Below are 1,153,433 nucleotides of genomic sequence, written 5' to 3'. Positions count from 1 at the left end.
CGCACATTACCTGCTCAAATTCCTGATGGCGCCCTTCACTCTCCCAGCACGGTTGTTCTCTTTTTTAACCAATTCTTCTTCAGATACATCGTAGAAGTCACCTCTCCAATCGGAACAGATCTCATCCTGCGCAACTCTCGCACAGAACATCCTTTCTCCAATCATCCCAAACCTCGTGCCCTTCTACTCTTCCTTTCGGTAGTCGGAAAATTGCCTCTTCTTCTGTTTTCATCTTAACGTTGGATCCGAGAGAGTCAGCGAAATCATCCTCACCGATACTTTATTCAACATTCACTCAACATTCACTTCAATTTGTATGCCACAGTTTAAAAAATAATAAAAAAAATTGGATCAGAGCAGCTGAAGGGGATGAAAATTCAACACTCCCACAAGGGGCTTCTGACAAGAACCCCAGCTTCATACTGTACGTGTATTAAAGCACGCAGTAAGCACAACACGACTATCAACAAATTGACTTACTGAGGACCAATAGCAGAAAATACCCCTCCTGTCTAAAGGGAAATCATTCCTGGTCCCTTGCGAAGGATGTAACTTCAGCTCGCCTGCGTTCTCTCTCATGCAGATGGCGCCACTGTTACTGCACCAAAACATAAACTGACCTACTGGCGTCACTCTTCTCCTGCGTAGAAGAGCAACGCAAATCGCCTCTGATCATACCAGAAGCGATCCACCATGTTCTTCCTGTTGTCTTTCGGGGGGAAAAACGCATGTGAAGAATAGTAAAAAAAAATTACACATAAAAATACTTTCAGTCCTGATGACATCTCTTCACCTGTGTTGAAACGTTGTGCTCCAGAACTAACACTTGTCCAATATCGTCTCTGCAGTTGTTCATACTTGCCAGCACGTCCCAATGGATGGAAGCAAATGCACATACCGCCACTAACTAAGAGACTTTTATGTAATACCGTGTTTCCGTATAGGCATACGACCACCAATACCGATCCTCTTCAATTCCCTGCGTATAGTTCGGTGAGATGTGGGTCGGCTCCATTAAAAGCTTCGGTCAACTGCTACACGTAGGAAGTTCTGTTTGTCCTTCTCAGAAGAAAGCGATCAGACAGGCGCTCGCAGTAAGTCCTTCATCGAACTCGGAAAGATTCTTTGCTTTCCCGTTGCGATCGACACTGTTGACGATTACTGACCGGCAGCATCGTCAAACAGTTGCCCAGAACACGTGGTGACGCACGAGATAAATTATGTTGCACATACGCTCCGTAAGTGACGTTTACGTACTAATTCAGTGGCCGCTGAGCGTAAGTGCCCAACCCATTTCTGAAGCGCGAGAAAACAGCCCGCCATCAAACTTCCGACTGATCGCCATCATCTTAATTCCTTTCCAAAGAATCGAGATGACGATCTAAGAAGTCAATTTCTGCAGTAGACCCGCCAGTTAATGAATGACCACCAATATGAATTCAGCTATTCCGGATCCACGCTAATCCCTCGTGCAACATCGAAAACAGGGCGTTTCCCGAGCATTTTTGCCATTTTTTTTAAAAAAAATGTCATGAACTGAGATGGAACCCCAAACGTGCAACGGAATTTGGAATGAATTTCGTTCCCTCAGAGCGTGCTGACTGCATCTGCTGCGTGAGAGTCACAGTCGTCCATGCACCATGGACTTACCATGCATCTTTGCACCATGCTTTCTGCATCAAAGCCAGCAATATAACGAAGGATCAGAACCCTTCTCCCCCCCCCCCACAAGCCTCTCCTTCTAACACAACCCCTCGATTTCTTCCAAATTCTTTTCAGCGTACACTGAGGGGGGGGGGGGGTCTCAATTGATGGGAAATCACTTCATACGAAGAAAGTCATTTTTTCTGGACATCGAAGCCGCGAGCTTTCTCTGACGATATTTTATGGCCAATCGCAAAAGAGGTTTGATTCGGAATGCACATCAGTGGCCGCCTCTTCTGTGCGAAAAAAAAAAATAAATAAATATCGCTTCTGTGCTTAAACAATGTCCACAACCAAACTGAAAAAGCTCTTCCGCAACATAACAGGTAGTGGTGAGAGTGCTGACAATCCCCTATTCTTCCCTCACTCTTGTTTTCGGTGTCAAGTACGGGATCGATTTAGTGATCTGAACTGGAGCCGCTCAGGAAGGGAGGATCCGTTCTCGTTGAGAACTTCACCCCCGGCTGATGTTGCAGATTATTTTATTCTTTCGCTATACAAAAGGGCGAATGACGGCCAATGTCGCGATGAGAATTAAAAATTCGTCATTCTTCAATTTGCAGCTGCATTTGGATTACGATACTAGCGGCCAAATAAACGACAGCAAAAAAAAAAAAAAGTGACCCTTGATGCCTGCATTTCTTCGAGTTTTGAGAAGTCAGTCCTCTGGAGAAAGGGGACCCAAAATTTGAAAAGGAATTGACAAAACATCGTAAAATCATCGCTGGAATGAATTCGTTCTCCGTCGGAACATTCGCGTGTGTCGCATCGAACCTACAAAAACAAAATTACAAATGAAGAAACAGGCGAATACTTTTACTGTGCGTTGTGCATCATCATCATCATCTCCTTCTTCTTCTCCTTCTGCCATATACCCGCACGAAAGTGTCTAATGATATTACAAGGGTCTAACACCAGATCTGGCGGCTACTTGCTGATGAAATGAACAGAAATTCCTTCTTTCTTTTCGATCTTCTAAAGAATCACCCCTCACCAACCGTGGTCTTTATTCCTGTAATTTTTTGCTTCTTCTTTACGTTTCTTTAAGTGTTGCAATTTTCTTTGATTTTAAATTCTCAAAGGTCTGAAAGCTAATCTGAAACAAATCAGTTCGCGAGCTAAGATTGAAGAAAGAAAAAGCGAATGCGTCAAGGAAACCCTTTTGAAATAAGATGGATTTAAGAAGCAACATTTTTCATCAAATTAATTCGAAAGATGATTGAATGCAATTTATGCTGCACGCTTGGAATGAAATTTTCAGGTTAATATGACGTATTTCACGTAGAAATCGCATCTGCTTTCCTCAACGAAATGCATTCTCACATAAAACAGGGTGATATACTATTTACGGAGAGATATCTTGTGCTTCGTCAGCACTTCCATGGCCGTTATTTAACCCGCCCCTTTCCAGTGAAACTGAATTTCAAACCATCGTTTAATTCCGCGCGTCTATCGAGATAAATCTTTTAAGAGCTCACAGTTACTTCCCTGAGCCCAAGGGACGGTCGTTTACGGATAACCTTCAAAACCTGCTGGGACTGTGTGGGCATTGAGGCCACGCCTCCGATCGCCAAGGACACGGGGAACAATTCACGAAGCCTCCGCTTGGACAAGGTCAGCAGTCCTCGGATGAACGAAATAAAGAAAAGCGTCCAACGAAATTCGTAAACCTTCATTTCAAGAAATGCCCGCGTGGGTCATCCTTCGCAGAGGACGAGACTGTCTTTGTTAAACGATCCTCAGGCATCAACAACCAAATTTGCGGAAGGCCTTGGAGGAGTTTTAGGATTTCTTCACCAAGCACTGAGTAAGTCAGTCTCACATAAATTCGGATGCAGTTTTCATTGGAATCAGTGCTTTCCATTCTCAAAATAAACCCAAATACCAAAAGAAGGATGAAGAGGTGCTTATCATTGCAAAAAATACTAATAAATAAATAAATAAAAACCAGAAATAACTTATTCTGTCTTTCTCTCTTTCTGTATCGCTGATGGATATGGCGTTGGTGAAGCGTAGTTAACTACACTTAGCTGTGCGGGCTAACCGTGGCGCCACGCAGCTGCATTGGAAGCTCGAACGCACTACAAAGATTCCGAAACAAATGAATAATACACAATGAGAATATTCGAGGTCATCTTTTATAGCGAAATAAAATGAAACTTCAAAAGTTTCGAAATTTACCAGAGAGTTTATGAGAAGATAGCTTCCTTCTGCGTCAGAGCCGCCTTGGCTTGTTGCACTACTTCAGAGATGCGGACTTTTCTTCAGGAGGTTTGCAGTCTTTTATTAGTGCATCGATTACGTGTGGCCGGCTCGACAGCTGTTTCGAAATGACGTTGCTCAGCCGAAACCAGATAGAATCCTCAGAGAGCAAAAACCCTCTGTTCGCTGCCCTTGGCAGTCCCACGTCAAAGGGTTGCATTCGTCACCAGCGAACTCTCGATTGGTACAACAGTGTTGGGGTTCTGTCTGACGAGAACCAAAAGCTGTCAAGCCAATGAAACCTAATCAATGCACTAATGAAACGCGAACATATGGACTTCTGAGCAGAATTCGGGTCTTTTATGTAGTGCAAACCAAGGCCACTTCTATGCCGACGGGTATGTTCCCAGAAATTCTTCAGTAAAATTTAAAAACTTTCAACTTCATTTTATTTCACTATAAAATGGTTTTTAATATCCTCGTGATGTGTTACTTAAACTGCAGTGTGTTCTGCTCTGTCTTCGTGTTATAAATAATAAAATTATTGGAATGGAAAAGAATCTGATTAGCTCAATGATTTCTTTATATATTATTGCTTTAGATAGATAATATATATATATATATATATATATATATATATATATATATATATATATATATATATATATATATATATATATATATATATATATATATATATATATTATCTAGGAAAGAAGTGCGCACACTAACATTATAGACACCCAGCTAAACTCTACCATGCGCCCAATTAGTGGGACAGTGAGAAGCACCCCTCTGCCCTGGTTGCCTGTCCTATCTAATATTGCTCCACCAAACATGCGGAGAAGACAAGCCTCGATTATAGCATTTAATAAAGTAATGATCAACCCACTCCTTCCCCTGCGCCAGACTCTCATAAATCCACCTAGTCTTCGCCTAAAATCACAAAACACTTTTTGATCCATGGACGAACTCTCTTTATCTGCCTTACCATCAACACCTGACATGTGGAGAGAACACTGGTCCAACAATCTCCCAACAAACGGCTTCTTGGTAGAAGATCCTTGTGCTCTGCATCCTGGTTTTGCTCTTCCTAGGAAGATTTGTTCAGCTGTCAACAGGATCAGCACTAACGAGGGCAGATGTGGCTACCTACTGCATAAATGGAGGCTGTCAGACCACTCTTATCGTAACTGTTCCCCCGTGGCCCAGACGATCACATATATTGTGAACGACTGCCTAAGGCGCCAATTTCATGGTGGTGGTCTCCAGAGCATCCACGAGGCGACAGATGAGGTCCTGGATTGGCTTTCTGGTCTGGACATTGACCTGAAGCTGCTTTGTATTCCTTTTGCCATAAAATAAATAAATGAGATTTCCTCACCTGAGCATCCCAACTAGAAATCTTCGCTATAAAACAGAAAAGGATTTATCCCACTCGCATCATTTCCGCCGCTGTCAAGACGACAAAGTCTGAACATCACGGCCTAAAAGTGAGTTAAACACCCCGAAATGCTTTTGAATCAGTTTCGTTTGGAAAACAGCAAAAGACTTCATTCGAAGTCTTAATGATTACGTGGAATCAATTAATTGCGAGCATTCAAATTTACAGAAATCTTTTGTACGTGCTCCAACTGGTTACAGATGCGGCATTAGATCTTTATTGCGAGAAAGAGAGACAGACAGAGAGAGAGAGAGAGAGAGAAATGGCATCGTTTGCAATAAGCTATTGACCAAGTAGTTAAGCACCCGCTGTGCAGCCAACAGGAATCCCCGCGTGAACACCGATGTTTGCGATTTTTTTAGGTAGGAGATGAATCTGACCGCACACTGTAAGACCACCACGTCGTGCGTGCGTGCCTGCTCAAATATTTGCAAACGTGTATTCAAACATGCCTTCGATTATTCAAATTTTGGATTCACTTGAATAAACGAGCGCATTTCCGACGGCGAGGTTGCGATGGAAGGATTAGAAGGTCGTAAAAGAGATTCCCCTTTAAAATCCTCCCGTTTGTGTCAAGTTACCGATGATGTCAGCGCGTGTGTTCATTTTGTTTGCTTTCAGGGTTTCGTGAATTCATTTCCGACAAGAACGATTCCGGAGTTACGGCTCACTCCTGAACTCCGTTTAATGCGAACTGGCAGCGCGCCACGAGCAGATCCTCGAATGCGAAAGCTTCTGCGTGTGAAACTGGATTGGCAGAGCTGTTTTCTTTGCCTTTCTTTCTTTCTTTCTATCCAAGAAAATGGAAACGACCCGTCTGGAAGTTCCTCTCTGAACTAAACGATCGTCGAAATGAACGCCGAAGAATCTTTTCCGAGTTAATTTTTAAACGGAAGTTTCTTCTTGTTTATTTTTTAACTCTGCCAACAGGGCAAATTCTAATCTTCTTCTTCTGCGTTCAGCAGCGGAAACTCCGCTAATAAATGCTACGTTGCATTGAATCGTCCATTCGCATAAGAAGGTGAAACAGAAATGGAACAAGGTCGAATGTTAAACAGCCGAGACTGCGAGCGGGTATCCAAACTGCCCGGGGGGATGAAAGACGCCATTAGAAGCATTCTGTTTGAATTAGAGCTCAGGTTTCACTCGAACATAATAACATACGTCCAACAACGCTCAAGCCGAAGAAGAAGAAGAAGCAGAGCAGTGATGCAATAGCACGAAATCACTGGCGCATGTCACGCCGTGCGTGACACCGATCAAATCGAGAACTGCAGCTTTGTTGTTGTTCTATAAACAATTCGTTTCTGTCCTCTAAGTAAAAAATAACTTGAGCGACAAAAAGCGTGTCTTTTCATATAATTTCTACTGTAAGTTGTTAAAATAAAAAATCAACAATTTTCACTTGAACGGTGTCAAGCGCTCTTTAAAAATCGTTAAATTCGTAAGTTAAATTAATAATTAACTCTTCAAAAAGAATTCACTTCAATGGCGGTAATTATCCTCACAAGACAAGTTAAACTTTGTCTTTTATGCATGAAATGTCATTTAAATCTCAATTTATTATAGCGACAAATTCAATAATTTTCAGTTACAGACGACATTCAGCGCCCTCTTAGTAACACAAATGCTGTATACGAAACATTGTAATTCAAACATATTATTGCGGAAATACACAAATAAAAAAATCTCCCCGTAAACAGAAAAAAAATGAGTGGGTTAGTCTTGCTTGCTACCAACAGCAGCGAAAATAAGAGACGCTTTTCTTTTCTTTTTTTTTTTTACCGTTACAAGGAAATTCTTGTTTTAGAGAATAAATGCGACTAATTTTGTGTTCTTTCTTTGTCTGCTGTGGTCAAACATTTTCCTGGAACGGAAACAATGTGATACATCAGAAAATGTGCGTCGCTCAGTAGATTTCCACATTAAGCGAATCGAATCCGAAACTGGTATTCTCGCAGGAAACACTTCGAACGAAAAATAAAGGGATTTGTTTTTGCGTTGAAGGCAAACGTCGATGACGGTGACTTGCCGTACTCGAATGGCGAGTTTTTTAACGCTCCTCATGGAAGAGTCAGCTGTTGCCACGTGGGAGTAAGAATCCGAAGCTACGACCTCCATTCATCTCGCAACCCACCTAACCCAGACATCCCTGTCGGGCATTATTAATTGTGTTCGCATCCAGGAAGCTGCGACCGATCTCTCGAGATTCTCTTTCGTGTCCCATTTAACAGTTCGCCACCGCTTGAAGTCCTCGCTTCCATGGGGGACGTCAAGGAAATCATTCGGCAATGACGTATGGGCAGAGTGAATGCGCGTGCGAAAATCTCTCGAAATCTTTAAGAAAGGGAAGGATTTTCTTAAAAAAAACAGACAAGAATTTCGTGTTCGCTATCTGATAAGGCCAACACAAACGAAATGAGAGCTGTTAAAAGGTTCCACATTGAGAATCGTTGATGTTCGACCTTCAGAGCAAGAATGGGAAGGAATCCAAACTCCTTAAGATTTGCTTCAAAGATTAAATCTTGTTAATAAAAAAGCAACAAAATAAAATTACAAAAAAAGTACGAAGAAAAGCTTAAAAACCAAACAAAACAGAAGCCTTTAAAGCGGCAAAAGCTCTTCCAATTAAGAACGAGTGCGAAGTGCACAAACGAAAATTTGCTCCCGCCACACTTTGCAGGATCGGGAGACCCAAACCCCAGTGCTTGATGATTCCCCGGTCTTGGAACAGCAAAGCTCGAAATTTAAGGACACATGAATAACGTCCGCTTAAATTCACTTCCATTTCACGTTTGCAGTCAGTGAAATTTCGAAAGAGGAAAACAAAGCTTAGAAAGGCGAGGACGTCTGCTTTTCAGCAACGAACACACATCACTGATGTCGCTTTTAAATATCACAAACAAGGGGGGAGGAGACCGAAAGGCTTTTCTCCAGGGCTTCACTGGGTCTAGAGCGATGCAGTCAAGAAGCTTTTCTTCAACGCTTGATGTCGGTCGGCGGAGGAGCATCTCCGTTTCCAGAAGAAGCGAAAATGCTGTAAATTCAGAGGGAAGTGCTCTTAATTAAAATTCGGACTCTGCCAAAAGACCTAATAAGCGTTTTCTATTGATGTCATGTGACACTTTCCGACTGCGGAGAAAGGAGAGGGACCAAAGAAGTCCAACTTCTTGAAAATCTCCTCGAAGGGCAATTGGGGGTCTGCTTGAGCGAGGAGGTCACCTCTCGGCGAAAACTTCGACTCGTCGAGTGTTTTGCTTGATGGAAAGAGAGAAAAGCAGAGAATAAACTTCGACTTACCTTTGCGGCCTGAATATTGGATCACTTCTCGAAATTCTTCTCCCTCCTCTCTAATTGGGTCACCGAACACCGTTCACATAAGTATTCTCGGCACGTGTTGGACAAGTTGCTATTCCTGAGTTCCCGTAGTGCCGCATGTACGGCAGGCTCGCGACTGGTAAAGGCACCAACCGTCCAAAACTGAACTTTCTGCTTCGGAACTCGATTTCTTATACGTCCTAAATCGCAGAGCTCACTTTCCATTCCGCCCCTCCCCGGACTGGCCGCTGCACGCATGCGTAATGTTCTGACACCGTTACGTTACGCAGAAGATGAAAGACTGGTTTGCAGGTAGCCTGACGGAGTTACGGCACCTCGCAAGAAAACTTGCCCATCACTTGAGCTCGTGCTAATTTCCTCTCCTTCGTCCAGACGCAATTTCTCGATATTTTCCGTTTCAAGATCTTCAAGAAGAACTGCGATCGCTTTAAAAGACGAAGCCTAAGTTGGATCAGGTCTCGATCCCAGGCGATGGATTTTCCGTCGTCCGGTCCACCAACTGGCCCTATTAAATTTTCGGTACCAAAAAACAAAGCATCGATTTCTGCGATTTTTTTTTTAAATTGAAGGTGAATTCACACAAAGGCAGGGGGGGGGGGGTTCCTCCCAGAAACCCGTTTTTTTCGTCACGTGAAGTAGATGAACCAGCAGAAGGACGCCCACAATTTACAGAAATACCACACTGGCCTCGTAGCCTTAGCTGTTCCTGCCATAACTCAAATAGCACAGGGTTCTCGTCATTAACCGCTACCTCGTTCATAAGATCACCTTTTGTTTTCTGCACTGTCCAAGAAAGGTGAAGATCTAAACGAGTTTCCAATTGCGTGATAAATTTATTATTGGGAATTGCCGTCGCTACTAGGAAGCACAATAATAATAATAATAATTTTTTTTTCTTTTTTTTTCTTTTTTTTTTTATTGTTCTTTCAAATATTTACGTATGTACAACGATCATCTATTCGGTATATTATTTTACAAGGTTCAGCACTTTGTGCTACATATAATGAGATTTGAATAGTATTGATGATAACAGTTATATAACAATCATAATAATAATTTACAATTATATTGTTCACAGTTACATAAGTTGTATAATATTACATGTTGTGGTTTACTATTTTTTTTTTTTTTTCAAGTTTGAAAAGGTGTGATTGTACAACAGTATTTACACATATGCAATCTGAATATTATGTGTCCTTATTTTCACAAACATACGGTGTAAACTCATGATTTACTTTTAAAATATATATATTTTTTTTTACATTGCATACATTTGTTACATTTATTATATACATTACATTCATTTGTTTACATATGATACATTACTTACATTTGTTTACATGTGATATTTACATTATGTACATTGGTTTACATATAATACATACATTGGTTTTCTTGTGATACGTACATTATATGCATTTCGTTACATATGATACATCTTGGATGAGAACTAATTTTTTTTTCCTTTCATCCGCGAAGCTTAAATGTAAGCTTATCTGAGGATGACACCACTTGGTTATTATGTATTGTTTTTTTTTTTATTTGCTGTGTTAGGATGCTACGGAATCTATGATTGAGAAATTCGCGCGCGCGCACTCAAACGCACACGCACGCACGCACACACACAATAAATTGGAATGTACTGATGCGTCGCTGAACTGGAAGCCTGAGCGAATATATTGTGTTTCATTAAGTTTGTATGGTATTTTGGGTGCGTGTTTCTTGTTCGTAGTATGTCCTTAGAACTCTTTTCAGCTTGTTGTAGTTTGTAATTTCTGTATTCAAAAGGTAATTTGTTTATCATGCCTGGGATGTAGAAGTTTCGCGTGGCCTTTCCGTAGTGATTACTGTATTTATGTGTGATATAATTAGTAGTCTGAGGTCTTGTTATACGGTATGTATTTCTAACTGTCCTGTAGTTGGCATCGAAATAATGTTTTAGCAAGGCTGCATAGTGACATAAATGTTTTACTGTCAGTATTTTGTGTTCTGACATTGCAATGTTTATAAGGTCGTTATTGTCTCTTTGTTCCCAAAAGAGCAGTTTTGTCATTTTGTACTGTAGCGACGTTAATCTATTTAATTTGTAGAGTGCACAGAAAGCATACGTTGTTATAGCGTATCTTAGTATATTTTGGATTAGTGCTTTGTATATTAGTGTTTTTAGGCGTATGGGAACTATGTCTTTTAACCTGTAGAGTTTGCCACTTATTGTTCGGAGTTTGTTGTGTAGATGTTTTATATGGCTCTTCCAGTTCATATCTGCATCGAGGTAAATTCCAAGGTATCGTATTGTTTCAACCTGAGTGATTGTAGTGGTTTTGCTGTTCTGTGTGTTTTTTGTGTTGGAAAGTGGATGTTGGATGGTTATATATTTGTTATCAACTGGTCGAGTCAGTGGATTTTTGAATATCATTAATTTTGTCTTTTCTGAGTTTAGGTGTATGGAGGTTTTCGTGAGCCAGTCTATGATCAGATTTATGTCATGTTGCATATTTGCTTGGGCTATGCTTGCGTTATTATGGATGGATATTATTCCTGTATCGTCTGCGTACTGGAATATCTTACCTTTGAGTGGTAACTGATTAATATCGTGCGTGTAAACGTTGAATAGAGTTGGGGAGAGTACAGCTCCCTGTGGCACTCCACAGGTTACCGGTAGCTCTCTGCTTCGGTTTGATCCGATACGTGTGATATGCTTTCTATTTCGGAGGTAGTTTGTAAACCACCTGTGAAGAGGCCCGTCTATTCCAACATGCTTCAGCTTTTCTAACAAGGTTTGATGTGTAAGTATATTAAATGCTTTAGTTAGATGAATGAAGACTATCATGGCAATTTTGTTTTTGTCTAACGCGGTATTATTTACGTCTGTAAAGTCTTCCAAGAGAGATGTTGTTCCCTTATTTTTCTGAAAACCATATTGTGTTTTGGGGATAATATGAAAGATCTCAGTGTATGCTGTGAGTTTCTTCAGTATGATCCGCTCCATAATTTGATTGATAATTCGTAATGTTGCTGTGGGTCTGTAATTGCTGATTAAATTTCTTTTTCCTTGTTTGTATATGGGTGTAATTATGGCGGTCTTTAGCATACTTGGTATCTGCCCTGTTTTAAATATTTTATTTATTAGTTTTAGTAGGATAGGACTTAAACTAGTTGCATGTTGCTTTATATCTTTAGGTCTGATACCATCTATTCCTGGGCCTTTGTTTGGTTTGATTTGATGTATTGCTGAGAGAAGTTCTGCTTCTTTTATGGTTGGGAACCATAATGTCTGTTTTGATCACGGTCCAAGTGGGTCTCGTTTTGTGATTGGGGAATAATAATAATAATAATAATAATAATAATAATAATAATAATAATAATAATAATAATAATAATAATAATAATAATGAGAGTAAGCATATTTCTTTCTGAAAAATAATTGAACATTGAAGTGTGTCAAGTTTGGAAAATCTGCAATGTCGTCCACACCCAGTGTATGGCGTATGCGTTATGGAAGTTCCGTGTGGGGAAGCACTTAGTTTAAAAAAAAAAAAAAAAAAAGCAGGGAAAAGAAAGAAAAAAACTACAAGTTGAAATGTGAATGTCTATGGGGGTCATGAAATCTGTTTTTCAATCCAACCATCCAAAGTACCGATGAAAATGCTGAAAGCGTAAAATCGGTTCCTAAATGATGATTTCCATCAGGAATTAAATTCAGATGAAGAGAAGCCAAGCCACAAATGGGCCAAAATGTGGCTTGGTCAGTTCAAAACGCCACGGACATAAACAGGGGTCGTTTTTGTGGCAGAAGATAGGTTAGCTGGCCTTACACAGAAATGGTGGCGATTCTTGGATGACCCTGCCCTCCATTTTCCTCACAAAGAACACAACAAACGCACAGTCTAGAAATAATTGAATGAATCCTGTTTAGGCACGACAGTAATTTACTAAACACATCAATGCACACGCCAACGTTTTGCTTCGCTTAATGTAGTGTTGTCCACGTCAGTAAATCCGCATTTGATAAACATACCAATTAAAATGATCCACAGAAAAAAAAAAAAAAATGCTAACTGTCCCGATTTTCTCGGTAACCTCCAGTGAATGATTTCCCCTGAGGAAGACTGCTTTGACAATGTCTAAAGGATTCTGAATATAGACACGAGCTCTTCAGGAAAAGCTCTCCCTGCAAGCTGTTCTTCTTCTTGTGGGAAAAGGGCAAAATCAATGAAGAGGTTTGACTGGCTTCGAAATGATATGGAAATAATACGCCTTTCGTAGCCTCGCGTACTAACAAGTTTTCACAATATCAATGCAGTTCTTCTTGTCACACAGTTCGTCCAGTTCCACAACGACCGCAATGATAATCACGGCAATGATTGTCATTTCGTTAGAGAGAGAGAGAGAGAGAGAGCGTGTGGGATCACACCAAACAGAACTTCTCCTGACACTAAGAAGCACGCAAGTTTATCCAAAAATGTGAACCTAACGTAAACCTGAAGCCCATCGTAGCGATGCGTTTAAATATTTCAGTAACCTCGCAGTTACCTCGCAACTTTAGAAATTAATCCAGGAATAAGTGAGGTGGAAGCCGATCACACTCTTCGAATTGAAATGTTTTGCATGTGCTGAAGCTTTTCTGAGAGAATGAAAAGGTAGGGCCAGAAGAAAATATGCAGTTCGTTTTCTTTCTTCCTTGATGTAATCAGACAATATTCGATCGATTTTTTTTTCGATCTAAAAAATTCGGTTTTGATGCAGAAAGAGCACATCGAGCGACTCTTCTCCACTCCGACCGCATTGACAAGGACGGATTATTTCACTTGAAAGCCAATGAAGTTAGTCGAGTGATTCTATCGACTTTCCGATCTCAATTCGCGTGTGAAGTGTTTGCTCTACTTCGGCCCACGTTTCCAAGATAAAAAGGATTCGATGACAAAATATCGAAGAAGTGAATCGGAGTTAATGAAATTCGGCTCTGCTGAGTCAGCTGAGTTTTAAAGTCCGGGAATGACGACTCCAACCGAGTAGTTCGTAATGCTTATCACCGCTTTCGGAGGGCTCGTCCATTTCCCCGAATGAGTCCTTTTAGCTTTGACCATTTTGATCGCCAACCTTTCTCGGCACTTCAGCCTGTTTCCTGTCAAGGCACGTCGCGAGGTACTCGATGATCCCTGCGACACACACACGATCGCAAAATCTCTCTCTCTCTTTCACCGATCAGTAAACATAAAACGCGCGAGAGTATCTCCGACGAGGCTTCGAACTGGAGGACCCAACCGGTTTCAAGATTTCCTCTCGGAGTGCGGTTCATTACGAAGGTTATCGGAATGTCAGTCGCAGTCCCAGTGGCCCCCATTCGCTATCTCTGGAACTCTCGTCGGGAAAGTAAACGGTGCACGCGAGGTATGTGGGGCATTCTCGGTTCGGTGTTTTCCTGGAGCCCTTCGTACCACCTCGCGCTCTTCACTCCTTTTCAGTTTTAAAAAATCGCCATTCGCCGATCTGAACGCTGTCCGTCTGGCCCCATTACTGGCCTTCCCTTTTTTCTGAGCGACGGAGACCATAATTCACGTTTCTGGATCGTATTTTTGTTCGGAAAGCGGCGACATGCCCCGCGGGACCAAAGACAATGAAAGAGTTAAAGTCACGCGAAGTGGATGACGCAGCTGCGCCGTTTGTTTCGAAAAACGAACTCAACGCCGATTAAAAAATCTTAATTTTGTTTACCGATATTCAGAATTATTCTTAACATGAACAGCGAGTTAACCCGATAAGAAACTACATTTACGCCTGTTTAATTAATCTCATCCGATCGCACGGATTTAATTGGAATAAAAATGCGCTTTGGACCGAAAAGGAGAAACAGAAAGGGGTGCAGTACCGGTTTTCGCGAGTCAAGTTTTTCCAAACGACTTGACGCTGTTCAATGGCATTCCCAGATCGTTATCTGGTCGTGAATGCGAAGACCAAGTGGAGAAAAGGTGTGACAACAACGTGACCGATAAAAAGGTTTGTCTCACGGCCTGCGAGTGTGAGATTTGAGAAAGTACTTCTCACAGAAGTTCTCGCACGAGTGTTTCAAAGCTTCCAGAAGAAAACTTTTTCTTCTTCGTGATTAGCTGAAAGAGAGTGAAAATGACTTCAAGCATATTCTCCCTATCAAGTCTTGTTTGAAACGAATTCTATTTTTTTTTCTCGTGATTTGCAAGAATACGGTGTCTTTCGGCGGCAACACTTGGCCGAAGAAGATGACCCAGCGTTTTTCTCCCACAGATCCGCATTTTTACTACGATTCGTCTTCGTCTTGCTGTGAAGTCCTTCGTCGAATTTCATTTCGTAGCTGAATCGTCAATTGACTCAAGAACCAAACACTACATCTAGTCGAACGACGACATGCGGCGACTATCATAACTGCTGTGACAGTCTTCGTATTACAGATTTTTTTAAGACCGTCTTGTGTCTTCGTGACCTCCGAAGGGTAACAGTTACTTTAACGATGCGTTTTAGCAAATTGTTTTGATGTCATGTTTAGAGCGGTCATCTTGTGCGTTGTGCACTTCCCAAGCGGGTGAATCTTTCAACTTCTTCCAATTTTTCATCGCCATCCGATATTCATCGGGTTATTGCCTGAAGGCATCGTTTGGATTTGTGAATGCCGATCTTTAATCACTAAGACAAACTCTTCATTCTTGTAACTGATTTTCATTCTCCGCTGAATGACGTATCTGAGATTTTCCAATTTTTTGCCACCAACTGGAATTCCAAAATCGCTGTTTTCCGAGGCTGAGTTCGTTATACATTCCAAATAAAGGTTAAAAGCATCGACGGAAGTACGCAGCCTTGCTGCACACCTCTTTCCACTTGGAAGGGCTTGCTTGAAAATTATCAACACTAAAATTTTGTATAAGCCGGCCTGTTTGGCCGAGCGTATCCGCTCTCCAGCCAAAAGGCTGCGGGTTCGAATCCTGTCGCGGGCATGGATGTTTGTGATTGCCTGTGGAAGTGCTAGTGGTGATGGTTGACGGTAGACGGCGTTGGTGAAGTTGCGGTTAGTTGTAGTCGGTGGATTGAGTGGTGGAGACAGAGAGTAGTAGAGTAGATGCCCTCCCTGGATGAGTCTTTGGACTCCCTGGAGGTGCACGTAATAACAATAATAATAAATGTTTAAAAAATAAATAAATAAGGGAAAAACATTTGCAGGAACCTCCGTAGCTCAGCCGGTTTTGATGACGTCCTTTCCTTGGTAGGACGTGGGTTCGAATCCTGTCAAGGACGTAAAGAACCTTCATCGGGGCTTTTTCAATTGAAGGCGAGTTAGTCGTTCTTATGTAGCGGTGGAACGGTTCGTTTTTCAAGTCTGGTTTTTCATCCCCAAACAGAAGAATACACGCAAAAAAAACGCATTTCAGCACGAGAGTAACATCCTAAAATTATGGTGACGAAAGCTGAAGATACTTTTGTGAGCTTGCGACTTATTGTAAACATCGCAGCGGCATCTTAACGAAGAAAGTTGGTCAGAAAATGAATCCGATGTGAGCGATTGATTTTATAGACGCATCTATTAATAAAAGGGAAAAAAGGAAAGAAAAATGAAATAGAAAGTGAGAATAACAAAGGAATTTCCCTGCCGAGTGTTCCAGAGAAAAATTAGAGAAGGTCGAGCAAGATTCAACCAAACAGGAGCAACCAGAGTCCGATTTTTGCCTCAAGACAAGCTGTTGAAAAATCAGGGGAATGTAACGAGGATCTTTGTTCCTAAACATCGCTGAAAGAATTAAAAAGTATATCAAAATGCGTGCTGGAATGCAGCGCATATCTTGATATAATTTCTCTTTCGGTTTCTGTTTCAGTTAGGGTGGCCAACTTTTGAACATGAAAATAAGGGAGATTGGGTCACGACAAATTTTAAAGAAATTTGAATCCCGCATTAATTGATAGGATGGTTTATATTTAAAATACACACGCAGCAATTTAAATTACAGCACATCAAAATGTTTAATATGACCTTAAACATTTATACTTACATACAATTAAAATCTTCTTAGATTAAACTTTTATATTTATCAACAGATGCTGCAGCAGCTTTGATTTTGTCTCCTCGTGCGAACTGCAAAAGCTCTTTACAATCATAATCAAAATGGATCACCACCATTAGTTCTAATTTAATTAACTCGAAGCTCCTTTGATTTCTCCGATCTGTCCATTTATTGTTCGTCATTCTCTCAGTTACGTTTACACAATTAGCTTTGTGAAACGTTGGATGCACGGGTTTTAGCCACGAGTACGGTTCTTCCCATTTCTTCAGATAAACACACAAATATTTACATTTCTTTTGGGTTGCCTTTTGACATTATTACTTGCCGTTTCACCGTCACTATCCATCACGAAAATATACTACGGCACTCGATGTTCAAGGATGCTGAAAATACTTTGAGAATGAATGCAGACACAACGGCTGGTAAGAACGCGGGACAGGAAACAGACAAACAAAATCCGGAAGTGAATGTCGAAAATCGCTACCAACGATTTGATTATTCCGAATGGGTATCGATTATTAAAATGGCGCCAAAGAAACGCAACTATGTAACATCTTTGCCGGAACACCCACGTGTATTCGTTGGCCGGAACAGAATGGATCGATTAGAATTTTCCAAACTATCGATACGAGTGGCAAATTGTATTTGGCGGTTATAAAATATGCGTTGAAAAATTACCGACAGCGATTGATTATGAAAAATACGGGAGTGTTTTGAGATCGATACGGGAACCGGGATGATCCAAAAAAATCAGCTAAAATACGGGAGTTCCGAGTTTTACATGAGAAGAATGTAAAGAAGGGCATTTTATTATTTTATGAGGCGTCTGAAAGTAATTATAAACATCTCTCTCTCTCTCTCTCTCTCTCTCTCTCTCTCTCTCTCTCTCTCTCTCTCTCTCTCTCTCTCTCTCTCTGTGTGTGTGTGTGTGTGTGTGTGTGTGTGTGTGTGTGTGTGTGTGTGTGTGTGTGTGTGTGTGTGTGTGTGTGTGTGTGTGTGTGTGTGTGTGTGTGTGTGTGATCTTGCAGATAAAGATTTTTTTTTTTCTCACGATTTCATCTTTGCAGAAAGTGTCTGTCACGGGATGTCTTCAGCGGATTTGTTCCAATCGTTCCATTCATTCATTCGTTTCCATGATGAATAAGATGATGTAAAAGAGATCAAGGAGACTACAATACGACAATTATCCCGTCAGCTTTTCTTCCGTGCATCCCCTGCTTTACTACAACAGTTCTAGTTGAGTTTATCTTGTGGCGATGCCCTTCGATGCACAATAAACCACGCGACATGAATGACCCCCACCCCCCGCCATCACCAGCGGCATTACGCACCACTGACTGCGTGTCAACGATAAACAAGGACGTGTGGGAAAGCCATCGATCAAACGATCTCCCTCCTCTCTTATCTCCGCGATCAACCGAAGGTGAATCGAGCCTCGTTGATAAAGCAGGTCGCAGACAATGAGAGGAAGTCGCGTCCAAAAAGAAGAGAGCGAATACTATCAGTCCTCACTTCGCTAAACTTGCTAATCATACGAAAAGCCATTCACTGAACTAAAAGTATAAAATGCGACAAGGGTGCGTGCGTCCGTATAAAGGTCAAAAGAAAGAAAACAAATAATCCAAATATAAAGCGAATACTTTGAGATCGACGGTGGGAATTAATGAAATATTTTGGGTATTTGCAGATTAGGTTGAATTTTGAGAATCTGAGTAATCTGTCGCGAGAAGTCAATAAAGATGCGCTTTATAAATACGAAACTCAGAAAGGAAAAACTTGAGTTTGAATCTGTTTTCGTGTGCAATCGGCGCGTGTGGTGGCTTCTCAATAATATCTGTGATGATGAGTGAAATCCATTCTTTTATAATCTGGAGAGGGTTCCTGCGATTGCGATCTCTGAGAGAAAGGTTTCACTTGAAGAACTTTGATCTAAGTTGGGGATGTTGCACCTAAATGCTACTTTAGAGGAAGAAAGCATCGCTGCATAAACCATTGCAAAAGGCGTGCGCAGTGAGGATAATGAGTGTGACAGTTAAGCTTCAGAACTGCGGCCACGTTTGTGAAAGTCTTCAAGGGGTTACAGTTTTTTTCACGGTTCGATACGCTTTCAATCGCATCATCCACGTAGGACAGATTTTAAAAAAAAAGTGCATTTAATTAAAAGGTGAGAACAAAAAAAAAGTAAGTTGTTTACATCCATCTTGCAGTGAATCGGAAACGCTGAACAAGAGGTCATCAGGAGAGAGAAAGCGAGTCGATTTTGGTGATGAATTGATGCCATTCGCGCTTCTGCTGGTTTGGAGAAAAGGAGAGGAACTGAAAAAGTGCCTCTGAAATCAACCACTTCATGTGATAATAAAGACCTGACGTGCGGAGAGACGAGGGAGGGGGGGATTTTTTGATGCAACATCTCGAAGGTTGAAACAGAATCCCGAGAAGCTGGTGAGAAGCAAATCTGAAATTTATGGAAATGAGAAAGTAACGGAGGCAAATGTTATTCCAAGAAGGAATCTGAATATTGACAGATGGGGGGGTATCGTTATTAGAGGGAGGTGAACATAACTCATTTTTGTGAGACACGAGGCAGGAGTCCGTTTTGGTGGCATGGAAGTGGACTAAATTGTCACCACTCCAACGAAAGAGGAGGTCCGAAGGCATTCTTGATATGTTTTCGGCAACTGGGACGAGCGCTGCAGAGTGGGTTGTTAAGTCAGAAGGGGGACTTGGATTATGGAATGGGGCTTGAAAAAAAGAGGGAGAATAATTCGTTGTAGTCGATGGATTGAGTGGTGGAGACAGAGAGTTGTATAGTAGGTGCACTCCCTCGACGAGTCCTTGGACTCCCTGGAGGTGTCATATAATAATTTATTTTTTTTATTACATTACATGCATTTGTTACAGTTATTACATACATTACATGCATTTGTTTACATATAATACATACATTACATACTTTGGTTTACATGTGACATGTACATTTCATGCATTTGATTACATATGATACAGCTTGGTTGAGAACTAATTTCTTTGCTTTCATCCTCGAAGATTACATGTAAGCTTATCTGAGGATGACACCAGTTGGTTATTATTATTTGGTTTGTTCGCTGTGATGGGAAGCTACGAAATCTATGATTGAGAAATTCGCACGCGCACACACACCCACCCACCCACACACACACACACCCACACACCCACCCACACACACACACACACACACACACACACACACACACACACACACACACACACACACACACACACACATACTATAACTTGGAATGTCTTGATGCATCGTTGAACTGGTAGCCTGAACGAATGTATATTGTGTTTCATTAAGTTTGTATGGGATTTATGGTGCGTGTTTCTTGTTCGTAGTATGTCCTTAGAGCTCTTTTCAGGCTATTGTAGTTTGTAAGGTTTCTGTATTCAAAAGGTAATTTGTTTATCATGTCTGGGATGTAGAAGTTTCGCGTGGCCTTTCCGTAGTGATTATTGTATTTTTATGTGATATAATTAGTAGTCTGAGTTCTTGTTATACGGTATGTATTTCTAACTGTCCTGTAGTTGGCATCAAAATAATATTTTAGCATAGCTGCATAGTTACATAAGTGTTTTGCTGTAAGTATTTTGTGTTCTACCATTGCAATGTTTATAAAGTCGTTATTGTCTCTTTGTTCCCAAAAGATTAGTTTTGTCATTTTGTACTATAACGAGATTAATCTATTTAATTTGTAGGGTGAACCGAAAGCATACATTGTTCTTAGTGTATTTTGGAATAGTGTTTTGTATATTAGTGTTTTTAGTAATGTGGGAACTATGTCTTTTAACCTGTACAGTTTGCCAGTTATTGTTCGGAGTTTGTGGTGTAGATAGTTTATGTGGCTATTCCACTTCAAATCTGCATCGAAGTAAATTCCAAGGTATCGTATTGTTTCAACCTGAGTGATTGTAGTGGTTTTACTGTTCTATGTGCTTTTTATGTTGGAAAGTGGATGTTGGATGGTTATATATTTGTTATCAACTGGTCGAGTCAGTGGATTTCTGAATATCATTAATTTTGTCTTTTCTGAGTTTAGGTGTATGCAGTTTTTCGTGAGCCAGTCTGTGATCAGATTTATGTCATGTTGCATATTTGTTTGGGCTATGTTTGTGTTATTATGGATGGATATTATTCCTGTATCGTCTGCGTATTGGAATATCTTAACTTTGAGTGGTAGCTGATTAATATCGTGCGTGTAAATGTTGAATAGAGTTGGGGAGAGTACAGCTCTGTGTGGCACTCCACAGGTTACTGGTAGCTCTGTGCTTCGGATTGACCCGATACGTGTGATATGCTTTCTATTTTGGAGGTAGTTTGTAAACCACCTTTGAAGAGACCCGTCTATTCCAACATGCTTCAGCTTTTCTAACAAGGTTTGATGTGTAAGTGTATCGAATGCTTTAGTTAGATCAATAAAGACTACCATGGCAATTTTGTTTTTGTCTAACGCGGTATTAATTACGTCTGTAAAGTCTTCCAAGAGAGATGTTGTTCCCTTATTTTTCTGAAAACCATATTGTGTTTTGGGGATAATATGAAAGATTTCAGTGTATGCTGTGAGTTTCTTCAGTATGATCCGCTCCATAATTTGATTGATAATTGGTAATGTTGCTATGGGTCTGTAATTGCTGATTAAATTTCTTTTTCCTTGTTTGTATATGGGTGTAATTATGGCGGTCTTTAGCATACTTGGTATCTGTCCTGTTTTAAATATTTTATTTATTAATTTTAGTGGGATAGAACTTAAACTAGTTGCATGTTGCTTTATATCTTTAGGTCTTATACCATCTATTCCTGGGCCTTTGTTTGGTTTGATTTGATGTATTGCTGAGAGAAGTTCTGCTTCTTTTATAGTTGGGAACCATAATGTCTGTTTTGATTGTGGTCCAAGTGGAGGGTCTCGTTTTGTGATTGGGGGAATATTTCTGTGTAGTTCTTGGATGGAGTCTGCAAAGTATTGGTTAAAGTCATTTGCTAGTTGTTGGGTAGGTTTTGCGTCTTTCATGAAGCTGTGTTTTATGGTTTCGGATGCGGTGGTGTTGGGAATAAAGTCTAGCATCTCATTGATCAGATGCCAGGTTTGTTTCATGTTGTTTTTTGCGGAGGTTAGTTTGTCTCTGTAGTAGCTTCTTTTTGCCTTTCTGATTTGTGTTGTACGGCGATTCCTTATTATCTTATGTGCAGTTTTTAAAGATGCGTTATTTGGATATCGCTTTAATTCTTTTCATAAAGCGTCCTTTCTGTGTATTTCTAGGATTAAGTTTTGTGTTATCCAAGGATTTTGGGTTGTTTTTGAGCGAATTCTGACTTTCTTTGCAGCTTTCTTATATATTTCCTCTAGTGTGAGTCTAATGTTGTTGTATAAGATATCTGCTGAATCTAATGCCAGGTGTTCCTAGTTGGTTTTTTTTATTTGGTGGTTGACTACTTCTTCGTCTATTTCTAAAAGAAACATCTTAAGAATAAAAAAAGTGACGAAACGAAAATAAATAAATAAATAAACTTCCTGACCAATCTTGAACAACTGGGTGAGAGGATGGTATCCTCACTGGGCAATAAACCAGCTTTAAGCTCGAGTTTCAGCATGACGTGGGAGGTGGCGAAGATTTCTTTTTTTTTTTCCTTCTTTTTTTTAAGAAGTTCGACGTTTGGATCGCAGAACAGAATTGCCGGATAATTGAACCCTTCGTCCACCAACACTGCTAATGTGGAACGAGCTTAGGAAATGACTTTTCGTGTGTGTAAGATTCACGGAAAAGTTTAAGCTAAGTGTAGATACACACACACACACACACACACACACACACACACACACACACACACACACACACACACACACACACACACACACACCTTCGAGTTTAAACTCCCTGAAGTTTAAACTCCAAGTATGCATCAATGACTCCCGCAGTGAAGTACTCATTTTGTTACAAAGACTGCATAATGCAATTTACTCGAGCATGTGCTTATTTTGAGAAAGTGGCAAAAAAATCTCGAAAGATCTCATTTCTGTTTCCTCACTCTCTCTATTTTTGCATTTTCACGAAATCTCGGACTTTCCGAAACCCATTTTTCTCTTTTCTCGTTCCCTTCCTGACGTTTGTGTCCACGCTCGAACAAAGGGTGCGAAAAGTAAAACAAAAGCAGTTTGTTTTTCCTTTTTTCTCCATTGAGCAACACCATTAATGGTACAACAGCTGTGCGGTTCCTTCCTTCCTTCCCGTACTTATATTTGCTTTCGCTCTTTGCTGACCACACACACCACTGAGCTTCAGCACCTTTCAAAAACAAAGATTAAAAAAGCGAGCCATTTTCCATGAACAACACGTGTTTAGTTTTCTTTCTGCTGATTCCTTAATGCAGGCGAGAATTGAGAAAGATGATATCAATTGACATTTTTCTTGAATATCTAGAGGTTATAGCTTATGAGAACTACTCTACAAGAAAGGCTGTTCCAGATGATAGAAGTAGATTGAACACAAGAAGAAGAGCAGAAGCAGGTTCGATGAGTTTGCAGATGCACTGAAAACGAATGTTGAACATTCGGTGCTCGTGTTTTAAAAGACCCAAGAAAAAGTGGAGGATGGGGGTTGCCAGCTCAGAGCAGCAGCAGCAGCAGTGCCCACATGCGTCCTTGTACAAGAGACCCACAACTGGAAAAAGTGCTTATGGAGGCTGAAATGATGGAGAGATCATCTGCAAGCCCAATTGTTCTCCTCTGGACAGCATCGAGAATTTTTAGAGAATTTTTTGGTCCACAATCCCAAAATGTGAACAGTGTCCCAAGGAGAGGAGGATTTGGGATTTGCATACAGTTAGTAGCTGCTTAAGTAGAAGAGAATCCTTTTTTGTTTCTGGAAAATCTGTTGACGTTTACACCTGCAGAGGCTTGAGATAAATGTAAGTACAAACTGAAAGATCTGATACTTTCCAGTGATTTGTGTATTAGTGAGGATAAGGGAGGGTGAGAGCTGAAATCCAAAAGTGCGTTTTAGTAGCATTCAAGGTGACGAGCTCATCCCATTGAAGGACGATATGGGGATCGCAATTTAAGACCAGATTGAAGGGTCCAGTTAAAGGGAGTGGCAGGTAGACCAAAGGTTAACAATTTGCTTAGCAGGCTTCGATCCCATACAGGATCAATGATATAATCACATAATCACAAGAAAGATATTTATTTAACCAAATCTTTCGGTCTGGAAATAGCAGACCATCATCATGACGATGGTCTGCTATTTCCAGACCGAAAGATTTGGTTAAATAAATATCTTTCTTGTGATTACGTGATTATATCATTCAGTCTTATGTCGCAAGTATCCTTGAAACAACAAATACACGATCAGAATCTCTGGAAATGTCAAGAGCGACAGCACAAGTTTCTCCGAACCTTTCCACGGCAAGTGGTGAATGTTGTCGGCTGAGAAGTAAGCCGTCAATCTCGATGGGGGAATCCATGCGTCGATTAAATGATGAGCCTCTGTTTTCGAGAGAAGACAATTCTGGTTGAAAACAGAATTAGCCTCTCTCCCACTCAGTCACTTGTGTGATATTTAAATAGTTTAAGATTATTGAAGAAGAGCACTGCAGGCTTTTGAATGGAACTACCTTCAGTGAAGTCTTAAGAAAGAAAAACACAAAGAGGAGGATCCTTTTGAGGCCAAATACGCCATCGAATCACTCTCGGGCAATTTTTTGTTGTTACTCAGCGAATGACGGTGATAAATCGAATTAATTATTAAAACGAATTCAAATAAATTAAACCAAGGGATATAACAAAGAATTTCAATGTTTGCTCAAAAGTGTTCTTTAAATTCAACAGCGATTTAATCAATTCAAAAAAAAAAATGAATGTTTATTCTTAAACACCATCCCAGTTTCATAATAATGCTGTTTGCGTGACATAACAACGCGCTGCTTCCTCGTGCAATGCAGGAAGCTAATTTCGACCTTATGAAACAAGTTTTACAGTGAGGGTTTAAATTCCATCCGGCTTGACTTGGGCCTTAAGCCAAGCAAGGCTCATCTTGGCTTGTGATCCAAGGCCGACTTGTGCACCGATTGAAGATAGCACGTGTCCTTTACCAGACGAACTCGTTTCTTTTAAGCAAAAGGCGACATTTTTACCTACAGCAGTGTCATCTTCCTCTTTATCCGTCCAGCTGATTGATGCCGATGTGCATTAATTAGCATTTGTAGTCCAGGCAGCTTCCTCAACTAGTAATTCGGGTTAAAACAGGGACTTCGAATTATGTAGGAAATATTTATATTACAGAAAGTATTACACGGGAAATGCTCCCACTCTATTATGATGGGAAACGATGTTAGCCCTGCACGAGCTGGACAATGGACAGTTTTCTTGAGTGGGATCGGATGCCCTATTGTATTTGTAGCAGAAACTTTACAATTTACAGCAATGGGAACGTCTGGTCAAGAAATTCCTCGCCATCCTTGGTCCATTCACAGAATGTCATCCTTTTATTGCTAAACTGCTGATGAGGGAATTGTTCCAACGAATGGATCCTTAGACGTTCGTTTGCAGTATAGTTACAAAGCAGAAGAATTATGGGAGGGAAGCAGGATTTAATGAGAAGAAAATGTAGGGGGGGAGGTATTTTAACATTTTCTTTTTTTTAAAACTCCTGACAACTAATTTTGATTTTAAAAAATAAAAAATTAAAACGTGTATTTAAAGAGCGAGGAGAGGTCTCTAAATTGTCTTCAGACAAATTCTGTTTCTTACAGCCGAGGTGGGTGGGAGGGGGGGGGATTCTTGCAAACAGAGAGAGACCTGGAAAATAACTGTGTGGGTATTTCGAGAATAATTACGCACTTTCGCGTGTGCACCTGAATGATAAGCCAACTGGAAAGTATTACTGGTCCGAGACATTGGAAATTGAAAAGAGCTCTCCTTCAGCCACCAAAAGCACCTTCTGGGATTCGTTTCATTCAAGCTTCTTTCTTACTTTGACGAGAAGCATCCACTGGCTCAAGACAGTGAAACAAATTTGTAAATATAAGAAGTTGTGTTAAGAGATTAACAGATGCCAATTCCGTAGTGAAATTTCTCACGTATGTGCACAAGAAGTTAAAAGACACACACACACACACACACACACACACACACACACACACACACACACACACACACACACGCAGAGAGAGAGAGAGAGATGATAATAATTACAATATTTTGACACATCGTGCAGCATACAAGGTTACCCGTGTTGTGCAAATCCTGCAGGGTGGTCACCAACTTATTCTCGAGCAAGGAGATGGCCAAGACAACTTTGTAAATCCCCTAGTAAGGGTCCTATGCTAGCTGTGCGCGAGATGATCTTTCCCATTTATTTTAGGTTGATCGAAGTGACTGAGCGCCACCAAACTGCAGATCGAAGCAAAAGAGAAACAAAAGCGACGATGAGACGTCTCGAATTTCCTGAAATTTCCTGAAGCTCCTGATGATTAACAGGAAACAGCAACGCGTTCGTGGGGAAAAAAGGGAAAGCCTTTGATTCCCACCTATGGGCTGAGCGTTAATAGTTTTACTAATTAAAATTTATAACATTGGAGCATTTATTATATATACCTGGATGTTTTTATTGCAGTTCTCCACAATATTTAGTGGGAACTTGAGAATTGAATGGGGGATTGGTGAAGGACCAACAAATGAACAAAATAACAAACAACAAAAGACTATTAAATGGCAGAAATTAGTCGTAAAAAAGAAACACAGAAAATAATGAATCAAAAAATATACATTTTAAAAGGCGATGAATTAAAAATTAACTGAAGCGCAGCTCCGTGAACGACAACGTGCTCGCCATTTCGTTGGATTCGTGGTCCTCAAGGGACGCTCTACTAACAGCATTTTCATTTGTTAACAAGGGCTTTTTATCAAACAATTACCCACAATTAGAACGAGTTAAACTCTTAGAACTTTAAATATTTGTTGTATGTACGTGGCTGTCTTTCATTGGTTGACTGCATCGAAATACAAAAAGCGCTTTTCGAACAGAACAGCCTTTCTTTTACGAGCAGCGAACACTCGCTTAGCCAGAACTGACGGACTCTTTGAAGCGTTTGAGATATTCTTTTAATGTTTCGTGTAAATCTTCCTGAAGATGTCGTCAGCCAATGAAAGACAACGAGACACGTAGAAGAAATATTTAGTTTAAAAATCTTAAAGTTTAACCCTTCTAATTGCGTGTTTGCTATTTTCAGTTGGCAAAAGCGATTGTTTCTAGTAACAAAAATATCACGCGCTATCCGGAGTTTACTTCCCGCTCGAACTGCTTACACAGTGCGAGACACACACTGACCTGAAATCTACTGCGTACAAAATAAGATATACTTCGGTCATTTGACGGGCTAACAAACAACGAAGGCAAAATGGCGCAGAACAGTGTCGCCCTCATTATATATACCTGGATATTTTTATCAGTTCTCTACAACATTTAGTGCAGAACTTGAGAATTAGAGGAAGTCGGAGAAAAATATTGGACGCTGGTGTTTGAATCTTCTTCTTATTTTTGCGATAAGAAGGAAAAAAATTCCACTTTTTTCCGTCTCTTTTACTTTTCTTGACGATTGCCCGAATCTCAAGTGAAACTAAATTCATTTTAATCAGCAATGGTTTGGAGCTCATCTAATGTATCTAATCGGATCCACTGAGTCGATTAAGGTCAATAAAAGCCCTAACGAAATCAAGGGAAATCATTTATGGCAGGTGATGGGGGGAAGTGAGCTGTAAGCCCAAACCATCATTAACTAAGCGCATAATTTAATCTTGCTGAACTGCAGCAACGCATCAAAAAATTGTTGACATCCTTGTCAATAAGGTTGAAGGTTAGTTGGTTTATAGTTTACTGCCTCAAAAATAAGGTTGAAGGTTGGGATGATACGTCTCCGTCGGTGTTAAGCAGATATTTAACCAATCCACTGAACAATGCCTTTACGAGGGTTCGGCGCAGTGGAGAACAACAGACCGGTGAGAATGTTAAAGTAATGAAAAAGTTAATTATATGAATTGCATCCAAATTCTCGACCAGAGTCGCTTTTTATTTTCAGCAAGGCTTTTCGTTCTAGCGTTCCGCATAAGATATGGCATGCACGGACACGTTTTACCGACATCTCTGACTAAGAAGGGTTATTGATGATCACCTAGTTAAGAATGAGAAAGGAATGGGTTAAAAAAGAGCGTGCGAAAGTAGTGTTTAGAAGGAAGGCTTCAAAATGCTACCTTCGCAGGAGCGAGCACCCCCCCCCCCCCCAAAGTTCGGAGGTCAGAGCCTCAGTTGTTAAACATATTAATAAACGATTGACTTTGAAATATTAAGAGCAACATCTTTACTGATGAGGATGTGAAGTTGGGTGGAGCAACCATTCATTCAGAAAGCCGTTCTGCGTTGCTGAGCAGTCAGCACATCCCAGAAGCAGTGCCTTCAATTCCGCCACAAACATGGGCGTTCATGGGTGCGTTTACCTGATAGAAGAACGCAATTACTCGGCGTGAGACCATTCTGCATACTGGAGGCGGAAATGGCTTGGGAAAAAAAAACATTCCGTGTTTCTTGCGTGTGATTCACACAAATGTATAAGCCGTCAGTTCTTTGAGGTTTTAAAATAAATTAGAAGAGCGAACAAAAAACGAGGTTGAAAATTGAGTGGAATTGAAATTTAAATCAATAATGTTAATTAATCCTATTAATTAATGGGTTTGCATATTTGTGTTGTAGTTCAGGCATAACGGCGGTCAAACCACTAGCGTTGCTCAGCAGGATTGATTAAAATAAGCTTCACTTGTACGAGAAAGAAAGTCGTCGTCAGAAAAGTCTCTGGCCAGACCAAGATAGGATTATCGCCCTCAGCCTTGCTGACCAAGGATTTTGATGACTGGCAAAGAAATCGAGGGATTTCAGAGAAGCTCGACCAAGTGTGTGTCGCGGGATGCGGAGAGAGAGAGAGAGATGGTGCAGACGGATGACATCAGAGTCGGTTGCTTAGTTGTAACGTAGTGAAACTATATAACAGAAGACGAGGTAGTAAGAAAGGAACAGTAAGAAATGAACTCCGTATAAAATCTTAGTTCATTTTCGTGATAGTTGAAAATGGGGAAAAGCCTTCAACCGCGAGTTACAGAAGCGGCGAACTCGACGAAAGAAACAAACAGCGATTATGAATGAAGCGGGGATTAATTAAAATGCATAATGACCTCGTAACTTAGCAGAAGTGAATATGTCCGTTTATTGCGCATGAAAACTGTTTAAAAATTATAAAATATACACAATATTTGTAGAAAGTGAAAAAATAAAAGGGGGAGGTTCTCAATTTTTCTAATTACGAAACTAAAGTTATAGGTGCTAGAAATGGCTCAAGTTAACAAGTTAATTTGAGCCATTTCGAGCACAAGAAGACACTGGTTGGTTCGGTTTATTTCCGTTAAATGTGAAACAAAAATACAAAAAACACCCGCAGTTGCCCACCCACATCGCTTTCTGAAAGGTCAGGCTACGAGGGGATGTGCTGCAAAGTTGTGATAATCACCACGAAGGAAATGAGGTTGAACCATTACGGATTATAACTTACATATTAATCTACGTATTCCCCACAAAGTGTTACTGTCTTGTTACAACACTGCTGCATCCTTTGCGCTCCTCTGAGGAAAAAAAAGTCCTTCCTTGTTGCACCAACCAGTCCTCAGCTGCAGATAGGACTGCATCATCTGTGGTAAATTTTGTTCCCTCAAAGTATTTCTTTAAATGTGGAAATCGGAAATAGTCAGATAGGTCCAGGTCTGGCAACTAGGGTGGATGAGGCAGACATTGAAAGCCCAAGTTGTCTGTTGGGTTTCATGAGCAGTGTGAGCAGGTGCGTTGTCCTACAAAAGCAACACGCCTCTGCTCAGTTTCCGCGTGGTGCTTTTCCTTCAGTGCCTTCTTCAGTGCCTCAAGAGCTGTTGAATAAACTGCTGCTATAACAGCTTCACCTTTTTTGAAGTGTGTGGTAAGGATTACATCATCTATATCCCAAAAGACAATGGCAAGAACTTTCTCTGCAGAGTTTCCGGTTCGGAACTTCCGCCGTGGAGAACTTTTGTGTCTCCACTCAGTTGACTCTTGTTTGTCTCTGGGTCACAGCAATGAAGCCATGTTTCATCAACAGTCACAATACGAGCCAAAAAATGTGCACCCGATTTCTCAAAGATGACCTAAAAATCCCTTCAGATGATGACACACGTTCTCTCTCTTTTGATCGGCATTGAAACATTTGGGGACCCCCTTCGCTGAAAGCTCTGCGTGTCCAGATATCAGCGAAATAACCCCCCAAAATAAATGACCCAGCTGGCAACTATTGAATATGCTGGGGCACAGTACCCTAAAGTTTCACACGAAGTTTGGTGAATCTTCGTCGCCGAGTTTTTTTGCAGCATGGAAATCTGGACGGCCCGCACCTCTCCGCAGTTCTTCAAAACCTCTGACATGCCTTCTTACATTTCTTAAAACAAAAGGAACAAATTATTAAAATTTGATGAATCATACTAATCAAGATGAATGAAGTTCTTGTGATTTCTTGTGATTATATCAGTTGCTTTAATATCATTTTTGCTCTGGGTGTTTTTTTTGAGAACTTTTCAGCCCCACCCCCGTCATTTCAAGCTTCCTATTAGCACTTTTACTCGTTATGGCGATGTGCACAACCAGATTTCCTTGTGGGAAAAAACTACTCCGTTTTCTAGATGAACTTTCATGGAATATTTTGTAACACGTAGGACAGGACGATTTGTGTATGGTTATAATTAGTTATGATGATTATCCGCTGTCATTAATAAGTCTGCAATATGTTAATGATGATAACTCCAATTCGCTCAAATTTCTGTTACTTTATCCGCAGTTTTTCCGTGTTTAATCGCACTTCAATGATCGAAATAAAAGAATCGCCTTCCTTCTTCTGCAGAAGCCAGGAATCTGATTCCTTACACGTTCGATTAGTTTGCCTCTTTTTTTTTTTGCTTGACTAAAATCGCGACTTTTTATGTAGAAAAACCCCCTTCGTTCCCGCGCAGAAGAGGGGCCACCTCAAATACAACCGAAAAGCACTTACAAGGAATTCAACTCCAGCTCAAGAAGGGCTTCAAACCGAAGTTTTTCCAAGCGAAGGATCAACCAGGCTGCTTGACGAAGAGGACGAGAGTGTGAAGGAATGTTTAATGGAGTGACAAATCCAGTTTGATGATGAGTATTGCTTGGCCACAATGGAAGTGACTTGTTCAGCTGCCATTCGATTGTTTTTTTTTTTTTTTTTTTTTAGTTCTGAGTCAATCACTCTCACTCCGGCAGCGATGTTTCCTTCTCCGCGGGTTTTCTAGTTTCTTCGGGCGTCACGTACATTATATATATATATATATATATATACGATTAATAACTAGAAAGATTCACTAGTTTTTTGTTGTTCATACTTTTGGCAGAGTATGAACAACAGAACCATCCAGACACTTCTTCTGCCCTCTTGAGGCCCTTGGATGATGGCAGAAGAGAGCTCGCTGGCACGAAGAAATGAACAACGTCAACGTTACCAGATCAAGTCGCATGGCTTGGTCGCTGATCCGTCAACAGGGAGGCGTCAACAGCAAAAACAGGATTAAAGAAAAGTAAACCCTAACAGTATTACAAACATCCAGTCCAGTAACTACAGAGGAAATTGATTCGGCATTCAAACTAACTAAAACAGGTGACCGCTCCTGGTGCTGACTTTCTTAATCACCTTTGCCCAAAAGCAAAATTTGTCTAATTTCTTCTCCGCAGTAATAAACGATGAACGGCTCTGGCATGAATTGATTTGCCAGATTGATTCATTGTTCATCAACACCTTTGGCATGAATCAAAGATAATAGCCCTGCCAAAACCCAGTAAGTCAACTGATGACCCTAATAACTACTGCCCTATAACATTAATAAATTTAATAATAAATTTAGTTTAATCCTTTATCCAAGTGTAAACAAACAAAGTTTGCGCCTGAAAATATCTTCAGGACTGAGGTACGGTAGTGCAACACCAGACAACTCCGAGCAAAGGTGGACCAAGTTCTCATCACTCCTTGTCTCAGTATCTCCCATAATGCAAAGCACATCTCCTTGCAGACATGTATACTGCTATGCATTGAGGGAAGGACCACTACCCAGACCGGTTTCAACCTTTATTGAGGTCTCGTCAGTAGGAGGCAGACCCAAACATGGAGATACTAAGGCAGAAGCAATACGAGAGATCATATTTACCTATAGGAGTTGGCAACAGGTGAACCACCTTATTATTGAATTACTCGGATTTAGAGAAAGATGTTGGAAGTTTATTTTGCACTTGGTTAGACTACAAAATATTAAGGCTGGATTTAGGCCTGGCAGAAGCTTCTGCGACCAGGTCCCAGCTCTTACAACCCGTACAGAAGCTCGATACCAAAAGGATTTAAAAACGCATACTGCCTTCACATATACTTAACAGCAAACATCAGCTTATGACGCCGTAATTTTTTTTTTTATGATTGAGCCCATACACAGGAGGTTGATTGGTCAACCTCTAGTACATTAGTACCGTGTATGGGTTGGAAAGGAGGAATTTGTTTACATTTGATTTGAACGACTTTAAATTGTATTCCTTGGGAAACACAGCAGGTGGGAGACTGTTCCACAGTGCAGCAGTTGCAGGGATGAAGGAAGAGGAAAAGAAACTTGTTCTGCTTGTTTCTAGGTGTACTGTGAAGGATGTTGTGCAGCAGCTGCACGTGTTCCAATGAGCTTTGTACTGAGCGAAGGAATTATTGATGTTATTTCTTTTGAGCATTTCCCATGGAAATATTTGTAGAATATACATCCTGCAGAGGCCAAACGTCTGTGTGAAAGTGGAGGAAAGAGAGAGAGAGGGTAAGGGATGGATCGTTGATAAGTCTAATTACTCTCCTCTGCATTGAGTCGAGCATTTTGACAGAGCTTTTAGGGGCCCTCACCCCATATGTGGGAGCAGTATTCAATAGCTGGGCGGATTTGCGATTTGTATAATGTTAGTAGCTGTTCAGAGGTGAAGTAACGTCTTGAGCGGAAGAGAAATCCTAGTTTTTTTGAGGCTGAGGATGAAATGTTTGAGATATGTTTGTGCCAGGAGAGGGTTGATGTGAGGGTGATTCCGAGGAGCAAGATCTCAGGCTGTCTGGAAATGAGGGTATCGTCGAAAAGGATACTGGGAAAAAGTTGTTATTTTTTATGGGAAATAGTAGAGAACTGGGATTTATTGGCGTTGAAATTTATTAGGTTATCCGAACCCCATTGTAGGATGGCTTGGGGTGAGTTCTGAAGGGTAAGGCTTATCAAATGCAAGCGAGGAGTGTAGTGTGCTGTCGTCCGAAAAACTGTGTATTAGGTTGGAGGTCAATTGCAGTAGGTCATTGATATATAGAAGGAAGAGGGTTGGTGAGAGGACAGAACCTTGTGGGACCGCAACATTATTTGAATGGTGAGAGGATAGGGAGCCGCCCACCATCACACACAGAGTACGTCCAGTCAGAAAGCTGGCAATCCAACAACAGAAGTCCTGGGTCAGACCGAATGATGAAAAATTGCTTAGTAGGCCTTTGTGCCAGACCCAGTCTAAGGCTTTGGAGCTATCTAGTGCAACCACTTGAGATTCGCCAAGCCTCTCCATAGCATTTGTCCAGAGATGGGTGACGTATGTGAGTAGATCTCCTGTTGATCGGCAGTGGCGGAATCCATACTGGGGGTCATTTATTTGGTGAGTGTCTTCAAGATAGTGTAGGAGTTGGGAATTGGTGATTTCTTCCATTACTTTTTGACAGGACTGAGGTAAGCGAGATAGGACGGTAACTGGATGGCAGTGACTTGTCACCCTTCTTGGGAATGGGCTGAATATAGGCCAGTTTCCAGTTTGTGGGATAGATTCCAGTGGAGTAGGAGAGTATATATAGGTGACATAGGATAGGGGTCAGTTCTGGAGCACAAACGTTTAGAACAATTGGGGGAATGCCATCAGGGCCAGGAGACTTTTTTGTGTCTAATTTGGACAGTATTTTTCTGATCTCATCCTGGCAAAAGGATATAGGGGGCATTGTATGTTGGGTGTTTGGAATGGTTGGGGGACATTTACCATAATCAGTTATGCATGCATTTGAAGAAAGTATAAAGTCAGAAGATTGGCTTTTTCTGTAGGTGATGATGCAGTAGAGCCATCTGGGTATGATAGGGGTGGGAATAGTGTTGGACAGAAGTTATGGCCAATTGCTTTGGCGAGAGACCAAAAGGCTCAGCTGCCGTTTGGACAGGCTGCTAGTTTCCTGCTTTTTGCTCTTTCGAACTCTGTTTTGGAATCGTTGATTGTTTTTTTGCAACTATTACGGTCTTCGGTGTAAGCTTTGAGGGAGGATGAGGTTCTTGATTTCAGCCAGTTGTGGTATGTCTGGTGTTTCATCTCTACAGCCTTGGCACATCTTTTGGAGAACCAGGGTTTCATTAGGGAATAGCAGTTCAGAGTGCTGTGTGGGATGTATGTATTCATGCTGGTGAGGATTACTTTGGTAATAAGCTAGGTGCATATGTTTGGGTTGGAAGGCCGAAGGCAATAGTCCAACCATGGGAATGCGACATAGAAGTTGCGGAAGCTATCCCACTTGGCGCTGTTATAATGACCAAAACCAGGGGACTCACTTCTTGCACTATGCATTTGGAGGGGTCATTGGTGAGGAAGAGATCTAGAGTGTTTGGGGAGTGGTTTGGGTTATCTGGTATTCTGGTTGGCATCTGGACTAGTTGTGTAAGGTCGTTGGTGATGGCAAATGTTTCTGCATCTCTGCCTGCAAGATCTGTATAACTGGAGGAGGAAAGCCAGCTAGTGTTTTGGACGTTAAAATCTCCTAGAAGGATGATTTCGCTGTTGGGGAAGTGGGATTGGAGAAAGTCGATTTTTAGGGAAAGGAAATTAAAGAGCTCAGGGTGGTTGGTTGTGTTGGGGGAGCGAGAGAGACAGAAGATGAATTGGACTGAGTGGGGAAGAGATATTTTCAACCAAAGAAGGTCAAAGTTGGGTGATTCTAGGTTGGGTGGCAGGCATCAAGATGCTTCATACAACAAGCATCAAGATGCTTGTTGTATGAAGTCATTGTATGAAGCATTGTATGAAGTTGTTGAAGAGTGATTAGTTTGGAAGGTTGAGATAAGTGGTGCTGGGGAAAGGTGAGATTTGAGTTTCTGCCAGGAAGAGTAGGTGGGGTTTGGTGGACTGTAGGCGGTAGTGGACACTATTCAGGTTGGAGTTTAGGCCACGGATGTTGGTGAAGTGGATGTGTAGGGTTTTGTGAGTCGTATGTTGGACCGCATGGGTCGTGCACATTTCCTATGCGGTGCCTGCATGCTGATCTCCATGGTAGTCGCCAGTGGCATCATTTGGTTTTGTCACCAGTTTATCATGTCTGTAGTCGATGGTCCAACTGTTGTCAGCATTTTGACATTTTTCTTCGAGTTGTCTTCGAAGCTGGCGTCTTCGTTCCCTTTGTGCAAATGATAAGTCTGATTGTGCACGCATGCGCGAATGGGGACAGGTGTCTTTGAACTTGTTAATCGCTTGTATTATTTTTGATGTGCTTGTTGGAGTGTCGCAAGTTACTATTACTAGCCGCTGAAAGTTCGTTCCGTCCTTCCTTTTATTTATAGGCCCGAAACGATTGCACCTGACGATATTCTTAGGATCGATGTTGCATTCTTCGGCTAGTTTGTTGATGTCCTCTTGTAATGATTTTCCGTTTTCCGTCGAGAAGTTCAAAATGATGGAGTTGAGTTTTTTTGTGTTTAGTCTCCATCAAGTCATTTACCGTTGAAAACGACAGTCGAAGCTAAGCTTCGACTGCACGTATTTTGGAGGTAAAAGTTTCATTTAAAGCACTGATGTGCTGTTCGTGGTTTTCGACACGTTTACCTATGTTCAGAAGTTGTTTTATCGAGGGGAGGCACAGCGATCAGAAGAACGGCTGGTTAAGTTCGATAAGAAGCTTTTGCGCAGCTTCGTCTATTTTCGCGCAGGAAGCTTGCAGCCGGTGGCAACAGAACTCGCCGAATATGGTCTTTTTTCTGTCTGTGACACCAGTTTTGCAGCTGCAGCATGTAATAAGTTTGTCTGCGGCGATCGACGGCACTGTGCTGGCGAGACACGTCATGCTCGTTCGCCGTTGGCTTTTAATGCCGCAATCTTTGCTGCGTACGGTAGGCATCGTGATCGCTTACACGTTGATTTAAAATTGGAAGGATAGCTGGTTTAATACACTATAAGTACTTACAGGTTGTACTGAAGTATTCCGCTGCTTAGCACCCGCTGTTTAGGTTTCCGTTTGATGGTTAATTACGATGAAAAATGAAAATGAAAGGTTTACTGTATAAAGCAGCCAAAGTAATCAGCTATCAAAAAACTAAAATTACTGGAATAAAGGCTCTACAATAGGGAAATAAAGGTTCACGTGAATTCACAAAAAAGCTGAATCTTTATCCTAGAGGACGGATTGCCACAAGGATCTGTCCTTGCCTCAACTTTTTATTCAACCTGTACACAAGTGATACTCCCGTCCAACAGCTAGCCGAAACTTTATCTGTGCTGATGACACAGCTGTTGTCATCCAAGACGGAACCTACCAAGGCCTTCAGGAAACACCGAGCAAAGATCTGAGCTCACTCCAAAATTACTTTGAACGCTGGAGGCGAAGTCCTGTTCCCAGTAAAAACGGTTGTTTCTGCTTTCCACCTAAATATCAACTAGGCTCATCGAAAACTAAAAATAAACTTTTGCAACAGGACTCTAATCCGTGAAAGTCACCCGTGTTAACTTGGTGTCGCACGTGACCGCACTCTAACTTACTAAACATTTGGAAATAACTAAGTTAAAGATGTCTGCCAGGAACAATCATAAACAAGCTGACAGGCACAACTTGGGATTTTAATGCCTCGATTCATAGAACGGCAGTCCTGGCTGCAGTCTTCACTGTTGCGGAACTTTGTTCACCAATTTGGAGCCGAACACGACTCTTGTAGATGCACAGCTTAACTAACAATGAGAATTTTTTCTTACGATCTACTCCTCCCCCATGGTCACCAAAGAAAGAGAAATTGAGATATCTCTTCGCTTCCAGCAGGCCACTTTTCTTGCAGATCTGCCATGTGGTTTGCGGAATTACCAGCTGATGGTCCCCAGGACTGGTGGAGAAGACTGGAATGAATTACAAACTACAACAGAGTACCCGATCACAGATCCAACAGATCCACGATGTAGATTGAATCCAGGCGAACCGCCTGGATTCAATCTACATCGAAACCTCTGAAATCAGGTGAGCAGATTTAGGACGGGACAAGGCCGCTGTGCCTAATTATTCCATCTCCGGGGAATTTCACAGCCACCCATTTGCGTGTGTGGTGCTGAGCGGAGTATCATCATATCACTGATGACCCCCCCCACACACACACCCCCGACACACACATACTCCTTCCCTGGAGGAATTTGCGTTTCCACCCAGACAGTGCCGTCGAATGGTTAACTCAACTGTCAGTCTGCATATAGTTTTGCTTAATAATTTCTTCAACCCCCCCCCCATTCGCTAAATAATATGGATTGTTATCCGGAATTTTTTTCACATTTATTTTTAATAAATGGGAAAAAAGCATCTGTGAGCAGACTGATTCAAAATGGTGCTGAGGGGATGCCGCTAAAAATGGTTTTTCCTCTTCTGAATGAATCGAGAAAGTGTTTCATTTGGATCCCTTAAGCCGAAAATGAGGCTGGAAAAAAAAGAAAAAAAAAACTCTTTTTAAGAAAGAAAGGGCCAAACGGCTTCATTTCGTCGCTTTTTTTTTTTTTTTGCTGCGATTGTTGTCGATGCCTTGCGATGCACGAAAGTGGCGCTTTCCCGTGTTCCGCAGTACGCCCACCGATGAAGATAAATTGCGCAGCTGAGTTTAAACCCAAACATCCTGCGCGAGGGCTTTAAATAACCGAGCAGGAAAGAAGGCGTGCACATACACACACACACACACACGAAGTGAACTCCCCTTTAGAAGGCAAATGAGCCCTTAAAGCGGGTGCAAACAACAACAAGGAAGTGGGAGGAGGACACAAAGGACTTCGTGATGTTCGGCTCTGCAAACGGCAGGAAATTCCGAGCGCGCGCACAAAAGAGAAACGAAATAACGAAGTAATCGGCGTGGAGGTCAACAGGTGCGATACTACCTGACTTCCGTTGTTTTCCTCGCCTAAGTAACACGAGTGGGAAGGCGATCGGTCTCGCGCTGTAATCAAGGATTGATTATCTGCGTAAGGCGAAGGAAATGCAATTGAAGGAAGATGACGTGGGTTTGCTACGATCTCCCTCCCCCCCCCGCCGATCATAACGGACATGACAGCATCAATCCCACACAGAAAGGCTGAAAGGCGGAGAATTCCGAAAAAGTTTCTTCTTAAATTTTTCTCAGAATTTTGTGCGAAATGATTCGAACTTGCGACTGATGTGAACTCTCCTTTGCCCTCTCTCATCGCAGAATATCCTACTTTCTCGAATCCCCCCCCCCCGGTTAAGAGTGTGACGTCATCTAAACATGCCTTCCTGAAAGGAAGCAAGTCCCGATCTCGTTCGACCAGCTGCAGCTTGAAAATCATCTCCGACCAAAGAAACATCCTCGGGAAGCAGCGCTTCTCACTGGATGTGCGTGTAGCGGAGCGTGACAAAGCAACTGAACTAAACGACCCCGTCCAATCTGTCGAGAGAGTTCGCGAAACCTATAAAAAGAACGGACCCGCCAAACACATTTGCCCCTTTCTGACCGAAAGCGTAAGCGCCTTCGCTCTGGACTCTATCCCATCGTCCACAAATGCCTTCGACGTGTTTATCATCACAACACGGAAGGGATGCGAACACTTCGAAATCGATCGTATCGTGTGTTGCGCGAGAAAACTACTTGGTGTCATCTTTTTTTTTTTGGGTGCTTCCACATTCTCTCTCTCCGTCCTCCGTCCTCGTCTATTCTATCCAGTGCTAAATTGAATCACCCAAGTGAGTCTTACAAGAGTTTTTCAGGCTCGTCAGTCCTCTGCTGCGGCGGGGGAAATCGATCGAACTCACTTTCACCTGAAAATCCTTATGATGATTCCTTGCATAGCGGAGCGGGTTCGAACCCAGGATTTTCCGTCCAAAGGGCATCGTCAATAACGACTAAGCCACGATGACTGCGTAATTCAAAGAAAAAAAAAATTAAAACTCGCATTTGAATTGAAAATTAAAAATAGAAAACTGAAAATGGAAAAAAAATAAAAGACTTGAATTAAAACAGAAGTAATAAGAATGGGGGGGGGGGAACATTATTCAACCTAATCCATCTTCACAACATTCCGACAGAATTATGCGAAAGAAAATAACGCGGCGCATCGCAGCGAACATCGAAGCTGTGGGCATTTCTGTGCCGTCAAGGGTTTGCGAGGTAGCAAGCGTATCGCATTGAATTTGGGGGCCATCATTCCTGAGGGAGGCGTTTCATTTCCTACAGTTGTGAGCCGAGAACCCCTGTCGGCCATCGCCTCCCTAAATGGTTCTCGCAAGTTAGTCGCTGTTGCGTGAATTCGTCTCTCGGCGAAATCTCAAATGCTGGAAACGTAGCTTTCGATCAAATCGAATTTCCGACGTAATAATAATAAATAATAAATAAATATAACAATAATAATAATAAATTTGGAAAATCAAAAAATTAAACACAAAAATTCCCGAAATGTCAGGAAAATTCTGGCGATTTTTTTCTATTTTAGAAAAAATTTCAAAACTTCGTTTTTCCTTTTTCCTGAAATATCCGATTAGTTAGAAGAGAAAACTGCCGATGAGTACACATCCCTCGATTACTAAAACCTCCAACCCCTGAAAAATAGGTACCAGAGGGGGTGGGGGGGAAAATCGCTTAGCTCAGGACTTACCGAAAAAAGCGAATAGTCGAAGGTGACTGACCTGAAACAGTCAGGCGGGATTGCGTACGAAAAGGGATATCACTCTCGGGGGGGATCGAGTTCCCCGTAGTCGATGCTTTGGTTTGGACTGCGGCCAAAGTGGCTAAAATCAAGAGGCCACGGGTTCAATTGGGGCGTCTTTGCATACGGTAAAATCACACCATTAAAAAACCAGCAAACTCACTTTCGGCTCACAAAAAAAAAAAAAAAAAAACTGCGAGGAGGTCATTGTGCGTTGTGGACGGGATTCGAACGCTATGTTTCCATCTAAGGCAGAGCACGGACGGGGTTGGGTGTAAGACGGGATGTGCGGAGAACGCTCGAAATCTCTCGTTGGTTTCATTTCTGCTTTTCCTGAAACCGCCATTGGGGTCACCCCGTCCGACCCCGCTTCCCCTTTTCTTTTAACGACTGACAGTCTACTTCGCAGGTCGTTTTATCGTCGAATGGAGCCCTCGGGGAAATCCGCGCACTCCTGCTTAATGACGGACTTGGAGTCTGCACTGACAGAGTTCGCTCTGCTTATAATGAGGGGCATATGCTTGTGCGCGTGCGTTTCAAGAAGAAGAAGAAGAAAAGAAATTGGTCATTACGAATTGAGATTGTTTCTGCAGTTCGGTTTGTTTTTGCGACTCCGAAATCGAGAGTTATTTGACCGAAGTGCTAATGAAAACGGAACACGGCCTCTTTCCGCAGTTTACTTTCGAAGGGCTTAACGCCACTCCCCCCCCCCCCACAAGAAAAAACAAACAACATCAGACATCGTTATGCAAGCAGCTCGTGGTTGGCAGTTCGCCTGTCGCGAGCTCTCCTTAAAAGAGTAAAGGGAACGCCTCATTCTTAACTTCGTTAACTTCGGAAACGCCACAACGTATCCGAAGTTAACGGAGCTCAGTTGGTAGAGACGAGCCCTCTGGTTGGAAAGACCCGGGTTCAAATCTCGCCTGCGACGTGAGGAACCTTTATCAGGCGTTTTCAATGGAATGGTGAGTGGGCCGATCTCACGCAGGTTTTTCTTTTGAAAACTCGGATGTTTCGTCCCTCAGAACAAACTAGCCCGTAAACACAGTTCGGCAGACAAAAATTTCTTACCCACTAAAGGGATGCAGCAGAGGAATGGCAAGCTAGCTGCATTAAATCGTCTAAATCCTCTAATTAAGGGACTCAACCTGTCTTGGATGGACGGACGAATGTCAACAGTTACGCAGAGATTTGCACGTCCCTGTGATTTTTTCTATTCGAATACGGTTGGAACTTGAGTGCCAAATTCCAAACACAAAACTTGAATAAAGTTTCAAACGTAACAAACAATATCAATTTAAAAAATAATCATTTTATTCTTTTTTTAAAAAGTGCATTTCGTAATCCATTGTTGTAGTGACGTCATTCATTAATACAACAAATGAATTTTAGAAGCGTTTCTTAAATTACGAAAACACTTTCAGGTTGTCTGGCCTTCCATCCGTGCGATGTTTACTCATTTCTTCCCAGAATCTGATGTTGTTCTTTCTTGCCTCCATGATTTTTTCCCTTCTTGCTTAATTATGCCACTCATCCATCTCAGCCCTGCCTGATTTATCTTCCTAATCACCTGTGGTATGCTGTCTGATATCGATTCCTTCAGTTACGCTTTTTTGTTTATTTGTTTGTTAAGCACTTTACCGTAAATCAGAATATCGTAAGTAGGTCAGGAACAAACTCCAGCTTCTCCCTCAGTCTAAACTCCGGCTAGCAACAGCTGATCAAACAAAATAAAAGAAAAGAAAATACACCAACAAACTAAAATTTCATTTTGAAAAGGCGCTTTCTGTTCCCCAGTCGCCTTCGTTCTCGCGCACCCACTTAGCACTATTTTGATATCACCCAAAGGAATGGCCGATGCCACTCTGGTGCCGCTCTTCTCCTTCAGCATACACTGCTGATAAAGTAAGAGTGTTCCCCACTCTGCCAAGAGCTGCTCACTGCATTCCTTCAGGAACCTTTCATTAGAAAAATCCTGAATAGGTTTAGACACCAACAAGGCATCGGGTCGTGATGGTTCCCCTACCTGTGCTCCACAATTAACAGCTTTACATTCAAGCCATTCCAAAGAAAGGTGATAAAAGTCAGTCCACAAATGGCTGTCCAGTTTCTCTTACTTCAGTTCTCTCAAAAATCCACAATCAACAGATTTTTCACCAAGAGCTGATGAGTGACGCAGCAAAATGCATTTCGCCACTCTCCAGCCACAGATGATCTTCACTGTCCACTTGGCACTCAACGCACGGAAAGGTTTGGAGAAACTCATCACGAGTGCGCTTCCTATCTCTAAAGCATTTCACGCGCTAGGGCATCGAGGCATTGCCCTTCACGGTGCAATCAAATTCGAAGTACGAGCCAGCCTTGACCGGGAGTTTGCCAGCTATATTTCTGGCCGTGAAAACTGTATTAACTTCACTGCTGCGATACCAAAGCACATCTGATCCCATCCAGTGTCTCTCAAGAAAGACCTCACCGTCACTTTGGCTGACACGAGATATTCAAAAAAGATTATCAGATTTTTCTTGTTTCCTCCCGGCACAAACCTGGCGAATTTTCCTCTCGCCACACCATTTCTCTCCTGCACAAATGAGGACCAAGTATAAATCCTAAATCCCCTCTTTGAGTGGATTTCGGAAGAGCGTGTGCGCGTTTTGGGTGATGCATCGGAAACCCTCCTAACACGCTTTCAAATAGAAGTCCTTCCAAATAACAGACGATCCTCCGATTACGCTACCGCACACGTCGAGCATCTGCTTCAGATGATTCCACTGAACCCTCGTTGCTCCAACTGTAAGAAAACACGAGCACCTGCTGATCGATGCCCATTTACTGTCCAGCTTCAAACTTACTGAACCAATTTCTTTTATTTCATTCCGCCCATCTGCGTCTTGAAGATGGATTTCCTCACTCTCTTTCCCAAAGGGGGCTCTTAAAGAAACACATTTTTTTTTATTTATAGAGTTATCATTACATCACATCTCATTCTTTTAAATTTCTTTCTAAATGAAAATTGTAAAACAATGTTATTCTATGTACAACCCAACAGTACGAGCTCATCCGGGTTACAAGAAGTAACAATTGCACAGCAAAAGTAGCACACAAAATATTGGTAATATATTTAGAGTGTGTGTGTGTGTGTGTGTGTGTGTTACTCGTATGTAACGTGGAATAAGAACAATGCAGTTCAGTAATTCAAAAAATGATAATAGTTATTATCATTTATTATTATTATTATTATTATTATTATTATTATTATTATTATTAGGAGAGACCTCGAGGGAGGCCACATACTACGCACACCAGATATTATACTTATTCTTGAATTCATTCACACTGCTTGCACTCACAGCATCCAATGGCAGTCCATTCCAATCACGCACCACCCAATGAGAGAAAAATCCAGCCTCACCCCCTTCTTAGTGGACTTCATTCTCAGCTTCCAAGGATGCCCTCTTGTCCTTTCCCCACCCTCCGTAAATTGAAACATTCCGTCAATTGAGATCCTGTACGACCCTTTCAGTAGTTTGTAAGTCTCAATCATATCATCCCTTTCTCCTGTTTGCTTTTTTTTTCTCTTGTCTGCAGTCTACAAATTCTCAATCTGTCTTCATAATCACTATTCCACAATCCTGATATCATTTTTAACAATCTCCTTTGAACTCTCTCCAATATATCAAAATCATAACGGAAACCAGGCGACCAGACCTGCGCACAGTAGTCCAAGTGAGGTCTTATCGAGGCTTTGTAAAGAGGTAAAATAACATCCTTATCTTTACATGTGAACGCATGTTTCAGCATTGCAATTATCTTTTGAGTTGTATTCGCAATCTATTCCAAATGAGTCCTAAACTTCAACTTCCTATCTATTAACACGCCAAGATCTCTAGCCTAATCCCACCAATATAATACGACATTGGGTATCTAATCATTCCGATGTGAACGACTTTACATTTACTGACAATAAACTGACATCCATTTCCCATCCCCACAATTCCAGCCGATTTAAATCATTCTGAAAAGACTGCATATCTGCAGCATTCCTGACTACCTTACCGATCTTTGCATCATCAGCAAATATCTGTATGTCACTTGCCAGATCCTTCCCAATATCATTAGTGTAGAGATTGAATAACAGTGGACCAAGCACTGATCTTTGTGGTACACCACTTTATTATTATTATTATTATTATTATTATTATTATTATTATTATTATTATTATTATTATTATTAATCTTTGTAATGGTTATGGGCAGTACTACCCTTACATCACGTCCAGACATGATATAGGCCTAAGCCTTCACAAGTGTTTTACCCTATGCAATTATAGTAGTCATTCTCTGGTGGCAACGCCATATCCACCAGTGTGCCCTGTAGGGTCCTCAAGGAAAGAACCTTTATATCCTTCTTCTTAAGTCCAAGCTGTTTTAAGTCCTTCTAACTATCTGCACTCCATACGCCATGTAAAGAGATGGTGGCGGTGTTAAACCTCGGAGTTGCCCCATGCTCCTCCCGTATCTTACTAACTAGATCTTGGTTATTCTTGTAATAGTTTACTTTATTATTATGGCTATAGGCTAGTGGGCGCCCTGTTCCCACCACCTGGACATCAACTACCCAAACGTCAATACCTCTTTTAATCACTAAGTCTGACTTATGCAAGATCGCGGAGGTCCTATAATGTGGTTCCATCGCAGTCTCCCAACCTTTGTTCTTAAAGCGGTTGTTCACAATGGAGACCATGGCGTCATGCCTCCGGACGCGGACCCCATGGTGCAGAAGCAACACTGGGCTATATGAGACAATGTCTCACTGTACTGGCAGCCAGCCCTACTCAATCGAGCTGTGCGGGCTCGAGTGGGCAGGGCATTGGTTGCCGTCCTGATAAGGTCAATATACTCGAACCCAGGGAGGAGTCTGGTGCCATTCCTTACCCAATCATGCTGGGGAGGCACCAGATATGACTCTTTTAAAGGAGCACCATCTACAGAAGAGTTCAGCAGAGATACCCATCTCTTGTGTTCTGCGGGTGCTGACTCAATTAAGGTACCTTGAAAATGGGGTCAGCCTTTAGCCCGCCTAAAGCCTTCTTGTATTAATGGGTTATAGAAAGCCTTTCTGCAGATGGAAGAAGAAGATAGTTCTAACTTCGCGATTCTGGACAGCCGCAGGCGTGGGATAAGACATCTAAATGATGGAACCCCTAGCCCGCCGTCACCCTCGCATGAAAATATGCAGTAGGGGTGTCAGGCGGCAGTCGGAACCATGATCTCACAGCTGAACGGATAGTCCTGTCCATTCGGGACAGTACCGAGATATATGTCCTACCAAGCACCAAATTGTGGTAAAAGCGAGGTAGGAGATAGTGGGAAAGGAGGAACAGTCCTTGCTGGGGCTTGAGAGGAGCTGTCCTCAAAGAAGCGATCCCAGCTTCTAGGATAGAAGGGTCAGAACACCTTCCCTTTGGGGTGAACATGATACCGAGGTATCTCCCCTCTTCCAGGATGGTCAAAGCAGCAACGGCCTCCCGTGCAGGGAAAACTCTATAATCTCGACCTTAAGCTTTTTGTCACGAACAGAGGGGACAAGAGCTAAAGAGCAGGACTTCTCTACATTAATAAAAGGCTTCGAATAGAGAAAAAGTCAACTGCCTGTCAACGAGTTCCTACAAGCCTATGTTAGTAGAGGCTACGAGAATAAGATCGTCCATAAAGGTCATAGCATTAAAGGAAGAAGCGCCTAGAGAGTAGCCTATATGGCTAGGAAGAGAATGAAGAACCTCATCTATGATGCAGTTAAAGAAAAGGAGAGATAGAGGATCACCCTGGCGAACATCCCGCACTGCGGGAATAGAAGTCGCACGAGACCGTGTTATACCTTGCAGACTCAGATCCTTTGTATACCACATTTTGATATCTGTCAGTTAGTCATCCTCTTATCCATGCTAATAAGAGGGTTATACTAATTTGGGTTATATTAATTGTATAACGAAACCCATTTTTCCCAATTTATGCAGTAGTCCGCCATGCTGTATTCTGTCAAAAGTCTTAGCAAAATCCAGAAATATCATAGTGTATCCATTCCCATTGTCCAGGTTAATGGTAACATTGTTATAGAATGTGATCAAGTTGTTAAAACATGTCCTCTTCTTAGTAAACACATGTTACTCTTACAAAAGTAGAGATTCGCTGTCAACCCATTTCTGAATGCGAGCCCTAACCAATTTTTCAAAATCTTCACCACCACTCCTGAGATACTAATTGGTCGATAGTTGGATACATCGGTCTTTGCACCACCCTTGTGCAATGGAATTACCATACATTTCCATTCCCGTGGAATCTTCCCTGATCTGAGACTCATATTAAACAGCCTGGTCAAAAGAATGGCCAGTTCAGCTGAACACTCTTTTAGCACACGTGCTGATATTCCATCAGTCCTTATTGCTGAATTTCTTATTCAATTTGTGCAACAGCTCTAATACCTCTTTCTCATACACTTGCATTTTTTCATCCAGTGAAGAGGTAGCAGTGAGCTCAATGTTGCGAACATCAGGTTGATAGCGTTTAACGAAATGGGCACTCATTAACTGAACAACCTCTTCTGCATCTGTAACCTTCACGCCATTTAGAAGAGTTATTCTTTGATATTCATTCTTTCTTTTACTTGCAGCATATCGATAGAATTCTTATGGGTTGGCTTTAGCACGCAGAGCGAGTTTCTCTTCATCTTCATAATCAGACTTTGCTTTCCGTACAACAGTTCTGAGTATTCTAGCCTGCTGCTTATAACGTTCATAACGGACGTCATCCTTATGCAAACGGTATTCCTTCCACATCGTCCTTTTCTTCATTCAAGTGTACTTTAAATGCTTCCCATGCTCTGTCGACATTCTTTATATACTGTCGATATACATAGAATAATATATATATATATATATATATATGTGTGTGTGTGTGTGTGTGTGTGTGTGCGTGTAATATATATATGTGTAATATATATATATATATATATATATTACACATACGTACATTGACCGTGCGGTTAGCCTAATGGCTTTGCACCTCGCAACCATATTCCTGGGGAAGGAGTGTCCCAGGTTCGACTCCCGTTGTAGACGTGAGGAATTTGAGGATCTTCCTCAGGCATAGCCAAGTTAGCCGGTCTTGGGCGCGGTCAGTAGGGTTTTTTCCGCCAGTTTATCTGGCGTTTTTCATCCCGCAAGTAGGCAAACCGGCCCCGTGAACATACGCTTTTACAGTCAAAAAGATATCCCCCCCCCCCCACACACACACACAGCGGCAGACCAGGCGACGGGTCGGTTGGGAGTAGTACTAACAAGAAGTCGCATCTAAATAACACGCGGACCCTGCATAGGAAGCGGGAATAACGCGTAGAAGAAGAAGAAGACACATATGTACATTACGCGAATATTTTGTATTGGTTTATTTCTCTTCATTAATTATTTCTATACAGTTATTCTAAACAAGTTTTCAATATTCTTTTAAAAATTTGTTTAATCAGATTTCTGTTCATTTTGTTTTCCTTTCGTATTAAGAGCGGCAAGACGTTGATGAGGTTTGGAGCCAAATACGAGTAGATAGTTTATTATTTCTTTTCTCGCTTTAGTGGCAAAATATTTTAAGCCCGCTTTTCTGCAGAAGTATCTTTTCTAATACTTACGTACTGGTTATCAGTCTTTAGGAAAAGTAGCATCCTGTAAATACTTAGTTGTCTAAGTCGAAGGATATTTAATACGGTATATTTTGCGTTCAATGTAGTCTCTCTATATTTAATGTTGGTTAAAATACGTATTAATTTATACTGGAAACAGATTGATGGTGTCAGGGTGGTGTGTTATGTTCCTCCCCAGCTTAGTACACCCTACTGTATAATAGTTAGTATCCAGGCGAAATATAATGTTCTTAACTTGTCAGAGTTAAAGAATATTTTTAAAAAGAATACTCGAGACAGTATAAATCTTACTTTGTTGAATACTTCTGTAAGATGTGGTTTCCAGCTTGAGTTGCTGTCACTTTTTAACCTTAGGCACGTTACAGAATTCATATTTTCTGTCTCCATAAAGTTACAATTTTGGTTACTTTTACAGATCCAGCGATGTACGAATAAATGGATGAAAAAACTGATTTTTCTGTTAGGTGTACTTTTGAGTTTAAAAATTATAAATTTTGTTTTTCGAGTCGAGATTGAGTTGTTCACATGAAACCAATTTGTCACAAGTTGCGAATCTGTGTTCACTCACCACATTTTGCATTTCATTTACAGAATTTGCAGCGAATATCGATGCGGTATCATCTGCAAAGGTGTTTAATTAACTCGATCAATGCAGGTCGCAGAAGCCGTTGATGTAAATTATAAATAGTACTGCGCAAGCACCGAACCTCGGGGGAACACCACATTTTACCTGAACGAAATTGCTATAACTTTTGTTGATTTTTACTGCTCGTGATCCAGACGTTAATTAACTCTTAAACCAGTCACGTGCACAGCCTCCAATTTCCATATTCTCCAGGGGGGGGGTTAATTTTTATTTTTAATAAAATATCTTGGGGTACTGTGTCAAAAGCTTTTTGCAGGTTTAAAAAGACTGCTGAACTTAGTTTGCGTTGGTCTTTGCGGTGAATAAATCAAGTGGGTGAAGTTCGTGCTCAGTGTTTAGTTTCTGTTTGACCCCACACTGGTTCTTAGAGAAGAAGTGGTTTTTTCTATAAAACAAAAGTTACAAATTTACTATATTTTACTAATTTCTCTAATATTTTGGAGAAAACGGGGAGAGTGGCCTGTAATTTTCGAGATCATCCTTTTTGATATATGTTGGTATTACCACAGCTTTCTTAAATTGTGTTGGAACTCCCCCCCCCCCCCCTCATCAGCGATGGATTGAAGATAGTCAGCAAAAGAGCCATCCTGGCACTCCCGCACAATTCCGACATTAATACTATCCGTGGCCGGGAACGGAAGAGTTTTTACGTTTCCTCATAATATTTTTTATTTCATCCTCAGGAGTAAGAAAAAAGGACTTGAACTCTCGTTTCTCTCAAGTCCGCAATTTACGGACGGATTATTAGGACTATTTACAAGTTTTTCAGGGGCGGTGACGAAGCAATTATTAAATCTGTCCGCTAACATTCTTGCACTCTCTAACTCTATATGACGTCATGACTAAGTCTTGGAAGTGTTGGTTCTCGAATATTTCGCCCAAACTCGTTTAAGAATTTCCATTCTTTTTTAACATTTCAAAAATTCGTTACGGAAATACTCGTTTTTTCCTTCTTTCAATTTTTGACTTGGTTCCTTTAATATCTGACGCTATTTTCATAGTATTCATTGTGAGGGGGGGGGATGTTCTTTATACATCTTATCGCTGAAGTTTATACATTTGTTCATGTGTTGCGTTATCCATGGCATAGAACTGTTACAAACAACAGCGTGCAGTTGAAGAAGGGACCACAAGATGGTACCACTTGTCTCTCGTACTCGGTCTCTTCCCCGGATGCGAACTAAATATCGAACTAAAAAACTAAATATCGTTCATAGTGTTGGACGAACTATCACGATTGTCTGGGTGAAGACTGGCCTCCCACTAATCTTCAAAAACCCACGACTCCCTTTGGGAAATAAAAGCCATTAACGGATTTTTTTACTTTTACTTTTGTAATTTCTTCGGTTTTAAAAGACCGTCTGCAGATTTTGTGTTCGATCAGCAGAATTCGTGTCGGGTATTATTTCGTGCATAAATCGCCGTAATAAGAGAGCGCCCCCTCGTCGTTTTCGATTGTTTGCTTAAATGGCTGCGTTTGAACAGTTCTAGCAGTCGATCTCATTTCGTTTCGAAATCTATTTGGGGGATTTTTATAATTTGTTTTTTTTCCGTCGGTCTCAAAATCACTTCAATCACGTGATGCGGCAATTCTCCCGTTTATCTCGTCTTGTGGACAGTTTGCAAATGGTAAAAGGTTTTCGTGAGATTGCATCTCTCTCTCTCTCTCTCTCTCACACACACACACACACGCACAACGCACCGTGAATGTTCCGCTAATATAATTATGAATTAAGCGGAAGGGTGTTGGTGGTTAATCTCATCGCGAAAAATAACGAACAAAACTGGTCGCCTCGCAACAATCATCGCGTCATTTAATGCGCTTTAAACTCTCCGCACGCGCGACATACGAGTGTATGCACGCACTGAAATCAATTCGAGTATTTCTTACGTCTGCGTTTTAATAAAGAGTGCAATTCGGATTGCTTTCAAATAAGCTCGGATTCCATTTGGGGTTAATTTATTACAACGGAACTTAATTCGTTAGGAATGATTAAGTTCCGTTGATTACATTTTTATATTCCTTTCTGATGTGGATGCAAGCATTTTTTGATTGACTAATCACACGTGCACAGTTTTGATGCGCTATTACGTGTTTTATATGAAATCAAACCCCTCTTTCTGAAACGGGGCGTCCGAAGTGATTCACCAAAAGCAAAAGCAAAATTCATCGCATTCGCTAAGTTCCCGCTATGCATGGAGACGCTCTGGCTCCGAGCCAAAAAGCGAGTTTGCCTCGAAGAGCGTTTTCTGAGAAAGTCAAAAGCCCTGACGGCTTCGTGTCATTGATAAACGGTCGAGCGTTTCTTGCTGTTTTTGTAGCGTTTGTCAAGCGGCTAACGGGACAAACAACTCACTTCCTGGGATGGTCGAGGTCGGTCGGATGCCGAGAAACAGCCATGAAAGAGAAGATATGAAAAGGCAAATTGCCGCTGATTGAAAGCAAAGGCAATCTTTTCAGCGGACAATCTTCGGCCTTCACGGACGTTGGCGTTGAGATGCCAAATCGCTCTCGGGTCCTGCTGCATCCCGCGTGTCTATCGCAAGCCGCTTATCTATCGCGGAAAGAAGTCGTGCTTGCCTCGGTCCCCTGAGGAGGAGGAGGGTCGTTGGTTCGGACGGCGATTCAATAAAACGGTGTCACTCCTGATACGAGCGGTTTGCGCCCCTCCCGAGAAAATAAGACGTTACTTTTAAGCGAGTAATCTGCTCGTGGAGGCACGAAACCAGCGAACCACGAAAGGATTGTTTCCTTATGTTGCAGCGAACCTCCCTGGCCGAAATCGCGGCTTTTCTCTGTCAAACGGCGTTTTCGAAAAGCGAAATAAAATTTCGAATGTTTTTCGCACTCGTGATCTCCGTCTGATTCGATGGAGCTTCGCTTCTCTCGCCCCGTGCTTTTAATATGAGCGTGTCAGCTGAGAGACTCGTAGCGAAGAATAGGGAAACACTCCCCCCCCCCACATCCCGGGAATAGTTCGTTAGCAATCCTTCGAATGTTTTATTATTCCCGTGATGCAGCATTCGCTTTCGGTGACATCCCCCGACTCGGTGATTTTTTTTTTTTAAGCGCCTTCTTTTACTGCGATTATTAATTAAAGAGTAAAACGCCCGAAGACTTGGCTGCTACGAGGGCAGCCGTGCTACCACTCGATATTAGTTATGCTAATCGTTCTGTAGCCCGAGGTGGGGTCGATATCATGCGGATCGGCATGTCGGTGTGTGCTTCATTAATAACTGTTAACCTAATATCGCACACACCCTGTTTTGTCGTATTGTGAGAATGCACGAACATATATCCTCACTCGCTAGACGTGTGTCCAGTTTTTCAGTGGGTGGCCTACTACTTCGGAATTAATGAGCTTCAAAACTAAGAATGTCGAGGTGTTTATGACCTGATATCGGTCTGCTGCAGACGTGGCGCTCCAAGAAAATATTTCTTCCTTCAACATGTTCGAGCTTGGAGATAAGCAAGACTCCAATAATTATACAAACAGCGAAACATCGATTTTCATCCCCTGTTCATGATCTTTTGAGGGTCTTCTCAGCATCGTGGTTAGCTTCGGCCCCTCCACTCATTTCGACGGCAGACTATTCAGTCCCCTGAAGTGCAGTCTCCCTAAACGGAGTGCTCCCACCACCCGTCTTACTTCGCCTTGTCCGTGTGTCAGCTGGGGCCCGATGAATTCTGCTGCTATCTACATGCCACACGATCGACGAATTTGCATGCTACGATTTGCTTTTCCTGTTCGTAATCAATCAATTCCTGTGCGATGCAGCAGCACGTACACCGCCAGTGTTCCGAAAGTTGAAAGGCTCCAGTTCTTCTGCTCTCGTTATTATTGACATTGCACGATTAATATCGCATTTGTCTTGAGAACTGACAGAGCGAATGAAGATTCCTTAAATAAAATCCATTCTATTTCTAAACGCAAAGCAAATATTTCGGAACTCCCCTCTCTCCGCGCAGGTAAATGACGCCAGTTTCATAAATCGGGTAAATTAAACAAAAAGGCATTTATCTCCGTAGCATTAAAAGCACAAAAAGACACTTGAGGAAAAACTTAAAATAGACGCATATTTTCTGGTAATATTTCACACCTAAAACAATAAAAATAAATAAAACTCGCTAACGCCTTTGGTAAAATTGCTTATAATGACCTCTTGCGGCAGTTTTCATAAATAAAAGCAGACGAATGATAACATAAACCTAGACAGTCGTATTTTTTTATTATGTTTGTTTGGGGGGAGGGGCTTGAATATAATATGAATATACAGTCTATGCGTGATGTTCCGCGACAAGAAGCAAGCCAGGTGTTAAATGCGTGAACTCCATTTCAAATCTGCGACTTCGTTCACTGTGATTCGCTGTTTTGGCTCTGAGGATTGAAAGGACCTTCTGCTGATTCCATTCGACGTTTTATACAATGGAAACATTCACAGAATTGCAATCTCACTAATCGTTTAAAAGGCCTTAAATTAGCGAAATAAAAAAAAAATACTTCAGAAAAAATGTTTTCAAAAATTGTTGGATACGCGTTGCTGCAAGGCCACTCGCTAAAATAACGGACAGTTTAACGGAAAGCTCACTTAAATAATAAAATAAAGGAGGAAAGAATAAATCATTGTATTACTTTTTTATGTCATTTATTTATTTGTTTTATTATTATTTTTTTTTTTTACATAAATGGAGTCGTTCTTTAGGAGAGCAAATTATCCCCGTTGCTCGACGCAAGGCTTTCTCTGTTCAAGGACTTAGCTCGAGCTCATCAAGTGTGGCGATTCATTTTAAATTCTTATTCTTAGTAAGCGGCGGTGTAAACAATTGTGCAAAAGCAAGCACACTCGTTTTCTCTTCATGTGTTAAGATCTTTGATAAGCATTCTCAGATTCGTGAAAATGTGTGTGTGTGTGTGTGTGACATTCTCTACTGGGTGATACAGTAATCCCTCGATTAGTGCACCCCCGATTAGTGCGTTTTCGATTAGTGCGTCATTTTTTTTCGATACCCAAATTCGAATAGTGCGCCAATCTTAAAAATAAATGTTACAGATTTAAAAAATTTTCTATCTGTATATTTTTATGGCTAACTATTTCAAAAAATCACCAGGATGAAATAATTTTGATACCGATTTAAAACATTTTACAAAGTTATTTTTAATTGCATACTACACTACTTCCATGTACAGACTATGTTCCAAATTTTTACCGCCAAAATTTATGTCGCTTGCTATAGTACGCCCACAGATTCGAAACCCTTCGGCACTTCTGCGCATGTCACAAAAAGGAGAATCCATTCCGATAATAGGGTAATCAATCTGACTTCTGGGATGAGTTATTTATTATTACACGTCGGAAAATTAACTTCTCTTTGATGATCATTGTAGTTTTTAAAGTGGTTTTGCTTGTATAACAGTTGGAAAATTTTATCTATAGAGCACGTGATTTCGCGTGTTGGCGACCAATTCGTACGTCCTTCATTTCTTTCTTCCTTTCAATGATAACGTCCAAGAGTTAATTAAATCTCATTCTGAAGAATTGAGTGCTTCCGACCTGCTAAATTTAGATGCACAGCGGGAAGATCCCGAAGAATAGGAAGAAAATTTAACCACTGATAGTCAGCCAAAAGAGATTTCGCAGAAATAATTTTAAATTTTTTTTCGTACAATCGAAGTTTTTAAGCAGCAATGCTTAGAGACCGACCCTGGAGAAGAGAGAACCAGTAAACTTTAAAGAAGAGGCAATAGGGCCATACCGGCGGTTGTATGAAAAAAAGAAACAGAATGCCCGCCGAACTACGTTAGCTCAATTCTTTGTTAAGAAGCAGAATAATAAATTTAAATTCCGAATATGTTTTATTGTCTTTCAGCTTCATGGTTTTCTTTTAACTAGACCCTGAGACACACCCTAATTCGTTTATAAAAACATGAAAGTTCAAAAAAAAAATTTGATGAACGAATTATACATTTTCCCATAGGTTTTTCCCATTTTCCTATATTCGATTAGTGCGTTTTCGATTAATGCGCGTGTTTTAAAGAACGCATTAGGCGCACTAATCGAGGGGTTGCTGTATTGGCAAACCTATAATTCATTTGGTCTTGTGAGTACAAAATGGGTTATAGGTATATTATATAATAATAATAATCTGCGTCATGGACAGATCCTTAACGCCTACGACCTGCTACAATCCTGATTTTGTGAACAAAATTTTAGAAGAAGGTGGTTAGCTTGTGCGTAAACATGTCTGCAAAGTGTGTCCTCCTCTGCCTGGTCTTCCTGTTTTGTGGGATAAAAACCTCAGTGTTTAATGAGGACAAACCTTTCTAACTCCGTACGAGACCGGCAAACTCAAACAGATGGGAAACACCCTTTCTACAGGATTCATCCCGCCGTACAAAATGAGCCATCATAAAAATATGATCGTTCAAAAGTGTTTGCAACTGAATTTTCATGCGATGCACGTCAAAGCAAATTTTTTCCTCGTGGAGAAAAAGGCCGTGGACAGGATACGATGCACTCGCCTCGTGGCTTAGGCGCCTCTAAATTTGAAAAAAACTCCCCGCATTCTTTCATCGTTGTCATGTTTCGAACCAATGACTTTCCTGCAGAGCGTCGTGCACATCGTCGCCCTCACACCACCGACCCAAGTCGAACAGAAGATCAGCAGGAATCCGAGCAAAATACGAAAGTTGTGATAATTCCCTCGAAAGAGGCACAAGACCAACTATTTGGTGACAGTTTTCCTGGTTCCGTTGCCCTCTTTCATTGAGAGGGGTCCCTCCCGGTAGCACAATTTTAAAAATCGCTTTTCTTTAAGTTTCTGTGTTCCCAAAATTAAGGAGGGACTTTTTTTTTTCTTGGTACTTTCATGCGGATGGTAATTACAAGACTCTGATGAATGCGCACAATTTCTCTTCTGACACGCATCCTGAATTAAATTCCTCGAATTCATCGATTAGTTTTCGCAAACACTCCTCCATCAGAAGGGAAAGGAGGGAAATCGGTTACAGACGCGACAGCAGGGATTTTTCGAGTAATTGGAAAGGTCACGAAGAAATAGGAAAACATGACCGTTCTTGTTATGGACGTAAATAGCAGAGCACGAAACGACACCAGGCGGACGGACGGAAATGTGTGGAGAAAAGAGCAAAGATGATATTGTTATTATTATTATTAAGTACCTGCTGGATTTCTATTCAAGACGTGACGTTAGTCATCACTAACATCATATTTCAGCATAAAGAAAAGCACAAATTCGCATAAAGAGAAAAGAAAAGGACAAATGAAAGACTGTCTTGTTGACATCTTCGCTTTGTTCAGGAGACACGAAAGAGTATATTTGGGATCTGAGATTGGAAGTGATCACCATTCACCGTCGAGCAGACAAAAATGAAAAGAAAAGTTTCAAAAAGAATTACAGACGAGCAATCTTTAGAGGCAAACTGTCGACTCAAACAGAAACATGATTCAAGAAAAAATGAGTTTGAAAAGAAGAAGCGAACATTAAGGACGACAAGCTAGAATCCGAAGGAGGCGTGTGTTGTCGGCAAAGACAGAAAAGTCAAAACTTCTTACACTGAAGAAGTTTAACGAGGCTACTCGAGGAAAAGAAGAAATTGTGTGGAAATTTCATAGCTGAGGGGTCAACAAATACCCGGAGAGAATACCAAGAAAAGTGTACGGCAGCTAAATGTACATAAAACTAGATAAAAGACGTTATGCGAATATAGAAGGCAAATAACTTGAAGATCAGAAAATGTAAATATAAAGAAAACGAATCCTCTAAAGTCCTTCTTCTTTGTTAGAGGAAGTAGGCCGAGCTCTAATTAACTTTATGAAGACATTCAAAAACCAATTTCCTTCCTTTGACCCTCGTCTTTTTCCGTGCCAAAGATCGATTAACTCTGAAAACTGCAGAAGAAAGACCTAGGAAAGAACCCTCTACGGCAACTAGAATCAAACCTAAAATGGACTTTCTTCAAGCAGTTTACTCCTGTTGAAGCAAATGCAATTCAGCTAAGACTACGCCACCATCGAGAAAACTGCTCTGGAGGTGATGGAAAAAGCTTAGCTGCAAAGGAAAGGGGGATTCAAAACGAATCGCAAGGTATTCTGGGTGTCAGGAGGATTTACTTCGAAAATGTGTTCAATGTCAAAACAGCGGCAAAATATAAAAAATGAATGGAACAATACAAGGTTTACAGGGGCTGTCCTATACACCACGAGTCCCTCTTCTCCGCTAGAGGGACTCGTGGTGTGTAGTGTTTGTTGAGATCTCCTGATAAAATAAGTGTTATTTTAAGTTATCACTGACAATTTTGCATGAATATTACGTAGTTTTGTTTGCTTTTCGTATCTTAGTGTGTCTGTTTGTATGTTTTTAGTGCTATTTCAATTATTAATTTGATAAGATGCGATAGAAGCGTGCACATGGCTCCAGTAAGAAGGAAAATGGTGGCTAGTACTAATGGTTCGCCATCTTTGTTCAATAATTGTAACATAAAGGAGATTATTCAATGTACTATTTGCGAGATGTATGCTTTGCAGAGAGCAGTTGGAATCTGGTTAGATGATGATAGTGGAGTGAATGAGTCCAGAAATTGTAAGGAGAATGAGGAATTAGAGTGTGTTTCAGGTCGTGAGTGTGATATTTTTGTTGAATGTCTGAATGTAGAAAATAATGATATGATAAGAAATTGCAAGTTGTACCAGAGAGCTGTGAGGGTGGTGTTGAAAGGAAGAAGGAATGTAATAATACAGAGCAAATGAATGGTTTAACAGATAAGAAAAAATATGAGATAGATGTAATGAGTGAGATCGCACGGTTGAGTGGAGCGATATATAAGGAAAAGCGGCAGCTGGAGTGTATACTGAGTGTACCGCTAACAAAAAAACAAAATCGTACCAACCTGGTGCGACCATCAAGGACGTAGTGAGTCTATTTGTGGCAGGTACGAATGATTTGAAAGTAGATAAAATGGAAATGACAGAGGACCTGAAGGAATTGTTTGAGGTAGCAAAAGAGAAGAGTAAGAGAGTTAGGATGATTAGTCTTTTTCTGCGGTATGAGAGTGAAGAGTTTACAAGGAGGGCCATAATTTCTAATGACTTTATGCGTGGGTTATGCAGGATGAGTGGTGTGGAATTTGTGGACATGTGGAGTGAGTTCGATGGGCGAAAGGATCTATATAAGATGGATGGTTTGCATTTGAATGGATTCGGTGTCAGGAGACTTGAAAAAGTGTTGTTGAATGAAGTGGATGTGCAGAATCAGGGAAACTAGATTTATTAAGGGGGAAGTAGATATGCAGACCTTAGGGAGGAAGTTGAGTGAATGAATGAGTATAATATGCCTAAGAGAATAAGGACAACAAATCAGAATGGGATAGTTAGTATAAGGCATCAAGGTAGGGTTGGGGCTAATGGGGGTCTTAAATTCATGTACACTAATACTAGGAGTATTAGGAACAAGAAGGAAGAGTTTTTGGCCATGGTTGGCACTTCCAGACCACAGGTTATAGGTATTAGTGAAACGTGGCTGACTGTAGATGATATAACTAGTGGGATTGAATGTGATGGGTATAGTGTGTTCAGGAATGACAGAGAGAAAAAAATGGGGGGAGGAGTATTGTTGATGATAGCTGATGAGCTGCAGCCAAGGAGAATAGAAGTTGAATTGCAGGATAGAGAAAATACCACATTTGAGGCCATTTGATGTGAGATTGAGTCTAGAAGAACAAAATATACAATTGGGTGATGCTATAGACTAGGTGATGGATTAAATGGTGGAGATAGTATGCACAAGCAAATAGAAGAAATGAGTGGAAGGGGGGTAATTATTATGGGAGATTTCAACTATGGTAGCATTGATTGGAGGGAGGAGAGGACACATGGGAGGAAGGAATTGGATTTTATGCGGTTAGTAAGGGATAACTATCTGCAACAGCATGTAATGGAAAATACTAGTGGTCAGAGAGTGCTTGACCTCCAGATCCTCAGATTGCATCTGAGGATTTGGATGTAACGAATATGACCACATTGCCACGAATTGGTGAGAGTGATCACAGGGTCTTGATTTGGGAGGTGGCTAAATGTGTGGAATTTACAATTAAGACAGGGTACATGTGGAATTATCTGGCTAGTAAGTATGACAAGCTTAGGAGTTTGATTGGTTCAGTGCCATGGCATGTAAAACTGCAAGCGCTGGATGTTGATAGTGCATGGGAGGTGGTTAAGAACTGTTTCCAGGAGGCAATGGCTGACTGTATACCAAGAGTCCGAATAATAAATCAAGTAGTGGTTAAATGGATGAATAACACCATTAAGCTTGAGCTGGATAAAAGAAACAACTATGGAAGGAATTTAAGAGAAAGGTGACCTGCAGGCACACAAACAGTATAAAGCACAGGCCCGAAGGGTAACAAGTGTGTTAAGAAAAGCAAAAGCGGATTATGAAAGAACATTAGCCATGCAGGCTAAAGAGAATCCCAAACAGTTTATTCGATATGTGGCAAGTAAAAGAAAATATGTATACAGCAGAATGATTTTCAGGAATGCTGATGGTAGGAAGGTAACTGAATCAGTTGATATAGTGGAATTACTGAGTGAGCACTTTGCAAGAGTATGTCATCCAGGTGGTGACATTGCAGAAATGGAAGAACCAACAGCTTATACGGGAATTGTGGTGAATGAAGTGGAGGTGAGTAGTCTATTACAAAACCTCAATGTCAATTCATCTACGGGATTGGATGGTATACTAGCTCGTCTCGTATGAGAAGCGGCTAAAGAACTGTCAGTGCCTTTGACCATTTTGTTTAATTTGAGTCTCGGGTCTGGGTCAGTCCCGATGGCATAGGAAGAGAGGAAAACAGTTCCACTGCATAAAGGAGGTTCCAAGATTGCTGTTGAAAATTACCGGTCGATCAGCATATCAGGAATTTTTGCCGATGTCTTGGAGAATATAGTCAGAGGAAAATACAAGATCGGATAGATGAAAATGGGATACTGTATGGAGGACAGCATGATTTTGTGAAGGGTAGATCATGCCTCAGTAACTTGTTCACGTTCTATAACACAGTGATCGCTGAACTGGATAAGGGTAAAGGGTTTACAGTGATCCTACTGGGCCTTGCTAAAGCCTTTGATAGGATACCACATGGAATTCTAATCAGTAAATTGCAGGGGGATGGATATAGGGTTGGTGAGATGGATAGGAGGGTGGTTGACGGAGAGATATCAGAGAGTGGTTTATTCAGGAGTACAGTCCAAAAGACGGCCTGTGACTAGCGGTGTGCCGCAGGGTTCTGTTCTTGGACCACTACTGTTTAATTTGTTCATTAACGATATAGGAAAGGATCTGGGAGGAACTGTGCATCTGTTTGCGGATGATGCAAAGTTAGGTAGATCAATAGTGAATGCTCAGGATGTCAAAATTTTGCAGGATGATTTGGATAGTTTGGAGGACTGGGCTTAGGAGAATGGTAGTCAATTTAATGTGGAAAAATGTAAGGTTTTGCATTTTGGGGTGAAAAGATTAGTAGCAGTATACCACATTGGTGGAACTGTACTCCAGGAGATTGAAGAGGCCAGGGATTTGGGAGTGTTGGTGGATAGGGAGTTGAAGTTTAAGGGACACATTGCAAAAGTGGCAAAATCAGCTCATCAAATCACTTGTTTGCTGAAAAACACTTTAACGATACAAACAGATGATTATTGTTTCTCTGTATCGAGCCTTGATAAGACCTGATCTAGACTACTGTGCCCAGATATGGGCGGCAGGGTTTCTTCTCGATGGGGAGGATGTGGAGAGGATCCAGAGACGAGTGACCAAGATAATAGCAGGACTATGGAATGAACCTTGTGAGAACAGGTTGAAGATTTGTGGGCTGCAGAAATTGGTTGATAGGCGGAAAAGGGGTGATATGATTGAGACATTCAAATTACTGAAGGGTTTGTATAAGATTAATTTAGAATATATTTTTGAAAATAGGACTGGTAGTGGGAGGACTAGGGGCCATCCATGGAAGCTTGGTAAGAGTGATTAGCAAGTGTGTTATAGCTAGGTTTTTTACTTGAAGAGTGGTAAATGAGTGGAATAAGCTTCCAGAATCTGTTGTGGGTGCCATGACTGTAAATGAGTTCAAGGTGAAGTATGATAGGTACTGTGTGAATGTTGAATAGTTGTTCTTGACATGATGTTGGGCCTCCCTCGATGAGTCTAAGGACTCCTTGGAGCTGCCCGTAGTAATGATAATAAGTCAGAGGGCCTGGTGAAAAGGTCGAATTTCATATGATGTAGTAGAGCTCACATACCCAGCTGTAAAAAGAGAAATAAAACTTAATAACAGAATTACTCTAAAAAGTGTTGCAGACAAGATTTTTGGAAGCATACTTGAGAAGAGGCTGTAACAAAATTTGGAAGAAAAACGTGAAGAACAAGCTGGGTTGAAACCAAACAGAGGTTATCAAGATTTTCACATGGTAATATAACTGTTTGTAAATAGAGTGGGTTTTACTGTCGATTTTCTTGAGTTTACGGGACAAACAACCCACTTGCCCGTGCCAGAGAGCGATTAACTCGAGAACCGATTGAATAAAGGCTTAGAAAAAGTTCTTCTAGTCGGCAACAAGAATTGAACTCAGGTCTTTCTTCGGGAGGACTAGTTCTATGAATGCATTTCTAACCCATGGCGTTTGCCATGGGTCAGGGACCACATAGTGGCGACATTTCTTTGCCGTCGCTTCACCGGATGCCACTTAAACTGAGTGATAGTCTTGGGCTAGCTATCACTGATTGGCTGCTGGTGGAGATTGAACTTCTCCCTCAGTCTCCAAAAGTTGACAGGGCTAAAACGGTCTCACCTACTCCCTATATAAGGAAATAAAACGCAACAGCGTATTTAAATTTAAAATAAAAAGGTGTTAAGAGATAGTTGATGTTGCAGTTATATGTTCACAATACGAGTGATCATCAGGACTTTAATTATTCACACACTGATTAGATAGCAGAGAAAACACACAATAAGAATGGAGGAGAATTTTCAGAGCTTTTGCGAGAAACACTTCTCGAGAAGTATGCGAAAGTATTACCTCGAGTCAAAGTGTTACATTTGATCACAGCGTCAGAAAAAATCTCAGTTGAGAATGTGAATCGTTTTGTCACCAGTTGGTGACAGTGATCGTGTCGTACTGTTCTGGGAAGTAACTGAGTACATAAGGATGCCCCAATTAGGAAATGTGGAGGTTATGACCAATGGAGTAGAATAGTTGGTTTGGTTTCATGATCAGTTGCTGCATGGGAAATACATCAGCAGCGCACAGGAATCTTCGAAAAGGCGAAATGAAGAACAAATAGGATCAGAATGCAATGAATCTGCAATTTTCTTAAGAAAGAGATTCCACAAGAAGAGGATGATGTGAAAGAAATAACGTGGGAATGACAGCAAGACACGTTATGAAATATATAAAATATTTCATTTACTTGTAGCATAACAGTAAGATTATTATGCATAATAATCTTACTGTTATGCTACAAGTAAATGAAAGTATGACTATGGTAGAATACCTTTACTTTAGACAGTATCTTTGTGTCAGAAGCAGATGATACTGTTCAAATGAATGCTCACTTCGCTACGACCTATCAACCTGATGAATGTGACTTAGCGCACAATGCATTCCATGAAGCTATAGCGGCGCTTGACAAAGAAGTACTAGAGCTGTTTCATAACCTGGGTAAGAATTCGGCAATAAAGGAACAGGTTGTATAATTTGAGAGTCAGCTCAGGAAATATCCCACAAGAATAGAAAACGTATATGATAGCCCCGTTGTACAAGAATGATGCAAAACATGTCTGTCAACTCATCAGTATCTCTGAAATGGTGGTGATTTTAGAGAAGTTGATAAGAACTTGCATATGGAAATGGATTGAAAAATAATCTACACTTTATAAAGAACAGCACGAATCCTCTAAACGAAGGATACGTCTAAGCGATTTGCAAATCTTTTATAACAAAGTTACAGCTGAGTGGAATTTTGTGAAGGCGTGTGATAGGATATCACAGGAAAAGCTGTTACATACAAGTAAACTGGGAACATTGAATTCGAAGATGAAGTACCAACTTAATAAGAAAGTAGCTAACTAGGTGATCAGTCTTTGGACCATTGTTGTTTAATCTGTTCACTGAGAGGGACCTAACGGGGGATATTCGATTGTTTGCTGATAACGCAAAACATAGACAGGACAGTCAGGGATTCTACTGATGCACATAAAGAAGAATTTGAATACGCTCGAAGTGTGGGTAATAAATGGTTATCAGTTCAATGTTAGTAAATATAAAGTTATGTACTTTGGTGAGATGAGATCTCCATTAGCTCAATTATATCGGTTGTATTTTGATTGGAAAAACTGATGAGAGTATGGATTTTTGAGTTGTGTTGGATATGAAGTTAAAGGTCAAAAGTCACGTAGCAGAGGATAACTGCGATGCTGAAAAGAACGATAACAGTCGAACATTACATTGAGCAACGTGCAGTCTATATTTAAATTGTATAGTTTGATTTCAAGGATATGCGGGAAGATGGTTTTATCAGGCAGATGCAATACAAGGATGCGCACAAAATCTCCATTGTCATTCATCCTCTACATGTCACTTTCATGAAGGAAACTGGTATCAAACCTCCGATCAAAATTGGACATGTTTATCTCAGCACTTTACGTTGATCACGCTATACGAAAAATTGGGGGAGTGAACGTACGGTGTTAATGGCAGAACCATATTAAAAAATTAAGATATTATGTGGAAACTGACAATGTTAGCAAAGCATAAATTTTCCGGCCTGGTTTCCTGAGTGGTGAGCGTATCGACTCTCCAACAAACAGGACTGTGATCCAATCCTGCTGTGAAACATCGATGTTTGTGAATGCCTTAAATCCGGAGATGAAATTCATCGCCCAGTGGAAGAACCTCTTATTAGAGGCCTGATCAGAGACATCGGACCTCTAATAAGGAGTCTCCTTATTAGACAAAGTTCCATATTTGATCTCAAAAGCAGGGTTCCACATTATGTAAAAATATATAAATAATTAATAAAAATAGAAAAAAAAAATCCTTAACCCACCCGCGATTCTACTGCACTGAAATCATACAGTAGAATCGCTCGAGAGCAGTTTACAACTGCTCTTGAGTGGAGAGCAGTTGTAAGATGTAAGATGTTGTAAGTTGTAAGAACAGTGGAGTGGAGAGCAGTTGTAAACAGCAGTTTACAACTGCTCCACTCCACTTCCACACGAGAGCAGTCCTTCCACTTCCATAATAAAATAAATAGAAGAGAGAAAGAAAGAAAGAGAAAACTAGTACAGGTCGGCAGGATTTCTTAAATAAAGTGAATAACTGCAATCGCAAATTTGGCATGAAAATGAGCAATAAGAAGATAAAACTATGAAAAGAGGCAGAAACGCAGAAACAATAGTTTAAGCAAAGCTAGTATCGTGAGGAGTAAACTGAATAAATCTCTACGGAATAACAGAGAAATTAGCCGAAACAATAAACTACCAATTTACAAAGCAGGAAAATCAGGCGTGATTTAGAGTAAAATTTTCAATACGATGTTAGTGACAATGCAAACTGTTAATGTACGAGCATGTATGTAAAAGTATATCATAGAGCTGTGCAGCATATCAGAGTAGTGTAAATACCCCTTTCGGAATTTCACGTCGATGAATGATACAAATAAATTCAGAAAGGTTTAGCAGATATTGCTGACAAAAAAAAAAAAAAAAAAAAAAAATCTGCAGTTTGGCATGCTTGAAGATCTGTTTTGTGTATATTAGAAAAGAAAAAAGAAAATTTTTGTTAAATTTGGAATTTTTGTAGAAGGAATCTCATACGAAGCCATGATGAAATGAACTGCGATTGTAGATTAACCCACGGCAACTTTTCTTTCAAACTCCTTTATTTAGAAGCCTCATAATAAGTGTATACTAGTTATTTTCAGCAATTATTTCATTGTTAAAAATTGGATACTAAATTACCTATTAAAATTTAACACCGCAATAATTTTTTATTTTAAAATAGCAGAAAAAACGGTAGTTGCTGACAGAATGTGGTGGGGTGAGGGGGGGGGGATTATTAACTCTGTCTCAACCAAAACATTGTTATCCTATGATTATGTGACCAAACGTACAGCATTATGCTGTATTGTACGGCATTTACCGGTCCTGTACAGCAGCAGTATGTGTACAGTGTTTAAAATATTTTATTCACCTTAAGAGAAAGAGTGAACTACGAACATACTTACATTAGTTTTATTCTGAGGAACTTTTTCATTTTTCAAGCCAAACTTTTATTTTAAAGTTCGACAAAATTATCCTCGTCAATCAACGTAATCTAAATTTATATAATACCAACGTTTTATGTTTTATGTAAATTTATATAATTTACATAGTGTATGTTTAATGCATGTAATTTGTATTCTGGTTTGTAAAAATATTACCTATTTTTACTGTGCAATTCACAACCATCTGTAACAAATTGTAATTGGGCTAATGCCCGTAATAAACATTATTATTATTATTATTATTATTATTATTATTATTATTATCATCATAAAACAAAGTTTAGATATGATATCTGTTGCTTTTTAATTTCATTCATAAAATAAACAGTTACGGGTGACAGCAAAAGCTGTATTTTCCCTTTTTAAATAATAAACGTAATTTAAGTTATTGTTAGTTTGAGGTCTTTCGGTACCTCACTCATGTCGATACAAAATCGATTGTGGAGCAAAGGAAACCACAAAACGATATATATCGACCTTGCTTATAGTAATGGTAATTTAAAGAATGATATTTTGTTGTATGTTTCTAAATCAAAGTTTTACCTGTAGACATAGTATTACAATTGTTGTTTTTGATATCATAGATCCCAGGTATTCGCAGAAGTGATACTTTTCTACATCTTTTTTTATATGTTTAAAAATTGGAAAGTTTATAATTATTTTAAAATATTTATTTTTTTTAATAATCAGGTTTAAACCATGTCAGTAAAAAGAAAACGAAAGGATTGCAAACTGACAGATAATTTGAAAAAAGAGTACCCGTTTATTAAGGAGTATGAACAGCGGGGATATGTTTCATGTACAATCTGTTTGGGAAATTTTTCTGTGACCTCTGGAGGAAAGCGAGATATCACAAGCCATTTAGCTTCTGATAAGCATTAAAAAGCTCTACAGGCTGCTTCATTTGTAAAGATTACCAGTTTTCTCGTTCAAACTGAATTTGGGATGAAAGAAAGAGAATTAGTGATTGCAGAGGCTGTGTTTTCTTTCCATATCATACATTATATCACAATCAAACTTTTAGATCCATGGACTGTTTTCATGGATTATTCGACAACAAATTCATATGTGCAAGGACAAAAGCAGACGCTATCATCAAGAATGTACTAGCACATGCATTCAAAGAGCTTGGTAAGGAATTACAAAATATAAACTTTATATCTGTGTTTTCTGATGCATCAAACCATAATGATGTAAAACTTTTTCCTTTCCTACTATCATTCGTTATTTTGATTCAAAAAGTGGTGTGAAGAATAAGTTATTGATTTTGTGTCCCTACCTGGGGAAACTGCAGAGCTTATCAGCAATTCTATCTTAACTGTTCTTGAAAAAAACAATTTATCTAAGAAGGTTGTTGCATATTGTGCTGATAATGCAAATATCAATTTTGGTAGTGTAGCCAGAAAGGTATTAACAATATAAACTTCTGTTCAATATAGTTGAACAGAAGTTTACATCAAAGTATTATTGGAGTAAGTTGTGCAGCTCATACAGTTCACAATGCCATTTAAACTACTGCTGATCTTTTGCCACTAGACATAGAGTCTGTTAACAAAAAATTATAGCCATTTTTACATTTACATTGTCAGAGTAGAATCTTTGAAAGAGCTCTGTGAAGAAGCAGAAGTTGAATAGCACAAAATACTAGGCTAGAGTAAAGCTAGTTTCTAGCTTTAATGCCTATGATTGAGAGGATTCTGAAATTATATTATCCACTGAAGTTATATTTCTTATTTTTTTTATATTACTTTATTTCCAAGAATAATTGAACTCTTTTTCAATGATAATACCTCTCAGTTGTGGTGAACATTTCTTCATAGTCAGGCATCAGCCTTTGAAGCAGTAGTCAGAAACACTGAAGGAAATGATTGCACAATAATGGAAGTCTCAGAGGAACTTGACATGATAAAAGCAAAATACAGAGAACGTCTCGAATCAAACTATGTTCTCATTTGCATAAGAAGAGATTTAAGAATTTTAGATGATGGAAGCATAAAAAAGTATTTATTTCTCATGTTAAAACTTTTTACAGTAACTGTTTAGAATATTTGGACATGTGGACATGTATCATCCCAGTTCCTGGAAATTAAGATTTAAATAGGTGAACCTTAAAAGTAGGATATCATGGCATGATTTTGAGGCATCGTTGGAGTATATAGATTCTAATTTTGGAAAAAATCATGGAATATATGAAAATAACCTTTCTGATGAGGTTTTTTGTTCAAAAAAGTATATAACTGATTAAAAAATTGAAGAATGAAAGGAGAAAAAAACTCCTACAGGAGACAGATGGGTTGAGATATTTGCGTTTTTTTGAGAAACAAAACGTGCCTTATGGTAATATAAAAAAAAAAGACAGTGGAATTTGTTCTTTGCTTACTTGGAACAAATGCTGTTACAGAAAGAGTATTTTCCGTTGTGAATAAATTATGGACTGCAGAGAAAACAAAACTTGAGAGAATAAAAGCCATTCTTATTGTGAAATATAATATGGTTGATTCCTGTGAAGATTTTATGGGTTTTATCAGAGAATGACGAATTATTGAAAAGAATTCATTCTTCCGAAAAATATGTTTAAATTGTTCATTTGGAGAGTTTTAATATATAGAGAAATGCTACTAAATTTGTGTAAATTAAATGGCCTATTTGTTGCCAATACGATGTTTTATCATACGGAAAGCCATAAATACATCTAGACTTCAGCCAACGCAGAAATCAAGAACTGCAAACACTAAGAGATGTATAAGATATGAATAATCAGACTAATAAGAGATGTGAAAGCTCAATTCAAAATGTGAAACCCTCAAGTAAATAGATATGAATACAGACCATGAACTCACAATAAATCCAAAATAAACATGAAATTTGCTAAGAAGGATATGGCCCCGAAGTAAAACTAACAGGCATCAAAGCAGAAAAATCCAACATGCAAGCATTAATATGGAAAATTAGAGAAACTCAGAGTAATAAGAGAAAACGGAAAATTACAGGAATCGAGGTAAAAAAAAAAAAAAAAAGAATTGCTGGCGCAGCAGCAAGTATTCTGGGTCATCACTGCAAAAAGTTTAACAATGAATGGATGAATTGAGATATTTTGAAACTAGTATAGAAAAGGGAATCTGTTGTCCCCCCCCCCCAGATAACTTGTTTTTCAATGAAAAACAAGTTATCTGGGGGGGACAACACAGAAAATTATTATTATTATTATTATTATTATAACGGTTTCTCCATGGAGTCAAAAGACTCATCGCGGTAAACCCTATATTGATACACTAACCATTATTTACATAATACCTATCATACTTCTCCTTAAATTCATTCACAGACGAAGCCTTCGCAACCACCTCTGGCAACGCATTCCACCCATTACAACCCTCAAAGCAAACAATCTAGTCCTAACACCCTTGTTAACCACACTCTTACATAATCTCCAGGGATGGCCCCTCGTTCTCTCCCTTCCTGCACTGGTCTTAAAAATGTCATCAGTATAAATCCTGTAAAATCCCTTTAATAATTTATATGCTTCTATCATATCTCCTCTCCTATGTCTATCAGCTAATTTTTTGGAGCACCCAGATCTTCAATCTGTCCTCGTGGGGAACATCCCACAGACCTGCAACAATCTTTGTGACTCGCCTCTGAATCCTCTCCACCATTTCTTCATCACCAAGAAATCCAGGTGACCAGATCTGTGCACAATAGTCCAAATGCGGTGTTATTAATGCCTTATAAAGTGGAACAATAACTTCCTTATCTCTGCTTGTTAGCAGATTGTTCTTCAACAATCATTTAATTTGATGTGATCTTTTCGCAATCTTTGCAATATGCCCTTTAAACTTAAGTTCTCTGTCCACAATAACTCCCAAGTCCCTTGCCTCGTCAACTTCTTGCAATTAAGTTCCATCAATATAGCAAACAGCAAGTGATCTCACCCTCCCGAAATGCATCGCATTACACTTAGCCACGTTAAACTGACAGCTTAGTCCATACCGTCAGCTTATTTGTCATCCTGCAAGATATATACATCATCTGAATTGACTATCGCTCTTCCTAATTTTGCATCATCAGCAAATAAGTGGATATGTCCTTTCAAAGTATTCCCAATATCATTGATGTACAAATTAAACAATAGAGGACCAAGCACTGAGCCCCGAGTACACCACTAGTCACCTGCCTTCTCCTGGACTCAGCTTCTCCATAAACCACTCTTTAATATCCATCCACCAGCCACCCTTTAATCCAAATCACCAGCTTCGAATCCATACCCATTTGCTCTAATTCATACAATAGTTCCGTGTGGAATCCTGTCAAATGTCTTTGCAAAGTCCAGCAGTATCACTGAGTAAGGATTTCCTTTATCCAACTCCACTGTTACTTTATCATAGAAAGTAAGCAAGTTACTGAGGCAAGACCTACCCTTCACAAAACCATGTTGCCACTTATAAAGTATCTTATTGCCATCCACCCAGTCCTGAATTCTAATTTTTACCAATTTCTCCAAAACCTTAACCACCACCACTCCAGATATACTGATTGGTCTATAATTTGCAACCTCTGTCTTGGAGCTTCCCTTATGCAGTGGAATTATTTACCCCTCTTTCCACTCTATTGGTACGTTACCAGAAATGAGGCTTAAATTAAACAGCCTGGTTAGAGGTGGTGCTAATTCTTTTGCACATTCTCATAACACATGGGCCGATATGCCATCTAACCAATGGCAGTGTTAGCATTAAGGTTCTGTAATATATTAAGCACCTCTATTTCGTCTATCTCTAGACTCTCATCAGTCAATGAAACATTCGACACTGCAATATCACAACCAAGATGGTACTTTTTCAAAATGATCACTAAGCAACTCAACTATTTGATTTACTTCTGTAATTTCCCTACCATCGACACTTTTTAAAGTAATCTTTCCATGGTTATTCTTCCTTTTACTTGCCACGTAGCGAAAGAACTACTTAGGGTTTCTTTTGGATTCATCAGCTAGCTTCCTCTCATAATCAGCTTTGGCTTTCTTTACCATAGAGGTTACTCTCTTTGCTTGTACCTTGTAGTGCTCATGGGAACGCTCATCCCCTTTTTCTTTATACTTCCTCCACAACTTTTCTTTATCTGCAACTCCTGCTTAATAATATTATTCATTCATCTTATCCCTACTTGATTTCTCCTTCTGACTCTGGGAATACGGCCTGATACAGCTTTCTTTAAAAACTCCTTGACAATCTCCCACTCACAATCAACATCACTCCCCTTCAAATTCTCATGCCATAGCACTGCTGAAAGCTGCCTTCTCAGCTTCTCATAATCACCAGCCTTGTCATTCCACATATACCTTATCTCCTCCAACTCCTCTAAGATGTCCCTATCAACTATACTTTGCTTCCCGAATTTTAAAACCTTACACGGTATCGAATAGAACCTTGTCCAGCTGGGCAGAAGCGTTGTAGTATTTATGTTGACAATACAAGAAACTATAACTTGATGTTTGACATATCCCGATTAAAACAAATTATTAGCCAAACGACCAGAGGACTAGAAAGAGTCTAGAAACGTTTCAAGAAACTTAGAAAGGATAAAAAAATAAACAGAACAAAGTTCACGAAATCAATGAAGTTGGTAAGAACAGGCACGTCAATTAGAATATAAGAAAAAAGTAGTAATGCAGTAGGCCGATGCGATTAGGAAATCTGCGCTCACCGCAGGAGTCACTATTTCGAGTTTCCGGGGGAGTGGGGAGTAGATGGGAGAAATATAATAAACAGAAAAGTAAAAGAAATGGTAGTGCTCATTGGAAATAATGATTTACGTAGTGACAAATACAGTATAAGAGGTTACGAAAGAATTGCTGGAAGAAGGGAGGGGGAAAAAATGAGTAAAATTTGTTTGTTGATTTGCTACCGAGATACCATAATTCCAAGTTAAGGAGAGCTATGATAACAAATGATTCGATTCCCACGCAGTGAAGAAATGGATTGCGAGTTTTTGGATGTATGGAGTGCGTTTGTGGTAGAAAAGACTTGCATATAAGAGAGAGAGAGACTACCTGCATTTGAATGGATTTGGCATCATGAGAAAAAATTGCTTATTGAGGTGAGACCTAATGCAGTTAAGGAAACTAGATCATTATGGAGGAAACGATTCAAGTACAGCTACAGTAAGCACACATGATAATGTGAATGTCATTGACCATGGTTATGAATCTGTCGAAAGCTGTATGCTTTGTGTTCGTTGTTTTTCAGCAAGTCTGGAGATGGAATGACAAATTTGGATAAGACTATAGATGTAAGCATAAGAAAACGCCAGGTGGTAACTTACACCCGCTGTCCCAAAAGAAACCGAACATTTCGAAAATAGAATTAACTAGTGGCGCCACCTGTTGTCAAAAGCGACAACAAAAAAGTATTTCAGCTTTCTTTTCTCAATTTTTTCTAGCACCTGCCAATTTGACTGCCTTTAAGAATGTCAGGCAACCTTCATTAGTGTTGTCAACTGTTTATGACACTTCTTTCATTAGAAGCCGAGTTATACTGCCAAGATTGACAGCGTGTTTTGACGAAGGGTCGGTCGTCACGATATTCATGCAGTACGCGACGAATTCTCGCTATCAATCGCTTCAAAACTTCGAGATAAAACTCACCATTGACCGTTTGGCTGGCGGAACGAATTCTTTGTGGATGCCCTTGGAATCGTAGAAACAAATCAGCATTGTCTTTACTTCTGACTTCTCCAAGCAACTTTTTTTCGGATGCCCCTCTTCTGGTGGTCTCCACTCAGCACTCTGTTTCGGGCTCATCTCAAAACACGTTTCGTCACCAGTAACGATCGTTTCAAGGAAGTTTGAGTCCTTACGAGCGGTTTTAATGAGGTCCTTGCAGTGTTCAATTCGATACATTTTTTGGTCGTCGGTCAACCTGTGGGGTACAAATCGCGAATTCAATTTACAAAGGCCCAAACTCTCGGTCAAAATGTTATGCACAGCGGATTTTGAAATCCCCAATTCATCTTCAATCAATCTCACGGACGATTTCGGGTTTTCTTTGGATGTTAACTTCGCTGAGTCCAGTTTTTGGACGGCCCGGCTTTTCGTCGTTATGCTTTTTGAAGCATTTGATGCGTTTCGGTAAAACTTTTACCAAGTTTAACACAAAAGTCAATCGCAGCTCTCTGTTTGAAACTCATTTTCCGACCGTTCGTCAACACACTGTCAATCTTAACACTATAACTCGGCTTCTAATGAAACAAATGTCATCAACAGTTGACACAACACTAATGAAGGTTGCCGCTTTCGACAACAAAAAGATACAACAGGTCGCGCCACTAGTTTTTTCGATTTTCGAAAAGTTCGGTTTCTTTTGAACATAGGGTGTATCTACATCTACATGGCATACATGTAACTGGGATCAAGTGCAAAGGGTATAGTATTTTTAGGAAAGACAAAAGAGATAGAGGGAGATTACCAATGATACCTGATGAAATAAATGAGTCATTCGAGTAGAATGTCATCCATCCACCAGATGAAGTATGGTCACTCTTGTGTTTGGTAATGTTCCACACCGGTCAACGGCAGTGTCGTATGCTCTCTTGAGACAACTCTGTGAAGATCAATCACTCGACACATCTATCTATATCACTGAAGGTCTATCCCCTCTTTTTCCAAGATCACCTTTTATTATTGGCTTGAGAAAGCCTCCTTCCATCCCTTCAGTGTGTCGAAAGTATTTCAGCTTTCTTTTGTCAATTTTTTCTAGCACTTGCTAATTTGACTGCCTTTAAGCATATGTCAGCAGTGTTCTGTAACACATCTCAATAGCAACTATCCTTTTCCTATCAGACTTCTTTAGGTTCCAGTTCTCACATCCATAAGTCGCTGTTGAAAAACAGCTGCATCCAAAATCCTCAACTTTGTTCTTGTGGAGATATATCCATCCTTCCAAATTTTAGACAGGTCTCTGTTGTTTTAGCCATTCCTAGTCTTCTCCTGATGTCTTCTAAACAGCAATTCTACACATTAATAATGGATCCCAGGTACAAACTTGCTGACTTCAGTTCTCCATTAAGGTGCATGTTTCTCAGGAGCTTCCCTATCTATATTTCCTTTCAGAAGTATAATCTTTGTCTTGTTAGGATTAAGTCAAGGACTAGGGATGAATCTCCCTATTTTACTATTTCTTTTCATCTTATGCAGTGGGAGTCTCCCTTCTCTCCGAGTTATTTGCCTCCTTGTAGGCTACAGTCAAACCCCACCTGGTCAACATGGAATGAATTGGGATCGAAGTCCTGCCCTCATTGCAACTTTTCTTTGCACAAATTCCAGTTTCTATGATTATGGAATGTAGTACAAGAATAGATTGAGAGTGTATGGGCTGCAGACACTGGTAGACAGGAGAAAGAGAAGTGATATATCAGTTGACTTTTTTCATTATATATAAACCACAGAGCAATTACAATCAACATGATTTTGATAATCAAAATTATCTTGTAATATATATGATGTAGTCAAATAAAGGAGTAGCCAAATGACAAGTATTCCACAGGGCTCAGTACACGAGCTACTGTTACATTAATGAGCGAATGATTTCAATGGCATCCAGTTGTTTTGCAATGATAAACTGAGAGTTCAACAGTTTATAAAGGTGACAAAGTTTAGAAAGGATGATTTAAACATACTGGCAGTTTGACCAAATGATAATGATTACCATTTCAATGTCACAAAGTGTGAGGTTATCTACTTTGGGATGGGAAGAGTACAGTCATTGTGGTTGTCTTGTTCTTGCTAATCATGTGGAAACTACCATAGGATGATCCCTCATTTGTAAAGAACTGTCATTTATTGAAAAAATTGTAAAAAATATTTTACACAATAAGAACTATCAATACAACTCAGAGGATAACTGGAATGTTGAAATAAAGGAATTCATTTTGCCTCTTTACAACTAACTGGACTACTATGCAAAGATTTTATCTGCTGGGTTCCAAGGGTATAAATAAGTTGTAAGCTGAAAAGCTTACAATATTGGATTTATGAGGACAGATTGAGAGTATATGGACTGCAAACAGTAGTAGACAAAAAGAAGAGAGATAATGTGATAGAAGTTTATAAACTTCTAAAAGGTTTTTATATCAATTTAATCAAATTTTTCATTAATGGAAGGCAGGAAAGGGACAAGGTAGCATCCATAGAAGTTAAGGTTGTGTGCAGTTAATGTTACTGAATGAGTTTAAGGAGAATGACAGGCATTGAGTGAATGAGAAGTGTGAGCCACCGACAATGAGTCTTCAGACTCTTGAGTAAATGCTCATATAATAATAATATACATTATAATATTTAACGTAGTAGTTAAATTCTATTAAAAAATGGACTTCCCCGAGCATACTGGATTTTGTTGTGACAAACATATTAAAACATAAGCTTGGTATTGTTCAATGACATGAAATATATATACATACATATACAGGGTGGTTCAAAATTCCACGTACAAACTTTGAGGGGAGTTAGAGAACATCAAAAATCAACCATATTCACATAGGAAAGCATGACCTGAAATGCCACCGGAAGGTACTAACAGAAGGTTACAAAAATAACACAAGGCAGTAAGTAGTGTAAAAAACTTTATTAGGCATAACTGAACAGTTCAATAGTAGTTGGATACATAATATGGTAAACGAAGTGCATGTCTGCCATCTCAGCATTCATAAAACGACGCATGTTCTTCGTACGACTTTGAAAGCTTGAACGAGAAAGCCCCAATTGCTCACCTGGAGCACTGGCGAACAGCGCCATCAATCACTTTCAGGTGGTGTTTCTGATCATGCTTTCCTATGTGAATATGGTTGATTTTGATGTTCTCTACTTCCTCTCAAAGTTTGTACGTGGAATTTTAAACCACCCTGTGTGTCTGTGTGTGTGTATATATATATATATATATAAATATGTTAAAGATACCAAGTAAAATATTTATATTTATATTTATATAAATATTTATATTTATACCCAAGGTAAAAATAATTCCTACATTTATATATATATATATATATATATATATATACACACACACACACAGTAAAATGAATAAAACAGCCAAAATACAAGTACTTGCATAATTTGCTTTATTTACAATAAGTAAGAGAATAAAAAACTTTTTATTATTCTGTTAAAAATTGCCTGTGGAAAAAAAAAAAAATTCCAGCATATTAGCATTCCATTATTCAATTATGCCCTTGTAAAACTATTTATTCTGCTGTTACCCTAAAGTTTTTAAGAAAGTAGACCAGGTGAAAATGAAAGTGAATCATTGGTGACATCCTAGCTAACTTGTGATTCATTATTAGAAAATGATCATCTAGTTGTTTATTATTTTCTCTTTACTGTTGCCAAAAATTTTCACTCCAATAACTCTGAACAAATTCCAGACTTCTGATTCTAGTTTCCTATTTTAGTTAAGCTCTTTTCAATTTTTTTGCCTTTAATACTTTACTAATCAGAGAATATAACAAAGATCTGTATTTAAGTTTTATATATCTGGAAAAAGCATATGAACAAAGTGCCAAGAGAGAAGCTATTCAAAACACTACAGTTGTATGGTGTCAGTGAGGCATTATATCAAGCAATATTTAGTCTTTATATGAGTTGTAAGTCAGCAGTTAGAATTGAAGTACAGGAAGATGGTTTAATGTTAAATCTGGTGTCAGACAAGGATGTACATTATCCCCCTCTGTTATTCATTATCTATATGGATCCATTATGAAGTCGTGTTAAACCTGATATCAAAATTGGATTAATGTCAGATCTTTGCTTTATGCAGACAAGTCTATACATCTAAATAAATCAGCTCCAAGCCTGCAAGATTCCCTGACTAAATTGAATAACTGTTGTAATAGATATGGTATGAAGGTTAGCAATAACAAGACAAAGACAATGAAAATAGGCAGAAGCAGTGAAAATATCAACTGCATCGTGAATGGAGAACCCTATAGAACAAGTAAAACATTTCAACTGCTTAGGCACGATTTTTAGTGAAGATCGTAAATTAATTATGAAAACAGACAACAGAATCAACAAAGCTGGTATGGTAGGAAGTCAACTGAATAAATTTATATGGAATAAGAGAGAAATTAGTCAATTAGCTGTATACAAGAACGTGTTCAAACCAATTTTAACTTAGGGATCTGAGAGCTGGGTTAAAAGTAAAACATTTGACCAAATACTAGAGATGTAGATATGAGAGTCCTGAAAAAGATGAGGGGCATGAACATATGGCATCAATGGCAATATCATATTAAAAGCAAGGATACTAGGAAAGAACTTGACATTGTTATCATCCAGGAAGATGTTAGCAGAGCTAATCTCAGGTGGTATGGTCACTTAAACAGAATGGGAGAGAAAAGATAGCAAAACAAATGTTCTCTGACAGTCTGGCAGGAAAAAGACCCAGAGGAAGACCAAGATATAGGTGGACTGATATAGTAAAAAACCTTAGAAGAAATATAAGATCTGACACTGTTGGAGTCTTGACAGGTAACAGATTGATTTGGAGAAAAATTGTAGATAGGAAGTTAGTAATGATGCAAATATTTCATATAATATTGTCGTATCCTGTACACCCCTTGAAGGTACTACATGTCAGGCATTTAATGATGATGATACTTTACTAATCAACAGATACTGAAGTACAAATATAATACCTTTCTTAACCTTGGCTTCTGAAATTCTTGTAAATCTTGTAATTAAGTATTGTTGATAATGGGGATCCTTTTTATCCAGTGCTTTAGCCCACCCATGATACTAATATACTAGAGGGAGTTTTACAGCTTATGTAGGTTGGAAGTCGCATTTAAAAAAATAGAGCTGTCACGTAAACCAGTTTAATATGCAATGATGGTAGAAATATTTTCTTCAGGTCAACAAAGGGCATACATGTTCTCTCTCTTCTTGGTGCAAAATTATCTTTTTGATGGGCCCACATTTGATATACTCCATCATTGTCATACTATCCAAATAAGCAAAAAAAAAAAAATCAGCAATAGAAAAAAATAAAATTATTTTAAAATCCCTACAAATATTCCATCACAACGAACTGCATTTAAGGGTCTTATAATTTCCATCACAATGAACTGCATTTAAGCTTATTTTGGAAGAGATGAAAACTAGGAATTTCTCTTCAGTTTCTTAGCATGATTGCCTGTGGTCACTATATTCACCAATCAACAGGTTTGAATTCTAGTGTGAGAGCATAGATGTCTTTAGTACGGGATATAAATTTCAATCCCTAGCGTGAGACCATCATCTCATTTATTGAAGGTCTGAAATTGCTTCAAACATTCTCTTTGGTCTCTGGAGCAGGATTTCTGGATTATGTAGAAAATAAATTTAAAAAATTTAACAAATCTCTCAGCCTACTCATGATACTAATGTATTATAGGTTTACAACATTTTTTAGCATGGTCAAATAAAAAATTATATATTATATATATATATATAATTTTATATAAACACACATAATATATATACACACAGTTAGATAGGGCTAAAAAACGGCCTCGCCTACTCCCTATATACGGGAATAAAAAGGCATTAGCTGATTTTTTTTTATACACACACACACAGTTGTTTCTAGTTAATTGGGCCACACAGGAAAAAGTATAATTTGGCCAGATTAAGAGACTGCTATAATTAAAACAAAGTTGCAAATCAAGAGTTTAAAAGATAAGTACATAAAACAAAATACAAGGCTAGACAAGTTTTCCCTGTATTGCATAGCAAAATTATTCACTTATAATAAACTTAAACTATCAACTTTAATTAAAGTAAAATATTTGCTAAAAACAATTTCATTTATTAAACATGCATGCAGTTCTTAGCAGTTAATGGCATAGGAATTGATTGAGCAGAACCTGTCAGATTTATTTATTTATTTTTTAACTGCAAATGAACAAAATCAGCACCGATATGGCATTGCATTCATGCATAAAATGGTCATAATCCAGTAATAAATTTTCTGGTGTTCTGGGTAGTCACTTGTTCAAATTTGGGAGCATCATCCTCAAAATCTTCATTTTCATTATGGTATTGAGGATAGCAGTCAATAGATGCAAACACTTCATAGTTTCTGATATGGTTCACATCTAATACATCATATTCACTTGGCCATATCCAGCATATCCATGACTGAATACTTAAAACCACTGTGAACAAAACAATTTTGAATGGTCTTGTTGCTTACTTCTCACAAGCAATAAACTGTATTGCTTATTATTATTATTAACATTTGACCTCCATGGAGTCAGAGACTCATCGTGGGAGGTACCTACTATTGCACACAATGCTCATCCAACGTTGCTTTAAACCGATTCAATTCCTGTCTACACCCACAACACACTCAGGCATTCCACTCACCAACCGCTCTCCATGCAAAGCACCTACTCCTCACTCTTCTGCTCACACCCTCCTTAAACAGTTTCCAGCGATAGCCTCTTGTTTTACCTCCCCTTCCTCTTCATGAGACTCTGCAACTCACATTCTCTCAATCTGTCCTCGTACTTTACATTCCAAAAACCACTGACCAACTTTGTAAATCTTCTCTGGACCCTTTCCAACATATCCTCGTCACCATGAAAACCAAGCGACCAATTCTGTGCACAATAATCCACATGAGGCCTGATCAAGGCCTTATACAATGGCATCATAACCTCTCTATTTCTGCATATCAGGGTCCTCATCACATTGCCATTATCCGATGTGACGTCTTCACAACTTGTGCAATGCGGCCCCTGAATTCCAGGTCCTTTTCACCATCACTCCTAGTTCTCTCATCTCCTCTACTTCCGTTAAAGTTTACTTTCACTTCAACATCTTTGCATTCTTTCACTACCCCAGTTTCTCTAGCTTTTATTTCCATTTTTCGTAATAACTTTCGCTTCCACATCCTTACATTCTTTCATTCCTCAGTTTCTCTAACCTTCATTTCATTTCCTTTCTTTCATGTACACCATCTATCATTTCAGTCAGTTTCGCATTCTTTTCATTGTGGTCCAACAATATACATACCACACTTCCAACAAATCCATACTTTCTCGTCTCTCATTCATTCTCTCTCTCTCTTTCTCCACAAACACATCTCTTACACTCCATCATGCATACAATATTGCATTCATGACATTATAAAAGATTAGCTTTCATGCTGAACTCCTCAGCAACTCTTTTTTCTTGATTTCTGTTGTAATTCCATGTCCCAACTCATAAGCCAATTCTTAAAAAATTCAGATATTCAGGCCAGTTTAGTATAGTTTACAGTAATAAACTCGTAAACTACATTCCACTCCTTTTAAAAGTATTGGAATGTAGTAACCCTTTTTGAACAGCATAACACTCTTACATGATTATTGCTTTCACATATCCAAACAGTGCAGTGTGTTTACAACAAAGCAAACCATCACTGTGGTACAACAAAATAGCTCTGTTTCATTGGTATTGTAGGCGTCATCAGCACTAAATATTTTTGAATTAAGATTATGTAATTTTTCTAACACTCCATATCACAGAAGTTACTGCCTGGCCAAAATAAACAGTATTTTGTTCCAAACAAATGAAACAAATTCTTGTTATATTCTATTTTGTTCTTCCAGAGTTGTCCCAATAAAACGGCTGCTCAGATTAACCAAAATCTACTGCATATTTTATATATATATATATAAACAAAGATTCATTCTTATATATATCTACTCTATATATATAAAAAGATAAACTTAAATTTGAAACGTTTTTTGTCTTACCGGCCCAGAACTCAGGGGTTTGGGTGCCATAGGCACTGGGGAAGGGGGGGGGGAGCACCACTGGTATGCATGTATGTGTGTGTGTGTATATATATATATATACATTATATATTTATAATGTATATATAGAAACAAAGATTCATTCCTTAAGTTATCTTCTAGTAGTACCATGATATCTCTGTGATGGTGCTTTTAAAGAGCGATTCACTGGTTTCATGGAGGTTTGGATACAATATCAAATGCTTACTTTTTTGTAGGAAATCAAAATATATTAGCTAAATGGAAGTAACAGTCAGTTACTTCTGTTTAGCTAATGTGTTTTGGTCTTCAAATCACTGGCACAAAGAAAATTATAGATGGCCTTTTCCCTTAATCTAGCAAGTCAAATTAACTTTAGAAAGATTAACTAAGATATGCAGCAACAGTGAAGAACAAAATGTTATTATTATCCTGGTCTCCTATTTCACATCCAAAGTAATGAAAATACACAGGCCTTACTGAGTGATGCTGTGCCATTGCTTAACATTTGTGATGAATGACAAAAGTAGTCCATGCTGTGAAGATTCTCCTTAGATAATTCTGACCACAACCTTGTTCTTATCTCTTCCCCTACTGAGCAATACCCAACACAGCCATTCCCAACTAAGAGTTGTCTGGCATTATAAGAATGGTGGAATGACCTGTGAGATTTCTATGCCTCACTGCCTTGGTCAGATTATTGGCCTTCTGACCTAAGCACATACACTGAAAGCATCCCTGAAGTAATCCTCTCCAGAATGGAAACATATATTCCCCATTCCTCACTAAGTTCCCATCCAATAAGTAAGCCTAGGTTCTCCCAAAGATGTGCTAAGGCTGTACAAATAAAGAACAAAGCATACCACAACTGGTTATCATCAAGAACTCTGCCTTCTCACACTGCTTATACCAAAGCCCAAACCAGCTGCAAGAAAATCAATGCATCAAAAACCAATTTCCAAAGAAATCAATTTGCATCCAGTCAAAAGCGACATCATTCCAAATGTTGCTGCTCATTTTGGTCTCTTGCAAAAGCAGTTGGCCACAATATTTGCACAACACTGCTCCCACACTACTGCATCCAAATCACTCTATTGCATCGTCACCCACAGAAAAACTTCATACCATGCATCATACTTTTCCTCAAATGCCTGAATAGATGATTTTGGCAAACATCCCCCAATCACTCCAAACACCCAATACTCAAAGCCTCCACCCTACCTTTTGCCAAAAAGTGATTGGAAAAATTCTGAATAAATTAGATGCCAAAAAGTCCCCTAGTCCTGACAACATTCCTCCAGTTGCCCTGAAGATTAACCAGAGCTGACTCCTATTCTCTGTATAAGCTATTCCTAAAAAGGATGACAAATCTTTACCATCAATCTCCCTCACTTCAGTTCTCTCCAAAGTAAAAAAAATAATTTTTTGAAATACAAAACTAATAAATGACCAGCATGGATTCTCCCAATGCCATTCAACAGGGGATCTGTTCATCTATGTGACCCATCTCTGGATAAGTACCATGGAAAAGTCTGGCAAATCTCAAGTGGTTGCACTTGATATCTCCAAGCCTTTCAACAGGGTCTGGTACAAGGGCCTATTAAGTAAGCACCCATCATTCAGCCTGTCCCATGACTTCTGTAACTGAGTTGCCAATTTTCTCACTGTATGCACATTGCATATGATGATGTCTTTCTTTCATATATTAATGACCCACTCCAGTTGACCATCAATCCAATAAAGTTTTGCCAATGACAGTACACTATATTCCTCCTCCTCACTTGACAAACCTTGCAATGAACAAACCACCAAACCCACAGAGCAACAACCTCTGCAAACCTAAATTCTGATCTCCAAACTATTCTGGGCATTGGATAACTTTGTTAATTTCAATGTCTGCAAAACGCAATTCTGCCTTATTTTCCACATAAAAGATCCATATTCTCCCAGCCTTACCTTTGACAACATCCAAATCTCTAAGTAAGATGATGTCTCACTTTGGGATTACCTTGACATCAAGACTCTCTTCTGGAATAAATACATTACAGCCATTGCATCCTTAGCATCCATGAAATTAGAATTGCTCTTTCACTCAAGACATTACTTTATCTCTGAACAGCTATTAACCCTGCAAATCACAAATTTGCCCATCCATCGAATACTGCTGTTCATACATCTCAAACATCTGGGGCAGTGTCCCAAGAGCTCTCTAAAAATTCTCAACACAATAAAGAAGAGGACAATCAGACTGATAAATTACTCACCACTTACAAATTCACTCCAGCTACTCTTTCACAGGAATTGAGTATCTTCTGCACGCATCTTGTTGGATCGTGAATGAGGCCTGTCATTCACGATTACTAGACAGACTTTCATTCAGGATCCAACAAGAACAGAGCCTAAACCAAAAGATACCTGTACTGCTGGTGCAAATTGTACTATAAATAAAAAGAAGGGGGGGGGGGGGGTAAAGTGTATCATGTAAATATTAAATGCGTGCATATCAGTTTACCCAAAGAGGGAAAAACACTGTAGGTTATGCTGTATGTGATATGTCAAGGAAAAGAGATATATGAATTTGCAGTAAGGCGACATATTTGACAACCAACCGAAAAATAGGCTGTGTGAAACACTGCATACTTCAGTGGTGACTAAGAGCCCTGAGGCCATGACCTTGGCAAACTCATTGGTGATCCTTACAAGCAAGGTTCGCAAAAAGAGACGAACATGGACAATTCTCTGGGAGGAGCTCTCATGCAACGTCATCAAAACGACTGTGACTGAAAGCTGCAGTACAATAGGAGTAGGTGGTCGAAAAAAAAAAAGCAGGAGAGTGGGGGGAACGTGAAGCAGGAAGGAGGGAAAAGAAAGAAATGTGATCGAAGCATGGAGGACAGGAAGCGTTGGCCGTAGAACAAAGGTGTACCAGTGCAGACGGTCGGATGAAGTCCGACGAAAACCTCTAAGTGCAGACCGATGAAGAAGCTGGACCAAGTGGAACCTCAGCCATGATGTCCTTCTAGAAGGGTTCATAAGTCCTGGAGATGCATGCCGAAAAATTCCCACCGACAGCAAAGATCCAGTGCGCGTTGATCCAAAAGGGAGAGTGCTCCACAAAGTAAGTAAAGTCCAACCAGGGTTTGCACGTGACTTACACGTGGTGACGAAGTGTGACTATATGCTGCATCAAATGGTAATGTAAAACTTTGCTATAGCTAAAATATGTTAAATGTTGAAGGGGGAAGCAGCTAAGACCTTTCATTAGCAAAGGAAGCCGAGACCACATGTCGATATTGGAACTTATAGAGACCTTGGACTGGTAGTCCGAAGGTCCATGTCATGTGATCTTCACATTGTGCATATATATGTGTCATTTTAACGATCTCTCCAGAGATCCATTTTCAGATACTTAATAATATATGCTTATATCCATAACATTCTTAGAAAATAGCAATCTTGTCCTGTTTGAAATTGTCATGTATTACCATGTAGAGCGTTTAAATTTTGAAATAACATTTAACTGATTAAATAATTTATGTTCTATGTATCCTAATCTTGTAAAAATTAAACTTTGTGTTTCTTGTTAAATCCTGGTCACTGAATTGTGTTTGAGAACGACATTGCCACTCACCAACACACGAACTGCGATAAAAGGGGAAGAGTATCTAAACAAATTAAGTAAGGCTAGGAGAGAGCACAACTGCAAAATCCCTGAAACCGTATACCGTTCTACCTGACTTAAGTCAAGTAAGATAAACGTCGGATTCAGGAAGGGACCACGACATTCAAGGGGTGACTCTAACTGGCGCAGAACAAAGAAATTTGTTAAGAGTCCATGATCAGAGGGAGCTTTGGATTCCAGGTCACAGGAAAGCATGCTAATAGGCCATATATAAGGCTTAGAACAAATATTCTGCAAAGTGGCGACGTAACAATCTCCTATAAATATTTCCATGGTAAATGTTCATCAGAACTGACAACAATAATTTCCCTTGCCCCCCCTTTCTCTCTCCCCCCTCTACCAAATCCATTGAAACACATGAAGTTGCTATTTAACATCCCCTTGACAGTCAACTCCATACTAAGAGATCAGGTTTCTCTTTCTCCTTCATTCCTACTGCTGCTGTACTCTGGAACAGCCTCGCTGCTCGTGTGTTTTCCAAGGAATACGATGCACAGGCCTTTAAATCTAACATGAACAAGTTCCTCCTTTCTCAAAACTCTTTTAAAACAAATGCTGTTTCATAGCCTTTAATTTTTAATTGTAACAAAAAAATAAAGAAATAAGTAATTCAAAGATGTCAAAGTGCTATAAGAATTAACAGAATAAATTTGTGTTACAGTATTCCTTGACATTGATCTAAACTGTGGACTCCAAAAGGAAATAAATAGGAGAGTTCAACTTGCCTGGAGTACATTCAGAAAACTGAAAAGCATTTTTCAAAACAATGATGTCCCACTCTGTTTTAAAAGGAAGGCATTTAAATAGCGTATACTTCCAGTCATCTCATATGGTTATGAAACTTGGTTACTAACAAAAGCACTGGCAAATAAATTAACAACTCAAAGAAAAATGGAGAGGTTGATGCTAGGCATCACATTAAAAGATAAGAAGCAAAACACCTGGATAAGAAACCAGACTCACATCACTGACATCATTCTTCACCATAAGCGACTAAAATGGAAATGGGCTGGACATCTATCCAGAAGACAAAATGAGCGATGGACCACCATACTAAACGAAATGGATTCCAAAAGAAGGGAAACAAGACCGAGGACGTCCTAAAAGGAGGTGGAGTGATGAATTGTCAAATTTTGTTGGGGGAAATTGGTCAACCATTGCCAAGAACAGAGAAAGGTGGAAAGAACTGGAGGAGGCCTTCGTCCAGCAGTGGACAGAAAATGGCTGAAAAGAAGATGACGATTCCTTGACATAAGACAAGTCCAAATCCCAACTCCATTCATTTTCAAACGACTGCATATTTCTGAGGTCAACAGATATCTGTATATATATATCTATATAATTTTTTATAATATATAATATGAGACTGTATATATATTACTAAAGAATCAGGAAAAAAATGCAATTAAATAAACTGGTTTTAAAACCAGTTTATTCAATTACACACAAATCAAACACAAAACAAACTGTAGAGAGAACTCCAAGATCAACTGCAATGAAATAATAAATGTAATTTCAATTTTATTCTAAGTAACTCACATACAGAGTCATGTGTATGAGTTTAGATTTATCTGAATTATGTATAATTATTTTAACACAATACATACTGCATTTCATTTTGTATAAAAGATCAATAATAGTCCCAAATAATCTGCAGACATTTTAAGAACACTTTGAAAATAAGATTACTCAAATGCACAGTATGACTATATTGTGAACCTGAGCACTATTATTTGTTCCTTATAGTCAGTTATTAATTTTTCTGATTTTACAATGCCTAGTCAAACAAAATTAAATAAACTTTTGTTTATGCAGTTAAAATCATTTATATTCAAAAAGTGGTAAAGAATTATCTTTCTCTTGACAAACTTTAATGTCATGTGAATGAAAAATCTGAAATCTAAAAGAAAATATTTCAATTACTGTACCCAAGTAGCACAAATTAAAAGTATACAATACTGTTACAAATTTCTATTTCTGATAAGAAAGCTATTTTAAATTTTTAGCAATAATGACCATTATAAGCAGAAATAATACATCAAAAAACATTTCCATAACTCTAAGCAATCAAAAGATGGTTAATAAAAAATTTTCAATCAAGTCGGATACATGAATGTCAAACAATAGCAGCTTTCAAAAATGATTTTTCAAAAGATGATTTTTTTCTTCTGCAAACCGGGTCTTTTCTCACGAATTTTTTTGTCTGGTCTGGTTAAAAGATCAGAATTATATTCCCTGGTTATTGTTTAATCCTTTTCAAAATAATTAACAAACAAAATGCCTTTATCATCCCAAAACACCAATGCCATGACCTTTCCTGCTGATGGAACCTACTTTGTCTTCTTTGATGCTGAAAAACTGGCTTCTGTCCACTGTTTTGACTGCTCTTTGGATTCTGGTGTGTAACGGTGAATCCAAATCTCATCCACAGTAATTCAGACCATCCTCATATATATATATACCAACTACCTACCAATAACTGTCTGGACACTTTAGCAATTAGAATTGATACCAGCAGGCAAACCCTAATATCAGGTATGTCCATTTTTGGCTTGATCATCTCCTTTTTCCCTTTGAGGGAGGCTTTCCACTAATGTGCAGCAGACATTAGTGGAAAATTAGGATGTGCTGCTCTGGACCTCAATCATCACTCCAATTCATCCCACAAGTGTTCGATGGAGTTGAGGTCAGGACTCTGTGCAGGTCAGGGCAGTTGTTTAACACCCATCTCTTCATATCATTCCATAACAGCTGCAGCTTTGTGGCATGGGACATTTTCGTCTTGATAGTAACATGGATCCATTCCATAAAAACTCCACATTGTAGGCAGCACCTGATTATCCACAATTATCAAGATACTGACTGCATTCATGGAACCACAGACAACGACCAGTGGTCCCACTCCAAACCATCTGAATGCACCCCACACCATTACTCCTCCACTACCAAACTTTACTGTGGGTACAACACACTGTAGTAACAAAGCCAGCCATCAGTCTGAAGACAGGTGAACCTTGATTCATTATTCCAGAATACCATTTTCCACTGGTCAATTGCCCAGTTAACACACTCTTTGCACCAGACAAGACAAGCTGCCTTGTTCATTGTTGTGATGTTCAGCTGGTGTGCCACTACTCTTCTGTGGTAACCCCCGTAAATGGAGTTCTTTTTGTGCAGTATTAGTGCTCACCATAGTGATGCTGGTGCTCTGGAACTCATCACAGATGGTTTGTGACGACTGTAGCCGGTTTTTGCATGCCACCCATTTTAACACCCTCCTGTCCCTATCAGTCATTTTCAGCAGCTGTCCTGAGTGTTTTCCTACACTAGTGATGCTAGAATGTCTCTGTTTGTTGATCACATCACCTACCGTCAATTTTGGATGTATTTTACATATCAGAAATTTGATGATGATGATGAAAAGTAACATGAGTGTATAGTGAAACTGAATAATTTGCAATAACATTCAGTGGGGCTTAATATGTTCGAGCATTTGTCAGTGGTACACTGATCAGTGTGACACTGGTAAATGAAGTATTGAAGATGATCAGGATGCCTGAATTTTTTAGATTAAGAAATTTTTTACCATGTTAAACCACCCCATATATTTGCAAGCCACAAAAATTCAAAAAGCCAGTAACCCATTCATCCTACAAACTGCAAACTCACTAACCTCCCCACATATACACAACAGATAATTACCTCCTTTATTAAAAATTCTACTCACCTCTAAACTTTAATAAAAACAAATTTAATCTAAAAAATTCAGAGATCATGATCAACTTTGAAAATTTTCATAGAATACCTAGAAAAACAAACACTAAATGCCAATATATGCAGACAGAAACAAAAATGATAACATACATTATCCTTTTCTGTTTCTAGAAAAGCTACACACACATTGGAAGGTACTTACATAAGCAGCTACACTACAGTACAGCATCTACAAAAACTGGTGAATCTGCTTGGAGTAAAAAGGGAAGACGTCTTGCACGCCCACAGAGTACCCACCAGCAGAAAAACAGACATCAAGCCAGTTGTTATCCAACTAGAAAGCAAGAATATTAAAAATAAATGGATGACGGAGGTAAGAAAACTCAAGATTACAGCTCAACAATTTGATGAACACTTAAAACCAGTGCCCTTTTATATAAACGAAAACCTGACCAAAGTTAATAAGCAACTTCTTTGAAGTAAAACAAAAGAAAGCAGGTGGTGCAGTCAAGTATGTATGGGTAAAAGATGGTAAACTATTCATGAGAAAGAACAACACAAACACATTCAAAGAGGGGAGTAAATCTAAACGTTACCTATGAATAACTGGAACAATGAAGACCTAAATGGATTTAAGATTCCACATCAGAATAGCTTAGATTCTGATGCAACTGTAAACTGTAAAATATAATCTAAGCTCCATAAAAAAAAAAATTTTGATACTACTACAAACTCATCAAAGAATTTCAACATAATCATGGTCAATAAGGTGAAATTTTGATAATTTAATGTTACTTTTCACACGAATCATATATAGATATACTAGTCAGAGTGTAGTATTGTCTTAAGTGAAATATGGATCAAACAACTTGTGGTTGAGCATTATTCTCTCACAAATTACGACATGTATTATGATTCTCACGACTATAATCGATCAGGTGGATTAATTCTATATGCTAGCAAAAAGATTTATAAATTTCATAGGGTGGAATCAAAAATGCAAAGCACCGAAACTGTAATGATTTACAACATAGCAAGAATATACTGTACTTATATTTGTATATACTGTAAAAACTCAATGTTACGAAAATTAATAAAAGCTCTAGTAAGTACATCGATTTTTACTGTAGGAACACACCTTAAAAACCTTGTATATAATGTATCTATGTTTTGTATGATATCCTTGGCTGACAACACAACATTAATATACACCGAAATGACCCTTGAAGATCTAAAAAATCAGATTAATCTTGATGTTTAAACTCTTCGTATAAAGATCAAAATAAGCCCAAAAGGAATTAACTTTCTCATTGTTTATGAGCAGAAGTAGGATGTTTGAAACCAAGGGCAGTGTCTGTAAGTCGGCAGTTCCTTTTGAAACGTATTTACGAGTCCTGTAGCAGGTGACCTTCAAGGTCAGTATTGAAAAGGGACGGCTTCCATCAGTCGATAAGTCCCGTAGGCCATGTAGCCGGATTAAGGATATCAAAGGGGAAGAATAGGATTTGTCGGCAAAAGTTCGAGAACCGCCAGTCACATGCTGTTGTACAGGGTTCTCGTAACTACGCGCAAGACATGTAAGGGGATATTTGGGGTCCAATAAACTTAAACCAAAGTGCAGGGGTATTGAGAATATAAGGCTTGGAATTTTGTTGAGAAGGGCTTCCTGTTTTCATCTTGCGTGATCTGTCCACAAGAGGTCGAGAAGGAGAGGTGTCGATTAGTTCCCGAGGGGAGAGATGGGAGTCCGCCCACGAAGGGAGAAGAAAAGGAAAAGAAACAAGGAGGGAAGGCGTATGCAAGACAGTCAGAGACCCACGTGAGTCTGAATGTTAATTATTTTATGTTTGTGATTTAAGAGAATTCCCCTCAAGGAACTGCTGAACTATTTAATATAGAAAAATAGTGGTTTAAGGTATATGAAATGCTCATAGATTTGTGAAAAAATTATTGAGTTTAATGTGAGCGTAGTTAATTTCCCTAAGAACAATTGGGCTAATTAAGATCTCCTTTGTTTAATGTGTGTTAATTAATTGCTTATTATCACATCATAGAGCTGTTTTAATCAAAGGGAATGAAATATGCCAATGTGATTAATTATCAGTCAATTAACTAAATCTTTAAGATGAGAATCTAAGAGTCATAATGTGTGTGTGGTTCATGGTTGATAACTAATTATGATTGTTAATGCGCAGCTAGAAATTTCTTGTTCTGTGTGAATGATATTTAGTATTTGTGATATTATGCATTATCTGAGATTTTAATTAGAGAAGAAAATAAGAGAATTCACTAAGTAATGTGTGTTAATTTAATTGTTTATTATCACATCATAGAGCTGTTCTAAACAAAAGGGTATGAAATATGCCAGTGTGATTATCAGTCAATTAACTAAGTCTTTAAGATGAGAATCTGAGAGTCATATAATGTGTGTGAGGCGCATGGTTGATGACTAATTACGATTGTTAATGCACACCTAGAAATTTCTTGTCCTGTATGAATAATATTTAGTATTTGTATAGAATGTATTAGCTGAGATTTAATTAGAAAAAAAAATAAGAGAGTTCAAGTATTACATTTGAGTAATTATTCAAGATTAATGAATTTCTTGTATGAATGAAGTTTTGAATTCATGTATTGTATGGTAACTATTAGATATCAGTAATTAAATTTTGTTTATATATTAGTACATAATGGTTTGGTCTCATTTTCTTGTCTTTTGCAATGCACTGATTCAAAAATAAAAATCGAACCTAAGCGGGAAATGTTGATATAAATAGTAGGTGAGAAAAGGGCTAGGACTGCAAAGCAAATTGTTACCTTGAGGATGTTAAAGAGATTTTGTTGTGAAAGATTTAGTAATCTGCTGGAAGTACTAAATTTCTTGCACCATATTGAGGCATGGATGGCGCATTCATAAATCTAAATAAATATTTCTATTGCTCTCGGGTAGGAGTATAGAATACAGAAGGTAGGCATCTAGAGTATAAAAAGGGGAACGTATAAAATTAAGTGACGATATATTACACTGTCCCAGCATCACCTGGATAATAACAGAAACAAGAAACAAGTAACTAATGAAGAAAAGAGAAATAACACCCCCCCCACCTTTTACAATATCATGCACACGATGGCCCAGTTGATATCTTTCTATCAAAGCTAAATAATGTCCTAAAAACCTTAAAACACAACAATGTCATAGTAGTGGGGGATATAAAAATTTGGACCTCTATAAAAATAATAGTAAAACTGAAGAATATAAAAATATAATATGTACACATGGGTTTTTTACATCGATGGCAATACAAGAGAAGCAAACAACTCAGCAAGTTGTTTGATCACATATTCATAAGAAACAGAATGGCCTATGAGGGATCTTCTGCAATCTACTTTAGCAAAATAACAGACCACTATTCGACACTGTTGAATCTATCCTTAGCTAATAGATTTGACATGAGCTGTGCAGGTAGTTATAAAATATTCGAAATGGGCACCAATTATAATAAATTTGAGAATTACATAAAACATTATCAATTGCCTCAAACCGACATATTAGACACAAATCAGCTATATGAGGAATTTATCAAAAGGATTAAATATGCAGACAGCAAATCACAATATCATAAAGTTACTATCAAAAAGTATGTTCACACACACTGGATAACAGATATGAACTAAAAAATATGATAAGGACAAAAGAGAAGCTCTACCATAAGCATTGGAAAAATCCCTACAATTTAATTATTTTGCTACAAAAATTTTGCCAAACACCTAAAGGAAAAAATAAAGCAGGCAAAAGAACATTATTTCTAATCTAAATTTCTTTCTTGTATGAATGATAAAAGAAAAGAATGGAGGTTGGTTAATATGATAATAGGTAACACAAAGCAAAAAACGTGAATTCCCAGAGGGCAATTACGTTGCTGATGTACTTCACAAAATGAACGACTAAACAATGGTAGTTGTGATTTTGCTCTGGACAAAGTATGTGAGTCACCTTCCATGGATTAAGGATTCCATGTATCTACATGCAGTAAGCGAAAATGAGGTAAAGAGTGTAGTAATTGGATTAAAAAAAGGGAAAAAAATGGGATGCGACAATACAAATGTCAAAAATCTAAACATTATCATTAAACACGAATTACAGTTCTTTACAAATATCATTAATAAATCCTTCGAACGCAGTAAATTTAGAGAACACTTAAAGACTGCTTCAGTTGTACTGCTATTTAAAGGAGGTAACAGAAATGAAATCAAAAATTACAGACCAATATCTATACTATCCACAATCCAAAAAGGTTACTGAAATCCTAATAAAAAAACACTTAAATAGCTATTTAAATACCATATTCTTTTAAGCAACTAATCAATATGGGTTTAGATCTGAATACAATACTGAAAAAGCACTACTGGAGTTTCATAAAATGGTCTGTAGTGGAATAAATAAAGGAATGCACACATCAGCCATTTTTCTTGATATATCTAAGGCATTCGACTGTGTTCATCATGACCTATTGGTACTAAAAATGTCCAAATACAACATTAGAGGAATTACTAATGACTGTTTCAGATCCTATCTGAATAATAGAAAACAATATAACAGCTATGGTACATTTAAAAGCGCAACAAAATAATAAAATATGGAGTCCCACAAGGGTCGGTACTAGGACCCATCCTATTTTTAATATACGTTAATGATCTATGTAAATACAAACTTTTTGGCAAAATGATATCCTTCGCTGACGACACGGCATTAATATACACCATTTAGAGGAATTACTAATGACTGTTTCAGATCCTATCTGAATAATAGAAAACAATATACTAGCTAAAGTATATTTAAAGAGCAACAAAAATAACTAAATACGGAGTCCCACAAGGGTCGGTACTAGGACCCATCCTATTTTTAATATATGTTAATGATCTTGCAAAATACAAAGTTTTTAGCAAAATGATATCCTTCGCTGACAACACAACATTAATATACACCGAAATGACCCTTGAAGATCTAAAAAATCAGATTAATCTTGATATTAAAACTAACTAAATGGTTTAACATTAATGGACTTAAAATTAATACCGATAAAACGAGATACATGTTAACAAATAAGCTAAACCACAATATAACCATAAAATGGCACGAAAGGAAATGTAGTGACATCCTAAATTTTAACTATAGCTTAATCAAAAAAACAAAATCATTCGAGTATTTGGGCCTCCGTATCAATAGCAATCTGAAATGGAACTCCCACACCACTTTCTTAACAAATAAGTTTAGATTCATAATTAACAGAATATATTATGTTAAAAAATTTGTAAATGCAGCATTCTTAAGATGCTTATACTATCCCTGGGTAAATTCTTCACTGCAATATGACATCACCTGTTGGGGTGGAGATTATTACAAAAATCTGCTTCCGATAATACGAATACAAAAGAGAATAATTAGAACCATAACCACTACTGATTTCGCACATTCAACCAACAATCCGTTTGTCATTCATAACATTCTACCACTAAAGAAACTATATCTCTATGGTTGTCTATTATATGTAAAAAGGAATACTGAAAGTTTCTTGGTATATAATGTAGACTATGGATGACGCTGCAGCTGGAACATGCTGCTAGTACCCAAGGCAAACAAAAAAATTTTCATAAATCCTTCGAATACCTAGCAACAAGCAGCTACAATAAATTTCCAAATGAAATAACATTTATATCCTCAGCATATGCATTCAGAAAAAGATTGAAAGACTACCTCATGGGACTAAACAATGTTAACAATTACTTTAAACGTATAGTATAAGAGATCATTATAACTCACATATCATATCCAATTAAGGTACCAATATACTAACTTTCGTTCACTTAGGAGACTAATATATTAACATATACATCAAATCAAACCATGTATAGTGAGCCCTCATAGATACGGTCACTGGACTCACAGTGATGACTGTTTCGAGTTAATTTAATTCTCTAGTAACCAGTATGTCTACGACCCTTGGTTACACATAAATATGAGGGTGACCTGAAAAGTTCTCGGCCTCAACCATACAAGACAACTCTATTGGCAAGATTTTTTTTCTAAGTTGGTAAATCTGTCATAAGCATCCATGTGAAATTACAAGTCATTCTATCAAGCAGTTTGTTTTATACAGCTATTGAAGAAAACGTGTTGTCTCTATCCCTTGAAATCGATAAAATTGAGTATTGTGTGGTTATAAAATTCTTTGTAAAACAAGGTTTAACACCAAAACAAATTCATTCGAAGTTCATTAAAGTTTATGGACACTCTTCTCCTTTGTTTTCGACAATTCAGAAATGAACTGCCGAGTTTAAATGTAGCCATACCAGCCTATTCACGTGAAGGATGTCCAAAAAGTGTAACAACACTAGAAATCTTTGATCAAGTGCACAATATGGTATTGGATGACAAGGAAGTCAAAGTGCATGAAACTGCTGAGACTACAGGCATTTCAAAAGAACAAGTGGGATATAGGGATGCTTAAGGGTCAAAGCTGTATAACTGAGAGGAGACCTCCACATAGCCTTTAAAGGAATGCAGAGAACCGACCAGGGCTTCTGACCTAATGTCTAATCCTCACCTTCTCGTGGTGCACCCTGTTGGGTATCTACTTTGATACTGAACGAAAGAGGATGGGCTGGCAATTTTGGGATTTATCCGACCAAATTGTATTCTTATTGGTTAAACCAAAATAAAAAATGATGGTACAACATGACAAAATTTCATTCCGGCTGGGGCTCGCCCGGTTAAACAAGGCCCCCATTGTTTTCGCCAGGGAACCAGGGCGAACAGCAAAAAGTCAGCTACTGGAACAAATCTGAAAACAAACCCCAACTCAACATCACCAGAGTTAAAGATCGGTACTATCAATATAAGAAGCCTGAATGGCAAAGAAATGGAGCTAGCTGAGGAATTAGATAAGTACCAGATCAACATAATAGGGGTGACTGAAACAAAAAAGACCAAAACTGGTGAGATCTTTCTGAGCAATAAATACAAAATGTTATATTCAGGCAATGACAATCAAGGAAAAGAAGGAGTAGCCATAGTATTCAACACAAAATACGAGGCTAATTTTCTTGAATGGCAGTCAGTCTCAAGTAGAGTAATGTGGGCAAATATGAGAATGGGGAACTGGACAATGAGACTTATTTGTGCCTATGGTCCCACAGAAGGTTCTACTAAGGTAGAAGTGGAGGAATTTTTTGACGCTTTAGAAAAAGCAACTGACACAATGAAAAAGGAAAAGTTGGTCCTTGTTGGGGATCTAAATAGCAGAGTAGGAAATAATTGCCAGACATAGAAAAATATTTTGGGAAAATTTGGAGAAAAGAGCAAAGCTAATAATAATGGCAAATATCTGTTGGATTTCTGCTCAGGACAGGGACTGGTTATTACTAACACAATGTTCCAACATAAAAATGTGCACAAATTCACATGGAGAGAAGAGGCTAGGAATAAGAAAAGTCTCATTGACTATGTTATTGTTGATAGTGATGTTTTCTCCCTGGTGCAGGACACCAGAGTGTACAGAGGATTTGAAACTGGAAGTGATCACTATTTAGTCTTGAGCAGGATAAAATTGAATTTCATATTGAAAAGAATAACATGTAAGAAAGTTTTAAAGCGAATAAAAGTTGAGCAGCTCTCAGATGTGAACTGTAGACTAAAATACAGAAAGATTATTGAAGAAAAAATGAAAGAGTTTGAGAACAGGAATTAAACCTTGGAGATTCAGTGGCAAACTCTGAAGAAAACATTGATTGATTCTGCCAGAGAGGCATGTGGTGAGGTTGTGTGCAAGGATAAAAAAATCAGAACTCCCTGGTGGACACAGGAAGTTAAAGAGGCAGTGAAGGAAAAGAAGAAAGCATATTAAAAGTTCCTGGCAAATAAGTCAGCTTTTACTCTTACAGAATACAGAGACAAATGTAAGAAAGCTAAACAGTGTGTAAAACTAGCTAAACAAAAAGTCATGGGAGGACTTTGGCAAGAATATAGAAAATAAATATCAAGAAGGTGGCAAAATATTCTGGAGGTTGTTGAAGAAGCTTACGAATGGAGGAAAGAGTGCTGTAAAAGGAATTAGAGATGATAAAGGTGACATGAAAACAGGAGAAAAAGATATCCTTGAAGTATGAAGTAATTACTTGGAAAAACTGCTAAATGAAACAAGCAGTGATGACAGCACAGTGATAAAAAACACTGACCAGGCATGCAGTCAGGAATACATATCCATACTTGAAGTAGAAAAAGCCATCAAAGGCTTGAAATGTAGAAAGGCAGCAGGAGTAGATAAAATCGACCAGAAATGCTGAAGTATGGTGGTATAAAAGTCTTACAGTGGCTGCACTGCATAGTTCGGAAAACCTGGACAGAAGGACGAATTCCCGATGATTGGAGTAGAGCTCTCATAGTACCCATATATAAAAAGGGAAATAAAACTGAATGTGAAAATTACAGAGGTATTTCCCTACTGAGTGTTCCTGGCAAGATCTATGCAAGTATACTTGAGAAACGATTGAGAAGAATTATGGAAGAAAACCTTGGTGAAGAACAAGCTGGATTCAGGCCAAATAGAGGCTGTCATGATCAGATCTTCACTTTACGAAAAATAGACGAGAAAGCATGGGAATATAACAAAGATCTGTATTTAAGTTTTGTCGATTTGGAAAAGGCATATGACAAGGTGCCAAGAGAGAAGCTATTCAATACGCTGCAGTTATATGGTGTCAATGGGGCATTATATCAAGCAATACTTAGTCTTTATTTGAGTTGTAAGTCAGCAGTTAGAATTGAAGGAAGTACAGGAAGATGGTTTAATGTTAAATCTGGTGTGAGACAAGGATGTACATTATCCCCTCTGTTATTCATTACCAATATGGATCACATTATGAAGTAAAGTGGTATTAAACCTGATATCAAAATTGGAGATGTTAATGTGAGCTCTTTGCTTTATGCGGATGATGTTATACTTCTAAATAAATCCGCTACAAGTCTGCAAGATTCTCTGACTAAATTGAATAGCTGTTGTAATAGATATGGTATGAAGGTCAGCAATAAAAAGACAAAGACAATGAAAATAGGCAGAATCATTGAAAATGTCAACTGTGTTGTGAATGGAGAACCTGTGGAACAAGTAAAACATTTCAGCTACTTTGGCACAATTTTTACTGAAGAAGGCAAATTAAATATAGAAATAGACAACAGAATCAGCAAAGCTGGTATGGTGGGAAGTCAATTTAATAAATTCATATGGAATAAGAGAGAAATTAGTCGGAACACTAAATTAGCTGTATACAAGACAGTGTTCAAACCAATTTTAACTTATGGATCTGAGAGCTGAGTCAGAAGTAAAACACTTGACCAAAGACTAGAGACCGCAGATATGAGAATCCTGAGAAAGATCAGAGGCGTGAACAGATGACATCAATGGCAATATCATATTAAAAATGAGGATATTAGGAAAGAACTTGACATTGTCAGCATCCAGGAATGTGTTAGCAGAGTTAATCTCAGGTGGTATGGTCACTTAAATAGAATGGGAGAGGAAAGATTAGCAAAACAAGTGTTCTCTGCCAGGTTGGCAAGAAAACGACCCAGAGGAAGACCAAGATATAGGTGGATTGATACGGTACAAAGTGCCTTAGACGATAGAAATATAAGATCTGATAATGTTGGAGTCTTGACAAGTAACAGACTGATTTGGAGGAAAATTGTAGATAGGAAGTTAGTAATGATGTAATTTTTTTCATGTAGTACTGTCATATCCTGTACACCCCTTGAGGGTACATGGCAGGAATTTGATGATGATGATGATGTGGGATATATTTAGCATGAAGAATTACAAATGAAAAAGCTTTACGCAAGATGAGTGCCACGCTTGCTAACAGCAGATCAAACCGCACTCGCGTGAAAATCTCTGAACAGTGCTTGGAGTATTTTTAACAAGAATAAAACTGATTTGGGGTGTAGATTATTACTATGGATGAGGCTTGGATTCACCGTTACACACCAGAATCCAAACAGCAGTCAAAACAGTGGACAGTTTTTCAGCATCAAAGAAGACAAAGTAGGTTCCATCAGCAGGAAAGGTCATGGCATTGGTGTTTTGGGATGCTAAAGGCATTTTGTTTATTAATTATCTTGAAAAGGATAAAACAATAACCAGGGAATATAATTCCAATCTTTTAACCTGACCAGATGAAAAAATTTGTGAGAAAAGACTCACTTTGCAAAAGAAAAAAATCATCTTTCATCAGGGCATTAATGTCCAGATGAAAGATGATTAATGTCCTATCATGCCTACAAAGGTGTTTTGGCAATGGGAAAATTAAGGGATCTGCACTATGAATTGTTGGAACATCCACCCTATTCTCCAGATTTAGCTCCCTCTGATTTCTGTTTCTTTCCAAAACTAAAAATCTTCCTCGCTGGTCAGTGTTTATCTTCGAATCAAAAGGTGATTGCAGCTGTAGAGGGGTATTTCACAGATCTTACCGAGAACCACAGCAACAGGATAATGGTGCTGGAATTAATGTATTAGTCTTAAGGGAGATTATGTTGAAAAATAAAAATAATTTTGAAATTATAAATTCGTTTTTTCATTGTTGGACCGAGTACTTCTCAGACCACCGTCATACATAATCCACTGCTCTTGCAACTTATGTTATCATGATCAGACTGGTTGTTCTGCACCAATTCGTCTCGAAGAACATGATGATTACATTTCACTTAAAGAATGCAACACACCTGGTTTAGAAAGCCCTGTATTATCTACAAAACACAGAATTCAGTGGAACAAAACCAGAGTGTTACACGAGTTATTTTCTTCTAAAAGACTACATAGAAAGCTGTAAAGCACACATTCACAACCCAAATCTCAAAAAAATTATTGCCTAAAACTTTCTTAAGTTTTAGACAACTGTTCCTTAATTTAATTAATTTATTGTTTATATTTAAAACTAATTTATTAACTCAATTATTTTACTGTAATTTATTATGTATAACCATTAATCCAGATGGAGCTATCTCCTGCAGCTGATCGTGCACATAATAACATGCACAAATTAGTGTTCCCTTTTTTTTTTTCCCTATAATTGTATTGACAATGGCTATGACACTTAGCCATTACAAATAAAAACATTTAAATCAACATAAGTGATTCTATTTATTAATGGAATCCTCTTACGTTTCAATTTTTAGAACAATATTACATAGGTAAATGGACATTATACGGAGTAAATACATAATGTATATTTAAATTGTAAGTCAACAGTTAGAACTGAAGAAAGTACAGGAGGGTAGTTTGTCAAATCAGGTGTAAGACAATGGTACACAATCACCATTCTTATTCATCAATACAGATCACTTTATGAAATGAAGTGGCATTAAACCCAATATCAGAATTGGAGATATCAAACTTAGTTCTGGACTGCTTAAAGGTCAAAGCTATATAACTGAGAGGAGACCTCCACATAGTCTTCAAAGGTATGCGGAGAACCGACTAGGGCTTCTGACTCAATGTCTAATCCTCACCTTCTCGTGGTGCACCCTGTTAGGTATCTACCTGGATACTGAACAGACGAGGATGGGCTGACAATTTCGAATTTAGTCGACCAAATTCTATTTTTATTGGATTAAACCAAAATTTCAAATGATGGTACAATATGACAGAATTTCATGCTGGTGGGGCGTCACCCGGTTAAACAAGGCCCCACGTTGTTTTCACCAGGGAACAAAGGCAAACAGCAAAAAGTCAGCTACTGGAACAACTCCTAAAACTTACCCCAACTCAACATCACCAGAGATCAAGATCGGTACTATCAACATAAGAAGCCTGAATGGCAAAGAAATGGAGCTAGCTGACGAATGACGACATAATAGGGGTAACTGAAAGAAAAAAGACAAAATTCAGACAATCAAGGAAAAGAAGCAGTAGCCATACCAACACTAAATACGAGGCTAATCTACTTGAATGCCAGGCAGTCTCAAGTAGAGTGATGTGGGCAAATATGAGAATGGGGAACTGGACAATGAGACTTATTTGTGCCTATGGTCCCACAGAAGGTTCTACTAAGGTAGAAGTGGAGGAAATTTTTGATGCTTTAGAAAAAGCAACTGACACAATGAAAAATGAAAAGTTGGTCCTTGTTGGGGATCTAAATAGCAGAGTAGGAAATGATTGTGAGACATAAAAATATTTTGGGAAAATTTGGAGAAAAGAGCAAAGCTAATAATAATGGCAAATATCTATTGGATTTCTGCTCAGGACATGGACTGGTTATTACTAACACAATGTTCCAACATACAAATGTGCACAAATTCACATGGAGAGAAGAGTCAAGGAATAAGAAAAGTCTCATTGACTATGTTATTGTTGATAGTGATGTTTTCCCACTGGTGCAGGACACCAGAGTGTACAGAGGATTTGAAATTGAAAGTGATCACCATTTAGTCTTGAGCAGGATAAAATTGAATTTCATATTCAGAATTCATGTTCACAATTCAAATTCAGAATTCAGAGCATGTACGAAAGTTTTAAAGTGAATAAAAGTTGAGCAGCTCTCAGATGTGAACTGTAGACTAAAATACACAAATATTATTCAAGAAAAAATGAAAGAGTTTGAGAGCAGGAACCAAACCTTGAAGATTCAGTGGCAAGCCCTGAAGAAAACAATGTTTGATTCAGCCAGAGAGGCACATGGTGAGGTTGTCTGCAAGAATAGAAAAATCAGAACTCCATGGTGAACACATTTAGTTAAAGAGGCAGAGAAGGAAAAGAAGAAAGCATATCAAAAGTTTCTGGCAAATAAATCAGCTTGTGCTCTTAGAGAATACAGAGACAAATGTAAGAAAGCTAAACACTGTGTATAACTGGCTAAACAAAAGTCATGGAAGGACTTCGGCAAGAACACTGAAAAGAAATATCAAGAAAGTGGCAAGATATTCTGGAGGTTGTTGAAGAAAACTCAGAAATGGAGGAAAAAGTGCTGTAAAAGGAATTAGAGATGATAAAGGTGACATGAAAACAGGAGAAAAAGATATCCTTGAAGTATGGAGTAATTACTCTGAAAAACTGCTAATTGAAACAAGCAGTGATGACAGCACAGTGGTAAAAAACACTGACCGGGCATGAATACATATCCATACTTGAAGTAGAAAAAGCCATCAAAAGCCTGAAATGTGGAAAGGCAGCAGGAGTAGATGATATTCGACCAGAAATGCTCAAGTATGGAGGTATAAAAGTCGTACAGCGGCTGCTCTGCATAATTTAGAAGGCCTGGACAGAGGAACGAATTCCAGATAATTGGAGTAGAGCTCTCATAGTACCCATATATAAAAAGGGAAATAAAACTGAATGTGAGAATTACAGAGGTATTTCCCTACTGAGTGTTCCTGGCAAGATTTATGCAAGTATACTTGAGAAACGGTTGAGGATTGTGGAAGAAAAGGTGGTGAAGAACAAGCTGGATTCAGGCCAAATAGAGGTTGTCAGGATCAGATTTTCACTTTATGACAGATAGTTGAGAAATCATCGGAATATAACACAGATCAATATTTAAGTTTTGTAGATCTGGAAAATGCATATGACAAGGTGCCATGAGAGAAACTATTCAAAATGCTAGTTATATGGTGTTAATGGGATATTACATCAATCAACACTTAGTCTCTATTTGAATTGTAAGTTAGTAGTTACAATTGAAGGAAATACAGAAAGATGGTTTAATGGTAAATCTGGGGTCAGACAAGGATGTACATTATCCCCTCTCTTATTCATTATCTATATGGATCACATTATGAAGGAAAGTGGTATTAAACCTGATATCAAAATTGGAGGTGTTAATCTCAGCTCTTTGCTTTATGTGGATGATGATGTTATACTTCTAAATAAATCCCCTACAAGTCTGCAAGATTCTCTGACTAAATTGAATAACTGTTGTAATAAACATGGTATGAAGGTCAGCATTAAAAAGACAAAGACAATGAAAATAGGCAGAAACATTGAAAATATTAACTGCATTGTGAATGGAGAACTTATAGAACAATAAAACATTTCATCTACTTAGGCATGATTTTTAGTGAAGATGGCAAGTTAAATATGGAAATAGAGACAACAGAATCAACAAATCTGGTATGGTAAGAAGTCAACTGAATAAATTTATATGGAATAAGAGAGAAATTAGCCAAAACACTAAATTAACTGTATACAAGACAGTGTTTAAACCAATTTTAACTTATGGATCTGAGAGCAGGGTCAAGTGTTTTACTTTTAACCCTGAGAGCAGGGTTAAAAGTAAAACACTTGACCAAAGACTGCAGATATGAGAGTCCTGAGAAAGATTAGAGACATGAACAGATGGCATCAATGGCAATATCGTATTAAAAAAGAGGATATTAGGAAAGAACTTGACATTGTCAGCATCCAGGAATGCATTAGCAGAGCTAATATCAGGTGGTATGGTCACTAAGCAGAATGGGAGAGGAAAGATTAGCAAAAACAAGTGTTCTGCAAGGAAAAAGACCCAGAGGAAGAGGAAGATATAGGTGGATTGATACAGTAAAAAGTGCCTTAGAAGACAGAAATATAAGACCTGATAATATTGGAGTCTTGACATTTAACAGACTGATTTGGAGGAAAATTGTAGATAGGAAGTTAGTAATGATGTAAATTTTTCATGTAGTACTATCATATCTTGTACACCCACCCCCCAAGGGTATATATCAGGAATTTGATGATGACGATGAAACTTAATTCTTTGTTTTATGCAGATTATGATGCACTCCTAAACAAATCTAATGCAACTCAACAGGACTAAACTGAATAACAGCTGTAACAAATTTTGCATAATGATTAGTAATAAACCATAACGGGTAATTGGCTTTAAATCCATGGTAGGAGGAAGAAGATTAGCAGTAAAAAGAAAAAAAACTATGAGAACAGGAGACTGCATTCTTTTACAGAACAAAATAAAAAAAAGTATCAGCTATTTAGATACAATTTCTATGAGGATGGCAAATTAAATATGAAAACCTGAAAAAGCAGAATTGGCAATGTTCGAGCCAATTGAGATCATGTTCTTAATACCCTACACCAAACTGATTAGAAAGGAGCCAAATTTAAAGAAGCCTGTGAAATTCTGATCCATCAATCTAGTCACTGATCACTCACTATGTGTCATGGTGGATAGTTTCCTCTCCACAGATTTTCCAAGTAATACAGAAGTACCACAGGGTTTTGTTCTTTCACCCTCTCTCTTCCTCTGGTACCTAGTCTAGAAATAAATACTGTTACAACTTGAACAGCACAAACAGTTAATCAATAAATGATTTATAGCTTTCAGCACATACAAGCCATGCTGTGCATATAGCAACACTCAATGTTCAAAATGTCCCCCTTTTACCTTCATGCACACCCAAACTCTGTGAGGTCACACATATAGATGGCAGCACGCACAACATCCATTTGTTTTGGAGTGCATCATCATCTGCATAAAACAAAGAACTAAGTTCGATATCTCCAATTATGATATTGGGTTTAATGACACTTCATTTCATAAAGTGATCTGTATTGATGAATAAGAATGGTGATTGTGTACCCTTGTCTTACACCTGATTTGACAAACTACCTTCCTGTACTTACTTTAATTCTAACTGTTGACTTACAATTTAAATATGCATTATGTATTTACTCTGTATAATATCCATTTACCTATGTAATATTGTTCTAAAAATTGAAACATAGGAGAATTCCATTATTAAATTGAATCACAATAGAAATGATGCCACTACTCGCTTCAAATCCACTTCAGGCTGGTAGTCCTGGAGTGTTGTTTCTTGCATGCTACTCTCTCAAGCTCCAACCACAATTTAAAGTCCAACAATTCATATGGTGATATGTGGTCAGGCACACTCGCCTTGCCTTGTGTGCAGGAGCCGAGTCCTGTTGGAAGGTCCACTGCCTACCATGAAACAAGGTATTGTTCATGGGCCATATCATACATTCCAGCACAGTGTCTTGATATACTTTGGAAGAGGTTATTATAACCCCTTTCTTGCAGAAATGAAACTTGGATACCCCCCCCCAAAAAAAAAACACCAAACCATCGCACGCAGGGTGATGAACTCTCTGAATCCTGGGGTCTATGTGACCATCCGAGACACATACCTGATTGTTTTTGGCATTTCGTTGAATGACTCTTCAATGGAGAAAATCTTCTCATCTATGAAGAGAATATCTCTGTGTCTGTGTACCGCCGGAAAAGCGCCTTTGATTTTATCACCCTCTGCTGCATAAGTTGTGATGTTAGGAAGTGTCCAGCAGAATGACAATAGGCTCTCACTCCCAAGGTCATCAGTTAGTAACGTGATATCATTCTCTGTGAAACATTCATTTCTCTTCACGTCACTTTCTGCATTGTCACAGGATTACAGTGGAGCATGCCTTAACAGTCCTCACAGGATGTTGCATCATAATGCAGCATGGTCAACCCATTCTTTGGTGGTCAGTTATGTCTTCTATATTGTTATAATGTTTAATAGTCCAATACACAAACATCCTACTGATCCCAAGTGTTTTTAACATGTTGAAAATAACAGGTGGCTGCATTCCAGGATGTTGCATCATAATGCAGCATGGTCAACCCATTCTTTGGTGGTCAGTTATGTCTTCTATATTGTTATAATGTTTAATAGTCCAATACACAAACATCCTACTGATCCCAAGTGTTTTTAACATGTTGAAAATAACAGGTGGCTGCATTCCAGGATGTTGCATCATAATGCAGCATGGTCAACCCATTCTTTGGTGGTCAGTTATGTCTTCTATATTGTTATAATGTTTAATAGTCCAATACACAAACATCCTACTGATCCCAAGTGTTTTTAACATGTTGAAAATAACAGGTGGCTGCATTCCAACCTTGCAAAGTGCTATTACAGTCACATGTTTCTCAAAATCTCCCCACTGCATGTTAACCCATACAGACAGACAACTCTCTCTCAACTAATAAACACACAAATGTTGGCTGCCCCCAGTGCCACTAACAGAACCGGGCTCATGCAATTCTATGGGCAGAGCAGAGATATGCAGAAGTTGTAACAATATTTATGACAAGACCATATATAAATGAACTGCTCTCACAGACTTCCAATCCCATCCATTGTTTTACCAATGATAGTACACTCCATTTCTCCTCCTCATTTGACAAACCTTGTAGTGCTCAAGTATTAGATCCTCAAGATCCACCACCTCTAGTGGTCTGAACTCTGATCTACTAGCTATATCCCAATGGGCAAGGACAACTTTGTAGACTTCAATGCAATCAAAACTCAGTCCTATCTGATCTCTTGCAAGAAAGAGCTCACATCCCTTACCTTCATAATACTGAGATATCCAGACATGATCAGATTTCACTTCTTGGATACCAGCACCTCCGATCTTTCCTGGCAACCATATTTAACTATAGTTTCTGCAGCCGCCAAAAAAACTTGGTGTACTTTTTCTTACAAGACACTACTTCATGCCTTCACAACTGCTAACTCTATACAAATCCCAAATCTTTCCAGCTACAGAATATTGCTCCCATATTTGGGGTGGTGCATCAAAATCCTTTCTAAGATTGCATGATTCTATCCAGAAGAGGGCAATGCAGCTAATTAATGATCCATCTCTCACAGACATTCAGTTTCTGCCTTGTGCCTCTTCTACAGATACTTTCATGGACAGTGTTTTGCTGAACTGGCCATTATTATTCCTCTACTCTCCTCCAAAATCATTAGAACAAGAGCGACTGCTAACCAACGCCCTTTTACAGTTTATCTTGAAACTCAATGAACCAACTTCACTGCATCCTCTTTCATTCCATCTACTTATGATCTTTGGAACAGTCTTCTCCACTTTGCCTTCTCCAAAGATTACAACCTTCAACTGTTCAAGCAAAATGTGAACAGATTCCTCCTGTCTTCTATTCCTCTTGCCAACACATGGCATCAATGTGTTATAGGTCTTGTGGCCTTTCGTGTGTGAATCAAATACATAAAAAGCAATAATGGTGGCATTAAAATCACAAAAATTTAGATAACACACATTCAGCCCACTTAAGTTCTTCAGTTCTCCAGCAAACTGAACTACTTCAGGACTCAAAGCAATAATATCAGTGCTTATTGGCTAGCCACCATCTTCTGTTGTAATATATGTGAATAATTATGTGAGAGCTTGTTGCTCTTCTAGCTTAATATATTTCTTAATGATTTGTAACCAAATAAATAACAGGACTAGTTTTGATGTAATAAGGGTTTTTTTTTCTCCAGAGGGCAGACCAGTATTGTTAATGGCTGACTAAATTACTATGACTTTAGCATACTATGTAGATTCTAATGTAGCTTGTTTCTTTATACATATGTGTATACTCCAGATGATGACCTTGATATGAAGGTCAAAACAATGGGCGATTATTTTGGTTTACATTAAACTGAAGTTTTACTATAACACAGTAGTTGTTTCCATGATTTTTTAATAATGAAAGCTGAATAGATTTATATTCAATAAGAGAAAAATTAGCCAAAACACTAACCTAGCATTATGCAAGATGGTGTTCAAAACAATTTTAACTTATGCATCTGACAAACCTGGGTTAGAAATAAAATAGGTGATCAAAGAACAGCAGTGGTATACTTACTTAAACAGAATGGAAGAGAAAAGGTTAGCAACAAGGTGTTTGATCCTAAGATGACAAGAAAAAGAATCAGAAAAAGTCCAAAATTTAGACTGATTGATGCAGTCAGAAGTACCCTAGAAGACAAAAAAAAAAAAAAAAGGATCACATAATTCTTGGAGTGCTGACAAGTGATAGTAATTTGCATGATAATTCCTGACAGGAATTAGGAAACTGAAGATATTTTTTTTAAGTGAAAAATGTAACTAGAGATTAAACTTTCCAAAACTGCCTTACCACTCCATCCCATTATAAAGCAGACAAAATATAAGATTTACTACACATATGAATGCTACTTTCATTTCACAAAATTATAGACAATACCACATGCAGGAATTAAGGAGTTTAATTTAATATAAACCTAACAGAAACTAAACCTAATTAGGTTTGGTTTCTTTTAATTTAAAGTTACTTCAGCATAGCAGTAATAATTTTGCCATAATAAATGCTGATTATAGTGTAACTATGAAGGAATAGATATGAATACGACTGTTTTTTATAGTAATCATCTAATACCTTAGAATCATCTGTTCCAAAGACCTCAATTTATTCAGGAATGACAATATATCAGATATGGTGTAGAAGCCAACCATGCCAGCATTTATTAACCCATGCAAGGACTAGTAAACTGAGATTTTGGTTATTTGAGTGTTCAAAGTCAGATATCTGGGAGAAGACCTCCACATCGACTTTCATGAGTGCAGAGAACCGAATGGAGCTTTTGATCTAATGTCCAATCCTCACCTTCATGTGGTATGCCCTGATAGTAGGTATCTACTGAGTACTGAACAAACAAGGATGAGCTGGCAATTTGGGACTAAGCTGACCAAATTGTACTTTTTATTCATTTAAACCACAAATGCATACGATGGTATAACATGATGAGATTTCATCTGTTGGGGTGTTACCCAGTTAAACAATCTCCCCCCTCTCCTCCCCCAGTTTTTACGTCAGGTAACCAGGGCAAACAGTGAAAGTACACTGGAACAAGGAAAAGCTCCAACTCAACATCTAGAAGAAGAATAAACCCAACATCAGAAGAACTGAAAATAGGAACCAATAATATAAGGAGTGTTAACGGAAAGGAAACTGAACTTGCAGAAGAATTGGAAAAGTATCACATGGACATAATTCTCATTACTGAGACAAAGACAGGTGATATTACTAAATAATAAGAATAGGATACCATTTTCAGGCAATAATGATCAAGGAAAGGAAGGAGCAGCAATAGCATTCAACACTGAACATAAAGATAAACTTCTTGATTGGAAAGAAGTTTCAAGTAGAGTTATGTGGGCAAACTTCAAAATGGAGAAATGAACAACGAAACTTATTTTCATTGTCCTGTTCAAATAACTCAAAAAAACTGGAGTTTTTTTAGTTATCTGAACAGGCAGCTGACAAAGAAAATGGAAAAAGTAGTCCTTGTTGGAGACCTGAACAGCAGAGTAGAAAATAAATCTCAAATTTGGAGAAAAGGGCAAAGCTAATAATATTAATGGTAGGTATGTGATGGACTGCTGCTCAGAGCACAGACTGTCATTACTAACACCATGTTTCAACACAAAGATGTGCACAAATTCACATGGAGAGAAGACATAAGAAAAGCCTCATTGACTATGCCATTGTTGATAGTGATATCATAAAGCTGATTCAGGATGCAAAGAGCATACTGAGGATTCAAAATTGGCAGTGACCATTACTTAGTACTGAGTAGGATAAAAATGGATATCATACTGAAAAGAACAGTATGTAAGAAAGTTTTAAAAAGAATTAAAGTTGAACAGATTTTAGAGATAAATTGCAAACTCAACTATGCAAACATTGAAGAAAATTTGCAGCACTTTGAAAACAAGAAACAAACCTTGGTGTCTCAGTAGCAAAATCTGAAGAAGATTCAGCTAAGGAGATATGTGGTGAAAGTGTCTGCAAGGAGAGAAAAATAAGAACACCATGGTGGACTCAAGAAGTTAAACAAGCAGTCCTGGAAAAGAAGAAAGCATACCAAAAGCATACCATACAGAGAAAAACGTAAGAGAAATCAAAGCTGTTTGTAAAAGTAGCTAAACAAAATCATGGGAAGACTTTGGTAAGAATATAGAAAATAAATATTAGGACGCTAGCAAAATGTTGTGGAGGATATTGAAGAAGCTTAGAAATGGAGGAAAGAGCACTGTAAAAGGAATCAAAGATTATATAACACTGACATGAAAACTGAAGTTAAGGATATCCTAGATGTCTTTAGTAATTACTTTGAAACACCGTTAAATGAACCAAACAGTGACAGAACTATACGAGAAAATTTTCAGGACGAATGCAAACAGGAATACATATCAATACTCGAGGTAGAAAAAACTGCCAAAAACTTGAAATGTGGAAAGCTAGAGTAGATGATATTTGAACAGAAATGCTTAAATATGGAGGTATAAAAGTTTTGCATTACATAAAAGTGTAATTCACAGAGCCTGGAGAGAAGGTCGAATTCCCAGTGATTGGAGTAGAGCTCTCATAATACCCATCTATACAAAAAAGGGGATAAAATTGAATGTGAGAATTACAGAGGAATATCTCTACTAAGTGTTCCAGGAAAGATTTATGCAAGCTTACTTGAAAAGGGGTTGAGAAAGATTGTGGAAGAGAAACTTGGAGAACAAGAAGCTGGGTTCAGGTCAAATAGAGCTTGTCAAGATCAGATTTTCACTTTAAGACAAATTGTTGAGAAATCGTGGGAATGTGACAAGGATCTGTACTTAAGTTTTGTAAATCTAGAAAAGGCATACAAGGTGCCAGAGAAAAGCTTTTCAGAATACCACAGTTATATGGGGTGAATGGAACATTATACAGAGCAATACATAGTCTATGTTTAAGTTGTCAGTCAGCAGTTAGAATTGAAGGAAATACAGGAAGATGGTTTGATGTAAACGTAGGAGTAAGAAAGGATGCACATTATCTCCACTCTTACTCATAATCTATATGGATCACATTATGAAAGAAAGTGGCATTAGGCCTGATATCAGAATTGGAGATGTCAAACTTTGTTCTTTCCTTTATGCAGATGATACTGTACTCCAAAACACGTCTAGTGCAAGTCTCCAGGATTCTTTAAATTGAATAACAGCTGTAACAAGTTTGGCATGAAAATAAGCAATAAAGAGACCAAAACTATGAAAATAGGCAAGAACATAAACTTCAGCTGCATTTTGAATGGAGATTCTATAGAAGAAGTAAAATATTTCAGCTATTTAGGCACATGTTTTAGTGAAAGTGGCAGGTTAAATCTGGAAACAGACAACAGAATAAGCAAAACTGTATAGTGGGTAGCCAGCTGAATAAATTTATATGCAATAAGAGAGAAATTAGCCAAAACACTCAACTAGCAGTATAAAAACAGTGTTCAAACAATTTTAAGCTATATATCTGAGAGTCGGGTTAAATATAAAGCACTTGATCAAAGACTAGGGGAGTGAACCAATAGCATCAGTGCCAGAATATGATTCTGTTAGCATTCAAGAATGTGTAAGCAGAGCTAATCTAAGGTGGTATGGTAACTTAAATAGAATGGGCAAAAAAAAAAGGTACAGGTTAGCAAAACAGATGTTTGATACCAAAATGGAAGAAAAGAGACTCAGAGGAAGAGCAAGGTCTAAGTGGATTGATTTAGTCAGAACTGCTTTAGAAGAATGAAATGTTAGATATGACAATATGTGAGTGCTTACAAGTAATAGACTAATTTGGAGGAAAATTGTGGATAGGAGATTACTAATAATGTACACATAATCATGTAGTGCTGTCATTGTAACCTGAACTCCTTGGGGTTTTATATATATCAGGAAATTGATGATGATGATGATGAGTGCTGGATAACTGATGGATCACTGTATGTGAAGAATTAAAAAATGAACAAAGAAAGAAAAATAATGTAAACAATGAAAATGAGTAGCAATTTTCATGAAGTATAAGAATTAGCAAAATTTGACTAATTCATTAAACCAGCATTTTTTTTTTTTTGCAGTAGCAGCAAACTTAAGAACTACCTTAAAAATGTCTTTACAAGGGCAGTAACACTGATTTTTAAAAGCTTTCATTGTACACCTCAAAATTAATGGCATTATACTGACAGTGCTAAAAAATCATAAATACAAAATAAAACCATTTCCAATTGTTTGTTTCTCAACAACATAATAGGCCTGGTTTTAGTTTGTTCGCAGAAATCTAGCTGCTGTAGTACAAAACAAATCTTGTTGAATGGAACATGCATGCAAAACTGAAATGATCAATTTTTTGCTAATACACATACATATATACTACAGATACAGAAGTAGGAATAAGTCCAAAAAATATAATCTTCTACACAATACAGCTTGATATCTTTGATTTGTCCATCATGAAATTTCTACACAGGAAAAATGTTTAAGGATATATAATTGAATCTGCATTATATTCTAACTCTTAAGAAGTATGTGCAAGTCAGAAACAAAAATGAAAATTTTCATTATGTTTTGCTGGTCCTTTTTTTTTTTTCTATATTGATTCATTATTATATAACTGTTCTGCATTTGGCTGAAAATCTACCCTGTTCATAATAAAGGAGTTTACAGTAGCAATATAACTTGTACTCTCAACATTGACAATAGATGGACTTAATTTTTAAGACAGAAGATAAAGGAAAAACAGTATAAATATTGGTTTATTACTGACTTGATATTTAATTGGTATTTATTGAGCATTGCTTTGCTAATTATCACAGAAATTCTCCAAATGTAAGGGACTGCTACTGTTTTGGGATACCTGTTAATCTATTTATTAATAGGTATGTGAGTGGGGAAGAGATTTTTTGGAATAGCTCCAACTCTGTTTGCAGTATTTTTATGATGCCACACATTTATCCAGATAGTATGGTGTGAATTAATATTTAGATAACTTTTGATAGGTGTGAGTTTTCTGTAGATAGCATATTATCTACAGAAATATGACATCTGGATCCATATGGGAGGTCCAGAATATCTAAATTCTACAGTATCTAGAAAGAATAAATGTTGACTGTTTTCAATTTCTACACTAAATTGTATTACAGCCTGTTTAAGTAAGCAAAAAACATCTTGCATGTCAGAGTTATAAGACAAAACAGCAAACATATCATCAAGGTAGAGCATTGCTATGAACTCTGCTGCTTGCAAACTCTTTTATGGAGACATCTGAAGAAAAAGCATTATGTACCTGCCTTCATTAATTATATATCTGTCACATTATGCCATTCTGTATATCAGTCATTATGTCTTTGGTCATTATGTATATAACTTCCTGAAGATCTAATAATATGAGGCTATGAATATAGTAGCAGCAACACTGTCAGGAAACATAGTACCATATTTTTCAGACCATAAGATGCACCTTTTTACATAGAGAAATTTAATTGGGGTGCGTCTTATGGTTCGAAGGCAAGTGATACTGGGTAAGTCTTGTATTCCCACATTTTCTATGCAAGCCAAACACGTGTCTCGCTGCATATGTGGGAATCCCCTATTTACATATGAAAACTTTACCGGCATCAATAGTAGTTAGTGGGCAAGCATATGTGGTTTTGAACAGATGAGATGATTCTTAAGTCTTTTAAAAAATGCGGCATAAGTAAAGCGATGAATGGTACTGAAGATGACTTAGTTTTTGAAGAGAATGATAACAACAGTTCAAACAATAATACAAAAAGTGACAGTAACGAGACGAGTGAAGATTAACTGAATGCTGCTGGTACAACAAGTTGTGGTAATAATAAATGAAATTTAAGGTTTGTGAATATTTTTATATAATATATTTTTTCTTAAAATTGTCTCATAAAGTTGGGGGGGGGGGTCATTATAGTCCAGTGCTTATCATCCGAAAAATAGTAACTCAAATGTTACTCTCGACAGAAAGAGGTGCTAGTTGTATGTACTGTACATGCACACAAGGCAACAGCATATTCTAACAAGCGTCCTTATGTGGAGAAATGATTAAAGTCAACATCTCAGTGTTCAATGTTCTAAGATAGTTCACAAGATTAGAACAACAATCCTGGATCAAGGTCCAGGTTGCATGAAGTAAAACTGCAAGCAACTGTTATTGTGGCCTTAGGGAAGCCTTTAGCAACAGTGCCCTACCACACCCTGTCACAAGATGGGTCAGCACATTTCGTATGGGGCAAGATCACCAGGATGATGATCACCATATAGGACAACCTACTATTTCAGGACTTCTTCACAGTTGATCAGCAATGGATGGTACAACAGGCCCAGGAAACTGGAATAAACCAATGAAGTGTTTGGCACATCCTAAAAGAGGATTCATATATGCACAAAAATTTCAACTTGTTGGGTTCCACATCACTTGACTGAAATGCCAAACTGGCACAGGTATGCAGTTGCTGGCCTCCATCTGAAACGATACAAAAATGAAGGGGATGCATTCATGAATCGTGTCATAGCCATTGAATGTGCAATTCAGGATCACCCAGTCTAAAAAAACTTGAAAAAACTTTGCCAAGAATCCAGGAAAATTAGAGTCATCCTGATAGTCAAGATGTTCAAGGTGTCATTCTTCATCATGCTGTTCCCCAGGGACAAACTGTTAACACACAGACTATTGATGATTTCTGGAGAACCATTTGCATCTAGCTTTGAGGAGAAAGTGACCATAGGTTCTCCACCATGTTTGTTGCACATCAATGCATGATGTCATATATCACAATTGGTGATAGAGATGTTGGACATGTAGCAACAGGAAGTATTGGAACATCCTCCATATCCCCTGGATACAAATCCTTGGGACTTCGACTTGTTCCCCAAAATGAAAGAATCCCTCAGAGGTCTATGGTTTCATGACGTGCAAAAGGTTCTTTGAGCAGTAGGTCACACTATCATTAATATCAACAAACAACACCCAGCTGATGGTATCCAATCGCTCCCACAAATTTGGAAACAGATGAAGAACATGGCAGAAAATTATGTTGAAGGGATGTAATTGTATACACTTGATAAATAAACTATTTTAGATTTTGTGCACACAGGTTGCCACTACTTTATTTACAACCATTGTAATAATATCAATTCTTGCATTTAAAAAATAACTTAAATTCAGAAAAGCAGATCATGTATAATTCAGAAGGTCCGAATTCCAGATGAGTGAAGCAGAGCTGTCATAGTACCCTGATATAAAAAAGAGAAATGAAACTGAATGGGAGAATTACAGGAATTTCCCTGCTGAGAGTTCAGGTAAAATTTATGGAAACATATTTGAGAAGATGCTAAGAAATATTGTAAAAGAGACTCTGGGAAGGGCAAGCTGAGTTCAAGGGGTTGCTAGAATCAGATTCTACAGCATATATATATAATTATTATATGGTGTAAATAAAACATTATACAGAGCAGTATGTAGTTTATACATATGGTGCAAGTCAGCTGTACAGGATTTTATGGATTTATAGGTTTGATATAAAATCAGGTATAAGACAATATAACCTATTGATTGTTATTCATCTTCTAGGTTGATCATGTTATGAAAGAAAGTAGTAATAAACTTGATATTAAAAGTGGAAATATTCAACTCAGCTCATTTTATGCAGATGTTATATTCCTAAATAAATCCAGTACATGTATTTTACGGCAGTTATTCTAAATAGAATAACTGCCGTAAAAAGTTTGGTATGAAAATCAACAATAAAAAAGATGAAAATTAAAAAATTGTCAAATGAAATGTTAAATGCATTCTGAAGGAGAAACTTAAAGAACGAGTAAAATATTGCAGCCATTTAGGTACAATTAAAATTGAGTCAACATCATATTCTTTATATGTGCCCTAAAGGTAAAGTACAGGCATTATAATATTAATTGAAACTTTTCATGTTAGAGCTAAAAATAAATCTAAAACCACTGTTTTTGTCTTGCTGGTATAAAAATTTTTGGAAATCTTTTGAAATGAATTTTATAAATAAACTTACTTCCTCCATAGACCAGATGGCAATGTCCTTTGGCTGAAAAGCCCTAAGTTCAAATCCCTTCTTAGGATACAACGAACCTTTATGAGGACTTAAACTGAAGGTGAGTTAGCTAGTTTCTTATAGATATGGGGGAGTTTTCCACTCCTAGGAACTCTTTCTTCATCCTGAAAAACAGGCAAACTGACCAAAGAATACATGCAATTGATAGCCATAGTGTGGTCATGTCAACAAAAATCTAAGATCTTTTAAACTGAAATATATATTGATTTTTAATTGACCAGTGATTTATAAACATACACCAAGTTTTGCCAATGGAGCTGTTTGGCTTCTTCAGGACTTCTAATGGTAAGTGTAAACTCAAAGTGGCTAGGCTAGTGCAGAGAAATTGGAGTAACACTATCGTATATAAATTAAAAATTGAAACAGACAAGTAACATTACACGCATGGAGCATGTTGTATTAGTCACTGTTGTGTGAGCACGCTCTATAGTTTTGAGCAAAATGAAATTCTGGCAAACTGAGCAATCTTATTAAGGTTTTCCATATGTCAGCAATTATCATTCCCTGGTTTTTATTAAGATCTTCTCTAGAACAGAGGACTAATACAGCTTCCTTGAAGTTTCTACAATGGAAGTCTTCTTCTAGATAAGGCATGGAACTCCTATCCCAAATGGTGTGGTTTGTAATCGCAAAATGATGAGCTAGTCCTGAATTGTCTGTTCTGTTGTTATTAATGTCTCCTACATGTTCTTTTTTTCGGATTTCGAGGCTTCTCGACGTCTGCCCTATATAGTTTAAACCACAAGAGCATGGGATGTTGTACACTCCAGCATGTTTGAAGAAAGCATTAATGTCTTTTGGTGATCTTAAAACGTGACAGACAGTCTTGACAGGTTTGAACACAACTCTGATGTTGAAAGGGCTCAGAAGTTTTGTGATCTTTTTCGATACTGTACCTGCATAAGGAATAACTATGGATGATTTGTATTGAGCGATGGTAGATTGTTGTTGTGGAGGGTTGCTATGAAGAATTTTGTTCATTAAATTCCTTGACTCTCAGGGGACCCTGTAACCCCTAGAGAGCGCGTCTCCTGGGTGGCGGATAGGGGAGCCCACCATGTGTGTGTACATGCGCGTGCGTGTGTGTGTATATATATATATGGTGGGGTGGTCCGAATATACTGAATAAGGACTCGTGGACCAACAGGGCCATAAGGGGCAATCATCTTGATTGTAAGGGAAGCGGCACTCCCATGGACCACTAGCTGGATCTATCCTCTGCTTCTTCTACTTTGAGGAAGACCGACTTACTTTAATCTTTCCTATAAGGCCTTATCAGCCAACTCTTCTTACTTTATGACCCTTGTGCTATTAGAGTACTCGAGGGCCATGGGGTCTTTTCATTTCTGGCCTTACACTATGTCCTCTCTATAAACCTTACTATATTTCTTCTATAATCTACCCTTTCCCCTTCAATATACTCTATTCCTCCTATGGGTTTAAATTTGGAAGAAGGCGAGTTCAGAAGCCTTAAGGTAGCAGCCCTACCACTGAACTATTCCATCGTCAGGCTAGTCCCCTACCATGGAGAACATAACCATACTTGTAAGCTGACAGAAAAAGATAATCGGATTGAATCTATGGGAAACGACCCTGGAATGGAAAAGGGAAAACGAAAATGGAAACGACAAAATATAATACACATAGCAAACTGGAATGTAAGAGGAATAGCATATAAAAAAATAGAATTAGACCAGTTATTAAATGAAAGAAATTTTAAAATAGCAGTAATCACTGAAACAAAAAATAAATTAAAAGGAACTATGAGAACTGAAAATTTTAATGTGATATACAGCGGAGTCGAGAGACCAAAGAGCACAAGCAGGAGTCATGATTTGGATTCATAACTCCCTTTCAAAACAGTTAAAACATTATAAATTATGGAATGAAAGAATAATAGAAGCTAGAATAAAAATAGATAGAGGCTATTTAACAATAATTGGTTTATATGCCCCAGAAGAAGGAAGAGAACAGGATAATATTGATTTTTATAATCAGCTACAAAACATATATAATAAAATAAATAAAAATGATTACATAATTTTAGCAGGAGACTTAAATGCAAGAATTGGAAACACGAAAATTAATAATAATATAGGAATACATGGAGAACACACTCTAAACAGAAATGGTAAAAAATTGATTGACTTTGTAGTTTATAATAACCTAAAAATAATGAATTCCTTCTATAAACATAAAGACATACATAAATATACTTGGGCAGCAAGAGGATGGAAATCAATATTAGATTACTTCATATTAAATGAAAAGACATCAAAATTTTCACTAGATGTTAGAGTTCACAGAGGATATGAAATAAGCAGTGACCACTTCCTTGTTAAAATAAAATTAAGATTACCACCTAAATGGCTACAAGTAACAAGAACAGAAAGAAAAATTGAAACATTTGTTTATAAAACTAGACTATTGAATGACACAAATGTACAATGGCTATATGAACAAAGAATTAACCAGTATCTAGATAAAATAAAACAAAATGAAGAAATAGAAATAGAATGGCTTAATATAAAAATGATACTAAATACAGCAGCAAATGAAAGCTTAGGAAAGACCAAAAAATTCAATAAAAGAAAAAAACTGAAGATCTGGGATGATACAATCAAAGAAATAATCAAAAAGAAAAAAGAAGCCTATCACAAATTAAGCAGTAAAAGATTAGAAGATGAAATAGAATATAAAAGAATAAGAGCCATAGGTAAAAGAGAAGTCAGAAAAAGACATAGAGAATCATGGAATAAATTTGTTTCTAATTTAGAACATGATTTATATAAAATAACACCCAATGTATATAAGATTTTGAAACACCTAAATGCAGATACCAAAGAAAACATAAAATTAAACACTGAATTGAAATTAGAATTTCTAAATTACTACACAGAACTGTGGACAGACAAATATTTTAAAAAAGACAACTGGCAAACAATCAACGAAAATGAAAAGGAAATAACTGAAGAAGAATTAGAAATCAGCCTGAAAGGAACAAGAAACGGAAAATCACCTGGAGAAGAAAAGCTAGGTTCAGAACTATATAAATACGCAGGAACAAGATTCAAAGGAAGACTCCTATTATTTTTAAATAAAATTTACTCAACTGGTATCCCCCCAATAGTAATGGAAGAAAGCAATTGTGATTCCTATCTTTAAGAAAGGTAATAGAGATGACCATAAAAACTATAGAGGTATCAGTATACTAAATTCATGTTACAAAATATATAGCAGAATCTTAAATAGCAAACTAATGAAATATTCCGAAAACTTTATTCTAGAGGTACAAAATGGATTTAGAAAAGGACAATCATGTATAGACCCAGCCTTCTGCCTAAAATTAATAATAGAGAAAAGAAGAGAATATAATTTAGAAACACATATTGCATTTATTGACTTTGAAAAAGCATTTCACAAAGTTAAAAGAAACATATTATTTAACATATTAAAAGAAAGACAAATACCAAATAATATCCTAAAAGCTGTCACAAGTATATATGAAAATAATTAAATATAAATAAGATTAAATCACGAGCTATCATATACAAGAGAGATAAACCAAGGGGTCCGACAGGGATGTCCCCTCTCAGCAACTCTTTTTAATATCTACTTAAATGAAATAATAAAATGCAGTAAAAATTTACATCAAGGAATTAAACTTTCACCTACAGTTAACTTAAACACTCTCCTCTTTGCAGACGACCAAATAATAATTACAAATTCTGAAGATAACTTACAGAAAGCTATTTTAAATCTAAATGAGATATCCAAAGATTATGGTATGATAATATCAATGGAAAAATCAAAAACTATGGCCTTTAAAGGACAAGATCCAGCAAGAATTGAAACAGTAATAGATAACAAGATCTTAGAACAGGTGAATTCATTTAACTACCTAGGATGTATGATCACTTATGAAAATGAAAAAGATATAAACATAAAAATTGCAAAATATTTAAAAATAACAGGAGTAATTAACTCTATATTTAAACCAAACCAGGCTAAAAGTATACAATACATTAGCCCTACCGGTCTTAATGTATGGAAGCGAAATCTGGACAATAAAACAAAAAGACAAAGATTAACAACAGCAGAAATGAAGTTTATGAGAAAAACTGCAAAGTATACCCTATTTGATCACAAAAGAAACGAAGATATTATGAAAGAATTAAACCAAGAACCAGTAATTGAAAAAATTAAAAAATATAAACATAGATGGATGGAACACGTTCAAAGAATGAAAACAAAGATTACCAAAACAAGCCTTAAAGTACAAGCCATTAGGAAAAAGAAAACCAGGACGTCCTCTTAAACTATTCAACGATGACTTCTAAGGCCGCAACAGGCCATACTAGGTAAATCTTTGATACGTATGATGATGATGATAAATTCCTTGAATAGCCATTGTTTATTAATGTCTCCGATATATGAGTAAGTTCATTATAGAGTTCTTTTTCTTCTGAGATGACGTTGGTGGCTCTATTTTTGAGCATATGTATTATGCTGAGCTTCTGGGAAATATAGCGAGTTGATTTGAAATGAATGTAGCATCCAGTGTGTGTTAGTTTGTGGTAGACTGTTAGCTTAATTTATCCATCTGCTAGTTTCTTGATTAGGGTATCCAGAAATGGTAGTTGATTATCTTTTTCCAGTTCCAAAGTGAATTGTATTTTTTGATGGAAAGAATTAATTTTTCTTAAAAAGTAAAAAAGAGCTGTTTTTGTGTCCCTCCAAATTATGAAGACACAATCTACATACCTCCACCACACTAAAGGCTTTGGGTCTAATTTTGAAAGGATGTCTGTTTCTAGCTTTTCCATGAACAGATCTACATAGGGCAGTGAAAGGGGGACTTCCCATAGTTAAGCCATTTAGTTGTTCATATATCATGTCATTCCATTTAAAATAAATAGATTTGAGGCAATGACGAAAAAAGTGAGCCATATCTTTAGGTAAGAGATTGTATAGGATCCTGATAACTTCTGCTGGGACGTTGGTAAATAAAGACACCACGTCTAATCTAGCGAGAATGTCTGTCTTTAAGATTGAGATACTTTTTTAATTTTTCAATAAAGTGCTTTGATTTCTTAATGTAAGTATCCGGTTTTCTGATATGTCCTTTTAGGAGGCTGAAGAGGTATTTTGACAATAAATATGTGGGAGAATTTCTTCCGTCAATGATCGGGCATAGCAAAACTATTCAGGACTAGACCATCATTTCGAGTTTACAAACCACACCATTGATTGGGATAGGAGCTCCATGCCTTATCTAGAAGAAGACTTCCATTGTAGAAACTTCAAGGAAGTCATAATAGTCCTCCATTCTGGAGAAAATCTTAACAGAAACCAGGGAATGATAATAGCTGACATATGGAAAACCTTAATAAGATTGCTCAGTTTGCCAGAATTTCATTACGCTCAAAAAAATAGCACATGCTCACACAACAGTGACTAATACAACATGCTCCATGCATGTAACATTACTTGTCTGTTTCAATTATTAATTTATACAATGGTGTTACTCCAATTTCTCTGTACTAGCCACTTTGAGTTTACTCTTACCATTAGAGGCCCTGAAAAAGCCAAACAGCTCCGCTGCCAAAACTTGTTGGTGTTGTATGTTTATAAATCACTGGTCAATTAAAAATCAATATATATTTCAGTTTAAATTATCTAATCGAGTGACCAAATAACAATGAAATCTAAGATCATTAGCTTTACAGGAAGTCATTTGGTCATGCAGTTCACTGGGCCTAACATGTTCAAGGGATGACAAAATTACAAAGTTTATAGCAAAGTAATAAGGAAAACTTAATTGTGGTTGATAGTCAACCATAATTAATTATTGAATTATGTTTAATTGGTGCATAGCATATTTGATAACTTTAGCTACTTGGTGTTGTTTTATACCACAGTAAAAACATATTTAGACTGCTTATAAAAATATAAAACTACTATTTTGAAGAAAGAGCCTACAAAGTGCATCATGTGATTTACTAAGTATTTCAGCTGAGAAGAAGAGAATATAATTTGATAGTTTCTTATTTTTTTGTTTCAAGCTAAGTAAAGGCAGAATTCACCTTTACTTTAGTTTGTTTTGCTGTTGAAACTTGTTTCGACAATATACTGTGACATTAAAACCTTTTTAACCAGCTTGTAACGTTTATGCAATTGAGACAAGTTTTTTTTTTTTTTAATTCTTATTTGCCTTTCCTTGGTTAAAGAAAAAAAAAATTATTTAAAAATACAATTAAAGCCATTAGGAAAAAGAAAACCAGGACGTCCTCTTAAACGATTCAACGATGACTTCTAAGGCCAGAATAGGCCATGTTAGGCCTAAATCCTTGATACGTATGATGATGATGATGACATAAAAATTAATTTTATTGAAAGCCAGAGTCATAAATTTATTTAACCAAACAAAGACATATAAGAGCTAAAATACTTGTTTAAATCGCAAGCCCCTATGCTGTCTGTACACACTCTCTTACTCCACTGGTATATATCCCAAAGCCTGGAAACTGGTCTATATTCAACTCATTCCTAAAAAGGGTGAATCACAGCCATCTAACTACTGCCCTATCTCACTCACTTCAGTCCTATCTATAGTGATGGAGAAAACTCCTAATCTACCTTGAAGGTACCCAGCTATTAAGCGACTACCAGTACGGATTCAGTTGAAGCCAATCAACAGGAGATCTACTCTCATACATCACCCATCACTGGACAAATGCCATGGAGAAATTCAGCAAATCCCAAGTAGTTGCACTTGATATCTCTAAAGCCTTTGATTGGGTCTGGCACCAAGGCTTACTAAGCAAACTCCCATCATTTGGACTGTCTCAAGACGTCTGCAGATGGATTGCCAGCTTCCTGTCTGGACGAACACTATGTGATGGAAGATGGCTCCTTATCCTCTCACCATCCAACTAATGCTGGGATCCCACAAGGTTCAGTTCTCTCACCGACCCTCTTCCTTCTATATATCAATGACCTACTTCAGTAGATAACCTTGTCAACTTCAACGCTAGTACAACCAAGTTCTGTCTTATTTCTCACAAAAAAAAAAAGCATTTACCCCCAGCATTGTTTTTGATAATACTCAAATTCCCAGGCAAGATGAGATTTCTCTTCTCGGAATTACCCTGACATCAAGCCTCTCCTGGCATAAACACATCACAACCATTGGATCCTCAGCTTCCAGAAAACTAGATTTTCTCTTTCACTCAACACGCTATTTCACTTCTAAACAGCTGTTAACATTATACAAATCACAAATCCACCCAGCTATCGAATACTGCTCTCACATTTGGAGTGGGGTCCCCAAAAGTTCCCTCAAAATGCTTGACTCAATACAGAGGAGAGCAATTAGATAAATGATCTAATTGCTCTAACTGATAAATGATCCATCTCTCACCAACTTGCTCCCCTCACTTTCAACATAGATGCTTGGTCTCTGCAATTTGTATATTCTATAAATATTTCCATGGGAAATGTTCATCTGAAACGGCATCAATAAACCCCAACTCTGTACTAAGTCCATTGGAACACATACAGCTGCTGCCCAACATCCTTTCACAGTGCATCTTGAAACCCATAGAACAAGTTTCTTTTCCTCCTCCTTCATCCCTGCTACTGCAGAACAGTCTTCACCCTGATGTATTTCCCAAGGAATACAACATACAGACTTTTAAATCAAATGTAAACAAGTTTCTCCTTTCCCAAACCACTACCCATATAGGGTACTAACGTGCTATAGGTTGACCAGCCAACCTCTCGTATATGGGGCCAACATAAAAAAAAAAAAAAAAAAAGGCTGGTTAAAAAGGTTCTAATGTCACATAGTATATTCTTGAAGCAAGTTTCAGTAGCAAAACAAACTGAAGTAAAGGCAGATTCTGCCTTTACTTAGCTTAAAACAAAAAAATTACTAAATCATTAGTCAAATTTTTTCCACAACATAGTCGACTCTCACAATAGCAAAAATCACTACAACAACTGATGCCCACAAACTATTCCTTATAACCAGTCCTATAGTTTCTATGATTTTGCTATAGTGAAAGTTGACTGTATGATGAAATTAACTCACTTTTTAAATTAAATGACTATTGTTTCTTTTGTTGTATTTTATCATAACTCAAAATTTTTAACACATTTAATATGCATTTATATACCATACTCTACATATGTAATGCAACAGGTGGGTCACTATTCATAAATTCTTGCATTTGGTGAGAAGCTAATTTTGTTTTATTCTGTATGAGTGTGGCTATGGCCCAACATATTTGAGATGTTTCATCATTATCCATCAACCACCACCTGCTAAAATAAAAATTTATTTTTCATAAATGTGAACATAATTACACTGTACTGTCATAGTGTACACCTCCTGATTACACACATAAGGAAATGAAAACGAATATTTCACTGAAAAGTGATGCCACAGATCATAACACATTGCTTGTCTTTTCCCACAATGTTAAAAAAAGTTTGTCTTCCTGACAACTTCAAATTTTACTGGCCTTGCAGAGACAACAGCAAAGCAAATGAATACAAAATCCTGCAGGAACCAATAATGGTCAACACTAGCTAAGCTTACAATGTTTTAATTACTAATACAGTCAACTCTATAGCAAACACCACTACTGAAAATGTCTCAAACAAATATTCATAAGTACCAATGATGTGCTAAAATAAATTGACTATAGCTCATCCACTATAAGAAACTATTCCAGTAGTCCCTAAAAGTTTGTTATATAGTGAGAGCTGACTAATATGTAAAAGTATGGTATCATAATGTAAAAATGAATTTGTACTGAAATATTAATATTTCAACAATCTAAAGTAACAATATTACATATTGTTACTTTAGAATTCAATTAATTTAGAATTTCAATTAAAACAGAGCATTTAGAATGCCAAAAAAAATGTCACTCTGAAAGTGAAAAAAAAAAAAAATGGACAGAATTATTTTTTTTAAATACTGGAAAAGATGTGAAAGCAAAACTTAAAATTTGTGTGATGTACTATGAACCACCTTATTGGAATTATAGTTCATTGATTCATATTAGAATCATAATTTACAGCTGAATTGTTAAAAATTCCCTTTTCTAAAAATCAACATTATAGTTTTCTCATTTCCATTGCAATATATATAAAAAAAAAATTATGTGCAATGATATGTATGACATTTAATCAGCCCTCATTTCATTGGGACAAATGATCAGATGGGGAAAATGTTTAGATGTAAAGTAAAACTCCAAAAGGTTAGCTGCAATTTTGAAGCAGCTGCTTAGCTGACAAATTCCCTCTGAAATTAGAGCAGCACCAAAGATACCACTAATTATTGAAAGTGGTATCAGTAAGTTGCTGATTCTTGATTTCAGCTGCAAATTGCATTCATAGTATTTCAAGTCACACTACTATGTTCAACTAAAATTATAATTAAAGAAAGAAAAATCCAATCACTATAGTGCAAATTTTATGGAAAACAAAACAAAAGTTCAACATATTACTTACAAAATAAAAACTGGAAATAGCAAGAAATTGTAAGAAACAGAGCATTTATTAAGTATAAATAACACTAAGTAACAGCTTCAAGTTCAGTCACAAGATATAATTCATTTTTTGGAATGATGAAAACAGTCTGCTTTACCAAGTTCATTCTATGAGGGTATGTGATCATAATTCTGTATAATTTAAGATGAAAGTTAACTGCACAAAATGAAATTGAGTAATATTTTTATTTATCTACATCCATCCATAGTTTTATGAAAAAATTTGATATTGCAGATTTTTTTTCTTCTTTTAGCTTTTTTTTTATTTCTCCTCCGTTATTTTTGACGAAAATCAGAAAATACTCGATTTCTGTATGAACGTTTGTATAAATTATTATCCATTAAAGTGAAACAGATGATTTTTATATGTTTTGACTTCAAAATTAATTCTGAATTAGAGTAGCACAAACATTTATTGTCACAACCCTGCTACTGCCATCAACTAGAAATGGTAAAATTGCATTTTAAACTGGACCACATCCGAAACAATCAACTACATAATGATTCTAATTGAGCTTAATTCTAAAATGTAAGGTTTTTTTTTTTTTTTTTTTTTTTACAATCCATATATTATAAAACAAAATAATGATTCTGTGAGAAGAAATGCCTACCAGCAGACTATAATAACAGACAATGATATTCAGCTTTCTTGTTTGCAGCATTAACCAATTAAAAAGGTGTTCTGAGATAAAGTAAAGATAGGCATATACTTTGGGAGTGTGACTAAATATAAATGGCATTTGTACATATTTATTGGTTTTTACTAACAGAATTTTCAAAATATCAAATTACAGACAAATTAGTTGTTTTTTTTTTAAATTTTAATTACAAAAGCATTATGTGATTGCATACCACTGTAGATTACAAATCTTGCTGTCTTGATATGAATCTAAGCTTTTTATAATAAAAAATCTTAAAATATCTTTCTTTAAGAGAGCACAGCAAACTATTTTCTAGAGTAATAATAACAAAAAAAAATAAATAAATATAAAAAAATTGGTTAAGTCGTGAACACAAGAAAAAAAAGTACACCACAAAATACATGACATTACATAATACAAAATAATATTAGTAAATGTAAAGGAAAAAATAAAACATCACATTAGCTTTTTTTGTTCCCCTACTATCAATAAATGTATGTCCAGAATTAACAGGCTTTTACAAAAATATCCACTATTGTTGCTTGAAACTGATATCCTGTAGTGCCAATGCAAATGATTTCCATGTCCAAAGATGGTGTGGTTTGTTTTTCATGTGGCTATTGTCTCCAGATCTTTGGTAATAGTATGATAATTGCTCAAAAATGTTACTTAGGCTGGAAGTTTCAAAGTTTTACCCTTGATAACTACAAGGAAAAAAAAAAAAAAAAATTATGCAAACAAACATGAAGTTAATTATTCTGTTAATACAATTAAAAGGTACTACTATTATTCAATAACAAAAATATCATGTGTGCAAACTGCTATATGAAGATGAAGACAAAAGATTATGAAACAATTGCAAGAAAAAAAATTATTGGACTCTCAGAGATGATGCCATACTTTAACCGGTAGTGAAAAGAGACGTAATATCAGTAAAAGTATGGCAAATACTTTAACTAATAGTACATCTCTTTATTTTGCTTGTTACCATATTTTTCGATAGATAACGTGCACCCCCCCCCCAACATTTTCATATAGATAACGTGCATGCGCCAACTAGCGGTAGAGTTAGGAAGTACAGACAGAGAACGGAAGAATTCTTTAAAAACACATGCGTTGCTAGTAGCAGTGGTCGACATGAAGACAGAAGTATTTCTCGGAGAAAATCCTACACAGCACAGTTCAAATTTGAAGTGCTAGAAGCAGCAAAGGAAAAAGGAATCGTGAAACTGGAAGATTGTTCAGTGTTGGAGAAAGCAGTATTCGTGAATGGCGAAAGGCTGAAACAGTTCTGAAATGTTTACATATGAGGAAACGTGCTATGAAGTTTAGAAGGTGCTTGTGGCCAACCATAGGAAAAAAACTGTTTGATTGGGTTGTTAGTGAAAGAGCTAAAGGTACGAGAATATCTACTGTCCGAGTGTTGCAGGAATCAAAAAGAATTGCGCAAAACGATAATATAAAGGATTTCAAGGCATAGCCTACTGATAAATTCAAAAACTCAAGATGGGTTTTTGAATTTATGAAGAGAAACAATTTGAGTGTGTGCTCCTCCACTAGTGTTGGACAAAATTTGCCGTGTGACTGGGAAGTGAAAGTAGCTAAATTTTGTTTGTTTCTGGGAGAAAACTTGTGTGGGGTTGATGATTGTCACTTTGGAAATATGGATGAGGTTCCCATAAGTTTTGACATGCCTAGTTCTAGGACTGTGAATCTGAAGGGAGCAAAAGAGGTTTCAGTTGCTACAACAGGACACGAAAGGTCTAACTTTACTGTGGTTCTCTGCGTAACTGCAGATGGTTCCAAACTGCCACCGATGGTGATTTTCAAAAGAAAGACTATTCCAAAAGGTTGTGATTCCAAAGATATTATTGTTACTACTAATGATGAAGGCTGGATAAATTCTGAGGTTATGAAATTTTGGTTGGAGAACGTGTGGCAAAAGAGAAAAATGGCATTTTTCAACCCAAAATCTTTGTTAGTGTTGGATTTGTGTAGGGCACCCATGACAGCAGAAGTTAAAATAATTGTAAGTATTCCAAATTGGCCGTCATTTCAGGTGGTTTAACAAAAAACTCCAACCCCTTGATCTTGCAGTAAATAAACCATTCAAAGACAATTTGTGGGCTAAGTGGGAAGACTGGATGATGAATGGCATCCATGAATATAACAAAACAGGGCAGATGAAAAGAACGTCATACAAAGATAGTTACACTGCTGTAAGTGAAAACTGTGTTAGAAATGGTTTCATTAAAGCACAAGGGAATGCAGTGGTGTCCGGTGACAATGATTATGAAGCTGAAAAAATACCAAACGAAATTTTTAATGCAATTGATTGTTTCGATATTGAGTCTGATGAAGAATTTTTTGGATTTGAAGTGTAATGTTCAATAAATATTAAGTAATACTTTACCTTAGTTTTGTTATTACATTTGATTTACCTCTCATACCTTTGAAATGTATACCGCGCATGTTCATTTTTAACGATTTTAGACTTTTTTGCATAGATAATGTGTGTTATCTATCGAAAAATACAGTATATTAATATGATGCATGAGAAACTGTAGAAAATATAGTACACTGGCACAATGTGCAGAAAGGAAAAGAACCTATAGATATTCTTGAAATGGAGGTTTTAATTCTTGGCAAACTGTGAGGAGGGCTGTTCCAGAGAAGAGAGGCAGATAAATAAATAAATAAATATTAATTTATATTACAATAATAAAAAAGTATGACAGGAAAAATAGACATATGAGTGTGAACATGAACAAAATGAAGGATAGAGTGCTGTATGGAGACTCACTAGTACGAGGTGTGATAGTAGAGGATTTGACAAAATCGTACCAACCTGGTGTGACCATAAAGGATGTAACTGCGTCTATTAGAGAGCAAAAGGAACGGGTGAAAAAATGATTGTTGTGGCAAGTACGAATGATTTGAAAGGAGACAAAATGGAAATGATAGAAGACCTGAATGAATTGTTTGAGGTAGCAAAAGAAAAGAGTGAGAGAGTTAGAATGATTAGTCTTTTGCCACAGTATGACAGTGAAATGTTTAAAAGGAGGGCCATAATTGCGAATGACTTTATGCGTGGATTATGTATGATGAGTGGCGTGGAATTTGTGGACGTGTGGAGTGAGTTCGATGGGCGAAAGGATTTATATAAGATGGATGGCTTGCATTTGAATGGTTACTGTGTAAGAAGACTTGAGAAAGTGTTGCTGAATGTGGTGGATGTGTAAATTCAGGGAAACTAGATTTATTAAGGGGGGGAGTAGATATACAGTCCTTAGGGAGGCAGTTGAATGTAAGAATCAATATAATATGCCCGAGCAAATAAGGACAACAAATCAGAGTGGGATAGTTAATATAAGGCATCAAGGTAGGGTTGGGGCTAACGGGGGTTTTAAATTCATGTACACTAATGCTAGGAGTATTAGGAACGAGAAGGAAGAGTTTTTGGCCATGGTCGGCACTTCCAGACCACAGATTATTAGTATTAGTGAAACATGGCTGACTGTAGATGATATAGCTAGTGGGATTGAATGTGATGGGTATAGTGTGTTCAGGAATGACAGGGAGAATAAAATGGGGGGAGGAGTATTGTTGATGATAGCTGATGAGCTGCAGCCAAGGAGATTAGAAGTTGAATTGCAGGATAGAGAAAAGAGCACATTTGAGGCCATTTGGTGTGAGATTGTGGCTAGCAGAACTAAATATACAATTGGATGCTACTATAGACCAGGTGATGGAAAAGATGGAGGTGACAGTATGCACAAGCAAATAGAAGAAATGAGTGGAAGGAGGGTGATTATTATGGGAGATTTCAACTATGGTCGCATTGATTGGAGTGAGGAGAGGACACACGGGAGGAAGGAACTGGATTTTATGCGGTTATTAAGGGATAACTATCTGCGACAAAGAGTGCTTGACCTAGTAATTACATCTGAGGATTTGGCTTTAACAAATATGACCACATTGCCACCAATCGGTGAGAGTGATCATAGGGTCTTGACTTGGGAGGTGGCTAAAGGTGTAGAATTTTCAATTAAGACAGGGTATATGTGGAATTATTGGGCTGGAAAGTATGACAAGCTAAGGAGTTTGATTGGTTCAGTGCCATGGCATGTACAACTGCAAGGACTAGAAGTCGATAGTGCATGGGAGGTAGTTAAGAAGTGTTTGCATGAAGCAATGGCTGACTGTATACCTAGAGTCCGAATAATAAATCAACTAGGGGTTAAATGGATGAATAACACCATTAAGCTTGGGCTGGATAAAAGAAACAACTATGGAGGGAATTTAAGGAGAAAGGTGAGCGGCAGGCACACGAACGGTATAAAGCGCAGGCCAGAAGGGTAACGAGTGTGGTAAGAAAAGCAAAAAAGGATTACGAAAGAACATTGGCCATGCAGGCTAAAGAGAATCCTAAACAGTTTTTTAGATATATAGCAAGTAAAAGGAAAAATATACATGGCAGAATGATTTTAAAGAATGCCGATGGTAGGGAGGTAACTGAATCAGTTGAGATAGTTTAGTTACTGAGTGAGCACTTTGCAAGAATATATCATCCAGGTGGTGACATTGCAGAAACGATTAAACCAGTAGATTATACGGGAATCGTGGTGAATGAAGTGGAGGTCAGTAGTCTATTGCATAACCTCAATGTCAATACATCTGTGGGATTGGATGGTATACCAGCTCGTGTTGTACGAGAAGCAGCTAAAGAATTGTCGGTACCCTTGACCATTTTGTTTAATTTGAGTCTCGTGTCTGGGTTAGTCCCGAGGGGGTGGAAAGAGGGGAAAATAGTTCCACTGCATAAAGGTGGTTCCAAGACTGCTGTTGTAAATTACCGACTGATTAGCATATCAGGAATCATTGTCAAGGTCTTAGAGAAATTAGTCAAGAAAATAATACAGGATTGGATAGATGAAAATGGGATATTGTATGGGGGGACAACATGGTTTTGTGAAAGGTAGATCATGCCTCAGTAACTTGCTCACATTTTATAACACAGTGACGGCTGAACTGGACAGGGGTAATGGGTTTACAGTAATACTACTGGACCTTTTTCAAGGATAGTGAGGGAGCTTGCTTCACCTTTGCTTCAAGTTGTCTTGGTGTTGTACTACTAAGTGGTCATTTACACTTGGATTCGCTGATAGTTTTTCGGTATATATGAAACTCATAGATTCGTAGTTCTCGATCTTAGAGTTTTGCTTACTGGCAGTTGAACAACAAGGGATTTGTATCCCCTTAATTATTATTAAGGATGCCAGAAAAATAGCCGTTTGGCTTTCAATTTAGTGTTCAAACCAGTTTTAACTTATGGATCTGAGAGCTGGGTCAGAGGTAAAACACTTGACCAAAGACTAGAGACTGCTGATATGAGAGTCCTGAGAAAGATTAGAGGCATGAACAGATGGCATCAATGCCAATATCATACTAAAAACGAGGATATTAGAAAAGAACTTAACATTGTCAGCATCCAGAAATTCGTTAGCAGAGCTAATCTCAGGTGGTATGGTCACTTAAACAGAATGGACGAATAAAGATTAGCAAAACAAGTGTTCTCTGCTAGGTTGGCAGGAAAACGACCCAGAAGACCAAGATATAGGTGGATTGATACTGTACAAAGTCCCTTAGACGATAGACATATAAGATCTGATAATGTTGGAGTCTTGACAAGTAACAGACGGATTTGGAGGAAAATTGTAGATAGGAAGTTAGTAATGATGTAAATTTTTCATGTAGTACTATCATATCCTGTACACCCCTTGAGGGTACATGGCAAGAATTTAATGATGATGATGATGATGATGAAAAATTTTTTCTAGGGATGCTGTAAATAATTCAAGTGAAATGGCATCTTCATGTCTAACTCACATTTTTATAGTTAATTTGTTATCTGTTCTTGATTTTATAGATGTAGCTGAATTTTTATATATATTGCTAAATAATCAATGTAAGTTATTCTAATTTCTTGATTTTTTAAATGCTTTTAAAATAGCTAATGCTGAGAGTGAATCAAATGCCAATAACTGCCAGACCTAAGGGTTTTTGGTATTCATTTGTCTTTTCAATTATTTGTCTTATTACATATCATGCCATTAGAATAGTGACATAATTTTCTCTGAATCCCACTTCTTCTGAAGGGTAGCAAAAATATAGTTTGTTTTGTATTCAGTTGCTATTGATTTTTGTAAACAATTATGTACCTTGTTGAAAGGAGACTGATAGGGTGGTAATTTTTAATATCATCTCTGTTTCCCTTTTAAATAACTATAATAAGGATAGCATTATTCCAACTCATCGGTATGCGTTTTCTGTCTTACGCATGTTGTATAAATTTTACTTAACATAGTCATGAATGGTGCACTACCTGCTTTCAGAACTCCTATTGGAAACATCTTCACCAATGCATACTGAACTTCTTTTTTTCTTTGATAATTAAGATAAGGACATTAGGACATTAATAATTAACATTAGAATTAACAGGATGAAAAACAGAAGAAAGGCTTAATATGCTTAATAATTCCTATATTTCATATGCACAGTAAAATTCTGTCAATTTGTGACTAATGACCAAAGTCATCATCATCAATTTCCTGATATGTACCATCAAAGGGTATTCAGATTATATTGACAGCACTACATGATTAGGTTTACATTATTATTAATGTCCTATCAACAATTTTCCTCCAAATCAATCTATTACTTGTGAGCACTCCAGTATTGTCACATCTAACAGTCCGTGCTTCTAAGGCACTTCTGACTGAATCAATCCACCTAGACATTAGTCTTCCTCTAGGTCTCTTTCCTGCCATCTCAGCATCAAACACCTCTTTTGCTAATTTTCTTCACCTATTCTATTTAAATGGCTATACCACCTTAGAGTAGCTCTGCTGACTTATTCTTGAATAATAATAATATCAAGTTCCTTTCTAATACCTTCATTTTTAATATGATTCTGCCATCAAGTGCTTTATTTCTAACCCAACTCTCAGATATATAACTTAATATTGGTTTGAACACTGCCTTATATACTGCTAGTTGGGTGTTTCAGCTAATTGCTCTCTTATTCCATATAAATTTATTCAGCTGGCTACCACTATACAGCTTTGATTATTCTGTTGTCTGTTTCCAGATTTAACCTGCCATCTTCACTAAAACATGTGCCTAAATAGCTGAAATATTTTACTTGTTCTATAGGATGTCCATTCAGAATGCAGCTGAAGTTTTCTATGATCCTGCCTTTTTCCATAGTTTTGGTCATTTTATTACTGATTTTCATGCCAAATTTGTTACAGATGTTATTCAATTTAGTTAATGAATCCCGGAAACTTGCACTAGATGTGTTCAGGAGTACATACATCATCTGACATTTCCAATTCTAATGTCAGGCCTAATGCCACTTTCTTTCATAATGTGATCCATATAAATGATGAATAAGAGTGGAGATAATGTGCATCCTTTCTTACTCCTGATTTTACATCAAACCATCTTCCTGTATTTCCTTCAATTCTAACTGTTGACACAACTTAAACATAGACTATATATTGCTCTATATAATGTTCCATTCACCCCATATAATTGTAGTATTTTGAAAAGCTTTTCTCTGAGCACCTTGTATGCCTTTTCCAGATTTACAAAACTTAAGTACATATCCTTGTCATATTCCTACAATTTGTCGTAAAGTGAAAATCTGATCTTGACAACCTCTATTTGCCCTGGATCCAGCTCATTCTTCTCCAAGTTTCTCTCCCACAATCTTTCTCAGCCTGTTTTACAGTATGCTTGCATAAATCTTACTTGGAACACTTAGTAGAGAAATTCCTCTGTAATTCTCACATTCAGTTTTATTCCCCTTTTTTTATAGAGAAGATACAAGAAGACACATAGGGTACTATGAGAGCTCTACTCAAATTATTGAAAATTAGACTTACTGACCAGGCCCCTCTGAATTATTCAGTATAGTCACTTCAAAACTTTTATACCTCTATACTTGGTATATGGAAGTAGATGATATTCAAACAGCATTTCTATTTGAATATCGTTTACTCCAACTGCCTTTCCATATTTCAAGTTTGGACAGCTTTTTCTACCTCAAGTATTGATATGTACTCTTCTCTGCATTCGTCCTGAAAATTTTCTACTACTGTTCTGCCACTGTTTGGTTCGTTTAAGGGTCTTTCAAAGTAAGGTTGGTTGATTGGTAGAGCCTCTGCTACTAATGGCTCATGCAAAAACTTAAGCTTGTTTGAGTGCGGTTAGTAGTTGGAAGGGGTTCAATCGTTTGATGCTGTTGGCACACTCTCCCTCGATGAGTCTTTGGACTCCCTGGAGGTGTCAAATAATAATAATAATTACTCCAGACATCTAGGATATCCTTATCTTCAGTTTTCATGTCACCTTTATCATCTTTGATTCCTTTTACAGTACTCTTTCCTTCATTTCTATGCTTCCTCTATAGCCTCCAAAACATTTCGCCATCTTCCAGATATTTTCCATATTCTTGCCAAAGTCTTCCCACGACTTTTGTTTAGCTACTTTTACACACAGTTTGGCTCTCTTGCATTTGTTTCATTTTTCTTTAATAATGCTTGTATAGTCAAGTCTATAATTTACAAATAAAAGGGGCTCAACTTTAGTTCCTTTTAAAACTTTCTTACATACTGTTCTTTTTAATGAGATATCCATTTTTATCCTACTTAGTACTAAGCAACGGCCACTTCCAATTTCAAATTGGAAAGAAATTTTTCTTATTTCTTGTGTCTTCTCTCTATGAACTTGTGCAAATCTTTATGTTGAAACATGGTGTTAGTAATGACTAGTCCATGTCCTGAGCAGAAGTCCAATAAATACTTGCCATTATTATTAGCTTTGCCCTTTTCTCTAAATTTTCCTAAAGTGTTCCTATATGCCTGGTGGGATTCATTTCCTACTCTGTGTTCAGATCTCCAACAAAGACCACTTTTTCCATTTTCTTTATGTCAGATGCCTGTTCCAATGATTAAAAATATTTCTCAACTTCTTCCTGCCCCAAAGTCCCAAAATTCTAAGCTAAATGAAATTTAGCTATTAGCAAGCTATTCACTATAACAAACTATTTCTACAGTCCTTATGAGTTTACTATAGTGAGTCTGCTGCAATACAATTAATAATCTAAAAATTGAAGACTATGTTTAAAATGAAGATTGTGAGTGAAGGAACAGCATAACTCCTTTATAATAAGAAATGCAAAAATCAAAGTAACATTGAAATATTAATAGTCTGTATTTCAGGCATAAAGAAAAGCATTATTGCATTCTTTAAAAAAAAAAAAAAAGTTAGGCAGCTTTTAGAGGTGAATGCAGACTCAACTGCACATTATTCAAGAAAAAATGAAAGAGGAATTTGAACAAGAACCAATGAATCGATAACATGATGATGCAAAAAAGAGTAATCATAATGGGGACTTTAATTATCCAAACACTGATTGTGTAGCAATGAAATCTAATAAGAAGAATGAAACTGAATTTATTGTGCTGTTGCAATACAGCTTTTTCAAATAGCATGTGACAGAAGGAAATCAAGGTCAAAGAGCGTTAGATTTGATTATAGTGTCAGAGGCCATTTCAGCCCAAGACATAACTATTCGTGACAATGATTTTGTGGTACCCACTTGAGAAGTGGTTTAGTTTATGAATCTTCTACTCAGAATAGATTATATGCTGAAATGCAGGAAATTATGACTAACTCAAGAGTAAATGGAGTTCAGCACAATGGTATTGGTTGCTGGATGGGAAGAATACTGACAGTGAATGATAATTATTTAAAAAATACTTAAATGATGAATGTGTTCAGTGAGTTTGAAGAATATATAGGGGAGGACCCAAATGGATGTTTGACACTTCCTACTTCTACAAATCTCAAGCAAGAGATCCATAAGAAAAGGATGATGTGAAGGAATACTGTGTGCATAAGGATGATGTCTCTTTACATTTTACCTTTTTATAAGGCCTTGATAAGACTTCATTTGGACTATTATGTGCAGGTCTAGTCTCCTGGTTTCCATTGCAATTCTGATACAGTGGAGAGAGTGAAATGAGCGTGTTAAAAATGATAAGCAGTAAGCCAGAAGAGTCACAACTGTTGTATGGAAAGCTAAGTCTGAGTATAAAAAGAAACTGCTCTGCAAGCTAAAGATAAACTCAAAAAATTCTATTAATATGCTGCAAATAAAAAAGAAGAAAGAATATGAAAGAATAACTGTACTGAATACAGATGGTGTGAGGGTGACAAATGCAGAAGAGGTTGTTCAACTAATGAGTGCCCATTTTGCTAAAAACTATCAACCTGGTGTATGCAACATTAAGCTCATGGCTACCTCTTCGCTGGATGAATAAACACAGGTGTATAAGGAGGAGGTATTAGAGCTGTTGCACAAACTGGATAAGAATTCAGCAATAGGGAGTGATGGGATATCAGCATTGGCGCTAAACGAGTGTTCAGATGAACTGGCCATTCCTTTAACCAGGCTATATAATTTGAGTCTTGGAACAGGGAAGATTACACAGGAGTGGAAATAATGTATGGTAATCCCATTGCACAAGGCTGGTGCAAAGACCGATTTACCCAACTATTGACCAATCAGTAGCTCAGGAGTGGTGGTGAAAATTTTGGAAAAGTTGGTCAGGGGCTTACATTCAGAAATGGGTTGACAGTGAATCTCTACTTTGCAATGAGCAACATGGGTTTACTAAGGGAAGGTCATGTTTTAGCAACTTGCTCACATTCTATGACAATGTTACCATTGAACTAGACAAGGGGGGAACGGATACAGCATGATACTTTTGGATTTTGTTAAGGCTTTTGACAGAATATAGCATGGTAGACTGTTGCATAAATTGAAGAATATTGGTTTTGGGTTATAGAATATTAGCATGGATAAGAGGAATGCTGACTGTCAGATATCAAAAAGTGATATACAAAGGATGAGAGTTTGCAAGATTTAAGGTGATCAGTGATGTACTACTATATGGATCAGTCCTTGGTTAACTGTTATTCAATCTCTACATTAATGACATCAGGAAGGATAAGGATTTGACAGGCAACATTCAGCTATTTGCTGATGATGCAAAGGTAGGTAGGAAAATCAGGAATGTGGTTGATATGCAGTACTTGCAGTATGATTTAAACAGACTGGAATTGGGGAAATGGAAAACTGGATGTCAGTTCAATGTCAGTAAATGTAAAGTCATGTACTTTGGAGTGATTAGATATTCAAATGTCGTATTATATTGGTGGAATTTTGCTAGAAGAAAATGACCTGGCTAGATAGGAAGTTGAAGTTCAGGGACCATGTACAGGGATTGCAACTACAACTCAAAAGATAATTGCAATGCTGAAGTGAACTTTGACATTTAATGATAGGGAGGTCATTCTGCATCTTAACAAGGCCTTTATAAGACCTCGCTTGGACTACTGTGTGGCTCAGGTCTGATCTCCTGGTTTCCATTGTGATTCTGACATAATGGAGAGAGTGAAAGGAGAGTGTTAAAAATGATATCAGGATTGTGGAATACTGATTAATGAAGACAGAATTTGAATTCGTGGACTGCAGACGCTAGCGAAGAGGAGCAAGAGTTCTGATATAATTGAGAATTATAAACTTCTGAAAGGGTAGGGTCATACAGGTTTTGAGTTGGAATTTTCCATTTCATGGAGGGTGGGAAGGACAAGAGGACATCCTTTGAAGCTGAGAATGAATGATGCTTAGAAGAGGGTGAGATTTTTCTCTCATAGAGTGGTGCATGATTGGAATTGACTGCCATTGGATATTGTGTGTCCAAGCAGTCTGAATGAATTCAAGAATAAGTATAATAGCTGGTGCGTGTAGTATGTGACATTCCTCAATGAGTCCCTGCCTCCCTGAAGGTCTCTCAATAATAATAACAACAACAACAATATTGTTATACCCTGATAAGTTAAGAATGTTAAATTTCCATTTATCATGGTATAACGAGCAAAGAAGTAAAAACCCTGGAAAATAATTAAGTAAACATGCTTGTTTCTAAGTAGGTATCATTGTGAAATTTAGAAAATATTGAATACATTAATTTAAGAAGAAAGAGATAATTAATCAGCTCAAAGGGGATTTTATAATAAAAAAAAAGGGAATTTAGATAAATATGTATGAAGCATAGTTGCCAGAGATAAAGTGTAAATTAAGAGATTATGGTTTTGTGTTGATATTAAATTCAATGTAAGAATAACTTGTAAAAGAAAAATAAAAATGAGCTCAAAGTTCGGGGGGGGAAAGCAGTCTGTTGCCCCAAGCGGTCGTGTGCTTGGCACGTGGAGTAAACAAGCAGGAGAGAACGGACATCATGAGGTCATGTGACAAGAAATCGAGGTGCCGGATGAACAGCAAAGTTTTGTTTTTTTTCCGATAGGGTGAACATATAAAAGGGTTAGGAACCCCCTGACGCACTCTCTTGGTTTTTTTTTCATCGTGTGGAGTTCTCGGATTTCCTCAAGTAGTGAAGGTTAGCCTGGTGCTGGTTCGGGGATGGCCGAACAATACCTCTAGACTAGGACGATGTTACCGCAGGTAACCCTGTCCTAGATTCCCGGAAAGTAATGGCAGACCATGCCGTTAAAAAGTCAGCAGAAGCATGAGCCCGATATCTAGGCTGGTAATTACTATGAAGAGGTTAATCCGGGATAGATTGAGGGGAAACAAAGAATTGTCCTAATGAAACAGAAGATGGACTGAAACAGATGCAGAAAATTAGAGATACCACCGAGTGGAGATAAGTAAAGTTTGTTATTTATATGAATGTAATCTGAGTGTGTGATGATATGGGTCCTTTGTTAGTGAAGGATTTAGATACAATTAGAGATCAGGACTATAGCATGTGTGTTTTATGGGAAGTCATGAGTGAAAAGTAATTAAGTGAATCTGAAAATTTGTATGTTGAAGAATGCTTAAAGTTACCAGTTGTTAGTGTGGAAATTAATTAACGGAATTTAGTAGCAATTTAGATGTTAAAGAATTATTAACTTGTGTGAATTATCTGAAGAAAATTGTGTTTTATGGGAAGTCATGAGTGAAAAGTAATTAAGTGAATCTGAATATTTGTATGTTGAAGAATGCTCAAAGTTACCAGTTGTTAGTGTAGAAATTAATTAATGGAATTTAGTAGTGATCTAGATGTTAAAGAATTATTAACTTGTGTGTGAATTACTTTAGGAATATTATGTTCATACCTGATGAAGTTTAGCTATTTAATTGATTTAGATTAGAACGTGTCTATTTAGAGTGATGATTGTTCATGTATGTAAACTGTAATTTTAGAAGCTAATAAACCTTGCTTGAAATTAAATAAATATGAGTGTGTATAGAATTCGATGCACCGCTTGTGAAACTTATTACGGATCTGAGCGGGAATTTAATTGAGTAAGGTTAAGGCTACGATTGCAACCCTAGGTCACATGAGTATATCTTCTAACTTACTTCTTGATTGAGTTATTATCTTTAATCTAATAATTCCAAGTGGCGCAGTCTAAAATTACAAATTTCTTGGGGTTTTAAGAGAGGTAACGTTTGAGGACTCTAGTCACATGAAGTTTGGCTCTACATTGAGACTATTTCTTTGTGTGATAGAGATACCACGTGACCCACGTAAAAGAGACATCACTTTTAACAGCTTGATATAGAGATATAAGAATTTATAAGAAAGGGGACACAACAATATGCAGAATGTGCCATTAAAATAAAAAAAATTAGCTAAAAAAATCAAATAATTTGTCTAAATCAGAATACTTTTGTCAGTATGGATAAATAATCTTCATCATCATCAAATTCCTGCCATGTACCCTCAAAGGGTGTACAGGATATGACAGTACTACATGAAAAAATTACACCATTACTAACTTCCTATCTACAATTTTCCTCCAAATCAGTCTGTTACTTGTCAAGACTCCAACATTATCAGATCTTATATTTCTATCGTCTAAGGCACTTTGTACCGTATCAATCCACCTATATCTTGGTCTTCCTCTGGGTCGTTTTCCTGCCAACCTGGCAGAGAACACTTGTTTTGCTAATCTTTCCTCTCCCATTCTATTTAAGTGACCATACCACCTGAGATTAGCTCTGCTAACGCATTCCTGGATGCTGACAATGTCAAGTTCTTTCCTAATATCCTCATTTTTAATATGATATTTCCATTGATGCCATCTGTTCACACCTCTAATCTTTCTCAGGACTCTTATATCTGCGGTCTCTAGTCTTTGGTCAAGTGTTTTACTTCTGACCCAGCTCTCAGATCCATAAGTTAAAACTGGTTTGAACACTGTCTTGTATACAGCTAATTTAGTGTTCTGACTAATTTCTCTCTTATTCCATATGAATTTATTCAATTGACTTCCCACCATACCAGCTTTGCTGATTCTGTTGTCTATTTCTATATTTAATTTACCATCTTCAGTAAAATTGTGCCTAAGTAACTGAAATGTTTTACTTGTTCCACAGGTTCTCCATTCACAACACAGTTGACATTTTCAATGATTCTGCCTATTTTCATTGTCTTTGTCTTTTTATTGCTGACCTTCATACCATATCTATTACAACAGCTATTCAATTTAGTCAGAGAATCTTGCAGACTTGTGGATTTATTTAGAAGTATAACATCATCCGCATAAAGCAAAGAGCTGACATTAACATCTCCAATTTTGATATCAGGTTTAATACCACTTTCCTTCATAATGTGATCCATATAGATAATGAATAACAGAGGGGATAATGTACATCCTTGTCTCACACCAGATTTAACATTAAACCATCTTCCTGTACTTCCTTCAATTCTAACTGCTGACTTACAACTCAAATAAAGACTAAATATTGCTTGATATAATGCCCTATTGACACCATATAACTGCAGCGTATTGAATAGCTTCTCTCTTGGCACCTTGTCATATGCCTTTTCCAAATCGACAAAACTTAAATACAGATCTTTGTTATATTCCCATGCTTTCTCGACTATTTGTCATAAAGTGAAGATCTGATCCTGACAGCCCCTCTATTTGGCCTGAATCCAGCTTGTTCTTCACCAAGCTTTTCTTCCACAATTCTTCTCAACCGTTTCTCAAGTATACTTGCATAGATCTTGCCAGGAACACTCAGTAGGGAAATACCTCTGTAATTCTCACATTCAGTTTTATTTCCCTTTTTATATATGGGTACTATGAGAGCTCTACTCCAGTTCGAGGGTGAAAGAGATTTTTTCATGGCACTTGTTTAGGTGGTCTAAAAATAAATAGAGGTTATTGACGCCGTCTTCCCAGATGAGGAAAATATCATCAATATAGCGGTACCAGACTTTTGGTTTAAAGTGAAAGGAGTTAATAGCTTTTCCTTCAAATTTGTTGAGAAATATATCCGCAAGAATCGGAGAGAGTGGGCTTCCCATAGCCAGACCTGAGTTTTGTAAGTAGATCTTGTTATCATATTTGAAGTATCCTGACTTTATGCAATGGGAGAGAAGAGCAAAGAGTTTTTTTGATAATTTGTTCTTGAGAAGATCGAGGACTTCTTGAGCAGGAACATTTGTAAAGAGAGAAACAATATCAAAACTGGCCATTAAATCTGTTTTTTTAAGTTTGATGTCCTTGATTTTAGAAACAAAATCTGCAGAGTTTTTAATATGTGAAGAAGAAATTCCAGAAAGATTTCTTAGAAAACTCGCTAGAAATTTGGAGAGATTATAAGTGGGAGAGTGTATGCCCTCAACTATAGGTCTGAGTGGGCAGTTATTTTTGTGAATCTTGGCGAGACCATACAATCGTGCTGAGAGCATTAAAATCTCAATTTTTAGAAAGCCTACTCATACTGACAGATACCTTCATGCTTCCTCTCATCATTATCCCCCACAAAAATGTGGTATTATTTCCACTTTAGCCCACCGAGCCAAATCATTACTTACAGAAGAAACAGAAATTGAAAATGAACTCTGTTTTCTTAAAAAAACATTTATTAACAATGGTTTCTCTCCAAAGAAAATTGACAAATTTCTTTCCCCCAGGCACTCAACTACTTCTGAAGATCCTTCTTCCCCAAGAGTCTTCATCTCCTTGCCTTACATCAGCTCTCTTTCACCAAAACTGGCAAAGATTCTCAAGAAATTCAACTTCAAAACGTGCTTCACTACGCTTCCAAAACTTCGTTCATTACTTTGCAAACATAAACAGAAACATCTTCCTACTCAGTTTCCAGGAGTATACAAGATTTTGTGTGATTGCAGAAAGCCATACTATGGACAGACTGCTAAATCCATCCTTCTGCGTTTGGATGAACACCGTAGAGATATCTCCTATAACAGGACTAGAGCTGGCGCTCTCTCTAGCCACATTCTCTTTTCAGCTAACTCAGACGAAGGCCGCCAGCACATTGTAAACTGGACTCAAACTGCTAACATCCATGTGTGCTACGATGAACTCGAAAGAAAGATTGTTGAATCTAGGAAAATTTCTCTAGATTCCTCTCATATCAACAACAGCCTGAGTTACAATCTCTCTGACGTACACGTCGCTTCTGTTCAGTACTGGCGCACTCGCGACAGCGCGTAGTATTCGTTTGTTTGGAACTCATACTTGCATTTTTTTCAAACACGCTACTGTTTTTTATACTTGTTCTGTTAGTACAATTTTAAGTCTCTGTAATTTTTTTATATGCTTCTTTGATTATGATACCTGAGGATGTTCATGTAACGAAACTAGTAAACTAGTAGTATCTTGATAAATATATCTTGTCATCTTTTCTCTCGGTAATAGTCATTAAACCTTTTTTATAATATTCCAACCGAGTAAAAATGAATTTCGAAAATATATATATATATATATATATTTTTTTTTTAATTAATTTTTTTTATTTTATTTTTATTTATTTATTCACTAGAGGTCAGGCTAGGAAAAAGGATTTATTAACTACGTAGATTTAGTTTACAGGTATACAGGGCATGAGCATGTTGCTTGGTTCCTTACAAAGTTGTATTCTTCCGATGATGACCTCGATATAGGGGTCTAAATGTCAAGTTTTATTTTATTAGTAATTAATAAAATAATCTGTTCAACATGTGTGTTTTTGTGTCCCTAAATTTAAATTAGAACTATCCAACTATGTTAATCCAGAAATTTGGGATATTTCAAACAGCAGGATCACAGACGACTTGGCCAGAACACCTATTACTGAAAAGCAAGGAAAAACTAATAAAGAAGTTTGAGAACTACAATCAGGACGCTATAATGAAACGAACCGCCAATCACCTGCAAACAAAGCTAGGAGAAACCAACCACCACTGAACCACAGCTTGATTATCAACCAATCAAAACTACAATCTCACCCAAGGTGAACTCTCACTACTGGAGAAAGATCTAAACTACACCATTACGCCAAGGTCAGTAAACAAACTTGATATCATTTATCATATCGACAGAGGTTTAAGATCCCTCCCTGCCAATCTAGCTGATAAAATAGGCATGGAAACATCCTGTATTCTAAATTCAAACAAAAAACTAAGCAGCAACGTAAACAAAACGGAAAAACAGGCCCTTAAATCCGTAAAAAATAACTAGGACATTATTATCACAAAAGCAGATAAAGGTAAAGGGAATGCCGCTGTCGTTTTAGACCGGACAACCTACATAGAGAAAATGAACCACTTGGTATCAGACCACAACATCTGCAAAATGGTAAACTACAACCCAACGAAACATATCAAAAAGAAAACAACTAAATTAATTAAATCCGTTAACACATGACCAGAAGAAACAACAAAAAAAACTAATACCTCGTTATGCCCGTGTGCCCAGAATTTATGGCCTGCCAAATCTACACAAAACGGACGCACCACTATGTCCGATTGTCGAAGGAATCGACAGCCCAAATTACCACTTAGCCAAAAAATTAGTGGCCACGCTCAAGGAATTGGTAAGTCAGTCCCCTTCCTACATAAAAAATGTAGGTAGGGGACTGACTTACTATATAAAAAATGCAAAAAAGTGTTTGGCAAGAGTTTCTGGTCTTGTCAGGATCTTCTCTTCCACATATAAAACTGATTCTGGGCAATGATTTCTTAATGAGATACAACTTTAAGTGTGATTATGCGAGGAAAGAAGTATATCTCCTTGGAAGAAGGCAAAACATAAGCAAAGGAATTCAGTCAGAATTGCAAAATAACAGATGCAACTCATCAAGAATCCAAGCTTTCAAGGGGAGCCCTAAAACCCAGATTGGTAAATCTAAAGGTGAGCCAGCAGGTGACTACTCAAGCATGAAGGAGCACACTTTGTCAGCAGAGACAAGCCCGCATGTGAATCAGGTATCCTTGGTAGCACATACTTCACAAGGAAATTCAATTGGTACCGGGAACCTAGAAGTAGACACAGTTAAGCCTAATGTGCCAAGAGTAAATCACGGTAGAGCTAGGAAGCAGAAACGGAGGAAAGTGAGAGAACCTAGTCCCCATCCTAATAAAGAACTTAGCAGGACTAGTTGCCTTCCATTCACAAGGCAATTCTTTGGCAAACAGGACACCTCTAAAGGGTTGAAATAAAAATCGTAGTAAGTGAGAAAGAGCAATCCAAGGAGACTGAGCAAATTAAGGCACTAAGTGAGACGCAAACTATAACAGGGGCACAAGTTATATCAGGAGTAAGAGAAACCCATAACATGAAAGTATGAGATGCCATTAAAAGAGAGACCCCCCCCCCCCCGTTTAGAACAGTAAGGAGGAACACTTGAAAGGAAGAAAAAAATTTTAGAAAATTTTTTATTGGAAGGGGAGGCCTATGTTAGATTGTGATAGAGTGGATAATTAAGTATTCCTATCTTATCACAGTCTAACATGCTTTTCCAAACAAAAGAATGAGATAAATACAATAAGTTGCCTCTAAGTGTAGAATAAGTATTATGTATATATAAATCAAGTGTGTTCTGTTAAGAAAAGGTTAAATAAGTGTATATTTTGTGCCATTCGCGAACGTGATTAATTTAGTATTGAAAATGTAAAACATTACCAGAGCTTTAGGAATTAACCTGTGTAAGAGAATTATAAAATGTAAGCACAAGTACAACAGTTGGGGGGGGGGGGGAGTCAAGTCCAAAGGTCGTAACGTGATGGAGCGACTCACACGTCCACGTACGTGCAACAAGCAGGGCAGACAATGGACGCTATGACATAGTAGTTCGCTGGACACCGAAAGGGGCGAGAAATGCCGAGAATTAGGAGGGAAATATAAGGGTCATGCGATCCTGAGCCAAGGCCTTTTCTCCCTGGATTTCCTGGTGTTCGGTTCCCGTGTGGTAGTGTGGGGCGCATGTGTCCTCGATGTCGGAGGACGGATCCGATAGGCAGCTATGGTCTTGGCAGCTGTATTCTCCGTGGAAGGAACGAAGTCTGGCAAGTCCACAGAAGGCCAGTTTCCTGTGAACCTCTGGAGCTCTAAAGAACCAAAGGCGAAGATAAGTAAACTTTATTTGTGTTTAACAGAATATGTGCCAAGTTGACATGTTATGGAAAAGGAACATTAATGATATTGGATAAGATTATATTGCTAGGACTTAAGAAGGATATTGAAATTATGTTTATTATCTGTCGTTGTGTTTAAGTTTGCCATTATATTAAGTGAAATTAAGGATATGTTTAGAGCAAAGAATTGGCATAATATTAAGGGATTGTGAAAGATATGAATGTTATCTTGTGTAGTCTGACAGAGCTACGGAGCCTTAGATTGATTGTGAAAATAGTACATAAATAACGCATTAGCAAAGGTTAATATAATTCATACTTTAGGAAGCTACTGTGTATTAATTTATATGTGTAACAGTAGTGTTTGAATTTTACATACCTTGTCTGAAACTCCCTTAAGATGGGATTTATTTTAGTGTTCTTATGTGTATCAACCTTTGAGTATAATAAACCTTGCCTTTGATTCTAACAAAGACTTTCTGTGATTTCTGGAATCGATGCACCGCTTAAAAATATTAATACGAACCTATGAGGGATATTAAAAGAGATAGTTGAAAAGAGTATGTTTTGGCCACGTCTGCAGAATTGATAGGTATCATTAAGTACTGTCCTGAGATTACCTCTTGGTTTTAATATTAAATAATCTAATAGCGCTAAGTGGCACAGCGAAACAAATAAATTTCTTGGCGTTTTAAGAGAGGTTAATCCCAGACACTCTGATACTCTGGTACTGCCTCGATCTCGAGGAAATTCCATTGTCCCTCAGAGGTACCACGTGTTACCTGATAGAGTGTATCAAGGAGATATAGTAAAAGGTTAAAGTAGTTGTATTTGAGAAGAAAGGTTACAACATAAATCGTGCAGCAGATAGGATATAAAATAGTTGTACAAAGTAAAATTAAGAAAAAAAGATAAAGAAAAGCATCGTAACATAAATGGCGCAGCCAGTAGGATAGCAATATATAAATAAGCTATACAACAAGAATAAAGAATCGATAGGATTGTAGTTAATAGAGAATAAAATTAAAGAAAAGCATCATAACACTAATAAAAACAAAAAAGATTTCAAGAATGCTATTGCCATACATTATGTTAGAGACATTTCCGAAAAAATAGAACACTACACAAATACAACCTCAAAACCCTACACTGCACCAAAACCTGGTTCGAGAGGAAATTCAAAGAAGCATGTGAAATGCCCAAACACAACCCAAATCTGAACAAAAATGATGGCCTAACCATTCCAAGAATGTGGAGGACCCATCTCCAACCTTTACAGCAATCAGAACAAGCCAAAGAAAAATCAGAATGCAAGAAGACTTGGTGAAATGTCTTCCCCCCCCCCTTAACATTCCATTGCAACTTGGACTGTACAAGACCTGAAGAACATCGTAGTATAACAATCTGAACTGTACAAATCTAGAAGAATCTTAATACATGAGGACTTTAGCAGTTTATTGTAGTTTTTTATTTATTTTATATTAATTATAATTTTTTATATATTTTTTTTTCTTTTTTTTATTTATTTTTTTTTTTTCAACTCTTATTTTATTCAATTATCGCTAAAGGTCAGGCTAAGAAAAAGATTAAATAACAGCATAGATGGGCGCAGGCAGTAGGGTTACAGCCAAAAACATATCCTCCCCCCAGTGGCAGACTAGGTGACAGGTCGGTTGGTAGTCGCATCTAAGTAACATGCGAACCCTGCATAGGAAGCAGGAATAATGCGTAGTGAAAGAAGATTTAATTTATCAATAGAGGGTGCAAGAGCATGTAGCTTGGTTCCCTATACACATGTATCCTTCTGATGATGACCTCAATACATTGGTCGAAATGTCAAATTGTTATTTTATTAATAATAAGGAAAATAATCATTTCTACAAGTGTGTTTAGTGTCCCTAAATTCAGAAATATGAATGTGAACTAATTGTTTAATACTGCCATAGTACTCTGTATACTATGACAATTGGGGGGGGGGGTTACATATCAAATATATATCATCAGATATGCACACACATACTCTTGAGGATACATATCACATATTTGATGATCCAGGCTTCGTGAATTGTGAAACAAAATAAAGAAACCATTCCCATTTCTGGGTTTTTCTTGAAATAATTCAAGAAAAACACCGTCTTTAACTCACTTTTAAGGTTGGTGCTGGATGGTACCAGAAATTCAAAGACCACCTTCCATAATGTTAAACTGAAGGGAGAAGTTGCCAAATTTCACTAACTTATTGAAGGACATAACTACATTAAGTGTTTAACTTGGATGAAATTGGTCTATAATGGAAAGATATGATCAGTCTAACATTTATTTCCATCAAAGAAAAATCCATTGAAGAAAGGAGTATGAAGGTTTCAAAACTGTTAAAGAAGCAAGCAAAGTCAAAGTTTAATTAGAGAAATGATGCTTCACTCAACTGATAATGCTAGATTAAATGATATATTCATGTAAACACAAGAAAGATATTTATTTAACCAAATATTTCGGTCTGGAAATAGCAGACCATCTTCAGTGGTATTACAAGAACAGTTTAAAAAAAAAAAAAAATACAAGCTAGAATACTAACAATAGATCATTAAAAATAGAACACAGCGCGTGATGTTATATCACTAAGTATGAAACAGAATATTTTGAAGTAAAGACATGATTTTTTTTTTTTTTTAAATATTCCGTTTCATACTTAGTGATATAACATCACGCGCCGTGTTCTATTTTTAACGATCTATTGTTAGTATTCTAGCTTGTATTTTTTTTTTTTTTTTTAAACTGTTCTTGTAATACCACTGAAGATGGTCTGCTATTTCCAGACTGAAATATTTTGTTAAATAAATATCTTTCTTGTGTTTACGTGAATATATCATTCAATCTTCTGTCACAAGTATCCTTAAAAAAGCTAATGCTAGATTAAACACTGCTCAAAACAATTAGAGGATATTGATGTTTTAGTTTCTGTGGGATAATTATAAATTTCTGCAAATAATTATAACTATTGGATACTTTAACTGGTAATTAGTTTACGGAATTAATAACGCAATAAAGTATATTAATTAAAGGTAACTTTAATGAATAACTTCTATATTTCGGCAACGTCACATTGCCATCTTCAGGAACATAAAGATATGGTATGTGCACATAGGCACTAACACAAAGCAAATGAGGAAGAAAGCGAGAAACTAATATTGTTCCTAAAGTCCTAATGGTGCCCTCTTGCGGGCTCACACACTACACTGGCAACACACCATCACACATAAAAAACTCAGCCCACTTTAAAGCCAGTATAGAAAACCTCACACTCCAACACACTGACATAATGGTCAGTTTTGACGTCTCCTCCCTATTCACTAATGTCCCACTCAAAGAAACCCTAGAGCTCATCCAAGCCAAGTTTCCTCCCGATATCTCAGCCCTATTTCAGTTCACAATGAACTCAGGCTATTTCGTTTGGCAAGGAAAGTTCTACAAACAGATAGAGGGGCCAGCCATGGGTTCACCGCTTTCCCCACCCTTGGCCAATTTCTTTATGGAGACATCTAAAGAGAAAGCCTTAAACTCCGCACCACAAAAACCCACTATTTGGCTTCGTTATGTGGATGATGTGTTTGCTATTTGGCCACATGGCTCAGACACACTCCATTCCTTCCTAACACACTTAAACAACCAACACCCCAGAGTCCAGTTCACCTTAGAAAAAGAGGAAAACAACACCCTCCCCTTCCTAGACACTTTAATCACCCGCCAGCTTGATGGATCTTTGGTTTTCTCTGTTCACAGAAAACCTACCCATACTGGCAGATACATTCACCAGCAATCCCACCCCCCCCCCCTCACAACAATATAGGGTTATAAAAACACTATATAACAGGGTAAAATTAATCAGCTCAGATGACAAGGCCCTAACTACTGAACTAAACCACATCCTCAACACTTTCTTAGCCAACGGCTATAACCCCAAAAAAATCCAAAAAATACTAAAACCAGTAAACCACAACCCCCCCCCCTCCACAATAAAGATTACACCAAGTCTATCACCATCCCCTACATCCAGGGCACCTCTGAGAAAATAACCAATATCCTCAAAAAATATGACCTTACTTCCTGTTACAGACCATATAAAAAGTTGGCATCCCTTATTCGCTCTACCAAAGACCAACCATTTCCCCTAGACCTACCTGGTGTATACCAGGTCCCTTGCAGCTGCAAATTGTCCTGCTTTGGCCAAACAGGCAGAACAACAAATATCAGGATTTCAGAACACCAAGACTACATCTGGTTTCACCAGTACAGCCGCTCTGGGCTGGCAGACCCTGCCTTAGATACCCACCATAAAATTCGTTGGAAGAAAACAAAAATAATTCATCGTAGCAAGTTTAAATACGAAAGATTATTCAAAGAATCTTCAGCAGCTCTAAAAAACGTTCTTAACCTCAACAAATTTGGGTGCATGAAACTACCCCCAAATTTGGGAGACTTACATTATGAGAACTTCAGCCCAACTGCCAAGACTACCAAATTAGTCCGCAAGAGGGCACCATTAGGACTTTAGGAACAATATTAGTTTCTTGCTTTCTTCCTCATTTGCTTTGTGTTAGTGCCTGCGTGCACATACTATATCTTTATGTTCCTGAAGATGGCAATGTGACATTGCCGAAATATAGAAGTTATTCATTAAAGTTACCTTTAATTAATATACTTTATTGCGTTATTAATTCCGTAAACTAATTACCAGTTATGTCTGACCAACGTATAAGCCTTGCTACTAGTATTGGATACTTTATACATGAATAAATATTTCTTACTTATGGATAGGGTGTAATTGATGTGATATTGTTTAAATAATCGATATTTATTACAAATTATACATTTTAGCATGAAATAATTTTAACAAGAACAGCGAAAAACGCTTTTGTTAATTTTTAATAGAGCATACGGTCTCCATTAACAGCCAAAAAGTGCTACATCTTGATTGCATGGACTGGATAAGATGATCAAACAGTTCTTGTGGGATATTTCCCCACTCTTCTATGAGAGCAATTTCAAGCTCTTGAAGCGATCATGGTGGCACCAGTCGAGCAGAAAGGTGCTTACCTTAAGCATCCCAGGCAAGTTCAATTAGATTACAATCCAAGTGAACAGCCAGGCCAGTCCATTCATTCAATACCTTCTTCCTCAAACCACTCTTGTACCAAACTTGCATGATGTAGACGAGCATTGTAATCCATAAAAATGAATTCTTGGCCATATGGACGAACTATAGGTTCCAAAATCTCATTGCGCTACCTTTGGGCTGTTAAGGAACCGTTTCTGAAAATAGAGATCAGTATGATCTTATTAAAACACTTAAGGAATAGAACAACGTAGTTAAGAATATAAATTAAATTAAACTTTAATATTTTCCGATACTTTGGCAATGTCACATTGCCATTTTCTAAAGGAACTTACAAAAAAGTTACGTGCACGTAGGCACTACAACACAGAAACTGGGAATGAAGAGATGAAGCTATTGGTCTCCTAACAGTCCTGATGGTGCCCTCTAGCGGGCTAAGTAGGTGTTCTTGGCCGTTGGGCTGAAGGTCTGCAGATGTAGGCCTCCCAAATTTGGGGCAGTCGCATACACCCAAATTTGTTGAGGTTTGGAGAATTTCTTAGGACTGAGGCTGATTCCATGAAGAGTCTTTCAAATTTGTATTTGCTACTGTGTATCACTGTAGCTTTCTTCCACCGTATTCTGTGGCGTGTATCCAGAGCATGGTCCGCAAGCCCAGAATGACTGTATTTGTGAAAACAGATGTAGTCCTTGTGTTCCGAAATTCTGATATTCGCTGTCCTGCCTGTTTGGCCAAAGTAAGACAGTTTACAACTGCAAGGGTCCTGGTAAACACCAGGTAGGTCTAGGGGAAGTGGTTGGTCTTTAGTGGAGGGAATAAGGGATGCCAATTTTCTGTAAGGTTTGTAACAGGAGGTCAGGTCATTTTTTTTAAGATTTTGGTAATCTTTTCCGAGGTGCCTCGGATGTAGGGAATGGTGATGGATTTAGAGTAATCCTTGTTGTGTGTGTGTGGGGGGGGATCTGTGGTTTGTAGGTTCTAATATTTTTTGGATTTTTTTTGGGGGGTAGCCATTGGCTGAGAAAGTGTTGAGGATGTGATTTAGTTCAGTGTTTAGGGCTAAGTCGTTTGAACAGATTAGTTTAGCCCTGTTGTATAGTGTTTTCACTACTCCATATTGTTGTGGGGGGGGGGGATTGTTGGTGAATGTATCTGCCTGTATGGGTGGGTTTTCTGTAAACTGAGAAAACCAAGGATCCATTAGGCTGGCGGGTGACTAGTGTGTCTAGGAAAGGGAGGCTGTTGTTTTCCTCTTTTTCCAGAGTGAATTTGATTCTGGGGTGTTGGTTGTTTAAGTGTGTTAAGAAGGAGAGAAGTGTTTCAGAGCCATGTGGCCAAATAGCGAACACATCATCAACGTAGCGAAGCCATATGGTTGGTTTTTTATTAAAGTTTAATTTATTAAAGTTTAATTTAATTTATATTCTTAACTACGTTGTTCTATTCCTTAAGTGTTTTAATAATGCATAACCAACGTATAAGCCTGTCTACGAGAATCAAGATCAGTATGGTCACCTATACTCATTCCAGCCCATACCATCAAACTCCCACCTTGATGTTGGGTTTTTCACGAACAAACTGTGGATTATTTCTTGTTCCACTTGCACAACATATCAAGATATGTTGTTATCTGGTTGCAGACTGAACCTGGAATCATCACTAAAAAGTACACAAACCCAATCCTTATTTCCCAATTGCGATATTCCTGTGCCCAAATTCTTCGGGCTCTTTTGTGATTTGCAGTAAGTGGAATGCAAACCATTGGTTTTCGAGCATAAAAATCTATTGCATGAAGACGATTTCGTACTGTCTGTATCGATACCAGCCTCCCTGTTCCTGTGGCAAGTTCGCTTCGAAGTTGTGTTGTGATAAATGTTCGATTTCTTCTGGCAAGTAATGACAAATACTGATCATCTCTTGGAGTTGATGATGATGGGAGACCTTGACCTTGTCTTCAGCAAACATTTCCCGTCTCCAGAAAGCAATTCCAAAGTCACGAAATTACACTTTGAGATACAAAGCATAATTTCAAGTTTTACATGCTTGAGTGACAACTTGCTGTGTTTGTACAGCTTCTAATCAACCAATGGCTCTCCAAGACATGGATTCCGGGATATCACGTTGCTCTGCCATTTTTAACAAAATAATGGGTGGTAGGTGGCACAAGTTTACAATCGAAGTGATAATTATGCACTGTGGAAGTGAGAGCAACAAGCCACGCTTTTATACCCCCACATGCTAATACGGCTAAGACACATTTCAACAAGTCTTAACATGACTTTGCATGCAGTTGCGTGTTCTATACTGTTGTATATTAAGATTATTTTAAAATAAATGTGTTACATTTGTAAATTATTTTTAAAACTTTAAAATTTACAAGAAAACCTAAATATCCCTAATTGTTTTGAGCAGTATATTTTTATAATGGATAACACATGAATAAACAATTAGAATTTATTAAACTCCAACATCATTCATTTCTTACAAGGACACTGTCAGAGAGAGAGAAAGAGAAGATCTATTAACAACATTTAAAACATGAATCCCAAGCCATAAGTCACATAGCACATGTTTACTTGCATGTATCTTGGTCAAAGCTGAGTTAACAAGATATGAACTATTAGAGTTCAAAGGAAAACAATGGATAGCTTTATAATTCAAAAACAAGGTTACAAAACTTATCCATTATTACAAAAAAAAATGCATAAAAATTTCAAGAAACAGACAAACTTAAATTTACTGGAATGAAGATTCTCTCCAGCACACTGTACATATAAAATATTATAAATATTTGGTGAAAATTCTATGAATAAAGAATAATTTACGTGAGTTAATTCCGTTATTATAATAGTTAGTAATATGTCTACTCACGGTATTTCCTTACTGAAACTTATAAAATATTATGGCCTTGTTGACAAGGACATAATAATAGATATACAAGAAAACAAAACAATGCTTAGAATATTGGAAATGATAGCCATAAAATGTGACAAAAACTAAATAAACGTCCACCAGCCATACATAAACTCTGAGAGTTGGAAGCTCCATAACATAAAAATTAGGTCACAACTCTGACCAATAGGAAATAACACAGATACACCAAAGACAGAAACACCAAGTCGGAATGACATGGCCTCCACCCCTCCCACGAGCTCTGAAGACGACAACACACTGTCAAAACGGCTCACACCCCGTTACCCCCACCCTTGACCTTATCCCATCATATCCTTCCCCTTCCCAAAAAAATTTCTATTTTCATTGTGGATAGAAAATACTCCCAAAGTATTCTCTACCCACCTTTAATATAAAAAACCCCAGGATTTTCAAAAACGTTCCCATACCCTTGCCTCACCAATAATTCTACATCTCTCTCTCTCTACCCCTACTTTTTCCAACCCCCACTTCCTTTCAATCACACTTCCTCCCTTTAACAGAAGATGAATGTATATCGCCACACAAGGGATGTCGCTGAATAAGAAGACAGCCAGCAACATCCTACAAAGCTATGTCCAAATTTTTCCTACATATTTTTCATATATCTGTCTATATAAAACATCAATAATGCCCTAAAATTTGAGTAAAAAGCCTATGACACATTATAAAAGGGGCACTCCTAAACAAAAACAGACTAAATAGCCATAAAAATAATATTGACTGAGAGGAGTAACATGGGAAGATCTGTTAAGAATTTTCCCAGAAATAATGGCTAAAACATGACAAGTTTCGTAAATCATAAGACTTACATCACCTTGGGTACTGTTAGAGAAAAGTTTTACACAACAAAAGCCTATCAATAATTAATTACATTTGAAGGGTGTTAGAGCTGGGTTTTTTACTTTTAGAGTGGTGAATGAGTGGAATAAGCTGCCTGAGTCTGTTGTGGGTGCTGTGACAGTGAATGAGTTCAAGGCAAAGTATGATAGATACTGTGTGAATGTCGAATAGTTGTGATGGACATGATGTTTAGGTCCTCCCTCGATGAGTCATCTAAGGACTCCTTGGAGTCACCAGTAATAATAATAATATCTTCACAACTATTACATAACTGTTATGTAACAGTTGTGGAGATATCAAAACATCTAATAAGTGTAATTAATTGTTAATAGGCTTTTGTTGCGTAAACATTTTCTATGCCAGTATCCCTGATGATATGTTTTGTGACCTGTCGGGTTTTAATTGCTTATTTTTATTAAATTCTTTATTTACATCATAATCTGGTCTCAAAACCAAAAACTACCCATGGAACTACTAAACCACAGAAACATAAATTTAAATATGTTTCATCATTAAATGTAAAACATAAATCCCATACAAAAAATGCAAATCTGAAATTTAAATTACAAATTCATTAAATTAAATAACCGTGTCTTTTTACATTTTTCATAAAATTCAACATAAACACAACCCATTTTATTTTTTTAAATTTCTAAATGTTACCACATAGATCTATAAGAAGCTTAATGCAGAATGCATTGCTAGGTTTATATTAAACTACATAAGCATTAATAACCTAATTCAACTGCATACCTTTTGTAATGTAAAGATAGAAAAAGTCACAGTACAGTATTGTCTGTACTACACCAGCAATGATGGCAATCAGGTCATAGAGACCTTCCATGTAGTACCTATATATCCAGTTAAGAATATAAAGTGCTCTGTATAAGCCAAGACAGAAAAGATAATGAGAAGTAATAGTTTCTGCTTCTCCAGTCTTGGACACCAGAAAAAGCTGGGGAAGGATGGCTACAGATTCTAGATATATAGAGAAGGTCCACAAAATCTATAATATATATAAATAAATATATTTAGCAATGTGAAAAATAGTACAATTTAATACAGTATTCAATGATGCAGTTTTAATACATAATCTAAATTTTAAGTAACACACACATGAACAATGAAATAGCCCTATATATAAAATAAGTGGATTTATTTAATATAAATAGCACTATGCCTTCCTGCTAACAGGTTCTGTTTATGTATCAGGTGGCAAGATACAGGGCATTTCAAAAGGGCGTACACAACTTTACAAGAGAACAGAGAATAACTCTGAAGACGTACAAACGTGAGTGAGTGTCATGATGTAGTGAAACACATCAACTTTTGGTCACATAACTTTATTACCAAATTACAACACTACATGGTGTGATACATCACATTATTTGAAAATGGTGACTTTTGATGGTGCAGAGTGAGCATGTTGTGTATTTTAGGTGCACGATCTACATGTGGCACAAGAATTTTGTGGAAACAGGTTGTTCTGCACATCATCCAAGGTCAACGGAAAGGCAGTGTGCTACTAATGCTGTTGTGGAAGAAGTTCGGGAAAGTTTCCAGAGAAGCCCTGGAAAGTCAACCAGATGGGAGTCTCATCAAATTGCAATTCCACATGTGACTGTGTGTCATGCTTTACGACAGCATCTACATTTAACGCCCTACAAATTTACTCTTGTACAACATTTAAAGAAAAATGATCAGTAGGATAGAACAAAATGAGGACTTTTTGGACACTATCATTTTCAGTGATCAGCACTTTTCACACAGGTGGGCAAGTAAACACAACTGCAGAATTTAGGGAAGCGAAAATCCACACACACCATCATAGAACATGTTCACAGTACTCCAAAGGCTAATGTTTTTTGTGTGATAAGCAAAAAGAAAGTGTATGGACCCTTCTTTTTTTTCTGAATCTACTGTTACTGGTGGTATGTATCTGGACATGCTACAAGTATACCTAATACCACAATTAGATGACAATGACTATCACACAATGGACACTTACATTTCCAGCAAGACAGAGCACCTCCTCATTACCAGACAGATGGATTGGTGTAGAGGGTCAACACATTCCCCTGACCTTACAATGTTGGGTTTTTTATTGTGGGGGCTTTGCAAAAGATTGAGTATTTATGCCACCACTATCAGCCAATTTGGATGAGCTGCATTTCATAATTACTGCCACCTTTGCTGAAGTTACGCCAGATATGCTCTGCCACGTGTGGCGGGAAATTGAGTACAGATGGGGCATCTGCAAAATTATTGGAGGCAGTCATATCAAACTTTAACTGTCGGTGTTGAAACTTCAAGTGGTACGCTACATTTACACGGTAATGAAATTTGTTCATTTATCACTATTTACTTTCTATTGTCATTCAAAATTATACCCCTTTTGAAACACCCTGTACATTTGTAAATAAATAATATCAAAAGATAGTTTTAATGTTAAACATGGCAAAGCTTTCTTCTGTATAATTTACATAAATATCAATTGTGCAAAATTTATCAGGAAAAAAACAAAAGTCAAATTCTAATCAATCAACAGAAATAAGAATAAAAAATAAATTGTTCAAAAAAATATTTACTGTAAGATAACAGTAATTTATGGTTAGGAAAAAAGTGATAATTAACTCAAGGAGTTTATCTTCATCTATGTATAGTTCAAAAGAAAAAAATAAATGGATGCTAGCTACTAGATACATGTTGAAGAAACATTTCCAGAAATCTACCTAGATTTCCAATCATTGTTAAGAGAACTCTGAAAATATAAGCTTATTTATTAAAAATTGTCATTCAGATCACCACAGCTCAGTTCATAGTTAGTATTTAGTAAAATTTCAGGGTATGATAACTGCGTGAGGTGCCAATGCATAACAGAACAAGGGTGGCATTTAGTTAAGGGAATTTAATATGAGGAATTCTGTTCGATGCATAATAAGAAGCCAAGGAGAAGGGCAATGATTACAAATGGGATAATGGCTACACTGTGCAAAAAGAGGAGTGAGAGCGGCAATGCAAAGCTGGGTAAATACAAATCTAGGCAGTAGAACTGATTGCAAGATATCAGGATCGGTGTGTGATAAATGGTGATGGAAGACGAGGATGCAGGAATGCCTATATGGGAGTAACAAAGTCAAACAATTCGAAGGATAGGATGAGGAATAGCAGGATGAAAAGGGAGACCAGGATAAAGCTATTATACTTGTACACTAATGCAAGGCATATAAAGAATAAGGGCGCAGAGTCAAGTTTCCTCTCAAAAATTACCAAGAAAAATTCATCATTTTATTTTTAAATTCCCAATTACCAGAAATATTTATTGAGAAATTCAAGATTTTTATATATTGCAATCTGAAATTCCCCATTCTCACCACTTAAAAAATAAAATAACTGGGGAATTTCCTGAGTTCACTGTAATCTCAGCCTCTTCATGTGTGATAACATAAAAAAAAATATATATATACAGTGTGAAATCAAAGTTAGAAAAATAATTACAAATATTAATATAATATAAACAATATATCTCATTTATCTTATAAGATATATACGAGGGTGGTCTGAAAAGTTCAAAGCCTAACAATGAAAAAACGAATTTATAATTTCAAACTTATTTTTATTTTTCAACATAATCTCCCTAAGACCAATATATTTATTCCAGCGATGCTCCAGCACCATTATCCCATCCCTGTGGTGGTTCTCAGTAAGATCTGCAAAATACCCCTCTGCAGCTGTAATCACCTCTTGATTCAAAGAAAAATGCTGACCAGAAAGGAAGAGTTTTAGTTTTGGGAAGAGATAGACATCAGAGGGAGCCAAATCTGGGGAATAGGGTGGATGTTCAAACAATTCATAGTGCAGATCCCTTAATTTTCCCATTGCCAAACCACCTATGTGGGTATGTGGTAGACAAATTTTTTTGTCTAGCACCTACCCACAGCAACCAGACTAGACGAACTTTTTCATCTAGTCTGGTTAAAAGATTAGAATAATATTCCCTGGTTATTGTTTTACCCTTTTCAACATAATTAATAAACAAAATACCTTTAGCTCCCAAAACACCGATGCCATGACCTTTCCTGCTGATGGAACCAACTTTGTCTTCTTTGGCATTGAACAACCGGCTTCTGTCCACTGTTTTGACTGCTGTTTGGATTCTGGTGTGGCTGCAGGTTCGAATCCCGCAGTGGGCATAGATGTTTGCGATTGGCTGTGAAAATACTAGTGGTGGTGGTGGACAATAGATGGCGTTAGTGTAGTTTATGCGATTGGTGGATGAGGTTGACGGATGGAGACGGAGAGTCGTAGAGTAGGTGCCCTCCCTCGATGAACCTATCAGGTTTAATACCACTTTCCTTCATAATGTGATCGATATAGATAATGAATAATAGAGGGGATAATGTACATCCTTGTCTGACACCAGATTTAACATTAAACCATCTTCCTGTACTTCCTTCAATTCTAACTGTGACTTACCACTCAAATAAAGACTAAGTATTGCTTGATATAATGCCCCACTGACACCATACAACTGTAGCGTATTGAATAGTTGGAACCTTGTCATATTGCTTTTCCAGCTCTACCAAGCTTAAATATTGATCTTTGTTATATTCCCATGACTTCTCAACCATTTGTCATAAGGTGAAAATCTGATCCTGACAGCCTATATTTCGCCTGAATCCTGCTTGTTCTTCACCAAGCTTCTCTTCTACAATCCTTCTCAACCGTTTCTCAAGTATACTGACCTCTCAAGTGTTCTGGGTAAGTAAATCTTACCCAGAACACTCAGTACAGAAATACCTCTGTAATTCTCACATTCAGTTTTATTTCCCTTTTTATATATGTACTATGAGAGCTCTACTCCAATCATCTGGAATTTGTCCCTCTGTCCAGGTCCTCTGAACAATGCAGTGCAGCAACTGTAAGACTTTTATACCTCCATACTTGAGCATTTCTGGTCGAATATCCTCTACTCCTGCAGCTTTTCCACATTTCAGGCTTTTGATGACTTTTTCTACTTCAAGTATGGACATGTATTCCTGATTGCATGCTTAGTGTTTTTTACCACTGTGTTATCACTGCTTGTTTCATTTAGCAATTTTTCAAAGTAATTACTCCATACATCAAGGATATCATTTTCTCCAGTTTTCATGTCACTTTTATCATCTCTAATTCCTTTTACAGCACTCTTTTCTCTATTTCTGAGCTTCGTCAACAATCTCCAAAATATCTTGGCACGTTCTTACCAAAGTCTTCCCATGACTTTTGTCTAGTTTTATACAGTTAACTAATATTTAAGGAATTGACAGCGTATACTAGAAATATAGATTAAATAAACTTTAATATATACTTTCCGATATTTCGGCGAACGTCACATTGCCATCTTCTTGGGAACTTACTAAAAGACACGTGCACACAAGTACTAATAACCTTTTAATAAAATAAAAATTAGTTATTAGTACTTGTGTGCACGTGTCTTTTAGTAAGTTCCCAAGAAGATGGCAATGTGACGTTCGCCGAAATATCGGAAAGTATATATTAAAGTTTATTTAATCTATATTTCTAGTATACGCTGTCAATTCCTTAAATATTAGTTATCATGTTTAACCAGCGTATAAGCCTCTCAACAAGAATAAGTTTTATACAGTGTTTAGCTTTCTTACATTTGTCACTGTATTCTCTCAGGGCACAAGCTGACTTATTTGCCAGGAACTTTTGATATGCTTTCTTCTTTTCCTTCACTGCCTCTTTAACTTCCCATGTCCACCATGGAGTTCTGATTTTTCTATCCTTGCAGACAACCTGACCACATGCCTCTCTGGCTGAATCAAACATTGTTTTCTTCAGAGCCTGCCACTCAATCTCCAAGGTTCAGTTCCTGTTCACAAACTCTCTCATTTTTTCTTGAAAAATGTTTGTGTATTTTAGTCTACAGTTCACATTTGAGAGCTGCTCAACTCAATATATGCACAACTGCATTATATTGAGATATTGAAATACATATTCATTTTGATGGTAAAAAAGACAATTCAATTGAAGTATTTTCATTGTTAAAATGTGCAATGAATTTATAAAAAATGACATGCATAGTGGCATAGAACCAAAAAACATAATAATCTCCACAAAAGTGTATCAAGATATCGTGCGATACAGCCCATGAACAATACCTTGGTTCACAGTAGGCAGTGGACCTTCCACCAGGACTCAGTCCCTGCACACAAAGCAAGGACCACACAACAGAGGTAGGAGGTGAATGTGCCCAACCACATATCACATCTGATTGGCTGTCTGGAAGTCCTGCTTTGAATCCATTGGACTTCAAATTGTGTTTGGAGCTTGAGAGTGTAGCCTGCAAGAAACAACCCTCCAGGATCACCAGCCTGAAGGTGGATTTGGAGTGAGCAATGGCAGTGTTTCTATTGAATGTTGTGCATGCTGCCATCAATATGTGGCCTCAGAGTTTGGGTGTGCGTGAAGGCAAAAGGGGGACATTTCAAACATAGAGTGCTGCTATATGCATGTTATACATATTATGTGCTAAAAGCTGTAAATGATTTACTGACAGATTAAAGGTAATGCGCTGTTCAAGCAGTAACAGTGTGTGTAACATGTATATATTTCAAATCGGGAACTACAAAATGAAACTGTTTACAGAATATGAAAGTGTAACTCCAAAAGTTTTATTACATATAGAATCAATACTGCAGAATGCTAAACAACTTCAACATGCACACCTTTCGTAGCATATAACCAACTGATAATCAATTTCCCTCCAAATGTTCTCCATTTGTGGTGTAACTGTTTCAATCGCAGCAACAATTCTGGTCTTAAGTTCATCGAGGCAGGTCACAGGGATCTGGTAAACAATGTTCTTCACGTATCCCCACAAAAGAAATCAAGCAGCATAATATTGGGTGAGTGCAGAGGCCATGGAATTCGTCCACCATGCCCAACATAGTGCCCAGGAAAATGCATGCCAAGAAATTCTTGGACAATAAGAGCCCAATGTGGTAGCGCTCCATCTTGCTTGAACACTACATTTGGCTAATGATCTTCCAAATGGGGGTAACAGATATTATAAATGTAGCATGTCCAGATAATTCACTGCTGTAACTGTTTTTTCCTACAAAGAAAAAGGGCCCAATTATTTCCAAATATAACAAAACACACCAGACATTCACCTTTGGACTATCTCTATCGATTACCATGAGGATTTTCTGATCCCCATATTCTGCAGTTATGACGATTTACCTTTGCTGATATTGAAAACGTTACTTCATCACCAAATATTCATCTGCAAAGGTAATTTTCATCAGCTTCAACTTTTGTCAAAATGTCTTGGGTAAATTGGAATTGGATGGTTTATCATCCAGCTACAAAGCCTGAACAATCAGTCTGTAGGAGATGAACATGGTTATGAACAATCCTCCAAACAGTTGTTTGTAGTATACCTAACTGCAAAGAAGCTCATCTAGATGATTTTTGTGGGTTTCAAAAAAATACTTCCTGGATTCAATCAACATTTTCCTGCGAAGTGCTCAGTCTTCCTGCCCCTTTTTGAGGCTGAACACTACCAGTCTCTTGAAATTGCTTTAACCAACGTCGGATAGCATTATCTGAAGGTAGATGTTTTCCATCCCGAGTTCCGAGTTCTGTAACAATGTTGCATTGTGATAATGGACTCTGTTTCGAAAAACCAAAGTACGCATATTGCTTTCTCTTGAATAGTCGCCATTTTGAAGTATGATGTCATATTATCCCCTAGACATTAATGCAGCGAGTACAGCATTGCGAAATATAACTTTTTGAGTTAAACTTTCATGTTCTGAAAGCAGTTTTATTTTGTTGTTTCCAGTATGAAAATTATAGGCCATGGAAAACCCAATAATAATTTAAAATCACCCTCTCTCTCTCTCTCTCTCTGTGTGTGTCTGTGTGTGTGTGTGTGTGTGTGTACACTAAAGGGCACTATGTCCATTTTTTCATGCATCCGAAGTAAACGGCTACTTGTCCACTTAGTGCTCTTTACCTCGACCATGATGGCACATAGCGCCCTTTCCAACTGGCTAATCCGCTTATTACACACAGGATGCTTAACATTAAAACATTGAAATATACCTAAAACTCAATTCCATAAAAAAATGGACATAGTGCCCTTTACCTCCGGTGTACAGATATACACACACGTATGTATATATACACACACACATGCATGCACTCCTTGGAAAGAAGTCAATGGATACTACCATTGTGATGAACAAACAGCCATGGCACCCACCTTAATAAGATCTAGGACCTCCTTTTGCTGTAGTGACTGCAGCAATCTTATGGGGGCATACTTTCCACATGCATACAATAGCGATCAATGGGAATTTTGGACCATTCTTCCTGTAGGCATGTAATGAGGTTCTGGACTGTTGTAAGATAGATGTCCCCCTGACCTCGTCCAACCTCCAGTTCATCCCACAGATGTCAATAGGGTTGAAATCAGGGCTATATGAAGGCCAGTCAAGTGTGGTGATGTTCATGTCTACAAACCACACAGTTACAGCAGCAGCCTTATGACAAGGTGCATTGTCTTGGTGAAAGAGAATGGTCATTTCCATAAAACGGCACTAAGTAGGAAGCATTGCATTGTCCAGAATGCTCAGATACCTCTTAGAGTTCAATGTTAGTGGCACCATAAACAGAAGTCCAAGGCCAAATCAGGCAAATACCATTACACTGCCAACTCCAAATTTCATAGCTGGGGTTACACACTCTGGTAAAAGATGTTCAATGGGCATCCATCCATCTGCTCAGAAGTGAGTGTAGTGTGATTTGTTGCTCCATCCAATTTTCCAAACTTCCATGTCCCACTGCACATGCTCTTTGCACCACTGAAGATGATGCTGCATGTTGCTTCAGGGATTTGCATATTGCAGGTCTATCATGGAAATCCATGTTGTGAGCCATGGATTTCCACGTTCCGAATGTTTTTGTGTAATTCGTGTTCCAGTCAATGCTCTGAACTCTGCATTCAATGTGCCAATTGATGAATGGTAATGTTTACTTACAATGGTGGGGAGAGCTGAAAAGTTCTGATAAACACCTAAAACATGGTTCTACCTCAATTCCTTCATGATGATTATCACAAATTTTCAACACACCATCGTATAATCCTTTATAGCACTCTACATTCACGACTGGTGAGTGTTGTGGGTCATCCACTGCAAGTAGCACTTGCAGTTGATTTTCCATCATGAGCTTCCATCTCACTATGGTATCACTGACTGTTCATCTGGGATGGCCAATTTATCAACAATTTGCCAAACAGATAGGCCTGCAACATGTCATCCTATCACAATGCCTCTTTCAAACTCCGTCAGTTCCCTTCTCGTAGCCAGACACATTTGCACTGACTTGGGAGCATTATATTCCTCCAATTTATACTAGCTACAAATACGTGACTCGTTGCATGGCACAAAGCATCTTGCTCATGGGAGAGTCCATTGAATTTTTTCCAATCAGTGTGTGTGTACACACATATATGCATATTTTTTTTTCTTGTTTACAATCATCACACCGAGTTTTTTATACTAATTAAATTTTACTTTTTTTCTATAAGCTAAAATGTGCAGTTCATTATTATAGCATTTAAAGAGAAACTGCAAACATGAAATCAATAAAATGACATTTTAGAGAATTCTCAGGAACTGTCATTTCCCATGAACAAGGTTGTGAATTTAGAAACTCTGGTGACAGAAACTGTGGCTTTGATATAGTTAATCAGTTCACAATCACTGGTATTAGTGAAATACGGTTAACAAGAACATTCTAATGGAAATAAAATGTGATGGTTATAGCATTTTTCAAAAAATGCAGGAAAGGTAAAAGAGGTGGTGGGTTATTAATGATTTGAGAAGAGTTGTATCTCTCAATGCAGATGTAGTAATGATAACAGCTTTGAGGTCATCCATTTGGTTCAAGGTTGATGCAAGCACAAATTTTAGATATTTAGTAATGTGTTGGAATTGGCCACGAATTGCTGTAGGATATTTGAAAATGTTCAGGCAGTTGTTCAGGCAGTTCAGGTGTCCTTTAAGCATGGAAAAATTGACTCGAAGCAGATTGGAGGAATTCAATTTCCTCCAGATTGACTGGAGACTGAATTCTTTGAGCTACTGAGACAATTATCTTATGCAGCATGTAGTTAAAGCAACATGCAGGACTCAAGTGTTAGATTTAATAATATCATCTCATACAGTGTTAGCAGAAAATATCAACCACGTCATGATGCTACCAACTGGGGAGAGTGATCATGTGATTTTGACAGTGGCTAGGCTGGTGCCAGCTTCACAAAACAAGAGGGCAATGTGTGCAGTGGTTTCATCACTGTGTGCAGTGAGTTGAAAAGAAGAGAAACCAGCTGTGCCTCGGACTTGTTCCATTATCAGTTACTTATGTCAATAAGTAACTGATAATGGATTGAGTCCCAGACACTGTTAGTTTCTGGAAGTCAGATGTATTCCTAAGGTTATGAGGATAAATAAAGTAGAGGTGAAATGAATAAATCATGGAATTATGCAGAAGATTCCGAGAAACAGGATGTCATGGAGAAGATATAAAGAACAAGTTATCCGGTGGCAGCAAGAGGAGTATAAGGTGTGGGCTAGGAAGGTGAGAAGTGTTGTAAGGAAAGAGAAATTGGCATATGAAATGAGATTGGCTGAAGCAAGTAAAGCAAAACCCTTGAGAATTCTACAATTACGTTAAACAGTAGAAAGAAAAGGTGAATATGGAAGACTAACTTCAATTGTTAAAGATGGAACATGAGTCACATTCAAGATATAGTGGAAATATTCAATGAGAATTTCCTTAGTATATTTCATGTGGGAGGGGATATAAGAGTAATGTTGAATAAGAATGGGAAGTGTTTAGAATATTAAATAATGTTGATGTTAAATAAGGCTGTAGGACTGGATGTGATCATCATCATCATCATAATGCTAATTACGGGTATACACCATATTGATCTGTTTCAATCTCATTATCCATCCAATATCCTTTCTTGAAGCCTACCCTGTCTTCTCTTTCCAATTGGCTTATATTTTAGTATTTGTTTAGGATATTGGGTGTTGGCCATTTGGTTTACATGTTCTATCCATTCCATTTTCGTTTATAATTGCTTAGTTTTTCTTCTATTGATTTTGTTTTTAGTTGTTTTAAAATGTCTTCGTTCCTTTTTTGGTCTAATAATGCATATTTTGCAGTTCTTCTCATAAATCTCATTTCACTTGTTTTTATTCTTTGTTTATCTTGTTTGTTTATCACCCAAATTTCACTACCGTATAATAATGTGGGCACTGCTAAAGTATTGTATATTTTCAAGCATGTTTCTTTTTGTACTATATTTGGATTGAGTGTTCTATTTATCAGGCCTATAATCTGTAAAAATTTTGAAGTTTTTAATTTTATGTCTTTTTCTCCTTCATATGATATTTCACATCCAAGATAACTTTTTAGTAATTATCTGTTCTATTATTTTATTATTAAAGTAATATATAAATTATATATTGCTCTTTGTAAATTGTCTTTCTTATCTGATATTATTACCTGATCTGGAAATAATAGCATATTTATTTTGTTATTCCGGGAAATTTCTCTACTTGTTTAAGCTATTTCACTATTAATATTTCATTAATGTAAATATTGAAAAGTGTTGGAGACAAAGGGCATCCCTGTCGTACTCCCTGGTTTATAGTTTGATTTTCAGACATTTTTCCATTTATTTTTATTTCATTATTTTTGTATATATTCAATATTGCATGTATTAAAGTATTAGGTATATTTATTCTTTGTAATATATCAAACAGTATATATCTTTTTTACTTTGTCAAATGCTTTTTCGTAATCTATAAACAAAAGACGAGTTTCTAAATTAAATTCTCTTCTTTTTTCTATAAGTAGTTTTAAACAGAAAGCTGCATCCATTGTAGAGCATCCCTTTCTAAATCCAATTTAACATTCTAATAATAGTGTTTCACTGTATATTTTCAGTTTTTCATTAAGTATTCTACTATATATTTTGTAGCATGTATTCAATAAACTAATACATCTGTAATTAGCAGATTTTGTTTTATCCTTTTTTTTAATTTTTTTTAAATATAGGTATTACTATACTTATATTCCATTCTATTGGTATTTGTCAATTTGCATATATCTTATTTAAAAATTTTAATAATCTTTGATGAAATTTTTTCCAGCAAATTTATACAGTTCGGAGTTTATCCCATCTTCTCCTGCTGATTTGCCATTTTTTATTTTATTTAGGTTGTCCTTTAATTCTTTCATTGTTATTATATCATTTAAAGTATAGTCATCCCTCAACTTATGTTCATTCGAGTTATGTCTGTGACCCCATAATGGAATAAATAACATTTTTGACTATACTTTCGAACAAGACGCAAGCGAGCATAAAGTAAAAAGGTTTTTATTTAGCAACAATGCAGTAGCAACAGCGCATTCAGCAGCAACCTCCTTGGCAGTCAGCATGTGGCTTCAATAGTTCCTCTGTTGATTTTGTGTTTAAAAAAATAGGTTATTTGTGTATTTATCCTTAAATATTTCACGATATTATGTGCAACATGGCTCCTACATACTCAACTAAGAAACCTAGTGAAGAATCACAGAAAAAGAGGCAAGCAATTGATCTTGAAACGAAATTGCAAGTTCAACGATAGTGACAAAGCAATGAAAAGATCCTATCAATGATTAGGAAAGCTACTTCCATCATGCATAGGGGACCTGAACCAAAAGCGCATATCTTAGCACTATGACCATAACTGCTAAGGCACTAAGTCTCTTCAACATGTTGAAGGAGAAAGCAGGACCAGATTAAGACTATGAATTCAATGCTTCTTCCGGTTGGTTTATGAGATTCAAGCAACATTTTGCACTGCATAATGTGAAAATGTATGGTGAATCTGCAAGGTCCGATGAGAAGGCTGCCAAGGAGTTTGTGTAAAAATTGGATAAAAATTATTATGGAGCAAAATTATTTGCCACAGCAAATATTTAATATGGATGAGACTTCCTTGTTTCAGAAAAAAAATGCTCGAGCATACAATTCATCCACAAAAACCTCTATGCCTAAAATCTAAGCCTGGTTTCAAAACTCTTAAAGACTATGTTACGATTCTGTTAGGGAACAATGTGGCTGGAAATAAACTGAAACCATTTGTGATGTGGCACAGTGAGAATCCACAAGCTTTCAAAAACATTATAAGCATACTCTTCCAGTTCATTAGCGGAGATATAAGAAGACGTGGATGACTCAAAAATTGTTTGCAGATGCCTTAATCATCCGTAATGCCAGTGAAATGGAAAATGTTATGTGAAAAAAAAAAATGCAGAATTTAAAATTTTATTAATTCTAGATAATGCTCTAGATTATCTGTCTTAAATCGGTGATCATCACCAAGTTCACGTTTCTCCTTCCAAACACTACTTCATTGATCCAACCGATGGATCAGGGAGTTCTTGTAGTGTTTACGGCTTATTATCTACGGAGAACTTTTTTACAAGCCATTTCTGTTACTGAAGGAAATGACCAGACTCTCGTGCAATTCTGGAAAGCATTCAATATTTATCATGCTATTAAAAATATTGCTGTAGTTTGGGACAAAGCAATCTCTCAATGTATAAGTGGCATCTGGAAAAAAGACATTAAAAAGGTTTGTACACGATTTTGGAAGTTTTGAAAAAAATGAACTTTGTAAATTGAGTGAAGAAATAATGGGCCTAGCAAATAATCCGAATCTCAAAGTGAATGATGACGACATAGTTCAACTCGTAGAAAGTTGACCAACGAAGAATTGGTCAAACTAGAGGAACAAATTGTTGCAGAAGGGGAAGAACGAGAAAAGGAAGAGGAAAAAGAGAAACAAGAAGAGGTAGTTAAAAAATTTACAGTGAAAGGTCATGCGAAATGTTCTCTGAACTTAGCGATGTTCTCAAAATGGCTGAAGACGTGGACCCCAATGTTGAACGCTACTTATTAGTAGAAAGGGAAGTACATGATGCATTTGCTTGCAATAAACATATTTATGATGAAAAGAAGAAGAGGAATAAGCAAAGCACATCAGACATTTTCATCAAAAAACAAAAGCTTACACCAGAAGAGCTGCAGTCTGGTCCTTCACAGGAAAGGTAATGAAGATGTGATTGTGGAGGAAAATTGGGGGATTATTCTCCTGTTTTATAGTGGCAGTAATGCACAGTACAGTTTTATAATAAGTTTTAAAAATTAAAATGACAGTATACTTATTACTGTTAAATCCCTAACTATAACTTTGTTGATTTAATGTATCAACTTACGTCCTGCCGGATGTAACGGAACCCTGATGTAAGTCGAGGGATGACTGTATTTTGAAAGTTTCTGGTGTAATTTTTTTTCATGCCAGTATTATCCGTTCAAAGATCTGTAGTAATTCAAGAATTCTTTTACATCTTTATAATTTATATTTGCAGTTTCTTTTATATCTGCATTCATGTGTTTTAGTATTTTATATGCATTGGGCAGGGCGGGATTTAGACTTGCTGAGGCTCTAAGCTATACAAAACCCAGAGGCCACCTACTGTTTTAAATTAAGCTGTAGCTTTTTTAGCTTATAAGTAAATCCAGCACTGGCATTGGGTCTTATTTTGTATATATCATTTTCTAGATATGATACAAATTTTTCCCAGCTTTCTCTGTCTCTCTTTCTGGTTTCTCTTTTGGCTATTGCTCATCTTTTTTTTAAATATTCATGTTTAAATAAATATTCCTATATTTTGTCTCAGTCACTGAGACATCTTCAGGGATTAAAAAAACTAATGTAACATATACACAAATACCACACAATAATAAGCCAACCAAGTGGGTGACTCTAAAGTTCCTATCTAGATGGCTACAACCACCCTCTATGGGTGGTTTAGGTGGCCTGGAATATAAGGTGGGATCTCTGATGATTAAAAAAAAAAGAAAAGATTAATGTTTCCCAAATCTTAGGAAGCTTAATGCAACCGTATTTATTTAGATTTGGTTGATTTCTGAAAAGCTGCTGCAGATTCTAAAAATTGTCAAAACTGAATTACTGCGCTGTGTGAATCAGGTAAGCTATAACTTAAATTACTATAGCTTATACCTGATTCGCACAGCACAGTAATTCAGTTTTGGCACTCTCGAGATAGTTCCCACTCACACTAACGCCTCATGTGCTAGACCTGCCAAGCGGACAGCGGTTCAAACTTGACTGTTGTTGTTGTTCCAAACTTGTTTATATGAGAAGTTCATTTTTTATCTTGCTAGGTTTCCAGTTTTTTGTGATATTATGTACACCTGAAAAAGTCAACATTCCGACGAAACTGGTTGTATTCTAATTAAAAAGTTTTTATCTTATCTCGGGGGTTCTAGTAAGTAAAATTCTAATATAAAAATGTCTACAATCTGAGTAAATACCCCTAATAATATCTATTTACCTTCTGATGAGGTTATTCTACAATGCATTAAGGAGCATCAGAAGATTCTGGAAAAGATTGGACTTTTCATAAACAGGTTAGTTTTCTTCAAAAGATGCAACTTCCACTCTATCATCCCCAAGTTTTTACAATTTAAGGAATCTATACGTACAAAACGCCCATAGCATCTATCTTAGAGCAAAACTTGAACTGTTAAATGAAAGGATTACAGACATAAAATATATTTTAGCTTCCGTATTCTCTAAAAAAAGATGCATTAGAAAACAGCCTAAAATCATTTTTAGACAACAGACCTTGGAATGAGGTTAAAAATATCAGCTCACACCGTGCTTCCAGATCCTAACCCATCAATAAATTGTCTCTTATTAGGAAATTTAATCGCCTTAAACAGGAACAAACTCATCCATCTTCCATTCCTTTACAGGACCTAAAAAATGTTGTCATAAACAAATCTTCACAAACCCTTCTTCAGAAGAAATAAGTGTCATGTTCCGTATGTAGAGGCTTAAAGCCGCACAGCTTTAAGCCTCTACATACGGAAGAAATAAGCGTACTTTCTAAAGGGCTCAACTTCGTCCCGTAACCTACTTCTATTCCAAAGGAACTCTTTCTCACCAAAGCAGAAAAGGCTGCTGCCTCACATCTCCCAAAACAAGCAGCGAACCTACTCAGAATAGAAGCTATTTTTACAATCAACAATAGTTGTCCGCCTCCAGATAATTTATCTCATGCTGAAAGAAAAGCTATCCACCAACTTCGTAATAACAACGACATTATTATTTTACCAGCAGACATGGGAAATGCAACAGTTGTCCTTAACAGTTCTGATTACCGCACCAAGATCAACAATTTATTAATGTCTAATACTTACTCTCTCTTACAAAGTGACCCTACGAGGGAACTTCACAACCGGAACAATAACCTTCTCAAGTCAACCTCGGAACTTTCAAGACACACCAGGTTATCTCTCCATTCTCTTCATCCCCTGATTCCCAGTTTATACAGCCCACCAAAAATCCACAAAGCAGACACACCTTTAAGACCGATAGATGAAGACTTATCACTTGCAACCTGTCAAAATACCTTGCCTCATCCTTGAAACATCTCACTGGAAATTCTTCCTCTTATATCAAGAACTCTGCAGATTTTATATCTAAGGTAAAAAATTTACAACTCAAATTGTAAATTTTTTACAACTTGAGTTGTAAAAAAAAAAAAAACAGACAGAATGGTCAGTTTTGATATTATCTCTCTCTTTACTCTCTTTACAAATGTTCCTACTGAAGAAGTCCTCAATCTCCTAAACAACAAACTCTCCAAAAATATTTTCTCCTTATTAATGCATTGTGTAAACTCTGGCTATTTCTTATTTGAAGGAAAAATCTTTAAGCAAACCAGCGGCTTAGCTATGGGCAGCCCATTGTCTATAGTGTTAGCCAACATCTTTCTTGAAGACTTCGAGATTAAGGCAATTTCTAGCGCTACACTAAAACCAAAACTGTGGCTTCGATACATAGATGACATCCTTATTATCCATGTATCAAATATGGATACGCTGAATACCCTACCAAAACTTCATTCTTCCCTGAGTCAACCCAAGCCAAAACATCACCAACTTCAGTTCCCAGGAGTATATAAAATCATCTGTAGTTGTGGGAAGCCATATTATGGGCAAATCGATAAGTCTATCTCACTACAACTCAGGGAGCATCAACATGATATCTGTTACAACAGAACCTGTGCAAGCGCCCTCTCCAGTCATGTCCTTTTCTCGACCAACTCTAATTTAGAAGAGTGTTAACTCCAGACAGACTGGAATCTTACTACAAATATCCATAAATGCCCTCATGAATTAGGAAGATGCAAAATCAAAGGAAATAGTTCTGGACCCCTCACACCAGTAATTTAAGTTATAGCTTACCTGATTCACACAGCACAGTAATTCAGTTTTGGTGCTCTCGAGATAGTTCCAACTCACTAACGCATCACGCTAGACCTGCCACACGGATGCCAGTTGAAACTTGACTGTTGTTGTTCCTAACTTGTTTATATGAGAAGTTCATTTTTTATCTTGCTAGGTTTCCAGTTTTTTGTGATAGTATGTACACCTGAAAAAGTTGGCATTCCGACAAAACCGGCTGTGTTCTAATTAAAGTTTTTATCTTATCCCGGTGGTTCTAGTCAGTAAAATTCTAGTATAAAAATGTCTACAATCCAAGTAAATACCCCTAATAATAATAATATGTATATCCATGATATATTTCAGGATAAGAGAGGAGATATTCAGTTGTTTGCTGATCAGCGGCAGAAGATACATGTTAGCTATGTTAGTCAGGCTCAAGCAGCCCCAAAAAGGGTTGGTTAGTGATTTAGGTTTATTGACATAACCCAAGAAGGAAAATCTGATCATGTTCTGATATTTCAGTATTATCAAAAAGTTAGTTGAAGTTGTGCAATTTCTTTCTTGCAATAAATTAGATAGGACTGAGTTTGTGTAGCATTTTACAAAGTTATTCTCGCTCCACTGAAGTATAGCAAGGAGATAAAGAGTTTAGAGCACTTTCTGCAAAATTATGCACCCAAATTTATCAAATGAAAAAGACTGATACGGTGTATGTGATCTGCAAAGCTATGGATAGGATTTCAAGTCAGTAAGGGCAGATCATTTATATATAGGAGGAAGCCAGTGACCCAACTGCAAAGGGTAGAAGACAAGCCATAGGATGGCAGGTTGCTGAGAAGGCATGCATGCCAAACTTTCAACAAACCTTCCCATGGCTTGAGTCCAAAGCTGGTGATATAGAATAAAAGATAGCTGTGGATCAAGAGAGATGAATCAATGGCAGAATCACATTAAAAATGAGAATGTTAGGAAGAAACCTGATATTGTCATTAATCAGGAATGAGTGAGCAGAGCTAATTCAAGTGGTATAGTTACTTAAACAAAATGGGAGAAAAGGTTAGCAAAATGGGTGTTTTTTGCCAGGATGACAGGAAAAAGACCCAGAAAACCAGGATCTAGATGAACCGATACAGTAAGAAGCACTAAGAAGGACTGAAATATAAGATCTGACAATAAACATTAAATGATAATGATGATTAAACCCTCATCTAAAGATTGACAATATTTGAGTCCTGATAGATAACAGGTTAGTTTGGAAGAAAATGGTAAATAGGAAGTTAGTAATGATGTGTTTTTCCTTGTTGTACTATAATAATATCCTGTACAACCCCTGAGGGTACATATCAGAAACTGGATGATGACTTTTCATCACATGTAATAATATCCTGTACGTCCCTTGAAGGTACTTATCATGAATGTGATGTCACTGGATACACTATGAAATGTATTTTTGTCTTTGTGTAATGTAATATTTTTCATGTTAGGCAGAGTTGCCTCATCCATGTAAACTGGCTTCTTGGAAACATAATTAATGCTCTGATATGGTAATTATCCCTATCTAAACAGTCTGTTATGGCTGTCTACTGCAAGTGTTCTCCGGCCAGTTTACCAATTTTGCAGCATGAAAAATTGGAGTTTCAGGAAGGAACAACCCTGCCACCTACAAGATCAACTAACTTACTTCCTGGATGCATTTTGCATCCTAGTTGAAATTCAAATTGAGGTCTTTACAACCCAAGGGCAATGTCAAAAGTGAGTTACAGAAGCTTTCAAAAGTGGTAATTACCTGATATTTCTTGAACAGTGATATGATGCATGCCAAATGTTATCCATTACAACACTCATTAAAATTACTGCTAGAAATTTATTTAAAAACACTTCTCCTAAAATTCTGAATTTTAGTTTGTTCCTAATACACTTGGTTTTCCTTACCTTGACATCTACATTACTAATGGAAAAGGCAAGTCAAAAATAAGAGAATTCTGGTAGAGTTTTAATATTATTGGTGATGTTATAGATAAGATTGGCACAAAGTGGGAGAATATGAGCTAGAAATTGTCAATAGCATGGAAAAATTTGTGGTTCCAAATTGTGCCTGATTTTTGAAAAATCTGAATCTGTATAATGCCAGTCATGAAGTATCTTTTGCAACTTTTGAGAATGGGTTGCCAGTTTTCTCACTGGACACACATTGCATAAGATAGATGATGGTTCCCTATCTTTAACTATGCAACTAATGCTGGGATCCCACAAGCTTCTATCCTTTCACCTACAGTTTCTTCTATACACTACTAACATGCCTCAGTTGACTATCAATACACAGTTTTGCCGACAACAATACACTACATTTCACCTTCTTGCTTGACAAACCTTGCACCAAACAAACCACCAAAATTCACAGAGCAACAACCTCTGCAAACCTAAATTCTGATCTCCAAACCACTCTTCAATGGGGTTCGGATAACTTTGTCGATTTCAATGACTGCCAAAGCAATTCTGTCTTATTTCCCACATAAAAGATCCATATTCTCCTAGCCTTACCTTTGACAGCACTCAAATCTCGAAGTAACAAGATGAGTTGTCTCTCTTTGGGATTAACCTTACATCAAGACTCTTCTGGCATAAACATATTACAACCATTGTCTCCATAAAATTAGAATCACATCTAATTAAAACTTAGAGTTGCTTTTTCGCTCAAAACATTATCTCTGAACAGCTATTAGCCCTGTATAAATCACAAATTTGCCCATCCCTCAGATACTGCTTACACATCTGGGACAGTGTCCCCAAGAGCTCCCTAAAAATTCTCGATGCAATACAGAAGAGGGCAATCAGAATGATAAATTACTCATCTCTTACCAACTCCCTCCAACCACTTTTGCACAAGCATCTAGTATCTACTACATGCATATCCTATAAATATTTCCATGGTAAATGTTCTTAAGAACTATCATCAATAATTCCCTCCATCCACCCTCTCTACCAAATCCACTGAAACACATGCAGCTACCACCCAACATCTCTTCACAGTCAAACTCCATACTCTTTGAACAAGTTTCTCTTCCTCCTCCTTCATTTCTAGTGCTGCTGTATTGTGGAACAGTCTTCCCTCCCATGTGTTTCCCAAGGGATACAATGTACAGGCCTTCAAATCCAATGTGAACAAGTTCCTTGTTTCCTAATTCTCTTGCCAAACACAGTGCTAATGTACTATAGGTTGACCTACCACCCTCTCGTGTATGGGCCCAACATAAAAAATAAAAACATGGCACTGATAGAGAGAGAGTGAGTGAGTATGTGTGTGAGTGAGAAAAAGAGAGAGGTCATCTATTAAATGGACTGTCCTCTTCTAGATGCTATCAAGAATTTTTGGGAAGATTTTCATGCACTCCCCAAATGTGCAAACAGCATTCTAAGGATGGCGAGATTTGGATTTGTATAGGGTTAGCAGCTGCACCAGTGAAAGCAGTGTGTTGAGTGGAAATGGCTACCAACTTTTTGAATGCAGAGGATGCAATGGATCTGATATTTAGCCAGGAAAGGCAAAAGGAATAAGTCAGTCAAAGAAAAGAAATGTGATCTTGGGTTTCATCAAAAGTTAAGAGGTGAAGAAGATCTTTCTTATGAGAAAGAACACAAGCTTGTGATTTGGTAGCATTAACATTGATAAGGTTTCCCTCATCCCACTGGAAAATTAATTGAATCAGTGGTTAATGAATTGGGATAAGGAAGATCTTGATGCTTGGAATGTTTCAGCATTACAAAGGTTGTCAAATGAAGAGAAGGAATGGAATTGTACTCTTAACAGAAAAACTACAGATAGGATTTGAAGTCAGTGACAGAAAGTCATTTTTATGTATAAGAGGAAGAACATAACCAAAAGTACAGATACACATGGGGGGGGGGGGGGGAGTGACCCAGCACTGTTGGAGAAATCTGGAAAATATAAGCCATTCATCACAAAATAAAGTGAACATCCTGAGAGTAAACCGATGATCCAACTGCAAAGGATAAATGCATCAAGACAAAGTGTTTGTCAGACTCAATAAAAATGACCTGAAAATTCCTGCGATTTTCTCTAAACCTTTTCATAACTTATGAACAAAAGGAAATAATTCTGGCTAGGAGATTCTTTGTGAGATAAAAGTGGCAAGATGCATAATGTCACTTATTAACTTGGTAATGATTTAGGTCTAGGCAGTAAAGGAGTTACCAAATGATGACCATTATTTCTGAAAGAACTCAGCTGAGGATGATGAGTTAATAGCTCACTTGCTGACTATCTCTTTTTTTGAAACAGGCTGGATATAGGATGGGTGTTAAATTCTTGGACACAAGCATACATTTTTTCTTTTCTTTTTTACATCAAAATTGAAAGATGTCCATAGAATCAGCATACCATATATCACATCACATACCATATATCACATCAGAATAAATCACCAGAATACTAAACAAATCCAGCTTGCTATACTTGATATAAACTGTCACCTATCCTATCAATTAAATAAAAAAATTGATCCTGCAGTCTATTCCACACCTTTTGCTAATGTAGCCCTGCATACTATTCTCAGAAAGGAGATAGCTTAAGCATACAAAGAAAAAGAATGTCAAAGACACATCAGGTATTTAGAACTTAGAGCAAAGGCCCTACTGAGCATGTAATTAACATACACAAGGTCCTGGAAGTTGATAATAAACAGATTCCTCCTAGAACATCTCCTCCACTAACTCAAGGATTGACAGCATAAGACTCAATTTTGGGAATTTCTTATAGAATTCCAATTGCCATTGCTAGCAAAACAAAAATTTCCCAGCATGTCTTATCACTCATGCACTAGCACCAAGAAACATTACCATAAATATCTTGGTGTATATCAGCCTTTGTGCATATTGCTTTCCTCTAGTGAATTCAGAATGACTTGAAAATGGCTACTGAAATAATATATTGCAGATTGGTTTGTCTACAGGACTACTGCTAACTACATTAGTAATATTGTTATATCATTGCAATACATGCAAAGAAAAATTCATTAACTATTTGCGTGAATGAAAATAAAACAATGGTAATTTGACTTCAATCATCCAGTATTGCTAATGGTATTTTATATATTAAAGTAATAATTTAGCATAGAAATCATAAAATAATATTACACAAGAATGTTTACAACTAAACTTATCCTATACAAATGTACTGTTGAAACTGCATGCACCAAGTCTAATTAATTACATACAATGAAAACCAGCTGACTCAGAAAAATATGAAAACTTAAAAAAGAAATGATTACAATATCTAAATATCAATTTAAAGGCATATAAATCCAAAGGTAATTTATAAAATACCTTCACAAAGAATTCTTTAAAAAATCTATAAAAAATATTCAAAAATGCAAAAAAAAAATCTTTTTTTTTTAACATACTTACCTCTAATAAAGTAAATTCATGATTCACAAAAAGAGCCAAAACAGCAACTGGAGCAACAAGGAACTCTATGCGAAATGTATCATGATTTCTGTTGTATGTAGCTTTGAATTTTGCAAACATTAAGTATACTGTTGCACATGATGCAGCAATGAAAACAACTTTCATAACAGAGTTATACAGAGAGACATAATTAGTCAGAAGATCCAAGTACCTTGCTGTGTATACAACAGCAAACAATATTTGACTTTTACCAGAGATACCTGGAATATAATGAATAATTAATGCTAATGGCATGTGGTAATTCAAATTATCACACATTATTAATATATTTGTGGTAGATGGCTTTGTGCGCTGTAAGTGTAGTTGGTAGTAGTGTAGTTTAAAAAATTAAATAGTAAGGAAGATGGTAAGATGGGCAGAGTTGAAGAGAGTGCACACATGTAATGAGTCCTTAGACTTCTTGGAGGTATCACATAATAATAGTAATATCTCTTCTTTTTGAATGAATTATAAATAACCAGGTTTTACTAAGATGTGTTTTTTTTTTTTTTTATTAATACTAGATGTGTTTCCTCTACGTTTCATTGTCTAACAACATCTTCAGGAGGTTTAATTTAACATAAAAAAAATAAAAATAAATAAAAATTTCCCAACAGTATTTCTATAAATTGAAAAGATTGTAAGGGGTGCTTAAGGGTCAAAGCTGTATAACTGAGAGGAGACCTCCACATGGCCTTTAAAGGAATGCGGAGAACCGATCAGGGCTTCTGACCTAATGTCCAATCCTCACCATCTCGTGGTGTACCCTGTTGGGTATCTACTTTGATACTGAACGAACGAGGATGGGCTGGCAATTTGGGATTTAGCCGACCAAATTGTATTCATATTGGTTAAACCAAAATAAAAAATGATGGTACAACATAACAAAATTTCATGCCGGCTGGGGCGTCGCCCGGGTTAAACAAGGCTCCCGTTGTTTTCGGCAGTGAACCAGGGCGAACAGCGAAAAGTCAGCTACTGGAACAAATCTGAAAACACACCCCAACTCAACATCACCAGAGTTAAAGATCGGTACTATCAATATAAGAAGCCTGAATGGCAAAGAAATGGAGCTAGCTGAGGAAACAAAAACTGGTGAGATCTTTCTGAACAATAAGTACAATTTATTATATTCAGGTAATGACAATCAAGGAAAAGAAGAAGTAGCCATAGTATTCAACACAAAATACGAGGCTAATCTTCTTGAATGGCAGCCAGTCTCAAGTAGAGAAATGTGGGCAAATATGAGAATGGGGAACTAGACAATGAGACTTATTTGTGCCTATGGTCCCACAGAAGGTTCTACTAAGGTAGAAGTGGAGGAATTTTTTGATGCTTTAGAAAAAGCAACTGACACAATGAAAAAGGAAAAATTGGTCCTTGTTGGGGATCTAAATAGCAGAGTAGGAAATGATTGTCAGACATACAAAAATATTTTGGGAAAATTTGGAGAAAAGAGCAAAGCTAATAATAATGGCAAATATCTGTTGGATTTCTGCTCAGCACATGGACTGGTTATTACTAACACCATGTTCCAACAAAAAAATGTGCACAAATTCACATGGAGAGAAGAGGCTAGGAATAAGAAAAGTCTCATTGACTATGTTATTGTTGATAGTGATGTTTTCTCCCTGGTGCAGGACACAGAGTGTACAGAGGATTTGAAATTGGAAGTGATCACTATTTAGTCTTGAGCAGGATAAAATTGAATTTCATATTGAAAGGAATAACAGGTAAGAAAGTTTTAAAGCGAATAAAAGTTGAGCAGCTCTCAGATGTGAACTGTAGACTAAAATACACAAAGATTATTGAAGAAAAAATTAAAGAGTTTGAGAACAGAAACCAAACGTTAGAGATTCAGTGGCAAGCCTTGAAGAAAACCTTGATTGATTCAGCCAGAGAGGCATGTCGTGAGGTTGTCTGCAAGGATAGAAAAATTAGAACTCCATGGTAGACACAGGAAGTTAAAGAGGCAGTGAAGGAAAAGAAGAAAGCACAGTTATCAAACGTTCCTGGCAAATAAGTCAGCCTGTGCTCTTAGAGAATACAGAGACAAATGCAAAAATGCTAAGCACTGTGTAAAACTAGCTAAACAAAAGTCATGGGAGGACTTTGGCAAGAATATAGAAAATAAATATCAAGAAGGTGGCAAAATATTCTGGAGGTTGTTGAAGAAGCTTAGGAATGGAGGAAAGAGTGCTGTAAAAGGAGTTAGAGATGATAAAGGTGACATGAAAATGGAAGAAAAAGATATCCTTGAAGTATGGAGTAATTACTGTGAAAAACTGCTAAATGAAAAGAGCAGTGATGACAGCACAGTGTTAAAAAACACTGAACAGACATGCAGTCAGGAATGCATATCCATACTTGAAGTAGAAAAAGCCATCAAAGGCTTAAAATGTGGAAAGGCAGCAGGAGTGGATGATATTCGACCAGAAATGCTGAAGTATGGTGGTATAAAAGTCTTACAGTGGCTGCACTGCATAGTTCGGAAAACCTGGACAGAAGGACGAATTCCCGATGATTGGAGTAGAGCTCTCATAGTTCCCATATATAAAAAGGGAAATAAACTGTATGTGAGAATTACAGAGGTATTTCCCTACTAAGTGTTCCTGGCAAGATCTATGCAAGTATACTTGAGAAACGATTGAGAAGAATTGTGGAAGAAAAGCTTGGTGAAGAACAAGCTGGATTCAGGCCAAATAGAGGCTGTCAGGATCAGATCTTCACTTTACGACAAATAGTCGAGAAAGCATGGGAATATAACAAAGATCTGTATTTAAGTTTTGTCGATTTGGAAAAGGCATATGACAAGGTGCCAAGCGAGAAGCTATTCAGTATGCTAAATTATATGGTGTCAATGGGGCATTATATCAAGCAATACTTAGTCTTTATTAGAGTTGTAAGTCAGCAGTTAGAATTGAAGGAAGTACAGGAAGATGGTTTAATGTTAAATCTGGTGTCAGACAAGGATGTACATTATCCCCTCTGTTATTCATTATCTATATGGATCACATTACGAAGGAAAGTGGTATTAAACATGATATCAAAATTGGAGATGTTAATGTCAGCTCTTTGCTTTATGCGGATGATGTTATACTTCTAAATAAATCTGCTACAAGTCTGCAAGATTCTCTGACTAAATTGAATAACTGTTGTAATAGATATGGTATAAAGGTTAGCAATAAAAAGACAAAGACAATGAAAATAGGCAGAATCATTGAAAATGTTAACTGTGTTGTGAATGGAGAACCTGTAGAACAAGTAAAACATTTCAGCTACTTAGGCACGATTTTTAGTGAAGATGGTAAATTGAATATAGAAATAGACAACAGAATCAACAAAGCTGGTATGGTAGGAAGTCAATTGAATAAATTCATATGGAATAAGAGAGAAATTAGTCGGAACACTAAATTAGCTGTATACAAGACAGTGTTCAAACCAATTTTAACTTATGGATCTGAGAGCTGGGTCAGAAGTAAAACACTTGACCATAGACTAGAGACCGTAGATATGAGAGTCCTGAGAAAGATTAGAGGCGTGAACAGATGGCATCAATGGCAATATCATATTAAAAACGAGGATATTAGGAAAGAACTTGATGTTGTCAGTATCCAGGAATGCATTAGCAGAGCGAATCTCAGGTGGTATGGTCACTTAAATAGAATGGGAGAGAAAAGATTAGCAAAATAAGTGTTCTCTGTCAGGTTGGCAGGAAAACGACCCAGAGGAAGACCAAGATATAGGTGGATTGATACGGTACAAAGTGCCTTAGACGATAGAAATATAAGATATGATAATGTTGGAGTCTTGAAAAGTAACAGACTGATTTGGAGGAAAATTGTTGATAGGAAGTTAGTAATGATATAATTTTTTCATGTAGTACTATCATATCCTGTACACCCCTTGAGGGTACATGGCAGGAAATCGATGATGATGATGATGATAAGATTGGAATGATAGTTTAATCGCGCGTAGCATTAAACTCAACACATTTTTTAGATAAACTTTCAAACATACAAATTTCTCCATCAGAAATATTAGAATCAATAGAGATCTTTGAAAACCCATTTCTGCCAGATATCACGTCTCTTCCATCGCTGCTTCAAATCCTCATTCTTTATGTGAAAAGGAAATTTTTACATCCAAATATATGATTTGGTAATGGACTCACCTCCATCGCAACTTATACATGGAAAAATTTGAAGAATATCAGCTAAAGAACAGTCAACCTTAAAACCATATGTATGGTGGATATATGTGGATGACATCTTTATCATCTGGAAAAAAGATGTGGAAGATTTTCTATATTTTCTGAATAATCGACATCTGAAAATAAAATTCACATTCAAAGTAAAAATGAATGGAAAATTACCATTCCTAGACATCCTTGTCAACAAAAACATAACTAGAGGATTATCATTAGAAGTCTATAAAAAAGAAACCAACACAGGTAGGTACCTATGGGCAAGCTTGTTCCATCACTCTAACAAAAATTAGGTATAATCAAAACTTTAAAAAACAGAGCTTTAAATACACCTAAAAATGAAACTAAAAGAAAAAAAAACTTCAAATCATATTTAATCAGTTCCTTCAAATAGGACAAAACGGGTGTTAAAGAAACTTATTTTCTGATGAACCATCCCAAGATAACTAGGAAATTAATTACAAACCACAATATTCATGCCATATGATGGCAATGCATCAAGAAAAATAGCCCAAATATTAAAATGAGGCAACATCAGAATAGCCATCAAACCAGTTAACACCTTACAAAGCTTCCTATATTCCTCTAAAGACCATTTTATAAACATAAAAGTTCCATTTTATAAACATAATTGAGTATACAAGATTCTGTGTTCTTGTGGAAAGATTTATTATTATTATTGTATGGGCACTTCCATGGAGTCTGAAGACTAACTGTGGGAGATCCAAACTATTCACACAATCTATCATATTTCTCCTTGAACCCATTAACAGACAAAGCATTCACAAATGACTCTGGCAACCCATTCCGCTCATTCACAACTTTCCAAGCAAAAAATCTAGTCCTCACCCTACTAACCACACTTTTAATACTTCCAGGGATGACCCCTTGTTCTGGTCCCTCCAGCTAAGTGCTGAAAACATTTCCCCTGCATCAACCCTATAAAATCCTTTAAGCAACTTAAATGTTTCGATCATATCCCCTCTTTTTCTCCTGTCAACCAATTTCTGAAATCCACATACCTTTGACCTATCTTCATAGAGAACAACATTCCACAGACCACTCACCATCACTCGCGTCTGAATCTTCTCCACTGCTTCTTCATCCTCTAGAAACCCAGGAGACCAGACTTGAGCACAGTAATCCAGATGTGGATGTATCGAGACCTTATAAAGGGGAATAACAACTTTGTCATCTCTACTTGTTAATGTGTTCTTCAATAGCCAAGAAATCTTATGGGCTACCTTAGCAACTTTAGCAATATGTCCTCTAAACTTTAACTCTCTGATACCACCACCCTTAAATCTCCAGCTTCCTCTATTTCATGGCGTACAGTGCCATTAAGTGATAGCTTGTAATCTGTTTATCCCAAAATGCGTAACTTTACATTTCTCCACATTGAACTGACACTTCTGCCCACACTGACAGCCTATTTAAATCTTCCTTCAAGATCTCCATATCACCTTGATTAACTATTACTCTACCTAATTTTGAATAATCAGCAAACAACCAAATATTTCCTTTCAAGTTATTTCCTATATCATTTGTGTACAAATTAAATAGCAATGGTCCCAGCACTGAACCTTGTAGCACACCACAAGTCATCTGTTTTTGCTACGATTCTGTCCCTCCATATACCACTTTTAAATTACTGTTCAGCAGCCTTCCTCTTATCCACTTAACCAGTGTCATATCCCATTTATTCTAATTTGTATAACAGAGTTCTATGTGGTATTCTGTCAAATGCCTTTGTAAAATCCAGCAGAATCACCGTATGGCCATTTCCTTTATCCAATTCTGCTATTATTCTGTTATAAAAAGATAGTAAATTATTAAGGCGTGACTGACCCTTCACAAAGCCATGTTGCCCCTCATCCAATATCATACTTTTATCCACCCATTCTTGAACTCTTTTTGACCAACTTTTCCAGTACTTTTATCACTACATTTCAGCACTTGAGATATTGATTGGTCTATAATTTGCTACTGCAGTCTTAGAACCTCCCTTATGCAAGGGAATTATTTTGCTCTCTTTTCACTCCTTTGGAACTCTACCAGAGCTGAACTGTAATGTTGAAAAGTAATGTCTCGTAATTAGCAATGGCCTTCCTTACCATACTGGTCACCCTTCTTGCCTGTGCCTTGTACTGCTTGTGGACTTGCTGATCACCTTTTTCTTTTTCTGCAACCCTGCTTGGTGTTGCTATTCATCCATTTAACTCCTGCCTGATTTATCCTCCTGACACACAAGACCAGACAGCCTAACAATTTCATTGAGAGAGGAAGCTGACCATCTCCTTGCAGCCTTTAAACAGTCATATCCTACACAAGCATCATTACCACAGACAAGAATCTTTCTACCAAGACTGGAATCAATGAAATCAACTCCTGGCTGAGCAGGGTGACAGCATCACAATCCACTTTTCAACTTAGAAGTAACATCATTGCCCCTCCCAAAAAAGAGGAAAGGAAAAGATTTTCCTGTTGGTCATTTAGTTATTTTGATTATTTCCTGTTGGTTATTTAACAGCACAGTGTGATAATGATCATATAACTTACTTTTATGTAAATTTATAATATTTTCTTATAGTAACTGTTATTTTCAATTAAGCTGCAATATCATCCTATAATATAACTGTTATTTGCATGTAATGTGTAATATCATTTTATAATAACTGCTATTATCATATGACTTGTAATAATACCTTACTTCAACAATTAATGAGCATGTAAACTCTCTGCCTGACTGCAGAGAATCAATGCTGGTTCATCCCTGTACATAAGATTGTTATTTTTATTTTTAAAAAATAGCAAATATATATATATATATATATATATATATATATATATATATATATATATATATTTGACTATCTCCTATGCACGGCTAATGTTTCTCCTCTCCAAATCCTTATGTCATGGCAATGTTTTAAGCTGATCCCTCAGTTTGTCATAATCACCTACTTTGTAGTTAAGACACCCCCTTCTTAACATAATATTATCTTATAAATAAAAAGACAAAGATCTGTGAAAATAAGTAGGAATTTCTAGTGAAAATGGCAAACATTAAATATGGAAATAGACAACAAAACAAGCAAATCTGGTGAAATCTGGTATAGTGAGGAGCCAAATGAATAAGTTTTATATGGAATAAGAGAGAAATTAGCCAAACCATTAAACTAGACGTATATAGGATACAGGACATTGTTCAAACCAATAAACTTACGAATCTAAGAGTGGATTAAAAATAAACCAGATGTTCAAAGACTAGAGATCACAGATATAAAATTTCATTGAAAAATTAGAGGTGTGAACAGATGGAATTTGATTGTTAGCTTTCAAGAATGTATTAGCAGAGCTAACCTGAAATGGAATGGTCACTTAAACAGAATGGAAAGGAAAATAGGTATTTGATGCCAAGATGGCATGAAAAAGACCCAGAAAAATAAGACTAAGATGGTCTAGGTGCTCTAATGCAGTCAGAAATGCCTCCAAAGCCAGAAATCTAAGAGATGACAATACTGGAGTGCTAATACATAACCAATTAATTTGGATGAAAATTTTGATTGAAATTAGTAATACTATAAACTTAGTCCTGTTACAGTATTCTATACACCACAGCCCCAATGGCACTTATCACGAATATGATGATGACAACCTGTAAAAAATATAAGATGTCAATTAATATCAAGAAGTCAAAATAATGAAGATGGAAGAAAGAAGAAGCAAGAATAATGTTAAATAATCAAGTAACACACAAGTGAATATGTTTTGTCTACTTAAATTCACTGATTAGAATTCTTTTTATGTGACTCCCACCCACAAAAAGTTATAAAGCTATAGTAGGATTTTTTTTTTTTTATTAATTTTTATAATTTTTTCTATTATTTTAATTATTTTACATAAAAAACTTTACATCTGGGCATTTAGCAGCTCTTCTATGGTTAGAATGCTTCCAGAATCTGAGTTGTTTTAATAAACCTAGCAAAATTAGTTAGAAATTGAATTATATGTAGACTACATTGTGGTTAATTAGATTTAGGTTAATTTTGTCCTTAAATACAAGTTATACTGTATGGTAGAGTAGAGTAAGTCAGGAAAATTAGAACTACTTCATGAGGAAATGAAGAGATATCGGTGGGATATACTAGGATTGGCAGAGATGAGATGGACATCATCTGGAGAGATCAATGGATGCAAAGTAATATGGTCAGGACATGACACCATGCATGAAGCAGGAGTTGGCTTCCTTCTTAGCAAAAGTGCTTGAGAGGCACTGTTAGGCTACAAACCAGTTAATTAATGAATCATAGTAGCAAGATTTTGGGCAAAACCATTCAACATATTAATAGTCCAGATATATGCACCCACATCTAACAGCACAGATGAGGATATTGACTTATTCTACAAAAATCTGACAGAGACAATAGAAACAATACCAATGCAAGATGTGCTAATTATTAAAGGAGATTGGAATGCCAAAGTTGGAATAGACAATGATGGTTGGGAAAGAGTCATGGGAAAATATGGTTTTGGAGAAAGAAATGAACGAGGTGAAAAACTGTTAGAATTTGCCGTGGACCATGAGATGATGATCTGTAACACAAAATTCCAACAAAAGGAGTGTAGAAAATGGACGTGACAATCAAATGATGGGAAAACCAAAAACATTATTGATATGATTATGATTAAAAGAAGATGGATAACATCAATACAGCAATGTCGAACTTTTTAAGGAGTGGATATAGACTCGGAACAAAGTTTAGTGATTGCAAACATCAAGTTGAAATTAAAAAAGAAATATAAACTCCAACATCAGAATAGAAGAGATACAGCACGAATAAGTGAAGCAGAAATAGGAAGAATGTAAAGAATCTTTTCACTCGAATTTACGAGTGAAAAGAGTAATGAAGGCAACAGAAGATGCAGTTGAAGAAACAGTACCAGAAGAAGAGAAGATCAAGAAGAAATGGATTACACAAGAAACAATGAAATTAGTACAGGAGAAAAGAATGTTGAAGATAAGAAAGGTTACATCAGAATTAAAGATGAAAAAGGCAAAGTATTGATGAATAAAGAAAAAATTGTGCAGCGATGGACAAAATACTGCAGTGAGTTATATGAAGAAAAACGAGATTCAGATAGCATTGGGAAACTGACTGAAGAATTGAAGCAGTTTCAATTCTTCACCAGGTAATGAGCATGATATGGACATTTTAAGAGGAGAGGTAGAAAAAGCAATAGGATGGCCTAAAACACAACAAGAGTCCTGGTAACGATAACATTACTGGAGAAATGATTAAATAAGGTGGTGAAAGTATGGTTACAAAAATGCATCAACTATGTAATATGGTATGAAAAGAAGGGAAAATGCCAGAGGAGGGGGTGAAATCAATATTAGTGACATTATACAAGAAAGGAAATAAGCTTGAATGTCAAAATTATAGAACACTTGCCTTGATAAGTCACCTTGGTAAAGTGATGATGATCATATTGACAAAAAGATTGAGAACACAATTGGAAGCATACCTTGCAGACGAGCAGGGTTTAGGAAGGATAGAACTACAATTCGAGGATTTTGACAATGAGGTTAATAGCAGAGAAAGCTAAGAGAAAAAACAAAAACATATATATACTTGCTTTGTTGATTTTCAGAAAGGCATTTGACAGTATTGACAAGAAACTGACATTAGCAGTTCAGGAATCTATGGAATTGATAAAAAACTAATAGCTATATTAAAAGATTTATCAGAATGCAGTTGCAGCAGTCAGAATAGATGATGATTTGGAGAAATGGTTTAAAACAAGCAGAGGTACTAGACAGGGAGACCCAATATCACCAAGCATTTTCATCGCACATTTAGAAAGAGCAATGGACAAACTGAAGGAAGATGCCAAAAGAATATCTGTACACGGAATGAGAATTAACAATCTGAGATTTGCAGATGACATTGTTATTATTGAAGAAGACGAAAGAGAACTACAAAAAACACTGAAACTGTTAAATGAGGAAGGGAAGAGATTTAGACTTGTTATGAACTTGGAAAAAACAAAGACAATGATATTTGGTGAGAAGAACATGAAACAAAAGATACAAGTGGATGGAACTGATATAGAAAATGTAGAACAATTCACATATTTGGGAAGTAAACTGACATATGACTTGGACTGTAAAAAAGAAATAAAGATCAGGATTGCAAAGGGAAGAACAAATCTGAAGGCCATGGATAACATCTGGAAAAGTAAAGTGACAGCCTGCAAACAAAACTAAGCGTACTGGAAACATGCATCTTCAGCGGTGAACTGTATGGATCTGAAACATGGGTAATAAATAAGGAATCAAGAAAAAGAATTTTGGCATTTGAAAGAACTTGTTACAGAAGATTCTAAGAATAGGATGGGTACAGAAAATCACCAATGAAGAGCTCTATCAGAAGATACAACCAAAACAAAATCAGAATTAGAAAACTAACGCAGAAGATTATAAAACAAAAGCTGCAATTATTTGGACACATCTGTAGAATGAGTGAGGACTAGAAGATAAAGACATTTATGTTTGGTATTTTGAATGGTTTAAACAGAAGAGGTAGACCATACAGATAATGGATAGACGATATAAGAGACTGGTGTGGAACGGGTGTACAAAAACTGCGACACTGTGCACTGGACAAAGAAAGGTGGAAGAAGATAGTGAGGCAGGCATCGGACATCAATGGGCAGTGAGCCCATGGTTCGTGATGATGATGATGAGAGTAAGTTACATAGCATGGCACTGATACCAAGAAGAATAGTGCATGTCCAAAGAAAGCATCTTTGTTCAAGTAATTCATATGTGGGATTTCATGCAGTGTAATGTCTGTGAAATGTAATCTTCACAGAAAGTGAACAGATTCTGATTCAAAAGTAAGATATGGTGAGAGCATGCAAAAAAGGTTATAAAAGCATCAGAAATGCTGTTTAGATCGAGAGATTGAAGCAGTAGATCATAACATGGATATGAGTGAATATATGTGAAATGGAGCAGCGAAAGAAAGAAAGAGAGAGAGTGAATGTGTGTGTGTGTGTGTGTGTGTGTGTGTGTGTGTGTGTGTGTGTGTGTGTGTGTGTGTGTGTGTGTGTGTGTGTGTGTGTGTGTGTGTGTGTGTGTGTGTGTGTGTGTGTGTGTGTGAGTGAGTGTAACAACGACAATCAAAAGAACAGTAACATGAAATATAAAAGAATGACGAGTTGGTTGTAATGAGGGAGACAGTGCACTCACACGGAGTCCTTCACAAGAAGCATGAGCTTGAACAAATACAGAAATGTCTGTCGAATGTTAAGACTGAGAAGAAAAGGAAGAAGAGGTGCAAGAAAGGAGAAAGGAATATACGACTAAACAAGAAAGGAAAAGTAAAGAGAGAATTCTGTGCAGTGATTCCATGATAAGAGGTGTGCTTAATGAGTAACAAAACTGTGCTTCCTGGTTGCAAAGATTAACAATGTTAATGAGGCTATTAGAATGTGGAAATGCAAAATGGAAAAGTTGGTTGTTTTGGAAGAAATGAATTATTTGAAAGGAGACAAGTATGGTATGAGAAAGGACATGACAGGGTTGCTAAAAGTAGCAAAACAGAAAAGAGAGAGAGAGAGAGAGTTAATACAGTGAATCTGTTGCCATGCCATGATAGAGATGAGTTAAGAAAGAGGACCATGATAGTAAATGAGTCAATGCACAGACTATGCAAAGTGGAAAAGTCTACAAAGTTCACACACCTACAAACTCCACATCATTCCTCCAATATGCATGAGGAATGATGTGGAGTTTGTAGATGAGTGAAATGAATGACGGATGAAAGGACTTATACAAGGTGGATGGAAGGTTTGCACTTAAATGCATTTGGTGTTCAGAATTTGGAAAAATTATTGTTGAATGAAGAGAGATTGGAGGTGCAAAATCACAGAAACTAGAGCTATTTGAGTTAGTCTACAGATACCAATCAGGCATGCGAGTTTGAGAAAGTACAAAAAATGCCAAAGTTAGCATTTCTGGTAATAGAATGGAATAGTTTTTAAAAAAAAATCAGCCTCGCCTACTCCCCGTATACGGGGAATAGGCGAGGCCATTTAGCCCTATCTAACTTATTGGAATAGTTAGTATAAATAATAAAGATAGCTGTCAGCCTGGGGGGGGGGGGATATTGTGCTTTATGTACACTAATGCCAGAGGAACATGCAGAACAAGAGGGAGGAGTTTGGGGCATTTGTTAGTTCCTCTTGGCCAAATGTTATAGGTATTAGTGAGACATGGCTGACAGAAGATGATATAATTAGTGGGATAGAATGTGATGGGTATAATATTTTCAGGGATGACAGACAAAAAAGAATGGGGTGAAGGATATTGTTAATAGCTGATGAACTACAGCCCAAAAGAGTGGGAGTTCAACTGGAGGTGAAAATAGTGCATTTAAGGCCATCTATAATATAGAGGTCAACAGGAAAAACATAGAGTTGGTTGCTACTATAGACCAGAAGATTCAAAGGATGATGTGAATTTTATGCAACTGCAAATACACTCAATGAGTGGAGGGTGAGTAATTATTTGGGAGAATTCATCTATGGGAACATAAACTGGAAAGAGGAAAGAAATGAAATTTATGCAGTTACTAAGAAATAATTACCTAATACAGCATGTGATGAAGGTACCAGGAGTTTCAGAACACAGAGGATTTCTCTGTAATCAAGATGATCACTTTGCCATCAACTGATAAGAATGATCATGTGGTCTTGACCTGGAGGTAGCTAAATATGTGAAATTTTCAGTTAAAAGGGGATTCAAGGGGATTCAATTATGAGGCTCTTAAGAGCCTCATAATTCAACAAGTATATGCAATTATAAGGCTGGTATGACAACTCAAGAGACTGTTGCCATGTCATGAGAAACTGGAAGAGTTAGATGTTATTGGTGCATGGGAGATGGTAAAGGAGTATTTGAGGGAAGTGCCAGTATTTGCAAGCCTAGTTGGTGAAGTGATTAACAAACCTGCTCTCCAATCAATAGGTCAGAGGTTCAAATTCCACCATGGGCATGGATGTTGTGATCATCTTTAGGTAGATGAACTTAGTCCAGTGTGAGACCACTGCCCTGCTTACTGGAGACATGATGTGGCATGAAAAAGTTCCATGTTAGATCTCTAGAGCAGGATTTCCAGACTATGTGAAAAATAAATAAATATCTAATTATAATGAAGAGTCAAAGGCGACATTAACTTATTTAAGTTAAGGGATATTATATCCCATATTGTTTCTTAGCCGAATAAGAAACTCGAAGATTTTCATGCCGAATATAGAAACTATATAAAGTTCGGCGATTCCAAGCGTTTGCTTGCGCTTGGAATCGCTGATCTTTATATAGTTTCTATATTCGGCATGAAACTCTTCGAGTTTCTTATTCGGCTAAGAAACAATATGGGATATAATATCCCTTAACTTAAATAATAAATATATTATAAAATTATTAAAAATAAGGAGGGAAAATAATCCTTATCCCACCTATGGTAAGAATGCACTATAGGTTTATAAATAAACCTTTCATGGGTAAGAGCCACATAAAAATAAAATAGACTGCATACCAAGAGTCAGGAAGATAAATTAAGTGGAGAGTTAAATGAATGATTAGCATTATTAGGTAGGAGCTACAAAAAAAAAAAAAAAAATCTCTGAGAGAATTCAAAGAGAAAAATAATCAACAGGCACATGAGCAGTACAAAGTACATCTCAGGATAGCATGGTAAGGAAAGCAAAATCAGAGTATGAGAGGAAATTAGCACTGCAAGCCAAAGGTAATCTCAGAGTTCTCTCAGTATGAGACAAGTAAAAGAAAGATGATTATGGAGGAATAATTCTGAAGAATGCTGATGGTAAGAAGGTAAATGAATCAGATGAAATAGCTGAATTACTAAATAATCACTTTGCAAATGTATATCATCCAAGTGGAGATATTACAGTAACAGCAAAAGTTGATGTGGAAATAGAATGAACAATGGGATTAGATGGTAACTTCTTGGATATTACAAGAGGGCGCACAGGAATTGCAGAGCTTTGATGATAAAGGGAATTGGCAGTTGCTTTAACCACATTGTTTAATTTAAGTCTGAGCTTTGGGTTGGTCCCAAGGAGTAGAAAAAAGGAGAAAACAGTTCCACTGCATAAAGTAGGCTCAAACACTGAGGTAGCAAATTATCGCCCCATCAACATCTCAGGTGTGGTCAAGGTAATAGATAAGTGGGTTAAGGGGAAAAATACAGGAATAGGAAAGATGGTTTTGTGAAGGGCAGGCCATAGCTCAGTAACTTGCCTTTTATAAAACAGTGACAGCTAAGTTGGATACAAGTAAAGGATACACAGTGATATTGCTAAACTTTGCAAAGGCTTTTGACAGTATACCAGATAGAATTCTGACAAATAAATTGCAGCAAATAGGGATGGATATGAAGTTGGTGATGTGGGTACAAGGGTAGTTCATGGAGAGATACCAGACAGTTTATTCAGAAATAGTCCAGTAGAAGGCCAGTCACTGGTGGTGTGCCACAAGGATCTGTATATGGGCCACTATACATTAATGTAATACAGTAATTTATACATTTAATGATATAGGAAAATGACCTAAAGGTAAATATTCAGTGTTTGCTGATGATGCAAAACTGAGTAGAGCAATAGTCAATAAAATAAAGATGTCAAAATTTTGCAAAATGATTAAATAAGCTGGCAGTATGAGCAAAGGAGAATGGATATCAGTTTAACATAGCAAAGTGTAAAGTTATGCATATGGGGGGTGGGGAGATTAACAACTCTCTACCATACTGATGAAACTGTACTCCAAGAAATTGATAAAACCATCGATTTCAGGGTGTTAGTGTTGTTATTATTATTACTGATACTACATGGAAAAATTCCATGGAATCCTTAGATTCATCAAGTCCAGTAAAAGGCCAGTCATACCACGAATGACTGGTCTTCTGCTGAACTACTCCTGAATAAATTACTGTCTGGTATCTCTCCATCAACAACTTCATGGACGTTTATAGGTGGCCTAGGATGTGACATGGGATCTCTGATAATTAATGTTTCCCAAATTTTGGGAAGTTTTATGCAACTGTATTTATTTAAATTCGGTTGATTTCTGAGTGCCACCACAGATTCTAAAAACAGTCTTTCTTTTTTGAATTTACATGGTGATTTTTCTCCAGGAGCATGGTGATTTTTCTCCAGGAGATCCTGTGGTTTGTATCCAAAATATGGTCTGCAAGGCCAGATTACCCATAGTCGTGATTACTGATGTATGATTTGTGTTCTTGTAGACGGATAGTTGCTGATCTGCCTGCCTGTCCGAAGTAAGCCAGCTTGCAGGAACAGGGTACTCTGTATACTCCAGGCACGGTGGAACAGATAAAGTTAGTAAGTTTAAGTGGCTTAAATGCTGTGTGGAGGTTGTACTTTTCTCTAGGACTTTGCTATTTTTTCTGATGTGCCAAGGATGTAGGATATGATGATGACATTTCTGAAGTCCTTCTGAAGAGATGGCTGGGGGAGGAACTCATTATTTTTTTAATTTAATAATCGCTGTAGCCATTGGAAAGGAAGGTGTTGTGTATGTGGTTGAGTTTGGTTGAAAGGGAGTTTCCAATAAAACAAAGCTTCTAGGCTCTGTTGGTTAGAGTTTTAATAATGCCATATTGTTGAGAGGGATGGTGGTGGAAGAGTTTCTGAATGGCTACAGGAGATAAAATGATGATGTACACTGTCTTGTGTATATCATCATCAAATTCCTGCCATGCCCTCAAGGGGGTGTACAGGATATGATAGAACTACATGAAAAATTTACATCATTACTAACTTCCTATCTACAAATCAGTCTGTTACTTGTCAAGACTCCAACATTATCATATCTTATATTTCTATCATCTAAGGCACATTGTACTGTATCAATCCACCTATATCTTGGTCTTCCTCTAGGTCGTTTTCCTGCCAACCTGGCAGAGAACACTTGTTTTGCTAATCTTTCCTCTCCCATTCTATTTAAGTGACTATACCACCTGAGATTAACTCTGCTAATGCATTCCTGGATGCTGACAATGTCAAGTTCTTTCCTAATATCCTCAATTTTAATATGATAATGCCATTGATGCCATCTGTTCACGCCTCTGATCTTTCTCAGGACTCTCATATCTGTGGTCTCTAGTCTTTGGTCAAGTGTTTTACTTCTGACCCAGCTCTCAGATCCATAAGTTAAAATTGGTCTGAACACTGTCTTGTATACAGCTAATTTAGTGTTCCGACTAATTTCTCTCTTATTCCATATGAATTTATTCAATTGACTTCCTACCATACCAGCTTTCTTGATTCTGTTGTCTATTTTCATATTTAATTTACCATCTGGATAAATTGGATAAATTGGATACCAATTGGATAAATGTGGCGGTCGAGTTTAGCTAGTCTAGAAAACGTGTTTTTAAAGTTAAATATAGTGTGGCTTTTTTGTCACAAATTGTGCTGCAATTGTGCATCGGTTAGAAACAAGTGTCCTTCAGTGGTATTATTGTTTAGAACTGTGTTGTATACATTGTGTTTTCACTGCTGTTTGTTTCACTATATCAATGTATAAAGATGGCGTCCAACAAGAAACGTACGTCAGCGGCGCGCAGGACTTCTACTACTACACGAAAGGCTGGCTCAGCGTTAGATTTTTCGCAATGGATGCGTTGCGGAAACTGCTATATGTATGCACCGAAAAATGTGAAGGATCTGTGGTCGGTCTGGCAAAATGAGAAGAAGGAAAATGTCGACGTATGTGAGAAGTGTCGGGATAGGCTGGAGCGTTTAGTAATGGAAGCTGACATCGGGACCGTAGCGGAAGAACTTCGGCGGGAGTTTATGAAAATGAAAAATGACCTTCATCTTCTTCATGAGGAAGTGGAAGTGATCGGTAAGGAGATACTGGAAGTTAAACCTGAGTTTAATGTGTTAAACAGAGAAATTAGGACTATAGAGATTACTTTAGCTGAAGTAACTAGAACAGGATTACATATGGGTGAGTCTTTGGTTAATGATTCAGTAATAAATAGTATGGGAGTGATTGGGAGTCAACATAATAAAATCACAAGTGGCCTAGAAGAAATGAGATGTAGTGAGAGTAGGGGGTAAGTAATAGAGAGTTGAGTAATGAAGCTGGGAGAGTCATGCTGAATAGTGTAGAGAATGAGTCCATGAGTGTGGACTTGAATGAAGTTATGAGTGGTAAAATATATGGTGATTCTATGATTAAGGGTATGGAGAGTGGTATGCATGAGGAGTGCTTGGCTGATGGGACAATAGAAAGAGTGGCTTTAGCAATAAAGAGAGGGCATGAAACAGACAAGATGATAGTTATGGTGGGTACGAATGACCTGAGAGGTAGTATAAATCGGGTAGGAAAAGATTTAAGAACATTATTAGATATTGTGAAGAGGAAAAGTGTCAATAGGAGAATAGTGTGTGTGCTGCCTCGTTTTGACAATTACGAGTTAAGTAGACAAGCAATGATAATGAATGATATGATTGCAAGAATGTGCAGAAAAAGAGGTCTGGAGTTTGTTGATGTTTGGAGTGTGTTTGAAGGAAAAAGGCAGTTGTATGCTAGAGATGGACTGCATCTTAACATGGAAGGACATAAGCGATTGAAGAAGTTATTGTTTTCTGAACAGGTTGAAGTTATTGGGCAGGGAAACTAATATTGAAAAGGTTGAGTGTAAGAGAGAGAAACTTTAGCACTGATTGTGTATTTATTGATCCTTATAGGCAGAATAAATTGCAGAAGAGAGGGGATAAAAATCGACATAGGACTACGGTAGTTAGTGACTTATATATCAGTTCTAAAGCCGGTACAAGATCTAGAGGGAATCTGCAATTTTTGTATACCAATGCTAGAAGCATCTGAAATAAGAGAGAAGAATTTTTGGCATTAGTCAGTGAAATCTCACCAAAAGTTGTAGGCATTAGTGAAACTTGGCTGTCAGCAGAAGATGTGGTCACTGGAATTGAATATGATGGGTACAGTATTTTCAGGGAGGATAGAGAAGATAGAACAGGAGGAGGAGTACTGTTGATGATAGCTGATGTGTTGCAGCCAAAGAAAGTAGTATATCATGATGATAGACATTTGAATGAGAGTTCATTTGAGGCAGTCTGGTGCGAAATAGTGACCAACGCAACCAAATATACAGTTGGATGCTGCTATAGGCCAGGGAGTACGGGGGGGAGATATTGAATTCATGCATCAGCAACTTAGTGCAATGAGTGAAGGCTTAGTGATTATTATGGGGGATTTTAATTATGGTGATATCAATTGGAAGGAGGAAATATCACGTAGCAAAAAGGAAATGGAGTTCACACATCTTCTACGAGATAATTACTTGAAACAGCACGTAACTGAAGGGACACGTGGTGTGAGAGTGTTGGACCTGGTTATTGGTTCAGAGTTTATATGCATAAGTAAGGTGTTCTCGTTACCTCCAGTTGGTGAAAGCGATCATGTGGTATTGACTTGGGAGGTTGCAAAATCTGTGGATTTTTCTATTAAGAAGGGGTATGTACGGAACTACAGGTTAGGCAATTATAACAAGCTTCGGAGTGAGCTTGCAGCCATCCCATGGCAGAACATATTGCAAGGGAAAGATGTTAGCAGTGCTTGGGATAAAATCAGCGGGTATCTGAGGAAAGCAATATCAGATTGTGTCCCCATGGTCAGGAGGTCAAACAAGGCAGGCATTAGATGGATGAGCAGTAGTATCAAGCTTGAACTGCAAAAAAAGAAAATGTTATGGAGAATTTACAAGGAGAAGGGCGATCAGGACACCCATGAGCAGTACAAGGCTCAAGCTAGGAAGGTTACCAGCATAGTAAGAAAAGCTAAATCAGATTATGAGAAGACCTTAGCCAAAGAGATCAAGGGTAATCCCAAAGAGTTCTTCTGCTATGTGGCAAGTAAGAGGAAGAATGACTTCGGAAGGATAACCTTAGTGGGTGCTGATGGTATTGAAGTGACAAAATCAGATGTAATAGTCGAGTTACTGAGTGATCACTTCTCGAAAGTCTATCACCCAAGTGAGGATATCTCTACACCTATAGCAATACCAAATGTGAGAATTGAAGCTAAAGAATCAGAGGTATTAAATATATTGCAAAACTTAAATGCAAACACTGCAGTAGGCTTAGATGGAATATCAGCTCGGGTGTTGCGTGAATGTGCAAATGAATTGTCAACCCCTCTTACCTGGATATTTAATTTAAGTTTGAACTCTGGTATGGTCCCTAGGGAGTGGAAGTTAGGCAAAGTGGTTCCTTTGCATAAGGGTGGCTCTAAAACTGCGGTATTGAATTACAGACCAATCACCATCTCAGGAGTAGTGGTAAAAGTATTGGAAAAGTTGGTTAAAGACAAAATTCAAGAATGGGTGGATCAGGATATGATACTCTATAGAGGCCAACATGGTTTTGTTAAAGGTAGATCCTGCTTTAGCAATCTATTAACTATTCATAATAGAATAACATCTGAGTTGGACAAAGGAACTGGCTACACAGTGGTACTTCTGGATTTTGCTAAGGCTTTTGACAGGATACCCCATAGAACACTGTTACGCAAATTGGAGCAGATGGGAATGGATATTAAATTGGTGATATGGATAAGAGAATGGCTCAGGGAGAGATACCATAAGGTGGTGTATGGAGGAGCCGAGTCCAGAATGAGGCAGGTGACCAGTGGTGTGCCTCAGGGCTCTGTGCTTGGGCCAATGTTGTTTAATTTGTATATAAATGATATAGGAAATGGCTTAAAGGGAGATATTCAGTTGTTTGCTGATGATGCAAAGTTGTGTAGTGCAATAAAAAATCAAGCTGATGTTGAAAGTTTGCAGGAGGATTTAAATAAGCTGGTAAAATGGGCAAAAGAAAATGGATGTCAGTTCAATGTGGAAAAGTGTAAAGTCATGCATTTTGGGATTAAAAGATTACCAGCTGTGTACTACATCGATGGAAAGGTACTCCAAGAGATTGATGAGGCTAGGGACTTAGGGGTATTGGTAGATAGGGAGATGAAGTTCAGAGGACACATTGCTAAGGTGTCCAAGATTGCACATAGGATTACTTGGTTGTTGAGGAACACACTGACATCCAGAGATAAAGAGGTTATTATTCCCCTTTATAAAGCATTGATACTTCCACATTTGGATTACTGTGCTCAGGTCTGGTCACCTGGATTCCTTGGAGATGAGGAGGCTGTGGAGAGGGTTCAGAGAAGAGTGACCAAGTTGGTGAGTGATATAAAAAATGCTCCCTACATTGATAGATTGAGAGCTTGTGGATTGCAGAGATTGGTTGATAGGCGAAGAAGAGGGGATATGATAGAAACATTCAAATTACTAAAAGGTTTTTATAGGATTGATGCAGGGGAAATGTTTCAGCTGTGTGATAGTGATGGAAGAACAAGAGGCCATCTCTGGAAATTAAAGAACAGTGTGGTTAACAAAGGTGTCAGAACAAGGTTTTTTGCCTGAAGGGTGGTGAATGAGTGGAATTCATTGCCTGACTTAGTTGTGAGCTCTTTGTCTGTAAATGAATTCAAGAAGAGATATGACAGATATTGTTTTGCTAGTTTGGGTCTCCCGCGATGAGTCTACTGACTCCATGGAGATACCCGTAATAGTAATAATAATAATAATCTTCGCTATAAATCGTGCCTAAGTAGCTGAAATGTTTTACTTGTTCCAGAGGTTCTCCGTTCACAATGCAGTTGACATTTTCAACGATTCTGCCTATTTTCATTGTCTTCGTCTTTTTATTGCTGACCTTCATACCATATCTATTACAACAGTTATTCAATTTAGTCAGGGAATCTTGCAGACTTGTAGTGGATTTATTTAGAAGGATAACATCGTCTGCATAAAGCAAAGAGCTGATATTAACATCTCCAATTTTGATATCATGTTTAATACTACTTTCCTTCATAATATGATCCATATAAATAATGAATAACAGAGGAGATAATGTACATCCTTGTCTCACACCAGATTTAACATTAAACCATCTTCCTGTACTTCAATTCTACCTACTGACTTACAACTCAAATACAGACTAAGTATTGCTTGATATAATCAGGAGTGCACCAGTAGTGTCCAGCACCTGTGTGCAAAACTTTAGTTGGTGCCCCTATACCCAGTAGCACGCCTGTAGTGTCCGGCACCTGTGTGCAAAACTTTAGTTGGTGCCCTATCCCCCCCCCTGCCTCCAATAAAAAATTCACTTTAAAAAAATGTTTTTTTAAGTATTTCCTCCTCTTTGGCACCTTTACTATCCTGGTGCCTGTGTGCATCGCACACATTGCACATATGGCTGGCGCACTCCTGGATATAATGCCCCATTGACACCATATAACTGTAGCGTATTGAATAGCTTCTCTCTTGGCACCTTGTCATATGTCTTTGTTATATTCCCATGATTTCTCCACTATTTGTCGTAAAGTGAAGATCTGATCCTGACAGCCTCTATTTGGCCTGAATCCAGCTTGTGCTTGTTCTTCACCAAGCTTTTCTTCCACAATTCTTCTCAACCATTTCTCAAGTATACTGGCATAAATCTTACCAGGAATGCTCAGTAGGGAAATACCTCTGTAATTCTCACATTCGTTTTTATTTCCCTTTTTTATATATGGGCACTATGAGAGCTCTACTCCAATCATCAGGAATTTGCCCCTCTGTCCAGACCTTCTGAAATCTTACAGTGCAGCCACTGTAAGATTTTTATACCACCATACTTCAGCATTTCTGGTCAAATATCATCTACTCCTGCTGCCTTTCCACATTTCAAGCATTTGATGGCTTTTTCTACTTCAAGTATGGATATGCATTACTGACTGTATGCCTGTTGAGTGTTATTTACCACCGTACTATCACTGCTTGTTTCATTTAGCAATTTTTCGAAGTAATTACTCCATTCTTCAAGGATATCTTTTTCTCCCGTTTTCATGTCACCTTTGTCATTTCTAACTCCTTTTACAGCACTCTTTCCTCCATTTCTAAGCTTCAACAATATAGAATATTTTGCCACCATCTTGATATTTATTTTCTATAGAGATAAAATACTGTAATAATATTTCCAATGGCTACAGTGATTACAGAATTTAAAAAATAATCAGTTACTCCCCCGTTTCCTGGCCAACTCTTCAAGAAGGGCTTCAAAAATGCCATCACCATCCGTGGCACATAAGAAAAAAATAGCCAGGTCCTTAAAAAAGTGCAACACTCAAACAGTGTTTAAGTCCCACCGATACTTACTACCCTTATCCATTCCACCAAAGATCAGCTCCCTCCTCTCTCAGTACTTGCAGTATATCAAGTACCCTGTTCCTGCAAGCAGGCTACTTTGAACAGACAAGCAGTTCAGCACCCATCCATCTACAAGAACACAAATAATACATCTGTAATCATGACTGTGGTCAATCTGGCCTTGCAGACCATGTTTTGGATCTCCTGGAGTAAAACCACCATGCCCCACTATAGTAAATTCAAAAAAGAAAGACTGTTTTTAGAATCTGCAGCAGCACTCAGAATTCAACTGAATTTAAATAAATACGGTTGCATGAAACTTCCTAAAATTTGGGAAACATTAATTATCAGAGATCCCACGTTATCTCCTAGGTCACCTATAAACGCCCATAGAGGGTACACCACTTAGATAGGACTTTAGAATCACTCACCCGCATGTTTCACTTAGTATTGTATTTGAGCATGTTGTTATAAAAGTTATTTGTAATCCCTGAAGATGTCTCAGTGACTGAGACGAAATACTGGAAGCATTAAGATTAATTTTAATCCTTTCCCAGTGCTGATTATATTCCATTAAACCTCCAACAGGATATGTTGTCCTCACAGCACTTAAGCCTCAACACACAGATCCCATCAACAACCCTCATATCCACATCACCTAAATAAAAACCCTTCAGTAATTTGTCTCAATCATACACCCCTTTTCCACCTGTCAATCAATTTTTATAATCCACAAAACCTATCCTCATAAGGTGCACTCCATTGACTTGCAAGCATCTTGGTCACTAGCCTCTGGAGCCTCTCCACCTTCTCATTCCCAAGAAAATCCCAGTGACCAGATCTGTGCACAGTAGCCAAGATAGAGTATCACCAAGGCCCTGTAAAGAGGTATAACCTGCTTATCTCTGCTTATGTGAGCGTTAGTTTATAGGCAGTTGAAGTTTAGAAGGCATACTACAAAATTAGCTAAAACAGCTCATCAGATTACTTGGTTACTGAACACCCTGATGAAAAGAGATAAGCAGGCTATTATACCTCATTATAAGGCCTCAATAATACCCCCAGATCTGGTCACCTAGGTTTCTTGATGATGAAGGCAAGTGACCAAGATGGTGGCAGGTCTATGCAATGCACCTTAACAGCATAGGTTAAAGATTTATGGTTTACAGAAATTGACTGATAGGCAAAAAACAGTGATATGATTGAGACACAAATTACTGAAATTCTTGGAAATCAAGCAAGAGAGTGGTTAATGACCTGAGGGCAAAATTTTTCACTTGGAGAAGAGTGAATGGGTGAAATAAGTTGTCAGAGTCTCTTGTGTGCACAATGACAATGAATGAGTTCAAAGTGAAGTTTGATAGATATTGTACAAGGCATAACATTCTCACTGAGTCTACAGACTCAGTGTAATTGCCCATGTTGTAAAAATAACTGAAACCTTGCCCTAGAGACGAAACATTAAATTTTTTCATGCCCCTTAAGGGTCAGTAGTCTCACACCTGGCAATGCAATTGATCTTTAACACTATTTAAATGATACTGCAACAATTAAATACAGAATCTCAATAAGATGGATAAGGATGACTAAATTACAAACATTTTGGAAATTGTGAAAGAAGAAAATGAAAATATGGAATATATCACAGTAATTGAAAGTAAATATAAATGATTCAATCATCATCCTCAGTGCCCATTATGGAGATGAGGCATGGAACCATTAGAAAAGATGCTGAAAGAAAATTGTTAGCCTTTGAAATGTCTCCATAAAATTAATAAAACACTAGACATGTTAATCAAAATAGTAATCAAACATATTAATAACACTAGTCAGAATTCAAAACAAATGATAAATTAGATGGATTTGACAGTTATGACATACAGAGTTGACATACTATCATGGATAATATCAAACAAAAATAACTGGAAGATTGTCATATAGAATGGATCTTGAGACTTGTACATCGAGTTCTGGATAGGCACATGAAATGATCATAACACAGAGGAAGGCAATGATTAACATGGTTACAGATGTTACAAGCTTTGTGTGCAGAAGATGATAGGAGCTCTTGCACATGAAAGGAGAAGATGGTAATTCATCATCCATGAGAGGTTCGGCCTATCCCAATAAAGCAGAGAAGAAGAATCAGACATATTTATACAATTTCTGGTTTGAGTTATAGCTAAACTACTAACACTTATCAGGCCATGCAATATACATTTTGCTAGTGGTAAAAATATAAATGGCACATGGTAAAACAGAAATATGAGAGGGGGAAATAATTATTTTCGAGCTTACCAGAAATTTTTAAATATATGATTTTCTTTGCATTTTTATTTTTACATATATAATTTTCTTTGCATTTTTTCCCCCATAAGGCAAATTATGCAATTAATGAAATGTGGTTTAAATGCTCCATAAAGTTATTATTATTATTACGTGACATCCCCATGGAGTCCAAGGACTCATCAAGTTGACTACGTTCCTTGCTGTAATGCAAACGAAGAAAGCAGACATTGGAAGTTTATTTTGCAGTTAGTTAGATTATAATAAATTTAGTTTAATCCTTTATCCAAGTGTAAGCAAACAAAGTTTGCACCTGAAAATACCTTCAGGACTGAGGTCCAGTGATACAACACTAGGCAACTCGCAGCAAAGGTGGACCAAGCTCTCATCACTCCTGTCTCAGTATCTCCCATAATGCAAAGCACATCTCCTTGCGGATATGTATACTGTTATGCATTAAGGGAAAGGCCATTATCCAGACCGGTTTCGACCTTTATTGAAGTCTCGTCAGTGGGAGGCAGACCCAAATGTGGAGATACTAAGGCAGAAGCAATAGGAGAGGTCATATTCTCCATGTTTGGGTCTGCCTCCCACTGATGAGACCTCAATAAAGGTCGAAACCGGTCTGGGTAGTGGCCCTTCCCTTAATGCATAGCAGTATACATGTCCGCAAGGAGATGTGCTTTGCATTATGGGAGATACTGAGACAAGGAGTGACGAGAGCTTGGTCCACCTTTGCTGAGAGTTGCACCACTGTACCTCAGTCCTCAAGATATTTGCAGGCGCAAAATTTGTTTGCTTACACTTGGATAAAAGATTAAACTAAATTTATTAAAGCAGACGAATGTCAAATTTTGACGCTTTTTGATTCTCTCACTTTTTACCCCTTAGTAGGTTATTAATTTATTTTCAGGATTATATTTTACCAAAAATGTATCATGAATCCATGACAATAAAGAAACATTCATTATGCTAATAGTAGTACAAGTATTAGTGACTGATGGTCTAAAAACTAAGGCAAATCTAACTGTTCTCGGTGGGTTTAACTTCGTTGCTTAAAAAGATCATACTTGAGCTCATGTACTTTTATCCTTATTAAACAATTAGCATCAACCCAACTTATCACCCTTAAGCTAAATGCTGATCACCTAAAATTATAAATTTAGGATAAAAGAAATTATACGACAAAAGAGTTGGATTCAATGCATATTCCGCCGGTTGGCTTTAAAAAGCTGTCATACGCAATGTGGGGAGAAAATCAAGTGCATTTTTTTTTACGCTTTTAAAAATAACTACAACTATACCTGCGCATGATCGCGTCCTCCATACTTTAGTCAAAAGAATAATTATTGCAAAAAGATGTGAAAGATCGCCAGCCAAGCGAAAAATATTCATCTTTTACACAGTTAAATAAACATCAGAACGTGAACGCCATGCAGCCTACTGTGTACAGCAAAAAGCTCCCTCTGCAATGAACACACAGTTCATTTTAATTAAATCACAAAATAAAGTCGTGATCCGATATTCGATTCAAAATTTCAAAATTCAGCATGGAAAATCAAAATAGGAATTTTGATATAAAAAATGCCACACTAAAAAAAAAAAACTACAAATGTCTTAGAGAGCATATGATAGAAGGAAGGAGAGAATCAAGGGTTGATTATTATTATTTATTCACATAACTGATACACAGTCAAAACATGATATCATTTAAACAACAATTTCACTGGGGAGGATACAGAACAATCCAGATTCTACCCAAGAATCTAAGAATAGTCTGTCAGGTGGCGTCGTAAAATATTGACTGGACCAAGTAATGCTGTTTTTTTTTTTTTTTAGAGGTTATTTGGGATCACTTGGTTGATGTTTAATTGCTGTAAATAGTTGGACAGCTTCTTTGAAGTTGCGCTACGTGCACCAATAACTATTGGGATGACTTTGGTGTGTTTAAGACACAACTTGCCAACTTCGATTGCCAGATCTCGATATTTACTAATTTCTTCCAGTTCTTTGTTGTTATCACTTGGTACTGCGATATCGATAATCCAAACCTGTCGATGTTCGATAATTGTGATGTCAGGTCTATTGTGTTCCAAATCCAGATCAGTTTGTATTCTAAAGCCCCAGATAATTTTTGCTGTTTCGTTTATCAGTAGTCTCTATTTTATACTTCTACTAGTTACCAGAAGCAAGTAAGCCATATTTTTTGTATACATGCCAATGAATTATTTTGGCCACTTGTTCATGGCGGTATTTAGTCACTTTGGGCTATCTTGCTGCAGGCACTGATTATATGTGCTACAGTCTCATCTTTCTGATCGCATAATCTGCATTTGCTGTTATTATTGACGTTCAAAATTTTTGCTTTCATTGCATTAGTTTGTAATGCCTGTTCTTGAGCTGCTATAATAAATCATTGTTTCTTTCTTGTTGTGCACAGATTTGGTCGCCTGGTTTTCATGGTGATGAGGATATGTTGGAAAGGGTCCAGAGAAGAAAGGTAGTCAGTGGTCTTTGGAATGTGGAGTACGAGGACAGATTGAGGGAATGTAAGTTGCAGAGCCTCGTGAATAGGAGGAAGAGGGGGGGGGGCTATGATTGAGACATATAAACTGGTCAGGGGTTGTTATCAGGTAGATATGGAAAAGATTTTTCATAGAATTGGAGATGGAAGTAGAATAAGACATTATACGTGGTAATCTGTCTGTTTTCATGTTATTATTTTTCAGCCATCCTTCTTTAAAACTCTTTAAGTTGCTCAGATCAGCTCGAAGTCTGTTGACTTTTCGTTCTAACCGATTTTCCATGGTGCAGATTGTTTCATCCTCGGATATTTCTCTTACGGGTTACAATTAAGATTCACTGTAATGATATCGGCTGTGCTGTATAGGAGCTGATTTGTTTCTTGTATACTGCTTGTTGTGATGGTTTTAATCACAACATTTGCGATTATTATTATTATTATTATTATTATTATTATTATTATTATTATTATTAAGAAAAGTAAAAATGGAAAAAAAATTACCAATTTTTGTTGACCAGAGATAACAAGATATTCATAAGGAAGTCACAAACTTAAAAGTCGATACAAATTAAAAGCTCAGGAGACATAGAAAGGCTGACACTGTGAAAAAAAAGTATCCTAATTAGTCCAGAAAGAAGACCACAATAAAAATAAATGTGGATCATCAAGACAGATGCAACAACACCAGAATATATCGGCAATTTCACTTTGATCAGACCTTTCAGATCATTCATTTGACCCCCCAAACACCTACCTACTTCCAACACAGCAACCAAATCAATAAAATATACATACAGTAAACCCCTTTTTTTTTTTTTACAATTTTCAGGGGACTGATGGAAAAAGTGTAAATAGCAGGAAATGTAAAAAAACTTTTAAATAAGGCTAAAACATGACTTACTGCTAGTATGTGGGTCTACATACCAGATTTCCACAGCCGGCACTAGGGTCTTTGCCGCCCACATGCAATGTCTATCTAAGCGCCCTTGTAACGATCCAGGCGTGTGTGGTTCTTTTACGATAATAAAAATTTAAATTATTTGAAATTTCTTAAATAAATTTTGACAGAACAGCCACACGTTGTTTCGCTAAATGTAACGAACAGGGGGTGGTGACTAGGCAAGATAATCATTAAAAACCCGAATATTCAAAAAATTCTCAAAAGTCAAAGCAAATTTTGATAAAGCCACTTCACTTTAATCGTTGAATATAATGATACAGGGATTATCGCCTTCTCACCAACCCGAATCGCTAACAAAATTAAAATGAATTTTAATTAAAGTTAAAATTTATTTGAACTAAAGTTTAAAAAAGTCGTGCATTTTACTAAATTCTTAGTAAGTTGTAAAAATTTTTTTAAAATTTTTATAAATTTTAAAAAAATTTATAAAACTATCTTTTATGAAAATAAAAGAAACTCAAGATAGATGAGAAAATAAGAAAAGAATTCAGAAATAATAATTAGAACATTTTATTAATATTAATATAAATATTCAAAAAATAAAATCTTTACAGACTAACAGAAAATAAATTAAATTATTTAAATATACTTGACATTATTTTATTAAAATTTTAGAGTTCTTGATTTCATATTCACCAAATTAGAAATAATGGTCTTAACGTCTAATTCCGCACATACATCATTTTCAATAGCTAATAACGCCAAACTAACAAGCCTTTTTTGTGACATACTTGTTCTTAAGTAGGTTTTAATCAATTTCAACTTGGAAAAGGAACGTTCACGGCTCGCTACACTAACAGGTAAGGTTAATAGTATTCTTAAAGCAATTGAAAAGTTAGGGAAAGATAAATTATTGGACACAATAAAATTAAGAATATCAAAAGGGTTTTGAATAGTTAAATTATCCTTTCGAAAAATATCCCGGAAAGCACATAACTCGTCATATAGTTCTATTGCATTTACGTTTTTATTGTCGCCGTCCATCAAGAGAATCTCTAAATCGTCACAATTTTTCGTAAATCTTCGTTATTAATTTGTAGTAATCTATACAATAAATTGAAATTATCAAAATATGTTTTTAGTTGTTCAAAACGTTCAATAACGAACACATTGCAACGTCTAGAAGTGTATAAAACACATTCACTCTAAATTTATCTTCTGGCAATTGTGGCGTTTCGTCATAATGCTCGTAGTCAAATTGGCATGTCTTCTTTGGTCGTCGAACTTCCGTACCAGTTTTAAATTCTTGTTCTCCATCCACTTCTTCACTCAGTTCTTTTGCCGTTTTAGAACTTCTTTAAAATTTGTATCTGAACGATACTCTTGTAAGAATATTTTTAAGTTTTCGATAGATTCTAAAGCAAGTGTAATGTTCATATTTTTGTCTTGAAGCATTTTACTCACAGGGTTTATTCTGTTAAGTAAATCATGCCAAATTATAAGAGAACAAATAAAGTTTTGGTCTTTCATTTTAGCACATAATGTTTGTGCTTCATGCTGAGTTTCTTTGTTAAAATTTTCATTATTTGAAATTTCAAAAAGTGCATCGTAAATTTCTTCTAACTGATATCGTAGAGGGCGGATTGCATTAATTTTACTTTCCCATCGCGTTTCTGATGGCTGTTTCAATGTTAAAATTTTTGCGAACTTTAAAAGGATTGCGCAACATTTGTAAGAGAATGAAAAGAAATTATATATTTCTTGAATAATTGCAAAGAAACTAATTGTATCTGCGTATTCACTTTGGCTGCATCGTTAATGATTAAATTTAGAGTATGAGCAGCACATGGCACGTAAAACGCTCGAGGATTTTTGTTCAAAAGCCAATTTTGGAGCCCATATTTTTTCCCTTTCATATTTGCTCCATTGTCATACCCTTGACCGCGGATGTCTTCAATGGGAATATTCCATTTTTCCAGTTGTTCCACTATTGTTCCACATAGACCACGTTCTGTGGAATCTGATATATCTCCAAAGCCTAAAAAATTTTCCCTGATCTTGACAATTCCATTCTCACAGGAAACAAAGCGAATAATAATGGTCATTTGTTCTGTTTTACTTGCATACGGTGTGCAGTCTAAAATTATGGAATAATATTTAGATTTTCGAACTGATAATAAAATTGTATTCCTGATTGCGTTACTTAAAGTTTCCAATATTTCATTTTGACTGTCTTTACTCAAACAGTGTACTCTATTGTTTCGTTGTAAGGCCCTTTCAACATGATTTTCCATAACGGGATCAAGCTTCCCAAACAGTTCGACTAATTTTTAAAAATTGCCGTTATTCCTTTCATATAATGTATCAGATGATCCGCGAAAAGCTAAATTTTGGCTACCAATGAATTTTATAATTTCAATCAAGCGTTCTAAAACACTCGTCTAATGTTTCTTTTCCATTTCATACATGCTTTGAGTCTGGAAATCAATAGTAGTTTTGTTTTCTAAATTATTATCAAGTTCCTTCCATTTTAAGAAATTTTTCATGTGAGCTAAATTAGTCTCATGTCTATGCAAAGTTGTACTTACATTTCTCCAATCGTTATAACCTCCTACAAGACTACTTGATTCAGTAGTTGCGAAAAGTTTGCAACAAAAGCAAAAAACAGAATTTAAAGTTTTGGAAGAAATGAGCCATATTCTTGGCACGAGCTCGCCGTTTTTCATTTTTCTATTATAATATGTGTCGCCAAATTTACGACCATATGTATCTCTGGGATATATTATATTTTTATTTTGAACAGGCCCAATTTCAATTAAAACAACTCGTAAAATTTCATCAATATTTCCCCATTCACCTGGATCTTCTAAATTTACAGGGACTAATAATGTGTTAGTTTCGTGGTCACCTTCAACTAAATCTTCTCCTAACTGTTTTTCACTTAAATCCTGCGTTTTGTTATCTTGTTCAACAGTTGTAATAGTACTTTCATTCAAACTGGATGATGAGCACGGTTCATGAACTCTGATTTCTGATATATCGAGTTGGTTACAAGCTGCATCAGAATATTTTAATATTTTAACAAATTTATTAAGAGCCCTAGTTTGTTTCTTAATATCTGCTTCTTTCGCAGCATGACGCTTACGATTTTGTGCACCAGATAACTTTTTTTTATTTTGTGATTCCATTTCTATTTTATACCCACAAGAAATTATTACACAACACGACACAGAGATGAAACAATAGTCCGCACTGTGCTACTGTCAGTAGCCTATTGAGATGTGTACTGTGCTAACCTGTCATTACTGCGACATTGTAAAATTTTATTATTGTTTTAACTTTGTATACTTGAAATTTCTATTAATTACTTGTGATGTCTTTTTTCTTTTCTTTATACTTTATTCTCCGTTATTCTAATATAGCTATGCGCGCTTTCTCTCTCTCGGAATCTCTCTTGTTTATATTATTACGTACTATGTTTACAAGAAAGTCAAATAAAATTTATTTACATTACTATTAAATGTACACGAATTTAAACATTAGGGAGATTGCTTTCTCTATCCTTTTATAAAAACACTTTAGCAAAATTAAGAACCTTTTTTCTTCAACTTTAAGATACTTTCTTTAACACAAAACGTTATCTACTCTCAGTTTACAAATTTTACTTATTAAACTCCAAGCTTACTCGCAAAGAGGTTACCTAAATCTCTCTGTTAAGTTATCTTTACAAATATGATATCAACTTCTAACATGCTAATTGATTCTCTTAAGGACACTTCTTAACCTCATTAAACATTAAACACATAGCTTAAAAGTCTTTCTAATACAACTATAAGAGGAATTATATAAAAGTTTTGAACTTACAAAGGCTCTATCTGACAATTAGCCAGTCTTTCACTAAAAGTTTTATGCAATTATTTCATCTCAGATCTTCATCTGGAATTTTGGCTTCGGCTGGGAATGTAGTGGGACTCGTACTGTTCCGGAAAAATGTTATTCTCCCACGGCGAAAAGAAAAACTTACGAGCGAAGGTACTTCGGGAAATTTGTCTTGCCTTTTCTCCTCTATTTGGGCTCGCCGAAAATGCCTGGACGACTGTCGTTTCAAGTAGCTTGAATTGCCTCCTCTGAGAAACTGAAAATGCCACCTCCAAGAAAAATGAAACTGTTGTCAACTGTCAATCAGGATCCCTCTGGACTGGAAACTTTTCTCATCTACGGCGTTTGGGACTTCTCCTTTCGTCAATTTAAAAGCTCTGTGGCCTAGAAGTCGTTTCTCTCTAGCGACGTCTCGAACCGAGAAGCTCCTTTCTGGAAGCGGAAAACTCCTCTCTCAACCAAAGTCTGGGTTTGGGATGCTCTCTGACGATGTTTGGAACCGAGCAGCTCTGTCTCTCTTCGGCAACGTCTGGGACCGGGCAGCTTTAGCAATGTCTGGAACCGAGCTGCCTCCTCTTTGACAGCGTCTGGAACCGGGCAGCCTCTCCTGTCTCTCTGTGGATGTCTCTGGAACTGAGCCCCCCTACTTCTGCAGCAATCTCTGGATCCGTGCAGCCCCTTCTGTTTGCCTCAGTCCCTTTTTATTACACCTCCTCTGAGACCTTGCATGAAGTTTGGCAACCCCCAAAGAATCGGTATAATTCTTTCATCTTAAGTTTCAAGTTCGGCACGCCTTTGGTTCTTCTCCGCTTTCTTTTAATTGTAAGTTGCCGGCCATCGGAAAGTTGTTTGAACCTTTCTGACTGACTTAGCAGATATTTACACTTAGAGCCTGCAAGCCTTTCTCATACAAACAAATTTTAATAACAATCTTTCTAATGCCACCATGTAGATCTATTACATGCAGCTTCGGCGATATAAACATTGCCTTTGTTTTTAACACTCTAACATATTCTTATTAAAGCAGTATATTCAGTTAACTTCCAGAGTGGTATTTACAATAACATCTAAAACAAACTATACAGTGACAAACAAAGTTTATTTTTACAATATTCACATGGGACTTAACCTAAGTAAACAATCGAATGTAATGTGTTTTGGAATATTTAAGCTACAATCGAGTTTTTACAGAACCATATGACTGGTTACGTAGCAACAGATGTTTTGTACGAAAATTCGTTTCTGCGCATAAAAACCGTTCACCGTTTCACTTTAGATGCTGGAGGCAAGCATTTAGCCTGCTCTCGCTGCAAAATTGTAAACAGCCGGCAATATACAATTTTTTAAAAATTTTTATTCGGTGTATCCGGCCTTATTTATTTTAATATCGATCATTCTAAGAATTTTTTGTTTTTATGATAAAAATTTTGTTACTTAAAAATGAACTTATGACCCGTACCCCGGAACCCCTTTCGTAGCGGCGCCCGCATGCACCGAATGCCTTGCATGCCCGCTTCCGCCGGCCCTGAGTATTTATCTAACATTATTTACTTAACATTCTGTAATGAATACTTGTGGCAAACAGAAAATGTGATAGTAATACTTCAGTTATATATTTAAATTTAAAATTATATATTTAATTTATATGTTTATATAAAAAAATAAAAAAATCTTATGTAAACTGCAACATAAGTAATATTATTTAACTTGTGAGTTATTAAGTGTAAAGTATTACTATGATTATTATTAATGGTAATAATACACGCTTTTTACTCTTGTGTCAATGAGAAATTTTGCAAATGATAATGATATTACGAGTAATTATAATTTTTGCTGAAACATTTTGCAAGAAAAAGTTGCATTGTTGCCTAAAACTTTAAGAGATAATTAAGAGATAAACTATTAATATTATTATTATTTTAAAAAATATTATTATTATTATCCGAACTATATAATTGTAAATTATTGTTATTTTAAAAGATAGCAAAAAAACAATGTTATCATCATTATATGGTAATTTCATTATATGCAGCACTTCGTGCTGAACCTTGTAAAATAATATACTGAATGTTACCCAAGATGATAATTGTATATATGTAAATAATTGAGAGATAAAAAAAATTACCTCTGACTCAATCTCCATGGCCTCATAAGATTCATAACAGTAGATCCACACTAACCAGTATTCACTAGACACCTATCATATTTGCTTTAAACTCATTTACTGTCAAGGCACTCACAACTGTCTCTGGCAATCATTCCACTCATTCACCACTCTCCAAGCAAAGAATTAGTCTGCTCACTCTTAATAACGATACTCTTGCACAGCATCCAGGGGTGGCATCTAGATCTCTTTCTACTGGTCATATATTAAAGATCTCATTTGTTTGAATTTTATAGAACCCTTTAATAATTTTAAAGTCTATCATATTCCTTCTTTTGCCTATCAACAAGACTTTGCAACCCACACACCTTGAGCTATCCTCTCAGGGAACTGTACATACTCCTATACCTGTCACTAGCTTAGTCACTCACGACCTCCGAATCCCCGAGAAATCGAGATGACCAAATTGGAGCATAGTAGTCAAGATGTGGCCGAATCATAGTCTTATAAAGAGGTATAATACGCTCCATATTTTTACTTGTTAGCGTGTTCTTCAAATGCAAGAATTCCATGAGCTAATTTGACACTTTTGCAATATCGAACTTTATGAACTTCATATCTCTAGCTTGATCAATTTACTGCAATCGAATACCGTATTATAATCTTATATTTTGCAACATTATTTTGTTAACATAATCAGGAAACAAACTGAAATCATTAAATTCCCTCAAATCGTTCCATGCATCATTAATATACAAACTGAACAGAATTAGCACAGAACTCTGAAACACTCCCCAAGTTAATCGAATTCTCCTGCACTGCGCTTCACCATCAACCAACCTCTTGAGTCTGTCAATCAATCCCCTCCCCCCATCCATGCTTCCAACTTCATATCCATTCCAATATGCTCCAACTTATGCAAACGTTTTTCATGAGGTATTATTCTCTAAAATGCTTGTCCAGCGTTATCAGTATCTGTTATAAAATTTAAGAAATTACTACGCAAGACCAACCAACCTTTTACAAAGCCATACTGTGACTTGATTGTTAATCAGAAGCAAGACTGACTGATGTATATTTCTTCTTAAAGAAACACGTAAGTCAATCTTAAGCAAAAATAAACTTATATGAAATTACAAAGCAAGTGATTGTAATATGATCGAAAATAGCTTGAAGCAGTACCGTGGAAGGAAGAATTTGAAGATAAAGAGATGAACAATGCATCGAAGCTAGCTAACGAACATTTGTTAAAAGCAATGACAAATACGTTGTTATGAAATTATGGAGAAATTCTTTCATTATGAGAGAGAATAATTGCCAACAAATGACCTTTCAAGATGAAACAAGTTGTCAATTGAGCAACGTGGACAAAACAGAAGTACTATTTCATGAATACTTTATTAAGACATTTCATTTCAACAAACCAGTCCTCCTTCTCTTCCTCCTTGAATAAAGGAGGAAGAGGAGGACGACTGGAAGATTAGAAGCGAGTAAAATGAATTTGCTTAGAATCCTAGATACCCTAGATACTCTAGATACAAGGGGAAATGGGAATAGATGAGATGGGTGATGGGAGTGAATGTAGCAGAGCTTCACTAAGAAAGTGATTTTTAAATTGTTTGAGGTGTCTTTTGTTTTCTTATAATAGTGCTTCATTTTTTCAAGCTGAATGCAGATATTCTTCAGTAGTAGTTATGCTAATGTGTTGATTTGTGTTCTTACTACTTGTTTAAGCAAGAAAAAAAAACGCTACCTTCGTATGAAACCAATTAACTGTACTTTTGTTGAAAAGCCCTTACAAAGATTCTGCAAATCCTAGGCAGGATTCCAACTCAGATCTTTACAACCGAATGGTATCATCAATCCAGTTACTAATACTCAGCGAAGTTTTGCCAGGAGGCAGCCAGAGCATAGCGATAAGTCATATTTCTCCTCCCCCCCATGGAGAAAAAAACTATTCTCTCTTTGTTGGAGATATGCCTGCAAGTCATCCCTTACTGCCTTCATCTTTCAGTGAACTCCATCACAACACACTGATAAATAAAAATTATACAAATCATAATAAATAGATAAAATACAAATAAATTAAATAAATTAAAAACAATTTTCTTCCCAAATGGTAGTATACAAGTCTCTTAACCCTTATCTAAGACTAGTAGCATTCCGTCTCCATCCTCCATCAGTGCTTTTCAGAGAGGGAAAGAGCGAGAGAGAGAGAGAGAGAGAGAGAAGAGAGAGAGAGAGAGTGGTAGACAATTGCCGTCATCTCGTGGTAGCAACTACCATACTCTCGCTATTACAGATAAACAGTTCACTACAGAACTGTTATTACAGATAACAGTTCTGTAGTGTGGATTCACTACAGAACTGTTATGAAATGTTGCGTCATTAAATAGATTTTAAACTTAAAAAGTCTTCAAACAACGAGCTCAGAGAGTTGGTGTAGCCTTATCGAAACGTTTTTCTTTTTATGATGGCAGAGAGAAAATCTGCAATAGGTTGGATTCTAGTTGCAAACTAGAGTAATTTTTTCTCCACGTTTTCGGAAAGAAAGTTACCCCCAATTTCCCCAGTTAGTCAATATTTATCACAGGCAAAGAAATCTCTCTCTCTCTCTCTCTCTCTCTCTCTCTCTCTCTCTCTCTCGCTTGCTCGCTCACACTCTTCGAAACATTTGGGTTTGTAATCCATAAATTCAGAAAAATCAGCTGTAGATCTCGCACTATAACAGACAATAAAGTAAGTTTGGGTTTATAATCACGAGACTAAGACAATAAACAGTGGCACTTTCGTCCCAATGTCAAAATTATGGATAAAGAAGAAGTGAAGCCCAGCTACGTACTGATTACAAAAACAAATGTCGTGTCTATTTCCATTAGAAAAATGAAAACTGAGTTAGGGAAATGGCGTTAATCCACATCACAAAGATTACGGACATCTAAACCGAATCTATAATTTCTCATAGAACCTTAAATGGATTCTTTAAAAAGGGAGATAGAGAAGATTTGAAAAACTTCCTCCCAGCTAGCCGCTTTCCAACCCCAATACAAAATTTTCAGGAGCCTGTGTAGCTCAGTCCAAGTGGCGTTTACGCTGCACGCGCTTGATCGCCCATATCAAGTCGCCGACTAGAGGGACATTTTCTAAGCCTTTCATCGAGTGCTAAGCAAGAGATTCGTAAGAAAAGGATGATGTGGAAGGAATACCGTGTGCATATGGATGATGTGCTTTATGAAAATTATAAGCAGCAGGCTAGAATAGTCACAGCTGTTTTACTGAAAGAAAAGTCTGAGTATGAAACGAAACTGGCTCTGCATGCTAAAGACAACCCACAAGAATTCTAGCGATATGCTGCAAGTAAAAGAAAGAATGAATATGAAAGAATAACTCATCTGAATGCAGGTGGTGTGAGGGTTAGAGATGCAGAAGAAGTTGTTCAACTGAGTGCTCATTTTGCTAAAAGCTACCAACCTGGTGTACAAGACATTGAGCTCACTGCTACCTTTCATTAGATGAGGAAACTCATCTAATATAAGGTAGGAATGGAAATAATGTATTGGAAGATTAGGAATGGAAATAATGTATGGTGTTATGTCCCTATCTTACGATTTTTGTTTGTCTTACAAAATGCCTTCGTCTATATTCTTCTAACTTCTACTTTCAAGACATCACCAAAATTTCTACTAATATCTGAGTTATTATCCCCCGTAGTATCCCTAGTATTTGTATTTTAACTGCGCCCTTTGGGATATTTAGTTTAAGATATTTTATACATAAACAGAGAAAAGGAGCTCAAATATCTGAAAGTGTAACTATTGCAGTCGTGACACTATTTCTTGTTACTCAACATTAATTCCTTAAACTTCCCGTTTCTTAACATTAATTCCCCGCGTGATTAGGCTCGAATGTTTCTAAGCGGTGCATTGGATTAGCAAATTCAGACAACTATTTTATCATTACACATAATGTTTATTATTTCTCTAAGCATGATACATATCAATCACTGAACTAAATTACTTACACACTAAAATTTGCTTAACACAAGTAGTTGGGCTATGATTCGACAAAAGTTACTACGATCATGCCGCCACAAAATTTCATACAAAACATAAATTCACTTAACATGGACAAATTAGATTACCACACACTATTAGATTATTCAACTTCAAGTATACTAACAAAATCATTAACTACTCTAGCACATACCTATGACAATTCCGATTTTTTTACACATCACACTAGGCATTCAAATTCCTCAGGCTACTTAATTACTCAATTCACACTAATCAAACTCAATATTAACAAAACCATTTACTTCATTAACATACAACTATGTCATTAACTTTCCTTTGACAATATAGTAGGCACTCAAGATTCTTAGGACAATTAATTATTCACAAATTATCAACACTAGCTAGCTTACTTTTTACACTCTCTATCAAATTCTAAAGTCCTATTATAATTTCTCTCTAATCACTTTAACAGTTCCGTATTATGACAATGGTACCTATCACAAACAACTTCTAGTTAACATAAGACAAAATTCACAATACCTTTCTTTAGCTTCACTTACGGGCCTTTACCTTCTACTGAACGAACTTGCTTGCATAACTTCTTGCAATTCAGGGCTATATAAACTCCTGAGCCGTCGGCTGTACTATCCGAAACGAGGACATCGATGTCTTCACAGCTTCCTATGACTCTATGGCATATTTCGCTTTCTACATAGGAATACGGGAATAGCTTTCCCGCTCACCTTCGATTCCTTGTTGTGGCATGAGGATATAAGCCATATCTCTCCACTCAGGAACACCGTGAAATCCACTAGAAAACCAAACTAAAACCACCGCGACTATCCAAACGTTTCTTCTCCTCTCGCAAAAGGCAATAAGGCCTCAAGCCTCCTTGACTATCTAAACGTCTTCTCCAAAACCAAAGGAGCCTACTCTCTCCTCGAAAAAGCCGCCACAAAGGGGGGGGTTAACAACCCTTTATAGCTGCTTCCCTAACGGCGCCCTTTCTTACTTCTTTTTCCCGCCTCCTACTTGTTTTCCGTCTGTCTACCAATTGGGTAGCATTTTGCCGCCATACGTCATTTTGATCGGCAACTCGCAACGAAGTTTCTATCCGGGTATAGGCCCTAAGCGATATTCCGTCATTTCTCTTGTTAGCCTCTATCTTAACCCCTTTCAAATACCTTTCTCAGAATTCTACTTAATGCTTAATCTGTATCCTCTCACATAGCGTATTCCATGACTCATTCTTTTCCACTTATGTACTTAACTCTTTCATTCTTAATCGCATTACTATATTAATTCTTAGTTAGCTACTTATTTAATACAAATTCCTTGTTTAGTCATAATACATCTTAATACATTCTTTTCTTTTGTTATCTTAACTAAACAATAGACCTTTACAATTTACTCAATTTACACTGGATGCAAGAATATTATATTAATTAAATTATTCCTTTTATGCAGGGGTTTTTATTTATGTTATTTATTTTTCATGTTACACCATGATAACTGAGAATATTATATTCTCAAGATATCAGGTGTAACAATGGTAATTCCATTGCACAAGAGTGGTGCAAAGATCGATGTATCCAACTATCGACCACTTATTATCTCAGGAGTTTTGGTGAAGATTTTGGAAAAATTGGTAAAGGCTCAGATTCAGAAATTGGTTGACAATAAACCTCTACTTTGCAATGAGCAATGAACAACATGAGTTTACTAAGGGAAGGTCGTGTTTTAGCAACTTGCTCACCTTCTATAACAATGTTGCCATTGAACTAGACAAGGGGAATGGATACACCATGATACTTTTGGATTTTGCTGTCTTTTGACAGAATGCAGCATGGCAGACTGCTGCATGAATTGGAGAAAATGGGTTTGCAGTAGAAAGAGGGGAGATATGATTGAGACGTAAAAAAAAAAATATATATATATATAATATTCATCAAAGCTTGATTTGCTTCCTCAGTATAAAGTAAAAAGCTGGTTATATTCCACTAATTCGAGTCCTACCCAAGGGCCTATGAGTTGTGGAAAATACTTTCTGAAAATAAAAGCTGTGCCGAACAAAGCGGCCTTTTGCAGCTGCCCAATTTTTAATCAATCTAACTCGAGTGCTTCTAGATGTTTTTTCAATGTTTTAGGGATGGCGCCTAAAGCATCTATTATTATAGGAATAACTTTCGTTTTCTTTTGCCAGATTCGTTCAACTTCGACTTGCAAATCGCGATACTTTGTAATTTTTTCATTTTCTTTGTCATCAATCCGGCTATCTCCTGGTACTGATATTTCGATAAACTTAACACCCTTCTTTTCACTTTTTTCAATCACTGTGATATCGGGTGTATTACATTCCAAGCTTTTGTCAGTCTAGATTTTGAAATCCCAGAGTATTTTAGCTTTTTCATTCTCAACCACTTTCTGGTGGACTTTATGCTTCCAATAATCTTTAGACACTTTAAACCCATACTTTGTACATAAAGTCCAGTGAATTATCTTGGCTACGTTATCATGCTTTTTACAGTAGTCAATTTGTGCAATTTTGCTGCATCCACTTATAATGTGGTCTACTGTTTCTTCCTTTTCTTTGCACAATTTACATTTACTGTCGTCTTGAATATTTTGTATTTTTGCTTTCATAACGTTGGTTTTAATGGCCTGTTCTTGTGCTGCAAAAATTACCGATTCTGTTTCTTTCTTTAGTGCTCTCAACCATTGCCAGGTCAAGTTGCTGTGAGCGCTGTCCTCTATGCTGTGAAGGTATTTTCCCTGTAATGCCTTATATCTTTCAGTTCTCACTTTTACTTGTTTGGTTTTGTATTCCAATTTTGTCTCCATGTGTTTAAATAAACCCTCTTTCCTTACCTAAATTATAAATTTTTCCGCTGTTTTCTGCAGATAATCATACAAATTTCGTTTTCTTCTTCAATAACTTGCTTTACTTGTAATAATCCTCTGCCTCCTTTTTTGCGTGAGAGATAGAGCCTATCAATGTCACTGCGAGGATTGAGGGCATGGTGCATTATCATTAATTTTCGAGTTTTTCGGTCTAAGCTGGGTCCATTCAACAATGCCTGCTGAATATCTCAGAAGAGGTATCGCCCAGGTATTAATTGCTTTTATCAAATTTCCAGCATTAAACATTGACTTAAGGAGTTTTCTTAGTCGTCTTATGTATTCTGCTCTGATTCTTTCTTTGATCTTACTGTGCAAAATTTCTGATGCTTCCAAAATTCCCAAATACTTGTAGCTATCTTTGTATTTTATTGCCTTGATTATTTCACCACTGAACTATTTCGTTCAGATCTTCCAACTTTCCGCTTGTTATTCCAGTCTCTATATGAGTCTCCTTGAAAGATACCCCTTTTGATATTTACGTCTCCAATTTTTTCTCTATTCAGAACCTACGTTTTTTCCAGTTTTTCATGCTGGATTGCAAAAGGTTTTGTACGTTTTCGCTAATACCGAATAGTTCTGTGCATTTTAAAATCCAACTATGAGGCACCGAATCAAACGCTTTTTTATAATCTATCCAAGCCATATGAAGGTTGGTTTTTCTACGTTTGCAGTTTTTTAGAATCATTTTATCAATCAGCAATTGGTCTTTTGTGCCTCTTGAATTTTTGCTGTTACCTTTTTGTTCAATTGGGAAAAGAGAATTTCCTTTAAGATAGCTGCAAATTTTATTAGCTAGTATGCCTGTGAGTAGCTTAAAATTATTGGCAGGTTATTGGTCGGAAGTTTTCTGGGTTTGGACCTTTTTCTTTATCCTTTATGATCAAAAACGTTTTCCCTGCTGTGAGCCACTCTTCTTTGCTTTGTCCTTCTAAAACATCATAAAATTGGTTAGCACATCTTTCATGTAAGCCTGTTAAATATTTCAACCAGTAGCCATGTAATTCATCCTTCCCGGGTGTTGACCAATTTTTTATCTTTTTACTTGCTTTTGAATCATTTCAGTTGTTATTTTCAATTGGTCAATTTTTCGTTCTTGAGATTCGTTCGTAATTTGTTCAATCCACTTTGCCTTGTTATTGTGCTTCTCAGGATAGTCCCATAGGTTTTTTCAGAATTTAAGTGTATTTTCTTTGTCTCTGGTATTTATATTTTCTTTAAGATTGTCATTCCTGCAGCAATCAATTTTTCTTGTAAAATTGGTGCTGATTTACGCGAAAAATCGAATTTTGCTTGTACTGTTCAATGCCGTTGGTCCTAACTAACTTTTTAAGAGTGGTACCCTTAGTGAATCAGAGGTAGGTGGCCTAAGGCTATTAGTGATTCTAATACACATCAGGAGTTCGACAGTCAACTGCTGCCACCTCATAGTCCCTAATCTTAAACTGCATACTGAAATAGCATTCTAAGTCGAATTTCTTAAGTTCCCGGATTAAAAACCTATTTGTCTGTGTTAGAAAGCAACTAACTCGGGAATCTGTTGTAGAAAGGCGTAGAGAATGTTCCTCTAGTCAGCAACTAGAGGAACCTCTCAGGTGGCCTGGTACCGTAAATTCATACGTCATTTCCAACAAAATTACACGTGTCTTATATTTATATATTTTCTCTCTCACACACGATGCGTATGCCAATATCAAATTTCCGAAGGCGGCCATGTTTCATTGACTTAATTCTATATATCTAAGGGTTGTTCATCAGTTCTCCTTGATAAATACAGTTTTCGCTGACATTTTCAGATCCTAGATATTCCAACAACCTCTATAAAGCATTTTCTTCAAAATTCATTCCCACCGCTGGAAGACAATAAGTTATATGGATGGAAAATTTTAGATCTAAGATATCTCTCCCTGCTGATTCTATACAGCGTTATTTCTCAAAACATGTTTTTGTCTTGTAGCTCAAGATATGTTAGACAAATTTCTCATATTCACATAGTTAAGGAAAAGATAAGGAAAAGACAGTAACCAATGTTTGGATGAGAAATTGTGGCCGCTCCTGGATAGCTCTTCCCTTTCCCTGTTATTCATTTTTCACTTTTATCACAGATCAGACCGACACACATCCCGAAATTTTGCATGCCTCGCCTATGTGAATTAAGTTTGATGCAACTTCCCTGCTTTATGTGATTTTTGGATGATCTGAACGTTTGTTGTAGAGAATTTTTTGGAGTATTTTTTTCTGTAGATAAAAATTGTTAACAAGGTAAAAAATATGTCACTTGCGTAAAGATATATCTTTTTTCTTTACAATAAGTGACATTTTTCTCTTTTTTTTTCTTTTTTTTCTTTTTTTTAGAAACGTAGTAAATCTTTATTTGGGGGGGGGTATTTATTTTTCTTTTGTGTGTGTGACATGAAAATATTAATGTCGTAGTATAGTTGGATTAAGTAAGTGAGATGGTTTGTTTGGTGCGGTGTGCCTTCCTCCATGAGACCTTCAACTATATGGGAGTGTCGAGTAATAATAATCATAATAATTTATTTTTTTTATGTCTCAAATAAATTACATACATATAACGTAAAATTTAAGCAATAATGTTACATTTTATTTAATGTGACTAAAGAACAGATTCTAATTAATACCATTATAAGATGTATAATATGCAATTGACATAATAGCATATTTTATGTATTATTATTGTTTTCAATAATAATACCCACTTTATTATCTGTCAAATAAATTACATGTAATTACATGCATATTCCGTGTACAATTTAGACAGCAATTATAATGACCATTTAAACTGACATTATACCGACAATTTAGATAACAATACTACATATAATAAAGCCAAGAGGCTCTTTTTCCGGTGGCGTAAATTAAGTTAAGGGGATAATAAATCCCTCATTATTTTAAAGCCGGATACGAAACTCGGAGATCGAAATCTAAGAGTTTCATGCCGAAGAACGATCGGCGAGTCCAAGCGTAAGTCATCACTTTGGTAGTACAACACTAAGCCTACTCGTGTCAAAGGTGGAGCAAGCTCCGTCACTATCCTTAATATTTTCTCATAATGTAAAACGCAGCTCCTTAGAGATGTGTTACTGTTTTACATTATGAGGAGAGGTCAATGCCCAGACCAGTTTCGACCTTTATTGAGGTCTCATCAGTGAGTAAGAATGGGAGTTCATATCTTTCATCACCGATTGCCTATGGAGTCTAAAAGTTGTGCTGAGGGTCAGCAGGTAGTGAGAGGGGAAGAGAAAAAAAGGTAGAGTAGGATAGTAGTAGGTAATAAAGAGGCCTCAGTCTACCTGTTTGGCTTTTTAACCTATTAAGAGGTTTGTGGCCAACAGATCTACTGACATCATCTCCCTGCATTCGTTCTTACAGCTTTCGACTGGCAACCATCTTTTAAGATGGTTGCCAGACGAAAATAGCAAAAACAAATAAAAGAGAAAACAAAATTAATTGAACTAAAAAAACAAAAAATCAATTCTGAACTGGATCCGAGGGAAAAACTGGAATAACTTTGAATAGACAAAAAAGGACAAGTGAATTGCGAATTTGGGACCGCAAATGAACAAAAAAAAAAGTGAATTCTGAAGTAATTCTGATAAAGAGCTAGTTCGACTTTTAAGAGGAAAAACCAAGTGGATTGCAAATTTGGGGGAGAGCTCGGCCCGAGTGATGCAGCCCACAGGTGGCTGCGCGCCTCGATGTAAGCCTTCGCAGCTCGGGTTCTCGGGTCTACCACCTCCTATGTGGATTAATCATAAACCTGTGGGGACAAACGAATTGTTTGACCCGGTAATTCTTTTGGAAAAATCGGTATTGCATGTGGGGAATGTAACGGAGGTCCTGTGGAATGAAGTTGAGATAACGTAGCGGTAAGGTAATTACCGACATGGTAATTACCCATGACGTAAGAGCCTCCGTAGCACAGTCGGTATAGACGAATGCCATTTAGCCCTTTGGTCGGAGAAACCTGGGTTCCATTCCCGTCTGTGACGTGAGGAACCTTCCTCTGATCTCTTTCGACTAAAGGTGAGTTAGCCGTCTCATACGGAGGTAGGGTTTTTCGTCCCCCAGAACAGGGTAACCGGCCCCGTGAACACACACGGATTACATTCAGGAATACTTACGACCCAGCCATAGGCCTGATTCGTCAGCTATTCCAGTCCCCAGCCCGGATAAAATTAGGCGGGATTGTGATGGTGCCGTACTTCCCCGTAAAAGGGGCCTCACGGCCGCTGTATCATCCTATGAATACTACTACCGATTAAGTATATGTGTTTGTCGGAGCCCGTTTGCTTATGTGGTTGGAGAGCCACGCTCGAGGGTGTTAATATCGCCTATTAGAATAATCCTATCTGTTGTGTATTCGTTGATGTCATTTAGCCACGTTTCTAATTTTTTTAAGAAGCTGAGAGGGTTTCTATCTGAAGGCCTGTATATTGTGTTTATCATGTACGGTAGTCCCTCCCCCCCCCCCTTATCAGCGGAGGATACGTTCCGCGACATCCCGCGGATACCTAAAACTGCGGATAGTACCGAATCCTTTATATACAATGTTGTTTCCTCTACAAACCTACCTCTGATAAAGTTTAATTAAAAATGAGGCACAGTAAGAGATTAGCAACAACAACTAATGATAACATAGAACGATTATGTTAAAGATACCAAGCTATTTTAAACCTGGTTTTAATCCATTTCCCAAGTAAGCAAACAGACCAGTAAGTCTATGTTATATGTTAAATAACAGAGAACAATTAGAACAACATACTGCAATAAAAGCTATCTGAATGTGAATGGAATCTCAGCCTACGTTGATTATTATGATAATTTATTTATTAGTTTAAAAAGTCGAGAACTTTCACCTTTTTCGCTTAAAAGAAATCACTTGACGGCCTCTCTTTGGCATATCCGAATTGCCAGCATCACTACTCTTGCGCGTTGGGGCCATTGTTAAGTAAAATAAGGGTTACTTGAACACAAGCATTGCGATACCGCGAAAAGGGGATCTTATAACCGAGAACAACTCAGAACGGCAAGCCATTGGTGATTTCGCAAAGGCTGCAAGGTGCGTGTAGCTTTCTTCACCTTTGCAACGAGTTGCCCTGACGTTGGACTACCTCTGGAATCACCCGAATTGTCTATTACTAAAAGAAAGAGCCACACGGCTTCATTTCGGCGATGTAAAATTACATCGGCGAAGTGGATATTAAAGATCCAACTTTATTTCAAAGCCGAATGTTTGTAGAAGCTATAAAAATATTTTAAATTGACGCGAGAGCTTACGAAAACACAATCCTCGGCATCCCTGAGTTGCCTTAAGCTACTATGTGAAGTAGGTAGTGCAAGCTAAGACAACCCGGGGATGCTGAGGATTGTAAGCTCTGAGGTCAACTTACGAAACTTTCATACAAACATTCGGCTTTGAAATAATGTTGGATCTTTAATATTCACTTCGCGATGTAATTATAAATTGTTTATTTCTGGAATTTTCCATTTAATATCTTCGGACCGGGGTTGACCGCAGAAAACTGAAACCGTGGATTGCGAACCCGAGGATAAAGGGGGATTACGGTATTTGTGGTTGTAGTTAGTGATGATTTCCAAATGTAATGTTTCTGCATGTTCGAAAGTCGTTATGGTTTCCGCCACACTATGCTTTTCATTTACAAATGCGATGATGCTCTTCTTTGTGGGCGTTGGCAATTGTTAATATTACTCGCAGACACTTCTCAATCACACATACAAACTCCTTTCAGGATTAGAACGTCGCTATAGGCCAGGAGGTTGATGAGCAGGATTGATAGTGTTAGCTAGTATTTCCTTATGCTTCTTACGCGTGTGTGTAGTACGGTGAATTCAGAATTTGTACAAAGGTTATCTATCCAAGTATTTAAAGATTCGAATACAACACAGTTAACGTTTTCATGTTTTTTTTTTTTTTTTTTTTTTTTGGCTAGATGGGTGAAGCAAAAATGCTTTTCATATTCCCCGTTATCTGTAAAGAAAATGTATGGATAAGATAATATAGGGCTATATAGGGCTATAAGCTCTGATCATGGCAGGAGGGTGGCAGCAATAGCCGAGCCTCCGTTAAAACTTCATTGGCTAAGGTATTGTCATCCGTTACTCTCCCTGGGTACCCATTTTAGTCGCCTAGTACGACATGCATGGGCTGCGGTGGGTGGCCTTATATCTTATCCCGACGCCACCACAGAGGGTTACGTTTTCCTGCTGAACGTGTTCGGCGGGATTTATCGTATCCATATTAGTGTGAGAAAATAGTGTAAAACTTGTTACTTATAATGTAGAAAGGGGCGGGGGAGGGGTTAAGCACTACATTGGGAGACTGGTTGGATCGCAGTTACATGATATTATATGAATTTCGTTCTTTTCGCATAATAATAATATTTTTTAAATCGATCAAACTTTATTATTTATATATAATATCTATAATACAGGATGGCCATAAAATAACTTTCCCTCTTTGGAGGCATTTGTAGCTAAACCAATAAACGGAATGAGACCAAATTTTGAGACTTTCGATGGCATGCGGAGATGATTTTCGCAAAAAAACATATTTAGTACCGAAAGTCGCCGATAGGTAAAATTTTGGAGCTGGCGGAGCCGAAAACAAGCGGATAATTACAGATAAAATGGAATAATAACATTTTCGATGATGTAAGCGACGACCACGTCACTCATTCCAGCTGGATATGTGGCGCGTTACAATGATAATAATAATTAAACTAAAACAACTTGAGAGAGACAGAAATTAATGTAGTGATTGAACTCACCGGAAATAATGCTTTATTCATCAGAATCAGGGTCCCCTGGAGCACATGCACGATTTTCAATGTGCTGACCTTTCTTGTGTACAACAAATTGCATCCGGTATGCGACATGCTCTACAGCTGAGCGTAAGGAGTCGGATTGGATGTTCATAACAGCCCGTTTTATGTTCTCTTTCAAGACATGCAAGTTGGGAACGCCACCAACATACACAACGGATTTCAAATACCCCCGCAGCCAAAAGTCACATGGCTGTGAGTTCAATCACTACATTAATTTCTGCGTCTCTCGCAAGTTGTTGTTTTAGTTACTTTATTTTATAAGAAATAAAAAAACGAAGTTCTTTTTTTGGCATAAAACATTTAACTTAATGCTAATATTAAAATTGCTAAATGCAACGTAATAATATTATTATGTAAAATATTACTATTCCTATATATAGTGTAATAATCATATTATACAATATATCAATATTACTATGCATAATGTAATAATATCACTATGTAATATATGAAAATACAATGCAATAAAATATTGTAATATTATTAAAAATGTTTATAAATAATGAATTTACTTTGTATGGTTATATGAAATAATAGGAATCTAATATTTTAATTGTAAACACCGTGTATAATCCCACTTTCCTCAAAGTTTGAATTTAAAAAAATGCAACATGAACTGTTAATTAACTTATGTAACTGTGAATTATCTTGGTAATTTATCGCTGTGATAATATTGTTATTAATAATAGCAATACGTGGATGATTATTTTATACCAATTGCACTTTATGCCAATTATAAGGATTAAACTTGGTACTGTAGTAAAAGTACTAAAATGTAGTATTGTTATCTAAATTGTCGGTATAATGTCAGTTTAAATGGTCAGTATAATTGCTGTCTAAATTGTACACGGAATATGCATGTTGAAGTAATTCAACACCGATCCTTACTGATATTGCGTAGAGTTTCAGATTTTTGATGCTCGGGATTTTGTGCATCGCCATAAAGGGTTCGGATATGTGAGGCCTCCAAATCACTGTTGAAACAATTTTCCTGCGTAATGTTTCTAATTTTGTTAGGTGCCTGTTTGATGCGTTTGCGTAGACCGTTATACCGGACCTGAGTAGAGATTCGCAGATACCGTGATATAGGAGTTCTTTTATGTTAGATGGAATAATATCTCTTACTTGAAAGGGTTTTGCTGCGATGATGCGGAGTTTAGTATGCAGGTAATCTACATGTTTTGTTCATTTAAGGTGGCGATCTATGTAAGGGCGAAAGTATTTGGCAGGTTTGATTTCGGGACATTGGCAGGTATTTTGTTGTTAATGCAGCGGTACGTGTGACAGCTTTATATGTATATATATTCGTATGGAGTTTCCTCCCTTTTTCTCTCCCATCCCTATTGGGGCGAGTGAGCCCCTCATGGGGGGTTAAGTATTTATGGCTGTAGATCCGTGTGGGGCCAGTTTGCCTGCTTGCGGGATGAAAAACGTCAGATAAACTAGCGGAAAAAACCCTACCGCCCGCTCCCAAGACGGGCTAACTTGGCTATGGCTGAGGAAGATCCTCAAATTCTTCACGTCTTCGACAGGAATCGAACCTGGGACACTCCTTCCCCGATCATAGGGTTCCGAAGCGCACAGCCACTAGGCTAACCGCGCGGACAGTGCATTAGTACGTACAGGGTGTTTGGGATAAATTTGACAGTTTCGTAAGGAAAAAGAAAATCTTCTTTGTATCTATTAAATTTAATGAATTGACAAAAAAACATTACAGGCAGAGTTAATTACAATACTATCAACAAGATTTACTCAAAATAACCACCATTAGCATCGATCACAGCTTCAATTCTGCTTCGGAACCTCGAACAAGCTGATGCTACAGTCTCCCTGGGAAGGGCCGCAAAAACTATTTTAATTTTATCCATTAACTGGGCTTTTGTATTACTGGAAGTGCGATTGGTGTCTTTTTCAACTGCGCCCCATACAAAATAATCCATGGGGTTAAGGTCTGGGGAGTTTGGAGGCCAAACATTTGGACTGGTGAAGTCGTAGAAATTTTCAGACAACCATTTTTGACTTTTCCCAGAGGTGTGGCAAGGGGCCGAATCCTGCTGCCATACATACGGCCTACCATTGGCTACCCTTGTTATCCAGGGCTTGACTACAGTTAACAACTCCACGAACAAAGCCCGAATTCCAATGCCAGGGTTCTTCAACACCTGTTCCTGCAGATTTGCGAGGAATTCTGCTGTACGAACGCAATCAGATCGTCCTAGGGATCTTTCTTCTTGCTACATCCTCGTAGTCACCATTGCAAGTCTCTAGTTCATGCCTGATTGTTTTTACTGTATTCAGGGAGCATTGGGCAGCAGTCGTAATATCCTTATTTTGATGGCGGGCACGAATCATCATGATACAAGTTATTCTCTTCCATGATTCAGGTGGGTTCCAGCTATCCATCCTTTCTGACATCTTGTATATGAATGAAGAAGGGTCCAAACTTTTAAATGAAGAGAAGTGTGTGTTAATACATGTAACTTACGGAAAAATATAATTAATTATAAATATGTCAAATTTATCCCGAACACCCTGTATATGGGACAGTGTAGCGATAGTGTGCGGGGCGCATGATTATCGAATTATGTTTACTTAGCATCTGTGTTTTGGTGTTGTTCATTGCAATTGATTTTAGTAGAAGAAGTCGAGATTTCATTAAGGTTTTGTTGTGTTTTGGAAAGAGCGGTGTTGACGTCTTTATGGACTGCCAGTAGCGTGGAATCCTCTGCGTATTGATATATTTTACTTCGTGTGGCCAGGTTATGAACGTCGTTAACATGTTCATTTCCAAACACGCGATATCGCGGGATGCGAGTTCTCACCAAACGGCCGATCACGCGTTATCGCGTGGACGTCGTTAACTAAATAAAAAAATTAAAAAAAGTTGGCCACCACACGAAATTCCAATTTTCATTTTGGCAATGAAAGTGTTAATTTATATGTTGAACAGGGACGGTGATAAATAATAATAATAAATTAACTGATTATTCTAGAAACATATGATTTCAACACGAAGTATTAAAAAAGATTGCATTAACGAACCGAGGAAGGGGAGGGTGGCTTTGTCGATGTGTACTCTGTTTCGAGGTATGTTCATACTAGGAATATTGCGTCATCATCACGTGTTCTGTAATCTGATAAAGCTTCGCAATTTGTTTACATGGATTTTAAAATTATAAGTGATTTTGATTGGGATCGATCGCTTACAGTTAGATGTGCCGCGATTACAAATGCCATCGGAGGTCACAAAGGAAACGAGCAATGCTTGTTTTCCATTAGCAGCTATTTTGCTTCGAGTGACTTGAAGTGCTCTTCTGATAACAGAATCATTGCCGCGATGCTTCTGCGTCATTCGGCACACCACCAAATGGTATAAAAGATGTTTTCCCAGCCCGTTATCACTTAAGCCGATGAGTGAGATGATATCGAGCGCGATGGAAAATATTTCTGAATTTTACCGAGGATTTCGAATTTTCTGCATTCTGGATCGTGTTTGTGGGGTTTGGGTTTCAAATGAACTCGGTCCCCAATTAATGGGAGGAATAAAAGTCACCACGTGGAGCTGGCCTCTCGTGTCTCTGCTGCTGTGCAGCGTTCTCTCTTTCTTCCCCGGGGTTTATCTTCTCTCTATTTGGGACGATTCTTCGTTGACGGCATACCGCGGCGGTTACTTGGTTCTGATTGCGTCGTCAGCACTTCTCGTCGCTTTCATTTCGATGTGGATTCGGTTGCTCATGCTCACGAGAGGAAGCTCGTGTGCGCAACTGTTAAGAGATTGCTGCAGCCTCGAATGCGAATATTACGCCGCCACGCAAAAAAGCGGAGTGAAGTGGACGGCAATTACTGTGATCGCCGTGAAAGCGCTTCTCATCCTTTTGCTCTTGTTCTTGTCCGGTGTTTTGGTGTCGGCAGGTCGAATTCCTGGAGTGAACGGTTCGTCTCTTTTCACCAGTTTCCTGTTCTTCGTTTGGCTTTCCGTAATGCACGTGCCTTTAATCACCAATCAGATTTTTCTCTTTTATTTCGCCGCGTTCTTCAAGATCGCTTTCGTTTCCATCAGGTCCAAGACGAAGCTGTGTCTCGAGCCAGCGTCGGAAAAATGGAGACCTCATTTCGAACGAGAAATTCCGAGTCTGTTGCTGTTTTACCGCCGATGTTCTGTTCTGGTGGAGGAGGTCGATTCTTGCTTCACTCGCATTTCTCTTCTGGGGAATTTCGGAAGCGTTGCAGCTTTTATCGGAGTGATTTGCGTCATGAATGGATTTCCGACATTTTCCATCGTAGAGCTGCTGTGTGGCGCTGCTGTCCTTGTAATTCATCTGCTGCCATTTTGTCTCGCCTTAATGTCGCATCTGGTGAACGGAGAGGTAAGTCCTCCTCCTCTCTTTCCCTTACATCAAATTGATTTTTATTTGCAGGAAATCATGGAGTGTCATGGATTGATCGCGACGAGTCCAGGACTCCATGTAATCATAATAATACTTTTAGTTTGCGTTAAAGTATTCGAGCTGCTGGAATCTCCTTGTAGTAATGCAAAACAAGCAAAACTCCACCAATTTTTGTGATGATTCCAAACACCAAATTTCAGTGGTCCAGTTAGAGAATCTGAATAACTTGGGTGTGGAAGAAAAGACGAACAAAAACGTGCTTGATTTGAGTAACGTTTGGGAAATGCAGAGATAAGGAATGCTGCTAGTGAGTAGAGATACGTTAAAGAATGAAAGAAATAGTCCTTCGCAAAATAACACGTGAATGCAGTTGTGGAAAAGCGTCCATTTTGGAAGGGAATTATCATTTGCAATCTCATGACTTAAAACGTTAAACCTTTATCTACGTAGATCTATGCAAATGGCCCATGTGGATCTTAAAAGAAATGTCAAAATGTGCATTGCGAAAGGCAAAATTTCACGATCTGAATAATGCAACCAGAACGCAATGATATCACACAACCTTCGTTTTTTAAACCAGTGAATGACTGGGATCCGTTGGAATTAAGGCGCTGAAGCCAGTGTGTGCTATATCTGTAAATTGCGTTTGTTCTGCAGCCAGTTTGTCGGCTTTGCATGTAGGAAACCGAAGCGTCTGTGAATAAAAATCCTGCTATGACGTAAGACTAACTAAAAGCGTGCATTTCACCTTAAGAATAATAGTGTTAGATATCCTGGATCTTAGGTCGGAAAATCACGTAAATTTTAAATATAATGATTACACTGTCTTTATGGTGCCCCTGTGTTGTGAAATTTCGAAACCGCACGTCATACTTCCCTGTCTTTGAACATCAAGGGAGGTTTTGCATCACTCCAAATGTGAGAGAGAGTGGTCCAAGGTGGACGGAGTTGGAATTTGTACGCAGTTGACAGGTGAATAGCGTCTTGACTGAGAGAGGATGCCAAGGTCCTTGGAGAATGAGTAAGCTGCAGATGTGATTCGTGTCTAAAGAAATGCAAGGGTAAGGTAAATTCTCATTTTATGTCTTGAGGGGAAAAGACAGGACTGTTTTGACAGCACTGATGGTGACTAGATTTCCATCATGCTATTGAAAGATCGGTGTTTTAGGCACCGAATATGGAGTATGATATAATCAGCAAAACAGTGAATACGAAGGTTCTCAGCCTCGACCATAGATGGCTATCGGTAAGATTTTTTTTTTCTAAGTTGGTAGATCTGTCATAAGCATCCATGTGAAATTGCAAGTCATTCTATCAAATGCTTTGTTTGATAGAGCTGTCTGAAGCAAAAGTGTCGTCTGTATCCCTTGAAATGGATAAAATTGAGCATCGTGCGGTTATAAAATTCTTTGTAAAAGAAGGTTTAACGCCAAAAGAAATTCATTCGAAGTTCATAAACGTTTATGGGTACTCTTCTCCTTCGTTCCCGAGTTTAAACGTTGCCGTACCAGACTTGAAGATGATCCACGTGAAGGAAGTCCAAAAAGTGTAACAACACCAGAAATCATTGATGAAGTGCGCGATATGATATTGCATGACCAGCGAGTCAAAGTGCGTGAAATTGCAGAGACTATAAGCATTTCAAAAGAACTTGTAGGATGTATTTTGCGTGAAGAATTGCAAATGAAAAAGCTTTGCACAAGATGGGTTCCGTGCTTGCTCACAGCAGATCAAAAACGCACTCGCATGAAAATCTCTGAACAATCTTGGAGCGTTTTAACAAGAATAAAAATGATTTTGTGCGTCGATTTATTACTATGGATGCGACTTAGATTCACTGCTACACACCAGAATCCAAACAGCAGTCAAAACAGTGGACAGAAGCCGGTTGTTCAGCGCCAAAGAAGACAAAGTCGGATCCATTATCAGAAAAAGTCATGGCATCGGTGTATTGGGATGTTAAAGGCATTTTGTGTATTAATTATCTGAAAAGGGTAAAACAATAACCGGGGAATATTATTCCGATCTGTTAACCAGACTTTAACAGAATAAATAATATTCTGTTAAATACTCGCCTTCGACATTAAAAGTCACTGACGGGAGAATTTTATACTTTGCCCATTTGCCTTTTCGCATTCTATAGAATGCCTAGAAAATGTGTGAAAATCTATGCTTTTCATACTTTCGGCATTATATGCAATGCCTAATTTTACACTTTGCCAGTAACAGGTTGATAATTTGATCATAGACTTTGGTCTCCTTTATTTTTATTTGATTTTATTTATTTATTTTTTTGAATGGACTGAATTAATGCTTTGAAGGTGGATGATGTCAACCGAGCAGCATAAAATGGTATTAGAGAAGACAGATGCTAGTTCTGGAGCACATCTCTTACATATAATTCAAGAAAATATTAAAGAGATTATTCAAAAGAGAGAGAGAGAGAGATGAGCCTCTGGGACTTCCACTTCTCATTGCAATGGTGATTTGATTATTGGAATTTCGAACAACCGGATATTAAAAAGTCTTCTTGTCCTCATAGTTTCTCGAATTGTATTTTACAGATGCACTCCAGAATAGTCCTGTATAGGGTGTACCCATACGGAAGGGAATGAATGTTATGTTACGCACTTTTTTCATGTCATGGGATTACTCATCATATACTTTGCTAGTTTTTTTTGTTTTTTTTCTTTCTTTCTTTCTTTCTTCAGATTGCGAATCCCCTCATTAACTTAAAATCGACCTTGACGCATTTGGCAATGGTCACGTGTACAGTGAAAGTGTGAAGAATGAATTTGGGCACTTTCTGAGTTTATGCCTTTGCCACATTGAACGGGCTTTAATCTCTTGCGGGGAAAATAATAGATAGTAATAATAGTAAGAACGACTGGTGTATAACTTTGTGCTAGAAATTCTAGAATAAGAGCGAATGTGTGGTTGCAGTTTGGAAAATTAACGAAGTGTTTATTCGCGTTCTTGAAATTTCTCGTTGGTCGAAGAAGAAAAACTTGGAATTCCAGAGAATTTTCAGTTCGCAAACTTTTTTGTATTTTCAGGACAACAAAATCCACGAGATTCTGGCGAAAACTCCTGTCGAAGTTTTATCTTTCGAGTCTCGAGTGCAGGTAAGTCACAAAAGCCTTTTATTCTTTCTTTCATCTACTTCCTTTGTCTATTTTAAGAAGTTTAGTTTAATAATCTAAAGAACTGCTGTTTCGATTTTCTTTAAACTGTCCGAAGTTTTCTCACAGCCAGCTTAGGTTGAATCCAGTTTCTGATCTTTCTGGGATGCAAGCCACGTTTGGCTTTTTTCTTTCCTCCCGTCTGGATGCAAGAATCTTCCCTAATGAAAATTTTCTGGTTTAAAGAAGAACGTCCATTCTCGTTTAGAATGAACCAGAAAAGCTTTCCATATGCAGGTTGCTGGAAAACAGATGGAATTAGGTTTTGCTCTAATTTCAATGAAGGAACTGACTTTCGTGAATCCATGAAAGAATACATCTGGTTATTGCGACGGTTTTCAAACTGCGGGTGGTGAAATCAGCTTAGGTGGGTTACGACGATGTGTGTGTGTGTGTGTGTGTGTGTGTGTGTGTGTGTGTGTGTGTGTGTGTGTGTGTGTGTGTGTGTGTGTGTACAGGGTGGTTCAAAATTCCACGTACAAACTTTGAGGAAAAAAAGTAAAGAACATCAAATCAACCATGACCGGAAACGCCACTCGAAAGTGATAGGTGGCGCTGTTCGCCAGCACTCCAGGTGAGCAATTGGGTCTTCCTCACTGAAGCTTTCGACGTCGTTTTACGAACGCTGAGATGGCAGACATGCACCTCGTTTACCATCTACTATCGAACTGTTCAGTTACGCCTAATAAAGTTTTTTACACTACTTACTGCTTAAAAAGACAATTATATATATATATATATATGATACCAAGCAATTTTAAACCTGGTTTTACACCATTTCCCAAGTAAGCAAACAGACGAACAAGTCAAGTTTGCTCCTGCAAGTGTTGCAAGCCTAGCTGATCCTACAAGTAGTGCAAGACCAAGGCAATTCGTGGTAAAAGTAGAATAAGCTTTGATCATTAATCTTAATATTTACCCTTAATGCCAAAACACATCTCCTAGAGGAGATGTATGATGTTTTGTATTAAAGGCAAGGGGACCACTACCCAGACCGGTTTCGACCTTTATTGAGGTCTCATCAGTGGGAGCCAGGCTAGAAAAATAGAATTTAATTCAAGATTTTAGTAATTTTCTACATTTATATCTCCTCCTGAGATTTTTATTTAATAAGGTTAAAACACCTTATGGTAACTTGTTCTGGTAAAATACTTCTAAGCTCTGTATTACTAAAATCTTGGTATTGCTAGCCTGACTCCCACTGATGAGACCTCAATAAAGGTCGAAACCGGTCTGAGTAGTGGCCCCCTTGCCTTTAATGCATAACATCATACATCTTCGCAAGGGGATGTGCTTTTCATTAAGGGAAAATACTAAGGAAAGTGATCGGAACTTAACCTACCTTTACCACGAGTTGCCTTGGACTTGCACTACATGCAGGCGCAAACTACACTTATTTGTCTGTTTGCTTACTTAGGAATTGGAGTCAAAACTAGGTTTAAAATAGCTTGGTATCTTTAACATATATGTGTATATATATATATATATATTTTTTTAATAGATAATGACTCTAAACCGAGATAAAATATGAAGTTTTAATGAAAATGATACAACTAGTTTCAACCTTTTACAACCTTCTTCAGGTATCCACTAAAGGTAGAACACAGTAATAAAAATTGAAGTTACAAAAAACTGAGAATTACAGGCAAGAAATGCAATACATAATTGACACAAAAACGTTGCATTTTTCAAGTCGTTCTATCTAACGCGCTATTGTTTGTTGCATGAATGCTTGCAAGTTCTCGTGAGCTCCAGTATTGAACAACTGCAGTGTGGCTATCAGGGATGTTATAACTTAAATTGCTGTACAAATGTTCAGGATTAAGGAGGATTTCCCTGGACTCCACGATTTTCCTTTCAAACTCATCACTACAGCGAAAAATGTTTTCGGATTTATCCCAGCAAACTGAGTGCCTCTGTGGATCGTCATGAGGATTGTTTGAGAAAAGAACATGACTGGATGGCGCAGATGCATGTGATCTTTTATAGGGGATGTCTAGATTTGTCTAGAATAGATTTGTTAGTCTGTCCAAAATAAGGAATATTACAGTCGCACCACAACTTGTAAACACCTGGATATTTCAGGTTGTGATGAATAGGCTTCGGATGGCTTATAAGAGAACGGACTTTAGGCAGTGTAGTGAAAAACGTCCTGATGTTGTATTATTTTAAGGACTTGAGCCAATTTATTGGAGACTGAACTAATGTATGGGATGGAGATGCTACCTTTAAAATGAGTAGTTTCCGTAGTACACTGCCTAGGAGGATCCAGAAGAAATTTCGTAATCGTTTTTTCAGAATATCCATTTTGTTTAAAGATAAGAGAAAGTTGTTCAATTTCTTTTTGGAGCTCATCTGGTTCATTTAAAAGAGATCGTGCTCTGCGTCCTAAGGTAGAAATAGTTCTGAGCTTTTGTGGTCGAAAATGATGACATCGACAGTGCAGATATCTGTTAGCATGAGTTGGTTTTCGGTATATAGAGATTTTAAATCTATCAGGTAACCATTATCTAGGAAAGGATGGCAGTTATTTCGTTCTAGTTCGGTAGTGAATTTTATATTAAAATGCTGGTTGTTAAGATGTTGAAGAAAATCCATGAGAGATGTGTGTCCGTGACTCCATATAATGAAAATGTCGTCAACATAACGTCTCCAAAGTTTCGGCTTAAGTAAGAAGGACGATATGACTTTCGTTTCAAAATCTTCTAGGAGAATGTTTGCTAGAACCGGGGATAAAGGGTTGCCCATTGCTAGGCCTTGGTTTTATTTGTAAATGGAGTCCCTATATCTGAAGTAGCCAGCTTGAATACAATGCTTTTGTAAAGCAAATATCTTTTTAGACAATTTGTCCTTAAGTAATGTTAATACCTCCTTAGTAGGGACGTTAGTGAATAATGAGATCATGTCAAAACTTGCTATGTTATCATTTTCGCTGATGAAAATATTTCTGATATGAGAAAAGTATTCAGCAAGATGTTTAGAAAGCTTGTAAGTAGGATCATCAATTCCTTCCACAATTGGGCGAAGAGGGGTGTTTTCCTTGTGGATCTTCGGAACTCCATAAATGCGTGGTATAAGAGGGTGAAGAGAACGTAAAGAAAGGCGAATATTGTGAGGAAGTTCAAATGTAGTCTTTAACAGATTGTTTGTGCGGTTTATTAGTTCCCTTGTTGGATCATCCTGAAGAATTGAATACGCAATGTTGTCTTCAAGCAACTGAAGCATTTTATTTGGTCATCTTCAGAGTTGAGGACGAGTGTGGCACAACCTTTATCTGCAGGTAAAATATGGTGTTTTTGTTCTTTATAAGATTCTTTAAGGCCTGTCTTTCGGCAGGAGAAAGATTATCTCTTGGAGGTTTACCATTATTGATAATGAAGATGGATTCAATACGGAGAAGTTTTGCCAAATGATTAGGAATAAGTGAACTCGCTTTTTCTATTTTAGTAAGTAGAGATTCTTTAGGAATAAACTTAGGTGAGGGAGTAAAATTTAGACCTTTGCTTACAATATCTTTTTCTGCACCTGTTGAAACATGTGACGAATTGTTTACTACAACTTTGTCAGGATTAATACAGGCTTTAGTAGGAACAGATGAGTTTTGTACTCTCTTAAGAATCTCAAATTTCTTGATAACATTAAGCTTATCTTGTATCCGCGTTGCTTGCGCTTCACTGTTAAAGATCAAATCATGAAAATTATCATTATCCATAACCTCTCCAAGTTTCTGAGTTAAAGATCTTTTTACGTTGAACAAAAAAGCAACACAGCGTTTTGAATCTGAGTTTTTTTTGGCTGAGAAGATCTAACTTTGCTGTATGGTAAATTCTTTAGCGCGTTCCGTTGTTATCTTTTCTTGAAACGATATGAAATTAGAAAAAACTTGATTGAATTTACAACGTTTGAGAAAAACCAACCTGTTGACTCTCAGTCCTATTTCCTTTAATGTTTTTTTTATAATTTCTTTTGATGTCAGCTAGAGATGCCTCGTCATTTAGGCTATAGATGTATTCCTGAGCTTCTACTCGGTTGTTATGGTACATTCTAAAAATAGATATTTAATGACTTTAAACCGAGATAAAATATTAAGCTTTAATGAGAATGATACAACTAGTTTCAGCCTTTTACAGCCTTCATCAGGTATCCACTAAAGGTAGAACACAGTAATAAAAATTGAAGTTACAAAAAACTGAGAATTACAGGCAAAACTGCAAAACATAATTGACATAAGAAACGTTGTATTTTTCAAGTTGTTCTATCCAACGTGCCATTGTCTTTTGCGTGCGTGCAAGTAAATTCTCGTGAACGTCAGTATTGAACAACCGCAGCATGGCTATTAGGGATGTTGTAACTTAAATTGCAGTTCAAATGCTCAGGATTTACGGGGGATTTCCCTGGATTCCACGATTTTCCTTCTAAACTCATCACTGCAGCGAAAAATGTTTTCGGTCACTTTCCAATGTCAAAATGTCACTTTCCACCACAAAAGCTCGGAATTATTTCTACCTTAGGACACAGAGCACGATCTCTTTTAAATGAACCAGATGAGCTCCAAAAAGAAATTGAACAACTTTCTCTTATCTTTAAACAAAATGGATATTCTGAAAAAACGATTACGAAATTTCTTCTGGATCCTCCTAGGCAGTGTACTACGGAAACTACTCATTTTAAAGGTAGCATCTCCATCCCATACATTAGTTCAGTCTCCAATAAATTGGCTCAAGTCCTTAAAAAATACATCAGGACGTTTTTCACTACACTCCCTAAAGTCCGTTCTCTTATAAGCCATCCGAAGCCTATTCATCACAACCTGAAATATCCAGGTGCTTACAAGTTGTGGTGCGACTGTAATATTCCTTATTTTGGACAGACTAACAAATCTGTTGAACTACATATAGAAGAACATAAGAGAGACATCTCCTATAAAAGATCACATGCATCTGCGCCATCCAGTCATGTTCTTTTCTCAAACAATCCTCATGACGATCCACAGAGTCACTCAGTGTGCTGGGATAAATCCGAAAACATTTTTCGCTGCAGTGATGAGTCCTGCTTTCTCCTTCAACATGTTGAAGAGACTTAAGTGCCTTACCGGTTATGATCACAGTGCTAAGGGGCATGCGCTTTTGGTTCAGGTCCTCTATCTTTGATGCAAGTAGCTTTTCCATATCACCGATAGGGCCTTGTCGTTGCTTCGTCGATTTAATGGAAACAGATCCTTTCACAACCTCTACGATTTTATCGTTATTTTTCAAAATGGACCTCTCTGTAGAATGAGACCATCCGAAGTCATGTGCGATCGCATTGATGGGATTACCAGCTTCATGTTGCTTTATAACTTGCAACTTCGTTTCAAGATCAATTGCTCGCCTGGCTTTTCTGTGATTCTTCACTAGGTTTTTTGATTGTGAGTGTAGGAGCCATGTTGCACAAAACATCGCGAAATCTTTAACGATAAATACACGAATAATCCATTTGTCAAACACAAAGTCAACAGAGGAACTGTTGAAGAAGCGTGCCGACTGCCAAGGGAGATTGCCGCTGAATGCGCTGTTGCCACTGCGCATGACGCATTGTTGCTAAATAGACCTTTTTACTTTACTCTCGCTTGGGTCTTGTTAATTCCCTTATGAGATCACGGACGTAAGTCGAGAGATGACTGTATGGCAGAGGTCTACAACGCATGGCCCGCGGAGCTCTTTGCCGTATCCCCCGGCCATTTTGAAAAGATAACTTAACATTAAAATGCGATTAAATAAAAAAATAATTTCAATGAAGCCCGCGGGCCACCAAGCTACGCTGCGGTGTTTAGAATTGTAAGATGCTTTCCTGATTCACTAGGAACGCCCTGCATTTGATGCTTTACATAAAATCCTTTAAAAATAAATATTAAATAGACACGCTTCTTCAGCCATCTAGCAGCGCCAAGCGGTATTTAAGTAGAAGTACTAACGTCGCAGGTAGATGGCTGAAGCAGTAGTTCGTTCGAGTGCACTGTCTAGTGCCTTCCAGATACATCTCGAAGGTTCTCGAGACTTCGTTATTTTCATATAAATACAAGGGGATCTCTTCCACAGTTAGTCATTCATGAACAATGTGATATTGGTGTATAAGCGCACGCAGGTTCGTCGTGTCAGCCGTAGCCTATTGTGGTTTTACATTGCCAGACTTTTTCATTGGTGTGAGACATAATCAGTGGGTTTATACCTTTACACAGCCATGTTGGATGATTTTTGGGTTCGCCTTCCATCACTATGGCGTCTACGAGTAAAAAGCGTAAATCAAGTGATTCTTGTGGGGTTTTTAATGAAAAGTGGACCAATTTGTACTTGTTTGTGCGATCGACGATAAGCCAGTGCATTTAATTTGTCGGGAGTCAGTGTCAGTATCTGAAGAATACAGTATAAAACGACACTATGAGACAAAGCATGCTCCAATTTCGATCACCTTCAGGGACAGCTTTGTGTGGAAGGAAGAAGAGGGAAGAGAGAGAAGCGTGCGTCAAAGTTATGTAACAGCTGAAAAAATTGCTAACAAATCAAAAGCCTTCTTGGACGGCGAGTTTCTGAAAGACTGTCTCATCGCTGCTGGGGATATTCTGTGCCCAAATAATAAGCAAGTGTTTAATTAACAGAGTTTGTCTGGGGTAACTCCACAATGTGTCGAAGAACTTGTCAATGACATTGAAGGACCTTTAAAAAAACGGTCATCCGAATTTACGTCATATTCACTTGCTTTAAATGAGAGCACAGATGTGAATGATACAACACAACTGGCTATCTTTGTCCGTGGAATTGATCAACAATTCAATGTGACAGAAGAACTGCTAGCGCTCGTACCTGTCAAGGGAAGAACGACGACAGGCACTGATATTCTTGAAGCCGCCAAGAAAATGTTTCAGCATTTTGACATTAGCTTAACCAACTTCGAAGATGTGGTAACTGATGGTGCTCTTTCTATGGTGTGGAAGAACGAAGGGTTTGTTTCACTGCTACAGAAAGAGCCAGAACTAGAAGGAAAAGATTTCGTCCATTACCACTGTTTAATCCACCAGGAGAATTTGTGTGCAAAACTATTGGATTTGAGAATGCCATGAAAGTTATTGTGACTGTCGTCAACATTATTAGGGCAAGTGGATTGAATCATCGTCAATTTCAAGAGTTTTTGATCCAAGAGTGCGAAGAGGATCACGGCGATGTGGTTTATTCTAGTGATGTGCGTTGGTTGAGCAGAGGGAAGGTTCTTAAAAGAGTCTTTGACTTAAGGAGCGAATTACAGCAGCTCATGCAAACCAAGGGGAATCTGATTGCAGAATTTAACGATCCAAAGTGATGACAGACTTTGCCTTTGGGACCGACATCTCGTTGCATATGAATGACCTAAATACTCGGCTACAATCCAAAGATCAACTGGTGCACACTCTGTTTGATCACATCAAAGCTTTAGTGGCCAAGCTCAAACTTTGGGAGGCACAACTCGCAAAAAAAGACAACTCATTTTCAGCTTCTCGCGGAGTCTAACTGTTTGTCTCTTAATGAATACACTACAAAATTAGCCGTGTTGCGAAGTGAGTTCGATAAGAGATTTTGTGATTTTCGTAACCAACAGTCTTCTTTAGATTTATTTTCGATGCCATTCAGCATCAATCTGCCGAAATGTCAGGCTCAGTACAAATGGAGCTGTTTGAACTCCAAAACAGTTTTTCTTTGAGAGAAAAATTATTCAATGTGCCCTTGCTTACATTTTACAATGACTACGTTTCTGAGGACACATTCCCTAATCTTCGCCGGCATGCTTTGAAGATGTGCGCTTTGTTAGGAAGCGCATACTTATGTGAGCAGTTCTCCTCCAGAATGAAGCAGGTGAAGTTCAAGACAAGAACTCAGATTACGGACCAACATCTCGAGAATCTCTGCGCATAGCGACTTCCAACATTGATGCCAACATCGACAAGCTGGTCAAGGAAAAACATTGCCAAGTTGCCCATTGACATTGTAAAAAATGAATGTTTTCTTCATTAAATTATGTTTTTTCAAGTATTGATCGTATTTACTAATCATGAACCCGACTCCTGCCTACGCTCTTGAAGCTGAGTTTGTTTATTTTTGTAGGATTTTATGTAAAGTATCAAATGCACAGCGTTCCTTGTGAATCATCTTACAATTCTCAATACCGCAGTATAGCTTAGTGGCCCGGACTTCATTGAAATTTTTAATGCGGCCCGCACTGTCTGAAAGGTTGAAGACCCCTGCTGTGTAGTGTCTGTAGGACGAGAGTTGCTTATCATTAAACAAATCTGGTCGTTTTCATTTCAGATGCCCCTTCACACTAATTGCCTCTCCATCAATCTCGTCAATAGGATCTATTGTCTCCGCAATCTATTTAGTGATACAAGAAATCCGTTTTTTTTCCTTGCCTTTGTAAGATGGTGACTACTGGGGAGGGGACATTTCTCTCTTACAAGGAGAAATTCATTCTTCATTCTTCGGAAAGAATAGGCGCTGTGAGCAAAATTCCTAACTTCTGTTTTTTTTTTTTTTTTTTGTCTTCTGTATTGTATTAAAATATCAATAAAATTCATGTTTGATATTAACTATGCTACGTTTTTGATTTTACTTCATGATATATAGTAAGGGCACGTACTGTTTGGTGAAACTTCTCTCCCCAAGGCAGAGTGAGCTGACTCAAGAGGTAGCGCAATATCAGGCAACTCGTAGCAAAGGGGGATCAAGCTACAAACACCTTGCAGCCTTTCAAAAATAGTTTAGTATTTAAGCCAAGTATCTAATTTTACGCTCACAAGAACAAATACCACACCTTATCTGCTCTTATCGGATTAATATTTCCTACAGTCCAGTCAGGGCCCAAGATCTTAAATTTTTTTTCTGAAGAAGGCTACGTGTTTGAAGCTTGTTCCACCTTTGCTACGAGTATCGCAACTATTTGACTCCGTCATACCGCATGTGTGTGTGTGTGTGTGTTCAGTAATTGAAAAGGAATTATTTCTTACAAAATCTCCTTAGAAGATTTGTAAATTTGTGCTCATTTATGGGCAGTCAAAGTTCCAGTGTCACGTGATGTTAATCCTCGTGCTCAAAGAGAGACTTACACCTACTAAGTAGAAACCGATTGCCCTCTTCTGTTTCTTCAAATGAGCTTCAGAAGTTCTGCTTTCGTTTTACATCTCAAAGCGGAAATTGAGTTCTTACAGACCGGAAGCGTGTGAGATGATGATTTTATTACCGTCGCAATCCTTTCAGGCTCAACCCTTTTCTCCCCTCAAAGAGAGTTTATTTATTTCGCCTCGTTTATTTTTATAACTGATTTCATTTCTTGTATCACTAAATAGGGTGCGGAGGCGATTACACCCTCTTGACCAGAAGGTCAACGAGTTTTATGAAACAGGACGTCTCCGATTTGGAGATAAAGAACTGTAAATCCTTTGATGGGCCCTAACTTTTTGGATTATTATTTTTTTTATTATTTTTATTGTGAACATAACAATCTTATGTACAGGATTAACCGGTGTTTGGTTCTCTGCAGTCAGGCAGAGAGGTTACATGCGCGTACTCTGGTTGAGGAATGTTACATCGAAATATCAGTTATAACGTGAATTACATTTTTTTTTTTTTTTTTTTAAATAAGTGTGCGGTGGCGTAGGCAAGCACGGTTTTTCTCGCAGAAGAAATCGGAGTTCACCCGCATGTGGGTGAACATGATTTCATTTAAGACGTGTGGGAATGCCTCGAGGTCATCGCTTCAACACCCTTCGTACTAAAAAGCAGTTTCAACACGTGCCTCACCTGTGAGGAACAAGCGCGAGTTCTTCATTCGCCCCATAATTACACGAATCGCTGAAACGCGACTCTGCGTCCTTGCGAAACTAAAGTCCGTCACAGCAGTCGATGTCCGACGGTCTGTTGCTTTCTTCCCATTCGCAGCTCGCTCTGCATCGGAGAACTCCTTCCCTTGAAAGAAACGTTCTGAGCGAAGGTTAAAATGAAGCAAATTATTCGAGAACAATTCAAGAAGTGGGGGGGGGGGACAAGAGAGATGAGTCGAGATACTCGCGATCCGTAATTTTATCATAATTAATCGTTCAAAGAAACGGGGGTGGGGGGTGGGAGTCTTCGGTTTGCTTTTTAAAAATGAAATAAACAATCTTAGCGAACATTTTCTTTCGTTCCCGTAATGAGTACCGAGAGGCGGACTCGAAGCAGAATGGCTTATAAAATGACCTTTCGACTCTGAAACCGACGAAGACGAATCGCTTTAGGGGAAGAAACGCGAGCTCTTACTCTCACCTTGTGGTGTTCATCTGTTCTTTCCCAAGTTAAAAGAAGGAAAAATGGAAATGAAAGAGACAAGCGAAACATTTTACGAAGTTGCGTAACGAAAGACTTCCCCAGGAGACATTCTGGATTGATTCCATCAAGCGAGTTTTATTATCAATGCGGAAGACTCATCAACACATCCTCGCGTTACGTGCAAATAATGCACGTTGGAATCGTGAAATTGAATAAACTGTTCGTAATGAAATCCTGAACTTTAAACTCGTCTTAGCTTAGCAGAAGATGCTTCTTTTCAGCATCCTTTCCTAAGCTAAGGTTCGACTGTTTTTTCAACATAAGAAACTGTTGAGGTGTGCGATGCAAGGAATTAACTTCCTGTTGGAAGTTTCATTTCAATTTTCATTATTTTTTATGAAATGTTGTGACCTGTACGGTTATCTAGTGCAGAGGGTGGGCCAACAGCTTCTTCATTATTTATTTTACATGACCCTGCTTTAAGAGACCAGACATGGAAATTTATCTCCCTCCCACCTAAACGCGCCCCCAAACTTCCTTGCACGCGGAGGCGGCTGTTGGTTGCAGAGAGGTCCGCTATCTTCTCGGCCAAACACGCCGATTACCTGGAACAGAGATTTTTTTTTTTTTCTTTATTGCGTACGAAGATGGGAGAGTGCAAATGCAGTCGCACTTCTGCAAATCTTTTTGTCACAGGTTCACCATATTTTGGGTCCCCTCATTGCGGCTTCTTCCGCTACCCGTGGGTTCAAGACGAGTTCTTCTCTTGTGGTTCGTCCTTCTTTGATGGGCCTTTTCTTGAGTTTTGTAGCGTTACGTTCAAAACATTTGCAGCTTGAAAAATTAAAAAAAAAAAAATGGAGTGAAAGTTTGAAAAGAATTTTCCCTTGAAGTTAGTCCTGATGCTAATTATTTCTTCTCTCTCTCTCTCCTGCCAGGTGCTTCTTTTCCAGACGATGTGCTCAAGACGTAAGACGGCCTTCACCTTCTTCGTGTGGCTCAAGCAAGTCTTTCCGGCTTTACTCGGGGTAAGTTTTCTTTCAAACGCGGTTCCTGTCTCGGAAACTGTGAAATCGTTCTTGTTTCGCATTCCGAGAAATACAACTCGAGACACTTCCTAAATTTAACACTCGGGAGGTCGCAACGGTAATTTTGCAGCTAGGAAGCGGTATATCTGAGAGATACATTCATTACTAGCATGTGCTAAAATGCAAAACAAATAAAGAACACCGAAAATATAATACTTGAGGGTACAAATTAAGTGAATATTGAATCCAATATTATTTCATAGCCGAATATAGAAACTACAAGAGTTGCGTGCCGAAAATATAGAAACTAGAAGTTTCGGCGGATGCAAGCATAAGTGGTGTACTGGGCAACTCGTTGCAAAGGTGGAGCACACTCCAGAGCCCTGTCCTCAGTATTTTCTATAAATGTAAAGCACATCTCCTAGAGGACGTGTATGAAAAATAAATAAACCACCATGTATTGCAGTAATACATGGTGGTTTATTTATTTTCAGTTACAATCTAGAAATTATTGAACAAAGAATAAAAAAAAAAAAACTAAACTATACTATTATTTAAATTAAGGGGATATTAAATCCCACATTTTTTCAAAGCCGAATAAGAAACTCAAAGATCGGAATCAAGGGGTTTCATGCCGAATATAGCAAGCTATAAAAGTTTCGGCGAATTGTAGCGTAAGCTAATGCACGTAGTTCAACACTAGGGCAACTCGTTGCCAAGGTGGAGAAAGTTCTGATCACTATTCTTAGTATTTCCCATAATGTAAAACCCATCTCCTAGGAGATATATCATTTTACACATTATAGTGGAAGGTCACTACCCAGACCGGTTTCGGCCTTTATTGAGGTCTCATCAGTGACAACTCGTGTAGCAAAGTATATAAGTTCTTTTCGCTATAAGCTTAGTATTACCTGGTCTACCTACTCACTGATGAGACCTGAATAAAGGTTGAAACTGGTCTGGGTTTTGAAACCGACCTTCCACCATAATGTATAACATCATACATCTCCTAGGAGATGGGTTTTACTTTCCCCACCTTGGCAACGAGTTGCCCTAGTGTTGAACTACGTGCTTTAGCTTACGCTACAATTCGCCGAAACTTTTATAGCTTGCTATATTCCGCATGAAACCCCTTGATTCCGATCTTTGATCTTATTCGGCTTTGAAATAATGTGGGATCTAATATCCCCTTAATTTAAATAATGTTACATCGCCGAAGTGAAGCCTGTTGGCTCTTTATTTTAAGTAAACTATACTATACTGACATCGGAGCTCGGGGTACTCTCAGATAATGCAATTTACTGTAAAATATCACAAACCTTTACAAAAAAAACGTGTTCAACCAAACTGATAGCAAAAAAAAAAAAAAAACGGTGCGGAATATCACTCGTAACATACGCACTCGCAGCTAGTTGACCTTCAACCTATACAATAAAATGTCTATGTCAATTAGCAAGGATCTGTCAGATCTGCCGGGACCTCCGCAAGTCAAATATCACAAACGCGTGTTAAACCAAACTGACAGCAACAAAAGTGCGAAATAGCAATCGTAATATACTCACGCGCAGCTACTCACGACCTTCAACCTATACAACAGATAGGTTAAAGAATATTCATGGGAACAATTAGCATGCATCTGTCAGATCAGATGCGAGCGCCCGAAGTGTTTTTTAGAGTGGCAAATCTGCAAAGTGCTTCCTCTAAATAGAGTCCAATAATATCATTCTATGTGTAATATTGAGTAGAAACATCGTGCGACGAAACAGCCACACGTCGTACACATGTTTCTTTAGCCCCTCTTCCGAGGAGGTTCTTTTGCAACATTACTATTCTATCACGCAGTTGGTTAGGTATTGGAAAAAATTAATGTACGCGAAGTTGTTTCTCATTTTTATCTTAAATTTCAATCACATTTTATACTTTGTTGGTTAGGTAAAAATGATTAGTTTATGAATTTAGTGTGTAGAATATTGTGAATCCATTTACGTTTTATACTCAAATTTAGAAATGTACTTTGAAAAGTATCGAAATTTACCAAAGAGCTTAAAAAATATACAACCTCCGAGTCGGAGTTGCCTTGGTTTGTACCATCGCCACTTCAACACACAAAAGTTCTTTCCAGAAGAGCGTTCTTAACCTCCTGGTAACTCCACAAACTCAAACCCGTGCTGTCTTTGACTTGGTCAAGAAAGCTTTTCCTTGGTCTGCCTCTTCTTCTTTTCCCCCTCTATTTTGCCTTCAGTTATTCTTTTCGCAATTCCATCATGCCGAAGTATATGGTCCAAACCACCTACCCCTTCTAATATTGATAGAGTTAATTAAGAGTTCTTGTTTTGTTTATCTCTTTCAGGACTTGTTCGTTTGATTTTTTTCTGTCCATTTTATTTTGTTCATGCGACGCCAGCACCACATTTCAAAAGCCTCCAATCTTCTTACATCTTCTCTCCCTAGAATCCAGGTTTCACATCCATACAGTGCAATGCTCCATATCAATGTCTTTATTTTTTTTTTTTCAATTGTAGGTTGAGGTTTCCTGTTAAAATGCTTTTAACCTTAGAGAATTGGGATTTTGCGTTGTTTATTCTTGATCTTATGTCTTCTCTTGTTCTGCATCTTCTGTTATTAGGCTTCCTAAATATTTAAAGCTTTTCACTTGTTTTATTTGTTTCCCGCTGATGTCTATATGCTCTGTATTGATAGGGGTTTTGCCTGAAACAATGATTTTAGTCTTATCTGTGTTGATTTTCATTTTATATTTTTCAAGGTTAGTATTTAGTAATTCTAGCATTGTTTTTTTCTGCTACAAGGGCTATGTCATCAGCAAATCTCATACACATGACTTGCTCACCATTTATCTTTATGCCACTATTTATTTTATCTTTAGTTTCCTGAATGGCCTTTTCAATATATAAATTAAATAAACGTCGTGAAAGTATACATCCTTGTCATACTCCACTCCTTATATTTATTATTTTCTCCTTATCATCGATTTTAATCCGTCCATTTTGATTTTTGTAAATTTGATAAATTATTTTCCTATCCCTCAAATCTATGCCGATATTAGTTAGACAATTTAGGAGTATTTGCTGGTTTACTTCATCAAATGCTTTCTCTAAATCAAGGAAGCAAATGTAAGTAAAAAGACTAAGGTCTAATCTTCTCTCTATTATCGTTCTTAAACAGAGTATTGCCTCTCTTGTTCCTTTATTCTTTCTGAATCCGAATTGGTCTTCATCCAATAGAAAATCTATTTTTGAATAAATTCTATTTTGAATGATTTTTAGCAGAATTTTGCTAACATGTGGGATTAAAGCTATTCTTCTAAATTGGCTGCATTGGTTCACAGAAGAGCGTATGCCAAAGGTTATATTCTCAGACGGTCTCTGCTAAACATGTTTCTGTATTTAGCTATAAAATACGAATGCATCCATAATACCCTCGATTCCTTCATCTTACTTATGCCAAAATGCAGCCTTTCGGCTCTATACTTCTGGAATTATAATTTTGCTATACTCTATGGCGTCAAAATGAAAATTAAATCCGATCAAGCGCGATCGTATAAGTGAGTGCAGATAAACCTTGGGAATGAATATTCACGCAATTTATGTGTATAACATAAATAAATTTAAATTGCGTATAATTATACACAATTTAAATAAATGAACTCTATTTTTAAATTATTAATTAAAAAACCACTCAGAACGAGTTTCCTCCCTCCACCTCCCCTAAAAGAGGAAAGCAGAACGGTCATCCACTGCAAAGCTCTCCGCCAAAAGGCAGCAAGCTTAGCCCTCGTCGCGCTCAGGAGGAAACCCCACAGCTCCTCATCGTGGTTGAGTTTGCTGCGAGTTTCAGAGTCCGAACTCGCTAACCATACTACAGAAATGATCCTGTGAAGTATGATCTTAACGAACAAACTTTGGCCTGATTATTCCATGATATTTATACAATTTAAATTATGGTGTGTAAATAATTAGTATAAATATTTTCAAAATTTACTCATAAATATTAAATTTCATCCTTTATTTTAATTAAAGATTTTATTATGTTATTGTTTTATATTTAAAAATTAAATATTTTGGTCTTTTAAATTAAAAATATGGATTATAGAAATGTTTAACATTTGATGGAAAGCACTTTTATCAAAGTAATGCGTGGCGCCATCTACTGGTCTTTTCCTGCATCAATGTTATTGGAAAGAGACGAAGGTTTTGTTTTTGTTTTCGTCTTACCTGCTAGAATTATAATACGACCAGGGGCGCGCCGGCAATATATGCAATGTGTGCGACGCACACAGGCGCCAGGATAGTAAAGGCGCCAAAGATTTCAGGCGAGGAGGAAATACTTAAAAAAAATTATTCATTAATTATATCAAAATAAATTACATTTTTCTTTAAATTTTAATTATATTTTATAGATTTGTCTTAGACAAATTATTTATAATAACTTATTTGTTATCTAATCCTAGTTCTAACAAGTAGTTTAGCGTAAACAAGTAAAAACTTGAACTTGCGTGAGTTGACTGTTTACGGGATGACGGGCGTTTGAATCGTTTAATCTTGTTCCCACTCGCATTTGCTCTAAACATTATAAGAAAATCTGCTGCAGTTTTTAACTTGATTCTGTATTCTGCTGTTATCAGCAGAAAATAGGCAACCTCTTGCAATGTACCTGAATCGTCGTGAGAAAAATTTAAATCATTTGAACAATTACAAAAAATGGACAGAATTAATTACATCCTTAAAAATAAAACTTGTATTGATTATTTGCGGCAAACAGTTTGAGATAATGAAAGGAAACGTTGGTATGAAGTTATGAAAAGAATAATTTTCGTAGTACAGTTTTTAGGCGAACAAAATCTCGTGGTAAAAGTAATAAACTTGACGACAATGGCAATTTTTTAAAATGCATTTTGAGATGTTAGGAAAGTTTGATCCTTTTATATCGGAACACACGCGACGTGTAGCTAATGATCCCGACTTCAAAAACGTGCCCTCCTATTTAGGAGATAAATTCAAAATGAATTGGCATCAAATATTAAAAATAACGTTTTCATAAAGTTTTTTTTTTTTATTGATGGGAGGAGTATAGGGGCGCCAGCTAAAGTTTTGCACGCAGGCGCCAGACAGACACTACTGGCGCGCTCCTGAATACGACGGTAGTTGTTACAATGCGACGTTCATAGTGTTGTGATGCTTAGTTTTCGCATTCTTCCGTTTGCATTCAGCTAACAGTTCTGCCATTTCTGTTTCTTGCTTGCTGCCCACTTATTATCGTAGAAAAGCGACCGATTTTGATTTCTCTTTGTTTCTGTCTTATTAATTCCCCCCCCCCCCTTACAGAAATGCTGTTTACCTTATAAAATAAAATTAAAATCAAGGCTGTTACTCTTTTACGTATTTTTATATTTTATTATAATTTTAGTTTGTTTTAAACAGTTAGCATACAAATCATTCAAAGAGGAAAAAAAAGGAAAAAGAAAAATACAAAAACAAAAGAAATTTCGCTTAAAATTGTTGAAGGAGATTTATTAATAAAACAGAAGTTATCAATACGTGGCAGACAAGCGGGAGCTCTTCGCCCCACTCGACCTCATGTCTTTTCTTTCCGTAATTGTAAGTTCAAGTCGGATGTTCTTTTTCTGTTGTTCATCCAACTCTTCTGCGGTCTTCCCCTTTCGCAATATCTCGACTTCTGTTTAGCGTCCCCAAGGGGCATCTGTCTTGATATTCTCCGAAGCCTTCTTGTCGGTCCTTCTTCGCGCAGTCCACGGGACTCTCGACGGTCTCCTCCCGTCCAAATTCCGGCGCCACAAGAAGGATTTCTTCGACATTTCCGATGCCTTTCGAATGTGCATCGAATTCGACCGCAAGCTCGTGGAGGATATTTGCTTTCGGGGACGATGACGGTGGCCGAGAATTCTCGCTGGTCGATCCCATTCACGAATGGAGCTTCGTCTGACTGCGTCTCGCTTCATTCCGAACCTTCCTCCGATTCGGTTCGTGACAGCATTTTTTCCCTTTGATAACAACTGGAACCGAGAAGAAACAAAGCGAGATGATTTTTACCTTCGCCCGCCTTGCACTTTCCTCGTTGACATACCACCGCACACTCGCGTGTTCGAGTAGTCCCGATTATTATTAACGGCCGCAAAATGAACTCACGTGAACGGGTGACCCGAAGTTGCAAAATAGCGCGCGGCCCGTCTCAAAGAGAAATATTTCTGTTCTACGATCGTCTGTTCCGAATGAGCTTTGGAAAATACCGTAACCGATTCAGGCCAGTCTGCTCGATCAACCCCGCGGTAATTCAACCGCGAGTTCGTTCATTAAGGGAATTCCGAGGGACCTTCCACACAAAACAGTTCTCGATATTCCTAGCCTTTGCTTTCGTTTTACAAATTTCTTCCGCGCCGAGCATGCAAGTTCAGGCGCGGAAGTGTTGGGGGAGGGGGTGTCGATTTTCTCCACTAAGCGAGTTTCGGTGCACCCTTTGACGCAACCAGCATTTTCGACTCCTTCTTCTGCGCAGAACTCGAGCTTTTGCACTCCGTAAGTCTGATGGGAGGAGGGGGGGGGGGCTTACTCGACTTACATTTCCGAAGCTTCGGAAATGAAACCAATGAGGAGGACCGAACGGAAATGAAATTGAGAAAACGCTCGCTTCGATGACGCGCATCACTAAACCATCAGTTGGGCATCCGCAGCTCGGAAGGAGGTCCCGATGACAGTCGACGATGCCCTTTGGTTGCGAAGGTCGTCCCGTGTAGAATGCGAAGAATTTTCCGTTTCTATTTCAACTAAGGATGGGTTAGCGAAGCTCTTGTACGGAGATGGCAGCGTTTTCCTTCCACAGAAGAGGCGAACCAACTGAAAGAACGCGCCGCTTTTAATCTATCGCGTGTTAAATGACTGCGCGCAGTCGCTTCGTCGCACCCACAGAGGGTGTGGGTGCGACTCTCCTTCCCTCCGTGCCCGCACCCACACACTCTGAGATTAACGAGGGTGGCCAACGATTTCCGAAGCTTCTTACTTGAAAAGCAAACCGAGCCAAAATGGCGGCGTCGGTATTTCTGCTTGCGATTAGCAACTGCAAATGAAATCGCGTTTCATTTGATTTCCATAAGAAACCGAATCAAATTCGTTTCTCTTCGTGCAGAGTGAAGCACATGCTAAAAATGAAGTCGGTTTGAACGAATATTCGGGAAACGAACGAAGCTTCGCGTTCAGCAGTGCTGTCTTAGGCCTAACTGCTTACCTTCCGCTGAACATGACACGGGAGTTGGAAGCGGCAAAACACAGCCCACTTTCGTCTTCGCTTCATCGTCATTGTTCAGGGAGCTTACTCGATAAATAAAAGGAAAACGAAACTTGTTCGTTTCTTTGAGATTTCTTCGTTCGTACCGTTCGGTGTACACGAAATTCTTCAGACAACACGAGTACCACTCGTTGGTTATTATTACGATGATTTTAATTATTATTATTATTATTATTACGCAACGCTTCCAAAGAGTCCAATAACGCAAACGAAATTTGCCCAAATCGTTCTCAACAGGCTTCTTCACTCTCTCACTTCCTTTGACTTAAATCCATAAAAGAAAGAAAGGTTGCTGCGAAAGGGAGCTTTATCCACCTTTGCTCCGAATTGCCTGGACATGCACCGCTATAAGGTAGTACGTCTGTGGCAACTCGTATTAAAGGCGAGAGAAGCTCCACGCTTTTTTATTTTATTTTTATTTATTTATTTATTTTATTTTTATTATTTTTTTTTTCAAAATGAAATCGCGCGAAAGAAAGTAGAAAAAGTGGCTTTTATTGTTCTCTCTGAGTAATCTTGCATAAAATTCGTTCTAAAGGCTAAATATTACGACTTGCATTTTAATGGTATTAAAGGAAGCAGGAATTAGCTTAAATGTTCTTGTTAAACTCATGAATATTAATCAACAAGTGATATCCTCATCGAGCGACACCTCAAACGATGCAGCAGCAAGAATAATACTAGAATCAGCTGGTCCCATTCCTACTTCCATTATCTCGACCTTTTTTTTTTTTTAATAATCGTCTGTCATGAAATATCAACTTAGCAGAAGGAGCCGAGAGAGACTTCACTGAATAACGTACACGCCAAAACACAAACGTTTACTAAAATGTAGAGCATTGTTTTGGCATATAAAAGTAATAAATGGATAATATTAGGAATCCAGTCGTATTTTATAGCGAAATATAAAATAAACGTAAAATATTCTAAAATTTACTATGAGCGCTTATAACCGTCAGCTTAGGACTTGCAAGTTCGCACTACTCAAAAGGCAAAATTCTCCGTGAGAGCCCGCATGTAGGGATTAAATATTAGTGGATAAATTAAGTTTCAAAATTTCATAAAGTTATTTTTTATATTTGGTTATAAAATATGACTGGATCTATAATATCTTATATTATTTATTTAAATTCGTTTCGACATAAAAGACTTACGTTTCTTAAATTTAGCAGAACAGTAAATTTTAAAAAATTCATAAGAAACGTTTGCTATGAAAAGATCGTTGTCATTCGTGCTTAACACTCGGGAGGTCGAGGTAATTGTAGCGTAGGATGAGGTATATCTGAGAGACACTCATTCATTACTAGTATGTGCTAAAATGCAAAAAAAGAACAAACACCTCAAATATAATATCTGATGGTACAAATTAAGTGAATATTGAATCCAACATTATTTCATAGCTGAATTTAAAAACTACAAGAGTTTTGTGTCGAAAATATATATAGAAACTAAACGTTTTGACGGAAACAAGCATAAGTAGTGCAACTTTGAGCAACTCGTTGCAAAGGTGGAACAAACTACAGATGGCTTTCCTTAGTATTTTCTAGAAATGTAAAGCACATCTAAAAAATAATTTGTGAGTTCAACGTATCTCATCATTGGCCTGTGGAGTAAGATAGGCTGAGATTCAGCAGATAGTAGGAGAGGAAATAAAGATAGAGTGCATAGTAGTAGAGTAGATGAATGAGGCCTCAGCTGACCTGTTTTAGCTGTTGACCCCCCAGGGGTGCTTCTAAAACGGTCGTTGATTTTTCACTTTTAAAAAGGAAAAATCCTGAAAAGGAAAAAAAAGGAGAGACTAGGCAAACTTAACAAGTGTAAATAAATCTAAAGACTATGTGGAAGACAATTCTATAGAGGAATGAGTTTGCCGAGCAAACCCAGAACAGTATAACCAGGAAAAGAAGGGAGATGACCTGGCCCGGAAGACCCCGCCCTGAAAAGGGCTTGGGACCACCTCGATGTTGGCCTTCGCAGTCCGGGTTTGTTCAGGTCAACCCCAACCTGGGGACAGAAAAACTTTCAACTGTGAAAGGACTAGACCTACCTGTGGGTTAAACGCTGATCAGGAAGGAAGATCGAGATAGCGTCAACACCTACAACTTGAAGGTGTTATAGGTGCAGACACAGTCGGATTCCCCCCTGTATGATCTGGCAGATGGTTGGTGGATCACACCATCTCCTCAGGAACCGCTCTTCTCCCCGTAAGTACCTTTCCTGCTCCAGGAAGCGGCGGAGGTAGGCTGAGAGGCAGTTCTTAACACGGAGATAGATGCGATCCCCCTCGTTAAGAAGGTGTTTTTTCCTGGTTTTCCAAATGTGGTGCTTAATCACATTTATTAGGAAAATCAGGTGTTTCTTGTTTTTGGTTACTGGGGGAGGAAACTGTAGAAAGACTATTTCGGGGAATGTGAGCGCTGGGATCGCAAGCACCTCAGCCAGTCTGTGCCAAACACGCTGTGCTGGCGGGCAGTGAAAGAAGAGGTGCCCTACGGTTTCTATCGCACCGCAGACGTCGCAGAAGGGGTTGCACGGTCGCGGGTTGTAAGCTGATTTTACGAGTTTCACCGGGAGTCTGCCGTAGGCGATTCTCCAGGCTAAGTCCCGGTGAAATGGTTGCCCCCAGCTGTTTTTTATGTTGGTGAACAGCACCTCTTCGTTTGTGCCCAGATCGGGTTTTTCCCAGTCAAAGCTGTCAAAAATTTTCCAGTACAGCTTGTTTGGGCTGAGCTGAAGCACTCGAACTCCATCCGTTGCCAATTTTTTAAAAAGTTTACATATTGTGTAGTACCACTCAGGCACCGTCTCTGCACATGGTCCGGCGTGGCCAGTAATCCCGAAGTAGGGTAGGAAAAATCCTAAGAAGTATTTCATCAGATTGCCGGAAGGGTGATTTGATGCCAGTGCTTTCCGTATGGTCTGAGCAGCGTTGGTTAGGTGGCAGTATTTGAGGATTGGCAGGGCGAATCGCCCTTGTGTGGGGGGGAGATGGAGAAATGCCCTGCGCACATCGTGTTTCCTGTCAGGGATTCTCAACCTATGGTACGCGTACCACTGGTGGTATGTGAGCCTTACTGATACATCTAATATCACGAATTAAATATAGTGGTACGCCACTGGAAAAAATTGAGAACCCGTGTCCTAGAGGATATGTATGATAAAAATAAGCCTTTGGCTCTCTATTTCAGTAATACATGCTGGTTTATTTATTTTCAGTTACAATCTAGCAATTATTGAAACAAAGAAATGTAAAGAATAAAAATTTTTGTTACAAAATAAGCAAGTATCTGCCGCGACCTCCTCAGGTCAAATATCACAAATCTTTGCATAACACGTGTTAATCCAACAAAAGTGCTATTTCGCACTTTTGTTACTTTTGTTGGATTAACCTCATATTATACTCACGCGCAGCTACTCATGACCTTCAAGCTATACAATAGATAGGTTAAAGAATATTCATGTGAACAATTAGCATGTATCTGTTAGATCAGATGCGACCTCCCGAATTAATTTCGATTTTTTTAAAGATCTATTTTTGTAGTTGTGCTATAAAATATAACTGGATCCATAATATTCTCTTTATCTAAATCCAACTAATTATAAAAATCAATTTTTCTTGAATTTAATAAAACTCACAAAGAACGTTTGTTGAAGAAGGAAAACGAAATAAAATGAGAAAAAACACATTTTCATTTTCTTTAACACCCGGGATGTTATCTGAGAGACACTCATTCATTACTAGTATGTGCTAAAATGCAAAACAAATAAAGAACAAACATTGAAAATATAATACTTGAATGTATAAATTAAGTAAATATTGAATCCAACATTATTTCATAGCCGAATATAGAAACTACAAGAGTTTCGTGTCGAAAATATATATAGAAACTAAACGTTTAGAGGAAACAAGCAAAAGTAGTGCAACTTTGGGCAACTCGCTGCAAAGGTGGAACAAGCAACAGATGTCTTTTCTTAGTATTTTCCATAAGTGTAAAGCACATCTCCTAGAGGATATGTATGATAGAAATATGTATGATAAATATTGAATCCAACATTATTTCAATATCATTTCTAGAGTTTTCGTGCCGAAAATATAGAAACTAAAAGTTTCGGCAGACGTAAGCATAAGTAGTGCCATACTGGGCAACTCGTTGCGAAGGTGGGGCAAGCTCAAGAGCACTCTCCTCAGTTTTTCCATAAATGTAAAAGCACATCTCCTAGAGGACATGTATGATAAAAATAAGCCTTTGGCTCTCTATTTCAGTAATACATGATGGTTTATTTATTTTCAGTTACAATCTAGAAATTATTGAACAAAGAATAATAATAAAAACAAAAACTAAACTATACTGACATCGGAGGTCGCGGTATCTCTCAGATAACATTTACTCTCAAACATCATAAACCTTTATGTAAGATGTGTTAAACCAAACTGACAGCATCCCCGTGTGGTGGCCGGGATAAGAATAGCACCGATGTAGCTCATGCGTGTCTTAAGAGGCGACTGAAATGGGTACCCAGGGAGGGTATGGATAGCCATGAAGTTTCAACTGAGGCTCGGCTATTGCTGTTACCCTCTTGCCATGATCAGAGCTTTATAGCCCAATAACACCTTATCCTTACACTGTCCTCTACGGGGAATATGAAAAGCAATCTTGCTTCTCCCCTTTAAGCCAGTCCTTATGAGGACTTTAGTTTGAGACTGTACACTAACTGACAGTAAAAAAAAAGTGCGGAATATCACTCGTAACATGTGAATGCTACCCCGAATTGCGTAAGAATATTTATATTAAACATTTTGCGGGCATCTGTTAGATCAGATGCGACTGCCGGAGTGTTAATGACGAAGCTCCGGTGCGCTTTTGAGATACGAACCGAATGCAATTTCAGATTTGTGGAAAATCGACGTTTCCATCTTCAGCGCTCGCTTTTCTAATGAACTGATGCACGTGGGTCATTTTCGTTTTGTGTCGTTGCAGATTGCCGGAAGCGTAATCGCCATGATCAACAACCACAAGGAGTTTCTGGCCAATCTGAGGAGGCAAAACTCGACGCATCACATCCGCGAAGTAAACATGAATTAGCTCCGTTTGAAGCAAGGTTGAGCTCGCCGTAGTTTCAGCAGATCCTACTTCTTTTTATTAAGAAAGCAACGGGGAACTCGTCTTTAGAAGCAACGGCCGATCTACCAGATGCCACAAATCAATTCTCACATCGAACAGACAGACACTTTGTGGATTTGAATATCGCGGAGGCGGTGAGGATTTCGTTAGACCTGCCTCCTCCCCGGCTAATTATCAGGGGCTTGTGACGGCACATGAAGTCCCTTCCGCATCGAGGGGGCGTATGTATTTCTACAAATGTATACGGAAGGCTACTTGGAGTGTTTAGGAGCGAACGCCACTTGAACATCAGCGTCGGTGAAATGGCTTTTAATAATACAGAAAATTGAAATACAATTTCAATTTCGAATTAGAGGTGTGTGTGCGCGTGTCTTCCTTGCATCTGCAGAATTGCCGAAGAGTCCTGATGCCGCGCAAAAATCTGCGAATGAAGACGAATCCTTCTGTTTTTTGGCAAGCATTCTCGTCACATTGAATAATATATTTCCTAATTTCTATTTATTTTGAGGGTTTTTTGTCCTATTTAAATATTAATAAAATCACGTTTGATGTGAAGTTTGTTACGTTTTTCTTTGTTACTTTACTTGACGCTGTGAGAGTGCGAATTGTTTTCAGAAACTTCTTTCACAAATACAAAAATCACAAATATTTATTATCTTACTGGGGGGGGGGGGAGTAACGGCGAGGGGAGCTCTAAGCACTTTGTCGCCTTTCAGAAATCAGTTTAATATCTTTTGGCCTGAATTAGATATTAAACCGATAAAAACAGACTTTTTATTTCTCGGCCTTTTCGCTAAGATCGAAGTGCACTCATATGTTGTTGATACAGTAGTCCTCCCCTTATCTGCGATTTCAGTTATTTGCGGTCAACCCCAGTCCGAGGATATTCAACCGAAAATTCCTCTAATCTCAGACTAGTCTTTCATAGTTTTTCATCGTCTTTAATAAGGCTCTAAATGGAAGGTACGCTTACTTGCCGCCATTTTGGATCTAGGGTCGCCCACAGTCGCATTCGTTCGAATCTTGATTTTTTCGAAATGGGAGGTTGTTCTGCTCCAAATTGTATGTATGTATGTATATATATGTATCTATATATATGTGTGCGTAAACACAAATAAGTTATAAATTATCATTGACTTGCTTGCTTTTTGAAAGTTCATATTGAAATATAAGAAACATCATATAAGAAACAACTTGCATACAGTACATGTATTAGAAATACTGTACACAGGTCCCCCCCCCCGTACGTATGTATGAATGTATGTTAACATAAATTACTTATAAATTATCATTGTTTCAAAGATAACTACGAGTCATATGTCTAGTTTTGTTTTATTTTATTATTAATATTATTCCATGACACCTCCATGGAATCCCAGGACTTTCAGTTCCGTATTTTAAAGTACGGATTTAGACAATGCAGAATTTCAGAAATTAGTAACAGTATTTTATCAAAATCGCTAATTCATATAATGCAACCAATAATAAAGGACATGGGAGGTCTTTTCTTTACGAATTCACGAAAAACGAATGCTTATGAACGTTATACAGCCACTTCAACTTACTGATAAATGATACGAGCTCTAACCAGGGTCGGCCCTAGGAATTTTGTCGCCCCGTGTAGTAGCATATTTTGCCGTCCCTTCTTCCTTATTTTTCGTATAGTTTATGCCAACTTTGCCGTCCCAAAAAAACTTGCCGCCTCGTGCAAATGCACGTCTTGCACCGTCGGTAGAGCCGGCACTGGCTCTAACCGCCAAGATAGCTCCAAAATGGCGGCAAGTACGGGGGGGGGGGATCTGTGTAATAGAATAACAGTATTTCCAATACATGTACTGTATGCAAGTTCACATGATGTTTCTTATATTTCAATATGAACTTTCAAAAAGCAAGCAGGTCAATGATAATTTATAACTTATTTATGTTTACACACACACATATATAGATACATATATACATAAATACAATTTGGAGCAGAACAACCTCCCATTTCGCTAGAAATTCGAAAAACTCAAGAGCTCGAACGAATGCGACTGTAGGCGACCCTAGATCCAAAATGGCGCAAGTAAACGTACCTTCTATTTAGAGCCTTAGTCTTTAACCTGAGAGCTTACGAGAATACAACCCTCTGCATCTCCGAGTTACAGTGGCGGAAGGGGGGTCGCCTCGGGCGGCACTTTTTGGGGGATTTCACTTGAGACACAATTTTATTTGTCGACGATTCTTTTATTTATCTAAAGTAGTAATTTTTATTACTTAATTCATAATTAGTTTTTAACAACCGTACTTACACATAACAAAACCGGTACACCTTCCTGTCATACTATAATTCAAATTCTTAAAAATAAAACATTAAGTGTGGTGAGGCGATTGCTTTATTGGTTATCGCTTATACCGTGGCAGCACCTTCGTCTCAGCAGCGGGCACCGCACAGTCAGTACACATTTGCGAAAACGTTTTTTTTTTTCCTTCTAATTTTGCTAAGGCCACCAGTAATAATAATATTCCTGCGGTTCCCTATTACATTAGGGTTTTGGCTTAACCCTTTTCAAGCGTGTACATAAAAATGAACAAGCATGATTCCGTTTTTTCCCTAAAATATGCTAAAATGCCTGATTCATCATTAGTTTCTTTCTAATCTGTTACACATTTATATCATTTGGCTCGTTATCGAAACCGTCGAAAACATATTTATTATATTCTTCATGTATGATTAGTCTAGAGCAGGGGTTGGCAACCCTTGGCATGCGTGCCAAACGTGGAACGCCAACGACTTTTTTCCGGCACGCAACCCAGGACTCATCTTAAAAAATAATTAAATAAAAAAATACATTTCAAACATCTCCGCTGACTTGTATATTTTAAATTAATGTAATACAATTTTATTAAGTACAGCGATACCAAATAAAAATGCAATAATGAATTAAACTCTACCGACTGTTTCATAATAATAAGTAATAAGAAAATTCGAAACAAACATCCTATTTCCAAGCCATCGATATATCTCCGCGATATACTGATGGACGAGTCTTGTCCGTTTCAGTTGTTGCATTGAATAATGCAACAACTGAGTCAGGCATCCAGACTGAATCAGGCATCCAGACGTGGCGTGACTCCTTGACCATCATTTGATATATCTTTTCGTGTTTCGTAAAGAACGTATGCGTTTTCTAAAGTGTATTTCTATTTGGATTTTATTAAATCGTAAATCATTAAAATACGGATTGGAAGTATTTATTGTCAATTATTATGTTTAACTTATTAGATATAAAAGCAAATTTCCTTTACATTGATTTTCGGAAACTAAAGTTTTCAGTTTTTTTCGTAAAATCCCCGCATATATTGCTATTGCTATTTCCTGCGTAGAGAGCAGTTTCCTTGTGTGCATCCCACCCAAATAGCACCATCTGCTTATTTCAAGCAAAAATTAGCAGTAATTTACAAGAATAATTTGTGAGTTCAACGTATCTCATCATTGGCCTGTGGAGTAAGATAGGCTGAGATTCAGCAGATAGTAGGAGAGGAAATAAAGATAGAGTGCATAGTAGTAGAGTAGATGAATGAGGCCTCAGCTGACCTGTTTTAGCTGTTGACCCCCCAGGGGTGCTTCTAAAACGGTCGTTGATTTTTCACTTTTAAAAAGGAAAAATCCTGAAAAGGAAAAAAAAGGAGAGACTAGGCAAACTTAACAAGTGTAAATAAATCTAAAGACTATGTGGAAGACAATTCTATAGAGGAATGAGTTTGCCGAGCAAACCCAGAACAGTATAACCAGGAAAAGAAGGGAGATGACCTGGCCCGGAAGACCCCGCCCTTTGCTTTTATATCTAATTTACAAGACTTGAGATACTTAATGAAGAATCCTTCACGAGTGACTAATGAACAGACAGCCATGGTACTAGGCCAGTGAAGATATGTGCATATGATCGGTGCGGTGTTAACAAAAGATCGCGCGAGTCAAAGATGAAAGTCAGCAGACAATTTTTGAATTGAAATGCGAATTCTCTTCAACCAAATTCAATGTCTGAAAGTGCCATAACAATATTCACTCTATATTTCCTAGCTTTAACACGTTTACGAATTTTAACACTTTCCGTTTATATTTATTGCTGCCTTGCATTTGCATTTGAATTTGGGGAGGGACAGACTCCTGTAATATCTACTGCTGTCTGCACTTCTGTAAACGTAATCTTTATTTTCTTATATGTGATAACCTTATCTTCACTCTCTTCCTAATTCTTTATAGCTTTACTCTAATGCGCTTTTTCTCTCTCATCCTTTCTCACTTACTATGATTATCCACCTTCCGTATTTACTAGTCGAATACCTATAAATACTGGAAATTTATTTGTCAGACTGCGCCGCTAATATATCATTTAATTGGCATAAGACTAAATAAACTTCCGGTTAGATTTCCCTCTCTCTCTCTCTCTCTCTCACAAGCGAAGATTCTTTTTTCAATGTTTACTTTAACAGTCCTGGTTCGTAAGCAACTGAACTGCGATTTTATTGCCTTAAATTATTTCCCGCTCACAAGTCTGATTTATTTAAGAACAGTGCAGTTGTAAAATAAAAGATCAGACAGCACTCTTTTAACAAATAATTAAAACACATTTATTTACAAATTATACACGAATTAAACAATAGCGAGATCGCTTTCTCTATCCATTTATAAAATCTTTAGCATAAATTAGAAGTTTTTACTTTCACTCACAATCTTATTTACTCTCCGCTTACAAATTCAACTTATTAAACTTCCAGTTTACTTGCAAAGAGGTTAGCTAACTCCCTGTTAAGTTATCTTTACAAATTATATATCAACTTCCAACATGCCAATCGAGTCTCTTAATGACACTTCTTACGACTAATGAACAATCTCTTAAAAATGCATCTGCAACCTACTATGAGAGAGAAAATACAAAAGGTTTGAACTTACAAAAAACTCTTCATTGAACATTCAGTCGAAAGTCTTTCACTACAGTCTTATGGCATTTTTTTCATCTCAGATCTTGAGCGTCCTCAGGAATGTCTGGCTTCAGTAATATCTCGTCGGGAAAATAGCAGGCTGTGAACTGTTACTGGCAAAAGATTGTTCCCCACAGCGAAAAAGAAAAACGTCCGAGCGAAGTTGCTTCGGGTAATTTACATCGCCTTATTCTCTCTGCTTGGGCTCGCTGAAAATATTTGGACAACTGCCATCTCCAATTGCTTGAACTGCCGCATCTAAGAAACTGAAACTGCTGCCAACTCTCAACCGGGATCCCTTTCTCTGGCATCTGGAAGCCTTTCCTTCTTCAGCAACGTCTGAAAGTCCTCTCTCTCTCTCTCTCTCTCTCTGGCCTGGAAGCTCCTCTTTCAGCCGACTGGAACCAGTAAGCCCCTTATGCTTGGCTCAGTCCCTTTATATTTTGTGATCTGGGTGCCTTGCACTAAGGGTAGTAAATCCCAAAGAATTCGGCATGACTCTTTTATCTTCTTTTAAGTTTAACCCGCTCTTTGTTCTCCTCCGTGTGATCTTTTGATCGTATTTTGCCGGGCGAGGAAACTTGTCTCTAAAACAAGCAGACCTCTTTGATACTTTGCTTCTCCTTTCGGGGCCGCGGAAACGTCTCTAAACCTAGCAGCACTCTTAGATACTATCTTTAAAGGTGTTAGCACAGTAAGCAACTCTTATATACAAAACTAGTAAACAACTTTTCCTGCGCTCTTACACATAACTATATACAAAGTTCCCCTGAGAACTTTGTATATAGTTTAAATACAGTAAGTTATTTTTAAAGCTATGTGAAATGTATTATCAATATTCAGGATTATGAAGTGTTGTCTGCATGTGATTAGATTGCATGCCTACTCTTCTCTTTCATTTGCATACATGTAAGTCGGCTTATAATTGTACTAATTCTTGTGCTTAAACTTGGTTGGTATATGCAGAGTGTGATTACGATGAGATTTTCCGAGTCCAAATTATAATTTTTGTCAGTGTCTATATGTCTCTGTCCACATTTTACACCCCATAATCCGATTTTCATTAAAGTTAAAAGCTGTATGAAGAAAGCAATTGTTTAATTGCTTCCTTATATATATATATATATATATATATATATATATATATATATATATATATAAGATACCAAGTAATTTTATTTTTTTTAAATAAATATTTAATGATTTTATACCGAGATAAAATATTAAGACAGACTAACAAATCTGTTGAACTGCGTATTGAGGAGCATAAGAGAGACATCTCATATAAAAGATCACATGCATCTGCGCTATCCAGTCATGTTCTTTTCCCAAACAATCCTCATGACGATCCACAGAGTCACTCAATTTGCTGGGATAAATCCGACAACATTTTTCGCTGTAGTGATGAGTTTGAAAGGAAAATCGTGGAGTCCAGGGAAATCCTCTTAAATCCTGACCATTTGAACAGCAATTTGAGTTACAACATCCCTGATAGCCATACTGCAGTTGTTCAATACTGGAGCTCACGAGAACTTGCAAGCATTCATGCAACAAACAATAGTACGTTAGATAGAACGACTTGAAAAATACAACGTTTTTGTGACAATTATGTATTGCATTTTTTGCCTGTAATTCTCATTTTTTGTAACTTCAATTTTTATTATTGTGTTTTACCTTTAGTGGATACCTGAAGAAGGCTATATATATATATGCTCAATCCGTAAAGAACAGGAAGCAAATATATATATATATATCTGCTTCCTGTTCTTTACAGATTGAGCAGAATGCCACAACTACCAGCAAAGAATAGACATTCAAATGAAATGAAATTCAAATGTAAGACTTCTTCTGTAAAGAGACATTTTGAAACTGTTCATAAGAAATTAAGCAGTAAAAGTGAGCAAGAACAAAGAGAATTAATTTCTCGCGAACTGAGTAAGACAAAAAAAAAAAGTCCGATACTTTGATGAAATTATTTCAGGTAGGCCTAGTTCCAACTTAGTTGCTGCTAGTTTTCAGGTTTCAAAAGTTATTGTCCATCGTGGAAAAAACCACTCAGTGATAGGGAATATATTAAAGAATTGTGGCTAGAGTGCGCTCCTTTTCCTTTTTGACAATCTTTCAGAAAAGGTAAAAATTATTCAGCGCATTAAAGAATTGTCTTTCCAACTTAAGGATAGAATACTTAAGTTGGGAAGGAATACAGAGAACAATTAACAGAATAGTTGGCTTCACGTAAGTTCTTTTCTATTTGTGTTGATGAGAGCACGGACATTACATCATCAGCTAGGCTGGCAATCTTTGCTCGATTTTGTAGGGATGACGAAGTTTGCAAAGAGATTATCCTTGTAACACTACTTGAGCGTATCAGTGGGGTTGAAACATGTAAAGCGAAATATGAAATATGTGAACGAATTTTCCATTCGACAAATTGATATTTCAAAAGTGGTATCCGTTGCAACAGATGGTGCGCCCAGCATGAATTGGTAAGGAAGCAGGATTTATAATTCTCCAACAGTAACCAAGGTTGTCAATTATATTTCTGCACGTGCTTTGAATAAAAGACAATTTCAGAATCTATTGAACGAGGTGGATTCGGTGTACAAAGGACTACTAATGCACAACAATGTTCGTTGGCTAAGTCGAGATTTTGTTCAGAGACGATTTGTTGAATGCCTGGATGAGATAAATCTCTTTTTGACTAATCAAAAAAATGTCTTATAAAGAAATGTATGCCATCGTGTGGGTTTGTAAAGTAATGTTTTTGCAGATTTTTGAGAACATTTAAATGACTTGAACCTCAAACTACAGGACACGAAAAAAAACATCTGCAAATAAACTTGCAGATGTTTTCCTGGATAAATATGGATGATTTTGAAATGCAGTTGATCGATTTTTCAAAGTAGCACAATTTGGAAGCAGAAATGTTGTTGACCTCGGAGTGTTGACTTGGAAAATATTGAAAAAGAGCGCTTAGAGACGGAAGTAACAGAGAGAGCGAGAGAGAGAGAGAGAGAGAGAGAGAGAGAGAGAGAAGTGCTGAAAAAGAGGCACTAAGAACTTGGAATGCTATTCCCGAAAGAAATGTATGACATCGTCTTAAAAACCCTTGCAACAGCATTATTATATCCATTTTTGCATCTACATATTCTTGTGAATCATTGTTCTCAGTGATGAACTTTGTTAAGTCTCGTAACAAGAGTAGCCTTACAGATGAAATTAGTAGCGCATGCACATCTCTACAGGTTACAAAATATAAACCTGATATAAATGATCTGTCATTAGTGATGTAGCAGCAGCAGAAGTCTCATTGATGCTAAATAAATAAAATGTCCACCCCATATTGTTTCTTAGCCGAATAAGAAACTCAAAGAGTTTCATGCCGAATATAGAAACTACATAAAGTTCGGCGATTCCAAGCGAACACCTGGATACTGCAGCAACTGACCCTTAAGGTAGTGCAAGCTGAGGCAACTCATAGCAAAGGTGGAGCAAGCTCCGATCAATCTTTGAGTTTCTTATTCGGCTAAGAAACAATATGGGATGTAATATCCTTTAACTTAAATAAGTTGTGTCGCCGAATTGAAGCCTTTGGCTCTTCATATAATTAGAAATTTAAAATGTCCACTATTTTTCTTTCTCTAGTTTGGATTTGATGTTTTCTGCTAAAAATGGTAAAGATTAACTTCTGTTTATTATATTATGCAGGTAAAATAACAATTTATTTTATCTGTAATTTTTATGTATTATTCGTAAGGGATTAAGAAATTATACCTTTAATTTCATTTTCTTTTATTCTGCTTTAGTCAAGTAAAACGATTATGAGATTGTGCACTGCAATATATTGGGAAAAGTTGAAAAAACGTATTTCTGATTAATCTCTATTAAAAAAAAAATCAGAATTATTGTTGAGCTGATGATAAAAATTGCGTCTTTAAATTATGCTGCTTTCTATGGCAGCTAGAATTATACTTAAATGCAAATAAAAAAAATATTCCCGCTATCAACAGAGTAGAAGGACTTTTAAGTAAAAATTCCGTCACTAATTTTTACATTAATTTAATCTTACATCGCTCTTACAACATTCTTTGATTTTTACCATTGTAGTGTGAGTTTTGTTTATTTGAAAAGGTCTTTCCGATACTTAAAAGACACGAAACAATAATATTTTCCCTAAAATTTCGGTTGGCACGTGAGAAAACTTTGCATCAAAGATTTGGCGATTCTGGCTTGCACACTTAAAAAAGTGGCCCACCCCTGTCTAGAATCTAGATTTAAACAAATCTATCACGCTGCTGTGAGTTTGGAGTTTACGGCGATTAGGGAGCTGCGGAGAAAACGCCCCGCCAGTCAGATCAGTGGTGACGGTGACTAAGATTGTCAGAAATGTTATTTTGCCTTTTTTGTAGTATTTCTGATGTGTATTGAGAAGGGGGCAAACTCGGGGATCGCCAAGGGTGACAAAAGCTCTAGCTACGCCACGCCGAGTTGCCTTAGCTGCTAAGGCAATTAGTGCAAACTCATGCACCTCGGATTGTCAAGGGTTCTCGTAAGCTCTCAGGTCAACTTACGAAAGTTTCATACTTTCTACAAACATTCGGCTTTGAAATAATGTTGGATCTTTAATATTCACTTCGCCGATGTAATTTTACATCACCGAAATGAAGCCGTGTGGCTCTTTCTTTTAGTAATAGACAATACGGGTGATCCCAGAGGTAGTCCAACGCCAGGGCAACTCGCTGCAAAGATGGAGAAAGCTGCACGCACCTTGCAGCCTTTCGGAAATCAGGGATGTCTGAAATTATGCGCCATTCTGAGTAGTTTTCGGTTATCAGATCGACTATCGCGGTTTCGTAGTGCTTGTGTTCAAGTAACCCTTATTTCACTTCACAATGGCCCAAAAGTGCAAGAGTAGTGATGCTGGCAATTCGGATATGCCAAAGAGAAGCCTAAAAAAAAAAAAAACGTGTGCTGAAGTTGCTAAGATTCCATTCACATTCAGATAGCTTTTATTGCAGTATGTTGTTCTAACTGTTCTGTTTTATCATTAGTTGTTGTTGCTAATCTCTTACTGTGCCTCATTTTAAATTAAACTTTATCAGAGGTAGGTTTGTAGAGGAAACAACATTGTATATATAGGGTTCGTTACTAACCTCGGGATGTCTTGAAACGTATCCCCAGCGGATAAGGGGGGGGGGTTACTGTATTATTATTATTACCTGAAAGGACACATTGCAGAAGAGCAATCTACTGTCCTCCACATCCCCCTATAATTAATCCTCCAACTATACGCCGCTCACCGTCCCCACTACTGAATTCTGCAGCTATACACAACACAGCGGAACAACCACGACTACACGCCGCCATTTTTATCACCAATAACAATGTCATCGGCTTACTGCACCCCAAAAGATATTATCCTGACTATCGGAAGGCTGCGAAGTGCTTCGAGCTTGTTTAACCATTACTACGAGTAGCCCGCAATTGCGCTGACTCTTGAGTGTATCGTTACTCGACCTTCTGGCCAAGATCAAAGTTCGGTATATACGTACATAATGTACATATACTCGGTGGTGGCTCGTGGCTTGAAATCGTGGGGTGCTGCAACTTTCGAAATATACATACACACTCTAAGTACAGTGTATACGTGTTTGGATAAAATATCAAAATTATGGTAAAAATATTTTAAAAAAATTAAACATGAAAAAATATTGTTTATAATCGTTAAAATTATAGAATTTGGTACAATTCAAAATTACTTAAAAATAAAATCCATTATCATAATCCCAATAATGTTCTAAAATAAAAACTTTAACAAATGTTATGTCTTTAATTGTAATGTCCAAATATTTAAAGAGACGGAGTACATACGATAAGCACTATGAACACTCTACTACTGGCGCAAACTGCATATAAACAACAGTGGAACTGCGCGACGGACAGTGCCGCATTACGCTAATAGCGCATTTCACTATGACGTGCATATGTTTGCGCGCGTAGCAATACGGCACTGTGGTAAACACAGTGCTGCTAGCCTCCCTCGCCTTCCTAAGTGCTCCAAGATGGATTTTTGTTATTTTTTATACGAAATAAGAGAATTGTATAGGATTGTTGATGATAAAATTAAATATTACAAGCAAATATAAATAAATCAATAAACATATTTATATATTGAGAAAAATTGGGGTGCTGCAGTTCCGCGTAGATTTAAGTAATTTACTTTATAAATAAACTAAAATGTGAGAAAGGCTTCGTTTTCTAAGTGATTGTTGAAATGTTTTTTTTTCCCCTCGTATGTGCCCTCAAGGGGTGATACGACGATAGTACTACACGAAAAAGTTAAATCACTGCCAACTTCTTATAAACAATTTTCCTCCCAACTCATCTGTTACCTGCTAAGACTCCAACGTTATCTAATCTTCTAATCTCTCTCCTCACTACCCTATCAACCCCATCGAGATCTTTGGTTCTCCTGTCGGTCTATTTTCTATCAACCTGGCAGAGAATGGTTATTTTGCTAATCTTCCATCTCCCATTTTGTTTAACTAACCATATTAATTAAGATTCTACCTCTTCTAACACATTTCTTAATGCCAATAATGTTTTTATTTATTTATTTATTTATTTTATTTTATTTTTTTTTTATTGATTTCTCATTTTTAATATGATTCTAGTTCGCCCTCCATAATCTTTCTCAGGACTCTCATATCTACAGTCTCTCGTCTTTGGTCAAGTGTTTTACTTCTGACCCTACTCTCAGATCCATAAGTTAAAACTGGTTTGAACACTGTCTTGTATACAGCTAATTTAGTATTCTGACTAATTTCTCTCTTATTCCATATGAATTTATTCAATTGACTTCCTAAAATACTAGCTTTATTGATTCTGTTGTCGATTTCCATATTTAATTTACCATCTTCACTAAAAAGTGTGCCTAAGTAGCTGAAAATCCAAAAGAAAAAAAAAAAAATATATATATATATATATATATATATATATATATATATATATATATATATATATATATATATATATATATATATATATATATATATATATACCTAAACAGACGACGTCTTTGTCGTTTTATTGTTAATTTCCATGCCAAATTGATCAAACAGTTATTCGATTTAGTTCGGATTTTTGCAGACTTCTACTAGATTTAAACGATTCTATATTATTTTCGACCATCTAATGAATGCAAGAAAGTAACATAAACTGGGTCGTCTATTGGCCGAAGGATTTTAATAATTGAAACTAAGTAAAAAACACCAACAAGTTTCGCCAACTTAGCTGTCTGGCTTCGTCAGGGTGCACAAAAGAGATCCAAAGCAACTTAAACTGTTCGTGGAGGAATGAACAGAATACAATTTTGTATGTTTTTTACAAATACAGAAGAACGCGTGCATCAAACGCACGGGGCGTGTATGATGTCAACTGTTGTTATGCGGGAACGTTCTGTAATTAGCAGCGAAATTTAACTCTGGCCTGCTCAATGATCTAATGGGGGTCTTCCAAATATCAGCTAGAATTAAACCTTGGTTTCTATTGAGGTTGCATTTAGAATTGATCCATAAGATACTTTTCTGCGACCCCCACAACAACAACAATCTGAGGAAACACGTTACAAACCACCATCGCCATTCCTTATGCTGGGACAGTTTCTAAAAAGATTGCTACACTCCTCAAGCCACACGAAATACGAGTGACTTTTAAACCATTAAAGACCATCCGCCACTTTTTAAGATCTCCGAAAGAGAGTTATTCCATCTTCAAATACGCCGGAATCAATAACATCCGCTGTTCACGTGGATTAAATTACATTGGTAAGACCTCAAGAAGTTTGGAAATAAGAAAAAAGAGAACACGTCGGAGATGTAAACAACTACAGAGAAGACAACTCTTGGTCAGCCCTTCATTTCTCTAGGAAAAACCACGAATGGAAGAAAAGCTGCATGCCCTATTTAGAAGGAGATTTCCCTCCCGAAACAAAAGAATCTATAGCAGTCATCCGTTCTTTTCTTCTTTTATTATTTTTTTTATTATTTTTTTATTACGCGTTTTTTTATTATTTTTTTCCAAAACTTTTTTGGAAAAAAAATAAAAAAACGCGTTTTTTTATTTTTTTTCCAAAAAAGTTTTCATAAAAAACGTGTTTTTTCCTAAAAAGTTATCATAAAAAACCAGTTTTTTAAATTTTTTTTTTCCCAAAAAAGTTATCAGTATCAATTGGAGGTGACATCACTAAAAGATATCCGCAAATGATGAGCTCGCTCATCTCCACGAGGCTGAGCAGACATTTTCTGGAGGAGAGGGAGTTAGGGGAGTATTGCAGGGAAGACCTCAGTCACCACCTTTTCTTGACTACCTTTTCACTTTCACAACCTGATGCTATTTTTTTTTTCCTCCAAAGTTATCAGTATCAGTTGGAGGTAACATCACTAAAAGATATCCGCGAATGATAAGCTCGCTAATCTCCGCTAGCCTGAGCAGACATCTGCTGGAGGAGAGAGGGATGATGGGTTAGAGTATGGGATGGGGGAGCATTTAGCATCAGTTAGAAGTGACATGACTAAAAGAAATCCGACAACGGCAAAATAGCTCATCTCCCTTAGATGAGCAGACATCTTCTGGAGGATAGGGAGGGTGGGGGAGCCTTGCAGGGAAGACCACTTTCAACCTCTTGACTACCCTTTCACACCCAACACATAATGCTATTTTTTTTTTTTTTCCATCCAAACAATTTCGGACATCCGCAATGGCGAGATCGTTCATCTCATTGGTTATCAGTTTGAGGTGACCTCACTAAAAGATATCTACAAATGGGTAGCTCGCTCATCTTCCTTTGGATGAATTCGAGCCACAGAGATAAAGTTTGTACCATAATGTCACAAAGTAAGATAAACGCACATCAACATCAATCCACCAGCATGCGAAAACATATCTGTGAGTCACCTGCGCGAAAGTTTCATTTGGAAGGAACGGTCAGGGTAAAGGGTCAGGTAAATAGTACTATAAAGTAAAACAATCGAGTCGAGTGTCTTTTCAGTTACTGCAATTCGTTCGTCCAGTGCAGCTATCGTATTGTGTTGTGTTGTGGTGTTTAGGTCCAGTAAAGTAAAATAATGAGTGAACCACAAAAGTCTTTGAAATTTTCTTTCTTCAGGAAAATAGTGTAAACTAAATATTGTGAAATATTTGTAGGTAATTACAAGTTTCGATTTTTTTTTTCGTTGTAAGTACAGGGTGTTCGGGATAAATTTGACATATTTATAATTAATTATATTTTTCCGTAAGTTACATGTATTAACACACACTTCTCTTCATTTAAAAGTTTGGACCCTTCTTCATTCATATACAAGATGTCAGAAAGGATGGATAGCTGGAACCCACCTGAATCATGGAAGAGAATAACTTGTATCATGATGATTCGTGCCCGCCATCAAAATAAGGATATTACGACTGCTGCCCAATGCTCCCTGAATACAGTAAAAACAATCAGGCATGAACTAGAGACTTGCAATGGTGACTACGAGGATGTAGCAAGAAGAAAGATCCCTAGCAGACGATCTGATTGCGTTCGTACAGCAGAATTCCTCGCAAATCTGCAGGAACAGGTGTTGAAGAACCCTGGCATTGGAATTCGGGCTTTGTTCGTGGAGTTGCTAACTGTAGTCAAGCCCTGGATAACAAGGGTAGCCAATGGTAGGCCGTGTGTATGGCAGCAGGATTCGGCCCCTTGCCACACCTCTGGGAAAAGTCAAAAATGGTTGTTTGAAAATTTCTACGACTTCACCAGTCCAAATGTTTGGCCTCCAAACTCCCCAGACCTTAACCCCATGGATTATTTTGTATGGGGCGCAGTTGAAAAAGACACCAATCGCACTTCCAGTAATACAAAAGCCCAGTTAATGGATAAAATTAAAACAGTTTTTGCGGCCCTTCCCAGGGAGACTGTAGCATCAGCTTGTTCGAGGTTCCGAAGCAGAATTGAAGCTGTGATCGATGCTAATGGTGGTTATTTTGAGTAAATCTTGTTGATAGTATTGTAATTAACTCTGCCTGTAATGTTTTTTTGTCAATTCATTAAATTTAATAGATACAAAGAAGATTTTCTTTTTCCTTACGAAACTGTCAAATTTATCCCGAACACCCTGTAATATTTCAGCAAAATAAAATAAGCATTTGTAAAACTTAAATGAACAAAGATGTGTGTGTTGCTGTTGTGTTTTTCCACAGTGAAATTTTTACTCAGTTATTCAGTTTAGAATTTGATAATTAAATCCATAAGTTTATACCTTAATGCAATTCTGTTTAATTATTGTAAAAAAATCACTAATGTGAAATTAATGCAAGGACCATGGGAAACCTGATATCCTGTAATTAAGTATTTAGAAATTTGTCTAATGCTACCTATTGTCATTTTTTTTTTCTTTTTTTTTTTGAGTTATCTGTAAACATTTCGTTCGCATACTCGAAAATCCTACCTGTTAGAATTTGGTGATTTTACAGAGAGAAAGCAGATAATTTTACCCAAAACATAACTTAAACTCTTAATGGATAAAATTAAAAGTTTAGTATAGAAAAAAGGTTTATACTCTCCAGATAACACAAATACACATTTTACCTTTCCCAACACAAAGTAAGATAAAAATTTGGTTATTTTACAGAGTGCAGATAATTTAACTCATCACGTTACCAAACTCTTAAAAAAGCTTGATGTAAAAAAGAAAAGAAGGTACATTTTTCTTTTCTTTTAAGATATTTATACATGATAAAAGTTTAAAAACATATCACTGCCAGTCGAAACTTTTTTTTTTCTTTTTTTTTTTCTTTTTTCAAAACTTGACAACACATATTTGTAGTTTGGTGAATAAAGTACAAATGAACTGAAAAGTGACAATTTTGTTACTACATCTGTAGATACCTTCACCAGACTAGAAAAACAATCGTACCAAATTCAAACAATACGACTGCTAGAATTTGGTTATTTACAGAGAGACAACTGATATTTTAGTCTATCACGTTACTTAAACTCTAAAAAAGTTTATTGTAGAAAATAAAAATGATATCGTAGCATGCAGATAACAAATGAATCAACATGTATATATCAAATAATAATCGCCTTTGGAAGAGAAAAATCAAAATCATTAACAAACTTAATACCCATACCCGTTCTTCATTTAAATGATACCAAATGATGAAAACAAAATGGGTATGAATTTCCAAACTTTGAAAAGCTGATGAATTTCTTGCTTGCTGTGATCATAAATAGTTATTTGAATGTAAACATTTTATTTTTCTTGCGAGTCGAAACTTATTTCAAAACTTTACCACCCGTACATTCTAGTAATGGGGGAATTAAAAACAGAGACCATACCAAATAACGGATTTGTAGTTTTGTGAATAAAGTAAAAATGAAGTGATAAGTGACAATTTGTTACTACATCTGAAGTAGATACCTTCATCAGACTAGAAAAAACAGTCGTACCAAATTCTAACAATACGACTGTTAGAATTTGATTATTTTACAGAGACAAACAGCTGATATTTTAGCCAATCACGTTACTTAAACTCAAAAAACGTTTGTTGTAGAAAATAAAAAGGTATCGTAGCGTGCAGATAACAAGGAATCAGCATGAATGTATCAAAAAAAAAAAAAAACATTACAGCCATTGGAAGAGAAAAATCAATAACATTAACAAACTTTATAGCCAGAACCGTTCTTCATTTAAATGATACCAAATGATGAAAACAATATGGGTAGGAATTTAAAAACTTTGAGAAGGTGATGAATTTCTTGTTTGCTGTGATTCCAAAATAGTTATTTGAAGGTAAACATTTTTTTTTTCTTTACAATTTTCTTTCTTTCTTTCTGAGCTAATATTCATTTGAAATAAGAATACATAATTATTTATTTGTGTTGGAAAGAATATCTAATATAATAATTGTGTTAAAATATATAAATATCCCAACTGTGAAAAAAAAAAAGAAAAGAGTCGGGCTGAGAGGACAACAGTCAAAATACAAATTTAAGTAAGACCACAACATTTTTTTTTTTTTCTCCTTGTAAAATTTAATGCCACAAACTAACTAGTTTTTGTTATTTTATTTTATTTATTTTTTTTTTTTGACTCAGTGAGTTAAAAGTCTTATTTGTTCATGCAAGCCCTCAAATATATCAAGAAACTGTCAACTCTTGGAAGCAAAAAAAAAAAAAAAAAAAAAAAAATCGAGTATAATTTTAATAACCAGAATTTTAGTGCAGAAGATTTCACCTGAAATTACAATACTGCTAGAATTTGGTTATTTTACAGAGCCATTAGATATTTTAAACCAACACGTTACTACACACACACACACACACACACACGCACACTATTTTTCACCTAGGTACAACAAGTTGGCGACCGGATAAGAGATATCTTTAAGATACGACTTAGTGAGAAATCTACAGTGTTGGAAAATAAATTCACATTTTATTTATTCGTTAATTTTGCTCAGTTATTCTGTTAGAATATGTAATTAAACTGATTTTTAAAAGTAAAATACAGAAAATAGCCATTCAATTTGAAAAAAAAAATAAATAAATAATTTCACTTGTCAGAATTCCATACCTTAACAGCACTCGGAATTCGAAACCGGAAATAACACTTACCCTAAACAAAACAGCGCATAGAGCTTCCTACCGAGGATGGACACCCGTGGGAAAGATTAATACAGAGAACCAAACGGATACTAAAGTAAATTAAGTAATCCACTAGTTTTTCTGGTTATTTACAGAAATATCTATCAACTCCTATGTTTTGTGTGTTTTGTGGTGTGAATATATGTTAGCCACAGTAAGCTATAATGAAAAAGTGAAATGTTCTTTTCAGATTTGTGTTTGTGTTCTGTGAATACATGTTAATCAACAATTGGAATATTCAGAAAACCTACTGTAAAAGACTTAATGAGAAATATTCAGTGTTGGAAAATAAATTCCCAATTTACGGATGTGACTCATGTCATCCCCTTTGAAGAAAAGCGCTCGCTGGGGGATATTGCAATGACGAAACCTCACCATCTACGCTCCGTAATCTAAAGGACGAAGTAACTAGTTCAGGTTACAGTATTTACAGAAATTTCATTCTTTGTGGTTTTTGTGTTGTGTTGTGGATATAAAATTGAACTATTTTGGAATAATCGAATTTCGAAGAGTCATCTGGAAAGCTGTAAGTACTTTTTTAACTTAAACATAACTGATCGCATGTTGTTTGGTAAGCGTAATTCTAATACAGAATAGTTTTTTTTTTTCCATAAGAATAATCATAGGTTATATATTAGAGTATCAACATGGACACATTAGCGATTTTTTATGTCTAATGTGTGTGTGTGTGTGTTTAAGGACAGGTACTTTAAGTATATAATTAATTATTCAGAAAAGATCGAAACACGAGAGCCATCACGACTTTCTCTAAGAATTCCCACCCTTTAACAGGAAACAAATACCGCAAATGTATTGGAAAATTAGTACAACCATCTATATAAAATAAAATAATAATAATAATAAAAAAAAACCGTATGTTTGATTGACACTAGTATATAATTAATTATTCAGAAAAATCTAATCACACCCACCATCACGACATACTCTAAGAATTCCCATAGACGACAATGACGGATGTGTGCCACCCTGGGAAAATTCAAAGATATCTTATCTCAAAACATAGCCCACAATTCCATAGCCAAACCAAAATACCACACAAAGACATAACGTCACGATCCTTATCTTATCTTGATCTAGATCTTGTCAGAAGTGTCCACCAATGACAACACGATTACTTATACACTAATATATTTCCCTTTCCATTCAAAACAATAACGTCACTTATTTACAACTAACAAATGACGTCACTTATATACATCTGAAAACAACACACACCCACGACACGATTCCTTATCTTATCTTGATCTTGATCTTGTCAGAAGTGAGCACCAATCACGACACGATTTCTTATCCACTAATATCATCCTTTCCATTCAAAACAACAACGTCACTTATTTACAAATAGCAAATGACGACATTTATTTACAAATAACAAATGACGTCACTTATCTACATCTGAAAACAACACCCACCCACCTCACCATTCCTTATCTTATCTTGATCTTCATCTTGTCAGAACTGCACCACCAATCACAACACGAATCCTTATCTCTACCATCACCCATAATCCCATACGCGAACCAAAACACAAGAGCTGAAGCCAGTGACACACTTGCCCACAGGGAAATTCCAAACATTCCACACCCATGAAGCCATGCACACAATGACGTCATCAACCAATCACGTCACGATTCCTTATCTTATCTTGATCTTGATCTTGTTCAAACCGCCACCCATACTACTAACATGACTGGATAACGCAGTTGCACGTGATCTTTTATAGGAGATGTCTCTCTTATGTCCTCGATACGTTGTTCAATAGATTTGTTGGTTGTCCAAAATCAGGGATATTGCAATCGCACCATAATTTATATACACCTGGATATTTTAGGTTGTGATGAATAGGTTTTGGATGGCCGATAAGAGAACGGATTTTAGGAAGTGTGGTGAAGAACGTCCTGATGTTGTATTTTTAAAGGAGCTGAGCCAACTGTTAGAGACTGTGCTAATGTTTGGGATGGAGATGCTACCTTTAAGAGTATTATTAGTTTCTGTGGTGCACTGTCTAGGAGGATCCAGAAGAAATTTCTTAATCGTTTTTTCGGAGTATCCATTTTGTTTAAAGATAAGAGTGAGGTGATTTATTTCTTTTTGTAGTTTATCTGGTTCATACAATATATATATATATATATATATATATATATATATATTGTATAATAAATTATTTCAATATTATGTAATGGACTATTTTAAAATTTAATAAAATAATAACATTTTTATCAATAATAAGAAAATAAATAATTATTATTTTTATGGAAGAGAAGAGTTGCTAAAAAAAAATAAATTTGGAAAGTCAAAAAAGCCACTACAGAAGAAAAGTTTCGCTTGATGTTGATAAAATAAAATGAAAATAAGAAAATGCTTTAACGTAATCATTGGTCCTTTATACAAGCACTTCATTAAAATATATGAAAATGAACAAATATCATCATTATCACGTTTTTCATGGATCCCGTTCCTGCCTTAGAAGGAATCGACGACTCTGTTAGAGGACGTCCTGGTTTTCTTTTCTTTTTTTTTAATGGCTTGTAATTTAAAACTTGTTTTCTTTTTGTTTTCATTCTTTCAGCGTGCTCCATCCATGAATAGAATGTGTGTGTGTGTGTGTGTGGAGGGGGGGGGGGATGGGTATATATACCTGCACGTGTAGAAGAAGAGAGACAGAGCTGCAACACTGCATCTGTGAGATATTCGTTATTAATAATTAGTTTGTAATAAGTATGTTTCATTAATAATAATTTAACAAGTTCATCGAACAAAACTCGGTTTATTTAACAATAACTTATTAATAACTTGTTAATTAACCAAATTAACTTATTAATAATCAGATATAATACGTCTGTAGCACAGTAAAGTATGTTTCATTAATAAATAAATATTGCCCGTATCAATAATTTAATAAGTATAATTAAATATAATTTAATTAAATATGCCGTGACTGAGGTCAAAGTGAATGGAATGTCAAAGCAAGCAAAATGTATTCGTGTCAAATGTAAAAATAAAATTATGTAATAATAAAATAAATTTGGTCTGGCTACTCACTGATGAAGCCTCAAAAAAGGCTGAAACCGGTCTGGGTAGTGACCTCCCGCCATAATATAATAACAGCATACATTTCCTAGGAAATGTGTTTTTACGTTATGGAAAATACCAAGAATAGCGCTCAGAACTTTACCACCTTTGCTACGAGTTGCCCGGTATTGTACTACGTACTAGGGTCACTTGCATTAGCTCACGCTAGTGTCGCCGATACTTTATAGTTTACTATATTCGGCATGAAACTCTCTGATTCCAATCTTGGAGTTTCTTATTCGGTTTTAAAACAATGTGGGATTTAATATCCCCTTAATTGAAATAAAATTACGTTTATTAATCTTAATGTCAATGTTAATAATGTTTAATGGAGAACAATAAATAATCTTGAAGGGCATCGTTTGGTGTCAAAAATTATTGAAAAAAAGGTTAATAAGCACCCTTTAATTTTTTTATAGCCCACCAACAAAACGATCTTCTCTTTGGAAGCGAAATTAACAATCAGCGTCCGCATTTAATAATAAAACAAACTACACTAACCGTAATGAATGAATAATACACTAGCAGCCCACACGCGGCATTTTTTGCTTTGTGTGCGGGAGTGAAAACAAAATGCCAGTGGACGAAATCAACGGAAATAATAGAAATAGTATTCGTATATTAAATAGTGAAAATAGCGGACTAGAAATCATGTCTGTTCACGAAATTAACCGGCAAGTAGATCTAAACACAATTCGTAAAGGAGAGAAGACTTCCTACCAGAGCTGAGATATTGGATGAATAAAGGGGGAAAAAAACAATAAATGGATGCTCTGTTCACAGAAAAAAAAAAAAAAAAAAAAAAACTTGGGGTAGGAATCTTGTTTGCTATGACAGATTTTTTTTTTTTTTCGATTAAAGCTGCCTTTACCATCAAGCATCTTACAATCCTGAGAACGCAAATATTAAAGACGGACTTTAAAATACGCAAACGATCTGACAATGACGTCACCTGCTTTCATTCGCGGGGTTTTTAAGCAGCAGATCATTTTAAGTAGGTTTTTTTTGTTGTTGTTGTTTGTTTTGTAGAGTGGGAGGACCAGTAGCAAAATTCCAGGTAATAACGTCACAGTTAACGTCGAAGTTTATTTCTTAGGAAATGCATCCGGAGATTTGTTTAATACTCTAAAGACTATGAGAAACATAACGCGTTTCCATCCCTCCTACCCCTTTGATTCGGTTAATCCACTTTGTTCCGCTAAATATTGTCAACATCGACGATGTTGTCTTTTCTGAATAAATACCAACTGTTATACATACAGTGGCGTCGTATGTTGCAGATTTCTAAAATGTCAAAAAAAAAAAAAAAATACAACATAAATCTATAACTGGAGCTTATGTCTAGTTATAGCAACTTTAAAAAGTAAGAGGATAGTAATATGTCTGCAGTAACGTTATTCCTTCACCTCCTAGCAGTTATGGTCCGCTTCTCACTTTAAATTTCACTTCTCATCTCCTATAAATTTGGATCGCTTCTAACAAAGGTAGCGAGCATAGTGACTTTCGATGACAATAGATGGCAGCTTGCACGCTACTCAATCATCGAAATCTCCTTACCTCCAACTACAACAGAATATTTTTCATATGGTGCTTAAATTACTTCCTAATAAATATAAATATTCTATTAAAATATATAAAATATTATTGAAAAATATATATATTTTAAAAAAAACTTTATTTTTTTAAATTTATTTAAAATTAGTGTAATGATTATAAATTTATGAAACACACTATTTTTAATTGAATTAAAAATGTTTTGCCTTAACAAAATTTTGCATAAATGTAATGAAATCCTTATTTTATTATCAAGTTAAAGCAGCCAAAGGATTGCTGTACTTTGAAGAGACCGAAGAATCAATATTAAATAGTACACAAGTGCTTGTGACTGAGTAGAGTGGAGTTGCTTTATGTACAATCAAATAACCGAAGATAATGAACAGATAGAATCAAATAACATTCACCCACTTGTCATGCAGATAATACTGACTGCTGCGGGAAAGCCATGATGAGCTTTTATACTCCACCACCCATGAAAAGCAAATCCCCCTTAATATGCTGGAGAAGGTAAATGGCTGCCAGTTTAAGTGTGAGGGGATGCACTTCGGAAGGATGAGATCGCATGCATGCTGTGTACTATATTAATGGAACTGAACTGCAAGAAGTTGACGAGGCAAGGGACTTGAGGGTTATTGTAGGCAGAGAACTTAAGTTTAGAGGGCGTACTGCAAAGGTTGCCAAAACAGCACATCAAATTATATGGTTGTTGAAGAACACACTGACAAGCAGGAATGGGAAAGTTATTATTCCGCTGTATAAGGAATTAATAAGACCACATTGGACCACTGCGCACAGATCTGGTCACCTGGATTCCTTGGTGATGAAGAAATGGTGGCGGATCCAGAGGCGAGTGACTGAGATTTAGCATTCTGTGGAATGTTCCCTACGAGGAAAGATCTGTGGGCTCCAAAAACTAGCTGAGAGGCGTAAGAGAGGAGATATGACAGAAGCATATAAATTATTCAAGGGGTTTCATAGGATAGATTCTGATGACTTTTATCTGTACAGTGCAGGAAGGGAAAGAACGAGGGATCATCCCTGGAGATTGTGTTAAGAGTGTGCTTAACATTAAGATTAGGATTTTTGCTTGACGGGTTGTGGATGCGTTGCACAGGGGTGGTTGTGAGTGAGTTTAAGACGCTTCCCAGCTCATATAATGGCCATTGTGTCAATGCAGGGTCTCTCGTGTGAGTCTTCTGTGGAGACGCGCCTTATCCGAAGAATAATAATGAGGAAGCGAGCTGTTCGTCCTAGAATGCTTTCCTCCCCGCTCTTCTTCTTCTTCTTCTTCTTCCTTCTCTCTCCCTTTGCCCAAAGACTCCCACCTGGTCAAGAAAAACATCAGAAGATTCCCAATAATGATGGTTCGGGGGTTGAAAAAGTGAGTGTTCTGGGGGGGGGGTTTCTCTTCCTCCGTCCCAGATGGGATGCGAACCAGGGCCTTCCTCGAAACCCACTAAGCTGAGGAGACTCTGTCAGCGGATTCCCACTTTCCTCTTGTCTGCTCGGAGCACACGAGTGCCCCGAGCAGAGAAGGCAAAATTTTTACCAACTGCAAAACTGCAGAGTTTTGCAGTTTCCGTTGTGGAACAGCGGTGTGCGGGAGAGAACTACGTACGCTACACACGAGCACGAAGAAACTGGCGCGCGCACGCACACAGTACTGTACATGCCAGTACTGTTCAATGAACTCTTTTCCAACGCTAGCCATGAAATGTAAAAAAGAAATGCTGTAGATAAGGAAAAAATATCTTACAAAGAAAAATCCAAAGATCATAAAAACATCAAAAATGCAATGAAAATATTATTATTACGTGACACCTCGAGGGAGGGCACCTACTCTACAATTCTGTCTCCACCAACGACATTTACCGCCGACCACCATTAGTATTTCCACAGACAATCACAAACATCCTTGGCAGGTTTCGAACTCGCAGCCTTTTGGCTGGAGAGCGGATACGCTAACCACTCGGCAAACCAGGCCGGCGTGAAATATAATAGTATATTTTTTTTTTTTTTTTTTTTTTTTTTTTTTTACATTGCATACATTTGTTACAGTTATTATATACATTACATACATTTGTTTACATGTGATATTTACATTACGTACATTGGTTTACATATAATACATACGTTACATACATTGGTTTTCATGTGATGCGTACATTACACTTGGTTACATGTGATACATCTCGGATGAGAACTAATTTCTCTGCTTTCATCCTCGAAGTTTAAATGTAAGCTTATCTGAGGATGACACCAGTTGGTTTTTATTTATTGGTTTTTTTTTTTTTTGCTCTGCTGGGAAGCTACGAAATCTATGATTGAGAAATTCGCGCACGCACGCACGCGCACGCACACACACACACACACACACACACACACACACACACACACACACACACACACACACACACACACACACACACACACACACACACACACACACACACACACACACACACACACACACACAATAACTTGGAATGTATTGATGCGTCACTGAACTGGAAGCCTGAACGAATATATTGAGTTTCATTGCGTTTGTATGGTATTTTGGGTGCGTGTTTCTTGTTCATAGTAGGTCCTTAGAGCTCTTTTCAGGTTATTGTAGTTTGAAAGTTTTCTGTATTCAAAAGGTAATTTGTTTATCATGTCTGGGATGTAGAAGTTTCGAGTGGCCTTTCCGTAGTGATTATTGTATTTATATGTGATATAATTAGTAGTCTGAGGACTTGTTATACGGTATGTATAGCAAGACTGTCCTGTAGTTGGCATCGAAATAATGTTTTAGCAAAGCTGCATAGTGACATAAATGTTTTGCTGTCAGTATTTTGTGTTCTGACATTGCAGTGTATAGAAAGTCGTGATTTTCTCTTTGTTCCCAAAAGATCAGTTTTGTCATTTTGTACTGTAGCGACATTAATCTATTTAATTTGTAGAGTGCACAGAAAGCATACGTTGTTATAGCGTATCTTACTATATTTTGGCATAGTGCTTTGTTTATTAGTGTTTTTAGGCGTATGGGAACTATGTCTTTTAACCTGTAGAGTTTGCTCGTTATTGTTCGGAGTTTGTTGTGTAGATGGTTTTTGTGGCTATTCCCGTTCATATCTGCATCGAGGTAAATTCCAAGGTATCGTATTGTTTCGAACTGAGTGATTGTAGCGGTTTTGCTGTTCTGTGTGTTTTTTGTGTTGGAAAGTGGATGTTGGATGGTTATATATTTGTTATCAACTGGTCGAGTCAGTGGATTTCTGAATATCATTAATTTGGTCTTTTCTGAGTTTAGGTTTCTGTATTCAAAATTGCAGTTTTTCGTGAGCCAGTCTATGATCAGATTTATATCATGTTGCATATTTGTTTGGGCTATGTTTATGTTATTATGGATGGATGTTATTGCTGTATCGTCTGCGTATTGGAATATCTTACCTTTGAGTGGTAGCTGATTAATATCGTGCGTGTAAATGTTGAATAGAGTTGGGGAAAGTACAGCTCCCTGTGGCAATCCACAGGTTATTGATAGCTCTCGGTTTCGGTTTGATCCGATACGTGTGATATGCTTTCTCTATTGGAGGTAGTTTGTAAACCACCTGTGAAGAGGCCCTTCTATTCCAACATGCCTCAGCTTTTCTAACAAGGTTTGATGTGTAAGTGTATCGAATGCTTTAGTTAGATCAATAAAGACTGCCATGGCAATTTTGTTTTTGTCTAAGGGGTATTAATTACGTCTGTAAATCTTCCAAGAGAGATGTTGTTCCCTTATTTTTCTGAAAACCACATTGTGTTTTTGGGATAATATGAAAGATCTCAGTGTATGCTGTGAGTTTCTTCAGTATGATCCGCTCCATAATTTGATTGATAATTGGTAATGTCGTTATGGGTCTGTAATTGCTGATTAAATTTCTTTTTCCTTGTTTGTATATGGGTGTGATTATGACGGTCTTTAGCATACTTGGTATCTATCCCGTTTTAAATATTTTATTTATTAGTTTTAGTAGGATAGGACTTAAACTAGTTGCATGTTGCTTTATATCTTTAGGTCTGATACCATCAATTCCTGGGCCTTTGTTTGGTTTGTTTTGATGTATTGCAGAGAGAAGTTCTGCTTCTTTTATGGTTGGGAACCATAATGTCTGTTTTGATTGTGGTCCAAGTGGAGGGTCACGTTTTGTGATTGGGAGAATATTTCTGTGCAATTCTTGGATGGAGTCTGCAAAGTATTGGTTAAAGTCATTTGCTAGTTGTTGGATAGGTTTTGCGTCTTTCATGAAGCTGTGTTTTATGGTTTCGGAGGCGGTGGTGTTGGGAACAAAATCTAGCATCTCATTGATCAGATGCCAGGTTTGTTTCATGTTGTATTGTGCAGAGGTTATTTTGTCTCTGTAATAGCATCTTTTTCCATTTCTGATTTGTGTTGTAAGGCGATTCCTTGTTATCTTATATTCAGTTTTTAAAGCTGTGTTATTTGGATATCGCTTTAATTCTTTCCATAAAGCGTCCTTTCTGTGTATTTCTAGGATTAAGTTTTGTGTTATCCAAGGATTTTGTGTTGTTTTTGAACGAATTCGAACTTTCTTTGTAGCTTTCTTGTATATTTCCTCCAATGAGTTTAATGTTGTTGTATAAGATATCTGCTGAATCTGATGCCAGGTGTTCCCAGTCTGTTTTTCTTATTTCGTGGTTGACTATTTCTTCGTCTATTATTGTATTCTGTCGATTTTCTTCCGTGGGACATTGCATGGGTATTGTCTTGGTGTGCAGGTTTAGAGCGGTGAAGTAATGGTCAGCTACTTTGCACTTTATCACTGATGCAGTGTAACTATTTGGTGGTGCTCGGACGTTTATATGATCTAGACAGGGGGCAGTGATAGTATATCCGAATATTTCTTCTCTAGTACATGATGTTATTGTTGGTATTAGATTATACATGGATAGCGTGTCTAGGTATTGTACAGTGTTGTTCTGGTTTTCATTTGCAATATTTATGTTTATGTCGCCAATTATCATTAGGTGTTCGGTTGAGCATATTTCTTGGCTTGAAAGCCAGCAATTGAGTTCGTGCAAGAATTTTATCATGATTAGGTTTGGTGGCCTGTAAATAGCATTTAATATTATGGGATGGTGTGTATTCGTGATATTAATGATTTCGAGGCATAGAGTTTCAGCATGCTCAAACTGATAGGCCGTTTCTTTTGCTATTAATTTTTGTTTGATAAATATTAGTATTCCACCCCATCTTTTTGTTTGGTGGCATGATCTATGTTGTTGGAAGCCTGGAATTTGGAAAGCAGTCGCTTCGTCATTAGTTATGGATACTTCTGTAAGAATCAATATATCAATAGTATCAGTGTAATTCCTCAGATAAGCCTGTAATAATAACCAATGTTTTCGGATGCTTCTGATGTTAATATGCAAGATTGAGAGACCTCTCGCTTGTACTGTGTTTTGTTTCCATGCATCAAGAGATTCGAAAGTACAATTACTGATGTATTCTGGTGTAATTACATCTATCTGATGGTTCACATTCATTTTTGTGGTGTTGAGATCTTCTTATTGAACTAATTTGGAGTCTTCTGTTTCACTCTGGAACCTGTCTATATCTTCCGAGCTTTTTATTTGTATAGACTTTGAAGTCTGTGACTTTCTCAAAAATATTTTGCCGTCTTTGATCCATAAAATTTGATACTTTTTTTCTGTTTTTTCTTTTCTTGCTTGGTACCAAAGATTCTGATTGAAAGGTGTTAAATACTCAGATAGAAAGATTGGCGTATTGTCTTTCGATGCATTTAAATCCTTGACTACTGGTTTTTTCAGTCTGCTGGCTTTTATGAGATTGTCTCTTGTAGTCTTGCTTGTCAGACGAGCTATGAGTGGTGCGGGTCGTGGCGCGCCTTGTTTTCTGTTCTTCTTGGGAAACCGATTTATGGTCTGAATATCATTATGCTGTAGGGGGATGTCCATTGCATGGCCTAACTTTAAAACTACGTCTCTGAGATTTTCTGTGGATTCGGTTTCTGGAAGACCGTTTATGACAAGGTCTTCTTTATGTTGTTGTTGGTTTAAAACTTCGTATTGTAGTTTCAGGGAATTAAATTCTTGACGGAGTTCCGATGTGTGTTTTATCAATTTGTGCTGCCTGTCAGTTAATGCTGGTTTTAATGTCTTTTACTGTTTGTAAGACTTCTTCGACTTTTGAATTATTAAATTGAACAAACTCTTCATATTCGCTAATTTTTTTTTTTTTTTTTTTGTTATTTCTTTATTCTGTTTATCAAATAGTTCTTGGACAAGATCTACCAAGCTGGCTTTTATATTTTCTAAACCTTTTTCTAGTAATCAATTTACGGAACTCAAATTATAAGACTCAACTCACCGGTATTTTGTTGTCTGTTCAGTTCATCGTCCGTTCTGCCTCCGGCGTAATCAGTTGCGTCGTGGGTGGTGGCGTTTCTTTGTTCTCTCTACAGTTTAGGCACTTCCATTCTTCTCATTTGGCACTGGATTTGCGTTGCCAGGTTGTTTCTGAAAGTCCGGAACATGTAAAGTGAAGATTCCTATGGCATTTCCTGCAGGTTATGTAACATCCGTCGGATGGTAATTCCTTCTGACACTTGTTGCACTTCATGACTCACCTTTCTTCCTTTGGACAGCTGCAAAGATGGCGACGTCCTTTGTTCTATACTCGTTAGCAACCGCGGTGTACGCTTCAATTTTTATCACACTCAGATTTTGGATTTCACTTGGCCGATTTCGATGAATTATATGTCACTTCTTCAGCGTGACAAGTAGAGTTACTTTATGACACTTTTAAATTAAAAACAGGAGTTAGAACCACATTGAAACTATAAAAACGGGACCAGCGATACAACCATGCAACCGTTCGTATGCCTACACAGCGCCCTCTCAATAATAATAATAACAATAATAAACCGTATCTCTTCAAACGCTTCGTTCGTTGCCTCGCCATTCGCTTTCGCGAAAACTATTCGCATTTTTCTGTGTCAGAAAATCAGTTGAGATTCGGGACACGTTTGCATTTCTGCGGTCCTTAAAAAAAAGGGGGAAAAAAACGGTTACGTGAACAGGGAAATGCTGCTCCGTGTATTATGCGGGACCCTTTCGGGAATGACTTCTTTCTGTTAGTACACTGTGCTGTCGAACCATCATAATACGGTAGCCCCCCTCCCCCTTAACCGCGGGGGATACGTTCCGAGACATCCCGCGAATACTATCGAATCCTATATATACAATGTTGTTTCCTCTACCTCTGATAAAGTTTAATTTAAAATGAGGCGCAGTAAGAGATTAACAACAACAACTAATGGTAACATAGAACAATTATGTTAAAGATACCAAGCTATTTTAAACCTGGTTTTAATCCATTTCCCAAGTAAGCAAACAGACCAGTAAGTCTATGTTATATGTTAAATAACAGAGAACAATTAGAACAACATACTGCAATAAAAGCTATCTGAATGTGAATGGAATCTCAGCCTACGTTGATTATTATTATAATTTATTTATTAGTTTAAAAAGTCGAGAACTTTCACCTTTTTCGCTTAAAAGAAATCACTTGACGCCCTCTCTTTGGCATATCCGAATTGCCAGCACCCCACTCTTTCGCGTTGGGGCCATTGTTAAGTAAAATAAGGGTTACTTGAACACAAGCATTGCGATCCCGCGAAAGGCGATCTGATAACCGAGAACTACTCAGAACGGCAAGCCATTCGTGATTTCGCAAAGGCTGCAAGTCGCGTGTAGCTTTCTTCACCTTTGCAACGAGTTGCTCTGGCGTTGGAATACCTCTGGGATCACCCGAATTGTCTATTACTAAAAGAAAGAGCCACACGGCTTCATTTCGGCGTTGTAAAATTACATCGGCCAAGTGGATATTAAAGATCCAACATTATTTCAAAGCCGAATGTTTGTAGAAACTATAAAAATATTTTAAATTGACCCGAGAGCTTACGAAAATACAATCCTCAACATCCCCGAGTTTAGGTAGTGCTCTCGGGTCAATTTAAAATATTTTTATAGATTCTACAAACATTCGGCTTTGAAATGAAATATTTGCCGATGGAATTATGAATTGTTTATTTCTGGAATTTTTCATTTAATATGTTATTATTTATTTATTTTATGAAATCAAGAACTTTCACTTAAAAGAAATTACCCGAGTTGATTGCGGATAAAGGGGGGGGGAGGAACTACGGTAATTAAAATTCGTAACACGTTTCGATACACGCAGATGTTTTGATTGTCTAACTTTCGAAATGACCTTTCTAAAATAAGAATAGAACGAAAAAACCTCAGTATATGAATGTCATGTTCATTGCTCCATAGAAAACTACCCTAAATAACAGTTCCATTGTGAGTGGAAATGAAACATAGAAAAGAAAAAAAAAGAGGAAAATAAAATAAAACAGACGTCTTAATTTATGCTACTACACACTAAAGACGATTTAGCTCCTGCTATCAACTTCTGGCATCGAACCAGAATAATGAAACACCACCACTTATGCAATTTAATTACCAATTTCACTTTTCTCTGTTTTTTAAATTCAATTATTAAAAGGATCCTCCCACTGAACAGGATCAGACGGCTTCGTGCAAAAGTCGTAACAAACGGTGCACGTGATTTCACAAAGATCAGAAACCCGTTAATCATTTCCTGTTTAAACCTGGAAGGATCGGACTGACTTACAATAATTATCAGTTGATGTACAAAATATTTAAGGAAGACAAAAAGGTGTGGTAGTTACTTTTTAATTCTTTTCTTAATTATTAAAGTTATTTAAAATATTTAAAAATATTATATTTAACTTTATAATTGCAATTTTATTAATAAGATGAATATGATTTTTATTTAATTACTGTTATGCATTATATAAATTGTCATTACCGCTGATAATGGTGGTGGGCCGTAGATGGCGTTCGTGTAGATCAGCGCTTCCCAAACTGTGGGCGACGGCCCCCTTGGGGGCCTTTAGTTTTATTGAAGGGGGCCGTGAAATAATGAAAACAAATTTAAAATGTTTTAAGACTAAGTGTGCCATGTTAAATGTGTTTGTAAGATGCTAAAAATGTAATATTTCATTTGATTTTTGCGATATTCGCTGCGTATGTTTTGTATTGAATATAAATACAATAAATATTACAATAATATGTGTCTGTATTACGATTTTTTTTTTCGATGGGGGCTGTGAAATATTTTAATTTTTCCAAGGGGGCCTTTCCATCCGTAAGTTTGGGAAGCACTGGTGTAGATGATGGTGGTAATTGCGATTCGTTGTAGTTGGTGGATCGAGTGGTGGAGACAGAGTCGTGGCGTAGGAGTCCTCTCTCTCTCTCGGTGAGTTTTTGGAGATGTCATGTAATAATAATAATTATTATTATTACAATATTTGTATTAAAGTATTTTTATTACTGTATATGACTATTAAGGGTCAGAATTCAGTCTTTGCTACAACGAAAAAGCTGAATTAAGAGGATAAGAAGAAAAAAATCATTTACTGATTTTTATTTTTATTTCGTAAGATGCTTTCTGGAACAAGAGAAAGAAATTGATTCCACACCTATTCAATAAAACTAACACAGCAAATAGAAAAAAGTGTTTCATAGCGAATAAGTTAAGAATAGAAGTGGTGGAAATGGAAATTTGATGATAGTAATAATTAAGCGTATTTGCATTCTAAGAAAGCGTGTAAAAAATAATGGATGTCATAAATTTCTGAACGTGCCGCATCCGTATGTCACTGTTAATAAAGGTGCGGCAGCCTTACTGTTGCGTACGTCACAAAAAACGCACTCTGTGTGTGTGTGTGTGTGCGTGCTCTAAACATATCATATTTATGTAGAGTATATTTAATGTACGAATAAGGATTCCTGTATATCAACTAAACACTCTCATATGAACTATTTATTATACACGCTGTTTAAAGAACGAATTTTATTTATTTATTTATGCTGAAGAACCACCCGGATGAACTCAGAACCTAATGGACTGCATAAAAGCTAAACATGAAACTAAATATAAAACTCAGCAAGAACAAGATCTTTTCCCTGTGCTCACGCTGGAAGTGACTGCAAATTGAAATCGAAATTTCAATCATTTATGTTGAAATCTCGATTTAGACCCACGAGGGGGAAAAAACAGGGACGAAAGTTTAACCTTACACAATTGAGATCAAATTCATTAAAGAATTGTTTAAAACAAATCTTGCTTCTGCTTTTTCTCTCTCTCTGAAATCCCCGCGGACTCTCCTGATCCTGATCCCACCACTTCTCAAGGAGACGCTGATCGAAGCAACTGAAAACACCCTCGGAAACGTAGCAGGAATGAACCTCGGATTGCCCAAGAAACATTCGAGCTTGGGCACATCGGGAACAACAGGATAATCATCTGAACAAAGAGATTAAAAAGGAGGCGATAAAATAAAGAATGGAAAGAAATTGAGGATGATGTTCATAAGAATAACCGCACAACAGCATCCCAAAGAAGGAAGAAATTTAATAATTAACAAAATAATTAAAAATTAACGAAGCGTTTTGTTCGTAAGAGCTGGATAATGGAGGAGGAGGAGGAGGATGGAACAAATCTTACTGATCACGAAGAAGACATTGAAAAGATGGTGAGATTATTCAAGTGCGATGGTAGATTGGGCCAAGAAAATTTAGAGGGGATGGTCCCTCTAAATTGATAACAGACAACTAGGATTATCCTGTGCTTAGAGAAGAAGAAGTAGAAAGAGCCATCTCAAGATCGAAACGGGGGGAAAACGGCAGAAATTGACAATACAGACCACTTAAAAAGGGAGAGAGACAGAACGCCTTATTGACACTCGAATTCATTCAGTACTTCTATACGGAAGAGAAACTTGGACCCTCCTAAAAGAAGATGAAAAGAGCTTCTGAAGTGAGATGCCGTAGACGACTCCTGAAGATACCATCAAGAATTCCAAAGTAAGACAACGAAGCAGTTTTTTCCGCTGGTCCAGGAGAGAACGAAAATTCGAAGGAAAAAAATTATTGTGGTTTGCTCGTATCAGCAGATCAGATAGCCTCCTAATGCAAGTTCTTGAAGGAACTCGAAAAGAGGCGGATCCAGAAAAAACCGGATGGACCACAAGCAATCGGACCGGTGCTTCAGTTGCAGAGCGGAAGGCAAAGCGTCGATCAAGGACGGAGCGGAAGGTTTCGGCGAGGAACATTTCCTGACATCTACTCGACGATCTTTTGTGGGATGAACAAAAAATTTCACCGATTATTAACGGACACGAATCTGGCATTGGGAAAGCCAACGGAAAGCATTCAAAATCTGATCGACCACAAACCAAACCCTCGATCGAAGGCGCAAATTGCGATGGTGATGCGGCTTAGCAGCGGCTCTCTTCAGCACCGCAGTCCTCTTGAAATGGGGTTCTTGCAACAACAGATAATACGATTAAAAATGAGCGGGTGAAAGATGTTCGCCTCTCCAAGAAAGGATTGGATTCTCGATCACTTTACTTTTGGCAGTGCATCGTCAGCGAATGTTTGAAGCTGCCCGCCTCGATTTAAGGATCCAAATAAATGAAAACGATCCTTCGAGTGCGGAGAGGAATATCGAAGAAAAGTTCGTGTTAATTAAAATGCGCATTGCATAATTGCAGGTGTCCAGCGGAAATGTCGTTTGCTCCGTACCGCTACATCACCCGAAGAAAGACCGTTCTTAGTTCTGGTCATCGGAACTAAGAACCACTGCAGACTCGATAATACCTGTTAGGATTTAGCGACACGAGATGGCGGCAGTGGCTTGCGTAATTCCTCATCGGTGATGCGCCGACACCCTTCAGCGAAGATCGAAGGGTGCAATCCGGCTGCGTATCTTCAAAAAGTCGGTTAGGGCTGAAGGAGCCCCACCTGCTTCTTTGGAAATAAAAGTGTCTTTATTTTAGTGATTTTTATCAAATGCCATTTTTTTTCAAATTTAATTGAAGAAAGCGGACCACCCCGTAGCAAAAACACCTTTTTATTCCGTGATTAGCTCGGCTGTTCCCGAGCGAATGATTTCTCGTATTTCCCGACAGACATTTCGTTCTCTGTTCTGCCCATCCCCTCTAAATTTTCTCGGTCCAAGGCTCTCATCCTGTGGGGCTTCAGTCCGGGCTTCCATGCGAAGCTTTTTCGCAGCTTGCTGTTTTCCTCGGTTGAGCGGGAGTCACCACAAAACAAACACCTCGAAATCCTCCGTCAAATGCCGAACTTTTTTTCGCTTACAAACATTTCGCCTGACTTGCTGTGCGGGTTACTCGCGAAAGAGAGAAAACGCAACGCATATGAAATGGAGTGATGAGCTCTTCACCAGCATACGCACGCACGCACGCACACACACGTAAGCGAAAGCGAGTAAAATCTTTGTTTGTTTCATTGCTGATGTAATAATAGTAAGAACTCCACACGAATAAATAAAAGTAAGAATGGAATCCTTCTTGGGATAACGAAATGTTGTTTATTAGATTGGATGAAGAAGTCCCCAAGAAAATCTTTTCTTCTCGACACCCACGTCAGGAGTGACCCTTCAAGGTCATCGACGAGAAGCCGTCGAATTTAAAAGAACGCGTTTGGCTTCACCGTAGTACGCGCATAAACCGCTTCAATTAAGTTCAAGGTCGCGTGTAATTCAGCCGTAAAGTGGCGTGTCAATATATCGGGGGGGTGGGGGAGGACGAACACGAACGCTCTTGTACATTCATCTTCGATATTGGCGGATGTGTTTCTCGTCGAGAATCCGCATGTCCGCTGCCGAATAGGTTTCGCCACTCCCTGCTAAGAATAAACGAAAGCGCTTTTCTTTCCTGAAGGGACTCCGATGAGGGGCGGTGGGAACTCCGGGGGTGGGGTTTCCCTGATGGACAGCAGTGCTCACATTTTACTCGGATCGTAATCGCTCGAACCCATTCCCGTGATCTTTCGTGCGAACTGAAACTTTCGGTGCGATTTTGAAAATTTTCAACAGATGCCTCGGGATGGAGGGGGGGGGGAGGCGGATCGTATAGCACGAGGCCGAGCCAGTTCTAGGGTGTCCGATTAAATTACGGTGATGCAGGAACAGCAAGAAGGGGAAAAAAAGCAGGTCGTGCGTTTCTGTTTTGGTTCTCTTGATTGGAATTGCAGAGGAACATGCCGCAGTTCTCTTTCCAGCGGAAATGAGCACGGCGGTTACACGCATGCGCACGTGGATTGGCGTCAATTTGAGTACCTTATTTTCTCGTGTTCGTTCGAATTTCGTTGGACGATCGCCTTGGCTGGTGGTCATGCGAGTGCGTCGATGTCTGAATTCACTTCGAGTGTGGGGGGGGGGGGGAGTTCAAGTCACAACGCGAGTGAATTCGCCCGTGCGTTCTCCGGTGCTGCCTTCAAGGACTCGAGCGTGGTAACAAGCCATTGATTGCATCCCATTACGGAAAGCGATCACACTCGCTTTGCAAACGAAATTGAAACGGCGATCACGCTGACGTCGGCAGCGCGTGTTTAGATGATTGAAGAATCGAATGAATTATTCATTTATTTATTAGCTGACGTTTCGCCAACTCATTAACGAACACACCAAGCAAGACACGCTCGTTCTGCGCCATTCGCACAACTGACGGCTGCTTGCTGTTGAATGGGAGGAATTCGCACCTTCGGCAGGGGAGTAAAAAAAGAAAAAAAAAAATCGGCATCGAGATGGGATTGGTCGGAGGAGGAACCACCTCCACTCTTCATTGTTATGTGGGCGTTTCCATGAGGGGGGGGGGACTTCGTCCGTTAAATGCTCATCGTGTTCGACGCAGGATTCGAACCAACTTTTGGTGGGTTCAATGCAACCGACTTGCACGTCGCACACACACACACACACACACACAAAAAAAAAAGCTTTTTTCTCATCCTCTTCGCTTTTAGGTTGCGGAGATTAGCGCGAAAGAAGTTTTCTTTCTGAGCTCTCTTTTCTTGTTCTTTTCGTTTGTGTTTGGCCAACTGGGGAGGCGCTGATGACCCATTCAGTCACTCCGCGGATTCGATGGGTTCTATTTTCCTTTTCTGACCCCTTCCAGTGACGAAGCGGTGCATTCGCTGGTTGTTTCCGCGAGGTCACTTGAAACGCAAAACTTGCCGAAATTACCCATCGTAATCACGTGCTTTGAGTGGACGGAATTTTAAAGAATGCGGGAATTGCGGGGATGCGTTCAAGACGACGTTCGTGGGGTTCAATTCTGGTTTCGATCGGAAAATTTTCATTCCTGAATTGAATCGAAGTAAAATGGATCCAGGAGTCGAGCGAGCGGGATTTGGATCTCGGCTTGTGCTCTGACGTCGGTGTAAACACGAGCTCGTTTACCCTCCTCCGGAGTTTCTATTCCTGGTTCGATGGGATGTCACGCAACTTGATGCTTCGGATCTTTTATAAACTTCTGTGCGTAAAACGGAAGTTAGACTGACCATCAGACGAACACACTTGGGGGTGGCGGTATGCAATTGTGTACATGATATGGAGGCATATACCGTAATAATAAAAATGACGCAATCCATTTAGAGAGAACATTTCAAGAAGCAAAGAGGACTTCCTATAAGTTTTGCAGCCCTTCGCAGTTGGGAAACGCCTTTTTTTTTTCTTTCTTTTTTTTTTTTTTTTTTCTTTTTTTATGTGCTACGATTTTTATTCTCTTCGACACTCGTTGACAGGAAACAATGTCATCATCTCTGCTACTTCTTTTCCAGGGCCGGCGGAAGCGGGCATTCAGAGCATGCTGCATGCGGGTGCCGCTACGAAGGGGGAGCCGCCGCCGAGGTACGGTTCATAAGTTCATTTTTAAGAAAAAAATTTTTATCATAAAAACAAAAAATTCTTAGAATGATCATATTAAAATAAATAAGGCCGGATACACCGAATAAAAATGTAAAAAAATTGTATATAAATTGTATGTTTACAGTTTTGTAGCGAGAGCAAGCTAAATGCTTGCCTGCAGGATGTTGTGTCTACTGCAGTCAATCTAAAGTGAAACTGTGAACGGTTTTTATGCGCAGAAACGAATTTTCGTACAAAACATTTGTTGCTAGGCAACCAGTCATATGATATGACTGGTTACCTAGCAACAAGAGCTTATTGACAGTAGCGCAGTGCGGACTATTATTTCGTCTATGTGTCGTGTTGTGTAATAATTTCTTGTGGATATAAAATAGAAATGGAATCAAAAATTTAAAAAAATTATTCGGTGCACAAAATCGTAAGCGTCAGCTGCGAAAGAAGCAGATATTAAGAAACAAACTGGGGCTGTTAATAAATTTGTTAAAATATTAAAAAATATTCTGATGCAGATTGTAACCAACTCGATACATCAGAAATCAGAGTTGAAGAACCTGCACATCATCCAGTTTGCATGAAAGTATTATTGCAACTATTGAACAAGATAATTGAACATGATTTAAGTGAAAAATAGTTAGGATTTAGTCAACTACAACAAGATTTAGTTGTAGTTGACCACGAAACTAACGCATTGCTAGTCTCTGTAAATTTAGAAGATCCAGGTGAAGGGGGAAATATTGATGAAAAAGTACGAGTTGTTTTAATTGAAATGGGGCGTGTTCAAAAGAAAAAAATAATATATCCCAGAGATACATATGGTCGTAAATTTGGCGACATGTATTATAATAGAAAAATGGAAAACGGGGAGCTCGTGCCAAGAACATGGCTCATTTCTTCCAAAACTTTAAATTCTGTTTTTTGCTTTTGTTGCAAACTTTTCGCAACTACTGAATCAAGTAGTCTTGTAGGAGGTTATAACGATTGGAGAAATGTAAGTACAACTTTGCATAGAAATGAGACTAATTTAGCTCACATGAAAAGTTTCTTAAAATGGAAGGAACTTGATAATAATTTAAAAAACAAAACTACTATTGATTGCCAGACTCAAAGCATGTATGAAATGGAAAAGAAACATTGGACGAGTGTTTTACAACGCTTGATGGAAATTATAAAATTCGTTGGTAGCCGAAATTCAGCTTTTCGGATCACCTGATAAATTATATGAAAGGAATAACAGCATTTTTTTAAAATTAGTCGAACTGTTTGCGAAGTTTGATCCCGTTATGGAAAATCATGTCGAAAGGGCTCTACAAGGAAACAATAGAGTACACTATTTGAGTAAAGACAGTCAAAATGAAATATTGGAAACTTTAAGTAACGCAATCAGGGATGCAATTTTATTATCAATTTGAAAATCTAAATATTATTCCATAATTTTTGACTGCACACCTGATGCAAGTAAAACAGAACAAATGACCATCATTATTCGCTTTGTTTCCTGTGACAATGGAATTGTCAAGATCAGGGAAAACTTTTTAGGTTTTGCAGATATATCAGATTCCACAGGACGTGGTTTATATGCAACAATAATGGAACAACTGGAAAAATGGAACATTCCCATTGAAGACATGCGAGGTCAAGGGTATGACAATGGGACAAATATGAAATTGAAAAAATATGGGCTTCGAAATTTGCTTTTGAACAAAAATCCTTGAGCTTTTTACGTGTCATGTGCTGCTCATACTCTAAATTTAATTATTAACTATGCAGCCAAAGTGAATGCAGATACAATTAGTTTCTTTGCAATTATTCAAGAAATATAAAATTTCTTTTCATTCTCTTACAAACGTTGGGCAATCCTTTTAAAGTTCGTAAAAAAATTAACATTGAAACAGCTCAGAAACGCGATTGGAAAGTAAAATTAATGCAATCCGCCCTCTACGATATCAGTTAGGAGAAATTTACGATGCACTTTTTGAAATTTTAAATAATGAAAATTTCAAATTTGGAAAGTAAAATTAATGCAATCCGCCCTCTACGATATCAGTTAGGAGAAATTTACGATGCACTTTTTGAAATTTCAAATAATGAAAATTTTAACAAAGAAACTCAGCATGAAGCACAAACATTATGTGCTAAAATAAAGGACTACAAATTTATTTGCTCTCTTATAACTGGGCATGATTTACTTAACAGAATAAACCCTGTGAGTAAAATGCTTCAAGACAAAAATATGAACATTACACTTGCTTTAGAATCTATCGAAAACTTAAAAATATTCTTACAAGAGTATCGATCAGATACAAATTTTAAAGAAGTTTAAAAAAGGCAAAAGAACTGAGTGAAGAGATGGATGGAGAACAAGAATTTAAAACTGGTGCAGAAGTTCGACGACGAAAGAAGACACGACAATTTGACTACGAGCATCATGACGGAACGCCACAATCGCCAGAAGATAAATTTAGAGTGAATGTGTTTTATACACTTATAGACGTTGCAATGTGTCGTTAATAGAACGTTTTGAACAACTGAAAACATATTATGATAATTTCAATTTCTTGTATAAGTTACTACAAATTAATAACGAAGATTTACGAAAAATTGTGATGATTTAGAGTTTCTTTTCATGGACGGCGACAATAAGGACGTAAATGCAATAGAACTATATGACGAGTTATGTGCTTTCCGGGATATTTTTCGGATGGATAATTTAAATATTCAAAATCCTTTCGATATTCTTAATTTTATTGTGTCCAATAATTTATCTTTCCCTAACTTTTCAATTGCTTTAAGAGTACTATTAACCTTACCTGTTAGTGTAGCGAGCGGTGAACGTTCCTTTTCCAAGTTGAAATTGATTAAAACCTACTTAAGAACCAGTATGTCACAAAAAATGCTTGTTAGTTTGGCGTTAATAGCTATTGAAAATGATATATGTGCGGAATTAGACGTTAAGACCATTATTTCTAATTTGGTGAATATGAAATCAAAAAACTAAAATTTTAATTTAAAAAAATTTCAAGTATATTTATGTAATTTAATTTATTTTCTGTTATTCTGTAAAGCTGTCATTTTTTGAATACTTATATTAAATGTTATAATTATTATTTCTGAATTCTTTTCTTATTTTCTCATCTATCTTGAGTTTCTTTTATTTTTCTAAAAGATAGTTCCACTTATAAAAATTATTAAAACTTTTTTACAAGTTACTAAGAATTTAGTAAAATGCAAGAATTTTTTAAACTTTAGTTCAAATAAATTTTAACTTTAATTAAAATTCATTTTAATTTTGCTAGCGATTCGGGTCGGTGAGCAGGCGATAATCCCTGTATCATTATATTCATCGATTAAAGTGAAGTGGCTTTATCAAAATTTGCTTTAACTTTTGAGAATTGTTTGAATATTCGGGTATTTAACGATTATCCTGCCTAATCAACATCCCCGGTTCGTTACATTTAGCGAACCACCGTGTGGCTGTTCTGTCAAAATTTATTTAAGAAATTTCAAATAATTAAAATTTTTATTATCGTAAAAGAACCACACTCTCCCGGATCGTTACAGGGGCGCTTCGACAGACATTGCATGCGGACGACAAAGACCCTAGCGCCGGCACTGTTCTTTTCCATCAATTATGTCCTTCCTTCCCTGGCGCCTGTGGCGACTTGGCAACAGCGTGCTGCTCTGCTTGGCTCGTTCTTGAGGGAAGCGCCCTCTCTCGTCGCAAACAGAAGATGCTCCCGAGAGGAAATCAAGTTTCTCTTCGCAAAATGCATTCAGCAAGAAACGCTTTGTTGCCGTGCGGGAAATATTCCTGCACGCACTGGAAATTGCGAAATACTTTTTACTGCAAGGAAAATTACTGTCAGACTGCAAGTTGCGATCCGTTAGTGGGCCGTCAAATCTGTTTAGTGAGTCGGGACCAACCAATTTTTAAATGAAATATAATACGAGAGCGCATCTCATATTGCGAGCGGATACGCGAACCACTCGGCCAACCAGGTCGGTTGGCCGAGTGGTTCGCGTCAGTGGATTAGAGATCTGCGCAGGCGCTATGACTGTAGTTGGCTCCGGTTATGAACAATTTTGGGCTCGACAATCTTATAACAAAAAAAAAATGAGAGTAGTCGAGACATGCAACCTTCCACTTACTTCGATTCGACTTGTACTTATTTATTAATAGCGTATGATGTCATAACGGCCGTGAGGCCCCTTTTACGGGGCAGTACGGCACCATCTCAATTCCCCCAAATTTTATCTGGGCTCGAGACTGGCATAGCTGACGAATCAGGCCTATGGATGAGTATTCCTGACTTTAATCCGTGTGTGTTCACGGGGCCGGTTTGCCAGCTTGCGGGATGAAAATCATCACATAAACTGGGGAGAAAAGCCCTACAGAAAAACCCTCGTCTTGTACTGATCCTGCGTTATGGACAGTCTTAGCGCCTTTCCAATGAAGTTGAGGGTTTCGGAGAAGCAGCATCTCGGCCAACTGATGACAGATCCCTTCGCTTGCTGTGGTGTCCACTGGGTAGATAGCAGCAGAGGTATTCCCGTATCTCTCTCTCTCTCTCTCTCTCTCTCTTTTTTTCTTTTCTGTACTGTACTTTTTTTGGGTGGGGGGGGGTATGGAAGGAAGGCAAAAAGTTGTAAGCAGTGAACCCACGTAGACGTAGTCCCATCGATCTAGAGGTGAAACTGAGTATCGTTTCCAAGAAATGAGCTCGCAGCAAAGAACACTTCAAATGATCAGAATCGCCAAAACCCATTTTAATGTTTCCGATCTCCCTTCTTCCGGTCTTTTTGAAAATATTACAGAAATTGTGAAAATTAGACTCGTGAAATTTTTGGACGAAAACAACTTCTTTTCAAAGAATCAATTTGCGTTCAGGCAAACGTTTAGCACAGAACATGCTTTACTGAACTTCACAAACACAGCTTACACCTCCCTTGACGAACATAAACTAACATTAGCGGTATTTTTAGATATACACAAAGCTTTTGACACATGAAATTTTAATTAAAAAATTAGAAGCCAGAAATGCGAGGTCCCGCCCTAAACTGGTTCAAAAATTACTTAAATGTCAGATCACAAATTGTAAAAATAAACAACAGCTACAGCAGCTCCAAAACAGTAGACTGCGGTGTACCGCAAGGATCTGTCTTGGGACCAATTTCATTTAATATTTATGTCAATGTCTTCTGCAGTCTTAAACTAAACAGCAAAATAAATACTTTTGCAGATGATATAGTACTAATTTTCTCTACAGACACGGCAGAACAAATGAAAACCATCGTGAATGCTGATCTTTTGAAAGTAACCAATTGGTTCCATTTAAACCAACTCAGTCTGAATGTCTCAAAAACTAAAGATGTCAATTTTAACTTCAGAAATACAACTGGCAAAATGAACTTCGCTGCACAATTAATTTTGCATGATTGGAATTGCAGGACAAATTCAAATTGCAACTGCGAGGAAATAGAAAAAGTCAGTGTAATAACTTACTTGGGATTAAAAATTGATAGTAATTTAAGCTGGAAACCGCACATCACCGATGTCGTGAATAAAGTAAGGATTATGTTAAACAGACTTTACTACCTAAACAGATTCTTAAATTTAAATAGGCTAAAAATATTATATTCTTCCTGGATTCAAAGCGCACTACAATATGGCGTATTAAGTTGGGGAGGAATCTATCGCACTACGCTGAAACCTTTAGTCTCGACTCGGAATAAAGGAATTCAAATCTTAACTAGAAACAAATCTAAGGATACTGCAATGTGTAATAAATACCCCACACACTAAACGTACTACCCCTTAGATATTTATACGTCTGTAGGGTACTGCTATTCATAAAAAACGACAACGAATACGTAAATATCAAACAAGATGCTTTCCTTAGTAGACATAAGGGCCTGAAATATTTAGTTCCAAAATCAAATAAAATAAACAAGCAATACACGAACGTTATACTTATTTAGCGCCAAAAATATTCAACACACTTCCTTTAACAATAAGAAATGAAACTAACCCAAACAAATACAAAACTCGACAGAATATTTATTTTCACACAGAAATGAGGAGGTCTGTTCAAAATAATTGTAGAAATGATTGGCTTTTAGCATATTTGTATTCCAAGATCCAGTTTTATGTGCAAAACGTAAAATTTAAATGCTCTTTAACTGCTTTGTTTTGTTCCTAATTAATTGTTATGCAACTTTCTCTGTATGATGAAATTTTATTTTATCTGCGATTTTATTACGTAATTATATTATAATAATATGTATATTATATGAATGTACATATGTGTATATAATGAAGATGCATTACGTAAATGTTCGTAACTTTATGCATATCGTAACCTGGATGAGCTGTTGCTCTTAGGTTGCACATTTGATTGTTCAACATTTTGTACTATTATGGGAAGCTTACAAATAAACATGATTTTTTGATTTGAAATTGTTTTCATTGTTTTTAAATTCGCCGAATGATCGCTTTTAGTTTCGCTTTGTTCACTTAACCTCCCAGTATAATATATATATATATATATATATATATATATATATATATTATAATGGGATTATATTATTATATACAGTATATATATAATATCTTCTTCTTCTACGCGTTATTCCCGCTTCCTATGCAGGGTCCGCGTGTTATTTAGATGCGACTGCTTGTTAGTACTACTCCCAACCGACCCGTCGCCTGGTCTGCCGCTGTGGGGGGGGGAGATATATTTTTGACTGTAGAGGCGTATGTTCACGGGGTCGGTTTGCCTACTTGCGGGATGAAAAACGCCAGATAAACTGGCGGAAAAAACCCTACTGACCGCGCCCAAGACCGGCTAACTTGGCTATGCCTGAGGAAGATCCTCAAATTCCTCACGTCTACGACGGGAATGGTAATAATATATATATATATATATATTTTTTTTTTTTTTTTAAATAAACCCGGGTTTCCAATTTATTCTTCCCGCGTGAAAACATCCCCCCGACGCTCCCTTCCCCTTGTTATAAACAACCTTCAGCAGAAACATGGAATTTGAAGACATCCAATTTGAGTACATCCTAGTATCAAAACAAGGGAAGTACAAAAAATTTTTCCTCCTCTTTGATTCTGCTCTAATTGCCTTCAACACTCACCCATAATACCCTAAAATACATAATTTTTTTGGATTAAAAATAGCCAATGTATTTAAAATAAGAGACGCTCCTAAACAAAAACAGGCGATAACAGCCGTAATAATAATAATCATCCCATTAGACCATTTCCACTCATTTTCAGCAAACTTCTATCGGATGCCATGGGCTCCGGAAGCCGATCCGACTTACATTTCCAGGTACGGACAATTCTCCGGAACACAGCCCATCCGTTAGTTGGAGACTTGATATTTGTGTTCATATTTAGAACCCCCCCCCCCTTCCTGTTTCTTCCATTCGCCAATTCCTCCATATCCGGAGGAATTTGCATTTTTTCTTCATTCTATCGAGTTTATTAAAATCCGCAATCGTTCGCTTTTGTTAAATTACTCGACGACAAATTAACGAAGTCCTTGCAGGTCAGATGCAGAAGCATGCGCAGATAGAATCGTAGCGCTCGTCGACTCGTCTGCAAGAAGCTTGAAAGATGTTCCTCTGCCAAAACTGCAAAATCTGCGCTTCTGCTCGTTCTGTTCGCTCGGCGAAAATTTCGGGTTTGTTCTTCGATGAAGTCGAATCCGGAAAAGGCGAACGGTTGCTCGGTGGAGATTTCAAAGCTCTCCGTATGTGTGCTCGTGGAGCCTCTTTGCGAAGAGCAGCGGGTAAAAAAAGGGAACACCTTCTCCCTCTCTCTCTCTCCCTCTCTCTCTCTCTCTGAAATGATATTCTCCCGTAAAAACCTTTCGAGGAATCGAGGTATTTGGTCGCATAAGAACGGCGACTCCAGATTTCCAGGCGTGTTTATGACGTAACTCGAAGAAGGTGCTTGGGTGAGTCCAGCGAAGACAAAACAAGAAAATTATCTGCAAGATACGAGCCGTTTGAATAAACCTCGACCGAAACAAAAAGAGGGGATTAATTTCGAAAATTTCGGCGAGACAGCGAAGATATCCGTCAAGAAATACGAAAGACGAGTCTCAAATACAAGGGTGAAGGTTCATTAGTCGAAGTCTCGTTTCCTTGACAGGGAACGCAGCTGCAGAAGCAAAGAGTGTAAATGACCCCTCTGAAAACTCGCAAAAGAAACGAATTTTTCTCCCAGCGTTTAAAAAGGAAATCGCTTGTTTGGCATCACCAAACAAGCGATCGCAAAAGGTCATCACTTGAGGGAGGAGCAAGGAAGTCCAAAAGAAACCGCAAAACCTTTTCATATTTCCTTCTGTTTTATTTTATTTCTTTATTTCGGTTTTCATTTTTTAACGATTTCGTCGCCATAAATAAACGAGGGTTCAGGCGAAGGACAAATCCTCGCTTGCCCGTAAAAATTTCCGCATTTCGGAAACCAAGGATTCAAATAGCCGAGCACACCAGGTGGGATAACCTCACAGGATTCGAGGGCGATCACAACGGGACGATGCCCGAACGAAGTTTCAAGGGAAAGCCCACGAAACCTTCAAACGCAGATGAGGGTTCAACTGATCGGGAAAAAAGCTTCGAAGCGGAGAACACGAAACGAGTAATTGGTAAAGTTGAACGACGCAGAAAATACAGAATTTCCTAAGATCACTTCTTAATTGATTCGATTATGAAGCAGGTTGCGCGTATGAAGACAGAGAAGAGTAAAATGGAATGTCACGTGACAACTGGAAGAAGCGAAGAGCACGCCCATGACATCGTTTTAATACAATGAAAACGCTGATGCAAAAGCAAAAAGTTCAATAAAGAATCCGACAAAATCTCTTAAAATGAACAGAAATTAAAGTTGAGTTTTACGAACTTAGCAGTTCATGTTGATACTGAAGGGAACTGACCTAACCCCACAAAGAGAACCAAATATAGTCATAAATAAAATTCCCATCTTCAGCAGCAATGTGAAGCTGTCATCGTGCGCTTCACAGACCTGAAAGTGACAAAGAAACGCGAAGCACAAACGAAAGATTTTTCCGAGTTTTCGATTAAAATATTGAAAACAGCACCCACGTGTAAACAGACAGAAGGAAAAACTAAAGTGAAATAAAACGGGTAATCCTAAAAATGAATCGCACTCGTACTGAGAATGCGCAGGAGATGCAGCTTTGACGTAGAGGACGGAACGAAAACGGAAAAGCCGAAATTAATTTCACGAAGGACAAAAAAAAAGAAGAAAAGCTGGCTGGGATAGCGAGAGAGTTGGTTGTAAAAGGCAGGGCTATGGAGAGGAGATGAATCTCGGCCTTATATCAGCGGACGTGAAGAGGATGAGTGGGCAGGCAGGTAAGTACGTCAAAAGAAAGAAATCTGTAAAAAAAAGAAAGATTCCCTTCACAAAAAAGTGCGCGCGAGCTTCGCATTTGAGAGAAGTTTAAGAAGTTGTTGGAAATCTCACTTGTGGGCTGCAAATCTGTCTTCTTCTTATTATTCTCAGTTGTACGGAGAAAGAGAGATAGTTGCATCGTTTGCATTCGAAGAATGAATGATACACACAACGACTGTGGCGGGGGGGAAGGGTTAGGAGGGCAGCAGGAACAGAAGTCGTTTACATTCCTGGAACGTGCTGGCAGAAAGTTATTGCGCCAGTCAACGATCCCTTTTTATTCTCTCTTTCTCTTTATGGGACTCACGCCATTTCCTGGCAAACAGACGCCCCCTTTCTTGCGTCGATGTTTCCCCGTTCAGCTGAATCAACGCCGGTAATGACGCTCTCCTGTTCAAGCAACAGCGCGTGCCGAGCTGTGCTCCTCCGTTCTCACAGCACCCTCGAGCGCAGTATTATTATTCCTGCCTTTCTTCTTCATACGCGCGAGTCTTCTCCTCTCCCTTCATTGGTCTGTTGCAAAGCCAACAGGATGCATTCGCGAATATCAAAAGTCAATCATCATCATCATCATCATCATCATGGGTATCAAGGATTTAGGCCTAGCACGGCCTGTTCCAGCCTTAGAAGTCATCGTTGAATCGTTTAAGAGGGCGTCCTGGTTTTCTTTTTCCTAATGGCTTCTACTTGAAGACTTCAAAAGTCAATAATTAAAAAAAAAAAAAAAATGGTGGGAATCGGGTTGACTTTCCTCGCCAAATGCGCTCCGTTCCTTTGACCTTTCCGATGCTCCTCCCCTCACATAATTGCTGAAATCGGATTCGGCTTAAAAACTCCCCAGTTCGATGCACTGCGAGAAAAACATCTTCCAGGGGGATTTCGTAAAAAGGGGTTTTGTTGTAAGCAGTTATTAATTGAAGCTCCTCCATGCAATCCACTTTTCAAACGAAATCCACTTCAGCAAAGATCTCTTGCACGATGATACTCTGAGGTGTCGCTCTCACATTTAATACTGTTGTGCCGAAACTTACCAACTTCTAAGGAAGTTGCATCACGTGATCAGAACGTGAGGAAATCATTCCGTGTTATCCACGCCAGTAGACAAACCCCCCCCCTCCCAACGTTTCCCTCAGCCATTAATTGCTGGTGCCAGAACCGAATAACTGCGAATCGTGAACTAACACGATCGAGGTGCGACTCGCAGAGTGTTTGGCGATCTCCACTGGAGCGGAGTGCGAGGAAAACAAACGGTTACGAAGGGGTGTCGTCCAGAGTATCTGACGAGTCCGATTAATCGAATCACCAGTCGGATAAACGAACCACACTTTCTTCTCGGAATGGCTGCCCGAGTACGGACGAATAGTGAATTCCGAACGCAGAATGAAAATCGTTTACGGGAAGAAAGATTCAACAAAGCTCGTGGCCACCGATCGCAGGGATGGAAGAGACTTCATCTTCCTCCTAGGAGGTGGGCTTCTTCTGTTGCTTTTCCTATCCAATCCGTGCGCTTTGGCTTGCCTACGAAGAAATAACTTTCAGTGTGTGTGTGTGTGTGTGTGTGTGTGTGTGTGTGTGTGTGTGTGTGTGTGTGTGTGTGTGTGTGGCGTGTGGCGTGTAAATGGCAGCTACAGCACGGGTTATAAAATGACAGTAGAACACCGTTCTCAAGATGGTTATGCAAGATCGCAACCCTGCCAGATGAACCCTGATTTATGGGACGCCCTCGATGGATGGAAGAAAGAATAGCTATCGGAAAAACTATAAGAGAAACGCAGGATCGAGAATGTTTTTTAGTCAAAAATGAATGCTAGGAGTATTAGAAACAAAAGGAGAGAGTTTGCTGCCTTTGTCAATATGTTGTGACCTCAGCTTGAAGATATTAGTGAGACCTGGCTATTAGAATCAGACCTACTAACTGGTATCGAATCGAGTGTCGAGGGTACAGTATTTTTAGGAAGGATAGAGTGGATAGGAGAGGAGGGGGCGTGCTGCTAATGATATTGGATGACTTAAATCCAGTTAGAGTTGAGACCTATGAATGTAGTAATACTACTAACAATTTTTCATGTGGTAGTCAGTTTGAAGAGTTCGGTTGCTAGTGATGAAGAAATTCATCGCCAAATAGAAAAGGTGAGCGCGAAAAGAGTAATCATAATGGGAGACTTTAATTATCCAAATATTGATTGGGTAGCAGAAGAATCTCATGAGAAGAATGAAAAGGCATTTATTGAGCTGTTGCGGGACAACTTCCTCAAGCAGCATGTGACAGAAGGAACTCGAGGTCAAAGAGTGCTAGATTTGATTACAGTGTCAGAGGGCGTTTCAGTTAAAGACGTAACCATTCTGCCTCCGGTTGGCGACAGTGATCAGGTACTCACTTGGGACGTGAGTAAGTTTATGAATGTTCCATTCAGAAAAGGTTACATGCTGAACTACAAAGCAGGAAATTATGAGGAGTACACTGAGTTCAGTGGAATGGGATCGGCTGCTGGATGGGGAAAATGTCGACAGTGCATGGAAAGCATTTAAACAACACTTGAATGATGCGATATCAGAATGTGTCCCGAGAGTTCGAAGAATAAATAGAGTAGGAGACAAATGGATGTGTAATCTTATTGAGCAAGAGATTTCAAAGAAAGGGATGATATTGTAAAGAATACCGTTTGCATAAAGATGATGTGCGTTATGAAAATTATAAGTGGCTGGCTAGAATAGTCACAAAACTTTCAATAAAACTGTTGTACGGAAAGCAAAGTCTGATTATGAAAAGAAACTGGTTCTCTGTGCTAAAGAAAATCCATAAGAATTCTATCAATATGCTGCAAGTGAAAGATAGAATGAATATCAAAGGATAACTCTTCTAAATCCAGATGGCGTGAAGGTTACAGATGCAGAAGAGGTTGTTCAGTTAATGAGTGCTCATTTTGTTAAAAGCTATCAACCTGGTGAACCAACATCGAGTTCACTGCCACCTCTTCACTGAATGAAGAAACTCAGATGTGTGTGAAGAGGAGGTATTGCACAAAGTTGTTGCACAAACTGAATAAGAATTCAGAAACAGAGACTGATGGGATATCAGCGTGATATTAGCATGGATACGAAAAAGTGTTCAGCTGAAATGGCCATTCCTTTGACCAGGATGTTTAATATGAGTCTCAGATCAGGAAAGATTCCGCAGGAATGGAAGGAATGTATAGTAATTTCATTGCACAAGGCTGGTGCAAAGACCAATGTATCCAACTATTGACCAATTAGTATCTCAGGAGTGGTGGTGAAAATTTTGGAAAAATTGGTTAGGGCTCACATTCAGAAATGGGTTTCCAGCGAATCTCTACTTTGCAATGAACAATAAGGGTTTACTAAGGGAAGGTCATGTTTTAGCAACTTACTCACATTCTGTAACAATGTTACCATTAAACTGGACAATGGGAATGAATACACCATGATACTTCTGGATTTTGCTAAGGCTTTTGACAGAATACAGCATGGCAGACTGCTGCATAAATTGGAGAAAATTGGTTGGGGTTATACAACATTAGCATGGATAAGAGGATAGCTGACTGACAGATATCAAAAGGTAGTATACGGGGTATGAGATACTAATACCAATTAGTATCTCAGGAGTGGTGGTGAAAATTTTGGAAAAATTGGTTAGGGCTCACATTCAGAAATGGGTTTCCAGCGAATCTCTACTTTGCAATGAACAATAAGGGTTTACTAAGGGAAGGTCATGTTTTAGCAACTTACTCACATTCTGTAACAATGTTACCATTAAACTGGACAATGAGAATGAATACACCATGATACTTCTGGATTTTGCTAAGGCTTTTGACAGAATACAGCATGGCAGACTGCTGCATAAATTGGAGAAAATTGGTTGGGGTTATACAACATTAGCATGGATAAGAGGATAGCTGACTGACAGATATCAAAAGGTAGTATACGGGGAATCTGAGTCTGCAAGGTTTAAGGTAACAACTGGAATACCACAAAGATCAGTACTTGGTCCACTGTTAATCAACCTGTACATTAATGATATTGAGAAGGATTTGACAAGCGACATACAGTTATTGCTGATGATGCAAAGATAGGTGCGGTAATGCAATTAAATGTAAAGTCATTCGCTTCCAGGGGCGGCTCGTGCATAGGCACTACGGAACTGCAGCACCCCTAATTTTTCTCAATATATAAATATGTTTATTAATTTATTTATATTTACAATTCTCTTATTTCGTATAAAAAATGATAAAAATCCATGTTGTAGCACTTAGGAGGGCGAAGGGCAGTAGCAGCACTGTGTTTACCACAGTATTATTTGCTACGCGCAAGCATACGCACGTCATAGTGAGATGCGAGCTATTAGCTTAATGCGGCACTATCCGTCGCGCAGTTCCACTATTGTTTATATGCTGTTGCGCCAGTGGTAGAGTGTTCGTAGTGTTTATCGTGTTTACTCCGTCTCCTTAAATATTTGGACATTACAATTAAAGGATTTAATTATAATGTCCAAAAATTGTAAATCCATTCCTTTAATTACAGTTAAAGGAACGGATTTTATTTTTAAGTTATTTTGAATTATACCAAACGGTATAATTTTATCGATAATATTTTTTCATGTTTAATTTTTTTACCATAATTTTGATTTTTTCTCCAAACACTGTACTTACAGTGTGTATGTATATTTCGAAAGTTGCAGCACCCCCACGATTACAAACCACGAGCCGCCGCTGTGCACTTCGGCATGATTACATATCCAATGTCATATTATATTGGTGGGATTAGACTAGAAGAAATTGATGAGGCTAGGGATCTTGGAGTGTTAATAGATAGGAAGTTGAAGTTCAGGGGCCATGTAGAAAAGATTGCAAATACAACTCAAAAGATAAATGTAATGCTGGCACGAACGTTCGCATGCAAAGATAAAGAAGTTATTTTCCCTCTTTACAAGACCTTGATAAGACTTGGACTGTTGTGCGCAGGTCTGGTCTCCTGGTTTCCGTTGTGATTCTGTGAAAGTGTTAAAAATGATATCAGAATTGTAGAATACGATTATGAAGACAGATTGAGAAATTGTAGATTGCAGACACTATCAAACAGGAGAAAGAGGGAAGATATGATTGAGACTTGCAAACCTTTGAAACTGAGGATTTCAATTGATGGAATTTTTCAATTTTTGGAGGATGAGGAAAGGACGAGAGGGCATCCTTGGAAGCTGAGAATGAATTCTGTGAAGACGGTGTGGAGGGAATTCTCTCATACTGTTGTGCGCGACTGCAATGGATTTGCCATTGGATGTTGTGAGTGCAAGCCACGTGAATGAATTCAAGAATAAGTATGATATCTGGTGTGTGTGTGTGTGTGTGTGTGTGTGTGGCCTCCCTCGATGAGTCCCTGACTCCCTGGAGGTCTCTAATAATGATAATGATAATAATTCCTCCAGACTAGGGGAGGGTGGGGAAGAACCTCTATATTTGCTTTTTTGGAAAGCGGCAGCTTCTTCAGTTTTTCAAGTTCTCTTCTGAGATCGTGCGTTCTAACTGAATCCCATCCCGTAAAATTAGCGATTTGCAGACAGGGTTACCCGTCTGTTATAAGCAGTTATCGGATTTTCAAGGAAAAGCGAAATTATTTCGCCCTGACAGGCTATCGAGTCTAAGACGAAATGAACGATGGGATGGGACGGGCTTCAAAAGAGCATTCGCGATTCAAGTTACAGTAGAATCACCTTCAACATGCGAAGTGGCGAAACTAGTGATAGAATGCGATGAAAAAGTTCGCTGTTATTATCGCGCCGATCATTCGCAGAACATCGCGAGATCGTTGCGGACGCAGCTCTTGAGTCGAGCTGTATTTGAATTGCAGATCCCGTTATGGGGGAAGTGAAGCGACCACGCGCATTTCTGCGCGCAGGTAAACAGAGGGAACTTGCACGTGGGACGTGCGAATAAAATAAAAGAGAGGGCGCTTTACCGAAGTGTCGCTAAGAGGAAACAGTTCTCGCTTTCACGAACCATTTTTCTTAAGAAATAATCCTGAACCCATCGCCTCACACCTGCCGAAGAATCTTTGCACCCTCTGTCGAAGGCGCCGCCATACTTCACGTCTTGTAGCAAATTAAAAAAGAAATGCGAGCAGTTTTTTTTTTAGGGGAGCCTAAAAATGAAATTTTTCATTTTTCAGAACTTAAAGATCAAGCAGTGACGTGTGTGAGGCGCATCCTGATGCGTAGGGATAGTCGCCTCGTTCCAATCAAGAACATCATCCTTACTTTTGATACACCTAGGACTCCGACATCTGTAAAAGCAGGGTATCTCAGCTGTCCTGTTAGAATGTACATCCCTAACCCATTGAGATGCTTTAAATGTCAGAGATATGGACATTCCCAAACTGCCTGTCGTGGTTCTACTACCTGTGCCGATGTGATAGTAAAGAGCACGATAACAAATCTTGCTGTGCAAAAAAAGCAAGATGTGTCAACTGTTAGGGAGATCATCCAGCTTACTCTCGTGCATGTGAGAAATGGAAAGATGAAAAAGAAATACAAAGAATGAAAACAGAGCAAAACATAACATATCAGGATGAAAAAAGAAAACCAACTACTATCACACCTGCTCTGAGATCCTCTTGTGCTGAGAAGGTAACAATTAAGAAAGTGACAGTAGCAACTCAAACATGTATGTCTGTTCCACCATCTGATAATTTCACCATACCTGCACCTTATGATCACAAGTACTTCTCTGTTGAGCGTATCAATCACATGACCTATGGCTTTACTCCAGAGACAACTCCAAAAATTGATCCCACTCGATGAAAACCCACTTGTCAAAAAAATTATGGCAAAGATGTCACTTAAAGATAAACCATCAGATACTCCCACAGCAAAAATGGATACTTCAGTACCCAGTGGAAGTAAACTAAACTTACCAACTGACCCTAACACATCAGACGTATTGAATACTCTACCAGAGGAAGAGATGGACACTGGCCGTCCATACTTCCCAAAACAGTTGATAAATATAAATATGACGAAGGTAAGTCCTCAACCTCCCGAAAACCAGACATGTCTATAAAACCAAAACAATAGGAAAATTTTTACAATGGAACTGTCAGTGGGATCCGCAAGAATATTGACAATATCAAGATTTTGTTGCAGAAAAGCAAACCTTTCAGTTTCTGTCTACAGGAAAAGTACTTAAGACCCAATGAGGACCCTACCTTTAGGAATTTCACTGTTGTAGGCAAGGATAGAACTGGAGGTTGTCCTGCTCATAGATGAGTAGCTATTCTAGTGGGCAGTCATATTCTTTTCCATCAGGTCGGACTTAATACTTCTCTGGAAGCAGTAGCAATTCTCTTCTCCTTGGGATTTCTTATTACAGTATATTCAATTTATTTACCACCAAGTGCTGAGTTAAATGAAATTGATCTTGATAACCTTATCTCGCAACTGCCTGAACCCATACTTTTGATGGATAACTTTAATGGTCACAATACTCTATGGGGTAGTGCCAATACTAATAGACGAGGTCGAATCATTGAAAGAATTCTTGATAATAATAACCTCTTCCTTTTAAAATAATAAACTCAATACTTTCTTCCATATGCCAACCCGCTCATATTCTGCAATTGAGCTTACAATCTGTTCCCCTTCCATTCTTACACTGCTCACGTGGGACGTTGAAGTGAACATACTGTATATGGAAGTGATCACTTTCCTGTTCTCTGCACAATGTCTTCACAGGAACCATGTTCACCCACACAGATACCTATATGGAAAATGGACCAGGCTGACTGGAACACTTTCTCTCATCTTGAAAAATTTAATGCTGATGCCATCAGTCAAACGCCTATGAATAAAGCGATCAAATATATACCAGAGTGCGTTGTCCAGGCAGCAACAGCTTCCATCCCAAAAACATCATCTCGGTTTGCACTCTATCCAAAGCCTTGGTGGAACCCAGAATGTCAGACAGCCAAAAAAAGATCAACGTGGAGCATGGGATATATTTCGTACATAACCAACCACATCAAATCTTATAGCTTTCAAGCGTGCTCGAGTAAAAGCACTCTATGTGAGGCGTCAGACTCAAAAACAATCATGGATCCAAATTACTAAATCAATTAATCAAATGACCAGTCCAAAAATTGTATGGGATAAAATCCGGAAAATGAAAGGCAGATATAAAACACATTGTTTGTCCACCTTAGACCATAATGGAAGTATTATTGCTGTTCCCAAAGTCATTGCAGACGCTCTAGGAGAAAATGTCGTCAGAATCTCAGCAACAGCTCCATATCCTCCTCCCGAAGTTTTAATTCTGAAAAAACAGCAAAAAAAACAAAGGCTTAATTTTGCTGCCAATGTTCTTGAGCCACATAATCAGCCATTTGTTAAGAAGGAACTAAAAAGAGCTCTCCTACTATCTCACCCTAGTGCAGTAGGGCCCCGATGGCATCCATTATGAAATGATAAAACATCTGCCATCATCTTCTATGGATCTCCTTCTCTTACTCTACAATAAAATACCTGCAGAGGAAGAGTTTCCAAATTCTTGGCATAAGGCAATTGTCATTGCAATCCGAAAACCAGGAAAAGATTCAACACAAGCAAATAATTATCGACCCATTGCTCTGACCAGCTGTCTTTGTACGATACTAGAGAAAATGGTTAATGCCAGACTTCTCTGGTATTTAGAAAGCAACAGTCTTCTCTCCAATACACAAGTGGGTTCTGTAGACATCGCTCAACTTTAGACCATTTAGTTCGTTCAGAAATTTGTATAAAAGACGCACTTCTGAAGCAAGAACATCTTGTTTCAGTTTTTTTTTTTTTTTTGACATGGAAAAGCTTATAACACAGCCTGGAGATATGGCACATTAAAAGACCTCTATTATAACCTGGGTCTTAAAGGACACCTTCCTGTATTTATTATAAACTTTCTTTCCGGGCGAATTTTCCAAGTCAGAGTGGGAAATATGCTATCTCGATCACATCATTAAGAACAGGGTGTTCCCCAAGGCTCCGTCTTAAGTGTGACACTTTTCGATGTTAAATTGACTCAATCACCGAACAGCTTCCTCCCACTGTAGACTCATCAACTCTATATGTTGATGACTTCACAATCTGCTTTCACTTTCGTAACATGGGAGTAATTGAAAGACAACTTCAGCAAGCAATTGATCATGTTTCTCTGTGGGCTCTTAGTACTGGGTTTAGGTTTTCAACAGAAAAAAAGTGTCTGTACACTTCTGTCGAAAATGCACTTGTCACCCAGATCCTGAATTAAGAATGGGACGAACTGTTATTCCAGTAGCTACAGAAAGCAAGTTCTTGGGACTCATCTTTGGCAGTAAACTTAAATTTCTAGCACACACATTCGTCAACTAAGAGAAAAGTGCAAGAGAGCACCTGAACCTCCTTCGCATGCTATCCTCTACTGAATGAGGTGCTGATCGAGCTTCATTGCTCATCTTTATCGTGCATTTATACGTTTAAAGCTGGATTATGGGTCTCAAGTCTATGGTTCTGCAAGACAGAGTAACCTACGATGGTTGGATTCCATCCATCATCAGGGTATACGGATAGCTACTGGTGCATTTCGCACCTCACCCACTCCAAGTCTCTATGTAGAAGAAAACGAACCGGCTCTATCACTTCGACGGAAACGGTTGTCTCTTAATTACGCCCTAAAGATAAAGTCTCTCTTAGATCATCCGACATGGATTAGTCTCTTTTCTCTGTACTGGGAAGTTCAATACCACACACTTCAAGCTGCTATACATCCTTCTGGTATGCGTGTTAAAAAGACTATGCAAGCTCTTGGTATAAATGTCGACAGCATTGCCTACACTAAACATAACAGCATCCCTGCATGGCAGGTTTGCACACCATCCTGCAACTTCTCACTTTGTCAGCTACAGAAATCTCATACTCCATCATCTGTCTACCTGCAATTGTTTAATGCACACTCTGATTTCTTGCCTGTCTCTACTGATGGTTCAAGAACTAATACCTCAGTTGGCAGTTGGCTGTGCTGCTGTGTTTCCTGACGTTATTATCTCCAACCAGATCCCACCTGATTGCAGTAATTATACGGCAGAGTTACATGCCATTCAGCTTGCACTTGTGCATATAAAAGAAAACTGCTACCAAAAGTGTATAATTTACACCGACTCATTGAGCTCTTTACAGGCTATCTCCTCTCCTACGCATAATCCACATCCAGTACTTAAACCTCTTTCACAAAATGAAAATCGATACTTTTGATGTGATGTTCAGTTGTGCTGGATTCCCGGCCACATTGAAATTAAGGGAAATGAGGCTGCAGATGTAGCTGCTAAATCAGCTCAAACTTTCTCTACGTACAGACTACAGACAGCTTATACGATCAAGCTAATTGCGCGAGGGCAGTGATCATGACAGGAAGCATTAACAAACAAATTATATGACGTCAAACCTTAAATCAAGCATTGGCAACGAATAAAGAGAAGAGAAGAGAAGAGAAGAGAAGAGAGGAAGTTTCTCAGTAGGCTCCGCATAGGTCACAGTCATCTTACCACCCATTCTTATTTACTGAGAGCTGATGACCCTCCCACGTGTGAAAAATGCAATACTCATCTCACTGTTTATCATAAACTGGTAGAGTGCCATCACTTTGCACGAGAGAGGAACGACATTTTTGTCTGCCTTGCCAGACCCAATACACTCAGGCAAATGCTGACAGACAGATTGAACGATGTTTTTAATTTTTTACAAAGAATTAATTCATACAAACACATTTGACTGTAATTTTGTTTACATGTAAATACTGTATTGCTTCACTTAACTTTTGTACGAATATATTACAAAGTATGTAATGTTTTGTGATGTGCAGAGTTGAGTACTAATGTATGTGTTATTCATTAGGTTAATTTCTGACCAATCGTGTATTTCTGTACCTTGTTGTAATTTTGTTAATATGTAAATACCACACTGCTAAACGTAATGTTTATGCATACATAATGTATAATAATTTATTTTTAACTCTATGCATTACTGTAATAATATTTGTTGTAATCTTATATGTAGATACTGCATTCCTTCGCTCGGTGTTGTACAAGCTGTTCATTAATTAACCTTGTGTTGTCTAATTATGTAATAATGCCTTAAATGCTGCGGTAATTTTGTTCATATGTAGATACTGCATTGCCCAGCTTAACGTTTGTGCATACACATTATTTACGAATTTTTTTGACCAATCACGTATTGCTGTAGGACACCTCGTATATTTGTGTGACCTTCTTGTAATTTTGTTTATATGTGGATACCACATTGCAAATTTTATTTTTATGCATGCATGTTAGATAAGAATTCCTTTTTGCCTATTTACGTATGGCTGTAAAACATCTGTTATAATTTGAACAATTCATGGCGAAGTTCGTCCCACAGGCCGAAAGTAATTTGGGTTAAAATACCAAATCAAAACGATGAGATGGGCCCTCTTCTTCGACCAAGTGTGAGCCAAAACCACCCAGAGTTGACAGCTCCTCTGTGCCGCCGTCGGACCAACCACGTGACTCGTCTTCTTTGGTGGTTTGGAAAGATGGTTTCACTCGTTTTCAGTCTCAGTCCTTCTTCATGAGAACGTAGATGCGAATTGTCTGATCTGATACTGAGGCGTAGGAATTTCTCCCCTGCATACAACAACGACTTCGCCCGCAGCACAGGAAGACATCAATAAATTTCACGAGGAGTATGAATTGCCCGCACTCTGGAGAACTGGACCCAGAATCTTAAAAGAAGGCGCAACCTTATTTTAGAGGTCCTATTAGCGGGCATGTACCTGCGAAAGCGATGCTGGGTCTCAGAGGGACCGGAGGAGGTTATTGTGCACAAGAAGCGAGGAACAAAACTGAGTTGCAAGACAACTCAGTTTTCTTCCTGGCGATGAATCTTCTTCTCAAAGCATTTGCAGTCTTATGCAGCTTAAAAATTGCCGCATCCTCAATTAAAGTAAGATTCTTTAATCTAATTGCTGAGATCAACTATGAAGGAACAGAGAGAGAGAGATTAATTCAGTTTTGATGTTTCAAGTGTCGCATTGAGCTGCACTCTTTGAGCTTCTTTTTATACTCGAAGGAAGATTTCTTCTGAATTAAGAAAGACTTTGCCTAATTACCGTCAGAATTTAATTCAAAGACTGCGAAGGTCTCTTTGAAAGTCCACATTTCCTTGAAAGTATTGAAATATTGTGCAGCTAATAAGGCCGATCTGTAGTCCTTAACTAATGCAATCCGCTTTAAAGATGGCGTAAATATTATGGAAGGGGTAAACGAAATAAATCCTCGGGCGCCCCCAAGTGGAGCAGAGGGAGCTCCTTTCTCCCTGATATTTGTGGTTGGCCTACCGCGCTTCCAAACGAGGTCGTTGTTTGCATGAGGCGAAATCCCTTGACCGCCGTATGAGACAGGATAACTCACTTGCAAGTGAAAGCCCTCGTGAAGAAGAATGGGTCAAAGGACGGCTGAGAATAGGTCAAAGCATCTTTCCAACCAATGAAGAAAAGTCACGTTGTTGTTCGTACGGCGATACGGAGGAACCGTCAGCTCTGGGTAGTCACGGCCAAATTGTCATACTCGGTCGAGGAAGATCCATCTGATCGTCTTGATTTGCTTTTTAACTCAAATTTCTTTCGGTTTGTGAGGCGAACTTGAATCTCTTTTTTCTCTCTCCTGATAAGCGAAGTTCGCCTGCCGTTCACGGAGCGTCTCTCCTCCTTCGATAACTTTAAATTACGAACCAAACAACTTCCGTCAAGCACCTTTCGGATGCCACTCAAGAGGAAAGTTGTGCGTGCGAATGGATGCCCACTTCGCGCTAGTAACAGCCTTGCTGGAAGTGGGCTTTCCCTCAGCCACAACATTCTCTCATCGGCCGACCAGCAGTCCGAAGTCAAAAGCAGAATCATCTCCACTGTGGAGGCAATTCTCATAATAGATGGACGAAATCAGTTTCTCATTAGTCTTTCCATCACAACCATTTTCTCCATTGTTTCTAGGCGGAAATCATCTCACACCGTCCCAATAATCACATATCGTGTTCACAGACGTTCTGGCCGATTCACTGTCTGTCCTCCTGAGCACGCTGAATTAGAGAGGAATGTGGTTTCACGAAGTTGGCCCATTCTTTAATTTTTGTCCAAACACACAAGAAGAAGACATTTGCCCTGTCGATTAATTAATGCGAAGTACCATCTCACATTGCATTACAATTCGTTGCAATCGCATTACTACAATAACCAAGGAACCTAATCGTGCGAAAATAAATAAACAAATAATGATACTCGGGATCGACAGATAAGTTCGCCCACTCGCACGTGGCGAGTAGCCGCAAACTGGACACGATGTAATATTATCCATTAATAAAAAATGACTTTCTGAACATTTTTTAACTTTCAGAAAGGGCTGAAGAATGAGTTCCCTCCAGGGCCATTCTCGTCAAATAAATGCACACACAGAAATTTCCCTTCCCCTTCGTTTACTTTAAAACTGAAGTTTTAAACTAACGTACTTTTGCACATTTTTGCAAGCTCCCTCATCGCATTTGGTTCGATGCGAGCGTCGTGAATGCTTTCACTTTTCAAGGGACTCTTGTCAGGCAGGAAGGGAAGGTGCATCGAGTAACGGGGAACTTTCATTGGCTACTACGTGCAGCCAAAAAATGTAGATGTGCAGGGGCATTGTCGTGAAGTGTTTCCTACGTGAAGGGGCTTCAAATCTTCAAATACGCCTCTTGCAGAAAGCGAGTTCGTTTCGACGCTTGTTTATCTCGAAAACTAGCACCGAACTCTGCCGTCCGCATTGAAACCGAAAGCGGGTTCGAGTGCGACTTTTTCAATCGTAACTTGAAAAGATCGCTTGTTAGAATTGCGGACTTCGCAGACACCAACAAGGTATCGTGTGTGGCTGCATCGGACACGTTAAGAGCTTTGCAGAGTAGCGAAAAAACGAGCGGATAAACACGACCGAATATTTGAAAAGCGCTTTGTGATTTTCGATCATTTCTGATCGAAATTGATTGATTGAGATTGATTGGCGCGTTTCTTCTCGACCTCGTCAACTTAAGAGGACCACTTGCATTGCAGTAAATCTTTCTCCGTCTCAAGATGCACTTGGAGAGAGGACTCCACGTGCTGAAGAGGAAGTGATCGAAAACACTTCCGTTGTTTTGATATCATTCATTGATTTATGAGAAGGCGCCTGCGTGTGGAATGATGAACACGGGATGGCACCCTCTGTCTGTGGTATTCCCCCCCCTATTGACCTCACATCGCACTCGGCTGTGTGGTGGCGCAGATGCGAAGATTTCCAAAAAGTTAGGAATAAAATAAGGTGTGCTGAGGGAACGAAGAAGGAATTTCGGGAGGTTTTAAAATCTCATCGAATGCAACGTTTCGCAGTTTTATCCTTAATTTGTATTGTAATGCGAAGAATGGCTTCTTCTTCTTAGAACCGAAAATGAGTAATTATTATTCGGCTCTAATTTCTCCGGGGGGGGGGTGATCTCCCCTTCCGTCATTTGGGCAGCAGTCTTATCAAATGCTGTCGTTCTGATCCGTTACTTTTGCAATCGAGTTTTGCGGATCGGCTCCTCAAATGGGCAATTCATTCTTTCCTCCTCCCTCCCTCTCTCTCTCTCTCCCTCCCTTCCTCCCTACACACACACACACACACACACACACACACACACACACACACACACACACACACACAACCAATGGTATGCGAGGATCAACCACTGAATGAAGAATTGAATTGAAATTAGAAGCTGGTCTCTTTCTGTCTCCGCGAAACCGATTTTTCTTCTTCTTCCTCGAAGAAAGAAAAAAAAACCATTTCGAAGCCGAAAGACTCACTCGTCGATCTATTTCAAACATCTCGAGGCAGGCGATCCTCCATTCGCTGCGCATTCGGGAAAAGGTCGTTTGATTCAAAATGGGTCACTGTGATTATATGAAGGAACGATGAGTTCAAATACATCGAGACATCCCCCACTGATGCGAATCGCGAAGGCAAAGAAATGTTTCTACGCATTTCCCAAAATAAAGTGTGATCGGGGGCTGTCTAAAAAATAAAAATAACAAAAGACTTTTTGTCGCTTCTAAAATTAAATTTATGCAATGCCCCTTAAGGAGGGGTGTGTTGGGCGCAGATTTTTCCCATTCACAGAAAAGAATTTTTTTCTTTGAAAAAATTTTTGTGAATGCACAAACACGTCGCGAGAAGATTTCCGGAAAAAAAAAAATCTGAACGCGTGCGAGATGAATTACTCTTCACGAGATGCAACGCGGAGGCTTCGTAATACTGAAATATCCGCCTGGAAATCGTTCAGCCGCCTAATCTGATGAATATTCCAGAACTGTTGGACATTGCAGAATCTCAATGCAAATACGCGGTGTGATGGAATATCAGCTCAGATGTTGAACGAAAGGCCAAAGTGCCGTCAATGCCTCGGCTTATTAACTCGCATCTGAGCAAATCAGTTCTTCCACTGCGAAATGAGGCTCCAAGACTGAGGTAGCACATTAAAGACCAATCAGCACCTTGGAAGTGGTGTTGGTACAAACATTGGAAAAGTTGGTCGAAAGAAAATTCAGGAATGGGTGGATAAAAATATGAAGGTCAACACGGCTTTGTGAAGGGGAGGTCAGTCATGCCTTAGTAATTTACCAACTTTTTATAAGAGAGTAACAGCGGAGTTGGATAAAGGAAGTGGCTGCACGATGATTTGATGGATTTCGCGATGGCATTTGACAGAATGCCACGTGGAACTCTGTTACGCAAATTAGAACAAACAGGGAGATGGATATGATATTGGTCAAGTGGATAAAAGGGTGGATGCTGGACAGATATCAAACAGTGGTAAATGGAGGGGGGAAGAGAATCGAAGCAAGAACAGTGCTGGGACTTGCTGTTTAATTTGTACGTAAATGATATAGGAAATATTCAGTGGTTTGCTGATGATGCGAAATTAGGTAGAGCGATAGTTAATCAAGGACTATTTAAATAGGCTGTCAGTATGGACAAAAGTAGCAGTTTAATGTTGAGAAATGTAAAGTTATCCACTTTGGAATAAATAAATTAGAAACCGTATATCACGTTAATGGAACTGTACTCCAGGAAAGAGATGAAGCCAGAGATTTAGGGGTAGGGGTGGTGGTGGTAGACAGAGAGTTAAAGTTTAGAGGACACATTGCTAAGGTAGCCCATAAAACTACTTGGATATTGAAGAACACATTAACAAGTAGAGATAAGAAAGTTGTTATAAGACCTTGATACGCTCACATCTGGATTACTGTGCTCAAGTCTTAGAACAAATGGAGATGGAGATGACTCTGGCTTTCTTGGGGATGAAGAAGTGGAGGAGAAGATCCAGAGGCGAGTGGTGTGTGGAATGCTCCGTAAGAAAAGTTTGAGGATTTGTGGATTGCCAAAGTTGGTTGATAAGTGAAAAAGAGGGGATGTCACAGAAACATGTAAAGGATTTTTAAACGATGGATGCGGAGGAAAGTTTTAGCACCAGCAGAGGAGGAAGAATAAGAGTCAGTCGTGTGAAGTAGGTGAGCGAGAGGGTGGGGATTTTTCTTTTGGAGAGTAGAGTAGGAAATTGGCGGAAGGGGTTGCCAGAGGCAGTTGCGAGTGCTTTGTCGGCCAATGCATCCAAGGATGTGTTGTGTGGATGGGGTGGGTCGACTATTACGGTTCTTTGGACTCCACGTAGGTTGCCCTGAATAATAATAATAATGCAATGTGGTCTGGTCTTGTCTGACCAACGACAACTGCCGCTACTGCTCCGGAAGGCACTCCTTCTCGGAACCTCCCGAAAGAGGAGTGCTGACCACTCGTACATGTCGCCACCTCATTACAACGGAGCCTCACGAGCTAAAAGTAGGTTTATATTTTGCGCTTTCATGAATCCAAATCGAGAACAGTTCGGAGATGGTTCAGTGCAGAATTTCCGCTCGTTCGTTTCCGCGGTAAGCACCCCTTGAAAGAGGAGGGGATTGGTTTATGCGAAAGGTTTCGGACAACCTTCAAAAAGCCGGAGAGAGCGTGACAAACAGAACGATTCCGCAGAAGCTGTAAGATGCCCTGCGATGAGCCAAATCGCGGATGCGATGCTGCAACCAGTTGTAAAGATCGCCTTCAAAAGCGACTGAAAAAAAAAAAAAAAAAAAAAAAACGAGTCGAAGGGAAATATCGTCGAAAGAGCTAACTGCGAAACTTGACTCGGAAATTAAAAGACGAATCAGCAGTCATTGACACCGTCATTTATTTCTTCCTTTACCTGATTCAGCCGTAATCGCGAACGAATTACGGCTGAATCAGGTAAAGGAAGAAATAAGTAATTCGTAGAGTGTGAGTGAGCGGTGATCGGAAAACTCGCGAACCGAGTATTCCAGGGGCGATCCAAAACTCGAACTATTTGCGCCAACGAGGTTACTTCGCATTTTGCGAGAGAGGAATCGCCCAGCAAACGAGAGAAAGGGCAATTCCTCGCCAGCAACCGAACCTTCCATCGGCTGATTGGTCCTGCATCGTTCAATCGCACGTGCCGGACCCATTACATTAGTTTATCACGTTCTGTTTTTGTGCCGTCGATGCGATCAACCTTGAAACGGAGAATCAGGCTCGCCATCGATTCCTTCAGCGATTCGTTGCCGTGCAAATGTGGCGCAGTGCGTGAGAACAAATCGCTTACCGTCACGAGGTTTGAACTGCGGCTGCAGACGCTCCCATGGAAATAAACAACACTTCGATTTTTGATTGGTTTAAATTATTTACTTGAGATAGCGAAAATTTCACTTTTAAAGTCTCTCGTTTCTCCCTTTTTCTGTAATGAACATTTCGAAATATAAAAATATTATCTCTAATATCCTTGTTTAAATATTATTACGTTCGCCGCCAGGTTTCGCATCTTCGTGAATTTTACAACAATTTTTAGCAAACAAAGTGTCTCTTCTGCGGAACACCCATATTTAGCTTGTTCCACAAACAAAGCGATGATCATCTACGCCCTGAATCCGGCCTCGAGCACCTGTAACTACGCACACAGCCGAGAAGACTACCGGAATTTAGTCCACACAGAAGAAAACAGACACAGAACATGCAATTTCCTCTTCATCTGCGCTAAGGCCGTCATCTACAGCTTCTACCTAAAACAGACAAGAAATAACCAGCACCCATCCATCACTGAAACTGCACAAACCCTCATGTACATCCTCCGTCGGAAACTAAAAAGCAAGCTTTCACTGGAACTTGATTACTACAAAGAAACAAGAACTCTCACGAAATTCATAGAGGAGTGGAATCCAACTGGTACCCTCTTCTGGATTGACGACGACAATGTGCTTCATCTGAAGGATAACTCAGATTGAAACTGAACTGAAATTTTGGATTCATTTATTGCATTCTCTGTTGTATACCCACCCGAAAGGAAAATGTTCCTTTCTCTGTAATATATATTATACTTATAATATGTAAATAGTCCTTTTGTTACCTACCTTCTAATGCATATTTTATCAAGTTAAAAGAAAAAAAATTTTCCCCCCTTGCATCCCATCCATTTACTCGTCCGTTCAAGGACGGGTTCAGTCTCCTCCTAATGAGGGATTTACTGGCGTATTAATGCAGCCGGCTCTCCACTCCTCTGCAGCATCCCGTAAGGACGGTATTCCTGACTGTAATCCGTGTGTGTTCCGGGGTCGGTTTGTCTGCTTGCGAGATAAAAAAAAAACAGATAAACTGGGGGGGGGGGACCTTCTGTCCACGCCCAGGACCTGCTAACTTGGCTATGGCTGACGAAGATCCTTAAGCTCCTCACGTCGTCGACGGGAATCGAACCCAGGACACTCCTTCCCTAAGCATAGGGTTGCGAAGCGCAAAGCCAATGGCTTTGCGCGGAGAACGCTTTGGAAAAGCGTTCTCTGCCTGGACTTTCCCTGCATAATAATACGTGAGTAGCAGTTGCGGATATTTCTGCCTAATATTAAACAGGAAAGGAAGAAGAACAACAACGCAGAGAAATTAAAATAATGTTTTATTATTGACTTTATTTTTCATCAATTTAAACAACTTTACGAAAAAGTTCACAATTTCTTTGGTTTCTAAAATTCAATGCGATCAAAAATAGACACTTTGTTTTTTGAAATCTTAACTTACACGGACGGAGACGATTTTCATTGCTAGGGTGTGACCTCCGCCGTCACCCTGCTTTTGGGAACGCCTGAAGTAGCTGGAGAAAATGCTTCAAATTTGGTCTTTGCAGGGTGATCGGACCACCTCACCACGGCACCGAATGCTGTGCCGGTTTTGCACGTTATGTGGGTGGGAGCTTCCCCCCCCTTAGCTCCCCCTCCCCAAATAAAGGAACAAATGCGTGAGTGCACCAAACAACGACCTTTAAAATAGCTGTTAATAGAACAAGCTGGTGACAATAACCGACGAAGCAACAATATTTGTACATTTTGTGTGTGTGTGCGTGCACAAACATTTACTCTCACCATAAAATGGCGTTGATTGCGTCATCTGAAAGTGAAGCTCGACCTCTTTTTTTACATTTTCTTTTCGTTTCGCACACTGAACGAGGGTCGTGCACGGTTTCCTTTCCCCAAACAGCTTTTCCCCTTGCAGTTCATCGCAGCTCGAGCGTCGATCCAATCCGTTTGGGATTCGAAAGCGGGTTTCTTGCTTGGCGCAGTGAACGCAAACGAGAGCGTGTGGATTTTTTAATTCGAAGCGGTCCGCTGTCGCACGGTCCTGTTGCCGTTTCCGATGATCCTCTCCCTGAGGATGTCCTTCAGCTTCAGCAGATTGTCCAAATCTCGGTTCAGCTGCTGCGTTTCCAGCTCCGTGGACATCACCACTTTCGACAGATTGGCTATCGTGGCCGAGAAGGCTTGCAGTTTTTCGGCCGCCACTCTTTTCCTGAGCGACAGATGGTTCCAGATGCTGTACACGAGGAACGTGGACATCGTGCAGACGACGACGAACAGCAGGATGCGCATTACGCTGCGCAGTTTTGAGTTTCGAAATACGCGAGTCGTGCTGAACACCACGGCCGGGAAAAACTGATGAGCGTATTTCTTTCTTCGTTTGCTTTTCTTTACTGGCACCATAACGATGGGCGAAGGCGGCGATTTTTCTGAAAAAGTAAACAGAATATAAGAAGATATTAATGCAAAGTACTCGCACAACGCAAGACACAAGAACACGTGACTGCACTCATGCATAACAAGATATTAAAAGCGAATTTATTTTAAAGAGAATTTTTTAACGAAATTTGATCCCATGACAGCTGCTTGCTGGCGATTATTTAGAACTCAAGCAGCAATAGAAGTCAAACATAAAATTTCTTTTAAATATGCAAAAGTCTCAATCAATGAGCATTTCGTCATCAGGACAAACACTCGAAAAGTCTCGCGATCATTAGGATGTTAAAAAAAGGATATTTTCAAAAATATTCACATCTCGACACATAAATGAAAACCGATATATTAATTTCCTAAAACAGATTACTTAAACAGCCACAAGAGGACGCTGGGGGTGTTTACTCGAAATCACGATTTACGCGGAATGTGTTTCCATTTTGAAATCGTGTCAGAGGAGTCTCAAATAAAACCGACGCATGATAACACGTGCAATATAAACAGGAGTACCCCGCTCATACGACATGTTACGTTCCAGACGACGGTCGTATAGCGAATCACTGCTTTTTTTTTTACTTGTAGATGAATGTAATGGTTTAATAGCTTTTAAAAGCAGTCATACGCGTCAATATAAATGAAGCGTTTATTTACGTCATACTCGTCAAGGAAAGATTGAAGACAGTTTTCTCGAATGTGAAAGTTATTTCTTTCACATTCGAGAAACATCCATAATGGCTTCGCTTAAGCCTTAAGGCAGTGTTTCTCAAAGTGTGGTCGTTAGGGGGTACGTGGTAATTTTCGGCTATGCATGATTAAAGGAGTCATCATATTTTTCAACAAACAGAGCAATTAGAGACAACCGGCATAAAAACGTCACTAACTAATAATCACATCTCTCCTCCAACAGAAAGTGCTGTATAGACACAAGCAAAACAACCATATGGTTTTATTTGACACTACCCCGTCGTGAACGTGTTAAAACTAAGAAATATATAGTGAATGTGTTTCAGGTATTATGGAATTCGGTCGAAGGGAATTAGCATTTCAACTCAACTGTTGAAATGCTAATTTGTCTTTGGTTCGCGCGATCTTTTGTTAATACCGCACCAATCACATGCACTTCTTCATAGCTGCTCTACTCTCTCTCAAGTCTTGTAAATGACTGGTAATTTTTACTTGAAATAATGGGAAAGAAGATGAAGCTCTTTCTAGATAGATGACTTTGACGATGCACACAAGGAAACTGTTCTCGATGCCCAAAGTAGTGACAGCGAGTAGGCGCTTCTTGGTAAGTCGCACCATTTTCGGTTTCTTTCCTGAAAACTTTAGTTTTCGAAAATTCTCGCACGATTTTTTAGCTTTAATTTTGGGAAAAAAGTGAGAGTTATATTCGAGTAAATACGGTACTTTTTTTAGCTTTCAAATTCTTAAAATCGTATTAAAGATTGGATCGAGTAAATACGGTAATTTTTTTAGCTTTCAAATTCTTACATTGGTTAAAGATTGGATTTATGAAACTCCCCAAAGAGAGCAAATACAAGCAAGCAACAAGAAAACGTTGATATTGTATCTGAATCAAATGAAATTGATAAGGGTGTGTCGTCTGACATCTCTAGACAACCAAAATTTACAAAAAAATTATATTTTTTGTTTACATGAACATATAAATTCAAATATTTCATTTTAATTAATATTTTTAATTAATTTTTTAATCAATTAATTAATTAAGGTACTTGGTAATAGTGAAAATTTAAGAAAGGGTACGCGGATATCTGAAGTTTGAGAAACACTGTCTTAAGGGAACGCACCGCCCACTTTGGTCTTCAGTTGCCCACATTGCTTTCGACAACCGTAACACGAGTAGTGCGAGGTAAGTGCGCGTGTGCCTGTCTCGGTGTTCGATTCAGCACCGTCGCTAATTTTGATTATTCTACTCTTGGCACGGAATGCACGATGAGAGGTGTCTGCGTCTTCTTTTCGCTGCTGCCCCTGACCCGGATCTTCATCTGCCAACGACAAAACGATAAAATAATACTCACAAACCGATCGCAATTAACGGCAAAATACCAACAGAAGCAGCGAGCAACGACGACGTACACAAACCCTTCACGAAAACTGCGCATCCGTTGATTCACGGGAGCGTCGTGTCGCTAAAACCGTCGTATGAATGAATGCAGCGACGTACAAATGAGCATCGAAAATGTCGCTTGAGTGGGTCGTCGTCACGCAAAGCGTCGTCAGTCGGAGTATTACGCTTTAATATTAACAAAAAAAAGTTTATAAAGGAATAAAAGGAAAAGAATAAAATTATTATTTTAATTAAACGCGCGACGTTCATCGTAACTGCGTTGGATTTTTTCAGACGTAAAGAAGCAAAGCAGCCTACGAACGCTCACGAACTCGCCCAACGATGTTTCTAATTGTGTTGCATTGAACACGTGCGTGCACGTATTCAATGCAATACAATTAGAAACATCGTTGCAATACTTGTATTGCATTGATTGCAATACAATCGATGCAACACAATTAGAAACATCGTCGCATTGAACACGAGCGTGCACGTGTTCAATGCAACGCATCAAATGCTTCAAAAAGCAAACGGTGATGAATGCTTATCCCGTACTCAAGTTTACGAGTGGTTTAAGCGATTTCAAAGTGGTCGTGAGACGATGACGAAAAGCCGGGCCATCCAAAAACTGGACTGAGCAAAGTTAACATCCGAAAAGTGCGTGATTTCATCAAAGAAAACCTGAAATCGTCCGTGAGATTGATTGAAGATGAATTGGGGATTTCAAAATCCGCTGTGCATAACACTTTGACCGAGAGTTTGGGCCTTTGTCAATTGAATTCGCGATTTGTTCCCCGCAAGTTGACCGACGACCAAAAAATGTATCGAATTGAACACTGCAAGGACCTCATTAAAACCGCTCGTAAGGACTCAAACTTCCTTGAAACGATCGTTACTGGTGACGAAACGTGTTTTGAGGATGAGCCCGAAACAGACCAGAAGAGGGGAATCCGAAAAAAAGTCGCCTGGAGAAGTCAAAAGTAAAGACAATGCTGATTTGTTTCTACGATTCCAAGGGCATCCACAAAGAATTCGTTCCGCCTAGCTAAACGGTTAATGGCGAGTTTTATCTCGAAGTTTCGAAGCGATTGATAGCGAGAATTCGTCGCGTACGGCATGAATATCGTGATGCAGGCAGCTCGTCCCTTTTGCACGATAATGCGCCGCCTCATCGTTCGAACATTGGGAGACAGTTTTTGAGCCAAAACCAAGTTTGTGTGTTGGATCACTCGCCGCATTCACTGATTTAGCACCTGTGACTTCTTTCTCTTCCCCCGACTTCATTTGCCGATGAAAGGAAAGCGACACGACACCAATGAAAACGTTCAAGCGGCACTAACCACGACCCTCAACAGGATCCCAAAAACCGATATAAAAAACTCATTGAACGAATTAACTGACGGAGCCAAACGAAGCCGAGGGAGAGTAAATCGATTGAAATAAATGATTGGAATAATTCTAATTGGCCTGTCTTTTATTTTCTATCAAAAGTTCGGTTTATTTTTGGACAAAGGGTTCAGATATTTCGTCACGTTGCAATGTTTGAAGAAAATCAGTTTCCAATAATAATGACATTTAGCTAATTACTTCCATTTTTTTTTTTTTTCAGTCTGGTCACTCATACATTCAGCTGATTATAATACGATAAACTGTAACATGTAATTTCACTGTCTTATTATATGTTTTGTTTTCTTTTTTAAAGGATCAGACTTCCTCCACGTTCGAAGAATGATACTGCGCCACATCAAACGTAAAAGCAGCACACGAATTAAAACAATCGCAAACATCCGTGCCTGAAGCGGGATTCGAACCCGTGACCTGTTGGTCGGAGGGCGCCTACGCTAACCACTCGGACGACCGACCGGCCGGCAATCCATTTGAACAATCGGTCATCAGTGCGATCTTCAACTGCGAATACGGTGAGACAGGCGGATTAAGCAAATTGCAGTCTCCTGGCCACGACGGGTCAAATGGCAACGTATTGCGGCAGGATGAGCTTTGCAAAGCACATCCTGACAACAGACCCCTAACAACGGGTTGTTGAATTGGAGTCGGCGACGTCAATGAACGATTCGTGTGTCAGGAGGCAGCGTTTTATTAGCACACGTTGGATATGCACGAGGCTGGCGGAGCATCATGGTCGACCATCCCTTCAAGTTCGTCCCAAGTCGTCGAACGAGAGACGAGTGGACGGTGCGACTCAGGCGGATGGATTGGCGGAGAGCACTTTTCGACATCTGCGACGAGCGAAGGCTCTTTGGAGGGGCCCGAAGAGAATGCCGTCGCTCTGAGGCTGGTATACGCGATGAAGTAAACTCCACGCACATCTCGAAAGACTGCTCGTGAAAGTTCTTTCGAACAGCGGAAGCATTTTGAGTTAAGTCCTCGGCGAAAAGATGATACGGAGTAGCGACGCATGCGCGCCACCCGAAAGAATATTAACGGAAGCACTCGCCAAGAGTCGATGTTCGCAACGGAGTCCCCCTCGTAAAATATTCTGCGTTCCACTTAACGCAAGAGGGAAGCACTCGCACGCCGTAGTTGGAGCCTCGGTGGCTCAGTCGATGTAGACGAAGCCCTTTGGCCGGAAAGACCTGGGTTCGATTCCCGTCAGAGACGTGAGAAACCTGTATCTGGTTTCTTTCGACGGAAGGTGAGTTAGCCAGTCTCATACGGGGATAGACGGAAAATCCGGAAACTCGGATTTTCCGTCTGCCAGAACAAGCAAACCGGCCCCGTGAACACACACACACACACACACACACACACACACACACACACACACACACACACACAGGCCGGGCCTACAGTCGTAAAAGATACTTATCCACCACCAGGAGGACTCAAACCGCCCCCCAAATGGACGGGGAAGAGGGGGAACCACATACGAATATTGTTTATCAGCGTCATCCATCAGACACAACGTTGATGATGAATAACTCGGCACGAGTTGAGTCCGCGCGGTTAGCCTAGTAGCTTTGAGCTTCGCAACTTGGGAAAGGAGTGTCCTGGGTTCGATTCTCGTCAACGACGTGAGGATTTTAAGGATCTTCCTCAGCCATAGCCAAGTTAGCAGGTCCTGGGCGTGGACAGCAGGGTTTTCCCCAGTTTATCTGGGGTTTTCCTCCCGCAAGCAGGCAAACCGGCCCTAGAACACACGCGGATTACAGTCAGGAATACTTAAGACCCAGCCATAGGCCTGATTCGTCACCTATACCGGGCCCGAGCCCGGATAAAATTAGAGGGGATCGAGATGGTGCCGTGCCCTCCTGTGAAAGGAACTCACGGCAGTTGTATTATCATACGCTAAATAAATAAATTGGCAAAAATGAACAAAATAATGGATCGAAGCGTTATTTGTCCTTTTGCTTGACGGGCGCAACTGAGATCGCTCGTGGAGAATTTCAAACCTCGTTTGTAAACAACGCAAGGGGTGGCTGGCAGGCAACGACGAGTTATTCCGCTTAGATAGCGACGCCGATGTTCGCGTGAAGATGGAACAGTTTAAAGTTAAAACCCAAATCATGAAGGGGTGTGCGTAAGGGCCCCACTCGACACAACAATTGCTTTGCTGGCTTCGGTAAAACGTTAAATCCTTCAACGGAGATTTCTTCGGGAATTAGAGCACGTGCGCAGGACGAACGGGCGTTCTTAGAAGCACCGACGCTTGCGGAGTACAAAGGTCTGGTCTGTCAGTCAGGGTTCTGATTACGCGTCCTCGGGAGGAGAAGAAAATCGCAGTCGCAACCTTGACCTTCGCAGCGGAGAAGATCTGGCGAGGGCGCTTGTCGGAAGCATAAAACTTAAAAAGGTAATTAACGAAATGCCGTCGATAAACAATTCAATTCTTCGACTCAATTTGCAAATGCAGTCGACAGAATTGAAGATTTTATTCTGAGCCGCAGGCGGTTGGACGATTCGCATTTCCATCCTCTGCCGAGGGAAAGTAGCGGACCGGAAATGCATTTCCGTGGCCGCCTAAACAATTTCACAAACTCGACACCTGCGCAGGCTTCGAACTCGCAAAGTCCTGGTCGCAGAACGAAGCCACCCGCTCGGCCTGCCACGATTCCGTCCGATATTCGTTAAATAACCGATCGCAAAACGATCCGCGTGGTTCGGTGCGAGCCACAAAACGAGGAGCAGTCGCGTGCAAAAGCGAAGAACGCGAAAAGGAAAAAAAACGAGAAACCCGAAGACGAAAGAAAATGCGAAATGATTTTACGATTGCCCTTCCCTCGCGATTGGTGGGCGCACAAGAAGAGATTGACCCCGCGGAAGGAATTTGAAATTCAGCGACATTCCAAAGGCATAGGCATTGGCGGTTACTCGGGCACGTGGCAGGAAAGAGCACCTTCTTCCGACTTGAGAACTTCAGTCGACTACTTGGAAGTTGCTTTCGCGTCCACTTCATTCGGGACGCCACCTTTTCGGCTGTCAAGCCGTAACGAATGGACGGCATTTAGTAAGGATCGACTTTCTGTCAGGCGGATGCGTGATTGACTCCTCGTAACCGCCCTCGGTGCATCCCACTGGCGACTGCAAAGGGTCTCCTTGTTTTGAAACGGACAAAAATGGCGCGTGCACAAAAAACGCCTCGTTTAAAACGTCAAAATGCATCCGACGGCGCTTCGTTCTCCCGAAAAGAAGGTCTCTTAAAAGTGTTCCACGGATTCATTCTCGCGTCGCGAGCTCAGTAGCCAGACACCATCGGGTGCCCGAAGATGAAGCGTGCCTTGAAAGGGATGCACTTCAGCGACACCGGGACATCCCACGCGGTGTGACCCAGATACCGAAGGAGGTTCCGTTCAAGACTTCCCCCGTGCCTTCGAACCCCTGTGCGACAAACGTTGTGCGGAGTTGATTATTTTGAATCTGCGTAATTGACAATTCCAAATAGCGTTCTTTATAGTAATCGTCGTCTCAACGGGCACACCCGTGTAGGCAGCGACAGTGAACTCATTTTCTGAAGGAAGACGATGAAAGATTCTTTGGATCTTAAAAGTGGAGTTCTGGGGCAGAAATGCGAAGAAATGCAGCATTGCTGAAACCAAAGGCATAAACCTTTGTTTGAAAAAAGCATTTTCCAAAAATGCTTTTGTTTGATTTTCCAAGAACTTTCTTGCGCATGCAAGAAAGTTCTTGGAAAATCAAACAAAATTCCAAAATTTTATGTCGAAATGCGATCATCAAAACGTGCTCGCATTTTAAATAACGTCACGCGAATTTACACAAAAGTGCGAACATGGCGAGCGCTAAATTCTCATTTCTGCTTCTTCTCTTTTATTAAGAAGATTTACCTTCACGTGTGGTCCGTTCTTCCGCTTCTTCTTCAGGGTAGCAATTTATCTTTCCGACTGCATTTTTTTAAGCCTTTCCTTCTGCTGCTGTTTCTTCTACAACACGTGCTGTCGAACAGACATTCGGACTGGTTTATTAGCCCGTTTGTAAGAGGTCATCGCAGCACTTCAGATAACGTTCACCTCCCACCATTGTGCTGCTGCTATTATCTTACGGTACGAGTGCGTACCCCCCCCCTCTCCGCAGAGGACCCGCCTTTTACTCCGTAAATATCCCACAGATAAGAAAGCGCTCCGTTATCATCCATTAGAGGACGCACCATCTCCGCTGACCCTCGCCGATCCGGCAATGCTGCAATCCTAAAAAAGCGCGCCCGATCGATGCGATTGTTTCGCCCCCCAATTTTCCTCGGGAATTCGTTTCTTCAAAACACGATCGGAATGGATAATCTACGCCGACAGTTTTTATTCGTTCCTGCAGTTTGCCGTCTCGTGTGGAGGGGGCGGTTATTTTCCTCGCAACGTGCGATTCGGAAGAAGGTCCAACCAGCGGGTAATTTCGAAATTTAGCGAAGAAGGCTTCGGACGATGTTTACAATTTTCAGCCTTGAATTTCTTCCGCGATGTCTTCTGGGAAGGCTCGATCCCCGGCAGTGTTTTCATGTTTACGTTTTCTGCAGATTGCGAAACGGATGACCCCGATGGCCACTTGGAATTGCGAAATTCTTCCCCAGTTTATCTCGAAGCCTTCTTAGAAATTCTTCCGATAAATATTCGAGAAACGACTTCCCATTTCACGCGTTCAGCAGTCTCCGATAATTCTTGCTGCTCCCGCACGAGATTCCGATCTTTAAACTCTTTCCCGAAGACGTCACTCTTCTCCCTCGGAGATAATCTTTAAACTGTGTACGCAGCAGTTCCGATAAAGCCCTTGACACGTCGGTTGGACGAAGAAGAAACCTAACCATGTTATCGCCTAATTTCTGTTCCTTCCGTAAAAAAAAAAAAAAAACCTTTTTCCTATCAAGCAGAACAAAGTGCGTAAAAATATCTAAAATCCAAAATGAAGGAAATCCAAACACTCAGCTCCTGCCAGAAACAGCTTTTATTCTGTTCAGAGAACTACTCGGAAATGAAACCAACGAAAAGTGCTCTGCTTACATTTCGATAAAAATAATCTTCTCGCAAATATTTGGAAACAATTCACAGGGAAGGAGGAGAAACACGAAAAGAATTTAAACCCATAAGAGAACCGTTCTGCCAAAACGTGTCTTATGTGGTCTCCAATCTGGAAATTGTTTAGTTCGTGTTTTCTTATCTTTTCCTGTAATTAAGAGTTATTTCAGATCGAGATGTGATGTAGCTCGACACGGCGCAAAAATAAAAACGCTTTTTTTGTTTTTTTTACTGCATCGAATGCAAATCCAGCAAGTGGCATTTCACGAGCTTTAGGTAGATGCTCGAGATTGTAAGATGAAAAATAAAATCCAATCGCTATTTCTCAGAAAACGGAAGTAAAGGTAGGAATACGAGAATTAGCGGAAAGATTTTTCCAACTGAGAACATCTTTTGGATTTCGCAAGATTTTGCGGACATTTCTAATAACGCAGAAAAGTGTCGATTTGGAAATAAGCAGTCGAGGGGAGCTTCAAGATGGAGCGAGAAAGAATTTATGCTACAAAGACATCTCAATCCTTAAAAAGAACCTTTCAGGACGAAAGAAGTTCAGACTCACAAAAACGCAGCTGAAGATTTCTTGCTTGGTTTTTTCCCTACCGGAAAGAGGAACTGCCGAAGAAGACGTGAAGGAATGGACTCCACTAAGAAAGGGAAATTTCGGTCTTGCTTACGAAGGCAGAAATAAGCGTGGAATTTCGCACTTTTAAATTCGCATAAAATTATTTAAATTTTGAACAAAATTTCGGAATTTTACGTGAAACATCCCCATAATTAGGGTTGTCCCAAAACCCTAATTATGGGGATGTTGCCCTTGTTTTCGCTTCTCCGGGGTTTTAACGATGTGCGTGACAGTGTTAAGAAGTGTGCGGACAGACATCGTACAGCAGACGAGTGTCGAATCCCCCAGCTCCGCGGATATCATTACGAAGGAAACACGGCGCCGATGTCTGTGCTTGTCCACGAGGGAGATCGCCGCCCCTGTACATACACACGCAATACGCCAAGGGGGCTGAAGTTGTACGATAGCAGACAACTCACGGCAAAGACGGAGCAAGTCCCCAATTTCTTCCCCTTCTTCCGGAATTTCGGAAGACGGGGAAGAAATCTTTAATCTCTTGTGGCCCGCGTTAAGCCGTACCGGCTATTAAGGGGATAAAAACAGACTCTTCCTTTATCCACCTTCCTAAGAAAACACAGAGAAGTGAAAAGTCTGTTCTTATTAGTTTGATAACCACCCCGATTGGAGATCTGATGACGAAATTAAGACGCCTTCATTCGTGGGTGGGGAAGGCGATTCGTTTGGCGAGGATTCAAACACGAGCGACAATCTCTTTCTCACTTTCTCTCACACACGCGCCCAAACCACAGGCAGTGGCGTCGTGTTGTTTGTGAGATGACCTCCATTAATCGGATATTTTTCGCCTTACAAGATCCTCAGTTATCGAACTGACCTTTCCCGTTATCCTCGTGCGCCACGCTCTCTGCGAAGTCCCTCCTGAAAGGCAACACGAGAGCAAACCGTTTAACGGAGGTCACCTCATGAACAACACGACATCATCGCCGTAGACCAGGCGTACACCACTCGATTGTCTTTGAGGGCCAAACCCAACTTAAACCACCTGACCAAGGGCCAGATGACTTCGGACCTTGAATCTCAGACTAGTCCACTGCAGCTAAACTTAAATAAATTTGTTAGTAGGTCTACAGTAAATACTAATTAATATGCATATTTAAAATTTTTAGAGAGCTACAATTAAAATTATAATCCAAATTATTTACAAACAGATATCGCTGAGAAATTTCTCAATAAAAACCACTTAAACATAAACACAAAGTTTGCTAATAATTTCACTGGGAATATCGTACTTATTCTCAGTGAAATATCACCGAATGACTGAATGGCATAATGCGGCACATTGCATTGCTTTGCTGCCACTAGTTTATCAAAGTTCGGTGTCATGTTTGAAGCGGCCGTTCTTAACATGGCCCCTAAATTGATATCACTTAAAGATGAACGCCGTCTGGTTTTGTTCAAGTTCATGAACCGAAAAAGTTTGTTCCCAAGTATATGTGCTCCGAAACACACCAAATACCTGGTAGGCCCACAAACGTTTAGATTTTTCCTGATCCAGAAGAGAATAAAACTCTTTCAAAGTACTCTCCCTGTGCTTGACCCGATAGTTCTCAGAACACTGGAGATCAACAACTTCCATCCGGAGTTGTAGATTTTCTGCCTCGACAGAAAATGGATCCTCAATCACTTTCATGCGGACTTCGTCTTCATTACTCAATGGCATTCTTTTCTGAAACGCCTCACTTAGAAGTGAGATGTGCTTCTTATGTTTTCCACTCACCACTGACTGATATTCTGATGGAATATTCTGTCGACAAGTGAAGAAATGTCACACATCCCTCCCCCTTAGCAAGTTGATTTTCAAACAAACTTAATTTTTCGTTTTGAATGTCTTCATAAGAGACATTAACTGAAAAACAAACTTTTTTTCCCTTGAAGCTGCACGTTAAGGTCATTTGAGTGACCCAAAATGTCACACAAGAAAAATAAACCCTGATTCCATTCTTCGTCCATTATTTCTGGGATTTTCCATATCTTCTTGAGATTCCAAAAATTCAACGAGTTTATTTTTCAGAGCGACAAAGCGAAGCAAAACCTTACCGCGGCTCAACCAACGTACATCGGTGCGGTGTGGCAGATCCGCCCGCACTCGGCATCATTTTTTTCTAGATTTTTTTCTTCGAAACATTCTGCGTTAGAAACCCGAATTGAACAGAGCAAACACTACTTTAATCACGTGATCAAACTGCAAAACCTTTTAAACACGACACCTGCTGATGAATTCGGCAGAGAAATTTTAAATAAACGAGGGAGGCGCACGAAACTCGGGGTTCAGAATATTCGAAAAGTGAACGCATAAACCTCGTTTCGAGAACTTTCAACACGAACACAAATTACAGGAAGATTCGTACGACCAAAAAAAAAAAAAAAGATAAAAATAATAAAAGAAAGAAAATGACGAACGGGGTTCTCTTGTTGGCCTTCATATAAAGAAGTTTCCGTTTTTGTTTTTTTTCTTTCGATGTCGTGACATTCGCGAAACCCTTTGCCGCTTTGATCGCAACGAGAAGGCGCTCCCTCAAATAAGGGACGGGGAGGGGAGGTAATGCCTCCGCGGATTTCGCATTGCATTGGGAATCACCGTAAATACGCGACTCAGTAACAGCTGTTGGAGGGTTTCGCAGTGAGCGGCTGAAACAGCGACACCTGCTGGCAAATAATACGCGAAGTTCAATGATGTCGAACGCAGTCGTGAAATGTGTCGCGCAACGTTTCAACGGAATAAAATTCTCCGCGAGAACATTCACAAGGAGACAAATAACGCACACGATGGTCACCTTTCAAATTTCAGCGTCGTCGAAGGTAACGCAAAGGTCACTGGCTCCCCGCTGCTCTCGACGGTGCGAGGTCACGAAAATTGTAGTCGAGCATTGAAGAAAGTCGCATTACACGAGGCGATCCGCAACAGGATTACGTACGAAATCCAATTACGAGTGACGAGGTGGGGACACGGAATCGGACGTGCAGCGACAAACACGAGGATTTAAAAGAAAGCGAAAGGAATGCGAGGAGGAAGACTCAGTCGCGAAACAAAACTAATTTTAAGGAAAAAAGATATTCCGATTTTATTGCACCCCCAAGAGACTTGAGAACTCCATCTGTCTTTTCCCCACTTGTGAAAACGAAATCAAAAGTGTTATGGCTACACTAAAAACAACCGAAACTTCAGGATACGATGGGATTAACACAAACATTGTGAATGAATGCCAAATGCACATCGTAAAATCCCTGATGTACATTTTTAACTTATCATTCATGACAGGCACGTTTCCATCAGATTTTAAGAAAGCCGTAGTTGTACCGATTTACAAAAAGGAAAACAAAGATAACTTGAAAAATTACAGACCGACCTCACTTCTTCCGATCTTTTCGAAAATATTAGAGAAATCGGTAAAAATTAGACTCGTGAAATTTTTGGACAAAAACAACTTCTTTTCAAAGAATCGGTTTGGGTTTTCAGGCAAATGTTTAGCACAGAACGTGCTTTAATGAACTTCACAAACACAGTTTATACCTCCCTTAACGAACATAAACTAACATTAGCAGTATTTCTGGATATACACAAAGCTTTGGCTGTGTATCACATGAAATTTGAATAAAAAAAATTAGAAGTCATAGGAATACGAGTTCCTGCCCTAAACTGGTTCAAAAATTACTTAAATGTCAGATCACAAATTGTAAAAATAAACAACAGCTACAGCAGCTCCAAAACAGTAGACTGCGGTGTACCACAAGGATCTGTCGTAAGACCAATCTTATTTAACATTTATATCAATGACTTCTGCAATCTCAAACTAAACAGTAAAACAAATACTTTTGCAGAAGATACAGTACTCATTTTCTCTACGGACAGACACAGCCGAACAAATTGAAACCATCGTGAATGCTGATCTCTTGAAAGTAACAAATTGGTTCCAGTCAAACAAACTCAGTCTGAATGTCTCAAAAACTAAATATCGAAATTTTAACTTGCGAAATACAACTGGCAAAATGAACTTCGCTGCACAATTAATTTTGCACGATTGGAATTGCAGAACAAATTCAAATTGCAACTGCGAGAAAATAGAAAACGTCAGTGTAATAACTTACTTGGGATTAAAAATTGAGAGTAATTTAAGCTGGAAACCGCATATCACCGATGTCGTGAATAAAGTAAGGATTATGTTAAACAGACTTTACTACCTAAACAGATTCTTAAATTTAAATATGCTAAAAATATTATATTCTGCCTGGATTCAAAGCGCACTACAATATGGTATATTTAAGTCGGGGAGGAATCTATCGCACTACTCTGAAACCTTTAATCTCGACTCAGAAAAGAGTAATTCAAATCTTAACTAGAAACAAATCTAAGGATACTGCAATGTGTAATGAATACACCCCACTAAACATACTACTCCTTAGATATTTATACGTCTATAGGGTACTATTAATCATAAAACACGACAACGAATACGTAAATATCAAACGAGATACTTTCCACAGTAGACATCAGGGCCTAAAATATTTAGTTCCAAAACAAATAAAGAAGCAACACACAAACATTATACTTATTTAGCCCCGAAAGTATTCACCACACCTCCTTTAACAATAAGAAATGAAACTAACTCAAACAAATGCAAAACTCTAATCAAAGAGGATTTATTTTCCCACAGAAATGAGGAAGCTCTGTTCAAAATAATTGTAGAAATTATTGGCTTTTAGCATATTTGTATTCAAAGATCCAGCCTCACGTGTAAAACGTAAAATTTAAATGCTCTTTAACTGCTTTTTTTTTTTTTTTGTTCCTAATTAATTCGTATGCAACTTTCTCTGTATGATGAAATTTTATTTTATCTGCGATTTTATTACGTAATTATATAATAATAATATTTTTATTATATGAATGTACATATGTGTATATAATGAAGATGCATTACGTAAATATTCGTAACTATGCATATCGTAACTTGGATGAGCTGTTGCTCTTAGGTTGCACGTAGGATTGTTCAACATTTTGTACTATTATAGGAAGCTTAAATATATATATATTAAAAAAAAAGATGGAAAGACCCGGGTTTGATTCTGGTGTGGGATGCGAATGAGTTTTAAAAAGGGCTTTTCTGCCACAAAATTCATCCTCGAGGACGCGTTGACTGCGTCTGCCCTTTCGAGCGATTGTCCGCAAGAAGAAAACTTCGCAACGGGAATTTGAGGAAAGGAAGCACGTGACTGAGGAATTCCTCTCGTGAGCACCGAAGATGGCAGCTATCAGATTCTTTTCGTTCTTTGTTTGTGTGTTGCATCAGCCGACCCAGAAATATCAATCTGAATTGAAAAAAAAGTTGGCGAAATGTGTCACCCAAGCGACTCCTTTCGGAAGCACCCCAGGGATTTCAATCAGGGACCGAACTCAGTTCGTATCGACAGACGAAGCGGGGGTTAAAAGGGAATCTTCAAACTTCGCTTGATTAGGAGCGAAACCGAGACAAGCAAGAGTTCGACTTCGAGTGGATCGCAGAAGATTAAAAAAAAAAAAAAAATCATTTCCGGAATTAATGAGCGCACGTGCGGAAAACTTGAGGTGATGGCGGTTTGGTTTTTCGAGTTTCATCCAAAAATATGAATTTGGTGGATTCCTTAAAGTTCAAGCGCTACCAAAGAAATCAGCAAACGTCTGAATGACATAAATCCCGATGGCAGAAATGCAAATTTGACACACAAAAGGATTTTGCGCGTGGAAAGAGAGAAAAGCGACACGCCCGTAGCGATGCTTCCATTACTCACACGCTCACGCCACCTATCGGTTTCAATTCTCGTCAAGTACAGAGTCTGTTGCAAGTATGCCACCTTCGTAACACCAAAAGTAAACGAAATGGTCGTTGTTAGGACTGACCGAGGGTATTCCACGGAGAATCTGCAGCAAACAGCGAAGAACATTCGCCATTCCCGTCTGCTCGAATTGCCATCTGAATGATTTTGGACGAAAGATGGCGCTGTTGCCATTTGAGAAACAGCACTGGCTATCACGTGGCAGGAACTGAAACACCCGAATCGACATTATCGAGACGAATTCTGATCATCCTCGCGTCCTCCCAATTTCGCCAATCGCTTGCGCAAGGTCATTCACCTCGTACAGAAAGACGTGATGCGTCTGACCACATTTAAATCTCGCATTTCAGAAGTGCAGCTGGATTTTCTAGAAACCCCTTTTGAAGAAATGCTCCATTTCAGGCGCTGTCAAAGGGAATCCTTCGCGTGTCGAAGTTACGCCGACGAAGGCTTCACCACCAATCAACCGCTCACGCACAGCAAACGCATGGGACTGACGATCGTTCCGTTTTCAACTGAACTGTGTTCCCATTTTCATAACAAATTCGCATCGTGAATTTAAAAAAAAAATATATCAACCATTAAGCGCATGCGCGAACATTATTTTAGATATTCAAAGATAGCGAGGTTAGGCTTAACCACAACACGATTCAAGGTCATACGAGATAATCACTCCTGACCTTAGAAACAAACACGCAATTATACGAAATAACTTTTCCGTTTCCAAGCCAGCGTGCAGATGGTTACCATCCGATTGCATTTGAATTTACTTCGCTTGCACCTCCTAACGTCGAGTCCGAGATGCTTTATCCGTGAGTTGCAATAAGGCTCGGGTTCATATCTACCGTCGAATTACAGCGACTCCAAGAAACATTCGATTCGAGTGCGATGGTTTCTTCTCAGACGAATCCCAGGCGCTCTCAACTTTAATTCTTCGTCCACGGATATCCTAAGATCCGCTGTTAGTTCATTTGAGGGGAGGGGGGATGAGCCCGATGTCGTTTCCCGGATTTGGAGTTTCGTGAGACCTTTGACGACTCCTGCCGAGTCAGGGCAGGCGGTGATTCCTCGCTTCTCACTGTGGCCGAGAATATTCCGCTTGAAGGCAATCTCGGACCAAAGCGCATCTTGGCAGAGACGAAGGAGTTTGGGAAAAGGAACAGTCGAGGGTTTCAACGATGGATCTTGAGATTCTTTTAATTTCGGTCCAACTGACTTAAAACCTCGTTGAAATAAGGTTTACGAAGGAGGTTTACGACCCTTCTGCTTCGGCGACCATAAATGCGTGACCAAACAGACTGAGGTGGCGACAAAATCTGTCGCGTGACTCAACAGCGAAGCAATTTGGAGAATTGGTTCACGATCGGGCCCTTCTGACACCGACGCCCTTTGCATCGTCCCATGCCGAGGCATTCGTACGCTTCCGTGCTGGGAAAGGGGGGTTCACTCTGGCAACCTGATAAGGAATCGAATTGAATCCTCCGCTTGCCAGAAAGAAGCGAATTGTCTTAGAGAAGGAGAGCGCCAAGTCAGCCACGAGAATGTCTTCTATTCGACTTCCGGTTCTCCTCGGGAAAGAGAAAAAAAAAAACACCTCGTGAGGGACTACTTTTTTTTTTCTTTTTTTCCCCCTCCCGTGTTCCGTTACTCGACTGTAGTCATCCCACAGTAAATTAGATGCCGGAAGCGATCCTTCTTTGGACCAAAATCAATGAGACATCGCCGAAGTGCCGTGAAAAGAGACACGAAATAAATAGCGAGCAAAAGCGAAGCGGAGAATTCGTCTCACGGCACGAGCGTTTAAGAAGATGCGTTTCGAAATAAGAGATTGCTGCGTCTGATTCCACGCATCCAGGGGCTCGCGGGACCATTTCTCTCTCTGGAGGACGCGTCGTACATCTAACGAGGAGGAACTGCGATTCTCCGATGAGTGACACGTGCGTCCTCGGCCGATGGCACTCGAAACACTCTTTCCCGCCGCGCCTTGTATGTCGGTCAAGGTTCTTGCAGGGCGATCCTCAAGAGGTCGCCGAAGACAAATGAAAAAATAATAATCACAAACGACACACATTTCGATGCGACTTCGGGCTTTCGTTGTGGTTTGGGCTCAAACGAACACACACGCGCGTCGTCGCGGATGCAATCAGCAGATGAGGAATTGAAGGACAGTCGATAATCGGCTGTCTCGTACAACCCAGCGCATGTTATCATCCGCCCCCAGGGGAGTGAAGAAGGGCGCTGCTGTTGTTTATAAAAATAGAGTTGCGCAGTTACTTGGCTATTCAAAAAGCGCGGCAGTTATTATTTGAACGACGCATGCGCAATCGTATGACGAATTCAAATTATTGTGTACTCAGAATATTTTCAGAATTTTACTTTAAATTAGGAATTAAAAAAAACCCCGCAAAAGTTGGGATATTTGGTGGATTTACTTTACTTTACTTTTGTTGGTGACGTGCTCGTAATGTAAGTGGAATAACGCAGGTCAAAGTTGAGCGACGTAACGTCGTAGAGAAGTACGGATGCAAAGCCGAACTGACCTCACGGAGAGCTTGAGAAAGAGAAGGTATTAGAAACGACATTCGAGTTGCTTACGTTGAGCGGCGCGCTTCTCTACAAAGCGAAGCGAGCTAATTCGTTCGGAAGATTCAAACACCGCAAAATGAACGGCACGGCAGCGTGCCGTGAAGAAACAAAACGGAAAGCCTCCGTAGTTCCGTCGGTGTGTAGACGAAGCCCTTTGGTCGGAAAGACCTGGGTTCGATTGCCATCAGCGAAGCGAGGAACCTTCCTCTGGTCTCTTTCGACTAAAGGTGAGTTAGCCGGTCTCATAAGGTGGGAGGGAGGGGGGGGGTTTAACCTGGGGTTTTTCGTCCCCCAGAACAGGAAACCTCCCCCTTGAACACACATGGATTACGGTCATGAATTCGTCCAAGCCGTATGCAGGTCCCGAGCCCGGATAAAATTGGGGAATTGGGGAAAGCAATGGTGAACTCCCCTGTAAAAATCTCACCAGGAACGCTTTATGGGCGCCGCCTGCAAAGTCACGTACGGTCGGAAACGACTAAAGAGGGAAAATCAGATCAGAAGAAAACGGAAAGGGATGAAGAGGCCGAAGTGGAAACGGACGAGGGACTCATCGGGTTAAGCTGGTGGGGGAGGGGGGGAGGAGAGCAAGCGAAGAAGTTTCGGCGGAATAAGAGAGAAATCAGCCGAACCACGAGAAGGTGTTCAAACCGGTTTTAAGTTACGGAACCAAGAGCGGAGTTAGAAACGAAACACTCGACGACAGACCGCGGGTATGAGGGTGCTGAGAAAAATTAGGGGAGAGAACCGATGTCGTCATCAATGGCGGAAACCATTAAAACTGAGGAAGAGCTTGATGAAACGGGGTTGAAGAAAAATCGAGAATGGAAAGGCCGAGTTGAAGACGCGAGAGGAATGTGAGACCGGATCAGACCCGAGTAATGAAGCAGGCTTTTCAAGGAGTTCTTCTGCTTTTAGACCGGAAAGGAATCGCTTGGAATTTTGACGAAGGTCAGTTTGAAGGGGATTTCTCGGACGGAACTCGGATGCAATGAGTGAAGTGAGTGCTTTCTAGTTTGTTTGGGGGAGGTCTCCGTATGAAGCCGGCTCATCCCGTGAACTCAGCGAACCTTAATTTCAGCGTCTTCAAGTTCTTTGGTTCGCCCACGCGGCACTTTCGAAATGACGAATGAAAATGAATTTTTCTGTTCTGCAGCGCTGAACGCACTCATCCCGGTCTGGGTTCTGCCGAGGAAGAGGTTCGTGCGTGCGTGCCGATCAGAGGCGGCCAAAGACGGAGCAAACCGAAAAAAAAAACGAGTGTGTTTCGTTCTGAAAATTGCTTCCAAATGCGGATTCTGCACCAAGAAAAAATTTTAGGAGTGGACTGCGACCACCTGCTTGCCGTTGCTTCCTTATAATGGGGGGGGGGGGAGTGAAATCAGAATCGCAAGCAAATGGTACGAGAAGGGGCATAAAGTTTAAGGAGGCTTTCTTAGTTAATGAAGAGCTCGTTAGAATTTAATTTGAAACGAAATGGCTGATGAGGGGATGCGAAGAAGGTCGGGGGGCTTTCTTCGGAAGGCGCACTCGAGAGAGAGAGAGAGAGACGACAAAGGTTGCTTCGCTGGCACGAGAAACCATCCCGGTTGTGCGGTGACCACTTTAATTAGTTCCTCCTCGGACTTTTGTTTCAACTTTCTTTTCCATTCTCGAAGAGGACAATTTCTTAAACTGCTCGCCACGTTCGTGGGAGCGACCTTTAAAAGAAAGCAAAATGAAAATAAACAAAACGAAACCTTTTTTTGTTCTGTCGCAGTCTGCTAACGAGGAAGTGCGCACGAAGCACTGCGGATCGTGTTTACGTTCACGTTCACAATTTTAATTTTTCGTCTGATTAAAATTAAATTAATTATTTTCTCGACTAAACTTCGCTGAAATAACTAAGATTGTCGTCGCGAATTCCCCTCCGCTATTGGCTCGCTTCTGCATCCGCGAAGAAAGAGTGTTGTTCGTACGCTTTCGGAGAGGCATCCGACTTCACACGGCGGGGGAAAGCAAACCCCTCTTGGGCACTTTCATGACACCGGATCAGCAAAACAAAGCGGTCCGACTCGGGTCACCAGCTAGAAAACCTTCTTTCGGCCGTCTTTTGAACCCAGTTATTGGTTTAGTTGATCGCGGGCTCGAGCAAAGGAGTTCCCCCGTAGTGAAGAAACTCGTGTTTGCAGTCGATCAAAATCATTCCGCACCCCCTCGACTCGATTATTGGAACACGAGCGTCGGCTTCGCCTCGAAACGTTCGAAAAAGAAACGTTTAGTTTTATTGGCCGCAGGGCTGGTCGGGAGAGGCGGCATTTCGAAATTTATTTTGAGGGATCCCTGAAAATGTTTGAAGATCAATTCCTGGTCCGCTGATGCAGGAATTCAATTCGGGAGAAAGCAAAACACGAAAAACGTTCAGAATATCTCAAAGGGAAGTCTTGGAATTAAAAGAAAAAAGAAACTTCGTTCGGAGCCATCCGTTGGACTGCTGAAGATCGTTTCGCTAATCTGCACGAGGTGGAATCGAAAAACAGGAATTCGACGTGAAGAAGGTGCGAACATTTGGAAGTAATTCGCTTCCAAACAACAAAAGTTAAACGAAAAGCAGTCGGAATCGACACACGGACACGAGATGCTGCTCGATTTGAGGAAGAGAAACGAACTTCGATATGCAGAAGAGTCTTTTATTGGGGGGGGGGGGGAAGAAGTGATGAATGCAGAATAACATTAGCGTTTCGAAACCAAGAGATGAAAGAGGCCTCGGAATGATGAGGGCCTCTCTTCGGAAGGATTGAAAATCCACTTACGACTGACCGAAGAGATTTCAAGCGAATCTCTGAGATTAAATGACAAACAACAGGATCCGGAAGAAGACCGAGCACACGTGCGATGTTTGCGTTAAAATAGAAGGCAAAAAAAAGCGTGGGATAAGGGGGGGGGGGGAAACTGGAACGGGTTGCATTTAACGGAGAAGGAAAATTTCAATGCGTTGTGGATTTCCCTAAAGCAGGCGACAACAGAAAATGGCTGCGAAAGAAAGGAATTGTTAAGAAGTGAAATGAAGACGAATGCGAACAGGATTCAAAAATCGAATCCGGAAATATCAACAGAAAAAGCGAAGGAAAAAAAAAACACGTGGGATTAGCAAAGGACCAATCAGATTAAAGCTCGAGTAATTCTCACTTTCCAGATTTGATGAATCGCAATTGGAGGAAAGTGCGGGGGGGAGGCAACCAGCGAATGAGGGGATGGCAGGAAGAGAATAATCAGACGAAGAGAAATCAAGCCCCAGGAAACCAGTTGGGGAATAAAAGGGGGGGAGAATTGCGAATGAACACCCTCGGAACAGATCTCCGGAGAAAGATCACTTTGTAATTATTATCAGAATGTGAAGGGTCCATTGCCATGAAATGGACGACCTCGCGCGATGGATGCCTCCACCTACTCTGTCATTTCGACGAGAGGGAGGGTTAAGCGTCGTCTTTTCGCGAATCTGTCTGGATGGACGCACAAGAGTCGTCCGAATTCATTTTAAAATCGGAAAATATTTCACATTTGCGAGAAAACGAATCGCGGATGCACAACTTTGAGAAAGGGGACTTTCTTCCCTAAGAAAGAATTGTGACTTACGTCGATGACACTTCTGAAGAAGCGTTTAACTGCAACCACCCTCGTCGATCATCATCACGACGACAAACGAAGACCGTAATCGTTCATTCCCAATCACGAACGAAAGAAATTGTTCGACTTTTATGAGCTCGTAAGGGCATCTTTCACCTCCCCCCGCAAAAATAAATAAATAACAAGAAAGAAAAAGGAAAAAAAAAATAAAAAAACACTCAGCTGTAATTGGGGAGGGGGGGGGGTGACTCCACCGGGTGCTGAAAACATCCCGCACGACTGCTGGACGAATCCGATGCATTCGAACCCTCAGTTTTTATTTTTTTTATTTTTTATTTTGCTTATTTTTTCTTTGGGGGAAAATCCTTCCCACGCACGAACCCACAGCACCGCGAGTACTGTTCGGTGGATGACCTGCAACCCCCACTGCTTTCCGGTTGGGGGAAAGGACTTCTTGATGGCCACCGCTCATTCCACGGGAACGGAGCTTCACCCCACTCCGCATCATTCAGAGCGCTCACTTGTTTGCATTTTCTTCGAGGTAACTGCAGACTCCGGCAAATATTTCGAGGGATCACCGAAAATCTTCCGCAAGTGTAGGTCACAACAGGGAGAGCAGAAATACTTCCGCTCACCCGCCGCATATTTGAAAGTCCCCCAGTCGTGGACGGTCCCTTCAGTGGGTCAAAAATATCCAAGAAGCGTTGAGGGGTAGTTTGCTAGCGCGCGACTCAAATGCTTTTTTTCATTATTGAAGCGACGAGAATCGAAAGGTGTCGCCGACGTCTCTTCTCCTACTTCACATCGCGTGTTGTAGGCTGACCTTCGTACCAGTCGGTTGCGGGGATCGATTCCCGAGGAGCGCCCTTCCTTTCCATGCACGCACGAGCGTGTTTATTAGCGCGAGACACCGAAAGGAAGATCGCTCTCCGTTACGCCATCTGGGGGCGTGTTTCCTTCTTTCGGCGGTTGTCCCAGCGACCGTAAAACTTGCGGTGATCGCACGAACTTGATTCAAAGCGATGCGCCATCAATGTGAGCGCGTTTAAATATTAAGAACGCTCCTTCGGACGGCATTCTTCGCCGAAGAAGCCGCTTCCACATTTCCGAATTTAACGCATTTAAAGGAGGAAGAAAGATTACTTCTCCCCCTCCCCTCCCCCCTTCTCTTCCCGAAACTGGACGTCGGATGAGGATTCGACGACCTCGCCATCATCATCTCCACCAAATTCCTGATGGCGGCTGCTCGAGAAGTAAAAGCGCACAGAATTATTGTCGACGCTCCTTCGTTTTCCTTCGGATGCCATGCCGGCATCCAACACGTGTTCGGTTAACCTTTCCTGTCTCGTTACGTTTACGTGACCTTCCGCTGCTCGTTTTTCAGTCGATTCTGTCATCGACACAATTTTGAACGGTCTTGTACGCAGCTGTTTGGCTACTTTCTCTCCTGTTCCATATAAATTGGTTCAGTCGACTTCCCACCGCACGAGCTCTGCTGATTCTGTTGTCACAAAAATTTTTGCCTAAATTACTCTTCCCTCAAGACACACTCCATGTTTTCAATGCTTTTGCCTATTTCCATTGTCTTTGTCTTTTTATTGCTGACCTTCATACCAAATCTATTACACCAGTTATTCAATTTAGTCAGGGAATCTTGCAGACTTGTAGCGGATTTATTTAGAAGCGCTGAGATTAAAACATCTCCAATTTTGATATCAGGTTCAATGTCCTTCATAATGTGATCATGAATAGCATTGCACCGAATGTGCACTCTTGTATCACATCGATCCATCGTCCCCTCAATTCTTCCTCCGAAGCAAAAGGAATTTAATTTTTCAGACTTCCACGCCGGGTTTAGACGGGAGTGCAGTTGACCACACATTTACTCTCCACGTGACTGGAGAAAAATACGAAGAACAGAAGAAAGGAGTGCCATACTTTTATTGACCTACAGAAAGCCTTTGCTTCCGTTTAGTCTTTGGAAAAGTCTGCAACAGCACGGAATGGAAAACCGATTGAATCCCTGCACTTATCTTCTGATATGCTGGTTGAAATCAAGGGAGACTGCAGCGCCCCCTTTCCACTGGAGCGCAGAGGGAGTGCAAATTGTCACCAGTGTTATCTGACTGCTCCCTCGAATATGTCGGAAGTGGAGTGTTGGAGAAATTGGAGTGCGGAAGGAGGAAGGAAAAAACTATCTGAAGATTGCTGATGACATTGATCTCGTGGCGGAAGATAAACCGGATCTCTTTTTCTCATACTCGAAATAATAATAAAAACCAGCGATGATTGCAATAAACGTAATTTGTTGACAAACGAAATTGTTCCATTTAAAATGGTGAACGAGGTCACATCACGACGCAAATACTTCGCCGTCAAGGTGGCGCCTTCGTTAACAAACAGTCACGGTCCATCTCCCATTATCGAAATCGAAAGCACCTCCACCCGCTCACGAGCGCCGAGTCCATCCTTCACGGCAAGTACGGATGGAGGTCGTTCACCCGCCCGAAATAGAAACCTAAAATGAGTCACGCGACCCTTCGAAGAGTGTCGCGTTGACGCACGTGGGCGGCAGAGTTGCGTGTTGCTACAGTCGGGGAAACAACGAAGCCGAGAAAGGGTTGTTCGTTTAACCTGAAATACGGCGCTCTCCGGAAGAGCCCATTAAGCATCTGCAAGTATCCAACGTGCTTTCAGACGATCGCTTTATTTATTATTTCCCCGTTTTCATGTCGTTCGCACCGACACAAACAAACCGCGAATGCAAACATCAAATTAAAGGACCGAAAGAAAAATGTTTCATGTTCGCACCGCTGCAAATAAGCGCCACCCCCAGCGGACCCTGAGGCGGGAAATGTTGGAAGCGTTCGCGTTGGAACAGACTGAATACCCCCCCCCCCACTAAGAAACAACCCCCAAGGCTTCGAGTGGACGGAGGAACCCAAATCGGAGTCGTTACGTTTCAAAACGCAATTCCTCGCTCCTGGTCGAGGGCCCTCCTGAGATGAACAGGGCCCAGTAATAAGGGGGAGGTTGGGGGGAAGTAGCAGCTGCGCATTTCGAAAGCCCCGCGAAGATGGCTGCGAGACGAGGATGTTGACCTCTTCTGCTGGAAGCGGCATTGACGACGCGCCACTTAGGGGCTGCCATTTGTCTCCGAGGGCAGCGAGTGTCGCAAGGAGAAGGAAGGACTGAGCGAGGAAGCGGAGAGAAGAGAAATGGGTTCTGATCGCGCACGCGATGTTGACACTCGTTTCGGGTTAGAAGACTGTCGGCGACCTTTTCGCGTATTCCCCCCTCACCTCCCCCTATTTATTTCGCGGAGAGCAGGGGAACCCCCTCGCTGCTCGTGGTAAAGGTGGATTAAGCTCTGATCGCTTTCCTTAGTATTTTCCCTTAATGAAAAGCACATCCCCTTGCGGAGATGTATGGTGCTATGCATTCAAGGCAATGGTCACTACCCAGACCGGTTTCGACCTTTATTGAGGTCTCGTCGGTGGGAGCCGACCTGAAAATGCTAAGGTTGAAGTAATGCAGAGCTAAAAAGTGAATTTTACTTTTACCACGAGTTGTCTCAGACTGGCACTACGTGCAGGCGCAAACTTCACTTACTTGTCTGTTTGCGTACTTGGGAAATAAGATTAAAAACCAAGTTTATATAAAATTACTTTTGGTATCTTGAATATACAAGGTGGCCATAAATTAACTTTCCCTCTTTGGAGTTAAAACTAATACACGGAATGAGACGCCACATTTTATATCGAGACTTTTGAAGGCATGGGGAAATGAATTCAGCGAAAAAAAAAAGATTTAGTACTAAAATTCGCCGATTGGAGAAATTTTGGCGCTGTCGGAGCCGAAAGCAGTCAAATATTTGCAATAAACCCAGGTAAAAAGGATTATGCAAATTTTACTGTTCGTACGTGACAGCAGCCACCAATTCCACTTAAAAAGGGATCGGAATGTTCAGGCAGCTATTCGAATGACTGACGAATTGTGCTCGATATGCGTCCTACCTTGCCTCAGCGTGCTTTACTTGTTAAAGTTGTTTTACCTTAAACAGTGCAATGCCGTAGAGGCCTTTCGGAAATTTAAAAGGCTTCATAACCTTCGTACAGGTCCCATGTCAGCTGAAGCACTGAGAGCTGTGATTAAGAAGTTTGAAGAAACTGGATCACTAGGAGTTAGACCCGGCAGAGGACGGAAAGCAGTGCCAGAAGAGCCGGATGCAATTTGTTGTACACAAGAAAGGTCAGCACATTGAAAATCGTTCATGTGGTGCAGGGGACCCTGATTCTGATGAATAAAACATTATTTCCTGTGAGTTCAATCACTATATTAATTTCTGTGTCTCTCGAAAGTTGTTGTTTTAGTTTAATTATTATTATTCTTGTTATCATTGCAACGCGCCACATACCCAGCTGGAATGAATGACGCGGCTGTCGCTTACACCGTCGAAATGTTATTATTCCATTTTATCTGCCTTTAATGTAATTATCCGCTTGTTTTCGGCTCCGTCAGCGCCAAAATTTCCTCTGTCGGCGACTTTTGATACTAAATCTTTTTTTCGCAGAATTCATCTCCCCATGCCTTCGAAAGTCTCAATATAAATTTTGGTCTCATTCCGTTTATTGGTTTTAGCTATGCATGGGATCGTATAATACCGTAAAAGACGGTATTATACGATCCCATACAGAAATCCCCCACACAAAGATGAAAGTTTCGATTTTGATAAAATGTGAAAATGTCTCGCTGCACTGCGAAACCTTCCTAATGAATTAATTAACACATTTGTAATAATAATAATAATTAATAATAATAAGAGATACTACGCTGCTTTGCGAGGACCCCATTTTCTATGAAAACAGCCATTTAGGTGGTCAAGGTTAAGACGTATTCCAAACATTGACCTCAAAGAAAACACTTAAGACATGCACACGATATAAGGTTACACTGGCGTCGCGAACCAGCGGACCGTTCACAGCAGCGCTCTTCGAGGGTTTACGTAACGGGCTCGCAGACGAACGGTAGATTTGTGAAAGAAATAAGATTGCGCCCGAGACACCTGACGCCACTTCACGTGCGAAAAACAAGTGCGTGGAATGTTCCGGGAGAATTTTGTCGGATAAGAAATCCGGCCTGATGGGTGCGGGGCCATCTTATTAGCAAGCAGCGAGAAACTGCCAAAGTGCCGATTCCTCTGAGCGGGATGCCACCTTTATGAAAAAGGCTCCGATTATTTTCGTCATGGAGACGGCACTTGAAAGCGTCCCCTCTTTTCTTTCGTAACTTAAACACACACCGAGAAAGTTTTGAAAAATGTGAAACCTCACATGATGAGTGTTGTTAGTGTGAGTATCCATGGAGATACCAGTATAATAATAATAATAATAATAATAATAATAATAATAATAATAATAATAATTTATGTTTCTCCCACGCACGAGAGGCGGACTGGCTTACAGCAAATAAATGCCGAATGTGAAAAGGGTCAGGAGCAGAGCAACCTGTTGATATTCTTCTTGACTAGTGGCGGTCGTAGTCTTTGGGGCATGCTAAACGGGACGGGGAGGCTCTTCTACGGAATTTCAGTGCACGGAATCGAAATGGAAAGGTCACTGGGAGTATCAGGTTCGGTGGGCATGCAGTTCGACCGTACAGGAATGTTTGAGCAGCTGTTGCTCGAGTTCCTGTAGACCTAGCAGAAATGGGAGGCAGAACGGACGCAACCAACTTCTGCTGAACTGTGGTCATGGAAGGATCTGTAGAAGAGACACAACGCAGAAGCCGATCTTCTATGAGAAAGATGGGACCGAAGATTGCCTGTAAGAGTTGCAACCGGATTGCCCTTTTCTGAAGAGCTTCAGGAATTTTTAGGGAGGTCTTAAGCGTGCCACCACAAAAACAGAAGAACATTTTCTCAAGGCTTTGGTTGGATTTATACCGAGAATGCGACTGTTTGGCTGCAAAGTACCGTCTTGACCAAAAAGGATGCCAAGTTTATCCAAGCAGATGATGCTACAGAAGCGATTGCCAGGAAAGGTCAAGAATCAGTCCAGAAAGAGAGTTTGGTCTCGACGGTTCAGGTGGCCGTCATCAAAAGTAGGTGACCGAGATCGGAGGGTATTTTTTTCGACAAAACAAGCAAAACCGTGTTTTAACTTTGACTAGGTTGCTTTCACCTCAATCAAGGATACTGTGGAGATCGGTGGTCGGGGCAGTTATTACGGTGACCTCGAAGCTCGAGAACTGCGAAGCTTGCCATTAGTAGGACGAGCGGAGGATGCTCGTCCTACTAATGGCAAAATCATCCTACTAATGGCGTTCGTACCAAAGTACGAACAGGGCTTGTAGGCAATGAAAGAAGGTCGTTTGTATAAATCAGAAAGAGGGTGGGTGAAATGACAGAGTTCTGAGGGACCCTGCATTGAGAGGTAAGTCCGAGGAGAGAACACCACCACCACTTTAAGTGGGGATCGACCTGAGAGAAAGCTCATTTATATAACGACGAAGGCAGTCCAAATGAGTCCAGATGATGGAAACTTTAGAAACCTTCCACCTTATCAAAAGCCCTGGAGAATCCACACAGCAGCGGAAGAGGCTTCTCTAAGCCTTTCCACGGAATGAGTCCGAATGCGAGTGACGTAGGCCAGGAGCGGATTTCGAGTGACGAAGTCCATACCTGGTGGCCTCTGATCAGACAGCAGTTCTGGAGGCGTTGAAGAAGTCGATTGGTGAAAATGTTCTGCATTTCTTTGGACAAAATGGAGACGACAGCAAGAAGTCGTTAGCTGGATGGAGACATTTATCACTTTTCATGGGAACGAACTGGTTGTATGTGGGTTCGCTTCCTTGCTGAAGGGCGGAAGCTGAGTTCAGTTTAATGACTAGATGATAAAGAGGTGCTCGTTTGTAATTTCGTTAAAATGCAACATCATCTTTTTTCACTTTTTTTTTCACTTTTTAAAGTCCCTCAAAATATTTTCAGTGATTTTTTGAAAGGAGCAGAAAACCGAAGGCAACGCAAACTTCTTCAGGCGTCACAGAACTTTGAACGCAGATGAGAGGGAAAAAAACGAGAACGGACTCCGCATGACCCAACAAAAATAAAACTTCTGCTCGTCTGTCGACTGACTCGTTAAGAAAGAACTTCTCCATCGCTTTTATCTTCGTGTTACTCCCGGCGATCTTCCGCTGTCCTTAAATCTGTCGGTCTCCCATTGGTGAATGTTTTCATTGCTTTTCGATGTCATTTTTGTTGGTTTTGAGATCTTTTCAGCCTCCTCCCCCCCCCCCTCTTTAAAATTATACCGCCAAATCCAGTGCAATAAGTCTCGAGCTGGTGGCGAGTGATGTGCCTCAGGACTGTGCGGGGACCACTGCTGTTTATGATAGAATCTGAAAGGAAGTATTCAGGTGTTTGCTGATGATGCAAAGTTGGGTAGCGTAATAGTGAATCAAGCTGATATGGAGAGCTTACAGGAATTAACCAGCTGAAAGTGTGGGCAGAACATGATGGATGTCAACTGAATGTGAAGAAGAGTAAAGTTATGCATTTTTGGGATGAAAAGATTACAAATTGTGTACCAAATTGAGTGAACTGCACTCCAGGAAGGATGCACAAGTGGTAGTAGATGGAGAAGTGAAGTTTAAAAGGTTGCCAAGATAGCTAAATTATCATTTCTCTTGATAAGGCGCTGATACGCCCCCATCTGGATTACTGTGCTCAAGTCTGGTCCCCTGGGTTTCTTGGTGACGAGGAAGCGGCGGAGAGGATTCAGAGGCGAGTGACCAAGATGGTGAGTGGTCTGTGGAACGTTCCCTATGAGGATAGATTGAAGGTGTGTGGATTGCAGTTGGTTGATAGGAGAAAAAAGAGGGGATATGATCGAAACATTTAAGTTGCTTAAAGAGTTTTATAGGATAGATGTAGCAGGGGAAATGTTTCAGCACTTGGCAACAGAGACCAGAACAAGGGCTCATCCCTGGAAATTGAATAAAGGTGTGGTCAGTATGGGTGTGAGGACTAGATTTTTTGCTTGGAGAGTTGCGAATGACTGGGAGGGGTTGTCAGAGTCAGTTGCGAGTGCTTTATCGCTTAATTGGGTTGAAGGAGAGGTGTGCTGGGTTGGGTCTTCAAAGATGAGTCTTCGGACTCTATGAAGAGCCCTTAGACTTCGGAAAGCTACCCTTTGCCCAGCAGGGGAAAAATCTCCTTTATTTATTTATTTATTTATTTTCATGGCTTTTTCTGCTCGATTGCTGAAGGCAGTTTGCATCTCAAGCGCTGTGAGATGCGAACTTCAGGAATGCCACCCAAGCGACGCCAAGATTTTGACTAAGCATCAGAGGAATCAGCGAAGATTTAACTGGATACGAAGTGTTTGTCAACCCCTGTGGGTGATCGTAATAATGAGGCAACACCCGATTATTCCGCTCGGCTTCTAAATGAGGTTCTGGGGGACGAAGGAAGTGTTCGCGAAGCTTCTTATTGGGAGGATCGCTGCATCCGCTTTCTAAAGCAGGAAAAAAATATTCACCATCAGAATATCGTTCTGGACATCGCGCATACGCTCAGTCCGACCGCTCCAGTCGGAAATCTCCGAAAAAAAAAATTTTGTTTGTTTTGTTATTGCTACCAAAAAGCAGTCTGCGTGGACTAAGAGCTACATAATTTTAGAAAACCCTGCTGTACACAACAAAGTGCTCTTGTGTTCGCACATCAGGAGATGAAACTCATTTCCTTAAGAACAACCGCAAACGCCCCAGGAAGGATTCCAATCCGCAGCCTGTTGTTGGGAGAGCGGACCTCGATCTGCACCTAATACAGAGAGAGAGAGAGAGAGAGAGAGAGAGAGAGAGTAATTACAATGGAGCCTTCTATCGTTCCGGAATTACCCACGTGGCTCTGAAAAGGCAGCGGTGAAAATGGGAACATCGTCGGCATTTGTTCAGCAGTTCATTCCCAACTACGCGTTCTCGCTTTTACACTTCTTCTTTCTGTTTTTCTTTCCTTTAAGTCGTTAAAGGAACTTTTTTTTTTAAGCGCATTCATTTGGAAATTAAAGTCTTCTTCCCATTGCAAGAAACAAGTCAGAAAAACAAGTCTGGGTAAAAGCGGAACCACCGCTTTTACCCAGAACACCGCAAAGTATTCTGGGTAAAAGCGGAGGGAGAGAGAGAGAGAGAGAGATTCACCCGCACGTGGCATCAAGCGGTTTCACTTCCAGTAGGACGTCCGGTCTTCCGTTTAGTGACATCGCTTAGCTGACGAACGGCACTGCACACATGGAGGCGTTCCGTGTCATTATGCTCGATGAGACTGTGCACGAGCATTTCCTAAGAACGAGGTGAGAGGTCAAGGCGTAATCGGCTCGAGATCACTCGGTTGCGTTGCCACTGTCTCTCGGAGCTCGGTAGCGCAGACACGCCTCGTCCGCTGTGCCGAGCAGGCGTCTTCGCAAAGTCAGCTTCTGTTTCCGCAACGAAATCCGATCTCGCGGTGCAATTGCGAGGAACAGAAAGGGTTGGCTGTCGGCCACGGGTTTTTCTGATGACCGCATTTTTGACAACAGCAAAAGTTAAACCCGACAACTGAAGAACCCTCGGTGGCAACCGGAAGCGCATTTGCAACGAAATAAAAGAAAAATATTTCTTTTCCACAATTTCGTCAGAAGTCTCCTCGAATCTTTTTTTTTTAAGAATTTTCAAAGCCCTCAAATTCCTTCTTTGAGCCTGTGAATCCAAACGACGCGCTGCTCTTCGGATAGCAAACAGAAGGACAACAACACTCCGATGATTCGATGCGTCGGGTTTTTCCTAAACGGATGTTAGACGGACGGACCCATTTGGGATCCCTCCATCCTTCGTGCTCCCTTTCCGGAAACAAAAATGACCGACGAAGCCACGGAAGTGAACCCCGTTTTCACAAGAAGCCGCTCGTGGACCATTTGCGAGTTTAAAGCCCCGCCTATTCTTAAGAACGTGCGTTCAGTATTTATCTCGTCATTTTATGTTTCTTATTTTGCAATTTTCTGTTAAGCAGAAAATCCAACAAGAACCCGAAACATTCCCTCCTTTGAGCAGATGAAGAAACTGCGTTGGTTTCGATTTCGTTCGCTGAGGTGAGCTCGTTTGAATGACGGATCGCCAATAATTCGCCTTATCAGCAGGAGCCAATCAACGGACGATTGGAAAGACGATGCTTCTACGACAGCACAAAAAAACTGTTGAAGACCCTCTCGTTATGAGCTCGGGTCATAACGAGAGGGTTTTCGACCCGTTGCTCCGTCGCAACGACAGTATTCTGCAAAACCAGCCGCGTAAGAACTTTTTTCCCTTTGCCCGGAGATCGCACTTCGCAACCGTGTAACCCGATAGCGAGGAGGGGATTTCGTGGCCATGCGGGTGGCTGACGGTTCCCCGCTAGCCGAGACGAATGCAGAATTAGCGGTGGAATGAAACGAGCGAGAAGAAATTAAATTCGCAATGGCAAGTACGAAGGAGGAACTCGTATTTAACATTTTTTTTAATGTTTAATATTTCAAAAAAAAAATCATACTGAAAATTAAAATAAGTGAATGCGTGAAAGCTCGTGAAAAGACCGTCTAGTTCTAATTTTTCAAATCTGCGGTGAAGCCCACTCCATCCTTAGTCAATCGCACATTGGCTGGTCCAAGACTGCCAGCGATTTTAATCAGTATTCAGGGAAGAGAGTCCGGCAGATAATGCCGCCACTTCCTGCTTCCTGACAGTAACGCTGTTTGTTATTGTCTAATTATTGATGCACTTCTATTAATTGAAAAGGACAAAATACAGAAATCCCCGTCGCCCAAGCAAGATTTTCCTACAAAGCTTACTCGCTAGGAATGAGAGGAAAACAGAATCAAGCAGGATTCTCGAAAACCCAAAAGACATTTCAATGGAGGGAAATATTTTGAATTTGAAATATATAAACTACCGGGTCACAATTTGATAGATATACAGAATGCCTTTGATTCAGTATGGCACGAGGCATTGCGGAGAATACCGAACCAGTACGAAACAGATGACAAAATAGCGCATCGAATTAAAGCTCGTTAACGATCCGTCATTCAACTCAGAAATGTCGATAGAAATCAACGGCAGCAAAGCCTTTCAAAACGAAAGAGGTGGCGTCGAGGACTGCATACTTTCCACGATGCTTTTTAATCTTTATTTGGATTACACAACCAACTCGGTCTGCGGAAACAGGGGTGCTGGGTTACGGTTGGTGGCAAAAAAAAATCAGTAACCCGAGATTTGCCGATGACACTCACCTAATAGCGGAGAATGAGCATCAGTTACGAGAAGTTTCTAAGCACTTGGTGATCAAAGATCAGCATTCGCAAATCGAAAACGATGTCTTCAGAAATCGAAAGAGTAGAAAGATTCGCTTACTTGGGAGGCACACAACACCGAGATGACCGCCCTAAATATATTCAAGCGGTCATCGCTAAAGCAATTGCTCTTCAGAAATTGCTTCAGCCACTTTGGAACACACCTCGTTAAGTCTGTCTTACTGTGCGGATGTCAGAGTTGAGCATTGCCGAAGGAAGACGAAAAAAGATTTCTCGGGCTTCGAGATGAAGGGCTAAAGAAAACCGTCGAAGATATCACGCACGACAACGAATGGCGAGGCTGGAAGGAAAATGCGCTCCATCGCCAGAACGCAAGAAAATCTCATCGCTAAAATGCGTCGGAAAGAGCTCCGGCCAAATAGTCGGATCAGATAGCTTGCCTAAATTAGCACCGGGGGGGGGGGGGGCTTCACTTCTGGTAAAGACACCGGGGGTGACTCAGAATCACTTGGACAGATAAGATTACAAACGGACCGATCTTGCTGTTGAGCGGGGCAGAAACGCCTGGAGAAGGGTGGTCGCATTTCCAGAGTGTCCCAACATCGACTATGAGCGGAGAAGGACCGACTCTGGACCGGTCGAAGAAGGGTTTCGAAGCGGTTCCTGCAGTCGAAGTGCAGACGCCATTTGCGCGGTGATGGAAATAATAGACAGAAGGAAGATAATTTCCAGGATAAAAACGGCATTTCCGCAATTTTCCCTGCGACAAATCAAGCGCGAGCATTTAAAGTAAATTTACGTAAAAATAATGAAATTCCCCCGCATTAAAAACAGCTCCGTTTTTAATAATGCGGAGCGAAGTTCCAAACGCTCGTATTTACTTAAAATCCAACTTATTTTAAGATAAAGGAAGAACTTACGACTGGAAGATCCCTCACCGTGACTCAATAATCTCGTTTCTGGGAAACTGCCATTAACTGACAAACTTCGACCGGTCGCTATCGCAGAGGACGATAAGCCATCGGACGTCGTTGATTAGCTGTCGCCGCACAACCTTACGGAAGAACGGAATTCTTTTTCTGTGATCAGCGAACACTTTTTATCGAAAAGTCACAAACGATACGCGGATTCGCTTTTGCTTCTGCGAGAGCGACAATTCGTTGGTGCCTCGACGGAAGGACGGCTCATTTGAGGCACGCGCTTTGCCGGCCGATGAGACCCACGCACGAACGAAGGCAAAATGGCGGAGAAAAAAATGAACGGCGAACACAAATCTCTAATCGCAGTTGTCGACTTTCACCGCAAATGGTCGCGGATCCACGCGAATTCCTGGAAGAGCGACGCGAGAAGTTGCGACATGCCGGATAGCGGGTGCACGTGTAACTATTAGTCAAATGTCACTTCCGGTAATGAAACTGCGATGAAGCGAAGATCAGATCACGAAAGAACGTTCATCGCCAAACATTAGAAAAAAAAGTGGGCCGAGCAAGCACTGAGCAAGTGGGACTGCAATTTAATCCTTTGTTTTAATAATTATCCAATTTTGTTAATTCATTTCTGAAAATGGACTCGCCCTTCACCTCTCAGATGCGTTTTTATGAAGTTTGCAAAACAATTCAGGAATAAAAAATCGGTTGAAAGATGCGACCTAAAACAGTCAGCGTAGGAAATGACGTCCCCCTCCCCCATTCTACAATCGCCGTCTTCATTTTACTCCGATTGGGATGAAATTTTCTGAGGAACTTCAAGAGGCAAGCGAGAAACTTTCTAAGTCTGCGCACGTCTTGTCCGATTTGCGGCTCCAACTCCGTTGTGAAGGCTAAAATTGGCCGAATTGAGCCCGCTTGAATACATCGGGACACGACTGCGTTTTATTGCTGGCGCGTGCAATTTTATGACCGAGACGAGTGGAGAAGAGACGACCTTCCAGGTGGAGCCAGCGGCCGAGTGCGCATTTGACTTTGCAGTCGCTCTTCAGCTCTTCTCACAAGAACAGGAAGGGTCACGAGCTACGACGGTGACGCTTAACGAACCGATAGAGTAATCGTTATTTTAAACGGTTTCTTAACAGGAGATCCTTTCAGGGCTACTTTATTCCGGCATATTTACGTAAGTTGAGTGTGCGGTTTTGTTCGTAGGGGGCTGCCATGCCACTGACCCTCCTTGCTTAGCGGCGTAAAAAAGGATAAACTGCTGATGTTGAGGAAACTGTTTTTTTATAAATGATTTTGGTTCACTGCCTTTCGGGGAAGGACGGTAAAGGGGATGCTAAGAGAGAGGGATTTGTCAGTGAGAATGAGGGATCATCCCTCAAGCTGCGCAGTTGCTGTCACCCCATTTGATTTTAAATTGTCTTCACTTCATAATAATTTGAAATTTCGAATAAGAAAACATTAAAATAATAAATTTGATTTGCGATTTTCCATAGGGGGCCTCCCCACCCACCTTCCCGATTCTCATAAATTTACGAACAGCAGCTGGTCGACATTCGCTCATTCAGTGGCCGCTTCCAAACAAAACCAAACTAAGTTACGGCCTTCCTCTTTCATTCCATCCACCTCCGCGCTTTTCAAGAGTTTTCCTCGCGCACTTTTCTCTACGAAAACTTCAACTTCCGGGAGTTCAGAAATCATATCGATGAGTTCTTTCTTTTTTGGCCATTTGTCCACAGAGCAGTGGCGCACCCAGAGGGGTGCCAAAGAAAAAGGAAAAAAAAAAACGCTACAAAATTTTCCGAAAATCTTTCCCTGACTAAAATTCATTTTTTTAATTTCTGTTGCTTCTATTTCGATACTCTTATGAATTAGCGATCATTGTAGTCGCTCAGCCATAGGTCGATTGCGTTGCGTCGTGTGTATTCGCAAGTCGTCTACTCAACTCGGGCCCCCTCCAAGATTAAATCCTGAGTGCGCCACAGAGAGAGACAACATCAACGCGAAACGTGTATACGGAACAATCTTGTATATGGAGCATTTGAACATATATGAGACTGCAGTCTGTTCAGTATGGGATAAATAATAATAATAATAATAATAATAATAATAATAATAATAATAATAATAATAATAATAATAATAATAATCAGTGCCTGCAGCAAAAAGCTCAAACTGACAATAAATACCGCCATGATCAAGTGGCCAAAATAATTCATTGGCATGTATGCAAAAAATATGGCTTTCCTACTTCTGATGACTGGTGGCAGCATAAAATAGAAACAGTATTGGAAAACTAAACGGCAAAACTTCCCTGGGACTTTAGAATACAAACTGATCGGCATTTGTTACACAATAGACCTGACATCACAATTAGCGAAAATCAACAGGTTTGGATTATCGATATTGTAGATAAAGAAGCTATCCAACTATTTACAGCAATTAAACATCAACGAAGTAACCCCATATGACCTACAAAAAGCGGCATTACTTGGAACAGTCCATATTTTACGACGCCACCTGACGGACTATTCTTAGATTCTTGGGTAGAATCTTAATAATTGTTCTGAATCACCAGTCAAATTGTTGTCTAAATCTTGTTTTGTATCAATTATGTGCATAAATAATAATAAAATAGTTATTATTTCCCTAAGTTAGAAAAAAGCCGGAATAATATTTGAAATGGGGCACCGCCGAAAACATTGCAGAAATAACGTGGACGAGCGGTTGCTCTTCCGGGTTACACACACTGGAGGATTGTTTCAACATTTTGTACTATTATAGGAAGCTTACAAATAAAATCGGTAATAATAATAATAAGAATAATAAGAATAGAAAGAAAGAAAGAATGAAGTAAGGATGTTGGTGGAAAACATTTCTACGCGTGTGAGCTCACGTTGGGCTCTGATGAGCTTCTTTCTTTCTTTATGAAAAACAAAATAAAAAGAAAAGGAATGAAAGAAAAGGAAAAATTGGGGTTTCGATTTGAGCTTTGGGTTTCCAAGAGGAAAAAAAGAAATGAGAAGGAGAAAGTGGAAGTTTCTTTCTTCTCCTCTCACGTGAAAGGTTCGGAACCTTTGGCGGATCCTGGCAGGTGCACGCACCAGAGAGGATCCCCCCCTCCACCCCCTATCTGTGGCTCGTTACTGAGTGAAATGAAAGAAACCTCGTCGAAAAGGAACGAAAGTAAAAGACTTTTGACTCTAACTGGAAACGAATCGCTTGAACGAACGAAAGGCTTAAATGAAAGAACGCCTCGGAGGGGTGTGCTTGTTGCGGGTGCTTCCGTTTCCTATAATTATTATTACTATTACGAGCGGTGCAATTGGTTTCCGCGTGCGGACTCACCTGGGGAGGGCGCATCCAGCCAACAAGTGCGATGTCGGTCAGTGCGGCGACGCTCACTCACTCGCGTGTGCTCGCTGGGACGTGTCGCGACGAGATTACTTCACGAGTGTTGTGTTCGCCTGGTAACCGTTGCTAAGGGACGCATGCGTGAAAAGGCAAACGCTGTCCACCGGACTTCTGCGAACCCGCAATCGACGAAAGGGTTTCGTCGCTGCGTTACGAATGACGCAAGCGTAGCAGCACGGAAACACTTGGAGCCGTCATCACATTAGACGAAAAGGGCGGTTTAGGCTTCCCCCCCCCACCGTCACACGCAGCGCGTTTCCGTCCCTGCCCACAGTGCAATTCCGAGTTTGAATTTGCAGATCGGAGCCGAGATAAGGCGGAAGCAACGGGCCGCTTGTTTGTCATCGAGAAGTGACCTCGGCGGCCGATCAATCAATCGATCGGTGGCTTCTCCAATTGGCTTCCGCGCAGTTCACGGTCATCTTCTGACCCCTGACGTCATTGCTTAGAGGAATTGGAAAGAAATCCAAGTCGGTGTCAATGTTCGCAGATTTCAAAGACAGACGAGTCGGGAGTTTCGACAAATAACGGAAAATGCACGACGGCGATGCGTCTTCGGGTTACTCATCTACGGAAAACTATTTTATTTATTTATTTATTTTTAATTTAGATTAGAAATCTTCAAAAATAATTTCGTAAAATTTCGAACTTAAATTTGCGAATTCGAGCAGAATTGATGGTCGGCGGTGTGACCTGAAATGAACCAGAATTTCGGCTGTCCTCCAAGAGAAGACGCGATGGATTGACGGAAGTTTTCCTTTCTTCGAATAAAAAAAAAGGACCGTCAGTCACGTAAACAATCAATAAAAAATTTTCAGAGAACGCTTAATCGGCGATGGAAACGCAGCTTCCTCGTTCCAATCCCAATCTTCAGTGCGGGGAGTGTTTTCTAACTGCGCAACGGTTTCGAAGGTCGTGTTGTAGCACGTGTTGCCTTTCAGAGGGCGATTGAACGGAAGACCACGCAAAGCCGTCTTAGTAAAGAAGCGTGGATTGCGACACCAACAAATTCTTTCGTTACTTCCACAGTTCTCTCGGCGGCTCTTTTACTAGCGCGTGCTTCTCCAACAGCCACAAGAGGGCCACCATATTTTCATTTTGTGAAAAATATTTTCGTCCAACTCGCAGCCACTTTTGCCTCTTCTTCGATTGTATTTGAATAGAAACGCAGCCTAATATTTAAGTAACACTGGTTTATTTTGCTGCAAATGTTAAACTAAAGCGCCACCAATCGACCAACAGTAACACGACAATGATTACGTCATCAAGTACCGCGGACAGTTTGATTTAATTACGGCGAATTGCACGCGAGTCCAGCTTCAAGAACGCGAGTGTGCCGCGACAGAAACTTGAACCACCGAACTAACCGGTCGTTAACAATTCGTTCCTTTTTTGAGTACGTGGGTCAGCAGAGTTAACCACAAAAATCAAGACCCTCTTTGGAATCCTCTTTGAAAAATGGCGTTCAATTCTATTTCAGTTCTCGGAAATTACACTCAAAGTTTATTTCGTTTCGCAATGAGAATCTCCGGACATTTATTTGCTTTCACTGCTCTGCAATTCTGAAATTTTCGTAATCGAATTGTTTTTATCTTTTTAAGCATTGAAGAGGGCGCTGTATTACACACTCTCGACTGTCTGCTCGAGTCATTGTGTTTGATTCGCATCTCGTAAGTAGAAAAAACAGAACGCTTATGAATAAATGAAAACCCTTGAACTGCTTTTACTCCCAAACGGAACTCTTTTAGCATTCATTTTCGGAAGACAGACGAGGAGGCAGTCTTCATCGATAGTGTGTCTAAGCAATCAGTGAATCAAAGCTTTTCAAGGGGGGGGGGGGGAGAGTCGAACAAGTTTAAAGTGATCACACAACAGAATCAAATATTCTCTTATCAATCACAGACGTAAGGCACGGAGTGATCAAAATTATAGTGTCGATGTTTACGGCCTTGTGCTGCACCACCCAGTGATCCAAATGCTGCGAAACTTCGCAAGAAAACACCGTGCTTCATGCGAAAGCACCATGAGGAAACAGTACTTTCAAAAATCAGGGGAGCTGTATGGCGTACCGAACGTAGACGTAGCAATGTTTCTGTGTGTGTGTGTGCAGGGAGAAAAGTGACACCAGCAGCAATAACACGCTTTTATTCACTTCTTTTATGCATTCGTGGGCTGCACCGTTCGCTATGCTGTCTTCCCCAGCATGCCACGAATTGCATCCTTTGCACGGTGTGTTCAGCGGCAGAACGCAGCTGATTGGGACTGATGGTGCGAACGTGGTGTATTCTGCTATCTTTCAGCACTGGCAAGTTATCGGTGTGATTCCGTTAAACCCTTTATTTGAGAAATCCCCTAAACCATAATTCACGTGGGATCAGATCAGACGGCCATGGAGTGGGAAAGGCAAGGCTGATCACTCTGGCTTCCGTGAAATGTTCTTCATCTGTCGATCCGTACAGGATCTACTGATGTGCAGAGGGGGATCATCCTACGAGGGTGGTCTGAAAGGTTCTCGGCGTCGACCATAAATGGCAACACTATCGGCGCGATTTTTTTTTCTAAGTTGGTAAATTTGTCATGAGCATCCATGTGAAATTGCAAATCAAGTAGTTTGCTTGATAGAGCTGTCTGAAGCAAAAGTGTCGTCTGTATCCCTTGAAATGGATAAAATTGAGCATCGCGCGGTTATAAAATTCTTTGTAAAAGAAGGTTTAACGCCAAAAGAAATTCATTCGAAGTTCATAAAAGTTTATGGGCACTCTTCTACTTCATTTTCGACAATTAAGAAATGGGCTGTAGTTTAAAAGTGTGTCGTCCTACCAGCCTTGAAGATGATCCACGTGAAGGATGTCCAAAAAGTGTAACAACACCAGAAATCATCGATCAAGTGCGCGACATGGTATTGGATGACCGGCGAGTCAAAATGCGTGAAACTGCTGAGCCTATAAGCATTTCAAAAGAACGTGTAGGATATATTTTGCATGAAGAATTGCAAATGAAAAAGCTTTGTCCAAGATGGGCCTCGCCTTGCTCACAGCAGATCTAAAACGCACTCGCATGAAAATCTCTGAACAGTGCTTGGAGCGTTTTTACAAAAATAAAACTGATTTTGTGCGTCGATTTATTACTATGGTTGAGACATGGATTCACCATTACACACCAGAATCCAAACAGCAATCATAATAGTGGACAGAAGCCGGTTGTTCAGCGCCAAAGACAACAAAGTCGGCTCCATCAGCAGGAAAGGTCATGGCATCGGTGTTTTGGGATGCTAAAGACATTTTGTTTATTAAAACCGCTTTTCCGGCCATTATGGATCAAATACTGTCCTCATACGCTTCGTATCCATCATATATTTCAATGTAATATCAACGGTATTACAATTTTAATATGCACTTCGTATCCATGGTAACTTGGACGTATATATGCGTCTTGGTCGGTAGCGTGGTTAATTATCTTGAAAAGGATAAAACAATAACCGGGGAATATTATTCCGATCTTTTAACCAGACCAGATAAAAAAATTCGTGAGTTCACCCGGTTCGCAGAAGAAAAGAATCATCTTTCATCAGGACAATGCACCTGTCCACAAAGGTGTTTTGCAATGGGAAAATTAAGGGATCTGCACTATGAATTGTTGGAACACCCACCCTATTCCCCAGATTTGGCTCCCTCTGACTTCTGTTTCTTCCCAAAACTAAAACTCTTTCTCGCTGGTCAGCGTTTTTCTTCGAATCAAGAGGTGATTGCAGCTGTTTAGGGGTATTTTGCAGATCTTACTGAGAACCAATATACAGGGACAGGATAATGGCGCTTGAGCATCACTGGAATAAATGTATAATGTATTAGTCTTAAAGGAGATTATGTTGAAAAATAAAAATAATTTTGAAATTATAAATTCCGTTTTTTATTGTTGGGCCGAGAACTTTTCAGACCACCCTCGTAGATGAGAATGAGTGAATCCGTGCACTGGCACTGCTGTAATGTGGCACAACAAAATTGTTTATCATATCGCGAAATCTCTCGGCAGTAACTAAGCAGGTCACATGATCCAAATGCCGAACGCCCCCCCCCCCCCCAAAAAAAATGGTCCGATGATAAACGAAGACCTAAACGCCACCAGATAGTAACTTTGGGCGTTGCAAAGGAATTTGCTGGATTGCAGGCGGGTTTCGCGTAGCCCACACCCGGCACTTGTGGTATTCGCAGCTCCGGTCTGGTGAACGTGAGCCTCATCTCCCCACAAAATCACCAACAGCCGCACAGCGTCCGCCTCCACTCGAGCAAGGAATGACAAAGCGAATGGAAGTCGATCTTCAAAGAGAGTAACAGGAGCCGCGCTCGCAGGATTATCCTGAATGGGTAGAAATGCAGAATCTTGCTTAGAATTTTCCAGACAGTTGCGTAAGGCACGTCCGCGTGTGTGTTGTAACCAGCACGTGCACTGCAGGAACCAACGCTGTTATTCGTGGCCTGCTCCACAACGTCGGCAGCAGCGACTTCATTCGCTTTGCGAACTGATGGGTTTGCGGCCTCTGAAGGGTCAAACTCCCCACGATCCCATTTCTTCAAACTGACTAATCATTCGTCGTAGAGCACGTGGTGATGGCGGACCTCGTCGGCATTTGTTCAGGCGACGAAATTCGCCGAGTGCAGCAATTGCGCGGCTTCACGAGCACGGTTGGTGCCATCACCGTGGACGGTACTGCGATGAAAGAAAGATCCCCACGTCCATCTTTTTAAACTCTTCTGGCACCTGCCGTGATTTCCAATTCCACGCATTTGCTGTTTACACCGCTCCTGGTTGTGAATTTTGGAACTCCTTCATTTCCCCCCTCAGACGTCGCTTCCGCCGCCGCATTTGGATCACTCGACGGCGAAGTCTCAAACAGGGATGCCTTAATTCTGATCACCCTGCACCATTTCACCGGTTTATTTTAACATTTTTTTTATGCATTTTGTAATGAGATTAGATCCACTCTGGACTCGCTTTAAAGCAAAATGCTAGTGGATATGCATTGAAAACGGCGAAGAAACCATTAAAAGATCTTTGCCGTCCTGACAATCGCCGTTTGTAACGACAATAAATCCCAGCAATTTGTGTTTATTTGGAACATTTTTTAAATTTGTGACCACGAAATCCGCTCGTCAATGTTACTGGTGCGAGTCCGATTCTTAAACACAATTAAACGCAATTATTTAAACCTGAATACAATTCCTTACGCGTGCACGAAAGCAACCACGTGAGTTTTTTCCCTGATTTCACTCCAAAAAGTGAATTCCAGAGGATCAGCTGTGGATCGCGGAGAGATCCACACTGCCGGTTGTGGATGACCTTCTCCACGGTGTCTGAAGTGTAAACTCTTCTTGAATTCTATGTTCAATTGAATTCTTCTTCGTTCTGCTTCACTTTTGAAGACTCTCTCTCTCTCGGTGGGTTTCGCTCAATTAAAAGTAAAGAAGGACAAACATTCTCATCCCCCAAACTAATGTTATTTGTAGCAAAAACCCAAAACTTCAACCAAAGAAGTGATATAATTACGCCTATCAAAAATCCACCTAGTCTTCGCCTGAAATCAAGAAACCCTTTCTGGTCCATGGACGAATTCTCTTCAGGTGGCTCACCATCAACATCTGACACGTGCAGAGAACACTGATCCAACAATCTCCCAACAGACGGCTTCCTGGTTGAAGATCGGTGTGCTCCGCAGTCTGGTTTTGCTTTTCCTAGTGCGGAGTAGCAAGTGCGGAAAGAAGTTCTTCCAAGCTTAAACTGATTAAAAATTATTTGCGAACAGCAATGACACAAGAAAGATTGGTTGGTCAAGCAACTCTATCAATAGAGGCGGACATAGCTTATAATTTAAATTTAGAGAAGCTTATAAACAGCTTTATTGTGCGATATCCCCGTAGAGCAAACATTTAATTAATATTATTATGTAATCGTTTTGCATTACTGTTTCTCTTGTAATAAAAACAAAATAGCAAATTGGACATTTTCTTACATTTTTGTCTTATAATCCATCAGATGATGATCGACATCAGAAGAAGGTCAGATTCACGCTCATGCTAGGCCAGCTAAGTGTAAAGTTTGGAACCTCACATTAAAAGTGGCCTCGCTTTAGTACACATAACATAAAATTTACTCAGAGGGGGATCCTGCATCGGAGGATGATGGTGGTAATGCCGACGGCACGTGTCGTCTGTATGTATTTCTGGGAGTGACGGAAAGTGAAATGTGTACTCGCCACCTTTGGGCTGGGATCGAACGAACACGTTGCATGGCGGCAGCATCAGCCGGGCTCGGCTTTTGAGAAATTCTAATTAATGCCTCAGAAATTTGAATTACACCAGAGCTCGAACCACCTTTGCTGCGAGTTGCCTCCACGTGCCACATCGCGGAGTAGTGCGTGTTCAGATAACGCGACCAAGCTTCCGAATCAAGCATCGCTTTAAAAGCAGATTAAATATTTATAATTTCATTATGTAATATTAATCGTTTCATTATATAATCCAACGTAATATTACAATTCTGACGATATTTTTGCATTATTGCGATGGCGGATCCATCGATATTTTATAGCCGAATGTAAAAGGAAGCTAAAAAGTTTCGAAATTAGCGGAGAGCTTTTGAGAATCTCCTCAGCATTGGAGTGGCGTTACTTAAATGCGCAATCGTATGAGTGCTGCAAATATGAGCGTGGATCCAAAACGCCCTTCACTCCAGTAGCTTAATTATGAATGCCACAACGAAGCCGTTGGGCTGAATATTTTAGGAATTACGTCATGCAGCGTATTATGTTGAGTTTATATGCGCTGCATAAGACATTTGTAACATTTATTGAAATACGTTTCAAATAAAGACATTTTAGTATGTTTGACTGATTATCGAAGAAATATTAATGCATTAGTAACCCGGATGAATGCGCCCGAAACCCGCGAGTTTTATTATCTGTCAGATGAAAAATGGGAAGTCCTGCGATGTATTATCATCGAGAAAGAGGCAGAAGTGGAGGAGGGTGTGGAGAAGCAAAATACTCGAATGCTCAACAATCTTGAATCAGTTTTGCGTCCGTAAAGAGGGCAAGCATCGACGTCCTCCTCTTTACTAAGTCAGTCCATAAAAAATTTTCTTCCTCTGGACGGATGTGCTAATCTAATACGGAGCTTCTGTGCTCCACTTCAGAGTTCGACTAATCGAGGATTTTTTTTTTTTTTTTTTTTAAGAAATAGCGTTCAGATGAAAATGTCAACTTAGCGTGCAACCACTTCACATTTGCTATTCTGTAATCAAAATGCTTCACGAGCCCTCTGGTTTCCACGTCCGGCGCATCGTTATCTGACACAGCATAAAATATTAATTATTTGCAACTGGATGCGCTTAAATCTGGCACCCCCGCCCCCCCCCCCATCTCCCCGCTTATCTGTGCTTAGAGCGTTCTGTCCTGAATTCGCCCATCTTGGCTCGTCGAGTGGCTTTTCCCTTTCCCTTGCACGCAGCAGACCGTCGAAAGAGTTCCTTTCTTCGCTAGCGGGCGGTGCCATTATCGCTACCTACTTATCGTGGGTCAGCATTAGCGAAGTGTACACGAATGGCTCGTGGATGTTCCACACGACGCACTTGGTATCCAAAAAGGAAATGCTTCCAAGCTCGCGAAGACTGTTTTCTGTTATCTGCAGCGGCGGATAACAGAAAACCGGGATTCGCAGCTGCAGCCACCGAAGCGATTGTGTGCTCGTGGACCGGAGAGACGTTGCGAGTACGAAAGGATTATGCAGCTTACGAAGATTACTCAGAGGAGCAAAAATAAACAAGTCATCGAGAAACGTTTGGGGAAAAAAAGGGGAGGAGGAGGCGGAGACAGCCTTTGCGAGAAATGTTGATAATCCCAGCTGCGAAATAAAAGCCCAAAACCTAGAAACTGATCTTAATCCGACTTTATTCTAAGCTGCATGAGCTTCAAAAATTCCACTCGGGCTGAGGAGTGGATCGCAACTGGAAGGAAGCTCTTTGTTCCGACTGCGTGCACCCTGGGAACGCAACTTTGACATCGTTGGGCAGAATTGTAACTGAACGAACGCAAATCCACTCAGAATCATTAACGAATTCCGAAAGACGTTCTTCCGATTTAAGATTCTCCAACTTAAGTTCCGAACGATTAATTCACGAAGTGCAGCAGGCTGCGTTCATTGAATGCGCTTCGACTTGGAATTATAAGAGAACATGAAGACATTCTGAGAAAACTGAATCTTAACGAATTCCGATAGAAGACTCGAGTGTTTTCCAATTTCGTGTATTAGTTCAACAGAATTTCGAACATAACTCTAAAATGCGCGTGGCTTGGCTCAGGTGGAGAATTCAGTTTCAGTAACTCTGGTTGTTAACACTGATCATTTACTACATTATTACGAGTCGCAGTACTACAGGGTTGATGGCTTTTGGCAAAATGGGCATTTCTGAACTTCTGCATCTGGACCCCTCACGGCGTCTGCATTTAGGAGAGTTATTCTTTCATATTCGACACATTCTGATATTGCATCATTCAAGTGTACTTTAAATGCTTCCCATGCACTGTCGACATTTTTCCCATCCAGCAGCCGATCCCATTCCACTGAACTCAGTATACTCCCTAGTTGGTCATAATTTCGTGCTTTTTAGTTCACCGTGTAACCTTTTCTGAATGGAACATTCATAAATTTAGTCGCTTCCCAAGTGAGTACCGCATGATCACTGTCGCCAACTGGAGGCAGAATGGTTACGTCTTTAACTGAAACGCCCTCTGACATTGTAATCAAATCTAGCACTCTTTGACCTCGAGTTCCTTCTGTCACATGCTGCTTGAGGAAGTTGTCCCACAACAGCTCAATAAATCAGTTTCATTCTTCTCGTGAGATTCCAATGCTACCCCCAATCAATATTTGGATAATTAAAGTCTCCCATTATGATTACTCTTTTCGGGCTCACCTTTTCTATTTGGTGATGCATTTGTTCATCACTAGCAACCCATCCACCAGGTCTGTAACAACACCCCACTGTGTAATTTGTCTTGTTAGATTCCACCTCACACCAGATGGCTTCAAACTCACTGCTCCTTGAAATATTGTTAGTAGTATTACTACATTCATAGGTCTCAACTCTAACTGGATTTAAGTCACCCAATATCATTAGCAGCACACCCCCTCCTCTCCTATCCACTCTATCCTTCCTAAAAATGCCGTACCCATGACACTCGACACCAGTTATTATGCCTGACTCTGAGAGCCAGGTCTCACTAATACCTCCAATCCGAGGTCCCCACACTAAGGCAACCAACTTTCCCCCTTTGTTCTGATACTCCTAGCATTCGTGTACAAATATCATAATCTACCTGCTTGTTCTCTTGCGTCGTCTTGTTTGCAGTCTGCCTGACACAGTTGGACAACTTGCAAATCTCTAGTGCCTTGTGCATGCAGACATTTGATGGGTCCAAACAGGAAAACACAAAGTCGAAATCGTTCTCTCCTCCTCAACACTTCCACGACAAACCCGTTCCAGTCAATAACAGTTATATAACATTGGCGCTCTTACGTTCCTCCCTTTATAATTTAGTTTCCCTGTTTCAGGTCTTGTATCAGTGTTTTAAGGCTCCCTGTGCTAATCGCATTCGGGTGTAGGCCGTCTCACTTATACAAATCTAATCTTCCCCCAAACTCGCTCCACACATCCACAAACTCGCATCCGTTCCTTCTCCACAGATCCATCGAATCGTTTGCCATCAAAGCCCTTCTTCTCAGTTCATTTTTATCGTAGCGAGGTAATATACTTACTATTTTCACTTTCTCACTCTTTCTCTCGCCTCTTCCAACAGCCCTTTCGTGTCCTCTCTCATTCTGAACTTATCGCCAGTTAAGTCGTTAGTGCCGACTACGATTTCGTTTACTTTTCCTTTCTGTTTTTGAATCGCTTCCTTTATATTCTTAATTTTCGCTCCAGGGAAGCTCGAAGTTATAACTCGATCGGCGTGTTTTATTACGGAGTCCCCACACCAAATAAGATCCGTCTTTTTACAAACGACGTCACTTTCCTGATTTTCCTTATCACAAACTCGCCTGATCTTCATCGCATACTGACCCTTACCTGTTTCCGTGCTTTGTTGTTTCTTATTTTGCTTCTTAATTTTCTTTTTCTCCCTCTGTTCATGTAAACGACTTTTTTGCAATTCCCGCATCGTCTCTCTCTCTCTCTCTCTCTCTCTCTCTCTCTGCTAATATGCTCTAATTTCGCTATTTTGGAGGTTAATTCGTTTTCAATACCTTCAATGACCTCGTTAACTTCGCTTAGCGTGACGTTTCTGGCACCATTTTGAACTGCATTGAATATTGCGCTATCTTAACGAAAATATGTCGTAAAACACTAAATATACCAAAACAAGAAAATCTTCACTATTATAATACTATAAAACACTAATTTTCTAAGAAAAACACAACCAAACAGAAAAAACCGCCAATTCTACACGAGTTCTAAATTCACCGACCAACCGCAATGTAGCCTCGAACCCGAATCCTCATGTCAAGCATGAATGAAAGCACAAACACCTCTGAAGCACCCACCCGACCTGACATAGCTTCCACTTTCCCAATATGTTCCGATGATGACCACGAATAGTCGAAACGGTCCACACCCCGTCAACCACCTTTCCCCTTCCCCCTCCTTATTTTAAAAAATTAACCCTTTCACTTTTTTCCCCACCCTATATAAAAGTATATGTTTCTATATATTACGAAAAAAACCCGGGTTTTTCTAACTTATTCTACCAAACTGCCTACCCCCCCCCCACACCACACACACACTCTGCAGTTCTCGACATCGCAGACAGAGGAAAAGCCACAACACCCAGAAAAAGGTATGTGCAATTTCTATTCCTTAAGCTACATATACTTTTTAGTACATCTACACTCATAATGCCCTAAGAACCCATGAGTAAATAGCCAATGACATTTAAACAGGGGCACTCCTAAACTGAAGCAGGCAATATAGCTGTATTATGATATGAATGAAAGGATTGGAAACTCGGGCGCTCGCATCTGATCTGACAGATGCATGCTAATTGTTCCCACGAATATTCTTTAACCTATCTATTGTATAGGTTGAAGGTCGTGAGTAGCTGCGCGTGAGTATATTACGATTGCTATTTCGCACTTTTGTTGCTGTCAGTTTGGTTTAACACGTCTTATGCAAAGATTTGTGTTATTTGACCTTGCGGAGGTCCCGGCAGATCTGACAGATACTTGCTAACTGACAGATATTTTATTGTATAGGTTGAAGGTCAACTAGCTGCGCATGCGTATATTGCGAGTGATATTCCGCACTGTTTTTTTTTTTTTTGTTGTTGTTGTTATCAGTTTGGTTAAACACGTTTTTTGTAAAGGTTTGTAATATTTGACAGTAAACTGCAGGGGCGAATGCTGGTCTTGAAATTCACGCTTGCTCTTGTTATCATTCAGTGAATGAGAGGTCTGATCGAAGTCTGATTATCGGAATAATGAATTGTTGACCATTTAAAACTATGTACAGGTAACCCTCGTATAACGCGGATGTTTGGTTCCGCAGAAATGCCGCGTTATATATATAAATCGCGTTATGCGAGACTCAGATCACACAGAAAAAGTAGGGTTAGGTTACGAAATCGTTTTTTTTTTTTTTTTAATTATATAAACATCAGTGACAAACCCAACAAAAAAAAATATTTTTATTTAATTCAGGTAATTCATGTAAGTTAAGAAAACATATAAATTATGAAAAAAGTACATAGTATAAAATTATAAAAATTACAAATTGTACTTAAACTTCATTGCACGTAATGCATAAATGTTTTAGGCAAAATAAAAATAAGTGCATATTTTAATGTTTCATAGCACGAGGATTTGAGGATCGGTTAATAAACATTTGTTTTGTCATGTAATCACCCGATGCATTACTACGAAACAGTAGAGTAATTCTATCTTCGGCAACTTTGAATCCAGGGGCTGATCTTTCATTTTTCGGAATATAGGTGCGTTTTTGCAATTTTTTCCAATATGAGTGGATTCATCCGCATTGAACACCTGGTCTGCACTATAAATGTTTATAAACTCTGAGAGTTTTTGTTTAATAAGATTTCCATCCATAGGAATTTTCTTTTGAGGTGCAATTTTCTATCGAAATCATTAGAGATTTCTCCACTTTTCTATTAGAATGTCGCGTGCACGAGCAACGCGCTTTGCACTTATCGTTGACCCAGCAATGAACACTTTCTCGGATTTTCTGTTCATTTTATTTGATTGTTCGAATTGTTGATTCATTTTAATTCAAAGTCCCGGCAAAAACTCCTGGTTTTTCTCCATTTTTCAACCGATCCAAGATTTTGAATATTTTTCGTCGAGAGAAATTAATTTTGTTTTCCCTTTCGTTGCAGTTTGTGGCCATTACTAGAAAAATAATTTTTTTACCCAAAAAAGCAAGCATTACACACTGTATGTAACTCACCAGAAAATAAAGAGCTCAGCTTGAGATGAACATACTTATGATTTTTAATGCACTTTCCTGACAGAAACGAGGACAATTTTCAACAATAAATGTTTTATACGGTAAACAATTGAGGTACACGCGTTCTAAAGGGTATTTCCCCTAATATAAATTCGCTACTTATAATTACATGCGAGATTCAGGAAGACACAAATTTAACGAAGATAAAATTTGATTTTTAAGTCGCGCGATGAAAAACATAAAAAGATAAAGGGTTACTACAATTTGTAGACCGTGTTGTATAAGTACGGCGTTCAAAAAGGGTTACTACAATTTTAGACCGCGTTATACGAGGGTTACCTGTATTTAGAAATTTATGTACATTTAATCATACAAATTCAACATTTATTTTACAAATGATATTCTATCTTTTTCAATTTAGCTACTTGAATACAAATTCTACCCTACGGTTCTTCTTTATGAACTGGTCAATAACATCATCATAAAAAGTTGGTTGTAACTTAATTTTCCCAAGCAACACGCACACTTGTAAAGGGTGGCTGAAGCTCACTGGCTAGAGCTACGTTGACTGCGTATGGCCCGTGTTTAAGCAACAGGGTGAGATGACGTGGAAGGGAGCGGAAATGGCTATGCGCGCGCATGAAATTACCGTGCCGAAGCGAGGACCTGGATGCTCCCACAACCGAGCAAGCCAAGGAAGCTTGGCTAGCGTCGGCCTTCGATACACGACGCAAAGCCCAATTATTGCCGCGCAAGCTTAAGACGTCTTCTGTCTACAAAATTAAATGCCTAAATGGAATGCTTATAAATGCATTCATTTATTAACAAACAAATATTACTTCTCTCTCAAGTAATGAGCTTGCGCAGCAAGCATGGAGAATTCGCCACTGGTAAATTGTATCTGAGAGATTCCGCGAGCTCCGAGGTCAGTATAGCATTGGTTTAGTTGTTTTATTTACCGCTGAAAATGGCTGGAAAAATACGTATATATCAATCGGATAATCCATCAGATGCTGAAGAGATTCGGGGAATGTTGCTGGAGTCCGATGATGAGAATGATAGATTCGAATGCGGAAGTGAAAGTGATTTAGAAGATGATGATTACGTGAAAGTTCGTTCAGAAGATTCGAAGAAGATATTTCCAGTGAAGAAAGTGAAGATGCATTGAACACGAATGAAAAATATTTTCTTGGAAAGGATAAAGCACAAAATGGAGGGAAAATCCAACAAGAATACAAATTAGAAGACAGCCGTAGAATATTTTGCGTCAGCTTCCGTTAGTTCGGGCAAACGCAAAAAATGCGAAGACAGAACTTGAAACTTGGAATTGCTTTATCCCAGGTGATATTTTAGATTTAATCTAATATTATACAAATAAATACGATTCTATTTCGAACCGCTATTCAAGAGAAGGAGATGCTAAACGAATAGACAAAACAGAATTGAAAGCTTCTTTTTTTATATATGAACACTAGTAAATTTATTTGTAAGCTTCCTCTAATAGTACAAAATGTTGAACAATCCTATGCGTAACGTAAGAGCAACAGCTCATCCAGGTTACGATATGCATAAAGTTACGAACGTTTATGTAATGTATTTTCATTATATACACGTGTACATTCATATAATAAAAATATTACATATTATTATTATAATATAATAACATAAGAAAATCGCAGGAGACATGCTAATATGTACAGAGAAAATTGCATTACATTAATTAGGAACAAAACCAAGCAGTTAAATAGCATTAAAAGTTTTACGTTTTACCCACGAGACTGGATCTTTGAATACAAATATGCTAAAAACCAACCATTTATGCAATTATTTTGAACAGAGCTTCCTCATTTCTGTGGGAAAATAAATCCTCTTTGATTAGAGTTTTGTATTTGTTTGGGTTAGTTTCGTTTCTTATTGTTAAAGGAAGTGTGTTGAATACTTTTGGCGCTAAATAAGTGTAATGTTTGTGTGTTGCTTCTTTATTTGCTTTCGGAACTAAATATTTTAGGCCCTCATAAGGAAAGCATCTTGTTTGATATTTACGTATTCGTTGTCGTTTTTTATGATTAATAGTACCCTACAGACGTATAAATATCTAAGGGGTAGTACGTTTAGTGTGGGATATTTATTACACATTGCAGTATCCTTAGATTTGTTTCTAGTTAAAATTTGAATTCCTTTATTCCGAGTAAAGACTAAAGGTTTCAGAGTAGTGCGATAGATTCCTCCCCGACTTAATACGCCATATTGTAGTGCGCTTTGAATCCAGGCAGAATATAATATTTTTAGCCTATTTAAATTTAAGAATCTGTTTAGGTAGTAAAGTCTGTTTAACATAATCCTTACTTTATTCACGACATCGGTGATATGCGGTTTCCAGCTTAAATTACTCTCAATTTTTAATCCCAAGTAAGTTATTACACTGACGTTTTCTATTTCCTCGCAGTTGCAATTTGAATTTGTCCTGCAATTCCAATCGTGCAAAATTAATTGTGCAGCGAAGTTCATTTTGCCAGTTGTATTTCGCAAGTTTCGAATAGACAAAAGAGAATTGAAACCATTTTTTTTTATTAACACTAGTAAATTTAAAAATATATAAACAAAACTAAAAACTAAACATGTAAACTAAAATTTAAATATTTAGTCCTTGAGGCATTCAGACGGAGTTGGTTTAAGTGGAACCAATTGGAAATTGGATACTTTCAAAAGATCAGCATTCACGATGGTTTTCATTTGTTCGGCTGTGTCTGTCTGTAGAGAAAATGAGTACTGTATCATCTGCAAACGCATTTATTTTACTGTTTAGTTTAAGATTGCAGAAGTCATTGATATAAATGTTAAATAAGATTGGTCCCAAGACAGATCCTTGTGGTACACCGCAGTCAACTGTTTTGGAGCTGCTGTAGCTGTTGTATATTTTTACAATTTGTGATCTGCATTTAAGTAGTTTTTGAACCAGTTTAGGGCAGTACCTCGTATTCCAATGACTTCTAATTTTTTTATTAAACTTTCGTGTGATACAGAGTCAAATGGTTTGTGTATATCCAGAAATACTGCTAATGTTAGTTTATGTTCGTTAAGGGAGGTATAAACTGTGTTTGTGAAGTTCAGTAAAGCACGTTCTGTGCTAAACTTTTGCCTGAACCCAAATTGATTATTTGAAAAGAAGTTGTTTTTGTCCAAAAATTTCACGAGTCTAATTTTTACCGATTTCTCTGATATTTTCGAAAAGATCAGAAGAAGTGAGGTCGGTCTGTAATTTTTCAAGTTATCTTTGTTTCCCTTTTTGTAAATAGGTACAACTACGGCTTTCTTAAAATCTGATGGAAACGTGCCTGTCATCAGTGATAAGTTAAAAATGTACATTAAGGGTTCTACGATGTACATTTGGCATTCTTTCACAATGTTTGTGTTAATACCATCGTATCCTAAAGTTTTGGTTGTTTTTGGTCTAGCCATAACATTTTTGATTTCGTTTTCACAAGTGGGGAAAAAGATAGATGGAGTTATCAAGTCTCTTGAGAGTGCAATTCTGAGGGGTGTGTTTAGCATTTTTCAGAATGCTTTCACTGACTGTGGCAAAATGGTTATTGAATTCTTCAGCTAATCCTCTGTCTCCATTTTATCTATTCCTATTGATATCTTTAAATATGGGGAGGTTTTGTCTGTGTGTATCTTTTCCGATTAATTTATTCACAAACTTCCATTGTTTTCGGGGGTTTCCTTGGCATTACAGGAATTCATTTCTGTAATGCCAAGGAAATTCGTTTTTACTTTCTTTTAGTTTATGGTGTATCAGATTTCTATAGTACTTGAAACTGGGTTCATAATATTTATTGTGCGGGTATTTTTTAAACTTTTTATACACTTTACATCTAATTTTTATGTAGTGTCTGATTTCCTGTGTAATCCAGGGCTTTGTTTCTTTCATTTTGTCTATTGTTTTAAATTTAATCGAGTCTTGTATTTTATTGTTCAATATTGCAATAAATTTATGATACGAGGTATCAATATTTGTTTCCGTCGTTATCTCTTCCCAGGAGACAGTGCTCAAGTTACGTTTCAATACTCTGGAGCCAACTGTTGTGTAGGGGATGTTTTCGGCTGTACCATCTTTGTGCTCTACTTGCAAATGCACTTTAGTACCGATTGGAATGTCATCCGCGAGAGGTTGGCTGAGGACTGCTGCTTGGATTTTGTTTCCACTTACTTAATGTTCTCCCGAATACATGATCTAGACACGTTCTACCACCATTGAATTCTCTCGTGGGGACATTAATATATTGTTCGAGTCCGTGCATGGAAAGTAGATCTCGATAATCTTGAGAGGATCCGCTATTCCTGAGCAAGTCAATATTCATCTCCCCAATTATGAGAACATTGTCACTTCTGATCTCATCTAGACTACACCCGAGTGCTTGTATAAAGTTGGACTCTGCGTAACAATGCGACCTGTACACAGCCATTATATATATATGATGATGCTCTAAATATAAATTGTCATTTCCAGCTGTTTTCATTTTCATGTTAGTAATGTCATTAACAGAAGTGGAATTTCGGATTAAGATGATTACTCCTCCAGATCTGTTTTAATTTCCACATTGATAATAATTTTTAAATCCGCTTAATTGGTACAAATTAATTTCTTCGTCTTTATCCCAGATTTAATATCAGAACATCTAGCCGATAGTTTAAATTCAATGTGCTCTAATTTATCTCGAATACTTCTTATATTTATATGCAAGATTTCAAGGGTACTTACAGTGTCTGAGGATAAAAAGTTTCTTAATTCTACTGCATCATGACATATTACACATTTATGAAAAGGGACATCGCAGTTATTATTCTCATCTGGCATTGTTGTTCGTAATTAGTTGTTACTCTCGCTGTTTTCTCGGAGTTTACACAAGTCTTCTTCGCATCTGATTCCCCATATTTTAGATGTGTCGTCTCTTCTCATGAAGAGTTTGACCAAGAGATATTTGTAATTGACTTTACATTTCTTGGCAATAAATAGTAGGTGTTTTAGGTTTCCGGGCAAGTCCTCGTTTAAATATATTTTACTATCCTTAAAGCTGTTGCATATATCAGTTCTACTTAGTCGATATTTGATTCTTTTGTTTCCGTCCAGCTATTTGTCTCTGATCGTTTCACTTTTAAATTTTATAATGACAGGCATTGCTCTGTTTTTCTGCCCATTAGGAACACGATGTGTAGCCTCAATATCATCTTCATTTTAGCTGATTTTGATTTTACATGCACATTTTCAAGTGGCTCATGAGGAAGACCAATAATTTCTAGGTTTGAGCTGATTGCCTGTTGATTCAAGTCATCCACAGTTCCATGAATTATTTTCAGCTCCCTACGCAGCTCCATATTTGCGTTTTCTAGTTCAAAGTTCTTTGTTTTCAGTTCCTTAACTTCTCGTGTTAGGCCAGTAATGATACCCAGAAAATCATTCATTTTGTTCGAGGTATATTCAGTCGAACTTCTTAAGTCGTCTTTTTTTAATTATTTTATTAATCCCATTAAATCCGTTATACATATATTGTCTGCGTTACTAATCTCTGGAATGCACGAGTCCGGCGGGCGTTGGCAAGCAGTGGAATGGCGTCTCCGTCGTGTAACAAAGAGTTGAAACACTGAGTAGGTCTTTGTTGTTCGCCGCATTTGCACGAAGCGCATTTCGAATTTTGTTTCTTGTCTTTGGAGAGCTTTTTAAATTGGCTTTCGCTAAGAACAGCACAATAAAAATAATGTAAACTACTTTTGCACTCTTATCTGCACACTTCATAATAGATGCAGCCATCAATACATGTCTCTTCACAAACTTTGCAGCGGACTCCCATTATGTTAGAGTTTAGTGCTAAACGTTAAACCAATCTTTGTTCTAGGTATTCCCCTTGCCAATGGCGACCGTTGAATGACAGCAGGTTGGATAGGCAATTTTTTAATACTACTTGCAGAGGTTAACTTTCATAGAGCTGAGCATTACAGTACCTGGCAGTGCGAGTTACAGGCTGCACTTCAAGAATCCCAATAACACATTTTTTAAATAGAATACTAATTTAAACGTTGTTTACTGCAGAGCACCGTTTCACAGAACTATAAGGCACTGCGCCACCAAGCGGGAAAATATTTAGGCCTCTTATATGTAGCTGGTTTCCATCGCAACGATCGGCTAAATTTGCAGGATTTATGGGCTACAGATGGTACTGGGATTGAACTATTTAGACTTACGATGACCTTACGGAGATTTATTCACAATTGCATCAGGTTTGATGACAAACTTACCCGCTTAGAACGCCTGACAAATTAGCGGCTGTGCGAGACATTTTCTCACTATTTGTAGAAAATTGTAAATTATGCTACTCTATAGGACAGAAGTCTATTGTTACATTCTGTCCTATAATGACGAAATGTTGCCTAGGTTTAGAGGCGAATGTGAGTTTAGACAATATAGTTCATCAAAGAACTGTAAAGAAGGAATAAAAATGTTTGCTATGGTCGATTCGAAAGTATTTTACGCAGGAAATCTTGAAATATATGCAGGTAAGCAGCCCGAAGGCCCTTACTTGATCAGTAATAAACCAACAGACGTCATCAAGAGACTTGCGGAACCCATTTACTCTTCACGACCGACGTAACATGTTCCAGCCGATAATTGGTTGACTGATGTCAATCTGACTCGAAAAAGAAGCGACTTTCGTATGTGGGTGCTGTTCGTAAGAATAAACCCCAACTACCACCCGAATTGGTGTCTCCTAAAAATAGGTCCGAATAATCCGACATATTTGCTTTTGATGCATCTCGTACACCAAAAAAGGAAAAAAAACGTCCTTTTAGTTTCAAGTTTTGAAATCACCGCGAATTTAGATTCCCAAAAGCCTGACATAAGAGAATCAAACTAAGACAGGAGTTGAGATTGTGGACAAAATGATTGGTGCATATAATGGAACACCAGAAGATGGCCCATGGTTATATTCTACACAATTTTGAATATTGCGGGAATAAATGGTCAGATTATTCATATGCTGAACAAGAACGTGAAAATACGGCGCAGAATATTTATTAGAAATCTCGTAATGCAGTTAGTGCTAGTCGGAAGAAATAAAAAGGCGCCAGAATTCTCTACAGGTGTGAATAGGCCTTTACACCCGAAACTTCATCCATTTCAGACACAATTTGAAGGAAATTCTGATGACGACACAGATACGGCTCCCTCGACAAACAGAAAAAGAAAAAGATGTTTTATGCGCTTGCATCCAAAACGAGTCGCTTATCAAAATATTTTTGCGAGCATCGTAAAAAGTATTTATGCCTTCAACATAGCAATATTGTTTGCGATGACTGTTACGACACTTTTGTAAATCCATCCATTGAATATTCTGATTAATTAATGTTAAATGCATTTGTCAAGTTTTATTTTCTTTCATTATCGATGTTTGCGTTATTTTGAAACAAAAATTTTTATTCTTTATATTTCTTTATTTCAATAATTTCTAAATTGTAACTGAAAATAAATAAACCATCGTGTATTACTCAAATAGAGAGCCAAAGGCTTGTTTTCATCAAACATGTCCTCTAGAACAGCGCTTCCCAAACTTCTGGTTGTCAGGGCCCCTTTGGAAAAATTAAAATTTCACGGCTCCCCTCGAAGAAAATTCGTAATATAGACATATATTATTATAATATTTATTGTATTTATATTCAATACAAAACATACGCAGCGAATACTGCTAAAATCAAATGCAAATATTACATTTTTAGCATCTCACATACCCATTTGACATAGCATATTATCTCATATTTTTATGTAGATAGATATATTGTTATTGTACATTTGCAGTACGAGCACATGAAGCGTAAAACGATTAGTAATAAAGAAAGAATTAAAAACAAAAGAAGTTTTATAACAATTTAATGCGATGGATGTGTCTCAATACTGCTACACGAATATCAGGTGAAATATTTGAAACCGCAATTCTTAGATTTCTGCTTTGAAATGAAACTTATATGAATAAGCTTATATAAGCATATATTTACTCATATTCATTAAGCGCCGAAATACGCAGGAAGCAAAATTTGTGAACCAACGCCAATGTGCGATTTTTTCCATCAAAATATAAAAAATGACAAAAAAAGAAATAATAAAAAGTAAATACGTTTCTCTAAAGATTAAAAAAAAAAAAAACTCTACTTGGTCTTAAAAGATTTTAGATTTGTTGTCATTATTTCACGGCTCCCCTCAACAAAACCTATGGCCCCAAGGGGACCGCGGCTCACAGTTTGCGAAGCGCTGCTCTAGAAGATGGACTTTACATTTATGGAAAATACTGAGGACAGGGCTCTGGAGCTTGCTCCACCTTTACTACGAGTTGCCCATAAGTGTACTAATGATTGCATTCGCTGAAACTTCTAGTTTCAGCGAATATTCGGCACGAAACTCGTAGTTTCTATATTCGGCTATGAAATAATGCTGGACTCAATATTCACTTAATTTGTACCATCAGATATTATATTTGCAATGTTTTTTCTTTGCATTTTAGCACATGCTAGTAATGAATGTATCTCTCAGATATACCATATCGTAGGCTGCAAAATTACCGATGCGAGCTCCCGAGTTAATACGAGTTGCTACAGACGTACCTTATAGTAGTAAAATTTGGTCTTTCTGTTAAATTATGTCTTCGATTTTACCGAGGGTAAGAACCCTCGGATTCGAAATAGATGCAGAGATTGATAAGAGGAAGTTCGCTAGAACCATTATTGACAAAGTAGGGGCAGACAAAATTTCTGGTTTCACACCTTACGGGGGTGGACGATTTCATTTTCTCGAAATGGGGAGCAGTCCGTGATGATATTAAAGTTGGAATGGACGCTGATTTTCCTAATTGGAAGTCAGGAGTAGTTTCGTTCTCGATCATGATGAAGGCAGAAATCCCAAACTTTGTCATGATCGGGTCAGCCAAGGTAATGGTCAGTTACCCGGGGGTAAAAAAACAGTGTTTTCGGTGTGGATCACTGGGACACTTTGGCGCGGACTGCCCTAAGAACAAATGCAGGAACTGCATGGGGGCAGGACATGCGCTAGCCCAGTGTGAAGCACCATGTCGGAAATGCCAGGATACGACCCACAAAGTAAACGTTTGTCCTAACAGGACACATGCCGAGAGAATAGGAGGCACCATTTCGCCAATCCCAGGAAATCTTACTACCACGAGCTCGGAGCCTACCAGTCATTACCACCTGACTGCAGATCAAACAGTGACAGAAACCACAAATATAGATCCTGACGAATTCCCAGCACTTCCAACCCCAGTTATGGTGATAACAAACGACGAAAGTCAACCACCTACTGGCAACAAGGCAGAAAGAAAAACGGAGGAAAAAGAAACACGGTGTACTGAAACCGAGGATGAAATGGAAATGGAGACTAACTCCAATGCCACCAAACGACCTATCACACCAGAAGAAGAAGAAAATAAAAGAACCAAACCAAACGACAGCCCAACAGAAACGTCAAGTTCAGGGGGGGAGGAAGAACAAGGAAATGAAACAGACACCCATTCAGGAACAGATGAACAGGAACAAAGAAACGTCTTAAGACCCACAGAAGAATCCCACAATCCCGAGAATTCGAAGAGTGAAATTACAGGCAAAGGGGAAACAAAAGCAACATTGGAACTGACAAAGGTCCCTCACGCAAAGGCCAACGCACCTATCTTGCATCTGTTAAAAGACTTCCCTAAGGAAAAGGCAACACTAAGAAGAGCAATCGAATCTTTTGGAGACATTCAACTGATACTCACAGGGAAGAACGGACCGAGAGTCGTCAGTGCGGAATGGAACGATGTGTTCATTAAGAATATTGATGAAATCACTCCTGAGGAGATCAACAGTTTTATCGATGCAGAGGACGACGTAAATCTAGCACTGCACAGAGGCCTCTTCATGCTAAACCACGTCCGTGGAGATAAATTAGTAGACCACATCACTAAGACCCACAACAATAGACAGCAAGAAGATTCCAAACTCGCCTAAGTCAGCAGAATTCTAGTTCCGATCTGAAAAAAAAAAAAAAAATTCCTCTAAGTTCTGTTCCAGTTCAAATTTGTCCAAACAGGAGGGGGTATCCTGAGAACCTGGGCTGCGAAGGCTTACACCGAGGCGGTGCAGCTCCTTGTGGGCTGCATCACCCAGGCCAGGCTCTTCCCCCACTCTTATCAGTTAAAATTGGTCTTTCATCGTTCAGTTGTTGTTATTGTTTTGTCCTTGTCTATTAGTAATCAGGTAACCTGTTTGTGTCCCTTTGTCTGTGTCCTTTTAAGAGTCCCCTTTCATTTGTTTTTCACTCCTTTCGCCGGCCAGACATCTGCAGAGATGGCTGGCCGTCGAGAGCTGAAAAGAACGGATGGAGGGAGGAAATGTCAGAGATCTGCTCGGTTTCTCACGCTTGAAGTGAGACCGGGTAGATCGACTGAGGCCCCTTTAAACTTACTACTACTATCATCTCTACCTTTCTCTCTCCTCTCTGACTATCAAGCTGGCTCTCAGCACAACTTTGTTTCTCTAAAGAGGTCAATGATGAGAAGATATGAACTCCCATTCTATCTATGTTTATTTTCTGGTAAGACTTGTTCTTACGGGATTTCTCTCTTTGCTTGTAGAACCTTTTCTGTCCTACGGTATTTTTACTAATCTACCACCACGATCCCACTCTTCCCTAGATCCTATATCTTTTTTTTTTGGCCGTGGCCAAACCTAAGACTGACATGTCTTCACTACTTCCTAGGGTGAGAACGGTCGGTTTTCAAACTGACCCATCCCTAAACAAAAGACATATCTGCAAAGCACTTTGTGAGGCAGTAGGTTCCGAAAACATTTACGGGTTTACCCCCTTTGGGGCAGGGAGATACCAGGTAGTGGTAAAAAACACCACAACTAGGGACAAACTGCTGGAGGGTTTTAAATGTAATGACGTAGAAATCACTCCGTTCTTAGTGGGAAGCCTGTTAAGAACGGTAAAAATTGACAGGTTCCCCCTCGAATATATAGAAAATAGCGACGACGTCATCCACAAGACATTCGCTAAATGGGGCACAATCAAGAACATTAAACGGGGCACTGATGTCGACTACCCGGATTGGAAATCAGGAGTGGTCATCTTCACAATGGAGATGAAAACTCCTGTTCCGAACTTTGTCACCATCGGCTCCGAAAAAGTCATGGTAAACTACCCAGGTGTCACAAAGCAATGCTACAGGTGTGGCTCCCACGAACACCTGGGAGCAGAATGTGCCAAGGCCAAGTGCAGCAATTGTGGCGAATCTGGCCATTCCCTACCACATTGCACCAACCCCTGCAAGAAATGCCACCAAAAAGACCACAGTTACAATGTGTGTCAACACAGAACATCAGCAGAACGAATGGGGGGTGCGATACAACCACTTCCCGTTCCTCCCCCCTTAGCTCTGACAACACAGAACCACCAAAAATACCCACCCCGACCCCGCCACCGATATCAACAGCCCAACCCAAACGTGGCAAACAAGAGGGGTTCAAACAAGTATCACTGGGTAAAACCAAAAAGTACAGAAGCCAAAATTCAACAGCCAGCGTTCCCCCCACCACCACGAACGCAGATACAACCACAGCATCTGCCATAGAGGAAATGGACACCTCTACAGCAAAACGTCAAAGGGAACAGGTAGAAGACGAACAAGCTTCGTTTAAAAGGTTGCCTATGGGCGGAAACCCTACTACCCTCCCCACGACAGGAACAGAACCCACCCCAGCACCATTCCCTAAAATAATTCCAGGGGGAGCTACTATTCTCCACCACGTCCAAAAAGACCAGGACGGGTTCGAAAGAATCCACAACGCCATAGAGAAACACGGCGAGCCACACTTCTATGCCCACTACACAAAGGGTTCATCAAAACCCTGCGTTGGCTTGGAATGGGACAAACTTGCCGTGCCAGATATTCTAAATGAGGAACAAAACTCCTTTAGGAACTCCATTCTAGCCGCCAATATGGGCTTACACGACAGCGACATCACAGCGCTATACCAAGCACTAATCAAAATAGTTACCGAAGAGACACTAAAATTCTAATTGTCCCTCCCTATAACTACACCACTAAAATGAACAACACTTTTCGCGTCGCCACTCTCAACATTAACGGTCTGCGCTCCGTCAACGCACAACGCGCTGTTTGGAGCCTAATCTTACTGCATGAGGTTCATGTACTCTTTCTTCAGGAGACGCATTTTTATCAGTACTGGGACATAGAAAACTTCTCCAGAAGCTTCCCCGTTCAGAGCTTCTGGTGTTTCGGAGAGCGCTGTGCGAGGGGGGTGGGAATCCTTATTCGTCAGCCTATTCTAGGCGGGTTTTTCAATGTACAGAAAGATGCTGCGGGACGTCTAGTCTCTATAGACTGGAAGTTTGGAGGTAGAGTCATCCGCTTCCTTAATGTACATGCTCCCAACAACGCCCACCAGCGAAGCGGGTTCTTCATGTCCCTAGATCCCTATTTACACGGGGCTCAGTATATCATCGCCGGGGGGGACTGGAACTGCATCGCTGACGTAAGACTTGACAAAGTTGGTGGCAACATCAACTCCGGTACCGGTGGCTCTAGGGAACTGCAACTCTGCTGTGATAATGTCGACCTCATCGACATCTGGAGGGAACATAATCCAGACACAGTGGGTACCACATGGGCGAGCGGAGGAGTCGCAACGCGACTAGACCGCCTTTATATTTCCAGGAACCTTGGGCCACAAGTTATCTCGGTCAGGCATATAGCGGTTGGTAGCTCGATAACAGACCATAAAATGGTTCTGATGAACATCGAACTACCCGAGGTCATAGAAACATCGAGAGGACCCTGGAAAATGACTCCAAGCTTCCCCAAAATTTATAGCAAGGATTTGCAGCTGCTATGCGAAGGAAGGAAAAGGGCCCACTGGGACTGGGACGCGTGGGCCCAGTTCAAAACCGAGGCAAAAGAGCTCTTCCAAAACATCTCCAGAGAAAGAGCTCACGCGCAAAGGAAAAAAATGAGAGAGCTGTACCGAGAGCTAGGGTGGTACCGGGCTAACCAGAGAAACGGTATTCCTAGCGATTCGCTTATTAAAGCCGTGGAAATCGAACTCGAGGCACTTCGACGAAAAAAAGTCGCCGAGCTCGATTTTCGCACCAGATTGTTTCTCCGGCAGGCGGAAACACCTTCGGCCGCTTTTTATAACCGGCAGCGCATAGCAGCACAAGATGAGAAAGCGGTTCGGCAAATTCATGCTAACGGGCAAACACTCACAACCACGGGAGACATCCTGCGGCAATTTTCCCAGCATTACACGAGAACCTATTCCGACGAAGCTGAGGAGACAGGCGACTTCGGAGTGTGGAACATTGACAACATGCCTGAAAACCTCAGAACTCTTCAAAAGAGACCAATCACTTCGGAAGAGGTTACACGAGCCTATAAACAGCTTAAGCTACGGAAAACCCCTGGCCTGGATGGGCTAGGCGTTGAGCTCTATCGCTCAGCCTGGAACTTCATCTTGCCTATCCTGGTCTCACTATTCAACAGCTTCCTATTCACTGGTGACGTGCCTGCTGACTTCATTAGCGGGTACACAATTTTCATCCCCAAGAAAGGGAGAGACCTGAATAGCATGGGTAGCTGGAGGCCGATTTCCTTGACTAACACAGACTACAAATTATTCGCAAGAGTGATTTGTAACCGTCTGAAGTTGGGCATCGGGAATGTGCTAACCAGCACTCAAGTATACGGAGTTCCGGGAAGATCGATGGCGCTCAACCTCTTCCTGATAAGAGACCTTCTTCGCTTTGTGACGAACAAGGAACTCCCACTTGCACTCGAATCAGTAGACTTAGATAAAGCGTTCGATAGTGCAAAGCACAACTTCCTGCACTATATCCTAGAGAAAGTCGGAGTGGCGGCCTGCGTAAGGGAAGCAATCAAAAGCATGTACGGTAAAACAACAACGCACATTGCGATTAATGGGTTTCTTTCAGAATCCATTCCCATACGCAGAGGGGTTCGGCAAGGCTGCCCCCTTAGCCCCCTTCTTTTCTCTTTAGTACTAGAGCCTCTTCTAAAAAAAATTGATGAGACGCGCGCAGTAAGAGGAATACCGCTACCCTTAGGCTCCAAACAGAGCAAAACTGTCGCATATGCCGATGACATTGTCGGAACCCTTAGGGATTCCGAATCGATTTACATCTTCTTCGGCATACTGCGAGAGTTCAGCGTGCTCAGTGGTCTTCACACCAACCCAGAAAAAACAAGAATCAAAATTTATGGGAAATTCGACCCTGCCAGTCTTCCGTATGGTCTGAAACCCACAACCGGCCCATTAACAATACTAGGAATTCCCTTCCTAGAGACCCCAGTGTTGCAAACACAACACTTAATAGAAATGTGTTGCGAAAAACTAAAACCCTTCAGTCCCAACTACCTATCATTCGAAGGTAGAGCAACAGTTATCAAAACAGTCCTAAAACCGATGTTACTGCACACCATTAACCTCACAAACATAACAGACACACAAGACAACGCCATTCACAAACATATCACTAATTTTTTCTGGAACAACAGGAAACACGAGGTGCGCAGGGCATTTCTCCATCTTCCCCCCACACAAGGGGGATTCGCCCTGCCAATCCTCAAATACTGCCACCTAACCAACGCTGCTCAGACCATACGGAAAGCACTGGCATCAAATCACCCTTCCGGCAATCTGATGAAATACTTCTTAGGATTTTTCCTACCCTACTTCGGGATCACTGGCCACGCCGGACCATGTGCAGAGACGGTGCCTGAGTGGTACTACACAATATGTAAACTTTTTAAAAAATTGGCAACGGATGGAGTTCGAGTGCTTCAGCTCAGCCCAAACAAGCTGTACTGGAAAATTTTTGACAGCTTTGACTGGGAAAAACCCGATCTGGGCACAAACGAAGAGGTGCTGTTCACCAACATAAAAAACAGCTGGGGGCAACCATTTCACCGGGACTTAGCCTGGAGAATCGCCTACGGCAGACTCCCGGTGAAACTGGTAAAATCAGCTTACAACCCGCGACCATGCAACCCCTTCTGCGACGTCTGCGGTGCGATAGAAACCGTAGGGCACCTCTTCTTTCACTGCCCGCCAGCACAGCGTGTTTGGCACAGACTGGCTGAGGTGCTTGCGATCCCAGCGCTCACATTCCCCGAAATAGTCTTTCTACAGTTTCCTCCCCCAGTAACCAAAAACAAGAAACACCTGATTTTCCTAATAAATGTGATTAAGCACCACATTTGGAAAACCAGGAAAAAACACCTTCTTTACGAGGGGGATCGCATCTATCTCCGTGTTAAGAACTGCCTCTCAGCCTACCTCCGCCGCTTCCTGGAGCAGGAAAGGTACTTACGGGGAGAAGAGCGGTTCCTGAGGAGATGGTGTGATCCACCAACCATCTGCCAGATCATACAGGGGGGAATCCGGTTGTGTCTGCACCTATAACACCTTCAAGTTGTAGGTGTTGACGCTATCTCGATCTTCCTTCCTGATCAGCGTTTAACCCACAGGTAGGTCTAGTCCTTCCACGGTTGAAAGTTTTTCTGTCCCCAGGTTGGGGTTGACCTGAACAAACCCGGACTGCGAAGGCCGACATCGAGGTGGTCCCAAGCCCTTTTCAGGGCGGGGTCTTCCGGGCCAGGTCATCTCCCTTCTTTTCCTGGTTATACTGTTCTGGGTTTGCTCGGCAAACTCATTCCTCTATAGAATTGTCTTCCACATAGTCTTTAGATTTATTTACACTTGTTAAATTTGCTTAGTCTCTCCTTTTTTTTTCCTTTTCAGGATTTTTCCTTTTTAAAAGTGAAAAATCAACGACCGTTTTAGAAGCACCCCTGGGGGGTCAACAGCTAAAACAGGTCAGCTGAGGCCTCTTTCATCTACTCTACTACTATTCACTCTATCTTTATTTCCTCTCCTACTATCTGCTGAATCTCAGCCTATCTTACTCCACAGGCCAATGATGAGATACGTTGAACTCATAAATTATTACCTTATAGTAGTGACTCTCTCTCCCCCAAGAAACCAATAAAAAAGCAATCCAATTTTGTGGTGTTTGATTCACTCAATCCAATACCCTTTGGCTAAGATCAAGTGTGTAGTGTGTAGTATATAAGTTCTTTTTAGGACTTCCAGGGTAACAAGTATAGTTTCTGTTCTTAACCGTTAATATCGGTACGAGTCCCATCGGGTTTCACGATATTCAACGGGAAATTTGCAGAACTTCCTAAACCCCAGACTGGGGAAACATCAAACACTCGGTGGTGGGAATAGTTAGGCTACCCCAGCTGATCATGCCCTCCATTCTGCCGCGTGTGCGTACCCTCGGAATTGAGGTTGACGCCACAATACCGGCAAGGACGATGGCGAAAGCTATCATAGACTGCGTCGGTGCAGAGAACATTTTTGGATTTACCCCCTATGGGGGAGGAAGATACCAGGTAGTGACCAAAAATACGGAGACCAGAGAAAAGCTTCTCAAAGGGTTTGACTGTGGTAAAGTAAAAGTATCTCCCTTCATGGTTGGGAGCATCCTGAGAACCCTTAAGATACCACGATTTCCCCTAGAATATACAGAGAACAACGATATAATTCACAGCGTATTCTCTAAGTGGGGAGTTGTACGGGAAATCCAGGTTCACAATGACGCAGACAATCCTGAGTGGAAGTCAGGGGAGGTAACTATCTCTCTTGAAATGAGGACCGAAGTTCCTAACTTTGTCCTCATAGGATCTGCCCGGGTAATGGTAAATTACCCAGGCGTCAAAAAGCAGTGCTTTAGATGTAGTGCCTTCAATCATCTTGGGGCAGACTGCCCTCGCATAAAATGCAAGAACTGCCTAAAAATTGGCCACAACCAAGAAAAATGTGAGGCAGCTTGTTTGAAATGTGGGGTCACTGACCACAAAGTCGACACCTGCCCAGCCAGAACCCTCGCAGAGAGGATGGGTGGTGCAGTCACATCAGCAACAAAACCAAGTAATGAAAAGGTCACAACACAGGAAGAGTTTCCGCCTCTTGAGGCCACTCCTGATCATGCCGCCATGTCTGAGACAACGAAAAGGTCCCGTAAGGGAGGGAAACCTACCAGAATTGCAGAGACCAGCCATACGATCCCAACAGAAGAGATTGACAATGCAGAAACCATCATGGTAACTCCCACGGACGAAAGCGAAGCTACCACTGCCAATATAGACATCGCCAATTCAGATACAGTAGAAGAAGCTGTAGTAGAGATGGAGACGAACGCCAAAACTTTCAAACGGCCATTAAGTCCGCAGGAAGAAGAGCTGACAAATCTCAAAACAGCAAAAGTATCTGAAACCAAACACCCAGAAGTCTCTCATGCAAAAGCAGGGGAGACTCTGAAACATCTCCTTAGAGGTATGCCCGGGGTGGCAGAAAAGTTTAAAGAGGCAATAGATAAAGTAGTAGAACCTGAACTCCTCCTCACAGGGAAATATGGACCCGACATCGTCAGTGCAAAATGGGGTGACCTCTTCTTTGATGACATCAGCAAAATTACCCCTGAGCAAGTAGAGGTAGCCCTGGATATAGACGAGGAGGCAGCTTCGGCGTTCTTCATAGCTCTCTGCAAACTAGACATGGCCAAGGGAAGTGAGGTGGCCAAAAGAATCATAACAGCCCACAACAAAAAAAAGGAACAGTAACCACCTTGTGGATTTCTGTACTCAGCTTCACTGGTTTTTAACTCCCACAGGTGGGGGAGGACCTGAGAACCCGAGCGGCGAAGGCTTACAGCGAGGCGGTGCAGTTCCTTGTGAGCTGCATCACTCGGGCCAGATCCTTCCTCCACCTCTAAGTTCACCTTTCAATTTCTGCTTTTCTCTGTACTTTTTTTGTTTGTTTTGTTCCATGTTTCCTTTTTAGGATTTTTCCTTTTTGTAAAGTGAAAAATCAACGACCGTTTTAGAAACGCCCCTGGGGGGCAAACAGCTAAAACAGGTCAACTGAGGCCTCTTTTACCTACTCTATCACTATGCACTCTATCTTTATTTCCTCTCCTACTATCTGCTGACTCTCAGCCTATCTTACTCTACAGGCCGATGATGAAGATTTGTTGAATTCACAAATTATTATTAGTAGTGACTGGGACGCGTGGGCCCAGTTCAAAACCGAGGCAAAAGAGCTCTTCCAAAACATCTCCAGAGAAAGAGCTCACGCGCAAAGAAAAAAAATTTAAAACAGAGCAAAATTGTCGTATATGCCGATGATATTGTCGGAACCGTTCGGGATTCCGACTCGATTTACATCTTCTTCGGCATACTGCGAGAGTTCAGCATGCTCAGTGGTCTTCACACTAATCCCGAAAAAACAAAAATAAAAATTTATGGGAAATTCGACCCTGCCAGTCTTCCGTATGGTCTGAAACCCACAACCGGCCCATTAACAATACTAGGAATTCCCTTCCTAGAGACCCCAGTGTTGCAAACACAACACTTAATAGAAATGTGTCGCGAAAAACTCAAACCCTTCAGTCCCAACTACCTATCATTCGAAGGTAGAGCAACAGTTATCAAAACAGTCCTAAAACCGATGTTACTGCACACCATTAACCTCACAAACATAACAGACACACAAGACAACGCCATTCACAAACATATCACTAATTTTTTCTGGAACAACAGGAAACACGAGGTGCGCAGGGCATTTCTCCATCTTCCCCCCGCACAAGGGGGATTCGCCCTGCCAATCCTCAAATACTGCCACCTAACCAACGCTGCTCAGACCATACGGAAAGCACTGGCATCAAATCACCCTTCCGGCAATCTGATGAAATACTTCTTAGGATTTTTCCTACCCTACTTCGGGACTACTGGCCACGCCGGACCATGTGCGGAGACGGTGCCAGAGTGGTACTACACAATATGCAAACTTTTCAAAAAAATGGCAACGGATGGAGTTCGAGTGCTTCAGCTCAGCCCAAACAAGCTGTACTGGAAAATTTTCGACAACTTTGACTGGGAAAAGCCCGATCTGGGCACAAACGAAGAGGTGCTGTTCACCAACATAAAAAACAGCTGGGGGCAACCATTTCTCCGGGACTTAGCCTAGAGAATCGCCTACGGCAGACTCCCGGTGAAACTGGTAAAATCAGCCTACAACCCGCGACCGTGCAACCCCTTCTGCGACGTCTGCGGCGCGGTAGAAACCGTAGGGCACTTCTCCTTTTACTGCCCGCCAGCACAGCGTGTTTGGCACAGACTGGATGAGGTGCTTGCGATCCCAGCGCTCACATTCCCCGAAATAGTCTTTCTACAGTTTCCTCCCCCAGTAACCAAAAACAAGAAACACCTGATTTTCCTAATAAATGTGATTAAACATCACATTTGGAAAACCAGGAAAAAACACCTTCTTAACGAGGGGATCGCATCTATCTCCGTGTTAAGAACTGCCTCTCAGCCTACCTCCACCGCTTCCTGGAGCAGGAAAGGTACTTACGGGGAGAAGAGCGGTTCCTGAGGAGATGGTGTGATCCACCAACCATCTGCCAGATCATACAGGGGGGAATCCGGTTGTGTCTGCACCTATAACACCTTCAAGTTGTAGGTGTTGACGCTATCTCGATCTTCCTTCCTGATCAGCGTTTAACCCACAGGTAGGTCTAGTCCTTCGCAGTTGAAAGTTCTTCTGTCCCCAGGTTGGGGTTGACATGAACAAACCCGGACTGCGAAGGCCAACATCGAGGTGGTCCCAAGCCCTTTTCAGGGCGGGGTCTTCCGGGCCAGGTCATCTCCCTTCTTTTCCTGGTTATACTGTTCTGGGTTTGCTCGGCAAACTCATTCCTCTATAGAATTGTCTTCCACATAATCTTTAGATATATTTACACTTGTTACATTTGCATAGTCTCTCCTTTTTTTTTCCTTTTCAGGATTTATTTTTCCTTTTCAAAAGTGAAAAATCAACGACCGTTTTAGAAGCACCCCTGGGGGGTCAACAGTTAAAACAGGTCAGCTGAGGCCTCTTTCATCTACTCTACTACTATGCACTCTATCTTTATTTCCTCTCCTACTATCTGCTGAATCTCAGCCTATCTTACTCCACAGGTCAATGATGAGATACGTTGAACTCACAAATTATTATAGTAGTGCATGTCAAGGCAACTCGGAGCAAAGGTGGATAAAGCTCCCTTTCGCCGCAACCTTTCTTTCTTTTATGGATTTAAGTCAAAGGAAGTGAGAGAGTGAAGAAGCCTGTTGAGAACGATTTGGACAAATTTCGTTTGCGTTATTGGACTCTTTGGAAGCGTTGCGTAATAATAATAATAATAATAATTAAAATCATCGTGATAATATCCAACGAGTGGTGCTCGTATTGTCTGAAGAATTTCGTGTACACCGAACGGTACGAACGAAGAAATCTCAAAGAAACGAACAAGTTTCGTTTTCCTTTTATTTATCAAGTAAGCTCCCTGAACAATGACGATGAAGCGAAGACGCAAGTGGGCTGTGTTTTGCCAATAGTCGCTTCCAACTCCCGTGTCATGTTCAGCGGAAGGTGAGCAGTTAGGCCTAAGACAGCACTGCTGAAAGCGAAGCTTTTTTTGGGGTGGGGGGGGGGGGGGGTGGGGGGGGGGGGGGGTGGGGGGGGGGGGGGGTGGGGGGGGGGGGGGGTGGGGGGGGGGGGGGGTGGGGGGGGGGGGGGGTGGGGGGGGGGGGGGGTGGGGGGGGGGGGGGGTGGGGGGGGGGGGGGGTGGGGGGGGGGGGGGGTGGGGGGGGGGGGGGGTGGGGGGGGGGGGGGGTGGGGGGGGGGGGGGGTGGGGGGGGGGGGGGGTGGGGGGGGGGGGGGGTGGGGGGGGGGGGGGGTGGGGGGGGGGGGGGGTGGGGGGGGGGGGGGGTGGGGGGGGGGGGGGGTGGGGGGGGGGGGGGGTGGGGGGGGGGGGGGGTGGGGGGGGGGGGGGGTGGGGGGGGGGGGGGGTGGGGGGGGGGGGGGGTGGGGGGGGGGGGGGGTGGGGGGGGGGGGGGGTGGGGGGGGGGGGGGGTGGGGGGGGGGGGGGGTGGGGGGGGGGGGGGGTGGGGGGGGGGGGGGGTGGGGGGGGGGGGGGGTAAATTTTGAGACTGTTTGTGTTGGCTAGGTGAACTTGTAGTCCTGTGACTTCTAGGGTTGTGAGCTGGGGGGGGGGGTTATTTCGTTAAAAATGAGTTGTTTTCTGATGAAGATAGCTGTTCCTCCACCTCTGGTTGTTGTTCTGTCGATTCTGAATAGGTGGTAGTTTCTTAGTTTTGGGTTGTCTGATGGGCGCAGGTGAGTTTCGTTTATTAGTATTATGTCTATGCGTTGTATGAATTCTCTTAGTTCGTGCATTTTGTTGAGTATGCCGTTTGCGTTCCAATATCTTATCTGCAGTGAGTTGTTGGTGTTGATTGTGTTATCCATGAGTGAGGGTAGAGAAGATTACGTGTGCGTTTTTCATGAAGTGTTTTGTTGATTCTTGGGTGGGGTTTGTCTTACTGAATGCGAGTAGCATTTCGCCTAGGGCGGCTGTTATTTTGGCTGAGTTGGGTGGTTGGTTGTGGGTGAGGGGGTTCATGGTTTGTTTTTACTATATCGGCATATGTTGTGCTTTTGCGGGTTGTCGTGGGAATTACTGGTTTTGATGTGGGTGACGTGTGTTTGTGTCTGTTGTGGAGCTTGGATCTCTTGCTTTCCATGTTGTCACTTCGTTGGTTGGGTGTTTAGGACATCCCTTATAATTTGCAGGGTGCGGGCCGTCACAGTTTGCACATTTTGCTGGAGTTGTACGGGGTTTAGTACAGGAAGCTGTGGGGTGTTTGTCTCCACACTTCAGACATCTGAACTTTGCCTTGCATCGGCTCTGGGCGTGTCCGTACTTTTGGCATCTGTGACACTGTCCGGTTGATGCCCTCCTTCGAAGTGGTTCCATTCTGATGATGAGGTCGCACACTGTTCTTAGATTGTATATGTCATGTTTGTCTTTTTCGATCTCTATTGGGATTAGCGGCATCGGGGTTTTGTCTCCCCTGTGCATTCTCGAGACTTTTATGGGTGCAAAGCCCTGTCTTGTTAGGTCTGCTTTAACTTCATCTGTTGTGATTGATTCTATTACTCCTCTTATTACAACGTTTAAGTTTTTCTCGCTTTTTAAAGCGAACATATGGTAAGGGATCAGTGAGTCGCCTAGTTTTTTGGTGAGGTTTCTGAAGTCTGTAACTGTTTCGGGTTGTATTCGTATTCCCTCTGCTGTATTTCTTGCTGTAGAGAATTGATCTGGCTGTGTTTCATGATATTTGCTGTCTCCGACCATTTTTCCTCGATCGGAGGATAACTGGAGGGATGCGTTCTTTTTTTGTTGGTTGATGCGTCCATTGGTGTTTCCTGATCTGCTGTGTCCTTGACCTTTCGTCTTTTGTTTCTGTTGATTACTTCGAAATCTTCAGTCTTGTCTTCTGAATTAGAGTAATGTTCTTGTGGGGAGGGTTCTGGTTGTTTAACTTCTAAGTCGGTGGGGCCATCAGTTCCTTCGTCGTTTGGTGGTGATTGTATGAGTGTTACAGTGCCCGGCTATCTGGTTTCCAGTTTAGCTGGTCGTAATTAAAGTTTGTTAATGTTGGTTCCTCCATTTGGTTCTGCCGGTATATATTACTGTTAGTTGGTAGTGGATAGGTAATAGTAAATAGAAAATTTACTTACAATGTGGATTTTCTTCCATGCACTTTCTTTAGTTGTTCCGTTGTAGACGATCCTAATCCACTGCAGATGCACTGATCACGAATTTAGTGATCAGTGCAACCTGTATACTATATCCTATTCGACTATAACATATACTATATCTGATCAAAAGCTCAGTACTTCAAAACGCCTTAAACTGCTGCCTGAAGAAAACACTCTCACGCGCACACTAGGCAAAAAGAGGAGGTAATCGATCTTCACACTCGATCTGATCGGGGGGGGGGGGAGTTCAATTCTGTGTTGCAAGTTTTATACGCTCCCCAAGAGCGCCAGCTTTCCGAGTTTGATCTCTCCTTTCGTCCTTCCGATTCGTCTCCGACTGGGTGACTTCACCGATCCTCATACGGGGCTTTCCAATTCCTGGAATGCATGCGTCTTGATGTTTTCTTCGAGGTAGCACCCACGGACGCCTACGCTGCTATTGTAGTATTCGGCGACCTTTGCCCCTTCTACCCAATTATTAGCATTCTTTCACGTGTAGAAATTCGCCGAGATAATTACTCTCATGTGAGCCCTTTTTGTTGACTTACAGTTAATTAAAGTATAAACACGCCAACTACAATACAAACAGTTCTTATTCTAATTTGCCAGTTGTTATTTCTTTTAAGACATGGTTAGATTGTGCCAAATGATGAGTATGCTCATTTAATGGATATCTTCTGTTAGACTCTGGAAAGGTGACCTCATTTAGAGTGAGGTCGCCCGTTTCAGATCTAACAATTTGAAGGCGTTGCCTACTCCCTATAAGGGAATAAAAAGGCCTTAGCTTATTTTATTATTATTATTTCGACGCTATAGATGTTTCTAAAGTAGTTGAGATTTTAAAAACCGCCTAAACCACTATTTGAACATTATGTTCTTTCTATTCAGTTTCAGACCTGTCTAAACAGGGGAAACGCGTTTTGGTGTTCATGGAATCGATGCACAACGATAAGTGTAATGCAGCTATTTTTCTAGATAGCCAAAGCATCATTTTAGATTGTTTATCACGATCTGTTTTTATAGAAAATGCATAGATATGGAATTAGAGGAGTTGCTAATAATTGGTTTAAATCGTATTTAGCCAACAGAAAACAATTCATCAACTTCTGCGAACACAACAGAGAAACAGCAAATATGGTGTACCGCAGTCAGTACCAGGGCTCGTTCTTTTTTTAATCCATGTTAATAATCTGTGTGGCTGCAACTCATTAACTTCGCTGTACATCACGGCGGTGTCATCAGTAAACGACACTATTGCACCATTGTGATGTACAGCGAAGTTAATACCGACGCACTAGAAGACTGTCACAGAATCAAATACGCAAATATGGAGGTATAAAAGTCTTCAGTGGTTACGCATAATTCAGAACGAATGGCTAGAAGGTCGAATTTCAGATTAGAGTAGACCTCTTAGGGTTCCCGTCTATAAAAAGAGTAAAAAACTGAATGTGGGAATTAGAGGATTAGAAGGTATACTTGAGAAGCGACTAAGAAAAAATGGGGAAGAGAAACGGAGAACAAGATGGGTTCAGGCGAAATACTCAAGATCAGATTTTCCCTTTCCAAATGGTTGAGAAATCGCGAGAATATAACAAGGATCTGTAGTTTTGCAGATCAAGTAAAAACGTATCACACAGTATACAAAGAAAAGTTAATTTAAAAAAATACGCTACAGTTATATAGAGCAAACAGAACATTATGCAGAGTCTACACTTGTCTAATTAAGTTCTAAGTCAGCAGTTAGAATCGAGAATTACAGGAAGATGGTCTGAGATAAAATCGGATGTAATCATCCTCGGTGGATCGCATTATGAAAGCGGCATTGAACCCGATATTAGAATCGAAGATATCGACTTAGCTGACTGCTTTACGCTGATGTTGTCAACAAATCCAGTTTAATAAAATCGCCAAAACAGGCAGGGATATAGAGAGGTCCAATGGCAATGGATAACCCATAGAACAAGTAAAATATCAGTTATTTTACTTATTATTGGGGAGCAAGTTGAATAAATTTATATGCAATAAGAGAGAAATTAGCCAAAAGAGTATACAAGGCGGCGTTCAAACTGATTTTAATTTATGGATCTGAGAGCTAGATTACAAATAAAACACATTCGAGATTTCTTAGAAAGATTAGGGAGTGAACAGATGGCATTCAATGGCAGAATCATATTAAAAACGAGGATATTATATTGTTAGCATTCAGGAACGTTTGAGCAGAGCTAACCTGAGATGGTAGCGCACTTAAACAGAACGGAAGAGGAAATTTTTGCAAGTTTTTTTTTTTTTTTTTTTTTTTTTTTCAGGATGGCAGGAATAAAACCCAGAGGAAGACTGGGTGGATTGATAATCAGGCTTTAGAAGATCGAAATACAGATATGGTAACGGACTAATTTGGAGGAATATTGTTAATAGATTAGTAATAATGTAAACAAGGGGTGTGCACAGTATATATACACCCCTTGAGGATAACTGACGATGTTTATTGCTTGTGTATTATGAAAAAATGCGATCTGAAGAGGCTGGTTTGAAAACATAACTTATTTTGTATTTGTGGTACTGCGTTTAATAGCATTAGACAACGATTAATAATTACCAAAACCTACCCAGAGATCTGAAAATGTCACAGAAGCCATAGCCAGATAGATATTTGGTATACCCATCCCAGAATTATTTCCTGAAAGTTATTTGCACTTTGATGAAGATAATGCAAAGTTGGTATATGCATTAATTACTCGACATAAAACGCGTTGCCAAAGTTTGTCGCTTTTACTTCATAATCACTATATTATTTCAGGAAATTACAACGTACTAGGATATACATTAAAATAAATTTTAATATATTTCTATATTTCGGCAACGTCACGCTGCCATTTTCAAGAAATTATGTACAAGATACGTGCACGCAGGCCAAACCACCTAAAACCAACATGCCCAGTAAAGAAATTAAATCTCTATTAGAATTAAAGAAAAACAAGAAAATAATAATCACCAAAGCTGACAAAGGGAATGCCACAGTATTACTGAACCAAAAAGATTACACAGGTAAGCTGAAATCTATTGTTAGATCGTGCCACTTACCTCCCTATCGAATACAATCCCACCAATTCACAAATTAGAAAACTCCACAGGCTCCTTAAGAAGTTCACTTCTTGGCCTGTGGAAATCACCAACAAACTAAAACCATATAACTCCATACCCCCCCCCCCCCGTATTTATGGACTCCCTAAAATTCACAAGGAAAATGTGCCATTACGTCCCATAGTGGATGGCATTGATTCCCCCACATACAAACTAGCTAAACATTTGGCCAAAGCTCTCTCACACTATACTGGCAACACACCTTCATACATAAAAAACTCAGCCCACTTCAAAGCCAGCATAGAAAACCTTACACTCAAACACACTGACATAATGGTCAGTTTTGATGTCTCCTCTTTATTTACGAATGTCCCTCTCAAAGAATCCTTAGAGCTAATCCAAGCTAAATTTCCTCCCGATATCACAGCCCTATTTCAGTTCACAATGAACTCAGGCTATTTTGTTTGGCAAGGAAAATTCTACAAACAAATAGAGGGGACAGCCATGGGTTCTCCACTCTCCCCACCCTTCGCCAACTTTTATATGGAGACTTTTGAAGAGCAAGCCTTGAACTCTGCCCCACAAAAACCAACCATTTGGCTTCGCTATGTAGATGATGTATTCGCTATTTGGCCACATGGCTCCGATGCACTCCTCTCCTTCTTAACACACTTAAACAACCAACACCCCAGGATCAAATTCACCCTGGAAGAGGAAAAAAACAACTGCATTCCGTTCTTAGACACACTGGTCACCCGCCAGCCTGATGGAACCTTGGTTTTTCTCAGTATATAGAAAACCCACCCATACAGGCAGATACATTCACCAACAATCCCCCCCCCCCCCACAACAATATGGAGTCATTAAGACACTACACAACAGGGCTAAACTTATCTGCTCGAATGACAATGCCCTAACCACAGAATGAAACCACATCCTCAACACATTCTCAGCCAATGGCTATCCCCTAAAAAAATATTAAAACCAGTAAACCACAACCCCCCTCCTCCTCACAACAAGGATTACTCGAAATCCATCACCATACCTTACATCCGAGGCACCTCAGAAAAAATCACAAAAATCCTAAAAAAACATAACTTCTTGTTACAAACCATATAAAAAATTGGCATCCCTTATCCGCTCAACAAAAGACCAACCTCCCCCCCCTAGACCTACCTGGGGTGTACCAGGTCCCTTGCAGCTGTAAGCTGTCCTACTTCGGCCAAACAGGCAGGACAGCAAATATCAGAATTTCAGAACACAAGGACTACATCCGGTTTCACTAATACAGCCACTCTGGTCTTGCTGACCATGCTCTGGATACCTGCCATAGAATACGGTGGAAAAAAGCCAGGTTAATACACCGTAGCAAATACAGATATGAAAGGCTTTGCATAGAATCAGCTTCAGCCCTAAGAAACGAACCAAACCTCAACAAATTTGGCTGCATGAGACTTCCTCAAATTTGGGAAACTTACATCAGAAGACCTCCAGCCCAATCGCCCAAGAATACCAACATCGCCCGCTAGAGGGCACCATCAGGACTTTAGGAGAATTAATAGCTTCATTCTTCTTACTCATTTATTGTTTGTGCTGTGCCTGCGTGCACGTATCTTGTACATAAGTTCTTGAAAATGGCAGCGTGACGTTGCCGAAATATAGAAATATATTAAAATTTATTTTAATGTATATCCTAGTACGTTGTAATTTCCTGAAATAATATAGTGAAAATGCATAACCAACGTCTAAGCCTTTCCACGAGAATTTACTTCATAATATATTTTCTCCAGCACTTCAATGGAGTCAAATATTTCATAGACGCCCTGCACTAACCATTATTCACACAAAACTTGTACTTCAATTTATTTAATAATGAAGCACTCACAACCATCTGTGGCAATCCATTACACCACCTTCCAAGCAAAAGTGCAGTCTTAACATCTTTGCTAGTACTCATACAATTTCCATTGTTCTCTCCTCCTGCCAAGTATTGAAAAAAGTGTTTGGTAAGGCCACATTCTTAGTCACTTGCCTCTATCCTCACCACTTATCTCCAGCTGACCAGATTTGTATGCTGTAATATACGGATGTGTCCTTACCAAAGATTTATAAAGTGGAACAAAAACATCCCTTTCCCTGCCTGTCAGTATGTTCAACAACCACGCAATCTGATGTGTTGTCTTAGATCATTGCAATGCCCTCTAAACATCAACGCCCTGTTAACAATCCACCTCCCTCCAAATCCCCTGCAGTTCAGTTATACGTCATGTAAATAGCACGTGATCTCTTCATCCCAAAGTGCATCACCTTACACTTGGCTACGTTAAACTGTTAGCCATTATCCTTTGCTCATTCTACTACTTTAAGTCATCCTGCAGGATCTCTATATTATTTTTATTATTACATGATACCTCCAGGGAGTCCAAAAAACTCTTCGAGGGAGGGCATCTACTCTACAATTCTCTGTCTTCACCACTCAATCCGCCAACTACAACGAACCGCAACTACCATCTAACGCTCACCACCACTACTAATATTTTCACAGACAATCAAAAACACCCATGCCCACAGAGCGATTCGAACTCGCATCCTTTTAGCTGGAGAGCGGATACGCTGACCCCTAGCCCACCCAGGCCGGCTTGTAAAAGCCATTTTCTTTATCCAACTCAACTGTTACTTTCTTAGAAAGGTAGTAAATTACTAAGACAAGACCTATTTTTTGCAAATCCATACTTCCCCTAGTTTAGAATGCTGCCTTTTACCAGCTTAATACCTTAACCGAACCATCATTCCTGGGAGAGATTGGCATATAACTTCTCTTAGAGCTTCCTTTATGCAGTGGAACTATTTGCTCTCTTTGTACTCCCTAGGTACCTTTCTAGAAGTGAGGCTTACATTAAACAGCTTGTTACAGAGGTGCTGCCAATTCCATTGCACTAATACACAGGCTCAGCAGTCTCTGATTTTATGTGGCTGATCAGGTTGCAATTGTGCTGTTGTTGCTTGCTCCTGGGCGTTTCCACTTAACAATGACATCACTCAGATGATCATGGTTGAAATTTCCTGAATAGCGTTTTTCAAAAGGTGGCATCCTATGACTGCATGTACATTAAAGTTCTGCAATATTGCATTGTAATAAACTCCATCTACTTCTATTTTCATATCAATCAATTTTACATCTGGTAAGCAATATTTCCACCTTGATGGGACACAACTTTAAAAAGATCGCTCAGCAACACCCACCTAATGGATAACATAGGTGGTCATCTAACCACAAATTCGACCCATTAGGTGGTAGATGACCTTCAGTGATACATTAACCACCCTGCTTATCTGAGGCCTGAAATGGCAAATCATATACTTGGTAGTCAAGCAAAGATTATTCTCTTTCTGTCCTTCCCCTTGCAGTATAAGTGATACCCTCTACAGCATGTAAAACATACCAAAATCCTCCTCCATTTGGAAGGTATGATACATCAGTAAAAATGATGTTACTACAGGACAACTGCCAAACAATACAGGGGCTTGAACATGTTGGGGAACTTCCTGGTCAGCTGGCATAATTCCCATTGCCACATACTGTCAGGTTGTGCCTGGACAGGAGGGGAGTGGAGATAATGTTGAGGTCTTATGAGACTGGTCATATGCACTAATATGGATGTCATATCCAAGAGGCTATTTCCTATTACTGCATGATAGTGACACAACCACTGTTGGATATTTCATTATTGCTTATGAATTTGGTGAAAAAGATAAAATACAACAATGATCACCGCAATCAAATTAAATTTCCCTCCAAAACAATTTCAATGAATAAGAAAAACAATATATACTCAAAACATGCCAGAATTGCTATTAAAAAAAAAAAAAACACTTGCACATCCAATTCACTGACATCTGTGGCATAAATAACATTCATCATTATGACTTGGACATTTAGACCAGAATTATTTCTAACAGAAAAGCCAAATGCAGCTACATCAAGCACAGTCCATGTTCTATGTACAAATTACACACTTCACGACTTGTTTAGGGCAGCTGGCCTATGTGAGATTCGACACCGATGCCACAGAATGAGTAATTCAGCATCTCGTATTTAATGTTGTTTGGCACAAGGCTTCCTTGACTCAATCAGTAACATTTGTTTGATGTATTTACTGCTCTCCAAATTCTGAAACTTCTTTGCCTTTCTATCCATTAAGCTCTATCTTCTGCAATCTGGCTATCCAATTAGTGAAGTAATCTTCCTAGATGACAATGTCCACAGCTCCAACTTGCTTCCCTTTTCAACGACCACTGACCAAGTTGGATGCATGATGAAGATATTTTGGCTATAAGATGTAATGCAAACTGTGAATCTATCTACATGAATTTTGATAATCCTCTCCACTTTACCAATGTGCTTGATCTATTTTAACCAGTTCTACTTCCAGATGCACTATAGAGCTCACCTCTCCTCTCGGTAAATCAGATTTTGTGCCAGTTTCTTCTCACACGCCTCCCTTCCGCCACTCCCAACATCATGTGATTTGGCACTACAAAGTGGGATGACCTTCAGAATTTGTGCACTTCCTTCCCTGTTAAACTGGAGGATACCTGAGGGCTACATATATATATATATGATTGACAATGTGTTTTCCCTATCCACAACCAAACGTTTTACTCATTTTAAACAAGGATCAGCGTAATCAATTTGCAATCCTAGTTGACTGAATGGATAGCATTATCCACAGTGTAAGTAACCAAACAGACTGGGGATCTGAATCCCACTGAAGACATGGATGTTTGAGAAAGTCTTTGGGTGATAATGATTGCTTACTGCAGGCCTGAAGTAGCTCAAAAAATACCATGTTTATTCAATAAGGCAGAGTTTCCAGATTATTTAATCTTTAGCCTACTCTTACTCTTGATACTCCAAGAGTATTAAATAAGTGCACTATACATTAAAGGTGCCAAAAAATTATATTCTTGTTTAATCCTTTATCCAAGTGTAAGCAAATAAAAATTTGCGTGTGAAGTAACATCACGACTGGGCTGCTTGTATATAGAGGCTAATGACTTCACATTAATTGCTTTAATAAAAAAATAATAAGTACACTCTTTTATGATTGGGATTCTTTTCTCTCTCATATGCATATATGCACACACAAACACAAAACTACATTCTAGATGAATAATGCAAACTAACTTGTTTTTCCACATGTTTGAAACTTTGAGAAACTTAAAAATAAACTTTGAAGAATCTATACTGTTTTGCTTTTGTTAATGCATCGATTAAGGGATGGATTTTAATGCTTAACCAGTCTCTTCATCAAAAAAAAGTTCTACAATCCAGGAAGAGCTTGTACATCAATTATCTAATGGTTTTATAGAGAAGGGAATAAGGAAGGAACAGAGTCCATCATGCTGCCATAAATATATATTTTTTCAACATTTATTATATATATATGGCACACTTTGTCATCATGCCTTGCCTTCAGGCAAATACATCAGCCATGTTCCAGGTCCAGCCATGATTTCACAAGTCAGATTCCACTCAGTATATATAACAAGGCCCAATAATAAAATAAAAAGAAGACTGGATGGTTAATGTAGCTCATTTATCTGCAAGTAAAATGATCCAGATGCTAAAGCTAAATTCTTGTATGGAATTAACATTGCTTGTTGCCGAGTGCCTGCAGTGAGAATTAATTTGTTAGGAATATTTGTTTTAAGGTGACTTACTTTCAGTTTCATAAAGTGCATGAATATGAGTAGTTCCATTTCTTGTTTCAAAATGGATATGCTCTAAAGCAATACAAATAAAATATTTCACATAATTTATAAAGATTTAATATATAACAATAAATCAATGTAAACATTTATTCATGGCATTTTAATGAAACAAACAATTGCAAATATTAATAAAGATTTTATTTTGATATGCAATAATTTGCATTTCTGCTATCCAAAATGCTGAAATTAGCCTCTTTCTTAAACAAAATTTAAACATTTGTATATAAAACTTTTAATAAAGTATAAGGTACATAGAAAACAAAGAAAGAATCTTATTAATTTTCTACATACAAAATTGAAAGATTTGAACAGAGTAGTAATTACAACATGAGATGAAAATTTAATATTTCAATTTTACAAATATTAAGACTATGGAGGAAAAAAACATCCCTTACATAACACATTTTAACAAATGAAAGTTTCATAAAATATTAACTCATTTTACATTGCAAATTCTGAAGTGTTACAAAATAATTTCTGTATCAGAGTCTGAAAATGTAACATTTTCATCTCACAATGAAATGTAACCATCACAAAACATTTCTGACTAGAAACTAAAAAAAAAAAAAAAGTGGCAACATGCATGAAGATTATCAAATATGTAACTACACTTTGCAAACTAATGTCACACAGGAATAATACTTTTAACACAAGACTAAATATTAAATATTGTTAGAGGAGGACCAGCCTCCAAAACAGCTCACACAATAAAAAAACATCAGCATATACATCTAGAAAAAAACTTGCCCAAACTACAAATGATTAAACTTTGTCATATTTTTTCTAAATCACTGATTTATATATATATTTCATTCTCCACACTTTTCCAGTACTCTTCTCATATTGTGATTTATTTTCCAGTGATTCTAAATTAAATGTAAATTATGTATATGACAAGAAATTATACTCTTGTTTTCATCCTTATTTTACCTTAGTGTGAGAAAAGAAAAGTTTGTCTTCACATGAAATATATTTTTGATACAAACTGTTTTTTTTGTCCATGCTTGGGTAAAAGAAGGATGAAAACAATATAATTTTTTCACATGTAATTACATTTCTTCCTGTTAATATATATATATAAACAAAACCTTGCTACAACTCCTTTATACTTGAAAACAAGGATTGTTAAGAGAAATGAAACTTTATGCCAAAAGATTTACCTTTTGATATAAAATTTCTGTACAAAAAGAGCTCGACTATATTTATTTTTCAACATTCAGCAATAAGCTGAAACAAAAGAATTCACCATTAGAATATCTTGCAATCTTATATGAAAACAGACTGCAACACAATAAGACTAGTCCAAGTTTATTATTTTGGCAAAATTATTTAAATCTTATTAGTTCTCTGTGCTGTCCTACACCTCATAATTTAGGCACTTCATTTTTGATACTGCAGTGATGCAGTATCTGCAAAATTATTCAATGTTTGGGAGCCTGACTTGAAGTTTTTTTTAATTCTCTCAATGGGCAACAGAATGTTTTTTTGTTTTGAAAATGTATATTAAATTTTCATTTATTTATTGATATTTATATATACAGTGTATACATATACCGTTCATACAAAGATATAAATAGTGCAATCAGATTTCTATGTCATGCACACACAAAGAAAGAAGAATAAAATTGATCTCTTCAGTTCTTATGAAATTTATCAATGATTATTGTTTTAATAAAGAACAACATAACTATGATTATTATAAGAAATAAGGGTATGACTGAGTCAAACAAATCAGCTTCACTTTAAATTCAAGAAATGAATGTATATAAAGAAAGAGTGATTCAATAATTTTTATTATTTTCTTAAATTCTCTTTTAAATGCATAATGAATTATTTTCATGGGCAGCCTTTTTCTGGTTTACAACTATACTCCTTAAATTAAGCCTCTGTCTAAAACTAAGCACTTTGACATAAGGCTATCACAATTTCTATGAGCCATTTAACATTTCTCCACATATGACACACAAACAAAGCTATAAATACAAGCTAAGATAAATATCAGTTACACAATACTTTTTATGCATAGGATAAGATAGACAATATAATAAGAGACATCAACAAATTAATCTGAGTACAATGCTAAGTATTTTGGATGTCATATTAATTACAGCAAACCTTATGCACTGGCTCAAGCCACATTTTTCAAAGGCTAAAGTTTAAGCTATGCTACAAAGATATTTGCACATATGCTGATTGTAAAACTAATTAAGATACATAACAACCCAATAAAAAAAAGTTCCAATTCATATCTGTTAGTTTACTAGTAATGAAATTATAAATAATACCATTTAATACCAGCAATATTCACCATTACTTATATACTTAAAAATAGTGGAGCAGTATATTCCAAATACATTCTATTTATTTAAAATCCCTATTTACTATCCAGACACTGGATGAAAAATATTTTTCAAATGGTTTGGGCTCCCAAAGTGGCTAGTTTAAAACTTTAGATAATAAGCATTATTATTTTATGGAAAAAAAAAAAAAAGAACTGCAATAAAACAAACTACTATTATTAGACATTTCCCTAGTTATAGAAAGAGAAACCATTCTCTAAATAAAAAACAATTGCTATGGAAATGGTTGGTTACAGAATGAGGCACTAAGATTACAGTTGTTTACTACAAATTTTCTGCAAAAATATGAAAATACATATTTTACTGTTTAAGGGAAACAGAAATGTATTTATGTAAAATGACATTTCTGAAAATGTTTAAATGCTTTTAAGCCATACCTTTCAACTTTTTAACGTTGACTAATGACTTTAATCTCGTATAAAAACGCATTTCATAATTTAGCAAAGATAACGAGAAAGTGCAAAAAGCAGAATCACTGCTTTTGAATCTTCCAAGCCAATCTGAAGTAATACTGGTTATGCCACGGAAATCTTTGCCAGTTGTAAAGCACAAAATGCACTGCTAAAACAAACTATTTTAAAATGATTTTTATAATAAACAAGATACAAATATATATACTTATTACATATACTTGCATTTTTTAATAATAAAAATGTTTGTGTGCTAATATGAGTTTTACTAGTTTATTACTGCTATCTATATATTCTTCATTATTAATATTCAGCCAGAATATTATTAATATTCTGGCTGAATATTAATTAATTATTCATAATTAAGCTTGGGCCTCAGCTGGCAGTCAGTATCCTGTATTTCAGCTTTCCCTCCCTTTGAATACTATTTTTAAACTGAAATTACATTTATATTCAATTTTTTTTTTAGCATTATCAAACCTCATTATGTAAGACTAATCTTTTATACAAAAACATATAGAAGTATCACATTCATCTTTCAGAGCCATTATTTAAGTGGCTGATATATTATATACATTTTATGGTGAGCTTTCTTCTAAAAGTTCTTTTTTTTTTTTTTTTTGCAAAAATGTGAATATATATTTGTAATTTTAGAGAAATAATTTTCACAGAAAACCAAACTGATATTATTAAACTATTATATGCACTTTTTTTGTTATGAGTTTGTACTTTAAATTTAGTTGTTAATGAAATAAACCACTGATTTTATATAAAGTCATTCTCTGAAAGTTCTTGATTCACTTTGTTAATACTAAGTTAACATATTAGTGTTAACTATGGATAAATTTTCAAGAATACTTATTCTCAAAATCCTGTTCAAAAGGAAGGACTGAATATTTATTACTATACTTATATATATATATATATATATATATATATTTTATTATGTTTTTTTTTTTTTAAATTTTATTATTCTCCATCCCATTTTCTTTCGCAAACTGGAATAATTTTGAATCTCTAAGTCAGCAACATCATGACCTAAAACATGAAGAACTGGTGTCAACACTTGTGATAATATCGATTTCAAGAAAGGGCAACACAATGATCAAGTGGCTAGAATTTAAATCCACTGCAAGTAAATAATAATAATAAAAAAAAAAAAAAAAAAAAAAAAAAAAAAAGATTTCTGATGCATATCATTTAACAATTTCATTCTTGCTGAAAATGTAAGGAATCAATATCATTGACTATTATCAACAAAAAGGTAACATGTAATGGCTTTAAGCTACTTAAAAGAAATACGTTACAAATATATCATGAAAGAAGAGAAGACAATATAAAATGGGAAGGCGGAAGACATGCTTCTGGACAATTTTCTTTTCTGACAGAAAAAACAAACAAAAAAAAAAAAAAAAACTCTCATCTTAAAGTGTTGTACAAATCCCCATGTTAAAATTCAATTAGCTACAAATTTGTAGTTATTTCAAAAACATGTGAACAGCCATCATTATTATATTTCATCTAATAACTCATCTAATAACAACTACCTTACATGTAAAAATGGTTTCATTTTAAATCCTGAATGAAAGTCAAGTGCTGTATCTGTCTCACCTCATAAGATTCAGGAATATATACATCATTCATGTTACTATATTATATAAATTTATAAAACTAAAATCTTCATTTAAGTTATACTACATATTCGGCATAATATTTAAGTATATTTTAAATGACATTTCTTCTCTATACAATATGATAAATTGATCACTACTCTATCTTTAAGTAATTATTTTTCACTGATAACAAAAGCAGCATTAGAAAGGAAGCTTACAGAAGTTGACATGTTTATCACAAATTTCTTCATCTTCTACTCATACTAAGATATAAAACTATTCAAAATTTAACTCTGTCTTAAAAAAATACTAACACATGTCTAAAAAAAATTGCATTACTGCACAGTATAAACATGACTTTTATTTAAAAACCAAAGTCAGTTAAAGACTACTTTACTAGAACAGTCTGGAAGGTTTGTAAACTACAATGCTTACAAGGGATTATGCACAATTATCTATACAAAACCTCCACTTCATGAGCAAGTATATTCTAAATCTGTCAAAGGCAATGCATTTATATAAATAAATAGAATACAGACATCAATACATTAGTTCTATTCATCTGAAAACACATAAAAATTAATTTAAAAATAAAATAATATTTTATTTTTAAACTGCTTCAACACATAACACTGCATTAACCTATATCTGCACACTACACTCAATACAAAAACTACATTTGAATTCTCAAAACACAGCAAGGCAACTATGGTAGTAACAGAACTTAGTGTGCCCATAGGCTACAAATTAATAGTAGACTCAATTAGTAATCTGAGTTGGATTAACTCTATAAAGAGAGTGTCTTTACCTTACAAACAGGCAGCATCTTTGGTACAATTCCAAATCATGTGCAATTGCCACAAATTAAATCCTATTTATCTATACAGTTTCACAAAAAACTGAGCTGAAGCAACAAAACTTTCGAAGTGGAAAGACTTGTTAGAATGCACTGAGATAAACATAATTTGGATGCAAAACTGAATATTAATGATCTATTAACCAATTAATGTGGTTTACAAATTTCAGTAATTCCTAGTAATGGTCCCAATATGTAATGTAGACAATATGGTTTATTTGAAGCACTTTACAGAAGATTTTCTTTCTGTAAGAGCATCAGCAACAACTAGCAAAAGAAATTAAATGTCTGGCTTGTTTCCTCTATTTTTACTTTATATGCTGGGCTTTCTTTTTCCTTGCTGACAACATATCATAAAATGGGTTGTGACTAATGCTCTGCCTGCAAAAGAAAGCAACTTATAATATCTATGAATATAGCAAAATATGATAGTAAACAAGTACCTCTAAAAACTGCAAAATTTATCTTTTTATGCTCATGCACTCACTACTTGTGCTTGTTTTTTCTTGATTCAAACAATGCATACAGATTCCAGCATCAAAATGTTATGTTTCTTACAACTCTGTTTCCCTCATCCTCCCCATTACTTGGTATTTTACAGGCAATATACATAGTATGATACACAGTATACATAGATGAAAATTTTTCATACGGTGATTAATAAATCAATAATCATATTTTCATAATCTGTTAGATTTGTTAATGTGTGCATGTATGGTTGTTTTGTAGTTGTATTTTTCTATTTTGTCAGAGGTGGGATGGGAGAGTGGTAAAGTTTCCAGGAGTGAAAGATTATGCCATCTCTGTATGAGAATGTCTAACCTTCAAATGAAACCTTACAAATGTTCCCTGCATTATCAACAGAAATCAGGCCTTTTCAACCAAATGACATGGTCATTCATTCATTTCAATTATGCTTTGGCAATCTTAAGAATATAATGCACACATAGCACTGCATGCTATAGATTTTTATACTTCTCATGTGCGATAAATATTAAAATTATATCACTCCATCACTTTCTTTGTTTTGCATGACAACAAACTCAACAATGAGGCTAGCTTTTCAATGTTTTTTTTTAGTATACACTGTATGCCTAAAACATGCTAACAACATAGTATGCAAAGAAATCACCAGCCAGGAGTGGTGGACAATGACTTGAAATTCAGGGGCTACATTGCACACATTATGAAGTAGTCACATCAGATAATGGCAATGATGCAGAGGACCTTGATGTGTAGAAATCAAGAGGTTATGATTCCATTGTTTATGCCTTGATCAGGCCTCATATGGATTACTGTGCACAGATTTGGTACTCTGGTTTTCATGGTGATGAGGATATGTTAGAAAGGGTCCAGAGAAGATTCACAAAGGTGGTAACTGGTTTTTGCAATGTGGAGCATAAATACAGATTGAGACATAATTTGGTCAGGAGTTATTACATTACCAAGTTAACATGGAAGAAATTTTTCAAAGAATGGGAGGGGGGGGTAAAACAAGAGGCCATCCTTGGAACTGTATAAGGAGGGTGTGAGCAAAGGAGTGAGAAGCAGGCTCGTGTCATGGAGAGTGGAATGCATTGCCTGAGTGTGTTGGGAATGCAAACCCACTGAATCGGTTTAAGGTAGAGTTGGATGAGCTTTTGTTTGTGTGTGTACGTGCCTGCACATGATAGGGTACCTCCCACAATGAGCCTCAGACTCCGCAGAGGTCAGATACTAATAATAATAATAAATGCATTACATCAATAGCCTCCTCATCATCTGAAAAACTAGGCAGGCATTCTTTTCACCCATCCAACTCTGTACAAATTCCAACTTAACCTATCTTCAGAATATTATTTACTTGTTTAGAACTGTATATCCAAAACATCCCTAAAAATTCTTAATGCTGTCTAGACAAGAGCGATTCTGCTGATAGATAATCCCATCCACTTTTAATGACTTGCTTCCACCTCTATCTCATAGATGCACTGTTTTAGCCCAGTGTCTTTTCTACAGGTACTTCCATAATCACTGCTTCACTGAACTGGCAACTACCATTACTCCACTTTCTGTTGGACCTATTAAAACTAGACAAAAACATTTATATGTATTTATATCAGGAAGAGAGAAATTAGTCAAAACGCTAAACCAGCAGCATACAAGACAAGGCTGAGTGTTGAAACCAATTTTAACTTACAAATCTGAGTTGAATTAGAAATAAAGCACTCTGACAAAAGACTACAGAAAGAAATATAAGTTTTGGCAAAAAAATAGGAGAGTGAATACATAGCATCAGTGGCAGAATCATATTAAAATGACGAGGAAGGAAGGAAGGAACTTAACAATGATAGTATTCAAGAATATGTGAGCAGAGCTAATCTAAGGTGGTATGGTCATGAAAGGATATCAAAACAGGTGTTTGTGATGCCAAGATGGCAGAAAATGACCAAGATCTAGATGGTTTGAGCAATTAGGAGTGCTTTAGAAGACAAATATAAAATTTGACAGTAATGGAGTCTTGACAAATAGTAGATTAATTTGGAAGAAAATTGTTCACAGGAGCTTAATAATAAAGTGGTATACTATCATAATATCCTGTACACCCCTTGAGGATACACATCAGTAATTTGATGATGACTATAACTTTATATCTTCATATATCTGATAAAACAAACTTTGTCTCTTTACATTATGACCTCTTCAGTAACTTGTAGTATGGAAATTCAGTCATTCAGAGTATGCAGAACAAAATGTTGGAAGTGGTGAGTATGAATTGGGTTACAAAGAAGCTAGAGACTGTACAGCAGGGGAGTGCAAGAGGAACGATACTGAAGAGGTAAAGGGATAAGCTGTGAAAATAAATGCTACGATAGAGCAAGAATGTGTAGAGAGAGAGAGTATCAGGAGGTGGGATTGTATTTGAAATTATGAAGGAAAACTAAGATTGCCAGGATAAAAGATAAGTAAGTGGTGTGATACTGTATAGTATATTAGGCTAATGGGGAAAAAAGTAATGCATTGCTCTTTCTATACTGTGTTCAAAATCAAATTCTGAATATTATAACTGCAGATTCAGATAAATCAGCTTGTAGCAATTTGTATATCCTGCTTTTTACTCAAAATCATCAGTTATACAAATTGTATTTGAAGGAAGCTCTTTTCATAAAGGAATAAAGTTGCAAACGAGGATGTTTTGTAATGTTTCAAAGACATCATTCAGATGATTTCACATGGGGAAGAATTATTGGAAAGCTTGAAGAAGGCTGCAGAATTTATGGCCAGAGCTTGGAATCTCACATAGTGTTGTATGCAGGCTCTGGACAGAGTTTCAAACTAATGTAATGTGTTCCAGACATTTGCTAAGAGATTGCCCTTGCTCTATCATGGAGCATGAAAGCAAGTCAGCTCCATTCAAGCACAGGTATGTGGATATCTCGACAAACTGTTGCAAGATATCTGCGACAAGCAGTCCTATATGCCCGAAGGATTGTAGTCTGCATTCCCTTTATCCACAGCTCATCATAGAGCATGTTTTCAGTGGTGGCGTATCCATAAAAATTTAACAAGACACCAACGGGATAATTACTCTTTACAGATGAGTCACTTTAGCCTTTCCTCCGATTCTAGATAACACCTGATCTAGTATGACACATTCATCCCAGATCAAGTGATTCTGCTTACTATCGTGAGAAAGTTCTTGAAAGGGAATGATACAGCAGTGCTGGGGGGGGGGGGTTCATGGTGTGCAGAAGCATAATTCTTAATGGATGCACCAAGCTACAAGTGCTGGAAAAAAGGGACCATTCCTTTATCATCATCATCATCATCAAATTTTTGCCATGTACCCTCAAGGGGTATACAGGATATGATAGTACTACATGAAAAAAATTACATCATTACCAACTTCCTATCTACAATTTTCCTCCAAATCAGTCTGTTACTTGTCAGGACTCCAACATTATCAGATCTTATATTTCTATCGTCTAAGGCACTTAGTACCGTATCAATCCACCTATATCTTGGTCTTCCTCTGGGTCGTTTTGCTGCCAACCTTGCAGAGAACACTTGTTTTGCTAATCTTTCCTCGCCCATTCTGTTTAAGTGACCATACCACCTGAGATTAGCTCTGCTAACGCATTCCTGGATGCTGACAATGTCAAGTTCTTTCCTAATATCATCTGTTCATGCCCATAATCTTTCTCAGGACTCTCATATCTGTGGTCTCTAGTCTTTAGTCAAGTGTTTTACTTCTGACCCAGCTCTCAGATCCACAAGTTAAAACTGGTTTGAACACTGTCTTGTATACAGCTAATTTAGTGTTCCAACTAATTTCTCTCTTATTCCATATGAATTTATTCAATTGACTTCCCACCATACCAGCTTTGCTGATTTTGTTGTCTATTTCTATATTTAGTTTACCATTTTCAGTAAAAATCATGCCTAAGGAGCTGAAATGTTTTACTTGTTCCACAGGTTCTCCATTCACAACACAGTTGACATTTTCAATGATTCTGCCTATTTTCATTGTCTTTGTCTTTTTATTGCTGACCTTCAATACCATACCTATTACAACAGCTATTCAATTTAGTCAGAGAATCTTGCAGACTTGTAGCGGATTTATTTAGAAGTATAACATCATCCGCATAAAGCAAAGAGCTGACATTAACATCTCCAATTTTGATATCATGCTTAATACCACTTTCCTTCATAATGTGATCCATATAGATAATGAATAACAGAGGGGATAATGTACATCCTTGTCTCACACCAGATTTAATATTAAACCATCTTCCTGTACTTCCTTCAATTCTAACTGCTGACTTACAACTCAAATAAAGACTAAGTATTGCTTGATATAATGCCCCATTGACATCATATAACTGCAGCGTGTTGAATAGCTTCTCTCTCTTGGCACCTTGTCATATGCCTTTTCCAAATCGACAAAACTTAAATACAGATCTTTGTTATATTCCCATGCTTTATCGACTATTTGTTGTAAAGTGAAGTTCTGATCCTGACAGCCTCTATTTGGTCTGAATCCAGCTTGTTCTTCACCCAGCTTTTCTTCCACAATTCTTCTCAATTATTTCTCAAGTATACTTGCATAGATCTTGCCAGGAACACTCAGTAGGGAAATACCTCTGTAATTCTCACATCCAGTTTTATTTCCCTTTTTATATATGAGTACTATGAGAGCTCTTCTCCAATCATCGGGAATTCGTCCCTCTGCCCAGGCTTTCTGAACTATGCAGTGCAGCCACTGTAAGACTCTTATACACCCATACTTGAGCATTTCTGGTTGAATATCATCTACTCCTGCTGCCTTTCCACATTTCAAGCCTTTGATGGCTTTTTCTACTTCAAGTATGGATATGTATTCCTGACTGCATGCCTGTTCACTGTTTTTTACCACCGTGCTGTCATCATTGCTTGTTTCATTTAGCAGTTTTTCAAAGTAATTACTCCATACCTCAAGGATATCTTTTTCTCCCGTTTTCATGCCACCTTTATCATCTCTAACTCCTTTTACAGCACTCTTTCCTCCATTCCTAAGCTTCTTCAACACCCTCCAGAATATTTTGCCACCTTCTTGATATTTATTTTCTATATTCTTGCCAAAGTCCTCCCATGACTTTGTTTAGTTAGTTTTACACAGTGTTTAGCATTCTTGCATTTCTCTCTATACTCTCTAAGAGCACAAGCTGACTTATTTGACAGGAACTTTTGATATGCTTTCTTCTTTTCCTTCACTGCCTCTTTAACTTCCTGTGTCCACCAGGGAGTTCTGATTTTTTTTTATCCTAGCAGACAACCTCACCAGATGCCTCTCTGGCAGAATCAATCAATGTTTTTTTCAGAGTTTGCCACCGAATCTCCAAGGTTTGATTCCTGTTCTCAAACTCTTTCATTTTTTCTTCAATAATCATTATGTATTTTAGTCTACAGTTCACATCTGAGAGCTGCTCAACTTTTATTCGCTTTAAAACCTTCTTACATGTTATTCTTTTCAATATGAAATTCAATTTTATCCTGCTCAAGACTAAATAGTGATCACTTCCAATTTCAAATCCTCTGTACACTCTGGTGTCCTGCATCAGGGAGAAAACATCACTATCAACAATAACATAATCAATGAGACTTTTCTTATTCCTAGCCTCTTCTCTCCATGTGAATTTGTGCACATTTTTATGTTGGAACATGGTGTTAGTAATAACCAGTCCATGTCCTGAGCAGAAATCCAACAGATATTTACCATTATTATTAGCTTTGCTCTTTTCTCCAAATTTTCCTAAAATATTTTTGTATGTCTCACAATCATTTCCTACTTTGCTATTTAGATCCCCAACAAGGACCAACTTTTCCTTTTTCATTGTGTCAGTTGCTTTTTCTAAAGCCTCAAAAAATTCCTCCACTTCTACCTTAGTACAACCTTCTATGGGACCATAGGTACAAATAAGTCTCATTGTCCAGTTCCCGATTCTCATATTTGCCCACACCACTCTACTTGAGACTGCCTGCCATTCAAGAAGATTAGCCTCGTATTTTGTGTTGAATACTATGGCTACTCCTTTTCCTTGACTGTCATTGCCTGAATATAACCTTTTGTATTTACTGCTCAGAAAGATCTCTCCAGTTTTTGTCTTTTTTGTTTCAGTCACCCCTATTATCTCGATCTGGTACTTATCTAATTCCTCAGTTAGCTCCATTTCTTTGCCATTCAGGCTTCTTACGTTGATAGTACCAATCTTTAACCCTGGTGATATTGAGTTGGGGTTTGTTTTCAGATTTGTTCCAGTAGTTGACTTTTCACTGTTGCCCTGGTTCTCTGGCGAAAACAACGGGGGCCTTGTTTAACCGGGCGACGCCCCAGCCGGCATGAAATTTTGTTATGTTGTACCATCATTTTTTATTTTGGTCTAACCAATAAGAATACAATATGGTCGGCTAAATCCCAAATTGCCAGCCCATCCTCGTTCGTTCAGTATCCAAGTAGATACAACAGGGTGCACCACGAGAAGGTGAGGACTGGACATTAGGTCAGAATCCCTGGTCGGTTCTCCGCATTCCTTTAAAGCTATGTGGAGGTCTCCTCTCAGCTGTACAGCTTTGACCCTTAAGCACCCCATTCCTTTGTATGCATAGTTAACAAAGGACTATTCCCTTGTTAACTATACCACAACGAAGTTCTTCAATGGCATGTTCTGTGGTGCTGTAGGCAAAGAATTCATTTTTATGAATTCTTTGCCTACATCATACACAAGCAGTGGAGATACTTCTGGAGACTATGGATATTAATTGAATCAAGTAGCCAGCATGCTTTCCAGATCTCACCCCCCCCCCCCCCCACAGAACACATTTGTGACACAATAGGGAGACACATTACTGCTCGAAATTCCCCTCCAGAAAACAAAAAACAAACAAATCCTTGCTCTGAAGGAGGAGTCGGCCAGTTTGCCTAAAGAACTCCTGCTTCACTTGGTGCTAAGCATGGTACAATGTCATGAGAGCTGCATCGCAGTTTAGGGTGGACATATTCCATACCAAAATGTCTCTCCACAGTTTTCTGTAAGCAATGTACATAAATTCCTTAAATATGTCCTTAGGAAATTTGTAGCACATTTTTTGGCATAATATAATTTATAAGATTATTATTATTAATTTATTATGAAAGCGTTGATATTTCCACATTTGGATTACTGTGCTCAGGTCTAGTCACCTGATTCCTTGGAGATGAGGAGGCTGTGGAGAGGGTTCAGAGAAGAGTAACTAAGTTGGTGAGTGATGTAAAAAATGCTCCCTACATTGACAGATTGAGAGCTTGTGGATTGCAGAGGTTGGTTGATAGGCGGAGAAGAGGGGGATATGATAGAAACATTTAAATTACTGAAAGGTTTTTATAGCACTGATGCAGGGGAAATGTTTCACTGTGTGATAGTGATGGAAGAACAAGAGGTCATCCCTGTTTTTTTGCCTGGAGGGTGGTGAATGAGTGGAATTCATTGCCTGACTTAGTTGTGAGCTTTTCGTCTGTAAATGAATTCAAGAAGAGATATGAGAGATATTGCTATACTAGTTTGGGTCTCCTGTGATGAGTCTACTGATTCCATGGAGATACCTGTAATAATAATAATAATAATAATAATAATTAGTATGCTGGCAATAAATTATGTCCACATTTGGCTGTAGTCATGAATTTTTTTTCATATACAGGTAAAACTGTAGTTCATCCTTACTGCTGGATACCAGTGCATATATAAATGCCAGGAGTACTGGGAATAAGTTTGTGGACTATTCAATTTGTTCCAAAGATTAATGATACTACTGAAACACAGATGATATCTAGACAGGAACTAAACAGGAACTGAAGGATATATTTCTAGATGATAGGGGGGGGGGGAATGGGATGGGAAGAAGAGGATATTTAGTGAAATGTTTTCTAGGCTGCAGAACAGAAAAGTGTTTAGTGAATGAACTATTTTAGCAAGTCAGAAGAAAGTAATGATTATGGGAAATTAACTCTGGTAATACATACTTTCTTCTTTCAATTTGTTCACATAACACTCAAATTCTAAAATTTTTGAGTGACAAGGCTGGCTTCATCTAATAGAAGGAACATTACCATATACAGCCTAAGATAAATGTCCTTCAAGATCAAGAGTTTAGGATTTGATTGCAATATCAGAGGATTTGATTGTGACTGAGAATGAATTCTTACGGTCAGCTGTTGAAAGTTATCACATGGTTTTGACTTGTGAGTAAGGCAAGCTGCAATCTAGATAAGGAAGAAATTTATGTGACATTATAAGGTTGGTGATTATAATGGCCTTAAGAACTGCTTGAGGCAATATATCAATAGTGCATGGGAACTATTTAAATATTTGTTCACTACAGTATCAAAAGGAAAGAAGAATGTCTGGAAGAAATGAATCTTGGTCTTATGTGCTAACAGTATCGAATGGTACAGATCTGAAATTAAACATATGACTACGTAAATCAACAGGAATTGAAAGAAAAAGCAGCTATTGAAGATGTATAAAGAGAGAAGCAGAAAACAGTAATGAAGAAGAGACTAACATGAAAGGAATCAAACGTTATGGTGCAAGGAAAATCCAAGAGGGTTTTCAAAAGTACAAATGAAAAAGTGTGTTTAAGGAGTGGAATAAAATACTGTGGTTCCTAAAGATCTTCTGCAATTAGTCTTATAACTATGGAGGTCCGATGGCAATAACTTAATACCTATCCCTTCAAACTGTGGATCGTTAGCCATTAAAGTAGATTAAGAGCATGCAATCTGCACAGCTTAGCAGAAAAGAGAGATGGTATAAATGAGATATAAACTGTTGAGATATATTTACTGGATGGACACTGTAAAGATTTTTCATAGAACAGAACAAGGAAATGGTACAAGCAGCCACCTCTGGAAGTTGTGCAGAGTGTTTTTTTTTTTTTTTTTTTTTTTTTTTTGCATGGAGAGTAGATATATGAAATGCATTAGTGAAAAGTGGTAAGTATGGACAGTGAGCAAGTTTAAATACTGGTGTCACAGACTCTGTGGCAAGTAAAGAAGATATCTTGCAATGTATCTCACAACCATATGGAAGTTCCGTAGTAATAACTTGCCCATATGCCTACCCACCTCCATCCCAGGATCTATGTAGACCAGCATTTCCTTTATCTTATTCTGTCTTAGTTCTATTGTTTCCTCTTTCTGACTATTCATAATAAAAAAAAAAAAATTAAACAAACTATGCATTTAAGAGCTGAAAAAAAAAAATAAATAAAAAAAAAAGAGAACAAAAAACCTTTTACACCATATTGCAATATGGTGCAAAACACAGATGTGATTAAACCATGAAACAAACTCAGTTATCTCTGTTATGCTGACATTTTAAATGAAACAGCTAGCTAGCTGGCTCGAGTGGTTAGCGTATCCGTTCACCAGCCAAAAGGCTGCAGGTTCGAATCCCACTGTGGGCATGGATGTTTGTGATTGCCTGTGGAAATACCACTGGTGGGCAGAAGATGGCATTGGTGTAGTTGCGGTTAGTTGTAGTTGGTGGATTGAGTGGTGTTGACAGAGTTGTAGAGTAGGTTCCCTCCCTCGATGAGTCTTTGGACTCCCTGGAGATGTCACGTAATAATAATACTAATAATGTCGTTGCTGACTTGCCGTGGTTTCGCTTTATTCTTTATTTTCAGCTATTTTACATTCATAGTTTAATGTATTTTTTTTACTGGTTATATTAATTTTTCCTAGATGATAAGTATCTCTATGCTCAATTATTGGTTCTTCATCTTCAAAATCATAGCATCTTAACTCTGATCAAGTCCTATTCCAAATACTATGCTTCTTACCTTCAAAAACTGCACATATGTCAAAATTAATAATCCTTCTTTAATATAATCCAGATCATTTACACATTAATTACTATCTCTTTAACACAACAGATAAAAAGGATTGTTCCATTATCAAATTTTAGGAGAATCATAATTTTATCAGATTATTTTTAAGTATTAATAAATTCTGTTTTTCTGTGTGTTTGTCAACTGTTATTAAAAATACAGTATATCTGAAAGACTTGTTGAAACTTTTAAAATAGCAATGAATAGAGGGGGGAGGGGGGCACTGGCAGTAACATACCCTTTTCTTACAACTGTACTGGCTTGCACTGTTATGTACTGCTCAGTATAGCAGTACATAACAGTTGAGGCAGTACTGTTGAGGTAAAACATCGCATTTCTCAAAAATGTTAGCCAAAATTTTGAATCTACCTTAAAAAATTGGTACTAGCAGAGAGCACATTGGAGTGTGCTACAGTCTGTTTTTTTATGATACAACTACTACTGACTAAAAATACAGTTTTTACATTTTTGAAATTGCTGAGGGATTGTATGTTTTGGAAATAAGAATGCACTAATCAAATCTATAGGAAAATCATTTCTGCAAACTTATATAAGGATGTATTATTAAGAATGTTAGGTAGATAGATCCAAAGCAACTATTATCTGTAAATACAGAGAAAAAAAAGTTCCATGATGATAGTTTGTAAATTTGAGAAGCAAAAAATGTGTTTTACTGCGATGTTAACTTTAAAAGCATATGACTATGTTTCAGTTAATTAAGGAAACGGTGTTTTACTTTTTTTAAATGAGTAATGGCACAAAAATCTTGGTTAACTATAGGATCAGAAAACTGAAAAAAGAAAATTATGACTATAGAGTGAAACAAACATTCGAACAAAGAGCTAACAGATTAACCAATCTGAAAAAGCGAAATGATGAAGGAATCTGGAATCAGATGATCTTATTCATAATTATATTTTTTTTTTCTCATCGTCATCATCATCATACCAATATGTACCCTAAATGGGTGTCCAGGCTACTATGACAGCTACATGATTAAGTTTACCTCAATATTGATCTATCAACAATTTTCCTCCAAATGAGTCTATTACTCATCAGCACTACAATACTGCCATATCTAGCATTTCTTCTTCTTCCTCTAAGGAACTTCTGACTGAATTGATCCACCTAGACTTTCTTCCTCTCAGTCATTTCCTACCATCTTGGCATCAAAAACCTGTTTTGCTAACATTTCTTCTCCCATTATGTAACCATACCATTTAAGTAACTATACCACCTTAGATTAACCCCCTGCTCTCACATTCTTGAATGCAAACAATGTCAGGCTGCTTCCTAATGTCTTCAATTTTTAATATCATTCTGCTGCATAATCCATGGAAAAATATCTTTGTTACAATGACCAATTTTAAAATAGAATTACAATGCCTATTCTCACATTACAAATGAATCCGTCTACATAGAAAGCATTATTACAATATACACAATATCCATCTTGCAAGATCAGGATGGATTCTGTGCACAAAGAGTGACTTTTCATACCTTTAATTTTCTTGATTTAGAAATTACAAATTTAGATCTAAGGAGCTCAATCCAACTACCTTAGTTTCATCATTTTTGAACAAAGTTTATAACTTTGTTCAAAAATGATGTTTTTAAGACAGTTACCACACAGTGAAGGAATGGGAAATTTTGACTGAATCGATCCACCCACTCCTCTGAGTTTAGGACCCACACATCTCAAGAGTTTCAAGACATATCCAAAGAAAGTTATTGATGAAAATTTTACATTTGGTAGAAATACAAAGAATTCACATGAATAATTTAACATCAAACTGCATATTAGCAATTCAATGTCTTGGCCATTCCTAGACCTTCTGCTAGATAACAGTCATATACCTGTTAAAGTCTGGAAGATAAGATCAACACAGCCACATTTTTGGTAGTAACTTATGGATTGCAAAAGCTGGAACCTAAAATATGACAAGAAAAGGATAGCTGTCTTTGGGATGTGCATCAAGAAGCACATTTATTTGTACACCTTTTAATATAAAAGTTTATGTCAAATGATAAACAAATGACTTCTACTTTTGGACCAGACCAATAGGATTTTGAGACACATTAAAAGCAGCGCAGAAGAAAGATGAAGTATTTCAGGCACATAAAAGGAATTGTTATTGTTATATTGGGACCAGCAGAGATTAAGTACTCATTACAGGAGGCTACATTAACAATTATTCAAACAATACCTATCATCTCTCAAACTCATTCACTAATAAAGCATTCATGAGTGCCTCTGAAAGTGTGAGGTGCGCTACATGTATTCTTTTGATTACATAGATGATTTGTGGATATTTAGGGAAGATGGAAGGAGGGTGTGTGCAAAGTGTGAGCTAAACGAGGATTTGATGAATGCTAATATGCATTTGATGACAGAAAGTGTTAGTAGCAAAAATGTCGCGGGGAGAATGAGTGCTCATGCGAAAGAGAAGAATGGTGTGAAAGAAAGGCAAAAATTTGTTAAAAAATCATTGAAAAAAAAACGAGTGATTGAAAACCATAATGGATGGTAAAAAGGATGAAAGTGAGGCAAATGTGGCGGAAGGCAATGAAATTGAAAGAATGAATGAAACCGAAAATAGCGTGATGCAAGGTTCGAAAGAATGAATGATAGCAAAAGTTGAACCCATGGACCGAAAGTACGGAAACTCAAAAGGATGAATGAGAGTGAAAGTGTAAGTCGGGGGGGGGGGGGGGGGTCGAGAGTTCGAAAATTACAAAGATTGAATGATAGAGAGAATGTGACGCTAGATTCGAAAGTTGAATTAGGTTGGATGAGGCAAGAGATGAAATGGATGTGGAATGAAATTAAGAAAATTTGGGTGAAAACGATTAAAACATATCATGTTGGTACAAAAGAGTTAACGAAAGACAAGCGAGTGGCGTTGTATGGCGACTCTATTATTAAAGGTGTGCTAGTTGAGAGGATGCACAAGGTATGTTTTCCAGGCAGTAAAATGAGTAGAGGGATTGAGGCATTGGATATGGAGCGAGCAAAGGAGTTGATGGTTTTAATAGGTACGAAACTTAACAGAGGACAAAGACCAGGTCAGAATATCAGGAGGCTGCTTAGACAGATAAAAGAAAATAGTGTGACAGGAAGGATAGTAAACGTGTTGCCTAGGTATGACTGTGGTGAGATCAGGCAGAGAGCAAGGATTATGAATGATATGTTAGCTGAAATGTGTGAGGAGAAAGGAGTACAGTTTGTTAATGTGTGGAATGAGTTTGAAGGATAAAGTAAACTATATAAGAGAGATGGACTGCATTTGAGTGGTTATGGTGTGAGTCACTTGGAGAGACTGCTGCTGGAAGGTAGAGAAGTGAGTACAGAGAATGAATCAGATCAAGTAGGAAGTGATGTGGAAGAGCAGGAGAGTAAGACAGGAGAAATTGAAGAGGTGGTTATGAATGAGAAAGCGAGTGGCATGAGTATGGAAAATGAGAGAATGAGTGTGCAAGAGGAACAGGGAAACGGGGAGGCTCGGGATGGACGGGGCTACACAGTGTGAGAAAGGTGGATGCTCCAAGAGGATGGGAGAGCATGTGTAGATAGCAAAGGATGGAATGACCTGGGATCAAGAGGAAACAGTTGGAATTGAAGAGGGTTCTAAAATGAATAAGCAGAAACGGAAATGGCCCCAGTTGAGCATGGAGAGATCACATCGAATGAGTGGTATCAGTGGAACTAGCTATAGATCCAGGAATGAGCTGTTGTGTTTGTATACAAATGCTAGAAGTGTAAGAAACAAAGCAGATGAAATGGTTGCACTAATTGAGTATGTTCACCCAAAAATTTTTGGAATAAGTTAGACATGGCTAGATGAGGACAACATCCTGACAGGAATAGAGATAGAAGGGTATGATGTGTTTCGTGAGGACAGAAGGGGTAAAAAGAGAGGGGGGAGTGGTATTGATGATAGAGAAAGAGTTATGTCCATACAAAATAGAGGTGCAAGAGGGAAATAGTGCCAGTGGTTTTGAGGCAGTATGGTGTGAGATAGAGGTGAATGGAATGAAATACTTGGTTGGATGTTGTTATAGACCAGGTAATGTGCATGGTAGTGATAATGAAATGTATGATCAAATTAGCCAAGCAAATAAGAAAAGAGTAATCATTATGGGCAATTTTAATTATGGCAATATAGACTGGAATGATGAGATATCAACTGGAAGTAAAGAAAATGACTTTCTTGAGTTTTTGAGGGATAACTACCTCAGACAGTAACAGAGGGCATGCGAGGATTGAGGGCCTTGGATTTGGTCATCTCATCAGAGGATGTAATTATAAATGAGGTGTCAAATCACCCACCAATTGGTGAGAGTGACCATGAGGTGATTACCTGGGTGGTTGCCAGCAGTGTGAGGACCTCTGTGAGAAAAGGGTATATGTGGAACTACAAGGGGAGGGGTGATTATGAAGAGCTCAGGTGTAGCATAGAATGAGGAGTTAGTTGGAAAAGAGATCAATGCAGCTTGGGAGATTTTCAAAAACTATCTAGTAGATGCAATGCCTAAATGTATTCCAAGGGCAAGAGGGTTAAATAAGGTAGGTGTGAAATTGATGAATAAAGAGAATAAGCATGCGATACAGAGAAAAAGGGCATTATGGAGGCAGCATAAGAGAAGTGGAAATAACCAATTTCATGAGGATTACAAAGACCAGGCAAGGTGAGTGACTTGGCTGGTGAGGGTAGCTAAAGTGAGGTGTGAACAGCAATTAGCTAATGAAGCCAAAAATAATCCTAAGGAGTTCTTTCGATACATAGCTAGAAAAAGAAAGAAAGAATGATTATGGAAGGATGACATTGATTGGAGAAAATGGTATAAAGAAAGCTGTTGCAGAAGATTTAGTGGAAATACTTAATGAGCAGTTTATAAAGGTCTTTCATTCTTGTGAATGTGACTTCATGGAGAGATTGAGAGCAGTTGATGATGGGGAGGTTAGACTGACTAAGTGAGCAAGAGATGTATAGGGAATTGACCAAACTAGATTTTAATAAGGCTGTGGGACTTGATAATATTGTTACACCCTGATACCTTAAGAATGTAGAATTCCCAGCTATCATGGTGTAACATGAAGAGAAAATAAAATAAAACCCCTGTATAAAAGCTAATAGATGAATTATTTAAAAGAAAGAAAAATATTCTTGCATCCAAGTAAAATATATATATAAAAAAAAAAGGTGTTTGAAGAACTAAATAATAAAAGAAGGAAAATATTACAGTTGTGATATAAAACAATTAGCTAAGTAAAACAGAAAAGATTAGTAATAAGAAATTGTATGTGAGAGGCTAGAGATAAAAAAATTAAGCAAATTCCTAGAAAATTTGGAAAGGGGATTAATTTAGAGGCTAGCAAAAGAAAAACAACAAACTATCATCGCTCAGGGTCAATTCCCGATTTGAGACATTGTCACGGCCTCGCCGACCAAAGGATGTTTGGCAGAAAAACGCCACCCTAATTGGTCGGTGAAGTCGAATCAAGTAAGGGGCGGAGAAAAGAAATTAAAGTGGGTGCCGTTAGGGGTCAAGGTATAAAAGGGTTAGAAAACCCTCCAAAGGCTTTTTTTTTCCAGGATAGTTTCTTCACGAGCTCCTTCGTATAGGTTTCACATGGTTTTTCCCGAGTGGTGGGATTGGAATTATCTCCGTCGTCACAACAAGGAAACAAAAGTGAGCGGGATCTCGATTCCGTATTTTCTATGGTAAGAAATGAGGAATGCCATTTAGCCAAAGGTATTGTCCAAGTGTTTCATTGTCCAGTGAAAAGAAAATCTGTAAAGAAGTCGGTGTCCATGTGATGAGTTTCACAGCCATGGTATAGATGATTCAAAGTGAGTCCTTAATTCAAAAACGAAAGGTTAAGATCACGTAAGCACAGTTTATTGCCAAAAGAACTAAGGAGTGACAAATTATAGGAGAGATCATACCAGGATAGTACAATCAGAAAAGAGTAGAGGCCAATATAGAAAACTCAAGAGAAAAAGGTATTGTAAAAATCTCATGTTAACTGAAAATCGTCTGTAATTGTTATCATTATTCTATTACTGAACTGTTGAAGAGACTAAGGAAAATTATACTAAGACTTTAGTACATGACTGATTATAATGAAAATATACTTGTTAATATTATATAAGTAATTCATGTGTCCTGAGAATTATGCATGTGTATTATAATGTATAGGAAAGTTTTATATGTCAAGGTCATGTGTTAGTACAGTGAAAGGTTAATTTAATCTACATAGTTTTGGATAGTTAAATAGAGTGAATTGATCATATATGTCCATGTGCTACAGCATATAGCATATATTCAGACTAATATAGGGTTAACTAAGGTGTTAATTAGATCTGGGATTATACATATGATTTTATGTTGAATTTGTTATGGCAGCATGATCGTAATGCCGATATAGGATCATAGCCAAATTACTTGTGATAAGCTAATGTTATTTTGTAAATATTTTCTTAGTATTGAATTGAATTATATTAGAAATTGAATTGTACCATGCTAATGAGTTTAATAAACCTTTATTCACTGATAACAGTTGTTTGAAATTGCTGCCCAATGCACCACTTGAAAAACGTACGAACCTAATCATGCGGGAAATTAATGTGTTAAGAAACGAGATAAAGTGTCACGAAGCAATATTGTTTCACATTCAGACATATTTTAGTAATTGCTCCTTGTTTTTGTATTTAATATCTCAAACTAAATATCCCAAAAGGCGCAGTATAATATAAATATTAGGGACACTAAGGGGAAAAATAACTTAAATATTTGTATTTTGGGGTGATATCTCGTACATAGATAAAAGTGAATATAGATAAGCAGAATTTCACTAGATAGAATAATAATAATAAATTGGGACACAACAATATATATCACCACGTATTCTGAAGGAATGTGCCAGGGAGTTGACGCCGGCCTTGACATATTTTTTTAATACGAGTCTTGCACTGAGTCAAGTTCCGAAGGAGGGCAAGATTGTGCCACTTCATAAAGGAGGTGATAGAACTCAAGCATCAAACTATAGGCCTATCTGTGTGTCAGGTGTTGTTGTTGTTGTTAAGTTGTTGGAGAAGCTTGTGAGAACTAGGATCCAGAATTGGGTTGACAGCAATGGTATTATCTTTGATAGACAGCATGGATTTGCTAAAGGGAGGTCATGGGTCATGTTTTAGTAATCTACTTACTTATTACAATAAGGTCACTGCTTCCTTGGACAGAGGAGAAGATACACAGTAATATACGTAGATTTCGCAAAGGCTTTTGATAGATTGTCGCATGATAAGTTGATAGTCAAACTAGAGGGGGATGGGGTTGGATATTAGATTAGTGGATTGGGGACTGGCTATCTGATAGGTATCAACAAGTTGTGTATGGGGGAGCGATATCCAGGAAAAGGAAAGTCACTATTGGTGTGCCTCAGGGATCTGTTTTGGGGCCATTACTGTTTAACTTGCATATTAATGATATTGGTGAAGATTTGGATGGAAATATTCAGTTGTTTGCAGATGATGCAAAGTTGGGATGAACCATGAAGAGTAGAGATTGTGGCCTTACAAGAAGACTTGAATAAATTGAATGACTGGGCATAGGAATTGGGATGCGAGTTCAATGTTACAAAATTTAAGGTTTTAAAATTTGGAAAACAAAGACGGGATGCAGAATTTATGCTTGATGAAGATATATTGTTGGAGGTGGAAGAAATAAGAGATCTGAGGGGATGATAGTGGATAAGGATACGAAATTTAGGGGACATACAGCCAAAATTGTGAAGATAACACAAAGGCTTCTGGGAATGATGCGGAGGACACTGACTCGTAGAAGTAGGGAGATTCTTGTTCCATCGTATAAAGCTTTGATTAGGCCACACATGAACTATTGTGCCCAGATTTGGTCACAGGTTTTCGAATATAAAATACAGAGACTATAAAAATTTCGGTGGATATAAGCATACAGCAACCTTTCATGACAGGGCAGAGATCATACGCTTGTATCTGCCGAAACTTTTATAGTCTCTATATTCGGCATGAAACTCCTGTAGTTTCTATATTCGGCATGAAACTCCTGTAGTTTCTATATTCGGCTATGAAATAATGTTGGATTCAATATCCACTGAATTTGAATGATTCTGCATTGCCGAAGTGAAGCCTTTTGGCTCTCTTTTTCAGTAAAATATATATATTTTTTAAATTAGCAATAAATACAGCATTTATGAAAACAGATGTGAGAAGAACAAGAAGTGCTAGTCAGATTTTAATCTGACATTTGTATCAAAAATAAAGATATTAGGAAACAAAGTGACATTGTTAGCATTCAAGAATGTGTGAGCGGAGCCAATCTCAGGGGGAGGAAAGGTTAACAAAACAGGTGTTAATGCCAGGAAAAAGACTCAGAGGAACACAAACATCTAGGTGGATTGATTCAAGAAGCACCCTAGAACACTGCGCTTCCCAAACTTATCGATGCCAAGGCCCCCTTTGGAAAAATTAAAATATTTCACGGCCCCCATCGAAAAAAAAATCATAATATTGATATATATTATTATAATATTTATTGTATTTATATTCAATACAATTTATATTCAAGATTTTGCATCTGTAATCTTTTTTTGTATTTCTTATCAATACCATTGAAATGAAACTCATACGAATAAGTATATATTTACTAATATTCATTAATCGCCAAAATACATAAGAAGCAAAATTTGTGAACCAACACCAATGTGTGATTTTTTCCATTAAAATATAAAAACGAACAAAAAATAAATAATAAATAATAAAAATTAAATACATTTCTTCTAAGATTAAAAAAATCTACTTAGTCTTAAAACATTTATAATTAGTTTTCATTATTTCACGGCCCCCAAGGGGGCCTTGGCCCACAGTTTGGGAAGCGCTGCCCTAGAAGACCAAAATAATACATATGACAATAAGAGCTGGCAGATAAGACTAATTTGGAGAAAAACTGTCAATAGGAAGATTCAGTGCACTGCTTGAGAATACATATCAGGAATTTGATGAAGATATCCAAAACTTAAAGTAATTCGATTTCTTAAGAAAAAAAAAAAAAAACTTTCCATGTTATTAATGCTAAACAGGTCTTCCAAAAGTCATCAAATTGCTGACATGTACCCCTCAGGGGTACATTTGATAATATCCATAATATCATGTGATGATATTCTGGATATGAACAGGATACTAAATACTTCCAAAAATAACTTATTTTTCAGCACTGAAATTCATCACATAAACTATCTTCTGCTCTCTCATGATGAATATCAACTGATAGTTGATATTTACATATCAACAGTTCTATATTAACATATAGAACTAATGAATAATATGAAATGGTAAGAATGAAACACAAATAAACAAAAATGATAATGACTGAAAAATACAGATTTAAGAAGAAGGGGCAGAATAAATAAAACCCTATAAGAATGCATGACAAGTCAGAAGTATAATGGTGTGCTGACTGTTTCAGATAAATCATCATCAGATAGTGGATAGCAAGAACTAAGTGTAAGCTTGTCATGTGGTTAACTAAATAAGATGTTAAGTGGAAATAGTTTGGCTTGAAAGTAATTTTTTAATTGTCACAAGGATAGCATGTTGGTCAGTTCTTATAGCGATGCATTCTTAGCAATGTAATTTGCTTTTATTTTCTTGGAAATCAGTAATGGTAATCTTCTCAGTTTGAGAGCTGGGTTTCAATTTGTAAAGTATGCAGTAATATTTCATTGGTGGTATTTGTTTATATTTTCATTTTTCTGTGTTTTATCTTTGCTGTAATATGTGAAGTATTACATATTACAGCAAATTGAATGTAAGAAATTGCAGCCAGATTGGCAGTTAAATTTATATACAACGTTGTTCCAAGATATCAGACAGTGTTAATATAGTTTTATACTTTAATGAGTTCTGTAGTTTATTACTAGTGGTGAAGATAATTTTGTACTTTGAATATATAAAGATGCGATTGATAGCTTTGTAAACGTTTTATTTTTAGTATATAGGAATTTTAAGATTGCAAATATTTTTGTTCTATGCCATGTAGTCTGCCAATTTTTGTCAGACCAAATGGCATAGTTTATTCACTGTAGAGCAGTGGTTCTTAACCTGGGCAGTGGCACCCCCTTGGGGTGCTGTGAACTCTGAAGGGGGCAGTCAGCACTAGCGTATTTACTCGAATATAACTAGCACCCCTGATTTTACTTTACAGAAAAAGAAATTAAAAAGTTTTGCATATACCTCGCACACAAAAAAAAAGATTAAACACATTCACGTGAGGGTGATAATAACTCGCTCACCAAAGTAAGCAACATACCCTCCCAACAACCACTATACTGCAGACACAAGAAAAGCAAGTAGTTTCATTGTATCACTGAATCAGGTACATAGACATTTGCAGGCTGTGTAATATATTTCTCAAATAGTGTAATTAGAGACAACTGGAATAAAAACAGCAATTAACTAATGAATCACATGCCCCCCCCCCCCCCATCCTACATTAACCATGCTGTACAGACTCGAGTAAAACCATATGTTGCACTAGTAAACACAGTATCTAACTAAAAACTATTATCCAATTTTTGAAATTTTTGATGTCATTAATACATGACAAAAGCAGAAGCAACAAGCAAAGAACCAGCAATAAAATTTAACTGGGGGGAGGGGTTGAAACTTTGTGCGAGTTAGCCCAGTAATGAGAAGTATAACTACGAAATATATAGTGAATGTTGTTATGGCAGTTTTAGATAATATAGAATTCAGTTGATGAGAATTAACATTTCAACTCAACAACTGTCGGCTTGCCTTTGTCATTTAGTAGTGCGATGTTTTGTTAATACCGCACCAATCATATGCACGTCATCATAGCTACTCTATCTCTACTGGCCTTCTATTGCTGTCTGTTTCGTGTCCTGTTTTAACTTCTCAGTCATTTGTGAAGATTTGTTCATTATGTATCTCAAGTCTTGTAAATGACTGTTAATTTTTGCTTGAATGGGAAAGAAGATGACTTTGATGATGCACACAAGGAAACCGCTCTCGAGACCGGAAGTAGCGATAGCGAATAGGACACTAATATTACTAATAATAAAAGTTCGTAGTAATCTAGCATCACTATTTATACTGTATGTTTGGAAACACTGTTCAGAATATTGTATGCCTGGCAATACTGTTCAAATTGTATGTTTGGCAATACCGTTCAAATTGTATGTTTGGCAATACTGTTCAAATTGTATGTTTGGCAATACTGTTCAAATTGTATGTTTGGCAATACTGTTCAAATTTATTCGCTACTTATTTTTTAGAATTTTGACATTGAAAGATAAGTAATTGGGTTACTTATTAGTCTGAATTTTCTACATTGAAAACAATTAATTTGGGCTATTTTTAGTAGAATTCACTACTTTTATAAGCTTTATCTGCTATTTTTCCTAACGCCTATCTAACAGCTCTGGTTTGCAGATTAAATCTATGTGGTATCGTGCGGCACACTTTGTTGATATTGTGTAGCACTGCAGCCCATTAAATGAGTGGAAAAAGAAAGCATTGTCAATATTCAAGTGAGTATTTTAAATATGGAGTTATTTTATCTATAAATAATGAGCAGTTACCAATGTGCTTAATATGTGAAAAAACTTTCTCAAACAAAGGAATGAAGCCTTCAAAAAATGATTGAGCATTTAAGTACAAAGCATCCAAATAAAGCAAAAATGGATGTGGAGTACTTTCGTGAATTAAAGACCAAATTTAAAAATTGTCCTGGACTTAACACGTTCATTGCCAAGCTGAAAATTGGAATTTCGTGTGGTGGCCAAATTTTTTATATATTTTTTATTTAGTTAGCGACGTCTACGCGATAACACGTGATCGGCCGTTTGGTGAGAACTTGCATCGCGTGATTGGCAATGAACGTTCATTGCCAAGCTGAAAATTGGAATTTCGTGTGGTGGCCAATTTTTTAAAATTTTTTTATTTAGTTAGCGACGTCCAATCGATAATGCGTGATCGGCCATCCAGTGAGAACTCGCAACACGCGATATCGCGTGATTGGCAATGAACCGTTAAAGGGTTGGTTGCAAAACAAAGTAACCAACAAGAGAATGGACTTGTTGTGTCTTACAAACTTTCAAAATTAATTGCCAAATGTGGAAAGCCACATATTAAAACTCTCATTTTACTGGCTATAAACGAAATTTTAGATACGATGATTGGCCCAGGTAAAAGTAATATAACGTCATAAATTTCTCTCCGCAATAGTTCAGTATCAACAAGAATTGACAAAATGGCAAAGGACATTGAAAAAAACTTTGTGATGATTTAAAAACCATAGAATTTTCTTTGCAACTTGATAAGACAACTTTATGTGACAATGAAGCTTTGTTAATGGCCTACGTACATTATATAAATACTAATGAAGAAATTATTGAAGAGTTTCTGTTTGCTGAACAACTGAAAATTTACACAAAAGGTTTTACAGTTTTTAAGGTTGTTAAAGACTTTTTAATGCTACAAACACTCCTCTCACAAATACTATTGTGTGTGCAACTGATGGAGCACTATGGATTTATAGCACATTTAAAAGAAGCAGTTCCAAATATCTTTACAATTCACTGCATTCTTCATAGACAGCACTTAGCTGCAAAACATCTTAGCAGTAGACTACATAAGACTTTCGATGATGTTATTAAAGCAGTGAATAAAATAAAAGGCAAGTCATTGAATACCTGTATTTTTCAGGAACTTTGCCATGAAAATGAAGAATTTGAGCATCTTTTGCTTCACACTGAAGTTAGATGGCTCTCAAACGGAAACTGTCGCCGATGCCTTAATGATCTCTACAATACTGTTTTGGAATTTCTTAAATCACGTGATGAGAACTTGTGCAATGTTCTAAAAAAAGGAAAAGGTTGATATCGCATATTTTTCCGATATTTTCACCAAATTCAATGAGGTTAACATCATATTGCAGGGAAGTAACATGAATCTCATTAAAGTAAAGGGAATTATAAATGCTTTTATCAGCAAATTAACATTCTACAAGCAGAACATTGCAAGACAAGATTTTCTGCAGTTTCCCAGTCTACAAATAATAGATGACGATTTAATATTAGATACAGATTTGGATTGTTATTGTTCCCATCTTCTGACACTGAAAGAAGACTTGATTAGATTCAAAGACTTTAATGAGCTTAAAATACCTGACTGGGTTATAAATCCATTTCTTTCTGATGCTACTTCTGTTCATCCAAATTTGTGCGAAAAATTTATTGACTTAAGAAATGATTTTGAAGCTCAAGTACAATTCCAACAGCATGGCTATGAAAGATTCTGGCCAAACATGCAATACAAGTATCCTCAGCTTTGGCAAGAAATAAAATTACTGCTCATTGCTTTTCCTTCTTCATACTTGGTCGAGAAAGGATTCAGCGTGGTGTTGCAATTGTTAGATAAGCAGCGAAATTGACTGCAAATAAGTGAAAGAGGAGACTTGAGACTTTGTTTGTCGAACATTGAACCTGATATTGAAAAATTAGCAGAATCTCATCAGGCTCAGAGTAGCCATTAATGATTGGCTTATTAAATACAGTAAGTTTACATCTTTCTTTAAGTAAAAATTAATTTGTATCAAAGTAATTAATTTTCAATTAACTATCAGTTCAAATATGTTGATGGTAATTTAGGTTTGCTATATTATAATTATCTTATTGAGTCATTAACTTAGTGAAAAACTGAGTAGGGGTGCCAGGCCATACAAATAATTGAAAGGACGAGCCAGGCAAAAAAAGGTTAAGAACCACTGCTGTAGAGGATGTTGTCAGAGATGGAAGATAACTGAAGAAACATGATTTCTTGATTTGATGGATGATGGATGAGTATTTATATACATTAATAAATACTTAATAATACCATATCATGAATGTGTTAATACCATATCATATGTGTTTGAAATTTTAATTAAGCAAACAACTAGTGATATACCTGATGCACTTGATCCAGTCATCTTTCTCCTCCAAAGAAGCAGCCGACATTCGATATACAGTGTGTTTCCCTTCAACTACTTTGCCCTCAGAATCTGTTTTGCAGGCTTTTATAACATCACTTCCTGTCGAATACAGTTCAAAACAATTTGGTTTATTGCGATCCTGGACTTCTTTCACTTGGACATTCTCCAACGGAATGATACCCCGAGGTTCTTTGTCCTAAAAGTTTGTTATGTTGAGAATTAATGCAATAAAATTAATAGATGCTTGATCTATATATTTTGCTAAAATGGATCTTGGTTCATCCAATTTCCAGTTAATAAACATTCTTTCATGGTGGATTAAAAATTTATTTAAAACAAAACATAAAACTGACTGAACACATTAGTAGTGTTATACCATAAAAAAAGCATAAAGTGAGAATTTAAGTTTGTCTGAAACAAAAGGATCTCATATTCTGACATTCCACTTTGAAGAATGGCAGACTAAGAATTCCATCTGTATTATCTACTCTTGAGGCAAATTTCCAGTCACACTTTGTCCAATTCATTTGCTGTCTTTATGACTCTCCAAAACATGGTTACTACTCTGACCTTTTTTGAGTATTTATATCTGCAAAGTGGATATTTTTATAGATTACAGAAAAATCAAACAGATCAGTTTCTTGGGAATTTCAAGATTCACAATTTATATTGGTATCTTTTCTCAAACTCCATTAATCAAGATGGAAGGTATGAAAAAGTATTTGCTGTTAGCAGTCATTTAATGTCATGTAATGTTAGAAGCCCTCTTGGTAATACAGACCATAATCTATCAAAAAGTTTCCTTTCTATAGAATGACCTTCATCCAGTCATTCTCAGACTTGTATTACTGGACACTACAATAGTGCAAAATGGAATGACTTCTGATTTCTATTTTTCTTTTGCATAGTCTGATCTAAATAACTGCTCCAACCAAATTACAGAAATAATTCTTTTAACCATCGTCCAAGCCTCAGTTCTCCAACAAGTGTGCCAAAACAGTCCAAGATAAAAATTCTGCATATTTCAAGTGGATCAAGTGAAAAAAAACCTATATTGCACTCAGCTCTACAACATCTGTTGCAAAAACATTAATAATTCAAAATCCAACTTTGAAAGGGCAAAGCATAAAAAAACTTGCATTCTGTTCAACTGACAGTCAAGCCTTCTTCAAATGATGAACACATGAGCAAAGCAAACTGTCTCCCTCTATACCAAGAACAGCTCATTGTGTGGCTTAATAGTCTGGACACTAGTACATCTACTAGTCCAGAAGGTAACAATGCAAATAAGCTGAAAATTTGTAATCTAGAATTAATATGCATCTTATACAATCTATTATGCACGGCAGGCATCTACCTAACAGCATGGAAACAAACCTTAATCTAAAATATACCAAAATTGGGAGATAAAAGTAAGTGATAAAGCTATCAATCCTAGTGCCTTCATCTGAATACTTTTTAAAACAATGGAGGTCATCAATCGCAAACTTTCACTGACAGTAGGACTGCCAATCATGATCCAAAGCAGATCGTCTCAGCAGCTCTTCATGGCATAAACAACACAACAGGAAAAGAATAAATATATTATTAATTAATATTTTGCTGGATTCAAACCAATAAGCACAAACATATATTATTATATACCACAAGAGTTGAATTAATTGCAGAAATAAACTGTAACTGGGGGAAAAAAACGTCCTATCAAGATGCCCCCTAACGCTAGATTAAAAGGATGAGAAGTTGGACTAAATGTAGTGTTAAAATAACTCTCACAAATCTGGTAAATTAATGCAGCCATAAGTATTGAAGTAAGGGAAATAAGCCTTATATAGCCAGTGCTAGTTCTAAAAACAGCAAACTTATAGTAACTTCTATTCTTCTGCAACACAGTAATTTTCTTCCATTTAATCCTGTGTCACAGGGCATCTAGAGCATGGTATGCCAGTCCTGACTTGCTATCATAATATGTAGGCTGTTCAATAAGTAATAAGACTATATTTATGCAGAAAACAGATTACCTTTAATCGTCATCATCTACATGGTCTTCTTTGAAGCAACTACCGTGAGATGCTATGCATTTGTCCCAAAGTTGCGTCCACTTCTTAAACACATGTGAAAGTCCGTTTTTTGAGAGTTCTTTCAAACCGCCGCTGCAGCTTTTACACATGCTTTGTTGCTTTCGAAATAGCGGCCTCTTAGTGGTTTCATGAGCTGAGGAAACAGCCAGAAATTGCATGGTGCGAGATCAGGACTGTATGGAGGGTGTGGTAGGATATCTGTGTTGTTCTTCTGCAAAATGTCCACTACACAACCAGCAATATGTGGCCTTGCATTATCGTGGTGCAATAAGAAGCTATTCTTCAGCAATGGACACTTCCTTTTGACGTGCTTGATGATAATCGCTGCTGTGTTGATCATTGTCTCTGTGATGGACGTTGAAGGTATTCCCTCACGTTCAAGATCTTCCACATTTTGCCTTCCTTCCTTAAAAGTTTTATGCCAGCGAAAAACACTTGCTCTCGACATTGCATCATCGTGGAAAGCTTCGCGTATCATGTTAAAAGTGTCTGATGCCAATTTTTGCAAACGCACACAAAATTTAATCGCATAACGCTATTCCAAGGACGCTTCCATTTCGAAGACTGGTCACACCTCGTAGGCGCGCTGAAACAAGCTTGCATTTAGTCACGTGACACTCTGGCACATCAGTCCGTATACGCCATCTATCAACCTCTTTGTTGATAGATGGTTTTTGTTGTTGCTGTCAATTAATACAGACAGCAACATTTCTTTATTCCATAGAAATTAATATTGTAATGAGTGGTTTCACCACAGCAAAATTAGTCTTATTACTTATTGAACAGCCCACGTAATATATAAGCATCTCTCACGACCATCTCAGGTGCTATGTTGAACAACAAGTAAAGTAAGCTAAGGCATCCCATTGTTGAAATACTATTTTTATGTGTATATATTTTTTAATCTGACCAAATGTTTCTTGTAGCTTCGATTAGGAAAAGCTTGGAGTTCTTCACATCATAAAAGCTATATTTACCAATAGTTGGCCTGTATACATCTTCATCTGCCTTGGCATTCAAATCTATAATAATTTTAATATTCTTCCTTGGGCACTTCCCACAGAGCTTATCTAAATCATAAAATCTTATTTTAGTATAATTCTTTTCTTCAACTGGAGTATGTGCATAAATAATAGTGTAGTTGAATACCTATCCTCTAATTTGTAATCTACACATTCTACATGATTTTGCTTTAAAATCTCCAATAAGATGTTTTATCCACTTGTTAGAAATAAAGCCTGTTCCAAACAAGTGATCTTTCTTTTGACAGATATAAAATATAATGTTGTCCTTCTACTCTAAAATCCACTTCCCTGTCCATTTCATTTTTGTACAGCATAATGTAATTTGTATCTAACTGTTCCAGAAACATTCTTGAGGCTCCAGGATGGAAGAGAAGATGATTCACAATCCAATTCTCAAGTCTTTTAAACATTTGCCATTTCGTCATAAGTTAGTCCATCTAGCTACAGTTCCTTCAGATTTCACGACAAGATATCTTTTTTCCAGGATGAAGTTGTCAGCCCATACCCAATTACCAGGAATGCTGAATGATAAATGTTTTCTATCAGGGTTATCTTCTTTACTTGAATGGTTCTAATTTGAAGGCATCAAGCATAACTTGTCTGTGAAAATGTAGAGAAGCCACAGAAAGGACACACGCATCAGACTGGGCAGAAATAAACCGAATTACCCAAGTTTTGATAGCACATATCTATCAGCAAACACATGCTCCTGAGACTACATACTGCTAAGTAATTTCACTGCTACTATTCTGCTGGATATGTGTGGAGGGATTCTGGTAGAGGGAGGCACTACTAAGGGCCACAATTTGAAAAGGACTTAGCTAAAAAAACTGTCCCTTCCAATATTAACTGAAACTGTTACTGAAATGAAAAGTCAAGCAAAGAGAAATGGAAAAAGGCAAACCTACCAAAACTTTCATTTCATAAATATATGCAGTTTTAGTTTCAACAGCAATTTATTATCAATAACTTATTTGTAAAAACGATACGAGGGTGGTCTGAAAAGTTCTCTGCCTAACAATGAAAAAATGAATTTATAATTTCAAAATTATTTTTATTTTTCAACATAATCTCTCTTAAGACTAATACATTTATTCCGGCAATGTTCCAGTGCCATTATCCCGTCCCTGTAGTGGTTCTCAGTAAGATCTGCAAAATACCTCTCTACAGCTGCAATCACCTCTTGATTCAAAGAAAGACGCTGACCAGCGAGGAAGAGTTTTAGTTTTGGGAAGAGACAGAAGTCAGAGGGAGCCAAATCTGGGGAATAGGGTGGATGTTCCAACAATTCATAGTGTAGATCCCTTAATTTTCCCACTGCCAAAACACCTTTGTGGGCAGGTGCATTATCCTGATGAAAGGGGATTTTTTCCTTCTGCAAACTGGGTCTTTTCTCACGAATTGTTTCGTCTAGTATGGTTAAAAGATCGGAATAATATTCCCCGGTTATTGTTTTATCCTTTTCAAGATAATTAATACACAAAATGTCTTTAGCATCCCAAAACACCAATGCTATGACCTTTCCTGCTGATGAAACTGACTTTGTCTTCTTTGGCACAGAACAACTGGCTTCTGTCCACTGTTTTGACTACTGTTTGGATTCTAGTGAGTAATGGTGCATCCAAGTCTCATCCATAGTAAAAAATTGATGCACAAAATCAGTTTTATTCTTGTTAAAACGCTCCAAGCACTGTTCAGAGATTTTAATGTGAGTGAGTTTTTGATCTGCTGTGAGCAAGCGCAGCACCCAGCTTGCGCAAAGATTTTTCATTTGCAATTCTTTTTGCTAAATATATCCTACATGGTCTTTTGAAATGCCTATAGTCTCAGCAATTTCACACACTTTGACTCGACAGTCATCCAATACCATATCATGCACTTGATCAATGATTTCTGGTGTTGTTACATTTTTTGGAAATCCTTCATGTGGATCATCTGCAAGGCTGGTACAGCCATGTTTAAACTCGGCAGCCCATTTCTTAATTGTTGAAAACAAAGGAGAAGAGTGCCCATAAACTTCGAATGAATTTCTTTTGGCATTAAATCCTCTTTTACAAAGAATTTTATAACCGCACAATACTCAATTTTATCCATTTTAATACATTTTAATGTATTAAAATGGATAATGGATGGAAAATGGATCCATTTTAATGGATGCTTATGACAGATGTATACCAACTGAAAAAAAAACAAAAAAACTTGCTGATATTGTTGCCATCTATGGGAGAGGCTGAGAACTTTTCAGACCACCCTCGTACATGGCTGAAAATGAAAACATTGATATAAGAAGAGAAACAAAAATTATTCAAAACAAAATTGAAAAGATCTGTTTATAATTATGCAAGTGTTGTGGAACTGTTTATTGGATCATTTTCATAAAACAAAGTCTTACAAAATCCTAAAATATCTCTTTATGTATATCAGCGCTTCCGAAACTGTGGGCTACAGCCCCCTTGGGGGCCGTAGGTTTTGTTGAGGGGGGCCATGAAATAATGAAAACAAATTTAAAATGTTTTAAGACTAAGTAGATTTTTTTTATTTTAAAAGAAATGTATTTAACTTTTATTATTTCTTTTTTGTTATTTTTTATATTTTAATGGAAAAATTCACATATTGGTGTTGGTTCACAAACTTTGCTTCCTGTGTATTTCGGCGCTTAATGAATATTAGTAAATATTACTTATTCATATGTTTCATTTCAAAGCAGTGGTTAATTGTATTTGCTTCGAATGCTCTCCAGGGAAGCTCTAAATCTTCCTGTCCTTTTCATCATGCGTTCGTAATCAGGGACTGTTGATATTGACTTTATATACATATCAAAACTGGTTTTATATTATTACTGTCATCTGAGCTAGTTTTCTGTTACCAATAAAACTTTCACATATACAGGGTGTCCCAAAATTCATGCAAGATTTAAATTTATCACCATTTGTGCGGTAAAGTGTGCCAACGAGAAAAAAAGACAGCTTGACAGCTCACAGTTCAGGGTTATTAAAAATGGAGCGCTACATGAAAGAACAACACATTTTCATTGTTGAGCAATATTTTAAAAATAATGAAGGTTTGGCAGCTACAGTTCGCAATTTTCGTACAAAATATGGTTGGAATAGTGATTTAACTTCAACTGTGAAAAGATTAATTAAAAAATTCAAGGAAACTGGATCAATTAGTGATCTTATACACTCTGGCCATCCTTCAACAAGTCATTCAACAGAAAACATTGAAGCAGTTCGTGAGAGTGTTGCTGAGAATCCAGGAACATCAATTCAGCACTGTGGTCTTGAATTGGGCATTTCGAGAAGCTCTCTACAGTGTATTCTCATGAAAGATTTGCATCTTTATGCTTACAAAGTTCAATTGACTCAAGAACTGAAGCCTACTGACCACACACAGCGAAGAGAGTTCGTTGAATAGATTATGGAACAGCAACAAGTGGATGCTTATTTTTCGAACAAAATCATCTTCAGCGATGAGGCTCATTTTCATCTTGATGGCTTCGTTAATCGACAAAATTGTCGCATTTGGGGTTCAGAAAATCCACGATTGATTGTTGAGAAACAAATGCATCCACAACGTGTCACTGTTTGGTGTGGATTTTGGGCTGGAGGCATCATCGGTCCATTCTTCTTCGAAAATGCGGCTAGTAAGGCAATAACAGTTAATGGTGCTCGCTATCGCGACATGATAATCCAGTTTTTTGTGCCTAAATTGCAAGATATGGATGTGGATGACATGTGGTTTCAACAAGACGGTGCCACATGTCATCCACATGTGGCACCATACAGCCCGAGAAACAATTCAATTACTGCACGAGTCATTTCCTGGTAGTGTAATTTCCCGTTTTGGTGATCAGAATTGGCCGCCCAGATCATGTGACTTAACGCCGTTGGACTTTTTTCTTTGAGATTTTTTGAAGTCTAAGGTTTATGCCAACAAGCCCACGACCACCCACGCCTTGAAGGAGGAAATTGAGCGCTGTATCAACGAAATTCAGCCACATTTATGGAAAACGGTCATGGAAAATTTCGACAAAAGAGTGTGTATGTGCCAGCAAAGCCGTGGAGGCCATTTACCCGATATGGTATTCCATGCATAACCCTATACTGTATACTTTATGAATCAATAAGAAATTAAAATTTTTAATTAAAAACCTGTGTTTTCTATCAAAATTACTTCTTGCGTGAATTTTAGGACACCCTGTACTTCACACATGAAAAAAAAAAAGCTTAAGTTCATGTGGGGAGATAGTAACTCGCTTGCAGTGGTAAACAACACGCCCTCCCCAACAGCCACTATACTGCAGAGGCAATAAAAACAAGTTCTTTTATTATGCCAGTGAATAAGGTATGAGGAGTTTGTGTAATATATTTCTCAACAAATAGTGCAATTAGAAACAACTGGGATAAAACACACTAATTAATGAATCACATGTCCCCCTCATACAGAAACTATGCTGTATAGACTGAAACAAAACCATATGTTGCATGGGCAAACACAGTATCTAACTAAAAACTATTGTTATTAATTAGATGTGTGCGAGTTCGATTTCCCAAGGCAGCAATAAAATTCAACCGAACGTGTTAAAATTCGTAAAAGTGTTAAAACTAAGTAATATATATATATATAATGAATGTTATGGCAGTTTCACATATGGAATTCGATTGAAGAGAGTTAGCATTTCAACTCAATTGTCAGCTATGCTTTTACCTTTCGGTTGCGCGATCTTTTGTTAATACCGCACCAATCATATGCATGTTTTAATAACCTGCATTTACTGTCTGTTTCGCATTAGGCTTAATTACCTTAAAGGGAGAAAAGTCACAAAAAAGAAAAATGTTCCTGGTCCAGGGATTCCCTTATTCAGGTAATATTCACTAATTTCATGTTATCAGTCTGTGGTGTGCCAGTATCGGTAAGTGGTGATATTATTTGATCTATTCTACGTTAAAAAATTTAACCCTGAGAGATGGATAAGTGGCTGATAAAAAAAAAAAAAAAAAATTCCCACGAACAATCAGAAGAAGCAGTAACAGACTCAAAACAAAGGACAGTATTTCATATTTTACCAGAACAGCCCACATCGTCTTCAGAACCAAACGGTAAGAGGCAAAAAATGTAATATATGCGTTTGATTTTTGCAATATTCGCTGTGTATGTTTTGTATTGAATATAAATACAATAAATATTATAATAATATATCTCTCTATTATGATTTTTTTTCGAGGGGGGGAGGGCAGTGAAATATTTTAATTTTTGCAAAGGGGACCCTGACATCCAGAAGTTTGGGAAGCACTGATGTATATGATACACTTCTTAAAACATTAAAAATAATTTTACAAGAAACTTAAGATGCAACCTTGATCCAACTAAATTCATAGTGTATATCAAACTGCTTAATGTAAACTACAAATGTGATTAAGCCTGGTTACTCATTAAAAGTCAATATAAATCTACTCGTAGTGAATTACTTAAAAATAATATTAAGAAGAACAAGCATGACAGATGAAGAACTATTGGTACTCGATATTTTGAAGTACAACCAGTCCTCAACTTATGACAGGCTCCAATCATGACAATACTGTCATAAGTTGAAAAGGATGTAAGTCAGAAATCACTCTGGGAACGATTAGTATATGTCAACAATTAACATGGCTAAATGTCAAAATTTGTAGGTCTGATTTTGATATATTTTTATCTAATTTTATTCTTTGCTTATAGTGAAATAATATAATTTATGATTTCTGTGCACTTACTAGTGCAATAATCAGTTGAAAACACATTGAGCAAGAGTTTTTCTTCAAAGCTGTTGCTTTATTAAATGAAGAATTCATCAGAAGATGTAGGGGAGCATAGGTCATCAATAACAAATTTAGGAACTGCAACAAAGCATTCTGATGACAGTTTGCCATATGCATAGCTTGAAGATTTAGGCTCATCTTCAGGAGACAAGGTGAAAGCAGGAATGGGCATTGTTAAAAATATGTCATTCACAGTTTGTCCTTTCTTTTCTGCAAAACTTCTCTGTAGCAAGCAATTGCAACTTCCACCATTCTAACTACTAAATCTCTCCATGTTGGAATCCGTTTCCTCAAACAATTGACTTTTCATATTGCGAATAGGAATGTGCATTCCTATTATCCAGTGTGTTGCCAAAATGTACCTACATTGAATTTTCATAAAATCAATTGGAGATTCTTCGCTAAGTAAGCTGCTTCCAACTTGAGGTGGATCAAACCCACTGGAAGCAACTATGAGAGAGACCTGGCTGGCTGAGTGGTTAGCATATCTGCTCTCCAGCCAAAAGGCTGCGGATTCGAATCGTGCCATGGGCATGGATGTTCATGATGTCTATGAAAATACCAATGGTGGTGGCGAGTGGTAGATGGTGTTGATGATGATGGTAGTTGCGGTTCATTGTAGTTGGTAGATTGAATGGTGGAGACAGAGGGTTGTAGAGTATGTGCCATCCCTCCATGAGTCCATTGGATTCCTTGGAGGTGTCATGTAATTATAATAATAATATGAATTATATTTTTTGGGGGGGGGGGGCGGTGCTAGTGTTGCAAGTGAATGTAGTGGTCATTTTGAGCTATGCTAGAAAAAGTGTTTTTAAATTAAAGTATAGTGAGACTTTTTGTCTCAAGTTGTGTTGCAGTTGTGCTTCAGTTGGATACAAGTGTCCTTCATTGGTGTTATTGTTGAAACTTTGTTGTTTATATTGTGTTTTCGCTACTTGTTTGTCGCAGTACTTCAGTATCTAAAGATGGCATCCATAAAGAAACGTGCGTCAGTAGCACAGAAGTCTTCTGTATGACAGTCTAGCTCTGCCTTGGATTTTTTTACAGTAGATGCATTGTGGAAACTGTTATATGTATGCACCGAAAAATGAGGAATTGGAAGTGCTCAGCAAGGAGGTACAGGATATTAAGACTGAGTTAAATGTGTTGAATAGAGAAATTAGAATTATGAAGATTATTTTAGCTGAAATAACTAGAACAGGTTTAAGTAAGGGAAAGTCTTTGGTGAATGATGAAGTAATGAATAGTATGGAAGTGATTGGGAGTCAACAGAATGAAAGCACAAGAGGTCTAGAAGAAATGAGATGTTGTGAAAGTGAGGAAGTAAGTAAAAGAGTGCTGAGGGAAAGTAATGAAACTGGGAGAGGCATGCTGAATAGTGTAGAAAATGAGGATGTGAGTGACGCTTGTTTGGGTTTGAATGAAGTTATGAGTGGTATAATATATGGTGATTCAATGATTAAGGGTATGGAGAGCGGTGTGCCTGAGGAGTGCTGGTCTAGCAGAACAATAGAGAGTGACTTTAGCAATAAAGAGAGGGCATGATGCAGAAAAGATGATAGTTATGGTGGTAGTATTAATCCGGTAGCAAAAGATTTAAGAACATTGTTAGATATTGTGAAGAAGAAAAGTGTCAAAGGGAGGATAATGTTTTGACAATTATGAGTTAAGTAGACAAGCAATGATAATGAATGATATGATTGCAAGAATGTGCAAAAAGAGGCCTGGAATTTGTTGATGTCTGGAGTGTGTTTGAAGGCAAAAGACAGCTGTATGCAAGAGATGGGTTGCATCTGAACATGGAAGGTCATAAGAAGTTACTGTTTTCTGAACAAGTTGAAGTAATTGGGCAGGGAAACTAAAATTGAAAAGGTTGAGTAAAAGGGAGAAACTTATGCAGTGAATGTATATTTGTTGATCCTTTTTCACAGAATAATTTGAAGAATAGAGTGAATAAAAATCAGCATAGGACTACTGAAATTAGTAGAATGTATATCAGTTCTAAAACTGGTACAAGAACTAAAGGGAATCTGCAATTTTTGTATACTAATGCTAAAAGCATTCAAAATAAGAGGGAAGAATTTTTGGCATTAGTGAAAGTTGGCTGTCAGCAGAGGATGTGGTTACTGGAATTGAATGTGATGGGTACAGTATTTTCAGGGAGGATAGAGAAGATAGAATGGCAGGAGGAGTACTGTTGATGATAGCTGATGAGTTGCAGCCAAAGAAAGTAGTATATTAAGAGGATAGAAGTGTGAATGATAATTCATTTGAGGTGGTCTGGTGTGAAATAGTGACCAATGCAACCAAATATGTGTTTGCTGCTATAGAACAGGGGGTACAGAGGGTGATATCGAATTCATGCATCAGCAAATTAGTGCAGAGTTAGTGATTACTATGGGGAATTTTAATTATGGTGATATCAATTGGAAGGAGGAAATATCACATGGCAAAAAGGAAATGGAATTCATACACCTTTTAAGAGATAATTACTTCAAACAGCACATAACTAAAGGGACACATGGTGTGAGAGTGCTGGATCTGGTCACAGGTTCAGAGGACATATGCATAAGTAAGTTGTCCTCGCTACCTCCAACTGGTGACAGCAATCATGTGGTATTGACTTGGGAGGTTACAAAATTTGTTGATTTCACTCTTAAGAAGGGATATATATATATATATATATATGCATACACGGAACTACAGATTGGGTAATTATAACAAGCTTAGGAGTGAGCTTACAGCTGTCCCATGGCAGAACATATTGCAGGGGAAAGATGTTAGCAGTGCATGAGATAAAATCAGTGGGTATCTGAGGAAGGCAATATCAGAATGTATTTCCCCATGGTCAGGAAGACAAACAAGGTAGGCGTTAGATGGATTAGTAGTAGTATCATGCTTGATCTGCAAAAAAATAACATGTTATGGAGAATTTACAAGGAGAAAGGCGATCAGTACACCCATGAGCAGTACAAGGCTCAAGCTAGGAAGGTTATCAGCATAGTTAGAAACGCTAAATCAGATTATGCGAAGACCTTAGCCAAGGAGATCAAGGGTAATCACAAAGAGTTCTTCCGCTATGTGGCAAGTAAAAGGAAGAATGACTTTAGTGGGTGCTGATGGTATTGAAGTGACCTATTCAGATGTTATAGTAGAGTTACTGAGTGATCAATTTTCAAAAGTCTATCACCAAAATGAAGATATCTCTGCACCTGTAGCAATAACTAATGTGAGAATTGAAGTTAAGAAATCAGAGGTACCGAGTATATTGCAAAATTTAAATGCAAACCCTGCTGTAGGTTTAGATGGAATATCAGGTCGGGTGTTGCATGAATGTGCAAAGGAATTGTCAATGGCTCTTACTTAGTTATTTAACTTAAGTTTGAACTCTGGTATGGTCCCTAGGGAGTGGAAGGAAGGCAAAGTGGTTCCTTTGCATAGAGGTGGCTTTAAGACTGAGGTAGTTAATTACAGGCCAATCGCCATCTTGGGAGTGGTAGTAAAAGTATTGGAAAAGTTGGTTCAAGACAGAATTCAAGAATAGGTGGATCAGAATATGATACTCTATAGGGGCCAACATGGTTTTGTTAAAGGTCGATCCTGCCTTACCAATTTATTAACTTTTTATAATAGAATGACATCTGAGTTGGAGAAGGAAAATGGCTACAGAGTGATAATTCTGGATTTTGCTAAGGCTTTTGACAGGAACACCATGGAATACTGTTGTGCAAATTAGAGCAGATGGGGATGGATACTAAACTGGTGATATGGTGGATAAGAGAATGGCTTATGGAGAGATATCAGAAAGTAGTATATGGAGGAGCAGAGTCCAGAATGAGGCAGGTGACCAGTGGTGTGCCTCAGGGCTCTGTGCTTGGGCTGATATTGTTTAATTTGTACATAAATGATACAGGAAATGGCTTGAAGGGAGATATTCAGTTGTTTGCTGATGATGCAAAGTTGGGTAGCACAATAAAAAAATCAAGCTGATGTTGAGAGTTGGCAGGATGATTTAAATAAGCTGGCAAAATGGGCAAAAGGTAACAGATGTCAGTTCAATGTGGAAAAGTGTAAAGTTATGCATTTTGGGATTAAAAGATTACCAGCTGTGTACCACATTGATGGAATGGTACTTCAAGAGATTGATGAGGCTGGGGACTTGGGGGTGTTGGTGAACAGGGAGATGAAGTTCAGAGGGCACCTTAGCAATGTGCCCTCTGAACACATTGCTAAGGTGCCCCAAGATTGTACATAGGATTACTTGATTATTGAAGAACACACTAACATCCAGAGATAAAGAGGTTATTATTCCCCTTTATAAGAAATTGATACTTCCACATTCGGATTACTGTGTTCAAGCCTGGTCACCTGGATTCCTTAGGGATGAAGAGGTCGTGGAGAGGGTTCAGAGGAGAGTCATTTAGTTGGTGAGTTAAGTTAAAAATGCTCCCTACATTAACAGATTGAGAGCTTGTGGATTGCAGAGGTTGGTTGATAGGCAGAGAAGAGGGAATATGATAGCAACATTTAAATTACTAAAAGGTTTTTATAAGATTGATCCAGGGGAAATATTTCAGCTGTGTGATAGTGATGGAAGAAGAAGAGGTTATCCTTGGAAATTAAGGAAAGTGTGGTCAACAAGGGTGTGAGAACTAGATTTTTTGCTTGGAGGGTGGTGAATGAGTGGAATGCATTGCCTGACTGAGTTGTGGGTAATTTGTCTGTAAATGAATTCAAGAAGTGGTATGATATTGTTTTAATAGTTTGGATGTCCTGCTATGAGCCTACTGACTCCATGGAGATATGCATAATAATAATAATAATAAAGACATTCATTGGAGCTGCTGTGGGTGCTGCCAAGAGGACAACTCCAGGATATTATTGGAAAGAATACAGCCCTGAACACTTTCTTGAGGCTAGGAAAAACAAATGGACCAAGGCCTTGAATAACACCAGCTTCACAGATTCCAGCACTGGAGTGCTGTATAACTGAGAGGAGACGTTCACATAGACTATAAAAAAACGCAGAGAACCGACCAGAGCTTCTGACTTAATGTCCAATCCTCACCTTCTCATGGTGCACCCTGTTAGGTATCTACCTGGATACTGAATGAATGAGGATGGGTTGGAAATTTGGGATTTAGCTGACAAATTGCATTCTTATTGGCTTAAACCAATATACAAAACGATGGTACAACATGACAAAATTTCATGCTGGCTGGGGCGTCGCCCGGTTACACAAGGTCCCCGTTGTCTTCGCCAGGGAACCAGGGCAAACAGCAAAAACTCAGCTACTGGAACAAATCCTAAAACCCTCCCCAATTCAACATCACCAGAGTTCAAGATTGATACTATCAACATAAGAAGCCTGAATTGTAAAGAAATGGAGCTAGCTGATGAATTGGATAAGTACCAGATCACAATAATAATGGTGACTGAAACAAAAAAGACAAAAACTGGTTGTCTTTGTCTTTTGGCAAAGACAATCAAGTAAAAGAAGGAGTAGCCATAGTATTCAACACTAAATATGAGGCTAATCTTCTTGAATGGCAGACAGTCTCAAGTAGAGTGATGTGGGCAAATATGAGAATGGGGAACTGGACAATGAGACCTATTTGTGCCTATGGTCCCAAAGAAGGTTCTGCTAAGGTAGAAGTGGAGGAATTTTTTTGAGGCCTTGGAGAAAGCAACTGACACAATGAAAAAGGAAAAGTTGGTGCTTGTTGGGGATCTAAATAGCAAAGTAGGAAATGATTGTGAGACATACAAATATATATTGGGAAAATTTGGAGAAAAGAGCAAATATAATAATGGCAAATACTTGTTGGATTTCTGCTCAGGACATGGACTAGTTATTGCTAACATAATGTTCCAACATAAAAATGTGCACAAATTCACATGAAGAGAAGAGGCAAGGAATAAGAAAGTCTCATTCACTATGTTATTGTTGATAGTGATGTTTTCTCCCTGATGCAGGACACCAGAGTGTACAGAGGATTTGAAATTGGAAGTGATCACTATTTAGTCTTGAGCAGGATAAAATTGAATTTCATATTGAAAAGAATAACATGTAAGAAGGTTTTAAAGCGAATAAAAGTTGAGCAGCTCTCAGATGTGAACTGTAGACTAAAATACATAATGATTATTGAAGAAAAAATGAAAGAGTTTGAGAACAGGAATCAAACTTTGGAGATTCAGTGGCAAACTCTGAAGAAAACATTGACTGATTCTGCCAGAGAGGCATGTGGTGAGGTTGTCTGTAAGGATAGAAAAATCAGAACTCCATGGTGGACACATGAAGTTAAAGAGGCAGTGAAAGAAAAGAAGAAAGCATATCAAAAGTGCCTGGCAAATAAGTAAGCTTGTGCTCTTAGAGAATACAGAGACAAATGTAAGAAAGCTAAACATTGCGTAAAACTGGCCAAACAAAAGTCATGGAAAGACATTGATAGGAACTTAAAAAATTAATATCAAGAAGGTGGCAAGATATTCTGGAGATTGTTGAAGAAGCTCAGAAATGGAGGAAAGAGTACTGTAAAAAGAATTAGAGATGATAGAAGTGACATGAAAACAGGAGAAAAAGATATCCTTGAAGTATGGAGTAATTACTTTGAAAAATTGCTAAATGAAACAAGTAGTGATGACAGCACACGGGTAAAAAACACCGACCAGTTATGCAGTCAGGAATACATATCCATACTTGAAGTAGAAAAAGCCATCAAAAGCCTGAAATGTGAAAAGGCAGCAGCAGTAGATGATATTCGATCAGAAATGCAATATGGAGGTATAAAAATCAAGTATGGAGGTATAAAAGTCTTACAGCAGCTGCACTGCATAGAAGGCCTAGACAGAGGGACGAATTCCAGATTGGAGTAGAGCTCTCACAGGATTCAGGCAAATAGAGGCTGTCAGGATCAGATTTTCACTTTACGACAGGTAGTTGAGAAATCATGGGAATATAACAATGATCTGTACTGATGTTTTGTAGATCTGGAGAAAGGCATATGACAAGGTGCCAAGAGAGAAGCTATTCAAAACGCTACAGTTGTATGGTGTCAGAGGTGCATTATATCAATACTTAGTCTTTATTTGAGTTATAAGCCAACAGTTAGAATTGAAGGAAGTACAGGAAGATGGTTTAATGTTAAATCTGGTGTCAGACAAGGATGTATATTATCCCCCCCCCCTGTTATTCATTATCTATATGGATCACATTACGTTAATCTTAGATGTTAATCTCAGCTATTTGCTTTATGCGAATGATGTTATACTTCTAAATAAATCCGCTACAAGTCTGCTAGATTTCCTGACTAAATTGAATAACTGTTGTAATAGATATGGTATGAAGGTCAGCATTAAAAAGACAAAGATAATGACATTAGGCAGAAGCATTGAAAATACCAATTGCATTGTGAATGGAGAACCAATAGAACAAGTAAAACATTTCAACTACTTTGGTACGATTTTTAGTGAAGATAGTAAATTAAATATGGAAATAGACAACAGAATGAACAAAGCTGTTATGGTAGGAAGTCAATTGAATACATTTATATGGAATAAGAGAGAAATTAATCAAAATACTAAATTAGCTGTATACAAGACAGTGTTCAAACCAATTTTAACTTATGGATCTGAGAATTGGGTTAGAAGTAAAACAGTTGACCAAAGACTAGAGACCACAGATGTGAGAGTCCTGAGAAAGATTAGGGGTGTGACCAGATGGCATCAATTGCAATATCATATTAAAAATGAGGACATTAGGAAAGAACTAGACATTGTTAGCATCCAGGAATGTGTGCAGAACTAATCTCAGGTGGTATGGTTGCTAACAGAATGAGATACATCTCCTACATACAATCTCCTAGGGGATGAGTTTTACATTTTGAATAGCGATCCTAGCTTTATCCGCCTTTACAACGAGTTGCCAGGTATTGTACCACCCAGGTGTTTGCTCATGCTTGGACTCGCTGAACTTTTATAGTTTGCTATATTCGGCATGAAACTCTTTGATTTCTTAGAGTTTTCTTATTCAGCTTTGAAATAAATGTGGGATTAAATATCCCCTTAATTTAAATAATTTTAACATCGCCAAAGTGAAGCCTTCTGGCTCTTTATTTCATTAATAGTTTGAAATTCATGGAAGTGGATTATCACCAATACTCTTTTTCCATATATATATATGTATATATATATATGTATATATGTAGAAAGTATTTTTACCTTGGGTATAAATATGTTAAAGATACCAAGCAATTTTAAACCTGGTTTTACTCCATTTCCCAAGTAAGCAAACAGACTAAAAGTCAAGTTTGCGCCTGCAATTGATGCAAGTCTAACTGATCCCACAGGCAGTGCAGGACCAGGGCAACTCGTGGCAAAGGTGGAACAAGCTCCGATCACTAATCTTAATATTTACCCTTAATGCCAAAACACATCTCCAAGAAGGGGATGTATGATGTTTTGTATTAAAGGCAAGGGGCCACTACCCAGACCGGTTTCGACTTTTATTGAGGTCTCGTCAGTGGGAGCTAGGCTAGAAATAGAAATACCAAGATTTAGTAATACGGAGCTTGTAAGTATTTCGCCAAAACAAGTTACCATAAGGTGTTTTAACCTAATTAAATAAAAATCTCTGGAGGAGATATAAATGTAGAAAGTATTTTTACCTTGGGTATAAATATGTTAAAGATACCAAACAATTTTAAACCTGGTTTTACTCCATTTCCCAAGTAAGCAAACAGACTAAAAGTCAAGTTTGCGCCTGCAATTGATGCAAGTCTAACTGATCCCACAGGGTAGTGCAGGACCAGGGCAACTCGTGGCAAAGGTGGAACAAGCTCCGATCACTAATCTTAATATTTACCCTTAATGCCAAAACATTTTTTCCATATATATATATATATATATATATATATACAGGGTGTTCGGGATAAATTTGACATATTTATAATTAATTATGTTTTTCCGTAAGTTACATGTATTAACACACACTTCTCTTCAATTAAAAGGTTGGACCCTTCTTCATTCATATACAAGATGTCAGAAAGGATGGATAGCTGGAACCCACCTGAATCATGGAAGAGAATAACTTGTATCATGATGATTCGTGCTGGCCATCAAAATAAGGATATTTCGACTGCTGCCCAATGCTCCCTGAATACAGTAAAAACAATCAGGCATGAACTAGAGACTTGCAATGGTGACTACGAGGATGTAGCAAGAAGAAAGATCCCTAGCAGACGATCTGATTGCGTTCGTACAGCAGAATTCCTCGCAAATCTGCAGGAACAGGTGTTGAAGATCCCTGGCATTGGAATTCGGGCTTTGTCACGTGAAATGAATGTTGCAGCCTCTACTATGAAGCTTGCACTCAATGAAGACCTCCGCTACTACTCATACAAGCGCCGCAAAGGTCAGCTGCTTACAGAAAAGGCCCGTGAAAAACATTTGATAAACGCGAAGAAACTTCTAAGCAAAGTGAAACATCCTGCGGAACCATAAACAATCTGGTTCTTTTCCGATGAGAAAAACTTTTGCCAGGATCAAAAACACAACACGCAGAATAACAGATGGCTTGCATACAGTACAAAGGACGTTCCTCATGTAATGCAGACTAAATTTCCCCAAACTGTGATGGTTTTCGGATGTGTATCCTCTGAAGGCAATGTGATGCCTCCGCATTTTTTCCAAGAGGGCCTCAGGTTGACTTCAGATGGCTACGTGGAGTTGCTAAACACTGTAGTCAAGCCCTGGATAACAAGGGTAGCCAATGGTAGGCCGTATGTATGACAGCAGGATTCGGCCCCTTGCCACACCTCTGGGAAAAGTCAAAAATGGTTGTCTGAAAATTTCTACGACTTCACCAGTCCAAATGTTTGGCCTCCAAACTCCCCAGACCTTAACCCCATGGATTATTTTGTATGGGGCGCAGTTGAAAAAGACACCAATCGCACTTCCAGTAATACAAAAGCCCAGTTAATGGATAAAATTAAAACAGTTTTTGCGGCCCTTCCCAGGGAGACTGTAGCATCAGCTTGTTCGAGGTTCCGAAGCATGATTGAAGCTGTGATCGATGCTAATGGTGGTTATTTTGAGTAAATCTTGTTGATAGTATTGTAATTAACTCTGCCTGTAATGTTTTTTGTCAATTCATTAAATTTAATAGATACAAAGAAGATTTTCTTTTTCCTTACGAAACTGTCAAATTTATCCCGAACACCCTGTATATATATATGGAAAAAATTTCAAGAGAGTGGAAGAAAAAAAAATCATAGGAATTAAAATAGGAAATAAGAATTAACCAGCCTTTTGTATGTTGATGATCAAGTTATTTTTGCTGAAAATGAAGACCAATTACAGAAAAATCTACATGTATTGAACAAAACAACAGAATAATATGACACGAAAATCTCAATAAATAAAATTAAATCAACAGCAATTCAAGGTAAAGAAATTAAAAGATGCAAACCAGTCAACTACAACAAAGTAATAGAACAAGTGAACAAATTTGAATATCTAGGAAATTACATAAGCCCCAATGGAGAAATTGACATTGCATATAGCATATAAAAAGCAAAAATTCCTAGCAGTCATTGAAATTTTGTACAGACACTTCAGTAAAAAGAAGTATAGAACAACCCAAATAAAACTATATAAATATCCACAGCAAAACCAATTCTGAAATATGGCAGTGAAACATGGACTTGGAAGAACGAGACAAAAGACAAGTGGAAGCTGCAGAAATGAAGTTCCTAAGACCACTTGCAGGATATAAAAGAATACACAAGATAAGAAATGAAGATATAAGAAAACAATTATCCATAATTAACATAACAGAAGACCTCACAAACTATAGAAAGAACTGGAAAAACCATGTAGAATGAATGAAGAATGAATGAGGACAGATAGCCAAATATTGCCTGGAAATATAAACCGAAGGGACATTAATCAAGAGGATGATCCAGGAGGAGATGGGCAGAAGACATTTTAAACCTTTGATAATGTTACAGGCAAACAATTGCCTAATACGGGAAGTCCAGAAGAAGACAAACTGAACAGAGAGTGATAATTATGTTGCAGATCAGCAAACATTTAGATACCACACAGAAATGAAATAACACACTAATTAAAATATAGCGTGTTATCTTTTAATTAGTTTTTTATTTAGATTAAAAAAAATTGCTAGTTAGCAGTTTTTTTTTTTTTTTTTTTTTTTTTTTTTTTTTTAATGCGACTCCCACCCTTTATAACTGTTGTCCTATAGTACAACTATGTTAGTACAGGGTAGGTTAATGGTTAAGTAATTCAGAAACCCTACTCTATAGACCAAACTTATGTCTAGAGCCACTTCAGGACTCCAATAAGCAGGTGAGTGTAGTCTTTCAACAGGCAATGAAATTGACTTACTACCTACTAAGGCCATTCAAAACATCCATGCCCATGGTAGGATAATTGGTGGCCTTACCCACTTGTCAAACCAAGCCAATATTTACATATTATTGTCGCAAAGACGTTTTCTAATCTTCAAAAATATACGTTTTCACAACTTTGACAAAAGCATACTTACTGTTGTGTACTCAAAATAGTATAAGCAATTATCATTCAATATAAACCATCTTCTTTTCCAGCTTTTATAACGACCACCTAATTAAAAAAAATATATAGATCAGATATGTTAGAAATTGGTACATATACTTTAACAGATATTTATTTTATCAAATGAAATGCTTAACAGTTACCTTGTGGAGAAGTAGTATTCCATTCAGAGAAGTGTGATATAGCAGACTCTCTCTACAGCAAATTCTTGGGAATACACAAATTGTTTGTTGTAGTAGATAGTATAATGTAGTGAATTTCCTTTGGTTCATCATTCAACGTTCTACTGGACTCTTCTAGACTTTTCAATAAGTTTATTATAATGATTAAGACTTATAGAAAAGTCTATAAGTTAATCTAGGTGTTTGGTATAGTGAGAGTCAACTGTATATTTTTATGAATTACTGTAGACCTTAATTCTGCCAAACATGAAATCCAGCATTAGCTGTGCTTTATTTTTTATTCATATAGCACCTGCTAAAATTACAATACATCACTTACAGATGCTGAAGAAACAATTTTAAGATGCATAAACGTATTGTTATAATTATCTATCATGATCACATTTTCAGAGATTGCTTGTCTGAAGATTACTTGTATGAGCAAAAAGTGGTTGACAATACTGAGCACTCCAGATGTCAGTAAGGCAGTGGAACTAGGTCAGGTTTTGCTGTGTGTGTTAAGAGAATGTGCTAAGGAAGTCACCACTTCAATGGACCTGATTATTTAATGAAAGTCCTGCAATAGGAGGGGGGGGGGGTGTTTCTAAGGAGTGGAGTACTAATGCATATGAGTGGTAGTAGAATAAAAGTAGCAAACTATAAACTGACTTGTATTTCTCCTGTTGCTGTTAAGATTTTGTAAAAATTGGCAAGAGGTCATATATATCTATTCTATAATATAAAATGATAAGCTTTTTATGTAACGTTTTTCTGCTCTCTCTAATATAAAATGATAAGCCTTTTTACAAAACGTTTTTCTACTCTCTATAATATAAAATGATCGGGCTTTTTATATGAAACGTTTTTAAGTAAAACGTTTTGAAACGCAGGGGCTACCCTGAGTGTTGAGTCATCAGAATACAAGGAGAACCGGCCTACCAGTCTGGAACTCGGGGGGGGGGGGGGAACCCTTTCGACTCATCAGAATTCAAGGAGAAGTGGCCAACCAGTCCAGAACACTGGGGGTTGGGCGCCGTAGGCGTCAGGGGTGGAGTGTGGAGTCCCCCCCTAGTAAATATATATACACTGACTGGCCTGGTTGGCTGAGTAGTTAGCATACCTGCTCTCCAACCTACAGGCTGTGGGTTTTAATGTTTGTGATTGTCTTTAAGTGGGAGATGAATTTCATCGCTTGGTGTGAGACCACTTCGCCACTTACTGAAGGCCTGAAGTGGCTTGAAAAAGTTCCATGTTTCCAGACTATGTTAAAAATAAATTTAAAAAATACAAAAAAAAAAAAAATAAAATAAAATAAAATAAAATTGATAAAAATTATCACAGCATGCTCATGGTACAAAATGTACTATGGATTTGCAAATAACATTTTGTGAGTGGGAACAACATAATATGTACAGAATTGACATATGTACATACGCCAAAAAATTATATTCTTGTTTAATCCTTTAACCAAGTGTAAGCAAACGAAGTATGTGCATGATGGCTACTTAATATACATAGATGCTAGTGACTGCACAGTAATTGCTTTAGTATCCCACAATGTAAAGCACACATCCTTTTAGGCACGTACAATGCTATGCATTATGGGAAGGGACATACCTAGACTGGTTTCAACCTTTATTGAGAAGTCACTAGCTTCCATATACAGGTAGCCTAGTCATTAAGATACTTCATGTGCAAACTTTGTTTGCTCACATCTCTTACACTACTGGTCTAAGTAGTGTGATCTTTCCCATAATGCACAACATTATACACCCAAAAGGATGTGTGCTTTGCAATGTGAGATACTAGGCGATGGAAGTTGTTTTCCACTTGGTTATGCTACGAATTATATATTTGGTTTAATCCTTTATCCAAGTGTAAGAAAACAAACAGGGCTGTCACCAGATTAGGTCGCACCCTGAGGCAAACAATTAAGTATCACCCCTGATGGATTATAAGACAAAAATATAAGAAAATTTCGAATTGCTATTTTGATATTATTACAAGAGAAACAGTAATGCAAAGCGATTATAAAATTAATCGACATTAATTAAAATAAAAAAAAAATGACAATAAAACTGTTTATAAGCTCTTCTAAATTTAAATTATAAGCTATGTCCACCTCTATCTATATAGTTGCTAGACCAACCAATCTTTCTGGAGTCAATGCTGTTTGCAAATAATTTTTAATCAGTTTAAGCTTGGAAAAATCCCTTTCTGCACTTGCTGCACTAACAGGAATTGTTAGTGTATCAATGCCACCTACTGCAATATGGCTGAACGAGCGCCCTTATTAAGCTGTGCCGTGAGGCAGGTTGCCTCTATGCTACACCCTGTCGACGGTACTGCAAACAAAGTTTGCACCTGAAGTAATTTCAAGACTGGGGCAACTCGTGGCAAAGGTGGTATGACTTCACATCTCCTTGCAGACGTATAATACTATGCATTAAGGGAGGGATCACTATCCAAACCGGTTTCGACCTTTATTGAGATCTCATCAGTGGGAGCCAGACCCAGAGCTGGTGATACCAAGATGGAAGTAATGCAGAAGTCACATTTCCATATACGAGTTGACAAAAAGTGTCACGCCTTATTAAAATTCTCTGGATTAGAGATAGTTGATGGAAAGTTGTTTTCCACTTGGTTATGCTATGTATCTGAAGTAATTTCAGGAAATCATACCACCTTTGCCAAGAGTTTCCCCAGTCCTGAAATTACTTCAGGTGCAAACTTTGTTTGCTTATAAATTTCAGGACTGAGGCAACTCTTGGCAAAGGTGATATGATTTCCTGAAATTACTTCAGGCACAAAATTTGTTTGCTTACACTTGGATAAAGGATTAAACCAAATATATAATTCGTAGCATAAACAAGTGGAAAACAACTTTCTTACATGTTCTTCTTTTCAATGTGAAATTCAATTTTATCCTGTTCAAGAATAAATGGTCACTTCCAATTTCAGATCCTCTGTACACTCTGGTGTCCTGTACCAAGGAGAAAACATCACTATCAACAATAACATAGTCAATGAGACTTTTCTTATTCCTTGTGTCTTCTCTGCATGTGAATTTGTGCACATTTTTATGTTAGAACATGGTGTTAGTAATAAGCAGTCCATGTTCTGAGCAGAGAGAGAGTTTTTGCTCTCTTAAGGTTTCTGCCTGGTCTCTGAGGAAAACCAACCAGTTTGAAACATCTGTCAGGACAGTGAAACCTTATCAAAATGGACTAATAGAAGGCAAATATATGGACGCTTGGGCAAGCAATCGTGTCTTCTATAATCCATGCTAGGGCAACTCGTAAATGCCAACGAGTGTATTCCTGTAAGCTCTCTGGTCAAATTTCGTATGAAACTTTCATAGTTTCTGCATTCCGCTTTGAAATAATGTTGGATTTAATATCCACTTGATTTATATAATAATATATAAAAGTTTTTTTTATTGTTTGTTTATTATTCAATTTGTATGTGTAAAAGATATGTAAAAAAGCATTAGTTATGAACTTAAAAACATTTACAAAGCCTTAAATTAATAGCTTTTGGGGCAATAAATTTTTACTTCTGGGTCTCTGAAATGGATTACCTAAAATCCCATTGAACTTATTTGTTTAAAGTCTCTTTTAGCTAATGCTTCTTTTCCCAGAATGAATTAGTGGTGTTAAATGAGGGTCGACTGTATTTCCCATATATAAGTACTACTTGTATATGGGAAATATATGACTTTTTTCCTGGGTCTGGCTCCTGCTGATGAGACCTCAACAGAGGTCAAACCAGTCTGGACTGATCCTTTCCCATAATGCATAGCAATATACATGCCTGAAAGGAAGCATACTTTGCATTATGGATGCTAAGGCAATTGATGTGAAGCCAATAGCCTCTATAAACAAGTAGCCTAGTCGTGAAGATACTTCACACACAAGCTTTGTTTACTTACACTTGGGGAAAGGGTTAAATAAGAATATAACTGCTTGACAAGACTATTAAATTATTTCAGGAAATTAGAACGTATACTAAATATTAATTAAAAGAAAACTTTAATCAATACTTCCTCTATTTCGGCAATGTTACATTGCCATCTTCATGGGAACATAAAATTATGATAAGTGCATGCAGGCACTAACAACATGCAAGGTTTAGACAAGTTTGGGATGCAGAGTATAAAGTTAATGGAGAAATTTTTAAGGGGGTGGAGAAGATGAGAGATCTGGCAGTGATGGTGGACAAGAGGGTCACATTGCTAAAATTGTAAGAACATCACAATGGATAATGGCAATAATGAGGAGGACACTGACATGTAGAAGCAAAGAGATTACGGTTCTCTTGTATAAGGCTTTGATCAGGCCAGATATGGACTGTGCACAGATTTGGTCGCTTGTTTTTTTATTTATTTATTTTTTTTTTCCCGGGGGGGGGGGGGGGGATGAAGATGTATCGGAGAGATGTAGGTTTACTAAGTTAGTGTCAGGTCTATGGAATGTCAGATATGAGAGATTGAGGGAATGCAACTTACAGAGCCTTGTGACTAGAAGAGGGGGGGGGGGGAATGTGATTGAGACATATGTACCAGTCACTGAATTAGAACCCTTTATGTAGATGTACATAAACATCATTTATGCAACATACATGCAAAACATTTGGACATGTGCATCAGCAAATAAGTTCGTTTGGTTTATGCGTTAGTACAAGTTTACGCCGCTTCGCCTGTCGCTATTGTTGCGCTACTGCACAGTTGAAAGGCGATATTTCACATAACCTTTCAGTGAATTTTCGTTCAGCCTACTTCAGTTGCATGTAACATATTTTTAGAAATGGAAGGAAATAACGTACATTACTGGCATATTTTGCTTTTTTATTTCAAAAAAGGCAAACAAGCTGCAGAGGCCCATAAAAAAATATGCAGTGTATATGGGGATGGTGCCTTAACAGAATACGTATGCCAAAAGTGGTTAGCCAAATTCCGTTCAAATCCCACGTCAGGGGTGATGCGCCTCGCGCTGGTTGCCCAACCGAGGTTGATTCGAGTGTTGTGAAGGATATCGTCGACAAAAATCCGTCACAAATAGTGTGGGAGATTGCTGCAGTACGGAACATATCCCATACAAGCACTGAAAACCATTTGCACAAGCTGGGATATGTTTCAAAACTCAATGTTTGGGTGCCGCATAAATTGACTGAGGCCAATATGACTGCTCGCATATCCATCTGTGATTCGCTGTGATGTTGCCAAGAAAACGACCCATTTTTGAAGCAGATGATTACGGGAGATGAAAAATGTGTACGATAACGTGGTACGTAAAAGATCATGGAGCACAAGAGCGACCCACCGCAAACAACCTCGTAAGCAGGATTGCACCCAAAGAAGATCATGCTCTCTGTTTTATAAAGGTGTTGTCCACTAAGAGGTGTTACCGTCAGGCAGAATGATTGATTCAACTGTCTATTGCTCACAGTTAACGCGACTGGGCCATGCAATTAGCACAAAACGTCCTGAATCGGCAAATCGGAAAGGAGTTGTCTTTCACCACAACAACACCTGACCCCACACATCGTTAATAACCCAGAGTAAATTGTTACGTCTTGGCTGGGATGTTTTGCCGCATCCTCTGTATTAACCGGACCTGGCACCTTCCGATTACCACTTATTCCGATCGTTGCAGAATTCTCTGAAAGGGAAAACCTTCGCTAATGAGGAGGCTGTCAAAAGACACCTGGATCAGTTTTTCACCAATAAACCACAGGAGTTTTATGAACATGGCATAATGAAGTTGGTGGACAGATGGCAAGAGGTTATTGATAAAGAGGGTCAATATATAACCGACTAGTATATGTTTCAAACACATTTTATTTATAAATATAAATAAAATGTGTTTTATTCCACTCTGAAAAACCGAACGAACTTATTTGCCAACCCAATATCAATCAAGCAAATCTGCTCACAGTGAATTGCAAAAAAATAACATGAGCAAAATCTACTGTAGTGCAAAATCTTTTTGGACTACAGTAGATTTTGTACTACAGTAGATTTAAATTCAATCTGTTCTTTGAAACTTATAAACCCTGCATCATCATCACCTTAATCCTATCCAATCCGATTGCATTCCTATTTCAAAGTTTTGGCAAGTAATTGCCTTAACTGTTCATAGTTTTATTATTATTATTATTTAGTTAACTTTGAATTACAAAACTACAGAAGTAAAGTTCCTTGGAACTTTAATAGGGCTCTCCTGTTCATTTAGCTGTGACCGACATGAGTAAGTATACTCATGCTATATATATTATTCATTCTCATGTTTCATATTTTGAATGATGTAACCAATCTTTTACATTCTCTCTGAATAATGCATTATACTCATGTTACATTGAATGAAACATATAGGAGTTTATATTAAATTCTAATTTCCTTTAAATTAACCATTTTAAATTAACTTAACATGTTAAATTAAATTAACATTAAATTAACCAGTTAACCATTTTTTAAAAAGGTATGCAGATGTTGGGTGCTGGGCTTGGATGAACTGGACTGATTGTTATTTCCTAAATTAAAAACACATCTCAAGGATATCCATTTTGAAAATGATGACCACATCAAAGTAGAGATGAGAAAAATAGTTCAGAAAACAACAAAGAGTTTTAGTACAGTTTCTTTTCCAGAGCATGGTTTCCAGATTATGTCAAAAATAAATAAACAACTGAGTTAAATCTCTTCAATTTTGATATCAGGTTAACGCTACTTTTCTTCCTAAGTGTGATGAATGGTGCTGGAGATAATCTGCACCCCTATCTCACACTTGATTTGAAATCAAACCATCTTGTTGTACCTTCTTCAATTCTTACTGCTGACTTACAATTCAAATACAGGCTACAAACTGACTGATATAATCATCATCATCAAATTCCTGACATGTACCCTCAAGGGGTGTACGGGATATGATAGTACTACATGAAAAATTTACATCATTGCTAACTTCCTATCTACAATTTTCCTCCAAATGAGTCTGTTACTTGTAAAGAATCCAACACTATCAGATCTTATATTTCTATCGTCTAAGGCACTTTGTACCGTATCAATCCACCTATATCTTGGTCTTCCTCTGAGCCATTTTCCTGCCAACCTGACAGAGAACACTTGTTTTGCTAATCTTTCCTCGCCCATTCTGTTTAAGTGACCATACCACCGGAGATTAGCTCTGCTAACGCACTCCTGGATGAGAAAGATTAGAGGTGTGAACAGATGGCAATGGCAATATCATATTAAAAACGAGGATATTAGGAAAGAACTTGACTGATATAATGTCTCTCTTAAACCATAAAATCATAGCATTTTGAACAACTTTTTCTCCTGGTACCTTATCATATGCTTTTTCCACATTTATAAAACTTAAATACAAATCCTTGTTATATTCCCATGATTTCTTAACTATTTGTATTACAGTGAAAGTCTGACCTGACAACCTCTATTTTGCCTAAACCCAGCTTGTTCTAAACCTAAGTATCCTCTTCTCAAATATCGCACATAAATTTTAGCTGAAACATTTAGTCTTATTTCTCTTTTTATAAATGAGTACTACAAGAGCTCATTTCTAATCATCTACTCCATCTGTCTTTCTATATTTCAGGTTTCTGATGGCTTTCCCTGCTTCAAATATGATAGGTACTCCTGATTTCATTCCTCTGGAATATTTTCTACCACTATTTTATCTCCTCTTGTTCTGTTTTGCAATCTTTCAATGTAATTACTCCATTCATCTAAAACATCTTTATGTTCACTTTTCATGATACCTTTCTCATCTGAAAAAGCTTTTCAATATCTGGAGGATATTGAAAAGCTTACAGTACTCTTTCCTCAATTTTTAAGCTTTTCAATATCCTGCAGAATATTCTGCCACCTTCGTGATATTTATCTTTTATGTTCTTATCTTCCATGACATTTGCTTGACACTTTTACACACTGCTTCACTTTCTTACAGTTTTCTGTATATTCTCTCAGAGCACATGCTGACTGACTTATCAGGAATTTTTATACATTTTCTTTTTCTCTACTTTCTATAACCACACTCTTACTGAATTTCCAGGGATGACCCCTTTGTTTTCCTGAAGCAAAGTGCTGTAAAGTCTCTTCTGTATCAATCCTATAAAACTCTTTTAGTAACTTAAATGCTTCTATTATATCTCATTTTGATCGGCAGAAATCTATCAACAAACATGTGAAAACCTCAATCTATTGTCAGAGTACACCAGATATCAATCAACATTATGGTCACTATGCTCTGGGTTCTTTCCACCACTCTCTCATACCAAGAAAGTGAGGTGACCCGACTTCGTAACAGTAATCCAGATGTGGCTCTATCAAGGCCTCATAAAGAGGAATGATAATCTTACCTCTGCTTGTTAGTGTGTTCTTCAATAATCACATAATCCTATGAGTTATCTTAAAGACTTTTGCAATTTTTTTTTGCATGGAGAGTGGTGAGTGAAGGAATAGACTGCCAAAATTGGATGCAAGTTCCTTGATGGTGAATAGATTCATGAATGGAGAGGTATGATAGGATTTGTGTGTATGATGGTTGATTTGGGTCTCCTGCGATGAGTCTCCAGACTTCATGGAGATGCCATAAATAATAATAACATACCCTCTTAACTTCAACGCTATATTTATCAATGCTTCCAAATTCCTAGCTTCACCAAGTCCCTAGAGTAGTTCCAAGAATGTGGTATACAGTTTATAATCATTTCATACCAAAGTGCATAACTTGACACTTTTCCACATTAAATGGTACCCATAATCTTTTGCTCCCTATCAGCCTATTTAAATCATATTGCAAGCTCTCTACATCACCTTGATTAACTATGACATTGCTGATGATGCAAAATTGAGTAAACTACTGAATATTTCTCTAAAAATAATTTCTTATATCATTTATGTACATCAGATAACCAGTTTGGTTTATGTTCAAGTTATAACTTCATCATGGTAGTAGTCTCCATAATTTTTTACAAGGTGAATAATGTTCATCACAAAGAAGAAAAGGATAGGCCAATTTTAACATATAGATTGGAGCCTGCACAAATACAAGTTCTGAGTAATATTGGCAGAATGAACAAATGGCAATCAAAAGTGCAATTACAGGGGGTGATTAAAATTCAAGTATCACTGTTGTGGAGTACCATCCAGTGATCCAAATAGTGCAAAACTTTGCAGAAATACATTGAGTATGATGCAGAAGTGATATCTGAGAAAACAAAAAGTACTTCCGAAATTCATTACTGAGGCGCTGTAAACACCAAAAGCATGAAATCTGCATATCATGCAACTCAGCAGGTGCCAGGAGTGTTTAAAAAGATGGACACAGGCTTTTTCTCCCTTCATTCTGGTTGTTAATACTGTCCACAGTGATGGCACTAACTTTGCCCCAATGTGCTTTGCTTGTGAAGCTGTACTACCTAAACAATTGCAACACTGTTGCTGCATTCTGCGAATACCACTATCTCCACGTACTCTTCGACGAATGATTAGTCCTTTTGAAGAAATGGGATTGCTGGGAGTTAGACCTGGCAGAGGTAGCAAACCAATCCAGTTCACAATAAGTGAATGAAGTTGCTACTGCCATTATGGAGCAGGCCATGAATAATAGTATGGTTCCTGCAAAGTTTTGCAGCATTTGGATCACTGGATGGCACTCCACAAGGCCTTAAAAACAAGGATATTTTAATTTTGATCACCCTGCATATTAAAACCAAAGATATCACATAACCAATATTACTAATATTCATTAATGTCTAAGCAAAACTTATCTAAGATAGTAATGTCAGAATGTGAGATGTAATATCAAAGATGGAGGAAAAAGACTTGGAGTAAGATCAAGATAGAGGTAGGTTAAGGAATGCTTTAGAAACTGATATGTAAGAGCTGATTAAAAAAACAAATTCGACAATGAAATCTTGAAATGAAGGAAAACTTAGTGAAATATTATTTCAGACTTTTATAAGGTACATTTATTGAGGGCATACACCAAGACAATGATAAGCAATAATAGTACAATTTTAAATCAGCTATATATTAAAATATTTTTCTAAAAACACATTTTACCTTGTTTCCAAAGCCAACCTTCTCGATCAGGATTAAAAAATGTATGCATTAGATCATTACCATCATCTTCTGGTATTTTGAATGGTTCCTGCTTGATACTATCATACAAGCTCTATAAAAAATAGTTAATAATAATAATAATTATCGCTATCAAAATATAACACAGCCAATGTTCACTGCAGTAAACATAATATGACAACCTCACTCAACAGACTACAGTCCTGCAATAAAACAAACTATTCCTTTCATCTCTACATGCATGCATACTATAGTGAGTTAATCGTAACTGCACTTATGTGCAAAATAATTATTTATTAGAACAACATTCCCACAGAATTTTCAGTGCTTGTATTTTTTTTTTTTTTTAACTAAGATTTAAGACAGTGACAAATTTATTTCTTTGAAATATAAGTGAGGATAGCAAGTTTATTTGCTATCTTCACTAAAAATGATGTCTAAATAGCTGAAATATTTTACTTGTTCTACAGGTTCTCCATTCAGGATCCAGTTGATGTTTTCAATGATCCTACCTATTTTCATTGTCTGTCTTTTTAATACTAATTCTCATACTTAACCTATTACAGAAGTTACTCAATTTGGTCAGGGAATCTTGTAGACTTGTCCTGGATTTATTTAGGAGAATAACATCCTCTGCATAAAGTAGAGCTGAGATTAGCATTTCCAATCCTGATATCAGATTTGATACTGCTTTCCTTCATAATTTTATCCATACAGATGATAACAGTGGAAACAATGTATACCCTTGTCACACTGACTTAACATCAAATCATCTTCCTGTACCTCCTTCAATTTTAACTGCTGATTTACAACTCAAATAGAGACTATGTATTGCTTGATATAATGTCCCATTTGCATCATACTGGAGTGTTTTGAACACCTTTCTTCTTCTTGGCATCCTGTCATATGCCTTTTCCAGATCTACAAAACTTAAATACATATCCTTGTTATATTCCCATGATTTCTCAACTATTTGTCTTGAATTAAAGTGAACATCTGATCCCGACAACCTCTGCTTGGCCTGCACCCTGCTTATTCTTCTCAAAGCTTCTCCTCAACAATTTTTCTTGGACATTTCTCAAAAATATTTGCATAAATCTTACCAGGAACACTCACAGAGAAATTCCTCTATAATTCTCACATTCAATTTTATTCCCTTTTTTTTATAGATGGGTGCTATGAGGGCTCTATTCTAATCATCTAATTTGACCCTCTGACCAGGGCATTCTGAATTTCTGATTGATATATATTACAGGTGCCTTTCCACATTTCAAACCAGACTGAAGTTTAGAGGATATATTGCAAGTGCTTCAAAGACTGCATATCATAGTGCCACTATGATAAGAAGTATATTAACATGTAGGGATGAGGAGGTGGTTGCACCACTGTATAAAGAACTGGTCAGACCACACGGACTATTGTGCTCAGATTTAGTCACCTGGTTTTCATTGTGATGTGGAAACACCTAGAGAGAGTCCATAGATTAGTGACTAAGACAATATCAGGACTCTGGAATTTTGGCATTGAGAGAGAGAGAGAGAGAGAGAGGTTGAAAGATTGGAGTTTGGTGGATAGGAGGAGAAGTAATAATATGACAAAGATGCTTAAGTTAATGAAGAAATTTTAATGGATTAATCCAGAGGGAATTATAAAAAGAGCGTAAGGTGAGAGTTGGAAGAACCAGAGGCCATCCCTGGAAGTTACGTAAGAGTGTGGTGAAGCGGGGTGTGAGTAGATTTTTTTTATATGGAGAAGTGCGGGTGAATGAAATGCATTACCAGTATATGTTGTTAATGCAGGGAGTATTGAGAATTTTGAAATTCAGTATGATAAATATGTTGTCAGTTGAATGAACCTCCCATTTTTTTTGTTTTGTCTGTCAACTACTTGGAGTTGACAGACTCAACTGCTTGGAGGGTGTAATAATAATAATAATCATATTTGCATTTTGGAAAACTAATTTATTTCTGATAGATTTATTTACATTTGGATAAAGGATTAAATAATATACTCTCTCTTGGCAACTATAACTTAAATTCTGATAGCTTAGCCTAACTGCATAGTGACTGTAGAATTTTGTCGGTTGTTTTTCCTGAAATTTGTAGCTTGCACTGAACAACAAAATGGCAGTATGATTGTGATCAGTATGTTGTGCTGTGCAAAGATCAATGTGATAATGGCATAGATTTTTTGAAAATGGTTCACTATTGTGAATGCAGCATGTATGCAAGGGGAAAACATGGATGATGTGTTTTTGGAGAGAATGAGCAAGAGAAGAGAGAAGTTATGGGTGTCTGTAGAAAATGCAATATTTAGTTAGACTGTGAATCATTAGTACATGTGAAAGACTGATGGAATGATATTTAGAGGAAGTACAGAAGTAAAAGACACTATTAAGGAATGAAAAGCAAGCATGATTACAAGAATAAAAGAAACTATGAATGATGGAATGAAAGTGAGCGGAGCTGCTTGGGGAAAAAAATGCAATTCTGGATTCAAGATATGAAGAACAAGCTGATCAGGATGTGAATTGAGATGAGGAATATATGCATTGAGATTAGAAGTTTGGTGGAAAGGAAATGCATATATTCCTCATCTCATGATTCCTCATCATAAAGGAATATGAATGAAAGGGTCCACAAGGTCTGTTTTACAGGAGGGAAGGATGAACAAGGTAACTGATGCTTTGTACAGTATAATGAGAAGTAAAACTAGCAAAACAACTAATTCCAGTGAGAAGAAATGATTTGGTTGGACAGAAGGAGAATGTGAGGCTGGATATAAGAAGTTATTGAGGAGAATGAAAGATAACAGTGCATTAGAGTTGTCAGTGTTTTGCCAAGGTATGATGAGTTGAGATAAGGAGCAAAAATCATGAATGGTATGCTTGCAGAGCAATGCAAGGAGAAATGAGTGCAGATTTTTAATATGTGGGATTCAGTTGAGGGAAAGATGGATTTGTACAAAAGTGATGGATGGCATTTAAGTAGATTTGGCACAAATCAACTGGATGGATTATTGCTAGAAGGAAGTATGATAAGTTATGTGAACAAGAGATCAGAGAAAGTAAAAGGTAATGTGAAAGTGATGTGAGAGACATGAGAGAACAGGAGTGCAAATTGGGCAAGAAAATGGGAGAGAGGGGTGACAGGGCGACAGAGCATAAGGAGAGTGGATGCTGGAAGCAGTGATCATGTGCATGATCAGCAGAGGAATGGGATAGCTGAGATATAAGAGGAGTGGCTGAGTCTGAAGAAATATATGAAAACATAGAAAATATAGAATGAAAACAAACAAGAATACCTGAAATATTGCTACATGGACTGTCAGGAGTATCAATCAAAAATACCAGGATCTAGATAAATGACTTCTCATCCTAAATGCATTCAAAATATACTATTTTTCTGCACTTAATTTACACTTTTTTAAAATTTTGAAACATAATGTCATTCACTGTCAAGTTATTTGATCATAGGTGGCTGACAATGAATATATTCAAGCAGTTCTTTTTCCACAGAGCTGGAAATAAAACTTCTGGATCTGAAATAATTAATTCAAATAACACAGCTTCTCTTTTAAGGAATTGCAAAAACATTTGCAATTTTAGTTGCAGGTTTTCTCTAAAAGTCATAACAAAAACCAATCATCTTCACTTTCTTCCGTCTATCTTCTTTAGGGTTTCAGAACTTTGTTTTTCTTTCTATAAGAAAGACTGTTATTTTTTTTTGTAGTAATTAATAACTCAACCTACTGAACTTCTCCCAACAGTTGTTCTATTGTCATTGTCATAAAATGGCAATTAATAACTTTTAAATATTTTTATTTCTATATGAAAGACTTCATAAATATCCACTTTTGAGTTCCAAAAATCCCCTCATTCCTCTCACAGCTTAGTGTTCTCTTCACTCCACACATGCTCTGCTACTCATTGCACTTCTGGTTTTCATTTGTTGCGAAGTGAGAAAAATGAGCCACAATTATGTTTACTAGTTATGGTGCTTTACTTGGAAATAAATCTTTCACACTTGAAGTATACTAGAAAATAAGTATGCTTTTCATATCATGAATACATTTAAATTAAATTACAGTTCTAATTTCTAATAAATTTTTAATCAATTCAATGCATTCATGTAGTTCAATATTAACTTCACGTGTATATCACAGTATGCATGACATATGTAATATACAATCTATTATTTAAAAAACAAACAATTTTTTGTTTACAGTATGCATGACATATGTAATAGACAATCTATTATTTAAAAACGAACAGTTGTACTTTCTCAGAATATAATTTAATTAACAAAAGCCAGTATTATAAACACAAAACTTATAACTGGCACAATTGCATGAAATACTGCAGTACATTTATATATCTCATTCTTACAACACCTTTGTGCCTTAAGTAGGCGAGCAATTGTAATATGATATTGTCTTAAGCTGATTTTCACAGGTCACAACATGAATTAGCTTAGTGTCATTAATGCTTAAAAGTAGTACATATTAAATATTGTTATTTAAAAAATACAAGTCAAAGACCAGATCATGCAACTGAGTGCAAAGTGAAAAGCAAGTCTGGCTCCACATCGAGAGCTACCTACTTTCTTGCTGTTGTGAATTTATTATTCGTTTTTCGTACTATTAAATTATTGGGCGAGTAATAATTTTTTGTGGCTTGTAGACTTAAGTTGTATTTCTGGAGTATAGATTAAATCCATATCTACAGTAGAGTAAAGAAAGAAAGAGCAAAAGCAGGAGTGATGATTTTTTTTGACAAATCAATAAAAAAATCACACATTACAAACAGTCATGACTTCTTGACTATTATTGGTGTCTATGCCCCAGAGGAAGGAGGAGAGAAAGATAATAATGCTTTTTATTCAGATTTTTATTTATTTATTTTTTTAAAATAAAAGGTAAAATAAACTCAATGATTATCTATTAATAATGGAAGATTTCAATGCCAGAGCAGGGAACATTCCGAATGATATAATCACGTAATCACAAGAAAGATATTTATTTAACCAAATATTTCAGTCTGGAAATAGCAGACCATCGTCAGTGGTAATACAAGAACAGTTTAAAAAATACAAGCTAGAATACTAACAATAGATCGTTAAAATTATAACACGGCGCGTGATGTTAAATCACTAAGCATGAAACGGAATATTTTGAAGTACAAACATGATTGAATTTGCTATAAAAAAAAAAAAAAAAAAAAAAATTAATTAATGAGTAATCTTGATATAGATATACAGTCATTACGATTCAGGTTGGGGCGATGGAGAATGGCCTCCACGCTTTCCATCGCCCCAACCTGAATCGTAATGACTGTATATCTATATCAAAAATCTGGGAAAGTCTAATCAAGATTACTCATTAATTAATTTTTTTTTTTTTTTTAAATAGCAAATTCAATCATGTTTGTACTTCAAAATATTCCGTTTCATACTTAGTGATTTAACACTACGCGGCGTGTTATATTTTAACGATCTATTGTTAGTATTCTAGCTTGTATTTTTTAAACTGTTCTTGTATTACCACTGACGATGGTCTGCTATTTCCAGACCGAAATATTTGGTTAAATAAATATCTTTCTTGTGATTACGTGATTATATCATTCAGCCTTATGTCGCAAGTATCCTTGAAACAACAGGGAACATTCCACTTGGTACAAATATAGGAACAAATGGTGAAACTACATGCAATAGAAATGGATACAGACTTAGGGATTTTTCCATATATAAAAACTTAAAAATTACTAATACTTTTTTCAAATATAAAAGATTGCCATAAATTAACTCAGGAAAACAAGACACATAAAAAGTATAATAAACAGGCAATAGAAAAACAGCTAATATGATATCTGGATGTTTAGATGTACAGAAATAGAATCCCATCCCTTGTCAAGAATGCCCAATGTCAACTACCACTCTTACTTAATATCTATGTAGATGAAATAGAAAAGAAATGGAAGAAAAATATAAAACCAGTATTTAAACTGAATCATGGAAGTACATTTAATACCCTTTTGTTTATAGATGACCAGATAATCATAGCAAGTGAAGATGAGCTGCAGAGATCATTATAGTACTTAAAAATAATTGATAAAGAATTTGGAATGCATACATCAACAGACAAAATAAAAATCATGACTTTTAAAGCATTACTTCCAGTCAGAAGTAAAATCATGATTGAAAATAAAATGTTAGAACAAATTAACTGCTTAAAATACCTTGGATTTGATGAATCATATACAAAAGAAGCTGATATTGATATCATCAATATCAATAGCAGCTGATATTTTAACTTCCTAAAGACAACAGGGATGATTAATAATATTTTCAAAACTAAACAAGTTCAAAAGCATACAAGAATAAGAGTTTATAGAGTTTTGGCAAGATCTTCTCTACTGTATGGAAGTGTATTATGAAAGATAAGAACTGCAGAAGAAAAAATAATAGAAACCAGAGAAATGAAATTCCTACAAAGGACAGCAAACTATACTCTGGCTGTAACCAAAAAAAAAAAAAAAAGCATAAAAATATGTAAAGAACTAAAAATAGACTCAGTATTGGACAAATTATAAGAATACCAAAAGAAGTGGATTGAACATACTGAAAGAATAGACAGTTCAAGACTACCCAAAATGATACTCCGATACTGCCCAGTTGGAAGACATAGAAGTCAGGGGTCAGGGATGAACAAGGAGAACATGGAATGAGACTTGAACAGGCTTATGGGCCTAAATCCCTGAAAGGATGATGTGATGACGAACAGTGCTGTCCATCCCATAGAAGATGCTAATGACTTTCCCTTCCTTTAAATTCGCCCACTGCTAAATCTTTAATTCCACTTACTGCCCACATCTCATCTTATATAAAAAATCCATTCATTTTGAATCTTTAATCCAAGAAACAATCATGATATCATGATGAGCTTTGATGCCACCTAATTATATCTAATATCACCCTTTCTGACACTTTAAATTTCTACAGTGGCTATATTATCCCTCTCATGCACGAATTTTCTGAAATTGTGATTAAAAAACCAATAGTAGCCGTCCACCACAGTGGACATGTGCATGAGAGGGTTAAATAATTTAGAAACTTTTGTCGGAGGGACAAATTCCTGATGATTGGAGGAGAGCTCTCATAACACCCATCTACAAAAAAAGTTGTCAGATCAAATTTTCACTTTAAGACAAATAACTGACAAATCATGGGCATATAACAAGGATCTGTATTTAAATTTTGTATATCTGGAAAAGGCATATGCCAAGAGAAAAGCTGTTTAAAATGCTACAGTTATATGTTGTGTAAATGAGACACTGTATCAAGCAATACATAGTCTCTATTTGAGTTGTAAATCAGCAGTTAAAATTGAAGGAGTTACAGAAAGATAGTTTAAAATTAAATCAAGTGTGAGACAGGAGTGCACATTATCTCCACAGTTATTCATCTACAGGGATCAAATTATGAAGGAAAGTGGTATTAAACCCGATATCAAAATTGGAGATATTAGACACAGCTCTTTATTTTATGTAAATGATGTTATATTTTTAAATAAATAAATTTCTGAATAACTGTTGTAATAAATTTGGTATGAAAATCAGCAATAAAAAGAAAGACAATGAAAATAGGTAGAAACATTGAAAACATCAACTACATTCAAATAGAGAACCTATAGAACAAGTAAAGCATCTTAGCTATTCCAGCACAATTTTTAGTGAAGATGGGAAATTGAATATGGAAAAAGACAACAGAATTAGCAAACTTGGTATGGTAGGAAGTCAGGCGAATCAATTTATATGAAATAAGAGCAAAATTAATCAAAACACAAATCTAACTTTATACAAGACTGTGTTCAAACCAATGTTAACTAAAGGATCTCAAGCTGGTTTAGAAATAAAACACTTGATTAGTGACTAGAAACCACAGATATGAGTAGGGCTCCAGAAATCTACTGGCAAGTGAAATTCCAGCTTTGTCTTAAATGCATTCAAAATGTACTATTTTTTGGCATAATTTACACTTTTTTTTTTTTAATTTAAAAACAATGTCATTCACTTTCATGTTAAGGTGACAATAAATATATTAAAGAAGTTTTATTTTCAAAGAGCTGGAAATAAAATTTCTGGATCTGAAATCCTTAATTCAAGCACCACAGCTTCCCTTCCCTTTTAAAGAATCACAAAAAAAACACTTCCAATTTTATTTCACTCACACTTACACTTGGACAAAGGATGAAATGAGGAATATAATTTCATGGCATCTTTAATTTTTGGTACACTCTCCACATCTATCTCTAATCCAGAGTATTTTAGTAATAACGTGTGACACCTTTTGACTACTTGTATATGGAAATATGACTTCTGCATTACTTCAAGGTCTCGCTCCCAGTGATAAGACCACAATAAAGGTTGAAGCTGGTCTGGGTAGTGACCTTCCCATAATTCATAGCATTATACATGTCTGTTAGTCTTCATTTTACACAAATTATGGACTCTACAACCGTGTTTTAAATAATTATTTTAATTTCCCGATGTTTCGACCTTCATGGTTAGGTTAGTATACATCTGGAGTATACACATATATACAAGCTAAATTACATTTCACATAGTATGCTGAAGAGACAATGATTTGATCAACGGTTATTCTACTTGCCTGACCTCTAGTGAAAATAAAATTACATTACAATAAATAAATGAAATAAAATAAGTTAACTACATCAAAGCTATATTCTATTTAAGACAACATCAGAGAAACATTCTTTCATATAGATAGTTTTGTTACACAAAAAATAATGTCCTAATTTAACATGACAATTGTTATATTAGATTTAGGATCCTGGATTACCTATGGTCCTATTTATAATCAACTCTTAGGGAGAAAGATTAAGTGAGTAGAATATGTACCTTCCTTATGGTTGGGATTTTTAGACCATCATTATTGTTAAGATTAGGGTGATTGATAAGAATTTCACAGGCCTCCTTAAATTTACATTCATACCATATTTTGGCATGATGTAAACAACAGTGCTTTTTCAGTCAATTCTATGTCAAGTGTTCAGGACATGATCAGAAAGAACAGCTTGACCATAGTTGTTATATTTAATGTGTCATTTATGTTCCTTTTTTTTGATAGAAATTGTATGTCCTGTTTCTCCTATATAGGGCAAATAGTTTACGTGTACAGTATACTCCAAGGTAGGCCAGGCAGAGGGAGTGAATCCTTGGATGAGTTGAGTAAGTTCTTTAATTTTGCAGGAGGTTTAAAAGTGGCTTTAAGGTTGTATTTTTGCAGTATTCTGTTTTTAAGTGAGGTCTTGTACAGAGTTTTGTTGATAGTATTTTGGCTATAACTTTTAATTCATCTTTAAGTGCTTGTTCACTGTTGCAAATCTTCACAGCCTGGTTTTTTAGTGTATTAATAACACCTAGTTTTTGTGTTGGGTGGTGGTAGGAGTTTATGTGTATATATAGTGGCCAGTATGTGTCAGTTTCTGGTAAACAGCTACCAGAAGGAAGACATGCGACAAGTGTATCTAGAAACAGAATTGCGTTTTGCTTTTCAATCTCAATTGTATGCATTTGTGTTGTTTGTTTAGGTGGCTGAGAAAGTGTCTAATGTCTAGTGGCTATGGGGCTGGATAGTGAAAACATCGTCAATGTATCTAAGCCAGACTTTCGAATTTAAAGGAGAGGAATCTAGAGCACGTTGCTCAAAATGTTCCATGTAAAAGTTAGCAATGGGGGGGGGATAACAGTGAGCCCATACATGGGCTCACCATTATAACAAACACACAGACACAATATATCAGAAAAATAGTTCCAACTTCAAAACACCCCACACTCAATCACAACTAACTCAGGCTAAATTTATAATAAAGTCTCTAATAATAATTAATATTATGACTATTATTATTACCTGACACCTCCAAGGACTCATTGCTAGAGAGTATTCTACTCTACTACATACATCTCACCATTTACTACTACTACTATTACACAACTACCATCAACGCCATCTACTGCCCATCACCACCATTAACAGTATTTTTTGTCTGTAAACTGCATGTGTTCTGATGGGCGATTTGCCTGTACATGGCATGAAAAACCAGAGTTTTCAGGAGAAAAAAACCTGCTACGTCTGTATGAGATCAGCTAACTCACCTTCAATTGTAAAAGGCTATATAAAGTTTCATATATCAATATTCAAAGTTGTCTTTCAATATCAAATTTGTCTTTTCTTTTCACCTCGCTGTCCACAATATCTCAACCTTTGTTATTTAACTGACAAAATTTTCAAAGAGAGAGAGAGAGAGAAGAAAAAAAAAAATTCTCAAACCTAAGATTCAATGTAACATTTTAAAACATTACTTACCATCAATAATTCACGTGGAAGATCTCCACCATTGTTGATACCTCTGTTCATGTTAATGAACTGATCCACTGTGGGTTTTTCTTTCACACTGGGATTATGTAATGATGTGTTAAGCATTATGACAGCAAAAGACAACACATAGCATGTATCTAGAAATAAAAATACTTCATGCAGTTGACATAATAATATAAAGTTCATATCTATGTTAGTTACTGGAACCAGTTTAAATCAATGATTTTAAGAAATAGTAATTTTTTTTTAGTTGTTTAGCTTTTAAGTGTATCTTCATTGATAATTTGAGTTAAGCTATTTGTTTTTTGCAAGTACAAATGACCTTTCAAGTAATTTGCACATGTCATGAAAGCATTAATGAAAAGTTATATTGATATTGTAAGTCTGCTACCAAGGTGTGATAAGAGGAGAGAGAGTAGGAGGATCACAATTGCAAATAAATCAGTAAGTAGATTGTGCAAAAGGAATGAAGTGCACTTTGTAGACCTATAGACCAAATTTGCTGAAAAGTTTTTTTTTTTTTGGGGGGGGGGAGGGGCACATGCAGTCATCCATGAAGTGGGCGAGTGCAATAATACCTAAGAATGTTAAATTTAGTTTCTCATATAATGGAAACTGAATGTGGTAGTCAATACAAATGTAAAGATAAACAACAAATATCTGTAAAGGGATACTGTAGTTTATTATTATCATTTCAGTAACCACCATGAAGTCAACGAACTCATTGTGGGAGGTCCACTCAATCAGCAACATGTCTATCATAATGAACTTTGAAGTTATTTATATCAGAATGCATTGCCGGAGTGTATCATTCATGATACACTCCGGCAATGCATTCTGCTCACCAACAATTCTCCATGCAAAATATCTACATCTCACACCCTTCTTCACCATATCTTTATACAACTTCAAGAGATGGTGTCATGTTCTTTCCATCTGAACACACACACTCTTTTTATAATTCCTTCTGTATTAATATGATAGACTCCCTTAACTAACTTGAAGGTCCCTATCATATCTCTTTTCCACCTATCTACCAAACTCTGTAATGCACATTTCCTCAAATGCTCTTCATAAAAAACACTCCACAGTCCTGATATCACTTTGGTCATTCGTTTTGGATACTGGCTAGTGTTTCTACATCACAATGAAAACAACCAGCCAACCAAGATGAATGCTCTATATATAGGTACTACTGCCTCCTTATCCCTGCATGTCAATATACACTTTATCATAGTAGCAATACGATGTGCAGACTTTGCAAAGTGCCCTCTCAACTTTAGTCTGCTGTCTACCATCACCTCAAGATCTCAAATCTCATCCACTTTTCTCAAGTATGGCTCCACTAATACAATATCATCATCAATCATCATCATCAAATTCTTGATATATACTCTCAAGGGGTGTACAGGATATGATAGCACTACATAAAAAATTACATCATTACTAACTTCCCATCTACAATTTTCCTCCAAATAAATCTGTTACCTTTAAAAGAGGTAAACCGTGAGTAGACATAACTATACATAATAAATAACGGAAAAACTCGCGTAGAAATATTATTTAATAGTATAATTTTCGCCTGTGTGTCACAGGCATCTTCAGTACAATTAAGCTCAAAATTAAACACTAACTGACAATTCCAAAAAGCGCCACCTAAGTAGCTGGTGTAAGATAACTAAAAAGGTCAATAACTTTCCTAAAAAAAAAAAAAAAAATTAATACAATAAAAAGTTAGGAAAGATTAGCTGATTTGTAAAGTACTATCTCCCATAAAGGGGATAGACGTAAGCCGTTGGATCTGTTTAAGTTAGGAGAATGAAGTAGAGTTTCACATGCTTCTTTATAAAGGCGTTCCATGAGAAACTGACTTTTGTGAAGAACTCTTGTCTTTAAAAGATCGTCTGTAAAATTTTTATTTTTCTTTTAAAAATAAGTTGTATCAACAAATTGAAGGAACAGCAATGGGTAATCCTCTCTCTCCTGCTATCTCCAATTTCTTTATGGAACATTTTGAACAACGTATCTTTGACAATATTTCTCCCAGACCTACTCATTGGTTCAGATAAGTCGATGACATTTTTGCTGTATGGAATGGCTCTTCTGATGAACTTCAACAATTTCTCAATAAGTTAAACGCATTTCATCCTAGGATCAAGTTTACACTAGAAGTAGAATCAAATAAGCAGTTAGCCTTTTTAGATCTTCTAATTCTTCGCCAACCAGATGGTAACCTACATTTCTCAGTTTATAGAAAGAAGACTCATACAGGCCATTATATCCATGCGGAATCTCATCACCATCCCAGTCAAAAGGCAGGAACTATTAAAACACTGGTTCATCGGGCCCACTCCTTTTGTTCTACAGACGATCTTTTACAGAAAGAAATACGATATATAACTTCTTCCTTTCTATCTAATGGCTATAAGAATTGCTTCATTAAAAGAACTTTGAGTAGATTTAATATGTCTCCCTCTTCAAACACAGAGGAAATAACGCGCATTACTATCCCTTATATACAAGGCATCAGTGAACGTATAGCAAAAAATTTTAAAACCACTGAATATTTTTGTTGCCTTTCGACCGTTTAGAAAAATCTCCACCTTTCTCGCTTCTCCAAAGGACAAGCTTCCACATCTTAATCATCCAGGTGTCTACCAGATTCCGTGCTCTTGTGGATTATGTTATTTCGGACAAACGGGAAGATCTGCCTCCATTCGGCTAGAAGAACACCAATCTTATATTGAATACTTTAAACCTGAAAAGTCTGGACTTGCAGAACATGCCATCTTCACTAGACACAGAGTTCATTGGAGAAAGACAAGAGTTCTTCACAAAAGTCAGTTTCTCATGGAACGCCTTTATAAAGAAGTATGTGAAACTCTACTTCATTCTCCTAACTTAAACAGATCCGACGGCTTACGTCTATCCCCTTTATGGGAGATAGTACTTTACAAATCAGCTAATCTTTCCTAACTTTTTATTGTATTAATTTTTTTTTTTTTTTTTTTTTAGGAAAGTTATTGACCTTTTTAGTTATCTTACACCAGCTACTTAGGTGGCGCTTTTTGGAATTGTCAGTTAGTGTTTAATTTTGAGCTTAATTGTACTGAAGATGCCTGTGACACACAGGCGAAAATTATACTATTAAATAATATTTCTACGTGAGTTTTTCCGTTATTTATTATGTATAAATCTGTTACCTGTCAAGACTCCCACATTATCAAATTTATATTTCTATCTTCGAAGGCACTTTTTACTGTATCAATCCATCTATATCTTGCTCTTTCTCTGGGTCTTATTACCAACCTGGCAGAGAACACTTGTTTTGCTAATCTTTCCTTGCACATTCTCTTTAAGCGACCATACCACCTGACATTAGCTCTGCTAATGCATTCCTGGATGTTGACAATGTCAAATTCTTTTCTAATATCCTCGTTTTTAATATGATATTGCCATTGATGCCATCTGTTCACTCCCCTAATCTTTCTCAGGACTCTCATATCTGTGGTCTCTAGTCTTTGGTCAAGTATTTTACTTCTAACACAGCTCTCAGATCCATAATTTAAAATTGGTTCGAACACTGTCTTGTATACAGCTAAGTTAGCGTTTTGATTCATTTCTCTCTTATTCCATATAAATTTATTCAGTTGAGTTCCTACCATACCAGCTTTGTTGATTCTATTGTCTATTTCCATATTTAATTTACCATCGTCACTAAAAATCATGCCTAAGTAGCTGAAATGTTTTACTTGTTCTAAAAGTTCTACATTAACAATGCAGTTGATATTTTCAATGTTTCTGCCTAATATCATTGTCTTTTTAATGCTGACCTTCATACCATATCTATTACAACAGTTATTCTCTTTAGCTAGGGAATCTTGCAGACTTCTAGGGTATTTGTTTAGAAGTATAGCATCATCCGCATAAAGCAAAGAGCCGAGATTAACATCTCCAATTTTGATATCAGGTTTAACACCACTTTCCTTCATAATGTGATCCATATAGATAATGAATAACAGAGGGGATAATGTACATCCTTGTCTCACATCAGATTTAACATTAAACCACCTACCTGTATTTCCTTCAATTCTAACTGCTGACTTACAACTCAAATACAGACTAAGTATTGCTTCATATAATGCACCATTGACACCATATAACTATAGCGTTTCAAATAGCTTCTCTCTTGGCACCTTGTCATATGCCTTTAGCAGATCTACAAAACATCAGTACAGATCATTGTTATATTCCCATGATTTCTCAACTACCTGTCGTAAAGTGAAAAGCTGATCCTGACAGTCTCTATTTAGCCTGAATCCAGCTTGTTCTACACCAAGCTTCTCTTCCACAATTCTTTTCAACTGGTTTCTCAAGAATACTTACATATATTTTACCAGGAACACTCAGTAGAGAAATACCTCTGTTAATTATCACATTCAGTTTTATTTCCCTTTTTATATATGGGTACTATGAGAGATTTACTCCAATCATCTGGAATTCGTCTCTCTGTCCAGGCCTTCTATGCAGTTCAGCCACTATAAGACTTTTATACCTCCATACTTGAGCATTTCTGGTCAAACTATCATCTACTCTTGCTGCCTTTCCATACTTCAGGCTTTTGACAGCTTTTTCTACTTCAAGTATGGGTATGTATTCCTGACTGCATAGCTGGTCGGTGTTTTTTTTACCAGTGTGCTGTCATCACTACTTGTTTCATTTAGCAATTTTTCAAAGTAATTACTCCATACTTCAAGGATATCTTCTTCTCCTGTTTTCATGTCACCTCTATCATCTCTAGTTCTTTTTACAGCACTCTTTCCTCCATTTCTGAGCTTCTTCAACAACCTCCAGAATATCTTGCCATGGGGGGGTGGGGGGGGGGGGGGGTGGGGGGGGGGGGGGGTGGGGGGGGGGGGGGGTGGGGGGGGGGGGGGGTGGGGGGGGGGGGGGGTGGGGGGGGGGGGGGGTGGGGGGGGGGGGGGGTGGGGGGGGGGGGGGGTGGGGGGGGGGGGGGGTGGGGGGGGGGGGGGGTGGGGGGGGGGGGGGGTGGGGGGGGGGGGGGGTGGGGGGGGGGGGGGGTGGGGGGGGGGGGGGGTGGGGGGGGGGGGGGGTGGGGGGGGGGGGGGGTGGGGGGGGGGGGGGGTGGGGGGGGGGGGGGGTGGGGGGGGGGGGGGGTGGGGGGGGGGGGGGGTGGGGGGGGGGGGGGGTGGGGGGGGGGGGGGGTGGGGGGGGGGGGGGGTGGGGGGGGGGGGGGGTGGGGGGGGGGGGGGGTGGGGGGGGGGGGGGGTGGGGGGGGGGGGGGGTGGGGGGGGGGGGGGGTGGGGGGGGGGGGGGGTGGGGGGGGGGGGGGGTGGGGGGGGGGGGTTCATTTTTTCTTCAATAAGCTTTGTGTATTTTAGTCTACAGTTCACACCTGAGAGTTGTTAAACTTTTATTCGCTTTAAAACTTTCTTACATGTTATTCTTTTCAATATGAAATTCAGTTTTATCCTGCTCAAGACTAAATAGTGATCAGTTCCAATTTCAAATCCTCTGTACACTCTTGTGTCCTGCACCAGGGAGAAAACATCACTATCAACAATAACATAGTCAATGAGACTTTTCTTATTCCTTGCCTTTTCTCTCCATGTGAATTTGTGCACATTTTCATGTTGGAACATGGTGTTAGTAATAACCAATTCATGTCCTGAGCAGAAATCTAACAGGTATTTGCCAATATTATTAGCTTTGCTCTTTTCTCCAAATTTTCCTAAAATATTTTTGTATGTCTCACAATCATTTCCTACTCTGCTATTTAGATCCCCAACAAGGACCAACTTTTCCTTTTTCATTGTGTCAGTTGCTTTCTCCAAAGCCTCAAAAAATGAAAAAGGAAAAGTTGGTCCTTGTTGGGGATCTAAATAGCAGAGTAGGAAATGATTGTGAGACATACAAAAATATTTTACTTCTACCTTAGTAGAACCTTCTGTGGGACCATAGGCACAAATAAGTCTCATTGTCCAGTTCCCCATTCTCATGTTTGCCCACATCACTCTACTTGAGACTGCCTGCCATACAAGAAGATTAGCCTCGTATTTTGTGTGGAATACTATGGCTACTCCTTCTTTTCCTTGATTGTCATTGCCTGAATATAACATTTTGTATTTATTGCTCAGAAAGATCTCACCAGTTTTTGTCTTTTTTGTTTCAGTCACCCCTATTATGTCGATCTGGTACTTATCTAATTATCTAATTCTCAGCTGGCTCCATTTCTTTGCCATTCAGGCTTCTTATGTTGATAGTACCGATCTTTAACTCTGGTGATGTTGAGTTGGGATTTGTTTTCAGATTTGTTCCAGTAGTTGACTTTTCGCTGTTCGCCCTGGTTCCCTGGCGAAAACAACGGGGACCTTGTGTAACCGGGCGACGCCCCGGCCAGCATGAAATTTTGTCATGTTGTACCATCATTTTGTATATTGGTTTAACGAATAAGAATACAATTTGGTAGGGCTAAATCCCAAATTGCAAGCCCATCCTCGTTCGTTCAGTATCCAGGTAGATACCCAACAGGGTGCACCACGAGAAGGTGAGGATTGGACATTAGGTCAGAAGCCCTGGTCGGTTCTCTGCATTCCTTTAAAGGCTATGTGGAGGTCTCCTCTCAGTTATACAGCTTTGAACCTTAAGCACCCCATTTTTATTTTATTGATTTAATATTTGCAGTTTCTCTTAAATAAGAATTTTCATTTATTCTAGTGATGAAATGCTACAATAATTTATTTAATTACTAAACAATAATTAATTAATAACAAAAAATAATAAAAAAATTAATTACAATAGTCAAAAGGTGTCACACCTTATTACTAAAATAATGTATTTTAGTAATAAGGTGTGACATCTTTTGACTATTGTATATGGAAATATGACTTCTGCATTACTTCAACCTTAGTATCACTTCTGTGTCTGGCTTCCACTGATGAGACCTCAATAAAGGTCGAAACCAGTCTGGATAGTGACGATTCCCATAATGCATAGCATCAAATATGTCTGTTAGGATATGTGCATTGCATTATGGGATATTAAGGCAACTGATGTGAAGTCATTAACCTCAATATACAAGTAACCCAATCGTGAAGTGACTTCACACACAAACTTTGTTTGCTTACACTTGGATAAAGGATTAAACCAATAATATAATTTGTATCTTTAATTTAAAATAATAATTATAATAATTTCATCATCATCCCTAGCAATTGAACCACCATGTCTGTATCAACCATCCAGCATATATTTCATCCTGTAAGTCACTTCACATCAGATATCTTCCAACTCACTGCTACATGAAACATTATTATTGCTTTCATTAGTTTCTGATCTAACTGGACTCAAATCATCTGATTCCATTATTAGTATCCTGTCTCTTCTTCCAACTCCTTTATCCTCCCTAAAAATACTATACCTTACACTCAATTCCAGTTACTAAATCTGACTCTTGAGAAACAGGTTTCACTAATACCAATAATCTTAAACAATGTATTCACCAAGGCAAACAATTCAACCGCTTAGCTCTTGATGCATCTGGAATTTGTGAATAGACATAACAAAATACCACCTGGTCTTTTCATATACTTATATCTGCAGATTGCTTGGCCTAGATTTCTCATCTCTCTATATACACCCCCCCCCCCAAAAGCCCTTTGAGTTCAGTAGATTCATAATCATGCTAACTTACATTTATATCATTATCGCATTTGCATACTTTATCTGCACACACACATGCACTGTTCCTCCACTGATGATTTTTAGTTTATCTGATTGCATTAGGTCTCATCCCAATAACGTTTTGAGTTTGCAGGAGCTGAAAGATAAGTTTTAGAAAATAATTAGCCATAATTGCTTTGTTTCATCTAAATTGCACTGGTCCCTTGATCCCATGTTCATCTAACAGAGTTTTCTTGCCCACAATTATTTCTCCTCTGCAATAATGAAAGCCTTCCTTAAGATTTTTCTCTGACTGTAGTACTAGTCTCTTCCAGTGCTTTTTTTCTGGCAGTATGCAATGGTACGCAGTACCGGCACCTTTTTTTCTTAAGTTTTTAAAAATTTGCGATGTATTGCGAGTGAAATGTATCATAAATATCCCGGTAGATGGTACTGTGTTTTCAAACTGAATTTTCAGTTTTGATTACTCATAAGTTGGTACCCTGCTTTCCTGTTTCATAGGGTGGTATGCAACCGGAAACAGGAAGTTGTGTTCACTTCCGATTGCTTTCAATATCAGTTTATCAGTTCTATATTCACTCTGCAACAGGCAGGTTCACTTGAGTTTGGAATTAATCTAAGTAAATCAGTGCAATCATTGTTCAAAATGAGTAGTTACTTTATGCCAATGAGTAAAAAAAGGAAAGCTGAAGAAGCACAAATTGTTGAATCTACTTGTGATCCTGTAAAACAGAAAACTAGCATCGAAAATACACTTGGTGAAGAGGATCATGAAACCAAGACCGAAGATCCAAGTGGTCAAAAGGAAACAGATTCCGATAATGATTGGCCCGAATATTGGACACTTTTGCAGAAAAATTACTTCTGCGAGAGAAACGAGTGGCTGTATGTCAATAATAAAATGTTGGGCTGTAAAGCGTGTCGTGATGTTGGAAGTCTTGCTCGATAAACACATGGGAACGAAAATTTCAGCGGAGTGGATAAATGGTAAAATCAGTTATTTTGGAGAATCTCGCAAACAACAGTTAAGTCATTAAGAAAAACAATTTACAATCATAAGGAGAGTGCAGCGCACAAAGTGTGCCAAAAAATAAAATCTGAAGCAAAAAAACGAAACATTAGAGAAAGTTTTCCTAAATACTTTGTCTCATAATAAAGACGTAATAGGAAAAGTGCTTCGAACCGCTTAGAATGTTGCGAGGCTAAATCAATCATTTAACAACTTTGAAGACGAAATAAATTTACAAGAACTTAATGGCCTAGACATGGAATATATTCTTCATTCTGCAAATGCTTGCCTTAACATTGTGAGCCATATCACAAATGAAATTCGAAAAACATGAATAAACAATATAGTGAACTCCAAGAACAAAATATCGTTACTTATCGATGAATCGACAATTGTGATTAACACACCACTGATTGTTATTGTTTGTGTAGTTCTTCCTGAACTTTCGGCTCCTGTGAGTTTTCCTAGATTTGATCGAATTATCAGATATAACTGTTAGAGGAATTCTAAACTCTTTAATTAGTCATCATTAGGATTATCTGAAGATTACTTAAAGAAGTATTTATTGTCTGTAATTTGTGATGATGCAGCCATGTTGTTTGGTGTGCGTAAGGAGGCTAATGCAAGAGAAGTTTCCTAGTGTTATTTTCTGGCACTGTGCTAGCCATCTCTTTGAATTGTCTGTTAGTGACACAGTTGAACAATGTGCCAGGAGTGAAATGCTTTAAGAGTTTCATGGACAAACTTTATATCATGCTTCCCCTAAGAATGCTAGGGAATTACAAAAATGTGCAGCAACTCGAGAACTTCAACTTCTTAAAATTGGAAGAATTTTAAGCACTCCTTGGGTTGCATGTAGTTTTTGCACTGTTTCTGCAGTGTGGCAAGACTTTGAAGCCCTCGTCCATGGAGGCAAAAGAAGACAGCAGAAGAGGCAAAACAGATCGCTTTCTTTATGAGTGCCTTTTATGAAAAATAAAGTCATGCGAGTTTGTTCTTGATTTGGGCCTTATGTGTGATGTTCTCCAAGAACTTAGTGAACTAAGTCTAGATTTACAAGAGAGAAATATTGACTTGTACAAAGCAGACAAGAAGATAAAGAATACAGTCCATTTCTTTGAAAAAAGAATTGAAAATCCTGGTCCATACGTATTTCTCTTCAAAGTCAGAAGAACATGAAGTTCAACGGGATTGAGCTCCACAAAAATGAAAGATGCAGTCCTGCAATAAGTTTTCTGCTTTCTATAAAAGTCTTAAAGAAGCTGTTGGAAAGCATCAACTTGAAGCAGATGATGCTGATTTGCCTGAATGTGCTAAGATTTTAGATTCTAAGTATTGGCCAGAAAATCATGGGAAGCATGTGACATTTGGTGAAGCTGAAATTAAAAGGTTAGCACGCAAATTTCGCTTAAACGAAAGAAGCAGTTCGTGGTTTCTGTGAATATCTTCAAGAAAATAAAGTCCTGGACATAGTATTTCCTCTAAAGCACACTTTGGGCACAATTGCAATATCTTCCAGTGAATGTGAAAGGGGTTTCTCTCAGATGAATCTTATAGTAACTTCATCTAGGTCATCTCTGCTTGTACGGACAGCTTCTGCACTAATGTTCATCAGGAATACGTGGACTCATGGCTGCTCCGAGGTCGTCATTCTGCAGTTGATACCAAAAGCAAGAAGCAATCTAGAGTCTACGAGGGTATATTGGAGGATATGTTAAAAGTGTGGAAGTTGCTGTATTAACATCTTCATGGTGTGTACCGACACCTTTTTTTCCAGAAAAAAAGCACTGGTCTCTTCTGATATTCCACTTTGAATTCCTCACTATACTAGACACTTTCCTAGCTAAGTCTCATATTTCTCATGCAAATGATCACCTCTTTCTTTATACTTTTTACTCAAACATGACTTATCGTTAGAAAACGCATGCTGTTCATTGCAAAATACAGATTCTCTGCCAAGCAGTTTCTGTATGCAAGCTTTTATAAACTTTTCTAAAATCTTCACTACTACTCCACAGAGAATGATAGGTCAATAGACACATCAGTCTATGCAACATCCTTGTGTAATGGGAATCATTATACATTCTTTCCATTCCTATAGAATCTTCCTTTTGCTGATTCATGACTTTTGATTGCTTCATGCTGATATCCCATCGGCCCCTAATGCCAAATTCTTACTCAGTTTGTGTAACAGCTCTAGTACCTCCTCCTCATAAACCTGAGCTTTTTTTCTCCATCTGGCACACAAGCAGCACCAAGCTCTTACATTCCTCATGCAACTGATTTCCACATCTTCATTTATATTTTTCCATAACTGCTTTTCCATCCATAATTACGGTTTGATTTCATTAGTCACCTAATTTACACCATATTATGTTATATTTTTCACATGAGGAATGCACTTTGTTATTGCTGTTGATAAATATTTCTTAATTAGCTCTTATGCACTGCTAATATCTCTTCTCTTTTTAATTCTTCCATCCATGTAATTTCCCATAGCTGATTTCTAAGATTATTTTAGTCACCTGCCTTATAATTCCACAACAATTCCTTTCTCCTTGATACTACTGCATGTCTCTTCAACCTCTAAGTCAAAATGACAAGGTAACTAACTAACAAGACATCTCACTAACAATCAGATCCTCTGATGGAAGGACTAAATCAATAACTCTAGATCCTTGTGTTTTCCCTACTACATATAATCTGAGATATCTGTCCCTCGAGAATTCCAAAAATTCCTTTCCCTTACTAATGCAATGTTTCCTGTGCCCAATTCATACTCCTATAATTAAAATCTCTCATCATAATCACTCTTTGCTCTTCCCAAACATCTCTTGCTCATCATCCTCTGTGTTCCCTGACTTAGAACAACATCCCACTAAATATCCTGTCCAACTAACCAAACTTTTCAATAATATTCTTTTCACTGGGATTATTCCAAATGATTGAAAAATAGGCCTATACATAAAAAGGTGATGTTTACAAATGTAATATAATAGTCAGACAAATTACTCTTTTTTGCCACTCTTACAAAGTCTTTGTAAAATTAATACATACAGAATCATCTAAATAGCATTTACAAACATCCAATAGAAGTATAATAAAATTAGTTTAATCCTTTATCCAAGTGTGAGCAAACAAAGTTTGCACCTGAAAGTATCTTCAGGACTGGGGTAAGGTGGTACAACATCAGGGCAACTCGTTGCAAAGGTGGAGCAAGCTACCAACACTCCTATCTCAGTATCTCCTATAATGCAAAACACATCTCCTTGCGGATATGTCTAATGTTATGCATTAAGGGAAGGGCCACTACCCAGACTAGTTTCGACCTTTATTGAGGTAGAATGGGAGTTCATGCCTTTCATCACTGGCCTCTTTAGATTTAAAAAAAAAAAAGTTGTGCTGAGAGTCAGCTTGATAGTGAGAGAGGAGAAGAAAGATAGAGTGGATAGTAGTAGGTAGTTAAAAGAGGCCTCAGTCGATCCATCTGGCCTGACTTAAATGCCAGCACCAAGCAGATCTCCGACATTATCTCCCTCCATCCGTTCTCCGGCCAGCCACCTCTTCAGATGTCTGGCCGATGAAAGAAGTGAAAAGACAAATGCAGGAAGACACACATAAATTAAAAATCAAAAGAACTAAGATTCACATAAACAGAAACGACAAAGGAGCTAGAATACACATAAACAGAACAACAAAAGTCGGTGAATTAACAAAAAAGTACTGCAAGAACGGGGGAAGAGCCTGGCCCGAGTGATGCAGCCCGCAAGGAGCTGCACCGCCTCGCTGTAAGCCTTTGCCGCTCGGGTTCTCAGGTCTGCCCCCTCCTATGTGGATTAAGCATGAACATACAGAAACAGAACCAAGGAACTTAGAAGGGGCTTTTTTTTTTTTTTTTTAAGTCATATTTGCCCTGCTATCTCTTACCGCTTCCTCATAGTCTTTTACCACGTTTTCCATCACTGTGAGTACGTGTACTGACTCTTCATCATTAAGTTGCCATATTCTCTTCAAGCATTCATTCCATTCCGCTCGGTCGTAAGTGACTTTCCCAAACTTGAGCCATATTCTAAGACTCTCTAGCTCACCTTCACATTGCAAAGCCACGTCTCCCTTTTCCTGTACAGCTGTGTGGACTTTGTTTTTTATCTCGGGTTTATTCCTAAGATAGAATAGGATTCGTTCTGTTACATTCGAATATTCATATCGGGGTTCTTTTCTTTTTACCGGTTTTGTAATGGCGTGAGAAGAACCAGTGTTTGTATCTACTGGTAAAGTTCTTTTTTCAAATTCCTTCATTATCCCTGGGTATCTCTTTTCCAGATCTTCTCGTGTCAGCGACTTCAATGTGTCGCATAAGTGTTGTTTTTCCTCCTCTGTTAAGTCCAGGTGACCGTCCAGTTGCTGGGGCTCGACCTTGGTTATATCCTTTACATAGAGTTCTCCCCATATGAGTCTATTGCTCCTTTTAAAGAGCAAGAAAGTTGGCTCTCCTTTTGTGGTCATTATCTGAAATAGTTTTCCTGCCGTTTTTGGAGATCCCTTAAAGTTCTTCAAAATGATAGAGCCGTTTGGAGTATTGCTTTTAACCAAGTTTGTTCCTTCCTTAGTTTCTGGATTGTTTCCTTGCTCTCTGTCTTCTTCTTTTGATGAGGTTTCTTCCTCATTTTCTGTGTTGTTTCGCGATATTATCTCATTTCCTTCCTCATCCTCATCTGAACTTGAGGCTTCTATTTGGATTTCAGTGTCCTGTTTATTTCGTTTCATTTCTCCTTCTTCTTCCGGCGTGATGGGTCGTTTAGTTGTACTGGTGTTGATTTCCATTTCCTCTGTTTCTGTGCTGTCATTGTTGCCTTCCGATTTCTTAGTGTTCTGTTTCTCTTTCTTCCTAATTCTCCCTTCTGCGTTCCTCCCAGTTATTGCCCGATTTCCTAATGTAGTCGTTGCGGTAGCTGGCGGTTGGAGGGCTGGAAACTCTTCTGGTTCAGTTGTTTGTGGTTCCTTTACTGTTTGGCCGGTAGCTCGAGAGTCCTGTGTTGTGAGCTTAGGAAGGGCTACTGCCGCAGGTGTTATGGCGCCTCCTGCTCTTTCTGCAAGGGTCCTATTAGGACAAATGTCTATTTTATGGGATATGTTCCCACATTTACGGTATGGTGACTCACACTGATTCAATGTGTGTTCTGTGGATAAGCAGTTGCGGCATGTGTTGTTTTTCGGGCAGTGAGCGCTAAGGTGACCCAAAGCGGTGCACCGAAAACATTGTTTTCTTACGCCTGGATAATTGACTATTACTCTTGCTGAGCCTAAAAAAATCAAGTTGGGAACCTCGGTTTTCATCTCGATTGAAATGCTCACTTCCCCTGATTTCCACTCTGGGATATCCGCGTCTTGTCCGATTGTTACGTTTCGGACAGTCCCCCACTTGGAGAAAATGGTTTTAATGATTTCCTCCCCTTTCTCTAGATATTCAAGTGGAAACCTGTCAATTATTATGGATTTTAAAATACTCCCGACTAGGAAGGGTAGGTATTTTTTCCCTTCACATTCTACGCCTTTAAGGAGCGTTTCTCTTGTTTCTATGTTGTTTGTTACTATTTGGAATCTACCCCCCCCCGTAAGGGGTAAGCCCATAAATACTTTCTGCTTTGACTACTTTGAGAAGAGCTCTCACAAACGTCGCTTTGTCGATGTTTGGGTCAATTTCGATCCCGAGAGTACGAACTCTTGGCAAGAATTTCGACATTGTTTGAAAGCAAATACCTTATCAACGGAATAGCAAATTTTAGTCCCGGAAAGGAAATACCCTAAAAGGGACCTGCACCGATTGGAACGAGGCCGCAAAAAATAAAAACCAACAAAAGAGAAACTAGAAGGGTTCTTACCAAACAATACTGGAATAGGAGCTCTCTCTCGGGATCTGGTAACTAGCAACTGGAATCCAAAAGAAGACTGGAACATAGGAGCTCTCTCTCGGGATCTGGTAACTGGCAACTGGAATCCAAAAGAAGACTGGAACATGGAGCTTTCTCTCGGGGCCGTCTCATCAGTGAGTAGGCAGACCTAGTTTATTGAGGTCTCTTCAGTGGGAGCCAGGCCCAAGTGGAGATACCAGGCAGAAGCATTAGCAGGTCATCTCTACCTATAGGAGTTGCCAAATGGTGTGCCACCCTTTTTTAATAAATTACTCTGGATTTAGAGAAAGATGTTGAAAGTTTCTTTTTCACTTGGTTAGAGTATAATAAAATTAGTTTAATCCTTTATCCAAGTGTGAGCAAACAAAGTTTGCGCCTTACCCCCGTCCTGAAGATACTTTTGGGTGCAAACTTTGTTTGCTCACACTTGGATAAAGGATTAAACTAATTTTATTATATCCAATAGAAGACGAACAAGTTGGCTTTAGAAAAAAAACAGAAAGGGGGAGATGCTTCTATTGCTGTTTCAGGGATTTTAGAGAAGCATTTGAAACAAATGCTGTCACTAGGAGAAATACTTATTCAAATATTAACAAAGAAAAACATGGACTTTGAACACTAGTATTCTGATAGTAGTTTGAAATGAATATAAGTGGAGTAGTTCAATATAAAAATATCAACTAAAAAACTTGAAATCAAGCAAGGAGTTATGCAAGGATGCCCACTTTCCCCATTTCTTTTTATCATTTTCATCCAAGAACTTATTAAAAGAATTGTCCTCAACAAAAGGAGTAGAAGTCAATTATAATAGTGATTATAACATAATAATTCAAATCTCCAGTTCCAGCTTGCAAAAGTACAAGAAACCTACAGAATTATATGATTATAAATTCAAGTAAAACAAAGATAATGAAAATTGGAAGACACCCAGCATATATACAGATAATATTTAATCAGAAAATCAGAGAACAAGGTTTTAATTACTTAGGAGAATATTTTACTTCAAATTTAAATGACACAGCAACAATAAAACACACACTCTCCATAGAATGGTTAATTATGAATAAACTTAATAAAATTTGGAAGAACAACAACAGAATTCCTACAACTCATCATCATCATCATCAAATTCCTGCCATGTACCCACAAGTGGTGTACAGGATATGATAGTACTACATGAAAAAATTATATCATTACGAACTTCCTACTATCTACAATTTTCCTCCAAATCAGTCTGTTACTTGTCAAGACTCCAACATTATCAGATCTTATATTTCTATCGTCTAAGCCACTTTGTACCATATCAATACACCTATATCTTGGTCATCCTCTGGGTCGTTTTGCTGCCAACCTGGCAGAGAACACTTGTTTTGCTAATCTTTCCTCGCCCATTCTGTTTAGGTGACCCTACCACCTGAGATTAGCTCTGCTAACGCATTCTTGGATGCTGACAATATCAAGTTCTTTCCTAATATCCTCATTTTTAATATGATATTGCCATTGATGCCATTTGTTCACGCCTCTAATCTTTCTCAGGACTCTCATATCTGCAGTCTCTAGTCTTTGGCCAAGTGTTTTACTTCTGACCCAGCTCTCAGATCCATAAATTAAAACTGGTTTGAACACTGTCTCGTATACAGCTAATTTAGTGTTCCGACTAATTTCTCTCTTATTCCATATGAATTTATTCAATCGACTTCCCACCATACCAGCTTTGCTGATTCTGTTGTCTATTTCTATATTTAATTTACCATCTTCAGTAAAAATCGTGCCTAAGTAGCTGAAATGCTTTACTTGTTCCACAGGTTCTCCGTTCACAACACAGTTGACATTTTCAATGATTCTGCCTATTTTCATTGTCTTTGTCTTTATTGCTAACCTTCATACCATATCTATTACAACAACCATTCAATTTAGTCAGAGAATCTTGCAGACTTGTAGCAGATTTATTTAGAAGTATAACATCATCCGCATAAAGCAAAGAGCAGACATTAACATCTCCAATTTTGATATCATGTTTAATACCACTTTCCTTCATAATGCGATCCATATATTTATGGATCACATTATGAAGGAAAGGTCTTTATTTAACATTAAACCATCTTCCTGTACTTCCTTCAATTCTAACTGCTGACTTACAACTCAAATAAAGACTAAGTTTGCTTGATATAATGCCCCATTGACACCATATAACTGCAGCATATTGCATAGCTTCTCTCTTGGCACCTTATCATATGCCTTTTCCAAATCGACAAAACTTAAATACAGATCTTTGTTATATTCCCATGCTTTCTTGACTATTTGTAGTAAAGTGAAGATCTGATCCTGACAGCCTCTGTTTGGCCTGAATCCAGCTTGTTCTTCACCAAGCTTTTCTTCCACAATTCTTCTCAACCGTTTCTCAAGTATACTTGCATAGATCTTGCCAGGAACACTCAGTAGGGAAATACCTCTGTAATTGTCACATTCAGTTTTATTTCCCTTTTTATATATGGGTACTATGAGAGCTCTACTCCAATCATCGGGAATTCGTCCTTCTGTCCAGGCTTTCTGAACTATGCAGTGCAGCCACTGTAAGACTCTTATACCACCATACTTTAGCATTTCTGGTCGAATATCATCTACTCCAGCTGCCTTTCTACATTTCAAGCCTTTGATGGCTTTTTCTACTTCAAGTATGGATATGTATTCCTGACTGCATGCCTGGTCACTGTTTTTTTACCACTCTGCTGTCATCACTGCTTGTTTCATTTAGCAGTTTTTCAAAGTAATTACTCCATACTTCAAGGATATCATTTTCTCTAGTTTTCATGTCACCTTTATCATCTCTAACTCCTTCTACAGCACTCTTTCCTCCATTCCTAAGCTTCTTCAACACCCTCCAGAATATTTTGCCACCTTCTTGATATTTATTTTCTATATTCTTGCCAAAGTCCTCCCACGACTTTTGTTTAGTTAGTTTTACACAGTGTTTAGCATTCTTGAATTTTTCTCTATATTCTCTAAGAGCACAAGCTGACTTATTTGACAGGAACTTTTGATATGCTTTCTTCTTTTCCTTCACTGCCTCTTTAACTTCCTGTGTCCACCAGGGAGTTCCGATTTTTTTATCCTTGCAGACAACCTCACCACATGCCTCTCTGGCAGAATCAATCAATGTTTTCTTCAGAGTTTGCCACTGAATCTCAAAGGTTTGATTCCTGTTGTCAAACTCTTTTATTTTTTCTTCAATAATCTTTGTGTATTTTAGTCTACAGTTCACATTTGAGACTGGGTTAAGGTGGTACACACCAGGGCAACTCGTTGCAAAGGTGGAGCAAGCTACCAACACTCCTATCCTAGTATCTCCTATAATGCAAAACACATCTCCTTGCGGATATGTCTATTGTTATGCATTAAGGGAAGGGCCACTACCCAGACCGGTTTCGACCTTTATTGAGGTCTCTTCAGTGGGAGCCAGGCCCAAGTCGAGATATCAGGCCGAAGCATTTGCAGGTCATCTCCACCTATAGGAATTGCCAATTGGTGTGCCACCCTTTTTTAATAAATTACTCTGGATTTAGAGAAAGATGTTGAAAGTTTATTTTCCACTTGGTTAGAGTATAATAAATTTAGTTTAATCCTTTATCCAAGTGTGAGCAAACAAAGTTTGCGCCTGAAAGTATCTTCAGGACTGGGTTAAGGTGGTACACACCAGGGCAACTCGTTAAAAAAGGGTGGCACACCAATTGGCAATTCCTATAGGTGGAGATGACCTGCAAATGCTTCGGCCTGATATCTCGACTTGGGCCTGGCTCCCACTGAAGAGACCTCAATAAAGGTCGAAACCGGTCTGGGTAGTGGCCCTTCCCTTAATGCATAACAATAGACATATCCGCAAGGAGATGTGTTTTTGCATTATAGGAGATACTAGGATAGGAGTGTTGGTAGCTTGCTCCACCTTTGCAACGAGTTGCCCTGGTGTGTACCACCTTAACCCAGTCCTGAAGATACTTTCAGGCGCAAACTTTGTTTGCTCACACTTGGATAAAGGATTAAACTAAATTTATTATACTCTAACCAAGTGGAAAATAAACTTTCAACTTCTTCATCACATTTGAGAGTTGCTCAACTTTTATTCGCTTTAAAACTTTCTTACATGTACTTTTCAATATGAAATTCAATTTTATCCTGCTCAAGACTAAATAGATCACTATTTAGTCTTTATCCTGCTCAAGACTAAATAGTGATCACTTCCTACAACTCTAAAAATAAAATTATATGAAAATATAATATTACCAACAGCTTTCAATGGAGGAAGAAACTTGAAACTTGAAAAAAGAAGCAGAGAAGAAATTGTTGGCTTTTGAAATGAAATGCTTCAGGAAAATAAACTGAACTCACTGGAAAGAACGTAAGATTAATTCAGAAGTGCTGCAAGATTTGAATATCCCTAATTCACCAATTCTGAACACAGTTAAAAAGAATCAACTATGTTAGTTTAGTCAGACTGTGTAAATGAAACCAGACAGACTTCCTTGTTTGTCATTTGAGGCCTTCATGGAGGACAGAAGAGATAGGAAAGACCAAATTGACAAGGCATAAAGCTCTTATCCATGTCTTGAAGATGGAAGAGAAGAAGTTATGGCACTTAATGTTTCAAAATTTCTTTTCTTTTTCTTCAATTAAAATGGAAGATTCCATTTCTTTCATTAAGATTTAATGCTTTTTAATTTTTTTTAAGGTGCTACACTTTTTTTTGTATGGGGTGGGGAGAGACAAAAAATTCAGTCTAATTGCACTGAATCACTACATATCATGGGATCAGTTGAGTTAAGGTTCAAAACAGCAGGATTGTTGTTTTGAAAGTGAAATAAATAGTGGAATCTATTTGACTTTGTTTTTTATTATCCGTCTTGAAGTTATCTTTCAAAAATACATAGATTAAAGACAATCTGTTTAGAACTAACACAAATAAACAAGCTAATTTCATTTTGTGACTGCACTCAGAACAATGAAATCTTAAGTCTTACCTTAGTGCTTGCACTAGAATAAGATCTGTGAAATCATGAAGCTCCACAAAAGCATCTAATACATTCATATTATAATCATTCCTAATTGAAAGAAACAAAATTATATATATATAAATGCTTATTAATGTTTCTGAGTTGCACACTCAATAGAAATATATTAACATAATATCATAGATAATAGAGATAAATGTTTCTAATTCAATACAACCATTATATCATAATAGAATAAAAAAAAACATATACTCTTCATTATTATTAACCTGCATGGAGTCAGTAGACATCATGGAAGGCCCACTTAACTAGCAACATGTCTATCATAATGAGCCTTGATCATTTACATTTCACATTGACAATGCATTCTGGCAATGTGTTCACTCACCAACCACTATGTACACAATCTACTCTTCACACCCTACTTCATATCTTTATACACTGGTATCCAAAAGCTAAGGATGAACTACATATGAAAAAAATTTTCATGACTACATTCAAATGTGGACAGATTTATTGCCAGCATACTAATAAATTATATTACACAAAAAATGTGTTATAAAGTTAGCACAAATTACATGGCATTATGTTTTTGGCAAAAGTTACAAATTTCCTAAGGAATGTACAGTGCTTACAGAAAACTAAGGAAAGAGAGATTTCAGTATGGAATATGTCCACCCCGAACTGTGATGCAGCTCTCACAATGTTGCACCATGCTTAGCTCAAAGTGATTCAGGAGTTCTTGAGGCAAACTAATCTACTCCTCCTTCAGAGCAAGGATAAGGCCTTGTTTGTTTTCTGGGGGGAATTTCAAGCAGCAATGCATCTTAGCAATTTCACACACTTTGACTCGTCAGTCATCCAATACCATATCGTGCACTTGAACAATGATTTCTGGTGTTGTTACACTTTTTGGACGTCCTTCATGTGGATCATCTTCAAGGCTGGTACAGCCACATTTAAACTTGGCAGCCCATTTCTTAATTGTTGAAAACGAAGGAGAAGAGTGCCCATAAACTTTTATGAACTTCAAATGAATTTCTTTTGGCATTAAACCTTCTTTTATCCATATCAAGGATATGGATAAAATTGAGCACGATACTCAATTTTATCCATATCAAGGGATACCGACAACACTTTTGCTTCAGACAGCTGTATAAAACAAACTACTTGATAGAATGACTTGCAATTTCACATGGATGCTTATGACCAACTCAGAAAAAAAAATCGTGTCAACAGTGTTGCCATCTATGGTCGAGGCTGAGAACTTTTCAGACCACCCTAGTAGCTGGCATTTTTAAATCACAGGAGTGGTGGAGAATAGGAGATGTGAGTAGTGCTTATCAGTCTGGAGCTGCAGAATAATTTTTCTTTGTATTTCATTCTGCCTTTGTTCTTTTAATGGATGTTTTCTTTTAGACTTCAACTATCTTTACATGCAGCTTGGCTTCCTCTTCCTCACACACTCTCCTTTACACTGCACCCATTCACATTTACAAATGTATTTACCTTCCATGTTCTTTGTTGCTAACTGTATTAAAAAATCAAAGCGTTTTAAAGTGCATAGCAGTATATATAATTTGGCCATGGTAAATGAAGTCTTTTAGACACTTTTATTAGACAGAATAAAATAACTTGTTAATTTTTATTCTTATTCCTTCCCTCCTCTTTTACCTTGCGGTTTCGAGGATTTTTCTACATTTAATCACTACTGTATAGAGAATAAGGTGGTTAGCCCAGTGCCAATTATTAATTTTTATAGTCAATATTTTATATTGTTTTATATTAGTGTAATAGCCAAGCAAAAAAACAAGTTTCCACATGACCAAGGATTTATTTAATTATAACCTTAATTAATCAGTTCATGCTGAAGGTTATAAGTTTCTTTAGTTTTAAACTACTTAAAAGATCACAAACTTGTGTGCACTAATTTTTTATTACTGCTTTTGACTAAGGGTTTCAGTGGAAATCCCTTATAGCTTGTCATCAGAGAATAGGAAGAAACTCCTTGAATCCAATGCAATGAGACTGCATTGGATTCAATTTAATGGAGGCAATTTAATTTATTTTTAATTGTTTTCTTCATTAGAAAACAATTAAAATATCCATAATTATTTTATAGCCAAGAAGTATGTATAACAATGTTTGCCTTTGAAACTCAAGTTTCAAAAGCAACAAAGCTTATGAGAGAGAGAGATGGCCTGAAAGAAGTAATGAACAATTAGAAAGTGGCATTGTATGGAGATTCAATTATTAGAGGTGTGGTGAATAAGAAGGTGCAAAAGGTTTTTGTTTTCCTTGGGTAGAATGAGGAGAGTAATTTGAGGCATTGGATATGAGAAGCAAGCAAGCAGAACAGTTGGTACTTGTACTAGGAACAATGGGTTTGGTTGGGAAAAGAAAAATGTGAGAATGGATACCAGGACGTTGTTTAGAAGAGAAAAATAATGCTGTGGCAGGAAGGGAAGTCAGCATATTGCCCATATATGACAGATGAGCTAAGATGTAAGCAAAGATTATGAACAGTATGTTAGCTGAGCTACATGAGAAAGAAGTAAAGTTTGTGGAAGTATTTAAAAGCAAGCCATGTCTCTTATACACATGAAACTGTATAAAAGACATGCACTGCTTTTAAATGTTTTTGGTGTGAATGAAATGGAGAGGCTGTTGCTGGAAGGAAGAGTAATAACTTCAATAAACAGGTCTGAAGAATAAAGAGGTGATGAGGAGGATAAGGAAAGTAGAGCAGAATAGCATGTGAATGGAGTGAGCAGTAAAAGTGAAAGGAATGAGGGCAGGAATGCAAGAAAGGAAGAAAACAGGTGGACAGGGAGACAATGCATGAGAAATACAGAGGTAAAGTTATGAAGAACCAAGAAAGGATTAGATGGCCTGTGATGTTGGTGTGTGTGTGGGGGGGGGGGAACCATATGAATACTTATGATCAGTAGTGATAGCAAGGAATAGCCAGTAGAGGCTTATGTGCTTGTTTTTATGGCACAAGGACAGGTATGATCATACTGCACCAGTAAAGATATAGCAGCATACAAGGTAAATATAATATGATTAGCAAACTGGTAAAGATTAGAATGTAAAAAAGTTGACGTATAAAAAGTGTACAAAAATAAATGGAAAAAAGTCCATGAAGAACAAGTGTAAAAAAAGTTTGTAAAACACTGATAAAAAACAACCAGGTATGAAGCCTATAAACAAAAATAACACCGAATAAATAAAAGAATGCAAATGATCTATATACAGTGAAAAATATTGATTTTTCTGTAAAATATAAAAACAAAAGACACTTAGTGAGTATCTGAAAATCTGCTACAGTGTATATAGGACTCAGATAGATTATGAATACAGCAAAAATAAAGACTATGCTCAAAAATGTGACAAAATGAGGGCACTCAATTAAAATATGATTGATGGTTAGTCCAGGACCACAGAATACACACACACACACACACACACACACACACACACACACACACACACACACACACACACACACAGGCATGTCATTACTGCTCAATAGGAAGAAGTGTGTGATATGACCATGACCCAGGGGTAGACTGGCTCAGTAAGCAGGTGGGAATTTCTCAGTAGGCCACTGTGCAAAGGGAGATTTTTTAACCATTCTTTTTAATCATTCAAGAGTCATTTTTGTTCAGAAAATACAATCATTAAAAAAAAAATGCTTCTTAAACAGATGCTGCAAATATGATGAAAAGCACATATGACAAGTGTAATGAACGTCCTTGGGTAGAGGTTCACAAAGAGAGAGAGACGTCATATTCTCCACTATTCAAACTAGTGCACATCATTTTACAACTACAAATTGACTGTCCAGCTATTTAATATTCATTTGTTTACTTTGTGAATAATTAGAAGTATTGTTGTTACTAAATAATAGTAATAACCATTTTTGACAATGAAGCAGTCCCTTTTTAACAACTAGGCTAAATGAGGTTTTAATAAAAGGTATTAATTTACACACCTATATAAAAATTTTGAGGATAAAGATGGCAAAAACTTAGCACAAGACTTGTTCAGACAGTATACGATTAAACATGACAAGCACAAGATACTGACAACTAGTTGAGTACATTAATACATTCAGATAAACAAACAAGTGCTGAAAAGATGAATTACGCAAATTTTGGATCTGAAAGAAACAAGAATAAAGAAAAGGAGAAAAACCTGTTATACATGGTAAGCCAGCAAAATATATGATGGGTGCTGTCCTCATTAAAATGTCATCAAATGCAGATGGCCAAAAAGGAACTCTGAGATAGTTGTGTAAGTTTTTTTTTTTTTTAAATGTGTTAGGAGGAGTTTGTTTAGTTTGAGAATATATGGGAATTGGGTTAGCTTGAGAGAGTACAGAGGAGAATTTATTTTGTTTAATTACCATGAGGAGGATAGTAAATAAGTTCTTTTTGTCTTTATGGCACATTGTGTGACACTTATTGCTAGTGATTCAGAACAATGTAATATGGATTCATTTTCTTGGAAATCGATAATGGTAACCTTTCTGATTTCAGGGGTACATTTAAACTGTATTGCATGCAAGGATATCTCAGTACTGGAATATGTTGTTGTTGCTGCTGGTATGTTTTTGTTTGTGCGTTTTCTTTGTGGTAGAAAGTCAGGTATAGGAATATTATAATCCCAAGTCGGTTCTAGAGTCCTAAAGGTGCCAGCTAGTGGCCTAAATTGGGTTGTCTTGCTTTTGGGCTGATGATCTTAGAATGTAAGCTTCTCAAATTTGGGGCAGTCTCATGCACCCAAATTTGGTGAGGTTTGGGAAGTTCTTCAAAGCTGAGGCTGATTCAAGGAATAATCTTTCATACTTGTACTTGCTGGGGTGTAATAAAGTGACCTTCTTCCAGTATATTTTGTGGTGGGTGTCTAATGCACGGTCAGCAAGTCCTGAGTGGTTATATTGGTGGAACTGGATGTATTCCTTATGTTCGGATATACTGATATTGGCAGTATATATTGCAAACTGCATGGGACCTGGTATACTCCAGGTAGGTGTAGGTGAAGTGGCTGGTCTTTGATGGAGTGGATAAGAGATGCCAATTACTTATGAGGTTTGTAACTAGTTGTGAGGTCATATTTTCGTAAGATTTTTGTTAGTTTTTTGGATGTACCTCGGATATAAGGAATGATGATAGATTTAGAGTAATCACTGTTTGCTAATACATTACAATTGCTAGTAATCACTAGCAATTCTCAAAAACTCACTGGATTTTTTGAGGATTGTAGCCATTAGCTAAGAACATGTTAAGGATATGCTTAGTTCAGTAGTTAGGACATTTTATCTGAACTGATTAATTTTGCCCTGTTATATAGGGTTTTTATAACTCCATATTGTTGTGAGGGGGGAGGAGTGTTTACTACTGGTGAATGTATCTCTTATGTGTAAGTTTTCTGTAAACAGAGAAAGCCATGGATCCATCAGGTTGATGTGTAATCAGAGTGTCTAGGTAACAGAGACTTGTTGTTTTTTTCCTTTTTCAAGGTAAACTGAATCCTGGGGTGTTGATTGTTTAAGTGTGTTCAGAAATTGAGGAGTGTATCCAGGCCATGCAGCCAAATGATAAGCACATCATCCACATAGCAGAGCCAAATAGTGGGTTTATGTAGGGCACAGTTTAAGGCTTTTTCTTCAACAATCTTCATAAAGAAGTTGGCCAGGGGTAGAGAACCCCCATGGCTATCCCCCTCTATCTGTTTGTAGAATTTTCCTTGCCAAACAAAATAGCCTGAGTTCATGGTGAACTGAAGTAAGACTGAGATATCAGGAGGAAATTTAGCTTGGATAAAGTTTAAGGTATCTTTGAGTGGGACATTGGTGAATAAGGAGGAGACATCAAAAGTGACCATTATGTTAGTGTGTTGGAGTGAGAGATTTTCTATACTGGCTTTAAAGTGGGCCGAGTTTTTTTATATGTGAAGGTGCGTTGCCAGTATATTGTGCGATTACTTTGACTAAATGTTTGGCTAATTTGTATGTGGGAGAATCAACGTCATCCACAATGGAACGTAATGGTACATTTTGCTTATGGATTTTTGGTAGTCCATATATCCAGGGGTGGAGGGTCTAGAGTTAAAAGGTTTTGGTCTGTCAGTCACTTCTACAGCCCAAGAGGTAACCTTCTTAAGGAGCCTATGGATTGATCTGATTTGGAAGCTGGTGGGATCACATTCTATAGGTAAATAGGTAGACCGATCTAAAAGTAAAGAGGCAAGCTTACCTGTGTAATCTGATTGGTTTAGAACCACAGTGTCATTTCCCTTATCCACTTTAGTAATTATTATTTTTCTGTTGTTTTTCATTTCATTTCTTGCAGAACTTTGAATTTATCTTTTGATAGGTTGCTTTTTGATGGTTTGGCTTGAGTAAGCACACTGGCTACATCCAGTATGATACTGTTGGAAATATGGTTAGAAAGGCTGCAGATACCTTGTTCTCCCTGTATCATAATTTCTTCTGCTTAAAATTTCTTTTTAAGCAAGATCTGATATTCCTAGAGAGGAATATCAAATCTAGATTATTCTTCCAAATTATCAAACCATGGATCATATGCCAGGAAAAAAATAATAATAATCAGACAAGCCTAAACTATATTATCATTTTCAGCTCCCAAGGGTTTATTTTAAAATTTAAATGAACAAATAAAATTTAAGCATTTTACCTTTCTCCCAAATAATCTCCAATTGCAGTTTTGTTTAATCCTTCACCTTTGTATAAAAACTGTGCTATATCTTCAGGGGTGTTCATTAATAAACCATGTTCAATAAGATATTCAATACCCTAAAAAGAAAATTAAATGTAATGAACTATTTTCTGGAAATTTAGTTATGAGTTTCTTTTAGATTAAGACTACTTTTAACATTTTCATGAAGTTGTTTAATTAATATTTTAACCTTCCTACAGGAAGGATCATTAAATTTATAATTTCAATATGACTCTGTTTCCAATTAATTTATTAAACTACTTCTGAATGCTAAAAACAGAAATTATCTTAAAAATAAAGATTACCTTACTCAAGGAAGTAGAGAATCTCATTACAGAGAGAGAGAGTGAGGGAGGGTGGAAGCTTTTACAAGCATCCATCCATGCCTTGTGGGATTTGAACATAACAGACAATGGTAAACAAGAATTTTTTCTTTTTTTTTTTTTAAACCAACTATAAAAGTAGTAATAAACAAATTTTAAGCATGTTTTCATTTAATATAAGTTAATAGTTTCAATGTTTAAGTGTCTGTCTGAAGTCCTAAATGGCACCACTAGTGGACTGAATTAGGTAGTCTTGGTCTTTGAGCAAATTTGGAACATGAGCCTGCCATAAATTTGCTTCCCAAATTTATGGCAGGCTCATGTTCCAAATTTGTTAAGGTTTGGAAAGTTTTTCAGGGCTGAAGCAGATTCGAGGAACAGCCTTTCATATTTGTATTTGCCGCAGTGTAACAGAGTGGCCTTCTTCCAGAGTCTCTTATGGCGGGTGTCCAAAGCACGGTTAGTAAGTCCTTAGTGGCTGTAATTTTTTATTTATTTTTATGTTTTGAGCCCATACACGAGAGGTTGGTTGATTAACCTATAGTACATTAGTACCACGTATGAGTAACATACTTGTAATGGTGGAACCAGATGTAGTCCTTGTGTTCAGAAATTCTGATATTGGCTATCCTGTCTCTTTGGCCATAGTGCGACAGTTTGCAACTGCAAAGGACCTGGTAGATCTAGGGAACGTGGCTGGTCTTTGGAAGCAAATAAGGGATGCCAATTTTCTATCTGGTCTTTAAGAGGTTGTATGGTTGTATTTTGTTAGGATTTTTGTCAATTTTTTGGATGTGCCCCAATATATGGAATGGTGATAGATAATGAGTAATCTCTACTCTGAAGGGGAAGGGAGATTGTGGTTACGGGGTTTTAATATATTTTGGTGATTGTAGCTATTGTTGAGAATATGATCAAGTTAAGTAGTCAGGGCACTGCAATAAGAACTGATTAATTTTGTCCTGTTAAATCCCATATTGTTGGTAAGGAGTGGGGTGTGACTGCTGGTGAACGTATTTACTTCTATGTGTAGGTTTTCTGTAAACGGAGAATACCAGGGATCCATCAAGCTAGCATGTAATCAGATTGTCTAGGAGTGGAAGACTGTTGTTTTCCTTTTCTAAGGTAAACTGGATCCTGGAGTGTTGATTGTTAAACGTGTTAAGAAACTGATATTGCAGAGTCTCAATGTAAATACAACTGTGGCATTAGATGGGATAACAGCTAGGGTTTTGCAAGAATGTGCAAGGGAACCTGGTCAAAGGAAATGCCTTTGATCAGGTTCTTTAATTTAAGTCTCAGCTCTGGTAGAGTTCCAAGGAGTGGAAAGAGGGCAAACTAATTCCATTGCATAAGTGAGGTTATAAGATTGCAGTAACAAATTATAGACTAATGCAGTGGTGGCTGGTGAAATTTTAAGTGGGGTGCTACCTATACAAAATAAAAAAAATAATAATTTTTTCCCCTAATTTATTTATTAGTATAATTTATTAATTAGTAACCAATTTATTTATTAATAAATTGGTTACTAATTAGGGAAAAAAATTATTTTTATTATTTTGTATAGGCAGCACCCCCACTTAAAATTTCACCAGCCGCCACTGGACTAATGAGTATCTCAGGCATGGTGGTTAAAGTACTAGTAAAATTGGTCTAAAAGAGACATGGTTGTTGAACACACTAACAAGGAGGGATAGAGAGGTCATTATTCCCCTATATAAGGCTTTAATAAGCCACATCTGGACTCCAGGATTCCATAGGGATGAAAAAGTGGTGGAGAGGATCCAGAGGTGAGTGATAAAGATTGTGGCAGGTCTATGGAATGCTCCCTATGAGAATAGATTAACAGTCTGTAGGTTTCAAAAATTAGCTGATAGACTAAAAAGAAGAGACATGATAGTAGATTTAAGTTATTCAAGGGATTTTATACAACTGACACTGAAGATTTTTTTCAGTAGCAAGAAGGGAGTCCACAAAGTGGTCATAAGTGGATGTTGTATAAGAGTATGGTTTTTGCTTGGATGGTGGTGAATGGGTAGAATGAGTTAATGGAGAAGTATGATTAGTATTGTGTGATGATGGCTAGTGTGAATAAATGGATCTCTCATTATGAATTTTTTACTCCATTGAAACCTGTATAATAATAATAATTGTGTACAAACAAACAAATAATAAATTGTTTAATTATTTCTCTTCGTGCTGTAGTTATTACATTAAAATGTATTATGAGTGTAAACCAGCACCTAAGCCTAAATACTCATTTGCTTACATATTGCTTTAGTCATGTCACAAATTGTTATGCTTGGAAAACACAGCTATATTGTTGCTGACACTGCTCCATTATGCTTCTGATAATGGAATTACCATATCCTTTTTCATTCCTCCCACCACCCCCCCTTCCTGCACAAGTTTTGTTTCCTTTCCTGCTATTTAGAATTTTTGGCCAAATGGATAATCACTGCTTAAATCCCCCCCACACCTCACCTTTATTAAATGATTATGCTATTCAAACCTGATACTCAATAAACTAAACTCAGCATTTTTGACCATCATCTCCATTCTCACACTCACTTGCTTGAAACATATCTGCATGCAAGCATACACACACATGTTTCAAGCAAGTGAGTGTGAGAATGGAGATGATGGTAAAAAAAATGCTGAGTTAAGTTTGTTGGGTATCAAAACTTGGTTTGAATAGCATAATCATTTAATAAAGGTGAGGGTGGTTTAAGCAATGATTAGGACTTCTTGGCCAAAAATTCTAAATAGCAGGAAAGGAAACAAAACATGTGCAGGAAGAGGGTGGTGGGAGAAATGAAAAAGGATATGGCAATTCCATTATCAGAAGCATAATGGAGCAGTGTCGGCAACAAAGCCATGTTTTCCAGGCATAACAATTTGGGACATGACCAAAGCAATATGCAAGCAAATGAGTATTTAGGCTTAGGTGCTGGTTTACACTCATAATACATTTTAATGTAATAACTACAGCATGAAGAGAAATAATTACTCTACTACTCAACCAGGCTTAATGGCTGTAGTTCTGCTGCTTTTCACTTTCAACTTCTCACTAAAGAACACTTTATCCAAACACTTAACTACAAATCCATCATTCATCTATCAAATCACTGCATACATCTACTAACTACTCCTTCCACTGCTCTTCCTCACAATTCAATCCTATCAAAGCATGGCAAAAAAACTTTAATCCTAACAATTATATATTTGGTTTAATCCTTTATCCAAGTGTAAGCAAAGAAAGTTTGTGACTGAAATATTTTCAGGACTGGGGCAACTCGTGGTAAAGGTGGTATAAGTTCTGATCACTTGCCTTAGTATCCCATAATGCAAAGCACATAACCTTATGGGTATGCATAATCATTATGGAAAGGATCACTACCCAGACCAGTTTCGACCTTTATTGAGGTCTCGTCAGTAGGAGCTAGACCCAGAGGTGGTGATACTAAGGTGAAATTAATGCACAAGTCATATCACCATATACCAATTGCTAAAAGGTGTACACCTTATTATTAAAATTCTCTGGATTAGAGGTAGTTGATGGACGTTTTTTTAATTGGCCATGCTACCAATTACATATTTGGTTTAATCCTCTATCCAAGCGTAAGCATACAAAGTTTGACCGTAAAATATTTTCCAGACTGGGGCAAATCGTGGTAAAGGTGGTATAAGTTCTGATCACTTGCCTTAGTATCCCATTTTAATCTTAACGCTCACTCTTCTTCCAATAACACTTTCATATTGTCTCGCATTCCAAGGTTTAAGTAAACTTTTACAATCAAATTAGTTTGCAAGAAGTAACTCCAACTTTAAGTTAACACAACAGCAAAAGCTATGCTACATTCAGTTTCTTTGAAAAAAGAAACTATTTGAATAATAATAAAAAAACAAAGGAATTAAAGTATCACCTTCTTTGGATCCATATTGAACTTCTTTTTTCCTATTGACAATTGTTTAGATTTTGTATTTGATTTGCTGAAGAAGAAAAAAAAATCTGTTAAAAATATTTTGAATCATAAAAATAATCAGTATATAAAATAACTAAACTGATACTGTGATTTCACCTAAATCATTTATTGTAAATCATTCAATAAACAATAGCATGCAATAATAGATCTAGCTCTGAAAAAGAAATGCAAGATAACTGAAATATTTCTCCACAAGCTGGATGTAATCATTATCATCACTTCTGGGTCCAATAAGCACTGGTGTCTGATGCAATTTTCTTCTTCTTCTTCTTATTATTATTTGACACCACCAAGGAGTCCAAGGCCTCATCGAGGGGGGGGGGGCACCTGTTCTACAACTCTGTCTCCACTACTAAATCCACCAACTGACCACAACTACACCAACGCCATCTACCGCCGACCACCACCACTAGTATTTCCACAAACACTCACAAACATCCATGCCCATGGCGGGATTCGAACCCACAGCCTTTTGGCTGGAGAGTGGATACGCTAACCACTCGGCCAGCCAGGACATTATTATCTGTCCATTGCTGGGCTACACTACTGCAAATTCTCTGTGTTCTTTATATCACCTATCCAGTCTCTTTGGGGTCATTTCCTCCTGTTTATGCTGTCCATTTATCAAACATCAAGTTTTTTAATCTTGTGTTTGTCATCTGGCCCTGCAGACATGTCTAAAAAAAGTTTTTTAATTATTTCCTGCATTAGATTCTCATTCACTTATCCACTGCCTGAATATAAATACTTTGCAAAATTTCCATACTGAATTTTATTCAATATTCCAGTAATATATATATTTCACAAATAAAAATGAATGTATGTAATATACAGGTAAACCTCGATACATGCATTTATGTTTTAAAGGAAAACAGGAACATAAATGGCAAATTAAATATAATCATCATCATCAAATTCATGACATTTACCCTCCAGGGGTGTACAGGATATGATAGTACTACATGAAAAATTTATATCATTACTAATTTCCTATCTACAATTTTCCTCCAAATCAATCTGTTACCTGTCAAGACTCCAACCTCATCAGATCTTATATTTCTATCTTCTAAGGCATTTTTACCATATCAAACCACATATACTTGTTCTTCCTCTGAGTCTTTTTCCTGCCAAAATGGCAGAGAACACTTGTTTTGCTAATCTTTCCTCTCAAATTCCATTTAAGTGACCATACCACCCGAGATTAGCTTTAGTAACACATTCCTGGATGCTAACAATGTCAAGTTCTTTCCTAATATCCTCGTTTTTAATATGACATTGCAATTAATGCCATCTGTTCATGACTCTAATCTTTCTCAGGGCTCTCATATCTACGGTTTCTAGTCTTTGGTCAAGTGTTTTACTTCTAACCCAGCTATCAGATCCACAAGTTAAAATTGGTTTGAACACTGTCCTGTATACAGCTAATTTAGTGTTTTGACTAATTTCTCTCTTATTCCATATAAATTTATTCAGTAATTTTCATAAAAATACCAGCTTTGTTGATTCTGTTGTCTATTTCCATATTTAATTTACCATCTTCGCTATTTGGTATAGATGAATATAGAGTTTATATATATGTATATATACATTTAGTGTTTATATATATATATATAATACAGTGTTTATATAGCATTTATATATAATTAACAATTACTTTAGTAGTTCCTCGGCAGTAAGGAATGATAGCAGATTCAGCTGCAATCGCAAATGGCATGTCACCAAGTCCTCCATCATTTAAGAACTCTATTATAAGTAATATAATAAGGGACTTTATGGCATGCAGTGCTTGCACCATGTATGCGCCTCGGGAGTTGGATATGTGGCTGGTGAGAGAGGGTGGAGTGCGTATGTGCACAAAATGCAGGCAGTGAGAGGAAAGAAATGATTTAGATATATCGATAACTGACCTAGTTGCTCCAGGAAAGGGAAATGAATGTCGGAAGACGAGTAGTGTGATAGGAGAGCATGAAGAAAAAAATATGAATGAGAAAATAATAGTCGATAGTGTTGAAGGCATGAGTGACTGTGAGAGTTTCGGAGATGGTTTTGTTTGGGAGAATGAATTCGATTAAGAGTGACTGACTTGCAGAGAGAGAGATAGATGAGCTGAAATAGGAGGTGGAAATGTCTTGTGAATGAGATGAGGTATGAAAGATGAGATTAGGAGAATGAAAGATATAAATGCAAGGCGAATCAGAGTAGAGGGAGAGAGAGAGTTTTGGGAATGATAGAAGAGGAGAGAATGGAAACAGTAGGAGAGAGGGAATGAGAGAGCGGTATAGGAATGCTACAAGAGGAGAGAATGGAAACAGTAGGAGATAGGGTAGAAGAGACAGTTATGGGAATGATAGAGGATGGGAGAATAGAAACAGTCAGAGAGAGAGAGAGAGAGAGAGAGAGGGAATGAGAAAAATGCAAGGGAGTGCTGGAACCAGGGACAGAATGATGCAAGGACAGCAAGTAAGTAGGGGAACACAGGGAGAAAGAGTTAGAGGAGAGAGAGAGAGAGAGAGAGGGATGCAGGTGAGCAATCAAGTAACAGAGTGGTTAGAGGTGTGATGTATGGAGACTCGATGATCTCTGGTGTGCAAGATAGGATGCCAGAGGTGTGTTTGCCTGGAGGGATGATAGAAAATGTGGCTATGACAATTAAGAGGGGTGAAAGGATGGATGAAATGATTGTGATGGTGGGTACGAATGACTTGAGAGGGAGTGTAAATTGGGTGGCGAGAGATCTGAGATTCTTGCTTGAAGTTGTGCAAAAGAAAACGCAGAGAGGGAAGATTCTGTGTGTATTGCTCAGTTATGATAGTGATGAGCTGAGCAGAAGAGCAGCAATACTCACTCAAATAATAGCCAGAATGTATAAGAAGACAGGATTGTAATCCTTTCTTTTAGAGTTACACGGTGATCAGCATTCATTTTAAAAATTTATGGAATTTACAACCGTGTTAAAAAACTTTTTTGTTATCCCGCCGTTTCAATCTACACAGCAAGTTCATCATCTGGAGCATACATCAATATTATTATTATTATTATTATTATTATTAAACAAGACCTCATGGAGTCAAAGACTCATCTAGGAGGTCCTTTTATCTCACACACATCTCATCATACCGGGTCTTAAACACATTCAAACTCCTTGCAGACACCACACTCTCAGGCAAGGCATTCCAATCATTCACAACTCTGCACGAAAAAAACCTGCCTCTCACTCCCCTACTCACACCCTCTTTATACAGTTTCCAGGGATGACCTCTGGTTCTCCCCTGATCTCCCACTATTCGCTGTAGAACTTCTCCACCATTGATCCTATAGCAACCCCTTACTAACTTGTAGGTCTCTATCATATCTCCCCTCTTCCTTCTCTCCACTAGTCTCTGCAAATTACATCTTTTCAATCTTTCCTCATACTCGACATTCCAGAGGTCAGAAACTACCTTAGTCAGTCGCCTTTGGACCCTTTCCAACATCTCTTCATCCTTCTGAAAACCAGGTGACCAAATCTGGGCACAATAGTCCATGTGTGGCCTAATCAAAGCCTTATACAATGGAACAAGAATCTCCCTACTTCTACACGTCAGTGTCCTCCTCATCATTCCCAGAAGTCTTTATGTTGTCTTCACAATTTTGGCGATGTGACCCCTAAATTTTAGATCCTTATCCACTATCACTCCCAGATCTCTTATTTCCTCTACTTCCAACAATATATTCTTACCAAGCATAAATTCTGCATCCCATCTTTGTTTTCCAAATTTTAAAACCTTACATTTTGCAACATTGAACTCACATCCCCATTTGCTTGCCCAATCAATCAATTTATTCAAGTCTTCTTGCAAGGCCACAACATCTTCACTACTCTTTATGGTTCGTCCCAACTTTGCATCATCTGCAAACAACTGAATATCTCCATCCAAATCTTCGCCAATATCATTAATATACAAGTTAAATAGTAATGGCCCTAAAACAGATCCCTGAGGCACTCCACTAGTGACTTTCCTTTTCCTGGATATTGCACCCCCATACACAACTTGTTGATACCTATCAGATAGCCAGTCACCAATCCAATGCACTAATCTAATATCCAACCCCATCTGCTCTAGTTTGACTGTCAACTTATCATGAGGCACTCTATCAAAAGCTTTTGCGAAATCCAAGTATATTACTGTGTATCCTTCTCCTCTGTCCAAGGAAGCAGTCACTTTATTGTAATAAGTAAGTAGATTACTAAAACACGACCTCCCTTTAGCAAATCCATGCTGTCCATCAAAGATTATACCATTGTTGTCAACCCAACTCTGGATTCTAGTTCTCACAAGCTTCTCCAACAACTTAACCACAACACCCGACACACAGATAGGCCTATAGTTTGATGCTTGAGTTCGATCACCTCCTTTATGAAGTGGCACAATCTTGCCCTCCTTCCACTCTTTAGGGACTTGACCAAGTGCAAGACTCGTATTAAAAAAATATGTCAAGGCAGGTGTCAACTCTCTGGCACATTCCTTCAGAATACGCGGTGATATATTATCAAGTCCCACAGCCTTATTTACATCTAGTTTACTCAACTCCCCAAACACCTCTTGCTCACTTACAGTCAGTCTCTCCTCCCCATCATCAACTGCTCTTAATCTCTCCATGAAGTCACATTCACAAGATTGAAAGATCTTTATGAACTGCTCATTAAGTATCTCCACCACACATTCTGCAACAGCTGTCTTTATACCATTTCCTCCAATCAATGTCATCCTTCCATAATCATTCTTTCTTTTGCTGGCTACATATCGAAAGAACTCCCTAGGATTCTTTTTAGCTTCATTAGCTAACTGCTGTTCATACCTCTCTTTAGCTACTCTCACCAACCAAGTCACTCTCCTTGCCTGGTCTTTGTAGAACTCATGAAATTGGTTACTTCCACTTCTCTTATGCTGCCTCCACAATGCCCTTTTTCTCTGTATTGCATGCTTAATCTCTTTATTCATACAAGACAATATACAAGACAAGCTGAGTTACATTACTAACTGTAAGCTAAAAAAACAATGCTTTGATCACATGTTATTCTACTGCCATGACCTCTAGGGAAAAAAAAAAAAAATTACATCAAGCTAAATTCTATTTACAATGACAGGAATAAACATTCTTTCAGTAAAAATGATGTCCTATTTTTAGTATTATAATTCTTATTTCTGCTTTTAAGATACTGGATTTTTAACAATCCTGTTTATAGTTGTTCTTCGTGAGGAAGTGGGTTGAATATATACTTTCCATATGTTTGGGATTTTTAGACCATCGTTATTGTTCCGATTCGGGTGATCGATAATAATAACCGCACATGCTTCCTTAAATTTCCATTCATACCATGTTTTAGTGCGATGTAGAGAGTTAGTGCTTTTCCAGTCTATTCAAGGCATGATCAGAAAGGCCAGCTTCATGATAATTATTATATTTAATGTATCGTTTCTGTTCTTTTTGTCTGATAGAAATTGTGCGTCCTGTTTCTCCCATATATGGTATGTTGCAAGTACAATAAATCTGGTATACTCCAGGGTGGACAAGGTGGGCTAGTGGAGGGAGTGGGTGAGTTAAGCAAGCTTTTTAATTTTGAAGGTGGCTTTGAGGTTGTATTTTTGTAGTACTCTGTTTATTTTGTCTGATGTTCCTTTAATGTAGGGAATGGTTATAGTTTTATTGTAGTCTGGTTTGTCTTTGTTTTTTTTTTTTGAGGTTTTGTAAAGAATTTTGTTAATAGTGTTTAGGCTGTATCCTTTTTTTTTGCAAAGTATTAATGATAATTTTAAATTCGTCTTTCAGTGCCTGTTCGTTGGAACAGATCGTCTGGGCCGTGTTTTTTAGCGTGTTGATGACACCTACTTTTTGTGTTGGGTGGTGGTAGGAGTTTATATGTATATATTGTCTCGTATGCGTCGGTTTCCGGTAAACAGTGAAGGAAAGATTGCCAGAGGAAAGACGTGTGACAAGTATATCCAGAAATGGAAGTATCTTGCGTTTTTCAATTTCAATTGTATGCGTTTGTGTTGTTTAGGTGGTTAAGGAATGTGTTTAATGTCTGGCGACCGTGTGACCAGATTGCGAAAACATTGTCAACATATCTAAGCCAGGCTTTGGGTTTTAGAGGGGAGAAACCTAAGGCAAGGTGTTCAAAATGTTCCATGTAAAAGTTAGCAATAGGGGGGGGGGGATAATGGCGAGCCCATGGCTGTGCCTTCTTTTTGTAAGTAGACGGCGTTTTGCGATACAAAATAACCCGACCGTAATACATGCAAAAATAGCGCCGTGATTTTGTTCTGTAGGAGAAGTATTGTGTCATTGATTGGAACATTTGTGAAGAGGGCAGACTGTGAAAACTGACTAATAAATCATCTTTTTCTAATGTAATGTCTTTGATAGTGTTTATAAAGTGTTGTGTGTTTTTCATATTTTTGAGTGTTGCCACTAATTTTTTGGCTAAGTGATACGTCAGGCTATCAAATCCTTCAAGTATAGGTCTTAATAGTGTGTTTTCTTTGTGAATTTTCGGTAGTCCATAAATTCTTGGGGAGCACGCATAGTGAGGAAATAGTTTTTTGACTGTATCTTCGGGCCATGTGGTAATCGACTTAAGTAGTTTCTCTGTTTTTGTTTTTTATTCTGTTGGTTGGATTGTAGTTAACTAATTGGTATGTGTTATTGTCAGAGACCAGCAGATTCATTTTTTCTACGTAAGTGGTATGGTTTAAAATAACGGTGCCATTTCTTTTATCAGCTCTGGTTATTATTATGTTTGGATTTGTTTTAAGTGATTTCATCGCTGTTAATTCGTGTTTAGTAATGTTGCTTGTTATTGTTTTGTTATGATTTTAAATGTTGGCAGTTTCTAAATGTATTTTGTCTGCCATGTTATTAGGATGAATCTTAGGCCTCTTTCAATATTATCACATAAATTCAAGTTTGTTTATCGATTTCGGTGCTATAGCAAAATTTAAACCTTTGTTAAGTATAGAGATTTCGTCTTTGTTTAGATCGTGGTTTTTTGCTATAGCACCGAAATCGATAAACAAACTTGAATTTATGTCTAATATTGAAAGAGGCCTAAGATTCATCCCTAATAACATAGCAGACAAAATACAACTATAAACAGGACTGTAAAAATTCCAGTATCTTAAAAGCAAAAATAAGAATTGTAATACTAAAAATAGGACATCTTTGTTTCTGAAAGAAAACCATCTGAAAGAATGTTTATTCCTGTCATTGTAAATAGAATTTAGCTTGATGAAATTTGTAAATTTTTTTTTCACTAGAGGTCATGCCAGTAGAATAACGTGATCAAACCATTGTTTCTTTAGCTTACAGTTAATAATGTAACTCAGCTTGTCTTGTATATTGATGTATGCTCCAGATGATGATCTTGCTGTGTAGATCGAAATGTCGGGATAATAAAAAAGTTTTTTTAACACGGTTGTAAATTCCATAAATTTTTAAAATGAATGCTGATCACTGTGTAACTCTAAAAGAAAGAATTACAATAATTCATGGAGATTCGACCCACAAGCGATGCAATCAATACGGTAAGCTGAAGATTCAAGTTTCAAATTTGATCAATCAACTGGCTTTTTTTAAAACGGTGTAGGGACAGCAATATCACTCCTAATTGCATCAGGCTAAAGAGAAAATTCACCTCAACAAAAGTGCAATGAATATACTACCGTGGAGAAAGCAGTTCTCAGAGAGCAGATCCAAGCTACCAGAAAGAACCTAGCCTCTACACAAAACCAGCTACTAAAAGAAAAGACTGAACTTTCAAGCTACATAAATGAAGATATCTGGATGATCCTAGAAAAGATATTAGGGACAACACAGCAAACCACATCCTCCTAACGAAGAAAGGAAACCTAATTTCCAAATTCCAAAGACTAAAAGAACAACAAAACCAGCCGCCATATTCAAAGTTCGCTACAGTGAACAACAACCAATCAACCAGAAGCAAGAAACAACAGGAGCCACCAATCACTCACAGGTATCAATAACACAGTCAACCTATCTAACTACGCTCTAAACAAAGACAAAATCTTTATACTTAACAAAGGTTTAAATTTTGCTATAGCACCGAAATTGATAAACAAACTTGAATTTATGTGTAATACTGAAAGATGCCTAAGATTCATCCCTAACAACATAGCAGACAAAATACGTTAGAAACTGCGAACATTTTAAATCATAACAAAACAATAACAAGCAACATTACTAAACATGAATAAACAGCGATAAAATCACTTAAAACAAATCCGAATATAGTAATAACCAGAGCTGATAAAGGAAATGGCACCGTTATTTTAAACCGTACCACTTATGTAGAAAAAATGAATCTGCTGGTCTCTGACAATAACACATACCAATTAATTAACTACAATCCAACCTACAGAATAAAAAACAAAACAGAGAAACTACTTAATTCAATTACCACATGGACCGAAGAGACGGTCAAAAAACTATTTCCTCACTACACGTGCTCCCCAAGAATTTCTGGGCTACCGAAAATACACAAAGAAAACACACCGTTAAGACTTATAGTTGACGGAATTGATAGCCTAACGTATCACTTAGCCAAAAAAAATTAGTGGCAACATTCAAGGTTGGTAGGTCATTCCCCCTCCTATATCCTTTACATTCCCCCTCCTATATCCATTGCCTTTACACACAACACTTCATAAACACTATCAAAGACATTACATTAGAAAAAGATGATTTATTAGTCAGTTTTGACGTCTCTGCCCTCTTCACAAATGTCCCAATCAATGACACAATCCTTCTCCTACAGAACAAATTCCCTCCAGATATCACGGCGCTATTTTTGCATGCATTACGGTTGGGTTATTTTGTATGGCAAAACGCCTTCTACTTACAAAAAAAAGGTACACAGCCATGGGCTCACCATTATACCCCCCTATTGCTAACTTTTACATGGAACATTTTGAACAACTTGCCTTAGGTTCCTCCCCTCTAAAACCCAAAGTCTGGCTTAGATATGTTGACAATGTTTTCGTGATCTGGTCACATGGCCGCCAGACATTAGACATATTCCTTAGCCACCTGAACAAACAACACAAATGCATACAATTCACAATTGAAATTGAAAAACACAAGATACTTCCATTTCTGGATACACTTGTCACACGTCTTCCTTCTGGCAATCTTTCCTTCTGTTATATTCATTTATATATATATTTTTATTGATTTATACTTACTTCGTTTACTTGATTATATCCTATCTTATTCAAAACCTTATTCACTTAAAATCCTGTCGATTTATCCATTTGTTATATTTGTTGTTATATTGGATTTCTCTCTCTATACTTATTTTTTATATGTTTCATTTAACTCTATTATCTTTTCTTGTGTATAGCCTAACTAGATTCCACCTAGGGATATTTCCTTTTCAGATACTGGCAAATTTATATTTATACTGCGCCAGCCAGTATCCTATGACAGGAATTTATTCAAGTTCATGAAAATATTCCTAGATTCACTGGCATACACTCTAACACTCACTTAAATATTAAATTCCCAGATGAGTCTTTGACTCCATGAGGTCTTGTTTAATAATAATAAAAAATAGATATCGGTACTTTGCAGTCGTGACCAATGATCTATTATTTAAACATATATATCTAAAATTTCTCCCGCTATGGTTCTAATTTTATAAGTGGTAATTTGATATCTCGAATTCAGGCATGACTCAGGCATATGCAATAAAACATGTTTATTGGAACTAAATGACAATTACAACTAAATTGAATCAAATTACTAAAACTTCTAAATCACTTGCTAAGTTAAATCTCATGCTAAGATAATTAAACAATTCTAAATTAATCAAGTTCACCTAGACAGATCAAATTGTTAATCATACAGAACAATAGAAAGCAATGACTATATTACACTAAATTAAGATTCTCTCATGCATGCTATTCATAGAGTACATACTATACAATTTGTTGCTTTCTCAGTTGAGGTTATCTACTAAACAAAATACACTTATTACTTCAATCACATACAATTAGATTCGTTCCAGACAATTCTTTGTTCAACAGAATTTTGCTGTCTCAAATACGAAATCTTATCCAAGTTCTCTAAAGGATTGTCGACATTACTTAATCAAACATAAATTTCAATCTTCTATCACTTCCGTAACATACAACAAAGATCTCTACATTACTCAGTTCTTTCCGAAGGTCTATTAACACGTTCATTGCCAAGCTGAAAATTGGAATTTTGTGTGGTGGCCATTTTTTTTTTTACTCGATAGCGACGTCCACGCGATAACGCATGATCGGCCGACCGGTGAGAACTCACATCATGCGATATTGCGTGATTGGCGATGAACGTGTTAACTACCACGTGTTGTTATGGTCATACTTTGATCGGCTATCTCAGCGCCTGGCTTTTGGCTACGTCATCCTTTCTACTGCTGCCGGACTCTAACTATTTTCTTCTGCAACTGAGGGCTATCTCCGCTCCTTTCTGAGGGGACATCCAGCGGCTGCACGATTTCTGCATAAGCTGATGATTCGCATATGGCTCAGTGTGGAATCTTATTCAGCATAATCAGGAAAACGGCCTGCTGTCCGACATCACAGAACCCTGACTCGTCCTTTCTCCGACCACCGGTCAAGAATCCTCGAGATGAAATCCGGAACAAAAAGTCCTCGCAATATGTCGTGCATTGCCTTATATTCTATGTTCCAGTGCCCTCTTTTTGTTGTATCCTTTTTTTCGCAAGACCCTTAGTTTCAATACCCTTAAGATGATTCCTACTCTCCGTATTGCTGTTAGGTGCTGTCTTCGAGGAAAGCGTGCTTATGTTATTTTCCACGTACGCTGTAGCCTCCGGCGTTACAACCAATACATGCATTTCAGACGCGACCTTTGCACTGTTACTCATGACCGGTCTGTCGACTTACGTTATTTGAGACAGCTTAATAGGACACAATTTTAACCTAATATTTCTTTTACATGGAATCATTAATTTGTACACAATTCTCTAGTTTAGTTTTCTGTTTTTGAATACAAATATTTCTAATACAATTCACATATTAATATGCATTCTCTTATACAACAAACAAGGTCTTATTACTTTCTGCTGGTGTGCAGGTATTATTTCAAATTAGTTAGAATTTTCATGCTAGATTCTGAATGAACAACTTCTTAGAAAATCTTCCATTCAGGATCTAACACTTCACTGTTTACCGGAAACCGACACATACGGGACAATATATGCATATAAACTCCTACCACCACCAAACACAAAAACTATGTGTCATCAACACTCTAAAAAACAGGACTCAGACGATCTGTTCCAACGAACAGGCACTGAAAGACGAATTTAAAATTATCATTAATACTTTGCAAAAAAACGGATACAGCCTAAACACTATTAACAAAATTCTCTACAAAACCTCAATGAAAAACAAAGACAAACTGGACTACAGTAAAACTATAACCATTCCCTACATTAAAAGAACATCAGACAAAATAAACAGAGTACTACAAAAATACAACCTCAAAGCTCAAGCCTCCTGCAAAATTAAAAAGCTTGCTCAACTCACCCACTCCATCCACTAACCCACCCTGGAGTATACCGGATTTATTGTACTTGCAACACACCATATATAGGAGAAACAGGACGCACAATTCCTATCAGACAAAAAGAACAGAAACGACATATTAAATATAATTATTATGGTGAAGCTGGCCTTTCTGATCATGCCTTGAAAACCTTACACAGAATTGACTGGAAAAGCACTAGCTGTCTACATCGCACTAAAACATCGTATGAACGGAAATTTAAGAAAGCATGTCAGATTATTATCAACCACACCAATCTGAACAATAATGATGGTCTAAAAATCCCAAACATATGGAAAGTATATATTCGACCCACTTCCTCACTAAGAACAACTATAAACAGGACTGTAAAAAATCCAGTATTCTTATTTTTGAAAGCAAAAGCAAAAGTAAGAATTGTAATGCTAAAAATAGGACATCATTGTTTCTGAAAGAATGTTTATTCCTGTTCATTGTAAATAGAATTCAGCTTGATGTAATTTGTAAATTTTTTTTTTTTTTTCACTAGAGGTCATGCCAGTGGAATAACATGTGATCAAAGCATTGTTTCTTGCTTACAGTTAATAATGTAACTCAGCTTGTCTTGTATATTGATGTATTATGCTCCAGATGATGATCTTGCTGTAAAGATCGAAACGTCGGGATAATAAAAAAGTTTTTTAACACGGTTGTAAATTACATAAATTTTTAAAATGAGAGAGGATTGGAATATGCGGATGCTTGGAGGGCGTTTGAGGACGGAAGGGAACTGTATGCTAGAGACTGCTTGCGTTTGAATGAGGAAGGATGAAGGCATCGGATGATTGATAGGAAATTGAAATTCAGGGAGCATATTGCAAAGGTGGTGAGGGTAACTCAGAGGATGCTGAACTGCAGAGATAAAAGCGTTATCATTCCATTGTATAAGACTCTGATCAGACCATACTTAGACTACTGTTCTCAGATTTGGTCCCCAGGATTTGAAGGGGATAAATTTACTGTGGAAAGGGTACAGAGGCAGACAACAAAGATGGCAGGACTGTACAATATGAGTTATGAGGATCGACTGAGGGAATGTGGACTGCAGAGTTTGGTGGATAGAAGAAGGAGAGGTGATATGATCGAGACTTTAAGTCAGGGTAGACAATGTGTACCCTGATTTAAGTCAGTTACAGGGTAGACATTGGAGAGTTCTTTCACTTGGTGGAATGGCAGGAAAGAGCGATGACAAGGGGCCATCCCTGGAAGTTAAGAAAGGAGGCTGTCCACAGGAGAGTGAGGAGTGGTTTCTTTGGTGGAGGGTGGTTGAACCTTGGAATGCATTGCCTGAGAGAGTGGTTGGAGTGGGAACAGTCTATGGGTTCAAGGAGTGGTATGATAAACTTTGTGTTTCCTAAAAACGACCTCCCACGAGTCTTTTGACTCCATGGAGGCCTGGATAATAATAATAATAATAAAAATAATAACAATAATCTTCATTAAAAATCGTGCCTAAGTAGCAAATGTTTTACTTGTTCTATAGGTTCTCCATTCACAATGCAGTTGATATTTTCAACGTTTCTGCCTGTTTTCATTGTCTTTGTCTTTTTAATGCTGACCTTCATACCATAGCTATTACAACAGTTATTCAATTTAGTCAGGGAATCTTGTAGACTTATAGCAGATTTATTTAGAAGTATAACATCATCCACATAAAGCAAAGAGCTGACATGTGGGTATAAAATGGATGAATGAGGGGATTAAGCATGAAATCTGGAAGAAGAGGCACTTAGGAGGCAGTATTGAATAATGGTAATAATCAGTTATATGAAGAGTATAAAGAGCAAGTCAGGAGCGTGACTCAGTAAGGACAACAAAAGTGCATTATGAGTAGAAATTAGCAAATCAGGTAAAGAAAAACCCTAGAGAGTTTTTTTTGGTTATGTGGCAAGTAGAAAGAAGATTGATTATGGTAAGATGATGTTAATGGATGAAAATGGTAGAATGGTAACTGATGTAAAAGATGTTGAAAGATTTTTCAGCGGGTTATACTTAAAATTAATGATGCCAAGAATTTATATTCTTGGTTTCATCCTATATCCAAGTGTAAGCAAACAAAGTACGTGTGTGAAGTCACTTCACGAACGGGTTAGTTGTATATAGAGGTTAATGACTTCACACGACATGAATAACGCTGTGCATTATGGGAAGGGCCACTACCCAGAAGTGATACCAAGGTTGAAGTCATACACAAGTCATATTTCCATATACAAATAGCCAAAAGTGTCACACCTTATTGCTAAAATACAAGGTGTCCATATTGGACCTCGCTGTAATATGTAAGGTTTGGGTTGTTCAAATGTTCCAGATACTACGAGTTTCATTCAGAATTTTTTCATGCATCGCGATGTGGTGGAGCTGCTGGATAAGGCTGTCATAGTTTTAAACATGGTGTCAGGGGCAGAAAGTGTAAGTTGTGTGGTGGTCAGCTTTCCACAACTCAAAGACTTGCAACCGCACATCCTCTTTCAACAGGATGGTGCCCTGCCACATCACTTGGAGGTTCGTGCAACTCTTGATAGGGTCTTCCCTCAGCGGTGGAACACATGTGGAGGACCAATTCTCTGACCACTGCAATCACTGGATCTTATCCAACTTGATTTTATCTGTGGGGATATGTGAAGGGTAACACAGTCTACACAACAAAAGTGGACAGCCTAGAGAACCAGAAATCCATCGCATTTCTACTGCTGTGTCCTCCATCACCCCTGGCATGCTTCTGGTCGGAGATAGACTATCAACTTGACATTGTGCATGCTACTAAAGGAGCACATGTGGAAGTGTACTGAATTTTTTTTACAAAAACTTGGTGAGTGTTCCTTCTCATTTGTACAATTTCGACACCATGGTCCATACAATTAAGTAGTAGTAGCAACACGTTGAAACTAGGGAGGTCCAATGTGAACACCCGGTATTCTGAATAAGAGATAGATGTCGAAAAAAAATTTTTTTTTTCCCCACTTGGTTATACTATACATTAAAGATGCCAAGAAATTATATTCTTGGTTTCATCCTTTATCCAAGTGTATCAATTGCCTACTAAGCAACTGATGTGAAGTCATTAACCCTGTATACAAGTAACCAAGTTGTGAAGTGACTTCGCATACAAACTTTGTTTGCTTGCACTTGGATAAAGGATGGCCACAGTATTCCACACTAAATATGAGGATAATCTTCTTGAATATCAAGTAGAGTGATGTAGGCAAATAAGAGAATGGGGAACTGGACAATGAGACTTATTTGTGCTTCTGGTCCCACAGAAGGTTCTACTAAGGAAGAAATGGTGGAATTTTTTGAAGCATTAGAGAAGGCAGCTGGCTCAATGAAAAGGGAAAGTTGATCCTTGTCAGAGATCCAGTAGAATAGGAAATGATTACCATACTTATAGAAAAGTTTTGGAAAAATTCGGAGAAAAGCGCAAAGCTAATAAGGTAAATGCTGCTGGATTTCTCATCAGGACTTGGATTAGTTATTACTAACACCATGTTCCAACATAAAAATGTGCACAAATTCACATGGAGAGAAGATGCAAGGAATAAGAAAAGTCTCATTGACTGAGTTAGAGTGGATAGTGATGTTTTTCAGGAGACAAGAGCATACGGAGGATTTGAAAGAGTAGGTGATTGCTATTTAGTTTTGAGCAGGATAAAATTGAATTTCACATTGAAAAGAAAAGTGTGTGCACATTTTTATGTTGGAACATGGTGTTAGTAATAACTAATCCAAGTCCTGATGAGAAATCCAGCAGGCATTTACCTTATTACCTTACTACAAATCAAGGTTGAGCAGCTCTCAGAGGTGAATTGTAGACTGAAATACACAAACATCACTGAAGAGAAATGAAAGAGTTTGAAAACAAGAACCAAACCTTAAAAATTCAGTGGCAACTTCTGAAGAAAACACTGATTGATTCAGCCAGAGAGGCATGTGTTGAGGTTGTCCATAAGGATAGAAAAATCTGAACTCCATGGTTAAAGAGGCAGTGAAGGAAAAAAAAAAGAATATTGAAAGTTCCTAGCAAGAAAGTCAGCTTGCGCTCTTAAGAAAGCAAAGGAAATGTGTAAAACTAGCTAAGCAAAAGTCATGCAAAGATCATGCAAACAAAAGATAAAGACAATAAATATCAGGAAGGTGGCAAAATGTTATGGAGGAAAAAGTACCCTAAAGGGAATCAGATATGATAACATGAAATGAAAAATGAAGATAATGATATTCTAGATGTCTGGAGTCATTACCGTATTTGCCGGCGTATAAGACACACCAGCCTATAACATGCACCCCCTTTTTTTGTACATATTTTTTAGGAAAAACAACTTTATCTCTGATTATTATAATGAATTGCTTTCGCTTGATGAATAAACATTTTTGTACACACTGAAAGTCCTGCTTTTCTGTGGTCTAAAATCCAAGTATTCAGTTCTGCCTCAAGTTCTGGCCATTTTGCAGTTCCACTTTGCAGGTTATGTTTATTGTGAGTTGCGTTTTTTAGATCCTCTTCCTGATTTCACCAAGTTTTTATCATTTTCTCAGTTGGGGCCTGAAATGCCTCTCTGCAGCCCTGTTTCCATGTTCTTTAGCATACGCAATCACACATAGCTTGTATGCAATACTGTAGCAATCCCGACGTTTTTCAGCCATAATTTGCCAAGAAATTTAGAGAAGATTTAACAGTAGAAATTTATCACTGTTCACAACTGCAAAGTTTAAACGAACAGAAACACAGCTGTGATCATCAATGACAGCGCATGCGCATCCACTGGACTCTATGTAACTGGAATGCTCTCACACACCACAAGGAAGCAAGAAAGAAATTGTGTAACTCGGAACAGAGAACATTTCCAGAAATCAAAGCAAAAAATTGAGTATCGGCATATAAGACTCACCCTGTTTTTCAGACATATTTTCAAAGAAATAAAGTGCGTCTTATACACCGGCAAATACGGTACTTTAAAAGAAATGCTAAATGAAAGAAGCAGTGGCAGCATAATGGTAGAAAACTCCCAGCAGGAATGCAATCAGGAATACATATCCATACTTGAAGTAGAAAAAGTCATCAAAAACCTGAAATGTGGAAGGCAGCTGGAATGGATGATATTTAGCTAGAAAACCTTCTATACCTCAAATATGGAGGTACAGAAGGTTTTTTTTAATTTTTATTTTTATTTTTTTATACAGTGGTTGCATCGCATAATTCAGAAAGCCTGGTCAGAAGATCGAATTCCAGATGACATAGTACCATCTATAAAAAGGGAATAAAATTCAAGAATTACAGAGATATTTCCCTACTGAGTATTCCTGATAAGATTTATGCTAGTATACGTGAGAAATAGCGGAAAAAATTGTGGAAGGGAATCTTGTAAAGACAAGCTAGATTCAAGCCAAATAGAGGTTGTCAGGATCTCAGTTGAGAAATCTTGGGGATATAACAAGGAACTGTATTTATGTTTTCTTGATCTGGAAAAGGCAATGACAAGGTGCCAAGTGAAAAGTTATTCAAAGCACTACAGTAGTATGGTGTAAATGGGACATTGTATACAGCAATACATGGTCTCCATTAAAGCTGCAGGTCAGCTGTTACACCTGAAGGAGGTACAGGAAGATGGTTTCAGTTAAAATCAGGTATGCAACATGGGGTCACATTATCTTCACCGTTATTCATTATCTATATGAATCACATTGTGAACAAAAGTGGCATTAAATCTAATATCAAAATTGGTGATGATAATCATTGCTCTTTACTTTATGCAGATGATGTTATACTTCTGAATAAATCCAGTACAAGTCTGCAAGGTTCCCTGACTAAACTGAATCTGTTATAATAAATTTGGTATGAAAATCAGCAATAAAAAGACAAAGACAATGAAAATAGACAGAAACATCCTGAATGGTGAACCTATAGAACAAATAAAACATTTTAACTATTTAGGCACGATTTTTAGTGGAAATGGTAAATTAAATATGGAAATGGACAACAGAATTAGTAAAGCTGGTATGGTAAGAAGTCAGCTAAATAAATTTATATGGAATAAGAGAGAAAATAGTCAAAACATTAAATTAGCTGTCTTGTATACAGCTAATTCTTGTATTCAGCTTGTATTCAAACTAATTTAACTTATGGATCTGAGAGCTGGGCTAGAAATAAAACACTTGATCAAAGACTGGAAACCTTTGATATGAGAGTTCTGAGAAAGATTAATGGAGTGAGCAGATGGCATCAATGGTAGTATCACATTAAAAATGAGGATATCAGGAAAGAACTTGCCATTGTTAGCATTCAGAAATGTGTTAGTAGAGCTAATCTCAAGATTAGCTAAACAAGTGTTCTTTGCCAGAATGGCAGGGAAAAGACCCAGAGCAAGATCCAGATGTAGATGGATCGATACAGTAAAGAGCATCTTAAAAGACAGAAATATAAGATATATTTTGTTATGTATACGCCCTCTACACCATATCCCGTACACCCTCTGAAGGTGTATACCAAGAATTTGATGATGAGGAAATATTTAAAGTGTTCCACTTTTGCTGTCATGTGGTAATTATCAAATGCCTTTGCAAAGTCCAAGAGACTCATTTTAGATGAATCTCCATTATCCAACGCATATGTCACATCATAAAATATAAGTAGATTGCTAAAAAATCTGCCTTTCACAAACCCATACTGGCCACTGTAGAGAATCTTATGTCCATCAAGCCAATCCTGTATTCTATTCCTAACCAATTTCTCCAACACTATGACTGTAACTGCAGATATATAGACGTCTATAACTGGAAACTTCTTTCCTAGAACTATGCTTGTTGAGCAGTACTATTTTACCTTCTATCCACTACTTAGGAACCATTCCCACTGCAAGACTTTCATTAAATAACAAGGTCAGGGGCATGGCTAACTCTTTTGCACATTCCTTCAAAATATATGGTAATATGTCATCCATTCCCACAGTTCTATTAACATCCAACAGAAGCAACACTCGATACTCCTCTGATACCTCTCATATTTGCCTCCCTTCTGAATGTTGCACAGCATCATTTACATCAACATGATATACCAATAAAGTGCTCATTAAATAACTCCACTACATCTGTTGCTATGTTCACATCATTATCTTAACTATCCATAAGTGTTACCCTTCCATAATTGTTGACAAATAAATTATTCACTTCCTCTTGCTTGCCATACAGCTGAAAAATTCACTTGGATTATCTTTGACCTAACTGGCCAATCTCCTCTCATATTTCAACTTTTCTTTTCCTTCTTTCTTTCTTGCCCGCAGTTTATGTTCTCATGCATCTGTTCACCATGAACTGCTTTCACTGTTCATCCGTTCCAGTCCTACTCTATTTATTCACTTAACTCTTATGCACTGCTTGTGTCAGATACTGCTTATTTTCCATGCACTGTAAACATCTTTCCTACATAGCTCATCAATTCAATAATCAACAACTTTACAGTTCCACACATTTTTAACAAAGGCCTTTTTCTATTTGATTACCCTCCAAACTAGTACTTCATGATCACTCTCACCTACATGTGACAGTGTTGATATCTCATTTACAATCATATATGGTGAGGATATCACCAAATCCAACACTGAAAAACCTTGTGTTGCTTTCATCAGATGCTGCTTTTCTTGTCACCAAACAGATAGATGCAATGAGTGAAATTGCGTTGTTGAGAGGAGCGATACAAAGGGCAAAGCGGTAGCTAGAGCGTATGAACAAAAGTCGACTGAGTGTACCAGCCAATAATAAAAAGTATGATAGGAAAAATAAGTGTAAGAGTGTGAACGAAAACAAAATGAAGGAGAGAGTGTATGGAGACTCGTTAGTACGAGGTGTGTTAGTAGAGGATTTGACAAAATCGTACCAACCTGGTGCGACCATAAAGAATGTAACTGAGTCTATTAAAGAGCAAAAGGAAAGGGTGAAAGAAATGATTGTTATGGCAGGTACGAATGATTTGAAAGGAGATAAAATGGAAATGATAGAAGACGTGAATGAATTGCTTGAGGTAGCAAAAGAAAAGAGTGAGAGAGTTAGGATGATTAGTCTTTTGCCGCGGTATGAGAGTGAAGTGTTTAAAAGGAGGGCAATAATTGCAAATGACTTTATGCGTGGGTTATGTATGACGATTGGTATGGAATTTGTGGACGTGTGGAGCGAGTTCGATGGGCGAAAGGATCTATATAAGATGGATGGCTTGCATTTGAATGGATACGGTGTAAGGAGACTTGAAAAAGTGATGCTGAATGTAGTGGATGTGCAAAATCAGGGAAACTAGATTTATTGGGGGGGGGGGGGAGTAGATATACAGACCTTAGGGAGGCAGTCGAATGTATGAATGAGTATAATATGCCCGAGCAAATATGGACAACAAATCAGAATGGGATAGTTAATATAAGGCATCATGGTAGGGATGGGGCTAATGGGGGTCTTAAATTCATGTACACTAGGAGTATTCGGAACAAGAAGGAAGAGTTTTTGGCCATGGTTGGCACTTCCAGATTACAGGTTATTGGCATTAGTGAATCATGGTTAACTGTAGATGATATAGCTAGTGGGATTGAATGTGATGGGTATAGTGTGTTCAGGAATGACAGGGAGAATAAAATGGGGGGAAGAGTATTGTTGATGATAGCTGATGAGCTGCAGCCAAGGAGAATTAAAGTTGAATAGCAGGATAGAGAAAAGAGCACATTTGAGGCCATTTGGTGTGAGATTGTGGCTAGCAGAACAAAATATACAATTGGGTGCTGCTATAGACCAGGTGATGGAAAAGATGGTGGAGACAGTATGCACAAGCAAATAGAAGAAATGAGTGGAAGGAGGGTATTATTATGGGAGATTTCAACTATGGTCGCATTGATTGGAGTGAGGAGAGGACACATGGGAGGAAGGAATGGGATTTTATGCGGTTATTAAGGGATAACTATCTGCGACAGCATGTAATAGAAAATACTAGGGGCCAGAGAGTGCTTGACCTAGTAATTACATCTGAGGATTTGGTTGTAACAAATAAGACCACATTGCCACCAATTGGTGAGAGTGATCATAGGGTCTTGACTTGGGAGGTGGCTAAAGGTGTGGAATTTACAATTAAGAAAGAGTACATGTAGAATTATCCGGCTGGTAAGTATGACAAGCTTAGGAGATTGATTGGTACAGTGCATGGGAGGCAGTTAAAAAGTGTTTGCATGAAGCAATAGCTGACTGTATACCTAGAGTACGAATAATAAATCAAGTAGGAGTTAAATGGATGAATAACACCATTATTCTTGAGCTACAAAAAAAGAAACAACTATGGAGGGAATTTAAGGAGAAAGGTGACCAGCAGGCACATGAACGGTATAAAGCGCAGGCCAGAAGGCTAACGAGTGTGGTAAGAAAAGCAAAAAAGGATTACGAGAGAACATTGGCCATGCAGGCTAAAGAGAATCCTAAACAGTTTTTTCGATATGTTGCAAGTAAAAGGAAAAATGTATATGGCATAATGATTTTAAAGAATGCCGATGGTAGGGAGGTAACTGAATCAGTTGCTATAGTTGGGTTACTGAGTGAGCACTTTGCAAGAATATATCATCCAGGTGGTGACATTGCAAAAATGAATGAACCAGTAGACTATACGGGAATTGTGGTGAATGAAGTGGAGGCGAGTAGTCTATTGCATAACCTCAATGTCAATACATCTGTGGGATTGGATGGTATACCAGCTCGTGTCGTATGAGAAGTGGCTAAAGAATTGTCTGTACCCTTGACCATTTTGTTTAATTCGAGTCTCGGGTCTGGGTTAGTCCCGAGGGGGTGCAAAGAGGGGAAAATAGTTCCACTGTATAAAGGTGGTTCCAAGACTGCTGTTGTAAATTACCGACCGATTAGCATTTCAGGAATCGATGTCAAGGTCTTAGAGAAATTAGTCAAGAAAAGAATACAGGATTGGATAGATGAAAATGGGATATTGTATGGGGGACAACATGGTTTTGTGAAGGGTAGATCATGCCTCAGTAACTTGCTCTCGTTTTATAACACAGTGACGGCTGAACTGGATAAGGGTAATGGGTTTACAGTGATTCTACTGGACCTTGCCAAGGCCTTTGACAAGATACCACATGGAACCCTAATCAGTAAACTGGAGCAGATGGGGTTGGATATAGGGTTGGTGAGATGGATAGGAGGGTGGTTGATGGAGAGATACCAGAGAGTGGTTTATTCAGGAGTTGAGTCTAAAAGACGGCTTGTGACTAGTGGTGTGCTGCAGAGTTCTGTTCTTGGACCATTACTTTTCAATTTGTTCATTAGCAATATAGGAAAGGATCTGAGAGGAAGTGTTCACTTGTTTGCTGATGATGCAAAGTTGGGTAGAGCAATTGTGAGTGCACAGGATGTCAAAATTTTACAGGATGATTTGGATAGTTTGGAGGACTGGGCTAGGAAAAATGGATGTCAATTTAATGTGGCAAAGTGTAAGGTTAAGCATTTTGGGGTGAAAAGAATAGCAGCAGTATATCACATTGGTGGAACCGTACTCCAGGAGATTGATGAGGCCAGGGATTTGGGAGTGTTGGTGGATAGGGAATTGAAGTTTAGGGGGGGCACATTGCAAAAGTGGCTAAATCAGCTCATCAAATCACTCGGCTTCTGAAAAATACTTTAACATGCAGAGACAAACAAGTTATTGTTCCTCTGTATCGAGCCTTGATAAGACCCCATCTGGACTACTGTGCCCAGTTATGGGCGCCAGGGTTTCTTCGTGATGGGGAGGAAGTGGAGAGGATCCAGAGACGAGTGACCAAGATGATAGCAGGTCTGTGGAATGAACCTTATGAGAATAGGTTGAAGATTTTTGGGTTGCAAAAATTGGTTGAAAGGCGGAAAAGGGGTGATATGATTGAGACATTCAAATTACTGAAGGGTTACTATAAGATTAATCCAGAAGATATTTTTGAAAATAGGACTGGTGGTGGGAGGACTAGGGGCCATGCATGGAAGCTGGGCAAGAATGTGGTTAACATGGGTGTTAGAGCTAGGTTTTTTACTTGGAGAGTGGTGAATGAGTGGAATAAGCTGCCAGAGTCTGTGGTGGGTGCTACGACTGTGAATGAGTTCAAGGCAAGGTATGATAGATACTGTGTGAATGTTGAATAGTTGTTCTTGACATGATGTTAGGGCCTTCCTCGATGAGCCTGTCGACTCCTTGGAGTTGCCCGGAATAATAATAATAATAATACACTATCTCCTCTTGAAATCCACATCGGGGGGGGGGGGGGGGGGGGGGGGGGGGGGGGGGGGGGGCTGAAAAGCTCTGATAAACACTTAGAACAAAAATTATATTAAAGCAACTGATATAACCACGAGAAAGAACATTCTTAAAACCATTTAATCCCCATGTTTCATTAAATTTTAATAATTTGTTCTTTTTTTTAGGATATATAAGACATGTCAGAGGTTTTGAAGAAATTCAAAGACACAGAGGTGAGAGCCATCATTAAGTTTTTCGTGCTGCAAGAAAAGTTCAGAACTGAGATTCACCAAACTTTGTGTGAGACTTTAGGGGACTGTGTCCCAGCATATCCAACAGTTGCCAGTGATTGGCCAAGTTTAAAACTGGGCATCCTGAGACAACACATGCCCCTAGATCAGGAAAATCAACCACGATGATCACACCTGAAAACATTGATGCAGTGCATGCCATGATCCTTGATGATAGATGAATATTAGCCAAAACATTGCAAAGACCCTGGAGATATCCAGGGAACAAGTTGGGGTCATTATCCACTAATATCTGGACATGCAGAAGCTCTCAGCGAAATTGGTCTCCAAATGCTTGAATGCCAACCAAAAGAGATAACGTGTGCTATCATCTCAAGGGACTGTGGATCATTTTGAGAAATCAGGTGCAAATTTATTGGCTTGTATTGTGACTGTTGATGAAACATGGTTTAATCACTATGTCCCAGAGACCAAACAACAGTCAATGGAGTAGAGACACAAAGATTCTCCACGGCTAACAAAGTTCAACCCAAAAGTCAACAGGGAATGTTCCTGCCATTGTCTTGTGATGGTTGGCCAAGTTTAAAACTGGGCATTCTGAGACAACATGTACCCCTAGGTCAGGAAGACCAACCACGATGATCACACCTGAAAACATCGATGCAGTGCATGACATGATTGTGGGATATGGATGATGTAATCCTTACCACATACCACGGGAAACTAAGCTGAGGCATGTTACTTTTGTACGACAATGCACCTACTCACACTGCTCATGAAACCCAACAGACAACACACAACTTAGGCTTTCAATGGCTGTCTCATCCACCCTATTTGCCAGACCTGGACCTATCTGACTATTTCTTATTCCCAAAATGCAAGAAACTTGAAAGGAACAAAATTTACCACAGATGATGAAGTCATATCTGCAGCTAAGGACTGGTTTGTGCAACACAGGAAAAACGTTTTTCTCAGAGGACTGCAAATTATACAGCAGTGTTGTAATAGGTGTATAATACTTCGTGGGGAATATGTAGAATAATGTGTAAGTGACATGGTTCTACCTCATTTCCTTCATGGTGATTATCACAACTTCTCAGCACACCCTCGTACTATAATTAAAATAGACCACAAGGATCATCTTCCTTTTACTTGCCTAATTAATTTGTCTAAACATTTCACAATCGGTGCTTTCCACATTCCCTGGCCTATAATAACATCCTATTAAAATCTATTGATCTCAACTTTACATCAAACTGCTTCAAAATCTTCATATGTACTACTATTTTGTACTCTTAAAGGACCCAATTCCTTTGCTATCATAACAGCACCTGCCCAATCCCATTTGATCTCTTCATCTTCTTATCCTTTTGAAAAATTCTATATCCTACCATTTCTAGTGCTGACAGTATATCATCCTCAGACAACCAAGTGTCACTGATACTTCTTACATCAGTATACAAATGTAACAATTCCACCAACACCATCACTCTGTACTCTGGCTGCTATAATACACCTCTCTTTGATCTAACCATCTCCCTGATCTTAACTGATTTTCATTCATATGCCTTAATCCATAATCACTTCCTATCTACATAAAACTGAAGGAATCTTATTCTTACTTTCAGTTATTACATAAGGTAGCCAAACATGATCCGATATCTCTTCTTAGAGGGATCTGCACCTCTGATCTTTCCTGGCACAACCATATTTCAACTATAGCTTCTGCAGCTGCCAAAAACTCTATATACTTTTCTGCACAAGACGCTGCTTCGCATCTTCATAGCTGCTAACTCTATACAAAGCCCAAGTTCACCCAGTCATGGAATATTGCTTCCATATTTGGGGTTGTGCACCAAAATCCTCTCTAAGATTGCTCAATTCTATCCAGAAGAGGGCAATCTGGCTAATTAATGATCCATTTCTCACAGACCTACTTCAATTCCTCTCTCTCAGACATTCAGCTTCTGTCTTGAATCTCTCTACAGATACTTTCATGGATAGTGCTCTGCTGAATTGGCCACTATTATGCCTACACTCTCCTCCAAAGTCATTAAAATAAGAGCCACTGCTAACTGACACTCTTTTACAGTCTATCTTGAAACTCACCGAACCAACTTCACTGCCTCCTCTTTTATTCCAACTCCTTTGGAACAGTCTCCCCCACTCTGCCTTCCCCAAAGATTACAACCCTCAGCTGTTCAAGTAAAATGTGAACGGATTCCATCATTCTTCTATTCCTCTTGCCCACACATAGCACTAATGTGTTATAGGTTTTGTGGCATTTTGTGTGTGGATCATATATATATGAAAAAGCTTTAATGACTGATACCGAGAGATAAAAAGATGACATGATATATTTGAAAAGATACTACTAGTACACTAGTTTCGTTGAATTGATCAACATCTTCAGGTATCACAATCAAAGAAGTGTATAAAGAATCACAGAGACTTAAAATTGTAATAACAGAACAAGTACAAAAAGACAGTAGCGTGTTTGAAAACAAAATGCGAGCTTGAGTTCCAAACAAACTTTCTCTCTAAGAAAATTGACAAATTTCTTTCCCCCAGTCACTCAACTACTTCTGAAGATCCCTCTTCCCCAAGAACCTTCATCTCCTTGCCTTACATCAGCCAAAACTGGCAAAGATTCTCAAGAAGTTTAACTTCAAAACTTGCTTCACTATGCTTCCAAAACTTCGTTCAATACTTAGCAAACCTAAAGAGAAACATCTTCCAACTCAGTTTCCAGGAGTGTACAAGATTTTATGTGATTGTGGAAAGCCATACTATGGCAAGACTGCTAAATCCATCCTTCTACATTTGGAAGAACACCGTAGAGATATCTCCTATAACAGGACTAGAGCTAGCGCTCTCTCTAGCCACGTTCTTTTTTCAGCTAACTCAGACGAAGGAGGCCAACACATTGTGAACTGGACTCAACTTCTAACATCCATGTGTGCTATGATTAACTTGAGAGATAGATTGTCGAATCTAGAGAAATTTCTCTAGATTCCCCTCATATCAACAACAGCCTGAGTTTCAATCTCTCTGACACACACACACATTGCCTCTGTTCAGTACTGGCGCACTTGCGACAACACATAGTATACGTTTGTTTGGAACTCAAGCTTGCATTTTGTTTTCAAACACGCTACTGTCTTGTTGTACTTGTTCTGCTAATACAATTTTAAGTCTCTGTAATTCTTTATATACTTCTCTGATTGTGATACCTGAAGATGTTGATCAATTCAACGAAACTAGTGTACTAGTAGTATCTTTTCAAATATATAATGTCATCTTTTTATCTCTCGGTATCAGTCATTAAAGCTTTTTCATAATATTCCAACCAAGTAAAAATGAATTCTGAAAAAAAAAAAAAAAAAAAAAAAAATATATATATATATATATATATATATATATATATATATATAAATTCAATTTGAGTTTTTTTTTTTGTTTCTTTCAATCTTTGACATGTTCCTGGTATCCTGGCATTACACTGTTTTCAAACCTTGCAATCAAGTCTCCTGCCAGTATTATTAATTCAGCTCCTATATACTGGTTAACAAAACACAGACATATATATAAATTAAAGATACCAAAAAATTATATACAAGGATATGTGCTTGGCATTATGAAATACTAAGGCAAGTGATGTGAAGTCATTAGCTTCTATGTGCAAGTTGCCCCAGTCCTGAAAATACTTCAGGTGCACGCTTTGTTTACTTACATTTGGATAAAGGATTAAACCAAGTACAGGTAACCCTCATATAACGCGGGTACTTATATGATGTGATTTCGATATAACACGGTCTACAAATTGTAGTAACCCTTTATCTTTTCATATGTTTTTCACCGCGACTTAAAAATCAAATTTTATCTTTGTTAAATTTGTGTCTGCCTGTATCCCGAATGTAATTATAAGTAGCAAATTTATATTAGGGGAACTACTCTTTAGCATGCATGTACCTCAATTATTTACCATATAAAATGTTTATTGTTGAAAATTGTCGTCGTTTCTGCCAGGAAAGTGCATTAAAAATCATAAGTGTGTTCATCTCAAGCTGAGTACTTTATTTTCTAGTGAGTTACATACAATATGTAATGCTTGCTTTTTTGTGTAAAAAATTATTTTTATAGTAATGGCCACAAACTGCAACGAAAGGGAAAAACCAACATTGAAAACAAAATTAATTTCTCTCGAAGAAAAATATTCAAAATCTTGGATTGGTTGAAAAATTGAGAAAAACCAGGAGTTTTTGCAGGGACTTTGAATTTAAATGAATCAACAATTCGAACAATCAAACAAAATGAACCGAAAAAGTGCTTATTTCTGGGTCAACGATAAGTGCAAAGCGCATTGCTCGTGTACGCGATATTCTAATAGAAAAATCTCTAATGATTTTGATAGAAAATTGCACCTCAAAAGAAAATTCCTATGGATGAAAATCTTATTAAACAAAAAACTCTAAAAGTTTATAAACATTTATAGTGCAGACCAGGTGTTCAATGCGGATGAATCCGGGTCATACTGGGAAATAAGTGCAAAAATGTGCCTATATATTTCGAAAAATGAAAGATCAGCTCCTGGATTCAAAGTTTCCAAAGATAGAATTACTCTACTTTGTAGTAATGTCCGCGCGGTTAGCCTAGTGGCTTTGCGCTTCGCAACCATATGCCTGGGGAAGGAGTGTCCTAGGTTCGATTCCCGTCCACGACATGAGGAGCTTAAGGATCTTCCTCAGCCATAGCCAAGTTAGCCGGTCTTGGGCGTGGGACGCAGGGTTTTTTCCGCCAGTTTATCTGAGGTTTTTCATCCCGCAAGCAGGCAAACCAGCTCCGTGAACACACAGGTTACAGTCATAAATACTTACGGCAAGGAAGGCAACGGGAAACAACCTTGCTCATAATCATCTCTCTCCCTAGAATGGTAGCATATAGCTACCCTCCCGCGGCCGTATGGCAGATGGGAACCAGAAGAAGAAGTAGTAATGCATCAGGTGATTACATGACAAAACCAGTCTTTATTAACCAATCCTCAAATCCTCGTGCTGTGAAAGATTAAAATATGTATTATTTTATTTTGTCTAAAACATTTATGTATTATGTGCAATGAAGTTTAAGTACCATTTGCAATTTTTATACTATGTATTTGTTTCATAGTTTATATGTTTTCTTAACTTACATGAATATGAATTACCTGAATTAAATAAAAATATATTTTTTGTTGGATATGTCATTGTTGTTTATATATAAAAAAAAAAAAAAAAAACGATTTCGGAATATAACCCTCCGTTTTCAATGTGATCTGAGACTCGCATAACACGATTTATATAATGCGGCATTTCTGCGGAACCTAACATCCGCATTATACGAGTGTTACCTGTATATAATTTCTTGGTATCTTTAATTTATAGTATAACCAAGTGGAAAAACTTCCAACATATATATATATATATATATATATATATATATATATAAATAAGATTCAGGCAGGTTACCAAAACCAGAACAATAATAACTATGTTCATGAGAGAAATGAAGACAGTTTATTAAAATATGATACAGTTAACAGAGAATCACAGCATTCTCACATTAGGCATGCCACATTCCCACTGGCAGAGGAGACTGCCTCAGTTTAATTACATAGTTTGTTATTACTCCTTGCACTGTAGCATTTACAACTGGGAAATTAGTTTTTAACCTATGATCTGCTTGTAATCAGTACAAGGGGGTAGGTGATCTTGTGTGATGGTGATCTTGTGTGAGTGCATCTATGTTGGGGGGGGGGGGGGGGAAGACACGCAGATCTAGCTTCAGGTTCGGCAACTTCATCTTTCTTAATCAGGATGAAAGCCATTAAGACTGTGCACAAAACCGTAGTGAAAACCAAAATCTACTTGTAAGAAGCAATTAGAAAGAAAGAAAGCTGGACAGCGGTTTGCAACTATTGTTTTACAAAAAAAAAGATGACCTTCAGAGATAAAATGGTTATCATTCCGTTGTATAAGACTCTGATCAGACCACACTTAGACTATTGTTCTCAGATCTAGTCCCCAGGATTTGAAGGGGATAAATTAACTGTGGAAAGGGTGCAAAAGCGGATAACAAAGATGGTGTCAGGACTGTACAATGTTAGTTATGAGGATCGGCTGAGAGAGTGTGGACTGCAGAGTTTGGTGGATAGAAGGAGGAGAGGTGAAATGATAGAGACTTTTAACCTGTTAAGAGGTGGTAACAGGGTTGACACTGGGGAGCACCTTTGCTTGGTTGAACAGCGGGAAGGAGTTATGAGAAGGGGCCATCCCTGGAAGTTACGAAAGGAAACTGTGAGAAAGAGGGTGAGAGTGGTTTCTTTGCATGGAGGGTGGTTGAACCATGGAATGCATTGCCTGATGGAGTGGTGAGATCGAGAACGGCCAATGCATTTAAGGAGTAGTATTATAAACTATGTGTTTCCCAGGAGGGACTTCCCTCGATGAGTCTTGATAGACTTGAGTTTCTTAGAAAGGACCTCCCACGATGAGTCTTTTGACTCCATGGAGACCTGAATAATAATAATAATAATAATTTGTGTTTTAAGGATACTTGTGACATAAGACTGAATGATAAATGCACATAAACACAAGAAAGATATTTAATTAACCAAATATTTCGGTCTGGAAATAGCAAATATTTTTTAAAACTGTTCTTGTAATACCACTGAAGATGGTCTGCTATTTACAGACCGAAATATTTGGTTAATTAAATGTCTTTCTTGTGTTTACGTCCATTTATCATTCATAATAATAATAAAGTCAGTAGCAGAGAGCACTGGTCATCAGAAAATATCATCATCAAATTCCTGACATGTATCGTCAAGGGGGTGTACATGATAGTGTAAAATTATGCATTTTTCTTATATATCCTTATCCTGGATTTTATTGCACCTTTTGTAATCTTCATCATCATAAAATTCTTGCCATGTACCCTCAAGGGGCGTACAGGATATGATAGTACTACATGAGAAAATTACATCATTACCAACTTCCTATCTACAATTTTACTCCAAATCAGTCGGTTACTTGTCAAGACTCCAACATTATCAGATCTTGTATTTCTATCGTCTAAGGCACTTTGTACCGTATCAATCCACTATATGTTGGTCTTCCTCTGAGTCGTTTTCCTGCTAACCTGGCAGAGAACACTTGTTTTGCTAATCTTTTCTCTCCCATTCTATTTAAGTGACCATACCACCTGAGATTAGCTCTGCTAACGCATTCCTGGATGCTGACAATGCCAAGTTCTTTCCTAATATCCTCAGTTTTAATATGATATTGCCATTGATGCCATCTGTTCATGCCCCTAATTTTTCTCAGGACTCTCATATCTGCGGTCTCTAGTCTTTGGTCAAGTGTTTTACTTCTGACCCAGCTCTCAGATCCATAAGTTAAAACTGGTTTGAACACTGTCTTCTATACAGCTAATTTAGTATTCTGACTAATTTCTCTCTTATTCCATATGAATTTATTCAATTGACTTCCCACCATACCAGCTTTGCTGATTCTGTTGTCTATTTCTATATTTAATTTACCATCTTCACTAAAATTGTGCCTAAGAAGCTGAAATGTTTTACTTGTTCCACAGGTTCTCCATTCACAACACAGTTGACATTTTCAGTGATTCTGCCTATTTTCATTGTCTTTGTCTTTATTGCTAACCTTCATACCATATCTATTACAACAGTTATTCAATTTAGTCAGTGAATCTTGCAGACTTGTAGCGGATTTATTTAGAAGTATAACATCATCCGCATAAAGCAAAGAGCTGACATTAACATCTCCAATTTTGATATCATGTTTAATACCACTTTCCTTCATAATGTTGAAAGTTTCTTTTTCACTTGGTTAGAGTATAATAAAATTAGTTTAATCCTTTTTCCAAGTGTGAGCAAACAAAGTTTGCGCCTGAAAGTATCTTCAGGACTGGGGTAAGGTGGTACAACACCAGGACAACTCGTTGCAAAGGTAGAGCAAGCTACCAACATTCCTATCTCAGTATCTCCTATAATGCAAAACACATCTCCTTGCAGATATGTCTAATGTTATCCGCAAGGAGATGTGTTTTGCATTATAGGAGATACTGCGATAGGAGTGTTGGTAGCTTGCTCCACCTTAGCCCAGTCCTGAAGATACTTTCAGGCGCAAACTTTGTTTGCTCACACTTGGAAATAGGATTAAACTAATTTTATTATACTCTAACCAAGTGAAAAAGAAACTTTCAACATCTTTCTCTAAATCCAGAGTAATTTATTAAAAAAGGGTGGCACACCATTTGGCAACTCCTATAGGTAGAGATGACCTGCTAATGCTTCTGCCTGGTATTTTCACTTGGGCCTGGCTCCCACTGAAGAGACCTCAATAAAGGTCGAAACTAGTCTGGGTAGTGGCCCTTTCTTTAATGCATAACATTAGACATATCCGCAAGGAGATGTGTTTTGCATTATAGGAGATACTGAGATAGGAGTGTTGGTAGCTTGCTCCACCTTTGCAAGGAGTTGTCCAGGTGTTGTACCACCTTACCCCAGTCCTGAAGATACTTTCAGGCGCAAACTTTGTTTGCTCACACTTGGAAAAAGGATTAAACTAATTTTATTATCCTTCATAATGTGATCCATATAGATAATGAATAACAGAGGGGATAATGTACATCCTTGTCTCACACCAGATTTAACATTAAACCATCTTCCTGTACTTCCTTCAATTCTAACCGCTGACATACAACTTAAATAAAGACTAAGTATTGCTTGATATAATGCCCCATTGACACCATATAACTGCAGCATATTGAATAGCTTCTCTCTTGGCATCTTGTCATATGCCTTTTCCAAATCGACAAAACTTAAATACAGATCTTTGTTATATTCCAATGCTTTCTGGACTATTTGTCGTAAAGTGAAGATCTGATCCTGACAGCCTCTATTTGGCCTGAATCCAGCTTGTTCTTCACCCAGCTTTTCTTCCACAATTCTTCTCAACCGTTTCTCAAGTATACTTGCATAGATCTTGCAAGGAACACTCAGTAGGGAAATACCTCTGTAATTCTCACATTCAGTATTATTTCCCTTTTTATATATGGGTACTATGAGAGCTCTACTCCAATCATTGGGAATTCGTCCTTCTGTCCAGGCTTTTTATACCACCATACTTCAGCATTTCTGGTCGAATATCATCTACTCCTGCTGCCTTTCCACATTTCAAGCCTTTGATGGCTTTATCTACTTCAAGTATGGATATGTATTCCTGACTGCATGCCTGGTCACTGTTTTTTTTACCACTCTGCTGTCATCACTGCTTGTTTCATTTAGCAGTTTTTCAAAGTAATTACTCCATACTTCTAGGAGATCTTTTTCTCTAGTTTTCATGTCACCTTTATCTTCTCTAACTCCTTCTGCAGCACTCTTTCCTCCATTCCTAAGCTTCTTCAACAACCTCCAGAATATTGGCAACCTCCTTGCCACCTTCTTGATATTTATTTTCTATATTCTTGCCAAAGTCTTCCCATGACTTTTGTTTAGCTAGTTTTACACAGTGTTTAGCATTCTTGCATTTGTCTCTGTATTCTCTAAGAGCACAAGCTGAGTTATTTGACAGGAACTTTTGAATGCTTTCTTCTTTTCCTTAACTGCCTCTTTAACTTCCTGTGTCCACCAGGGAGTTCTGATTTTTTTATCCTTACAGACAACCTCACCACATGCCTCTCTGGCAGAATCAATCAATGTTTTCTTCAGAGTTTGCCACTGAATCTCCAAGGTTTGATTCCTGTTCTCAAACTCTTTCATTTTTTCTTCAATAATCTTTGTGTATTTTAGTCTACAGTTCACATCTGAGAGCTGCTCAACTTTTATTCGCTTTAAAACTTTCTTACATGTTATTCTTTTCAATATGAAATTCAATTTTATCCTGCTCAAGACTAAATAGTGATCACTTCCAATTTCAAATCCTCTGTACAATCTGGTGTCCTGCATCAGGGAGAAAACATCACTAAACAATAACATAGTCAATGAGACTTTTCTTATTCCTTGCCTCTTCTCTCCATGTGAATTTGTGCACATTTTCATGTTGGAACATGGTGTTAGTAATAACCAGTCCATGTCCTGAGTAGAAATCCAACAGATATTTGCTATTATTATTAGGTTTGCTCTTTTCTCCAAATTTTCCCAAAATATTTTTATATATCTCACAATCATTTCCTAGTCTGCTATTTAGATCCCCAACAAGGACCAACTTTTCCTTTTTCATTGTATCAGTTTCTTTTTCTAAAGCATCAAAAAATTCCTCCACTTCTACCTTAGTAGAACCTTCTGTGGGACCATAGGCACAAATAAGTCTCATTGTCCAGTTCCCCATTCTCATATTTGCCCACATTACCCTACTTGAGATTGACTGCCATTCAAGAAGATTAGCCTCGTATTTTGTGTTGAATACTATGGCTACTCCTTCTTTTCCTTGATTGTCATTGCCTGAATATAACATTTTGTATTTATTGCTCAGAAAGATTTCACCAGTTTTGGTCTTTTTTGTTTCAGTCACCCCTATTATGTCGATCTGGTACTTATCTAATTCCTCAGCTAGCTCCATTTCTTTGCCATTTAGGCTTCTTACGTTGATAGTACTGATCTTTAACTCTGGTGATGTTGAGTTGGGGTTTGTTTTCAGATTTGTAATCGGGGGAGTTTATTTTATAAATATCGTCATTTAATTTTACATGTTCTTCCTTTTGTACTCTAGATTCCTGCCTTCTGTATTCTATACTACTTCTACCTGAGAGCAATGGAAAAATTTATTTATATTTTATGACTGTGCCATCCATGCCTCAATATGGTGCTAGAAATATAGTATTTCCAGTAGGATATTAAATCTTCCAGAAGAAAAATTTCTTAATCATTCCCAAGTTAATCGTTTGCTTTGCAGTCCTGGCCCTTTTCTCACTTACTATTTATATCAATGTCTCCCGCTTAGGTTCGTTTTTTTTATTTAAGATTAATGCATTGCATCTAAATTAAGATCAGGCAAAACTTTGTTAAAATACTACATGGGATATAATGGTCATCAAACAGGCATATAATATACACTATAAAACAGGGGGTGATTCTCTGTAATTCAAAAAAAGAAAATCTAAAGACAAACTTGCATATATCTCTACTTCAAATTAATATAAGGCACACATCATGTTATCTATCTAGCTCTAGAGTTATTGTTTATAAACTTCTTAATATTTGCATATATCTCTCTTTAATTAATACAAGTTCTTGTGTAGAGGCTTAAGTGCTGTGAGGACATTATGTTGGAGGTTTAATGGATTTTTTACAACACTCAAAGAGAATTAAATTAAAATTTAATACTTCCTATATATCGTCCTAGTCACTAGGACATCTACAGGGATTACAAAAACAATTAATGTAACATGCACACAAAAACCTACAATACTAAGCCCAACCACGTGGGTGACACTAAAGTCCTATCTAGGTGGAGCGCCCTCTAAGGGCGGTAGTAGGTGGCCTGGAATGTAAGGTGGGACCTCTGGTGATGAATGTTTCCCAAATCTTCGGAAGCTTAATGCAACCATATTTGTTAAGATTTGGTTGGTTTCTGAGAGCTGCTGCTGCTTCTAAGAAAAGTCTATCTTTCTTGAATTTGCTGTGGTGGAGCATGGTGGTTTTCTTCCATGATACTCTGTGGGTGGTGTCCAAAACATGGTCAGCCAAGCCTGAATGGCCATAGTTGTGTTTAACGATGTATGACTTGTGTTCCTCCAGGCGGATGGATGCTGATCTGCCGCCATTGGCTCCTTACATTCAGAGCTCTCCACCGTTCTTAACCCTGAACTTTGGTCGATTCTCTCTGACATTTCGGAAACTTCCGCACAGAGAGAATTTCAAAAAATAAAAAACAAACACGTCAAGAAATACAGCAACCTGGTTAAAGACAAACCACAACCACAAATTCAACCGCTCCAGACAGTAATAAACTCTTCCAAAAGGCTCAACGAGGATGCCGTCAGTGCCCTTGGCCTCGGCCGTAATTTTGCCGTCGCCCCGAAAGAAGTGCCAGTGCTCGACGTAATGGTTAACGTTGAACGGGGGATCGGTCGCTTACCGTCGGAGGTAGCCAACATCCTCGCTCACTCTTCGCCTCCAAAAAGTAACTTATCTTATGCCCAACGCATGGCTCTCCAGAAACTACACAAAGAAAAAAGTATCGTCATCACCAGAGCGGATAAGGGTAATGCCACAATTGTTCTTAATACCAGCGAATACAATCGTAAAATGAACATTATCCTCCGCGATCGCACTACCTACATCCCGCTAGAACACGACCCCACAAAAACACAAGTTAAGAAATTAAAAATCTTACTTAAAAAAGTAACCTCCTGGCCCCCTGACGTCACGAAAAAACTTAAACCTTTCCGCTCCTGTCCCCCCCGAATATACGGTTTATCAAAAATCCATAAACCCAATTCCCCACTCAGACCTATAGTAGATGCCACCAATGCACCTTGTTACAGACTGTCTAAACAGCTGGCCAACTCTCTGTCCCCCCCCTCACCGGAAATTCAGGTTCCTATATAAAAAACTCGACCCACTTTAAAGCCCTCACAGAAAATTTAACCTTGAACAATACAGACATATTAGTAAGCTTTGATATCTCCTCTTTGTTTACCAATATTCCCTTAACTGACACTTTATCTCTCTTAGAAAACGTTTCCCCTCTGACATCTTAGATCTCTTTTCCTTTGCCATCAACTCTGGGTATTTCTCTTGGAATAACAAAATCTACAAGCAGATAGAAGGAACCGCCATGGGTTCCCCCCTCTCACCCGCCCTTGCCAATTTCTATATGGAAGATTTCGAAAAACGAGCCATAGACTCAGCCCCACTCAAACCTTCTATCTGGCTAAGATATGTAGATGATGTGTTCTCCATTTGGCCTCATGGCCCAGACACGTTAGACTCCTTCCTCGGTCATCTCAATAGCCTACATCCAAGAATCCAGTTTACTATGGAAAAGGAAAAGAACAATTGTTTACCCTTCCTAGACATCTTAGTCACGCGCCTGCCTAATGATACACTTGCCTTCACTGTATACGGAAAACCCCCACACACACAGGCAGATGCATTCACAAACTCTCCCACCACCACCCCTCACAACAATATGGCATCATTAAAACCCTTACCAAGAGAGCCCACAATCTTTGTTCCAGTGGAACCGCCCTCACTACTGAGCTTAACCACATACACAGAACTTTCCTCTCCAATGGCTACAGCGAACACAGTATCAAAAAAATAATCAATTCCTCCCCCATTCCCCGTCCCTCTCGTCAACAAGATTTTAAAAATGCCATCACCATGCCCTACATCCGAGGCACTTCGGAAAAAATAGCCAAGATGCTAAAAAAGTATAACCTACACACAGCATATAAGCCCTACCGCAAACTTGCTATCCTTATCCCTTCTACGAAAGATCAGCCCCTCCTCTCTCTCTCTGCCTGAAGTTTACAAAGTACCCTGTTCCTGTAAGCTTGCGTACTTTGGACAGACAGGCAGATCAGCATCCATCCGCCTGGAGGAACACAAGTCGTACATCGTTAAACACAACTATGGCCATTCAGGCTTGGCTGACCATGTTTTGGACACCACCCACAGAGTATCATGGAAGAAAACCACCGTGCTCCACCACAGCAAATTCAAGAAAGATAGACTTTTCTTAGAAGCAGCAGCAGCTCTCAGAAACCAACCAAATCTTAACAAATACAGTTGCATTAAGCTTCCGAAGATTTGGGAAACATTCATCACCAGAGGTCCCACCTTACATTCCGGCCACCTACTACCGCCCTTAGAGGGCGCTCCACCTAGATAGGACTTTAGTGTCACCCACGTGGTTGGGCTTAGTATTGTAAGTTTTTGTGTGCATGTTACATTAATTGTTTTTGTAATCCCCGTAGATGTCATAGTGACTAGGACGAAATATGGGAAGTATTAAATTCTAATTTAATTCTTTTTGAGTGTTGTAAAAAATCCATTAAACCTCCAACATAATTAATACAAGGCACACATTATGTTATCTATCTGGCTTAGAGAATTATCATTTAACAAACTTCTTAGTACCCTGCACATATCTCTCTCTCTTCAATTAATACAATGCACACGTGTTACCTATCTCGCTTAAAAAATCACCACTTAACCAACTACTTAATATCTGCATATATCTCTCTTTTATCTATATAAGGCACACATTATGTTATCTATCTGGCTCAAAGAAATTCTCACTTAACAAACAACTTAATACTTGAACAATCGGCATTAAGGATATGTTACGAATAGTATAACATATTACGAACTTAAAATTTTATACAAGATTACATACAGGCGTTAATTCAAAATTCATAACCCAAAATTAGTTCCTAGGAAATTAGCTATACTCTTTCTTAGATGCAACCATCAAAGCTATATTCATTCTTACATGCAATATTCAAATTCTACAACCTATCCTTATAGCATCACAGAGTCTACATAAAACAATATTCTAACTCACTTGGGCTGCCTTTTGTTGGGTTGCACTCTCAGATCCCGTTGGCTGCAACTTTCTATGTTTCCTTTTTCTTTGTCTCGAGTTTTCGATCTCTCCTCCTTCAGATGCTTGGGATACTGGCCGTTCATCAGGTTGGCTTGCGGGATGTGGGTTACAATTCTTCGGTGTGTTAATACACCGGCGAAAGGTCGTGAATTGTCAGGGCCTTCATGGACTTAGATAAGCGGAATGGCTCATAGACAAGTTCGGCTGCACCTCAGCTGATTCATCCCCTGGTCATCTACGCCTCTGGACTGAGCGACGGCTCGCTCAGTCCAGAGGCATAGTTGGCTTCCCTCCTTGACACGTCAGGACATCGCCCTCAGGCTTTTTCTCCCCTCGTCTGCTCGTTTTCTTCTCTGTGCCAAAAAAAAAACTCCCCTTGTGTCTCAGTTGCAAGATCCTGGGTTCAGTTTTCTAAACCCCGTGCACTCCTTGTGTGCTACGCAAACCCCTTACACTGTCATATGATTCCTAGTTTCTGGAACCTTCAACAAGCCCTTTCTTCTCCGTCTTCATGTTCTAATCTCATTAAGTCAGTCAGCGGAACATCCGTTTGAATTTTACCGCCCCCTTTTTGCATTGACCTTGAGGTCACTTAGGGTTGAACTCGCAAACAAACTTTCAAACGGCATTCCAACTGTAGAGCGTTTCCCTTAGCCTTGAAAGTTTTGCATCTTTTGTTCAAAGAGATAGCTAATTCCCATTGGGCTGTACATATGTTATACACAATACAAAAATGTTAAAAGAAAGGACTATTTACAGGTGTTCTGGGTTCTGCCTAACTGTAAAAACTCGATGTGTATGTTATACAAAAATTTATTCTTGTTGCATTGAATTTTTACAATAGTACTATATGAAAAATTCACATCATTACTAACTTCCTATCTGCAATTTTCCTCCAAATCAATCTGTTATCTGTCAAGATTCCAACATTATCAGATCTTATATTTTTATCTTCTAAGGTACTTTTTACTGTATCAATCCACCTATAGCTTGGTCTTCCTCTGAGTCTTTTTTCTGCCAACCTGGCAGAGAACACCTGTTTTGCTAATCTTTCCTCTCCCATTCTGTTTAAGTGACCATACCACCTGAGATTAGCTCTGCTAACACATTCCTGGATGCTAACAATGTCAAGTTTTTTCCAAATATCCTTGTTTTTAATATGATATTGTCATTAATGCCATCTGTTCAAGCCCTTAATCTTTGTGTCTCTGGAAGTCTCATCTTTGCAGTCTCTAATCTTTGGTCAAGTGTTTTACTTCTAACCCAGCTCTCAGATTAATAAGTTAAAATTAGCAATATGCTGATAGAGAAAATCAATATATAAGCAATAAAAAAAATTAAATTACATTTTTTATTATGCAACTCTCACCCAAGATAGGTTGTAAACCAATAACCCAAAAGAATTACCTTTCATCTTGTGCTTCCAACCTCTCTTTGGTGGGCTAAGAATTTTTTCTCCAAGTTTTCTATTTTTTTAAATATTCTTTATTTACTTTTCTACATACTCTGGAAACCTTGCTCTAAAGACTAAACATCGAACCTTTTCAATCCGCTTCAGAGCTCCAATTAGGATGGCAGTCATCTCCCAACTGTGAGATGAAATGTATTTCCACCTAAGGACATTTATGAAACATTTATGCTGTAGTGGAATATGACCATGCAGCCTAATGGTGTGTGTGTGTGTGTGTGTGTGTGTGTGTAGGCAGGTGGAGGGGGAGATGTTAATCACTTAGCCCTGACAAATGTGTAACTATTGAAGCCAAACAACAGTACCTATATGCATCTTGCTTATCCCTATAAAATATTTTGGTATAAAAAGAATAGAGAAAGACATGGACTAGAAAGAGTGTACACAAAGCTGTAGTAAAAACCAAAACTTACTTGTAGGAAGCAAAATATTTGGTGCAAAAAGTAAACAAAACACACACACATTTTTATAATGTGTGTGTGTGTTTTGTGAACTTAATCGTTTTTTCAAGGTAAAGAGTAGCACTGTTAATGAGAGTACATAATTTCCTGAATTTTGAGGAGACAAGATTTATCCTTGCAAGCTTTAGTAAAAAAGATGAAGATTTTGATGAAAGCAGTTGTGATATGTTTGATTAGTTTCTTGGGCAGACTTGGCACACTATTTATATAATCATGAGGCAAAAATTTTAAATGGAATAGTGTATTCATGTTTTTGTATGTAAAATATTTGTTTCAGCAAAGCAATCAATGAAAATGTTTGATTCTGAAATGAGGCACAGAATCACAAAAATCATCTCACTTGGCATCCTTATAATGGAAAGTAGAATACCAGATAGCACATGATGTTTTCTTCTCAAGGATTTCAGATCCTTGAGAAGAAAACATTCATCTGCATACTTAGAAGGATGACTAGCAAGAAGAAACCAAGAGTGTTTGGATGGTGGGTAGGGTTATCCACTATCTGGTTTGGCATGCAAACAATTTGTGAGATCCTTGCTGATGCATCAGCATATCTACTTGATGGATCAGCAGCTGAAAAAGGAGAGCTGGCTGGAATTGTGAACATTAAAATCTTGAAGGAAGATGACTTCTTTATTAAAAAAAAAGTTGTACTGAAGAAAATAAACACCTAAAGAAAGGAAGTCAGAAATTCACAATAGCTAGTGATATAAAGGGAGTGACAAACAACAAATGAATTACAATAGATGGAGCAGAGAGCAGAATATCAAAAAAGAGCTTCTTTTTAAGAAGTAATTCTAAGTTGGACACTGTGACATGATATGTCAGACTGAAATATATACAGATGTCATCTTTTAAGATGAAGAGGTCAGAGAGTGTATAATTTGGAAAACTGAAATGACTAGGTTTTGAAGAAGCAGAAATTTTAATTTGTTATGAAAATAAGTTGCAATTTTGCTCAGTGGAGATGAAAATTATCAAGGCTGGAACGATGACTATGCATATTAGTGCAGTGAATCTGGAAGAGAAGTTATAAGTAAAAGAGAACCATTAACCACTTATATATATTCTAAATTATCCAAAAGAATTACCTTTCATCTTGTGCTTCCAACCTCTCCATCTCTGCTGTAACCTCAGCAATTTCATGCTTGAGTTGCTGCAAAGATAGAACAAAATGTTTAGTTATGTTGTATCTTAGAATAAGAATTGCTTTTGCAAATTAAAAAAAAACACAGACAGTAGGAAATAGATATAAGTTGTAGAACCATCTCTTACCTTCACATGGCACATTAGTGTCATGTGTAGGCTTAAGATGAGGAAATAATATATGCATATCGACAGTATCCATAAAATCAACATCTTATGTGAGATCCAGTTTAACCTTATATGTTCAATTTTATTTACCTTAAAAGAATTTAGCTTGTTTCTCACCCCCCCCCCCCCTGCAAGGGAATGCTACAGATTTCCTAAACTGCTAGTTAGAGTTGTAAAATTGCTGTTTACATGGAGGGGAGGGGGGGGGGGTTGATTTGGTTTATAATTTACTTGGCACAAAAACAACAAAGATCATACTGTGCCATAGTAAAGGTTACATATACATAGACAGTTAAGGAAAATTGTGAACAATATGCATATTTAAGTTCCACAATGCAGCACGTATATAAACAGAACTACTGCAGAGGACACAGCAACACACAAGGTCAAAAGTTACAGCAGTACATAAATAGTCAACAATACAAGTTTAATAAACAAAATGCATGTATAAAACCAAGTTAAGGAATGCAGTATCTACATGCAGATAAAATTACAACAAATATCATTACAGCAGTAGATAAATAGGCAAAAGGAATTATTATACAATATGCATGCATAAAAATTAAAAATAATTTTTAATGCCCTAAATATGGTATTATTTAGGGCATTAAAAACTAAAAATACCCTAAATATGGTATCGACATATAAACAAAATTACAACAAGTCTAATCTTTAAAGGTACTTGTGCATGACTATAAACAATTAATTACATAACCACAGTAATTAACTTGAATGAAACGAAAGTACAGATATTTCATACTGAAAATAACAGTACGTCATCAGTGCATAAAAACAAGCATTTCAAAGAAACGGGAATGCAAAGTACATATAGTAGTCGATGGTTTACCAATTAAAAACTGTTGCCATGTTCTAGAAATTAATATTAATAAATAATATTATAATATTATTAAAAGGACTTTGCAACTTTCTTCGAAAAGGCGTTTATATTTAAAACTTGCTTCTATGGAGAAGACAAGCTTCATCCCACTGGATACTTTGTTTAGTGTCAATACTACGTTGTGCCAGACCAGATGTTTGAGGTTTAATATATTCGATATAATATTGATGTTCATTAATTCTTTTTTCCACAGAACGGCCTGTCTGCTAAAATATGCTAGATTACATTCACAAGATATCTGGTAAACATCAACTAATGATAGAGGTGACAGTTTGTCTTTTGTACATGGCAACAGATGAGAGATTTTCTTGATAGGAAAATATGTGGGAAAGTCTGCTCATCACACCTCTCAAAAAACTGGTGTTATCAAGTCATTAATTAATAGAGCACATAATGTGTGCTCCTCTCCCTCCAGCTTACAACAAGAACTTCTCACTATCAAAACATTAATGGAATTTAATGGTTACAGCCCTAATCAAATACAGCAGATAATTGACTCCTATGTTCCAACACCTCAGGATTCTCCAAGAGACCCCAGGGTTCCAATCCCTTATATTTCTGGCATTTCTGAACTGATTGGTAGAATTCTGAAGAAGTATCACCTCATTCTCACATATTTTCCACAAAAAAATAAATAAAATTAAAAAAATGTTATGTTGAAAAACATGAAGTAACACATTATTTAATTCTCACTATATATTACATGTAATTATCACAAATATCCTTTCTTTTAACGTAGGTTTTAATTATATGCTATAACAAAGTTTATCACAACTCAGTTTGTGTATTCTTTTTACTTTATTCTTCATAATGAAGGGTGAATTTATATAAATTAACCATGAACAATAATTTAACAAGAAAGGAAAGCAATGAAAACAAGAAAGTAAGTGGCACTTATGCACCCATTTGTATGATCCAGCCCTTGACTATTTTTGAAAGATAATTGCATTTTTTAAATAACGGTATTAAAAAGAATCTGCATTATTTAAAATTTTCAAGTATTTAATTACACTAATATAATTCATGTTGTGAGCTGTGAAAATAAGCTTAGGACAATACTGTATTACAATTGCACACTTGTTATTATTATTTGACACCTCCAGGGAGTCCAAAGACTCATCGAGGGAGAGTGTGCCAACAGCATCGAACGATTGGTCCCCTTCCAACTACTAACCGTGCTCAAACTTACTTAACTGAACCATTAGTAGCAGAGGCTCCAGCAATCGACCAACCTTTAATTAGATTGGTTAATTTTAGTTTGTGTTTATAATTACTGGTTTATTTTGTTAATGAAATTATATTGCAAGAAAAGTATGATTATTTTTAATATATTGCAAATTTAATATTTTCGTATATTAATAAAAAACTCTACCCACTTTAAAAATTTAATTGAAAATCTTACTTTAAATTATACAGACATACTGGTCAGCTTTGACATCATCTCAATGTTTACCAATATTTCCCTAAATGACACCTTATCACTCTTAAAAAACGTTTTTCCCTACTGATATCTTAAAGCACTTTTCCTTTGCCATCAATGCTGGTTATTTTTCTTGGAAGAACAAAATCTACAAATAGATAGAGGGAACTGGGTCCCCCCCCCCACACGCACACCAATTTTTACATGGAAAATTTTGAAAAACGAGCCATAGACTCTTACAATGTAAAACCTTCTATCTGGTTAAGATATGTAGATGATGTGTTCTCTGTTTGGCCTCATGGCCCAGACACATTAGACTCCTTCCTCAGTAACCTCAATAGCCTACATCCAAGAATCCAGTTTACGATGGAAAAGGAAAATAACAATAGTTTACCCTTCCTAGACACTTTAGTAACACACCTCCCTAATGGTAATCTTTCTTTCTCTGTATATAGAAAACCTATCAATACAGGCAGATACATTCACAAACTTTCCCACCACCACCCCTCTCAACAATATGGCATTATTAAAACTCTAACCAATAGAGCCCACAATCTTTGTTCCAATGAAATTGCCCTTTCAACCGAACTCAAACACATACACAACACCTTCCTTTCCAATGGCTGCAATGATTACAGAATTAAATAAATAATCAATTCCTTCCCCATTCCCCAACCATCTCTTCAGAAGGTCTTCAGAAATGCCATTCAGAAATTGCATCCGTGACACATCAGAAAAAATAGCCAGGTCGTTAAAAAAGTACACCCTCCATCAAGCATTTAAGCACCACTGTAAATTTACTACCCTTATCCATTCCACCAAAGATCAGCTCCCTCCTCTCTCAGTATCCTGTAAGCTGGCTTACTTTGGACAGACAGGCAGATCAGCAACCATTCAGTTAGAAGAACACAAGTCATACATCTGCAATCACAATTATGGTCAATCTGGCCTTGCAGACCATGTTTCGGATACAACCCACAGGATTTCCTGAAAAAAAAAACCACCATGCTCCACCATAGTAAATTCAAAAAAGAAAGACTGTTTTTTGAATCTGCATCTGCACTCAGGAATCAACCCAATTTAAACAAATACAGTTGCATTAAAACTTCCCAAAATTTGGGAAACATTAATATCAGAGATATTAATGTTTAATATTTGCAGGTGGCCTAGGCCACCTGCAAACACCCATTTCACTCACTTGTTTTACTTATCATTGTGTATTTGTTGTGTTGTTACAAAAAGTTATTTGTAATCCCTGAAGATGTCTCTGTGACTGAGAAGAAATATTGGAAGCATTAAAATTGGTTTTAATCCTTTCTCAGTGCTGATAATATTCCATTAAACTTCCAACATGGAAGGTTAATATTAAACTAAATGAATGCAGTGATCCGATTAAAATTTTATTTATTGGAAACGATAAACCTCTGTATAAACCTGGTTTACCACTCAAATGCGAGTGATCTTGAACACAGTTCCGTAGCATTATGTTTATTTAATATACATCAGGCGTTTAGTAATTCAGTAATTCCTAATGAAAAGCCGAAATAATAATATATATTCTCGACAGAACAACCAAATACTTGCATGGCAAAAAAGCTGTATTTACATTAAAAATCTCCGTTCCGATTCGTAGTTTGGGAATATAGGCATTAAATATTAATAAAGGTAATTAATATAACTATAATTAGCATAAACAAAAAATTATGTATGTTGCCATTATGAATTTGAAAGTACATGGATTACATAAATTACATTTATAATTTATATAATTATACATCATAGAAGCAGTGTCTTGGGCTGAACTTCTATTGCTTTCAGAAATTATTTTAAAATTAAATTTAAACCAGTGTTTATAACTATATAATGTAATCAAACTGATTTGACTGGGTTAAAGGCAGGCTTCGATTTTGGGCACGTGTTTGATATGATGTTTACGTCTCATCAGAAATAAATACAGGCGTCTTCTACAAACAAGGGATCTTCAAAAGTAGTCTGGCAAATGACTGTTTTGTGTAAATGTGGGTTATAAACATAACTTGTTCAGCAATCTAACTCCTTGAATCCAGATTTAATGCAACGCTCACATTTAAATGCATTTCAGTATGTATTAATATATGCACTTGATGCAGACAAACCATACTCAATTAGCAAAAACATTTTTTTTTTTTGGGGGGGGGGAGGGTAATAAAATCTATTGAACTATTTTACCTGTTTTTCTTCTTCCTCTTTGTGGTTCCAAGGTATTTTTCTTATAGCTGGTAAAAGGCAACACATATGCATTACTGAGATTACATGTGCACAATGATGTTTACCTGCACGATACGAAGATGTTAGCAACTCATAAACGAAATAAAATACGAAAAGCGTGGAGAATAAGAACCGTCAGAAATCCAAGTATATCTCTACACACACACCCACAGCTGGCACGCGACTAACTTGCAATTAGGCATATTTAAACATATTTCGGCTTCACAATCAGTTGTTCTAAAGTGGTGTTCTATAGCCATTCGCAAACACACTCCAAAGAGAACATCTGTAACGCTGTATAACTTCTGTTTCGGTGTCAATGTCTCTACATACTCAAGGCGTCCCTACATCTGCTCACAGGTTCCTGCAAGCAAAAAGGAATCACTAAATCGAGAAGCGGGACCAAATGATAACCACTAATTGGCTATCGATCAGCTTCAGAAACTCTATACACGCACTTCTGTACAGAATTATTCTGCATCAACAATGTGAGTGAGAGAAAGCTGAAATGCGCTTCTTACGATATGTGAGATACGAAGCCGAAAGCGGACGCCCCGGCAGCAGAAGAAAGACCTTGAGAGTCCACAGCGGGCACTGACTTCAAGCACCACTAACGGATGATGACTAACCTCATGACCCACGCCTATCGCCGAACAAGAACCATCTGGAAATAAATCAATCACATCCGACCAGACACACAAGGGAGGAGTACATAGCCGAATATCGTCCCCGTTAGAAATAGCCTAAACAGCTACCGAATGTCCTCTGCTTACTGTTCACCAGCATGGTAGTGCTTTCAACAAACTGCAGGCGGGCACAGGCGACTTCGCCAGCATAACCAGAGTTCATAACGAGTTCCGGTATGAAGGTTTGTATCGTTTCCTCTTTTCCTTCCTTGACACTACGATCGAGTTACAGCAGCGGCTGAACACAGAAAACATATAATCAAAAATTGTAGTTCCAGTTGCCACAATCAAAGAATTCCGTTAATCGGTACAATCCTAGGAAGGAATTGCATTATATATCAGTTGTTGAGACCGGAACTCAAATGGTAACCCTATAACTTTTGCTAAACAACTTCAAACTTTTGATACATCTTTCTTACCTTACGTAAATGGGCATAGCGCATGATCAACATACAGATAATTAAATTTTGGCTGGAAAAGAGTAACAATAATAGTTCTTCATTCGCTGCGTCATTCAGAGAACGACTTCCTGTTTTGTGCTTTTTTGATAAAATATTGCGATCAATGATACTCAGTAAAATGTATCCATTAAATTTAATTTTGGTTCGATAACTTAATTCATTACTATACACTACAGTAGGCAATTTTGCTATCTCAATTCCATTTATAATTTTATAGTAGTCCTAGAACAGCCCTAGGGCTGTTCTAGGACTACTGAGGGCTGTTCAACCTACAATACATCGGTGGATCGGCTGAGTAGAAAAAAAAAATCTTGGCACCAAGTACTGCTGACATATTAGCCGAACTCATCAAATATGGGGAAAGTGAATTAACCATTCATATATATAATCTAGTAATTTTACTACGGAGGTTAAAAACACACACACACACACATATATATATATATATATATATATATATATATATATATATATATGCCGACAACAATCTTTTATCTAATGTTATAATAAAAAGAATCTTATCTTTATACTGAAGAAAATAGGTGATCGTGTACAATTCCGAAGATCGACAGTTCACCAAATTTTTACACTTAGATACGAGTATTAGAGAAAGCAAATGGGGGTATAATCTGCAGGTCCATATTTTATTTATAGACTTTAGAAAAGCATAATAGTATTCATAGAAAGGGCTTTTGGGAAGTATTAAACAAACAAGGAATACCCCGTAAGATAAAATGTTTAATCCAAATTTGCACCACTGACAGCAGAAGCATGGTAATGGCTAATGGAATTAGATCTAAACCTTTTGATATTAAGATAGAGTTGAAGCAAGGAGATGCCCCTTCGCCAATCCTTTTTAATTTGAAAGCATTTAGCAAAAATATTCGAGAAATTGTAAAAGATAACATACAAAACAGCAACATTAGGGTATGCAGGTAACATGTCTCGTTAGCGAAAATGCTGAAGACATTAGAATAACATTTAGAAAACTTAAAACTGCTGCTAAAAACATTTTCTTTCCAGAGGTAACATTGTCTTTACCTCCAGTCTCTCCTGGCATAAACACATCACATAAATGGCCTCACCAGCATCCAAAAAACTAGGTACTCCTTTGTTCAAGATGCTATTTTACACCCAACCAACATATCTAAATCTGTCCATGCTTAGAACACTGCTCACACGTTTTTACTGCTGCACCTAAAACTTCCCTTAGAATCCTTGCAAATGTCCAGAAGTTAGCAATTAGGCTCATAGATGATCCTTCTCTTACGGATTCACTTCAACCTCTATCTCATAGATGCAGTGTTTCAGCACTGTCTATTCTACAGGTACTTTAATGATCATTACTCCACTTTCGGCTGCACCTGTTAACATAAGAGCGACAGCTGCTCTTTACCGTGAAATTGCAAACACAATGAACCCGCTTCTCCTTGTCCTCATTTATTCTATCCACTTGTCTTCTAGAACAGCCTTCCTCATGAAGTATTCCCAAACAATTATAACTCAAAAAAATCTTTTATCTCAGTCCTCAAGGGAAAAAAGAAACTTCATCTTCAAGCAGTACTGATTCATTTTCACTGCAGTGGAATGTTGGATGACCAATACCCATGTGGTCATTAATATATATTTCCTTCATAAAACCCTTTCACCTATCCAAGAATACAAAGTGTGGACATCACCATAAACCTAATTTCTCAACTTTATTTTTATAAATAAAATTCTGATAACGATTTTCTGTTTCCGATGTTTGTTCTCTGTAGAGTAGAAGCCAACATCTGCTCTTCTGGACTAGGGTTTGAATCGTGTCTTGGAGGGGGGGGGGAACTTTTATAAGGGCTTTTCTAATAAAGGCGAATTAACAGATCTTATGCAGAAGGTAGCATTGTTTTTGCTGCCAGAAACTTAGCCTTTCCTCGTCCCCAAAATATCAACCTAACACGAGAGATCACAAAACCTGTAACTGAACAGTGCTGTGATGGTTAAGGAAAAAGAAGAATGCTGATTATTATTATTTCGTTTCTTTCTTTCTTTCTTTCTTTTTTTTTTTTTTTCAAGCAGGAGCAACGACAGAGAAAACGCTGTAGGGAAAGCTATTCAAAAGAACAGAGAGATGGATGGAATGAAAGGGAAGGATGGGAAGCTAGTTTGATAAACTGGAAGTTAAGCTGTTGACCGTCGGCGTGCTTGTCTTTTTATATGCAAGTTCAATGGAAGTGGTCAGTCTATGGAGCACCTCCTCATGAAAACACTACAGAAAATGCATAATAAAGAAAGAGTATTTACGAAAAAATTATTAGGGCAAGTATGTCAGAGAGGTTATCCATTTAACGGAATGTCATCTTCTGGCTATCACATAAACATTGAGATTTTTTTTTTTTGGAGTATCAACGCAAATGCGAGAACAGCGGTCAGATTAAGGGTTTAATATAATAACTGAAAGTGTATAGTTGAAAACTACTCATGAATGAAAGACCACGTCCAAATTTTTGGACACTATGAATGTGATCTCTTTGTGCCACAATAGGCTAGAGGTATAAGTCAGCCCAAGAAGAGAAATGTGATAATTACTAAAAACTGACTATTATTAAAGGAGACGAGGAGTGAAGTGAGATCTTTCTTACAAAAAATAACATAACTATGTTTTGGTAACGTCTAAGTTCATTAGTTTATCCTCATCACCAGAGAATGTCAAGGGGATCAATTCTTAAAATATTCCACTGTTTATAAAAGATCTTCAACCTTGATTCATCTGAGCACAGCCTTGGGGGCACGCTGGCAATAAGGAAAAGAAGAGAAAGAAACCTGGCAACCCAACTGCAAAGGATAGACCATCAGATAAATAATAGCTTAGTAGCATGTTTCAGAAATGCCAAGAGCGAACCACAAGTTTCTCCAAACATGTGCATGACTTATTTCCAGATAAAGTGGATACGGTTGATTCAGAGGTCTACTGTGGAGCGAAAGTAGTGGAATCCACAGTGGTGATCACTAATTGCTTGGTGTCCATGTAGTGAACAAGTTGGTTGCTGATGATCATTTCCAGTGTTTTTGAGAGAATTGAGGAGAAGGCAATATAGGCCGTTAGATGGAAAACTTATCTCCCTTATCTTATTTTTTTGGGGGTGGGGGGGGAGTGCGGGATATTGATTAATTCATGTTATGGTAGATGCCATACGACAACAACATACAGCAATATAAGATGGGTGCTACTTTTGGAACGCAAAATTTGAGAGCGATTAGAGGTCTGTGTGGGGGGAGGGAGGGAGAGATACCATATGGACAAGATGACTTATGGGTATCCAAAGTATCGAGGATTTTTCTCGTGCATCTTGGCGAAAGATCAGAAGGTATGCAAGTATTGTGGGCTGAATGCGAAACTAATTTTTTGATTCGTGCCATTTGAAATACGCTGAATTTTTATCTCGGGATACTTTAGACAGGCTTGGAGAACCAGCCCCAGATAAAATATTGAAACCAACAATGCTATCAAATCTTGAGTGGTGTCCCTGTTTTACGGGAGGAAAATTCAGAGTTTCCAGGGAAAAGCAGGGAGGAATGGTACCGTCCCGATTACAGATGTTGGATTTTTTAAGCTGAAGGTAAAAAGGTCTAGAAAACGCTCTTTATTCCTTCAAGGATATGAACATTTACTAGTCTGTAAAAATAGACGAAGACACTTCGTGCCATATTTAAACAAAAGTAACTACTTGCTAAATGTTTGACTTTATATTAAAATAAAACATTGTACATGGATATCAAATGATATGTATAATATGTAAATATGAAAAAGGTACATCCAAATTAGTACAAAAAACTTAAATTCGCCCTGAATTTGTAGATAACTACTTCTCTACTTGACTTTTTTTTTTTTTTTTTTAAATTTCCATACAGTGTTATGCAGATACTTAGTGATGGATTTCTTGACAATTATTTCAAGTTTTGTTAATTTTTCCTCTCCCATTCTGTTTATTCACAAAACAAGTTAAAAACAAAATTAACAAAACTAGTGTTCTCTGACAGGTTGGAAGGAAAAAGACCTAGAGGAAGACCAAGGTGTAGGTGGATTGATACAGTAAAAAGTGCCTTAGAAGACAGAAATATAAGATCTGATAATGTTGGAGTCTTGACAAGTAACATACTGATTCGGAGGAAAATTGTAGATAGGAAGTTAGTAATGACGTAAGTTCTTCATGTAGTACTATCATAATATCCTGCACACCCCTTCAGAGTACATGTCAGGAATTTGATGATGATTTCAAGGTAACTTTCACTGATTAAACATTCTCTTAATACCTTGCCATTTACTTCTCGACTGTTTATCAGAATGCTTTCAAGAGATGTTAGAAAACATCAGAAAAATGCTGTTGAAGAAGTATTTGCCAACTGAGAATTATACCTCTTGCAAAATTATTATTACTTTTAGAGTGGTAAATGAGTGGAATAAGCTGCCAGAGTCTGTTGTGGGTGCTATGACGGTGAGTGAGTTCAAGGCAAGGTATGACAGATACTGTGAGAATGTCGTATAGTTGTGTGGCCATGATGTTTAGGGCCTCCCTCGATGAGTCTAAGGACTCCATGGAGTCGCCCGTAATAATAATAATTATCAAACTATTTACATCTTAATTTTAAAAATACACTTGCATTAAATACAACGATGAAAAACTGTAATTAGTCTGAGGTATTCAGATAGGATTCAGTTGCGATTGCAAGAGTCATCCGTGTCAATGAGAACGACATAATGCGCGTGGGAATGGCATTTTCCTGGGCTGACGTTAGGAATGGACATTTTAGACAAGGCTAAAGTGCGTACTATTGGTGCAACCAATAAGTAGGCTCAATGCTTAATATGCATATTGAGCTTTTCTAAGACAGTCTTGTTTAGTTATAGAAAGTGTTTTTTAGCTATTGTGGCCCAGTTACTTTTCTACTGATAGCCGAAGTTCCAATCCTATCAGGGCATGCTTGTTGTTGTCCAGAAGATAATTTAAGACTGTACGACGAGAGTATTGCATGTTTTACAAACCCGCACGAAAGCACACGCGAGGTGAGGTTTGTTTCTGAGGATCCTTCATAAGAGATGGGCTTACTCATCTTCAATTTCAAAACCCTAAAATATTCTTCGGGTGCTAATGAATTCTAACTCAGATGTTTTCAACACCTGAAGAACCAAAAGGAATGTGGTTCTTCCGACGGCTTTACGGAGGTGCCGCATGGGATGCTTAACATTCAGCCCATGAACTCTACAAAGGTGCTATGTGGTTTTTTCAAACATTTCGTGGATAGGCGTTGCAAACTATTTTTGTTTTTCTGTAATACCTTTGACGAATTGTGAGAACACGCACCTACACGTTGCCCTTGGGGGAGCCACACATTCAGTGGCTTCAGCGGATGCTAAATCTACCACCTGCTAAAAATTAATTGAAATAAACTTCATTACTATATAGTAATCACGTTTATTCGAATATTTGGTTTTCGCATGAATTTAATTTCTTCCAATGTCAGTATTTTAATACACAGGACTTCCTTTTAAAAGATTCCCGCTATTCCCACTACAACTTACTTGACAAAACTGTTCAAAGTGGCTACAGTATTTGAAACAAACAAACTGGATTAAATTCTTTAGTAATAGTACAGCAAGTGTAGGTCAGTAAATAAGACTCATTGCAAATATGCTGAAACTGAAATATAAAACGAAGACGTATCAACAGTCACGGTTTCAATAAATATTCAACGAATGTTTTTCTTTTATCTTACGAAAATCACCACCAGTCCCGCCCTCGCCTCTGAATAAGCATTTTTGAGGCTGTACGGTACCTTCACATTTTCGCGAGAAAATCTCTATTACGAGAAAGCAAATGAAGACCTATGAAACGAAATGATCAGCACTTAAAAGCAGTTTTGCCAGTGACTTAACTAATTAAAACTGCAGCTGATCAACAAATGGCAGAAAAGATACGATGAAGTCATAGAAACACCAATGCAGAGGTAACAAGAATGTAATGTAGGCAATGAACGACAGCAGGCTAATTAGTCAAAGGTCCCTGACCATTTCCTCTCCCTGTGTGTGTGTTCGTAACGATCAGCCTATTTCCTGTCTCCAACGAACCGGAACAAGAAGTAAAATTTGTAAATTAAGTAACTAAGATTTCACGGAACAATTTCCATGTACGAGATTTGCGTTCTAAATAGCAAATACTGTTAGAAAATACTCTACTGAATCGGAATGTAATAAATTCGATTTTATCTAATTTTATTTAATTCACACCAGAACTATGCTCGACGATTAGTACGCTCAATATTAACCTAGCGAAGTATTAGCAATATCCTCCTCTCTCTCTCTCTCTCTCTACCTTACATTAAAAAAAAAAAAAAAATCTAATACAATCTCTTAATTAAAATGTCACGAGTTAAATGAAGCCGCCGACATTAGTCGGGAATAAAATGAACAAGCGTTCCACTGTTATCATGCGCTACAGTGGCGACTGCCATTAAATAATCACAAACGTAAGAAAAAACAGCTGTTTAGCAAATACGTCATTGGCAAGGTCAGTTGCTAAGGCAACAAAGGCTAATTATATTACAAGTTAAACGCCTGTTTATTTTTACATGCGACCATGTTGAGTACGGAAATTTTGGTTATTTCGGACAAAAGCTTCCAACAACGGAGTCGTTCTTTTGCTACTACGGAAATATAAATGGAACACGACTAAGACGCTATCAGACGTTATTTTCTCCATAAAAAAATCTCCGAGTAGTAACAAGCAAGCCGTTTCACAGTGAACTGTCCGAGATGTTCGTCAGACAGATCGAATGACAACAGGAAACTGATGAAACGGGAGCGTGTGCCACGACCTCCAGTGTTGTTTTAACATCCACACTGGCGACTGCTGGCAATATTTATCAACGATATCTTCCAATCATCTGACAGTAGCCGTCAGGAGAAAGGGCACGACACAATCCCGAGGCCACTGCAATTAGACTGGCTTCACCGAATTTTGGAAGCGCAGCGAAGAAATACGAAAACAACGCAACAACACTTTCGAACAAACAGTAAGCAGTTTGTCGACATAATTCCACCATTGGTGTTGCAAGAACAAAATCAAGAATTCGTTGTTTCAGAGAACAAAGTCCACTACTGTAGCAAGGCCTGTGCTGCAACAGAGCTAAAACTAGAAAGAGAAAAAGATTTTTCTTAAAATGTTGCATAACATCATTAAAATCATATCAACGAGAATATAAATGATCATAAAGGATATATAAAAACTAAAGATAACGACAGGCAAATGCAATCGCGGAATGAAAAAAAAAAACTTCGAAAACGGGGCAAGGCAGCTCGGTAAAATATATTCAACCTGAAATGCTCAAATATGGCCCCAAAAAAAAAACATTTTACACGCATAATTCTGCAATCCCAAGTGATTTAAGTGTAGAGCCCCAATCGTATTTATATAAAAAGAGGGCGATAATAAAACTAAGAATACGAACAAAAAAGCTAAGAAAATTGGCGAAGGGAAAACTGCAAACAATGTTCATGGTCAAGTACGGGTTGCCAAGCCCCATACAACCCGAAATGCACACTCTTACTCATCATCTATATAGATTAACGTAATCTTGGACAGCTTCCTTCAGTCCACTGCTGGACGAATGGCACGCTTCTTCCATTCTGGCCAATCGTGTGCATATCTCCACCATAAATCATCTCCTCTTAGCGTTGATCTGTGTCAGACATCACACGTCCTGCCCAGCGCCATTACTGCCTTTTAGTATTGATGCAATATCTATGACCTTTGCTTCCTTAATTATTCTTTTTATTTAACCGTTTCTCAAAATGGTTCTGTCCACGTTGTTGTTTACAGTGTGTGTAGTTTGTTGTTGTTGTCATTATTATTTATTTTTGTAAAAGCAGTTTGGCAAATTGCCTTTAAATGCATCTCTCTAATGGTTAAAAATTCCCATCCTACTGTTCTAGCTGAAATTTCATTATCAAGTTGTTTGTGTAATGATTTATTGTAGATATTTGTATGAACTCACTATTTCAATCTTTGATTTGTTTTTGTTCTGAAATATTTTCAGAATACATTTTTTATTTGTCTGCATATCTCCAAACTTCCTTTGGTGATGTTGCTGTTAGTATTATATGATATCATAAGCGAAACAGATTACTCCAACAACATCCAATCCTCTTTCCTCCTAGCATAGCATATTCAAAAGCAAATAGTTTTGGTGAGCTAGTCAATCTGTCTGACTCCTTTTTGTCTTTCTTTTCCATTTAAATTTATCTGCTGAATCTTTCATTTAGTATATGAGACAGTCAGTTAATATTCCTATCGTCTATTCCTTTAAAGTTTCTAGCATATAGGTCTGTTGAGTAAAAAGTTCTTTTGTTTTTTTTTAACAATCTATGAAAATTAAAGAAATTGGTATATTAACATTCTTTTGTTTTTTCCATTATTTGATTTAAGGCTTGTGAACAATCTAAAGTAAGTTGAGAAGGAAGCTCTGAAACCTGCCTGTTCTTTAGGTTCATGGAAATTTAATATATTATTTATTCTGCCATCTTAAATTTTTGCAAAAAAAAAAAAAAAAGGCTTATAAAGGACTAGTACGACCCTTCAGTCTTGACTCCAGGTGTTGTTTGTATAATAATTTCTTATGTCAGTTTTATCACCTTCAGTGGCGGCTCGTGGCTTGAAATCGTGGGGGTGCTACAACTTTCGAAATACACACTATAAGTACAATGTATAAGTGTTTGCATAAAATATCAAAATTATGGTAAAAATTAAACATGAAAAAATAAGTTTATTATCGATAAAATTATACAGTTTGGTAAAATTCAAAATTAAGATATATTCTTGTTTTGTTTCATGAAAAATATTGTTTATTAACATGATAAGCACTACTAACACTACTACTGGCGCAAACTGCATATAAACAACAGTGCAATGCGCGCGGACAGTGCCGCATTACGCTAATAGCTCGCTATAATTAGAAGAAACACACGTATAAACCACAGTGAAAATTATTTAATTGTAAATATTTCATCCTAAGTATCTTAGGACATCATCAGTACAGTATTTAAACAAAAATTAGGAATAACATACAGCTAGGGCGCATGATTACAATAGAATCTCATGAAAACTTGCATATCGTGCTAAAGTAGTACAAAAAAAAAAAAAAAAACGTTAATCATTTAACACAGTTTTGTATGATAATTTCCCATACTTTAGGAATAGTAAGAACGTCGTTGCGGTTTAGGTTTGGTCTGTGTAGTAGGGCTTCATGTATGTTATTATAGTAGGGCTAACTGTATGTTATTCCTAATTTTTGTTTAAATACTGTACTGATGATGTCCTAAGATACTTAGGATGAAATATTTACAATTAAATAATTTTCACTGTGGTTTATACGTGTGTTTCTTTTAATTATGAACGCACCACAGGTTTCGTTATTTAAAAAAAAAAAAAAAAAAAGCTCGCTATGACGTGCATGTATATAAAAGGGTAGATCATGCTTAAGTAACTTGCTCACGTTTTATAACACAGTGACGGCTGAACTGAATAAGGGTAATGGGTTTACAGTGATGCTGCTGGATCTCACTAAGGCCTTTGAAAAAAAACAACATGGAATTCTAATCAGTAAACTGCGGCATATGGGAATGGATATAGGGTTGGTGAGATGGATAGAAGGGGGGGGGGGAATTGATGGAGAGATATCAGAGAGTAGTTTGTTCAGGAGTAGGGTCCAAAAGAAGGCCTGTGACTAGTGATGTGCCGCAGGGTTCTGTTCTTGGACCACAAGATCTGAGAGGAACTGTTCATTTGTTTGCTGATGATGCAAAGTTGGGGATAGCAATAGTGAATCCACACGATGTGAAATTTTGCAAGATGATTTCGATAGATTGGAAGACTGGGCTAAGGAGAATGGATGTCAGTTTAATGTGGCAAAGTGTAAGGTTATGCATTTTGGAGTGAAAAGAATAGCAGCAGTATACCACATTGGTGGAACTGTACTCCAGGAGATTGATGAAGCCAGAGATTTCGGAGTGTTGGTGGACAGGGAGTTGAAGTTTAGGGGGCACATTGCAAAAGTGGCTAAATCAGCTCACTTGGTTACTGAAGAATACTTTGACAAGCAAGTTATTGTTCCTCTTTATCGAGCCTTGATAAGACCCCATCTTGACTACTGTGACCAGATCTGGGCGCCAGAGTTTCTTCTTGATGAGGGAGGAGGTAGAGAGGATCCAGAGGCGAGTGACCAAGATGATAGCAGGTCTATGGAATGAACCTTACGAGAACAGGTTGAAGATCTGTGGGTTGCAGAAATTGGTTGATAGGCGGAAGAGGGGTGATATGATTGAAACATTCAAATTACTGAAGGGTTTTTACAAGATTAAATCAGAGGAAATTTTTCAGAACATGTCTGGTGGAGAGAACTAGGGGCCATCCATGGAAACTGTGCAAGAGTGTGGTTAACAAGGGTGTTAGAACTAGGTTTTTTGCTTGGAGAATGGTGAATGAGTGGAATAAGCTGCCAGTGTCTGTTTTGGGTGCCATGACTGTGAGTGAGTTCAAAGCAAAGTATGATAGATACTGTGCGAATGCCGAATAGTTTTTCTTGAGATGAAGTTTAGGGCCTCCCTCGATGAGTCTAAGAACTCCTTGGAATTGTCCGTAATAATAACAAGAAGAAACTGCATATCAACAACAGTGGAACTGCGCGACGGACAGTGCCGCATTATGCTAATAGCGCGCATCTCGCTATGACGTGCATATGCTTGCGAGCGTAACAATATGACACTGTGGAAAACACAGTAGCCTCCTTAGCCCTCCTAAGTGCTACAAGATAGGTTTTTATTTAAGTTAAGGGATATTATATCCCATATTGTTTCTTAGCCGAATTAGAAACTCAAAGAGTTTCATGCCGAATATAGAAACTATATAAAGTTCGGCGATTCCAAGCGTAAGCAAATACCTGGATAGTGCAGCAACTGACCCTTGAAGGTAGTGAAAGCTGAGGCAACTCATGTAAAAGGTGGGGCAAGCTCCGATCACTATTCTTGATATTTACCCATAATGTGAACTTAACTCCTAGGAGCTGTATTATTGTTCGACATTATGAGAGGTCACTACCCAGACCGGTTTCGACCTTTTTTGAGGTCTCATCAGTGAGTAGGTACTCACAGTGCTGTTCGATTTCTTCAAGCATTCAATTATTTTGTAGATGAAAATCTCATCTTTGTAGGGAAATTTGGATATTAGTGAAAGTAGGAAGAACAAGAGCATGATATGTTGGGATATCGGTAGCCCTTTTTCATTTTCGAAAATACTCCTTGCAACCAGTCATCATCATAAGAAGCTTTAAAAATGATAGAAAAGAGTCTTGAGAGGAACTATTCACCATTTTGTGAGGCAAGTTCAGCAAATTAGGAAATGGCGATTCATTTGCAATAACTGCTATTGAAAGTGATAAAAGCTTACTGACAGATTTTCGAAATAAGGCTAATGAAAGAGTACTAAGTGGTCCTACTGAAATGATTTTTTTTCATTAACTGTGGGAATCGGTTGATTCAATAGACGGGAGAAGAAGGGAAAATATTCTAACAGTCATTAGAAGAAGACAGATGAAATGGTTCGGACATGTGGAGAGGGCTGATGGCATTCTAAAGCAAACACTAGAAGGAATCGTTCCGGGACCAAGGGTTAGGGGGCGACCTCGATTAAAATGGACTGATAACATCAAAAAATAGACAAATTCCTCCCTTTTCAACTGACATCAAGAACAAGAGACCGATAAGATTGGAGGAGGCTAACAAAGAATATCACCTACCAGCCATGAATGACCCAACGGTCCATTTAGGACTACGGGAGAGAAGAACTGTGGGAATATGCTTTACAAACGCTGATCAAAATATTGAGCTGATGTCCTGCTTTCACACGTTTGTATAATTCCACTGCGGATTTTTTTGTGCCATTTCTAACTTGTTAAGGGTGCTGTGAGAGGAAAACGGGTAATTTGTAGTAGTGAGTGTGGAGAGGTGGAAAGAGAAACGTCTCCTCTCTGAAATTTTTGCACACATTCCAACTGAAAAAAAAAAATCATTTTTATTTTCCAAATGATTTTAAATGGAAGGAAATTATTAGAGTATTTACTACGAAAGGGGTACCAATAAATCGCAAGAAACAGTACTGCGATTTGCACACACATTACAAACTTTACGCTGATGATAAAATATACTGAAGATAGCATTTTCTTTCTAGCTTATCTCATAATTTTTAAATAATTTCAATTTCAACTTGGAAAATAATTGTTCTCTTGAAGCAAACCAGTGAAAAAATACCTCAATTCAGAGAAAGATGACAGAGAAAATAACAATACAATGTTACGGGGAAAATTCTCTTTAATATAAATTAAATCTTCAAAAATATACAGTGATATGATCTAGAAACCCGTGTGGATTTTCTTGTTGTCGATTTCTCTCTCCCCAGAACCAGGCATAGGGGGGACATTGTCCATGTCTACGCCTTCGGCAGCAGCCACTAAGGCTCGAGACTTTAATCACTTCGTTCGATGGTAATGAAGTGATTGAGTGGCTGAGTTGTTAGTGTTGAAAATAATTAAAACGAAATTTCAGAAATTCGTGAATAATAAGTAGCCAACAATTGTTAAGGTCAATCAAACTCGGTGACTGTCGTTCCATTTCTAACTGACGAACACTGAAACTCTGTTCCTGGAAGGAACAAAGAACATTTTATGCGCACATCAGATCAGACAACGCAGCTGGAAGAGTCGCAACAGCTCAATCCCCCACACCCGCGTATTTCCGGACAGGAGTTCCCAAATCCGCAACACTACACGCACGCACACGTATAGCTTCGTCATGTCACAGTTCTAGTGTGGTATTATCGACGGCAGTTAACAACCCTGATGTCATTTCACGAGGACTGCCAAAAATAGCGACACGTGCTCAGCAGCCGAGAGAGGCCGATTTTTAGAACTATTCAGATACGTTCAACTTCTGTTGCAGTTCCTTACAGAAAACATTCAGGCAATGTTCCGCAAGCCTCTTACAATTCGATAAAACTTTTAGTTTTATCAAAATTCACTGATACATGGGTTCCTTTACCAATTGCTAACCTACTGAATTTTTTTCACGCAGACATCCAAACGTGCGTTTCTCTTCCACAGCGAATCTCCCCCGACAGTGCGCATTTCATTTTCCACTAATGAGAGTACCGAACACGACAGTCTTGGAGAAAAACTAAAATCCGAATGCCAAAACAACTGTGATTATCAGAGAATCCGAGCATAATTCACGCATTGCAACGGACCCGAGTAATAGTAGTTAACCGAATCACGAGAACAAGCAGCCTGATGGGCCCCGGTGAAGTTTGACACTGCGTTAACTGAATGCGCAGATGAGAGAATGAAACGGATGTTGGCCCACTGCCAACACCAAAGGAGACAATAAGCAGCGTTTGCACGATCAGACAGAACATTTCTCACATTCAGTTTTTATTATCCAAGGGCATCGCTGACACGGTTACCGATAAAGCCAGTGTGGGCAATCAGCAGAAGAGGTCGAGCATATGCATTCATTGGCTAAAAGCACATATCCGCGTAATGATGCTCACTCGTTTCTTGAACAACTGATCGCCTCTGACGTTCAATGAATGGTGACGCTTAATCTCCCTCAACACGGGGCGATTCTACTCGATATTTCGAAATTCACATTTTCCTGGACAACTTGTAGAATAATTCCCGTGAAATTTTTTTAAAAAAATTGGGGTTTCTGTTGTAGGAATGTCGCCCAGTTCTACACCACACATACTTTGCACCCATCTTATGAAAGAATTCACTGACAATATTGAAGGGACAACGGCTGGCAAAAAACAGATGAATAACTGGACATTACTTTTATCAAATCCCCTTTCCACCCATTTATACGCTGCTTGGTTTTTCTTTTTCTTCTGAGAGGAGAGAAGATATTACTATGCGCATTTAAGGACTTCCAAAAAGGGAGAGTTAAAATCAAAAATCAAAACGACGCCACTTCCGGTGACTTCCGTGGTTTTGTTAACCTTACTTGTCGGATATAGTTGTTTCTTTTTACTTGAAACCTCTCAATTTTATTTGCAGTTTGTATTTGTTGTCAAGAGCGAAGGTACTGAATGGATTTAAGTAATAATTATGGATACCATACATATCAACATCGTTTTAAAGTATCAGAAATTAAACAAAATCGAAATTTTGTTATTTAAGCCTCTCTTTTGTTTTCTACATTTTTAATAACTTATGATTTAAAAAAAAAACTATTAGACGAGTTTGTTAAAAAAAAAAAATCGATTTGAAACTTCGCTGCTCCCACTCAAGAGCATCGTCAGCACCAATTTCAAGGGTGGTAAATCACATCCCTGAAACTTAGAATTTCCAATTTCCCAGTTATCTTTTGTATGTTTAAAGGACCGCAAATATAGATCTATGAAACGGCAAACTATTATTTAATATTAATAAATACAGTTGCCAATGAAAGCATAGTGCTGTTAAAATTAGGGCTGAAATGAATTCAAACATTAAACGTTTTCACTTCAATATTTTAGCATAAAATTTTTTAATATTTTATATTAACGCTAATATAAAATCGACATGCCGTCGTTTTGAAAAAAAAAATAGCAGTTCCACTCGAAATTTATTACAGAATGGGGGGGGGGGGGAATTGTGAGCGATCGGATACGCAGGAAGTCTTATAATAGCATGATATATTTGCATCACATATACAATGCTTGGAAAGAAGTCAAAGGACACCCCATGGGCAAAGTGAATCATGCATGTAACGAGTCACGTGCTTGCAGCCGGTATAAATTGCAGGAATTGCGAGAAGGGAACTGACGGATTTTGAAAGAAGGGGTATCAACTTCATTCCTCCAAAGAAAAAGACATATTGGATAATTTCTGACCATCATGATCATTAATCGTCTGATCTAAAATCCAACGCGGATATTTTCTTCGAAAATCTGGCTGGGGTGCGTTGTTATCCGTCTAGACAAGAAAGACCAGTCAATGAAAACACATAAAAGCAAGCAAACCCATCTGCCGGGTATGTAGTTCTGTAGAAACGATCAGGCATTGCATTTATGACTGTCCATTTGCGCAACAGATCTAATTGAATGTAGGCAAGGATTTGCAAATTTCAACCTTCACGGTAGATGAATTATTCTTTTTTCCCCCCTTTCCTTCTTCCGACGAAGAAGGAAACCAAGCTTTATGCGTTCCTCATTACACAACTAAAGTATCATATTTGGAAGACCATGCAAAGGAACATACCTGTCCCCCCCCCCCCATATGGAAGTTATATAATACTATTATTAGTATGTTTTCTCACTCTCTTTTCAGCTTCCTCATCAGGGAAAAAGCTCTTTTAGGCATACTGGGATTTGTAGAACAGTGGTGCAACCCACCATGCTGCAAATTAGATCAAGGTAAGCTCAAGTTTGTTCTTCCGTTTATTTGCGTATCAGCAGTGTTTTTGTTCTTCTTTTCAACGCTTTCCTCTATCTCTTTAACGAAATGGGAATTCTAAGCGAACATGGTATGCGAAGGCAAACTGAAAGCGGGAAGCGCCGAAAGGGAGGGATCTCCCAAGCGCCGAATTTTCCACAATCTTTTTCTGTTTGTGTTTCAGCACATATACGGATACAGACCACGCTGTAAAATGAAGTTATAAATTAACTGATGATTTAAAACCATTTACTGAGATCTAGAATAACAGATCAGTGATGTATTTGTACATGCTGTCTCAGGGAACTGACGAACTTTGAAAGAAGCGTTAAGATAGGATGGTATGTTGCAGGCCTATCTGTTCGGTAAAGTGGACAATCCCAGGTCCACAATCAGTGATACCATACTGAGATGGAAGCGCAGGGAGTCAAATACAAGTGCCACCTGCAGTAGACAACCCATCACCCACCGAAAGTGACCGTAGGGTGCGTACGAATGATGTAAGAACCGCCATTCGTCGGCCGACACGTTGAATTCAGAGTTCCGGGCATCTACATGCAGCATCTTCTTCGGTAGTGCAAAGAGTGTACAATGGGACTTGGAAAGCTGTGTTATGGAGCGGCGAATCACGAGGTAAACGTCTCTTACCAAAGTGCATAACCCCAACCATGAAATTCCAAGGTGGCGGTGGATTGGTATGGTCCTGTATTTCCTGGTTTGCTCTCTTTGTGGTGCCACGAACGCTGAACTCCGAGAGGTATCTCAACATTATGGACAATGCAATGCTTTCTACTTTGTGGCGTTTTTACGGAACTCATCACTGTCTCTTTCAGAAAGACAATGCACGGTGTCATAAGGCTGCTGCTACTGTAACTGCGGGGTTTGTGGACATGAACATCACCGCACTCGACTGGCCTCCAGAGAGCCCTGATCTCAACCCTACCGAACATCTGTGGAACGAACTAGAGCGTCGGGTGAGGTCAAGGGAAGTCCTCCCTACAACAGTCCAGGACCTCATTACATGCCTACAGGAAGAACGGTCGAAATTCCCACTGGCTGCTATCGTACGCTTGTGGAAAGTATGTCCCGTAAAACTGCTCAGTGATCGCAGCGAAAGGAGGTCCTACATCTTATTAAGGTGGATGTCATGGCTGTTTTCCCCTCACACTACGGCGTCGGTTGACTTCTCTCTCCAAGCAGTGCAGTTGCTTGCGTTTAAGAACAAGAAGAAAAAAAAGTAAACTGAAGCACACAACAAATGCATTTTACTTATGATGCACATTTACAATGATTTCTCCCCCGCAGATGTATTTTGTAAAGAAATACATAATAACAGTTTGCAATAAAATTTTTAATTTTTTGTCTTTTGTCATGTAAAAATTTGTTGTGCATCCAATTTTCCATTCGTTTGAAGGCAATGCCAGCTATTAGTTAATTATTTCACGATGGGCAGCATCAATTGTCTCGAAAACCTGCCATGATATGATTCAAATAAAATCGTTAAAATTTAGAGTAGCGTTTTCCGAGAACGACGGAAGAGCACCATCGGTTATTATTTGATAAGGGTTACATTACTTACCATCCTCCAAAGAGCGAACCGTCTTCTCCGAGGGACACGGCAGGGCCAAATAAAAATCCAAATTACTGATGCATTTAACTCAATTTTTTGTTCGAAGACTTACTCGCATGAATTGGTTTGAATGAACAGCTTTAAAAGAACACTGATGGCGAGGCGTTATCCATTTTGACGTCGATTCTTAGGAGGCATTCCAAAATATATCGAGTCCTTTGTTCTACGAATGTATGCCCGATTACATACATAAAGTGCTGTTAAGAAACGCCACCACTGCTAAAAACAGCTTTAAGATAAATTACTGCAAAGATTTTATTCCCGAAATATAAACATTTGGCGAAGAAGCAATCGTACGGTCCACGCAATGCCGAATGTTGGGAACAATGGAATAAACGGCAGATCAAAAGCATCTGAGTGGAAAACATGTGATGCGGCACGCGCTATCGGACAAGCGTCGGTTTGAATCCGGAGGAAAGAGGGCCTCACTGCCGCATACGTTAGCGTTCCCCTTGTAACTCATTACGATGCGGGGGAAAGACAGGGGCATATCGCTCGGTAGCACGTGAACAACCGTGCATCATCGGTGAGTATCCCTACCCCTCGGCAGGAATGAACGTGAGTCATAGAATCTTTCGTGTGATGGGGCAGGGAGTGACTGTGGAGACGGATGTTTCATTCAAACCGAATAAATCGATTTCAGGTTAAGCCCTACATTTCTTTCGTTCTGAATGCAGCATTACTCTTCAATGATCGCTAATCAGTTCAAAGGATGTTTGCTCGTTAGTGATTTTACGTAGCCATCTGCACTCGCTATCTCAAAGAGATAATCAAGCGACCATTAGCAAAATATTTCCAAGTGGAATATGGGATTAAACGACGCCTTTCGTACCCACAAAATATATTTTATTAAATAAAAACCTTGTGAACAAAGCAGGCATCCTCTTGTGTATATTTCATTTTTCAGTTAATGAAAGACAAATGAACTGGATATATTTGTGGAGGGGGGGGGGAGTAACGTTCTAGCGTTATCATTAAATCCTGTTTAAGCTGCCGAGAACTTAAAAAAATCATGTGCATGTGACAGTGCTCTTTTTTCGCTTGGGGGAAGAACCTCGAATTACGGCGTTCTTTTAAAAATAAAGTAAAAAAAAAAAAGCTAGAGCTTAATTCCAGCTAGATCTTATTAAAAAAGGTAGGGGCGACAGTACACAACCTTGCCGCATCCCTTTTTCCACTCGAACACTGTCTGTATCTCCAAAGACTGTTTTTACTGAAGCTTCTTGGTTGTCATACAGCTCTCTTATCAAGAGAATTAAATGTTCGGGTATTCCCACTGATTTCATTACAATCCATAGTCTGTTGTGATCCACGCAATCACAAGCTTCCTTATAATCAATAAAACAGATGACTACTTCCTTCTGAATTCTTTCCATAATCCATCTCATGTTTGCTATTTGGTCTGTAATTCCTCTACCTCTCCTAAACTGTTCTTGTGGCATTTCTCTATTCCCATATGGCTCAAACCTTTGTTGGATTCCTTTCAGCATAACTTGACTTGCATGGGAAATGAAAGCGATGGTTCTATAATTATCATAAACTCTGGGATTTGATTTTTTTTTGGGGGGGGGGGGATTTTGATGAACACTGGTGTTTTCCAATCTCTAGGCCAGTATATTTTCTTCCAAATCTGTTCACAAATTTCAGTCAATATATTCACTACTTCATCCCCAGCTGCTCTCAATAATTCCACTGACACACCATCAGCTCCAGGAGCTTTTCCTTTTGCCAGTAATATAAAGTACTGCAAAGAAAACAGTTTATTTGTGTTACTGCTTTGAGTACCTTCCATTAAGAAGAAAATCCTTACAAAGAATGGTCAGTTCGACAACATAGTCGTTTCACTTCTGAAAGTAAAAGATATCAACGAAATGACAAGTACACTTATTTTTAACAAGTTTTTTTTATATTTTTTTTCTAAATCGAAAACTGACAGGCTAAACTATGTTGATCACGTTCACTATTTGATTTCATTTTTACAGTTACAACAGGGTAATATTTTAATAAATGACGTAATTTAAATTTTAATTAAACCATGTAATTAATAATATAGTGGAATTACTGAGTGAGCATTTTGCAAGAGTATACCATCCAGGTGGTGACATTGAAAGAATGAAGGAACCATTAGTTTATACGGGAATTGTGATGAATGAAGTGGAGGTGAATAGTCTATTACAGAACCTTAATGTGAATACATCTGTGGGATTGGATGGTATACCGGCACGGGTCTTACGTGAAGCGGTAAAAGAAATATCAGTGCCCTTGACCATGTTGTTTAATCTGAGTCTCGGGCCTGGTTTAGGCCCAAAGGTGTGGAAAGAGGGGAAAATAGTTCCACTGCATAACGTAGGATCCAAGACTACTGTTGCAAATTACCGACTGATCAGCATATCGAGTCGTTGTCAAGGTCTTGGAGAAAGTAGTCAAGGGGAAAAATACAGGAATGGATTGATGAAAATGAGATACTGTACAGGGGACAGCATGGCTTTGTGAAGAGTAGATCATGCCTCAGTAACTTGCTCAAGTTTTATAACACAGTGACGGCTGAACTGGATAAGGGTAATAGGTTTACAGTGATACTGCTGGACCTGGCTAAAGCCTTTGACAGGATACCACATGGAATTCTAATCCGTAAACTGCAACATATGGGAATGGATATAGGGTTGGTGGTTGATGGAGAGATATCAGAGAGGAGTTTATTCAGGAGGAGAGTCCAAAAGACGGCCTGTGACTAGTGGTGTACCGCAGGGTTCTGTTCTTGGACCACTGCTGTCAATTTGTTCATTAACGATATAGGGAAGGATCTAAGAGGAACAGTTCGTTTGTTCGCTGATGATGCAAAGTTGGGTAGGGCAATAGTGAATGCAGAAGATGTCAAAATTTTGCAGGATGATTTGCATAGATTGGAGTTCTGGGCTAAGGAGAATGGATGTCAATTTAATATGACAAAATGTAAGGTTATGCATTTTGGGGTGAAAAGATTAGCAGCAGTTTACTACATTGGTGGAACTGTACTCCACCATGAGGCCAGGAACTTGGGAGTGTTGGTGGATAGAGAGATGAAGTTTAGGGGGGAAATTGCAAAAGTGGCTAAATCAGCTCATCAAATCACTTGGTTGTTGAAAAATACTTTGACGAGAAGAGACAAGCAAGTTACTGTTCCTCTGTACCGAGCCTTGAAAAGACCTCATCTCAACTACTGTGCCCAGATTTGGTCACCTGGGTTTCTTCTTGATGGGGAGGAGGTGGAGAGGATCCAGAGGCGAGTGACCAAGATGACATCAAGTGTATGGAATGAACCTTATGAGAACAGGTTGAGGATTTGTGGGTTGCAGAAACTAGTTGATAGGCGGAAAAGGGGAGATATGATTGAGACATTCAAATTGCTGAAGGGTTTCTATAGAATTAATTCAGAGGATATTTTTGAGATCAGGACTGGTGGTGGGAGAACTAGGGGATATCTATGGAAGCTGGGAAAGAGTGTGGTTAGCAAGGGTGTTAGAGCTGGGTTCTTTACTTTTAGAGTGGTAAATGAGTGGAATAAGCTGCCAGAGTCTGTTGTTGGTGCTATGACAGTGAATCAGTTCAAGGCAAGGTATGATAGATACTGTGAGAATGCCGAATAGTTGTGTGGACATGATGTTTAGAGCCTCCCTCGATGAGTCTAAGGACTCCCTGGAGTCGCCTGTAATAATAATAATAATAATAATAATAATGCATAAATGATTAGTTCAGTGTGTACGCTTGAATAGTGCGTTGAGTTGTTTAATGGACTAATCAAGTAGGATTATTTAAGTTGTTTCCATGGAACTGAAAAATGAACAAATTTACAAATAATTAAAATAAACACCAAAAATATAAGACTTGAGCCGCTAAAAACAGGTCGCGAGCCGTTACTCAAACCTTAAAAGCATGCTTATTCGTGCACGATAGTTTTTGTTTCTGTTGTAGACGGTTTCTCTGTCCCAGAAATTGGTCGATCACTCGATCCCTGATCAGATTAAGCATTTCCAATTATCATGCAATATTTGCTTCCGTTCCCATACTACGGCGAATCCGCTATGAGAAGTCTTATATGGAAATTTTCTTTTAAATAAAACAAGTAGACAGTTGGCCAATGTACATGGTGGGTTTATCACTCGAGACGCATGCGATTAGACCTAATCTTACCTCTCTAGTCTAATCTTAAGTCCATATATGGACTCTTTAATTATCGACAACATGCTGGCTAAAGGCACTATTAATCACTTAGTTTCCGATGATGATCTAATAAGGTTCGAATTGAATTATCGCGTGAAATTTGTTTAAAATACAGTACTAATAAAAGTGTAAAGAGCATAAGCTAGTATTTTTTTTCATGTAAACCTTCAAAAAGTCGATGTTAAGTTAGCTATAGATATTCGTAAAATTGCTCCATTGTATTCGTCTGTAAGCTGGTGACGCGATTTTTCTATTAAAGTTACGTGATTTCTGAATATGATTCATATAGGAAAGTATTACCAAAGATAACAAGCATTTTCTTTGAATGTTCCCCCCCCCCTTGAATTACGAATCACAAAATTTGTATAAATTATGTAAACCATTTGTTTTCTTTCTAAATAGTCTTCGGTACATCAATATTCTGAAGATTAACTTTAGATTCACTTGAACCAACATGTATAAGTCAACTGATTTGTGGGCAGAAGAGAAGCGTGTTTTGTAAAATGTTGGACGAGTGAGGGGGGAGGGGCATGCACTCGTGATTCAAGGAGAAACGGTATGATCGTATTTGGACCTAACAGCTTAATTTCTGCGTTAATTTTTGAATGTTACGCTGCGTAGTGCTTTTTTACTTCTTCATATTTAATATTGGTTTTATCCGTGAAAATATATTCCAAACCGACTGTGAAAATTTTGAATTTCAATTGAAAGTGTCCTCGGGCCAAAGCTGTCGGGCAACACTCGTGTATTAAACAATTCTTTCAATCACAAAAATGGAATACAGTATATGCAATCACCAGAACTGACATCCGATGTCAGAGAATGCTTAAAAAAAAAAAAAAAAATCACTGCATTCTTCATCTGCATATTTCTATTCGCATTCCAAAGTCTGATAACTATTCTGGCCGCACCGATTTCGTGCCCAATTTCTTAAAATTCACACGATAACGCACGAAAAGAACAAATAGAATTTAATAAAACGCCACATATTTCGATCTAAAAATGACAGATCATCTTCAGTGGCAAATTAGGTAATGGAATAAAAGGTAGAACTAGAATGAGGGATAAATTTAAAACAGTGCAAAGCAAAAATTGATGAAACAGGATTTGTAGCTATTATTTAATTATCAAAAAACCCTTTTAATTATATGCGATTAGAATAAGACTTTCCTCATATTTCTGGAAGTGAGAGGCAGTCTTTCGATTCAAGTTCGGACGATGGAGCAAGGCTTCGGAGCTTTTTTTTTTTTTTTTTTTTTTTTTTGTTATTGTTCGTTTTTTTTTTGAACAGACTAAATATGTTTGCTTCCATACATCGGAGTAAGTGCAAGCTCAGTATAGAAGACTGCAACGACGTTGAAGGTATTAGTTCTGAAGCACAAAGTCTCATCACAACTGGGACTTTGTGCTCCAGAATACACAACTGGAGAGAACGCCATTAAGGATCGGAAGACTTTTCAGTGCGTAAGTTATTTAGTATTCTTCTGATGTGTTTTTTTTTGTCGAAAAAAAAAAAACACACACAGGATGCATAGGTGCAATGTTTCTAATATTGGGAAAGGCGATTTATCTCCCATGCATGCCGGAATTGCAGTAAAACCGTGATATCAGGTCAGCTTTATGTTTATATGCCGTAAGTGGTGCTATCTGGATGAGAGAGGTGGAAGTGTATTAGCAGAAGTTGCATCCAATAGCCTCTGCAAGGCTATTGGATGCAGCTCCTGCCTTTATTGGACTGGAGACGAGTTTTTTTTTTTTTTTTCCTATCGCTATTATGAAGTCAGATTTAGAGTTGTTGACAATTGTTCAGCATAGGCTAAGAATGAAGTTCCGGTTCTTCCTTGTTGCAAGCCACTTGCAGCATGCTGAATTTTTTCAACTACTTGGGTATACTTATGGACTGGACAGAACAAGAATGGAAGTCTTTATGCCATCGAGAATTTCCGTGACTCGCGCAGCGTAGATGTTTCGATCAGAAGAGCGAACGGTAGTGCGACCGTGGAAAAGAAGATTAGAGGAATTTCGAGTAATACGGAATACTATTTTGTGTTAGTATCAAAGAAAACGAGGTTGGAGTGGCTAGGGGGAGGAAGTTCCCTCTCAGACCACATCTTGTGAGAGGAAATTTACTGAAGATTGTGATTCGAGTTACTGAGAGGAGAGGCAACCTCTACGGTATATCTGGAAGAACTAGTTGAGAAAAGATCAAGGGTATTGATCTTTTAACCAGTGGAGAGAATTATCAAGCATTCTGGTTGGCAGATGCACGATTGTTAGGTCGCCACTCACTGCAAATACTTTTCCATCATCGTCCAGCTTGGTAATGTTGGAAGAGAGAATCTATCTGGACTTGTGGATGGGCATTAAGGAAGAGGACTATTTGGATAACTGGATTGCAGAAAGTTGAGCTTCAGGGTTAACAAGTTCGAGTGGCTCTTGGAACGGTAAGTGCTTCTGAAAAAGAAACCTTAAGGGAGATCAAAAGCAGATTATTCGAAATCTGACATTCTCTAGCAAAAAATGTCAGATCTCACAAAGTCACAGCAGCCCTTGCGGTTGTAATAATCATGCAGTGGCACGGAGGCCTATTTTACAAATCGCACCATGGCTTGACCTCCACTTTTAAATTAGGTGCTTAGTTTCCTTTTTGGATCTCTCAATATGTTCAAACTAATGAATGGCTTCCTCTATTCAGATTTCTCCAACAATGCTGGAGTATTCCTGCGATTTGTGTTCTACTATATGTAAACGATCCCCTCTTTTTGGCTTCAAATTCTGTCTTTAGTTTTACTGATGACTTTTCTCTTCATTTGATACACCATGCAATGCTCAAGATCTTCCATAAGTAATATTTTATTTTAACACTGCCCTTCTCCAGTGGGGTGAAGAGAACTCAGTCAACTTCAGTGGCACAAAACCTTTTTCGTAAATAACAAATATCTCATTTAATCTCGTGTTTTCTTTGCCAATACTCAGATCTGCATATATGACTGGATTTCGTCTCTCTTAAATGATTTAGTCTAGCTTTTTTTTTTCTTTCTAATACAGACACATCATACCCATAATCTCCAAAATTGGCCTCTTCCAGTAAGTCACTGCAAGTGAAAATCTACATAATAATTATTAACCCGATAAGTCCAAATCCACTCAATCCTAGAATACTATTATCATACTTGCAATGTTGCACCAGAAACCTTCGTTACAGTGCTTGATTTTCCCACCTCACTCTCTCAAACACTCAGTTTGAGTTTACTGTATTTGTTTACTCTACCCAAACAACCATGATCATTCTTCTACTTTCGTCTACATTTATTGTTTCGCTATAAACCCATTTCTCGTCGTCCCCTCTCCATTCCTTCTGTTGTTTGGTACAGCCATCCTCTTACTGATTTCCTCGGGGATTAGAACCTCTAGCTGTTCAAGAACCATGCCAAGGTCCCCCCCCCCCCCCAAAAAAAAAAACTCCTCCTTAGCTCCATGCCCACATGCTACTGATGTACAGCAGACTGTAACCGATCGTGTGTGTATAGGGTTCATATAAAGTCTACAGCTGATTTAGACTGGAATTCATTATTATATTATCATTTTTTTTTTTATGATGATTTAATGTTCTATGTATCTAAAAGTTCAGTGTCTTTTTAAATCGCCACGATTATAGACCTTCATAGAGACAAAAGGCTCATCAGCGTTTAGGCGTTCATAGTAGAAATGAGTGCCATATATTGGGTTCAGTTTAGTTGGAATTATGGTTGAAGTGTGAGAAAAACTGCGTTGCTTAAAAAATAAAATAAAGGCTGATGTCTCCGTCTAATCTAGATTTCCTGGAAAAGACTAATTTGCTTCCATCGCGGAGAGTATTTGAATTCAAGTCTTTTTGTGAGCAAGAGATATGCGATTACTCAGCCAAGCGAGTGTTAACTCCCAACGAAACGTATGAAAAGTGAAAATTTGTGACGCCGCCGTTTAAATTTGCATTCACGTAGCCTTCCCATCCCCCGAATCGTGAAAGGATCTCCACAGTATCAATTTGCGGTTTGCTAAACAGCTGTGATTCACCAAGCATTGCCGAGAAACTTGTCTGGTTACTCTGTTCTGACAACACTATCGAATGGACCCGATTCGTGCATGTTGTACGAATCATGTCCATTCGACAATATTTTGTGCAAAAATTTGATTCCAAATCGTATTTTGATGTGCCGCAAACAATCATAATACCCGTATTGCATACTGGATGACAATCTTTCAATGTTATAAACAATTAGTATTAGCAAATCCTCGTTTAATTTCGGAGTATATACACATGCGCAAAAAGCACTTTCAAAGCGAAACTTATCTCAAGTAAGCCCTCGGGCTTTAAAATTAGTAAAATGCAGGTAAACAAGCTGTTTAACATCCCATCACAGCTCCACACACGCTGCTCCGAAATGGCTTTCGAATTTTCTGCAGAGGCCGAAATGCGTGTCGTGATTACTACGAGATCTGATTCCTATTAATGTATACGATATGAATTTGTAAACAACTACGAAATGGAACTTGGCCGCTGTTTTTGTAATGTTGGCACTATAAATGAAGAAGCAATATGATGTAAGCTACAAACGGATTTCGGGTTATATCGATGAATAAAGACGCATCGCGTTGATCCAACTCCTTCTCAAGCCTCTGACTTGTTCATTTTCTGGACATCGACTCGGTAGAATGTCCAGTGCACGACGCAGACCTTATTTGCCTATCCCCACGGAGGCAGTCAAGCGGTTCAGAGAGACAAGAATCCCTTAACAGTACCAACACGACACGAGGCGAGGTTAATTTTATGCTACGTAATGCAGCGATTACTACGAATACTTTCATGACAAGTGATAGTCCACAAGATGGCAGCTATGAGTGACATCACGACAAAACGCTATTATTTTTATTCAGCTACTGTTGCAAAGCGAAACGAAATGCATCCTAATCACTTGTCAATAAAAAAGACGAAGGGCGAAAAATGACCAGAGAAATCCATAATTATTAAAAGGCTTTTCCTTCATCAGTGTTTCCAGCTTTTACTATCATTCGGATGTTTGAGTTGTTTATTTATTTTTGAACACAAGAGCATCAAAAGCAGAGTCGCCATAAGGAAGTGACGCGTTATAGAAACAAGGCTACTTAGAAACCAAGCAGTTCCTGAATGGCACAGGTGGTGCCATCTAGGAACAACTGCTGAAATTTGTATTTTCATTTTATTAGTAAGGAAGTAAAGCTAATAAAATGTCCAAGAACGAAACGTCTTAAACCAAGTAATAAAAAATATTTTTTTCGCAATAATATGAACGAACTCCCAGGTGTATCTGCTAAGAACTGGGAATTCGTTTATATTATTGGAAAGCATTAATTTAGTGTGACTGGTATTCTTTGTAGTATCTAAGAGCAAACTACAAGGAATAGCAGTCACACTAAATAACTGCCTTCCAACACTTGTATAGTACCTCCTACAATTTAAAGCATCTGCTACGCAAATAGTAGTTTCCAGAAGTTTATTACATTGGCTAACTACTCTTTCATTAAATTAATGTTTTCTCAAATGTAATCTTGAGTCACTGACCAGTAAATTTATGTCCCCTAGTTCTTAATTCCTGTAATAATATCCTATGAATTTAACTTCGCTACAAAAAAATTAGCTTTATCGCTCCGGGAATTTAGACTTTCATCTCTTAATTGCATAACAGGGATCTAACTAGTTACGGAAATCCAGTTAGAGGCATAACCTTTCAATAACACTGTCATTTCGCTGTTAACAGTTTTTCCAATCACCTCAGTGCATTACTCCTTAAACCCACATTCAGTGAATGCCTTCCTAAAACCCAAATACATGACATCGAAACGGGTGCTGATTAACGAGACAGCAAAATCATATTACGAATCGCTTACAGTTTAATTGGCACCTAAAATTCTATTTATACGATGGCGACTACTGCAGACTGCGTGCTATTTTAAAATCGAATTTCTTCGAATCATTCACGGCAGCGATTATATGTTTGAAATATTGATATTTCATCTAATTTTCTACTGTTGTGGGGAAATGCTCATACCATCGCACATTATACGCATATTCTTATGTACAGCAAGCATTCCATATTGGAAGCAACAACTACAATAAATTCAATGAAAATACAAAACAGTCAATCCATTGAATTGAACTCGAAAGTCAGTAGACGATTAAAGAATAATTATATACTTACTGGCGGAGCAAACACCAAACCGAACAATGTTCGTTTATTTATTTTTTGGTTTCTAGATTTAAACGTAAACAACATTTTCATTTGGTTCGCTAATGGAGTGAATGAACAAGAAAATTTTGATTATGTTAATGGACGCAGTCCATTCCATTAACCCCGATAGCGAATAAACATATCTCGAATCGGTTGCAGTGGGTGAATCATTTTTCGTGCCAAAAACAAAATCTTTTCTCTACATTGAATCATTTCGATTCTAATGCAGTTAATTCCCACGCACAGCCTGACAGCTTCTACCCCCACACTGTGAGTGTGATGGGGAAGGTCCCAAAGTCAACCCTTTCCCCTTCCGTGGAGAATACTTTTTTTAAAAAAAAAAAAACAGAATGTCTTGACAACGTTTTCGCAAAACATCTGCAAGCGCGTGCAAGAAAGCGACGCCGCCTAGTGATGTTTGTAGTAATCATTCGCTGACAGGTGTTTACAAATGAACAAACTAACTGGCGGTGTAATTATGCCAGAACCCTAGCAACAGGATCAAAACTACAGGAAGAAAACGTGGCTCCATTTGAAGCAAATTCAGTTAGCAAAACAGTTTGTACACATTAAGGTTTAGTAATGTACTTACTCTTATTTTTACTTGAGTAAGTTTATTTACGTATAAAATAAAAAAAGAGGCATTACTAGAAATTCCTCCCATGTTGATAATGGGTTAACCTGTGTGTTGTAGCCATTAAGAAGAGCTAATTCTGTGATTGCCGAAATTTCTTTCTGAAGCAGTTCGGACGAAGAACACGTGCTCTTCAAAGAAGGTACATCCATCACTCTTCTGCTCTGTGAGCAGAAGTGTGATGGATGAACCCACCTGAGAAGGAAGGATTGCTAAAGACAGATAAGGAATTCTCTTTTTATAAGAACAGTTAGGAAAGATCCATTTGATCCTGTGGTGAAGGTTATTGGAGACTTCTAGCTGTTACCGTGATTTATACGAAATCGTAAAAAGAGCATCCGAGGACAGGGGCGCGCCTGTGTACAAAACTTTAGTTGGCGCCCATATCCCCCCCCCCCGCTTCCAATAAAAAAAAAAATCACTTTAAAAAAACGTTTTTTTTAAAGTATTTCCTCCTCTTTGGCGCCTTTACTATCCTGGCGCCTGTGTGCGTCGCACACATTGCACTTATGGCCGGCGCGCCCCTGTCCGAGGAGCGAAGCCACAGGGAAAGTTTTGGATTAAACGTGAAAATTTTTTTCTTTGTTTTTCACAGGAGAAGTTAGAAAGGATGGAGAAATTGGAGACTATATTGCTACACCTTCAATTTGTCGATAAAGCTCTTCATTCCAGCTGAAGTATCCAGACTTCATAACAAACTTGAAAAGGTCTAAAATATCCTACGGAAACTCTGACGATAAAAATTCTACGACGTTTTTGGCTAGAAGAATATTAGTAAAAAGTGTCGAACCTTACTAGCAAATGTACAGAATCAAGTCTTAAAATCCTTAATATGATATAAATTCGCTGGCATAAGGGAGAGAGGAGATTTGAGCGAAACTTCGAAATTCTGTATGTAGGACTTCCTATGTGATCTACGATGGGCCGAAAAGGATATCCTGGGTTGTGCAACTTACGGAGTTCATAAATTCTATGTTACAAGTTTTTGAAATGTATCGGAACCAAACGAAAATACATCACTAATGAGTTAAATTTGTTAAGTCCGTTTTTGTTGATTAAAGCATGGTTTTCGATCAAGTAGCAATATTATAACCAGAAGAGTCAGAAGGGAAAAAAAAAATCGCCTTTCGGCTTTGGAGATAATAATAACAATAAAATAAAAATCTTATTTTATTTATTTATTTTGAAGATCGCGTAAAAGCTTTTAATTTTGCAAACGGGAGAAATAGTTTTTGCAACTTCGAAACGTAATATATTTCTATCATATGATAAACGAGAAAGCAGAGAAAACGATCAACTGTTTTTCTCCAACCTCTTCTAGAAGAGATAACTCGCACAGAATCTCCATCCCTTACATTAAAGGCATTTCAGAACGTATCTTTCATATCTCCAAGAAGTCCAATATCTCTACCACATTCAAGCCTACTAACAAACCAGCTCTTTGATACTACTCCAAAAGATAAAATTCCACCTCTATTGCCAGCCTGGAGTATATTCAGTCCGACGCAAATTGCCGGTTTTTCTATTTCAAAGAGGCCAATCTGTTTCTAAACGCATCTCGAAACACCAATCCTAGCTTGCCTCCAAAAAAAAACCGCAGCAAATCTGGTGTAACAGAGCCTAGAATTACTTATACTAGCCACAGTATCTTCTGGGATGATACCAAATTAGTACACAGATGTTCCCTTATACACCGCCCTAACTCAACATAAAGGATGGACTTTCCATGCAAAACTTGGGAAATCATTATCAAGAACTATACTGCTCAAATATTATATAACTAATGGTTTTTAATAAATTTATTTTCCTTCACACTTCATTTGATTCTAACGGTATCGTTTTTTTTTTTTTTTTTTTTTTTTTTTTTTTTTTTTTTTAACCTGGCTGCCTCGCGACTGCATACAAGAACAGATAAGATTCCATTCTCCATATATATATATATCTTCAGTTTGTTTTTCTTAATTTTAAACAGTAATACACTGAACATGGTTTACGATACATATATACCGAAACATCTGTACTATAATTATTCAACTTCGATTAAGTGTAACCCCTTCCCCTTACAAGGTTTTTTTTCTTCTTTTTTTGACGCAAAAAGTAATTACAACACTGAACACTTATGATTGTGTGTGTGTGTATGGGGGGGGAATAAATGAGGAAATTTATCGGTATCAGTGTTTTGGGAACAGTGAAGGCTTGTGGAAAAGAGAGTGAAAAAAAAAAAAAAACAGCTGTACCAACGCTCTGCATACTTCCTCAAAAAATCAAGTGATTAAAGACAACTAATGATATCATCTGATAATAGAGGGCAATTTTTGAACCGAATTCATCTTAAAAACTACAGAAAAGCACAACAAAACCTGTTCAAGAATCCAAGCAGTCTCACATCATCTGTAGTTCAAAAAGGTGCCATCTATCACAAAGGTTCGTTAAATGCCTAAACTGAATCGGAGAAGGACTCAATTTTCCGTGAGACAGATTCATAAGATATTTAAGCATTGGGACTCGGACATATTTATTTTTCTCAGGTCACTCGATCCCAGTCTTCAATGGACTCGATACATATGAAATATATCAGGGCGTCGCCTTTCAGCAGTAACTGCGTGAACCCACGATTCGTGGGCTTCGTTCGCAATTAGATCAACTTTGGTTCGACAAGGCCCACGAGCCGGACTTCATCGCTAACACGGAGGGCACTTCTTTTATGGAAATTCCATCTGCGCTTTCCTGCTCCGAGTAAAGAAGAATACTCACAACTGTGTTCTTGTACCACTTCAGTGGTGGGTGGTTATGAATTTCTGCACGCCTCACTGACGGCCCAGGACCCTTTCACAAATGCATCGTTCTTCTTCGCACTTTATGCTATCCATAACCTGGACAGGAAGAACTTTTCCACTGGTCTTTTCTCGTTTTTTCTGCTGAACTCAAAAATGAACCCACCACTGAATTCGACTCTGTATACAGGATTACAGAGAAAGCTTTCTTTCGAAATGACGCCATCTTAATTACCAACTGCCTTCGATGTTAAGGTTTCAACTGTTTTATTTTATTTTATTATTTTTTTATTTATTTATTAGATATAAACGCCGGCTGTAAAAATAAATAAAACATATTAAAATTAGCTCTGCAAACCTAGCGGGCAGTACCGAAACGGTGCTGCTTAGTGATGGAACCTTAAAATGCACTAATGGCTACTATCGCGCTGTACAATGCCACCTTCACATTAGGTGTTTGTATATAAGGATGCTGGAGCAGATGAGGATGAGCTGCAATTATATGGTAAACTGGAAATTGGTATCATCATCATCATCTATACGAATCACGCTGCGAAAGAAAATGGCATCAACCTGATATCAAAATCGGAAATATTTAGCTCTTTGCGGATTTACTTATCCTTTTAAATGAATTTTTAAGAACCTTTAGAAGGTCTTCTGAAGTGAGGGCGAAATACGGAGGCGGTAGTGATTTTCCTTTCGGAAGCCAACAATATAAAAAAGCCGACGCTAACAGACATAATATATTAGCCTTTAGATCGTACGTCAGTCGTTCGGGTGTTCGTAATTTCAACTACCCCAACGAAATAGTGACCGCTCAAGGAACAAAGCGAAATAACTGAGAGGAAGTCGCCACACAGTCTATAAAAATGTGAAAAACAGTCTTCTGATCCAATCTTCACCGTGTAGTGGTGGGCTCAGTTAACAGATATCTGCTGCGATAACATATAAACGAGGACGGCAATTTGACATCAGCGACTAAACTGTGGTCCATATTGGATGAAACTACATACACATTATTGTGAAACTAAAATGGCCATCACGTCGGTTGGTACGTTGTCCGATTACAGATCTTTCTTGCGGTTTTCAAATCAGGGAATCGGTACGAACGAAAAGTTAGCTACTAGAGCAAGTTCAACAGGGCTGAGGACCAGCAATGTGCAGAGTATAAGAAAACTTCGAAAAACATCTGATAATTAAGCATTACAAGCCTGTAAGTATCTTTCACACTCCCCACCCCAACTCTTTTTTTTGTGTTCGCTCACGACAGGTTTTTGTAAACCAATAGTACACTCGTAGCATTTTCTATTTTTATTTTATTGTATTTTTTTTTTTCATTTATTTTTTACATAGCCCGGAAATCCTGCTCAAAAAACTAAACATGGAACGTTTTCAAGCCAATTCAGCCCTTCAAATAAGCGGGGTGGTAGCATCACACCGGGTGATGAAATTCATCTTCCATCTAAAGGCATTCACAGACATTCATGCAAACAGCGGGATGCGAATTCGCAGCTTGTTGGCTCGAGAGCGGATACGCTAACCACTCGATCAACCAGACCGGCGAATTCCAATAAGTTCAGACCAACAGACAGACAACCGCAAGCGACAAGCAGCTATTGTGTACGGCAGGGTTTCTCAAATTTCAGATATCCGCGTACCCCTTCTTAAATTTTCATTATTATCAAGTACCCCCTTATCAAAATAATAAATAAATAAAGTATATTTCATTGTAAATGTCTATTTTATTTGAATTTATATGTTCATGTAAACAACAAATATCATTTATTTTTAATAGAACAAAATTTGGAATAGGTTCCTCTTCATTTCCCGTCCATGAAAATCCACATTTCAAGTAATTCATATCATACTTACGAAGAGTTTTCATCATCTTCCTAGTTGGTTGTCTAGAGATGTCAGACGACACACCCTTATCAATTTCATTTGATTCAGATACAATATCAACGTTTTCTTGTTGCTTACTTGTATTTGCTATATTGCTCTCTTTTGGGAGTTTCATAAATCCAATCTTTAACCAATGATCCATACGTAAGAATTTGAAAGCTAAAAAAATTACCGTATTTACTCGAATATAACTCTCACTTTTTTCCCAAAATTAAAGCTAAAAAATCGTGCGAGAATTTTCGAAAACTAAAGTTTTCAGGAAAAAAACCGAAAATGGTGCGACTTACCAAGAAGCGCCTACTCGCTGTCACTACTTTGGGCATCGAGAACAGTTTCCTTGTGTGCATCGTCAAAGTCATCTACCCAAATAGCGTCATCTTCTTTCCCATTATTTCAAGCAAAAATTACCAGTCATTTACAAGACTTGAGATAGTTGAGCAGCGAAGAACTGCATATGACTGGTGCGGTATTAACAAAACGATGTTTTGTTAATACCGCACGAACCAAAGACAAATTAGTATTTCATCGCGCGATCCAAAGACAAATTAATATTTCAACAGTTGAGTTGAAATGCTAATTTGTCTGTTGAAACTATATATTTCTTAGTTTTAACACGTTCACGACGGGGTAGTGTCAAATAAAACCATATGGTTGTTTTGCTTGTGTCTATACAGCACTTTCTGTTGGAGGAGAGATGTGATTATTAGTTAGTGACGTTTTTATGCCGGTTGTCTCTAATTGCTCTGTTTGTTGAAAAATATGATGACTCCTTTAATCATGCATAGCCGAAAATTGCCACGTACCCCCAGGGGTGTACGGCATCGGTTCCCAACCGGTGGTAAGCGTACCCCTGGGGGTACGTGCTGGGCCGTTCAAGGGGACACGAAAAATAATCAGTAATGCGGAAAAATTGATTTAAGACTGTATCTTGCATCTTTTGAGGCACTCAACAAAGTGTCAGTATTTAAAAACAGCTATTTTAAAAACAAGGGGTACAATTTATAGAAATGGGTTTCAAAGGGGTACACAAAAAGGTTGGGAACCACTGGTGTACGGTAGTGTTTTCCTAACGCGTGGTATGCGTACCCTCAGAGGTACATGAAAAGATTTAATGGGGTACGAGGCACCTCATTTTAAATTTTGATTACTTTTTCTTTTTTTTTTTTTTTTTTTTTTTTTACATTTATGTCACCGTAGTGTCTCAATACGTGGTCTATTCTATAAATAATTTTTCAATCACTCAAATATCTAAAAGAAGTTTTAAACAATGATGTGTCTCTTGGCTCGTGTCAACTGGTCTCCGTTAGGACCGCGTCTGGTTGATGACACAATCGCTTTCCAACCGCGTGGTTCGAACTGTTTGCATTCATCATACGTATCAAGGATTTAGGCCTAGTATGGCCTGTTGCCTTAGAAGTCATCGTTGAATCGTTTAAGAGGACGTCCTGGTTTTCTTTTTTCTAATGGCTTGTACTTTAAGGCTTGTTTTGGTAATCTTTCTGTTATCATTCTTTGAACGTGTTCCCTCCATTTATGTTTATATTTTTTAATTTTTTCAATTACTGGTTCTTGGTTTAATTCTTTCATAATTTCTCCATTTCTTTTGTGATCAAATAGGGTATACTTTGCAGTTTTTCTCATAAACTTCATTTCTGCTGTTGTTAATCTTTGTCTTTTTGTTTTATTGTCCAGATTTCGCTTCCATACATTAAGACCGGTAGGGCTAATGTATTGTATACTTTTAGACTGGTTTGTTTTTGAACTAGGTTTGGTTTAAATATAGAGTTAATCACTCCTGTTATTTTTAAATATTTTGCAATTTTTATGTTTATATCTTTTTCATTTTCATAAGCGATCATACATCCTAGGTAGTTAAATGAATTCACCTGTTCTAAGATCTTGTTATCTAATACTATTTTAGTTCTTGCTGGATCTTGTCCTTTAAAGGCCATAGTTTTTGATTTTTCCGTTGATATTATCATACCATAATCTTTGGATATCTCATTTAGATTTAAAATAGCTTTCTGTAAGTTATCTTCAGAATTTGTAATTATTATTTGGTCGTCTGCAAAGAGGAGAGTGTTTAAGTTAACTGTAGGTGAAAGTTTAATTCCTTGATGTAAATTTTTACTCCATTTTATTATTATTTCATTTAAGTAGATATTAAAAAGAGTTGCTGAGAGGGGACATCCTTGTCGGACCCCTTGGTTTATCTCTCTTGTATATGATAGCTCATGATTTAATCTTATTTGTATTCGATTATTTTCATATATACTTGTGACAGCTTTTAGGATATTATTTGGTATTTGTCTTTCTTTTAATATGTTAAATAATATGTTTCTTTTAACTGTTTGCATTATAAGTGTAAATTCCGATATTTTCAACCACACGATCGGAAGCCTCCGCTAAATTTGAGTCCTTCGTATCTTAAATTAACGGTTCTTCAGAGACTTTTAACATGTTTTTTATTTCTACTGTATTTATATTGGACTCGCATAAATAAAATGTATAAAAACACGTGAAACAATTTAAAAGAAATCATTTCACATGTGTGTAATTTATTATAATGTAAATATTAAAATATAAATCCCTTTATAATTATTCGTGTGTGAAAGGAATAAAACTTCTCCCGCCTATTCAAAGAAATGAAAATAATCTGAATTGAAACTATGCAGAAGCAGTTGAACATAATTCACATTTCGCATACTCAACTCGCTGCAGGGAATTCATTTCATAAGCAGGTGCCTCACGTAGACAGAGGTGGCCGTACCGGCGTGGTGACCAAGATGGTGCATCCACAGATTTAATTCTTAACAGAAAGCGTAGTTAACAGTTTTTATGTATCGAGCTAACAGTGCATCAACAGGATCCTTCACAAGAAACGCTTCTCGAAGTTCAATGCCGGAGTAAAGCTTTCTGGAGGAAAAATAATAAAATCCCAAACATTCACGTTTCTGTAATTTTCACGACATTACAATCAGTACATAAACGGCTCGTACTTTCAAATATTGCGTAAGCAATATTGAACATTAAAATGTCAAACGTTCTGTGCCAGGTACATAATATATTATTATTAAGAGAGACCTTCAGGGAGTCAGAGACTCATCGAGGGAGGCCACATACTACGCACACCAGATATTATACTTATTCTTGAATTCATTCACACTGCTTGCACTCACAACATCCAATGGCAATCCATTCCAAACAGGCACCACCTTCTGAGAGAAAAATCTAGCCCTCACACCCTTCTTGGCGGCCTTCATTCTCAGCTTCAAAGGATGCCCACTCGTTCTTTCCACACCCTCCATAAATTGAAAAATTCCATCAATTGAGATCCTGTATGAATCTTTCAGAAGTTTGTAAGTCTCAATCATATCACCCCTCTTTCTCCTGTTTGCTAGTGTCTGCATTCTACAAATTCTCAATCTGTCTTCATAATCAGTATTCCACAATCCTGATATCATTTTTAACACTCTCCTTCGAACTCTCTCCAACATATCAGAATCACAACGGAAACCAAGGGACCAGATCTGCGCACAATACTCCAATTGAGGACTTATCAAGGCCTTGTAAAGAGGCAAAATAACATCCTTATCTTTACATATGAACGTTTTTGAGCACTGCAATTGTCTTTTGAGTTGTATTTGCAATCTTTGCCACATGGCCCCTCAACTTCCAATCTATTAACACAGATCCCTAGCCTCATCCCACCAATATAATATACTGGATATCTAATCATGCGGAAGTGAATGACTTCGCATTTACTCATATTGAACTGGCACCGTTTTCCATGCCCACAATTCCGGCCTATTCAAATCATTCTGCAAGTACTGCATATTAGCAAATAGCTGTATGACCGCTTGTCAAATCCTTCCCAATATCATCAATGTACTGATCCTTGTGGTACACCATTGTACCTTAAACCTTGCAGACTCAGATTCCCCAGTATACCACTTTTTGATATCTGCCAGTTAGCCATCCTCTTATCTTCACCTCATATTGTGTAACCCAAACCCATTTTCTCCAATTTATGCAGCAGTCTGCCATGCTGTATTCTTAGCAAAATCCAATAGTATCAAGATGCATCCATTCCCCCTTGTCTAGTTCAATGGTGACATTGTTATAGAATGCGAGCAAGTTGCTAAAACATGACATTCTTTTAGTAAACCCATGTTGTTCATTGCAAAGTAGAAATTCACTGTCAACCCATTTCTGAATGCGAGCCCTAACCAATTTTTCAAAATCTTCACCACCACTCCTGAGATACTAATTGGTCGATAGTTGGATACATCGGTCTTTGCACCACCCTTGTGCAATGAAATTACCATACATTTCTTCCATTCCTGCGGAATCTTCCCTGTTCTGGGATTCATATTAAGCAGCTTGGTCAAAGGAATAGCCAGTTCAGCTGAACACTCTTTTAGCACACATGCTGATATTCCATCAGTCCCCATTGCTGAATTATTATTCAATTTGTGCAACAGCTCTAAAACCTCAGCATCACACACCTGAGTTTCTTCATCTAGTGAAGAGGTAACAGTGAGTTCAATGTTGCGTTCATCAGGTTGATAGCTTTTAACAAAATGAGCACTCATTAACTGAACAACCTCTTCTGCATCTGTAACCTTCACGCCATCTGGATTTAGAAGAGTTATCCTTTGATATTCATTCTATCTTTCACTTGCAGCATATTGATAGAATTCTTGTGGGTTGTCTTTAGCACGCAGAGCCAGTTTCTTTTCATACTGAGACTTTACTTTCCGTACAACAGTTGTGACCATTCTAGCCTGCTGCTTATATATATTCTGCTCTATGTATTTTTCGAAGTTGACTTTTGTTTCGTAACAGGTGTTAAAAACCTCTTCACCTCAAAGTTCCACTTGCAATGCGCTTGCATATGTGACGCTTCGCTTTTTCACAACAAAAATATTTTTTTATCGTAAAAATATTCGCTAGCTTATCGGCTCACTCTCGGGGCATGTTGAATGAAATCCAATGTATACGAGTATAACGTGCTGTGCTAATATCGAAACCCGACTTCAGTGACTTCGCTCTTCCCCACACATTAATACCGGATCGAGTTCAACGTCGCGAACTATCTCCAGATACTTCCGAATTAGCGCGGAAAATCTGCTTGATAACGTCGCAAAAGTAATAGGCTGTACGTGGAGGTGCAGCTGTTGTTCCTAAATTAAGGCATAAATGTAAGAGCCATTAAATATGCGCATAGAACTCACTTCAGCATCTCTCGCTGCCTCATCAACGGCTGCATCCTCATCTCCTTCAGTGTAATTAGCAGAATCGCGTTTTGCTCTACGTGCGATATGGAGTAATGGGTCGTATCTTATACGACTAACACGAGTGTTTCGTCTGCTCTAACTAATGCAGCATCAATGGCTTAAAACAGAAATAAGAGGAGAAATATTTATGTACCCCCCCCTCCCTCACGAGAGATGTCTCCATACCGAAATCAGATGAACAACTCTCCTTGAATTCCGTCAAAGCCTTTATCTGGTCCTTTTCGATTAAGGCTAAGTCATCCGGTCTCATAAGAAGGGAGGATGGGTTTCTCACCACCTCTCACGGAACAGAGAATGAGGCCCGACACAATCGAAAGTTCTTGGCGTCAGCGCTATTCTAAACAACCCGACTCATACGCACACACGTGAACTGATGGAATGAATAGCAAAGGCAGCGGTGAAAAGAGAACAACGGGAGAGAAAGATCTGGGGAAACGGAAGATCATCCAGAGAAAACAAAAGGAATGCATTGGGAGTTTCACATAATCTATATAAAAAAAAAATAAAATAAAATAAAATGCAAACACTTAAAAGGAAAGCGAATTCAAAACTTCGCTGTCCACATGCTTAGAACGGTGTGGGCTGAATTCAGAATCACAATAATAATAAAAAAAAGGCATTGCACTCAGCTTACCTGAATTTCTTGAAGCAGCTCAACCTTTCTTCGTCGGATATCAGCCAGCAAGTGCTGCTCTTCGGGTGTCAGATCTGAAAAAGAAACAATTTAAGAAATACAGGCGCCACCAAAAATGCAAGATAAAATTCACTTCACCAATCCGACGTTTCTCGTACAGTGAAATGCAGGATACGCATTTCAACTGCATTGCTGATGTCCGACATTGTGACACCAGATGGCACAACTAGCTCTGGAAACAAGCACATGAAAATACTTTAAAATACACGATTCTTGTGTGTTTGGTTTATAGTTTATTTGGCACAAAAACAACAAAGGTCATACTGTGCCATAGTTAAAGCATATTGAAAACAATATGCATGTGCAAAAATTAAGTTCCACAAAGCAGCATCTACCGATAAAACAGAATTGCTGCAGAGGGCACAGCAACACACAAGGTCAGAGGTTATTATAGTAGTACAGAAATAGTTAACAATACAAATCAATAAACAAAATGCTTCTCGAGTGCGATGATGCCAACATTAGAACATTCTTATTTATTTTTTTTTTTGTTCATGTACAGTATGTATGTGTATACATACACACCTCTAACGGAGTCTCCAGGACTCAGGGAAGCCTGAGTCTTGGTATAGATATAAATGCAGAGGCGTAGCTAGGGAGGAGCGATCCTCCCCGGGCGGCACTTTGAACCTTTTTGAACTTTTGCAGTTAAAATACAGCCTCGAGAATTCATTCGCAAATATTGTAATACTACTGCGAATTTTCCTCACAATTGCTGTAAATGTTGCTAGTTGTGAGAGGAGTTTTTCTAAATAAAATCGATTAAGAATTACCTACATTATTATGAAATAGACTTCGCCAATGTCGTCGACGATTTGCTGACAGAAAAGCAAGAAAAATAACAGTTTAGAATGTTGAAATTAAAGTTTTACTTCAAAAATAAACAGTGTTTTAATTTCTTTTCCTATAGGTCATTTTGACTTTTTGTACTATTTTTGATGTGTATTGAGAGGGGCGGCAAACTCAGGGATCGCCCCAGGCGGCAAAAGCTCTAGCTACACCACTGTATAAATGTATCGCAATGTTAAAATTTCTCTTGCCTATTTATAAAGCGTTTCTTCTTCTTTTTCTTTCTTTTGAGGTATAACAATAAAAATCTTTGGTTCGAAGTAAGACACGGACATGACAATAATAAACAGGTTCCGCTTTAAGCGAATTTTGAGTTTGAGTATTTTGGGCAACGATATTCTCTAAAACACACAAACGTTTACATTTTTTATGCATAAGAGCATTTTAATAATATTTAGAAGTACGAGTTATGGAATGCATTTATTTCCTTAGTTGGCTATATATCAACTAATCATTTCTAAACACAAAAAGTTACGAGCAAAGATAAAATGAACGTCCATACGGAGGTTATTTACTGCAAAATACTTCAATGTTTCTAAAACCATTCTCATATTTATAAATGCAATTATCAATTTTAATACTACACGAATTGAAAACAATATGCATGTTCTGCTGTGCGGAACACAGATATTTAACTTCTAGTGGGTAGTCAGATTCCGAAATCAAATCGACTTGGAGTTTGTTAAAAAAAGTAAAAGTTTAAGAAACTCCCAGTCGGGTGAGGGAGAGAAATACGAGAGAGGAATGTGTGTATACACAATACACTATAACTGCTTAGTTTCTTCTTTCTTTTTTTTTTTTCTTTCCGTTTTCTTCTTTATTTTAAAATACTCTTCTTCTACGGTTCTTAAGGGATCCTTAGGCGACCATAACCGTTCAAGTATGCTTGGATTTCGTAACCATAATGCCAAGATAAGGAGGATAATACTATGCCTATAAGTATACTTTGCATGTGTCGTGACGTGTTCTCTCGACGTTCGAATCCGCCATCTTGCTAAAAGTCACTTTCATAAAATTAAGGAAAACTAATTGCAAATTAATCACTGATCTAAGGGTAGAGAAATTTCTATTATACTGCGCCACTCTATCCTTAGATAAGTCTATATGAATTAGTAGGATTAATTTAAAATTAGTTAGTAGTCTTTTCACTCATTCAGGCCGATGGTATTTATTTTCTTTCTGGGATTCCCGCTAGATCCGAATTTTTGTGAACGGTGCAGTAAAAAGAAATTCAGGCAAACACAATATTTAAATTAACAAACAAAACATTTAATATATGGTTATATAACAAAATACATGTATTCCACTTTTAAATATGATAACTCAGTCAAGCTAGTACATCAGGTCAAGTCATTCACAATAAATCAATCTTCCAAACTTTCACATACAATTTCACAGTTTCAGAATCACAAAGTTCCTATACTCAAATTATTACAATAGAATTTCTTATTTATTCAGTTTCCATGTATCTCTCAGCTACACTCTACGATTAACTCATAACAGGCACTAACCACGGTAGATATCACTTCAATGTCTATATTTTCAACTCTCAGCCTCGATGGTAAGCTACAGTTAATGTTAGAAACAGCGCAACGGAACTAATACTTAAATCTGCATACACTGAAATAAACTAATATGACTGTCCTTACCAGAAATAATCTTCAGTACTTCCAATATTTTGTGAGCACACTTTCAAATTGTATTTATCACACTTGCGAGATACCAAATAACTAAAACATTACTAATCGCGCTTCAAAAACTCTAGATAACAACTATAAGGTATATTAATTATTCTTATTTTTCATTCATCAACTAGTTTAACTCCGTACAATTCCTTTTTTCGTAGTATAGAAATAAGTCGTAATTGTAGACCGACTGGATTTATTCAGAATTCTTCGTTGAATGTCCAGTTCTCTAATTATCCGATTACGGCAATAATTTCCTTTTATTACTACGGCTGATTTTGCTTTCAGCCAACTATAAGATTCACTTATATAAAAAAAAATATCTACTCAACTCCTATCCTTAGGAATCTTTTAATTACTTCTACTTCTTTAGTTTACTTCCTTGCTACCTTATAATTCCAAAGTTCCGTTCCGACTCCTACTTACTACTCCGTATCTATTTTTTTTTTCCTCGTCTACCAACGCTCCCCTCACACGCGCTCGTTTATTTCACGCGTCTCTATGACAACCGATAAACGTAAACATTCTCGCGAATGTTACATTAGGCTATACAACTACATATTACATAACATTAAGCTTTCACAAAAAGAATAAATATAATAATCGCATTTCAACAAATGCGTAGTTAAATTACAAATATAAGACTTTATAATATTGACATAAGAACAAATAAAATAGCTTAATAACATTTAATACAGAATCTATTTACCATTAACACATTTCTTTGATTAAGCAATTAAATATTTGACATAATTAAGGTAGTTATATGATATCCATTATAATTTATGTTATTTACATTAAATAATATTTACAAATATAGTTCTTGTGACGGAAATTCATGTTGGATTCTGAATCAAACAACATTTATTCTATTTTCTACATAATTAGAATCCAACACATGTAAATTAAGTGCGTTCTGGCCGGTTTCGAACCGATGGGGTATCGTCGAAACAGACCGAGCTATACGGAGGCGCCTTAATATATATATATATATATATATATATATATATATATATATATATTCGTATTGCATTCCGAGTGGACAAAAAAAAAAAGCTTGCTTTTGACACGGTTTCGAAAGTGATCGAGAGCTTATGAAATTATAAACTTTCAGTACGAGTTGCCCAAGTATCGTATTATTAAAAATATACGAACTCTGCCAAAGAGTATGGAAGTTCTAAGAGCAAACAGATGCACAAAATACCATTTTTGATACAAATAGAGTAGAGAAGTGTAACTGGATGAGTAGTACTCATCCCGCTGTGTAAAGTGGGACGAGTAGTACTTGGAGCAGCAGAGATTTCAGTTGGGTCGGACTGTTTTGGGTTACTTTCAAAACGAAAGCTATGAGGACAGTGCAAAGGAAAGCCGGTTTGTCTGCTTACAGGGATCGTGGATTGGGGGAAAATCTTTCTCCGCTGTATGAGACAGGCTACATCGTCTAGAATAAATTTTTTTTCCGCACATTGTAGACTGGATTCGAACCAAGTCTTACATTCGAAGGGCAAAAGTATGATGTACTTATGCAGGTAGAAGAAATAATACTTTTCATTTCCCGAATACTGCAGCACAGCAACATCGTAAGTGGTGACATATCCCTCCAGAAAATATCTTCCTTAGCCCAATCCTCTGATTGGGATAAGGAAGATATTTCAGATACGTAAATTAAGTCAAGTTGGATAGAAATGGTTTAATTTTGTTTCGTACAGTCATAATCAAATCTCATAAGGCTATTAATGCCTTGTGGAATTAAAAGGACAAACCGTGTGAAAAAGCACGCAAGATTGAAAGTAGAACATAGTACAATTTATTATTTTAATGGAACTTGTCTATTTTTGAGATCTGTGGTAGGATAAGACAACTGTATGATATACATCATGTCACTAAAAAGACTGTTGGCGTGAGGCATATGGAGGAGTTAAATCGAACAAGAAGCTGAGCTGTTGGCCACGAACAGACTCAGCTGCTCTGGCACTACAGGTGAGGAATATTGGAGTAGCTGGTTTAGAATAACCGATCTACAACCAACAAGTAAAAAATGTTTACAAAACGCGTGATGTACCTGTTTGTTCCAATATAATTTTCTGTACGATATGAAAATTATATTGGAACAAACAGGTACTTCATTTTTCGAAAAAGAAAATGAAGTAACGAATGAGCCTTTATCTGCCTTCATTGTTTCCTCACCTCGCCCACAGACCAAAATACTTAAGGCGTTCTTCCCCCTCCCCCAAGGAATGAATATTTGGTGCTAGAATTGCGGGGGACAATCCTAGCACCGACATTTCAAGAAGGTTTATCATTTCGCATTCGTGATTATTATTTTTTTTACTTATGCGTCACAAATAAAATATGGATATGTACGAGAGAGTACCACATTCTTTGACGAGACTACATTTTGTCATGCATGTGGTTTTGTTGGCCCTATCATTCCAAACGTTTCTCACGAAATACGCACATCAAAAGCTGACCGTTTTGTCTCCGTCCAAAATCGCTCATTGGCGGTTATCTAAGAGTACCTCAGGAAAGTAGAAAGCGCAAATCACAGACTGAACACTGGGATTTTCAAAGTTGCAGTGCTTTTCATCTTCCACATTTATTAGCTGCTGAGAATGCAAACGTGGTTCCCAACAAGCAGCGTAAAAACATAGCGATGCCACAGCGAAAGGTCTTTAAACACACGGGAAAACATTAACCATACGGAACAGTTAACTTTTAAACTAATTCAGAGTTTCTGAAGAGTACGATCTCTTGGGAGAGAAGCAGGTGTAAGAATAGAAATTTGCGCTAATAAAACTAAGAATTACGCGTTGACCCACTTAAAGGGCAGTTCAGGTGCATCGCTAGTGCGCTCTCCCTCCGAAGTATTCTGTTAGCTCCCACGCTAGAGAGAGAGAGAGACGCAAACTCTTGTTGCCCCCCCCCCCCTCTCTCTCTCTGCATTGTCTTAATGTCCGTTTCCGCTGCAAAGAATGCCCGCTTTCAAGATTTCCAGTGAAGATTTCCTCTCGTTGACAAGATAAACAGGGATGTTCCGACGCACGCAAAGCTGAGAACACTGCGCTAATTGCTCGACAGGTTGAACCACGTAGTACACACAAACTGCCAGCGGCCAATTTCTGTAGTAATCATCAACTCCAGGGTGCGGCGGAAGGAAAGAGCTTTGAACAGAACTGAACGTAAAGCAACAACAAATAAATAACTAGCAGGGCACAGTTCTTTGAGAACCAAATCATTTCGGCATTCGCTACTATCGCATTTTTGACCATCTAAACGAGTGGTTCGCAGCTTCGCTTGTGTAACATTTCCTCCTATCAGAAATCCACACACCTTCCTCGTCATTTATTTAACCATCGAAAAGCTTTCTTTTCATAATTTATTTATGTAAATCAGCTCTAACCGCACCTTTTAAATGGAATAATATAAAATACACATTAAAAACTTATTCGGGTTGTGAACTAACAGAAAAATGCATCAAAATATCAGAATATTAATTAAAGGGAAGATAACACACTTGCGTGACCTTTTATACGCCAAATAGAAAGAGAATATCTGTGCTGCAAGGTCACGCAAGTGATAAGTACATAACCTTTGACATGAGCAAGACTAATAGTATAGGGAGGGTAAAACGCAGCGATCCTCTTAAATATCACTGCTTATTCGCTGTACGAGGCAATATTCATCTTAAGAAGTGGAAGGCTGGACAATGAGCACGAGTTACCTCAGTATTGAGCTATTTAAAGAACATGAACTTCGTCGTGTATTCGCTTAGGCCTGATAGTTGTTTCGAAATGTTGGATCTGATAGGGAGAGTAGTTAGGAACCCAGAACTCGTTTCCCATTTATATTAATCGTAATTAATAAAGAGCTTAATTTCGCAATAAGTTAATCACTTGGAAAACTTTTCTTAGCGATGGCCTACTTGATAATTATTAAATGGAAGTAATTTAATTAAGTAAAATAAACATTTGTAAAATGGTCTATAAGATCCTCCGTAGCTTAGCTCAGTCGGTATAGACGAAGCCCCTTGGTCGGAAAGGGAACAGGGTTTTTCGTCAAGAACCAAGCAAACCAGCCAGCAGAACGCGCGCAATTTACAGACAAATATTTCTAGGCACAGGGCTCACCACCTTATTCTAGAGCTATGGTTACGAAATCCAAGGTTTGGATTTCGTAACCATATCGAACATATGGTTCGATATGGTTACGAAATTCGCAAACTGTTCGATAAAATCGAACAGTTTGCGAATTATTACTAATGACGGTAACAATTCCGCTCTCGTAAGATGAATTAAAAAAAAAAAAAAAATTGGGATCTCGACTAAAATCTGTTTGCGTTGTCTAAATTTTCGTTTACGATATAACATAAGTGATTTTGTGCGTGATAGAAAATTGCCACGGCAGTGACCTAAGCACAGCACTCAATTATCAGAATTATTACGTAAAGCCCAAATTGGACTGGTTTAACAATCCCGGTTCTAAGTTGCTGGTACGCTAGCTTTATTAGATGAGTAGCCTGCAAATTCGAGGCACGAAATTCTTTTTTTTTTTTTTTTTTCAAATATTATTCCCACACACGCTCACGGCAGAGGGCTTATAGCAAATAAATGCCATGTGGGCAGGGAGTCAGGAACAGAGTATGTTCAGGAAGTCCAAGAAGATGTTAATTCTTCTTGAACTGCTAGAGGTTATAAGTCCTTTGGGAATGTTTCACGAGGGAGGCTGCTCTACATAATTCAAGTGGTGGATGGAATGAAAGATGACCAGGAGCAGCAGGTTCGTGTGAATCAGTTCAAATGTAAAGGGATGATGAGTAGCTGTTGCTCGAGTTCTTGTAGATCTAGCAGAAATGGGAGTCAGAATGGATGCTAGTTCTGGTGCAAAGTGGACATGAAAATATCTGTAGAAGAGACTCAATGCAGAAATTGATCTTCTATAAGAAAGTGGCTGAAGAGATTCATAAATGTGGAATTAATCAACCTAACTGCCCTTTTCTGGACAGCATTAAGAATTCTTAGAGGGGAGGGGGTCTTAAGAGCACACCAAACATGAGAACAGTGTTCCAAGGTTGGTAGGATTTATGCAGAGTAAGTAAATGGTCAGAAGTGGGGTGCAGTCTTGATCGGCAAAGGATGCCAAGAAAGGTTTGGAGTAAGAGTCAGTCAGAGAAAAGAGAGAGAGAGAGAGACGGTCTTCACTGTTGAGCTGAGCATCATCAAAAGTGGAGAACATCTGAATTTTTTTCTCCCAGAGAAAACAAGCAAAACTACGTTTTAGAAGCTTTGAAGTTGATATGGTTGTTTTCACCCCAATCAAGGATACCGTGAATATTAGTGTTCAGGGTACTTATGATCTTTAAGCTTGAAATGTTTGAACGCTATGAATATACGAATTGACACTAAACCTATAAACATGGTTTATAGTCAATGAGAGCAAGTCGTTTATATAAGGAAGAAGGTGGGTGAAATGACAAAGCCCTGAGGATCAAGTGTATTAACAAGAAAATCTGAAGAGAGAGAGAGAGAATACCATCCACCATTACAGGTAGAGATCGATCTGAGAGAAAACTTGCAATCCATTTACACAAGGGTGAAGGCAGTCCATATGATGATGATCATTTATGAAGCCCTCGATGTCATATCCTATCAAAAGCGTTGCAGAGTGCAGCAGCACGGGTTTCTGCAAGAAAGCCCAGAGGTGCGTGACATAGGTCAGGAGATCTTCTGTGGATCTAGATTGGCTAAATTCATGCTGGTGGTCACAAATTAAATGAGTTCTCCAAGTACTGAAAAAGTTGACTGTTGATAACCTTCTCCATTACTGAGGACAAAATTGAGGTGACAGCAAGAGGTCGTTAGCTTGATGGTAGACACTGATCACCTTTCTTGGGAAATGGCTATATATGAACATGCTTCCATGCTGTAGGGCGGATGCCAGCCGAGTATATACATATGATCAAAAACAAGTGTTAGTCCAGGAGCACATCTCTTGAGCACAATACGTTGAATTTCATCGGCACCGAGCGGCGTTTGTAGTATTCAGGTTCTTCTGATGTTTTTCTGGCAGAAGGTCACAGCAGGAATGAGATGTGGTCTTCTAGGAAAAGGAGGTAATTTGCCATGGTCATCTATGGAGGAGTTGGGAGCGGAGAATGAAGCCAGGACGTAGCACAGATAGACAAAAGCTGTGCCCAACAGCTTTGGCGAAGGGACTAGAAGGCATGACTGCCAGTGGCAGAAGCGAAGTTTTCTATCTTTATCCTTGTTGAACTTAATTAGACTTAGCTCTTTGAATGATAGTTTCACAAGTTTTGCGTACAACTGTACAGGCTGAAGGAAAATGTTTTGATCTCAAGCCACTTGCGATCGACTATTTGTTATTCTTCGACTGCCCTGGTGCACTTCTTGGAGAAGAATAGTTTAGATATTGGGTTGGAATTTTGACCAGAGCGAAGAATGAATAATCCTTCCATTCCAATACGCATTATTTCTGTAACAAGATTACAATAAGTCTCTGAAAACAGCAGTCCAACCTTGGAAATGAGGAGTAAAAGTCACGTAAGTTGTCCTACTTGGTATTGTTACAACTCCAGAGTACACGAGGTTCTGAATAACTGCATGAAGGACGTTCCATCAGAGGTGAAATTAATAAATTCAATAGAGGACGAAAAGGTTGCTGATATGAGGCAATGCACACGGTGTCTTAAATAGTACCATGAAGAGTGTGTTGGTCTCACCAAAGAAGAATGTGGCGTATTTGTATGCCCTTATGACTGTTCTTAAGCTAATAATTATGATTAAAACATTAATAATAATTAAAAATAATTGTTATATTCTTTTTTAAATATTTAATTTTGTTCAAGGGCTTTATTAAACTACTATGGTTTAATAAGGCCCACTCAAGGTGTTTTTAAAGACTTGGTTAAAATATAAATTACTGCAAGAATTGTTTTTATTTGTGTTTTTTTTTAATTAGTGATAATACAAACTTTAATATGAACACTGTTGTTTCAATTAATCTAAACAATTGTTTAACTTATTCAAATTTTAAATAAGGTGGACCTTATTTGCCTCAGGTACTATAGTTGTTTATTTTTTTCTTTAATACTTGACTTATTTTTAACAAAGTTTTTTTTATTATTTTTTTATGAGACATAAATTTGGTCAATAAAAATGCACGATTGAAATCAAAACTGACTCGCATGAAATTGTTTATATTCACAAATCACTAATTTTATTTTAAGCTCCAGCCAGTAAAAATTCCCATCATCTGCGAAAATTGCACCTTATTAATGCAGATGATGGCAATTTTTACTGGCTGAAACTTAAAATAAAATTAGTGATTTGTGAATACAATTTCATGCGCGTTAGTTTTGATTTCAATCGTGCATTTTTATTGGCCAAATAATTTGAACTGACACAATAATTATTCCAGTTAAATTTCGTATCGACTATCTCTTATTAAAATTTGTGGAATTGTTTTAAACGAACCATCTGTTGTAGCAAAATGTATATCTAAGCGAAAAAGGGATTGAGGTGGCGAACACGCCAAATAAAAAAATAAAAAATAAAAAATCACCAGGCAGAATTAGATCTCTCTCCTTGGATTGACATTTACTTCCAGCTTCTCCAGGCATAAACACGTCACATCAATAGTTTCTTCAACTTCTAAAAACGGGTATGAAGAAAATTCATCGAAAATAATTCATCAAAAGACAATTTATCGAACAACAATGTACCGAAAGGCAGTTTATTGAAAAAAAAAATTAATAGAACAGAAGTTTCTCGAAAAAACAATTCACGGAATGAACAGTTCACCAAAAAATTAATTATAAGGCATGTTGTGGAATGTGAAGTCTATGAAAAATAACTGCAAAAATAATCGGACTAACTAGTGATGCTGTTAAAGCTAACCATGTCATTCACCTTCTCTATTTTATGTAGATGTGAGGGGGGGAGCATGTTTTTTTTTTCGGGGTGGGGGGGTAAAGAACTTCTTTCAGTCTGTATGTGCGTTTCGTGTATTTTACATAATTTAGAAAAGATTATGTAAAACACACAAAATTAATTTTAAAAAATAATTATTTTTCGAGACCAAACATGGAATTTTTTCCAGTCACTTACTTGAGGTCTGCAATAAGCAGAGGGCGATTGTCTCCCACAGGACGAAGAAATTCATATCAGTGGGAGCACTGATTAAATCATAGGACCAAACTGTGAATATCCACATCCCATTTGTGAAAATTATTTCCAAGAGGCTGTATTTTGTAGTGATCTTCCACAACTGCCCCTGCGACCTCATTCCAAAGTAGACTCAGAGGAGTATTAGCATGTGACGTCTGTATCATAAGACGAATTTCAATCAGATTTGGTATATGAAACTTTCACAAAAATTTGTCGAACCGTTCCACGTTTCATTTCAACTATATTCGGAGCTACAAAGAGACGAAATAACTCTCACGTAGTGAAATTCGATGTACTGCGTGGGTACAAGAAGTTGTCAGCGCGGTTCAGTTTTAGTTACGACTTTTTTACTTCATATTTATTAGAAAATTTTAGCAAAGGAATTTCAAAATGATGATAATTCCGCTCTGAATGGAAGAAATTTAATGAAACTTTTGTCAGTTTTGATTTCAATCTGACCAATGTTATGAAAAAATTAGGAAGGACGATTTTTTTTTTTTTTTTTTTTTGTCTAGAGATAAATCATTATTTACATAATGAAGCAGTATGCACACTTTCAGAATAATGTTCTAAAATACAACTAAATAATTATTATGTCTCGATGTTTTCTGCATCTTTGATATGTTTTTGGTATGTATTGTTACCCAACACTTTTAAGCCTTATTTCGCAAGAAAATTACTCTTTCGGTGACTTATGAAAGCAATTCATCGAAATATTATCGGTTCATTCGATGAATTATCATTCGGTAAACTGTCTTTCGATTAACAAATCCTCCCGTCCTTAGAAAACTGTTCACTTTGGGTTGTGCACCTAAAACTGCCTTCAAATTTCTCGATACTGCCGTAATTCGTAATTCACCAGAAGAGAGCAATTCGACTCACAGACTTACTTCAACCACCAACTCAGAGAAGCACTGTTTGCTTTGTCTCTACTTCCATGGTCACTGTAACATCTTTTCTCCGCTTTCCGTTAGGCTTGTTAAAAAGCAGCGACTGCTCAACACCCCTTTTCACTACTTCTCCTTCTGCAGCTTTTCCCACTTAAGTAGGGTCGCTGTTTGTGGTGAGTCTCCTCCACAATCTCCTGTCTTGGGCTGTAGCCACATCCAAGTTCTTCATCCTCAAGTCCTCCTCCACTTCCTTCATTACAACTATTGCAAACACATTGAACCTGCTTCGTTTTTTCGTTTGTTCCATCCACCTGTCCTCTGGAACAGCCTTCCTCATAACGTGTTTCCCAACTTCAACCAGAAGCTCTTTAAGAAAAATGTCAACAGATTTCTTCACTGTCAGCCGTTAACCTGACCTCCACACACACTGCACTGATGTGTTAGAGGTTCTTGTGCCTCTCGTGTCTCTTCGTTCACACATTTTTAAAGTATCTTACTGAAGAGGCAATAAAAAGTCTCGCAGTTTACGAAAACAAATACCCATTTAACAAAAGTAAACGTTTTAGGACACGATTAAGTAAGAATCGTCTCTTCCATATAGGAAATCTCCGGCTGAATACGCCTCGCCATTACGAAGTTGAGATGATCTCTGTCTACAGTAATCCGTGACGGGATAACCCGATTATGGGGATCATACAGTTGAGAAGGCATGTCATGACAGATCCGTCGAAACGTATGGCGAACGGAATCTATTTACGGCGATTAATTAAGTTCTGTCAGCTGTCTAGCGAAGTGCCGTCGGAGCGATGTAAGCACCGACGAAGGTCGCGTTGTGCTCAACTCATTACAGTTAATGGACTTCTTCATTAGGGCGAGAGCGCAGAGGCGTTGCCAAGCGGGAAGGAAAGAATTAATGAAGGAACGAATATTTATGCGAATACACATACAAAAAAAATGCAGAAGCATTTCTCGAACTGCAAAACGATGTGTCATAATAATTAATATAAACGTAACGAAATCCAGCAGGATCATTTAGCCGAGTCAAACTGACGACCACGTAGAGGATTCGTGTAATCCAGTTCGTCGGTATATTTAATATTTGAGGTTTTTGTCCAGGAATGAGGTTACAATCGTTACGGATGTTACCTCGTTCATTATCAGGTCCTATTTCCGTGAACGTTGGCGAACAGAAAGTGACCCAAAACAGCCGATTTCGAATTGCGACAACAGTTTCCTGTTGCATAACTGTCTGTCGCTCTCTCTCCCACCTGTTACTCGTTTGACATCATCATATCGCATTTCTGCGCAGCGTTTCCGTGTTGTACAGCGAACACAGATGAGATCTTATCGTCAGCATGACTGCACAGCACCGCGCTGAGTGAAACTGTAATGCGATAGGCGAATGCAACATGAAAATCATCACTACTGTCCTTTCCCTGATTCCGTGAAAAAAATTAAAAAAAAAAAAAAAAAAAAAAAAAACAGAATCCGAAATAAGGTGATAGACGAGCATGCAAGCCTCCCCTCACATGAAAGTGCTCGTACAGCATTTTAATATGACGATAACTCAACAACAAACACCCGTGCAACGATGAGATCGTCCATAAATTTCGTAATACTTTCGTATGTATGCGAGCTGGGGGAAGTATCATTATTTTGTGACGGGAAGTCATTGTGTTATATCGCACTATGACAGAAAGGGGAAGTTCTAAATATGCGAAAATTAACATCACATAATTAACGATCGGGTTATAAGCAGAAAGTAGAGAAACTTTAACGACCGCATTCACCTGCATACGCTTCGCTGTGTCACACTCGGTTGGTTTCTTTTCTTCTGCCTCTGCTGCGCTCAGAGAGAGAGAGAGAAAGTTCCAGCAACGGCTCTTTGTTTTGCATTTTAATTAGAATCCAGTAGGAAAATACACTTTGAAAGGACTTTTCGGTAATGGGGCGCACCGTGACCTGTTTCTGTCGAGCTATTGAAATAACTTCACGTCTTAAACCTCGACGCTTTTATCGGAGAAATGTGCGCATGCGCATTCGTGACTGAGTCATTTCCTCTCGGCCTTTCCCAAGCCTCTCTGATTTGAAAATGTAAAATAATCGACGATCGTCGTCAATGTGGTGGGCAGTGCTGACTCAACGAAAGTTGAGTGTAAAGCGGTTGCGTCGACTGCATCGCTTTTCAAGGACGAAACACACGAAAAGGACATTTTCGTGTCCGTGCAATGTTAAGCCTCTTTCTCCGTCAAAAAGTAGCCCCGCAGCTCGATCTCCCTGGTTTTCGGTGTCCATCGTTGTCGTCTGTAGGTCGAGGTTTATTGCACTCCTCCGCCACGCTTGTAACCACGACCAGTTTCCGTTTCCCACGGCCGCGAGGCACAAGGACAGCGATGACGAGGTCGACGCCGTCATGTTTGCTCCCTTCCCCACAGCTAAATGATTTATGCGGCCCAAGGAGTGCAAGACTTAATCGTTCGAAATAAACAAGAAGACACACTGACCCGATAGTTTCTGTTAACCCGTTCCGGAGTTACTGATCAGCGGAATCGACAGTGAAGCAACGAGACTGGCATGCGTCCGTTCGAATAACAGATAACAGAGCAAAGAACCCGTGTGGCTGGAAGATGAGCATCGCAAATCTTTTTGAATAAGTTGGACGACTTATTCAAAATAATAATAATAATAATAATAATAATAATAATAATAATAATTAATAAATAAAATAAATTAGTCAACGTTTTCGTGTAACCAATTCCCAGAAGCGCATTATGCCATTTATCGATGTGTTTGGCATACTGCATAATTCGACTTTTCCCACGTGAAAATCATTTTCAATTTTGAACGCGAAAACAAAAAAATACAGTCCAGTTATGTATTAATTATCGCAAGAGCCCATCGCAATAGTTTAATATAAAAGTATCCAAGTATTTTCTATTTAATGGAAACAAACGTATACTGGCAATAAATAGAAACATTTACAAAGTTTCCAAACTAATGGTCAAGAGTCACTTTGGTGTTGAACCTCTTTCGAAGATGCGATTTTCGAAGGTTAGTCTTTTTTTTTTTTTTTCTCATTCCCGGCTTCAGTGATTCTCATAAAAAGGTCAGGTTGTAAGATGGCTGTCGAAGTTACTTGAAATCGCGTAAGAAGGAAAGAAGTGTACCAAAGTTCCGCATGAGTTTCTGGAAATATCGAGTTTCTGCCTTGTCTGTGAAGAGAATCACCAAAATAGAATAAAGTACTGTTGACCGACAACAGTGGAACCCCTAATGATATGCAAACAGAACATACGGACTCTTCTGAGCTTGTAGGATCACTATTTATGCGACCCATGCATTATATATATATATATATATATATATATATATATATTGTTTTATGAAAAAAATTGAATGACTAGAACCGACATTTAATTAAAAAGGTTTTAATATAAACACACTACTAGTTTCGGCCTGTAACAGCCTTCTTCAGGTGACATTATAAAAGAAAAAACACTAAACATTGAGGGTTAAAAGACTATGAACAACATAGACAGTCTTTATACATAATTAGCATTAAAACGTTGTAGTTGTATTTGAAGCTGTTCTTTCATTTGTTGCATTGTTGGGAGAGTGCGTGCTTGCTGCATCACGTGAACGCCAATACATGATTACAGCTGAATGACTATCTGGGAGGTTGTAGCTTAAGTTGTTATTTAGATGAACAGGATTGAAGATGATTTCTCTCGATTCCACAATTTTTCTCTCTATTTCGTCACTGCAACGGAAGATGTTTGTAGATTTTTCCCAGCAGACTTTGTGACTTTGGTTATCATCATTAGGATTAGCCGAGAAGAGGATATGACTTGATAATGCACTTGCTCGCTGTCTCTTGTAAGTAATGTCTCTCATGTGTTCTTCCATACGCATTTCGATCAGACAGACAAATCTGTAGAAATGCGTATGGAAGAACACATGAGAGACATTACTTACAAGAGACAGCGAGCAAGTGCATTATCAAGTCATATCCTCTTCTCGGCTAATCCTAATGATGATAACCAAAGTCACAAAGTCTGCTGGGAAAAATCTACAAACATCTTCCGTTGCAGTGACGAAATAGAGAGAAAAATTGTGGAATCGAGAGAAATCATCTTCAATCCTGTTCATCTAAATAACAACTTAAGCTACAACCTCCCAGATAGTCATTCAGCTGTAATCATGTATTGGCGTTCACGTGATGCAGCAAGCACGCACTCTCCCAACAATGCAACAAATGAAAGAACAGCTTCAAATACAACTACAACGTTTTAATGCTAATTATGTATAAAGACTGTCTATGTTGTTCATAGTCTTTTAACCCTCAATGTTTAGTGTTTTTTCTTTTATAATGTCACCTGAAGAAGGCTGTTACAGGCCGAAACTAGTAGTGTGTTTATATTAAAACCTTTTTAATTAAATGTCGGTTCTAGTCATTCAATTTTTTTCATAAAACTATGTATGTTAACCGAGTCAATGATCATTCTGTCATATATATATATATATATATATATATATACATACACACAGGGTGTTCGGGATAAATTTGACATATTTATAATTAATTATATTTTTCCGTAAGTTACATGTATTAACACACACTTCTCTTCGTTTAAAAGTTTGGACCCTTCTTCATTCATATACAAGATGTCAGAAAGGATGGATAGCTGGAACCCACCTGAATCATGGAAGAGAATAACTTGTATCATGATGATTCGTGCCCGCCATCAAAATAAGGATATTACGACTGCTGCCCAATGCTCCCTGAATACAGTAAAAACAATCAGGCATGAACTAGAGACTTGCAATGGTGACTACGAGGATGTAGCAAGAAGAAAGATCCCTAGCAGACGATCTGATTGCGTTCGTACAGCAGAATTCCTCGCAAATCTGCAGGAACAGGTGTTGAAGAACCCTGGCATTGGAATTCGGGCTTTGTTCGTGGAGTTGCTAACTGTAGTCAAGCCCTGGATAACAAGGGTAGCCAATGGTAGGCCGTATGTATGGCAGCAGGATTCGGCCCCTTGCCACACCTCTGGGAAAAGTCAAAAATGGTTGTCTGAAAATTTCTACGACTTCACCAGTCCAAATGTTTGGCCTCCAAACTCCCCAGACCTTAACCCCATGGATTATTTTGTATGGGGCGCAGTTGAAAAAGACACCAATCGCACTTCCAGTAATACAAAAGCCCAGTTAATGGATAAAATTAAAACAGTTTTTGCGGCCCTTCCCAGGGAGACTGTAGCATCAGCTTGTTCGAGGTTCCGAAGCAGAATTGAAGCTGTGATCGATGCTAATGGTGGTTATTTTGAGTAAATCTTGTTGATAGTATTGTAATTAACTCTGCCTGTAATGTTTTTTTGTCAATTCATTAAATTTAATAGATACAAAGAAGATTTTCTTTTTCCTTACGAAACTGTCAAATTTATCCCGAACACCCTGTATATATATAATAATAATAATAATAATAATCATCATCATTATTGAGAGGGGCTTTATTTCGAAGATGCTGGCAGCATAACTTATTTATGAAAAACACCTTCAATTTAACAAAAGTTACAAAGTCGCACGTTAAGATATTGCAGTCGTGCGATCATTCAAGCTCGAAAGAAGATTACGCTATTGTTTCAATTCAGGCACTCCGCTGTTTCGATTGTTCTTGCTGCTGACTGTGCTCATCAGACCGAGAGAGTGTAATGTACATGTGTGCGCGCCATCTTCCCAATAATAAAAGTGAGATCTCGTAATATCACTAAATATCAACACCAGCAATAGAACTGAATATTAACAATATATAGTTCACTAAAAAAAAAAAAAAACTCATTGTCCACACAAGCTTCGAATAACGAAAATAGACGGTTGAATACGAGAGAGCTTGCAAGAGGCATGCGGATAGCAGGTGAATAATTTCTCAATAGAATGTGTCAGCGTTAGTTGACTTTCAGATTTATTACTGCAACGATGCTATCTTCATAGCATTAAAATAAAAAATATATATGCTATGATCACAAAGCAAACTCGAACTCAATTGCTAGTTCACGGAGAATGTCGTAGAAACGAGGTGGAAGGCAGATATCTGCTTGCCCAAGATATTAACGTGGAAATAAAGATACGACAACTCTACGTAACAAGAGTTAGATTCAGCTTTAAGGTGAAGGTAATCACATGATAAGATACACACACACACACACATATATATCTTTTAAATGTACCTGTGTGTTTTATACTAGATCTGTTAATGTATTTTATCATGTCTCTGTTATTTTTTATTTAATTCTTTGCCTGTGATACCCGAAGAAGTTGAATTTCAACGAAACTAGTCGTATCTTAACATTAAACTTTTCTTTCTCGGTATAGAGTCATTTAAATTCATTTATATATATATATATTATGAGAATTCATTTTTACTCGGTTGGAATATTATGGAAAAGCTTAAATGACTGTTACCGAGAGTTACTCGGTAACAGTCATTAAAGCTTTTCCATATATATATATATATATATAGTGAAACGTGTGTGGTATCCATAAGTATAGCATAACATGTATGCCACAGTAAATAACTTTTTTATGTAAATATTTCGTCTTATGTATAATAAGAAATCATCAATACAACTAACGACCAGCAATAGGAATTGAATTCAAAAAACAGTAGTGCGCAGCGCATGCTTAAATTGGAATCCCTCTACATATACAGTCGCGTGTTCATGTATGAAAACTATTACATTATCATTTGCATATCATTACATCTCATTCATTAGCTTTTTTTTCTTTCTTCAAAATGATAAAATTGTAAAACAATGACATCCTATGTATAACCCAAGAGCACGAGCTCATCCGGGTTACAAGAAATGTAACAACTACACAGGACATAATAGTACACAAAAATATTGATAACATCATCATAATTTCCCTATTTAGAATTGTAAAATTATAAATAGTGAAACCAATGAAAACAAATAAGTAGTATGTGTACACTAAGATAGGACTTGGAGGTTGTTATGTGAAGGAAAACCAGGCTTCTCTGTCATATGCTAATTGACGGATCTCTGATGCAGAGAGTTGGGGGGAAAAGGGGAGAATATTGCCGATGTATTTCCAATATGGAGTTTGAGGTCTGCATCTTTTCCTATCTGCAGGGGCGTAGAGGACCAGAGCATTAAAGGGTACAGAGGTTAGATGTCTAAGTTGGTGGCCGAACCATTTTATTTGGTTTATTTGAACAGTGCTGACTAGAGGATCTTGCTGGGTTTCATCTAATATAGTCGAGTTGGGAATGTGGTCTTCCCAGGAGTAATCCAGGATATTTCTTAGAAAAGTAGTTCCAAAGCTATTTATAATATTGGTCGCTGCTTTTGTTTAGATGTTCCAGGTCTGGGAGCCGCACAGAACGATAGACTGGCTGGTGAACTTGTAAAGATGAATCTTCGTCTCCTTTGAGATGAGGCTCGACTTCCTTATTTTATTAAGACTTCTGTGGAACTGCAGTGCTTTTTGACAATATATACGACTATATTTATATTACACATATGTACACGTGGAATAAGAACAATGCAGTTCATTAATTACTATTATTATAAAAAACCTCCAGGGAGTCAGACTCATCGTGAGAGGTCCACTGTTATACACACAGTTTATCTTACCTCGCCTTAAATATACTCACTGTCTCTGCGCTCACCACACTCTCGGCCAATGCATTCCAATCATTCACCACTCTCCATGCAAAAAACCTGCTACTCGTTCCCTTGCTCACATCCTCCTTATACAGCTTCCAGGGATGACCTCTTGTTCTCATCCTATCTTTATCCATTCTGTGCAAAACCTCCTCTACATTAATCTGGTAATAACCTCTTAACAGCTTATATGTCTCGATCATATCCCCTCTCCTCCTCCTATCCACCAATTTCTGCAAATTGCATTTTGTCTTCATACTCAACATTCCAGAGACCAGAAACCACCTTAGTCAATCGTCTCTGAACTTTTTCCAACACATCATCTTTTTGAAAATCAGGTGACCAAGTCTGTGCACAGTAATCCATATGTGGATTACTGTGCCTGATCAAAGTCTTATATAAAGGAACCATATCATCCTTGCTTCCACAAGTCAGTGCCTTCCGCATCATTCCCATTATCCGCTGTGTTGTCCTCACAATTTTAGGTGTCGGTCTACAATCACTCCCAGATCTCTCATCTCCTCTACCAATTCCAAGATATTTACACCGATTGTGTACTCTACATCCCATCTGTGCTTCCCAAATTTCAAAACCTTACACTTTGCAACATTGAATTGACATCCCCACTCATTTACCTATTCAGCCAGCGAATTCAAGTCCTCTTGCAAAGCTACATCATCCGCTCTACTCCTGATAGCTCTCCCCTAAACGATATGCAGTTGTTTGCATCATCTGCAAACAACTGCATATCGCCATTCAGACCTCTCCAAATATCACTTACAAATTAAATAGCAATGGACCCAAAACAGACCCCTGGGGTACACCACTAGTAACTTTCCTCTTCTGGGATGTCGCTCCTCCATAGACAACTCGCTGATACCTATCAGACAGCCAATCTCCAATCCAGCGAACTAATCTACTGTTCAGCCCCATCCGTTCCAATTTAATTACCAGCTTGTCATGTGGCAATTTATCAAACGCCTTTGCAAAATCTAAATATACCACCGTATATGCAACACCCTTATCCAACACATTTGTCAATTTATTATAAAAAGTAAGCAGTTTGCTAAAGCACGATCTTCCGTTAGTAAAACCGTGCTGGCTGCCAAAGAGTACTTTTCTGTTGTCAACCTCATTCTGAATCTTGGTACTAAATAAATTCTCTAATACCTTGACTACAACTCCAGAGCACAGACTGGTCTATAATTCAAAGCCCTACTCTTATCACCTCCCTTATGAATTGGAACAATTTTACCCTCTTTCCACTCTTTTGGGACCCAGTGAGCGACTCATGTTGAAAAGATATGCAAAAGCTGTTGTTAACTCTCTGGAACATTCCCTCAAAACACGTGATGAAATAGCATCAAGTCCCACAGCCTTATTTACATCAAGTCTATTCAATTCCTCATATACTTCCTGTTCACTTACTAACAGTTCCTTCTCCTTTTTTACCGCTGCTTTCAAGTTCTGCATGAGATGTCACATTCTTAAGAATGAAATACCTTTATAAAAACTATTCGAACTTACTTGGATATTTTGTATTGATTAATTTCTCTTGGTATAAATTGGTTAATTATTTCTATACAATTATTCTAAACAAGTTTTCAATAATCATATAAAAATTTAGGTCCTGTCTAATCAGATTTCTGTATGCGTTCATGTTGTTTTCCTTTCGAATTAAGAGCGGTAAGCCGTTGAAGATTTTTGGAGTCAAAGAGATAGTGTCTGTGTATTATTTCTCTTTGCGCTTTAGTGAAAAAATATTTTAGGAACAGTAGCATCCTGTAAATATATAGTTGTCTAAGTGGAAGGATATTTAATACGGTATATTTTGCGTTCAACGTAGTGTCTCTATATTTAATGTTGGTTAAAATACGTATTAATTTATACTGGAAACAGATTGATGGTGTCAGGATGGTGTGTTATGTTCCTCCCCAGCTTAGTACACCGTACCGTATAATAGTTAGTATCCAGGAGAAATATAATGTTCTTAACATTGTCAGAGTTAAGAATCTCTTTAAAAAAACAAGATGGCTCGATATCGATAACTCGAAATCTTACTCTGTTGCATACTTCTCTAATATGTGGTTTCCAGCTTAAGTTGCTATCCATTTTTAATCCCAAGTAGGTTATAGTATTCACATTTTCTATCTTCACACAGTTACAATTTTGGTTACTTTTACAATTCCAGTTATGTAGGAATATATGGATGGAGAAATTGAGGATAACAATTTCCCAAACTTTTGGAATAGTGTGACAGTCGTTCCGATTACGAAGTAAGGCTTCAGCACTTCTTTATATAACCATTCATGCTTATAAGGATCTATTAGCTTAACGTTTTGCCATTGGATCCTGTGGTTAGCGTTTTCGATTCCATGTTGTGCAAGTCCAGATTTCTGAGGGTTGATATGGCGGATGTGGTCTTGATGTTCGGAGATTTATTTATAGATCTTCCTGTTTGTCCAAAGTAAGACAAGTTACACGAACATGGTACTTCGTATATATGCCAGGTAACATAATTGGTAATTACATAAAAGTAACTGTCCACTTACACCTATTGTGGATTCTATAGGCAGTCCCACGTATAAAACATCAAGATTTCTGTCCCATACCTTCGCAATCCATTCAGCTTCTTCGATAAAAAAAAATGCATTGAATTTCATACAAAGATAAAAGACAAACTGGCAGATACAGACATATTAGTAAGCTTTGGCATTCTCTCTCTTCACTGGACATAGATAGTGGAACATTAAAATTTGCAATCACATCAGGATACTTCACATGGTAAGATAAAATATATAAACAAGAGTAAGGAACAGCAATGGGCTCACCCTTATCACCTAACTTAGCCAACTTTTTTCTAGAACACCTAGAAGATAAAATTTTCGCTCTTGACCCAAAATCAACAATTTGGCTACGCTACGTCGATGACGTCTTTGCAGTTTGGAGTCACACAGAACTCTACTCATTTCTACAAAAAAATCAACACCCTGCATCCTCATATCAAGTTCACACTACAAAAGGAATCAACAAAAGGCATTTCATTTCTTGATGTACACATCCAGCGTAAACAAGGTGGATTCGTTTCCACTCTATCGAAAACCAACTTTTTCAGGTAGTTATATCCAGAATACATCAGTTCACCCTCAATCTCAAAAATATGGCATCATAAAATCTTTAGTATCCAGAGCACATAAAGATTTATTCTTCTGAAGAATCTGTAAAACAAGAATTGGAAATTATCTGGATATAATCTAATAACAACCCAAAAATTAATTAGCCACTCTCCTACAAATCAACCCAGACAAGAAGCCCACAGGACTCCTATACCATATATTAAAAGCCTCTCTGAACGTGTGGCAAAATTTATGATAAAATACTAACTCACTGCTATCTACAAACCCATGAACTAAATTCACAACTAACTACCTTCTCCAAAAGATAAACTGTCACCTTTGATGCAGCCTGGTGTACACGAAGTACCGTTCATGTAACTTGTCTTACTATGGACAAACAGGAAGATCTATGAATAAACGTATCTCTGAACATCAAGCCCACACCCGCCGTATCAAACCTTACAAATTTGGCCTTCGCAACATAGAATCGAAAACGCTAACCACAGGATTCAATGGTAAAACATTAAGTTACTACATAGATCCCTATAAACACGAACGTTTATATAAAGAAAGTGCTGACACCTTACTTCATAGACCTAATTTAATCGGAACGACTGTCTCACTATTCCAAAAGTGTGGAACACTGTTATTCTCAATTATAATAAAGAATTTTATGTTATTACATTTTAATTTAATTAATTTAATTTGAACCCACTAGTTTTAAATCCACGAATACGCAAGGGATCCCTCTATGTATACGTAGAGGGATTCCAATTTAACCATGCGCACTACTGTGTTTTGTTTTTTGAATTCAGTTCCTATTTTGGTCGTTAGTTGTACTGCTGATTTCTTATGATACGAGTACATAAGACGAAATACTTACATAATAAAATTATTTACTGTGGCATATTCTTTAGTTACAATGATAACATGTTTAAAACACACAATTTTTACAGAAACGAAGAATTATCATATATTTAAAAACTGCATAAATAGAATTTTAAATTTACACTATCCCACATAGCTAAACAGAAACAGCAGTAAGATGTTTTATTTGTTTATTCTATTTCAGCCCATTACTCTGTTTCCACAGGGCTCAAAAAACTCCACAGAAGATGCCTCTTTGACACGCTGAATTGAATCGCTTTTAGCACGGTCTCTGTCACTTGAATCTTTCGCTACATGGTAGGCGGGGGAAAGAACATGGGTAGGAATGCGATTTTCAAAGATGCGAGGCGTAAATTCTTCTCTTGGCCAGTAGAAATTGAATGGAATAGGTTACCAGCAAAAGTCTGCGAGTGAATTTAGGAGGCAGTTGATATAAAGCGAGTAGATCATCATCGATGAGTCCTTAGACTCTCCTTAAGGTCTCCATATAATCACTCCCATCTGTCTCGAAGTTTATAAATGCAGCTGCCATAAGAAAGAGGTAACTGTGTATAAACAATATGTAAATTAACTTTAACCAGAAATAATTTAGAAATAAATATTCAATTCTAAGTAATGGCCATAATCCTCAAGGTGAAGCTCAGACAAGGAGTAGCTGAGAAAACTATCAGACTACGAAATGTATGACAGTCTGGTAAATTGTCGCAGTTTCATCCGTTTCTTCCGGTTGGATGAGTGAATGGAGCTTTTTTAAACTTTAAAACCAAAAGGCGTGATTTTGAATCGCAACGAGCGCATGGATGTCTGCGAATGTCTTCAGGTGGGAGATGAATCTCATTGTCTGTGGGAATCTTGAAGTGCTACTTCCAGAAATCGAGTGAATTTTGATTTCTGGACGTAGATCATTGCCACCCCTATTAAACATACGATCGGTTTACCACCGTTCGTGGGCGGAATTCCTTAAAAAAAAAAAAAAAAAAGTTTTCTGATTGCTTGATCTATTTTGCACGTGAAGTTCCTCCATCGATATGAGACAGGATAAACTCTTGTAAACTTACTCAATTGCTAAATGGAATCCAAAACCATATATTTTCAAACTAGAGGTACCTGACATTCTTCGACTGGTGATTTTTTGCAGATTAACACAAGCACAAGAAAGCTCAAGAGGACCAGACTTTCATTTTATTTTCTTGTTATTGGTTAGGAAAGCTGTACACGAAAATAAAATATTTCCCACAATTCTATGTGCATTTAATCTTAATAGATTCACAAAAAAAAGCAAACGAACTCTAACTGGAAATGATTTTTTAAATCTTTCTTTTTTATTTATATTTTTAATACACACTTCCAATGAAGGTCGTAAATCTATCTTATTTAGTACCATAGGCGGGAAACATTTCAGACAAGTCGAGAACCTTACTCCAGAGACCAAACATGGTTGTTGTCCCCTCCCCCCAAATCTCATATTACGCTGGTCACCGCATCAAAGAACGAAAATAAAATTCATAGTACTGAAACAAAATTATGAAAAGTTAATCATAAAGAAAAGGTGCATTTTATAATAATATTCGTATATGGTGATTACCATCCATTATCGCAACAACTAAAAATTGAACCTGGAACGAGTTTTCCAGCGGTGGTAGTGCAGACAATTGACCAAATTCTGGTAAAACGACTCGACACATATCAACAATTCTAAATACCCAATTTAATTAATTCCATCGAGCCAGGAATTATTTGCTTTTCGAACAGTCTGCGGATATAATAATTATAAACAGTTCCGTGATTACAAATAAAGAAAAAAGAACATTATTTCAAATGTTCTGTCAATAAAAACAACTTGCAAAAGGAATAATCATCCAATTTCTTTCTTTCTTTCTTTATGAAAAGTGTGTATGCAACATCGACTCATTTTTAGCTATGTACCGCGAAACAATTCTGTTTGCAGTGCGATTCAAACCAAAACTGATAAAAAAAAAAAAAGACTCAGCAAATTTTAGATGTCAGTTGTTGAATGGACGTTTTTAGGTGATAAGTGTTTTCATCTACCACGCCTATCAATGAATAGCATCCACCACCTCGCTTACTGGAGGGCTGAAGTGACTTGAAAGAGTACCATGTGGGCCTCCAGAGCAGGGAGAGGGGAACTGTATAATCTAATTCAGTGGTTCTCAACCTTTGTGAGACCGCGGCCCGATTCCCAACAAATTTACTCGTAAATACCTTTCCAATTTTTTATTTTATTTAAAGTTCAGAACTAACATAAGTATTGATAATTAATTATGGCATAATCATAAAGAGTATTAGTGCGCTTATGTATACGGTGTGACATGCTGACAAGTATAAAAGTTAGTAATCAATCACTGGACTAATGAAATCTTGTAGCATATTGTAATTTCCTCAGGCCAACGTTAAATTAAATTAATTTGTGCTGATTTTCATTGACATATCTCATTCTGATCACCAAAAAGTTATATTATTAGGTGTAAAACTGATGACTGTATTATTAAATTGATTTTAATGATGTTGCTTTGAAAAAAAATGTATGCATTGTAACTCATCACAGAAGTCAGCTGAGCAGGGTAAGCAGCAGAAGGGTGTCAACTTGTCGGCGAAACGCTTATTACATACACATGCCGAATATTTATATATGCAAAGTATGTAATTTAATAAATAAAAATGTATGAATCTCTCAATTCTAAACACTAGTTCCAACACTAATTAATATTTTGAATTTAAAAAAGCAGCACTTTAACAGCAATTTTAAGTTATTGAAAAAGTTAACTCAGTTTCTTTTATTACAACTGAGATTTTGAAGGTTTTAGTTGGGCTAGTGAGACTTTCGTTGCTGTTTTCTGTCCGTTAGCTTATTAATTTTGGGATGAATTTAAGTGATAGCCAAACGGAGACAACCAGAAAGTTGCAGGCAGTTCCTCTGCTTCGTTTTAAGCACAGCCATGGCAGAACATGCAATTTCACAAAGATATGTGGTGGAAAAACAAAGAAGAAATCTCATTGCTATTTCTTGTAAATTTGGATATTCACTTTTTATTCTTATCCAGAATTTCGAATTACTCATAGAATTAAAAGTACTTTCCAGTCCTTTGTCCGATGATAATTCAATAAGTTGAAGGGTTTCTTCATGGGAAAGGGCGGTCTCTTTGTGTTCAACAAAGGGGTTCACAATCCATATTTGCTTCCGGGGATCCTCACGTTCGGAATAATACTTTTCAAACGTCTTCAAGTGGGCTGTAATAATATCTGAAACTGAATTCTGTGAATAGAAATCATCTACTTCCATAATATAATCGGAGTACAACTGAAACATTATTTCTTTCTGCAATCATATTAAGCCAGAATTTGAGTTTCTTTTTGAATGATTCGATCTTGTTCCAAGCATTAAATATTGTTGTATTTGGACATTGAAGTTTTAAATTCACCTCGTTTATGTAAGAAAATATGTCGCTCAGATATGCCAGCCTGGCTACCCATTTCCTATCCTGGAAATAACGGGACAGGTCACTTTTCTTATCAATTAGAAACAGCTCAACTTCCTTTCGGAGTCACATAACCTCTAGAGAACTTTACCGGGGGACAACCAACGAACGTCTGAATGGAAAAGAAGATTTTGATGATCAGAGTCCATTTCATCGCACAATACTTTTCAGTCTTGTATTTAACGCACTGATTTTTATATAAATAATAATTTTAACAGATTGAGACGACTTCATTAAGCTCAGATGCCATTTTTTGGAGGCCAGGTTTTGCCTATGAATGTAGCAATGCGTTGACGATAAGTTATTACCCGCCATGTTAATTCTAGTGACTAAACCGGAATTTCTACTGTAAGACAGGCAGTGCCGTTAGTAAAAACTCCAACGCAATTTTTCCATTCGAGACTTCTCTCTTCAATGAAACCATCTAAAACTGAGAATTTCACTGCTGGTAGTGTGCGTAGGTAATTCAGAAACGCTTAAAATGCCTTCCTTCACGTCATTTTCATCATGATCAATATATCATTCATATGTAAGTAAAATGCTGTTGTTCTGAATATCTGTAGATTCGTCCAGCTGTAATGCAAACAATTTCGGTGTTTTAATTTTTTTTTTAATTGTATCATTCGACAATGGGATGTCTTTCACTTTACTTGCCGCAGACTGGCCTAATACTTCATTACAAGCAGTAATCAAAGAAGGCTTAATGAGTTCTTCGCCAATGGAATACGGTTTTTTACATTTAGCTATCTGTAATGATATTAAATAGGTATCAAGATTATTTGCTAAATGAACGGAACGACAGCAAACTTTATAGTGAATGTCAGTATTAATCGATATATTTTTGATTATCTTAATGAGCTGTTTAGAACTTACTGACTGCAGGTCTGTGAGGTTTATTCCAATTCATAAAAGCAACTCATTGCATGAAGTGGAGAATTACATTCTAGTGAATCTTATTAGTGTTACGAACAAAGTAATAAGAACAGCAGGAATCCTATTCATGATAAGGCACACTTGCTCAGCATAGTTTCGTTAAGGAAAGATGGATTATCACAGGATTTTTTTTTCTTCCCTCACATAATCTGTGAAACGACACACCAACAGGCATCTCTAGTGAAACTTTGTCTAACTAGGTAACATCTATCTGGTACATGCAGAATAGACGACATGAGTGTTTAGAGGAGAAGTCCTCTAAGAGCTGGATTACAAGGAGTAAGGTGCACTATGGTTCGATGTTAGGACCCTTGTTTATATTTATAAACGATGTGGGTTTAAATATTAAAAAGTGAAGCCGAGAAAATAATATGAATGACCTCAGTTTCATAGAGAATAATCTTAAAAGATTAGAAACGTGGAGAGAGAAGTAGGGCTTAACATTTACGTCTCACTTCTGTGTGACCCGTACATGAATAAACTGCAAAGTTTCCCACCATGAACATACAATCATTAACATTATCATCACATGTATTAGAAAGCACGAATTTGGGTAATTCGTGGAGCTTAAGTTGTAAACCATGATGGATGTCAGTCTCTTGGTGAAAGGCCTATGATGATAATAAACTTATTGTACTACTAAAGAATCACAAAATAAGACAAAATCAGGTGTTTCTTTAATCATTTGTTACAATATGTTAGAATACGTGTCTGAAAGCATCGTATGTCTTTTCTTGGCAAGTAACCACGGAAAAGAGGAGAGTCAGTGACAAGTGTGGTTGATCAGCGAACTTTTTTTTTTTTTTTTTTTTTTAGAAATTAAAGCCTGGTCAACAGCAAAACAAGTGTTCTCTGCGCCAGGTTGGCAGCAAAACGACCCAGAGGAAGACCAAGATATAGGTGGATTGATACGGTACAAAGTGCTTTAGACGATAGAAATGTAAGATCTGATAATGTTGGAGTGTTGACAAGTAACAGACTGATGTAATTTTTTTTTCATGTAGTACTATCATATCCTGTACACCCCTTGAGGGTACATGGCAGGAATTTGATGATGATGAAGTCTGGTCAACCACAGACTTTGATTTTGAGTCAATATGCTAAGACACCCCACACAGAAGACCTTTACATACATTTACATTTTTTCTTACGAACTGATTGAACTCCTAAACACGATTCTCTGAAAGTGACAGGCGTGTACTAATTTCGGAAGTTTGGTAAATGCGATCGCAACAGTTAGTCACTGTCGATATCCGTTTCTAGCACCGGAAAAGAGAACTTCCGGACATAGCAAATGAATCACCGTCAACAAAAGTCGTACGTATGTGAATTTCCATCTCTTCTCCACTCTACCCCATTCCGAGCAGGTCATGAATCAAACAAGACGATCTACCGATCGAAATGTGCCATATATTCAGGATGACATCAGGTGGATACTGTGTGCAAAAACTGTCACCAACTTGGAATACACTGCGCTGTGAACAAATTTTGCTACTCTCACACAGTTTATGCCATTCAAAGTATGACGCATGCCAATCACGAGAAGCGGAAGACTATCATCAGAAATGGTTATACTGGTTGCGTACTGCGAGGAGGAATGCGTTGTGAAGCTGCTAATAATAATATTATTATTACAATAAGACAGAGTCTTCCGGGGAGTCAGAGACTCATCGAGGGAGGCCACATACTACGCACACCAGATATTATACTTATTCTTGAATTCATTCACACTGCTTGCACTCACAACATCCAATCGCAATCCATTCTAATCACGCACCATTCTCTGAGAAAAAAATATAGCCTTCGCACCGTTCTTGACGGCCTTCATTCTCAGCTTCCAAAGATGCCCTCTGGTCCTTCACCCACCCTCCATAAACTGAAAAATTCCATCAATTGAAATTCTGTATGACCCTTTCAGAAGTTTGTAAGTCTCAATCATATCACCCCTCTTTCTGTCTGCAGTCTACAAATTCTCAAACTGTCTTTATAATCAGTATTCCACAATCCTGATATCATTTTAACACTCTCCTTTGAACTCTCTCCAACATATCAGAATCACAACGGAAACCAAGAGACCAGACCCGAGCAGTGAGGACTTATCAAGGCCTTGTAAAGAGGCAAAATAACATCCTTATATTTACATGTGAAAGTTCGTTTCAGCATTGCAATTATCTTTTGAGTTGTATTTGCAATCTTTGCCACATGACCCTGAATTTCAACTTCCTATCTATTAACACCCAAAGATCCCTAGCCTCATCAGTTTCTTCTAGCCTAATCCCACCAATATAATTCGACATTTGATATCTAATCATGACGTAGTGAATGGCTTTACATTTACTGACATTGAACTGACACCTATTTACCCATGCCAACAATTCCAGGCTATTCATGATTACCCTACCTATCTTTGCATCATCAGCAATAACTGTATGTGGCTTGTCACATCCTTCCCAATATTATCAATATGCAGATTGAATAACAGTGAACCAAGCACTGATCCTTGTGGTATAGCACTTGTTACGTTAAACTTTGCAGACTCAGCTCCCCCGTATGCCACTTTTTGATATCTGTCAGTCAGCCATCCTCTTATCTATGCTAATATTGTATAACCCAAACCCATTTTCTCCAATTTATGCAGCAGTCTGCCATGCTGTATTCTCTCAAAAGCCTTAGCAAAATCCAGAAGTATCATGCTGTATTCCATTCCCCTTGTCTAGTTGAATAGTAACATTGTCATAGAATGTCATCAAGTTGTTAAAACATGTCCTTTTTTTAGTAAACCCATGTTACTTACAAAAGTAGAGATTCACTGGCAACCCATTTCTGAATGCGGGCCCTAACCAATTTTTCCAAAATCTTCACCACCACTCCTGAGATACTAATTGGTCGATAGTTGGATACATCGGTCTTTGCACCACCCTTGTGCAATGGAATTACCATACATTTCCATTCCCGTGGAATCTTCCCTGATCTGAGACTCATATTAAACAGCGTGGTCAAAAGAATGGCCAGTTCAGCTGAACACTCTTTTAGCACACGTGCTGATATTCCATCAGTCCTTATTGCTGAATTTCTTATTCAATTTGTGCAACAGCTCTATTACCTCGGCCTCACACGCCTGTGTTTCTTCATCTAGTGAAAAGGTAACAGTCAGCTCAATGTTGCGAACATCAGGTTGATAGCGTTTAACGAAATGGGCACTCATTAACTGAACAACCTCTTCTGAATCTGTAACCTTCACGCCATTTAGAAGAGTTATTCTTTGATATTCATTCTTTCTTTTACTTGCAGCATATCGATAGAATTCTTATGGGTTGGCTTTAGCACGCAGAGCCAGTTTCTCTTCATCTTCATAATCAGACTTTGCTTTCTGTACAATAGTTGACTATTCTAGCCTGCTGCTTACAACGTTCATAACGGACGTCATCCTTATGCAAACGGTATTCCTTCCACATCGTCCTTTTCTTACGAATCTCTTGCTTAATAAAATTACATATCCATTTGACCCCTACTCTATTTATTCTTCGAATTCTCGGGACACATCCTGATATCGCATCATTTAAGTATTGTTTGAATGCTTCCCATGCAGTGTCGACATTCTTTCCATCCAGCAACCGATCTCATTCCACTGAACTCGGTATACTCCCTAGTTGGTAATAATTTCGTGCTTTTTAGTTCACCGTGTAACCTTTTCTGAATGGAACATTCATTAACTTGGTCATTTCCCAAGTGAATACCGCATGATCACTGTCACCAACTGGAGGCAGAATGGTTACGGCTTTAACTGAAACGCCCTCTGACACTGTAATCAAATCCAACATTCTTTGACATCGAGTTCCTTCTGTCACATGCTGCTTGAGGAAGTTGTCCCACAACAGCTCAATAAATGCATTTTCATTCTTCTCATGAGATTCTATTGCTACCCAATCAATATTTGGATAATTCAAGTCTCCCATTATGATTACTCTTTTCGCGATAAACCTTTTCTATTTGGCGATGAATTTCTTCATCACTAGCCACCGATCCACCAGGTCTGTAACAACACCCCACTATGTAATTTGTCTTGTTAGATTCCACCTCACACCAGATGGCTTCAAACTGACTGCCCCTTGAAATATTGTTAGTAGTATTATTAAAATCGTAGGTCTCAACTCTAACTGGATTTAAGTCACCCAATATCATTAGCAGCACACCCCCTCCTCTCGTATCCACTCTATCCTTCCTAAAAATACCGTACCCATGACACCAGTTATTATGCCTGACTCTGATAGCCAGGTCTCACTAATACCTTCAATCTGAGGTCCCAACATACTCTACCCCTTTGTTTCTGATACTCCTAGCATTCGTGTTCAGACATAATAATCTACCTGAATGTTTTTTTTTTTTTTTTTTTGTATACTCTTGTTTGCAGTCTGCCTGACACTGTTGGACAACTTGCATATCTCTGTTCTTCTCTAGTGCCTTATATATGTATACATCATGTAGAATATTAATGAAAACGTGCCTTCGTAGTCGTTTGTGAATTAATAATGGACCATGACGGAGAAATCTCAAACTGGAGATGTAGAAATTGATGGTTACTGCAAATAAAATTTGAGAACTTGGCATTAGTTCCTGGACCTATGCATAATATAATTCCTCAGGACGAATGTGTCCAACATTTTGGTGCTCACAGTCATTTCTAACAATGCATCACGTTCACTATATAAAGTCTCCATCCGAAAGATAATTACATACTTCAAAATGATAACATGCATGAAAGTTGTGAAGACACAGAACGTACACAATGAAATAACTTCATTTATTACCACAAAGATAATCCTTCGAAATGTGATTTTTTTCTAATTTTTTCCTAATAATAAATTTTTAATACTTTTAGAATCTGCCATCTCCATTGCTTTTACATCCAACTCAAAATAGCACATAAAACTTTTAGCGCGAATTCGCATTATAAATTCAACTGTTGTGTTAATTAATGACGTGTATCAGCACAACAAATGAATATTGAAGCGTACCTATCGCCTGCTACAAATCCAATAAGTTTATACCATTTTGATCGTTGACCAATTTTTGGATTAAAAATTGTATACTTTAAGCTAAAATTGAAATAGCTCCGCAATTTTAGTGAAGATCCCGAGGATAAATTTTATCAAACTTTTTTTTTTTTTTTTTAGTTGAATCTGCCAATATATACAACAGAAACATCTCATGTGGATAATGAATGAATACATTCAAAGAGGATGTGACGATGCTGAAATTGGCAAGTTCCGAAAATCAATCGATGCAATAAAAATCTGTTGTTTTATGGTGATCATCTGAAAAGATGAATATGTAACCAACTCCTATTTTACTGGATTTCTTTCCCCAAAGTGCACTTCAAAAGACTCGCAGATAAAGCGGGACCGTTTCCACATCTCGAAGTCGGTAACAATTTATGTGCTTCTATCGAAACGGTTTTCTGTTGCAGTAATGTGCGAGTTTGCTATTAAATAAGCTATATTCTGGTATAATGGACAGGTTTTAAGATGCTATTTCACCACAGGGATGTCCGCGCGGTTAGCTTAGTGGCTTTGCGCTTCGCAACCATATGCCTGGGGAAGAAGTGTCCTGGGTTCGATTCCCGTCGCCGACGTGAGGAGCTTAAGGATCTTCCTCAGCCATAGCCAAGTTAGCCGGTCTTGGGAGTGGACAACAGGTTTTTTCCCCCAGTTTATCTGGGGTTTTTCATCCCGCAAGCAAACCGGCCCTCTGAACACACGGATCTCAGCCATAAAATACTTAACCCCCATGAGGGGGATCAACTCGCCCTAATAGGGACGGGGGAGAAAAAGGAGGAAACTCCATATGAATAAATAAACCACAGGGATCAAATGTTTCCAACTAAATGGCGTCGCTCGATTTAATTCGAATACACACGCTCGAATAGTTATTCAGGGTAATTCTGTTAATTAATATATCAGTACCTTCAACTTTATAGTCGACTCTTATCAAGTGGGCATTAATAATAAACTTTATGAACTAATGATAAGCAGCTATAGTACACACCATTTTACCAGGAGCTTTTACTTAGAGATAAATCATTGTTCGCAGTAAGTCACGTGGGTGGGAAACAAACAAAAGGGGGGAAAAAGTCGAATAACTCAAATGTCATGTGAATTGTTAAAAATAGCACATCCACAGCTAGGATGTGATTAGCGTCGGCAAAGACATCGAGGCATTCCAACAGTCCAAGGTAAAAACAATAGCTGTCACATAAATCCAATAACCTTATATCACATTTATGCTAACATTGGGGTCATATTTAGTATAAACACTGTTCCATGAGAAGGGTTACGGAGTAAAGATGAATGAAGAGGCAATGGTTCAGAGAAAGCGAAACACATTCGGGCCAAATGCCAAAAGAGTCTGACGCCCTGCAAACACCCTCACGCATGAAATTGTCCCTTACTACCAGTCTTGGCATAGGGAAACAATCAGCTGTGACCTGCATTACACAGAAACGGAAACAAATTACCCACAAGATATCACGAACTGATCCTTTTGACGGATTTAGATGAATGGCATAAGAAGCTGCTGCCCATAACGCGAAAAACTTTGCAAAAATGACCGATTTCGTCTCCTTTACATACAAATGCGAGCGCCTTTAGGATTCTTTTGAAATCTGCTTTGCCAAACCACGAACAAATACTCATTTAAATCACTTTCAAGTGTTTGTATTAATATTTCTAGATAGAAATATTAATACATGAAAATATTCAGTATATAAAAGAAGAGCTCCTTCGTAGGAAAAAAAAAAATGAACGTTTAAGTGATTGATTTTATTTATTTTTATTGTTTAGAATGAGTGGACCGCATAATCAGAGAACTTTTACTTGAAGGCATACTAAACCGAAGTGGTCTGATGTATCTATAGAGCGAAAGCGCAGAATGTTGCGAAGGAAAATACTGCACGTGAAGATCAAGCAGTTGATCGAGACACAAGAACTTGTAGAATGTCTATTGAATTCGTCAGTCAAAGGAAACGGCGAAATCAGCTTTGCAAGTGGAACAGAAGATGCTGAACACCTTCAATAAATGATCCTTACAGAAATTAAACAGAAAAAGTTTTGCGTCCGGCCGGTGGCTATGCAGAATTGCTTACTCTTTTTTTTTTTTTTTGCTAATTTTTTGGGTTCGAGACAATCTGGCGAAAAGGCATGCTGTTAGGAAGATCCTGAAAGATTGGCGATTTTTGTTGATTCATAGAGTGCTTTCTTATATTGGGTGTATTTTTAGTATATTATTGTAGTTTTTTAGTGTATTTATTGTACTACAGCATTTTATAACATAATTGTAGAAATATTATTAGTTTTCCCTACTCTTAAGAATGGCACCAAAAATTCTTCACAACAGGGCAGTTTCTAAAGCTCAAGTTGTTACCACTGAGGAGAACCTTTGTCCCGATGAGAAGAAGCGTTGAGGCAGTGATGATGATAATATATCTGAGGATAATCTGACATTGGAAATATCCCGATTAAAAGAAATTATTAGAAAATCGACCAGAAAATTGGAAAAGGTAGAAAAACGTTTAACGAAATTTAGACAGGATAAGAAAAAATACCAGAACAAGAAGAGAGAGGATTGCACTGAACTTGATAATCATAATCTTAATAACAATTAAAATCTAAGAAAAAAGATGTGATATAGTATGATGATTTAATCATAAGATTTGCGTTTGCCGAGGAAGTCACCCCTTCTAGTTTCCAAGGGGCGAAAATTAAAGATATCACAAACGTAACTGAAAAAAAAAAAAAAAAAGTAAAGTAAAACATATGATAGTTCTAGAAGGTACTAATGATTTAAGCAGTGACAAATATAGTATGAGAGAAGATATGAAGGGTGTGTTAGAAGAAGCGAGAAAGAAATGTGAGAGAATAAAACTTGCAAGTTTGCTACTCAGACACGACAGTACTGATTTAAGAAGAAGTGCAATGATAGCAATGATTCCAGGCGCAGGCTGTGTAGAAATTGATGCGAGTTTTTAAATGTGTGGAGTGTGTTTGATGGCGGAAATGACTTTTATAAGAGGAAGGGCCTGCACTTGAATTCATTAGGCATCAGGAGCCTGAAAAAATTACTTCGCTGTATGAGACCTAATACCAAGAGTCGAGGAAACTAGATCATCAAGGGAGGAATGGGAAAAATGTGTGAAAGTTCAGCTGTGGCATGCAAACGTGATAAAGATATCTTGTTCTAGAATTTTCATATTCTAGAACAAGACCAAATAGATTGCATATTTAATTATAAGAATAGGCTAGGTGGTAATTTACTATGTCTATACACAAATGCCAGGAGCATGAGAAACAAAGGAGTTGATTTCGTTGCTTAACTGAATACGATGTGACCTCAGATTGTAACGAAATCAGCCCCTTTGTTTCTCATGCTCCTGGCATTTGTGTATAGGCATAATAAATTACCACCCAGCCTATTAGTGAAACCTGGCTATCAGAATCAGATATGGTAAGTGGAATCGAGTGTAATGGGTATGCTATTTTTAGGAATGACAGAAGAGATAGGAGAGGAGGAGTACTACTAATGATATCAGATGAATTAAATCTGGTTAGGGTAGAAACGCAAGAAAACAATGATAATAATGTCCCATGTAGCAGTGCATTTGAGGCTATCTGGAGTGAAGTGGGGGTTAACAAAAGTAAATATATGGTGGGATGTTGCTACAGACCTGGCGGCTCGGTTGCAAGAGAAAAAGAATTTACCTCATAGGTACTAAACGAGTGATCATTATGGGTGACTTTGATTATCTAAACATTGATTGGGTAGGAGAGAAATCTTATGATAAGAAAGAAGAGGAATTAATTGAATTGTTGCGAGACAACTTTCTTAAGCAGCATGTGAAAGAAGAAACTCGATGTCAAAGAGTGTTAGATTTGTTCACAGCGTCAAAAAAGGTGTCTGTTAAGAATAATGACTATTTTATCACCAGTCGGTGACAATGATCATGCTGTCCTTTCTTGGAAGTATAATTATATTGATGTTCCCATTGAAACAGGTTACATGCTAAACTAGAAAGCTGGAAATTATGATCAACTTAGGAGAATACTACCTTTGGCCCCATGGAATCAGTTACTGAGTGGAGAAAAATGTCAACAATGCATGGGAATCTTTGAAGAAGCCTAAATGAGGCAGTATCTGAATGTATCCCTAGTGTTCAAAGAATAAATAGGTTGGGAGTGAAATGAATGTCAAACCTTATTGAGCAAGAGATCCACAAGAAGATGATGTGGAAAGAATATCGTGAGAGGAGTTGGGAAATAATACAGCTCAGACCAGAAAAGTAATGAGTATTGTGCGGAAAGCTAAATCGAAGTATGAAAAGAAAATGGCTATGTAAGCTAAACGCAATTCAAAAGAATTTTATTGTTATGCCGCAAGCAAAAGAAAGAATGAATGTGGAAGAATAACTTTACTGAATGCAGATGTACTCGATTGTTGGAAGCTAATGAAATTGTTCAGTTAATGACTGCTCACTTTGCTAAGCTATATCAACCAGGTGGATGTAACATGATGCACAGTGCTACTGCTACATTGGATGAAGAGTTTGAGGTTCATGAAAATGCGGGTGAAGAGCAGTTGCATAACCTACATAAGAATTTGTCTATAGGGACAGATGGAATATCAGCCCATTTTCTAAAGGAATGTTCGCCGAATTGGCTACGCCTTTCACATGTTTGTATAACTCGAGTCTCAGTTCAGGAATGATACCACAGGAATGGAAGGAATGTATGATAGTTCCACTGTACAAGGGTGGTGCAAAAACTGATGCGTCTAACTACCAACCTATCAGTATCTCTGGTGTGGTAGCGAAGAATTTAGAAAAGTTGGTAAGAACTCGCATACCGTAATGGGTAGACAAACATGCTATACTCTGCAACGAACAGCATGAGTTTACTAAAGAAAGGTCATGTTTTAGCAATTTGGTCATATTTTATAACAATGTTACGGCAGAGTTGAGTAAAGGGAATGGGTACGACGAAAAGCTGTTGCATAAGCTAGAGAATATGGGATTGAAATATAAGCTCTTGGTTTGGATCAGGGAATGGTTGATAGCCAGATATCAAAAAGTAGTATATGGTGGGTGTGAGTCGGCCAGATTTAAGGTGGCCAGTGTGGTGTATCTCAGGATTCAGTCATAGGGCCACTGTTGTTCCATCTATACATTAATAACATCAGGCAGAGTCTAACATCAGTGTGCAATTGTTTGCCGATGATGCGGAGAAATCATAATGCTACTGATATCCAGCACTTACAAAATGATCTGAATAGGCTGGACATTTGGGAAAAAAAACTGTCAGTTAATGTTAGTAAGCGCAAAGTTATGCATTGTGATTAGAGTTCCAACAGCATATTATACTGGCGAGATTATGCTACCAGAAACTGATAAGGGTAGGAATCTTGGCGTAATGGTGGATAGGAATTTGAAGTTCAAAAGGTCACATAGCAAAAGTTGCAAATACAACTCAGAAGATAATTGCCCTGTTGAAGCGAGCCTTGACATGTAAGGATAAGAAAGACATTTTGCCTCTTTATAAGGCTTTGATAAGACCACAACTGGATTATTTTGAGCAGATTTGGCCTCCCGCGTTCCAAGAGAATAAAGAAGCTGTGGAAAGGGTGCAAAGAAGAGTTACAAAGATTACATAGGGATTACGGAATTTAGATTATGAGGACAGATTGCGTAGATTACAGACAATGGTTAACAGGAGAGAGGTGATATGATAGGGGGTCTATAAACTTCTGAATGGGTGTTATAGGATATCGTCTGATGAAATTTTTCGTTATATGGAAGATGGGAAGAGAGCATGGGGCATTTATGGAAGTTAACTTTGTTCGCAGTCAAGAAATGGATAAGAGCTAGGTTTTTCTCTCACAGAGCAGTGAGTGAGTGAGTGGCATAGCTTGCCTGTAGGGATCTAGTGTTAACGAATTTAAGATAAGGTATGACAATCGTTTGAGTGATTTATAGCCTCCCTCGATGAGTCGACTCTCTGGACGTCTTAGATAATAATAAAATTTGCTACTGCCATGAAAAGTGACTACTTCAACAATCCGAACACAGTTAAATCTATGGATCAATCTGCGTCAAGTAGCACTCCATTTGATAAGTCAATTCAGGCTACCTTGTTGTGCGGTTGGCAGAATTCTTTTTTCTTTACATGTACAATCTCACAGGGGAGTTTTATTAACCTATATTGCACATAGACAAAGTAAAACATGAAAGCCTGCTGGTTGTATTGCATAGGAAACGTAGGCAATGATTCCATGAAAATATTTGTAGAAAATACACAAACGTCCATCATAAACTGAGCGTTCGTGTGAAAAAGTGGAGTAGATGACTGAGAGAATGTTCATTCAACAATCTACTCGCCTCTCTGTTGTGCTCAGTTACTGAAGATGATTTCTACAAAAGTAACACAAATAGCAAAGAATATTTTTTGTGAGAAATAATTGTTTTTATTAGCACTAAATTTGACAAAGTTATCCTTGTTCCGCTACTATACGGTGTGAAGATTTTGTTAGGGCAATAAAAGATGATATTCCGGAGGTAATGGTAATTTTAATAGCGTAATGTTTGCCAAACGAAACGGGTGCAGTGTATTGTCAAAAGCAAAATTGTGGATTGGATCTGTAGTCAGTTGGAGGAAGTTGTATCGATTGTTAATGAAGTAATTTATAATATACAAATTATATTCTTCTTTAAATCTTACCACTCAAATTAAGCAAACGCAGTTGCCACTTGAAGTATCTTCAAGACTGGGCACATCAATTGCCTTAGTATTCCACAATGCAAAGCATACTTCCTTTCGGACATATACTGCCATGCATTATGGGAAGAGACTACGCAGGAAATACCAGTTATATCAATGCAGAAGTTACATTCCCATATACAAGTAGCAAAATTATGTATCACCATATTTTTAAAATACTCTGAATCGGAGTTTTAGAAAGTTTTTCGCATGGTAATCAAGTATATTTATGTCCAAAAGGAAGTGTACGTTGCATTATGGGATACTAAGGCAATTGGTGTGAAGTCAACAGCCTGTGTATACAATTAGCCTAGCCGTGAAGATATTTCAAGCGCAAACTTTGTTTTGCTTACACTTAGGTTAAGGATTAAAACCAAAATATAATATCCGTCATCAGTGCCGTCACTAGCTTTTCATGGGCCCTGTGTGCAAGATTTTATTTTTCGACTCCTTTTTTTTTTGGAATAAATAAAAAAGCAAATACGATAGAAATAGATCAGTTAATTTTTAACTTTAACCAAAAACACGTTACGGAATCATCCCCCGCGGCGGCAAAATTTAAAAATGAAAATATAATACTGATTATTTTTTGATACCCCATTTCAAGCGCCCTTCGTCCTAGGCACCTGTGCACTCGTTGCACCTGCTTGGTTATGACACCGTCATAATTTATCATTGTTAAACAAGAAGTGAGCAGGTTAAAAAAAAAAAAACTAAAAGTGAAACAGGCCTTGTGAAAAAAAACATTAGTTTGAGGATTAAGATCCAGCCACCATCACCACACGTAATGTGCGTCCAAACAGAAACCCTTGTTGCAGAAGTCAGGCTATTCTGCTATTGCGGTTTGTGCCAAACCCGATCAAATGCCTTACAGTTATTAAGCAAAACCCCTTGAAATTTCCCAAACATTTCCAAAGGATCGCTAGTCCCACGATGCTACTAATAGATAATGTTTCAGTGTTTACATTTAAATACAGTAACCTTCCGATTATTCGTGCTATAGGTGTATACTTATACACATAACCAATACCCAGGCGTTTGCAAGAATATGCAAGCATTTCCAAACGAATGTGTGTCGCACATACCTTAATACACCGTTGGTTCACCTTTGAATACGATTACCACTCCCTTAAGTAGTTTCCACTAAACGCTGATAAATGAATCTATCAGTCATTGATAAATCAATAAAACCAATTCTTGAGAAACTGAACATATTAATCTGTACTCCCCGTACTGCGGGAAGAGGGTCCTTGCATTCAATAATTCCCCCACTTAGTACTAAGCTTATTGGAACAAGTGCAGTTGCTGCTCAACATCCCTTCACAATGCACCTTGAAACGCACAGAACAAGTTTCTTCTTCTCTTCCTCCATCCCCACCTGCTGTGCTGTGGAACAGTCTTCCCCTTGTTGTGTTCCCCATTTATATATACGATACAGTCATTCAAATCACCATACACGGTACCAATGTACTATAGGTATATCAACCACCCTCTAGTATGGGGGTCTCCAAACTACGGCCCGCGGGTCAGATTTTATCCGGTCCAAGAATCGGCAAAAAAAAAAAACAAAAAAAAACGGGGAGGTGATAGATTTCAAATGCATTAATTAAAATTGTGTTCAAAATATATTCCGAATAGCAAAAAGTAACCGTAATCCAAGTTACGGTCTTTCTGACTGTAAAAGGTCGGTTAAAATGGACTAACAAAGAAAAAAAAATTTGAATTTTACAAAATTTTACAAGCAAATTTGAAGAAATTTGCTTGTAAATATATCTCTATTTTTGGGACAACGTATCTTTGAGAACAAACTTTTTCCCGAATGAAATATATCAAGTCAAAATACAGGGCAAATTTATCCGATGAACATTTCGAATCGCTACTTGTAATTAGCACTTCAAAATTTGAACCTGAGTTTAATAAGATTTTAAAAACACAAACACAGTTACATTAATGGTTTTATTATAATTTGTGATAAAAATGAGAATTTGCTGATAGTGTTCGTTGTCATTAATATACGATAATTTAATCTCACATACTCTGTAATCAGTTTTTATCTGCTTCCAATAAAACTCGTATATCTAGTTCTAGAGTTTTTTTTAACTACGGCTCGCTGAACAGTGCTGATGTACCTGATGTGGCCCTCACGGCGAAAAGTTTGGAGACCACTGTTCTAGTGTATGGGCTCAATATAAAAAATAAATAAATTTACCCCCCCCCCCCAAACACACATCCAAGTGTGGTTTTGAATGTGAAATACTGCTGTATAGGATTCAGATTAGGACTCTAATTCGGATAGATAGCTTGACCTCCACACTTCCCAGTCATCAAACCGTCCACTATTTTGCAGTATGGCAGGATATCAGCATGACCATGTTCAACTTTTTTTACAGAATCGCCACAGCACAGCATAGCCAACACACACACACTGTCTAAACTGATATTCACTTTTTCGGACAGTGTACCAAGTCCAAACCAGGGGAAGCATTTTCATACCATCCAGTTCACATTATGCACAGAAATGCGTACTTTGATTCATCATTCCATACCACAGATTTTCTAATGGTGTGCTGCTCAAAGTGAAACTGGAGAAAAGCTTGTTGCAGTCTTTCCAGTGAGTTGTGGAGAGTGGATTTCAGTACATAATGTTTTGGCACAAACCTTGTACGGCTGGTTAAGAGTATTCTGATACACAAAAGAGGCAAACTGATCCCCCCCCTCAAAAAAAAAAAATCATAGGACTCTTCTATCCTTTTGCAACAGTTTATGGCTGCTTTTTTTTTTTTTAAGCTATCACAATTACATCTTTCAATACTGAAGCTGGTGGACAGGGGCGCGCCAGTAGTGTTCGGCGCCTGTGTGCAAAACTTTAGTTGGTGCCCCTATCCCCCCCATTCCAATAAAAAAGTCACTTTAAAAAAACGTTTTTTTAAAGTATTTCCTCCTCTTTGGCACCTGTGTGCGTCGCACATATGTGCGAATTTCGTTGTACAATTAGAGTACTCCACCTGGAGTACTCTAATTGTACAACGAAATGATCGATGAATAATATGCAATTCTACGATATACATCGCTGAAAGTCAGTCAACTGTAGATGTGCGATTTATATATTTCACATGTCGTCAGAGGTGTAGGTAAGGATTGAGAGAGAAAAATCTATTGACATTTTTCTGAGCTGGAGAGTGAAGTTGTTGAGAAACACATTACGTGTTCCAACTGTGAAGTTTGGTGGAGGAGGTGTCATGGTTTGGGCGGCTGGGTCTCGTAGTTCCAGTGACGAGAATCTTAAAGCTGCGGCCTATGACAGTTCAGTGAAAGCCCTTTTCTGTATCAGCACAGCAATGCCCCCATCCATAAAGCGAGGTCTGTGTAGGAATGGTTTGATGAGATGGGTACTGAAGTACTTAACTGATCTGCAGAGCCCTGATCCCTATCAAGCACGTGTGGGATGAACTGGAACACCGACTGCCAGTCAGGCCGAAGCCCGATGTCAGTGACCAACATCACTAATACTCTTTCAAGAATTATCACAGCAACGTACCAAACGTATATGGACAGTTGGTACTCCATATTAGAGTGAGAGTTGGGATGAGCAGCCTTCTGGATATTTTTGATCAAATAGTGTAACTTCTGAACACGAAGAAATTCAATTTAGACACTTCGAATTATTCTCGCAACGTGATTCTAAAGTAATATCAATTACTGTTAACAGCCGGTAAAGCGTTTACAGCGTAGCATCAAATTGATGCTACAATCTCAATTTATTTAATTTTAATATTGGAAGAAAATTCGGGAATACACGTATAGGTAAAAATTAATCTACTCTATAATATAAAATAAGCCTTTTTTTGTAACATTTTTGTGTCACGTTTTTTGTCAAGTTATTTGAAACGTTTTGAAACTCAGGGGCTACCCTGAGTGTCGAGTCATCAGAATTCAAGGAGAACAGGCCTACCAGTCCGTAACTCGTGGGGTTGGACGCCGCAGGCGCCAGAACCCCCCTTTCAAGTCTTCAAACTTCGAGTCATCATTCAAGGAGAACTGGCCTACCAGTCCGGAACTCGTGGGGTTGGACGCCGCAGGCACCAGACCCCCCCTCCCCCTTTTTTTTTTTCAAGTCTTCAGAATTCAAGGAGAACGGACTACCAGTCCGGAACTCGGAGAAAACATCCAGCTGCAGAAGATTAATTAAATTATATACATCACATGATATATTGTATCGGCATTCATTTGATTTATATAGCAGCGATGTCAGTGCATGACTACCATTCCCATACAGTAGACATGGGTGTCTAAAGAAAGGATTCTGGATTATCTAATGCTTAAGCCTACCACGGTTCAAACGTACGGTGCGATAGGTTTACAGCCTTGGCAGGATGCGCATTAGGGGAAAATTTTTTAAGGCAGTCAACAACACAAATTCTTTTGTGGGATTCAATATGATTGCCTTACAGAAAAAAAAAAAAACTTTGGAGAGGCCATCATAACACACACACACATACATATATATTTCAGGGTCTAGCTACTCACTGAGGAGACCTCAAAAAAGGTTGAAACCGATCTGGGTAGTGACCCCCCACCATAATGTATACCAGTATACATCTCTTAGTGAGATGTGTTTTACATTATGGGAAATACTAAAAATAGTGATCAGAGCTTTACCCACCTTTACAACGAGTTGCCCTGGTGTTGCACTACCTTTAGACTTTGAACTACGTTCAGGCGCAAACTTAACTGTTTTGCTTACTTGGGAGAAGGAGTAAAAAAAACCAAGTTTATAAAATTACTTGGTATCCTTAATATATATAATCCCCAAGGTAAAAAACTTTGCATATATATATATGCCCATTTGGACTTATCTTTCAGTTTTGTTAACTTAAAAAAGGGCATTTATTTGCTAAAGGTTAGTAGGCAGAGTTCCTTGAGCCTGAATTAACTTTCTGAAGACAGCTAGGTAGTTAGGCTTCACCCTTCAAGCCTCCAGAGTGAGTCCAAACTATCAATGAATCAAAGCTATTCAAGACAGAGCGTTTGTGGCAGACAACTGCCACCATCTCGAGGTCCTAAAACTTTGTACTCGTTTCGAGTTCTACAGTCGAATTTCTTCAGATGCGAGGCTAAAAACTCGAGTTTCTGGAGAAAATCCATACCTGTCAGTGCTAGAGATCGATTACCTCGGGAACCGGTCGAAGGTTTAAAAAAACGTTCCTCTAGTCGGCGACTAGAATCGAACTTGTGACGATCTTTCTTCAGGCGGCCTTTCGCTAGGGATGAAGACGCAATTTCACAAAGGCTACAAAAGGCACCGTACTGAAGCGTATTGTCTTACAAACTCTCTCCGATTTCGCGAACAGAATGGTAACTTACTACTTAGTTGGGCAGATTTTCAAAGACAGAACTAACATTAAGGCCGAGTTCCAATTCGGGGAAGGTGTGTTTTTTTGAATGTCTTCCACTGGTAGATGAATTTCATCTCCTAGTGTGTGTGACCACCATCTTGCTTGCTGGAGGTCTGAAGAGTCTTAAAACGCTTACGCACGGATGCTCGATTATCAACTCCTTAGGTCACCCATGAAACCAATACTAACGTACTATAGGCTACTCGCCTTTCGCAGATGTGATTGGCATTATAAAATAACGCTGTTGCAACAAAAACTGAAAAATGAAGATATTTAAATATCCAATTTCTAACCATCTTTTAAAGTGGTGAAATGACGAAACTAATTTGCCATATACATTTCAACATCACTTTTTGAATGCGAAGCGAATTTTATTTTCAAGTCGAGAGAAGGATGTCTGCGATGTGCTCCAGAGGAGCACAGAAAAACGCGTGAACGACGAAAATAAACTTAAGTCTGCGTCCAATTCACAAAGCGAAATCTTAACGAGATATACAACAGGACAAAAAACGACTTGTATGCACACAGGACTGTTTGCACAAGTAACAAAAAAAAAAAAGCTGAAACTCACCGTTCCGTAAAAGCTAACAGTTCACGAATGAAAGCGTTATTTAATTCAAAATCTTAAAGCAGAAAAATAAGAGCATTTCGCTTTGCGAGATCATATGGCACGGATGAAATTTTACTTATTCAGAAATACAGAAGATAAAGGATTTTCTTTCTCACCTTTTTCCCGAATATGACGAAATGGTAGAAGTTTGTTATACCGTGAACGGCATTGGTATATATCACGTGCACTTTAAAAACTTTACATAAATATAAGGAATAGGAATGTGTAATAATATTCCTTAGGGATACTGCTTCCTATAACTCACAAAACAATCGAAATTTTGTCTCAGGCATGGCATCGAAATATATAATCTTCATTATTAAAACTGAACAATTTAATTATATTAAGTTGTAATTTAGATGGAAATAGTAAATTTCCTAAAACCGAGAAATTACTTAAACCTAACTATACAATAAGTATGTTTTTAAGATTCATATTGTATACTCATGTTTCAATGCGAATCGTATCCATTCTACTTACTGGTGGAGGCGATAGTTTTAAAAAATAGCATGGCTTCCAGATTACCTAGCCCTTGAACCCCCCCCCCCCCGGTTATGATCCTGGCTTACGACCTTTCATGCATCAGCGTATCCTGAAGATATATTTCGATATAACATTCCGTTTACACCACACCATCGAAGTGCTTGAATAGCTTTTCCTTAGCATCTTATCGCAGGCCTTCTCCAGATCTATAAAATTTACATGCAAATCCTTGTGTCATATCCAAGATTTTGCAACTATTGATCACATGAAAACGTGGATGTGTAATTTTATGTAGCAAAGGATTCGTAATAAAAAAAAAAATTGTCTTCTTCCTCAAGCAAGACAACCCAAAAGAATTCTATCGTCATGTTGCAAGTAAAAGAATGAAAAACTATATTGAATGTAGATGACAGATGCAGAAGAGATCGTTCAACTAATGAGTACCCATTTTGCCAAAAGCTATCACTCTAGAGCAGCGATTTTCAACCGATGTGCCGCAAGAGATCTTCAGGTGTACCGCGAGATTTATGAAAACAAATTAATTGAAAGAAATAATGTCGAAATTTGCGCATTTATTTATTAGTGTCTGGTCTTCCCTCGTCTTGTGTGTGTGTAAATCAATCAAAATTATTAAAAGAATATATTTTTAGTGTGCCGCAGAATTTTAATAATTAGTCTAGGTGTGCAGTATTATGGAAAAGGTTGAAAATCACTGCTCTAGAGTATACAACACTGAGCTCACTGCTACTTCTTCAGTGGATGAAGAAACTTATGTGTACGAAGTTTCTTGCACAAACTGAACAAGAATTCCGCAATAGGGACTGATGGAATATGTGCACGTATGTTAAAGGAATAGTCAGTTCAGGAGAACTGACTATTTTTTTGACCAGGCTATACAATTTGAGTCTCAGAGCAGGGAAGATTCCACAGGAGTGGAAAGAACGTATGATAATCCTATCGGGAAGTGTAAAGACTAATTTATCAAACTTTCGACCTATCAGTAACCTCAGGGCCGTCGCCAGATTAGATCGCGCCCTGAGGCAAACAATTAAATATTGCCCCTGATGGATTATAAGACAAAAATGTAAGAAAATGTCCAATTGCTATTTTGTTTTTATTACAAGAGAAACAGTAATGCAAAGCGATCACATAATAATATTAATTAAATATTTGCTCTCGGGGATATCGCACAATAAAACTGTTATAAGCTCTTTTAAATTTGAATTATAAGCTATGTCCGCCTCTATCGATATAGTTGCTACACCAACCAATCTTTCTTGGATCGTTGCTGTTCGCAAATAATTTTTGATCAGTTTAAGCTTGAAAAAACTTCTTTCCGCACTTGCTACGCTAACAGGAATTGTTAGCGTTGCGGCGCCTACCGCAATATGGCTGAACGAGGGCCCTTATTAAATCGTGGCGTGTGAGGCAGGCTGCCTCTATGCTACACCCTGCCAACGGTACTGAGTAACCTTCATCAAGAAGGTTACTCAATGAACAGCATGGATTTACTAAGGAAAGGCCATGCTTGAGCAATTTGTTTGGCAAATGAAGACAGAATACATCATGAAAAGCTGTTGCATTAGTTGGAGAATATGGGATTGAATTATAAAATATTAGTGTGCATAAGAGGATGGGTAACTGATATATCAAAAAGTGCTAATGGGGGATGTGAGCCTGCAAGATTTAAAGTAACGAGTGGCGCACAACAATGATCAGTCCTTGGTCCATTGTTATGCAATCTATGCATCGTAACACGTGGAAGGATTTCACAGGCGACAGCTATTTGCTGATGATGCATATATAGGCAGGGCAATATGTATTGCGACTGATATGCAGTGCATGCAGATGGATCTGATTGGGCAGGAAACATAGGCATGTGAAAATTACTAACATTGAACTGATAGTCGATGTAAAGCCATGCACTTTGGTGTGATTAGATAACAAATGTCATATTATTTTGGTGAGATTATGCTTGAAGAAATGATTAGACTAGAGATACTGGAGTTTTAGTAGATAGGAAGTTGAAGTTAAAGGGCCATATAGCAAAGACTGCAAGTACAACTCAGAGGATAATTGCAATGCTGAAACGAATTTGACGTGAAAAGATAACGAAGTTATTTAGTCTCTTTACAATGTATTTATGCGCAAGTATGGTCTCTATGGCAATTCTGGTACACTGGAGAGAGAAAGAGTGCAAAGAAGTGCGTTCAAAATGATTACGTAATGTGTGTGTGTGTGTGTGTGTGTGTGTGTGTGTGTGTGTGTGTGTGTGTGTGTGTGTGTGTGTGTAGAAAGTATTTTACCTTGGGTATAATAAATGTTAAGAATACCAAGCAATTATTAAACCTGGTTTTACTCCATATCCCACTTGGGAAATGGAGTAAAACCAGGTTTAATAATTGCTTGGTATTCTTAACATATATATATATATATATATATATATATATATTGAGAATTTGTGGACTGTAGACACTAGCAAATACGAGAAAGAGGGGTGGCATTAAGACTCACAAACTTCTGAAAGGTCATACAGAATATCAGGAGATGGAATTTTTCATTTTGTGGAGGGTAGGGAAAGGACGAGAAAGCCTTGAAAGTTGAAAATGAATGCCATTGGATGTGGCGAGAACAGGTATGATAGCTGGTGCGGTGATATGTGGTTTCCCTCGAAAAGTTTCCGTATTCTTCCTAACTCAATAATAATAATAAAAATTAACAAATGTGATCTTTACATCCCCTATTCAGCACGAACTTAATTTATCCTCTTCCATTCTTCTTCTTGGTTTCTTCCCAAGTCATACAGGAAAATTATTCTATTATTCTCAAATTCAGTCTTGAGAACTTTACCCACTCATCTGGAATTCAAACTTTTGACCAAACTTCCTCAATGACGATGGTCCTGTAAAATTGTATACCTGCATATTCCAGCCTTTCTGAACATTATTAAATTTTTTTTAACCAAATTTAATTTAGGAGGTCAGCATATTTCGAGGCGCTATCTAAATCCTTATGCGTGTATCAACCCAAAAAATTCCTTCACTTAAATTTAGATTTCTCTTTAGATGGGTAACTCTTCACAGGTTTTTCTTAATGATTTTATCATTAATTACTCAGTAACAATGGTAAAATGTTACACTGTCACTTCTGTAACTGTTATGACTCTCAAACTACACAGTGGTAATCTGAAAAAATGTACTCAGCTGGTCGGCACATGCTTGAACAGGGTCAATTTTCGGTAAAGAATTGGTCCATTTCCAATAAAAACGCGTTTTAAATTGTAGTGACATTTCCTTGGAGATAGCTGAAACTTAACTGAATCAATTAGGTTTTGTTAGGTCAATCAGATCTCAATTTTTGTCTTTTTCGCACGTTTTCACTTGCATTGAGCTAGCCTGGTTGATATCAGTAACATCAGTTGCTTCGGTTGTAATTCCAACCATTACCAATGACGGTGTCAAATTAATTTAACATGCCGTTATTGTTAGCTGAAAAATTTTAGTTGCATTTCATCAAACGCTAAATAGTTGCCTTTATAGGTAGTCCTTGAGTGATTTCTTATCTGCATTGGAATCCGTGAACGAAGTGGAATTGGCTGAAAGATCTAAACAGTAGTGCTGTTCAAGATCTAAACCATAAGTTCCCAAAGTGGGCGGTACCGCACCCCCAGTGGGTGCTGAAGCCTTCTAGAGGGAGCTATAGTGGGATCAGAAGCATTTGGGGGCGTTCAGGCGGTCTAGGGATCGGTGGCTCTTTATAGAAGAAATTAATAATATATATTTAAAAATTAATTATTTTCGTGATTTTGCGATTAGATAATCATTTACAATTTAAATATTGAATTTTAATTCATCTTATGCCCGTATTACAGGATCAATTTTTTTATATCAATTCTCAACATGGGAATGCCATTCAATATCTAATTATCATAGAAATCAATAATATTCATACAAAAAGTACTTACCAAATGGAATCTTTCAGCCAAGAAACAATATCAAAGCTATAAGCAAAAACTAACAACTTCATGTCTAAGCAATGTTCAGCAATTGGCTATAGTAGCTTAGAGCGAAATCACCGTCATCTACAAGTTGATACAAACCGTCAGCTTAGGAGGAGGAGAGGGCATAATTGAAGATTTATTTGGAGCATCTCTCGATAAGTGGAAGTCCTCAGGAGACAAGACATGATAAAAACTGCAAACGAAGTCGTCTCCCACAACATATCAAGCCACTGGCTAATTTTCCATTTGCTCAACTAGAAACCTTTGGCTGAGTGGGGAGGGTAAGCTCAGTCGACAGCAGCTGTCTAACCTTGACTGGAAGGGAAACTCTTGCCTATGGACGACCCTGTTTCCTCTGACAAGCAGCAATAAACAGACAAACAGCTGTCAGGAAGTAGTGCAATTCTATTTGATAACACAAAGTAGGCTCATTCTATTACGTACGTATTCTATTTCCATACGATTCAATGTGTCTAGACAACAGTCAAAAGGTTACACCTCGGCAGTTACACCAATGTAAATTGTTTAATCGGCAAGTGATAGCCGAATAGAAATTAACCATGTCCTCGTCTTTCTCAAAATAATAAATAACGAACTAATCTAAAGAGTGCAAAAAGCATTTCACAACTAAACAATTTAACTCCGATCGGACTTATACAAAGATATATCACAAAACAGTTGACGCTACAAGAATAACAAACGAATTAAAATTATTAGCGATGTATTAAATATAAATAAATCCTCTTAACATATTTTCTTTCACAAAGGAGAAGAAAAGGTCCCAACTTCCAGAAATCGGAGTAGCCGGTCTCTGCCCTCAGTTGCCACAAGTAGTTGACTTCACAGCTGTTACAAGTTGTAGACTTAAGTGACGAGAGTATTGCAAATAAATGTCATGTCGTAAGTTAAGGGGATAAAAAATAGAATAGCCGTTTGGCTTTTCATCAAATGTCATGTCGTGTTCCTAACTTAATTAGTACACATGAATAAAACAGAGCAACTTTTATGGTCGATTTTTTTTTTTTTTTCTAATTTAGGCAGTTAAAACCCAAGGTTCCGAGAGAGAGAAACCTATTTGACCATCAAAGATCAACTAGTTGGGGAGAGGGCAGAAAGAAAAGGCCTAAAATTCGCTACGGGCTACTAGAATAAAACCTGGAACAGAATTTCTTCTGCTGGTTTAGCGTTGTGGAAGTTCACTAGATAACTACACAAGAAATGTATTTCAGTATAAAATGTTTTCAGTCATGATATCCGTCATCTGTTAGTACGTCTGTATTTCAAAAACATAAAATAAATCGTATGTATGTTCGTAACTAGAAATCATCTTGTCTTTTCTTATGCAATAATACACCCTTTTTTCTCTGTCTAGAAACAAAGAGGAGTTATGGCAGATGGTCCATAGCAGCCCCGTAGCGTTTAAAAGAAGCTAACCGGACTTGTTACCAGGTGTTTCGGTAGCTAAAGTCAAAAGCGACAGTCCTCCGGAAGTGGGGGCAGAAGAATGGAGTGAAAAGCACACGTAGTTCTTCCTCAGAAATATCATTCCGCTCTCCACGACATGGGGGCACAAAGATGGAATGAAAGTAACCGAACAAACATTTAATTGAATGTCCATACATTTAATGATCAGAAGACGACCTTGAGAGCATGGAACGAACCTTACATGAAATCCACGGGAGCAATGAGCTGCGTTCTCAAGAATAAATATCGGAAGAAAAAAAAAAAAAAGAGAGCCAATTATAAAACATTACCAACTGCACACAATACTTAACGTGTAATGGGAGAGGAACATTTGAGAAAGGAATAAGGGGGGGGGGGAGAACGAATTAAAAAAAAAAAAGGATTCGCATACTTTACTATCTCAACTTCTATATGGCATATATACTTATAAAGTAAAGAGATTTATAAAATGTCCCCCCCCCTCCCGATAATCCGAAACGTGTGCTTAATAAAGCAGAGGTTTTATACCAGCCGAGAATCAACTCCGATATTTCCGAGGACTGCGAGTTGGCTATTTCCCTTGGGGATAAAAAGCACCATACGTGAGTTAATGTTACACTACTCGTCCATATTTATGCACGAGCGATTGTCGTTGCGTAACTTTCTTTCTCTCAACATTACGTTATTCATAGACGTCCAAACAGACCAGGGTCGCCCCGTGCAGTAGCATATTTTGCCGCCCCTTCTCTCTTATTTTTCGTATAGTTTATGCCAACTTTGCCGCCCCAAAAAAACTTGTCGCCCCGTGCAAATGCACGTCTTGCATCGTCGGTAGAGCCGGCCCTGAAACAGACAATCGAAACTAAATGTAAACTGCTTTGCGAATTAACTCGATAAGAGTCGAATATGTCAACTGAAAGTAGAAAAGCTTCAGACGAAATCAAGACGAGTTTTCCCTCATCGGGAAGAAAGCTAGGATGAAAAAGTTTGACAAGCAGATTAATTAATTTAATTACTGAATACGTCAATTAGTTCAAGTAGAAATTTCAAAATCTGCAACTTCTATTTTTTGTGTTGACAGCTGTTTTCCATTTTGACAACCAAACTTCGTTGCACAAAACATTCTTCAAGGGTAATTACATCCAACAAAGCATATTTATTCCATAAAATAATATTCCATAAATGTCATGCATTTATAGTAAGGTTTTAAGTGTGAATATTACGGAATGCAATTCTAACATGCGTGCTTTTTGATTTTGCACACATTTGAAAAGCCATGCGATAAAATTTTAAGGCAACAAACTGCAGGTCAACGTAATGAGATGTCGCCGAGATAAAGCTTAAAGTCCAAAAATACAGAGCGCACTGGAACCACACAGACAATCCAAGATTTGACATGTTAAAATGATCGTAAAATACACTTACACATTAATTCCAGACTGTGCATGCCACTGTGTATAGAAAAATATCCAGGCAACACCGAAGTCGCTTCAATGACGCACAAATATGGCCCACTCGAATGTCAACAGAGCATCACTACGCGTTCACCGAGAAACGAGGGACTACAGGGCGATCAACATCCTGCCTCAGCCACCATTTCCGGAGCGTGCTGTAAAGCGCGCGGGCTCGAGAAACCAAGTGCGGGAAGCAGGATGTAAGACGGCTGACATCGCTACCACAGCTGCTCCCTTGTGATTGGTCTGCAACCACGCCATTGGCTGCATTCAATTGCGACTTCCCGGCTTACGTGATAGCAGGCATAATGGACAGACACTGCAGAACGGTTATTAATGCCGAGAACGAACGAACACTAGCGCACGCACCATATATTCATCCAGTCAGGTGAACGGAAGGAAGTGGCGAATGACACGTTCACATCTAACAATACCTGTAACTGCCTCTCATCCTTTTAATCCAACATTCGGGTCAGCAGGGACTTCATAAAACGCATCATCCGAAACGAAAGCGACCATCCATTAAAATAATGAATTTGGTTCGAAAAAAGAGTACGGACTGCAGAGAGTGAATGTCCCTTTTGAAAAACGCTTCAATGGAATAATGACAGAAATAAAAAAAAAAGGCGAGAAGGACGAGCTGAATTAACCAGTAGATCTGTGTCTGATCCGTTCGCCAGATCATACAGAGCTGCAAACAGATAATGACAAATTGCTCACGAGCACAGCATGTTTCCTTGCGTGCTGAAATGAATTTCTCGCTTCACGGAGATTTTTCTGCAGGTCTGATCGTTGCTTTTATAAAGAGATGCGTTCGGAGGGGGAAAAATCATTAGGATTAGGAGAATATCACGTATTTACTTTCATCCAGGAAAATACAGAAGTCTTCCTAAGGGATCAGATCAGTAGAAATTCACGCGTAGATTTTGAAAACGAAGTGATTTTGGAAGCGTTTGGTTCCATTTGCTGAGAATCCTCGTTACTGTTCAAATTTGAATGCTTCGAAGTTCCATTTTAAGACTTCACACAGAACACGAAATCAAACCACTTTCCATATCATCAGTTTGCGTATTCAAGACATTCGTTATTATTTTTCTTCTATTTGTCTGAAACAAATATGGTGGACAAACACTGTACATCCCAACTCAAAACCAACAGACTGGAAAATTGTCGATCGGAAGTTAGCATGGTATAATTTTTCATGTAGTACTATCATAATATCCTGTACATCCCCTGAGGGTATATGCCAGGAATATGATGATGAGCACTGTATCCAGTATAACGTCCGCACCGATACAATATTCCTCATTACAAAGAGAGAATAAATGAAATGTCTCTACCATATTCGTGGTATATTAGGGAACAGAGTACACACTACACATTACTGCAACGAGAACAGGTCCTGATAATCCACACAGGAATACATTGGCACCGATTTACTCTTTAAAGCCGACTCAACTTCAGATTTAATCCCGATGAATCCTTGTCGCGAACAGTTCATTCCGCATCATCCCACAGATGCTCAACAGGGTTGCAATCTACTGAATGTGCAGATTAATGAAGTATAGTAAACAGCAATTTTATACTCTTAAAAATTCTTGACCGATCTAAGGTCTTTAAGCTGAGATAATATACGTTTTTTGTTATTAACTTAAGAACGCATAGTTATTTGAATTACGGAGCACTCGAGAAGGGCTACTCAAACTTATTTCTCAAGTTTATAATATATAGAAAGTCATAAGTAATTAGATTTTAATTACATACAAACAATAGGTCGATATGTGCGTATGTCAGTAAGACCACAGATCCGTTTCGTCAGCCTAATCAACATAACATTGCTGTTAACCGTCAGTTGCGAGTGTGGCGCAACACCTGAAGTCAGACGCTTCAAATTCATAATTTACAAAGCGAGAGTTGCAATCCTAGAACAAGCAGTAAATGTCAAGAGAGGAATTTCAGATACCCTCCATCTCTTCAGGATAGGAAGGTCCAGGGTCACGTTACGTGTTTGCCTTCAAGTTGGAAAAACGCGAGTGTTAGGTGCTCTCAACACGACTTACGTCAACGTAAATTTTTGTGTGCGAACTTGGGAAATGACCAAAAGATACTCAAAGCCATATTTTTCTGGTTTTCCGGAGGAACGCCGCATTTAATCTATTAATGTAATATACTACTATCACAAAAGTACACTTTCTGTGCTTCTTCCCAGAAGGAACCTAAAATCTAGGAAAGAGCCTTTACGATATGAAGAAAATGGCACGCGGGGATCCTATTTTTTCCATTTTAGCGCTTCACAATGGACGGAAATGCCTCGACAATTAAAGAGGAAAGTTGCTAAATCAACTTTTCAACATTACAAAAGAAAGCAACATGATATTTGGAGTAGGCGTATGCCCAGGGACGCATTTACATAAGGCGTATTAGTAGCAAGATGGGGGGCTTCACTCTCTATGGGGGCCACATTTTAAGACATTACTCCTCACAAACAACAATATAAAAATGGCCTACTTATACAGTAGTTAGAAAATAAAATACTTATTTTTAAATATTAAATTCATAATATAAAAAGTAGAGGCCGCTTAAAAATTTCTGAGGCCTTCCACCTCCATTTGAAATACATTGTCCTTTCCTTAGAATATAAAATCAACAGGAACTGCTGTATTGCATGAAATTCATGTACGTGAGCGTTTTTTTTTTTTTCTTCCTCTTTGCTGAACGTATATACACATCTAGCAAAACCTGGATAAGATTCTGTCCACCTGTTGAAGGAACATGGATAAGAAGTGTAATTTGACCGTCATATCCATTAGAAGGTGTGACAATCCATCACGCTGAAGAGAACACTTAACTAGACTACCTGGCGTAAGTAGCTACATTCACTGCCGATAGCAAGAAACGCAGTTGCTTGCGTTTGCTCGGTAACCGGAATCTAAGTTATATTAGACTAAATACCTAAGAGTTATATTCATTTTTACTACTTGTTTTATCGTATAATTATAGTTTTTAATGCCAGTGCAAAATAAGAAATCTTTTCATACTTTCTTCACTTCATATTGTATCACTTTCGAAGATCAATGTCACTATCAATTTTGTTTTGCTAATTAGCTTAGTCGCAATACATTTTATTCTCCCAGAACTTGATTCAGGATAATTTTTTTTTTGTCAAACAATTATTTTATAAATTCATGAATTAAAATAAATACAGCCTCCATCTGTCGAAATTAAGTTTTCTTTATTTTTTATTCATAATCTTAGCCGAAGGTTAGTTCACAGATTGCGCCAAGGTTCGCACTTTTACGATTTTGCTTTATAGAGTATCATACGTAAATCTTGAATCATATCACGTAATGCATAATTTTTATAAAGTAATCTGTAGGTTTTTGCACTTCAACTTTCTTGGTTCCCCCTAATCACTCACTACAAATCGAAATAAAGAGCGGTTATGAAGTCAACTGTTATGTACATATTTTCGGCCAATTTCGATATTACGCGGCAGTTTTGAAGTAGCAATACTTTCCCTACAGTTTATCATTCGAAACACGTATAGGTGCATGCATCCAAAATGAAATTTTATTTTCAAAATTTTCATAATAGAATTAACATTGTATTTCGCTTCTGATGGCTAACTCCCCTCAAAAAAGCATCACCACACACACAAATACTGCTAGGTAACATATGTGCTAGATGAACTATGGGAAGAGATTACAGATATAATTAAAACAGAAGCAAAGAAGAATATTCCAACAGTTTGTAAGAAGAAGAAGAAGTTTAAATGGCTGTCAGAAGATGGCATGAAAACTGCTCACGAAAGGAGGAAAATGAAGGCCACAGGAAATTTGCAGCAAGTACAGCATTTGAATGCAGAGTTTCAACGACAAGCCAGAAGAGACAAGGAAAAATGCTTGAACCAGGAATGCCAACAAATAGAAGACCAAAACAAGATTTTAATTATATTGTCACTATTATAATATAAGATTTTCAATATTGTCACCTAGTGCCAAGGTGACAATATTGAAAAGTAAACATAAAGGATATCTTACAGAAGCTGCAGACATCAAAGAAAGATGGAAACAGCATCGAGAAGCCCTTTACAGAAAGGACTCCAAAATTACTGAGAAATTTGAAGAGCAGGATTATACACAGGAGCCAGCTCTTAACAGCTCTATGTCAGCGAATTTGGATCACAACTACGTGGTCTAGGGAATGGAAAGAATCAGTTTATATACCTTTATTGAAGAAAGGCGATGCAAGAGAGTGCGAAAATTACAGAACTATAGCACTGATTTCTCATGCAAGTAAAGTCTTACTTAAGATCATTCAGAAAAGACTGAAACCGTTCATGAAGAGAGAAATGCCAGATGAATAGGCAGGATTTCGAAAAGGCAGAGGAACAAGAGATCAAATCGCCAATGTGAGATGGATAATAGAAAGAGCACAGGAATATCAAAAGAATGTCTGCCTTTGTTTCCTTGACTATAGCAAGGCTTTTGACTGTGAAATGTGTTAAGAACAATGTCATACTTCATAATGAGTTCAGAACAATGGTATTCCCTGTGGTACTGTATGGATGTGAAAGTTGGACCCTGCGAAAGAAGGAAGATAGATGTATTTAAATTATGGGTTTGGAGACGCTTACTAAGAATACCATGGACTGCAAAGCAAAGCAATAAATCAGTGATAGACAGAATAAAGCCAGATTGCTCCCTCGAAGCTATGATCATCAAGCAAAAATTGTCATACTTCGGACATATTATGCGAGCAAATGATAGTCTGTAGAACATGATGCTTGTTAAAGTTGATGGAAGCAGGAGAAGAGGAAGACCATGAATTAGCGGTGGATGGAGTTAAAGAAGCAACTGGAATGCGCTTGGAAATTCTGAAAGATACGGCCAGGGACAGATCTGAATGGAGAATGTATGTTCATAGTATCACCAGAAGTCGAAAACGACTCGATGAAACATAACAAAAACATGTATGCACTTTCTTTTTCTTTCAATTCATTATTTTTTCAAAGTAACTGTACCAGAACTTTTAATATTCCAATACGAAATTAAATTGTGATTATTATAAATTAGCAAATTTTGTATATTTTCTCATTTATATTATTTCCTGCTGAGGCACGAAAAGCTGCTGCTAAGGCAGTAAAGCAGAAGTCTTGGGAATCCTTTGGAGAAAGATTAGACTCATCCTATGCAAATGCAAACAAAGTATTCTGGCAGACCATCCGCCGCCTTCGAGGGAGGAAATCGTGCACAGCAAGGGCAATTAAGGTCTCTGATGGTGCACTTTTAACAACCGAGAAGGATATCCTCTACAGATGGAGGGAATACTTCAATTGAGAGCCTTCTTAACCCAGGTGGCCCAGCAGTTGTGGACATCCAAGAGGTGCAGATCAGGGCAATGACTAGTCTCACAGCAGAAGAGGTCCATTTAGCAATAAAATCGGGCAAGGCTGCTGGCGATGATGAAATTCGGCCCGAAATGCTAAAAGCCTTAAATCGAGACTGTGTCCTCTGGCTGACTCGAGTGCGTCAGGCTGCTTGGATATCTGGGCGAGCACCAAAGCAATGGCAGACAGGCATAATAATACCAGTCTTTAAGCAGGGAGACCAGAAGGATTGCAGTAACTATCATGGCATCTCTCCGCTCAGCCTGCCTGGGAAAGTGTATGCTAAGTGCTTGGAAAGACGGTGCAGGAGCATAGTTGAGTCAAAGTTCCAGGAAGAACAATGCAGCTTTCGTCCTGGTAGAAGCACAACTGACCAACTATTCACTTTAAGGCAAGTCTTTGAGAAATCTTGGGAATATGCCAAGAATGTCTACACGTTTTGTGGACTTGGAGAAGGCATTTGACCGGGAAAAGCTTTGGCAAGTAGTACAGGAGTATGGAGTGGATGGTCAACTATTAGTTGCCACCAAGTCCCTGTATGAACGCCCAGTTTTGTGTCAGAGTAAACAGCACAAAGTCTGAACCTTTCACAGTCTCCGTTGGCCTCCGTCAAGGGTGTGTTCTGTCACCCCTCCTTTTCATAATATTTATGGACTGGATTGATAGGCACAGCCGAGGCAGTGAGTGTGTCAGAATTGGAAAATGTAGCATTGGACGTCTGCTTTTTGCAGATGACCTAGTTCTGCTTAGCTCTTCCACAGATGACCTCCAGCGGACCCTGGATAGGTTTATAGCTGTTTGTGCAGACGCCGGAATGAAGATCAGTGTGGCCAAAACTGAAACATTTGTGGTCTCAAGACAACCATCCCAATGCACTCTAAATGTAAGTGGAGTCCCAATGAGGCAGGTGGAGAAGTTTAAATACCTTGGGTCCATATTCACGAATGATGGAAAATGGGACGTAGAGCTAGATACTCGAATTGGCTTAGCAAGCTCAATATTGCGGGAGCTTGACCGTTCGGTAGTATTGAAGCGGGAGTTAAGCCAGAAGGCAAAGCTGGCTGTCTTCAATACAGTCTATGCCCCCATCCTCACCTATGGTCATGAGAGTTGGGTAATGACCGAAAGAATGCGAACACGAATCCAAGCTGCTGAAATGAGGTTCCTTCGAGGGGTTGCGGGGCTGACAAAACTCGACAGAATCAGAAGCTCTGCAATTCGGGGAACCCTCAATACTCAACCGCTGCTTCTCCGCGTTGAGAGATCACAGTTACGTTGGTACGGGCACCTGGTCAGAATGCCACAAGAGAGGCTCCCTCAGCAGGCCCTCTTTGCCAAGCCAGAGGGTGGGAGGCCACGTGGAAGGCCAAGGACTCGCTGGATAGATTATATCCAAAACCTTGGGTGGACACGTTTGGGAATCCCACCAGAACACCTGAGCTTGGTGGCAGAGGATCGTGACCATTGAAAGTTCCTCTTGCAACTGTTGCCCCCACAACCCAATTAGGAAGAATGGGTCTTGAAGATGTATGTATGTATATTTTTTCCTGATAATTATAAATCGTTAAATTATGTGATATTGGGGAAATTGATGTTTAGAAAAAGAGTTTCATCCTACAAAAGCAGAATAAAATGTTTCGAACATCTGTAAATAAATCAGAAAGGCGTAAAAAAATAATAAAATAAAATAAATTTCTGTGTGTATTTGGCTATTGTTAGGCACTTTTTAGTGTGTCTATTGGACTTGTTTCTTCCTCACTTTCTCAATAATTTTCGTTAGCTATATAATGGAAGTTGAATCTGCCAAATAAGGGCGTTTGTTGTTGCTAAATGGCCGGAGGCGTGGCTTAATTTGTATGTTCTGGATCGTCCAACATTCGGAAATTAGGTAGGGGCGGTGGACATTGATTGAATTTTCATCGCATTTTATGGCAATAGTTTCGGATATTCTAAGCATTGTTATCCGAATATCCGAAACTACTGCCATAAAATGAGATGAAAATTCAATCAACATCCACCGCCCCTACCCAATTTCCGAATGTTGGACGATCCAGAACTTACAAATTAAACCACGCCTCCGGCCATTTAGCGACAATTGTCGCTAAATTTAGGGGCGCATATTGAGCGACAACAAACGCTCAATATGCGCCCCTAAACACAATAGTATATATTTATATATATATTATTAACACAAAACCCGGGTTTCCAAATTTATTTTCCCCGCGTCAAAACACTCCCCCACGCTCCCTTCTCCCCCTCGTTATAAACAACCTTCAGCAGGATCATGAAATTGGAAGACATCCTAGTATTCAAACAAGGTATGTACAAAAAAAATTTTTCCACCTCTTTTATTCTGCTATAATTGCCTTCTATACTCACCCATAATGCCCTAAAATATATATACCTAATTCACTTCTAATATTAATTTTTAAAACGGGCAATAAGGAAGAAATTAAAAACTACAGATCTATAAGCCTACTCCCCACCATATATAAATTTTCACAAAAATTATAAATAGAATAAAATCTAAACTAGAGGGAATGCAATCCTGTGAACAAGCTGGATTTAGGAAGAATTACAATACTTTGGACCATATTCACACATTAAGACAGCTCATTGAAAAATCAATTGAATACAATAAACCCTTATGTCTGGCCTATATATATATATATACTATGAAAAAGCATTTGGTTTAGTTAAAACATCTGCAACACTAAAAGCACTCGAAACCCAGGGAACTGAGAAACCATATATTGAAACACAAACATATTTACAATAATGCAACTTCTGTAATTAAATTATATAAAAACAGTGAAAAGTTCTCAATACAAAAAGGCATCCGGCAAGGCGACACCATATCTCCCAAATTATTTACAGCTGCACTAGAGGAAGTCTTTAGAAGCCTTGATTGGAAAACAAAAGGAATAAAGATAAATGGAGAAAGGCTGCATCATCTGAAATTTGCAGATGATATTGTCCTGATACCAGATAATCTTGAAGATCTGGAAGAAAGCTAAATCAGCTAAATGAAGCCTCCAGAGAAATTGGATTAAAAATAAATAGAGAAAAAACAAAAATAATGACGAATAAATACATAAACCATACAACTGTCAAAGGTGAAAACCATGAAATAGAACAAGTTACTTTTACATTTTCATGTGTGTGGAACAGCAAACACTCAAAACTGCCGCACTGGAAGCATAGATTATTTTGAATTTCAACACGTTCCTTTACATTCGCCAGAGGTCGCATTATATAGATAGGATTTATGCCTAAGTTCGTTATCGGACCGTTTTTTCTTCGAAGAAATCCATCAAACTGGGCCTGTGACCTGCGTATTATCGGAACATGTTGAGTAGTTTTGTCATCCCGCAACTGCAGCAAAGAGGGTGGTGAACACAACAGGTTTGTTGCAAGATGAAACCTCCCCACATTGGACGCGAAGTTAAAACAATTATTGCGTCAACAGTTTACAGAGTAATCAGTTGCTCATTTTCTATGAAATGGCCAACGCGATCATCAGACCTCAACTTATATGACATTTTGGCTTTGGAGCTACATTCTTCTTCTTCTGCAGCTTATCCCACTTAAGTAGGATCGCTGTTTTTAGTGAGTCTCCTCCAGATCCTGTCTTGGGCTGTAGCCACATCCAAGTTCTTCATCGTCAAGTCCTCCTCCTCCACCAGCTCCCTCCATCTCTTCTTTACCCCCTCCCCTGCACATCCATCTGCATGACCTTTCTTCCCACATACTCGTCCTCCCTCATCATCACATGACCAAACCATCTCAACCTACCCTCCTGTATCTTCGCTTCTAAGTTCGCAACTTTCACCGTTTCATTTACATAGTCATTTCTCAGACGATCCTTTCTGGTCACACCGCACATCCACCTAAACATTCTCATCTCCGCTACTTCCATCCTCTTTTGGAGCGGGATTGACTTGCTCAGGAATAGCGGCTCCTCTCAAGATTATCTAGATTTACTTGCCATGAATGGACTCAAAGAGAGAATTCAATTGTGGTAGATCGTGTCTAGATCATGTATTCGGGAGAAGTAGAAGCAAAATCCAAGCAGCGGTTTTGCGCCAACCTCTCGCGGATCATTTTTCAATCGATATTAAAGTGTATTTGCAAGTACAGCACAGATAGTACAACCGAAAATATCCCCAACACAACAATGATTCCAGAGTATTGAAGCATAACTTGAGCACTGTCTTGGGAAGAGATAATGACGGAAACAAATATTGATACCGCGTATCATAAATTTATTGCAATATTAAACAATAAAATACAAGACTCAATTAAAGTCAAAATAATAGAGAAAATGAAAGAAACAAAGCGCTGGATTACACAGGAAATCAGACATTACATAAAAATTAGAGAAAAATTGTATGAAAAGTTTCAAAAATATCCGCACAATCAATATTATGAACCCAGTTTCAAGTACTATAGAAATCTAATACACCATAAACTAAAAGAAAGTAAAAACGAAACGAATACTACAGAAATGAATTCCTAAAATGCAAAGGAAACCCCAGAAAACAATGGAAGTTTGTGAATAAATTAATCGGCAAAGATATACAAAACAAGCCATTTCCATACTTGGTTATCGATAGGAATAGAGAAAATGGAGGCAGAGGATTAGCTGAAGAATTAAATAATTACTTCGGCATGTTCAGTGAAAGCATTCTGAAAAAACTCATCCCTCTGAATTGCATCCCCAAGAGAATTGATAACTCCATCTATCTTTTCCCCACTTGTGAAAACGAAATCAGAAGTGTTATAGCTAGCCTAAAAACAACCAAAACTTTAGGACACAGTACTGTAGTATTAACTGCAGCATTGTGAAAGAATGCGAAATGTACATTTTTAACCTATCACTGATGACAAGCACGTTTCCATCGGATTTTAAGAAAGCCTCAGTTGTACCGATTTACAAAAAGGGAAAAAATAACTTGAAAAATTACAGACCGATTCCTCTTCTACCGGCCCTTTCGAAAATATTAGAGAAATTTGTAAAAATTAGACTCATGAAATTTTTGGACAAAAACTTCTTTTCAAAAAAATCAATTTGGATTCACATCCCCAAATGAACATAATTTAGCAGTATTTTTAGACGCACACAAAGCTTTAACACTGTATCACATGAAATTTTAACTAAAAAAAAAAAAAAAAAAAATAGAAGTCATAGGAATAGGAAGTACTGCCTTAAACTGGTTCAAAAATTACTTAAATGCTAGATTATAAATTGTAAAAATAAACAGCTATTAGCAGTTCCAAAACGGTAGACTGTGGTGTACCACAAGGATCTGTCTTAGGTATAATTTTATTTAGTACTAGGGGGGGATCCTCCCCCCTGGAACCCCCCCCCCCCGAGATCCGGGCTGGTAAGCCGGTAAGCAACTGACAGTTTAAAATGATCGGCTCTCGTAATTTCAATACCGTAATGATATTCTTATAAGAACGTGCGATCTCTAGTAAACTTAGTAAATCTCAGTGTGCTTTGTATGATTCCAAGAACTTCGAACAGCTGAACTTGGATTAGTGATATCAGCAGCAGAATTAATGCTGAGTCAGCTAAGTCATAACGCAAGTATACCCGTCAACTGCACACATCCACTTGGGTTTTTCAAAACCAAAGTAAAGGGATGAAATCAGTGCCAATCTGAAACTGGTTTTCTCAATCAAAGGGACACACACATTCTTCATCTATTTGACGATTACGACGAAAACTTCTCGTTTATTTGTAGTACTATTAAAAAAAAAAAAAAGAAGAAGCCTAAATGGTTATTTGTTTCGAACTTAATGTTTCTGTACATGACTGCATAAAAAAGATCTGAAACAAAAAGGAGTATTTCCTAAAACGTCATTATTTAATCCTCAATTAAATCCTCATCCGCATAATTAACAGGGCACCAACCTTATCTACCTCACCGTGTATTATGAATGAAGTGTTGGGTGGTGAAACAGTTAAAAAAAGTTATGCATGACAACCTTTATTACTTTACGGTGATGACAATGTATACTGCAGATCACTTACAAGAAATTTCCGGTGTGTTTATCTTTAAATATCACTCACACGAGAGGCAGCAGGGCCTACAGCAAATAAAAGCCGTGCGTGACCTAATATACACACACATAATTGAAGAGCAACAACCCATACAGTTTTTTGCTTTTTCCCATCTCACAAGTAAGGGGAAAAGACTATTTAAAAAATTATAATAATCTACGGGTAGATAAGTACTCATAGCAATACGTATAGTTTAACATCTGAAAACTATTTCACTGCTCACGCCAGTGAAATGGTTTTCATATCAGAAATAATGAAAATTACAACTTATTGTCTTCGTGAAACGTTAGGTTCTTCATGAAAAGTCAGAAATCACGTGTTCTGAATTCTATTGCATTTTAACTTCGATAATATTCTGTTCCTTTGGGAGCTGACTTGAGTTTCCAAAAATAATAATAATCACATCGAGTATGTTCATCATCGTCAATTCCTGATATATCACACACACACACACACACACCTTAATATATACATATATATTAAGGAGAGTACAAGACACCTTAAGTGTACACTATCATCAATTTTCCTCTGAATTAGTCTGTCAAAACTCCAATACTATCTCATATAATTGCATCACTGCACCCAGATCACGGTCTTACTTTGGGTGTTTTCCCTATCATTCAAACATAAAATATACGTTCTGATGGCATTCCCTCTCAACCTGTTCAAGACTATACGGAGTTCTCCCAGTTATCTAGCTTTCATCCTTAAGATCTGCTCATGAAACAGTAAACTTCCGAAGACATGGTTGAGAAGATCGAACTCCTGATGACTACAACAGAACTCTCGTAGTACCTATTATATAAAAAAAGAAATAAAAGAACGTGAAAATTACAAAGAAGAATACTGAGTGTTTCAAGTAAGATTTTTCAAGCACTTGAGAAGGGACTAAGAAAAACTGAAAGAGAAATACGGAGGATTAAAAACTGGGTTCAGACAAAATAGAAAACGTCAAGATAACATTTTCATTCAAGACTAAGAGTTGAGAAATCATGAGAATATATAACAAGGATCTGGAAAAGACATGTAACATGGTGCCAAGAGAAAGCTTTTCAAAATGTTACAAGTACAGTACATCCTGTAGAGCAGTGCTTCCCAAACTTGATGTCAGGGCCCCCTTTGGAAAAATTAAAATATTTAACGCCCCCCCCTCGAAAAAAATCGTAATATAGACATATATTATTATAATATTTATTGTATTTATATTCAATACAAAACATACGCAGCGAATACTGCTAAAATCAAATGCAAATATTACATTTTTAGCATCTCACATACCCATTTGACATAGCATATTATCTCATATTTTTATGTAGATAGATATATTGTTATTGTACATTTGCAGTACGAGCACATGAAGCGTAAAACGATTAGTAATAAAGAAAGAATTAAAAACAAAAGAAGTTTTATAACAATTTAATGCGATGGATGTGTCTCAATACTGCTACACGAATATCAGGTGAAATATTTGAAACCGCAATTCTTAGATTTCTGCTTTGAAATGAAACTTATATGAATAAGCTTATATAAGCATATATTTACTCATATTCATTAAGCGCCGAAATACGCAGGAAGCAAAATTTGTGAACCAACGCCAATGTGCGATTTTTTCCTTTAAAATATAAAAAATGACAAAAAAAGAAATAATAAAAAGTAAATACGTTTCTCTTAAGATTAAAAAAAAAAAAAAAAAACTCTACTTGGTCTCAAAAGATTTTAGATTTGTTGTCATTATTTCACGGCCCCGTCAACAAAACCTACGGCACACAGTTTGGGAAGCGCTGCTGTAGAGTATATGACGTAAATTGACGTTCTATACAGCAATACGTATAGTTTACATCTGAATAATATAATTCAGCAGTTAGAATTGAAGGCAGAGGAAAATGATTTAATGTAAAATCAGGTGCGAGTCGAGTCGTTATCCTTATTCAAAGAATATAAAAAATAGACAGGAATGATGAAAACAGCAACTGCATTCTAAAAGGAGAAATTATAGAACAAATATAGCATTTCGGCTATTCACGCACAATTTTTCGTGAAGATACAAATGAAATATGGAAACAGATAACAGAATAAACAGAGCTGGTATGGCAGGAAGTCAAAATAGAATAAGAGAAATTAGAATACTAAACTAGCTGTATACAAGACAATATTCAAACCAATTTCTACTTACGGGTCTAAGAGCCGGATTAGAAATAAAACACTGAATGAAACGTTATAAACCACAGACATGCGAGTTCTCAGAAAAATCAGGTGGCATCAATGGCAGAATCAAATTAAGAATGAAGATAGTTGACATTGTTAATATTCAGGAATGTGTAAGCGGAGCTAACCCTAGGTGATATGGTCATTTTAAAAAGAATGGGAGAGGAAAGATTAACAAAGCTGGTGTTTGATGCCAACAGAGAAAAAAGACTGTATCAATTCCTTTAGATCTTTAATTCCTCTGAAGATCAAGATCTAAGGGAACTGATGCAATTAGATGCGTCTTAGAAGAACGAAATATAAGATTAGAAAATATGGGGGGGGGGTTACAATTTGCAGATTAATTTGAAGGAAAATTGTTGATAGATAGTAATAATGCAAACTCTTCAAGAAACACCTGTACATCCCGGCTTGGGGAGTGTGCAGGTCATTTTGAACACCTGAGGTATTCATCAGGTGTTCAAAATATACAGGCGTCCTCAACAGTTGAGGACGCCTCTACATACATACCTCACCCACTTCAAAGTTCTAACGCACCATAGAAGATGTTTTCTAGCAGGCTTTATGTTCAAAGGTCATGTGGCAAAACATGCGTCCCATTAATGTCTTCAAAGATAGCTAGCTCTTCATACATTGATGGAGAATTGCTGCATCTGAACTGATTATCTGCATATGGATTTTGATTGGTTCACATGTGACTATTGAAAATACCATCTCCAGCCTCGTCTGTGAACAGATGTAAGAGAAATCGCTGTTCACGCGTACTGTGCGCCCAGCGTTCTTAAATTAGTCGGAAAATTAGCTTTTCTTTTATGAAAATTCTAGTTTTTAAAGTGGTAACTATTTTTCTTGTACAACAGTTGAAAAATTTAAGTATACGGCACGTCATTTCGCGTGCTGGTAACGAATTCGTACATTCGTATTCCTTTCTCCCCTTCAACGTGAATTGACTCTTCTTGGCAAATACCAGCCGAGGGTTTCGCATCTGTGGTGGAACAGTACACTGTTGTACCAATCACTGACACAATCGACGATGACGATCGTCTGATAAAGTGACTGAACAAGATGGAAATGGTAAGATGAAGCCGATTTTCATGCAGGAATCCATTCAACTGTACGGGAGATGACTGCAATCCGCCGTGTGCTATCGGGCAGATTCCGTGCCACTAGTTGCAGTATGTTTGCTTTCATGTGCGTTTTCATTGGCACGTTTATAATAAAAGTGCCTGCCAGATAAGTCAGTAATCTTGAACTGACCATTGCAAAACTCCCATGTAAGACTTAGCAACACTGAAACAACAACAGCTACTACCGCTTAGGGCAAACGCAACTGGATCTTGGCTGCAATTTTGATTAGTGATTCACCCAGTTTCATTTGCCTGTTTTGTATGTTGTCGCCGTTTGTGCTCAACGTCTCGGAAATGTTAGGTATCCAGACTCATGTTTATTGGGACGTTTCCCTTAGTTTTGAAGTGCTTTTCTGTATGTTTTTCATTCACTTGATTATGCTGTTATGTCTGTTAACTGCGTGTTCTTCAATTATACTTAACTGATCGTGCTGTCTACAGATAGAAAAATTAGCACTTTTCTGATAGGAACTTTACAAAAATTAATGCACCCCCCACCTTTTTTTTTTTCCAAATTTTTTCCTAACACGAAACTATGGACAGTTTTAACAACTGTTGTTGAGCACGTACGTCTTGGCAAAGAACATGAGTATTAGACGTCTGTTTATAGATTAGAAAATTACAAACATTTAAGTTTAAGGACATTCTATTTTAAATATCTGTAAACAAATAGCTAATGAAACTAGAAGTATGACCTCGAAATACAAGCGTGGCTTGGGGACAGATGGCGTAATAGCAACATGTTCTGCTGCAGTTGTTCATTAAATTCTCCAGTGAAAACGGTGTATTTCAAGGACGTCAAAACTTGTTTGACACCGAAAACGAAACAGTTCCTGTGAGAAAACAAGCAAACTACTGTATATGTATTTCCTCTCCCAAGAATGCCATAAACCTATACTTTTGATCAGAACAAGTAAGCAGGGCTGAATATTACGCAATATTTTAATAAACTTGACTTTTTTTTGTTGTTTCTTTCAGATAGCTAAACATACTTCTGCTTCAGACACTACCAAAGGGGGACGTACTTTCCCTCAGTCTTCTTTTCAAAGATTTATCATAGCACGAAAGTCTTTACTTAGACAGATGAGCAAAGCTTCTTTGCGACACATGCCTGTGACTAACACCAGTGAAGATAAACTTCAATGCCATAAAAACGCTGGTGGTGCTTTTATTACCAAGATAATTTCTGGCATGCCAATTCAGTCAAAACTTAGGTCATCTATTTCGCCTCAACAGTCCTAAGTCTGACAGAGAGAACTCAGCAGTCATAACACACGAAAAGTATCCAACATGTGTGGGTGTCACTCTTGAACAAAAATCAAAAACACAAGGACTAAGAGTTAGTGCAAAGAACAACATTCTACAAAAACTCAGGTCAAATTGGAGTGCATCTGCTGATACCTCAAGAACTGCAGCTCTTTCCCCATGTTTTGCACCTACAGAATATGAATGCTCAGTATGGATATATTCATGCCATATCTAAAAACTTGATGCATTATTAAACTAGAGTTGCAGACAAATCACACGAGCTCCACTAGCTATTAAAAGAACCATCCTTGTAACGGAAGAGCTCGGAATTGCTAAATGATTACAAACATCCAATGTAGTGACAAAATTCAGCTAGACTGCGCCTCATCTCAAGACAATAAGCTTTCTTCCTTCAACAGAACAACCACGAAGTAGAACTTTGGCAAAAACGACGAGAGTAACAACCAGGATGAGCTATAACTGCCTCTATCAGAGAAGCTACCACCTGGAAAACATCTAGACTGGAACACTTGGAGAGAATGAACAGGATATGCGCCAAGTGGGGGAAAAATCAGAACAACGAGAAGAAACTGAGTTATATGAAAGATTGAGTTCTTTGTAAGTGTGGTGAAACAAACCATGAAATTCCTGCAAGGGTCACCGCAGGGATTTCGCTGAGTGCACAGATACTGCTGTCCAGTGTGCGAAGATTGGACTGACATCTACATTTGAACACTCGTGTTCTTTCTTATGCCTTAACTTGTATTACTATTGTCATTTTACTGTGTACTGCAAACTGTACTTCTTAATTAATGATTTAACTAATTTAGCTGGAATTTTGAGTTGTTTCCAATGGACAAGAAATATTATCTGCTTTAGCGTGCAAAATACATCCATTAAATGAAAGATCATAGGGAAGCTGTGTCTGGTACGCGTCGTTGGAGGAAACTAATGGAGGAAAAGTAAAAAAGACTGAATTTATAACCACAAGCACAGAATTCTTAACACAGAAGGATAAAATATCCGCATTTTTCAACTAAGTAGGTAAATTGACGGTTTGCGTTCAAAGTTTCTGGACGAAAGAGCTATAATATCATACCTCCACTTCGCCATGTGCGCCAATTAAAAGAAAAGATTCCGATGGAGCCCTTTCATTAGTTTCGTTTGACTGGACTGTTTCGCATAATTTGGGTTGCACAAAAAAACGAAATGGCTTGCAATTTAATTACTCTTAATCCGCAACATCATGAATCGGATCACGGTACTTGACAAACAATTTGACGGGAAAATGTTACGGACTTTCGTACGCCGAATTCGGACTTTTTGTATATCAGCTCACAAACGAACATTACCAACTATCGTAAAGAAAGCAGTTCAGTTTCGCAGCATCGCCATCTGTCTGTCTGTCCGGCAGTGTTAGTCGAATTTTATTGCTTCCTGCCGTTATAACTTTATAAAAATGAATGGTAAAGTGCTGATACCACTGATAAGAAACATACGTCTCAAAAACTTAATGCAAACGGGATGAAAATCATTTGGTTTGCCAAAAGTAGCGAATACTCGGACTCGTGAGGTTAGTGTGCCATTAGAGCGTGTGTTCAAACTGTGAAGGAATGAACATATACGAAATGCTGGAAACATATATATCATCTACGACTAAGTCTAAAAGACGAAGTGTAGATGGAGAAAATGGTGAAATCTTTGAAACTCGATTGACAAAATTTCGCTAAATCTTTCGATGGTTCATTCAAAGCTGAACGTTAGGATGACTTGATTTTTATTTATTCATATTATTTATATATATATATATATGTAATAAATTTTTTTAACTTGGGGATATTGTACATTAGGTTAACCAAGTTATTTTAACTCCTAATCCCAAGTATGCAAACAATTAAGTTTGCGACTGAAACAAAGTTCAAGCCTAAAGATGATACAACACCAGGGCAACTCATTGTAAAGGTGGATAAAGCTCTGATCACAATTCTTAGTATTTTCCCATAATGTAAAGCACATCTCACTAGAAGATACTGCAATGCATTATGGGTGGGGTCACTACCCAGACTACCCGGTTTCAACCTTTTTTGAGGTCTCCTCACTGAGTAGCTAGACCCTAAATACCAAGGTTAACATAACATCATTGGCCAGAAGGGTGAAGCAAGATGCTTTTATTCCCCGTTGTCTGATAAGGAGGATGAATTGAAGGAAAGATTTATGAGCTGAGAGCTCGCTCTGGGGATGCACGGAGATTAGTCATTGTTGCAAGTATTTAGGATGGCTTTTGGCCTCTTGTAAATACCAAGGTTATAGTAATACAGAGCCTTATCAACTTTACCTATAGAAGTTGCAACAAGGTGTTTTTATTTTTAATAAAAATCTCTGGAGGAGATATAGATGTAATACATTTTTTAACTTGGGGATATTGTATATTAGGATAACCAAGTTATTTTATAAACTTGGTTATTTTAACTCCTAATCCCAAGTATGCAAACAATTAAATTTGCGCCTGAAACAAAGTTCAAGCCTAAAGATGATATAACACCAGGGCAACTCATAGTAAAGGTGGGTAAAGCTCTGATCACTATTCTTAGTATTTTCCCATAATGTAAAGCGCATCTCACTAGAAGATGTATACTGCAATGCATTATGGGTGGATAATGCATTGCAGTATACATCTTCTAGTGAGATGATCTTTTTGATGAACTTTGTCCTTCCGATGCTTCTTTAACGCCTCTCAACTTTTTGTAATTTCCGTCATTTGTGTAATAAGTTAACTTGTGATTTCCAGTTAATTCATCTTCAAAAACCTCAACAGTTGTCTTCAGTGGGGCATGTAAAATGTTTCTGCGGGCTGTCCTTAACAGATTCTATTATTTTACTCATAACAAACGTTAAACTTACAGCCTGTACTTCCTCTATCATTCTTTAACGCTCCTTTACGAACTAGGGTAACAATTTCCCGCCCACGAAAGGTTATTAATCAACATATAGTACTAATAATTTTGTACCGTGAGTGGGTTAAGGATCCCCCCCCCCATTTATATATATTTTCTTGTAATTTATTTATTTTTACATAGTCCGGAAACACAGCTCTAGAGACCAAACGTGGAACTTTTTTCAAGACACTTCTGCCCTCGACATGCGGGGTGGTGGTGGTCTCACACCAGGCGATGATATTCATCTCCCGCCTAAAGACAATCGCAAACATCTCAAGCCCACAGCGGGATTTGAACCCGTGACCTGTTGGGTGGAGAGTGGGAACACTAACCACTCTGCTAACATTCAAGGGATATGCGAATACGATGCTGTTTGTTAGGCTAGTGAAAAATGTGTGAAGAATTTGTAAATTTTTACAACTTTAATGATGAGTAACTTTTTACAGACATTATGAGAAAGAAACATTTTATCGCGAAAAATCAGCCGATTTAATACTTTCAAAGAACCATGATTAGAACTATATTTACATACTACGTGTTTCTGTAACACGTAGTATGTAAATATAGAGCGTTTCAACGTTGTTCGTTTTATGGAGTGCACAAGGGCCTGATGTTAATATTCTAAAATACAATTGTACACACAAAAAGTAGGCATATATAAATCTGTAAAATATATTACTAAATACTTCTTCGCTTTCTGTTCTCCAACATTATCTACGGCGATAGAAAGTATGTAAGATGTTTAGACATTCAAGTACATTTAGTGTTATGTAGCAATGAATTCTGAGGGATCCGTGGAGGTGTTAAGTGGTAATAATAATTTTAGCAGAAACAGATTTCCTGCTTAGTAAATCGGCTTTATGTGATCAGATGCTCTTGCGTACTAATTGTCGGACTAGTTACTATATCTCCGCATGCACCCCATTCTTCCTTCCTTCGACGGAAGGAACTAAATTTCACTTTTTGGCATTGCGACACCGCTGGCACTACATTCCTGAACGAATTTTGACGTGGCAAAATTGGCTTTAGCATCAGGAAAGTCGTAAGGAATTTTCAATAAGTCACTGGGTGACATGACAAAGGAATAAAACTTGTTTTTAAGGAAAGACTACTTCCTAATAACACCTATCTGGATCTAACACCTGTTAACACCAACCAAGGCCAATTAATTCCTAATGCAAAATTTCACAATATACAGCTGGAATCAAACATTCATAATTAATAAACTCATACGTCATGTAAATACTTTGAAGATATTAAAAAAGTATGCAAAGCAATAAATATTTGCATATATTTTGAAATAAAACCTCCACACTTGGGGAAAAAAAATTCTCTTGCGCATGTTCCACAAAATAATAGCTAAGCTTAACTTTGTTCGTTTTATGGAGTGCACAAGGGCCTGATGTCAATATTCTAAAATACAATTGTACACACAAAAAGTAGGCATATATAAATCTGTTATGATTATATATTTTAATTCCATACAGGAAATTTTAAAATAGGAAAGTGGATAAATGGCGATGCACTTATTTAGACGTATGTTGGTTGTACAGAATATTTTAATTCAATATACTGAGTGTCAGTAAATGAGGTATTGTCAAGGATAAAGATCCCATTATTGTTAAATGGGTCATCTTCATGAAGATCAGACTCATCGCAGGGAGGCCCCCACAAACATTCACAATATAGCTATCATACCTCCCGCAGTGCATCCAAAATCTCACCATCATACTCTCAAACTGATTCACCGAGTTACAGCCACCTCAGAGAACCCATTCCTCTCATCCACCCACTGTCGGTGCCAAGTTATTTTGCGCCCTAGGCAAAGTTTACAAGTGCGCCCCTTATTTCACAAGTTGGATATTTTTTAAAATGAAATTTTAAATATAAAAAATAAAAATTATTCTGGCATGCTTTATTAATAATATACAAAGTAATATACAATACGTATAATATATGAAAATCAAATTTTAATTATTCTTGCCTTCAATTTTTTCAAAATTTTCTACCATTTCCTTTAAATCTAGTGTAGAAGCGCTCCTTCATGGCTTGTGTCCTAGGCGGTTGTCTAGTTTGCCTAAATGGTAACGCCGGCCCTGAATCCACCACCCTCACAGCAAAAAATCTAAACCTCACATCCTTGCTAACTGCAACTTTACTCAACTTCCAATCGTAAATTCTATCTCCCCCCCCCCCCCACAATATAATGAAAAAAGTTCCCCTACCTATATTCTATAAAACTCCTTTAGCAGCTTGGAATGTTTCTATCTAATCTCCAGTCTATATGCCCATTTTTGCCCAACTCACAAATCTTCAGTCTATCATGACATGAAACACTTAAATATCTCAAGAAACTAAAGGCGACCAAGAGCACAATAGTTCAAATGTGGACGTATCAGAGCCTTAACTTTCTACTCAAAGTGCGTCTGAATTAAGAGATAAACCACAAATAGTTGAAAAATAAAATTATATTAAAATGTAGAGAAGCAAAATCAAATTAGATAAATCAAATAGCAGAAATGTGTTAGAATGCAGCTATCCATCTTAATATAAAATTAGCATATAGCACAATAAGACTCAAAAACACCCTACCACTAAAAGTAAAAGATAAAAAGAAGCAATCAGAATGGTGAAGTTGAAAACATTTCTGAACTACTTTAAATTTAAACAAATTTTTGCAAAACTTAACACTGAAAATTTTTCTTCTTTTCAAGGATTAGGCATTTGCCTGTTCTAGCTTCACCGGTCTTTCCATCTTATTACTGGTCCCCCCTCCCCCAGTCTATTATCCATCCACCTCTTTTGCTAGCTGATATCTTTCCATCTCTCTCTCTCTATATATTCCTTGACCTTTTCATTTACATCGTAAATATCTAGTTCTTTTCTGATGTCTTCATTTCTTATATGGTCCAATTTTGCGCATCCTTTAAATGCTCTTAAAAATCTCAACACTGCAGCTTGTATTTTACTTTCATCTTTATTTATAAATCCATGTTTCTGAACCATATAATAGAGTGGGATACCCTCGGGGTGCTTCGACCATATGTGCAATGCACACAGGCGCCAGGATAGTAAAGAAGAGAGGAAATACTTAAAAAAAAAGTTTTTTTAAAGTGATTTTTTTTTATTGGAGGGGGGGGGGTAGGAGCGGCAACTAAAGTTTTGCACACAGGCGCATCCCTGGATACCCTGTTTTATTGTTATCCATATTTTAATAATCTGATCAATATATATATATATGACATTACTTTCTAAAATTGATGAGAACGTTACTTTCTAAAATTTAGCTGAGTTTCTCATCTTTCTTTAAGCCAGTGTCCTTTTAATAATTGTTCCACAGATTTTCTGAAATTTCTTTATCTTTTATTTTGTCATCTATATCTTTATCTTTTCGAAATGTTATTATGCAGCCTAAATAATTAAACTGTCATCTATTCTATTATTTTATTTTCTATAACTATTTTTGATCTAACATGATCCTGACATTTAAATACCATGACTTTGTTTTATTTTGTGAGATTTTTAAATTGTATTGTTGGTTTATTTAAATTCGTAAACTGATTTTTGAAGGTCATCTTCGGTGTATTGTAATTATAGTATGTATAGTATGTATGTATGCGTATATATGCGTATATGTATATATATATATGTAAAAGTATTTTTACCTTGGGTATAAATATGTTAAAGATACCAAGCAATTTTAAACCTGGTTTTACTCCATTTCCCAAGTAAGCAAACAGACTAAAAGTCAAGTTTGCGCCTGCAATTGATGCAAGTCTAACTGATCCCACAGGTAGTGCAGGACCAGGGCAACTCGTGGCAAAGGTGGAACAAGCTCCGATCACTAATCTTAATATTTACCCTTAATGCCAAAACACATCTCCAAGAAGGGGATGTATGATGTTTTGTATTAAAGGCAAGGGGCCACTACCCAGACCAGTTTCGACCTTTATTGAGGTCTCGTCAGTGGGAGCTAGGCTAGAAATACCAAGATTTAGTAATATACAGAGCTTGTAAGTATTTCGCCAAAACAAGTTACCATAAGGTGTTTTAACCTTATTAATTAAATAAAATCCCTGGAGGAGATATAAATGTAAAAGTATTTTTACCTTGGGTATAAATATGTTAAAGATACCAAGCAATTTTAAACCTGGTTTTACTCCATTTCCCAAGTACTTGGGAAATGGAGTAAAACCAGGTTTAAAATTGCTTGGTATCTTTAACGTATATATATATATATATATATATATATATATATATATATATATATATAGAATAGAGTTAGATGAGACATACCTGTCTGACACCCTGATTTATTTCAATCTCTTCTATTAATTTATTAATTAACTGTGTTTTTGTATCTTTATATAAACTTTAAATTGATATCCTTGTCTTTTTCATTATATTCCATAGTTTTTATGTGTATTTTATCAAAGCTCTCTCGTAATCTATAAAGGACTGATTATGGAAAAAAAAAAAAAATTGGTAAAAGTGAAGAGAAATAGCAAAGCATTATTTAATGCAGGAAGATTATTCAATTTGTTACAAATACTTGCCAAGAAATTATATTCTTCTAACCAAGTTTAAGCAAACAAACTTTGTGCCATGAAGTATGTTCACGACGATTAGGCCACTTGTATATAGAGGCTGATGATAATCACATCAATTGCCTTAGTATCTTATAATGCAAAGCACACTTCCTTTCGGATATGCACAATACCATGCATTAAGTGTGTGTATGTGTGTGTGTGTGGGGGGGGGGGGTCACTATCCAATCCAGATTATTTTAATAATAAGGTGACACTTTTTTTATGACTGATATATGAAAAATATACGATTTCTGCATTAATTCAACCTTGGTATCTTTGTGGGTGGGTCTGGTTTCCACTCATGAATTTTCAATAATGGTCGAGATGTCCAGGCTGTTACCCCCCCCCCCCAATTCATAGCATTATGGCCATCCAAAAGGAAACATGCTTTATATTATGGGATACTAAGGCAACCAGTGTGTGACGTCATCAGCTTCTATATAGTAGCCAGGTTGAAGATATTTTTATGCATAAACTTTGTTTGCTTACACTTGGATAAAGGATTAGAAGAATATAATTTTGTGGCAAGTATAATTTACATTATTTAATGCAGATACTCAACCAATTTTTAAGTTCTGGAAAAATTTCTAATGACTGGAAAATGGCAAGAATAATTCCCATACATAAAAAAGGCTGTATTCAAGAATGTGCATATTATAGACCAATCACTTTAAGTCATGCAAATTATCAGAATTATACAAAACAGAATTAAAGCATAGTTTCTGGGAAATTCCCATGCTACTCCTCTTAAACACTATTAATATAATTAACGGCTATTTTAGCCTGTTTTTGTTCAAGGGACACTCCTAAACAAAAACAGGCTAAAATAGCTGTTAATTATATTAATAGAATTAAAGCAACTTATAAGCAACATTCAGGAGAAGGGCAAATAGAATTTAGGAGGGGGGAGATCAACAATGGATGCAATCTATACTTTATAAAAGTTATCTGAATGGATGTGGGGGGGGGGAACAATTTGATATTTGGCTCAATAAACAGAAACAAACCGTTTGATATTTTAGAACAAAAATAAGAGGAAAAAAGTACATAGCACCATCCTCCAGTACTACAAAAATACTATTGTATCAAAATTTGGAGCAGTTGAAAATTCTGAGAAGCATCATGAGAGAAGATCTGTTTTCAGCATATTTGTTTAACCTTTGCCCAGAGGAACTGGTAAAATTTTCTACCCCAGAAAATTGGGAATAACTGTAAATAGTCAAAATTTGCATTATATAAAGCATACAGATGATGTAGTATTAGAGATAAAGAAAACTTTAAAGTATAATTGAAAACCTACATAAAAATAAGGACTATGCAATGCATATAAATTTTAATAAAACCAACACAATGGCAAGAAGTAGAAAAATAAACTGGTAGAGGTTAAAAAATTTCAATTACTTGTCATGTTGATCATAGATTAAATTATGAAGAAACTATCAAACACAGAATAAATCTAGGGTGGTCTACTATGACCAAACTTAGAAACATATGGAAAAATACACATCTTTTCAAAGAATTAAAATCAAAGTTATTCTCCAACAGTACCCCCCATAGTTCTTTATGAGAAAAAGACTACTTGGATTATCAAAAAGAACGAATTTATTTTCCTCAAACAAGTGTTTGAGGAAAATAAATAAAACAGCACAGACTGAAATTAAACTAATCAAGAAATCAGAGAAGAATTTCATTACCATATTTCAATAACAAGAATCAAAGAAAAACATTTAGCAGTATGGACATGAATATCTACCAAAAGGTTTCTTCAAATTCTCCAAAACAAAAGAGCAGAAGGAAAAAAAAAAAAACTGCTGGGAAGACGTAGAAGGAAATGGATAGAAAACATCCAGAGTGTAAGTGGTGTGAACTCTCTCATAACTTGACTGTAGACAGGACTTGAAAACTACAGTTCATGGCAAGCTACCATGAAATAAAATGAGCACGGAAGGTTTTTTTTTTAGAAACTACATCTAATGCAAGTTACAAATGTCTAAGCACTAGGGAATCCCACAAGTTTTCATGAATCCTAGGGTTTCACAGAACACAGTTTCTTAAACTGTATTCTTAAACCCAATTCAAACCCATAATCAGATCCAGGCATAGACAACATTCAAAAAGAACTTCTGGAAAAAGGGGGAGAAAGCATAATAAATTACCTAAGGCAACTCTATCCATACTAAGGAATTAGTATCAATGGTATAAAATACAACAATCTTAGATATGTTGATGATACCATTCTAATAGCAGAAAACAGAAACAAATTACTGCAGCTACTAATTGAAGGTAGAGAATTTGGATTAGATATAAATGCAAAAAAGACCAAATTTATGGAAATCTCAAAAGAAAGCAGATCCGAGCCAGAAATATTCATAAACAATATGAAAATTGAACACACAACAGAATACAAATATTTAGGCACCTACTTTACTGCAGATGGAAAGATAAATAAATAAAAATAAGAACAGCTATAGCTAAAGATGCATTCTGGAAAAATAAAGATCTGCTCGGAAATTCTGCGAGTATCAAGACAAAGAAAAGAATGATATGAACATTAGTGTGGTCAATTTTCACATATGGAAGTGAGACGTGAATATTCAAGAAGAGAGTAAGGCAACAGATAATGGGCTTTGAAATGTGGTGCTATAGGAGAGCTCTAAAAATCCCATGGACAGAACATGTAACAAATACAGATGTCCTACAGAGAATGAGAGCACAGAGATCTTTATTACAGGAAATGATCCAGAGAAAGAGGAGATTGGCAGGACATGTACTGAGAGGTTCAGCAGGACAGAGGATACTAACAGTTTTAGAAGGAAAAATTATGGAAAAAGGATCAAGAGGCAAAAAACGAAGGACATGGTTTGAAGATATAAGATCATGGACAGGATCACATGGCTATGCAGAAACAAAAAGGAAAGTCACCAACAGAGAGAACTGGAAGGACAAGGTGCTGCACCCTCTCACTGAGGAAGCGACATGAAGAAGAAGGCAACTGTTCAACAAAATATTAAAGAAAGGAAATTTACCAACAGAATAGAAAACAGGCCAGATCATACCCATTCACAAAAAAAAAAGGAGATGCCAGATTCACCACTAACTATAGACCTACCACCATTCTAAGCCACTGCCATAAAATATTCATCAGGATTCTTCAAAACACAGTTAAACATTCCTATGAAGAACAGATGGAAGAAGAGCAAATGGGATTTAGAAATAGAAGCACAATAGATGCAATTTTCATATTAAACAGATTAGAAGATCTTATGAGAGACAAAAATAAAAAACTCTACTGAATTTTATTGACTTCAAACAAGCTTTAGACTCAATTAACAGAAGCAAACTCATTTAATATTCTAGAAAAAAATTTGACAAATACCTATTAAACTGTATCAAGAATTGCTATTCAGAAACACAAGCAATAGTGAAATACAAAAACAGATCAAATAACAATTAAAAAAAGAGTTATGCAAGGCTGCCCATTGTCACAATATTTATTTAACCTGTACCTGTTAGGAGAGTGGGACTACTCTCTAGTCCCACTCTCCTAACAGTGAAATCATCCTCCTGGGTGATTTTAATGTCCATACCCAATTGGCTTTCCTTTTCCAGTTGTAGAGATCCTGCAGGCAGAGATGCTGAAACATTTGCCATCACTAATGACCTTACACAAATTGTTCAAAAGCTGACCAGAATACCAGATAACCCAAACCACTCCCCAAATACCCTAGATCTCTTCCTTACCAATGACCCCCTCCAAATATGCAGTGAATGTAGTGAGTCCCCCTGGGTAATTCTGACTACAATCTGTGCTCAGAATTACCTACCACCTATGCAACAACACCTGCACAGTCACTCCCACATTGGCATTATGACAGTGCCAATTGGGACAGTCTCCGAGAGTGCTATTACTTCATTCCCATGGTTGGATTATTGTTTCCGGTCTTCCAGTCCAAACATATGCACCGAACATATCACCAAAGTAATCCTGAATGGCATGAAAACACATTCCCACACTTCTCTGAACTGCCACCCCTATTCAAACTCTGGTTCTCCGAAAGATGTGCCAAGGCTATACAAATGAAAAATCAGGCATACCACCACTGTGGTATGCCTGATTTTTCTTGTGTCTAAACTTCTGTATAGACACAAGCAAAATCATATGTTGCCAGTGCAACATATGGTTTTGTTTGACACCATCCTGTCGTGAACGTGTTAAAACTAAGAAATATGTAGTGAACATGTTTCAGATATTATGGAATTTGGTTGAAGAGAATTAGCATTTCCCTCAACTGTTGAAACGAGAGTCGACTCGATTGTTGGCTTGCCTTTGGATCGCGTGATCTTTTGTTAATACTGCACCGATCACATGCACGTCTTCATAGTTGCTCTCTCTCTCTACTGGCCTACAATTGCTGTCTGTTTCGCACTTCTCATTAGTCATTTGTGAAGGATTGTTCATTATGTATCTCAGGTCTTGTAAATTACTGATAATTTTGCTTAAATAATGGGAAAGAAGATGACGCTATCTGGGTAGATGACTTTGACGATGCACACAAGGGAACCGCTCTCGAGGCCGGAAGTAGTGATGGCAAATAGGGGCTTCTTGTAAAGTCATACCCATTTTCAGTTTTTTTCTTTAGTTTCCAAAAATCCCTGCATATATCTTGCACCACGATTTTTTTTTATTGCTTTAATTTTGGAGGAAAAAAAATGCAAATACGAGTTATATTCGAGTAAATACGGCAATTTTTTTAGCTTTCAAATGCATAAGTATGGATCACTGGTTAAAGACTGGATTTATAAAATGCACAAAAGAAAGCAATATAGCATATACTAGTAGCTGTAAGCAACAAGAAAATACTGATATTGTATCCCTCTCATTGATGATAAATTATTTAAATTAAGTAAAAATTTATAGTATCTTTATAAATTTTGTTCTATTAAAAATAAATAATTTTTTTTGCTTACATGTACATCTAAGTTCAAATAAAATAGACATTTACAATGAAATATATTTTATTTATTATTATTTTGATAAGGGGGTACACGGATATCTGAAGTTTCAGAAACACTGGGCTATAGCATTGCCATTCATCACCCAAGCTTTCAGCCGGTTTCGATCTTTATTGAGGTCTCGTCAGTGGGAGCTAGACCCAGAGGGGTTGATACTACGGTGGAAGTAATAGAGAAGTCATATTTCCATATGCCAGTTGCCAAAAGGTGTCACACCTTATTATTAAAATTCTCTGGATTAGAGATAAGTTGATGAAAGTTTTTTCGCTTGGCTATGCTACCAATTATATATTTGGTTTATGCCTTTATCCAAGTGTAAGCAAATTTTAACCAGAGAATTTTAATAATAAGGTGTGACACCTTTTGGCAACTGGCATATGGAAATATGACTTCTCCATTACTTCCACCTTAGTATCACCATCTCTGAGTCTGGCTCCCACTGACGAGACCTCAATAAAGGTCGAAACAAGTCTGGGTGACCCTTCCCTTAATGCATAGCATTATATATGTCCACAAGGAGATGTGCTTTGCATTATGGGATACCAAAGGAAGTGATGAGAACTTATACCACCTTTGCCACAAGTTGCCCCAGTCCTGAAAATACTTCAGGCACAAACTTTGTTTGCTTACACTTGGAAAAAGGATTAAACCAAATATATAATTGGTGTCATATATACCTCATATACAAGTAAACAAAAGGAGCTTGACCTTATTAATAAAAATCTCTGGATGAGAGAAAGATGTAGTAAGTTTTTTACCTTGGGTTTATTATATGTTAAAGATACCAATAATTTTATACATGATTTTAATCCTTTTCCCAAGGAAGCAAAGGTCGAAACTGGTCTGAGTAGTGACCCTCCCCATTATGCATTGCATTGCATTATACACTTCCAAAAAGGGTTTTTTTACCTTGGGTTTATTATATGTTAAAGATACCAATAATTTTATACATGATTTTAATCCTTTTCCCAAGGAAGCAAAGGTTGAAACTGGTCTGAGTAGTGACCCTCCCCATTATGCATTGCATTGCATTATACACATCCAAAAAGGGGTATGCTTTGCATTATGGGATACATACTAAGGCCAGTGATATGAAGTCAGCCCCTATATACAATTAGCTTAGACGTGAATATATTTCACATGCCAAACATTATTTTGCTTCCTTGGGAAAAGGATTAAAACCAAGTATAAAATTTCTTGGTATCTTTAATAAACCCAAGGTAAAAAACTTTCTATATCTTTCTCTCATCCAGAGAATTTTATTAATGAGGAGCCTGTATAGCTTTGTGGAATGGGCAGGTGCTTCTACAATGCTAGTACGGCTGAAGCATGGTGATGCAAGTTCAATTCTAGTTTTGAAGGAGCAAGAAATTTCACCGGAGAATGTGGCGGGGAATTTGAGCTGTGCTGAAAAAAAGTGCATTTTTAATCGGTGAATAGTGCGACTTCTGTCAATATTTGTACTAAGTTGTATTACAGAAAAAAAGTGTCCAGTGGTTGTTTTTGGAGTTAGTTGTCATATATTGTGCATTTTGGTTACCGAGAAGACGGGGTCGGAAATGGATGCATAACGGTGGAAGACGAAGATGACATAAGTTTTCATTATTTAGTTTTATTTTATTTATATTTAGTATACTTAAATGTTTTGTTTGTATTTTGTTTGTACTTTTACTTATATAGTTATACTCCCTTATACTTATTTAGCATTTAGTTGTAATAGCTCCTCGACACTATTTTGAATAATGGCGGTAGAGGCAGCTAAAATTGCAAATGGCATATCAACAAGTCCTCCTCCATTTAAGGACTCCATTTTGTGTGATATAATATGAGATTTTGTAGCGTACGGGACTTGGGTAATGTATGCATCCCGGCGGTTGTATATGTGACAGGTGAGAGAAGGGAAAATACATATATGTGCAAAATGCAAGGAATGGGAGGAACTTGGTGAGTTAGAGATGACTATATCTAACCTCGTTGAGTCAGAGGAGGGAGATTCTCCATGTAGAGATGAGTGGTATGATAGAGGGCGAGAATAGCTAGAGAAATATGACTAAAATAATGAGAGTGGGGAGTATGGAAAGGTTGAATGATTGTGAAGATTTCTGAGATGGTCTCAATTGGGAGGATGAATGGCAAATAAGAGTGGCTGACTTGCAGAGAGAGATAGATGAGCTGAAAGAGCAGGTGGAATGTCTAGGGAATGAGATGAGAAGAGTGAATGATGAGATTATGCAAATGGAAGAGACGAATGCAAGGCGGATGAGTAGGAGTGAGAGAGAGTTATGGGAATGGTAGAAGAGGAGAGAATAGGAACAGTAGAAGAGAGGGAATGAGACAGTTATATAAATGATAGAAAAGGAGAGAATAGGAAAAGTGGAAGAGAGGGAATGAGAGAAAGATATGGGAATGATAAAAGAGAGGGAATGAGAAGAATGCACGGGAACACAAACCAGGGATAAAGCCATGCCAGGAAGGCAGGTAAGTAGGGGAACATAGAGAGAAAGTGTTCAAGGAGAGAGAGAGAGAGTGAGGGATGCACGTGAGCAATCGAGGAACAGATGGTAAGAGGTGTAATGTATGGGGACTCAATGATCCGTGGTGTGCAAGATAGGATGCGTGAGGAGTGTTTGCCTGGAGGAACAATAGAAAGTGTGGCTATGGCATTAAGAGGGGCGAGGGTGGATGAGATGATTGTGATGGTAGGAACAAATGACTTGAGAGGTAATGTAAATTAGGCAGTGAGAAATATGAGATTCTTGCTTGAGGTTGTACAAAAGAATACGCAGAGAGGAAAGATAGTGTGCATGTTACCTAGGTATGATAGTGACGAGCTGAGAAGAGCAGTAATATTGAATAACATAATAGCTAGAATGTGTCAGGAGAGAGGATTGGAATATGTGAATGCTTGGAGGGTGTTTAAGGACAGAGAGGAATTGTACACGAGAGACCGCTTGTATTTGAATGAGGAAGGACGAGGCATCTGAAGAGATTGCTGTTCTGAACGAGTCTGTGTGTCAATGCAGGGAAACTAGAATGCCCAAGGTGGATGGTAGCAGGGGGTGGCCTCTTGTGGGAATGGGTACTTGGGAGAAGGGGGATGACAACAGGTAACGCTGAGCCCAGTGGAGTCCAGAAGAGGTAATGCTGGGTATAGAAACAGTGGCATTTTTATGCTTTATACTAATACCAGGAGTATCCAGAATAAAGGAGAGGAATTGGTGGTGCTGATGGCATCAGCCTGGTGAAAGATTATTGAAATCACTGAGACGTGGTTGACAGAGGAGCATATAATAACAGGAATAGAAGTAGCAGGGTACAGCATTTTTCGGCAGGATAGGAAGGGAAATGGTGGTGGAGTATGATAAGTGACGACATGTCCTCTAAGAGCTGGGGCTTTGGAAGGCAGTGACACTAATGATCTTGAAAGCATATGGTGTGAGGTAGAGGTGGGCAAGACAGGATATTTAGTGGGGTGTTGCTACAAAACCAAAGAGCACAAAGGGTGGGTACCAGGAGATGTTTAGACAGTTGAGCTTGGCAAGTGCAAGAAGAATGATTGTTATGGGAAATTTTAACTATAGCAGTATAAATTGGGGAGAAGAAGATGCATGTAGCAATAAGGGAATGGAATTTCTAGAATTCTTGAGGGATAAATGTAATAGAGGGAACAAGAGGTTGTTCAAAAGTTTTGGATTTGGTCATAGCATCAGAAGAGCTGATAATAAGTGAGATGACATCTCTCCCACCAGTTGGAGAGGGTGACCATGTGGTTTTGACTTGGAAGATGATAGACATGCAGGAGTATCAAAGAGATGGGAACGTACGTGGAATTATAAGACAGGTGATTATAATAGTCTTAGACATCAACTTGGGGAAGTTTCATGGAGGGAGGAATTGGAAGGCTGGGATATCATTAGTGCTTGGGAAATTGTGAAGGACTATTTGTTAGCAGCAATAGTAAACTGTATTCCACAAGTGAAGAAGAAGACACAATTTGGTGTAAAGTGTATGACAAACAATATTAAACAGGAACTGCATGTGAAAAAGAGGCTATGGAAGTGTAAAAATTCGATGCAACAAGAATAAATTTTGTATAACAAATGCATCGAGTTTTTACAGTTAGGCAGAACCCAGAACACCTGTAAATAGTCTTTTCTCTTAACATTTTGTATTGTATGTAACATACGTACAGCCCAAAGGGAATTAGCTATCTCTTTGAACAAAAGATGTAAAACTTTCAAGGCTAAGGGAAACGCTCTACAGTCGGAACACCGTTTGAAATTTTGTTTACCAGTTCGACCCTAAGTGACTTCAAGGTCAATGAAAAGGGGGCGACAGGAATTCAAACGGATGTTCCGCTGGCTGACTCAATGAGATTAGAACATGAAGACAGAGAAGAAAGGGCGTGTCGAAGGTTCCAGAAACCAGGAATCATATGACAATGTAAGGGGTTTGCGTAAGTGCACGCAAGGAGTGCACAGGGTTTAGAAAATTGAACCCAGGGTCTCGGAACTGATGGAATATCAGATGGGACTTCCAGAGACACAGGGAGAGTTTTTGCACAGAGAAGAAATGAGCATATGAGGAGACGACGTGATAGAAAGCCTTAGAGTGAAGTCAAGGAGGAAGCCATGCCGCGAGCCATCAGTTAGCCCAGAAGCATAGATGACCAGGGGACAAATCAGCTGAGCAGCCGAACTTGTCTATGAGCCGTTCTGCTTATCTAAGTCCGTGAAGGCCCTGACAATTCGCAACCCTTCACCAGTATATTAACATGCCGATGAATTGTCACCCACATCCTGCGAGCCAACCTGATGAATGGCCGATATCCCAAGGACCTGAAGGAGGAGAGATCCAAAACCCGAGACGAAGAAAAGGAAACATAGGAAGTCGCAGCCAACGGAATTGGATAGTGCAATCTAACAGAAGACTGCCCATGTGAGTTAAAATATTGTTTTATTTAGACTGTGTGACGCTATAAGAATAAGTTGTAGAACTGGAAAAATGCATGTAAGAGGGACATTAATAACCAGAATAACCTTTAGAGACTTGTTCTGTCTGGATTTTGATGATTGCATCTAAGAATGAGAATAGCTTTGATGATTGCATCTAAGAATGAGTATAGCTAATTACTAGGAAATATTTTGGGTTATGATTTTTATCTAAACGCCTGTATATAATCTTGTATGATTTTTCTTAACTAAGTTTACAATATGTTATATTAATCGTAACGTCCTTAATGCCAATTATTCAAGTATTAAGATGTTTGTTAATGATATTTCTTTAAGCTAGGTAGATAACATGATGTGTGCCTTATATTAATTGAAGAGAGATATATGCAGGTATTAAGAGGTTTGTTGATGATATTTCTTTAAGCTAGATAGGTAACACGATGTGTGCCTTGTATTAATTGAAGAGAGATATATGCAGGTATTGAGAAGTTTATTGATGATAATTCTTTAAGCTAGATAGATAACATGATGTGTGCCTTGTATTAATTGAAGTAGAGATATATGCAAGTTTGTTTTTAGAGTTTTTTTTTGAGAATTACAGAGGATCACCCTCTGTCTTATGGTGTAAAATATATGTTTTATATTTTACACCATAATTTTACACCTGTTTGTTGACTATTAAATCCAATGTTGCATTTTAAACAAAGTTTTTTGCCCAATCTTATTTTTAATTGCAATGCACTGATCTTAAATAAAAATCGAACCTAAGCAGGGAACGTTGATATAAATAGTAAGTGAGAAAAGGGCCTGGACTGCAAAGCAAATTGATAACTTGGGGAAGATAAAGAGATTTTGTTGTGAAAGATTTTATAACCTACTGGAAGTACTATATTTCTTGCACCATATCGAGGCATGGATGGCGCAGTCATAAATCTAAATAAATATTTCCATTGCTCTAGGGTAGAAGGAGTACAGAATACAGAAGGTAGGAATCTAGAGTATTAAAAGGAAAACATAAAATTAAGTGCCGAGAATATTACACTGCCGCAGAATCACTAGAATATAAAAGAGAGAAACTACAATATCGTAGTATCCCCTGGATATTAAAATAAGTAATAGGAAATGCAATATATTACAATGGCGCAGCATCGACAGAATATATAATAAGCAACGTTTACAGAAAAGGTATAAGGAGACAGGTGAAGAGCAGATGAATGAAGAATATAAGACACAGACGAGGAGAGTAACTAGTACTGGAATATGAGAAGAGATTGGCCCTAAGATCCAAAGAAAATCCTAGGGAATTTTTTAGCTATGTGGCCAGTAGGAGGAGAAATGATTGTGGAAGAATGACATCATGGGATAAAAATGGGAATAGAGTGACTGATGCAGAGGACATAGTGGAATTGTTCAATGAACATTTTATTGGTGTATTTCATCCTGGAGGAATAAATTTTAATACTAGAGGGATAGGTCAGGTTCAAGGTTTAGAGGTGCAGGAGGAGAGCATGTTCCAAATACTGAGTACTCTGGATGTGAGTAAAGCTGCGGGACTGGATGGTATTTCACAACAAGTTTTGAGAGAATGTGCTAAAGAACGGACAACTCCTTTGACCTGGGTTTTCAATGAAAGTCTGGCTACGGAAAAGATGTCCAGGGAATGGAAGGAAAGTATGATAGTGCCATTGCATAATGGCGGTAGCAGACTGGAAGTGTCTAATTATAAGCCAGTTTGTGTGTCATCAGTAGTTAAGATCTTGGAGAAATTAGTTAGGGACCATATATACAGCATTGGATAGATGAAGGTAATGTTATCTGTGAGAGTCAACATGGATTTGTGAAGGGGCACTCTTGTTTTAGTAATATGCTAGCCTTTTATAATAAAGTTACAAGAGCAGTAGATGAGGGAAAGTCATTTTCTGGATTTAGCAAAGGCATTTGACAGGGTGCCACATGATAAGCTGATATTCAAGTTGCAGCACGTGGATCTGGATGTCAGATTGGTCAACTGGATTCAGGATTGGCTGTCCGATAGGTATCAGAGAGTTGTGTATGGTGGAGCAATATCAAAGAGGCAGAAGGTTACAAGTGGGGTTCCACAGGGTTCAGTATTGGGACCTATATTGTTTAACCTTTATATCAATGACATTGTCCGTGGATTGCAAGGGGATATTCGGTTGTTTGCAGATGATGCGAAGCCAGGAAGGGTTATTAGTAACAGTGCAGATGCGGTAGCCCTGCAAGAGGATTTGAATAAGCTAGATAGATGGGAAAATGAATGGCGATGTCAGTTTAATGCAGCAAAATGTAAGGTCTTGAGGTTTGGGACACATCGATGGGACGCGGCATACTCTATGGGAGGAGTTAAACCGGAGGAAGTAGGAGAGACAAGAGATCTGGGTTTGATGATTGATAGAAACCTGAAATTTAGGGGACATATTGCAAAAGTTAGTGAAGGTAACGCAGAGGATTGCTGCAATAATGAGAAGGACACTGACCTGCAGAGATAAAATGGTTATCATTTCCGTTGTATAAAACACTGATCAGACACACATTTAGACTATTGTTCTCAGATCTGGTCCCCAGGATTTGAAGGGGATAAATTAACTGTGGAAATGGTACAAAGGCAGATAACAAAGATGGTTTCAGGACTGTACAAGGATAGTTATGAGAATCGGCTGAGGGAATGTGGACTGCAGAGTTTGGCGGATAGAAGAAGGAGAGGTGATATGATTGAGACTTTTAAACTGTTGAGAGGTGGTTACAGGGTTGACACCGGGGAGTTCTTTCGCTTGGTTGAACAGCGGGAAGAAGGGATGACAAGGGCCATCCCTGGAAGTTACGAAAGGAAACTGTGAGCAAGAGGATGAGGAGTGCTTTCTTTGCGTGGAGGGTGGTTGAACCGTGGAATGCATTGCCTGATAGAGTGGTGAGAGCAAGAACAGTCAATGAGTTCAAGGAGTGGTATGACAGGCTTTGTGTTTCCTAGGAAGGACCTCCAACAATGAGTCTGTTGACTCCATGGAGGCCTAAATAATAATAATAAGGTCAAGCACCTTTTGTCTACTTGTATATAAGACATATATGACTTCTGCATAACTTCAACCTTAATATCTCTCAGGTTTGGCTCTCACTGATGAGAACTCAATAAAGGTTGAAACCGGTCTGGGTAGTGACTCTTTCCATTATACACGTCCAGAAGGGAGGGTGTGCGCTTTGCATTATAGGATACATACTAAGGCAAGTGATATGAAGTCATTAGCCTCTATATACAAGTAGTTCAGATGTGAATATATTTCATGCACAAAACATTGTTTCTTCCTTGGGAAAAGGATTAAGACCAAGTATAAAATTTCTTATCTTATTATCATTATTAACATTGGACCTCCATGTAGTCAGAGACTCATTGTGAGCAGTACACACCATCACACACACAATGCTCAGTCAACTGTGGCTTAAAACGATCCAATGTGTCTACATTCACAACAAACTCAGGCAACGAATTCCCCTCTCAAACCACTCTCCATATAAAGAACCTTCTCCTCACTCCTCTGCTCATACCATCATTATACAGATTCCAGTGATAGCTTATTCTTCTACTCCCATCTCCCATTCCATGAAAAATGTCATCCATGTCAAACTGATAACCCATGACTTAGCTTATATGTCTCAAATCTTATCCCTATCTTCCTCTTAGTCGCGAATCTTTTAATTTACATTCTCTCAATCTGTCCTTGTACTCTATATTCCAAAGACCACTGACCACCTTTGTGAATCTTCTCTGGACTCTTAACATATCTTCGTCACCATGAAAACTCAGTGACCAAATCTGTGCACAATAATCTATATGAGGCCTGATGAAGGCCTCCTTACACAATGGCATCATAACCTTTCATTCTGCATGTCAGCATCCTCTGCATCACTGCCATTATCTGATGTGACATCTTCACAACTTGTGCAATGTAGTCCCTGAATTTTAGGTCCTTGTCCACCATCACTCCTCTACTTCCTTTAAAGTTTCCCCACCAAGTGTATACTTTGCATTCCATCATTGCCTACCAAATTTCAAAACCTTATACTTTGCAACATTGAACTGACATTTCCACTTACCTGCATATTCACTCTCCATTGCTCTACCCAATTTTGCATCTGCAAAATTGGGTAGAGCAATTCTGCAAACAGCTGCATATCACCAATTACACCCACTCCAATATTATTAATATATAAAATAAACAATGGTGACCCCAAAACTGACCCCAGCAGCACACCAGTAGTGACCATCCTCTTTTGGGATACTGCACGCCATATACAACATGGAAGTCTGTTATCCAATGCCATCCATTTCAATTTATTTAACAGCTTGTCATGTGGCAGTCTATCAAAATACTTTGCAAAATCTAATTATACTACTGTATATGCATCTGTTTTGTCCAAGCATTTGTCATCTTGTTATAGTACATAAGTTGGTAAATCATGATCTCCCTTTAACAAACCCATGCTGATAACCACAGATAATACTGCTTATCAACCCATTTATGTATTCTCACAAATCACTAGTAGCTTCACCACAACTCAAGATATACAGAGTGACCTATAATTTATAGCCAGAGCTTTATCATAACCTTTATGCAATGAAGAAATTTTAGCTTCTTTCCACTTCCTTGAAAAAACCCGTACTTGTAAATCTCATTAAATAGACATGCCAGTGCCTGCCAATTCCTTAGAACATTCCCTTAAGATGCATGGTGATATATCATCTAATCCTATCGCCTTATTGAAATCAAGGTAATTTATTTGCTCACATAACTCCTGCTCACTCACAATTTAACCATCCTCTCCTAAGTTTTGTAGATCTGCAAAAGTCATATGACAAGGTGCCAAGAGAAAAGCTATTCAAAATGCTATAATTGTATTGTGTCAAAGGAGCATTATATCAAGCAATACTTAGTCTTTATTTGAGTTGTAAGTCAGCAGTTTGAACTGAAGGAAGTACAGGAAGATGGATTAATGTTAAAATCTGGTGTCAGACAAGGATGTACATTATCCCCTCTGTTATTCTTTCTCTATGTGGATCACATTATGAAGGAAACTGGTATTAAACCTGATATCAAAATTGGAGATGTTAATCTCAGCTCTTTACTTTATGCAGATGATGTTATACTTCTAAGTAAATCCTGTACAAGTCAGTAAGATTCCCTGACTAAATTGAATAACTGTTGTAATAGACATGGTATGAAGGTCAGCAATAACAACACAAAGAGAGTGAAAGTAGGCAGAAGCATTGAAAATATTCTCCATTCAGAACTGCATTGTGAATGGAGAATCTATAGAATAAGTAAAACATTACAGCTACTTAGGCACGATATTTAGTGAAGATGGTAAATTAATTATGGAAATAGACAACAGAATCAACAAATCTGGTATGATAGGAAGTCAAGTGAATAAATTTATATGGAATAAGATAGAAATTAGTCAAAACATTAAATTAGCTGTATACAAGACAGTGTTCGAGCCAATTTTAACTTATGGATCTGAGAGCTGGGTTAGAAATAAAACTCTTGACCAAAGACTAGGGGGCATGAACAGATGGCATCAATGGCAATATCATATTAAAAATGAGGATATTAGGAAAGAACTTGACATTGTTAGCATCCAGAAATGCATTAGTAGAGCTAATCTCAGGTGGTATGGTCACTTAAACAGAATGGGAGAGGAAAGGTTAGCAAAACAAATGTTCTCTGCCAGGTTGGCAGGGAAAAGAACCCAGAGAGGAAGACCAAGATATAGGTGGATTGATACAGATAAAAGCCTTAGAAGAAAGAAATATAAGATCTGATAATTTTGAAGTCTTGACAGGTAACAGACTGATTTAGAAGAAAATTGTAGATAGGAAGTTAGTGGTGATTTTAGTTTTTTTATGTAGCACTATCATATTGTGTACACCCCTTGCAGGTACATGTCAAGAATATGATGATGTTGACAAGGCCCTGATAAGATCTCACTTGGTCTATTGTGTGCAGGTCTATTATCCTGGTTTCTGTTGTGATTCTGATACAGTGGAGAGAGTGCAAAGAGGAGTTAAAAATATCAGGATTGTGGAATACTGATTATGAAGACAGACTGAGAATTTGTGACTGCAGACTTTAGCACACAGGAGAAAGAGGGATGATATGATTGAGACGTACAAACTTCTCATTTGGTCATACAGGATTTCAGTTGAAGGAATTTTTCATTTTATGAAAAGTTGGGAAAGGACAAGAGGGCATCCTTGGAAGCCAAGAATGAATTCTGCTAAGAAGGGGATGAGGGTTAGATTTTTCTCTCATGGGGTGGTGCATGCTTGGAATGGACTGCCACTGGATTTGGTATGTGCTAGTGCAGATAGTATGTGGCCTCCCTTGATGAGTCCCTGACTCCCTGGAAGTGTCTCTTAATAATTGATTTGTGGACTGTTTGGATAAACGAGAAGAAGAAAAGCATTAACGTATGTGAAAAGTGTCTGGATGGACTGGAGCGATTAGAAATTGGAGCAAACGTCGGGACCATAGTAGAAGAGTGTTGTCAGGAGTTAGTGAAAATGAAAAGCGAAATGAAGCATCTGGAAGAAGATATTAAACATCTAAAGGAGAGATTGGCTGATGATAAAGAGAATGAAGAAGTTAATATTATAAAGAAAGAGTCAAAGGATAGTCGTATATCAGTGTATGGGGACTCGATCATTAAAGGTGTGATTACTAATAAAGTGCACAAAAGATGCTTTCTTGGTGGAACAATGAAGTAACTGATGCATTGCAGCAAAGGAAATATTGGGCATCAAAAGTAGTGGTAGTTGTGGGCACAAATGACTTATTTGGGGAGAAAAAATAGAAACGTGAGGAAGTTGATGCAGCAGGTAAAGAAGAATAGTGTTGTTGAGAAAGTCGTAGGCCCAAATATGATAACAGTGAACTGAGAAGGAGAGTGGTGATAATGAATAGTAAGATGACTGAGTTGTGTGAGGCAAAATGAGTTCAATTTTTAAATCTGTGGTGTGAATCTGAAGGAAAGTTGGAACGGTATAAAGCTGATGAATTACAATTGAATGGGTTTGGTGTTGGGCATTTAGAAAGGCTATTGTTTTCTGAGAAGGCACAGAGTCAAGAAGTTAAGGAAGCAAATGATCATAGTCTACCTGTGAAACAGGATAGCACAAATCAGCAGATTGTATGGCAGGAGGAAGATAGATATGAGGTTGAAGATGTGGTTGCAGCAGCACAAGATGATGGAATGCATAAAGGTGAGGATGTGCAGGTAGGAATGGAAATCACAGTCAGGATTAGGAAAACGGGAGTGGTCAAAAAGAAGAGAGATGTGTAGTATAGCAGCTAGAATTGAGAATGTTAGTGCTGGTAGAATGGCCTCAAACACACAGGGATTGTTATGTTTATACACAAATGTAAGGAGTATTCAAAACAAGAGAGTAGAATTTGTTGCATTGATTAAGACAGTGTGCCCAAAAATAATTGAAATAAGTGAAACTTGGTTTTCTGAGGAGAATGTGATGTTGGGAATAGAATTAGAAGGATATATAATTTTCTGGAAAGATAGAGATGTGAAAAGAGGAGAGGGAGTGTTGTTAGTGATTGCAGAGGAATTGTGTTTGAAAAGTGTGGAAGTTGATCGTGCATGCACAGATTTAGATTTTGAACCTGTGTGGTGCGAGGTTGAAATAAACAGGTTAGTATATCTGATAGGATGCTGTTATAGGCCAGGGAATGCGGAGAATACCGATTGTGGAAGGTTTAGGTAAATTAGTTGGGCATGTAAAAAGGTGATCCTGATGGGAGACTTTAATTACAGGAATATAGACTGGAAGGAGGAGACAGTGTATGGGAACAAGGAGAGCGAGTTTGTGGAATTTTTGAGAGATAAGTATCTTAAGCAGCACGTGATTGGAGCAACTAGAGGCTTAATGTTTTGGATTTGGTGATGACTTCACAAGATGTAGTTGTTAATGAGGTGTTGACACTGCTGCTGAGAGTGATCATGAGGTACTTGTTTGGAAGTGATGAAACAAGAGAAGGTCACTGCCAAAAATGAATACATGTGGAAGTAAAAATCAGGTGATTATAGGAAGCTCTGTAGTCAGCATCGGTGCATTGGGTAGATGAGCTGAGCAGAAAAGATATTGACAATCCAGGGAAAGTCACAAGGCAGCATCTGACAAAAGCAATGTATGACTGCATACCAAGGGTTAAGCAAGTAAATAGAGTAGGAGTGAAATGGATGAACAGTGAAACCAAACAAGCTGTGCTGGAAAATAAAATGTTATGGAAGAGGAACAAGACAGTTGGTGGTGATCAGATTCATGAACAGTATAAAGTGTAGATGCTAAAGAAAGAAAAGGCACAGTATGAGAGAAGATTAGCTGGTCAGGCCAAGGTACTCGAGGAATTTTTATGGCAGCAGACTATCAGCTGTAAAGGATATAGTAGAATTATTGAACAAGCACTTTATCAGCATATATCATGCTGGTGTAAATTATCTGATGCAATATATAGAAGAGAGGCAAGTATTAAGAGAATTGGAAGTGAAAGAAACAGAGGTGTATTAGATGTTGGTTAGGTTAGATGTGAATAAGGCTGTGGAAATGGATGACATATTACCACGTATTCTTAAGGAATGTGCACCACAGTTGGCTATGCCCTTGACCTGGTTATTTAATGAAAGTCTTGCAGTGGGTAGGGTTCCTAAGAAGTAGAAAAAGGCAAAATACTACTACTCCACAAGAATGGTTCTAAGATAGAAGTCTCCAACTTACACCAGTCTGTATAACTGTGGTTGTGGTCAGGGTGTTGGAGAGATTGGTAAGGAATAGAATACAGAATTGGGTTGACGATACCATTCTTTATGATGATCAGCATGGATTTGTACAGGGTAGGTCCTGTTTTAGTAATTTACTTGCATTTTATGATAAGGTGACAACTGTGTTAGATAAGGGAGAATTATATACAGCGATATTCTTAGACTTTGCAAAAGTATTTCATAGATTACCACATGATAAGTTGGTGTACAAGATGCAGAGGATGGGAATAGAGAATATATTGGTTACATGGATCAGAGATTGGCTCTGAACGATACCAGCAGGTTGTGTATGATGGAGCAGTGTCTCAAAAAAGGAAGGTAACCAGTGGCATGCCCCAGGGTTTTATTCTTGGGCCCCTGCTGTTTAACTTGTTTGTAAACGATATATCATGTGGACTGAGTGGGAATTTTCAGTTGTTTGCTGATGATAAAAAGTTGGGAAGAATTATAAGTAGCACTGCTGATGTTAAATCCCTTCAGGAAGATTTGAATAGACTTTTTACTTGGACAAAAGAGTGGGGTTGTAGTTTTAATATCAATAAGTGCATGGCATTTTGGAGTGCAGAAATATAAGGCTGTGTACTATATTAATGGTACTGTAGTGTTGGAAGTGGACAAGATTAGAGATTTAGGAGTGATGGTTGACAGTAGACTGAAGTTTAGAGAACATATTGCTAGTGTTGCAAAGGCTGCTATGATAAGAAGTACTCAACACGTAAGGATAAGGAAGTGGTTGTGCCACTGTATAAGGCACTGGTTAGACCACACTTAGACTATTGTGCTCAGATCTGGTAACCTGGTTTTCAATGTGATGTGGGAATATCGGAGAGGGTCCAGAGATGAGTGACTAAGACAATATCAAGAGTTTGGAATGCTGGCTATGGAGAGAGGGGTTGAAGAAATGTGTATTGCAGAGTTTGGTGGATAGGAGGAAGAGAGGTGATATGATAGAGACATTTAAGTTAGTGAGAGGATTTTATCATATTAATCCAGAGGGGATTATAAAAAGAGTAAAAGGTGAGAGGAGAAGAAGCAGAGGTCATTCTTGGAAGTTATGTAAAAGTGTAGTGAAGAGGGATACGAGGAATAGATTTTTTACATTGAGAATTGCAGTGAATGAATGTATTACCCGAGTGCATTGTTAATGCAAGGAACGTTAAGGATTTTAAGATTCTATATCATAAATATGTTGTCAGTTGAATGAACCTCCCATGATGAGTCTGTCGACACCATGGAGAGTGTATAATTTTACTGCTGTACAAAAAAATGGGACGAATAGGAAAACAAATCACAGAAGAAGAATCATATATTTTATAGCTGCCAAAAGAAAGATCACATATTTAGAACAGGCTTCATTGTAAACTAGAGAATAAAACATCTTATCATGGACTCCAAAGCAAAATCACCTAGAATATGCACATTATGAATCAAAGATTGGTTTTTTAACACAGTTTTATCTTTACACATTCTCCAACCGATGAAATGAATGACAATGAAAAAGATCTCTCTCTCTCTCTCTCTCTTATGATGATAAAATCTATGAGGAATTGCCCAAGAAGGGATATCTTGTAATATCTCAAAGACATAATCTAGATGATTTCATGTGTCGAAGAATTATTGGAAAGCTTGAAGATGGCCACAGAATTATTCATATTGTCAGACAGTTTGGCATCTCACATATCATTATATCCATGTTCTGGGCGGCATCTCAAATCAATGGAACGTGTTCCGCATCTTTGCAAATAGGTTGCCCTCATTCTACCACAGAGCATGAAGACAGATTTTGATTATAACAACAAAATGTAATCGATGCACCATAGCATTTGGCTCCATTCAAGCACAGGTACACTGATATCTTGACAAACTGTGGCAAGATGTCTGCAACAAGTAGGTGTATATGTCCATAGATCTGTAGTCTGCATCCTTTATCCACAGCTCATCGTAGAGCATGTTTCCAGTGGTGTTGTATCCATAAAAACTGGACAAGACACCAATGGGCTAATGACTCTTTACAGATGAGTTGTTTTAGTCTTTCCTTCGATTCTAAATGACACTTGATCTGGCATGAAACTGGTACTGTTTACCATCACAAGAATGTTCCTGAAAGGGAAAGATACAGTGATGGTGTGGGGGAGGCATTATGTTTAATGGATGCACTGAGCTACATGTGCTGGAAAAAGGGACTGCAACTCATGAAGCTCTTCAACATCATGTTCGATCTTTCATGGTGGTGGAGATGAAGAATTCATTTTTATGGATGACAATGCCGCACCCTATTGTACACAATCAGTGGAGATATTTCTGGAAACCAAGGATATTAATCAAATCAAGTGGAAAGCACACTCCCGAGATCTCAACCCCAAAGAACGTGGTGACATGAGATGTGGGCCAGTTTTTTCCTGAATCACTTGGTACTAGGCATGGTACGATGTTGTCAGAACTGCCTGTAGTTTGGGGATGGACATATTCCATACTGAAATGTCTCTCCACATAGCTTTCATAGCACTGTATATTAATTCCTTAACTATGTCCTTAGGAAATTTGTAATTTTTGCCAAAATCGTATTGCAATTTAATTTGTATGAAATTTATAATACTTTTTTTTTTGTATGTGTAATATAATTTATTAGTATGCTGGCAATAAATTTATGTCCACATTTGACTGTAGCCATGAAAATTTTTTTCATTCACAGGTAAAAATGTAGTTCATCCTTAGCTTTTGGACACCATTGTATTATCGGGGACTTTATACAGATATAGACTGGAAGAAGGAGAGGACACACAAGAGAAGGGAAATGGAATATATATAGTTATCAAGAGAGCGAGACAGTTACTTAAAACAACATGTCATGGAGGGAATGCATGAATCGAGTTTCTTCCATGACATAGATTTAGTGATTATTTTGGAGAATTTGTCTATATTCAACACACTGGATATGGATAATTTTTGCCCCATGTTTGGAAAAAGTGACTATTCATTGCTTTTGTGGGATGTGTTCAAGCATGTTGAATCTTCAAGACAGGGTTTATATTTAGGTAGAATTACAGCTCTGAAGAGTATATCAAGTTTAAGGGTAGTGCCATGGCATGAAAAACCTGCAAGGAAAGCATGTTAGCAGACCATGGACTATATTCCTAAGATTAAGAGAATAAAGCAGGCAGGTGTCATAAGGATGAGTTGTAGCATTAAGACAACTAAATGTCTGGAAGGAATACAAGGTGAAGTGCAATCAACAAGCTCACGAACAATACAAGATACAATCAAGAAAAGTTACAACCTAAGGAAGGCAAAAGCAAATTATGAGATGAAATTAGCTGGGCAGTGATCATGTGATCATGAGCCAAAGGGAATTTCAAAGAGTTCTTTTGCTATGTAGCCAGTAAGAAGAAAAATGATTATGGAAACATATTTTGTGAAGGTTTGTCATCAGGATATAAGTAAATTAGAATCTGATTATAGCTTTGAGGCGGATAAACAAAGTGCTCAGGATATTGCATAATCTCAATGGAAAAATTCTGCAATGGGATATCAGCATGTTTGTTGCATAAATGAGCAAGGGAATTGGCCTTACCTATGACAATGTTTAAGTTTCAGCTCCAGGAGACTCAAGTGAGTGGAAGGAGGGTAAGACAGTGCCACTAATTTAAGGTATATCCAAAACAGGGCAAGAAAATTACAAATTTATTAGCATTTCAGAAGTGGTGGTTTAAAGTTTTGGAAAGGTTGAATAAATCCAGAATTCTAGAATGGCCGGGTAAGAATATGATCCTTCATAGAGGTGTTCGGAGTCACTGAAACTAGAATGTTTATGGGGGATGCAGGTAAGCATGGGACCAAGCGACCTAGAGGTTAGCATGATTAGCATGATGAGTGCAGGTCAAGTAATTATTATAGAGGAATGGTCATAGGGAGGGAAGGAAATGGAATTTATATGGCTGCTGAGAGATAATTACAAGAGAACATGTAATGGAGGGAACATGACGTTTTAAATTGCTAGATCTGGTCATAGCATCGAAGAACTTTACAGTAATCAACTTGGCCATGGTGCCTCTACTTGGGGAAGTGATCATGCAGTCTTGAACTGGGAGAATGCCACCCATGTAAAATTTTCTGTTAAGAAAGGATACATCTGTAATTACAAAGTAGGAGACAAGCTGAGAAGTCGACTTTCTGCAGTACATGGCATAAGAATTTAGAGGAGAGAAATAGTGGTGCATGGGAAGTGGTTGTTAAATTGTGAATGAAGCTATGTTATGTAATTTATTATTTTTCATTCACATTTAACATGGCTTATTAAATATTAATCATGGTTCATATAATAAATTTATTTATTATTCCTTAAATAAGAATTACTAATTAAATATTTACTCAAAATCTGACCTGCTATTAACTTATAAAATAATAATATGTTTAGAATTTTGTGTAACTAAATATATGTGGTGTAACGTAAAGTGTTAATTTATATTTAACTGTATACGTAATCAAAAAGTTAAAGAAGTAGCTTAAATATTCTGTTGTTTTATTTTGTGAAATATTTAATGTTATGTAATCACTCATGAATAATAATAGACCATACATTACATTAGCGAAATGTTTACGTGCAGTCTGTTGTCATGGAGACGCACGCGTAAACAACCACGAGTGGAGTAGAGCGTGGCGTTCGAACGTAAGGTGGGAGTGAAGGTCAGATAGATAGATATATAGAGAAGAGTGAAGGTCATAGATAAGGGGGATATAGAGAAGAATTATTATTAAGGAGGAGGAGAGAGTTTTGCGGAACCCAGATTATATAATCCTCAGGGCAGAGATTTATGAGTATAGTGTTCGGAAGTGAACCTATAAGTAGTGAAACATAAAGTTTAATGTTATAAGCGAAAACTGCTGTTGTTATGAAGAAAGGTTGATACCGTAATCAGATAAAAGGAAACTGGACAGTCAATGCGAAAATTCTGATTAGTTCTAGTTAATCTGGATTACGATTAAATTCTATGTTGCCCTAGGAAAAGGTTATATTGATTACTTGGAGAAAAGTGAACAGGAAAAGATATTAGTACCTAATTACTGTTGTTTGGAATAGTGAAGTGCGACTTACAGTAATACAGTTTAAACTATGGAGAATATTTGTTATGTGTGTTCCGCTAATGTTAATTAAGTTAATTCATAAGTGCTCTCTCAATAATTTGATGTATTGAAAAATTTGTCTGGTAAGAGTAGTTGTATAAGTTTCTCTATTCTAGCATTAACTGTAATATACCTCCGATGCTCAAGGTCCGGGAATATATTTGCTTGGAATATAGCTTACGTAGTTTATTGCCTGCTGTGAATATAAACATTGAGCTGAAAGATTTGTGAAGACTGAATAAAATGTGAAATTGTTATATTAACTTGAGATAAGAAGATTTGTGTTTTTGGGACTGTGAATAGTATATGAAAGTTAGAACATTGAATTAGCATCAGTGACCTAAGAAGATGTGTTAAGTTAATTGTATAGTTCTATTTCAAAATAGAGTTCTTGTATTTTGTTAACCATATCATATATTAAATATTTTATTTTGTTGATCTAAATATTGTGTTTGCCTGAATTCCTTATTATTGCACCGTTCATAAACATTCGAATCTTGCGGGAACCCCAAGTAAAAATGATAATAAATGATTCGGCCTAATGAGATGACTGTTAACTTAATTTAGAACTGATCCTACTATTTATATAGACTAATCTAAGAATAGGGTGGCGCAGTATAAATATAAATTTCCCTACTTTTGGATCGGTGATCAATTCGTAATTAGTTGTATTATTCATAAAAGTGACTTGAAACTAGATAAATTTAGAACACGACAGAAGGAGCCATCACGACATGGTCAAAGGGTGTTTCAAGAAAGCAATATCAGAATGTATACTCAGAGTTAAAAGGATAAATCAGGTAGGAATTAGATGGATGAACAGCTTTATTAAGAAGGAGTTGTGGGTGACAGGTCTATATGCAGATGTTGTGGAGGAAATATAAAGAAAAAGAGGTGGTCAGCAGAGGACATATTGCAAGAATTGGCAAAATAGCTCAGATGATTACTTAGATGCTGAAGAACACATTGACAAGTAAAGCTAGGGAGATTATTCTCCCTCTTTATAAGGCTATGATTGGCCACATCTTGAGAATTGAGAGGTGGTGGAGAGGATTCAGAGATAAGTGACCAAGCTGGTGACAGGTCTGTGGAATGTTCCCTATAAGGATAGACTAAAGGTGCATGGTTTGCAGAGTTTAGCTGATTGGCAGAGGTTAGGGGATATGACAGAAACACATACGTTACTAAAGGGATTCAAAATGATTGACACAAAAGAAATTTTTCAATAGATGGAGAGTAGAGGGGAAAAACATGGGGTCACACTTGAAAGTTGTGACCCCTTGTGATCACACAATAAGATATAGGATAGGTATTGTGTTAATGGATAGAGTGGGTCTCACACAATGTCTTTTGACTCCATGGAGTGCCCATATAAATAATAATAATAATCTGTACATGAATGATAGGAAATAATTTGATATGGAATATTCAGTTGTTTGCCAATGATGTAAAAGTGGCAAGAGCAACAGTAAATGAAGGCGATTTAGAGAACCTGCAGGATGACTTAAATAGACCAGTAGTATGGTCAAAGGTAAATGATTGCTGGTTTAATGCAGTCAAGTGCAAAGTGATACACTCTGGGCAGGAGCCATCACAAGCTGTGTACTACAGTGATGTAAATGAACTGCAGGAAGTTGATGAGGCCAAGGACTTTAGGGAGGGGCGATTGGGGACAGGAATTTGAAGTTTACAGAGCATATTATAAAGGTGACCAAAATAGCACAGAGTACATAGTTGTTGAAAACACTGATAAGCAGGGATAGAGAGGTTACTGTTCCCCTTTACGAGACTTTAATAAAGCCACATTCAGACTCTGCATGGAGGTCTGATCACCTGGATTGTGTGGGGATGAAGAATTGATAAAGAGTATCCAGAGGCAAGTCACAAAGATTGCAGTAGGTCTGTGGAATGCTCCTATGAGAATAGATTGACAGTCTATAGGCTACTTCAAAAATTAGCTGATAGGCAAAAAAAAAAAAAGGGAGACATGATTGAAGCATATAAGTTAAAGGAGTTTTATAGGATTGAAACTGAAAACTTTTTTCAGTACATGTCAAAAAGGGAAAGAAAACAAGGGGTCAACCATGGAAATTATAAGTGTGGTTAGCAAGGGTGTTAGGACTAGATTTTTTGCTTGGAAGGTGGCAAATGGGTGGAATGCATTGCCAGAGGTAGTTATGAGTACTTTGTTAGTGAATGAATTTAAGTAGAGATATGATAGATACTGTGTGAGTAATAGCTAATGTGCAAATCATGAATCTCCTATGATTAGTCTTCTGACTCCATGGAGATAGCTTTGTTCAGGGGGAGGTCTTGCCTTAGCAATTCACTCTGTTTTTATAATAGTGATGGTAGAGTTCAATAAAGGCAATGCCCATACTATGATATTCTTGGACTTTTTATAGCATTTCAAGATAGTGCATATAATCTGCTAAGTAATCTGAAGCGAATGGGGTTGGTGAGATGGATAAGAGGATAGTTGCAGCCAGACATCAAACTAGTGTACTGGAAGCAGTGAAACTAGTGTAGGAAAAGAATCAAAGATTAAGCAGGTGACTAGTGGTGTGCTGCCAAACTGTTCTTAGTCCATTGCAGTTTAATGTCTATATTCATGATATTTTAGGTAATTTAATGAGTGATATTCAGTTGTTTCCTGATGATGTTAAGTTGGGGAGGACAATAGTAAATATGAGAGATAGAGATCCTTCAGGTCAATGTGAATAAGCTGATAATGTGGGTAAAAGATATGTTTTTCTTTCAATATGGCAATTTATCCAGAATAAAATTGAGAGCACAAGGTCATCATCACTGGAAGTTGAGTCAAGTTGCAGTTAACAACAATGTGATGCCCAAACTGCCATTATTAACGCAATAATAGTTATTGTGTGAATAACAATAGTTTGGGCCTCCATGCATCGAGTCTTTTGATGCATTGCCAGAAGTACAGTAGATTTATTGTGAATAATGGTTAGTGTGGGCCTCCTCTATAGAGATATCCAATTGATAATAATAAACCTCCAAAGCTGGGAATACAATCTACTATTGCACTTATATTTGAAATGAGGTTAAACATCATTCAAATGTTTTCAGATTTTTCTCTTCCTGCCAAGCATTCATGCATCTGTCATTTAATTTTAATGTAATTTCCTGGTCTGTTAATCTACACACACGAATATACGTGTGTATAATTAACATCGCATTATATACGTGTTTTGACCAAAACACTGCATAGATAGAGATGTGTGCCGAAACTTACAGAAATATTATATTCACACGATTAATAATTCACCTAAACACTTGTAAGTGATTAAATGGAAAGAGTGTCGTTTACGCTACGAACTAAAAGCAATACATGTGGAAATTAGCAGGGCTATACCTAAATCTTAATTTAACGATGAAAATAATTTTACCTGATACACTAAACTCCTCTATACGATTCTGAACGGTAGCTACACTCATGTTACTACTAAGAGTATGATACACATTACTGCGTTGAAATCCTTATTTTGATAGTGGTCTCCCAAAGTCGAATGTTTTGAAAATATGCTTATGAAGCCGAGAGATTTCAGTCACAGCACGTAAGAATTTATTAGCACAACCATTTCATAATAAAAAGGGAATAAAGGTCCAACTTAAAGCGCCAATTTTTAACGTCATCAAATTAAAATGAATCAACGAATAAACTCCGATGAGTCACCTGAACATAGCTATACAATGTAATTTGGACAAAACTGCCATCTATTATCAAAATGTACGTTTTCGGACAACATATGCAGTGCAATCTATGATGAAAACAGTTGATATTAAAAGGATAAAATATTTTATATATTGGGAAAATGGAATTTTAAATTTAATAACAATTAAATATTTTGTCAATTTTTTTTTCAAACTAAAGTGCATCGTAAAGTGTCTAAAACGAAACAAGTTATAGAAATTCTTCTTCCGCCCCCTCTCGGGAATCCTATGTTAAATTGCTGATGGCTGTGTTCTTTTTGGTTACATTTGTTTCTTGCTATAAGGTGTATAATGTCTATGTTAATTTTTATAATTAATTTCTTCAATTATCCACAAAAAGTAAATTTGTTGAAGCTTTGTTATGTTGCAGTTAGGTCTTTTTGCCAAAATGAAATATTTTTGTAGCATATTTATATTAAAAATAATTACTTCCCTTGGACTTCATGTAATGTCATTTCAAGTTACCGGAGTTTTTAAGGTAAACGTCCTCAAAATTTTTGTCCCGTGAAGCATACGGTTACCACCTGATTTAGATATTGTATGACCGACTTGTATTCATATGTGACGTAAATGAATAGGTGATTTTAAATTATGAGAGAACATTTGGTAAGTAATTAATGAAATTTTCAGCAATCCTACTGTAGTGCATTTTATCGGCAAAGTTTTAACTAGCCTTCGATTTGTTTGGAATACGTAAGCTAGATGATTAGTCAGTTATACACCGAATGATAAATGCCGTTTACAGTTAAAGACTGTAATGAAATGTATGCAATACAGCTATAACTTATATTTTGTTTTTAATTGTATCCAATAATTTTTTGTTATTGTATGAAGGATATAATTATTACCAGGGAGTCAGGGACTCTTACGAGCAGGGCCACATACTCTATTTTATTATATCCTTTATGATTCTATTTCTAATTAGATGATACCACTCATACATAATTTCACTTTCCAAGTAATTCAAATCGGCGTAGAATACTAATAACAATATTTTTCATTAAAAACTTAAACATGAAATTTTCACCAAATTAAGAGGTATTTCTGAAGTTTGAAAATTCAGAACTAGGTGCCAGACTAAGGCTTAAGGCTGGCTGACTTTACCAAATAAAAATCTAAAATACAAAACAACAGCAAAAAAAAACGTAAGTTTAAATGAGAAATACATGCGACAGAAATAATGAGTTACAATCTAGAAAGAATAAACTTAAAGATTACGAATCTTGAATATTCTGAACATAGCCACATTGAATATAAGAAGTATAATAACAAAGGAATTGAAAGTAGTAAACTAAAAAATATATTGATATAGTAGTAATAAAAGAAAAACGGTTATAGGGAACAAAATATATAGATTATTATATTACATAATACAGTGGAATATTATGATGATTTACATATCAGTGTGGATGGAATGGCCATTTTAGTTGATAAATAGAAAAATAAATTGCATACTTTTGTAAATGATCATCATCATCAAATTCCTAATATGTACCCTCAAAGAGTGTACAAGATATGATAGTACTACATAAAAAATTTACATCATTACTAACTTCCTATCCACAATTTTCCTCCAAATCAGTCTGTTAAATGTCAAGACTCCAATATTATCAGGTCTTATATTTCTGTCTTCTAAGGCACTTTTTTTTGTATCAGTCCACCTATATCTTGGTCTTCCTTTGGATCTTTTTCATGCCAACCGGGCAGAGAACACTTGTTTTGCTAATCATTCCTCTCCCATTTTGCTTAAGTGACCATACCACCTGAGATTAGCTCTGCTAATGCATTCCTGGATGATGACAATATCGAGTTCTTTCCTAATATACTCGTTTTTAATATGATATTGCCATTGATGCCATCTGTTCATGCCCCTAATCTTTCTCAGGACTCTCATGTCTGCGGTCTCTAGTCTTTGATCAAGTGTTTTACTTCTAACCCAGCTCTCAGATCCACAAGTTAAAATTGATTTAAACACTGTCTTCTATACAGCTAATTTAGTGTTTTGGCTAATTTCTCTCTTATTCCATATTAATTTATTCAGTTGACTTCCTACCATACCAGGCTTTGTTGATTCTGTTGTCTATTTCCACACTTAACTTACCATCTTCACTAAAAATTGTGTCTAAATAGCTGAAATATTTTACTTGTTCTATAAGTTCTCCATTCACAATACAGTTGATATTTTCACTATTTCTGCCTAGTTTCATTGTCTTTGTCTTTATAATGCTGACTTTCATACCATATCTATTACAACAGTTATTCAATTTAGTCAGGAAATCTAGCAGACTTGTAGCAGATTTATTTAGAAGTATAACATCATTCACATAAAGTAAAGAGCTGAGATTAACACCTCCAATTTTGATATCATGTTTAATACCACCAGGGGCAAATTCTTTATTACTTGAGAAAGAAGTAATATTTATTTGTTAATAAATGCATGCATTTATAAGCATTCCATTTAGGCTTTTATTTTTGTAGACAGAAGACGTCTTAAGCTTGTGCGGCAATAATTGAGCTTTGTGTTGTGTATCGAAGGCCGATGCTTGCTCGTCTAGTCAAAGCTACCTTGGCTTGCTTGGTTGTGGGAGCTTCCATGTCTTCGCTGCAGCACTGTGATTTCATGTGCACGCATAGTCATTTCCGCTCCCTTCACGTCGTCTTAAACACAGACCTTACGCAGTCAAAGTAGCTCTAGCCAGTGAGCTTCAGCCAGCCTTTACAAGTGTGCGTGTTGCTAGGGAAAATTAAGTTACAACCAACTTTTTATGACAATGTTATTGACCAGTTCATAAAGAAGAACCGTAGGGTAGAATTTGTATTCAAGTAGCTAAATTGAAAAAGATAGAATATCATTTGTAAAATAAACGTTGTATTTATATGATTAAATGTACATCAATTTTTAAATATACAGTTTTAAATGGTCACTAATTCATTATTCTGTTAATCAGACTTCAATCACACCTCTCACTCCCTGAATGATAACAAGCGCAACCGTGAATTTCAAGACCAGCATTCACTCCTGAATACCACTTTCCTTCATAATGTGATCAATATAGATAATGAATAAGAGAGGGGGATAATGTACATCCTTGTCTGACACCAGATTTAACATTAAACCATCTTCCTGTACTTCCTTCAATTCTAACTGCTGACTTACAACTCAAATAAAGACTAGGTATTGCTTGATATAATGCACCATTGACACCATATAACTATAGCGTTTCGAATAGCTTCTCTCTTGGCACCTTGTCATATGCCTTTTCCAGATCGACAAAACTTACAAATCTTTGTTATATTCCCATGATTTCTCAACTATCTGTCGTAAAGTGAAATTATGATCCTGACAACCTCTATTTGGCCTGAACCAGCTTGTTCTTCACCAAGGCTTCTCTTTCACAATCCTTCTCTGCCGTTTCTCAATTATACTTGCATATATCTCACCAGGAACACTCAGTAATGAAATGCCTCTGTGATTCTCACATTCAGCTTTATTTCCCTTTTTATATATGGGTACTATGATAGCTCTACTCCAATCATCTCGAATTTGTTTCTCTGTCCAGGCCTTCTGAACTATTCAGTGCAGCCACTGTGCAACTTTTATTCCTCCATACTTGAGCATTTCTGGTCGAATATAATCTACTCCTGCTGCCTTTCCACATTTCAGGCTTTTGATGGCTTTTTTCTACTTCAAGTATGGACAGGGCTGCCCCATGCAGTAGCATATTTTGCCGTCCCTTCTCCCTTATTTTTCGTATAGTTGCCCTGTGCAGTCTCCTTATTTTTCGTATAGTTTATGCCAACTTTGCTGCCCCGTGCAAATGCATGTCTTGCACCGTCGGTAGAGCTGGCCCTGATTATGGATATGTATTCCTGACTGCATTCCTGGTCAGTGTTTTTTTACCACTGTGCTGTCACCACTGCTTGTTTCATTTAGCAGTTTTTCCAAGTAATTACTCCATATTTCAAGGATATCTTTTTCTCCTGTTTTCATGTCACCTTTACCATTTCTAATTCCTTTTACAGCACTCTTTCCTCCATTTCTGAGCTTTTTCAACAACCTCCAGAATATCTTGCCATCTTCTTGATATTTATTTTCTATGTTCTTGCCAAAGTCCTCCCATAACTTGTTTAGCCAGTTTTACACAGTGTTTAACTTTCTTACATTTGTCTCTGTATTCTCTAAGAGCACAAGCTGACTTATTTGCCAGGAACTTTTGATATTATTATTATTATTATTATTCAGGCCTCCATGGAGTCAAAAGACTCATCGTGGGAGGTCCTTCCTAAGAACATAAACTCTGTCAGGACTCATCAAGGGGAGGTCCCCCCCCTAAGAAACACAAAATCTATCATACCACTCCTTAAACTCATTGACCATTCTCACCCTCACCACTCTATCAGGCAATGCATTCCACGGCTCAACCACCCTCCATGCAAAGAAACCACTCCTCACCCTCTTGCTCACAGTTTCCTTTCGTAACTTCCAGGGATGGCCTCTTGTCATCACTCCTTCTAGCTGCTCAACCAAGTGAAAGAACTCCCCAGTGTCAACCCTGTAACCACCTCTCAACAGTTTAAAAGTCTCAATCATATCACCTCTCCTTCTTCTATCCGCCAAACTCTGCAGTCCACATTCCCTCAGCCGATTCTCATAACTATCCTTGTACAGTCCTGAGACCATCTTTGTCATCCGTCTTTGTATCTTTTCCACAGTTAATTTATCCCCTTCAAATTCTGGGGACTAAATCTGAGAACAATAATCCAAGTGTGGCCTGATCAGAGACTTATACAACGGAATGATAACCCTCTTATCTCTGCAGGTCCGTGTCCTTCTCATAATTGCAGCAATCCTCTGTGTTACCTTCACCACCTTTGCAATATGTCCCCTAAACTTCAGGTTTCTATCAATCAACCCCAGATCTCTTGTCTCCCCCAACTTCCTCCAGTATAACTCCTCCCATAGAGTATGCAGCATAATTTTGCTGCATTAAACTGATACCCCCATTCATTTGCCCATCTATCTAGCTTATTCAAATCCTCTTGCAGGGCTACCACATCTGCACTATTACTAATAATCCTTCCCAGCTTCGCATCATCTGTAAATAACTGAATATCCTCTTGCAATCCACTGGCAATGTCATTGATATAAAGGTTAAACAATATAGGTCCTAGTACTGAGCCCTGTGGGATCCCACTTGTAACCTTCTGTCTCCTTGAAACTGCTCCACCATACACAACTCTCTGATACCTATCAGACAGCCAATCCTGAATCCAGTTGACCAATCTGACATCCAGACCCATGTGTTGCAACTTAAATATCAGCTTATCATGTGGCACGCTGTCAAATGCCTTTGCTAAGTCTAAGAAAATTGCAGTATATACCTTTCCCTCATCTAATGTTCTTGTAACTTTATTATAAAAGGCTAGCATATTGCTAAAACAAGAGCGCCCTTTCACAAATCCATGTTGACTCTCACAGATAACATCACCCTCATCTGCCCAGTGCTGTATATGGTCCCTCAGTACTATCTACAAGTTCTTAACAACTACTGATGACACACAGACTGGTCTATAATTAGACACTTCTAGCCTGTTACCACCCTTATGCAACGGCACTATCTTACCTTCCTTCCATTTCCTGGGCACCTTTGCCGAAGCCAGAATTTCATTGAAAAGCCAGGTTAAAGGCACTGTCAGTTCCCTAGAACATTCTCTCAAAACTCGTGGAAGCTTTATTGACATCCAGAGTTCTCAGTATCTGAAACACACTCTTCTCCTGTACCTCTAAACCTTGAACCTGCCCTATCCCTCTAGCATTAAAACTGACTCCTCCAGGATGAAATACTGCAATAAAGTGGTAATTGAACAATTCCACTATGTCCTCTGCATCAGTCACTCTATTCCCATTTTTATCCCACGATATCATTCTTCCACAGTCATTTCTCCTCCTACTGGCCACATAGCTAAAAAATTCCCTTGGATTTTCTTTGGATCTTAGGGCCAATCTCCTCTCATATTCCAGTTTCGCTTTCCTTACCACACTACTCGCTCTTCTGGCCTGTGTCTTATATTCTTCACGCATCCTCTCTTCACCTCTCTCCCTATATCTCTTCCATAGCTTCTTTTTCATGCAATTCCTGTTTAATATTGTTTGTCATCCACTTTACTCCAAATTGTGTCCTCTTCTTCACTCGTGGTGTAAAACTTACCATTGCTGCTAACAAATATTCTTTCACAATTTCCCACGCACTAACGATATCCCGGCCTTCCATATGCTTTCTTCTTTTCTTTCACTGCCTCTTTAACTTCCTCTGTCCACCATGGAGTTCTGATTTTTCTATCCTTGCATACAACCTCATCACATACCTCTCTGGTTGAATCAATCAAGGATTTCTTCAAGGCTTGCCACTGAATCTCCACGTTTTGGTTTCCTGCTCTCAAACTCTTCCATTTTTTCTTCAAAAATGCTTGTGTATTTTAGTCTACAGTTCACATCTTAGAGTTGCTCAACTTTTATTCTCTTTAAAACTTTCTTACATGTTATTCTTTTCAATATGAAATTCAATTTTATCCTGCTCAAGACTAAATAGTGATCACTTCCAATTTCAAATCCTCTGTACACTCTGGTGTCCTGCACCAGTTGGAAAACATCACTATCAACTATAACATAGTCAATGAGCCTTTTCTTATTCCTTGCCTCTTCTCTCCATGTGATTTTGTGCACATTTTTATGTTGGAACATGGTGTTAGTAATAACCAGTCCATGTCCTGAGGAGATATCCATCAGGTATCTGCCATTATTATTAGTTTTGCTCTTTTCTAGAAATTTTCCCGAAACATTTTTGTATGTCTGACAATCATTTCCTACTCTGCTATTTAGATCCTCAACAAGGACCAACTTTTCCTTTTTCATTGTGTCAGTTGCTTTCTCTGAAGCTTCAAAAAATTCCTCCACTTCCATCTTAGTAGAACGTTTTTTGGGACCATAGGCACAAATAAGTCTCATTGTCCAGTTCCCTCATTCTGATATTTGCCCGCATCACTCTACTTGAGACTGCCTGCCATTCTATAAGATTAGCCTTGTATTTAGTGTTGAATACTATGGCTACTCCTTCTTTTCCTTTATTGTTATTGCCTGAATATAACGTTTTGTATTTATTGCTCAGAAAGATCTGACCAGTTTTTGTCTTTTTTTTGTTTCAGCCACCCCTGTTATGTCAATCTGGTACATATCCAGTTCCTCAGCTAGCTTTGTAAATGATTTGAATTAAAAACAAAGATGCTAATTAAATATTATAGACTTAGTATTAAATATTATTAGAATGATGAAATCTAAAATGGATGAGTCAGGATGGGCGAGCTTGGTAGAATCAAGAGCAGCTGCAAAAGACAGGTGCAGATGGAAAACTAGATTTGCAGCCTTATTTTCCAGTAGGCATAGATAGCATTGCTGATGATTAAATATTGAATGTACTTCTTCAGAAAAGAGAATTTGTAAGTTTTATGAGGAGCTACAAAAAACAGCTAAATAAATGCTATCATTTAGCACAAGACTTCAGTGCTACAGTCAGCAATAATTCACTCCCAAATGTTATGGGTTAGTGATAGTGATATTAACCTGAGAGGTATGATGACACACAGAGGTATTTGGAACAAGGATATAACTAAAATAGGGCAGTAGATTAGGAAGCACTCAGGCGACTGCCTGAAACAGTTCTGTAGATAAACTAATTTAAGAGATCAATACTGCATGCAAAATATTTGAAGGTGGCAATAAAGTTTTATTCTTAAATCCGGAAAAGGTAAATAGATTACGTGTAAAATGGATGAATAGGACAATTAAACAAGAATTATAAATGGATTTGTTAAGTTGCTTTAGTCACATGATTGCCTTTTATAATAAAATGACAAGAGCAGTTGATGAAGGAAAGGCATATACTGCCTTTTTTTTGCAAAGCCATTTGACAGGGTGTGACCTGATGAGGTGATATTTAAGTTGCAGCACATGGGTTTAAATGTCAGAGGTTAGTCAACTGGATTCTCAGGATTGGCTGTCTGATAGGTAACAGAGGGTTGTGTATGGTGTGGCAATATCAAGGAGGCAGAAGGTTACAAGTAGGGTTCCACAGGGCTCAGTGGGACTTGTATTGTTCAACCTTTATATTAATGACATTGTCAATGGATTGCAAGAGGATATTCAATTGTTTGCAGATGATGTGAACCTGGGAAGGATTATCAGTAATAGTGCAGATGTGGCAGCCCTGCAAGAGGATTTGAATAAACTAGACAGATGGGTAAATAAATGGGGATGTCAGTTTAATGCAGCAAAATGTAAAGTCTTGAAGTTTGGGATCCATCGATTGGAGGAGCTGTACTGGGGAAGTAGGGGGAGATGAGATTTGGGGGGGGGGTGATTGATAGAAAACTGAAATTCAGGGAGCATATTGCAAAGGTGGTGAAGGTAACCCAGAAGATTGCTGCAATACCGAGAAGGATGCTGACCTGCAGAGATAACTTATCATTCCATTGTGTAAGACGCTGATCATACCACACTTAGACTGTTGTTCTCAAATTTGGTCCCCAGGATTTGAAGGGGATAAATTAACTGTGGAAAGGGTATAGAGGCAGATAACAAAGATGGTACAATATCAGTTATGAGGATTGGCTGAGGGAATGTGCACTGCAGAGTTTGGTGGATAGAAGAAGGAGAGGTGATATGATTGAGACTTTTAAACTGTTGAGAGGCAGTTACAGAGTGGACATTGGGGAGTTCTTTTGCTTGGTGGAACAGCAGGAAGAAGCGATGACAAGGGGCCATCCCTGGTAGTTAATAGTTACGAAAGGAAACTGTGAGCAAGAGGGTGAGGAGTGGTTTCTTTCCGTGGAGGGTGGTTGAACTGTGGAATGCATTGCCTGAGAGAGTGATGAGAGCAAGAACGGTCAAGGAGTGGTGTGATAAACTTTGTGTTTCCTAAGAAGGACTTTCCACGATGAGTCTCTTGCCTCCATGGAGGCCTTAATAATAATAATTGTACAAGAAAAGATTATGCAGAACTTGAAGAAAATGAAGTCACATGAAACCCAGAAATTGCAGGCTGGAAGAGTGACAAATATAATAAAGGAGAAGAATAAAATATGAGAGGGAACCTAGCAAAACAGGCAGGAAAACACTGAGAAAGTTTTTCCATTATGGCTATCAAGAGAAAGAATGATTGTGGGAAGATAACTGCTGGATGGAGGTGGTGTAAGACTGACCAAGCAAATTATAGTGGAACTATTTATTATTATTTCTTTGGATCTCCATGTAGTCTGAAAACTCGTGTGGTCATCTTAGACACCACAAACCCTATATACCTTCTTACACCATCTGTACATTCACCACCTATCAAGTAATGAGTTCCATAATGCAACCACCCTCTATACTATACTGCTGAGATTGCTTGAGAGTAGCAGGCTGCATATCCAAGGTCAAGAGGATAAACCAAGTTGGAATTAAGAAGATGAGTAAGGATATAAAGCAAGAACTGCAAAAATAGAAATCATTGTGGAGGGAATATAAAGAAAAAAGTGATCAGCATACTCATGAGCAGCACAAAGTGCAGGCAAGACGGATGACTAGTATGGTAAGGAACGCCAAATCAGACTATGAGAGAGAATTTGCCAAACAGGCTGAAGTAAACTCAAAGAGTTTTTTTTCGTTATATAGCAAGTAAGAGGAAAAATGAACTATGATTCGGCCACATCTTGACTGCTGCACACAGATTTGGTCACCTAGATTTCTTGGGGACTAGGAGGTGATCAAGAGGATTCAGAGATGAGTGACCAAGATGGTGATAGGTCTGTGGAATACAACCTACGAGGATAGGTAGAATGACTTTAAACAATGCTCATGGTAGGGAGGTGACTGAACCAAAAGAAATAGTTCAGTTGCTGAGTGTTCATTTTGTAAAGGTGTATCATCCAGATGGTGATTTTATACTTCATGATGTTACAGAGATGCATATCAACAATGAGGTAGATGAACAGGAGGTGTACTGTATATTAAAAAATATGAATGTGAACACAGCAGTGAGACTTGATTGTATATCAGCCCTTGTACTACAAGAATATGCAAGAGAATTGACATTGTTTGTGACGAAGTTGTTCAACCTAAGTCTCATCTCTGGCAGGGTTCCAAGGGAGTGGAAAGAGGGTAAGATAGTACCATTGCATACAGGTGTCTCTAAGATAGGTAGCAAACTACAGACCAATTAATATATCAGGTTGGTTGTTAAAGTATTGAAAAAGTTAGTGAAAGGTAAAATACAGTAGTGGGTGGATGTAATGTCTATAGTGCACAGCATGGCTTTGTAAAGGGTAGGTCCTGTCTTAGTAACTTATTCGCATTTTATAATAAAGTGACAGCAGAATTGGATAAAATGGTTATACCATGCTGCTTGACTTTGCCAAGGCATTTTACAGAATACCACAAGGAAAACTATTAGGAAAAAAAAAAAATAGCTGGCGCAAATGGGAATAGATATGAATCTAGTAGAATGGATAGTGGGGTGGCTGACACACAAACACCAGAGAGTAGGATATGGTGGAATCTAATAGAATATGATGGTGACTAGTGGAGTACCTCAGGATTTGGTACTAAGCCAATACTCATTAATTTGTATATCAATGACATAGAGAAAGATTTAAGAGGGGATAATCAGTTGTTTGCTGATGATGAAACTGGGATGAGCAACAGTTGATAAAGGCAATGTAGATATCCTGTAGGATGATTTAAATAAATTGGCATTGTGGGCAAAGGATAATGATTGCAAAAGTTTGTTAAATAGCTCAATGAATTACTTGGATGTTGTTGACAAACATGCTAACAAGTAAAGATAAGGAAGTTATTATCACTCTTTATAAGGCTATGATTTGGCCACATCTTGACTGCTGCACACAGATTTGGTCACCTAGGTTTCTTAGGAACCAGGAGGTGGTCAAGAGGATTCAGAGATGAGTGACCAAGATGGTTACAGGTCTGTGGAATACTCCCTATGAGGATAGGTTGAAAGTTTGTGGGTTACAAAGTTTAGTTGATAGGTGGTATGATAGAAACTTTAAGATATTAATAGGGTTTTATAAAATTGATGCGAGTGAAATTTTTCAATATATGACAGATAGTCAGAGAAGTAGGGGCCATTTGTGAAAGTTGTCTAAGTGTGTTTAATAGGGGTATATGCTGACCAGATTTTTTGCTTGGAGAGTGGTGAGTGAGTGTGAAAGGATTGCCAGAATTGGTTGAGTTCCCTGATGGTGAATGGATTCAAGGAGAGATATAATAGGATTTGTCTGTGTAATGGTTGATTTGGGTCTCCTGCAGTGAGTTTCCAGACTCCATGGGGATACCGTAAAATAATAATAATACAAAAAAAGCCACTTCTTACCCCATGCGAATTGCCTGTTTTTGTAATGTTCTGGAATGGCCTCTTGTCCTTGTTACTTCCCTTGTTCTTCTATATGAAAAATCTTCCCCTCGTCAACCCATAATTAATTTTATTTTTACTTTTTTTTTTTTTTATATTGATCCCATACATGAGAGAGGTAAGAGACTTATAAGCAAATCATGGTGTGCAAATGAGGACTCAGAAGTTTTTAAGAGCTACAGGTTGTCGTTTGGGATATTTCATGAAGTATGCTGTTTTAGAGAACAGAAATTGATAGAATAAAAGAGAAGCAAGTTTGATGTGTTTGCAGTTGCACAGAAAAGAGATACTGGACAGCTGCTGCTATATTAACAGTTGCAACAGAAAGTGGAGGAATGATTGGCAACAATCAGTCCTCCACTTCATTCAGTATATTTTATAGAATAAATACAATGTTGAAACACTGATTCTGTGAGATAGAGGTTGAAGTGAATCTGTAAGAAATGGATCATCTGTGAGCCTGATAGCTTGCCTCTGGACAGAGTCAAGGATTTTGTGGAAGTTTTATGTGCACCATTCCTAAACATGTGAGCAGAATTCTAAGCATGGACAGATTTGTATATAGTTAAGAGTTGGTTAGGTGTAAAATATCCCTTGAATGAAAGAGAATGTCTAGTTTTTTAGATGCTGAGGAGGCTATTGATGGAATGTAATTATGCCGGAGAGACTGGACGTAAATGTTAGTCCCAGCAGAGATATCTGATCATATCTGAACCATGCAGTACTTCGACATCCCACACTACAAGATTATCTAAAACCCATGCCTTAAACATTGATCTACATACTATGATTTGATAGGATAAGGACAATATTGTCATGTTCAATGCCACCAAACACAGACTAGCTTTTTCTCTCGCAAAAGAGTTGTCATATCACCTACCATTACCTTCAGTAATACACAAACCTGATATCTCTTTTGTGAGAGAAAAGGCAAGTCTGTGTTTGACATTGAACATGACGAGATTGTCCTCTTTCCATTGAATCATAGTATGTAGGTCAATATTTAAGGCACTGGTTGTAGGTAATCTTGTAGTGTGGAATGTCAGAGTATTGCATGGTTTGTCAAATGAGTAGGATGAATGGAGACTGCAAAGCTGTGGATAGGATTAGTCATGATTAGGTCATTGATGAACAGAAAAAAGAGAGTTGGTGATTGGACAGAGCCTTGAGGCACTACAGCATTGATGGCGAAGCTCTAAAAGAGGGAGTGGCTACCCCATTACCAAAATATTTTAATTATTAATTATGCTGCCACACACACAGTCAGAATCTTTGGAAATGTCAAGGGCAACAGCACGAGTTTCTCTAAACCTTTCCATGGCATGTGTCCAGTGGCAGGTGATGTAAATTATGAGGTCAGTTGTGGATTTTTTTTTTTTTTTCGAATAGGGCAGATATCAGATTGCTTTCATGTATTGAAATAAGTACCAGATATGTATAATAGATTGTAAAGATGATGGAGGATGCGTTTTAGCTCTGGAGTACGATGTTTGAGAACAGTTGAAGAGATGCCATTGGAGAATACCTCTCAACTGTTTAAGCATGCCAATTTTTTTATCCCTTCGTCTTCTATTCATCAAACTTACTTTGCATGCTAACATTGTAGTCCTGATCTTTTTCTTAGTCTGTTCTCATAACTAACATTGTAGTCCAGATCTTTTTGTTATCTTCCTCTATATCCTCTCCAAGCTTACTTTGTTTTCTTCAAACGGTGGTGACTACATTTTTTTAAATATCCGATCCTCAGATGAATGGCCACAATGACCTATAACAAATTAGTGCAGTGTGTAGGCAAGAGGAATAGAAGAAAGCAGGAATCTGTTTGCACTTTGCTTGAACAGCTGAGGGTTGTAATCTCTGGGGAAGACAAAGTGGTGTAGACTATTCCAGGAGACAGAAGTAGATAGAATGAAAGAGGATTTAATGAAGTTGATTCGGTGAATTTTAAGATGCATTATAAAAGGGTGTTGAATTGGATTTAAACGTTATTGAATCGAACACAGATTGATAAGAAAATAACTATTTATTAACTTAAAAGCTAATATTTCATTGGTATTATATCCAGCATCTTCCGAGCACACAAACAAAGTTTGTTACAAATGCGAGACAACCACAATTTGGTGTAACAGTGGGGCTAGTATAAGTAATTGTAGCGTACAACACAAGACTAAAGTCCTAATACGGCAGCATTTAATTTAAACAGTAGTCCAAAGTTTTGAAATATATATATATATATTATGAGAATTCATTTTTACTCGGTTGGAATATTATGGAAAATTATGGAAAAGCTTTAATGACTGTTACCGAGAGATAAAAAGATGATAAGATATATTTAAAAAGATACTACTAGTTTACTAGTTTCGTTGAATAGATCAACATCCTCAGGTATCACAATCAAAGAAGTATATAAAAAATTACAGAGACTTAAAATTGTAATAACAGAACAAGTATAAAAAGACAGTAGTGTGTTTGAAAATCAAATGCGAGTATGAGTTCCAAACAAACGTATACTACGCGCTGCACTCAAACTTCTAACATCCATGTGTGCTACGATGAACTCGAAAGAAAGATTATCGAATCCAGGGAAATTTCTCTAGATTCCTCTCATATCAACAACAGCCTGAGTTACAATCTCTCTGATGCACACGTTGCCTCAGTACTGGCGCACTCGCGACAGCGCGTAGTATACGTTTGTTTGGAACTCGTACTCCCTATTTGTTTTTCAAACACGCTACTGTCTTTTTATACCTGTTATTACAATTTTAAGTCTCTGTAATTTTTTATATACTTCTTTGATTGTGATACCTGAAGATGTTGATCTATTCAACGAAACTAGTAAACTAGTATTATCTTTTTAAATATATCTTGTCATCTTTTTATCTCTCGGTAACAGTCATTAAAGCTTTTCCATATATATATATATATATATATATATATAGTAATCCAAATAGTAGTCCAAATTTTAAAAAAAAAATAAAATGAAAATAAATAAAATTAAAATAATTAATTTTAATTTGGTCTTAGGATGACAGTCTCCCAAATCTTGGTAGATTTATACAGCCCTACTTGTTAAAGTTTGGAGTATGTTTTAAGGCTTCTGTTGATTCCAGGAACAACTTCTGATAGAAGCTTCTGTGCAGTACTTTTGTTTTTTTCCGATCCTGTGTGCCAGGGTATCCAAAGCATGGTCTGCCAGACCCGACTTTCCATAGCAAAAGTGCCGGATATATTTTTTGTGTTCACTGAGGCAGTCCACAGTTCTTCTTGTCTGACCGTAGTAGGCTTGGCAACAAGAACAGGGCACTTCATAGACTCCTGGATGTGATAAAGGAGTGAATCTGTCCTTAGATGAACAGATGAGAGTTGCCAATCAAATTCAACATGTGTGACGAACACATAAACATATCCACGCGACTACAAAAGGGTGTTAGCCGTTGCTCTTGTTTTAGTGATTTTGGAGGAGAGTGAGGGAATAATAGTGGCCAATTCAGCAGAGCACTGTCCATGAAAGTATGTAGAAGGGGCAGAACTGAATGCCTGTGTCATCTCTGGATAGAATCGAGCAATCTTAGTCAGGATTTTGGTGTCCCAACCCAAATATTGGAGTAATATTTCATTCCTGGGTGGATTTGGGCTTTGTATGTAGTTAGCAGCTGTGAAGGTGCGAAGTGGTGTCTTGTGCAAAATAGTACACTAAATTTTTTTGGCAGTTGCAGAAGCTATAGTTGAAAAGCGATTGTGCAGGGAAAGATCTGAGGTGCAGATCCATCCAAGAAGAGAATTCCGATGTTTTGATATCTAAGTATTACTGAAGGTAGGGGAGGGCATGCAAACTCTTTCTCACAAGAGATCAGACAGAAATGAGTTTTGGTGGCATTGAAGTTTACAAGGTTGTATTTGCCCTGCTGAGATATAGCTAGGAGATCTCAGTTCAGGTTGCTCGTCATGGTAGATCTTGAGGATTCTAATATTTGAGTACTACAAGGTTTGTCGATATTTTTGTTGAGGAGGATGGAATGTACTGTCGTCAGCAAAGCTATGGATGGGATTTGAAGTCTGTTCATTTGGAGATCCGACCAGGACTTCTGACCTAATGTCCAATCCTCACCTTCTCGAAGGCACCCTGTTAGGTATCTGTGTGGATACTGAGTGAACAAGAATGGGCTGGCAGTATTGGATTTAGCCGTATATGGATACATGTATCTCCTTGCAGACATGTATCACATCATGGATACATGTCTGCAAGGAGATGTGCTTTGCATTATGGGAGATACTGAGACAAAGAGTGAGGAGAGCTTGGTCCACCTTTGCTACGAGTTGCCAAGGGATGTACCATCTTACATCAGTCCTGAAGATATTTTTAGGTGCAAACTTTGTTTGCTTACACTTTAAATGCAAACACTGCTGTAGGTTTAGATGGAATAGCAGGTCGCGTGTTGCGTTAATGTGCAAAGGAATTGTCAACACCTCTTACTTTATTATTATTATTATTTTATTATTATTATTCAGGCCTCCATGGAATCAAAAGACTCATCGTGGGAGGTCCTTCCTAAGAAACACAAAGTCTATCAAGACTCATCGAGGGGAGCTCCCCCCCTAAGAAACACAAAGTCTATCATACCACTCCTTGAACTCATTGACTGTTCTCGCTCTAACCACTCCATCAGGCAATGCATTCCATGGTTCAACCACCCTCTAAGTAAAGAAACCACTCCTCACCCTCTTGCTCACAGTTTCCTTTCGTAACTTCCAGGGATGGCCTGTTGTCATCACTCCTTCCTGCTGTTCAACCAAGTGAAAGAACTCCCCAGTGTCAACCCCGTAACCACCTCTCAACAGTTTAAAAGTCTCAATCATATCACCTCTCCTTCTATCCACTAAACTCTGCAGTCCACATTCCCTCAGCTGATCCTCATAACTATCATTGTACAGTCCTGAAACCATCTTTGTTATCCGCCTTTGTACCCTTTCCACAGTTAATTTATCCCCTTCAAATCCTGGGAACCAAATCTGAGAATAATAGTCCAAGTGTGGTCTGATGAGGGTCTTATACAACGGACTGATAACTGTTTTATCTCTGCAGGTCAGTGTCCTTCTCATTATTGCAGCAATCCTCTGTGTTACCTTCACCACCTTTGCAATATGTCCCCTAAATTTCAGGTTTCTATCAATCATCAACCCCAGATCTCTTGTCTCCCCTACTTCCTCCAGTATAACTCCTCTCATAGATTATGCAGTGTCCCATCGATGTTTCCCAAACCTCAAGACCTCACATTTTGCTGCATTAACCGATATCCCCATTCATTTGCCCGTCTATTTAGCTTATTCAAATCCTCTTGCAGGGCTGCTGCATCTGCACTATTACTAATAATCCTTCCCAGCTTCGCATCATCTGCAAACAACTGAATATCCTCTTGCAATTAACTGACAGTGTCATTGATATAAAGGTGAGTTGGTATCCCCCTCCCCTCCCCCCACACAGAAGGCCCTGAAGAATGTTTTGGCAGCCTCATTCAATTGTAATTCGTTATTTAACTTAAGTTTGAATTCTGGTATGGTGTCTAGGGAATGTAAGGAACGCAAAGTAGTTCCTTTGCATAAAGGTGGCTCAAAAACTGTGGTAGTTAATTACAGACCAATCACCATCTCACGAGTAGTGGTAAGACTATTGGAAAAGTTGGTTAAAGACAAAATTCAAGAATGGGTGGATAAGTATATGATACTCTATAGGGGCCAACATGGTTTTGTTAAGGGTCAATCCTGCCTTAACAATTTATTAACTTTTTATAATAGAATGAAATATGAGTTGGACAAAGGAAATGGCTACACTGTGGTACTTCTGGATTTTGCTAAGGCTTTTGACGGGATACCCCATGGAATACTGTTGTGCAAATTGGAGCAGATGGGACTGGATACTAAACTGGTGATATGGATAGGAGAATGGCTCAGGGAGAGATACCAGAAGGTGGTGTATGGAGGAGCAGATTTCAGGATGAGGCAGGTGACCAGTGGTGTGCCTCAGGGCTCTGTGTTTGGACCATTGTTGTTTAATTTGTACATAAATGATATAAGAAATGGTTTAAAGGGAGAAATTCAGTTGTTTTCTGATGATGATGCAAAGTTGGGTAGCGCAATAAAAAATCAAGCTGATGTTGAGAGTTTGCAGTGTGATTTAAATAAACTGTCATAATGGGCAAAAGGAATTGGATGTCAGTTCAATGTGGAAAAGTGTCAAGTTATGTATTTTGGGATTAAAAGATTACCAGCTGTGTACTACATTGATGGAACTGTACTCCAAGAGATTGATGAAGCTAGGAATTTAGGGGTGTTGGTGGATAGGAAGATGAAGTTCAGAGGGCACATTGCTAAGGTATTCAAGATTGCACATAGGATTACTTGATTATTGAAGAACACACTAACATCCAGAGATAAAGAGGTTATTATTCCCGTTTATAAAGCGTTGATACTTCCACATTTGGATTACTGTGCTCAGGTATAGTCACCTGGATTCCTTGGAGATGAGAAGGCTGTGGAAAGGGTTCAGAGGAGAGTGACTAAGTTGGTGAGTGATGTAAAAAATGCTCTCTACATTGATAGATTGAGAGCTTGTGGATTGCAGAGGTTGGTTGATAGGTGGAGAAGAGGGGATATGTTAGAAACCTTAAATTACTAAAAGGTTTTTATAAGATCCAGGGGAAATGTTTCAGCTGTGTGATAGTGATAGAATAACAAGAGGTCATCCCTGGAAATTAAGGAAAAGTGTGGTTAACAAGGGTGTGAGAACGAGGTTTTTCGCCTGGAGGGTGGTGAACGAGTGGATTGCATTGCCTGACTCAGTTGTGAGTTCTTCGTCTATAAATGAATTCAAGAAGAGATATGATAGATATTGTTTTGATAGTGGGTCTCCCTCGATGAGTCTGCTGACTCCATAGAGATATCCATAATAATAATAAATAATAATAATATGTCATTGCCCAGTTTCCCATTCTTATATTTGCCCACATCACTCAGCATATTATCTCCCCTTCAAGAAGATTATCCTAGTATTTAATGTTGAATACTATAGCTAATTGCAGTTACTAGGCAAGTGTTATTACTCCCTCTTTTTGACTGCTTTGCACACAAGCATAGCTTAGAGGGAACACTGCTGGAGACTAAATGTGGAATGATTTTTTTTAGCCAGTTCTTTTCATATCTTATCTAAAGATATTCAAACATACAAGCTCAAAGTAGGATTCATATCTTGTAATGGTCAGATATGCTATACACTTACCCAACAAGGCTGGCATTTATTCTAGGTAATTTCAGAGATTCAGAATATTCTTCTTTAGGTTCAGCTTTTGTATATCGCTTTTATGAACTCCATTTTTGAACTTGTTTAGTAGCCACCATTGGATTTTTCCTTTGTGATATTATTTCAAAAACTTTTTTTACATATCACTCAGTGTCCTGCCTTTTATGTGTATTCTCTAAAAGTGCATGCTGATTTCCTAGCCATAACCTTTTTTATATGATTTTTCTATTCATGTACTGTTTTACTTTCTCTGTCCACCATTCATTATAGTCCTTCTCTCATCTTTGCTTAATACATTATCATTGGTGTCTTGTGGTCATGTAAATGGACTTCTATAGAATCCCAATGAATGCAGTGACAGAACAATCGATTCTGTGTACTCACTCTGTACACTGTACTCATGTGTTGTTTAAATGTGGAAGCATTGAAACAACACTTGAATGATGCAGTATCAGAATGTATCCAAAGAGTTCAAAGAATAAATTGAGTAGGAGTCAAATGAATGTGTAATCTTATTAAGCAAGAGATTCGTAAGAAAAGGTCAATGTGGAAGGAATACCGTGTGCACAAGGATGACATCCATTATGAAGGTTATAAGCAGCGGGCTAGAATAGTCACAACTGCTGTATGGAAAGCAAAGTCTGAGTATGAAAAAGAAACTGGCTCTGCATGCTAAAGTCAACCCACAAGAATTCTATCGATATGCTGCAAGTAAATGAAAGAATGAATATCAAATATGAAAGAATAACTCTTCTAAATCCTGATGACGCGTGAGAGTTACAGATGCAGAAGAGGTTGTTCAGTTAATGAGTGCCCATTTTGTTAAAAGCTATCAACCTGATGTATGCAACATTGAGCTCACTGTTACCTCTTCACCAGATGAAGAAACTCAGGCGTATGTGTATGAGGTATTAGAGCTGTTTGCACAAATTGAATAAGAATTCAGCAATAGGTACTGATGGGATATCAGCACGTGTGCTACAAGAGTGTTCAACTGAACCCTCCATTCCTTTGACCAGGCTGTTTAATGAGTCTCAGAACAGAGAAGATTCCACAGGAATGGAAGGAATGTATAATAATTCCATTGCACAAGGGTGGTGCAAACACCGATGTATCCAACTATCAACCGTCTCAGGAGTGGTGGTGAAGATTTTGGAAAGATTGGTTAGGGCTCGCATTCAGAAATGGGTTGACAGTGAATCTCTACTTTGCAATGAACAACATGGGTTTAGCAAGAGAAGGTCATGTTTTAGCAACTTGCTCACATTCTGTAACAATGTTACCATTGAACTAGACAAGGAAATGGATACACCATGTTACTATGATAAATTTAGTTTAATCCTTTATCTCAGTGAGAGCAAACAAAGTTTGTGCCTGAAAATATCTTTAGGGCTGAATATAGTGTTGTACTATCTTACCTGGGTAAGTAGTACAACACCAGGCAACTCGTAGCAAAGGTGGAGCAAGATACCAACACTCCTATCCCAGTATCTCCCAAAATGCAAAACACATCTCCTTGTGGATATGTATACTGTTATGTTCAGTCCTGAAGATATTTTCAGGTGCAAACTTTGTTTGCTCTCACTGGGATAAAGGATTAAACTAAATTTATCATACTCTAACCTAGTGAAAAAATAAACTTTCAACATCTTTCTCTAAATCCAGTGTAATTCAATAAAAAAAAGGTGGCAAACCTTTTGGCAACTCCTATAGCTAAAGATGACCTTGCTACTGCTTCTGCCTGGTATCTCCAACTTTGGGCCTGGCTCCCACTGAAGAGACCTCAATAAAGGTCGAAACTAGTCGGGGTAGTGGCCAATCCCTTAATGCATAATAGTATACATATCCACAAGGAGATGTGTTTTGCATTTTGGGAGATACTGGGATAGGAGTGTTGGTAGCTTGCTCCACCTTTGCTACGAGTTGCCTGGTGTCGTACTACTTACCCAGGTAAGATAGTACAACACTATATTCAGTCCTGAAGATATTTTCAGGCGCAAACTTTGTTTGCTCTCACTGGGATAAAGGATTAAACTAAATTTATCATAGTCTAACCTAGTGAAAAATAAACTTTCAACACCATGATACTTTTGGATTTTGCTAAGGCTTTTGACAGAATACAGCATGGCAAACTGCTGCATAAATTGGAGTAAATGGGTCTAGGTAATAGAATATTAGCATGGATAAGAGGATGGCTGGCTGACAGATATCAAAAAGTATACAGGGGTGTGAGTCTGTATGATTTATGGTTGGGAGACTGTGGTGGAACCACATTATAGGACCTCCGTGGGTTTGCGTAAGCCAGAGTTAGTGATTAAAAGAGGCGGTGAGGTTTTGGTAGTTGATGCCCAGGTGGTGGGAACAGGGCACCCACTAGCTTATAGTCATAATAATAAAGTAAATTATTATAAAAATAACCTAGATCTAGTTAATGAGATACGGGAGGAGCATGGGGCAACTCCGAGGTTTACCAGCATCACCATCTCTTTACATGGCGTATGGAGTTCAGATAGTTATAAGGACTTAAAACAGCTTGAGCTTACGCAAAAGGATATAAAAGTTCTTTCCTTGAGGGCCCTGGCACGCTGGTGGCATGGCGTTGCCACCAGAGAAGACTACTATAATTACTCGAACAGGCATAGGGTGTAACACTTGTAAAGGCTTGGCCTATATCAAGTCTGGATGAAATGTCTGGACGTGATGTAAGGGTAGTACTGCCCATAAACAGTACAAAGATTGATAAAAAAAAATTTTTTTTTAAAAATAACTAGTGGTGTACCACAAGGATCAGTGCTTGGTCCACTGTTATTCAGTCTGTACATTAATGATATTGGGAAGGATTTGACAAGCGACATACAGCTATTTGCTGATGATGCGAAGATAAGTAGGGTAATCAAGAATGTTCCAACTAGCAGTGCTTGCAGGATGATTTGAATAGGCTGAAATTGTGGGTATGGGAAAATGGGTGTCAGTTCAATGTCAGTAAATGTAAAGCCATTCATTACGTCATGATTAGATATCAAATGACGAATTATATGGTGGGATTAGGCTAGAAGAAACTGATGAGGCTAGGGATCTTGTGGTGTTAATAGATAGGAAGTTGAAATTCAGGGGTCATGTGGCAAAGATTGACTCAAAAGATAATTGCAGTGCTGAAACGAATGATCATATGTAAAGATAAGGATTTCATTTTGCCTCTTTACAAGGCCTTGATAAGACCTCATTTGGATTATTGTGCACAGGTCTGGTCTCCTGGTTTCTGTTGTGATTCTGATATGTTGGAGAGAGAGAGAGAGAGAGAGTACAAAGGAGTGTGTTAAAAATGATATCAGGATTGTGGAATACTGGTATGAAGACAGACTGAGAATTTGTAGACCTCAGACACTAGCAAAGAGGAGAAAGACAGGTGATATGATTGAGACTTACAAACTTCTGAAAGGGTCATATAGGATTTCAGTTGATGAAATTTTTCAATTTATGGAGGGTGCAGAAAGAATGAGAAGGCATCCTTGCAAGCTGAGAATGAAGTCCACTAAGAAGGGGGGGGGGTGAGGACTAGATTTTTCTCTCATAGGGTGGTGAGTAATTGGAATGGATTGCCATTGGATGTTGTGAGTGCAAGCAGTGTGAATGAATTCAAGAATAACTATGATAGCTGGTGTGTGAGTGTATAGTATGTGTCCTCCCTCGATGAGTCTGACTCTCTGGAGCTCTCTCTTAATAATAATAACTAATCATAAATGTTTCCATGACAGAGTAAAATAAAATAAAATATATTATCACTCTGAGAACTAAGAAACCAGATGTGTGCATGATGGTCTTTGTGCTTGCTTAGCTGAAAAATGTGAATTTTGGCTATTTTATTTAATATCAGCATGTGTACAAATAATTTTTGGAATTATAAGGCTGGTGATTATGAATATACGAGACTGGATTTCTACTCAAAGATATTAATCACTCAATATTCATTCCAATTCCCAAAAAACAAAAGCTACAAGATGTGAAGAGTTCAGGACAATCAGCCTCATAAGTCAAGTATCAAAAGTCCTCCTATGCGTTATTCTTGAAAGAAATAAAAGAAAAATAAACATAGAAATAAGTGATACACAAAGTGGCTTCAAGGAAAATGTAGGTACAAGAGAAGGTATTTTCAACGTCAGAACCATCATAGAAAGATAGCTAGAAAAACAAAAAGATGTGTACCTCTGCTTCATAGATTATAAAAAGGCATTCGACAATGTCCAACATGAACAATTAATTGAAATCCTTTCAAAAATAGGCATGGATGGAAAAGACATTAGGCTATTAACTAATCTTTACTGGGAACAGACTGCATCTTTGAGAATAAATAGAGAGACCTCAGAAGAATTCCCAGTTCAGAAAGGTGTGAGACAAGGCTGTGTCTTTTCTCCGATTCTCTTTAACCTGTACACAGAAGAAATATTTAATAAAATTAGTAACCTCAAAGGAATCAATGTAGGGGGCAGAAATATTAATAACCTAAGATATGTAGATGACACGGTTCTTCCAGCTGAAAACAAATATGACCTCAAAACTCTTATAGATGAAACCCTCAAGTATAGTGAACAGTATGGCTTTAGTTTCAACTTTAAAAAGACAAAACTCATGATAATTTCAAGAGAGAAGAAAAATATGCCAAAAATATGCATCAATATAAAAGGAAATAAATTAGAACAGGTGCAAAAATACACATACCTCGCACACTTGATCACAGAGAATAGCAGGAGAGATGAAATTAGAAAAAGGATTGAAATTGCAAGGTCAACTTTCAACAGGATGAAAAATCTACTAACATCTAGAGAATTAAATCTGAAAACAAGACTAAGAATCTCCAAATGCTACATATGGTCTACATTATTATATGGAGTAGAGACATGGACACTCTCCAATCTGAGTGTAAAAAAACTGGAGGCCTTTGAAATTTGGCTGCTGCGAAGAATTATGAGAATATCATGGAAAGACAAAAAGACAAATGAAGAGGTACGAGAGATGGCAGGCATAAAAAGGAGCCTGATGAAAGAAATTAAAAAGAGAAAAGTCAGCATATTCTGAGACATAACTGCCTACAAAGGACACTTTTCGAAGGAACTGTTGAGGGAAAAAGAAAGAGAGGAAGACAAAGACTGGAGTGGATGAAAAACATAGAAGACTGGACCTATCTTTCATATGAGGAATGCAGCAGAGAGGTGCAGAATAGGACATGGTGGAGACACATGGCAGTCAATCACCTGGAGGGAGAAGACACCTGACAGGACGGGATTATGTCAAGCTTAGGAGACAGCCTGGAGCTGTAACACGGAATGAGGAGCTGAGCGGTAAGGAAATTAATTCTGCATGGGAACTGGCAAAGAAATACATACAGCATCAATGTGTTGAATGTATTCTGAAGGCCAAAAGGCTGAATGAGGTAGGTGTAAAATGGATGAATGTGGAGCATAAGCGTGAAATCTGGAATAAAAGTACTGAAGAGGAAGTACAAGATGAATAATAGTAATAATCAGTCACATGAAGAGTATAAAGAACAAGCCAGGAGAGTGATTTGATTATTAAGGAAAATAAAAGTAGAGTATGAGCAGAAATTGGTCAATCAGGCAAAGAAAAGCCCTAGAGAATTTTTTAGATATGTGGCAAGTAGAAGGAAGAATGATCATGGTAAGATGAAGTTAATCAATGAAAGTGGCAGAATGGTAACTGCTGCAGAAGACATTGTTGAGGTATTCAGTGATCAATTTATAAGCGTGTTTCATCCTGATCAGGGTGGAATCATGAGGAACTTAAGTGTAGAGGACATAGGAGGGAATGGCTTAATTGTGAGTGCACAGGAGATATTTGAAGAAATAAGATTGATGTCAATAAGGCGATAGGATCTGATGACATCACCACACATCTAAAGGGAATGTTCCAGGGAATTGGCAGTAGCATTGGCATGCCTGTCTAATAAAAGTCTTAAACAGCACAGGTTTCAAGGGAGTGGAAGGAGGGTGAAATTGTTCCACTGCATAAAGGTGGTGATAAGGCTGTAGCTTCAAAGTATAGGCAGTCTGTATATCTGGAGTTACAGTGAAGGTTCTGGAGAGATTGGTGAGAAGTAGGATACAGAAATGGATTGATAACTGCAGTATTCTCTGTGGTTATCAGCATGGGTTTGTTAAGGGGGGAGCTCATGTTTTACTAACTAACTTATGTATTATAACAAGGTGACATATACCTTGGACAGGGGAGATGCATATACAGTAGTGTACTTAGATTTTACAAAGGCTTTTAATAGACTGCCACACAACAAGCTCTTAAATAAATTGAAACAGATTGGATTGGTTAACAGACTTCTGAGCTGGATCTGTGGCTGGCTTTCAGATAGGTATCAGAAAGTTGTATATGAGGGGGAGGGGTATCCCAGAAGAGAAATGTCACTATTGGTGTGCTGCAGGGGTCAGTTTTGGGACCATTGTTGTTCAATTTGTATGTTAATGATATTGGGATGGGTTAACTAGTGACATGCAGCTGTTCGCAGATGATGCAAAACTGGGGAGAGCAATGCTGAGTCAAGCGGATGTTATGGCCGTGCAAGAGGACTTGAATAGATTGCATGAATAAGTAGGTAAGTGGAACTGTCAGTTCAATGTTGCAGAGTGTAAGGTTTTAAAATTTGGTAAGCAACAATGGAATGCAAATTATACACTTGATGGGGAAACTTATGGAAGTAAAGGAGATGAGAGATCTAGAAGGAATGGTGACAACGACCTGAAATTCAGGGTGCCACATTGCACAAGTTGTGAAGATATCAGATAATAGCAATGATGCAGAGGGCCCCTGACATGCAGAAATAGAGAGGTATTGATACCATTGTATAAGGCCTTGATCAGGTCTGATATGGATTATTATGCACAGATTTGGTTGCCTGGTGTTTGTGGTGATGAGGATATGTTGGAAAGGATTCAGAAAAGATTCACAGAGGTAGTCAGTGGTCTTTGGCATGTAGAGTATGAGGACAGATTGAGAGAATGTAAGTTGCAGAGCCTTGTGAATAGAAGGAAGAGGGGAGGATATGATTGAGACACATCAGATAGTCAGGTGTTGTTATCACATCGATAAGGAGATTTTTCATAGAATGGGAGAGGGGGGCTAGGACAAGAGGTCATTGCTGGAAACTGTGTAAGGAGGGTGCGAGCAGAGGAGTGAGGAGTAGGTTCTTTGCATGGAGAGTGGTTGGTGAGTGGAATGCATTACCTGAGTGTGTTGTGGATGTAGACACATTGAATCAGTTTAAGGCACAGTTGGATGAGGATTGTGTGCAATAGTGTGTACCTCCCATGATGGATCTCTGACTCCATGGAGGTCATGTTAATAATAATTTTTTAAATGTCATATACTAAAACTTAACATTTTACTGTATTTTGTTATATTTAGTGAGAGCATATTTTATTTATTGAAAAATATTTGCTGATGAATATTTAAGTTTTACTTTTTTAAATAGTGTCAGTATAGTGCCCAGTTGGATGTATATATTATTACTCTGTACTTCCATCGTGTTGAACATCTTGTTCTGTATCTCCATAGATACCCATTCTCAGCATTTGGTGCCTAAAATGCTTCTTGTTAAACTTGTTTACTGTTAATGTATCTATACCCTTCAGCTTTGAGCAACTGCCACAAGAAAAATTTGACCTTCATTGACTTAATTTCCAGGGAGATGATTTACTCATTCTTTCTTCTCTTACACTATACTGAAAAATGTCCCCCATCTTTAAGATTTCATCACCAGTTTTTTCTTTATCTTATACCTGTTCTACAGTCAATAACTTTAATCTCTTCTCATTCTTCTATTTTAACATATTTACTAAACTTGGCTGATCTAATCTCCTTTTATTGTATTTGTACTTATCAGGAACTATCTAGTTGCTTTTAAGTGAAAAAGCTGAATGGAGGATATACAAGAATTTTCTGTTTTTAAATAGACTTTAGACTTGAATAATGATAGGAAATTATAAGCCACATAAAAGAACAAAGTCACTGATAAAGTATAATGCAGGAGTATAAGAAACAATTAAAATCAAAGGGCTTTGATAAACCAATTGCGTGTTTGTATTTGAAATTCTTGGTAAGGTTTTTGTTGTTAAGCATAATTCAGATAAAATGAACATTTAGATTTTTGGTTTTATTGCATAGTTTCTTGATTTAGTTCACAAAACTTAACCTTAACAATGAAACTAATATCTTACAATATTGTAGTGACTAGTGTATGATATGCTAAACTTATGTCATTTTGTAATACGTTGTATTCATATATTTAAATTACAGTCAGCCATGCCTTCTTTCAATGTGAAATGTATGTCCAAATTTTTTCTCATTTAAGCACATCATTTCCATAGTATTTTTACATTATTTGTTCAGCGCGTACTAGCAAGATAAAGTGAAAATTTTCTTTTGATAATTACTGAAGAATTAAATCCAACTAGAGTATAACTCTCCAAGTTGGTTTGAGATAGATTAACATTTTTGGGCACACAATTGGATGCTGTTACAGACTAGGGTCATTGGAAGAAGACAGTAAACTGCATAAACAGAAATCATGTGGATAATAAAGAGGATTATCATTATGCAAATTTCATGTATATAGATTGTGATGGGACTCAAAGCACAAGAGTGGATATGGATTAGATGAAAGAAACATAAACATATGTGCTTTATGGAAGTTGTTACAGTCAGAGAGACTATTTAAAAAACTAGCATGGCTATGATGCAATCATAGCCATGATTAACCTTAACAAATATACACGAAAAATTTGGGAGATGGCTGATATTGATCTTAAGATCAATTTCAACATCATAAATGTAATAACATCTTCTATATAACGTTAGAGGATGCTAGATTAGGACTTCAGATCTTTTGTCCATTATAATTTGAATTGTTTTACTTGCCCATTGTCACATGTAAACTATAACGAGTAGTTGTGCTCCAAGGATGCAAGCTTGAAATCGAGTGTTGAAAATTCTTCCACTTTGGTTATGTTATATTCTTGGTTTAATACGTTATTCAAGTGTAAGCAAACAAAGTTTGTCCATCAAGTAACTTCGTGACAGGGCAACTCGTATGTAGAGGCTAATGACTTCACATCAATTACCTTGATATTCCATAATTCAAAGCACATAAGCATAAGTAAACTTTGTTTACTTACACTTGGATAATGGATTAAACCAAGAATATAATTTCTTCTTGGCATCTTTAATTTATCTTGAAATCCAATGAAATATAAGCTAGTCAGTAAACATCCTTTTTATGATTTAATGCTTTTTGTGTTGTAATACTGTGAAAAATCAAGTCATCTACTCATCTAAATGGGTTGACTGTTATACCTCCATTTTGTGAGATGATCATGCAGTCTTGACTTGGGTGGTGACAGTATACATGAGGTCTCTTACAAAGAAAGGGCATATATGAAATTATTATTATTAACATAGTTCAAGTGATTATAATAAACTGAGAATACAGCTTGAAGCATTGTCTTATAATGAGAAACTGCATGGTAGTTTGAATTGGCAATGTATGGAAAGTAGTCAGATGTTTGAAGTTAATAATATCTGAATGCATCTCCAAAGTTAGGAGCTAAAAATATTCAGGAAAGTTAAATAGACGAGTAACACTTTAAAGCAAACTTCATTAAAAAAAAAAAAACAGTATGTTATGAATATGATATCATGAAAAGATCGAGGTTGCATAACAGTAAAAAGAGCAGGCCAGGAGAGTGACAACTGTGGTAAGGAAGCCAAATCATATTATGAAAGAACGTCAGCCAAACAGGCCAAAGGAAATCCAAGAGAATATTGATCATGGAATAATATCCCTGTTGAATGGCAAGGAAAGGCAGCAAAGTGACAGATCCACTAGAAATAACTAGTGTTTACGTCAGTAAGGTCCATTCCTGGCAAACCTGTTAGCTTTCTGGATGTCAAAGAGAAAGTGGATGAGCTAGAGATATTAAAGCTATTACAAGAGCCTGATTTAAATACAGCAGTTTGGCTGGAAGGGATATCAGCATGAGTTCTGAAAACATGTGCAGGAGTTAGCAGTACCTCTAATCTGGTTATTCAACTTGAATTTCAACACATGATCATAACAAATGAAAGAAAAGAAAGATAATTCTGGTATACAAATTGTGAAGACAAATTACATACCATTATCTCTGGTATGGTCATAAAGGTTTTTGGAGAGCTGATTAATAATCACTCCTAGAGTTGGATAGATAGCACAAGCATATTACGCTGTTCTCTGTAGAGAATAGCATAGATTTGTTAAAGGTGGGTCTTGCTTTAGTTAGATAAGGAGAACTGAATATACCATAGTACTTCTCGAACTTGCATTTGACGGGATTCCACCTATTAGGTTGTTATACAAATGTATACGTATGGGCAGTGGTGTATTTAGGTATAGGCCCGGGCCTAGTGCCGCAAATTTTGAGGGTTGGCGGAAATTTCCAGGCTCTCATTTTTGTAATTATAACATGTTCCTTATATGTCGCATCTACTCGCAAGTAGAGAAATATTTTTCTTTTCCTCATTGTAAGTTTAGTCTGCAAGCATATTGGCATGTAATCAGATTCTGCATAACTATACAGACTGAGACACGTGCACAGAAAGCTACTGTTATTGTTGTCGGTAATTTGACCCAAAGGCAATAGGAATTGTGGTCAGGAGAGATTGATGCTAATTAATTTTGTGTCAGTATTATTCTTACTAACTGTAACAACTTTTCCTTCTTTATTATTTCGAATTCAAATTAATAAAGATGTAAAAGGGCAATTGTTGCCCTTTCTTCAACTCTTTAGTTCGGTATCCTAATATCTTCGTGGCAGTTAAGACGTGCTAAATCTGAAATTATTTTTAGAGTTTTCAGTGCCCTTGTCATATGTTGTCATCAGAGTGGAGGTAATACTGTTTTATTGTTGTGCTTTTAAAAAGTTATAAATTGTGTAAATCATTCCGATATTGCCTGCGTGTTTTAAATTACTATTTAAATTTTAAAACATGACGGTAGAAAGCGACTTAGTAGTAGTATTAAGTTCTGAATTAAACAAAAATTAAATTAATTTACGTTTCCTTCAGACTTAACATGGGCTTGCAATTTTGAATCAATTATTGATGTACAAGAATGTACTAGACTCTTTTAAATCTCACTAAAATATTACTAAGCTGAGAATCTTTTATTTAATATGTGATATTATAAAGTATTATGAATTGCTAAACTGCTTAAGTGTAAGTACTTATAAATTGCTGGGAGAAAGAGATAATCCGATTAAATAGAAATGGGCGGAATCGAAACACGTGCATTAAAGAGTACAGGTGCACCCTTTAGTAAGCAAGCGAGTTCCCCCCCATATGCGCAGAAAAGTTAGGCTAAGATCTCCGTGTGTGGCGCACAGTACTGGGTGACGTGAGGTGACGCTGAGAAAAATGGGAGGAGTAATCGATGAAGTGAATGGGTGGCACTCAATTTAAAAGGTCGTGCAGCGCCAAGGAAGCTCTCTTATTCTCTTGTGTTCTTGTGCTTCTGAGGCTGAGTTTTATTCTGACTCTTGTGTGGAGTTACGCTCCGAGGTTTTCGGGGAGTCTCCTCGTGGCGTCCCCTCATTCCCCACGGATTCAAGACAATGACGGAGGAACTTTGCCATAGATTTCCCAACAATTTACTGGTCAGCGACCAGCCCAGCAGAAGGTATTCACCGATGCTTACAGAGATGTAAGCGTCGGTGAATTATTATTTACTTAATAATTCACCCAAGAATTACTTAATAATTCATCGGTGAATTATTAAGTAATTCTCATTATTACTTAATCATGAATGATTAAGTAATAATGAGAATTTTGAGTGGTTTGTAAAGTAAATTAATTAAGAGCACGTGCTGCCTTAGAATTGTCTTTTAATGATAGATAAAGTTATGAGGATTTTGTGAGAAGAAATTGTATAAGAGCACATAAAGCTAGTTTAGAAATTCAGCTAATAACTGTCCTTAGTATTAATGAATAAGGAAAATATGGGAAAGAGTAATTGAAGCAAGGTTACGGCAAGAAACGAAAATTGGTGAGGAGCAGTTTGGATTTATGCTAGGAAGAGGGACAACAGATGCAATATTTGCGCTAAGGCGATTGATGGAGAAATATAGAGAGAGATGCAAGTGGATCTGCACATGGTGTTTATAGATCTGGAAAAGGCATACGACAGAGTGGCCAGGCAGGAGGTATGGAGGTGTATGAGGAAGAAGGGGGAGGTGTCGGAGAAGTACGTGAGGTTGGTGAAGGAGATGTATGAGGGAACAGAAACTCAGGTCAGGTCTAGTGTCGGCACGACAGAAGGGTTCCCTATTGTCGTAGGGCTACACCAAGGGTCAGCTCTGAGCCCCTACCTCTTTGACCTGGTCATGGATGTACTAGTGGAGGATGTCAAGAAGGAGGCACCTGTTTGCCGATGACATTGTTCTATGCGAATCATCCCGAGAGAAGCTTGAAAATACCCTGGAAGAGTGAAGAAAGGCATTGGAGGAGAGCGGCATGAGAATTAACCGGGTGAAGACTGAATATATGTCAACGGGGAGTGATGAGGATATCATCATACGACTCCAGGGTGAAAGGCTAATTTCAGGGAAGAAATTCAAGTACTTTGGGTCAGTTGTTGAGAGGAATGGTGACCTGGATGAGGAAATACAGCACCGAATAACATGCGGTTGGATGAATTGGAGGAAGATGAGCGGGGTCCTGTGCGACAAGAGAGTGAGTTGTAAGAGGAAAGGAAAGCTCTATGGTGGTGAGGCCGGCGATGCTCCATGGTGCGGAGACGTGGCCTATAATCAAGGCACAGGAGAGGAAGATGGAGGTAGCGGAGATGCGGATGTTGAGATGGATGAGTGGTGTGACAAAGAAGGACAGGATAAGGAATGACTACATCAGAGGGACGGTTAAGGTGGGACCAATTGGCAAGAAGATACAAGAAAGTAGGCTGAGGTGGTTTGGACATGTTGAGAAGAAGGGTGAGGAGTATGTTGGTAAACGAGTGGAGTATATGGAGTTGGAGGGAAGGAGGAAAAGAGGCAGGCTCAGGTGAAGGGATAAGATGACAGAGGATCTTAGGGAGAAAGGATGGAGTCCGAAGGATGCCCTGGACCGGAGAACTTGGAAGAGGAAGGTTAAAGATTCGTGCGCCGACCCCGTTTAACATGGGATAAGGCAGAGTGAAAGAAGAAGTATTAATGAATAAGTGTGATTTTTCAAGTGTAAATTGTAAGCCTTAACTGAAGTTCTTTGTCATGCATGCTAAGATAGATATTGAGAATCTAAGTAAATTAGTGCTCATTCATTAGCAATTGCAGATTAGATATTAAGAGTGAATTCATAGTATGTACAATGCTTCAATTGAATTAAATGTCTTGTTCTTTTTGTTTAACTGATGACTTGCCCGATTTTCTTCTCTGTTGCACTTGCTCATAAAATACGAACCACAGCAGGAGATTAATTTATAGAGAGGCTATGACTGCAAACGTAACTCTTCGTAACATAAGATTGTATGCTAAACCGTGTTCTGGTTCCTCAATTCTACACCATCTGTTAATCTAGGATTCAGGGTGGCGCAGTGAAAAATAAATTTTCCCTGAATCCGAAAAGGAATTAGAACCAGTGTGAGACAAAGGAATAGGTATCCGCCATTAGTAATTCCTTTGCCCCACAAACCACTAGCATCGTTCTTATAAGTATAGATCGGCCAAGAGAGATATAGAAGTTAAGAGATTTAAGATTGAAGATAAAGTTTTAGTATAATTAAGAATAATCAAGAGGTAAAAATAAGAGAATATAGACTAAATATAGAGTGAAATAATATAAATAGAAATAAGAGAAAAAGATTTTACAGTAGTGAATATAAGAAGTGGAGAAAAGAAAAGGAAGCGAAAATTAATGAAGTGATATCAAAGACAAGAAAACTGGACAGTTTTTTTTTTAACGTCAGTATCTGCTAATAGTAATTGTGATTTGGAAAAAGAACAAGAAGTAGTTGAGGAGACGAAAATTGAATCTGTTTCAAATGACATGCCTACAACAAATCCCAACAATTTGGCAGCACAGGTGATAGTTGGTAATGACCCTGCTGATGGATTCTATTTATTTATTTATTCGTATGGCATGAATATCAAAACATGCAGTACAATACACTGTCACTTTAATAACATATAAAATTAAAAGTCAAAAGTAATTTTAAAAACCAATAAAATTAAAAGATTACATCCATATTGGTCAGATAGTTCATAGCTTCGGGTATAGCACTTAAAAAGTCCAATTTGTCTCCTGAATATGCTCTGAGATAACACTGAGTCACAATATGGTTCACAGTTTGTCTCTGAGCTCCACAATCACAATGCGGCGATGGTCGTTTACCCCATTTAAAAAGCATGTCCACACATACACCATGACCAGTTCGTATTCTATTAAGCTGAGTCCAGGATTTTCGTGGGAGGTGTGAGCAAGCATCAAAACTTTCTTGTAATTCATTGAGAGAAAATTTTGTGATGTCATCTGTATGGCTCTCCTACTGTTCTTGCCACTTTTGCTTCAAGTCAAAGTTAGAATGTAGTAGTAGTAGTTGGGTTAATTGTAGCTTTGGATGTCTTGATCTCAATCGTCGTACACTTAAGTCTGGGAGATCTAAATGTATTGATAGAGGCTGTGTTCTCCAAGATTTTCTTATTCTCCTGTAAGGGATCTTTAGTCCTGTGCAGATTCGGTGGAACAATGTTACTAAGAGCTGGAAGTCAGTGTGTGGGCGTTGATTTAATTGTGCCAGAAATCAGTTTCATTGTATTATTTAGTTGGCTATCAACAAGTTTAACATGTGTGCTATTTAGCCACCCTGGTGAGCAATATTCGGCAACAGAGAAAACTAGACCAAGAGCAGTAATCCGCAGATTATCGACTGTTGCTTTCCATGTCGTGCCTATTAGTTTTTGTGTTATGTTGTTACGGGTTCTTAACTTAGCAGAAACGTTTGTTAGGTGTTGCTTGTAAGAGAGTGTGTGGTCCAGGATAATGCCCAAGTACTTTGGAAACGTATTGTGTCGTAGTAAACATCCTTCAAAGAAGATATGTAAAGTGACATCTGCCATGTGATTATTAAGGTGAAAGCTTGATACTTCTGTTTTGTCTGGATTGAGCTGGAGCCTCCATTTTTTATAATATTCACCTATAGTTTTCAGATCTTTTGTAAGTACATCTTCAGCCTGACTCATGTTTTTGTGTCAAATGGCAATTACAGTGGTCATCAGCATAACAGTACTTGCGTGAGATGGTAGCAGGCAAGTCATATGTGTATAGGTTATAAAGTAAGGGTGCCAATACTGACCCTTGTGGAAGACCATTATTAAGTTTTCATTGTCAGGACATTTTATTTCCTAATATAACTTGAAAGAAACGTTCCGTGAGCATGGAGGAAATTAAGTGTGCAGTCCGTTTTACATGGGACAATGCTAAGAAATTTGTATATAAGACCTTCACGCCATACTGTATCATAGGCTGCTGTTAGGTCCAAGAAGACAGCTGATGTTTTTTCTTGCTTCTGAAATCCAGCTTCTATGTGTAATGTTAAAGTGAGCACTTGATCACAACAACCACGTTTTTCTCTAAAACCAGCTTGCTCAATCGGGACATGGTGCATAATTGGTATGGACAATCTGTTGTACAGAAGGCGCTCTAACATTTTATAGGTGCAACTCAATAAAGGAATAGGTCTGTAACTTTTTCCCTCCTGGGGTGGTTTTCCAGGTTTAAGAATAGCAACTATTTTTGACTTCTTAAACTGCTGGCTAGGTAGTCGGCCAGTCAATAATATATCAGAAAAGAATTCACAGAGCCATTTTATAGTATTTGGCCCGCTATTAATCAGAAATTCAGGATGGACACCGTCGAAGCCTGGGGCCTTGCCTGCTTTGATATCTTTTATGACGGCTTTTACTTCATCTATAGTGAAGATTGAGGCATATTGTGAGAAAGCAGGGGCATTTATTTTTAAAGCTCTAAGTTCTTTCTTAACTTTCTTGGTATGTTCACGGTCCCTAGGTGACCTTGATATATTAATGATTTGATTAGCTATTTTCTCAGGGGAGATGATTGTACTTTTTCTTTTAGGTAGATTAGTAGTGGATAGTTGTTGAAGATTCCAAGCTTTTCTACTTGCTCGTTTGAAGTCGAGGTTTTCAACCGTATCAATCCATTTTGTTTTTCAAGATGAGTTCAGGCTATGTAGTAATTCATCTGCTATTTCAGGATCTTCACTTTTCAGGAACTCTCTGTAGAGATGTTCACTCTCTTCATTCCATCCGAGGACATAATCTTTTCTGTAACCTCTAGGGATATATTTTTTCGCAGTTGATATGATTGCTCCTACAAATCTTTTGTACTCTACAACTCTAGCAGGTATCCACCAAACACATTTATCCAATTCGTTCGCAAAATTTCTCCGATTTGCTTTTTTAAAATTCGAACAGTGGATTCTAAATTACATAACACACGAGTATGTTGCAGTTAACGGGTTTCCACAAAATTTAGACAGTAATCTTTCAAAATCACAAAGAGCTTATCTTGACATAGCAAGATAAGTTTCTAAGAAATCATTGAGAGGAATCTGATTAATGGCAAAAAAAATAAGAGATTTTCTTGTTTACTCTCCTAGTACCGGAAAGATCTTCTGTGCGCCTTGTCGCCTTTTTTGGTGGAGGTGGTGGTGGTGGGGGGGAGAGCTGACAATAGTCACTTTGTCAATGGATTTAATGACTGGAAAAATGCAGAAGCACGAGTGAGTCATCATGAGAAAGCAACTAGTCATATGAACTGTCTGATAGCTCTGAAACAAAGAGCAAATCTTGCAGTGAGAATTGACTTACAAATAACTCAGCAACTGGAAGAAGAAATTAAGTACTGGAAGGCGGTGTTAAAACGAGTAGTTGCAGTTGTAAAAACGAGTAGTTGCAGTTGTAAAAACATTGGCGAGTAGAGGACTTGCTTTGAGGGGAAAGGTTGACATTTTCGGTTCTGTGCATAATGGAAATGTAACGATGTGTCTAGATTTAATTAGAGAATTTGATCCCTTTCTTGCTGAGCACATTGCTAAAAGCGGGAAAAAAGGTTTCGTTTCCTATCTTTCCTTTGCCACGTATTAAGAATTTATTAAAATAATGGGCGAGAAAGTAATCAAATTTATTGTGGAAGAACTTAAAATAGCTAAGTACCATTCCATAAGGTGTTGACTCAACACCACACTTGTCTCATGTTGATCAGCTGTCCTTCATTGTACGATATGTGACTTCACTAAACAAACTTGGAATTGATGTAGCAAATTGCAGAGGGCAGGCATATGATAATTCTAGTAACATATCAGGCAAGTACACAGGACTGCAAGCAAGAATTCTTGAAATAAATCCATTGGCAGAATTCACACCATGTGCTGGACATTCTCTGTCTAATTGGTACTTGTGCTGCCAAATCCTGTCGGTGCTCTTCTGCATTTTTGATGTCCTTCAGAAACTGTACATATTTTTCACATTTTCAACAAATCGGTGAAGTGTTCTAAGAAAGCACCTGGAAATTGGGGGGGGGCACAAGTAAAAGAAATGTCCCACCGTTTCAATGCTCTGGCAGACGCCGCAGAAGGGGTCGCACGGTCTTGAATTGTATCAGGACATAACCAGTTTCACTGGTAGCTGACCATAGGCTATTCGCCATGCCAGATCCCAGTGAAATGGCTGTCCCCAGCTATTTCTGATATTTTGAAATAGCGTTTCCATGTTAGTTTCTATATTTGTCGTATCACATCTGGAAAGTTGAAAGAACTCCCAATATCTTGCTTGTGGCTTTAATTTTAGGATTTCCATCCCTTCGGTTTCAAATTTTTTAAGCTGTTGTCATAATGGATAATACCATTCTGGCACAACCTCTGCGCTGGGAACAGCATGTCCCGTGGTCCCGAAGTAGGGGAGAAAATGCCCTAGAACGTATTTAATTAGGGATCCTGAAATATGGTTAGATTTTAAGGCCTTTCCTATGTTTTTGAGAGTGTTTGCATAGAATAGGCAGTTTAATTTCGGAAGTGAGAAACCCCCTTGATTGGTTTTGAGTTTTAGATATTCTTTTTTAACCTCATGCTTTCTTCCGTTCCAAAAAAAATCTATTAGTAGTTTGTAAAGTTGATTCTCTTGTTTTTTTTTTTATATTATATATATATATTATTATATATATATAGTTTCTGTGTTGTAGTGCCTACGTGCACGTAACTTTTTTGTAAGTTCCTTTAGAAAATGGCAACGTGACGTTGCCGAAATATCGGAAAATATTTATTAAAGTTTAATTTAATTTATATCCTTAACTACGTTGTTCTATTCCTTAAGTGTTTTAATAATTTTTTATATTAGTTATATTTATTGTATTGTATTTATTGTAATCCCCATGCTAATGCATGGGGATTATTACTGTTTTTATTATTACTGTTCTTCCGTAGAAGGAGAAATAATTTGGTAGTAAATAATCATTGAGTAGCTAGACCCTAAATACCAAGGTTTTAGTAATACAGAGCCTTATCAACTTTACCTATACAAGTTGCTACAAGATGTTTTTGTTTTTAATAAGAATCTCTGGAGGAGATATGGATGTAATTAATTTTTTAACTTGGGGATACTGTATATTAGGGTTACCAAGTAATTTTATAAGCTTGGTTATTTAACTCCTAATACCAAGTAAGCAAACAGTTAAGTTTGCACCTGAAACATAGTTCAAGTCTAAAGAGGTAGTGACCCTACCCATAATGTATTGCAGTATACATCTTCTAGTGAGATGTGCTTTACATTATGGGAAATACTAAGAATAGTGATCAGAGCTTTACCCACCTTTACAATGAGTTGCCCTGGTATTGTACCATCTTTAGACTTGAACTATGTTTCAGGCGCAAACTTAACTGTTTGCTTACTTGGGATTAGGAATTAAATAACCAAGTATAAAATTACTTGGTAACCCTAATATACAGTATCCCCAAGTTAAAAAATTAATTATATCTATATCTCCTCCAGAGATTCTTATTAAAAATAAAAACACTTTGTAGCAACTTGTATAGGTAAAGTTGATAAGGCTTTGTATTACTAAAACCTGGGTATTTAGGGTCTAGCTACTCACTGAGGAGACCTCAAAGGTTGAAACTGGTCTGGGTAGTGACCCCACCCATAATGTATTGCAGTATATACATCTTCTAGTGAGATGTGCTTTACGTTATGGGAAATACTAAGAATAGTGATCAGGGCTTTACCCACATTTACAGTGAATTGCCCTGGTGTTGTACCATCTTTAGACTTGAACTATGTTTCAACTTAACTGTTTGCTTACTTAGGATTAGGAGTTAAATAACCAAGCTTATAAAATTATTTGGTAACCCTAATATATATATATATATATATATATATATATATATATATATATATATATATTACGAATTTACGATATAAATAATTTATGCATGTCAATCAACATGTTTATTAAATATGAGGGGTCGCACTTTCTGCGGGTCTATGGGCGGGAAATACCTAAATACGCCACTGTATATGGGTAAGTAAAATTAAATTAACGTAACACGGTAGTTGTCTCCATAATTTTTCAAAATGTATTTTGATCACCTTGTAAGCATGAAAGAAAGGTTTTCAAAATGTAAAATTAAATTAACATTGAAAGTGTATTGACTAGTATATCAGCAACTTTGATGTATGGAGGTACTGAGCAAGCAAAGGAAGGTGATCAGTGATGTACCACAGGATTCTGTATTTAAGTCATTTGTTTATTTATGTATCAGCTGGGGATAGATTAGGGCAATATCTAGTTGTTTGTGATGATGCTAAGTTGGCAAGTAATAATAATGGTTGACAGATATATACAGATATATATATATATGAGTTATGTAACTCATTATTACAAAAATAATAATAAATAAATAATAAAATAAAAGTACGAACAGGTAATTGTGATTTCATCTCAAAACTTTGAGACAAGCATGCAATCAGAATGGTCAGTTATTATTATTAACTCCAGTGAGTCCAAAGACTCATCACAGGAAGGCACTCTACTTTACTATACACAACTCACTGTCAATTGCTTAATCCTCCACATACTCCAGCAGACTGCCAGTTCAATACATAGTTTTGCTGACGACAGCACATTGCATTCTCCCCTTTCATTTGACAAACCTGGACAATGCACAAATCTACCATCTCAAATACAGATCTCCAAAATATTCATCGGTGGGATTTGGATAATCTTGTCAATTTCAGTGTAAGTAATCGAGATAATTTGCTTGTGATCTTATTTCACACAAAAAAGAACCCTTCTCTTCTCGCCTTACTTTTGACAGCCCCTAAATTGCCATATATGATGAGATTTATCTTCTATAGATATTGCTTCCTCTGCCTCCAAAAAATTTTCTTTGCTTGAGACATTACTTTTAATGCCAAGCAATTGCTACCTTTATACAAATCCCTCTGACCATTGAATCATTGCTCCCATATTTTCAACATCCCATACTTGAATGTTGAAAAATATACACTAATAAGCAAAGATAAGGAAGTTATTATCCCTCTTTTTAAGGCTATGATTCGACCACATCTTGACAACAGCACAGATTTGGTCACCTGGGTTTCTTGGGGACTGACCAGGAGGTGGTCGAAAGGATTCAGAAACAAGTGACCAAGATGATGACAGTACAAAGTTTGATTGATAGGCAAAAAAAGAGGGGGCGTGATAGAAACTTTTAAGATATTAAAGGAGTTTTATAAAATTGATGCAAGTGAAAATTTTCAATACCTAGAGACCATCTGTGGAAGTTGTGTAAGAGTATGGTTGGTAGGGGATGTGCAGACCAGATATTTTACGTGCCGAGTGAGTGGAATGGATTGCCACAATTGGTTGTGAGTTCTCTGTGATAGTGAATGGATTCAAGGAGAGGTATGATAGGATTTGTGTATATAATGGTTGAATTGGGTCTCCCACAGCAGTGAGTCTATTGACTCCGTGGAGATACTGTAAAATAATAATAATATCTGGGATGGTGTTCCTAAGAGCTCCCTAGAAATATTCAACTCTATACATAAAAGGGCAGTCTTACTGATGAGTGATCCCTCACTAATACACTTCACTCAGTTTCTGCTGCTTGCATCTTCTACAAATAGTTCTATGTCTACTATTCATCAGAATTATCATCAGTAATTCTCCCACTCTCTGTCAGATCAGTTCAAACACATCCAGCAACCAATCAACACTCCCTCACAGTGCATCTCCAAACTCACAGAAAAAATTTCTCCTCTTTGCTTATCTCTTCCATGGCTGCCCTCTGGAACAGTCTACCATCTTATGTATTTCGAAGGAATACAATCCACAGCTCTTCAAGATAAATGTGAACCAGTTTCATCTTGCCCATTCATGGTACTAGTGTACTATGGGTTGACTATCCTGTCATGGATAGTTTTCCCTCATAATTTAAAAAATAATAAAACTACTACCATCAACAGACAATGGCATCTACCACCAATATGAGTAATTTTTTGTCTGTATATTTTGTGTTCTCATGGCCTATTTGCCTGTATATGAGATGAAAAATTTCACTACTTTCATATGAGATTGGTTAACTCACTTTCAATTGAAGAGGGAGTCATAAAGATTCCTCTCGTAACATTGAGACTCGAACTCGGGTCATTTCCATTCAAATGCCCTGTTCTAATTGTGCTACAGAGGAGCTAAGATTCAGAAACTTGTGAAACTTTGACATTGTGCAAATCTAAACTGTTGTGATTCTGTGTGTGTCTCATGATCAACTGTTTGTATTTTTCTTTTGCCTTTATTTTTTTATTTATATTATTTTTTCTTTAAAATTTGCGGGGCTGACAAGACTCGGCAGAATCAGAAGCTCTGCAATTCGGGAAACTCTATACCCAACTCTGCTTTTCCGTGTTGAGAGATCACAGTTACGTTGGTACAGGCACCTGGTCAGAATGCCACAAGAGAGGCTCCCTCAGCAGGCCCTCTTTGCTAAGCCAGAGGGTGGGAGGCCACGTGGAAGGCCAAGGACTCACTGGATAGATTATATCCGAAACCTTGGGTGGACACGTTTGGGAATCCCACCAGAACACCTGAGCTTGGTGGCTGAGGATCGTGACCATTGGAAGTTCCCCTTGCAGCTGTTGCCCCCACAACCCAATTAGGAAAGGTGGGCCTTGAAGATGTATGTATGTATGTTTTCTTTAAAAAAATAAAAAAAAAGCTAACCTGACCATTATTCCTCTTTGAACTCTAATAGTGTATTCTCCTATTTACTCAGCTATGACCAAGACATGAACAAGTAAATGCTACTTGACCCTTGTTTTGAATGCTGTTAACTGATCTCTTCTCTCATTGATGATGGCTTTGTAACAAGCAAGAAGTATATAGGAGTTAATAAATGTATACTTGTCAACATTATTATTATGTCTGCTACATGTCCCTCTAAACCATCTAGTTAAGGAACATACCTGATAGATAATCTCTTTGCATACCAACTTGAACAGACTGACAGTATTGGCCAATTGTTGCAAGTGTTGATTTATAATGTTGGTTCATATTTCTAAATGTTAAGGCTGTGTGTTATGGATGGATATTGCAGCCAAAGTGTTGTATTAATAGAAATTTGCTAATATGGTTGTCATTGCATTGGATGACTGCTATTGAAGAAAATGCTAACTTGTAAGAAAAAAAATAAAATAAAATTATTCTCCTACTTTGCAAAACTTTGATAAGGCCACACCTGGACTACTGAGCACAGATATAGTCACCTGGGTACTATATCTGTAAGCACTGTCTCTTTCCCTCTCCTATAGCACAAATGGAAAAGTGATAGGCCATTTCACCTTTCATTTGGTAATTACCATCATGATGGGAGGAATCATTACATGGACCTTTTTGGAAGGTGAGTTAACTGATTTCATACAGAGATAGCAGGATTTTTCTCCTGCAAACTTGGGTTTTTTTGTCTTTCATACAGACAAATTGGCCAGAGAATACATATAGTTAAGAGGTAAAAATACCACCATTGGTGAGAGGCACGTGGTGGTGCTGGTGTTGAAATTGTTGATAGTAGTATAGTATGTAAAAATATAGGATTAAGTAGTCTGTGAGTACTATGTAGACTATGAGTTGTGTGGTGTCAAGTAACATCCCAAGTTGAGTGCTGACTATGGATGTCACATAATAACAGGCCTGTGGAATTACCATATGAGGACTAGATAGATAGATAAGAGGAGACAGTGATAGAAATATAGAAGTTAGTCACAGGAGTATAGATGCAAGTGAGATTTTGCATTAGCTTTGCTCTTCTCTCCAAATTTTCCCTAAATATTTTTGTATGTTTCACAATCATTTCTTACTCTGCTATTTAGATCCCCAACATGGACCAACTTTTTCATTGTGTCAGTTGCTTTCTCTAAAGCCTCAAAAAATTTCTCCACTTCTACCTTAGTAGAACCTTCTGTGGGACCATAGACACAAATAATTCTCATTGTCCAGTTCCCCATTCTGATATTTGCCCACATCACTCCATTTGAGACTGCCTGCCATTCAAGAAGATTAGCCTCATATTTAGTGTTGAATACTATGGTACTCCTTCTTTTCCTTGATTGTCATTGCCTGAATATAACATTTTGTATTTATTTCTCAGAAAGATCTCACCAGTTTTTGTCATATTTTTTTTGGTCACCCCTATTATGTTGATCTGGTACTTATCCAATTCCTCAGCTATCATTTCTTTGCCATTCAGGCTTCTTATGTTGATAGTACTGATCTTGAACTCTGGTGATGTTGAGTTGGGATGTGTTTCAGGATTTGTTCCAGTAGCTGACTTTTCACTGTTCGCTCTAGTTCACTGCTGAAAACAATGGGGCCCTTGTTTAAACGGACAATGCTCCAGCTGGCATGAAATTCTGTCATGTTGTATCATCTTTTTATATTGTCATTTAAGCCTATTTATGTATTTATTCATATGGAGTTTCCTCCCTTTTCTCTCCCATCCCTATTGGGGCGAGTTGAATCCCCCTCATGGGGGGGTTAAGTATTTATGGCTGTAGATCCGTGTGTTCATGGGGCCGGTTTGCCTGCTTGCGGGATGAAAACCCCCAGATAAACTGATGGAAAAAACCCTGCTGTCCATGCCCAAGACCGGCTAACTTGGCTATGGCTGAGGAAGATCCTTAAGCTCATCACATCGGCGATGGGAATCGAACCCAGGACACTCCTTCCCCAGGCATATGGTTGCGAAGTGCATAGCCACTAGGTTAACTGTGCAGACATTTATGCCAATAAGAATACAGTTTGGTTGGCTAAATCCCAATTTGCCAGCCTATCCTCATTCAGCGTCCAGGTAGATACCTAACAGGATGTACCACGAGAAGTTGAGGATTGGAAATTAGGTCAGAAGCCCGCATTCCTTCAAAGGTTATGTGGAGATCTCTCAGTTATACAGCTTTGGCTCTTAAGCACCCCATATTTAATACAAAATACAGCATCCATATGTAATACAAAAAATTATAATTGATCCATGAACTTTAAAAAAAAATGTTAAATATTTTCACCACATTTTTTACCATTTGTAATTGAGTTTATATAATTAAAAGCTTATTACTTACAGTAGAAAACTACGTTTAAAAATATTTCCATGATAGTTTTTAAATTGTTTCTTTTTCTCTGTATGTGCTTGATTGGTAGTATGTAAAAGCTTTCTCTAAGTTTTAGACTGGGGTTGCTAGGTAATAAGTTCGGCATTCATAAGTTGTTATTTAAGCATTTCTACAATAAAAAACATTGCATATCTTTCTCCACCTGCACATTTTTGTTTGCTTCACAATTTTTAGCACCTGCATTTTTGTGTGTGCTGTCCATCTAAGTTTAGAGGATCATCATTACTAAGTTCTGAATGTGAATCAAGTAATTTAGATACGTTTATAGTGTCCATTTAATCTAAACTAAGCCTTTTTCTAATGCTAGTTATTTCATCCATAACATTATCCACTTGTAGAAGCCAACAAAATTGTTTTGCATTCAGCAAAAGATGTTTCCAAACCACTTTCATATTGCTTGATGTCAATTCATTTCACAATTCACGAATATTTTCAGTGGCATCTTTTATAATTTTTTCCAGAATTTCCTGGCCATGAAATTGCATTTCCTCTCATTTCAGGTTTAATTGCCTACACAAATGTTCTCCATGTTGCAACCATCTCTTTATTACTAGGCTGTAATAGTGATGTTGTATTTGCTAGTAAAAATGCTACCTTCACATTTTCCCACAAGTTGCCAAGTTTACTGGGATGGCCAGGGACATTATTAAAAATCAGTAGTTTTAAATTTATGATTATTATTTTTGCAATAATTTTCAACTGACAGACAAAAATCTCTTGTAAACTAGTCTTCAAAAAGAGCTTTGGTCACATATGGTTTTATTTATATTTTTTTTATTTATTAGCACAGGCACTGTTTTTCATTCATTCTTTTATCCATGGTCAGTGAGAGATATCAAGTTGTTTTTAATGTAGTGTATATAAAATGCAGATGATGAGCAACCAACATATGTTCATGCTATGACGTTTGGATCCGAGGTGATTTCAGTGCTGTGTATGAGAGTGTGCATATATGTGTCATTCATTTTGCAGACCAGTTTCATGCGTGTTCGTTGTTTGTGTGAAATTGGTCTGCAATTTCATGCACAATAACATATAGACTCTTTCCAGTTACCATGTTAACTGAATTGTAGATTGTTTGTTGAGACTTGGTGTCAATTTATAACCTGAGTTAATTCAATAACTATGTTAATTGAATCTGCTTTAATCAAGGGATTACTCTATATATCCCCTTGAATCAGCTATAGGTACATGGAGAATTTGCAGGCTAGGAATGAAGTATATTGTTTGTGAAATAGGTAAAAGTGTGTGTTCCTAAAATAACTGTAGGAAACATTATCAGCTGTGTAAATGAAGACATCACCTCAGCCAAAAAACAAAACACAGAGATTTAGAAAGTAAGCTGAAGGGACCAAGGAGTAATACAGAAATCTTGACAGTATGATGTGTAATCATTCAAGAAAGTATACAAGAGTTAAAGTTAATGAGGATACCGCATAAAAATCTTAATATTTAAAAAAGACAACAGAACATAAACTAGGCATCCACTATTGATGGTATAGGCTACTCGTGACTATTTTCAGCACATTGGAAGTTTGGGACAACATTCATGCAGCCAAATGGGAGAATATAGATATGACAGAGGCATGGAGAATGGTAATGAATTTGCAATTATAATAATAATCTGCAATGGTCTTAAGGCTCATGACATGTAAAAATGTACTTTTGTAAACAGTTAGGAGTCATTTAAGGATGAACCTAGATATCAGGTAGGAGACCTCCACATAGCCTTTTAAGGAATGAGGAGAACTGATCTTGGGTTTCTGACCTAATCCTCACTTTCTCATGGTACCTAGTAGGTATCTACCTGGATACTGAATGAATAAAGCTGGACTGTAAGTTTGGGATTTAGCCAACCATATCGTATTATTGACATTTCATTGGGTTGGCAATGCCTTAAACTCAATGAAATGTCATTTAAATGTGGTTCACTCATGGAACCAGAGTGAACCACGAAAAGTTAGCTACTGGACAAAACTTCCATTAGTTTAATTGTACCATCACTATAAAAGGCATCAATGGGAAAGAAGTGGAATTGACAGAAAAATTGGAGACATATCAGATCGACATAATCGATATTAATGAAACAAGGAAGACAAAAACAGGTGAGATTTTTCTAAATGACTATAGCTAGTCCCGCCTTTCCTCAGAAAGGAGGGACTAACTATATTATCCAGCATTAAACACGGTTATCCCCCCAACAAGCAATATTAAGTAGGGTAATGTGGGATGTGGGGAAACATGAAAATGGAGAATTTCATGAGTCTTATTTGTTCTTAGGGTACCACAAAGGTTCTAATAAAGAGGTGGAGGTGTTTTTTTGAATCATTAGACAGCTTGCACAGAGATAAAAGTTGGTCTTTGTTGGAGATCTAACCAGCCTAGTAGAAAATGAATATCAGGCATATATAAATTTTTTTTGAGGAAATTTTGAGAAAAAGAAAAAAAAAAGCAAAGCTAATAGTAATGGAAAGTATATGCTGGATTTCTGTTCAGGACATGGACTAGTTATTACTAATACAATGTTCCAACATAAAGATATTCACAAATTTACATGGAGAGTAGACACAAGAAATAAGAAAAATCTCATTGACTGTTATGGGAGAGATTGACTTCAATTTTGGTTTACATAGGTCAAATTTATTTGAAACTAAGTAAGAAAATACCGAAAAGTTACGCCAACTTAGCTGTTTGGCTTTTTCAGGAGAGATTGAAGTCAATCTCTCCCATAGTTCTTTTTGGTCAAAAATAACTTTTTGTCGTTATTCATTGACTGTTATTATTGATAGCGTCTTCATGCTGGTTCAAGACACAAGTGTATACAGAAGATTTAAACTAGAAAAGCATTACCATTTCTAGTTTTGAGCGGGATAAAATTTAAAATCATATCGAAAAAAATTATTAAAGTATGTTGCTATATTGTATATTAATATCCATTGTAGCAAAGTTTGCTAACCAGACTGATTTTGATCGTTATTAATATCTCATCAGTAAGACTTCAATAAAGATTGAAACTTGAAACTGATCTAGGCAGTGACTGTCTCCATAATGCATAGCAGTATACACATCTGAAAGGAAGTGCTTTGCATTATGGAATGCTGAAGCACCTCATGTGAAGTCAAGAGCTTCTGAATGTAAGTAGAGAACTTTGGTAATACGAATACCATTTTATGCACAAAGCGATAAATTGTATTTCCCAAAGTTCCTCTAATTAGTCAAAGATACTTCATGTGCAAACTTTGCCTGCTTATACATTTCTTGCTAAGTATAATATCTCTATTTGAGTTCTTTAGATCTGGGAAAGGCATTTGAATATCCCAGTTATTATTATTATTATGGGCAACTCCAAGGAGTCCTTAGACTCATCAAGGGAGGCCCTAACATCATGTCAAGAACAACTATTCGACATTCACACAGTATCTATCGTGCCTCACCTTGAACTCATTCACAGTATTAGCACCCACAACAGACTCTGGAAGCTTGTTCCATTCATTCATCACTCTCCAAGTAAAAAAAACTAGCTCTAACACCCTTGCTAACCACACTCTTGCCCAGCTTCCATAGCCCCTAGTCCTCCCACCACCAGTCCTATTCTCAAAAATATCTTCTGAATCAATCTTCATCCTGTTCTCATAAGGTTCATTCCACACACCTGCCACCATCTTGGTCACTCGTCTCTGGATCATCTCCACTTCCTCACCATCAAGAAGAAACCCTAGCACCCATATCTGGGCATAGTAGTCCAGATGGGGTCTTATCAGGACTCGACATAGAGGAACAATAACTTGTTTGTCTCTGCTTGTTAAAGTATTTTTCAGTAACCAAGTGATTTGATGAGCTGATTTAGCCAATTTTGCATTGGCTAAATTCATTCTATTAATAAATTCATCCATTCTCCTTAGCCCAGTCCTCCAAACTATCTAAATGATCTTGCAAAATTTTGATATCCTGTGCACTCACTGTTGCTCTACCCAACTTTGCATCATCAGCAAACAAATGAACACTTCCACTCAGATCCTTTCCTATATCGCTAATGAACAAATTGAAAAGTAGTGGTCCAAGAACAGAACTCTGCAGCACACCACTAGTCACGGGTCGTCTTTTGGACTCTACTCCTGAATAAATCACTCTCTGATATCTCTCCATCAACCACCCTCCTATCCATCTCATCAACCCTATATCCATTCCCATATGCTGCGGTTTATTGATTAGATTTCCATGTGGTATCCTGTCAAAGGCTTTAGCAAGATCCAGTAGAATCACTGCAAACCCATTACCCTTATCCAGTTCAGCCATCACTGTGTTATAAAACTAGAGCAAGTTACTGAGGCATGATCTAGCCTTCACAAGACCATGCTGTCCCCCATACAGTATCCCATTTTCATCTATCCAATCCTGTATTCTTCTCTTGACTATTTTCTCCAAGACCTTGGCATCGATTCCTGAAATGCTAATCGGTCGGTAATTTACAACAGCAGTCTGAGAACCTCCTTTATGCAGTGGAACCATTTTCCCCTCTTTCCAGCCCCTCAGGACTAACCCAGACCCGAGACTCAGATTAAACAAAATGGTCAAGGGCACTGACAATTCTTTAGCCACTTCACGTACGACACGAGCTGGTATACCATCCAATTCCACAGATGTATTGACATTGAAGTTTTGTAATAGACTATTCACCTCCACTTCATTCACCACAATTCCCGTATAAGCTATTGGTTCATTTATTCCTGCACATGGATGATATACGCTTGCAAAGTGCTCGCTCAGTAATTCAACTATATCAACTGATTCGGTTACCTCCCAACCATCAGCATTCTTTAAAATCATTCTGCCGTATACATTTTTTCTTTTACTTGCAACATATCGAAAAAACTGTTTGAGATTCTCTTTAGCCGGCATGGCTAGTGTTCTTTCATAATCCGCTTTTGCTTTTCTTATCACACTCGTTACTCTTCTGGCCTGTGCTTTATACTGTTCATGTGCCTGCCGGTCACCTTTCTCCTTAAATTCCCTCAATAGTTGTTTCTTTTTTTTGCAGCTCAAGCTTAATGGTGTTATTTATCCATTTAACCCCTACTTGATTTATTATTTGGACTCTAGGTATACGTCAGCCATTGCCTCATGCAAACACTTCTTAACCATCTCCCATGCACTATCAACATCCAGCCCTTGCAGTTTTACATGCCATGGCACTGAACCAATCAAACTCCTAAGCCTGTCATACTTACCAGCCCGATAATTCCACATGTATCCTGTCTTAATTGTAAATTCCACACCTTTAGCCACCTCCCAAGTCAAGACCCTATGATCACTCTCACCAATTGGTGGCAACATGGTCATATTCGTTACAGCCAAATTCTCAGATGTAATTACTAGGTCAAGCACTCTCACACCCCTAGTATTTTCCATTACATGCTGTCGCGGATAGTTATCCCATAATAACCACATAAAATCCAATTCCTTCCTCCCATGTGTCCTCTCCTCCTTTCAATCAATGTTATCATAGTTGAAATCTCCCGTAATAATTACCCTCCTTCCATTTCTTCTATTTGCTTATGCATACTATCACCACCATCTATTCCATCACCTGGTCTATAGCAGCACCCAACTGTGTATTTTGTTCTGCTAATTTCAATCTCACACCAAATAGCCTCAAATGTGCTCTTTTCTTTATCCTGCAGTTCCACTTCTATTCTGCTTGGCTGTAGCTCATCAGCTATCATCAATAACACTCCTCTCCCCATTTTATTTTCCGTGTCACTCCTGAACACACCCCTCATACCCCTCACATTCAATCCCACTAGCTGTGTCATCTTCTGTCAGCCATGTTTCACTAATGCCAATAACCTGTGGTCTGGAAATGCCAACCAAGGCCAAAAATTCTTCCCTCTTGTTCCTAATACTTCTGGCATTAGTATACATGAATTGCAGAAGCCCATTTGTCCCATCCCTATTTTGATGCCTTATACTAACTATCCCATTCTGATTTGTTGTCCTTCGTACTCGCTCGGGCATATTACACACATTCATACACTCAGCTGTCTCCCTAAAGTCTGCATATCTACTCCTCCCCCCCCTTAATAATTCTAGTTTCCCTGATTCTGCACTTCCACTTCATTCAACAACACCTTTTCAAGTCTCCGTACACCAAATCCATTGAAATGTAAACCATCCATCTTATATAAATCCTTCTGGCCTTCAAACTCACTCCACAAATTCCACACCCATGGTGTAAATATACCCATAGTTACATAGTGTAAATGGGACACTTTGTCATTCAGTACACATGAGTTTGTAAGTCAGCAGTTAGAATTGAAAGAAGTATACAGGAAGATGCTTTGGTTTTAAATCAGGTGTGAGATAAGTGTGCACATTATCGTCACTGTTATTCGCCTATATACATCATATTTTGATGGAAAGTAGTATTAAACCTGATATCAAAATTGGTGATACTCAACACTTGATACAGGTTAATGTTATACTCTTAATTAAATACAGTACAAGTGTGCAGGATTCCCTAACTGAATAACTGCTGTAATATATTTGGTATGAAATTCTGCAATAAAAAGACAAATGAAAATAGACAGCAAACACTGAAAACATTAACGGCATCCTGGATTGGAAAGTGGTCAGAGAAATTTGTCAAAACACTAAGCTAACTGTATACCAGATTGTTCATATCCATTGGGTATGAGAGCTAGGTTAAAAGGTTTTGTTCAAAGACTGAAGATCACTTCCATAATTCTTAAGGGAAGGAGCAAGGACAGGAGGCCAACCATGGAAGTTGCAAAAAGAGATGAGTAGGAGTGTGAGAAATGGTTTTTTCCATGGAGGGCAGTTGGACCATGAAATTCATTGCCTGATAGTGGACAATGTGTAGATAGTAAATGGGTTTAAGGAGTGATGTGATAGAATTTGTGTTGTCTCTATGATGGCCCTCTCGTAATGAATCTTGTGACTGCATGGAGGTTTTTTTAATGGCACTTTTGACATAACAAAGATTGTTAGACACTCATATTCATAAGAATAAATTTTTTTGCAGCATTCCAGCACATGGCTCAACTCTGTAAATAGAACTAACATTCTCTGTTCTAGCTTTAACTTGTGATTATGCTGATTCATTGATGATGGGCCATTAATTTCTTGATAAAATGTTTCAGTAATAATAATTTTTCTCAGAACTTTATCTGTGAACAGATGGCATCACTGATGGTATCATTAAAAATGAGATATTAGGAATGAACTTGACATTGTTTGCATTTAGAAATGTTGCTGCAGAGCTAATCTACAGTGGTATGGTCACTTAAATGGAATGGAAGAGGAAAGGTTATCAATTTGTTGCCAGACCCAGAGGAGAGTCAATGTCTAAGTGGATTAATATAATAAGAGGTGCCATAGAGGGTAAAGATATAAGATCTGACAATATGAGTCCCAACAGGTAATGGAGAAAATTGTTGATAAGAAGTTAGTGCTATGTGAAAAGTTTATATTATTACTCTCATAATATCCTGTGAACCTCTTCTCTGGGTATATGAGGAATTTGATGAGGACCATAATTTTAGAATGAGGTGATTAATCTCATACCAAACACTTGTTCCATTGAAAGCTATGATAAACATTTTTCACCTCCTGAATGGAATATAGAATTCAAACGATATGGTTTTGTCAAAGGCAGCTGAGATATTGAAGGCTTTCAAAGAATATGCAGTGCTGCTTGCATTGCAGTAGTTTTACATAACAAACTCTATGGCCATTTCAGCATGATATTGCACCATCCATGTTATACTATTGAATTTTTTGAGATGAATGTTTTTTATAAACCTTTGCTGATCTGCATAGTCCTATTCTCAACCTCATAGAACACTTTTATAACTGGAATTGGCAGGCCAGATAGATGCATTCAATAATAGTATGTGAACTGGTGTTTATGTTGGAGAAGAATGGTCCAAAATATCTGATATTATTAAAAACTGCTTCAGAGTATGCTTAGAAGAGTTGATTTTGTAATAACTTCCAAATGTTTACAACAGTGCTACAAGCTTAAGAGTATGCAGTTTAGGTTTGTTCTGAAATATAGTACTTATTTCAACATTGTATTATTTTAACATTGCTTTTATTGTCTTATATCATGACACTTTTCTTGCTCACTTTTTTGTTAAATTATCCTTGAGTTTGCTAAACTCAAGAATTACAGATAATGACTGTGAAGTAAGTTTTCATTTTGAAACGTAGAAAAAGAATAAACTTTAGAGAGGAATCTTTGTTATTTTATATATAAAAGTTTTGTTTTTGTTTTATAAAAATGTTTGATTCATTACCAAATTTACTAACATTTTATTGCTTACAGGAAACTAGGAAGAGTCTTCCAATGTAAAAAGTATTGCCACAAAAAATCTGAAAGGGAGGGAAGGGCTGAATCATGGATTACTTGCTGTGTATAGTATGGCTAAAATGGTGTATATGTCTTGGTTATACTAGTCCCTTATATTCTCGTAAGTAACTGTTAACTATATTATAAAAAAAAAAGATTTGTAATTAAAGGTTTATTTCCTTAAAAATAATACATTGAATCTTATCCACTCTTCTGTGTTTATTTGTTAAAATATTTGTATGACTTTGGTTGTATGTACATGATTCTATAGCATACTTTGCCTGCTTGAGAAATATAAGATTAGATAGCAAAGTTAAGTGTGCAAGGAAAACTTTCTGGATTGACCCCTTGTTCCCCCCCCCCCACCACCCAACTCCTCATGTATTGAAATCTTTCTTCTTTGTCAGTGTTATAGAATCCCTTTAACTTGTAAGTTTCTGTCATTTCCCTTCTCTTCTGCCTGTCAGCTAAACTCTGCGACATACACACCTTCACGCTATCCTCAGAGCAAGCATTCCCTAGACCTGTCACCAGCTTAGTCATTGGTCTCTGAATTATCTCCACCATCTTCTGATCTCCAAGAAACCAGGTAACCAAATCTATGCACAGTAGTCAAGATACTGCCAAATCAGAGCTTCATAATGAGGTATAATAACCTCCCTATCTTTACTTGTCAGTGTGTTATTCAATATGAAAGCCAAGTAATCCTTTCAGCTATTTTGCTAACTTTTGTATTATGTTCTCTGCACTTCAACCCTTTATTTACCATCACCTCCAGATCCCTAGCCTTGTCAATTTCCTGTAATATAGTACCATCAGTATTATTATTATTATTCAGGCCTCCATGGAGTCAAAAGACTCATCGTGGGAGGTCCTTTTTAAGAAACATGTCTGTCAAGACTCATCGAGGTAGGTCTCTCCTAGGAAACACAAAGTCTATCATACCACTCCTTAAATGCATTGACTGTTCTCGCTCTCACCACTCCATCAGGCAATGCACTCCATGGTTCAACCACCCTCCATGCAAAGAAACCACTCCTCACCCTCTTTCTCACAGTTTCAACAGAACTCCCCAGGGTTAACACTGGGGAGTTCTTTCATTTCCAAGTGAAAGAACTCCCCATTGTTAACCCTGTAACCACCTCTCAACAGTTTAAAAGTCTCAATCATATCACCCCTCTTTCTTCTATCCACCAAACTCTGCAGTCCACACTCCCTCAGCCGATCCTCATAACTAACATTGTACAGTCCCGACACCATCTTTGTTATCCGCCTTTGTAACCTTTCCACAGTTAATTTATCCCCTTCAAATCCTGGGGACCAAATCTGAGAACAATAGTCTAAGTGTGGTCTGATCAGAGTCTTATACAATGGAATGATAACCATTTTATCTCTACAGGTCAGTGTTCTCATTATTGCAGCAATCCTCTGCATTACCTTCACTACCTTTGCAATATGTCCCCTAAATTTCAGGTTTCTATCAATCATCAAACCCAGATCTCTTGTCTCTCCTACTTCCTCCGGTTTAACTCCTGCCATAGAGTATGCAGCGTCCCAGCGATGTGTCCCAAACCTCAAGACCTTACATTTTGCTGCATTAAACTGATATCCTCATTCATTTGCCCATCTATCTAGCTTATTCAGATCCTCTTGCAGGACTACCACATCTGCACTATTACTAATAACCCTTCCCAGCTTCGCATCATCCGCAAACAACCGAATATCCCCTTGCAATCCATGGACAATGTCATTGATATAAAGGTTAAACAATATAGGTCTCAGTACTGAGCCTTGTGGAACCCCACTTGTAACCTTCTGCCTCTTTGATATTGCTCCACCATACACAACTCTCTGATACCTATCGTACAGCCAGTCCTGAATCCAGTTGACCAATCTGACATCCAGACCCATGTCAGAATATCAGCTTATCATGTGGCACCCTGTCAAACGCTTTTGCTAAGTCTAGGAAAATGGCAGTATATGCCTTTCCCTCATCTAATGCTCTTGTAACATTATCATAAAAGGCTAGCATGTTGCTAAAACAAGAGCACCCCCTTCACAGATCCATGTTGACTCTCACTGATGGCATTACCCTCATCTGCCCAATGCTGTATATGATCCCTCACTACTTGCTCCAAGATCTTACTATCTACTGATGACACACAAAACTGGCCTATAATTAGACATTTCCAGTCTGCTACCGCCCTTATGCAATGGAACTATCTTGCCTTCCTTCCATTCCATGAACAACTTTCCCGCAGCCAGACTTTCATTGAAAAGTCAGGTCAAGGGCACTGTCATGATGCAAAGTATGTAATCTTTTCATCCTGAAGTGTATTACCATACATTGTTCAACATGAAATTGATAATCATATCCTTTGCTCACACTGCCAGTTAATTTAAATCATCCTGCAGAATATCTACATCACCTTTATCAACTATTGCCCTTCCTAGTTTTGCATTGGCAGCAAACAACTGAATATCATCATCATCCTTTCAGGGATTTAGGCCTAGTGGCTTCTTCTGGTCTCTCTTTTTTTTTTTTGGTTGTCCCTTACTTCTGTATCCTCCATCTGGGTGGTATCAGAGTATTTTTTGGGTAGTCTTGAACTGTCCATTATTTTGATATGTTCAATCCACTGCTCTCGATATTCATATACTTTGTCCTTTACTGAATCTATTTTTAGGTCTTTGCATATTCCTGTCTCCTTCTTTTGTCCCAGAGAGTAAAGCTTGCTGTCCTTTGCAGGAATTTCATTTCTCCATCAATGGAATAGTAATAATACATCAGTACTATTACTATTCCATTTGTCAGCAGCATTTCCAAAAAATTAGCTAACCTTCTAAAACCACATAATATCAGAGTAGCATTCAAGCCAATCAACACTATTCGGAAATTTTTAAGATCACCGAAAGATCCTCATCCATTCTACAAGTACTCTGGAGTATATAATATACCTTGCTCATGTGGTATTAGTTATGTAGGTCAGACCTCTAGAATCTTTGAAACGAGAAAGAAAGAACACATAGGATATGTCAGAAACAACAGACAAGACATTTCAGGCCTTTCTTGCCACTTTGCTTCTACTAACCATCACACTGATTGGGATAAGAGCCTTATGCCCTATATAGAAGATAACTACCATTCAAGAACCTTCAAGGAAGCAGCTACAGTCACCCGTAAAACTGAAAACCTAAACAAGAATCAATGTCTAACCTTACAAAAAATTTGGAAAGCTTTAATCAGATCATTAAACATCAAAGAAATGAACTTTCATAACAATTACATCATGAGCCATAACGAATAAATCACGTTCCCGAGACACGTGCATTGCCTCGTTCAATACTAGTTTTTTGTATGAATTAGAACCATCAGTTATAACCTAGTCTGTTACCTTCATATAGCTTACTAGTTTGTATTCCCTGAAGATGCCGATAGAAAAATATTGGCGAAACATGTAGGATAATAAAATAAAGCTACTTGACTAACATTATATAAAAAAAAGTGTAATAGTTTCATTTCTCCAATTTCTATTATTGTTTCTTTTGCAGTTTTTATCATCTGTAATTCACTTCTGTACAGTAGAGAAGGTCTTACCAAAATTTCATAAATTCTTATTCTTGTATGCCTTTGAACTTGGTTAGGTTTTTGAACTTGACACCTTCCTGGTTGGCCGAGCGGTTAGCATATCTGCTCTCCAGCTAAAAGACTGCGGGTTCTAATCTCGCCATGGGCATGGATGTTGGTGATTGTTTGTTGAAATACTAGTGGTGGTGGCTGGCGGTAGATGTTATTGGTGTAGTTGTGGTTAGTTGTAGTTGGTGGAGACAGAGACATGTAGAATAGGTGTCCTCCATCGATGTGGCTTTGGACTCCATGGAGGTGTAACGTAATAATAATAGGTTTGACAATATTATTGATCATCCCCGTTATCTTCAAAAAATTTGAAATTTTGATGTCAATGTCAGCTTCTTTTATATATCATACAGCACGTCCAAGGTATTTGAAGCAGTTAATTTGTTTTAAAATTTTATTTTCAATCATGATTTTACTTCTGACTGGAAATGGACCATTTAAAAGCCATGATTTTTGTTTTATCTGTTGATTTTTGCATTTATGTTTAAGTTGTATAAGGCAGGTTTTCATGGTGACAAGGATGAGTTGGAAAGAGTCCAGAGAAGATTCACAAAAGATAGTCAGTTGTCTTTGGAATGTGGAGTATGAGGACAGATTGAGGGAATGTAACTTGCAAGGCTTCGTGAATAGGAGATAGGGGGGGGATGTATGATTGAGACATAAAAGCCTGTCAGGGGTTGTTATTGCGTTGACATGGAAGAGATTTTTTCATAGAATGGGAGAGGGGACTAGAACAAGAAGCCATTGCTGGAAACTGTATAAGGAGGGTGTGAACAGAGTAGTAGGTTCTTTGCATGGAGAGTGGTTGGTGGGGTGGATTGCATTGTCTGAGTGTGTTGCGGGTATAGCCACATTGAATACATTTAAGGCACAGTTGGATGAGCATTGTGTGCAATAGTGTGTACCTCCCATGATGAGTCTCTGACTCCATGGAGGTCAAATGTTAATAATAATAATATTCATTTTTGGGGTTCATCTTCACTTCTTATGGTTATTTGGTCATCTGTGAACAAACGTGTATTAAGTATAATTCCATGATCCAGTTTAAATGCCAGTTTTGTATTTTTCTTCTATTTCTTTATTACATCTATATAGATATTATATAACAGTGGTAATATTGGGCTTCCTTGATGGACCACCCCTCTGTTTATTGATTTCCATTCTGTAACTTTATCATTGATTCTTACATTGATTTGGTTGTTCTGATACATGTTAGTTGTTGCAACAAGCAGCTGATTTGGAATGTTTAAATTCTTGAGTATGATCCACAGTTTGTTCCTTAGGACTCTATCAAGGGCTTTTTGGTAGTCTACAAATGCTATGTATGTGTTTCTATATTATATTTGTAATTTTTTTCCATTAAGATTTATAATGTAAAAACTGGGTCAATGCATAATTGTCCTTTTTGAAAGCCATTTGTCTGCAATATCATCATCAAATTACCGCCATGTACTCTCAAGGGGTGTACAGGATATGATAGTACTACATGAAAAAAATTACATCATTATTAATTTCCTATCTACAATTTTCCTCCAGATCAGTCTGTTACTTGTCAAGACTCCAACATTATCAGATCTTATATTTCTATCATCTAAGGCACTTTGTACCGTATCAATCCACCTATATCTTGGTCTTCCTCTGGGTCGTTTTCTTGCCAACCTGGCAGAGAACACTTGTTTTGCTAATCTTTCCTCTCCCATTCTATTTAAGTGACCATACCACCTGAGATTAACTCTGCTAACGCATTCCTGGATGCTGACAATGTCAAGTTCTTTCCTAATATCCTCATTTTTAATATGATATTGCCATTGATGCCTATAATCTTTCTCAGGATTCTCATATCTGTGGTCTCTAGTCTTTGGTCAAGTGTTTTATTTCTGACCCAGCTCTCAGATCCATAAGTTAAAACTGGTTTGAACACTGTCTTGTATACAGCCTAATTTCTCTCTTATTCCATATGAATTTATTCAATTGGCTTCCCACCATACCAACTTTGCTGATTCTGTTGTCTATTTCTATATTTAATTTACCATCCTCAGTAAAAATTGTGCCTAAGTAGCTGAAATGTTTTACTTGTTCCACAGGTTCTCCATTCACAACACAGTTGACATTTTCAATGATTCTGCCTATTTTCATTGTCTTTGTCTTTTTATTGCTGACCTTCATACCATATCTATTACAACAGCTATTCAATTTAGTCAGAGAATCTTGCAGACTTGTAGTGGATTTATTTAGAAGTATAACATCATCTGCATAAAGCAAAGAGCTGACATTAACATCTCCAATTTTGATATCATGTTTAATACCACTTTCCTTCATAATGTGAACCATATAGATAAGACAAGGTTTGATTCCTGTTCTCAAACTCTTTCATTTTTAATTCAAGAGTATTTTAGTCTACATTTCACATCTGAGAATAACAGAGGGGATAATGTACATCCTTGTCTCACACCAGATTTAACATTACACAATCTTCCTGTACTTCCTTCAATTCTAACTGCTGACTTACAACTCAAATAAAGACTAAGTATTGCTTGATATAATGCCCCATTAACATGATATAGCTGCAGCATATTGAATAGCTTCTCTCTTGGCACCTTGTCATATGCCTTTTCCAAATCGACAAAACTTAAATACAGATCTTTGTTATATTCCCATGCTTTCTCGACTATTTGTCGTAAAGTGAAGATCTGATCCTGACAACCTCTATTTGGCCTGAATCCAATTTGTTCTTCACCAAGCTATTCTTCCACAATTCTTCTCACCCGTTTCTCAAGTATACTTGCATAGATCTTGCCAGGAACACTCAGTAGGGAAATACCTCTGTAACTCTCACATGCAGTTTTATTTCCCTTTTTATATATGGGTACTATGAGAGCTCTACTCCAATCATCGGGAATTCGTCCCTCTGTCCAGGCTTTCTGAACTATGCAGTGCAGCCACTGTAAGACTCTTATACCACCATACTTCAGCATTTCTGGTCGAATATCATCTACTCCTGCTGCCTTTCCACATTTCAAGCCTTTGATGGCTTTTTCTACTTCAAGTATGGATATATATTCCTGACTGCATGCCTGGTCAGTGTTTTTTACCACTGTGCTGTCATCACTGCTTGTTTCATTTAGCAGTTTTTCAAAGTAATTACTCCATGCTTCAAGGATATCTTTTTCTCCCATTTTCATGTCACCTTTATCATCTCTAACTCCTTTTACAGCACACTTTCCTCTATTCCTAAGCTTCTTCAACAACCTCCAGAATATTTTGCCACCTTCTTGATATTTATTTTCTATATTGTTGCCAAAGTCTTCTCATGACTTTTGTTTAGCTAGTTTTACACAGTGTTTAGCATTCTTGGATTTGTCTCTGTATTCTCTAACAGCACAAGCTGACTTATTTGCCAGGAACTTTTGATATGCTTTCTTCTTTTCCTTCACTGCCTCTTTAACTTCCTTTGTCCACCAGGGGGTTCTGATTTTTTTATCCTTACAGACAACCTCACCACATGCCTCTCTTGCAGAATCAATCAATGTTTTCTTCAGATTTTGCCACTAAATCTCCAAGGTTTGATTCCTGTTCTCAAACTCTTTCATTTTTAATTCAAGAGTATTTTAGTCTACATTTCACATCTGAGAGCTGCTCAACTTTTATTCGCTTTAAAACTTTCTTACATGTTATTCTTTTCAATATGAAATTCAATTTTATCTTGCTCAAGACTAAATATCTGCAATATCGTTATTATTCAAATTAAAGAGTAATGGCTCTATTACAGAGCTCTGGTGCATTCTGCTTGTCATCCTCATATGCCTTGATTCCACCTCTACCATATACCACCCTCTGATGCCTGCACGTCACATCTCCCCTGCCCCTCTCCATGCATTCCACCAGCTTCATTTCCATTTATATTTGCTCCAACTTATGTAATAGATTTCTGTGTGGTATTCTGTCAAATGCCTTTGCCAAGTCCAGCAGTATCATAGTATAACCATTTTCTTTAACTATTTCTGTTGGAAATAAAGTACTAGGACAGGACCCACCATTTACAAACCTGTGCTCCCCCCCCCTCCCGCAGTGAGTATCGTATTCCTATTCACCCATTCCTGAATTTTATCTCTAACCAACTTTTCCAAAACTTTAACCATCACTCCAGAGATTAATTAGTCTGTAATGTAATTTGCTTCTCTCTTAAATCTACTTTTATGTGGAACTATCTTACCCTCTTTCTACTCCCTTGGAACTTTACCAGATCTGAAACTTAGATTGAACAAGAGATAGATTCTGGTATCGCAACCACGTGTTTATTAAATACAAACAGGATTTGTGAAAACCTGACAATTTTCGTAAGTCATATGCCTTACATCATCAAGGGCATTGGTGTATAAAAAAAAAGTTAAACACAACTTACAAAGATTAAATTCATAGTCCATTAGATGTTTCTAACTGTAACATTGAAAAAATTGAAACATTCGTTACTGAATGAATGTTTGTTGGAACATTGTTATTTGTTGTCACGTTCTGTGCTTCACGTTGTGTTATGTCCAAGATCTGAGGAAGTTAGATATTTTATGAATGCCGACCACACTCAGTGTAATATCAAACCTTAGTTTTTGTTGCACTGTGTAGGAATTCTAAGCATTTTTGCTGCTTCCTTGAATTTTCTTGTGAAACAGTTTTTATTAATATATGACATGATCGTTTTTTTTCCCAAATTTTTCCTTTACCTACGTAACAAATGCCACAAGAACAGTAGGTTTGATAGATCCCTGGTTTTGTTATGGGACGGTGTGGTTTTGGTGGATGTAGGAATCTTGCTATTTTTTCTAAAGGGAGAAAAGCTACTTTTAAGTTGTACTTGTGGGGCAATGTCGCTAATCTCTGTGTGACATTTTTGATGTATGGTAGTGAGATTGCGTTCTTGAAATCTTGTTTTTCTACGTTGGTTGTAGGAGCTGTGTTCAGGATTTTCTTGATTGTTTTTGGCTCAAATCCATTAAGTGTTAGGTTCTGTGTTAAGTAGTGTAATTCCTCATTTCGCTTTTTTTCTGTGCTGGATATCTTATATGCTCTGAAAGAATTAATTCATCTATTGTTCCTGTCCAAATGACAAAAATATCATCCACATACCGTAGCCATCTCTTCAGTTTATTTTGATAGTTTTCTAGAGCATTAGGTTCAAAGTTTTCCATGAAGAGGTTTGCTTAAGCTGGGGAATGGGGGCCCCATTGCTAGTCCTTCTGTTTCCAAAATTTGTCCTGGAATGCGAAAAATGTATTATTCATGCAGTGTTTGTATAGTTCTACAACATCTGGTGGGAAAAGATTTTCAAGAAGAGTCACTGTATCATTTCTCGGTACATTAGTGAAGAGGTGGACTGTATCCAAGCTTGCTAAAATGTCTGTAGGTTCTATATTAACATCCTTGATCTTCTCGATGAAATGTAAACTGTTCTTTATGAATGAATCTGTTTTTCCTATATGTAGCGCTAACATGTTTGTCAGATATTTTGCCAGATTTGATGTTGGGGAATCTCTTCTATCTACAGTCGGCCTTAACGGGGTATCTATTTTATGTATTTTTGGTGCTCCATAAATTCTTGGGACTAATGGGTGTTTAGACAATATAGTTCTTTTTAGTTCTTCGGGCCAGTTAGGTATCTTATTGATTAAGTCATTAGTTTTATTATGTGCTCTCCATGTGGGATCTCTGATAATAGGCAAATAGGTGGTGGAATCCTCTATTAGGATGTTCATCTTTCTTGTGTAATCTTCAAAATTCATGATGACTGTTGCATTCCCTTTATCTGCTTTAATTATCATGATGTTGTTGTCGTCTTAATTTTTTAAGTGCTGCAGATTCCAGTTTTGATAAGTTCTTGCATGGTATTTTGCATTTTAATAATAATGCAGAACTTTGTATGCAGATGAGGTCTGCTGTATCACTAGAAACTCAAACAAATTTGAACAAACTCGAAAAGCATAAAGAAAATGATCCCCAGTATCGAGCCAGACCTGCATACGCCCATCATCATCACTGGTGATGATGAAAAACTGTCACAAAACTGATCACTGCAGGACTTTATGGTTTGCAAGTTTAATCTCACGTTCAGACCACGCTAGGTAATACTTGTATTGATTTGACTTCTGCGAGAAACTTGGATGTATCTTTCTGCCGTTTGTATCTTCTGTTACCATAGACCTATGATAAATAAAATTATAATCGATTATTAAACTTGTTTTCATTTATTTACACTTCCCAACAAGTCCACTGGCATGATGTATTTATGCATTCATCGAAGGTGACATAGGATTGGTGTTATTTGCTCAGCACAAGTTTACAGCACAGGCAATATGCCATCAGAAGACGAGTAAATCTTGGTAAAGTTTTGGGGGGAGGGTACTTTGTAATGTCATAAAAAAAGGAAATAGAAGAATAATGCCAGTAGGTCAGCTTTGTTTTTGGATAATGTCACAACAGTAACATGGATGCGAGTGGTGGAAATGTGGATGGGGAGTAGTGAAGAATGAAATCCTTCATTCCAGTTAGAATTATTTTTCTTAGTAGGTGTTTGGATCATAACACCTGCTAACAGAAATGTGGTTTAGTAGTACATCTTCTCAAGAAAATGTTAAGTGTTATTATATTGTTGTCCTCACAGATAATATTTTTGTGTGTGTGTGTGTGTGTATTGATCCCATACAAGAGAAGTTGAAGAATCTATAAGCACATAATTGAGCGGTTGGAGTCTGGTTAAACAACGATAGTGGAGTGAATGTGTGCAAAAAAAATGTAAAGAATGTGAGGATTTAAAGAGTGTTTCAGGTCATGTGAGTAATATCGTTGTCGAAAGTGAGAATCTAGATAACAGCGATATTCGAGGTATGAATGATGATATTTGCGAGGTAGTACCTGATAGCTGTGAGGGTGGCGTTGAAAGAGAGAATGAAGTTAAGCATACAGAACGATTGAATGAATCATCAGAGAATAAAAATGATGACACTGACGCAATGAGTGAAATAGCACTATTACGCGAAGCGATACATAGAGTAAATCAGCAGCTGGAGCGTTGGCTAAAATCTTTACCAAGCTTGCCGACTAATAATCGGCAAAAGTATGGTAGAAAAAATAAGGGTATGAAAGTGAGTGTAAACAAAATGAAAGAGCGTGTGTTGTATGGGGATTCCTTAGTAAGAGGTGTGTTAGTTGAGAGTTTAACAAAATCGTACCAACCCAGTGCGGAACGTAAAGAATGTAAGCGAGTCAATTAGAATGCAAAAACAGCTGGTGAAGGAATTGTTAGTAGTGGGTACAAATGATTTGAAAGGGAACAAAAAAGGCTATGAGTGAGGATGTGAAGGAATTGCTTGAGGTAGCAAAAGAAAAGACTGAGAGAGAGTTAGGATGGTGAGTCTGTTGCCGCGGTATGACAGTGAAGAGTATAGAAGGAGGGCCATAATTGCCAATGACGTTATATGTGTGAATTATGTTTGAGTGGTGTGGAATTTGTGGATGTTTGGAATGAGTTCAATGCGCGAAAGGAGTTATATAAAATGGATGGCTTACATTTGAATGGATTTGGTGTACAGAGACTTGAAAAGGTGTTGTCGAATGTAGTGGAAGTGAATGTACAGAACCAGGAAAACTTAGTCATTAAGGGTAGGGGGGAAGTAGATATGCAGATTTTAGGGAGACAGTTGAGTGTGTGAATGTGTGTAATATGCCCAAGCGAGTAGGAATGACCACGAATCAGAATGGGATAGTTAGTATAAGGCATCAAAATAGGGATGGGACAAGTCGGCTTCTGCAATTCATGTATACAAATGCCATAAGTATTAGGAACAAGAGGGAAGAATTTTTGGCCTTGGTTGGCACTTCCAGACTACAGGTTATTGGCATTAGTGAAACATGGCTGACAGAAGATGACACAGCTAGTGGGATTGAATGTGAGGGGTATGGTGTGTTCAGGAGAGACAGGGAGAATAAAATGAGGAGAGGAGTGTTATTGATGATAGCTGATGAGCTACAGCCAAGCAGAATAGAAGTGGAACTGCAGGATAAAGAAAAGAGCACATTTGAGGCTATTTGGTGTGAGATTGAAATTAGCAGAACAAAATATACAGTTGGGTGCTGCTATAGACCAGGTGATGGAATAGATGGTGGTGATAGTATGCATAAGCAAATAGAAGAAATGAGTGGAAGGAGGGTAATTATTACGGGAGATTTTCAACTATGATAACATTGATTGGAAGGAGGAGAGGACGCATGGGAGGAAGGAATTGGATTCTATGCGATTATTAAGGGATAACTATCTGCGACAGCATATAATGGAAAATACTAGGGGTCAGAGAGTGCTTGACCTGGTAATTGCATCTGAGAATTTGGCTGTAACGAATATGACCACGTTGCCACCAATTGGTGAGAGTGATCATGGGGTCTTGACTTGGGAGGTGGCTAAAGGTGTGGAATTTACAATTAAGACAAGGTACATGTGGAATTATCGGGCTGGTAAGTATGACAGGCTTAGGAGATTGATTGGTACAGTGCCATGGCATGTACAACTGCAAGGGCTAGAAGTTTACAGTGCATGGGAGGCAGTTAGAAAGTGTTTGCATGAAGCAATCGCTGACTGTATACCTCGAGTACGATTAATAAATCAATTAGCAGTTAAATGGATGAATAACACCATTAAGCTTGAGCTACAAAAAAAGAAACAACTATGGAGGGAATTTAAGGAGAAAGGTGACCGGCAGGCACATGAACAGTATAAAGCCCATGCCAGAAGGGTAACAAGTGTGGTAAGAAAAGCAAAAGTGGATTATGAAAGAACATTAGCCATGCAGGCTAAAGACAATCTCAAACAAGTTTTTCGATATGTTGCAATTAAAAGAAAAAATGTATATGGCAGAATGATTTTAAAGAATGCCTATGGTAGGGAGGTAGCCGAATCAGTTGATATAGTTGAATTACTGAGCGAGCCCTTTGCAAGAGTATACCGTCCAGGTGGTGACATTGCAGAAACGAATGAACCAATAGATTATACGGGAATTGTGGTGAATGAAGTGGAGGTGAATAGTCTATTGCAAAACCTCAATGTAAATACATCTGTGGGATTGCATGGTATACCAGCTCGTGTTGTACGTGAAGCGGCTAAAGAATTGTCAGTACCCTTGATCATTTTGTTTAATCTGAGTCTCGGGTCTGGGTTAGTCCTGTGGTGGTGGAAAGAGGGGAAAATAGTTCCACTGCATAAAGGAGGTTCCAAGACTAATGTTGTAAATTACCGACCGATTAGCATATCAGGAATCATTGTCAGGGTCTTGGAGAAACTAGTCAAGAGAAGAATACATTGGATAGATGAAAATGGGATACTGTATGGGGGACAGCATTATTTTGTAAAGGGTAGATCATGCCTCAGCAACTTGCTCATGTTTTATAACACAGTGATGCTGAACTGGATAAGGGTAATAGGTTTGCAGTGATTCTACTGGATCTTGCTAAAGCCTTTGACAAGATACCACATGGAATTCTAATCAATAAACTGCAGCATATGGGGATGGATATAGGGTTGGTGAGATGGGTAGGAAGGTGGTTGATGGAGATATATCAGAGAGTGATTTATTCATTAGTAGAGTCCAAAAGACGACCCGTGTGCTGCAGAGTTCTGTTCTTGGACCACTACTTTTCAATTTGTTCATTAGCGATATAGGAAAGGATCTGAGTGGAAGTGTTCATTTGTTTGCTGATGATGCAAAGTTGGGTAGAGCAACAGTGAGTGCACAGGATGTCAAAATTTTGCAAGATCATTTAGATAGTTTGGAGGACTGGGCTAAGGAGAATGGATGTCAATTTAATGTGGCAAAGTGTAAGGTTATGCATTTTGAGGTGAAAAGATTAGCAGCAGTATAAAACATTGGTGGAACCGTACTCCAGGAGATTGATGAGGCCAGGAATTTGGGAGTGTTGGAAGATAGGGAGTTGAAGTTTAGGGGGCACATTGCAAAATTGGCTAAATCAGCTCATCAAATCACTTGGTTACTGAAAAATACTTTAACAAGCAGAGACAATCAAGTTATTGTTCCTCTATGTCGAGCCCTGATAAGACCCCATCTGGACTACTGTGCCCAGTTATGGGTGCCAGGGTTTCTTCGTGATGGGGAGGAAGTGGAGAGGATCCAGAGACGAGTGACCAAGGTGATAGCAGGTCTGTGGAATGAACCTTATGAGAATAGGTTGAAGATTTGTGGGTTGCAAAAATTGGTTGATAAGTGGAAAAGGGGTGATATGATTGAGACATTCAAATTACTTGAATGGTTTCTTTAAGATTAATCCAGAAGATATTTTTGAGAATGGAACTGGTGGTGGGCCACTAGGGGCCATACATGGAAGCTTGACAAGAATGTGCTTAACAAGGGTGTTAGAGTTAGGTTTTTTACTTGGAGAGTGGTAAATGAGTGGAATAAGCTGCCAGAGTCTGTTGTGTGTGCTATGACCGTGAATGCGTTCAAGACGATGTATGATAGATACTGTGTGAATGTCGAATAGTTGTTCTTGACATGATGTCAGGGCCTTCCTCGATGAGGGAGACTCTGACATCATGTCAAGACATGATGTCAGACAACAGAACTCTGTCGACTCCTTGGAGTTGCCTGAAATAATAATAAAAAGTGCCATGTGTGGGGTGCAAATGAGAATGGGATTGAAAAAGAAGCTTATTGATATTTTTCTTGAATTGTTGTAGTTATTTGGGAATACTTCGTGAAGAAAGCTGTTTTCTTAGAAGATAGAAGTAGAAAGAATGAAAAAAGAGTTGGAAAACATTGTGGATAGTTAACTAGTAATGAAGCAAACTTAATGTTGTACTATTACAGCATTCTGTATTTTTCTTGAGGGTATATGTCAGGAATTTGATGTTCATGGATACATTATTATTTCTGTATGATGTATTTTAGAAGTAGTTAAACATTTCGTTTCTGGAAAAGTGATTTAATTTACTTCTTACTCATAAAGTTACTTGATCTCCTTATGTTACATTGAGACCATACTTATAGATTTCTAAGTCTAAATGTATAGCAATATGGAAATTGTAAACAAACAAACAAAACTTGTCTCACTTTACAGAATCATGCCATTTTAGAAACTAACAAGGATATATTAACTTTGGAAATATCTATCCTAGAACAACTTATTAGACGGACAACAAGAGATTGGGAAGAAATTGAAATGGGATTAGAGAAGCATCTGACAGAAATGAAAGGTAAGCAACAAAGCACTGAATCAGGTAGGTTATTGCATAACAAATATCAAGTAAGTAAAAAAAAAAGCATATATGGTATGAAGATTCAAATATAAAATGTAATTGATCTAGTTATGTTTACTAGGTACTAAAATAAAAAATTTAACAAATGTAATTGAAAAGCACTTTCTGATGGGAATCAACAATTTGACTAGTGATAGTATCCAAGTAGATGTGAAGGGATTGCTTGAAGAAGAAGAGAGGAGTGAAAATTATAAGTATGTTATCTAGATATTATTATCATTTTACGGCATCTCGATTGAGTCTGGAGACTCATCATGGGAGACCCAAATTAAGCATTACACACAAATCAAATCATACCTCTCCTTGAATCCATTCATCATCAAGGAACCCAGAAATAATTCTGGCAATCTATTCCACTCATTCACCACTCTCCATGCAAAAAATCTGGTCTTCATACCCCTACTAACCACATTCTTACACAGCTTCCACAGATGGCCCCTAGTTCTCTATTTGTCATATATTGAAAAATTTCACTTGCATATATTTTATAAAACCCCTTTAATATCTTAAAAGTAACCCACAAACCATCACCCTATCCTTGTAGGAACTATTCCACAGACCTGTCACTATCTTGGTCACCCATCTCTGAATCCTCTCTCAGATGACTAAGTCTATGTGCAGTAGTCCAGATGTGCCCGAATCATAGCCTTATAAAGAGGGATAATAACTTTCCTCTCTTTACGTGTTAGCGTGTTTTTCAGCATCCAAGTCATCATTTGAACTGTTAACCAACTTTTGCAATATATCTCTAAACTTTGATGCTTTGTCAGCCATTATCCCCAAGTCCCTAGCTTCATCAATTTCCTCCAATCCAATACCATCAATATGATACACCATATGCCACCTTTTCAACCTGAAGTGCATCACCTTATGTTTTGCAACCTTAAATTGACAGTCATTATCCTTTGCCCACAATTTCAATTTATTTAAATCGTGCTGCAGGATATCTAAATCACCTTTATCAACTATTGCTCTTCCCAGTTTTATAATTAGCAAACAACTGAATATCCCCTCTTAAATCTTTCTCTATGTCATTGATATACAAATGAAAGAGTACTGGCCCTAGTACCAAACCCTGAGGTACTCCACTACTCACCATTATTCTTCTAGATTCCACTCTGCCATATACTACTCTCTGGGATCTGTCTATCATATTGGGGTGGGGAGCTGATAGCTCCCCACTCCAATATATACCACCAGCTTCATATCCATTCCAATTTGCTCTAGCTTTTGTAATAGTTTTCCATGTGGTATTCTGTCAAATGCCTAGGCAAGGTGGAGTAGTATTATGGTGTAGCCATTACCTTTATCCAATTCTGTTGTCACTTTATTATAAAATGTGAATAAGTTACTAAGACAGGACCTACCCTTTGCAAAGCCATGAACATTGTTTAAAGTCATCCTATCATAGTCATATTTCCTCTTACTTGCTACATAACAAAAAAATCTTGAATTACTTTGGCCTGTTTAGCTACTTCTCTCCCATGGTGTGATTATTTCACCTTTCTTACCATACTAGTCGCCCTTCTTGCTTGCACTTTTGATTACTTGTGAGTATGCTGATCACTTTTTTCTCTATATTCCTTCTACAATGTTTTCTCTTTTTGCATCTCTTGCTTTATATCCCTACTCATCCACTTAATTTCAACTTCGTTTATCCTCCTGACCTTGGGTATGTGTTCTGATACTGCTACTCTCAAGCAATCTCTGACCACTTGCCATTCACTACTTGACATTCTTTCCTTGTAGCTTCTCAAGTCATGGCACTGTTCCAAGATGACTCCTGAGTCTCTAGTAATCACCAGCCTTATAGTTAAATATAAACCCTTTCTTGGCAGAAATCCACATTTGGCAACTTTCCAGAACTGCATGGTCACTCTCCCCAATTGGATGCATTGTTTACCTTGGTTATGGATATATCTTCTGATGCTGTTATCAGATCCAACACTCTCAAATCCCTTGTTTCCTCCATAACATGTTATTTCATCTAATTATCTCTTAGCAACTATATAAATCCCACTTGCATCTTGCCCTGTTCCACTCACTCACTGCTCTGCGAGAGAAAAATCCAGCTCTTACCCCTTCTTTCTTAACTGTGAACAAATTAACTTCCATGGATGCCTCAATGTTCTCTGACAACCTTCCATATAATGAAAATTTTCATCACACAATATCCTATAACACCAAATCAGAAGTTTATACATCTCTATCATATCACCCCTCTTTCTCATGAGCTCTTGTGAGATAGCATCCTCAAGTAACATGTGACAGAAGGAACTAAAGGTCAAAGAGTGTTGGATCTGATGATAGCATAAGAGGTAGTTTCAGTTAAAGACATGACAGTTTTGTCTCCAGTTGGTGACTTATTATAGACAGGCAGTGGATAAGTTTATGGATGTTCCATTCAGAAAAGGTTACATGCTTGAACTATAAAGGAGGAAATTATGACCAACTGAGGAATGTGTTAGTTTCTTTCCTATGGTATCAGTTGCTGAATGGGAAGGATATTCAGCAGTGCATGGGAAGCATTTAAAATATACTCAAATGATGCAATATTAGAATGTATACCTAGAATTCAAAGAATAAATAGGGTAGGAGTGAAATGGATGTGTAGTTGTATTAAGCAGGAGATGTTGAAGGAATGCCTTTTATAAGGATGATGTTGGTTATGAAAATTATAAGCAGTGAGCCAGAAGGGATACAATTATTGTATGGAAAGCAAAGTCTACATGTAAAAAGAAACTGACTCAGCATGCTAAAGACAACCAAGAAGAATTATGTTATGAGTAAAAGAAAGAATAATTGTGAAAGAATAAATCTCCTGAGTTTGTATGATATGAGGAGTGAAATAAAAGCTATCAATCTAGTGTATACAACATTGAGCTCAGTGCTATCGGGGGGGGGGTAGTAGTAGTAGAGCTATTCCTTCCTTAAAATTAATAGGAATTCACTCAATATCCCATTGGCTAATGGGATATCAGCATGGATGCTGAATGTTCAGCTGAACTGCTATGCTGTTGACCTGGCTGCATAATTTGAGCCTTGGCACAGAGAAGATTCAGCAGGAGTGGGAATAATGTATGGTAATTCCATTGTAAAATCTAGAAGATGAACAAACAGAATTTAGAAGAAACAGAAGTACTGGGCAAAAAATATTAATATTAAAATTAATTGTGGAGAAAACTCTACAAAAAAATAAAAATGTTTTTTCCTATTTTGTTGACTTTCAGAAAGTATTTAACAGTATAGATCAAAAAGTGGCATGGGCGCTGCACTCAAATCTTATGGACAGTGGACAGGAACCTGATATGTCTGTTGCAGAACATTGAGAGGCTGCTGTGAAAAATTGTGGAGGAATAGAAAGATGGTTTCAAACAGTAAGAGGCTTTTGAATGAACATGTTATAGAAAGATTCTATGAATTGGATGGGTGCAAATGAGATCTAATATCCCCAAACAATGGATGTTATAAAGGATGATAAAAGGGGAATTTCAATTCAAGGTACAAAAATGATTTATGATTTGTAGATGACATAGTCATTATTGAAGAGGAACTAGAAAGAGAAATACTGCAGGAAATAGATAAAGGTTTTTAAATGATCGTGGATAAAACAAAACTATTTTGAGAGAAGAGGATGAAAAATGCAAATAAAGGTCAACAGACAAGATCTGAAAGAGGTTTGGAACTTCACATACCTTGGGAGCAGACATATGATTTACTGTAAAAAAGAGATAACATCTTGGATAGCAAAAGTAAACCTATAGCTAAATGGATAAGATATGGAAAACGTAAATCACTGAGCCTTCCCATAAAGCTTAGACTTCTGGAAACATGCATATTTTCAATTGCTATCTATGGTTGTAAGACATGCGTAATGGTCAAAGACTCTGTGACATATATTGGCTTTTGAATGAACATGTTATAGAAAGATTCTATGAATTATTATTATTATTATTAAACAAGACCTCTGGAGTCAAAGACTCATCTGGGAGGTCCTTTTATCACACACACACATCTCATCATACCGTGTCTTAAACACACTCAAACTCCTTGCAGACACCACACTCTCAGGCAAGGTATTCCAATCATCCACAACTCTGCACGAAAAAAACCTGCCTCTCACTCCCCTACTCACACCCTCTTTATACAGTTTCCAGGGATGACCTCTGGTTCTCCCCTGATCTCCCACTATTCTCTGTAGAACTTCTCCACCATTGATCTTATAACAACCCCTTACCAATTTGTAGGTCTCTATCATATCTCCCCTCTTCCTCCTGTCCACCAGACTCTGCAAATTACATCTTCTCAATCTTTCCTCATACTCAACATTCCAGAGGTCAGAAACTACCTTAGTCAGTCGCCTTTGGACCCTTTCCAATATCTCTTCATCCTTCTGAAAACCCGGTGACCAAATCTGGGCACAATAGTCCAGGTGTGGCCTAATCAAAGCCTTATACAATGGAACAAGAAGCTCCCTACTTCTGCACGTCAGTGTCCTCCGCATCATTCCTAGAAGTCTGTGATGTCTTCACAATTTTGGCGATGTGTCCCCCAAATTTTAGATCCTTATCCACTATCACCCCCAGATCTCTTATTTCCTCCACTTCCAACAATATACTCTCACCAAGCATAAATTCTGCATCCCATCTTTGTTTTCCAAATTTTAAAACCTTACATTTTGCAACATTGAACTCACATCCCCATCTGCTTGCTCAATCTATTCAGGTCCTCTTGCAAGGCCACAACATCTTCACTACTCTTTATGGTTCGTCCCAACTTTGCATCATCTGCAAACAACTGAATATCTCCATCCAAACCCTCGCCAATATCATTAATATACAAGTTAAATAGTAATGGCCCTAAAACAGACCCCTGAGGCACTCCACTAGTACTTTCCTTTTCCTGGATATCGCACCCCCATACACAACTTGTTGATACCTATCAGATAGCCAGTCTCCAATCCAATGCACTAATCTAATATCCAACCCCATCTGCTCTAGTTTGACTGTCAACTTATCATGAGGTACTCTATCAAAAGCTTTTGCAAAATCCAAGTATATTACTGTGTATCCTTCTCCTCTGTCCAAGGAAGCAGTCACTTTATTGTAATAAGTAAGTAGATTACTAAAACATGACCTCCCTTTAGCAAATCCATGCTGTACATCAAAGATTATACCATTGTTGTCAACCCAACTCTGGATCCTAGTTCTCACAAGCTTCTCCAACAACTTAACCACAACACCTGACACAGAGATAGGCCTATAGTTTGATGCTTGAGTTCGATCACCTCCTTTATGAAGTGGCACAATCTTGCCCTCCTTCCCCTCTTTAGGAACTTGACCAAGTGCAAGACTCGTATTAAAAAAATATGTCAAGGCAGGTGTCAACTCTCTGGCACATTCCTTCAGAATACACGGTGATATATTATCAAGTCCCACAGCCTTATTTATATCTAGTATACTCAACTCCCCAAACACCTCTTGCTCACTTACAGTCAGTCTCTCCTCCCCATCATCAACTGCTCTCAATCTCTCCATGAAGTCACATTCACAAGATTGAAAGATCTTTATGAACTGCTCAGTAAGTATCTCCACCACACATTCTGCATCAGCTGTCTTTATACCATTTCCTCCAATCAATGTCATCCTTCCATAATCATTCTTTCTTTTGCTGGCTACATATCGAAAGAATTCCCTAGGATTCTTTTTGGCTTCATTAGCTAACTGCTGTTCATACCTCTCTTTAGCTACTCTCACCAACCAAGTCACCCTCCTTACCTGGTCTTTGTAGACCTCATGAAATTAGTTACTTCCACTTCTCTTATGCTGCCTCCACAATGCCCTTTTTTCTCTGTATCGCATGCTTAATCTCTTTATTCATACATCTCACACCTACCTTATTTAACCTTCTCACCCGTGGTATACATTTAGACGTTGCATCTACTAAATAGTTCTTGAAAATCCCCCAAGCTGCATTGATCTCTTTTCCAGCTAACTCCTCATTCCATGCTACACCTGCAAGCTGTCTCCTGAGCTCTTCATAATCCCCCCCCCCCCCCTTGTAGTTCCACATATACAATTTTTTCACAGGGGTCTTTGCACTGCTGGCAACCACCCAGGTAATCACCTCATAGTCACTTTCACCAATTGGTGGATGATTTGATATCTCATTGATAATTACATCCTCCGATGAGATGACCAAATCCAAGACCCTTAATCCTCGTGTGCCCTCTGTTACATACTGTCTGAGGTATTTATCCCTCAAAAACTCAAGAAACTCATTTTCTTTACTTCCAGTTGCTATCTCTTCATTCCATTCTATATTGCCATAATTAAAATCACCCATAATGATCACCCTTTTCTTATTTGCTTGGCTTATTTGACTATACATTTCACTATCACCACCATCCACATTACCAGGTCTATAACAACATCCCACCAAGTATTTGATTCTATTCACCTCTATCTCACACCATACTGCCTCAAAACCACTGGCCCTATTTCCCTCTCGCATCTCTACCTTGTATGAACATAACTCTTTCTCTATCATCAATAACACTCCCCCTCCCTTTTTACCCCTTCTATCCTCACGAAACACATCATACCTTTCCATCTCTATTCCTGTCAGGATGTCGTCCTCATCTAACCATGTCTCACTTATTCCGACAATCTTTGGGTGCACAGATGCAATTAGTGCAACCATTTCATCTGCCTTGTTTCTTATACTTCTAGCATTGCTATACAAACACAACAGCTCATTTCTGGATCTACAGCTACTTCCACTGATACTACTCACTCGATGCGATCTCTCCACGCTAGACTGGGGCCATTTCCCTTTCTGCCTCTTCATTCTAGAACCCTTTGCAATTCCATCTGTTTACTCTTGATCCCTGGTCATCCCATTTCTTTCCTGCCTACACATGCTCTCACCTCCTCTTGGAGCATCCACCTTTCTCACGCTGTGTACCCCTGTCCACCCTGAGCCTCCCCATTTCCCTGCTCTTCTTGCACACCCATTCTCTCATTTTCTATACTCATACCACTCACTTCCACATTCATTTCCACTTCTTCAATCTCTCCTGTTTTACTCTCCTGCTCTTCCACATCATTCCCCTCTCGATCTGATTCATTTTCTCTATTCACTTCTCTACCTTCCAGCAGCAGTCTCTCCAAGCAACTCACACCATAACCACTCAAATGCAGTCCATCGCTCCCATACAGCTCACTCTTCGTCCCTCAAACTCATTCCACACATTAACAAACTGTACTCCCATCTCCTCACACATTTCAGCCAGAATATCATTCATAATCCTTGCTCTCTGCCTCATTTCACCACAATCATACCTAGGCAACACACTGACTACCCTTCCTGTCACACTATTCTCTTTTATCTTTCCAAGCAGTCTCCTGACATTCATTTTGACATGCTCTTTGTTCTCAAATCATTTGTACCAATTAATACAATTAACTCTTTTGCTCGCTCCCGCCTCATATCCAATGCCTCAATCACTCTACTCATTTTACCGCCTGGAAAACATACCTTGTGCATTTTATCCTCTAGCAGGATGGGTGCAAATGATAACAAATGAAGACCTATATAGCAAAGTTAACCACAAAAAGAATCTAATTCAGAAAATACCTCAAGAAACTAAAAGCTCTTTTGGAGATATCTGTAGAATTAATAACAATAGAAAAAACCTTGATGCTTGGTACAGTGGACTCTATAAACAGAAGGGGGATGTCCAAGGCAAGAGTGGATAGTGTGGAAAGATTTTGCAGGATTTGAGTCACCTGGCAATGGACAGAGAGAAATGGCAGAGAATGCTGAAATGTATCAGATACCAACAGATATTGGACCCGTAGGCATTAATGATGATGAAGTCCATTGCACACAAGGGTAGTGCAAAAAGACATGTCTGTTGACCTATCATTATCTTTGGAGTGGTAGTGAAGATTTTGGAAAAATTGGTAAGGGCTCACTTAGAGAAATGGGTTGACAGAGAATATATGCTTTGCAATAAACGGCTTGGTTTACTAAGAGAAGAACATGTTTGAGTAACTTGCTTGCATTTTATAATAATATCACAGTTGAGTTAAAAAAAGGATAGAAAAAAGAAATGGATACACAATGACTCTTTTGGACTTTGCTAAAGCTTTGAACAGGATACACTATGTATAACTCTTACATGAGTTTGAAGATAGGGGATTGGATTATAAGCCATTATCGTTGACAAAAGGATGGCTGACTGACAGGTATCAAAAAGTACAGAGATATTTTCTGATGATGCCAAGATAGCAAGGTTATCAGAAATGCAACTGACTTGCAGTACTTGCAGAATGGTTTGAATAAGTTGGAATTGTAGATATGTGAAAATGACAATCAATTCAGTGTTATTAAATGTAAAATTATGCACTTTTGAAGTGAGGATTTATCTAGTGGTGTATTAAATTGGATGGTTATGCTAGATGAAACTGATTGGCTTCATCTTAGTAAACTGAAGGAACGAGACCAATGAAGGAAGGTGGTTCAGCAGTCATATAGCAAAGATTGCAAATAGATCTAAGAGGATACTTTTAACACTAAAAATGAACATTGATATGTAAGAATAAGGAAGTCATTTTGCTTCTATAAGTCCTTAATATGATCCACCTTGTCTCTTGTTTCCCAGGTTATGTAGATACAGTGTGAAGGTGCAAAGGAGTGTTAAAAATAATATCAGGACCTGTGGAATTTAGATTATGAGGAGAGATTGAGACTTTACCTATTGCATAACAAGCAGAAGACAGATATGATAGACCTATCCTTCTCTTTTTATATCTGTCAGGATATCGTCCTTATCCAACCATGTTTCACTTATTTCCAACAGTTTTTGGGCAAGTAAATTAAGAAAACCATTTAATCTCCCTTATTTTTGATTTTTCTGGCGTTTCACTTTTAGGTCTATAACCAGTCCTATCCATGCCACTTATTGGCTGTGATTTCCCCTTTTCTCCAACCTAACCATTCCCAGTCGCCACTGTTCTATTACCTTCTCAGACTCCAGCTACACCCCTACAACTACAACACTTCAATCTCACCAGTTTTATTCTCCTGATTCTTTTGATTCACCTCTTTACTTTACTCTCCTCTTGCTCATGTCATTCATTGCTGCGGCTTGTAGCAACAGTCTTTCTAGGTGATATATTCATACCAGAGTCTTCCAACAACTTATTTTTTCTACTTTTCTTACTTCACTTTCTTACAATTTTTTCTGTATAGTCCTTGGAGCACGTCATTAATGCTGTTTTACGTTGTCAAGGATATTTCGGTCATTTGTTATTCTGAGCAAGTTCAGTATAATCCACCTTTCTATAGTAAGAGTCGACTATTTAGAATTGTACATTTCACTTTATTTTAGTATATCAGCAGCACTTTTCTTTCCAAAAAAATTATCATCTAATATTATTACAAGAGACCACTAGGGAGTCAGGAACTTACTGAGGGAAACCATATATTGTCACACCACTTGTCATACCTTCTCTTGAATTAATCACACTATCTGCATTCACCACCTCCAAAGACAATCCTCAATATGCTCTATGAGAGAAAAATGTAGCTCTTGCCTCCTCTTTCTTGACTGCATTCATTCTTCACTTCCATAGATTCTTTCATGTCCATTTCCTACCCTTACCCAACTAGACGTCTTTCATGACCTGGTGAAACACCACACCTTGCTTATTGGAGACCTGAACTGGCTGCAGCCATTTTTGGTCACTAGAGCAAGGGTTCTGGTTTCTGTCCCCCACTCTTCCCCACATGCAATGAGAATGATATCATCAATCATGTACCAATCTCACTGTAGGGGGCCCAGACCCTTCCTCATTCAAGGGTACAGCAGTAATACTGTTCTGCAGGTTGACCACTGGTTAGTACATGGGACCAAACCAGTTAGTAACAAATCTGGAGGTTTCCCAATCAGCAATCATCAAATCTTGCAACCACCTATTTTGCTAGTTTGTCACTGGAGGGAGACCAAATACTGTCTCTGCAGGGGATTGAACTGTCAAGCCCATGTATGAACAGAATGCCACTTTACCTCAGTGTGGGTGGTGTTTGTAAGTCTGTTGCCTTTCCCCTTGTGCCCTACTTCCTCTTTATCTCTTCTTCACCAAATACACTGAACCATAATAACCCAAAGAAATGAGATTTTATGGTGATCTCAAATTCTCCCACAAAAAATAGTTAAAAAAAAAAATCCATCCTTAAAAATCATAAAAAAAAAAAAGAACAGAAATCCAACCAAACAACCCACCAAGACTAATTCTTACCAAAAAAAAAAGTTTCCACACCCACTTTACCAAGATTGGTGGCCTAAACAGCAATATAAACTATGTGTACCACCACCTACACTCATCTAAACCAGAAGTACTATTCCTATCAGAACCCTAACTGGCAACACAACTGCCTAAACTACACATTGCACAGTTCTTTCTGCCATAAGGGTGGCACTTGTGTATTTGTCAGAACTGACATACCATGTCAGAGACTGCAAATCCTCGAATCCCCACTGTTTGATCTGCTCCGGCTCAAAATTTTTTACTAAATCAACCTGCGCTTTTCATATGCTCCTTCTATCGCTCTCCAAATGCCATCAACCACTCTGACCTCTTCAACTATCTCTCTCTAAAACTCAACTTTCTGCAGTCGAAATATCCCAATAGTGAGGTTGCCCTTCATGGAGACTTCATTATCCACAATTCATATTGGCTTCCCTTTTCCAATTTCACTGATCAAGCAGGCTGGGATGCTCAGGTATTTGCCATCAGCAGGGACCTATCTCAGATCATCAGTCTTCTTACCAGAATACCTGACAACCCCCTTCAATTTGCCAACATATTTGACCTCTTTCTAACAAGCTCCCTTTCCAGGTATACTCTGGTTGGTTCTCTTCTTGGTAACTTGGACCACAACCTCATACAAGTCTCTTTTGCCACAGAACAACCCTCATCCACAGTTTCGTGTCCTTTGGCACTACTGAAGAGACCTTTGTGATTTCTATTCCATAGTTTGGATCAGAAGAACTGAAGCAGTAGCTTCAGTTCTTCTGATCCAAACACCTGTTCAAACTAAATAACAGAAATCCTCACAGGTGAAAGCTTTCATCCCTTATTCTACCCCAAATTCTCAGCCATTACCAAAAAAGTGTGGCAATGTTGTAAAAGAAAAAATCTCTGCTTATCACAATTGCTCAAGACCAAAGCTTCAGCTGCCTCTCTGCCTATACTGCAGCTCTCAACAGTTGCAAAAGAATCATCACCAAGTCCAAATCAAACTTTGAAAGGGCCAAATCCACAAACTCGTCTCCTGCCTAAATGCCTAATAACACAAACAAGATGTCTGGTCCTGATGGTAACACTTATTGTGTTTAAAAAAAAAATGCTCCAGAACTAACGCCTATCCTCTATTAATTCTTCAGTCTATCCTATTCAACTGGCATCTATCCTTCAACATGGAAACAGGTCCACATCCAGCCCATCCCAAAGAAAGGTGGAAGCCAACCAATGAATTACCATCCAATTGCTCTCACTTCTGTTCTCTCTAAAATTATGGAGAAAGTCATCAACGACCAACTCTTGAACCACCTAAAGACATACCAGCTAGCAGTATGGATTCCGCCACTCGTGATCTACAGCTGATCTTCTGGCTTTCACCACCCACCTCTGGACTCGGGCCATCATGAAGAAATTTAGAGAAACCCACGTGGTTGCCCCTGACATTTCAAAGGCATTTGATTGGGTTTGGCACAGGTGCCTACTCCCTAAACTGCCATCCTATGGTCTGTCTTTCCCACTCTGCAACTGGATCGCCAACTTTTTCACTGGTCGCTCACCACGTATCATGGTTGATGGCTTACTCTCCTCAGATTTTCCCATCAATGCAGGAGTACCCAGGGTTCTATTCTTTCATCCACTCTCTTCCTCTTGTATATAAATGACCTGTTCTCACAGACTTCCAATCTTATTCACAGCTTACACTCCATTCCTTCTTTTCATTTAACAAATCTTGTAGTGCTCAAATATTAGAATCCTCAAGATCTACCATGACCATTGCTCTGAACTCAGATCTTCTAGCTATATCCCAGTGAAGCAAGGACAACCTTGTAAACTGCAATGCCACCAAAAACACAGTTCTGTCTGATCTCTTGCAAGAAAGAGATCACATCCCTCCTCTCACCTTCAGTAACACTGAGATAACACTGTATCTTCAGTAACACTGAGATATCCAAACACAACAAGATTTTTTCTTTTCTTGGACACTGACCTGCACCTCCAATCTTTCCTGGCACAGCCACATTTCAACTATAGCTTTTGCAGCTGCCAAAAAACTTGGTGTACTTTTTCACATAGGATAGCACTTCACACCTTCATAGCGGCTAACTCTATACAAAGCCCAAATTCACCCAGCCATGGAATATTGCTTTGCTCCCATATTTGGGGTGGTGCACCAAAACAGAGGGCAATCCATTTAATTAATTAATGATCTCTCTCTCTCTCACACATAGATGTTCAGTTTCTGTCTTGTATCTCTTCTACAGATACCTTCATGGACAGTGCTCTGCTGAATTGGCCACTATTATTCTCCCACTCTTCTCTAAAATCATTAAAATAATAGCCACTGCTAACTAGTTGAGACTTTGGTTAGCAGTGGCTAACCAAACTTCACTGCCTCCTATTTTATTCCATCTACTTCTGTCCTTTAGAACAGTTTTCCCCACTCTGTCTTCCTCAAAGATTACAACTCTCAGCTGTTCAAGCAAAATGTGAACAGATTCCTCCTTTCTTTTCTTCCTTTTTCCCACACATGGCTAATGGTCTTGTGGCCTTTCATGGGTGCATCAGATATATATATTAAAAAAACTCCATAAAATTAAAAATTTCAACTACTGATATTCTGCGGGATCTTTTCAGAGGTTTGTAGGTCTATCATGTCTGTTAGATGAGAGGGAGTTGAAAATAAATACAAGTTTTTTTGTCCTGGTGGGGGGGGGGAGAAAAAGAAAGCAACTCATAAGCAAAAAAATAAGGAAAGACAGAAGATCTGGGTAAATCATGATACATTGTGTTGCCAAGAGAGTAGTTGAGCCAGCTTCTCTCTTAGCACAGTAAATTTGCTATTTTGTTTGTTGTTCATTTGTTTATTTATTTATTTATTTATTTTATAGAGAATTTTGAGACTGGAAGTACACCACTTGATAAGGAATTAGTCATACCACCTTTAATTGCAGTAGCTGTTTTGATCAGTTTAATTATTGCAATCTATGGATGTACTTGTTGTGACAAAAATGATAATAAGGTAATAGTTTTTGGATTATTAAAATATTAATATTACTTGGAAGTAATCTTTATTTCCTTAAATCAGTTCTTAGCTTTGATATTGGATGTAGCTATAGGGATGAAATGTCAACTTGAAAGAAATTATGATTTTGTAGTGAAACTGTTTTTTAAACTTCTGCAGTTGTTAAATTCTTGTTAATACATAAATAGGAGTTTGTTTAAAAATAGCTTTATTAGTAGTTCATGGTCATGAGCAGAGCTAATCTCAGGTGTATAATCACTTAAGCAGAATGCGAGAGGTCAGGTTTGCAAAACAGGTATATGATAGCAGGATAAAAACTCAGGGTGAGACCAAAATATAGGTGGATTGATGCAGTTTGAAGTGCCTTAAAAGTCTAAAATATAAGATCTGGCAATATTTGAAGTCCTAAAAGATAAGTATAATTTGGAAGAAATTGTTGTTAGGAAGTGTATAAAAAATGTCATTAAAAAGACAGCTGTAGTAGATGATGTTCAGCAGAAATATTCAAATATTGAGTTATAAAAGTTTTATAGTGACTACACTGGATAATTTTGAAGGCCTGGATGGAGGATTCAATTGCAGATGATTGGTGTATAGCTATTATAGAATCTGTAAAAGGGAAATAAATATGAGCGTGAGAATTACAGAGAAATTTCCTACTTAGTTTGTTCCAGGTAAGATTTATGCAAGCATACTTGAGAAAAGGATGAGAAAAATGGTGAAAGGGGAACAAAGGTCAAAATCAGATTTTCATTTAAGACAGTATAGATGTGAAAATCATGGGAAATCAGAACTCCATGGTGGACACAGGAAGTTAAAGAAGCAGTGAAGGAAAAGAAGGGAGCATGTGGAAAGTTCCAGGCAAATAAGTCAGCTTGTGCTCTTAGAATATACGGAGACAAATGTAAGAAAGCTAAACAAAATACATGGGAAGATGGGTAAGAACATAGAAAATATCAGGAAGGTGGCAAAATATTCTGGAGGCTGTTAAAAAAGCCCAGAAATGGAGAAAAGAGTGCTGGAAAAGGAATTCGAGATGATAAAGGTGACATGAAAACTGGAAAAAAAAGATATCCTTGATGTATGGAGTAATTACTTTGAAAAATTGCTAAATGAAACAAGCAGTGACAGCACAGTAGTAAAAAACACTCAATAGGCATGCAATCAGGAATACATATCCATACTTGACGCCATCAGAAGCCTTCCTTTCCACTGAAATTCCACATTTCAGTGGAAAGGCAGCAGAAATAGATGATATTTGACCAGAAATGCTCAAGTATGAGGTAGAAAAGTCTTGCAATGATTGCATTGTAGTTCAGAAGACCTGAACAGAGGGACATTCCAGGTGATTGGAGTAGAGTTCTCATAGTACCCATATAAAAAAAGGGAAAATAAAACTCATTATGAGAATTACAGAGGTATTTCCCTGCTGAGTGTTCCTTCCTGGTAAGATTTATGCAAGTATACTTGAGAAACAGTTGAGAAGGATTGTGGAAGGAAAGCTTGGTTAAGAACAAGATGGAATCTGCCCAAATAGAGGTTGAAAAATGTAGAAAAAGTGGCAAGGAAATAAATGTTAAGATAAAGAACTACAAACTAAAGAAAGAAGAAACAGCCGTTGAGTATAAAAGTAAAATAGAGGAGAAGATGAAAGAAGTAGAAAAGAGATATATGAACACCAAGATGTGGAAACCTATGATACAGGTTTAAAACACTTCTTCTAGAAACAAGCAAAGAAATTTGTGGTGTATCATTAAATAATAAACAGAAGAAACATAAAACACCTTGGTGGACTGAAGAACTAAAAGAAGAAATTAAAAAGAAAAAGCAATTATGGAAGAGATATATAACATCAAAGCTGCAGGTTGATAGAGAACTATACAACAACCAAAGAAATAAAGTTAAAATCTTAGTGAAAGAAGAGAAAAGAATATGCTGGGAAGACTTCGGACATACTTTAGAACAAAATTTTAAAGGAAACCAAAAACTCTTCTATAATGTTTTAAGAAGAATGAGATCAGAGAAAGAATGCCCCTTAAAGTTTATCAAAAATAAGGATGGAAAGTTACTCACAAATTCCGAAGACATCATGAAAAGATGGAAACAGTATTTTCAAGAATTATTGGAAGATGCAGGACATGGAAAAAATAGAACCCTAAGAGCAAGACACACAAGCAAAATAGAAGATCAGAGTGAAGAAATTTATACAAATGAACTATTAGCAGCAATAAATAAAATAAAACTGAGCAAATCAGCAGGCCATGACCAAATAACACCAGAAACGGTAAAAAATTTGGAATGAAAGCCATAAAATTTCTTTTACACCTATTCAATGTTGTATGGAAAAAGAAAATTATTCCCAAAGACTGGGAAGTAGCTATAATAATCCCTATATTTAAGAAAGGAGACAACAGAAAATGTGAAAACCATAGAGGAATTTCGCTTTTAAGCGTTTTAAGCGTTCCAGGAAAATTATATACCCTTATTTTAGAAGCGAGGCTTAGGAATCAAATAGAGGATACACTGGATGAAATGCAATATGGCTTTCGAAAAAATAGAAGCACGCAGGATCTTATCTTCAGTCTTAGACAAATATCAGAGAAAACATTGGAATATGGAAAAGAACTACATTCATGTTTTATAGATTTTGAAAAGGCCTTTGATCGAGTTCCCAGACATTTAATATGGCAAACATTGAAGAAAAACAAGATACAAGATAACTTAATAGCAGCCATACAAAGCCTCTACAAAAGTAATAGAAATTATGTAAGAACCTGTAATAATAGATCAAAAGAATTTGATCTATTATTACTAAATTTTCTTTCAGTTTCCTAGGATACAGGAAACTGAAAGAAACCAAGATTTTGCACATGGCTTTTGCAGATGATGTAGTGATCCAAGCAAATTCAGCTGAAGACTTGCAGTACAATATCGGTATGAAGAAACAAAGAAAAGGAATATGATCATAAATATAAATAAAACTAAAACAATGATCATATCTAGAAACCAACAAAAACACATAATAAAAATAGAGAATCATCAACTGGAACAAGTCCACTCCTTTAAATACTTGGGATAATATATACAAGAAGATGGTAGACTAGACACAGAAATTAACAAGAGGGGGAACAAAGCTATTCTATGCAATGAAAGGCCCACTCCTAGATGAGAAAGGAGTCACCCAGAATACCAAAATGGCACATGCAGTTGGGAGTCTTAGTGTTTAACAACAGTAAACACAAATAAACTACAAACAATTGAAATGAAATATCTCGGAAAAGTGCACAAAAAACAAGACTAGACTGAATAAGAAATCAAACCATAAGAGACAGTCTTCAAGTTGCACCTCTGAATCAATTTATAACACAAGCCCAAATGAGATGGTTTGGACTTCTTAATCGAATGGAAGAAGGAAGAATAGCAAAAACTGTATACGAAAGCCAGAAAATAGGAAAAAGAAACATAGGCAGACCCAGGAAAGGTTGGCAAAAGGAAATTAAAGAAAAATTGGAAAAGAAGGGAATTAACTGGAAAGAAGCAAAACAACAAACCTTGGACAGAACGGTATGGAAATCTCTTTGGCAAATTCTTGACACTTAAAAGCATAAGAGATCATAGACAAAGAAGAAGAAGAAGATGTACCATTCGTTGTTCGTTTAAACTCTTATCTCATATTTTTTGACATCTTTTAGGTGCTTTTTCTTCTGCGGCGCTTGTGTATATTGCACACTTCGCACACGCCACCTGCCGGGCCTGATTGCAGATGATTGATTTAGAGCTATCATAGAACCCATCTATAGAGAGGGAATAAATCTGAGTGTGAGAATTACAGAGAAATTCCCTACTCTGTTTGTTCCAGGTAAGATTTATGCAAGCGTACTTGGGAAAAGAATGAGAAAAATGGGGAAAAGGAAATGAAGGTTGAAGATCAGATTTTCATTTAAGACAGCATAGATGCGAAATAATGGGAAATCAAGGATCTTTATTTAAGTTGTGTAGATCTGGTAAAGGCCTATGACAAGCAGCCTAGAGAAATGCTGTTTGAAAATGCTACATTTATAATGTGTAAAAGGGACATTATATTGAGCAAGCCATAGTCCATATTTACATCGTTAATCAGCAGTTAAAATTTAAAGTACAAGATGATTTGATGTGGAATCAGTTGTGAGACAAGGATGCACTCTCTCCACTCTTTATCGTCATCTTTATGGATCTCGTTATGGAAGAAAATGACAGTAAACCTGATATCAGAATTTAGGAATATTAAACTTAGTTCTTTTCTTTATGCAGGTATCATACCCCCTAAACAAATTCACAGGAAGTATTCAGAATTCTTTAAATTGAAAAACAGCTCTAACAAATTTGGCATGAAATTAACAATAAAAAGACCAAAGCTATGAAATCAGGCAAGAACATAGAAAACTGACTACATTCTTGATGGAAAACCTGTAGAATAAGTAAAATATTTGTTTTATAGATGTTTTATTAAAAATGCAGCAAGAGTTATTCATCTGAGAATTGGGTTAGAAATAAAACAGTTGATGAAAGACTGAAGTCTGCAGATATGAGGGTCTTGAGGAAAATCAGGGGAGTGAACAGATGGCATAAATGATTATTATTATTATTTCGGGCGACTCCAGGAGTCCTTAGACTCATCGAGGGAGGCCCTAAACATCATGTCCACACAACTATGCGATTACATTCTCACAGTATCTATCATACCTTGTCTTGAACTCGTTCACCATCATAGCACCCACAACAGACTCTGGCAGCTTATTCCACTCATTTACCACTCTAAAAGTAAAGAACCCAGCTCTAACACCCCCTGCTAACCACACTCTTGCCCAGCTTCCATAGGTGTCCCCTAGTTCTCCCACCACCAGTCCTGATCTCAAAAATATCCTCTGAATTAATCCTATAGAATCCCTTTAGCAATTTGAATGTCTCAATCATATCTCCCCTCCTCCGCCTATCAACTAGTTTCTGCAACCCACAAATCTTCAACCTGTTCTCATATGGTTCATTCCATAGACCTGTTATCATCTTAGTCACTCGCCTCTGGATCCTCTCCACCTCCTCCCCATCAAGAAGGAACCGAGGTGACCAAATCTGGGCACAGTAATCGAGATGAGGTCTTATCAAGGCTCGGTACAGAGGAACAGTAACTTGCTTGTCTCTGCTCATCAAAGTATTTTTCAACAACCAAGTGATTTGATGAGCTGATTTAGCCACTTTTGCAGTGTGCCCCCTAAACTTTATCTCCTTATCCACCAACACTCCCAAGTCCCTGGCCTCCTCAATCTCTTGGAGTACAGTTCCACCAATGTGGTATACTGCTGCTAATCTTTTCACCCCAAAATGCAGAACCTTACATTTTGTCACATTAAATTGACATCCATTCTCCTTAGCCCAGAACTCCAATCTATCTAAGTCATCCTGCAAGACTTTGACATCTTCTGCATTCACTATTACCCTACCCAACTTTGCATCATCAGCGAACAAATGAATTGTTCCACTTAGATCCTTCCCTATATCGTTAATGAACAGATTAAACAGCAGTGGTCCAAGAACAGAACCCTGCGGCACACCACTAGTCACAGGCCGTCTTTTGGACTCTACTCCTGAATAAACTACTCTTTGATATCTCTCCATCAACCAACCACCTATCCATCTCACCAACCCTATATCCATTCCCATATGTTGTAGTTTACGGATTAGTATTCCATGTGGTATCCTGTCAAATGCCTTTGCCAGGTCCAGCAGTATCACTGTAAATCCATTTCCCTTATCCAGTTCAGCCGTTACCTTGTTATAAAACTTGAGCAAGTTACTGAAGCATGATCTACCCTTCACAAAGCCATGCTGTCCCCTGTACAGTATCTCGTTTTCATTAATGCTGTCCCCTGTACAGTATCTCGTTTTCATTAATCCATTCATGTATTTTTCCCTTGACTACTTTCTCTAAGACCTTGACAACGACTCCTGATATGCTGATCGGTCGGTAATTTGCAACCGTAGTCTTGGATCCTCCTTTATGCAGTGAAACTATTTTCCCCTCTTTCCACACCTTCGGGACTAAGCCAGACCTGAGACTCAGATTAAACAACATGGTCAAGGGCATTGATAATTCTTTAGCCGCTTCACGCAAGACCCGTGCCGGTATACCATCCAAGCCCACAGATGTGTTCACATTAAGGTTCTGTAATAAACTAGTCACCTCCACTTCATTCATCACTATTCCCGTATAAACTAATGGTTCCTTCACTTTTTCAATGTCACCACCTGGATGATATGCTTTTGCAAAGTGCGCGCTCAGTAACTCCACTATATCGACTGATTTAGTGACCTCCTTACCATCGTCATTCCTTAAAATCATTTTGCCGTGTACAGTTTTTTTCTTGCTTGCAGCATATTGAAAGAACTGTTTTGGATTCTCTTTTGCTTGCAAAGCTAGTTTCCTTTCATAATCCGCTTTTGCTTTTTTTACCACACTCGTTACCTTTCTGGCCTGCACTTTATACTGTTCGTGTGCCTGCAGGTCACCCCTTTCTTTAAATTCCCTCCACAGTTGTTTCTTTTTTTGCAGCTCCAGCTTAATGGTGTTATTCATCCATTTAACCCCTACTTGTTTTACTATTCGGACCCTAGGTATACAATCAGCCATTACCTCCTGTAAATGCTCCTTGACCACTTCCCATGCTCTATCGACGTCCAGCCCTTGCAGTTGTACATGCCATGGCACTGATCCAAGCAATCTCCTAAGCTTGTCATACTTGCCAGCACGGCAATTCCACATGTACCCTGTCTTAATTGTAAATTCCACACCTTTAGCCACCTCCCAAGTCAAGACCCCATGATCACTCTCACCAATTGGTGGCAACGTGGTCATATTCGTTACAGCCAAATTCTCAGATGCAATTACCAGGTCAAGCACTCTCTGACCCCTAGTATTTTCCATTATATGCTGTCGCAGATAGTTATCCCTTAATAATCGCAATAATTGTGGACTCAGCTATACAAATGTTATTGAAGAAAAAATGAAACAGTTTGAAAAACAACTAAACCTTAGTCTCACTGGAAAACCCTGAGGAAAGCATTGATTCAGGTAGGGTGCATGTGGTGAAGTTGTCTGCAATGATAGAAAAATAATAACTCCATGGTGGATAGAAGATAATAAAAGAACCAATCCTGGACAAGAAGAAAGTACACCAAAAGTTCTTAGCAAATAAGTCAGCAGATACCCTAAAATAATACACAGAAAAATGTAAGAGCTAAGCTATGTGTAAAAGTAACTAATCAAAAGTCATGAGAAGACTTTGCTAACAATATGGAAAATAAATATCAGGAAAATGGCAAAATGTTCTGGCAGCTACTAAAAAAGCTTAAAAATTGAGGAAAGAATACTGTAAAAGGAAACATGACATAGAAACTGAATTTATCCTGGATCTCTGGAGTAATTATTTTTGAAAGAATGTTAAAGGAAACAAGCAGTGACAGAACTAAAAAAGGAATGCAAGCAAGAGTACATTTGAAAATGTGAGATAGAAAAAGACCTCAAAAACCTGAAATGTGGAAAGGCAGCTGGTGCAGATGATGTTCCACCAGAAACGTTTAAATATGGAGTCATAAAAGGTTTATAGTGGCTACGCTGCATAATTCAGAAGGGCTAGTCCGAAGCTCAAATTCCAGATGATTGGAATAGAGTTCTCACAGTGCCCATTTATGTGTACAGTCATCCCTTGACTTACGTCCGTGATCCCATAAGAGAATAAATAACATTTTCGGCTATACTTTTGAACAAGATGCAAGCGAGCGTAAGGTAAAGCATGCACAGTGGCAACAGCACTTTAAGCGGCAACCTCCCTTGGCAGTCGGCATGCTTCTTCAACAGTTCCTCTGTTGATTTTGTGTTTGAGAAATGGGTTATTTGTGTATTTATCGTTAAATATTTCACGATGTTTTGTTCAGCATGGCTCTTACACACACAATCAAAAAACCTAGTGAAGAATCCCAGAAAAAGAGGCGAGCAGTTGATCTTGAAATGAAGTTGCAAGTTATAAAGCAACATGAAGTTGGTAAGCCCATCAGTGTGATCACACAGACTTCGGATGGTCTCATTCTACAGTGACTACCATTTTGAAAAATAAGGATAAAATCGTAGAGGATGTGAAAGAATCTGCTTCCATTAAATCGACGATAGTGACGAAGCAACAACTAGGTCCTATCGGTGATATGGAAAAGCTACTTGCATCATGGATAGAGGACCTGAACCAAAAGTGCATACCCCTTAGCACTTTGACCATAACCACTAAGGCACTAAGTCTCTTCAACATATTGAAGGAGAAAGCAGAACCCAATTATGACTACAAATTTAATGCTTTTTCTGGTTGGTTCATGAGATTCAAGCGGCGTTTTGCACTGCATAATGTGAAAATGTATGGGAATCTGCAAGTGCTGAGAAGGCTGCTAAGGAGTTTGTGGAAAAATTGGATAAAATTATGATCGAGGAAAATTATTTGCCACAGCAAATATTCAATATGGATGAGACATCCTTGTTTCGGAAAAAAATGCCTGAGTGGACATTCATTCACAAAAAGCTAAAATCTATACCTAGTTTCAAAGCTCTTAATGCCCGTATTATGATTCTGTTAAAGGTAATGTGGCTGGCTGGATGTAAACTGAAACCATTTGTGATATGGCACAGTGAGATTCCACGAATCTTCAGAAACATTAAGAAGCATACTCCCATTATTTGGGTGGGGGGGGGGGGGGGTGGGGGGGGGGGGGGGTGGGGGGGGGGGGGGGTGGGGGGGGGGGGGGGTGGGGGGGGGGGGGGGTGGGGGGGGGGGGGGGTGGGGGGGGGGGGGGGTGGGGGGGGGGGGGGGTGGGGGGGGGGGGGGGTGGGGGGGGGGGGGGGTGGGGGGGGGGGGGGGTGGGGGGGGGGGGGGGTGGGGGGGGGGGGGGGTGGGGGGGGGGGGGGGTGGGGGGGGGGGGGGGTGGGGGGGGGGGGGGGTGGGGGGGGGGGGGGGTGGGGGGGGGGGGGGGTGGGGGGGGGGGGGGGTGGGGGGGGGGGGGGGTGGGGGGGGGGGGGGGTGGGGGGGGGGGGGGGTGGGGGGGGGGGGGGGTGGGGGGGGGGGGGGGTGGGGGGGGGGGGGGGTGGGGGGGGGGGGGGGTGGGGGGGGGGGGGGGTGGGGGGGGGGGGGGGTGGGGGGGGGGGGGGGTGGGGGGGGGGGGGGGTGGGGGGGGGGGGGGGTCTCTCTGGCTTATTCAAATCCTCTTGTATAGCCAAAACATCAGCACTATTACTAATAACCCTTCCCAACTTCACATCACCTGAAGAATTGAATATCCTCCTGCAGGGGAATATTCAATTCAATTCATATTCTGCAGCCCTGTCCTTCTGGTTCCACAGGGGTCAGTAGCCTTCTGGTCCTTTGATACTGCTCCCTCATACACAGCTCTGATATTTATCAGACAGCTCATGCAGTTCACTAACTTGATATCTGAACCCATGTGCTGTAACTTCTGTAACTTATCATATGCCTTTTGTAAAATCAAAAAAAAGAAAAGAAAGAAATGGCAATATAGGCCTTTTTCTCATTGACCACTCTTGTTACTTTATTATAAAAGGCTAAAATTACTAAAACATCCATGCTGACTCTCACAGATAATAACATTACCCTCATCTGCCCAATGCTGTATACAATTTCTCACTAATTTCTCCAAAATCGTAACAACTAGTGATGAAAATCAAAATGGTCTATAGTTTGACATTTCCATTCTTCTACTACCCTTATGCAATGGCACTATCTTGCCCTTCTTCTGATACTTGGGATACCTTTTCCATGGCCAAACTCTGATTGAAAAGCAAAGTCAACAGTCCTGTCAATTCTTTTACCTCATTTTCTCAAAACCCGTGCAAAATCCCATCCATTGTTTATTGATATCCAGAGTACTCATTTTTGAAACACTTCGCTTTTGCACTTCTAAACCTCAAATCCATTTCTCTAGTATTAAAACCTATCTCTCCAGGATGAAATCCCCCAATAAAGCATTCATTAAACGACTTCACTGTATCCTTTGCATCACTCATCCTACTTGCATCTTTTTCTAAGTGTCATTCTTCCACAATCGTTCCTCCTCCTAGTAGCCACATAATGAGAATTTAGGAGTTTTCTTGGATCTTAGACCCATTCTCTTCTCATATTCAAGTTTTGCCTTTGTTACCATACTAGTCACTCTTCTGTCCTGAATCTTATATTCTTCATGCATCTGCTCTCTACCCCCCATCTCCTTATCTCTCTCTCTTTCACCTACAGTTCCCATTTGATGTCGCTTGTCATCCACTTTCACCAAGTTGTTTTGTTTTTCACTTGAGGTATATAAGTTGCGATTGCTGCTAATAAATATTTCTTCACTGTTTCCCCTGCACTAGTGATATCTTGATTAAGGATCTGAAAAATGAATGAGAAATATTGTGTCAGTTTTCATATGTTTTAAGATTGCTGTTAATGCACTTACATAGTGAAAAAATAATTAAAGCCAAATCATTTTAAAATGAGAATTGATAAGTCATGCTGTTTTTATTACTCACATAGCTAGATATTATGAGAGTTAACATGGAGTCACAACATACACATGTTGCTATAAACAGGTTTCATCTGTCAGTAAATATCAGCTGGGTAGAAAATTTTATACATTCAAACTGTCATTGTTACTCTGTTTCCTCTTCAGTGTTATTTCCTCATAATCTGCTGTTTTCACTGGCATAATTCAGTCTTATAATAAAAGAATCTAAAAGTTCATCAATCTTAAAAAAGTAAAAGATATGCAGCTTAATTATCAATGCTAACTGCTATTCACAGATTAAAATAATAAAAAAGCAACATTATTTTCAGTGTGTGTGTGTGTGTGTATATATATATTATTGTTCATCTTTACTTGGTAGAAATATTATAAAAAATTAGTTTTAATGACTATTCAATATTGAATGACTATATATATATATATATGTAATATATGTAGAAAGTTTTTTAACTTGTGTATACTATGTTAAAGATACCAAGCAATTTTATAAGCTAGGTTTTAATCCCTTTTTCCCAAGTCAAGTTTGTGACTGCACGTAGTGCAAGTCTGAGGCAACTCGTGGTAAAGGTGGAGTAAGCTCCGATCACTTTCCTTAGTATTTTTCCCTAATGCAAAGCACATTCCCTTCCGGAGATGTATGATTCTCCTTGCCTTTAATGCATAGCATCATACATCTCTGCAAGGGGGGTGTGCTTTGCATTAGGAGAAAATACCAAGGAAAGTGATCGGAACTTACTCCACCTTTACCACGAGTTGCCTCAGACAAGTAAAAAACAGACAAGTAAGTCAAGTTTGCTTACTTGGGAAAAAAGGATTAAAACCTAGCTTATAAAATTGCTTGGTATCTTTAACATATATATATATATATATATATATATATATATATATATCCTATGTTGCACTTCATTTGCATAGGATTGCAGATTACTGTGTTAAAAGTAAATGTTAAAATATATTTCTTATGTAGAGGCAAATTGTTCTTGAAAAAATATGTATATGTTAGTTCAGGAAAACATGTTTATTTCTCTTTCATCTACTTTAATTCCTTTGTTAGATAATACTTGATCATGGACATCATAATGGCCTTACATTGCCTTCAGATGAATCCCAGATAGCTTCATTGTCAGAATTCACCCTTTTCCCACCACCTGTGCAAGAGAATCAAATATCTATGCCATCTGATAATGTAATCTTTGAGCCACTACCTGATATTCGTCCAAGAGGAATCAAAAATTCTTCTGTGTCACAAGTACTTCGTCCAGCAAGGTTTGCAGGTTCTATAAATAGATCCCTTCGTGATTGGTTTGGTATGTATTTCTAAACTTCTTTCCAACTTTCAAATCAATCGAAATTACACTTTGTATGTACAGTAAAATTTTAATTAGTTCAGGAGACTTGAAATTATAAATATGAAGCTAACCAGATCTACGTCATCTTAAAATTTTCCACATGGTTATTACTACATGTGGGAATTAAAATCTGTAAGTGCCTCTCGCATTTATTATAGCTCATCTGACTTTGCATAATAAATGGACACTTTTATGGAATATCATGTAGGTTTTACAGTTTAGGTTAGATTATCTAGCTTCTCAAGACCAGTCACAGAACTTTGTCAAATTGTTTCAGGCCTCCAATAAGTGGAGTAGTGGTCTTTCACACCTGGTAATGCAATCTATCTACCACCTAAAAACTGCACAACCATTCATGCCACAACAGGATCCAAACCCTCAGATGTTAGCTGTAGAGCAAATATTTCATGATCTAAACATGAAATATTTGCACACAATCAACTGTTTAATTTATCTTACATAAGAAAAATATTTTTTAACTATCAAAATATAATAAGAATGAAATCTTTTATAAAATATTTGATTGGCTACTGGTTTTACTATACGATTGGCTACCAGAAGGGAGAAGGGTAAAGATAGCACATGCGCTTATTTTATTTTCAAACTTGGGGGCATTCGTTATTAGAGGAGTTGAAACAGTAATTCCAAATAATCTATACGCTGCCAAATAGACTAATTTTTGTTAGGTTACCGTATGAGTTTGTCACTTAATATGTTTCAAAAAATTTTTTTTTTTTTATTTGAGAAAAATTTAACAAAGGGCTCCTGCGAGCCCATTATAGCTCACCACTGGCTTTCACCCTTTTCATAGTTGTATTTATTCTCAACTTCCATGGATCCAATGTCATTCTCTCTCTTCACTCTGAATAAAATGAAAAATTCTATATACTGAGCATTTTATATGATCTATATAGAAATTTGTAGGTTTCTACCATATCACCATTTCTTTCTTCTGCTTGCTAGTGCCCGCAATTCACAAATTCTCAATCTGTTCTTATAATCTCTATTCCACAGTCATAATATCTGTAACACTCCTTTCCATCTTCTCCATTGTATCTACATCACCTAGGAAACTAGGTGATTGAATCTGCACAAAATAACTAGGTAAAGGTGTGTCAAGGACTTGTAAAGATCCTCCGAGTTGTATATGCAGTCTTTGCTATATGACTGCAGAACTTCACCTTCTTTCCTCTGCTAAAACTCCAAGATCCTTAGGCTAATCAATTTCATCTACTATAATCATCCAATCTACACATAACAGCCACTGAATTAGAAACTTTTATTTAATATCATGTTGAACTTGAGTCTAAATTACAGCACATATGCAGTTTGGCATAGATTCCAAAAGCTGTTGGATTTCATCTACACTAGTGCCCAAAAACTAAGAATGAAGTATATTTTTACTTTTATGTGAAAAAAATTTCATGATTACAGCCAAATGTGGACATAAATTAATTGCCAGCATACTAATAAATTATATTACACAAAAACATGTTATAAATTTCATACAAATTAAATTCCAGTACATTTTTGGCAAAAGTTACAAATTTCCTAAGGACATGGTTAAGGAATTAATGTACAGTGTTTATAGAAAACTATTCAGAGAGACATTTCAGTATGGAATATGTCCATCCCCAACTGCGATGCATTTTCCACAACTTCGTACCATGTGATTCAGGAGTTCTTGAGGCAAACTGACCCACTCCTCCTTCAGAGCAAGGATAAGACCTTGTTTGTTTTCTGGAGGGTTATTTCGAGCAACAATGCATCAACCCCCACAGAACTCATCCCAAATGAGTTCTGTGGGGTTGAGATCTGGGAAGCATTCTGGCCACTCGATTTGATAAATATCCTCAGTCTCCAGAAAAATTTCCACTGCTCATGTATCATGTGGTGTGGCATTATCATTAATAAAATGAATTTTTCGCCTCCACCACTGTGGAATAATTAAGCATGACATTGAAAAACTTTGCTGCAATATCATTCAATAGTCACAGTCCCTTTTTCTAGCACTTGTAGCTAGGTGCATCCATTAAGCATAATGCCTCCCCACACCGTGACCATAGCATCACGGTATCTATTCCTTTCAAGAGTATTCTCACAATAGTAAGCAGTACCACTTTCATGCCAGATCAGATGTCATCTAGAATTGGGGGAAAAACTAAAATGACTCATCTATAAAGAATGCATTAGCCCATTGGTGTCGTATCTAATTTTTATGGTTACAACACAACTGAAAACGTCCTCTACAAAGAGATGTGGATAAAGGGACACAGACTACTGGCACGTAGGCCTATTTGTCGCAGAAATCTTGCTACAGTTTGTCGAGATACCTGTGCTTGAATGGAACCAACTTGCAAGCTGACCTGCTTTGGTGCATTGATTACATTTTGTTGTTATAACCAAAAATCTGTCTGAATGCTCTGTGGTAGAGTGAAGATGACCTCTAAATGTCTAGAACACATTCCATTGGTTTGAAATGCTGCTCAGAGCCAGGATACAATGCTATGTGATATTCCTGATAAACTGTCTGGCATTATCAGTAATTTTGCGGACTTCTTGAAGCTTTCCGATAATTCTTCCCCCACTTGAAGTCATCTAGATCAGCACTTCCCAAACTGTGAGCTGTGGCCCCCCCTTGGGGTCATAAGTTTTGTTGAGGGGGGGGGGCGTGAAATAATGAAAACAAATTTAAAATGTTTTAAGACTAAGTAGATTTTTTTTTAATCTTAAAAGAAACATATTTAATTTTTATTATTTATTATTTATTTTTTGTATTTTAATGGAAAAAATCATACGTTGGTGTTGGTTAACAAATTTTACTTCTTGCGTGTTTCGGCGATTAATTCATGTAAATTTCGTTTCAAAGGTATTGATAAGAAACAAAAAAAAAGATTACAAACCAAAATCTGGAATATAAATACAATAAATATTATGATAATATATGTCTGTATTACGATTTTTTTTTGGTGGGGGAGGGCATGAAATATTTTAATTTTTCCAAAGGGGGCCTTGGCATCCATAAGTTTGGGAAGCACTGATCTAGATGATATCATTGAGACATAAGACATCCAAATTTGAAACTTTATTCCTTCACAAAAAGAGCTTCCTGCAAACACAATTCACTTAGTGCAGCGTTTTAACTTTTATCCCATTGAGTTCTGCCACGTGACCTCTTTACTTGCAAATCAAAAATTTGAATGTATACCTGTTTTCTATGAAATTGTCAGTTATAAAAATTGCTACAAGCTGATTCGACTGAATTCAGAGTTGTAAGTGTTTGGGACACTAGAACACATCTACAACACACCAGTAATCACCAGGCTGTGTTTCAACTAGCTCGGATTTGATGAAAGACATCCTTGTTCCCGATTTGTGTTTCTAACATATTCCATACATTTTGTGGTGGTCCAGGAAGATTGCAAAAGTCAATTTCATGTTCACTGAACCACTGCTGAAATCTTGCATGAATGGACAGGAGCATTGTCAAACATGAAACAATCATCTGCTGGATAAAAGTCAATATTGCAGGATGAATTTGATTGACAACAATGTTCACATATTTTGAAGAACTGATGTTCAAGCAATATCAGGGGTCTTGTTCTGTACCATCAGAACATGCCCTGCACCATGACACCACCTCCAGAACATTATGTTTACAAGGCAACCTGGGTTTGTTGCTTCGTGGGGCTCCCACAAAACTCTCTACCTGCTGTCAGTACAGCACCATGACTCATTGGCCCACATGCCTTTTTCCAGTATTCAGTTACGTTGTTCCTGACAGCGCTGTAGATGAACTTTCTAGTTCTTTGCAGAAATCGGTGGTTTCCATATAGGCATATGACTGCCAATATTGATCCTCTTAGATTCCCTGTGCATTGTTTAGTGAGATAGGGATCAGGAATAGCCTTCATTAAATGTTTCAGTCAATTGCTTCACACAGGAAGTTCTTTTTGTCTATCCAGTCCTCCTCAGATGACAGCAGTCTCATTCCTGACACTCTCAGGACCACAGTTACACCTCTTAGGCAAGCAATTTTTTCACTGATTAAGCACCCAGGATATCTCACCTTTGAGCAACCTGTGAGCACTGCTGTTTTCAGAATCGTGACTCCATTCAAATGAGCACCCACAACAAGCCCCTTATCAAATCCCAAAAGTTTCTTCGTTTTTCCCCATTGTGATCAACACTGACCAGCCACATTCTTACATAGTTGTCTAGAACACATGATGACTTTCATGACCAAGTATTTTGCACATATTTTCATGTATTTCCATAAAGGTTTCTAATTCAGTGGCTGGTACAGGTAGCTATACACCTGGATACTGAATTAATGAGAATGGACTAGCAATTTGAGATTTAGCTGAAATAAATTGTATTCTTATTGGCCTGAACCAAAACAAATTATGGACCAACATGATGTGAAATTTCATACCAGCCAGTGCATGGGAGTTAAACAAGACTCCCCCCACCACCACCACCAGCGTTATGTTTACAGCCCACTTACGCTGCATAAAGTTGCTAATTCAGTGGCTGGTATGTTGGCTGTGCCATTTGTTATGAGATTGTTTCTATAAAGATTTTTACTCCAAGTGTTTAGTCCGTGCGGTTAGCCTAGTGGCTTTGCGCTTCGCAACCATATGCCTGGGGAAGGAGTGTCCTAGGTTCGATTCCCGTCCACGACGTGAGGAGCTTAAGGATCTTCCTCAGCCATAGCCAAGTTAGCCGGTCTTGGGCGTGGGCAGTAGGGTTTTTTCCGCCAGTTTATCTGGGGTTTTTCATCCTGCAAGCAGGCAAACTGGCCCCGTGAACACACAGGTTACAGTCATAAATACTTACGGCAAGGAAGGCAACGGGAAACCACCTTGCTCATAATCATCTCTCCCTAGAATGGTAGCATATAGCTACCCTCCCGCGGCCGTATGGCAGATGGGAACCAGAAGAAGTTTAGTATTTGCACAAGGATTCAATTCCGATTGGTGCAATGACTTTTAAATATTTCTTTTAGAATCTGGAAAGCACTGACTCAAGACTAAATAAAAAAAAAAATACAAATCAATGTATAAATGTATGTATGTATTTAATGAAACTAAAACCATACATACACTTTAAATAAAATTACATAACTACAAAATACTGAATCCAAGGCATTCTAAAATAAATCTACACCTCAGAGATTTTCTTATCCAAAATATTAAAATCACCCATTCTCTGACTCATTCTATTATTGGATTGTTTAACATATACTTAATCATGTCTACAAGACTAAACACCTTGTTTTCACAATAACAAAATGTTCATAGTTAAGATTTTTTGTTAGGGCCTTTTCCGAAAATATAAAAATTTTCTTCTTTTCCATAGGATCCTTTTTGTTTCTCCCTTATTATAGCACACAGTATTATTCCTTCTGTCTCATTGAAGTATAAATATTTCTTACCTCTTGCAGTTCATCTATTAGATGCACAATTTACTCATTTTTGTACCAGAGGAAAAAAGTTTCTTCTTCTACTTTATAAACAACAGATCTAAGTGGAGCTCTTCATGTGTTAAACTACTTTACAGTTTCAAATTTCACCAATTGCTTTTTTCCATGGAAATCTGGTGTCCTTAAAACAGACAATTACATCTAGCATTTCCTTGAACATTTCTTTAGAACATTGAATGCAATATCTTCTTTTATTTACTAAATACTTGTTGACAGTCTCAACTCCTCTAGTTTAAAGACTTACAGTTCTACAATTCCTTTTTGGAATCTTCTATTAATATTCCTTTCAATGTCAAGTAAAACTAAAACATTTCCTAAAAACAAAATTTCTCCAGTCTGCATTCTTAAACTTCCATTAGCTCTCTTTTTGATTTCCTTGTTACCCCGATACTGAACACTCTGTCAGCTGTCAATCACCCATCAATCTCCTCGGTGAGCATGCACACTTTCAGTAAATGACAAGTGAGAAGTTGCATATAATGACTGATACGTTGTCTCAGTTAGTGTAACAAGAATGTCTTTTCAAAACACAGCACTTAATAATTTCAGATTACAATAAAAAGGATTGAAAGTAACACAACTATCAGGATCTAGTAAGTACATCAAAATTTCAAATAGTTTACATTTCATTTTAAGAATAATAACAATATTAATAATGGGCACATCGCAAGTGCCGATATACGTGCTACGAAACCAAAACTAATAATATACTAACATAAACAAATTGTAAAAATATTCATAATTATAAATTATGATTACACCCAATTCGCCATTTACACGGTAGATTGGTTCCAGAAAAAAACGTGTAAATAAAAACCGTGTAAAAAAGAATACAGTGCATATGAAAAAATAGAAGAATGGTTCCAGGTGTGAAAACCCGATACAAACAATAAATTATTTTCAAACAAAAGATATGAAAATCATTGAATAAAACTCTGTTTAATTTTTATGGAATATTTTTTATTTTAAATTGTTATTTAAAGTATATACATATGTATCTTTCTTGAAGGAAATCATCATTATCATCAAATTCCTGCCATGTACCCTCAAGGAGTGTACAGGATATGATAGTACTACATGAGAAATTTACATCATTATTAACGTCCTATCTACAATTTCCTCCAAATCAGTCTGTTACTTGTCAAGACTCCAACATTATCAGATCTTATATTTCTATCGTCTAAGGCACTTTGTACCGTATAAATCCACCTATATCATGGTCTATCTCTGGGTCGTTTTCCTTCCAACTTGACAGAGAACACTTGTTTTGCAAATCTTTCCTCGCCCATTCTATTTACGTGACCATACCACCTGAGATTAGCTCTGCTAACGCATTCCTGGATGCTGACAATGTCAAGTTCTTTCCTAATATCCTCATTTTTAATATCATATTGCCATTGATACCATCTGTTCACGCGTCTAATCTTTCTCAGGACTCTCATATCTGCATTTCTAGTCTTTGGTCAAGTGTTTTACTTCTGACCCAGCTCTCAGATCCATAAGTTAAAACTGGTTTGAACACGGTCTTATATACAGCTAATTTAGTGTTCCGACTAATTTCTCTCTTATTCCATATGAATTTATTCAATTGACTTCCTACCATACCAGCTTTGTTGATTCTGTTGTCTATTTCCATATTTAATTTATCATCTTCACTAAAAATCGTGCCTAAGTAGCTGAAATGTTTTACTTGTTTCACAGGTTCTCCATTCACAACACAGTTTACATTTTCAATGATTATGCCTATTTTCATTGTCTTTGTCTTTTTATTGCTGACCTTCATACCATATCTATAACAACAGTTATTCAATTTAGTCAGAGAATCTTGCAGACTTGTAGTGGATTTATTTAGAAGCATAACATCGTCCGCATAAAGCAAAGAGCTGACATTAACATCTCCAATTTTGATATCATGTTTAATACCATTTTCCTTCATAATGTGATCCATATAGATAATGAATAACAGAGGGGATAATGTACATCCTTGTCTGAAACCAGATTTAACATTAAACCATCTACCTGTACTTCCTTCAATTCTAACTGCTGACTTACAACTCAAATAAAGACTAAGTATTGCTTGATATAATGCCCCATTGACACCATATAACTGTAGCGTATTGAATAGCTTCTCTCTTGGCACCTTGTCATATGCCTTTTCCAAATCTACAAAACTTAAATACAGATCTTTGTTATATTCCCATGATTTCTCCACTATTTGTCGTAAAGTGAAGATCTGATCCTGACAGCCTCTATTTGACCTGAATCCAGCTTGTTCTTCACCAAGCTTTCCTTCCACAATTCTTCTCAACCGTTTCTCAAGTATACTTGCATATATCTTACCAGGAACACTCAGTAGGGATATACCTCTGTAATTCTCACATTCAGTTTTATTTTCCTTTTTATATGTGGGTACTGTGAGAGCTCTACTCCAATCATAGGGAATTGGTTCCTCTGTCCAGACATTCTGAACTATGCAGTGCAGCCACTGTAAGACTTTTATACCACCATACTTCAGCATTTCTGGTCGAATATCATCTACTCCTGCTGCCTTTCCACATTTCAAGCCTTTGATGGCTTTTTCTACTTCAAGTATGGATATGTATTCCTGACTGCATGCCTAGTCAGTGTTTTTTATCACTGTGCTGTCATCACTGCTTGTTTCATTTAGCAAATTTTCAAAGTAATTACTCCATATGTCAAGGATATCTTTTTCTCCTGTTTTTCATGTCACCTCTATCATCTCTAATTCCTTTTACAGCACTTTTTCCTCCATTTCTGAGTTTCTTCAACAACCTTCAGAATATCTTGCCACCATCTTGATATTTATTTTCTGTGTTCTTGCCAATGTCCTGACTTTTGTTTAGCTTGTTTTACACACTGTTTAGCTTTCTTACATTTGTCTCTGTATTCTCTAACAGCACAAGCTGACTTATTTGCCAGGAACTTTTGATATGCTTTGTTCTTATCCTTCACTGCCTCTTTAACTTCCTGTGTCTACCATGAAGTTCTAATTTTTCTATCCATGCAGACAACTTCACCACATGCCTCTATAGCTGAATCAATCAGGGCTTTCTTCAAGACTTGCCACTGAATCTCTAAGGTTTGATTCCTGTTCTCAAACTCTTTAATTTTTTCTTCAATAATCTTTGTGTATTTTAGTCTACAGTTCACATCTTAGAGTTGCTCAACTTTTATTCGCTTTAAAACTTGCTTACGTGTTATTCTTTTCAATATGAAATTCAGTTTTATCCTACTCAAGACTAAATAGTGATCACTTCCAATTTCAAATCCTCTGTACACTGTGGTGTCCTGCACCAGGGAGAAAACATCACTATCAACAATAACATAGTCAATGAGACTTTTCTTATTACTTGTATCTTCTCTCCATGTGAATTTGTGCACATTTTTATGTTGGGACATGGTGTTAGTAATAACCAGTCCATGTCCTGAGCAGAAATCCAACAGGTATTTGCCATTATTATTAGCTTTGCTCTTTTCTCCAAATTTTTGCAAAACATTTTTGTATGTCTCAAAATCGTTTCCTACTCTCTCTTTAGAACCCCAACAAGGACCAACTTTTCCTTTTTCATTGTGTCAGTAGCTTTCTCTAGAGCCTCAAAAAATTCCTCCACTTCTACCTTAGTAGAACCTTCTGTGGAACCATAGGCACAAATAAGTCTCATTGTCCAGTTCCCCATTCTGATATTTGCCCAAATCACTCTACTCGAAACTGCTTGCCATTCAAGAAGATGAGCCTCGTATTTTGTGTTGAATACTATGGCTACTCCTTATTTTCCTTGATTGTTATTTCCTGAATATAACATTTTGTATTTATTGCTCAGAAAGATCTCAGCAGTTTTTGTCTTTTTTGTTTCAGTCATCCATCCCTATTATGTCAATCTGGTACTTATCTAATTCCTCAGTTAGCTCCATTCAGGCTTCTTACGTTGATAGTACTGATCTTTAACTCTGGTGATGTCGAGTTGGGGTTTGTTTTCAGATTTGTTCCAGTAGCTGACTTTTCGCTGTATACAAGACAGTGTTCAAACCAGTTTTAATTTATGGATCTGAGAGCTGGGTCAGAAGTAAAATGCTTGACCAAAGACTAGAGACCGCAGATATGAGAGTCCTGAGAAAGATTAGAGGCGTGCACAGATGGTATCAATGGCCCTGTCATATTAAAAACGAGGATATTAGGAAAGAACTTGACATTGTCAGCATCCAGGAATGCGTTAGCAGAGCTAATCTCAGGTGATATGGTCACTTAAACATAATGGGCGAACAAAGATTAGCAAAACAAGTGTTCTCTGCCAGGTTGGCAGGAAAATGACCCAGAGTAAGATCAAGATTATAGGTGGATTGATACGGTACAATGTGCCTTAGACGATAGAAATATAAGATCCGATAATGTTGGAGTCTTGACAAGTAATAGACTGATTTGGAGGAAAATTGTAGAATAGGAAGTTAGTTATGATATAAATTTTTCATGTAGTATTATCATATCCTGTACACCCCTTGAGGGTACATGGCAGGAATTTGATGATGATGAACTAATGAAATATGGGTGCTTAAGGGTCAAAGCTGTATAACTGAGAGGAGACTTCCACATAGCCTTTAAAGGAATGCGGAGAACCGACCAGGACTTTTGCCTTAATGTTCAATCCTCACCTTCTCGTGGTGCACCCTGTTGGGTGTCTACCTGGATACTGAACGAACGAGGGTGAGCTGGCAAGTTGTGATTTAGCCGACCAAATTGTATTATTTTTTGGTTTTAACCAAAATACAAAATGATGATACAGCATGACAAAATTTCATGCTGGTTGCGTCGCCTGGTTAAACAAGCAAGGCACTTGTTGTTTTCGCCAGGGAATCAGGGTGAACAGTGAAAAGTTATCTATCAGAACAAATCTGAAAACACGCCCTATTTGTGTGTTTTTTGTCGGCAATTTGCGATTTAGCCAATCAAATTGTATTCTTATTGGTTTAAACCAAAATACAAAATGATGATACAGCATGACAAAATTTCATTCCAGCTGGGGGCGTTGCCTAGCCATTGCTGTTTTCGCCAGGGAACCAGGGTGAACAGCAAAAAGGTAGCTACTGGAACAAATCTGAAAATACACCCTAACTCAACATCACCAGTGTTAAGAATCGTTTGCCTGAATGGCAAAGAAATTGAGTTAGCGGAGGAATTAGATAAGTACCAGATCGACATAATAGGGGTGACTGAAACAAAAAAGACCAAAACTGGTGAGATCTTTCTGAACAATAAATACAAAATGTTATATTCAGGCAATGACAATCAAGGAAAAGAAGGAGTAGCCATAGTATTCAACACAAAATATGAGGCTAATCTTCTTGAATGGCAGGCAGTGTCAAGTAGAGTGATGTGGGCAAATATCAGAATGGGGAATTGGACAATGAGACTTATTAGTGCCTATGGTCCCACAGTTCTACTTAGGTAGAAGTGGAGGAATTTTTTGATGCTTTAGAAAAAGCAGCTGACACAATGAAAAAGGAAAAGTTGGTCCTTGTTAGGGATATAAAGAGCAGAGTAGGAAATGAGTGTCAGACATACAAAAATATTTTGGGAAAATTTGGAGAAAAGAGCAAAGCCAATAATAATGGAAAATACCTGTTGGATTTCTGCTCAGGACATGGACTGGTTATTACTAACACCATGTTCCAACATAAAAATGTGCACAAATTAACATGGAGAGAAGCGGCAAGGAATAAGAAAAGTCTCATTGACTATGTTATTGTTGATAGTGATGTTTTCTTCCTAGTCCAGGACACCATTGTGTATAGAGGATTTGAAATTGGAAGTGATCACTTTTTAGTACTCAGCAGGATAAAATTGAATTTCATATTGAATAGAATAATATGGGAGAAAGTTTTAAAGTGAATAAAAGTTGAGCAGCTCTCAGATGTGAACTGTAAACTAAAATATACAAAGATTATTGAAGAAAATATGAAAAACTTTGAGAACAGGGACCAAACCTTGGAGATTCAGTGACAAGTCTTGAAGAAAGCCCTGATTGATTCAGCCAGAGAGGCATGTGGTAAGGTTGTCTGCAAGGATAGAAAAATCAGAACTGCATGGTGGACACAGGAAGTTAGAGGCAATGAAGGAAAAGAAGAAAGCATATCAAAAGTTCCTTGCAAATAAGTCAGAATGTGCACTTAGAGAATACAGAGACAAATGTAAGAAAGCTAAACCCTGTATAAAACTAGCTGAACAAAAGTCATGCGAGGACTTTGGCAACAATATAGAAAATAACTATCAAGAAGGTGGCAAAATATTCTGGAGGTTGTTGAAGAAGCCTAGAAATGGAGGAAAGAGTGTTGTAAAAGGAGTTAGAGATGATAAAGGTGACATGAAAATGGGAGAAAAAGATATCCTTGAAGTATGGAGTAAGTACTTCGAAAAATTGCTAAATGAAACAAGCAGTGATAGCACAGTGGCAAAAAATACTCAACAGACATACAGTTAGGAGTACATATCAATACTTTAAGTAGAAAGCCATTAAAGGCTTGAAATGTGGAAAGGCAGCAGTAGATGATACTCGACCAGAAATGCTGAAGTATGGTGGTATAAAAGTCTTACAGTGGCTGCACTGCATAGTTCAGAAGTCATGGACAGAGGGAAGAATTCCTGATGATTGGAGTCGAGCTCTCATAGTACCCATATATAAAAACGAAATAAAACTGAATGTGAGAATTACAGAGGTATTTCCCTACTGAGTGTTCCTAGTAAGATTTATGCAAGTATACTTGAGAAACGGATGAGAAGAATTGTGGAAGGAAAACTTGGTGAAGAACAAGCTGGATTCCGGCCAAATACAGGGTGTCAGGATCAAATCTTGTCAGGAAAAAGTCAGATCATTACTATCATAATATTGTGTACACTCCCAGAGGGGTTTACAGGTCGAGCTCTCATAATTCCCATCTGTTTAAAAAAAAGAGAGAGAGAAAAAAATTGAGTGTGAGAATTAGTTAAATTTCTCCATTACATGGTAAGATTTATGCATCACTTGATAAGAGGCTGAAAAAAATTATGGAAGAGAAACTTGAAGATAAAAAAGCTAGGTTTAGACCAGATATTGGTGGTCAAGATTTTTCACTTTACAACAACTAGTTCAGAAATCAGATAGTTGAGAAATGAAGAACAAAATGGTGAAGATTGTAAGTCTCCTACTACTCTGTGATAGATGCGAACTGAAGAGGAGGACGTTGGTAGCCAATGAGTCTATACATAGATTGTGCAGAAGGATATCTCACCATTGTAGGATTTGTTGATCAGCGGTCTATGTTTGATGGAAAGAAAAATTTATGCAATGCTGATGGACTGCATCTAAATGGTTCTGGCTGGAGGTTTGTTCCCTGAGCATGCTGAAGCAGAAATACAGGAAAACTTAAGCAACTGAAGCTAAAAATTAGGATGGAAGCAAGTGAGTTTGTGTGAAGGCACCCATGAGGTGAGTGAGTGTGAGAATGACCAAGTGTGGAATCCTTAGGGATCCCATACGTCCCAATATGTTTAGTTCGGGACGCTAAATGTTCCGGATTTTTTACAATATAAAACTGTTAATATTTCTAATAAGAATAAGTACAAGTCGTAATTTTTTGGGTGCTTTTAAAAATGTATGTTTACAAAACAAAAAGCAGAGACATATTTATTTTGCAGTTCGGTGAATTACCAGAATGTTAGAATTTTGGGAAAACTATTTAGTTTTCATTCATTTCATTCAGCCGGAGAAAAGAATGTCAGAATGAGGGAGTCGCTCAACTGTATGTTTAACTAATCGCAACCACGGCATCTATTTCGTTTGTCTGGTTGGCTGTAATTTTTTTAGCAATCTTTTGTCTCAAGTTTAGTTCGCATGGCATATGATATCCGACGGCCCAAAATGTTTCTCATTGGTTGACATGTTTTTGAATATTAACGCGCCACGATAGTTCATTTTCTTTCAACCAATGAGAAACATTTCAGACCGTCGGATATTGTACGCTATGCGAACTAAGCTTCATGCATCAGGCTAAATTGTTTTTATATCGCTACAGGGTATGTGATATAACTTAGTTTTGACCTGTTCATTTCGTATTCTTGCATTCTCGTATTAATTGTGAATATTGTATTTTTTAAATTAATAACGTTATACCATTTGTTACAAAATGGCCAAAAGAAAGTGTAATTTCAATGAAAAATTGAAGGATCTTTTTTCTTTCATTTTCATAACAAAAAGCAGTGATTGTGATGGTAGCTCAAGAGTGAAATGTAGCGTGTGCCATGCAGAATTTAACATTGGCCACGGAGGTAAGGCAGATATAACTGACCATATCAATACAAAAAAGCATAAGTCTGCTGTGTTAAGTGTTACTTGTTTAAGTATTGTCATCTGTGTTTAAGTGTTGTTATTAGAATTCTATAAACATTTATGTTATCTACATTAATAAATCAAATTCAAATTGAAATAAACACTTAATTTTTTTATTTTAAAATACATAATGTTAACGAATAAAATTTATTTCTCTTAACCCTTAATTCTACAAAATATATTGTGTTCCGGTTTTTTGTTTTCAAAAAATGGGATTCCTAGGAATCCTGGTATCTCACACAAAATTATTGTATAGTGTAGTCATTTTAGGAAGTAAAGGAGTATTGAGGCCTAGGGATGCTGCAGTTTCTATATACTAATGCCAGAAGTATCAGGAACAAAAGGAATAAGTTTTTGGCATTGGTTAGCACAACCCTCGCCAAATGTTCTAGGCATTAGTGAGATTTGGCAAGCAGCAGATGATGTAGTCATTACAGGGATCGAATGTGAAAGGTTTAGTATTTTCAGGAAGATAAGGATAGGATGGGGAGAGAAGTACTGCTGTCGATAGCAGATGAATTGCAGTTAAAAATAATAGAAGACAGGTGGGAGAGTGGCTGTTTATTTGAAGCAGTCTGGTGTGAGATTAAGGCTAGTAAGACAAAATATACAGTTGGTTGTTGCTATAGGCCAGGGAGTTCCACAGAGGATCAGGGAGACATGCATCACCAAATTAGTACAAGGAGTACAGGTCAAGCGGTTATTATGCAGGACTTCAGTTATGGAGATATAGACTGGAAGGAAGAAAGATCACATGGCAGGAAGGAAATTCACATGTATACCACAGTAATTAACTTTTTCATAATATGTAAATATTTTGTCTTAAATATCATAAGACATCATCAGTACAGTTATAAACAACAATACAAATTACATTAAAAAAAAATAGGTCAGTGTGCATGCTTACATTGGAATCCTTCTATGTATATAGTAGCATGTTTACAGATTAAATACCATTGGGCTGTAATTAAATTAAATTAAATTAAAACTGATAAATTTATTTTATACAGTTGAGGATAACAATTTCCCAAACTTTTAGGATTGTGACACAGTCGTTATGGTCAAGATTGGGCCTGTGCTGTAAGGCTTCAGCACTTCCTTTATACAAATGCTCATGTTTATATGTGGATCGATGTAGTAACTTGGTGTGCTGCCATTAGATCCTGTGGTTGGCATTTTCAACTTCATGTTGTGTGAGATCAGATTTGTGTGGTTTGATAAGATGGATGTGATCTTGATGTTCAGAGATGTTTATTTATAGATCTTCCTGTTTGTCCATGGTAAGACAAGTTACTGGAACATGGCACTTCATATATCAGGTGCCATCAGTGATGAGAGTTTGTCTTTTGGAGAAGGTAACAAATTGTGAATTTGGTTTATAGGTAGCAATGAGTTTGTATTTCTTGACAAATGTTAAGAGACAGCTTTGATATATGCTATAGGAGTCCTGTGAGCTTCTTGTCTAGGTTGATATTTTGGAGATTAGCTTATAATTTTTTGAGTTGTTATTGGATTAAATCCATTTAGTGAGGCTGTATCTTTAATAGTTTCCAATTCTTTGTTTTAAAGATTCTTCAAAGGAACAAAATTTGTGTGCTCTGGATACAAAAGATTTTATAATGCTGTATTTTTGAGGTGGATGGTGAGCCGATGATGTATTGTGGATGTAATGACCTGAAAAAGTTGGTTTTCGATAGACCAAAGTGGAAATGGAACCATCTTGATTATGTTAGATGTGTACATCGAGGAAGGAAATACCTTGTAATGATTCATTTTCTAGTGTGAATTTGATGCGAGGATGCAGATTGTTGTTGTTTAGAAATGATTCAAGTTCTTGTTCCGTGTGACTCCAGACTGCAAGGATGTCATCAAAATATTATAGCCATATTTAATTAAGGTTTTCCATATCTCTGGGAGTATAAAACCTTGATTTCTGTTAAGGTTAACAGTAGAACGAGCGACTGTGGCTGCTGCTTTGAAAATTCTTGAATGGTAGTTTTCCTCTATGTAAGGGGAACAGCTTTTGTTCCACTCGATGACATGGTTAGTTGTAGAGAATGAGACGATAGGCCAGAAATGTCCTGTCTGTTGTTTTTTATGTAGCCAATATGCTCCTTTTGCCTGATTTCGAGGCTGGCTTCTTGAAGTCTGTCCGATGTAACTTGAGCCACATGAGCATGGAATATTATAAACACCAGCATATTTATAGAAAGGATGGTTATCTTTTGGAGTTAGTAGTTTACGAATTTGGAGATCTTAGTAGTTTACGAATAGTTTCTATTGGTTGGAATGTTACTCTTATTTTGTGTGGTTTGAGGAGGCTGGCGAGTTTGTTGGAGATGCCACTTACGTACGGAATTGCAATAGTTTTTATATATTGAATATCTTCTTGTTCTCTTTGTGGTGGTTCAGAGAAAACGATTTTATTGACTAGTCTTCGTGGATAGCTGTTCAAGTACAGATTGTTGGAAATTAATGTTAACTCATCTTGAATGCTAATGGCTCTTTTCTTTAACATGTGTACAATGCTGAGTTTATGTGAGATATGGTGAGAGGAGCTGAAATGTAGGTAGCATCCTGTAAAAGAGGGCAAAAGGAGCATATTGGCTACTTAAAAAAACAACAGACAGGACATTTCTGGCCTATGGTTTCATTCTCTACAACTAACCATGTCATCGAGTGGAACCAAAGCTGTTCCCCTTACATAGAAGAAAAACTACCATTCAAGAATTTTCAAAGACGCAGCCACAGTCGCTCATTCTACTGTTAACCTTAACAGAAATCAAGGTTTTATACTCCCAGAGATATGCAAAACCCTAATTAGATCTCTAAAAAATTATAGCCATATTGTTGGTTTTGGGTTAAGAGCGAAAATTCTTTCTTCTAAGTGTTCAAGAAAAAAGTTGGCTAGATTAGGTGATAAGGGGGTGAGCCCATTGCTGTTCCTTCTTCTTGTTTATATATTTTATTTTTCCATGTGTAGTAGCCTAATGTGATTGTAAATTCGAATAATTCCACAGTATTGGATGGAAATTTTTGGATTAACAATTCTATTGTCTCTTTGTGAGGGATATTAATGAAGAGAGAGACAATGACAAAGTTTATTAACATGTCTGTATCTGACAATTTAATATCTTTTATTTTTTTATGTGAAATTCTGTAGAATTTTCCAATGTAAGCATGCACACTAATGCGTTTTTTTTTAATGTATTTCCTATTGTTGTTTATAACTGTACTGATGATGTCTTATGGTGCTTAAGATGAAATATTTACATATTATTAAAAATTTATTACTGTGGCATGCGTGTGAATTTATAGTTACGAATACTCCACAGGTTTCTCGTATAAGAAAGTCTTACACCTACACGGGGAACGGACAGCACAGAAGAGCAACTCACTAGGAAAGCTTCAATTGAAACAGGGTAAGCTGCGTGCCAAAATCTCACTTTTAAAGAAATGCAGACACGATAAACTTATTCCCACTTTTGCTAAACTAAAGGATGTTATCAAATTGCCAAGTGCTCATAAAATTTATCAAAAAACTATGCATCCTTGTTGCTTAATCAGTTATGAGTTTAAAAAAATAACTGGTGTTAAATATCATAAAAATAACAGAATTGGAAGCTGATCTGTCAAATACATTAAATCAAGACTTGTTACACATGGTTATTTATATGTCAAAAAATGCGGGCATCATAGCATTTGAAGTAAATTTTAAGCCGGGGAAGGTTGGTCGATTGGTAGAGCCTCTGCTACTAATGGCTCAGTTAAGTAAGTTTGAGCGCGGTTAGTAGTTGGAAGGGGACCAATTGTTCGATGCTGTCGGCACACTCTCCCTCGATGAGTCTTTGGACTCCCTGGAGGTGTCAAAATAATAATAATAATAATAATAAAAGTAAGCGACATAAATCTCGATAAAAAAAATTCCTGACATTACTAGAATGATCTAAGAAAAATGCAAGCAAATTACCTGCTGAGAAATGGGTTGTTAACCTATCTGGCCATCCTCTAACTGAAGATGAATTGAATATATTAGGATGATGTCCTAAGTTTGCCATTTCATCCAAATGTATTCCTTATCTAGATTTCATACATAACATTGAAAGGAACACCGGTCATCTGTTTAGTCGTGAAGCCAATAGACTATGGTTTGAAATAGCCAAAGTGATCTATGATGCCAAAAACCATCAGAATTGAATATCTCACCTTCAGAATTAAAAGCACTGAACTCCTTGAAATGTAATAGCAACATAGTTATCACAGAAGCTGACAAGGGGAATACTACTGTAGTTTTAGATGCTAATTCATACTATCGGAAAATGAATTAATTGCATTGAGATCACAATACACACTCCCAGCTTAATTATGATCCTATCAAAAGGCAGTTCAAAAAAACTCAAGAAATTAATGGATAAAACAACATCCATAAATCAGGAAATCGTCAAAAGACTTAAAACATCCATGCAAGACCTCCTAGAATATACAGTTCACCTAAATTACATAAAAACTACTGCTTAGTCCACCTACACCTATTGTGGATTCTGTAAGCAGTCCCACATATAAAAGATCAAAATTTCTATCTAACCTTCTTCATCCCCTTATAGACCACACAGCTTCATCGCTAAAAAAATTCCACAGAATTTCACACAAATATGAGACATTAAACTTTCTGATACCGACATGTTAATAAGCTTCAACATTGTCTCTCTCTTCACTAATATCCCTTGCAAAGAGACAATAAAATTGTTAACCCAAAACTTTCCAGCCAATATTGTGGAAAGAATTCTATTAAGGAGAATAAAAAGAAGCAAGGGAAACTGGATCGGACATATTCTGAGAGGGAATGGAATCATCAGAGATGCCATTGAAGGAAAAATAGATGGAAAAAGACCCAGAGGAAGAGTAAGGAAAACAATGCTAGATGACATGCTGAATGGAGACAAGTACACAACCTTGAAAGAGAAGGCTCAGAACAGAAGAGAGTGGAAGGAAAGTTTCTGCTACTGAAAGAAGAACCTGCTCAGTTGCAGAATACTAAAGAAGAAGAAAAAGAATTCAAATTTGCAATCACATCAGGTTACTTCACATGGAAAAATAAAATATATAAACAAGAGGAAGGAACAGCAGTGGGCTCACCCTTATCACCTAACTTAGCCAACTTTTTTCTTGAACACTTAGAAGAAAGAATTTTCGCTCTTGACCCAAAACCAACAATATGGCAATGATATGTTGATGACATCTTTGCAGTCTTTTGAGTCACACGGAACAAGAACTTTACTCATTTCTGAATAACATCAACAATCTGCATCCTTGCATCAAATTCACACTAGAAAAGGAATCATCACAAGGTGTTTCCTTCGTCAATGTACACATCCAACGTAATCAAGATGGTTCTATTTCGCTTCAGTCTATCGAAAACAAACTTTTTCAGGTCATTATATCCACAATACATCATCGGCTCACCATCCGTCCCAGCATCATAAAATCTTTTGTATTCAGAGCACACAAATTTTTTTCCTCTGAAGAATCTTTAAAACAAGAATTGGAAATTATTAAAGATACAGCCTCACTAAATGGATTTAATCCAGTAACAACTCAAAAAATTATTAGCTAACCTTCAAAACATCAACCTAGACAAGAAGCCCACAGGACTCCTATACCATATATCAAAGCTGTCTCTGAACGTTTGTCAAAAATTTTGAAGAAATACAAACTTCTTGCTACCTATAAATCAAATTCACAGTTTGTTACCTTTTCCAAAAGACAAACTCTCATCACTGATGCCACCTGGTATGTGAAGTGTCATATTCTTGTAACTTATCTTACTATGGACAAACAGGAAGATCACATTCATCTTATCAAACCACACAAATCTGATCTCACACAACATGGAGTTCAAAATGCCGACCACAGGATCCACTGGCAACACACTAAGCTACTACGTCAATCCATATATAAACATGAGCACTTGTATTAAGAAAGTGCTGATGCCTTATGGCACAGGCCCAATCTAAACTATAACGACTGTCTAACAAGTTCCCAAAAGTTTGGGAAATTGTTATCCTCAACTGTATAAAATAAATTTATCAGTTTTAATTTAATTACAGCCCAATAGTATTTAATCCTTAAAGGCTCTACTGTATACATAGTGATTCCAATGTAAGCACGCTCACTAATGTGTTGTTTTTTTTTTAATGTAATTCCTGTTGTTTATAACTGTATTGATGATGTCTTATGATATTTAAGATGAAATATTTACATGTTGTTAAAAAGTTGATTACTGTGACATACATGTGAATTTTTAGTTAGGAAGGAAATAGAATTTATACACCTACTAAGAAATGATTACTTAAGGCAGCATGTGATGGAGGGGACAGAGTATTGAACCTCTTTAGATCAGAAAGTCTATCCACAACCAAGGTGACCACATTGCCTCCCAATGGTGAAAGGGACCATGCGGTCTTGACTTGGGAGATTGTAAAACATGAGGAATATTCTGTCAAGAAGGGGTATATGTGGAACTACAAGACAGGTGATTATGATGAGCTTAGGAAGAAACTTAAATCTGCCATGGCATAAAACACTGCAGGGTAAGTATTTTAGTAGTGTTTTATTATTTTAGTATTTTAGGATATAGTTAAGGGTCGTCTAGTGGAAGCAGTATTAAATTGTATACCTAGGGTAAGGAGGGTTAATCAGATTAGAGTTAGATGGATGAATAACATCATTAAGCATGAGCTGCAGAAGAAGAGAATGCCGTAGAAGTATATAAAGAGAAATGTGACCAGCAAACTCATGAACAGTACAAGTCTCTGAATACAAAAGATTTCATGAACCGTACAAACTCATGCAAGTAAGGTGACCAGCATGGCAAGGAAGACAAAATGACATTATGAGAAGAATTCTGCCAAGCAGGCTGAAGGAAATGCCAAAGAATTCTTTCGTTATGTGGCAAGTAAGACAAAGAATGACTATGGAAGATTAACCTTAATGAGTGATCATGGTCACAAGGAGACAGAAGCAATAAAACAGTTCAATTACTGAGTGACCACACTTTGCAATTGTATATCATCCTAGTGAGGTTACCTTTAACCTATGTGACAGACACTAATGTGGGAACAAAGATAGATGAATTGGAGGTTCTTAGGATATTGCAGAATCTCAATGTAAATGCAGCTGTGGGATTAGATGGGATATCAGCTGGAGTTTTGGGAGAATGTGCAGGGGAACTGGCAATGCCTTTGACTATGCTCTTAGTCTACGCTCTGCGTAAGGGAGGTTCTAAGTCTGCATTAGCAAATTATAGAGCAATCAGTATCTCAGGCTTGGTGGTAAAAGTACTAAAAAAATTGGTCAAAAAGAGAATTCAAGAATGGGTAGATAAAAATATGATACTAATTGAGTGTTAACATGGCTTTTGTGAAGGGTCAGTGATGACTTAGTAATTTATTAACTGTTTTATATAAATAGAGTAACAGCTGAGTAGGATAAAGGAAATGGCTACATGATGATTTTGCTGGATTTTGCAAAGGCATTTGACAAAATACCACATAGATCTCTGTTATGCAAATTAGAACAAACGGGGATGGATATGACACTGGTTAAGTGGATAAGGAGATATGAAAGCATGCAACAACTATAGAACTATTAGTTTAGTATCTCATGCAATTAAAATTTTATTGAAGATCATGCTAAATAGGATTGAGGCTAAAGTTGAGGCAGAGATGCCTGAGGAACAAGCAGGTTTTAGGGAAGGCAAGGGCACCAGAGATCAGATCCTTTGCCTTAGACAAATCATAGAAAAATATAAAGAATTTAGACTTCCTCTGGTAATGTGTTTCTTAGACTACTCTAAAGCTTTTGAATGTGTTCAGCATGTGAAACTGTGGAAAGTAATGAAAAGAATGGGTTTTCCTCAACACACTATCTGGTTGATAGCCAACTTGTATAGGGAGCAAGAAGCCACAGTAAGAACAGGTGTTGGATTGACTGATTGGCTTCAGGTTGGAAAAGGAGTAAGGTAAGGATGTTTACTTTCTCTTCACTTGTTTAGTATATATACAGAGGACATCATGCATGAAGCATTGAATAAGATCAAGACAGGAATTAGGATAGGGGGTAGATTGATCAGTAATCTGAGGTATGCTGATGATATAGTACTCCTTTTGTAATGTCATGGAAGAACTAGGACAAATTCTTGGCATATTTAACAAGATCACTAATAACAGAGGACTTCAACTAAATCCTAGCAAGACAAAGATCATGGTTCTCAAAGGAAATACAAACATGGAAGCTCTTGAGAAACAAGTTTACCTTAATGGAAAAAGAATTGAGGAAGTCAGCAAGTTTGAGTACCTGAGATTAATTATTATTAATGTGAAGAATTGCTGTTCAGAAGACATCAGAAGAAGGTTAGGAATGGCTAAAACAACAGTCAAGAGACTTGTCTAAAATCTAGAAGGAGGGATCTATCTCCATGGGAACAAAGTTGAGGATTTTGGATGCAGTTGTTTTTCCAACAGCGACTTATGGATGTGAGACTTGGAACCTAAAGAAGTCATATAAGGAAAGGATCTCTGCTTTTGAGATATGGTGCTGCAGAAGGCTGTTGAGAATATCATATACTGAAGGTGTACAAATGAATGGATGTTAGAAAAGATCAGTAGAACTTTAAGGCTCCTTAAGGATATTGACAAAGGAAAGTTAAAATATTTTGGACACATTGAAAGGATGGAAGGAGAATTTCTCAGAACAGTAATAGAAGGTAAAGTTCCTGGAAAAAGAGGAAGGGGTAGACCATCAATGAGGTGGATGGATGGTGTGTGTGAAGCAACTAATCTTCAGAGAGTTGAAGTCTCCAGAAAAGCAAACAACAGGACTACATGGCGAGGCCTGGTGTGGCACATCACTGAGCATCAGAGTGACCATACAGCATCTGTGGGTATCCAGTGAACATATAGATAAGTGGATAAGAGGGTTGTTGCTGGACAGATATCAAAAAGTGGTATATGGAAGAGCAGAATCTAGGCCAAAAAACAAGTGGTTAGTCTGTTGTTTCAAAGACACTTGCGACATAAGGCTGAATGATATAATCACGTAATCACAAGGTTTGTACTTCAAAATATTCCGTTTCATACTTAGTGATTTAACATCACGCGGCGTGTTATAATTTTAACAATCTATTGTTAGTATTCTAGCTTGTATTTTTAAACTGTTCTTGTATTACCACTGATGATGGTCTGCTATTTCCATACCGAAATATTTGGTTAAATAAATATCTTTCTTGTGATTACGTGATTATATCATTCAGGTGGTTAGTGGTGTACCACAAGGTTCATTGCCAGGGCCATTGTGTTTATTTTGTACATAAATGATATAGGAAATATTCAGTTGTGTAATGCAAAATTAAGTAGAGTAATAATTAATCAAGGTGATGTGGAGAGCTTGCGTAACAATTTAAATAGGCTGTCTCTATGGGCAAAAGATAATGGGTGTCAGTTTAACATGGAGAAATGTAAAGTTATGCATTTTGGGATAAATATATTACAAGCTGTATATTATATTGATGGCACTGTACTCAAGGAAACAGATGCAACTAGAGATTTAGGGGTGGTGGTAGAGATAGAGTTAAAGTTGCTAAGGTAGCTCATAAGATTACTTGATATTGAAGAACACATTAGCAAATAGAGATATGGAAGTTGTTATTCCTCTTTAAGGCCGTGATACACCTACATCGATTACTGTGCTCGTCTGGCCCCCTGGGTTTCTTGGTGATGAAGCTGTGGAGAGGATTCAGAGGTGAGTGGCCTGTGGAATGTTCCCTTTTATCCTAGGATAGATTGAGGGTGTGTAGATTGCAGATGTTGGTTGATAAAAGAAAAAGAGGGGATATGATAAAGACATTTAAATTGCTTAAAAGGTTTTATAGGATAGATGCAGCAGGGGAAATGTTTCAGCACTTGCCTAGAGGAACCAGAACGAGGGGTCATCCCTGGAAGTTGAATAAAGGTGTAGTTAGTAGGAGTGTGAGGACTTGATTTTTTGCTTTGAGAGTTGTGGAATGGGTTGCCAGAGTCAGTTGTGAGTCTCTTAATGGGTTCAGTGAGAATTATGATAGATTAGGTCTCCAGCGATGAGTCTTTGGACTCCATGGAGGTGCCCATATAATAATAATGGGAGTATAACAACGATCTATACCTCAGTTTGTAGATATGGAAAAGGTATACAAATATGTTCCCAGGGAAGAACTTTTCAAAATGCTACATTTATATGGAATAAATGGGACATTATACAGATGAACATCATCTATATTTAAGTTATAATTTAGCATTCAGAATTGAAGGAAATACAATGAAGATGGTTTGATGAAAAATCAGGTGCATGCCAAGGATGACTCTACACTCTTATTCATCACCTATATGGATCACTTCATGAAAGAAAGTGGCAATTAAACCTTGTATTATTAAACTCATCTGGGTCAAGTTTTCAGGATTCTATGACTGAAAACTGAATAACAGCCATAACAAATTTGATATGAAAGTAAGCAATAAAAAGACCAATACTATGAAAATAAGCATGAACAAAAAAAACTTCAGTTGCTTTCTCAATGGAGAACAGCAAATTAAATATGGAAATAGACACCAGAATAAGCAAAACTTATTCTGAACGTTGGGGTGCTATTTGTATATATTTATGTAGATTAAGAGAGGAAGCCAAAACACCTTTCTTTTAGTGTTGCATAGTGATCAGCATTCATTTTAGAAATTATGGACTTTACAACCATGTTATAAATAACTATTTTAATTTCCTGACGTTTCGACATTCATATTAAGGTCATCATCTGGAGTATATACAAATATACAAGGACAAGCTTAGAGTCATTTCGCACAGTATACTAACTGTTGATCAAATCATACTGTATGAAATGTAACTCAGCTTGTCCTTGTATGTTTGTATATACTCCAGATGATGACCTTAATATGAAAGTCAAAATGTTGGGAAATTAAAATAGTTATTTATAACGCTTTGCCTTAGCAATTTAATCTCATAATTTGGTGTAGGTGGCGTTGGTGTAGATGATGCGGTTTGTTGTAGTTGGTGAATTGAGTGGTGGAGACAGAGTTGTAGAATAGGTGCCCTCCCTCGATGAGTCTTTGGACTTCCTGGAGGCGTCATGTAATAATAATAATTTTAGCGGCATGGCTGGCCGAGTGGTTAACATATCCAGCCAAAAGGCTGAGGGTTCGAATCCCGCCATGGGCATGGATGTTTGTGATTGTCTGTGGAAAAACTAATGATGGTGGTCAGCGGTAGATGATGCTGGTGTAGTTGCGGTTAGTTGTAGTTGGTGGATTGCGTGGTAGAGAGAGCTGTAGAGCAGGTGCCCTCCCTCGATGAGTCTATGGACTCCCTGGAGGTGTCTAATAATAATAACACGGTTGTTAAGTCCATAATTTCTAAAATGAATGGAAGCCAAAACACATTTACTATATAGTCAGTGTTCAAACCAGTTTTAAGTTATGGATCTGAGAGTTGGGTTAGAAATAAAGCACTTGATCAAGGGTTAGAAATAAAGCACTTGATCAAGGGTTAGAAACCACAGATATGAGAGTCCTAAGAAAAATTGGAGAACAAACATATGATTGGCACAAACAAGCATGTTTTTTCTCTATTAAACTCAAAAAAATTGACTGTAGAACCCACATTATTTCACACAGTAACACATCTGGTTAGGGTTAGGTACATAGAGATTGCAGCACTTTTTTGCCAGTCTCTTCATCGTTTGTCACCTATAGTTAGTGACAGTCATGGACCAGCTATCTCTGAATGGCTATTGCTGGAGATTGAGCTGCCCACTCAGTCTCCAAAAGCTACATAGAGTTAAAAGTCATCACCTACTTCCTATACAAGAATAAAAGGGGTAAGTTGATTATTTGATTTGTATTTTTTGATGTATTTTTTATATAGTCTGGAAACCTTGCTTTTAGAGATCAAACTTTTGAGCAGTTTCAAGCCACTTTAGGCATCCAGTAAGTGTGTGATGAAATTCATCTTCCACATGAAGACAAACAATTATGTCTATCTTCAAGTGAAAGACAGATATGATTGTCTATGTCCACAGCATAATCCAAATCCATAGCCTAATGGTTGGAGAGCAGATACGCTAACCACGCAGATAGGCTAGCTCTCCACATCCCAGCTTTACTCAGAACAGTGATATCAGTGATCTCTAGGTCTATAATTAACTGCTTTATTTTTAACCCAACCCTAAGATCCATAAGTTAAAATTGTCTCTATATTGCAAGTTTAATGTTTTGTATTCCATATAAATTTATTCACTCCTAAACTATACCAGATTTCCTTATTCTGTTGTTGTATTTTTTCCACGCTTAATTTTTTTATTTTATTTAATTTATTTTTTAATATATCTTTACTAAGAATTGTGTTCTGTATTGAATAGCTAGGTGGAAAGATGTAATATTTCTGCTGTTTTTCAAAATTTTATTTCTGATTTTCATTCTGGAATTGTTACAAGCATAATTCAGTTTAGGTAAACATTTCTGTTGACTTGTATTGGAATTATTTAGGAATATAACGTTGTATGCATTAATTAGAGCTGAATTAAATATTTGCAATTTGGAGCAGTAGCATAATTTTAACCCATGTCTCACACCTGATTTTACACCAAGCCATTTCCTGTACCTCTTATTTCTAACTGCTAACTACATTTCCTGATTTAACTGATTTCCTTTGGTTATGTAGCTGAAGGTCACCTTTAAACGATATTGCTGTCACATAAAGAGAGAGAGAGCATGAGGACTTCTGGAGATAAAAGTTACTTTTACTGGCCTTAGCAAGAGACTAGAAGGCATGACTTTCCATCATGCCTTTCAGTCTTTCTGAAAGTTTGATTTAGGTTATAATTGAAACTAATAGGAGAAATAAAATTCATTAACTCACAAATAATGTTAATACTTTTATATCAATTTGTATTGCAGATGTTCCTGGAGGTAACTTTCCTCGTAGTCAGCTTCAGTATCTTCAAGAAGTAGGTTCAGGCTGGTTTGGACAAGCAGTGGATGGGGAAGCTAGAGGAATTTTAGCTTGCGAAAGCAAAACCAGCGTGGTAGTTAAAATTTTGCGAGTGGACGCATCTCCCATTGAACGTAGTTACTTTTTAAATGAGGTCCGTCTTTTCAGGTAATACATTTTTCTTCTAATTACAGAAAGATATTAAAAATTTCAGCACAGTATTTCTAAAGAGTCCTGGTATTTTAAATGTGCATGTCAAAAAAATTATATTGGAGTTGCTTATGGATCAAAGCTACATAACTAGGAGGAGACCTCCAATTAACTTTTAAGGAATGTGGAAAACTAACGAGGTCTACATATCTGTACTATAAGGATGATTTAGGAAAGATGCTGTTCAGTATCTGTTATTCAAATCATTCCATGATTAGCAAGTGTAAGAGAAAGAGGACTACCCATGGATGTACTCTCACTTTGTTAGTAAAACTTATTCTGGCATGTGCAGTAGCCAGAGGGAATGACAATCCAAATAAGTAGATAGTATCTACCACCTTGAGGAAGATCTAAGGTGATGTTTGTGAATAAAGACAATATCTATGCTGAAAAGGAGATTACCTGGCAATGATGAAACTGATATCTTTGCTTTGAAATGAAAATTTTCTTGATAAATGAAGACTGCTTTCCCATGAATGCCTCAAGTAATTTAGAAAGGTGTTTAGCAATTTACCTTGTAGCAAGGAGAGCCAATGCAGTCCACTACAGAGCACACAACAACTTGTGCACTGATACCAGAAGTATCAGGAATACGAGGAATGAATATAATCACAGGCAACTCCGATGCTAAGGATTGTATTCTCATAAGCCCTGCGGTCAGATTCTCAAAACTTTCTTTTTACATATATTCTCTTTGAATAAGGTTGGATCTTTAATATCCCCTATTTCTATGAGGAAGGAACTTTGCCTTCATTGGTGCAATATCGTTAAAAGTTAGAGGCATCAGTGAGACTTTAACAACAGTGATGTACTTACAGTGATAGAATGTGATGAGGTATAGTATTTGCATAAAGGATAAAGAGAATAGGAGGGGATACTGGTGATGATAGCAGATAAATTGCAGCCAGAAAGAGTGAAGTCATCAGAAAGAGATGTGAAAAGCAGTTAATTTGAGGCAATCAGGTGTAAGAGGCCCATATGACAAAATATATAGTTGACTGTTGTTATAGGCCAGCAACCAACTTAGTTTTAAGCAAGATAAAAATATCATATTAAAAAGAAAAATATGCAAGTAATTTTTAAAAAGAAGTAAAATCGAATCAGTTTTTGAGCTGAAATGTAGACTCAGCTATACAAATATTCAAGAAAAAATCAGTTTGAGAACAATAACTGAACTTGGGAGTTTAATATGAGGAATTTCCTATGATGCAGTGTGTACTAAATGTTACTCATTGCTAAGAGTGATTGACTTATGGTATGAAAGTGGGAAGAGGGTATGTTGAAAACATTTCCAACACATTGTCTCCACTATGTTAATAATGTGAGGTGATTGTGAAAATAAATAACAAAATAAGAGAATGTAGTTGAAGAAGTAAGTAATGGTGTATAAAGTATCATAGTCTGAAAGAAGTACTTGAAGGTAATGTGTGTGATCAGGTGGCAGTGAGAGGAGAAATAGCTCACTTATGCAGAGTCCTTCACAGGAGAAAACATGAGCTCAAGCTACTCGAGAAATGTTTGGTGTGTGGCACAGCAGGAGAGAATGAAAGAAAAGTGAACAGGAAAGGTATGAAAGAGTGAGAAACTTGGAGTGCAAAAGGGATATCGTATAGAGCTATGATAAGAACTGTCATTAATGTATATACTTAATGAGAATGTGATAATAGCATGTTTTCCAGATGCAAAGATCAAGGATATTAGTGAAGTTGTTAGTTTGCAGAGGGAAGTGAAACAATTAGTTATTGACAGGCACAAATGGTTTGCAAGATGAGAAATATGCATTAAGAGAAGATATGATAGAGTTGCTGGAAGAATCTGCAGCGATAATATGATAGGACTGAATTGAGAAAAGCAGTGATTACTAATGAGTCAATGAAAAGGTTGTGCAGAAGGAATGGTATATGTTTGATGGCCTCTAATTAAATGGTTTTAGTTAATTTCTCCAAACATCTAGTTTGAAGAAAGTGTTGTTCAGTGAGAAGTTGGAAGTGCAAAATCACGAGGTATTAGTGAAAATGTAGTCAAGTGTGGGACCAACCACCCCTGGGGAAAGTGAGTGTGACCTACAAAAATGATAATGCAATGCTGAATGCATTTTCACAGATTTCTAATCTTCATGTTGGAGGCTTAATGGATTTTTTACAACACTCAAAAAGAATTAAAATAGAATTTAATACTTCCTATATTTCGTCCTAGTCACTAGGACATCTATGGGGATTACAAAAACAATTAATGTAACATATACACAAATAACAAACAATACTAAGCCCAACCACGTGGGTGACACTAAAGTCCTATCTAGGTAGAGCGCCCTCTAAGGGCAGTAGTAGGTGGCCTGGAATGTAAGGTGGGAACTCTGGTGATGAGTGTTTCCCAAATCTTCGGAAACTTAATGCAACCGTATTTATTGAGATTTGGTTGGTTTTTGAGAGCTGCTGCTGCTTCTAAGAAAAGTCTCTCTTTCTTGAATTTGCTGTGGTGGAGCATGGTGGTTTTCTTCCATGATACCCTGTGGGTGGTGTCCAAAACATGGTCAGCCAAGCCTGAATGGCCATAGTTATGTTTGAAGATGTAAGACTTGTGTTCCTCTAGCCGGATGGATGCTGATCTGCCTGTCTGTCCAAAGTACGCCAGCTTACAGGAACAGGGTACTTTGTAAACTCCAGGCAGAGAGAGAGGAGGGAGCTGATCTTTCGTAGAACGGATAAGGGTAGCAAGTTTGCGGTGGGGCTTATATGCTGTGTGTAGGTTGTACTGTTTTAGTATCTTGGCTATTTTTTCGGATGTGCCACGGATGTAGGGTATGATGATGGCATTTTTAAAATCCTGTTGACGAGAAGGATGGGGAATGGGGGAGGAGTTGATTATTTTTTTGATACGGTGATCGCTGTAGCCATTGGAGAGGAAAGTGCTGTGTATGTGGTTAAGCTCAGTAGTGAGGGCAGTTCCACTGGAACAAAGATTGTGGGCTCTCTTGGTAAGAGTTTTAATAATGCCATATTGTTGAGAGGGGTGGTGGTGGTGGGAGAGTTTGTGAATGTATCTGCCTGTGTGTGTGTGTGGGTTTTCTGTATACGGTGAAGGTAAGTGTATCATTAGGCAAGCGTGTGACTAAGGTGTCTAGGAAGGGTAAACAATTGTACTTTTCCTTTTCCATAGTGAACTGGATTCTTGGATGTAGACTATTGAGATGACTGAGGAAGGAGTCTAATGTGTCTGGGCCATGAGGCCAAATAGAGAACACATCATCTACATATCTTAGCCAGATAGAAGGTTTGAGTGGGGCTGAGTCTATGGCTCGTTTTTCAAAATCTTCCATATAGAAATTGGCAAGGGGGGGTGAGAGGGGGGAACCCATGGCAGTTCCCTCTATCTGCTTGTAGATTTTTTTGTTCCAAGAGAAATACCCAGAGTTAATGGCAAAGGAAAAGAGATCTAAGATGTCAGAGGGAAAAACGTTTTCTAAGAGAGATAAGGTGTCAATTAAGGGAATATTGGTAAACAAAGAGGAGATATCAAAGCTTACCAATATGTCTGTCTTATTCAAGGTTAAATTTTCTGTGAGGGCTTTAAAGTGGGTCGAGTTTTTTGCCATGGGTTCCCCCCCTCTCACCCCCCCCTGCCAATTTGTATATGGAAGATTTTGAAAAATGAGCCATAGACTCAGCCCCACTCAAACCTTCTATCTGGCTAAGATATGTAGATGATGTGTTCTCTATTTGGCCTCATGGCCCAGACACATTAGACTCCTTCCTCAGTCATCTCAATAGTCTACATCCAAGAATCCAGTTCACTATGGAAAAGGAAAAGAACAATTGTTTACCCTTCCTAGACACCTTAGTCACACGCTTGCCTAATGATACACTTACCTTCACCGTATACAGAAAACCCACACACACACACAGGCAGATACATTCACAAACTCTCCCACCACCACCACCCCTCTCAACAATATGGCATTATTAAAACTCTTACCAAGAGAGCCCACAATCTTTGTTCCAGTGGAACTGCCCTCACTACTGAGCTTAACCACATACACAGCACTTTCCTCTCCAATGGCTACAGCGATCACCGTATCAAAAAAATAATCAACTCCTCCCCCATTCCCCATCCTTCTCGTCAACAGGATTTTAAAAATGCCATCATCATACCCTACATCCGTGGCACATCCGAAAAAATAGCCAAGATACTAAAACAGTACAACCTACACACAGCATATAAGCCCCACCGCAAACTTGCTACCCTTATCCGTTCTACGAAAGATCAGCTCCCTCCTCTCTCTCTGCCTGGAGTTTACAAAGTACCCTGTTCCTGTAAGCTGGCGTACTTTGGACAGACAGGCAGATCAGCATCCATCCGGCTAGAGGAACACAAGTCTTACATCTTCAAACATAACTATGGCCATTCAGGCTTGGCTGACCATGTTTTGGACACCACCCACAGGGTATCATGGAAGAAAACCACCATGCTCCACCACAGCAAATTCAAGAAAGAGAGACTTTTCTTAGAAGCAGCAGCAGCTCTCAAAAACCAACCAAATCTCAATAAATACGGTTGCATTAAGTTTCCGAAGATTTGGGAAACACTCATCACCAGAGTTCCCACCTTACATTCCAGGCCACCTACTACTGCCCTTAGAGGGCGCTCTACCTAGATAGGACTTTAGTGTCACCCACGTGGTTGGGCTTAGTATTGTTTGTTATTTGTGTATATGTTACATTAATTGTTTTTGTAATCCCCGTAGATGTCCTAGTGACTAGGACGAAATATAGGAAGTATTAAATTCTATTTTAATTCTTTTTGAGTGTTGTAAAAAATCCATTAAGCCTCCAACATGATGTCCTCACAGCACTTAAGCCTCTACACAAGATTTCTAATCTGAATGGGTTGGTAATTACATCATGCAACAAGGCTAATAGTGGGTTTAAAGGGGATGTTAAAATGCATGTATATGAATGCTAAAAGAAGCATCAGAAATTAAGAAAGGTTTTTGGCATTAGTCTGCTCAACTTGTCCAAAAATCATTGGCATCAGTGAGACCTGGTTGACAAAAATGAGGGATAGAATTCAAGTGGTACTGTATTTTCATTGAGGATGAGGGAATAGGCCAAGAGGTAGAATATTACTAATGATAACTGAAAAACTTTAACCAACAAAAATAGAAGTCAATGAGGAGTTTAGATCTGAGAAACATAGTTTAGGTTTATAACTAATTTCCTGATAGACTGCTTTAATCTATCTTCCTCCCATAGTTGGCCTTATCCATTAAAACTACACCTTCAGATATATGGTGTATATATATACTTTAGATCAGTGTTTCCCAACGTTTTTTGGAACATGCCCCACCTTAACACTGATAGTTGAGTATATCAGTATATGAGGTGATGAATGCAACATATTTTCTAATTGTCCCCCAAAATATTCAAATTGCCTCCTGTGGGACATACGCCCCCACGTTAAGAAACACTGCTTTAGATGTATGGTTATAGATATATGATTCTTTTGTCTTAATATAAGCAATTTACTTTTAAAGAGTAAAGCAGCAACTTCAAAGCATAGTTTATTAGCATCTTTGGTTGAAAGTCTCTACAGATTGCATTTGATGTTATGCAAAAAATCAAGATATGGAATGGATTTAGGTAGCACAGCAAAATCATAGCCTTTAACCAAAACACTGGTCTCAGCATCAGACAACGGGTGATCAGAAATGTTCATCATCAAATTCCTGAAATGTACTGTCAAGGGATTTACAGGATATTATGATAGAACTACACAAAAAACTTACATCATTATTAACTTCCTATCAACAATTTTCCTCTAAATCAATCTGTTATCTGTCTAGACTCCAACATTATCAGATCTTATACTTCTGTCTAATCAATACACCTGAATCTTGGTCTTCCTCTAGGTCTTTTTCCTGCCAATCTGGGAGAGAATGCTTGTTTTGCTAATCTTTCCTCTCCCATTCTGTTTAAGTGACCATACCACCTGAGATTAACTCTAACGTATAGAAAGGCTTATGTGTTCGTCGTACATGTTGAGTAATTTTGACGGTAAGATATCAGAACACAGAAAGATAAGTAAATAATTATTTATTGACTTATTGCTGATATTTCACTGGTGTTATAACCAGCATCTTCAGAGCACAAAACACAGTATGTCACAGTACACGAGACTACATGGTGTAATCTTTCCTCAGTTTCCATAGCATATGTCATAGTTGGTCTCACTACTGTCCTGTAGATTTTGCCTTTTAGATTGATCGGCACTCTCTGATGCAAAGCACTCCAGCCATCTCTCTCTCTCTCTCTCTCTCTCTCTCCAGTTTCTCCATCCAGCTTGTATCCTGCATCCCACTTCCTTCTCAGCCTCTCCATCCTCTTTCCCTGTTGAATCTAAGTATCGGAAGTCTCTAACCTTTCTGATGACATTTCCTTCCAGATCTGTCTGTTGGCTGCCATCTACTTTGCAACACTTATACGCTGTCTTACTTCTGCTCAGCCTCATCTTATTTCTGCTCAGTACTTTCCTCCATCTTTCCAGTTTAGCTGCAACTTCTTCTCTGATTTTCTGCACACAGCATGATGTCATCTGCATACAACATTGTCCAAGGCACATCTTCTCTCACCTACACCATCTCCATCACAATATTAAACAGGAACGGACTTAATGCTGACCCTTAATGCAAACCAGCTGTCACTTGAAAACTGTCTCTCTCTCAGGCAGGTCTGAACTCTTGTCCTCACATTTTTGTACATCTCCTGCACCAACCTGACATATTTCTCTTGTACCTTCTCCCTCAGACACCTCCAGACTTGCCTTGGTACTCTATTCTCCAGATCAATAAACACCAGATGTAGCTCCTGTTGTTTCTCTCGAAACTTTTCCATCATCTGCTGTAACCTAAAGATTCCATCTGTCATCAATTGACCAGGCATGAAGCTCCTTTCCATTGCTCCTTTGCAATCTCCACCTCTTGCCTCAGTCTTCCATCAAGACCCATTTCTGGGATTTTCATTGTGTGGGACATCACCTTTATTCCTCTATAATTCTTTCGGTCTTGTGCATCCTCTTTACCTGCGTAGATAGGGACAAGAGTACGTTCCCTCCACTCCTCGAGTATATTTTCCTATTGACAAACTTTTATGTATAGGTCCCACAGCAGGTGAACCACCCCTCCCCCCAGTGCCTTCCATTCCTCCACTAGGATCCTGTCAAGGCCCACCGATTTTCCATTCTTCTTCCTCTTTATGGCCTCCTTCACTTCCACTCTGCTGATGTTATATACCATTCCCTCACAAGGCTGCCCACCTTCTCTGTGAGTCCTCACATTTTCCTCATTAAAAAGCCCTTCAAAGTGTATTCTTCATCTGTTTCTTATATCCACATTCCTCCTTAATACTTTTCCTCCAGCGTCTTTGATTTGCCTCACGATATCCTTTGATGCCTTATTTCTACATTTTGCCAATCGATAAATTTTTATCTGTCCTTCCTTTGTTTCTGATTGATCATGAAGATCTTGATATGTCATGGCCTTTGCCTGTGCAACTCTCTTGGCTTCTTGCTTTCTCTCTCTGTCCTCTTCCACTCTTGACTCATCCCACTTCTGTTTTGCCTTCCTCTTAGCCGTCACTTCTTGTATATTATTATTCCACCACCAACCCTCCTTCTGTTCTCTAATCTTTCCAGATGTTTCACCAAGTATCTCGATTGCTCTCTCTCTCTAAATCTAGCAAACATAGGAATAACTTTCTTATCATGACATTTTTTGAGAAAGGCAATCCGAGCATGAAGCTTACCTTGTAAAACTGATAATTTTCCTAACTCGCCTGTTAAATTAACAAATTCTTGTCCATGAAGGATAATAAGGCTAATCTTCACATATACCTGTGGCATAACTATAAACAACAAATTACTCTAGCCACAGCAATTAAGTTTAATCAAAGAAGATATTTCAAGGGACTTTCAACTGAAGATGCATAATAAATTATGCTTTGAAGTTGCTGCTTTACTCTTTAAAAGCAAATTACCTCCATGTAATTTATCGGGTACTGAAATCCGTGTGCTGTTTTCATAAAGACAAAAGAACCATATATCTATTTTGAAAGTGGATAAAGGAAAGGCTGTAGTGGTAATAGATAAAGCCGACTATGAGAGAAGATACTCTGCCTTTTAAATGGATACCTCGCCAAGAAATTAGTTTTAACCTTACGAAAACACAAATTAAGCAATTAAATAAGCTCCTTGATGATGTTGTTAGCTGGGATCAAAATACTTTGGATAAGTTATGCACCCATTTTGGAAGAACTCGTCATTTTTATGGTCTCCCAAAAATTGATAAAGAAGGTTTCCCAATAAAACCCATTGTGAATTGTATTGATTCTTGCACCTGTAGGATTGCTGGATTTTTTTCACATTTTTTAACTGTCCACATTGGACAGTTCAGCTCATTCATCAAGATTTCCACATATTTGCATGAAAAAAAAATCAAGAATATTCAAATACAAGAATTAGATTTGTTAGTCAGCTTTGACATTGTTTCTTTTTTTAATAACATTCTGTTATCTGGCACTATTAGTTTACTATATGATGATTTCCTTCCTGATATGAAGATTTTTGAATTGGTTATGCAATCAGGATATTTCAGCTGGAAAAACAAGATCTATAGACAAATTTAGTTTAATCCTTTATCCCAGTGAGAGCAAACAAAGTTTGCGCCTGAAAATATCTTCAGGACTGAATGTAGTGTTGTACTACTTACCTGGGTAAGTAGTACAACACTACATTCAGTCCTGAAGATATTTTCAGGCGCAAACTTTGTTTGCTCTCACTGGGATAAAGGATTAAACTAAATTTATCATAGTCTAACCTAGTGAAAAATAAACTTTCAAGATCTATAGACATTGAAGTCACTGCTATGGTAACTCCCCTCCCCCCTCTCTCTCTCTCTCCACCTTTGGCAAACTATATTTTGAACATCTGGAAGATACCTTGTTCTCATCCATTCATTTCCAACCCTCCCTTTTGTTTCATTATGTTGATGAAACAAATAGTAAAACAAATGTTTTACTATTTGGCCTCATTCTGAAAATGAACTTATCTCTTTCCTGTTGAAAGTTTTTCCACCTGGTTATACTATAAACTAAAGATGCCAAGAAATTATATCCTTTGTTTAATCCTTTATCCAAGTGCAAGCAAAGATACCAGAAAAACCAGTGTGGGTAGTGACTCTTTCCATAATGCATAGCATTATACATGTCTGTAAGGATATGTGCTTTGCATTATGGGATACTGGGACAAGTGATGTGAAGTCATTGACCTCTATATACGAGTTGCCCAGTCTCGAAGCTACTTCACGTGCAAACTTTGTTTTCTTACATTTGGATAAAGGATTAAACCAAGAATATAATTTCCTGGCATCTTTAATTTATCACTTTCCTACAATGGATCAGTAGCCTTCATGCACACATTCAATTCAAGTTTACCATTCTTCAACATCTTTCTTACTCGCACAGCCTTCAGTACTTTGTCAATCAGTGTTTATTGAAAACCTACCTTTACTGGCAGATACATTCATCAAAAGTCTGCTTATCTCACCTCTCAAAAAAAAAACTGGTGTTATCAATTCTTTGATTAATACAACACATAACTGTATGCTCCTCTCCCTCAAGCCTTACAAGAAGATCTTTTCACTATCAAAACTTTAATGGAATTAAATGGTTACAATCCTCATCAAATCCAACAGATAATTGACTCTTGTGTTCCAACCTAAGGATACTTCAACAGATGACAGGGTTCCAATCTCTGATATTTCTGGTGTCTCTAAACCTGTTAGTAGAATTTTGAGAAAAAGTATCACCTTATTCCCACATTTTCCTATCAACAAAATTTCTTATGTGTTACCGTCTGCAAAAGACAAACTGTCACCTCTGTCATTAGCTGGTGTTTACCAGATTCCTTGTGAATGTAATTTGACATATTACTTTGGGCAGAGGGGCCATTCTGTAGGGGAAAAAAATTAATATCAGCATTACATTAAATACATTAAACCTGAAAAGTCTGGTCTGACACAGCATAGTATTGACACTAAGCACAGTATCTGGTGGGATGAAGCTCATCCTCTCCATAGAAGCAGTTTTAAATTTGAATGCTTTTTAAAGAAAGTTGCGAAACCCTTTTGCATTGAGCCAACTTGAATCAGAACAATTGTCTCTCTCTCTCAAATGTTTGAGAAATTCTCATTTTATGTAAACATCAAAAATAGTTCTAATATTATTTATTAATATATTAATTTCTAGCTCACAGTAACCATTTTAATTGGCAAACCGATTGTTGTATGTATCTTATATTCCCATTCTTTGATTTGCTTGTTGCTACACTAATGATGTACTGTTATTTTCAGTACGAAATATCTGTACTTTCATTTAAGTTAATTACTGTGGTTATCGTGTCATTTGTTGCTTATTGAAAAATATCATCATTACAGCAGCAAGATTGCATGGCACATCGCTCTGTGTGCTATGAAATTGTTTAATATAAATCTTAGCTCTGGCAACGTCCAAGGAAGTGAGAGAGTAAGATAGTTCCATTATATAAAGATGGCTTCAGGAGAGAAGTAGCACATTACTAATCAGCATCTCAGGAGTGGTGGTTAGCATTTTATAATGCTGACAGCAGAAGTAGATAACTGAAATGGCTACATCATAATACTACACAGTAAACTATTGCATAACTTTGAGCAAATGGAGAATGAAAGCTGGTAAGGATTGCAGGAGAGGTTGGAGGAATCTGTGAAAATGAGGATGGCTCATTACTAGGGTTACTATTGTTTAATTATATAATGATGATGCAGGTAATAATTTAGCAGGGGTAATATTTTATTTGCTGATAACACAAAAACTGCAGGAGACCAAATATCAACAAAGGTGATTAGTCATCCTCTAGAATGATTCATAGCATTAGATTACTGGAAATTGATGAGGCTAGAAATTAGGGTGAATAATGTTGGGCAGACTTGACGTTCAGAAAGCATATTGTAATAGTTGATGAAATAGCTCAAAGGATTACTTGGATGTTGAAGAACACAACTGACAAATATTGATCGGGAGGTTATTATTCCTCTTTGTAAAACCATGATATAATATTTGTCTCCATTCCTCCATTAAAACAGCACTGAGTTCAGCAAACAGATTGAGGATGTGCTGCTCTGGACCTCAAGCGCAACTCCAATTTGTCCCACAGGTGTTCGATGGAGTTGAGATCAGGGCTCTGCGCAGGGCAGAGCAGTTCTTTAACACCCATCTCTTCATATCATTCCATAACAGCTGCAACTTTGTGGCATGGGGCATTGTCGTCTTGATAGTAACATGGATCCATTCCATAAAAACTCTACATTGTAGGCAGCACCTGATTATCTAGAATATCAAGGTACTGAGGTTCCATGAAGTACCTTGTACTTCATGGAACCACGAAAACGACCAGTGGTCCCACTCCAAACCAGCTGAATGCACCCCACACCATTACTCCTCCACTACCAAACTTTACTGTGGGTACAACACACTGTGGTAACACACGTTCACCAGGCTGCCTCCACACCCTGCCATCAGACTGGAAACAGGTGAACCTTATTCATCACTCCATTTTCCACTGGTCAGTTGTCCAGTTCACACGCTCTTTGCACCAGGCCAGATGAGCCGCCTTGTTCATTGTTTTGATGTTCGGCTTGTGTGCCACTGCTCATCTATGGAAACTCAGTAAATGGAGTTCTTTTCATACAGTATTAGTGTTCACCATGGTGTTACTGGCACTCGGGAACTCATCATGGATGGTCTGTGCCACCCATTTTAACAAACATTTTATTCTAATTAAACAGTTGAGGTTACAACATAGTAGGAAGTAACTGATTTTCTCAACATATAACTTCAGCAAAATATTATATTATTCAAATATATACATTTTGCATTCACTCAACATTCACTCTACTTAGCATTATAAAATACATACTTACAATAACTATCGAATAACTATTCCCTCTTACATAACTTTCTTCAGGATTTTTCCTTACACTGGTATAACATATACACTTGCTCTACCCTGATATTATACAAAACTTTACTACTGACCTTTTGTAACACTTACGTACAATTATTACTTATCTATTTTCTGAAGAAAACAACAGCAACATCACTTGTTTACTCAGTCTTTTCTGTAAATGCACAGTCCTCTTCCATGAACAAAGACTCTGTTGGGATATCTTGAATCTTTGCCGTTATACAGGATGCATTCTTGTTTCAGATATTTCTGTACTCTATTACTCTTGCTCCACTTGGCTTATCTGTTGACCTGACATCAAACCTTTTGTGGGAATCGTGGTCAGCTACACAGTGGGATACATGTTGGGAACCAAAATGCCAGCAGTTCTGGAGGCAGTAGTTGTTATAGTAACTGCTCCTAGTCACCTTTCTTTTCCCTTTCAGCCCCTTAAATATGCTCCTTGCTCTTTGTTCCCAACTTTCGAATGTCGGTGATTACCCGTCAGTGTGGTGACATCACTCTAGTCTTCTCGCCGAAAGTCTTTGCTTCAGGCACTCAGTTTGTTCGCAAGTTGTTGTGAACTTTTCTGAGATACTGTTCTTTTTGCTGACTTACAATGTTAATATCATTTAATCCATTTTCTCTAATTTTAGGTACAATATTCAAACCGGAAATATTTAACATGTTTTTCAAGACAGTTAATTTATATTCCAAAAAAAAAAAAAAAAAAAAAAAGAATCTCGCAGCATTTTTTCTACATTATTTAGGTTTGAAATCCCTGTAAAATCGAGCACAACAAATGAATTATATTAATTTATTTCACAAGATTTTACAAAAGGGTGTTAAATAGTTTCTACTCATTTCAATGGATTTAACAAGGATATAAAAATACTGTATTTACATATAACTCACCCTCATGTATAATTTCCATGAGGGCAATTTTACCCTGATTTTACTTTACAAAAAAAGAAATTAAAAAGTTGCACATATACCTCCTACATGAAAAAAAAAAAAGTTTAAACACATTCATGTCAGGGTGATAACTCACTTCCCACAGTAAATGTCTTCCCCAACAGCCACTATACTGTAGACACAAGAAAAGCAAGTAGTTTTATTGTATCACTGAATAAGGTACAGAAACATTTGCAGTGGTGTAATATATTTCTCAACAAATAGTGCAAGGATAAAAGCTGCACTAACTAATGAATCACATGTCCCCCTCCCACAGAAACTATGCTGTATAGATTCAAGTAAAACCATATGTTGCACTGACAAACACAGTTGCTAACTAAAAACTATTGTCCAATTTTCGACGTCATTAGGACATCACAAAAGTGGAAGTGGCACACCAACAACCAGAAATAAAATTCAACCAATAGTTGAAACTTTATGCGAGTTATCCCGGTAATAAGTTCTTCAGAATGATAAATGGACTGCCTCGTCATGTACGTGTTAAAACTAACAAATATATAGCAAATGTTGTTATGGCAGTTTCAGATATTATGGAATTCAGTTGAAGAGAATTAGCATTTCAACTCAACAATTGTCGGCCTCCCTTTGTCATTGGGTTGCACGATCTTTTGTTAATACTGCACAAGTCACATGCACATCTTCATAAGCTGCTCTATCTCTACTAGCCTACCTGTGTTTTATGCTTTGCTTTCAGTTCTCATTAGTCATTTGTGAAGGTTCATTACGTATCTCAAGTCTTGTAAATTACTGGTAATTTTTACTTGAAACAATGGGAAAGATGATGCTATTTGGGTAGATGACTTTGGCAATGCACACAAGGAAACTGCTCTCGAGGCCAGAAGTAGCAATAGTGAATAGATGATTCTTGGTAAGTTATACCCATTTTGAGTTTTTTCCTGAAAACTTTAGTTTCCGAAAATCCCCACATATACAGCAATTACTTGATTAATGTGCTCCCAATTAGTGCATCATTTTTTTTTCTATACCCAAATTCAATTAGCGTGCTTATATATAATAAATGTTACAGATTTTAAAAATTTTCTATCTATACATAAAATGTATAGATAGAATTTTTATGGCTAATTATTTAAAAAAAAATTGCTCACTAGGATGAAATAATTTAGTTACCGATTTAAAACATTTTACAAAGTTATTTTTAATGTCATTTTAATGTCATCTCTCTCTCAGGGGACCCTGTAACCCCTAGAGAGTGCGTCCCCTGGGTGGCGGATAGAGGAGCCCACCGTGTGTGTGTGTGTGGTGGGGTGGTCCGAATATACTGAATAAGGACTCGTGGACCAACAGGGCCATAAGGGGCAATCATCTTGATTGTAAGGGAGGCAACACTCCCATGGACCCCTAGCTGGATCTATCCTCTCCTTCTTCTACTTTGAGGAAGACCCACTTACTTTAATCTTTCCTATAAGGCCTTATCAGCCAACTCTTCTTACTTTATGACCCATGTGCTATTAGAGTACTCGAGGGCCATGGGGTCTTTTCATTTCTGGCCTTACAACTATGTCCTCTCTATAAACCTTACTATATTTCTTCTATAATCTACCCTTTCCCCTTCAATATACCCTATTCCTCCTATTGGTTTAAATTCGGAAGAAGGCAAGTTCAGAAGCCTTAAGGTAGCAGCCCTACCACTGAACTATTCCATCGTCAGGCTAGTCCCCTGACATGGAGAACATAATCCTACTTGTAAGCTGACAGAAAAAGATAATCGGATTGAATCTATGGGAAACGACCCTGGAATGGAAAAGGGAAAACAAAAATGGAAACGACAAAATATAATACACATAGCAAACTGGAATGTAAGAGGAATAGCATATAAAGAAATAGAATTAGACCAGTTATTAAATGAAAGAAATTTTAAAATAGCAGTAATCACTGAAACAAAAAAGAAATTAAAAACGAACTATGAGAACTGAGAATTTTAATGTGATATACAGTGGTGTCGACAGAGACCAAAGAGCACAAGCAGGAGTCATGATTTGGATTCATAACTCCCTTTCAAAACAGTTAAAACATTATAAATTATGGAATGAAAGAATAATAGAAGCTAGAATAAAAATAGATAGAGGCTATTTAACAATAATTGGTTTATATGACCCAGAAGAAGGAAGAGAACAGGATAATATTGATTTTTATAATCAGCTACAAAACATATATAATAAAATAAATAAAAATGATTACATAATTTTAGTAGGAGACTTAAATGCAAGAATTGGAAACACGAAAATTAATAATAATATAGGAATACATGGAGAACACACTCTAAACAGAAATGGTAAAAAATTGATTGACTTTGTAGTTTATAATAACCTAAAAATAATGAATTCCTTCTATAAACATAAAGACATACATAAATATACTTGGGCAGCAAGAGGATGGAAATCAATATTAGATTACTTCATATTAAATGAAAAGACATCAAAATTTTCACTAGATGTTAGAGTTCACAGAGGATATGAAATAAGCAATGACCACTTCCTTGTTAAAATAAAATTAAGATTACCACCTAAATAGTAACAAGAACAGAAAGAAAAATTGAAACATTTGTTTATAAAACTAGACTATTGAATGACACAAATGTACAATGACTATATGAACAAAAAATTAACCAGTATCTAGATAAAATAAAACAAAATGAAGAAATAGAATAACATGTAAGAATAACATGTAAGAATAAAGAATAACATGTAAGAAAGTTTTAAAGCGAATAAAAGTTGAGCAGCTCTCAGATGTAAACTGTAGACTAAAATACAGAAATATTATTGAAAAGAAAATGAAAGAGTTTGAGAACAGGAATCAAACCTTGGAGATTCAGTGGCAAACTCTGAAGGAAACATTGATTGATTCTGCAGGAGAGGCATGTGGTGAGGTTGTGTGCAAAGATAAAAAAATCAGAACTCCCTGGTGGACACAGGAAGTTAAAGAGGCAGTGAAGGAAAAGAAGAAAGCATATCAAAAGTTCCTGGCAAATAAGTCAGCTTTTACTCTTACAGAATACAGAGACAAATGTAAGAAAGCTAAACAGGGTGTAAAACTAGCTAAACAAAAGTCATGGGAGGACTTTGGCAAGAATATAGAAAATAAATATCAAGAAGGTGGCAAAATATTCTGGAGGTTGTTGAAGAAGCTTAGGAATGGAGGAAAGAGTGCTGTAAAAGGAATTAGAGATGATAAAGGTGAAATGAAAACAGGAGAAAAAGATATCCTTGAAATATGGAGTAATTACTTTGAAAAACTGCTAAATAAAACAAGCAGTGATGACAGCACAGTGATAAAAAAACACTGACCAGGCATGCAGTCAGGAATACATATCCATACTTGAAGTAGAAAAAGCCATCAAAGGTTTGAAATGTGGAAAGGCAGCAGGAGTAGATGATATTCGACCAGAAATGCTGAAGTATGGTGGTATAAGAGTCTTACAGTGGCTGCACTGCATAGTTCAGAAAGCCTGGACAGAGGGACGAATTCCCGATGATTGGAGTAGAGCTCTCATAGTACCCATATATAAAAAGGGAAATAAAACTGAATGTGAGAATTACAGAGGTATTTCCCTACTGAGTGTTCCTGGCAAGATCTATGCAAGTATACTTGAGAAACGGTTGAGAAGAATTGTGGAAGAAAAGCTTGGTGAAGAACAAGCTAGATTCAGGCCAAATAGAGGCTGTCAGGATCAGATCTTCACTTTACGACAAATAGCCGAGAAAGCATGGGAATATAACAAAGATCTGTATTTAAGTTTTGTCGATTTGGAAAAGGCATATGACAAGGTGCCAAGAGAGAAGCTATTCAATACGCTGCAGTTATATGGTGTCAATGGGGCATTATATCAAGCAATACTTAGTCTTTATTTGAGTTGTGAGTCAGCAGTTAGAAGTGAAGGAAGTACAGGAAGATGGTTTAATGTTAAATCTGGTGTGAGACAAGGATGTACATTATCCCCTCTGTTATTCATTATCTATATGGATCACATTATGAAGGAAAGTGGTATTAAACCTGATATCAAAATTGGAGATGTTAATGTCAGCTCTTTGCTTCATGCGGATGATGTTATACTTCTGAATAAATCCGCTACAAGTCTGCAAGATTCTCTGACTAAATTGAATAGCTGTTGTAATAGATATGGTATGAAGGTCAGCAATAAAAAGACAAAGACAATGAAAATAGGCAGAATCACTGAAAATGTCAACTGTGTTGTGAATGGAGAACCTGTGGAACAAGTAAAACATTTCAGCTACTTAGGCACAATTTTTACTGAAGTTGGTAAACTAAATATAGAAATAGACAACAGAATCAGCAAAGCTGGTATGGTGGGAAGTCATTTGAATAAATTCATATGGAATAAGAAAGAAATTAGTCGGAACACTAAATTAGCTGTAAACAAGACTGTGTTCAAACCAATTTTAACTTATGGATCTGAGAGCTGGGTCAGAAGTAAAACATTTGACCAAAGACTAGAGACCGCAGATATGAGAGTCCTGAGAAAGATTAGAGCCGTGAACAGATGGCATCAATGGCAATATCATATTAAAAATGAGGATATTAGGAAAGAACTTGACATTGTCAGCATCGAGGAATGCGTTAGCAGAGCTAATCTCAGATGGTATTGTCACTTAAATAGAATGGGAGAGGAAAGATTAGCAAAACAAGTGTTCTCTGCCAGGTTGGCAGGAAAACGACCCAGAGGAAGACCAAGATATAGGTGGATTGATACGGTACAAAGTGCCTTAGACTATAGAAATATAAGATCTGGTAATGTTGGAGTCTTGACAAGTAACAGACTGATTTGGAGAAAAATTGTAGATAGGAAGTTAGTAATGATGTAATTTTTTCATGTAGTACTGTCATATCCTGTACACCCCTTGAGGGTACATGGCAGGAATTTGATGATGATGATGATGAAATAGAAATAGAATGGCTTAATATAAAAATGATACTAAATGCAGCAGCAAATGAAAGCTTAGGAAAGACCAAAAAATTCAATAAAAGAAAAAAACTGAAGATCTGGGATGATACAATCAAAGAAATAATCAAAAAGAAAAAAGAAGCCTATCACAAATGGTTAAGCAGTAAAAGATTAGAAGATGAAATAGAATATAAAAGAATAAGAGCCATACCTAAAAGAGAAGTCAGAAAAAGACATAGAGAATCATGGAATAAATTTGTTTCTAATTTAGAACATAATTTATATAAAATAACACCCAATGTATATAAGATTTTGAAACACCTAAATGCAGATACCAAAGAAAACATAAAATTAAACACTGAATTGAAATGAGAAGAATATCTAAATTACTACACAGAACTGTGGACAGACAAATATTTAAAAAAAGACAACTGGCAAACAATTAACGAAAATGAAAAGGAAATAACTGAAGAAGAATTAGAAATCAGCCTGAAAGAAACAAGAAACGGAAAATCACCTGGAGAAGATAAGCTAGGTTCAGAACTATATAAATACGCAGGAACAAGATTCAAAGGAAGACTCTTATTATTTTTAAATAAAATTTACTCAACTGGTATCCCCCCAATAGAATGGAAAAAAGCAATTGTGATTCCTATCTTTAAGAAAGGTAATAGAGATGACCCTAAAAACTATAGAGGTATCAATATACTAAATTCATGTTACAAAATATATAGCAGAATCTTAAATAACAAACTAATGAAATATTCCGAAAACTTTATTCTAGAGGTACAAAATGGATTTAGAAAAGGACGATCATGTATAGACCCAGCCTTCTGCCTAAAATTAATAATAGAGAAAAGAAGAAAATATAATTTAGAAACACATATTGCATTTATTGACTTTGAAAAAGCATTTGACAAAGTTAAAAGAAACATATTATTTAGCATATTAAAAGAAAGACAAATACCAAATAATATCCTAAAAGCTGTCACGAGTATATATGAAAATAATCAAATACAAATAAGATTAAATCACGAGCTATCATATACAAGAGAGATAAACCAAGGGGTCCGACAGGGATGTCCCCTCTCAGCAACTCTTTTTAATATCTACTTAAATGAAATAATAATAAAATGGAGTAAAAATTTACATCAAGAAATTAAACTTTCACCTACAGTTAACTTAAACACTCTCCTCTTTGCAGACGACCAAATAATAATTACAAATTCTGAAGATAACTTACAGAAAGCTATTTTAAATCTAAATGAGATATCCAAAGATTATGGTATGATAATATCAACGGAAAAATCAGAAACTATGGCCTTTAAAGGACAAGATCCAGCAAGAACTAAAATAGTATTAGATAACAAGATCTTAGAACAGGTGAATTCATTTAACTACCTAGGATGTATGATCACTTATGAAAATGAAAAAGATATAAACATAAAAATTGCAAAATATTTAAAAATAACAGGAGTAATTAACTCTATATTTAAACCAAACCTAGTTCAAAAACAAACCAGGCTAAAAGTATACAATACATTAGCCCTACCGGTCTTAATGAATGGAAGCGAAATCTGGACAATAAAACAAAAAGACAAACAAAGATTAACAACAGCAGAAATGAAGTTTATGAGAAAAACTGCAAAGTATACCCTATTTGATCACAAAAGAAACAAAGATATTATGAAAGAATTAAACCAAGAACCAGTAATTGAAAAAATTAAAAAATATAAACATAAATGGATGGAACACGTTCAAAGAATGAAAACAGAAAGATTACCAAAACAAGCGTTAAAGTACAAGCCATTAGGGAAAAGAAAACCAGGACGTCCTCTTAAACGATTCAATGATGACTTCTAAGGCCAGAAGAGGCCATACAGGCCTAAATCCTTGATACGTATGATGATGATGATGATTTTTAATGTCATACTACACAATTCCATGTACACTATGTTCCAAATTTACCACTAAAATTTATGTCGTCTGCTAATTACATAGCATTTTGCTGATCATATCTCATGCCTTCTCTGCAATTGTTTTCTTTACTTTTTTATTTTAAAGTATTTTCCCAACCTTTCATCATGAGTAAAAGAATAAGTAAGCAAAAAAGTGAAATTGTGAAAATGATTCGCCACCCCAAGAAAAATGAACAAAGCGAGTCCTGAGCAAAGATAGAACAAGAACACAAAAATTGGTAAATCAACTATAAGAGCAATTTTAAGCAAAGCTGCTAAATACAAAGAGAAAGGTATGGCTGCTTTAAGTTCATCATGCATGCACTTGAAATCAATGTATTATAATGATTGAACTAGAGACTTCTTTCTACAGGATAGAAGATTGTAACCAAAAACGAATCCTGCTAAGCACTGACTTTATTCATTTAAAAGCATTAAGTCTCTTTGGAACCTTGAAAGAAAGGACTATCAATGAATGAGAAGAAGAATTCCACGCTATTGCTGAGTTGTTTGAGCATTTCAAAAAGAGAAATAGCCTACATAATGTTCTAATCACAGGCAAAGCTGCAAGTGCAGATAAGGAGGTGGCCACAGATTATCCAGATATTTTGAAGAAAATTGTGTAAGAAGGGGGGGCTATTGTGACCAACAAATATTTTAATGTCGATGAAACCGGCCTTTTTTTGGAAGTTAATTGGAAGCGAATGTCTTCCAAGACTTTTCTAGCCAAATCAGAGAAATCTCAACCTGGTTATAAAGTCGCAAAGTCGAATGCTAGCAAAATGTGAGCCATTTGGACGAACATTCTTCCACATTGTGCAAATGATTTTAGAGGCTTTTCAAATGAATCTAAGTTAATTAAATCTCATTCTGAGAAATTGAGTGATTTCTACCTGCTAAATTTAGATGCACAGCGGGAAGATCCTGAAGAATATGAAGAAAATTTGATCACTGACAAGTCCAATGAGATTTCACAGAAACAATTTAAAAATATTTTTTGTGCAGCCAAAGTTTTTAAGCCGCAATGCTCAAAAAGGCTGATCCTGGTGAAGAGAGAAGCAGTAAAATTTGCAGAAGAGTAGAAAAGGCAATAGGGCCATACCTTAACTTGTATGAAAAAAAGAAACAGAATGCCCACTGAACTACGTTAGCTTGATTCTTTGTTAAGAAGTCGAATAATAAATTTATATTCCGAATATGTTTTATTGTCTTTCAGCTTCATGGTTTTTCTTTAACTAAGCCCTGAGACATACTTAATTCTTTTATAAAAAAAAAAATTAAGTGTCAAAAAAGAAATTTGAGGAACGAATTATACTTTTTCCCATAAGTTATTATATTTGATTAGTGCATTTTCGATTAATGCACTTGTTTCAAAGAACGCATTAGGCACATTAATCGAGGGATTACTGTATCTCGCACCATGATTTTTTAATTATAATTTTGGAGAAAAAAGTGAGAGTTATATTCAAATAAATATGATATTTTGGCCCTAACGTATAATAAATGATGAATTATATAAAAGACTGAGCAGCAAAAAATATCACCATTGATCTGGCATGATGATTTTCATGCTAAATTTGGCACATCAGTTATTCGTTTTAGTTAAGTAGTCTAATCTATCAAAGACTTGTATCAGTTTATTTAAGAGTACATCTTCATAAAGTCAAGAGCTGTGGATTATCGTTTCCAATTTTGGTAACTGATTTAATGCCACTTGCCTTTTATAATAGCTTTTAATTTTTCAGGAAATGACTACGTATACTAGAATATTAATTAAAAATTTTAATCAATATCTTCCTATATTTCGGCAATGTTACATTGCTATCTTCAGGGATCACAAAACAATGATAAGTGCATGCAGGCACTAACACTAAGCAAATGAGGCTGAAGAAAGGCAACTGAAGTCAATCCTAAAGGTGCCCCCTAGCGAACTAAATTGGGTTGTATTGGCTTTTGGGCTGATGTTCTTACGATGCAAGTTTATGCAATGTTTGTAGAGTTGTACAATGTCTAGTGGAAAATGATTCTATAGGATGTTTACTGTTTCATTTCTTGGAATCTTTGTGAAAAGGCTGACAACATCTAAACTCGCTAATATGTCTGAAAGATCTATGTGTATATTTTTTGCTTTTTCTGTGAAGTCTGTGCTGTTCTTAATGAACGATGTTGTTTTTCCAAATGTGGTAAAATCAAGTTTGTAAGGTGTTTTGCTAGATTTGAGGTTGGAGAGTCCCTTCTGTCTACTATCGGTCTTAGGTGGTATATCTTTTTTATGAATTTTAGGAACTCCATATATTCTAGGCATTAGTAGGTGTTTTGATTGTAAATTCCTTTTTAGTTCCTCAGACTAGTTTGGTATATTCTTGATAAGTTCATTAGTTTTGTTGTGGGGTCTCTGTCTAATGCAGTGTAGATGTTGGAATCTTCAAGGAGGCTTTTCATTTTGTTGTTATAATCGTCTGAGTTCAAAATCACTGTTGTAGTCACATTATAGTCAATAAAAGCAGACAAAGGCAGTGGCCTTTGTCTGCTTTTTATGACTATAATAAATTTAGTTTAATCCTTTATTCAAGTGTAGGCAAACAAAGTTTACGCATGAAAATATCATCAGGACTGAGGCAAGGTAGTGCATCTGTTGGCAACTTGTAGCAAAGGTGGACCAAGCGTTCATCACTCCTTGTCGTAGTATCTCCCATAATGCAAACGAGTTGCCAAAGGGTGTACCACCTTATTATTAAATTACTCTGGATTTAGAGAAAGATGTTGGGAAAAAACCTTAAGGGATAAAGCATACAACATCTCCAGTACAGAAGAAAAGAAGAAATACAATATTTAACACAGATACTACAACTGAATGGTTACACAATTAAGAAAATTCTCAACTCTGCACTTACAAAAAACTTAAATAAACAAGACTTTAAGAACACAGTCACCCTTCCTTATATCAAAAATGTATCAGATAAACTAGCCAAATTACTCTACAGGTACAACATAAAAGTGACTTTCCTACCACTTGAAAAAATATCATGAACTCTTCATTTTATTATGACTATGTTTTTATCTGATTTGAGTTTATTAACTGCCCAACTGGCCACAACGTCTATAGACGTCCAGATAAATCTGAATACGAAGCTCTAAAACCCATTGAATAACATGGATAAGAAGTGCAATTTAGGGTCACTATTTCATCTACATTGGCTGGTAGGGAGGTAAACCCTTCCTTAATAACTTCCAAATAACATCTAAACATAAAATTCACCCTGGAACTAGAAGAAAATAAAAAACTTCCTTTCTTAGACATCCTTATAGAAATAAATGAAAGAAAAAATAGGTTATCATTCTCCATCTATAGAAAACCAACAAACAAACACAGGAAGATTTCTTCATGCTATCTCACAACACCACCACCCCAAGAAAAAAATAGGCCTATTTTTATGCTTTATCCCTTAAACCTTAAGGGATAAAGCATACAACATCTCTGGTACAGATGGAAAGAAGAAATACAATATTTAACACAGATCCTACAACTGAATGGTTACACAATTAAGAAAATTCTCAACTCTGCACCTACCAAAAACTTAAATAAACAAGACTTCAAAAACAGTCACCCTTCCTTATACCAAGAATGTATCAGATAAATTAGCCAAATTATTCTACAGGTACAACATAAAAGTGACTTTCCTGCCACTTGAATAAATATCAAGATCTCTTCATCCTCCGACACCTCCACATTACCCAATGAAAAAACCATCATCATCAAATTCCTGCCACGCACCCTCAAGGGATGTACAGGATATGATAGTACTACATGAAAAATTGACATCATTATTAACTTCCTATCTACAATTTTCCTCCAAATCAGTCTGTTACTTGTCAAGACTCCAACATTACCAGATCTTATATTTCTATCGTATAAGGCACTTTGTACCATATCAATCCACCTATATCTTGGTCTTCCTCTGGGTCGTTTTCCTGCCAACTTGGCAGAGAACACTTGTTTTGCTAATCTTTCCTCGCCCATTCTGTTTAAGTGACCATACACCTCAGATTAGCTCTGCTAAAGCATTCTTCGATGCTGACAATGTCAAGTTCTTTCCTAATATTCTCATTTTTAATATGATATTGCCACTGATGCCATCTGTTCACACCTCTAATCTTTCTCAGGACTCTCATATCTGCAGTCTCTAGTCTTTGGTCAAGTATTTTTCTTCTGACCCAGCTCTCAGATCCATAAGTTAAAACTGGTTTGAACACTGTCTTGTATACAGCTAATTTAGTGTTCCGACTAATTTCTCTCTTATTCCATGTGAATTTATTCAATTGACTTCCTACTATACTAGCTTTGTTGATTCTGTTGTCTATTTCCATATTTAATTTACCATCTTCACTAAAAATTGTGCCTAAGTAGCTGAAATGTTTTACTTGTTCCACAGGTTCCCCATTCACAACACAGTTGACATTTTCAGTGATTCTGCCTATTTTCATTGTCTTTGTCTTTTTATTGCTGACCTTCATACCATATCTATTACAACAGTTATTCAATTTAGTCAGGGAATCTTCCAAACTTGTAGTGGATTTATTTAGAAGTATGACATTGTCCACATAAATCAAAGAGCTGATATTAACATCTCCAGTTCTGATATCATGTTTAATACCACTTTCCTTCATAATGTGATCCATATAGATAATGAATAACAGAGCAGAGAATATACATCCTTGTCTCACACCAGATTTAACATTAACACTTTCATTGCCAAGCTGAAAATTGGAATTTCGTGTGGTGGCCAAATTTTTTTAATTTTTTTATTTAGTTAGCGACATCCACGCGATAACGTGTGATCGGCCGTTTGGTGAGAACTCGCATCGTGCGATATCGCGTGATTGGCATGAACGTGTTAAACATGTTCCTGTACTTCCTTCAATTCTAACCGCTCACTTACAACTCAAATAAAGACTGAGTATTGCTTGATATAATGCCCCATTGACACCATATAACTGTAGGTATTGAATAGCTTCTCTCTTGGCACCTTGTCATATGCCTTTTCCAGATCGACAAAACTTAAATGCAGATCTTTGTTATATTCCCATGCTTTCTCAACTATTTGTCGTAAAGTGAAGATCTGATCCTGACAGCCTCTATTTGGCCTGAATCCAGCTTGTTCTTCACCAAGCCTTTTCTTCCACAATTCTTCTCAACTGTTTCTCAAGTATACTTGCATAGATCTTTCCAGGAACACTCAGTGGGGAAATACCTCTGTAATTCTCACATTCAGTTTTATTTCCCTTTTTATATATGGGCACTATTAGAGCTCTACTCCAATCATTGGGAATTCGTCCCTCTGTCCAGGCTTTCTGTACTATGCAGTGCAGCCACTGTAAGACTTTTATACCACCGTATTTCAGCATTTCTGGTCGAATATCATCTACTCCTGCTGCCTTTCCACATTTCAAGCCTTTGATGGCTTTTTCTACTTCAAGTATGGATATGTATTCCTGACTGTATGTCTGTTGAGTGTTTTTTACCACTGTGCTATCACTGCTTGTTTCATTTAGCAATTTTTCGAAGTAATTACTCCATACTTCAAGGATATCTTTTTCTCCTGTTTTCATGTCACCTTTGTCATCTCTAACTCCTTTTACAGCACTCTTTCCTCCATTTCTAAGCTTCTTCAACAACCTCCAGAATATCTTACCACCTTCTTGATATTTATTTTCTATGTTCTTGCCAAAGTCCTCCCATGACTTTTGTTTAGCTAGTTTTTACACGGTATTTCGCTTTCTTACATTTGTCTCTGTATTCTCTAAGAGTAAAACTGACTTATTTGCCAGGAACTTTTGATATGCTTTCTTCTTTTCCTTCACTGCTTCTTTAACTTTTTGTGTCCACCACCATGGAGTTCTGATTTTTCTATCCTTGCAGACAACCTCACCACATGCCTCTGGCTGAATCAATCAGGGTTTTCTTCAAGGCTTGCCACTGAATCTCCAATGTTTGGTTCCTATTCTCAAACTCTTTCATTTTTTCTTCAATAATCTTTGTGTATTTTAGTCTACAGTTCACATCTGAGGGCTGCTCAACTTTTATTTGCTTTAAAACTTTCTTATATTTTATTCTTTTCAATATGAAATTCAATTTTATCCTGCTGAGTACTAAAAAGTGATCACTTCCAATTTCAAATCCTCTATACACTGTGGTGTCCTGCACCAGGGAGAAAACAATTATTATAGGATTATAGGACCAAATGATTATAGGATTTTCTCTTTGGGCTGTAATGATGCAGGAAAGGAAGGAAGTGACAGTAGGGCTCAACACTAAACAACAAGAAAGCTTCTAGATTAGAATCAATTTCAAGCAGAATTATGTGGTCAATATTCCAAATAATTTTCATTGTAAAATTATTTGTGCTTATGATCCCACAGAATGTTCTCCTAAGGAAGAAGCACAGGAATTTTTCAAGTTGTTAAAGAAAATAGAAAATGTGGTCATTGTTGGAAATAGGAGATTAGTAATAATGTAACCTTAATCATATAGTACTGTCACAGTTGCCTGTATATACCCTCTTAGATCATATATAGGAAATTGATGATGCATTTTCTGTATACTGTCCCGTTTATCCCATATAATAGTGTTTTGAACTTTGAGCTTTGTTATATATATCTTAATATGTGCCATAAGAGTGAGAACTATCATATATAGGAAATTGATGATGCATTTTCTGTATACTGTCCCGTTTATCCCATATAATAGTGTTTTGAACTTTGAGCTTTTCTCTTTGAGCTTTGTTATATATATCTTAATATGTGCCATAAGAGTGAGAACTATCTGGTAGTGAAATATCTGGCAATTAAATATCTTTAATTGCCAGATATTTCAACCTGAAACTTGCATTTCATCAGTAGCAGGAGTCTAGAAACTACAAGGTACAATGTTAATGGTGGATTCTTTAAAAAAGTATATGAACTGCTTGATTATATAAAAGGATCAATGCAATGTGGGTGATGAAATGTAGTAATTGGTTTTAAAAAAATAAAAAGTTACTGGTGTCTGATGAGAATGCGACTTTTTCCAGATTTTTGGTAAGGAGAGGCAGAGATTGAGCTTCAGATTAGAATGATGCAGGGTTTCTCAGATATCCTGAAAGAAACATATGAACTTGAAGGGGCATTGATGGAGTAATCATGTTTTAAGCCAGAAAATTCTGTAGTCAGTTTTATAATTTTCTGTGTTAGTTCTTTACTTCTCAACTCTGCTTTGCCTTTTTTTAAATTTGTTTTTTTTATAAAACTTCGTGAACTTTGTGAATGGTCACTTGCCACCATTTATATATTACTACGAGATCTTACGTTCTCACTCCCTATAGTCTAACAAATTTATTTGCTTTACGACTGTGCCACTTAGACTATGTATTGAGTGTGACATTACAAGATTTTAAAATAAAGACAAAGCAGATATTGTTAGCATTACTCGCTTTTATGTTACTCTTTACCTTTAATTATAAATTAAAGATATCAAGAAATTATATACTTGGTTTAATCCTTTATCCAAGTGTAAGTAAACAAGTTTGCATCTGAACTATTTTCAGGACTGGGACAACTCGTAACTTCACATCACTTACCTTAGTATCCCATAATGATATTGATATATATAATGCTATGCATTATGGGACAGGTCACTACCCAGACCTGTTTCAACCTTTATTGAAGTCTCATCAGTGGGATCCAGAGGTGATACCAAGATTGAAGTAATGCAAAGTCATATTTTCATATATGAGTTGCTATAAGGTATTATACTATAAGTTAAAGATAGCAAGAACTTTGTTTGCTTACACTTGGATAAAGAATTAAACTAAGTATATAATTTCTTGGTATCTTTAATTTATAGTATAACCAAGTGGAAAAAAACTTCCAACAACATAAAATTTGCTCTTGCTGAGGGAGTCACTATTTCTAGTTTCCAGGGGAAGAAAATTAAAGATATTACAAACATATTTGAAAAACAGAAAAGAAAAGTAAAATAGATGGTAGTTCTAATAGGAAGTAATAATTAAAATAGTGAGAAATATATTATGAGAGGATATAAAAAGCCTGTTGGAAGAAGCGAGACAGAAATGTGAGAGAGTAAAAAAGTGTAGGTTTGCTACTCAGATATGACACTAGCGAGTTAAGGAGAAGGCAATGATAGCAAATGATTCCATGTGCAGGTTGTGTAGAAGAAATGTATGTCAATTTTATAAGGGTGTTGAGAAAACTGATATGTCTAACTACTGACCTATCAGTATCTTTGGTGTGGTGTGGGAGTGAAAATTTTAGAGAAGTTGGTAAGAACTTGCATACGGAAATGGGTAAACAAAAAAGCTATACTCTGCAAGAAGCAGCATGGGTTAATAAAGAAAGGTTATGTTTTAGCAATTTGGATAAAGGGAATAGATACACTATGATAATGTTGGATTTTGCTAAAGCATTTGATAGGATAACAAATGAAAGGCTGTTGCGTAAACTGGAGAATATGGGAGTGGAATATAAACTCGACTTGGATTGGTGGATGGTTGAGACACAGATATCAGAAAGTTGTATACAGTGGGTGTGAATCAGCCAGAATTAAGTTAACCAGTGTTGTTCAATCTATACATTAATGGCATTAGGAAGGGTTGAATAGGAGATGTGCAATTGTTTGCTGGTGATGTGAAGACAGGCAGGACAATCAGTGATGCTTCTGATATCCAGCACTTACAAAATTATTTGAATAGGCTGGAAATTTGGGCAAAAAAAAAAATGACTGTCAATTTAACATTAGTAAGTGTAAAGTTATGAACTTTGGCTTGATGAAATTTCCAGCGGCATATTATATTAGTAGGGTTATACTACAAGAGACTGATAAGGCTAGGGATCTTGGCGTAATGGTGGATAGGAAGTTGAAGTTCAAAGGTCACATACCAAAAGTTGCAAATTCAACTCTGCAGATAATTGCGATATTGAAGCAAACCTTGATATGTAAGGATAAGGAAGTCATTTTATTAGGCTGTGATAAGACCACACCTGAATTATTGTGTGTAGTTTTGGTCTCTTGGTTCCAATTGGATAAAAAAGCTGTGGGAAAGAGTGCAAAGAAGAGTTACAAAAATTATATCCAGATTATGGGATTTAGATTATGAGAACTGATTGCAAGGATGTGGGTTGTAGACTCTGGTTAATAGGAGAAAGAGGGGGGTGATGTGATAGAGGTCTATAAACTTTTGAATGGATATTATTGGATATTGTCTGATGAAATGTCTTGTTAAATGGAAGGTGTTGAGAGAACACTGAGTCATCCATGGAAGTTAAATTTGTTTGCAGTCAAGAAAGGGATAAGAGCTAGGTTATTCTCTCACAGAGTAGTGAGTGAGTGGAATAGTTTGCCTTTAGTGGTAGGAAGTGCATCTAGGGTGAATGAATTTAAGGGAATTTATGACAGCTGGGTTTGGAGATTTAGAGCCTCGATGAGTCCTTGACACCCTGGAGGTCTCAGATAATAATAATGATAATATTCCAAATATAGGTTTAAAAGGCATTGGTGAAAGTATGCAGCCATGATGCACACCTCTTTCCATTAAAAAGTGTATACTGATCATCAGTGAATAAAAGGAAATTCTTAGAAAACCAAGCGAAATATAAAACATTGAAATAAATACACATAGCAAGCACAAGTTGTACAAGATGATTTGCTGCTTCAACCCACATATTCCTGCCATGTTTCGATGAATCACCTGATCATATTATTAGCCAAATAATATGATCAGGTGATCATATTATTTGGCTAATAATATGATCAGGTGATTCATAAAATGTATAAAAGCCCCTTACTGGTTAGTTACTTATATTTTAAAAACAAATCCCTTTCCTTATGAGTTCATTTATTTATTTATTAATTTTAAAATATTCCCATCATAAATACAAATATGCATGTCTACAGTTAAGATCATGTTATTTGCTGCACCTGCAACTTATAGGACACATGCAGTGCATATAATAAATTTAGTTTAATCCTTTATCCAAGCGTAAGTAAACAAAGTTTGCACGTTTAGCATCTTCAGGACTGAGGCAACTCGTAGTAAAGGTGGACCAAGCTCTCATCACTCCTTGTCTCAGTATTTCCCATAATGCAAAGCACATCTCCTTGCAGACATGTATAATGCTATGCATTAAGGGAAGGGCCACTTCCCAGACTGGTTTCGACCTTTATTGACCTCTCCATTGCTTCTGCTTTAGTATCACCACTTCTGGGTCTGGCTCCCACTGATGAGACCTCAATAAAGGTCAAAACCCATCTGGGTAGTGGCCCTTCCCTTAATGCATAGCATTATACATGTCTGCAAGGGGATGTGCTTTGCATTATTGGAGATACTGAGACAAGGAGTGATGAGAGTTTGGTCCACCTTTACTACGAGTTGCCTCAGTCCTGAAGATATTTCAGGTGCAAACTTTGTTTGCTTACACTTGGATAAAGGATTAAATTAAATTTATTATAGTCTAACCAAGTGAAAAATAAACTTCCAAGAGTGCATATAATATCACAAGTGTAAATTATTAATAATTCTTTTCCCAGTAATGAACTCATTTCTATTTGTATCTGTTCTTTCTCTCCCTTATATTTGCCATTCTCAGATGGTTCATTAATAATGGTTTACATATTTACAACTTTTATGCAATTCAAATGCTGGCCTGTTGACCAAGTGGTTAGCATGTCCACTCTCCAGCCAAGAGGCTGCGGGTTCAAATCCCACATAGGCATGGATGTTTGTGATTGTCTTCAACCTTCATACATTCATTCACCCAGGTTAGATACACTCTCCCAATATGCACTGGGTCACCATGGGAGTAGTACACCCAAAACCTCCCTCAATGGAGATGCCTTTACCTTTGCAATGGGTAGAATAATAGGCTGTTCATCATCATCATCAGTCATTATCATGATTCAATACCAACTAAATATAATATTTTCCTTAATTTTTGTTTTCTAATATATCCCAAAGTAAATACATTTGTTTCCCCTCTACACAGATTTGGGGACAATCAAAAACCCAGTCATATTATATGGCATCTGCAAATACACAAACATGAAATTGCAGCAGGTCAAGTATTTTCTCACAATGTGACAAAAGGTCAAGATGGAGGCCAGAGATTTCCAATTGCCTATGTGAATGTGTTAAACAAATTTTTGAACTTGAAGCAGCATCAGTGGAGTAAGTGTGTTTTAGACCAGAAGATTCCGTGGCAATTCCATGCTGTGCTAAGCCAGATTTCTTATTAATAATGTACGATTGGAATGTTCTGTGGAAAATGATTACAAGAACACCAATTGGAAACTTGGTACATGTCACGAAGAAATAGGAGATTATTTATCTTTAGAAAGGGTGGGTGGGAACCATGAGGAGAGTTGGTTGAATGGAACAAATTTAGGTACTAGGATCATGTCCTAAGGATTTTAAATTGGTTCAGAAATGCCAGAGATATATGGAATTTAGACTCTTCATATTGTTTCACGGTTGTTGGAGGCAAGCTATTAGGAATTAAAAACATGTTGTATAGTCTTGTTTTGAGAAGTCATTCAGCTGCATAATATGTTGGATGATGAGAAGTTCTTGATTGGAATCTTGAGGGTTAGAGTGCACAATAATATGAACATGATGCAGTGTAGTTTATATGATTCCAACTATTTGGGAAGGATGGTGAGCAGATTCTAGCTGGTAATTAGTGACCAGTGAAGATAGGTTTATGACAGACAAAAGGTAGTTATTTCACCTGAAGAACAGTGGGAGAGCAAGATATCTGGGGGGGACGAAAAACCAGAATTTCTTGGTGAAAAAAACCCTCTACCTCCGTATGAGACAAACTAACTCACCTTCAGTTGAAAAGCCCTGATAAAGGTTCTTTGCCTCCTGGATAGGAGAGGTGAGATGGCATAGTTGTTGACATAGTACATGCAAAAGGGAGGCTGAGGCTGTACAGAGAAGAAAAGGATTTCACCAGTGTTCCAGATGAAAGTTATCTGGAGAGAGAGGAGGGGGCTTCCATTTTTTTGAGGGGGAGCAGATGAAATAACTTGGATTGATAGCAAACAGATAGCAGGAACCTTGACGGGAAGCCCACTCTCTTCAGCTCTTGCAAACTTTTATTTTAACTACCCCTTTCCCCATATAAATTTCATAATGGAAATAGACCAGGACAAACTAGCATTTTTGGATATTTTGATCTACCTCTCTCTTTCAAGTGAACTTAACTACCTCCATCTTTCACAAACCTACTTTCATTGTCTTCTACATACAACAGCAACTTCTCACCATTCTTCCCAGAAAACTGGAATCATGAGAACTCTACTGCATCCTACTCATATTGTGTGCTCTAACCCACATCTCAAGCAAAAGGTTCTCAACATTCAACATATTATGCAAGTGAATAACATGTTTTTGATTCTTACAAGCCTGCTTCCAACAACCCTAAAACAGTAAGAAGAGTTTAAATTCCATATATTTCTTGCATTTTCAGACCAATTTCAAGAATCAAGAAATATAACCTAGCATCTACATGTGTTCTGTTAAACTAACCCTCCTTGTAGTTTTCTTCTTCTAAAGATAAATGATCTTTTTCTCCTCCTGGACACTACCAAGTTGACTGTGATTGCTACCTATCCTATTTTAAACAAACTCAATGTGCTGTGGGAAATGCTGAACAAGAATTGTAAGTATTTATGTATGTGATAATTCCAAACAAGAATGACATCAAGTGTGTCTGTTTATGAGTACAATAAGATAATGTAAATTAAGCTTGACTCAAGGTATGATTTGTCACTTTGTGCATATATAATAGCAGGAACTAGATTGTGAATTAGCTTTAAAGGAAGAAAATTAGAACTAAGTTTCAATTAGAAAGAATTGAAAATAAAGAATTGTAATGCAGTTGTATATAAATGTTAATATGAATCAAACTGTGTAAAAAAAAAGGCCTTTTGATTTAATAAAATGGTTTGTGAACAACACATTGGACTGATTCTGTCAATGCACTATTCTAAATATTTTGAATCTGCATGAGATAAAGTTTAAGTGTGATCAATAATCATGCCAAAACTAATTAAAGGTAATTGTTGGAAGTTTTTCCATGGTTTAATCCTTTATTCTGAGTGTAAGCAAACAAGTTTGACCCTGAACTATTTTCAGGACTGGAGTAACTCGTATATAGAAGCTTATGACTTCACATGGTAACAGACTGATTTGGAGGAAAATTGTAGATAGGAAGTTAGTAATAATGTAAATTTTTCATGTAGTACTATCATATCCTGTACATCCCTTGAAGGTGGCAGGAATTTGATGATGATGATGATTACCATACCATATCACCACTTTTTTCTTAGATTTTAATTGACTTACCTTGTTGTTATTAATATTTTGATTATCAAGTTGAGTGCTTTCCTTCTTCTTGTTCTGATCCAAGATATTTCCATTGTCAGATTATCCTTGGATAAATTATCATAATCACTGCAGTAATGGTTTTGTTCATCAGCCCAAATATTCTCCTCAGAAGTAACAACTTTAACTTAAGCTTCAGATCTGCCCTGTTCTGATGAGTTTTCTGCACCATTCTTAAGAGTAGTAAAAACTAATAATATTTCCACAATTATGTTATTAAATGCTATATTAAAATAAATACTCAAAATATACCAATAAATCTAAGAAAACACTCAATAAATCAGTAACATTCAATCTTTCAGGAGCTTCCTAACAGCACATCTTTTTACCAGATAACCTTGAACAAAATTTTTACATTAATAGAAACTACATCACCTGCTGTAACCAGCAGGTGATGTAATTTCTATGTAGTGATATAACCATTGTTTTTTTGGTAATTAAATTTCAATGTCTATTTAAAAAGGGATAATAACACAATAATTGTCAAATAATGAAGAAGGTAGTATGACATTTTTATTTTTGATTAATATTTGTCTCTTTTTAGTACAAGATGTGACATAATTAAGAAATGACAACAAACTTGACAAATTTACAATTATTTCAAAATGGAGTGGACGGTGATATTTTCACTGGAAAAACAAATACCCATATCAATAAAATACCAAAAATTACATTGTTTTACTAACATAAAGCTAAAAATTCACTTTTTGCTGTCAGCTTGGCATCGATAGGACATTGACAAAATCAATTTCCTGATGGATGCATCTCTTAATTCATGGTTCCATGCTCTTATAATGGCTTCTTGGAGCTCCCATAATGTTTTTCACTTCTTGTATATTTCCTCTCCATTTGGTACAACAAATTCTCAATGGGGTTGAGATCTGGGCTATTTCTTGGCCACAGTAGTCACTGAATCGAGTGTTCATTGAGCCACTTATTAACCTGCAACAAAATTGAAGCTTTTTTAAGTACTAAACTCAATTAATATGGTATATTTTAGGGTTATAATAGTATTACTTACACTTTTTCCCTATGACAAGGGGCAGAGTCATTCTGAAAGATGCAGTTTGTTGTTTCAGTAAACTGATTTCTTGTAGTAGGCAGCAATTCTAAAATTTTTTTTTACGCTTTTGCATTCACCGAAACACTGTGAAATGCATGCAGCCCCAGATCATCATCTGACTGACTGAGAATTTGACTGTTGAACACCAGACAGTCAGAGTTGAATTTTTCCCCTAATCATCTTAAAATTATCTGTCTGCCGTCGGTGCCCTGCAGGTAAAACTTTTTCTTGTCAGAAAAAATTATTCTTTTCCACTGATCAGGGGTCCGTTTGGCATGCTCTTTGCACCAGTTTAACTGAGCAAATCTCACTTCTTTCAGAATGACTCTGCCCTATAGACAATGGCTTTCTTCCTTTAAGCAGATCTAGTTTCCTTCACTTTTGGCAGCAGCAGCTGTACCACAGTAGATTGACTACAGGACACCTTTTTAGCTATTTCACGAGAGGAATAGCCTTCTCTATTCAAAGCTTGAATCACACTTTTTCTGCAAGGTGTTAAATGCATGTAACTAGCCATAGCGATCTCAGCATGAAAATACAAAAACTAGTGCTAATATCTAATACTAAACCAATGAAAATGACCATTTAACTACTAACAACTATATTTATGTAAGGCTGATGTGGTTTCTATGAACATAAGTGTATAAAATAATCAATAATCTTTAGATTTGCTGATGACATTAACCTAATAGCAGAGAATGAACATCAGTTACAAGAATTGAGAGACAGAGTTTCTAAGGCACACTTAATGATTATGAATAAAGATCAGCATTTTCACAAATCAAAAACAATTTCTTCAGGCAATAAGCCTATGAAAATTTCAGAAAAAATGGAATAAGTAGAAAGATTCACCTATTTGGGAAGCACACAACATAGATGGCCAATCTAAACACATTAAAGCATGCATTGCTAAAGCAACTATTGCCCTTCAGAGGTTACAGCCACTTTGGAAGGACAATAAAATACAGCCAGCTACAAGACTCATCAATACCCTTGTTAATCAATTTCTTTACTATATGGATGTGAGAATTGGATATTGCTAAAGGAAGATGAGAAGAGACTATTGGCCTCCAAGATGAAGGCATTTCATCTCAAACTTTTGAAAAAAGCATAGAAAACTTTTGAGATTACCATATGTTGCATATATAACAAATAAGGTTAGAAGAAAAATTCGCTCTCAAAAATTCTTTCGAGATTACCATATGTTGCATATGTAACAAATAACAAGGTTAGAAGAAAAATTCACTCCATTGCTAGAACACAAGAAAATATCATCACTAAAATATGTCGGAAATAGCCCATTGGCCAGGCCATGTGGCTATATCAGATAGTTTACTTAAAATATACCAGGACCTGAGACTCACCTGGATAGATAATATTAGAAAACTGACTAATTCTTTGTTCCTCACCTTGTTAAGGAGATCCCAAGACAGAACCATCTGGAGAGAGCATGTCATGATTTGTCACCTTTATAGTGCCTTGGTGGTCTAAAGAAGATAGACCTAAATGATTTTTATTTAGAATTAAACGCCCTTTCATGACTCTTACATTCATTAAATGTTTTTTTTAGCACAGAGTCTAATTTTACAAATAAAATTCTACCAAAAAAGTAGTCTCTTCTATCTTGTTAATAATAAATAATATCTCACATATGCTATTTGTTGGAGATCAGTGAATGTAGTCCACTTCTTATAATATAATATGCAGGATTATTTTTTATTCAAGAATAGATCAATTTTTATTCACTGCATCTGTTTTTTTTTTTTTTTTTTTTTTTTTTTTTTTTTTTTTTTTTTTTTTTAGAAAACTGGAATGAAAATGTTCCTGTGGGGTGAAAAACATTCCAGCAGATGCTATACTGCAGGAACAAGAAAAACACATAGTTTCGTTGTATCACTAAACACAGTGAACTGTATTTAACAACAGTGTAATTAGAGAAAACTGGAATGCCTCTTCATTATGAAACATGCATCCCCTCCCACTGAACACCGACGTCATCTACTGCCCACCACCACTAGTATTTTCACAGACAATCACAAACATTCATTCCAACGGCAGGATTCAAACCAGCCAAAAGACTGCAGTCTTTTGGCTGGAGAACAGATAAGCTAACCACTCGGCCAACCAAGCCAGCAATGTAAAGCAAACTTTCTAAAGCAAATAAAGATGTGTGTGTAAAAACTTAATCACTTAAAACTGCATTGGAGATTTTTGATACCATTAAGTTGATGTTCAGGTGTAAAATTAGCATTTGTAAATCTAAACATCGGCTCACAAAGGCTAATTTTACAAAAAAATTCTATACCAAAAAAGTTGCAATTGATGTGCTGCATAAACTTTGAAAAGCAACCTCACCCACATGGAAGCAACATATCTACAGTAAACTGAGTTCCCATAGACATTGTCTGCACATGTGGACACTGCAGGCTTGAATGCATTAAGGAACCTGCTGAAGCCTCGTTGCTTCATCGTCCTAATCTAAATCGAATAGACAACCTCTCCCCACCAAAAAATTCTGTGGAAGTCTCATTCTCATCAGACATCTGTAACCAATTTTTTTTAATGAGTTGCTACATCTCATCACCCACATGAGATGTTTTTAAGTAATGCATTGTTAAGGTTCTACCTTGTACTCATCAGCCTTCCTGCCACTGATGAAGTCACTGTCATGCTCACTGAACCACTGCTGATTTGTTTCGTGAATGGACAGGAGCATTGTCATCCATGAAACAATCACCTGCTGCATAAAAAATCAACATTGTAGGATGGACTTGATTAGCAACAATGTTCTTATATTCCTTGGAGGACCAGTGTTCCAACAATATTAGGGGATCTGTTCTGTACCAAAAAAAACATGCCCTACACCATGAGATGACCTCCAGAACCTTGTTATGTTTACTAGGTAGCCTCGGTTCATTGCTTCACGGAGCTCTCTGCCTGCTGTCGGTACAGCACCATAATTCATTGGACCACATGACTGTTTCCAGTATTCAGTCACTGTCGTGACAGCACTGACTGTCATGACAGTATTGGCGGTCATGTCTCATGACACATGACTGCCAATACTGATCCTCTTAGATTCCATGTGCATTGTTTGATGAGATATTGGTCAGGAACAGCCTTCATTAAATGCTTCAGTCAATTGCTGCACATAGGAAGTTCTTTTTTTGTCTGTCCAGTCCTTCTCAGATGACAGCAATCTCATTCCTGACACTCTTAGGACCACAGTTACACCTCTTAGGCAAACACTGTGGGTTTGATTAAACATCCTTTGAGTAACCGGTGAGCTCTGCTGTTTTCAAAATCATGGCTCCAACCAAATGGGCACCCACAAAGCCCCTTATCAAACTCTGAAAGTTTCTTCGTTTTTCCCCATTGTGATCAACACTATTGATAATTGCTGACCAGCCACATTCTTACATGGTTGTCTAGAACACATGGTGGCATTCATTCATGACCAAGTATTTTTCATATATTTCATGTATTTCCATAAAGGTTTCTAATTCAGTGGCTGGTATGTGTAGATATATACATGGATACTGTATGAATGAGAATGGACTAGGAATTTGAGATTTAGCTGACAAAATTGTATTTTTATTGACCTAAACCAAAACAAATTATGGGCCAACATGATTAAATTTCATACCATCCAGTACATCATGGTAATTAAACAAGACTTTATCCCCACAATGGTTTTCCGTTACAGATCTACAGCAAATGGTTTAAAAAGCAGCTACTAGAATAAACTTGAACTCAGTATCATCACAATTGAAAACAGCCAACATCAGCATAAAAAATATCAATAGAACTAGATGTTTGAAGTTTTTTCACTTGGTTAGACTATAATAAATTTAGTTTAATCCTTTATCCACGTGTAAGCAAACAAAGTTTGTGCCTGAAGTATCATCAGGACTGAGGCAACTCATAGTAAAGGTGGACCAAGCTCTCATCACTACTTGTCTTGGTATCTCCCATAATGCAAAACACATCTCCTTGTGGACATGTATAATTCTATGCATTAAGGAAAGGGCCACTACCCAGACCGGTTTTGACCTTTATTTGAAGTCTCGTCAGTGAGGGCCAGATCCAGACACTCCGCAAGAAGATGTGTTTTGCATTATGGGAGATATTAAGACAGGTAGTGATTACAGCTTGGTCTACCTTTTACCTTGAGTTGCCTCAGTCCTGATGATACTTCAGGTGCAAACTTTGTTTGCCTACACTCGGATAAAGGATTAAACTAAATTTATTATAGTCTAACCAAGTGAAAAAACTTCCACCATCTTTCTTTAAATCCAGAATAATTTAATAATGAAGTGAGCACCTTTTGGCAACTTGTATAGGTAAATATGACTTCTCCATTGCTTCCACTTTAGTATCACCACCTCTGGGTTTGGCTCCCACTGACGAGACCTCAATAAAGGTCAAAACCAGTCTGGGTAGTGGCCCTTCCCTTAATGCATAGCATTATACATGTCTGCAAGGAGATGTTTTGCATTATGGGAGATACTAAGACAAGTAGTGGTGACTTGGTCTACCTTTACCACAAGTTGCCTCAGTCCTGATGATACTTCCTTCAGGCATAAACTTTGTTTGCTTACACTTGGATAAAGGATTAAACTAAATTTATTAAAGAATTAGAACTAACAGAAGAATTATAGAAATAGTTTTACTTAAGTGGCATTATTGCAACAGAGAAAGCAACCAGTTGAGATTTTTTCCTAAATAACAAGTATATGTTATATTCATGCAGTAGTGATCAGGGAAAGGCTTATATTATGCTGGCTTGGTTGGCCAAGTGGTTAATGTATCTGCTCTCCAGCCAAAAGGCTGTGGGTTCGAATCCTTCTGTGGGCATGGATGTTTGTGATTGTCTGTGAAAATACTAGTGATGGTGGGCAGTACATGATGGTGGTTGCGCTTCATTGTAGTTGGTGGATTGAATTGGAGACGGAGAGTTGTAGAGTTGGTGTCTTCCTTTGATGAGTCTTTGGACTCCCTGGAAGTGTCATTTAATAACAATAATAATATAATTATTATTCAATGCCAAACACAAAGAGTGATGTTTTCTCAAAACAGTGAATTAGATGAGACGTATGTGTGCCTGTAGTCTTGCAGAAGATTCTACAAAAATAAATAATAAGTGGAGAAAATTTTCCAAGTCACTATGTAATGAGAAAGTGAAATTTGGGAAAATTTGGAAAAAGTGCAAAGCTAAGAATAATGGTAGGTACCTGCTAAATTTTTATTCAAGATATGGACTAATTATTATTATTAATTAATATCATCTTTCAACATTAAGATGTGCACATTCACATGGAGAGAGTACACAAGAAATAAGAACAATTTCATTGACTATATGAAGATATTTCTATCAACAATAACAATGGTACGTTACCCAGTAGACATGGGATTTGAAGTAGGAACATCAGAGTAGGATTAGTTTTTTGGTGGAATAAAATTGAATAGCATATTGAGAAGCGTGTAATAAAAAAAAAAAAAAGTATTAAAAAGAATCAAACTTGGAATGACCTGATTTGAAAAGGGATAAGAGAGAGAGAGAGAAATTGTTTTTCTAGAATAGCTGGACATGATAGTTTTTGGAAGAACACTCAAAGTAAAGCTTGCCCAGTGAACAGAGGTACATTGTAGGAAATTAGTTTGATGTGGTGAAAAGTGGATCGTGAACTGATTGAACTGCATATCACAATTTCTCATATATCAAGTTTTTTTCTGATCATTCATGGTGGCATTTTATGGATATGTTCTTATTCTTTTGAAACAGCCTGGAAGATCTGAATGCCTCATAATTTTCTAAATTATGGCTATCAAAAACTAAAACTCTTTTATAAAGAGAAAAACAGCAAAAGCTTTCCTGCTTAGACTTCTTGATCATCAGATACAGACTGTGCTATTATCAAATTCTGTACTATACTGCTGCCTGTGCCATCCTTCCTAACAAAATTTTATATTATTACTGCACTACAAAAAATGGCTCACCATATCTTAGGTGCAGATGTTGATGAAAACTAGTTCGTTCTTAATAGTTATTCAAAAAGTACATTACGAAAATTATGGATACAACTACCGTATTGGAGTAAAACTTTAGTTGAATATAAACCAAAATATACACTCAACATTTCGACCTTCACATTTAGGTCATCTTCTGGAGTATATGTATATATACAAAGAAACAAGCTGCACTATAATGTACGTGGCATGCTGAAGTTGCTGATCAGCCGTTAAAACTATTTGCCTGACCTCTTGTGCTTTGAAAAATAAAAATAAAAAATCACTACATCAAAGCTAGAGTCCTGTTATTATTATTATTATCTATTAGCCTGTGAAATTTTGATTAACCACCCTAATCTTAATAATAATGGGGGCTTAAAAATCTTAAGAATTTGGATGGCACACATTCAGCCCACTTAGTTTCCAGCAAACCCTGACTTTAAGACTCTAAGCAATTTTCATTTTTTATTCACCACTATCTATAAGTTGCAATTTCTATGTATACAAGTAATTTTATTTTTTATTTATTTATCTATTATTTTCTGCGTGAACATGCTACTCTCCAGCTTAATTTAACTTTGTAACCTAATAGATAATGATAACAGGACTCTAGCTTTGATGTAGTGATGGTTTTTTTTTAGCACCAGAGGTCAGGCAAATAGTTTTAACGGTTGATCAGTAACTTTAGCATGGCATGTGGATTGTAGTGCAGCTTGTTTCTTTGTATATATACATGTATACCCCAGAACCTTAATGTGAAAGTCGAAACGTAGAGTGTATATTTTGGTTTATATTAAAGTTTTACTCTTACATAGTAGTTGTATCCATAATTTTCATAATATATTCTGATCACTGTGTAAGCATGAAAGAAAGGCTTAGATAAAAGAGCCAATAGGCCTCACTTCGGCGATGTAACATTGTTTAAATTAAGGGGATATTAAATCCCACGTTATTTCAAAGCCGAATAAGAAACTCAAAGATTGGAATCAAAGAGTTTCATGCCAAATATAGTAAACTATAAAAGTTTCGGCAGATTATAGCGTAAGCTAAAGCACGTAGTTCAACACTAGGGCAACTCGTAGCAAAGGCGGGTAAAGTTCTGATCACTATTCTTAGTATTACCCATAATGTAAAACACATCTCCTAGGAGATGTATGATGTTATACATTATGGTGAAAGGTCACTACCCAGACCGGTTTCGACCTTTATTGAGGTCTCATCAGTGAGTAGGTAGACCAGGTAATACTGATGTTATAGTTATAGCGAAAAAAACTTATATACTTTGCTATACGAGTTGTCAGAAAGGTGCACCCATAAATTATTTAAATAAAAGAGCCAATAGACCTCACTTCGGCGATGTAACATTATTTATATTAAGGGGATATTAAATCCCACATTATTTCAAAGCTGAATAAGAAACTCAAAGATAGGAATCAAAGAGTTTCATGCCAAATATAATAAACTATAAAAGTTTCGGCGGATTGTTAAAACCGGTCTGGGTAGTGACCTTCCACCATAATGTATAACATCATACATCTCCTAGGAGATGTGTTTTACATTATGAGTAATACTAAGAATAGTGATCAGAATTTTACCCACCTTTCCTACGAGTTGTCCTAGTGTTGAACTACGTACTTTAGCTTACGCTACAATCTGCCGAAACTTTTAGTTTGCTATATTCGGCATGAAACTCTTTGATTCCGATCTTTGAGTTTCTTATTCGGCTTTGAAATAACGCGGGATTTAATATCTCCTTAATTTAAATAATGTTACATTGCCGAAGTGAGGCCTATTGTTGGCTCTTTTATTTAAGTAATTTATGGGTGCACCTTTTTAACAACTTGTATAGCAAAGTATATAAGTTGTTTTTGCTATAACGTCAGTGTTACCTGGTCTACTTACTCACTGATGAGACCTCAATAAAGGTCAAAACTGGTCTGGGTAGTGACCTTCCACCATAATGTATAACATCATACATCTCCTAGGAGATGTGTTTTACATTATGGGCAATGCTAAGAATAGTGATCAGAACTTTACCCACCTTTGCTATGAGTTGCCCTAGGGTTGAACTACGTGCTTTAGCTTACGCTACAATCCCCAAAACTTTTATAGTTTACTATATTCGGCATGAAACTCTTTGATTCCGATCTTTGAGTTTCTTATTCGGCTTTGAAATAATTATTATTATTTCGGGCAACTCTAAGGAGTTGACAGACTCATCGAGGGAGGTCCTAACATCATGTCAAGAACAACTATTTGAAATTCACACAGTATCTATCATACCTCTCCTTGAACTCATTCACAATCATAGCACCACAACAGAGTCTGGCAACTTATTCCACTCATTCACCACTCTCCAAGTAAAAAACCTAGCTCTAACACCCTTGCTAACCACATTCTTGCTCAGCTTCCATGTATGGCCCTAGTCCTCCTGCCACCAGTCCTATTCTCAAAAATATCTTCTGAATTAATCTTATAGAAACCCTTCAGTAATTTGAATGTCTTAATCATATCACCCCTTTTCCGCCTATCAACCAATTTTTGTAACCCACAAATCTTCAACCTGTTCTCATAAGGTTCATTCCATAGACCTGCTATCATCTTGGTCACTCGTCTCTGGATCCTATAATGTGGGATTTAATATCCCCTTAATTTAAATAGGGATAATAACTTCCCTATCTTTACTTGTTAGTGTTTTTCAACATCCAAGTAATCCTTTGAGCTATTTTATTAACTTTTCTATTATGCCCTCTGAACTTCAACTCTCTGTCCACCATTATTCTCAAGTTCCCAGCCGCATCAATTTCCTGTAATCCAGTACCATCAATGTAATACATGGTATGTTCAACCTTTTCAACCCAAAGTGTATGACCTTACATTTTGTAACATTAGATTGGCAATCGTTATCCTTAGATCTACAATATCAATTTATTTAAATCATCCTGTAGAATATCTACATCACCTTTATCAACTTCCCAGGTTTGCTCATCATCAACAACTGATCCCCCTCCCCCCAGATCTTTCCCTATATATAAATTAAAGAATAGTTAGCCCTCCCCCCAGATCTTTCCCTATATATAAATTGATATATAAATTAAAGAATAGTTAGCTTAGTATAGTAGAACTCCTGTAGTCACCCTCATTCACCTACATTCCATTCTGCCATATACTACACTCTGGTGCCTGTTTTGTTAGCCACCTCCCCCCCCCCCCCAGTCCATGCTACTAGCTTCATATTCATTCCCATTTACTTCGATTTTGCAATATGGATCTGAGTATTGGGTTAAAAATAATGCACTTCTTGATCAATGACAAGAGACTACAAATATGAGTGTTCTGAGAAAAATTAGATAAATGAAAAGATGGCTTCAATGGCAGAATCATAATCAAAAGGAAGATATTAGAAAGGAACTTGACATTGTTATAGCATTCAGGTTCCTTTCTAATATCTTCAAGTTTTTCCATGTGATATTCTGTCAAATGCCTTTGCAAACTCCGGCAGTATCATGCTATAGTCGTTTTGGTTATCCAGTTCTGCTGTCACCTTATTATAAAATGTGAATAAATTACTAAGACAGAACCCACCCTTTACAAAGCCATACTGCCTGCTCTAGCATATCATATCTGTATCCACTCACTGTTATCTTTAACCAACTTTTCCAATACTTGAACAACCACTCCTGATATGTTAATTGTTATGTGGCTTGCTAATTCTGTCTTGGAGCCACCTTTATATAACAGAACTATTTTATCCTCTTTCCACTCTTTTGGAACTCTGCCAGAACTGAGACTTAGAACTACTTCATCAGAAGCAATGGCAATTCTCTTGCACATTCACGTATTACACTGGCTGAAATGCAATCCAGTCACACTTTCTGTTTATATTGATATTTTTAAATATGCTAAACACTTCCTGTTCATCTACCTCACTTTTGGCATGCATCTCTGTCACATCAACTGCAAAATCTCTACCTGGATTGATTACACCTTTGCAAAATGATCACTCAGCATCTCAGCTATTTCTTTTGCCTCTGCAACCTTCCTACTATCAGCGTTGATAAAAATCATCCTACCTTAGTCATCTTTTCTTTTACTTGCTACATACTGAAAAAATTCTTTTGGATTTACTTTGGTTTGCTTAGCTAATTTTCTCTCATCTGATTTGGCCTTTCTTACCATGCTAGTTGCCTTTGTACTGCTCACGACTATAAATTTTTTCTTTATGTTTCTTCCACAATGTTTTCTCTTTTTTGCAGCTCTTGCTTCATTTATATCTCTATTAATTCAGTTAATACCCACTTGTTTTATCCTCTTGAGATTGGGTATGCAGTCTAATACTGCTTTTCTTAAACAATCCTTGGCCATTTCCTATGCACTACTTGACATTCTCTTCTTCTAGCCTCTCAAGCCATGGCCCTGCTCCAAGATGTCTCCTAAGTCTGTTATAATTACCAGCTTTATAGGTCAACATAAAGCCTTTCTTGACATTCTGCATGCTTAGCAACTTCTCAGAACAAGATTGCATGGTCAGTCTCCCTGATTGAAAGTAGTGTGTGTCTGTCTTCTTTGGTTATGTTGATATCTTCTGTTGTTATTCTCAGATCCAACACTCTCAAACCCCTTGTCCCTTCTATAGCATGTTGTTTAAGGTAATTATCTTTTAGCAGCTGCACAAATTTCACTGCCATCTAGCCATGCCCTCTCCTTTCCCTTCAATCTATGTCCCCATAGTGGAAGTTACTCATAATTGTTTGGCCTGCCATTGTGCTAATCTACCAGTGCATGGCATCTACATCTTCCTGTGGACCTACCGGTCTACAGCAGCAATCAACAATGTATGTTGTACTATTGACCTCTCTCACACACCTGTCCACCTCAAATGAACCATTTCCCTGAGACCTAAAATCCTCTTTAACATCTAAGTTTTGGTTGTAATTCTTCAGCTATCATCACCAATATCCCACTTCCTGTCCTATCCTCTCTGCAAACACAACATCCTTTATATTCTCTTCCTACATCTATATCATTTTTTGTCATCCAAGTTTCATTGTTGCCAATAATTTTGGCCAATTTGGGCTAACCGATACTAAAAACTCCTTTCCCTTATTGCTGATGCTTCTGGCATTTGTGTACATGCATTTAAATATCACCTTGAACCCACAGTTATGTTTTTGTCATGTCAGCCTATTCAAATCTGAAACCTATGAAATCACATTTCACCTTGCATAATCATTTTCCTAACACACACTCATTTATCCCAGGATTAGCCGGAGACATGCTTGATTGTATTTCCTCTAATACCTCTAGTTTTCTGGTTTTGCACTTTCACACTCTTATTAAACAACACTTTCTCCCAACTCCCAAACCATTCAAAGCCCATCAGGCATATAGAAGTCCTGTTCTTTCATCTATCAAATTCACTCCATACATCTATAAACTGCACACCATTCCCTCTGCACAATCTTCTCATTGACTCAGCAATCATGGCCCTTCTTCTCGACTCTGACCTATCATATCACAGCAGCAGACTCGCAATCTTTATTTCCTTACTCTTCATTTTTGCTTTTTTTAACAACTTTCATATCCTCTCTCATTGCATATTTCTCCCATTTCAAATCATTTGTTTCTGCCTAAATGATCATCGAAAATATTAAATAGAAAAACAGTAATAAATTAACAATTTATAATTACATCAGCAAAATGGATATTAGATCCAACATAATTTCAAAGATGAATGTTTGTAGAAACTATAAAAGTTTCGTAAGTTGACCTGAGAGCTTACTAGAATACAACCCTCGGCATTCCCAAATTGCCTTAGCTACTTAGTCAAGTAGTGCTGTTATTAGGTGTTTTTTCTATATATTTATGTTATCTTTATGTAGCTCTTTACTCATTTGTTTTATCACTAACTTACTCATTTGTACTTATTTATCTTCTTACTTACTCAAACCTTACTCTTCTAAAATCCTAATTGCTGCGCTAATGTTATATCTTCTTTTACTTTCTTTATACTTTCCTTATTGATATATAATATGCTAATATACTTCCCTAAGAATGCCTTACTTAACTCCACCTAAGAATGCTTCCTTTTCGGACACTGGCAAATTTATTTTTTATTGCTGCGCCAGCCAGAGTCCTATAATATGAGCTTATTCAAATTCAGGGAATATTCCTAGGTTAATTGGCATTCATTCTAATATACACTAAATAGATACTGGTTCTAATTTCAGTCGTGGCCAATAATCTATTTTTACTTTAATACTCTCTTTAAATTCCCTCCCGCTATGGTTCTAAATTTTTGCAAGTGGTAATTTGAAATCTCGAATCAAGCACAAATCAGGCATATACAACAAAACATGTTTATTGGAACAAATTACACTTTGCAGCTATAATTGGAATATGATACTAAGCTTTTCAAAATCTCTTGCTAAGTTAGTTACTCAATACTAATTTAATAGAACACTCATAGATTAACTTGGTAATCTCACACAAACTATAAAACATTAAATCTAGCTAATTATGTTACTCAAAAACCAAACTCTTATTTCATGTTACATTAAAATACATCTCACAACCCGTTACTATTCTGATAAAATTCATCTACAAAATTTCAAATTCACATATAATCTCAGTCACATGCAGCTAAAGTTTCACTCTTGACATTCCTTTGTTTATCAGAATTACTCTATCTCAAGTTACAAATCCTTATTATAGTCCATTATGAATTGTCCACTTAATATCATCTAACACTAAATTCTGTCTCATTCAAACATACAGTAAAGGTGTTTACGTTACCGAATCTTTTTCTTCCGAAGGCCTGTTAACGACCACGTGTTGTTCGGGTCCTCCTTCAATCGGTTGCTTCCGCAATAGGCTTACGACTACGCCGTCCATTTTACATTCTTCCCGGACTCGAACATCTCACTGCCTCGATGCAGCTCATTCTCTGCTCCTACTTGAGTGGGACATCTCTCTCACTCATCCCTACTCTGTCCGCTAGCCAGGAATCCTCGAAGTGAAGTCGGGAACAACCTGAAAAAAAGCCCCGCATTATTGCACACATACGCTTATATTTCATCCCTTCTTTCCCATACGATCCTTCGTCTTCATGCTCCTAAGGTGATCCTCCAAGTCCCAGCTGCCGTTAGGTGCTGTATTCCAGGAATCCCGCTTGCATCATATTCCTCATACGTTGTAGCTGGCGGCATTATGGCCGATATGTGCGTATGTAACTCGACCTTTGCACTCGTACTCGTAACTTCTTTGGCGACTTATTAAGTTTAAGACGGCTTAATGGGATAAGATTATACTACAATTTCCTTATTAAAATTCATTAATCCTATAATCCTTCAGTTTAACTTTCAACTACAAGATTTTTGTAGTGCGTTTTACATGTTATTAGATAAATTCCTTTACAACAAAATTCAGAACTGTGTGCTGTCAACCAGGTATTATCTGAGTTAGCCAAATTCTTATGTTAGATTCTGAATGAATAATTTCTCAAAAATCGTCCATTCAGGATCTAACAGTGCAAGCCAAGGCAACTCGGGGATGTCGAGGATTGCATTCTCATAAGCTATGAGGTCAACTTACAAAACTTTCATAGTTTTACAAACATTTGTCTTTGAAATAATGTTGGATCTAATTTGCCAATGTAATTTTACATCGCCAAAACGAAGCCATATGTCTCTTTCTTTTACTAATAGGCAATTTATACGTTTTAAATTGTGCGCCATTCTGAGTAGTCCTCGATTAGTTATCAGATCGACTGTTGCAGTATCGCAGTGCTTGTGTTCCCTTATTTAAATAAGTAACCCTTATTTTATTTAATAATGGCCACAAAGCACAAGAGTAGTGATGTTGGCAATTCAGATATGCCAAAGAGAAGCTGTAAAGTGCTTCCTTTTAAGTAAAAATGGTGAAAATTGTCGACTTCATAAAATAATAAATAAACAGTAAAGTATGTTGAGGTTGCTAAGATTCCATTCGCACTCATATAACTTTTATTGCAGTACAGGTATCCCTTGATTAATGCGGTTAATTAATCCCTCGATGTTGCCGCGTATATCAAAATCACGTTAATCAAATATAATAAATAACGGTAAAAAGTACAATTCGTCCATGATCAATTACTGTATTAATAGTTCGTTTTATATGGCACTCTTTTAGGAAAGATAAAAATGAATGCAAAGTAAATGTTTAATAAATACTTGTACCTACATTACTTACTGCAATTTTTTTTTTTTATCAAAAGAAGTTATCAAGAATCGTTTGAACAGTTTTAGTTTTTTTCTTATCGGCATAAATTCTACGATAACAAGCAAAATGACTCTAGATTTAATATCTGGATCCATATCCATTACTTGCTGCTCTTAAGCGATTCTAAACTGCGAAATATTCCATCCAGTTCTTTGACTGTTATCTCCTTTGGAACCTCATCACATTCCATTTGTTCGTTGTCTTCATATGTGCGTTGTTCAATTTCAAGAAGATCGTTGTCATTGAAATATTTTGAATTTGAATCCAATAATTCTTTAACATCTTCTGCATCAACACCATTAAAACCAAGGTCTTCACCAATTACAACGATTTCTTTGACCATGTTGTTCACAGGATTCTGAAAACCACTAAGTCATTAGCGCATTCTGGCAAAAGGTTTTCCCAAACAGCTTTCATGCAGCTGGAAGACACTTGCTCCCACGAGTCATGAATGTTTTCAATTGCATGTTTAATGTTAAATTTTTTCCAAAATTCTTGGAGCATAATCGCATTTTCTCCCGTTGTTGTTTCTACTGCCTTTGAGAATGTCTTTTTAAGAAAATAGGCTTTGAAAGTTGCAATGGTGCCCCTTTCCATAGGTTGTAGCAATGATGTCGTATTTGGTGGGAAAAATAAAACTTACACAGATCATTAAGAGAATTTGATGACCGGGTGCGTTATCTAAAAGCAAAAGAGCTTTGAAAGCTAAGTTATTTCTCTTGCAATAAGCTTCAACTGCCGGTAAAAATAAGACTTAAAACAATCTTCGAATAGGCTTTTGGTAACCCAAGCCTTCTGATTCGCCTGCTAAATTACAGGTAAAGAGTTCTTGTTACATCCTTTTAATGTCCTTAGATTCTGAGTTCAATAGACAAGCAGCGGCTTCAATTTAAAATCTCCATTAGCATCCCTCCAAGCATAACAGTTAAGCGATCTTCGATACTTTATAGCCAGGCTGCACTCCTTCTTTTTTTTTTTTTTTTATATAAAAGTTCTAGATGGCATTTTTTTCCAATAGAGGCCAGTTTCATCTACATTGAAAATTTGGCGGTAATCGTAATCATTTTCTTCGATAATTTTCTGCAGCTCAGCAGGAAATGTGGATGCAGCAGCTTCACCTGTTATTTGCACATTCTTTAATCGAGCCTTAGATTTAAAATTTTCAAGCCAGCCTTTGCTAGCTGCAAATTTTAAATTATCTTCTTTATATTTAGTCTCTTTAAGTCTTGAAAACACTTAGAGCTTTAGCCGTGATATTATAGGTACTAATTGGAATTCTCTTTTGATTGCAGTCTTCCAGCCAAATAATCAACAGAATTTCCATTTCAACCATTATAGCATTCCGGTTACATGTGCATTGCATACTTGCATATGTAGATGTAACTTTACCTTGCTCGCAATACTCATCAGCTTTGGATAAAATAGTCCATATTGTAGACTCGTTAAAACCAAATTCACTTCCGATCTTACTTTTACTTTCATCACGCTTAAATCTTTTAATTATATCAAGTTTTGTATCTAAGGTAATTACTTTCCTCTTCTTTTTTTCACTTAATGACCCGGTTATGGGATTGTTCTTATTCTTCGACATGATTAATGGTCTGTAAAATTTACGAAGAAAGTTATTTGTAAATACGTACAGCAGAACAACTGGAACTTGTAATACACCCACTCTTAATGCTGGCAGCGAAGTAACTAGCTGGCACTCTGGCTCTGTGAGCACAGCTGTGTGTGGAGGAATGACGTCATCATGCTCATGCCACGAGGCTTGCATGTTTTTGCGTAGTAAATTTAAAGTCGTGTATATCAAGGAGTTGCCGTAATCAATTCCATCACGTTTAGCAAGGGATACCTGTATATTGTTATAATTGTTCTATTTTATTATTAGTTATTGTTTGTTAATCTCTTACTGTGCTTAATTTCTACCATGGGCTTGGTTGTTTGTGATTTTTTGTGAAAATGGTAGTGGTGGACAATAGATGGCGTCGGTGTAGTTGTGATTGATTGTGGGTGTGGAGATAGAGAGTTGTAGAGTAGATGCCCTCCCTCGATGAGTTTTTGGACTCCCTGGAGATGCCAAATAATAATAATGATGATAAATTTTATCATAGGTATGTATGTATAGGAAAAAACATAGTATATGTATATATAGGTACTATCCGTGGAGTGTCTTGGAACATATCTCCCTGCGGATAAGGGAGAACTACTGTATTCTCTTAGTTGATAAGCGATGCCCTTTGGAAAGAGCTGGGTGTTATTCCTATTAAAAATATGAAGAATCTTTTATAAGGACTTTTTACTTGAGGTTGCAAAGTTTTTCCTCCTGCAGAAGGCAAACTAGCCAGAGCACACAACCAACAAAAATGCATCCGAGAGGTACATTGGTGTAGTGTGGAGTGGTCACACAAGGTAATTAGCATTATGTAAAGGGAATGTCCTTTCATGATGAGTAGTTAGATAATGAGGTGCTAGGTAATAATAGCTTTAAAATTATAACAGTAATGTTTAATCTGAATATTCAGAGAAGATTGAATTTCGAACATAAAGTATGTTCATTTATTCTAGCATGAGGCTTTGAATTTAATTTGACTTTTATGGCAAAAACTAGCATTTAGATCTAAGAACTTGAGTGTTCTGAAAGTAATAGAATGAGATTATGAAGTTGTGAAACTTTGAGTTGATGTTGCATTATTTAAATACAAAGAAATTTAATTTAGGATGCTAACTATAAAATATCAGTTTGGTTTATTAAAAATTCTTGAAATATTTAACAGGGATTTGGATAACTCAAATATACTGAAATTATTAGGATGTTGCCTAGAATCAGACCCATTTCTGATAATACTGGAGCGATGTAATACAGTAAGTACATTTATGTGATATTAATGAATATTTTTTGTTGTATTGATTTAAATATTAATCTTTTTTTTAAAAAAATTATATAATTGGCTTTTATAACCTAAAAATTCATTGTGACATTTCCAAAAAAAAAAAAAAAAAATAGATAAATAAATACATAAACATTTTTAAAGAAATATTTAAAAAGTGTAGAGCTGAAAGAGATTTCATATGATGTGAGATTATAACATAATATTAGAGGAGATCTCCACATAGCCTTTAAAGGAATGCGGAGAACCGACCAGGACTTCTGAACTAATGTCCACTCCTCACCTTCTCATGGTGCACCCTGTTAGGTATCTACCTGGATACTAACAGAACAAGGATGGGCTGACAATTTGGGATTTAGCCGACCAAATTATATTCTTATTGAGTTAAACCAAAATATAAAATAATGGAACAACATGACAGAATTTCATGCTAGCTGGGGAGTCGCCCGGTTAAACAAGGTCCCTGTTGTTTTCTCCAGGGAACCAGGACAAACAGTGAAAAGTCAGCTAATGGAACAAATCTTAAAACACACTCCAATTTAACATTACCAGAGTTGAAGATTAGTACTATCAACATAAGAAGCCTGAAGCAAAGAAATGGAACTAGCTGAGGAATTAGATAAGTACAAGATCAAACATAATAGGGGTGACTGAAACAAAAAAGACAAAAACTGGTGAGATCTTTCTGAGCAATAAATACAAAATGTTACATTCAGGCAATGACAGTCAAGGAAAAGAAGAAGTAGCCATAATTATTTAATACTAAATACGAGGCTAATTGTATTGAATGGCAGGCAGTCTGAAGTAGAGTGATGTGGGTACATATCAGAATGGGGAACTGGACAATGAGACTTATTTGTGCCTATGGTCCCACAGAAGGTTCTACTAAGGTAGAAGTGGAGGAATTTTTTGAGACTTTAGAGTAAGCAACTGACACAATGAAAAAGGAAAAGTTGGTCCTTGTTGAGCATCTAAATAGCAGAGTAGAAAATGATTGTCAGACATACAAAAATATTTTGGGAAAATTTGTAGAAAAGAGCAAAGCTAATAATAATAATGGCAGATATATGTTGGATTTCAGCTCAGGCCATGGACTGGTTATTACTAACACAATGTTACAACATAAAAATGTGCACAAGTTCACATGGAGAAAAGAGGCAAGGAATAAGAAAAGTCTCATTGACTATGTTATTGTTGATAGTGATGTTTTCTTCCTGGTCCAGGACAACAGAGTGTACAGAGAAATTGAAAGGATTTGAAATTGGAAGTGATCACCATTTAGTCTTCAACAAGATAAAATTAAATTTCACATTGAAAGGAACATGTAAGAAAGTTTAAAGCGAATAAAAGTTGAGCAGTTCTCATATGTAACCCGTAGACTAAAATACACGAACATTATTTTAAAAAAAATTAAAGAGTTTGAGAGCAGGAACCAAACCTTGGAGATTCAGTGGCAATCCCTAAAGAAAACATTGAATGATTTAGCCAAAGAGTCATGTGGTGAGGTTGTCTGCAAGCAGAGAAAATCAGAACTTCATGGTGGACACTAACTCTTTAACACATGAAGTTAAAGAGGCAGTGAAGGAAAAGAAGAAAGTATATCAAAAGTTCCTAGCAAATAAGTCAGCTTGTGCTTTTAGAGAATACAAAGACAAATATAAGAAAGCTAAACACTGTGTAAATCTAGCTAAACAAAAGTCATTGGAAAACTTTGGTAAGAATATAGAAAATAAATATGAAGGTGATAATATATTCTGGAGGTTGTTGAAGAAGCTCAGAAATGGAGGGAAGAGTGCTGTAGCATTAGAGATGACAAAGGTGACATTAAAAGTGGAGAAAAAGATATCCTTGAAGCGTGGAGTAATTACTTTGAAAAATTGCTAAATGAAAGAAGTAGTGATAGCACAGTGGTAAAAAAACACTCAACAGGCATGCAGCCAGGAATACATATCCATACTTGAAGTAGAAAAAAGCCATGAAAGGCCTGAAATGTGGAAAGGCAGCAGGAGTAGATATTCCAAAAATGTTCAAGTATGAAGGTATAACACTCTTACAGTGGCTGCATTGCATAGTTCAGAAGACCTGCACAGAGGGACGAATTCTGGATGATTGGAGTAGAGCTCTCATAGTACCCTTATATAAAAAGGGAAATAAAACAATGTGAGAATTACAGAGGTATTTCTCTACTGAAGATTCCTGGTAAGATTTACATAAGTATACTTGAGAAACGGTTCAGAAGGATTATGGAAGAAAAGCTTGGTGAAGAACGCATTCAGGCAAAATAGAGGCTGTCAGGATCACATCTTCGCTTTATGACAAATAGTTATGAAATCCTTGGAATATAACAATATCTGTATTTAAGTTTTGTGGACCTGCAAATGGCATATGACAAGGTGCTAAGAGAGAAGCTAATCAAAGCTACAGTTGTACAGTGTCAATGGGGCATTATATTAACCAATACTTAGTCTTTATTTGAGTTGTAAATCAGCAGTTAGAATTGAAAGAAGTGCAGAAACATGGTTTAATGTTAAATCTGGTGTCAGACAAGGATATACATTATCCCATCTGTTATTTATTATCTATATAAATCACATTATGAAGGAAAGTGGTATTAAACATGATATGAAAATTAAAGATGTTAATGTCAGCTCTTTGCTTTATGCAGATGATGTTATAGTTCTAAATAAATCCTCTACAAGTCTGCAAGATTCCCTGACTAAATTGAATAACTGTTGTAATAGATATGGTATGAAGGTCAGCAATAACAAGACAAAGACAATGAAAATAGGCAGATTCATTGAAAATATCAACTGCATAGTGGATGGAGAACCTATAGAACAAGAGAAAAATTTCAGCTACTTATGCCCTATTTTTAGTGAAGATGGTAAATTAAATATGGAAATAGACAACAGAATCAACAAAGCTGGTATGCCAGGAAGTAAACGGAACATAAATTTATATGGAATAAGAGAGAAATTAGTCAGAACACTAAATTAGCTCTATACAAGACAGTGTGCAAACCAGTTTTAACTCATGGATCTAAGAGCTGGGTCAGAAGTAAAACTCTTGACCAAAGACTAGAGACCGCAGATATGAGAGTTCTGAGAAAGATTAGGGGCATGATGGCATCAGTAGCAATATCTTATTAAAAACAAGGATATTAGGAAAGAACTTGACATTGTCAGCATCCAGGAATGCATTAGCAGAGCTAATTTCAGATGGTATGGTCACTTAAACAGAATGGGAGAGGAAAGATTAGCAAAACAAGTGTTCTCTGCCAGGTTGGCAGGAAAACGACCCAGAGGAAGACCAAGATATAGGTTTATTGATACAATAAAAAGTGCTTTAGAAGATAGAAATATAAGATCTGATAATGTTGGAGTCTTGACAGGTAACAGACTGATTTGGAGGAAAGTTGTAGAAAGGAAGTTAGTAATGATGCAATTTTTTTTTCATGTAGTACTATTATATCCTGTACATCGCCCTTTTGGGTGCATGGCGGTTGATGATGATTTAAGTTTTAATGCCAAATCACATTATGAATTTATGGTGTTTTGTCGACATACATATTGCGGAGTTTTTTCAGCAGGTTTAGTATATTTTAACAGTAATAACAGGGATGGTGAGTTAGTGGGTGGCACTCTAACTGTATAAAATACCACAAAACCGAATGATGATGATGCTGTGACAATGCAAGAGTAAGCTTCCCAAAGCTTACAGCCACAATAGCATCTTCACTCCAGAGTAGTGGCTATAAATGGCATCTGTACCTCATGTTAGAAGCAGCTAAAATGAAACACCAACTCTAGCCAGTGTGGTGGTTTAAGGCTGAAGAATCCTCCATATTGACTACACACACCAAAAGACTAATGCCAGCTCGGATGTTGTCCAGACTAACAAGGCCCATGCTTGTGGCTTAGGCAGAGGGCTACAAGTTAAATAATTGCTAGCCTCAAAAAAACATCGGAAAATAAAAAAAAAAACACAGACATGTGCATATGCACCTACAACATAAGAGCAATGAGAGAAGAAGCAAACCTTCTAGAGTTGGAAAAAGAAATAAAGGAAATTAAATGATGTCTCTATTGGACTCAGTGAAGTAAGAAGGAAGAGGGGAAATATGCACATAAGAAACAATGAGTATATGATCTACCACCTATGGAAACAGAGAAAACAATAGAAATGGATTTGGCTGCCTAATTCACAAACAAAGAATACAACAGATAAGTATACAAGGAATATCAGATAGAATGGCCCAACTGATTCTGAAAATAAATTCAAGATATAAAATTAAAATCATTCAAATATCTGCACCAACAACCATGAAGACACTGAAATAGAAGAATTTCATAACAAACTGGAAGATCTTATAAACAAAGAAAAAACTTATCATACCTTAATCATAGGTGACTTAAACTTAAAAATAGGAATAAAATCAAATACCAAGATCTTCCAACCGGAAAATTTGGACTGGGGACAGGAATGAACGTGGAGAAAGATTAATGGAATTTGCAACCCAAAAATCAGCTAAAAATAGCCAACACTCATTTTAAGAAAAGACCTCAACCAAGATGGACATTGAAACGACCAAATGATATCACAAAAAATGAAACAGATTACATCCTAACCAACAGAATGAATATAATCAAAGATGTAGGTATCTTAAATAAATTCAATACAGGAAGTGACCATAGTATGCTAAAAAGAGAATAAGTATTAAATACAAGAGTAGAAAAAATAAAACTTTTACAAAAGAAAACAGATGACTCCATAACAAATGAAATGCTTAAACAGAATAGAAAAATATATCAAACAGAAATAAAAGGATATTGGAAGCAAAAGAAGAAAGATTTAAATAGTCCAAAACAAGATGTTATAGATATAATTATAAACAGCTTAAAATAAAAAGAACTAAAGAAAAACAGCAGAAACTAACAAAATAAACTCTGAACCTAATCAAAAAAAGAAGAAACTTGAAGCAAAACTTAAATCAAATAGAAAAGGCAGAACTAAACAAAACCATCAAAAAGAGAATAAGAAAAGAAATAAGAGAATATGACACAAAGAAACTAAAATAAACTATTGACAAAAGTAAAAGCACCTATTAAGAATGGTAAATTGATCCAGGAAAGATAAAAAATAATAGAAAGATTGAAGAAGTCTGCTGCAGTAATATATATAGCTAAACAGCCCAATCATGATATTGAAATCCACTATGACGTGGAAGTACCATCAAAATAATTGAAGAATTAGAAAAAGCCTTAAAAGAAATACCAAGTAATAAAAGCCTGGGACCAGATAAAATTTGATAAAAGCAGATATGATAAGACATGGAGGAAGAGAATTATAAAAAAGGTTCAAATGCTTTTTAATAAATGCTTGACAAATTCTAAAATCTCAGAGGGCTTGAACAAACCGCACATAGTCTTAATATACAAAAAAGGAGTTTATACAGATCAAAAAAAAACTACAGGCCAATCAGCCTGCTTTTAAATATGTATAAATTATTTACCAAAATATTAGCCAATAGGATGAAAAACAAACAAAAGACCAAGCAGGATTCAGAAGTGGATATTCAAATAATTACCGCAACCAAACTATTAACCAGATAATAGAAAAAAAAAACAATCATCATCAAATTCTTGACATTTACCCTCAAGGGGTATACAGGATATGATAGTACTACATGAAAAATTTACATCATTACTAACTTCCTATCTACAATTTTCCTCCAAATCAATCTGTTACCTGTCAAGGCTCCAATTATCATATCTTATATTTCTATCTTCTAAGGCACTTTTTTACCGTATCAATTCACCTATATCTTGATCTTCCTCTGGGTCTTTTTCCTGCCAACCTGGCAGAGAAACTTGTTTTGCTAATCTTACCTTCCGATTCTGTCTTTTCTTTGATTGTCATTGCCTGAATATAACATTTTGTATTTATTGCTCAGAAAGATCTCACCCATTTTTTCTTATTTGTTTCAGTCACCCCTATTATATCAATCTGGTACTTATCCAATTCCTCAGCTAACTCCATTTCTTTGCCATTTAGGCTTCTTATGTTGATAGTACCAATCTTGAACTCTGGTGATATTGAGTTGGGGTATGTTTTAAGATTTTTTCCAGTTCCTGACTTCTCGCTGTTTGCCCTGGTTCCCTGGCGAAAACAATGGGGCCTTTTTTAACCGGGCAATGCCCCAGCTGACATGAAATTCTGTCATGTTGTACCATCATTTAATATTGTGGTTTAAGCCAATAAGAATACAGTTTGGTTGGCTAAATCCCAAATTGCCGCCAGCCCATCCTCATTCGTTCAGTATCCAGGTAAATACCTAACAGGGTGCACCATGAGAAGGTGAGGATTGGATATTAGGTCAGAATCCCTGGTCAGTTCTCCACATTCCTTTCAAGGCTATGTGGAGGTCTCCTCTCAGTTATACAGCTTTCACTCTTAAGCATCCCTAGCAAAAACAAATGAAGACAATATACCACTTTATATGGCACTTATCGATTATGAAAAAGCATTTGATTCAGTAGAAAGAACAGCAATAATAGAGGCACTAAATAACCAAGGTATTGAAAATCCATACAACTAATACAACATATATACCAGAATGCAACAAGTAAAATATAATTAAATAATCTAAAAGCAAAAATTAAAATAGACAGAGGAATAAGAACGAGGAGATAAAATGTCACCAATAATATTCAATGCGTTTCTACAAGAAATATTTTAAAATTTAAATTGAGGGGGGGGGAAGTATCAAAATAAATGGTGAATATCTAAGCAATTTAAGATTTGTACTTGCAAGTCTAGTTTCAACATAAATATTGATAAAACTAAAATGTACAACAAAAATACAAACTACAACCAAAAGATAGAAATAAATGACAGAAAAATAGAAAATGTAAGTAAACTCAAATATCTAAGTTAATAATTAACATAGATAGAAACTGGGAACATGAAACAAAACAAGGAATAAACCATGGATGGAGACAATTCGGAAAAGACAATAAAATTTTTAAAGAAAACATACCTATCTGTCTAAAAAGAAAAGCATATGAACAGTACATCATACCAGCTATGATGCATGGAGTAGAAACTTGAAGCATCACAAGAAGACTGGAAGATATATTAGGAGCTGTGCAGAGAAACATTGAAAGATCAATGTTAGATATAAAAAGAATAAAAGTAAAAAAAAAAAAAAAACGTAGATATCAGGAAAAATAACAGGATTAAAAGACATCATTAAAGAAATAAAAAATAAATGGAGATGGGCAGGACATCACAAGAGAGGGAGACAAGCACTGGTCTAAATTTGTACAGAATGGCAAGTACTGGAAGGTTCAAGAAGACCAGGCAGACCATCAGCAAAGTGGAGAGATTAACTACATCATTCAGTGGGAAATGACTGGAGCTCATGTGTCAAAGACAGAAAAATGTGGTAAAATATGGAAGAGATCATCATCTAACCATGGGTGGATAGGGATCGATGATCATGTATATGTTTATTTCATGAATTTATCCATATAATAAAAATTAGCAATACATATTTAGATGAATAAATCAGAATGACTAAACTGACTAATTTATTGTGGCATCAAAATAAACAAAATGCTGAGCAAAGGATAGTTAGAAATCATCTCATAGAGCAGCACTTCCTAAACTGTGTGGGCCGCGGCCCCCTTGGGGGCCGTAGGTTTTGTTGAGGGCGGGCCCCGTGAAATAATGAAAACAAATTTAAAATTTTTTTAAGACTAAGTAGATTTTTTTTATTTTAAAAGAAATGTATTTAACATTTATTATTTCTTTTTTGTTATTTTTTATATTTTAATGGAAAAATTCACACATTGGTGTTGGTTCACAAACTTTGCTTCCTGCGTATTTTGGCACTTAATGAATATTAGTAAATATTGCTTATTCCTATGTTTCATTTCAAAGCAGTGGTTAATTGTATTTACTTCGAATGTTCTCCAGGGAAGCTCCAAATCTTCCTGTCCCTTTCATCACGCGTTCGTAATCATGGACTGTTGATATCGACTATATATACATATCAAAACTCGTTTTATATTATCACTGTCATCCGAACTAGTTTTCTGTTACCAATAAAAGTTTCGCATATACTTCACACATGAAAAAAAGCTTAAACAAGTTCATGTAGGGAGATAGTAACTCGCTTGTAGTGGTAAACAACACGCCCTCCCTAACAGCCACTATACTGCAGAGGCAATAAAAACAAGTACTTTTATTATGCCAGGTGAATAAGATATGAAGAGTCTGTGTAATATATTTCTCAACAAATAGTGCAATTAGAGACAACTGGGATAAAAACACACTAATTAATGAATCACGTGTCCCCTCATACAGAAACTATGCTGTATAGACTGAAACAAAACCATATGTTGCATGGGCAAACACAGTATCTAACTAAAAACTATTGTTATTAATTAGATGTGTGTGAGTTCGATTTCCCAAGGCAGCAATAAAATTCAACCGAACATGTTAAAATTAAGTAATATACAGGGTGTTCGGGATAAATTTGACAGTTTCGTAAGGAAAAAGAAAATCTTCTTTGTATCTATTAAATTTAATGAATTGACAAAAAAACATTACAGGCAGAGTTAATTACAATACTATCAACAAGATTTACTCAAAATAACCACCATTAGCATCGATCACAGCTTCAATTCTGCTTCGGAACCTCGAACAAGCTGATGCTACAGTCTCCCTGGGAAGGGCCGCAAAAACTGTTTTAATTTTATCCATTAACTGGATAAAATTAAAACAGTTGTATTACTGGAAGTGCGATTGGTGTCTTTTTCAACTGCGCCCCATACAAAATAATCCATGGGGTTAAGGTCTGGGGAGTTTGGAGGCCAAACATTTGGACTGGTGAAGTCGTAGAAATTTTCAGACAACCATTTTTGACTTTTCCCAGAGGTGTGGCAAGGGGCCGAATCCTGCTGCCATACATACGGCCTACCATTGGCTACCCTTGTTATCCAGGGCTTGACTACAGTTAGCAACTCCACGAACAAAGCCCGAATTCCAATGCCAGGGTTCTTCAACACCTGTTCCTGCAGATTTGCGAGGAATTCTGCTGTACGAACGCAATCAGATCGTCTGCTAGGGATCTTTCTTCTTGCTACATCCTCGTAGTCACCATTGCAAGTCTCTAGTTCATGCCTGATTGTTTTTACTGTATTCAGGGAGCATTGGGCAGCAGTCGTAATATCCTTATTTTGATGGCGGGCACGAATCATCATGATACAAGTTATTCTCTTCCATGATTCAGGTGGGTTCCAGCTATCCATCCTTTCTGACATCTTGTATATGAATGAAGAAGGGTCCAAACTTTTAAATGAAGAGAAGTGTGTGTTAATACATGTAACTTACGGAAAAATATAATTAATTATAAATATGTCAAATTTATCCCGAACACCCTGTATATATATATATATATATATATATAAAATGAATGTTATGGCAGTTTCACATATGGAATTCGGTTGAAGAGAGTTAGCATTTCAACTCAATTGTCAGCTATGCTTTTATCTTTCGGTTGCGCGATCTTTTGTTAATACCTCACCAATTATGCACGTTTTAATAACCTGCCTTTGCTGTCTGTTTCGCGTTAGGCTTAATTACCGTAAAGGGAGAAAAAGTCACAAAAGAGAAAAATGTTCCTGGTCAGGGGATTCCCTTATTCAGGTAATATTCACTAATTTCATGTTATCAGTCTGTGGTATGCCAGTATCGGTAAGTGGTGATATTATTTGATCTATTCATCATCATCATCATCATCAAATTCCTGCCATGTACCCTCAAGGGGTGTACAGGATATGACAGTACTACATGAAAAAAATTACATCATTACTAACTTCCTATCTACAATTTTCCTCCAAATCAGTCTGTTACTTGTCAAGACTCCAACATTATCAGATCTTATATTTCTATCGTCTAAGGCACTTTGTACCGTATCAATCCACCTATATCTTGGTCTTCCTCTGGGTCGTTTTCCTGCCAACCTGGCAGAGAACACTTGTTTTGCTAATCTTTCCTCTCCCATTCTATTTAAGTGACCATACCATCTGAGATTAGCTCTGCTAACGCATTCCTGGATGCTGACAATGTCAAGTTCTTTCCTAATATCCTCATTTTTAATATGATATTGCCATTGATGCCATCTGTTCACGCCTCTAATCTTTCTCAGGACTCTCATATCTGCGGTCTCTAGTCTTTGGTCAAGTGTTTTACTTCTGACCCAGCTCTCAGATCCATAAGTTAAAATTGGTTTGAACACAGTCTTGTATACAGCTAATTTAGTGTTCCGACTAATTTCTTTCTTATTCCATATGAATTTATTCAATTGACTTCCCACGATACCAGCTTTGCTGATTCTGTTGTCTATTTCTATATTTAGTTTACCATCTTCAGTAAAAATTGTGCCTAAGTAGCTGAAATGTTTTACTTGTTCCACAGGTTTTCCATTCACAACACAGTTGACATTTTCAATGATTCTGATTATTTTCATTGTCTTTGTCTTTTTATTGCTGACCTTCATACCATATCTATTACAACAGCTATTCAATTTAGTCAGAGAATCTTGCAGACTTGTAGCGGATTTATTTAGAAGTATAACATCATCCGCATAAAGCAAAGAGCTGACATTAACATCTCCAATTTTGATATCAGGTTTAATACCACATTCCTTCATAATGTGATCCATATAGATAATGAATAACAGAGGGGATAACGTACATCCTTGTCTCACACCAGATTTAACATTAAACCATCTTCCTGTACTTCCTTCAATTCTAACTGCAGACTCACAACTCAAATAAAGACTAAGTATTGCTTGATATAATGCCCCATTGACACCATATAACTGCAGCGTATTGAATAGCTTCTCTCTTGGCACCTTGTCATATGCCTTTTCCAAATCGACAAAACTTAAATACAGATCTTTGTTATATTCCCATGCTTTCTCGACTATTTGTCGTAAAGTGAAGATCTGATCCTGACAGCCTCTATTTGGCCTGAATCCAGCTTGTTCTTCACCAAGCTTTTCTTCCACAATTCTTCTCAACCGTTTCTCAAGTATACTTGCATAGATCTTGCCAGGAACACTCAGTAGGGACTTTACGACTATTTGTCGTAAAGTGAAGATCTGATCCTGACAGCCTCTATTTGGCCTGAATCCAGCTTGTTCTTCACCAAGCTTTTCTTCCACAATTCTTCTCAACCGTTTCTCAAGTATACTTGCATAGATCTTGCCAGGAACACTCAGTAGGGAAATACCTCTGTAATTCTCACATTCAGTTTTATTTCCCTTTTTATATATGGGTACTATCAGAGCTCTACTCCAATCATCGGGAATTCGTCCCTCTGTCCAGGCTTTCTGAACTATGCAGTGCAGCCACTGTAAGACTCTTATACCACCATACTTCAGCATTTCTGGTCGAATATCATCTACTCCTGCTGCCTTTCCACATTTCAAGCCTTTGATGGCTTTTTCTACTTCAAGTATGGATATGTATTCCTGACTGCATGCCTGGTCAGTGTTTTTTATCACTGTGCTGTCATCACTGCTTGTTTCATTTAGCAGTTTTTCAAAGTAATTACTCCATACTTCGAGGATATCTTTTTCTCCTGTTTTCATTTCACCTTTATCATCTCTAATTCCTTTTACAGCACTCTTTCCTCCATTCCTAAGCTTCTTCAACAACCTCCAGAATATTTTGCCACCTTCTTGATATTTATTTTCTATATTCTTGCCAAAGTCCTCCCATGACTTTTGTTTAGCTAGTTTTACACACTGTTTAGCTTTCTTACATTTGTCTCTGTATTCTGTAAGAGTAAAAGCTGACTTATTTGCCAGGAACTTTTGATATGCTTTCTTCTTTTCCTTCACTGCCTCTTTAACTTCCTGTGTCCACCAGGGAGTTCTGATTTTTTTATCTTTGCACACAACCTCACCACATGCCTCTCTGGCAGAATCAATCAATGTTTCCTTTAGAGTTTGCCACTGAATCTCCAAGGTTTGATTCCTGTTCTCAAACTCTTTCATTTTCTTTTCAATAATATTTCTGTATTTTAGTCTACAGTTTACATCTGAGAGCTGCTCAACTTTTATTCGCTTTAAAACTTTCTTACATGTTATTCTTTTCAATATGAAATTCAATTTTATCCTGCTCAAGACTAAATAGTGATCACTTCCTATTTCAAATCCTCTGTACACTCTGGTGTCCTGCACCAGGGAGAAAACATCACTATCAACAATAACATAGTCAATGAGACTTTTCTTATTCCTAGCCTCTTCTCTCCATGTGAATTTGTGCACATTTTTATGTTGGAACATGGTGTTAGTAATAACCAGTCCATGTCCTGAGCAGAAATCCAACAGATATTTGCCATTATTATTAGCTTTGCTCTTTTCTCCAAATTTTCCCAAAATATTTTTGTATGTCTCACAATCATTTCCTACTCTACTATTTAGATCCCCAACAAGGACCAACTTTTCCTTTTTCATTGTGTCAGTTGCTTTTTCTAAAGCCTCAAAAAATTCCTCCACTTCTACCTTAGTAGAACCTTCTGTGGGACCATAGGCACAAATAAGTCTCATTGTCCAGTTCCCCATTCTCATATTTGCCCACATTACTCTACTTGAGACTGACTGCCATTCAAGAAGATTAGCCTCGTATTTTGTGTTGAATACTATGGCTACTCCTTCTTTTCCTTGATTGTTATTGCCTGAATATAACATTTTGTATTTATTGCTCAGAAAGATCTCACCAGTTTTGGTCTTTTTTGTTTCAGTCACCCCTATTATGTCGATCTGGTACTTATCTAATTCCTCAGCTAGCTCCATTTCTTTGCCATTCAGGCTTCTTACGTTGATAGTACCGATCTTTAACTCTGGTGATGTTGAGTTGGGGTTTGTTTTCAGATTTGTTCCAGTAGCTGACTTTTCGCTGTTCGCCCTGGTTCCCTGGCGAAAACAACGGGGGCCTTGTTTAACCGGGCGACGCCCCAGCCGGCATGAAATTTTGTCATGTTGTACCATCATTTTTTATTTTGGTTTAACCAATAAGAATACAATTTGGTCGGCTAAATCCCAAATTGCCAGCCCATCCTCGTTCGTTCAGTATCAAAGTAGATACCCAACAGGGTGCACCACGAGAAGGTGAGGATTGGACATTAGGTCAGAAGCCCTGGTCGGTTCTCCGCATTCCTTTAAAGGCTATGTGGAGGTCTCCTCTCAGTTATACAGCTTTGACCCTTAAGCACCCCTTTGATCTATTCTATGTTAAAAAATTTAACCCTGAGATGGATAAGTGGCTGATAAAAAATAAAAAAAAAATCCCGCGAACAATCAGAAGAAGCAGAAACAGACTCCAAAAAAAGGACAGTATTTCATATTGTACCAGAACAGCCCGCATCGTCTTCAGAACCAAACGGTGAGAGGCAAAAAATGTAATATATGCATTTGATTTTTGCAATATTCGCTGTGTATGTTTTGTATTGAATATAAATACAATAACTATTATAATAATATATCTATCTATTACGATTCTTTTTCGAGGGGGCTGTGAAATATTTTAATTTTTGCAAAGGGGGCCCTGACATCCAGAAGTTTGGGAAGCACTGTCATAGAGGATAGATGAAAATTTTGTGCTCTCTATTTTTCTTTTTAGAGGGTACAAAATTTTCATCTACCCTCAATGAGATGATTTTAGTGTATTTTCACAATATTTTGATATTGTTCAGGTTGTTGGACTTTACTACTGAATAAGCTACTCTCTAATATTTCTCCATCAACCACCCTCTTATCCATTTCACCCAGGATCAAAGCCAAATAACTGGGAGGAGACCTCCTCATCACTTTTCAGGAATGCAGGGAACCAACTGCAGCTTCTTGCCTAATGTCTATTACTCACCTTCATGTGGTGACCATGTTAGTAAGTATCTATTGAGTATTGAACAAACAAGAATGGGCTGGCAATTTGTGACTTAGCTGACCAAATTTTACTCTATATTGACTTAAACTGCAAATGCATATGATGGTACAACATGATGAGATTTCATTAAGGCAGGGGTGTCGCCCAGTTAAGCAAGGCATCCGCTGTCTTCATCAGGGAACGAGGGCAAACAGTGAAAAGTCAGCTACCTGGAACAAGCGCCAATTCAACATTAGAACAACTGAAGATAGAAACCATCAATAAAAGGAATATTAATGGAAGGGAAATCAAACTTGCAGAAAAGTTGGATAAGTACCACTTAGACATAATTGGCATTAGTGTGACAAAGAAGATAAAAACAGGTGAGATCTTACTAAATAATAAGTATAGGATAGTAAGTATAGGATGTTTATATTCAGGCAATAATGATCAAGGAAAGACAGGAGTAACGATAGCATTCAACACCAAACACGAAGATAAAACTTCTTGATTGGAAGGAAGTTTTGAGTCGAGTTATGTGGACAAACTTAAAAATGGGGAAATGGACAATGAAACTTATTTGTGCTTATGGTCTCATAGAAGGTTCTACCAAGGAAGAAGTGGAGGAATTTTTTGAGTCATTAGAACAGGCAGCTGATATAAAGAAAATGGAAAAGGTGGTCCTCCTTGTTGGAGATCCGAACAGTAGAATAGAAAATGAATCCCACAAGGCATATAGGAACATTTTGGGAAAATTTGGACAAAAGGGCAAAGTTAATAATGTCCTGAGTTAATAAAGTATGGAGGTATAAAAGTTTTGTAGTGGCAACACTGCATAATTCAGAGGGACTGATCAGAAAGTTGAATCCCCAATGATTTGGAGTACAGCTCTCATATAGTATCCATCTATTTAAAAAAAAGAGAGAGAGAATAAAACCACACATGAGAATTACAGAGCAATTTCTCTACTAAGTGTTCCAGGTAAGATTTATGCTAGCAGTATATACTTGAAAAGATGTTGAGAAAGATTGTTGAAGAGAAACTTGGAGAAGAACAAGCTGGGTTCAGGCCAAAAAGAAGTTGTCAAGATCAGATTTTCACTTTAAGATAAATAGTTGTGAAATTGTGGGAATATGACAAGGATCTGTACTTGAGTTTGTAAATCTGGAAAGGCATACATCAAAGTGCCCAGAGAAAAGCTTTTCAAAACAGTATAATTATATGGGGTGAATGGAACATTATACTTAGCAGTATATAGTCTATATTTAAGTTGCGATTCAGCAGGGGTAAGACAAGGATGCACGTTATCTCCACTCTTATTCATTATCTATATGCATCACATTATAAAAGAAAGTGGCATCAAGCCTGATATTAGAATTGGAGATTTCAAGCTTAGCTCTTTGTTTTATGCAGATGATGTTGTATTCCTAAACACATCTAGTGCAAGTCTGCATGATTTTCTAACTAAATTAAATTACAGCTGTTACAAATTTGGCTCTGATCATTATATGGTATCAGCAAAAATTCGTTTTAAACCAAAGTGGCTAAAAACACATAGAATTGAAAATTCTTACCAGCCGAGCTACAAAATTTCTTCATTACAGGATCCTCAAGTTAGACTACAATATCAAAAATGCACAAACTTAAAAACAGAAACCACACATGAATCAAGTGACATAGAAGATGAATGGGAAAATTTGAAACAGATTCTCACAAAAGCAGCAACAGAAACCTTAGGAATAAAGCACAAATGGATTAGAAAAAGAGGACTACGAGACTGGAACAAAGAAATAGAAAATATAATAAAAACCAAAAAGGACAGTTACCAGAAATGGCTAAATTCCAAAACAGTAGAAGCAGAAATAGAGTATAAAAGAAATAGTGTAATTGCAAAACGAGAAGTAAGGAAAAAACATAGAGAAAGATGGAACAATTTCGTAACAGAACTAGAAAAGGATTTATTTAAGCCACAACCCAAAACCTATAAAGTAATAAAATACATGAATAAAGAAATAAAAGAAAAGATAAAAATACAAACAATAGATTTAGAAAAATGGGTGACCTATTTCCAAAATCTCTGGACAGATGAGAACAATGAATTAAAATTTTATAAGACAAAGAATGACCTAATAGAAAATATCACAATGTTAGAACTGAAAAATATAATAAAGAAGATGAAAAATAGGAAAACGCCAGGAGAAGACAATATAAATATAGAACTATGCAAAAATGCAGGTGAAAAATTTAATGAAAGACTTTTGAAATTTTTTAATATGGTTTTGGATGTCCGTAAAAACCCCTAACTCTTGGAAAAAAGCACTGGTCATCCCAATCTATAAAAAAGGAAATAAAGACAATTGCAATAATTATAGGGGAATTAGCCTGCTGAATACAGGATATAAAATATATGCAGGAATATTAAAAGAGAAACTAAGCAGCATTGTAGAAAACAAATTACTAGAAGAGCAAAATGGCTTCTGAAAAGGCTGATCCTGCATAGATCCAATTTTTACTTTAAAATTATTAATAGAAAAGAGAAGAGAATTTCAAAAAGAAACACATGTGGCGTTTATTGATTATGAAAAAGCATTTGACAAAATTAGTCGACAAAAATTGTTTAAAATATTAACCAATTTAAACATACCAAACCAACTTTTACAATCTATTCAAGAAATATATACAGGAAATAAAATAGCAGTTAAATTAGAACACGCCTCAGAATGGAAAGATATATCAAGAGGAGTATGACAAGGATGTACCCTCTCACCTCTGCTTTTCAATATATATATAAATGAAATATGAACAATCTGGAAACAGCATAACCCATTTGGTATACAAATGACCCTGCAAATGAAGATAGATACACTACTATTTGCAGATGATCAAATAGTATTAGCTACATCAGAAGATGACTTACAAAGATCATTAAAATCATTAAATGATATCTCAAAGCAATATAATATGACAATATCCAAAGAAAAAACAAAAATAATGGCATTCAAAGGAGAAAACCCAATAAGAAGTAAAATAGTGATAGATAATACAATACTAGAACAAGTAAACACTTTCAGATACTTGGGATGTGATCTATCATACGAAGAAGAAAAAGACATAGACACTAAAATATCAAACTTTGTCAAAGTAAATGGCATAATAAATAGTATATTTAAGCCATCCCTGGTACAAAAACACACTAGAATCAGACTATATAATGTCTTGTCAAAACCAACTCTACTATACGGAAGCAAAACATGGACCATGAAAAGGAAAGATGAAAAACGAATTCAAACAGCAGAAATGAAGTTCCTCAGAAAAACAGCTGGATATACCAAGTGGGACCACAAAACAAATGAAGAAATCTTACAATCCCTAAAAATCAAACCAATTAATTACTACATAAGACAGTATAAACAAAAATGGCTAGAACATTTAAATCGAATGGACAACAGCAGACTACCAAAAATATTATACAGATACAAAATAAGTGGAAAAAGAAGAATCGGAAGACCAAGAAAGAGATGGCATGAGACCGGAACAGGCCACATGGCCTATATTCCATGATAGGAAGAAGAAGAAGACAAATTTGGCATGAAAATCAGCAATAAAAAGACCAAAACTATGAAAATAGGAATTTTTTCATAGCAGAAACAGAAAACTTCCACTGCATTCTGAATAGAGATCCTATCATCAAATAAAACATTTCTAGTGAAGTGTGTAATGGCAGGTTAAATCTGGAAATAGACAATAGAATAAGCTAAGCTAGTGTGGTTGGTAGCCAGCTGAAAAATTTATATGGAATAAGAGAGAAATTAGCCAAAACCCCTAACTTGCAGTATGCAAGACAGTGTTCAAATCAGTTTTAAATTATGAATCTGAGAGTTTGGTTAGAAATAAGCACTTGATTAGACAGAAGACCATAGATATAAGGGTTCTGAAGGGAGTGAATTGATAGCATCAGTGGCAGAATCATATTAAAAATGAAAATATTATAAAGGAACTTGACATTATCCAAGAATGTGTCAGCAGAGCTAATCTAAGATGGTATGGCCACTTAAATAGAATGCTTAAATAGAAGGCTACAGTTTCTGCTAGCTCAAAAGAAAACCTTAACAGAGTACAATCAAGAGCAGCAAAAATTATTATATGTGTAGTCTCATCCACAAATAATTTAAAAACTCAACAAGAGTGTGGACTTCACATACTAGAAGACCAAAGAAAACTCTCCACAATTAAATTCACTAACAAAATCAGGAGCCAACAACAGGATCACATCTCACTCAGGACTTTTGATGCATGGACAGGAAAATCTAGACTAAAGAGATCATCTACTTTACAATATGATCATGAAATTAGAAAACGGATCAACTTAGAGCACTTGTCTATCAAAATAAGCAAAGATCCATTCTTTCCCACTATGCCACCAAAAAACATAATGATCAACTTAAATCTCCAAGAAACCTTGTTCAGAAAAAGATCCACAGCATGAAAATAAAAGAAAAGGATTTGACACTGTTCAACAATGTTTGACACTGATGAAGCACTTAATGAAGGAGGAGCAGGGGTTTTATTAACTCTAGCTGGAGGTAAGGAAATGCAAATCAAATCCACAGCTGGCAAAATAGCTTCAAACTTCACTAGTGAATTAACCACCATACAAGCAGCTCTAAAGTTCTCTCTTTCTATTCCAGTAATAAACATTACAGAAGGAATAACCATCTACAGTCACTCAAAATCTGAACTTGAAGCATTAAAAAATGGAAAAACAAAACTCACACAGGAAATTCATGTGTGAGTTTTGTTTTTCCATTTTTGCACCAGACAGAACATAAGGGCAGAACATTTTAAAGGCTTTCATGCCTTTAAAAATTCATCCGGATGGTACAAGCTATGAAATATGCAATAACTGTCCATGAGTCGAACTTACACCTGCCCATATCTATTCTTGTCCAGTAATTGCCACGCCTCTACAGAAAATTAACTATGACCCTATAGAAAAGCTCTATTCCATCAGAGTTCAACAGATTGCTAAAGCAGTTCTACCAGATCACAGTCACATCTAGAAGCTCTTCAACAGACTCGACAACAACATTAAAATTGTATGTCAAACTCAGCTTTTTGCTTTGTGCAGATGATGCTGTACTCCTAGATACATCCAGTACAAATATCCATGAATTTCTAACTACACTGAATAAGAGCTGAAAGAAATTTGGCATGAAAATCAGCAATAAAAAGACCAGAATTATGAAAATAGGCAGAAACACTGAACACATCAAATGCATTCTTATAGAACAAATAAAACATTCCCGTTATTTAGGCACAGTTTTTAGTGAAGATGGCAATTTAAATCTGAAAATAGACAAGAGCGAAGCTCATATATTGGGTAGTCAGCTGAATAAATATATATGAAATAAGAGAGAAATTATTCAAAACATCAAACTAGCAGTATAAACACAGTGTTCAAACCAGTATTAAATTATGGATCTGAGAGTTGGGTTAGAAATAAAGCACTTGATCAAAGACTATAGACCACAGATATGAGGATTCTGAGAAAAATTAGGGGAGTGAAAACAAAGTTTGCACCTGAAGTATTTTCAGGAATGGGGCAACTTTAGGTGCAAACTTTGTTTGCTTATACTTGGATAAAGGATTAAACCAAATATATAATTGGTAGCATAGCCAAGTGAAAAAAACTCCCGTAACTATCTCTAATCCAGAGAATTTTAATAATAAGTTGTGACACTTTTTGGCAACTCGCATATGGAAATATGACTTCTCCATTACTTCCACCTTAGTATCACCACCTCTGGGTCTGGCTCCCACTGATGATACTTCAATAAAGGTCAAAACCAGTCTAGGTAGTGACCCTTCTCTTAATGCATACCGTTATACATGTCTGCAAGGAGATGTGCTTTGCATTATAAGATACTAAGGCAGGTGATGAGAAGTTATACCAGCTTTGCCATGAGTTGCCCCACTCCTGAAAATACTTCAGGCCAATCTTTGTTTACACTTGGATAAAGGATTAAACTAAATATATAATTGTCATGTTAAATTTGGTCATCATTGTTACTGTAAGAAAACTATCTATATGAAAGAATGTTTTTCTGATGTTATCTTAAATAGAATTTAGCTTTGATGTAGTTTTTAATTCATTTATTTATTCATTTGTGTGTTTGTATTTTTTTTATTATTTATTTATTTAATTTTTTTTATTCTATTTTCACTTGAGGTCCTGCTAGTAGAATAACCGTTGATCAAATAATTTCCTCTTTTGCATACTGTGTGAAATGTAATTCAGCTTGTCTCTGTATATATATGTGTATACTCCAGATGATGACCTTAATATATGAAGGTTGAAATGCCATGAAATTAAAATAGTTATTTGTAACACTAAAGGAAAGGATTAGATATGACAATATTGGAGTGCAAACACGTAATACTGATTTGGAGGAAAATTGTTAATAGGAGATTAATAATAATGTGAAATTAATCATTTAGTGCTCTCATAGTAACTTGAAAATTCTATGAGGTGCAGAAATTGATGATGATAAGGTTTCTGATGGCTTTTTCTACTTCAGTTATTGATATATTCTTGAGTGCTTTCCTCTTGAATGTCTTCTGTCCCCATGCTGTCACTACCTGTATTTTTCATTTAGCAATCTTTCAAAGTAATTACTCTAGACATCTAGAATATCTACTCTCAGTGGACAAAACATTGGAGATACCTACCTAATAATGTGTCGATCCTTCTGTAGCGTGAATAACATCCTATACTATTCGAGGCATTGACTCTACCAGATGCCAGAGGTAATTGTAATTGCAGCCATGACTGTTGCCGTATTGTCCACAACTGCACCTTTGATGTCAGTCCCAGTTACATAATCTGATGTCTCAATCTATTGCATCACAGAGAGATTCAAGCAGATTTAAATCCAGAGACCTTGGCCTACTGGATGTCCCAAACTCAGATTAGTGTTTCTCGAGCAATGCCCAGTTGGGCAGTGCATTATCCTGCTGAAACAGACCATTGTTTACAGGATGCACGAAGGCTATGAAAGTGTGTAGGTGATTAGCCAAAGATTCTGGTTGCTCGCAGCACTTCAAGACCTCTTCAGATGCAATCAGTGACATAATGTGTCACATGAATAGGCTCCCCCAAACCATCACAGAGCCAGCCTGGCTATGGTCCCATGCTGTCGATGCCAGATCTGCACCCTTCTGTCAGCTTGGTACAACTGAAACCAGAATTCATCAGACCACATGAATCTGGTCTCTACACCAGGCAAGGCACAGTGCTTGATGATGAACTGTCAGCAGTTGTACATGGTTAGAAAAGGTTAGAAACATAGGAAAGAAAAGGTTCTGGACATCCAGCAATAGACAGCGCTCGAAGGAGAGCAGGAAGGGAGATGCTATCAAAGGCCTTTTGGAGGTCCAGCGACGCCATATATAGAGGCTTAAGGTAGCATCGGGAATCGAAGAGAAGAAAGATGTATATTCTCGGCATAGCCGTCCGAAGGGACAAAAGCTCTCTCTCTATAATCATGCTGTATATGTTGCTGAAGTCATTTAACTAATATTTTATGATAGAGTCTAAGTAACACAGGGGGGATAATAATAGGTCTAAAGTGTGATGCACAGCTTGAAGTTTCTTTCTTCGGAATGAAGATAGTTCTTGAAGCACATAAGTATGGTGGTATTACTTTACTGGAAAGGAAAATGTCCACTAAGTCTTGAAGAATCTTCAACGGCACCTTCCGAAGCCTAGACGCAAGAAAGCCATCACGTCTGGAGGCAGAGAAATTGGATGGAAGAGCTGCTTTAATCTCCTGGATGGAGACAGGCTGGTATATTTGAAGGGCAGGAATGGACCTCAATATCGTAGGTTGGTCATCATAATCAGGGAAGTGTGGAGGTGGAGCAGAAAAGACTGTACTCCAGAATTTGACAAAATCATCATGTAAGTCTACTAGAGGTGGAGGGGAAGCACCGTCAAGGATGGTTTTGGCACATTGCCCTCTATTCTTTTTATAGAGGGCCTGCATAGGCCCTCTTCCTCCTTTCTATTTGACAAAGTCATTGTAGAATGAGACGTAGGCTGATGTTGACGAGGCATGAAGAGTTCAGAGAATTCAGCATGGAGGTAGTCTATTTAAGAATTTGATGGTCTGAAAGAGGAGGATCATCTAGAGATGATGTCAGTCTGAGAATCAAAGCCTCTTCTTCAACAGCAGGATGGTGGCTAGAAGATGGAGAGGCAGGAACAGGAGATACAGAGATATTACCTGTCCCCACCTGTGGTGGATGGGCTGCCAATTCTTTGAAGTAAGGCTTTGTAACTGGCTTTCCATCTATGACATTTGATGGCATCCAAGGATCTTAATGGGAACGCCTTAAATAGAGCCTCATTGATTTTCTTTATCCCTCGAGCCGTCAACTCGATCTCATGAGTGGCGAGGATCTTTTCTTCTTCAGCAGTCCAACGTGCTTTGATGCGTTCTGTTCTTATTGCAGCGTTGGCTTCAGCTGGATGTTTCGAGGTGCGATGCACGCCAAGGCCAACTGCAGGTAGAGAATGCACGATCGCAGACCTGACATATGAAGTGTCTGAGATTGGGAACTCCTTGACCGCCAGAACAAGCATGATGAGAACTTGAATAAATGGGTTGATGACAGTCTTTGCAGAGCTTTTAACTTTCTTCCTGAGGACGCTGCTGGGGACAGGTGGCAGGATTACCTCCAAACAAGAAACAGACATCTGGATTCACACTCTACAAGTTTCCTGGCTCCGTCCTATAAGAGTCGGAGCCTTCATCTGATGAGTTATTGCAAGAGAGGAAACTTAACCCTACCAGGGCTGCTAACCCTGGAATGTGAGTCTGTAAGATTTCACCCTTAAATCTTGCAGATTCACATCTCCCGTCTACCACTTTTTGATATCTGTCAGTCAGCCATCCTCTTATCCATGCTAATATTGTATAACCAAACCCATGTATTCTGTCAAAAGCCTTAGCAAAATCCAAAAGTATCATGGTGTATCCATTCCCCTTGTCTAGTTCACTGGTAACATTGTTATAGAATGTGAGCAAGTTGCTAAAACATGACCTTCCCTTAGTAAACCCATGTTGTTCATTGCAAAGTAGAGATTCACTGTCAACCCATTTCTGAATGCAGCCCTAACCAATTTTTCCAAAATCTTTACCACAACTCCTGAAATTGGTCAATAGTTGGATACATCGGTCTTTGCAATGGAATTACAGTACATTCCTGCGGAATCTTCCCTGTTCTGACTCTCATATTAAACAGCTTGGTCAAAGGAATGGGCAGTTCAGCTGAACACTCTTTTAGAAGGTGCTGATATCCCATCAGTCCCTATTGCTGAATTCTTATTCAATTTGCACAACAGCTCTAATACCTCATACACCTGCATTTCTTCATCTAGTGAAGAGGTAACAGTGAGCTGAATGTTACGTACACCAGTTTAAAGCTTCTAACAAAATGGGCACTCATTAACTGAACAACCTCTTCTGCATCTGTAACCCTCACCCCATCTGGATTTAGAAGCGTTATTGTTTCATATTCATTCTTTCTTTTACTTGCAGCATATCAATAGAATTCTTATGGGTTGTCTTTAGCATGCAGAGCCAGTTTCTTTTCATACTCAGACTTTGCTTTCCATACAACAGTTATGACTATTCTAGCCTGCTGCTTATAATGTTCATAACAGACATCATCCTTATGCACACAGTATTCCTTCCACAACGTCCATTTCTTACGAATCTCTTGCTTAATAAGATTACACATCCATTTGACTCCTACTCTGTTTATTCTTCGAACTGTCAGGACACATTCTGATATCGCATCATTTAAGTATTGTTTAAATGCTTCCCATGCACTGTCGATATTCCTTCCATCCAGCAACCAATCCCATTCCACTTAACTCAGTATACTTCTCAGTTGGTCATAATGTCCTGCTTTGTAGTTCAGCATGTAGCCTTTTCTGAATTCACTTAGTCAATATTTGGGTTATTAAAAGCTATTATTATGATCTCTTTTCGTGTTCATCTTTTCTATTTGGTGATGCATTTCTTCATCACTAGCAACTAGTCCGCAAGGTCTATAACAACACCCCACTATGTAATTGATCTTGTTAGATTCCATCTCACACCAGATGGCTTCAAACGCACTGTCACATTAAATATTGTTAGTAGTAGTACTACAATTATAGGTCTCAGTACTAACTGGATTCAAGTCATCCGATATCTTTAGCAGGCCCCCTCCTTTGCCTGTCCTTCCTAAATATACTGTACCTTTACTGTCAATACCAGTTAAGTATGTCTGATTCTTATAGCATGTCTCACTAATGTCTATAATCTGAGCAGTCAACATATTGACAAAGGCAATAAACTCTACCCCTTTGTTTCTGATACTCCTGGCATATGTGTATAGACATAATAATCTACCTGCATGTTCTTTTGTATACTTTTGTCTGCAGGACACAGTTGGACGACTTGCAGATCTCTATACTTCTCTAGTGCCTTATACATGTAGACATCTACATGTATAAAGCATGTGAGTCTGAACCAGACGAACACAAATCCAAAATCGTTCTCTCCTCATCAACATTTCCATGACAAAGCCTGTTCCCCTCATTAACACAATTATATAACATTGTCGCTCTTATGCTCACATTCATACTATTCCTCCCTTTATAATTTAGTTCCCCTGACTCTGTGTGTTAGGTCTCATACCAGTTATTAGTTTTTCTAGACTCTTGATACCAAACATATGCAAGTGTAGGCCATCCCTCTTATACAAATCCAATCTTCCCTGAAACTCACTCCATACATCCATTCCTTCTACACTGCCTATGCATCGAATCGTTTGCCATCATAGCCCTTCTTAATTTTTATCATAGCGAGGTAAAATACTGACGATTTTCACTTTCTTGCTCTTCACTCTTGCCTCTTCCAACAACCCTTTCATGTCCTCTCTCATACTGACCTCATCACTAGTTAAATTGTTAGTACCTACTTGCTTCCTTCCTTCATATTCTTAATTTTTGCTCCAGGAAAGCTCAATGTTATAACTCACTCATCTATAGCATATTTTATTATAGAGTCACCATACCAAATAATTTCTTTCTTTTTACTAACGTAACTTACCTGATTTCTGTTATTTCCTGATTTACCTGTTTCCTTGCTTTGTTGTTTCTTATTTTCCTATTTAATTTTCTTTTTCTCCCTCTGTTCGTTTAAATGCCTCTCAACTTTTTGCAATTCCTGCATCGTTTCTCTGATGATCTGCTTCAACTTTGCTATTTTGGAGGTTAATTCATTTTCATTAACCTCCTACATGTATCCAATAACCTTGTTAGCAGAGCTAACCTTCTTGTTCTTACCTGTGGTGCTTCTACATTTTAGCATTACTTCTTTTGGCACCATTTCAAATGTATACTAAATATTGAAATATCTTAATAAAAATATGTTATAAAATACTAAATACACTAAAATCTACACTAGTATACTACAAAACACTGATTTTCTAAGGAAAAGTACAATAAAATCAAACCAATTATACAGACTTAATATGCTAGAAGAAACTGATGAGGTTAGGGATTGTGAAGTGTTACTAGATAGGAAGTTGAAGTTCAAATACAACTCAAAAGATAATTGCAATACCTGAAACGAACTTTCACATGTAAAGATAGGGGTGTCATTTTGCCTCTTTACAAGGCCTTGATAAGACATCACTTGGACTATTGTCGCAGGTCTGGTCTCCTTGTTTTCTTGGTGATTCTGTATCAGAGAGAGTGCAAAGGAGAGTGATAAATATGATATTAGGATTGTGGGATACTGATTACGAAGACAGATTGAGAATTTGTAGACTGCAGACACTAGCAAACATGAGAGAGAGGGGTGATATGATTGAGACTTACAAACTTCTGAAAGGGTCATACAGGATTTCAATTGATGGAATTTTTCAATTTATGGAGGGAGGGGAAAGGACAAGGGGGTGAAGGCTAGATTTTTCTGTCAGAGGGTGGTGTGTGATTGGAATGGATTTTCATTGGATGTTGTGAGTGCAAGCAGTGTGAATGAATTCAAGAATAAGTTTAATAGCTGGTGTGTATGTGTAGTATGTGACCTCCCTTGACGAGTCTCTGACTCCCTGGAGGTCTTTCTTAATAATAATAATAATAAAGTATGACTGAAAGAAAGGGGGATTGGAAATGTGGGGATAGAGAGATATGGGAGAATTATCGATGAGGCAAGAGGTGTGTGAATTTTAAACCCCAGTTTTTTTTAATAGTGGATAAAGAATTCTTTGGGAGGGAGGTGATTGATAGAAATTTTTGGGGAAGGATGTGATGGGATAAGATCAGGGGTTGGGAGCCGTTTCGACAGTGCATTGTCTTCAGAACTCGTGGGTGGGTGAAGTGGAGGCTATGTCATGTAGGCTTGGTGTATCTGTGTTGTATTGTATTGATATGGGAGAATTATCAATGAGGCAAGAGGTGTGTGAATTTTAAACCCCAGTTTTTTTTAATAGTGGACAAAGAATTCTTTGGGAGGGAGGTGAATGATAGAAATTTTTGGGGAAGGATGTGATGGGATAAGATCAGGGGTTGGGAGCCGTTTCGACAGTGCATTGTCTTCAGAGCTCGTGGGTGGGTGAAGTGGAGGCTATGTCATGTAGGCTTGGTGTATCTGTGTCGTATTGTATTGTATTGGTCGGAGTCGTGACCTCATTTTTATGTTTTTAAGCTTCCAATTCTCTGAGATTATGAAGGTGCAGTGGACGTTTATTGAGTTTTTGTTACATTTTATGGCCATCTGGAGATTTTCAGAAATAATACCTAAATTATTAGATTTTTTTGATGGATAACTGTCTTAGGCAGCATGTGGTGGAAGGAACACAAGATTCCAGAATTTTGGATTTGATCATACTTACCTCTGTTTAATGAGAGTGATGACCATTTAGTCCTGACTTGGAATATGAATAGGCTTGTAGATGTATCAAGGCAAAAGGAATGTATGTCAAACTATAAGGCAACTATCATAGACTTAAAATGTAGTTAGAAACAGCTTGCAGCAGCACAATGGATGAAAAAATTTGAAGGAAGATGTAATGCATAGAAGATACTTAAGAAGAAAATTGTTGACAGACAACAATGGCAGATTGTATACTTAGAGTGAAGAAGAGAAAGCGATTTGGAATCAAATGGATTACTAGAGAATTTAAACAGGAATTGCAGATAAAAGAGATTTTGGAGTGTATCTAAAGACAAGTGTAGAACAGTTGTTGACTCAGTTATAATATTCAGGCTAGGGAAGTGACTAATATTGTAAGGAGAGAAAAATTAGAATATAAGAGGAGACTAGTGCTGCAATCCAAGTAAAATCCCAAGTAATTATTTTCACTGTGTAGCAATTAGGATATAGAATTATGGTGGACTGATTTCCTTGCTGGAGATATGACTCGGGTGACTAGTGGGATAACAAAGTTAAGCTGTAATAAATGATCACTTTATTACAGTGTTCCATCCTTGTATAGCATTTCTAGAGGGATAAAAATTAGTGAAGTGTTAGAAGTGAATGAAGAGGATGTATTCTGAATACTGAGTACCCTAAATGTCAGTAACATTCCAGGGAGGGGGGGGGTGACTAGACTGAATTTTGCCACGTTTTAAGGGAATGTGCCATAGAATTGAGCATGCCATTAACTTAGCTTTTTAATGAAAGTCTTGCAATAGGACAAGTTCCTGGAAAGTGGAAGGGGGGTAAGATAGTGCCATTGCAAAAGATGATGATAGAATGGAAGTATCAAAATAGCTTTGTTGAATTTTTTCTGTAGTTAAGATTTTGGAGAAATTGGTAAGAACTCATTGGTCAGATGAGTTCTTACCAATTTATCCAGGCCAGTATGAATTTGTTAAGGGACACTCCTGTTTTAGTAATCTGGTTACTTTTCACAATAGACTAAGAAAAGCAGTGGATGAGGGTAAGATATACATGAGTTTTTTTTTTTTTTTGGGATCTTTCAAAAGCACTTGACAAGTTGTCACGTGACAAGATGGTTTCTAAATTGCAACATATGGGTTTGGATATCAGGCTAGTGAATTGGATTGCTAATTGGCTTTCTGATAGGTATCAGAGTTGTATATGGGAAGCAGTATCTGGGAGTTGAAAGGTTACAAGTGAAGTTCCACAGGGTTCTGTACTAGGGCCATTACTGTTCCATCTTTTTCAGTTTAATGCAACTAAATGTAAGGTTTTGAAATTTGGGATCCACAAATGCGACGCTTCATACTGACTTGATGGAGTTATATTGGAAGAAATGGAGGATGCAAGGAATCTTGGGACAATTGTAGATAGAATTTTGAAGTTCAGAGGTTGCAAAGGTTGTAAAGAAATCTTAGAGGATTTCTGCAGTATTAAGGACAGTGACCACAAGTGATGAAAGGGCAGTAATCCCATTGTATAAAGCTTTGATCAGGCCATAACTGTCTGGCCTGATCAAAGATCTGGTCATCTGAATTTGATGTCATAAGGAAGTAACCTTGGACACTGTACATCAATGGATAACAGAAATGATATCAGGAATGCACAGTGTTGGTTATAAGGATAGACTGAGAGCATGCAGACTGCAGAGTTTTGTAGATATAAGACAAAGGAGAGGGGGGGGGGGGTGATTGAGACATTTAAAACTGTTGAAGAGTTATCATTGAATTAACACTGGGGAACTTTTTCATGTGCAGAATGAAGGGAAGGAACAAGGACAAAGGCCTGAAGTTGCAAAATGAAGTAATTGAATTAAAGGGTAAGAAATCTTTTTGCATGGAGAAATGGTAGGAGCATGGAATACATTGCCTGAGAGGGCGGTGAAAGTGAAAATAGTGGAAGAGTTTAAGTAGTGGTATAATAGACTTTGTGTTGACTATTATTGACCTCCCACGATGAGTGTTGTCACTACATAGAGGTCAAGAAAATAATTTAAATTTGCTCCTGTAGGGTAAGTTTTTTCTTTCAGCTTATCCTGTGGGTTTCCAAAACATATTTAGCTAGCCCTCAGCCATAGTGGTGGAACTGAATGTAATCCTTGTATTCAGTGATTCTTATGTTGGCTCTCCTGCAAGTTTGGCCATATTAGGATAGCTTACAACTGCATGGTACCTGGTAGATACTTGGAAGGTCTAGATGCTGCAGTTGTTCTTTGGGGGGAGTGTATGAGGAATGCCAATTTGTTATGCTGTCTGTAAGTAGTTACATGGCTGTAGTTTTTTAGGAATTTTGCCATTTTTCAGATCTGCCTCAGATATATAGGATGGTCATAGATTTGGTAGTCTCTTGATGAATGTATCTACCTATGTGTTTGTGTGGTGGGACATTCTATAAACTGAGAATGCCGAATGCTAAGGATCTGTAAGGTTGGCGTGTAATCAAGGTATCTAGGAAGGGGATATTTTTTTTTTCCCTCTCAAAGTTGAACTGAATCCTGGGATAAAAGTTAAGATGTGTTACAAAGGTGCCTCATAACTGTGAGCAAAAAAAAAAAAACAGAATCACTTAACACAAGGACTATCTGGTCCCATCCCTACAGCCACTGCGAGCTTGCTTACCACAGCTTTGGACACCCACCATAGGATAAGCTGGGGAAAAAGGCCACCGGACTCCACAGGAAGCAGATTTAAATTAATACAAAATACTTTTCCTGGAATCTGCTTAAGCTCTTAAGGAACTACCCAATTTCAACAAATTTGCTGACGTTTGAAACTGAAACTCAAATCTGGAAAGCACTCATCCTTAAAGCTTCAGTCCAAGCTTTAAGGATGAGTGCTACCCATCCAAGCCCACTATTCAGGGCTTTAGGCTTGTCTCTGTTACTCTGCATCAGTCTTACACTGAAATAAAACTTTCTAGATAACTGAACAGGTTAACCATTCTAAAATGATTCTAGGATAACCACATCATCACTGTATTATATTAAAACACTGATTTCATTCACCAGAAGCTCTCCACTTATGAGTGCACTAGCTTCTCATTCTTACATGAACAAATTGGCACTACACGCTTTCTACTCATTGACACCAAGCAATCTGTTTGTGCACTTGAAGAGCTTGCTGCTATACTGAATGCTGATCTCAGACATCTCCAACTCTTCAGCAGCTAAAAAATTTCAAAAGTAAAAGTTGACATCTGCAAATCTATTGAACTCTGCTTCCAATCTTCAACAGCCACTGGAAAAACTAATAAACTAGTCATCCTTCATGCTTAAGCCAGAAACCATTAGCATGCTTGGTCATGACACAGTTGCATACTTGCACCTAAAAAATAAATTATGATGTTGGTTGAAAGAGAGATTCACAGCCTTCCTGTCCATATAGCAAACAGTATCAGACTGAATGTAGTAAAGGTCCTAACAACAAGCAAAACCACCATAAAAACATCCTTTCCTATAAGGAATTTGAAGCACTAGTAGAAATTAAGAAATGGCAAAAGGATCATAATTGCAAAAGCAAATGAGAGGCATGCCAAAGTAGTTCTTAACCAACATGATTACACACAAACTAAACTGCTCTGCTTAGGATCACTCCACTTACTGCCTTTTGGAATGTTATCCTGGCAACATGTCAATCTGAATTCTTCATAGGCTTATTAAAAAGGTTACCTCCTGGTCTGTGCAATTACCATTAAATTTAAATCATACAATTCCCCTCTTCTCTCTAGGATATTCAAACTACCAAAAATCTACAATGTCATTATCCAGTAACATTGATTCACCCACATACAAACTAGCCAAACACTTAGCCAAAGTGCTCTCCCAATATGCTGGCAACTCCTCTATGCATATTGAAATAACTGCCCCCTTTAGTATAGAAAACCCTCACACTCTAACACACTGATGTAATGGTCTATTTTGACGTCTCCTCTCTATTCATTATTGTTCTTCTTAAAGACATCTCAGATCTCATTTGAGCAGAATTTCCTCCCATACTTAAACAAGGCTGAGCCTTGTTTAAGTTTGCCTTGAATTCAGGCTGTTTCATTTGGCAAGGTAAATTCTATAGCCATTTAGAAGGACAACCATGAAGTCAACACTTTCTTCCCCCCCCTCCCTCCAGCTAACTACTTCATGGAGAGTTGAAGAAAAAGCCATGACCTCTGTCTCACATAGACCTGCCATTTCTTATGTAGATATGTTCTCTATTTGGCCACATGGCCTTGAGGCTTTTAACACTCTCCTAACACATCTTAACAACCAGCATCCACTTCAACTTGGAAAAAGTCTTCTCTTTCTAGATACCTTGATTACACCAACTTGATAAATCCTTGCATTTTCAATTTACAGAAAATCCACACACACACACACAAGTGGATGCATTCAGCAATAGTGTGGGATTATTAAATTCCTGTGCAAAAGTCAAAAATTGATTAATTTTGATGATAATGCCCTAACCACTGATCTTGAACACATTCACAATACACTTTCTCATTCAATGACTACAAATCCCCGAAATAAAGCCGTGCTGAGTGGTTAGCATATCCGCTCTACACCCAAAAGGCTATGGGTTCGAATCCCTCAATGGGCATGGATGTTCGTGATTGTCTGTGAAAATACTACTGGTGGTGATGGGCGGTAGATGGGATTGTAGTTGGAGAATTGGGTAAAGTAGGTGCCCTCCCTTGATGAGTCTTTGGACTCCCTGGAGGTGTCATGTAATAATAGTAATAATAATAATATTACCCCCCCCCCCCGGTCCAAAAAAAAGAGGTAGGTCACTTAATCTATCACTATCCCATATATCATAGGCACATCTGAAAGCTAACAAAAATAATACTAAATATATATATACACACACACACACACACACACACACACACACACTAGGGGGCACTGGTGCCTACGGTGCCCAACCCCCGAGTTCCGGGCTGGTAAGCCGGTTCTCCATTGTTTTGAAACGTCCAATAAATTGTCTCGTGAAGGCAAACACATTGTTGGATGTGAAACGTTTCAAATTTTGGCTTATCAGCTTAATGGATTAATCGGCTTAACCCGGCTCAAAACAATGAAGAGACAAAAAACATGACATAAAAACATTTCAAATTTTAGCTTATCTTTTTATATATATATAGAGTGGATATACACACACAATCCCATAACTCACAAGACCATATAAAAAATTGGTATGCCTTATCTGTTTCCCAAAAATCATCCACAGTTCATAGACCTACCAGATGTCTACCAAGTGCCATGAAGTTGTAAGCTGTCCTTCAGTGGCTGAACAGGCAAGTCATCCAATCCAGCTTCAGAATCACTGAACACAAAGGCTACATTCAGTTCTACCATTACAGCCACTGAGGACTTTCTGACCACACCTTGGACATAGAGTATATGCTGTAAAGTCCACCTTACTCCACCGGAACAAATTTTAAATATGAAAGACTTTTCCTGATATCTTCCTGAGCCTTAAGGAACTGTCCAAAGCTGAAAGAATTTGGTTGTGTGAAACTGGCTCAAATCTAGAAACTGAATTTCCTAGATTTGAGTCATCCTTAGAACTTCAGTTCAACAAAAAAAAAAAAAAACACCCACCCTGGCTCACAGGGGGGGCGCTATTTAGGCTTGTGCCTTGCTTTGGTCTTTTTGTTCATTGTTCCCTGAGGGCAACTTGAATTTGTTGAACTATCGAAAATATTAATTCAAAGGTATTCTAATTAGTATGTAGTCTATAGTGTAACTTTCTTAAATAATATCATTATGAACAACCAATATATTAGCTTTACTATTGTTACCAATGCCTATAACACTGTTTATATAAATAGGATCTGAAGTCATATCTGATTCAACATCGCAGTATTTCCGAATCACTTCTTCAGAAAGGAGCACTGCTACAGATGGCAGTCATTATAGCAACAACTTTACAATATATGCATGAACATGGATTCATACATACGTGAGTGAATATAAAAATTTATATCTGACGTATAGAGTTGTTTCTTGGTACATTTTGTTTCATTAATTATTAGTGATTTCTTCTGCTGAAGATTAATTTTAATCAGTTGTTTACAGATAACTGTCATGTAAGTTTGTGTGCATTGCATTTAACTTCAAGAGTGTTAATCTTTAAATTTAATAATTTGGATATGAATAAAGTTCACTTTGGATTCATTAATGCAGTAGCATTTAATATGCATGATTATTGAAGAGCATTCTGCCTGTAATCTTTTATTTTTGCTTAATATTGATAAATAAGATCCTCCATAGCTTAGTTGGTATAGACAAAGCCTTTTGGTCAGAAAGACCTGGGTTCGATTTCCATCCCTGATGTGAGGAACCTTTATCTTATCTCTTTCAACTAAAGGTGAGTTAGCTGGTCAGAAAAACCTGGTTTCGATTCCCATCCCTGACTTGAGGAATCTTTATCTTGTCTCTTTTGACTAAAGATGAGTTAGCCAGTCTCATACAGAGGTAGAGGATTTTTCAGTTGGAAACTCTGCTTTTTCGTCCCTCAGAACAGGCAAACCAGTCCTGTGAACACACACAGATCTATAAAAAATATACTTAATCCCTCATTAGGAGGGCTCAACCAGTCGTAAGGGACAGGGGAGGATAGAAGGAAACCTCGCACGAATAAATACAGGGTGTTCGGGATAAATTTGACATATTTATAATTAATTATATTTTTCCGTAAGTTACATGTATTAACACACACTTCTCTTCATTTAAAAGTTTGGACCCTTCTTCATTCACATACAAGATGTCAGAAAGGATGGATAGCTGGAACCCACCTGAATCATGGAAGAGAATAACTTGTATCATGATGATTCGTGCCCGCCATCAAAATAAGGATATTACGACTGCTGCCCAATGCTCCCTGAATACAGTAAAAACAATCAGGCATGAACTAGAGACTTGCAATGGTGACTACGAGGATGTAGTAAGAAGAAAGATCCCTAGCAGACGATCTGATTGCGTTCGTACAGCAGAATTCCTCGCAAATCTGCAGGAACAGGTGTTGAAGAACCCTGGCATTGGAATTCGGGCTTTGTTCGTGGAGTTGCTAACTGTAGTCAAGCCCTGGATAACAAGGGTAGCCAATGGTAGGCCGTATGTATGGCAGCAGGATTCGGCCCCTTGCCACACCTCTGGGAAAAGTCAAAAATGGTTGTCTGAAAATTTCTACGACTTCACCAGTCCAAATGTTTGGCCTCCAAACTCCCCAGACCTTAACCCCATGGATTATTTTGTATGGGGCGCAGTTGAAAAAGACACCAATCGCACTTCCAGTAATACAAAAGCCCAGTTAATGGATAAAATTAAAACAGTTTTTGCGGCCCTTCCCAGGGAGACTGTAGCATCAGCTTGTTCGAGGTTCCGAAGCAGAATTGAAGCTGTGATCGATGCTAATGGTGGTTATTTTGAGTAAATCTTGTTGATAGTATTGTAATTAACTCTGCCTGTAATGTTTTTTTGTCAATTCATTAAATTTAATAGATACAAAGAAGATTTTCTTTTTCCTTACGAAACTGTCAAATTTATCCCGAACACCCTGTAAATAAATTGATAAAAAACCAGCAATCACTCATTACTGTTTTAATACCTTTACACTTCTTTATATTCTAAGTTGTTGTTTTTTTTTTTAATGTGGTTCCCATACACGAATGGTTATCATTAAACCTATAGTGCATTTGTACTGCGGAAGGGGTAAGGATTTTTTTCCCTCATTTTTATCAGTTTTTAGATATTTTTTGTAATTTTTTTATTTATTTTTATGTAGTCCAGAAATCTGCTCTAGAGACCAAACATAGAAGATTTTCAAACCGTTTCAGGTCTCTGATAAGTGGAACAGTGGTCTCACAGCGGGTAATGTCTTTAGGTCTCATACCTGTGACCTATTGGTTGGAGAGTGGGGTATGCTTACCACTCACCCAACTAGGCTGGCCAAATCCCATATTAAAATATATCTGAATGTTAAATGACAATCTTAATTTGAGTAAAGAGATGCATAACCTGTTGAAAATTGACCAGTGAATTATAAGCCAGCATAATCAAGTGTTAAATAAAAAACAGACAACAACTACATGACACATCCAATAGAATATTTTATCAGGATCCTGCAGGTTGTCATACTGAAATTTGAATGAACTACACAGAGTCCCAATCTGAATCTAGTACTAGTAGTAGTACTACTACTACTTTAAAACATCAAGTACACACCAGCCAACATGCCCAACAACAGCACACATTGTATATACAGTTGGTCATTCATTTCATACATATTGTTGAAGAAAGGGTGATCCAAATTACCTAAACATATGAACACAAACTGGAGAGTATGCCTAGAAATTAAGCAGAAGCCCTAAACAAAATGCTGAGAACAACACATCACATGGAGAAAAGTATGCTAAAAATAACATTAAAAGATAGGAAGACAAATACCTGGATAAGATCTCAAAGGTGTCATGGATATCATAAAATACATTAAACAGGCTAAGTGGAGATGGGCTGGCCATATTGCCAGGTGCAATGACTGGAGATGGACTAGAAAGACAGCATGGAGCAAGACGAAAAGGAAGACTGAGAAGAAGGTGCAGGGATGAACTGGAACAAGTTGCAGGATTGAAATGGATGGGCGATGCAGAAAACCGAGTGGTCTGGAAAACCACTTGGTTTTGGGGGAGACCTTCATCCCGCAGTGGACAGAACCAAAAGGTTGAAGAAGAAGAAGAAAAAAAAAAAAGGCTCAAAAAGAGCCTTTTTTTTTTTTCCGGGGGGCAGGGTGCACGTGCTGTTGAGTGTATTCAATTTAGATTTCTCAAAAATATTGTACTGTCCCAGTACATTATTTCAACTCAACATGGTCAATTTTTGTTTGTCCATTTTTATTTTTTTTATGTTGAGCCCATACACGAGAGTCCATAGTGTTATTTGTACATTATGAAATGCCTGATATGTATCATTGGATGTACAGGATATTATGATAGTATTAAATGAGACTTGTCATTACTAAATTTCTGTAGATTTCCTTCCAAATTAGTCTTATCTCTTAGAACATTGATATTGTCAGATTTTATATTTTGGTTTTTTGGATCTTTTCCTGGCATCAAATACTTGTTTGGCTAACCTACTATCCCATGCTCTTTAAATGACCAATACCAGCTATGATTAGCTTTCACACACATGACTGATAATAATATCGAATTCCTATTTAATGTTTCATTTTTATGTGATTCTATTATTAAAGCCATCTATTTACTTTACTAGTTTTTCTCAGAACTTGTATCTCTAGTCTCTTAGTCTTTGAACATATGAGCTATCAAATTTCTGTCATCTTATTATTTTGCACTATCTGGAAATCTGGCTCTAGGTACCAAACATTGAACTTTTCAAGCCATGTTAGACTTCTGATAATAAGGGCAGTGGTATCACACTGGATGATATTCATCTCCCACCTATAGGTACATGAACATCCATGTCTCTCCAGGATTGAAACTCACAGCCTGTTGGTTGGAGAATGGATATATTAAACACTCAGCCAAACAGGTCATTATGTACTAATGAAAGTTAAATACCTATTTACTTTGGGCCATGACATGATAAGGATTTGACCTAATGTCCCCAGGGAGGTTATCTGCATTCCTTAAGTCTCATTGGAGGCCTCTCCCTAATTGCCTTGATCCATGAATGCAAAATTTGGAGAAAAGAGCAAAACCAGTAATAATAGTACATGCATACTGGAGTTCTTTTCAAGTCATGGACTAGTTGTCACTGATGACAGGTTCCAACATAAAGATGTGTAGAAATTTGCATGGAAAGAAGATATAAGAAATGTTCACTATGTTAATTGTTTAAATTAATATTTTTTAGAGTATACAGTTTTTAACAGGATAAAATTGAATTGAAATTAGATAGTCAAGTTAATTTCTAAAAGTCATGAATATAACTAAATTATGCATTACATTAGGAAACTGAAGTAATGAAAAACTTAAATTCAAATTGAAGATTTTTAATTTACATTTAAAAACTTAAATTTAAGTTTTTGATCTCTCACAAGAAAGAGCTCACATCCGTCCCCCCTTATCTTCAGTAATACTGAGATATTCAAACACAGTCAGATTTCTCTTCTGTTTTCAACTTTTTTGTATACATCTTCTTTTTTTTTTTTTTTCAATATGAAATTCAATTTTATCCTGTTAAAAACTGTATACTCTAAAAAAATATTAATTTAAACAATTAACACAGTGAACATTTCTTATATCTTCTTTCCGTGCAAATTTCTACACATCTTTATGTTGGAACCCATCATCAGTGACTAGTCCATGACCTGAAAAGAAATCCAGCATGTACTTACTATTATTATTGGTTTTGCTCTTTTCTCCAAATTTTGCAAACACATTTCTGTAAGTCTAGCATTGATGTTTTTCCCTGCTGTTCAAATTTCCAACAATGAAAAGCTTTGCCACTTGCCTTTTCTAATGAATTGAAAAACCCCTCTCCATAAGTATAGAACCTTCTGAAAGATCACAGAACAGAACACCTCACTGTCTAACTTACCATTTTGATATATTCCTACTACTACTTAAAACTGCCTGCCATTAAAGAGTATTGTTCAATATAATATAGCTCCTTCACTCTCTCATTATTGCCTGTATATATAACATCTTAGAGTTACATGTTTCCCCTCCTTGTTTTGTGACAACACCATTTATGACATTATGGTATTTCTAATTCTTCTGCCAGTTCTACTTCTTTTCCATTGATATTTCTTACAATGATAGTGCCCATTTTGAATTTTTGTGATGTTTGAATTTGTTCCTGTAGATGAATTTTCACTGTTCATCCCAGTTTTTTTTTTATCTGGTCCACACATGAAAGGCCACAAGAACTATAGCACACTAGTGCTGTGTGTGGGCAAGAGGAATAGAAGAAAGGAGAAATCTTCACATTTTGCTTGAACAGTTGAAGATTGTAATCTTTGGGGAAGGCAGAGTGAGGGAGACTGTTCCAAAGGACAGAAGTGGATGGAATAAAAGAGGAGGCAGTGAAATTCGTTTGGTGAGTTTCAAGTTGGTCTGTAAAAATGTGTTGGTTAGCAGTGGCTCTTGTTTTAATGATTTTGGAGGACAGTGGAGGAATAATAATGATCAATTCAGCAGAGCACTGTCCATGAAAGTATCTGTAGAAGAGGCACAAGCAGAAAATGAATGTCCGTGAGAGAGGGATTGAAGTGGATTTGTGAGAGAGGGATCATTAATTAGCTGGATTGCATTCTTCTGGATAGAATTGAGCAATCTTAGAGAAGATTTTGATGCATCACCCCAAATATGGGAGTGATGTTCCATGGCTGGGTGGTGGGTTTTGTATAGAGTTAGCTGGTATAAAGGTGTGAAGTGTTGTCTTTTGTGAAAAAGTACACCAAGTTTTTTGGCAGCTGCAGAAGCTATATTTAAAATGTGGTTAATGCAAGGAAAGATCGGAGGTGCAGGTCAGTCCAAGAAGAGAAACCTGATCTTGTTGGGATATCACAGTATTACTGGTGATAAGGGGAAAGGAAGTGAGCTCTTTCTTGAGAGATCAGACAGAACTGAATTTTGGTGGCATTGAAGTCTACAAGGTTGTTCTTGCCTCATTGGGATATAACTAGGATCCGAGTTTCAAGTCAATCGTCATGGTAGTCTTCAGGATTCTAATGCTTGAGCACTTGATTTTACCTCAAACTATCTTTCTGTACCTCTTTCAATTCTAAACTGCTGACTTACAACTTAAATAGAGACTATGTATTGCTTGATATAATGTCCCATTTACACCATATAATTGTAACTTTTTAAAAACTTTCCTCTTGTGACCTTTTCCAGATCAACAAAACTTAAATACAAATTCTTGTTATATTCCCAAAATTTCTCCACTGTTTGTCTTAAAGTGAAAAAGTCTCGGAGGAAAGATTATCAAAACAAGTGTTCTCTGTCAGGTTGGCAGAAAAATGACCCAGAGGAAGGCCAAGATATAGGTTGATTGATACAGTAAAAAGTGCCTTATAAGACAGAAATATAAGATGTGATAATGTTGGAGTCTTCACAGATAACATGTTAATTTGGAGGATAATTGTTGAAAGGAAGTTAGTAATGATGTAAGTTCATGTAATACTATCATAATCTCCTGTACACCCCTTGAGGGTACATGTCAGGAATTTTATGATGATGATGATTGTCTTAAAGTGACAACCTCTATTTGACCTGAAGCTAGCTTGTTCTTCACCAAACTTCCCTTCCACAATTTTTCTTAGCCATTTCTCAAATATTCTTGCACGAGTCTTCCAGGAATACTCAATAGGGAAATACCTCTGTAATTCTCAGAATTATGCACTGTAAAACTTTAATACCTCCATATTTGAGAATTTCTGGCTGAATTTCATCTTTTCTAGCTGCCTTTCTGCATTGCAAGTTTTTGATAACTTTTTCTACTTCAAGTATGGATATATATTCCTGACTGCATTCCTTTTGGGAGTTTTCTATCATCATGCTGATACTGTTTGCTTGTTTCATTTAGCAGTCACTCAAAGTAATAACTCCAGATATATAGAATATCTTTATCCTCAATTTTCATGTTACTTTTCTCATATCTGATTCCTTTTATGGTACTTTTTTCTCTGTTTCTAAATTTTTTCAATAGCCTCCAGAATATTTTGTCACCTTCCTGATATTTATTTCTATGTTCTTAACAAAGCCTTCACATAACTTGTGTTTAGCTAGTTTTACACAGTACACCCATTTTTTACAATTCTTCTCTGTATTCTTTAAGACCACAACTTGCCAGAAACTTTTCATATGCTTTCTTGTTTTCCTGGACTGCCTCTAACTTCCTAATTCCACTATGATGTTCTGATTTTCTATCCTTGCAGAAAACCTGACTATATGCCTGTGGCTGAATCAGTGAAGTTTTTCTTCAGGGTTTGCCACTAAATCTCCAAGGTTTGGCTCTTGTTTTCAACGTCTTTCATTTTGTCTTGAATAATGTTTGGGCATTGAGTTCACCTCTGCAAACTGTCCAACTCTGATCCACCTGAAAACTGTTTTAGACACTCTTATTTTCAGTATGAAATTGAATTTTATCCTACTCAAAACTAAATGATGATCATTTGCAAATTGAAATCCTGTGTATACTTTTGTGTCCCAAACCAGTGACAAAACATCACTATTAACAATAACATAGTCAATGAGAATTTTTGTATTTTTTCTTGCATCTTCTGTCCATGCAAATTTATGTACATTTTTATGTTGGAACATGGTGTTAGTGATAACTAGTCCATTTCCTAAACAGAAAACAGTAGGCAATTACCATTACTATTAGTTTTGCTCTTTTCCCCAAATTTTTTCAGAATGTTTCTATGCCTGGTAATAATTTCGTACTCTGCTGTTTAGATTGCCAACAAGACAAACTTTTTCTTTTTTGTTATGTCAGTTTCTCTAATACCTAGAAAAATTTGTCTACTTCTTCTTTTTAATAGAGCCTTCTGTGGGACAATGGGCACAAATAAGTCTCATTGTCCAGTTCCCCATTCTGATATTTTCCCACATCACAATTTGATACTGCCTGCTATTCAGGAAGATGATCCTCATATGTGGTGTTCAATATATATGTTTTATCTCTATCATTACTTGGTTGTTCAAAAGAAATGTGTGCACAAATTAGAGATATTTAACTATCTTCTTTTTCTTTAGTTTGCATATTGATATTTATTGTTTTTTAATGTGAGTTTTAAACTAATCTTTAAATTACCTTACCCTGGAAATATCTATACCACATTTTCTTAGCGAATGCTTATATTCCCTGTAAAACAGATAAAATACGCCATTCCTCTATGATATTAGAAAATCACAGCAAAATTCTTCATGTCCCCTAATCGAGACATGTCTGGAGGGAAAAAATGGCTGCCTGCAACTAAGCTAAGTTGCTTTCTGCTCAAAATGGATGATTTTGAATAGACAGGAATAACTGTTACTATCTGTCCCAAAAGGTGTATTTTTAGTGATGTAAGAAGAAGAAGAATCAACTAGTGTTTGGGATCAGGTGTTAGTTAGACTGTTAGATGCTTAACAGAATGAAAATGGCACAAAATACTTAGGGTTAAATATAAATTGTAAAGGGGAACTTAGGAGACAAAAGTCTACGTCCCGGCTATGAAGAACCCTTTTTATAGGCATTAGTAGGATGCCTAGGTTGTAACTTGGAATGCCTAAGAATCAGTTTTCCATATGTCTGCTTTTAAGGGTAGCTGCAGGTTCTAAAAAAAATAAAAAAATAAAATGAAAGCCTCATTTCAATTTGCTGCAATGAAGCATAGTGATTTTTCCCCCCAATTTTGGAGGGTCAAAACCTTGATCTTATCTACATGTGAATTGAAGTAATGCAATCACTATTCCCCATGCTTAGAGTACATCAGGAAAATAATAATAACAACCAGAAATAAATAAACTGCACTGCCATAAACTCCACTTGAAACTAGTTGCCCTTTATCTGTTTCCCTAAAGACCAACTCCATCCTCTCAGTTCTTAGTGTTTTTAAAATTCTTGCAAGTTGGCCTGCTATAGGCAGAGTGAAAAAAGATCAGAAAACCTGCTAAGAACAGAAAATATACATCTGCAAGAATGATTACAGAGTTATGTCTAGTGGACCATGCTTTGGAACATCACCTACACAATCAAATGGAAAAAAACTACTATTCTTCATCACAGCAAGTTCAAATCTGAGAGACTTAGAAGTGACTGGCATGACTAACTTGATAGTACTGCTAGTGTGAGAAATTCATTCAATACGTTCAATCAGCATTCCATAATTTTTTTTTCTCCAGTGTGTTTATTATATCCACCATCTTCAGAGGACAAAAAACAGTTTGTCACAGCAAACAAACAGCACAATTTAGTGAACAGTTGGACTAGTTTAAAATTGGTAACGGACAACATGAGAAACTAAAGTCTTAATTAGTGCCATCAATTGTTGGATAGAAACAGAGAGAAAAACCAGTATTAATTTGATCTTAAAATGACTGTCTCCCAGATTTTTGGTAAACATTCCTCAAATCTCTACAAGTATGGCTGTATCAATTTACCAAATATCTGGGAGACAGTCATTTTAAGATCAAATTAATACTAGTTTTTCTCTCTGTTTCTATCCAACAATTGATGGCACTAATTAAGACTTTAGTTTCTCATGTTGTCCGTTACCAATTTTAAACCATTCCAACTGTCCACTAAATTGTGCTATTTGTTTGCTGTGACAAACTGTTTTTTGTTCTCTGAAGATGCTGGATATAATAAACACACTGGAGAAAAAAAAAATGATGGAATGCTGATTGAACGTAAGGAGTTGTACATATAGGTAGAGTAAAACTGCTGGAATATCATTGTGGATGTCTGAGGTGTGTGTTTAATGCATCTGTAGCATTCTGTATTCTCTTTTACAGGTACAACCATGGGTTGTAAAGGTGATATTACCGAGTGGCAAAAGGGTGCCATTGTTTTTGGCCAAGAACATGGACATTCCTTGCAAGAGGTAGTGAAGTCTGTTAGATTGTCTAAATCCACAGTCAGTAGTGTCTGTTTACAGTGGAAGAAGTATGGAAGCTATCACCATAGGCGGAGCAATTGTGGTAGAAGGTCTATGATGACAAATCGGGATCACAGCTGTTTGGTACAACTAGCAACAGCTGAATGTTTCCAGACTCATCAAGAACTGCTTCAACAGTACAATGCTGGACTCAGTAAACCAGTTTCAGAATGAACACTACGGAGAGAACTGCATAAGTTAGGCTTTTTCAGTCATGTTGCCTGGATATGTCCTAATTTAACAACTGTCCAGAAAAAAAAATTACCTTGCTTGGGCAAAACAGCATCATCCTTGAACCATCGACCAGTGTAGATAAATAATATGGTCTGACAAATCCAGATTCTGTTTGTATTCCACCTTTCTGTGCAGAACGGTGGTAGCATTGTCATGTTTTGGGACTGTATTTCAAGTGCTGGAGTTGGCCCATTTGTTGAGGTGTCCATTCACACACACTTTTAAATAATGAAGTATTGCCATTTGTCCAGTTTTTGGAACAAGACGATAACTCTTGTGTCCATCGAGCTAGAATTGTGCTGAGTTCGTTTGCAGAACACGAGAAAGACATTTCATCTCAATTGACCAGCCAATTCACCTGATCTGAATGTTATTGAAAAAATCTGGGATGTGTTAAAAAGGGCTGTAAAGAAGAAACATCAACACCCTGCAAATTTGGAGGAATTAAGGGAACTTTTAAGCATGGATTGAAATAAACTCGATATGCATGTGATAATGAAAAAAAAATAAAAAATCTAAGCTGTAATTAAAGCAGATGGTGATATAACTCCATATTAAAGAATAAAGTTTGCAGTCTATAATTTTTTTTGTCCAGTGTGTTTAGCAGGAAATAAGTTAAATACATAATAATTTTCTTATTATTCTTGTGTTGTGGATTAATGCTGTTAAGCAGATTAACACTCTTATATCCTGAGCCATCCCATATGCCTGATGGATCCATTTGCTACTCCAGCCTTTTGGCTGGAGAGCAGATACACTAACCACTCGGCCAACCAGGCCAGTTTCATTGTCCATTTCACCTATTTTGAAGTTTGCCTGTGTAACTCTTCTTTAAACTGCCTTCCATTCAAGAAGTTTATCTTTGTGTTTGGTGTTGAATGTTATCTCTACTTCTTCCTTTCCTTGGTCATTTTATTTCCTGAATATAACATCCTATCCTTATTTAGTAAAATCTCACCTGCCTTTGTCTTCTTTGTCTCAGCAATGCCAATCATGTCCATGTGGTACTTTTTCAGTTCTTTCGCAAGTTTGATAAGTGAATTGATAAGGTTCATAATTACCACAGACATGGAAAAAGTAGTATGTTCTGCACCGTATATTGAGGAAAAATTCAAATGTGATTGGATGTGTGTAACGATTTTTTTTAAACAGGTGATTGTGAATCCCAAATAACATTATTATTTGGAATGAGAGTTGGTGCTTCCACTATGGTCTTGACATCAGACAAGGTACAGAATAGCCATTACCAAGACTGAAAAAAAAAAAAAAAAAAGGTTTGTTTCTAGCAATCACATATCAAAACAATTCTGATTGCATTCTTCAATCACAAAGGGTTGGGATAGCTCCAGACTATTATGAGCAATCATACCACTTAAAAAGTATTGGCATGAATCAAGCACATCCAACCAAATTTGAGAGTCTGGTTTGGTAACTTTCATAAGTATGTAACCTCACATTCAGTGTTGAAGATGTTTCTGGATCAGAAACAGGTTGCAGTGCTGATCCCCCCCCCCCTTAGTCCCAGGAAACTTTTGTTTCTTTCATCATCATCAAATTCCTGACATGTACCCTCAAGGGGTGTACAAGATATCAGGATATTATGATAGTACTACATCAAAAATTTACATCACTACTAACTTCCTATCAACAATTTTCCTCCAAATCAATCTCTTATCTGTCAAGACTCCAACATTATCAGATCTTATATTTCTATCTTCTAAGGCACTTTTTTACCGTATCAATTCACCTATATCTTGGTCATCCTGCCAGCCTAGCAGAGAACACTTGCTTTGCTAATCTTTCCTCTCCCATACCCACAATGTTCTGTTTCTTTTCCAACTAAAATTCAAATTGAAAGGAGATTTGATAGTATTTATAATATTTCAAAGAATATGAAAACAGCTATGAAATGAAAATAAAGAATATGAAAACTAAATATCACAGCAAACAAGTTTTCAGTCTTTCTAAAGCCTTTACGAACACTTATCAAGTGTATTCATTCCCTTGGAAACTGTTTTGAAAGATACAAGTAAAAAATTATTTTAACTTATTTGATTTCATGCTCATTACTTTTTTTGCCATGCTGTGTGTATAACACACATGTATACATTTTAGATATGAAACCTCTGAACAATGTAGATAATTTCATAACAGTACAAATCATATAACTTGAAAGACTTTTACTCTAAAAATTGTGTAATAAATACAATACCTTATTTATTCAAAGTGTTAACTATGAATTTGCTTTTTCAGTGATTTAGCAACTCGTAACTGTCTTGTGACTTCAGATAATGTAGTAAAGATTGGTGACTATGGTACTGCTATTCAAGTTTTTAGGGTAGGTTTATCAAAAAGTTTTTGAAATCCTAAAAATTGTCACTTGCAGTAAACTTAAGCTTTATTGTGCATGCTCCTTTACACTGGAGGATCATTATTTTTAAAACAGTTTCACTCACAAAAGATTAAGAAACTCTAGTACATCCAACTCCCACTGTAGCACAAAAAGGATCACTGTCATATTAAAGAATTTGTTTTAGTAGGCCAAGTAACTAACTTTTTGTCACTAGAAGTTTGCTACAGTGAGAGTTGACTGTACACTGCTTGTTTATTTTTATATATTTTTTGGGTTTCTTTGATAGTCAAAGCAAGATAAGTAGAAGGAGATTATATCTGAGGGAATGTAAAGACATAATTTTATCATTCATTCTCATGTTTCTACTTGTTCCATCGTATAATGCAGGGTTTCCCAAACTTTCCGTGGAACACCAGTGTTCTGCGAGAAGTTCTCCTGGAATTTGTCATTTTAGTTTTCTAAGCATTTTTCATGAATAAATATTTTATAGTGGAAATATTCTGAGGAGAATAATATTTGTGAATATGTCGAAAAACTCAGACCCAGAATGCTAATAACATCTGTGTAGCAAATATTAGTGACCAAGCCATGTATTTTTAAACATGGAAGTATTCAGCAATTATCATTAATTTTCACACATCGAAACCTTTCAACACTTGGGAAAGGGAATAATGCTGTTTATGACTGGTCATAAAAATTGCCTGTAAGTGGATTATAACAGTGGGTGGCATATCCTCTGTTCTCAGAACTGAAGGAAATGACATCTGTGTAGCAGATGTTAGTGACCAATCAGCAAGGAAGTATAAAGAAAATTTTTCCACTAAAATTGAAGATCAAGATAGTCTGTATCCGGTTCTCAAATCTAGTAATACTGAATACTTTCTTCACAAGTTTGTATTGTAGGATGAAAGTTTCGAAACTGTAGTGCTGTGATTTTTTAAAAGTAAAGGCCTGCAGATTTAAATTTTAATATGAATAAGAGACAAGGGACTTTGTTTAATTTTGGTATTAAGAAATCTCTTATTGAAGGTGTTTGTGATGAAACAGATAGTGAGTCATCCACCACCAGCCTACAAAGCGATCTCCAGGATGTACAAAAGGAGGGGAAAACTACCAGCACACAGGAGAAAAAGTCTGCATTCATTCGTAAGTACTTATAATAATATTATAAATTTTTGGTGATCAGAATGGGATATGTCGATGAAAATCAGCACAAATTAATTTAATGATGTTTATGTTTAATTAATGATCAATTATTAATTAATATAAGAAATCAGCCAAATTAACAATTAATTATCAATTAATACATTACAAAATAACCAAGGTGTTCTGTGAAAATTTCAGGATTTGTGAAGTGTTCCGTCGTAGGAAAAGTTTGGGAAACGCTGGTATAATGAATCAATTGGAGTGAGAAATGTTGCCTTATTTGTCACATGTGAATAACTATAGGTGGTTGCAATTTTTAAGAGATATTAGGGAAGTAGTTATGTCATCAGGAGAAAGTGGATAAAGAAGAAGAAAAGTTTATTCTGTTTAGAGTTGAATTGTCAAGAAAAGGCTGGTACATATACTGGGTATATATTTTACAAGGTTTAAAGTATTATTTTAATAGATTTTACAAGGGTGATTTGATAGTTTCTGTCTGAAAACACGATATCTTTCGATGTTTTTTATTGATTCTATACATGAAAGGTATCACATGTATAGGAAGAACTTGCAGCACATCTGTTCTATTCCAAGTCCATTCTTCCCTCACTCAATCCATACACCAAAAAACTCACAGCCATTCCTTCCACACAATCTCTGGTTTGAATTGTTTGCTATCAGCCCTTCTTCCTCATTCAGTATTATCAAATCTTGATAGCAGATATGATAATACTAAATAAATAAATTCCGTGTGATGATACAGTGTTCCCCCTTTTTACGGGAGTTCACGGTACTAGTCCCTCTAAATTTTATCCGGGCTCCGGAACTGACATAGGCTGACGAATCAGACCTATGGCTGGGTCAGTATTCCTGACTGTAATCAGTGTGTGTCCTCGAACCAGTTTGCCTGCTTGCAGGATGAAAAACACCAGATAAACTGGCAGGAAAAACCCTGCTGTCCACGCCCAAGACCGGCTAACTTGGCTATGGCTGAGGAAGATCCTTGAGCTCCTCACGTCGTTGATGTGAATCGAACCTAGGATGCTCCTTCCCCAGGCATATGGTTGCAAAGCACAAAGCCACTAGGCTAACCGCACAGACATGATAATACTGAACTGTGTATCTACAAGAACTATCTTTCTTTCTTTCCTTTTTTTTTTTTCAGTTGAATTCATTACATTTTTGAATTCTGCTCCCAGAACACTCAAAGTTATACCATTATCCATGGAATATTTTATAATTGAATCATTGCTACATACTATAACATCTTTCTTTTAATATTCTGTTTTACTTGGCTGATTGTCATTTCTCGATATCATACTTGCTTCAGTGTGTTTTTTCTCTTTTTGCTGCTTAACCTTCCTGACCGCTTATCAACATTTTCTATTTCTTATGTCTGTCTACCAGTTTGTTTTAGTCTTGAGATTTCAGAAGTTAATTCATTTTCAGTATTCTCAGCTTAAACTGGCATGTTTCTGTTTAGTGGGACCACTAAACAGAAACATGCCAGTTTCTGTTTAGTGTCTCAACTTTGCTACTCAAGTTACCATTCCTTTTGCTATGGTTCTTGTGTGTTTTTAGAACTTTTTTATAGCACTGGTTTAATATTGCTTTCTCAACAGAATATTAGGAAATATAAACAATTCTATAAAAATACAAACATCACTATCATAATTAATTATTTTTGTTTTTAACACAAAAAAGACAATTACTTATTTCACAGGCACATTAACAAATTGACCTTTCATGATATATATATAGCCTCGAACCTATCTAGATATCATTCAAGGAGAGAGAGATCAATCTGATCTTGTGTGATGATTTTTGTATTGCTGAGAGTAGGGTTAAGAGAGCTAATATCCCTTTTTTTTGTTCTTAAAAAGGGGGAAGGCAGAACTGCATTTAGGTAATAAAAGGGTGACCATTGTCCTTGTTCCATTGAAGGATAATTTTAAGATTGGTTTTAAGGAACTAGTTGCAGACAATATTGAAGCTTGATATGTTTGAGCACTGCAAGATTTGTCCAAAGTTTGAGGAATGAAGTGTATCATGGTCAGCAAAGCTGTGGATAAGATTATTGGTGATTGACAGGGGGTCACACACACACACACACACACACACACACACACACACACACACACACACACATATATATATATATTAGGATAGGGTGATAGAACAGAGTTATGAGGTCTTCTTGCATTGGTGAAAAAACTTGAAAAGAGTAAATTTAAACTATCTGTTATTGATATGTGATGAACAATCAGAGAGAAAGTTGGCCACCCAGTTACAGAAGGTAGAAAGCAGACTGAAGGATGGTGGTTTTGATGGGCAGGCCTCAATATGCTTAACATGATTGAATGTGCTAGAAACATCAAAAGCAACAGTACGTGTTTCTCCAAACCTTTCTGAACATGTCTATTGGTGGGTAATGTAGGCTAAGAGATCAGCTGTTTGCCTACACTGGTGGAATTCATAGTGGGCCAAGTTAGAAGCTTAATGGAGTGAAACAGTACTGAAAAAAGATTAAAAATATTATGTAATTCTTCCATTATTTTCTCTCAGTCACTGAGACATTATCGAGGAGTACAATATGAGACTTGTAACACACACAAAACTAAGGGAAACATGTGGACTAAAGATTAGTCCTAACTAGATGGGGTGCCCTCTCTGGGCACTGTTGCAACCTAGATTGTAAACTAGGATCTCAAAGCATTAATGTTTTGCAAAGTTTAATACAACCATATTTATTTAATTAGGCTGATTTAAATAAATGTTTAAATAAGAGCCAGTGTATAATTCCACTACCACATACTCTGCCAGGTCACACCTGGAGAGGGAGCCCAAGTAGTTGTATGTGATAGGCACTGTCAAGACTATATTATGACAAAGAGAATAGTTACTCTCCATATGGTGTCATGTTCATTCAAGAGTATCTTTTCTAACTACATGTCTCCAGTTTTTCCTTTCATCTAACAATAAACCAACAACGAAACAGACGATGATACTGCAACCAAAATAAATCTCCCTTGAAAACTAATTCATTCAAACAAATCAATCCAATTGCAATATTCCAAACATACCAGAATCCCTACCAAATAAAATAGCCATACCATCTGCTTTACATGCATCCATGGCATAAATTCCAACATAAATGACATTCATCACAACTTGACATTCAGACTTCCTGCTCTTAACAGAAACCAAAATTGCATCCACGTCAACTCAAGCAGTCCACCCTTGTTGCCCAAGTTACACTCTTTGTAACTTGATTCATTTCACCACAAGAGTGGTACCTGTGCTACAAGCTGACATTGCATGCCAGAGAATGCCAAATTTAGTATTGCTTGCTTTTGATCTCCTTTGACTGAAGGAAGGTTTCCTAACACCACTGAGTAAATTCATCTGCCACATTTACATGTTAAAACTGTAAACACTACTCTGGCCTCTTCACCTTCCTCTCAGTGAAGCTCAAAAATCTACTTCAGCTGTAAATAGTGATATCAGCTTTTTGGATAACCTTTATTGTCTAGGACTCCAACTGGCTCCTTTACACTACCGATCAAGCTGGACATGATGTGGAAGTTTTTGCTGTAAGCAATGATCTAATGCAAATTAAAAATCTGCCTGCCTGAATTCCTGATTACCCTCTTCACTTTCTCAATACCCTTGGTCTTTTTTAACTAGTTTTTCTTCTAATTACACTGTAGGATCATTCCTCTTGGCAATTTCAATGGTCTTCAATTTCAATTCCTTTTGTTCTTCTGACCCAAACACTTGCACTGAGCAATCACAGAAATTATCCTCACTATGAAAGCCTTCATCCCCAATTCTACTCAAAATTCTCATCCATTTTCCAAATCCTGGTTCATCAGAAGATGTAAGCAGTTGAAGAAAATAAACTCAGCTTACTCAGGTGACTTGCAACAAGAAAAGTTTCATACTCATCTTATGCTGAAGCATGCAATAAATGTAAAACAACCACCAGCAAATTCAACTTCATAATGACCAGTAGCAGAAAACTTAACTCTTGTCCAAATAGAATTTGCACCTTCTTGTCCCTTGCAAAGACCATCAGATGAAACTTTTGGTCACCTGTGTTTCCAAATATCCAGATGGCACCGTTGTTATAACAGTGGTGCCATTTATTATAACATATGGTCCTAGAGATAACGCTGACCTCCTGTCATCACTTTTCTTCAAACTCTTATATAGATGACTAAGGCAAATTGCCTCCTACCTCTACCGTACTTGAATCTGAACGCACTATGCCCATGTAGTTCTCCAAAAAAGACATCAGAAAATTACTAAATAACCTGGACCGTTTAAAAATTCTTCTGGTCTTGATGACATCTCTCCAAATGTATTGAAATAGCGGCATCAGCTGGACCTCCAGAACTAACAACTGACTGTTGTTTCTTTAGTCTTCTGTAATCAGCCAATACTTATGCCAATACATGGAAGCAAGCCTATATCCTACCCACTTCACAAATGGAAGATAAAAGCCCACTCTTCAACTAGAGACTGATTGCCATCATCTTAACCGTCTCCAAAATAATGGAAAAAGTTATCAACAACAGTCATTTTCCCTAATACTTACACTCTTCAGTTAAGCAGCGATCAACAGTGTGGATTCCACCAATCCAGATCCATGGCTACTCTCTTAGCCTACATCACCTGCCACTGGACCCTTTCCATGGAAAGGGTCAGAGAAAAATGCATGCTGTCACCCTTGATTTGCAAACTACCTTCCTTTAGTCTACCTATAACCTTCTGTCATTGGATAGTGAATATCTCTGGTTGTTTACTGCATGTCACTGTGAATGGCACACTAATTTTGAGCCTTTGCCACCAATGTTGGAGTGCCTCAGGGCATTTTTTTTTTTTACCAGCTATTCTTTCTCATTTACATAAATGAGCTACTCTTAATCGCCACTAATCCTGTTTACAGCTTTTCATATGATCTTTGTATATACTCGCCATTCATCCTACTCATTTAACAAACCATGAAGTGCTCAAATATCTTAAGCTTCAAGATCATCTATAACCTTAAACATTGATCTACATACCATTCTTTAGGTTGTGCAAAGATCCTGGTCATCTTCAATGCCTCCAAAATACAGTGCTGCTTTTTTTGCAAGAAAGGGATCTCAGTTCACCTTTCCTCAATAATACATCAATTACAATCCAGGATAAGATTTTTCTCTCTCTCTCTCTCTCTCATTGGACTGATATTTATCTCCAAACTCTCCTGGCATAAACACATCACATCATCACTCACGAATATTTTTTGTACCCACCCAGCTACTAACCTTAGTCTGAATAGTAGCCTAACTATTAGGCTACTGTTCAGACTTTCAGGGTTGTGTACCTGAAATCTCTCTAAAAGTACTAGATGCTGTCTGAAGGAGAGCAATTCAGCTCAAAGATGCAAGCTCAGAGATAGAAGTGTGTGATTGTCTTTAGGTGGGAGATGAATTTCGTTGTCCAGTGTGAGGCCATTGTCCTGCTATATTGGATGCCTGAAGTGGCTTGAAAAAGTCACTTCAGGTATCCAATTTGGTCTCTACAGCATTTTGGTCTCTGCAGCATGATTTCTGGACTACATAAAATTGATAAAAGATAGGAAAAAAAAAATCCTTAGACTACCCATGGTACAAAATATACTATAGGTTAGCAAATAACCTTTCGTGGGTGTGTTACATACTGAATGAAGAACCTTTAAAAGGGAAACAATTCATTCAGGATTTAACAAGTCAGAAAAATCAGCTGAGAAAAAAAACTTGTACTCGAGCAGAAGAAATAAAGTACTAACTGTAAATAGAAATAGAATTACCTCCTTTTAGTAGAATTGTAATACCATGTAAAGAACTTTGTGTATAAATTAGTATTATATGAATGCATCATGTATATAATGAATGGGTGAATTAGATGTAAACAATAATCCAAAGGTCACGGGTGGGCCTGAGGCATTGGCAATCTCGGAAAGCGACGCACATTCGTTTCCCGGAAGATGCTGCTAGAGATCTCGCGCCGAAATTCCCGCAGACGAAGAAAGTAGCGGGTGGGAAAAGGATCGCAAAAAGTAAGAGGGCGCTATCGCAGCTAGTAACAAGGTGCTAAAAGGGGGGGGAGTGAAGGGAGAATAAAAAGGGTTTGCACCCCTTTCTCAAGGCTTTTTTTCGCCTATTTTGCTGGATGACGATTCGACTTCTCCCATGGACTGGAAGTTCCTGATGGTGTTTCTTGGCGATAGTACGATATCGGACGGTGTGCCTTTCCCTTCGATGTCTGAATTTCTGCTGGTACTAAAGCGTGAGGTGTCAGCATATGCTGTCTTCGCTCCTTCGCTGAAAGTTCTGACGGATTAATATCGCGGACGTATCCTGTAGAAACGAGGATGACCCGAAACAGATCGAGAATAGATGAGGGAAAACGCCAGGTGGAGAGCATAGCTTAATCTGATGACCATAGTGACCCACCACGTGGACACAGGCTTGTGGAAGCATCGAGAGGTAATTCAAACAAAGAAGGACAGTTCAGACGGACCTGGAGATCCTGCCCCAAGAAATGGTAAAGTACAGATTTCGTTGTATAATTACCCAGTCAGTAAAAGGGAAATATCATTGTAGTGTAATAATCGAGTATGGACAGTATTTAAGAACTTTAAGTGATTATTTAGCAGTGGCTAATGTCCATAATGTTCATGGAATGATTATAGGTGATTGTGACTGGTTTAATGTGCAAGACTAACATAGTAGGTAGAAAATTGATTAGAAGTGTATAATGTGTATATTATGTGTGTTTAATCTCTAACTTAAAATAAGGATTTATTGTTCATGCATTAGAGTATTAATCAGTTTGATACAGTTTGATTTAGCATGTCATTGAACTAATTGAAAGTGAGATTGATCTAAGTGTATATGTCTTTAATAAAATTAGTTTAATCCTTTATCCAAGTGTGAGCAAACAAAGTTTGTGCCTGAAAGTATCTTCAGGACTGGGGTAAGGTGGTACAACACCGGGCAACTCGTTGCAAAGGTGGAGCAAGCTAACATCAGTCCTATCTCAGTATCTCCCATAATGCAAAACACATCTCCTTGCGGATATGTATAATGTTATGCATTAAGGGATTGGCCACTGCCCAGACTAGTTTCGACTTTTATTGAGGTTACTTCAGTGGGAGCCAAGCCCAAGTGGAGATACCAGATAGAAGCATTAGCAAGGTCATCTCTACCTATAGGAGTTGCCAAACGGTGTGCCACCTTTTTTATTAAATTACTCTGGATTTAGAGAAAGATGTTGAAAGTTTATTTTTCACTTGGTTAGACTATAATAAAATTAGTTTAATTCTTTATCCAAGTGTGAGCAAACAAAGTTTGTGCCTGAAAGTATCTTCAGGACTGAGGTAAGATAGTAAGGTGGTATTTTGTATATGTCTTTAGATTCCAATAAATATGGTTTTTCTTCTATACCTGAGTTTTGCCTGTGATATGAATCAAAACCAAAACTATCACTCATTAATCTGAACCATAGTGGGTACGGGGGGGGGGGGGGGGTTGAATTGAAAGAAAGGTATAACATGTTGTTATAGAGGTTACAACTGCAAACCAGAATTTACCTAGCCACAGTAAAGCATTTAATTTATGAGTTTAAGCACTAAATTTATTCACTTATGTGCACCAAAAGTCTGGAAAAGTCTTCCTGAATAAGAGTCCCCCTCTATTCTAAGATATTGGCTGGCGCAGCTTTAAAAAATAAATTTTTCAATATCTGAAGAGGCGACGGCCCCAGAAAGCAATTAGAGGATTCGTTTTTTTTAGGAAGGAATAACCTTTAACAGTCATGGTAAACATATGAGTAAAATTAGGAATCGGCTAGATATATAGAATTTGCTTTCCTTATAGAATGAACATGTAAGAAGTGATACAGATATTGGAGTCAGGGAAATTTTGTAAGTCTTGTAGTTATTATAGAGAGGTAAATTCATAAAGGAAGTAAATTATTATAGGAAAAGAAACGACATAACAATGGACCAGACACAATATTTAACAGGTGGGAACATTATACCATGGGATTAACATTTAAAAAAAAAAAAAAAAAAAACTTCCCTCACAGATTTACTTCAACCTCTAGCAGGTCCAACAGTGGACGAACGACAAACATCATTCCTCCTCTTTACTGTTGGACCTGTTACAACCAAGGGCAGTTTCCCAACATCTCTTTTCAACAAATCTACAAACATATTGAACCTGCTTCTTCTCTTCATTTATTCCATCAATCTCTTGTCCTCTGGGTTAGTCTTCCTCAAAATGTGTTTCCCAACAACATTCTCCAGCCCTTTCAAAAATAAATAAATATATCAATAGATTATTTCTTTCTCAATCCTTACCTGCACATCACACATGGCATTGATGTGTGTTATAGGTTCTTGTACCTCTCATGTTACCCATGAGAGGTTGCAAGGATATCAAAAAAATTGTATATTCCCCATTCAAGATGCAGTTTTTCTGCCTATTCAAGATCAGTGTTTCTGCCTTATTTCAGTCTTCTTATTGCTCATTTTCATACCAAATTTATTACAGCAGTTATTCAATTTTACTTATCCTGCACCCTTGTACTAGATTTATTTAAGAGTATAATGTTTGCATAAAGAGCATAATTGAATAGTTTAATATCAAGCTTAAAGTCACTCTCCCTGTTTATGTGATCCACAAAGATAATGAATAATAAGTGGAGATAATTGTCATACACCTGATTATTATATCAGACCATCTTCCTGTACCTCCTTCAATTTTAACTTAACTTACAACTCAGACTTGTATATTGTACTTGGTATAATGTTCCACTGATACCATGTAATGGTAACATTTTGAATTGCTTTTCTCTTTACCTTGTCAGCCTTTTCCTTGTATATTAGCCTTGTATACTCTTGTGTCCTATGCCAACATGAAGATATATCTAGAGTAAAAGCCAATCAGACTTTTATTTCATGTGTCGTCCTTTGATATGAATTGCTGCTCATCTTTATGTTGCAATGTGATATAATTAATTGGTTGCCATTTTCTAAAGGTCTTATTTAATTTGACTTTACTAGCAATAGTATTTTTTAATACACATTATTTAGGGGTTATACATAATCCATTTAAATTATTTCTCAGAAAATGTGTGACTTTTGTCTTATGAAAGATCCCTGGCATGCAATAGAGCACTAAAAACTTATCTTATTTTTCACTTTATAAGATGCACCGTTGTATTGGACGCATCGCATTTTTCGTGTTCGAATTTTTGGGGAAAAAAATTATTTGCAGTATAAGACACATGAATTATGCATCAAAATTTTTCTTGTAAATATTAATTTTTTTATTTTAAATTTTAATACATGTATTATCTGTTAATTAGATTAAAAAACAATTATTCTTAAAGAAATCATCAAATCATTAATAAAATCTAACATTATATATATTATAATAATAATATAAACAAAATAATTTTTATAAATTTCATTTGTCTCTTTTTAAATCTTTATTCATCTTTACTCTCAAAATTTTCTGAAATTGGTTGTTCATCAGAAACCGAGTCGTCAATGTTGTGAAATAAGTCATCCTCCATATCATCAAGAGAATTACTAATGCCACACTTGTGAAAAAATTTTATAGTAAAGAGTGTTTTATTTGCTCATAGCATCAGAAGGGGTCTCTGTCAAGAATATGGCTATTTTACCACCAATTGGTGACAGTGATCATGCTATACTTTCTTGGGAAGTATCTAATTGTATTGATACTCCAATTAAAACAGGTTACATGCTGAACTACGAAGCTGGAAATTATGATCAACTTATGAGAATACTATCTTTGGTCCCATGGTATCAGTTACTGAATGGGAATCTTTGAAAAAGTGTTTAAATGAGGTGGTATCTGAATGCATCCTTAGTGTTTGAAAAATAAATAGATTGGGAGTGAAATAGATGTGCCACCTTATTAAGCAAGAGATCCTCAAGAAGAGGATGATGTGGAAAGAATATCGTGAGAATAAGAGTGAGAGGAGTTATAAAATATATAAAGCTCAGGCCAGGAAAGTAATGAATATTGTGAAGAAAGCTAAATTTAAGTATGAAAAGAAATTGGCCATGCAAGCTAAAGGCAATCCAAGAGAATTTTATCATTATGCTGCAAGCAAAGGAATGAATGCAAAAGAATAACTTTATTGAATGTAGATTGGTACTCAAGTGTTGGAAGCTAATGAGATTGTTCAGTTAATTAGTGCTCACTTTGCTCAGATATATCAATCAGGCGTATGAACATGGTGCACAGAGCTGCTACTACATTGGATGAAGAGGTTCATAAAAATGATGTTTAAGAGCTGTTATGCAACAGCTCTTCAACAAATTCTTATCCATTCCTGGATAAGAATTTGTCTATAGGGACAGATGGAATATCAGCCTGTTTGCTAAAGGAATGTTCAGCCGAATTGGCTACGCCTTTCAAATGTTTGTATAACTTGAGCCTCAGCTCAGGAATGATACCACAGGAATGGAAGGAATGTATGATAGTTCCATTGTACAAGTGGTACAAAAACTGATGTGTCTAACACCCCACCCACCAGTATCTCTCTGGTATGGTAACTTATATTTTATATTTTATAACAATGTTACAGCCAAGTTGGATAAAGGGAATGGACTCACTATGATAATGTTGGATTTTTCTAAGGCATATAGGATATCATACTAAAATACTAATGGCTGTTGCATGAATTGGAGAATATGGGATTTGAATATAAACTCTTGACTTAGATCAGGGGATGGTTGACAGACAGATATCAAAAAGTGGTATACAGTGGGTGTACAGTGGTATACACTGATCACCCTTAAATCTCCCAGATTTAAGGTGATCAGTGGTGTACCTCAGGGTTCAGTCCTTGCTCCATTATTGTTCAATCTGTACATTATTGGCATCAGGCAGGGCAGTCAGGGATGCTACCGATATTCAGTAATTAAAAATGCTTGGATTATACTGGAAATTTGGGCAAACGAAAATGGCTGTCAGTTTAATGTTAGTAAGTGTAAAGTTATGCACTTTGCACTACATTAGAGTTCCAGCAGCATATTATATTAGTGGGGTTATGCTACAAGAAACTGAAGAGGTAAGGGATCTTGGTGTATTATTATTATTATTCCAGGCAACTCCAAGGAGTTCGACAGACTCATCGAGGATGGCCCTAACATCATGTCAAGAACAACTATTCAACATTCACACAGTATCTATCATACCTCACCTTGAACTCATTCACAGTCATAGCACCACAACAGACTCTGGCAACTTATTCCACTCATTCACCACTCTCCAAGTAGAAAAACCTAACTCTAACACCCCTGCTAACCACATTCTTGCCCAGCTTCCATGTATGGCCCCTAGTCCTCCCACCACCAATCCTATACTCAAAAATATCTTCTGGATTAATCCTATAGAAATCCTTCAGTAATTTGAATGCCTCAATCATATCACTCCTTTTCTGCCTATCGACCACTTTTTGCAACCCACAAATCTTCAATCTGTTCTCATAAGGTTCATTCCACAGACCTGCTATCATCTTGGTCACTCATCTCTGGATCCTCTCCACCTCCTCCCCATCAAGAAGAAACCCTGGCCCCCATATCTGAGCACAGTAGTCTAGATGGGGTCTTATTAAGGCTCGATACTGAGGAACAATAACTTGTTTGTCTCTGCTTGTTAAAGTATTTTTCAGAAGCCAAGTGATTTGATGAGCTTATTTAGCCACTTTTGCAATGTGCCCCCTAATCTTCAATTCCCTATCCACCAACACTCCCGAATCCCTGGCCTCATCAATCTCCTGGAGTACGGTTCCACAATGTGATATACTGCTGCTAATCTTTTCACCCCAAAATGCATAACCTTACACTTTGCTACATTAAATTGACATCCATTTTCCCTAGCCCAGCCCTCCAAACTATCAAAATCATCCTGCAAAATTTTGAGAGCAATTGTGAGTGCACATCCTGTGCACTCACAAATGCTCTACCCAACTTTGCATCATCAGCAAACAAGTGAACACTTCCTCTCAGATCCTTTCCTATATCATTGATGAAGAAATTGAAAAGTAGTGGTCCAAGAACAAAACCCTGCGGCACACTACTAGTCACAAGCCGTCTTTTGGACTCAACTCCTGAATAAACCACTCTCGGGTATCTCTCCATCAACCACCCTCTTATCCATCTCGCCAACCCTATATCCATCCCCATCTGCTCCAGTTTACTGATTAGAGTTCCATGTGGTATCCTGTCAAAGGTCTTGGCAAGGTCCAGTAGAATCACTGTAAACCCATTACCCTTTTCCAGTTCAGCCGTCACTGTGTTATAAAACGTGAGCAAGTTACTGAGGCATGGTCTACCCTTCACAAAACCATGTTGTCCTCCATACAATATCCCATTTTCATGTATCCAATCCTGTATTCTTTTCTTGACTAATTTCTCCAAAACCTTGACAACGATTCCTGATATGCTAATCAGTCAGGTATTTACAACAGCAAATCTTGGAACCTCCTTTATGCAGTGGAACTATTTCCCCCTCTTTCCACCCGCTCGGGACTAACCCAGACCCAAGACTCAAATTAAACAAAATGGTCAAGGTACAGACAATTCTTTAGCCGCTTCACGTACAACACCAGCTGGTATACCATCCAATCCCACAGATGTATTGACATTGAGGTTTTGTAATAGACTACTCACCTCCACCTCATTCACCACAATTCCCGTGTAATCTATTGGTTCATTCGTTTTTGCAATTTCACCACCTGGACGGTATACTCTTGCAAAGTGCTTGCTCAGTAATTCAACTATATCAACTGATTCGGCTACCTCCCTACCATAGGCATTCTTTAAAATCATTCTGCCATATATATTTCTTCTTTTACTTGCAACATATCGAAAAAACTGTTTAGGATTCTCTTTAGCTTGCATGGCCAATGTTCTTTCGTAATCCTTTTTTGCTTTTCTTACCACACTCGTTACCCTTCTGGCCTGCGCTTTATACCGTTCATGCGACTACCAGTCATCTTTCTCCTTAAATTCCCCCCATAGTTGTTTCTTTTTTTGCAGCTCAAGCTTAAAGGTGTTATTTATCGATTTAACCCCTACTTGATTTATTATTCGGACTCTAGGTATACAGTCAGCCATTGCTTCATGCAAACACTTCTTAACCACCTCCCATTCACTATCAACTTCTAGCCCTTGCAGTTGTACATGCCATGGCACTGAACCAATCAAACTCCTAAGCTTGTCATACTTACCAGCCCAATAATTCCACGTGTAGCCTGTCTTAATTTTAATTTCCACACCTTTAGCCACATCCCAAGTCAAGACCCTATGATCACTCTCACCAGTTGGTGGCAATGTGGTCATATTTGTTACAACCAAATCCTCAGATGTAATTACTAGGTCAAGCACTCTCTGGCCCCTAGTATTTTCCATTACATGCTGTTGCAGATAGCTATCCCTTAATAACTGCATAAAATCCAATTCCTTCCTCCCGTGTGTCCTCTCCTCACTCCAATCAAAGCTACCATAGTTGAAATCCCCATAATAATTACCCTCCTTCCACTCATTTCTTCTATTTGCTTGTGCATACTATCTCCACCATCTTTTCCATCAACTGGTCTATGGTAGCACCCAACTGTATATTTAGTTCTGCTAATTTCAATCTCACACCAAATAGCCTCAAATGTGCTCTTTTCTCTATCCTGCAATTCAACTTCTATTCTCCTTGGCTGCAGCTCATCAGCTATCATAAACAATACTTCCCCCCACCCCATTTTATTCTCCCTGTCATTCCTGAACACACTGTACCCATCACATTCAATCTCACTGACTATATTATCTACAGTCAGCCATGTTTCACTAATGCCAATAACCTGAGGTCTGGAAGTGCCAACAAGGCCAAAAATTCTTCCTTCTTGTTCCTAATACTCCTAGCATCATCATCATCATCATCATCAAATTCTTGCCATGTACCCTCAAGGGGTGTACAGGATATGACAGTACTACATGAAAAAATTACATCATTACTAACTTCCTATCTACAATTTTCATCCAAATCAGTCTGTTACTTGTCAAGACTCCAACATTATCAGATCTTATATTTCTATCGTCTAAGGCACTTTGTACCGTATCAATCCACCTATATCTTGGTCTTCCTCTGGGTCGTTTTCCTGCCAACCTGGCAGAGAACACTTGTTTTGCTAATCTTTCCTCTCCCATTCTAAGTGACCATACCACCTGAGATTAGCTCTGCTAACGCATTCCTGGATGCTGACAATGTCAAGTTCTTTCCTAATATCCTCATTTTTAATATGATATTGCCATTGATGCAATCTGTTCATGCCTCTAATCTTTCTCAGGACTCTCATATCTGTGGTCTCTAGTCTTTGGTCAAGTGTTTTACTTCTGACCCAGCTCTCAGATCCATGAGTTAAAACTGGTTTGAACACTGTCTTGTATACAGCTAATTTAGTGTTCCGACTAATTTCTTTCTTATTCCATATGAATTTATTCAATTGACTTCCCACCATACCAGCTTTGCTGATTCTGTTGTCTATTTCTATATTTAATTTACCATCTTCAGTAAAAATCGTGCCTAAGTAGCTGAAATATTTTACTTGATCTATAGGTTCTCCATTCACAACACAGTTGACATTTTCAATGATTCTGCCTATTTTCATTGTCTTTGTCTTTTTATTGCTGACCTTCATACCATATCTATTACAACAGCTATTCAATTTAGTCAGAGAATCGTGCAGACTTGTAGCAGATTTATTTAGAAGTATAATATCATCTGCATAAAGCAAAGAGCTGACATTAACATCTCCAAATTTGATATCAGGTTTAATACCACATTCCTTCATAATGTGATCCATATAGATAATTAATAACAGAGGGGATAATGTATATTCTTGTCTCACACGAGATTTAACATTAAACCATCTTCCTGTACTTCCTTCAATTCTAACTGCTGACTTACAACTCAAATAAAGACTAAGTATTGCTTGATATAATGCCCCATTGACACCATATAACTGCAGCGTATTGAATAGCTTCTCTCTTGGCACCTTGTCATATGCCTTTTCCAAATCGACAAAACTTAAATACAGATCTTTGTTATATTCCCATGCTTTCTCGATTATTTGTTGTAAAGTGAAGATCTAATCCTGACAGCCACTATTTGACCTGAATCCAGCTTGTTGTTCACCAAGCTTTTCTTCCACAATTCTTCTCAACCGTTTCTCAAGTATACTTGCATAGATCTTGCCAGGAACACTCAGTAGGGAAATACCTCCGTAATTCTTACATTCAGTTTTATTTCCCTTTTTATATATGGGTACTATGAGAGCTCTACTCCAATCATCGGGAATTCGTCCCTCTGTCCAGCCTTTCTGAACTATGAAGTGCAGCCACTGTAAGACTCTTATACCACCATACTTCAGCATTTCTGGTCGAATATCATCTACTCCTGCTGCCTTTCCACATTTCAAGCCTTTGATGGCTTTTTCTACTTCAAGTATGGATATGTAATCCTGACTGCATGCCTGGTCAGTGTTTTTTTACCACTCTGCTGTCATCACTGCTTGTTTCATTTAGCAGTTTTTCAAAGTAATTACTCCATACTTCCAGGATATCTTTTTCTCTAGTTTTCATGTCACCTTTATCATCTCTAACTCCTTCTGCAGCACTCTTTCCTCCATTTCTAGGCTTCTTCAACAACCTCCAGAATATTTTGCCACCTGCTTGATATTTATTTTCTATATTCTTGCCAAAGTCCTCCCATGACTTTTGTTTAGCTAGTTTTACACAGTGTTTAGCTTTCTTACATGTGTCTCTGTATTCTGTAAGAGTAAAAGCCGACTTATTTGCCAGGAACTTTTGATATGCTTTCTTCTTTTCCTTCACTGCCTCTTTAACTGCCTGTGTCCACCAGGGAGTTCTGATTTTTTTATCCTTGCACACAACCTCACCACATGCCTCTCTGGCAGAATCAATCAATGTTTTCTTTAGAGTTTGCCAGTGAATCTCCAAGATTTGCTTCCTGTTCTCAAACTCTTTCATTTTTTCTTCAATAATCTTTGTGTATTTTAGTCTACAGTTTACATCTGAGAGCTGCTCAACTTTTATTCGCTTTAAAACTTTCTTACATGTTATTCTTTTCAATATGAAATTCAATTTTATCCTGCTCAAGACTAAATAGTGATCACTTCCAATTTCAAATCCTCTGTACACTCTGGTGTCCTGCACCAGGGAGAAAACATCACTATCAACAATAACATAGTCAATGAGACTTTTCTTATTCCTAGCCTCTTCTCTCCATGTGAATTTGTGCACATTTTTATGTTGGAACATGGTGTTAGTAATAACCAGTCCATGTCCTGAGCAGAAATCCAACAGATATTTGCCATTATTATTAGCTTTGCTCTTTTCTCCAAATTTTCCCAAAATATTTTTGTATGTTGAGACATACAAAAATCATTTCCTACTCTGCTATTTAGATCCCCAACAAGGACCAACTTTTCCTTTTTCATTGTGTCAGTTGCTTTTTCTAAAGCATCAAAAAATTCCTCCACTTCTACCTTAGTAGAACCTTCTGTGGGACCATAGGCACAAATAAGTCTCATTGTCCAGTTCCCCATTCTCATATTTGCCAACATTACTCTACTTGAGACTGACTGCCATTCAAGAAGATTAGCCTCGTATTTTGTGTTGAATACTATGGCTACTCCTTCTTTTCCTTGATTGTCATTGCCTGAGTATAAAATTTTGTATTTATTGCTCAGAAAGATCTCACCAGTTTTGGTCTTTTTTGTTTCAGTCACCCCTATTATGTCGATCTGGTACTTATCTTATTCCTCAGCTAGCTCCATTTCTTTTCCATTCAGGCTTATTACGTTGATAGTACCGATCTTTAACTCTGGTGATGTTGAGTTGGGGTTTGTTTTCAGATTTGTTCCAGTAGCTGACTTTTCACTGTTCGCCCTGGTTCCCTGGCGAAAACAACGGGGGCCTTGTTTAACCGGGCGATGCCCCAGCCGGTATGAAATTTTGTCATGTTGTACCATCATTTTTTATTTTTGTTTAAGCAATAAGAATACAATTTTGTCGGCTAAATCCAAAACTTCCAGCCCATCCTCGTTCTTTCAGTATCAAAGTAGATACCCAACAGGGTGCACCACGAGAAGGTGAGGATTGGACATTAGGTCAGAAGCCCTGGTCGGTTCTCTGCATTCCTTTAAAGGCTATGTGGAGGTCTCCTCTCAGTTATACAGCTTTGACCCTTAAGCACCCCCCTAATACTCCTAGCATTATCATCATCATCAAATTCCTGCCATGTACCCTCAAGGGGTGTACAGGATATGACAGTACTACATGAAAAAAAAAAAAAAAAAGTGCACATGAATTGCAGATCCCCCGTTAGCTGCATCCCTACCTTGATGCCTTATACTAACTATCCCATTCTGATTTGTTGTCCTTATTCGCTCGGGCATATTATACTCATTCATACACTCAACCGCCTCCCTAAGGTCTGCATATCTACTCCCCTCCCCTTTATAAATCTACTTTCCCTGATTCTGCACATCCACTTCATTCAACATCACTTTTTCAAATCTTCTTACACCGAATCCATTCAAATGCAAACCATCCATCTTATATAGATCCTTTCGCCCATCGAACTCACTCCGCACGTCCACAAATTCCACACCACTCGTCATGCATAACCCACGCATAAAGTCATTTGCAATTATGGCCCTCCTTCTAAACGCTTCACTGTCATACCGCAGCAAAAGACTAATCATCCTAACTCTCTCACTCTTTTCTTTCCAATTCATTCAGGTCCTCTATCATTTCCATTTTATCTCCTTTCAAATCATTCGTACATGGCACAACTATCATTCCTTTTACCCTTTCCTTTTGCTCTCTAATAGACTCACTTACATCCTTGATGGTTGCACCAGGTTGGTACGATTTTGTCAAATCCTCTACTAACACACCTCGTACTAACGAATCTGCATACAGCACACGCTCCTTCATTTTGTTTACGTTCACAAACATGCTCTTATTTTTCCTATCATACTTTTTATTATTGGCTGGTACACTCGGTAGACGTTTGTGCATACGCTCTAGCTGCCGCTTTGCCCTATGTTTCCTCTGCTCAACAACGCAATCTCACTCATTGCATCTATCTCATCTTTTTTATTATCTGTTAAAACATTAATTTGCTCTGTATTAATACCATCATTCACACTTTCTACATTCATGCCCTCACAGCTCTCTGGTACAATCTTGCAATTTCTTATCATATCGCTATTTTCTTCATTCTAAAATTTGACAAAAATATCACACTCACGACCTGAAATACTTTAATTCCTCATTTTCCTTACATTTTCTACACACATTCACTCCATTATCATCATCTAACCATACTCCAACTGCTCTCCGCAAAGCGTACATTTCGCAGATAGTACACTGAATAATCTCCTTTACATTACAGTTATTGAACAAAGATGGCGAACCATTATTACTACCCGCCATTTTCCTTCTTACGGGAGCCATGTGCTCGCTTCTATCATATTTTATCAAATTAATAATTGAAACACCAAAAACACACAAACAGACACACTAAGATACGCAAAGCAAACAAAACTATGTAATGTTCAAGCAAAATTGTCGATGATAACTTAAAATAACACCTTATCAGAAGCTCTCAACAAACATTACAGCCCACGAATCCCTCTAGCGGTATTGGTTGATAGGAATTTAAAGTTCAAAGGTCACATAGCAAAAGTTGCAAATACAACTCAGAGGATAATTGCGATGTTGAAGCAAACCTTGACTTTGCCTCTTTATAAGGTTTTGATAAAACCACACCTGGATTATTGTGTGCAGATTTGGTCTCCCATGTTCCAAGGGGGATAAAGAAGCTGTGGAAATGATGCAAAGAAGAGTTACAAAGATTATATCCTGATTATAGGATTTAGATTATGAGAACAGATTGCGAGTATGTGGTTTGCAGACTCTGGTTAACAGGAGAAAGAGGGATGATATGATAGAAGTCTATAAACTTTTGAATGGTTGTTATAGGATATCAACTGATGAGATTTTTCGTTATGTGGAAAATGGGAAGAGAACATGGGGTTGCCTCCGTGGAAGTTAATTTGTTCACAGTCAAGAGAGGGGTAAGAGCCAGGTTTTTCTCACAGAGATCAGTGAGTGAGTGGAATAATTTTCCCTTAGGAGTAGTGAGGCATCTGGTGTGAATGAATTTAAGGAAAGGTATGATAGCTGGTTTCGGGGATTTATAGCCTCTCTTGATTAGTTCTTGACTTCCTGAAAGTCTCAGATAATAATAATAATTTTGGGTTTCAATTCATGAAATCGATCTATTCACACACCTGTGAAATTTTGACTTTCTCTCCCCCTACCTGTAGAGGTTTCCTCAAAATTTTGGAGATTGCATCCAATTGCCCCACTTTTCCCTCATAAATCCTTTAAATGGTTTGTTTATTGATACATCTAAAGGTTGAAGCGCAGAGGTGAGTCCTCCTAGGATTACATCTACTTTTGTGTTCATTTTGTCAACTTTATTCTTAACAGCTTCGATTTTATGGCGTCTAAACTGATCCCAAACTAACAAAGCAGGTTGGTTTCTGACATAAACTGTCAGGATGTCCAGAGCACACCTTCTGTATCCATAACTTCATCTCTTCCTCAGCCATCCATCCTTTTGGATGAATATGAATATAAACTCCTTTGGGAAGTTTTTCTTTTAAAAATTAAAAAAAGGTGGCAATTTTATGCCATCCACACAGCATGATAAAACAACAGTATAGCGGGTTTTTTGGTGACCAGAAATTTTAACAATATATTTTATTTACCTATGGAGTCGACAGTCTTGTTTGAGGGCACATCAAAGGTCAGAGGCACTTCATCTATATTAGTTATCTGTGAAAGTTCAAAATTGTCTTGTTTTCTAGCTTTTATGATGACTCTGTAAAACTCAATCATTTTATTTTCAAATTCGTCTGGCATTTTTTTTAGATATTTTCGTTTTGGCACGCATGCATAAATCATTTCTGTTCATAGATCAAAAGCATCATGATGGCGTCCATACAGTTAGCCTAGTGGCTATGCTCTTCACAACCTGGGGAAGGAGTGTCCTAGGTTCAATTCTTGTCGACGACGTGAGGAGCTTAAGGATCTTTTTCAGACATAGCCAAGTTAGCCAGTCTTGATCATGGACAGCAGTGTTTTTCCCTCCAGTTTATCTGGGGTTTTTCATCCCACAAGCAGGCAAACTGAACACACAGGCTACAATTATAGGATATGCTACTTAATCCCTCGTTAGGAGGGCTCAACCAGTCCTAAGGGACAGTCGAGGAATGGGGCAGGGACCCCACACGAATAAAAAAACCCATTATGGCCATCTTTACATTTGGCCTCTTCAATTATCAGTCTCCTTATAGAGAAACTCCAAGTTTTCTAGCCATTTCTCCATTTAAGCCTAAAAAAGCTGGTTGTGAAAAAAAAGGATAGAGGTACATTATTCTTCACTGCCATTTCAATTATGTGATTTTTAAACTTTTCTGGTGCCATTGTTATGGTAACTTTGTCAGATGTAAAGAGTCTTGGTAGTTGTGTTTGTCATCCAGTAGATTTCTGATCTTTCTTTAGTCCTGAAGTAGAAGGAACATTTTTATTGCTATCTTTCTCACTCACAGCTTCTAACACTTTAGGACAAAAACACTGCAAATGTCTTTTTTAATTTGATTTTTGCATTTTTATCAGAACCACAAAGACTACTAATTTTTGCATCACATGCTCTTTCACAATCATCATCTTCTATAATACATTGACACACATATTTCCTGTCTGTTGTTATTGTAATGTGTTTAAAAACACAGAGGATTCTGTTGACACTTTTTTTGCCATTGTGAATTTTTTCATGGTATGCGACTTTCACTAATATATCCTTGAAATGGGAAATTTTAACATATTTCTATTACAATTTAAATTTATTAGGCGTTCAAGTCAGTACTTTACTGACTCTGACTCCAATAAACCAGGAATTACTTCTGACTCCACAACTCTGGTGATCTTGTTACTGAAATTGTCCATGTTGGAATGGAGATTTTCATTCCGTACTCTGTTCATAATTCTCACCCCGTATCTAAGCCATGGTTTTTCCAAAAAATGTGACAAGGCATTCCCAAAGGGAAAAAAAAACTACTTATTGGGGAGTGGCTTGAGACAAAAGCCCTAGTTTTATTCACATCCTATACTGAAGCCTGCACTACTTGCAAAATCGTTGTCACAAAAGCTGTCAGACTTTGATAAGGCCAAATGTAGAAAACTTGCCACTTGTGCCAATGGTGCTCTTGTCTTCCTGTCCCTCACAAAAGTTGTTGGTTGTAACTTTTGTCCTGTGCTTCCATTTCCTTTTTATCAAATGGTAGCATTGCAACATTACCCAAAGTTAAGGTGACCTCTTGGCAACATTATTTTCATCCAGCTCCTACATAGATGATGAAAGCAAATCACTTTCTTCTTTGCATAGAACATTACATCGTATACCTATTGCACCTTTCACACAAAAGACATCACAAGAATCTTGAACAACCTCTGTACCTATAAATGCTTCTGTTCCTGATGAAATCTCACTAGTTGTGCTCAAGAGATGTGCTACTGAACTAACACTTGTTCTTTATCATCTATGTGCTATGTTATACTCTGCTGACACCCACTCTACAGCATAGAAGGAAATCCCACATAGTCCCAAAAAAAAAAAGGTGATAACGGTGTACCATCCAGCTATTGACCTATTGCTCTCACATCAATGTTGTACAGAGTAATGAAAGTTGTTGACAATCCTTTTGATATGTGGAGAACTATCAACTAATAATTGACCGTTGATATGGATTTTGCCAATCAAGATCCACAATAGATCCTCTGGCTTGCATCACCTGTCTCTGGACACTCACCATGGAAAAGTTTGGAGAAACCTCATCATCATTATCAAATTCCTGATATGTACTGTCAAGGGGTGTACAGGATATGATAGTACTACATGAAAAATTTACATCATAACTAACTTCCTATCTACAATTTTTCCCCAAATCAGTCTGTTACTTGTCAAGACCCCAATATTATCATTATCAGATCTGATATTTCTATCGTCTAAGGTACTCTGTACCGTCGTATCAATCCACCTATATCTTGGTCTTCCTCTGGGTCTTTTTCTTGCCAACCTGGCAGAGAACACTTGCTTTGCTATTCTTTCCTTGCCCATTCTGTTTAAGTGACCATACCACCTTTGATTAGCTCTGCCAATGCATTCCTGGATGCTGACAATGTCTAGTTCTTTCCTAATATCCTCGTTTTTAATATGATATTGCCATTGATGCCATCTGTTCACACCTCTAATCTTTCTCAGGACCCTCATATCTGCGGTCTCTAGTCTTTGGTCAAGTGTTTTACTTCTGACCCAACTCTCAGATCCATAAGATAAAACTGGTTTGAACATTGTCTTGTATACAGCTAATTTAGTGTTCTGACTAATTTCTCTCTTATTTCATATGAATTTGTTAAGTTAACTTCCTACCATACCAGCTTTGTTGATTCTGTTGTCTATTTCCATATTTAATTTACCATCTTCACTAAAAATCGCCCTAAGTGGCTGAAATGTTTTACTTCTTCCACAGGTTCTCCATTCACAACACAGTTGACATTTTCAACGATTCTACCTATTTTCATTGTCTTTGTCTTTTTATTGCTGACCTTCATACCATATCTATTACAACAGTTATTATTCAATTTAGTCAGGGAATCTTGCAAACTTGTAGCAGATTTACTTAGAAGTATGACATCATCTGCATAAAGCAAAGAGCATACATTAACATCTCCAATTCTGATATCATGTTTAATACCACTTTCCTTCATAATGTGATCCATATAGATAATGAATAACAGAGGGGATAATGTACATCCTTGTCTCACACCAGATCTAACATTAAACCATCTTCCTGTACTTCCTTCAATTCTAACTGCTGACTTGCAACTCAAATAAAGACTAAGAATTGCTTGATATAATGCCCCATTGACACCATATAACTGTAGCGTATTGAATAGCTTCTCTCTTGGCACCTTGTCATATGCCTTTTCCAGATCGACAAAACTTAAATACGGATCTTTGTTATATTCCCATGATTTCTCAACTATTTGTCGTAAAGTGAAGATCTGATTCTGACAGCCTCTATTTGGCCTGAATCCAGCTTGTTCTTCACCGAGCTTTTCTTCCAGAATTCTTCTCAACCGTTTCTCAAGTATACTGGCATAAATCTTGCCAGGAAAACTCAGTAGGGAAATACCTCTGTAATTCTCATATTCAGTTTTATTTCTCTTTTTATATATGGGCACTATTAGAGCTCTACTCCAATCATTTGGAATTCATCATTCCGTCCAAGCCTTCTGAACTATGCAGTGCAGACACTGTAAAACCACCATACTTCAACATTTCTGGTCGAATATCATCTACTCCTGCTGCCTTTCCACATTTCAAGCCTTTGATAGCTTTTTCTACTTCAAGTATGGATATGTATTCCTGACTGTGTGCCTGTTGAGTGTTTTTTTACCACTGTGCTATCACTGCTTGTTTCATTTAGCAATTTTTCAAAGTAATTACTCCATACTTCAAGGATAGCTTTTCCTCCTGTTTTCATGTCATCTTTATCATCTCCTTTTACAGCACTCTTTCAGATTTCTAAGCTTCTTCAACAACCTCCAGAATATTTTGCCACCTTCTTGATATTTATTTTCTATATTCTTGCCAAAGTCCTCCCATGACCTTTGTTTAGCTAGTTTTACACAGTGTTTAGCTTTCTTACATTTGTCTCTGTATTCTCTAAGAGCACAAGCTAACTTATTTGCTAGGAACTTTTGATATGCTTTCTTCTTTTCTTTCACTGCCTCTTTAACTTCCTGTGTCCACCATGGAGTTCTGATTTTTCTCTCCTTGCAGACAACCTCACCACATGCCTCTCTGGTTGAATCAATCAAGGTTTTCTTCAAGGCTTGCCAGTGAATCTCCAAGATTTGGTTCCTGTTCTCAAACTCTTTCATTTTTTCTTCAATAATCTTTGTGTATTTTAGTCTACAGTTCACATCTGAGAGCTGCTCAACTTTTATTCGCTTTAAAACTTTCTTACATGTTTTTCTTTTCAATACGAAATTGAATTTTATCCTGCCCAAGACTAAATAGTGATTGCTTCCAATTTCAAATCCTCTGTACACTCTGGTATCCTGTACCACGGAGAAAACATCACTATCAACAATAACATAGTGAATGACACTTTTCTTATTCCTTGCCTCTTCTCTCCATGTTAATTTGTGCACATTTTTATGTTGGAACATGGTGTTAGTAATAACCAGTCCATGTCCTGAGCAGAAATCCAATAGGTATTTTCCTTTATTATTGGCTTTGCTCTTTTCTCCAAATTTTCCCAAAATATTTTTGTATGTCTGACACTCATTTCCTACTCTGCTCTTTATATCCCTAACAGGACCAACTTTTCCTTTTTCATTGTGTCAGTTGCTTTTTCTAAAGCATCAAAAAATTCCTCCACCTCTACCTAAGTAGAACCTTCTGTGGGACCATAGGCACTAATAAGTCTCATTGTCCAATTCTTCATTCTGATATTTGCCCACATCACTCTACTTGACACTGCCTGCCATTCAAGAAGATTAGCCTCGTATTTTGTGTTGAATACTATGGCTACTCCTTCTTTTCCTTGATTGTCATTGCCTGAATATAACATTTTGTATTTATTGCTCAGAAAGATCTCACGAGTTTTTGTCTTTTTTGTTTCAGTCACCCCTATTATGTCGATCTGGTACTTATCTAATTCCTCAGCTAGCTCCATTTCTTTGCCATTCAGGCTTCTTATGGTGATAGTACCGATCTTTAACTCTGGTGATATTGAGTTAAGGGTGTGCTTTCAGATTTGTTCCAGTAGCTGACTTTCCGCTGTTCATCCTTGTTCCCTGGCGAAAACAATGGGGGGCCCTTGTTTAACCAGGTGACGTCCCAGCCGGCATGAAATTTTGTCATGTTGTACCATCATTTTGTATATTGGTTTAAGCCAATAAGAATACAATTTGGTCTGCTAAATCCCAAATTGCCAGCCCATCCTTTTTCGTTCAGTATCTAGGTAGATACCCAACAGGGTGCACCACGAGAAGGTGGGGATTGTACATTAAGTCAGAAGCCTTGGTCGGTTCTTTGCATTCCTTTAAAGGCTATGTGGAGGCTCTTCTCAGTTATACAGCTTTGACCCTTAAGCACCCCTTGGAGAAACCTGTATATTGCATTTCACATTTCCAAGGCATTTTATAGAGTCTAGCTTCAAGGGATTCTCAGCAAACTGATTTCTTATGTTCTGCCTTCCTTTGTAATTGGATTGTCAACTTTTTCTTTTCTGATTTCTTTATTGATACAGATTTTCCTCAGATATTACATATTATAGATAAGGTTAAATAGATAGATAGATAGGGCTAAATGGCCTCGCCTATTCTCCATATACAGGAATAAAAAAGGCGTTAGCTGATTTTTTTTTTTTTTTCCCTGATTATATATTATCTGTGTGTGTGTGTGTGTGTGTGTGTGTGTGTGTGTGTGTGTGTGTGTGTGTGTGTGTGTGTGCGCGCGCGCTCTCTCTCTCTCTCTCTCTGACATCAAACCCTATTTACAGTTTTGCTGATGATAACACACTCCACTCATCCCACTCTTGACTGTGCTCAAACATCTCAAGCTTCAAGATTATCTATGATAAGTTAAATCTTCATACTATTCTGCAATGGGTCAACAGCCTAGTTACTTTCAGCTTTTCCAAAACACAATTTTGCTTGTTATTCCATAAAAAAACAAGGAAACTTAGTTTTCCACTTACTTTTGATAATGCTCAACTTAACAGCCAAGACCAGATCTCTCTCTCTTCTTTGACTGACTCTAACTCCTAGTCTTTTCTTGCACAATCACATCACTTCTATACATCTTCAGATTTCAGAAGACTAATCATTCTTTTTTACTAAATACATTGTCTCTCTTTGCAATACTGCTATTACATTTGGGATGGTGTGTGCTTAAGATTTCTTTAAGAAATTCTTGATATAGTTCAGAAGAGAGTGGTCTGGTTGAGTGATGACCCTCTCTCTCTCTTACAGACTCTCTTCAGCTGCTGTCTCATAGATGGTCAGTTTCTGTTGTCTATTCCACAGATACTTGCATGGTCACTTATCAGAACCAGCATTTATTATATCCCCATTTCTGCTCAACAAGCAGCTCATACAAGCAGCAGCTGTCCACCATTCTTTTACAGTTGAATTGCAGATTCATTGAACCCATTACACCCAGTTGTCTTTTATTATATCTCTGTCAGTTCTGTAACAGCCTTTCCAGTGAAGTATTTCCCAAGGACCAACTCCAGCTTTCAAAAATAATATATACAGATTACTTTGCTCTTGACCCTCAGCCTACACATGGCATTTATTTGCTATAAGCCTTGTGGCCTCTGGTGTGTGGAGTGATATTAAAAATAAATAATAAAAAAATTCTCCAGCTGCTGAAATTCATTGATAATCTAGCAGATCTAGTTGGCATTTCCTCCAGCTAGAAAGATCTCCTTTTGTCTCAGAAATACTTGCTTGATTTATCATGGCCCCTTTTGTGGAGGCTGGCCATAGCATGTCAAGACAAGGTTTACTTGACAGGGAGGGATATATATTGTGCATCATCTACCCAAATATTAGTGTTGCATGTTGTGCTGTTGGTTGGATGTGCGTGTTCTAGACATTTAATGATGTTAAAACTATAACGTGCCGAAGGTGGGTGACCAGATTGAGCTTAAATTTAAGATATTCCCAGCATAAAGCAATTTGTAGCTTCTTTTCATGGAACTGATTGTCATACTGGCTTGTATAAATCTTTTGAGGTTATATTTAAGATGATGTACTTCTCATAGACATTTATACATTTTACTATTCACTTTTCAGTATGTCTGAGTACTTTTTTTTTTTTTTTTTGGAATCTCTGACTTGTGGAAATAACTTACATCTAATGGAAGAGTAATGACACTGTAATTAAATTTTGCTGCAGCTAAATTGTTTAGGTGTTCTTGTTTTTATTGTATCTACTGATAAATCAGAACTAATTTATTATCATAATGCTTATTGTAACTACTACTAGCAGCATATAAGATTCTGTTTAATATTTATTGTGATGTTTAAATATTTCCAGGATGATTATTATTGTCTTGGTGATATTGCCCTTCCTGTGAGATGGTGTGCTCCTGAATCACTACATTGCACTGAAACAACCATCGAAACAAAGGAAATTACAAGAGAAGCCAATATATGGTTGGTAATATAAAATTCCAAGTATGTATATGTAAACATAAATAAATCACATTATGGAAATGGGGGAAAAGTAGGTGTTCAGCTGTTGTATCTTATGGAAAAATTATGCTTCTAGCTGTTTTAATCATGAAGGGACTTAAGTAATTTTAGGTTAAGAAACTTCAGAGTTTAGTTGCTAAATGGAAGAATGGGATTGAGATATTCTCAAAATGTCTCATAAGAAAAACTCATATTACAGCAGGTTTTTTTTTTTTTTTTTGCTTTAATTGCTATTAATTGAAAATAAAGCCACATTTTTTTACAAATAGATGCAGTAGCATCTATTTGTAAAAAAATTAAAGACAAAAACTTAAACTTCATCATCATCAAATGCTTGTCATGTATCCTCAAAGGGGGGGGGATACAGGATATGATAGTACTACATGAAAAATTTACATCATGACTAACTGCTTATCTACAATTTTCCTCCAAATCAATCTATTACCTGTCAAAACTCCAACATTATCAGATCTTATATTTCTATCTTCTAAGGCATTTTTTACTGTATCAATCCACCTATATCTTGGTCTTCCTCCAGGTCTTTTTCCTGCCAACCTGGCAGAGAACACTTGTTTTGCTAATCTTTGTTCACCCATTATGTTTAAGTGACCATACCACCTGAGATTAGCTCTGCTAACATATTCCTGGATGCTAACAATGTCAAGTTCTTTCCTAATATCCTCATTTTTAATGTGATATTGCCATTAATGCCATCTGTACACTCCTCTAATCTTTTTCGGGACTCTCATATCTGCGGTCTCTAGTCTTTGGTCAAGTGTTTTACTTCTAACGCAGCTCTCAGATCCAGTTGAAATTGGTTTGAACACTATCATAGTCATAGATGTTTAGAGAAAGTGTTATTTGGTGAGAGTTTGTAAATGCAGAACAAGAGAAACTAGATATATTGGGGGGGGGGGGATCTATCATGTCTGTCCACCTCTGGGTAAATGAGCATGTGTACAGAAATCAGTAAACAATGCTGAATATGATTTCACAGGTTTCCAATTCGAATGGGTTGGTAATGACATTACGCAAGGGTAACTTTGGGTACAAGAGGTGGGGGTGTTGATATGCATGTATATGAATGCCAGAAATATTAGGAATAAAAGAGGAGGTTTTGACATTGGTCAGCTTGACTTGGCCAAAAATTATAAGCATCAATGAGACCCTGGTTCATAGAAAATTATATATTTACAGGAATACAATGTGAATGGCATTGTATTTTCAGGGAGGGAATAGGGCAGGAGGTGGAGCATTGCTGATGAGAGCTGAAGGACTACAATCAACAAAATTAGAAGTAAAAGAGGATTTTAGGTCTTTGGCAGATGTGGTTCATTTGAGGTTGTCTGGTATGAGATAGAGGACAACAGGACAAAATATATTGTTAGTTGCTGTTATAGACAAATAGATCCTCAGGAAGATGCCATGCATCAGCAGATTAGCACAATGAGTGCAAGCAATTATTATGGGAGAATTCAACTGTGGGGACATGAATTGGAGGGAGAAGTGGCAGCATGGCAAGATGGAAGTGGAATTTATACAGTTGCTAAGAGATAATTACCAGAAACATATTAATGAGGTGGCCAGGAGTTTGAGAATGTTGGATCTGGTAATAGCATTAGAAGATATATCCATAACCAAGGTATGGATATATAACTTCTAATCCACTTATATATCCACCTGTATTCCACTGAACAAGACTATGCAGTCTTGTTCTGGTAAGTGGTTAAACATGTGGAATTCTCTGTCAAGAAATGGTTTATGTCGAACCAGAAATCTGGTAATTATAACAGACTTAAGAGGTATCTTGATGAAAAAAAATTAGCTAAGCAGGCAAACGTAAATCCAAAAGAGTTTTTTTTTTTATTATGTAGCAGGTAAGAGGGAAAGGTAGAATGATTTTAAATAATACTGGTGGTAGGGTGATAGAGGCAAAAGAAATACTTGAGCTTCTGAGTGATCACTTTGCAAAGGTGTAATCATTTGGGTGGAATTTTTGCAGTTCCTGATGTGACAGAGATGCATATCAAATTGATTTAGAAGAACAGGAGGTGTTCAGCATATTGAAAAATATCAAACAGAGCACATAATTGGGAGTGGATGTCATATCAGCCTGTGTGCTATGTAAATGTGGAATAGAATTGGTATTTTCTCTAAAGAAGTTGTTCAGGAAAGTGGAAAAAATATAAGATAATTCCATTAAATAAAGTAGGCTCCAAGACAGAGACGGCAAACTATATACCAATTAATATATCAAGAGTAGTTGTTGAAATATTGGAAAAGTTGGTTAAAGATAAAATCTAACAGTGAGTGGATAGGGATGCAAATATTCTATGGTGGGCAGCACATCTTTGTAAAGGAATAGGTCCTGTCTTGGTAATTTATTCATATTATATAATAAAGTAACAGTGGAATTGATAAAGGAAATGGCTACACCATGATACTATTGGACTTTGCAAAGGCATTTGACTGAATACCACATGGAAAACTATTACAAAAGTTGAAGCAAATAGGAATGGATATTGAAGCTAGAACTTGGATAATGGGGTGGGGGAGGCTGACAGGCACACACACCAGAGAGTAGTATATAGTGGAGTGGAATTTAGGAGAGTAAGGGGGTGATAAGTGAAGTACCTCAGGATTACTATTTAAGTCCTATATCAATGATGTAGAGAAATATTTAAGGTGGAATGTTTAGTTGTTCACTAATGATGCAAAACGAGAAGGGTACTAGTTGATAAAGGTGATGTAGATATCCTGCAGGAATAAATTGGCATTGTGGGAAAAGATGATTGTCAATTTAATGTTGCAGAATCTAAGGTTAAGCACTTTGGATTGAAAAGATTGCATACTTTTTTTTTTTTTTTTGGTGTGTGTATGGGGGGGGGGGTTCAAGCTGCATTGTGATTGGTCAGTGAACTTACAGCTCCTGTGAAATTGGTGATTTTTATCTGTTTTATGGTGTTTCCCCCCTTAGAAAATTAGTTTTATAGTGTACTAGTGTAGATTTTCATGTATTTAGTGTTTTATAGCATATTTTTAAGATATTACAATAATAGTGCCAAAAATGCACAATAAACATAACACTAAAAAGAGCAGCGAAGTCAAGAACTAGAAAGCTTGTCCCACTAAGGAGGTTATTGAAAATGAATTAGCCTCCAAAATAGTGAAATTAAAGCAGGTTATCAGACAAACGATGTGGGAATTACAGAAAGTTGAGGAGTGTTTAAAAGAACGTAGGGAGGGAAAGAAATTAAGCAGCAAATTAAGAAACAACAAAGCACAGAATCAGGTAAGTCAGTAAGTAATGAAAATCAGGTAGTTATGTTGTCTATAAAAGGAAGGATGTTATTTGGTATGTCGATTCTGTCATAAAACATGCTGTTGATAAGTGGGTTATAACTTCAAGTTTTCCAGAAGCAAATATTAAACAATATAATGCAAGCAATTCGAAAACATAAAAGAAAAGTAAACGAGATTGTAATTGTAGTAGGTACTAACGACTTAACTAGTGATAAGTTCAGTATGAGAGAGGACATGAAAGGGTTGTTGGAAAAAGCAAGAGTGAGGAACCTTGATATGATAAAAATGAATTAAGAATGACTGTGATGGCAAACGATCTTATGCATAGGCTGTGTGGAAGGAATGGATGAAAGTTTTTGGATGTGGAGTGAGTTTGAGGCAAGATTAGATTTGTATAAGAGGGATGGCCTACACTTGAATTCATTTGGTATCAGGAGTCTTGAAAAACTAATAACTGATATGAGACCTAACACAGTGTCAGGGAAACTAAATTATAATGGAAGAAATAGTGAGAATATGAGTGTAAGAGCAACAACGTTATATAATTGGGCTCTGATGGGAATGGGCATTATCATGGTTACGAGGAGAGAACAATTTCAACTTTGTGTTCATCTGATTCAGATCCATCAAATATGTGCATAAATATCTACATGTATAAGGCACTAGAGAAGAATAGAGATCTGCAAGTTGTCCAACTGTGTCATGCAGACTGCAGTAAAAAAGAACATGCAGGTAAAGTTTATTGCCTAGGTCGGTATGTTGGGTCCTCAGATTATAGACACTAGTTAGTAAGACATGGCTATCAGAATCAGGCATACTTAACTGGTATTGAGAGTAAAGGTACAGTATTTTTAGGAAGGATAGGTAGGGGGGACGTGCTGCTAATGATATCAGATGACTTGTATCCAGTTAGTGTTGAGACCTATCATTGTAATACTAGTAATAGTATTTCATGTGGCAGTGAATTTGAAGCCATCTGGCATGAGGTGGAATCTGACAAGATCAATCACATAGTGGAGCGTCGTTACATACCAGGTATATCTGTTGCTGGTGATGAAGAAATTCATCACCAAATAGAGATAATGGGTGCAAAAAGCTCAATCATAATGGGAGACTTTAATTATCCAGATATTGATTTGGTAGCAGTAAAATCTCATGAGAAGAATGAAAACTGAATTTATTGTACTGTTGCAGGACATCTTCCTCAAGCAGCATGTGACAGAAGGAACTCGAGGTCAGAGAATGTTAGATTTGATTATAATGTCGAGTGTATTTCAGTTAGACGTAACTATTCTGCTCCCAGTTGGTGATATTATGTAGTGCTTATTTGGGAAGTGACTAAGTTTATGAATGTTCCATTCAGAAAAGGTTATATGCTGAACTAGAAAGCAGGAAATTATGACCAACTGAGGAGTATACAGAGTTCAGTGGAATGGTATCAGTTGCTGAATGTTAAGCATTTAAAAAATACTTAAATGATGCAATATCAGAATGTGTCCTGAGATTTTGAAGAATAAATAAGGAGTTAAATGAATGGGTAATCTTATCAAGCAAAGTAGAGACAATCCACAAGAATTCTATCGATATGCTGCAAGTAAAAGAAAGAATGAATATGAAAGAATTATTCTTCTGAATGCAGATGATGTGAAAGTGACAAATGCAGAAAAGGTTGTTCAACTAACTAAAGAGCTATCAGCTTGTTGTATGCAACATTGAGTTCACTGTTACCTCTTCACTGAATGAAGAAACTCAAACCTATGAAGAGGAGGTATTAGAGCTATTGCACAAACTGAATAAGAATTCATCAATTGGGACTGGTGAGATATGAGCATGGGTGCTAAAAGAGTGTTAAGTTGAACTGGCTATTCCTTTGACCAGACTATATAATTTAAGTCTCAGAACAGGAAGATTCCACAGGAATGACTGGTAATTCCATTGCACAAGGGCTGTGCAAAGACTGATGTATCCAACGATTGACCAGTTGGTATCTCTGGAATGGTGGTGTTGGAAAAATTGGTTTGGGCTCGCATTCAGAAATGGGTTGACAGTATCTCTACTTTGCAATGAACAGCATTGGTTTACTAAGGGAAGGTCATGTTTTATCAACTTGCTCACATTCTATAATAATGTTACCATTGAACTAGACAAGAGGAATAGATGCACTATGATATTTGTGGATTTTGCTAAGGTAAGGCTTTTGACAGAATACAGCATGGAAGACTTGCATAAATATAAAATATGCATTTGGATTATAAAATATTAGCATGAATAGGAGGATGGTTGACTGAAAGATATCAAAAAGTATACGGGGGATGTGAGTCTGCAAGATTCAAGGTAACCAGTGGTGTTCCACAAGTATAAGTGCTTTGTCCACTATTATTCAATCTATACATTAATGATGTTGGGAAGGATTTCACGAGCAACATACAGCTATTTGCTGATGATGCAAAGATAGGTAGGGTAATCAAGAATGCTGCTTATATGCAGTACTTGCAGAATGATTTGAAGAGGCTCGAATTGTGGGCATGGATAAATGGATATCAGTAAATGCATAGTCATGTACTTTGGCATGATCAGGTATCCAGTGTTGTATTATATTGTTGAGATTATGCTAGAAGAAATTGATCAGGCTAGGGATTGTGGAGTGTTAGTAAATAGCAAGTTGAAGTTCAGGGGCCATGTAACAAAGATTGCAAATACAACTCAAAAGATAATTGCAATACTGAAAACGAACTTCCATGTGTAAAGATAATGATGCCATTTTGCCTCTTTACAAGGCCTTGATAAGACCTCTCTTGGACTATTGTGCACAGGCCTGGTCTCCTTGTTTTCTTGATGATTCTGATACAGTGGAGAGAATGCAAAGGAGAGTTAAATATGATATTAGGATTGTGGAATACTGATTATGAAGACAGATTGAGAATTTATAGACTGTATTCACTACCAAACAGGAAAAAGAGAGGTGATATGATTAAGACTTGCAAATTTCTGAGACCCTTTTAGGTCATACAGAATTTCAGTTGATGAAATTTTTAATTTTGTTGGGAAAGGACAGGAGGGAATCCGTAGAAGCTGAGAATAAATGCCACTAAGAAGGTGGTGAGAGCTATATTTTTTAAAAAAACCTATAGGAAATATTAATTTCCCTGTACAAGTTAATATTTAATATTGCATTCTTGGGCTTCATAATGGATGGTATGATAGTTTGTTTAGTTATTCTCCAGTGCATGTTTCTTTTTCTAATATGAAGTGTATAAAGTGTTTAGTGTGTTGGCTGTTTAGATGAGCTATAATGTTTCTTGTCTATGGGGCTAAATGGCAAACACATCATTCTGAGCTATATGAATTAAAGGTTTGAGAGAGGAGCTGTTCTAAATGCTCTGTTCTGTAAACACTCCATATAAAAATTAATCAAAGGAAAGGAAACATGGAAGAAACTCATTGCAGTACCTACCATTAATTTGTTTGTAGATTTTTTTTTCCTTGCAAGTAAATCAACTTGCACATATTATAAACTAGCTGAGTCCTCTTGTTTTGCTTATGGAAGATGGGAAAAGGACAAGAGGGTATCCTTGGAAGCTGAGAATGTCACTAAGAAGGGGTGAGAGCTAGATTTGAGGTGAACTTATACTGCTAGTGGTTCACTCCAGGGTATTTACTTGAGTATGTGGTGGCAGTTTTATCGGCATGGTATATAATTGTAAGCATTATACACTTCTTTGTAAACAACATTAGAAGTTCCATCATCCTCGACAAAAATAATTAAATTCTCAGGACTGCTAACTCGAGAGCATGCTACATATAACTGTCCGTTTCCAAAACATTCACTTCTTATATCTAAACTGCATATCTAGGGACTGTCCTTGGGCTTTATTAATTGTCATTGTATAGCAAACTCTTATTAGAAATTGTAACCATTTTGAATGCAAATGGATATTCCGAAAGAATTAGGATTATCCAAGGGATAAAGATAATTTCTCTGATACCAGGACCTGTAAATATCACAGCTTCTATCATATTCAGTTTCAACGATTTTACTTGAAGCCTAGTTCCATTGCAAAGATTTGGTAGGTGCAGATTTTGGAGCCACATAATAGGAACACCTATTTTCAATTTAATTTCATGACCAGGCAATCCAGGTGGATTAAGTGAATTTAAAAATTCCATGGGAAAATGAACTGCATCATCTACATCCAGAGGAGTGTGTGTACTGATTTGTAAACACTAACATCCATTACCCCTATTAAGAACCAACTTGTTCATTATTGACACATCATTTTGAGGTGCGAGGATAGCTCTTTCTTCCTAAACCGAAAAGGTGACTTTTCTGTTATGTTCTCAATAGATGGGTAGACACTGCACAACAGTTTGTCTGCAGTTCAGACAATTTTCCTAATATTTAGGTATGTTAATATAATTTTTTTTTTTTTTTGCCTCAAGGGCTCACTTTAGTAAGTACAGGAATGGCAACCTGAGGTGCCTGATGTTTGACCATGTCTTATTTCATGTAATATATATCTGTAAAATTATCTGTAGACTTGTTCCTACTCTTCTTTCTTTTTTCACATTCCTTCTTGCTCCCCCCCCCCCAATCTTTCCTATTTTACTTTTCTTCATCTCTTTGTTTAGCCTTATTTAGTAGGCTAAACAAAAGAAGAAGGCAATGGAAAACCACTTTTATTATTATTATTACGAGTATCTCCATGGAGTCAGTAGACTCATCGCAGGAGACCCAAACTATCAAAACAATATCTATCATATCTCTTCTTGAATTCATTTACAGATGAAGAACTCACAACTGAGTAAGGCAATGCATTCCACTCATTCACCACCCTCCAAGCAAAAAATCTAGTTCTCACACCCTTGTTAACCACACTTTTCCTTAATTTCCAGGGATGACCTCTTGTTCTTCCATCACTATCACATAGCTGAAACATTTCCCCTGCCTCAATCTTATAAAAACCTTTTAGTAATTTAAATGTTTCTATCATATCCCCTCTTCTCTGCCTAACAACCAACCTCTACAATCCGCAAGTTCTCAATCTATCATTGTAGGAAGCATTTTTTACATCGCTCACCATCTTAGTCACTCTCCTCTGAACCCTCTCCACAAACTCCTCATCTCCAAGGAATCCAGGTGACTAGACTTGAGCACAGTAATCCAAATGTGGAAGTATCAACGACTTATAAAGGGGAATAACAACCTCTTTATCTCTGGATGTTAGTGTGTTCTTCAATAATCAAGTAATCCTATGTGCAATCTTGAATACCTTAGCAATGTGCCCTCTGAACTTCATCTCGCTATCCACCAACACCCCTAAGTCCCTAGCCTCATCAATCTCTTGGAGTACCATTCCATCAATGTAGTACACAGCTAGTAATCTTTTAATCCCAAAATGCATAACTTGACACTTTTCCACATTGAACTGACATCCATTACCGTTTGCCCATTTTGCCAGCTTATTTAAATCATCCTGCAAACTCTCAACATCAGCTTGATTTTTTTATTGCGCTACCCAACTTTGCATCATCAGCAAACAACTGAATATCTCCTTTAAGCCATTTCCTATGTCATTTATGTACAAATTAAACAATAACAGCCCAAGCAAAGAGCCCTGAGGCACATCACTGGTCACCTGCCTCATCCTGGACTCTGCTTCTCCATACACCACCCTCTGGTATCTCTCCATGAGCCATTCTCTTATCCATATCACCAGCTTAGTATCCATCCCCATCTGCTCTAATTTGCACAACAGTATTCCATGGGATATCCCATCAAAAGCCTTAGCAAAATCCATAAGTATCACTGTGTAGCCATTCCCTTGTCCAACTAAGATGTCATTCTATTATAAAAATTAATAAATTGCTAAGGCATGATCGACCTTTAACAAAACCATGTTAGCCCCCTATAGAGTATCATATTCTGATCCACCCATTCTTGAATTCTGTCCTTAACCAACTTTTCCAATACTTTTACCACCACTCTCGAGATGGTGATTGGTCTGTAATTAACTACTGCAGTCTTAGAGTCACCTTTATGCAAAGGAACCACTTTGTCTTTCTTCCACTCCCTAGGACCATACCTGAGTTTAAACTTAAGTTAAATAACCAAGTAAGAGGGCGTTGACAATTCCTTTGCACGTTCACGCAACACCCGAGCTGGCATTCCATCTAAACCTACAGCTGTGTTTGCATTTAAATTCTGCAATATACTAAGTACCTCAGATTTATTAACTTCAATTCTCACAATTATTGCTACAGGTACAGAGATATCCTCACTGGGTGATAGACTTTTGAAAAGTGATCACTCAGTAACTCAACTATTACATCTGAACTGGTCACCTCAATACCACCCGCACCCGCTAAAGTTATCCTTCCAAAGTCATTCTTCCTTTTATTTGCCACATAGCGGAAGAACTCTTTGGGATTACCCTTGTTCTCCTTGGCTAAGGTCTTCGCATAATCTGATTTAGTGTTTCTTACTATGCTGATAACCTTCCTAGCTTGAGCCTTGTACTGCTCATGAATGTACTGATTGCCTTTCTCCTTGTAAATTCTCCATAACATTTTATTTTTTTGCAGATTGTGTCCCCCTGACCATGGGGGACACAATCTGATATTGCCTTCCTCAGATACCTGCTGATTTTATCCCATGCATTGCTAACATCTTTCCCCTGCAATATGTTCTGCCATGGGATGGCTGCGAGCTCACTCCGGAGCTTGTTATAATTGCCTAACCTGTAACGTATATACCCCCTTCTTAAGAGAGAAATCCACAAATTTTGCAACCTCCTAAGTCAATACCACATGATCGCTCTCACCTATTAGAAGTAACGAGGACACCTTACTTATTCATATGTCCTGTAAACCTATGACCAGATCCAATACTCTCACACAATGAGTAACTTCAGTTATGTGCTGTTTCAAATAATTATCTCTTAGAAGATGTATGAATTCCATTTCTTTTTTGCCACGTGATATTTCCTCCTTCCAATTGATATCACCATAATTAAAATCCTTCATAATAATCACTAACCCTGCACTCGTTGCACTAATTTGCTGATGCATGAATTCAATATCACATCCTGGCCTATAGCAGCTACCAACTATATATTTGGTTGGTCACTATTTCACACCAGATCACCTCAAATGAACTATTATTCACACATCTATCCTCTTGATATACTACTTTCTTTGGCTGTAACTCATCGGCTGTCATCAACAGTACTCCTCCCCCCGTTCTATCTTCTCTATCCTCCCTGAAAATATTGTACCCATCACATTCAATTCCAGTGACCACATCTTCTGCTGATAGCCAAGTTTCACTAATGCCTACATCTTTTGGTGAGATTGCACTGACTAATGCCAAACATTCTTCCCTCTTATTTCGAATGCATCTTGCATTAGTATACAAAAAGGAAGTCTCATCCATATTAAATATTTGCTGCGGCAAATAATTTTCCTCCATAATAATTTTATCCAATTTTTCAACAAACTCCTTGGCAGCCTTCTAAGCACTTACAGATTCCCATACATTTTCACATTATGAGCACAGAATGCTGCTCGAATCTCATGAACCAACTGGAAGAAGCGTTGAATTCGTAGTCATAATCGGACCCTGCTTTCTTCTTCAACATGTTGAAGAGAATTAGCGCCTTAGCAGTTATGGTCACAGTGAACCAAAAACGATTGCTAAGGGGCAATCGTTTGTGGTTCAGGTCCTCTATGCATGATGCAAGTAGCTTCTCCATATCACCAATAGAATCTTGTCTTTGCTTCGTCACTCTCATCGATTTAATGGAAGCATATCCTTTCCCAGCCTCTACGATTTTATCCTTATTTTTCAAAATGGTCGTCACTGTAGAATGAGACCATCCGAAGTCATGTGCGATCATTGACAGATTACCTGCTTCATGTTGCTTTGTAACTTGAAACTTCGTTTCAAGATCAATTGCTCGCCTTTTTTTCTGTGATTCTTCACTAAGCTTTTTAATTGGGCGTGCAGGGGCGATTTTGCACAAAATATAGTGAAATATTTAATGATAAATACACAAATAACCCATTTCTCGAACACAAATTCAACAGAGGGATGTTGAAGACACGTGCCGATTGCCAAGGGAGGTTGCCACTGTGCATGCTTTACCTTATGCTCACGTCTTTTTCGAAAGTATAGCCGAAAATGTTATTTATTCCCTTATGGGATCACGGACGTATCTTCGAAAGGATGCAACTCGAACGGACATTAGTCGAGGGATGACTGTGTGTGTATATATATATTAATTCTTGTTTCCTTTATATTGTAAATTTATATATATTACATATGTGTTTTTGTATTGATGCAATACTGTATTCTATAGTCTACTTGTGGAAAGAAAAAATTTTTTGCATACTCCCATGATCAGAGATAATAATATACAAAATATCAGCTACATTCTCAATGGAGAATCTATGGAATTAGAAAAATATTTCAGCATATTAGTTAAATTTTTCATAGCAGCAAGTATTTGATTCTATCTTTTTTATCATTTCGTTATCATAGCATATACATTTGCTTCTGTGATTGTACATGACGATATTAAAATGATGTTATATAGATACAAAATGTTTAAAGTATAAATAGTGTTAGTAATAGTATTTTCTAAATACATCATAAAGTCATGATGAAATCAGAAAATTCAGCAATATTTATTAACAGTAGATTTGTAAAATCTCCCACGATAAGTAATTCTGTAATTTATCATGCTCAGTTTTACAAGGGTCTTAAGTCAGGAAAATACTTAAAATAAGTTTTAAAAGAGGTATACCGTGAGTATATCGATACAAAATTAATAACAGGGGAAAAAAAGAATAATAAAAGTTTTTTTATTATTTTATTTTTATTTTTATTATTTTATTTTATTTTTTTTTATTTTTATTTTATTTGATTATTTTTTTTAAGGAAAGTTATTGACCTTTTTAGTTATCTTACACCAGCTACTTAGGTGGCGCTTTTTGGAATTGTCAATTATTGTTTAATTTGAGCTTAATGTACTGAAGATGCCTGTGACACACAGGCAAAAATTATACTATTAAATAATCTTTGTACGTGAGTTTTTTCCATTATTAATTTTGTATAAATACTTAAAATGTAATATAAAATTCATGTAAAGTGTATATGTGATAATAGTTTATAATACATAATATATGTAAGGTTTTGATATTGCTTGTAAATGATTGTGCTCAGCACAAAAGAAAGAGTACTTTCTTTGAAATATTTAAATAATGAGTCAGAAAAAGGGTTGTCTGGATTAATGAAGAACAAAAGGAAGTTCCTGAAGGGAAAAGTCGCAGTGACTTGCGAAGGTCAGCCACCAAGAACAAAGACTTCAGAAAAGGCGCATGAAAGTGACATCAACATGCCCAAGGATGAGCGCATAACATGCAAAGATGAAAGACAAAGGAAATCAAAAGATATTTTAGCAATCTCATGAGTAGGAGAAGGGATTCCCAAGTTCTCAGTGCTTACTCTTCCCTGTGACCACCAGCATCTGTAACCAGGAACCAAAAGAGAGGTTTCGCCGATGCAGTCCCAGAGCTCCTTAGGCATTATCCCGATTGAAGATTTCCAGTCATCACCGACTGAGGAAAGAAAGGGGAACATCGCCTCAGTGTGCAATGAATCATGACAAAGAATTAAGTTGATTGCTGTGGCATCCCAAAGAATAGGAGCAACACTAGAAACAAGGCAGAAGTACGGGACATCTTAACAGAACTTTCACTAAGTTTAAAGAACTGTTTGTGAAGGAAGATCTGTAAGTAACTGTGATGAGTTAGTACTCTTATGGCATGGAATGAGTAGCTGTGTGAATATATGTAATGAACTATTATTTTTGTAGTGTAGAATATGTCAGAAGGTTAATCTCGAACTGTCCAGAAGTTCAGAACTTTAGTCTGGCATTCCATTTCTGCCACACTCATCCCAGCATCAGATGGGAAAAGATTTCCATGTCATACATAGAATACAACTTCAATGCCTGCAACATCAAAGAGGCTACAATGGTAATCCACTCACAAGGCACTATCAACAGAAACCAAGGGATGATTTTGCGTTAAATTTGGAAATCACTCATTAGATCTTTAAACACATCGGACTCTAATTTTTCTGCAAACTATCAGGCACACCTACTGAACCATGACCGACCATGTGCCAGCTTCCATGCTCCATGTGTTTTTGTTTTACTTGTTTTTTTTTGTAACAGTTCCTACACATTCAGTTTTTAGTTATGTAATGATTCATATTTAACGCTTGTTGTATATTTATTTGTGTTTATCCTAACCCAAACAAAGCCACTAGCTTAAGTGGCGAAACTAGTAGGTTTATTAAATAATTATTATGACCTATAAACCCAGTGTTAGTTATATTTTTATTACATCAGTTTTTTGGTCGAGGAAAATCAACATACCCATCATGAGTAGATTCTTTCATTATAAATATCATTTTTAATTTCGTGTAGAGAACAAAAAACAAATTTTGCTTTAATTCTTTCATTTACCTTTTATGGAATTTCGCATCTTGTTGTCCATTCTTTTTAAAATTATTTTAATAGTCCATTTTAATTTTTTTACAGGTCCTTTGGCATCTTATTGTGGGAGTTGTTGGAATTTGGTAAGCTTCCTTACATGGAACTTAATGATGACGAAGTGTTGCAAAAAGTAGTAATGGAAAAGTCCTTAAAACTCGAACATCCCAAGACTCCTTGTTCTCATAATGACAGAATGTAAGAAATTATTATGATACTGTTAAATTTTGTTGTCAAAATTCCTGATAGTTACATTTGAAAGCTGTACTATGATAATACTGCATTAATAACTTTAACTTTTATCATCATCATCATCCAATTCCTGATATATACCCTCAAGGTGTGTACAGGATATGATAGTACTACATGAAAGATTTATAACATTACTAACTTCCTATCTACAATTTTCCTCCAAATTAGGCTGTTAAATGACAAAACTCCAATATTATCAAGTCTTATATTTCTGTCTCTTCTAAGGCACTTTTTACTGTATCAATCGACCTATATCTTGGTCTTCTTCTGGGACTTTCTCCTGCTGGCAGGGTACACTTGTTTTGCTAATCTTTCCTCTCCTGTTCTGCTTACGTGACCATACCACCTGAGATTAGCTCTGCTAATGCATTTCTGGATGCTGACGATATCAAGTTCTTTCCTAATATCCTCGTTTTAATATGATATTGCCATTGATGCCATCTGTTCATGCCTCTAATCTTTCTCAGGACTCTCATAACCCAGCTCTCAGATCCATAAGTTAAAATTGGTTTAAACACAGTCTTGTATACAGCTAATTTAGTGTTTTGGTTAATTTCTCTCTTATTCCATATAAATTTATTCAGTGGACTTCCTACCATACCCAGGCTTTATTAATTCTGTTGTCTATTTCCAGTGCTGTGAGGACGTTTAACTTACCATCTTCACTAAAAATCGTGCCTAAGTAGCTGAAATGTTTTACTTGTTCTATAAGTTCTCCATTCATAATGCAGTTGATATTTTCATTGTCTTTGTCTTTTTAATGCTGACCTTCATACCATATCTATTACAACAGTTATTCAATTTAGTCAGGGAATCTTGCAGACTTGCAGCGGATTTATTTAGAAGTATAACACATCTGCATAAAGAAAAGAGCTGACATTAACACCTACAATTTTGATATCAGGTTTAATACCACTTTCCTTAATAATCCATATAGATAATGAATAACAGAGGGGATAATGTACATCCTTGTCTGAAACCAGATTGAACATTAAACCATCTTTCTGTACTTCTTTCAATTCTAACTGAAGATTTACAACTCAAATAAAGACTAAGTATTGCTTGATATAATACCCATATCACTGTAGCATTTGGAATACCTTATCTCTTGGCACCTTGTCATATGCCTTTTCCAGATCTACGAAACTTAAATACAGATCTTTGTTCTTGTGTAGAGGCTTAAGTGCTGTGAGGACATTATGTTGGAGGTTTAATGGATTTTTTACAACACTCAAAAAGAATTAAAATGGAATTTAATACTTCCTATATTTCGTCCTAGTCACTAGGACATCTATGGGGATGCACACAAAAACTTACAATACTAAGCCCAACCACGTGGGTGACACTAAAGTCCTATCTAGGTGGAGCGCCCTCTTAGGGCGGTCGTAGGTGGCCTGGAATGTAAGGTGGGACCTCTGGTGATGAGTGTTTCCCAAATCTTCGGAAGCTTAATGCAACCGTATTTATTTAGATATTTATTTAGATTGATATTAAATCTAAATAAATACGGTTGCATTAAGCTTCCGAAGATTTGGGAAACACATCACCAGAGGTCCCACCTTACATTCCAGGCCACCTACGACCGCCCATAGAGGGCGCTCCACCTAGATAGGACTTTAGTGTCACCCACGTGGTTGGGCTTAGTATTGTAAGTTTTTGTGTGCATGTTACATTAATTGTTTTTGTAATCCCCGTAGATGTCCTAGTGACTAGGACGAAATATAGAAAGTATTAAATTCTATTTTAATTCTTTTTGAGTGTTGTAAAAAATCCATTAAACCTCCAACATAAAGATCTTTGTTATATTCCCATGATTTCTCAGCTATCTGTCGTAAGGTGAAAATCTGATCTTGGCAGCCTCTATTTGGCCTGAATCCAGCTTGTTCTTCACCAAGCTTCTCTTCTACAATCCTTCTCAACCGTTTCTCAAGTATACTTGCATAAATCTTACCAGGAACACTCACTAGGGAAATGCTTCTGTAATTCTCACATTCATTTCCCTTTTTATATATGGGCACTATGAGAGCGCTACTCCAATCATCTGGAATTCGTCACTCTCTCCAGGCCTAATGAACTATGCAGTGCAGCCACTGTATGACTTTTATACCTCCATACTTGAGCATTTCTAGTCGAATATCACCTACCCTGCTGCCTTTTCACATTTCAGGCTTTTGATGGCTTTTTCTAATTCAAGTATGGATATGTATTCCTGACTGCATGCCTGGTCAGTTTTTTTTACCACTGTGCTGTCATCACTGCTTGTTTCATTTAGTAATTTTTCAAAGTAATTACTCCATACTTCAAGGATATCTTTTTCTCCTGTTTTCATGTCACCTTTATCATCTCTGATTCCTTTTACAGCTCTTTCCTCCATTTCTGAGCTGCTTCGACAACCTCCACAATACCTTGCCACCTTCTTGATATTTATTTTTGTCATCATCATCATCATACGTATCAAGGATTTAGGCCTAGTATGGCCTGTTCCGGCCTTCGAAGTCATCGTTGAATCGTTTAAGAGGACGTCCTGGTTTTCTTTTTCCTAATGGCTTGTACTTTAACGCTTGTTTTGGTAATCTTTCTGTTTTCATTCTTTGAACGTGTTCCATCCATTTATGTTTATATTTTTTAATTTTTTCAATTACTGGTTCTTGGTTTAATTCTTTCATAATATCTTTGTTTCTTTTGTGATCAAATAGGGTATACTTTGCAGTTTTTCTCATAAACTTCATTTCTGCTGTTGTTAATCTTTGTTTGTCTTTTTGTTTTATTGTCCAGATTTCGCTTCCATTCATTAAGACCGGTAGGGCTAATGTATTGTATACTTTTAGCCTGGTTTGTTTTTGAACTAGGTTTGGTTTAAATATAGAGTTAATTACTCCTGTTATTTTTAAATATTTTGCAATTTTTATGTTTATATCTTTTTCATTTTCATAAGTGATCATACATCCTAGGTAATTAAATGAATTCACCTGTTCTAAGATCTTGTTATCTATTACTATTTTAGTTCTTGCTGGATCTTGTCCTTTAAAGGCCATAGTTTTTGATTTTTCCGTTGATATTATCATACCATAATCTTTGGATATCTCATTTAGATTTAAAATAGCTTTCTGTAAGTTATCTTCAGAATTTGTAATTATTATTTGGTCATCTGCAAAGAGGAGAGTATTTAAGTTAACTGTAGGTGAAAGTTTAATTCCTTGATGTAAATTTTTACTCCATTTTATTATTATTTCATTTAAGTAGATATTAAAAAGAGTTGCTGAGAGGGGACATCCCTGTCGGACCCCTTGGTTTATCTCTCTTGTATATGATAGCTCATGATTTAATCTTATTTGTATTTGATTATTTTCATATATACTTGTGACAGCTTTTAGGATATCATTTGGTATTTGTCTTTCTTTTAATATGTTAAATAGTATGTTTCTTTTAACTTTGTCAAATGCTTTTTCAAAGTCAATAAATGCAATATGTGTTTCTAAATTATATTTTCTTCTTTTCTCTATTATTAATTTTAGGCAGAAGGCTGGGTCTATACCTGATCGTCCTTTTCTAAATCCATTTTGTACCTCTAGAATAAAGTTTTCGGAATATTTCATTAGTTTGTTATTTAAGATTCTGCTGTATATTTTGTAACATGAATTTAGTATACTGATACCTCTGTAGTTTTTAGGGTCATCTCTATTACCTTTCTTAAAGATTGCTTTAAGAAAGCTTTAAGATTGCTTTGGAATCACAATTGCTTTTTTCCATTCTATTGGGGGGATACCAGTTGAGTAAATATTATTTAAAAATAATAAGTCTTCCTTTGAATCTTGTTCCTGCGTATTTATATAGTTCTGAACCTAGCTTATCTTCTCCAGGTGATTTTCCGTTTCTTGTTTCTTTCAGGCTGATTTCTAATTCTTCTTCAGTTATTTCCTTTTCATTTTCGTTAATTGTTTGCCAGTTGTCTTTTTTAAAATATTTGTCTGTCCACAGTTCTGTATAGTAATTTAGAATTTCTTCTAATTTCAATTCAGTGTTTAATTTTATGTTTTCTTTGGTATCTGCATTTAGGTGTTTCAAAATCTTATATACATTGGATCTTATTTTATATAAATCATGTTCTAAATTAGAAACAAATTTATTCCATGATTCTCTATGTCTTTTTCTGACTTCTCTTTTAGCTATGGCTCTTATTCTTTTATATTCTATTTCATCTTCTAATCTTTTACTGCTTAACCATTTGTGATAGGCTTCTTTTTTCTTTTTGATGATTTCTTTGATTGTATCATCCCAGATCTTCAGTTTTTTTTTTTTTTTTATTGAATTATTTGGTCTTTTCTAAGCTTTCATTTGCTGCTGCATTTAGTATCGTTTTTATATTAAGCCATTCTATTTCTATTTCTTCATTTTGTTTTATTTTATCTAGATACTGGTTAATTCTTTGTTCATATAGCCATTGTACATTTGTGTCATTCAATAGTCTAGTTTTATAAACAAATGTTTCAATTTTTCTTTCTGTTCTTGTTACTTGTAGCCATTTAGGTGGTAATCTTAATTTTATTTTAACAAGGAAGTGGTCACTGCTTATTTCATATCCTCTGTGAACTCTAACATCTAGTGAAAATTTTGATGTCTTTTCATTTAATATGAAGTAATCTAATATTGATTTCCACCCTCTTGCTGCTCAAGTATATTTATGTATGTCTTTATGTTTATAGAAGGAATTCATTATTTTTAGGTTATTATAAACTACAAAGTCAATCAATTTTTTACCATTTCTGTTTAGAGTGTGTTCTCCATGTATTCCTATATTATGATTAATTTTCGTGTTTCCAATTCTTGCATTTTAGTCTCCTGCTAAAATTATGTAATCATTTTTATTTATTTTATTATATATGTTTTGTAGCTGATTATAAAAATCAATATTATCCTGTTCTCTTCCTTCTTCTGGGGCATATAAACCAATTATTGTTAAATAGCCTCTATCTATTTTTATTCTAGCTTCTATTATTCTTTCATTCCATAATTTATAATGTTTTAACTGTTTTGAAAGGGAGTTATGAATCCAAATCATGACTCCTGCTTGTGCTCTTTGGTCTCTCTCTCGACTCCACTGTATATCACATTAAAATTTTCAGTTCTCATAGTTCCTTTTAATTTCTTTTTTGTTTCAGTGATTACTGCTATTTTAAAATTTCTTTCATTTAATAACTGGTCTAATTCTATTTCTTTATATGCTATTCCTCTTACATTCCAGTTTGCTATGTGTATTATATTTTGTCGTTTCCATTTTCGTTTTCCCTTTTCCATTCCAGGGTCGTTTCCCATAGATTCAATCCGATTATCTTTTTCTGTCAGCTTATAAGTATGGTTATGTTCTCCATGTCAGGGGACTAGCCTGACGATGGAATAGTTCAGTAGTAGGGCTGCTACCTTAAGGCTTCCGAACTTGCCTTCTTCCGAATTTAAACCCATAGGAGGAATAGGGTATATTGAAGGGGAAAGGGTAGATTATAGAAGAAATATAGTAAGGTTTATAGAGAGGACATAGTTGTAAGGCCAGAAATGAAAAGACCCCATGGCCCTCGAGTACTCTAATAGCACAAGGGTCATAAAGTAAGAAGAGTTGGCTGATAAGGCCTTATAGGAAAGATTAAAGTAAGTGGGTCTTCCTCAAAGTAGAAGAAGGAGAGGATAGATCCAGCTAGGGATCCATGGGAGTGCCGCTTCCCTTACAATCAAGATGATTGGCCCTGTTGGTCAACGAGTCCTTATTCAGTATATTCGGACCACCCCACCATATATATATATACACACACGCATGTACACACACACACACACACACACATGGTGGGCTCCACTATCTGCCACCCAGGGGACGTGCTGTCTAGGGGTTACAGGGTCCCCTCAGAGATTTATTTTCTGTGTTCTTGCCAAAGTCCTCCCACGACTTTTGTTTAGCCAGTTTTGCACAGTGTTCAGATTCTTACATTTATCTCTGTATTCTCTAAGAGCACAAGCTGACTTATTTGCCAGGAACTTTTGATATGCTTTCTTCTTTTGCTTCTTGCCTCTTTAAATTCCTGTGTCCACCATGGAGTACTGATTTTTCTTTCCTTGCACACATCACCACATGCTTCTCTGGCTGAATCAGTCAGTGTTTTCTTCAGGGCTTGCCACTGAATCTCCAAGGTTTGGTTCTTGCTCTCTTTCATTTTTTCATGAATAATATTTGCGTATTTTTCTACAGTCTACAGTTCACATCTGAGAGCAGCTCAACTTTTATTCTCTTTAAAACTTTCTTACATGTTCTTCTTTTAAATATGAAATTCCATTTTATCCTGCTCAAGACTAAATGGTGATCACTTCCGATTTTAAATCCTCTGTATACACTCTGGTGTCCTGCACCAGTGGGAAAACATCACTATAACAATATCATAGTCAATGAGACTTTTCTTATTCCTTGCCTCTTCTCTTCATGTGAATTAATGCACATTTTTATGTTGGAACATTCTGTTAGTAATAACCAGTCCATGTCCTGAGTAGAAATCCAACAGGTATTAGCCATTATTATTAGCTTTGCTCTTTTCTCATCAAATCTAAATTATTATAACTGTCAGGTCTTATATTTCATTCATATAAGGCAGTGGATCCCTACCTTTTTCCACTTGTGTACCGCTTTTAAACCCATTTCTATAAATTGTACCCCTTGTTTTTAAAATAGCTAATGATTGGTAGAAGAGTGATCTGGGGCAGGAGTTCATAGCCACACCCTCACCAATCATCATTCGCTACTGTGAGCTAGTGTCTCCATTAGCAGTGATTCAAACTTAACATTTATTATTCAATAACTAATGTTTTGCATTTGTTTTTCTTTACTTGTTTTTATGCCATTGCTGATTATTTTTCGTGTATCCCTGAATGGCTAAGCATGTACCCCCCGGGGGGTATGCATACCACCTGTTGGGAACCGATGATCTAAGGTGTTTCATCTTGATTACTCTCTAGGTCTTTTTCCTGCTACACTGGTATCAGATACCTGTTTTGCTAGCATTTCTTCTCCCATTCTGTTTAAATTATCATAACACCTTATGGTTTGCTGATATGCTCTGCACATACATTCTTGAATGCCAAAATTGTGAAGTTCCTTTCTATCTTCATTTTAATATAATCATAAGATGGGATTCAGTGCTGATTTCATCTGTTCAGCCCTCTAAAGTTTGAGCAGCTATTTTATTTCTTACCCTGTTCCCGGATTCATAGTTAATATTAGTTTGAACACTAAACTGGTAGTTTAGTGTTTTGGCTAATTTCTCTCTTATTCCATACACACATATTTCATATAAACATATCATGTTTATACCTTAGCAGAACTAACACATGCCCTCATGACGATCTAACTTCCCTGAATCTACATTGAGTCTCACCACAATAATTTAATTTCTCCATGCTCTTAATGCCAAATCCTTCAAGTGCTGTCCATGAAATATTTTCTGCTATCAAACTGACTTAATTCATCTAAAATCTTGCATCTCTTTCTTCTATATGACTAGGGGTATTGTCATATCTCAGCAATAGATTTAACAGTTTCCTTTCTCTCTTTCTTTCTTTTTTCTCTTCTTCTTGCAATCCTTTCATACTATATTAATCCTCTCAAAAACTGTATTTATCATTACTTACATTCTTTTGGGGTGCTTGAGGGTCAAAGCTATATAACTGAGAGAAGACCTCCACATAGCCTTCAAAGGAATGCGGAGAACCAACCACGGCTTCTGACCTAATGTCCAATCCTCACCTACTCGTGGTGCACCCTGTTAGGTATCTACCTGGATACTGAACGGACGAGGATGGGCTGGCAATTTGGGATTTAGCTGACCAGCTTGTATTTTTATTGGCCAAAATTTCAAATGATGGTACAACATGACAGAATTTCATGCTGGCTGGAGTGTCTCCTGGTTAAATAAGGCCCCCGTTGTTTTCGCCAGGGCAAACAGTGAAAAGTCAGCTACTGGAACAAATTCTAAAACTTACCCCAACTCAACATTACCAGAGTTCAAGATCAGTACTATCAACATAAGAAGCCTAAATGGTAAAGAAATGGAGCTAACTGAGGAATTGGATAAATACCAGATCGACATAATAGAGGTGAGTGAAACAAAAAAGACAAAAACTGGTGAGATCTCTCTGAGCAATAAATACAACATGTTATATTCAGGAAATGTCAATCAAGGAAAAGAAAGTAGCCATAGTATTAAACACTAAATACGAGGCTAATCATATTGAATGGCAGGCAGTATCAAGTAGAGTGATGTGGGGAAATATGAGAATGGATAACTGGAAATGAGACTTATTTGTGCCTATTGTCCCACAGAAGGTTCTACTAAGGTAGAAGTAGAGGAATTTTTTTAGGCTTTAGAGAAAGCAACTGACACAATGAAAAAGGAAAAGTTGGCCCTTGTTGGGGATCTAAATAGCAAAATACAAAAATATTTTGGGAAAATTTGGAGAAAAGAGCAAAGCTGATAATAATGGCAAATACCTGTTGGATTTCTGCTCAGGACATGGACTGGTTATTATTAACACCATGTTCCAACATAAAAATGTGCACAAATTCACATGGTGAGAAGAGGCAAGGAATAAGAGAAGTCTTATCATTATCATCAAATTCCTGACATGTACCGTCAAGGGGTGTACAGGATATGATAGTACTACATGAAAAATTTACATCATTACTAACTTCCTATCTACAATATTACTCCAAATCAGTCTGTTACTTGTCAAGACCCCAATATTATCATTATCAGATCTTATATTTCTATCGTCTAAGGCACATTGTACCATATCACTCCACCTATATCTTGGTCTTCCTCTGGGTCTTTTTCCTGCCAACCTGGCAGAGAACACTTGTTTTGCTAATCTTTCCTCGCCCATTCTGTTTAAGTGACCATACCACCTGAGATTAGCTCTGCTAATGCATTCCTGGATGCTGACAATGTCAAGTTCTTTCTTAATATCCTTGTTTTTAATATGATATTGCCATTGATGCCATCTGTTCACGCCTCTAATCCTTCTCAGGACTCTCATATCTGCGGTCTCTAGTCTTTGGTCAAGTGTTTTACTTCTGACCCAGCTCTCAGATCCATAAGATAAAACTGGTAATTATACAGCTAATTTAGTGTTCTGACTAATTTCTCTCTTATTTCATATGAATTTGTTAAATTAACTTCCTACCATACCAGCTTTGTTTGATTCTGTTGTCTATTTCCATATTTAATTTACTATCTTCACTAAAAATCGTGCCTAAGGGGCTGAAATGTTTTACTTGTTCCACAGGTTCCCTGTTCACAACACAATTGACATTTTCAACAATTCTACCTATTTTCATTGTCTTTTTCTTTTTAATGGTGACCTTCATACCATATCTATTACAACAGTTATTCATTTTAGTCAGGGACTCTTGCAAACTTGTAGCAGATTTATTTAGAAGTATAACATCGTCCGCATAAAGCAAAGAGCTGACATTAACATCTGCAATTCTGATATCATGTTTAATACCAATTTCCTTCATAATGTGATCCATATAGATATTGAATAACAGAGGAGATAATGTACATCCTTGTCTCACACGAGATTTAACATTAAACCATCTTCCTGTACTTCCTTCAATTCTAACTGCTGACTTACAACTCAAATAAAGACTAAGTATTGCTTGATATAATGCCCCATTGACAATATAACTGTAGTGTATTGAATAGCTTCTCTCTTGGGTACCTTGTCATATGCCTTTTCCAGATCGACAAAACTTAAATTCATATCTTTGTTATATTCCCATGCTTTCTCAACTATTTGTCGTAAAGTGAAGATCTGATCCTGACAGCCTCTATTTGACCTGAATCCAGCTTGTTCTTCACCAAGCTTTCCTTCCACAATTCTTCTCAACCGTTTCTCAAATATGCTTTCATAGATCTTGCCAGGAACACTCAGTAGGGAAATACTTCTGTAATTCTCACATTCAGTTTTATTTCTCTTTTTATATATAGGTACTATTAGAGCTCTACTCCAATCATCGGGAATTCGTCCCTCTGTCCAGGCTTTCTGAACTATACAGTGCAACCACTATAAAACTTTTATACCACCATATTTCAGCATTTCTGGTCGAATATCATCTACTCCTGCTGCCTTCCCACATTTCAAGCCTTTAATGGTTTTTTCTACTTCAAGTATGGATATGTATTCCTGACTGTATGCCTGTTGAGTGTTTTTTACCGCTGTGCTATCACTGCTTGTTTCGTTTAGCAATTTTTCGAAGTAATTACTCCATACTTTCATGATATCTTTTTCTCCTGTTTTCATGTAACCTTTATCATCTCTAACTCCTTTTACGGCACTTTTTCCTCCATTTCTAAGCTTCTTCAACAACCTCCAGAATATCTTGCCACCTTCTTGATGTTTATTTTCTATGTTCTTGCCAAAGTCCGCCCATGACTTTTGTTTAGCTAATTTTACACAGTGCTTAGCATTCTTACGTTTGTCTCTGTATTCTCTAAGAGCACAAGCTGACTTATTTGCCAGGAACTTTTGATATGCTTTCTTCTTTTCCTTTCACTGCCTCTTTAACTTCCTGTGTCCACCATGGAGTTCTGATTTTTCTATCCTTGCAGACAACCTCACCACATGCCTCTCTGGCTGAATCAATCAATGTTTTCTTCATGGCTTGCCAGTGAATCTCAAAGGTTTGGTTCCTGTTCTCAAACTCTTTCATTTTTTCTTCAATTATCTTTGTGTATTTTAGTCTATAGTTCACATCTTAGAGTTGCTCAACTTTTATTCTCTTCAAAACTTTCTTACATGTTTTTCTTTTCAATACGAAATTGAATTTTATCCTGCCCAAGACTAAATAGTGATTGCTTCCAATTTCAAATCCTCTGTACACTCTGGTATCCTGTACCACAGAGAAAACATCACTATGAACAATAACATAGTGAATGACACTTTTCTTATTCCTTGCCTCTTCTCTCCATGTTAATTTGTGCACATTTTTATGTTGAAACATGGTGTTAGTAATAACCAGTCCATGTCCTGAGCAGAAATCCAACAGGTATTTTCCATTATTATTGGCTTTGCTCTTTTCTCCAAATTTTCCCAAAATATTTTTGTATGTCTGACACTCATTTCCTACTCTGCTCTTTATATCCCTAACAAGGACCAACTTTTCCTTTTTCATTGTGTCAGTTGCTTTTTCTAAAGCATCAAAAAATTCCTCCACTTCTACCTTAGTAGAACCTTCTGTGGGACCATAGGCACAAATAAGTCTCATTGTCCATTTACCCATTCTGATATTTCCCAACGTCACTCTACTTGAGACTGCCTGCCATTCAATATGATTAGCCTTGTATTTAGTGTTGAATACTATGGCTACTTTCTTTTCCTTGATTGTTATTTCCTGAATATAACATTTTGTATTTATTGTTCAGAAAGATCTCACCAGTTTTTGTCTTTTTTGTTTCAGTCACCCTATTATGTCGATCTTGTACTTATCTAATTTCTCAGCTAGCTTCATTTCTTTACCATTCAGGCTTCTTATATTGATGGTACTGATCTTTAACTCTGGCAAAAACAACAGGGGCCTTGTTTAACCGGTCGACGCCCCAGCCGGCATGAAATTTTGTCATGTTGTACCATCATTTTCTATATTGGTTTAACCAATAAGAATACAATTTGGTCAGCTAAATCCCATCCTTGTTCGTTCAATATCCAGGTAGATACCCAACAGGGTGCACTACGAGTAGGTGAGGATTGGACATTAGGTCAGAAGCCCTGTTCGGTTCTCCGCATTCCTTTAAAGGCTATGTGGAGATCTCCTCTTAGTTATACTGCTTTACTATGTTATTGTTGATAGTGATGTACTCCAGAGTGTACAGAGGATTTGAAATTGTAAGCGATCACCATTTAGTCTTGAGCAGGATAAAATTGAATTTCATATTGAATAAAAGAACATGTAAGAAAGTTTTAAAGAGAATAAAAGTTGAGCAACTCTCAAATATGAACTGTAGACTAAAATACACAAATATTATTTATGAAATAAAGAAAGAGTTTGAGAGCAGGAACCAAACCTTGGAGATTCAGTGGCAAGCCCTGAAGAAAACACTGATTGATTCAGCCAAAGAAGCATGTGGTGATGTGTGCAAGGAAAGAAAAATCAGTACTCCATGGTGGACAGAGGAATTTAAAGAGGCAAGAAGCAAAAGAACAAAGCATATCAAAAGTTCCTGGCAAATAAGTCAGCTTGTGCTCTTAGAGAATACAGAGATAAATGTAAGAATCTGAACACTGTGTAAAACTGGCTAAACAAAAGTTGTGGGAGGACTTTGGCAAGAACATAATAAATAAATATCAAGAAGCTGCAAGATATTTTGGAGGTTGTGAAGATGCTCAGTAATGGAAAGAGCTGTAAAAGGAATCAGAGACGATAAAGGTGATATGAAAACAGGAGAAAAAGATATCCTTGAAGTATGGAGTATTTACTTCGAAAAACTGCTAAATGAAACAAGCAGTGATGACAGCACAGTGGTAAAAAACACTGACCAGGCATGCAGTCAGGAATACATATCCATACTTGAATTAGAAAAAGCCATCAAAAGCCTGAAATGTGAAAAGGCAGCAGGGTAGGTGATATTCGACCAGAAATGCTCAAGTATGGAGGTATAAAAGTCATACAGTGGCTGCACTGCATAGTTCATAAGGCCTGGAGAGAGTGACAAATTCCAGATGATTGAAGTAGAGCTCTCATAGTGCCCATATATAAAAAGGGAAATAAATGTGGTGAGAATTACAGAAGCATTTCCCTACTGAGTGTTCCTGGTAAGATTTATGCAAGTATACTTGAGGAATGGTTGAGAAGGATTGGGAAGAGAAGCTTGGTGAAGAACATGCTGGTTTCAGTCCAAATAGAGGCTGTCAGGATGAGATTTTCACTTTACGACAGATAGTTGAGAAATCATGGGAATGTAGCAAAGACCTGTTTTTAAGTTTCGTAGATCTCAAAAGGCATATGACAAGGTGCCAAGAGATAAGCTATTCCAAATGCTACAGTTATATGGTGTTAATGGGATATTATATCAAACAATACTTAGTCTTTAAGTTGTAAGTCTTCAGTTAGAATTGAAGGAAGTACAGGAAGATGTTTTAATGTTCAATCTGGTTTCAGACAAGGATGTACATTATCCCCTCTGTTATTCATTATCTATATGGATCACATTATTAAGGAAAGTGGCATTAAACCTGATATCAAAATTGGATGTGTTAATGTCAGCTCTTTGCTTTATGGAGATGATGTTATAATTCTAAATAAATCCGCTACGAGTCTGCAAGATTCCTGACTAAATTGAATAACTGTTGTAATAGATATGGTATGAAGATCAGCATTAAAATGACACAGACAATGAAAATAGGCAGAAACATTGAAAATGTCAACTGCATTGTGAATGGAAAACTTATAGAACAAGTAAAACATTTCAGCTACTTAGGCATGATTTTTAGTGAAGATGGTAAGTTAAATGTGGAAATAGACAACATAATCAACAAAGCCTGGTATGGTAGGAAGTAAACTGAATAAATTTATATGGAATAAGAGAGAAATTAGCCAAAACTAAATTAGCTGTATACAAGACATTGTTTAAACAAATTTTAACTTATGGATCTGAGAACTGGGTTAGAAGTAAAACACTTGGCCAAAGGCTGGAAAATGCAGATATGAGAGTCCTGAGAAAGATTAGAGGCATGAACAGATGGCATCAATGGCAATATCATATTAAAAATGAGGACATTAGGAAAGAACTTGACATTGTCAGCATCCAGGAATGCATTAGCACAGCTAATCTCAGGTGGTATGGTCATTTAAGCAGAATGGGAGAGGAAAGATTAGCGAAACAAATGTTTCCTGCCAGGTTGGCAGGAGAAAGTCCCAGAAGAAGAACAAGATATAGGTGGATTGATACAGTAAAAAGTGCCTTAGAAGACTGAAATATAAGACCTGATAATATTGGAGTCTTGACATTTAACAGACTGATTTGGAGGAAAATTGTAGATAGGAAGTTAGTAATGATGTAAATTTTTCATGTAGTACTATCATATCCTGTACATCCCTTGAGGGTACATGGCAGTAATTTGATGATGATGATAAAACTTCATCAAAAAAAAAAAAAAATAGATTACAGTAAATACATAGCTATTCCATACAATAAAGGGTTATCAGAAAAAATTAACGGAATCCTACACCATTATAAACTTAATGCCACTTTTAAACCACCTTTAAAATTAAAAAATATATTCAACTCCTCTAAGGATCCTCCTGCATTGGCGCATCCTGGAGCTTATTGCATCTATTGCACCTATAACTTACCTTATAATGTGGAAACTGGGCTTATCTGTAAAAAAAAGAGCACAAATGACACATTAAATTTAACAATTTTGGTGAAGCAGGCCTCTCAGATCTCAACCTTAACAACCCATACCAAGTTGATTGGAAAAGTACCTGCTCATTACATCATACAAAAACCTGGTATGAACGAAAATTTAAAGAAGCCTGTGAAATTTTGTTTAACCACCCTAATGCTAACAATAATGGTGGCTTAAAAATCCCAAAAATATGGATGGCACACTTTCAGCCCACTTAGTTTCCAGCAAACTCTGACTTTAGGAACTTTAAGTAAATTTTCAGCTTTTATTGGATACTATCCATACCAGTTGGTTGTAACTTATATATATACTTATATATGCAATTGTTTATTTTTATTTATTAATTTTTTCCTTTTTGTAAACATGTTGCCTCCGGCTTAATCCAATTTTGTAACCTAATAGATGATGATGATGATGATGATAATAATAATAGGACTCTAGCTTTGATGTAGTAAGGTTTGTTTTTTTTTACCAGAGGTCAGGCCAATAGTTGTAACGGTTTCGGTAACTTTAGCATGCCATGTAGATTGTAGTTCAGCTTGTTTCTTTGTATATGTGTATACTACAGATGATGACCTTAATGTGAAGGTCAAAACATTGAGTGTTTATTTTGGTTTATATTAAACTAAAGTTTTAATATAAACATGGTAGTTGTTTCCATAATTTTCATAATGTATTCTGATCGGCGTGTAAACACAAAGGAAAGGAAAGAGTGTGTGGTAGGGAAAGCAGGGTTTGAGGAGGTTGGTATCTGAGTTTCTGTCACGAAAAGTAGATGAAGTTTTGCAGACTGTAGATGGAAGTGAACACCATAGGTTAGAAATGAGACTGCAAATATTTGTGAAATGGATCTGAAAGGCTCAGTAAAGTTCAGTGCTCACCACATGAGTCCCACACCTTCCTTATGCAGAGGTTTCCATGCTGGTTATTTGCATAATTTGATTTCTCATTAGTATTCTTTCTTTATGGTTTAATATCCACGCTTCATCTTCACTCTGTTTCTGTTCCAATTCTTGTCATAATTGTTGCGTTTTTTCTCCAATGCATGTAGGTCAAATCTGGCTGGGCTTGTAACACATGATGGTGCCTTTCTACTTGTTCACGGCAGGTATGAATGTAAATCTGCTTGTCAGGGTATTGCAAGTCACTTTTATTAAGCAAAGGATGTTCGTTCCACCTGTGTAACTGTGGGACAGAAACAGTGACACCTGACAATTTTCTTCAGGTCAAAGTTGCATTGTTCAATCATTTAGCGCTGTGCTCATTTCAGAATGGAAATTCAAGATGATGGCATGATGCATTTTTTGTCTGCCTCACTGAGTCTTGAACTGATGAGCAATGTTAGCAAGCTTGGCAATTTCATTGTCTGCGGTAGGCATGTTAGCTTTGAGACTCTTATGGTGAATTTTGAACTTTTTTCAATTAAGTCTATTTTCCAGAAGGTTGTCAAGCACAATAAACTGCTGTACCAGGCTATCCTTGTGCTTGCTATGACTTAGGAACAGTTTAACAGTAGGGAAGCACAGGGAACAGAAAAATAGCTGGCTGAGTGTCAATTTGATGATTTTGGCACAATTATAATGAGTCCACTGGCAACAAAAATCACTCAGAAAACTCTTTCTTTTCAGAAATGTTTAATTGTAAATCCAGTACAAATCTACAAGATCCACCCCTGACTAAGTTGAATAACTGTTGTTATAAATTTGGTATAAAAATCAGCAATAAAAAGACAATGAAATTGGCAGAAACACTGAAAGTGTTATCTATGACCTCCAGGAAGTCAGGGACTCATCAAGGGTGGCTATAAATCACCCAAACCAACTGTCATACCTTTCCTTAAATTCGTTCACACCAGATGCACTCACCCCTAAAGGCAAACTATTCCACTCACTCACATGCTCTGTGAGAATAAAACCTAGCTACTACCACTTTCTTGATTGTGAACAAACTTAACTTCCATGGATGCCCCCACCCCCACCCCGTGTTCTCTTCCCACCTTCTCGGCCACATCATAATGAAAAATCTCATCAGTTGATATCCTATAACACCCATTCAAAAGTTTATAGACCCCTATCATATCACCCTACTTCCTCCTATTAACCAGAGTCTGCAATCCACACACAATCTGTCCTCATAATCTAAATCCTATGATATGGATATAATCTTTGTAACTCTTCTTTGCACCTTTTCCACAGCTTCTTTTTACCCTCGGAATCCGAGAGACCAAATCTGCACACAATTGATATGACCACACACGAGGCAAAATGACTTCCTTGTCCTCAGATGTTAAGGTTTGCTTCAGCATTGCAATTATCCTCTGAGTTGTATTTGCAACTTTTGCTATGTGACCTTTGTACTTCAAATTCCTATCCACCAATACATCAAGATTGCTTGGCTCCTCAGTTTCTTGTAGCATAACCCCGCTAATATAATATGTCGCTGGAAATTACTTTATACTTACTAACATTAAACTGATAGCCATTTTCATTTGCCCAAATTTCCAGCCTATTCAAATCATTTCGTAAGTGCTGAATATCAGTAGCATCCCTGATTACCCTGCCTATCTTTGCATCATTGGTAAACAATTGCACATCTGATATGCAACAACCTTTACTGTGGTAACCTATCAAATGCCTTAGCAAAATCTAACATTATCATAGCATATCCGTTCCCTTTATCCAACTTGGCCATAACATTGCTATAAAATATGAGCAAACTGCTAAAATATGACTTCCTTTAGTAAACCCATGCTTCTCCCTTGCAGAATATAGTCTGTTTGTCTACCTATTTCTGTATGCGAGTTCTTACCAACTTTTCTAAAATCTTCATTACCACAGCAGAGATACTGATAGGTCGGTAGTTAGACACATCAGTTTTTGCACCACTGTTGTATAATGGAACTATCATATGTTCCTTCCATTCCTGAGGTGAGACTCAAGTTATACAAATGTAAAATATCTAGACAATTCAGCTGAACATTCCTTCAGCTAACGGGCTGATATTCCATCTGTCCCTATTGACAAATTCTTATCTAATCTTAGATTTGTGATTTTTTTTTTTATTTAGGATTAATTAGTGTATGTTATTTTTTTTATTGGATTATTGAATCCAGTAAAAACTGTCAGAACATTTCTTGGCTAGGTGATAATTAGGGCTGTCTATTCCCTCAACAGGCACACAAATGTAATGTCCTGCTTCGGCCAGTAGTTGAGGGAATAGACAGTCTTAATTATCACCAAGCCAAGAAATTAGCATCAACACTCCTCAAAGAGTTGGTAGGTCATTCCCCTTCCTATATAAAGAACACACAACACTTTATAAACAAAATTAAAAACATGACACTCGACAAAGATGATTTATTAGTCAGTTTTGACGTTTCTACTCTTTTCACAAATGTCCCAATCATTAACACAATTCTGCTCATACAGAACAAATTTCTGCCCGACTTTATGTCTCTTTTTGTCCACATACTACGTTCCGGTTACTTTGTGTGACAAAAAAAAATTTTACCTACGGAAAGAAGGTATGGCCATGGGCTCACCACTATCTCCCCAATTGCTAACTTTTATATGGAAGCTTTTGAACAACATGCTCTTAATTCCTTTAAGCTAAAACCTACAGTTTGTCTTAGATATGTTGACGATGTTTTTGTTATCTGGCCACATGGTTGCCCAAATGCTAAACACATTCCTTAGCCACCTAAATAGACAACATGAGCACATACAATTTACTATCGAAATTGAAAATCAGAACTCTCTCCCTTTCCTGGATACACTAGTCACACATCTTCCCTCAGGCTATCCTTCACTGTTTACCACAAACCTACATATGTATATACATGCTAACTGGCCAATATATACATGCTAACTCATGTCACCACTCTTCGCAAAACCTTGGAGTCATTAACACCCTCAAAAACACAGCTATAACAATTTGCTCTGAGCAAGCTCTTAAACAAGAATTAACAATTATTAGCAATACATTTATAAATAATGGCTATAGCAAAAATACTATTAATAAAGTTCTTCATAAAACTTCATCAAAAAAAATTAATTAGATTACAGTAAAACCATTGCTATCCCATACATTAAAGGGTTATCAGAAAAAATTAATAGAATCCTATGCTATTATAATCTTAATGTCACTTTCAAACTACCTTTAAAATTAACACGTCCGTTGCCACGCTCCTCGGGCATAGTTTGTTACCGCAAGCCAAGCGCTTTCGCGTCTTCAAGGTCATTACGAGTAATCTCGTTGCCGGCTTATCAGACAGAATTTTGTTTCATATGCCAACTACGAGTAATTTCGTATCACTCCTGTCTTCAAGGTCACTACAAGTAATCTCATAGCCGGTTTATCAGACAGAATTTTGTTTCACATGCCAACTACGAGTAATCTCGTATCACCCCACCTATATATTACATGCGCTAACAACGGTGTTTATTGTGTCTAGTCTCTAAAAACCTTCAATTTCGCCATGGCCAGTAAAAGAAAACTTACTGATGAAGAATTAGAAGCTTATGCTAATATGAGCGATGATGAATTATTTGGTTCCGATTCCAAAGATGATCCTACAGACGACTCTAGCGGCGACTCAGATGAAGAAACTTTTGAAGATGAAGTTTGCATCCAGCCAAATATATCAACATTTGCTTATTGGGAAAATTCAGAACAAGAGCTCCCACCATTTGACTTTGTTGAAACTTCAGGTTTTAAAATTGACACTGCAAATTTCAGTATCAAAAAGTTGATTGAACTTTTCTTTTCTGAAGATTTTCTCACACTTTTAGTTGAACAAACCAATTTATATGCTTTACAAAATATTGAGCAAAGGCGTGCACAGATCAAAAAAAGTCAAAGAATTTCAAACTGGAAAGCAACAGACATACCTGAAATGAAATTATTTCTTGGACTTTTACTTCATATGGGTCCCTGTAATTTACCATCTATTGAGCATTATTGGAGTACAAATCAACTTTACAATTTGCCATTTTGGCGCTCTAAAATGAGCCAAAATCGATTTCAAATTTTATTGCGTTATTTGCATTTTGCAGATAATTCCCAAGCAGCTAATGATGAATTGCACAAATTAAGACCAGTCCTAGATCATTTTAATAGTGTAATGCGAAATAGCTACACACCAAACAGAAACTTATGTATTGATGAGTCAGTGGTGTTGTGGCATGGTAGACTGGCGTTTCATCAATACATAAAAAAACAAAAAACATAAATATGGTGTGAAATTCTATGAACTATGCGAATCAAATGGATTGGTGATAAAAAATAAAAATTTATACAGGGAAATCTGAATTCTCTTTATGTTCGAAAATGGGTCATGCATATGATATTGTATTTCACTTGATGGAAGAATATTTATGTATTGCATATGGACAATTTTTATAATTCTGTAGCTCTGACTGAATCTCTTACTGACAGAAAAACTTACGTGTGTGGAACGCTGAGAAATAATAGGAAAAACAATCCACCAGGTGTTATACAGAAGAAACTAAAGAAAGGGGAATTTGTCTGGCAAAGTAGAGGTCCTGTTTTAGTCAGCAAATGGAAGGATAAGAGGGAAGTTCTTTCCATTTTAAATATGCACAAATTTGAAATGGTTGAAGTGAAAAATCGGAATGGTAAAATTCATTTAAAACCAAATATCGTTAGGGACTATAATTTGGGTATGTCAGGCATCGATCTTTTTGATCAAATGCTTTCTTATTATTCTGCCTTATGAAAGACAATTAGATGGCCAAAGAAATTGGCAATACGCATTTTTGATATATACATTCAAAATGCGCATAAATTTTATAATATAATTACTGGAAATGCAATGACTGTGTTCAAATTTATAGATCAATTTATCTCAGTTTTTGTTGGAATGGATGAGCTTACTGCATCACAGAATATCAGCAGGATTCGGGATCTTCATTATTTGGAAATTTTACCACCTTCAGAAAAAAAAAAGAATCGCCCGACAAAGCCATGCCATGTATGTACACAAAACAAACAATGACACGAAACACGTTATTATTGTCCTGTTTGCCAGGAAAAGCCACCATATGCATGGAAAATTGTTTTAAAGTGTATCATTCATAATTTGAATAAATTGGTTTTTATTTTATTGATTTCATTTTATTATTTTTATTGATTTTTATTAGTTTTAATTTGATTTACAAATTATGGGTTAACTCGTGCTTGGCATAGGAGGTTGGTAATCGACATATGAGTATATTCGTAGTTGGCTTCTGAGGCACATATATAATATACTATATTTTAGCTGAAATTATTTCCCTTCTACCAAGCCCCCAGATGTGCTCTCTGCTTTATTCATAAGCGAAGGGTCCAAATTAAGGTACTTATACTAAGAGTTAACTCATGCTTGGCATAGGAGATCGGTAATCGACATACGAGTGTATTCGTAGTTGGCTTGTGAGGCTCATATACCAACTACGAGTATGCTTGTAGTTGGCAGCAAACGTGTTAAAAAACATATTCAACTCCTCTAAGGATCCTCCTCCCCCATTTGCACGTCCTGGAGTTTATTGCACCTGTAACTTACCTTATATTGGGAAAACTGGACATACAAACCCTATCCCTAAAAAAAAAAAAAAAGAGCACAAACGACACATTAAATTTAACAATTTTGATGAAGCAAGCCTCTCAGATCATGCCCTTAACATCATACAAAACCTGGTATGAATGGAAATTTAAAGAAGCCTGTAAAATTTTAATTAACCACCCTAATCTTAAGGGTGGTTAATCAAACTGACTTTAGAAACTTTAAGCAAATTTTCAGCTTTTATTGGGCACTATTCATACCAGTTGGTTGTAACTTATATGTATACTTATATATAAGTAATTTTTTATTTTTATTTATTTATTTTTTCCTTTTTGCAAACATGTTGCTCTCCAGCTTAATGTAATTTTGTAACCTAATAGATAATGATAACAACAATAATAATAGGACTAGCTTTGATGTAGTAAGGTTTTTTTTTTTTCACCAGAAGTCAGGCTAATAGTTGTAACGGTTGGTCAGTAACTTTAGTGCAGCTTGTTTCTTGGTATATATGTGTGTATTCCAGTTGATGACCTTAATGTGAAGGTTGAAACGTCGAGTGTTTATCTTGGTTTATATTAAACTAAAGTTTTACTCCAACATGGTGGTAGTTTCCATAATTCATAATACACACACTGTTTCACTCCTTTTGCCTCAAAGTTGGAGATCTGTGCTTTTGTTTGCTCCGATATACCATGCTAGAGAATATTCAACCTAGAATCTCCCAATTTTGAACTCCTTTGGCTAAAAATCACCCTACCTCATTCTACCAAATTCATATGATGTCTCTACTGCCCCCCCCCCCCCAATGTTGGCATTAGCCAACAGCCACTCTAAATTCTTCAGTTACCTTTCTTTAAATATGTTTTCTTTTAAGGTTACATGGTGATCAGCATTCATAGTGAGAAATTTATGGAGTCACAACACATATGTTAGAATAATTTACTTATCATTAAGAAAGTAACATTCGATGTTTCGACCTCTGTATTGTAGTCATCATCAGGAAAACATGCATATGTATAGGATACAAGCTACATGACACTATACAAAAGTAAAATGAATCTTTAAATATGATACATTATATTGGATTTATTGGACCATGGTTTAGATAAAACATATGTACATAATCGTCGACAAGTTTCGCCAGCTGGGGTCTGTGGCTTTATCAAGACTGGTAAGGTTATACTCAGGGGCATGCCAGTAGTGTCCGGCACCTGTGTGCAAAACTTTGGTTAGTGCCCCCCCCCCCCCCCCCCCCCACCTCCAATAAAAAAATCACTTTAAAAAAACGTTTTTTTTTTTAGTATTTCCTCCTCTTTGGCACTTGTGTGCATCGCACATATGGTCGGTGCACCCCTGGTTATACTAACATTAAATACTAACAAACAAATGCAGTAACAACTTAAAAAGCAGTTAAAAAAATTGAAGAGCACATGTGACATCAAAAGCATAAAGCTTGGAGACTTAGTCATTGTTATTAAACCGCATTTTATAATTTTTCGCACAATTGAGTTCTGCTAAACATAATGAATTGAGTTTTTCCAAATATCTTTTAATATTATCCCTTGGTTTCTATTGAGGTTGTCTCCTGTCTGTACTACTGCAGCTTCTTTAAAGGTTCTACATCTATAATCCTCTTCAATGTATGGCATCGAGCTGTTGTCCCAATCTGTGGAATGGTTTGAAATTGAGAAATGATGTGCTAATCCTGAGGTGTCTGTTCTGTTGTTATTTACATCACTGACATGTTCCTTCTTTCGGATGATATCTAAGGTATCTTTGAGTGGGACATTTGTGAATAAGGAGGAGACATCAAAACTGACCATTATGTCATTGTGTTGCAGTGAGAGGTTTTCTATACTGGCTTTAAAGTGGGCTGATTTTTTTTATGTGTGATGGTGTGTTGCTAGTATAATGTGTGAGCATTATGGCTAATTTTTATGTGGGGGAATCAGTGCCATCCACAATGGGATGTAAAGGCATATTCTGCTTATGGATTTTTGGTAGTCCATATATTCGGGGGAGGGTCTAGAGTTGAAAGGTTTTTCAGTCTGCTAATCACTTCCACAGGCCAAGAAGTAACCTTCTTAAGGAGCCTTTGGAGTGTTCTGATTTGGGAGCTGGTGGGATCATATTCGGTGGGGAGGTAGGTAGACCAATCTAACAGTAAAGAAGAAAGCTTACCTGTGTAGTCAGTTTGGTTGAAAACCACAGTGGCTTTTCCCTTATCTGCTTTGGTGATTATTATCAAATACCGCTCAACACTGTAATTAACCTGTCTTCCTTTACCCTGAAGCACTGAGTGCACTTTCACGTGGCCACAACTTCGCCTTAGCACTGAAGAAATAATGATACAGATAGAATGTGATATTTGCAGCCTTCCCATCCATATTGCAAACAATATCAGACTGTATGTAGCCAGAGTTTTTACCAAAGCTAAACCACCAAAAACCAACCTATCTAAAGAAGAATTAAAAGCTCTACAAGAAATGAAAAACAACAGCAAAATAATAATCACCAAAAGTGAATAAGGGAAATGCCACTCTGGCTCTCAACCAAACTGACTACACAGGTAAGCTTTCTTCTTCTTTACTGTTAGATCGGTCTAATATCTCCTCATTGGATATGATCCCACCAACCTCCCAAATCAGAACACTCCAAAGGCTCCTTAAGAAGGTTACTTCTTGGCCTGTGGAAGTGATTAGCAGACTAAAACCTTTCAACTCTAGACCCCCCCCCCCCCCCCCGAATATATGGACTACCAAAAATCCATAAGCAGAATGTAAATTTATGTCCCATTGTTGAATGGCATTGATTCCCCCACATAAAATAAAAATTAACCAAACATTTAGCCACAGTGCTCACACATTGTACTGGCAACACACCATCACACATAAAAAAAACTCAGCCCACTTTAAAGCCAGTATAGAAAACCTCTCACCCCAACATACTGACATAATGGTCAGTTTTGATGTCTCCTCCTTATTCACCAATGTCCCATTCAAAGATACCTTAGATCTCATCCAAGCCAAATTTCCTCCCAATATCTCAGTCCTATTTCAGTTCACCATGAACTCAGGCTATTTCATTTGGCAAGGAAAATTCTACAAACAAAGCGGACAGCCATAGGTTCTACACCCCTGGCAAACTTCTTTATGGAGACTTTTGAAGAAAAAGCCTTAAACTCAGTACCACAAAAACCTACTGTCTGGCTAAGCTACGTATACACTCCACAACTTCTTAATACACTTAAACGATCAACACCTCAGAATCCAGTTTGCCTTGGAAAAGGAAAACAACAACAGTCTCCCTTTCCTAGACACTCTGATTATATGCCAACCTGATGGATCCCTGGCTTTTCCTATTTACAGAAAACCAACCCACACAGGTACATTCACCAGCAATCACCCCCCCCCCCTCCTTCTCAACAATATGGGATTATAAAACTATGTAACAGTGCTAAATTAATCTGTTCAATAGTAAGGGCATTGTATGCCCTTACTACTGAACTTAACCATATCCTTAACACCTTCTTAGCCAATGGCTACAACCCCCCAGAAAATCCAGAAAATATTAAAACCAGTTAACCCCCCCCCCTAACAGAGATTACACTAAATCTATCACCATTACTTGTATCTGGGGCATGTCTGAAAAGCTAACAAAAATCCTAAAAAAATATGACCTGACTACCTGTTACAAACCATATAAGAAATAGGCATCCCTTATCTGCTCCACCAAAGACTCTTGCAGTTGTAACCTGTCCTACTACGGCCAAACAGACAGGACAGCTAATATCAGGATATCTGAAACACAAAGCTTGCATCCGATTTCACGAATACAGCCACACAGGACTTGTGGACCATGCACTACATACCCACCATGGACTACACCGGAAGAAAGCCACTTTACTACACTGCAGCAAATATAAATATGAAAGATTATTCTTGGAATCAGCCTCAGCTCTAAAAGCTTCCCAAACCTCAAGAAATTTGGGTGCATGAGACTGCCGCAAATTTGGGAAGCTTGCATCCTAAGAACATTAGCCCAAAAGCCAAGAGAACCCAATTTAGCCTGCTAGGAGGCACCTTTAGGACTCTAGGAGCAATGCCAGTTGCCTTCTTCACCTTCATTTCCTCGTTGTTAGTGCCAGCGTGAAGATGGCAATGTAACATTGCTGAAATATCGATTAAAGTTTTTTAATTAACATTTTAGTATACGTTGTCATTTCCTGAAAAATTGAAAGTAAAGAAATAGCATGCTTGAATGTTATCTTTCACAGGACAAAGTGCGAAATTGCTGAGAAGAGAAATGGGATTATAAAACTCTATGTAACAGTGCTTCGTAACTGTCTGAAACAGGCAGTTACGAAGTAGTAATAAAGACTAAGTGAACAAAAAAGAAAAACAAGTTAAGGAGAAAATTATTTATGGAGACTCAATGATCAGGGGAGTGCTTAATGAAAACGTGACAAAGTCGTGTTTTCCTGGTGACTTTTGAAGTGTCACAATATTCACAATATTAGACGCCATCTGAATGCAAAAAGGTAATTATTATGTGACACTTCCAAGATGAGTCTTTGGACTTGAAGGAGTCCAAAGACTCATCAAGGGAGGTTACCTACTCTACAACTCTCCATCTCCACCAGTCCATCCACCAACTACAACAAACTGCAACTACCATCATCATCTACACCAATGCCATCTACCACCCACTAGTATTTTCACAGACAATCACAAACATCCATGCCCAAGGCAGGATTCAAACCTGCAGCCTTTTGGATGGAGAGTGGGTATGCTAATCACTTGGCCACGTAGGCTGGCAACCAGGTAAGTCAAAGGACATCATTGTCTTGGTTGGCACAAATGATTTGAGAGGTGAGAAGTATTCTATGATGGAGAAAAATAAGGAGTTGTCAGAAGAGGCAAAATTGAAGAGCGAGTAGGTGAAGATTGTAAGTCTCCTGAAATGCTACGATAGAAGTGAACTAAGGAGGAGGGCATTGCTAGCTAATGAGTCTATACATAGGTTATGCAGATGGAATAATGTAGGATTTATGGATCTGTGTTTGACAGAAAGAAGGATGTGTACAATACTGATGGACTATCTGAATGGTTTTGGTGTAGGTACCTGGAAAGGGCTTTGTTTACCAAGCATATTGAAGTGCAAAGTCAGGAAAAACCTATACAATTAGGGCGGAAGCAAGTTTGTTTGTGTGAAGGCACACTTGAGCCAAGTGTGAAAATGACCAAGGGCAAAATATAATCTCTCAAGCAAAAATATTGAATAAGGTAGTCAATTCAGGTTTACTAGAGGGATGCTGCAGTTTCTATATAATAATGCCAGAAGTATCAGGAACAAGAGGGAGGATTTTTTGGCATTGGTTATTGCAACCTTGCCAAACCTTATAGGCATTGGTGAGACTTGGTTAATTAACAGCAGATGATGTAGTTACAGGGATAGAATGTGAAAGGTTTAATATTTTCAGAGAAGATAGGATGTGGGGAAGGTTACTGCTAATGATAGCAGATGAATTGCAGCTGAAAAGAATAGGAGATATATGGGTGAGAGGGTGGCTCTTCATTTGAACCAGATGTGCGATTAAGGCCAGTAAGACAAAATATACAATTGGTTGTTGCTATAGGCCAGGGAGTTCTATGGATGATCTGGAAGACATGTATTGCCATAATAAGTTTACCGTATATTATCGCGTATAATGCGAAAAATTTATGGTAAAAAATACTACTTAAGTTAGGGGTTCGCATTATATGCATATCCTAAAAAATATAACATCTTATTAGACTTGCACACACAATATATACTACCTAATGCCTATGCAACCAAATCTACTTGACCCACTTGCATTCGGTGACCGTGCGTGCGTCGTATCTGCGCATAAATGTGCGCTCGGTCGCCGAATGATAGTGCACAGTGAGATAGATAGAGCACAGTTAGATATATCGATTTAACCAGAGTTCATTTTAAATATTATTCGTTAAACAAACCTAGCCTGAAAATGAGCCAACAGAAACATAAACGTTCATCTTTTGAAGCAGGATTTAAATTGCGTGTCGTGCAGTTTGCAGAAGAACATAATAACAGTGTTGCTATGAGAGAATTTGGTGTAGCAGAGAGTAATATTAGACTTTCGCGTAAGCAAAAAGACAGTCTTGAAAAAGTCCCCAAAACAAAACGTGCCCGTCGTGAAGATGTAGCATCTTTTCCAGAACTCGAAGAAGAGCTAAATGAATGGATTTTGACGCAACGACAAGATGGCATTATAGTAACAAGAAATGCAATTCGTTTTCGAGCTCTACAACTCAAGAATGGTAAATTCAAGGACACACCAGGTATTTCATCTTTTGTTGCTTCACCTGGGTGGTGCAACAGATTTATGGAAACAAAGCATTAACGTTACGACACCGAACAAAAATTGCACAGAAGTTACCAAAGCAGCTTGAAGAAAAAGTTCAGTCCCTCCTTAAATTTATCATAAAATTATGGAAGTGTCACGGTTATAAACTTTCCCAAATTGGCAATATGGATGAGACGCCCATGTACTTTGATATGCCTGGGAATCTAACAGTAAACTCAGTTGATGAAAAGGGTGTCTTCATAAAAACAACCGGACATGAAAAAACGCATTTTACCGTTGTTCTAGCATGCATGGCAGACGGAACCAAATTAAAGCCGACAGTGATATTTAAAAGGAAGAAAATTCCGAAGCATATGAAATTTCCACCAGGTTAATTGTTCAAGCCAATCAGAAAGCTTGAATGGATGAAGAAGGTGTACAATTGTGGCTGGATCAAGTATGGAACATACGTCCAGGTAGCTTTTACATCAACAAAGCATGCTAGTCTGGGATATGTTCTAGGCACATTTAACGGAGACAAGCAAAGAGAAAGCACGTGAGCTACGTACAGACCTAGCAGTCATACCGGGTGGTTTGACTTCCGATTTGCAGCTGCTTGATGTCAGCTTGAATAAGATGTTTAAAGATTACTTACGTAAAAAATGGAGAGAATGGATGTCATCTGGTTTGGTGAAGATGACAAAGGGTGGGAATTTTCAGAAGCCTGAGATCAAACTAGTCACCAGCTGGGTTAAAGAAACATGGGATTCGATACCATCCGAAATTATTCAACGCTCATTTCTTAAATGTGGAATAAGTAATTCAATGGATGGATCCGAAGATCACGTCATATACGAAAGCGAGGATGATGCACAACAAAATGCAGCGCATGAAGACGATGACGACAACTGCTATACTGATGACGCAATCCCTACAGATGAATTTGTAAATGAAATGTTTGATGACTCAAAAGATGAAGAAGAATTTAAAGGATTTTGACATTTTGTTTTAAAATAAATATTTCTTTCGTTAATTCGTATTGTATTATTTATAATGTTATGGAACAAGATTAACAGATCGCATTATACGTGGATTGCATTATACGCGATAATATACAGTAGTTTAATCCTTTATCCAAGCGTGAGCAAACAAAGTTTGTGCCTGAAAGTATCTTCAGGACTGAGCTAAGGTGGTGCAAAACCAAGGCAACTCGTGGCAAAGGTGAAGAAAGCTGTTATCACTCCTATCTCAGTATCTCCCATAATGCAAAGCACATCTCCTTGCGGATATGTGTAATGCTATGCGTTAAGGCAAGGGCCACTACCCAGACTGGTTTCGACCTTTATTGAGGTCTTGTCAGTGGGAGCCAGGCCCAGTAGTAGAGACACCAAGGCAGAAGCAATGAGAGGTCATCCCCACTTATAGGTGTTGCCAAAAGGTGTACAACCTTATTATTAAATTACTCCTGATTCAGAGAAAGATGTTGAGAGTTTATTTTTCACTTGATTAGACTATAATAAGTTTAGTTTAATCCTTTATCCAAGTGTGAGCAAACAAAGTTTGCGCCTGAAAGTATCTTCAGGACTGAGCTAAGGTTGTGTTCACCTTAGCTCAGTCCTGAAGATACTTTCAGGCACAAACTTTGTTTGCTCACACTTGGATAAAGGATTAAACTAAACTTATTATAGTCTAATCAAGTGAAAAATAAACTCTCAACATGCATTGCCAAATTAGTACTATGAGTACAGGTCGAGTGATTATTATGGGGGGGGGGGGTCTTTAACTATGGAGATATAGACTGGATGAAAGAAATATCACATTATAGGAAGGAAATGGAATTTATACACCTACTGAGAGATAATTACTTGAGGTCGCATGTGATGGAGGGGACTAGAGATGTAAGAGTATATCATTAATTATAATTATATGCTATATAAATAAGTCCCATTACTTGACAACCTCTATTTGGCCTGAACTCAGCTGTTTTTCAAGTATGTTTGCATAAATCTTTCCTGGAACACTTAGTAGAAAAATTGCTCTGTAATTCTCACATTCAGCTTTATTCCCTTTTTTATAGATGGGAGAACTATTACAGCTTTACTCAAATCATCTGGGATTCAACATTCTGACCAGGTCCTGTGAATTATGCAGTGTTGCTACTGCAAAACTTTTCTATCTCCATACTTATACATTTTTGGTCAAATATCATATATTCCAGATGCTTTTCTTCATTTCAAGTTTTTGATGGCTTTTCTACATCAAGTATTTATGTACTCCTGTATGCATTTCTCTTGGAAATTTTCTACTACTATAGATCTATCACTGCTTGTTTCCTTTAACAGTCTTACAATTTATCATCTTTGATTCCTTTTACAGTACTCTTTCCTCCATTTCTAAGCTTTTTTTTAATAGCCTCGAGAAGATTTAGCCACCTTCCTGATTTTAACTTTTATCTTCGTACTGAAGTCTTCCCACGACTTGTTTAGCTATTTTCACACACAGCTTAGCTCTCTTAAATTTTTCTCTGTTTTCTTATACTGCATCTGCTGACTTATTTGTTAGAAATTTTCAGTTTGCCACTGAGACTCCAAAGTTTGGTTCTTGTTTTCTATATGTTTCATTTTTTCATCATCATCAAATTCCTGACATGTTCCCTCAAGAGGTGTACAGGATATGATAGTACTACATGAAAAATTTACATCATTACTAACTTCCTATCTACAATTTTCCTCCAAATCAGTCTATTACTTGTCAAGACTCCAATATTATCATTATCAGATCTTATATTTCTATCGTCTAAGGCACATTGTACCGTATCAATCCACCTATATCTTGGTCTTTCTCTGGGTCGTTTTCTTCCCAACCTGGCAGAGAACACTTGTTTTGCTAATCTTTCCTTGCCCATTCTGTTTAAGTGACCATACCACCTGAGATTAGCTCTGCTAATGCATTCCTGGATGCCTACAATGTCAAGTTCTTTCCTAATATCCTCGTTTTTAATATGATATTGCCATTGATGCATCTGTTCACGCCTCTAATCTTTCTCAGGACTCTCATATCTGCGGTCTCTAGTCTTTGATCAAGTGTTTTACTTCTGCAGCTCTCAGATCCATAAGTTAAAACAGGTTTGAACACTCTTGTATACGGCTAAGGGTCAAAGCTGTATAACTGAGAGGAGACCTTCACATAGCCTTTAAAGGAATGCGGAGAACCGACCAGGGCTTCTGACCTAATGTCCAATCCTCACCTTCTCGTGATGCACTCTGTTGGGTATCTACCTGGATACTGAATGAACGAGGATGGGCTGGCAATTTGGGATTTAGCAGACCAAATTGTATTCTTATTGGCTTAAACCAATATAGAAAATGATGGCTTCATTTTTTCTTCAATACTATTTGTATAATTGACTCTGCAATTTCCCTGCAAAAGCTACTCAACCTTAATTCTCTTTAAAACTTTCTTATATACCGTTTCTTTTCAATGTGATATCCATTTTATCCTACTTAGTACTATATAATGGTCACTTACAGTTTAAAATACTTCAGGCATGCTTGTATTCAAACGTAGCATGAAGAGATCGCTATCAACAATGATGTAGTCAGTGAAGCTTTTCTTATTTCTTGTGTCTTCTTTCCACATGAACTTGTGCACATCTGTATGTTGGAACGTGTCAGTAATGATTAATCCATCTCCTGAGCAGAATAGCAGCAAATACTTGCCATTATTATTAGCTTTGCCCTTTTCTCCAAATTTTCCCAAAGTTCCTATATGCCTTGTGGGATTCATTTCCTACTTTGATGTTTAGAACTCTAAGTACTATTTCCCTTTATATCAGCAGTCTGTTGTAATGACTCAAAAAATTCTTCCACATCTTCCTTAGAAAAACCTTCTGTGGATTATAGGCACAATTAAGTTTCATTGTCCATTTCCTCTTTTTTGAAGTGTGCCCACATCACTCTATTGAAATCGCCTTTCAATCAAGAAGTTTATCCTTTGGTGTTGAATGCTATCACTATTCCCTCCTTTCCTTGATCATTATTGTCTATATATGACATCCTGTGCTTATTATTTATTCAGATCTCACCTGTCTTTTGTCTTCGTCTCAGTAATGCCAATTATATTTGCTTGGTACTTATTCAGTTCTGCATTCTGCAAGTTCAATTTCCTTTCCAATAATACTCACTATATTGATGGTTTGTATCTTCAGTTCTCTGCCTTTGGGTGTAGTCTTCTTCTAAATGTTGAGTTGGAACTTGTTCCAGTGGCTGACTTTCCACTGACATTGTCCTGGTCCCTGACAAATACAGAAGGGGCCTTGTGTAACCGAGCAATGCCCCAGCCAGCATGAAATCTCATGTTGTACCATCATATGCATTTGTGGTTTAAGCCAGTAGAGAGTGTTTGATCTGGTAAGTCCCAAATTGCCAGTCCATTCTTGTTCGTTCAGTACCTAGTAGTTATCTACTAACAGAGTGCATCATGTGAAGGTGAGGATTGGATATTAGATCAGAAGACCTTGTTGGTTCCCCTTGTTCCTTAAAGACAATGTGGAGGTTTCTTCCCAGTTATTTGGCAAAGACCTTTTGCAAATTATACTTGCCAAGAATATAATTTCTTGGCAGTTATAACCGAAACTAGGGTATCTTAAATGTGCTGTTAACCTAGGCACTTTTTAAATGTCAGAAATACAATTATGCTCACTATCATGGCTTGACCATCTGTGTCCAGTGTGACAGTAAGTATCATGAAAATGCTTTAAGAGAGACCATCCAGCTTGCATCCAATCATGTCAAAGGTGGAAGGGTAAAAAGGAGATTCTCAACACCAAGCAAAATCATATTAAGGTGAAAATTAAGTATAATACTACAACACGTGGAAAACTCTCTTATGCTGAGAAGGTATCAGATGAGATAAACATGTCTGTCCTACCTTCTCACAATTTCATCACCCTTTGGCAGTATGATTTGTGTGCGATGTCCATAGAACAAATTAGAGAAAAAAAAATGAATATGAGGTCTCACTCCTGAAAATACAACAAAAATGTTTCCATTACATATAAACTTGTTAGTTTAAAAAATAATGGTTCATGCATCCCAAAAAAATGAGATAGGCCTTGAGATCCATTGATCGATGAGATGGATACCTCTGTTCCTCTTTTCTCCTCCTCCTCCTCCCCATCCCCTCAGAAAATAAACCATTAAAATAGTGGTGCCCTGGATGGAGTAGAATTATTAGTCTTGAATATCTTTCCTGAGGAGGCAAAATAGACACTGGATGTCCACAATTCCCTAATTGAAGAATGATAAATCATATCCTTACATGACCAGGCTTCAGATGCATTCTGTAACATAACAAATTCTGATATGGTAATTGTCACAGATTCTGCCAAAACATGGATGCTATCAGAGTCTTGTAGAAACATAAGCCATTGTTCTTCTGTTTGCAAGAGATATATTTTAAACTCGGTGAGGATCTCACATTGCAGCATACCTCCATCATCTGCAAAGATACTTGTTAGATGGTCATGTGTCTCTATGGTTTGCAAACCAAAGCATTACTACAAGCTCAAGACATCAGAGTAGCCACTTGATGCCACTAAATGTGCTACCACCATGGCAGCTGTATTTCATCATGTAGCTTCTTATATAGATTAGTGTAACATTCCACCCCTCTTTCCTTCCATCTACCAGTATCTGTTACAAACACACAAGCAAAAATATGTTATGTTGTATTATTATTATATATAAGGTGCCTCCATGGATTAAAAAGACTCATCGCAGGAGACCTTCATCTGTGAATGCATTCACAACCACCTCTAGCAACGCATTCCACCCATTTACAACCCTCTAAGTAAAAAATCTAGTCCTAGCACCCTTGTTAACCACGCTCTTACACAATCTCCAGGGATGACCCCCTCGTTCTCTCTCTCTTCCTGCACTGGTCTTAAAAAAAGTTATCAGTATCAATCCTATAAAACCCTTTTAATCATTTATATGCCTCTATCATATCTTCTCTCCTACGTCTATCAACTAGTTTTTGAAACCCACAGACCTTCAATCTATCCTTGTAGGAGACATCCCACAGGCCTGCAACAATTTTCGTAACCCGCCTCAGAATCCTCTCCACCATTTCCACATCACCAAGAAATCCAGGTGGCCAGATCTGTGCACAATAGTCCAAATGAGCTCTTATTAATACCTTATAAAGTGGGAAATCACTTCCTTATCCCTGCTTGTCAGTGAATTCTTCAATAACCGTGTAATCTGATGTGATGTTTTGACAACCTTTTGCAATATGCCTTCGAAACTTAAGTTTTCTGTCCACAATAACTCCCAAGTCCCTAGCCTCATCAACTTCTTGCAGTTCAGTTCCATTAATATAGTAAACAGCATGTGATCTCATCCTTCCGAAGTGCATCACCTTACACTTGGCCTATAATTTTTAATATAATATTCATTTTCATCTTGCTGAAAACTAAATGGTGATCATGTCCTGTTTCAAATCTTTCGTGTCTGTCCATAGTAGGCCAACTTGCAGGAACAGGACACTTTATATTCTCCAGGCATAGAGAGAGAGGAGGGAGCTGATCTTTAGTAGAACGGATAAGGGTAGAAAGCTGGGGCTCGAATGCTGTGCAAATATTGTGTATATGATTAAGTTAATGTAAGAGAGGACTCATCGGAACAAAGGTTATAGGCTCTATTGGTTGGTGTTTTAATGATAACATATTGTTGAGGGGGGTGAAAATCTGGTATAGCCAGTAGAGGGTCACAATGTGCTTCATGTTGGTAAAGTGCTCTGGAAAGCTAAGTGCTATTTTGCCTAGTAATTGGCGATATTGCTTGCATTTTAGTATACTGTTGTTTATTTTTGATAGCTCTGTGTGTGTGTGTGTGTGTGTGTGTGTGTGTGTGTGTGTGTGTGTGTGTGTGTGTGTGTGTGTGTGTGTGTGTGTGTGTGTGTGTGTGTAATTATTGGATCTTGCCTTGAACAGAACATAATGGCGGTATGCACAAGGCGGTCAACTAGGTTGAGCTACAAGTGGCATGACTAGGCAAATGGTGTGAAAATAAAATGTTGTGAGTGCAATATGTATGTGTGGAGAAATGCGAAAGGTGTGCTTATTGTGGAGAGACTGAACAGGAAACGAGAGAAAATGTAGATTTGTAGAAAGGTGTGATATTTTGTTAACTATGAGTTAACAAATGTGAAACAAACTGAAGGAATGAAGGTTAACGTAAATGAAAGAAACAGAACAAAAGCTAGCAAGACTGACGCAGTGAATGAGTTTAAGAATGAAGAATCTAGAGTAAGTGATAAGGGAGTAAAAGGAAATATAAATGAGGAAATGGACGTAAGGTGTGGCAGAATGAGAGGTAGCAAGACTAGGAATGACAGGGAATGAAATTGTTGGAATGCAAAATTTGATAAAACAGTTATTAAAATGAAATGAGGAATATACGGAAAGATATCAGCTGTTCAGTGGAGATAAAGAAAGTGTACAAAAGAATAGAATGAAAGAAAAAAAAAAGGGTAAAAGAGGTGATGAGTGATTCGAGAATATCACTGTATGGAGATTCCATTGTTAGAGGATTGGTTAATGAGCGAGTCCATAATATCAGCTATCCAGAAGGGAGAATGAGCAAGAGAATTATTGGTGGCTGTGGGGACAAATGATCTAAGTGGACATAAGGGGAATGTAAGGGCCGATATCAGGAGGTTATTGAGGAGCGTGAGGGATAACAGTATAATGGGAAAGGTTGTCAGTGTGTTGCCAAGGTATGACAATGATGAGTTGAAACGAAAGGGCAGAATCATGAATGGCAACAGCTGCATGAGGAGAAGGGAGTGCAGGTTGGGGATGAATGTCATGTATTTGAGGGAAGAATGGAATTATAGAGATGTGACAGATTGCATTTGAATGGCTTTGGAATGAGTGATCCAGAGAAACTGTTGCTATATGAAAGTGCAATGTGTGATTCAAGCAAGAGATCAGAAGTAAGAGGTGAAGTGAAAGATCAGGAAAGTGGTATGGAAGAGACTGACGTGCTTTGCAATGGAAACAGTAGTAGTGTGATAGATTAAGAGAGACTGAGAATGCAGCAGGAATAGGGAAAACAGGGGAGGCCCAGGTGGACAGGGAGATATGACATATGGAGAGTAGATGTTGTGAGAAGTAGTGAATGTATGTCTGAAATCGAATAGACCAGGGTGTGATGAGTCTGAGCAGGTATGTGGGAAGTGGTAATAAAGGTGATTGAGCAAGAGTAGGTGTGGTGGGTAAGACTGGTTATAAACCTAAAATTGAGTTGCTGTGTTTATTTACAAATGCCAGGAGTATTAGAAATAAGGGAGATGAAATTGTTTCACTGGTTGAGTTTATTCATCCCAAAATCATTGTAATAAGTGAAACATAGCTGAATGATGATATCCTAATGGGAATAGAAATGGAAAGGTACAGTGTTTTTCACAAGGAAAGAAAAGAAGGGAAGGGGAGTGCTGCTGATGATAGCAGGTGAATTATGTCCACATAAGGTAGGCATGAAAGAGGGAAATAATGTCAATGGTTATGAGGCAGTGTGGTGTAAAGTAGAGGTTGACAGGAAGACATATTTAGTTGGATGTTGCTAGAAGCCAGGGAATGTGGAAGGTGGTGATGAAAAAATGTATAAACAGCTTGGATTAGTGAACAAAGGAAAGGTAATTATTATGGGTGACTTTAATTATGCAGTATAGATTGGAATGAAGAGGGTATTTGAGAATAAGGAAAATGAATTTCTCGAGTTTTTCAGAGACAACTATCTCAGGCAGTATGTAAAGGAGGGCATGCGAGCATGGAAGTTGTTTGCTTACACTTGGATAAAGGATTAAACTAAATTTATTATAGTCTAACCAAGTGAAAAATAAACTTCCAACATCTTTCTCTAAATCCAGAGTAATTCAGTAATAAGGTGGTACACCTGTTGGCAACTCCTATAGGTAAATATGATCTCTCGTATTGCTTCTGCCTTAGTATCTCCATTTTTGGGTCTGCCTCCCACTGACGAGACCTCAATAAAGGTTGAAACCGGTCTGGGTAGTGGTCCTTCCCTTAATGCACAGCTGTATACATGTCTGCAGAGATGTGCTTTGCATTATGGGAGATACTGAGACAAGGAGTGATGAGAACTTGGTCCACCTTTGCTTGGAGTTGCCTGGTGTTGCACTACCTTACCTCAGTCCTGAAGATATTTCAGGTGCAAACTTTGTTTGCTTCATCATCATCATGAACCGTGGGCTCACTGCCCGTTGATGTCCGATGCCTGCTTCACTATCTTCTTCCATCTTTCTTTGTCCAGTGCACAGTGTCACAGTTTTTGTACACCCATTCCACACCAGTCTTTTATATCGTCTATCCATTCTCTGTATGGGCTCTCTTTAAACCATTCAAAATACCAAACATCAAAAAAAAAAAAAAAAAAATCAGCTAACGCCTTTTTATTCCCTTATATACGGGAGTAGGCGAGGCCATTTAGCCCTATCTAACTTTTGGAGACTGAGTGGGCAGTTCAATCTCCACTGGTACCCAATCAGAGACAGATGGCCCAAGGCTATCACTAATTAAGCGGTACGCAGTGAAGAGAGACGGCTCAAATGTGCCGCCATCTCGTGGTCTCTAACCTTACAATATATTTAATGTCTGAAATAATGTGGGTTCTACGGTCGATTTTCTTGAGTTTACAGGACGAAAAACCCGAGTTTCCGGGAGGAAAAACCTGCTTGCCCGTGCCAGAGATCGACTAACTCGGGAACCGGTCGAAAAAAGGCTTAGAAAAATTTCCTCTAGTCGCCGACTAGACTCGAAACCAAGACTTCCTTCGTGCGGCCTAGCGCGATGGTGTGCAAACGCCACATCCACTGAGCTACACAGGCTCTTATATATAACAAACATAAATGTCTTTATCTTCTGGTCCTCACTCATTCTACAGATGTGTCCAAATAATTGCAGCTTCCATTTTATAATCTTCTGCATTAGATTCCGTTTTGGTTGTATCTTCTGATAGAGTTCTTCATTGGTGATTTTCTGTACCCATCCTATTCTTAGAATCTTCCTGTAACAAGTTCTTTCAAATGACAAAATTCTTTTTCTTGATTCCTTATTTATTACCCACGTTTCAGATCCGTACAGTACACCGCTGAAGATGCATGTTTCCAATACTCTTAGTTTTGTTTGCAGATTTACTTTTCCAGATGTTATCCATGGCCTTCATTCCCTTTGCAATCCTGATCTTTATTTCTTTTTTACAGTCCAAGTCATATGTCAGTTTACTTCTCAAATATGTGAATTGTTCTACATTTTCTATATCAGTTCCATCCACTTGTATCTTTTGTTTCTTCATGTTCTTCTCACCAAATACCATTGTCTTTGTTTTTTCCAAGTTCATAACAAGTCCAAATCTCTTCCCTTCCTCATTTAACAGTTTCAGTGTTTTTTGTAGTTCTCTTTCGTCGTCTTCAATAATAACAATGTCATCTGCAAATCTCAGATTTGTTTGCTTACACTTGGATAAAGGATTAAACTAAATTTATTATAGTCTAACCAAGTGAAAATTAAACTTCCAATACATTCACACATTGATGCTGTTATGTATTTCTTTTGTCAGTTCCCATGCAGCATTTGTTTTCTTACTGCTCAACTTCTCATTCTATGCTACAGCTCCAGGCTGTTTCCTAAGCTTCATAATCACCAGCCTTATAATTCCACATATATATTTTCCTCACAGAAGTCTGCATATGGCTAGCCACAACCCAGGTGATCACTTAATGATCACTCTCACCAACTGGAAGAAAGTGTGATGCCCCACTCACAGTTATATGATCAGATCTAAAACTCTTGATCCTTGCATGCCCTTCTTTACATGCTGCCTGAGATAGTTATCTCTCAGGAACTCTAGAAATTAATTTTCTTTATTCCCAAATGCTATTTCTTCATTCCAATCTATACTGCCATAATTGAAATCACCCATAATAATTACCCTTCCTCTGTTCACTAATCCAAGTTCTTTATACATTTTTTCATCACCATCCTCCACATTCCCTGGCCTCTAGCAACATCCTGTCAACTTCCACGTTACACCACACTGCCTCATTACCAGTGCCACTATTTTCCTCTTTCGTGTCTACCTTATGTGGACTTATTTCACCTGCTGTCATCAGCAGCACTCCTTCTCCCCTTCTTGTCCTTTCTGTCCTCACAAAAGATACCATATAATTTTGGGTCAGATAAACTCAATCACTGAAAACCATTTCATCCACCTTATTTCTGATAATTCTGGTATTTGTAAACAAACAAAGCAGTTCATTTTTAGGTCTATAACCAGTCTTACTCAAGCAACTGGCTGGTTGCGGTTTCCCTACCACACTTGCACCTGGATTTGTTAAAGGTAAGTAATGTTTTACAAATTTGCTTACATACTACTATAACAAGGTGATTAATGTATTCCACAAGGGAGATGCATGTGCAGTGGTATACTTAGTAAATTTTAGTAAAACCTTAGTAAATTTTGCAATGGCCTTTGATAGTTTGCCACACCACAGGTTGGTCAGTACACTGAAGCAGATGGAATTGGATGATAGACTAGTGAGTTGTATATATGAATGACTATTAGATAGGTATCAGCAAGTTTTGTTGGGGTGGGGGGGTTACACTGTTTCAAAAGAGGAAAGTCACTATTGGTGTGTTGCAGGAGTCAGTTTGAGGACCATGGTTATTTAATTTGTATTGGGATAGGATTGATTTTATATCATAATTGGGGAGAGTGATGAGGAATCAAACAGATGTTGTGGCCTTTCAGGGAGGACTTGAATATATTGTATGATTGTATGGAACTATCAATTCAATGTTGCCAAGTGTAAGGTTCTGAATTTGGTAGGCAACATCAGAATGCAAAAATGTACACTTGGTGGGGGATTTTTTTGAGGAAATAAGAGATCTTAGAGTGGTGGTCAAGGATGTGGAAGACTTTAACCTATAGTCCTCCACATCCACATAAACAGGTTCTGGTTCTCTTGTTAAGGCCTTATACAAAACTTTAGACATGTTACTAAGGTGTTTAGATCAAACCTCATATGGATTATTGTATGCAAATTTGGTCCCCTGGTTTTCATGATAATGAGGGTATGTTGAAAAGGGAGAGAAGAATGACTGAGGTCATAACTGGTCTTTGGGATGTTGGGATATGAGAACAGATTGAAGGAATGCAGTTTGCAAAACTTTGTGAATAGGAGGAAGAGAGGGGGATTATGGTTGACACATTTAACTTGGTAAAGGGTTGTTACCAGTTTAATGTGGAAGAAATTTTTTGTAGAATGGAGAAAGAAGATAGAACAAGAGGACATGTTTGGAAGTTGTATAAGGAGGATTTGAACAGGGTTAAAAGGACTAGGTTCTTTGCATGGAGAGTGGTTGGTCATTGGAATGCATTACCTGACATTGTGGAGAATGCAGATACATTGAATACGTTTAAAGCACGTTTTGATGGGTTTTGTATGTAACAGTGTTTGCCTCCTGCAATGAGTCTTTTGAGGTCTGGTATTAATAATAATTTGCCTGTGCGGGCTTCCTGTATACTGATAAGGACAGGGTACCATGGATATAATATGATGCTGGAAATCTCATTACACCAAAGTGCATAAATTTACACTAACTAATATTAAACTAATAGCCATTTTCTTTTTTCCAAATTTCCAGCCTATTCAAATCATATTGTAAGTGCCTGGTCTCAGTAGCATTCCAATTGCCTGCCTATCTTTGCTTCATCAGCAAACAATTGCACATCACCAGTTAGAACATTTGTAATGTCATTAATATATAGATTGAACAACAGTGCCCCAAGGACTGAACCCTGAGGTACACCACTGGTCATGCCCAAATTCAGAAAATTCCTTGCTTTTTCCATATTAGAATCTTCTTGTGACCTTAGGTACAAATAAGTCTCATTGTTCAATTTTGCAGATTACCACATCACTATTAAAGAAATTTAATGCTTAGTATTGAATGTTTTAACTGCCCAAATTATTAGTGATCATGTTTGTTTCAAAAGATTTCAGCTGTTATCAATATGGCTTTTCTAATTCTTTGGCTACTTTTATTTCTTTTCAGCTGAAGCTTCTGAAGGTTGAGTTTGTTTAAAATGTTTTATTGATTGTAAATACCATGTAAATCCAATATTTTAAGATTAAAAAAACTGATAAAAGAAGCACTTTATATAAATTTTTAACATATGCTTATTGAGATTAATAAAATTATTAACTTTATTTCAGATATCAAATTATGCTGATGTGTTGGCAACCAGCAAGTGATAGACCAATGATTCAGAAAGTAGCAATTTTGTTAAGACACTTATATGATAACAGAGATGTTCCTACGGATTCTTCTGTTTTTGAATCAAAGTGGAATTCTCTGCAGCCTGTAACTCGAGAACATAATCTTCCACATAGCATTACACCAGTACTGCAGATGAAATTTGAAAGTGATTTTAATGTATCAGGACAAGATGGCAGTAGAGATTGTGACAGCTTGGTCTCATCTGATATTGATCACTTTTGTGGACGAGATAAATCTCCTTCTCATGGATCTATCTCTACTGGATTTGATGTAGAACTAGCAACAAATATTTCTCCTAGTCTTCAAAATCTGAGAGGAAGTATTGAAGATTTGAACCTTCTAGAAGAAAATGTCCCTGCAAAAGCCCAGTCTTGTAGTACATTATTGGAGAATACCAGGAGTATTAATGGAGTGCTTTCAGTAAATAAGACATCACAAATTGTACAAGAAAATCAAGAAAACAAGGAAATTACTTCACAGCAAATTTCAGATGCAATCAGATATCTTGATAATATTCTGATATGTGAGGTCACATCTTCAGATTTATCTAAATCTGTGACCCTTAAGGATAACAGTGAGAAAAGTGCAAGTCAAGCAAAGACATCATCTATTAATGAAGAATCAGTATATAGCATAAGTGGTGACACAAGAGAAAGAGAGCTGCCTGAAGTCACGGAAAATGAAACTTTTGAAGATAAAAGAGATCCACTATCCCCAGACAGTGAAACTTTAAAAAGTCTTGAAGAGCCATGGTTGATTGACAGTGTTTTGTCTGAAAAACCAGCAAATATAGCAGAATTCTTTAAGCTCACAGCAATTGACAGTGAAGGAAGCAGTGATTCAGATGGCTATGTTCCAGTTCTCCAAGATTCTAGTTCTCCAAGCAGTACACAGATACAAGATTTATCAGAATGTAGACAAATAGAGTCTGAAGATATTTCTTTTTATAATACTGATAAACAAAAAGGGGATATTCTATGTCTGGAAGAAAGAAAAGAAGTCACTGAGGAGAGCAAATCAACCCAAGCAGTGGATATGGTTGTTGATTCAGGACTAACTGTGGCCAAGACTAATGTTTAAAAAAAATAAATAATTAAAAAAATTGTGCCATTTTTGCTTTTAGTGAAAAGTGATGATAATTTATCAGGGCAATAGAACAAAAAGTGGTGAAACATTTTAAATGTATACAATTGTTGTAGCTGCCATGCTAAGATATTGAAGCCACATCTTACTTATTTATGGGTCTCAGATCACATTTTAGTAATTATATATATATTGACAAAGCAATTATCTTGAAAGTGCCTTAATTATATTTAATTTTCATTGTTTTGTTTTATTTTTTGCTTGTTTGGTAAAGGTGTGCATCTTTGTTTGTTCGGTAAATGTATAAATTCACATCCTGTTGTGAATTTATACATTTCCCAATGTTAAAATGACAATCCCTCCTTTGGGTCTGAGCTTGTCATATAGGATATGGTTAATGGAAATTTTTCTCCAGTAAAGAGCTTGGATAATCTTTGAAGTTAAAACATTGTTCATTTAAACTTTTTACTTAGCAGCAGTTTTAAAGAATGTCAAAGTGAAAGAGAAAAGCATTAATTTCTTTTAAGGTATTCTTTTTTCATCATGGAAATTCTTGGTCACAAGAAATATTTAACATTTTTTATATCATTATGCTTCTTAATTTCCAAATACCTTACATTTTGTGTGTGTGTGTGTGTTTACAAATGTTTAATCATAGAATAAATTGCTACATTTTGCATTAGTTCATGATACTGAAAACGTAACAGTGTTAACTGTTATTTGAGAGGTTCCATCTAATCAGAACCAGTATTCATGTATGGCAATTGGAGCCTTTTCTTTATACATAATTTGATCATATTTTTTGTTGTTTGAAATAAGTAGACATAACTTTTTAACACATATGCAAAAAGTGGGGGTGGGAGTAATTTTTTTAATATTAATGTGAATGTTTGTCTTTGTAAAACCTATAAATATAAAATATTTTGCTAAATCATCTGTTTACAGAAAATGGATTTTTGTTGTGATCATAATTTTTAAATTATATGTGTGCTATGACATTATGTAATTAGTTAACTGAAAAAGTGACAACACTTTAAAATAGGAGGGAAGCAAGTTCAATATTTATGGCTTTAAGAAATTTCTATGGTTATCAGTGCACAACTTCAGATTTGAAGAGTTGTTAAAATTATGCCAACAGCAAAATTTCAAAAGAAAAAAGTCGTACCATTCTATTGATTTTTTTTTTAATAGCAGGAAGTAATTAAAAATTCTGATTTCATAAATATTATGGTAATATAATTTGATACTGCAACTTGAAACTTAAGTATATGTAACCATCTCATTTTTGATGTTATGTTCTTCAACCATAGCATATGGTTAGCAAATGGACACAGAGTGGTGAACTGTTATATTCTTTTCACAAATTTTTTATAACAAATTAGCATTTTGCATTAAATGCAAACTAATACGATGTTTATTGTTGATCCTAGTTGTGTTTATCAGTAGGTTATAATAGATCTACTCTGATCATTTTAATGATAGCTGGTACTCCTGTGTTAACAACAGATCACAAAAGTGCTTGTTTATTCTGGTATAAACTATCTCGTTGCACATTGGTTTGACCCAGATAACATTGTTTTTTGTTCATATACTAGTCCTCTTATATGAGAGTTTAATGCTATCACTGTAGTCTTATGTTTGTCAGTGTGTCCTCTGACCAGATTGTTTTTCTGTATGTGTGTGTGGGGGGATAAAAACTTTGGGCAAAACCTTGCCATCCATACACTAGTCTAGTTAACTCCAGCTGAAAAGAAATTCTAAATGTTTCTCACTTGTACAGGATTTGAATTCATCTTTCCAGCCAGGAGACATTGGCTGTACTGATTGCAGGTACTTGCCCATAAGCTAGTACTGCTTAATTGTTCATATTCAGTTTTGATGGTTGGAATAAAACTGATAACATCAGATACATGGATTGTCATCAAAATGCCTATTCTTATTCTTTTATAAATGTGGAGCAGTTTTATGCAATGCCTTGCCTTCTATTATTGCAATTCTTGAACCCTCAAGGGGTGTACAGAATATTATGATAGTATAATGAAATTTGCATTATTACTAGCTTCCTATCAACAAATTTCTTCGTATTTAATCTGTTATTTGCTGATCTCCAGTAATGTTAGATATATTTCAGCCTTTTGAGGTAATACTAACTGAATCTCTAGATCTTGGTCTTCCTCTGGATCTTTTTCTTACCATCCTAGCATAATTTGCCAACCTTTTGTTTCATATTTTGTTTAACTCGGCGTTAGTAAGGTGGGGTGTCACAATTATTTCTTTCTATGTCTTTGGGGTCTGTGACACCCCACCTTACTAATGCCGGGTTAAATGACTTTCACCCTAATTAGATTATCTCTGCTTACACACTTGAATGCTAACAGTAGTCAGGTTCCTTTCTGGTATTATCAGTAAGTTTAACCTGATCCTACTATTGATGCCATCTGTTAGCTTCTCTAATTTTCCTCAAAATGTTCATATCTACAAGTTAAAATGTTTCAGCTAATTTCTCCAATATGTTTTATTCAGCTGACTCCTCACTATATCAGCTCTAATTATTTTGTTAGGCTTCCATATTTAATTACCATTTTTACTAAAAAATTATGTCTAAATAGCTGAAATGTTTTACTTGTTGTTGTGCTTTCCATGTATTGCATATTTTCAGAGTTTTAGTTATAGCTGATTTCCATACCAAATTTATTACAACAGTTATTAAGGCAATTTAAAGATTCCAGAAGAGTTAGTGGATTTATTTAGAAACATAACATGATGTATTGCAATTAATCTAGTTAAATGAACATATATAATTGATAAATATGATTTATATGACACTATTAAACTAAAAACCTTGTATAAAATTTGAAGACTAATGCAAATATCACTCATGTTCGTGTGGACTTATAACCTGTCTTGTCAGCAGTCGTTCACAGTTCATCTATTAAAGATGACTAACTTTGGATCAATTTGCTATATGAAATTGAATGGAAATTAAATTTTTCTATGGATTTCTCTTTTTAAATTCAGTGTAATGGCACTCTCCTTCCTTATAATCTCTGATCATTAACATGCAAAATGCTGCAGAAGGCATGCACAGAGATAACATCAAGCATTTATATGAAATGCTACTTGTTCGTTGATTTAATGTTTATTGCAGCATTTGCCCATTTTCCCCTCTTCAAAATGTAAAGATTACAAACTACTTTTTAGGTACAAATACAAAAACTCTCTCTCTCTCTTCTCCCCAAAACACCACTATGATGTTTTTTTTATTATGCTGTGGCTTGATTTCCTCCAGATTTAATAATCTGACTAGTCAGTTTTAATAACCTTGAATGTGATTGATAATAAATATAAGGAGTTTTTTATATAACTAAATCTAAAATATTTTTCTTTACAATCTAAATACATTCATGATACACACACACACATATATATACTCCACAGATATATATACATTACAAATAAATTAAGTTTTGCTGTCTTATAGGATTTAAGGGGTTGATATAAAATATTTTTTACTGAAGGTTTTTTCACAAATGCATGATATATCAAAAACTAACATTAATTAATACTTTTTCTGCATCTGTTTAACATCTTCACAAATTAACATGAAAGCACCAATTATTTTGGAACAACTGAAAAACAATTTTGTTAGCATCCTTGCCTGTAATAGCACTTCCTTGTAAAAGTTTCTTGTTATGCTTATTAGGAGTATAGGTAGATTTTTGTTAACTAAAGTTATTGCTTTGATTCAATTTTTTTAATAATCTGTAAAAAGAACATTTATATCTTTTAAATTTTGAGGAAATGAAATATAACAAACATGCAAGTGTCACTACAGTCAGTGACATCATATAATTAGTAACAAACCTTAGTATGTAGCATGGCGTTGTCCTTAATCCTCTCAGTTTATTTGAAAAGGGTGGGGGGGGTGGGGGGAAGCTTCTTGAATTCAATCAAATTTTTGTTATCTTCATAATGCCTTCACTTTTTAACTTTAATCTAAGTAGCCGGTTTTATTATTATTATTAAGAGAGAGATCTTCAGGGAGCAGTGCCAAATTAAACTCTGTGGAAGCCCCTAAGCAATTGAAACCGGGGGGGGGGGCTCACAAATTATCGCCTAATACATTTTTAATTTTATCAACCAACAATTTTAATAAACCAATTTTATTATGCAAAACAAACATTAACAATTATTAATGTTATCAAACAAATAAACATATGTTATTAAACAATAATTATTAATTATTATTAAACAATATTACACAATATTATTAAACAAAAAGTAAGGAATTTTTAATTTTAATAAACAGACAAAACAAAATTTCTGGAGGTTTCTCGTGCCCACTCTCTAGAGAGATAACATTAATGTAAAGTTTTCATTTCTTTGAATTGATTCATTTTTTCTATCTTTTGGAAACAATTTAAGAAAGCTTGATTGTAATTTTCTTTCAAAGATCAAATCAATATTATTTTGGTCCATTGTTGTGGGACCCATAGGCCTGTGCCTACTCTGCCCATTTGGTAATCTGGCACTGCCAGAAAGAGGAACTCATCGAGGGAGGCCATACTATTTGCACCAGCTGTCATATCTGTTCTTGAATTCATTCACGCTATTGCACTAGAACAATCAATGTCAATCCATTCCAATCAGTCACCACTCTATGACAGAAAAATCTAGCCATCATTCCCTTCTTGACAGCATTCATTCTCATCTTTCAAGGATGCCCTCTTGTCCTTTCCCCACTCTCTATAAAATGAAAAATTCCATCTACTGAAATTCTGTCTCTTTCAGAAGTTTGTAAGTCTCAATCATATCACCTCTCTTTCTTCTTAGTGTCTGCTGCATACAAATTCTCAACCTGTCTTCATAATTAGTATTCTTCAATCCTAATATCATTTTTGACACTCTCCTTTGCACTCTCTCCACTGTGAATCACTACAGAAACTAGGAGAACAGACCTGTGATTGCAATAGTCCAAGTGAGGTCTTCCTTAAAAATTACTTCCTTATCTTTACATCAAGGTTTGTTTCAGCATTGCAACTATTCTCTGCGTGTAATTTACAATCTTTACGTATGACCCTTGAACTTCAACTTCCTGTCTACTAAAACTCCAAGATCCCTAGCTTGATCATTTTATTAGATATCCAGTATAATACAACATTGGATATCTAATCATGATATGTGCTTTACATTTATTAACATTGAACCGAACAATTTTCACATGCCCACAATTCCAGCTTATTTTTGTTTGTTTATCCTTTGTTTAGTTGAATTTGCAACTAAAAGTTCAGAAAATTGTTAGGTAATAGGCATGGAATATAAATTTGTCTACAATTTTTTTTTTTTCTTCTAAACTATTATAAGAACTTTTAATCCCAAATTTGTTGATTTTTAGTATTTGAATTTTAAAATAATTTAACATGCATTACTACTTTTCAAATTAGTATCCATGTATCATATATGTAGTAAAGTAGTGTACATTACTACGATGCAATTTACTAATAATAAAGTACTGTAATTGAAAAAGTTGAATTATGTTTTTAAAGCTTCAAAAATTATAATTTTTAAGAAAATTAATTCATTTTATTATAATTAAATGCTAGGATGCTGATTGAATTCTAAAATTGATTATGACAAGCAATTGTACACATACTTAAATTTCAGATTATAGCGATGTTAAGTGGACTATTTATAACTTTTTTTTCCCTTTGAACTTATCCTTTAATATATATATTTACAATTATACTTATAGTTTTTTTTTAACAAGTGCATGGAACTGGATTCCATGGAGCCTTGAAAGTACTTGAAATACTAAAATGGCATTTTATATATTTCATTATAAATCAATAAATTGAAGAAAAAAATGTGTTAACATTTTTATTTTTCCACACATTGCAAATCTCATCTTCCCTTTTGTGTTAGGCCACATAATAGCCAAATAACTTGCCACCACCTTAGAAACTTGATATTGCTTATGATACTTTTGTATGAGACTGGTTGACTAACCATCAGTTGAAAAACCCTGATAAAGGTTTTTTTGCATCCATGATTTGAACCTGGGTCTTTTCAACCAAAGGGGTGCTTCATCTGTACTGACTGGCAGAGGCTGACAAATATTGCAAATTATGTCTTAAATGTGACCCAATTTTGATAAATGTAATAACTCCTTCCATTATATATTTTTCTAAATTTAATTAATATTCATAAATTCAGAAAAGATCCATAAATTGTTAATAACAAAAATGTTTCGGTGTCAGGAAGCACACACTTATGAATTTTTACCAGTGGAGATTGAACTGCCCACTCAGTCTCCAAAAGCTAGATAGGGTTTAAAGGCCTCGTCTACTCCCTTTAAGGGAATAAAAGGTGTTAGCTTATTATTATAATTTTTTGGACTGTTTGTTTTTGGTCTAAGTGCTTCTCCTGTTTTGTATTTATTCATGTTTTTGGATCATGGTTTCAACTTCTGTTCTGTGATCTTAAGAAAACAAGAATTGTTTTTAACAGGATAAAAAAATGAACTAATATCTAATCTGAATAATTGTCTGGGACACATGAACTGATTGTCTCAAGTTTGTTTCTGATTTAGAGTCATAGGTGCATGATATGCAATTGGAGAATTTTTCATCTGTATTTAAATGTTCAAAATGATTAAACACCAGCTGACCTTTTACCTCATAACAGTGGATGAAATCTATACAGTACAAGCTGTTTCATATCTTCATTTATATATTAATTTATCCAATAAGATAGCAGTCTGTAACAAATGGAATTCATCTGGTCTCCCAACTTTTCTCTTTTCTGTAATATTTTACAAATTAATATAAAGATTTTATGGTAAAAAAGAAATTGAATTTCTGATCATAATGTGCTACTCACTGATCATTTAAAGCACATTCTTTTTAGAAGTCAATTTGAAACAGATTGTAGCATGTTTAACAATTTGTTTATTGAATCTGAAATAATTTTGAGATTAAATTAATAACTAATGTATTAATTATTGTATGATAGCATTAAGAACACATGCAATTTACAGCCGAAAAATACTTGTTTATGATGATGGGTGGTTGATGGTAGTGGTAGTATTGTAGTAGGAAAGTGGAGAGGGTGAGATGTATTTAGCGAAGTAGAGCAGATTGCCCTCCTGCAGTGAGTCCTTGGACACCCAGGAGGTGTCACATATAATAATAATATTATTAAGAAAAACAAATCATTTATCTATTCCATAATACATGGAACAGTTGCAGCATAAAAATTTTGACTTCCAGTAATTTGTGCCTTAGTTATTTGATAACTGTGATCTGTAAATATTTTGTGGTATTTGATAGCCACAAAAAAATTAACTGTTGATTATTGTAAATGTATATTCTTCTATTTCTTTACCTGTCTTAAGTATGCAATCAAATACTGTGATTTAAAATTTTGCTAAGAGTAGATTGTATAGTATGTATGTAAACTTGTACATGATAAAAGTAAAAATATTTACAATATGACCAGTTTTGCCGTCCATAATTTAAAATGCATCTCTTATCCTAATAATTTTATGGTATTTAAATCTCAAATTATACTATTGTGCTTTCAGATGTATATTTCTATCTACTGCAAAGAATAACAGGATGGTTATAAAACTTTGGACTGTTAAAATTTTAAGATGTACATTTGATTATTTGTAACAATAAACTATTGAAATGGTTTGGTTTGTCTTCTCTTGATTATTTTAGATAAACATTTCTCCTTGTTTGATACCATACTTAGTGTGTTCATCCATGCTGTTTTGAATGGGACAGTTCCATTTTCAAAAAAAAAAAGGGGGATATGGTATCTCCTCACACATGATTTCAGGACACCAATGTGTCTTTTTTTTTTCCAGGACGATGTTCCAAGATTAAATGTTTTTGTGACATTCATAAAATAGCCTGTTACAGAAATAGAATAATATATGGATTTATTTCTGTTTTCAAAATTTTAAGTATTTTTGTTTTCTGGCCAGTAGTTTTGCACACTTTCATAATGAAAACATTCCTTTAGAGAATATGTAAACCATTGTTGAACTTTGACACTGATCCCTTGGTTTAATTGCTTCATCAAGAAGGGTTTTCTCTTGAATGAATTGATTATGGAGCAAGGGGGGGAAAATCAGTTGCATGTTGAAAGAGTAAAATCATTGATAATTATAAAAACCCATTTGACATGTGATAATTTTTAAAGTTTGTGAAAATTAAAAACTATTAAAAAATTGTTTAAGATATCATCATCATGTAGGCTGAGTATGATAATGCAGAGTGGAGAAGAAAAACTGATAATGAGATGATGGCAAGAAGTGTAGAAAGAGAGGTCTGGAATATGTGGATGCATGGAGTACATGTGAGAATAGAAGAAAGCTGTATGCAAGAGATGGATATATTTGAATGCAGACATTTGGAAAAACTGTTGTTTTCTGGGTACATGAGTGTGTTAGGGGAAAGAACTAGAATTGCAAGGGTGGAATGTAGCAGGGATGGACTTGTGTAGGGATAGTAGTTTGAGAAATGACAATGTATGCTGTATTGCAGAGCCAGGTGGAGTATGCAGAGAGTAATAATGGCAATACACTAGTTTGTTTTTTGTATACAAATGTTAGGAGTATTAAGAATAAAGGGAATGAGTTTGTGGCATTGATTGACTCAGTCTCTCCAAAAGACTACAGTGCAGTGAAACTTGGTTAACTGAGGAAGATGTTTTAACAGGGATTTAAATCAAAGGATAGCATATTTCAGCAGGATAAGGAAAGTGAAACATGGTTGTGGTGTGTAACTCAGATGAATTGTGCCCTCTCTAGGTGGAGAAACACAGTGGAAATAACAGTAATGGCTTTGAGAGTATGTATGGTGTGAGATAAGACAATTATAAGGTAAATTATTCAGTGGGATGGATGTTACTAGAGACCAGGAAATACAGATGGTTGTAAGCAGGAAATGCTTAGACAAATTAGTTTGGCAAGTACAAAGCGAGTGATCATTAAGGTGTACTTCAACTATAGTAGTATAACGTGAGCATTCAATACTAAAAGAACTGAATTTTTGGATTTCTTGAGAACAATTGTCCTTATGCAGCATGTGGTGGAAGGAACACAAGTAGTATCATGAGTTTTGGATTTGATTATGGGATCTGTAACAGGTGTCATACTTAATTCCAGTTGGTGAGAGTGACTGTGCAGTCCCCAGTTGATGAGTAGAAATTTTCTGCTACCTTGATACTTCAAATATCAAGGCAGCAGGAAAGAATGAAATTACAATGCAGGTAACTATTATAGATTTAGAAACCAGCATGCAGCAGTACAATGGATGAAAGAATCTGAAGGAAGAGATTCTTTCCCTAACAGGTAGGGGAGTTGACAAAAGCAGATTGTGTACCTCAGGTGAAGAAGATAGTGATTTGGAGTCAAACAGTTGAAGAAATGAATGAATAGCAGATGAAAAGGCGATTATGGAAAACGTATAAAAGAGGTGCTCGAAGAACATAAATTCAGGCTAGGAAGGTAATTAATATTGTAAGGAAAGAAAAATTAGTTTCCAAGAGGAGACTAGCACTGCAATCCAAGGAGTTGTTTTGCTATGTGGCAAGTAAGAGGAAAAATAATTATGAATAGATTACCTTGCTGGATGGAGATGGGACTTGGGTGACCAATGCAGATGAGATAGCTAATCTATTTAATGATTGTGATACAGCAGTCTTTATTTCTGGAGAGATAAGGAGTTGTGAAGTTAGAATGAAGACATTCCAAATTCTGAGTATGTTAAATGTCAGACAACTACCGTGTTAGAGTAACACGGTAGTTGTCTCCATAATTTTCCATAATGTATTCTAATCACCATGTAAGCATGAAAGAAAGGCTGTTTAATGAAAGTCTTGCTATAATGCCATTGCATAAAGGTGGTGGTAGAATGGAGGTATCAAACTATAGGCATGTTTGTATTTGTGTAGTTAAGATTTTGGAATTGGGCAGATGGCAATATTATTTATCAAGGCTAGCATGGATTTGTTAAGGGATACTCTTGTTTTAGCAATTGGATTGACTTTTGCAATAGAACAAGGGCAGTGGATGAGAGTAAGGCATACATAAATTGCCTAATCTTTAAAAGTACCTGTGGCATAACTATAAAATAAATCAACTAATGCATTTTATTCCCTAATAATAAGGAGTAGGCAAGGCCTTTATACCCTATCGACTTTTGGAGACTGAGTGGGCAGTTCAATCTCCACCAGTAGCCAATCAGAGATAGCTGGTCCATGTCTATCACTAATTATAGGTGGCTACTGATGAAGAGACTAGCAAACAAGTGCTGCCATCTCTTAGTGCCTAATCCTAACAGGATATGTTTGTCTGAAATAATGCGAGTACTACTGTCGATTTTCTTGAGTTTCCAGGAGGAAATATATGCTTGCCTGTGCCAGAGATCGACTAACTTGGGTACCAGTCGAAGATAGTCTTAGAAAAAGTTCCTCCAGTCGGAGACTAGACTTGAACCTAGGTCTAACTTAGAGCTGCCAAGAGCAGAGGACACAAGTGCCACTTCCACTGAGCTACAGGCCTTATGTGGCATAACTATAAATAATAAATTACACGATAACCACAGTAATTAACTTGAATGAAATAAAGATACAAATATTTTTCACTGAAATTAACAGTACATCATCAGTGTAGACAAACAGTTCAAAGGAATGGAATACAAAGTACATAACAGAGTGGTTTACCAATTAAAAATTGCTGCAGTGTGCTAGAAATTAATATTAATAAATATTAAATAATTCTTAAAAACTTTCTTTGATGGTTACATAAGATAATCTCCCAAACTTTTGGGAGGGAGAGAGAATCATTTCGATTCAGATTTGGCCAATGTAAAAGGGCTTTGAAAAGGCCTTAAACTTGCATCTATGGAGAAGACAAGCTTTATCCCACTGGATATTGTGCTTACTGTCAATACTATGTTGTGCCAGACCAGACTATTGAACCACAGTAATTAACTTTGTTGTAAGCTTATATTTTTAACTTGGTTAGTCTATAATAAATTTAGTTTAATCCTTTATCCAAATGTGAGCAAACCAAGTTTGCACCCGAAGGTATCTTCAGGACTGGGGTAAGGTAGTACAACACCGGGAAACTCGTTGCAAAGGTGGACCAAGCTAACATCACTCCCATCTCAGTGACTCCTTGCAGGTATCACGAATAATAATAATATCCTAATGCAAAATTGTGACAATCCTCTGTGTAACCTAAGAGCAACAGCTCATCCAGGTTACGATATGCATAAAGTTACAAAACGTTATGTATTGCATTATCATTATATACACATGTACATTCATATAATATAATATACATATTATATATTATTATAATAACATAATAAAATCGCAGGAGACATGCTAATATGTACAGAAAAAGTTGCATAACATTAATTAGGAACAAAATAAAACAAAGTTGTTAAATAGCATTTACATTTTACACCTGAAACAGGATCTTTTTAATATGCAAAAACCAATCATTTATACAATTATTTTGAACAGACCTCCTCATTTCTGTGTGAAAATAAATATTCTGTCGAGTTTTGTATTTGTTTGGGTTAGTTTCATTTCTTATTGTTAAAGGAAGTGTGTTGAATATTTTTGGCGCAAAATAAGTATAACGTTTGTGTATTGCTTGTTTATTTTATTTGATTTTGGAACTAAATATTTTAGGCCCTTATGTCTACTAAGGAAAGCATCTTGTTTGATATTTACGTATTCGTTGTCGTTTTTTATGAATAATGGTACCCTATACGCGTATAAATATCTAAGGGGTAGTATGGTGTATTTATTACACATTGCAGTATCCTTATATTTGTTTCTAGTTAAAATTTTAATTACTCTTTTCTGAGTCGAGACTAAAGGTTTCAGCGTAGTGCGATAGATTCCTCCCCGACTTAAATATACCATATTGTAGTGCGCTTTGAATCCAGTCAGAATATAATATTTTTAGCATATTTAAATTTAAGAATCTGTTTAGGTAGTAAAGTCTGTTTAACATAATCCTTACTTTATTCACGACACCGGTAATGTGCGGTTTCCAGCTTAAATTACTATCAATTTTTAATCCCAAGTAAGTTATTACACTGACTTTTTCTATTTCCTCGCAGTTGCAATTTGAATTTGTCTTGCAATTCCAATCATGCAAAATTAATTGTGCACTGAAGTTCTTTTTTGCCTGTTGTATTTCGCAAGTTAAAATTTACATATTTAGTCGATCTCTGGCACGGGCAAGTGGGTTTTTCCTCCCGTATACCCAAGAAAATCGACCGTAGGGCCCACATTATTTCTTGACAGTGACATATCTTGTTAGGGTTAGGTACCAAGAGATTGCAGTACTTCTTTGCCAGCCTCTTCATCGGTGGCTGCCTATAATTAGTGATAGACATGGGCCAGCTATGTCTGATTGGCTACCGGTGAAGACTGAACTGCACACTCGGTCTCCAAAAGCTAGTAGAGTATAAAGGCCTCGCCTACTCCTTATAAGGGAATAAAAGGCCTTAGTTGATTTATTTTATTTTATAGTTTTTGAAACATTCAGACTGAGTTTGTTTGACTGGAACCAATTGGTTACTTTTAAAAGATCAGCATTCACGATGGTTTTCATTTGTTCGGCCGTGTCTGTAGAGAAAATTAGTACTGTATCATCTGCAAAAGTATTCATTTAACTGTTTAGTTTAAGATTGCAGAAGTCATTTATATAAATATTAAATCAAATTGGTCCCAAGACAGATCTTTGTGGTACACCGCAGTCTACTGTTTTGGAGCTGCTGTAGCTGTTGTATATTTTTACAATTTGTGATCTGGCATTTAAGTAATTTTGGAACCCGTTTAGGGCAGGATCTCGTATTCCTGAATTCTAATTTTTTTATTAAAATTTCATGTGATACAGAGTCAAAAGCTTTGTTTATATCTAGAAATACTGCTAATGTTAGTTGATATTCATCGAGGAAGGTATAATCTGTGTTTGTGAAGTTCAGTAAAGCACGTTCTGTACTAAACTTTTGCCTGAACCCAAACTGATTCTTCGAAAAGAAGTTGTTTTTGTCCAAAAATTTGTGATCTGGCATGAGTCCAATTTTTACCAATTTCTCTAATATTTTCGAAAATACCAGTAGAAGGGAGATCGGTCTGTAATATTTCAAGTTATTTTGTTTCCCTTAAAATGGAAACGTACCTGTCATCAGTGATAAGTTAAAAATGCACACTAAGGGTTCCGCAATGTATCCTGAAGTTTTGGTTGTTTTTAGACAGGCTCTAACACTTCTAAGATAAATTGAATATGAGAGAAACTAGTCAAATTACTAAACTAACTGTATGCTAGACAGTGTTCAAACCAACTTTAACTTATAGTTCTGAGAGCTGGGTTAGAAATTCTTCTTCTTTCCTTTTCGTATTAGGCCTATTCGTCTGCTACGGAGCAATCCTAAGCCCTTTCAAGCCGTGCCCGTCCCGAGGATAAGGTGGCTAGCCCTATGCCTCCCACTGTGTCCTATGTCTGTAGATGCACGGGGCCGGTTTGCCTGCTTGCGGGAGGGGAAAAACCCTAGACCCTGCAGTTCATCCCAAGACCGGCTAACTTGGCTATGTCTAAGAAAGATCCTTAAGCTCCTCACGTCAGCGAACAGAATCGAACCCAGGACACTGCTTTCCCAGGCATATGGTTGCGAAGCGCATAGCCACTCGGCTAACCGCGTGGACTGGGTTAGAAATAAAACACTTAACGACTGGAGACTTTTGATATGTGAGTTCTGAGAAAGATTAATGGAGTGGACAGATGACATATTATTATTATTACATGACACCTCCAGGGAGTCCAAAGACTCATCGAGGGAGGGCACCTACTCTACAGCTCTCTGTCTCCACCACTCAATCCACCAACAATGAACCGCAACTACACAATGCCATCTACCGCCCACCACTAGTATTTTCAGAGACAATCACAAAGATCCATGTCCACGGCGGTATTCGAACCCACAGTCTGGATACACTAACACTCGGTCAACCATTTGTCTCATCTCTTTACTTTTAAATTTTATAATGATTCTTCCATCCTAAATAAATGCTATTTTCATTTCTCTCTATATTCCATGAGTTTACATTGCAAATATCTGGCAGTAATTTTATACACCTACAAGTCACTTTTGATGGGGGATTAATTTCCTCCTTCTCAAAAAGTAATTAAATTCACCCCCCTCCCCCTTGACAACCTCAGATCGTACGGTGGTGTTTCCCAGCTGTGTATGTTTTGAGGACGCATCTTGTTCACGTCACGATTTCGGAGGTCACATGGGCGTTCACAATTTTATTTCTAATACACTTGAGGGGGGGAGGCATTGTCTCCTTAAAAAATTAATTGCTAACGTGCTTTTTAATAAAGAATTCTTGTGCACTGCTTGGAAAGAAGTGAACAAACAGCAATGGTGCCCACTGGCATGTGAAAGGTGGGGAGAGAACGCGGGGGAATCCATAGAAGTTAAGTTTGTTCGCAGTCAAGAATGGGATAAGTGCCAGGTTTTTCTATCACAGAGCAGTGAGTGAGTGGAATGGTTTGCCATCATTAGATAAATATTTACATGGAAGACAATAATGAACGCAAATAGCTGGGCTGGGAAATCATTACATAAGAGGATGACAGTGGTGCTCTTTGTGTGATTCCTGTTGTTAATGATGATGGGTAGATTAGGGCTGTGCGCCAAAATTTGTTTAAAATCATGCCGTCATTTCTGTTGCAGTTAACCAGGTTTTCTTAAAATTGTGAGGTTTCTAGGAACAGTCTCTCCGATTTGGTCCGGGATTTGTGAGTATCCTAGCTTAGTAAGCTTTGATACTTCGTTGCTTTTTACAAAGTCCAGTAGATGATACACTAATTATCGTGTACAAAATATATCCCGTGACATTTGCGTACTCTTTAAGCACTGCCTTAAATCAGTATTTTAGCTGGTACAACTAGCTCTTTAATCTCAATAAATAAATTAAAATCCCAGCTCTTTTGAAGGTGTGGCAATGGGCTGCCTACTTTCACCCTCCATTGCAAATTTATGCATGGAATCATTGGAATCTTAGGCACTTAATTCCCCCCCCCCCAAGTCTAAAGTAAGGTTCAAGTATATAGATGATGTGTTTGCTATTTTGCAGCATGGCCCGCAAGCTCTAACTTTGCACAGTTCCTTAATAATATCTATCATCGTATTAGTTTCACTGTTAAAGAAAAATAAGTTCGCGAGTTCTTTGAAATTTTAGATACAAGGTAAACAAATGGGTCCCCCCATACTCTCAGTTTACCGTAAGCCCCGCCCCCCACACACACATACACAGGAAGATACTTACACGACAATTCACACCACCACCACCATCCTGCCCAGAAGCTTGTAATTTTCAAACTGAGCCACCAGAACATAGCAAATTTCCTCCTTGTTACAAGCCCTGACCATAACAAAAAACAACCTAACCAAACTCCATAAAAATAACAACACCCCCCCCCAAACCAGACTACACATACACTATATCTTTACCTTACACCAAAGCACAACAGATAAACTAGGCTCCCTCCTGAAACAGCACACAATCAGAACTGTATACAAACCTCTGAACAAAATTTCTACCTGCCTAGGACAAATCACGGTTCGCCTAAATACATTCTCCTTCCCTGGTGTCTTCACTTCTACTGTGAAACTCAATATTTCGGACAGACAAGATGAACTACTTTGTTCGTTTTTTGTCTGTCCGAAATAACATCAAAAAATATGCCAAAAAGGTGGATTATCTCAATGTGTCATGGAGAAAGACCACTTCATAAGATGAAGAAAGTCAGGCTACTTTACAAATCCCAGTTCAAATCGGAGTGAATGTTCCTCGAAGTGGCCCAAGTTCTACCCGGTTAACTGCAACAGCACAGACGATATGATTTTTATACAGATTTTGGTGCACAGCCCTATCTACCCATCCGCATTAACAGGAACCACAACGAAGAGCATCACTGTCGCCCTCAACATCCGTAAGTGTCCTTGTCATCTAAGCCATTTTAGTTTGTCTGCGAAGTGTTAAATTTTCTTTGATAGTGCTAGCGAAACGTCAGCTGTAAATAATTGATTTAGGCTAATAAATTATTTGTTTACATTCAAGTGTCTGCGTAGTTCTATGTTTCAGAAACTTCGATATTATTATTTTTATTATTTGACACCTCCAGGGAGTCCAAGGACTCATCGAGGAAGGGCACCTGCTCTACAACTCTGTCTCCACCACTCACTCCACCAATTGACCTTAACTACACCAATGCCATCTACCGCTGACTACCACCAGTATTTACACAGGCTATCACAAACATCCATGTCCACGGTGGGATTTGAACCCGCAGCCTTTTGTCTGGAGAGCGGATACGCTAACCACTCGGTCAACCAGGCTGGCAATGAATAGTAGCTGTTCAGAATGTTTCCTATCCACCATTGTACTCAGAATACATCAATACCATTGATTATTGAACACACTCACACACTATTGTGCTCTGACAAATGCAGTCTTGCAGCTTGAATAGAAGGTGGAAGTTGGGATCCTGCTTCAGCTAGGGTTTTATGTACAAAGCCGTAGAGATGCTAAGAGGCCCAAAGGATCAGTCAGGCGATTGAAGTGGCTAATGAAACAGCCCAGATGACCACACAGTGATGCACAATGTACTATTCAGCATTATACTTTGGAATATTCATACAAGGACAACAGATCCTAACAGATATTTGCTGAGTATGCACAGTACACAATCAAAAAGTCACTTCGAAATACTCTGTAATGTTTTTAGATTCTCACTAGTCCATGTGCATATGTTATTCTTTTTTATGCGAATTATGGTTATTACCTCATCTGTTTAAAAAAATGCAGCTAAAATGTGTGCAGAAACCACTGGCAAAACTTACATCAGTGGATAATCAGCCCTTACACGATTTGCACATTGAATGGATGCAACTGGTACTCGTGGCACGTGTGCTAGTTATAGGATAATTGCAATACACCGCAATTTGGGGAATTTTGTAAACTAGAAAATTAAAAGTGTTTTTCATGTAGAATGGAGGTGCACATCGAGTTGTATTACAAGTGAAAAGTTTAGAAACTTGAATGTGGATGAGCAATATCAGGTTATGACACACGCAAGAAAAAAATAAAACCCGAGTGAAAGGATGAAATGCAAGAGGAAAGAATGATTAAAGGTGAAGTGTGAATGTAAAAGAAATAAAGGGAAAGGAGCGATGTGCTTGAAATGACTGCATGGAGTTTCATAACATGGGTGAAGGGTGTTTCATAGCACTAAATGAATAAGAAAGACTGGAAAAGCTTTTAGTAAGTAGCAACAGATTGGTGATACGAGCCAAATTCCATGGGAGAAATGTTTCCTCTCTCCTCAGTGCAGAATGAGTGATATAACCTTCAAAGAATGCTAAACATAGACCCGAAACTACCTCCATTTTGAGAGTACAGCAGTAAAAGTGATTGTGCTGCAGGCTTCCCACTAGATCGGGCCCGAATCTCTCAGTAATGAGTCAGAAGGCCTCCCAGCAGCTGGAGCGTAATCTTACTAAGTAGTGCATGTAATCCCTTTACATGGGAGTCCAAGTAATTGCATGCGGAAGGCGATTTCTAGGTAACGTTAAGGCATGGAGACTGGTTACTCTCTGTATGGGTATCATGTTCCAGAGCATATCTTATTGCATGTCCGTATGAAACTAAACCTCCGTCAAAAACTAGATTTAACATAAAAGTAAAAAATGAAGAAAAACTCAATTCTAGCCAGAGCCGCATACACAAAAATTATGCCTTCTGTTGCTTCATGCTTCTGCTTTTAGCACTTGACTGATGACGTCTTATCTTTCTCGATAAATCCCGTAAATAAGAACAGAATTATCACCAATTACATCAAGTATTGACTTAACATTATGTTAAGTCAATACTTAGAATAATTAGAGAACCAATAATACAATTTTAAAAATTACACCAATCTATTGCAATTTTTATCTGAAAGAGCATATAAATTTCATTGCGGAATTTATATGCTTGTAAAATTTAAAAGCATATGAGATTTATAATCTACAAATTCCGCAATGCAATTTATATGCTTATAAGATTTACATGCTTTAAGATTCCATTAAATGTTACCAATGTAGCCCGCTAAAAATGTTAAAATTTAAATTTATACAACAAAAGTTTATATTCAGAAGTAAATCTACAACTGCCTGTATAACAGGGGCGAATTCTCCATGCTTGCAATGCTTGCTGCGCAAGCTCATTCCTTGAGAAAGAAGTAATATTTATTTGTTAATAAATGCACGCATTTATAAGCATTCCATTTAGGCTTTTATTTTTCAAGACAGAAGACGCCTTAACCTTGCGCGGCAATAATTGAGCTTTGCGTTGTGTATTGAAGGCCGATGCTTGCTCGTCTAGTTAAAGCTACCTTGGCTTGCTCGGTTGTATGAGCTTCCAGGTCCTCGCCACAGTGCTGCGGCGAGGACCTGGAAGCCCATAGCCAGTGAACGTAGCTCTAGCCAGTGAGCTTCAGCCAGCCTTTACAAGTGTGCATATTGCTTGGGAAAGTTAAGTTACAACCAACTTTTTATGACGATATTATTGACCAGTTCATAAAGAAGAACCGGAGGGTAGAATTTGTATTCAAGTAGCTAAATTGAAAAATATAGAATATCATTTGTAAAATAAAGGCTGTATTTGTATGATTAAATGTACATAAATTTCTAAATATATAGTTTTAAATGGTTAGCAATTCATTATTCCGCTAATCAGACTTCAAACACAACTCTCACTCACTGAATTAAAACTAGAGTAAGCGTGAATTTCAAGACCAGCATTCGCCCCCTGCTGTGTAATCCTATTTTTCTCTGTAAATAAGATGTCATTTATCTCCTCCTTGTAAATGATAAACATTAACATCATTCTTCTAAACCATATTATGAGAATTGGTTAATCAAGACAGGTAATAAAAACAAGGGCCACTACCTAGACCGGTTTCGACCTTTATTGAGGTCTCGCCAGTGGGAGCCAGACCCAAAAAAATGCCTAGGTTGAAGTAATGCAGAGCTTATAAATTTTACCTAAACAAGTTGCCACAAGGTGCTTTGACCTTATTAAATAAAATATATATATATATATATACTTAGGAGGGCGAAGGACGCTAGCAGGACTGTGGCACAGTAGTGCTGCTAGCGTCCTTCGCCCTCCTAAGTGCTACAAGACGGATTTTTATTATTTTTTATACAAAAAAAAAGAGAATTGTATCGGATTGTTGATGATAAAATGAAATATTACAAGCAAATATAAATAAATTAATAAATATATCGAGAAAAAATGGGGGTGCTGCAGTTCTGCAGTGCCTATGCACGAGCTGCCCCTGGTTTTCATTTCTAAAGACAGGAGTCTCCTCTCATCCTCCGTCAATAAAGTCCAGGCCTCACAACCATATTCTATCCGCTTGGATAGAGTTCGACAAAGTGTCAGTCTTAGTCTGGTTGTGATTGCTATTCTGTTATCTCTCCACAATAGTTTTAAATTCCGTAGGGCGACAGTTGCCTCAGCAATTCGATATTTAATGTCGGTTTTTGAGCGACCATCTTGACTCAACGTGCTTCCTAGATAAGTGAACTTGTTTACATTCTCAGTTTGTTTATTGCCAATTTGTATCTTTAAGAGTTCAATGTCTGATTCTGAGGTTATCGTTGTTTTTGTTTTTTGTAGGTTTATGTATAATCCGTATTTTTTTGACGTTCCGAAAACACGGCTGGTTATCTCCTGTAATTCTTCACTTTCTGCCAGAAGATCGATATCGTCTGCAAAACGTAAGTTATTTATTCTTAGTCTGCCAACTACTATTCCAGTGTCATATTCATCTATGGCATATTCTAGAAAACAATTAAAAAGAAGAGGGGACAAGATGCAACCCATCTTACCCCGGTTCTGCCCAGAACGGTTCACTGCTGTAATTTTTAATTTCAATTCTCATATCAGATGAGGAATAAATAGATTTAATAATCCTTATGATTTTATTGTCTATACCATAATATTCTAAAATTTTCCACAATGCCTCGTGCCATATTTAGTCAAAAACTTTTTGAAGGTCTAAAATGTTGCGACAGATTATTTTGTTATGTTCTATGTATTTTTCGCCTAGTATGTGTATTGTAAAAATATGGTCGATTGTATTTCTGGACTTCCAGAAACCTGCTTGTTTATCTGATAGTCTACTTTCTATTTTCTTTTCGATTCTTGACAATATTTTTAACAGGAATTTGCTTGGATGGCTAAAAAGACTTATTTTTCTATAGTTGCGACATTTATTGCTGTTTCTCCTTTTAAGAATAGGTACAAGGAGAGAAGTCCGCGAATCAAAAGGCCAAGTTTCTATGTTCCATACATCCTGAAATAAATTTAGCAAGGTGTCTATGATGATGATATCGTCTCCTTCGCGTATCAGTTCCATTGTAACACCATCAATTCCCGGTGATTTTTTTATTTTTGAGGAGCTAACTGCAGCAATGACTTCTTTTAATATCGAGTAATCTCCTTCCTCTTGGCAAAATTCCATCCAAAATATCGTCAGTCAGATGGGGGTTCTTTTGAAATAGCTTGGTTGCGTAACATTTCCATCTATCAACTATTTTCTGGTTATCCATGATAAGAGTTCCATCTTCACTCCAATTAATTGCAGTAAACGTTTGGTTAACTTACTGATAATTTGAAAAGCACTTTTAGGATTGTTTTTAGGTCCTCTTCTATATTTTTGCATTCATCTAGGATCCATAATTTTCTAGCATGTTTTTCTTTTTTAATAATCTTAGTAATATTTTTATACTGTTCTTTATTGTCACCACTGTTAATATGAGATTTCAAATTTCTTCTTTTGTCGCATAGGTCCAAAATATTTTTGGTTATCCATGGTTTATTGACTTTCCTTTTGTATCCAAGAATTTCTTCAGCTGTTTCAATTATATTTTGTGAGAAGTATTTGGTTTTAGATTCAATATTATATTTTGTTGAAGCTAGTGTCAAAAATTTGTTTTAATTTATATTTATATAATGTATTTATTTGGGGATCTTTTAATTTTTTTATATTATATCTTTTACGAGTTGATTTTGTAGGTAATATTTCCCTCATTTTTATATTCGCAGTTGATATTCATATTGTGGTCACTGCCAATGTCGGCTCCAGGAAATGATCTGGTTCTTGTGAGGTTGAGGAGTTTTTAAATTCTATGCTTACAATGATAAAGTCGATTTGGTTGTGTGTTTTACCATCAGGGGAAGTCCATGTCATCATATCGGCGACTAGAGGAAATTTATCTAAGTCTTTGTTCGACTGGTTCCCGAGTTAGTCGATCTCTAGCTGGGGAAAGCGGGTTTTTTCTCCCGGAAACTCGGGTTTTTCGTCCCGTAAACTCAAGAAAATCGACCATAGAACCGACACTATTTTCAGACATTAAATAGTGTGTTAGGGTTACGAGATGGTGGTATTTGTTGAGCCGTTTCTCTTCACTGTGTGCCGCTTATTTAGTGATAGCCTTGCACCAGCATCTCAGATTGAACTGCCCACTCAGTCTCCAAAAGCTCGCCTACTCCCTATACGGGAACAAAAAGGCGTTAGCTGATTTTTTTTTTTTTTTTTTTTTAGAAAATAAGATAAAAGACGAAGAAAAAACTGCTGAATGTATTAGTAAGTCTGCAGTCCTTAGCATCTTTCAGGACTGCGTACTTACTGATGGATTCAAGTTTTTACATCCGATGAAAAAGGAATTCAGCCACTTTGCTACAGGCAATGTATCCAGAATAGATAGAATTGAGCTTCCAACCAATCGAGGTATAAACTATAAAAAACTTTAAACATAGTTCAGCTGCCTTTGGTGATCGCCACAGTAGAGACCAAATTTCACTTTTCTCTCAAAAAGAAAAATCAAAGATTTAATAATGGAAACTTTCCATTATGGAAATTCAATCAAAAGTAACTACGGAGGTGGAAAAAAATAACAGCAGAAAAACCCAAAAATGCAATCAGCGCATGGGAAACGTTTAAACTAAATATCCAAAAAAGGCAGCTATTAGAATAGGAAGCAGAATTAAAGCACCAACGTAAGAGAGAACAGGAAGGAGTCTAAAAATATCTAATCTATAAATAACTAACCTTCAGACTGAACAGACAAGTAAAATCCGTAATGGATATGTTAAAGAATAAAATGAAAGAACTACAATACAAGGATATAGCAGATACGTGAATATGGGCGAGTTTGGAAACTGGAGAAAATTACGAAGGCAAAATTATTTGAAATAAGCAACAACGAAAGGACGAATGGACTGCATTATGAAGGAAACACATTGCAGGAAGCAGACTTACAGAAGGTGTCCCACGAATATTTCACAACTCTATTCAATGGAAAAGAGATTGAAAGCAATAAATTGATGCCCCCAACAGGAAAGACTTCCGAAGTAGATGGTATGGCTTGTGTATGAGAATGATTAATGAGATGTTAAAAACATACGAAAAACTAGAAACTTTCGATTTCCGATACATTACCTTGATATTACAAGTATTCGATTCAGAAAAAAAATGGAGAGGTGTGGCATTGTTAAATGCAGATTATACGGAGGCTGTTCAATAAGTAATAAGACTATATTTATACAGAAAACAGATTACCTTTAATCGTCATCATTCACATGGTCTTTTTCGAAGTAACTACCGTGAGACGCGATGCATTTGTCCCAACGTTGCGTCCACTTCTTAAACACATGTGAGAGTCTGTTTTTTGAGAGTTCCTTCAAAACCGCCTCCGCAGCTTTTACACATGCTTTGTTGCTTTCGAAATGGCGACCTCTTAGTGGTTTCTTGAGCAGAGGAAACAGCCAGAAATAGCACGGTGCGAGATCAAGACTGTATGGAGGGTGTGGTAGGATATCTATATTGTTCTTCTGCAAAACGTCCACTACACAACCAGCAATATGTGGCCTTGTATTATCGTGGTGCAATAAGAAGCCATTCTTCAGCAATGGATGCTTCCTTTTGACGTGCTGTACCATTGTCCGTAAAACATCCGCATAGTATGAGCCGTTTACAGTATTCCCGGGTTCTACAGCGTGTTGGTAAGCAATGCCTTCGTAGTCAAAACACATTACGGTCATAACTTTACCAGCCGATTTTACAGTTTTTGCTTTCTTGCGGGTAGGCGAAGATGAATGCTTCCATTCACTGCTTTGTTGTTTCATTGTAGGGTCATAGTGATACAACCAAGCTCCATCTGCTGTAATGATGCGTTTTAAGAAGCTTTTCTTAAAACTTTCTTTCCATTCTGTGCACACATCCACTCGATGCTGCATTTGCTCCGGTGTCAAGAGTTTGGGAATCCATCGGGCGCAAACACGTTTCAGTCCCAAATGTTCAGCCATGATTGAGTGAACATTCCCCACAGAAATATTCAGGACAACATGCAGCTGGCGTACTGTAATTCTGCCATCCTCCTTGATGATAATCGCTGCTGTGTTGATCATTGTTGTCTCTGTGATGGACGTTGAAGGTCTTCCCTCACGTTCAAGGTCTTCCACATTTTGCCTTCCTTCCTTAAAAGTTTTATGCCAGCGAAAAACACTTGCCCTCGACATTGCTTCATCGTGGAAAGCTTCGCTTCGCGTATCATGTTAAAAGTGTCCGATGCCGATTTTTGCAAACGCACACAAAATTTAATCGCATAACGCTGTTCCAAGGACGCTTCCATTTCGACGACTGGTCGAAATGGAAGCGTCCTTGGAACATTCTTTGATATAGAATCCAAAGACAAGCGTCCTTGGAATTCTATATCAAAGAATTAATTATATGGTGGTGTCCCTCAAACACACACTTTTTTTCATATTATGATCTTTTTCTTGACCACTAGTATTAATAAATTAAAGACTTAATTCAGTATGTTCGTCAAGTAAATAACTGTTTAATATCCGACGTTTCACTGACTAATATCTGTCAGCATTTTCAAAGGATACACTGGTCAGCAATGAAAAGTAACAAATCCTAAGAAACTAACTGACAATTCTGAAAATTATATAAAGTTAACAACGCGACACGTGATACAATACGCGTGACTCAAGTACAACGTTTTATTTGTTGAGATATTTATTGTAATTTTCATGAAAGTTCATTTCTTTTTGGTTAAATGATCTGATTAGAGTTTTCCATGTATCTGGTAGGATTAGGCCTTGATTCTTATTTAAGTTACCTGTTGAACGAGGCGATTGTAGCAGCTTCTTTAAATGTTCTGGAATGGTAGTTGTCTTCTATGTAGGGCATATGACTCATATCCCATTCAATATTACGGTTGGTAGAGGCAAAGTGGGAAGAAAGGCCTGATATATCCTGTCTGTTACCTTACATAGCCTATGTGTTCTTTCTTTCTTGTTTCAAAACTTCTAGATGTCTGTCCGATGTAATTGATACCGCATGAACAGGGTATGCTATAAACTCCGGAGTATTTGTAGAAAGGATGGCTATCTTTCGGTGATCTTATAAACTTTTGAATGGTCTCAATAGGTTTGAAGGTTACTCTGATATTACATGGTTTTAGAAGAAGAGCTAATTTTTTGGATACTTTTTCTCCACAACACTATGAAGTTCACATTGGAACTAGAAAAAGATAATAAACTTCCATTCCTAGGCGTCCTTATTAAGAAACAAACTGACAATAGCATCAACCTGTCGGTATATAGAAAACCTACTAACACTGGACGCTACCTCCATTTCGAGTCGTCTCACCACATATCCCAGAAACTCAGCATTACCCATATGCTCAAAAAAAAAGCTATACAGTGTACCACAGACCCTGGCGACTTACAAGAAGAATTAATGAAAATATCTAGAGATCTATCCCTAAATGTCTACCCTACAAGAATCATCAACAAGATTCTCTTTAGTGACATACAGCAAAGACAACGAGATGAAACCCAATACATCAGCTCTATAACAATTCGATTTGTTAGTGCCATATCCAGAAAATTAGCTCTTCTTCTAAAACCATACAATATCAGTGTAACCTTGAAACCTAGTGAGACCATTCAAAAGTTATAAGATCACCGAAAGATAGTAATCCTTTCTACAAATACTCCGGAGCTTACAGAGCTTACAGCATACCCTGTTCATGCGGCATCAATTACATCGGACAGACATCTAGAAGTTTTGAAACAAGAAAGAAGGAACACATAGGCTATGATATCAGCCCTTTCTTCCCATTTTGTCTCTACCAACCATAATGTTGAATGGGATAAGAGTCATATGCCCTACATAGAAGAAAACTACAATTCCAGAACATTCAAAGAAGCTGCTACAGTCGCCCGTTCAACAGGTAACTTAAATAAGAATCAAGGCCTAATCCTACCAGATTGAAAAACTCTAATCAGATCATTTAACCAAAAAAACAAATGAACTTTCATGAAAATTACAATAAATATCTCAACATATAAAACGTTGTACTTGCGACACGCGTATTGTATCACGTGTCGCATTGTTCTCACGCACAGTGATAACTTTATATCATTTTTAGAATTGTCGGTTAGTTTCCTAGTTTTTGTTACTTTCTATTGCTTACCAGTGTGTCCTTTGAAAATGCTGACAGATATTAGTCAGTGAAACGTCGGATATTAAACTAATATTTACTTGACTAACATACAGAATTAAGTCTTTAATTTATTAACACACTTTTTTTTCCCCAGAGCTCATCCGTATCTTATTCTATATTCATATTCTAATCCAAATTCATATTTTTTTCATAATTCATCCGAATATTTTGATTTGTCTAAAATTTAGATCTTAAAGTTCAATAAATAAATAAATAAATAAACAAATCGTGTGTGAATTCACTGTGATGATTTCAAAAGTGATCTTACTTAAACATGTCTAACACATCAACGACACTGGTTGTTCTTTCAAGTTTACACATTTATTTCACAGATATTATTTACAATGTAATATGCAGAAATAGGAATTTACAGACATCACCAATGCATGTGGTGGTTTTTTGTCATAACATTTCTTTGATGAGTCATGTGTGATTGCCTGATTTTGATACCGCTTCCCAGATGAGTATGCCAATTTCAACATACACCAATATTAACAGCACTGCTAAAAAGCAAGTATCTGCCACTTTTGTGATGGTTTTTGATTTTCGCCTGCAAAGAAAAAAAAAAAACTTATTGTTAGTGATGGAAAAGTTAGCATATTACTATAATCCTAGTAGAGTAGTTTTGGAAGTATCAAAGCTTTACTGAAACATACAAATTTGCCACATGAAACCGTGAAAAGTTGGTTAGCAAAACAGCCTACTTATGTGAAACATAAACCCTTTAGAAGAAAGTTTAAAGGCAATCAAATCAAAGTCCCGACACGTTTACACACTTTTCAATGTGATTTGGCAGATATATCATCCCATGCAAAAGAGAATGGGGGAGTGTGTTTCCTCCTTATATGCATTGGTTGTTTTTCCCGATTTGCGTGGGTTCGAACACTGAAGAAGAAATCAGCAGACGCTGTTGTTAATGCTTTCGAGTCTATTTTTAAAGAAGTGCCATGTTACATACACACAGATCAAGGAAAAGAGTTTTGCAACAAGAAAGTTCGTGCATTGTTTAAGAACCATAATATTCATTTCTACACGACCAAAAGCGAAATGAAAGCACCCATTGCAGGAAGATTTATCAGAACATTGAAAACAAAGATCTACAAATGGATGACGTATACTAAAAGTAAAAGTTATACGAATGTTTTGCCGACCCTTGTACATACTTATAACCTCACACCACACCGCACTATCGGTATGGCTCCTTCGGAAGTTAACCGTCACAACGAGGAGCGTGTTTGGAAATATTTGTACGGAACCCAAGAGGAGACTACCAAAGCAACATTTCAAGTCGGTGATAGTGTGGTTTTAAGTGATGATACCCACAAATTTAGAAAAGGGTATTTGGGTAACTGGACAAGAGAATTGTTCACTATTGCTCAGGTTATTAATAGAAACCCTGTAGTATATAGAGTTCGCGGTCGGGACGGAGAGATAGTGGAGGGAACTTTCTATGAACCTCAACTGCAAAAGGCTAATATACCCAATGAACTTCCGGAAGAAGTGTATCTAATCGAACAAATACTTAAGAAGCGCAAACAGAAAGGAAAGTTTCAGTATTTTGTTAAGTGGCTCGGTTATCCCTCATCGTATAATTCTTGGATTCGTAGCGAAGATGTTTTACTTAACCCTTCCCAGTAATGCCGGTATGAAAATGTTTCCTACTAACACGCAAACGAAATTTCAAGTGGAATTACCACACGAGATCAGACTTAAAGGTAAATAGGAAGTTGCGCTTACCGAAATTAATCTTCCGGGAGAATTTAATAACATAGATTCCGGTTACGATTAGTTTCATATGATACGTGCAATTGGAGGAGAAGGAGGAGGAGTCGATACTATTGACAACAACAACATCACAGGAAATAAAGTTTTCGAAAAGTCTAAAGAAGGATTTTACAAAGTGTACAAGATTCCCCATGGCAATTACAATTCACCCTCTGAACTTCCTCAAGCAGTGTTTGATGTGAGTTCTGTGATTACTGGAAAAAAGAACCCAAATAATACCATTTCTCTGACAGTCCCTAAAGATTACAACTTGTTGTTTCCTAAAGAGGCCTCGGGTTTGGGCCTTCTACTGGGTTTTAATCAGATTGGTGTTAAACTGAAAGGTACAATCACAGGGAAATATCCAATTGATATAAAGAGGGGTGTAGCCGCATATTTTGTTTATTCTGATTTAATCCAAGAACAGATAGTTGGTGATACATGTGCACCATTGTTACGAGTTGTTCAGTGCAGCACCAAGTGTTCCTTCGTTTTTGCTGACCCTGATTATTATCCGTTACGAAAACAAACATTTCAGTCAATTAGCATTGAAATTCGTTCTGACAGCGGCGAGTTGTTCCACTTTCGTGGCGGCAAGAAAATAGTTAAATTACGCTTTCGACAAGTGAAGGATGACTGATTATCTCAGATATTACACACTGCAGGCAGGTGGGGATCAAATGTTTATGGGGCCCCAATACAGCGTGGGTACGGATTAGGTAGCATTTTCAGAAGTACCTTCTCCTTTCTAAGTCCACTTTTAAAACCTGCAGCTCAATTTGTTGGTCGTCAAGCCTTAAAGCTGGTCAGCATATGATAGGAGGTGTATTGGAAAGGGTACCTGTACATCGAGCCTTTATATACAGAGCATCAGAAGCTGGAAAACCACTGCTGAAAAAGCTCAGAGCCGATTACTTCAGAGAGGTCAAGGAAGCAAGAAGAAAAAAACTAATACCAAAAAAGCGCAAGTGAGATGACATCTTTTGCTGAAGAGTTAGATCTTTTTTCCCACCCTCGTGTCACCTTGTGTGTGGAAGGAAGTTCTTATGTCACCTACCAACCAATATCGAGTACTGAAAGTGGAGGTCCCGTGGAATTTTGCATACAAGGTACATTTGAAGAATACTTTGATTTGGGAAAATCATACCTACGGGTTTGTGTGCGCATCACTGACATTGATGGTAAACCTATCGAAGATTCTTCAGTTGGTGTCGTGAACAATTTTTTTCATTCCATATTCAGCCAAATTGACTTTTTTCTCCAAGATAAACTAGTGAATGTGGCATCAGACACATATCCTTATAGGGCTTATATTGAAAACATACTAAATTATGACAGAGATGCTAAAAACAGTCAACTGACAAATGAACTATTTGTTAAAGATGATGTGGTTGATGATAGTGATATGTTTACCAAAAGTGAATGTGGGATGCGTAGACGACAAGCTCGAATTAACCAATTGAAAAGTGTCGAGATACTTGGGCGAATACACTCTGACATCATGCATCAAGACTGGTACTTGATCAACAACATTTCTGCTTGTGTTCGTATGGTTCGCAGTTCTGCCGATGTTTACTGACTGCAAATGATGATGCTAATGCTAACGTGCAAATTGAAGAGGCTACAATTTTTGTCTGCAAAGTCAAAATAAACCCAAAGATTCAACTGGCTCACCTGTCTGTGTTAGACAAGTCAAACATAGTATATCCCATCAATCGAGTGCAAGTGTCTTATTTTTCGATTCCCAAGGATATGTCAGATGCCATACTAGACAATCTGTATCTAGGTGAAATACCATCTAGATTAATTATTGGACTGGTCGCTAGTGATGGATTTAATGGCACTTTCAACAGAAATCCATTTAATTTTAATCATTTCAATCTGAATTTTCTTGTAGTGACTGTTGACGGTATTCAGTATCCCTCGCAACCTTTGACTCCGAACTTCAAAGAAAGGCAATATAGCAGATGTTACATGTCACTGTTCACATCGCTAGGCAAATGGAACAGAGACTGTGGTAATGACATATCTTATGAGGAACACGTAAAGGGAAACGTTCTCTATGGATTTGACTTCTCGCTAGATCAAATGCCGTTGCCTCCCATGTCAGTCTGTTAAGAAGAGGGATTGTGCGCCTCGAAGTTAAATTTGCTCAAACTCTTCCTGAAAACATCACTGTGGTTCTTTATGCAGAATTTGAATGTACGTTATCAATAACAAAGGATCGTTCTGTGTTACTGGACTATGAACACTGAACAATTAGTAAGCATATTAGAGTTAGAATCCACTACAAGAAAAGTGGGTTTAGGAGTTTGTGCTCGTGATGAATTGCCACAACATCCGATCAGACAACGACAGTCGATGTTCGTCTTGAACAGAGATCCGACTTGGTTGCCAGGACAACATTGGCAAACTATCTATATCAAAGACAAAAACAGTGATTTTTTTCGATAGCTTCGGTCGTCCACCCGAAAGCGATATTGTTAACTTTCTGAACATCAACACTAATATATGGCATTATAATAGTGTACCTGTACAAGTTAATGACTCTGTCACGTATGGTTTGCACAGTATATATTTTTTAATATTGAGATGGCGTGGTCTTTCTATGCAAAATATTATTAGCAAATGTTATTCTAAGGATTTGTGGTTAAATGATGCTGTAGTACTCATTCTGTAACAGATCATTTACTGCAAATAAAAAATAATTAAAAAAATGCTTTTTTTCACTTACCATTTTTTCCACACCAGTTTCTTATTCCCACACAGCTTTCTGGAAGATAAAAAGACGAACTTGGTACTTGTTCTTCGAGCTCTCCTGTGGGCAGGGAGTGGATTAGAAGCATTTTCCTCACTGAGATTGGCTGATGTTGATGGTTGAGGGGAATGGTTCTGGGTATATTCGGTTTGTTCAAGGTAGGTTCTGGATGTGGCAGTCTATGTTCCTGTTGCTCTCCTTTTGTGTGAGCCAATTGGTTTTTCAAACCTAAACACTTCTCAAAACAACTAAATATGCTTTTACTTTTTCATCTGGTTTTGATTTCTCATTTTTAAAATGGCACTCATCTCATCATCTAGTGTGTACAATTCATGATACTCTGGTGATTGGAGGAGCGTAAATTTTTTAAACATATGATTCATTTCCTAATAAGTGAACTCAATAAAGGAACAATGATACTGCCTAATAATGGGAACAGTGCTCCCCCGTGCTATAAAACCAGTTTTCTTCTAGTAATGAAGAGAAGCGATTTGTTACTTAGTGCTCTTATATTTTTTTTCCTTCGTAGGCGTGACTTCTGGTTATGTTTTAGTGGAATATTTCCAGATAAAATATTTTTGCAGATTTCACAGTGTGGTGATTTGGCTGGAAGTGCAGTGTTTTAAAGCATCATTTGCTTGTTTGGGAGAGGAATGAGATAAGTACTTAATGAGATATTCATAGCGTTTGAGTCTATCAGCCATTCAGGGATAAACACTGTATTGGGTTCTTCTCCTGGCAAAATCCGTGACCTTAAGCATAAAATAGCAGGTGTTTCCTGTCTAAAGTATAAAACTAAATATGAGTGGGGTTCCCGTTGCGTCTTTATAAATCTGAACTAATACGTTCGTATTTCCTGGAAATACTTGGGAAGCTAAATGAGAAAACTGCAAAGAGTCTCGGGGATTTTTAAAAGCAATAACATAATGACTATTGAGAGAAATTGTCCGAAAATGTGTACCTTTACAGAATAAATTTTGTTACGGTGGTGTGAACCTTTTATGAAAACATCAGCTATTTCCATGCTGTCCTTAGCCTGATGAACCCGTCGATTATGAGTAAATTTCTCACATTTGAATCAAATTCAGGTAATTTCAAATTTACGAATTCTATATTGGTATTTTTTTTTTAATTTATCCTGATTTTCACTGTAACAGTAAACGATTTGCTCCAGTGGTGGTTTGGTTAGTTGATTACAATGTTCTATGAGAGACAACACGAATGTTGCTTTTCCTGACTGAGTAGTTCCGGAAATAATGCATGTTAATGGATGTATGAACATAGCGAAAATGATAACATAATTAGACTGTGATTATTTTTATATAATCAGAGATCAAGTAAAAACAGATAGATAATTGTTTTTAATATAAAAAAATCTCCCCATCAAGATTTTTTATTTTATTTTTTAATCACAGTATATGTGATTAAAATCAATCAAAACGTATGTAATCATGCCAAGACGACTTTTCTTTTTAAATTTTATGAAAGAAAAAAAAGCTATTGTGGAATAATAGTAACAATAACAGTGATGTGAAAACTGCACAAGAGAAGGACGACACTGCAAATTATCATGTTGGGAAACAACCATGGATTTTTACCTACCAGGTAGAATGTTGTTGTTAGTTTTCTGTCCCATAGATGGCATCTTTTGCTTAAGGGGTATGTGAGTATAAGGAATTATCCATTAAAACACCCGTAGGGAAAAGTGCATGAGTCTGTTGACACTATGCGCTTTGCAAAAGTGTATCCAAATCTTTTTGTTACGGAGGTCGTTTTGAGTTGACAGTTCCATTTGTCTCTATGGACAGAAAATGGTACAGGAATTTGGATGTTTTGTGGCTCACCCCTTACTGCTGCTATCATAGATTCCAGATTAATCTTAGTGGCCATGTGAGAATTTAAAATAATGGCTTTGCATTTGGTCACAATCTTACCCCCCCACACACATTCTGTAGGAATAAGATTTGGGGCCTGCGGTAACAAACTCAACTATAAAGTCGCCGTCGAGTTGTTTGTCGCCTAGCTCCCCAAAGTGACCAGTGGACGGTGAGTATTCGCCCAGTTTTTCACTGAAAATGACAGAATCGGTATCTGTGTATAAAAGCCATCTTTGCAAAGGTTCCATGACCTCATATAACTTTATCCTACCATAGGCAGCAACAAATGAGGAGATGACAGCATTCCCTTTCCTATTTTCAAGCTCTCGGTGCCTTCAATAGGAAAGTAGGCAACCATCATCTGCTCTTCTGAAACTAACCTGGCATCTTGGATAACTTTACTGTTATCTAAAAAAAGTTCTACGAGGTCTTCATAAGAGCAAAGCATCTGCGTCTGTGTTCTTAACATTCTCATGCCAAACCTTCCCCATAGAGAATTCAAACAAAGCTTAGCAAGTGAACGTTTACCAGGGTTTTTACTAATGTGTTCACTATTTAACATAACACCTTCCCTTAGCAAAAACTCATCCAGATAAGACTGTCAGTTTTGACCTTCAGGCCATTCAGATGCATCCTGTTCAGCTTCAGAAAGGCATCAATGTAGTGAGCAAAAAATTTTTCTTCACCTTCAAATTTTTGAGAAAAACGCCACACCTCGTAAACTTCTATAAATTTATAACCACAAGGACGTGCTAAATCTAATTCTGGAGTGCACCAAAAACCTGTAAAAGATCGGTCTGTATAAGAGCATCATGAGGCCATTTCAGAAGCACACTTTCCATACAGGGGAAGATTAATTTTTCGTTCACTGTGATGGGAAAAACCGGTAAAAAAAGATTGGTAGGTGCTTCCACTTTTGCATGGAAAATACCAAATTATACCCCAGGAGAATACTCGAAATTATCGAGAATAACTTCGGGATGCTCCATAGGAAATACCTGGTATTTCATTACCCATGGACAAGGGCTATTGAAGTCCAAATAGCGAATAACTTCACCTTCCGACTGAATTTTGTGATACATTTTGTAGCAGTCGGTTCTGCCATCATGCAGAGCACTATGAGGTAAAAGGAGATCTGGAATACTAAGAGCATCAATAAAGTTTTTCAAGGCTGTATTTTCAGAAATTTCTGTATTAAATTGGCATTCCCAAATTGAGATCACGTCGAATCATTTGCTACGAAAATAGTTTTTGCGATCCTTTGTTTGCTCAAAAAGGGTGATCATGTTTGTATTTCTATATGGTTGGTAAGTATTTTCTCTATAGCATTCCAGACCTCCATGGTAGAAGCAACCGTAGTATTCAAATAAAAAGCTTCCACATTTCCCATCGACAAAATAAGGTCCGATGCGGACTCCACCCCCCACAGAACGTGCATGTTGTATGGTTATGTCGTTCTTGACATTTAAGCCAAGCCAAACCCTTTCGACTTTGGACGTTTTCCCCTATGTAACCCCGAGCAGGAAGTATGGCCAGTGTGTTAGGTTTCCAAAAGTTTTGGAGAAATACTCTCAAACATACTCCTGCAATTGTAATGTCGTGGAGAAACGGATCAATCTGGGTGAGCTGTATGAAAAGAGTGTGTAAAGTGTTGCAGCTGTCATGCAAAAAATGCACGTCATTCTTCGTATAAGCCAAAAGTTCCGTTTTCAAACAGTATTCACTGTCTGGCCGATTTTCATACCAAGTCTCCAACGCTGTATGAGTTTCCTTGTTCATAAATTCCGGCTGGAAATATGATTTTTTGGAGATGACTCCACGATAATCCAGAGAATCGGATGTGTGAAACGTATGAGGAAAGAAACCCTTATGAACTTCTGGGAGATCGAACATGGCTGATAGTTTTCCTAGAGGGACACTAATGTAGGAAAAACTATCAAGAAATATGATGTTTAAAGGGTCCTAATAGATAGCAAGTATCTTCGATCCATCAAACAATACACAGGGTCGGAAATTTTTTGAAAAAAGATATTCCAAAATAAATTACCCATCAAAACCACGAAAATTATGTGTAATTACAAAGACATTTTCGTATTTTGGTTTGACAGTCCAAAGGATCCTACCATTTCGATCCCTTTTCATGATATTCTTGAGAGAAAACAACTTGTCTAGGAACTGACCCCACACAGTTTTCACCCCAGAACTCGCGTTCGTGACTACCCAAAATCAGCTATACATAATACTGGAACATGACGATGATTTTTATCAATAGTTTCTGTGTCAAAAAAAATTATAGAAACCTGCTTATTTGAGACCTCTGATTTTTGCACAAGGCACACATGTTTTGTGTGTACTAACTTGCAGTGGGGGCAATAATTTTCAGGTGGACAGATGTGGCTATTATCTGTAGAAAAAGTAGCCAAACACTGTTCGCAACGATGGAGTTTTGAACAAATATTATTTTGTATGTGCAAATTCAGACAATCGTTACTGTAGAAAAATCTGTTGCATGACTCACACAAAAGAAGGTTCTGCACACTATGATTGGCGCTTGTGAGGCAGCAGGGAGACACATTTTTACATTTATGCATTTGGAATTTTATAGTGGTGCTGTATGTCCAAAAGCAACCAGTGCCATAATAGTTATTCCCAAATAGTGCCGTGACGCTATGCACAAAATCATAATGAAAGTGGTGATATAAAAGACAGATCTGTTTAGTTGAATTTCTCCCCCGAAAAACCACAGCAACATCAGCATCTGCCGAAAAAATTACGATTTGGTATTCCAGAGTCAAATGCTTTTGAAAGAGACCTGCTTCTGGAATTCCACAAGAAATGAGCAGAACCCCTGCAATTTTGTGGAGAGTTAAAGCCCTCTTTGTGATGAATGTAGGAATGTAGGATTGTAAATTTTTACAATCTAATCGCACTTGTCTGTATGTTTTGGCATCATCAACGTGTAATGAAACACCCAGAACAAGTGCTCGGGACATGCAAAGATTGTCTTTGTTGGTAATTTCCACGATAGCTTTTTTATTTTCACAAATTCATCCAGGCTAAGCAGCGTTCTTCTTTTTACATTGGATCTGCCTCCACCATTATTACTCATGTTAATAAGTACAATATCAATAGTAAGATCATTTGCCAAAAGAACTCACGTTTTGATTGGGCGACAGCTTAAAATGCATCAACTATCCTTTGGATAGTTAATTCAGAAAGCAACATGAATGGTAAGTTAATATTGTTTTCTAAACTGGATACACTAGTGCCCAACTGAACGCGAGAAAAAGTTCCTAAACTCGATTAACGCTGAATGATCTCATTAAGCATATCTCGAAACATTGCGAAAAAACACTCTGGTAGTAGGAATTCAAGATCACGAAATCGAATTTGATACTCCCTTTGACGAGTTTGATATTTGATAGAATTACGTTATCGGCCCACTGAAACAGTATAAAAATCCCTGTAGAGTGAGAGGTCAGTAGTGGTAGAAGAGCTTTTAGTTTCACATTCAGAATGTAAAAATTGTGGGGGTCACGAGAGCTTCCAGCCACACCAGCAAGAGAAATACGTGGATTAACGCCATGAACTGAGTGTTGTTGTTAATTTTCACTCACAGATGAATCTGTTAAATCAGCTTCGACAATAACTAGTGCATGATTATGCACAATGCCACTACTAACAAACCAAATGACTGATGATCGCTATAAAAAAATTTAAAAAAAATACTTTCAAGATTCAGAAATCTTTTTTATAAATAAATGTTAAACATCATAAAGTGATTTTGCAAATGCGACACTACGCGATCTCTTCACTAATACAATTTTACTAAACTTCATCCCCCAAAATCTTTCCAAAAAACCATAACAAACAAAAAATAAAATAAAAATAATAATGACTTATGGACATTTCACTTAACACAAGACCAGTTTGAAGTATTTTCATGAAAATGTTTTTAATTCCATTGCAAAACCGTCTTATAAACTTATATTAAAAACTTAGACATTAAAAAAATTACTTTCTAGATTTCAGATAAATGTTACTCATCATAAAGTGTTTTTGCAATTTTGACACTACGCGATGCTTTCACTAACACAATTATACTAAATAACCACCATCAATATCTTTTCCCAATCAATAACAAGCAAATATATATATATATATATATATATATATATATATATATATATATATATATATATATAATGATCTATTGGATTTCACTTAACACAAAACAGATTGAAAATCATGAACATGATTTTCAATTGTCCATTGCAAAAACCACCTTATATCTTTATAGATAAAATTCGCTAATGTAGTCACTAAAAATCAACTGATTTCAAAATTTTCAAATGACATTGCCATAAGAATGACATAATATTAACTTACATTTTCTCCAGAAAAACTCATTTTGGAACTATGAACTTCTGAATGCATACAGATATCTCAAATACTAGAAAGTCAAATGGAATCAGTGAGCCCAATAGTCTATTTATAAAAAATCAGAACCAATGGAAAACCAATGACGACAACATGTGACATCGAATAACTTAGTTGTCATCGATCACATGAGGTCAAATTGCAAACCTTTGCTACCTAACAGTAGTGTAATCAATTCCTGTATCACCTCGAAAACAATTAGTCATATCAGAAATCATGAGTAATGTACAACCCTGGGAAAAATTTTACCTTTGAAGAACCTGTGATACGTCTATGAAAGGAAGTGATTCGAATAACTTTATTCTCATAGATCATATGAGGTCAAATTGCAAACATTTGCTACCCAACACTAGTGTAAACATTTAATCACATCACAAATCATGAGTAATGCACAACCCTGGGAAAATATTACCTTTGAAGAAACCGTGATACGTCTATGAAAGGAAGTGATTATTTATCTACAAATGTCTAACTAATGTTCCCAAGCTCTGAACGAGGACTGACCGGATATGAGTCACTCAGTTATCTACAAACAAGTCTGATGAAAATTAACAATGTGGGAAAATAATTCACACACAGTTTATTTATTTATTTTACTCAGTTATTCTGGTTATAACATGCAGTTAACTGAATTTTAAAAGTAAAATGGAAAATAACCAATCATTTGAAAAAAAAAGAACCATATCAAAAAAAAAAAAATCCGCATTGATAGATGGGAAATTACCGATCGCTGGCAGATATATTAATCGGGAAAAGACAGTTTGAGGTTATACTCACCACCTTGGGAATAGAAACATAGTATGACCCAATGCTAAGGAATTAACAGTGTACCAAATGGACAGAAAATCTAAGGAACAAAAGTCAAATAGCTTTTCACATTATTACAGAAATTTCGTTCTTTCAAGATTGTGTTTTTGTGTGTTGTGGTGTTAATAAAAATTCAACTATTTTGGAATATCTATTTGCATTAAGAAGAATCATTCTGGAAAGACTGTAAGTAAATTTAAATTATCATTAGAATTTCTAGACTACATACAAAAAAGTTATTGTAAGCTTTTAAGTCTCCGTTGATTTTTAATTTATTTTTTTAAATGCCTTTTGGTTTTTCTCTTTATGTAAACTAAAAAAAGCCCATTACCCAAACATTTGTAAACAAGATAACATTAATTCGAAAAAGAGGTTGTCATTTGCCAATAATCTTTTAGTGATGTCACCTCCAACTAATAGTGATAACTTCAGAGCAAAAAAAGTGTATGTTTGAGGGACACCAGCATATAATTAAATTATTCAGAAAAGCCATCACGACTCTGTTGTAAGAATTCCCACCCTTTAACAGGAAAGAAATACCCCAAAATGTATTGGTAAAGTAATACGGCCATCTATAGACAACCAAAGACAAAACATGATGACAATGAAGGATGTGTGTGTGTGTGTCACCCTGGGAAAATTCCAAGATATCTTATCTCAAAAACATCACCCACAATTTCATAGGCAAACCAAAACACCATGTGATATCACAGAGAGACATATGTTCCCCAGAAATTTCCAAACGCATAACGTCACGATTACTTATCTCTAAAATTTACCCACAATGTTACACACGAACCCAACACACTACGTGATGTCCCTAACAGAAGGGAGGGCCCCAGTGAAATTCCAAACATTCCAAAATTTATCTTATCACTATCCATCACCCATAATGCCATATGCAAACCATTTACTTATCTACAACTCATAACAATACGCATCCAACACACTGGCGTCGCTTCCCCTTTCACCATACCCCTATTTGGTTCATAATATCCCACTAATCACGACACGAATCCTTATCCACTAATATATCTTCCTTTTCCATTCAAAACAATTACGTCACTTATTTACAACCAACAATTACATCACTTATCTTCATCTGAAAACAACACACATACACGTCAAGATTCCTTATCTTATCTTGATCATGTCAGAAGTGTCCCACCAATCACGACACGATTCCTTATACACTAATATATCTCCCTTTTCCATTCAAAACAATAACGTCACTTATTTACAACTAACAAATGAAGTCACTTATCTACATCTGATAATAGCAAACATTCACGACACGATTCCTTATCTTATCTTGATCTTGTTCAAAGTTTCCTACGAATCACGACATGAATCCTTATCTCTAATCATCACCCATAATTCCATACGCGAACAAAACAAACAACATGACGTCACACACACACAGATGGTCCCCAGAAAAATTCGTAACATTCCAAACGCATGACGTTACACACACAATGACGTCACCATCTCAACAACCAATCACGTCACGATTCCTTATCTTATCTTGATCTTGTCAGAAGTGGCACCCATCTACTGATAGCAATCAATGGGAATTTTGGACCATTCTTTCTGTAGAAAAATGACTTGCCGTTTTGAGACTGTTTTGAGACATACGATGCTTCAGCTCATCAAATACTCCAGTTCATCCCAGACATATTTAATTGGGTTGAGATCAGGGCTCTCTGGAGGCCAGTCGAGTGTGGTTATGTGGTACCACAGAGGTCTGAGGTCAAAACCACTAAACATAGGACCATACCATCACACCGCCGATTCCGAATTTCATAGTTGGGGTTATGCACTCTGCTAAGAGATCGAATTTTATATTGAGACTTTTGAAGGCATGAGTAGATGATTTCGGCGAAGAAGAGATTTAGTACCAAAAGTCTCCGATAGGGGATATTTTGGCGCTGGTGGAGCCGAAAACAAACTGATAATTACATTAAAGGCAAATAAAGTGGAATAATAATATTTCGATGGTGTAAGGGACAGCCGCATCACTCATTCCAGCTGGATATGTGGCGCTTTACAATGATCATAATAATAATAATAATAATTATTAAACTAAAACAACAACTTGCCAGAGACACAGAAATTAATGTATTGATTGAACTCACAGAAAATAATGTTTTATTTATTACAATCAGGTCCCCTGGACCACACACGATTTTCAATGTGCTGACCTTTCTTGTGTACAACACACTGCATCCAGTACATGCTCTACAGCTGAACATAAGGAGTCGGATTGGATGTTCATAACAGCCCGTTTTATGTTCTCTTTCAAGACATGCAAGTTGGGAATGCCACCAGCATACACAACGGATTTCAAATACTCCCACAGCTAAACATCACATGGAGTGATGTCCGGGAATCGAGGCTGCCATGCTGTCGGAAAGAACTGACTCATAACCTTCTCATTACTGAAATGCTGGCGTAAAAGGCGCTCTAGTGAACGTTCAATGTGTGGCCATGCTCCATCCTGCACACAAATTATGGAGGCCAAACATTGTCTTTGCTGCAATGCAGGAATGACAAAATTTTCCAGCATTCGTGGATAAATCTCTCCAGTAATGGAGCAGGTTACAGGACCTGTAGGGGTAATACGCTCAAAAAAAGTGTCCTATTATGAAATCGGCTGTGAAGCTATTTGTGAAACTACACGGTTTCAGATGCCCAAATTCTGCAGTTGTGAGTGTTGACCGACTCATTCAGATAAAAATGAGCCTCATCACTCCACAATATTCTCCAAGGCCAATCATTGTCGACCTCCATATGGCAAGAAACGTTAGCGCGAAGGTCATGCATTTATCATAATCTGCGGTAGTTTGTGCTTGCACATGACTAAACTTATACGGATAGAAGTGAAGCATTTTCCATAAGATTTTCCAAACTGTAGCATAAGCCATATCAAGTTGGTGAGCTATGGCACGAGCGCTTGGACCAGTACTGGTCCTTGTGTCATCGAACACCGCAGTAGCAACGTCTGTTACTGTCTCTTCTTGCACTGCTTTCCATCCTCTGCCGGGTCTAAACTCCTAGTGATCCAGTTTCTTCAAACTTCTTAATCATAGCTCTCAGTGCTACAGCTGACATAAGACCTGTATGCAGGTTATGAAGCCTTCAAAATTCCCGAAGGGCCGCTACGGCATTGCACTGTTTAAGGTAAAACATCTTAACAAGTGAAGCACGCTGAGGCAAAGTAGGATGCATATTGAGCACAATTCGTCAGTCATTCGAATAACTGCCTGAATGTTCCCAATCCTTTTTAAGTGGAATTAGTGGTGCTGCTGTCACGTAGGCACAGTAAAATTTGCATAATCCTTTTTACCTGCATTTACTGTAAATATCTGACTGCGTTCGGCTCCGCCAGCGCCAAAATTTCCCCTATCGGCGACTTTTGGTACTAAATCTTTTTTTCATGGAATTCATCTCTCCGTGCCTTCAAAAGTCTCAATATAAAATTTGGTTTCATTCCATTTATTGGTTTTTAGCTACAGATGCCTCCAAAGAGGAAATGTTATTTTATGGCCACCCAGTATATATTTTGAAATTTATGTACATTTAATTATACAAATGATATTCTATCTTTTTCTTATTCGAATACAAATTCTATGCTATGCTTCTTCTTTATTATCATCATCATCATCATGCATATCAAGGATTTAGGCTTAACGTGGCCTGTTCCAGCCTTAGAAATCATCGTTGAATCGTTTAGGAGGACTCGTAGGAACCCTGTAACCCCTAAAGAGCGCATCGCAGGGTCACAGATAGGGGAGCCCACAGTGTATGTATGTGTACAAGTGTGTGTGTGTGTGTGTGTGTGTGTGTGTGTGTGTGTGTGTGTGTGTGTGTGTGTGTGTGTGTGTGTGTGTGTGTGTACATGGTGGGGTGGTCCGAATATACTGAAGGACTCGTGGACTAACAGGGCCATAAGGGGAAATCATCTTGATTGTAAGGGAAGCGGCACTCCCATGGACCCCTAGCTGGATCTATCCTCTTCTTTCCTATGAAGAAGATCCACTCATTTTAATCTTTCCTAGAAGGCCTGTTCAGCCAACTCTTCTTATTTTATGACCTTATGCTATTAGGGTACACGAGGGCCATGGGGTATTTCCATTTCTGGCCTTACAACTATGTCCCCCTCTATAAGCCTTTACTATAATTCTACTCTATTCTACTATAATCTACTCTTTCCCCTTCAATATACACTGTTCCTCCTATGGTTCTTTTTTATGAACTGGTCAATAACATCATAAAAAGTTGCTTGTAACTTAATTTTCCCAATAACACACACTGGCTGAAGCTCACTGGCTAGAGCTACTTTGACTGCATATAGCCCTGTGTTTAAGACGACGTAAAGGGAGCGGAAATGGCTATGCGCGCGCATAAAATCACAGTGCTGCAGTGAGGACCTGGAAGCTCCTACAACCGAGAAAGCCAAGGCAACTTTGTCTAGGCGAGCAAGCATCGGCCTTCGGTACACAACACAAAGCTCAATTATTGCCGCGCAAGCTTAAGACGTCTTCTGTCTACAAAAATAAAAGCCTAAATGGAATGCTTATAAATGCGTGCATTTATTAACAAATAAATATTACTTCTTTCTCAAAGGAGTGAGCTTGCACAGCAAGAATGGTGAATTAGCCCCTGGTTAAAACCAATCATCTTCAAATGTAAAACTCAACCTAAGATAAAATTTCCTTCATGTTTTTTTTTGCAAATTTTCATTAAAAAGAATGGATGGACGAAAATCGTGTGAAATAATGGATAAATAATATGTGGAACACGTGACCAGGCAGTATAATGAAGAAATGCAGTTTATCAGTATGGGACGTTTTGTAGTCATTTAATTGAGAATACTTTCTTCTAGATAAAAATAACACAAAAATTGCTGTTATATAGAAGTTAAACCAGGTGGTTTAACTTCTATATTGCAACCACTAGATGCGTGCTTGAACAAACCATTTAAAGATCGCGAGTAGAGTGGAATTGTAAAACTCGAGTAGCTTAGAATTACCAATGCATTTTACAATTTTACATCGATTTTTACAGAGGTCAAGTCTCATGACCTCTGTAAAAATCTAAAGTCTCAAGTCAAATGAGAACTGTTACAAAAATAACCTTGTTTTTTTCTCTATGTATTATATGTTAAATATTACTGCAAATAATCCTATGGCAACTGATTGTATTTACTGTTTTAACTAAAGTTTCTAGAATGTCAAAAACAAACGCAATGCTTTGCAATCGGAACTTTGTATAATAGCTAAGTATAAGAGCACAAGAAAGTTGTTTACGATTAAATGTGTGAGAAAGTTGTTTGCGAGCTCTGCGCATGAACACCTTCAAAGTTAGTATCAAAGAGATCCGCTAGTTTCAGAGAAGTTTCTGCTGCCCGACAAGACAAGGAAAAAAGAGTGCATGGAGGAGATAAAAGAACAGGCCGGCCTTAACGAAAAGATCAAGAACTGCCGATTTCTTCGGGGTTTACAACCCTTCGTGCAAGGTCCTGTGAAGGGGAAAATAAAACGGGACTGAGCCAATCATCGTCGGGAGAGTCCAGTTGCCGAGATAGGAGAGGCGAGGCACAGTTATCGAGAAGGGAGGCAAGCCACAGTTACCTAGAGGAGAGGAAAGCGCTGTTACCAAAGCCAGCCAGAGGCAGTCAGCAGAGAACCAGAAGCAGTTTGACCCAGAGGACCAGACTTTAAGGTGAACCCATGTCAGAGAAAAATTTGGGAGAACAGCTGATGTAAATAAGCCAAGTGCCGGTCGGATGTCCTAATGCTGCGGGAAGTCAATCAAAGCCAAAAGCCGCAGAGTGATCTTCAAACCTGTATGCTGAAACTTCTTGCCTGAACTTTTGAGTACTAGAAAGATTGCAGTGCAGGACCTGCCAAATTTTTCGACGATGCTCCCCTGAAACAAGAATATCCAGACAGAAACCTAAGGCCTGTGATGAAAGAAAAACCATAGTGACTCTGATGCAGGACCTTTGGAAGGTGTCGTAACAAAGAGCCTCTGTAAGTGTATTATATCCTTTAATTACATTCTTTTTGTAATCTAAGAGATATGTCATAGATGGACTGATAAGAAATAGTAATAAGAAATATGTATAAGAGAGTCCTCTGATTTGTTGTTAACTGGAATATAAATTGTAAGATAACTTGCCATAGCTAGCTAATCTCTTTAGGAGTAAATTAATCTCAGCAATTTGATTTTTTAAGCAGAGAAATAAGAGTAAATATATTGTATAGTCATTCAATATTGAAAAGGGAAAGTTTGTTTCTTTATACCAAAAGTATAAGGATAGGTAGAGAGAGAGAGAGAAACCTCCTTATCGCTTATTTAATGTACTTTGTTTTTATTGTAAATAAAATGTGTTTTAATTATATGTCAATAGAGTGCCACCTGATTGTTTATTTTACAATGCACTATTCCTTAAAAATTCGCGAACTTAAGAGCGGGAAACCAAGTAAGATAGCCGAAGCGTACAGTTAAATGCAAGTAGACCACGACTGTTTCTGTAAAGTTTTACTGAAGGAATTTGTGTTAGAGAGAGAGAAATGAACCGGCTGTATTACTGAGTTTTATGCCATTTAAAAGATACTGGTGGCGCAGTCTTATCAAATAAATTTTCTAGCTTCCATTGGCATAAAACTCGTAGTGCAAAACATAGATAAATTAAGTATGCAATAGTAAGAAGGAATGGTATGAATAAGAAAGGAATAAATATAAATAACAAGAAATAGCGAAACAGTTTATGGAATTGGATGTTGACTGGTGAAAAACCATTTACAAACGGTGGATCTATGCGCGCGCGCTGCATCACTTGATATATCGTGCAATTTTGTGATCCAAGCATGGAATAAAGTAGATACTGTAATAAAATCATTTAAAAAGTGTGGTATCTCTAATCTTATGGATGGTACTGAAGATGATCCGTTGTGTGACACTGATGAAGATGAAAACGAAATCAATTCACCGAATTCGAACTGGGATGCATATGATGATCATTTAAACGATGAATCTGAAGAACTATTTTCAACAGATGAAGAAAATTAACATGAAAATTAACAATTTTCATGTTAATCTCAATTAACATGAAAATTGAGGTTAATAAAACCTCAATTAATAATTATTATTTGTTTATTAAGATGTATCTATTAAAATATTTTAAATAAATTTATGTAACAAAAAATTAATCTGATTTGTTTATAAACACTGCCTATTTTCTTAAATAACGATGTATTGTAACTACCTAAATCTTCATCCAATAAATTAAACTTCCGTTTTTATACTCGCCGTATAAGACAACCCATGATTTCGAGGGGTTTTCTGTAGTATTTCAGAGTCATCTTATACGCCGACATATACGGTATTTGTTAAGCTTAGGGCAGCGACAAAGATAGCGACACTGCTCAGCCATTTATGCCTTCATAAATAGTCTTGGTTCAGCTATTTCTGCTAGCTATGAGCAGAGATTGAACTGCCCAGTCTCCATACGTTAGGGATAAAAAGGACTCGCTTATCCTCCTATAAGGGAATGAAAGGTGTTAGCCAATTTTTTTTAATATAAATATTAACCATGATGGAGTGTAGACCTGCATAATAACATACGATACATGGAAACACTTCATACTTGCAGTTGACTGAAAATTTTACAAAAACAAATAATGTAACAAATAGTGATACCTTCTCAGGGTAAATACATTAGCATATTTTATAAATATTATTTAAAATGATGTATATATTTATTTGCTGGTTTAATGTCTCAATGGAAAGGAAGTATGCATCGATGATGCTAGGCTGTGAAATTAAAGACCTACGTTCATTTCTAGTCGCCAACTAGAGGAACTTTTTCTAAGAATTTTTACTATTTCTGACATTCAAACTCTAGCACAGTCAAGCGAGTTCTTCCTCCCATGAACTCAATAAACTCAGCATTATTTTAGACAATACCATATTATATTAGCGTCAGGGACTATGAGATGGCAGCAATAATTTGTCATCTCAAGTTGTGCACCATCACTCCACTCAGGGTATATGTCAGGAACTTGATGTATACCGCCAACAGCCTTGACAGTTCCACTTACCACATACTTAGACTCCATCCAGACAAGAAGTAGCAATTCGTGTCTAAGGGAAGAAATTTACCAGTATTTGAATGAGTTTAGTGTTATTAATGGAAAAAATTAATAACAAATGTTATTACATTTGTTAGAACTAAGAAAAAAAAAATTACATATTCACTTGCACTGATTATGTAAGCAATGTAATTACTACTTACAAGACAAATCTGACTATTTTATGTAATGCCAGCAACAGTACAGATTGCTATAACAGATATACTCGTGTAAAACTTTTTTTTTCCAATCTCATACTACATTCAGTTCAATTATCAAGTTGAAGACATCTATAAACAAGCTGCCTGGTTCTTAAGATACTTCAAATATAAATGCTGTTTTTCTTGGCATCTTAAATTTAATTTATAAATAAATGAAAAAACTTTAAACCATAAATAGATGCCATCCGGTTACATGTTAAAATTACATGGGATAAAATTACACTGCCAAAATTACACAAGGATGAAATTATATATAGATAAAAATACACTAAGAAAAATTACACAAATTTGAATATTCACACCGAAGTTTTTTACTTTATAATTTTTAAATTTTTATGATGAATTTTATATTTATTTTCAGATAAGATTCCGTTAATTTTGTAATACTTTATAAGACCTACCTGTTAACTTTAATTCGATTAAAATATTATTGATATTTTGTTGTCAAATTAAACACATAAAAAAAAAATCAGCTAACGCCTTTTTATTCCGGTATATATAGGGAGTAGGCAAGGACGTTTTTAGCCCTAACTTTTGGAGACTGAGAGGGCAGTTCAATCTCCACTGGTACCCAATCAGAGATAGCTGGCCCAAGGCTATCACTAATTAAGTGGCACGCAGTGAAGAGTGACGGCTCAACAAGTGCCGCCATCTCGTGGTCCCCAACCCTAACACTCATATTTAATGTCTGAAATAATGTTGGTTCTACGGTCGAGTTTGAGTTTCTGGGAGAAAAAATCCATTTGCCCATGCCAGAGATCGACTAACTCGGGAACCGGTCGAAAAAAGGCTTGGAAAAATTTCCTCTAGTCGCCGACTATACTCGAAACCAAGTCTTCCTTCGTGCGGTCAAGCGCCGTGGTATGCAAACGCCACATCCACTGAACTACACAGGCTCTTAATTAAACACAAACTTTCTTAATATTGCAAAAGTTACTTTTATTTCAAAAAATAATAAAAAAAACAAACACTAAGTCATATTAAGCTATACAACGTAAAAAATTCAATCGTCTATTAGAGTCGTAATTTTGTACAATATTTGAAATACGTTGTTTTAACGAAATGTACCCACGACGTCCTGGGTTTCGTTGACCAGTTAAATGCTGCAAATAGTTTGTATGTTGTAAAGATAATTCTTTAACAATGTTACCAAAAATTTCCCAACAGTTGGACGGGAACATTGAAAGAGCGACTGAAGTATATAGTGCCATCCTGCGATACAATTTGTAGTTCTAGCTATAGTTGGCTGCATATGGTTCCAAGTAGAAATATTGAATAGAGGTTGTCTATAAGTGCCGTTCCTGAGCTGTCGCCCTCGAATATATGTACGTTCGAAGTAAAGGAGAACTTGCTCGATTTGTTCATTATATTCGTCTAAATTAGAGAACAGATCAGCAACTTCTAAAAATGTTTCTAACACTTCTTCTGGTAAAAGTGCAAGTGATTGTAACATTTTAATGTGTACTGCAAATGACTGATTGGATTCATAGAGATTTCAGTCCACATTCATTTACTTTGCATATAATAGATTGTGATAAGTGGAAAAAGCAGCCACCAATTTCGATGTTTTCAAACACAGTGTGGAAAGCATTCATTGCTGCTGTTTCAAAATCGGTCAAAATTTTTCGTGGTCGAGCTTGAGAAATTTTCTCCAGTAACATGTTCAGCATCTTCACATATATTTCCTTTTTCCTAGTAGAAGAGCCAGTAGACAAGAAAAGCGATGCCTGAATCATATTGGACATGGATACTATATAACTGATAACATATTTCTGGAACCACTTTAAATGTTGTACCATCTGCTAGCCAAAAATCATTAACTACAAGTTGATCTAGAAGAGTCTTGTGACAAATTAGTATTATACGTTCTGGATCTTCTGCCCCGGAATCATGAATAATCAATTTAGAATACTCTGGAATTTCAAAATTTTTATCTGAATTTGACGGGAAGTTTCCGATTGTTTTAGGTATGGATCTATTTAATTGCCTCGTCATGGAGCTCCTCTTTGGTAGGCACATTTTTAATCCGTCTGATACAATCACTAAACTGTTAGCTATAATTGTACAAGACATTGCACCTGGATTCGACATTTTTCTTTTCATTTGATTTGCAAGTTGATGAGCTTCAGATTCAAGTCCTATTAACACGAGTGTTCTGAAGACTGACAGATAATCTTGTCATCACACGTATGGAGCAGCGATAGACAATGTAAACTTCTCAACTTTGCACAATGCCAATGAATAGTTCCGATAGCAGTTTCACGGTGATGAAGAAACTTAAATCCTTTGTAAATTATAATTTGATCATCTATATTACTAACGCCGTACTCAAAATCAGCCATGGGTAAATTAAAAATTAATTTAAAAAATTAATCACGAAATTTATTACGTCGCACGTTGTATTACGAGTCACTGAACTAGAACTGAAGAATGAAAGACAAAAATTTACTTATATACCTTCCCCAAACAATTAGAAATTCTTGAGCAGTTCATGGTGATTAACATTTGTCGATTGGTTTTACCTTAGGAAATTATTTCTTGTAAATCTGAGGTAAGTACTAATTATGGTAGCTAATCACTGCATCATTTTGAGTTTCCAACACAACCACCTCCCACCTCCCCTTGCCCAAATCTGCACTAGTGATTTACCTCTTGCTGGTTATAAAGTTTGTACAATTTTTGGTAAATTTTATTTATGTGTAATTTTTTTCTTAGTGTATTTTTATCTGTGTAATTTTTGCAGCACAATTTTATCCTGACACGATGCCATCCCCACCTTCCAAAAATATTTGGGTGTCTAATTAATAATCTAATGTAATAAATTAGAATTAGTAAAATGTAATTTTTAGCCCACAGGTTGGAATAAGAGCAGCTCCATTATATAAAAGCTTACTATTTTGTTGGAGCCATACGATACCAGAAAATCCTAAATGAGACCAATTTGGTGTTGGTCTTGTACACTCCGGTATCTTTTTATGCGGGGCATATTTCATGCAAATTCGGGGTTTCCCCATTGTACATAATTAACAGCATGTTGCAGCGCATTCAGGCGTAACATAACATGTAAGCAGTGAGTGTCCATGAAGTTTAATTTTGCATGTTTGTCTTTTCATTATCATAAGCTAATTTGATTTTTTTTTAATTTATATTTTATTAATATTTAATTTGGCCCAATGGAGAAAAAAAGCACCAAAGAAATTTTTTTTTTAGAAATAAAAATTGCAATTTTGGATCACTTAGCAAAAGGAGAGGGATCTACAGCGATTGGTAAACATTTTAATCTAGGCAAATCTACTGTAAGAGCAATTAAAAAGATTGAAGTCACAAGAAAATCGGTCATTTTTGGCACAAAACTATGCCAAATTATCATTGTACTCAAGAGCTTTATTAGAAAAAAACGGAATGAGCACTCGTAATTTGGATTGAAGAATTAACCTTGACTTTTTGAAATTTAATTAAACAAAAAGCTCTTCAGTTTTATGAACAGATGAAGCAATTGGAGCCGTTTACTTCTGCTTCCCAGGGCTGATAAAGAATTTTCGGCTAGCTAACCGGATTTTTAAAAAGGAATGCATTTCATAACATGAAGATTACAGGCAAGGTTGCAGCGGCAGATGAAGAAGCAAACATTTTCAAGAGAAGTTAGCCAAAAATTATTGAAAATGGCGGATACTGTCCCGATCAAGTTTCAAACGCTGACAAAATGATTGTTTTAGAAGAAAATGCCTAGTTGAACTTACATCACACAGTCGGAGAAAAAAGCAAGCAGAGATCGAATGTTGTTACTTTGTAGCAAGGCATCAGGGGATCGAATGTTGAAACCCTTCCTAGTAAATCGATCTCTAAGACCACGTGCTCTAAAAGGCAAAGATCTAAAACAGCTGCCGGTACATTGGATGGCTAATACAAAGGCCTAGGTAATAAGTGCTGTATTTACTGAATGGTTCAATAATTGCTTTGTACCAGAAATGGAAACATATATGAAAAAAGCTCTAAATTTTATTTTGTTAATTGTTGACAATGCACCAAGTCATCTGCATTTAGAACATCCAAATGTGTAGATAGTGTTTTTTCCACCCAATTACAACAAGCATTATTCAGCCATTAGATCAAGGCATAATTGCTAGTTTTAAAAAATATTACGTTAGGCACTTTTCAATTTATATTGGATAAACTAGAAAATTAATCAACAGTAACTGACTTTTTGAAAAAATTTTCTATTTTGAACTGTTTTCATCATGTTGCATCTACTATCGCTGAAATAAGAATACAAACTTTAAATGCCTGCTGGAAAGTAACTTGGCCTGGATGTGTTGCAAACAGTGCAACCATTCAAACATCTGTTATCAGCTGAAATCATTACTTTGGCACATGAAATTAGTGGTTTTGATACATTTAAGCAGAATGATGTAGACGAATTGCTTGTGGATGCCATAAGTGACGATATTATTGGATATCGATTAACTTTAGATATCTTCAAAGATCCATCAAACGATAGTGAAGCAGAAGAAAAACCTGTGCCCTTCACTGCAAATATAATTCGAGGTCTTGAACTGTGAAGTAAATCGGAAAATCATTTTATTGTTAATAACACAAATTCTGAACGAGAGCCTTTAAATTCTAACATGAGCTGAAGAACTGTATTTATGGATATCGCAAGCTGTATAAAAAATTAGTAAAATCATCATCGCAAATGTAATCACTGATTACATTGTCAAAAGAAAAAAATTAGCACAGAACGGGGGTGACGCTAATTGTTTGTGAAGACCCATTGCCTTTACCATACAGATCTGATGTGCTGACTATCTCCTGGTGATGAAAGTGGTTTCGCATCAGTTTGCAAACGTTGCCGAATATTGTCTAATAGCAACGATAATTCTGATGAAAAAATGTAAAAAAAAAAAGTTACTTTTTAATAATATTAAATGAATAAAGCTTTAAAACAAACTTAGGCATTTTTATTTTCCTGAATTTTTATAAACTTTTTATGCGATTTTAAGTTTATTTTAATTCATTGCTTCGGTTTTAGAAAATTATGGAACATATCCCTAATTTTTTAACATAAGTTAGATCTTTTTTTTGTACCGTTTTTTAAAATGCAGTTTTCTGTGGAACATATCTACCGCATAAAAAGAGACCCGACTGTATATGGAACTTTTACAAGCCATTCAGGATTTCCAGTATATAAGGTATGAGTCTCAGCCCAAACAGTGAACTGTGCACATACACTGCTTGGAAAGAAGTCAACGGAAACCTCCAAAGGCAAGGTGAATCATAATTTATCAAGTCATTTTTTGTAGCTGGTATAAATTGAAGGAATATGATACTCCCAAATCAGTGCAACTGGGTGAAATGGAATAAGTGGGGAAAAAAAAAGGATAAGGGAATTGGAGTTTGAAAGGGGCATTGTCATACGACACCATGTTGCAGGCCTATCTGTTTGGCAAATTATTAACAAATTAGGTCATCCCAAGTCAACAATCAGTGATACCATATTGAGATGGAAGTGTAGACAGTCAACTGCAAATACCCTCACACAACCATAGGGTGCTACGGAGGATATGTAAAAACTGGCATTCATTAGCCAACACGTTGAATGCAGAGTTCTGAGCATCGACTGGAACACAAATCTTTCCAAAAACATCCAGAAATTAGGCTCACATGGTAGGACTGTTATATGAAAGCCTCACATTAACTGAACCAACATGTAGCATCATCTTCAGTGGTGTAGAGCATGTACAGTGGGATGAGGAAGCTTGGAAAGCCATGTCAGGAGTAATAACTTGCTACACCCTCTACCGAGCAGATGAAATGGGTGTGACAGATGCCCATTGAATGTTTCTTACCAAAGTGCGTAACCCCAACCATGAAATTCAGACTTCTTTTCAAGCAGTGTATTATTTGGATGCAAATGGTATAAGAAACCATTAAATGACAAACAGCAATGTTTTGATGTTTTATTAATATATATGATTAATAATTTTACATTTTGTTTCCTCTGGGCTACAAAAATCCAATCCATGGCCCCTGTCTATATATTATATTTACTGCACTAAAGATCACCACTATATAGGTTGCTTTCTAATTTGCAGTCTTCACCAATGGTGTTTAACTACTCTATGCTGAGCTGTAAAAGACAAGATTAAAATATATTGTAATACTTTTCAGATTTAACAATTTACTCTTATTCATATATTTAACAATCAAAACAAAATTAATATTATTAATTAAAGTAATGACAAAAATGTTTATTATTATTATTACAAGCTAGTGTTCTTTTTAACAGTTCTTTTATTTGATAACTTTTACCTTAGCAATTTGGTCCTTATTCTGGCTCATATTTTGATGAATTTCAATTTAGCATCTTCAGAGCACAAAATAGCATGTTATAGTTTGCATGTTACAATGAGTAAGTGAAACAATTCAAAGTGTAATGGACAAAAGATCTAGTCTTAATTTGTTACCCTCTGATGTAAAAAAAAAAAAAAAATATATATATATATATATATATATATATATATACAGGGTGTTCGGGATAAATTTGACATATTTATAATTAATTATATTTTTCCGTAAGTTACATGTATTAACACACACTTCTCTTCATTTAAAAGTTTGGACCCTTCTTCATTCATATACAAGATGTCAGAAAGGATGGATAGCTGGAACCCACCTGAATCATGGAAGAGAATAACTTGTATCATGATGATTCGTGCCCGCCATCAAAATAAGGATATTACGACTGCTGCCCAATGCTCCCTGAATACAGTAAAAACAATCAGGCATGAACTAGAGACTTGCAATGGTGACTACGAGGATGTAGCAAGAAGAAAGATCCCTAGCAGACGATCTGATTGCGTTCGTACAGCAGAATTCCTCGCAAATCTGCAGGAACAGGTGTTGAAGAACCCTGGCATTGGAATTCGGGCTTTGTTCGTGGAGTTGCTAACTGTAGTCAAGCCCTGGATAACAAGGGTAGCCAATGGTAGGCCGTATGTATGGCAGCAGGATTCGGCCCCTTGCCACACCTCTGGGAAAAGTCAAAAATGGTTGTCTGAAAATTTCTACGACTTCACCAGTCCAAATGTTTGGCCTCCAAACTCCCCAGACCTTAACCCCATGGATTATTTTGTATGGGGCGCAGTTGAAAAAGACACCAATCGCGCTTCCAGTAATACAAAAGCCCAGTTAATGGATAAAATTAAAACAGTTTTTGCGGCCCTTCCCAGGGAGACTGTAGCATCAGCTTGTTCGAGGTTCCGAAGCAGAATTGAAGCTGTGATCGATGCTAATGGTGGTTATTTTGAGTAAATCTTGTTGATAGTATTGTAATTAACTCTGCCTGTAATGTTTTTTTGTCAATTCATTAAATTTAATAGATACAAAGAAGATTTTCTTTTTCCTTACGAAACTGTCAAATTTATCCCGAACACCCTGTATATATATATATATATTAAAGCTACATAGGAGTTGATCTTAAGATAATAGTCTCCAAATTTTTGAAAATTAATGCAACCATACTTGTTCTTTTTTTTTTTTTATAAAATAGTTCGTTTGGTGTTGTTAATACTATTAAAATAAGTTACAAATAACATTCAACATCTAAGCTTGTCTATTAGATTGAATTTGGTTCTTATCTATTCACTATAACTCTAGCTCAATGACTTATTTGCAGCAGATTTCTATTAATACAATACTCTGCCTGCAGTATCCTCCATCCAAAATATTGTGTAAAGACATCAAAACATGATGACTTTACACTTGACAAAACTGAAACACATCACTAATATTAACCAGTATACATAAGGAATTCTGAATCAGCTATATCCCTTATTCTCCCTAATAGCAGCATCATTATCAGCAGCAATGCAACTGGTTAGCACCTCCAGACTACTGCCAATATTATTAATATATGAGTTAAACAGCAATCAGCAAAGGCCTGAGTACAGAACGAAGCACACCACTGGTCACACTCCTCCTTTAGACTCAGCACCTCCCTATATCACTTGCTGATACTTATCAGTCAGACACTCCTATGCATTTTGTATATCCAGATGATGGATTTTGCATAACCTCTCATACAAAAGCCTGTCAAATGCCTTGGCAAAATCTAGAAGTACTATGACAAATCAATTCCCATACACAACAAAACATGAACAGATTGGGAGACTGGTAAAGGAAGACCTACCCATAAAAAATTAAGCTGATCATACCAAAGATACCAATTACATTATGAAAATTATGGAACCAGCTACCATGTTGGAGTAAAACTTTAGTTTAATATAAGCCAAAATAAACACTCGATGTTTCGACCTTCACATTAACCACCTTATCAAATACGCATCCTCATACACTTCGTATCCATCGTATATTTCAATGTAATATCAGTGGTTACAATTTTAATATGCACTTTGCATCCATGATAACCTTGACGTCTACAGACGTCTTGGCCAGTAGCGTGGTTAAGGTCATCATCTGGAGAATACGCATATATACAAAGAAACAAGCTGTACAACAATCTACATGGTATGCTAAAGTTACTAATCAACCATTAAAACTATTGGCCTGACTTTTGGTGTAAAAAAAGTATTTATTTTGGTTTATATTAAACTAAAGTTTCACTCTAATGCGGTAGCTGGTTCCATTTTCATAATGTATTCTGATCACCGTGTAAGCATGAAGGACATGAAATATACCAATTAATTGGTCTAAAATTTGCTACATCGTTTCAAACTCCACCTTTGTATAATGGAATTATCATGTTTTACAACCCTTTAGGAATTATGAACGTGCTAAGATTCAAGTTGAATAATCAGCTCAGGAGCACTGCTCTCTTGCACATCAGCACATCCATGCCCCTATCCCATTCAGTCCAAATCAATTCAAATGCATCTGAATCAATCATCTCTGGCAACAGTTTCAATATCCTTAAGTGAACAATTAAAAACTGTCATTTCTAGTCCATATAACGCTTTTCTACCATCCATATTTACTAAACGTTCTTACAAAGAATGACTGATTCTTCATCAGTCATTCTTCCTTCCACTTGCTACACAGTGATAAGATTCTCTTTGATTTCCCTTAGACTGTTTGGCTAGCGATTGGTACGGTACAAAGTGCCTTAGACGATAAAAATATAAGATCTGATAATGTTGAAGTCTTGACAAGTAACAGACTGATTTGGAGAAAAATTGTAGATAAGAAGTTAGTAATGATGTAAATTTTTCATGTAGTACTGTCATATCCTGTACACCCCCTTGAGGGTATATGGCAGGAATTTGATGATGATGTTTGGCTACCTTCTATTTATAATCGAAATTTAGCCATAGCCAGTACTTGCCAGACCTACTCTTTATAGTACTCCTGAATCTCATCATCACTCTTCTCACCATATTGCACCCAGAACACTTTTTATGCAGACCGCACTCAAAAGCATTATGCAAAGTGTGATTTGTTCTAACTGGGGGATGAAGTCTGACAGTTCCCTTCATACACCCTGTAAACACTTCTCATGCCAAGGCATTGCTTCAAGTTGCCTATATATAATCACCTGACTTAATTCCATACATACTTCTTATTCAAAGCACTCACATACACTGTCATTTTCCAAGTCAATACTGCATGACACCTATCACTATATGGAGGCATACAGTAGCGTCATTCACTAACAGATTTTTCAAATGTTCTTATGAGTCCCAACACCTGCTGCTTAAAGCAGTTATCCCTCAGTAATTCTATAAATTGCCTTTCCTTACTTGTCCTTCCAGTCTTATACACCCTTGAGATACCAATGATAGTCCATGTATCCATAAGATCAATCTGTCTATGCTGTTCACAATCCTCTTCAAATGCTTCTGGTCTTTCCTTTTTTAAAAATGATGGAAACTACAATGTAGTAAAACTCCAGTTTAATATAAATCACCCAAGGAAACAGGGGTGTACAGAGGATTTGAAACAGGAAGTGATCCCTATTTAGCTTTGGATATGACAAAATTCAATTTCATATTGAAAATAAGTGTGTCAGAAAGTATTAAAATGAATGAAATTTGAATATCATTCAGAGGTGAACTGCACACTCAACTATTACACAAGGAAAAAAAAAAAAGTAAAAAGTTTGAAAACAAAAACCAAACCTTGGCAAACAATGAAGAAATCAATGATTGATTCAGCCAGAAATGTGTGGTGAGGTTGTCTAAGGACAGAAAAAAATGAGAACACCATGGTGAGCCCAGGAAGTCAATGAGATGGTCAAAGAAAAGAAGAAAGCATATCAAAAGTTCCTTGTAAGTAAGTCAGCTAGTGGTCTTAGAGAATATAGAGAAAAAATGTAAAAAAACAAAGCACTGTGTAAAAGTAGCTAAACAAAAAGTCAAATGAAGACTATGGTAAGAACATAGAAAATAAATATCAGGAAGGTGGGAAAATATTCTGGAGGCTATTGAAAAATCTCACAAATGGAGGAAAGAGTACAGTACTTTAAAAGAAATCTGAGATGATAATGGTTACATGAAAACTGAAGATAAAGATATTCAAGATGCCTGGAATAATTATTTTGAAAGATTGCTAAATGAAACAAGCAGTGTCAGCACAGTGATATAAAACTTCCAACAAGAATGCAGTCATACTTGAAGTAGAAAAATCTATCAAAAACCTGAAATGTGACAGGAGCTGAAGTAGATGAAATTCAACCACAAATGCTCAAATATGGAGGTATAAAAGTTTTACAATGGCTGCAGTGCATAATTCAGAAGGCATGGTCAGACCCAAATTCCAGATGATTGGAGTAGAGCTGTCCAAGCACACATCTATAAAATGGGAAATAAAACTGAATGTGAGAATTGCAGAAGTATTTTGCTACTGAGTGTTCCTAGTAAGATTTAAGCAAGTATACTTGAGAAACTACTAAATAAAATTGTGGAAGAGAAGCTTGTGAAGAACAAGCCAGATTCACACCAAACAGAGATTTTCAGGATCAGATTTTCACTATAAGACAAATAGTTGAGAAATCTTGGGAATATAAAATAAGGATTTGTATTTAAGTTTTGTAGAGCTGAAAAGGCATATGACAAGGTGCCAAGAGGAAAACTCATCAAAGCATTACAATTATATGGTGTTAATGGGACATTATAAGAATTATGTAGTCCCCTTGAGGGTACATGTCAGGAATTTGATGATGAAGTTGTAAGTCAGCAGTTAGAATTGAAAGAGGTACAGGAAGAGATGGTTTGATGTTAAATCGGGTGTGCAACAAGGGTGCACATTATCTCAACTATTATTCATTATCTATATGGATCACATTATGAAGGCAAGTGGTATTAAATCTGAAATCAAAATTGGTGATGTTACTCCCAGCTCTTTGGTTTATGCAGATGGTGTTATACTTCTGAATAAATCCAGTACAAATCTACAAGATTCCCTGACTAAAATGAATAAATTGTTGTAATAAATTTGTTCTGAAAATCAATAATAAAAAGACAAAGACAATGAAAATAGGCAGAAACATTGAAAACCTCAGCTGTATTCTGAATGGTGAAAAACATTTCAGCTATTTAGGCACTCTTTTTGGTGGAGATGACAAATTGAATAAAAGAGAAACTAGTCAAGATACTAAACTAGCTGTATACAAGACAGCGTTCAAACCAGAACTATGGGGGGGGGGGTCCGCTCCAGACGGCACTTTGAACCTTTTTGAACTTTTGCAGTTAATTCCTAAAATACAGTTTCGAGAACTCATTTCCAAATATTGTAATACTACTGCGAATTTTCCTCACAATTGCTGTAAGTGATGCTAGTTGTGAGAGGAGTTTTTCTAAATAAAATTGATTAAGAATTACCTATATTACTATGAAATAGACTTTGCCAATGTCATAGACGATTTTGCTAACAAAAAGCAAGAAAAATAACATTTTAGAATGTTGAAATTAAAGTTTTACTTCAGAAAGAAAAATAGTATTTTAATTTATTTTCCTATACGTCGTTTTGACTTTTTGTAGTATTGTTGGTGTTTATTGAGAGGGGTGGCAAACTTAGGGACTGCTCCGGGCAGCAAAAACTCTAGCTACACCACTAGTTCAAACCAATTTTAACTTATGATTCTGAGAGCTGGGTTAGAAATAAAACACTTAATCAAAGACTGGAGACTTTTGATATGAGAGTTCTGAGAAAGATTAGTGGAGTGGACAGATGACATATTATTACATGACATCCCCGGGGAGCCCAAAGATTCATCAAGGGAGGACACCTACTCTACAGTTCTCTGTCTCCACCAACCTACCGTCTACTGACTGTAGGTTGGTGGAGACAGAGAACAATGAAATCCAAAAACATCCATGCCCACCACTGGGTTGGAACCCGCAGTCTTTTGGCTGGAGAGCGGATATGCTAACCACTCGACCAACCAGGCCAGCTAAGACGGCAGTATCACATTAAAAATGAAGATATTAGAAAATAACTTGCCATTGTTAGCAGAACTAATCTCAGATGGATTCACTTAAAACAGAATGGGAGAGGGAAAATTAGCAAAACCAGTTTTTTGTTTTTTTTTTCCCCCAGGTTGGCAGGAAAAACGCCAAGAGTAAGACCAAGATGCAGGTGGATTGATACAACAAAAAGTGCCTTTAGAAGACAGATAACAGATTAATTTGAAGGAAAATTGTTGTTCAGAAGTTAGTAATGGTGCATCTTTTTAATGTAATACTATCATAATAATCCTGTCCATATCAAGAATTTGATGATGAATCAACTGGAACATGCTCTCCATAGCATGTTTATGAAGAGAAAAGCATTTTTGGAATCTATAGCTACCATCAAAAATTAACCTAATCTGAATAAATATATAGATGCATAAAACTTTCTTAAATATAATTATTTTCCTGACACACACACACACGGGTCTCTTTTTTATGCGGATTTGAAGTTATGCAGTGCATAATTTCAAGATACGAGACCTTTCAATACTTCTGCGCATGTCAACAGAAGGAGAATCCATTCTGATAATAGGGTAATCCAGCATTTCCCAAACTTTTTCTACAATGGAACACTTCACAAATCCTGAAATTTTCATGGAACACCTTGGTTATTTTGTAATGTATTAATTAATAATTGTTAATTTAGCTGATTTTTATTATTAATTAATAATTGATCATTGATTATTAATTAATAATTAATTAAACATTACATTTTTTCCACCAAATACAACAAGCATTATTCAGTCATTAGATCAAGGCATAATTGCTACCAAAAAATATTACATTAAGCACACTTTTCAATTTATATTGGATAAACTAGAAAATGAATCACTAAGAGTAACTGACGTTTAGAAAAAAATTTCTATAACGTTTAAATCATGTTGCATCTGCTATCGCTGAAATAAGACCACAAACTTTAAATGCCTGCTGAAAAGCAGCTTGGTCTGGATGTTGCAAACAGTGCAGCCATTCAAACATCTACATTATCAGCTGAAATCATTACTTTGGCACATGAAATTGGTGGAGAAGGTTTTGATACATTTAGCCAGAATGAGGTAGACGAATTGCTTGTGAATAATGCCTCAAGTGACGATGATATTATTGTATATCGATTAACTTTAGATATCGTCGAAGATCCAAAAAAACGATAGTGAAGCGGAAGAAAAACCTTTCCTCCACTTTGCAAGTATAATTCGAGGTTTTGAACTGTGCAATAAATTGGAAAATAATTTTCTTGTTAATGACACAAATTCTGAATGAGCTTTAAATTTCAACATGAGCTGAAGAACTGTATGTCTGGATATCGCGAACTGTATAAAAAATTAGTAAAATCATCATCGCGAAGTTTAATCACTGATTACATTGTTGGAAGAAAAAAAAAATCAGCACAGAACGAGGGTGAAGCCAATTCTGTTTGTTAAGAACCATTGCCTTTACCATACAGATCTGATGTGCAGACTATCTCTTCTGGTGATGCAAGTGATTTTGCATTAGTTTGCAAACGTTCCTGAATGTTGTCTAATAGCGACGATAATCATGATGAAAAAATGTCAAAAAAAAGTGTTACTTTTCAATACAATTAAATGAATAAAGCTTTAAAACAAACTTAGACATTCTTATTTGCATGAATTTTCATAAACATTTTTATGTGATTTTAGGTTTATTTTAATTCATTGCTTCAGTTTTATGCAGTTTTAGAAAATTATGGACGTATCCTTAATTTTTCAACGTAAAGTTAGGCCTTTTTTGTGCAATTTTTTATATGCGGTTTTCTGTGGAACGTATCTACCATATAAAAAGAGACCCGACTGTATGTGTGTGTGTATATACACACACACATACTCTCATGAGGTGTTCAGATTACTATGACAGCACTATATGATTAAATTTACATAAACCTGTTTTACTAACCTTTCCCCAGGCATTCTATTTAAATGACCATTCAACCTCAGATTAGCAAACACATTCCTGAATGCTAATAATGTCAAGTTCCTTCATAATATCTTTATTTTAATATGATTCTGCCATTGATGCCATCAGTTCACTCCACTAATTTTTCTCAGAACCCTCATATCTGTGGTCTCTATTCTTTGATCAAATGCTTTACTCCTAACCCAACTCTCAGATGCATAACTTAAAACTAGCTTGTATACTACTAGTTTGGTGTTTTGGCTAATTTCTCTCTTATTCCATATATTTATTAGGTTGGCTACCAAACCACACCAGCTATGCTTATTCTGTTTTCCATTTCCAGATTTAATTAGCCATCTTCACTAAAATGCTGTACCTAAATAACTGAAATATTTTACTTGTTCTATAGGATCTCCATTTAGAATGTAGCCGAAATTTTATGTCCCTGCCTATTTTCATAGCCTTGGTCTTTTTATTGCTGATTTTCATTCCAAATTTGTAACAGCTGTTATTTAATTTAGTTAGAGAATCCTGCAGTCTTGTACTATATGTTTAGTAATACAACATCTGCATCTAGCAAAGAACTAAGATTGACATATTCCAATTGTAATCTCATGCCTAATGCCACTTTCCTTCATAATGTGATCCACATAGATGATGAATTAGAGTGGAGATAATGTGCATTCTTGTCTCATCCCTGATTTTACATCAAACCAACTTCTTGTAATTCCTTCAATTCTAACTACTGACTGATAACTTAAATATAGACTAAGTATTGCTCTGCATAATGTTCCATTTACCCCATATAACTATAGTGTTTTGAAAAGCTTTTCAATGGGAACCTTTTCATATGCCTTTTCAAGATCTACAAAACTTAAGTTTAGATCTTTGTGATATTCTCATGATTTCTCAATTTGTCGTCAAGTGAAAATCTGATCTTGACAGCATGGATTTTGCTAGAAGCCAGCTTGTTCTTCTCCAAGTTTCTCTTCCACAATCTATCTCAACTTCTTTTCAAGTATGCTTGCATAAATCTTACCTGGAATGCTTAGTAGAGAAATTCTTCCGTAATTCTCATATTGAGTTTTATTCCCTTTTTTTAAAGATGGGAACTATGAGAGTTCTACTACAATCATCTGGAATTTGACCTTCTGACAAAGCTCTCTGAATTATGCAATGCAGCCACTGCAAAACTTTTAAATCTCCATATTTAATCATTTCTAGTCAAATATCATCTACTCCAGATGTCTTTCTACATTTCTACATCCTATATTCCCTAAATATGGGAAACATTAATCCTCCAAGATTTATCTTTAGAACCAGAGCCTCCAACAGACACCGACCCCCACTTAGTTAGAATTAATCTTTCATTCACGTGTTTTACTTCCTTGTACATTGTTGTGTGTGTGTGTGTGTGTGTGTGTGTGTTGGGTGGGGGGGGGGTTACACATAAATACGTAAACTAACTTACTTTATCACTAAAACCAGTAACTTATTATAAACTACGAAAACTATCCGAAATGTATTCTACTCTACTTGCATATATGAGAAAACTTTTTATTAACTATAACAAAATAAATAGCCAAGTGTGTGTGTGTGTGTGTGTTATAAGTTTTATATTTTAATCCCTGAAGATGTCTCTGTAACAGATGAAATATTGGAAGAATTAAATGATGCTCTATTGTAGCAGTAAACAGACTGTTTCCTAATAATCTATTTCAAAGTAACTGATGAGAAAATTATTCCAAGAATATGAAAATCTCGCATCCTATCTTTCTGCTGTTTTACCCCTGAAAAAAAAAAAAGAAAAGCTTCTTTTTAGTTTTTGAAGTTTATTTTTAAGAAATCTAGGAATGGTATTTTAAAACTTGTTGATGTGGCCAAGACTATTCCATACAGAAATGTGAAATATGTTACTGAATATAGAATTTTCTTTTATTAATGAAATGAAAAAAAAAAAATAAAAAAGCAAGATTATTTTATAAGAGCAACAATGAAGGCTTACAGTTTTTGTATATATTTTTGTTTATGTTACTGTGACAGTTCACAAATACATTTTACACAAAAATTCTACCACTACAAAATTGACTGCCATTCCAAAAATGAATGAACCTGATGCACCACATATGCAACTCAGCATCATCATCATCAAATTCCTGCCATGTACTCTCAAGGGGTGTACAGGATATGATAGTACTACATGAAAAAAATTACATCATTATTAATTTCCTATCTACAATTTTCCTCCAAATCAGTCTGTTACTTGTCAAGACTCCAACATTATCAGATCTTATATTTCTATCGTCTAAAGCACTTTGTATCGTATCAATCCACCTATATCTTGGCCTTCCTCTGGGTCGTTTTGCTGCCACCCTGGCAGAGAACACTTGTTTTGCTAATCTTTCCTCGCCCATTCTATTTAAGTGACCATACCACCTGAGATTAGCTCTGCTAACGCATTCCTGGATGCTGACAATGTCAAGTTCTTTCCTAATATCCTCGTTTTTAATATGATATTGCCATTGTTGCCATCTGTTCACGCCTATAATCTTTCTCAGGACTCTCATATCTGTGGTCTCTAGTCTTTGGTCAAGTGTTTTACTTCTGACCCAGCTCTCAGATCCATAAGTTAAAACTGGTTTGAACACTGTCTTGTATACAGCTAATTTAGTGTTCCGACTAATTTCTCTCTTATTCCATATGAATTTATTCAATTGACTTCCCACCATACCAGCTTTGCTGATTCTGTTGTCTATTTCTATATTTAATTTACCATCTTCAGTAAAAATCGTGCCTAAATAGCTGAAATGTTTTACTTGTTCCACAGGTTCTCCATTCACAACACAGTTGACATTTTCAATGATTCTGCCTATTTTCATTGTCTTTGTCTTTTTATTGCTGACCTTCATACCATATCTATTACAACAGCTATTCAATTTAGTCAGAGAATCTTGCAGACTTGTAGCAGATTTATTTAGAAGTATAACATCATCTGCATAAAGCAAAGAGCTGACATTAACATCTCCAATTTTGATATCATGTTTAATACCACTCATTTTAATGCAACTCAGCATGGATGTGTTAAATCAAGTTTAACTTGTGGATCTGAAAGTTGGGTTAGAAATAAAAATACTAATCAAAGGTTAGACACCATGCATATGATAATTCTAATAAAAAATTAGGAGAGTAAGCAGATGGACCATTAATAAGCTGGTGATATGCCACATTACCCATTCCTGCATTGTAGCCTGTTTCCACAAATGGGTTAAAGTGACTAGGGAAAGTATTACTATCATAAAGGAGTGCAATCTCATGTAGATGTAAAAAACACCAGACTCATAGGATGTGTGTGCGCGCATTTGGGGGGGGGGGGGGGGGAACAGAGTAAAAATCCAAAAACTTTCTTTATTTGAGGGTACATCAGTAAAACAGTTCTGTAAAGTGGTTACTAGATAGCACGTGGGACCAAACATCAGGTTTCCTGAGCTAGTGAATAATCCAGATAACTTATTCTGCCAGGCATACCTAGTGGAAGTGAGTACAACTGGACTTCAAGGAAAACCATCAAGATATGGAAACTGGATACTCACTCCTTCTGTGTGTGTGTGGGGGGGGGGACTTAGGCTTGGGAGTAAACTGTCACAGTATTACATCAACACTACATGCCTTTAACTCCTCAACACAAATGGAACAAATCCTTATTCACTTCAACCAACTCCAATATAAATTATATGCATTGCTACTTAAAAGCATTTAAACCCAACATGTTATTTTTAACAGGACCTCAAATGATAGCTTCACTGGCTACTGTTTACTGTAACTTTGCACTATACTGAGCAAGAATGATTCCTTGTGCCAAATCTGGCATTCCATATCAGGGATAGCAAATCTTGAATCCTCTCTTTATGATCTATTGTAGCTTGAAATTTCCCTTCCCTAGTTTCACTTTTCCAATAATTAAGAACAAGTTAGAAGAGATGTTCTACAGCAATAATCTTTCACAAATTGTCTGCCTGTCCAACAGAATATCTGAAAATCCTCTCCATTCTCCCAACACTCAAAATATGATCAATAAATAGTTCCCCAAATAAACATACCACAGATGTCAGCTCTTCTTCTGGAACCCAAGTAATCACCTCATGGTCACTTTTACCAATTGGTGAAAGTGACCATGAGGTGATTACTTGGGTGGTTGCCAGCAGTGCAAGGACCCCTGTGAATAAAGGGTATATGTGGAACTACAAGAGGGGTGATTATGAAGAGCTCAGGAGACAGCTTGCAAGGGTAGCATGGAATGAAGAGTTAGCTGGAAAAGAGATCAACGCAGCTTGGGGGATTTTCAAAAAATATTTAGTAGATGCAATGTCTAAATGTATACCATGGGTGAGAAGGTTAAATAAGGTAGGTGTGAGATGGATGAATAAAGAGATTAAGCATGCAATACAGAGAAAAAGGGCATTGTGGAGGCAGCATAAGAGAAGTGGAAGTAACCAATTTCATGAGGTCTACAAAGACCAGGCAAGGAGGGTGACTTGGTTGGTGAGAGTAGCTAAAGAGAGCTATGAACAGCAGTTAGCTAATGAAGCTAAAAAGAATCCTAGGGAGTTCTTTCAATATGTAGCCAGCAAAAGAAAGAATGATTATGGAAGGATGACATTGATTGGAGGAAATGGTATAAAGACAGCTGTTGCAGAATGTGTGGTGGAGATACTTAATGAGCAGTTCATAAAGATCTTTCAATCTTGTGAATGTGACTTCATGGAGAGATTAAGAGCAGTTGATGATGGGGAGGAGAGACTGACTGTAAGTGAGCAAGAGGTGTTTGGGGAGTTGAGTAAACTAGATGTAAATAAGGCTGTGGGACTTGATAATATATCACCGCGTATTCTGAAGGAATGTGCCAGAGAGTTGACACCTGCCTTAACATATTTTTTTAATACGAGTCTTGCACTCAGTCAAGTCCCTAAAGAGTGGAAGGAGGGCAAGATTGTGCCACTTCATAAAGGAGGTGATCGAACTCAAGCATCAAACTATAGGCCTATCTGTGTGTCAGGTGTTGTGGTTAAGTTGTTGGAGAAGCTTGTGAGAACTAGGATCCAGGGTTGGGTTGACAACAATGGTATAATCTTTGATGGACAGCATGGATTTGCTAAAGGGAGGTCGTGTTTTAGTAATCTACTTACTTATTACAATAAGGTGACTGCTTCCTTGGACAGAGGAGAAGGATACACAGTAATATACTTGGATTTCGCAAAAGCTTTTGATAGAGTACCTCATGATAAGTTGACAGTCAAACTAGAGCAGATGGGGTTGGATATTAGATTAGTGCACTGGATTAGAGACTGGCTATCTGATAGGTATCAACAAGTTGTGTATGGGGGTGCAATATCCAGGAAAAGGAAAGTCACTAGTGGAGTGCCTCAGGGATCTGTTTTAAGGCCATTACTATTTAACTTGTATATTAATGATATTGGCGAAGATTTGGTTGGAGATATTCAGTTGTTTGCAGATGATGCAAAGTTGGGACAAACCATAAAGAGTAGTGAAGATGTTGTGGCCTTGCAAGAAGACTTGAATAAATTGAGTGATTGGGCAAGCAAATGGGGATGTGAGTTCAATGTTGCAAAATGTAAGGTTTTAAAATTTGGAAAACAAAGATGGGATGCAGAATTTATGCTTGGTGAGAATATATTGTTGGAAGTAGAGGAAATAAGAGATCTTGGGGTGATAGTGGATAAGGATCTAAAATTTAGGGGACACATCGCCAAAATTGTGAAGACAACACAAAGACTTCTGGGAATGATGCGGAGGACACTGACGTGTAGAAGTAGGGAGATTCTTGTTCCACTGTATAATGGAACAAGGCTTTGATTAGACCACACATGGACTATTGTGCCCAGATTTGGTCACCTGGTTTTCAGAAGGATGAAGAGATGTTGGAAAGGGTCCAAAGGCGACTGACTAAGGTAGATTCTGACCTCTGGAATGTCGAGTATGAGGAAAGATTGAAATGATGTAATTTGCAGAGTCTAGTGGAGAGAAGGAAGAGGGGAGATATGATAGAGACCTACAAGTTGGTAAGGGGTTGTTATAGGATCAATGGTGGAGAAGTTCTACAGAGAATAGTGGGAGATTAGGAGATAACCAGAGGTCATCCCTGGAAACTGTATAAAGAGGGTGTGAGTAGGGGAGTGAGAGGCAGGTTTTTTTCGTGCAGAGTTGTGAGTGATTGGAATGCCTTGCCTGAGAGTGTGGTGTCTGCAAGGAGTTTGAATGTGTTTAAGATGCAGTATGATGAGATGTGTGTGAGATAAAAGGACCTCCTAGATGAGTCTTTGACTCCATGAGGTCTTGTTTAATAATAATAATATAACTGTGTAACTATATCTAAATCACCTTTGCTGAAAAATGCACTTCACCCAGCTACTCTTGTCTCAGGAATTTGACACTTTGTCCTGTGTCACTTTAGTTCCACCTTCTCTTGAGACGTTCTTGCTGTTCTGTTTCAAATGCCTACTTCAACTGAATAAAACTGAAATAACTCTTACTGAAATGAAGACATCATCATCATCAAATTCCTGAAATGTACCTTGAGGGATGTACATGATATTAAGATAGTAATCATGTAAATTTTTCACATAGTACTGAGGACAAACAGGTAGATCAGTTGAAAAATGTATTTCAATACATCAAGACCATATCTGGCATCACACAATGTGGAATGAACTGAAAACTTGAATCACAGCATCTAATGGGATGTATAATAATTATACAGATCAATGTATAATTATGAACATTTATTCAAAGAAGGTTCTGAAACTTTACTTCATTGACAAAACCATAATTGCAATGACTGCTTTATCTTTTGTAAAGTTTTTGGGAAATTGTGATCAACTGTTTTAAATTGGCTGTATTTTATTTTCTCTCCAATAGTGTGTTTATCTTAATGAACACACCACTGCATGTATAGAGGAATTCTAATGTAAAACATGCACTGTACCATTTCTGTTGTTCTTGGCTTACACTGGTATCTAACAATACATAAAGCAAAATGTTTGTACAAAAAAAAAATTTTACTGTAGTACATACATGAAGAATATAAGACACAGGCAGGAGAATGATTAGTATGGTAAGGAAGGCGAAACTGGAATATGAGAAGAGATTGGCTCTAAGATCCAAAGAAAATCCTAGAGAATTTTTTAGCTATGTGGCCAGTAGGAGGAGAAATGACCGTGGAAGAATAACATTGTGGGATAAAAATGGGAATAGAGTGACTGATGCCGAGGACATAGTGGAATTGTTCAATGAACACTTTATTGGAGTATTTCATCCTGGAGGAGTAAATTTTAATACTAGAGGGATAGGGATAATTTATAATCTATAATGATCTAGTTGAGTGCTTTATGCTTATTACAGTTGCAATTTGTGTTCTGAAGATGCTGAAAACTCAACAAAACATTAGGAAGTGCAATAAATTAATTATATTTTTGTCTACTTGTGTTGTTTATACCATGAAGCACTATAACCAACAACACATATGCCTTTCTTTACTTATAACTGGTTATAGGTTATATAACCACTGTTTAACTCATTATAGTTTAACTGTTGTTTAAGGTATCAGTAGATAAGCTAACCTATTCAAGAACTGGATAAGGTCAGATAACAGATTACTACAGTACCACTGTTACTTCACCCAATGGTAAAGTTAACCTCCTACCATCACTCTTTTCCTCAAACTCCTGCATAGACTACCAAGGGAAATCACCTCCTACCATACTGGAATCCAAGCACTGTATGCCTCCTGTAGTTTTTTGACAAAAATATATCAGAAAACTACTAAATAACTTAGATACTAAAAAGTCTTCTGGTCCTGATGGCATCTCACCAATTGTTCTCAAACATTGTGCTCTAGAGCACAATGTTTAAGATGTCCTGTCCTGCATGATCTCTACAATGTATTATACACATTTGGTACTTATTCCAATGCATGGAAGCAATCTCATAATCCACCCTATTCCAAAAAGGACAATATGATCAAACAACCAATCAATTGCAATCACATCAGTTCTATCCAAAATAATGGAGAAAGTCATCAATAACCAATTCATCAACTATTTAAAGGTCTACCAATTAATCAGTGACCATCAGTACGGATTCCACCATTCAATATCCGCAGCTGACCTCATAGCTGCACTGGACATGTACATGGAAAGTTTCAGAGAAACTTGTACTGTTGCCCTCAACATTTCCAAAGCTTTTGAACACGTGCAGTATCATGGCCAGCTTAACAATTGCCATCCGTTGTACTTCCTAACATCCTCTGTAATTGGCTAGCCAGCTTTCTCTATGGTCATTCTCTGTGAGTCATGGTAGATAGCTCCCCTCTCATCAAGCTTCATCATCAATGCCAGAGTGCCTCAAGGCTCTGTTTTATCACCTATTCTCTTTCGCTTGTTCATAAACAACCTATTTGCTATTACCACTAATCCTATTTACAGCTTTGCTGATGATAGAATTCTCCACTCACCCTACTCATTCAACAACCATGTAGTACTCTGACATCCCAGGTTTGGTTTATAGTTTATTTGGCACAAAAAACAAAGGTCATACTGTGCCATAGTAAAGGTTACAGCTATACATAAACAGTTAAAGCATATTGAAAACAATATGCATGTGCAAAAATTAAGTCACACAATGCAGCATCTACACATAAGCAGAATTACTGCAAAAACCAAGCCAAGGAATGCAGTATCTACATATAGATAAAATTAAAACAAATGTTATCACAGCGGTATACATAAAATAGTCAAAAAGGAATTATTATACAATATGCATGCATAAAAATGAAGTTTAGCAATGTGGTATCTACATAAACAAAATTACAACAAGGTTACACAAATATACAAGATCAAAGGCTACAGTGATACATAATTAGTCAAAAAATAAACTAATAAATAAATAACACACACACACACACACACACACACACACACACACACACACACACACACACACACACACACACACACACACACACACACAATAGTTAAGCAATACAGTATCTACATATAAACAAAATTACAGTCAAATGTGTTTGTACAAATTAATTCTTTGTAAAAAAATTAAAAAGATGATGCAATCTGCCTGAATGAATATGGCTTGGCTAGATAGGTAAAAATTTCATTTCTCTCTCATGTAAAGTGCTGGCACTCCACCAGAATATGACAAATAGTGAGACGTGTATTGCATTTTTCACACATGGGAGGGTCATCAGCCTTCAGTAAACAAGAGCATGTAAGACGACTGTGATCTATATGGAGCCTAGCAAGAACAACTTCCTCTACTCTATTTACACGTTGACTAGAATGCCAATGCTTAACTTCAGGCTTAATGTGATATCATTTGTTTGTCAATGTTTTCTGCTATTGATGACTGCCATTGAGCAATTAGCTTTGATTTTAAAAACTGTCTATAGTCTGTATATGGTACTGTCAAACAGTAGTGCAGAAAGTATGAGCTGATTTAGCAGCTCCAGCCTCATTTCCCTTAATTCCAATGCAGCTGGAAATCCAGCACAACTGAACATCAAAATTAAGGATTTATTTTGTACAACAGATGTAACACCTCATAAAACACTGGATATGGATTATTCATAGGAGAGGAGATAGCCTGTAAAGAGTTCAATGAGTCTGTATAAATTATACACTGTTAGTAGCAGTTTTCTTTTATATGCACAAGTGCAAGCTGATGGCATGTAACTCTGTTGTATAATTGCTACAATTAGGTGGGATCTGGTTGGAGATAATATCAGGAAACAGAGCAGCACAGCCAACAGAGGTATTAGTTCTTGAGCCATCAGTATAGATGGGCAAGAAATCACAGTGTACTGCTCTATGTGCATTAAACAATTGCAGGTAGACAGATGGAATATGAGACTTCAGTAGCTGACAAAGTGAGAAGGCGCAGGATGGAGTGCAAACTTCCCACTCTGACTTGGGAAAGTTCATCTGCCATTGTTTGTTCCTCAAAAAAGGTCCATGTAGGATGATCTAGGAGAGACTTTATCTTTACAGCATAATTAAGAGACAACTGTTTCCGTTGAAGTGACAGAGCTGGTTCATTTGCAAAAGCACTAGTAGCTATCCTTATACACTGATGATGGATGGAATCCAACCATCGCAGGTTACTTGATCTTGCAGAACCATAGACTTGAGATCCATAATCCAGCTTTGAACGTATAAATGCACGATAAAGATGGAGCAATGAAGATTGATCAGCACCTCATTCAGTAGAGGATAGCATGCGAAGGAGGTTCAGGTGCTCTCTTGCACTTTTCTCTTAGTTGACGAATGTGTGTGCTAGAAATTTAAGTTTACTGCCAAAGATGAGTCCCAAGAACTTGCTTTCTGTAGCTACTGGAATAACAGTTCGTCCCATTCTTAATTCAGGATCTGGGTGACAAGTGCATTTTCGACAGAAGTGTACAGACACTTTTTTCTGTTGAAAACTTAAACCCATTACTAAGAGCCCACAGAGAAACATGATCAATTGCTTGCTGAAGTTGTCTTTCAATTACCCTCATGTTGTAAGAGAAACAGCAGATTGTGAAGTCATCAACATATAGAGCATTGTCTACAGTGGGAGGAAGCTATTCAGTGATTGAGTTAACTTTAATAGCAAAAAGTGTCACACTTAAGAGAGAGTCTTGGGCAACACCCTGTACTTCCCACTCTGGCTTGGGAAAGTTCACCTGGACAGAAAGTTAATAAATGCAGGAAGGTGTCCTTTGAGACCCAAGATCTTGCTTAACCACCTTACTGGCCATTATGGATCAAATACGCATCCTCGACACTTCATATCCATCATATATTTCAATGTAATATGAACGGCATTACAATTTTAATATGCACTTCGTATCCATAGTAACTTGGACGTATATATACATCCTGGCTGGTAGCGTGGTTAATATGCCATATCTCCAGGCTGTGTCATAAGCTTTTTCCATGTCAAAGAAAACTGAAATATGGTGTTCTTGCTTCAGAAATGTAGTATAGAACTTGCATCTTTTATACAAGTTTCTAAACGAACCAAATGGTCTAAAGTTGAAAAATGTCTACAGAACCTACATTGTGTATTGCAGAGAAGAACATTGCTTTCTAAATACCAGAGAAGTCTGGCATTAACCATTTTCTCTAGTATCTTACAAAGACAGCTGGTCAGAGCAATAGATCGGTAATTATTTGCTTGTGTTGGATCCTTTCCTGGTTTTGGGATAATAATGACAGCTGACTTACACCAAGAATCTGGAAACTCTTCCTTTTTTGACAAGCAGATTATCTTCATATAGGACCATTTTTAGGGGTTGTCTGTAGTAAGCACATAGGTCATGTGATTGATGCACTCAACAGAGAAGCACTCGCAATCATAAAGTTCAGGTATAGTGAAGGCGAAAGAGACATAGGAGTTTGAGTTGCTGTTGGCACTTTCTTAATTGTTACCTTCTCAGCATAAGAGGATCTCAGAGCAGGTCTGATGGTGGCTGGCTTTCTTTTTTCATCCTGATATGTTTTGCTCTGTTTTCATTTTTTGTATTTCTTTATCATCTTTCCACTTCTGCCATGTATGAGAGTAAGCTGGATCTCTGTGACAGTTGACACATTTAGCTTTTGTTGCACAGCAAGATTTGTTATCATGTGCTTTACTACCACATTGAGAACAAATAATAGAACCACAACAGGCAGTTTGGGCAAGCCCATATTTCTGACATTTAAAGCATCTTAAGAGATTAGGGATGTACATTCTAACAGGACAGCTGAGATATGCTGCTTTTACAGATGTTGGAGAGTTAGGTGTGTCAAAAGTAAGGACAATGTTTCTGGTTGAAACCAGACGAGACCACTCCTATGCATCAGGATGCGCCTCATCCCGTCACTCCCCAATCTTTAAGTTCTGAACATATTTCCTCATCAGGAACATCAAGGAGATCCCATTCTGATATCATTCCTCTACAGGAATTGAGTGTTTTATGAAGTGTTACTGTGATTAGTATTCCACCTATTGTTGTTTCTCTTAGTAGTTTCTCGGAATGCTGCTGGCACAATGTTTCCACAAGGATATCACCAGAATGCAATTTCTTAACAGTTTTGGGAGGTCCTGCCAGTCCTGCATGACAAACATGGCAGCACGGCAATGATAGTGGTCTGGAAAAAAGGATAGTAAAAAAGACTCAGGAGAAGTAGAGCAAAGAATATGGGAAGAAAAGCGAAGAAAAAGAGGAAGAATGAAAAGGGCCAGTACCATTGCTGGGAGGTACCCTCCACCATGAACAGGTGCCCCACATGGAGAGGGACATCCCAGGCTAAAAGATCATCTACAACTGGTGCCCTAAACATTGACCTTCTATCGATACTATCCTTCAATGGGGAAAGGACAACCTTTTAGTTTCCTTGTCATGTTCAAGGAAACCAAAACAGTCTTGCCTTTTCTCTTGCAAAAGAGCTCCCAGCTCAGCTACCCTTGCCCTCAGTAATATACAAATCACCAGACAAGATCAGGTCCCTCTGCCTGGACTAATGTTTGCTTCCAGTCTCTCCTGGCACAAACACATCACATCAAGTCTCCTCAGCATCCAAAAAACTAGGCATTCTACACACAGCCAACTCTTTAACTATATACAAATCCACCATACTTTGAATACTGCTCACATGTTTCAGGTAGCACCTAAAACTTTCCTTAAAATCCTTGACACTGTCCAGAGGGGAGCAATTAGGTTCATAGATGATCCCTCTATTACAAATTCACTTCAACCACTATCTCACAGATGCAGTGTTTCAGCACTGTGTCTATTCTACAGGTACTTCCATGATCACTGCTCCAGTGAATTGGCAACCATCAATCCTCCACCTATTTCACGTGTTAATACAAGAGTAGTAGCTTCCAAGCATTCCTTTACTGTGCAATTGCAAATGCACCAAACCAGCTTCTCCTCTTCATCTTTTATTCCATCCATCTTGGTCTCTGGAACAGCCTTCATGAAGTATTCTCAAACTACAACCTGCAACTCTTAAAAAAACATCAATAAACTTCTACCTCAGTCCTCATCTGAACACACACACACACAGCACTGATGTGCTTATTGGTCTCTTGTGTATAGGATCAATATAAAAAAAAAAAGAAATTCCTATAACTTGAAAAAGTAAATAAAATCATTCTCATCTTAAGGGATACATTTACAAAATATTCAACACATGGAATTATAAATAATACTTACATATTCTTGGATAACTGAGGAAATAAAAGATTCCCATAAGGCCTACAATGATCTGGAAAGGACCAGCAATACCTGCATATTTAGGTAACATATATTTATGTTGCCAACGCCAGTATGCTAAGGAGAGGGAGAAAAAAATTCTGAGCTTGATTCATTTCCTAAGTATTTGTATTTCAAATAACAATCTAATTCAATTATATAAGTGCCTGCCAAAATTAATGATTACACGAGCACCTGTATAGAGTCCAAGACTCTCCAATGGAGAGTGAGACTACATTGAAGAGTCTTGGACTCCTCCTCCTATCTTCATCCGTGTCTAGGACGGGTTGAGTCTTCTCCTAATGAGGGGGTTTACTGGCGTATTAATGCAGCCAGTTTGCCACTCCTTTGCTGCATCCCCTAGGACGATATATTTCTGACTGTATCCGTGTGTGTTCACGGAGCCGGTGTGCCTGTTTGCGGGATGAAAAACCCCAGATAAACTAGGGGAAAAAAACCTGCTAACTACCACCCACAATGTCATCTCTCTCTCTCTCTCTCTATGCTTATTAACTGACAAAATCACCACCACTCTCCAAGGGAGTAAAAAAAAAAAAAAAAACCTAGTCCTCATACCCTTGTAAACCACATTCTTACATTAGTGTCATAAGTAACCCTTTGTTCTGTCCTGATATGTACTGAAAAAATTTTTTCATCTTTATTCTGTAAAATCCTTTTCATATGTATCTTATCATATCCACTCATTTCTACCTATTAAACTTTATAACCCAAAAACTTTCAGCCTAGCTACACAAGAAGAATTCTGCAGCCCAGTCACTATTTTGGTTACTCACTGCTGAAATCTCCAATACTTCCAGATCCAAGAGACTCTGCACAATTAAGATCCAACACATAAAATTCTTTCACAAAATATGTTCCTTAAAGATGAAATCAAATTAACTATTTTAACCAAATTTATTAAGTCTTTGGACTGTTCATATGAGGCCGCACATCAGAGTAGCTTGTCAATCTCTTCCCTGTACATCCTGCTGATGCTGTTGTTGAGTGCCCAAACATCCTATCTGGTGATATGTTGGTCACAATCACTGTGCAGAAATAGCTTTCAATTATCTCCTTGTCAATTATACCACCAACTAACATCTTCCCTTGAAAGAGAAATTAACATGTTAACCAACTATTTTGATTTATACAGAACAAGTATCAAATTCAGCAATTCATCAATTAAAATTGAAAAATCCATCAATACAGAAAAAAAAATCTCCAGTATAATTCTAACCATCCCGTCTATGTAAAGAATACTTTAATTTAGAACTGCACCATAATGTATATAAATGCACTACATGTCTTAACAAAATTATTTTATTTACCTAGTATTTCCTAAAAATAAGTTGTCACTCTTAAAATTTTAAAAACACAATATACGGAATCCAAGATCTCTCACAGAATCAATGCAACATATTCAAACAAAAAAAAATGAACCACTTTTCTGGCTCGATCAATAAATACAACACAACATTCTTAATACCATCTAATGAGGAATATTCCAATCTTCTCTTCTTAAAACTTCCATGTCTGCCCTCTCCACCACTGCACGCTGCAAAATCATAAAAAGCAGAATAAGCCTCCAAAACAAAAACAGCTTATCCCAAGCTTTCAAAAAACATATCAGTTAATCTTTCACAGCAGTTTTGGGCATAGTATAAGAAATGGTGCCTTACCAATCACTTCTGTGATATGATTCAAATGCATGAGTTTCATTTTTTGCTTATTTCATCATCAACATTAGCAATTTCCCGATAAGTGCCCTCAAGGGACATTCAGGTTACTATGACAGCACTACATGATTAAGTTTACATTATTATTAATCCCCTATCCATAATTTTCTTCCAAATTAGTCTATTACTTGTAAGCACTCCTATATTGTCATATCTGACATTTTGTGCTTCTAAGGCACTTCTGACTGAATCAATCCACATGGACCTTAGTCTTCCTCTATTTTTCAAGAAAGTCCTCTTTCTTGCCATCAAACAGCTGTTCTGCTAACCTTTCCTCACCCATTCTATTTAAGTGACCATACCATCTTAGATTAGCTCTGCTTACACATTCGTGTTTGCTAACAATGTCAAGTTCCCTTTCTAATATCATCATCATAACACTAATTACGAGTATAGACCATATTGGTCTCTCATTATTCACCCAATATCCTTTTTTGAGGTCTGCCCTACCTTCTCTTTCCAAATGGCTTATATTTTAGTATTTGTTTAGGATGTCGGGTGCTAGCAATTCGGTTTACATGTTCAATCCATTTTTGTTTATAGTTGTTTAGTTTTTCTTCTATTGATTTTGATTTTAGTTCTTTTAAAATGTCTTCATTCTTTTTTTTTTTAATCTAATAATGTGTATTTTGCAGTTCTTCTCATAAATCTCATTTCACTTGTTTTTATTGTTTATTGGCCAAATTTCACTGCCATATAATAATGTGGGCACTGCTAAAGTATTGTATATTTTCAAGTGTCTTTCTAATATCATCATTTTTTATATGATTCTGCCATTGCTGCCGTCTGTTCACTGCTCTAATTTTTCTCAGAACCCTCCTATACATAGTCTATGTCATTGATCGAGTGCCTTATTTCTAACCCAATTATCAGAACCATACCTGATTTGAATACTGTCTTGTATACTGCTAGTTTGGTGTTTTGGCTAATTTCTCTCTTATTCTTTAAAGTTTTTAAAACGGTGTAGGGACAGCAATATCACTCCTAACCGCATCACACTAAAGAGGAAATTCACTTCAACAAAGGCACAAAGAATATACCACCGCATGGATAAAGCACTACTGAGAGAGCAGATCCAAGCTACCAGAAAGAACCTAGCCGCTACACAAAACCAGCTACTAAAAGAAAGAGCGGAGCTCTTTAGCTACTTAAACGCAGATATCTGGATAATCCTAGAAAGGATTACGGACAACACAGCAAACCACATCGAACAAACGAAGAAAGAAAACCTAATTTCCAAATTTCAAAGACTAAAAGAACGACAAAACCAGCCGCCATATTCAAAGTTTGCCACAGTGAACAAGAACAACCAAACAGAAGCAAGAAACAACAGGAGCCACCAATCACCCACAGGTATCAATAACATAATTAACCTATCTAACCACGCTCTAAACAAAGACGAAATCTCTATACTAAAGAAAGGTTTAAATTTTGCTATAGCACCAAAAACGATAGACAAACTTGAAGTTATTTGTAATATTGAAAGAGGCCTAAGATTCATACCTAATAACATAGCAGACAAAATACGTATAGAAACTGCGAACATTTTAAACCATAACATAACAATAACAAGCAACATAACTAAACACGAATTAACAGAGATAAAATCACTTAAAACAAATCCGAGCAAAGTAATAACCAGAGCCGATAAAGGAAATGCCACTTGTCATTTTAAACCGTACCACTTATATAGAAAAAATGAATCTGCTGGTCTCTGACAATAACACATATAAACTAGTTAACTACAACCCAACTAACAGAACAAAAAACAAATCGGAGAAACTACTTAAATCAATTACCACATGGCCCGAAGATACAGTCAAAAAACTGATCCCTCATTACGCGCGCTCTCCTAGAATTTACGATCTACCAAAAATTCATAAAGAAAACACCCCGCTAAGACCTATCGTTGAAGGAATTGATAGCCCGACGTATCACTTAGCCAAAAAATTAGCAGCAACACTCAAGGAGTTGGTAGGTCATTCCCCCTCCTATATCAAAAACACACACTTCATAAACATCATCAAAGACATTACATTAGAAAAAGATGATTTATTAGTCAGTTTTGACATCTCTGCCCTCTTTACGAATGTCCCAATCAATGACACAATCCTTCTCCTACAAAACAAATTCCCTCCAGATATCATGGCGCTTTTTGCGCATGTATTACGGTCGGGTTATTTTGTATGGCAAAATGCCTTCTACTTACAAAAAGAAGGCACAGCCATGGGCTCGCCATTATCCCCCCCCCCCCATATTGCTAACTTTTACATAGAACATTTTGAGCAACTTGCCCTAAATTCCTCCCCTCTAAAACCCAAAGTCTGGCTTAGATACATTGATAATGTTTTTGCGATCTGGTCCCATGGCCGCCAGACATTAGACACAATTCCTTAGCCACCTAAACAAACAACACAAACGCATACAGTTCACAATTGAAATTGAAAAACACAACACACTTCCGTTTCTAGATACACTTGTCACACGTCTTCCCTCGGGCAATCTTTCCTTCACTGTTTACTGAAAACCGACACATACGGGACAATATATACACATACACTCCTACCACCACCCAACACAAAAACTAGGTGTCATCAACACGCTAAAAAACAGAGCTCAGACGATTTGTTCCAGTGAACAGATCGACTGAAAGACGAGTTTAAAATTATCAGTAATAACCTACAAAAAAACGGATACAGCCAAAATACTATAAACAAAATTCTCTACAAAACCACAAAAAAAAAAACAAAGACAAACCAGACTACAGTAAAACTATAACCATTCCCTACATTAAAGGAATATCAGACAAAATAAACAGAGTACTACAAAAGTACAACCTCAAAGCCACCTTTAAACCTCCTGCAAAATTAAAAAACTTACTCAACTCATCTAAAGACCCACTCCCTCCACTAGCTCACCCTGGAGTATACCGGATTTACTGTACTTGCAACATACCATATATAGGAGAAACAGGATGCACTATTCCTATTAGACAAAAAGAACATAAACGACATATTAAATATAATAATTATGATGAAGCTGGCCTTTCTGATCATGCCCTGAATACCTTACACAGAATTGACTGGAAAACCACCAGCTGTCTACATCACACTAGAACATGGTATGAACGGAAATTCAAGGAAGCCTGCGAGATTATCAGCAACCACCCCAATCTGAACAACAACGATGGTTTAAAAATCCCAAACATATGGAAGGCATATATTCGACCTTCCTCACCAAGAACAACTATTAACAGGACTATAGAAAATCCAGTATTGTAAATCGAATATAGGAATTGTAATGCTAAAAATAGGACACCAATTGTTTCTGAAAGAAAACCATCTAAAAGAATGTTTATTCCTGTCATTGTAAAAATAGAATTTAGCTTGATGTAAAAAAAGTTTTATTTTATTTTATTTTTAATTTTTTTTTATTCACCAGAGGTCGAATAACATGTGATCAAATCATTGTTTCTCTAGCTTACAGTTAATGATGTAACTCAGCTTGTTCTGTATACTTATGTACGCTCCAGATGATGATCTTGATGCGAAGATCGAAACGTCGGGATAATAAAAAAGTTTTTTAACACGGTTGTAAATTCCATAAAATTTTTTAAATTAATTCTCTCTTATTCCATGTAAATTTATTAAGCTAGCTATCCACCATATAAAATGTTTTGCTTATTCTGTTATCTATTTTCAGATTTAACTTGCCATCTTCACTAAAATCTGTGCTAAGCAGTTGCATTATTTTACTTCTGCCTATTGTCATAGTTTTGATCTTTTTTATTGCTGATTTTCATGCCAAATTTCTTACGGCTGTTATTCAGTGTAGTCAGAGAATCTGGGAGACTTGCACTAGATGTGTTTAGAAGTACAACGTCATCTGCATAAAGCAAAGAGCTAAGTCTGACATCTACAATTCCTCTGTAATTCTCAAATTCAGCTTTATTCCCTTTTCTATAGATGGGAACATGAAAGCTCTACTCCAGACTCTCTGAAATATGCAGTGTAACTACTAAAAAACTATCATACTTCCACACTTGAGCTGGTCGAATATCATGAGAAATGTGAAAGATGAGATTAGGCAAATGGAAGAGATGAATGCAAGGCAAATCAGAGTAGGAGTGAGAGAGAGTTATGGGAATGACAGAAGAATAAAGAACAGAAACAGTAGGAGTGAGAGAATGAGAACAATGCGAGAAAGTGTGGAACCAGGGACAGAGTGATGCCAGGATGGCAGGTAATTAGAGGAACACAGAGAGAAAGTGTTAGGGGAGAGAGAGAGAGTGAGGGATGCAGGTGAGCAATCAAGGAACACAGTGGTAAGAGGTGTGATGTATGGAGACTCAATGATCCATGGTGTGCAAGATACGATGCTCTGGCATCGTATCTTGCACACCATGGTTTGCCTGGAAGAACAATAGAAAGTGTGGCTATTGTTAAATCTTGAATAAAAGAGATTTTAGTAAATATAATTAGGGCTGGTGGAAGCAGGCATGCAGGCGCCACTAAGAAGGGGAAACTGCTGCCAGGGCACAGTTCATAAGTTCATTTTTAAGAAACAAAATTTTTATCATAAAGACAAAAAATTCTTACAATGATCAATATTAAAATAAATAAGGCCGGATACAACGAATAGAAATTAAAAAAAAAAAAAAAAAATTGTATATTGCCGGATGTTTACAATTTTGCAGTGAGAGCAGGCTAAATGCTTGCCTGCAGAATCTAAAGCGAAACGGTGAACTGTTTTTATGCGCAGAAACGAATTTTCGTACAAAACATTTGTTGCTACGTAACCAGTCATATGGTACTGTAAAAACTCGATTGTAGCTTAAATATTCCAAAGCACATTACATTCGATTGTTTACTTAGGTTAAGTCCCATGTGAATATTGTAAAAATAAACTTTGTTTGTCTCTGTATAGTTTGTTTTAGACGTTATTGTAAATAACATCTTTGGAAGTTAACTGTATATACTGCTTTAATAAGAATATGTTAGAGTGTTAAAAATAAAGGCAATGTTTTTATCACCGAAGCTGCATGTAATAGATCTACATGGCAGCATTAGAAAATTTTTATTCAAATTTGTTTGTATGAGAAAGGCTTGCAGGGTCTAAGTGTAAACATCTGCTAAGTCAGTCAGAGAGGTTTAAATAACTTTCCGATGGCCAGCAACTTACAATTAAAAGAAGGTGGAGGAGAACAAAAGGTGTGCCGAACTTGAAACTTAAGATGAATGAATCATACCGATTCTTTGGAGGGTTGCCAAACTTCATGCAAGGTTTCAAAGGAGGCATAATAAAAAGGAACTGAAGCAAACAGAAGGGGCTGCCCAGATACAGAGATTGCTGCAGAAGTAGAGGGGGGGGGGCCCAGTTCCAGAGATGTCCACAGAGAGACAGAAGAGGTTGCTTGGTTCCAGATGCTGTCAAAGAGGAGGCTGCCCGGTCCCAGGCATTGCCAAAGAGAGACAGAGCTGCTCACTTCCAGACATCGTCAGAAAGCATCCCAGATCCAGACGTTGGTCGAGAGAGGAGTTTTCTGCTTCCAGGCGACAGACAAAGCTTTCAAATTGCCGAAAGGAGAAGTCCCAAACGCCGTGGACTGGAAACTTTTCTCTTCGGTTTCATTTTTTATTGGAGGTGGCATTTTCAATTTCTTAGGGGCAGCAATTCAAGCTACTTGAGATGGCCTGGCAGTCATCCAGGCATTTTCGGCGAGCCCAAGTAGAGGAGAAAAGGGGAGGCAAATTACCGAAGTACCTTCACTCATAACTTTTTCTTTTTGCCGTGGGAGAATAACATTTTTTCGGATCTGTACGAGTCCCGCTACGCTCCCGATGAGATATAGCCGACACCAAAATTCCAGATGAAGATCTGAGATGAAAGAATTGCCATAGAACTTTTAGTGAAAGACTTTTGACTGATTGTGAGATACAGAGCCTTTGTAAGTACAAAACGTTTATATAATTCCTCTTATAGTTGTATTAGAAAGACTTTTAAGATATATGTTTAATGTTTAATAAGGTTAAGAAGTGTCCTTAAGAGAATCAATTGGCATGTTAGAAGTTGATATCAAATTTGTAAAGATAACTTAACAGAGAGATTTAGGTAACCTCTTTGCGAGTAAGCTTGGAGTTTAATAAGTAAAATTTGTAAACTGAGAGTAGATAACTTTTTGTGTTAAAGAAAGTATTTAAAGTTGAAGAAAAAAGGTTCTAAATTTTGCTAAAGGATTTTTATAGAAGGATAGAGAAAACAATATCCCTAATGTTTAAATTTGTGTACATTTCATAGTAATGTAAATAAATGTTATTTGACTTTCTTGTAAACATAGCATGTAATAATATAAACAAGAGATTCTGAGAGAGAGAGAGAAAGCGCGCACGGCTACATTAGAATAACGGAGAATAAAGTATAAAGTAAAGAAAAAAGACATCACAGGTAATTAATATAAATTACAAGTATACAAAGTTAAATAATAATAAAGGTTTACAATGTCGCAGTAATGACAGTATAGCAACAGTAGATTTATAAAAGTACGCATCTCAGTAGGCTACTGACAGTAGCGTAGTGCGGACTATTGTTTCATCTCTGTGTCGTTGCGTAATAATTTCTTGTGGGTATAAAATAGAAATGGTATTTAAAAATTAAGAAGTTATCCAGTGCACAAAATCGTAAGCGTCATGCTGCGAAAGAAGCAGATATTAAGAAACAAACTGGGGTTCTTAATAAATTTGTTAAAATATTCAAATATTCTGATGCAGATTGTAACCAACTCAATAGATCAGAAATCAGAGTTGATAAATCATCCAGTTTGCATGAAAGTACTATTGCAACTATTGAACAAGATAACAAGATGCAGGATTTAAGTGAAAAACAGAAGATTTAGTTGTAGTTGACCACGAAACTAACACATTGTTAGTCTCTGTAAATTTAGAAGATCCAGGTGAATGGGGAAATATTGATGAAAAATTACAAGTTGTTTTAATTGAAATGGGGCCTGTTCAAAAGAAAAATATAATATATCCCAGAGATACATATGGTCGTAAATTTGGCGACTTATGTCCTCTAAGAGTGGAGGCTTTGGAAGGCAGTGGCGCTAATGGTTTTGAAAGAATATGGTGTGAGGTTGAGGTGGGCAAGACAGGATATTTAGTGGTGGCGTTGCTACAAGCCAAGGAGCACAGAGGGTGGGGAGCAGGAGATGTTTAGGCAGTTGAGCTTGGCAAGTGCAAGAAGAATGATTGTTATGGGAAATTTTAACTACAGCAGTATAAATTGGGAAGAAGAAAATGCATGTAGTAATAAGGGCATGGAATTTCTAGAATTCTTGAGGGACAAATGTCTTAGGCAACATGTAATAGAGGGAACAAGAAGTTCAAGAGTTTTGGATTTGGTCATAGCACCAGAAGAGTTAATAACAATCGAAATGACATCTCCCCCCCCCCCCCAAATTGGAGAGAGATCATGTGGTTTTGACTTGGAAGATGAATAGACATGCAGGAGTATCAAAGAGAAAGGAACGTATGTGGAATTATAAGGCAGGTGATTATAATAGTCTTAGATATCAACTTAGGGCAGTTCCATGGAGGACAAGGATATCATCAGTGCTTGGGAAATTGTGAAGGAATATTTGTTAGCAACAATAGTAAGCTGTATTCCATGAGTGAAGAGGACATAATTTGGTGTAAAGTTGATGACAAACAATATCAAACAGGAATTGCAGGTAAAAAAGAGATTAAGGAAGAGATATAAGGAGAGGGTGGAGAGTAGATGCATGAAGAATATAAGACTCAGGCCAGGAAGAGTGACTAGTATGGTAAGGAAGGCAAAACTGGAATATGAGAAGAGATTGGTTCTAAGATCCAAAGAAAATCCTAGAGAATTTTTTTAGCTATGTGGCCAGTAGGAGGAGAAATGATTGTGAAAGAATGACATTGTGGGATAAAAATGGAAATAGAGGACATAGTGGAGTTGTTCAATTGGAGTATTTCATCCTGGAGAAGTAAGTTTTAATACTAGAGGGATAGGGCAGGTTTGAGATTTAGAGGTGCAAGAGGAGAGTGTGTTCCAAATACTGAGTACTCTGGATGTCAGTAAAGCTGTGGAACTGGATGGTATTTCACCATAGGTTTTGAGAGAATGTGCTAAAGAAATGACAGCTCCGTTGACCTGGCTTTTCAATAAAGTCTGGCTATGGGAAAGGTAAGGAATGGAAGGAAGGTAAGATAGTGCCATTGCATAAGGGCAGTAGCAGATTGGAAGTGTCTAATTATAGGCCAGTTTGTGTTTCATCATTAGTTGTTAAGATCTTGGAGAAATTAGTGAGGGACCACATACAGCATTGGGCAGATGATGGTAATGTTATCTGTGAGAGTCAACATGGATTTTTTTAAGGGGCACTCTTGCTTTGGTAATATGATTGCCTTTTATAATAAAGTAACAAGAGCAGTTATGAGGGAAAGGCATATACTATTTTTTTGGATTATGCAAAGGCATTTGACAGGTGTGGAGCCCATGATAAGCTGATATTTAGTTGCAGCACATTGGTTTAGATGTTGGGTTAGTCAACTGGATTCAGGATTGGCTGTCTGATAGGTATCAGAGTTGTGTATGGTGGGGCAATATCAAGGAGGCAGAAGATCACAAGTGGGATCCCATAGGGCTCAGTACTGGGACCTGTAATTGTTTAAACATTATATCAATGTTTAAACAATTAAGGCAATTTAAACATTTTGCAATCTACTGACATTGTCAGTGGATTGCAATGGGTTATTCAGTTGTTTGCAGATGATGTGAAGCTGGGAAGGGTTATTAGTAGTAGTGCAGATGTGGCAGCCCTGCAAGAGGATATGAATAAACTAGACAGATGGACAAATGAATATGGGTGTCGATTTAATGCAGTAAAATGTAAACTATTGAAGTTTGGGATACATCGATGGGAGGCTGCATACTTGATTGCAGGAGCTGTACTGGAAAAAGTAGGGGAGACAAGAGATCTGGGGATGATGATTGATAGAAACCTGAAATTCAGAGAACATATTGTAAAGGTGGTGAAGGTAACCCAGAGGATTGCTACAATACTGAGAAGGACTGACCTGCAGAGATAAAAGAGTTATCATTCCATCGTATTTTGATCAGACCTGATCAGAACACACTTAGACTATTGTTCTCAAATTTGGTCCCCAGGATTTGAAGGAGATAAATTAACTGTGGATACAGCAGCAAATAAATGATAAAATGAGAAGGAATAAGCAGGTTATCACAATGCTTATCGACTACAGCGCCATCAAAACATAAACAGTGGCACGCCAACGCAGTAAATTTGAAAATGCGCGCTCCAAAATTAATGCCGAAGATCTGAAGGAACTGGATTATCAATAGCCGGATTTTTGAATGCCTACTTGTATAACCCAGTGGAAAAAAAACTTTTAACATTTATGTCTAATCCAGAGTATTTTGATAAGGTAAGACACCTTTTGACTACTTGTATATGGTCATCATCGTCATCATCAAATTTCTGATATATATACTCTCAGGGTTGTACAGGATAACTATGATGGCACTGTAAAATCTCTCATGATAAGTAACTTAACATGTTCTTTTTTACATGTTTTTCTACAGAGATTGCACTTAAAGAAATGTCAAATTTTGTCTGTAATAATTTTTGTATTTGCAATAACTTAACCATGAGCCTTTGTTAAAATTTGGCACATGATGTCATTATGTATCATTGTTAACTAATGTCCATATGTGGCAATTTCAAAAGACGCGCAAAGTATGACGTCATCATGGTTGGATGTCCATACATGACCATATATGGAAGTTTCATGAGACGCACACGTGTACAACAGAAGGCCGGGCCTTTATAAGATGAAATGTTGAGAAGGACTTTGTCTTAGGTCTGCCGTCAGAGAAGCATTATATGTCTGAGGTTTCCGAGTCTTCTCTTGCTGAGTTCGCAGTCATGTGAGGTCCATTGTCGGTAATCAAAAGAGGAGCATCACAAGTCTTAGGATTCTCAATCTTCACTTATCTGGGTCTGCAGCCATGGGAAGTATAGTGTCAAAAATTGGGACATCTCACTAGGAAAGAGCTGCTGCACCTTGCCGCCATGTTAAGGGTCCTAAAGGGCATAGAATAATCAATGACTCGGGCAAAGAAGAAATTTTGGGGGGAATTAAGAATAAGCCAGCAGAAACAAAGAGAACAAAAGGGGCACTTTTATGTGGACAAAAGATTCATGTAAAAGACAATGCTGAATGAGAATTATAAATACTTAGATATGTGATATTTCCAAGCAAGAAAGTACATCAAGTGTATAGGTAGAATAGGAATGTGTAAGTAATATCGAAATAAGCTCCCACTAGGTGTTTTAATCTCAATTGTGTATAGGTAATTATTGTAAGAGTGAGAAGAGTATCGTACTAGATAATGTAAATTAATATTCGTTTAAGATTACTAAAGGTGTGCATTATTCTCAGTTTGTGTATGACTAACAGGATATTCTAGATTGTGATTTAACTTTAACAGAAGAAATACAGAATTAAGCCTGAATCAGGAAGAATTGAAATTAACAGACTTGTAATGCAATTGTGTGTGTGTGTGTGTGTGTGAGAGAGAGAGAGAGAGAGAGAGAGAGAGAGAGAGAGAGAGAGAGAGAGAGAGAGAGAGAGAGAGAGAGAGAGAGAGAGAGAGAGAGAGAGTTAATGTGGATCAGTGGTGGTGGTTTTTCCCTTTCAGTCATTTCCGACCATAAGTGACTTTGTGGGCATTGCCCACAAAGTGTTCCTGGCGAGATTTTTTACAGGGTAGTTCACCATTGCTTTCCCCAACCCCTCCAATATTATCCAGGCTCGGGACCGGCATATGGCCAGGACGTATTCATGACTGTAATTCATGTGTGTTCATGGGGCCAGTTTGCCTGTTCTGGGGGGGTGAAAAACCCAAGTTTCCGGGTAAAAAAAAAAAAACACACCTATCTCTGTATGAGACTGGCTAACTCACCTTTCGTCATGAATCGAACCCAGGTCTTTCTGACCAAAGGGCTAATGTGTATCAGATTGTGTAAATATTCCTTTTTAATTTAATTAAATGGTTTGTGAACAACACATTAGACTGATTCTGTGAATGCACTATCCTGAAAATTTCAAACCTGCATAAGATAAAGTTTAAGTGATCAATAATTAAGCCACGACTAATTAAAGGTAAAGATTAACATAAGCCAGGAGTGCTAACAACATCTGCTTTGTCTTTAGTTTAAAATCTTATAATCGTGCACTGAATACATAGTCTAACTAGTGCAGTCGTAAAACAAATAAATTTGTTATACTATAGAGTGCAAGAACATAAGGTCTAGTAGAAATAAATAAATGGTGGCAGCCGACCATTCACGACAATTCACGAAGTTTTAAGTAAAGAACAAAAAAGACAAAACAGGGTTGAGAAAGATGTAACAGAAAATATAACAGTACTACGTGAAAAAGTTACACCACTACTAACTTCCGATCAACAATTTTCATCTAAATTAATCTGTTATCTGTCAAGATTCCAATATTATCAGATCTCATATTTCTATCTTTTAAGACTCTTTTTTACTGTATCAATCAATCTACATCTTGGTCTTCCTCTGGGTCTTTTCCATGATAACCTGGCAAAGAACACTTGCTTTGCTTACATATGGTTATATGTTTGTATATGGTTAATATATGAATTCCACATTACTTCAACCTTGGTATCTCTTCTAGGTTTGGCTCCTATTTATGCAGTTCTCTGTTGATGTGGGAAGTCTGCTGAAGTGGTCTTGTGGCTGCTTGATTTTCCTTGAGATATGAGCAGCTCGGCTCAGTGGTGGGGGGAGGCATGGCATTGGGTAAAGTCACCAATGGAGGTTCTGCTCAGTGGCAAGGTGAACCCATCACTGAGTAGCCACCACCACTGAGAATGAGCTAAATAATGATTCAGGTCATTCACTACTGGGTGATCTGAGGGATCACACTAGTTTTTGAAAAGAGACATCCCGACACGTGAACATACCTCAACAAAGGTTAAACCGGTCTGGGTAGTGGTCCTTCCCATAATGTATAGCATTACACATCTGAAAGGGTGTATGTGCTTTGCATTATGGGATACCAGGGCAATCGATGTGAAGTCATTAGCCTCTATATACAAGAAGTTTGGTTGTGAAGATAGTTCACACAGTAGCATTGTTTGCTTACACTTGGATAAAGGATTAAATCCAGAATACAATTTCTTGGCATCTTTAATTTATTATATATCTTTATGTTGAAGCATGGTGTTAGTAATCACGAGTCCGTGTCCTGAGCAAATTCAGCAAGACTTACCATTATAATTAGCTTTGCCCTTTTTTCCAAATTTTCCCAAAATGTTCCTACATACCTTGTAGGATTCATTTCCTACTCTGCTGTTAGATCTCCAACAAGGACCACTTTTTCCATTTTCTTTATATCAGCAGCCTGTTGTAATGACTTGAAAAATTCTTCCATATCTTCCTTAGAAGAACCATCTGTGGGACTACAGGCACAAATAAGTTTTATTGTTCCCATTTTGAAGTGTGCCCACATCACTCTACTTGAAACTGCCTTCCAATCAAGAAGTTTATCTTCATGTTTGGTGTTCAATGCTATCACTACTCCTTCCTTTTCTTGATCATCACTGCCTATATAACATCCTACACAGTAAAAACCTTGATATAACGGCCTAATTTTGGTGAAGGGGGGGTGTCTGTTAAATCTGAAAGTCTGTTATATAATAAAATAGATTTTCCCGAATGCATATGTTAAAAAATTCACAAATTACTAATTTACATGTTTTAACTTATGTAGAAACTTTTATGTAATTAAAATTAAGTACTGTATCTATGAAAACTGTATCTATATTAATGTCCGATACGTTTGCTTTTTATACCATATTGCTCACATATACGAGACACAGACACTCCCGAATCCAACTTTTGTTGGACTTCTAATTTTTGATTTAAAGTTAAATTAACTCTTTTCCATTTGTCCATATTTTAAGGTTAGGGTTATAAAGATGTGTTTTACCATTCAAACATATCTAATTTTAAATTTATATTGAATAGGTCAATAAAATGAGTACATACATAAACCATTCACCATGAGTAAACAAACGCATACTACTTGGCATGGCTTAGCGCGCGTCGGAACATCGGCCGGCACACATTAAAACTGCTGCAGAAAGTCATGGCACACGACAAAAGAACCAATTACAGCGCTATTGGTGTGATCACGTACTATTCATTCGCCGAACATGTGTTATGAGTGGCGAGTCATTTATGTTGGCTAAATTACTGCAGTGTTTTTCCAACATATGATGGCCTATTCGTAAATTTTTAAAAATAACAGGAAATTAATAACAAAAAATAACCTGTTAATTTAATTATAAGCAAATCTTGGTTAAAAGCATTTTAAAATTAACAGGGTGTTAATTTTCACATGACATACGGATCAGAAATTTTTTCGTTAAATCCGAAGTCTGTTGAATCGAGGGTTTACCGTACTTATTATTTAGTAAGATCTCACCTATTTTTGTCTTGTCTCAGTATTGACAATTATGTCCACCTGGTACTTTAATTCTTCTGCAAGTTCAATTTCCTTTCCATTAAGATTCCCTATATTGATGGTTCGTATCTAGTTCTTCTGACACTGGGTTTATTCTTCTTCTAGACGTTGAGTTGGAAATTGTTCCAGTAGATGACTTTCAAATGTTTGTCCTGATCCTTCAGGGACCATGATGAACAATGGAAATACTCAGGACATACAGGACGAAATGTTCCAACTACTGGAACATTAATTAATACAGAAGGGGCCTTGTGTAACTAAGCAATGCCCCAGCCAGCATGAAATCTCATGTTATATTGTCATATGCATTTGCTAAATGCAAAATTGACAGCTATTCCTCATTCGTCCAGTACCTAGGAGGTACCTACAATCATCCTCAAGTGATGCACCACTTGAGGGTGAGAAATGAAAATTAAGTCAGAAATCCAATTGGTTCTCTGCATTCCTGAAAGACGATGTGGAGGTCTCCTCCCAGTTATTTAGCTTTGATCCTAAAACGACTCCAGTCAGTTTATTTAACAGTTTTAATTCACAAACAATTAATCATAAAAAATAAAATAAAATATCAGCTAATGCCTTTTATTCCCATATAGGGAGTAGGCAAGGCTGTTTTAGCCCTATCTAACTTTTTTGGAGACTGAGTGGGCAGTTCAATCTCCACTGGTAGTTAATCAGAGATAACTGTCCCAAGGCTATCACTAATTTTAAGTGCACCGCAGTGAAGAGATGGCTCAACAAGTGCCAGCATGGTCCCTAATCCTAACACAATATTTTTAATGTCTGAAATAGTGTGGATTTTACAGTCAATTTTCTTGAGTTTCCAGGATAAAAAACCAGAGTTTCTGGGAGGAATAAAAAAACCACTTGCCCATGCCAGAGATCAACTAAATCAGGAACAGGTCGAAAGAAGGCTCAGAAAAAGTTCCTCTAGTCGGCGACTAGACTTGAACTTAAGTCTATCTTTGGGTCGTTTAGCACCAAGGAGTGCAAACACCACTTCCAGTTGCACAGGCTTCTTAATAATAAGAAAATTACTACTTCTTTTTGAAAATTATGGAGGCAAGTACCGTGTTTGAATAAAAACTTTAGTTTAATATAACTAAAATCTAAAGTTTAGTTTTAATTTTAAACTAATTTTAATTTAATTAAACTAAAGTTTTTATTCAAACACGGTAGTTGTCTCCATAATTTTCAAAAATGTATTCGGATCACCGAGTAAGCTTAAAAGAAAAAATTACTATTTATTTAACTTATTTGAGACTCTTTATCCAACAACAGATGATGCCAATTAAGATTTAGTTCCTTGTGTTGTCTGTTACAATTTTTAAACTAATCCCACTTTCAGCTAATTATTGCTGTTATATATTTTTGCTGTTGTATTATTATTGCTATATATTCTGTTAAAACTGTGTTCTGAAGATGCTGGTCCACAGAGTGTTGGTTATTGTTAGTCTATTATTTGAGCAGAAGTTTAGCAGTCTTTCACCACGTTCATTACTTTCTCCATACCCAAACTGTCCAGACATCTCTACAGGACATCAGTAGATGGAATTTTTCATTTTGTGGAAGGTGGGGAAAGATGAAAGAGAATCCTTAGAGGAGAACATTCATTTGAGATGAATGCCATCAAGAAGATGAGAGCAAGATTCTTCTCTCACAGAGTGGTGCAAGTAGAGGGAATGAATTCAAGAATAGATATGATAGATGGTGAAGGCATGCCTCCCTCAATGAGTCCCTGGATGTCTCTTAATAATTATCATCTGATTCCCTTCACTGTACTCTTTCATTTATTTCACGGCATCATCAATAGCCTCTGCAATATTTTGCCACCACTTTCTTGATATCTGTTTTCTATATTCTTACCAAAGTCTTCCCATGACGTCCATTTAGCATAACTTAAAACTCTTACATTTTCCTCAGTAATCTCTTAGGTCATCTGCTGACATATTTGTTAGGAACTTTTGATATAATTTCTTCTTCTTCTTTTCCACAACTGTATCTTTAACTTCTTGCATTCACCATGGCATTCTGATTTTTTTTTATCCTTGCAGACAACTTCACCACATGCTTCCCTAGCTGAATCAATCAATGTTTTCTCATAGTTTTGCAGTCAAGAATCAAAAGTTTGGTTCCTATTGTCAAATACTCATTTTTTTCTTGAATGTTTGTATAGTTGCGTCTACAGTTAACTGATAGAAGCTGCTCTACATTAATTCTTTTTAAAACTTTCTAACACATATATTTTTTTTCAATATGAAATTAATTTTTATTCTGCTGAAAACTAAATGGCAATCACTTCCTATATCAAAATCCTGTTATGCTCTTGTGTTGTGAACCAGTATAAAGATATCATTATCAACAATAAATTATAAATATCATTATCAGTCAATGAGGATTTTATTTCTTGTGGCTTCTCTCTGTAGAAATTTGTGAATATCTTTATGAAGAAACATGGTATTATTGACTACTCCCTAACCTGAACAAAAATCCATCAGACATTCTTAGACACACTTATTAGCTTTTGTCCTTTACTGCAAATAATCTTTCCAAAAGATTTCTATATGCTTGGGATTCATTTCCTATCACACTATTTACATCTCCAACAAGGACCATTTGCCCATTTATGTCAGCTGCCTTCTTTAATGACACTCGAAAAATTCCTCCACTTCTTCCTTAGGATCTTCTGTGAGACTATAGGTTACAGATTAGTTTCACTGTCCAATTCATCATTTTGAAATTGGCCTACAGAACTTTATATGAAATTGCCTGCCAATCACAGCAAGCAATTTCTTCATGTTTTGTATTGAATATCACTATTCCTTCCTTTTCTTGATCCTTATTACCCAAATATAACATCCCACTTTTATTATTTAGTAGGCTAGATAGCATTAATGTGGCATGGAAAGAGTTTGCAGGATCTGAGTCACCTGGCATTGGACAGAGAGAAATGGCAATTGATGACAACCCATTTTCAGAACCATTATCTGCAAATAATTCAACAGATTCCTTTATCCTTGAAGATTTAGAATCAACACTTAAGCAATGCAAGAACCACAGAAGCCCATGAGAAGATGTATCAATATGGAACTTTTTAAATTCTCTGGAGGCAACTTCAGATACAGACTACTAGAATTCATGCATAAGATCTTAAATGGCTAATTACCACCAGAAAACTGGCAAAATGCTATGATCGTCCTCATCTTCAAATAAAAAAGGCAATATTAATGTCAAAACTATAAGATACTAATGAGGTATTAGCCTTTTAAACCCTGGATATAACATATATTCAAGTCTCTTAAAGAGTAAATTAACCAAATATTAGGAAAATATTTTTGGAGAGAAACAAAACAGTATCCATAAAAGCAGATCCTGCACTGATGCCTTTTTTTCACTCTCAAGCTCCTGATAGAAAAAAGAAGAGACTCAATTTAGAGACTCATATAATATTCATACATTATTAAAAAAAAAAAGGCTTTTGATAAAGTCAATTGTAATAAGCTACTGAAAATGTTAAGAGATGACAACATTCCTAACCATTTAATTAAAGCAATTTTCAATATCATCATCAAATTCCTGACATATACCCTCAAGAAGTTTACAGGATATGATAGTAATACATGAAAAACTTACATCATTATCAACTTCCTATCTACAATTTTCTTCCAAATCAATCTGTTACCTGTCAAGACTTCAACATTATCAGATCTTATATTTCTGTCTTCTAGGGCACTTTTTACTGTATCAATTCACCTATATCTTGGTCCTCCTCTGGGTCTTTTTCCAGTCAACCTGTCAGAGAACACTTGTTTTGTTAATCTTTCCTCTCCCAATCTGTTTAAGTGACCATACCACCTGAGATTAGCTCTGTAACACATTCCTCAATGCTAACAATGTCAAGTTCTTTCCTAATATCCTCATTTTTAATGTGATATTGCCATTGATGCCATCTATTGATGCTCCTAATCTTTCTCAAGACTCTTATCTGTGGTCTCTAGTCTTTGGTCAAGTTTTTTTATTTCTAACCCAGCTGCCAGATAAATAACTCAAAATTGGTTTGAATACTGTCTTGTATACAGCTACTTTAGTGTTTTGACTAATTTCCCTCTTATTCCATATAAATTTATTCAGTTGACTTCCTACCAAACCAGCTTTGTTGAATGTGTTGTTTATTTCTATACTTAATTTATCATCTTCACTAAAAATTGTGCCTAGAGAGCTAAAATGTTTTACTTGTTTTATAGGTTCTCCATTCAGTGCATTTGATCTTTTCAATGTTTCTGCCTATTTTCATTGTCTTTGTCTTGTTATTGCTGCTTTTCATACCAAATTTATTCCAACGGTTATTCAGTTTAGTCAGGGAATCTTGCAACTTATACTGGATTTATTTAAAAGTAACATCATCTGCATAAAGTAAAGAGCCGAGATTAACCTCTCCAATTTTGATATCAGGTTTAATACTACTTTCCTTCATAATGTGATCCATATAGATAATGAATAACAGAGGGGATAATGTACATCCTTGTCTGACATCAGATTTAACATCAAACCATCTTCCTGTACTTCAATTCTAACTGCTCACTTACAGCCTCAAATAAAGACAAAGTATTGCTTGATATAATGCCCCACTGACACCATATAACTGTAGTGTTTTGAACAGCTTCCTGTTGGCATCTTGTTATATGCTTTTCCAGATCTACAAAACTTAAATACAGATCTTTGTTATATTCCAATGATTTTCCAACTATTTGTTTTAGCAAATAGAAGAATGATAGTACAAATTTTAGATCCTAAACATCTAATTTTATTTCACCCAACTACAAAGTTATTACTATCATTTCGAATCTTTGTCATGCTCTACCACCAATATCTGACTGAAATTAAAACTGAGATTTCCTTATATAGTGAAACCTGTGGAGTATCCACTATACGCTATCCACTTGGCATGGTTGGCCGAGTGGATAGCGTATCCGCTCTCCAGCCAAAGGGCTGCGGGTTTGAATCCCGCCAATGAGCATGGATGTTTGTGATTGTCTGTAAAAATACCAGTGGTGGTAGGCGGTAGATAGTGTTGGTGTAGTTGTGGTCAGTTGTGATTGAATGGTGGAGACAGAGTTGTAGACCTGGTGCCCTCCCTCGATGAGTCCTTGGACTCCCTGGAGGTGTCAAATAATAATATGTCATCAGTTCAATTATCAAACAATAGGAAATGAATTAAAAAACAGTACTTCACATGCTTAAATTGGGGATCCATCTACATACAGTTGTGTGTTAATGGATTAAATCTAATCGGCTGAAATTAAAACTAAATTATAACATTTTATTTAACCCAGCACTGGTGAGGTGGGAAAATGTAACAAAAGTGGTAAGGTGGGGTCCCACAGATCCACCCAAATAATGTAGTGTATTATAGAAATCCATATCCTTTTAATCGATATTAGTGGATTCTCTGTGGATTCTTCCTCACATTCTTGTACTGTATCAGACTTATGGTTACTGACTAATTCTAAATCAATTTCACTATCATCATCATATAGAAGACACAGCAGCAACGATAATATTTTAGTAGAATATATATGAAAACAACTTACGTTTCAGAAGTAAATATAGTCACACTTTTGGTAAGGTGGGGTCTGCTGGACCCCAGCACACTTTACATTTCTGCACACTAAACTTGCTTGCGTACAACAACCTGTCATCTATGGCATCGGGTTATGGGAGGAGAAGCTATACTGAGGCATGACTCATTGCCATGCGTTGTTAAAAAGCTATAGTCAATTTAAAATCTTTTGGGTCTGTGACATCCCACCTTACTAACACCGGGTTAATACAATTGAGGATAACAATTTCCCAAACTTTTGGAATAGTGAGACAGCCTGTTTCAATGAAAATAGGTCTATGAAATAAGGCTTCAGCACTTTCTTAATACAGAGTTCATCAAAAAATGTATACACACTTCAGCAAAAGAAAAACCTGTATAAAAATTGTAATACTAAATTTATACAGGCATCAAGGGATGAATATAAGTTACCTTTGAGTTCTACAATTACACGAGGTGCTCAAAGTGGTTACCATTAGCATCCAGACACTTATTATTACAGCAAACTACTACTTGGGCAACGTTGGCAAAGCGTCCAGTGGGATTGTAGCGCATGCCGTTTCAATTCCACAGGGCTCAGTACTAGGACCTATATTGTTTAACCTTTATATCAATGACATAGCCAGTGGATTGCAGGGGGATATTCAGTTGTTTGCGGATGATGCGAAGCTGGGAAGGATTATTAGTAATAGTGCAGATGTGGTAGCCCTGCAAGAGGATTTAAATAAGCTAGATAGATGGGCAAATGAATGGGGGCATCAGTTTAATGCAGCAAAATGTAAGGTCTTGAGGTTTGGGAAACATCGATGGGATGTTGCATACTCTGTGGGAGGAGTTATACTGGAGGAAGTAGGGGAGACAAGAGATCTGGGGTTGATGATTGATAGAAACCTGAAGTTTAGGGGACATATTGCAAAGGTGGTGAAGGTAACACAGAGGATTGCTGCTATTATGAGAAGGACACTGACCTGCAGAGATAAGAGGGTTATCATTCCGTTGTATAAGTCTCTGATCAGACCACACTTGGACTATTGTTCTCAGATTTGGTCCCCAGGATTTGAAGGGGATAAATTAACTGTGGAAAGGATACAAAGACGGATGACAAAGATGGTTTCAGGACTGTACAAGGATAGTTATGAGGATCAGCTGAGAGAATGTGGACTGCAGAGTTTGGTGGATAGAAGAAGGAGAGGTGATATGATTGAGACTTTTAAACTGTTGAGAGGTGGTTACAGGGTTGACACTGGGGAGTTCTTTCGCTTGGTTGATCAGCGGGAAGGAGTGATGACAAGAGGCCATCCCTGGAAGTTACGAAAGGAAACTGTGAGCAAGAGAGTAAGGAGTGGTTTCTTTGTGTGGAGGGTGGTTGAGCCGTGGAATGCATTGCCTGATGGAGTGGTGGGAGCGAGAACGGTCAGTGAGTTTAAAGAGTGGTATGATAGACTTTGTGTTTCTCAGGGGGGGACCTCCCCTCGATGAGTCTTGACAGACTATGTCTTTCTTAGGAAGGACCTCCCTCGATGAGTCTTTTGACTCCTTGGAGGCCTGAATAATAATAATAATAATAATAATAATTTCTTTCCAAAGGGCCACCAGTGTAGCTGGTTTTCTACGACACACTACATCCTTTAGAGTCCTCCCCATAGGTAGAAGTCCAAGGGTGTTAAATCAGGAGAATGTGGGGGGGGGGGAGAATTCAACTGCACCTCTTTGTCCTGTCCATTGTCCCTGCAAACTCTCATCGAAGTAAGTTCTCACGTCTCGGTGGTAGCGTGGTGGTGCACCATCTTGTTGGAAGAGAAATTGGTCATTCCCATAAAGTGCATGAATGGCAGGTAAAATGGATGTGCATAGCATGTCTAGGTACACTTGACCAGTAACAGTACCTTCAAAGAAGAATGATCCTATTAAACCCCTAGATGACAATCCACACCAGACATTGAGCCCTGGTAAATTGATTGCTGGGTTCACATGAACACCCAGATTTTCTAGATCCCAGTAAACAAAATTATGCCGATTCACTTTTCCATTAAGCTTAATTGTGCTTCATCAGATCAAACCATCTTCCTCACAAACTCCTCATCCTCATCTACCACGTGTTGAAACCACTCACAATACTGCATTCGTCAATCAGAATCATCTTCATTCATTGCATATAATAATCTTGGGATGCAAACTTTCCATTTAGCTGCTTTAAGAATGCATCATATGCTTGCACTGCTAACTCCTGTCTCACATGCACATTGTGTGGCAGACTTCTGTGGCGAGCATGTAAACTGCTTCAACACCATAGCCGAGGAAGCAGGACCTGTTGCTGTGCGAGGCCGCCCTGATCTTTCCTTGTGCACATCACACACGGTACCATGGTCTCAAACTTATCATGAATACGTGCGATTGTCAGCCATGTTGGAGGTTGTATTGCAAACTCACACCTCCATTGTCATTGAACTTCACCAACATTCTCAAATTTGAAATACCACTTTAAAATGGTCTTGCGTTCCTTGAACAACAATCATGCCTCAGCCATTTTGTTTGACTGTCCTACCGGTCACATGTTGATACTGGTATTCATGTGAGTAACATCTTTTGAGAGAACATCATACTACACATTGCTACCATAATTCGACCCAACTTCGAAAAAAATCTGTTAAAGTTTGTATACATTTTTTTATGGACTCTGTATAAACATTCATGTTTATATATGGATTATTTAGCAGCTTAGCCTTGCCATTGGATCCTGTGGTTAGTGTTTTCAATGCTATGTTGTGAAAGGCCAGATTTGTGAGGTTTGATGAGATGGACGTGGTCTTGATATTCAGAAATACATTTATTTACAGATATTCCTGTTTGTCCATAGCTAGACAAGTTACACGAACATGGTACTTCATTTACACCAGGTAGCATCATTGGTGAGAGTTTGTCTTTTGGAGAAGGTAGCAAGTTGTGAATTTGATTGATGGGTTTATAGGTAGCAATGAGTTCATTGCTACCTATAAACTGGGTGGCTAAGTTGATATCTTCAATCTCTGAAATTATGGGCTATAGTATAGATTCAAATCCACACTGTGGAATGGATGGTTTCTAGAAGGGTTCTTAATTTGGCTTAAGCAGATAAACAGTTATTAGTCTCTTAAGATTTTAAAACATGTTTCAAAATTTGACATTCAAATGGGCTAATAAAAAGAAAAAAATAGATTTCCAGAGATGCCTTTAATATATGAAGCTGTTTCAGAACGACTGTCTCCCTATTCCAAAGATTTGGGAAATTGTTATCCTCAATTGTATTAAATAAATTTATCTGTTATATTTTAATTTAATTTTAATTTCAGTCCATTAGTTTTAATCCATTAACATGTGAGTGTATATGTAAAGGGATTCCAATTTAAACATGTGCACTACTGTTTTTTAATTCAATTCCTACTGTTGTTCGATAATTGTACTGATGATGTCTTATAATACATAAGACGTCATACATAATGCATAATGTCTTATAATACATAATGTCTTGTTTAATAATAATAATACATAAGACAAAATATTTACATAATAAAAAAAGTTCTTTACTGTAGCACACGTGTTATTCTATAGCTAATACTGAGATGACAAATTTATTAGAAATCCTAGCTCTTAGCCAGCCTGGGTGGCTAAGTTGATATCTTCAATCTCTGAAACTATGGGCTATAGTATAGATTCAAATCCACACTGTGGAATGGATGGTTTCTAGAAGGGTTCTTAAGTTGGCTTAAGCAGATAAACAGTTATTAGTCTCTTAAGATTTTAAAACATGTTTCAAAATTTGACATTCAAATGGGCTAATAAAAAGAAATAATGAAATTTTTTGCAAGTGAAACATTAGTGAAATTTATTATCTGAATTCCAGGAAACAGTACAAAGAATTGAGTTTATTCCTGTAAGGAAGAATTTACCAATATTTTGATCAGGAACTTGAAAGAAGTTTTAAAACTGGGAAATAAAGAAAATTGTAATGGTTAAAAGAAATTGCTTTGACTGTGTTCTTAAAAAATATGCTGAACAGGAATGAAGATAATTTTAACTGTTCTCACAAGTGAATTCTGTATGAGTTTTCTTGATGCTCAATTTGCTGCTTGCAAAACTTTTCTGCTCCCCTCCCTTTTTTTTTGCTGTAAATGTGAACTTTGTCTTGTTAGTAAGCAGACATGACATTTAAAACTGGTTAAGTTATATAATACATATAAAAAGCTAGCTAATGCCTTTTTATTCCCTTCCTTTATAGGGAATAGGCAAGGCCTGTAAACCCTATCTAGATTTTAGAGACTGAGTGGGCAGTTCAATCTCCATTGGTAGCCAATCAGAGATAGCTGGCCCATATCTATCACTAATTATAGGTGCACAGATGAAGAGATAAGCAAACAAGTACTGCCATCTCTTGGTAGCTAACGCTAACAGGATACGTTACTGTCTGAAATAATGTGGGTTCTATGGTTGATTTTCTTGAGTTAACAGGATGAAAAACCGAGTTTCCAGAAGAAAAAACCCACTTGCCATGACAGAGATCAATGTATGCATAAAATCTATTCTTATATTTATTAGAAAAACTAGTTAAAATTTATGTAAATATATATATAACAAAATTTCTGTTAAAACCGATTAACTCATAAATTGAATAAAACTTGATTAGAATAAGTCAGTAAATCTACTTTCAAAAGTAGAAGCAATTCGAAATGGGTGAAAACGAAATGAATAAATATTGCACTTAAGACGAATGTTTCGTGTAGATAAAACATTAAAACACTTATACATCCATTATCAAACATACAAAATAGATTTCCATTGTTGGTTTTAAGTCATAAAAAATTATATTCCTAATTTAGAGCATTGGAAAATATCCAAGAACAGACTGCAGTTGTATAAAGAACAACAAAGGCAATAAGAATTCCAATATGCAGAGTATCGTGTGATCTACTGACAGTTTTGCATGCTTTACAGCATGAAAACTATGACTTTGGCTGAAGAAATCTCAAACATCATATTCCAATTCAAGGGCAGGAATGCTGCTATTGAAAATAAAAATTCTATATATATCAGTGGTGTAGTGCCGCCTGGGGCAGTCCCTGAGTTTGCTGCCCCTTTCAGTACAGACCAAAAATACCACAAAAAGTCAAAACGACATATAGGGAAATAAATTAAAATACTATTTTTCTTTCTGAAGTAAAACTTTAATTTCAACATTCTAAAATGTTATTTTTCTTGCTTTTCTGTTAGCAAAATCAGCGATGACATTGGCGAAGCTATTTCATAGTAATGTAGGTAATTCTTAATCAATTTTATTTAGAAAAACTCCTCTCACAACTAGCAATGCTTACAGCAATTGTGAGGAAAATTCGCAGCAGTATTACAAGATTTGGAAATTAGTTCTCGAGACAGTATTTTAGAATTAACTGCAAAAGTTAAAAAAGGTTCAAAGTGCTGTCCCCCTCTAGCTAAGCCTCTGATATATATATAAGGAAATACTTAGGTATTTTGTCATCAATTGTCTAATACCTCAATAGAGAACAAAGTTTATAAAGACAAAAACAAAACTATGACCCAATGTTCAATGAATAAAAGAACTGCAAATCATATTAAATCACACTAAGAAACTTTCCTTCATTTGTGGCTTGAGGATTCTTCGGGCATCGACTCCAAAGCTTTTCGTACCAGAGAAGTTGTCTCAGACTCTTTCACTTCATCCCTCTTAATGGCAGAGCTACATTCTCCCACTTTGGTTATTTTATTGAATTGCAGTGAGGTCATTTCTGAAGCACTGACTTCAATGTTTGTTTGTTGGAAACATGACTATGCCATAGTTTCAATATCTTCATCTATTAATGCAGAGAGAATGTAGTCATAGTTGTCTGTAGATAACATGGCTGAAATGTCATGGTTCCTGGCTTTCAGTGGTGAATGCAACATGGGAACTTCATCCTCTCCATCATCCAACACTATTACTTCCACTTTGTGAGTCAAAGAAGGTTATTTCATGGATGCTTCAAGAACTCTTGATGATACTCGCATGATTCCCCTCTGTGTTTTTCTACCGCATGAATTGGACGGATTTTTTCCCTACTCTGATGACGGTCACTTTTCAACAACCAAATTTCTGTAACTTCTGTCGATCAGTGAATGTGGTAACTTCTCCAGCAACGGTGTTAAAAACAAAAAAAGCCGGCAGTCCCGAATTATCTAGTCCAAGAGACAACTTCCATGTCTTCTTCCTCAGATTGGGGGTTATTTCCAAATAACGAGGTTGGAACGAAGTGTTTATTTCATGCTTGAAAATATATTTAAAATAAGCTGACACTCAGAAACTGAAGTTGCGAAAAATGTTTTGATCCATTATTCAGCTGTAATGCAGATTTCCGGATAATAAAACAATATACAATATTCTTGAATTGTTAATGATTATGACCAGAATCAAGGGACCATTTTCTCCTCCGTCCATTATGGGCAAGAGAGAAAAATGGTCTCTACCTATCATCCTTATTTAGTATCACCCTTATTTATTATTAGAAATTATTATTAGACATATAATACATATGTACAATTAATTTTTTTTACTGAGATTGATAAGTATGTTGTTTTTCTAATAGTTGTACACAACTTCAACTTTTCATATGTAACTATACACAAACACACACAATTTCATTCAGATGTCACTAAAGATGGGACAGGCAAACAGAATTTTTTTTCTCTTTTTGAAATAGAAAAGGTTGTACAGTCCATCTAAAATATACAACACTTCCACTAACAATGAAAGAAGATTTTAAAATAAAATAAAGCAAAAATACACAATTTTTGCTAATGGCATTCTGGAGATTTTGTTTAGTTCCTTAAATTCCACCACATCCCATTTTGGCTCTGGCATTTAGATTTCATGCATATTTGATGACACGTTTGTAAAAGTTAACAAAAAAACTCACCTCTGCTTACACAAGCAACCATTGCTCGTGGATTATAGTTACGACGACTTAACCAACTCCCAACCTCACCTAATTTTACTTCAGCCAGAGGAGTATCAGCTACAAATGGAAAATAAATATTACTCGTCATTATCTGGTATATAACCCTTAAAGGTTATATCAGATATTAGTAGTAATGCAATTATGATTACCAATCCATCATACCATTAGTACACATATATATATTACAATGGTATGTATAAATACTAGTATATATAATATATGCATAATTTGAAATGAACATACGTAGTACTGTATTAGTATTACTTCCACGCGCGGTTAGCCAGTGGCTATGTGCTTTGCAACTGTATGCCTGGGAAAGGAGTGTCCTGGGTTCGATTCCCATCGTTGAAGTTAGGAGCTTAGGATCTTTCTCAGACATAGCCAAGTTAGCCGGTCTTGAGTGTGGACTGCAGGGTTTTTCTCCCCAGTTTATCTGGGGTTTTTCCTCCAGCAAGCAGGCAAACTGTGAACACATACATCTACAGATATAGGGCACACTGGGAGGCATTGGGCTAGCCACCTTAACCTCGGGATGGGTATAGCTCCGTAACAGGCCTAACATGAAAAAGGAAGAAGAATAATTTGAAATGAACATATGTAGTATTAATATTACTTCCAAACTTCCATGAAGTCCAAAGACATCACAGAAGGTATGATTAGTTACAGACCACAGTAACTAATCATACCTTGCCTTGAACACATTCAATGTTGGAGCAATCAACACCCATTCTGGCAACACATTCTACTTATTCACCGCCCACCAAGAAATATATTTCTTTTTAACCTCTTTACTCATGTGAACCTTGTACAGCCACCAGTGATGACCTCTAGTTCTTACATCACCCATTATCCTATGCAATAATTCTGTATTTATTGGATGGGCTCCTCTGACCAGCTTATACATCACAATCATATTACTCTTTGCAACTGAATAGCCAGCTTTCTCTCTGTAGGAGTTCCTCAGGGCTCTGTTCTCTCACCTACTATCTTTTTCTTATACATAAATGATCTACTCTTAATCACTACAAATCCTAGCCATAGTTTTGCCAGTAATAGCACTCTCCACTCATCCTACTCTTTTAACAAACCATGTAGTTCCCTTACATCAATATTGGCAACCAGTGCCTTAAAACTGATCTCCATACCATCTTTCAGTGGAGTAAGGATAACCTAGGCACCTTCAATAGTGCCAAAACACAGTCCTGCCATTTCTTCAACAAAAGGGACCGATATTTACCTCCAAGCTCTTTTGGCAACAAACACATCACATCAATAGCTTCCTCAGCTTCTAAAAAAAACTAAGCATTCTTTTCTGCTCAAGAAGTTATTTTACACCCACCCAGCTATTAACCCTATATAAATCCCAAATCTACCAATCCTTAGAATACTGTACGCAGATTTGGGGTGGTGTACCTAAAACCTCCGTAAAAATTCTTGATGCTGTTCAGAGGAGAGCAATTTGGCTCACAGATGACCCTTCCCTCACAGGCTCACTTTAACTCTATCTCACAGATGCTTCAGCTCCATTGAATTGGCAAATATCATTCCTCCACTTATTGTTAAGACCTATTGAGATAAGAGTGGCTGCTGTCCAACAATTTCAAACTCATTGAATCTTCTTTATTCCATCTACCTTTGTCCTATGGAAGAGTCTTCCTCATGATGAGTTTCCCAAAAATTTCAACCTACAACTCTTTAAGAAGTATTTACTCTAAAGAGCAAATACTTCTTAAAGAGTTATGCCCATAGGTTTCTTCTTTCTCAACCCTCAACTATAGAATAACGTAATACCACAGTAAAAATAAATAAGACATAATCAGTACTAACAGTGAACAACAATAAGGAATTGAATAAAAAATTACACATTTAGCATAAGTAAGATGGATCCATTGCCACTTCTGTCTACTGAAAACCACTTTTTCAGGTCATATCCACAACATCAGCGTGCCATCTATCTTAAAAAATATGGCATCATAAAATCCCAAGTATCAAGAGCACACAAAATTTATTCTTCTGAAGAATCTCTAAAACAAGAACTGGAAAATGTCAAAGAAACAGCCTTACTAAATGGATATAATCTAAGAATAACCAAAAAAAAAAAAAAATTAACCTCTCGTATACAGCAACCGAGATAAGAAGACCACAGGACTCCTATACCATATACTAAAAGCATCTCTGAACACATGGCAAAAATTATAAAAAAAACTCATTGCAACATAAACCCATCAACCATATTCATAGCACTTCTGTCTACTGAAAACCACTTTTTCAGGTCATATCCACAACATCAGCGTGCCATCTATCTTAAAAAATATGGCATCATAAAATCCCAAGTATCAAGAGCACACAAAATTTATTCTTCTGAAGAATCTCTAAAACAAGAACTGGAAAATGTCAAAGAAACAGCTTTACTAAATGGATATGATCTAAGAATAACCAAAAAAAAAAAAAAATTAACCTCTCGTATACAGCAACCGAGACAAGAAGACCACAGGACTCCTATACCATATACTAAAAGCATCTCTGAACACATGGCAAAAATTATAAAAAAAACTCATTGCAACATAAACCTATCAACCATATTCATAGCCTGCTACCTTCTCCAAAAGATAAGCTATCACTAATGATGCCACCTGGGGTATACCAAGTGACACGCTCATGCAACTTGTGTTACTAAGGACAAACAGAAAAGTCTGTAAATAAACATATCTCTGAAAATCAAAATCACATCCAGCTTATCAAACCTCACAAAATATGGCTAGCACAACATGGAACTGAAAATACTAACCAAAGGATCCAATAGAAAAACACCAAGCTGATGCACAGATCCATATATAAACAAATGTTTATACAAAGAAAGTGCTTAAGCCCTACTTCAATGACCTATCCTCAAGTTTACCAGAAGTTTGGGAAATTGCTATCAATTGAATTAAATAAATTTGTAATCTCTTTATATATATATATATATATATATATATATATATATATATATAATTGCAGAAATATCATTAGTTTTTACTACTATTAAGAATGGTGCTGAAAACTTGTCACAACAGAGCAGGGGTTTAAAGCTCAAGTTGTTACTACTGAGGAGAGCATTTGTCCTCATGAAAAAAGTGCTGCTGCAGTGATGATGATAACTGATCTGAGGATAAGCTGACATTAGAAATATGCCAATTAAAAGAAATTATTAGAAAATCAACCAGAGAATTAAAAAAAAGTTGAAAAACATTTAACTAAACTTAGACAGGATAAGAAAAAGGATCAGAACAAGAACAGGCAAGAAAGCATTGAACTTGGTAATTATAATATTATTACGGGCAACTCCAAGGGATCCTTAGACTCATCAAGGGAGAACCTAAACATCATATTAAGAACTATTCGGCATTCGCACAGTATCTATCACACTTTGCTTTGAACTCATTCCCAGTCATGGCACCCACAACAGCCTCTGGCAGCTTATTCCACTCTTTTACCACTCTCCAAGTAAAAAACCTAGTTCAACACCCTTGCTAATTACACTCTTGTTCAGTTTCCATGGATGGCTGCTAGTTCTTCCACCACCAGACCTGTTCTGAAAAATTTTCTCTGAATTAATCTTGTAAAAACCCCTCAGTAATTTGAATGTCTCAATCATAAAGTAAATATAACCAGATATGACATATCTAGAACCTGTCTAGTAAATATGACATAATTAGTACCTGCTTTCTCTCTCTGCATTTTTTTTTTTTTTTTTTTTTTTTTTTTTAGATAGAGGGCACCTAATTAGGACTATAGTCTTTGTGTTGTTGCTACAATTATTTGTGCACTTCAGTCTACAATTCACTTCTAAAAGCTGCTCAACCTCGATTTGTTTTAAAACTTTCTTGAACCATCATTTTACATTTTGGTTTAAGCCAATAAGAATACAATTTGGATGGCTAAATCCCAAACTGCCAGCTCATCCCTTCACTATCCAGGTAGATACCCAACAAGATGCACCACAAGAAGGTGAAGATTGGACATTAGGTCAGTAGCCCAAGTAGGTTCTCTGCATTCCTTAACAGGCTACGTGGAGGTCTCCCCTGAGTTATACAGCTTTGACCTTTATGCACACACACGCGTAGAAAAAAAAAGTCATCAAAAGCTAAAATGTGGAAAAGGCAGCTAGAGTAGATGAAATTTGGCCAGAAATGCTCAAATATGAAGGTATAAAAGTTTTACAGTGAATGCACTGCATAATTCAGAAAGCCTGGTCAGAGGGTCAAATTCCAGATGTAAACGATGACCACAGAGGTTGGATCATCGTTCGCATCATCCAGAAGTCATATATTTCCCATATACACATAGTGAAAGGTTTTTATTTATAAAGGAAATTAATGTGAATTCATTAGAGTCTATATGCAAGTAGTCTAGTCATAAAGATACTTCATGTGTAAACTTTGTTTGCTTACACTTGGATAAAGGATTAAACAAGAATATAATTTCTTGGCATCTTCAATTTAATTTATAACCAAGTGAAAAAAAACAAAATATTATATACATAGCCTCGTTAGCTTACAAGAAATATGGAATTACTTTTCATTCAAAACAATTACCACTCCTGCTCAACTCCTAACACTTTATAAATCACAAATCTGATTGACTGGCTGACTCCCAAATACTGATCTCGCATTCTGGATGGTGCATCCAACATCTCTAAGTATTCTTCATTGTATATAGAAAAGGAGTAATCTTCCTAACAGGAAGATTGAACTCACTCTCACAGACTTCCTCCAGTCACTATCTCATAGGAGGTCTGTTCTTAAGTATTATGCTTTTTATCACAGATATGGGTATGATGTGTTTCGTGAGGACAGAAGGGGTAAAAAGGGATGGGGAGTGCTATTGATGATAGAGAAAGAGTTATGTCCATATAAAGTAGAGATGCAAGAGGGAAATAGTGCCAGTGATTTTGAGGCAGTTTGGTGTGAGATAGAGGTGAATGGAATCAAATACTTGGTGGGATGTTGTTATAGACCAGGTAAAGTGGATGGTGGTGATAATGAAATGTACAATCAAATTAACCAAGTAAATAAGAAAAGGGTGATCATTATGGATGATTTTAATTATGGCAATACAGACTGGAATGATGAGATAGCAACTGGAAGTAAACAAAATGAGTTTCTTGAGTTTTTGAGGGATAACTACCTCAGACAGTATGTAACAGAGGGCACAAGAGGATTGAGGGTCTTGGATTTGGTCATCTCATCAGAGGATGTAAACATAAATGAGGTGTCAAATTATCCACCAATTGGTGAGAGTGACCATGAAGTGATTACCTGGGTGGTTGCCAGCAGTGTGAGGACCTCTGTGAGAAAAGGGTATATGTGGAACCACAAGTGGGGTGATTATGAAGAGCTCAGGAAACAACTTGTGGGTGTAGCATGGAATGAGGAGTTAGCTGGAAAAGAGATCAATGCAACTTGGGGGATTTTCAAAAACTGTCTAGTAGGTACAATGTCCAAATGTATTCCACGGGTGAGAAGGTTAAATAAGGTAGGTGTGAGATGGATGAATAAAGAGATTAAGCATGCGATACAGAGAAAAAAGGGCATTGTGGAGGCAGCATAAGAGAAGTGGAATTAATCAATTCCATGAGGTCTACAAAGACCAAGCAAGGAGGGTGACTTGGTTGGTGAGGGTAGCTAAAGAGAGGTATGAACAGCAGTTGGCTAATGAAGCCAAAAAGAATCCAAAGAAATTCTTTCGATATGCAGCCAGCAAAAGAAAGAATAATTATGGAAGGATGACATTGATTGAAGAAAACGGTATAAAGACAGCTGATGCAGAATGTGTGGTGGAGATACTTAATGAACAGTTCATAAAGATTTTTCAATCTTGTGAATGTGACTTCATGGAGAGATTAAGAGCAGTTGATGATGGGGAGGAGAGACTGACTGTAGGTGAGCAAGAGGTGTATGGGGGAGTTGAGTAAACTAGATGTTAACAAGGCTGTGGGACTTGATAATATATCACCACGTATTCTGAAAGAATGTGCCAGGGAGTTGACACCTGCCTTGACATATTTTTTTAATATGAGTCTTGCACTCGGGCAAGTTCCTAAGGAGTGTAAGGAGGGCAAGATTGTGCCACTTGATAAAGGAGGTGATCGAACTCGAGCATCAAACTATAGGCCTATCTGTGTGTCAGGTGTTGTGGTTAAGTTGTTGGAGAAACTTGTGAGAACTAGGATCCAGAGTTGGGTTGATAACAATGGTATTATCTTTGATAGACAGCATGGATTTGCTAAAGGGAGGTCATGTTTAAGTAATCTACTTACTTATTACAATAAAGTGACTGCTTCCTTGGACAGAGGAAAAGGATACACAGTAATATACTTGGATTTCGCAACGGCTTTTGATAGAGTACCTCATGATAGGTTGACAGTCAAACTAGAGCAAATGGAGGTTGGATATTAGTTTGGTGCATTGGATTGGAGACTGGCTATCTGATAGGTATCAACAAGTTGTGTATGGGGGAGCGATATCCAGGAAAAGGAAAGTTACTAGTGAAGTGCCTCAGGGGTCTGTTTTAGGTCCATTACTGTTTAACTTGTATATTAATGATATAGGTGAAGATTTGGATGGAGTTATGCAAAGTTGGGACGAACCATGAAGTGTAGTGAAGATGTTGTGGCTTTACAGGAAGACTTGAATAGATTGAGTGATTGGGCACAGAAATGGGGATGTGAATTCAATGTTGCAAAATATAAGGTTTTAAAATTTGGAAAACAAAGATGGGATGCAGAATTTATACTTGGTGAGAATATATTGTTGGAGGTAGAGGAAATAAGAGATCTTGGGGTGATAGTGGATAAGGATCTAAAATTTAGGGGACACATCGCCAAAATTGTGAAGACAACACAAAGGCTTCTGGGAATGATGTGGAGGACACTGATGTGTAGAAGTAGGGAGATTCTTGATCTGTTGTATAAGGCTTTGATTAGGCCACACATGGACTATTGTGCCCAGATTTAGTCACCGGGTTTTCAGAAGGATGAAGAGATGTTGGAAAGGGTCCAAAGGAGACTGACTAAGGTAGTTTCTGACCTCTGGAATATCGAGTATGAGGAAAGATTGAGAAGATGTAATTTGCAGAGTCTGGTGGACAGGAGGAAGTGAGGAGATATGATAGAGACCTACAAGTTGGCAAGGGGTTGTTATAGGATCAATGCTGGAGAAGTTTTACAGAGAATAGTGGGAGATCAGGGGAGAACCAGAGGTCATCCCTGGAAACTGTATAAAGTGGGTGTGAGTAGGGGAGTGAGAGGCAGGTATTTTTCATGCAGAGTTGTGAATGATTGGAATGCCTTGCCTGAGAATGTGGTGTCTGCAAAGAGTTTGAATGTGCTTAAAACAAGGTATGATGAGCTGTGTGTGTGATAAAAGGACCTCCCAGATGAGTCTTTGACTCCATGAGGTCTTGGGGTGGTAATAATAATATTGAAGGTAACCAGATTTATGCATAAAAATCTAATTTTTATGCATACATTGCGGATTTGGTCTGATTGCTGCCTTGTGGAACTATTTCCTAAGGTTCAGCTCCTTATTCACTAACTCTCCCAGATCTCTCATGTCCACCTCCTGGAGTAAAGTTCCCCCTATAGATCTTGTTCCATCCCATCTTCTCTGACCAAAGAGTACAGTGATCTGCCATTTATCTGATCTTTAAAATAGTGTTCCTTCAGTTAACCAAACCTTCTGGTAAAGAACTGTGTAATCATACTTCGTTATCCAACCCTTAACTGAAGTATTAGATAAATGATAATTACTGTACCAGGCATCACTAAATTGACATCCCCATTCATCTCCAAAGTACCAACTTATTCAAATCCTGTTATATCACCATGTCAAACCTTCCTGAAATTGCTTTTCCCAATTCAGCATCAGCGAACCAACTGAATGTCTCCTCTTAAAACCATGAACCACACCACCAATACACAAACTAAATAATTGTCCTGGAACAGAACTCACTGGTATTTCACTTGCCACCTTTCCTTTGAAATGGAATGGTGGCAAGTGAGACATTACTAGATTCCCATACCCAACTTACTGGACTTATCAACAAACCTTCCCTGAAGTCAAGTTACCAAATGACTATCCATCCCCATCCTTCATGTGGTATTCATCAAACAATTTTGTAAAATTGAGAAAAATTACTGTACATGTCTTCCCTGACAATAAATTCATCACCCTATTATAACCAGGCTACTAAAAATGAGAACTCCCCTTAACTCATGCTGCTCTCTAGAAAGATATCTATTCTCATTAAATCAAGTTTGCATTCTATCTTGAACCAGCCTCCCTAATACCTTCATAAGTGCACCAGATGAATAAATTGTCACAATACCTGACAGGACAGGAGAGAACAAGGGATAACTCCTGGAAGTTACACGAGGGTGTGGTTAACAAAGTTGAAATGAATAGATTTTCCACCTGCTTGGAGAGCCATGAATGAATGAATGAATGGGTGGGTTGCCAGAGTCAGTAGTAAGTGAATAAGCTTAAAGAGAGATGCAATAGGTTTTGTGTGAATGATGTTAATGTAATAATAATAATACTTAATAATGAGAGTGTATGTTGAGGGATCAAACTGTGTCCTGTATCCCACCTGAAACTTCATGACTCAGTTTGAAAAAGCTCTTCTAATTATACTAGTAACTCTCTGCACTCTTGAAATATCATTTAAATATGATTACATAAATAATGTGATCAAAAAAATATTGCAAATACATTTTTCATTGCATTTCCATATATATTTACTATAGTGCTCTTTTACAAAATAGATGCAAGTTAGATTATCTGTAACACCGGAATGTAATACTGGTTTGATGCACTCGCATTTCGATGTTTTCTCAATACTTAATTCTCAATACTTAATTAAAATGTTTCTTTATCTTCCTGATGATTAATTCAAAATTACTATTATAAATTGGCTTGCAGAAATCCTCCTCAATAACTCCTGATCTAAACTTACATCACTAAAAAAAGTATGCTGCCCTTGAAGTTTTCACTATCATCATAGTTGGAGGAAATAAGTACATTAGATATATCGATATCCGACTTTATTGCTCCAGGAATGGGGAATGAATGTAGGAAGACAAGTAGTGTGATAAGAGAGAATGAGAAAATAATAGTTGATAGTGTGGAAGGTGTGAGTGACTGTGAAAGTTTAGGAGATGGTTTTGTTTGGGAGAGTGAATTTAGATTAAGAGTGATTGACCTGCAGAGGGAGATAGATGAGTTGAAAGAGGAGGTGGAATGTCTTGTGAATGAGAGCAGAAGTATGAAAGATAAGATTAGGAGAATGGAAGAGATAAATGCAAGGCGAATCAGAGTAGGAGAGAGAGAGAATTTAGGGAGTATGAGTGAGAGGTATGGGGGTGCTAGAAGAGGAGAGAATGGAAACAGTAGAAGAGAGGGAATGAGAGAGAGGTATGGGAATGCTAGCAGACGAGAGGATGGAAACAGTAGGAGAGATGGAATGAGAGAGATATGGAAGTGCTAGAAGAGGAGAGGATGGAAACAGTAGGAGAGATGGAATGAGAGAGATATGGAAGTGCTAGAAGAGGAGAGGATGGAAACGGTAGGAGAGATGGAATGAGAGAGAGGTATGGGAATGCTAGAAGACGAGAGGATGGAAACAGTAGTAGGAGAGACAGAATGAGAGAGGGATATGGAAGTGCTAGAAGTGGAGAAAATGGAAACAGTAGGAGAGAGGGAATGAGAGAGATGTATGGGAGTGCTAGAAGAGGAGAGAATGGAAACAGTAGAAGAGAGAGGTATGGGAATGAAAGAAGAGGAGAGAATGGAAACAATAGGAGCGAGGGAATGGTAGGAGGTATAATGTATGGCGACTCAATGATCCGTGGTGTTCAAGATAGGATGCGTGAGGAGTGTTTGCCAGGAGGAACAATAGAAATGGTGGCTATGGCAATTAAGAGAGTTGAAAGGGTGGATGAGATGATTGTGATGGTAGGAACGAATGACTTGAGTGGTAATGTAAGTCAGGCAGCGAGAGATATGAGATTTTTGCTTGAGACTGTACGGAAGAAGACAGAGAGAGGAAAAATAGTGTGTGTGTTGCCTAGGTATGATAATGATGAGCTGAGCAGAATAGCAAGAATGTGTGACAAGAGAGGACTGGTATATGTGGATGCTTGGAGTGCGTTTGAGGAAAGAGAGGAATTCTATGCGAGAGACCGTTTACATTTGAATGAGGAAGGACGTAGACATCTGGAGAGATTGCTGTTCTTAACGAGTCAGTATGTCCCAGGGAGGATGATAGCAGGGGTGGCCTCTTGTGGGAATGGATACTTGGGAGAAGGGAGACAATGTCAGGTAACACTGAGCCCAGTGGAGTCTTGAAGGGATAATGCTGTGTATAGAAACAATGGCATTTATATGCATAATACTAATGCCAGGAGTATCCGGAATAAGGGAGAGGAATTGGTGGTGCGGATAGCATTAGCCTGGCCAAAAATTATTGTGATCACTGAGACGTGGTTGACAGAAGGGGATATAACAACAGGAATAGAAGTCGCTGGGTATAGCATTTTTCGTCAGGATAGGAGGGAAAAGCGTGGTGGTGGGGTACTGCTTATGATAAGTGATGACCTATGTCCTGTAAGAGTGGAGAATTTGGAAGGAAGTGAGACAAATGATTTTGAGAGCGTATGGTGTGAGGTAGAGGTAGGCAAGACAGGATATATAGTGGGATGTTGCTACAGACCCAGGAGCACAGAGGATAGGGACCAGGAGATGTTTAGACAGCTAAGTTTGGCAAGTGCAAGAAGAATGATTGTTATGGGAGATTTTAACTTCAGTAGTATAAATTGGAGAGAGGAAGATGCATGTAGCAATAGGGGAATGGAATTTCTAGAATTCTTGAGGGACAAATGTCTTAGGCAACATGTAACAGAGGGAACAAGAGGTTCAAAAGTTTTGGATTTGGTTATAGCATCAGAAGAGTTGATAATAACTGAGTTGACGTCTCTCCCACCAGTTGGAGAGAGTGACCATATGGTGCTGACTTGGAAAATGAATAGACATGCAGGAGTATCAAAGAGACGGGAACTTATGTGGAATTATAAGGCAGGTTATTATAATAGTCTTAGACGTCAACTTCGGGAAGTTTCATAGAGGGAGGAATTGGAAGGCCGGGATATCACTAGTGCGTGGGAAATTGTGAAAGAATATTTGTTATCAGCAATTGTAAGTTGTATACCACGAGTAAAGAAGAGGACACAATTTGGAGTAAAGTGGATGACAAACAATATTAAACAGGAATTGCATGCGAAAAAGAGGCTATGGAAGAGATATAAGGAGACAGGTGAAGAGGTGCATAAGGAATATAAGACACAGGCCAGAAGAGTGACTAGTGTGGTAAGGAAAGCGAAACTGGAATATGAGAGGAGATTGGCCCTAAGATCCAAAGAAAATCCTAGGGAATTTTTTAGCTATGTGGCCAGTAGGAGGAGAAATGACTGTGGAAGAATGATATTGTGGGATAAAAATGGGAATAGAGTGACTGATGCAGAGGACATAGTGGAATTGTTCAATGAACACTTTATTGGAGTATTTCATCCTAGAGGAGTCAGTTTTAATGCTAGAGGGATAGGACTGGTTCGAGGTCTGGAGGTACAGGAAGAGAGTGTGTTTCAGATAATGAGTACTCTGGATGGTATTTCACCATGAGTTTTGAGAGAATGTGCTAGGGAATTGACAGTGCCTTTAACGTGAATTTTCAATGAAAGTCTGGCTTTGGCAAAGGTGCCCAGGGAATGGAAGGAAGGTAAAGATAATGCCATTGCATAAGGGTGGTAACAGACTGTAAGTGTATAATTATAGGCCAGTCTGTGTGTCATCAGTAGTTGTTAAGATCTTGGAGAAAGTAGTGAGGGACCGTATACAGCATTGGGCAGATGAGGATAATGTTATCTGTGAGAATCAACATGGATTTGTGAAAGGACGTTCTTGTTTTAGCAACATGCTAGCCTTTTATAATAAAGTTACAAGAACATTAGATGAGGGAAAGGCACATACTGCAATTTTCTTAGACTTGGCGAAGGCATTTGACAGGGTGCCACATGATAAGCTGATATTTAAGTTGCAGCACATGGGTCTGGATGTCAGATTGGTCAACTGGATTCAGGATTGGCTGTCTGATAGGTATCAGAGAGTTGTGTATGGTGGAGCAGTTTCCAGGAGGCAGAGGGTTACAAGTGGGGTCCCACAGGGCTCAGTACTAGGACCTATATTGTTTAACCTTTATATCAATGACATAGCCAGTGGATTGCAGGGGGATATTCAGTTGTTTGCGGATGATGCGAAGCTGGGAAGGATTATTAGTAATAGTGCAGATGTGGTAGTCCTGCAAGAGGATTTAAATAAGCTAGATAGATGGGTAAATGAATGGGGGCTTCAGTTTAATGCAGCAAAATGTAAGGTCTTGAGGTTTGGGAAACATCGATGGGATGCTGCATACTCTATGGGAGGAGTTATACTGGAGGAAGTAGGGGAGACAAGAGATCTGGGGTTGATGATTGATAGAAACCTGAAGTTTAGGGGACATATTGCAAAGGTGGTGAAGGTAACACAGAGGATTGCTGCTATTGAGAAGGACACTGACCTGCAGAGATAAGAGGGTTATCATTCCATTGTATAAGTCTCTGATCAGACCACACTTGGACTATTGTTCTCAGATTTGGTCCCCAAGATTTGAAGGGGATAAATTAACTGTGGAAAGGATACAAAGACTAATGACAAAGATGGTTTCAGGACTGTACAAGGATAGTTATGAGGATCAGCTGAGAGAATGTGGACTGCAGAGTTTGGTGTATAGAAGAAGGAGAGGTGATATGATTGAGACTTTTAAACTGTTGAGAGATGGTTACAGGGTTGACACTGGGGAGTTCTTTCGCTTGGTTGATCAGCGGGAAGGAGTGATGACAAGAGGCCATCCGTGGAAGTTACGAAAGGAAACTGTGAGCAAGAGGGTAAGGAGTGGTTTCTTTGTGTGGAGGGTGGTTGAGCCGTGGAATGCATTGCTTGATGGAGTGTTGGGAGCGAGAACGGTCAGTGAGTTTAAAGAGTGGTATGATAGACTTTGTGTTTCTCAGGGGGGAACCTCCCTCGATTAGTCTCTTGACTCCTTGGAGGCCTGAATAATAATCATACATATCAAGGATATAGGCCTAGCGTGGCCTGTTCAGCCTTAGAAGTCATCGTTGGGTCTTTTAAGGACATCCTGGTTTTCTTTTTCCTAATGGCTTGTACTTTAAGGCTTGTTTTGGTAATCTTTCTATTTTCATTCTTTGAACGTGTTCCATCCATTTATGTTTATATTTTTAAATTTTTTCTATTACTGATTCTTGGTTTAATTCTTTCATAATTTCTTCATTTCTTTTGTGATCAAACAAGTATACCTTGCAGTTTTTCTCATAAATTTCATTTCTGCTGTTGTTTTTCTTTTTGTTTTATTGTCCAGATTTCACTTCCATACAATAAAACTGGTAGGACTAATGTATTGTATACTTTTAGTCTGGTTTGTTTTTGAACTAGGTTTGGTTTCAATATAGAGTTAATTACACCTGTTATTTTTAAACATTTTGCAATTTTCAGGTTTATATCTTTTTCATTTTCATATGTAATCATACATCCTAGGTAGTTAAATGAATTCACCTGTTTTAAGATCTTGTTATCTCTTACTATTTTAGTTCTTATTGGATCTTTTCCTTTAAAAGCCATAGTTTTTGATTTTTCTGTTGATATTATCATACCATAATCTTTGGCTATCTCATTTAGATCTAAAATAGCTTTCATTAAATTATCTTCAGAATTTATAATTATTATTTGGTCGTCGGCAAAAAGGAGTGTTTAAGTTCACAGTAGGAGAAAGTTTAGTACCTCGATGGAAATTTTTATTCCATTTTATTATTATTTCATTTAGGTAAATATTAAAAAGAGTTGCTGAGAGGGGTCATCCCTGTCAGACCCCTTGGTTTATCTCTCTCGTACATGATAGCACATGATTTAATCTTATTTGTATTTGATTACTTTCATATATACTTGTGATAGCTTTTAGGATATTATTTAGTATTTGTCTTCCTTTTAATATGTTAAATAATATGTTTCTTTTAACTTTGTCAAATGCTTTTTCAAAGTCAATAAATGCAATATGTGTTTCTAAATTGTATTCTCTTCTTTTCTCTATTATTAATTTTAGGCAAAAGTTCGGATCTATGCATGATCATCCTTTTCTAAATCCATTCTGTACTTCTAAAATAAAGTTTTTGGAATATTTCATTAGTTTGCTATTTAGAATTCTGCTATCTATTTTGTAACAGGAATTTAGTATATACCTCTATAGTTTTTAGGGTCATCTCTACTACCTTTTTTAAAGATAGGAATCACAATTGTTTTTTTTCCATTCTATTAGGGAGGATTACCAGTTGAATATATTTTATTTAAAAATAATAGGAGTCTTTCTTTGAATCTTGTTCCTGCATATTTATATAGCTCTGAACCTAGCTTATCTTCTCCAGGTGATTTTCCATTTCTTGTTTCTTTCAGGCTGATTTCTAATTCTTCTTTGGTTATTTCCTTTTCATTAAATGTGTGACAGTTTGTCTTTTTTAAAATATTCATCTGTCCACAATTCTGTGTAGAAATTTAGAAATTCTTCTAATTTCAATTTCTACACAGAATTGTGAAATTGGTTGAAAATCTAATATTGATTTCCAACCTCTTGCTTCCCAAGTATATTTATATATGTCTTTATGTTTATAGAAAGAATTCATTATTTTTAGGTTATTATAAACTACAAAGTTGATCAATTTTTTACCATTCCTGTTTGGAGTATGTTCTTCATATATTCCTATATTATTATTAATTTTCATGTTTCCAATTCTTGCATTTAATTCTCCTGCTAAAATTACATAATCATTTTTATTTAATTTATTATATATATTTTGTAGCTGATTATAAAATTCAATATTATCCTGTTCTCTTCCTTCTTCTGGGGCATATAAACCAACTATTGTTAAATAACCTCTATCTATTTTTATTCTAGCTTCTATTATTCTTTCATTCCATAATTTATAATGTTTCAAGTGTTTTGAAAGGGAGTTATGAATCCAAATCATGACTCCTGCTTGTGCTCTTTGGTCTCTGTCAACTCCACTGTATATCACATTAAATTTTTCAGTTCTCATTGTTCCTTTTAATTTCTTTTTTGTTTCAGTGATTACTGCTATTTTAAAATTTCTTTCATTTAATATTTGTTCTAATTCTATTTCTTTATATGCTATTCCTCTTACATTTCAGTTTGCTATATGTATTATATTTTGTCATTTCCATTTTCGTTTTATCTTTTCCGTTCCAGGGTCGTTTTCTATTGATTAATTCCAATGACCTTTTCTGTCAGCTTAAAAGTAGAATTATGTTCTCCATGTCAGGTGACTAGCCTGATGACGGTTAGTTAAGTGGTAGAGCTGCTACCTTAAGGCTTCTGAACTAGCCTTCTTCCAAATTTAAACCCATTGGAGGAATAGGGTATATTGAAGGGGAAAGAGTAGATTATAGTAAAGGTTTATAGAGGGGACATAGTTATAAGGCCAGAAATGGAAGACCCCATTACCCTCGAGTACTCTAATAGCATAAGGGTCATAAAATAAGAAGGGTTGGCTGAATAGGCCTTATAGGAAAGATTAAAGTGAGTTTCCACTACCGAATAACACAATCAACTCGTACATTTTCATAATTTAAATTTTCCATTTGCTCTTCTACCGTACCTCTTCTGATAGTCCCAGGTCTCAAAATTTTTCCCATTTCACGTATTATTATTACTTATAGTTAACATTAATATTATATTTAGTATAGTTTAGCATTAATTGTAGAAAACCATAGTCAGAGACTCAGGGTGCATTATAGCAAATCCTATGAATATCTTAATAGATATTAATTTTAAACTTCTAAACCTCAAGACTTCATTTACAATATTCCTTAATGTTTAAAAAGCATATGATTACCTTTCCCATAATACCTGGCAGGATCATATGTGCCATGAACTTTAGGATTATATTCGTCCGGATAATCACCAATTCTACCCATTTTCGCTCTCCAAGTTATAGGAAATCCTAGAGTGCTACTAGTAAGAAGCACTCGAAGTGTGCGTAGGTGTGCGCATTTTAATACAATTAAAATATGTTTCCACGTATTATTATATACTCTAATAAATACCGAGGATTGAACATTGGATAATATAAATGTATAATATTTACGTTATATAAATGTATGCATATGTGCATTCATATAAATATGTTATATACAACTATATAATATTGTAGTACAATAATAATAGTATGCGCAGTGAAAATGATACAATGCTACTTTTTACACCGGCTGTGCTAATTATAATTATTACGGGGGACTCCAGGGAGTCTCCATAGACTCATCGAGGAAGGCCTCAAACATCATTTACACACAAATATTCTAGACATTCTCACAGTATCTATCATACCTTGCCTTGAACTCACTCACTGTCAGAGCACCCACAACAGACTCTGGCAGCTTATCCCACTCATTTACCACTCTAAAAGTAAAGAATCTAGCTCTAACACCCTTGCTAACCACACTCTTGCCCAGCTTCCATAGATGTCCCCTAGTTCTCCCTCCACCAGTCCTGATCTCAAAAATATCCTTTGAATTAATCCTATAGAAACCTTTCAACAATTTGAATGTCTCAATCATATCTCCCCCTTTCCGCTTATCAACTGATTTCTGCAACCCACAAATCTTCAACTTGCTCTCATAAGGTTCATTCCATAGACCTGCTATCGTCTTAGTCACTCGCCTCTAGCTCCACACCACCTACTCCCCATCAAGAAGAAACCTAGGTGACAAAATCTGGGCACACTAGACGAGATGAGGTCTTATCAAGGCTCAGTACAGAGGAACAATAACTTGATTGTCTCTGATCATCAAAGTATTTTTCAACAACCAAGTGAGTTGATGAGCTGATTTAGCCACTTTTGCAATGTGCCCCATAACCTTCATCTCCCTATCCACCAACACTCCCAAGTCCCTGGCCTCAGCAATCTCCTTGAGTACAGTTCCACCAATGTGGTATACTGCTGCTAATCTTTTCACCCCAAAATGCATAACCTTACATTTTGTCACATTAAATTGACATCCATTCTCCTTAGCCGAGAACTCCAATCTATCCAAATCATCCTGCAAGATTTTGACAACTTCTGCATTCACTATTGCCCTACCCAACTTCGCATCATCATCAAACAAAAGAACTGTTCCTCTTAGATCCTTCCCTATATCGTTAATAAACATACTAAACAGCAGTGGTCCAAGAACAGAACCCTGCAGCACACCACTAGTCACAGGCCGTCTTTTGAACTCTACTCCTGAATAAACTACTCTCTGATATCTCTCCATCAACCACCCACCTATCCATCTCACCAACCCTATATCCATTCCCATATGTTGCAGTTTACGGATTAGAATTCCATGTGGTATCCTCTCAAAGGCCTTAGCCAGGTCCAGCAGTATCACTGTAAACCCATTACCATTACCCTTGTTATAAAATTTGAGCAAGTTACTGAGGCATGATCTACTTTTCACAAAGCCATGTTGTCCTCCATACAGTATCTCATTTTCATCAATCCATTCCTGTATTTTCCCCTTGGCCACCATCTCCAAGACCTTGACAACGACTCCTGATATGCTGATCGGTCGGTAATTTGCAACAGTAGTCTTGAATCCTCTTTTATGCAGTGGAACTATTTTCCCCTCTTTCCACACCTTCGGGACAAAACCAGACCCAAGACTCAGATTAAACAATATGGTCAAGGGCACTGATAATTCTTTAGCCGCTTCACGCAAGACCCGTGCCGGTATACTATCTAATCCCAGATGTATTTGCATTGAAGTTCTGTAATAGACCATTCGCCTCCACTTCATTCATCACAATTCCCGTATAAACTAATGGTTCCTTCATTCTTTCAATGTCAACACCTGGATGATATTCTCTTGCAAACTGCTCGCTCGGTAACCCTACTATATCGACTGATTCAGTGATCTCCTTACTATCGGCATTTCTTAAAATCATTCTGCCGTGTACAGTTTTTTTTTTTTTTTTGCTTGCAGCACATTGAAAGAACTGTTTGGGATTCTCTTTAGCTTGCATAGCTAGTTTCCTTTCATAATCCGCTTTTGCTTTTTTTACCACACTCGTTACCCGTCTGGCCTGCCCTTTATTCCATTTGTGTGCCTGCAAGTCACCTTTCTTTTTAAATTCCCTCCACAGTTGTTTCTTTTTTGCAGTTCAAGCTTAAGGGTGTTATTCATCCATTTAACCCCTACTTGTTTTACTATTCGGACTCTAGGTATACATTCAGCCATAGCCTCCTGTAAATGTTCCTTGATCACTTCCCATAGTCTATCGGCATCCAGCCCTTGCAGTTTTACATGCCATGGCACTGAACCAAGCAATCTCCTAAGCTTGTCATACAAGCCAACATGGGAATTCCACATATACCTTATCTTAATCGAAAATTCGACACCTTTAGCCACCTCCCTGGTGAAGACCTTATGATCACTCTCACCAATAGATAGCAACATGGTCATATTCATTACAGTCAAATTCTCAGATGCTATTACCAGGTCAAGCACTCTCAAACCCCTAGTATTTTCAATTACATGCTGTCTCAGATAGTTATCCCTTAATAATTCAATAAAATCCAGTTTCTTCCTCACCTGTCTCCTCTCCTCCTTCCAATCAATGTTACCATAGTTGAAATCCCCCATAATAATTACCCTCCTTCCACTCATTTCATCAATTTGTTTATGCATACTATCACCACCATCTATTCCATCATCTAGTCTATAGCAGCATCCAACTGTATATTTTGTTCTGCCAGTCTCAATCTCACACCAAATAGCCTCAAATGAGCTCCTATCACCATCCTGCAATACAACTTCAATTCTCCTTGGCTGCAGTTCATCAGCTATCATCAATAACACTCCCCCCCCCCATTTTAATCTCTCTGTCCCTCCTAAACACACTATAACCTACATATTCTATACCACTAACTATATCATCTTCCATCAGCCATGTTTCACTAATGCCAATAATTATGATTACGCACTGCATACAAAATATGTATTTCATCTTCTATTCCGCTCATGGAGGGTTGAATTCCTCAATTTTGCATTTCTCTCCGTATGCTGTATTTTTCATCATCATCACCAACTATGGGCTCATTGACTGTTGGTGTCCGATATCTCCTTCACTATCTTTTTCCACCTTTCTTTGTCCAGTGCACAGTGTCGCAGTTTCTGTACACCCAGTCCACACTAGTTCTTTATATCGTCTATCCATTCTCTGTATGGTCTACCGCTTCTGTTTAAACCATCCAATATAACAAAAATAAATCTCTTTATATTCCAGTCCTCACTCATTCTACAGATGTGTCCAAATAATTGCAGCTTCCGTTTTATAATAACAATAATTATTATTATTATTATGTCCACGCGGTTAGCCTAGTGGCTTTGCACTTTGCAACCATATTCCTGGAGAAGGAGTGTCCTGGATTCGATTCCTTTCGCTGACGTGATGAGCTTAGGGATCTTCCTCAACCATTGCCAAGTTAGCCGGTCTTGGGCGTGGACAGCAGGGTTTTCCCCCCAGTTTATCTGGGTTTTTCATCCTGCAAGCAGTCAAACCGGCCCCATGAACACACGGATCTACAGCAATAAATAATTAACCCCCATGAGGGGGCTCAACTTCTCCAATAGGGACGGGGAGAAAAGGGAGGAAACTCCATATGAATGAATAAATAAAATTATTATTATTATGTGACACCTCCAGGGAGTCCAAAGACTCATCAAGGGAGAGTGTGCAGACAGCATCGAAAGATTGATCCTCTTCCAACTACTAACCGCGATGATAATGATGATAATTTTCTGCATTAGAATCTCTTTTGGTTATATCTTCCGATAGAGCTCTTCATTTGTGATTTTCTGTACCCATCCTATTCTTAGAATTTTCTTGTAACAAGTTCTTTCAAATGCCAAAATTCTTTTCCTTTATTCCTTATTTATTACCCATACAGCACACTGCTAAAGATGTATGTTTCAAGTACTTTTAGTTTTGTTTGCAGGCTGATCACTATACTTTTCCAGATGTTATCCATGGCCTTCAGATTTGTTCTTCCCTTTGCAATCCTGATCTTTATTTCTTTTTTACAGTCCAAGTCATATGTCAGTTTACTTCCCAAATATGTGAATTGTTCTACATTTTCTATATCAGTTCCATCCACTTGTATCTTTTGTTTCATGTTCTTCTCACCAAATACCATTGTCTTTGTTTTTTCCAAGTTCATAACAAGTCCAAATCTCTTCCCTTCCTCATTTAACAGTTTCAGTGTTTTTTGTAGTTCTCTTTCGTCTTCTTCAATAATAACAATGTCATCTGCAAATCTCAGATTGTTAATTCTCATTCCGTGTACAGATATTCCTTTTACGTCTTCCTTCAGTTTGTCAATTGCTCTTTCCAAATGTGCGATGAAAATGCTTGGTGATATTGGATCCCCCCCTGTATAGTACCTCTGCAGTTATTCTAACTGCAGCAACTGCATTCTGGTAAACATCTTTTAATATAGCTATTAATTTTTTATCAATTCCGTAGGATTCCAGAACTGCTAATGTCACTTTCTGGTCAATACTTTCAAATGCTTTCTGAAAGTCAACAAAGCAAGTATATATGTTTTTGTTTTTTCTCCTAGCTTTCTCTGCTATTAACCTCATTGTCAAAATCTGTTGAATTGTAGTTCTATCCTTCCTAAATCCTGCTTGCTCGTCTGCAAGTTATGCTTCCAATTATGTTCTCAATCTTTCTATCAATATCATCATCATCACTTTATCAAGGTGACTTATCAAGGCAATTGTTCTATAATTTTTGCATTCTAGCTTATTTCCTTTCTTGTATTTTTTTTTCAATGTAAGTTTTCCCTTCTTTCCATATCATATTACATTGTTGGTGCATTTCTGTAACCATACTTTCACCACCATATTTAATCATTTTTCCAGTGATGTTATTGTTTCCAAGACTCTTGTTGTGTGTTAGCCGTCCTATTGCTTTTATTACCTCACCTCTAAAAATGTCCATATCTGCTTCAATTCTTCAGTCAGTTTCCCAAAGCTATCTAAATCTAGTTTTTCTTCCTGTAACTCACCACACTTTCTGCTTCAATTGTGATATCTGTTCAATTCTTCAGTCGGTTTCCCAACGTTATCTAAATCTAGTTTTTCTTCATATAACTCTCACTACAGTATCTTGTCTAGTGCTGTACCATTTTTCTTTATTCATCAATACTTTGCCTTTTTCATCTTTAAGTATGGTCTTTTTTGGTTGCCACTTTCTATTAATGGTTCTGATCATTTGTATACCTCCCTTGTTTCATGCTCTCCATAGTACTGTTCTATATTGTTGCATTGGGCTGCTGACCATTTCATCTTATCCATTCTAACTGCTTTTTTCACCTCATTACACTTTCTTCTATATTGCGACTCTGTTTGTTCTGATGTATCCCTTCTTATCTTCAACATTCTTTTCTCCTGTGTTAACTTCAGTGTTTCTTGTGTAATCCATTTCTTCTTGATCTTCTCTTCTTCTGGTACTGTTTCTTCAACTGCATCTTCTATCGCCTTTATTACGCTTTTCACTCTTAGATTCGAATTTTTTTCTTTCTCCAGACTTTTAAGTTTCTCTTCTAACACTGTTCTGCACCCTTTTCCTATTTCTGCCTCATTTATTCGTGCTGTGTCTCTTCTATTCTGATGTTGGGGTTTATATTTCTTTTTTAATTTCAACTTCATGTTTGCAACCACTAAACCATGGTCCGAGTCTATATCCGCTCCTTGAAAAGTTTGACACTGCTGTACTGATGTTATCCATCTCCTTTTAATAGAAATCATATCAATCATGTTCTTGGTTTTCCCATCATTTGATTGCCAGGTCCATTTTCTACACTCCTTTTGTTGGAATCTTATTTTACAGGTCATCATCTCGTGGTCCACATCAAATTCTAACAATTTTTAACCTCGTTCATTTCTTTCTCCGAAACCAAATTTTCCCATGACTCTTTCCCAACCATCATTACCTATTCCATCTTTGGCATTCCAATCTCCTTCAATAATTAGCCCATCTTGCTTTGGTATTGTTTCTATTCTCTCTGTCAGATCTTTGTAAAATAAGTCAATATCCTCATCTGTGCTGTCAGATGTGAGTGCATATATATGGACTATTGATATGTTAAATGGTTTTGCCTGAAATCTTGCTACGATAATTCGTTAATTGACTAGTTTGTAGCCTAACAATGCATCTCGAGCTCTTTTGTTAAGAAAGAAGCCAACTCCTGCTTCGTGCTTGGTGTCATGTTCTGACCATATTACTTCGCATCCATTGATCTCTCCAGATGATGTCCATTGCATCTCTGCCAATCCTAGTGTATCATAACGATATCTCTTCATTTCCTCACGAAGTAATTTAAATTTTGCCTGATATCCAGAGTGTCTGCACATTCCACGTTCCTACTGATAACAGTTGTGTTAGTTTCAGTTTCTGTTTCCTTTCGGTATCCACTTTTTGATCCAACTCGGATCGCTCGATTGGTATCGCTGGCCTTGCTGATCCGGGCGACGTCTAAGCCAACATGTTTTACCTGTTGATCCTATAGGCATCAGATAACAATCGTGTTTTTCTTTACAGTCATAGCATCGACACTCATCTGACCGACCTTCCTCCTTTATCCAGGCTTGGGACTGGCATGAGACCACTAAGGATTCCATGGTGGAGACTGTCTTTTTACGAAGTTCTATTATGGAGTTTAATGTATTTTAATGTATAAATGCCATATACACAATACTGCAGTTATAGGAAATGAAGCCATTTTCATTTTTATTATTTTTAGTTTTCGATGAGTATGTGAAAGGTGTGAGGGATAGATTTTCTCTCTTCTATGAGAGATGGTACATGATTGGAATGGATTGCCATTGGATGTTGTATATACAAGTTGTGTGAATAAATTGAAAAACAGGCATGACAGCTGGTGTAGGATGTATATGGACTCCCTCGATGAGTCCCGAGATCTCTCTCTCTCTCTCTCTCTCCTAATTATAATAGCAATTATCATCATCATAATAATAAAGTTACAGCAAATACTCGAATTATATGTAAAGCTTATCAGAGGATGACATGGATTCGTTATTGATTGTTGGTTCTTGTGGGCTGTTGGCAATAGTACAGATAGTATGAACCCTGAACTATATAGCACATCTGGTCGCCTAGATTTCTTAGGATGAGAAAACTAGTGGAGATGATCCAGAGACGAGTAGCCACCATTCTGACAGATTGCACAATTACTGCTGCTATATAAAAAAAATCAGCTAACGCCTTTTTTATTCCACTATAGAGAGTAGGCAAGGCGTTTAGCCCTGTCTAACTTGGAGTCTGAGTGGGCATTTCAATCTCCACTGGTATCCAATCAGAGATAGCTGGCCCAAGGCTATCACTAATTAAGCGGCATGCAGTGAAGAGGTGGTTCAACAAGTGCCGCCATCTCGTCTTCCCTAACCCTAACACAATATATTTTAATGTCTGAAATACTGTGGATTCTACGTTCGATTTTCTTGAGTTTACGGGACGAAAAACCCGAGTTTCCGGGAGAAAAACCCGCATGCCCGTGCCAGAGATCGAGTAACTCGGGAACCTGTCGAAAAAAAGCTAAGAAAAATTTCCTCTCGTTCACGACTAGATTCGAAACACCAAGTCTTCATTCGTGTGGTCAAGTGCCATGGAAATTCATTTGATCTATCGATCAAATCATTTTCCCATCATTTGATCGATAGATCGATAACTTATTATTATTATTATTATTATTCAAGACCAGCATAGGGTCACAAGACTCATCTTAGGAAGCCCAACTTAGAAAACACAAGGTCTCTCACACGATTCCTTTATCTCTTTCACCGTTCGCACCCTCACCACCATGTTAATTTCACAGAAAGTAAGAACCCGCATACAGAAATGGGTATATATAGAGAAAAACTATATACGCTTCAAGCAACGGCATGGATTCACTGTCTGTGTTCACTGGGCATCTACAGATGCCGTATGGTCACTCCAATGCTCGATGATGTTCCACACTAGGCCTCGCCATGTAGTCCTGTTGTTTGCCCTTCTGGCAGCCTCAACTCTCTGAAGATCAGTCATTCCACACATGCCATCCATCCATCTCATTGATGGTCTACCCGTCTCTTTTTCCAGGAACTTTACCTTCTATTACTCTTCTGAGAAGTCCTCTTTCCATCCTTTCTATGTGTCCAAAATATTTTAACTTTCTTCTGTCAATATCCTTAAGGAGCCTTAAAGTTCTACTAATCTTTTCTAACACCCAATCATTTGTACGCCTTTCAGTGTATGATATCCTCAACAGCCTTCTGTAACACCACATCTCAAAAGCAGATATCCGTTTCTTATCTGACTTCCTTAGGTTCCAAGTCTCTCATGCATAAGTTGCTGTCGGAAAAACAACTGCATCCAAAATCGTCAACTTTGTTCCCATGGAGATAGATCCATCCTTCCAGATTTTAGACGCGTCTCTGACTGTTGTTTTAGCCATTCCTAACCTTTTTCTGACATCATCAGAACAGCAATTCTTCACATTAATAATGGATCCCAGGTACTCAAACTTGCCGACTTCCTCAATTCTTTCTCCATTAAGATACATTTGTTTCTCAAGAGCTTCTCTGTTTGTTTTTCCTTTGAGAACCATGATCTTTGTCTTGCTAGAATTGAGTTGAAGTCCTCTGTTATTACTGATCTTGTTAACTTTGTCAAGAATTAGTCCTAGTACTTCCATGTCATTACAAAGGAGTACTGTATCATCAGTGTACCTCAGATTACTGATCAATCTACCTCCTATCGTAATTGCTGTCCTGAGCTCATCCAATGCTTCACGCATGATGTCCTCTGCATACATACTAAATAAGTGAGGAGAAAGTAAACATCTTTGTCTAAATCCTTTTCCAACTTGAAGCCAGTCAGTCAATCCAACACCTGTTCTTTCTGTGGCTTCTTGCTCCTTATATAAGTTGGCTATCAACCTGATACTGTGTTGAGGAAAACCCATTCTTTTCATTACTTCCCACAGTTTCAAATGCTCAACACAGTCAAAAGTTTTAGAGTAGTCTAAGAAACACATTACTAGAGGGAGTCTGAATTCTTTATATTTTTCTATGATCTGTCAAAGGCAAAGGATCTGATCTCTGGTGCCCCTACCTTTCCTAAAACCTGCTTGTTCCTCGGGCATCTCTGCCTCAACTTTGGCCTCAATCCTATTTAGCAGATCTGCAATAAAATTTTGCTTGCATGAGATACTAAACTAATAGTTCTATAGTTGTTGCACGCTTTCATAACTCCTTTCTTGTGTAGTGGTATGAAAACTGACTTCTTCCAGTCTCTAGACCATGATCCTATCTCCCATATCCTTGTAATCAATCTATGAAACACTCTTATCCCTCCATCTCCTGTGGCCTTAATTAACTCTGCTGGGATTTCATCTGCATCTGGGGCCTTATTGCTGTTGAGCTGCTTAACTGCTCTTTCAACTTCATGCCTATGTGGAGGAGGTTCCAAATCAAAATTTTCTTGGTGGGAGGACACCACATTTTCTTTATCCCCTCTGCTATACAGTTCCTCACAGTATTCTTTCCATCTGTTTTTGATTTCCAACTCTTCTGTTATTAATGATCCATTTCTGTCTTTGATGACATTCAATTTAGGCTTGAACTTGTGCTTTAAGTCACGAACTAAATCAAACATCCTTTTATAATTATGCCTTCTCATCTGGAACTCTATTTCTTCACATTTATTAGTATAGAACTTTTCCTTATCCTGCTTGATGGCTCTTCTGATTTCTCTATGTAATCTCTTGTATTCTTCAGTCCCTGTGTCTCTTTGTTTTTCCAACCGCCTTCTTTTGATCAGTTCCCATGTTGAATCTGATATCCATGGGTCTCTTGGTTTTCTTACTTGTCCGAGATACGTCTTCGCTGTATCCTGTATTATCATCTTGACTCCTTCCCAAAGCATTTCTGGTGAGATTTCCTCATTGGTCTCCAAAAAATCATCCAGCAGAGTTGATGTTTCTTCTGTGAATCCACTAGGAATTACTCTAACATCCAATCTAGTGGAATGTGCCTGACCTGGAAGTTTTCGGAGTCTTAGTCTTACTTTGGCACTTACCAGCTGATGGTCTGTACCACAATCTGCTCCAGGACAAGTATGCACATCAGAGGTGCTTGTCTTCCACCGCTAGAGAGCCAGGATGTAATCAATCTGGTGCCTTGACCTATCAATGTTGGATGGATTCACTAAGGAATGTCATATTTTAGCAATCTGCTCATATTTCATAACATTATTATGGCCTAGTTAGATAAATGGAATGCATGCAGTATGATACTGTGTAGTTTTGTTAAGTTTCATACGAAACCATATGAAAGGTTACTGCATAAACTGGAGGATATGGGGTTTAAATATAAACTCTGCACTTAGATAAGTAAATCGCTGAGTGAAAAGTATCAAAAAGTGGTATATGGTGGGTGTGAATCTGTCAGATTTAAGGTGACTAGTGGTGTACACCAAGCTTCGGTCATTGGACAATTGTTGTTCAATCTATACATCAATGACATCAGGAATGCTATAAGAGGATATATATTCAACTGCTTGATGATGAGGATGATGCAAAGATGCTGCTGATATCCAGCAGTTACAGAATGATTGGAGTTGAATTTCATTTAGCTCAAAAACCCAACGTTAGTTCTAAAAGTTGCCTCCAGGGAAATACCTCGTGCTTTAATACATGTAAATTACGTATGATGTTCCTAGTATGCAGTAAAAAGCTGCGACCGTACCGTGCAAATGAAAAATGTCCCCAGTCTATAACAGCAGATAGCTTTGGATTGCGTCAGTTCATTGCCTTTGAGCAAACAATGTGTTCAAACACAATATCATCATTACTGAAAAATCGCGCACTACTCCTGAAGTTGTTTTGCCAAAATAATAGGTGAGCTTCCATAGCTCAGTTAGTATAGAGTATAGACGAAGCCGTTTGGTTGGAAAGACCTGGGTTGGATACCCGTCCGTGACTTGATGAAACTTTATCTGGTCTCTTTCGACGAAAGGTGAGTTAACCTATCTCATACAGAGGTAGGGTTTTTTTTTTTTTTCACCCGGAGAGTCGAGTTTTTCGTTCCTCAGAATACGCAAACCAGCCCCGTGAACTCATATAGATTATAGTCAGGAATACTTTTTATCCAGCCAGGGTAATTAGTATTCCTAGGGGTGGGATTGAGATGGTGCCGTTCTTTCCTGTAAAAGGGATCTCACAGCCGTTGTATCGTCATACGCTAAATAAATAACCAAAATAATAGCTGTGCCGTGACAGCATAGCGACATTTCAGAACATTAAAGGGATTAAACCTGCTTCTATGACCTTACAGAATTTTGAAGAACCAGGTTCCTTACATGTGAAACTTTGCAGAAGACGAAAGCCCATCGAACGGCAGACAACGAAGAAAGTAGCAACAACGTTAGAGGAAGAAAAGATGACAATTGTCATAAGAAGCAGCAGCGCACGACGCACTGCACAGTCCTTAGACAAATCCGTAAGCAAGGTCGTAAATTTTGTCCTATCATCTTTACAAGTTATTTCAGCAATTGCTTAGTCCCGACCGTGGTGCACGAGAAACATTTGCCCTGCAGTTTCTTGCTCGTACTGAACTGGACAACGATTGCCCATGAAACATTTTCTGGACTCACGAAGCTCACTTCCATCTGCACGGTGCTATGAATATAAAGAAGTGAATAATTTCGGCAACTACAAATTTATATGTCATACGACAGATTCCGATTCATTCCTAGAAGGTCACCGTTTGGTGAGATTTTGCAGCAGAAGTCATTATCGGACCTTTGATTTTCGAAGAGCTGTGTTCTGTTATATATATATATATATATATATATATATATATCGTTTCTGCTTATACGAGGTGTGGCTATTAAATAACGAGACTGTTTGCAAAAATATGGTTTATTATTACAATTATATAACTTAATTGTTATCCCCTTCAACATACTCCCCTCCTCTGTCTATATACCGTTGCATGCGAATTTTCCATTGTTGGAAGGAGTACTGCAAGATCCCAGTGTTGGACCATCCACCTTACTCACCGGACTTAGCTCCGTACGAATTTTACCTTTTTCCAAAGCTGAAATCCGCATTGAAGGGCACCCATTTTCAGTCAGTGGATGATGTAAAGGAGAAAACGGCAGCGCTACTGAAGCAGATAACACCTGATAACTTGCAGCACTGCTTCCAACAATGGAGAATTCGTATGCAACGGTGTATAGATAGAGGAGGGGAGTATGTTGAAGGAGATAACGATTAACCTTTCTTTTAGTGTTGCAATGTGATCAGCATTCATTTTAGAAATTATGGACTTTACAACAGTGTTATAAATAACTATCTTGATTTCCCGACGTTTCGATCTTCCTATTAAGATCATCATCTGGAGTATATACAAATTTACAAGGACAAGCTGAGTTACATCATACGCAGTAAGCTAAGGGAACAATGATTTCATCATGGGTTAATCTACTGGCATGACCTCTAGTGAAAAAAAATTACTAAGAAACTACATCAAAACTAAATTTTATTTAAGATAACATAGGAAAAAAATTCTTTCTTATAGATAGTCTTCTTTAAGTAACAATGATGTCCTATTTTTAGCATTACAATTGTTATTTATAGATTTGGGATTCTGGATTATCTACAGTCCTGATTATAGCTAACTCTTAAAGAGAAAAGCTCCGTGGGTCGAATGAGTGCCTTCCATATCCTTGGAATTTTTAGACCATCATTATTGTTCAGATTAGGGTGGTTGATAAGAATCTCACAGACTTCCTTAAATTTGAGTTCATACCATGTTTTGGTGTGATGTAAACAAATGGTGCTTTTCTAGTCAATTCTATGTAAAGTGTTCATGGCATGGTCAGAAAGGCCAGCTTCACCATAGTTATTATTTTTAATGTGTCATTTATGTTCCTTTTGTCTGATAGGAATTCTGCGTCCTGTTTCCCCTATATATGGTATATTACAGGTGCAATAAATACGGTATACTCCAGGGTGGGCGAGCGGAGGGGGTGGGTCTTTGGATGAGTTGATAAGTTTTTTAGTTTTGCAGGAGGTTTAAAGGTTGGTTGCTTTGAGGTTATATTTTTGTAGTACTCTGTTTAATTTATGTGATGTCCCTTTAATGTAAGGAATGGTTATAGTTTTATTGTAGTCTGGTTTATTTTTGTTTTTTTATTGAGGTCTTTTAGAGAATTTTGTTAATGGTGTTATGGCTAAAGAAATATCAAAGTATTGCTGATAACTTTAAATTCGTCTTTTCGCGCTTGTTCATTGGAGCAGATCTTCAAAGCCCTGTTTTAGAGAGTATAAATGACACCTAGTTTTTGTATTCGATGGTGGTAGGAGTTTATGTGTATATATTGGCCAGTATGTGTCAGTTTGAGGTAAACAGTAAAGGAAAGACTTCCAGAAGGAAGACGTGTGACAAGTGTATCTAGAAACGGAAGTGTTTCTTGTTTTTCAATTTCAATTGTGAATTTTATGCCTTTGTGTTGTTTGTTTAGGTGGCTAAGGAAAGTGTCTAGTGTCTGGCAAACATGGGGTCAGATCGCGAAAACATCGTCAACGTATTGCATCTAAGCCAGACTTTGAGTTTTAATGTAAAGGATTCTAGAGCATGTTGTTCAAAATGTTCCATATAAAAGTTAGCAACAGTAGGAATAATGGCGAGCTCATGGGTGTGCGTTCTTTTTGTAGGTAGAAAGCTTTTTGCCATACAAAATAACCAAATACATGCGCAAAGAGTGCCGTTATATCCGGAGAGAATTTGTTTTGAAGATTGTGTCAATGATTTGGACATTCGTAAAGAGGACAGAGACGTCAAACCTGACTAATAAATCTTTTTTTTAGTGTAATGTCGTTGATTATGTTTATGGAGTGTTGTGTGTTTCTGATATAGGAGTGGGGGGGGGGGAAATGAAAGATAACAATTAAGTTGTACAATTGTAACAATAAATCACATTTTTGCAACAGTCTCGTTATTTAATATCCACAGCTTATATATATGTTAAAGATACCAAGATATTTTAAACCTGGTTTTACTCCATTTCCCAAGTAAGCAAACAGACGAACAAGTCAAGTTTGCGCCTGCACGAATTGGAAGTCTAGCTGACCCTCAAAGTAGTGCAAGTCAAGGCAACTCATGGTAAAAGTAGAATAAGCTCTGATCACTATTCTTAATATTTACCCTTAATGCACAGCCCATCTCCTTGAGGAGATGTATGATGCTATGTATTAAAGGTAAGGGGCCACTACCCAGACCAGTTTCGACCTTATGAATAAGTAAAACCGTCTCTAAAAATTCGGTCGATCCCTAGGCCACTCAATTGTGGGCGAAAGACCGTCCATTTCAGCGTTGGCTCCACTCAGTGATGGCCTTCCACCCACCATCACCACCGAGCAGAACCGCTCATATTCCGAAGGAAAGCATTTACCAACAAAGTCCCTCACCGGGCCATTCCGGAAAACAATTTCCCCAGAGACTCAAATTGCTCCCTTAAGGCAAAGAGCTTAAGAAAGCGAACTCATAATAGCCCCACCCCCGACTGGTTTCGAACTTCAGTTAGAGCCAGGCTAGAAATACGAAGATTTTAGTAATACAGAGCTTATAAGTATTTTACCACAATTTGCCATAAGGTGTTTTAACCTTAATAAATAAAAATCTCTGGATGAGTTATAAATGTAGAAAGTATTTTACCTTGGGTATAATAAATGTTAAAGATACCAAGCTATCTATTTTAAACCTGGTTTTATTCCATTTCCCAAGTAAGCAAACAGACGAACAATCAAGTTTGTGCCTGCACGTAATGGAAGTCTAGCTGACCCTCAAAGTAGTGCAAGTCAAGGCAACTCATGGTAAAAGTAGAATAAGCTCTGATCACTATTTTTAATATTTACCCTTAATGCACAGCCCATCTCCTTGAGGAGATGTATGACGCTATGTATTAAAGGCAAGGGGCCACAACCCAGACCGGTTTCGACCTTATGAATAAGTAAAGCCGTCTCTAAAAATTCGGTCGATCCCTAGGCCACTCAATTGTGGGCGAAAGACCGTCCATCTCAGAGTTGGCTCCACTCAGTGATGTCCTTCCACCCACTACCACCACCGAGCAAAACCGGTCGTATTCCGAAGAAAAGCATTCACCGACAAAGCCCTCACCGGGTCGTGCTGGAAAACACTTACCTCGGAGACTCAAATTACTCCCTTAAGGCAAAAACCTTAAGAGAGCGAACTCATAATGGCCCTAACCGATTTCGACCCCTATTGAGGTCTCATCAGTGGGAGCCAGGCTAGAAATGCGAAGATTTTAGTAATACAGAGCTTATAAGTATTTTACCAGAACAAGTTACCATACGTTGGTTAAATCTTATTAAATAAAAATCTCTGGATGAGATATAAATGTAGAAAATATTTTACCTTGGTTATAATAAATGTTAAAGATACCAAGCTATTTTAAACCTGGTTTAACTCCATTTCCCAAGTAAGCAAACAGACGAACATGTCAAGTTTGCGCCTGCACGTAATGGAAGTCTAGCTGACCCTCAAAGTAGTGCAAGTCAATGCAACTCATGGTAAAAGTAGAATAAGCTCTGATCTATGATAACAAGCTATGAAAATAGCTTGGTATCTTTAACATTTATTATACCCATGGTAAAATACTTTCTGCACACACACACACACACACACATATATATATATAGTATATATATATATATATATATATATATATATACTAGGGGGATCCGTCCCTCCCTGGCGCCTACGGCGCTCAACCCCCTCCCCCCCGAGTTCCCGACTGGTAAGCCGGTTCTCCTTCAATTCTGATGACTCGCGACATGAGTCATCAAAACAATGCAGAGACAAAAAACGTGACATAAAAACGTTTCAAATTTTGGCTTATCTTTTTATATATATAGAATGGATATCATATATATTAAAAAAATAAAAAAATCACCTAAGGCCTATTTGTTCCCGTATAGGGAGTAGGCGGGGCCGTTTACCCTATCTAACTTTTGGAGACTGAGTGTTGGCAGTTCAATCTCCACTGGTAGCCAATCAGAGAGATAGCTGGACCAAGGCCATCACTGATTCATCGGTATGCAATGAAGAAGGCGTGGTCCCTAACCCTAACACAATATTTTTAATGTCTGAAAATAATGTGTGTTCGACGGTCGATTTTCTTGAGTTTATGGAACGAAAAACCCGAGTTTCCAGGAGAACACACCCGCTAACCCGTGCCAGTGATCGACTAACTGGGGAACTGGTCGAAAAAAGGCTTAGAAAAATTTCCTCTAATCGGCGACTAGATTTGAACCACCAAATCCTTTCTTCGTGCGGTCAAGCGCCGTAGAGTGGAAACGCTACTTCTACTGAGCTACACAGGGTCTGTATATGTGGTAAACAAATGCGAAAATCTATCAAAAAAGAAACAAGAGGAGACTTTGGAATTAGATTCCAAGACTGCAATGCTGACTGATTTCTTCACACAGGTTTCACAACAATATATACCAATTCCTGATCAGAGCCAAGCTCCACCATCAGAAGTGGACACAAATACGACTTTGATCACTTCAAAATCAAAATATGACGATGTTGGAATCATCAAGGTGTCACAAGTAGGTTCATCTAGCACATGTCTCACTACTGACCTCACTTCGTCTGTAAATTCTCGTGATATCTCTACTGCAAATGTTGATGCAATTTGCTTTGCAAAACATTCTGAGGTTGAAATAATTGCTGACAATGAAAGTTTAATGGGCTATGGTGATGGTGGCGATATGATTCAGTCTGCAAAAGATGAAGTAAATATAGCAAAAGATCCATGGTTTTGGCTTGATTTCTTTGCTAATGACATGGCTTATTGGACTGCTTGTGGACCCATTGACTGTCAACACCACAATGGGCCATTTGACAAGTCTTACCGACATTTCACTAGTGGCAAACCAGTAAGATGCTCTTCGCAGAAACTTTTTGTTGGGACAAAAGCCAATGGTGAGGAGTACAAGAGAGTGGTTATTGTATTCACCATCAACGGGATCAGTTTATTGTGTTGTTTGTAAACTGTTTGCTCCTAAAAATTTCTCACATTTTGTTACAAGAGAAGTTCAGTGACTGTCGAAATACTATTGTAATTGATCAACATGAAAAAAGGACTACTCACCGAGACTCTATGCTAACATACTTAACTTGCAGACAAGGTGTAGGGTTGGGATAACAGTTGGAAAAACAAATTCAGGAAGAGTATGATTACTGGGAACATGTCCTGAGGCGTATCATAGCTGTTATTCGTACGTGAGCTGAACCCGGCTTGGCTTTTCGAGGAACAGAAGAAAGATTTGGATCATTGCAAAATGGGAATATTTTAGGGCTGCTTGAGCTCATAAGTCAGTTTGATCCATTTTTAGCAGGTCACATTGCGAAATATGGAAATTGTGGCAACGGAAATCCTTCTTATCTGTCCAAAGCCACCTGTGAGGAACTCATTCAATTGATGGCTCAAAAGGTCCACGTGCTTATTGTTGATGAAGTAAAATCTTCTGGTTATGGATATTATTTCTGGGAAAACTCCCATGTTACTCCTCTTAACAAACTATTATATTTACGGCTATTTTGCCTGTTTCTGTTTAGGAGTGCCCCTGTTTAAATGTCATTGGCTTTTTACTCTCGGATTTATTGGTAAATGTACATTGCAGATGTACATTTACCAATAAATATATGTAGCATAAAGGAAGAGAAATTTACACATACCTTCTTTTTCTGGGTGTTGTGGCTTTTCTTCTTACTGCGATGTGCAAACAACTGTGTGTGTGTGTGTGTGTGTGTGTGTGTGTGTGTGTGTGTGTGTGTGTGTGTGTGTGTGTGTGTGTGTGTGTGTGTGTGTGTGTGTGTGTGTGTGTGTGTGTGTGTGTGTGTGTGTGTGTGTGTGTGTGTGTGTGTGTGTGTGTGTGTGTGTGTGTGTGTGTGTGTGTGTGTGTGAGGAGTTTTCGCAATGTGGGAGAATTAAAATAAAAATTGTTTAATTTATATTTTAATATTTTAATTTTAATTCTCCCACATTGCCAAAACCCCTCCACACACACAGTTGTTTGCACATAGCAGAAAGAAGAAAAGCCACAACACCCAGAAAAAGGTATGTGTAAATTTCTCTTCCTTTATGCTACATATATTTATTGGTAAATATACATCTACAATGCCCTAACAATCCGAGAGTAAAAAGCCAATGACATTTAAACAGGGACACTCCTTAACAGAAACAGGCAAAATAGCCGTAAATATAATAATCTTCTGGTTATTTTAGTTTGTCAGTTGATTCAACACCAGATCTGTCACATATCGACCATTTAAGTGTTGTACTTAGGTACTTAAAAGATGGACAGCCTATTGAACGCTTTTTAACCTTTCTGGAAATGAAAAACTATACCGGTGAGGAAATGGCAAATCAGGTGTTGCAGTACTTACCTAAAGTTTGTCAGCTAAACTTTTCAAAATATAGGGGTTACTCTTATGACAATGCTGCTAACATGTCTGGGCGTTATAAGGAGACGCAGCAAAAAATTTTAGAAACAAACGAGTTTGCTATATATGTGCCATGTGCAGCTTATTCACTAAATTCGGTAGGTCGAAATGCTGTTGACTGCTGTCAACATGCGGTTAATTTCTTCTCTACAGTTTTGCTCTATACCTTTTTTTCAGCCTCAACCAGCCGGTGTACATTTCTTAAAGGTTGTATTGGAAATGAAACTGTCTTAAAATCCCTCTCTGATATCAGATGGGAGGTATATGCTATGGCAACAGCAGCAATTTTGAAATCTTTCCTTCAAATTTTAGAAGCGTTAGACTGTATAGCTGAAGACCAGTCACAAAAGGGAGACACTAGAAGAGAAGCTGATAATATTGCAAATAAGATGCAAGAGCTAGAATTCGTTTTTATGTTGAATTTTTGGGATAAGATTTTACAAAATTTACATAGAGTAAGCAAGTTCTACAGAATGAGGATGTCAACTTAAAAACATGTGCAGATCTGTATGGATCATTAGCTGACCAATTGTGCACTTCACAAAATGAATTTGAAAGATATGAAGCAGCTACAAAGAAAGTGCTACCAGATGTTGATTACAAGGCAGTTCAAACTCGCAAACGTATCAGAAAGAAGGCACCCAATGACGGAGATGCTCCGGAAGTATATCTCAATGCCAGATATAAATTTCGTATCACCACCTTTTACACAATTTTTGACAAACTTGAAACTGGGATGAGAAGAAAATGAGAATGAGAGATATACAAAGAAATGTCAGAGAGATTTTCTTTTCTAAGTGATGTGCCACATAATGCTACTTCGGTGACATCATCTACTGAAATTGAAAGGTATTCTCAGTGTTGTGAAAAGCTGATTGATGCTTACCCAGAGGACTCGAACAATAATTTCTCAGCTGAGCTTCAGCAGTTTCACTCATATGTGCGCCATAAGTTCAGTGCAACAAAAAATGTAAAAACAAGATTTAGTAATGCTGAACTTTATAAAATAATTCTAGAAGACAATGTTGAGTGTGCCTTTCCAAATGTAGACATTGCCTTTCGTATATTTTTAACATTAATGGTCACAAATTGTTAAGCTGAGTGTTCATTTTATCAGTTGAAGTATATTAAAAATCCCATTAGAACAACTATGCAACAAGGCAGGTTGAATGCTTTATCTACTAAGTATAGAAGCAGATGTGTTACGTAAGATTAATTTTGAGGATCTGATCAAAGACTTTGCAATTAAAAAAGTAGGAGAAAATTTTTGAAATCTAAATAAAGTCGAAGTATACAAAAATAAACAATATTTTCCATCTTACTATAAGTTTTGTTTCATTTAAAAAAAATAAAAATTTATTTTATGGTTTATTATTGCTTATATTTTGAATTACATATATATGGGGCACCAAAATCTTTTAAGTGCTAAGGGCCTCTATGGGTCTTAATCCGGCCCTGCCTGTGAGGGTTAGGCACCAAGAGATGGCAGCACTTGTTTGCCAGCCTCTTCATCGGTGGCTGCCTATAGTTAGTGATAGACATTGGCCAGCTATCACTTAGGTTAAGGTATCCGCTCTCTAATCGAGAGGCTGCGGGTTCGAATCCTATGTAGGCTTGGATGTTTATGATTGTCTTCCACCTTCATACATTCATTCTTTCAAGTATTGATACACTCTCCCAATATGGATTTGTTCACCATGGGAATAGTAGACCCAAAACCTCCTGCAAAGGCAGAGGCCTTCACCCTGCAGTGGGTAGAAAAAACAGGCTGTTCGTCAATCATCATATATATATATATAAGATCCCTGGCGGTGTGAAATAATAATAGTAATAATAATAATAATATTTATTTATGACTTCATGTGGGTTCACGGGGCTGGTTTGCTTGTTCTGAGGGACGAATAATCCGAGTTTCCTGGTGGAAAAACCCATAAAGGTTCTTCACGTCATAGACTGGAATCGAACTCAGGTCTATACGACCAAAGCACTATATCTGTGCTGCTCAATCGTTATAGAATTTACTTCGAGGTTAAGTAACATGTGGTGGCGCTTATGTCTGTTTTATTTGTTTATTTTTATCAGTGCATGTGTGTATGAGTTTGTTGCACGTGCTTTAAGTCGTGTTGACTAAAGGTTGTGTGAATATGGCTAATCGTGTTGGTATCTTTTTAGGATTTTGTACCTCTCTGATTGCTGACGTTGCCCATTTTAAGTTTTTATTAGTTTGGACTGATGTAATAAGTTTTGTGGTGTATGGTGAAACTCACATTTAATTCATTTACCTTTTGTGTGTGTTGTTTTTTTGCGAGAAACTCCGAAGTACACTGTAGGAATTAATTGTGAGTATATATAGATTTTTAATAATTTCGTATGTAGAACGTGAATCGCCAGCAGAAAATAACAGTCATTAAGTAACTTTGCTCGCGGTGATAATTGATGCCAAGCCCAAAGAGATTTTTACTACTATATGGTTCTCAAAAAGGGCAAGCACAATCTATTTCAGAAGAAATTTTTAACGCGGCAGGAAAGTACGGATTCGAAGCCGAATTGTATTGTTTAAGCTCTGTTGACAAGAAATTCTGGATCGAAAAAGAAAAATATGTGGTATTAGTCATTTCTACAACTGGTGATGGAGACCCTCCAGATACAGCATTCAAGTTCTGGAATAAGATTCACAAAAAAACACTTTCCAAAAGTTTTCTGAAAGGCGTGAGTTATGCGTTGTTAGCCCTTGGAGATTCCAATTACAACAATTTTTGTGGTTGTGGTAAAGGCGTGGACAATAGATTTCGGGAACTTGGTGCGTTGCCGTTTTATGGTACTAGTTATATTGATGATGCAACTGATTCTGATGATGTTATCGAGAAGTGGATTGATGGTCTGTGGGCTGCTTTAGCTCATCAGCTGAACAAGGAAACATCAGCATCCAAAGACCCGGAGAAACATTTTAGCATTTACAGTGCTCAAAAAATTTTAGCACATGAAAATACCAACAGGATAACAAAAGATTCTGATTCTGACTCATCTCTATGTACACAGAGTGAATGTTTTTCTGAGTTTTTGGAAATGGAATCTGAACCGTTTTTTCTATTATCACCCAGTGATTCACATTCTCTTACTCTTCCAAATCTGCCAAAATCCTTTCTTAAAGTTACTTTTTCTTATGAAAAAGAAATTGATCGAAATTTTCCAGAAGTTAATTTCTTACCATCAGCTGCATCACATGCAGTGACTGCATCATTAGTAGCAGCAAGACATTTGACTAACTCAGTTGCTGTTAAAACTGTTTTTGAAGTTACAGTAGATATTTCTGATACTGGTGTTGAATATCAACCAGGTGATTCCTTTGGTTTTCTCCCTTCCAATACAGAAGAGGAAATAGAATTTCTTTTGGAGAGACTGGGAATTTTGAACAAAGCTGATTTGTGTTGTAAAATTATTGATTTGCATTCCAATTCTAAGCTTTATTCACATCTCAAAAATCGAGCAACCACAAGATCCTTGTTTCAAACTTGCTGTGAAATACGCTCAGTTCCTAAAAAGGTATTTCTTCGTGTGTTAGCTGAATATACAACTAACGAATTGGAAAAGCAAAAGCTCCGTTGGTTGAGTAGTAGAGAGGGTGCATCTGTATATACTTCACATATTCTGCAAGCCCAAATAAATTTACTTGATATTCTGCATGCATTTCCTACTTGTTGTCCTCCAATTGAAGTAGTGTTGCAGCATCTACCAAAGCTGCAGCCCAGATTTTATTCTGTGATTGACTCACCTCTTGTACATTCCAGTCAATTTAGGATAGCCTTCAGTATTATAGACATTCCAGAACAGCACGGAAGGTATAAAGCACGTCAAGGTGTCTGTACAGGGTGGTTTCAGAAATTAATAGATCCAATTTTGTTAACTTCATCTGAAGACACTTCTCTCCCTTTATTAACTAAAGATTTTAAAGAATTGTCATTAAATTCCAGACAGTCGGTTACTATTTATGAAAGAAGTAACAACCATTTTAGACTTCCAGAAGATCTCTCTATTCCTCTTATAATGATTGGACCAGGAACAGGAGTAGCACCTTTTGTGGGCTTTTTATCACATCGGGAACAGCAGGTGAAGAATACCGGTGGATATACCATTGGTGACACGTGGTTGTTTTTTGGCTGCAGGTATAAAGAAAAGGATTTTCTGTATGAAAAAGAACTTGAACACTTTGTCTCACAAAAAGTACTTACACATCTTGTGTTATGTTTTTCCCGTGACTCCTCACCACCCAAGGTCAAGTTTTTTCCTCGATACGTTCAAGACAACATCAGACATTATAGTGCTGAGCTTATAGAGCTCATTGAAAGTAAACAGGCAAAGGTTTATGTGTGTGGGGATGCAAAACACATGGTAAAAGATGTACGCAGTGCATTTATTGATAGCTATCTGAAAGTTAAAGGATGTACTATAGAAGAGGCAGAAAAGTTTATGAAGCAATTACAGCTTGACAATCGGTATGTACAAGATATTTGGGCATGAGGTATTCCAGTTTTTCAGGATTAACTTTCTAAAGAACAATTTTAAGATAAATATTATTGTATATTGTACACAATGTACACCCCTTGAGGGTACCTATCAGCAATTTGATGTATTTAATATAAACAGTGAATCTCATTAACTTTTTTTTTTGTATTGTTATCAATTTGTTATAGAAGTATGCTAAACTGTCAATTAACATGAACTGTGTGACATAACTGACCATACCTCCAAGGACTTGCTGCAAGAAGGGTATTATTATCTAATACAGTGATTTTCAAACATCTCAGCCTGTATTCTAAGTTTTAATCCACACTGCACAAATTTCCAAAATTTCAAGTCTAAAAATAAAGTATAACATAACTCAAAGCTCCCTGTTCAGCCCACATGTATGCTGTTGCACTCTATAAAGTACTCTCTTACTTTATTTTCTTATTCTATACTCCTGTTCCTACTGAAATGATTAAACTAAGAAAAATTTTAAATAAAATTTGGTTGTAAACTAGATATTTATTTGTATATCTTTTGTATAATATAAAATTTCATCGTTCAGTTATTTCTTCTTCTTCTTCTTCTTATTATTATTATTCAGGCCTCCATGGAGTCAAAAGACTCATAATACATGGTATGAATTTTAAATTCCCACTTTTTTTTTTTTTTTTTTTTTTTTCTCTCCACATCACATTTTGTGTCCAGTTGCAGTAAAGGCTGGCCCACTTCAAAACTCATTTACTGTTTCTGCATGTGGCACACTCTGGCAATGCCTTCCAAACACCCATCTTTTTATCTTTTTTTATAAATTTCAGGCATTATCTTACATTCTTCCACTTTATGAATAAGCCATATCTTTTATATTATCATGCCAGCACAGACAAACCTCTCAACTTATGACTATCCTATCATAACTCCTATTGTCCAGACTGTAAATAGCATTCCCTTAATCTGCACTTTTGTCCAATATTCCAGAGACCACCTTAAACTCTCTTAGTCTCCTTCACTTTTTTCTTTCCAAATATCATTGTCTCAAAACAACCAGATGACCAAATCTGTATGTATTAGCTGAAATGTAGCTAGCTGTAAAGTGTTTTGTGAAAAGACCCCCCCCAAGCAAAGTTCCAAACCTATAACACATTAGTACCATTAGCAAGTGAATAAACAATCTAGTTGCTTGGTAGTTTATTTGCACAAGGACATGCTGTGCATTACAAAGATTACAGCAGTATTCAAGATATCATCATCATCATCATCATAACACTAATTACGGGTATCGACCATATTGGTCTGTTCCGGTCTCCTTATCCATCCAATATCCTTTTTTTGAGGTCTAACCTGCCTTCTCTTTCCAATTGGCTTATATTTTAGTATTTGTTTAGGATGTCGGGTGTTGGCCATTCGGTTTACATGTTCAATCCATTTTTTGTTTATAATTGTTTAGTTTTTCTTCTATTGATTTTGTTTTTAGTTCTTTTAAAATGTCTTCGTTCCTTTTTTGATCTAATAATGTGTATTTTGCAGTTCTTCTCATAAATCTCATTTCACTTGTTTTTATTCTTTGTTTATTGCCCAGATTTCACTGCCATATAATAATGTGGGCACTGCTAAAGTATTGTATATTTTATTATTATTATTGTTATCGTGACACATCCAAGGAGTCCGAAGACTCATCACGGGAGGACACCTACTATACAACTGTCTCCACCATTTTCAAACGTGTTTCTTTTTGTACTATATTTGGGTTGAGTGTTCTATTTATCAGGCTTATAATCTGTAAAAATTTTGTAGTTTTTAATTTTATGTCTTTTTCTCCTTCATATAATATTTCACATCCAAGATAACTGAAAGTATTTCTCTGTTCTATTATTTTATTATTAATAACTATTTTGCTTCTAATTGGAGTTTTTCCACAAAATGCCATTGTTTTAGTTTTATCTATGTATTCAAGTATTGAAGATAATAACTAAATAATCTGTAAACCATGCTGTAGAGACCAAATGTGATAGTTCTTTAACCCAATTCAGACCTACAATATTGGTTGGTGAATGTTCACTAGAGTGAAAATCATTTACCAGAGTGGAGCATGTCCATGTTTTCTTCTTTTCCATAATTCATTGTGTTGTCTTCAAATTTGTGAAGCATATCTCCTAAATTTCACTTTCCTTGCCTTCAAAATTGTAAAATCTTGCACTTTGCAATGTTGAACTGGAGGTGCACTTATCTGCCCATGCAAGGCAGCCTGTTGAAACACTACCTTAAGCAATACATTAACTTCACATCTTATAGCTGTTTCCAGTCTTGAATTGTCAAATAACTGTATATATTTTCTGTCCAACCTCTTAATATCATTAACCTATAAATTAATGGTAATCTCATATAGATGTGAAAGGTTTGTCTAGAAATAAGTGCTTTTAATCCTGCAGAATATATTAACTGACTAGAGCAGGGGTTCCCAACCTTTTTGTTTCCTAGAGCACATTCTAAAATACCGGTAGGGCTACAGGCACCATCTATTTTTTCAAGCAAATTTTTTGAATTTGTTTGTTAAACGAATACATACAAAGTTTACATTATAATCAAATGTTTTATTACTTAAAAGTTTACATTATATAAAAATTTAAATATATATATACAGGGTGTTCGGGATAAATTTGACATATTTATAATTAATTATATTTTTCCATAAGTTACATGTATTAACACACACTTCTCTTCATTTAAAAGTTTGGACCCTTCTTCATTCATATACAAGATGTCAGAAAGGATGGATAGCTGGAACCCACCTGAATCATGGAAGAGAATAACTTGTATCATGATGATTCGTGCCCGCCATCAAAATAAGGATATTACGACTGCTGCCCAATGCTCCTTGAATACAGTAAAAACAATCAGGCATGAACTAGAGACTTGCAATGGTGACTACGAGGATGTAGCAAGAAGAAAGATCCCTAGCAGACGATCTGATTGCGTTCGTACAGCAGAATTCCTCGCAAATCTGCAGGAACAGGTGTTGAAGAACCCTGGCATTGGAATTCGGGCTTTGTTCGTGGAGTTGCTAACTGTAGTCAAGCCCTGGATAACAAGGGTAGCCAATGGTAGGCCGTATGTATGGCAGCAGGATTCGGCCCCTTGCCACACCTCTGGGAAAAGTCAAAAATGGTTGTCTGGAAATTTCTACGACTTCACCAGTCCAAATGTTTGGCCTCCAAACTCCCCAGACCTTAACCCCATGGATTATTTTGTATGGGGCGCAGTTGAAAAAGACACCAATCGCACTTCCAGTAATACAAAAGCCCAGTTAATGGATAAAATTAAAACAGTTTTTGCGGCCCTTCCCAGGGAGACTGTAGCATCAGCTTGTTCGAGGTTCCGAAGCAGAATTGAAGCTGTGATCGATGCTAATGGTGGTTATTTTGAGTAAATCTTGTTGATAGTATTGTAATTAACTCTGCCTGTAATGTTTTTTTGTCAATTCATTAAATTTAATAGATACAAAGAAGATTTTCTTTTTCCTTACGAAACTGTCAAATTTATCCCGAACACCCTGTATGTAAGTTATTGTGATCTTTAGCATTCCATTTCATTGGCCAGTGCTTCATAATTAGGAGAATATGATGATATTCCAGTTCTTAAACTGGAATGAACAACTTCGAATGAGCGTCTACTTTATGTTGTATGCGTTTAATACTCGTCATGTGTCATATAGCATGCCATGAATTGTTGCGTGATTATTTCAAACTATACGGCACACAGTTGAACAGCGGCGGGCACACACAAATTGGTCGACGGGCACCATGGTTCCCATGGGCATAGGGTTGGATACAATCTACAAGACTAGTGACTTGGACTATCGTCCATCACTGTGTGGTATGTGCTCCATAATCGAGATTTACTCAATCTCTGGGGACATGACAATAACAGTAGTCCTAAAACAGAATCATGTGATACCAGCACTCATCACCTTTTTTTCTGAGAAATGCATTCCCATATTATTACTATTATTATTACATGGGAATCATCCATGGTGTATGAAGACTCATTATAGGAGGCCTTCACTAACCATTATTCATGCAGTGCCTATTACATCTCTTCCTAAACTCATTATTCACTGACAAAGCACTTGTTGACTGTCCATTCTAAGTAAAAAAAAATAAAAAATTTGGTCCTTACATCCTTGATAACACACATTACTTCCTGGGGCGATCCCTATTATTATCGTTATCATTATTTGGGATATCAGTGGATTCACAAGCTTCATCGTGGGAGGTCCATCCTGAACAACACAAAGTCTGTCATATCACTCCTTGAACTCATTCAATGTTCATGTTCTTACCACCCTATCAGGCAGTGCATTCCATGGTTCAGTCGTCCTCCATGTAAAGAAACCACTCCTCACCGTCTTGCTCGTGACTTACCTTTTGCAATTTCCAGGGGTATTGAAAATGTTTTTCTGTATCTGATATTCTGTAATGCCATCTTTAGTAATGTATATGTCCCTTTCATTTCCTATTAATGTTGTTTTCCATCGTTTCTGTCTATCCACTGAACTTTGTGACCCACAAACCTTCACTGAATCCTCAGAGAGAACAGATTGAAGTTTTGTGGATTTCAAGAAATGACCAAAATGGGAAGACAGAACAGTATTCATTTTCATTCATCTCTAGATCCTCTTCTCCTCCATTTCTTCATCTTAAGTGACCAAATCTGTTCACAGTAGTCCATGTGTATCAGAACATTATAAAAAGGGATAGTCACTTCCTCGTCTCTGCTTATTATTATTATGTGACACCTCCAGGGAATCCAAAGACTCATCGAGGGAGGGGTGTATCAGCATGCTTTTTAACATCCAAGTAACCATTTGAGTTGTTTTGTCCACCTGAATATGTCGTGACCTTAAACTATTCCCACTATCATCCCCAAACACTTAGTTTCACCAATTTCTTGTAGTCCAGTTCCATCTGTGTAATACAAATCTTGTAATCTTTTCATCCCAAAGTACTTAACTAACTTTATCTTTGTCAGAATAACTTGTAACTATTGCCCAAACTTTTGGAATATTTGTAAACTGCACCTTCACAATTCTTTTTTTTTAAGTTTTAAGGTTACACAGTGCACAGCATTCATAGTGAAGAATTTATGGACACAAAAACACACATGTTGGAATAATTACTTTACTTACAATTAAGAAAATAATATTCAATGTTTCGACCTCTGTACTGAGGTCGCCATCAAGAAAACATACATATGTACAGGACACAAAAGTAAAATGAATCTAAATGCTTTGTTATTGGAAGTTTTTCCACTTGGTTATATAAGGGGGACCGGAAAGTAATAAATTATTTTTAATAGGTCATTTTTAGCCGATCATTTTTTCTTAAATAACACATAAATTATTAAATTTTTATTTAAATATTAGCATTACTTTTCTATTTAAAAAATCTGTTTTTTTTTTTTTTTTTTTTAATTTTAGATTATTATTTTTAATAGGGCAGACTTTAAAGTTGAAGAGCAGCATTTACGTCATTGTATGCTGTTTTTGTTTCACCAAGGAAAGAATGCTACTGAGGCTTCCAAAATCATTTGCTCAACTTATGGAGATGTATTGAAGGTTAACAAATGTCAGCGATGGTTTAGGAGATTTGCAGAAAAAAATTTTGATCTCTCTGATCATCCTCGATCTGGAAGACCTCTTACTCTAGATGACGATACTCTTAAGACTCTCGTTGAATCAGATCCAAAACAAACCATACAAGAATTAGCAGAGAAACTTAATTCATCATGGTCAACTGTCCAAGAGCACTTACATAAGAGTGGCAAGGTTCTTAAATAGGGTGTATGGGTACCGCATGAACTATCAGAAAACAATAAAGCACAGAGACGGGCGATTTGCAATTCATTGTTGACCAGACAACAAAATGACCCCTTTTTGGAATGAGTAGTAACTGGTGATGAAAAATGGGTGCTGTATAAGAATATTAAATGCAAAAAACAGTGGCTTTCTCCCAATCAAATTCCAATCTAAAGGGGACTTCATCCTCAAAAGGTTCTGTTGTGCGTTTGGTGGGATATTCATGGAATTATTCATTATGAACTCATGGAACAAGGTAAGATTATCACAGCAGCCATCTACTGTGAACAATTAGGGTGACTACATCAAGCATTGTTAATCAAACGTCCTGCACTTGTCAATCGAAAAGGGTTCATTTTGCAGCCAGATAATGCAAAACCACATTCTGCAAGAATGACTCAAGAAAAAATTAGGCAGTTAGGATGCAAACTTCTACCACATCCTCCATATTTGCTGGATATTGCCCCTAGTGACTATTACTTATTCAGGTCCTTAGAGCACAGCATAAGAAATAAAACCTTCCATTCGCAAGATGATGTCCAAAGGAGTTTGATATCATTTTTTGCCTCCAAAGAAAAAACCTTTTTTTAAAAAAAAAAGGAATTCTAAACTTAGTAGATCGTTGGAATAAGGTTATAATTAACAATCGCGATTATATAATTGAATAATGTTAATTTGTTCTTTCATAAAATTTATATTAAAAATGTAGTTCAAAAATTTGATTACTTTCCGATCCCCCTTATACTATAAATTAAAGATACCAAGAAATTATATACTTGGTTTAATCCTTTATCCAAGTGTAAGCAAACAAAGTTTGCACCTGAAATATAATCAGGACTAGGTCAACTCGTATATAGAAGCTAAATGACTTCACATCACTTACGTTAGTATCCCATAATGCAAAGCACATATCCTTACGGGTATGTATAATGCTGTGCATTATGGAAAGGGTCACTACTTAGACTGGTTTCGAAGTTTATTGCGGTCTCGTCAGTGGGAGCCAGACCAAGAGATGATACTAAGGTTGAAGTAATGCAGAAGTCATATTTTCATATACGAATTGCCAAAAGGTGACGCACCTTATTATTAAAATACTCTGGATTAGAGATAGTTTGAAGTTTTCCCTATATAAACACTTGGTTATACTATAACCATGTGTTTTTCTACTTGGTTATACTAAGGCAAGTAATGTGAAGCCATTAGCTTCTATATACAAAGTTGCCCTAGCCCTGATTATATTTCAGGCACAAACTTTGTTTGCTTATACTTGGACCATGAGGTGATTACCTGGGTGGTCGCCAGCAGTGTGAGGACCTCTGTAAGAAAAAGGTATATGTGGAACTACAAGGGAGGGTGATTATGAAGAGCTCAGGAGACAGCTTGCAGGTGTAGCATGGAATGAGGAGTTAGCTGGAAAAGAGATCAGTGCAACTTGGGGGATTTTCAAAAACTGTCTAGTAGATGCAATTTCTAAATGTATTCCAAGGGTGAGAAGGTTAAATAAGGTAGGTGTGAGATGGATGAATAAAGAGATTAAGCATGCGATACAGAGAAAAAGGGCATTGTGGAGGCAGCATAAGAGAAGTGGAATTAACCAATTCCATGAGGTCTACAAAGACCAAGCAAGGAGGGTGACTTGGTTGGGGAGGGTAGCTAAAGAGAGGTATGAACAGCAGTTGGCTAATGAAGCCAAAAAGAATCCAAAGACATTCTTTCGATATGCAGCCAGCAAAAGAAAGAATGATTATGGAAGGATGACATTGATTGGAGAAAATGGTATAAAGACAGCTGATGCAGAATGTGTGGTGGAGATACTTAATGAACAGTTCATAAAGATCTTTTAATCTTGTGAATGGGACTTCATAGAGGGATTGAGAGAAGTTGATGATGGGGGAAGAGAGACTGACTCTAAGTGAGCAAGAGGTGTATGGGTAGTTGAGCAAACTAGATGTAAATAAGGCTGTGGGACTTGATAATATATCACCACATATTCTGAAGGAATGTGCCAGGGAGTTGATGGTGGCCTTGACATTTTTTTAACATGAGTCTTGCACTCAGTCAAGTTCCTAAGCATGGCAAGATTGTGCCATTTGATAAAGGAGGTGATCGAACTCAAGCATTAAACTATAGGCTTATCTGTGTGTGTCAGGTGTTGTAGTTATTCTTGTGTAGAGGCTTAAGTGCTGTGAGGACATTATGTTGGAGGTTTAATGGATTTTTTACAACACTCAAAAAGAATTAAAATAGAATTTAATACTTCCTATATTTCGTCTTAGTCACTAGGACATCTACGGGATTACAAAAACAATGTAACATGCACACAAAAACTTACAATACTAAGCCCAACCACGTGGGTGACACTAAAGTCCTATCTAGGTGGAGTGCCCTCTAAGGGCGGTAGTAGGTGGCCTGGAATGTAAGGTGGAATCTCTGGTGATGAGTGTTTCCCAAATCTTCGGAAGCTTAATACAACCATATTTATTAAGATTTGGTTGGTTACTGAGAGCTGCTGCTGCTTCTAAGAAAAGTCTCTCTTTCTTGAATTTGCTGTGGTGGAGCATGGTGGTTTTCTTCCATGATACTCTGTGGGTGGTGTCCAAAACATGGTCAGCCAAGCCTGAATGGCCATAGTTGTGTTTAACGATGTACGACTTGTGTTCCTCCAGGCGGATGGATGCTGATCTGCCTGTCTGTTCAAAGTACGCAAGCTTACAGGAACGGGGTACTTTGTAAACTCCAGGCAGAGAGAGAGGAGGGAGCTGATCTTTCGTAGAACGGATAAGGGTAGCAAGTTTGCAGTAGGGCTTATATGCTGTGTGTAGGTTATACTTTTTTAGTATCTTGGTTATTTTTTTCCTAAATACTAAAAAAGTATAACCTACACACAGCATATAAGCCCTACCGCAAACTTGCTACCCTTATCCGTTCTACGAAAGATCAGCTCCCTCCTCTCTCTGCCTGGAGTTTACAAAGTACCCTCTTCCTGTAAGCTTGCGTACTTTGGACAGACAGGCAGATCAGCATCCATCCGCATGGAGGAACACAAGTCGTACATCGTTAAACACAACTATGGCCATTCAGGCTTGACTGACCATCTTTTGGACACCACCCACAGAGTATCATGGAAGAAAACCACCATGCTCCACCACAGCAAATTCAAGAAAGAAACTTTTCTTAGAAGCAGCAGCAGCTCTCAGTAACCAACCAAATCTTAATAAATATGGTTGTATTAAGCTTCCGAAGATTTGGGAAACACTCATCACCAGAGGTCCCACCTTACATTCCAGGCCACCTACTACCGCCCTTAGAGGGCGCTCCACCTAGATAGGACTTTAGTGTCACTCACGTGGTTGGGTTTTAGTATTGTAAGTTTTTGTGTGCATGTTACATTAATTGTTTTTGTAATCCCTGTAGATGTCCTAGTGACTAGGACGAAATATAGGAAGTATTAAATTCTATTTTAATTCTTTTTGAGTGTTGTAAAAAATCCATTAAACCTCCAACATAGTGTTGTAGTTAAGTTGTTGGAGAAACTTGTGAGCAGTGCTGTGCCTTAGATAGGAGGCGCCCTTGTGTATAACCGTTTTCAGTGCTCCCATAAAATAAGTTTCCATGAAAAATTTTTGCGGAAAATTTTACTTTGTTAAAAGTACAAAACAGTATACGTATACACAAAAATAAATTTAAGGAATTTTTAATAATAAAAATTTTATTTCGTTAATATATAAATACAACAATATATCTTTTTATAAACAAAAATTACTTTTATTTTAATATAAAAAGAAATATTATTACATAACAGATATGCTTTTAATTATATAATAATTAGGATAAATGTAGATTTATTTTGCATATTTATCTGTCTTGCTTTAGCTGCCACAAAATTTTTAATAATATCTTTAATGTCTAATGAATCCATGATATTATTTTCAATTGATATAATTGATAAATCCGTTAGACGCTCTCCAGACATTGTTGAATGCAAATAATTTTTTATTAGTTTCAGTTTTGAAAAACTTCTTTCCCCTGATGCAACGGATATTGGTAATGTTAAATAAATACGCGTTACAATCACAGTATTTGGAAACGTGTCGGTTAATTTATTTTCGTATATATAATTTGAAACATCCTGAGGAGCCGACTCTTTTTTAATAAACCATTGCAAAGTTTTTAATTCCTCAAATAAAGTCATACCATCAATATCGCGATTGTCGGAATCATAATTGTTGCTCAGTTTTAAGTACAAATCTTTGCAATGTTTTATTAAATCTTCATCGCTCCAATCTTTTAATTTGTTAATGTCTCTTATAATTTTTGGTTCTCGCTATGTTGTTTTAAGAGTATGAATCTTTCCTTGACTGAAAGATTCTAAAGTCATGTCTAAAATCGCGAAGAAAAAACTTATTTTAAAATTTATTAAAAATTAGAATAAATTTATATATATATTTTTCATTATTTCCTGTAGTGAAATGGTGCCCCTCATCTTCAAGCGCCCTTGTGTAGGGCACAATCTTCACAACTGCATGGCAAGGCCCTGCTTGTGAGAACTAGGATCCAGAATTGGGTTGACAACAATGGTATTATCTTTGATGAACAGCATGGATTTGCTAAAGGGAGGTCATGTTTTAGTAGTCTACTTACTTATTACAATAAGGTGACTGCTTCCATTGACAGTGGAGAAGGATACACAGTAATATACATAGATTTTGCAAAGGCTTTTGATAGATTACCGCATGATAAGTTGATAGTCAAACTGGAGTGGATGGGTGGTGTGCCTCAGGAGTCTGTTTTAGTGCCATTGCTGTTTAACTTGTATATTAATGATATTGGTGAAGATTTGGGTGGAGATATTCAGTTGTATGCAGATGATGTAAAGTTGGGACGAACCATGAAGAGTAGAGAAGATGTTGGGGCCTTACAAGAAGACTTGAATAAATTGAGTGATTGGACACGGGAATGGGGATGTGAGTTCAATGTTGCAAAATGTAAGGTTTTAAAATTTGGAAAACAAAAATGGGATGCAGGATTTATGCTTGGTGAGGATATATTGTCGGAGGTGGAGGAAATAAGACATCTGGGGTGATAGTGGATAAGGATCTGAAATTTAGGGGAGACATCGCCAAAATTGTGAAGACAACACAAAGGCTTCTGGGAAAGATGTGGAGGGCATGGACTTGTAGAAGTAGAGAGATTCTTGTTCCATTGTATAAGGCTTTGATTAGGCCTCACATGGACTATTGTGGCCAGATTTGGTCACCTGGTTTTCAGAAGGATGAAGAGATGTTGCAGAGCATCCAGAGGCAACTGACTAAGGTAACCTCTAGAATGTTGAGTATGAGGAAAGATTGAGAAGATGCAACTTTCAGAGTCTGGTGGACAGGAGGGGAGATATGATACACACAGCTTGTGCTTTAAACACGCAAATTCTCTGCAAACACCACACTCTCAAGCAAGGCATTCCAATCATTTACAACTCTGCACGAAAATACTTGCCTCTCACTCCCTTACTCACCATACCCTCCTTATTCGGTTTCCAGGGATGACCTCTGCTTCCCTGATCTCCCACTATTTTCTGTAGAACTTCTCCAGCATTGATCCTATAACAACCCCTTACCAACTTGTAGGTCTCTATCATATCTCCCCTCTTCCTCCTGTCCATCAGACTGCAAATTACATCTTCTCAATCTTTCCTCATACTCGACATTCCAGAGGTCAGAAACTACCTCAGTCAGTCGCCTTTGGACCCCTTTCCAACATCTCTTCATCCTTCTGAAAACCAGGTGACTTGGTGCCTTTCCATTTAATTCTGTGACATGTTTGATGTAAGTTGTCTGACAGGTATGCTTTACCATAGTGGAGGAATTTAATGCGCTTTATATTTTCTTATTGGAATGGTGCACCCTATTTCCCCTATGTAAGGTAGGTTGCAGGTGTGCTGAATTTTGTAAACTCCTGGGTGTTTTTTTTTTTCACCAGAGGTCAGGCTATGGGAAAGGATTAACAAAGCAATTGTGTAGTGTCATGTAGCTTGTGTCCTGTACATATGTATGTTTTCCTGTTAATGACCTCGATACAAAGGTTGAAACGTTGAATATTATTTTCTTAATTATAAATAAAGTAATTATTCAATGTGTGTTTTTGTCTCCATTAATTCTTCACTATGTATCTATGCCTTTGCAATATTTGAAAATCATTATGTAGAATCTCTGAATCCCTTTTATTAACTGTTGTCCTTCCTGGTTTTTCATCAGCAACCCTCCCCCCAGTATCATTAATATACCGGTCAAATAACAGTGACCCAAGTACGGAGCCCTCAGGAACATCACCAGATAGCTGTCTTTGGCCTGATTCTGTTCTGCCATATGCCGCTTTTTGGTCACCATGTTATCCTTGTTACCAAGGTTACATCTATCTTTATTTGCTCCACTTTTTATACTAGAGTTCCATGTGGTATCATCTCGTATGCGCTGGCATGGTTGACAGAGTGGTTAGCATACTTGCTCTCCAACCAACAGGCCATGGTTTCGAATCCCATTGTGGACATGGATGTTTGTGATTGTTTTACCTTGTGTACTGTGGGCAAATATCCATGCCCACGGCAGGATTCAAACCCGAGCCTTTTGAGTGGAGAGTGGATACGCTAACCACTTGGCCAATCAGGCCAGCATTTTTTTTTTTTTTTTACTTAATTCACATAAGTTTTATTTAGCATTATCTACATATGATGCGCTTATATACAACTGTGCATAAAATGAAAAAAAGATGTTTTCTTGCTTGTGACATGATTTGTTATTATATTAAACAGTATATAATCGATCTCATACGGACGTAGCACGGATTTTTCTCCCGGAAACTCAGGATTTTCATCCCACATACAGACAAATCGGCCCTTTAGAACACACGCAATTTACAGACAAATATACTAGCTGTGGTGATTGTGGGCAGTAGATGGGTTTATGTAGGTGATTGGTAGTAGAGTTTCGGTGTAGTAGTGGAGCCGGAGGGTTGTATAGTAGGTGTCCTCCTGCGATGAGTCTTCGGACTCCTTGGAGGTGTCACGAATAATAATAAACATTGTTGATGATCCTTCCGCAGATATCCAAATGAACTGTCTCTTTAACAAGTTATCATTATGAAGTCAAGATCTATCCTTGACAAAGCCATGCTGATTCCCAAAGGTTATCATATTCATATCCACTCATTCGTGAATTTTGTTCTTAATTAACTTTTCCAGTTCTGTAATCTCTACTCCTAAAATATCAGTTAGTCTATATTTTTTGTAGATCTTTGTTTAAGAGCCTCTTTTATGTGATGAAAGTGTTCTTGTCCTCTTTTCACTCCCTTTAGACCTTGCCCTTGTTGAGACTTAAATGGGTCCTAACAGAGCCATTTCTCTTGCACTGGCTTAAAAAGACACCAGCTAACATCCCATCCAATACCATGGTGTATTATTATTATTATTGCTGGCCTGGTTGGCCGAGTGGTTTTTATCATATCTGTTCTCCAGCCAAAAGGCTACAGGTTCAAATCCCGCCATGGGCATGGATGTTTGTGATTGTCTGTGAAAATACTAGTGGTGGTGGTGGGCAGTAGATGGCATTGGTGTAGATGATGATGGTAGTTGTGGTTCATTGTAGTTGGTGGATTGAGTGGTGGAGACAGAATTGTAGAGTAGGTGCCATCCCTTGATGAGTCTTTGGACTCCCTGGAGGGATCACGTAATAATAATAATTATATTCACATAATTGATACAGAGCAGTTCAGATTTTACCCAAGAATCTAAGACTAGTCTGTCAGGTAGCGTTGTAAACTATGGGCTGTTCCAAGTAATGTCATTTTTTTGTAGGCCATATGTGTTCACATCATTGATGTTTAATTCTTGTAAATAGTTGGATAACTTTTTTAGAAATTCCACCAAGTACACCGTTAACTATTGAAATGACTTTGGTGTGTTTAAGCCACAGCCGGCCAATTTCGATTCCCAGATCTCGAAATTTAGTAATGTACAGCAATGTCAATAATGCAAACCCATCAATGTTCAATAATTGTAATGTCAGGTCTGTTTTGTGTTACAAATGCTGATCAGTCATCATCAACATCAAATTCCTGCCATGTACCCTCAAGGGGTGTACAGGATATGATAGTACTTGATTACCTTGATGGACCTGTGGTTTCAGTCAGGATTTCTCCATGACTGCAGGTCGTAAAGAGTCCAGCTATTCCTGTCTTGGTCCTTTCTTCAACTTTCTTAATCATTGGGTCTTCCAGGTTTCCTTTTAGTATCTCTCGGATACCAGTTTGTAACTCTGACTGTCCATCTGTTGTCTCTCATTCTGGCGAGATCTCCTGCCCATCTTCTTTTACTGTTGTAGATTGTTTTTATTATATCTGTGAGTCCAGACTTCTTCCTGATTTCTGTGTGTCTTACGTGGTCTTTTTGTTTATATTGCATATTCTTCTTTCTATTGCACGTTGAGTTATTATTAAGCTTTGTTCTTCTTTTAAAGTTGTGTTCCATGTTACACTGCCATAAGTTAATGCTGGCAAGATGTGACTATTGAAAAGATGGGCTCTTATGTCTATATGTTTTGGTTGGTAATTGTTGATTTTATTTTGTTGAAGGCTATCTATCCAAGCAGCTCTTTTTCTCCTTGCTATTTCATTTGATATATCGTTATTCATTTTTATGGACTGGCCGAGGTAGATGTATTCTTCAACTTTTTCGATGGTGTGAGATTCTAGAGTGATTGTATGATCTTTACAGTATTTGTTTTTCATCCATCTTGTTTTGTCAGGGTGTATTTTTAATCCAATTTTTTGGTGGTTTTGGCTTATGTTATTCAGCATTGATTCTAAGAGTTTGGGTGAGTTAGATATTAATACCACATCATCGGCGAATAATAGGATATTTAATATTTCACCATCAATGTTTATTCCATCTTTCATGTCAGTTTTTCGAATGATGCTGTCCAGAGTAGATGTGAAGAGATTAGGTGATAAGACATCACCCTGACGTACTCCTCTACTTAAGTTAATTTTAATCGGGTGATTGAAAAGGGTGATATTTGTTGTGCTTTGTAGATATCTTTTATGAGTTGGATGTATGCTTTTTCTACACCTTGTTCTATTAAAGCTTGGAATACTGCGTTATGCTCAACAGTGTCAAATGCCTTTTTAAAATCCATAAAAAGAAGACAAAGTGGGATCTGGTATGCTCTGCATCTTTCTGTTAGCTGAGTAATAGTTTGAATGTGATCTATTGTTGAAAAGCCTTTTTTGAAACCAGCCTGTTCTTTGCAGCTATTTTCATTGATGGAGGGTTGTATTCGGTTTAGGATGATTCTGGCGAATATTTTATATGTGTGTGCTAATAGATAGATAGGTCTGTAGTTACTGATGTCTTCTTTATCCTTTTTTTATGCAGAATTATGGTCTTTGATGTTTTCCATTCAGTAGGTACTTTCCTTAAATGTATATATCGGGTAAACCGTTCTGCTAGTTTTAAAGAGTATTTGTCCACCCATTTTTAATTCATCAGATTTTATACCGTCAATTCCTGGTAATCGGCCATTTTTCATATGGTGGATAGCCATTTTTATTTCTTCAGGTAGGACATGGTATTTCCAGATTTTCCAAATTTTCGTCTGGTACTGGAGCTGTCATTACTTGTTTAGATGAGTAAAGGTTCTCATAAAACGATTTTACTATTTTTTCCATTTCACCTCTGTTTGTGTGTCTGTTTCCTTGATTGTCTATGAAGGCTGATGGTAGTGCTTGCTTTAGATTTATTTCTTTTTCTACTTTTTTTAGGCTACTGCGGAGCCTAGCTGCTTCTGCCAATTTTGTTGTTCTATATATGTTATAGTTGTCTTTGATATTCTGCCTCAGTTTACAAATAATTTTATATTCTAGATGATCTTTTCCTGTATCTTTCAGTATTCTTCTTTTCTTCAATAGTTCTATTGTTCTTGCTGATAGGCGTTTCCTGGTCTTAGGAGGAAGTTCATACGAGGTTCTTTCTTTGCAGTTCATTTATTTATTGTTAAAGTTTGTTAAATCTTCGTCGATGTCATTTTTTAATTTCCAGTTGGTTTCTTCCACCTTTTTTCTAAATTCTTCTGGGTTTATCTGTTTAGAGCGTTTTTTATGGTTGGACTCTGCTCGTATGCGTTCTTCATTTTTTTTATGTATTTTGAGAGAAACTTATTGGACAGTGGTCTGAATGATTGTCGCAGTAAGTTTTCCCAATGACTTCGACATTTTTTATTATTCTTTTGCAATCTATTAGGATGAAATCAGTTTCATTTCTTGTCTCTCCATTTGGAGATTGCCAAGTCCATCTTTTTCCAGTTCTCTTTTTAAAGAAACTATTCATAATATACAGCCTTTCTGCTTCTACAAATTCTGCCAGGAGTTCATCACGTTCATTTCTTTCCCCTTTCCCCCACGGTCCAATGTATTTTTCTTCAATAAATCCTGTACCAATCTTTGCGCTGAAATCTCCACACACTATTGTGTATGTTGTTTTTTTCAGTAATGTTTCTCGTAGGTGTTCATAGAAATTTTCTATTTCTTCTTTGTCAGCTGTTGAGGTGGGTGCGTAGGCTACTATTATTTTTATTGTTATGGATTCTCCAATTTTTAATATTAGTGTTCCTAGTCGTTCAGAATGGATTGTGCAAGAAATAATATTTTTAGTTAGCTTTTCATTTATTATGAAGTCAACTCCTCCAGCCCTTGTAGTGTTATCTGAGGCTCCTAGGAAAATTTGGTTCCCATTGTTCCATTTTTCTGTTAATTTAGAGCTTCTTCGGGTTTCACAGATAGTAAGGAAATCAAACTTTACATTTTGCAGTTCTTGAAGTAGGAAATCAATATGGGAGTCAGGAGACAGAGTTCGAGTGTTGAAGGAACCAATAAATAGGTTTGAATTTCCAGATGGTGGTCTACCTTCCTCTGCGAGATTCTTAGCACCCCCCCCCGCTCTTGCAGATTTTTCACCACCACCACCTTGGTGGAACTGCAAAGAGCTGTGTAGGACTGGGGGCCTTTTTCTTCTACTTGCTGGCATCTTTATAGTGGTCTACAGCACTTCTCCTGACCATGGTTCTGAAGTACGCCTTTGGTCCACGGCTCCTTATTCATTATTCGGAGCTGCCCGCTTGGGCTTCCCTCATCTGCCACCCGAGGGACGTGCTTGGTAGGGGTGAGGTCCCCCCCCAAGATGATAGTACTACATGAAAAATTTACAGCATTACTAAGTTCCTATCTACAATTTTCCTCCAAATCAGTCTGTTACTTGTCAAGACTCCAACGTTATCAGATCATATATTTCTATCGTCTAAGGCACTTTGTACCGTATCAATCCACCTATATCTTGGTCTTCCTCTGGGTCGTTTTCCTGCCAACCTAGCAGAGAAAACTTGTTTTGCTAATCTTGCCTCGTGCATTCTGTTTAAGTGACCATACCACATGAGATTAGTTCTGCTAACACATTCCTGGATGCTGATAATGTCAAGTTCTTTCCTAATATCCTCATTTTTAATATGATATTGCCTTTGATGCCATCTGTTCACTCCTCTAATATTTCTCAGGACTCTCATATCTGCGGTCTCTAGTCTTTGGTCAAGTGTTTTACTTCTGACCCAGCTTTCAGATCCATAAGTTAAACTGGTTTGAACACTGTCTTGTATACAGCTAATTTAGTGTTCCGAATAATTTCTCTCTTATTCCATATGAATTTATTCCATTGACTTTCTACCATACCAGCTTTGCTGATTCTGTTGTCTATTTCTATATTTAATTTACCATCTTCACTAAAAATCGTGCCTAATGTTTCACTTGTTCCACAGGTTCTCCGTTCATGACGCAGTTGACATTTTCAACGATTCTGCCTATTTTTGTTGTCTTTGTCATTTTATTGATGACCTTCATACCATATCTGTTACAACAGTTATTCAATTTAGTCAGAGAATCTTGCAGACTTGTAGCAAATTTATTTAGAATTATAACATCATCCGCATAAAGCAAAGAGCTGACATTAACATCATCAATTTTGATATCATGTTTAATACCACTTTCCTTCATAATGTGATCCATATAGATAATGAATAACAGAGGGGATAATGTACATCCTTGTCTCACACCAGATTTAACATTAAACCGTCTTCCTGTACTTCCTTCAATTCTAACTGCTGACTTACAACTGAAGTAAAGGTAAAGTATTGCTTGATATAATGCTCCACTGACACATTATAACTGTAGTGTTTTGAATAGCTTCTCTCTTGGCACCTTGTCATATGCCTTTTCAAGATTGACAAAACTTAAATACAGATCTTTGTTATATTCCCATGATTTCTCAACTATTTGTCGTAAAGTGAAGATCTGATCCTGATAGCCTCTATTTGGCCTGAATCCAGCTTGTTCTTCACTAAGCTTTCCTTACACAATTTTTCTCAACCGTTTCTCAAGTATACTTGTATAAGTGGAACTGTACTCAGGCGATTGACGAGGCCAGGGATTTGAGCGTGTTGGTGGATAGGGAGTTGATTGCAAAAGTGGCTAAATCAGCTCATCAAATCACTTGGTTACTGAAGAATACTTTGATGAGCAGAGACAAGTAAGTTATTGTTCCTCTGTATCGAGCCTTGATAAGACCCCACCTTGACTAATGTGCCCAGATCTGGTTGCCAGGGTTTCTTCTTGAAGGGAAGGAGGTGGAGAGGATCCAGAAGCGAGTGACCAAGATGATAGCAGGTCTATGGAACGAACCGTATGAGAACAGGTTGAAGATTTGTGGGTTGCAGAAATTGGTTGATAAGCAGAAAAGGGGTGATATGATTGAGACATTCAAATTACTGAAGGGTTCTATAAGATTAATTCAGAGGATATTTTTCAGAACAGGACAAGTGGTGGGAGGACCATCCATGGAAACTGGGCAAGAGTGTGGTTATCAAGGGTTTTTTACTTGGAGAGTGGTGAATGAGTGGAATAAGTTATTATTTTTTATTCAGGCCTCCATGGAGTCAAAAGACTCATCGTGGGGAATGTCCTTCCTAAGAAACAAAATCTATCATACCACTCCTTAAACTCATTGACCGTTCTCGCTCTCACCATCCCATCAGGCAATGAATTCCATGGTTCAACCGCCCTTCATGCAAAGAAACCACTCCTCACCCTCTTGCTCAAAGATTCCTTTCGTAATTTCCAGGGATGGCCTCCTGTCATCACTCCTTCCCGCTGTTCAACCAAGCAAAAGAACTCCCCAGTGTCAACCTCGTA

General features: G+C 37.4%; 5 protein-coding genes and 1 non-coding gene across 8 annotated transcripts; 2 read left to right on the top strand and 4 right to left on the bottom strand.

Annotated features, from left to right (window-relative positions):
- Positions 1 to 123,153: 123,153 nt before the first annotated feature.
- On the bottom strand, positions 123,154 to 201,162 carry LOC150107875 (ER lumen protein-retaining receptor-like). Its single transcript, XM_090415402.1, has 4 exons — positions 201,029 to 201,162; positions 174,861 to 175,120; positions 152,786 to 153,038; positions 123,154 to 124,331 (listed from the first exon to the last, which is right to left on the bottom strand). Exons 1-4 carry the CDS (start codon positions 201,117 to 201,119, stop codon positions 124,297 to 124,299), a joined length of 639 nt encoding a protein of 212 aa, XP_090271528.1. The 5' UTR covers positions 201,120 to 201,162; the 3' UTR covers positions 123,154 to 124,296.
- Positions 201,163 to 245,508: 44,346 nt separating this feature from the next.
- Positions 245,509 to 245,724, bottom strand: LOC150107874 (small nucleolar RNA U3). Its single transcript, XR_016548158.1, has one exon. It is a non-coding gene; the product is annotated as a small nucleolar RNA U3 (small nucleolar RNA).
- A 160,201-nt stretch (positions 245,725 to 405,925) lies between these two features.
- On the bottom strand, positions 405,926 to 693,165 carry LOC150107873 (cytohesin-1-like). The gene is given in 14 exon segments (XM_090390530.1): positions 405,926 to 407,622; positions 431,643 to 431,863; positions 452,135 to 452,211; positions 462,409 to 462,520; positions 472,812 to 473,011; positions 483,827 to 483,853; positions 485,931 to 485,946; positions 487,143 to 487,176; positions 492,461 to 492,541; positions 499,156 to 499,274; positions 503,447 to 503,513; positions 544,266 to 544,330; positions 589,018 to 589,091; positions 692,898 to 693,165. Coding segments are annotated over 14 exon segments (1,215 nt in total). The 5' UTR covers positions 692,947 to 693,165; the 3' UTR covers positions 405,926 to 407,549.
- A 277-nt stretch (positions 693,166 to 693,442) lies between these two features.
- LOC150107872 (serine/threonine-protein kinase LMTK1-like) lies at positions 693,443 to 997,649 on the top strand. Of its 3 annotated transcripts, none has more exons than XM_090390529.1 (11): positions 693,443 to 693,506; positions 745,105 to 745,249; positions 773,278 to 773,408; positions 785,053 to 785,305; positions 812,209 to 812,410; positions 863,884 to 863,971; positions 896,768 to 896,898; positions 909,037 to 909,121; positions 937,627 to 937,745; positions 951,695 to 951,844; positions 992,554 to 997,649. In XM_090390529.1, exons 2-11 carry the CDS (start codon positions 745,177 to 745,179, stop codon positions 993,695 to 993,697), a joined length of 2,376 nt encoding a protein of 791 aa, XP_090246655.1. In that variant the 5' UTR covers positions 693,443 to 693,506; positions 745,105 to 745,176; the 3' UTR covers positions 993,698 to 997,649. The 3 variants fall into 3 exon arrangements, with proteins under 3 accessions (XP_090246655.1, XP_090246654.1, XP_090246653.1); XM_090390528.1 differs by having other exon boundaries at positions 693,495 to 693,700; XM_090390527.1 differs by having other exon boundaries at positions 693,495 to 693,828.
- Positions 997,650 to 1,045,327: 47,678 nt separating this feature from the next.
- Positions 1,045,328 to 1,111,162, bottom strand: ATPsynF (ATP synthase, subunit F). Its single transcript, XM_090415401.1, has 4 exons — positions 1,111,042 to 1,111,162; positions 1,094,949 to 1,095,047; positions 1,067,033 to 1,067,149; positions 1,045,328 to 1,045,511 (listed from the first exon to the last, which is right to left on the bottom strand). Exons 1-4 carry the CDS (start codon positions 1,111,121 to 1,111,123, stop codon positions 1,045,480 to 1,045,482), a joined length of 330 nt encoding a protein of 109 aa, XP_090271527.1. The 5' UTR covers positions 1,111,124 to 1,111,162; the 3' UTR covers positions 1,045,328 to 1,045,479.
- Positions 1,111,163 to 1,131,923: 20,761 nt separating this feature from the next.
- Positions 1,131,924 to 1,134,458, top strand: LOC150107870 (methionine synthase reductase-like). Its single transcript, XM_090415400.1, has one exon. It carries the CDS (start codon positions 1,132,232 to 1,132,234, stop codon positions 1,134,311 to 1,134,313), a length of 2,082 nt encoding a protein of 693 aa, XP_090271526.1. The 5' UTR covers positions 1,131,924 to 1,132,231; the 3' UTR covers positions 1,134,314 to 1,134,458.
- The last annotated feature ends 18,975 nt before the right edge of the window (positions 1,134,459 to 1,153,433 follow it).

The sequence above is a fragment of the Typopeltis vanoorti genome, chromosome 3 (assembly GCF_054136105.1).
Source record: "Typopeltis vanoorti isolate ZY-2024b chromosome 3, IOZ_Tvanoo_1.0, whole genome shotgun sequence".
Classification (NCBI taxonomy): Eukaryota; Metazoa; Arthropoda; class Arachnida; order Uropygi; family Thelyphonidae; genus Typopeltis; species Typopeltis vanoorti.
Note: the sequence above shows the minus strand (reverse complement) of the source record. Positions and strands in the feature narration are given on the sequence as shown.

Excerpts from the sequence above, each read along its gene's own strand:
- LOC150107875 (XM_090415402.1), bottom strand. The coding sequence starts at position 201,119 with ATGAATATTTTTCGCTTGGCTGGCGATCTTTCACATCTTTTTGCAATA. Across the intron at positions 153,039-174,860 it reads ATGAATTTACTTTATTAGAG|ATTTTGTGGACCTTCTCTAT; the intron begins GTAAGTATGTTA and ends TATATATTATAG. Across the intron at positions 124,332-152,785 it reads CTATCTTTACATTACAAAAG|TTATCAAGGGTAAAACTTTG; the intron begins GTATGCAGTTGA and ends TTTTCCTTGTAG.
- LOC150107872 (XM_090390529.1), top strand. The coding sequence starts at position 745,177 with ATGGATTACTTGCTGTGTATAGTATGGCTAAAATGGTGTATATGTCTT. Across the intron at positions 745,250-773,277 it reads TACTAGTCCCTTATATTCTC|AGAATTTTGAGACTGGAAGT; the intron begins GTAAGTAACTGT and ends TTTATTTTATAG. Across the intron at positions 812,411-863,883 it reads AATGAGGTCCGTCTTTTCAG|GGATTTGGATAACTCAAATA; the intron begins GTAATACATTTT and ends AATATTTAACAG.
- ATPsynF (XM_090415401.1), bottom strand. The coding sequence starts at position 1,111,123 with ATGGGTAGAATTGGTGATTATCCGGACGAATATAATCCTAAAGTTCAT. Across the intron at positions 1,067,150-1,094,948 it reads GGTTGCTTGTGTAAGCAGAG|CATACTGGCGTTGGCAACAT; the intron begins GTGAGTTTTTTT and ends CCCTCTCCTTAG. Across the intron at positions 1,045,512-1,067,032 it reads CCTCAGTTATCCAAGAATAT|CTCAGCATAGAGTAGTTAAA; the intron begins GTAAGTATTATT and ends TGTCTTTTACAG.
- LOC150107870 (XM_090415400.1), top strand. The coding sequence starts at position 1,132,232 with ATGCCAAGCCCAAAGAGATTTTTACTACTATATGGTTCTCAAAAAGGG.